We start from the raw sequence: 1,153,433 nt of genomic DNA on the forward strand, positions 1-1,153,433 counted from the left end.
AGGAAACTGCTCAAGGATTTCACACCTATGACACCCAATGTCACAGGAAGGCCAAAAAGATCATCAAGGACATTAACCACCTGAGCCACAGACTGTTCACCCCGCTATCATCCAGAAGGCAAAGTCAGTACAAGTATATCAAAGCTGGGACCGAGAGACTGAAAAACAGGTTCTATTTCAAGGCCATCAGACTTTTAAATAGCCATCACTAGCCGGCTACTACCCGGATACTCAACCATTCACCTTAAGAGGCTGCTGCCCTATATACATAGACATAGAATCCCTTGCCACTTCAAAAATGGAACGCTAGTCACTTTAATAATGTTTGTGTACTGCTTTACTCATCTGTACAGTAACAGTCAAAAGTTTGGTCACACCTACTCATTCCAGGGTTTTTCTTTATTTTCACTATTTTCTACATTCCAGAATAATAGTGAAGGCATCAAAACTATGAAATAACACATATGGAATCATGTAGAAACAAAAGAAGTGTTAAACAAATCAAAATATAAGTTAAATGTTAGATTATTCTTCAAAGTCGCCACCCTTTTCCTTGATGACAGCTTTGCACACTCTTGTCATTCTCTCAACCAGCTTCACCTGGAATGTTTTTCCAACAGTCTTGAAGGAGTTCCCACAATTCCTGAGCACTTGTTAGCTGCTTTTTCTTCACTCTGCGATCCAACTCATCCCAAACCATCTCACTTGGGTTAAGGTTGGATGATTGTGGAGGGCAGGTCATCTGATGCAACACTCCATCCCTCCCTCTCCTTCTTTGTCAAATAGCCCATACACAGCTTGGAGGTGTATTGGGTCATTGTCCTGTTGAAAACAAATGATAGTCCCTCTAAGCTCAAACCAGATGGAATGGTGTAACGCTACAGAATGCTGTGGTAGCCATGCTGGTTAAGTGTGCCTTGAATTCTAAATAAATCACAGACAGTGTCACCAGCAAAGCACCCCCACACCATCACACCTCCTCCTCCATGCTTCAAGGTGGGAACCACACATGCAGAGATCATCCGTTCACCTACTCTGTATCTCACAAAGACACTGTGGTTGGAACCAAAAATCTCAAATGTGGACTCATCAGACCAAAGGACAGATTTCCACCAGTCTAATGTCCATTGCTCGTGTTTCTTGGCCTAAGTAATTATCTTATTCCTATTGGTGTCATTTAGTAGTGGTTTCTTTGCAGCAATTCATTGCAACAATTTGACAATGAATCACATCCGGCCGTGATTGGCGGTCCCATAGGGCAGCGAACAATTGGCCCAGCATCGTCCGGGTTTGGCCATCATTGTAAATAATAATTTGTTCTTATCTGACTTGCCTAATTAAATAAAGATTAAATAAAAATACATATAATAATAATACTGAACGCCTGATTCACGCAGTCTCCTCTGAACAGCTGATTTTGAGATGTATCTGTTTATTGAACCCTGTGAAGAATTTGGGCTGCAATTTCTAAGACTGGTAACGCTAATGAACTTTTCCTCTGCAGCAGAGGAAACTCTGGGTCTTCCTTTCCTGTGGCAGTCCTCATGAGAGCCATTTTCATCATAGTGCTTGAAGGTTTTCACGACTGCACTTGAAGGAACTTTCAAAATTATTGAAATGTTCCAGATTGACTGACCTTCATGTCTTAAAGTAATAATGGAGTCGTTTCTCTTTGTTTATTTGAGCTGTTCTTACCATTATGGACTTGGTCTTTTACCAAATAGGGATTTCTTCTGTATACCACCCCTACCTTGTCACATTAAAAATTAAATAAATTCTACAAATGAACTTTTAACAAGGCAAACCTGTTAATTGAAATGCATTCCAGGTGAAGCTGGTTGAGAGAATGCCAAGCGTGGGCAAAGCTGTCATCAAAGAGTGGCATCAAAGGGAATCTCAAATCTAAAATATATTGTGGTTTGTTTAACAATTTTTTGGTGTCTTCACTATTATTCACCAATGTAGAAAATAGTAAAAATAAAGAAAAACCCTGGAATGAGTAGGTACGTTTTCTATTCTACAGTTTTTTAGTCAATGCCACTCCGACATTGCTCATGCTAATGTTTATATATTTCGTAATTCCATTCTTTTACTTTTAGATGTGTGTATTGTTGTGAATTGTTATATACTACCTCACTGTTGGAGCTAGTAACACAAGCATTTCGCTACACCCACAATAACATCTGCTAAATACATGTACAGTATGTAACCAATAACATTTGATTTGATTTGATGAGGCCTATGGTGATTTTAAAACAGCTACAGAGTTCAATGGCTGTGATAGGAGAAAACAGGATGGATCAACAACATTGTAGTTACTCCACAAAACTAACATAACTGACAGAATGAAAAGAAGGACGCTTGTACAGAATAAAACATGCATCCTGTTTGCAACAATGCAATAAATTAATACTTAAAAAATATGTGGCATTATGTTATGAGTATGCTTGTAATAGTGAAGGACTGGGAACATTTTCAGGATAAAAAAGAAACGGAAATAAGCTAAGCACAGGCATAATCCTAGAGAGAAACCTGGTTCAGAGGGCTTTCAACCAGAAACTGGGCGATAAAGTCACCGTTCAGCAGGAAAATAACCTAAAACACAGTGAATGTCCCTGAGTGGCCGAGTTACAGTTTTGAATTAAATCTACATGAGAATCTATGTCAAGACGTAAAAATGTCAAGCAATGACTAACTACCAATTTGACAGAGCTTGATTTTTTTTTTTTTGAGAATAATGGTTAAACGCACAATCCAGGTATGGAAAGCTCTTAGAGACTTACCTAGAAAGACACTCAACTGTAATCACTGCCAAAGGTGCTTCTAAAAACTATTGACTTATGGTACATTCAGTCCCAGACCATAAATGTTTTGTCGAGATCGGTGTGGAAGAACTTGACTGGCGTACACAGAGCCCTGACCTCAACCCCATGGAACACCTTTGGGATGAATCGGAATGCCGTATGCGAGCCAGGCCTAATCGCCCAACATCAGTGCCCGACCTCACTAATACTGTTGTGGCTGAATAGAAGCAAGTCGGGGTGGCAGGGTAGCCTAGTGGTTAGAGCGTTGGACTAGTAACTGAAAGGTTGCAAGTTCGGAACCCCGAGGTGACATGGTACAAATCTGTCGTTCTGCCCCTGAACATGCAGTTAACCCACTGTTCCTAGGCCATCATTGAAAATAAGAATTTGTTCTTAACTGACTTGCCTGGTTAAATAAAGGTAAAAAAAAGTTTTAAGTATTTGCAGCAATGTTCCAACATCTAGTGGAAAGCCTTCCCAGAAGAGTGGGGGCTGTTATAGCAACAAAGGGGGACCAACTCCATATTAATAGCCATGATTTAGAATATGTTTCACGAGCAGGTGCCCACATACTTTTGGTCATGTAGTGTATCTGATTGCAAACAGTTAGTAGTGAGTTGCATAGAAGTGTAAATTCATCACGTCATGTGTGCCACACAACAGACACTCACCAATAGACTCACTGGCTCCCGTTTTCTCCTGTTGTGCTATTTACTGTACGAACAAACGTGACTGGCTCAACTGTTCTGGGGAAGTAGGGTAAGCTTCATCATTTAAAATAATGTGACAGGTGAAATGAAGACTGCAGTCTGCTTTATCTACTAAGGTTTTGCACAATTTTACTGCAGTTAATAACTTAGCTACAAATATTGAAATGTATTGAAAAACTTCCAATAAATAGTTTTGACGGTATTAAAAAACCATCCCATGGCTTTTTGCAAATTCCCCTGGTATTCGGTATAGATGTTATTCCCCCTAAGCCTAAACGTTATCATCGACAACCATGTCTCTGTCACTAGAGTCATGGATGGTAATTCTACAATTCATTTGAAAGTCAAGGCATTCTGGGTAACAAGACTTTACACTAAGCATTGTGTTAATTAAACCCTGTCCAGTATCTATACTGGTCTACACTCTCAGTGTGTTAATTTCACACTGTTCCAGTGTTTATACTGGTCCACACTCTCAGTGTGTTAATTTCACACTGTTCCAGTGTTTATACGGGTTCACACTCTCAGTGTGTTAATTTAACACTTCCAGTGTCTGTACGGGTCCACAGTCTCAGTGTCATTTACACTGTTCCAGTATCTATACTGGTCCACACTCTCAGTGTGTTAATTTAACACTTCCAGTGTCTGTACGGGTCCACAGTCTCAGTGTCATTTACACTGTTCCAGTGTCTATACTGGTCCACACTCTCAGTGTGTTAATTTCACACTGTTCCAGTGTCTATACAGGTCCACACTCTCATTGTGTTAATTTAACACTTCCAGTGTCTGTACGGGTCCACAGTCTCAGTGTCATTTACACTGTTCCAGTATCTATACAGGTCCACACTCTCATTGTGTTAATTTAACACTTCCAGTGTCTGTACGGGTCCACAGTCTCAGTGTCATTTACACTGTTCCAGTATCTATACTGGTCCACACTCTCAGTGTGTTAATTTAACACTTCCAGTGTCTGTACGGGTCCACAGTCTCAGTGTCATTTACACTGTTCCAGTATCTATACTGGTCCACACTCTCAGTGTGTTAATTTCACACTGTTCCAGTGTCTATACAGGTCCACACTCTCATTGTGTTAATTTAACACTTCCAGTGTCTGTACGGGTCCACAGTCTCAGTGTCATTTACACTGTTCCAGTATCTATACTGGTCCACACTCTCAGTGTGTTAATTTAACACTTCCAGTGTCTGTACGGGTCCACAGTCTCAGTGTCATTTACACTGTTCCAGTGTCTATACAGGTCCACACTCTCATTGTGTTAATTTAACACTTCCAGTGTCTGTACGGGTCCACAGTCTCAGTGTCATTTACACTGTTCCAGTGTCTATACAGGTCCACACTCTCATTGTGTTAATTTAACACTCTCAGTGAAACACTGGAGAATTTGGTGTGTATGTTTAGTTAGAGTGGGGAATCACTAAAATATTCATGCAATAATTTTATATCTTTCTCTAAGTGTGTGTGAATCAAACTCGAACGAGGGTTTCTATTTCTTATTGTTTGAGTGTTTCTTATTGTTTGAGTGTTTACTCTTCCTATCCGTAGAAAACATTATAATTAAGCTTGAGGAGCTTGAGAAGCCCGAGAAGCTGTGGTATATGGCCAATATATCACAAACCCCCGAGGTGCCTTATTGCTATTATAAACTGGTTACCGAAAGTAATTAGAGCAGTAAAAATAAATGTTTTGTCATACCCGTGGTATATGGTCTGTCAGCCAATCTGCCTTCTCAGCTCGAACCCCCCATTTTATAATCACATTTATTACACCTTATGAGCTATGCATAATTCATTATAATGCTCTTTTCTAAAGGGGGTAGTGAGTGCAGGTGCATTAATAAGACTTTCAACATGGCTATTCTAAACCGCCCCTATTCCCCTCTCTTGTGCCCTGACTCTTCCTAGGCTTATGGAGTCTCTGCGCGCGCGCGCACACACACACACACACACACACACACACACACACACACACACACACACACACACACACACACACACACACACACACACACACACACACACACACACACACACTCTCTCTCTCTCTCCTGGCCCTATGGAGAGTCTCTGTGCTGCTGAGTCATGAAGTTGCAGGTAAGGAGATCTGCCCCCTGCCTCCCCCTTCTTCCCTCTGCTTCCCTGCAGAGGAGGAGAAGGAGGAGAATAAAGGAGGCAGAGAGGTACATGAGTGCCCGTGGGAGACCACCTGGGAGAAGGAGGACAGGAGGAGAAAGGAGGACAAGAGAGGGGGAAATTAGATGAATGATGCTTGGGGAAATGAGTGCTCCGGCGCTGTACTTAAGATGGGGAAGTTGCTCGATCCTCAGAGCTGGGTACGTTTCCCTTCCAGAGGCTCACATTAGAAGATAGTCAAAGGCTGTGTCACAAATGAAACCCTATTCCATAGTTAGTGCACTTTTTTTCAGGGTCCATTGGGCTCTGGTCAAAAGTAGTGCACTATTTAGAGAATAGACTCCCATTAGAAGCCAGTCAAAGCTGCTTCCCTGGATCCCTGTACCATGCTGTCCCTAAGCAGGCCAGACTCATCTCACTGCAGACAGGTAGCAGCAGCAGCAGCCAGGACCGTTTGAAGTGTGTGACCCAGAGGCCCACTGGCTCTAGTAGACAGTAGACAGAGATCAGGGAGTAGAGCTGAGAGATGTGTGTGTGAGAGAGGGAAAGAGAGAGAGAGATAATTATTATATATATATATATATATATATATTTTAACCTATATTTAAATAGGTAAATCAGTTAAGAAAAAAATCTTATTTACAATGACGGCCTACCAAAAGGAAAAAGGCCTCCTGCGGGGACGGGTGTTGGGATTAAAAATAAAATAAAATATAGGACAAAACAAACATCACGACAAGAGCAACACCACAACACTGCATGAAGAGAGACCAAACACATGACAGCACAGCATGGTAGAGACACAACATGACAACAACATGGTAGCAACACAACATGGCAGGGGGCACCACATGGTAGCAGCACAAAACATGGTACAAACCATTTTGGGCTCAGACAACAGCACAAAAGGGCAAGAAGTTAAAAACACAACAATACATCACGCTAAGCAACCACAACTATCAGTAAGAGTGTCCATGATTGAGTCTTTGAATGAAGAGATTGAGATAAAACTGTCCAGTTTGAGTGTTTTTTGCAGCTCGTTCCAGACACTGAAAAGACGAGCGACATAGGAATGTGTGTGCTTTGGGGACTTTTAACAGAATGTGACTGGCAGAACGGGTGTTGTATGAGGAGGATGAGGGCTGCAGTAGGTATCTCAGATAGGGGGAGTGAGGGCTGCATCAACCAGTGGGTCGTGCGATGGTTATACAGAGATGACCAGTTTACAGAGGTGTATAGAGTGCAGTGATGTGTCCTATAAGGAGCATTGGTGGCAAATCTGATGGCCGAATGGTAAAGAACATCTAGCCGATCGAGAACACCCTTACCTGCCGGTCTATTAATTATGTCTCCGTAATCTAGCATGGGTAGGATGGTCATTATGCGATTATGATAGGGGAAACCAAGCCTAGATTTAACCTTAGCCTGCATCTTTGATATGTGCTGAGAGAAGGACAGTGTACCATCTAGCTATACTCCCAAGTACTTGTATGAGGTGACTTCCTCAAGCTCTAAACCCTCAGAGGTAGTAATCTCACCGGAAGGGAGAGGGAATTCCTCTTACCAAACCACATGACCTTTGTTTTGGAGGTGTACAAAACAAGGTTAAGGGTAGAGAAAGCTTGTTGGACACTAAGAAATCTTTGTTGTAGAGCATTTAACTCAAAATCCGGGGAAGGGACAGCTGAGTAAAAGACTGTATCAACTGCATATAAATGGATGAGAGAGCTACCTACTGCCTGAGCTATGTTGTTGATGTAAATTGAGAAGAGCATGGGGCCTAGGATTGAGCCTTGGGGTACCCCCTTTGTGACAAGCAGTGGCTGGAGCAGATTTTCTGAGTTTATACTCTGCACTCTTTGAGAGAGGTAGTTAGCATGCAAGGCCATAGACCCCTCAGAGACACCAATACTCCCGCAAGAATGGAATGGTCTACCGTATCAAAAGCTTTGGACAAGTCAATAAAAATAGCAGCACAATATTTCTTAGAATCAAGGGCAATGGTGACATCATTGAGGACCTTTAAGGTTACAGTGATACATCCATAACCTGATCGGAAACCATATTGCATACCAGAGAGAATACTATAGACATCAAGAAAGCCAGTTAGTTGATTATTGACAAGTTTTTCCAACACTTTTGATAAACAGGGCAAAATAGAAATATAGGTCTATAACAGTTAGGGCAAAATATATATAACAGGGCAAAATATAGGCCTATAACAGTTAGGATCAGCTTGATCTCTCCTTTTGCCCTCCAAGCAATGGGAACCTCCCCCAAAAGGAGAGACAGGTTAAAAAGTTTGGAGATAGGCTTGGCGATGATAGGGGCAGCAACCTTAAAGACAAAAGATGACCCAGATTTTTTGGGGGATTCAGTGACCGCCTGCAGAGACAAACACTCTTGCGGGGCAAAGGATAAAGAGGGAGAAGCATCGTGGATAGTAACATTAGAAGGGGTGGGATATGAGGAAGATGAGGAAGTGTTGGACGGGCAAGGAGGTATGGCTGAGTTAAATAGGAATCCTGACTTAATGAAGTGGTGATTAAAGAGCTCAGCCATGTGCTTCTTATCAGTAACAACCACATCATCAACTTTAAGGGACATGGACAGCTGTGAGGAGGAGGGTTTATTTTCCAGGTCTTTCACCGCTTTCCGTTTTCCAGAACTTCTTGGGGTTAGACCCACAGAGAGAGAACTTCTCCTTAAAGTAACTAACTTTGCCCCTCCGGATAGCCTGAATGCACTTATTTCCAATTTGCCTGAACGAGTGCCTGTCAGCCTGAGTATGTGTGCACCGAGCCTTTCGCCAAATGGAATTCTTGAGGTGGAGTAATTCTGCCAGATCACGGTCGAACCAGGGGCTGAACTTGTTATTATTTCAAATTTTCTTTATGGGGGTGTGTTTGTTAGCAACTTAAAGTCAGATTCTAAAAAAATGTGACTATGTGAATGAATGTCACCGACAATTATCTAAAGGTGAATTCTATCGCAAACAAAATTTTGACCCTACCCTAGAATTCCAGCATAATATCTCTTCTACAGTGGAAAGCTGTTTGGAATCAGGACAAATCACCAAAAAATAAGTTGCATTTCTATGTAGGAAATTTCAGAATATCCCAACTTTGTATACAGTCGCTAAATTACACAAACAAGTGTCTCCTCCTCCAGGTAGACCCATTGCAGCAGCAAACAGCTCTGTCACATCCAACATTTCTACATTTGTGGATTACCACATTAAACCGATGGTTGAGAATCTCCCATTTTATGTCAAAGACACCATTCACATGATATCATTTATAGACGGCTTACAAAGAATACCAGAAGGCACCCTGCAGGCCACTTTTGATGTAGAGAGCTTGTACACTAACATTCCACACACTGGAAGCTTGCAGGCGCTGCAACACTTCCTTCAGCAGACAGACCCTTGCTCCATCCAATGATTGCATCTTACAACTTATTGAACTGGTATTATCCAATAACTACTTTGTCTTTGAGTCAGACATTTTCCTTCAAATTCGGGGTGTAGCTATGGGCTCCCCCTTTCCCCCCAACTATGCAAACCTGTACGTGGGACAATTTGAGGAAGCACTCCTTTATAAAACAGAGGCACACCTCCTTACTTTCTAAAATCCTCCTATGGAAGAGATACATAGATGATGTCTTTGTGCTCTGGGAAGGAAGTCAGCAGGATCTAAATTCATTCCAAACTCTACTAAACAAGAGCTCTGAATACCTCAAATTCACCATGCTGACTGATGATAGAACCTGGACTTATGGATCATCAAAGAGAATGATGCATTACACACAGACTTATACACAAAGCCCACAGACCGCAATACCCTGCTATGTGCGGATAGTATACATCCTCGTCCCCTCAAGAACGTTCTACCATACAGCCAGTTATGCAGGGTTAAACGAATCTGTGGCCACCAGACAGATTTTGACAGCAATGCTAAAGAAATGACAGATACATTCAAAATCAGAGGCTACAAGGACAAAACTTGATGCTGCAAGATGAAAATATCTTAAAAACCAAGAGAGGAATTACAAAAAATTCAACCAAAGAAGAAAAACAACGAAACTGTCTATTGCACTAAGTACACCGAGGGTTCAGAGAAAATGATAGCAATCCGGAAAAAGCACGGGCATATTCTGCAATCAGACAAAAAAATCGCACACCTCTTCAAGGAAACCTCACTTGTGGTCTATAAGCGTGGTCGCAATATTGGAGATAGCTTGTTGAGATCTGACATGCCCCCTGAGCCCACTCAGACACTCTTGACACCTATACCAAATGGGAAATACAAATGTGGCTCATGCACACAGTGCAATAGCACTATAAAAACATCCTTCTTCAGACACCCACATACAGGTTGAAAAACATCCTTGTTAGTGGAATCATCTCATGCAAGACCAAGGGAGTAAGCTATCTCATTACCTGTTCATGTTGAAAAGCCTACGTAGGACAAACAATTAATACAATTAAAACAATGCATAGCTGAACAGCGCAGCTCAATCAGGTGTACGAACATTGACTATGCAGTAGCAGCGCACTTGCAATCTCCTCCCTCAAATACACAGACGTTGAGCATGTTGCTCTACCAAGGAGAGGAAGTAATATCGAGATCCTGCTACTACAAAGGGAGGCTTACTGGATATACTATCTAAAAACATTGACCCCTAGTGGTCTGAATCTTGACTTTGATCTCCGGCCCTTCTTATGAACAATTCTTTATTTTATGAACAAGTCTTATAAATTGATATTATCTTTCTAAAGCTTATTAGCGTGAACCTAATATGTTCCCCCTGTTGATGATGCTCATTATACATTAAGGTTGAACCAAAAGATTACATCTAAGAAATATTAAATGAAATAGGAAACAATTAAATGAAATTGATTTAACAATAATGTATGATATTCTTATTGAAATAATAATTGTGTCCTTCAAACTTTACTTTCGTCAAAGAATCAGCAAATGTTCAGCAAATACAGCCTTGCAGACCTTTGGCATTCTAGTTGTCAATTTATTGAGGTAATCTGAATAGATTTCACCCCATGCTTCCTGATGCACCTCCCACAAGTTGGATTGGCTTGATGGGCACTTCTTTACTTACCATAGAGTGAAGCAGATCCCTCAACAGCTCAATAGGTTTGAGATCCGGTGACTGTGCTGGCCACTCAGCTGACCAGCTGACTGAATCTTCCCTAAATAGTTATTGCATAGTTTGGAGCTGTTCTTTGGGTCATTGTCCTGTTGTAGTAGGAAATAGGCTCCAATTAAGCGCGTCCACCTGGCGTTGCAAAATGGAGTGATAGCCTTCCTTCTTCAAGATCTCTTTACCCTGTACAAATCTCCCACTTTACCACCACAAAAGCACACCCAGACCATCACATTGCCTCCACCAGATGGTGGACAGATGGTGTCAAGAAAACCTCCAGCATCTTTAATTTTTCTCACAAATGAGTCTCACAAATGTTCTTCATTGTGATCCGAACACCTCAAAGTTAGAGTCGTCTGTCAATAACACTTTTTTTGTCTCTTCCTCTGTCCAGTGTCTGTGTTATTTTGCCCATGTTAATATTTTATTTTTATTGGGCAGTCTGAGATATGGCTTTGTCTTTGCAACTCTGCCTAGAAGGCCAGCATCCCGGAGTCGCCACTTCACTGTTGACGTTGAGACTGGTGTTTTGCAGGTACTATTGAATGAAGCTGCCAGTTGAAGACTCTGTTTCTCAAACTAGACACTCTAAAGTACTTGTCTTCTTGCTCAGTTGAGGACCGGGGCCTCCTACTCCTCTTTCTATTCTGGTTAGATCCAGTTCGCGCTGTTCTGTGAAGGGAGTAGTACACAGCGTTGTACGAGATAGTCAGTTTCTTGGTAATTTCTCGCATGGAAAAATCTTCATTTCTCAGAAAAATAATTCACACATTAGGAATGTGACCAAACTTGCTTTTTCCTACCTGAGGAACATTGCCAAGGTTGGGAGGTTTCTCTCTGATACAGAGAGACTTACCCATGCTTTTATTACAAGCAGGCTTGGCTACTTTAATGCTCTACTGTCTGTTCTACCCAAGAAAGCCATTGGTCAACTGCAAAACATACAGATTGCTGCAGCACTGGTACTAACCAAAAGCAGATGGAGAGCACAGCTTACACCGGTTTGAAGTTCTCTGCACTGGCTTAGTGTGAGTTTCAGAATACATTTTCAGATGATTATATTGTTTTTTAAATCAATCCAAAGTGGTGTACCACAATACATGTCAGACATGCTTTTAAATTATGTACTCAGCAGGTCCCCCAGGTCCCGCAGGTCCTCAGGCACTGGCCTATTGCCCCAAGCCCTTTAAAAATATATATTTTTGTGAAGCACATTGTCACATTCGTCGTATTGATTGAGACCAAGGCGCAGCGTGATATGAATGCATTCTTCTTTTAATAAAGAAAGAACACTAAACAAACTAACAAAATGACCGTGAAGCTATATAAACCGGGTGCTGACAGGCAACTACACATAGACAATAACCCACAAAAATCTAAATGGAAAAATAGCAACCTAAATAGGATTCCCAATCAGAGACAACGATAAACAGCTGCCTCTGATTGATAACCAATTCAGTCCACCATAGACCTACATTACCTAGACATACAAAACCTCCATAGATATGCAAAAACACTAGACAGGAAAAACACACATACCCACCCTCGTCACACCCTGACCTGACCAAAATAATACATAAAACATAGATAACTAAGGTCAGGGCGTGAAACACATTGCATTGCATTCTATTTCTGAAATGTGCTGTATAAATAAAGCTTGATTTGATTTGATTTATTTAGCACCCCGTGGGCCCTGGTCAAAGTGTAGTGCACTACAGTGCTTGCGGAAAGCATTCAGACCTCTTTACTTTCCCCCTCATCAATCTACACAAAATACCCCATAATGACAAAGCAAAAATAGTTTATTTTAATTTTATATTATGTTTAAAAAAAACTGAAGTATCAAATTTACATAAGTCTTCAGACTCTTTACTCAGTACTTTATTGAAGCACCTTTGGCAGCGATCACAGCCTTGCGTCTTCTTGGAAATGACGCAACAAGCTTAGCACACCTGTAGTCTGGAGTTTCTCCCATTCTTCTCTGCAGATCCTCTCAAGCTCTGTCAAGTTTGATGGAGAGCGTCACAGCACAGCTATTTTCAGGTCTCTCCAGAGGTGTTCGATCGGGTTCAAGTCCGGGCTCTGGCTGGGCCATTTAAGGACATTCAGAGACTTATCCCGAAACCACTCCAGTGTTGACTGTGCTTAAGGTTGTTGTCCTGTTGAAAGGGAAGGTGAACATTCACCCCTGTCTGAGATCCTGAGCGCTCTGAAAGCAGGTTTTCATTAACCTCTTTGATCTCTAGGGGCGCTATTTCATTTTTGGATAAAAAACGTTCCCGTTTTAAGCGCGATATTTTGTCACGAAAAGATGCTCGACTATGCATATTCTTGACAGTTTTTGAAAGAAAACACTCTGAAGTTTCAGAATCTGCAAAGATATTGTCTGTAAGTGCCCCAGAACTCATTCTACAGGCGAAACCAAGATGATGCATCAACCAGGAAATGAGCAGAATTTCTGAAGCTCTGTTTTCCATTGTCTCCTTATATGGCTGTGATTGCGCAAGGAATGAGCCTACACTTTCTGTCGTTCCCCCAAAGTGTTAGCAGCATTGTGACGTATTTGTAGGCATATCATTGGAAGATTGACCATAAGAGACTACATTTTCCAAGTGTCCGCCTGGTGTCCCTGCGTCGAAATTGGAGCGTAAAGCCAGGTGCAATTATTTTTCCATTTGAGAGCAAGGAGAAACCAGGCTTCCACGAAGGATATATCATTGAAGAGATATGTGGAAAAACACCTTGAGGATTGATTCTAAACCACGTTTGCCATGTTTCAGTCGATATTATGGAGTTAATTTGGAAAAAAGTTCGCGTTTTGAGGGCTGAATTTTCGTTTTTTTTTTTTTTTTTTTTTTTTTTTTTTGGTAGCCAAATGTGATGTACAAAACGGAGCTATTTCTAATACACAAAGAATCTTTTTGGAAAAACGGAGCATCTGCTATCTAACTGAGAGGCTCCTCATTGAAAACATCAGAAGTTCTTCAAAGGTAAGTTATTTTATTTGAAGGCTTTACTTGTTTTTGTGATAGTTGCCTGCTAAATGCTAACGCTAATGCTAACGCTAATGCTAACGCTAAATGCTACGCTAGCTAGCTACTGTTACACAAATGATTGTTTTCCTATGGTTGAAAAGCATATTTTGAAAATCTGAGATGACAGTGTTGTTAACAAAAGGCTAAGCTTGAGAGCTAGCATATTTATTTCATTTCATTTGCGATTTTCATGAATAGTTAACGTTGCGTTATGGTAATGAGCTTAGGTCTATAAATAGAATCCCGGATCCGGGTTTGGTCGTCGCAACAGGTTAAGGATCTCCCTGTACTTTGCTCCGATCATCTTTCTCTCAATCCTGAGTAGTCTTCCAGTCCCTGCCGGTGAAAAACATTGCCACAGCATGATGCTGCCACCACCATGCTTCACCGTATGGATGTTGCAAGGTCCTGGATGGCAGTAAGCTCGGCCCCAGTGATGTATTGGGCCGTACACACTCTCTGTAGCGCCTCAGATACAGAGCTGTTGCCATACCAGGCAGTGATGCAACCGGTCAGGATGCTCTCAATGGTGACTCTGTAAAATCTTGTTACTCATGGTCTGAGAGTCCTTTAGGTGACTTTTGTCAAACTCCAAGCAGGATGTCATGTGCCTTTTATTGATCCTGTGTTCTGCCTTTCACCCAGGACAACGGAATGGATCCCAGCCGGTGACCCAAAAAACGACTTCGTAAAAGGGGGAAACGGAGCGGTCTTCTGGTCAGACTCCGGAGACGGGCACATCATGCACCACTCCCTAGCATTCTTTTCGCCAATGTCCAGTCTCTTGACAACAAGGTTGATGAAATCCGAGCAAGGGTAGCATTTCAGAGGGACATCAGAGACTGTAACGTTCTTTGCTTCACGGAAACATGGCTCACTGGAGAGACGCTATCGGAGTCGGTGCAGCCAACTGGTTTCTCCACGCATCGCGCAGACAGAAACAAACATCTTTCTGGTAAGAAGAGGGGCGGGGCGTATGCTTCATGGTTAACGTGACGTGGTGTGATCATAACAACATACAGGTACTCAAGTCCTTCTGTTCACCTGATTTAGAATTCCTCACAATCAAATGTTGACCGCATTATCTACCAAGGGAATTCTCTTCGATTATAATCACAGCCGTATATATTCCCCCCCAAGCAGACATATCGATGGCTCTGAACGAACTTAATTTGACTCTTTGCAAACTGGAATCCATTTATCCGGAGGCTGCATTCATTGTAGCTGGGGATTTTAACAAGGCTAATCTGAAAACAAGACTCCCTAAATTTTATCAGCTTATCGATTGCGCAAGCAGGGCTGGAAAAACCTTGGATCACTGCTATTCTAAATTCCGCAACGCATATAAGGCCCTGCCCTGCCCTCCTTTCAGAAAAGCTGACCACGACTCCATTTTGTTGATCCCTGCCTACAGACAGAAACTAAAACAAGAAGCTCCCGCGCTGGTCCGACCAATCTGATTCCACACACCAAGACTGCTTCCATCACGTGGACTGGGATATGTTTCGTATTGCGTCAGACAACAACATTGACGAATACGCTGATTTGGTGAGCGAGTTCATTAGAACGTGCGTTGAAGATGTCGTTCCCATAGCAACGATTAAAACATTCCCAAACCAGAAACCGTGGATTGATGGAAGCATTCGCGTGAAACTGAAAGCCCGAACCACTGCTTTTAATCAGGGCAAGGTGACCGGAAACATGACCGAATACAAATAGTGTAACTATTCCCTCCGCAAGGCAATCAAACAAGCTAAGCGTCAGTATAGAGACAAAGTAGAATCTCAATTCAACGGCTCAGACACAAGAGGTATGTGGCAGGGTCTACAGTCAATCACGGATTACAAAAAGAAAACCAGCCCCGTCATGGACCAGGATGCCTTGCTCCCAGGCAGACTAAATAACTTTTTTGCCCGCTTTGAGGACAATACAGTGCCACTGACACGGCCCGCAACTAAAACATGCGGACTCTCCTTCACTGCAGCCGTGTCAACCCTCGCAAGGCTGCAGGCCCAGACGGCATCCCCAGCCGCACCCTCAGAGCATGCGCAGACCAGCTGGCTGGTGTGTTTACGGACATATTCAATCCCTATCCCAGTCTGTTGTTCCCACATGTTTCAAGAGGGCCACCATTGTTCCTGTTCCCAAGAAAGCTAAGGTAACTGAGCTAAAAGACTACCGCCCCGTAGCACTCACTTCCGTCATCATGAAGTGCTTTGAGAGACTAGTCAAGGACCATATCACCTCCACCCTACCTGACACCCTAGACCCACTCCAATTTGCTTACCGCCCAAATAGGTCCACAGACGATGCAATCTCAACCACACTGCACACTGTCCTAACCCATCTGGACAAGAGGAATACCTATGTGAGAATGCTGTTCATCAACTACAGCTTGGCATTTAACACCATAGTGCCCTCCAAGCTCGTCATCAAGCTCGAGACCCTGGGTCTCGACCCCGCCCTGTGCAACTGGGTACTGGACTTCCTGACGGGCCGCCCCCAGGTGGTGAGGGTAGGCAACAACATTTCCACCCCGCTGATCCTCAACACTGGGGCCCTACAAGGGTGCGTTCTGAGCCCTCTCCTGTACTCCCTGTTCACCCACGACTGCGTGGCCACGCACGCCTCCAACTCAATCATCAAGTTTGCGGACGACACAACAGTGGTAGGCTTGATTACCAACAACGACGAGACGGCCTACAGGGAGGAGGTGAGGGCCCTCGGAGTGTGCTGTGAGGAAAATAACCTCACACTCAACGTCAACAAAACTAAGGAGATGATTGTGGACTTCAGGAAACAGCAGAGGGAGCACCCCCCTATCCACATCGATGGAACAGTAGTGGAGAGGGTAGTAAGTTTTAAGTTCCTCGGCGTACACATCACAGACAAACTGAATTGGTCCACCCACACAGACAACATCGTGAAGAAGGCGCAGCAGCGCCTCTTCAACCTCAGGAGGCTGAAGAAATTCGGCTTGTCACCAAAAGCACTCACAAACTTCTACAGATGCACAATCGAGAGCATCCTTTCGGGCTGTATCACCACCTGGTACGGCAACTGCTCCGCCCACAACCGTAAGGCTCTCCAGAGGGTAGTGAGGTCTGCACAACGCATCACCGGGGGCAAACTACCTGCCCTCCAGGACACCTACACCACCCGATGTCACAGGAAGGCCATAAAGATCATCAAGGACAATTACCACCTGAGCCACTGCCTGTTCACCCCGCTATCATCCAGAAGGCGAGGTCAGTACAGGTGCATCAAAGCTGGGACCGAGAGACTGAAAAACAGCTTCTATCTCAATGCCATCAGACTGTTAAACAGCCACCACTAACATTGAGTGGCTGCTGCCAACACACTGTCTCAACTCCAGCCACTTTAATAATGGGAATTGATGGGAAATGATGTAAAATATATCACCAGACACTTTAAACAATGCTACCTAATATAATGTTTACATGCCCTACATTATTCATCTCATATGTATATGTATATACTGTACTCTATATCATCTACTGCATCTTTATGTAATACATGTATCACTAGCCACTTTAACTATGCCACTTTGTTTACATACTCATCTCATATGCATATACTGCACTCAATACCATCTACTGTATCTTGCCTATGCCGCTCTGTACCATCACTCATTCATATATCTTTATGTACATATTCTTTATCCCCTTACACTTGTGTCTGTCTATAAGGTAGTAGTTTTGGAATTGTTAGCTAGATTACTTGTTGGTTATTACTGCATTGTCGGAACTAGAAGCACAAGCATTTCGCTACACTCGCATTAACATCTGCTAACCATGTGTATGTGACAAATAACATTTGATTTGATTTTATTATTATTATTATTATTAAACAAATTTAATTGCTGGACATTGACTGTGAAAACACCAGGAAATCAGCTGTAAGTGAAATAAATCTGTTCGCAAGTATGTCCACGCATAATAGAGAGACATTTGATCATATACAAATATAAACAAGGTTTAACATGATTTTGTTTTAGTCAAATATTATATCTGTTTGGGCTTCTCGCGGTTAATTTACAGTTTACCAATTATTTGTATTATGTTCCCGGCCGGCCGAACATCTGATCTAGAAAAATTTGGCCAGCGGCTCAATCTAGTTGGTGATCCCTGCTGTACGCCCCATGTCTGGTTGGTTGGTGTGCTGTGTGCTACTGGTGTGTCCTGCTGCTGGCAGATTCACAGCTAAATGTCTATTGCCTTTTCAGGTTCATCTATGGTCCTGCCCCTGTCAAATGTAATGGCTTGTGGAGAGAAATGATTGTTCTACACCAGGGGAGATAATGGCATTCTGTCAGAAAGAAGAGGGGCTAGGACACATGGATTTATCATGACTAGACTGACTGTACTGCCGCTCCTCTACTCTTGTATGTTGTCTGATAACTCGCTTAGTCTCTAGCATTTGTCTGTTGTCCTGTCCAATCGTGCTGTTCTGTCTTCATGCACATATTGAGTATGAGTACTGCCTCTTAAATTTCCTTATTTTTGGCCTTATATGCTCGTTGATACATGTTGTATTCTAGTTGATACATGTTGTATGCTAGTTGATACATGTTGTATTCTAGTTGATACATGTTGACTGTTAGTTGATACATGTTGTATTCTAGTTGATACATGTTGTATTCTAGTTGATACATGTTGTATTCTAGTTGATACATGTTGTCTGTTAGTTGATACATGTTGCACAGTATGTGTTGTTTTGTGGTGTGTATTGAATTGCTTTTATATACACTGGCCGTGTTGAATACCCGTGCTTGCATTCTAAATGCATTTTATAGTATGTGATATGTCAAAAATTTAGAATGCTTTCAATGCCAGGATGTCATACTCATTTTGGCTTTTCATCTAGTAAAATTCGCTGCGCACAATCGTATTTCGAGACCCACGTGTCTTGACAAGAGCCGATTTTCAGCTGAGGAAACACGTTGTACCAAAATGAATGAATGATGGAAATCCACGCAATAGAACATTAGAAGAGGCATTTTCAGTATTCTGATATGTGTTGCTTACTGGATATGTTTTTACTAAACAGAACATCCTAAATAGTATGTAGTGTGATTAGTTCACAGTATGTGGTTTTAGTAAGTAGTAGACAAGCCAGATTTCAGACACGGCCATAGTGTATCCTCTTTTAGCTGTAATATTACCCATATCTGAGGATTTTGAGACAGTTTGTATCTTCAAGTCTTTATGAAAAGCCATTCAGGGAGAGGCAGGGAGAATTAAATTGTTCAAAGTGGGGGAGAGAAAGAAATTAAAGAGATTAAAACAGGGTGAGATGGAGACAGGCAGGTGTTTGTGGTTTATCTTTCTAGCGCTAATTAAAACGTATTTAAAACGTACAAACAAACACAAAATCAAAAATATCCACCCCAAAACATCAGACTCTAAGTAAAAGCGTAGGTGTACTGTTTTTATTGGTGTGTGCGTATGTGTGCTGTGCGTTTACGTGTGTGTGTGTGTGTGTGTGTGTGTGTGTGTGTGTGTGTGTGTGTGTGTGTGTGTGTGTGTGTGTGTGTGTGTGTGTGTGTGTGTGTGTGTGTGTGTGTGTGAGAGTTTCAGCAGAGTTAGGAGGATGAGGGATAAAGGATATGGATTGTAGCTGTTGAGATGTCATTGCCTGTCCCTTCACTGGAGCTTCATAGCGTTTAAGGGACGCAGATAGACTGACAGGGAAATTCTGATTTTTCAAATCCAAAGAGATCTACTTGCTCTAGCTCTTCTCAAGAGTTGTGAATTATTATTTGTTATGTTGTTTCCCATACACCGAATGCTGTTACTTCCCTGCCACACTCCGTTACTGTTGTTGACTACATTCTCAATGACACATGTTGTACTTCATAGCCCTTGACTGAGCCATTCACTGAGCCCTTCACTGAGCCTTTCACAGAGTCCTTCACTGAACCTTTCACAGAGCCCTTCACTGAGCCCTTCACTGAGCCTTTCACAGAGCCCTTCACTGAGTCCTTTACTGAGCATTTCACAGAGCTCTTCACGGAGACCTTCACTGAGAACTTCACCATGTCTTTCACAGAGCTCTTCACAGAGCCCTTCACTGAGCCTTTCACAGAGCCCTTCACTAAAGCCCTTCACTGAGCCCTGTCCAACAGGCCTGTGGAACAACAAGTCAGTGCCTAACTCTTCTGAATCACTATATATCACTCCTCTTGGATGGCGTCCATGATATTGGCTGTTCATCAGGCTAATGGCCTGTTGCTGGTTTATTGTTTGCTGTGGTGTGGTGTGGCCAGCCTGGTCACCCGTGATACAAGTCAGCATTCAACGTCCATCCATATCCGAGGACGCTGGTAGATGATGTGGAAACCGGCCACTAGGGGAAACAGTGAGCTTTGTTACCTTTAAGAATTTGGGGTTAATTGCTGAACTTAACTCTAACCTTAAACATGTTCAGTTAACGCCTAAACTTAACCTTAAACACTTCGGAATTTGACAATAAATGACAATAAAACTAGAAATTCAAAACAATAGCTCTTAGTACCTCATTGTAAGTACATTAACTTATAGTGGACGCTATTTTTACTACTTTACAATACTTGTGGATACATTAACTAGTAGTAGTATTAATAGTAGATTTTCCAAAGCCCTAGTATTATTTTGCTACTTTACAATACTTGAATAAATTAATAAATCAACTTGTATTAGTACTAGTTTTGACAATTAGTTTGTAGTAGTAGTTGTTTTAGTAAAACAGTTGTATAGTCTAATTTAGACACGCTAGTGTGCTACCTGAGATAAACCTCACATATCCAACTCTAAACCACAGAACAACCCCAAATCTACATTCCTCGGCTAGTCAGTACAATATGCTGTGCAGGGACAAAAGAGAAGCTGAGTGAAGGGAAAGAGAGAGATCATGTGTGTGTGTAGTGTTTGAAGTGTGTGTGTGTGTGTGTGTGTGTGTGTGTGTGTGTGTGTGTGTGTGTGTGTGTGTGTGTGTGTGTGTGTGTGTGTGTGTGTATGTGTTTGTGTGTTTGTGTGTTTGTGTGAGAGACTGTGTGAGTGTGAGTGTGTGAGAGAGAGAAAGAGAGAGTGAGAGAGAGCGATAGAGAGAGAGAAAGAGAAAGAGAGAGAGGTGGAAGCCCAGAGCCCTTGATCTCCTTAGGCTCTGTTGAGCCTAATTGCCGTATTCGGACAGTATTTGTGTGTGTACAGCATTTGTGTGTGCGGGTAGTAGAGATGTGTGTACGACAGGCCACGTCTTCCCCACAAAGCTCCTCATCATGGGCTGGCCAGGGCAGGTGCTGGCTTGGTAGAGCTGGGCTAGTGTTAGTGTTGGGTAGAGTTGGGCTGGGGTTAGTGTTGGGTAAACATGGACTGGGGTTAGTGTTGGGTAAAGATGGGCTGGGGGTAGTGTTGGGTAGAGCTGGGCTTGGGTTAGTGTTGGGTAAACATGGACTGGGGTTAGTGTTGGGTAAAGATGGGCTCGGGTTAGTGTTGGGTAAAGATGGGCTGGGGGTAGTGTTGGGTAGAGCTGGGCTCGGGTTAGTGTTGGGTAGAGCTGTGCTGGGTCAGTGTTTGGTAGAGCTGTGCTGGGGTTAGTGTTGGGTAGAGCAGGGCTGGGTAGAAATGGGCTGGGGTCTGTGTTGGGTAGAGCTGGGCTCGGGTTAGTGTTGGGTAGAGCTGTGCTGGGTTAGTGTTCAGTAGAGCTGTGCTGGGGTTAGTGTTGGGTAGAGCAGGGCTGGGTAGAAATGGGCTGGTTCTGTGTTGGGTAGAGCTGAGCTGGGGTTTGTGTTGGATAGAGCTGGGTTGGGGTTAGTGTCGGGTAGAGCTGTGCTGGGGTTAATGTTGGTTAGAGCAGTGTGCTGGGTATAGCTGGGCTGGGGTTAGTGATGGGTAGAGCAGGGCTGAGGTTGGTATTGTGTAGAGCTGGGTAGAGCTGGGCTGGGGTTAGTGTTGGGTTGAGCAGTGTGCTGGGTAGAGCTGGGCAGGGGTTAGTGTTGGGTAGAGCTGGGGTGGATTAGTGTTGGGTAGAGCTGGGCTGGGGTTAGTGTTGGGTAAAGCTCAGTAGTGTAATGTACTTATTAGAAATACTTCATGGTACTACTTAAGTAGTTTTTTTTAGTATCTGTACTTAACTGTACTATTTATCTTTTTGACAACTTTGACTTTTATTAACTAAATTCCGAAAGAAAATGATGTACTTTTTACTTCATACATTTTCCCTGACACCCAAAAGTACTTGTTACGTTTTGAATGCTTAGTAGCACAGGAAAATGGTCCGATTCACAGACTTATCAGAAGAACATCCCTGGTCATCCCACTGCCTCTGTTCTGGTTCACTAAAGACAAATAGTTATATAATATTGGTAAATGATGTCTGAGTGTTGGAGTTTGCCCTTGGCTATACATACATTTAAAAAACAAGAACATTGTGCCGTCCGATTGGCTTTATAAGAAATTATTTATACTTTGACTTTTACTATATTTTAGCAATTGCATTTACTTTTGATACTTAAGTACATTTAAAACCAAATACTAGGTAGAGCTGGGCTAGGGTTAGTGTTGGGTAGAGGGTTAATGTTGGGTAGAACTGGGCTGGTGTTGGTGTTGGGTAAAGCTGGGCTAGGTAGAGCTGGGCTGGGGTTAGTGTTGGGTAGAGGGTTAATGTTGGGTAGAGCTGGGCTGGTGTTGGTGTTGGGTAAAGCTGAACTGGGTCGAGCTGGGCTGGGGTTCCACAGGCAGGTGTAGCAGAGCTCCACTTAATTGACCCCCGGAAGAAGAAAACGCTTCTCCTTGCTGAGGTTCACTCGCTCCTCTCTTTGTCTTCTCTCAGTCTCTCACTTTCTCTCCGTCTCACTGTCTTTCTCTCTCCCTGTCTCTCTCTCTTCCTCTCCTCTCTTTTCCTCTTCTCCCCCTCTTATTGTGGAGGAGAGCTGAGAAAAGCCAGGGCTTCTAACAGCATATCACCATGGCTCCTATGCTTTCTGTTCTAGCTGTCAGATTCCCTGTTTTCAAAAGGCACATCCACGACCGAGCAGATCTCACTTCTTCCTGGGGTTGGAGCCAATTTGAGCACTGGATATGCAGGGATTTTTCTGCCATTGAAATGCTTTGTTCTTTTTATACATTTTCAGGATGGAAAAAAACTTTCAGTGTAAGCTTAAACAACTAAAACCAGATATGAAGTATGTAGAAAAGATAATGGACCTATTATTTTGTTATTATTATATAATCTGTGAGAACTAACAATCACTAAAATAAAAGCTAGACAGTCAGTCTGAATTGAACATTCCAAAAACAATGAATTTAGCAGTATTGCTTTTGTTATAATGTTTGAGCAAAATAACACAGCATTAACCATGGCAAAAGGCATAGAACTGCAGGAAATCTGCTTTAAAACTGAAACAACTTTTCTCAGCTCCATGGAGAAATGTGTAGAATTGCCACGCCCTATGCCACGCCCCCTGGCACACCCACAACCAAAATCCCTTTTTGATCCAAGAAAAGTCCTAATATGGGATTACTGTGGCTGAAAACCCTTTAGGAAGTGTATGATGGTGGTATGGGAACCAGTAGTGTAACATGATAACATGCGTTGTGTGATAGCAGAAGACTTATAGTACTGTCAAAGTGTTTGACTTTGGCTAGTCTTGTGTTGGCCAAAGCACAGTGCAGAGAGAGGATATTGCTTCATAGCATTCAGGCAGACGCAGTTTGTATTTTAATTTCTCAGTAAGAGTTGCCTTCAAAACAGATACAGTATACCAACTCACCATTATCATCAAAGACTAGTCTAAGTAAATTATACAACACAATCAGTCGCAAAGGCATATTTGTTTCACCTAAAATGTTTCCCACAGTCCACAATTATTATACACTGAGTGTAGAAAACGTTAGTAACACCTTCCTAATATTGAGTTGCACCCCCTAGCCCCTTTCCCCTCAGAACAGCCTCAAATTGTCAGGACATGGACTCTACAAGGTATCGAAAGCGTTCCACAGGGATGCTGGCCCATGTTGACTCCAAGTATTCCCACAGTTGTGTCAAGTTGGCTGAATGTCCTTTGGGTGGTGGACCCTTCTTGATACACATGGGAAACTGTTGAGTGTGAGCCTGGCACCTACTACCATACCCCTTTTCAAAGGCACTTCAATCTTTTGTCTCGCCCATTCTTCCTCTGAATAGTACAGATACACACTCCATGTTTCAATTGTCTCAAGGCTTTAAAATCCGTATATAACCCGTCTCCTCCCCTTCATCTACACTGATTAAAGTGGATTTAACAAGTGACATCAATAAGTGATAATAACGTTCACCTTGATTCACCTGGTTAGTCAATGTCATGGAAATAATCAGGTATTCTTAATGTTTTGTGTACTCAGTGTATGCTGCACTGGTTGGACCATATTACGTAGAAGTAGCGTGGGCATGAAAGCTTAATTAATTGAACAAGTTAAAGTAGTGAGAACAGAGTGGTTCCTTATCAAAGTTCAGACATATTGGGCCTCTATATCTCCCCCATCTCTTCATTTAATTTAAATAATTAATGAATTTGACTGAAAATCATTTTGGGGGAAAGAGCTTTTCAAATATGGTCATGCTGCTGAGGAATTGTATGTCCACATTGATATGTAAAGTGAACAATGTCTAGAACAATGTCTACAATGGTACATCATCTCCATTTCAACTTGAAACAGACACTTCACATGGTCTGAGTGGGCATTTTCACAGACATCAAGGACTCAGCCAGACAGAGAGGGGGGGGGGGGGGTAAGGGAGAGGCATGGAAATGGACAGAAAAGATAGAGATGTGCATAGAGCGGAGGGATGGATAGAAGAGAGAGAGAAAACAGGAGTAGTAGTTAAATGTAGAGTAAAACGCTGTATGATGTTGAGAGGCCTGCGTGTGTGTGGGCTGTGTGTGGGCAGTAGTCGACAGTAGGCAGCATTAATGGGTGGATGGATGCAGCGTTGATGGGTGGATGGATGCAGCTTGGATGGGTGGATGGATAACGTGTTGATGAGTGGATGGATGGATACAGCATGGATGGGTGGATGGATGCAGAGTGGATGGGTGGATGGATGCAGCATTGATGGGTGGATGGATGGAGCATTGAAGGATGGATGGATAAAGTGTTGATGAGTGGATGGATGGATGCAGAGTTGATGGGTGGATAGATGCAGAGTTGATTGGTGATGGATGCAGCAATGATGGATGGACTGTTGATGGGTGGATAGATGCAGTGTGGATGGGTGGATGGATGCAGCGTTGATTGGTGGATGGATGTAGCATTGATGGGTGGATGGATGTAGCATTGATGGGTGGATGGAGCGTTGATGGATGGATGGATGGAGTGTTGATGGATGGATGAATGGATGGATGGATGGATGGATGGATGCAGAGTTGATGGGTGGAAGGATGAGGAGTTGATGGGTGGATGGATGCAGAGTTGATTGGTGGAATGATGCAGTGTTGATGGAGGGAACATTGATGGGTGGGTGGATGCATGCAGTCTGGATGGGTGGATGGATGCAGTGTTGATGGGTGGATGGATGCAGCATTGATGGTTGGATGGATGGATGCAGCATTGATGGGTGGATGGATGCAGCGTTGATGGGTGGATGGATGGAGCGTTGATGGGTGGATGGATGGAGTGTTGATGGGTGAATGGATGGAGAGTTGATGGGTGGATGGATAAAGAGTTGACGGGTGGATGGATGCAGTGTGGATGGGTGGATAAATGCAACGTTGATGGGTGGATGGATGCAGCATGGCTGGGTGGATGGATGTTTCGCTGATGGGTGGATGGTGGCAGCGTTGATGGGTGGGTGGATGGATGCAGCTTTGATGAGTGGATGGACGCAGCGTTGATGGGTAGATGGATGCAGTGTTGATGGGTGGGTGGATGCATGCAGTATGGATTGGTGGATGGATGCAGTGTGGATGGGTGGATGGATGTAGCATTGATAGGGGTAGATGGATGCAGCGTTGAATGGTGGATGGATGCACAATTGATCGGTGGACCGATGGATGCGGGGTTGATGGGTGGATGAACACAGAGTTGATGGGTGGATGGATAAAGCGTGGATGGGTGAATGGATGCATCGTTGATGGGTGGGTGGAGCGTTGCTGGGTGGATGAATGGGGAGTTGATGGGTGGATGGATGGAGGGTTGATTTGTGGATGGATGCAGTGTTGATGGATTTATGAATGGAGCGTTGACGGGTGGATGGATGGAGGGTTGATTGGTTGATGGATGCAGTGTTGATGGGTGGATGGATGGAGCGTTGATGGGTGGATGGATGCGGAGTTGACTGGTGGATGGATGCAGTATTGATGGATGGAGCGTTGATGGGTGGATGGATGCAGCGTTGATGGGTGGATGGATGCAGCGTTGATGGGTGGATGGATGCGGAGATGATTGGTGGATGGATGCAGTGTTGATTGGTGGCTTGAGCAGTGTTGATGTGTGGATGGATGCAGCGTTGATAGGTGGATGGATGGAGTGTTGATGGTTGGATGGATACTGTGTTTAAGGGTGGATGGATGTAGCGTTTATGGGTGGATAGAGCAGTGTTGATGTGTGGATGGATGCAGCATTGATAGGTGGATGGATGGAGTGTTGATGGTTGGATGGATACTGTGTTTATGGGTGGATGGATGGAGGGTTTATGGGTGGATTGATGTAGTGTTGATGGGTGGATAGAGCAGCGTTGATGGGTGGATGTAGTTGTTAGTACATATAGAGTTAAAGCTGACTCCTCCATGTCTGAGTCCCAAATGCCACTCTGCACTGTGAGTCCTGGTCAAAGTAATTCACTATATAGTAAATCAGAGGCATTTTAGGTCACACTGCATGATTCCATTTCCCAGGAGTCATTGCTCCATGTGGATTATATATCTCTGGAGAATAGAACTGCATCTCTACATGATGCTGCCTCCCATGTTCCTCCCATCATCCTTCCCTTGTGTCCTCCCGTCATGCCGCCCATGTTACCTCCCATCATGCCTCCCATGTTTACTCCCGTTATTGCCTCCCATGTTTTCTTCCATCATGCCGCCCATGAGTCCTCCCATCATTCCTTCAATGTTTCCCTGTATTATTCCTCCAGTGCCCAATAATTATGCACAAAGTGTTCCCGGGTGATTAAGTGAATCAAAAGTATTTTGATGAGTTAGGTTTTCCATTGTATTTAACTGTGGGTTAAATCATTCATTATTTTGTTCAGGGTCTGTTACGCATACAGTATAAGGTGTGTGTGTGGTAGTAAAATGCACGACAATGTGTTTGTACTCTAAGTTTGTGCTGTTTGGTGTTAGGGGATGTGTGTTTGTGATAGTGCATTATGTGGGGGGCTGGGTTGGTTTCTTAAATAAGTCTTGTATGTCTGTTCAGATTTCAGTTCAATTATTTCTGTAATCAACTGATATTTTTTTATTCCAGTGGTAAAGCCATCTCTTTAAGGTAGAATGGAAGTTGAATCATTATCTACGACTTGATTCACATTCTTCATTTCTTTCAATTATTTATTTTAACCGGAGGCTCTGGTTTGGTAAAAACAATTACATATAATGCACAAACACTGCATTCGGAAAGTAATCAGACCTGTTGACTTTTTCCACATTTTGTTACATTACAGCCTTATTCTAAAATTGATTAAATCGTTTTTTTCCTCATCAATCTGCACACAATACCCCATAATGACAAAGCAAAAACTGTTTTTTTAAACATTTTTGCAAATGTATAAAGATAAGTACGTTGAAAAATCACATTCACATAAGTATTCAGACCCTTTACTCAGTACTTGTTGAAACACCTTTGGCAACGATTACAGCTTCAAGTCTTCTCGGGTATGTCGCTACAAGCTTGGTACACCTGTATTTGTTTCTCCCATTGTTCTCTGCAGAGCCTCTCAAGCTCTGTCAGGTTCGATGGGGAGCGTTGCTGCACAGCTATTTTCAGATCTCACTAGAGATGTAAGATCGGGTTCAAGTCCGGGCTCTGGCTGGGCCACTCAAGGACATTTAAAGACTTGTCCCGAAGCCACTCCTGCGTTGTCTTGGCTGTGTGCTTAGGGTTGTTGTCCTGTTGGAAGGTGAAACTTTGACCCAGTCTGAGGTCTTGAGCACTCTGGAGCAGGATTTCATGAAGGATTTCTTTATACTTTGCTCTGCTCGTATTTCCCTCGATCCTGACTACTCTCCCAGTCCCTGCAGCTGAAAAACATCCCCACAGCATGATGCTTCCATTGCCATGCTTCACTGTAGGGATGGTGCCAGGTTTCCTTCCTCCAGATGTGACACTTGGGATTCAGGCCACAGTGTTCAATCTTGATTTCATCACACCATAGAATCTTGTGTCTCATGAGCTGAGCATCCTTTAGGTGCCTTTTGGCAAACTTCAAGTGAGCTGTCATGCCTTTTACTGAGTGGCTTTCATCTGCCAACTCTACCATAAAGTCATGATTGGTCGAGTGCTGCAGAGATGGTTGTCCTTCTGGAATGTTCTCCTATCTCCTCATAGGAATTCTGGAGCTCTGTCAGAATGAGTATTGAGTTCTTTGTCACCTACCTGACCAAGGCCCTTCTCCCCCAATCCCCCAATCATCACCATCTTCCCTTAGTCAGATTTAAATAATGTTTTACAGCATTAATTAAGATGCTCATTTTCATGCAATTAGTATGAATATGACAATAAATAGTTTTGCCAGCCATGCAGAAATAGCTTTTCTTTGATTCTGAAAGGCGTGTCTGTGCGTGTGTGTATGTGTGCGCATGTGTGTCTGTGTGTATCCTGAAGGACAAGTCCTGAAGGTAATTGCAAACTTTTACCAGAACAGTAATTATTTTAATCTAAAGATATATATTTTTTTAGACAACATCGTCTTGCTCCCTCCCATACAAGCTAAACACCTTCTCTGTCTGCATTGAGGATAAAACAGTGTCGCCGACACGGGCCACCCACGAGGACTGTGAGCTCTCGTTCTCGGTGGCCGACGTGAGTAAGACATTTAAGCGTGTTAACGCTGCCGGCCCAGACGGCATCACTAAATGCGTCGTCAGAGCATGCACAGACCAGCTGGCTGGAGTGTTTACAGACATATTCAATCTCTCCCTATCCCAGGCTGCTGTCCCACTTGCTTCAAGACGTATACCATTGTTCCTGTACCCAAGAAAGGTAACTGAACTAAATGACTATCGCCCTGTAGCACTCACTTCTGTCATCATGAAGTGCTTCGAGAGGCTAATTATGTATCTTATCACCTCCACTTTACCTGACAATCTAGACCCACTGCAATTTGCTTACCACCCCAATAGATACACGGATGATGCAATCGGCATCAAATCAAAATCAAATCAAATGTGCATATATAGCCCTTTTTATATCAGCAGATGTCACAAAGTGCTTATACAGAAACCCAGCCTAAAACCCCAAACAGCAAGCAATGCAGATGTAGAAGCACGGTGGCTAGGTAACATTAGAAAGGCAGGAACCTAGGAAGAAACGTAGAGAGGAACCAGGCTCTGAGGAGTGGCCAGTTCGTTCTTCAAGACGTTCAAATGTTCATAGATGATGAGCAGGGTCAAATAATTATCCCAGTGGTTGTAGAGGGTGCAACAGATCAGCACCTCACTGCAGGCTGCACACTGTCCTATCCCATCTGGCCAAGAGGAATACCTATGTAAGAATGCTGTTCATTGACTACAGCTCAGCCTTCAACACCATCGACCCTCCAAGTTCATCATTAAGCTTGGGGCCCTGGGTCTGAACCCCGCCCTGTGCAAATGGGTCCTGGACTTTCCTGACGGGCCGCCCCCAGTTGGTGAAGGTAGGCAACAACACCTCCACTTAGCTGATTCTCAACACGGGGCCCATCAAGGGTGCATGCTCAGCCCCATCCTGTACTCCCTCTTCACCCATGACTGCGTGGCCATGCACGCCTCCGTCTCAATCATTAAGTTTGCAGACGAAACTACACTAGTATGCCTGATTACCAACAATGATGACAGGGAGGAGGTGAGGGCCCTGGCGGAGTGGTGCCAGGAAAAATAACCTCTCCCTCAACGTCAACAAAAAGGAAAGAGCTGATCATAGACTTCAGGAGACAGCAGAGGGCGCACGCCCCCATCCACATTGACGGGCTGCAGCAGAGAAGGTGAAACGCTTCAAGTTCCATGGCATACACATCACTTACAATCTGAAATGGTCCACCCACACAGTGCCTCTTCAACCTCAGGATGCTGAAGATATTTGCCTTGGCCCCTTAGACAGTCACAAACTTGTACAGATAAACCATTGAGAGCATCCTGTCAGGCTGTATCACCGCCTGCTACGGAAACTGCACAGTCCGCAACCTTAGGGCTTTCCAGAGGGTGGTGTGGTCTGCCCAATGCATCACTGGGGGCACACTACCTGCCCTCCTTGGCCTACGGGTGTCACAGGTAGGTCAAGAAGATCATCAAGGACAACAACAACCCAAACAACAGCCTGTTCACCCCGTTATCAAACAGAAGGCGAGGTTAGTACAGGTGCATCAAAGTTGGGACCGAGAGACTGAAAAATAGCTTCTATCTCAAGGCCCTCAGACGGTTAAATAGCCATCACTTGCCGGTCTCCACCCTGTACCCTGCCCTGAACTTAGTCACTGTTACTAGCCGGCTACCACCCTATTACTCAACCTTGCACCTTACAGGCTGCTGTCCTATGTACCCTACCATTCAAAAGTTTGGGGTCACTTAGAAATGTCCTTGTTTTTTAAAGAAAAGCTACATTTTTGTCCATTAAAATAACATAAAATTGATCAAAATACAGTGTACTGTAGACACTGTTAATGTGGAAAATTACTATTGTAACTGGAAACAGCTTATTTTCAATGGAATATCTACATAGGCATACAGAGGCCCATTATCAGCAGCCATCACTCCTGTGTTACAATAGCATGGTGTGTTAGCTAATCCAAGATAATCATTTTAAAAGGCTAGTTGATCATTTTAAAACCCTTTTGCAATTATGTTAGCACAGCTGAAAACTGTTGTCCTGATTAAAGAAGCAATAAAACTGGTCTTTAAACTAGTTGAGTATCTGGAGCATCAGCATTTGTGGGTTCAATTACAGGCTCAAAATGGCCAGAAACAAAGACCTTTCTTCTGAAACTCGTCAGTCTATTCTTGTTCTGAGAAATGAAGGCTATTCCATGTGAGAAATTGCCAAGAAACTGAAGATATCGTACAACGCTGGGTACTACTCGCTTCACAGATCAGCGCAAACTGGCTCTAACCAGAATAGAAAGAGGAGTGGGAGGCCCCGGTCTACAACTGAGCAAGAGGACAAGTACTTTTGAGGGTCTAGTTTGAGAAACAGACACCTCACAAGTCCTAAACTGGCAACTTCATTAAATATAACCCGCAAAACACCAGTCTCAACGTCAACAGTGAAGAGGCAACTCCAGGATGCTGGCCATTGAGCATAGTGATCTTAGGCTTGTGTGGCTGCTCGGTCATGGAAATCCATTTGATGAAGCTTCCAACTAACAGTTCTTGTGCTGACATTGCTTCAAGAGGCAGTTTGGAACTCGGTAGTGAGTTTTGAAACCAAGTGCAGATGATTTTTATGCTCTACACTCTTCAGCGCTCGCCGGTCTCATTCTGTGAATTTGTGTGGCCTACCACTTTGCAGCTGAGCTGCTGAGCTGTTGTTGCTCCTATATGTTTTCACTTCACAATAGCAGCACTTACAGCTGACCGGGGCACCTCCAGCTGATATTTTATGAACTCTTGTTGGAAAGGTGGCATCCTATGAGGGTACCATGTTGAAAGTCACTGAGCTCTTCAGTAAGGCCATTGTACTGCCAATGTTTGTCTATGTAGACTGCATCGCTGTGTGCTCGATTTTATACACCTGCCAGCAACAGATTTGGCTGAAATAGCCAAATCAACTAATTTGAAGGGGTGTACACGTACTTTTGCATATATAGTGTTCATACTGTATTGTAGTCAAGTCTATCCTATTCAACTTTTGCTGTACATATACTATTTTATCCACATATTCTTTAGATATACTATATATTCTATCCACATACTGTCCATAATGTCTATACATTCCATAAAATATACATATACACTCCGGACTCTGACATTGTTCGTCCTAATTTATCTATATTTCTTAATTCCATTATTTTACTTTTAGATGTGTGTGTATTGTTGTGTATTGTTAAATGTTACTGCACTGTTGCTAGGAACACAAGCATTTCGCTAACAATGAATTAGATTTTATTTGAAAGCAACACAGTGTGTCCCAAATGGCACCATATTCCATGTATTGTGCACTACTTTTGACCATAGTGCACTATAAAGTGAATGAGGTGCCATTTTGGGACACAGGCCAAATAATCTATGAGAGTATGTTATGTAAATCTATAATTCTCATGACATTGATTTAGCTGCCTTGTTTTGTCTGTATGGCAGTTCATTGAGGGGGATGCTAACTGGGATGAAATGGGGGCCAAGTTAATGATATTTACCTTAAAATCTTTAATTAGCATTACGCAACGGACATAAATATCCCTAGAAAATACTCCTATTCATGAAAATCACAAATGAAATATATTGAGACACAGCTTAGCCTTTTGTTAATCACCCTGTCATCTCAGATTTTCAAAATATGCTTTACAGTCAAAGCTAGACAAGCATTTGTGTAAGTTTAGCGATATCCTAGCATAGCATTTTTTCCAGCTAGCAGCAGGTAACTTGGTCACGGAAATCAGAAAAGCAATCAAATTAAATTGTTTACCTTTCATGAGCTTCGGATGTTTTCGCTCACGAGACTCCCAGTTAGATAGCAAATGTTCCTTTTTTCCAAAGAGATCATTTTTGTATGCGAAATAGCTCTGTTTGTTCTTCACGTTTGGCTGAGAAATCGCCCGGAAATTGCAGTCACGAAAACGGCGAAAAATATTCCAAACTAGCTCCATAATATCGACAGAAACATGGCAAACGTTGTTTATAATCAATCCTCAAGGTGTTTTTCAAATATCTATTCGATAATATATCCGTCGGGACAATTTGTTTTTCAGTAGGACCGATTGGAGTAATGGCTACCTCTGTATTTTACGCTAGAATCTCTCTGGGGCCATCAGGTGACCACTTGCGCAATGTAGCCGCCTACGGCTATTCTTTAACATAAATGCGTAAAACTACGTCACAATGCTTCCTTGGGGAATATGTACAAAGCGTAAGCTGGTTGATAGCACATTCACAGCTCAATAGGGACTCATTGGAACGCAACGCTTTCAAAATATGGGGCACTTCCGGATTGGATTTTTCTCAGGCTTTCGCCTGCAACATCAGTTCTGTTATACTCACAGACAATATCTTTACAGTTTTGGAAATTAGAGTGTTTTCTATCCTAAGCTGTCAATTATATGCATATTCTAGCATCTTGTCCTGACAAAATATCCTGTTTAAAACGGGAACGTTTTTTCCCAAAATTGAAAATACTGCCCCTAGAGTCGCAACATTATCAAAGGCTAGCCACTTGTGTTTTTAAGTCCCCAACTACCTGGTTGGTTATCCAGGGAGGATCCTACCATATTGTCTAATGCTCTGCAATGTGTGGTAATGGAGAACTCTCTGAACACAGGAGAGAAGTTCAAATTTTACCCTACGAGGTCCAAAGTACTTTGGAGTTTTCTGTTCTATTTGGTAATTAATTGCACCCATCTAAAAAAAATTTTTTTTTTTAAAAAGCAGTGGAACTGGCTTTGAGGACCAGGACCTATATCCAACATATCATCTTAGAGTAAGAGTGCTAATCTAAGATCTGTTTATCTAATCTATGCATTGTGATCTAAAAGGCTAAACTGATCCTAGATCAGCACATCTACTCTGACACTTTGGAGATACGGGCTCAGATTTGAATTGCAGTGCAATAGAGTATCTGTGAAGGGAACAGAGGAGTACTGCTTAAAGACTAAAAGCGAGAAAAAACAGCCTTGTCCTTTTACTCCCTCCCTCTACAAGGCCCACCACCAAACAATGTAAGCTTCTCTTTGCTTGCTCGCCACAATAACATTTGAATCTATTTTTTTGAAACCCTGGAGGGAAAGCAAAACAGAAAAGAGAAAGTGCCCAGGCAATCTCTCTCTCTCTCTCTTTCTCTCTCGCTCTGAAATTATTTTCAGTTCACTTGAATGCAATTCAGAGTAATCCCGTGGTTATTGGAATGATTATCAATACGCACACACAACTAAAACTGGCAAGCCTGTCAAATAGAGAATAGAAATGTTCTTGTTGTTCCTGTGTTTCTTGTTGTTCTTGCTGTTGCTCAAATCAAATCAAATGTTATTGGTCACATACACGTGTTTAGCAGATGTTATTGCGGTTGTGGTGAAATGCTTGTGCTTCTAGTTCTGACAGTGCAGCAATATCTAACAAGTAATATCTAACAAATTCACAACTTATACCCAATACACACAAATCTAGGTAAAGGAATGCAATTAAGAATATATAAATATATGGAAGAGTAATGTCATAGCGGCATGGACTAAGATACAGTAAAATAGTATAGAATACAGTATATAAAATATGAGATGAGTGCAAGATATGCAAGATATGTAAACATATTAAAGTTATGTTATTAAAGTGACTAGTGTTCCATTTATTAAAGTGGACAATGATTTCAAGTGTATATATCAGCAGCAGCCTCTCTGTGCTAGTGATGGCTATTTAACAGTCTTATGGACTTGAGATAGAAGCTGTTTTTCAGTGTCTCGGTCCCAGCTTTGATGCACCTGTACTGACCTCGTCTGTGTTCCTGTGTGCATGTGTTACTTGTTGTTCTTGTTGTTCCTGTATTTTGTTTTGTTCTTGTTGTTCCTGTTATTCTTGTTGTTCCTGTTGTGGAAAGGTTCCATCACTCAACATATTGTTTACCTGTTGTCAGCTTTTTACAATTCTTCCGCAGATCATTTGGTGCTATGAGTTGGTATTTGTGCGGAGGTGTCAAACATATGTTGATTTGGCAGTGATTGTGTTTGTGTTTATGTAAGTTTTCATGATTGGAACACAACATTTTTCCTCACTTCCCTTTAATCCATTTTCTCTTTCCTCCTCAGTCTTTCATTTACTCGGTCTTGGTTTTCTATTTTTCTCTTTCCTCCTCTCCCTCCCCACATTCCCTTCTTCCATTCCTCTTACCTTTCCCTCCTTCCTTCTGAAGTACAGCACAGAACATGAATTATGTATGAATTACAGCACAAAACATGAATTATGTGTGAATTACGGCACAAAACAGATCACAGAATATTAATGATGTATGAATTACAGCACAGAACATGATTTATGTATGAATCACAGCACAGAACGTGAATTATGTATGAATTACAACACAGAACATGAATAATGTATCATTTACAGAACATGAATTATGTATGAATTACAGCACAGAACATTAATTATGTGTGAATTATAGCACATAACATGAATTATGTATGAATTACATCACAGAACATGAATTATGTATGAATTACATCACAGAACATGAATTATGTATGAATTACAGCACAGAACAGCACAGGTCTTAATACGAGCCAGAGGAGCCTTCCTATACATTCCAATTCCTATAAAACATGCATAGTGAAGATAGCCACTGATAAGATGTTTATGTGTGCGTGCATGTGTGCCAGGGGGCAGGATGAGAAGGGATCAGGGGGCATGGATGGCAGAGGCATGTTTAAATGAACATTCAGGTTGGCACAGAGGGACTTGAAGAAGTGTGTGTGTGTGTGTGTGCGTGTGCGTGTGTGTGTGTGTGTGTGTGTGTGTGTGTGTGTGTGTGTGTGTGTGTGTGTGTGTGTGTGTGTGTGTGTGTGTGTGTCAATGTCAGTACAGTTCACAGGGGAGATAGACAGCTTCCTGCCGTTTCGTTGGAGCCGGGCACACATGGAGATGCAGACACAAGTACAGATGCATACAAACACACTCACAGATGCACGCTTACACCCACAAACCAAGATTAAGCCCCTCAGGGTCAAAGAGTTCATTCTTAACCTGTAAAGAGGTAAGGAGACAAAACATGACATGACTTTACCTGTAGTTCATTCCATTGTTATTGGGTATAATCACTCTCCTCTGCTGCTCTGACAGGTACCCCTCTCTCAGAGACACTGATGAATCCTTATTCTATTGATTTAGACTGTGTCCTGATTGCTGTACCAAGGATCAGCATCTGCATGTTGTCTAGACAGGAAACACCCCATGTTGTCCAGACATCCAGACAGGGATTGATTGTCCTCAATGCAGCTGCGAGGGGGACCTTTAATTTAGTAAAAAGTAACTTGGTTTATGTTGTAATTTCTGGCTATTGAATGGAATAAACTTCCCAGATAATGCTTATCCTCATAGTGATGATAACAGGTGCTAGAGAAGAGGTACAGTGGAGTAGATAAATCTAGTTTTTGCCTCAGTATGGATTGAAAATATTATATTTTCTACTCTTTTTTTGTTTTCGTTCTTCACGGCCGAACAAATCATGTTGACTTAACCTGTTGACTTATCCTCTTGACCTAACCTGTTGACCTAACCTGTTGACCAACCCTGTTGATCTAACCTGTTGACTTAACCTGTTGACCTAACCTGTTGACCTAACTTGTTGGTTTAACCTGTTGACTTATCCTCTTGACCTAACCTGTCGATCTAACCTGTTGACTTAACCTGTTGACCTAACCTGTTGATTTAACCTGTTGACTTATCCTCTTGACCTAACCTGTTGATCTAACCTGTTGACTTAATCTGTTGACCTAACCTGTTGATCTAACCTGTTGACTTAACCTGTTGACCTAACCTGTTGACCTAACCTGTTGACCTAACCTGTTGACTTAACCTGTTGACTTAACCTGTTGACTTAACCTGTTGACCTAACCTGTTGACTTAACCTGTTGACCTAACCTGTTGACTTAACCTGTTGACTTAACCTGTTGACTTAACCTGTTGACCTAACCTGTTCACTTAACCTGTTGACCTAACTTGTTGACTTAACCTGTTGATCTAACCTGTTGACCTAACCTGTTGACCTAACCTGTTGACCTAACTTGTTGATTTAACCTGTTGACTTAACCTGTTGACCTAACCTGTTGACCTAACCTGTTGACCTAACTTGTTGATTTAACCTGTTGACTTATCCTCTTGACCTAACCTGTTGATCTAACCTGTTGACTTAACCTGTTGACCTAACTTGTTGATTTAACCTGTTGACTTATCCTCTTGACCTAACCTGTTGATCTAACCTGTTGACTTAACCTGTTGACCTAACCTGTTGATCTAACCTGTTGACTTAACCTGTTGACCTAACCTGTTGACTTAACCTGTTGACCTAACCTGTTGACTTAACCTGTTGACTTAACCTGTTGACTTAACCTGTTGACCTAACCTGTTCACTTAACCTGTTGACCTAACTTGTTGACTTAACCTGTTGATCTAACCTGTTGACCTAACCTGTTGACTTAACCTGTTGACCTAACCTGTTGATCTAACCTGTTGACTTAACCTGTTGACCTAACCTGTTGACCTAACCTGTTGACTTAACCTGTTGACCTAACCTGTTGACTTAACCTGTTGACTTAACCTGTTGACTTAACCTGTTGACCTAACCTGTTGACCTAACCTGTTGACCTAACTTGTTGATTTAACCTGTTGACTTATCCTCTTGACCTAACCTGTTGATCTAACCTGTTGACTTAACCTGTTGACTTAACCTGTTGACTTAACCTGTTGACCTAACCTGTTGACCTAACCTGTTCACTTAACCTGTTGACCTAACTTGTTGACTTAACCTGTTGATCTAACCTGTTGACCTAACCTGTTGATCTAACCTGTTGACTTAACCTGTTGACCTAACTTGTTGACTTAACCTGTTGACTTAACCTGTCGACTTAACCTGTTGACTTAACCTGTTGACCTAACCTGTTCACTTAACCTGTTTACCTAACTTGTTGACTTAACCTGTTGACCTAACCTGTTCACTTAACCTGTTGACCTAACTTGTTGACTTAACCTGTTGACCTAACCTGTTCACTTAACCTGTTGACCTAAACCTATGTTGCATAAGAGCCAAGTGGAGAGAAATGCAAAGTTCACCCAAGAGCCGAGTACATTGATTGCATCTAAAGCCAACACAGGAATGTCAAGCAACAAGAAGTACTTAACCATTAGATAAAAAGTACAAAAGGCATACAGTGCCTTCAGAAAGTATTCACACCCCTTTACTTTTTCCACATTTTGTTGTGTTACAGCCTGAATTTAAAATCAATTCAATTGAGATCATTTTGTCACTGGCCTACAAACAATACCCCATAATATCAAAGTGGAATTTTGTTTTTTTTAAATTTTTTATTAACTACAAATGAAAAGCTGAAATGCCTTCAGTCAATAAGTATTCTACCCCTTTGTTATGGCGAGCCTAAATATGTTCAGGAGTAAAAATGTGCTTAACAAGTCACATAATAAGTTGTATTGATTCACTCCGTGTTCAATAAAATAATTTTTGAATGACTACCTCATCTCTGTACCCCACGCATACAATTATCTGTAAGGTCCCTCAATCGAGAACTGCATTTCAAGCACAGATTCAACCAGAAAGACCAGGAAGGTTTTTCAATGCCTCGCAAAGAAGGGCACCGATAGGTAGATGTGCAAAAATGTTTTTTTTTTAAAGCCGCTAAATATCTCTACGCCCTCCCAGTCAGAGACAGAGACAAACAGTCGTGCCAGCTATCGGTACACACCCACCTGTTGCAGGATAATCAATATGAACTGCTCCCACTTGCCCAGCAAAAGTCCCTAAAGATGACTAACTGCCAGTGTTTGCCAACTCTTAATATTAAAATGGTAATATTCATCGTAAAGAAGATGTGAAAATAAATGACTCTGAGTTGCAGATGTCTTTAAGTTTTGCCCTCTGAGAGAATCCACAATACAATGAAATGTAATGAAGGAAAATGTACAGCCAGTTTCTCTCTATATTTATAGTTATTTAAAAATTACGAAAAAAGTTAACAGAGATGGTCTGCATGATGTTTCAGCAGCACAGACACATTGGAAGTGTATCCTTTCTCAACTTACCCAACTTTCTTAGCGAGCACATTTTCCCTTTCCTCCTCTGCACATCTGGCTCTGACACTAGGGAAGGGGAGGTCTGTGGACTATACTGAGTCGTAAAAATGGGAACCGCGGCTCCTCAGCTGTCACTCATGCTATACAGAGCCTACTAGAATGTGACCAAGAAGTCAACCAAGAATTAGCATCCAGAGGCTGCATGAAGGCAAAGAAATGACTCAAATCAAATCAAACTGTATTTGTCACATGCGCCAAATACAACAGGTGTAGATCTTACAGTGAAATGCTTACTTACAAGTTCTTAACCAATAATGTTTTAAGAAGTAAAATAATAAGTGTTCAGTAAAAAATAGAAAATAAAAGTAACAAATAATTAAACAGCAGCAGTAAAATAACAGTAGCAAGGCTATATACAGGGGGTACCTCAAAACCTCAGGAAAGGCGCCAGGGTATGCATGCCTTCCTTCCCATCCAATAAAATCGTTGACACACAGTGGCCGTTCCTAAGTGCAGTCACTGTTAATGGACAGGGTCAGCATAAGCCTCGCTGCTTTGCCCAGCTTCATTTGTTGCATTGTGCCAATTTCATATTTTGTACATGCGTATTGCCTAAACATGTTGTGTGGGTAAGCCCGGGGTAAGATCTGAGCATTTGGGAGTGTCTACATAGTTTGGTTCTTGCATCCCTTAAACTGAAAAAAGTTAGCTAGCTAGCAAAAACAATCTGAGAAATGGACACTATATAGATTCTGACTGACAGGTGAGCTCTAAAGGCATGCTTATTTTATTCTATCAGGAGAAGGAGAGGATGGGAGGGAGTACAGGAGGATGGGAGGGAGTACAGGAGGATGGGAAGGAGTACAGGAGGATGGGAAGGAGTACAGGAGGATGGGAGGGAGTACAGGAGGATGGGAAGGAGTACAAGAGGATGGGACGAGAGTACAGGAGGATGGGACGAGAGTACAGGAGGATGGGAGGGAGTACAGGAGGATGGGACGAGAGTACAGGAGGATGGGAGGAGAGTACAGGAGGATGGGAGGGGAGTACAGGAGGATGGGAAGGAGTACAAGAGGATGCGAGGAGAGTACAGGAGGATGGACGAGAGTACAGGAGGATGGGAGGGAGTACAGGAGGATGGGAAGGAGTACAGGAGGATAGGAAGGAGTACAGGAGGATGGGAGGGAGTACAGGAGGATGGGATGGAGTACAGGAGGATGGGAGGGAGTACAGGAGGATGGGAGGAGAGTACAGGAGGATGGGAGGTAGTACATGAGGATGGGAGGGAGTACAAGAGGATGGGATGGAGTACAGGAGGATGGGAGGGAGTACAGGAGGATGGGAGGAGAGTACAGGAGGATGGGAGGGAGTACAGGAGGATGGGAAGGAGTACAAGAGGATGGACGAGAGTACAGGAGGATGGGAGGAGAGTACAGGAGGATGGGAGGAGAGTACAGGAGGATGGGAGGAGAGTACAGGAGGATGGGAGGGGAGTAGAGGAGGATGGGAGGAGAGTACAGGAGGATGGGAAGGAGTACAAGAGGATGGGAGGAGAGTACAGGAGGATGGGAGGAGAGTACAGGAGGGTGGGAGGGAGTACAGGAGGATGGGAAGGAGTACAGGAGGATGGGAAGGAGTACAGGAGGATGGGAGGGAGTACAGGAGGATGGGAGGGAGTACAGGAGGATGGGAAGGAGTACAGGAGGATGGGAAGGAGTACAGGAGGATGGGAGGAGAGTACAGGAGGATGGGACGAGAGTACAGGAGGATGGGAGGAGAGTACAGGAGGATGAGACGAGAGTACAGGAGGATGGGAGGAGAGTACAGGAGGATGGGAGGGAGTACAGGAGGATGGGAAGGGGTACAAGAGGATGGACGAGAGTACAGGAGGATGGGAGGAGAGTACAGGAGGATGGGAGGGAGTACAGGAGGATGGGAAGGAGTACAAGAGGATGGACGAGAGTACAGGAGGATGGGAGGAGAGTACAGGAGGATGGGAGGAGAGTACAGGAGGATGGGAGGAGAGTACAGGAGGATGGGAGGGGAGTAGAGGAGGATGGGAGGAGAGTACAGGAGGATGGGAAGGAGTACAAGAGGATGGGAGGAGAGTACAGGAGGATGGGAGGAGAGTACAGGAGGATGGGAGGAGAGTACAGGAGGATGGGAAGGAGTACAGGAGGATGGGAAGGAGTACAGGAGGATGGGAGGGAGTACAGGAGGATGGGAGGGAGTACAGGAGGATGGGAAGGAGTACAGGAGGATGGGAAGGAGTACAGGAGGATGGGACGAGAGTACAGGAGGATGGGAGGAGAGTACAGGAGGATGGAACGAGAGTACAGGAGGATGGGAGGAGAGTACAGGAGGATGGGAGGGAGTACAAGAGGATGGATGAGAGTACAGGAGGATGGGAGGAGAGTACAGGAGGATGGGAGGAGAGTACAGGAGGATGGGAGGAGAGTACAGGAGGATGGGAGGGGAGTAGAGGAGGATGGGAGGAGAGTACAGGAGGATGGGAAGGAGTACAAGAGGATGGGAGGAGAGTACAGGAGAATGGGAGGAGAGTACAGGAGGATGGGAGGGGAGTACAGGAGGATGGGAAGGAGTACAAGAGGATGCGAGGAGAGTACAGGAGGATGGGACGAGAGTACAGGAGGATGGGAGGGAGTACAGGAGGATGGGAAGGAGTACAGGAGGATGGGAAGGAGTACAGGAGGATGGGAGGGAGTACAGGAGGATGGGAGGGAGTACAGGAGGATGGGAAGGAGTACAGGAGGATGGGAAGGAGTACAGGAGGATGGGAGGAGAGTACAGGAGGATGGGACGAGAGTACAGGAGGATGGGAGGAGAGTACAGGAGGATGGGACGAGAGTACAGGAGGATGGGAAGGAGTACAGGAGGGTGGGAGGAGAGTACAGGAGGATGGGATGAGAGTACAGGAGGATGGGAAGGAGTACAGGAGGATGGGAGGAGAGTACAGGAGGATGGGACGAGAGTACAGGAGGATGGGAGGAGAGTACAGGAGGATGGGACGAGAGTACAGGAGGATGGGAGGGGTGTACAAGAGGATGAGAGGAGAGTATAGGAGGATGGGAAGGAGTACAGGAGGATGGGAAGGAGGACAGGAGGATGGGAAGGAGTACAGGAGGATGGGAGGAGAGTACAGGAGGATGGGACGAGAGTACAGGAGGATGGGAGGAGAGTACAGGAGGATGGGACGAGAGTACAGGAGGATGGGAGGGGTGTACAAGAGGATGAGAGGAGAGTATAGGAGGATGGGAGGGGAGTACAGGAGGATGGGAGGAGAGTACAGGAGGATGGGAGGAGAGTACAGGAGGATGGGAGGGAGTACAGGAGGATGGGAAGGAGTACAGGAGGATGGGAGGGAGTACAGGAGGATGGGAAGGAGTACAGGAGGATGGGAGGAGAGTACAGGAGGATGGGACGAGAGTACAGGAGGATGGGAGGAGAGTACAGGAGGATGGGACGAGAGTACAGGAGGATGGGAAGGAGTACAGGAGGATGGGAGGAGAGTATAGGAGGATGGGACGAGAGTACAGGAGGATGGGAGGAGAGTACAGGAGGATGGGACGAGAGTACAGGAGGATGGGAGGGGTGTACAAGAGGATGAGAGGAGAGTATAGAAGGATGGGAGGGGAGTACAGGAGGATGGGAGGGAGTACAGGAGGATGGGAGGAGAGTACAGGAGGATGGGAGGGAGTACAGGAGGATGGGAAGGAGTACAGGAGGATGGGAGGAGATTACAGGAGGATGGGAGGGAGTACAGGATGACGGGAAGGAGTACAGGAGGATGGGAAGGAGTACAGGAGGATGGGACGAGAGTACAGGAGGATGGGAGGGGAGTACAGGATTATGGGAAGGATTACAAGAGGATGGGAGGAGAGTACAGGAGGATGGGAGGAGAGTACAGGAGGATGGGAGGGGAGTACAGGAGGATGAGAGGGAGTACAAGAGGATGGGAGGAGAGAACAGGAGGATGGGAGGAGAGTACAGGAGGATGGGAGGGAGTACAGAAGGATGGGAAGGAGTACAGGAGGATGGGAGGAGAGTACAGGAGGATGGGAGGGAGTACAGGAGGATGGGAAGGAGTACAGGAGGATGGGAGGAGAGTACAGGAGGATGGGACGAGAGTACAGGAGGATGGGAGGAGAGTACAGGAGGATGGGACGAGAGTACAGGAGGATGGGAAGGAGTACAGGAGGATGGGAGGAGAGTATAGGAGGATGGGACGAGAGTACAGGAGGATGGGAGGAGAGTACAGGAGGATAGGACGAGAGTACAGGAGGATGGGAGGGGTGTACAAGAGGATGAGAGGAGAGTATAGGAGGATGGGAGGGGAGTACAGTAGGATGGGAGGGAGTACAGGAGGATGGGAGGAGAGTACAGGAGGATGGGAGGGAGTACAGGAGGATGGGAAGGAGTACAGGAGGATTGGAGGAGAGTACAGGAGGATGGGAGGGAGTACAGGATGACGGGAAGGAGTACAGGAGGATGGGAAGGAGTACAGGAGGATGGGACGAGAGTACAGGAGGATGGGAGGGGAGTACAGGAGGATGGGAGGGAGTACAGGAGGATGGGAAGGATTACAAGTGGATGGGAGGAGAGTACAGGAGGATGGGAGGGGAGTACAGGAGGATGAGAGGGAGTACAAGAGGATGGGAGGAGAGAACAGGAGGATGGGAGGAGAGTACAGGAGGATGGGAGGGAGTACAGAAGGATGGGAAGGAGTACAGGAGGATGGGAGGAGAGTACAGGAGGATGGGAGGGAGTACAGGAGGACGGGAAGGAGTACAGGAGGATGGGAAGGAGTACAGGAGGATGGGACGAGAGTACAGGAGGATGGGAGGGGAGTACAGGAGGATGGGAGGGAGTACAGGAGGATGGGAAGGATTACAAGAGGATGGGAGGAGAGTACAGGAGGATGGGAGGAGAGTAGAGGAGGATGGGAGGGGAGTACAGGAGGATGAGAGGGAGTACAAGAGGATGGGAAGAGAGAACAGGAGGATGGGAGGAGAGTACAGGAGGATGGGAGGGAGTACAGGAGGATGGGAGGGAGTACAGGAGGATGGGAGGGTGGTACAAGAGGATAGGAGGGAAACAGGAGGATGGGAGGGGAGTACAGGAAGATGGGAGGGAGTACATGGGGATGGGAGGAGAGTACAGAAGGATGGGAGGGGAGTACAGAAGGATGGGAGGGGAGTACAGGAGGATGGGAGGGGAGTACTGGAAGATGGGAGGGGGGAACACGAGGATGGGAGGGGGGTACAGGAGGAAAGAAGTGAAGTACAGGAGGATGGGAGGGGAGTACAAGAGGATGGGAGGGGATGTACTGGAGGAAAGAAGGGGAGTACAGGAGGATGGGAGGGGAGTACAGAATGATTGGAGGGAGTACAGGAGGATGGGAGGGGAGTATAAGAGGATGGGAGGGAGTACTAGAGGATGGGAGGAGAGCACAGGAGGATGGGAGGGAGTACAGGAGGATGGGAGGGGAGTACAAGAGGATGGGAAGGAGTACAGGAGGTTGTGAGGGAGTACAGGAGGATGGGAGGAGAGTACCGGAGGATGGGAGGGAGTACAGGAGGATGGGAGGAGAGTACAGGAGGATGGGAGGGGAGTACTGGAGGATGGGATGGAAGTACAGGAGGAAAGAAGTGGAGTACAGGAGGATGGGAGGGGAGTACAAGAGGATGGGAGGGGAGTACTGGAGGAAAGAAGGGGAGTACATGAGTATGGGAGGGGAGTACTGGAGGATGGGATGGGAGTACAGGAGGATGGGAGGGGAGTACAGGAGGACGGGAGGGGAGTACAGGAGGACGGGAGGGGAGTACAGAAGGACGGGAGGGGAGTACAGGAGTATGGGAGGGGAGTACTGGAGGATGGGATGGGAGTACAGGAGGATGGGAGGGGAGTACAGGAGGATGGGAGGGGAGTACAGAAGGATGCAAGGGGAGTACAGAAGGATGGGAGGGAATACAGGAGTATATAAGCAAAGTTGTCCCCAGTGATGTCCTGGACCCTCAGTAGAGCCTTACGGCCAGATGCCAAACAGTTGCCATACCAGGCAGTGATGCAACCGGTCAGGATTCTCTCAATGGTGCAGCTGTAGAACTTTGTGAGGATCTGGGCACCCATGACAAATCTTTTCAGTCTCCTCAGGGGGAAATGTGTTGTCATGCCCTCTTCACAACTGTCTTGATGTGTTTGGATCATGAAAGTTTGTTGGTGATATGGACACCAACAAACTCTAGACCCGCTCCAATTCAGTCCGGTTGATGTTAATGGGGGCCTGTTCGGCCCTCCTTTTACTATAATCCAAGACCAGCTCCTTTGTATAGCCTGTATTCTACAGTACATGGTGGAGGAACATATTGTCTGCAGTCTACCGTACATGATGGAGGAACATATTGCCTGTAGTCTACTGTACATGATGGAGGAACATATTGCCTGTAGTCTACAGAACATGATGGAGGAACATATTGCCTGTAGTCTACTGTACATGATGGAGGAACATATTGTCTGCAGTCTACTGTACATGATGGAGGAACATATTGTCTGTAGTCTACTGTACATGGTGGAGGAACATATTGTCTGTAGTCTATAGAACATGATGGAGGAACATATTGCCTGTAGTCTACTGTACATGATGGAGGAACATATTGTCTGTAGTCTACAGTACATGATGGAGGAACATATTGTCTGCAGTCTACTGTACATGATGGAGGAACATATTGCCTGTAGTCTACTGTACATGATGGAGGAACATATTGTCTGTAGTCTACAGAACATGATGGAGGAACATATTGCCTGTAGTCTACTGTACATGATGGAGGAACATATTGTCTGCAGTCTACTGTACATGATGGAGGAACATATTGTCTGTAGTCTACAGAACATGATGGAGGAACATATTGCCTGTAGTCTACTGTACATGATGGAGGAACATATTGTCTGCAGTCTACTGTACATGATGGAGGAACATATTGTCTGTAGTCTACTGTACACGATGGAGGAACATATTGCCTGTAGTCTACAGTACATGATGGAGGAACATATTGTCTGCAGTCTACTGTACATGATGGAGGAACATATTGTCTGTAGTCTACTGTACATGATGGAGGAACACAATGCCTGGCATTAGTCTACTGTACATGATGGAGGAACATAATGGCTGTAGTTTACTGCAATGATGGAGGAACATATTGCCAATAGTCTACTGTACATGATGGAGGAACATATTGCCTGTAGTCTACTGTACATGATGGAGGAACATATTGCCTGTAGTCTACTGTACATGATGGAGGAACATATTGCCTGTAGTCTACTGTACATGATGGAGGAACATATTGCCTGTAGTCTATAGAACATGATGGAGGAACATATTGCCTGTAGTCTACAGAACATGATGGAGGAACATATTGCCTGTAGTCTACTGTACATGATGGAGGAACATATTGCCTGTAGTCTACAGTACATGATGGAGGAACATATTGCCTGTAGTCTACTGTACACGATGGAGGAACATATTGTCTGTAGTCTACTGTACATGCGGAGTAACATATAGCTTGCTGTCTTCTGTACGTGGTATGGAAACATATTTCCTGGCTTTAGTCTACTGTACATGGTTGAGGAACATTTTGCCTGGCTGTTGCCTGTAGTTAGCTAACACACTTTTGTTAATAGCTCGGTAACGTACAATTTACCTTATTTTAGCTCCCAAAAATGCCATTCTCCCAGGTCAACCGCAATATGAATACTATTGTAAAGCACATTTTCCTCCCTTTCCAGCATAATCAATGACTAGATCTTCATGCTGCCTGTCTCTGCATGATTGAAGATGTCAATGAGCTCTATCGGGTCTTTGTAAAAATGGCGGGTGGTGATGCGAAACCTACTGTGTGATTGAGAAATCGAAATAATCCTGCATTTTTCACTCGATCTGTCTTCCAACTTATCACCTCTGAAATGTAAATAAAACACTATAAAGAGTTTATATAATGTCTCATTATATACCTATTTGAAGGTTTGTGTCAAATTTGAATCTGTTTTTTAGAGATGGCACTAAAGTTATCTTCAGAAGTAAACAGCGTCTGTCACGGCTTTTGTCATGGCTTGCAGTGATGATTCAAAAATTGAACGCATTCTGTTAGTACAACCTACGATGTCTCCATATATTGGTCTGTTTGTACCATCTATAATTTCTCCATATGTTGGTATGTTAGTACCACCTATAATGTCTAAATACGTTTGGTCTGTTAGTGCAACCTAAAATGTCTCCATATATCGGTCTGTTAGTTCCACCTATTGGTTGTAACTGTGGATGCTACATACATCTGTCTGTCTGAGCTGAGCTGAGTAGTGTCATTTTGTCGAAAATATTAAATATGCCGCCCTCTGAGGATATTGATTTTATAACTTCGCTACATTGGTATTTACTTTTGGTGAAAATTGTTTGCCAATTTTGCTTAATAGCCTGGCACTCTGGTTGATGGTTATATCTGTTATTTGCTGAACCAAGGTTCAGAAAATCTGTCTTTGATAATAGCCCGTGCCTACCAAGCCACCGACCCAACTGAATGTCACTGGTGTCAGCTGCATAGGCTTAGAACCAGTCCACCATTCCACTCCTCTTCTACAGTAAAGGTATACTCTCTGAGAGAGAGAGAAAGAGAGTAAAGAGAGGAGGTATGATGGAGAAAGTGGGAGATGAGGGAATGGGGGAGGAGGGAGAGCGCAGACAGATGGATGGAGACAACCTACAGAGTGCAGATCTCTCAGTTACTGCCTATCACATTTCAGGTATGACCCAGATGCAGACAGTGTTGAGAAACAAAAGTTTATTTCAAACAGGGGCAGGCAAACGACAGGTCAACGGCAGGCAGGGGTCATTAATCCAGAGAGGTTGTGAAGGGTCCAGAACGGCAGGCATTATCAGGGTCAGGGCAGGCAGGGGTCATTCATCCAGAGAGGTTGTGAAGGGTCCAGAACGGCAGGCAGTATCAGGGTCAGGGCAGGCGGGGGTCAATAATCCAGAGAGGTTGTGAAGGGTCCAGAACGGCAGGCAGTATCAGGGTCAGGGCAGGCAGGGGTCATTAATCCAGAGAGGTTGTGAAGGGTCCAGAACGGCAGGCAGTATCAGGGTCAGGGCAGGCAGGGGTCATTAATCCAGAGAGGTTGTGAAGGGTCCAGAACGGCAGGCAGTATCAGGGTCAGGGCAGGCAGGAGTCAATAATCCAGTGAGGTGAGGCAAGGTATAGAACGGCAGGCAGGCTCTGGGTCAGGGTAGGCAGAAAGGTCAAAACTGGGAAAGACTAGGAAACAGGAGCAAGACACAGACAGGAACAGACGGAAAAACGCTGGTAGGCTTGACGAAACAAAATGAACTGACAACAGGCAAACAGAGAACACAGGGAAATACACAGGGGATAATGGGAAAGATGGGCGACACCTGGAGGGGGGTGGAGAAAAGCACAAAGACCGGTGAAACAGATCAGGGTGTGACACTGCCAGAGGGAATGAGCACAGAAAGACAGACAGACTAACTGACTGTGGACAGAAGTCATCTTCACTCACCTCATTCCCACTGAACTTTAATCTCAGCATTGGACTGCTCAAAGATTAAACCCTCCCACTAAAAATCGAATCAAATTGTATTTGTCACATGCGCTGAATACAACAGTACGACTTTACCATGAAATGCTTACTTACAACCCCTAACCAACAGGAGTACAGGAAAAGGAGTACCCCATTCATATCTATGGGCTGTAGTGGAGCAGGTTGAGAGCTTCAAGTTCCTTGGTGTCCACATCCCCAACAAACTATCATGGCTCAAATACAATAAGACAGTCGTGAAGAGGGCACGACAGATGCCCCGTCGAAGCACACACATAGTCGTATATGAACATACACATTCACACAGGCACACACACATACATTCTTTGAGTCAACATGTGTCTATGTGAGTGTATTTGTGTGCTGAGGAGGGAGATGGAGTGAGTGGAGAATGGCGGAGGGAGAGGAGGATGGCGGAGGGAGAGGAGGATGGCAGAGGGAGAGAAGGATGGCAGAGGGAGAGGAGGATGGCGGAGGGAGAGGAGGATGGCGGAGGGGGAGAAGGATGGCGGAGGGAGAGGAGGATGGGGGAGGGAGAGGAGGATGGCGGACGGAGAGGAAGATGGCGGAGGGAGAGGAGTGAACATTAATGGTGGCTAAAAGCAGACCGCTTGTAGTAATGATTGTTCAATTAAGGATCAATAAAGTATTGGAGACAGGTCATTTGGCAGGCCTGTAAAGCAAAGTCTGTAAATCAGGAATTTAAAGAGCTATGCGGACAGAGAGCCTGGCAATATAGTGACACACACACACACACTGTCCCTCTGTGGCGCATGACCACCAACCCTCTCTCATTAATCACTATGACTGGTAGCTCTGACAGTTGAGCAGAAGGTAGGACAGTGGCTCTGCTCTCTCTCTCTCTCTCTCTCTCTCTCTCTCCTTCGTCCCCCCTTCCCTTCCTCCCTCTCTCCCATCTGCTCAGCAGGTATATAAACATCAACCGCTAGCCCTGCTCCAGCTGTTCTACCAGCAGTATGACGACACACACACACACACACACACACACACACACACACACACACACACACACACACACACACACACACACACATACACACACACACATACACACACACACACACACACACACACACACACACACACACACACACACACACACACACACACACACACACCCCAGCACCACCACCACCACAGCCTGGAACCCACTATCCCCATCTCCCTAGCCCAGACCATGGCCTTTCACTCCTCACTCTTTCCTGCCTCTCTGCTGATGGACTCCCACTCCACAGCCATTTGTGATGTGAGCAGATGATCTTTATTACACTGGAACTAGTCTGTGTTCCATTAGTCTGTGTCCGGGTGTCTATTCAGGTGTTACCATGGAGTTGTGGAGGGATGGATGATGACTACCTCTCTATTCTTCTCTCTCCCTCAGGCATACTGTATTCCACTTTTGTTTTATGGGCTTCTGCATCAGATAAACAAAATAGTTCCGTAACAGTGACGTAAAGCATAATGATCTGCATCACTGAAATAATCCCTCATGGATGTCACTTGTGGTTGCTGGGTTACTTGTTGTTGCTGGGTTTCAGGAAACCAAAAAATGTTTTAAGAAAATATGTTCCGCTCCTGCAAAAGGTTTAATTGCAATGATAAAAGGGAATGAATGTACCCCTGAATAATGAACTCATGATCTAAATCAATCCCGGTTATAGGGCACGCAAAAAGTTATAATAATGTATTTTTGTAGTTTTGAGGAAGTTTTGGCACAAATGATCAAAAGCACTGAAAGTCAGTATACAGTACCCAGTGGTTTGATTGACTGATTATTTTCCTTTTTTTCTTGATGTCTTGGCAACATGTAAATAGAAAGTCAATATCCCAACCAATCCACTTCAATCAGATAAAGGAGAAGAGACATGTTAAAGAATGATTTTTAAGCCTTGAGACAATTGAGTGTCATTCAGAGGGTGAATGGGCAAGACAAAATATTTAAGTGCCTTTGAATTGCGCATGGTAGTAGGTGCCAGGCTCACCAGTTTGTGTCAAGAACTGCACCGCTGCAGGGTTTCCCACGCTCAACAGTTTCCCGCTCAACAGTTCCCTTACCATAGAGCAGGGTGTTGCTACTTCAATCTGCTGTGGTCTGAATTATATTTTAGTTACGGAAAACTGTCTACTGTTAATGACACATTTTCAGTTTGATACTGAGGCTGTCATTTGTAGGGTACTTTCTGTATGTCAGATTTTACGTGACTCATACTTACATACTTACATACTTACTCCATTATATCTATCACAATGTATTCCTAGAACAATTTCTGCTATCAGTGTTCAGCTTTGGACAACCACACAATCACATTACTGTCTCTTATGGCCCTCAGCCTCAGCCCAGCCTGCAACACACACATGCACAAACTCTTAGAACAAATGGTTTCAAAAGGTAGAACTCGTTTGGGTTCCATGTAGGACCCCCGGTTCCACCCTACCTAAACCAAAAGGGGTTATTTCTAAGAGTGCACACACACACACACACACAAACACACACACACACACACACACACACACACACACACACACACACACACACACACACACACACACACACACACACACTGAGAACTCAGGGTGGCCTCAGCATGACTCGTCTTCAACTGGTTTCATTCTGCAAGATACGGGATACGACACAGTGGCTATGCTCCTGTCATACAGCAGTTCCACGTCGTGGGGGACACGTAGTAATGTAGTAGGTAGTAATGGCGCCGACAGAGAGGGCTGCCTCGCTTCTAGTCCTTAGGAAACTTTGCAGTATACATTTTTTTATGTATTATTTCTTACATTATTAGTCCTGAAAATCTCAAGTGTTATTACATACAGACGGGAAGATCTATTGGATATCAGAGCGGCATCAACTTACCAGCACTTCAACCAGGAATACGACTTTCCCGAAGAGGATCCTTTGTCCACACCACCCAGGGCATTTGAACTGATTTCAGAGGCCAACCCAAAATAACGCCGCCGGAGGAGACAGAATTGAAGCAGACTTCGAGTCGGAGGCACCCACACCACCCACCGCTTCCAAGTATATTACTCGCAAATGTCCAGTCCCTAGTTAACGACTTATGGAGGTGGTCCCTGCACAGGGACAGCTCAGCGGAAATTTCAGAGCGCCACCTATAGTACTCGAGTATAGTACTCAATAAATCTCAAACTTTCATAAAAATACACATGCAAGGTACTGAATTAAAGCTACACTCGTTGTGAATCTAGCCACCAAGTCAAATTTGTAAAATGCTTTTCGGCGAAAGCATGAGAAGCTATTATCTGATAGCATGCACCCCCCCCAAAATACCAGCACGACACGTAAACAACGTAAACAACAGATTTTGCGGTAGCCGGCGCTACCCAAAACGCAGAAATAAAATATAAAACATTCATTGCCTTGGACGAACTTCTTTGTTGGCACTCCTATATGTCTCATAAACATCACAATTGGGTCTTTTTCCTGATTAAATTCGTCATTGTATACCCAAAATGTAATTTGCTGAAGGCCAGTCTGATGCTGCGAAAAGCCCATTTACAAGACGCAACGTCACTTTTTAAAATTACAAAAGTCGCCTATAAACTTTTACAAATCACTTCAAACGACTTTTCTAAACCAACTTTAGGTATTAATACACGTTAATGATGTATCAAATTGATCACGGGGCGATCTGTATTCGATAGCAGCAAGTCTGGAAATCATCGTCCATTTTTTCAGTTTCACAACATACTGTGGTGCGCCTCAAGAAAGGAGGGGTCTATTCGTGTTGTAACCAAGGATAAATGATTCAGATATTGATAGCAATGGCGACATCGTATGGCAGCTGTAGGCGTTTACAGGGGATTCACATATATTTTCTGTCTTAAACAATACATTGAATGGCGGACAAATATTTTGTGTTATTTTGTGTTTTTGGTAAACAGTTTTACCAGGGATTTTTACTCCTAAACACGTTCTGTTATAGCCACAGACCCGATTTAACCAGTTTTAGAGACTTCAGAGTGTTTTCTATACACACATACTTATCAAATGCATATACTATATTCCTGGAATGAGTAGCAGGACTGTTGCGCGATTTTTTACAAAAAGCTGCGAAAATTCGCATCATCCATAACAGGATAACAAAGTTGACAAAATCAGGGCAAGGGATGCTTTCTCGAGAGACATCAGGGATTGTAACAAACTGTTTTAAGGAAACATGGCTCTCTGGATATGCTGTCGGAGTCAGTACAGCCACCGGGATTCTCAGTGCATCGCACTGACAGGAATAAACATCCCTCCTGGAAGAAGAGGGGAGTGGGGGTATGTTTCATGATTATCAACTCATGGTGTATTTGTAACAACATACAGGAACTGAAGTCCTTTTGTTCACCTGACCTAGAGTTCCTCACAATCAAATGCCGACCATATTATCTCCTAAGAGAATTATCTTTGGTTATTGTCACAGCCGTGTATATCCCCTCTCAAGCCGATACCACTATGGCCCTCAAGGAACTTCACTAGACTTTATGCAGACTGGAAACCATGTATCCTGAGGCAGCATTTATTGTAGATGGGGATTTTAACAAAGCAAATTTGAGGCTACCTAAAATCTATCAGCATATCGACTGTAGCGCTCACGCTGGAAAAATCAAATCAAATCAAATGTATTTATATAGCCCTTCGTACATCAGCTGATATCTCAAAGTGCTGTACAGAAACCCAGCCTAAAACCCCAAACAGCAAGCAATGCAGGTGTAGAAGCACGGTGGCTAGGAAAAACTCCCTAGAAAGGCCAAATCCTAGGATGAAACCTAGAGAGGAACCAGGCTATGTGGGGTGGCCAGTCCTGTTCTGGCTGTGCCGGGTGGAGATTATAACAGAACATGGCCAAGATGTTCAAATGTTCATAAATGACCAGCATGGTCAAATAATAATAATCACAGGCAGAACAGTTGAAACTGGAGCAGCAGCAAGGCCAGGTGGACTGGGGACAGCAAGGAGTCATCATGTCAGGTAGTCCTGAGGCATGGTCCTAGGGCTCAGGTCCTCCGAGAGAGTGAAAGAAAGAGAGAAAGAGAGAATTAGAGAGAGCATACTTAAATTCACACAGGACACAGGATAGGACAGGAGAAGTACTCCAGATATAACAAACTGACCCTAGCCCCCCAACACATAAACTACTGCAGCATAAATACTGGAGGCTGAGACAGGAGGGGTCAGGAGACACTGTGGCCCCATCCGATGACACCCCCGGACAGTGCCAAACAGGAAGGATATAACCCACTTTGCCAAAGCACAGCCCCCACACCACTAGAGGGATATCTTCAACCACCAACTTACCATCCTGAGACAAGGCCGAGTATAGCCAACAAAGATCTCCGCCACGGCACAGCCCAAGGGCGCAAACCCAGGAAACACTGGAACCTTGTTACAATAAATTCCAAAGCTATACAAAGCCATCCCCCACGCACCTTTTGGCAATCAGACCATGACTCCATCTTGCTCCTCCCTTCCTATAGGCAGAAACTCAAACAGGAAGTACCCGCGCTAAGGACTATTCAACGCTGGTCTGACCAATTGTCACAAACTGGGATATGTTCCAGATAGCCTCAGATAATAATACTGATGTATACGCTGATTCGGTGAGAGAGTTTATAAGGAAGTGTATAGGGCATGTTGTACCCACTGTGACTATTAAAATCTACCCTAACCAGATACAGTGGAAGCATTCGCGCAAAACTGAAAGCGTGTACCACCGCATATAACCATGGCAAGGGAACTGGGAATATAGCAGTAACAAACAGAGTAGTCATTCAAACAAGCAAAATATCAGTATAGAGACAAAGTGGAGTCACAATTGAACTGCTCAGACACGAGAGGTATGTGGCAGGGTTTACAGACAATCACGGACTACAAATGGAAAACCAGCCACGTCTGGACACCGACGTCTTGCTTCCAGACAAACAAAACACCTTCTTTGCCTGATTTGAGGATAATAGAATACCACAGAGGCGGCCCGCTACCAAGTACTGTGGGCTCTCCTTCTCCGTGGCTGACGTGAGTAAGACATTTAAAAGTGTTAACTCTCGCAAATGCTGCCGACCCAGACGGCATCTCTAGACGCGTCCTCAGAGCATGCGCAGACTAGCTGGCTGTTGTGTTTATGGACTGTTACAGGAATTATATTCCTATATGTTTTAATATCCAATTAAAATTAAACACTTAGTCAATTCCTAAGAATTTGTAAGACTCTTATTTGCATAAAATGGACAGAGAGCAGTCTCAAAATCAACCAGCAGTGTTTATTCTCGAGAGTACTGAACATGATACAGTTTACCACAGGTTATAAACTGAAAATGCTGTCATTAGTTTTCGTACTACCCCGTCTCATCTCCGCTCCAGTACAATGGTTGTATAGTTCTCAAGACTTAGATCATTTATGACCCGAGCCAAGGTCTGCCTGTGTAGATAAGCATTCTAGCCAGTCTGGCGATAACTTCATTCATTTCTACCAAGGAACAGAAAGTCATTGTTCTACTTCTTGATTATAATTACACACATTATATTCAGTACTAGGATAAAAAGAAAATTCATACATATACAGTAACATAATAGTATTCTGATTAGTCAGTCCTGATTGAAATGTATACATAATTAGTCATTATTGATAAAAAAATCCCTTAACATGGACATATTCAATCTCTCCCTATCCCAGTCTGCTGTCCCCACATGCTTCAAGATGGCCACCATTGTTCCTGTACCCAAGAATGCAAAGGTAACTGAAATAAATGACTATTGCCCCGTAGCACTCACTTCCGTCATCATGAAGTGCTTTGAGAGACTAGTCAAGGATGATATCACTTCCACCTTACCTGTCACCCTAGACGTACTTCAATTTTCTTACTGCCCCAATAGGTCAACAGACGAGACAATCGTTATCACACTGCACACTGCCCTATCCCATCTGGACAAGAGGAATACTTATGTAAGAATGCTGTTCACTGACCATAGCTGAGCATTCAACACCACCCTCCAAGCTCATCATTAAGCTTGAGGCCCTGGGTCTGAACCCTCCCTATGCAATTGGGTCCTGGACTTCCTGACGGGCCGTCCCCAGGTGGTGAAGGTAGGAAACAACATCTCCACTTCGCCGATTCTCAACAATGGGGCCCCACAAGGGTGCATGCTCAGCCCTCCTGTACTCCCTGTTCACCCATGACTGCGTGGCCATGCACGCCTCCAACTCAGTCATCAAGTTTGCAGACGACACAACAATAGTAGGCTTGATTAGCAACAACGACAAGACAGACTACAGGGAGGAGGAGGTGAGAGCTCTCGGAGTGTGGTGTCAGGAAAATAACCTCTCAATCAACGTCAAGAAAACAAAGGAGATGATTGTGGACTTCAGGAAACAGCAGAGGGATAACGGCCCTATCCACGTCAATGGGACAGCGGTGGAGAAGGTGGAAAGTTTTAAGTTCCTCGGCAAACATATCACAGACAAACTGAAATGGTCCAACCACACAGACAGTGTGGTGAAGAAGGCGCAACAGTGCTTTTTTTAACCTCTGGAGCCTGAAGAAATGTGGCTTGTCACCTAAAAGCCTCAAAAACTTTTACAGATTCACAATTGAGAGCATCCTGTTGGGCTGTATCACCACCCACAACCGCAGGGCTCTCCAGAGCGTAGTGTGGTCTGCACAACACATCACTGGGGGAAAACTACCTGCCCTCCAGGATGCCTACAGCAGCCAATGAAACAGGAAGGCCAAAAAGATCATCAAGGACAACAACCACCTGAGCCACTGCCTGAAGTCAGTCCCGGTGCATCAAAGTTGGGGCCGAGAGACTGAAAAACAGCTTCAATCTCAAGGCCATCAGACTGTTAAACAGCCATCACTAGCACAGTGAGACTGCTGCCTACATACATACTTGTAATAATTGGCCATTTTAATTAATGGAGATCTAGTCACTTTAATAATGCCACTTTAAATGTTTACATATCTTGTATTACTCATCTCATATTTATACTATCTATTGCTTCTAACCCTATTCCGCTCTGACATAGCTCATCCATACAGTTCAAGACCGATTTGCAATCAAGTTTTAACTTCCTGACTGATGCTGCCACCCCCACAACATGATGCTGCCACCCCCGTGTTTCACAGTTGGGATGGTGTTCTTTGGCTTGCAAACATCCCCCTTTTTCCTCCAAACTTAACGATGGTCATTATGGCCAAACAGTTGTATTTTTGTTGCATCTGACCAGAGGACAGATGTCGATATAGGACTCGTTTTACTGTGGATATTGATACTTTTGTACCTGTTTCCTCCAGCATCTTCACAAGGTCTTTTGCTGTTCTGGGATTGATTTGCACTTTTCGCACCAAAGTACGTTCATCTCAAGGAGACAGAATGCGTCCCCTTCCTGATCGGTATGACGGCTGTGTGGTCTCATGGTGTTTATACTTACAGAGTATTGTTTGTACTGATGAATGTGGTACCTTCAGACGTTTGGAAATTTCTCCCAAGGATGAACCAGACATATGGAGGTATACAATTTGTTTTTGAGGTCTTGGCTCATTTCCTTTCATTTTCCCATTAAGTCAAGCAAAGAGGCACTTAGTTTGAAGGTATGCCGCATGTACACCTCCAATATACTCAATTGATGTCAATTAGCCTATTAGATGCTTCTAAAGCCATGACATCATTTTCTGGAATTTTCCAAGGTGTTTAAATGCACAGTCAACTTAGTATATGTAAACTTCTGACTCACTGGAATTGTGATATAGTGAATTATAAGGGAAATAAATAGATGTCTTAACAGACATGCCAAAACTATAGTTTGTTAACAAGAAATATGTGGAGAGGTTGAAAAAGTAGTTTTAGCTTGGAGTCATTAAAACTACTTTTTCAACCTCTCCATAAATGTCTTGTTTTAACAAACTATAGTTTTGGCATGTCTGTTAAGACATCTACTTATTTCACTTATAATTCATTATATCACTATGTATATGTATATATTACATTCCTTACTTACATTTTTGTGTATTAGGTATTTGTTTTGTAATTGTTTGATAATAATGGCTATATATCTGCACTGTCAGATGTGATTTGATTTACACAACATGCCTACCACTTTATTGTGAAACAAACAAGAATATAGACAAAAAAACTGAAAACTTGAACGTGGATAACTATTCACCACCCCCAAAGTCAATACTTTTTAGAGCCACCTTTTGCAGCAATTACATTCTGATCGGTTTCCCAGTCTCTGCCAATGAAAAACATCCCCACAGCATGATGCTGTCACCCCCATGGTTCACTGTGGAGATGGTGTTCTCGGGTGATGAGAGGTGTTGGGTTAGCGCCAGACATAGCATTTTCCTTGACGGCCAAAAGCTCAATTTGAGTCTCATCTGACCAGAGTACCTTCTTCCAAATATTTGGGGAGTCTCCCACATGCCTTTTGGTGAACACCAAATGTGTTTGCTTATTTTTGTCTTTAAGCAATGGCTTTTTTTGGCCACTCTTTTGTAAAGCCCAGCTTTGTGGAGTGTACGGCTTAAAGTGGTCCTATGGACAGATGCTCCAATCTCCGCTGTGGAGCTTTGCAGCTCCTTCAGGGTTATTTTGGTCTCTTTGTTGCCTCTCTGATGAATGCCCTCATTGCCTGGTCCGTGAGTTTTGGTGGACAGCCCTCTTTTATCAGGTTTGTTGTGGTACTATATTCTTTCAATTTTTTAATAATGGATTTAATGGTGCTCCGTGGGATGTTCAGTTTCGGATATTATTTTATAACCCAACCCTGATCTGTACTTCTCCACAACTTTGTCCGTGACCTGTTTGGAGAGCTCCTTGGTCTTCATGGTGCCGCTTGCTTGATGGTGCCCTTTTCTTAGTGGTGATGCAGACTCTAGGGTCTTTCAGAACAGGTACATACTGAGATCATGAGACAGATCATGTGACACTTAGATTGCACAAAGGTGGACTTTATTTAACTAAGACTGAAGGTTATTGGTTGAACCAGATCTTATTTAGTTGCTTCATAGCTTAGCTTCATAGTTGTTCCAAGATGGCATAGCAGTTCAGACGTCTTTTGTCCTCGTCTTGTCGTGTCCCGTATATATATATATATTTACAACTTTCTTCGCATACCTTTTTATATATATTTTTTATTTTCCATAAACTCATCTTCAAAACATTCTCCTGCAACCGGCCTCACCAATTTATATTTATAAAAAAAGAAAGTATTATTTACCTCAAATCTGTAATCCTCCATAGAACCTAACCAGAAGCTAACCAGAAGCTAGCCAGAAGCTAGCTAGAAGCTAATCCAGAAGCTACCCAGAAGCTTATCCAGAAGCTATCCTGAAGCTAATCAGAAGCTAATCAGAAGCTAGTTAGCATCTTTACTGACTAATCGTTAGTATTCAGCTAACCACGGTTCTCAAAAATCTATCGCCAGTTTTGTACGGCGCGCCTCAGACCGGAACATACCGGACCTATTTTTCTCTCCATGTCCCTGGATTTCAACCGCTAACTCTGGACATTTATACCTGGATCTCGCAGCTAGCTAGCTGCTATCCGGCTTTCGCCGATTCCGGAGCAAACATCAATTATTCCGGAGCTAGCCAGCTGAAGAGTTCCATCATTCACTCCTGGGCTACAATCACCTACCCATTTGGATAATAAATAATTTAATTAAGTTTGAAGATAGAAGATGCCTGCATTTGTTTATTAGGCTACTGTGCTGTCTGACAAGTAAACATAGCCTACGGTACATACTTTATTAAACATGGTTAAGTGCCTAATTGCTTACATAAGAGTGGACACAGAATACCAACTGGGATAGATCTCGAGGCAAATGTGGCTTACCAGTGAACATCCGGGTGTTCGTCATTAATACTGTTTCTCAGAAGTTGCTGTCCTGGACTGATGCAATCCGAAAAAGCATTAAAGACAGAGTTAATGAGTACTTGAGATCACTGAGAAAGTCCAGACTTTCTCAGTGATCTCAAGTACTCATTAACTCTGTCTTTAATGCTTTTTCGGATTGCATCAGTCCAGGACAGCAACTTCTGAGAAACAGTATTAATGACGAACACCCGGATGTTCACTGGTAAGCCACATTTGCCTCGAGATCTATCCCAGTTGGTATTCTGTGTCCACTTGTGATATCTCACTGCGGTTACATGTCTTTGGAATAGCAGAATAGCAGAACAGCATAACGGTCTGGATGGCCCTTGCTGTGCCTGGTGAGCAGTTGGTCAAGTTCTGTTGTCAGATGAGGATTGGAAATGTCAAGGTGAACCGACAATCTGACAAACCTGCCAGGTATGTTGACTCTGCCTGTCGGAGGTGGAGTTCCAGAGCTCACAGGTGTGCCTGGCATGGATTGTGCCTCCATCTCGTTCCTCGCCCTCTTCAACGCATCATTCTCCACCTGACTATCAGCCAATGCCGCCTCACTCTCTACCAATGACATGTGACTCTCTGCCAATACCGCCTGGCTACTGTACTACAATACACTTGTGAAAAACAATTGTTTGAAAACCTGTTTTCAAAATGCCTCCAGCTGTCCATCACTACTGTAAACATATCCAAAAAAGTCTGTTTAGTTGGCACCATTGATTAGAGTAATCCACTCGTTCAACATACAGAAAAAGGAATCCGAAAATCTACCCATAAACGTTGTTTCAACAAGTCAAAATACGTTTCTGTCTACTCCTCAGATACCCTCAAATGTTTTCAAGCCTGAAACCTTGAGCATAGACTGCTGACACCCTGTGAAAGCCATAGGAATTGCATCCTGGGAGCTAACTTTCAGTATGCTCTTACACATGCCATTGTAAGAGCATGGTCTCTCTCTCTCAAAAAAATGATGGTTGATTTTTCTTTGGATTTTCTCCTACCATATCTATTGTGTTACATTCTCCTACATTATTTTAACAGTTCTACAAACGTCAAAGTGTTTATTTCCAATGGTACCAATTATATGCACATCCTGGCTTCAGGGCCTGAGCAACAGGCAGTTCACTTTGGGTACGTCATTCAGGCAGAAATTGAGAAAAAAGGACAGTTGAGCTAACGTAGGCTAATGCGAAAAGTTCCAAGGACATAAACATATCTGATATTGGCGGAAAGCTTAATTTCTTGATAATCTAACTGCACTGTCCAGTTTACAGTAGCTACTACAGTGAAATAATACCATGCTATTATTTGAGGAGAGTGCATAATTTTGAACATGTAAAGTTATTAATAAACATATTAGGCACATTTGGGCAGTCTTGATACAACATGTTTAAGACTTCTACCTGCCTTCGATCCTATCCCAACTACCTTCTTCAAAACAGTTTTTAATTGCATATCTGAAGAAGTACATTCTATTGTTAACCACTTTTCCCACTGCATTAAAACTGCTATGGTGAAACCCCTTCTGAAGAAAAATAATCTAGATTCTTCAGCTCCTAGCAATTTTCAGCCAATCTCCAACCTTCCATTTTTATGCAAAATTCTGGAGAAATTGGTATTCAAAAGCTAAATTAATTTTAATGTACCAACTGTATAAAACAAATCCTATCTAGTTTTCAGCACAGAACAAGCCTTAGTTGAAGTGGTAAATTAGTGTACCAACACAGATGCCAAACAGCTCTCTGTCCTGGTACTCTTGGATTTAAGTGCTACATTTGACTCTGTTGACCATGATGTCCTGCTGGACAGACTGGAGAGGTGGGTTGAACTCTCCGGCCCAGTTCTAAATTGGTTTAGGACCTTTTTAACCGGTCAATCATTTTTTCCCCCTTGATGAACATAACTCAGATAAAATGCATATCACTTGGCGTTCCAGAAGGTTACCTTTTGGGTCTGGTACTGTTCAGTTTATATAAACTCAGGACCCTGTATTTCAAAGATAATTAGTAAAAATCCAAATAACTTCACAGATCTTCATTGTAAAGGGTTTAATCAACATGCACCTGAGGAAGAGTCGTTAAGACACTAACAGCTTACAGACGGTAGGCAATTAGGGTCACAGATATGAAAACTTAGGACACTAAAGAAGCCTTTCTACTGACCTTGAAAAACACCAAAAGAAAGATGCCCAGGGTCCCTGCACATCTGCGTGAACGTGCCTGAGGCATGCTGCAAGGAGGCATGAGGACTGCAGATGTGGCCAGAGCAATAAATCGCAATGTCTGTACTGTGAGATGCCTAAGACAGCGCTACAGGGAGACAGGATCGTCAACGTGTAACAACACCTGCACAAGATCGGTACATCCAAACATCACACCTTTCAGGACAGGAATAGAATGGCAACAACATTTGCCCGAGTTACACCAGGAACGCACAATCCCTCCATCAGTGCTCAGACTGTCCGCAATAGGCTGAGAGAGGCTGGACTGAGGGCTTGTAGGCCTGTTGTAAGGCAGGTCCTCACCAGACATCACCGGCAACAATGTCGCCTATGGGCACAAACCCACCGTCGCTGGACCAGACAGGACTGGCAAAAAGTGCTCTTCACTGACGAGTCGCGGTTTTCTTCATGATGCTCTCTGCGCTTTTAACGGACCTCTGAGACTATCACAGTGCAGGTGCATTTATACGGAGACTTGATTACACACAGGTGGATTGTATTTATCATCATTAGTCATTTAGGTCAACATTGGATCATTCAGAGATCCTCACTGAACTTCTGGAGAGAGTTTGCTGCACTGAAAGTAAAGGGGCTGAATAATTTTGCACGCTCAATTTTTCAGTTTTTGATTTGTTAAAAAAGTTTGAAATATCCAATAAATGTCGTTCCACTTCATGATTGTGTCCCACTTGTTGTTGATTCTTCACAAAAAAAAATCAGTTTTATTTCTTTATGTTTGAAGCCTGAAATGTGGCAAAAGGTCGCAAAGTTCAAGGGGGCCGAATACTTTCGCAAGGCACTGTACATATGATATGAGTAATGTAGGGTATGTAAACATTAAATTAAGTAGCATTGTTGAAAGTGGCTAGTGATATATTTTTCCTTCAATTTCCATCAATTTCAATTATTAAAGTGGCTGGAGTTGAGTCAGTGTGTTGGCAGCAGCCACTCAATGTTAGTGGTGGCTGTTTAACAGTCTGATGGCCTTGAGATAGAAGCTGTTTTTCAGTCTTACGGTCCCTGCTTTGATGCACCTGTACTGACCTCGCCTTCTGGATGATAGCGGGGTGAACAGGCAGTGGCTCGGGTGGTAATTGTCCTTGATGATCTTTATGGCCTTCCTGTGACATCGGGTGGTGTAGGTGTCCTGGAGGGTAGGTAGTTTGCCCCCGGTGATGCGTTGTGCAGACCACACTACCCTCTGGAAAGCCTTACGGTTGTGGGCGGAGCAGTTGCCGTACCAGGCGGTGATACAGCCCGACAGGATGCTCTCGATTGTGCATCTGCAGAAGTTTGTGAGTGCTTTTGGTGACAAACCAAATTTCTTCAGCCTCCTGAGGTTGTAGAGGCGCTGCTACGCCTTCTTCACGACGCTGTCTGTGTGGGTGGACCATTTCAGTTTGTCCGTGATGTGTATGCCGAGGAACTTAAAACTTAGTACCCTCTCCACTACTGTCCCGTCGATGTGGATAGGGGGGTGCTCCCTCTGCTGTTTCCTGAAGTCCACAATCATCTCCTTTGTTTTGTTGACGTTGAGTGTGAGGTTATTTTCCTGACACCACACTCCGAGGGCCCTCACCTCCTCCCTGTAGGCCGTCTCGTCGTTGTTGGTAATCAAGACTACCACTGTAGTGTCGTCCGCAAACTTGATGATTGAGTTGGAGGCGTGCATGGCCACGCAGTCGTGGGTGAACAGGGAGTACAGGAGAGGGCTCAGAACGCACCCTTGTGGGGCCCCGGGTGATGCTGTGCCAATTGTGTGCCGCCCCATGGGTCCTCCGGTCACGGCCAGCAGTGACAGAGCCTGGACTCCAGCGGCACAGCTAGAACTGTGATGCAGTGCCTTAGACCACTGCGCCACTCAGAGGCCCTTGATTTAAATACTTGGAAGGCTCACAACTTCCTCCAGCTAAATCAAGACAAGACCAAGGTACTTATTGCTGGAACCAAAACACAGAGAGAATCTGGCCGAACATTTTAATGCATGGGCAACAAAGATAAAACACCAAGTAAAACACCTAGCTTTTCTTTTAGATTCTGAACTAAATTTTGATTCACACATTAGGAATTTGACCAAACTAGCTATTTACCACCTAAAGAACATTGCCACGGTTGGGATGTTTCTCTCTCAGGCTGTTCGATTTGAAAAGTAGTGTAGATGTTAAGGAAAGTTCACATAGGTTTGCAGGGGTAGGATTTATCAGGCCATCAATGGTGGCCATCAAACTATTCTGATAAGTAGTGATTAGCTTCCTCACTCATTCAAGGGTATCTCTTTTCCAGTAATGGCATTAATTTGTTATTAAAGTTATCAACTAAATCATCACAAGAGAAAGGCAGAATAGGCCTATAGAGTATTGTTCATACACTCAATAAAATCTGTAGCAACTTGAGAGGTAAGAAAGCATTTTTTAGTAATGCGTTTAGAATTAACCGTGCCATGGGCAACAAGGTACAGCAGCTTTTAAAAATATTCATCCCCTTGGCATTTTTCCTATTTTGTTGCATTTCAACCTGTAATTTAAATATATTTTTATTGGACTTAATGTAATGGACACACACAAAATAGTCCAAATTGGTGAAGTGAAATTATAAAAATAACATTTAAAAAAATAAAAAGTGAAAAGTGGTGCGTGCATATGTATTCACCCCCTTTGCTATGAAGCCCCTGAATAAGATCTGGTCCAACCAATTACCTTCAGAAGTCACATAATTAGTTAAATACAGTTAAACTGTGTGCAATCTAAGTGTCACATGATCTCAGTATATATAAACATGCTCTGAAAGAACCCAGAGTCTGCAACACCACTAAGCAAGTGACACCATGAAGACCGAGGAGCTCACCCAGGTCAGGAACAAAGTTGTGGAGAAGTACCGCTCAGTGTTTTGTTCTAAAAAAAATATCTGAAACTTAGAACATTCCCCGGAGCACCATTAAATCCATTATTAAAAAATGGAAGATTATGGCACCACAACAAACCTGCCAAGAGAGGGCCGCCAACCAAAACTCACGGACCAGGCAAGGAGGGAATTAATCAGAGAGGCAACAAAGAGACTAAAGATAACCCTGAAAGAGCTGCAAAGCTCCACAGTGGAGATTGGCGTATCTGTCCATAGGACCACTTTAAGCCGTACACTCCACAGAGTTGGACTTTACAGATGCGTGGCCACAAAAAAGTAAGCAAACAACATCACCACCATAACCATCCCCACAGTGAAGCATGGTGGTGGCAGCATCATGCTGTGGATATGTTTTTCATCGGCAGGGACTGGGAAACTGGTCAGAATTTAAGGAATGATGGATGGTGCTAACTACAGGGAAATTCTTGAGGGAATCCTGTTTCAGTCTTCCAGAGATTTGAGACTGGGGCGAAGGTTCACCTTCCAGCAGGACAATGACCCTAAGCATACTGCTAAAGCAACACTCGAGTGGTTTAAGGGGAAACATTTACATGTCTTGGAATGTCCGAGTCAAAGCCCAGACCTCAATCAAGTTGAAAATCTGTGGTATGACTTAAAGATGGATGTAAACCAGCAGATCCCATCCGACTTGAAGGAGCTGGAGCAGTTTTGCCTTGAAGAATGGGCAAAAATCCCAGTGGCTAGATGTGCCAAGCTTAAAGAGACATAACCCAAATGACTTGCAGCTGCAAAAGGTGGCTCTACAAAGTATTGACTTTGGGGGGATGAAATGTTATGCATGCTCAAGTTTTCTTTTTTTGTTGACTTATTTCTTGTTTATTTCACAAACAAATATATTTTGCATCTTCAAAGTGGTAGGCACGTTGTTTAAATCAAATGGTACAAACCCCTCCAAAATTAATTTTAATTCCAGGTTGTAAGGCAACAAAATAGGAAAAATGGCAAGGGGGGGTGAATAATTTTGCAAGGCACTGTAACCAATGGAATATCAACCAAATGATTAATGTTACATCCACATTGTCTGTCTCCAGTCTATCAGAATGGTAAGAGATGACAGTTTGTATAAACTCACTAGAAGGCGAGGTTAAAGGAACATACATTAGGTTACTCACAGGAGTTGATATGGTTTCCAAGTCCTCTGTTGCTTATTCTGACAGGAAAAACTGCAGCACTACCAGACCCTGTCCGTCAGTCTGAAACAGTTTGATGTTGCTGGGAATGGAGCACTTCCAGACCTTGTCCGTCATACTCTAAAACACTTTAATGTTGTTGCTGGGACTGGAGCACTTCCAGACTCTGTCCGTCAGTCTGAAACAGTTTGATGTTGATGGGACTGGAGCACTTCCAGACCTTGTCCGTCAGTCTGAAACAGTTTGATCTTGCTGGGAATGGAGCACTTCCAGACCTTGTCCGTCAGTCTGAAACAGTTTGATGTTGCTGGGACTGGAGCACTTCCAGACCTTGTCCGTCAGTCTGAAACAGTTTGATGTTGATGGGACTGGAGTACTTCCAGACCTTGTTCGTCAGTCTGAAACAGTTTGATGTTGCTGGGAATGGAGCACTTCCAGACCCTGTCCGTCAGTCTGAAACAGTTTGATGTTGATGGGACTGGAGCACTTCCAGACCTTGTCCGTCAGTCTGAGACTATTTGATCTTGCTGGGACTGGAGCACTTCCAGAATCTGTCCGTCAGTCTGAAACAGTTTGATGTTGATGGGACTGGAGCACTTCCAGACTGTCCGTCATTCTCTAAAACACTTTAATGTTGTTGCTGGGACAGGAGCACTTCCAGACTCTGTCCGTCAGTCTGAGACCGTTTGATGTTGATGGGACTGGAGCACTTCCAGACTGTCCGTCATTCTCTAAAACACTTTAATGTTGTTGCTGGGACTGGAGCACTTCCAGACTCTGTCCGTCAGTCTCTAAAACAGTTTATAGACCACCTTTCTGTGTTTACAAACATTGCTGCACGAGGGCGATGAACGCAAATTGGTGGCATCTGAAGGGTGAGTTCTTACAGAATTCCGGCAAACTATGCCTCTATTTACATGTTGCTGATGAGTTTATTTCACACTACTTTTGGATTATAATTGGATTTTAAGTCTCGTATTAATGTCCTGCTTAATATGTTTGTGTCATCATCGCAGATCAACTGCATTATACTTAAAAAACACAACTTCAACCAGTAAAATAGCTCATTGGCTAGCATTTGGTACAGCCTACATCAATGAGTGTTAGCATTCTAGCTAACGACTGCTGCATCCACTGTTCGCCAGTGCACACACATACAAACACAGGTTTCTCTATTTCAACCAATTACAGTTCAGCTCCACCTGAGATGATTTGAGCCATGAACCCAACTGGTATTCACATAGTGAACTAAGGAGTATGTTTATATAGGTGCGTTCGTCCATGCGTGCCAGTGTCATATCTTTCCAGTACAGTATGATATTTTAAACGCATATGTTTGTGAGGGTTGGGGGTCATAGAGGGACTGTCGTCAGACGGATGAAATATATTTCCTAACACAGCATAGGAAGCCAGGAATATGTCTGCTCCACACAAAATGACAGTTCAAATCAGTCAGATGGGCTTATTGCACAGAATTCAATCAGTTCTAAAATAAGAGGCTCAATTCCAGCTTTAGGCCAGGTTTATATTCATTTCCCCCAGCCACTAATAAAAGTGCAAGAGGCTACAGAATTTATAGAGCTATTCCACTGTGGCCCAGGTGCTTTGTCATTCCCCTTCGTTCACACTAGTGTGTGTGTTTATACAACGGGTGGGTCTAAACCTGAATGCTGATTGATTAAAACCCCATTCCAGCCAGTGTCTATTCCACAAGTTACCACTGGCTAAATCTATGATGTTAAAATGCCTATTTACTCTGTTCCATCTGACTGCGCAATCCACTGTCTCATTAACCCAGGCGGGCTATTTATGAACTTGATCTCCACTATAAAAAGCATCTAGACATTATCTCACATTTGTTTTATACAAAAAATGTGTTTTCAATAGTGGAGATTTGTATAAACCTTGTTGTCTGTCTCTCCGACATTTGCAACATTGTTTAAATATTCAAATTTGATCTCCAGCTGTTGCACTGTAATGAACGTGTCAGGAGTCGGGATGAGACAGACAGGTAGGCAGCTTTTCTCAGCCAGTCGAAATCATGAAACAGCATAATTTTGATGGATATATTCAAAGAACTATCAATAGAAAACAGATAAAACAAAGCAAAGTACAGCTACAAAGTACAGCTACAGCTACAGTGTCCTGATGAGAGAGCATATTTTCTATGCCAGGTGAAATTGCGCATCATTAGCTCATTGTTATGGATGTATCCATATAAATATAATTAGAAAACAGCTTAAATAAATGCAAATTCAGCTAATTTATTGTTATTCTGGATGCACTGTTTGATGTGACGGACAGCTGGGTCGCGTCCATAGATACAGAACAAAAAGACTGAACGACTGGGTCGCATCTCTGGCAACCAAACCGATACCAGTAGGACCAGGTAATAAACTGATCCTCTGGTCTCCACAGCATGGTACCACAGCAAGGTAGGACCAGCCCAGGAGTGACAACGGAGTGGAGGAGGAGATGGAATCTGCAATGGAGGACCCACCACAGCTCTGGAGAGCCCACTTTTCTTCCCATCGACCCCAGATGATCAGATGAATATCCAGGTAAACTGTCACCACGGATGGAAATTAAGCTAGACCGCAAGTCTGTGGCTTGTACTTTTCAGATCGACCTAGTAGCAAATGTGGCCAACTAGCTGGCCGGCTAGTGACATTTTGTATTTTCAAATTTCGCATGCCACAGATTTTACACCCGAGCTAGAAAGCATTGCAGTCTACTGTCTCGGCTGGCCAGAATCCTCTAGTTCCTTCCCTGACTGTCACACGAGTCAGTTAGAAAATGTATAATTCCACAACAGTTTAGTTGTTTTTACTGGCAAGCTACTAAAACAGCACACACACATAAACACATCAAGGACTGCCTAGAGTGAGAGAGCTGTGGCTACCATACTGTATGTCACACATACACATTCATTATTTTATGTACACACACATGTGTGCAGGCACACACACACAAAGCCGACTTCTTCTCTGGCCTAACAACACCCATGCAAACATATCCTCCAAACACCGGCTTCTCAGGCATTATCACTTAAGTGTGTGTGTGTGTGTGTGTGTGTGTGTGTGTGTGTGTGTGTGTGTGTGTGTGTGTGTACATAAATTAATTTGTGTGTTCATGTGTGAGATACAGTACGGTGATCATAGCTCTCTCACTCCAGGCAGTCCTTGATGTCTCTATGTCTGTTTTATTGCTTCTTTAATCAGAACAACGATGTTCAGCTGTGTTAACATAATTGCAAAAGGGTTTTCTAATGATCAATTAACCTTTTAAAATAATAAACTTGGATTAGCTAACACAACGTGCCATTGGAACACAGGAGTGATGGTTGCTGATAATGGGCCTCTGTATGCCTGTGTAGATATTCCGTTAGAAAATATCAGTTTCCAGCTACAACAGTCATTTACAACATTAACAATGTCTACACTGTATTTCTGATCAATATGATATTATTTTATTGGACAAAAAATGTGCTATTCTTTCAAAACCATTGAAAAGTTTTGGGTCACTTAGAAATGCCCTTTTTTTGAAAGAATAGCACATTTACAGTTGTGTCACAAATCCCGCCTTTTCCTGTTGGTGCGGCGCTCGGCGGTCGTCGTCGCCGGCCTACTAGCTGCCACCCATTCCCTTTTCTGTTTCATTTAGTTGTGTCTGATTAGTTGCACCTGTTTTGTGTTTAGGTTTTGATTGTGGGCTATTTAAACCCAGTAGGCCCGCCGGCTAATGTGCGGGCTTGTTTCTCTGTTCGTTTTGTGGATGTGATATTTTGGTATTTCTCCGGACTCTTTGTGTCCTGTTTTTGGGCCGGTCATTGTATGCGCCTGGTGTTTTGGCGTGACCTACTTTTCTCCAGAATAAATACAGTTGTCCTTTACCCTCTGCTCTCTGCGCCTGACTCCGCACCCACTACTCCTAGAAGGCGTAACAAGTTGAAGTCGGAAGTTTACATACACTTAGGTTGGAGTCATTAAAAATCGTTTTTCAACCGCTCCACAAATTTCTTGTTAGCAAACTATAGTTTTGGCAAGTTGGTTAGGACATCTACTTTGTGCACGACACAAATAATTATTCCCAGAATTGTTTACAGACAGATTATTCCACTTATTATTCACTGTATCACAATTCCAGTGGGTCAGAAGTTTACATACACTAAGTTGACTGTGCCTTTAAACAGCTTGAAAATTCCAGAAAATGATGGCATGGCTTTAGAAGCTTCTGTTCGGCTAATTGACCAAATTTGAGATAATTGGAGGTGTACGTGTTGATGTATTTGAAGGCCTACCTTCAAACTCAGCGTCTCTGTTTGACATCATGGTAAAATCAAAAGAAATCAGCCAAGACCTCAGAAAAAAAATTATAGACCTCCATAACTCTGGTTCATCCTTGGGAGCAATTTCCAAACCCCTGAAGGTACCGCGTTCATCTGTACAAACAATAGTAAGCAAGTATATACACCATTGGACCACGTAACCGTCATACTGCTCAGGAATGAGACGCGTTCTGTCTCCTAGAGAACGTACGTTTGTGCAAAAAGTGCAAATAAATTCCAGAAAAAAAGCAAGGACGTTGTGAAGATGCTGGAGGAAACAGGTACAAAAGTATCTATATCCACAGTAAAACGAGTCCTATATCGACATAACCTGAAAGGCTGCTCAGCAAGGAAGAAGCCACTGCTCCAGAACCACCATAAAAAAGCCAGACTACGGTTTGCAACTGCACATGGGGAAAAATATCATTGTTTTTGGAGAAATGTCCTCTGTTCTGATGAAACAAAAATGGAACTGTTTGACCATAATGGCCATTGTTATGTTTGGAGGAAAAAGGGGGAGGCTTGCAAGCCGAAGAACACCATCCCAACCGTGAAGCACGGGGGAGGGCAGCATCATGTTGTGGGGGTGCTTTGCTGCAGGAGGGACTGGTGCACTTCACAAAGTATATGGCATCATGAGGAAGTATTACAAAGCCCTGACCTCAATCCCATAGAAAATTTGTGGGCAGAACTCAAAAAGTGTGTGCGAGCAAGGAAGCCTACAAACCTGACTCAGTTATACCAGCTTTGTCAGGAGGAATGGGCCAAAATTCACCAAACTTATTGTGGGAAGCTTGTGGAAGGCTACGCAAAACATTTGACCTAAGTTAAACAATTTAAAGGCAATGCTACCAAATACGAATTGAGTGTATGTAAAATTCTGACCCACTGGGGATGTGATGAAAGAAATTAAAGCTGAAATAAATCATCTCTATTATTACTGTGACATTTCACATTCTTAAAATAATTTAGTGATCCTAGCTGACCTAAAACAGGGAATTTTTACTTGGATTAAAAGTCAGGAATTGTGAAAAACTGAGTTTATATGTATTTGGCTAAGGCGTATGTAAACTTCCGACTTCAGCTGTATATATACAGTGCTTTGTTTCTAAAATAACTCCAACATAAAGGCAGGGTCAGTGCAGTTGATATGTAAAGTAAAGGTTAGTCAGTAACACTAGAGTAAATATTCTCCTTTGCTTCTTTGTCCCCTAGCACAAAACTATGTGGTTGGGATTAGATGTCACGACTTCTGCCGAAGTCGTTGCCTCTCCTTGTTCGGGCGGTGCTCGGCGTTCGACGTCACCGGTCTTCTAGCCATCATTGATCCATTTTCATTTTCCATTGGTTTTGTCTTGTCTTCCCACACACCTGTTTTCAATCCCATTCATTACCTGTTGTGTATTGAACCCTCTGTTTCCCCTCATGTCTTTGTCAGAGATTGTTTATTGTCAGTGTAGTGTTGTTTGTATAGGTGCGCGACGGGTCTTCGAACCCATATTTGTTTATATCCATTTTTTCTATTTTAGTGTTATGGAGCATGTTACTTTGGACATTTATTAAAAGACTCCATTTTACACTCCGTTTGACTCTCCTGCGCCTGACTTCCCTGCCACCTATACACATATATCTGACAGAATCTCTGACCAAAATATATGAAGTCAGCAGGTGAGGACACTACGCTCATGGAGGTGGAGGAACGCGTTCGGGAACAAGCGGAGGAGATTGACTGTTTAAGCTCCGTCATGGATCGCATTGTCCAGAATTTTGATCGCTGGGACGGAATCTCCCTTGAACGCTTTTTCCCCTCCGGAACCGAAGATCCATTTATCCCTACCCACGGGATACAACGGAGATACTGCCGGCTGCCAGGGTTTCCTCCTTAAGCTGAACTTGTATCTGGCCACGGTCTCCCCAGTACCATCTGACCGTGAGAAGAGTTACGCCCTCGTCTCATGCCTCACCGGGAAAGCCCTGGAATGGGCCAGCGCTGTGTGTAGAAAGGAGGATGCGGCGTTGGACCATTTTGAGGAGTTGAGGGGTTCCCGCTCGAGCACCATTCATGGTCGCAGAGGGCACACTGCTGGTCGGTGCCGGGTTGCTTCCTCTGGGAATAGAGAAGGCAGGCAGGGCATTCTGGCATCACCCCAGGTGAGTAGGCACCATTCTCATCCAGAGCCCTCTGTTGCACTGTTTGTCTCGATCTCTTTTCCTGATTTTTCCCTGCATTCCCAGTATAAGGCGCTAGTAGATTCAGGTGCGGCTGGGAATTTCATTAATAAATGTTTAGCTCATAGTTTAGGGATCCCTATTGTTTCTGTGGATATGCCTTTCCCTATTCATGCCTTAGATAGTCGACCATTAGGGTCAGGGTTTATCAGGGAGGTAACCGCACCTTTGTGTATGATAACGCAGGAGGGTCACAAGGAGAAGATTAGTCTTTTCCTTATTGATTCTCCTGCGTATTCTGTGGTGCTAGGCCTACCCTGGTTAGCTTGTCATAACCCCACTGTTTCTTGGCCACAGAGGGCTCTCACGGGGTGGTCGCGAGAGAGCTCAGGTAGGTGTTTAGAGGTTTCCGTTGGTGCTACTACGGTGGAAAGTCCAGACCAGGTCTCCACCGTGCGCATTCCCCCCGAATATGCCGATTTGGCTCTCGCCTTCTGTAAAAAGAAGGCGACTCAATTACCACCCCATCGACGGGGGGATTGTGCGATAGATCTCCTGGTAGACGCTGCATATCCCAAGAGTCACGTGTATCCCCTGTCGCAAGCGGAGACGGAGGCTATGGAGACATATGTCTCTGAATCCCTGCATCAGGGGTTCATTCAGCCATCCATTTCACCCATTTCTTCGAGTTTCTTTTTTTGTGAAAAAAAGGATGGCGATTTACGCCCGTGCATTGATTATCGAGGTCTAAATAAAATCACAGTGAAATATAGTTACCCGCTACCTCTGATCAATACGGTTATTGAGTTAATGCACGGGGCACGTTTTTTCACAAAATTGGATCTCAGGAGTGCGTACAATCTGGTGCGTATTCGGAAGGGTGATGAGTGGAAGACGGCATTTAGCACCAACTCAGGTCATTATGAGTACCTTGTCATGCCATATGGGTTGATGAATGCTCCCATCAGTTTTCCAATCATTTGTAGATGAGATCTTCAGGGACCTGCACGGGCAGGGTGTAGTGGTGTATATCGATGATATTCTGATATACTCCGCTACACGCGCCGAGCATGTGTCCCTGGTGCGCAGGGTGCTTGGTCGCTTGTTGGAGCATGATCTATATGTCAAGGCTGAGAAATGCTTGTTCTTCCAACAATCCATCTCCTTCCTAGGGCATCGGATTTCCACTTCAGGAGTGGAGATGGAGAGCGACCGCATTACAGCCGTGCGTAATTGGCCGACTCCAACCACGGTAAAGGAGGTGCAGCGTTTTTTGGGGTTTGCCAATTACTACCGGAGGTTTATCCGGGGTTTTGGTCAGGTGGCTGCTCCCATTACCTCACTGCTAAAGGGGGGCCCGGTGCGCTTGCAGTGGTCGGCTGAGGCGAACAGGGCTTTTGGGCACCTGAAGACTCTGTTTACCTCGGTGCCTGTGTTGGCTCATCCGGATCCCTCTTTGCCATTCATAGTGGAGGTGGACGCATCCGAAGCTGGGGTAGGAGCAGTGCTCTCTCAGCGTTCGGGTACGCCACTGAAGCTTCGCCCCTGTGCTTTCTTTTCGAAGAAGCTCAGCCCGGCGGAGCGAAACTATGATGTGGGGAACCGAGAGCTGTTAGCTTTCGTAGAAGCTTTGAAGGTGTGGAGGCATTGGCTTGTGGGGGCTAAACACCCTTTTCTCATCTGGACTGACCACCGCAATCTGGAGTACATCCGGCAGGCGAAGAGACTGAATCCTCGCCAGGCAAGGTGGGCCATGTTTTTCACTCGTTTTGTGTTTACTCTTTCTTACAGACCAGGCTCCCAGAACGTTAAGGCAGACGCATTGTCTCAGCTGTATGACACAGAGGAGCGATCCATGGATCCCACTCCCAGCTTCGTGTCTGGTGGCGCCTGTAGTGTGGGAGCTGGATGCGGACATTGAGCAGGCGTCACGTGCAGAGCCCTCTCCCCCTGAGTGTCCAGCTGGTCGTCTGTACGTTCCGTCTGCTGTCCGCGACCGATTGATCTATTGGGCTCACACGTCACCCTCCTCTGGTCATCCTGGGATAGGTCGGACGATGTGCTGTCTTGATGGGAGGTACTGGTGGCCCACTTTAGCTAAGGACGTGAGGATTTAAGTTTCTTCCTGCTCGGTGTGCGCCCAGTGCAAGGCTCCTAGACACCTGCCCAGAGGTAAGCTACAACCTCTACCCATTCCTCAACGACTGTGGTCACACCTGTCGGTGGATTTTTTGACTGATCTTCCACCTTCACAGGGTTACACCATGATCCTGGTCGTTGTGGATCAGTTTTCGAAGTCCTGTCGTCTCCTCCCTTTGCCCGGTCTCCCTACGGCCTTACAAACTGCAGAGGCCCTGTTTACACACGTTTTCCGGCACTATGGGGTGCCTGAGGATATAGTGTCTGATCGGGGTCCCCAGTTCACATCAAGGGTCTGGAAGGCGTTCATGGAGCGTCTGGGGATCTCGGTTAGTCTTACCTCAGGTTTTCACCCCGAGAGTAATGGGCAGGTGGAGAGAGTTAACCAGGATGTGGGTAGGTTTCTGCGGTCTTATTGCCAGGATCGGCCGGGGGAGTTGGCGAAGTTCGTGCCCTAGGCAGAGATGGCTCAGAACTCGCTATGTCACTCCTCCACTAACCTTACTCCTTTTCAATGTGTATTAGGGTATCAGCCGGTTCTGGCTCCTTGGCATCAGAGCCAGACCGAGGCTCCTGCGGTGGACAATTGGTTTCGGCACGCTGAGGAAACCTGGGAGGCACCCCACGTCCACCATAAGGCGCCAGAAAATTGGCGCAGACCGTTGCCGCAGTGAGGCCCCAGTGTTCGCACCAGGGGACAGGGTCTGGCTCTCGACCCGAAACCTGCCCCTCCGCCTGCTCTGCCGGAAGCTGGGTCCGCGGTTTGTGGGGCCGTTTAAAGTCCTGAGGAGAGTGAACGAGGTGTGTTATAGGTTACAACTGCCCACTAATTACCGTATTAACCCCTCGTTCCATGTGTCTCTCCTCAGGCCGGTGGTGGCTGGCCCGCTCCAGGAGGCTGAAGTGCGTGATGTTCCTCCACCTCCTCTAGACATCGAGGGGGTCCCGGCGTACTCTGTTCGATCCATTTTGGATTCGAGATGTCGGGCGAGGGGCCTTCAGTACCTCGTGGACTGGGAGGGTTACGGGCTGGAGGAGAGATGCTGGGTTCCGGTGGAGGACGTGCTAGATCCTTCCATGTTATCAGAATTCCACCGTCTCCATCTGGATCGCCCTGCACCTCGTCCTCCGGGTCGTCCTTGTTCGGGCGGTGCTCGGCGTTTGACGTCACCGGTCTTCTAGCCATCATTGATCCATTTTCATTTTCCATTGGTTTTGTCTTGTCTTCCCACACACCTGTTTTCAATCCCATTCATTACCTGTTGTGTATTTAACCCTCTGTTTCCCCTCATGTCTTTGTCAGAGATTGTTTATTGTCAGTGTAGTGTTGTTTGTATAGGTGCACGACGGGTCTTCGAACCCATATTTGTTTATATCAATTTTTTTCTATTTTAGTGTTATGGAGCATGTTACTTTGGACATTTATTTAAAGACTCCATTTTACACTCCATTTGACTATCCTGCGCCTGACTTCCCTGCCACCTATACACACATATCTGACATTAGAGTACATTCCTGTGGACGGACACATGAAGAATGAGTTGTAACTAACACCCCCCCCACCCCACCTCGTCCACCACTCTGGTGTCACTCCTAGGCTGGTTTTACTCATACCGTGCTGTGGAGTCCAGAGGATCAGTTCATTACCTGGTCCTACTGGTACCTTGCTGTGGAGGTCAGAGGATAAGTTCATTACCTGGTCCTACTGGTACCTTGCTGTGGAGGTCAGAGGATCAGTTCATTACCTGGTCCTACTGGTACCTTGCTGTGGAGGTCAGAGGATCAGTTCATTACCTGGTCCTACTGGTACCTTGCTGTGGAGGTCAGAGGATCAGTTTATTACCTGGTCCTACTGGTACCTTGCTGTGGAGGTCAGAGGATCAGTTCATTACCTGGTCCTGCTGGTAACTTGCTGTGTACTAAGGTGTCTTTCTGCCTATAGGCATGGATAGTACGAGAGAGCTGAAGATAGACAAAATACCTGACACCTTAATACTCTGCCCAGCAACGCAGGTTCTCCATGGTGACTCAGGTTCCCACCAGTGGGCGATTAACAAGGGTGGTAACTAAGTGATGTCACCGAGGACACAGATCGTATGAGCATGACAACGCGATGGCAGACAGATGCGATGACGGTTCTCATAGTACTTTGTGATGAAAATGTGTAATTTCAACGGGACATTCAGTATGCCTGTAACCACTAATGGCATTGGCAATAATTGACAAAGTTACAGCAAAGTCCATGTCTATGACAGCTAGCATGCCTAAAGTCTATGATGCAAAATGTTAACTCTTTTAAACAAAGCTCCTGTGATTTGTATCCCTTTAGCCTCCCCTGTGTCCCTGGGTTCTGAGTCAGTGATGTGCATACCTGAGTAGGAGGGTGATGTCACTCAGCTGCAATCAGTTCATGTAGTACGGTTACAGAGTGCCAAAAGGTTGAACGTATGTATCGTTAGGATCGTAAGAAAATCCATACATAAACTGCTAGGATCGTAAGAAAAGCTGTGTGTGAAACATGAAACATAAACGTTACATTTTATCTGTGAACATACAAACACCATGTTAAGATTACCGACCAACTTTTTAGGCTTGAACAAATATTATGTTGCATTTCTGATGTACAATAATACCTTTCAGAGTTTTGGCAGTTTCAGCTCACCAACAAAAAAAATGAACACGAACACAGTATAAAAAAAGCAGAAGTCAGGGAAATCCTGCACATTTTCAAGTTAAAAGTTGCCTCCTCAGTTGAGTTTACTTCACATTTAGGTCGCTAATCTAATGGATTTGCGTGCCAGCGCAAGTCTAGATAGAACTTGCTGTATTATGCCAATGAGCAGCGTGGTACGTGTTCAAGATGATATTTATAAAACTCAGGACACTAAAACAAAAATAACAAAGAGAATGACACGAAACGAAACAGTCCTGTCTGGTGAAGACACAAAACAGAAAACAATCACCCACACCACACAGGTGGGAAAAGGCTACCTAAGTATGATTCTCAATCAGAGACAACGAACAATACCTGATAGCCTGTAGTATTTACCAGGAATAATGAAACATAGCCTGTAGTATACACCAGGAATAATGAAACATAACCCGGTGTGTATACCAGGAATAATGAAACATAACCAGCAGTATATACCAGGAATAATTAAACATAAACAGTAGTATATACCAGGAATAATGAAACATAACCAGTAGTATATACAAGGAATAATTAAACATAACCAGTAGTGTATACCAGGAATAATTAAACATAACCAGTAGTGTATACCAGGAATAATGAAACATAACCAGTAGTATATACCAGGAATAATGAAACATAACCAGTAGTATATACAACGAATAATGAAACATAACCAGTAGTATATATAAGGAATAATGAAACATAACCAGTAGTATATACCAGGAATAATGAAACATAACCAGTAGTATATACAAGGAATAATTAAACATAACCAGTAATATATACAAGGAATGATGAAACATAACCAGTAGTGTATACCAGGAATAATGAAACATAACCAGTAGTGTATACCAGGAATAATGAAACATAACCAGTAATATATACAAGGAATAATGACACATAACCAGTAGTATATACCAGGAATAATGAAACATAACCAGTAGTGTATACCGGGAATAATGAAACATAACCATTAGTGTATACCAGGAATAATGAAACATAACCAGTAGTGTATACCAGGAATAATTAAACATAACCAGTAGTGTATACCAGGAATAATGAAACATAACCAGTAGTATATACCAGGAATAATGAAACATAACCAGTAGTATATACAACGAATAATGAAACATAACCAGTAGTATATATAAGGAATAATGAAACATAACTAGTAGTACATACAAGGAATAATGTAACATAACCAGTAGTGTATACCAGGAATAATGAAACATAACCAGTAGTATATACAAGGAATAATGAAACATAACCAGTAGTATATACAAGGAATAATGAAACATAACCAGTAGTACATACAAGGAATAATGTAACATAACCAGTAGTGTATACCAGGAATAATTAAACATAACCAGTAGTATATACCAGGAATAATGAAACATAACCAGTAGTGTACACCAGGAATAATGAAACATAACCAGTAGTGTATACCAGGAATAATGAAACATAACCAGTAGTGTATTCCATGAATAATGAAACATAACCAGTAGTATATACCAGGAATAATGAAACATATAATAAATAGTAGATGTGTGGTGAATCTATGAATTATGTATGACCATTGGAGTCTTTGACACTCAAAATATTTTTGGGAGAAAATGTTGATATATAATTCAGCCCTCACCATGTTGCCAAAGCATACTATTTAAAATAATTTGACATGATTTATATGAATCGGGTCATGAACATATGGACTTTGAAATTAACAAGGGAGAGGTTAAATGTAGGCTAAGTCTGGCATTAGCTTATTCTCTGTTGCAGTGGTCTTAGGTAGTCTCCGTATAGGCTATTCCCTCCATCGTGTCACTGCTGCCCAGTTGAAGAGCTTGTGATCTCCGTGCAGCACCACAGCACCATGCACCTTCAGAAAAGCACCTCTCAGCCTCAGAAGATGCCCTCCAGGATATGCAGCCATAAAGTTATTATACCCTAATGTAGGCCTATTTGCCTACTAGCAATTCAAGTGCACAGCATGCATAATACTCTTCATTCCAACACATTTGAACATTTAATTCATCCTTCATTCAGTTCAGTCAGTCAGTATGTCATCCTTCAGTCATTTGTCTGAGTTGTGATAGGAACTAAATCAAAGAGAATAGAACAGTCTTATCCATTTGTTTATTGAAATCCACGTGTAGTCAAAATGATCTAAATTCTAAGTTCTTTAGCCTATCACTTTAAATGCAATGTTTAATTTAGGCCTATCCAAACATAAAAATAGGGTTTGTATGTTTACAGATATAATTTAATGTTTACATTTCATGTTTCACGCATCGCTTCTCTTACAATCCCAACAATTTACGTATGGATTTTCTTATGATCCTAACCTTTTGGCAGTTCAACCTTTTGGCAGCTATCTCGCTCTGAGACTCAGACAGACAGACAGACAGACAGACAGACAGACAGACAGACAGACAGACAGACAGACAGACAGACAGACAGACAGACGGACAGACGGACGGACGCACGGACGGACGGACGGACGGACGGGCGGGCGGGCGGGCGGGCGGGCGGGCGGGTGGGCGGGCGGACGGACTTTATGATCGGACTTTATGATGGACGGACTTTATGATCACAAAGTAGGAACATATTAAAGGAATGTTTAAACAGCGTTTCTCCAAATGTCATCTTCCCTCGATTATATAGATAAAAACATATCTTAACACAGAAAGCCACGGTCTTTCCTAAAAACATATGTTAAAACATGACATCACCAGAAAAAAACGGGACAGTACATACGCAATTCCATACTGAACACTGGGTCAAGTACCAACTTTCAACAAAGTTGAAAGACAGACAGACAGACAGACAGACAGACAGACAGACAGACAGACAGAAAGAGAAAAGAGCACCAGTTGGCGGTTCCCCTAGTACTTTGTGAGGAAGATTTGTGGTCTCAACGGGACATGCAGTAATGTCTGTAACTAGACAAAGAGATAGATTATGATATAACCCCCTAAGGTCAATGTCCATGCCCACATGGAAAACTAATTAGCATAATAAATAAATCCCCATAAAAATCTGTCAATTTAAGCTAGAGATATGTGTAGTTTTGGATTCCTCTCGATTTCTACATTTGCAATAAAAGGTGACAAAGCTAGAGCGGTGTTTCTCAGACCATGAGACATGAGATATCCCGAAAATCGTTCTTCTCACAAAAGCGTCTCTAGTGTCCGAACCGTTTGTCTCTCACTAACTCTGTGCTGTCTCCATGTTGCTCATCTGAAGTCAGTACAGCAGATCTGCTAACTTCAGTCTGTAGCGTCCGAACCGTTTGGGCTACACACTAATATGACCCCTCGGTGCAAAGGTGAGACTCTCTCGAACATGTACAAGAGTAGACTGAAGGTCCCCTGGTACCAGTTGAAAAATTGAATGGAAGTATATAGAAGACAGTTTAATGCCAAAAATATGGGGTTAAAAATCTCAGATATAGGATAAACACTTCAGAACAAACTTCCTTTTGATATTTTTGGGGAACTGTCTATTGTTCCATGTAGTGAATCTGTTGTTCAATTCGTTTGTATGGGTTAACAGCAGTAAGGCCCCGCCCAAAAAATAAAACAATAGTTTCATATATTTTTGGGATTCTTCAAGTGGTCTTAAAATTCGAAATCAAATAGCTAAATGATCATTGGCATGGCCTTCTTAAAACAATTTCATATAGCTTAGTAGACCCCCCCCCCCCCCCCCAGCAAAGACAGGGCTAATACCGATGGGTTAATGATGTCATTATTGATTTAAAATGTTTATATATGTTTGTTTGCTGGAAAATGTAGTGATAATACTTTCCATGCCAATCAATCAAGCATGTTGAATTGAATTAAGAGAGAGAGAAAGAGAGAGAATCAAAACCGTAATGTATCATGGGTAAATTGTGGCTGACTGACAGATCTACAAATAATAGTTATTTATGATGTTATTTGTAAATCAATCAGTCAGCAGTCGCCTGCACTGTTGGCTACAATGTCAAACAAGCCCAATGACTTGATTGTGACAGCTTGTGATGTATCAGATCAGTTTCATCCTCTACCCATATAGGCTGTGTTTACACAGGCAGCCCAATTCTGATCTTTTTTTCACTTATTGGTCTTTAAAAAATATCTGATGTGAAAAAATATTTTCTGATTGGTCAGAAGACCAATTAGCGGTGAAAAGATTTGAGTTGGGCTGCCTCTGTAAACACATTTCTTTCACCAAGTGGTCTTTAAAATGAGATTGACCATCAGCTCTTTAATGTCACTTGGTGGAATCCAGGAGTCCTCTCCCCTACTCTGAGGTTGACAGTGTAAAGTTTCGTTTCATGGCCTTTGGTGGCCGTGTCATCTCTCTCTCTCTCTCTCTCTCTCTCTTTTGCTCTCTGTCTCTCTCTCTCTCTCTCTCTCTCTCTCTCTCTCGTCGGAGTGCATGCTGGGAGTGAGTCGTCAAGCAGGAGTGATTGTGAGAGCGAATGGAATTTATTTTCACTCTATTGGGTTTTGGTATGTATATATATATATATTGATTAGTTTAGTTGTTTTAAGGGTATATTGTTTAACTACCACTAAGCACGTATAGGGGTGGTGGGATCTTTGAGGTTGGTTTTTCGCGAGGGCAAAACCAGCGGGTGGGGCTGGTTGCAATGGCCACTCGCGGAAGTGTAGAGTTTGAAAAACTTAGTCGGAGGCATGGAGTAAAGATTCCTGCTGCGGCCGGGTGTTCAGTGGAAGAATGTAGCTTGGCTGTGGGTGCTATCATTGGGTATGATAGCATCAAATCAGTCTCAAGGATGAATAGCGCTGTAGTGATATTCTTAGATTCAATTGAAAAGGTGAATAAGATAGTTGAGAGGGGTGTTGTGTTGCGGGAGACACAGACGCTGGTATTTCCGCTTATGAATCCGGCAAAGAAAGTTATACTTTCTAACGTGCCACCATTTGTTAGAGATGAAGTGTTGGAGCGAGAGTTATCTCGCCATGGTCAAATCGTATCTACAATAAAGAAGGTTATTTTTGGATGCAAATCTCCGTTATTGAAACATGTTGTGTCTCATAGGAGACAAGTGCATATGATTTTAAAAAAGGACGGAGATGAACTGAATTTAGCGTTCAGTTTTAAGATTGATGGATTTGATTATGTCTTCTATGCATCTACTGAATCAATGAAATGCTTTGGCTGTGGAAGAGAGGGGCATTTGGTGCGTAGTTGTCCCGAGAATGAGCGCGCTGAGCCTGGTAGTAGCTCTAGTACGGGTGCAACTAACGCACCACCGCGAAGGGATGAACATGCTAAGGGTGCAGGGGAAGAGAGAAGGTGGGCAGATGTCGTTGGAAAAGTAGGAGAGGAAGGCATTGTGGATACGGGGGCAATTGTGGTAGATCAGAACAAAGAGGGAGGGGAAACAGTAGGTGAGATTGCGACTGCCGTCGCTGAGGTGGTGCTGGAAAATGAAATTGGAGGTCAAGAGGAGATTGAAATAACGGAAAAGGAAGCGGATGTTTTCAAAATACAGAGGAGTAAAAGGAAGAATTTAAGGGGTGGTGAAGGGTCTAATTCTAAGAGAAAGGTAGAGATTGATAAATCAGTTGAAGATGAACAAGTTGTAGAGATGGTGGAGTTTTCTTCTGGGGAGGATAGCGAGAGTGAGTCATCTGACGCGTCACAACAATATAGTGAGATAAATGGGGTGGAAGGGAGGTATGGGATCGAGAGGATACGTCAATTTCTGAAGTTGACAAAAGGGAAGAAATATATGCAGGATTACAATGTAACTGATTTTTTCCCTGAACGTGAATTGTTTATTGAATCAGCAAAGTTTCTGATGTCAAAAATTACAGGGGGAGGTTTGAAAAGCCCTGAAATTGCTAGACTCAAGAAAGTGGTCACGAGAGTGATCAGTGATGTAAATTCTAAAGAAAATGAAAGAGTTCAGTTGCAGTTTTAACTCTGTAAAGAGATGTGGTGGCTGTATCTTCCTCTGTATTTTTTTTTTCCATCCATGAGCAGTTTTAAGATTTCTTCTTTAAACGTAAATGGGGCAAGAGATGGTAAAAAAAGAGCCATGGTGTATGAGTTAATTAGGGGAAAGGGAAGTGACATACATTTTCTACAAGAAACGCATAGTAATTTGGAAAATGAAGTTATGTGGCAACAGGAGTGGGGGGGGGACAGTGGTGTGTAGTCATAAAAACTCAAAAAGTGGGGGTGTGGTTATCTTGTTCTCAAAAGCGTTTTTGCCTTTGTCATATGAGGTTGAAGAGGTAGTTGAGGGGAGGTTCTTAAAAGTTAGAGCAAGGTATGAAAACATCACTATGTGTCTGATAAATGTATATGCCCCAGTGGTGACAGTTGAGAGGGTATGTTTTTTAGAGACATTATCAAATACCATTGAGAAATGTAACAAAGAAGATTATTTATTTATTGCTGGGGATTTTAACTGCACAGTTAGCGATTTAGATAGAAATCACCAAGAACCTCATATAGCCTCAAGGACTTTTTTAAAACGCCTCATTGTAACACATGAACTGTGTGATATTTGGCAGAGTCAACATGGAGGAACAAGGCAGTACACCTGGGCGCATGTGAGAGAGAACATAATCTCTATGGCCAGGTTAGATAGGTTTTATGTTTTTGAGCATCAATCTCAGGTCTGTAAATCAAGTGTGATAACCCCAGTGGGATTTTCTGATCATTGTTTAATAACAGAGGTGGTGTTCATTAACGGTGTAAAACCCAAAAGCGCATACTGGCATTCTAATATAACTTTATTGAGTGATGCTCACTTCAGGAACTGTTTCAGTTTTTTCTGGGAGAGGTGGAGGTCTCAAAAGGCCAGTTTTGTATCCCTTCAACAGTGGTGGGATATAGGGAAAATCCAGATTCAACAATTTTGTAATCAATACACGAGGAATGTCACCAAGGATATCACCAGATCAATGAAAGCCCTAGAGTTTGAAATAGTGGAACTCATGACGTTGGTTGAGACCACAGGAGATCAAGGCCATACTCAGGCCCTGAAGAGGAGAAAAGCTGCATTGGCAGACCTGCTTTGTATCAGAGCACAGGGGGCATTGGTGAGAAGTAAGTTTCAGGGAATATCTGAAATGGATGCCTCATCCAAAATTTTCTTTGGTTTAGAGAAAAAGAATGGACAAAGAAAAATTATTAATTGTCTCAAATCAGCTGTTGGACAAGAGCTCACTAGCCCTAGTGAAATTAGAAAGAGGGCAGTAGAGTTCTATGCTGAGCTCTACAAGTGTGAGTACAAAGAGGATAAAACAGTGACACAGTAGTTCTTTGATGGGCTCCCAAAGGTGGCTGCAGAAGATCAGGTTGAGCTTGAGCAACCATTGTCTTTGCAGGATTTATACACTGCATTAAAAGGCATGGAAAATGGAAGGGCACCAGGCATTGATGGGCTTCCCGTTGACTTTTTTAAGTCTTTTTGGGCTATGTTGGGAGAGGATTGGTTAGAAGTAGTTAATGATAGTTTAACAGGAGGGTTACTACCAATAAGCTGCAGAAGGGCTGTCCTCACCCTACTGCCCAAAAAGGGTGACCCGAGGGAGGTGAAGAACTGGAGGCCGGTGGCTTTATTGTGCACTGATTATAAGATATTGTCAAAGGCTTTGTCCAACAGGCTGGGGGAGGTGATGGGGAAAATCATACATACGGATCAGTCCTACTGTGTTCCTGGCAGGCAGATAGGGGATAACATTTCTCTGACTCGTGATTTTTTGGACGTCTCTAGGGCTATTGGGTTGGATGCTGGTCTAATTTCAATTGATCAGGAAAAGGCATTTGACCGAGTTGAACATCAATATTTATGGCACACGTTTGAGGCGTTTGGGTTCAGCTCTGGTTTCATTGCCATGATAAAGGTGATATATGGTGACATTGAAAGTGTATTGAAAGTTAACGGTGGTTTGAGTGCTCCTTTTAAAGTGTGTAGAGGTATTAGGCAGGGATGTTCTTTGTCAGGAATGTTATATGCCATTGCTATAGAGCCACTACTAAATAGCATTAGAAGTCGCATTGCAGGGGTGTAGTTTTCAGAGGATATTCCTCCTATTCGTCTCTCAGCCTATGCTGATGATGTAGTTGTGTTAGTGAAAAATCAAGCGGAGGTGGATAGCTTGAGTCTAATGGTTGATCGTTTTAGGGGAATATCCTCTGCAAAGGTAAATTGGGAGAAGAGTTGTGCTTTACAGATTGGAGAATGGTCTGGAGGGATCATGGCTTTGCCAGGGGGGCTAGAATGGTGTAAGGGAGGTTTTAAGTATCTTGGAGTGTACCTAGGAGATGAGGGGACTATGGAAAAAAATTGGAGTGGGGTGGTTGAAATGGTGGAAGGGAGGATGAGGAGATGGCGTTGGTTACTATCTCGTATGTCATATAGGGGGCGCACTATTATAGTTAACAATGTGATTGCCTCTGCACTGTGGCATCGGTTGTCAGTTTTAGAACCACCATCTGGCCTTCTGGCTAAGATACAGGCAATTATTGTGGATTTCTTTTGGGATAAATATCACTGGGTTCCACAAAGTGTTTTGTATTTGTCAAAAGAGGAGGGGGGACAAGGTCTTGTACATCTTGCTAGTAGGGCTGCTGCTTTCCGGTTTCAGTTTATTCAAAGGTTGCTTTATGGACCGGAAAATGTGGTGTGGAGAGGGGTGGCAGGTCTTATATTACAGCGGGTTGGAGGATTAGGTTTAAAGAAGGCTTTATTTCTGGTTGATAGTAGCCAGATTTCTAGGGAGGGAGTACCTCCGTTTTACAGAGGCCTTCTCAGAGTGTGGAGAATAATGAAGGTGTCCAGACGAACTTCAGCGGAGTCAGTGCATTGGCTGTTGGAGGAACCTCTGGTGTATGGGGCAAGACTGGATTGTACAACTGCAGCTGTTCCACATTTCTCCAAAATTCTGGTGAAGGGGAAAATCATAACCTTAAAACAGTTAATGGCCATGGCTGGGCCCGCCTTAATGGATGGAAGACGGGTGGCAGAACATTTGGGGATGAGGTCGGAAAGGATTGTCGGACAAATGCTGGGGAGCTGCAGGAAGGCTCTGTCAGCGGAAGAATGGGGTATGCTTAGTAGCCACAAGAAGAAGGTACAAGATGAAGACGTCTCATTTCCAAGACTAGGGATTACACCAAATATCCCAGAGTCAGAAAGAAAGGCGTTATTGCTGGATTTGAGAGGGTTGGAGGAGGTGGGTTTGGATGAGGTGAATGGGAAGGACTTGTATAGGGGGTGTGTCAAGGTGTTGAATAAAGATAAATTGAAAAATAGAAAAGACACTCCATGGAGGGTAAAATTGGGCATTGATGGCAAGGTAAAGCCAGCATGGAGAGCACTGTACAAGCCACCGTTACAAAATGGTACTGGTGATATGCAATGGAGGGTTTTACATGGCATCATTGCAGTTAATGCTTTTGTATCTGTTATTAACTCAGATGTTAGAGATGGATGTCCTTTTTGTAATATAAGAGAAACTATTTTTCACTGTTTTATGGAGTGTGAGAGGATAAAACCTCTATTGAAAATGCTGGAATCTTTGTTTAAAGCTGTAGGGGAGTTTTTCAATAACACTGTTTTTATTTTGGGGTTTCAATATAGTAAACAACAGAAAAGAAAATGTCAAATGTTAAATTTTATTTTGGGACAAGCTAAGATGTCAATTTTTCTGAGTAGGAAACATAAGATAGAAACGGGATATGGGCAGGATGTAAGATGTGTTTTTAAAGGATTAGTGAAAGCAAGAATAAAAGTAGATATTGAGTTCTTTTCAGCTGTAAAAGATCTCCTATTATTTGAGGAGAAGTGGGCCTACGAAGGAGCGCTTTGTTTTGTAGAGGAGGGGAAATTATTTTTTGCTGATGAAATAAGTTGAATGTATTTGTTATGTATTTATTTTTGTTTAGGAATTACATTTGTTGTTTCATTTCTGAAAAGGCAGTGTGTCATTATTTATGTTAACACTTGAGTAAAAAATAAAGGTTTTATAAAAACTAAAAAAAAAAAAACTCTCTCTCTCTCTCTCTCTTTTGCTCTCTGTCTCTCTCTCTATATATTTTGCTCTCTCTCTCTCTCTTGCTCTCTCTCTCTCTCTCTCTCTCTCTCTCTCTCTCTTTTGCTATGTCTCTCTCTCTCTCTCTTTTGCTCTCTGTCTCTCTCTCTCTCTCTTTTGCTCTCTGTCTCTGTCTCTCTCTCTCTTTTGCTCTCTGTCTCTCTCTCTCTCTCTCTTTTGCTCTCTGTCTCTCTCTCTCTCTCTTTTGCTCTCTGTCTCTCTCTCTTTTGCTCTCTGTCTCTCTCTCTCTCATGTTATCTGCTATATGTCCGTCACCAGTATAATTTTCCTATTGCTGGACTGTGTGCAGAATCTGAATGACAAACTTCACTGTATGTTCATATCAATCTAAACTCATTTTCCTGCCTTCACAAAAAGCTGTGCAGCAAGTCCCTAATATTACTAGGTACTGTGGATGATGTCAATTTACTCAACAACTCAAAGCCTTAACACAGCAATACCAGAAGATAATAACTCTTAGAGGGGATTTAAGTTGCTTAAAACTAAAACTCTTTACTAAAAACTCCTAAACTTTGCTGGATTAGTACAAGCTTAAACTTATGTTTCAGTTGGTCTCATTATATAATAGTGTATTGGTGGGTTCAAAACAGTAAGCCTTGTTACTGGTGGGTTTAGAGGGAGTTGGTCAGTAGGGATTGATACTAAAGGTCAGAGGGCATCTCATCGCTGTGATGACTATGACAGGGCTTTGACTGTAATTGGTGAGTGGTGATAATAAGCGACCACTCATCTCCCTCTCCTCTCCCAGACACTTCGCCATTCAGATAATCACCCGTTCCAATTCATTAAGCCCCTCTCTGTGGTTGGTCGGGGTGCTGGAGGATTGGCGGAGTGTGTGTGTATGTGTGTGTGTGGAGGGTGTGTGTGTGTTTTAAATTGTTTATGTTATTTTCTCTCTCCCTCTAACAGAGGTCTAACTGATGGAGAAATGTTTATGGTTTGAGAGTTATGTAATAAAAATCAGGCTCTTCGTATAATGAATACAGAGGGAGGTAGGTAGAGAGAGGGAAATTGAGGGAGAGAGATAGAGGGTGTGCGTGTGTTTGTGTGTAGAAGTTTAGTGGGTGGGATGTTAGTGGTGGTCAGAGAGAATAAGGTTCCAAAAACACGTTTTCACATGTGAAATGTCATGTGGGATTTGCGTAATGGGGACACCAGCAACCTGAATTTCCACAAGGTCTGAGACAATGGCAAATATTGTCAATAGATTTGTTATCAAGAATACATTTATGCACAGCTAAAAGTTGCTCGGAATCAAGTCAATAACTGTGTGATAATTTGACAACACCAATGAAAAAGTAGCGGAGCTCAGTGTAACTTTACATTAAGTGTGCATAAATGCTCTTGGGGTTGGAAATTGCAACATTTTGGTCTGGAGTGCATTAATGTGTTCAGAACTGCTTGGTAACTTGGTCGCTTGGTAACTCAGCAGTGCTTGGTAACATATTTGTTACCAAGAACATATCCAAACACTCAAAAATATGAATATGGTTATGGTAAAATGTTGTTCCCTGGTGTACAAGAGGATCAAAGGTACCTTCAGAGGTACACATAGGAACAAACATGGTTGGTACCTTTTAGGGTATAATGGTAAAATAAAATGTATAATGGTAAAAAAAACAAAAAACAATACATTCAATATAAGGTACAAACAACACTGTGCTTTGAAATGTAGTTGGCGCAATGTGCTGGTAGCGGCTCATTAGCATATTTGTGGGCATGGTCTAAAATAAGTTGCAATTGTGTCAACCGCCATTGGAAATGTTGGAGTAGTTTAACTGCTTTATCGTAACGCTCATGATGGTTGAGCACTTCTTTTGACACTGTTGGTTTTTTAGTTTTTGTAATAAAGTTGGACAGTCAAGAGCCGCAGTGTTAAAGAGGTGACTGTGCTTTTCCAAGAGCGTAATGGCAGCTGGTTCTCTTAAAGTTACATTTTCAATAACTTACTGTCAATGAGTTGAAATTGTAATATTCACATTAATTCTTAGGGCTAGGCATCCTGCTAGCAAACAACTTCCGGTGAAACTGGAGGGTGCGTAATTAAAATAAATAATCACAAATATTATGGATTTTAAACATTTTTGTACATATAAGTGTCTTATATCAGCTGAAAGCTTAAAGTCGTGTTAATCTAACTGCACTGTCCAATTTACAGTAGCTATTACAGCGAAAACATGCCATGTGATTTTTTGAGGATGGCGTCCCACATCAACATATTTTTCCACCGGCACAGGCTTCATACATTCACATATAACAATTAAATATTCACTTACTTTTTGAAAATCTTCCTCTGATTTGTCATCCAAAGGGTCCCAGCTTTAACATGTAGTGTTGATTTGTTAGATAAAATCCTTCATTATATCCCAAAAAGTCAGTTTAGTTGGCGCCATCAATTTTAGTAACTTGCAGAGAAAGGAACCCACAAGACAAAATATGGTTTTATTTTCTCCTCAGACACCCTAAAATGTAATCAAACTGTACAATTTATTTCGGAAATAAGTATTTCAATAGGAAACCAATTTTAGCAGGTGCGTAATTTCTTCATGGCGCATGCAAACACAGATTTCCAAGCCTGTGTCCTTCTACTAAAACTCTTATTTCTTGAAGTTACGAGCTTGAAACCTTGAACATAGACAGCTGAAACCCTGTGGAAGCCATAGGAATTGCATGGTGTCTCCCCCAAAAAATTCTGGTTGGTTTTTCTTTGGATTTTCTCCTACCATATCTATTGTGCTATATTCTCCTACATTATTGTAACATTTCTCCAAACTTCAAAGTGTTTTCTTTCCAATGGTACCAATTATATGCATGTCCGGGCTTCAGGGCCTGAGCTACAGGCAGTTTACTTTGGGCACGTCATTCAGGCAGGACATTGAGAGAAAAGGGGCCTACCCCTAAGCTTACTGCAGCTAATCTGTCATGCACCTGATGGTGTCGCAGGGAATTTAGTATTACAATGACATGGCTCTAAATTAAATATTTTATGGCTCTTCAGCGTCAGCCTTCAACAAAACTAGCAAACTAATAGTGTACAAGTTTACTGTTAATGATCAGAATACAACAGAGCAAATTAATGGGATAACACTTCAATCTTCTGATAGGCTGCCGCTGCTACAGTATGCTGCCCATCAGCAAGTGATGTGCATGTTGGCAACAAAAAAATGGCGCTGGAGGAGATGGCCGCCGTCTCCTAACCAATTGTGCTATTATGTGTTTTTTTTCGCAATATTTGTATATTGTTTTGTACATAATGTTTCTGCAACCGTATCTAACAAAGAAAAAAGCTTCTGGATATCAGGACAGCGATCACTCACCTCGGATTAGACAAAGATTTCTTCAACAACAACAACAAGCAGGACTCGCACGATATTCTCCAAACACCCCACAGGGCAGACATCCCAATTATTCGCAAAAGGAAGCGATGCAGAGGAAGAAGAGCCGGATGCCTCGTCCGAACCCGCAGAAGACAACTAGAAAAGCTGCCGTTACCGTCAATATTACTCGATATTACTCCATTTGGTAAATCCAACCACAACTCTATCCTCCTGATTCCTGCTTACAAGCAAAAATTAAAGCAGGAAGCACCACTGACTCGGTCTATAAAAAAATTGTCAGATGAAGCAGATGCTAAACTACAGGACTGCTTTGCTATCACAGACTGGAACATGTTCCGGGATTCTTCAGATGACATTGAGGAATACACCACATAAGTCACTGGCTTTATCAATAAGTGCATTGAGGACGTCGTCCCCACAGTGACTGTACGTACATACCCCAACCAGAAGCCATGGATTACAGGCAACATTCGCACTGAGCTAAAGGGTAGAGCTGCCGCATTCAAGGTGCAGGAGTCTAACCCGATATCCTGCTCTGCCTTGCGACTAACCATCAAACAGGCAAAGCATCAATACAGCACTGATTGAATCATACTACACAGGCTTCGATGCTATTCGGATGTGGCAGGGCTTGCAAACTATTACAGACTACAAAGGGAAGCACAGCCGCGAGCTGCCCAGTGACACAAGCCTACCAGACAAGCTAAATCACTTATATGCTCGCTTCGAGACAAGCAACACTGAGGCATGCATGAGAGCATCAGCTGTTCCGGATGACTGTGTGATCACGTTCTCCGTAGCCGACGTGAGTAAGAGTTTTAAACAGGTCAACATACACAAGGCTGCGGGACCAGATGGATTACCAGGACGTGTGCTCCGGGCATGTGCTGACCAACTGGCAGGTGTCTTCACTGACATTTTCAACATGTCCCTGATTGAGTCTGTAATACCAACATGCTTCAAGCAGACCACCATAGTCCCTGTGCCCAAGAACACAAAGACAACCTGCCTAAATGACTACAGACCCGTAGCACTCACGTCCGTAGCCATGAAGTGCTTTGAAAGGCCGGTAATGGCTCGCATCAACACCATTATCCCAAAAACCCTAGACCCACTCCAATTTGCATACCGCCCAAACAGATCCACAGATGATTCAATCTCTATTGCACTCCACATTGCCCTTTCCCACCTGAAAAAAAGGAACACTTATGTGAGAATGCTGTTCATTGACTACAGCTCAGCATTCAACGCCATAGTACCCTCAAAGCTCATCACCAAGCTAAGGATCCTAGGAATAAACACCTCCCTCTGCAACTGGATCCTGGACTTCCTGACAGGCTGCCCCCAGGTGGTGAGGGTAGGTAGCAACACATCTGCCACACTGATCCTCAACACTGGAGCTCCCCAGGGGTGCGTGCTCAGTCCTCTCCTGTACTCCCTGTTCTTCCACGACTGCATGGCCAGGCACGACTCCAACACCATCATTAAGTTTGCTCACGACACAACAGTGGTAGGCCTGATCACCGACAATGACGAGACAGCCTATAGGGAGGAGGTCAGAGACCTGGCCGGGTGGTGCCAGAATAACAACCTATCCCTCAACGTAACCAAGACTAAGGAGATGATTGTGGACTACAGGAAAAGGAGCACCGAGCACGTCCCCATTCTCATCGATGGGGCTGTAGTGGAGCAGGTTGAGAGCTTCAAATTCTTTGGTGTCCACATCAACAACAAACTAGATTGGTCCAAACACACCAAGACAGTCGTGAAGAGGGCATGACAAAGCCTATTCCCCCTCAGGAAACTAAAAAGATTTGGCATGGGTCCTGAGGTCCTCAAAAGGTTATACAGCTGCAACATCGAGAGCATCCTGACCGGTTGCATCACTGCCTGGTACGGCAATAGCTCGCCCTCCGACCGCAAGGCACTTCAGAGGGTAGTGCGTATGGCCCAGTACATCACTGGGGAAAAGCTGCCTGCCATTCAGGACCTCTACACCAGGCGGTGTCAGAGGAAGGCCCTAAAAATTGTCAAAGACCCCAGCCACCCCAGTCATAGACTGTTCTCTCTACTACCGCATGGCAAGCGGTACCGGAGTGCCAAGTCTAGGACAAAAAGGCTTCTCAACAGTTTTTACCCCCAAGCCATAAGACTCCTGAACAGGTAACCAAATGGTTACCCGGACTATTTGCATTGTGTGCCTCCCCCAACCCCTCTTTTACGCTGCTGCTACTCTCTGTTTATCATATATGCAGTCACTTTAACTATACATTCATGTACATACTACCTAAATTGGCCCGACCAACCGGTGCTCCCGCACATTGGCTAACCGGGCTATCTACATTGAGTCCCACCACCCGCCAACCCCTCTTTTTACACTTCTGCTACTCTCTGTTCATCATATATGCATAGTCACTTTACCGATACCTACATGTACATACTACCTCAATAAGCCTGACTAACAGCTGTCTGTATATAGCCTTGCTACTCTTTTTTCAAATGTCTTTTTACTGTTGTTTTATTTCTTTACTTACTTACACACACACACACACACACATATACCTTTTTTTCCCGTTACCATTGGTTAGAGCCTGCAAGTAAGCATTTCACTGTAAGGTCTACCTACACCTGTTGTATTCGGCGCACGTGACAAATACACTTTGATTTGATTTGAACAGAAAAGTCAGTGAAGGCACAGTCGGTTACTGGCATGTATTGCTATTTGCAGCAAGTTGCCTGTAGGTTACTAACAACATTTTGCCAATAAGTTATCTTACATTAATAACTTACTGATAAATTGTTCTCAGTTAAAAAATGACAAATTCACAGAAAATTCTGACAAATGGACATTAAGCTACTGTAAAACACACAATACCCTCTTTACAGCACAGCTCATTACTAACATTTTCTTTATTCAACATTTGCAGAATGAACAGTATCAAAGGAGGTGCTCTACTTGCATTGGCATAACCATCATACACTTAAACTGCTACAACACAACCACTTAGGGTTGGCACAAATACACATAGTTGACCATGCACCCAATATGCTAATGAGCTAATGACGACATTGCCACAATCTATCAAAGCACAGTGATTATCATGCCTTATGGAACGATATCCCATTATACCTATAAGGTACCAAACTGTACCATGTGAGTTGATATGTGTACCTGTGAAGTTTACCCCAGGGAACAACATTGTACCCTAACCTTATTATTTGAGTGTGTTCATACATATTACAAGCAATACGTATGGACGTGGTGGCACTGGAGAAACATCAATGTGCTCCACCAAGAGGTTGTAAGTTCATATGTGTCTTTGAGCTAGTTTTACATTGGTGGTGATAATTGGACAATTATTAATATGATTCTGGGTAGTTTTTAGCCAAGTGCAAAAATGTATTCTTAAAAATAAGTCTGTGGCTATATCTCTTTCATGCTCACAGACCTGGTGGTGTTGCAGGACATTCAGGTTGCTAGTAACCAAGAGGTTGCATTACAAAATTATTCAAAATATTTTACAGAAACTGAAATCAGAATACAACAGTCATTTTACAGAAATAACAAGTTGTTGTATTTACTTTATGTATTCCTGGTGATAAATATATATTCTATCGCCAGTTAGACCTGGTGGCTCGGCAGGAACTTCAGGTAGCTAAGCAACAAGAGGTTGTGAGTTCACATCCCAAGCGAGGGTGAATATAAACAAACATAAACACCTTAACCTATCTGCAAAAATACAGTAACTAGTTGAAGAGTTACTGTATTTTCACTACAACTAGACTAAAAAACCTCTAGGGGACGATGAACATCATGGAACAAACCGGGATCTGTTTGAACTTAATTCATGTCAGTGATTCCTTTTAAAGCAAAATCTTATCAATGACAGGCAAATATTTTGTCACTTGTATTTTGCTTTCCCATGTTGTCACATGGGATTTCATATTTCACATGAGATCATGTTATCACATGTGCTCAAATGCTGTCATGTGAAGTTTCATGGTATCACGTTATCACAAAATTTGTGTAAATGTGTGACATTTAGTTGCTGTCACGCATGCTGTCACGCATCATCAAATCAAATGAAAAAGTACTTGTCACATGCTCCGAATTACAACAGACCTTACTGTGAAATGCTTACTTGCAAGCCCTTAACCAACAATGCAGTTCAAGAAAGAGTTAATCGGTGTCCTCACCACGGGACGGTTGAGCTAATGTGCGCTAATGTGATTAGCATGACAATTTAAGTAACAATAAAATGTCCCTTTGACATAGACATATCTGATATGGGTAGAAAGCTTCAATTCTTGTTAATCTAACTGCACTGTCCATTTTACAGTAGCAATTACAGTGAAATAATACCATTGTTTGAGAGGAATGCACAGTTTTAAACTTGAAAATGTATTAATAATCATTTACACACATTTGGGCAGACTTGATACAACATTTTGAACAGAAAAGAAATGGTTCATTGGGTCAGTCTAAAGCTTTGCACATACACTGCTCTCATCTAGTGGCTAAAATCCAAATTGCGTCTAAGCTGGAATAATACATTGTGGCCTTTCTCTTGCATTTCAAGGATAATGAAAAAAAAAACATGTTTTTATCTTTGAATTATCTTTTACCAGATCTAATGTGTTATATTCTCCTACATTAATTTCACATTTCCACAAATTTCAAAGTGTTTCCTTTCAAATGGTATTAATAATATGCATATCCTTGCATCAGGTCCTGAGCTACAGGCAGTTGGATTTGAGTATGTAATTTTAGGCGAATTAAGAAGATATTTACTAGATAACTAAAGTAAAAATAGTTTAAAAAAAGATAAAAAAATGTAGCACAATAAAAATAACAATAACGAGGCTATATACAGGGGGTACCAGTACCGAGTCAATGTGCAGGGGATACAGGTTAGTCAAGTTATTTTGTACATGTAGGTAGGTGTAAAGTGACTATGCATAAATAATAAACAGAGAGCAGCATCAGTGTAAAAAAAAAAGGAGGGGGGGCGTGTCAACGTAAATCGTCCAGGTGGCCATTTGATTTATTGTTCACAACTCTTATGGCTTGAGGGTAGAAGCTGTTAAGGCGCCTTTCGTCCTAGATTTGGCACGCCGGTACCACTTGCCATACGGTAGCAGAGAGAACCTTCTATGACTTGGGTGACTGGAGTCTTTGACAATTTTTGGGATGGTAGGAAGCTTGGCCCCAGTGATGTACTGGGCCATAAGCACTACCCTCTGCGGCACCTTATGGTCAGATGCCGAGCAGTCGCCATACCATGCGGTGATGCAACCGGTCAGGATGCTCACGATAGTGCAGGTGTAGAACTTTTTGAGGATCTGGGGACCCATGCCAAATCCTTTAGAAACATGAGAAAATAATTTTCATGTTATCACATACACATAACTTCACATACAATCACGTGATCACAGAGGATCACACGATATCATATGTAAACGTGTGAAATTCATGTGGATAGATCAAAACGGACACACTAAGGACCTCCTTAGTGTGTTCGTTCTGTCAGGCAGACCTCTCAACAAACAAAACTGTCTTAAAATTGTGGATAGATCTCTGAACTCTGCTTTGGAGAAACCATGGACTCATCCGTTTTTGAAGGATACAAAATCTCTGTATCAAAACTCAAACCATGTAGCTACAACGCAACTCAATTTATTGGTTTCATCATTCACTGATGCTGTCTGTACTGAACATACACAGGAAGCTCAAGGTCATCAAACTGAACAGCAAAATTATTTATTAAAGCAACCGATAAATAAACAATGCAGATGCCGCTGATGTTGAGGCGGACCAGTAGGGTCTGGGTGGGTGAGAGGATGTGTGTGGAGATCATCCAAGCTAGAATATCAGATCAGAACGGAGGGCAGGTGTGTGTGTGTGTGTGTGTGTGTGTGTGTGTGTGTGTGTGTGTGTGTGAAGACACGCTTCACAGAGCTCTCTGAAGAACTGTGAGACTACCCAGAGATTTGCCTTTTCAGTTTTATCCCCCACCTTTACGTGTGTGTGTGTGTGTGTTTGTGTTTGGCTGCCAAGTCCTCTGATTATATATTCTCATGTTTCTGTGTGTGTGTGTGTGTGTGTGTGTGTGTGTGTGTGTGTGTGTGTGTGTGTGTGTGTGTGTGTGTGTGTGTGTGTGTGTGTGTGTACATGTTAGTATGTGTTTGTGTGTCTCCTCTTCCCTCACCAGTACAGTACAGAAGCGAGCAGGGGTGATGCTCCAAGCTATTGATCAGGCCCGCTGTCAGAGCATATCTCAAACTCATTTCATAGACTGATGCCTTTTGTTGAATAAAGCAGATTTTTATCTTCACCTCTCTTGTCTGCTGTCTTCTCCTCTCCTTTCCTTTCTCGCAATCTTCTCCTCTCCTTTCCACACTCTCTCTTCTCCTCTCCTTTCTCTCTATCTTCTCCTCTCCTTTCCCTCTCTCTTCTCTTCTCCTCTCCTTTTCCTCTCTCTCTTCTCCTCTCCTTTCCGTTCTCTCTCTCTTCTAGATCTGATGTGTTAATCAGACTGAATGTTAGGGGTGGATAGATCCAATGTGTTAGTCAGACTGAATGTTAGGGGTGGATAGAACAGATGTGTTAGTCAGACTGAATGTTAGGGGTGGATAGAACAGATGTGTTAGTCAGACTGAATGCTAGGGGTGGATGGAACAGATGTGTTAGTCAGACTGAATGCTAGGGGTGGATAGGACCTCCCATCTCCACAGAAGAACTCTGGAGCTCTGTCCGAGTGACCATCGGGTTTTCGGTCACCTCCATGACCAAGGCCCTTCTCCCCCGATTGCTCAGTTTGACCAGGTGGCCAGCTCTAGGAGTAGTCTTGTTGGTTCCAAGTATTTGTATTGTTAAGAATGATGGAGGCCACTGTGTTCTTGGGGACCTTCAAACCTGCAGAAATGATTTGGTATCCTTCCCCGGATCTGTGCCTCGACAAAATCCTGTCTCGGATCTCTACAGACAAATCTTTTGACTTCATGGCTTGGTTTTTGCTCTGACATGCACTGTCAACTTATATAGACAGGTGTGTGCCTTTCCAAATCATGTCTAATCAATGGAATTTATCACAGGTGGATTCCAAGTTGTAGAAACCTATCAAATATGATCAATGATAACAGGATGGACCTGAGCTCAATGTCGAGTCTCATAGCAAAGGGTCTGAATACTTATGTAAATAAGGGATTTCTGTTTAATTATTTATGAATTTGTCATTATAGGATATTGTGTGTTGATTGATTAGTGGAACAGTGATTTTTATCAATTTTAGAATAAGGCTGTAATGTAACAAAATGGGAAAAAGTCATGTGGTCTGAATACTTTTCAAATGCACTGTATGTGTGTGCTGAATGAACAAGGTGCTTAGGGACACACACCAAATCAAATCAAAATCAAATCAAATCAAATGCTTGTGCTTCTAGTTCCGACAATGCAGTAATAACCAACGAGTAATCTAACCTAACAATTCCAAAACTACTACCTTATACACACAAGTGGAAAGGGATAAAGAATATGTACATAAAGACATGATGGTACAGAATGGCATAGGCAAGATGCAGTAGATGGTATCGAGTACAGTATATATATATGAGATGAGTAATGTAGGGTATGGTCTGATATTAGAATGAATGAGACAAGTGGACCATGCAGCCATAAGTAATCACAGCTAGTCATAGCTCATCCACACCAGGAGTTAACACCAGGTAGATGTGGCATATAGCTACTGCAAGGGATGTGTCCAAAATGGCACCCTATTCCCTATTTAGTGCACTACTTATGATCAGGACTAAAAGTGCACTATATAGGGAACAGGGTGCCATTTGGCAAGTATCCTAGATAAATAAGAAAACAGTTTGACTGTGAAAATCTGAGCTCCAAACAGCTCCAGCGCAAAAGCTACTACTGAGGGGAGGCAAGGCACTGTAAATAAGTTGAAAAAGCATCAAATGGGTGGTAGAGTACCCCTGGGGTGGGCAGCAATACACTCCATCTTTGTTTTCACTGACATTACCTTATTATTAACTTCCTGGCAAGGTCTCCCATTTTCTGGATGAGATAGAGAGAGACAACCGCAGAATAGGGAGCATGCGGAGAAACAACGGAGGTCAGTACCATGGTGTGTTGTGCCCGTGGTGGCTTCCTTGGAATTCATTACCAAAACATTGTATTGACCTGATTCCCCTGGGGCGAACAGCCTCATTCTTTAGACATAAAGAGGACTTGCAGTGTCATGGTATTATACAATAGTGCCTTTGGAAAGTATTCAGACCCCTTGACTTTTTCCACAATGTGTTATTTAACTAGGCAAGTCAGTTAAGAACAAATTCTAATATTCAATGACTGCCAAGGAACAGTGGGTTAACTGTTTAGGGGTAGAACGACAGATTTGTACCTTGTCAGCTCAGAGATGCAAACTTACAACCTTTTGGTTACTAGTCCAACTAGTAACCAAAGGCTACCCTGCCGCACCATCTCCACAATGATGTTTCAGCCTTATTCTAAAATTGATTAAATAAATAAAAAAAATCCTCAGCAATCTACACACAATACCCCATAATTGCAAAGCAAAAACTGGTATTTAGATTTTTTTGCAAATGTATTAAATATAAAAACAGAAATACCTTATTTACATAAGTATTCAGACCCTTTGCTATAAGACTCGAAATTGAGCTCAGTTGCATCCTGTTTCCATTGATCATCCTTGATATATTTCTACAACCTGATTGGAGTCCACTTTCAACAAAGTACTGAGCCAAAATGTCTGATTAGTTATTCAAATGTGATATTTCATTTGTTTTCTTCATTTTAATAAATTAGTAAAGATTTCTAAAATCCTGTTTTTGCTTTGTCATTATGTGGTATTGTATGTGGATTGATTAAGTGGGAAAAACAATTTAAACAATTTTAGAATAAGGCTGTAACCTAACACAATGTCGAAAATGTCAAGGGGTCTGAATACTTTCTGAAGGCACTATACGTCTCTCTCTTTCTCACTCTCTCTCTCTCTCTCTCTCTCTCCCTCTCTTTCTCTCTCTCTCTTTCTGTGTGTGTGTGGGTATCTCTCTCTCTCTCCACACACACACAGTCCTGTACAACCAAACTTGTGGGGACACAAAATTCGTCACATTCAAAATCGTATTTTCCCTAACCCTAAACCTTATTCTAACCCTAACACAAATTCTAACCTTAACCCTAAACCCCTAGAAATAATATTTGACCAAGTGGGGACTAACAAAATGTCCCCCGATGGTCAAATTTGTGTTTGTTTACTATTCTTCTGGCCCCCACAAGTATAGTTACAGACGTACACTATACAGACGTATAGTTACAGACGTACACACACACACACACACACACAAACACACACACACACACACGCACGCACGCACGCACGCACGCACGCACACACACACACACACACACACACACACACACACACACACACACACACACACACACACACACACACACACACACACACACACACACACCTATAGAAACACACACATCCCTTCCATATTCATGAGTCTCAGACTGTCCACCATATGTTGATTCAACAATGTTGTCTTGGCCACCATTCTCCTCAGGATAAACGTGCAAATCCCATTCTTAGTACAGTGAACATGTTCAAATGGTGTTTGAATATTCACTTGTCAAAATTAATCAAGCTCTACATTGACAGCCTCAGCACATGTCTGTCTCTGTTTGTTTCCCATGACAAGATGCGCTTTAGCTTACTCTCTGAACTCTTGCTGGTAGCAAGGACTTCTTATTCTGCTCACAGTTTGTAAGGGTAGATCACGTGGTGGCTTATGGAGGACAATACCCATAAATTGTACAGACGCACATAGCTATTCAACCTATTACTGTAACCTAGCAGCAAACTTGAGTTTAATTGATGTCTTGACTAGGCCTAGATCTACAGTATCAACGAACAGTGCAATGATTTATTCATCAACAAGGCACATATTTTTTTCGTTAAGAACGGGGACTTTACCTCTACGCATGTTGGTCATGGGCTGTTCTCCATCGTTTGGTAGACAGTTCTCCATCACTTGCTAATCTGTTCTCCATCGCTTGATGCTTTATTGGGCTCTGCCGCGTGGTGGCAACCTGCTAACGTTGCCATACACGCGCATGTAGGACGCAGACCGACAGTAAGTCCTGGATTCTCACAGGGAACAGTGGACGCTGCCTTTAAAGCGTAAGAGAGAAATCCGCTGCGGATGATAGCGTGGTTATTTTAAGTTTTTCTCCCACTCCCATTCTCCCTATACTTCCCGCGTAATTTACCACTACCACTGAGTGAATAGATTAATTTATACCAAAGGAATTGCCGGACCTGATGTGGGAATAGGCTTTGGAAACTTTGGCTTCTCATGAGGGGAGTATCGCGGATGTTGCTCGAGCACGTAACAGGGAGCTAGACGGTTCTCTCTCGCGCTCTCCCATATTCAAAACGACCAGAGAGAATCAGACTCACCATCAACAAAGGATAAACTTCATGAACTTTTATGGGAAGGGGAAAACTATTGCAGATTAAATTGTTGCCTTTGCCTATATTGACATTGTATGTTTTACCTTGCTCCGATGCAGGTGCAGAGAATTTGAACTGCCTATGATTGAACTCTGCTCTGCAATCTGAAAAACATTTTTTTCAAAGGAACACAGATAGGTTCAAGCTGTTTTCTTGCAATTCGTAATAGGTAGAAATAGGTTTGCCCCCTTGCAATTCAGACTGAAACCCACGACTGTCAGTGAGTGTATGCTACAATTTTGTTCAAACATAAAAAGCTGTGTATTTTTATCCACAGGGGAAACGTTTAAAATGAAAATACGTTGCTGGATGACTGCGTTATTGCATAAACCTACCGATAATTGCATTTTTGGGCTTATATATTTGTTGGCATTCTTTACGTCATATGTGTGACGGCAAAGCTTTAAATTGACCCGCTTCACGTATCGTTCCTTCTGAGCAGTTGGCTCTTGTTGGATAGCTTGTTCTCGCTCGAGCGCCCGGAGATTGCCCGGTTTCAGCGGCAACAGCGTTCACGGAGAGAGGACAGTAACAGCATCCACACCGGCACACAGAGAACTCTGGGAAGACTTGGTCAGCACCACAGCAGAGCAACATGTATCTAGTGTGCCTGACACACGCTGCGCATTTAGTCCGGCTGGGGACAATGGTTGGGGATTCGCCTGGATTGAGGTGGCGTGCCACATGGATTTTATTGTTTTCTCTGTTTATCCACTACACAACAGCTCAAGGTAAAATAATTCCGTTTGTGTAATACACCAGTGCAGGCTTTATGTCCCTTTATCATGCAGTGCTTTCGTGGAACAACGTTAATGAATGGTCCCCATGTCCTCATCTGTGGAGCTTGAAAGCGGTACTGTATAGCCTATTTCTATAAAGTCACAGTAAGGAATTATAAATATAATTATATACACTTCTTATGGTAACTTACACGCAGTGTCTCTCTCTCTCTCTCTCTCTCTCTGTCTCTCTCTCTTCTCTCTCTAAGTCATGACATGCATGTCATGACAGTGCTTTTCTCATGCAGTAGAGTGCATTACCATGAGGACAAATTGGAGTAGTTGATATATGTCAGTGAACTCAACAGCTAATCGAACATGCATCTGTCATGATCAATCCATAACGCTACTGTATTATAATTTACTTATCTGGCTGATGTCAGACTTGCTCTTACTTTACAAATAATGATACACTATGTTGGATTTGGCATCGGCAGTTGGAGTGCCATGTTTTTAATTGATGTCATTTGAAATTAAGATTAATTATTTTCAACTGTTATTAAAAATAGTGTTAGGGTAAATATTATTCTGACGTTTGAACACTCGCTATGAATTTGTCATTAGAAGCCCAGCTGTGTGAACATACTCATTTAATTAATACATCCTAATGAATTAATCAGGCGGGGTCCCATCCAGATGAATGTTTGCATAGCAAACAACCAGCTGTAAATAAACAGACACATGCTGATATTCATAAAATACTGCTAAGGCAAAACATACTGAATGTGAAAAGAGACTGTGTATGTGTGTGCCTGTCTGTGTGCGTGCGTGTTTGTGACTGAATTATGTCGCCCTATCTTCTCACAGAGAGGCCTATAGCCACTTGTGGGACATTTTCACCCACTGGAGTTGATGTCCTCAAAGGGAAAGGTACCTTCCGTGTGAATTTAGTTACAGAAGCCATGTTGGTGGCTGGAGCAGAAATTATTCTTCATAGTTATTTAGCCTGGAACTGATCCCCAGAGGCGGTGGATACGAGTACCCACTGCCCAGCATTTTCATAAGGAGGTAAAGAGAGAAAGGGGGTAGGCTAATGTATAATAATTATGTAGCAGGTGTCCACTCCAGCACCCCTACCCTGCGCACATACACTGAGTGTACAAATCATTAGGAACACCTGCTCTTTCTAGGACATAGACTGACAAGGTGAAGCTATGATCCCTTATTGAGGTTACCTGTTTTAAATCCACTTCTATCGGTGTAGATGAAGGGGAGGGGACAGGTTAAATAAGGATTTTTAAGCCTTGAGACAATTGAGTCATACTTATGTTTTGTGTACCATTCAGAGGGTGAATGGACAAGACGAAAATATTTAAATGTCCACCAGGATTATTTACATTGACCCCCCACCCCCTTTTTGTTTTTACACTGCTGCTACTCTCTGTTTATTATCTATGCATAGTCACTTTACACCTACCTACAGGTACAAATGACCTGGACTAACTGGTGCCCCCGCACATTGACTCGGTATCGGCATCCCCTGTATATAGCCCCATTATTGTTATTTTATTGTGTTACTTGTTATTCTATACTTCAGTTTATTTAGTATATATTTTCGTAACTCTATTTCTTGAGCTGCATTGTTGGTTAAGGGCTTGTAAGTAAGCATTACACAGTCTACACTTGTTTTATTCAGCGCATGTGACAAACACATTTTTATTTGACTTGACTAAAAAAACGGCATCAATTCAGAGTTTGGGGGAAAAGACTGGAATTACAGTGCTGACAATACTCTCAATAATCAGGGGTTATTGTGAGCTTAACTATGTATGTGTGTCCATTCTCTCTTCAAGTGCCTTTGAACGGGTATGGCAGTAGGTGCCAGACACACTCGTTTGAGTGTGCCAAGAACTGCAATGCTGCTGGGTTTTTCACACTCAACAGTTTCCTTTGTTTATCAAGAATAGTCCACCACCCAAAGGACATCCAGCCAACTTTAGACACCTTGTAGACTCTATGCCCTGACAAATTGAGGCTGTTCTGAGGGCAAAAGTGGGTGCAACTCAATATTAGGAAGGTGTCCCTAATGTTTTGTACACTCAGTGTACATTAATATTGTTACCGGAAATGTTTTAAAACGGCCATGAAGGCTTTAAATTCCTTTAAAGTGTGCATTTAGAATGTTTTTTTTCATACCTCTATACTGCACTATATAAAGTTTGAGCCAGATTACTGTTTGAATAGAACAGGTAAGAGAGATAGTTAAAGAGAGAGAGAGGGAGTATCCAGAAGCAGAGATAGTATCCTCTGGTTGAACCCCCCCATCCCTCCTTTCCTCCTCCTTCCTCTTCACCTCTTCTCTCACCCTCCCCTGCTTGTGTCTGCAGAAGCCAGTGGAGCAGTATGGTAAGGTAATTGGGATGCAGGTATTGCTGCTGCTGTAGGGGATGAGCTGCGTTACCTCTGGAGATGTCGTCTAAGCCCTCAGCATCATTGTACCACTGTAAAATACAATGAAGAGGAGACTGGATTTGCAGTCCAAATGACACCATAAGTCCCTATATAGTGCACTACTTTTCACCAGCTCTTGTTAAAGTAGTGCACTATAAATGGAATAGGGTGTCATTTGGGATTCACAATAGAATTAAACAAACAGGGATACTGAGATATTGCAAGTAGAGCTATATCCATCATTTTTGAGGGCAGATCCGCTCCCTCTGACATTTACTGAGAATTGATACTTTATGCATCATGGGATTAACAATCTTGACACTGTGACTTTTCACAGTTTGTGTGTGTGTGCGTGAGAGAGAGAGAGAGAGAGAGAGAGAGAGAGAGAGAGAGAGAGAGAGAGAGAGAGAGAGAGAGAGAGAGAGAGAGAGAGAGAGAGAGAGAGAGAGAGTGTGTGTGTGTGTGTTCTGGGATTGTGTGTGTTTGTGTGTGTGTGAGAGGTAGTGGGAGAGAGAGAGAGAGAGAGAGAGAGAGAGAGAGAGAGAGAGAGTGTGTGTATGTGAATACTGTATGTAGAGGAAGATGGTGTGGCTATAGATGCCAGTGCTGTGCTCTGTCTATTCAGCTCTGGCAGCATTGCCTGCCCGGCCAAACTTTCATTATTGATTCAGGGGTCAAGACCCACAGGAATTAATTGGACACTCCTCATACTGTCTCTGAGTGCATCACTGCTAGTTGAGAGCACAGTGACCCGGGCCCTTTCCCTCCAATGATTAAAGGACATTAGGAGGCGAGCAGAGCAGAGCGACCTGACTCTGGACGGACAGCCCCGTCCGTTTGAATGTGTGTTTGTGTCCGCCGTCACCCACATTTTAATGATCAGTCTAAGTAAAATGGCCTTTCAACAGAGGCAGAGCAGAAGAGTATGCATCAGAGTGGACTGAAGTATACTAATGACCTGCATTAAAGATCTATAGAAAAGATGCACTAGAGGAGGTCCAGTACTCTGCATATCCACTGCCATGTCAAACATCAGTATGCAACATTGAAGAACACAATGAACTAGAGGGAGTATTCAGCAGTGAGCAATTAATGTTCTTCTATAATAATGAACTGGAGGGAGTATTCAGCAGTGAGGTCTTTATGTTCTTCTATAATAATGAACTAGTGTGTAGCTACAAGCTGGTCTGCATGTGTTCTTTACACTGTTTATATCATGGAGACACAAGTGAGTGAGGGAGGGTTATTATGGTTTCGCTAGCTCGTGAAAGCTACACTACGGAATCGACGTTGACGGTTTGTCTAAACATTGTTCTTTCCTGCCAATCATTGGCTGTTGGATTTGTGTTCAGAGGAAATGACCTGTGGAGCGAGCTGAAAGCCCTGTATGGCATGCTACCATACTTCGCATAAGCATAGCTATGATAAATTCCCTAAATAAACCAGGGTGACAAAGCACACCCCAGCCTGGCTCGCCACATATATTATGCCAGATCTGACATTTATAGCCACGGCATACTGTCTCTCACAGTTTCTCTCCATTTCTGATCCTTTCCTCATTTACTGGGCCTTGTAGACACAATGGACTCTGGTCGCCTGCTGTTGAGGGCCATCTTTAACGAGGTTCTATTTTGGAATTCAGAGTAGCAGGGGAGGACTTTATTGGAATGTCATGTTTGGTGTCATGACGTTGGCCTGGGGGTAGGTTTATGACAGTCATAAATACCTCTTCCCCCCTTTTTTCTCTCTCTACCTTACTGATGTGAAATTTGAAAACCCCTTGGTAAACATAGAGATTCTGGTAACATCAGAAGGTGGGGGGAAATGAACTATATTCGGGTAATCCGTCCAATTGAACATATGCAGTGGTACTTAATGAATATGATGTCAGTTCAGTTGTCATCTGAGACACTCTCATCAATGATCAGATGACATAAACTCTACAGTGGAAAGTCTGCACATTGTAGTTATCGATTCGCATGGAATTGTTGTTCAATTTAAATGTTTGAATATAAAATTATTGGTGAAGAGATGAAATGTAATTTTAGCTTCCAAATGAGAGATTTGGGTTTTCATAAGATTGGCCCACCCCTGTGAAGGGACATGGGTTATAAAACCTTTCAAACACGCCCTCCTCTCCCTTCCTATATAAAGCCTTGACGACAATATAACCTCCTTTTCCGAGGATGTGAGGACGACAGTCCGATGTCAGAATGGTTCAGATAATAACTACAGAACGAAGCCAACATCAGCGTGAGCTTTGGTTGCGAATGGTATGAACTTTGATCTCTTATTCACTACAGAAGTGATACCTCCTAGCCATTTAGTTAGCAACAGCAGCTGCAAACGAGGGAAGGAACAGACAGAGTATCCCGTCTATCACACAACGACGTTACTACAACATTTCCAATTGACCACCAGAGACATTCTTCAAAGGACAAAGGACTCGGTTTGGCAACACGGCCTTCCATCTACCACCAACCTACCGAAGCGCAGCTCAGAGTAAATATTTATTGCATTTTCCATTTCCAAATGGGCGGTAATTTAGAATGCATAAAATACTGTATTTACGATAGCACAGCTTCTCCCTTTGTCTCTCAGTCTTCCGTCCTGCACGGAATGCTGGGGATGTTTAGAATGGGGGTCATTTTTAGATCGCCATGACTGACAATTTGGATGCTATCCTTGACCCTTGACACTTGAAAGTTGAAGTTTGATTTAGCTTGGTCTAAGTATGTGAGCATTGAATGGTAAGCATGGCTAGCTAAGCCTCATGACATATTTCCTATGCTCTCTCTCTCCAAATGCAATTCCATCAAAGAAGGCCACTTTCTGATTGTACAGTGCCTTGCAAAAGTGTTCATCTCTTTGGTGTTTTTCCTATTTTGTTACATTACAACCTGTAATTGAAATGGATTTTTATTTGTATTTCATGTAATGGACATACACAAAATATTCCAAATTGGTGAAGTGAAATGAAAAAAACAACATATTTAAAAAACAAATTGAAAAAAAAAAAACGGAAATGTGGTGTGTGCATACAGTGGGGAGAACAAGTATTTGATACACTGCCGATTTTGCAGGTTTTCATACTTACAAAGCATGTCTGTAATTTTTATCATAGGTACACTTCAACTGTGAGAGACGGAATCTAAAACAAAAATCCAGAAAATCACATTGTATGATTTTTATGTAATTAATTTGCATTTTATTGAACATCCCACGAGCACCATTTAAATCCATTATTAAAAAATGTAAAGAATATGGCACCACAACAAACCTGCCAAGAGAGGGCTGCCCAGCAAAATTCACAGACTAGGCAAGGATGGCATTAATCAGAGAGGCAACAAAGAGACCTAAGAGACCTAAGATAACCCTGAAGGAGCTGCAAAAGCTGGCTCTACAAAGTAATGACTTGGGGCGGGGGGGGGGGGGGGGGGGGGGAGGCGTGAATAGTTATGCACGCTCAAGTTTTCATTTTCTTTTAATCTTATTTCTTGTTTTTTCACAATAAAAAATATTGATATTTTTCAAAGTGGTAGGGATGTTGTGTAAATCAAATGATACACCCCCCCAAAAATCCATGTTAATTCCAGGTTGTAAGGCAACCAAATTTGAAAAATGCCAAGGGGGTGAAAACTTTCGCAATCCACTGTATGAGGCAGCCAGAGACCTTGAGGAGACATCCAGTCAAGGATGGTTCTGCAAACTGCAGTTTGAAAAACATTTAGATAGGGAACATTTTCCTCATTTTGTTGATTTTTGTTGTTCTGTTTCAAAGCCTTGTGGGCTTTGGTGTGATCACAAGCGTCCTTGTTCTGCTGATATGAGATTGACTGTTGAGGAGTCAGGAAGAGAAGAAGTGAAAGGAGATGTAACTGGCACCAGCCAGCAGCAAGGTTGTTAAATATTCTAGGGAGCAGGTCAGCTTAACCTCCTGGTCATGTTCTACAGACTCTCTGTAACTCTCAAAGGAAATTGCCCAAGTTTTAGTCTAACACAAAAGCTCAGCCTTGGAAAAAACACACATGCTGAAGTAAAAAACAACCTTGATGCTCTGATGCTGTAAAAAAACACAGATCTAGTTTCATCTCTGTTTGCCTCATGGACATCCCTGGAGAACGTGGTCCCCTTTTTTTCTGCCTCTCCATCCCCATGGCCCTGCCTGCCTGCCCGCCACACGGAGGGCTGTCTGTGGCCTAGAGCAGCGCCTCAGAGTATATACAGTGCCTTGCGAAAGTATTCGGCCCCCTTGAACTTTGCGACCTTTTGCCACATTTCAGGCTTCAAACATAAAGATATAAAACTGTATTTTTTTGTGAAGAATCAACAACAAGTGGGACACAATCATGAAGTGGAACGACATTTATTGGATATTTCAAACTTTTTTAACAAGTCAAAAACTGAAAAATTGGGCGTGCAAAATTATTCAGCCCCTTTACTTTCAGTGCAGCAAACTCTCTCCAGAAGTTCAGTGAGGATCTCTGAAATATCCAATGTTGACCTAAATGACTAATGATGATAAATACAATCCACCTGTGTGTAATCAAGTCTCCGTATAAATGCACCTGCACTGTGATAGTCTCAGAGGTCCGTCAAAAGCGCAGAGAGCATCATGAAAAACAAAGAACACACCAGGCAGGTCCGAGATACTGTTGTGAAGAAGTTTCCCAAGCTTTAAACATCCCAAGGAGCACTGTGCAAGCGATAATATTGAAATGGAAGGAGTATCAGACCACTGCAAATCTACCAAGACCTGGCCGTCCCTCTAAACTTTCAGCTCATACAAGGAGAAGACTGATCAGAGATGCAGCCAAGAGGCCCATGATCACTCTGGATGAACTGCAGAGATCTACAGCTGAGGTGGGAGACTCTGTCCATAGGACAACAATCAGTCGTATATTGCACAAATCTGGCCTTTATGGAAGAGTGGCAAGAAGAAAGCCATTTCTTAATTAAAGATATCCATAAAAAGTGTCGTTTAAAGTTTTCCACAAGCCACCTGGGAGACACACCAAACATGTGGAAGAAGGTGCTCTGGTCAGATGAAACCAAAATGGAACTTTTTGGCAACAATGCAAAACGTTATGTTTGGCATAAAAGCAACACAGCTGAACACACCATCCCCACTGTCAAACATGGTGGTGGCAGCATCATGGTTTGGGCCTGCTTTTCTTCAGCAGGGACAGGGAAGATGGTTAAAATTGATGGGAAGATGGATGGAGCCAAATACAGGACCATTCTGGAAGAAAACCTGATGGAGTCTGCAAAAGACCTGAGACTGGGACGAAGATTTGTCTTCCAACAAGACAATGATCCAAAACATAAAGCAAAATCTACAATGGAATGGTTCAAAAATAAACATATCCAGGTGTTAGAATGGCCAAGTCGAAGTCCAGACCTGAATCCAATCGAGAATCTGTGGAAAGAACTGAAAACTGCTGTTCACAAATGCTCTCCATCCAACCTCACTGAGCTCGAGCTGTTTTGCAAGGAGGAATGGGAAAAAATTTCAGTCTCTTGATGTGCAAAACTGATAGAGACATACCCCAAGCGACTTACAGCTGTAATCGCAGCAAAAGGTGGCACTACAAAGTATTAACTTAAGGGGGCTGAATAATTTTGCACGCCCAATTTTTCAGTTTTTGATTTGTTAAAAAAGTTTGAAATATCCAATAAATGTCGTTCCACTTCATGATTGTGTCCCACTTGTTGTTGATTCTTCACAAAAAAATACAGTTTTATATCTTTATGTTTGAAGCCTGAAATGTGGCAAAGGGTCGCAAAGTTCAAGGGGGCCGAATACTTTCGCAAGGCACTGTATATTTCTGATCCACACTGCCACACAGCATACACACTATAGTTAGTGATCCACACTGCTACACAGCATACACACTACAGTTAGTGATCCACACTGCCACACAGCATACACACTACAGTTAGTGATCCACACTGCCACACAGCATACACACTACAGTTAGTGATCCACACTGCCACACAGCATACACACTACAGTTAGTGATCCACACTGCCACACAGCATACACACTACAGTTAGTGATCCACACTGCCACACAGCATACACACTACAGTTAGTGATCCACACTGCCACACAGCATACACACTACAGTTAGTGATCCACACAGCCACTACGCTATTCTGAGCACGTTTACCCACAATACTCACTCACTTACACTATAACCAAGCATGGTGCGCTCATTATGATACACACACACATACACACACAGATTGATTTATATTGCAGAAAACCACACCACCTGCTGTCTCTTCCCCTGCACAGCCCTCCTGCATGAAGCTCTCTCTCACTCTCTCTCTCAGTAGCACTCTCCAATTACAGGAAGCATAAAGGAGGAGTATATGGAATCATTACTGGAGAGGAAGTGCCTTATACTGTATTAAAGTGACTGCAGGGGCCTGTTGATCTTACTAGTGCTCTGAATCTTAATTCATCAGGATGACTAATAGAGTCCACAGAGAGAGAAACCTTCTCAGAAGCTCACTGGTTTCATCCCAAATGACACCCTATTCCCTATACAGTGCACTACTTTTGACCAGTTTATTTATTTTAACTAGGCAAGTCAGTTAAGAACAAATTCTTATTTTCAATGACAGCCTAGGAACAGTGGGTTAACTGCCTTGTTCATTGGCAGAACAACATATTTGTACCTTGTCAGCTCGGGGGTTTGAACTTGCAACCTTCTGGTTACTAGCCCAATGCTCTAACCACTAGGCTACCCTGCCGCCCCGTGGCCTTATGCCCTATATAGAGAACACGTACACTGTTTCCATACCCTTGCTATTAGTATTACATTGTGTAGTATGGAAAGAATGGCAGCCAGCCCCTATGGAGATTGGATATTCATTAATGTGAAGAATGACACGCAGCAGGTAGCCTAGTGTTTAGAGCTTTGGGCCAGTAACTGAAAGATTGTTGGATCAAATCCATGAGCTGTCGTTCTGCCCCTGAACAAGGCAGTTAATCTGGTAGGCTTTCATTAAATAAGAATTTGTTCTGAACTGAATTGCCTAGTTAAATAATGGTAAAATGTGTAAGGCTACTGCATCTGTTTGTGGAGCTTTTGACTGATTCAACAAAAGAGAGGTTTCTTTGGCCTTTTTTCACTCTGCCTCTTGGCTGTGTAGTTAGATCTCTCTCACTCTGTGTGTGTGTGTGTGTGTGTGTGTGTGTGTGTGTGTGTGTGTGTGTGTGTGTGTGTGTGTGTGTGTGTGTGTGTGTGTGTGTGTGTGTGTGTGTGTGTGTGTGTGTGTGTGCGCGTGTTTGCTTATGGGTTTATCAAGCATTAATCTACACAGAGATTTTCTGCCAAAGCCAAGTCTAATTTTCTTACCTTCATTTACAGTGGCAAATAAAAGGCACAGCACACCATCATCAACATCAAAAACTGATCCCAACTGTAAAGCATGTTGTAGGGAGCATCATGGTTTGGGGCTGCTTTACTGCCTCAGGGCCTGGAGAACTTGCTATATTTGACTGAAAAATGAATTCCCAAGTTTATTAAGACATTTTGTAGGAGAATGTTAGGCTATCTGTCCGCCAATTGAAGCTCATCGGAAGTTTTGTGATGCAACAGGACAACGACCCCAAAAAACAGAAGTAAATCAACAACAGAATGGCTTCAACAGAAGAAAATATTCATTCTGGAGTGGCCCAGTCAGAGTCCTGACCTCAACCCGATTGAGATGCTGTGGCATGACCTCAAGAGAGCAGTTCTCACCAGACATCCCAAGAATATTGCTGAACTGAAACAGTTTTGTAAAGAGCAATGGTCCAAAATTCCATCTGACCTTTGTGCAGGTCTGATCCGCAACTACAGAAAACGTTTGGTTGAGGTTATTGCTGCCAAAGGAGGGTCAGTTGGTTATTAAATCCAAGAGTTCACATATTTGTTCCACCCTGGACTGTGAATGTTTACAAGGTGTGTTCAATAAAGACATGAAAATGTATAATTGTTTTTGTGTTATTAGTTTAAACAGACTGTGTTTGTCTATTGTTGTGACCTAGATGAAGATCAGATCAAATTTTATCACCAATTTATGCAGAAATCCAGGTATTTCCAAAGGGTTCACATACTTTTTCTTGCCACTGTATTATTCAGTCAGCAATTCTCTTCAAGTCTCATGTTATGTCGGATAATCCCTTATTCTCACCAAAAATGCCCCTCGTTAAATGCTTGAGTAAATTGTTGTGTGATGCAGTATGCAGTATGCAGTATGCACACACACACACACACACACACACACACACACACACACACACACACACACACACACACACACACACACACACACACACACACACACTCTCTCTTCTCCAGTGAATATGGGGGTTCAAGGGCTCTGTCAATATTTTCTCCCCTTTCTCCAGTGAATAGTGTGGGTTCAAGGGCTCTGTCAATATTTTCACCCTTTTCTCCAGTGAATAGTGTGGTTTCAAGGTCTGTCAATATTTGCTCCCTCTTTCCCAGTCAATAGTGTGGGTTCAAGTGCTCTGTCAATAAAGCATTTGGGCTATGGTGTGGTTAAAAACAGTCACCAGTGAGATATAGGGCCCTCATGTACTTGAGCTTGCCAAGTCATAGCCTCCCTGCTGACTGGGGTGGCAGCCAAGGTGCACACTCCACTCCGCAGAGAACTGTATATTGCCAGGGTGCCAGACAGGAAAATAACATGTTTCACAACATGGGTTAAGTGCTAGGACTGTGACGATACCAGTATGGTAATATTTTTTCCATGTCAAAAATGAAAACCCAAAGCAAATAAAACTGTTTGGGCCTTTATAAACCTGCTATCAGTTTTTAAAAAAGTGCTCTGAATGACCACATACACTGGGGCAAAAAAAGTATTTAGTCAGCCACCAAGTTCACCCACTTAAAATGATTAGAGAGGTCTGTAATTTTCATCATAGGTACACTACAACTATGACAGACAAAATGAGGAAAAAAAATCCAGAAAATCACATTGTAGGATTTTTAATGAATTTATTTGCATATTATGGTGGAAAATAAGTATTTGGTCACCTACAAACAAGCAAGATTTCTGGCTCTCACAGACCTGTAACTTCTTCTTTAAGAGGCTCCTCTGTTCTCCACTCGTTACCTGTATTAATGGCACCTGTTTGTGCCTGGAAAATTCCAGAAAATTATGTCATGGCTTTAGAAGCTTCTGATAGGTTTATTGACATCATTTGAGTCAATTGGAGGTGTACCTGTGGATGTATTTGAAGGCCTACCTTCAAACTCAGTGCCTCTTTGCTTGACATCATTGGAAAATCAAAATAAATCAGCCAAGACATTAGGAAATAAATTGTAGACCTCCACAAGTCATCCTTGGGAGCAATTTCCAAACCCCTGAAGGTACCATGTTCATCTGTACAAACAATAGTACGCAAGTATAAACACCATGGGTCCACGCAGCCTTCAAACCACTCAGGAAGGAAACGCGTTATTCTCTTTTAAAGATTAATGTACTTTGGTGCAAAAAGTGCAAATCAATCCCAGAACAACAGCAAAGGACCTCGTGACGATGCTGGAGGAAATAGGTACAAAAGTATCTATATACTTAGTAAAACTAGTCCTATATCAACATAACCTGAAAGGCCACTCAGCAAGAAAGAATGCACTGCTCCAAAACCGCCATAAAAAAGCCAGACTACGATTTGCAACTGCACATAGGGACAAAGATTGTACTTTTTGGAGAAATATCCTCTGGTCGGATGAAACAAAAATACAACTGTTTGACCATAATGACCAGCATTATGTTTGGAGGAAAAGGGGGAGGCTTGCAAGCCGAAGAACACCATCCCAACCGTGAAGCACGGGGGTGGCAGCATCACGTTGTGGGGGTGCTTTGCTGCAGGAGGGACTGGTGCGCTTCACAAAATAGATGGCATCATAAGGGTGGATAAATATGTGGATATATTGAAGCAACATCTCAAGACATCAGTCAGGAAGTTAAAGCTTGGTCTCAAATGGTTCTGCCAAATGGACAATGACAACAAGCATACTTCCAAAGTTGTGGAAAAATGGCTAAACTTCTTGGTGACAGGGCAGTTTTTTCACATCCGGATGAAATGCATGCCCACATTCAACTGCCTTCTACTCATCCCCAGAAGATAAGATATGCACATTATTAGTAGATTTGGATAGAAACTGTTTGAATCATGTGTGTGAGTATAACATAACTTATTTAGCAGGTGAAACCCCGATGACAAACCATTGAGGTTTAGTTTTTTTGAGGTCACTCTTTTTTCCATAAGTTTCATTGAGAATCCAGATTTTTTAAGGGACCTTGTTGCAGTTCCTATCGCTTCCACTCGATGTCAACAGTCTTTAGAAATTGGTTGAGGTTATTCCTTTGTGGATTGAAGAAGTACGGCCATCTTGAACGAGGGTCACTTGAAGTGTACTGTTAGATAGAGGCCAGAAAGCTAGCTACAGTTTGTTTTCTTCCTGTATTGAACACAGATCATCCCGTCTTCAATTTTATCATTTATTCACGTTAAAAAACACCTAAAGTTGTATTACAAAAGTAGATTGAAAGGTTTTGGCAAAGTTTACAGGTAGCCTTTGAGATACTTACGTTATGCAAGTAGGAACTTGTTTTTCTGGATCAAACGCGCCAAATAAATGAACATTTTGGATATATATCGACTGAATTAATCGAACAAAAGGACCATTTGTGATGTTTATGGGACATATTGGAGTGCCAACAAAAGAAGCTTGTCAAATGTAAGGCATGAATTATATTTTTATTTCTGAGATTTGTGTCGCGCCTGCAGGGTTAAAATATGGTTTCTAATAGCATTGTTTGCTTTCGCCAAAAAGCCTTTTTGAAATCTGACATGTTGGCTGGAGCTTTAATTTGCTATCTTGCATGTGTGATTTAATGAAAGTTTGATTTTTATAGTAATATATTTGAATTTGGCGCTCTGCATTTTCCCTGGCTTTTGGCCAGGTGGGAAGCTAGAGTCCCACATATCCCAGAGAGGTTAAGGACAACAAAGTCAAGGTATTGGAGTGGCCATCACAAAGCCCTGACCTCAATCCTATAGAAGATTTGTGGGCAGAACTGAAATCGCGTGTGCGAGCAAGGAGGACTACAAACCTGACTCAGTTACACCAGCTCTGTCAGGAGGAATGGGCCAAAATTCACCCAACTTATTGTGGGAAGCTTGTGAAAGGCTACCCGAAACGTTTGACCTTCACATTCTTAAAATAAAGTGGTGATTCTAACTGACCTATGACAGGGTATTTTTACTAGGTTTAAATATCAGGAATTGTGAAAAACTGAGTTGAATTGTATTTGGCTAAGGTGTATGTAAACTTCCGACTTCAACTGTAAATTAAATGCCAACAGTTACTTTATTTTTTTGTTTTTTTGGCACCCTATTTGTAGCCCAAGGCCAGCTTCTGTGATAGCATTCACAATGTTCCTGGCATTGTCTGTTGTGACAGCATTCACCATGTTCCTGCAATTGTCTGTGGGAAACAGCATTCACAATATTACTGGCATTGTCTGTTGTGACAGCATTCACAATGTTCCTGGCATTGTCTGTTGTGAGAGCATTCACAATGTTCCTGCCATTGTCTGTTGTGACAGCATTCACGATGTTCCTGGTATTGTCTGTTGTGACAGCATTCACAATGTTCCTGCCATTGTCTGTTGTGACAGCATTCACAATGTTCCTGCCGTTGTCTGTTGTGACAGCATTCACAATGTTCCTGGCATTGTCTTCTGTGATATCATTCACTATGTTCCTGGCATTGTCTGTTGTGACATAATTTACATGGTTCCTGGCATTGTATGTTGTGACATCCTTCACAATGTTCCTGGCATTGTCTGTTGTGACATCATTTACATGGTTCCTGGCATTGTATGTTGTGGCATCCTTCACAATGTTCCTGGCATTGTCTGTTGTGACAAGATTGTTATATTGGGCCTCTAGAGGTCTTCACAGGTCCAAAAGGTTGGACACGTTCCGAAATGGACCTGGGGCGTTCCCATCCGGAACCAATATGCATAAATACGTTTTGAAATATAGAGACCCGTTTAGAACGGACCTGAGGAAAACTAGACCCGTTCCATTTAAACCTGATCGGATCTAGACCCGTGTTACGATCAACTAGGAGTGGTGGGTGGAATCAGGCGCAGAGAGCAGGGTTCAGTCATTTGTTAAATTTATTCACCAGCGCAACAAAAACGGTCACGCCAACACACAGGGCGTATACAAGTTGCCAGTCCAAACAACAGGACAAAATAGTCCCTCACAAAAAATAAACTTGAGGAGACGGGTGACATGGAGGTCCGAATGTACCCCTGTCTCAGAGTTTCCGTGACATATGTCTCCATAGCCAGTGTCTCCTCCTGTGACAGTGGGTACACATGACTCCGGGGAAGTGCAGCGTTCTCCTGGAGGTTTATCACGCAATCCCACCGTCGATGGGGTGGTAATTTGGCCGCTTTCTTCTTACTAAAAGCGATAGCCAAATCGGCATATTCTGGGGGAATGCGCACGGTGGAAACCTGGTCTGGACTCTCCACCGTCGTGGCACCGATGGAAACTCCTATACACCTATCTGAACACTCGTCTGACCACCCCTTAAGAGCCCCCTGTTTCCAGGAAATAAGGGGATTGTGAATAGCCAGCCAGGGAACCCCCAACACCACTGGAAACCCAGGTGAATCAATAAGGTAGAAACTGATCCTCTCCCTATGATTCCCCTGCGTTACCATGTCCAGCGGAATCGTGGCCTCCCTGACCAGCCCTGACCCTAACGGTCGGCAATCTAAGGAGTGCACAGGGACAGGTGGGTCTATCTGCACTAACGGAATACCCAATTTACGGGCGAGTCCGCGATCCATAAAACTCCCAGCTGCGCCTGAATCGACTAGCGCCTTATGCTGAAGAGAGGGGAAAAACATGTGACCAACAGGGAGCTCTGGGTGAGTTTGGTGCTTACTCACCTGAGGTGGCCGAGGAGTGTTCCGCCGACCATCTCGACTCCCAGAGGGACTCCTCCAGCACCGGTTCGAAGTGTGTCCTCTCCGTCCACAATAGGAGCAGGAGGAGCCCCCTCCTCTGGTCCCCCTAGATGCAGCTCCTTCCAACTCCATCGGAGTGGGAGTGGGAGGGCTGGAAGGTGGAATTAACAGGACCCCTTCTGAACGCCCGCGGGCAGCTAGCAGGTTGTCCAATCGAATAGACATGTCTATTAGTTCATCCAGGGAGAGAGTTGTGTCCCTGCAAGCTAGCTCCCGGCGGATGTCCTCCCGGAGACTACACCGGTAATGGTCCATCAGGGCCCTGTCATTCCACCCAGCACCAGCAGCTAGGGTCCTGAACTCCAACGCGAAGTCCTGCGCGCTCCTCGTCTCCTGTCTGAGGTGGAACAGTTGCTCACCCGCCGCTTTACCCTCTGGTGGATGGTCGAACACAGCTCGGAAACGGCGGGTGAACTCCAGGTAGCTGTCCCGAGCCGAGTCCGGACTGTTCCAGACCGCGTTAGCCCAGTCCAGGGCCCTGCCCGTTAAACAGGAGACGAGGAGGCTCACACTCCCCATCACCCGAGGGAGCCGGACGCACGGTAGCCAGGTAGAGCTCTAGCTGGAGCAAAAATCCCTGGCACCCAGCCGTCGCTCCATCGTACTCCCTCGGGGGGGAGAGAGACGCAGTGCGCTGGACACAGAGGACGACGTAGGTGGAATAGGTGGTGTCGGCAGTGGGGGAGCTGGGGTAGACGTCGGTAGACCACTCCTCTCCCATCGTTCCATCCTCTCCATCATCTGGTCCATCGCTGTACCGATCCGATGGAGGACAGCTGTGTGGTGATGGACGCGCTCCTCCATAGTGGGGAGAGGGGTGGTCGCTGCTCCTGCTGACTCCATGTTTGGTTGTGCGGGCTTCTGTTACGATCAACTAGGAGTGGTGGGTGGAATCAGGCGCAGAGAGCAGGGTTCAGTCGTTTGTTAAATTTATTCACCAGCGCAACAAAAACGGTCAGGCCAACACAAACAGGACAAAATAGTCCGGAGAATAGACACACGAACAAATAACACCATCAAAACCAGGGTAACAAAAAACAAGCCCGCACAAATACCCGGCGGGCCTAAAGCCCTTAAATAACCTACAAACAAACCCTAATACAAAACAGGTGTACCCAATTACCCAATAACCAAAACAAACGGGAAGGGAATCGATGGCAGCTAATAGGCCGGCGACGACGACCGCCGAGCACCGCCCGAACAGGAAGATGCACCATCTTCGGCGAGGTTCGTGACAACCCGGTCCAATCTGAGTGAGGGAACCAGCAGAAAAGTCCATTTGTAAGCTACTTTAGTAACCAGAGCTGATAAAGCACAAGGGAGAGATGTTCTAGCAAGCGGAGGAGGGGCCTTGCTTTTATATACTGAGAGCAAGTGACACGGGCACAAGGAGGAGGGAGGGAGTGACAGGCTGCGTTTACAAAGGCAGCCCAATTCTGATATTTTTTCCACTAATTGGTCTTTTGACCAATCACATCAGATCTTTTCACTTAAGATCTTTTTCAGAGCTGATCTGATTGGTCAAAATACCAATTATTGAGAAAAAAAATATCAGAATTTGGCTTCCTGTGTAAACACAGCCAGAGAGACAGTAACCAAACATATTAAGCCTACTCACACTAGTAGACTAACTTCTAGCTTGTCATAGCTAGGTTATTTAACTTCTTATGGTATAGGAAACGCTTGCGTCCCACTTGGGCAAAAGCCAGGGAAAATGCAGCACGGCAAATAATACAAAAATATATAAAAATCGAACTTTCATTAAATCAAACATGTAAGATACTCAATTAAAGCTACACTCGTTGTGAATCCAGCCAACATGTCCGATTTTAAAAAGGCTTTTCGGGGAAAGCATAAGAAGCTATTATCTGATGATAGCACAACAGTAAACAAAGAGGGTAGCATATTTCAACCCTGCAGGCACTACACAAAACACAGAAATAAAATATAAAACATGCCTTACCTTTGACGAGCTTCTTTTGTTGGCAATCCAATATGTCCCATAAACATCACAATTGGTCCTTTTGTTTGATTAATTCTATCAATATATATCCAAAATGTCAATTTATTTGGCCCGTTTGATCCAGAAAAAAACAGCTTCCAAAATGCGCAACGTCACTACAAAATATTTCAAAAGTTGCCTATAAACATTGCCAAAATATTTCAAACTACTTTTGTAATGCAACTTTAGGTATTTTTAAACGTTAATAATTGATCAAATTGAAGACGGGTATATCTGTTTTCAATAGAGGACGAGAGGAAACTAACGCTACTTTTCAAGTCTAACTCAACTCTCAACAGTGTTACCCATTTCCTAGATGGCCGGACTTCTTCATTGCACAAAGGAATCACCTCAACCAAATTCCAAAGACTTCCAGTGGAAGCGGTAGGAACTGAAAACAAGTTCCTAAGAAATATCGTTTGCCAATGAGAATTCAATGAACAGACAGAGACCTCAAAAAAAAAATCTGAACGGTTAGTTTTGCCTGCTACATAAGTTCTGTTATACTCACAGACATGATTCAAACAGTTTTAGAAACTTCAGTGTTCTCTATCCAAATCTACTAATAATATGCACATCTTGTATTCTTGGCATGAGTAGCAGGAAGTTGAAATTGGGCATGCTATTTATCCAAAAGTGAAAATGCTGCCCCCTATACCTTAAGAAGTTACGTAGTACCTTTCTAGACTGCATCAAACCGAGACAAACTAGTTAGCTAAGCTAGCTAAGTTAGCTAGCTAACTAGCTAGGCTTATTGAGGCTGCATGTGCTTTCTTCCTGTCCTAAAGTTACAAAAAACACCATTCAGATTATTCAGTAGCAGCCTACTAGTTGTTGTAGCCTATTAGTTGTTGTAGCATATACTCCTTATTTATCTTTTAATTCCATAATTTTAATTCAATTTTTTAGATATTAAGTAATCTCCAATCTTGCTTTGCCACACACGTAGGGTCTATGACTGTAGTGCCACTTTGATGACTTGTGATTGGTCGACAACAACAAGCTACCCACGGCACACTGCATAGGCTATTCTCAATGAGCAGTGGTGACATACTGTTAACGTTTTATCCTCAACTCTCCCCATCACCATTGTAATCTACTGGGATGTAAAGTAGACACTGGGAGTCGAGAAGCAGGTGCAGGTGGTAACTTTAATATAACAAGAAACATGGAACAATACAATGTAGGAATAGGATCTAGACACGAACCACAGAAAGCAATACTGCCTGGGGAAAGAACCTAAGGGAGTGCCAGATAAAGGGCAGGTAATGGATTCCAAGTGTGCCTAATGAAGAATGGTGCTGATGATGGTTCCCAGGACCAGTGGTTAGTAAACCGGTGACCAACGCCGGAGGGGAAGAGCTGGAGTAGATGTGACACTATCAACCCTCCAGCTGCCGGACAACGGTGGCCAGAGGGACGGCCCGAGGAAGAGGAGCGGGCGGCAAAGATGGAAATCAAGGATGATGTTGCGACCCAGAATGTCCTCCACCGGAACCCAACACCGCTCCTCTGGGCCGAGATACCGGAACCGACCCCCACGATGTCAGAAGTCCAGTAGGGATCTGACGGCATACAGTTTGAAATGTGCCATTTGAAGTGGCAATATGTAACTTTTTGGGTGACCTGACCGAATTCACATAGAAATTAGTTATAGAGTTATAGATATATCATTCTACTTGAAAGCAAGTCTAAGATGCGGTAGATCTGTTCTACAGTATGTGCACTATTTCTATGCTTCCCGTTCTTAAGTTTTGTTTTTGGATCTTTTAATTTCAGTTTATGCACCAGCTTCTAACAGCTGAAACAGCAATATTTTTGGTTATGGAAAATATATTTCACAGCGGTTTAGATGGTAGAATGATTCTCTACACTATACAGTACTAGCTTATTTTGTCACATATAATGAAATTAGGCGAACTATTCAAGTTTTAGCAACCAGGAAATGGCAGAGTGATTTCTGCATGGTGCAACTTTCAGATGATAATGTTTGTGCATAGGCTCTAGTTGTTTTAACAGAATAGCCTACAATGCCTTTTCAGCTTTACCCAAGCTGACTTACTCGGGGATATGGAATACAACTCATATAGTGGAGGGTTCACTGTGCGGACCGAACAAGGTCTGTATGTGTACCGTTACACCCCTAACACACACACACACACACACACACACACACACACACACACACACACACACACACACACACACACACACACACACACACACACACACACACACACACACAGGCAGGCAGGCATCAGGCATACACACACCCATTTAGTGTACGTTTTTGGGAGGATTCGTGGCTCAATCCTAAATCCTATTCTGGCTTTAATACTTTACACCAGACAGAGATAAGACTACATCACAGAGGTTGCTATGACCCACTCTACTGTACACGGAACACAATGCCCTGCTCTGGTGGCAGTAGTGGCAAGTGGCATGGCCAGTTATGTGTGTGCATCCCAAATTGCGACCAATTAAATTCTTTATAGTGCACTACTTTTGAACAGGGACAGGAGTCTGGTCAAAAACAGTGCACCATATAGGGAATAGGGTGCCATGTGAGACGCAACCAATGTAATATCACAATTCTCCATTCGGCCCCCACTTTACTCCCATCATTGTCACGGAAGGCCCCTCTTCTATATTTCTCCCCTCCCTCCCTACCTCCCTCTCGGCACATTGAGCTGAATCACAATCCGATGGGTTTTAATAACAACTTTTTGAGACACTGCCTCACGCTGCTGGTGACTGCTGGAGGTCGACCACAAAAATATACTTTTTAGATATTTTGTCTCCCACTTAACTGCGCTCCTGTCTCTGCTGTCTCTGACAGGCAGACCCATGTGATACGACAAACTCCGACAGCCCTATTTGCATATAGACTGCTTCTGTTCTGAAACTTTGGTCTACCTCTACCTCTAATTTGGGGACTGTCTGGAGTGGTACTGACCAGGTCTACCTCCCAAATTGTACCCTATTGCCTATAGTGTACTACTTTTGACAATGGCTGATAGGACTCTGTTCATACGGAGTGTACAATTTATGGAATAGGGTCTGATTTGGGACACAACCTAGGGGTGGCTGGTTGTCCCTCCCTGCCTAGTTTTAATTGGGTCCCTTTTCCCTTATGGTTGACTGGGACACATTAAGGCCACACAGGGGGCAGCTGCATGCTCAATGCCTCCTCTCCTCTCCTCTCCTCTCCTCTCCTCTCCTCTCCTCTCCTCTCCTCTCCCATGAACTGGACAAAACACCCCTGGGTCGTTCTGGATGTTCTTTAAAACACATACTTTAGTCAGTTTGAATAAGCAACATGCTGGTTGTGATTATTGGCTGGTTATTCTTGGTGAAATGGATGATATGGTCCTTTCTTGAGCAGCCATTGTTTGAATGATTGTTCTCTTATTATTGCTTTCATACCCCAAAAGTTTTGAGATTACTTACTTACCCATAAATAGCTTTGCCAAGATGTACTTTCTTTGTGTGTGCAGTTATGTGTTTGTGTGTACTGTTTTTGAAGTTGTAGTCTTCTTCGATCCTCAAAAAGATGTATGTCAGGCACAGTGAGTAAGGACCAGGCTTGATGAAGGGTGCAGATAGAGGATGCATACCTTTTAGGGTATGGCATTTAGGTTCTGTTTGATAAGGCAGGGGTGTAGAGAGACAGTAAGAATCCCAGTGCTATCTCAGCCCCCCTAGTCGTTTCATCTATAAACCCCCCCCCCCCCCCCCCCCCCCCCCCAGAGCCAACAGATATCTCTACACTGCTCTACATCCTGCCTTCCCAAAATAGACCTGTCATTACCTAGCTTTGAGAAACCATCCATTGGCATTGGCAACAGTCAATCTGTGTCCCAAACGGCACAAACTGTTCCCTGTGTAGTGCTTTGTGTGCACTATAGTTTTGACCAGGACCCATAGTGCCCTGAATAGGGACATTTGGGATGCAGACTCATTTAATTTGAGTCTTTGATACAGCTGGAAAACATACACTTCTCAATACAGTATACTGCAAATCCTTGAAATTAGTTTCTGAGAGGACCAGATTATGTGAATATGGACATCCTATGCTTTCCTGTCCTGTACAGTGTGTGCTGTATAATGTGCTGTATTGTGCTGTAAATTATTCACCTTGACTTTTTCTACATTTTGTTGCATTACTGCCTGAATTTAAAATGGATTAAATTGAGATTTTGTGTCACTGATCTACACACAATGCCCCTACCCCTTAAGTGTCAAATTTTGAGAAAATGTTTGACACTGTAAAAACATTTTTTAAAAGCTTGAGTCAATAACTATTCAACCCCTTTGTTATGTCAAGCTTAAATACAATGTGCTTAACAAGTCACATAATAAGTTGCGTGGACTCTGTGTTCAATAATAGTGTTAAACATGGTTTTTGAATGGCTACCCCATTTCTGTACCCCACCCATACAATTATCTGTAAGGTCCCTCAATCGGGTAGTGAATTTCAAGCACAGATTCAACCAGTTTTTACTTAAATCGTCTTGAAAATCTATGGCAAGACTTGAAATGTCTGCCTAGCAATGATCAACAATCAACTTGACAGAGCTTGATATTGTACAATCAAAGATTTTACTGAGGTGCAGTTCATTAGAAGGAAGTCAGTCAATTGAAATAAATTCCTTAGGCCCTAATGTATGGATTTCAACTGAGTGGGCAGGGGAGAAGCCATGGGAGCCAGGTCCACCCACTGGGGAGCACCCCCAGACGATCCTGCAGGTGTGCAATCCAGATGTGGAGGATAGGGATAGTATGGTTACACATGGTTTGCGGTTGTGAGGCCAGTTGGTTGTAAATTCTCTAAAACGATGTTGGAGGTGGCTTATGTTAGAGAAATTAACATTCAATTCTCTGGCTCCAGCTCTGTTGGACATTTCTGCAGTCAGCATTCCAATTGAGTGCTCGCTGAAAACCTGAAACATCTTTGGCATTATGTTGTGTAAAAAAACTGCACAGTTTAGAGTGCCCTTTTATTGTCCCCAGCACAAGGTACACCTGTGTAGTGATCATGCTGTTTAATTACAGTAGCTTCTTGATATGCCATACCAGTCAGGTGGCTGTATTATCTTGGCAAATGAGACATGCTTAAGTAACAGGGATATAAACTAATTTGTCCACAACATTTGAGATAGCTAAGCTTTTTGTGCATATGGAACATTTCTGGTTAATTTTAATTCAGCTCATGAAAAATGGGACCAACACGTTACATGTTTAGTTTACATTTTTGTTCAGTATATGTTCAGGGTATTGTTTGTTGATGGGTGAGACAAAAAATCTCTCTATATTTTTAATTTAGGCTGTAAAACAACAAAAGGTGTAATAAGTTAAAGAGGGGGGGGACATTTTGAAGGCACTGCATAAGGAGACCATTATGGACCATTATGCACACCTAAACAGGCAGGGAAGGGAAGGTCTATGCAGGCATATTTACCAGTAACAGCCCAGTGTGTGTGTATGTGTGTGTGTGTGTGTGTGTGTGTGTGTGTGTGTGTGTGTGTGTGTGTGTGTGGTGTGTATGCGTGCATGTGGTGTGTGTACAATCAGGAAGTGTGTATGCATAAATTAGTTGTGTGTTTGCGTGCATGCGGTGTGTGTGTCACACAGTGCGGTGTATTGGAAATGATCAAGGACCCCAGTGTGAAACAGCTTCAGCAGGCCCTTTAAGCCCCGACTCCCTCATACAGCTCCTTGTGCATTTAAAATGGAAATACAATCAGATTGGCTGGAGCTCAGAAACCTCTGAACCCTGAAATAACCCTCCCCTAGGGGAGCTGTGTGTGTGAGTATGTCACTCTCTCTCTCTCTCCTTCTGTCTTTCTCTCCTCTCTCTCTCTCTCTCTCTCTCTCTCTCTCTTTCTGTCTTTCTCTCCTTCTTTCTTTCTTTATTTATTTCTCTCTCTCTCTCTCTCTCTCTGTCTCCTCTCTCTCTCCTTCTGTCTTTCTCTCCTTATGTCTCTCTCTGTCTCTCTCTCTCTCTCTTTATCTCTCTCCTTCTGTGTCTGTCTCTCTGTCTCTCTGTCTCTCTGTCTCTCTGTCTCTCTGTCTCTCTGTCTCTCTGTCTCTGTCTGTCTGTTTCTCTCTCTCCCTCTCCTGGTGCTATAATGCTTAACATGCCGTCACTCTACTCCCCTGGTGCTATAATGCTTAACATGCCGTCACTCTACTCCCCTGGTGCTATAATGCTTAACATGCCGTCACTCTACTCCCCTGGTACAATAATGCTTAATTCTACTCCCCTGGTGCTATAATGCTTAACATGCCGTCACTCTACTCCCCTGGTACTATATTGCTTAACATGCCATCACTCTACTCCCCTGGTGCTATAAGGCTTGACATGCCGTCACTCTACTTCCCTGGTACTATATTGCTTAACATGCCATCACTCTACTCCCCTGGTGCTATAATGCTTAACATGCCGTCACTCTACTCCCCTGGTACTATATTGCTTAACATGCCATCACTCTACTCCCCTGGTGCTATAATGCTTAACATGCCATCACTCTACTCCCCTGGTACTATAATGCTTAACATGCCATCACTCTACTCCCCTGGTGCTATAATGCTTAACATGCCATCACTCTACTCCCCTGGTACTATAATGCTTAACATGCCATCACTCTACTCCCCTGGTGCTATAATGCTTAACATGCCGTCACTCTACTCCCCTGGTACTATAATGCTTAACATGCTTAACCGTACTCCCCTGGTACTATAATGCTTAACATGCTTAACTGTACTCCCCTGGTACTATAATGCTTAACATGCCATCACTCTACTCCCCTGGTGCAATAATGCTTAACATGCCGTCACTCTACTCCCCTGGTACTATAATGCTTAACATGCCGTCACTCTGCCCCCTGGTACTATAATGCTTAACATGCTTAACTCTACTCCCCTGGTGCAATATTGCTTAACATGCTTAACTCTACTCCCCTGGTACTATAATGCTTAACATGCCGTCACTCTACTCCCCTGGTGCTATAATGCTTAACATGCCATCACTCTACTCCCCTGGTACTATAATGCTTAACATGCCGTCACTCTACTCCCCTGGTGCTATAATGCTTAATATGCCATCACTCTACTCCCCTGGTACTATAATGCTTAACATGCCGTCACTCTACTCCCCTGGTACTATAATGCTTAACTCTACTCCCCTGGTACTATAATGCTTAACATGCCGTCACTCTACTCCCCTGGTGCTATAATGCTTAACATGCCGTCACTCTACTCCCCTGGTACTATAATGCTTAACTCTACTCCCCTGGTACTATAATGCTTAACATGCCATCACTCTACTCCCCTGGTACTATAATGCTTAACATGCCGTAACTCTACTCCCCTGGTGCTATAATGCTTAACTCTACTCCCCTGGTACTATAATGCTTAACATGCCGTCACTCTACTCCCCTGGTACTATAATGCTTAACATGCTTAACTCTACTCCCCTGGTACTATAATGCTTAACATGCCGTCACTCTACTCCCCTGGTACTATAATGCTTAACATGCCATCACTCTACTCCCCTGGTACTATAATGCTTAACATGCCGTCACTCTACTCCCCTGGTACTAAAATGCTTAACATGCCATCACTCTACTCCCCTAGTACTATAATGCTTAACATGCCGTCACTCTACTTCCCTGGTACTATAATGCTTAACATGCTTAACTCTACTCCCCTGGTACTATAATGCTTAACTCTACTCCCCTGGTACTATAATGCTTAACTCTACTCCCCTGGTACTATAATGCTTAACTCTACTCCCCTGGTACTATAATGCTTAACTCTACTCCCCTGGTGCTATAATGCTTAACATGCCGTCACTCTACTCCCCTGGTGCTATAATGCTTAACATGCCGTCACTCTACTCCCCTGGTACTATAATGCTTAACATGCCGTCACTCTACTCCCCTGGTACTATAATGCTTAACATGCCGTCACTCTACTCCCCTGGTACTATAATGCTTAACATGCTTAACTCTACTCCCCTGGTGCTATAATGCTTAACATGCCGTCACTCTACTCCCCTGGTACTATAATGCTTAACATGCCGTCACTCTACTTCCCTGGTACTATAATGCTTAACATGCTTAACTCTACTCCCCTGGTACTATAATGCTTAACATGCTTAACTCTACTCCCCTGGTGCTATAATGCTTAACATGCCATCACTCTACTCCCCTGGTGCTATAATGCTTCACATGCCGTCACTCTACCCCCTGGTACTATAATGCTTAACATGCCATCACTCCACTCCCCTGGTACTATAATGCTTAACATGCCATTACTCTACTCCCCTGGTACTATAATGCTTAACATGCTTAACTTTACTCCCCTGGTGCTATAATGCTTAACATGCCGTCACTCTACTCCCCTGGTACTATAATGCTTAACATGCCATCACTCTACTCCCCTGGTACTATAATGCTTAACATGCCGTCACTCTACTCCCCTGGTGCTATAATGCTTAACATGCCATCACTCTACTCCCCTGGTACTATAATGCTTAACATGCCGTCACTCTACTCCCCTGGTACTATAAGGCTTAACATGCCATCACTCTACTCCCCTGGTACCTCTAATGCTTAACATGCTTAACTCTACTCCCCTGGTGCTATAATGCTTAACATGCCGTCACTCTACTCCCCTGGTACTATAATGCTTAACATGCCGTCACGCTACTCCCCTGGTACTATAATGCTTAACATGCCGTCACTCTACTCCCCTGGTGCTATAATGCTTAACATGCCGTCACTCTACTCCCCTGGTACTATAATGCTTAACATGCCGTCACTCTACTCCCCTGGTGCTATAATGCTTAACATGCCGTCACTCTACTCCCCTGGTACTATAATGCTTAACATGCCGTCACTCTACTCCCCTGGTGCTATAATGCTTAACTCTACTCCCCTGGTACTATAATGCTTAACATGCCGTCACTCTACTCCCCTGGTGCTATAATGCTTAACTCTACTCCCCTGGTACTATAATGCTTAACATGCCGTCACTCTACTCCCCTGGTGCTATAATGCCGTCACTCTACTCCCCTGGTACTATAATGCTTAACATGCCGTCACTCTACTCCCCTGGTGCTATAATGCTTAACTCTACTCCCCTTGGAATATATTTCTATGGCTGCTGTTCTATATGACACACACACATATATACACACAGTGTTTGTTGGAAAAAGTACCCAATTGTCATACTTGGGTAAAATTAAAGATATCTAAATAGAAAGTTACTCAAGTAAAAGTGAAAGTCCCAGTAAAATAATACTTCAGAAAAAGTCTAAAAGTATTTGCTTTTAATGTTATTGATAAAATATACTTAAAGTATAAGTATAAATTATTTCAAATGATTTATACTTTTCTTGTTTGATTTTATTTACGGATAGCCAGTGGCACGCTCCTACACTCAGACATAATTTACAAACGATGCATGTGTTTATTGAGTCCTCTAGATCAGAGGCAGTAGGGATGACCAGAGATGTTCTCTTGACAAGTGTGTGAATTAGACAATTTTATTGTCCTGATAAGCATGTAAAAATGTAATGAGTACTTTTGGGTGTCAGGGTAAATGTATTGAGTAAAAAGTACAAAATGTACTTTAGTAATGTAGTAAGGTAAATGTATTAAAATAAAGTACAGATACCCCAAAAAACGACTTAAGTAGTACTTTAAAGTATTTATATTTAAGTACTTTACACCCCTGCTCACACACACACACAACACATGTAAAACCCCTCGCCAGAGGTCATGAAAATATCCCACAGACTTCTAGAAGCCTTGAGCAATTTACTACACTGTACAAAACACTAAGAATATCTTCCTAATATTGAGTGTCACCCCCTTAAGCCCTCAGAACAGACTCAATTCATGGGGTCATAGACTCTACAAGGTGTTGAAAGCATTCTGCAGGGATGCTGGCCAATGTTGACTCCAATGCTTCCCATAGTTGTGTCAAGTTGGCTGGGTGTCCTTTAGTTGGTGAACCATTCCACCAACCAAGGTGAAAAACCCTGCAGCGTTGCAGTTTTTGACACAAACCAGTGTACCTGGCTAGGGCTGTGGCGGTCATTCAATTTTGTCAGCCGGTAATTGTCAAGCAAATAACTGCTGGTATCACGTAATTGACCGTTAATTAACATAAACACGTTTAGCATCTCCTGGCTTTGAGGCATAGCCTATGGAACAAGGTCTGCATAAATCTTTGTAATGTATTTTACACCATCACAATAAATCCATTATTTATTTTAGACAAGTCTAAAGAAACATGATATGAAGAAAATATAGTCTATTTCAGAAGAACAGAATAGCATACTCTGTGCCCTTATGTTGGGTCCTGATCTGGCTATGCCATATGGCTGTGGGCTACACTAGTTCATTTAGCAGACAAGATTTGTTTAGAATTTCATGGAATTATGTTATATTATTTTATAGTAAGAAGAATACAATTGAACAAAGCTGAATAAAAAATAAAGGTTATTTTCTCAAAATGATTTGAGGGAGTGAACACATGCGGCTATTCTGTGTTGAGCTGTTAACAAGGAAACAAGTACTCCTATATGCTAAATGTTGAGTTATTCATGTAACTTTAGTTGTGATCTAAATGTTGGGCTATATGTTTTCATTTTTATTACATTCTAAGGCTGCATGATGTGACTAATGATGAAAAAAGTAGAATGACAGGCATGAGCTCTTCTTTGTTGTTTGCAGAGGCTGAACACACTTCATCAGTCTCTCATTCACGATTTGACAATCACTTGATAATGCCTCAAATACCCCAACTGCATCCGCTTTGTGTGGCTGTAATGCCCCCTAAGAAAATCCATGCCTATTGCGGCCAATGGCAATTGTGCCCTTGGGCTGTATATAATCATTATAATTCCCTTCACCTGGAGGCTGCGTACTAAAGCACCTCTCACTCACATGTCTCTCCGTCACATGATCAGGTCTTTCTCACAGGCTACAAGTGAAGACAGACACATCGGGGACGCAACTGCATGAAAACTGTCCACATTTACTTTTCGTCAGCCGACAAGATGAGAAGGCCTAACGAACAGCAAAAGCACTAGCCTATATCAATCTACTATCCCCCATAGTACAAAAGTCGACCTATTCTATCCTGTGCAAGAAATAAATATTCCAAACATAGTCTAGGAGAGTTGTGGGACGCGATACATCCCAAATGAATACAACCACTAGCATCAAAAAAACTTATTTAGACAATGTGGCTGACGCAACAGATCAGAAGCTTTAGCTTAAACTGTCTATTTCTTCACATTATAAACGCAGCAATGAGCATACTAAGCTATACGTGCAAATGTTCCATTAGCAGGAAAACACCAATCTCAAAAGTGGCCACAAAAAAAACTGAAATATCACATTTACATAAGTTTTCAGATTGTTTACTCAGTCATTTGTTGAAGCCCCTTTGGCAGTGATTACAGCCTGAGTGTTCTTGGTTCTGACGCTACAAGCATGGCACACATGTATTTGGGGTTGTTTCTCCCATTCTTTCCTGCAGATCCTCTCAAGCTCTGTCAGATCGGGTGGGGAGCGTCACTATCCATTGTCCTTGGAAGGTGAACCGTCGCCCCCAGACTGACGTCCTGAGCGCTCTGGAGCAGGTTTTCATCAAGGATCTCTCTGTAGATTGCTCTGTTCATCTTTTCAAATCAAATTCAAAATCAAATAAATGTATTTATAATTATATTGCCCTTCGTACATCAGCTGATATCTCAAAGTGCTGTACAGAAACCCAGCCTAAAACCCCAAACAGCAAGCAATGCAGGTGTAGAAACATACTGACTAGTCTCCCAGTCCCTATATAATATACTCAAAGGACATTTCTGCCTTTTTACTTGTTTGATTCTCCCTTTTAGAAGCCAGCCGCCTACCAACATATCAATTCAGGGCCAGTCATCACATGAGGATAGAATGGTAACTACCCACGGGTCGGATCGTTTCAGAAAATCGCCACATCTTAAACAGACAGACATATCATCAAATCCCTATGAACCCCTCTCTCTCTCCTCTCCTCTCCTCTCCTCTCCTCTCTTTTCCTCTCCTCTCTCTGCCATGCCATTACATTACCTATCCATCCATTGACTAGGCCTAATGCTGCCTCGCTATTTACCCATTCGACACAAAAAGTAATGGAGCATCTCTCCCCCTGGTTGGATTAATCAGCTGTAACCATATGCTACCGTATGCAATTACACTGCAATTTTGACCAAGAGAAACAGCTGTTGCCACTTTGAAAGGGTGAAATAAGATTGTAATTGCCCTAACTTTGATTTGTAGGTTGCTTTCCTTTGATGAGAAAATGCATTTACATGTTACATAATGATAGAGGGGGAATGACGGAAACTATTTGGCCCAGGGATGGAATGTTCACCTCAGATACTTCCTCCAAATGTATCTGACAGAGTAACCTTGCCCGCTGCCAGTTCAGTTTTGATTACTTATTGAACATTGTAAACTAGGTGGTTGTAGCTGATTGGCTGGCAGCTCAAACCGTATACCACGGGTATGACAAAACATTTATTTTTACTGCGTTGGTAATTACGTTCGTAACCACTTTGTAATAGCAATAGGGCACCTCGGGGGTGTGTGCTATATGGCCGATATACCACGGCTAAGGGCTGTATCCAGGCACTCTGCATTGCGTTGTGCATAAGAACAGCCCTTAGCCGTAGTATATGGGCCATATACCACAACCCCTCGGGCCTTATTGTTTAATTATATCCCGGTTATGAATATGTTTGTTTATTTCTGTTCTAATCAGACTCTTTATATTCCGGGGGTGTAGTCTGTGTAGTCGCTCTGCTGTTGTGATAGAGTATCACCTTCCTTTCTCGCCACATATCATTTGATAGACGACCCCACCGCTAATCCTCCAGGTAATGCAATGAACCACTGAAGTCACATCAGATGTGGCGTCCCCAAATACTCTCTTACGTCCTGTGCTCTGAATCTGCCAAGATCTGACTTGTTCCCTTCGTCCCATACTATTCCCAACATAGTGCACTACTTTTTACCAGAACCCTATTGGCCCTTGTCAAAAGTAGTGCATTATGAAGGAAAATGATGCCATTTTGAGGTACAGACTGTGTTTACAACCTCTATCCCCATCACTGTGCTCCCTGTCAAAACATTCCACACCATCAGCCTATGAATACATTGCAGCATTGTGACACCCATTGTGACATGATACATGAGAATGATATGATGTCAGATGTTCTCCTATGAGCTGCGTGTCATCCTCAGTCAGTGTAGTAGTGCATTCCCATATTGAAGCTAGCTGGTTGAATCATCAACACATGTATTGCACTCGTTCAAATTTCACCCAGGGATCATCTCGAGAATTTGTCATCAACATACATGTACATCTTAGTCAACTTCAGTGGAGATTGCATTACAAATGAGCCTTTGTTGAAATTCTCCTGATATGACACAGCAGAGACAGAACAGTGACAGAGGAGAAGTAGGGGGATATAGAGAGCAAGAGCGAGAGAGACAGACAGAGAGAGAGAGACACAGAGAGAGAGCAAGAGAAAGGGAGATAGAGAGGGAGAGAGACAAGGAGAAAAAGAGAGAGAAAGGGAAAGACAGTAAGAGGAGAGAGAGAGAGACTGAGTAAAAGTAAGAAGAGAGAGAGAGAAAGACTGGATAAAAGTAAGAAGAGAGAGCGAGAGTATATATATATACTGTATATACTATACAGTATATATATATATAATATGACATTTGTAATGTCTTTATTGTTTTGAAACTTCTGTATGTGTAATGTTTACTGTTAATTTTTATTGTTTATTTCACTTTATATATTATCTACCTCACTTGCTTTGGCAATGTTAACACATGTGTCGAGAGAGAGAGAGAGAGAGAGAGAGAGAGAGAGAGAGAGAGAGTAATAGTCAGAAGAGAGAGAGCGAGAGAGAGAGAGAGCGAGAGAGACTGGGTAAAAGTCAGAAGAGAGAGAGAGAGACTGGGTAATAGTCAGAAGAGAGAGAGGGAGAGAGACTGGGTAAAAGTCAAAAGAGAGAGAGAGAGAGAGAGAGACTGGGTAAAAGTCAAAAGAGAGAGAGAGAGAGAGAGAGACAGGGTAAAAGTCAGAAGAGAGAGAGAGACTGGGTAAAAGTAAGAAGAGAGAGAGAGAGAGAGACTGGGTAAAAGTCAGAAGAGAGAGAGAGAGAGAGACTGGGTAATAGTCAGGAGAGAGAGAGAGACTGGGTAAAAGTCAGAAGAGAGAGAGAGAGAGACTGGGTAATAGTCAGAAGAGAGAGAGAGAGAGAGAGACTGAGTAATAGTCAGAAGAGAGAGAGAGAGAGAGAGACTGGGTAATAGTCAGAAGAGAGAGAGAAAGAGACAGGGTAAAAGTGAAAAGAGAGAGAGAGACTGGGTAAAAGTAAGAAGAGAGAGAGAGAGAGAGACTGGGTGAAAGTCAGAAGAGAGACTGGGTAATAGTCAGAAGAGAGAGAGAGAGAGACTGGGTAAAAGTCAAAAGAGAGAGAGAGAGAGAGACTGGGTAAAAGTAAGAAGAAAGAGAGAGAGAGAGAGACTGGGTAATAGTCAGAAGAGAGAGAGAGAGAGACTGGGTAAAAGTCAGAAGAGAGAGAGAGAGAGAGAGACTGGGTAATAGTCAGAAGAGAGAGAGAGAGAGAGACTGGGTAAAAGTCAGAAGAGAGAGAGAGAGAGAGACTGGGTAATAGTCAGGAGAGAGAGAGAGAGAGAGAAAGAGACGGGGTAAAAGTGAAAAGAGAGAGAGAGACTGGGTAAAAGTAAGAAGAGAGAGAGAGAGAGAGAGACTGGGTAAAAGTCAGAAGAGAGACTGGGTAAAAGTCAAAAGAGAGAGAGAGAGAGAGAGAGAGAGACTGGGTAAAAGTAAGAAGAAAGAGAGAAAGAGAGACTGGGTAAAAGTCAGGAGAGAGAGAGAGAGTGTTACGAATCCCTTTTGGCCCGACAGTCTAGGGGGGGATGGTAGTGAGACCCGTAACATAACTCATGTAAATTATAATTGTGACAAAGTACGTGTGAACGAAATAACCACGACAACCGAAATAATACCGTCAAACTCAGGGTTTATTATAAACACACGGTAATGGGGGGGGGGGGGGAGCAGGAAAAGGGGCTGAGCTGGACCCAAGGAAAGAAACAATAAGTATTCAAAACACCCCTAAGCTAGACTAGCCTATTTCAACAACAGCTAACTAACTAACCAAAATACAGTGGGTGGTCCGCCCAGTTCTAACTAGTGTATTTAACAAAAGTTCACCTACGGGTAGTGTATGCCCATGGGCGACTTGTCTTGGTTTCCCCCTTTTCCCACCAGCAAACACCATAAGCAAAAACAATACTCACAGGAGATGACAAAGTGATTTGGAGGTGCTCAAACAAAAGAAGAGGTTAATTAATACACAAAGAGAGAGATCTACATACATGGCATTTACAAAGAGATTGTGCTACTGAAATCTATCAAGAACAGCTATCTACCAACATGGCATTACAAAGATTGAGCTCCCTTGAACAAACAAATGATGGGGTTTTTAAACCATGGGGAAGGAACTGTGATAGGGTAGGAAACAGGAGGAGGTGTGTCTTCTGATTGATGGGTTGATTGTTGACTGATTGGGGAGTAATGATTTTCACCTGTGAGGGGAGAAGGAGAGAAAAGAAACACACCCAGGATACACACAGACACAGGATACACACAGACACAGGATACCTGTATCCGTAACACTCCCACCCTTAAAAGAGCAACCCTAGGGGGGATTGCGACTACAGTATTTAAATGAACACTCACAACAAATCAACAACCTTGCAAAACATACAGAAATCATCTTCACACACGAGACAAAGCATCTGCCAACACATTATCTGAACCCTTTTTGTGGCGGATCTCCAAATTATAATTTTGTACAATCAGCGCCCAACGCATAAGGCGCTGGTTCTGGTTGTACATTCGGTGGAGAAAAACTAAGGGGTTATGGTCAGTATACACAATCACTGGTAGGGCACTGGAACCAATGTATACTTCGAAGTATTGCAGAGCCAACAACAAAGCAAGAGCTTCTTGTTCTATTGTCGCATAGTTTGTTTGACATTTATTAAATTTACGTGAAAAATAACAAACGGGATGATCTACTCCACTCTTGTCCTGCTGCAGTAGAACAGCACCAGCACCTCTGGCACTAGCATCTACCTCAAGCTTGAACGGTTGTTCAAAATCCGGAGCAGCAAGTACAGGGGTACTACATAAGAGTGCTTTCGCTGATTCAAAAGCTCTCTTACAATCAGGGGACAACACAAATGGTCTTGCCGGACTGAGCAAATCAGTCAATGGAGCAACTACCGCAGAGAAATTTTTACAGAAGCTACGGTAGTAGCCAACCATCCCTAAAAAGCGGCGTAGCTCTCGTCTAGTGGTAGGTGCAGGGAATGCAGTTATAGCCAAGACCTTGGCATCAACAGGGCGCACCTGTCCATGGCCAACCTCTTTACCGAGATAGGTAACAGTAGCCTTCCCAAACTCGCACTTTGCCAAGTTCAGGGTTAGAGAAGCAGCTGCCAACCGTTCACATACTACCCTTAGCGAGTCAACATGATCTGACCACTCAGACGAATAAATCACTAGGTCAGCAAGGTATGCACTACAATTAGGAACGCCAGCTAATACGGAGTTAACCGAGTACTGTAGGAAGTTATCTGGGGTCACAAAGGCAGAAATCTCAGAAGCACGTGAAGTTAACGGAACCTGCCAGTAACCTTTTAAGAGGTCCAACTTGGTTACATACTTAGCAGCACCAATAGTGTTGATACAGTCGTCCAGTCTGGGTAACGGGAACGAATCTGGCATTGTGACAGAATTTACCTTTCGATAATCCGTACATAACCTGGACGTACCATCAGGTTTAGGAACCAGAATGCAAGGAGAACTCCAAGGGCTTGAACTTGGCTTAGCCAGGTCATTCTCCAACAAATATCTCACCTCATCCCTCATTATCTTCCTCTTGGAAGCGTTGATACGATATGGGTGTTGCTTGATAGGTGTAGCATTTCCAACATTAATGTCATGTTCCAACACATTTGTGCGAGTAGGAACGTCATTAAAGAGACATGGAAAACTGTGTAGTAGCCTCACAATATCATTAGCCTGTCCATCCGTTAAATGAACCAGACCTGACTGGATAGACAGCAGCATTTCTGAGTTGGGCAATCTAACACACTGCTGCTGAGTATTGCGCAACTCCAAGCCATCAACATCATCAATATGACAGTCCACTATCATCGCAGTAGTAGCAGAGGAGACAGCAGTACCTTCCTCTGTTTTTGAACTATCTAACTGTGTGATGGGTCGGGTGTGGTATGCTTTCAACATGTTAATGTGACACACACGAGATTGGCGTTTTCTATCAGGAGTTTGAAGCACATAGTCAGTTTCACTTATTTTCTTTTCAATTAAATAAGGACCAGAGAAACGAGCTGACAGTGAAGATCCTGGAACAGGTAATAACACCATTACTTGGTCACCTGGCTGTAGTGGACGAGAAACAGCCTATTTATCATAGTGTCTTTTCATGCTCCTCTGTGAGGAAGACAGAGCTTCCTTTGCAAGAGCACAAGTTTGGTGTAGGCGCTCACGAAAGCGACTAACATAGTCCAACACATTCTCATCTCTGGTACACAACTCTTGGGACAAGAACTGTTCTTTAAGGACTTTCATTGGTCCTCTCACTGTGTGACCAAACACTAGTTCAGCCGGGCTGAAACCTAGGGACTCCTGCACAGTTTCACGAGCAGCAAACAAAACTAGAGGAACTCCCTCATCCCAATCTTTCTCAGATTCCAAACAATATTTACGTAGCATAGACTTCAGTGTCTGATGCCATCTTTCAAGCGCACCCTGAGACTCTGGGTGATAGGCGCTTGATACACGGTGCGTAATTGATAAGGATTTCAACACCTGCTTGAAGAGCTTGGATAGGAAATTGGTACCTTGATCGCTTTGTACCACCTTAGGTAACCCGAATGTCGTGAAGAATTTTATTAAGGCTTTACTCACTATCGGAGCTGTAATCCTTCTCAGAGGAATAGCCTCGGGGTATCTTGTAGCCATACACATTATCGTTAACAAAAACTGGTTACCCGATTTTGTCTTCGGTAACGGTCCGACACAATCAACCACCACATGCTCAAATGGTTCACCTATGACAGGTATAGGACACAGAGGAGCGGGAGGAATAACCTGATTTGGTTTTCCTGTTATCTGACAGGTGTGGCATGTCCGACAGAACTGAGCCACATCTTGTTTTAAACCCGGCCCAAAAAAATGTTGAAGGATCCGATCATACGTCTTTGTAATTCCTAAATGACCAGACCACTGGTGATCATGAGCAAGGGATAACACATTCTGTCGAAAGGCTGTAGGAATCACTATTTGGTAAACAGCATTCCAATCTCCACCTGCATCAACATGGGATTTCCATTTACGCATGAGGAGATTACCATCAATGAAGTAAGCCACATTCTTCTTCTTCACCTCTTCTAACGAGACAACACTAGAAAAACATTTAGCAAGCTTGTTTTCAACCTTTTGGTTAGCAATCAGCTGCTCACGAGTGACTGGTAATTGTATTGCATCAGCAATAACTTCAACGTACTTTGATTCTTTCCTGGGCTGTTTGTCAGAGGTGATCAGCTTCTCAGAGGTATCACACAATCCATCCTCTTGATCATCCTCTTTGAACAGAACAGTGTTCGACAAATCTATCACGTCACCCTCTTGTAGTGCCTGAGCACGAGTGACAGCACAAGCGGGGAACACATGTGGATAACTCTGTGCCAACTCATTCGAGAGAGAGTGGTCACTTTTATCCAATACTTCCAATACGGGTACTACCTTTCCTCCGGCAATATCGTTACCCATTATAAAGGTCACACCTTTCACTGGCAACTTAGGACGTACCCCCACTCTGAATATTCCACTGATTAACTCAGAGTGTACTTTCACAAAGTGCAACGGCACTGGGACAAAACCCATTTCAATACCCTGCACTAACACACTGGAACCACAGTATGTATCGTCAGATAAGGGCAACACATCAGACAATATAAACGACTGCGCCGCACCAGTATCTCTAAGGATTTTAACCGGACGCTGAGACGCTTCGTCATTCGTTAGGGACACAAACCCCTCGAAAATGAATGGTTCATAACTGCGGTCGGGGACTGAGTCTTTCAAACTACAGTTACCCTGAGGCACCTGTTTTGTTGCAGACCTCACAACCGTACGAATTAGACCAACACCTGTTGGCGGCTTGGCACGAAGAGGCATCCCTTGTTTGCATTGGGGCGGCAGGGTAGCCTAGTGGTTAGAGCGTTGGACTAGTAACCGGAAGGTTGCAAGTTCAAACCCCCGAGCTGACAAGGTACAAATCTGTCGTTCTGCCCCTGAACAGGCAGTTAACCCACTGTTCCTAGGCCGTCATTGAAAATAAGAATTTGTTCTTAACTGACTTGCCTAGTAAAATAAAGGTAAAATAAAAAAATAAAATAAAAATTTAAGCAGGAAGCAATCATTAATCATATGTCCCACTTTATGACAATAGAATCAGGAACGCTCATTCTTCTGGCGTGCTTGATATACTACTGCGGGCCGACTAGGGCTAAAGGTAGGAAACTCAGTGGATCTACTCTCAGTTTGAGCCGAAAACACACTCTTGTGCGTCAACACAAACTCGTCTGCCAACACAGACGCTTCTGCCAGGGAGGATACTTTCTGTTCGTTTAGGTAAACTACAATGCGTTCGGGTAAGCAATTTTTAAACTCTTCCAACAAGATTAACTCCCGGAGAGAGTTGAAATCAGTTACCTTACTAGCAGCATGCCATTTATCAAACAGATTTCCCTTGTCTCTAGCAAATTCCACATAAGTCTTACTAGAAGACTTTCTATGAGACCTAAATCTCTGTCGGTATGCCTCAGGCACAAGCTCATAGGCACGAAGAACAGTAGCTTTGACCACTTCATAATTCAAACTGTCCTCCAGAGGTAGCGCTGACAAAACCTCTTGGGCTTTACCAGTTAATTTACACTGAAGTAATAGGCACCATACCTCTTCAGGCCACTTCAATGCTACGGCTATACGCTCAAATACACAAAAATAGGAGTCAACCTCTGACTCTCTGAACAAAGGTACTAAGGCAATCTGCCTACTAATGTCAAACGTGTTTGAGGACACAGCTGGTGAGAACGACTCACTAACAGGAACAGTAGGAACGAAGGCTAGCCTCGCTGTCTCTGCCTCCAGTTCCATCTGGCGCATTTTAAACGTCATCTGCCTCTGTTCTCGTTCTTTTTCTGCCTCCATTTTACCCATCTCCAAATCTAAATGCCGCTGTTCTTTTTCTGCCTCAATTTTACCCATCTCCAAATCTAAATGCCGCTGTTCTCTTTCTGCCTCAATTTTACACATCTCCAACTGGAGAGTCTCTCGCCTAATTTGGGCTCTCTCTTCCACCTCTAGTTGTAACTGTGCTAAACGGACATCCCTTCTGGCATCACCGTTTGACAGTGGGGAGAGTGGATCAAAATGGGACAATGTGGCTGGTGTTTTAGCCTCGCCCTCATTATCAGACACCAATGGGCTTACAGGAGCAGTAACATCCCCTACAGTGGTAGTATGCTCAGGCAGCGGTAACACAAGCACCTGCTCTTCCAACAATACATTTAACACTAGCTGTTTAACCTCCGCCTTAACTACACTCTGCGGAATCGATATTGAGTAATGGTCAGCCAAGGTCATTAAATCAACTCTACGACATTTATCAAAAACCTCCCACGAAGGATTATCCAAAAAGGACTTCAAATCAAAAGTAGCCATCTTACACTACTTCACAAGAGCCAACGAAAATAGCAAACACTAATGCTACTTCAGCTATGACGCTCAACACTGAACTATACCACTACAACAATCTACATGAGCGGCATGGGTGTCAGTAAAGACAAATCCCGGACGAGCCCCCACTTATGTTACGAATCCCTTTTGGCCCGACAGTCTAGGGGGGGATGGTAGTGAGACCCGTAACATAACTCATGTAAATTATAATTGTGACAAAGTACGTGTGAACGAAATAACCACGACAACCGAAATAATACCGTCAAACTCAGGGTTTATTATAAACACACGGTAATGGGGGGGGGGGGGGAGCAGGAAAAGGGGCTGAGCTGGACCCAAGGAAAGAAACAATAAGTATTCAAAACACCCCTAAGCTAGACTAGCCTATTTCAACAACAGCTAACTAACTAACCAAAATACAGTGGGTGGTCCGCCCAGTTCTAACTAGTGTATTTAACAAAAGTTCACCTACGGGTAGTGTATGCCCATGGGCGACTTGTCTTGGTTTCCCCCTTTTCCCACCAGCAAACACCATAAGCAAAAACAATACTCACAGGAGATGACAAAGTGATTTGGAGGTGCTCAAACAAAAGAAGAGGTTAATTAATACACAAAGAGAGAGATCTACATACATGGCATTTACAAAGAGATTGTGCTACTGAAATCTATCAAGAACAGCTATCTACCAACATGGCATTACAAAGATTGAGCTCCCTTGAACAAACAAATGATGGGGTTTTTAAACCATGGGGAAGGAACTGTGATAGGGTAGGAAACAGGAGGAGGTGTGTCTTCTGATTGATGGGTTGATTGTTGACTGATTGGGGAGTAATGATTTTCACCTGTGAGGGGAGAAGGAGAGAAAAGAAACACACACAGGATACACACAGACACAGGATACACACAGACACAGGATACCTGTATCCGTAACAGAGAGAGAGATGGGTAAAAGTCAGAAGAAGAGAGAGAGAGAGAGAGAGACTGGGTAATAGTCAGAAGAGAGAGAGAGAGATAGAGAGAGAGAGAGAGAGAGAGAGAGAGAGAGAGACTGGGTAATAGTCAGAAGAGAGAGAGAGAGAGAGAGAGACGGGGTAAAAGTCAGAAGAGAGAGAGAGAGAGACTGTGTAAAAGTCAGAAGAGAGAGAGAGAGAGAGAGACTGTGTAAAAGTCAGAAGAGAGAGAGAGAGAGACTGGGTAAAAGTAAGAGGAGAGAGAGAGAGAAACGGGGTAAAAGTCAGAAGATAGAGAGAGAGAGACTGGGTAAAAGTCAGAAGATAGAGAGAGAGAGAGAGAGACTGGGTAAAAGTTAGAAGAGACAGAGAGAGAGAGAGAGAGAGAGAGAGAGATTGGGTAATAGTCAGAAGAGAGAGAGAGAGAGAGACTGGGTAAAAGTCAGAAGAGAGTTTGAGTTTTAAATACTCTTTATTTGGTCTGGGCGCCCTCTACACAATAAATACTCATACAAAACCACAGTTACACATCAATTAAAAACACAACTCCAATTCCTCCTCCACAGTAACAAAACACAACAGCCTCTGAATACCCCATATACTCAAAAACAGATCAATATTGTTGACAAGTTTATAATAGGCAAACTCAACCCTTAGTCTCGCTGCCAACATTCCCTCCAGCATTCCCACCACATCCACAGACCCCTGTCCCCGAATGCTGTTCTTTCGGGTCTTCCATATCGCTAATTTTGCTGCCCCTAACACAAAATTAAGCAACACAACTACACCCTTTTGACTGAACCTGTACTTTGGCCCAAATATATACAGTTGGGAAGAGAAAACCTCTCCCAACGTTGAGAACCAATCAGTGATCAGTTCAATCATCCCAACCAACCTGGGACACAGTAAAAACAGATGTGCCAGAGATTCATACTCAGCACAGAATGGACACTCCTCCCCAACAGTAGGGTCCAGGTGTACCAGATGCATGTTGGTTGCTATAGCTCCATGTATTATCCTCCATTGGAGGTCAGCTGTCCTCTTATCAATAGGCAGTTTATATAATGATCGCCAACAGCCTTTTGGAGAAGCACCTGGACCAAGCACATCCGCCCACCTCGTCGATTTTACCCCTTCCAGGGACGAGGCATGGGACACCTTCACACATGTTCTGTACATGGCCTTCTTTCCCACCTCCTTGAACTCCCCCAGCTCCGGGGTATCGAAGGAAAGCAGCATCCCCGCGTCCTCCTCAAATGCCCCCATCGCAGCACTAACAATCAGTGCAGGGAACACATAATCCAGACCCTCCTTCCACCGATCAGAATTGGAAATGTCAGTCACATACTGCAGATGAAGCACTGGCAAGGAGTCGCAGACCTCATCGACGACGTTCCTCGGTAGGCGAGATGATCGGATCCCCGCTCTTTCTCTCAGCTCCTCCAATCTGCTCCTGCTCCGCATCAGATGACCCAGCTTGGTACACCCCACGCCTAATAGGCATGAACGTAGGCTAGCTGAACCCAGAACACGGGACTGGATGGTAGTGTTGTGAAAAAGAGGCTCTTCAAAAAGCCACATCCCTGGTGGCGTGCCGGTCTTACGGGACTTGACAAAGACTCTCCAAGCCTGCATAACAGACTCATAAAATGGAGTCAGGCCAGTCAAATCACCCCCCTCCAGCTTTAAGAGGAAAATATGTTTGTCTAAGCCCAAACAGCCCGCTCTCCTCATCAATATGTAGGCTGTTTCGACCCAGCTAGAACAGTCTCTGTACAACAATCTCTGGGCTGCTTGGAGCCGGAAAGCCGTGATCCTAGAGGAAATGTCCACCAGGCCTTGCCCACCCTTGTGCAGTGGCAGATACAGGGCTGCAGCTTTGATCCAATGTTGTCCAGACCAGAAGAAATTGACAAGGGTCCTCTGAAGCTCTTGTATCAGACCCTTTGGTGGCTGTAAAATCATTAGTCTTTGCCACAGGGTAGAAGCAGCAAGATTATTAGCTACCAGGACCCGTCCCCTATAGGACAGCTGGGGAAACACCCATTTCCACCTTGACAGTCTGGCACACACTTTCTCCGCTACACCCTCCCAGTTCTTTTTCCGAAAGACATTGGAGCCTAGAAAAACCCCCAAAGTCTTCATTCCATCTCTGCCCCACTGAAGCCCCCCTGGTAACCGTGGAGCGGACCCCATCTGAAGCTGACCTGCCCACAGCGCTTCACTCTTTCCCCAATTGACTCTAGCTGAGGAGGCCCCCTCATACACCTTTAAAGTGTTTGAGAGAACCTTAACATCCTCACCCCCTGTAATAAAAACGATCACGTCATCTGCATACGCAGACAGTGCTATCGTGGGACCCTTCATTACACCTGGCACAGAGAAACCAGTAAGCTTCGCTCTTAAAAAACAAAGCATTGGTTCAATCGCCAGACTATATAACTGCCCTGAAATTGGGCATCCCTGCCTGATGCCCCTTTCGACAGGGATGGGGCAACTCAAACCACCACCAACCTTCACCATACACTAGGCTCCAGCATACAGTAAATTCACCCAAGACAGAAAAACATCCCCAAACCCAAAGGCTTTCATTGTTTTAAACAAGTACTGGTGGTCCACACGATCAAAAGCCTTCTCCTGATCCAACGAAAGTAAACCCACATTTACATCAGACAGTTTACAAATGTCTAAAACATCTCTTATCAGAAACAAGTTGTCAACAATAGAGCGATCAGGTACACAGTAGGACTGGTCCTTGTGGATCAACAATCCCAGATACTCTTTCAACCTGTTTGAGAGACATTTAGAAACAATTTTGTATTCTGCGCACAGCAAGGCAACAGGTCTCCAATTTTTTATGAGAGCCAAATCCCCCTTTTTTGGCAACAGTGAAAGCACCGCACGTTGACAGGATACAGGAAGAGAACCCTCATGAAAAGATTCACAAAGCACTTCATAAAAATTCTCCCCAATAGACCCCCAAAAGTGCTTATAAAACTCAGATGGTAAACCATCGATGCCAGGGGCTCGGCCTGTTGAGAGCTGCATAACTGCTGTGGACAGCTCTTGCAGTGTAATATCAGCGTCCAATGCGACTCTCTGCTCAGGTCCCAATTGAGGAAGACCGTGTAACAACTGTTCAGTACATAAAGAGTCACAATCCTCCGCCTTATAAAGGGATGAGTTAAAATCCACGGCATGTTGACGCATTTCAATATCATTCGTGGTCACCTTCCCATCAGGGAGACGAAGGCAGACCATCTGTTTGCGTTGAAATTTCGACTGTCCTAGGTTGAAAAAAAAGCGCTAGGAGCATCCATATCCTTGAGGGAAGCGAAACGAGACCTAATCAAGGCACCCTTCACTATTTCATGCAGAAACAACCTCAGTTCATGTCTCTTGTCCTGTAAGTTCATGACTAGTCCAGGGTCGTTCTGAGTGAGCAGCTTCAATTCAGTAGATTTGATGTCCTGTTCAAGGGCCTTGATAGTCTCTTTAACCTCAATTTGAGACAGAGCAGTATACTGTTGACAAGAAACTCGTATTTGGGCCTTCCCAACCTCCCACCATTGTCTCAAGGACTCAAAATTCCCTTTTATACCCCTCCATTTTTCCCAAAACAACAAAAACCTGTCACAAAACATGACATCATGTAACAATTTAACATTAAAATACCAGTAAGGCGATGACCGTCGTGGACAGGACAAGTGAATATCAACAGTAACAATATGATGATCAGAGAAACCCACAGGAGTAATGGCACACTTTCCAACCCTACTACAGTATTGCTCAGATACATACAACCTGTCTAACCTTGCTGCACTGACACGACCTTCATTAATTTTTAGCCATGTGTACTGTCTAACTTTTGCATTCCTTACTCTCCACACATCAGAAAGCTCAAGCTCAGTTAATAGGCCAGACAGGCAAGTGGCTGACCGCAGGTGAGGTTCTTCAGCGGTGCGATCAACAGTAAAATCCACTGTACAGTTCCAGTCACCCCCTAAAACCATACACCCCTCTTGATCACACTGTCTTAACGTTTCCTTTATTTGATCAAATATAGCAATACGCTCTGTACCCTCATTCGGAGCATAAACATTCAAAAAAAACAAACAGAAACCCCATAACATCCACCTTGACCAATAAAACCTGACCCTTGACAATCTCTGTTGTAGATACCACAGTCACCCCTAAGCCTGAGGAAAACAAGATGGCCACCCGAGCACTGAAATTAGTACCATGACTGAGTACATGCTGCCCCTCCCACCACATACCCCAGTCAACCTCATTTTCCTCATCACTGTGTGTCTCCTGTAGGAAAACTACATTAAGCCTTTTCTGTTTATTACCCAAGCCCTCTTATTCCTGTCCCTTCCCCCATTAATATTGAGAGAACCTACCCTTAGTACCTGCATATAGAAAAGAGAAAAGAAAAGCAGAAGAAACCACAGAGAAACCAACGAGAAAAAAGACACCCTATGAAGCATGATCACCCATCATTATTTTTTTTTCTTCTCTTAACCTGAACACGTTTCCCACCACCTTTTGCTGCTGCAACAGCAGTAATACATTTCCTCAAGCGAAACCGCTTCTTCTCACTCAATTGGTCTAACCCCATCGTCTTCTGTAACATCACAGCTGACCTCACAAACTTATCAACATCAAAATAATCTGCCAATTTGACAGATTTCCCAAAAGTCTGATCCAGAAACTCATTTACCTCCTCTAGATCATAAACTGAGTCCTCACCAGCAGCTGTCATATCTAAAGAGATATCCATATCATTCTCCTGATCCTCAGCTGAGACCACAGACAACTGACTCCCCTCTACCACCTCCCTTTCAGCACTCCCCACTTGCACCTCATCACTCGTACCAGGCATCTCCTCCACTACCTGGGAGACTAGCCCCACCTGAACATCACTACTCATAGTGGGCATCTCCTCCACTACCTGGGAGCTTAGCTTCACATGAAAACCCTCCTGTACCTCATTACTCTTAGTGGGCATCTCCTCCACTACCTGGGAGCCTAGCTCCACATGAAAACCCTCCTGTACCTCATTACTCGTAGTGGGCATCTCCTCCACTACCTGGAAGCCTAGCTCTATATGAACCCCAGCACTCTTAGTGGGCATCACCTCCACTCCCTGGGAGCCTAGCTCCACATGAATTCCCTCCTGTACCCCGTTACTCACAATGGGCATCTCCTCCACTACCTGGGAGCCTAGCTCCACATGAACCCCCTCCTTTACCCCAGCACTCGTACTGGGCACCTCCTCACCAGTCTGATGAACTGGCTCTTCAGATACATCCTTACCTTCTACAACAATACTTTTCTGTAGCATAACATTTCCCTCTAATACAAGTTGCAACCCCGTGCCCTCAACACGGATAACTTGTTCCTCAGCAACAGGTGCTTGTGGCTGCTCTACCGCTGTCGGTCCACCTCTCCCTACATCAGTGGGCCCAGGCGTTACGATGATCACCTGCGCCCCTCCCTCGGCCTTCTCCCTTTTCGGGCAAGCATGTCGCTTATGACCAACATCCCCACACTCAAAACACTGTTGACTACCCGTACTAGCATAAGCCATATACAATCTATTGTCATACTTGACTTTAAACGATAACTCTAAAGTCTGCTCCGGTGAATCCAAAAACATAAACACCTGTCGCCGAAATGACATTACCTGTTTCAACGCCGGGTGTTTGCAACCCAACGGGACAACCTTAATTGAACTGGCGAACTTCCCAAAGCGCAATAACTCGCGCTCCAATAGCTCATTTGGAATAAACGGTGGTACATTTGAAATCGTTACCCTTGTTGACGGAGAAAAAAGCGGCGTAACTTGAATAAACATTCCTTTAAGAATTACACCATGCTCAACCATCCGATCAACCAGACACTCTTCTTTAAGAAATACCACCACAGCTTTATTCATCCGGGATGCATAAGCAATATTCTCATAGCCTACCTTCTCTCCTACGGCGACCAGAAACTCCTCCACCGTGACAGTAGCTTCAGTAACACACCTAAAGCCGTGTCGAAGTGACAGGGACGGCATCCCCATTCGGGCTGCCATCCCCGCCAAAATCAGGGTAATTTCGATACGAAAGACAAAATACTTAATTCTACCACAACAAAAAAATTAATAACCTTAATCCTGCACAGAAGAAAAACCCAAAAAATGCCACCAAGAAATAGCAAACCGAAAGAAAGTTGTGAATATCTAACTCTCCACAACACACGCACTCCTTCACTCAAACAATTCCCAGCATGCACCAATCACTCCCAGCATGCAGAGAGAGAGAGAGAGAGAGAGAGACTGGGTAAAAGTCAGAAGAGAGAGAGAGAGACTGGGTAATAGTCAGAATAGAGAGAGAGAGAGAGAGAGAGACTGGGTAATAGTCAGAAGAGAGAGAGATAGAGACTGGGTAAAAGTCAGAATAGAGAGAGAGAGAGAGAGACTGGGTAAAAGTAAGAAGAGAGAGAGAGAGACTGGGTAAAAGTCAGAATAGAGAGAGAGAGAGAGAGAGAGACTGGGTAAAAGTAAGAAGAGAGAGAGAGAGAGAGAGAGAGAGAGAGACTGGGTAAAAGTAAGAAGAGAGAGAGAGAGAGAAACTGGGTAATAGTCAGAAGAGAGAGAGAGACTGTGTAAAAGTCAGAAGAGAGAGAGAGAGAGAGACTGGGTAAAAGTCAGAAGAGAGAGAGAGAGAGAGACTGGGTAAAAGTAAGAAGAGAGAGAGAGAGAGAGAGAAACTGGGTAATAGTCAGAAGAGAGAGAGAGACTGGGTAAAAGTCAGAAGAGAGAGAGAGAGAGACTGGGTAAAAGTCAGAAGAGAGAGAGAGAGAGAGACTGGGTAAAAGTCAGAAGAGAGAGAGAGAGAGCCTGGGTAATAGTCAGAAGAGAGAGAGAGAGAGCCTGGGTAATAGTCAGAAGAGAGAGAGAGAAAGAGACTAGGAAAAAGTCAATAAAAAATGTGGGAGAAGACGTGAGATGGATTCAGTGTCGGACCAACTGACAGTTAAAGTTTGTCTTTCCCAGGCACACCTCAGTATTCAGCAGTATAGGTTAGAATCTGGATTAATAATTCATACACCTCACAATGCTTCTGGCTCTGACCGCCTGGCGTCTTGAAATATGAATAGCTAAATGACAGACACGTTTCTCTGTGGTGTGGAGACATTCTATTTCTTTCTGAATTATCCTCCGACTGAACTCCTCCACTGAATGGGACTTGGCTAGGGAATGTATAATGATGACAACCTGCTACTTTGAGATGGGCTGTAGAAAAGGACGGCTTCATTTAGTCATCATTTTGACAAACTGCTAAATCAGTCCACTCTCTGGTACTTCATAATTTGGACATTCATGGTTATCATCGTTTTGACAAACTACTAAATCAGTCCACTCTCTGGTACTTCTTTAAAAGGACATTGATGGATATTATCATCTTTTTTTAGCATGTCATGATTTGATTTCTTGTCCTCGTTTGACTTTCAGCAGTGTTCAGCGAGAGACTGACCTTCAGCGGTGTTCAGAGAGAGACTGAATCCCAAACCTTCCATAACAAAGCCATCACCTACAGAGAGATGAACCTGGAGAAGAGTCCCCTAAGCAAGCTGGTCCTGGGGCTCTGTTCACAAACACAAACACACCCTACAGAGCCCCAGGACAGCAGCACAATTAGACCCAACCAAATCATGAGAAAACAAAAAGATAATTACTTGTCACATTGGAAAGAATTAACAAAAAAGCAGAGCAAACTAGAATGCTATTTGGCCCTACACAGAGAGTACACAGCGGCAGAATACCTGACCACTGTGATTGACACAAAATTAAGGAAAGCTTTGACTATGTACAGACTCAGCCTTGCTATTGAGAAAGGCCGCCGTAGGCAGGCATGGCTCTCAAGAGAAGACAGGCTATGTGCTCACTGCCTACAACATATTTCCCTCAGATTACACAGATCCACAAAGAATTCGAAAACAAATCCAATTTTGATAAAATCCCATATCTACTGGGTGAAATTCCACAGTGTGCCATCACAACAGCAATATTTGTGACCTGTTGCCACGAGAAAAGGGCAACCAGTGAAGAACAAACACCATTGTAAATACAACCCATATTTATGCTTATTTATTTTATCTTGTGTCCTTTAACCATTTGTACATTGTTAAAACACTGTATATATTTAATACGACATTTGTAATGTCTTTATTGTTTTGAAACTTCTGTATGTGTAATGTTTACTGTTAATTTTTATTGTTTATTTCACTTTATATATTCACTTTATATATTATCTACCTCACTTGCTTTGGCAATGTTAACACATGTTTCCCATGCCAATAAAGCCCTTGAATTGAATTGAATTGACTGACTTTCAGTGGTGTTCAGAGAGAGACTGATCTTCAGCGGTGTTCAGAGAGAGACTGACTTTCAGCGGTGTTCAGAGAGAGACTGACTTTCAGCGGTGTTCAGAGAGAGACTGATCTTCAGTGGTGTTCAGAGAGAGACTGTTGCATCGAGTCGTCAATCATGTCAGACTGAAATTAACTTCCCCGCGGCAGCTATCACTCTAGTACGCTGATCATAATATCAAGAGTTGAAGAGCTGCTTTGGGCTTTTGCCAAACATCAAGCTCTGTTGCTGAACTGAAGCTGAATGGTTGTTTGTTGCTGCATCCCTAGTGCGCCGGTAACACCCAGACGCCTTACGAGAGAAAGATGAGATGAGAGCAGTGCCTCCAATAAACTCGGAGGCATAATCAAAGGCATCAAACAGGCTTTTCTGTAGCAAAGCTTTACTCTGCATCTTTATCACTGAGAAAGAACGACAGGCCCCCGGTCTCTCCTTTATACAGACTGACACTCCTCCATTACTGAACACAGATCTGTCTCTTTGAACCAGCCTGGGACTCAGACGACTCACCAGATGCTGACATCCCCTGTTCTATGATCTGAAGATTCTCCTGTCTGCACTTTACAGCCATGAATTACATCCCAAATGTCACCCTATTCCCTATATAGTGCACTACTTCTGACCAGAGTCCTATGGGCCCCGGTCAAAAGCAGTGCACTAAATATGGAATAGGGTGCCATTTGTGACATAACCATGGGCTGTTTTATGATAATAGGAAAAGCAGGGCATCACCTTGAGGATAGAGCAGAGCAAAACAGAGACTATGGCGCCATATTGTTTAGAGGGGAAAACATTCACAATCCACAATTCACCTTAGATTCGTAAATAGTTACAACGCTATACATTTGTTAACTCAGGATTTGCTAAGTGGATGGTTATTCAGTGGATTTGAACCTTACAATTTAGCAGGTAGTTCAAGTGACCCGAGGATAGAGAATCTGACACAAAGAGATGGATGTGTGGATGGGAGGCGTTGACCCATAGGATTGGGATCGCTTGACCTCAATTCAGCACTCCTAATAGGTACCTGCATTGGCCACACGCACACACACACACCCCTTATCTTCCAGCTTCACAGAGATGACTGCTCAATCATAGTCTGACCAGCAGCATGAAGGGGCTCCATCCATCTTAATTTGTCAATCATTACAATTGTTAATTACACTTGCGTTCTGTCAGCCTGACAGGCTGGGTGGGGACCAGGGTAATTGCTGTGTTGATGGGTGCCAAGGTTTCCCCCTCTCCTTTCTTCCCTCCTCTTCCTCCTCCTTCTCCTTTTCATCTGGAGAATATAGACTAGGGCTAGGCTTCACCTGTAGGTTGACCACCGACCACAGACTGGTAAAAGAAAAGGGGGAATCTTTGTATTTAACTATGGTGCGACATTTAAGTGACATTTAAAAGAGCATGTGTCCCATTGTTACTGCAGAGCTATAGGGTTGAGCATGAGAACCAGGGATCAGGGAGCAGTATATTACCAAAGTGTGACAGTTCAAAGGAGGGAGAGAGGTTTTGAGGTTGCAGTCAACTAGCCTGATGACTCAAATTCCATTCTTCCTCTGCTATGTTGTTCTGTACAGACTTCAGTCTGAGGCTGCCATGATTGAAGTCGTTTGAGGTGACGAGGGGCACAAGGGATGTTGTACAAAACAAAGTCATCAGTGATTGGGTCATCTCTAACCAAAGCCAATTACGATTTTTCAAACCGCCCCTCTACCAAATCAAATCAAAGTTCAAATCAAATCAAATCAAAATCAAGTGTGCCACCTTACAGTGAAATGGCTCTAACCAATGTTGCGAAAAACAAGTATATGTGTGTGTGTGTGTGTGTGTGTGTGTAGGTAAGTAAAGAAATGAAACAACAGTAAAAATACATTTGAAAAAAGAGTAGCAAGGCTATATATACCTGTTAGTCAGGCTTATTGAGGTAGTATGTACTTGTAGGTATCGTCAAAGTATCGTAGGTATCGTTAAAGTGTGTATGTTGACCTGTTTAAAGGTCTTACTCACATCGGCTACGGAGAGCATGATCACACAGTCGTCCGGAACAGCTGATGCTCTCATCCATGCCTCAGTGTTGCTTGCCTCGAAGCGAGCATAGAAGTGATTTAGCTCGTCTGGTAGGCTCGTGTCACTGGGCAGCTCGTGGCTGTGCTTCCCTTTGTAGTCTGTCATAGTTTGCAAGCCCTGCCACATCCAACGAGCGTCGGAGCCGGTGTAGTATGATTCAATCTTAGGTCTGTATTGATGCTTTGCCTGTTTGATGGTTCGTCGCAGGGCATAGCGGGATATCTTGTAAGCTTCAGGGTTAGAGTCCCGCTCCTTGAAAGCTGCAGCTCTAACGTTTAGCTCAGTGCGAATGTTGCCTGTAATCCATGGCTTCTGGTTGGGGTTTGTATGTACAGTCAATGTGGAGACGACGTCCTCGATGCACTTATTGATAAAGCCAGTGACTGATGTGGTGTACTCCTCAATGTCTTCGGAAGAATCCCGGAACATGTTCCAGTCTGTGATAGCAAAACAGTCTTGTAGTTTAATATCTGCTTCATCTGACCATTTTTTTAATAGACCGAGTCACTGGTGCTTCCTGTTTAAATTTGTTCTTGTAAGCAGGAATCAGGAGGATAGAGTTGTGGTCGGATTTACCAAATGGAGGGCGAGGGAGAGCTTTGTATGCGTCTCTGTGTGTGGAGTACAGGTGATCTAGAATTTTTCTCCCTCTGGTTGCACATTTAACATGTTGATAGAGATTTGGGAGATTCTGTTTTATGTGTCCTTGCATTAAAATCTCCGGTCACTAGGAGTGCCACCTCTGGGTGAGTGGTTTCCTGTTTGCTTATTTCCTTATACAGCTGTCTGAGTGCGGTCTTAGTGCCGGCATCTGTCTGTGGTAGTAAATAAACAGCCACGAAAAGTATAGCTGAGAACTCTCTTGGCAAGTAGTGTGGCCTGCAGTTTATCACAAATTACTCTACTTCAGGCAAGCAAAATCTAGAGACTTCCTTAGATTTAGTGCACCAGCTGTTGTTTACAAATATGCACAGACCGCTCTGCCTCGTCTTACCGGAGTGTGCTTTTCTATCCTACCGGTGCAGCGTGTATCCCGCTAGCTGAATATCCATGTCGTCATTCAGCCAAGATTCCGTGAAGTATAGGATATTACAGTTTTTGATGTCCCGTTGGTAGGATATTCGTGATCGTACCTCGTCTAGTTTATTGTCCAATGATTTGTCATGGCTGTTGGAAGGAGAGGACCAAGGTGCAGCGTGGTGAGCGTACATTTTCTTTATTTTAATCAAAATGACGGCAAACAAAACAATAAACACTTCAAACACCAACCGTGACGCTCAAAAGCAAAGTGCTCTAAACAAAGTCAACTTCCCCCAAACACAGGTTGGAAAAAGGGTACCGAAGTATGGTTCCCAATCAGAGACAATGACAGACAGCTGTCTCTGATTGGGAACCATACTTAGGCATCCTGCATCCTGTAGCACAAACTCCAAAAAGCTCTTGGACACTGTAAAGTACATGGAGAATAAGAGCACCTGCTCCCAGCATCCCACTGCACTGAGGCTAGGAAACACTGTCAACACTGATAAATCCATGATAATTGAGAATTTCAATAAGCATTTTTCTACAGCTGGCCATGCTTTCCACCTGGCTAATCCTACCCCGGTCAACAGCCCTGCACCCCCCACAGCAACTTTCCCAAGCCTCCCCCATTTCTCCTTCACCCAAATCCAGATAGCCGATGTTCTGAAAGAGTTGCGTAATCTGACCCCCTACAAATCAACTGGGCTAGACAATCTGGACCCTCTCTTTCTAAAATTATCCGCGGCAATTGTTGCAACAGCAGCTACACTACCTGGTGTCCAAAACACATTACGGCACTTAAATTACACATAAAACAGTACATCATATAACATTATTATACCACTACATATCTACAATACAACATGTATAATCCCACCAATATTACAATGTACCTGTTTGTAGAGTGTGTGTGCTAACAGATAACTGAACAGTGTTTTAGAGGTGTGTGTGTGTATATGTGTGTGTGTATGCTTGCTTTTGTGTGCGCGTAAGACTCTATAAAAAAATAGTTTTGCTTCATTCCTCAAAACCTCATCTCTCACAGTGAAGCTTTTAACTCTACGTGGCGTTTTGGGGGTTATACTCTTTTAGCTGTCCCTGGAAGAGGACTGTATGTGTGGATAATCAAATCCATAGCTGTCCTGTATTGAATAGGCTATTTCTCAACCTCCCCATCACACCCATTTACCATACATCTGTCCCTCAACAAATGTATAAGCAATTGACTTTCAGTCAAATCTATTCTGAGAGATGCTTGAATATTGGATATGGATGTGTTTCTACCTGGTGCTGACTGACTGAATCCCAGCTTGGACTAGGACTTGGACTAGGACTAGGACTAGGACTAAGACTAGGACTTGGACTAAGACTTGGACTAGGACTAGGACTAGGAATAGGGCTTGGACTAAGACTTGGACTAGGACTAGGACTAGGAATAGGGCTTGGACTAGGACTAGGCGATATGACCTACGTTTTTCAAACTCTTTAAACTCATGGGCAATTAAAAAAATATTTTCTCAAAATAAACTTTGTTGTAAACTGCATTTCAAACAGTCAGCAATAATCTAATGAATTCAGGGCTTGTGAAATTATACCTAGTCTGAATATAAGCCTTCCATAACCATAACACTTTCTAATAATATAATTATTTTATCAAAATAGTTTCACCTGCTTTTTTGCATTAGTCACTGATTTGGCTTTCAAGTCTGTCTAGGGAAATTCCCTTTTGATACACATTTTACCAGAACCATGCATAATGCACATTCACTAATAATGACCAACTTCTTGTAGAAGGCATTATAGAAAATTAACACAGGTCTCATAAACAATCTCTCAAGCACAAGCCCATGTGCTTGTGAGTAGCCAGCTAATACTTAGATTTAAAGTCTAGCTAACTTGGATCTATATGCTAGCTAACAAGATAGAACAGTTGAACTGTTATGGACTCCTTCTCCAACTGTTTGAACAGCATGCTAGCCTCTCCACGTTGTTCAAATGTTATAATCAATTGGCTTACCTTGTTTCTCAGAATGAGAACGAGTTGCCAATTCCTTATATAATAGTTTTTTATGTGTATTGCACATTTATAAAACACAGACTAAACAATTACTATAACTAGTATAACCTCAATGCCGCACGCAACAGAAACTGAGCATTAATTTTCCATAATCAATGTTCATTGATACCCCATGTTTTAGTAGTGTCTGCTCTGCACACAATTTGAGGAGTTGAGACGTAAAAGGGTACCTTTAGAGAGGTTAGCTTCTCCTCTATTACAGTAAAACAATGTCTCAATGTGTTTCGGTGTCCATATGACCCATTCTGACCCAAACTTTAAATGGAAATAATGAGTTGAAAGATGCTTGTTGTAAGACAGAAAGAAATCTTTCAACTTTGTTGTTGTGAGTGGCAAGGGGAGGGGCTTGGTGTGTGTGTGGAGGAGGGGCTTGGTGTGTGTAGAGGCGAGGCTTGGTGTGTGTGTGGAGGAGGGGCTTGGTGTGTGTACAGGCGAGGCTTGGTGTGTGTAGAGGCGAGGCTTGGTGTGTGTGGAGGAGTGGATTGGTGTGTGTGTGTGGGAGAGGCTTGGTATATGTGAGGGAGGGGCTTGGTGTGTGTGGATGAGGGGCTTGTAGTGTGTGGAGGAGTGTCTTGGTGTGTGTGTGTGGGAGAGGCTTGGTATATGTGAGGGAGGGGCTTGGTGTGTGTGGAGGAGGGGCTTGTTGTGTGTGGAGGAGTGGCTTGGTGTGTGTGTGTGGGAGAGGCTTGGTATATGTGAGGGAGGGGCTTGGTGTGTGTGGAGGAGGGGCTTGTTGTGTGTGGAGGAGTGGCTTGGTGTGTGTGTGTGGGAGAGGCTTGGTATATGTGAGGGAGGGGCTTGGTGTGTGTGTGTGTGGGAGAGGCTTGGTATATGTGAGGGAGGGGCTTGGTGTGTGTGGAGGAGGGGCTTGTTGTGTGTGTGTGGGAGAGGCTTGGTATATTTGAGGTAGGGGCTTGGTGTGTGTGGAGGAGGGGCTTGTTGTGTGTGGAGGAGTGGCTTGGTGTGTGTGTGTGGGAGGGGCTTGGTGTGTGTGGAGGAGGGGCTTGTTGTGTGTGGAGGAGTGGCTTGGTGTGTGTGTGTGTGGGAGAGGCTTGGTATATGTGAGGGAGGGTCTTGGTGTGTGTGTAAATGGGAAGGTGGAGACGAAGTGAAGGAGACTTGACCAAAAAGACAACATGAGAACAAGCAGACATAAACTCTCAGAAAAAATGAAATAAAACTTGATTCTTCCGATATAGACATTTGGAATATGGCACAAAAACATACATTGGAATGAATCTTATTCATTTGGTCCTTCCCAAGATGGTGTAGCAGTCGGACGTGTGTTTGTCTTTGTCTTATCCCGTGTCTTATCCCGTACACACACAATGTGGTACGGATCTACTTTTTTTATTCCTTATAACTGGAACCTCCATCAGGAGCTAGCCAGCTAACTAGCTACTAGTCTTTGTTAGCTACGGATAGCGGTCTCCACCTTTAGCTCGGTCACCAGCCAGCCTTAGCTTGGACAATACCTGCCAGTCTGCACAGTGCGATATCAACCCAGATCATATCGGACTGCTTCTCTATACCACACCACCAGATCACTGCCACTCTGGATCATTACACCGGATCATTGCAGCTAGTTAGCTGCAAACAAGTGGCTACTGTTAGCTAACGTCTCTGACCCGAAGCAAGCACGAGCTAGGCCCATATACCAGCTAATTCTGGGGCTATAATACCTCTTTTGCCTGTTGGCTTGGACCCTTTTACCCCGCCAATCCATCACGACTGGACTGCCAACGTGATCGCCCGATGTGGTCTCAACAGGCTATTCTGTTACGATGTTGCCGAAGGACCATCTGCTAGCCCCGGCCCACTAGCTTTCTGAACACTGTGTCTCCTGCTCGCCTAGCGTAGTAGTGACTACCGAACGGCACCCTGACTCACCTATTGCTGCTCTTTTGACCCTATGATCACTCGGCTACACAACTGATGCCCCCTGGAATGTTTCAATAACATTTTGTTTACCTGTCGGCCCCAGCCTCGAACTCAGGTCCTGTATGTACGTGACTGACCCGCTCTGCCCATTCATCACTATTTACCCGTTGTTGTCTTAGCTCTCCTGATCAACACTGTGATTGCTTTATGCCTCCTTCTAATGCCAATATGCCTTGTCTACTGCTGTCTTGGCTAGTTCTTATTGTTTTATTTCACTGTATAGCCCTCCGTCCCACTCAACATGCCTTAGATAGCTCCTTTGTCCCCCCCCACACACATGCAGAGACCTCACCTGGCTTAAATGGTGCCCCGAGAGACAATACCTCTCTAAGCGTCACTCGACGCCTAGGTTTCCACTGTACTGGCATTCTTCCATACCCTTGTCTGTACATTATGCCCTAAATCTATTCTACCACGCCCATAAATCTGCTCCTTTTTTTTCTGTTCCCAATGCACTGAGACAACCAGTAGTTATAGTCATTAGCCGTACCCTTATCCTCCTCCTCCTCTGGTCCTCTGGTGATGTAGAGGTTAACCCAAGCCCTGTAGTCCCCAGTTCCTATCCTATACCCCAGGCGGTATAATTTGTTGACTTATGTAACCGTAAAAGCCTTGGTTTCATGCATGTTAACATCAGAAAGGCTTCCTAAGTTTGTTTTATTCACTGCTTTAGCACACTTCGCAAAACCTGATGTCCTAGCTGTGTCTGAATCCTGGCTTTGGAAGGCCACCAAAGATTCTGAAATTTCCATCCCTAACTATAAAATTTTCCGACAAGATATAACTGCCAAAGGGGGTGGAGTTGCAATCAACTGCAGAGATAGTCTGCAGAGTTCTGCCATGCTATTCAGGTCTGTGCCCAAACAGTTCGAGCTTCTACTTTTAAAAATCCACCTTTCCAGAAACAAGTCTCTCACTCTTGCCGCTTGTTATAGACCCCTCTCAGCCCCCAGCTGTGCCCTGGACACCATATGGGAATTAATTGCCCCCAATTTATCTTCAGAGTTTGTACTGTTAGGTGATCAAAACTGGGATATGCTTAACACCCCGGCCATCCTACAATCTAAGCTAGTACCCTCAATCTCAGACAAATTATCAATGAACCTAACAGGTACAACCCCAAATCCTTAAACACGGGCACCCTCATAGATATCATCCTAACCAACCTGCCCTCCAAATACACCTCTGCTGTCTTCAACCAGGATCTCAGCGATTACTGCCTCATTGCCTGTGTCCGTAATGGGTCCGCTGTCAAACGACCACCCCTCATCACTGTCAAACGCTCCCTATCACTTCAGCGAGCAGGCCTTTCTAATCGACCTGGTCCGGGTATCCTGGAAGGATATTGACCTCATTCCGTCAGTAGAGGATGCCTGGTTATTCTTTAAAGGTGCTTTCCTCACCATCTTAAGTAAGCATGCCCCATAAAAAAAAAATTGAACTAAGAATAGATATAGCCCTTGGTTCACTCCAGACTTTACTGCTCTTGACCAGCACAAAAACATTCTGTGGCGTACTGCATTAGCATGTACGCCCTGCGATATACAACTTGCCAGGGAAGTTAATAACCAATGTACACAGGCAGTTAGGAAAGCAAAGGCTACATTTTTCAAACAGAAATTTGCATCCTGTAGCACAAACTCTAAAAAGCTCTTGGACACTGTAAAGTACATGAAGAATAATAGCACCTCCTCCCAGCTACCCACTGCACCTAGGCTAGGAAACACAGTCACCACCAATAAATCTACGATAATAGAGAATTTCAAGAAGCATTTTTCTACAGCATGCCATGCTTTCCACCTAGCTACCCCTACCCTGTCCAACAGCTCTGCACCCCCCAAAGTAACTTGCCCAAGCCTCTCCCACTTCTCCTTTACCCAAATCCAGATAGCTGATGTTCTGAAAGAGCTGCAAAATCTGGACCCCTACAAATCAGCTGGGCGAGACAATCTGAAGCCTCTCTTTCTAAAATTATCAGTGGCAATTGTTGCAACCCCTATTACTAGCCTGTTCAACCTCTCTTTCGTATCGTCTGAGATCCCTAAAGATTGGAAAGCTGCTGTGGTCATCCCCCCCTCTTCAATGGGGGAGACACTCTAGACCCAAACTGTTACAGACCTATATTTTTTCTACCCTGCCTTTTCTCTAAAGTCTTTGAAAGCCAAGTTAGCAAACAGATCACCGACCATTTCGAATCCCACCTTACCTTCTCCGCTATGCAATCTGGTTTCAGAGCTGGTCATGGGTGCATCTCAGCCACGCTCAAGGTCCTAAACAATATCATAACCGCCATCGATAAGAGACAGTACTGTGCAGCCATCTTCATCGACCTGGCCAAGGCTTTTGACTCTGTCATTCACTGCATTCTTATCAGCAGACTCAACAGCCTTGGTTTCTCAAATGACTGCCTCGCCTGGTTCAGCAACTACTTCTAAGATAGAGTTCAGTGTTTCAAATCGGAGGGCCTGTTGTCCGGACGTCTGGCAGTCTCTATGGGGGTGCCACAGGGTTCAATTCTCGGGCCAACAACAATTCTCTGTATATATCAATGATGTAACTCTTGCTGCTGGTGATTCTCTGATCCACCTCTACGCAGACAACACAATTCTGTATACTTCTGTCCCTTCTTTGGACACTGTGTTAACTAACCTCCAGATGAGCTACAATGCCATGCAAAACACTCCTTCCGTTGGCTACAACTGCTCTTAAATGCAGGTAAAACTACATGCATGCTCTTCAACACCCGCACCTGTACGCCCGTCTAGCATCACTACTCTGGACGGTTCTGACTTAGAATACGTGGACAACTACAAATACCCCCTACAAATACCTGGTTAGACTGAAAACTCTCCTTCCAGACTCACATTAAGCATCTCCAATCCAAAATTAAATCCAGAATCGGCTTCCTATTTGGATTGCCTCCTTCACTTATGCTGCAAAACATACCATCATAAAACTGACTATGCTACCGATCCTTGACTACGGCGATCTAATTTACAAAATGGCCTCCAACACACTACTTAGCAAATTGGATATAGTGTATCACAGTGACATCCGTTTTGTCACCAAAACCCAATATACTACCCACCACTGCGACCTGTATGCTCTTGTTGGCCAGCCCTCACTTCATATTTGTCGCCAAACCCATTGGTTCAGGTCATCTATAAGTCTTTGCTAGGTGAAGCCCCGCCTTATCTCAGCTCACTGGTCACCATAGCAACACCCACCCATAGCATAATCTCCAACCGGTATATTTCACTATTCTCCAACGCCAACTCCTCCATTGGCAGCCTTTCCTTCCAGTTCTCTGCTGCCAATGACTGGAACAAATTGCAAATATCACTGAAGCTGGAGACTTCAATCTCCCTCACTAACTTTAAGCATCAGCTGTCAGAGCAGCTTACCGATCACTGTACCTGTAGACAGCCCATCTGTAAATAGCACACTCAACTACCTCATCCCCATATTGCTATTTTTTTTTCTCCTTTCCACGCCTGTATCTCTACTTGCACATCATCTTCTGCACATCTATCACTCCAGTGTTAATGCTAAATTGTAATTATTTCACCACAATGGCCTATTTATTGCCTTACCTCCCTAATCTTACTACATTTGCACACACTGTATATAGATTTTTCTATTGTGCTGTTGACTGTACGTTTTCGTGTAACTCTTTGTTGTTTGTGTCGTACTGCTTTGCTTTATTTTAGCCAGGTCGCATGGTAAATGAGAACTTGTTCTCAATTGGCCTACCTGGTTAAATAAAGGTGAAATAAATAAAAAATCATCCAGATGTCTGGTAAACAGAGCCCATGTAAAGGTCCAGGGGAGGTATAGTTTAGCACTGACTGTTTAACACAAACAATCAGTTTGACACGACACCAACCAAGCTCCTACAGGACTCTCTATCTCTTTACAATGCTCTCTTCCCAACTGGCATAGGTCCGTGTTATCCAAGGCCATTCAATCCAAGTGGCTTTGGAAGTGATAGACGAGGGTGAACAGAAACAGGCCTTGCTTCCATATTTGACAGACATGCTGTTTTGGTATTGGGGCTACTGTAAAAGAAAAAGAAACATGCCAAGGTTTGAATTCCTGTACAGCTTGTCCAGTCAAACACCAACCTTGTTTTTGAAACGAGGGGGTTTGACTGGCAGTTTGACGGGCAGCTATGATGCCAGTGGGCTGTAAACTGTCCATCAGGTACTCTGCAGGTAGGAGAAGGCATAGGCCATACTAGTTGAACCAGCTGAACCAGCTGAACTCCCTCTCCCTCTCCCTCTGTCTCCCCCCCCCTATCCACATCTCTCCCTCTCCCTCTCTCTCCCCCTCCCTATCCACCTCTCTCCCTCTCCCTCTGTCTCCCCCTCGGTCTCCCCCTCCCTATTATATCCCTCTCCCTCTATCTCCCCCTCCCTATCCACCTCTCTCTTCCTCTGTCTCCCCCTCCCTAACCACCTCTCCCTCTGTCTCACCCTCCCTATCTACCTCTCCCTCTCCCTCTGTGTCCCCCTCCCTATCCACCTCTCTCCCTCTCCCTCTGTCTCCCATTCCCTATCCATCTCTTCCTCCCCCTCCTTATCCACCTCTCTAACTGCCTCTCCCTCTGTCTCCCCCTCCCTACCCACCTCTCTAACTGCCTCTCCCTCTGTCTCCCCCTCCCTATCAATCTCTCCCTCTCCCTCTGTCTCCCCCTCCGTATCCACCTCTCCCTCTCTCTCCCTCTGTCTCCTCCTCTGTCTCCCCCTCCCTATACATCCATCTCCCTCTCCCTCTGTCTCCCCCTCCATATCCACCTCTCCATCTTTCTATTCCTCTGTCTCACCCTCCATATCCATCTCTCTCTCTCTCTCTCTCTCTCTCTCTCTCTCTCTCTTTCTCTCTCTCTCTGTCTCCCCCTCCCTATCCAACTCTCTAACAGCCCCTCCCTCTGTCTCCCCCTCCCTATCCATCTCTCTCTCTCGCTCTCCCTATGTCTCCCCCTCCCTATCCATCTCTCTCTCCCTTTGTCTCCCTTTGTCTCCCCCACCCACCTCTCTAACTGCCCTTCCCTCTGTCTCCCCTCCCTATCCACCTCTCTAACTGCCCCTCCCTCTGTCTCCCCCTGCCTATCCATCTCTCTCTCTCTCCCTATGTCTCCCCCTCCCTATCCACCTCTCCCTATCCTTCTGTCTCCCCCTCCCTATCCACCTCTCTAACTGCCCCCCCCTCTGTCTCCCCCTCCCTATCCATCTCTCTCTCTCTCCCTATGTCTCCCCCTCCCTATCCACCTCTCTAACTGCCCCTCCCTCTGTCTCCCCCTCCCTATCCATCTCACTCTCTCTCCCTATGTCTCCCCCTCCCTATCCACCTCTCCCTATCCTTCTGTCTCCCCCTCCCTATCCACCTCTCTAACTGCCCTCCCTCTGTCTCCCCCTCCCTATCCATCTTTCTCTCTCTCTCTCTCTCTCTCCACATGTCTCCCCCTCCCTATCCACCTCTCCCTATCCTTCTGTCTCCCCCTCCCTATCCACCTCTCTAACTGCCCCTCCCTCTGTCTCCCCCTCCCTATCCATCTCTCAGTCTCTCCCTATGTCTCCCCCTCCCTATCCTCCTCTCCTTATCCCTCTGTCTCCCCCTTCCTATCCACCCTTCTAACTGCCCTCCCTCTGTCTCCCCCTCCCTATCCACCTCTCCATATCCTTCTGTCTCCCGCTCCCTATCCAACTCTCTCTCTCTCCCTTTGTTTCCCCCTCCCTATCCACCTCACTAACTGCCCCTCCCTCTGTCTCCCCCTCCCTATCCATCTCTCTCTCTCTCCCTTTGTCTCCCCCTCCCTATCCACCTCTCTAACTGCCTCTCCCTCTGTCTCCCCCTCCCTATCCATCTCTCCCTATCCTTCTGTCTCCCCCTCCCTATCCACCTCTCCCTATCCTTCTGTCTCCCCCTCCCTATCCACCTCTCTCTCTCTCCCTTTGTTTCCCCCTCCCTATCCACCTCACTAACTGCCCCTCCCTCTGTCTCCCCCTCCCTATCCATCTCTCTCTCTCCCTTTCTCTCCCCCTCCCTATCCACCTCTCTAACTGTCCCTTCCTCTGTCTCCCCCTCCCTATCCATCTCTCTCTCTCTCTCCCTATGTCTCCCCCTCCCTATCCACCTCTCTCTCTCTCCCTATGTCTCCCCCTCCCTATCCACCACTCCATATCCTTCTGTCTCCCCCTCCCTATCCATCTCTCCCTCTCCTTCTGTCTCCCCCTCCCTATCCACCTCTCCCTATCCTTCTGTCTCCCCCTCCCTATCCACCTCTCTCTCTCTCCACGTTGTTTCCCCCTCCCTATCCACCTCACTAACTGCCCCTCCCTCTGTCTCCCCCTCCATATCCACCTCTCCATCTTTCTCTTCCTCTGTCTCACCCTCCATATCCATCTCTCTCTCTCTCTCTCTCTCTCTCTCTCTCTCTCTCTCTCTCTCTCTCTCTCTCTCTGTCTCCCCCTCCCTATCCAACTCTCTAACAGCCCCTCCCTCTGTCTCCCCCTCCCTATCCATCTCTCTCTCTCGCTCTCCCTATGTCTCCCCCTCCCTATCCATCTCTCTCTCTCCCTTTGTCTCCCTTTGTCTCCCCCATCCACCTCTCTAACTGCCCTTCCCTCTGTCTCCCCTCCCTATCCACCTCTCTAACTGCCCCTCCCTCTGTCTCCCCCTGCCTATCCATCTCTCTCTCTCTCCCTATGTCTCCCCCTCCCTATCCACCTCTCCCTATCCTTCTGTCTCCCCCTCCCTATCCACCTCTCTAACTGCCCCTCCCTCTGTCTCCCCCTCCCTATCCATCTCTCTCTCTCTCCCTCTGTCTCCCCCTCCCTATCCACCTCTCTAACTGCCCCTCCCTCTGTCTCCCCCTCCCTATCCATCTCTCTCTCTCTCCCTATGTCTCCCCCTCCCTATCCACCTCTCCCTATCCTTCTGTCTCCCCCTCCCTATCCACCTCTCTAACTGCCCCTCCCTCTGTCTCCCCCTCCCTATCCATCTTTCTCTCTCTCTCTCTCTCTCTCTCCACATGTCTCCCCCTCCCTATCCACCTCTCCCTATCCTTCTGTCTCCCCCTCCCTATCCACCTCTCTAACTGCCCCTCCCTCTGTCTCCCCCTCCCTATCCATCTCTCAGTCTCTCCCTATGTCTCCCCCTTCCTATCCACCTCTCCTTATCCTTCTGTCTCCCCCTTCCTATCCACCCCTCTAACTGCCCTCCCTCTGTCTCCCCCTCCCTATCCACCTCTCCCTATCCTTCTGTCTCCCCCTCCCTATCCACCTCTCTAACTGCCCATCCCTCTGTCTCCCCCTCCCTATCCATCTCTCTCTCTCTCCCTATGTCTCCCCCTCCCTCTCCACCACTCCCTATCCGTCTGTCTCCCCCTCCCTATCCACCTCTCCCTATCCTTCTGTCTCCCCCTCCCTATCCACCTCTCTAACTACCCCTCCCTCTGTCTCCCCCTCCCTATCCATCTCTCTCTCTCTCCCTATGTCTCCCCCTCCCTATCCATCACTCCCTATCCTTCTGTCTCCCCCTCCCTATCCACCTCTCCCTATCCTTCTGTCTCCCCCTCCCTATCCACCTCTCTAACTGCCCCTCCCTCTGTCTCCCCCTCCCTATCCATCTCTCAGTCTCTCCCTATGTCTCCCCCTTCCTATCCACCTCTCCTTATCCTTCTGTCTCCCCCTTCCTATCCACCCCTCTAACTGCCCTCCCTCTGTCTCCCCCTCCCTATCCACCTCTCCCTATCCTTCTGTCTCCCCCTCCCTATCCACCTCTCTAACTGCCCATCCCTCTGTCTCCCCCTCCCTATCCATCTCTCTCTCTCTCCCTATGTCTCCCCCTCCCTCTCCACCACTCCCTATCCGTCTGTCTCCCCCTCCCTATCCACCTCTCCCTATCCTTCTGTCTCCCCCTCCCTATCCACCTCTCTAACTACCCCTCCCTCTGTCTCCCCCTCCCTATCCATCTCTCTCTCTCTCCCTATGTCTCCCCCTCCCTATCCATCACTCCCTATCCTTCTGTCTCCCCCTCCCTATCCACCTCTCCCTATCCTTCTGTCTCCCCCTCCCTATCCACCTCTCTAACTGCCCATCCCTCTGTCTCCCCCTCCCTATCCATCTATCTCTCTCTCCCTATGTCTCCCCCTCCCTATCCACCTCTCCCTATCCTTCTGTCTCCCCCTCCCTATCCACCTCTCTCTCTCTCCCTTTGTTTCCCCCTCCCTATCCACCTCACTAACTGCCCCTCCCTCTGTCTCCCCCTCCCTATCCATCTCTCTCTCTCTCCCTTTTTCTCCCCCTCCCTATCCACCTCTCTAACTGCCTCTCCCTCTGTCTCTCCCTCCCTATCCATCTCTCCCTATCCTTCTGTCTCCCCCTCCCTATCCACCTCTCCCTATCCTTCTGTCTCCCCCTCCCTATCCACCTCTCTCTCTCTCTCCCTTTGTTTCCCCCTCCCTATCCACCTCACTAACTGCCCCTCCCTCTGTCTCCCCCTCCCTATCCATCTCTCTCTCTCCCTTTCTCTCCCCCTCCCTATCCACCTCTCTAACTGTCCCTCCCTCTGTCTCCCCCTCCCTATCCATCTCTCTCTCTCTCCCTATGTCTCCCCCTCCCTATCCACCTCTCTCTCTCTCCCTATGTCTCCCCCTCCCTATCCACCACTCCATATCCTTCTGTCTCCCCCTCCCTATCCATCTCTCCCTCTCATTCTGTCTCCCCCTCCCTATCCACCTCTCCCTATCCTTCTGTCTCCCCTCCCTATCCACCTCTCTCTCTCTCCACGTTGTTTCCCCCTCCCTATCCACCTCACTAACTGCCCCTCCCTCTGTCTCCCCCTCCCTATCCATCTCTCTCTCTCTCCCTTTGTCTCCCCCTCCCTATCCACCTCTCTAACTGCCTCTCCCTCTGTCTCCCCCTCCCTATCCATCTCTCCCTATCCTTCTGTCTCCCCCTCCCTATCCACCTCTCCCTATCCTTCTGTCTCCCCCTCCCTATCCACCTCTCTCTCTCTCCCTTTGTTTCCCCCTCCCTATCCACCTCACTAACTGCCCCTCCCTCTGTCTCCCCCTCCCTATCTATCTCTCTCTCTCTCCCTTTCTCTCCCCCTCCCTATCCACCTCACTAACTGCCCCTCCCTCTGTCTCCCCTCCCTATCCATCTCTCTCTCTCTCCCTTTCTCTCCCCCTCCCTATCCACCTCTCTAACTGTCCCTCCCTCTGTCTCCCCCTCCCTATCCACCTCTCTCTCTCTCTCCCTATGTCTCCCCCTCCCTATCCACCACTCCCTATCCTTCTGTCTCCCCTCTCTCTCTCTCTGTTTTCTTTCGGTCCCTCCACTCTTCTTTCTTTCTTTTCTCTCTCCCTCAATGTTTTCTTTCGCTCCCTACGCTCCTCACTCTCTCTCTCTCCTTCTGTTTCTCTTTACTTTCTCTCTCTCGCTTCAGAGCTTGGCAGTGGGCCCGGTCGATGCTTCCATTGGTCTGCTGTGGTTCATGCCGGCAGGACTTTCATATTGAGCAGGACGTTGAAGCGCCCCCCCGGCCTGCATCACACAGGACACACACTTTGTTTAATGTCACTTCTGCTTTCTGCTGAGGTCCATATAGACACCACTGGCTTCTATACAGTACACTGGTGTAATACATTAGTTTGTGTGTTTGTGTTATACATGTGCATATTTTACCATATTGTGAGAACATTGTTGTATACCTTGTTTGTATTCCATGTTTGTGTGTCCATATGTCCTGCTATTGGATCACTTTGTCAAGAATTCCCCCTTGGTGCGTTCTACTCAGTGCACATACTGTCCCTCTTCTCAACCGAGCAGAATTAAATGGCAGGCCAAGGAACAAGCAGATCCAAGCTATATAGTAACCATAAGCCAGAATCACAATCACCAGGGTTTCCTTGGGGTGAGGGTGGGTCCTTCGAACCTTTCTCCAACTGTGGCCATGGTTTCATCATTTTTACAGATTGCAACAGCACTGAGCAGAACACTTTTCAACCTTGACCTCGTGGCATCATGAAAGTGTTTGTCTTACTCTTTACCTTGGTTCCCTTTCTGGCTCTGACCTCTGGAATCCAGTGTGCTGGTCAACACCACTATAATCTCTTCTCCTTTCCTTTCCCTGCTCCACAACATTGCTTAGTTAAATATAGGATGAATAAACAATAAAAAACACATGTAGTGTTTTATTATTGCTGTATATGGAGTCCTTCCACAGACACCTCCTGCCCACATACACAAATCAAATCAAATCTACATACACAGTCTTTAAGACTTTTATAACGTGTCAGAAGTATGGAATGCTGTGATGTGGCGTGTACACTACTACACACATTGCTGAAATTGTTTTCTTTTGGAGGAGCGGAGGGGGTGGGGGTTGCAGAGTTGGGGTGCCTTATAAGGTAAACAGTGACTAAATGTTATGTAAACAGTGACTATGTCCGTTATGAATCCTGCTGACCCATTTGAGTTTGAATTTCTACAGTTGGGAAATTCTGTTCCATTCGGCCACAACACTCCTCTGTCTTCTCAGCTCCAACTGACACGTCTTGATTCATGATCCAACTACTGGCCTCAGTGGCCTGCTTATTTAGAGGGTGTGTGAGGGTCTGACCAGGATGAGGCCTGTGTGTGTGTGAATATAGTGTGTTATGTGCGGGGCAATGCAATGAGTCGAAGAGCAAGATGAAGGGGAAAGAAAGATTGAGTGAGACAGGGGGTGGAGGAGGCTGCACAGTTGACATTTGGATAAAATCCATACAGGAGTAAAAAAAGGGGCTAATGCAGTTAATAACATGGAGTTGTCTTCGCTACCAGAGCTGTAACAAAGTGTACTCGCCTAATGCTGGGTAACATGGTCTCTAGCACGCCACACGCGGCTCAGGGGAGAGAGACAGGGACACTAACACTCCACCTACTGAGAAGAGTGGCCTGGAGGGCCCTCTTACCCAGTCAGGGGTGAGATGGGGAGATGGAGTGTGGAGTGTATCTTGCCGGGAAACGCAAAAGACGAGAAGCGTAATGTGGTTTGTCGGTACCTAGCTACAGTACATGTGGTAGGATACTTGGTCTCATGAGAGGACTTCCTCTGAGTTATCTTGTAAAGGGTTCAGGCTAGCAGTAATTGGTGAAGTTTGTATGACTACTGTAATACTGTAGATGTGTGTGGCACTCCATCTGCCTTCCTTAAAGGATGGAATTCATCACAGCATGTCTTGAAATGGGCACACAAGCCAGCACTGTTATTAACACATGGGTCTGTCTGTCTGTCTGTCTGTCTGTCTGTCTGTCTGTCTGTCTGTCTGTCTGTCTATCTGTCTGTCTGGCTGGCTGTCTGGCTGGCTGTCTGGCTGTCTGTCTCTCTCTCTCTCTCTCTCTCTCTCTCTGCCTCTCTCTCTCTCTCTCTCTATCTCTCTGCCTCTCTCTCTCTGTCTCTCTCTCTCTCTCTCTCTCTCTCTCTCTCTCTCTCTCTCTCTCTGCCTCTCTCTCTCTCTCTCTCTCTCTCTCTCTCTCTCTCTCTCTCTCTCTCTCTCTCTCTCTCTGCCTCTCTCTCTCTCTCTCTCTCTCTCTCTCCCTCTCTCTCTCTCTCTCTCTCGAAATTCAAAGTGCTTTATTGGCATGGAAAGCATAAACTACATGACCAAAAGTATGTTGACACCTGCTCATCAAACATATAATTGGAATATTGCTTCCATTCAGAATATTGCTTCCATTAGTGAGGTCAGGCACTGACGTTGGGCTATTAGGCCTGGCTTGAAATCAGTGTTCCAACTCATCCCAAAAGTGTTGGATGGGATTGAGGTCAAGGTTCTGTGCAGGCCAGTCAATTTCTTCCACACCGTCCTTGACAAACCATTTCTGTATGAACCTTGCCTTGTGCACGGGGGTATTGTCATGCTGAAACAGGAAAGGGCCTTCCTCAAACTGTTGTCACAAGGTTGGAAGCACATAATTGACTAGAATGTCATTGTATGCTGTAACATTAAGATTTCCCTTCAATGGAAATAAGGGGCCTAGCCCAAACCTTGAAAAACAGCTCCAGACCATTATTCCTACTTCACCGAACTTCACAGTTGGCACTATGCATTGGTGGATCTGCCAAACCCAGATTCATCCATCGGACTGCCAGATAGTGAAGAGTGATTCATCACTCCAGAGAACACGTTTCCACTGCTCCAGAGTCCAATAGTGGCGAACTATATGGTACTCCAGCCGACGCTTGGCATTGCGCATGGTGATATTAGGCTTGTTTGCGCCTGCTTGGCCATGGAAACCCATTTCATGAAGCTCCCGTGGCTTCTAGATGTTTCCACTTCACGAACTGTTGCTGACGTTGCTTCCAGGGCAGTTTGGAACTCAGTTGTGAGTGTTGCAACCAATGACAGACAATTTTTACAATCAACGCGCTTCAGGACACGCCGATCCCGTTCTGTGAGCTTGTGTGGCTCCTAGACGTTTCCACTTCACAATAACAGCACTCGCAGTTGATCGGGACAGCTCTAGCAGGACAGAGATTTGACGAACTGACTTGTTGGAAAGGTGGCATCCTCTGACGGTGCCACGTTGAAAGTCACTGGGTTCTTCAGTAAGGCCATTCTACTGCCAGTGGAGATTGCATGGCTGTGTGCTCGATTGTATGCACCTGTCAGCAACGGGTGTGGCTGAAATAGCCAGATTGTCTAATTTGAAGTGGTGTCCACATACTGCTATATATATTGTATGTGTATGTTACATTACATTGCCAAAGCAAGATAAACAGATCATTAACTCAATTGTAATAAACAATACAAAAATGTACCGTAAACATTACAGTCACAAAGGTTCCAAAGGAATAGAGACATTTCAAATGTCATATTATGGCTTTATACAGTGGATTGCACACTGTGGTATATCACCCAATAGATATGGGAGTTTATTAGCGTTTTATTTGTTTTTGAATTATTTGTATTTTAATAACCAGGTAGGCCAGTTGAGGAGAAGTTCTTTGTGGGTCTGTGTAATCTCAGGGAAATATGTATCTCTAATAAGTTTTTTTATTTTATTTTATTTTTTATTTCACCTTTATTTAACCAGGTAAACTAGCTGAGAACAAGTTCCCATTTACAACTGAGACCTGGCCAAGATAGGTCAGGAAGTGCAGCTCAGTTTCCACATAATTTTGTGGGCAGTGTGCACACAACCTGTCTCCTCTTGAGAGCCAGAACTGCCTATGGCGTTCCTCTCTCAATAGCAAGGCTATGCTCACTGAGTCTGTACATAGACAAAGCTTCCCTCAAATTTGGGTCAATCACAGTGGTCAGTTTTTCTGCCACTTTGTACTCTCTGATTAGGGCCAAATAGCATTCCAGTTTGCTCCGTTTTTTTGTTCATTCTTTCCAGTTTGTCAAGTAATTATCTTTTTGTTTTCTCATGATTTGGTTGGGTCTAATTCAATGAATCAATCACAGTTATTTATAAAGCCCTTCTATCATGAACTGATCACAACGTGCTGTACAGAAACCCAGCCTAAAACCCCAAACAGCAAGCAATGCAGGTGTAGATTCACGGTGGCTAGGGAAAACTCCCTAGAATTGTGTTTCCTCTCTCTCTCCTCTCTCTCTCTCTCTCTCTCTCTCTCTCTCTCTCTCTCTTTATCTGAGTTGAAGTTCAACAGGCTAGAAGTAGTCATGATGGGGAGAGGTGAGGAAGGAAGGGAGGGAGGAGGAGGGGAGGAGGGAGAAGAGGGGATTAGAAGGGAGAGGGGGAAAGAGGGGAGTAATGGGGTAGTGAGCGAAAGCAGAGTGACTTTCATAACAGTGTATGAACAGTTGCTTCAATGCCACTGTTATCACTGGAATAGCTGATGAGGGGTTCTCAGTGTGTGCACTGATTGAGTTTCACATTTATTTTTTACTCTCCAATTCCCTCCACCTCTCTCCTACCATTCAGTCATATCTCTCCACTCTCTCTCTCTCTGCTACCATTCAGTCATAACTCTCCACTCTCTCTCTGCTACCATTCAGTCATAACTCTCCACTCTCTCATACCATTCAGTCATAACTCTCCACTCTCTCTCTACTACATTTCAGTCATAACTCTCCACACTCTATCTACTACAATTCAGTCATAACTCTCCACTCTCTCCTACCATTCAGTCATAACTCTCCACTCTCTCTCTCCTACCATTCAGTCATAACTCCCACTCTCTCTCCTACCATTCAGTCATAATTCTCCACTCTCTCCTACCATTCAGTCATAGCTCTCCAATCTCTCTCTCTCTCTCTCTCTCTCTCTCTCTCTCTCTCTCTCCAACCATTTAGTCATAACTCTCCACTCTCTCTCCTACCACTCAGTCATAACACTCCACTCTCTCTCCTTCCATTCAGTCATATCTCTCCACTTATCTCCCTCTTTTCTCTTCTCCTCTTTTCTCTCCCTCTTGATTTGTGTTTAATGCATCTCTCTGTCTCTGTTTAATGATTGCTCTCCCACTGATTTTTCTATTTCTGTTTCAAACGTTTATCAGAGCAGCAGTGTTCTGTTTGTTACAGTGTGTGTGTGTGTGTGTGTGTGTGTGTGTGTGTGTGTGTGTGTGTGTGTGTGTGTGTGTTTTTCCATCTCTCCTGCTGGTCTCACCATGGAGAATCTGATTGGCAAGGCAGAGCTTTAGCAGAAACAGGAGATCCAACTGCATGGAAACAGTCCTGTGTGTGGGAGTAGCAGTGAAACCATTTCCTCTCTACACATACACACACACTCCTCTCAGCCAGATCGCTAATAGCCGAGGTAGTGTACAGTTTATATGAGAGAGGAGAGAGCTAGCCAGGAGGCCAGGTCACTTAGTATGGCCCTCTGTGAGGAGTGGAGGGATACGGACAAAAGCACAGTGGCCTCATGGTTCTAGGGTCAATAAGTGGTTGTCAAGGTGAAGCGGTGATGATTAGATCTGCTTTATGAGGAGGAATGGAGGGATCACCTGCTGCTGTCTACTCTATTGCACTATACCTTGAACCCCACCTTCACCACCCACTTCCATTCAGCATTCATGCTTTCACTAACAGCTCACCAGACTCCTATTGCCTAGCATGTTGTAGCCTAGTGAAATAGTGTGAATGGTTATATACAGTGAGTCACCATTAATTAATTGGACTAAACAGGTCATGGGAGATGAATTACAAACTACTAATGTTAACCATTTACACTCGTGCGAATTGACCTGTATGGATTGGGATGAATTGAAATGTTTCTTACAGAAGACATGTGAAAAGCATATTCATAACCCTTGTGGCAATTGAAAGGGAACAGTTTGGAAATCATGGAGAAATTATTAGACCACAATTGAGTACACAATAGTTCACCTAACAAGACTGAATCCAAACATTACATTGTTGATGTTATTTGCATTTTACATTTACGGTACTTTTTGTCGCATTTGTTCTGCCTTGAAAGTTGATAAACGTGTAACCTCACTTTTGAGAAAATGGCCCTTGAATGTTTTGGTAAATGTACTGGAGAGATCTTTTTTTTCTACACCTATTCAGAATCGTTCACACCCTCTTAAGCCTTAGCCCCACACATCTCGTTAAGGATTCACATGAGTCATGTACTATCCAACCAAAGATTTCAAGACTAAAGACTGGTTTATGTCTATCAACAGTTGTTGCAGTTACATCATGAACATTCTATTGTTGTCCGACATGAAACTTGTCGTTCTAAAAAAGTATCAACACAGAAACTACAGACTGCATGACATCAGCAGCCTGCGATCTGAAATAGCATGACTAGTGTATTTTAACACCAATAAACCCACCTGTTTAAACATTTACAGTGCCTTGCGAAAGTATTCGCCCCCCTTGAACTTTGCGACCTTTTGCCACATTTCAGGCTTCAAACATAAAGATATAAAACTGTATTTTAATCAACAACAAGTGGGACACAATCATGAAGTGGAACGACATTTATTGGATATTTCAAACTTTTTTAACAACTCAAAAACTGAAAAATTGGGCGTGCAAAATTATTCAGCCCCCTTAAGTTAATACTTTGTAGCGCCACCTTTTGCTGCGATTACAGCTGTAAGTCGCTTGGGGTATGTCTCTATCAGTTTTGCACATCGTTAGACTGAAATTTTTTCCCATTCCTCCTTGCAAAACAGCTCGAGCTCAGTGAGGTTGGATGGAGAGCATTTGTGAACAGCAGTTTTCAGTTCTTTCCACAGATTCTCGATTGGATTCAGGTCTGGACTTTGACTTGGCCATTCTAACACCTGGATATGTTTATTTTTGAACCATTCCATTGTAGATTTTGCTTTATGTTTTGGATCATTGTCTTGTTGGAAGACAAATCTCCGTCCCAGTCTCAGGTCTTTTGCAGACTCCATCAGGTTTTCTTCCAGAATGGTCCTGTATTTGGCTCCATCCATCTTCCCATCAATTTTCCCTGTCCCTGCTGAAGAAAAGCAGGCCCAAACCATGATGCTGCCACCACCATGTTTGACAGTGGGGATGGTGTGTTCAGCTGTGTTGCTTTTACGCCAAACATAACGTTTTGCATTGTTGCCAAAAAGTTCAATTTTGGTTTCATCTGACCAGAGCACCTTCTTCCACATGTTTGGTGTGTCTCCCAGGTGGCTTGTGGCAAACTTTAAACAACACTTTTTATGGATATCTTTAATAATTGGCTTTCTTCTTGCCACTCTTCCATAAAGGCCAGATTTGTGCAATATACGACTGATTGTTGTCCTATGGACAGAGTCTCCCACCTCAGCTGTAGATCTCTGCAGTTCATCCATAGTGATCATGGGCCTCTTGGCTGCATCTCTGATCAGTCTTCTCCTTGTATGAGCTGAAAGTTTAGAGGGAAAGTTTAGTGTTCCTTGTTCTTCATGATGCTCTCTGCGCTTTTAACGAACCTCTGAGACTATCACAGTGCAGATGCATTTATATGGAGACTTGATTACACACAGGTGGATTGTATTTTTCATCATTAGTCATTTAGGTCAACATTGGATCATTCAGAGATCCTCACTGAACTTCTGGAGGGAGTTTGCTGCACTGAAAGTAAAGGGGCTGAATAATTTTTGCACGCCCAATTTTTCAGTTTTTGATTTGTTAAAAAAGTTTGAAATATCCAATAAATGTCGTTCCACTTCATGATTGTGTCCCACTTGTTGTTGATTCTTCACAAAAAAATACAGTTTTATATCTTTATGTTTGAAGCCTGAAATGTGGCAAAAGGTCGCAAAGGTCAAGGGGGCCGAATACTTTCGCAAGGCACTGTATTTAGTATATATCAATCTAGCAAACCAGGCACCTAAAAGCAGCTTTCTAAACAATGTTTTGGTTCATTTCTAGCTTGGTTAATGTTAAGTTAGCTGGCTAGCCAGTTCAAATAATGACATAATCATATAGCTGACAACATCTTCACTTTAGCTCATTTGCATTCATTATTACAGGAAAATAAACTCTCAACAATATCATTATTTTCATGTTAATGGTCAGCCAATTACAGAAAATTGCTTACGGTTGTGAGTGTGACAAAATAAAAGCAGGGCATTAATTTATGGCTTGGGGGTAGAAGCTGTTTAGAAGCCTCTTGGACCTAGACTTGGCGCTCTGTTACGCCAAGTGGAGTGCAACAGAGATTGCATCATCTGTGGATCTGTTGGTGCGGTATCCACATTGGAGTGGGTCTAGGGTTTCTGGGATAATGGTGTTGATGTGAGCCATGACCAGCCTTTCAAAGCATTTCATGGCTACAGACATGAGTGCCACCAGTCGGTTGTCATTTAGGCAGGTTACCTTAGTGTTCTTGTTCTGCTTGAAACATGTTGGTATTACAAACTCAGACAGGGAGAGGTTGAAAATGTCAGTGAAGACACTTGCTTGTTGGTCAGCGCGTCCTCAGAGTACACGTCCTGGTAATCCGTTTGGCCCTGTGGCCTTGTGAATGTTGACCTGTTTAAAGGTCTTACTCACATCGGCTGCGGAGAGCGTGATCACACAGTCGTCCGGAACAGCTGATGCTGTCATGCGTGTTTCTGTGTTACTTGCCTCGAAGCGAGCATATTTAGCTCTTTTCGTATGCTCGTGACACTGGGCAGCTCTCGGCTGTGCTTCCCTTTGCAGTCTGTAATAGTTTGCGAGTCCTGCAACATCCGATGAGCGTCGGAGACAGTGTAGTGTAATTCAATCTTAGTCCTGTATTGATGCTTTGGCTGTTTGTTGGTTCATCTGAGGGCATAGAAGGATTTCTTAGAAACTTCAGGGTTAGAGTCCCACTCCTTGAAAGCGGCATCTCTACCCTTTAGCTCAATGCGAATGTTGCCTGTCATCCATGGCTTCTGGTTGGGGTATGTACGTACAGTCACTGTCGGGATGATGTCCTCGATGCACTTATTTATCAAGCTAGTTACTGATGTGGTATACTCCTCAATGCCATCGGAAGAATCTAGGGACATATTCCAGTCTGTGATAGCAAAACAGTCCTGTAGTATAGCATCTGCTTCATCTGACCACTTTTCTATAGACCGGGTTACTTATGCTTCTTGATTTGATTTTTGCTTGTAAGCAGGGATCAGGAGGATAGAGTTATGGTCAGATTTTCCAAATAGAGGGCGAGGAGAACTTTCTGCTTGTCTCTGTTTGTGGATTAATGGTGGTCTAGAATGTTTTTCCTTCTGGTTGCACATTTAACGTGCTGATATAATATTTAAAAAACTGATTTAAGATTCCCTGCATTAAAGTCCCTGGCCACTAGGAGCACCGCCTCTGGATGACCCTTTTCCTCTTTGTTTATGGCGGAATACAGCTCATTGAGTGCGGTTTTAGTGCCAGTATCAGTCTGTGGTGGTTTGTCGACAGCTACGAATAATACAGATGAAAACTCTATAGGTAGATGGTGTGGTCTACAGCTTATGATGAGCGACCTCCTTAGATATTATGCACCAGCTGTTGTTTACATAAATGCATATTCACACCCCCATCCCCGGTGTCTTACCAGAGGCGGCTGTTCTGTCTTGCCGATAGAGTGTATAACCCGCCAGCTGTATGTTCTTAATGTCGTCATTCAGCCACGACTTCGGTGGGATATACATGCTTCCAGTTAGTCCCATTTATTTTCCAGCGATTGAATGTTAGCTAGCAGAACGGAAGGCTAGGGAAGATTAGCGACTCATCGCCTGATCCTCAAAAGTCATCCTGATCTCTTTTCGAAACCTACATTTCCTTGTTCAGTGAATCACGGGGATTGGGGCCGTGTTGGTTGTCCGTAGTATATCCCTCGTGTTTGATTCATTGAAGAAGAACTCCTTGTCCAATTTGAGGTCAGTAATCCCAGTTCTGATATCCTGAAGCTCTTTTCGGTCATAAGAGACGGTAGCAGCAACATTATGTACAAAACAAGTTGCGAAAAAACAAACAAAATAGCATGGTTGGTTAAGAGCCGAAAAGACGGCAGCCCTACCCTCTGGCGCCATCTTCTGATCAGTTCTACTACGTGATATCTTTCAAAAAAGCTGCATTGAAGGAATTACCTAAACACACTGACCAGGTCATGTTATAGACAGAAGCATGCTACATGGCAAACCAATCTGAACTAATCTCTCAGCATGTCAAGCCCATCCATTTTCTCAGCCAATCATATCTAGCGGAAAGGTTCCTGTCTTTTTCCATAGCTAAACCAACTAGGCTCATAATTTAACAATTTTATTCGTATTTACAGATGGCATACAACTTGTTATTAAGGCACATGAAAGTTCACATTTTCCAGAAGGCAGATGTCGCTCCTGTGAAGTAGTTATGAGTAATATACGCCTAGTTTCCTGAAACAAGTTACAAACATATTGAGTGTTGAACATTTCCAAGAGCACAGGGGTCTCCTTCATTGGGAAATTGAAAAATATGGAACTAACCAGACCAAACTGAGCAACCGGGCAAGAAGGACCTTGGTCAGGGACGTAACCCAGGACCCAATGACCACTGCCAGAACTACATAGTTCCTTGGCTGAGATGGGAGAACCTTCCAGAAGGTCAACAGTCTCTACAGCACTTCACCAATCTGGGATTTATGGGAGAGTGGCCATACGAATGTCACTTCTGAGAAAAAGGCACATGACAGCACGCCCAGTGTTTGATAAAAGACATGTGAAAGACTGACAGCATAAGGGGAACAATTATGTGGTCTGATGAGACAAAAATGTTACTATTTGGCCTGAATGCAGAGTGCTATGTCTGAAGAAAACCAGGCACAGCTCATCATTCATCTAACAACATCCCTACCATGAAGCATGGTGGTGGCAGCATCATGTTATGGGGATGCTTTTCAGTGGAAGGGACTGGGAGTCTGGTAAAGATACAGGGATCTATGAATTGAGCCAAATACAGGCAAATCCTTGATGAGAACATGCTTCAGAGTTCAAACGACCTGAGACTGTGGTGAAGATTTACATTCCAACAGGACAATGACCCCAAGCAGTCAGCCAAAGCAACGCTGGAATGGCTTCAGAACAAGAATGTGAAAGTCCATGACATGCCCAGCCAAAGCCCAGAACTGAATCCCATTGAAAGAGTGTTGTTCACCGCCGCTCCCCATCTAATTTAACAGAGCTTGAGAAAATCTGCAAGGAAGAATTGGAGAAAATCCCCAAATCCAGATGTGCAAAGCTGATACAGACATCCCCAACATGACTCAAAGCTGAAATCACCGCCAAAGGGGCTTCTACAAAGTATTGACTCAGGGGTGTGAAAATGTATGTAAATTAGATATTTCTGTATTTCATTTTCAATATATTTGCAAAAATGTATAAAAACACGTTTTTCCATTGTCATTATGTGGTATTTTGTGTAGATGGGTGAGACAAAAATCGATGTAATATTTTTGAAGTTTAGGCTGTAACACAATAACATGTGGAATAGGTCAACGGGTATGAATACTTTCTGAAGGCACTGTATTATTGGCCAAATCTGCCATTTTCAACCCATGTATTCAAGTGAAAAAGATTAAACCAAGGTTTGATGGATATTAGATTAATGCACAACAATCAATCAGTTCCATATGTCTTTGTCTAGATTGGAATAAGTCTATCTACCAAGACTGCATTTCTCAATAGACTTATACTATAATTTCAATAGGTTTGGATGGTCTCTAATTGTACTAGAGCGGTATGACAAAATCTCAAACTGCGTGAATGACATCGCCCCATTGCATAATGAAATGGCTGAGCAAGTGAATAATTCCCCAAGTTGTGCTTCTCTCTCTATATTTAGCTACTTCTTTATCCCAGAAAAAGCTTTTAAGTTTAGTGGAGGATTAAGTCATACTCGATTGGTGCTTTTTGGCTTTTTTTTATGACATCTGAAAAAAGACTATGAGAGAAGGATTTAAAACACTAAATGAGCACATCATTCTGAACTCTTCGTCTCTGATACTGGGATCTTGCTGAATATGCTCAGTGGCCTTAATATTGATGATAATTTCTCCCTCTGTTTTGCAAGGGCGCTACACCATTGGTTCTATTCTGCCAGGAAGATCAATCAAGCTCAGACGAAGTTTTACAAACTATGCTATTTGAACCCAGGACCATTTCGATAATAAGTGTTTTAATTCATGCTATCAAGTGTTATCTTCTAGCGTCAAACTTACATTCTGTTTGTATGTATGATGTTATTAGTTTTAGCCAACATTCAATTCAGCAGGTCACATTGTTTGCTCCCTGTGTGTGAGAGCCTGGACCAATGTGGTGTATTGGTCAGACCATCCCCCCTCCTGACCAGTGGGAGTTAGGATGCATCCAAAATGGGACCCTGTTCCCTATATAGTGCACTACTTTTGACCAGGGCCCATGTGTCTGCACTATACAAAAGCACTGCACTGTACACAGGGTATATCAAACATTAAGAACACCTTTTTGCCTGAACAGCCTCAATTCATCGGGGCATAGACTCTACAAGGTCTCGAAAGCATTCCACAGGGATGCTGGTCCATGTTGACTCCAATGCTTCCCACAGTTATGTTAAGTTGGCTGAATGTCCTTTGGGTTTTGGACCATTCTTGATCCGCATAGGAAACTGTTGAATGTGAAAAACCCAGTTCTTAACCCAAACCGGTGAGCCTGGCACCTACTACCATACCCCATTCAAAGGCACTTAAATATTTTGTCTTGCCCATTCACCTTCTATGAATGGCACACATACACAATACATGTCTCAACTGTCTCAAGGCTTAAAATCCTTCTTTAACCTGTCTCTTCCCCTTCATCTACACTGATTTAAGTTAATTTAACAGGTGACATCAATAAGTGATCATAGCTTTCACCTGTATTCACCTGGTCAGTCTATGTCATGGAAAGACCATTGGTCCTTAATGTTTTGTACACTCAGTGTATAGGGAATAGAGTGTCATTTGGGACACACTTCAATAACGACCCTGCAGGGCTGGTACTGATGTTATGCTGATAAATGAGATCTGGGACTTTACTCTGAGGTGGCATCTGTACTCTGTGGTGGTATCTGTACTCTGTGGTGGTATCTGTACTCTGTGGAGTTATCTTAACTCTGTGGTGGTATCTTTAATCTGTAGTGGTATATTAACCCTGTGGTGGTATATTAACTCTGTGGCGGTATCTTTACTCTGTGGTGGCTTCTTTGCTCTCTTGTGGTATCTCTGGTGAATACCTAAAAAATAAAATAAAAGTAAGAGATAAGAAAAACAAGTAATTAAAGAGCAGCAGTAAATAACAATAGTGGGGCTATATACAAGGGGTACCAGTACAGTGTCAATGTGTGGGGACACCGGTGTCGAAGTAATTGATATAATTATGTACATGTAGGTAGGGTTGTTAAAGTTGCTATGCATAGATAATAACAGAGAGTAGTAGCAGCGTGGGGGAGGGGTCAAGTAGTCTAGGTAACCATTTGATTAGATGTTCAGTAGTCTTATGGCTTGGGGGTAGAAGCTGTTTAGAAGCCTCTTGGACCTAGACTTGGCGCTCCGGTATTGCTTGCCGTGCGGTAGCAGAGAGAACAGTATGACTAGGGTGGCTGGAAGCTTGGCCCCGGTGGTGTACTGGGTCGTACGTACTACCCTCTGTTGTGCCTTGCGGTCAGATGAGAATGGGGACGTGCTCGGTGCTCCTTTTCCTGTAGTCCACAATCATCTCCTTGGTATTGGTTACGTTGAGGGATAGGTTGTTGTCCTTGCACCACATGGTCAGGTTTCTGACCTCCTCCCTATAGGCTGTCTCCTTGTTGTCGGTGATCAGGCCTATCACTGTTGTGTCATCAGCAAACTTAATGATGGAGTTGGAGTTGTGCCTGGCCATGCAGTCGTGGGTGAACAGGGAGTACAGGAGGGGATTGAGCATGCACCCCTGAGGGGCTCCAGTGTTGAGGATCAGAGTGGCAGATGTGTTGCTACCTACCCTTACCACCTGGGGGCGGCCTGTCAGGAAGTCTAGGATCAAGTCGCAGATGGAGATGTTTAGTTCCAGGGTTCTTAGCTTATTGATGAGTTTTGAGGGCACTATGGTGTTGATCGCTGAGCTGTGGTCAATGAAGAGCATTCTCACATAGGTGTTCCTTTTGTCCAGGTGGGAAAGGGAAGTTTGGAGTGTAATAGAGATTGCATCATCTGTGGATCTGTTGGTGCTGTATGCAAATTGGAGTGGGTCTAGGGTTTCTGGGATAATGGTGTTGATGTGAGCCATGACCAGTCTTTCAAAGCATTTCATGGCTACAAATGTGAGTGCTACCGGTCTGTAGTCATTTAAGCAGGTTACCTTAGCGTTCTTGGGCACAGGGACTATGGTTGTCTACTTGAAACATGTTGGTATTACAGACTCAGACAGGGAGAGGTTGGAAATGTCAGAGAAGACACTTGCTTGTTGGTCAGCGCGTCCTCAGAGTACACGTCCTGGTGATCCGTTTGGCCCTGTGGCCTTGTGAATGTTGACCTGTTTAAAGGTCTTACATTGGCTGCGGAGAGCTTGATCACACAGTCATCCAGAACAGCTGATGCTGTTTATGTGTGTTTTAGTGTTACTTGCCTTGAAGCGAGCATAGAAGTTATTTAGCTCTTCTGGTAGGCTCGTGTCGCTGGGCAGCTCTCGGCTGTGTTTCCCTTTGTAGCCTGTCATAGTTTGCAAGTCCTGCCACATCCGGCGAGTGTCGGAGACAGTGTAGTGTGATTCGATCTTAGTCTTGTATTGATGATTTGACTGTTTGATGGTTCTTCGGAGGGCATAGTGGGATTTATTATAGACTTCAAGGGTTAGAGTCCCACTCCTTGAAAGCGGTAGCTCTACCCTTTAACCTAGTACAAATGTTGCCTGTAATCCATGGCTTCTGGTTGGGGTATGTACGTACAGTCACTGTGTGGACGACAGTCCTCGATGCATTATTGATAAAGCCAGTGACTGATGTGGTGTACTCCTCAATGCCATCGAAATAATCCCGGATCATATTCCAGTCTGTGCTAGCAAAACAGTCCTGTAGTTTAGCATCTGCTTCATCTGACCACTTTTTTATAGACCGAGTCACTGATGCTTCTTGCTTTGATTTTTGCTTGTAAGCAGAAATCAGGTGGACATAAACATGGTCAGATTTGCCAAATGGAGGGAGAGGGAGAGCTTTGTCTCTGTATTTTTTTTAACCTCTGGTTAAACATTCAACATGTTGATAGAAATTTGGTAAAACTGATATAAGTTTCTTTGCATTATAGTCACCGGCCACTAGGAACGCCGCCTATGGATGAGTGTTTTCTTGTTTGCTTATGGCAGAATACAGCTCATTTAGTGCGGTTTTAGTTCCAACCTTGCTCTGTGCTGCTTTGTAGACAGCTACGAAGAATACAGATGAGAACTCTCTGGGTAAATAGTGAAGTCTACAGCTTTTCATAATATGCTCCACCTCAAGCGAGCAAAACTTTGAGACTTCCTTAGATTTCGTGCACCAGCTGTTTACATAAATGCTTACCAGAGTCTGTCTTTGCTGTTCTGTCTTGCCGATAGAGTACATAACCCACCAGCTCTATGTTCTTAATTTCGTCATTTATCCACGACTTGGTGAAGCATGATATCTTACAGTTTTTAATGTCTGGTTGGTAGGATATACGTGCTTTCAGTTCGTCCCATTTATTTTCTAGCGATGAAAGTTAGCTAGCAGAACAGAGGGCATGGGCAGATTAGCCACTCGTCGCCTGGTCCTCACAAGGCACCCTGATCTTTTGCCTCGAAATCTCCATTTCCTTCTCCAGCAAATCATGGGGATCGGGGCCTGGTTGGTTGTCAACAGTATATCCCTCACATCCGAATCATTGAAGAAAAACTCTTCGTCCAGTTTGAGGTGAGCAAATCCAGTTCTGTTGTTTAGAAGCTATTTTTGTTCGTAGGAGATGGTAGCAGCAACATTATGTACAAAACAAGTAACGAACAACGCAAACAAATAAATAAAAATAGCACGATTGGTTGAGAGCCGATAAGACAGCAGACCTACCCACCGGTGCCATCACTTCATTATTCTCTTTAGTCTGTGTCTGCAGGGAACATGATTACATTTGTCTGTGGGGTTTGTTTGTGTGTAGGTGTGTGTGTGTGTGTGTGTGTGTGTGTGTGTGTGTGTGTGTGTCTGTGTGTGTGTGTGTCTGTGTCTGTGTCTGTGTCTGTGTCTGTGTGTTTGTGTGTGTGTGTGTGTGTGTGTGTGTGTGTGTGTATTTGTGTGTGTAGGTGTGCGTATTTGTGTGTGTGTAGGTTTGTATGTACAGCAAAGTGTGTGTCTGCTCAAATAGCATGTTCATATATGTGAACAATATCTGTGTGTGCATGTGTGTGTTTAGTATATGTTTGTGCAGGGTGTGTGTGTGTGTGTGTGTGTGTAAATGTGTTTGCACAGTGTGTGTGTGTATACATGTCTTTGTACAGTGTGTGTGTGTGTGTATAAATGTGTTTGCACATTGTGTGTGTGTGTGTCTGTCTGTATGTGTATGAATGTGTGTGTAGAGTGTGTGTGTGTGTGTGTGTGTGTGTGTGTGTGTGTGTGTGTGTGTGTGTGTGTGTGTGTGTGTGTGTGTGTGTGTGTGTGTGTGCATAAATGTGTTTGCGGAGTGTGTGTGTGTGTCTGTCTGTTTGTGTATGAATGTGTTTGTAGAGTGTGTGTGTGTGTGTGTGTGTGTGTGTGTGTGTATGTGTGTGTGTGTGTGTGTGTGTGTGTGTGTGTGTTTGTGTGTGTGTGTGTGTGTGTGTGTGTGTGTGTATTTGTGTGTGTAGGTGTGCGTATTTGTGTGTGTGTAGGTTTGTATGTACAGCAAAGTGTGTGTCTGCTCAAATAGCATGTTCATATATGTGAACAATATCTGTGTGTGCATGTGTGTGTTTAGTATATGTTTGTGCAGGGTGTGTGTGTGTGTGTGTGTGTGTGTGTGTGTGTGTGTGTGTGTGTGTGTGTGTGTGTGTGTGTGTGTGTAAATGTGTTTGCACAGTGTGTGTGTGTATACATGTCTTTGTACAGTGTGTGTGTGTGTGTATAAATGTGTTTGCACAGTGTGTGTGTGTGTGTCTGTCTGTATGTGTATGAATGTGTTTGTAGAGTGTGTGTGTGTGTGTGTGTGTGTGTGTGTGTGTGTGTGTGTGTGTGTGTGTGTGTGTGTGTGTGTGTGTGTGTGTGTGTGTGTGTGTGTGCATAAATGTGTTTGCGGAGTGTGTGTGTGTGTCTGTCTGTTTGTGTATGAATGTGTTTGTAGAGTGTGTGTGTGTGTGTGTGTGTGTGTGTGTGTGTGTGTTTGGCTGTGTTTGTACTGTGTGTATACAAGTGTTTGCACAGTGTGTGTGTGTTTACATGTGTATGTTTACATGACTAAGCACCACAGGAGGCTGCTGAGGGGAGGTCAGCTCATCATAATGTCTGGAACGGAGTGAATGGAATAGCATCAACACATTGAAACCATTTGTTTAAAGTATTTGATACAATTCCATTAATTCCGCTCCAGCCGTTACCACGAGCCCGTCCTCCCCAATGAAGGGGCCACCAACCTCCTGTGCTAGGCACACTTTTTTCTCTTCATGTGACTTAATCAAATATAGCCCTTGTGATGCCTAGGTGTGTGCTGTAGTCTGTAGTCTACATCGTCTATAGTCTGCCTAGCCGTGGTCCTGTGGGAGCTCAGTTTCACCTTAATTAACATCCCAATTATTAGCTGGAATTGCCCTGCCCTGCTCTCTCTGGCGCCACATGGGAAGCTCTCCCTCCCTGGTTAAATAAATAACACCCCCCTCGCGCTGTTATTGAGTTTCTTTCTGTTAACTCATTCATCTTTGGTTTGGGGAGCTTACAGAGGTGTAATTTGTAAGCCTGAGTATTAGGAGAGGAGAGGAGATGAGGAGGAAAGGAGGAGAGGAGGAGGAGAGAAGAGGAGAATGAGAGGAGAGAATGAGAGGAGAGGAGGAGCAGAGAAGAGGAGAAGGAGAGGAGAGGAAAAGGGAGGAGGAGGAGGACAGGAGACGAGAAGGAGAGGAAGGGAGGAGGAGAATAGGCGAAGGGCGAGAGAGGAGAGAGGAGAGGCTGCAGGGAGAAGAGAAGAGAAGAGAAGAGAAGAGAAGAGAAGAGAAGAGAAGGAGAGGAGAGGAGAGGAGGAGATGAAGAAGATGAGAGAAGAGGAGAAGGAGAAGAGGAGGGGAGGAGGAGTGGAGGGTGGGAAGATAAGGAGAAGAGAGGAGAGAGGAGGGAAGAGAAGAGAGAGGAGAGGAGACGCTGCAGGGAGATTATGCCATGGCCTCTTGCCCTACCATCTAGGTATGTGTGTGTATTTGATGTATATGTGTGTGTGTGTGTGTGTGTGTGTGTGTGTGTGTGTGTGTGTGTGTGTGTGTGTGTGTGTGTGTGTGTGTGTGTGTGTGTGTCTGTGTGTGTGTGTGTGTGTGTGTGTGTGTGTGTGTGTGTGTGTGTGTGTGTGTGTGTGTGTGTGTGTGTTTGTGTGTGTGTGCTGTAGGTCACTGGGTTGTGCTGAGTTCATAACCACCATAGAGTTAAATCAGGGATGGGTCCCCCTTTTTAGGCCCATGGATCAATTTACCAAAATACTGTTACTGTTGAGAATTAAAATAGTAGAATTCACAAGTTGCATTTTCGAAATGTAGTTTTCTCTTGTTATGTCAGTCACTGACAGTCAATTAGCCCTTTTCAGCTAGAATTGTTTATATTGGTAATTGCTCTAGCCATCTATCTAAATGTAGTAATCATGGTTGAGTTACTTACTGGGCTTCCATTGATTTTATTAGTCACTCTAACTCAAATATCATGTTAAAAACTGCAAACTGGAATTGCATGAAATTAGTTATACAATGGTAAACTCTTCTCTCCACCCTATGGCAAAATATGTAGAATTGCAGCAAAGTTCAGATTTTCTGTGAACCCCTATCACCATCAAAGTAGGCCATCCCTGAGTTAGATAAAATACTCTGGATGGATAAAACCCATTTTGGCATGGACATTTCCATTGAGCACCATTTTTAAAGTAGTCAACTGGGTGGGACTTCCTATTGGTTAAAGGAGGAACACATAATTCCATCCAGGTCATCAGGAGGAGTCAGTCAATGAATTATTCTGTACTCATGAGTAAACATTCCATAACTGCAGGTGGCAGTAAATCACAAACCCTGGCTCTCAGAGACGCCATAACGGGACATATATAAAGATGATATCTCTTTCATTCTCAATGTTTACCAACTGGTAATTGCTCGTTGGAAACGTGTCTATCATCCTTGAGCTCCAACTTCCCCCAAATCCTCTATCTAACTCATTCTCTATTTAACCACTTGGTTACAAATGCAGCACTAGCCATGGCATAGTTAATCTGTCTCAGCCCTGGCCTTTGCTATTTTACATGGCAATGATTGTGGAGATTGTGGGAAAAGCCATGGCTAGATCAGTTAACCTCTTGGATTCTCTATGACTTTAACACAATATGCTTATTGCATCAATTAAAATATTACATCTTTATCACCTTCCACTTAAGCTCTCTAACTGTTAGGCCAGTCAGTCTCGGTGACTCTGTGGGTCTCTGGCTCCATGTCATTTTTTCAGTCGCTGTAACTCTGTGGGTCTCTGGCTCCTAGTCAGTTTGCCAGTCTCTGTGGCTCTGTTGGTTTCTGGCTCCATGGCAGTCTGTCAGTCTGCCAGTCTCTACGACTCCATAGGTCTCTGGCTCCAATGCAGTCTGTCAGTCTGTCTATCTCTGTGACTCTGTGGGCGTCTGGCTCCATGGCAGTCTGTCAGTCTCTCTGACTCTGCGGGTCTCTGTCTCCATTGCAGTCTGTCAGTCTCTGTGACTCAGTGGGTCTCTGGCTCCATGTCAGTCTTCTGTGTTGTTGATCACCAGCTAACCATTCCTCAGAAGTGGCTACGGGACCTTTTTAACTAGGCAAGTCAGTTAAGAACAAATTATTATTTTCAAAGACGGCCTGGGTTAACTGTCTGTTCAGGGGCAGAACGACAGATTTGTACCTTGTCAGCTCGGGGATTTGAACTTGCAACCTTTTGGTTACTAGTCCAACGCTCTAACCACTAGGGTAGGAAGTGGGGGAGCAAAGGTTGGATTGGGAAAGGAAGGAAGAGGTAAAGGGGTGTTAGTAGAGGCTTCATTTGCTGCTCATAATGTGAATTTGTCCACTCATGTGAGCCTGTTGTTCACTGTCCAGCAGTCGTAGTGGTTCTCCATCGAGGCACATTGTTCATCTCATACAAACCAGGACACTCTCAGAACATTGAACAGAGAGAAAATGGAGAAGGAGAGAGAGAGGGAGAGAGAGAGTTTTGGATTAGTGAGTGAGGAAGAAGCAGAAGATAGAGGTAGCATTCGTTGAGAACGGTTGTTTGGAGTGTTCTTTGTGAGAGAGAAAGATAGAGAATATGAAAGAAAGAGAGAGAGTAGCTCACACTCCGTCAGGCTGTAGATACAGTGAGTGAAGAGAGCTAACTCAATGTTGTATTTTTTGTTTGCTCGTTCCAGTCTGCTATCTCTTAATTCAATTCAATTCAAGGGCTTTATTGGCATGGAAAACATATGTTAACATTGCCAAACAAGTGAAGTAGATAATAATCAAAAGTGAAATTAACAATAAAAATGTACAGTGAACATTACACTCACAGTAGTTCCAAAATAATAAATACAATAAAAATGTCATATTATGTCTATATAAAGTGTTGTAATGATTTGCAGTTAGTTAAAATACAAAAGGGAAAATAAATAAACATACATTTGGGTTATTTTTCAATGGTGTTTGCTCTTCACTGGTTGCCCTTTTCTTGTGGCAACATGTCACAAATATTGCTGCTGTGATGGCACACTGGTATTCCACCCAGTAGATATGGGAGTTTATTAAAAAAAACAAATCAATTTCTTTGTGGATCTGTGTAATCTGAGGGAAAGATATGTCTCTAATATGGTCATACATTTGGCTGGAGGTTAGGAAGTGCAGCTCAGTGACAACCTCATTTTATGGGCAGTGTGCACATAGCCTGTCTTCCCTTGAGAGCCAGGTCTGCCTACGGCTGCCTTTCTCAATAGCAAGGCCATGCTCACTGAGTCTCTACATAGTCAAAACCTTTCTTAAGTTTGGGTCAGTCACAGTGGTCAGGCATTCTGCCATTATGTACTCTCTGTTTTGGGCCAAATAATATTCTAGTCTGCTCAGTTTTTTTGTTAATTCTTTCCAAAGTGTCAAGTAATTCTCTTTTTGTTTTCTCATGATTTGGTTGAATCTAATTGTGTTGCTGTCCAGGGGCTCTGTGGGGTCTGTTTGTGTTTGTGAATAGAGCCCCAGGACCAGCTTGCTTAAGGGACTCTTCTCCAGGTTCATCTCTCTGTAGGTGATGGCTTTGTTATGGAAGGTTTGGTAATCGCTTCCTTTTACTGTAGGTGGTTGCAGAATTTAACGGCTATTGTCTGGAATGTGATAATTAGCGGGTATCGTCCTAATTTGTTTAGGCCTAGTTATGTGTTGTTTTTTTGTGTGCTCTAGGGAAACGGTGTCTAGATGGAATTTGTATTTGTGGTCATGACGACTGGCCCTTTTTTGGAACAATATTGTTTTTGTCTTACTGAGATTTACTGTCAGGGACCAGGTCTAACAGAATATGTGTAGAATATCTAGGTGCTGCTGTAGGCCCTCCTTGGTTTATGACAGAAACACCAGATCATCAGCCAACAGTAGACATTTGACTTCAGATTCTAGTAGGGTGAGGCCTGGAGCTGCAGACTGTTCTAGTGCCCTCGCCAATTCGTTGATATATATATGTTGAAGAGGGTGGGGCTTAAGCTGCATGCCTGTGTCACCCCACAGACCTGTGGAAAGAAATTTGTGTTTTTTTGTCAATTTTAACCGCACATTTGTTGTTTGTGTACATGGATTTTATAATGTCGTATTCTTTCCCCCCAACACCACTTTCCATAATTTTGTATAGCAGACCCTCATTGCTATATTGAGTCAAAAGCTTTACTGAAATCAACAAAGCATGAGAACACTTTGCCTTTGTTTTGGTTTGTTTGTTTGTTTGTCATTTAGGGTCTGCAGGTTGAATACGTGGTCTGTCGTACAGTAATTTGGTAAAATGCCAATTTGACATTTGCTCAGTACATTGTTTTCTCTAAGGAAATGTACAAGTCTGCTGTTCATGATAATGCAGATGATTTTCCCAAGGTTGCTGTTGACGCATATCCCACAATAGTTATTGGGGTTAAATTTGTCTCCACTTTTGAGGATTGTGGTGATCAGTCCTTGGCTCCAAATATTGGAGAAGATGCCAGAGCTAAGGATGATGTTAAAGAGTTTAGGTATAGCCAATTAGAATTTGTGGTCTGTATACTTATTGAGGATACCATCAACACCGCAGGCCTTTTTGAGTTGGGGGGTTTGTATTTTGTCCTGTAGTTCATTCAATGTAATTGGAGAATCCAGTTGATTCTGGTAGTCTTTAATAGTTGATTATAAGATTTGTATTTCATCAGGTAGATGATTTTTTCTGTATCTTCTTTGTTATAGGGCCAAAAAGATTGGTGAAGTGGTTTACCCATACATCTCCGTTTTGGATAGATTACTCTTGGTGTTGTTGTATGTTTAGTGTTTTTCAATTTTCCGAGAAGCAGTTAGTCTATGGATTCTTCAATTACATTGAGCTGATTTCTGACCTGCTGTTCCTTCTTTTTCCATAGTGTATATCTGTATTGTTTTAGTGATTCACCATAGTGAAGGCGTAGGCTCAGGTTGTCTGGCTCTCTGTGTTTTTGGTTGTATAGGTTTAGGTTTTCTATTGCCAAGTTTACACCTTCACTATTCCAGTGGACATTTTGTCCAGGAAGTTGTCTAAAAGGGATTGAATTTGTTGTTGCCTAATTGTTTTTTGCTAGATTTCCATACTACTTTCCTTCTGTCTATAGTATTTCTTAATTGTATTCAGTTCCTTTGCTTTGATGCCTCATGATTGACTATTGCTCTGTTCAAATAGACTGTGATTTTGCTGTGATCTGATAGGGGTGTCAGTGGGCTGTGAACGCTCTGAGAGAGTCTGGGTTGCGGTTAGTGATAAAGTAGTTTATAGCACTACTGCCAGGAGATTAGCTATAGGTGTACCTACAGTAGGAGTCCCCTCAAAGACAGACATTGACTATGTAATTACCCAGCGTGTGACAGAGCTGCAGGAGTTGTGACCCGTCTTTGTTGGTTTTGTCGTCATAGTTGTGAGTTATTTACTAAACCCCAGACAACCATATGAGGGGAGTTCTATACTAAACCTTAGACAACTGTCAATGCACAAGGTGAGAACCAGACACAGGAGGCAGATGGTCGGAGTCTTACAGTTTTTAAAATCCAAAGGGGTAGGCAAGAGAATGGTCATGGACAAAACCAGATCAGAGTCCAGGAGGTACAGAGTGGCAGACAGGCTCGTGGTGAAGGCAGTCAGAATGGACAGGCAGGTGGGTACAGAGTCCAGAAACAACAACCATTTGAGGGAAGTTCTTTACTAAAACCCAGACAACCAAATGAGGGGAGTTCTTTACTAAGCCCTAGACAACTGTATGAGGGGAGTTCTTTACTAAACCCTAGACAACTGTATGAGGGGAGTTCTTTACTAAACCCTAGACAACTGTATGAGGGAAGTTCTTAACTAAAACCCAGACAACTGTATGAGGGGAGTTCTTTACTAAGCCCTAGACAACTGTATGAGGGGAGTTCTTTACTAAACCCCAGACAACCATATGAGGGTAATTCTTTACTAAACCCTAGACAACCATATGAGGGGAATTATTTACTAAACCCTAGACAACCATATGAGGGGAGTTCTTTACTAAATCCCAGACAACCTTGTGAGGGGAGTTCTTTACTTATTCTGAGACAACCATATGAGGGGATTTCTTTACTAAGCCCTAGACAACCATATGAGGGGAGTTCTTTACTATTTACTGACCTTAATTAATCAATCAAGTACAAGGGAGGAGCGAAAACCCACAAACACTCGGCCCTCCGTGGAATGAGTTTAAAACGTGCCCTAGAGTCTCTACAGTGACCTTTGAACTCCAGGGTCCTGACCACTGACCTCGGAACCCTCTGCCAGACCTACTACCCTGAACCTCTTGTACTCACAGTGATACTACTTGGCATAAATTAACACACGTCCATCCCCCACTAATAAACAACACAGATGGATCCAAATATCAATGAATCCAAACAAGCTGAATTTGGTGATTTAAGTACTTCAGAACTTAAGACGATTCCTTTGTCAAACCCCAGCTGTTAAATAAAGCCTGACACTAGCACAGTGAAGAAGTGGGTTATCTGGCTGAGAAAGAAAGATGGAATAACAGTCTGTTCATGGAGAGGGCCCCTTGAGTAAGAAAGCAAGAAGAAGAAGAAAGGTGAGAGGGGGATGGAGGATGATGGGAAGAATGAGAGGAAAGTGAGATGATTGAGAGGCCAGAGGGGCTGGAGGGGAGGCCAGGGGGGCTGTAGGGGAGGCCGGAGGGACTGGAGGGGAGGCCGGAGGGACTGGAGGGGAGGCCGGAGGGGCTGGAGGGGAGGCCGGAGGGGCTGGATGGGAGGCCGGAGGGGCTGGAGGGGAGGCCAGGGGGGCTGTAGGGGAGGCCAGGGGGGCTGGAGGGGAGGCCAGATGGGCTGGAGGGGAGGCCAGGGGGGCTGTAGGGGAGGCCAGGGGGGCTGGAGGGGAGGCCAGAGGGGCTGGAGGGTAGGCCGGGAGCTTATCTTTAATTGGCAGGCCATTGTGTGGCTGGATGACCACCATGCGGGAATCGCAGACATGACCAGAGGGCAGACTCAGCCGGCAGGGCAGACGGGTGGGCTGCCACATGGCTCTCTGCTCACTCCCTCCACCAACCAGCATCCGCCTAGCTTGCACTTCTTCCTGAGAAATCCCACAATCCCACAGGCACTCCTATCTGCTTCCTGGCTCCTCCACTCTCATTCGGAAGAGGCAGGCTGGGGCTGAGATGGTGAGGGATGCTGGGTCTGGGGCAGCAGGGTTAGGGAGTGAGGGAGGCTGGATCTGGGGAGGAGGGAAGCATGTGGACAGGGCCAAATCAAATCCAATCAAAGTTTATTTTCCCCTGTGCGCCGAATACAACAGGTGTAGACATTACATTGAAATGCTTACTAACCAACAGTGCATTTCTATAAAAAAACGACAAAAAAAACGGTATTAGGTGAATTAGGTAAGGTAATTAGGTAAGTAAAGAATTAAAAACAACAGTAAAAAGACAGTGAAAAATAACAGTAGCGAGGCTATACACAGTAGCCAGGCTATAGCAGTAGCGAGGCTATAACAGTAGCGAGGCTATATACAGGCACCAGTTAGTCGGGCTGATTGAGGTAGTATGTACATGTAGATATGGTTAATTCAAGTGACTGCATATATGATAACCAGAGAGTAGCAGTAGCGTAAAAGAGGGGTTGGCGGGTGGTGGGACACAATGCAGATAGCCCGGCTAGCCAATGTGCGGGGCACTGGTTGGTCGGGCTAACTGAGGTAGTATGGGGCACACAATGCAAATAGTCTGGGTAGCCATTTGATGAACCGTTCAGGAGTCTTTTGGCGTGGGGGTAAAAACTGTTGAGAAGCATTTTTGTCCTAGACATGGCACTCCGGTGCCGTCTCCGGCCACTAGGAGCGCCGCCTCTGGGTGAGCAGTTTCCTGTTTGCTTATTTCCTTATACAGCTGACTGAGTGCGGTCTTAGTGCCAGCGTCCGTCTCTGGTGGTAAATAAACAGTCACGAAAAGTAGAGCTGAAAACTCTCTAGGCAGGTAGTGTGGCCTGCAAATTATCACAAGATACTCTACTTCAGGCGAGCCAAATCTAGAGACTTCCTTAGATTTTGTGCACCAGATGTTGTTTACAAATATGCACAGACCACCCCCCTTGTCTTACCGGAGTGTGCTGTTCTTTCTTTCCGGTGCAGTTTATATCCCACTACCTGAATATCCATGTATTCATTCAGCCACGATTCCGATGTCCCGTTTGTAGGACATCCGAGATCGTACCTCGTCTAATTTATTGTCCAATGATTGCACGTTGGCGAGTAATATTGACTGTAATGGCAGCTTCCCACTCGCCTTCTGCGGATCTGTACCTGCATCTCTTCCTCTTGTAAATAACTGGGATCTTGACCTTGTCGGGTGTTCGGAGAATGTCCCGTGCATCCTGCTTGTTGATGAAACAATCTTTGTCTAGTCTGAGTTGAGTGTTCGCTGTCCTGATATCCAGAAGCTCTTTTTTGCTGTAAGATACGGTTGCAGAAACATTATTTACAAAATAATTTACAAATAAAGCCCAGCCAAGACAGTGCACATGACTTAAACAGGCTTGACCCTGTACCCTGGCCCAGCAGGCTTGTACAAACCCCCCCAGGGGGCTGAATTAACCATTGGTGAGCCATGGAGAGTCAGCAGCACTCTGACTGCTACAACACACCCTCAGTGAAAATGATATTGGACTAATGACTTATTCTTACATGCTGCCAGAACACAACTGATATTCTCTCTGTGATTTGACACTGGTGGTGAGACAGGAAGCTGTTGTGATTCATCGAGATGCTGTGACTCATATAGCTGTTGTGATTAATGAAGCTATTGTAATTCATACAGTTGTTGTGATTCATATAGCTGTTGTGATTCATATATCTGTTGTGTTTTATATAGATGTTGTTAGGTGGTGAGAGGGTGGGGTGGTGAAGTGGTGGGGTGGTGAGGTGAGGTGGTGGGGTGGTGAGGTGGTGAGAGGGTGGGGTGGTGAAGTGGTGGGGTGGTGAGAGGGTGGGGTGGTTAGGTGGTGAAAGGGTGGGGTGGTGGGGTGGTAAGGTGGTGAGAGGGTGAGGTGGTGAGAGGGTGGGGTGGTGGGGTGGTAAGGTGGTGAGAGGGTGGGGTGGTGGGGTGGTGAGCAGGTGGGGTGGTGAGGTGGTTAGAGGGTGGAGTGGTGAGGTGGTGAGAGGGTGGGGTGGTGGAGTGGTAAGGTGGTGAGAGGGTAGGGTGGTGAGGTGGTGAAAGGGTGGGGTGGTGAGAGGGTGAGATGGTGAGAGGGTGGGTGGTGAGGTGGTGAAAGGGTGGGGTGGTGGGGTGGTGAGAGGGTGAGGTTGTGAGAGGGTGGGGTGGTGAGAGGGTGGGGTGGTCAGGTGGTGAGGTGGTGAGAGGGTGGGGTGGTGAGGTGGTGAAAGGGTGGGGTGGTGAGGTGGTGAGAGGGTGAGGTTGTGAGAGGGTGGGGTGGTGAGAGGGTGAGGTGGTGAAGTGGTTCTGTCTGCCCTCATCCAGACACATTCCCCTTAACACGACACATTCCAATGGTTCAGTCACATTCCCCTTAACACAACACATCCCCATGGTCCAGTCACATTCCCCTTAACACGACACATCCCCATGGTCCATTCACATTCCCCTTAACACGACACATCCCATGGTCCAGTCACATACCCCTTAACACGACACATCCCATGGTCCAGTCACATTCCCCTTAAAACAACACATCCCATGGTCCAGTCACATTCCCCTTAACACGACACATCCCCATGGTCCAGTCACATTCCCCTTAACACGACACATCCCCATGGTCCAGTCGCATTCCCCTTAACACAACACATCCCCATGGTCCAGTCGCATTCCCCTTAACACAACACATCCCCATGGTCCAGTCACATTCCCCTTAACACATTCCAATGGTCCAGTCACATTCCCCTTAACACAACACATTCCCATGGTCCAGTCTCATTCCCCTTAACACAACACATTCCCATGGTTCAGTCACATTCCCCTTAACACGACACATCCCCATGGTCCAGTCACATTCCCCTTAACACGACACATCCCCATGGTCCAGTCACATTCCCCTTAACACAACACATCCCCATGATCCAGTCACATTCCCCTTAACACAACACATCCCATGGTCCAGTCACATTCCCCTTAACACAACACATCCCCATGGTCCAGTCACATTCCCCTTAACACAACACATCCCCATGGTCCAGTCACATTCCCCTTAACACAACACATCCCCATGGTCCAGTCACATTCCCCTTAACACAACACATCCCCATGGTCCAGTCACATTCCCCTTAACACATTCCCATGGTCCAGTCACATTCCCCTTAACACAACACATTCCCATGGTCCAGTATCATTCCCCTTAACACAACACATTCCCATGGTTCAGTCACATTCCCCTTAACACGACACATCCCCATGGTCCAGTCACATTCCCCTTAACACGACACATCCCCATGGTCCAGTCACATTCCCCTTAACACAACACATCCCCAGGGTTCGGTCACATTCCCCTTAACACGACACATCCCCATGGTCCAGTCACATTCCCCTTAACACGACACATCCCCATGGTCCAGTCACATTCCCCTTGTCACATTCCCCTTAACACAACACATCCCCATGGTCCAGTCACATTCCCCTTAACACAACACATCCCCATGGTCCAGTCACATTCCCCTTAACACAACACATCCCCATGGTCCAGTCACATTCCCCTTAACACAACACATCCCCATGGTCCAGTCACATTCCCCTTAACACAACACATTCCCATGGTCCAGTCACATTCCCCTTAACACAACACATCCCCATGGTCCAGTCACATTCCCCTTAACACATTCCCATGGTCCAGTCACATTCCCCTTAACACAACACATTCCCATGGTCCAGTCTCATTCCCCTTAACACAACACATTCCCATGGTTCAGTCACATTCCCCTTAACACGACACATCCCCATGGTCCAGTCACATTCCCCTTAACACGACACATCCCCATGGTCCAGTCACAATCCCCTTAACACAACACATCCCCAGGGTTCAGTCACATTCCCCTTAACACGACACATCCCCATGGTCCAGTCACATTCCCCTTAACACGACACATCCCCATGGTCCAGTCACATTCCCCTTGTCACATTCCCCTTAACACAACACATCCCCATGGTTCAGTCACATTCCCCTTAACACGACACATCCCCATGGTCCAGTCACATTCCCCTTAACACGACACATCCCCATGGTCCAGTCACATTCCCCTTAACACAACACATCCCCATAGTCCAGTCACATTCCCCTTAACACAACATATCCCCATAGTCCAGTAACATTCCCCTTAACACAACACATCCCCATAGTCCAGTCACATTCCCCTTAACACAACACATCCCCATGGTCCAGTCACATTCCTCTTAACACATTCCCATGGTCCAGTCACATTCCCCTTAACACAACACATCCCCATGGTCCAGTCACATTCCCCTTAACACAACACATTCCCATGGTTCAGTCACATTCCCCTTAACACAACACATCCCCATGGTCCAGTCACATTCCCCTTAACAAAACACATTCCCATGGTTCAGTCACATTCCCCTTAACACAACACATCCCCATGGTCCAGTCACATTCCCCTTAACACATCCCCATGGTCCAGTCACATTCCCCTTAACACAACACATCCCCATAGTCCAGTCACATTCCCCTTAACACAACATATCCCCATAGTCCAGTCACATTCCCCTTAACACAACACATCCCCATAGTCCAGTCACATTCCCCTTAACACAACACATCCCCATGGTCCACTCACATTCCCCTTGTCACATTCCCCTTAACACAACACATCCCCATGGTCCAGTCACATTCCTCTTAACACATTCCCATGGTCCAGTCACATTCCCCTTAACACAACACATTCCCATGGTCCAGTCTCATTCCCCTTAACACAACACATTCCCATGGTTCAGTCACATTCCCCTTAACACGACACATCCCCATGGTCCAGTCACATTCCCCTTAACACGACACATCCCCATGGTCCAGTCACAATCCCCTTAACACAACACATCCCCAGGGTTCAGTCACATTCCCCTTAACACGACACATCCCCATGGTCCAGTCACATTCCCCTTAACACAACACATTCCCATGGTCCAGTCTCATTCCCCTTAACACAACACATTCCCATGGTTCAGTCACATTCCCCTTAACACGACACATCCCCATGGTCCAGTCACATTCCCCTTAACACGACACATCCCCATGGTCCAGTCACAATCCCCTTAACACAACACATCCCCAGGGTTCAGTCACATTCCCCTTAACACGACACATCCCCATGGTCCAGTCACATTCCCCTTAACACGACACATCCCCATGGTCCAGTCACATTCCCCTTGTCACATTCCCCTTAACACAACACATCCCCATGGTTCAGTCACATTCCCCTTAACACGACACATCCCCATGGTCCAGTCACATTCCCCTTAACACGACACATCCCCATGGTCCAGTCACATTCCCCTTAACACAACACATCCCCATAGTCCAGTCACATTCCCCTTAACACAACATATCCCCATAGTCCAGTCACATTCCCCTTAACACAACACATCCCCATAGTCCAGTCACATTCCCCTTAACACAACACATCCCCATGGTCCAGTCACATTCCTCTTAACACATTCCCATGGTCCAGTCACATTCCCCTTAACACAACACATCCCCATGGTCCAGTCACATTCCCCTTAACACAACACATTCCCATGGTTCAGTCACATTCCCCTTAACACAACACATCCCCATGGTCCAGTCACATTCCCCTTAACAAAACACATTCCCATGGTTCAGTCACATTCCCCTTAACACAACACATCCCCATGGTCCAGTCACATTCCCCTTAACACATCCCCATGGTCCAGTCACATTCCCCTTAACACAACACATCCCCATGGTCCAGTCACATTCCCCTTAACACAACACATCCCCAGGGTTCAGTCACATTCCCCTTAACACGACACATCCCCATGGTCCAGTCACATTCCCCTTAACACGACACATCCCCATGGTCCACTCACATTCCCCTTGTCACATTCCCCTTAACACAACACATCCCCATGGTCCAGTCACATTCCCCTTAACACAACACATCCCCATGGTCCAGTCACATTCCCCTTAACACAACACATTCCCATGGTCCAGTCTCATTCCCCTTAACACGACACATCCCCATGGTCCAGTCACATTCCCCTTAACACGACACATCCCCATGGTCCAGTCACAATCCCCTTAACACAACACATCCCCAGGGTTCAGTCACATTCCCCTTAACACGACACATCCCCATGGTCCAGTCACATTCCCCTTAACACGACACATCCCCATGGTCCAGTCACATTCCCCTTGTCACATTCCCCTTAACACAACACATCCCCATGGTTCAGTCACAGTCCCCTTAACACGACACATCCCCATGGTCCAGTCACATTCCCCTTAACACGACACATCCCCATGGTCCAGTCACATTCCCCTTAACACAACACATCCCCATAGTCCAGTCACATTCCCCTTAACACAACACATCCCCATAGTCCAGTCACATTCCCCTTAACACAACACATCCCCATAGTCCAGTCACATTCCCCTTAACACAACACATCCCCATGGTCCAGTCACATTCCTCTTAACACATTCCCATGGTCCAGTCACATTCCCCTTAACACAACACATCCCCATGGTCCAGTCACATTCCCCTTAACACAACACATCCCCATGGTCCAGTCACATTCCCCTTAACAAAACACATTCCCATGGTTCAGTCACATTCCCCTTAACACAACACATCCCCATGGTCCAGTCACATTCCCCTTAACACATCCCCATGGTCCAGTCACATTCCCCTTAACACAACACATCCCCATGGTCCAGTCGCATTCCCCTTAACACAACACATCCCCATGGTCCAGTCACATTCCCCTTAACACAACACATCCCCATGGTCCAGTCACATTCCCCTTAACACAACACATCCCCATGGTCCAGTCGCATTCCCCTTAACACAACACATTCCCATGGTCCAGTCACATTCCCCTTAACACATCCCCATGGTCCAGTCACATTCCCTTTAACACAACACATCCCCATGGTCCAGTCACATTCCCCTTAACACAACACATTCCCATGGTTCAGTCACATTCCCCTTAACACAACACACCACCATGGTCCAGTCTCATTCCCCTTAACACAACACATCCCCATGGTCCAGTCACATTCCCCTTAACACAACACATTCCCAATGGTTCAGTCACATTCCCCTTAACACAACACATCCCCATGGTCCAGTCACATTCCCCTTAACACAACACATCCCCATGGTCCAGTCACATTCCCCTTAACACAACACATTCCCATTGTCCAGACACATTCCCCTTAACACAACACATCCCCATGGTCCAGTCACATTCCCCTTAACACAACACATCCCCATGGTCCAGTCACATTCCCCTTAACACAACACATCCCCATGGTCCAGTCACATTCCCCTTAACACGACACATCCCCATGGTCCAGACACAGTCTCCTTAACACAACACATCCCCATGGTCCAGACACAGTCTCCTTAACACAACAAATCAAATAAAGTCAAATGTTATTTGTCACATGTGTCACACCTTACGTTAAAATTATTACTTACAAGCCCTTAACCAACTGTCACGCCCTGACCTTAGAGAGCTGTTTTAATTCTCTATTTGGTTTGGTCAGGGTGTGATTTGGGGTAGGCATTCTATGTTGTTTGTTTCTATGTTTTGGCCGGGTATGGTTCTCCATTTCCTTTTGGTAGTTGTGGGTTGTTGCCTTCGTTAGTGCATGTATAGCCTTACGAAGCTTCACTTTCGTTTTTGTTGTATTATTATTTTGTTGGCGACATTTGCAAATAAAGAAAAATGTACGCTCACAACGCTGCACCTTGGTCCATTCCATACGACGATCGTGACACCAACAATGCAGTTTTAAGAAAAATAAGTGTTATGTAAAAAATGTAAAATAAAAGTAACAAATAATTAAACAGCAGCAGTAAAATAACAATAGCGAGGCTATATACAGGGGGTACCGGTACCGGGGCACCGGTTGGTTTGTCGAGGTAATTGAGATAGTATGTACAGGTAGGTAGAGTTGAAGTGACTATGCATAGATAATAAACAGAGTGTAGCAGCAGGGTACTCCTGTATTGTCTTGGCTGTGTGCTTAGGGTAGTTGTCCTGTTGGAAGGGGAACATTTGCCCCAGTCTGAGGTCCTGAGTGCCCCAGAGCAGGTTTTCATCAAGGATCTCTCTGTACTTTGCTCCCTTCATCTTTCCCTCGATCCTGACTAGTCTCCCAGTCCATGAAAAACATCCTCACAGCATGATTCTGCCACCACCGTGCCAGGTTTCCTCAAGACGTAACGCTTGGCATTCAGGCAAGAGAGTTCAATCTTGGTTTCATCAGAGCAGAGAATATTGCTTCCCGTTGTCTGAGTCATTTAGGTGCCTTTTGGCAAACTCCTAGCGGGCTGTCATGTGACTTTTACTGAGGAGTGGCTTCTTTCTTTCCACTCTACCATAAAGGCCTGATTGGTGGAGTGCTGCAGAGATGTTTTCCTTCTAGAAGGTTCTCCCATCTCCACAGAGGAACTCTAGAACTCTGTCAGAGTGACTATCGAATTCTTACCATTCTCCCCCGATCGCTCAGTTTGGCCGTGCGGCCAGCTTTAGGAAGAGTCTTGGTGGTTCCAAGCTTCTTCCATTTAAGAATGATGGAGGCCACTGTGTTCTTTGGGATCTTCAATGCTGCAGAATGTTTTTGGTATCCTTCCACAGACACAATCTTGTGTCTGAGCTCTACGGACAATTGCTTTGACCTCAAGGCTTGGTTTTTGCTCTGACATGCACTGTCAACTGTGGGACCTTAAAGTGACAGGTGTGTGCCTTTCCAAATCATATCCAATGAATTGAATTTACCACAGGTCGGCTCCAATCAAGTTGTAGAAACATCTCAAAGATGATCAGTGGAAACAGGATGCACCTGAGCTTAATTTCGAGTCTCATAGCAAAGGGTCTGAATACTTATATAAATAAGGTATTTCTCATTCAAAGTTTTATACATTTGCAAAAATTTCTAAAAACCTGAATTTGCTTTGTCATTATGGGGTATGTGTGTAGATTGATGAGAAAAATATGTATTTCAATACATTTTTAACAAAATGTGCAAAAAGTCAAGGGGTCTGAATACTTTCCAAATGCATGATTTTTTAGGTCATATCGCCCAGTAGTGTCACTTAACATGTCTAGAACAAAACAAATGGGAACATGTCTGTCTAGAAGGACTTGGTATTGGCATGTGTGGATGCTGGTGGAGGTCTTTGCTGAAAGGCAAAAGGGATGGTTGACTTGATGGAGTAAAGCGATAGAGAAATGAGCCTGATTAATATCACAGGGTTGACGGTGTGTGAAAGATTAATTAGTAGCAGAAAGAAAACTGTGGTTAGCACTGACAGTCTATATCAAAAAAGCCTGGCCGGAGCTGAAAGGACATAATTATTCACTTCTCCTCAGGAGGAGAGATGTTTTTTTCTCTCTTGTCCCTCGTTGCACATTTATATCTTAGATAAATGGTCTGCTTCACTGGGCTCTGTTTTATAACTGAATAACAATGTTAATCCGTGAGGCCTTTCTTCTCTGCTGGTTGCTTTGTAATGTTTTGTCGACCTGAGCACCTCAACGCCTGAATCACTTCAACATAGCCTTTCTCTCTCTGCCTCTCTCTCTCTGCCTCTCTCTATCTCTCTCTCTCTCTCTCTCTCTCTCTTTCTCGCTCTCTCTCTGCCTATCTCTCTCTCTCTCTCTCTCTGCCTATCTCTCTCTCTCGCTCTCTGCCTCTCTCTCTCTCTCTCTCTCTCTCCACCTCTCTCTCTCTCTCTCTCTCTCTCTCTCTATGCCTCTACCTCTCTCTCTCTCTCTCTCTCTGCCTCTCTCTCTCCCTCTCTCTTTCTCGCTCTCTCTCTGCCTATCTCTCTCTCTCTCTCTCTGCCTATCTCTCTCTCTCGCTCTCTGCCTCTCTCTCTCTCTCTCTCTCTCTCCACCTCTCTCTCTCTCTCTCTCTCTCTCTCTCTCTGCCTCTACTTCTCTCTCTCTCTCTGCCTCTCTCTCTCCCTCTCTCTCTCTCTCTCTCTCTGCCTATCTCTATCTCGCTCTCTCTGCCTATCTCTCTCTCTCTCTGCCTCTCTCTCTCTCTCTCTCTCTCTGCCTCTCTCTCTCTCTCTCTCTCTCTCTCTCGCCCTCTCTCTCTCTCTGCCTCTCCCTCTCTCTCTCTCTGTCTCTCTCTCTCTCTCTCTCTCTCTCTCTCTCTCTCTGCCTCTCTCTGCCTCTCTCTCTCTCACCCACTCTCACTCTCTCTGTCTCTCTCTCTCTCTCTCACTCTCACTCACTCTCTCTCACTCTCACTCACTCTCACTCACTTTCACTCACTCTCACTCACTCTCACTCTCACTCCCTCTCACTCTCCTCACTCTCGCTTCCCCTCTCGGCCTTACGCTCTATCATTCTGTCTCCCTCCCTCTCCTTTTTCTCTCGCTCTCCTTCTCTCCCTCTCTATCCCTCTATCTCTATTTCCCTCAATCTCCCTCCTCAACCTCTCTCTTTCTCTGTCTCCCTCCCTCTCTCTCTCTCTCTCTCTCTCTCTCTCTCTCTCTCTCTCTCTCTCTCTCTCTCTCTCTCTCTCCCTCCCTCCCTCCCTCCCTCCCTCCCTCGCTCTATCTGACAGGGTTAATATGGAAACATGGTGTTGTGGTCATTCACATGTCATTCTCCAAAACAAAGGAAGTGATGTTTTAATTACACTTTGTTGATTGACCTTTATAAGAGCTTCCTATTGAAAGTGAGCACTTGTCAGAAACATTCCAAACAACCCCTGGCAGGAAACGAGACACACAGGATTTGACTGAATCTCCTACAGACAGACAGCCAGTGCAAGAAAAGGTTTTGTTTGACACTCAAGTGAAGACATGTATTTATAACCACACCAACTTATCCTAGTTCAATTTGGCAGATCTCTTGTTTCAATTAGTAGAACTCAGATTGAACTGTCTGCTTCTCCTTAAACCCACTGCTACTCGCTGATTTACCCTGACTGTTGAAGAGAGCAGGAACTGATTCATCAGAATAGCTGCCTCTCCTTAAACCCACAGCTACTTGCTGTTTCACCTTGACTCTTAAAGATAGCAGGAACTGATTCATCAGAATTATCCCGTCCTCCTTTCCTGCTTGCTCTCTCAATCCTCTCATTAGCTCTATTTCTCTCTCCTACAAATCCCAATCTCTCCTTCTATTGCTCATTCTAATTCTCCATATCTCTCTCTCTCTCTCACTCTCCTCCTCCCCTCTCATGTTTTCTCTCCTTTTCCCTCACCCCCTTCCACCAACCCACCTTCTTGCCTCATTTCTTTTGAAGGTTCAATGCAACTGTTTTTATGTCAACATCAAATAACTTATGGGTAACAATTAACTAACTTACTGTGAATGTTTTTAATTAATTAAGTGGAGCCAGTTCAGAAAGGAAAGCAGAGTGTCCCGCCTCAGGCTGACACATCAGTCCTTACCTTATTTGGTGGTCTATTTAAGCTGACTGGGTCTGCCTTCTCATCCTGCTGCCACTTCCTGCTATTGCTACTATGCGCCGGCTTCTTGCTCCCTCCACCACCCCAGTCTCCAATTGGATCTGTGTTCCTGCCGGTCCTGCCAGGGGATTGGTATACCTTACTGCACTCACTGCCTGTAGGATATTTTATATAGTCACTTTGCTTGGGCAGTGAGCTACCCTGAAGGAGCAGAGTTTATATCGCCAAGACTTGCATCATTCATTGCTTAATAAATGGTTTAACATTTTTCCAAGTGCAGTTTTCTGTCTGAAAAAATTGTGAAAAAGAAACAAAAATTGCTTCTTATCAAATATCAATTTCTTAAGCAAGAATTTCAGAGAAAACATCACCGCCACCATCACTTAGAGAAAATATCACCACCAACATCACTTAGAGAAAACATCATGGCCATGACTAAGATAAAACTTCATGGCCACCATCACTGAGAGAAAATATCATGGCCACAATCACTTAGAGAAAACAATCATGGACACCATCACTTAGAGAAAAAATCATGGACACCTTCACTTAGAGAAAACATCATGGACAGCATCACTTAGAGAAAAAATCATGGACAGCATCACTTAGAGAAAAAAATCATGGACACCATCACCGAGAGAAAACATCATGGCCACAATTATTTAGAGAAACATTATGGACACCATCACTTAGAGAAAAACATCATGGCCACCATCACTTAGAGAAAACATCATGGGCACCATCACTTAGAGAAACACATCATGGACACCATCACTTAGAGAAAAACATCATGGCCACCATCACTTAGAGACAACATCATGGGCACCATCACTTGGAGAAAACATCAGGGGCCTCGACTAAGAGAAAACATCATGACCACCATCACTTAGAGAAAACATCATGTCCATGACTGAGAGAAAATATCATGGCCACCATCACTTAGAGAAAATATCATGGACACCATCACTTAGAGAAAACATAATGGCCACGACTAAGAGAAAACATCATGGCTACAACTTAGAGATCTGCTTTGTGTCTAACCTTAACATACTCTAGACCTATAGAAATGGTACCATTATTTATATGACAGTCACACAGTGATTCAGAGCAGGATGGCTCGTACACACACACTCCAAGCAGAGTGGTTTAAAGGGTTTAACTCTAACACAAAAATAAAGAGAGAGAGAGAGAGAGAGAGAGAGGATAAAGGACAGGCTCATTCTGGAATCACCAGACATTAGTTGTGGAAGGCAACATGCCTTGTATTTCAATCTGGCCGAGAGAAAGGGGCTTGTGCTTGTTTCATGTGTCAAGCACTATGTAGTGTAGCCTGACAAATCCAATTGATGTCTCTATTTAGCAGCATCACAGAGAGAGAGAGAGAGAGAGAGAGAGAGAGAGAGAGAGAGAGAGAGAGAGAGAGAGAGAGAGAGAGAGAGAGAGAGAGAGGGAGGTAGCACAAAGACAGCTAGTAAACAGCATAAACACGCTGGCTCTGTTCAAACAAACCTCAAGCCTGAGAACAGCCTTTTAAGAGTGTTTTAATCCTGTAAACAAGAATTATGTTTTAAACCTGTAACCACGCGGAATTAACGCTGTAACTACATGGAGTTAATGCTTCACAAACAGACGTTTATCAATAATACGTTGAATTTCAAAGTGAAACTTGTTGTGTAGAGACCCCTCTACACATCAATTTACAGAAATACTCATAATAAACATTGATAAAAGATACAACTACTATGCACAGAATTATAGATACACTGCTCCTTAATGCAACCGCTATGTGAGATTTCAAAAAAACTTTAGGGAAAAAGCAAACCATGCAATAATCTGAGTACGGCGCTCAGAGACCAAAACAACCCAAACAGATATCCGCCATGTTGTGTAGTCAACAGAAGTCAGAAATAGCATTATAAATATTCACTTACCTTTGATGATCTTCATCAGAATGCACTCCCAGGAATCCCAATTCCACAATAACTGTTTGTTTTGTTTGATAATGTCCATCAATTATGTCCAAATACCTCCTTTTTGTTTGCGCGTTTAGCCCAGTAATCCAAATTCATGACGCACAATCACTAGGAGCAGACGAAAAGTCAAAAAGTTCCGTTACAGTCCGCAGAAACATGTCAAACGATGTATAGAATCAATCTTTAGGATGTTTTTAACATAAATCTTCAATAATGTTCCAACCCGAGAATTTCTTTGTCTTCAGAAATGCAATGGAACTCAAGCTAACTCTCACGTGAACGCTCGTCACCAGCTCGTGGCTCTCTGGCAGACCTCTGACTCATTCCCCTCTCATTCTCCCCCACTTCACAGTATAAGCATCAAACAAGGTTCTAAAGACTGTTGACATATAGTGGAAGCCGTATGAAGTGCAATTTGACCCCATAGACACTGTGTATTCGATAGGCCAAGAGTTGAAAAACTACAAACCTCAGATTTCCCACTTCCTGGTTGGATTTTTTCTCAGGTTTTTTCTGCCATATATGTTCTGTTATACTCATAGACATTATTCAAACAGTTGTAGAAACTTCAGAGTGTTTTCTATCCACATCTACTAATAATATGCATATATTAGCAACTGGGCCTGAGTAGCAGGCAGTTTACTCTGTGCACCTTATTCATACAAGCTACTCAATACTGCCCCCAGCCCAAAGAAGTTAACATATGTTTTCCATGCCAATAAAGCGCTTGAATTGAATTGAGAGAGAGAAAGAGACAGAGAAAAAGATAGGGTGAACAGGGCACAGCTTTCTCCGTTGGTAGCCTAGTGTAGAACCTGTAGAGTGGGCGGCAGGGTAGCCTAGTGGTTAGAGGGTTGGACTAGTAACCGGAAGGTTGCAAGTTCAAACCCCTGAGCTGACAAGGTACAAATCTGTCGTTCTGCCCCTGAACAGGCAGTTAACCCAAAATAAGAATTTGTTCATAAATGACTTGCCCAGTAAAATAAAAAAGTAAAAAGAGTCTTCCAGGGCTGCAGGGAAAACAGCTGCCTGAGGAGAAATGGAATCAGTGGGATTAGGCTGCCTTGTTGAGCTCAGAATGGATTCAGCCCAACCCAACCCCCCCCCCCCACACACACACACACCCTAAATGCTGTATCTAGCCAACAACACTTGCCTTAACTGTCATATCATACCATCCTTCCGTCCAGTCCTACCAGATAACTGTTTCACCCTCTACATCGTACTGTTAGCATACCAGCCTCTACATCGTACTGTCAGCCAACCAGCATACACATTCCACATGATTCATTTCAATACGTATTTGTGGTTTAGGGTTTAGTGAATAATTTGTCCCAAATACAATGCTTTTAGTCTTAGAAATATTTAGGACTAACTTATTCCTTGCTACACATTCCAAAATGAACTGCAGCTCTTTGTTAAGTGTTTCAGTGATTTCAGTCAGCTGTTGTGTATAGTGTTGAGTCATCCGCATACATAAACACACTGGCTTTACTCAAAGCCAGTGGCATGTCATTAGTAAAGATAGAAACAAGTAAAGGGCCTAAACAGCTGCCCTGGGGTTTCCTGATTATACCTGAATTATGTTGGAGAGGCTTCCGTTAAAGAACACCCTCTGTTTTCTGTTAGACAGGTAACTCTTTATCCACAATAAAGGAGGGGATATGAAGGGGACAACTGTGACTAACACATCAAACATCAGGCTTCTGCCCAGCTGCCCCCTAACTTGATTTGGCCAGGCGTCCCCAAACCAGGACTCTTCATGATGAGCCCTCATAACACACCAGTATCTCTGTTTGATAGGTTGTGTCCCAAATAGCACCCTGTCATCTATAATGTGCAATACTTTTGACCAGGGCCTGTAGTCCTCTGGTCAAAAGTAGTGCACTACATAGGGAATAGGGTGTCATTTTAGAAGCACACTCTGGTGTCCAGGGTGGATAGGGTTATCATTGATCTGGTACTATTATGCTATTAGGTGATTATAGGGCAACTGCCAAGAAACATAACCTGTATCTCTAGTACACCCATGCCAGCTCTCGAAAAGCCTTATATTTTACAAAGGAATTAGCAGTGTGGGATGAGGGGAGATTATGTTTAATTCCAGGAACAATGGATGCTAACTACCGTAGTCTCAGTCTCAGCAATAATTATATAATACTATACTTAATGGGGAATTATTCTGAAACACCTTTTTCCTCTTTTACTAAGACATGTATAAAGCAGAGTTGTTTGCATTCCTTTCTTATGAAAATGCTTATATTAAATGTCTTCCACCTTGGCACTGTAGAGAGATAATGGCATTGGATGTTGTTATGCCCTTGTTCTGAGAGGTAAGCACACAGCTCTCTGATGCAAGTACTCCCTCCATACAAGAGAACCCTGTCAATGTAATTTTGTCCACAGAGAATGGAATTAAATAAATGTTGATAACTTTCTCATTATTGAATGTATGGAACTGTTGGGAAATTGACTTTTATGTTCACCATCAATAACAGCTAGGGTCATTTGATATTCCCTTTGAAAATAGAAATCACAGTGGACTGTCCAATGTTCTCTCATCTTATAACATAATAGTAAGGTCCTTGTCAATCTGTGAATATCTCAAGAACCTAATTGTGTCTATTCTAACCGAGTACGGTTGGTGCCTGCAGGGCATAAAGCTAATTATAGGGTGGGTAGCGTACGTGCTTGATTCGAGCACCATTTAGAGGCCTTTCCAGAGGACCCTTCAATGGGTACATTTCATCCCACTCCCTGGAAGGGTCCCCTGGGCATGGTAAAGCAGACCCCCTGCCTCCTCCGTCATGAGCAAGGAGGTCTCTCTCTCTCTCTCTCTCTCTCTGAAGTGGTCTCTTCAGGGTGTAAATCAATCTGCAGAGGCTAGCTGCAATAAATCACTTGCTTATTGAAAGACATGCCGAAGTAAATTACTTTCTGGGGTAGAGAGCACTACAACTTTAAACTCAGATTTTGTGTCCCAGATTATACTATATTGCCTACCTAGTGCACTATTTTTGAACTGATCCCTATGGGGAATAGGGTGCCATTTGGGAGAGACTGCAGAGCAATGAAGAAATACTGTTAGTTCACTTTAGGGTCATGGATGGAGCACTACAGGTAAGTAGAGCAAATGTTGTACAGAAAGGAATAGAGAGAAGATGACTTAGAGCCGGTCCCACATAGCTCCCAGTTACCATTTCATCTGGCTCTGGGTAAGTAGAGAAAGGGCCCAAATCTCTCACTATCCTTTTAATGTTTGCAGATCTAAAGGGTCTGGATAGATATAATCAGTCAATTGGATGAGCTTCCAACATATTGCTTCCACCTTACAGGTCTGTAAGCAATGAAGAGTTATGGCTAAAAGAAGGGTTAGGGAGCGGATAGGGACTGAATAGGGCCCATATACTCATATTGCAGATAGTGAGGAGTGTGTCATTGACTTGTATATGAGTTGAGTGGAGTAGTAGTATTGTTGAATCATACTGACAGCCCTCTCATCCATGAGTGATGTAGTAGTATTGTTGAATCATACTGACAGCCCTCTCATCCATGAGTGATGTAGTAGTATTGTTGAATCATACTGACAGCCCTCTCATCCATGAGTGATGTAGTAGTATTGTTGAATCTTATTGACAACACTCTTATTCACAGCAGAACAGAACAATCTGCTCTAATTGCTATATTTTTTCATTGAGCTGAAAACAGGTTTGATTGAGCTGAACTATGGAGACTGGAGAACAAGATTGATTGAGCTGAACAATGGAGAATGGAGAGCAAGGTTGATTGAGCTGAACTGTGGGGACTAAAAAGCAGGATGGATTAAGTTGAACAGTGGTGACTGGAGAACAGGGTTGATTGAGCTAAACAGTGGAGACTGGAGAGCAAGGTTGATTGAGCTGAACAGTGGAGACTGGAGCGCAGGGTTGATGAAGCTGATCAGTGGAGACTGGAGAACAGGACTGATTAAGCTCATCAGTGGAGACTGGATCAGGGTTGATTGAGCTGAACAGTGGAGACTGGAGAGCAGGGTTGATTGAGCTGAACAGTGGAGACTGGAGAACAAAGTTGATTAAGCTGAACAGTGGAGACTGGAGCAGGGTTGATTGAGCTTGACCATGGAAAAGCTGGCAGGTCCCTCGATCAGTTTCAATTCAGCAGGCCAATCACTAGGCAGGTTTTTGCTTGAGTACTTTTGTGTTGATTTTGGTTCTATTCAGCAGTTGTTAGGTTGTGATGCTCGAGAATGGAGGTTATAGTGTGAGACAGGCACGTACACACAAACACACACTCACACACCACTCTCTCCTTCAATGTGTTTCGGCAACTTTTAAATTCTCATACGATCACACTTTGATAAATGTCTCTAAGGAAACGCCTGATCGAATAAACAAAGATAGTTCAATACTTATGAAAGCTTTTTAGCAGGGATGGTCGTCAGTAACGAGCCTCAGCGTTCAACCTTAATTAATTTACAGTTTTTTTCAATTGTTTAAGCACAATTTTGAAAACAGGGCTCGGTTTGTCAAACCAATACACACAATTAGCACAACCTTACACCAAAGTAGCACAACACTTCAGATCATTTGCAAAATGGAACACTTTTGTCAAAACTCTACATGACTTCATAAAAATAATATTTTGTTACCATACGAAACACACATTTCATATGCCTTCAGTCTTTTTGAACCAGTTACACACTGCTGTTGCTAACCTAAAACACTTTTAGCAAGTCTAATTGTCAGTGATTAGAGTGCTGTAAATGAAGTACACAGAGAAAGTGCAACTATACAAACACTACACAAGACCAATGCTGCAGACTGAGGAAAACATCATTTATTTCTCTCCATATACCCAAATCAGTCAACATGTCAACATGGAGAATCACAAGAAAACATGTCCCAGTTTTCATGCCACTACAGTAGTGTGCGGAACACTGTTAGCTCAGCAAACAGACAAACGTAAAATACTGTATCCAGTACAGGTTACAATTACAGTAAATAACAACATAAAAAAGAATCTGAAAAAAACTGACAATATTGTACAGAAAATACTACAGTAAACATACTATACATTATCTCTTCGCCTAGCTGGATCTGGCCAGAGAATTTCATCAACATCACAAGCAATATCGTCATTAGCGAGACAACGCGGGAAGAACCGTCTTCAATGTCGAATCCATCCTTGCACAGCTGCGGCATCGACTTGGTCACAGGCGTCCTCCATGGCCTGAATGAGGGGTACCTGAGCCTGGGGCTGGAGATCGTAAACCTTCCTGGCCTGAATGAGGGGTACCTGAGCCTGGGGCTGGAGATCGTAAACCTTCCACCGCCATGCAGAGAAAACTCTTCGATAGGGTTTAGAATCAGAGAGTATGATGGAAGATATAGTACTGTCAACTGTGAATTGTGTTGAAACCAGTTCTGGACCAAAGCAGAGCGGTGGAATGACATATTGTCCCAGATGACCGTGTATTGCATCTGGTGCATTTCATTACCTGCTGTGACGATGTGGTGGAATCGGTCCAAAAATGCGAGAACCATTTTGGCATGACGGAGGACAACCCCATGCTGTGAAATGGCAGCGCAAAGGGTGATGTTACCCTCACGTTGCCCTGGGACATTGATTATAGCCCTGTGGCCAATGATATTTCTGCCTTTCCTTCTTGCTTTTGTGAGGTTGAACTCTGCCTCATCAATATACATGAATTCATGCAGGATTTCCTCAGCATCCATCTGCAAAACTCCCTGAAATACAGTGAAAGACTAGATTGTGTAGTTCAGGATAGGTCTAGTATACAGTCCATGTAAAAAAAGTAATGTGTGCAGTATGCAACATCACAGTGCTAAAGTGAACAATTACAAACCTCCACATACTCATGCCGCAGCCGTTTGACCCACTCTGAATTCCGCTCAAAAGGCACTCTATAAAGTTGTTTCATTTGAACCTGATGTCATTTCAGGATGCGTGCCAGTGTTGACTGAGAGACCTGATGGACATTATTGAAAATGGCATGGTCACTGATAATGTTGGCTTGTAGTTCTCTGAGCCTGATAGCATTATTGGCCAAAACCATGTTTATTATCTCTCTTGTTCTTGCGTGAATATGGGCCACCTTCCTCCTTGTCGTTCCTGACCCTCAATCCTATGTAGAGAATAATACATGTAACTTACTGTACAATGTCACAGGAAGGGGTATCACAAGTGCTGATATGGTGCATACAATAAGCAGCTGATTACTGTAACTGTAGACAGATCTTCTACCTGTTTTCCTGTCGGAAAGCCCTTATGACAAATGCCACTGTATATCTGCTAAGATTTGGCTGAACTCTCAGTCCAGCCCCTCTCAGCGTCAATCCGTGGTTCACAACATGGTCCACTAGTGTTGCACGAATGTCATTTGATAAGTTTGGTCCTCTTCTTCTTTGTGCACGTTCTCCTCCTGCTTCAGGTCTTCCTCAACCTCTGGCTCTGCCTCTGCCTCTTCCTCTACCTCCTTCTCCTCCATTGTTTACTCCTCCTCTCACCCTCACTCTTCTTCTGACTCCTTCCATTTTGGTTGAAGGCAGGTGAACCTACCTGCTGCCTTTTTATAGTGCTTAAACCTGATTGGTGTGTCTACAATTCATCTGATGGCTGTGTTTAACAGATTGGCTCATATGTGTGGTAATTTGACAGTCAGTGCTTTGGAATTGCAAGGAAGTGACATCATTATATACTTCTGTGACTGATGTATACAAGTGTGTTTAGTGTTTTGCCAATCACTGTGTGTAATGTTTTGCAAATAATGTGAAGCTGACAATGTGCTTACAGTTGTGCAAATCTAGCCTTGTGTTTTGCTCCTTGAGTGTAAGGTTTTGCTAATTGTGGGAAAAGTTACATTTTAGTGTGTAAGCAATCATAAAAAAAACTGTAACACAAAGACAGGAGGAGAATATCAAAATCCAATCTAAACATGTTGAAATGTCTTCTCTCTGAATTGGGGTTAAAAAACTATTGTCTGAATCAACACACAATTACCTGTTCTCTTTGTACAATAACAATGTTCTCTCTCTCAAATTCAACAGATGGTCATCAAAAGCATAAATCTGGATTGAAATAGGTACGCTGTTTCACAATTTTGCTACCTTTTTCCTTTAGCCAATTGAAACCAATCAGACAAAATACCCTTAAGACTCACTTGAGTGGATATGTTGGAGGAAAAGCTGGTTTTTGAGAGAAAGAGAGAGTGAGAGGGAGTAAGCACTTGCGAGATACACTAAGAAGAGATTGCTCCCTTGATATCAGAGTCGAAGAACAAGCCTTGTATGTGATACCCTGCTAAATGTTTGGCATAGATATGTGGCTCCAGCACAGTTGCCACAAATAAGACACCATGTCATTCCATCCAGTGGTGGTGGAATGGAGAATAACTGACAATGCAGGTGAAATATCTCAAAATAACATATTGTGTAGGGGTGGCAGGGAGCCTAGCGGTTAGAGTGGCGAGCCAGGAACCGGAGGGTTGCTGGTATCAAATACTTGATCTCATTGCCTGCCATTGTACCCTTGAGCAAGGCACATAACCCCCCACAACAACTGCTCTCTGGGCGCACCTCCCCAATAAAAATTATGTATGGATGTATGTATGGAATAATGGATGGATATCTTTTGGAGAGGTTGGGTTGAAAGCAGAAATCAAATTTTGGTTGGACATGGCGTGCAATTGACCAGTAAAGTGACCTTAATCTTAAAAGAAAACGCCATCTTGTTTGCTCCAGTTTTACATCAATCAGGGCCTGTATTCATAAACAGTCTCAAAGTAGGAGTGCTGATCTATAATCAGTTTAGCCTTTAGATCATAAGGAATGAGACTACATCTAAGGGAAGGGGCCTGAACCTAGATCAGCACTCCTACTTTGAGACAACTACAGACGTTCCTCTAATTAAGGAGTCTCAACCAGAACATTTGGAATCACCTCAGGAATGACAGGACTGGTAATGACAGATTCACACAGGAATTTAATGAGTCAATAGGATTAATTAAAATGAATGACTAGCGAGACTAAAACCAACAGATGCCACCATTTTTGGGGGTCTGCTTGACAGCTTTCTGGTCCATTTAAATTAGTTGTATTTATATATTTATTTATATATATCTTTACCTTAGTGTGTAAACATATCATGCGTCAGTATCTTTACCTTTGTGTGTAAACACAACATCCATCAATATCTTTAGATTAGTGTGTAAACACAACAATAGATTTTGTTGAAGAAAATACAAAGAAAAAAACAACCGCTTTTTTTCTACCACCATCTTTGAAATGCAAGAGAAAGGTCACAGTTCCAGCCATCACTCTGGTTGTAATTACAATATTGTCCACAAGATGGCAGCAGTTTATGTGCACTGGATAACTTGATGGATAACTTGAAGTATGAGTGAACTACAATACTTTTAGTGTGAAGTCCCCAGGTACATTTTGGCAAATCGGAAAAGAGATATTCGCATATTTTCTGCAAGAATATTGTCAAATCTGTATCCTTGGACTTTGATTTCGCTTTCCAATTATTAGTAGCCATATTACAAGTTCAACATTTGCAAAACAACCAGACTTTCAGAACATCATAACTCTGAATATCCTTATAATTTCTGTCCAAAATGTAAAGTCACGCTGTCGTACAAGGTTAGTAGCTACATTTTACGACATATACATGGTTTCCGGGTAAGCCCAGCTTGCCTGCATCGCAATCAAAGTTTTTTTCGTTACCAATAATAACTTGGGAAATGTGTGCGTTTCTATCAAAGTGCCCTATTACGTTATAATAGTTTCTGCATGTTTGTTTCACAATAAAATATATTTTGCATCTTTAAAGTGGTAGGCATGTTGTGTAGATCAAACGATACAAACCCACCAAAGATCCATGTTCATTACAGGTTGTAAGGCAGTGAAATAGGAAAAATGCCAAGGGGGTGAATACTTTCGCAAGCCACTGTATATAACCCCCTAGAGTCGATTGACACAACGGTGCGTCAATTTAAATTACATAAAAAAACATGCCAGTTGAAGCTAAAGATATGTTTTTTTGCATTGGATGCCCCAGGTGGCAGAGCTAGAGCGGTGTTTGTCATACCATGAGCAATCCCAAAAATCGGTCTTCTCATGTACACATCTGTAGCAGCCGAACAGTTTGACTTTGACACAGTGTGCAAAGCTGTCATCAAGGCAAAGTTTGGCTACTATGAATAATCTCAGATATAAAATATATTTTGATTTGTTTAACACTTTTTTGGTTACTACATTATTCCATATGTGTTATTTCATAGTTTTGATGTTTTCATTATTATTCTACAGTGTACAGTGTAGTATTCATCCCCTTGGTGTTGAATACTGTAAATACAGTGGGAAGAACAAGTAATTGATACTCTGCCGATTTAGCAGGTTTCTTACTTGCAAAGAATGTAGAGGTCTGTAATTTTTATCGTAGGTACACTTCAACTGTGAGAGATGGAATCTAAAACAAAAATCCAGAAAATCACATTGTATGATTTTTAAGTAATTAATTTGCATTTTATTGCATGACATAAGTATTTGATCACCTACCAACCAGTAAGAATTCCGGCTCTCACAGACCTGTTTGTTTTTCTTTAAGAAGCCCTCCTGTTCTCCACTCATTACTTGTATTAACTGCACCTGTTTGAACTCGTTACCTGTATAAAAGACACCTGTCCACACACTCAATCAAACAGACTCCAACCTCTCCACAATGGCCAAGACCAGAGAGCTGTGTAAGGACATCAGGGATAAAATTGTAGACCTGCACAAGGCTGAGATGGGCTACAGGACAATAGGCAAGCAGCTTGGTGAGAAGGCAACAACTGTTTGCACAATTATTAGAAAATGGAAGAAGTTCAAGATGACAGTCAATCACCCTCGGTCTGGGGCTCCATGCAAGATCTCACCTCGTGGGGCATCAATGATGGAAGGTGAGGGACCAGCCCAGAACTACACGGCAGGACCTGGTCAATGACCTGGAGAGAGCTGGGACCACAGTCTCAAGGAAAGCCATTAGTAACACACTACGCCGTCATGGATTAAAATCCTGCAGTGCACGCAAGGTCCCCCTGCTCAAGCCAGCGCATGTCCAGGCCCGTCTGAAGTTTGCCAATGACCATCTGGATGATCCAGAGGAGGAATGGGAGAAGGTCATGTGGTCTGATGAGACAAAAATAGAGATTTTTGGTCTAAACTCCACTCGCCGTGTTTTGAGAAAGAAGAAGGATGAGTACAACCCCAAGAACACCATCCCAACCGTGAAGCATGGAGGTGGAAACATCATACTTTGGGGATGCTTTTCTGCAAAGGGGACAGGACGACTGCACCGTATTGAGGGGAGGATGGATGGGGCCATGTATCGCGAGATCTTGGCCAACAACCTCCTTGCCTCAGTAAGAGCATTGAAGATGGGTCACTCAAATACTTATGTATGCAAATTAATTGCTTAAAAATCATACAATGTGATTTTCTGGATTTTTTGTCTCTCAGATTCTGTCTCTCACAGTTGAAGTGTACCTATGCTAATACTTACAGACCTCTACATGCTTTGTAAGTAGGAAAACCTGCAACATCGGCAGTGTATCAAATACTCGTTCCCCCCCACTGTATATATATATATATATATATACACTGCTCAAAAAAATAAAGGGAACACTAAAATAACACATCCTAGATCTGAATGAATGAAATATTCTTATTAAATATGTTTTTCTTTACATAGTTGAATGTGCTGACAACAAAATCACACAAAAATTATCAATGGAAATCAAATTTATCAACCCATGGAGGTCTGGATTTGGAGTCACACTACAGGCTGATCCAACTTTGTAATGTCCTTAAAACAAGTCAAAATGATGCTCAGTAGTGTGTGTGGCCTCCACATGCCTGTATGACCTCCCTACAACGCCTGGGCATGCTCCTGATGAGGTGGCGGATGGTCTCCTGAGGGATCTCCTCCCAGACCTGGACTAAAGCATCCGCCAACTCCTGGACAGTCTGTGGAGCAAGACATGATGTCCCAGATGTGCTCAATTGGATTCAGGTCTGGGGAACGGGCGGCCAGTCCATAGCATCAATGCCTTCCTCTTGCAGGAACTGCTGACACACTCCAGCCACATGAGGTATAGCATTGTCTTGCATTAGGAGGAACCCAGGGCCAACCGCACCAGCATATGGTCTCACAAGGGGTCTGAGGACCTCATCTCGGTACCTAATGGCAGTCAGGCTACCTCTGGCGAGCACATGGGAGGGCTGTGCGGCCCCCCAAAGAAATGCCACCCCACACCATGACTGACCCACCGCCAAACCGGTCATGCTGGAGGATGTTGCAGGCAGCAGAACGTTCTCCACGGCGTCTCCAGACTGTCACGTCTGTCACATGTGCTCAGTGTGAACCTGCTTTCATCTGTGAAGAGCACAGGGCGCCAGTGGCGAATTTGCCAATCTTGGTGTTCTCTGGCAAATGCCAAATGTCCTGCACGGTGATGGGCTGTAAGCACAACCCCCACCTGTGGGCGTCGGGCCCTCATACCACCCTCATGGAGTCTGTTTCTGACCGTTTGAGCAGACACATGCACATTTATGGCCTGCTGGAGGTCATTTTGCAGGGCTCTGGCAGTGCTCCTCCTGCTCCTCCTTACACAAAGGCGGAGGTAGCGGTCCTGCTGCTGGGTTGTTTCCCTCCTACGGCCTCCTCCACGTGTCCTGATGTACTGGCCTGTCTCCTGGTAGCGCCTCCATGCTCTGGACACTACGCTGACAGACACAGCAAACCTTCTTGCCACAGCTTGCATTGATGTCCCATCCTGGATGAGCTGTACTACCTGAGCCACTTGTGTGGGTTGTAGACTCCGTCTCATGCTACCACTAGAGTGAAAGCACCGCCAGCATTCAAAAGTGACCAAAACATCAGCCAGGAAGCATAGGAACTGAGAAGTGGTCTGTGGTCACCACCTGCAGAACCACTTCTTTATTGAGGGTGTCTTGTTAATTGCCTATAATTTCCACCTGTTGCCTATTCCATTTGCACAACAGCATGTGAAATGTATTGTCAATCAGTGTTGCTTCCTAAGTGGACAGTTTGATTTCACAGAGTGTTGTTTAAGTGTTCCCTTTATTTTTTTGAGCAGTGTATATACACATACATACAGTGCATTCAGAAAGTGTTCAGACTCATTGACATTTCCAGATTTTGTTACATTACAGCCTGATTCTAAAATGCATCAAATAGTTTTTTCCTGTCTTCAATCTACCCACAATACCCCATCATGACAAAGCAAATAATGTTTTTTACATTTATTTTTTGCTAATTTATCAACAATAATAAAACTGAATATCACATTTGCCTAACTTTTCAGACCCTTTACTCAGTACTTTATTGAAACACCTTTTGCAGCGATTATATCATCGGGTCTTCTTGGGTATGACACTACAAGCTTGGCACACCTGTTTTGGGAAGTTTCTCCCGTATTTCTCTGCTGATCCCCTCAAGCTCTGTCAGGTTGGATGGGAGCATCTCTGCACAGCTATTTTTTAGGTCTCTCCAGAGATGTTCGATCAGGTTCAAGTCTGGGCTCTGAATGGGCCACTCAAGGACATTCAGAAACTTTTCATGAAGCCACTACTGATTTTGTGGGCTGTGTGCTTTGGGTCATTGTTCTGTTGGAAGGTGAACCGTTCCCCCTATCTGAGGTCCTGAATGCTCTTGAGCAGGTTTTCATCAGGGATCTTTACTTTACTTTACTCCATTCATCTTTCCCTTGATCCTGACTAGTCTCCCAGTCCCTGCCACTGAAAAACATCACCACAGCACAATGCTGCCACCACCAAACTTCACCGTAGGGATGGTGCAAGGTTTCCTCCAGACATGACACTTGGCATTCAGGCCAAAGAGTTCAATATTGGTTACATCAGATCAGAGAATCTTGTTTCTCATGGTCTGATTGTCTTTAGGAATATTTTGGCAAACTCCAAGAGGGCTGTCATGTGCCTTTTGCTAAGGAGCGGCTTCTGTCTGGCCACTCTAAAATGAAGGCCTGATTGCTGGAGTGTTGCATAGATGGTTGTCTTTCTGGAAGGTTCCCCCATCTCTACAGAGGAACTCTAGAACTCTGTCAGAGTGTTCTTGGTCACCTCCCTGACCGAGGCCCTTCTCCCCCGATTGCTCAGGTTGGCCATGCGGCAGCTCTAGGAAGAGTCTTGGTGGTTCCAAACTTATTCCATTTAAGAATGATGGAGGCCACTCTGTTCTTTGGGACCTTCAATGCTGCATAAATGTTTTGGTATCCTTCTCCAGATCTCAACCTCGACACAATCCTGTCTTGGAGGTCTATGGATAATTCCTTCAATCTCATGGCTTGGTTTTTGCTCAGACATGCAGTTAACTTTGGGACCTTATATAGACAGGTGTGTGTGTGTGCCTTTCCAAATCATGTCCAATCAATTCAATTTACCACAAGTGGACTCCAATCAAATTGTAGAAACATCTCAAGGATAATCATTGGAAACAGGATGCACCTGAGCTATATTTCGATTGTCTGAATTCTTACGTAAGTATCCTTTTTCTGTGTTTTCGCTTCGTCATTATGGGGTATTGTGTGTAGATTGATGAGGATTTTTATTTATTTAATCCATTTTAGAATACTGCTGTAATGTAACAACTTGGAAAAAGTCAAGGTCTCTGAATACTTTCTGAATGCACTGTATATACACTGAGTGTGCAAAACATTGAGAACACCTGTTCTTTCCATGATATCGACTGACCAGGTGAATCCAGGTGAAAGCTATGATCCCTTATTTATGTCACATTTTACATCCACTCCAATCAGTGTAGATGAAGGGGAGAAAGGTTAAATATGAATTTTTATCCTTGAGATAATTGAGACGAATGGTAAATGGTATCTGTTTTTGTGTGCAATTCGGAGGGTGAATGGGCAAGACAAAATATTTTAGTGTCTGGTAGTAGGTGCCAGTGGCACCAGTTTGAGTAAATCAATAACTGCAATGCTGCAGAGTTTGTATTTGTATTTATTGTGAAAACCCATTAGCTGCTCCCAAGGAAAAATAAGGCAGTTTATACAATTTAAAAAAACATTACAATACATTCGTAGATTTCTACACACACAGTTTGCCCTCAGGCCCTACAGTACTAAATCCATGTCTATGTGTGTGTATAGTGCATATGTTATCGTGTGTGTATGCATGTGTCTGTGACTATGTTGGTGTTGCTTCACAGTCCCCGTGATTCTATAATGTGTTTTATCTGTTTTTTAAATATAATTTTCCTGCTTGCATCAGTTACTTTATGTAGCATAGAGTTCCATGTAGTCACGGCTCTATGTAGTACTGTGTCTCCCATAGTCTGTTCTGGACTTGGGGACAGTGAAGAGACCCCTTGTGGGGTATGCATGGGTGTCCGAGCTGTGTGCCAGTATTTCAGACAGACAGCAACATGTCAATACCTCTCCTAAATACCAATAGTGATGATGTCAATCTCTCCTCCACTTAGAGCCAGGAGAGATTGACATGCATATTATTAAAATTAGCTTTCTGTGTACATCCATGGGCCAGCCATGCTGCGTTGTTCTGAGCCAATTGCAATTTGCAGTCCTTTTTTGTAGGACCTGACCACATGACTGAACAGTAGTCAAGGTGCAATAAAACTAGGGTCTGTAGGACCTGCCTTGTTGATAGTGTTGTTAAAAAGGCAGAGCAGTGCTTTATTATGGACAGACTTCTCCCCATTTAGCTACTGTTGTATCAATATGTTTTGACCATGACCGTTTACAATCCAGGGTTACTCCAAGCAGTTTAGTCATCTCAACTTGCTCAATTTCCACATTATTCAATACAATATTTAGTTGAGGTTTAGGGTTTAGTGAATGACTTGTCCCAAATACAATGCTTTCAGTTTTAGAAATATTTAGGTCTAACTAATTCCTTGCCTCCCACTCTGAAATTAACTGCAACTCTATGTTAAGTTTTGCAGTAATTTCAGTCGCTGTAGTAGCTGACGTGTATAGCGTTGAGTCATCCGCATACATAGACACTCGAGCTTTACTCAAAGTCAGTGGCATGTCGTTCGTAAAGAGTTCTTCACCAGCCAAATTGACACAACTGTGGGAAACATTGGAGTCAACATGGGCCAGCATCCCTGTGGAATGCTTTCGACACAGACAAATTGAAGCTCTGATGAGGGTAAAAGATGGTGCAACTCAATATTAGGAAGGTGCTTCGTAACTTTTGTACACTCAGTTTTTCTAAATTTATATTATTTCTTATTTTCTTTCTTTTATTTTGGGGATGTGTAATATGTTGTATTGTTGTTACTGCACTGTTGGAGCTAGGCACATGTGCACGCGACCAACACGATTTGATTGGACTATTTCCGGGGAATGCTCAGTGACCTTGACTGGGGAAACTGTGGACCTGAGGGTTTTGTTGAAAGTAAATAGAACATGAAAGCTCTTGTTGGATTCTAGACCATCTTAGACTTTATGGTCTTTGGCTAAAATGTAGTGGAATCTTTGTGAGTATGCAAGTAGGCACGCACACACACACACACACACACACACACACACACACACACACACACACACACACACACACACACACACACACACACACACACACACACACACACACACACACACACACATGAAGACACAGAGAGTCAGACTGACTCTGATTATATGTCTGACTTTGATTTTGCAAGTCTGACTCTGATTCCTTAAGTCTGACTCTGATTCCTTAAGTCTGACTCTGATTCCTTAAGTCTGACTCTGATTCCTTAAGTCTGACTCTGGGTTAATAGGGGTGGCAGGGAGCCTAGTGGTTAGAACTTTGGCCCTGTAACCGAAAGGTTGCTAAATCAAATCCCTGAGCTGACATGGTAAACATCTGTCATTCTCCCCCTGAACAAGGCAGTTAACCCACTGTTCCTAGGCCGTCATTGTAAATAAGAATTTGTTCTTAACTGACTTGCCTAGTTAAATAGAGGTAAAATAAAAAATTGTTTGGAGGTTGGGACTGGAAAGAGCAAATAAAAATACCATTTAATCTGGCTTCTCTCTCGCCTGCTGTCCTGCTGTCTTGGTTGACACGGACGACTGCATGCAGTCTGAGGCAGCAAAGCTAGGAGTCAGACATAATTTTTTCAGCTGCCTGGTCATGCAGCCACTAAGAGATACCATTCAGTTAGCCAGGGAGTATTGCCCAAGCAACCCCAGCTCAGGCTCAGACACCGACTAGAAAGGCTTTATACCCCAACGACCATATTGATGAGCAATTAACTACAGAGGTGGAATGATAGCCATGAGAGCCATTGGAGCCTGTAAGTCTCTATAACACGGAAACTAGCCATCTCTGTCACCAGTTAAAGAGAATTTGTCACTGAGGTGTGGGAGGAGGAGGGTGAGAGGAGGAGGATGAGGGTGAGAGGAGGAGGAGGGTGAGAGGAAGAGGGTGAGAGGAAGCGGGCGAGAGGAGGAGGTAATGGAGGGTGAGAGGGGGATGAGGTAGAGGAGGATGAAGAGGTAGAGGAAGGTGAGAGGATGGGGAGGAGGTAGAGGAGGGTGAGAGGAGGGGGATGAGGTAGGGGGGGGTAGGAGGAGGTTGATGAGAGGAGCAGGGAGAGAGGAGGAGGTGGTAGAGAATGATGGTGAGAGGAGTAGGAGGAGGTAGAAGAGGGTGAGAGGAGGAGTTTGGGGTAGAGGAGGGTGGGAGGAGGATGGTGAGAGGAAGAGGGGGAGGAGGAGGCAGAGAAGGGGGAGAGGAGGAGGAGGGTGAGAGGAGGTAGACAAGGGTGAGAGAAGGAGGGTGAGATGAAGAGGGTGAGAGGAGGAGAGTAAGGAGGAGGTACAGAAAGAGGAACAGGAGTGTGAGAGGTGGAGGGAGAGAGGAGGTGGAGGGAGAGAGGAGGAGGAGGAAGAGGGGGAGGGGGAGAGGAGGAGGAGGGGGGTGAGAGGAGGTAGAGGAGGAGGGTGAGAGGAGGAGGGTGAGAGGAGAAGGAGGAGGCTGAGAGGATGAGGTAAAGGAAGGTGAGAGGAGAAGGAGGATGTAGAGGAGGGTGGGAGGAGGATGTGAGAGGAGGAGGGTGAGAGGAGGTCGAGAGGAGGAGGTAAAGGAGGGTGAGGTAGAGGAGGGTGCGATGAGGAGGTAGAGGAGGGTGAGAGGAAGGGGAAGAGGTAGGGGGGCGAGAAGAGGGAGAGGAGAAGGAGGTGGAGAGTGAGAGGACTGTTTACTGAAACAGCACCTTGTGGATGTTTGTTGAGATAAGGTATATCTCCCGAAGGCTCCCGAGTGGCACATCAGTCTAAGGCACTGCATCTCAGTGCTAAAGGTGTCACTACAGACCCTGGTTTGATCCTGTATCACAACCGGCCGTGATTGAGAGTCCCATAGGGCGGAGCACAATTCGCCCATCGGCGTCTGGGTTAGGGGAGGGTTTGGCCAGGGTAGGCCATCATTGTAAAATAATAATTGTTCTGAAGGAAGGAAGCCTGATTTTCTACTTTCTTACTTGTTATGTGAGGAACATGGTAGATAGGATAAGTGATTGTTACATGAGGAACATGGTAGATAGGAGAAGTGATTGTTACATGATGAACATGGTAGATAGGAGAAGTGATTGTTACATGAGAAACATGGTAGATAGGAGAAGTGATTGTTACATGAGGAACATGGTAGATAGGAGAAGTGATTGTTACATTAGGAACATGGTAGATAGGATAAGTGATTGTTACATGATGAACATGGTAGATAGCAGAAGTGATTGTTACATGATGAACATGGTAGATAGGAAAAGTGATTGTTACATGAGGAACATGGTAGATAGGAGAAGTGATTGTTATGTGAGGAACATGGTAGTTAGGAGAAGTGATTTTTACATGAGGAACATGGTAGTTAGGAGAAGTGATTGTTACATGAGGAACATGGTAATTAGGAGAAGTGATTGTTATGTGTGGAACATGGTAGTTTGGAGAAGTGATTGTTACATGAGGAACATGGTAGATAGGAGAAGTGATTGTTACATGAGGAACATGGTAGTTAGGGGAAGAGCCTGTTATGTGAGAAACATGATAGTTATTAGAAGTGATTGTTATGTGTGGAACATGGTAGTTAGGGGAAGAGTCTTTTAAGTGAGACACATGGTAGTTTGAGGAAGGGCCTGTTATGTGAGGAACATGGTAGTTAGGAGAAGTGATTGTTATGTGTGGAACATGGTAGTTAGGTGAAGTGATTGTTACATGAGGAACATGGTAGTTAGGTGAATTGATTGTTATGTGTGGAACATGGTAGTTAGGTCAAGTGAGTGTTACATGAGGAACATGGTAATTAGGAGAAGTGATTGTTATGTGTGGAACATGGTAGTTAGGAGAAGTGATTGTTACATGAGGAACAAGGTAATTAGGAGAAGTGATTGTTATGTGTGGAACATGGTAGTTAGGTCAAGTGATTGTTACATGAGGAACATGGTAATTAGGAGAAGTGATTGTTATGTGTGGAACATGGTAGTTAGGAGAAGTGATTGTTACATGAGGAACATGGTAATTAGGAGAAGTGATTGTTATGTGTGGAACATGGTAGTTAGGAGAAGTGATTGTTACATGAGGAACATGGTAGATAGGAGTAGTGATTGTTATGTGTGGAACATGGTAGTTAGGAGAAGGGATTGTTACATGAGAAACATGGTAGTTAGGAGAAGTGATTGTTATGTGTGGAACATGGTAGATAGGAGTAGTGATTGTTACACGAGGAACATGGTAGATAGGAGTAGTGATTGTTATGTGTGGAACATGGTAGTTAGGAGAAGGGATTGTTACATGAGAAACATGGTAGTTAGGAGAAGTGATTGTTATGTGAGGAACGTGGTATTTAGGGGAAGTGATTTTTAGGGGCAGTTCTTTTTCAAAGCCTTAGGCTATACACATTTTATAAAATATTTAACAGATGACCATCTTCACTTTCAAAAAAATATGAAAAGTTTTTCTGAAATATTGCACCATTAAAGGAAAAATAATGACCTCAAGCTTCCAGTATAGAGATACACAACTTCCTCTCAGATTATGGCTGAACTTTGCCTATTTTAGTAGTAAGTAACATTTCTTGATTACGTTGTTGAACTAAGGTGTTGAACTAGAGCAACTCGAAATGTATGGATTGATAGACCAAGGACCATTGAAATCGAGTGCATGCTTAAAATCCTTAAAAAAGGGTTTCTTGATTGAGCAACCTTGAGAAAAATCTCAACCTCTCTCTTTCACAGCGCAATATAATGTGGGGCTATTATGAGAGACATTCAGCCAGATAAATAGTCCACTCCGGCCGACAACACATCTCCAATTCATTAACTGAATATGCTGGTTTACTGGGTCAAAATCAATGCGAGAGTCATATACAGGCGCAGATATGCCCGATACATACAGCATTCTCTGTGAAGAAATTGGCCAAGCAGTATATTTACTGATTTAATCATTCATTCAATGGGCTGTGGGTTGCACAATCCAGCAGCGCAAGGTTGGAATCGATGTGGACGGATGTAATACATTTGCCTGATTTGAGAGTACTACTATACTGTTTTGATCTGGGGTACAGGGGTACAGGGGGATAGATAGACAGACAGACAGATAGACAGATAGATAGATAGATAGATAGATAGATAGATAGATAGATAGTGTCATAACTCTCCTGTAATGATCTGAAGGATCAGGTTACAGTGGGTCCGCTCTAAAGTGTGCTCTCTCTTGTAGAGGGGGAGAGCGGGACGTCTGCTGTTTTATGATGGTCATAATACGCTGCATCTATGCTCTATAGTGTTCGAGGTTGGGATGTAAAATGTGGAACACAGAGAGACCCTTGCACGTCAAAAGTTTGAATAATGAAACAATATTTCTATTTTTGAGAATGACACTTAAGGGACAGTCATGACAAGTGTGTTGGTGATCTCAGAGGACAGGAAACACTTGTTACTGTGTCTTTGGTTGTGTACACTTCTTAATTATGGGGTTTACAACTAAATATTGTGAAACGTATGTGATTAAACATGGAACTATTTGTGAAAAGATGTAATGTGATGTTAACCTTCTAGATGAGAAAATATGGGTTTTAATATAAAATTTACCAGATCAGTGGCCACGCCCACGTGAGCATAGATATTATGTCGGTGTCATGGACCGCCCGTTTCTCAGAAGTGTATAAAACCCACTCCTGATGAAATTTACATTAGACTAGAAAACATGGACCTAACACTACATGTTGAAAGGGTTAAGAACTCCAACTCTATGGGCCCAGGAGACAGCATGTGGGCCCAGGAGACAGCGTGTATTGTTGCCACACGGCTGGAAATGGTTAATAGAAGACTAATCGATAAGATGTGAAAATATCTGAAAAGTCGATTCTGAAAATATAGACTCTATAAACATTTTCCTGTGGTGCCCCGACATCCTAGTTAATTAAAGTTTACATGATTTGTTTAATCACGTAATAATAATTACACAGAGAATTGAAGTCTTCATATTAATGAATCGTCACAGACACAACAATAGATAGGCCATTACTCAGATTCGAAGCTCACATAGAGACTTCTGTTTTCTCTAAGGATCCAGATGTCAGTGGTTGCATCTGAAATGGCACCCTATTCCCTACATAGTGAACTACTTTTGAGCAGTGCCCTATGAGTGATGAGGGCTTGGTAAAAGGGAGAAACAATAAGGTAAGGTAAGGAGTGAAGCAGAGCGGAGGGCCAGGTAGAGTAGGGTTACGGTAGGATATAGTTGGTTTGGATAGTTCAGGGAATAGAGGGCATGTTAGAGAGGAATGAGGTAGTGAGTGGAGCAGTGATGTAGTTGGTGATAAACGCACATAACCATAATTTATGCCCCCCAAAAAATCAAACCATGAACGTTTACATCTCCTTTTGCGTAAAAATCATTGAAAGTATAGAGAGTGTTACTTTACTCCCCACGAACAGTGATCAGCGTTAACCCACCAATTATTTTTTTTACCAGTAAATCACATGTAGCAGTATAATACCCTGCATCCCACTGCTTCCTTGCTTCTGAAGCTAAGCAGGGTTTGTCCTGGTCAGTTCCTGGATGGGAGACCTCATGCAGCTGTGGTGTTGGAGGGCCAGTAGGAGGGACTCTTTCCTCTGGTCTAAAAAATGTGAGCCCTACTCTGTTTAGGGTGCTGTCTTTTAGATGGGTGTCCTGACTATCTGAGGTCATTAAATATCCCATGGCACTTATTGTAAAATGAGAGGTGTTAACCCTGGTGTCCTTGCTAAATTCCAAATCTGTCCCTCATACCATCATGGTCACCTAATCATTCCCAGTTTAGAATTGTCTCATTCAACCCCCTCCTCTCCCCTGTAACTATTCCCCAGGTTGTTGCTGTAAATGAGAATGTGTTCTCAGTTAACTTACCTGGTAAAATGCATTTAGAAAAATAAGGTAGGAATACCTCCAGCCATCCAGGGTAGGAAGCTCTCCAGCCCTCTGTGGTAAGAAAGCCATTTGGCCTAGTGTAGTGGTGTAATAAGCTAGTCCACCTGTATTATTCTAAAGCTGCTTAGCCCACCATCAGCATGTACAAACAAGCTCCTTGTATTTGGCAGAGAACAAATTAAAACGATTTGATCGAAATAACATGTTATTTGCTGTGTGTCCATCTACTGTAAATTGCGGTTAGTGCTGTTGAGTGCTGTAATGTCAGAACGGTTCTGGTAAATAGCAAGAGGGTGTTGTTCCTGTACTAATGTACTCTCTCTCTCTCTCCCTTACTTTCCGGTGCTGTTCCTTTCTTCTTAATGGATGTGGAAAAAGGTAAGATCACTTCTATTTGTTGTTGTAATTTTGTTCAGCAACCAAGTTCCAAAGAGGATTGGAGGGAGTTTCGAGCTAATACTCTTGGATAAGCACTTTTTAAAGTCATTAGCGAAGCCCTTCAATTGAGTTAGTAATTACACAAGCTTGTGGCATATATCAAATTTAATGAAGCAATGCTAAGAGAATATAACGCACACACACACTCACTCGAGAGAGCATACGTAAGCAAGCGCTCTCTCTCTCTCTCTCTCTCTCTCTCTCTCTCTCACACTCTCACTCTCTCTCTCTCTCTCTCTCTCTCTCTCTCTCTCTCTCTCTCTCTCTCTCTCTCTCTCTCTCTCTATCACTCTAATTCCATTTACAGTTTTTCTCAATTACTAAAACACTAAGACCCATTGGCTGAACAAAGTTCTCAGTTGCCTGGACTCATTTAGCTAATTATGCCTTAAACCATTTCACATGGTAAAGTCTCTCTTAGACTTTTCAGCAAAACTCTAAACACATTCTCATTCTCAAAACACATTCTGCACTCTTATGCACAATATAAGCCAGTTCAGAGAGCAAACAGGTTGTTGAAGGTGGGAAGGAGAAAGTGTGAGAATGGATACTGTAGTACAATGCAGTAGGCTGTATACTGTACAATGGACAAATTGTATGGCCCTGAACATTGTGCTTTCCATTTATTAACAGTACTGACTGCTCAATATATTTTGACTGGTTGCAGGTTCATATCAACAAAGAACAAGAATTACAGTATCACAGAGACAAAGGACAAGTTTGTGAGATGCAGGGTACAGTACTGTAAAAATAGGGGTACAAGGAGGAGCATGAACAAAAAACAAAATTGCAAAGAGCAAAGCAGAGTAGTATTTTCTGATCAATTTTGAGCTACTATGATAGAACATGTTTTCGTTCATCAAAAGACAATGACGGAAAAATAAGATATTTTTTTTTAGATAAAAAATGTACTTCTCCCTGAGAATTGTATGTTTTGAACAATGTTTTTTCTATTTTTCGGTGTATTGTTTACTGACTGCTTGAGAGTGTATATCATTTTGTTCACTTTGTTTATGATTTGAGAGTAGTGTTTGATTTTGAACACAGGTAAAACTGTTTTGAGGCGAATGTTTCATTTTGCAAGAGGAGTTAGAGGTTATGTAAATAGTGCTTGAAGATGAGGTTTTGTGTTTAATGTTTTCAGGAAATGGAGCAAGGTTTCAGAAATTGTGTTTTAGCAATTGAGAAAAACTGTAAGGGCTTTATTGTTGTGGGAAACATATGTTAACATTGTCAAAGCAAGCAGCAAAGTGAAATAAACAATACAAATGAACAGTAAACATTACACTCACAAAGTTCCAAAAGAATAAAGACATTTCAAGTGTCATATTATGTCTATATACAGTGTTTTAACGATGTGCAAATAGATAAAGTACAAAAGGGAAAATAAATAAACATAAATATGGGTTGTATTTACAATGGTGTGTGTTCTTCACTGGTTCCCCTTTTCTTGTGGCAACAGGTCACAAGTCTTGCTGCTGTGATGGCACACTGCGGTATTTCATCCAGTAGATATTGGAGTTTATCAAAATTGGGTTTGTTTTCAAATTCTTTGTGGATCTGTGTAATCTGAGGGAAATATGTGTCTCTAATATGGTCATATATTTGGCTGGAGGTTGGGAAGTGCAGCTCAGTTTCCACCTGCTTTTGTGAGCAGTGTCTTCTCTTGAGAGCCAGGTCTGCCTATGGCCTTTCTCAATAGCATGGCTATGCTATGAGTCTTTACATAGTCAAAGTTTTCCTTAAGTTTGGTTCAGTCACAGTGGTAAGGTATTCTGCCACTTTATACTCTCTGTTTGGGGCCATATAGCATTCTAGTTTGCTCTGTTTTTCTGTTGTCTTTCCAATGTGTCAAATATTTTTTTTTTTATCTTTGTTTTCTCATGATTTGGTTGGGACTAATTGTGTTGCTGTCCTGGGGCTCTGGGGTATCTGTTTGTGTTTGTGAACAGTGCACCAGGACCAGCTTGCTTCTCCAGGTTCAACTTTCTGTAGGTGATGACATTGTTATGGAAGGTTTGGGAATCGCTTCCTTTTAGGTGGTTATAGAATTTAACGGCTCTTTTCAGGATTTTGATAATTAGCGGGTATCCTAATTCTGCTCTGCATGCATTATTTGGTGTTTTACGTTGTGCACAGAGGATATTTCTGCAGAATTCTCTATTTGGTTTTGGTTGTAAATTCTTGGTTGGTGAGCAGACACCAGACCTCACAACCATAAAGGGCAATGGCATCTATAATTCATTCAAGCATTTTTAGCCAGATCGTAATTGGTATGTCCTCTTGATGGCCTAGAAGGACCTCTTTCCTTGTCTCTCAGCTTTGACGCTAATGCTTCTACATCTGTATTGCTTTATGTTTGTTGTTTTAGGCTGGGTTTCTGCGTAGTACTTTGTGACATTGGCTGATGTAAAAAGGGCTTTATAAATACATTTGATTGATTGATCATGTTTAGGCCGAGGTATGTATAGCTTTTTTGTGTGCTCTAGGACAACAGTGTCTAGATGGAATTCGCATTTGTGGTCCTGGCAACTGGACCTTTTTTGGAACACCATTATTTTTGTTTTACAGAGATTGACTGTCAGGTCCCAGGTCTGACAGAATATGTGCAGAGGATCTAGATGGTGCTGTAGGCCCTCCTTGGTTGGGGACAGAAGCACCAGATCATAGGCAAACTGTAGACATTTGGATGCATCCCTGTCTCACCCCACAGCCATGTGGAAAGAAATGTGTGTGTTTTTTTACCAATTTTAACAGCACACTTGTTGTTTGTGTACATGGATTTTATAATGTCATATGTTTTCCCCCCAACACCACTTTCCATCAATTTGTATAGCAGACTCTCATGCCAAATTGAGTAAAGAAAATGTTTTTGTAATGAACAAAGCATGAAAACACTTTGCCTTTGTTTTGGTTTGTTTGTTTGTCAATTAAGGTATGCAGGGTATGGTAATTTGGTAAAAAGCCAATTTGACATTTGCTTAGTACATTGCTTTCACTGAAGAAATGTACGAGTCTGCTGAACCTCTTAAAGATCTAACCCTTTTTTTTTCAATTTCTGCCTAAAATGACAATCCCAAATCTAACCGCCTGTAGCTCAGGACCTGAAGCAAGCATATGCATTTGCTTGATACCATTTGAAAGGAAACACTTTGAAGTTTGTGGAAATGTGAAATGAATGTAGGAGAATATAACACATTACATCCCATAAAATATATTACAAAGAAAAATCCATGCATTTTTTTGTATCTTTTTTTTGTACCGTCATCTTTGAAATTCAAGAGATAGGCCATAATATATTATTCCAGCCCAGACGCAATTTTGGCTACTGGATGGCAGCAGTGTCCAATGAACCGTTGCATTTCTGTTCAGAATGTTGTATCAAGACTGCCCAAATGTGCCTAATTAGTTTATTTATAACTTTTCAAGTTCATAACTGTGCACTCTCCTCAAACAATAGCATGGTATTATTTCACTGTAATAGCTACTGTAAATTGGACAGTGCGGTGAGATGAACAAGAATTTAATCTTTCTGTCAATATCAGATATGTCCTGGAAAATGTTCTTGTTACTTACAACCTCATGCTGATCACATTAGCCTACGTTAGCTCAACCGTCCAGAGTGGGACCCACCGATCCTATAGAGGTTTTAATTAATGATAATGCAAAGGATTTTCCCAAGGTTGCTGTTAACGCATGTCCCACAGTAGTTATTGGGGTCAAATTTGTCTCCACTTTTGTGGATATGGGTGATCAGCCCTTGGTTCCAAATATTGGGTAAGATGCCAGAGCTGAGGATGATGTTAAAGAGTTTAACTTCTTACGGATCATTGTGACGCTACCGTCCCACCTGTCCAACATCCGGTGAAATTGCAGAGCTCCAAATTGAAATGACAGAAATCGTAAAATTAAACATTCATGAAAACACAAGTGTCATACATCATTTAAAAGATTAACTTGTTGTTAATCCAGCCGCGTTATCAGATTTAAAAAAGGCTGTACGGCAAATGCACACCATGCGATTATCTGAGGACAGCGTCCCGCACACAAAAGCATTACATACATTTTCCAACCAAGTCAGAAATAGCAATAAAATAAATCACTTACCTTTGAAGATCTTCATCTGGTTGCAATCACAAGGGTCCCAGCTACATATCAAACTGTCCTTTTGTTCGATAAAGTTCTTCTTTATATCCCCAAAAAGTTAGTTTCATTGGCGCGCTAGACTCATTGGCGCGCGGAGACCATTACCGGAGATAAATAACGAAGTACGCGCACTCACCGGAACGCACTACAAACAGTGCAGCCAAAATGGGAGCCACATAGAAGAATGACAAATTCTAGCTCATTTTTCAAAAAACAAGCCTGAAACTCTTTCTAAAGACTGTTTACATCTAGTGGAAGCCCTAGGAACTGCAATCTGGGAGGACTTCATTTTATATTCCCTTTCCCAGCCATTGTAATCAGAGGTGAGCTGAAAACAATTAATTCTGGATGGATTGTTCTTGGGGTTTTGCCATATCAGATCTGTTATACTCACAGACATTATTTTAACAGTTTTGGAAACTATAGAGTGTGTTCAATCCAATACTACCATGTGCATTATATGCATATCCTAGCTTCTGGGCCTGAGTAACAGGCAGTTTACTTTTGGCACCTCATTCATCCAAACTTTCGAATACTGCCCCCTAGCCCGAAGAAGCCAACTACAGCCAATTGGAATTTGTGGTCTGTATATTTTATCATTTCATTTAGGATACCATCAACCCCACTGGCCTTTTTGGGGTCTCACATTCTCTCTCTCTCTCTCTCTCTCTCTCTCTCTCTCTCTCTCTCTCTCTCTCTCTCTCTCTCTCTCTCTCTCTTTCTCTCTCTCTCTCTCTCTGTCTCTTTCTCTCACTCCAATTCACTCTCTGTTAAACACACATGCTTGCGAGGTAGAGATAACTTTCTCCTTCTTTGTGAGCTGCCATTGTGGGCTACACAAAGAAGAATGAAAGCCACATTTTTATTCTCCAATATCTTTTAGACTTTTTTACCAGTTGATCTATATTTTAAAGCTGACCAGGGAGGAAGTAATTGCCACAGACTGTAGTTAGAGTTTGTATCTTTCTCTCTAGCTTGTGTTTCATCTGTTACTGTTTTGAAAACACACATTCGGGTAGGCAGGAGGACAGCCTGCAGGGTTCACTGCTGACACAATCAGGACCCCTCCGTGTGTGTTTGCCTGTTGACTATTTGTTTGCTGAATCAAACAATATTGATTGAAGATAATATTTAATAATAGGCTGAAAATAGTTGTATTTTGTAGTTTATTAGAAATACCAACTTTTGAAATACTGAATTTTTTAAAATATAGTTTATATAATATCATTTGTATAATATAGTTTATATAGAGTTTCAACTAAAATGCAACTAATATTCTTTGATAGTCAAATACAGGTCTGAGAAAACAAATCATATTTGAAAGTATTTTGAACACCTGTCAGAAAACCAAATAATATTTCAAGGTGTTGAATATCCAAAGTTATTTGAAAACAGAAAATATATATTTATTTGATGATATCCACATTTTTGATGAAGAACCACAAACTACACCAGTTAGTTGAGTTAGTCTAAATATCTGAAGGCCGGTGATGTCGACCGCCGAATGCCGCCCGAACAAGGAGAGGGACCGACTTCGGCGGAAGTCGTGACACATGGTTTGGAGGCCAGACTGGGACTAGGAGCCTCCTGCACATTTTCTGGGGACTGGGACTATGAGCGTCCTTCTTGTTTTCTCGGGACCGGGACTAGGAGCCTCCTGCATGTTTTCTGGGGACTGGGACACCAGCCTCAACTGACCAACCCTGGATAAAGAGACAAACAAAATCACCGGGAGGGACAGAGGTGTCAGAGGCAGGAGCCACCAGCTGCAGTCCCCAACTAGCCTATTAATCATTATAAACTAATTTGAATGACTGAATGCATATGCATATGCTACATATGCTGATGTCATTGTGTTAGCGTTGAATCATTGATTTTCTCTTTTCATTCAATGTGAAAGGTTTTAATTTGATCAACGTTTGGCTCCTGGCTGTGGATGTATCAATTAGCATGTGTCAACAGGTTTGTTTTATGGAAGAATAAAATATGTAATATGACCCAAAAACTTTTCTATGATATAGTAGAATGTCTGTGTAGCTTGGACTAATTTCCTAACAAATGCCAGTGAAAAATGTAAAAATTGAAGAATAACATTAGGCTGCATTCCAAATGCTGTGTTGCTTTGTTTTGGATTATACTTATCATTTAGGCTGTGTAAATAAGGAAGTGGGGTTTTAAGAACTGTTTTAGGCTTGGAGTTGGTTTTGAGTCCTCTGTCTCTGAGACCTTACAAGGGGCTGAAGGCTCAACCCTAACATTACATCTCCATATATAGTCAGGCAGCCTCACCACTAACCGAGGGCAGACTGGATGTCTGGCTGGAGGATAGGCGTGGCTCACCCTTGGCCCTCTGAGCAAGGACTGGGCAGCACAGAAGAGGGGTAGAGATGGAGGAGAAAGGGATAGAGGAAAAGAGAGGGGGAGAAGGAGAGGAGGGAAACAGATGGAGAGAGGGATACAGTGCCTTGCAAAAGTCTTCATCCCCTTGGCGTTTTTTCCTATTTTGTTGCATTACAACCTGTAATTTAAATAGATTTTTATTTGGATTTCATGTAATGGACATACACAAAATAGTCCAAATTGGTGAAGGGAAATAAAAAAAAAAACTTGTTTCACAAAATTCAAAAAATAAAAAAGTGGTGCGTGCATACAGTATATATACACCTGTTCTGAAAGGCCCCAGAGTCTACAACACCACACAGCAATTGTCACCACCAACCAAGCGACACCATGAAGACCAAGGTTCTCTCCAAACAGGTCAGGGACAAAGTTGTGGAGAAGTGCAGATCAGGGTTGGGTTATAAAAAAACATCAGAAACGTTGAACATTCCACAGAGCATCATTTAAATCCATTATAAAATAATTGAAAGAATATGGCTCCACAAAAAACCTGCCAAAAGAGGGCCGCCCACCAAAACTCACAGACCAGGCAAGGAGGGCATTATTCGGAGAGGCAACAAAGAGACCAAAGATAACCCAGAAAGAGCTGCAAAGCTCCACAGCGAAGATTGGAGTATCTGTCCATAGGACCACTTTAAGACGTACACTCCACAAGCTGGGCTCTAGGCTTTATGGAAGAGTGGCCATAAAAATCCATTGCTTAAAGAAAAAAAAAAATTTTGTCTATTGGTGAACACCCCCAAAAATGTGGTGTTCGCCAAAAGGCATGTGGGAGACTCCCCAAACATATGGAAGAAGGTACTCTGGTCAGATGAGACTAAAATTGAGATTTTTGGCCATCAAGGAAAATGATATGTCTGGCGCAAACCCAACACCTATCATCACCCCGACAACATCACCCCCACAGTGAAGCACGGTAGATTGCAGCATCATACCGTGGGGAGGTTTTTCATCGTCTGGGGCTGGGAAACTGGTCAGAATTGAAGGAATGATGGGTGGCATTTAAAGTTCTCTTTTTTGTGTTATTTCTTGTTTGTTTCACACACAAAAAAAGTATCTTCAAAGTGGTAGGCACGTTGTGTAAATCAAATGATACAAACCCCCCAAAAATCTACTTTAACTCCAGGTTGTAAGGCAAAAGAATTTGATAAATGCCAAGGTGGTGTATATTTTCGCAAGCCACTGTTGGTCCCTTAGAGTCTATGAATTTATCATGCACCTCACGCGCATCTCATGATGTCAAGTTTGTGAGGGGAAAAAACGGAGCCAATTTCTGTCAACCTGAGCACACACACAATCACACTCTCTCACCTACACTCACTCACATGCACATGCACACGCACAAGCAAACACACACACACACACGTACGCACGCACGCACACACACACACACACACACACACACACACAAATCAAATCAAATCAAATTTATTTATATAGCCCTTCGTACATCAGCTGATATCTCAAAGTGCTGTACAGAAACCCAGCCTAAAACCCCAAACAGCAAGAAATGCAGGTGTAGAAGCACGGTGGCTAGGAAAAACTCCCTAGAAAGGCCAAAACCTAGGAAGAAACCTAGAGAGGAACCAGGCTATGTGGGGTGGCCAGTCCTCTTCTGGCTGTGCCGGGTGGAGATTATAACAAAACATGGTCAAGATGTTCAAATGTTCATAAATGACCAGCATGGTCGAAATATAATAAGGCAGAATAGTTGAAACTGGAGCAGCAGCACAGTCAGGTGGACTGGGGAGAGCAAGGAGTCATCATGTCAGGTATTCACACACACACACACACACACACACACACACACACACACACACACACACACACACACACACCAAAGCCCTTTACCACTCTCTCACTGTTTCTCTCTTGTAAATCATGTGGCTCGCTGGCATGTCGTCTCTCCCTTCCCCTAATCCCATGTTGGGAAATCGTTGAAAAAAAGTTGTTGGCATTTCTATCAGCAGAGGCATTGGGACATTTTTTAGAGTAATTCACAGATAGAAGTCTAGTGTTGTGTCCCAAATGGCACTCTATTCCCTATATAGTGCAATACTTTTGGACCAGATTCCTATGGGTCGTGGTCTAAAGTAGTGCACTACAAATGTAACAGGCTGCCATGTTGGACTTCTATGGTGTGCTGGATGTTGTGCTGCTGTGTGAATGCATGTCTGCCTTCAGAGAACTCTCTTTCTTTCTTTCTGCGAGGGAACTGCTCTCCTGATCTCGTTTCAGAGCAGTGGAAATGTGTCTGTTCTCCTGATCTAGTTTCAGAGCAGTGGAAATATGTCTGTCTCTCCTGATCTAGTTTCAGAGCAGTGGACTCTAAGAACAATGTGTTTGTTTTCACACAGATTACCTTTGAGGTCAGCATCCAGTCAGCATCATCAGTATGCCTCTTTCTGTTTACAAATTCTTCTTCCATCCCTTCCTCTCTTTCCCACCAACAGTGGCTTGCGAAAGTATTCATCCACCTTGGCATTATTTTTTTTTTTGCCTTACAACCTGGAATAAAAATAGATTTTTGGGGGGTTTGTATCATTTGATTTACACAACATGCTTACCACTTTGAAGATGCAAAATATTTTGGGGGGTGAAACAAACGAGAAAAAAGACAAGAAAAACAAAACTTGAGTGTGCATAACTATTCACCCCCCCAAAGTCAATACTTTGTATAGCCACCTTTGCAGCAATTACAGCTGCAAGTCTCTTGGGGTATGTCTCTATAAACTTGGCACATCGAGCCACTGGGATTCCTCAAGGCAAAACTGCTCCAGCTCTTTCAAGTTGGATGGGTTCCGCTGGTGTACAGCAATCTTTAAGTCATATCACAGATTCTAAATTGGATTGAGGTCTGTGCTTTGACTATGCCATTCCAAGACATTTACATATTTCCTCTTAAACCACTCGAGTGTTGCTTTAGCATTATGCTTAAGATCATAGTCCTGCTGGAAGGGGAACCTCCGTCCTGGTCTCACATCTGTGGAAGACTGAAACAGGTTTTCCTCCAGAATTTCCCTGTATTTAGTGCCATCCATCGTTCCTTCAATTCTGACCAGTATCCTAGCCTCTGCTGATGAAAAACATCCCCACAGCATGATGCTGCCACCACCATGCTTCATTGTTGGGATAGGGTTCTCGGGGTGATGAGAGGTGTTGGGTTTGCGCCAGACATAGCGTTTTCCTTGATGGCCAAAAATCTAAATTTTAGTCTCATATGACCAGAGTACCTTCTTCCATATGTTTGAGGAGTCCCCCACATGCCTTTTGACGAACAGCAAACATGTTTGCTTATTTTTTTCTTTAAGCAATGGCTTTTTTTCTGGCCACACCTATGTAAAGCCTAGGTCTGTGCAGTGTACTGCTTAAAGTGGTCCTATGGAGAGATACTCCAATCTCTGTTTCGGAGCTTTGCTGCTACTTCAGGGTTTTCTTTGGTCTGTTTGTTGCCCTCCTTGCCTAGTTAGTGAGTTTTGCTGGGCGGCCCTTTGTTGTCGTGCCATTTTTTATAATGGATTTAATGGTGCTCCGTGGTATGTTCAAAGTTTCAGATATTTTTTTTATACTCAACCCTGATCTGCACTTCTCCACAACTTTGTCCCTGTGGTTCCTCTTGCTTTGTGGTGTTGCAGACTCTGGGGCCTTTCAGAACAGGTGTATACAGTTCCTTGCGAAAGTATTCGGCCCCCTTGAACTTGGCGAACTTTTGCCACATTTCAGGCTTCAAACATAAAGATATAAAACTGTATTTTTTTGTGAAGAATCAACAACAAGTGGGACACAATCATGACGTGGAACGACATTTATTGGATATTTCAAACTTTTTTAACAAATAAAGAACTGAAAAATTGGGCGTGCAAAATTATTCAGCCCCTTTACTTTCAGTGCAGCAAACTCTCTCCAGAAGTTCAGTGAGGATCTCTGAATGATCCAATGTTGACCTAAATGACTAACGATGATAAATACAATCCACCTGTGTGTAATCAAGTCTCCGTATAAATGCAACTGCACTGTGATAGTCTCAGAGGTCCGTTAAAAGCGCAGAGAGCATCATGAAGAACAAGGAACACACCAGGCAGGTCCGAGATACTGTTGTGAAGAAGTTTAAAGCCGGATTTGGATACAAAAAGATTTCCCAAGCTTTAAACATCCCAAGGAGCACTGTGCAAGCGACAATATTGAAATGGAAGGAGTATCAGACCACTGCAAATCTACCAAGACCTGGCCGTCCCTCTAGACTTTCAGCTCATACAAGGAGAAGACTGATCAGAGATGCAGCCAAGAGGCCCATGATCACTCTGGATGAACTGCAGAGATCTACAGCTGAGGTGGGAGACTGTCCATAGGACAACAATCAGTCGTATATTGCACAAATCTGGCCTTTATGGAAGAGTGGCAAGAAGAAAGCTATTTCTTAAAGATATCCATAAAAAGTGTCGTTTAAAGTTTGCCACAAGCCACCTGGGAGACACACCAAACATGTGGAAGAAGGTGCTCTGGTCCGATGAATCCAAAATGTAACTTTTTGGCAACAATGCAAAACGTTATGCTTGGCGTAAAAGCAACACAGCTGAACACACCATCCCCACTGTCAAACATGGTGGTGGCAGCATCATGGTTTGGGCCTGCTTTTCTTCAGCAGGGACAGGGAAGATGGTTAAAATTGATGGGAAGATGGATGGAGCCAAATACAGGACCATTCTGGAAGAAAACCTGATGGAGTCTGCAAAAGACCTGAGACTGGGACGGAGATTTGTCTTCCAACAAGACAATGATCCAAAACATAAAGCAAAATCTACAATGGATTGGTTCAAAAATAAACATATCCAGGTGTTAGAATGGCCAAGTCAAAGTCCAGACCTGAATCCAATCGAGAATCTGTGGAAAGAACTGAAAACTGCTGTTCACAAATGCTCTCCATCCAACCTCACTAAGCTCGAGCTGTTTTGCAAGGAGGAATGGGAAAAAATTTCTGTCTCTCAATGTGCAAAACTGATAGAGACATACCCCAAGCGACTTACAGCTGTAATCGCAGCAAAAGGTGGCGCTACAAAGTATTAACTTAAAGGGGCTGAATAATTTTGCACGCCCAATTTTTCAGTTTTTGATTTGTTAAAAAAGTTTGAAATATCCAATAAATGTCGTTCCACTTCATGATTGTGTCCCACTTGTTGTTGATTCTTCACAAAAAAATACAGTTTTATATCTTTATGTTTGAAGCCTGAAATGTGGCAAAAGGTCGCAAAGTTCAAGGGGGCCGAATACTTTCGCAAGGCACTGTATATACTGAGATCATGTGACAGATCATGTGACACATAGATTGCACACAGGTGGACATTATTTAACTAATTATGTGATTTCTGAAAGTAATTGGTTGCACCAGATCTTATTTAGTGTCTTCATAGCAAAGGGGGTGAATACATATGCACGCACCAATTTTCAGGTTTTAATTTGTAAATTTTTTTGAAACAAGTAATTTTTGTCATTTCACTTCACCAATTTGGACTACTTTGTGTACAGTCGTGGCCAAAGGTTTTGAGAATGACATTTTCACAAAGTCTGCTGCCTTAGTGTCTTTAGATATTTTTGTCAGATTATTAATATGGAATACTGAAGTATAATTACAAGCATTTCATAAGTGTCAAAGGCTTTTATTGACAATTACATGAAGTTGATGCAAAGAGTGAATATTTGCAGTGTTGACCCTTCTTTTTCAAGACCTATGCAATCCGCCCTAGCATGCTGTCAATTAACTTCTGGGCCACATCCTGACTGATGGCAGCCCATTCTTGCATAATCTTGGAATTTGTCAGAATTTGTGGGTTTTTGTTTGTCCACCCGCCTCTTGAGGATTGACCACAAGCTCTCAATGGGATTAAGGTCTGGGGAGTTTCCTGGCCATTGACCCAAAATATCAATGTTTTGTTCCCCGAGTCACTTAGTTATCACTTTTGCCTAATGGCAAGGTGTTCCATCATGCTGGAAAAGGCATTGTTCATCACCAAACTGTTCCTGGATGGTTGGGAGAAGTTGCTCTCGGAGGATGTGTTGGTACCATTATTTATTCATGGCTGTGTTCTTAGGCAAAATTGTGAGTGGCTGAGAAGCAACCCCACACATGATTAGTCTCAGGATGCTTTACTGTTGGCATGACACAGGACTGATGGTAGCGCTCACTTTGTTTTCTCTGGACAAGCTTTTTTCTGGATGCCCCAAACAATCGGAAAGGGGATTCATCAGAGAAAATGACTTTACCCCAGTTCTTAGCAGTCCAATCCCTGTACCTTTTGCAGAGTATCAGTCTGTCCCTGATGTTTTGCCTGGAGAGAAGTGGCTTCTTTGCTGCCCTTCTTGACACCAGGCCATCCTCCAAAAGTCTTCACCTCACTGTGCGTGCAGATGCACTCACACCTGCCTGCTGCCATTCCTGAGCAAGCTCTGTACTGGTCGTGCCCCGATCCCACAGCTGAATCAACTTTAGGAGACGGTCCTGGCCCTTGCTGGACTTTCTTGGGCACCCTGAAGCCTTCTTCACAACAATTGAACCGCTCTCCTTGAAGTTCTTGATGATCCGATAAATGGTTGATTTAGGTGCAATCTTACCGGCAGCAATATCCTTTCTTGTGAAACTTCTATGTCATGTATTTTTTATCCATTATATATTTCCTCCTCTTTTCCCCTGGGTTCTCCTCTCTTTATTTAGAAGTAATACATTCCCATTATGGCCCGGTCACTCATATGCCATTCCCACAGCGACCCGCTCACTCAGATACCATTCCCACAGCGACCCGGTCACTCATATGCCATTCCCACAGCGACCCGGTCACTCAGATACCATTCCCACAGCGACCCGGTCACTCAGATGCCCATTCCCACAGCGACCCGGTCACTCAGATGCCATTCCCACAGCGACCTGGTCACTCAGATGCCATTCCCACAGCGACCTGGTCACTCAGATGCCATTCCCACAGCGACCCGGTCACACACGACATTCCCACAGTGACCCGGTCAATCAGATGCCATTCCCACAGCGACCCGGTCACTCAGATGCCATTCCCACAGCGACCCAGTCACTCAGATGCCATTCCCACAGCGACCTGGTCACACACATAACATTCCCACAGCGACCTGGTCACTCAGATGCCATTCCCACAGCGACCTGGTCACACAGACGCCATTCCCACAACGACCCGGTCACACAGACGCCATTCCCACAGCGACCTGGTCACACAGACACCATTCCCACAGCGACCCGGTCACACAGACGCCATTCCCACAGAGACCCGGTCACAGAGACCCCATTCCCACAGCGAACCGGTCACCCAGACATCATTCCCACTGTGACCCAGTCACAGAGACCCCATTCCCATAGCAACTCGGTCACACAGACACCATTCCCACAGCGACCCGGTCACACAGACGCCATTCCCATAGCAACCCGGTCACACAGACACCATTCCCACAGAGACCCGGTCACAGAGACATCATTCCCACAGAGACCCGGTCACAGAGACACCATTCCCACTCCCCGGGAGAGTATTGAAATAGTGACCGGGGGACGGGAGGGTATTGAAACAGTGACCGGGGGACGGGAGAGTATTGAAATAGTGACCGGGGGACGGGAGAGTATTGAAACAGTGACCGGGGGGACGGGAGGGTATTGAAACAGTGACCGGGGGGACGGGAGAGTATTGAAATAGTGACCGGGGGACGGGAGAGTATTGAAACAGTGACCGGGGGGACGGGAGGGTATTGAAACAGTGACCGGGGGGACGGGAGAGTATTGAAACAGTGAACGGGGGGACGGGAGAGTATTGAAATAGTGACCGGGGACGGGAGAGTATTGAAATAGTGACCGGGGGACGGGAGAGTTTTGAAACAGTGACCGGGGGGACGGGAGAGTATTGAAATAGTGACCGGGGGGACGGGAGAGTATTGAAACAGTGACCGGGGGGACGGGAGGGTATTGAAACAGTGACCGGGGGGACGGGATATTATTGAAATAGTGACCGGGGACGGGAGAGTATTGAAATAGTGACAGGGAGACGGGAGAGTATTGAAATAGTGACCGGGGGAAGGGAGGGTATTGAAATAGTGACCGGGGGGACGGGAGGGTATTGAAACAGTGACCGGTGGGGCGGGATGGTATTGAAATAGTGCGTTGCTAGTGGGGTTTATTGTTGTTTATTAAGAACAGGAGACGTTAAAAATTAGGAACAAGTACTTGTACTTGCTTAATTGTGTTGTAGCCATACTGGTGGTGTCTTACTTGATTGATTTGACACAGGGTGGAAAACTTAAAGCATTTCATTAGGACAACCTGATTGCTTTAAGATGCTTTTGTTATTTATAAATGTCCTTTTTTATTGGTTATCCTCAGATATCCAAATATATCTCATGAGAGTGGTGGAGGGGGTCCAGTGGGTGTGTGTCAGGCCTGGTGGAGGATGTCCAGTGGGTGTGTGTCAGGCCTGGTGGAGGGGGTCCAGTGGGTGTGTGTCAGGCCTGGTGGAGGGGGTCCAGTGGGTCTGTGTCATGCCAGGTGGAGGGGGTCCAGTGGGTGTGTATCAAGCCTGGTGGAGGGGGTCCAGTGGGTGTGTGTCAGGCCTGGTGGAGGGGGTCCAGTGGGTGTGTGTCAGGCCTGGTGGAGGAGGTCCAGTGGGTGTGTGTCATGCCAGGTGGAGGGGGTCCAGTGGGTGTGTATCAAGCCTGGTGGAGGGGGTCCAGTGGGTGTGTGTCAGGCCTGGTGGAGGGGGTCCATACCTCACAATTAAATGTCGACCATCTTATCTCCCAACATAATTCTGCTCCGTCATCGCCACAGCCATTTACATCCCACCTCAAGCCGAAACCTCGATGGCCCTCAAAGAACTTCGCTGGACTTTATGGAAATTGTAAACCACATATCATGAAGCTGCATTTTTTTGTAGCTGGGGATTTTAACAAAGCAAATCTGAGGACTAAATTCTATCAACATAGTGACTGTCCTACTCACGCTACTAAGACTCTCGACCGTTGTTATTCAAATTTCCGGGATGCTTACAAGGCCCCCCCCCCCCCCCCCTCATTTCGGCATATCTGACCACGATTCCATCTGGCTCCTCCCGTTTTATAGGCAGAAACTCAAACAGGAAATGCCCATGCTTCATACTATTCAATGCTGGTCTGGTCAATCGGAATCCACACTTCAGGATTTGTTTTGATCACGTGGACTGGGTAGCGTGCGATAATAATCTAGACAAATACACAGATACGTGACTGAGTTTATAAGGAAGTGTATAGGAGATGTAGTACCCACTGTGACTATTAAAATCTACCCTAACCAGAAACTGTGGATAGATTGTAGCATTCGCGCAAACCTGAAAGAGCATGGCAGAATATGACAGAATATAAACCTTTGTAGTTATTCACTCCGCAAGGCAATCAAACAAGCTGTCAGTATAGAGATGAAGTGGAGTCGCAATTCAACGGCTCAGACACCTGTATGTGGCAGGGACTACAGACAATCACGGTCTACCAAAGGAAAACCGGCCACGTCACCAAGACCGACGCCGCTATCAAGGACTGTGGGCTCTCCTTCTCTGTGGCCGGTTTGAGTAAAACATTTTAACGACGGTCCAGATGGCATCCCTAGCCGCGTCCTCTGAGCATGCGCAGACCAGCTGGATGGTGAGTTTACGGGCATATTCAATATCTCCCTGTCTCAGTCTGCTGTCCCCACAGGCTTCAAGATGGCCAACATTGTTCCTGTGGCCAAGAAGAAAAAGGTAACTGAATTTAATGACTATCGCCCGGTAGCACTCACCTCTGGTATCACGAAGTGCTTTGAGAGACTAGTCAAGGGTCATATCACCTCTACCTTACCTGCCACCCTAGACCCACAATGTTCTTACCGCCCCAATTGATCCACAGACGATGCAATCACCATCACCATCACTCTGCCCACTGCCCTATCCCTTCTGGACAAGAGGAATACCTATGTAATAATGCTGCTAATTGACTATAGCTCAGCATTCAACACCATAGTACCCTCCAAGCTCATAATTAAGCTCAAGGCCCTGGGTATGAACCCATCCCTGTGCAACTCAGTACTGGACTTCCTGACTGGCCCTCCCCAGGTGGCGAAGGTAGGAAACATTACCTCCACTCCGCTGAACCTCAACACAGGGGCCCGACAAGGGTGCGTGCTCAGCCCCTTCCTGTACTCAATGTCTTCACGCATGACTGCGTGGCCAAGCATGCCGCCAAGTCAATCATCAAGTTTGCAGACAACACAACAGTAGTAGGCTTGATTACCAACAATGACGAGACAGCCTACAGGGAGGAGGTGAGGGCTCTGGGAGTGTGGTGCCTGGAAATCAACCTCTCACTCAATGTCAACAAAACAAAGGAGAGGATCGTGGACTTCAGGAAACAGCAGAGGGTGCACCCACCTATCTACATCGATGGGACCACAGTGGAGAAGGTGGAAAGCTTAAAGTTCTTTGGCATACACATCACTGACAAACTGAAATGCACCACCCACACAGACAGTGTGGTGAAGAAGGCACAACAGAGCCTCTTCAAACTCAGAAGGTTTAAAGAAATGTGGCTTTTCACCTAAAACCCTTACACATTTTTCCAGATACATTTAAAGCATCCTGTCGGGCTGTATCACCGCATGGTACGGGAACTGCACCGCCCTCAACCGCAAGGCTCTCCAGAGGGTGGTGCGGTCTGCTCAACACATTACCGGGGGGAAACTACCCACCCTCCACGACATCTACAGCACCCGATGTCACATAAAGGCCAAAAAGATCATCAAGGACGTTAACCACCCGTGCCCCTGCCTGTTCACCCCGCTATAATCCAGAAAGCGAGGTCAGTGTTGATGCATCAATGCTGGGACCGAGAGACTTTTATTTATTTTTTATTTCACCTTTATTTAACCAGGTAGGCTAGTTGAGAACAAGTTCTAATTTGCAACTGCGACCTGGCCAAGATAAAGCATAGCAGTGTGAACAGACAACACAGAGTTACACATGGAGTAAACAATTAACAAGTCAGTAACACAGTAGAAAAAAAGGGGAGTCTATATACATTATGTGCAAAAGGCATGAGGAGGTAGGCGAATAATTACAATTTTGCAGATTAACAATACTGGAGTGATAAATGATCAGATGGTCATGTACAGGTAGAGATATTGGTGTGCAAAAGAGCAGAAAAGTAAATAAATAAAAACAGTAGGTGGATGAGGTAGGTAAAAATGGGTGGGCTGTTTACTGATAGACTATGTACAGCTGCAGCGCTCGGTTAGCTGCTCAGATAGCAGATGTTTGAAGTTGGTGAGGGAGAGAAGTCTCCAACTTCAGCGATTTTTGCAATTCGTTCCAGTCACAGGCAGCATAGAACTGGAACGAAAGGTGGCCAAATGAGGTGTTGGCTTTAAGGCGGAGCTTTACCTAGCATGGACTTGTAGATGACCTGGAGCCAGTGGGTCTGGCGACGAATATGTAGCTAGGGCCAGGCGACTATAGCATACAAGTCGCAGTGGTGGGTGGTATAAGGTGCTTTAGTGACAAAACGGATGGCACTGTGATAAACTGCATCCATTTTGCTGAGTAGAGTGTTGGAAGCAATTTTGTAGATGACATCGCCGGAGTCGAGGATCGGTAGGATAGTCAGTTTTACTAGGGTAAGTTTGGCGGCGTGAGTGAAGGAGGCTTTGTTGCGGAATAGAAAGCCGACTCTTGATTTGATTTTCGATTGGAGATTTGATGTTTGATATGAGTCTGGAAGGAGAGTTTTCAGTCTAGCCAGACACCTAGGTACTTATAGATGTCCACATATTCAAGGTCGAAACCATCCAGGGTGGTGATGCTGGTCAGGCGTGCGGGTGCAGGCAGCGAACGGTTGAAAAGCATGCATTTGGTTTTACTATTTTTTAAGAGCAGTTGGAGGCCACGGAAGGAGTGTTGTATGGCATTGAAGCTCATTTGGAGGTTAGATAGCATAGTGTCCAAGGACGGGCCGGAAGTATATAGAATGGTGTCGTCTGCGTAGAGGTGGATCAGGGAATCGCCCGCAGCAAGAGCAACATCATTGATATATACAGAGAAAAGAGTCGGCCCGAGGATTGAACCCTGTGGCACCCCCATAGAGACTGCCAGAGGACCGGACAGCATGCCCTCCGATTTGACACACTGAACTCTGTCTGCAAAGTAATTGGTGAACCAGGCAAGGCAGTCATCCGAAAAACCGAGGCTACTGAGTCTGCCGATAAGAATATGGTGATTGACAGAGTCGAATGCCTTGGCAAGGTCGATGAAGACGGCTGCACAGTACTGTCTTTTATCGATGGCGGTTATGATGTCGTTTAGTACCTTGAGCGTGGCTGAGGTGCACCCGTGACCGGCTCGGAAACCAGATTGCACAGCGGAGAAGGTACGGTGGGATTCGAGATGGTCAGTGACCTGTTTGTTGACTTGGCTTTCAAAGACCTTAGATAGGCAGGGCAGGATGGATATAGGTCTAACAGTTTGGGTCCATGGTGTCTCCCCCTTTGAAGAGGGGGATGACTGCGTCAGCTTTCCAATCCTTGGGGATCTCAGACGATATGAAAGAGAGGTTGAACAGGCTGGTAATAGGGGTTGCGACAATGGCGGCGGATAGTTTCAGAAATAGAGGGTCCAGATTGTCAAGCCCAGCTGATTTGTACGGATCCAGGACTGACAAACATCTTCTATCTCAAGGCCATCAGACTGTTAAACAGCCATCATGAGCACATTAGAGGCTGCTGCCTATAGGCATAGACTAGGAATCACTGCCCACTTTAAGGAATGGAACACTAGTCACTTTAATAACGTTTACATATCTTGCATTGTTTATGTCATATGTATATACTACTTTTCTATATTATCTTAGTCCGTTCCGCTCTGACATCGCTCGTCTACATGTATATAGTCTTAATTCATTCCTACTTAGGTGTGTGTATTGGGTATGTGTTGTGTAATTTGTTTGATATTACTTGTTAGATATTACTGCACTGTCGGAGCTAGAAGCACAAGCATTTTGCTACACCCGCAATAACATCTGCTAATCACGTGTATGTGACCAATAACATTTGATTTGATTTGAGTAATAGTTGTTTATAGGTGTAGTGGTCTCTGTACAAAACAATGCCAATATTAGCAAGACAGTCATTATAGTCGTTTTGAGGATTAGTGGTCTCTGTACAAAACAATACCAGTATTAACAAGAGAGTCATAATAGTAATTTAGAGGTAGTGGTCTCTGTACAACACAATACCAGTATTAACAAGAGAGTCATAATAGTCATTTAGAGGTAGTGGTTTCTGTACAACACAATACCAGTATTAACAAGGGAGTCATAATAGTCATGTAGAGGTAGTGGTCTCTGTACAACACAATACCAGTATTAAAAAGAGAGTCATAGTTGGACAAATTATCTTAATTACTCACATTGGGTACAGTAATACAACTGGAGAATGCTAATCAGCAGAGATGATGTGTTTGGCTCTGTGTATTTTAGCAGAGTGGTGATGAACCTGGCATGTTAATGAGCAAACAGTATGCTTCATAGTTGGCTGTTAATGGACTACTATATTGCTAAGTTACAAACTGTCCATCTACTAAGGGCAAAAACGTTATTGTGTTGTGCCAGAAATGCTGACGTTTTTGTTGGTTTAATTTCATTCTTAGTTGGTGTGTGTCTGTATGTGCGCACACATGTGTGAGCGTCTGTTTGCTAATGATGTCAAACGGTAACATCTGCATGTATTACAACTGCAATCTTTGATGGAGGATTCTTCCTTCTTCAATCTGCCTGCCAAGAGACAACTAGAGAGAACAATCAAAGAGATAGAGAAAGAGAGGGATCATGGAAGAGTGAGGATGAAATATTGAGATTGAGAAGATACAGACAGGAAGATAGTGAGAAGGAAAGAGAGAGCGGGAGAGAGAGAGAGAGAGATGAAGAGAGAGAGAGAATGGTAGAAATGATGATAGTCGTGTGGTTTATAGGCAAGGGGAATGGGTTGGGGAAGTGTGAGTGCTGCTGGTGAGAGACTGAGAGACTTAGAGACAGCCAGGGAAACAGTTGTGCTTTAAATTAACGTAGACTGAAAAATGTGGCCTGGCTATAGGGCCATAGCGAGACCCCAGCTTTGCAACCTGATCTCCCTCCCTCCCACACACACACGCACACACACACACACACACACACACACACACACACACACACACACACACACACACACACACACACACACACACACACACACACACACACACACACACACACACACACACAGAACGCTCATCATCCACCTCTGCTATGGTCCAATCAGCCCAGAATAGAACACATCGAGGGACTGGCAAGCAGGGGCCTGAGCTATCCACTATCCAGTCTCCTCTGCTCCCGACTGTACAGCAACGCGCCCTTCATTAGTGTGCCCCAGCCATACGGCCAGCAGTCACCACAATTATTCCCCCCTCTACCGCAGTTGAAATGTTTCTCTTTCCTTCTCCTCTTCCTGCTCTTCCTCCACCTATGCTGGCTCTATGTGTTCTGACATTCAGGTTGTCAACTCTGGCTTCAGACAATGCTCTCTGCACATGGAATTAAAACCTGACACTCCTGGCCTCCTGGAACAGAATGTTTTTTTCCTTTTCTTTCTTTTCTTCCTTCTCTGTCATTGGACAAGATGTAAAGTGGCTGTCTGTGGTTTACATGTTCTGCTCTCACCTTTTTCTCTCTCTCTGTCTCTCTCTCTTTCTCTCACTCTCTCTCTCTCTCTCTCTCTGTCTCTCTCAGTCTCTCACTCTTTCTCTGTCTCTCTCTGTCTCTCTCTGTCTCTCTCTGTCTCTCACTCTTTCTCTGTCTCTCTCTGTCTCTTTCTCTCCCGTTCTCTAACACACACACGCACACACACCACATGAGGCTGCTGAGGAACTGCTCATAATAACGTCTGGAACGGAGCATTACCACGAGCCTGTCCTCCCCAATTAAGGTACCAGCAACCTCCTCCTTTCACAGTCTTCCAGCTGTCTCCCTGACAATGTATGTTGCAGCTGTTTTCCCTGGTGCCCTATGTCACATGGTTGGTACACTTGCAATGATCTCACCCTTTCAGACCTGGGATCATTTTTTCAGATCTTAGAAAGTGACTACTTTTCAAAACTATTTGAATACCAATCTCGGAAAGTAACTACTTTTTTAAACTATTTACAGAGCTGAGAAAGCAACTGCTTTTTAAAAACATTTGAATACAGATCTCAAGAAGTGACTACTTTTCAGAAACTGTTGGGCTGGCTTCCGTCGACTAATGGCAGGGCTGTTTCTGGAACTGCATCTTGAAGATAGAAATATAATTAATAGAGAACACACAATCTCCTATACTATTCCAATCTATCTGACAGTAATATTTGATCTACACAGTACATTTCTATCTGCATATTTTGTTAATGTCCATTCTCCTGAATGTTGGCCTCCGGTGTACAAAATCAAGTCAAACCAGTTAACCAATGATATTTTGTACAGATACATATAAATACGTGGTGATACTAAACTACTGGTTTGCCAGTGAAAAGGTTGAAAGCTGCAATACATTTTATGGTACCTAAAAATACTGCAGAGTAAATCAAATCCATTTGCAAACATTGCAAAAAGCCAGTTGGATGCTTAGCAAAAACAACTTTAACCTCTTTGTCCATCTGAGGGCAAGTGTTACTTTTTCAAACACACACTATACCACCTTTAAAGGGATAGTTTACTCAGAATACAAACTAACATAATTTTCCACGTACCTTGGCTGTAGTTGATTCAAAAAGGCATTTTTGGGATATTTTGCTTCCTTTGGACACTTAATAACCATATGTTGTTACTGATAGCATTTTCAGTAACACGTAACTTTTTTTTAATACAACTGTGATTACTTTTGTAGCAATAATTTATCAGCATGTTGTTACATAATACTTGGGTCATTTAAATGTATTTGCATAATGACCATTTTTATGAGTACTGTACACAAGATAAATAGTGACTGTTCCTTATTCCTCTTATGTAATAACGTATTTTTTAATTATAAAGACATTTACAAAGTCCTATTTAACAACAATGTTGCTATTGTAATAATCAAAGTTACTCCACATGAATAAGAACTGAATGTGAAGTGTTGCTGTATTACCTTACGTCTCACTCATTATGAACATATCATTTTGAAGCTCAATAGTGGCCTACTCTAATGCTGTGTTGACTCCATGTTCCCCATGTGTTTAATTAAAGGCTATATTAAGATTAATATCTAAGAGCCCTCCAAATCATATATTTAGACTAACTCACCTAACTGTCATAGTTTTTGGTTCTTCATCAAATATTTGGCATGAATCAAATATACAAAATGTTGTTTTAAAATAACTTGCATATATTCAAACAATTAGTTGTTTCTCTGAGAGGTATTCAGAATACTTTCAAATATTAGTTGTTTTTCTGATACCTGTATTTGAATATCAAAGAAAATAGTTGTCTTTTAGTTGACACTCTAAATAAACTATTTTACTGTATATAAATGACATGTACTGTATATTATATAAACTATATTCTCTATGTAAAGTAGCATAGCGGTTAGAGAGGCGAGCCAGCAACTGGAGGGTTGCCAGTTTGAATACCAGGTCCATCTGTAACGGTCGTCGTCGGTGGAAGAAGAAGAGGACCAAGGTGCAGCGTGGTATATGTCCATATCTTTTAATAAAGAACTTGAACACTGAACAAAAATAATAAACCGACAACCGAAAACAGTTCTGGCTGGTGCAGTCACAAAACAGAAAACAGAAAACAATCACCCACGAAACACAATAGAAAACAGGCTACCTAAATATGGTTCTCAATCAGGGACAACGATTGACAGCTGCCTCTGATTGAGAACCATACCAGGCCAAACACAGAAATAGCAAATCATAGAAACAGTAACATAGACAACCCACCCAACTCACGCCCTGACCATACTAAAACAAAGACATAACAAAAGAACTAAGGTCAGAACGTGACACCATCTGGAAAAATCTGGCAGGAAGTGGGCTGGCAACCGGAGGGTTGCTGGTATCATATCATAGATGTTGTTGCTTGCCGTTGTGCCCTGCAAGGCATTCAACCCCCCACAACATCCCAGTGTGTCAGCCCCCCGCACCTCTCCAAAAACACCTGTGTATGTATGTGTGACTTTTGGAGGGGTAGGGTTAAAAGCGGAAGTAAACTTTCAATTGGACCTTGTGTACAATTGACCAATAAAGTTACCTTAATCTTAAACTATATTACAGTTGGTATTTAAAACAAAACTACAGATACAACTTTTTTCTGCCCAGGTTTGCACCCCATAGTAACCTGTATAACCTCAATCATGGCTAATCCATAATGGGGCCTGCATCCTGGACTTTGTCTCTCCATGGGTTTAGGTAGGCATGCAGCGCATCAATACCCCTCTCTCTCTCTCTCTCTCTCTCGCTCTCTCTCGCTCTCTCTCTTTCGCTCTCTCTCTCTCTTTTTCTCTTGCTCTCTCTCCTCTCCTTCTCACTGACTCTCTCTCTCTCTCACTCTCTCTTTCTCTCTCTCTCTTACTCTCTCCCTCTCTCTCTCCATCCCTCTCTATATGTAAATCACTGGCGCTGATAATGCCTGGGCCGGCAAGAGATGAGAGATAGAGCAACCGGCCCAGCCGCACCGACCACATCACCTGTGTACTCATAATTAAAAGAAATCACAGACATTCAGTTCTGTTCGCCTGCGCTGTGTCGACATCCATGGCTGCATGGGCCAATCCCTAACCAGGTTCGCCGGGGCGTCCACCTGACCTGCGTAGGTAGGATACCGTAAATTGGAGCAGCGCCTGTGTTGGTGTTTTGTTTTTCCCCACATGGCACATTCCATAACGCCAGTAATTGTTCAGCTCAAAGGTGCTGTAACCTCCATTACTGATGCTGTTATAGCAGTGATTTAGCTGAGAGTAGGGTTTTGGGATGGGTAATTTGATAGGTAATACCATCACATTAAGTCCATGAAATGGAACAGATAGGAGGTTGCGGTTGTTGGGATTACTGTCCTTGCCCATGTAATACTTTAGACAGGCTACATTCATTAGGATTACTGTCCTTGCCCATGTAATACTTCAGACAGGCTGCATTCATTAGGATTACTGTCCTTGCCCATGTAATACTTCAGATAGGCTGCATTCATTAGGATTACTGTCCTTGCCCATGTAATACTTTAGACAGGCTACATTAATTAGGATTACTGTCCTTGCCCATGTAATACTTCAGATAGGCTGCATTCATTAGGATTACTGTCCTTGCCCATGTAATACTTTAGACAGGCTACATTAATTAGGATTACTGTCCTTGCCCATGTAATACTTCAGATAGGCTGCATTCATTAGGATTACTGTCCTTGCCCATGTAATACTTCAGACAGGCTACATTAATTAGGATTACTGTCCTTGCCCATGTAATACTTCAGATAGGCTGCATTCATTAGGATTCCTGTCCTTGCCATGTAATACTTTAGACAGGCTACATTCATTAGGATTACTGTTCTGGCCATGTAATACTTCAGATAGGCTGCATTCATTAGGATTACTGTCCTTGCCCATGTAATACTTCAGATAGGCTGCATTCATTAGGATTCCTGTCCTTGCCATGTAATACTTTAGACAGGCTACATTCATTAGGATTACTGTTCTGGCCATGTAATACTTCAGATAGGCTGCATTCATTAGGATTACTGTCCTTGCCCATGTAATACTTTAGACAGGCTACATTAATTAGGATTACTGTCCTTGCCCATGTAATACTTCAGATATGCTGCATTGGTTGGGATTACTGTTCTGGCCATGTAATACTTCAGATAGGCTACTTTCATTAGGATTACTGTTCTGGCCATGTAATACTTCAGATATGCTGCATTGGTTGGGATTACCCTTCTGGCCATGTAATACTTCAGATATGCTGCATTGGTTGGGATTACTGTTCTGGCCATGTAATACTTCAGACAGGCTACATTCATTAGGATTACTGTTCTGACCATGTAATACTTCAGATATGCTGCATTGGTTGGGATTACTGTTCTGGCCATATAATACTTCAGATAGGCTGCATTCATTAGGATTACTGTTCTGGCCATGTAATACTTTAGACAGGCTACATTCATTAGGATTACTGTTCTGGCCATGTAATACTTCAGACAGGCTGCATTCATTAGGATTACTGTTCTGGCCCATGTAATACTTCAGATAGGCTGCATTCATTAGGATTACTGTTCTGGCCCATGTAATACTTTAGATAGGCTGCATTCATTAGGATTACTGTTCTGGCCATGTAATACTTCAGACAGGCTGCATTCATTAGGATTACTGTTCTGGCCATGTAATACTTCAGACAGGCTACATTCATTAGGATTACCCTTCTGGCCATGTAATACTTTATACAGGCTACATTGGTTAGTATTGCTGTTCTGGCCATGTAATACTTTATACAGGCTACATTTGTTAGTATTGCTGTTCATATTGCTGTTCTGGCCCCTGTAATATATACAGTGCATTCAGAAAGTATTCAGACCCCTTGACTTTTTCTACAGGCTGGTTACAGCCTTATTCAAAAATGGATTACCTGAATGTTTCCTCATCAATCTACACATACTATCCCATAATTACAAAGCGAAAACAGGTTTTTAGACATTTTTGCAAATGTATTTAAAATAAAAAAACAGAAACCCTGTATTTACATAAGTATTCAGATCCTTTGCTAATGACACTCAAAATTGAGCTCCGTTGCATCCTGTTTTTTAATTTTTTTATTGAAAAACCTTTATTTAACTAGGCAAGTCAGTTAAGAACAAATTCTTGTTTACAATGACGGCCTAGCCAGGCCAAACCCGGATGACGCTGGGCCAATTGTAGGCCGCCCTGTGGGAATCCCAATCATGGCCGGATGTGTTTCAGCCTCGATACAGCTTGTTTCCAATGATGATCCTTACGATGTTTCAACAACTTGATTGGAGTCCACCTGTGGTCAATAAATTGATTGGACATGTTTTGGAAATACACACACCTGTCTATATAAGGTCCCACAGTTGACACTCCATGTCAGAGCAAAAACCACACGATGAGGTCCAAGGAATTGTCGATTGAGCTCTGAGACAGGATTGTGTCGAAGTACAGATCTGGTGAAGGGTTCCAAAACATATCTGCAGCATTGTAGGTCCCCAAGAACACAGTGGCCTCCATCATTCTTAAATGGAAGAAGTTGGTAACCAACAAGACTCTTCCTAGAGCTGGCAGCCCAGCCAAACTGAACAATCAGGGGAGAAGGCCCTTGGTCAGGGAAGTGACCAAGATCCTGATGGTCACTCTGGCAGAACTTCAGAGTGCCTCTGTAGAGATGGGAAAACCTACCAGAAGGACAACCATCTCTGCAGCACTCCACCAATCAGGCCTTTATGGTAGAGTGGCCAGACGGATGCTACTCCTCAGATGAAAATCTGCTCTATAGCGCTCAGGACATCAGACTGGGGCGAAGGTTCACATTCCAACAGGACAACAACCCTAAGCACACAACCAAGACAATGCAGTAGTAGCTTCGGGACAAGTCTCTGAATGTCCTTGAGTGGCCTAGCCAGAGCCCGGACTTGAACCTCATCAAACATCTCTGGAGAAACCTGAAAATAGCTGTGCAGCAATGATCTCCATCCAACCTGACATAGTTTGAGAGGATCTGCAGAGAAACATGGGAGAAACTCCCCAAATACAGCTATTCCATGTTTGTAGTGTCATACCCAAGAAGACTTGAGGCTGTAATCGCTGCCAAAGGTGCTTCAACAAAGTACTGAATAAAGGGTCTGAATACTTATGTAAATGTGATATTTGAGAAAAACAAATGTCAACCGGTTTTTGCTTTGTCATTATGGGTTATTGTGTGTAGATTGATGATTAAAAAACATTTTTTTAAATCCATTTTAGAGTAAGGCTGTAACGTAACACGTGGAAAAATTAAAGGGGTCTGAATACTTTCCGAACGAACTGTACTTTAGATAGGCTACATTGGTTGGGATTACATTCTTGGTCCATCTATATGTACAGTATGCCTTACAACATGTGCACATTAAGATTCCTAAGCAGCAGTGTGGGTACAGTATAGTGAATGGGGACTGACAAGCACCCAGCTACCCAACCCTGACCTATCCTGCCCTACACTGCCATCCCCTGACCTGCCCTACACAGCCTTGACCCTGACCTGCCCTACACTGCCCTGCCCTACACTGCCCTGCCCTACACTGCTCTGCCCTACACTACCCTGCCCTGTCCTGACCTGCCCTACACTGCCCTGCCCTGCCCTGTCATGACCTGCCCTACACTACTCTACCCTACCCTGCCCTGCCCTGCCCTGTCTTGACCTGCCCTACACTACCCTGCCCTGCCCTGCCCTGCCCTGACCTACTCTACTCTACTCTACCCTACCCTGCCTTGCACTATCTTGCCCTAACTTGCCCTGCCCTGACCTACCCTGCCATGCACTGCCCTACCCTGCCCTGACCTACCCAGCCCTACCCTGCCCTGCTTGTCTTAAGACTTTTGTGGAGCTCCCTCCCCTTTCATCTGTCAATCATGTTATTGTCCTGTAAAGTTGCAGCATGGTGACTTTACCTGTCATGCATGTGTGACACAGCACAGTAATGTCTTCATCATAATACGTCTCAACTCCTGAGTGAAAGCAAACTGGACTTGAACTGACTAACTCATTTCCCGTTTGCGGGAACGTCTTGAGTTTAATTCCTACAAACAAAGGACCGACCGGCAAGTCACACAATGTTTCTTTTCCTGTTCTACAGCATTGTTTTGTGCCCTGTGTTATTTTTGTATTTCATACCGTGAATAAATCATGCCGACTCCATAATTTAAACAAGCAGTCAGAGATTTACACAGAGCTCTGTCAGCGACGTTTGTTTGGTGGCATGTTCAATAATTGTTTGATATATCAATTGGTAGCTCAGCCTGGTGCTGAGCCTCATGCTGAGTCTGGTGCTAGGTCTCTACCCAACGGTGTTGCTGCTAGTCCTTTTTTGGGGGACTATTAATCAACGCGGCATTTCTCTTGAGAGAAATCAAATAATTCACTAGAGAAATCAAGTCAATAACTATGTGGGACACAGGGCTGAAGGGAGTTGTAGTTTTCAATAAGCAAATATTCAACCTAGTTCAATTAAGAAACGTGGTAATTAACTGCATTGACCATAATCCATTGCGCCTGTTGTTTCCAGGTCCGACAGAGATGGATAGACTTTTAGGCCTGCTAAGTTAGGTTAGATACACACACTCCGCATAGACGCACAGACAGCATGACAAAGGAATGTACACAACACAAGGAAGAGAGGTATGGATAGAAACAGATCGTGAACGTATACTTTATCTATACTGAACAAAAATAGAAACGCAAAATTGTTGGCCCCATGTTTCATGAGCTGAAATTAAATATCCAAGAAATTTTCCACAGACAAAAAAAAGCGTATTTTTCTCAAATGTGCACAAATTGGTTTACATCCCTGTTTGTGAGCATTTCTCCTTTGCCAAGATAATCCATCCACCTGACAGTTGTGGCATATCAAGGAGCTGTTTAAACAGCATGATCTCTGCACAGGTGCACCTGTGTTGGGAAAATAAAAGGCCACCCTAAAACGTGCAGTTTTGTCACACAACACTGCCACAGATGTCTCAAGTTTTGATGGAACGTGCAATTGGCATGCTGACTGCAGGAATGTCCCACAGAGCTGTTGCCAGAGAATCACATTAATTTATCTGGATAATTTGACAGTACGTCCAACCGGGCTCACAACCGCAGGCCACGTGTAACCACACCAGCCCAGGACATCCACATTCACCTGTGGGGGGTGCTGAGGAGTATTTCTGCCCTTTTGTGGGGAAAAACACATTCTGATTGTCTGGGCCTGGCTCTATGCCCTTCCTATGCCATCCCAGGACCACCAATGTCTGTGCCCCTGCCCAGTCATGTGAAATCCATAAATTAGGGCCAATTAGGGCCTTTTTGCGTTCATATGTTTGCTCAGTATACTTTGAAGAACTAGTCAAATGATTTCATCAGACAGCTCTGCAGCTAGTCTAGCTAAATAGGGTGCCTAAAGACAGTACAATATGGGGAGTACAGAGACAATGTTAGATGGTCTGGCTGGCTGACTGCTACTGCCTGAGCAGAGATGAGATTATGACTTTAAGGAATTAGAAATAATTAAGTCATCAAATTAAAATGAAGAAAAATACACCACAAAACTATGTTTATTTTCTTACTGGTACTAGACACACAAGTGCGCACACATATTTTTTTAATACTACACAAATTACAGGGTAGCCTACTCTGCTGACACTGACAAACAGATCAATGAGGACATTTTGGTGTGAACCTTCTAATTGGCCTACGAAAATAAGAGACATAAGTACATTATGACGTCCATTTTACCTGGAGGAGGAAATTAATGTCTAAAAATGAACACAAGCGGCACTGACCCAATGAGAGTGAATATGCACACTCAACGGGGATATGGCCCATGTTCTCTGCTGGTGCCAATAAGATAAGCTAGTGTTTGCTCAATTAAGTTAAGAATTTTGTCATTAAAATACAGATTGGAGTCTTTTCATTGTCATCTCTTTTCAGCAATGGCCATTTGATTTCCAGAAAATTCATTTCCAAAAAAATGAGAAAATTATTTATATTTAGTCTCTCTGTGTTTCATAATTGTCCTTCAATTCGCAGGAGGCTGAATGCATCTCACATGAGAAAGCATCTGAGCAAGCAAAGCAGCTCACCTCTGTCTCTCTACGTGTAAGCCATATCTATCTGATGCTTTCTGGTCCAAACGATTACGTCATTGTTGCCGCCCGTAGCATTAAAGGCAAGGGAAGCCAGCGAGCATCTGACCTCCATTGACAAACAAAGTATAAAACATGTGCCATCGGTGTTGAGCTAAACTGAGTGAGCTCAACTGTAAATGGTCCTGGTGCACCAAAGAAAAGTGTAAAAGGAAGCCAGCAAATCCCATTGAGAGCATATGTCATTAACAGAAAAACTTGAATTGTTGCATGTCGTTATCTAGCTAAAATTGTCCCTTTCCTAAATTAGCCATGAATGGAGATAGGGATTTGGACTTGTGGTTTTACTTAATTCTCTGTACTGGCCAATGATTACATTTTATCAGCATATGGAATGCGCGACCCGGGCTGGAAAAATTCTTGATCATTGTTACTCTTACTTCCGTGACGCATACAAAGCCCTCCCTCGCCCTCCTTTCTGCAAATCTGACCACAACTCCATTCTGTTGCCCCTAGCCTATAGCCAAAAACTAAAATAGGAAACGCCCGTGCTCAGGTCTGTCCAATCGGATTCCACACTTCTAGATTGCTTCGATCACGTGGACTGGGATATGTTCCGGATAGCGTTGAATAACAACATTGATGTATACACTAATTCGGTGAGCAAGTTTATTAGCAAGTGCATCGGTGATGTTGTACCCACGGCGACAATTAAAACCTTCCCCAACCAGAAACCGTGGATTGATAGCAGCATTTGCGCAAAACTCAAAGCGAGAACCACTGTTTTTAATCGGGGCAAGGCGACCGGAAACATGATCGAATACAAACAGTGTAGCTATTCCTTCCGCAAGGCAATCAAACAAGCTAAGCGTCAGTATAGAGACAAAGTAGAGTCGCAATTCAACGGCTCAGACAAAAGAGGTATGTGGCAGGGTCCACAGTCAATCACAGACAACAAAAAGAAAACCAGCCCCATCGCGGACCACGATGTCTTGCTCCCAGACATACTAAACAACTTCTTTGCTCTCTTTGAGGACAATACAGTGCCACCGACACGGCCCGCTACCAAAACCTGTAGTGAAGGAAGCCAACGTGAGTAAAACATTTAAACGTGTTAACCCTCGCATGGCTGCCGGCCCAGGCGGCATCTCTAGCCGCGTCCTCGGAGTGTGGTGTCAGGAAAATAACCTCACACTCAATGTCAACAAAACAAAGGAGATGATTGTGGACTTCAGGAAACAGCAAAGGGAACACTACCCTATCCACATTGATGGGACAGTAGTGGAGAAGGTGGAAAGTTTTAAATTCCTCGGCGTACACATCACGGACAAACTGAAATGGTCCACCCACACAGACAGTATGGTGAAGAAGACGCAACAGCGCCTCTTCAACCTCAGGAGGCTGAAGAAATGTAGCTTGTCACCAAAAACACTCACAAACTTTTACAGATGCACAATCGAGAGCATCCTGTTGGGCTGTATCACTGCCTGGTACAGCAACTGCTCCACCCACAACCGCAAGGCTCACCAGAGGGTAGTGAGGTCTGCACAACGCTTCACCGGTGAAAACTACCTGCCCTCCAGGACAACAACACCACCTGATGTCACAGGAAGGCCAAAAAGATCACCAAGGACAACAACCTCCCGAGCCACTGCCTGTTCACCCCGCTGGGACCGAGAGACTGAAAAACAGCTTCTATCTCAAGACCATCACTAACATTGAGTGGATGCTGCCAACACACTGACTCAAATCTCTAGCCACTTTAGTAATTACATATTGGATGTAATAAATATATCACTAGTCACTTTAAACAATGCCACTTTCTATAATGTTTAAACATTACTCATCTCTTATACTGTGCTCTGTACCATCTACTGCATCTTGCCTATGCCGTTCGGCCATCGCTCATCCATATATTTATATGTACATATTCTTATTCACTCTTTTACACTAAGGTAGTTGTGAAATTGTTAGATTACTTATTAGATATTACTGCATGGTCGGAACTAGAAACAAAATCATTTCGCTACACTCGCATTAACATCTGCTAACCATGGGTATGTGACCAATATAATTTGATTTGATTTGATTAGAAAGGTGATTCTGATCCAACCATTAATTCATACATTGTTGTGCACCTGGCTTGAGAGGATGGAAGTTCAGTATGTAGCTAGATGTAGAATGCTAATGTTAACTCGCTAACCTAACCTAACCTGTAAGATAGGCTAGTGAGCAAGCATTTTATTCAGGTAGCCTAGCACAACAAAAATGTTAAGTGTGTACTGTATGACAGTCATAGACCATTTTGTCAACATGAAAGAGGATGGCATTGGCGTTTCTCTACAAGTAGGGTGAGTCAACATGTTTTTCTACTTGCACAAACACACACACACACACACACACACACACACACACAGAAATTACGTTAATTGGACTAAATCGTTTTTGGTATCTTTTAGTTGTCACTGTATTAGACTAAGCAGAGGTGATTTGATGATGTTGAAGTTGAAATGGTGTTGGAATAGTGGAGGCAGCTCCTGTTTTCTTTGTGACTTGCGGTAACTGTCAGTGGTTCTAAGCCAATAGTTGTTCAGTGGTCCGAAAAAGTCGGGAAAATTAAGTTGCTTGTCCATGCTGTTACTGTACATGCGCTATGCTTTGTGGACTTCACTGGACAGAGGTTGCTATCCGGTTTTGTGATAAAACAAAGGTGTGGTTGAATTGATGTCTTCTTATTGTCTCAGCCTTTAGGCCTATATATCACGGTCACAAGGGATATGAATTAACAGGTTATAGAGCAAACAATGCAATTATCACAACACATAGGCTTGGCTTCCCCGGTAATTTTACCTGCTCACCGCTACCACCCGGTTTACAGTCAATTGGCACATTTTTAATTAGGCTGACATGCAGTAATGTTAGGTAATGTGTCACCTTAGTTCCTTTTTTATGTCTCTATTTTAGGTTGGTCAGGGCGTGAGTTGGGGTGGGCATTCTATGTTTTGTTCTATGTTTGTATTTCTATGTTTTTGGCCTGGTATGGTTCCCAATCAAAGGCAGCTGTCAATCGTTGTCTCTGATCGAGAATCATACTTAGGCAGCCTGGTTTCGCCCTTGAGTTGTGGGTAGTTGTTTTCTGTCTCTGTACCAGACAGGACTGTCTGTTTCGTTTGTTCTGTTTTTGTTATTTTTTGTTATTTTTGTTCTAGTGTTCAGTGTAATTAAAAGATCATGAACACGTACCACGCTGCACCTTGGTCCTCTCCTTCTTCCACCTACGATGATTGTTACATAATGGTTTAATAGCCTATAGTTTTTGGGGCATGTTGTATTAAGTTTGATAGTCTCACGTTTTACTGGTATGGCTACCACCACTATTTATTTTACTGGAATGCCGTACCGGACTGTACTGCCTTACTTTCACCCCTGTATACAACTGAACTATTTTTTTATTTCAAGTTTTTTCACATTTTTCTGTTGATCTTTGTCTCACACTGAAACACTCCCAACAGTAGGAGACTGCATGTGTCCCAAATTGCAACCAAATCCCTTTATAGTGCACTTCATTTGACCATCACAGTAAGGGAATTGAGTGCTATTTTGGACACAGCCTCTAAAAGGCTCTGCCAGGGAACTTCCCCAGCCTCCCGCTGAACTTAAACATCTCCATTTAGTTTTTGGTGAAAACACTTTGAACAGCCCAACGTTTGAAAGCCCAGGCTTGTGAAGTACACTCTTTGGATGGTTTAATGTTGTTCACAGTAGGGACACTGCCCTGCCTGACCTCTGCAAACACACACACAGACACACACACCTGCTTCTAATTAGCAATATCTAGTGCATGTGTGTTTGTGTGTGTGTGTGTTTTGTCTGTGTGTGTGTTTTGATAGTTTTGTTTTTACAGGTCTCAGGAAAAAAAAGTGAATGTATTTTTGTTTGCAGTAGGTTAATACAAATATATTGACAAAAAGCTTTTCTGCATTTTAACTTTTACATCAATATCTCCACCACCTCAGAGTAACTTTGAAATGCAGTATCTTGAGGACACGACAAAGCATTGTTTTTCCTCTCGTCTGAATAACGTTTAGGCTTCCTGGCTCAATCCCCAAGAAAAAGTGTTTTCCTTACTTAGGCATCTATTTACCCAACAGCCATTGTGCTACACTGGAGTGTGTGTTTATAACCAAAGGGAATGTGGCAGGGTGCCAAGTTCCATTTAATTAATTGCTTCCTTTCCTCCATCAAATCCCCTAACTTAAAAAACTTGTACTTTTTACAATTATTTCCCCATTTTTATTTTCCTTCATGTCGAAACTTAACTCTTTTACTGTGTACGTATTGTAGTGCAACCATGTAATTTCAATTGCATTATTCATATGGCACTTTGTAAAGTTAATCTTTCCTGGTTATATATGAATGTTGACATTGTTAGGTTGTTTTTGATGTTGACATCAGTATGAATAGGCGTGTCTGCTTAGTCCCCAGCTGTGACTCCCTGTTCACCCACAACTGTGTGGCCACGCACGACTCAAACACCATCATCAAGTTTGCTGACGATACGTCGGTGGTGGCTGTTTATTTACACCACAGACGGAAGCTGGCTATAAGACCTAATCTTGTCTAATCGTGATGAATAATAGCCAGTAAGACATTTTTAATTCTATGAGCAATGCATTTTCCAATATGTTTACATCGCAACATTGAAGAGTGAGGGCATGCAATTTTGTTAGAGAGATGGGGGCTGGGATTAAAAATACAAATAAATAAAATAAAAATATGGGACAAAAGACAAGAGAGACAACACAACAATACATAAAGAGAGACCTAAGACGACAACATAGCATGGTAATGAGTAGGTGTGTTCAAAGTTTTGACTGGCACTGTATGTAAATCAAATAACCTCTGCACATTTATCTGGTACTGGTACTCCTTTTACATAGCTCCATTATTGTGTATTTATTTTGATTCCTTTTGTATTACTATTTTTAAACCGCATCGTTGGGAAGAGCTCGTAATCAAGAATTTTGTGGTAAAGTATATACCAGTTGTATTCAACGCATGAGACAAATAACATTTGATTTGATAGTTATGAGGTGCGTTGATCCATTGTCTCACCTCAGATGGTGTCACTCCTCCGCAATGCTTGTCACTCAACCAATCTGTCATGTAGGATGTGGAACTAATTTTCAAATTTGAATAATGAGCATCCGCCATTAAAACATAGTTTCCAATTGTTTATATCACTGCGCTCTTGACTGAGTCTCCATGAAGTAGGCAGAATATCTAGCTAGCTAAATTATTACTAACGTATTCTGTGCAAGGACTTTGGTCTTTAGTGCAGTGACTTGATCAGCTGTGTAGTGACATATCTAGCTAGTTAGTCAGATAGATTTTCCTTCACTGACATAAAAAGTGTACTTAGCCAGTTTAAGTTACCATTAAGTTTTAGACATGCAGCCCCACAAATAAGAGTAACTGACCGTTATCAGAAATCAATCCACAGATAAGCATGTTTCTCCGCAATTGTATTGTTGCTTCAGCTGAGCACAGCAGCTAACTCGGAGGGTACTGCAATAACTCATGATAGACGAACAGCTGCTTCATGGAAACTCAAAATATTGTAAAAATGTGCACTATTAGCTACAGTAGCTTGCTAGCTAGCTTTTGTTGGAAGATTCAACATTGTGTTTGTGCATCACTAAATAAGTAAGTAGATGGTTGGTTAGCAGCATCGTTTCAGTCAAAGATGATTTCAGTGACTGGCTCAGCTGCTAGTTTTCGTGCCCATAGTCAAACCTCAATAATACTGCTCATTGATGCACAGTAATCCTTAGCTAGATGTAAATTGGGGCGACTGTGGCTTCCTCACGAAAAAAAACTCAATCTTATCGTTTTAGCTTAGATTAAGTCATACAGTTTTGAGGCAGAAATTAGATTCAGCAGATGATGTCACCTAGGTAATATTTTCAAATGTTATGGCAGCCATTGTAGCCGGGCTACATTTGATCTATCCCATTAGCCTTTACGACATACGAGACAGATCAGTGCAGGCGGCATCGACGTGCTCTCTGATGTAAGACAATGGTGTTGATGTTGATGTACTGACAAAGCCCTGGCCTTCATCTAATCCTCTACCTCTAGAAATCTTCTCTCATTTGTATATTCATGATTCAACATGTTTTATCTACTAGTAATCTCCCTGCACTCTCTCTTGTCTTTGTCCTCTGTCCTCCCTCCCTCCTTCCCTCCCTCCACCCAATGGTTGGGGACTCTGATTGAACTTTGTAAAATAAAGGTGAGATGTGCTAAAATGACACCCTATTTCCTACATAGTGCACTTATTTTGACCTGAGCCCGATCAAAGATTGTGCACTATGTAAGGAATAAGGTGTCATTAGGGACACAGCCATGATGAATGCGTTCATAGTATAGTTGAGGCTTGGGTGATATCCAGATTGTCATACCTTCATAACATACTGGGAAATGCTTTAATACCGGTACTGACCAGAAGGCATCATTTCAAATCAAATCAAATCAAATCAAATTTTATTTGTCACATACACATGGTTAGCAGATGTTAATGCGAGTGTAGCGAAATGCTTGTGCTTCTAGTTCCCCACTGTGCCTCTGTAATCCTGAGGTTAGCAACGCTAACAATGCTAACAAGTACATGTAAAATCCCACCCACGGCTGAATCTAGTTGCCTACCCCTGTTAAACAGTTATACAGGACAGACATCCCAGCCCATAAAGTTAAAGAAGTAAAACAGAAATGCTACTCAGTTAGCTGCACACATAAAACAAATATTGGACAGCAATGCTCTAGATTCAGGAGGGTATTCTATGCTGTTACCAAGAGAAGCTTGATTTTACAAGAAGCTAACCATCTACATAACTGCTAAATTTGCAAACCAAATGCACTTAGTACATTTTAAACAGGTAACTTAAAAGTTATAAGATCTAGCAGGCACACATTTAGTTGTGATTTCCATAATGTAACTAGATCACAAGGCTCCGGTCTCTCGTCCTTGTGTGCTTGTAAACAAATAACATGTGACTGGGGACTACCGGTAAACTTCATAAGGAAAAACCAAGTGACAGGTGAAATGAAGAACGGAATCTGCTTCATCTCCTAATGTGTTGCACAAGTTGATTGCAGGTACTTACTTAAAAAGTATTAAAAACATATTCAATAGTATTAAAAACAAACTTCAAAGAAATAGTTTCACCAGTATTGACGGTATTGAAAAACCATGTCCAAATACCCCGGTATATGGTGTATACGGTCTACACGGTCTACGCAGTCTATACAGTCTATACAGTCTATAAGGTCTAGACAGTCTATAAAGTCTCTACCGTCTATACGGTTTATACGGTCTATATGGTCTATATGGCCTATACACTCTATACGGTCTATATGATATATACAGTCTATATGGTCTATATGGTCCATACTGCCCATACAGTCTATATGGTCTATACCGTCTATACGGTCTATACAGTCTATATGGTCGTAATGTTCTATACATTCTATATTGTCTATACAGTCGATTTAGTCTATACAGTCTATATGGTCTATACGGTCTATACAGTCTATACGATATATATGGTCTATATGGTCTGTACAGTTTATACGTCTATACGGACTATATGGTCTATACGATACGGTCTATACAGTATATATGATATATATGGTCTATATAGTCTATATGTTCTATGCATTCTATATTGTCTATACAGTATATATGGTCTATATAGTATATATGGTATATATTGTCTATACAGTATATATGGTCTATATGGTCTATACAGTCTATATGATATATATGGTCTATACGGTCTATATAGTCTATATGTTCTATACATTCTATATTGTCTATACAGTATATATGGTCTATATAGTATATATGGTATATATTGTCTATACAGTATATATGGTCTATATGGTCTATACAGTCTATATGATATATATGGTCTATATAGTCTATATGTTCTATGCATTCTATATTGTATATACAGTATATTTGGTCTATATAGTATATATGGTATATATTGTCTATACAGTATATATGGTCTATATGGTCTATACGGTCTATATAGTCTATGTGTTCTATGCATTCTATATTGTTTATACAGTATATATGGTCTATATAGTATATATGGTATACATTGTCTATACAGTATATACAGTGCCTTGCGAAAGTATTCGCCCCCCTTGAACTTTGCGACCTTTTGCCACATTTCAGGCTTCAAACATAAAGATATAAAACTGTATTTTTGTGAAGAATCAACAGCAAGTGGGACACAATCATGAAGTGGAACAACATTTATTGGTTATTTCAAACTTTTTTAACAAATCAAAAACTGAAAAATTGGGCGTGCAAAATGATTCAGCCCCTTTACTTTCAGTGCAGCAAACTCTCTCCAGAAGTTCAGTGAGAATCTCTGAATGATCCAATGTTGACCTAAATGACTAATGATGATAAATACAATCCACCTGTGTGTAATCAAGTCTCCGTATAAATGCACCTGCACTGTGATAGTCTCAGAGGTCCGTTAAAAGCGCAGAGAGCATCATGAAGAACAAGGAACACACCAGGCAGGTCCGAGATACTGTTGTGAAGAAGTTTAAAGCCGGATTTGGATACAAAAAGATTTCCCAAGCTTTAAACATCCCAAGGAGCACTGTGCAAGCGATAATATTGAAATGGAAGGAGTATCAGACCACTGCAAATCTACCAAGACCTGGCCGTCCCTCTAAACTTTCAGCTCATACAAGGAGAAGACTGATCAGAGATGCAGCCAAGAGGCCCATGATCACTCTGGATGAACTGCAGAGATCTACAGCTGAGGTGGGAGACTCTGTCCATAGGACAACAATCAGTCGTATATTGCACAAATCTGGCCTTTATGGAAGAGTGGCAAGAAGAAAGCCATTTCTTAAAGATATCCATAAAAGTGTCGTTTAAAGTTTGCCACAAGCCACCTGGGAGACACACCAAACATGTGGAAGAAGGTGCTCTGGTCAGATGAAACCAAAATTGAACTTTTTGACAACAATGCAAAACGTAATGTTTGGCGTAAAAGCAACACAGCTGAACACACCATCCCCACTGTCAAACATGGTGGTGGCAGCATCATGGTTTGGGCCTGCTTTTCTTCAGCAGGGACAGGGAAGATGGTTAAAATTGATGGGAAGATGGATGGAGCCAAATACAGGACCATTCTGTAAGAAAACCTGATGGAGTCTGCAAAAGACCTGAGACTGGGACGGAGATTTGTCTTCCAACAAGACAATGATCCAAAACATAAAGCAAAATCTACAATGGAATGGTTCAAAAATAAACATATCCAGGTGTTAGAATGGCCAAGTCAAAGTCCAGACCTGAATCCAATCGAGAATCTGTGGAAAGAACTGAAAACTGCTGTTCACAAATGCTCTCCATCCAACCTCACTGAGCTCGAGCTGTTTTGCAAGGAGGAATGGGAAAAACATTTCAGTCTCTCGATGTTTAAAACTGATAGAGACATACCCCAAGCGACTTACAGCTGTAATCGGAGCAAAAGGTGGCGCTACAAAGTATTAACTTAAGGGGGCTGAATAATTTTGCACGCCCAATTTTTCAGTTTTTGATTTGTTAAAAAAGTTTGAAATATCCAATAAATGTCGTTCCACTTCATGATTGTGTCCCACTTGTTATTGATTCTTCACAAAAAAATACAGTTTTATATCTTTATGTTTGAAGCCTGAAATGTGGCAAAAGGTCGCAAAGTTCAAGGGGGGCGAATACTTTCGCAAGGCACTGTATGGTCTGTATAGTATATATGGTATATATTGTCTATACAGTATATATGGTCTGTATGGTGTATACAGTCTATATGATATATATGGTCTATACGGTCTATATAGTCTGTATGTTCTATGCATTCTATATTGTCTATACAGTATATATGGTCTATATAGTATATATGGTATATATTGTCTATACAGTATATATGGTCTATATGGTCTATACAGTCTATATGGTATATATGGTCTATATAGTATATATAGTCTATACAGTCTATATTGTCTATACAGTCTATATGATATATATGATCTATACGGTCTATATAGTCTATATGTTCTATGCATTCTATATTGTCTATACAGTATATATGGTCTATATAGTATATATGGTATATATAGTCTATACATTCAATATGGTCTATATGGTCTATGCAGTCTTTACAGTCTATACGAGGATGGGAAACTGGCATGGTCTCAATTTACTGTTGCAATGTTATGGCAGCAATTTCATAATTTGCTTGTGAATCAGCAGTTTTTCTCTTGTTATTTCAGTCACTGGTAGTCACTCAACTAGTCCATGTCAGCTGGCATTTTGTAGATTGGTAAGTTAGTCTAGCCAGCTATCTAAACTTAGTAATCATTAACTTGCTCTCTATCTTTCTCGTTCTCTATCTCTCTCGTTCTCTCACTCTCGCTCTCTCTCATTCTCTTGTTGTCTCACTTTCTTTCTCTCTCTCTCTCTCTCTCTCTCTCTCTCTCTCTTGCTCTTTCTCTATTTGTCCTTCATGTGAAACATTAGTAGAATGTCAATAGGGTGGGTTGAGGGATGGGTGGACGGGTGGTGGAGTGCTCTGTGGGTGTGTTGCTCTATGTTTTCCTTCTGCAGGTTGATCGGTGACAACGACTAGCCTTTTCTAGCACCGTTGAATTGACTAACTTATAGCTGACATGATTTGCCCTTCCCAATATCATTAACAAATCATTCATATATATACAAATCTGCCACATTAAATGCAAGCCATACTCTGCCTGCACGTTCCCTTTGCCGGTGTTTACCCAGTTCAGAAACAAGCAATATATTAATTGAGTGTGAGAGGTGAAGTGGATGTATTGTGTGTGTCGACAAAATAACTGCCCTGCATGTCATCTTGGCCTAACAGTATGCATCAAATATCCTCATATGACTACGACTATTAGTGGAGACACTTAGCACAGTGACCAGAAGAACCAATGAGTTGCTTATCCGGAGCTCCATCCATTTGTTACGCTCATTCCTTCCTTCAGTCCTGCTATGAATGAAATCTCCCTAGCTGTCAGTGGAGCGTGGCAGCCACTCATTAACCAGGCTTCATCTACTGAGCATGTTCCACCCACTTATGAGATCTTAACTGCAAACAGTTCAGACATTCACAGTCAATGATTCAACACTCGATAAGATATTCTCCAGTTATTATAGCACTTTTACTGACGCTCACACTGAGTGGAAAATGTGAAAGGGGTTCGGTTCACTTGGGGCCAAGCTCTGGTTTTGATGGCCTTCTCATGGTCAACAATCAGATAGACTTTAAGTGCCTTTTTAAAGAGAAGTGTGGTATCTTTGTAATGTTTCTGAAGATCTTGCTCCATAGATTAGTATCTAGACAGCTCTGGCACCACTAACTTAAAAAAAGTCCAGTCCAAGTGTTGTGAATGAATTAAAAAAATATATTTTTGCTCCCTCTAAAACATGACAACTAAACAATTTCTGTCACGCGCCAGTGAACATGTTTCCACTTCCATTGTCGCCAAAAGATTATGCCGATGACAGCCGAAAAATAACCTTGAATCCTATTCGACATTCATTGAACAATAGAACTGAAAACATTTTTCTCTGTTGAGCGTGAGAGAAAAGTGTCAGTTGTCGCTTGACAATCATCTTCAGTGTGTTTTGGGGTTCACACTGTGAGTGGAGCCAAACCACTCGATACTGCTTCTCTGCTTCCTACAACCAGACTAAATTAGACCCAGGAGAGTGGGAACACTTAGCCAAGACAAACAGTGTGGAGAAATGTCTGTTTTGTCCGTCTTGAGTACGAGAAGCCACTGTGTAGACTTCTGAAGGAGAGAGACAGGTGGACGGGGGAAAGGGGGGCAGAGGTCGTAGACATTGGGGGATATTTCAAGCAAAGCAAACATCTGTACAAACATGTTATTCAAAACCAGTGAGAGGCAGAACAAGCAAGAGAGAAAGGGAGAGAGAGTGGAGGATGAGGAAATGGGGACAGAGAGATGGAGTCAGAGAGAAGTGGTGAAATGGTGGCTGGATGGAGGGAAGTTGTTAGAGAAAAGGAAAGAGAGTCACAGACAAGGTTTAGACCCAATAAAGAGAACTGTATTGAGATAAATGTAAAAATATATTAGAATTATATAGTGAAAGATGGATCTGAAAGTCATCAATACCCAGCAGGGGTGAGAGAGAGAGGGGTTGAGACATGATGAAAGAGGGAGAAAGATAGAAAGAGAGAGACATTGAAAGAGAGTGAGAGAAAGGGAGAGAGATTGAAAGAGACCGAGAGAAAGTGATGGTGAGTCATCAAGTAATCAGAGCATCAGAGCGAGAGAGCGAGAGAGCGAAAGAGAGGGAGAGGGAGAGAGAGAGGGGAAGGGAGAGGAGTGATTGGTGAATACCAGGCAAGCGGCATCATCATTAGTGCATTAGGATCCTTTCAATTCAAGACACTTTATTGTCATGGGACACATGTTAACATTGCCTATGCAAGTGAAGTAGATAATATGCTAAAGTAAAATAAACAATAAAAATGAACAGTAAACATTACACTCATAGAAGTTCCAAAAATATAAAGACATTTCAAATGTCATATTATGTATATATACAGTGTTGTAATGATGTGCAAATGGTTAAAGTACAAAAGGGAAAATCAATTAACATAAATATGGGTTGTATTTACAGTGGTGTTTGTTCTTCACTGGTTGCCCTTTTCTTGTGGCCAAAGGTCACAAATCTTTCTGCTGTGATGTCACACTGTGGTATTTCACTCAGTAGATATGGGAGTTTATCAAAATCAAATTCTGAGGGAAATATGTGTCTCTAGTATGGTCATACATTTGGCAGGAGGTTAGGAGGTGCAGCTCAGTTTCCACCTTATTTTGTGGGCAGTGTGCACATAGCCTGTCTTCTCTTGAGAGCCAGGTCTGCCGATGGCGGCCAGCCGTCTGTACATAGTCAAAACTTTCCTTAAGTTTGGGTCAGGTATTCTGCCACTGTGTACTCTCTGTTTAGGGCCAAATAGCATTCTAGTTTGCTCTCTTTTATTTGTTAATTCTTTCCAGTGTGTCAAGTAATTATCTTTTAATTTTCTCATGATTTGGTTGGGTCTAATTGTGTTGCTGTCCTGGGGCTCTCTGGGGTCTGTTTGTGTTTGTGAACAGAGCCCACAGGACCAGCTTGCTTAGGAGGTTCATCTCTCCGTAGGTGATGGCTTTGTTATGGAAGGTTTGGAAACCGTTTCCTTTTAGGTGGTAGTTGAATTTATCGTATTTTTTCTGGATTTTGATAATTAGTGGGTATCAGCCTAATTCTGCTCTGCATGCATTATTTTGTATTCTACGTGGTACAGAGAGGATGTTTTTGCAGAATTCTGCATGCTGATTCCCAATTTCCCATTTTGTGAATTCTTTGTTGGTGAGCGGACCCCAGACCTCACAACCATAAAGGGCAGTGGGTTCTATAATATTTTTAGACAGATCCTGGTTGGTATGTCAGATGTTATCTTCCTTTTGATGACATAGAAGGCCCTTCTTGCCTTGTCTCACAGATCATTCACAACTTTGTGGAAGTTACCTGTGGCGCTAATATTTAGGCTAAAGTATGTATAGTTTTTTTGTGTGCTCTAGGGCAACGGTGTTTAGATGGAATTTGTATTTTTGCCTTGGGCGACTTTACCTTTTTTGGAACGCCATTATTTTGGTCTTACTGAGATTTACTGTCAAGGCCCAGGTCTGGCAGAATCTGTGCAGGAGAACTAGGTGCTGCTGAAGGCCCTCCTTGGTTGGTGGCAGAAGCACCAGATCATCAGCAAACAGTAGACATTTTACTTCAGATTCTAGTAGTGTGAGGCCGGGTGCTGCAGACTGTTCTAGTGCCCTCACCAATTCATTGATATACAGTGGGGAGAACAAGTATTTGAAACATTGACGATTTTGCAGGTTTTCCTACTTACAAAGCATGTAGAGGTCTTTAATTTTTATCATAGGTACAATTTTTATCATAGGTACACTTCAACTGTGAGAGACGGGATCTATAACGAAATTCCAGAAAATCACATCGTATGATTTTTAAGTAATTAATTAGCATTTTATTGCATGACATACGTTTTTGATACATCAGAAAAGCAGAACTTAATATTTGGTACAGAAACCTTTGTTTGCAATTACAGAGATCATACGTTTCCTGTAGTTCTTGCACACACTGCAGCAGGGATTTTGGTCCACTTCTCCAGATCCTTCAGGTTTCGAGGCTGTCGCTGGGCAATACGGACTTTCAGCTCCCTCCAAAGATATTCTATTGGGTTCAGGTCTGGAGACTGGCTAGGCCACTCCAGGACCTTGAGATGCTTCTTGCGTAGCCACTCCTTAGTTGCCCTGGCTGTGTGTTTCGGGTCATTGTCATGCTGGAATGAAGGCTTTTTTAAAAATCAACAACGCATGAGAAGACAATCTCTATATACTTGTTTACACCACACTATGTCATTTGTAAGGATAGGGTACTGCTCCCTCTCTCCCACGGCACAGTGAAGTGTGTGTGTGTATGTAGTGTGTGTATGTGTGTGTGTGTGTGTGTGTGTGTGTGTGTGTGTGTGTGTATGTGTGTGTGTGTGTGTGTGTGTGTGTGTGTGTGTGACCAGGCAGTCCCCTGGGGGGGACACCATATCTAATACAGTACATCTGGAGCCAGGCAGTCCCCTGAGGGGTCACCATATCTAATACAGCACAGCTGGAGCCAGGCAGTCCCCTGGGTGATCACCATATCTAATGCAGCTCAGTTGTGTTTTAGTTGTTTTAGTCAACATGAGACATACTGTTCCTCTGCCTGGTTTAAGTTTTCTACCCCCGAGGAGGAGGATGAGATGAGGGGAAAAAGCTGGAAAAATGCTGAACCAGTGACGTCATACCTTTCTAGACCTATAACTAGCAGTAACAACATTCCACAGAAGCACAACACACACGCACACATTCCCAATAAACCCCACGGCTCGAGCGGGTCTGCTTTTCAACCCTGACAGTCGTGCATTTGTCCTCGGCCCCTAGTTAACTGCACAGTGTTTCAGCCTGCCTGCCTGATGCTATTGGATTATCGATTGCAATCACCAGCAGTAATTTGCCAGGGAGGGAGTGATGGGTTGTGATTAAAGATCCTTCCCCCCAGCCTGCCTGGTGGCCCGTGGAGCATAGTGCAGCCAGGGGAATGCATGCTGGGACACACAGACACAATCGGGCAGGCAAACACACACACACGCACACACATATACACTCACACACACACATACACACTGTTACAATGAGCTGAAGGGTTTGCTGTGTGCACATGTGACATTGAGGATTTCAAATCCAATCAATCAAATCAAATGTTATTTGTCACATGCGCCGAATACAACTGGTGTAGACCTTACAGTGAAATGCTTTCTTACAAGCCCTTAACCAACAATGCTTTAAGAAGTTTTAAGAAATAATAAGTGTACAAATTTAAAAGTAGGTAATAAAAAAATTGAAAATAAAATGAACAAATAATTAAACAGCAGCAGTAAAATAACTACAGCTAATATACAGGGGGTACCGGTACAGTCAATGTGCGGGGGCACTTGTTAGTCGAGGTAATTGAGGTAAAAGCACAATTGGTTAGGGAATCATAAAATGACAGCCATTATCCATCCAAACTGTGTATGTGTGTGTGTGTGTGTGCGTGCGTGCGTGCGTGCGTGTGTGCGTGCGTGCATGTGTGTGTGTGCGCGTGCGTGCGTGCGGGTGCCTGTCTGAATGCACATGTTTCCTTGAATAAGACGCAGTCTGAGGGAGCTCATTTAATGCATGTGTATGAGCCCTGTTTAATTTATTTTCTATGTATGGATACAGCATTTTCTAATACATGCCTGTATCAGTGCAGGACACATAGAGATCATAAAATAATGTTCTAATGTAAAATACCATTTTATTTGACACATGCGCTGAATACAGGACCTTACAGTGAAATGCTTACTTTACAAGCCCTTAACCAATAATGAAGTTTTAAGAACAAAAACTAAAAACAAAGTAGATAAGTAAAAAGTAGAAAATAACAGTAACAAATTATTAAATAGCGAGGTTATATACAGGGTGTACCGGTACAGAGTCAATGTGCAGGGGCACCGGTTAGTCAAGGTAATTGAGGCAATATGTACATGTAGGTAGAGTTAAAGTGACTATGCATAAATGATAAACGGAGAGTATCAGCAGTGTAAAATTGGGTGGGGTGGGGAGGACAATGCAAAAAGTCTGGGTAGCCATTTGATTAGCTGTTCAGGAGTCTTATGGCTTGGGGGTAGAAGCTATTAAGAAGTATTTTGCACCTAGACTTGGCACTCCGGTACCACTTGCTGTGCGGTAGCAGAGAGAACAGTCTATGTCTAGGGTGGCTGGAGTCTTTGACAATTTGTAGGGCCTTTCTCTGACACTGCCTGGTATAGAGGTCCTGGATGGCAGGAAGCTTGGCCCCAGTGATGTAATGGGCTGTACGCATTACCCTTTGTAGTGCCTTGCAGTCAGAGGCCGAGTTGTTACCATACCATGCGGTGATGCAACTAGTCAGGATGCTCTCGATGGTGCAGTTGCAAAAATGATGAGGGTTCTGAGGACCCATGACAAATCTTTACAGTCTCCTGAGGGGGAATACCTTTCATCTTGCCCTCTTCACAACTGTCTTGGTGTGTCACCTGTACAGAGGGACTCCACAGTAAACTGGAATATACAGTCTACTATTATGTGGTTAATTTTTATTTTTATTTTATTTCACCTTTATTTAACCAGGTAGGTCAGTTGAGATCAATTTCTCATTTACAACTGTGACCTGGCCAAGATTAAGCAAAGCAGTGCGACACAAACAACAACACAGAGTTACACATGGAATAAACAAAAGTATAGTCAATGACACAATAGAAAAACCTATATACAGTATGTACAAATGGAGTAATGAGGTATGGCAATAAATAGGCCATAGTAGCGAAGTAATTTAGCAAATTTACACTGGGGTGATAGATGTGCAGATGGTGATGTGCAAGTAGAAATACTGGTGTGCAAAAGAGCAAAATTAATTAAAACAATATGGGGATGAGGTAGGTAGTTGGATGGGCTATTTACAGATGGGCTGTGTACAGCTGCAGCGATTGGTAAGCTGCTCAGATAGCTGACGCTTAAAGTTAGTAAGGGAGATATAAGTCTCCAACTTCAGCGATTTTTGCAATTTGTTCCAGTCATTGGCAGTAGAGAACAAGAAGGAAAGGCGGCCAAAGAAGGTGTTGGCTTTGAGAATGACCAGTGCGATATACCTGCTGGAGCGTGTGCTATGGGTGGGTGTTGTTATGGTGACTAGAGGTCGACCGATTATGATTTTTTTTACCGCCGATACCGTTACCGATTATTGGAGGACCAAAAAAAAAGCTGATACCGATTAATCGGCCGATGACATTACAGCAATACTGAATGAACACTTATTTTAACTTAATATAATGCATCAATAAAATCAATTTAGCCTCAAATAAATAATGAAACATGTTCAATTTGGCTTAAATAATGCAAAAACAAAGTGTTGGAGAAAAAATAAAAAGTGCAATATGCGCCATGTAAGAAAGCTAACATTTAAGGAGAAGTCTATCTTTAATTATGTGAATAACACTTGTATCTTTTATCAATGTTTGTTATGAGTGTTTCTGCAAAATCACCAGATGTTTTGGAATCAAAACAGTATCGCACGTACGGCGCTAATGTAAACTGAGATTTTAGGATATAAATATGCACATTATCGAACAAAATATACATGTATTGTGTAACATGATGTCCTATGAGTGTCATCTGATGAAGATCATCAAAGGTTAGTGATTAATTTGATCTATATTTCTGCTTTTTGTGACTCCTATCTTTGGCTGGAAAAAATGGTTGTGTTTTTTTGACTTGGCTATGACCTAACATATGTTGTGCTTTCGCTGTAAAGCATTTTTGAAATCGGACACGAGGGTAGATTAACCTCGCTAGGGTATGTGGGACGCTAGCGTCCCATCTGGCCAACATCCAGTGAGGTTGCAGAGCGCCAAATTCAATTACAGAAATGCTCATTATAAAAATTCAGAAAACAAAACATATTTTACATAGGTTTAAAGATTAACTTCTTGTTAAACCAACCACAGTGTCATATTTATAAAATACTTTTCGGCGAAAGCATACCTAGCCCAGAACATACCTGGCCCAGAACAGGACAAATTATTACAAACAGTAACCAGCCAAGCAGAAGTGTTACAAAACTCAGAAATAGAGATACAATTAATCCCTTACCTTTGATGATCTTCATATGGTGTTAATCAGAAGACATTCATTTACTCAATAAATGTTCCTTTTGTTCGATCAAGTCTCTTTATATCCAAAAACCTCAGTTTTGTTAGCGCATTTTCTTCAGCAATCCAATGGATATTGTAATGGCATTGAATAGAATACTACAAAACAAAAAAAAACACTACTTCCTGAATGGATTTTTCTCAGGTTATCGCCTGCTAAATCAGTTCTGTTATACTCACAGACACTACCTTAACAGTTTTGGAAACTTTAGAGTATTTTCTATCCAAATCTACCAGTTATATGCATATCATATCTTCTGGGTCCGAGTAGCATGAATTTGGGCATGCTTTTCATCCAAAATTCCTACCCTAGAGAGGTTAACAAGATGTTTATCTTTCATTTGCTGTATTGGACTTGTTAATGTGTACAAGTTACATGCCTTTTCAGCGGAATTCATTCAAACAGTTTTAGAAACTTCAGAGTGTTTTCTATCCAATACTAATAATAATATGCATATATTAGCATCTGGGACAGAGTAGGAGGCAGTTCGATCTGGGCATGCTTTTCATCCAAAAGTGAATATGCTGCCCCCTATCCCAAAAAGGTTTTTAAGTTCCTTGCTCAGAACATGAGAACATATGAAAGCTAGTGGTTCCTTTTAACATGAGTCTTCAATATTCCCAGGTATGAAGTTTTAGGTTGTAGTTATTATTGGAATTTTAGGACTATTTCTCTCTATACCATTTGTATTTCATTGACTTTTGACTATTGGATGTTTAATAGGCACTTTAGTATTGCCAGTGTAACAGTATAGCTTCCATCACCCTCTCCTCGCTCCTACCTGGGCTCGAACCAGGAACACAACGACAACAGCCACCCTCGAAGCAGCGTTACCCATGCAGAGCAAGGGGAACAACGTTTGAAATGCTATTAGCGCGCACCCCGCTAACTAGCTAGCCATTTCACATCGGTTACAACAGCCTAATCTCGGGAGTTGATAGGCTTGAAGTCATAAACAGCTGCTAGCAAACACACTAAAATTATGTTTGAATGAATGCTTACAAGCCTGAAAAAGCCTGCCAAATCGTTTTTCAAAAATACCGATTTCCGAATGTTATGAAAACCTGAAATCGGCCTTAATTAATCGGCCATACCGAGTAATCGGTCGACCTCTAATGGTGACCAATGAGCTGAGATAAGGAGGAGCTTTACCTAGCAAAGACTTAATGATGACCTGGATGGAGCCAGTGGGTCTGGCGATGAATATGCAGCGAGGGCCAGCCGACGAGAGCATAGCAGTGGTGGGCGGTATATGGGCCTTGGTGACAAAATGGATGTCACTGTGACATACTGCATCCAGTTTTCTGAGTAGAGTGTTGGAGGCTATTTTGTAAATGACATCGCCGAAGTCGAGGACCGGTAGGATAGTCAGTTTTACGAGGGTATGTTTGGCAGCATGAGTGAAGGAGGTTTGTTGCGAAATAGGAAGACAATTCTAGATTTATTTTTGGATTGGAAATGTTTAATGTGAGTCTGGAAGGAGAGTTTACAGTCTAGCCAAACACCTAGGTATATATAGTTGTCCACATATTCTAAGTCAGAACCGTCCAGTCTAGTGATGCTAGTGTGGTGGGCGGGTTCGGGCAGCGATCGGTTGAAGAGCATGCCTTTAGTTTAACTAGTGTTTAAGAGCAGTTGGCAGCCACGGGTGGAGAGTTGTATGGCATTGAAGCTCATTTGGAGGTTTGTTAACACAGTGTCTAAAGAAGGGTCAGATGTATACAGAATGGTGTCGTCTGCGAAGAGGTGGATCAAGGAATCACCAGCAGCAAGAGCGACATCATTGATATATACAGAGAAAAGAGTCGGCCTGGGAATTGAACCTTGTGGTACCCTCATAGAGACTTCCAGATGTCCGGACAACAGGCCCTCCGATTTGACACACTGAACTCTATCTGAGAAGTAGTTGGTGAACCAGGCGAGGCAGTCATTTGAGAAACCAAGGTTGTTGAGTCTGCCGATGAGAATGTAGTGATTGACAGAGTCGAAAGCCTTGGCCAGATCGATGAAGACTGCTGCACAGTACTGTCTTTTTTCGACGGCGGTTATGATATCGTTTAGTACCTTGAGCGTGGCTGAGGTGCACCCGTGACCAGGTCAGAAACCGGATTGCACAGCGAAGATGGTACGGTGGGATTCAAAATGGTCTTAGAGGTAATTTGTGGTTTAGTACGGTACACTGTGTCACAACTTCATTGCTCCTGACCAGCGCAAGGGGGACATAGAGAACAGATCATACTTTTGGGTCCTACTGTGTCTCTAAATGAATGGGCGACATAAACATAAATAGAAATTGATCATTGTGCAGTATTACTTACTAAAACTGTTGTTACACTAAGGTTTTTATTATTTTATTTTGTTAGGATTATTTTGTTCTTAGGCTACTCCCGACCGGTCACGTTAGACACTGCATATCAGTGCACGCTGTGTTGCTACAGATTCAATACACGTGCCACCCTTGACTGGGAGGCCCATGAGAGGATTTTAGTTTTTTTTTTCTTCCTCTAAAACAGAAATAAATCATTCTAAATCACACACGGGCCTTATTTACAAATTGTTAACAACGTCTCACCCCATGTTCAAGAATGGCATTTTTCTCGCTCATTTGACTATTTGAAAACAAAATAATCTCCAAAATCTCCAAAATCTTGTTATTTTTTAACAAAGCAATTTTATTCATTTTGAAATATATAAAAGCCTCTTGGATATTCTCACAGATATATGATTAATCCTGTTATTAGCAGGACAATATATATTGGTCATATTGGTCATGTCTCCCGAGTGGGGCACAATGGGATTGCCTTGCAGTTCTCCAGCTGTATCCACTGAAACCACACGAGGGCATGGGGCATGGGAGGGCCACAGATCCGGAAACAGAAGACCGACCTAGCCCATGGGGAAGGGAGGAGAAGGAAGGGGGAGGAAAAGGTAGGGGGGTGGACCCCCACCCCGCCACACTGGCAAAACTTTAAGAGGCTTTGCACTAATAATGGCGTTGACTAGGGAAACGTTCCCGATGTTCTGTTCTTATTGCCAGTCTGCACGTTCAAACTAAAACAATGCATCTAATAATTACATCTTAATGCTTTCGTCAATAAAATAATGATACAAATACTCTTTCAAAATGACGATGTTTATTTAGTTATGGATCCATAACAAATTACTATCGGAATAAATATCACTGAATTACATAAATATCCTCAAATCCTCTATATGTAATTATTGGCGGAGAGTTTCATCATATTTTTCAATATACTGTAGGCCTACCGTAGGTGACATGAGTCTCACTAGTGTTGAGTAATGTATCAATAAAAGTGGTGTAGGTCTTATTTATTTAAAGAGAATATTGAAGTTAGAAGCAAAGCCTACAACAATTTTAGCACCGTTTCACACTGCTGTGAGGCAAGCATGGGGACTGGTCTTGATAAATCAATGAGATTTTTATTTTCACTGAATCTCCATGTGGGTATTGGTTATACAAGAATTGTATTTCACAGTGTAGAAATGTTATGCTCTTAGTGTAACCTTTATTTTACTAGCCAAGTCAGTTATTAAGAACAAATTCTTATTTACAAGGACAGCCTTCTCCTGCCTCCCCATCAGGGAATTGAACCCCGGTCTCCCACATGCCTGCACAACATGGGGATTCTTTAGTGAAATAGCTCAGTACTGTTCTTGTTTTTCATGGAATAGGAACACCATAATATGAATCAAATTAATTAAGAAAGTACCAGTCAAAAGTTTGGACAATAATGTTTGGACAACAATGTTGAATAATAGTGAAGACATCACAACTATGAAATAACACACATGCAATCCGTTCAGAACAAATACTTATTTATAAGGACAGCCTACTGCTTCCTCCTCATCGGGGAATTGAACCCCGGTCTCCCACGTGCTTGCATTCTCTAGTACAGCCACTATTGAAGGCTATCAAATGCTTCTCAATATGCTCTCTGGTGGTCAAACTAGCGCTAACTAGCATTAATGGTACCAGTCGTTCACACTTAAGTAACGTCCCACAGTATAAAGCCAAGAACCATCAGGATGTTTATCCCACCATAAATACACATGATAAATTGGCCCACGGGTTGCACACACACACACACACACACACACACACACACACACACACACACACACACACACACACACACACACACACACCAACCGATAGTTGAAGTGTATACCTTCTTAAACGATTACCAGAGTTTTTCTTAGTTATCTAGGTGCAATATGATGTTGTCTTTGCTTATCTTCATTTAACAAGCAAAATTCATCTTGGAATAAATAGAGTGAATTAATGAAGGAAGGAATTAGAAAGAAGGGAGATACAGAGAAACAGGTGGCCTTTCACATGTCAATTAGAGCTGTTATTTCCTATGATACACACAGAGAGATGGGGAGAGAGAGAGACAGAGATAAACAGAGACATACAAAGACAGAGAGACAAACAGAGACAGACAGAGAGAGAGAGACAAAGAAACAGAGAGAGACAGAGAGTGAGCAAGACAGAGAGAGAGACAGAGAGAGAGAGAGAGACATTATAATGTAAATGGCACCCTATGCTGTGATAAGGAATAGGGTGCCTCTTGGGATGTTGTATTTCATAGCTCATAGAGTTACTTTAATACTCACCACGTGGAATAATATTTTATATTATTATATGAAAGTTCATTTTGTAGTTCATCCCATAAATGAACTTCTGTAGGGACATGTTGATCATATAACACTGACTCAACAGGCTAGTTTTAATTCCAGAGCACGGATACATTTTAATTAAGGAGCACGTCAATCAGGATAATTAACAGGTTTTTAATAATGAAAACTAAATCAGGACATCTGGTGCGTGACGGCTGGACTGGCATTTCCATTTCAGTCTTTTATTATTTATTTTTTGATTATTTTTGCGGCTCAATGCTTAAATTGGCTCCTTTAGCGGGAGGAGGAGGAGGAGATAGAGGAGGATGAGGGAGAGGAGGGAGAGGAGGAAGAGGATGAGAGGTCAGGAGAGAAGCAGAGGGTAGAGAGGTATGAGGAAAAGACAAAGAGAGGGAAGAGAGAGCAGGATTAAGGCACACAGTCAAATAGTCCAGTAATGAGCCTCTCCTATCCATACCATAGTCTAGAAGACCATGGCTCCTACAGGGTTCTGCTCTCTCTCCCCTCCCCCTTCTCTCCCCCTCCCTCTCTCTCTCTTCCTCCCCCTCCCCTCTCTACCTCTTGTCTCCCCCTCTCTCTCCCTCTCTATCCCCTCTCTACCCCTTGTCTCCCCTAACTCACTCTCTTCCTCTCTCTACCCTTTCTCCCCCTTCTCTACCCCTCCCCCTCTCTCTTCCTCTCTCCACTCTCTCCTCCTTCTCTACCCCTCCCCTTTCTCTTCTTCTCTCTCCTCTCTCTCCCCCTTCTCTCCTCTTTCCTCTCTCTTTTTCTCTCCCCCCTCTCGCCTTTCCTCTCTCTATTCCTCTTTCCCCTCTTCCCTCCCCTCTATTATATTTTCCCCCTTCCTTCCTTCCTTCCATCTCCCTTCTCTCCCCCTTTTTGATTGCCCCCCCATTTGTCCTCCCTTTCTCCTTATACCCAACATCCCCCTCTCTCCCCCTCCTCTCTCTCTCTCTCTCTCCTTCCCCCAATCCTAATTACAGATGAGAAACTTAATATTTCATTAATGACCTCATAAATGAAACAAGGACTACTTCCCTTTTGTCAGGGACAAAAGTTTCAGGTAAATAATTAATTCTCCACAATTAATGGAGGAAAAAAAGTGTAGAATCCCCATGAGAGAATTTAGAGTCTCTTGGAGTCCCCTGGTGCAGTGGTTTATTTATACTGTACAAGCCTTAGTTCCCTATGGGGCATTGCCTTTCGGGCCACTCTCAGAGACTGTTACAAAATCAATAACTATCCCACAGATTTAGCTGCACTCAATATGTCTCGGGGTCTTAGGCCTAGTTAACGGATCTGTAACCTGATTTAACATGTGCTTCTATGTCAGAAATCAGCAGATGTGGACCGTGTTGTAGGGCTGGGCCATATATTTCTGGTTTTGCGCGATACTCCAAATGCCTGGATGCCTGTATCGCAAGAATCTGTTTTTTATTTATTTATACGTTTTTAGCTGCATTTATGTCCGCTTGTTCTGATGTGGTCTTTTTAGTTGAGTCTCGTTCATTCCTTCTGTGCTGTGCACCTTTCCATTTACGCCAGAGATCTGTATATGATGATGTATCACATCAAATCAAAGTTTATTTGTCACGGTGCCGAATACAACATTTCACCTTACATTGAATTGCTTACTTACAGGCTCTAACCAATAGTGCGGAGAAAAAAAGTATGTGTGTGTGTGTGTGTGTGTGTGTGTGTGTATGTGTGTGTGTGTGTGTGTGTAGGTAAGTAAAGAAATAAAACAACAGTAAAAATACATTTGAAAATAAGATTAGCAAGGCTACATACAGACACCGGTTAGTCAGGCTTATTGAGGTAGTATGTACATGTGGGTATGCTTAAAGTGACTTTGCATATATGATGAAGAGAGAGTAGCAGCAGCGTAAAATAGGGGTTGGGGGAGGCACACAATGCAAATAGTCCGGGTCACCGTTTGGTCACCTGTTCAGGAGTCTTATGGCTTGGGGGTAAAAACTGTTGAGAAGCCTTTTTGTCCTAGACTTGGCACTCCGGTACTGCTTGCCATGCGGTAGTAGAGAGAACAGTCTATGACTGGGTGGCTGGGGTCTTTGACAATTTTTAGGGCCTTCCTCTGACACCGCCTGGTGTAGAGGTCCTGGATGCAGGCAGCTTTGCCCCAGTGATGTACTGGGCCATAGGCACTACCCTCTGTAGTGCCTTGCGGTTGGGGGGCCGAGCAATTGCCGTTCCAGGCAGTGATGCAACCGGTCAGGATGCTCTCGATGTTGCAGCTGTAGAACCTTTTGAGGATCTCAGGACCCATTGCCAGCAGCGTACCACCCTGCATACCACTGCTGGCTTGCTTCTGAAGCTAAGCAGGGTTGGTTCTGGTCAGTCCCTGGATGAGAAACAAGATGCTACTGGAAGTGGTGTTGGAGGGCCAGTAAGAGGCACTATTTCCTCTGGTCTAAAAAAAATATCCCACTGCCCTGTGCAGTGTGCTGTCTTTCGTATGGGACGTTATATGGGTGTCCTGACTCTCTGAGGTCATTAAAGATCCCATGGCACTTATTGTAAGAGTAGGAGTGTTAACCCTGGTGTCCTGGCTAAATTCCCAATCTGGCCCTCAAACCATCAATTCACCTAATAATCCCCAGTTTACAATTGGCTCATTCATCCTCGCCCTTGTAACTATTCCCAAGGTCGTTGCTATAAATGAGAACGTGTTCTCAGTCAACTTACCTGGTAAAATAACAGATAAAATAAAAATGTAAAAAAGCCTTTTTAGTTTCCTGAGGGGGAATAGGCTTTGTCGTGCCCTCTTCACGACTGTCTTGGTGTGTTTGGAACATTCAAGTTTGTTGTTGATGTGGACACCAAGGAGTTTGAAGCTCTCAACCTGCTCCACTTCAGCCCCGTCGATGAGAATGGGGACGTGCTCGGTGCTCCTTTTCCTGTAGTCCACAATCATCTCCTTGGTCTTAGTTACGTTGAGGGATAGGTTGTTATTCTGGCACCACCCGGCCAGGTCTCTGGTCTCTGGTCTCTGGGTGTCTCCGCCCTAACAATGGGAGTTGTTGTCTCAAAGGCAGGAAGGTAGGCGATAATCGTAGGTTCACAATAAACACATAGAAACACATTGGACTTATTTTGGACATATTTTGTCGAGAGAGAAACCTCTTGTTTCGCATCTTCCTCACTGTTCACACACATACATCCTCCACATACACCAAGCCCTTCCCCCTGCCACTCACAATAACAAAGATGAGAGATAATTTCTTGCTCTCTGACAACAAGCGGTTTCAACTCGTTATTTCCATTTAAGGTTTGGTTGAACAGAATCGATCATATGGACACCGAAACACATTGAGACATTGTTTTACTGTAATAGAGGAGAAGCTAACCTCTCTAACGATACCCTTTAATTGATCAACTCCTCAAATTGTGTGCAGAGCAGACACTACTGAAACAGGAGTATCAGTGCACATTGATTCTAGAAAATGAATGCTCAGTTTGTCGTGTGTGGCATTGAGGTATTACGTACTGCTAGCAGCATTTTAGCCAAAGACGGTTACACTAGCGGTTTAGTCTGTATTTTATAATGATCAAATTTGGACAAGGACAAGGACATATTTCCACCAGTCTATTGCCCATTGCTTGTTTTTCTTGGCCCAAGCAAGTCTCTTCTTCTTATTGGTGTCCTTTAGTAGTGGTTTCTCTGCAGACATTCGACCATGAAGGCCTGATTCACGCAGTCTTCACTGAACAGTTGATGTTGCGATGTGTCTGCATTTATTTGGGCTGCAATCTGGGGTGCAGTTAACTCAAATGAACTTTTCTTCTTCTGCAGAGGTAACTCTGGGTCCCCATGAGAGCCAGTTTCATCACAGTGCTTGATGGTTTTTGTGACTGCAGTTGAAAAAAATGTAAAAGTTATTGACATTATCTGGATTGACTGACCTTCATGCCTTAAGGTAATGATGGACTGTCATTTCTCTTTGCTCAAACGCATTAAGAAGGAAATATATTCCACAAATTAACTTTTAACAACGCACACCTGTCAATTGAAATACATTCCACGTGACTACCTCGTGAAGCTGGTTGAGAGAAAGCCAGGAGTGTGAAAAGCTGTCATTAAGGCAAAGTGTGGCTACTTTGAAGAATCTCAAATATAACACTTTTTTGGGTTACTACATGATTCCAAATGTTTTATTTCATAATGTTGATATCTTCAATATTATTCTACAATGTAGAAAATTGTAAAAATATAGAAAAACCCTGGAATGAGTAGGTGTGTCCAAACGTTTGACTTGTACTGTATGTAGACAATATTAAATCAATAACAGTGTGATGAGGATAATATTAGCCCATCACTTGTGATGTATATATTATCACTTGTGAATGATGCCCAACTAACAGCACATTATTTTTGTGCTACTTTTTCAAACCACAGTCGCACACCTCATGTAGCCTAGCCCATAGGCCATTATATTTTGATAAGGTTTGTAAACAGAACTAAAGTGGCCAAATAACTTCTGAAAATAAAGCACATTCATCTGCTTTAAAACGGGTGTAGAGCCTAACTGACATTCATACTGCACATAGCGCTTGAGTTTCGAGGTTGTGAAATATAATTAGCATTTTATAAATGTAATACATGCATAATCACATTTGTGGTCACTTTTGAGAATGGTGTTTTCCACTAACGGAACATTCAATGCCATGTGGGCATTGCTGCGTTTATAATGTGAAGAAATACCATAATAGTTTATCAACATGTTAAGCTAAACGTTCTCATCTGTTGGGTCAGGCTCATTGCTTATAACAATTTGTTTTATGCTAGTGGTTGTATTACTTTGGGATCTATCGCATCCCACAACTGGCCCAGACTATGTTGGGAATATATATTTTTCGCACAGAATAGAATAGGTCAACGTTTGTACTATGGGGGATAATAGATTGACATAGGCTAATGCTTTTACTGTTAGTCCTTCTCATCTTGTTGGCTCTCAAAAAGTAAATGTGGACAGTTGTTCCAATATCTTCATTTTGTGCCTCGGAATTGAATCGCACAGTTGCATCCTCGATTTGTCTGTGTTCTCTTGTAGCCTGTGAGAAAAACCTGATCACCTGATGGAGAGCCATGTGAGTGAGAGGTGCTTCGGCACGCAGCTGGGAGAAGGGAATTATAATGATTATATTCAGCCTAAGGGTGCAACGACCACCGGTCTCAAAAGGCATGAATGTTTTATGGGGCAATACAGCCAAACAAAGGGTATGCAGCCTGGAAATTTGAGGCATTATCAGGTGCTTGTCAAATTGTGAGTGAGAGACTGATGAAGTGTGTACAGTTTGTGTCAAATTGTGAGTGAGAGACTGATGAAGTGTGTACAGTTTGCATAAAAATTAAGCAGAGGTCATGCTTTTCAATGCAACTTTTTTCAAAACATCATTAGCCTTACAATGTATTAAAGTGAAAACATACAGACTATAAATAACTCAAAATTAAGCGTATAGAAGCACCTGTTTCCTTGTTAACAGCTCAACAAAGAATAGCCACATGTGCGCACTCCCTCAAATCGATTGGAGAAAATATCCTTTCTATTTCATTCAGCTTTGTTCAATTGTATTCTTCATACTATAAAATAATATAAAATAATGCCACGGAATTCTAAGCAAAACTTGTCTGCTAAATACACTAGTGTAGCCCAAAGCCATATGGCCAGATCAGGGCCTAACACAAGGAGAACACAGAGTATGATCCTTTGTTCTTCTGAAATAGATTACGTTTTCTTCATACCATGTTTCTTTAGACCTGTCTATAATACAAAATGAATTTATTGTGATGGTGTAGCCCTATATTACATGGATTTGTCTGACTTTTTAAAATGTAGCTGTTCCAAAGGTCTGCATCAGGGGCTTGTAGGTTATGTGTGGAAGCCCAGAGATGCTAAATGTGTTTATACACTGCTCAAAAAAAGAAAGAGAACACTAAAATAACACATCCTAGATCTGAATGAATGAAATATTCTTATTAAATACTTTTTTCTTTACATAGTTGAATGTGCTGACAACAAAATCACACAAAAATGATCAATGGAAATCAAATGTATCAACCCATGGAGGTCTGGATTTGGAATGACACTCAAAATTAAAGTGGAAAACCACACTACAGGCTGATCCAACTTTGATGTAATGTCCTTAAAACAAGTCAAAATGAGGCTCAGTAGTGTGTGTGGCCTCCACGTGCCTGTATAACCTCCCTACAATGCCTGGGCATGCTCCTAATGAGGTTGCGGATGGTCTCCTGAGGGATCTCCTCCCAGACCTGGACTAAAGCATCTGCCAACTCCTGGACAGTCTTTCTTGCAACGTGGCGTTGGTGGATGGAGAGAGACATGATGTCCCAGATGTGCTCAATTGGATTCAGGTCTGGGGAACGGGCGGGCCAGTCCATAGCATCAATGCCTTCCTCTTGCAGGAACTGCTGACACACTCCAACCACATGAGGTCTAGCATTGTCTTTAGGAGGAACCCAGGGCCACCCGCACCAGCATATGGTCTCACAAGGGGTCTGAGGATCTCATCTCGGTACCTAATGGCAGTCAGGCTACCTCTGGCGAGCGCATGGAGGGCTGTGCGGCCCCCCAAAGAAATGCCACCCCACACCATGACTGACCCACCGCCAAACCGGTCATGCTAGAGGATGTTGCAGGCCACAGAATGTTCTCCACGGCGTCTCCAGACTCTGTCACGTCTGTCACGTGTTCAGTGTGAACCTGCTTTCATCTATGAAGAGCATAGAGCAGTGCTCCTCCTGCTCCTCCTTGCACAAAGGCAAGTGGCGAATTTGCCAATCTTGGTGTTCTCTGGCAAATGCCAAACATCCTGCATGGTGTTGGGCTGTAAGCACAACCCCCACCTGTGGACGTCGGGCCCTCATACCACCCTCCTGGAGTCTGTTTCTGACCGTTTGAGCAGACACATGCACATTTGTGGCCTGCTGGAGGTCATTTTGCAGGTCTCTGGCAGTGCTCTTCCTGCTCCTCCTTGCACAAAGGCGGAGGTAGCGGACCTGCTGCTGGGTTGTTTCCCTCCTACGGCCTCCTCCACGTCTCCTGATGTACTGGCCTGTCTCCTGGTAGCGCCTCCATGCTCTGGACACTACGCTGACAGACACAGCAAACCTTCTTGCACAGCTCGCATTGATGTTCCATCCTGGATGAGCTGCACTATCTGAGCCACTTGTGTGGGTTGTAGACTCCGTCTCATGCTACCACTAGAGTGAAAGCACCGCCAGCATTCAATAGTGACCAAAACATCAGCCAGGAAGCATAGGAATTGAGAAGTGGTCTGTGGTTACCACCTGCAGAACCACTCCTTTATTGGGGGTTTCTTGCTGATTGCCTATAATTTCCTCCTGTTGTCTATTCCATTTGCACAACAGCATGTGAAATTTATTGTCAATCAGTCTTGCTTCCTAAGTGGACAGTTTGATTTCACAGAAGTGTGATTGACTTGGAGATACATTGTGTTGTTTAAGTGTTCCCTTTATTTTTTTGAGCAGTGTATTAATTAACGGTCAATTAACTCTGTCTGTCTGTCTGTCTGTCTGTCTGTCTGTCTGTCTTGGTGTCTAGTGCCCTCTGAGGCACTTAGCACAGTGTGTTTGTTTAGGTGTGAAAGTATAGGCTCACAAGCAGCTCTTGGACGCCTCAGTGTCTGAGTTTTGGAGAAAACTAGCACACACACGGGCACACACACACACACTCTCCCTCCCCCTCCCAGCCGCAGGTCATGGCTCCCAGCACGCATTAGGCCATCCATCAGCCTCACAGTGGATCCAGCCCTCAGCGCACATGGAGTGAGAAAAATTGACAGAACAAAAGAATGGAGAGAATGTAGAGACGGGCTTAATTCACAGTAATTAAGTACCTACAAATGAAAATGAGTGAATAGAAGAAAGAAATTGGCTGAAGCTGATTTAATGCTGCAACCTGGTGATGCATATCCCACAGGGCTGTGGAGGGGTTTGGCTCCCACCAGGTGATGCATATCCCACAGGGCTGTGGAGGGGTTTGGCTCCTACCTGGTGATGCATATCTCACAGGACTGTGGAGGGGTTTGGCTCCCACCTGGTGATGCATATCTCACAGGACTGTGGAGGGGTTTGGCTCCCACCTGGTGATGCATATCCCACAGGGCTGTGGAGGGGTTTGTCTCAGATCAGAATTATTAACATAATTATAAACATGGCTATTGTGAAAACCGACACTGGCAGGCCTCATTATTTGTCTGGGTCCTGATGAGGGATAATACCACCACGGTATAGGGGTACCTGGCAGGCCTCATTCTTTGTCTGGGTCCTGATGAGGGATAAAACCACCACGGTAGAGGGGTACCTGGCAGGCCCCATTCTTTGTCTGGGTCCTGATGAGGGATAATACCACCAAGGTAGAGGGGTACCTAGCAGGCCTCATTCTTTGTCTGGGTCCTGATGAGGGATAATACCACCACTGTAGGGGGGTACCTGGCAGGCCTTATTCTTTGTCTGGGTCCTGATGAGGGATAATACCACCACTGTAGGGGGGTACCTGGCAGGCCTCATTCTTTGTCTGGGTCCTGATGAGGGATAATACCACCACTGTAGGGGGGTACCTGGCAGGCCTCATTCTTTGTCTGGGTCCTGATGAGGGACTTGTTTTGGACAATGGTTCTCCCATGGACGATAGTGTCCATGTCCTTGCTTCATGTTTGCTTAACTACCTTTCTCCCCTCCCCTGTTCAGCCCAGATGATGTACACACTAATGGGTGTCTCAAGCTGTTAATGAATGACTGAGACTGGGGCTGGAGCTACAAATAGGCTGCTTGCTCCCTGAGGGCTATCTCATATTATGATTTAACACCAGACATATTGGACAATCACACTCCTCTTTCTTCCCTCCCTCCCTAGTCATTGTCCAACTCCTTCTTCTCCCTTGTTCTCTCCTCATTCCCCTTGCTCCCACTCCTTCCTTTCCTCCCTCATTCTCTCCTACCTTATTCCCCCTTTCACTAAGGCTTGATAGTGTCCCCGTGGATACCCACTATACTCTGTCATGCCTCTACTGTGACTGACTTGGTACTGCTCTGCTCTGAGGCATGGTACTGCTCTGCTCTGTGTTGTTCATGTAATTTTGGATGATGGTAGTTGGCCAGCCAAATGACCACAGTCTCCGTAATATTTAGAGACACATTTTCTTCTCACCTCTGTTCCTGACTCCATGTGCTACCATAAAAATAGAAAGACTAGTCAATTGACTGGTAAACTCATGGGTACACTCACAATGGCTGCCTGGTATTGTGATGTAATAATTTCCATGGTAATGTAGCATGTTCAGGTTTCCTAGGTTTCTTCCTAGGTTCTGGCCTTTCTAGGGAGTTTTTCCTAGCCACCGTGCTTCTACACCTGCATTGCTTGCTGTTTGGGGTTTTAGGCTGTGTTTCTGTACAGCACTTTGTGACATCAGCTGATGCTAGAATGGCTTTATAAATACATTTGATTGATTGAAATTTGATTGATGTTCATTCAAATGAAGCTAACTGATGTGGCTCTTGCAATGGAATGTTTTTTTTATAAAGTCAGTTGAGTTGAATAAACAAATCACACCACATATTGATGGGTACACTTTCTGCTTTGCTCTCTCATCCTCAGAGGCTAAGAGAGTATTGGGGGAACTCAAGCGTAGTATTAGTGAGATTGAGGTAGAGATGGTGGGGCAGGGCAATGTAGGCCTTCAGGGTAATTTAGCTGAATTACGTAGTGACCTGTAGGGACCAGTTTTTTCCAGGTTAAAGCAAAGGGAGCACTTGTAAGAGCTAGGTTCTCCATGCATTGTCTACGGCTGTCTGATGGGCGCGTGACCTCTGTGGTGGGGGAGATGCGGGAGCGGACTGGAGTTTTTTAATGAGTTGTATAGGGCAGAACTGTGTGATCCTATGTGTGCTCAGGTTTTGCTTGTATAACTCCCTAAGCTCTCTCTGGCACAGAGGGATGAAATGGACATTCCCCTGTTGTACGATGAACTGGCAGAGGCCGTAACCTATAAGTCCCCCGGCCGTGCACTGGGTGTCGATGGACTCCAAGTGGAGTTTTATAAACAATTCTGAGGAATAATTGGACTGGACTGTGTCAGGAAGAACTGGGAGGGGCTGTCACAGGCAATGGTGTCAAGACTGGCCAGGTGGAGGTGGTTCCTGTCCCAAGTGTCATATAGAGGGAGGGTGCTGATAATCAACCACCTGGTGGCATCTTCCCTTTGGCATAAACTGGCTGTCCTCAATCCCGTAGGTCTGCTCGCAGCTGGTGGATTTTTTCTGGTCGGGCCATCACTGTCTGAGGTCAGCAGTGTTGTATATGTCCGTAAACTTAGGAGGACAGGGCCAGGTGGAACTGGAGAGCTGGGTGGCTTCATTCCGATTAAAGGTGGTGCAGAGACTGCTGTACAATATTGATGTCGGCTGGAGGAAACCAGCATGCACGCTGCTGAGGAGAGCTGGCGGATTATGGTTGGACTGGCAGCTATTCCTCATGAGGCTAGAGAGGCTGAGTACAGCAGGTCTCTCTGATTTTTACTCTGCACTGCTGAGGGCCTGGCAGCTGCTAAGGCCCACAAGAGAAGGGGGTGTGGAGCCTGTGGGAGAAGCCTATCTTTTGAGATCGGTTCAGTTGAACACCCTGCAGAGGTGACTGTTGGCAGCGGCTGGGAGAGGGGGTGGAAAACCCCAGAAGTCCTGGCACAACAAACAGGACTAACATCTCCTAGGTTGCTGGAGAGATTCCTGCAAGAGGTCCAGGAGGAACTGTCTGAGCCTGTAAGTGGGGTGTTTGAGCTGCCAAAAGGGGAGGGGCCACCAATGATTCTACCACTGCAGGTGATGGAAGAGGCTGGGGACTGGCAAGGGGGTCTGGAGGATTTGTTAGATTTCCCCTGGGGGAGTTTGGGGGGGTTGGAGATAAACCTAAATCAACAACCTCTGCATTAAGGTAAGGAACATTAGGAGCCTAACAGGAGTGAAAGCACATCAGTGGCAGGGGGATGTGGGGCGAGGAGTATGGTGGGTTTTAGATGGATGGGGCTCTACAAACTCCAAGTACCAAAGAGGTCAGAGGACCTCCAGTTGGAGGGTTCTACATGGAGCCCTGGCCACTAACAGCTGGTTGGCACTGGTTGAACCGGGAGTCCGAGAGGGGTGCCCTTTCTGTGTCATAAGTGAAACTGTGATTCATGTGTTTTCTGTGTGCGCCAGGTGAATGCCATTAATGTCTCTTTGGAATGTCTGTGTGAGAGGTTGGGAGTGGAGTTTACTGTCAGGATGTTTATAATAGGGTACAGGTTTTCAAATAAGGAAAGGCCAAATGTGTGTTGTCGAATTTTCTGTTGCTCAGGAAAATATGTATATTTGGCTAACAAGGAGGAACAGGGTCAAAGGTAACAGACCCTTGACCCTTTACATTATTGTTGCATGGGATGTCTCTGCACGCCTTAGGGTGGAATTTGAGTTCTATAAAATTATAAAAAGTGTGGAGATGTTTCAGGAGATATGGAGTGTTGGGGGGGCTGTCTATACAGTTGGGGAAGATGGGTTGGATATACAGTTGTTTTTTGTGATGTGTGGTGTTGTTTTGTATTGTGTGGTAGAGTGGTAGATTGCAAGGTGAGTATGCAGTACTGCAGTACAGGGGCTATTAGTTTTGGGTGGTGGTGAGGTTTTAATGAAATTAGAATTTATCATTAAAGAAAGACAAAAAGTTACATCTCTCTCTCATCATCTCTCTCTCTCTTTCCCTCTCGGTCTATCTTTCTTTATCTCTCTCTCTCTCATTATCTTTCTCTGCATGCTGAGAGTGTGGTGGATGCTGGTAATTGTATGAGCGAGTGATGTCTGGAGTTAGATTGCCTTTGTTTTCCTTCTTGTTTACTTTTCTTGGTGGTTTTCCTTTTTCTTTGCATGATTAAGGTTATCATTATTTTTATTTTTGTGTTAGAATTAAGTATATTGTATTTCTTGTCAGAATTGCCATTGTTTGGCGGGGCTGGCGACCCACATGGGGACGCCGTCCCTGTCACTTCGGCGTGATACTGAAGCTACTGTCCCTGTGGAGGAGTTTTTGGTCGCCATAGGAGAGAAGGTATGCTATGAAAATGTTTGTTATGCATCGCGGATGAATAAAGCGGTGGTAGTTTTTCTTGAAGAAGAGCATCTTGTTGTCAGATGGTTGAGCATGGCGTACTTCTTAAAGGTATGCTTTTCAAGTAACGCAGCTTTTTTTCTCTGTCCACAAGGGTAATGATTTCGTATGTATCGCCGTTTATTCCCAACTAGCTATTGGAGCGCGAGTTATTGCGGTATGGGAAGTTTGCAAGTTCAATTAAGATTGTCCCGTTTAGTTGCAAACACCCGGCTTTGAAACAGGTTATGTCGTTTCGGGCGACAGGTGTTTATGTTTTTGGACTCTGGAGTTTGGAGTTATTGTTTAAAGGTAGACATGTCAACAGACTGTATATGGCTCATGCTAGTACGGGCAGTCAACAGTGTTTTGAGTGTGTGGATGTTGGCCATCAGCAACATGCTTGCCCGAAAAGAGAGAAGGCGGAGGTAGGGATGCAGGTGTTCCTCGTAACGCCTGGGCCCACTGATGTAGGGAGAGGTGGGCCGACAGTGGTAGAGCAGCCACAAGCACCTGTTGCTGAGGAACAAGTTGTCTGTGTTGAGGGTACTGAGTTGTAGCTTGTACCAGAGGGAAACATAGCGTCTCTTAAGCAGCATAAAAATATTGTTGTAAGTGGTTAAGGACGGATTTGAGGAGCCATTTCTCCAGACTGGTGAGGAAAGGCCCAGTACAAGTGATGGGGTACAGGAGGGGGTTCATGTGGAACTAGTCTCCCAGGTAGTGGAGGAGATACCCACTACGAGTAATGGGGTACAGGAGGGGGTTCAGGTGGAGCTAGTCTCCCAGGTAGTGGAGGAGATACCTACTACGAGTAATGGGGTACAGGAGGGGGTTCAGGTGGAGCTAGTCTCCCAGGTAGTGGAGGAGATACCTACTACGAGTAATGGGGTACAGGAGGGGGTTCAGGTGGAGCTAGTCTCCCAGGTAGTGGAGGATATACCCACTATGGTTAATGGGGTACATGAGGGGGTTCCGGTGGAGCTAGTCTCCCAGGTAGTGGAGGAGATACCCACTATGGTTAATGGGGTACATGAGGGGGTTCAGGTGGAGCTAGTCTCCCAGGTAGTGGAGGAGATATCCACTATGGTTAATGGGGTACATGAGGGGTTTCCGTTGGAGCTAGTCTCCTAGGTAGTGGAGGAGATATCCACTATGGTTAATGGGGTACATGAGGTGGTTCCGGTGGAGCTAGTCTCCCAGGTAGTGGAGGAGATATCCACTATGATTAATGGGGTACATGAGGGGGTTCCGGTGGAGGTAGTGGTGGAGATACCCGGTACAAGTGGGGAGTGTTGAGAGGGATGTGGCAGAGGGGAGTCAGGGGTCTGTGGCCTCAGCTGAGGAGGATCAGGAGAAGGATATGGACATCTCTTTTGATATGATAACAGCTGGTGATGACTCAATTTACATTTTAGAGGAGGTAAATAGGTTCCAGGATCAGACTTTTGGGAAATCTGTCAAATTGGCATATGTATTTGATCTTGATAAGTTTGTGAGGTCAGCTGTGATATTACAGAAGACAGTGGGTTTAGACCAGCTGAGTGAGAAGTGTTACTGCTGTTATGGCAGCGAAAGGAAGTGGGAAACGTGGTAACGTTAAGAGAAAATTCGAACAATGGTAATGATCATGACACACAGGTTTTTTTTTCTCTCTGTCTGGTTTCTCTGCTGTTTCTTCTGTTTTTCCTTTCTATTTTCTATATGGCAATCAATTGAAAGGATCCTTAATCAATGTAGACAAGCTAAGCGTGATACATAATCGTATAGCACAAACTCACAAACTCACTTGGATCATAGTGGCTTTGATTCGAGCCTTGCATTTCATTTTTAAAGTGGGCGACAGAAGCAAAACGGCCACCTTTAATAGAGATGTGCTCAGCATGACGATTTTCCGTTAAGAGTTTGAAGAAGGATGTAAGGCAACCTGTAAGGGCCCTAATGATGAAAAATGGAGCAAGACAATGGTCGGCTTCGGGCCCGAGGTTGATGACTTTGTGGCTGAACTGTTCTACGGTTATGGAGTGGGAGAATTTTGCCTAGGCAATGACTTCCTCGGTTTGACTCTGCAGTTAAGCTAGGCTGTCAACAATGCTAAACGGCTTGGTTGGCTCCTCACGGGGGTTGGAAAGGGCCTCTATGTCACGGTTTTCCTCCTCTTTGTCTGAAGAAGAGAGGCGAGAAGGATCGGAGGACCAATATGCGGCGTGGCAAGTGTCCATGGTTTTAATAGGAAAACTCAAACATGAACACAACTACAAAACAAGAAACGTGAAAACCGAAACAGCCCTATCTGGTGCAGTAAACACAAAGACAGGAAACAATCACCCACAAAATACCCAAAGAATATTGCTGCCTAAATATGGTTCCCAATCAGAGACAATGATAAACACCTGCCTCTGATTGAGAACCACTCTAGGCAACCATAGACTTACCTAGACAACTAAACTGAACACAAACCCATTAATCTAATAAAACCCCTAGACAAGACGAAACACAATAAATCACCCATGTCACACCCTGGCCTAACTAAAATAATAAAGAAAACAAAGGTAACTAAGGCCAGGGCATGACACTCTATCTGGTTTAGGCCCCAGGAGGTTATCACTTCTACCTGGTGGACAAAGATCAGCCTCCCAATGATCCTGTGCAGAATGTGAGCCTGGCAGGGTCTGACCTACAGGAATCAATACACTGCTGCTCCTCTCTTCTGGGGATGAAGGTGACAGAGAACAGTGAGGAGAAGAAGACTGTGCTGATGGGAATCACAGACACTCATTGTAAACTAGAGCTTCACAACATTGTTGGGACAGTAGATCATGTGACAGCCTTCGGGCAGATAGCATTCTCCTGTCCACATGAGCAGTTTGCAGATCTTGAAGCCTTGATGACAAAGGGGAACCATCACATCTTTAATATCTTGGTTAGCCTGGACACCCCTGTGAAGGCTTGTTTAGCCTGGACACCCCTGGGAAGGCTTGTTTAGCCTGGACACCCCTGGGAAGGATTGTTTAGCCTGGACAACCCTGGGAAGGATTGTTTAGCCTGGACACCCCTGTGAAGGCTTGTTTAGCCTGGACACCCCTGGGAAGGCTTGTTTAGCCTGGACACCCCTGGCAAGGCTTGTTTAGCCTGGACACCCCTGGGAAGGCTTGTTTAGCCTGGACTCCCCTGGGAAGGCTTGTTTAGCCTGGACACCCCTGGGAAGGCTTGTTTAGCCTGGACTCCCCTGGGAAGGCTTGTTTAGCCTGGACTCCCCTGGGAAGGCTTGTTTAGCCTAGACACCCCTGGGAAGGCTTGTTTAGCCTGGACACCCCTGGGAAGGATTGTTTAGCCTGGACTCCCCTGGGAAGGGTTGTTTAGCCTGGACACCCCTGGGAAGGCTACAGTAGAAGTGGTCATTTGGGCTGATTCAGATGCCCATGAGATCTGCTTTGTTGTTTGAGTGTTTATTGTGTTGTGGGCTCCCAGACCCAATAAAGCTTCTTTAAAACTCAAACTCTTCATCTCTCTCTCTCGTTCCCTCTCGGTCTATCTTTATCTCTCAAACTCTCTCTTTTGCTCTAACTTTCTTTATCTCTCAAACTATCTCTCTATCTTTCATTTTTCCTCAAACTTTTACTCTCTCTCCTCTCTCTTCCTCTGTGGTCTTATCACTGTGTGTGCCGCGGCTCAGAAAGACTACGTTTTTATTTCTCATAGTGTCACACAGTTAACTGAGCTCTACCTCACCCCTCCCTCCCCCGTCTTAGACAGGGCTTACACTCTTATGGGTTTAATAGTTGCGTGTGTACTGTCATGCTGCAGGTGGTTGCCTTGTGGCTTTTATCCAGGTGGGAGAGGGGAGAGCCAGACTGTGTGAATCCCAGCCAGAAAGAGGGGGAGGGGTGAGGGGGGAAACGTTAGAGGACAGCCATGCACGCAAGATGTGGTTCACTTTTTGCAGCCAAAAAGTTACTGTATGAACAGTAAGTTCTGCTTTGGGGCATTTGTGGACTGAATCATTGGATAAAATAAAGCTCAACCAACCACGGTCTTCCTCTAAGAGGATACGTCTCGGGGCTAAAAGCAAAGCGGACCAAAATAAACACTAGAATAGTGATATCATATCCCATTCTCCCCCAGGTCTCACATAGTAGGTACACTACTGTAGGTAAACAAAGCGTAACTCCCCTGTGTGTGTGTGTGTGTGTGTGTGTGTGTGTGTGTGTGTGTGTGTGTGTGTGTGTGTGTGTGTGTGTGTGTGTGTGTGTGTGTGTGCGTGTGCGTGTGCGTGTGCGTGTGCGTGTGCATGTGTGTGCGCGCGCGCGTGCACATGTGTGTGTGTGTGAGTGTGTTCTCCCTTTCTCGGTCCTTGCATATTTCAGAGGTAGTACCCGGTGCTACTCTCAACAAACAAGCCTTCCTCATCCCCAGTAGGGACTGCACATCTGATCCCGCCTAGGAAAGCCAGCCAACCTGCATCAGCCAGCAGAAGTTCCTGCTAGCACTGCAGCATAAATATTCAGGAAAACATATCCAACATTCTAATGACTCCTTTTGTATCACACACACACACCTCTGCCGTCTATGTTTCCTCTACAGATATTTTCCCTCCCTTTCTTCACTCCTAGTTTCGCTCTCAATCCCTTTGTCTTCTTGAACGTGCATGATTCATAGCTCCCCATTAAAGACACACACCGATGGGCAAAAGAGACCTTGCTTGTTAGGCATGAAATAACAACCACAAATTAAATCACAAGAATATTAATACACTCTTCTGGACAGTGCTGAGGTACATGTGTTGATTCTCGACTGAGTGACCAAAACCTAGTCTTCCTAATGAGAATATTTATTATCTTTTGTTTCTTTGATTTCCAACTCAAGTACCTCCTGGCCTCGTGGGCTGGCATCTCATAAAACAGGATTTTGGAGAAAAGAGTCAAATGTCTCATCAACAAAAAAATCTGACTTCTGTTGCTTCCTTGATTTCCTAAAGTGACACTTTAACGCAGCAATTTTTTGTCTGAGCAGCTTAATGTCTGACACTGTTCCTGTTGGGCCTTTGAAGAGGTGAGGGAGAGAGGGATGGCTGGGAAGGAGGGAGGGATATAACAGAACAACCATCTGGCATCATTTAGTTGAGGAGAATGAGAGGTATGATAAAGGGTATAGTGAGAGAGAGAGAGGGGTGTGATACATTTTAATTGTATTTATTTAACCTTTATTTAACTAGGCAAGTCAGTTAAGAACGCATTCTTATTTACAATGATGACTACCCAAGCCAAACCCAAGCCACTTGGGAGCTAAAAGGGCATAGTGTGAGAGAGAGAGAGAGAGAGAGAGAGAGAGAGATTGCAGAATTCTGCAAAATTATCCTCTGTGTAGGGTGTAAAACAACAGATAATGCAGAGCAGAAATAGGCTGTGAATTATCAAAATCCAGAGAAGAGCCCTTAAATTACACAACCACCTGAAAGGAAGTATTTCCCAGCCCTTACATATCAAAGCCATCACCTACAGAGAGATTAATCTAGAGAAGATTCCCCTAAGCAAGCTATTCCTGGGGCTCTGTTCACAAACACAAACAGACCCCGCTGAGCCCTAGGACAGCAAAAGCAACACAATTAGACCCAACTAAATCATATGAAAACCAAAAAGATAAATACTTGACGAAGTGGAAATAATTTACCAAAAAAGTTGTGGTTAGAGTGTTGGAATCCCCGAGCCGCCAAGGTAAAAAAAAGATGTATATATATTTTATTCTGCCCCTGAACAAATAAGAATATATTCTTAACTGACTTGCCTAGTTAAATAAGGTTAAAAATAGTGTAAACATATGTTTTCCATGTGAATAAAGACCATTGAATTGAGAGGGAGGGAGAGGGGAAGAAAAGATGGGGAGATAGAATACAACATATAGTGTCAGTAGTGTTTTGGAAGGTATTAAGGGCTCTGGTGTGGCAACTATCAGGGGCTGGCAATGACAACCAACGTTCTGGGTAGCAGCTCTGGTGTGGACACTGTCAGGAACTGGCAATGATAACCAACGTTCTGGGTAGCAGCTCTGGTGTGGACACTGTCAGGAACTGGCAATGACAACCAACATTCTGGGTAGCAGCTCTGGTGTGGACACTGTCAGGAACTGGCAATGATAACCAACGTTCTGGGTAGCAGCTCTGGTGTGGACACTGTCAGGAACTGGCAATGATAACCAGCGGTCTGTGTAGCAGTTCTGGTGTGGACACTGTCAGGAACTGGCAATGATAACCAGCGGTCTGTGTAGCAGTTCTGGTGTGGACACTGTCAGGAACTGGCAATGACAACCAACGGTCTGGGTAGCAGCTCTGGTGTGGGCACCGTCAGGAACTGGCAATGACAACCAACGGTCTGTTGTGGACACTGTCAGGAACTGGCAATGACAACCAATGGTCTGGTGTGGACACCATCAGGAACTGGCAATGATAACCAATGGTCTGGTGTGGACACCATCAGGAACTGGCAATGATAACCAACGGTCTGGTGTGGACACCTTCAGGAACTGGCAATGGTAAACAAGGGTCTGGGTAGCAGCGCTGGTGTAGTCATAATTACAAACAGAATGAAACCCTTGCCTGGCTTGACATTTATGTTTAATTAAGTTCCCTTCTCTCTATGGTGCAATATGTCCGTTTCCTAGTCTCTACTCACCTCACTCTGGGTCGGGGTATTGTTTGTATGTTTTGAGGGTCTTGTGTCGAGGCGTAGTTCAACTTGCAAAGACGAGCAGTGGTGTGTGACAAGGAGAAATGTATGTGGCTGTGTTGAGACTTGACAACAGGCATTGAGGTTAATACAAGAGCAGGGCCACACAGCCCCGCAACGCACACCCCGCACATCCCGCCCCTAACCTCCCCCCCGAAAGCACTGGCTTGTCACACTACTAAAGCCCCATCGGTGGCTTTGATCCCTTGCTGTTGTTCAGTGTGTGTGTCAGGTGGACTCTGGTGCTCGCTTGTTTCACACACACACACACACACACACACACACACACACACACACACACACACACACACACACACACACACACACACACACACACACACACACACCATCCCCTACTGTGGTAAGGCCAGAAGACTTAAATCTCTATTTCTCTTTCCTCCTACCCCCCCTCTCTCTCTGCCACTTCCTTCTCTCTCTATCTCTGTTTCCCTCTCTCTTTCTCTCTCTTTCTCTCTTTCGGTCTGTCTCTCAATTCAATTCAATTTCAATTCAAAATCTACTCTTTCCTCTTTCCCTCTCTCTCTCTCTCTCTCTCCCTCTTTCTCTCTTTCTCTCTTTCTCTCTCTCTCTTTCTCTCTCTCTCTCTCTCAATTCAATTTAAGGGTTGTATTGGCATGGGAAACATATGTTTGCATTGCCAAAGCAAGTGAAATAGATAATAAACAAAAGTGATATAAACAATTCAAAAAAACTGTAAACACCACACTCACAAACGTTCCAAAATAATAAAGACATTTTAATTGTCATATTATGTGCGAATTATGAAAGGGGAAATAAATGCGCATAAATATGGTTGGTATTTACAATAGTGTTTGTTCTTCACTGGTTGCTATTTTCTTGTGGCAACAGGTAACAATTATTGTTGCTGTAATGACACACTGTGTTATTTCACCCAATAGACATAGAAGATTATCAACTTTTTGTGGTCTGTGTAATCTGAGGGAATTGTGTGTCTCTAATATGGTCATACAGGAGGTTAAGAAGTGCAGCTCAGTTTCCAACTCATTTTGTGGGCAGTGTGCACATAGCCTGTCTTCTCTTGAGAGCTAGGTGTACCTCCGGTGGTCTCTCCCTATAGCAAGGCTATGCTCACTGACTACATAGTCAAAGCTTTTTGGGTCAGTCTCTCCGTCTCTCTCTCTCCATCTCTCTCTCTCTCTCTCTCTCTCTCTCTCTCTCTCTCTCTCTTATATATATATATATATTTCTCTCCTCACACTCTTCAACCCTGCGATCCTTCAGGCTGGTGATTAAACAGCAACCATTCACTTATCAGTAGCTCTCTAGTTTCTCTCTCTGTGCCATAAATTAATAGCAGCTCTGCTTCGCTCCCTAAATCAAATCTTATCTGCTAGCTGGCTGCTTGGGTGGCTGGCTGCATGGAGAGGAGGAGTAGAGGAGAGGAACACCGGAATAAAAGAGGAGGAGAGGAGGAGGAATAGTGGAGGAGTGAGTTTGTTGGTTTTGTTTGTGTGAGATTCTCTATTTTACTCTGCAGCGTGTGAAATCTAATTAAACTAGGCTAGACACACACAGACACTTTCTCCACTCCACTCCATCTCCACTTTCATTATTAGTTGCTGTCTCTTAACCTCTTGAAGCTAGGGGGCACTATTTTTATGTTTGGAAAAATAACGTTCCCAAAGTAAACGGCCTATTTCGCAGGACCAGATGCTAGAATATGCATATAATTGACAGATTAGGATAGAAAACACTCTAAAGTTTCCAAAACTGTCAAAATATTGTCTGTGAGTATAACAGAACTGACATTGCAGGCGAAACCCTGAGAAAAATAGGGGGAAAATGAAGCGCCAGTTGACTTCAGATTCTAGTGGGGTGAGGCCGGGTGCTGCAGACTTTTGTAGTGCCCGCGCCAATTCGTTGATATATATGTTGAAGAGGGTGGGGCTTAAGCTTCATCTCTGTCTCACCCCACGGCCCTGTGGGAAGAAATGTGTGTGTTTTTTGCCAATTTTAACCGCACACTTGTTGTTTATGTATAAGGATTTTATAATGTCGTATGTTTTACCCCCAACACCACTTTCCATCAATTTGTATAGCAGACCCTCATGCCAAATTTAGTCGACGGCTTTTTTGAAATCAACAAAGCATGAGAAGACTTTGCCTTTGTTTTGGTTTGTTTGTTTGCTAATTAGGGTGTGCAGGATAAATACATGGTCTGTTGTACGATAATTTGGTAATAATCAAATTTGACATTTGCTCAGTACATTGTTTTCATTGAGGAAATGGTCAAGGCTGCTGTTAATGATAATGCAGAGGATTTTCCCAAGGTTGCTGTTGACGCGTATCCCACAATAGTTATTGGGGTCAAATTTGTCTCCACTTTTGTGTATTGGGGAGATCAGCCCTTGGTTCCAAATATTGGGGAAGATGCCAAAGCTAAGGATGATGTTAAATATTTTTTGTATATATCCAATTGGAATTTGTCTGTATATTTGATCATTTCATTAAGGTTACCATCAACACCACATGCCTTTTTGGGTTGGAGGGTTTTTATTTTGTCCTGTATCTGATTCAAGGTAATTGGAGAATCCTTTAATAGTTGATTATAAGGTTTGTATTTGATCATGTATATGCTGTTTTGCTGTTTGTTCTTTGTTATATAGCCCAGATTGAAGATGTGGTTTACCCATACATCTCCTTTTTGGATAGATTATTCTTTGTGTTGTTTGTTTAGTCTTTTCCAATTTTCCCCAGAAGTGGTAGAGTCTAAGGATTCTTCAATTATATTGAAATTATTTCTGACGTGCTGTTCCTTCTTTTTCCGTAGTGTATTTCTGTATTGTTTTAGTTATTCACCATAGTAAAGGCATAGACTAAGGTTTTCCGGGTCTTTATGTTTTTGGTTGGACAGGTTTCTCAATTTCTTTCTTAGACTTTTTTCATTCTTCATCAAACCATTTGTCATTGTTAATTTTCATCGGTTTTTGATTTGAGATTTTTAGATTTGTTTAGGAAGCTGAGAGGTCAAATATACTGTAAAGATTTTCTACTGCCACGTTTACAACTTCACTATTACAGTGGAATGTTTTACCCAGGAAGTTGTCTAAAAGGGATTGAATTTGTTGTTGCCTAATTGTTTTTTTGGTAGGTTTCCAAACTGCATTCCTTCCATCTCTGACTCTTTCTGTCTCTCTCTGTCTATCGCCAACTCTCTCTGTCTCTCCGTCTCTCTGGTCTCTCTCCATCTCCATCTCTCTCTCTCCTCTCTCTCTCTCTCTCTCTCTCTCTCTCTCTCTCTCTCTCTCTCTCTCTCTCTCACTCTCTCTCTCTCTCTCTCTCACCCTCCCTCTCATCATCTACCGCTCTCTCTCTCTGTCTAACTCTCTCTCTTTTAAAGGACTAAATTGCCCTTGAATAAAATGAAAATGAAGAGATGCTGTGACAAAATGAGATGTGATAATAGTGTGTGGACATTTTGCTGTTAAAATAAAAGATGTGGGCGTGTTCAGGGGAGAGGGGTCCAGCTGCCTGTCCCAGGGGTGCTCTGGCGCTGGCATGTCTCTCTGACAGCTCAGTAGACACTCCAACACCACCTGTCCTCCAGGCGCACACACTCAAAGACACATACACATGCCACATTCAGACAGACATAGAAAGAGAGAGAGAGAAACCTGTCCAACCAAAAATGTAGAGACCCGGAAAACCTGAGTCTACACCTTCACTGTGGTGAATCACAGAAAAAGAAGGAACATGTCAGATATCAGCTCAATGTAATTGAATAATCCATAAACTCTAACCACTTCTGGGAAAATTGGAACACACTAAACAAACAACAACACGAATAATTATCTATCCAAAATGGAGATGTATGGACAAACCACGTATCCAATCTTTTTGGCTCTATAACAAAGAACAATCATCAAAAACATATACATGATCAAATTAAAATCTTAGAATCAACTATTAAAGACTACCAGAACGCACTGGATTGTCCAATTACCTTCAATTAAATACAGGACAAAATAAAAACCCTCCAACCCAAAAAGGACTGTGGTGTTGATGGTATGAAATGAAATTATCAAATATATAGACAAGAAATTCCAATTGGCTATAGTAAAACTCTTTAACATCATTCTTAGCTCTGGCATCTTCCCCAATATTTGGAACCATGGACTGATCACCCCACATGGGGACAAAGATCATACTTTTTGGAGAAATGTCCTCTGATCTGATTAAACAAAAATAGAACTGTTTGGCCATAATGACAATTGTTAGGTTCGGAGGAAAAAGGGGGAGGCTTGCAAGCCGAAGAACACCATCCCAATCGTGAAGGATGGGGGTGGCAACATAATGTTGTGGGGGTGCTTTGCTGCAGGAGGGACTGGTACACTTCACAAAATAGATGGCATCATGAGTAGGAAAATTATGTGGATATATTGAAGCAACATCTCAAGACATCAGTCAGGAAGATAAAGCTTGGTCGCAAATGGGTCTTCCAAATGGACAATGACACCAAGCATACAGTGCCTTGCGAAAGTATTCGGCCCCCTTGAACTTTGCGACCTTTTGCCACATTTCAGGCTTCAAACATAAATATATAAAACTGTATTTTTTTGTGAAGAATCAACAACAAGTGGGACACAATCATGAAGTGGAACGACATTTATTGGATATTTCAAACTTTTTTAACAAATCAAAACCTGAAAAATTGGGCGTGCAAAATTATTCAGCCCCTTTACTTTCAGTGCAGCAAACTCTCTCCAGCAGTTCAGTGAGGATCTCTGAATGATCCAATGTTGACCTAAATGACTAATGATGATAAATACAATCCACCTGTGTGTAATCAAGTCTCCGTATAAATGCACCTGCACTGTGATAGTCTCAGAGGTCCGTTAAAAGCGCAGAGAGCATCATGAAGAACAAGGAACACACCAGGCAGGTCCGAGATACAGTTGTGAAGAAGTTTAAATCCTGATTTGGATACAAAAAGATTTCCCAAGCTTTAAACATCCCAAGGAGCACTGTGCAAGCGATAATATTGAAATGGAAGGAGTATCAGACCACTGCAAATCTACCAAGACCTGGCCGTCCATCGAAACTTCCAGCTCATACAAGGAGAAGACTGATCAGAGATGCAGCCAAGAGGCCCATGATCACTCTGGATGAACTGCAGAGATCTACAGCTGAGGTGGGAGACTCTGTCCATAGGACAACAATCAGCCGTATATTGCACAAATCTGGCCTTTATGGAAGAGTGGCAAGAAGAAAGCCATTTCTTAAAGATATCCACAAAAAGTGTCGTTTAAAGTTTGCCACAAGCCACCTGGGAGACACACCAAACATGTGGAAGAAGGTGCTCTGGTCAGATGAAACCAAAATTGAACTTTTTGGCAACAATGCAAAACGTAATGTTTGGCGTAAAAGCAACACAGCTGAACACACCATCCCCACTGTCAAACATGGTGGTGGCAGCATCAAGGTTTGGGCCTGCTTTTCTTCAGCAGGGACAGGGAAGATGGTTAAAATTGATGGGAAGATGGATGGAGCCAAATACAGGACCATTCTGGAAGAAAACCTGATGGAGTTTGCAAAATACCTGAGACTGGGATGGAGATTTGTCTTCCAACAAGACACTGATCCAAAACATAAAGCAAAATCTACAATGGAATGGTTCAAAAATAAACATATCCAGGTGTTAGAATGGCCAAGTCAAAGTCCAGACCTGAATCCAATCGAGAATCTGTGGAAAGAACTGAAAACTGCTGTTCACAAATGCTCTCCATCCAACCTCACTGAGCTCGAGCTGTTTTGCAAGGAGGAATGGGAAAAAATGTCAGTCTCTCGATGTGCAAAACTGATAGAGACATACCCCAAGCGACGTACAGCTGTAATCACAGCAAAAGGTGGCGCTACAAAGTATTAACTTAAGGGGGCTGAATAATTTTGCACGCCCAATTTTTCAGTTTTTGATTTGTTAAAAAAGTTTGAAATATCCAATAAATGTCGTTCCACTTCATGATTGTGTCCCACTTGTTGTTGATTCTTCACAAAAAATACAGTTTTATATCTTTATGTTTGAAGCCTGAAATGTGGCAAAAGGTCGCAAAGTTCAAGGGGGCCGAATACTTTCGCAAGGCACTGTACTTCCAAAGTTTTGGCAAAATGGCTTAAGGACAACAAAGTCAAGGTATTGGAGTGGCCATCACAAAGCCCTGACCTCAATCCTATAGAATATTTTTGGGCAGAACTGAAAAGAAGTGTGTGCGAGCAAGGAGGCCTACAAACCTGACTCAGTTACACCAGCTCTGTAAGGAGGAATGGGCCAAAATTCACCCAACTTATTGTGGGAAGCTCGTGGAAGGCTGCCAGAAACGTTTGACCGAAGTTAAACAATTTAAAGGCAATGTTACCAAATACTATTTGAGTGTATGTCAACTTCTGACCCACTGGGAATGTGATGAAATAAGTAAAAGCTGAAATAATTCATTCCCTTTACTATTACTCTGACATTTCACATTCTTAAAATTAAGTTGTGATCCTAACTGACCTAAGACAGGGAATTTTTACGAGGATTAAATGTCAGGAATTGTGAAAAACATTTGTATTGTCTTTATTATTTTGGAACTTCTTTGAGTTTAATGATTACTGTTAATTTTTGTTTATTTCACGCTTGCTTTTGCAATGTTAACATATGTTTACAATGCCAATAAAGCCTCTTGAATTGAATTGAATTGAATTGAATTGAGAAAAAGAGACAGGGAGAGAGAGAGAGAGAGAGGGAGAGAGGGAGGGAGAGAGAGAGAGAGAGAGACAGACAGACAGACAGACAGACAGACAGATGTGAGAGAGAGACACAGAGAGAGTTAAGATGAGAGAGAGAGAGAGCGACAGATGGAGAGACAGTTAGGGAGTGTGAGAGAGAGGAGACCCACACACCACACACTCTGGTGTGTCCGCACAAACAGACTTTCTCTAAATGTACACTCTACACTTCCACATGTGCGTGAGCATGGATGTATGCATAATTAAGATTACATTTATGCATACAAGACACACAGGTATTCAGAAGAGATTCATATTTGCAGACGTCCATGCGCTTGCATAATATGATGATATATGGATATTAATGTGATAGACTTTCAAGTACTCTTAGGTATTTGTTACATTTTTTTTTTCTCTCACACATGCAGACACAAACACACACGCAGACACGCAGACACGCAGACTCACACATGCACACACACACACACACACAAACTCTAGAAAGTTGATAAGTCTCTGTCATGCCAGAAGCCATATGAAGTTTTCATTGAATCCACATCACCACGTCAGAATTACAACAAAGCTCCATGTTGTTGATGCTTTGTCGAGAATCCTCCTTCATGTTGTGTTGTACAAAACCACAAAGGATATTTGGAAGAGTTTCATAAAAACTATGGTGTGTAAAAACCATTTGTAGGCCAAACCCATTCCCAGCTATAGGCACACTGTAGAAGCTTTTGTATACTGACACACACACACACACACACACACACACACACACACACACACACACACACACACACACACACACACACACACACACACACACACACACACACACACACACACACACACACACACACACACACACCTCTTCACTCCTACTGATGCCACCATGTCCCAAAAGCTCTCTCAGTTTTTAGTATCAATTTGATTGGCCAGTTAACCACGGTGGCACAAACGCTAGTGTTGGGATATTTTGTTATTTTCCAAATGTAGACTCTTATTAAATATAAATCCCCCAAACCTGACTTTATCCCTAAACCTGACCTTATCCCTAAACCTGACCTTATCCCGTAACCTGACCCTAACTTTAGAATTGTGGAGTAGCGATGTATTGAGAAAAGCAATAGTAGGCTCTTTGTACTGTTTGAGAGATGTTTATCGCTGTAGAAATCGAGCAGAGTGCACCATAGACACCTGCGGATTTAATAAAAAGTAGGAATGATAAGTATAAATCAAGTTAGATTGGCACCATGGGGGTTTATTGGTGCTGATTTTAATGTGTAAACTTCAGCTGTTTTATTATAGAGCCATATATGGTGCAGGTGAGAAACATGCTGACTCTTTTTACCTTTATTTAACAAGGCAAGTCAGATAAGAACAAATTCTTATTTACTGACATGGAATAAATGCTTGTGGCTCTGAATGAATGGAAAACATTAGTAATATATTACTATTGTGGTGATGCAACCATCACATTGACTGAAATAAAGTCATGGATTCAGAAATCTACTTTCAAAATTGTACCTTTCATTTGTCATTTGGCAGATGCTCTTTTCCAGAGCAACTTTAACTCTGTACAAAGTAAGTACAACAACCACATATCACTACATACAACCTTGTGGTTTTATTTGACTGATTCAGCCAATACAATACACAAGAAGATGTATTTAGGCATTAGGGGAATCTTAATGCAATATAATCACTCGATCTGACTATTAAAACAAGCTTACATATTAATTATGCATCGTAGATAACAGCTGAAAAATCACTTGTTTTTACTCTACCTGAGAGTTACTTGTTTTTTGTCAGTTGGAGCATAGAGGAGGGATAGAGGGAAGGTGGGAGGGAGATGAAGAGAGAACAGAAGAGACAGGGAGACGGGGAGAGAGAGATCTGCTTTAAAGTCAAACTTTCAGCGATTATATGATGAATTGCATTCACAGTTATCCTTCAAGGTAAGTCAGTTACAGTCTAAAAGTTATGAAAAATCTAAGTAGTTTGGGCATTAAGATGCTTGACAAACATCGACATGGCAGATTCATCCAAGCAGCCATGCAGGCCTGATTGCAGAGAGAGATGAGATGAGATATCAGATGACATGTTGCTTTAACCAGACAAAGGCAACAAGATAACGTTTCTGAAGTATACTTCAATCCTCCCCCTTTGGAGAATGGTTATTTGAAAGGCCTTATTTTGTGATGTATCTGTAGTTTATCTCTCTCATCTCTCTCATATCTCACTCTCTCTCAAAATATATATCTCCTTCCACTGATAATGTTGTACATTCAGTCGCCCCCTCCATAGCTTTGCAGAAGGCCCCACCACAGAGTGTGAAGAGGTTGAGAGGGGGGAGGAGAGAGGGAAGGTGTGAAGAGATCAGCAGGGAAAGATTACAGTCTTTTTAGTGATGCAACATGCAGTCAGACATGGTCCCTCAGTGTATTTACCTCTCTGTGTGATCACTACAGAGACTAGTTCCTTCCCAGAGAGACACTTCAAAGAATCGAAAAAAGTACATTGGTTAAAGACAACCTTGCTTGGGCTGTTATCTTTTATCTTTTAGCTAGGTGGCTACGTCCATAGTACTTACACTTACTGTAACTGGTCTCTGTCACGCCCTGACCATAGAGAGCCATTGTTTATCTATGGTATAGTAGGTCAGGGCGTGGATAGGGGGTATAGTATTTCTATGTCTATGTTGTATTCTAGTTTATTTTCTGTCACAGGCCGGCTCATAGCCTGTGGCAAAAATGAGGGGACACGAACAACAGGTATAGGCCAATCAAAAAGGTTCTTTATTATATACCAAAACGATTAACTTTAAACAAAGAAAAAGGAATGAGGTGTGAAAGTATCATAATGTGAGGTGTATGTAAAGTGCAGGGATGCATGAATCTGTGTGTGTGAATGACTGAGTGAAAACTATGTACAACTACAAATCAACAAACAAAACAGGATCATATCTGGAGGAGCAGAGAGAGAGAGAGAGACAAGAGTGGTTAGTGAAGTAGTTTAAATACCGTTGAGCCCAGGTGGCTCCAATCACTAATGACCCTCCTCTGCCTGCTAGAGGAACCGCCCCTGCAATGCAGAGGAGGGGCCGTGGCATTTCTATGTTGGTGTTTTGTATGATTCCCAATTAGAGGCAGCTGGCAATCATTGTCTCTAATTGGGGATCATATTTAAGTCGTTATTTTTCCCACCTGTGTTTGTGGGATCTTGTTTATGTTTACTTGCCTGTTAGCACTTCATTGACTTCATGTTTCATTCTTTCTTTATTGTTTTTTTGTGCGTTTCACTAAATAAATATGTGGAAAACATATCACGCTGCACCTTGGTCCGATGATTCTAACGACGATCTTGACAGTCTCTCTATTCGCCAACATAGCTTTATAAAACAGACAGAGACCTCACATTAACCAGGTCACCTTTAAAACTACTGAATATGCAGTATATGATCCTGTAACCTCAGCAATTACAACAAGAGAGAGTGTTATACTGCAACCTCAACTACTACAACAAGAGAGTATGTTATACTGTAACCTCAGTGATTACAACAAGAGTGAATGTTATCCTGTAACCTTAGCAATTACAACAGGAGAGTATGTAATACTGTAACCTCAGCAATAACAACAAGAGGGTATATTTTCCTGTAACCTCAGCGATTACAACAAGAGGGCATTTAATAATGTAACCTCAGCAATTAAAACAAGAGAGTATGTTATACTTTATCCTCAGCGATTACAACAAGAGAGTATGTTATACTTTAACCTCAGCGATTACAACAAGAGAGTATGTTATACTTTAACCTCAGCAATTAAAACAAGAGAGTATGGTATCCTGTAACCCCAGCGATTGCAAGAGATAATGTTATACTGTAACCTCAGTGATTACAACAAGAGGGTGTATTTTCCTGTAACCTCAACTATTACAACAAGAGAGTATGTTATACTGTAACCTCAGCGATAACAACAAGAGAGTATTTTATACTGTAACCTCAGCAATTACAACACGAGAGTATGTTATATTTAACCTCAGCAATTACAACAAGAGAGTATGTTATACTGTAACCTCAGCGATTACAACAAGAGAGTATGTTATACTTTAACCTCAGCAATTACAACAAGAGAGTATGTTATACTGTAACCTCAGCGATAACAACAAGAGAGTATGTTGTACTTTAACCTCAGCGATTACAACAAGAGAGTATGTTATACTGTAACCTCAACAATTAAAACAAGGGGGTATGTTATCCTGTAACCTCAACAATCTAAACAAGAGGGTATGGTATCTAGTAACAACAACAATTAAAACAAGACAGTATGGTATACTGTAACCTTAGCGATTACAACTAGAGAGTGTATTATCCTGTAAACTCAGCAATTACAACAAGAGAATATGTTATTCTTTAACCTCAGCAATTACAACAAGATAGCTTAGTGATGAGCTTTGAGGGTACTGTGGTGTTGAACGCTGAGCTATAGTCAATGAATAGCATTCTCACAAAAGTGCTCCTTTTGTCGAGGTAGTAAAGGGCGGTGGGGAGTGCAATAGAGATTGCGTCATCTGTGGATCTTACTCACGTCGGCTACAGAGAGTGTGATCACACAGTCGTCCGGAACAGCTGATGCTCTCATGCATGCCTCAGTGTTGCTTGCCTCGAAGCGAGCATAGAAGTGATTTAGCTCATCTGGTATGCTTGTGTCACTGGGCAGCTCGCGACTGTGCTTCCCTTTGTAGTCTGTAATAGTTTGCAAGCCCTGCCACATAAGACCAGCGTTGGATAGTAGTAGTATGATAGTAGTATAGTAATATGATTCAATCTTAGCCCTGTATTGACGCTTTGCCTGTTTGTTCGTCGCAGGGCATAGCAGGATTTCTTGAAAGTTTCCGGGTTAGAGTCCTTAACCTTGAAACCGGCAGCTCTACCCTTTTGCTCAGTTCGAATGTTGCCTGTAATCCATGGCTTCTGTTTGGGGTATGTACGTGCAGTCAATGTGGGGACGACGTCCTCAATGCACATATTGATGAAGCCAGTGACTGATGTGGTGTACTCCTCAATGCCATTTGAAGAATCCCGGAACTTGTTCCAGTCTGTGATAGCAAAACAGTCCTGTAGTTTAGCATCTGCTTCATCTGACCACTTTTTTTATAGACCAATGGTGCTTCCTGCTTTCATTTTTGCTTGTAAGCGGGAATCAGGAGGAAAGAGTTGTGGTCAGATTTACCAAATGGAGGGTGAGGGAGAGCTTTGTATGCATCTCTGTGTGTGGAGTACAGGTGATCTAGAATATTTTTCCCTCTTGGTGCACATTTAACATGTTGATAGACATTTGGTAGAACTGATTTTAAGTTTCCCTTCATTAAAGTCTCTGGCCACTAGGAGTACCGCCTCTGGGTCAGTGGTTTCCTGTTTTCTTATTTCCATATACAGCTGTCTGCTAGTGCAATTGCACTACAGAGGGTAGTGCGTACGGCTCAGTACATCACTTGGACTAAGCTGCCTGCCATCCAGGACCTCTACACCAGGTGGTGTCAGAGGAAGGCCCTAAAAATTGTCAAAGGCCTCAGCCAGCCCAGTCATAGACTGTTCTCTTTACTACCGCATGGCAAGCGGTACTAGAGTGTCAAGTCAAGGACAAAAAGGCTTCTCAACAATGTTTACCACCAAGTCATAAGACTCCTGAACAGGTAATCAAATTGCTACCCGGACTATCTGCATCGTGTGCCCACCCAACCACTCTTTTACGCTGCTGCTACTCTCTGTTTATCATATATGCATAGTCACTTTAACTATACATTCATGTACATACTACCTCAATTGGCTCGACCAACCAGTTCTCCCGCACATTGGCTAACTGGGCTATCTGCATTGTGTACCTCCACCCACCACCCGCCAACCCCTCTTTTACGCTACTGCTACTCTCTGTTCATCATATGTATATGCATAGTCACTTTAACCATATCTACATGTACATGCTACCTCAATCAGCATGACTAACCGGTGCCTGTATGTATCCTCCCTACTGTTATAGCCCCACTAATTTTTTTCTTTTTACTGTTGTTTTTATTTCTTTACTTACCTATTGTTCACCTAATACATTTTTTGCACTATTGGTTAGAGTCTGTAAGTAAGCATTTCACTGGAAGGTCTACACCTGTTGAATTCGGCGCACGTGACAAATACACTTTGATTTGATTTGATATTATCCTGTAACCTCAGCAATTACCACAAGAGATTATGTTATCCTGTAACCTCAGCAATTAGACCAAGACAGTATGTTATCCTGTAACCTCAGCAATTACAACAAAAGAGTATGTTATCCTGTAACTTCAGACTTTACAATAAACCTTCTAGAAGCTCTAGTCACACTTACTCATACAGTGCCAGTCCCATTTTAATATTCTATATATTCATGCAGGGTTTTATATATGACATGTTGAACTGAGGCATTCTTAGTAATCCTCCGTTCGGCTTCTCTTTCTTCTGGTGTTATGTAGGAACTGGCTGTTGGTGGTAGAAATTAGAAGTTTTAGTCCCCTGGATGATCTGGTACATGGGACTGTAGATGATACTGAGCTAGTCCTGGGCTTATAGCCTCAAAAATTAGTGAGAGGGGGCTGTGTGTGTGTGTGTGCGTGTGTGTGTGTGTGTGTGTGTGTGTGTGTGTGTGTGTGTCTGTGTGTGTGTGTGTGTGTGTGTGTGTGTGACTGTGTGCGTATGTGTTTGTGTGCATGTAGAAGGAAGGAGGAAGGACAATTCTTCAGCAGGGTTCAATGAGAGGTCCTCCCCTCTCCATTCCTTCCCTCTCCTTCCCTCTCCACTCCTCTCCTCTCCTCTCCGCTTCACTCCACTCCACTCCACTCCTCCCCTCTCTACTCCTCCCCTTTCCTCTCCCCCATCTGGAATCCACTCCACCCCTCTCCACACACCCCCTCTCCACTCCTCACCTCTCCACTCCTCGCCTTTCCTCTCCACTCCTCACCTCTCCACTCCTCGCCTTTCCTCTCCACCCCTCCCCTCTCCACTCCTCACCTCTCCACTCCTCGCCTTTCCTTTCCTCTCCACTCCTCCCTCCCCTCTCCACTCCTCCCCTCTCCTCTCCAGTCCTCTCCTCTCTACTCCTCCCCTCTCGACTGCTCTCCTCTCCTCTCCCTCCCCCCTCCTCTGAATGAATTGCAGTGCAACTACTTCCCTCTCCTTATTACGCCTAGCAATGATGGACCATTTGTTTGCTTTATCATGGCTTTAAACTCCTAGAGTCTAGTGAGTCAGTGAGACATGTAGAGATGCCTGTTCGACTGGAGTCTAGTGAGTCAGTGAGACATGTAGAGATGCCTGGTCGACTGCAGTGTAGTGAGTCAGTGAGACATGTAAAGATGCCTGGTCGACTGGAGTCTAGTGAGTCAGTGAGACATTTTACAAAGATACACTGTGACTCTGGGCTGGAGGGTCTGCTCAGCTCTGTCCATAGGACTGTCAGATGTGTACTGCTTTGGTTGACAATGTGTCTCTTCAGTAATCTGCCTCTTTAGAAAAGAGCTTAGTGAATAGGGCCGTTAAAGTGCATTTTGATATTATGGTTCCTAGTGATTGGGAACAATGATGATGATGATGAACAGTCCTCTTAGCAGCAGTATTAGCTGTTCTTGTGTTGGAGTGTACAGTACAGGAATAAACAGCATCAGGAATGGTTTTGTAATAGAGTTTTATAGCATTATGTTGCCATTTCCTCTCTGTTTTCAGTGCTGCGTCTGGAGGCTTCATTATCAATAATTAACAAATGGCAGACAGATGTTCAAACGTCTGTTCTGTTCCTTCTACCTGAACGGGCTTGTATAGACACTGTCATGTCTTTACTATCATTAAACTGAAGACTTCGTTTTTATCAAAGATTCTCTGTAATTAGTTACTCGATTAAACTGAATAGTCATGTAACTGTAATTAACTAGGAAGTTGGGGCACCAAGGAAAGTATTCAGATTACAAAGTTATAATTTCCCAATATAACCTTTCAGATATTTTCATATCTGATCAATAGTCTTCTGATTAATGATTTATTTATTTTACCTCAGGTTAGTCTCATTCCAAACGTCGTAAATTGTTGGTTATCTGCACAAATCCAGTCTTCACTATGAGTCATCAATACATCAATTGTCTTAACCTCTTTATCCTACCCCCTCCTTTTTCGAACATTCTGTTAAAAATCACGCAACTTTTCAGCGTCCTGCTACTCATGCCAGGAATATAGTATATGCATATGATTAGTATGTGTGGATAGAAAACACTCTGAAGTTTCTAAAACCGGTTAAATCACGGCTGTGACTATAACAGAGCGTGTGTTTCATCGAAAAGCGCAAGAAAAACTGGTCACTGAAATTTGAAAAAAGTATCCATGCGCCCCTTTCATGGATTATTTAAAGGAAACCAAATTTAATATGAAGACGGATGCAATTCATACAGCTTCCACACGATGTCGCCAAACACGTCATTTTCTTTGACAAAAATCCATTGAGACATTACGAATAGATCCTTGATTCCATCCAGCCTACCTCAATCGATTTTGGAAGATTGAAAAATGGACACTGTTTTCTTTTGTAGCTGCTATTGAATACAGATCGCCCAGTGATCAATTTGATCGCTTATTAACGTTTACAAATACCTAAAGTTTGGTTATAAAAGTAGGTTGAAGTTTTTTGTCAAAGAATATAGGCAACTTATATCATTTTTAAACATGATATTGGAAGAGAGCTTTTTTCGTGATGCAGACAGGCCATACAAATGGATATTTTGGGCATTCATGGACGGATTTAATCGGGAAAAAGACCAATTTGTGATGTTTATGGGACATATAGGAGTGCCAACAAAGAATATCATCAAAGGTAATGAATGTTTTATATTTTATTTCTGCGTTTTGGGTAGCTCCGACTACTGCAAAATCTGTTGTTTACGTGTCGTGCTGGTATTTTGGGGGGTGCATGCTATCAGATAATAGCTTCTCATGCTTTCGCCGAAAAGCATTTTAAAAATCTGACTTGTTGGCTAGATTCACAACGAGTGTAGCTTTAATTCAATACCCTACATGTCTATTTTAATGAACGTTTGATTTTTAACGAGTACATTTAGCATTTAGCGTAGCGCATTTGCATTTCCAGGTGCGTACTTGAGACGCAGACGTCTCAAGTAGGACCAAGTTAAATAATGTATTTATTACTAACTAAGTAATTCACAGAAATGCATAAACAAACAGTAAATATGGTTACATGAAATGATAGAATGTGCCCTAGTGGGCTGAACCGGCATGGCGGCTTGTTAGACAAAGGGGCAATGGGGGGTCGACTAAGAAGTCCCTACAGAGTTAATTATAACAATTAAAATGCTAATCCCTTACACATGAACGCACACTCATTCGGGAACAATTGCAATCAATATATATATTTACGCTCAGTGTGTCGTCTTGATCGCTGGTGAAAAGTCTTTCTTTTGTAGAATTGTCCGTCTCTCTCCCTCTCTCTCTCTGTCTTGGTTAGAGGGGACAGTTCAAAGTGACATTCGTTATAGGATGGATGTTTCGGCGGTTGTCATTCTTTGCGTTCAATGATGCCGAATTCCTAGCTGCAGACTAGTAATCAATATCAAAGACTTGTTCTTATTCTGTCGGTATTGATAGTCTAAGAGTTTTACCACGTGATATGGTTAAAAAGATTCAGCAATGGTCTACACCTTTAGCCCTCTCGTAATTGAGGTAAGCTTGGTTCCTGATCATTTCTCAAAGTTGGGTTTTATTCGGAATGGCAGAAGAGGGCTGTCCCAGGATGTCTGACCCTAACTGGGCTCAGGGGCGGTCCTCTGATTTAGTTCAAATCAAAAGGGAATTGTATTTTTCTTAATTAAACAGTACACAATCATATTACACAATTATACAAACAGTATCATACTCACTCATTCATCTTATGCAACAAGTAGATGTAAACCTCATATCTGAGGCTATTATATAATGGTAATGTGGCCACACTGTCTCTCTTGAGTTTCCCAAGTTGTGCCAAACGGACCAGTTCGTAGCTGGATTCTTCACCGATCTTTTACACTTTCTCTGGAACATGAAATTTGTTCGTACCTCAAGTCCTTTGACTCCATGAAAAACTACTCTCTATAACTGTGTGTCCATGAGGTCTTCTCAGGAATTTACGACCTCTGATCACAGCAGTCTGGTTGTAGAAGCAGAGAGCGGGGGATGGTGCTCGCTGTACTCAAAGAGGGCAACGTCATGACAACACACACGCACGCACGCACGCACACGCACACACACACACACACACACACACACACACACACACACACACACACACACACACACACACAGAAACACACACACACACACACACACACACACACACACACACTCCCTCCTTCACATACCAGAAGGGTTTGGGCCTGCCTCCATGTGTCCCATTCTCATTAACCTTTCCTGGGCATCTATTGATATGTAGCAAATAAAACATTAAATCCTTATTGGAGGATGAGTGTACATACAAGCGAATTAATGTTTGTATTTTGGCTTGCCTCCTCACTCCAACACATCCCAGATAATCCCCACCTGCACATCAAACAATATGGCTGACATTTACATCTTCTATCCCCATCAAACACATCTCTCTCAATGGATTATCATGTCCCATATACAGGCCTTGATTGTGTCCCAAATGGCACCCTATTCCCTACATAGTGCACTACTTATGACTAGACCTCTGATCAAAAGTAGTGCACTGTATAGGGGATAGGGTGCCTAATGTGACCTACACTCATTATTGGCATCAAAGTTTGATACTTTGTCCCCAATTAACAGATTCTTACACGTATCTAAAAGATTTTTAATGACTTTATAATTTGGCCAGTTGTGAGACACTAATGAGGTCATTAAACTAAAGTAAGCCTAATGGACTATTGTTGGTAACTCCCACATTAAAAAAATACTACATTGTACACCAGGGATCATCAACTAGATTTATTTAATTTTTTTCTTGAGCAGGTGGTCGGGGGGCAGGAACATAATTACTATTAATTTGTATACAGCAAATTTACCCCAAAAAGCCCAAATATAATACTTGACTAAAATATGATACTTTCAAATGTTGCTTACATTTGTATACAATCATCTGTCTCTCTATTACACTTGTCATGTAGGTTTCTCACTTATGAGTGACAAAATTGGGATATGGGGGTGGGGAATGGGAATGGTCAGGGTGTATTCAAATTAAATACTGTAGTACGTACTATAGTTAAAAATGTTGTGTTTTTGCGGACGGTTTATTTTTTGTGGATAATACTGTAGTATTTACTATATTATTCTGCAGTATATTACAACATTATGTGAAAATAAGAATTTGTTCTTAACTTGGTTGGCACTGTCTCAGTCCCCAGTAGAGGCCACACTCTGTCCATAATAAGTCTGGCACCTGCCTACTCAAGAATTGGAACAGAATGTCACAATTTGGGATATCAACATAAACTCAATCGGGAGTACAATAAATTGTAGCCTTTTAAGTTCAGTTAACAGAAAATCATGTTCAACATGCATTAGTTATATTTAATGGTGTATGGGGTTTATTTCAAAATGCATTACCAGGGTGGAGGAAAAATTATAATGCAATTATAGTTTTATTGGTTAAGGGTAAGTCAAGTCCCGTACAATACTTTAACCATATCATACCTAAAATGATTTAGAAAGGAACCTCTCTGAACTTTTCTCAGGATACTTTTTACACCACTTACATACATGTGGGTATGCAAGTTGTATATTATTATTATTGTTCTATTCTAACTTAATCAGATCATCATAATAACCCATTATACTCAATATCATGTTGCTTTAGCTCTATTAGTCCCTTTTATACATGTGTGTTACATCACAAATTCCTCCTTTAGACTATTCATACAGGGGTTTGGATATTTACACTAGTTGCTCTATTTAACAGCATACTCGGGAATAATACTCTCTTCTTCCATATCTCGACATACATAACAAGGTTATACGTCAAACTCCATGTTATCCTCATGTAATCACAAAATAATAAATAATGTTACCCTCAGAGATGTTATGTTATCCTTGTTACTAATGAGACATGTAATCTAAACGTGTTATCCTCATTACTAATCGAGACGTCCCCTGAGACATGTTATCTCTAATGAGATTTCTGACGTGTTATCCTCTACCTGTAGATAACATTAATAACGTTATAGATTGGCTCACACAAAACTGGAAAACTCAGCTTACACAGAACTGGAAAAGACAGCTCAAATTCACTCCATATTCAAACTGGAGCTAGTCCTTTGACTGCTCTCATTCAATTAATACTTTATATCTATTTTTCAATCTTATTCTTCAATTTTCAATCAGCTTTTTATCCTTATTTCAATGTTGTTATCCACATTTCAATCAGCTTAATATCCAAATGTCAATCTTAATAGTACTAATTTCCATCAATTTATTATCCACATTTCAATTATTTGTGTTATTGCTTAATTAATATGTCATATCTCACAATCACCCAACTTTCAAATCCACATTCACTTTGTACTATTACAAAACACACTCGGTAATCTCCCTTATTACCCATGTGCGTCTTCAACGATTCTCTTGTTGTTACTTGCTATGCACCATATGTATTTCCAATGGTTCTCTAGCCACTACCTCAAGTTATTTTGTAGTAGCTGTAGACCACGTAGATATTTCTTATAAATGCCTACAGACAGCTGTCATTGGTACCATTACGCCCTCTGTCTAGTTTTCTCATAAAACTAGTGAATAGTCTTCTCTCTGTAAGACTATGGGTACCTTTTTATGCCTTACTCACCTTGATTTCATTTATTTTTTTCCATTTATTTAAATTTTTCTGCAGACTCCTAAATTGATTTCATTTATTTTTTTCCATTTATTTAAATTTTTCTGCAGACTCCTAAATCCCCAAAATGGGAATTTGATACAAAATGTCTACTTGTGAGACGGTGGGAATGGTCCGTGGACACTTAGATGGACTTAAATTGCCGTCTCTCAGTTGTTTGCAGATGAAGTGTCTCTTCCTGGGCAGCTCACAGTAAGGGTAATCATAATGCAAGATCCAGGCTGATTCACATCTGGCCATGATTGGGTGTCCCATAGGGCGGCGCACAATTGGCCCAGCATCGTCCGGGTCTGGCCGGGGTAGGCCGTCATTGTAAATAAGAATTTGTTCTAACTGACTTGCCTAGTTGAATAAAGGTTACATTAAACAATATTTTAAAAAGGGTCTGGTCTGGTTGGGTCCTCGTTGTGATTTGTTCAGACAGGAATTTCCTTCACGCTTCTTAAAATGCGCCACCGGTGTTCCTCGCAGACCACCATTGGAATGCCCCGCAGGCAGAACCAATCATCCTGTTTGTTGATGCCAAATTGCTGTTGAAATTCTTAAACAGGGAACCTCAAAGTCTATTTTAAATTAATCATCCTTTTTTAACAGCATGCTGGAGAGGTTCCAACCAACTCAATGCAGCATAGTACACATGTCAATCAGGAGCTCTGCTGGGGCAGTCCCAGCAGTTGTCTTATCTACAGCTACACAGACAAGTTAGAGTTGCATGATTTAGCGTAATGAATTAATCCGTATTGTTTTGTTTCATTCATGTGACCGACCAATACTGGTTCATAACATGTGACAGACCAATACCTCATGAGGCTTCTTCTCTCTAAGCTGAGTCCTTGAAACTGAGATATATTTTGTTCTCTAAACAAGGTCTGTGCATACTGCCAAATTACAGATACTGATAAGTGAATATTCATTCAATCAGTCACTTGCATGAACACAGAAATTGGTTACTAGAAGAACACATGAATAGAACACATACATTATTTATAAGAAAAGCACATGTATAACATTTCCTTCAGACTCTTACAGCCAGTCCAGATTGTGTTATGAAGGATAGGCTGTCATTCAGCCAGGTAGGCAATTGATTGGGCACTCCATCGCCCATCTGAATGCTGAGGTATCAGGAAAGCTCCTCACCAACTCTACTCACTGTCTGCATCCCAAATAGGGACCTATTCCCAATGGGCTCTGGTCAAAAGTAGTGCACTATATAGAAAGTAGAGTGCTATTTGGGACACATACACTAGAATTCCTGTACTGAATAGACAAAGAGGAATGAGGAAAAATACACTTGTGATTCTTGTGTTATATATTATAGGGTGGGGAGGAACGGAGAGAGAGGATGGAGAGAGAGGGATGGAGAGAGAGAGAAAGAGAGTTAAATAGAGGGAATAATACTGTATCTCCGGAAAATAGAGAGAGAGAGAGAGAGAGAAAGAGAGAATATTACCCCCAGATCAACTATAATCAGGAGAAGTTTTCCTCTGCTTGCCGTTGCCTTGATTAAATCTCCCATTTTAAGAAGGCCCTTGTGGCATTGTGATATGGAGATACAGAGCTAAATTAAAGGTTGCCATTTATCAGCTCTGATTCTGATATTGAATCTGGCAAAGCTTGACCCTCAGCTGCACCATTTTGCTCTGCTTCTCCTTCCCTCCCTCCCTCTCTCTCTCTGGGGGATGGGGGAAGTGGTGATGGGGGAAGTATAGGAGAGATATCAGGGCCTTGATGAATTTGGCACATGGCAGACTCCCACTGCAATCCACTGACTGATGGAGAGAACTGATAAGTGAATTGGCTTCCAGAGAGAGAGAGAGAGAGAGAAAGAGAGAGAGAGAGAGAGAGAGAGAGAGAGAAAACAATATTTCCGCCTGTAGCTTCCAGTCAGCAAGTTAAGGATCATGTGATGCTGCTTTCTGTTTTCATCCTGTCTAGTTAGTGTGGTCCATAGGGTCTGATCCAAGATAATGCTCAAGAGAGATGAGTGCATTTATCTTCCTGCAGATGAGCAGGTGTGGCTGGCCTGCATCCAGTTTAGCATTAAACAGAGGACAAAACGTAGCTTCCTCCAGCACACCTACTAGACCAGTGTTCAACAAGTCAAGAACACTTTCTGAGTCATAATGCAAGCTGATATCTACTGCTCAGATATTTTTTAAACATAAGCCTATATAACAATTAAAAACAGTTATGTAGCAGTGCGGTTTGTGCAGCAGGCTATAGGCCCAATACATTATCACTGCATTTTGGATATGCTTGAATTGAGCTGCCAATGTTGTTCTTCTCAGACCATTTTGAAATGATATTTTAAAAAATGTATGTCACCACACTGGTAAAAGAGCAGTTGTTGTATTACTTGTGAGGCACAGTTGACTGAGCAGAATAATATATTTTTAATGATTTGTATTACTATTTTTTATTTATTTTACGGGGATCAGCTTTAATATTGCAAATAGATTGTGACTTCTATCAATTAAATTGTCTGCATCATTTCTAATGTGTCAAATATGTACACCGTTGAAGTTGGATGTTTACATACACCTTAGCCAGATACATTTAATCCCAGTAAAAAATCCCTGTTTTAGGTCACCACTTTATTTTAAGAATGTGACATTTCAGAATAATAGTAGAGAATGATTTTTTTTCAGCTTTTATTTCTTTCATCACATTCCCAGTGGTTCAGAAGTTTACATACACTCAATTAGTACTTGGTAGCATTGTCTTTACATTGTTTAACTGGGTCAAATGTTTTGGGTAGCATTCCATAAGCTACACACAATAAGTTGGGGGAATTTTGGCCCATTCCTCCTGACACAGCTTGTGTAACTGAGTCAGGTTTGTAGGCCTCCTTGCTCGCACACATTTTTTCCGTTCTGCCCACACATTTTCAATAGGATTGAGGTCAGGGCCACTCTTTGTGATGGCCACTCCAATACCTTGACTTTGTTGTCCTTAAACCATTTTGCCACAACTTTGGAAGTATGCTTGGGGTCAATGTCCAATTGGAAGACCCATTTGCAACCAATCTTTAATTTCCTGACTGATGTCTTGAGATGTTGCTTCAAAATATCTATGTAATTTTCCTACCTCATGATGCCATCTATTTTGTGAAGTGCACCAGTCCCTCATTCAGCAAAGCCCCCCCACAACATGATGCTGCCACCCCGTGCTTCACGGTTGGGATGATGTTCTTCAGCTTGCAAGCATCCCCCTTTTTCCTTCAAACATAACGATGGTCATTATAGCCAAACAGTTATATTTTTGTTTCATCAGACCAGAAGACATTTCTCCAAAAAGTATGATATTTGTCCCCATGTGCAGTTGCAAACTTTTGCAATTATGTTAGCGCAGGTGAAAACTGTTGTCCTGATTAAAGAAGCAATAAAACTGGCGTTCTTTAGACTAGTTGAGTTGCTGGAACGTCAGTATTTCTGGGTTCAATTACAGGCTCAAAATGGCCAGAAACAAAGACATTTCTCCTGAAACTCAGCAGTCTATTATTGTTCTGAGAAATGAAGGATATTCCATGCGAGAAATTGCCAAGAAACTGAAGTTCAACCCACCATGCCATAATGACAAAGCGAAAACGTTTTGTTAGCAGTGTTTCCTAATTATTTCATAATAAAAACTTAAGCACTGTCACGTTCTGACCATAGTTCTTTTGTGTTTTCCTTGTTTTAGTGTTGGTCAGGACGTGAGCTGGGTGGGCATTCTATGTTGTGTGTCTAGGTTGTCCGTTTCTATGTATGGCCTGATATGGTTCTCAATCAGAGGCAGGTGTTAGTCATTGTCTCTGATTGGGAACCATATTTAGGTAGCTTGTTTTGTGTTGGGGTTTGTGAGTGGTTGTTTCCTGTCTTTGTGTTCTCTGCACCAGATAGGACTGTTTTGTGTTGGGTTTGTGGGTGGTTGTTTCCTGTCTTTGTGTTCTCTGCACCAGATAGGACTGTTTTGGGTTTTGCCACGTTTGTTATTTTGTATATGTGTAGTGTTCACGTTATCGTCTTTTATTAAACATGTTGAACACGAACTACGCTGCATTTTGGTCCTCTCCATCGACTGCAGAAAATCGTTACAAGTACCTTATTTACATACATTTTTAGACCCTTTGCTGTGAGAATCAAAATTAAGTTCAGGTTATCCTGTTTCCATTGATCATTCTTGACATGTTTCTACATCCCCTTTGTAAATTAAATTGATTGTACATGATTTGGAAAGGCATACACCCGTCTGTATAAGGTCCCACAGTTAACAGTGCAAGTCAAGCAAAAATCAAGCCATGCGGGAAAATAAATTGTCCGTATGGCTCTGAGACACTGTCGAGGCACAGATCTGGGGAAGGGTGCCAAAAAGCATTGAAGGTAACCAAGAACACTGTGGCCTCCATCATTCTTAACTGAATTAAGTTTGGAAGCACCAAGACTCTTCCAAGAGCAGGCCGCCCGGACAAACTAAGCAAACGGGGGAGATGGGCATTGGACCAAGAGCACGATGGCCACTCTGACAAGCTCCAGAGTTCCTCTGTGGAGATGGGAGAACCTTCCAGAAGGACAACCATTTCTGCAGTACTCCACCAATCAGGCCTTTATGGTTGAGTGACCAGACGGAAGCCACACCTCAATAAAAGACACATGACAGCTCACTTGGAGTTTGCCAAAAAGCACCTAAAGGAATCTCAAACCATGAGAAACAAGATTCTCTGGTCTGATGAAACCAAGATTGAAACCTTTGTCCTGAATGCCAAGCGTCACATCTTTGGGAAACCTAGCACCATCCCTACAGTAAAGCATGGTGGTGGCAGCATCATGCTGTAGGGATGTTTTCAGTAGAAGGGACTGGGAGAATAGTCAGGATCAAGGGAAAAATTTATGGAACAAAGTACAGAGTGATCCTTGATGAAAATCTGTTCAAGAGCGCTCAGTACCTCAGACTTGGGCAAAGGTTCACCTTCCAACAGGACAACGACCCTAAGCAAACAGCCAAGAAAACGCAAGAGTGGCTTCGGGCAACACTCCCCATCCAACATTACAGAGCTTGAGAGGATCTGCAGAGAAGAATGGGAGAAACTCCCCAAAAACCGGTGCGCCAAGCTTGTATCATCATACACAAGAAGACTCTAGGCTGTAATCGCTGCCAAAGGTGCTTCAACAAAGTACTGAGTAAATTGTCTGAATATTTATCTAAAACCTTTGCAAACATTTCTAAAATCTTGTTTTTGCTTTCTCATTATTGTTTATTATATGTAGATTGTCAATTTTTGAACAAGGTTTTAACGTAAAAAAATGTGGAAAAAGTTAAGGGGTCTGAATACTTTCCAAATGCACTGTAGGGTGCCAGTTGGGACACAGCTAAGTGTTGCCACTGTTTCTGGTCGTAGTCACAAACCTCTTGCCCTCTTCTCCTCTTCCCCACTTCTCCCCTTCCCCCTCTTCTCCTTTTCACTTCTTCTCCTCTACCCTCATAGAGAGAGAGAGAGAGAGAGAGAGAGAGAGAGAACACAGTGGCATAATACCTGACCATTGTGGCTGACCAAAACTTAAGTATAGCTTTGACACCTCTTCAGTGAGCATAGCCTTGCTGTTGAGAAAGGCCGTCGTAGTCAGACCTGGTTCTCAAGAGAAGACAGGATATGTGCACACAAAATGAGGTGGAAACTGAGCTGCACTTCCTAACCTCCTGCCAAATGTAAGAGCATATTAGAGACACACACAGTGCCTTGCAAAAGTGTTCTCCCCCTTGGCATTTTTCCATTTTTTTTGCCTTACAATCTGTAATTTAAATTAATTTTAATTTGGATTTAATGTAATGGACATACACAAAATAGTCCAAATTGGTGAAATGAAATTAAAAAAGAACTTGTTTCAAATCATAATATATTTTTTTAAACGGTAAAGTGGTGCGTGCATATGTATTCACCCCCTTTGTTATGAAGCTCCTAAATAAGATCTGGTGCAAGCAATTACCTTCAGAAGTCACACAATTAGTTCAATAAAGCCCACTTGTGTGCAACCTAAGTGTGACTTGATCTGTCACATGATCTCAGTATATATACACCTGCTCTGAAAAGCCCCAGAGCCTGCAACACCACTAAGCAAGGGGCACCACCAAGCAAGCGGCACTATGAATACCAAGGAGCTCTCCAAAGGGCAAAGTTGTGGAGAAGTACAGATCAGGGTTGGGTTATATAAAAAAATGCTGAACCTTTGAACATCCAACAGAGCACCATTAAATCCATTATTAAAAAATGGAAAGAATATGGCACCACAACAAACCTGCCAAGAGAGGGCTGCATACCAAAACTCACAGACCAGGCAAGGAGGGCATTAATCAGAGAGGCAACAAAGAGACCAAAGATAACCCTGAAGGAGCTGCAAAGCTCCACACAGGATATTGAAGTGTCTGTCCAAGACACCACTTTAAGCCGTACACTCCACAGAGCCGGGCTTTGCCTGAAAAGTGGCCAGAGAAAAATGAGCAAACATGTTTGGTGTTCGTTAAAAGGTATGTGGGAGACTCCCCAAACATTTGGAAGAAGGTACTCTGGTCAGATGAGACTAAAATTGAGCTTTTGGCCATCAACAAAAATGCAATATCTGGCGCAAACCCAACACCTCACATCACTCCAAGTTTACCATCCCCACAGTGAATCATGTTGGTGTCAGCAACACCTGTGGTATGTTTTTCATTGGCAGGGACTGGGAAACTGGTCAGAATTTAATTAATGATGGATTGCACTAAATACAGGGAAATTCTTAAGGGAAACCTTTTTCAGTCGTCCAGAGATTTGAGACTGGGACGGAGGTTCACATTCCAGCAGGACAATGACCCTAAGCATACTGCTAAAGCAACACTCGAGTGGTTTAAGGGGAAACATTTAAATGTCTTGGAATGGCCTCGTCAAAGCCCAGACCTCAATCCAATTGAGAATCTGTGGTATGACTTAAAGATTGCTGTACACCAGCGGAACCCATTCAACTTGAAGTAGCTGGATCAGTTTTGCCTTGAAGAATGGGCAAAAATCCCAGTGGCTAGATGTGCCAATTTTATTGAGACATTCCCCAGGAGACTTGCAGCTGTAATTGCTGCAAATGGCGTCTCTACAAAGTATTGACTTTGCGGGAGTGAATAGTTATGCATGCTCACGCTTTTTGTTTTTTGTCTTATTTCTTGTTTATTTCACAATATAAAATATTTTGTCTCACCAAAATGGTAGGCATGTTGTGTGAATCAAATGATACAAACCCCCCTAAAATCAATTTTAATTCAAGGGTGTATGGCAACAAAATTTGAAAAATGCCAAGGGGGTGAATACTTTCGCAAGCCTCTGTATTTCCCTCAGATTACACAGATCCATAAAGAATTTGAAATCAAACCCAACTCCTGAAATACCACAGTGTGCCATCACGGCAGCAATATTTGTGACCGGTTGCCACAAGAAAAGGGCAACCAGTGAAGAGCAAACACCATTGTAAGTACAACCCAGATTTTTGTGTATTTATTTTTCCATTTGTACTTTAACCATTTGCACATCATTACAACACTGTATATACAGTATACATAACATTACATTTGTAATGTCTTTATTCTTTTGGAACTTCTGTGAGTGTTATGTTTACTATTAAATGTTATTGTTTATTTCACTTTTGCATATTACCTACTTCACTTGCTTTGGCAATGTTAACATATGTTTCCCATGTTAATAAAGTCATCACAAAGAGTGGCCCTGACCTCAATCCTATAGAAAATGTTTGGGCAAAACTGAAAAAGTGTGTGCGAGCAAGGAGGCCTACAAACCTTACTCAGTTATTTTTTTATTTATTTTTTTATTTCACCTTTATTTAACCAGGTAGGCTAGTTGAGAACAAGTTCTCATTTGCAACTGCGACCTGGCCAAGATAAGGCATAGCAGTGTGAACAGACAACACAGAGTTACACATGGAGTAAACAATTAACAAGTCAATAACACAGTAGAAAAAAGGGGAGTCTATATATACATTGTGTGCAAAAGGCATGAGAAGGTAGGCAAATAATTACAATTATGCAGATTAACACTGGAGTGATAAATGATCAGATGGTTATGTACAGGTAGAGATATTGGTGTGCAAAAGAGCAGAAAAATAAATAAATAAAAACAGTATGGGGATGAGGTAGGTGAAAATGGGTGGGCTATTTACCAATAGACTATGTACAGCTGCAGCGATCGGTTAGCTGCTCAGATAGCAGATGTTTGAAGTTGGTGAGGGAGATAAAAGTCTCCAACTTCAGCGATTTTTGCAATTCGTTCCAGTCACAGGCAGCAGAGAACTGGAACGAAAGGCGGCCAAATGAGGTGTTGGCTTTAGGGATGATCAGTGAGATACACCTGCTGGAGCGCGTGCTACGGATGGGTGTTGCCATCGTAACCAGTGAACTGAGATAAGGCGGAGCTTTACCTAGCATGGACTTGTAGATGACCTGGAGCCAGTGGGTCTGGCGACGAATATGTAGCGAGGGCCAGCCGACTAGAGCATACAAGTCGCAGTGGTGGGTGGTATAAGGTGCTTTAGTGACAAAACGGATGGCACTGTGATAAACTGCATCCAGTTTGCTGAGTAGAGTGTTGGAAGCAATTTTGTAGATGACATCGCCGAAGTCGAGGATCGGTAGGATAGTCAGTTTTACTAGGGTAAGTTTGGCGGCGTGAGTGAAGGAGGCTTTGTTGCGGAATAGAAAGCCGACTCTTGATTTGATTTTCGATTGGAGATGTTTGATATGGGTCTGGAAGGAGAGTTTAGAGTCTAGCCAGACACCTAGGTACTTATAGATGTCCACATATTCAAGGTCGGAACCATCCAGGGTGGTGATGCTGGTCAGGCGTGCGGGTGCAGGCAGCGAACGGTTGAAAAGCATGCATTTGGTTTTACTAGCGTCACTTCCTGACCAGCTGTGTCAGGAAAAATGGGCCAAAATTCCCCCAATTTATTGTGTGAAGCTTGTGGAAGGCTACCCGAAACATTTGACCCAGTTAAACAATTTAAAGGCAATGCTACCAAATACTAATTGAGTGTATGTAAACTTCTAGCCCACTGGGTGTGATGAAAGAAATAAAAGCTGAAATAAATAATTCTCTCTACTATTATTCTGACATTTCACATTCTTAAAATAAACTGACCGAAGACAGGAAGTTTTACTAGAATTAAATGCCAGGAATTGTTAAACAGAGATTTCATGTTTTTTTGGCTAAGGTGTATGTAAACTTCCAACTTCAACTGTATGTGTGTTTGCAGTAGCGCTGTATGTTTGAAGATACATTACGTTCAGAAGGAGGATGATAGGGGGTTGGTTCCTTATTTGGACAATCTGGCTCGACAAAGCAAAGTATTAATACCCAGCTAGCTGACAATGTAACAGGTTGGGGAGGCTGACATCTTTTCAGAGTCATACATAATTAACTCTTTAAGTTTTCATCTAATTAAAAAGACAAAAGAGCATGCTGCACAGCCAGCCCTGTCCATTGTGCAGATTATTGTGATTTGTCTTGTCCTGGATGCAGAACTGAGCGATTCAATCCTAGCTGCAAAGTTCAAACTGTCTTTATTTGACAATTTCATGAAAAAAAATAAGATTTTTGGTCTTAGTTTAAGGTTAGGGTTAGGCATTAGGGCTGTGCCAGCTAGTGATCACTCTGCAGAGCTGCCTCCAGTATGAGATTCATGACGAAAAACGCTAAACTTTGTCCATTGTCAACATCAGTTTGGACACAACTCTTTCTCACAAGTCTGACTCCTTTCTCACTAATCTGGGTCCTGGACACAGGGGCCAGACTTGTTACCCAGGGTGCATTTGCAGTCGCAAGTGTGTGCCAGAAATTGATCTGTGATCTCACAGTGTTTCCAATCTCTCTCTCTCTCTCTCTCTCTCTCTCTCTCTCTCTCTCTCTCTCTCTCTCTCTCTCTCTCTCTCTCAACCAGCATGCTTTTTAAGTCCCTTTCATTGCTCTCTGTCTGCTTCTTGATATGTCTGTCTGTCTGTCTGTCTGTCTGTCTGTCTGTCTGTCTGTCTGTCTGTCAGTTGTGCAGCAGGGTCAGATTAGATAGGAGGGATGGAGGAAGTGAACAGAAATACTTTAATATGCCTCCGCTGGCTATCGAGAAAGCTCTCTCTCTCTCTCTCTCTCTCTCTCTCTCTCTCTCTCTCTCTCTCTGTCTCTCTCTCTCTCTCTATCTCTCTCTCTCTCTCTCTCTCTCTCTGCCTTCCTTCCGTGTCATTCTGTTTGTTCTGAATTCTGTACTCTGGTTTTCTGCTCGCTGGCTGGCATTGTTTGTTTTCAGTTGGTGACATGGTGTGGTGTTAGTATGCCTCAGCAGCAGAACAGCAGCAAGGTAGAAAAAGTGTGTGTGTGTGTGTGTATTTGTGTGCGTGAGTGTGCTAGGTGTTGTTTTGCATTGCACTACTGAGGTACTGTGTTGCAGGCGGTGTGTGTGTTCTCTTCAGGCAGTGTGTTCCAGCAGGTCTTCCGACCGTGGCCACCAACTTCTACTTGTCCCAGGAGAGATGTCTCGTCGTGTCAGTCCCTTGGACCTGGACATTACCAGCAAGTACAACACTTTGGGAGGGAAGGCCCAACTGCGCTGTTCTCTTCAGGCAGTGTGTGTTCTCTTCAGGCTGTGTGTGTGTGTGGTCTCTTCAGGCTGTGTGTGTGTGTGGTCTCGTCAGGTTGTGTGTGTGTGTGTGGTCTCTTCATGCGGTGTGTGTGTTCACTTAATACTGACTGGGGTTGGATCCCACTGTTATGATGATATACTAATACTTACTCCTTATCATTCTACCTTGCCTGCAGTTTCCCTAAAGTCCAATTTATACCCTACGGAGACAGACCCTGTGGAGCGCAGTGCAGTGTTGCAAGGCTGTTTTTCGACGTACTCCCATGCCACATGAAAATTGTAACGCACTGTATCATTCCTTGCGTATTTCTGGGGGCAGTGTTGTGTAGGCTCTGAAGCTCTCTTGGTTCCTTCATCTGTAGGCTATGCATCAAAGTCGCCTATTTTGCATTTATAAGCAAACATTAAACCAAACATTGTAGCCTTATTAAATTCCCACAAAATGTATTTTGTTTAGAAGTAGGTACTGTTACGTATACGCCGGGAGTCAGAAAGCAGGTGCAGAAGGTGAGTTTAATAAGGAATAGATACAAAATAACGAACATGGGAAGCGTACTGAATGTGAAAGACAATCAGTAACACCTAAGAACTGATTAATACAGAGGACTAAATAAAGGGGAAGTAATCAGGGAAGTGAAGGGAAGTCCAGGGGTCCTAATGAAGATGCGCAGGTGTGGGTGATGAAGGTTGCCAGGTGTGTGTAATGATGTGTTGCCAGGACTTGTGGTTAGTAAACCAGTGACATCGAGCGGTGGAGTGAGAGTAGACATGACAGTATCACCCCTGACGCATGGCTCCAGACGCAGGGTGATGCCAGCCAGGGGGACGGCCCTGAGTGTGAGGAGCAGGCTGGTGCGGACTGTAAAGGTGGAAATCTTGGATGATGTTAAGATCTAGAATGTCATCCACCTGAACCCAACCCCACTCCTCTGGACCGTACCCCTCGAAGTTCACCAGGTACTGTAGCCAATCCCCACAGCGTTGGGAGTCCAGGAGGGATCTAAAGGCATAGGTGGGCCTCCCTCGATGTCCAGGGGTGGTGGAGTGGTGTCTTGGGGGGTGGAATCAGCCAGGGGACCAGGAACCACCAGCCTGAGGAAACATGAAAAGAGGGTGAGATCCGGTGGTCAGTGGGGAGCTGTGAATTGTATGTTACCTCATTGACCCTCCAAAGTACTTTGAAAGGCCCCACAAACCGGGGAATCAGCTTCTGGCATGGCAGGTGGAGCGGGAGGTTCCTGGTGGAGAGCCAAAAGCAATCACCAGGATGGAACACCTTAGCTTCACTGCCGTGGCGGTCCACCTTCTCCTTCTGTCAGCGGACGGCGTGAAGGATCCAGGCCCACTCAGTCCTGACAGTGACTCCTAAGGAACCTCCCCAGCTCCTGGTTCATCCTCTACCTGCCTGTTGGACTGAGGCCGGTACCCGGAAGCGAGTCTGACCGTGACCCCCAGCTTCTCCATGAATGCTCTCCATACCCGTGTCGTGAATGGGTGGCCACGGTCGGAAGACCTGCTGGAACAGTGCCTAAGTGACCTGGAGAGCGGTAGGTAGACCAGTGAGAGGGATAAAACAGCAGGATTTAAAAAACCTATCAAAAGAGGGGAGATCAGTGATGAAATCAATGGACAGTTGAGACCAAGTTCACTGAGGCACTGGAAGGGAAAGGAGTTTCCCTGCTGGAGCGTGCCGGGGAGATTTGGACTGGGTACATATGGAACATGAATTGACAGTGGGCGATGTCCTGTGCCAAAGTGGGCCACCAGTACTTCTCGGAGAGGGATTGGCTGGTGCAGGTAATACCTGGTTGTCCAGCGGCAAGGGATGGTGTGCCCAGGTCAAAAGCCGATCTCTCACCCTCGTGGGAATGTAGATGTGTTCTGGAGTGCAGGTAGCAGGAGCAGGTTCCGTCTCCAGAGCCTGGCAGATGTCCACATCTACAGTACATCCCAAAACATGGGGCCAAGGTTATGGGAGGACCAGCTGATGGACTGGTGGCCACTCACAGGACTCTCATCCAGCGTGGAACCATAGGGTAAGGGGCAGAAGGTCTTCCGACATCCTGGTCCCCAGGCGGTGATTTTCATGATCGACCATGAGATGGTGTGTTATGACGTTGGAGCCACGGGAGCCCAAGGATTAACTAGTGTACGGGTGTGGTGGTAATGAAGAATGGAAGACTTTCCTGGTGCATGGGTCCCACAGTGAGGGTCAGTGGTGCATTGATGTGTGTAATTGTGCCGGATCCCAAAGGTTGCGTATCTAGGGCTTGTACAGGAAAAGGAGAGGAGAGCGGTATAGTTCAGGGAGGAGGCGAGGGCCTGGTCAATGAATTTCCCTCCAGCACCAGAGTCCACTAGAGCTGTGGAGACAACACCTGACGTACAGCCAGTCAGTGAAATAGGAACCATAAAGGGTTTGGCAGAAAACAATGATACTGGGATACTCACACCTACCCTGGGGGATGGAAGGTCACGGGGCTACCCCTCTGCTCTAGTGGACCCTGGATTAGAGCACACCACTGAACCTGATGCCCCTCCTGGCTGCAATAGGAACAGAGCTCCAGCTGTCTCCGGCGACACTGCTCTACCGTGGAGAGGTGTGTGGCCCATAGCTCCATGGGTTCAGGCTCTGCCTCAGGACAGCCAAAGGAGGGAGGTGAGGTGGACACCAGCGCTTCCGGTGGACACCAGCCCACTGTGGAATAGAGTCTCAATCCAGGCTCATTCCATCTGCTGGAGGCTGCCACAGTGCAAAAGGTGAGTGTGTACACCGCAGCGGTCTGGGCACCCTGCCGGAGCTGGAAAGTATGCTCCCCTCCCTCTCTGCCCTCTGAAGGATGGTCGAAGACTGTCCTGTACAGAGTCATGAACCTCTCATACAAACCCAGCTCTTCCTCTCCTCTCTCCCAGACGGCCGTAGCCCACTCCAGCGTCCATCCAGTCAGCAGGGAAATGATCATGGATCTCTCGGTGGTGAAATCTCCAGTCTGATAGACGAAATAGAGGGAGTACTGGAGTAGGAAGCCACGGCATTTCGATGGAGTATCGTCATATTTCTCCGGACCTGGGCAGATGGCAGGGTAGGCTGGGGGGCTGCCTCACTGGCGACCCGTGGTAGGAGGGTATGGAGAACCTCACTGGTGGCGTTGAGGAGGTGGAGAATGAGGAGGATCTCCTCCATGGCCGTACCCAGTTTCGCCAGCTGATCGTGGTGTTGATGGAGTAGATGACCGTCTGGAATAGGGTTGAATCTTCTGCTCCTTCCATATTACTGAGGTGTTACTCTGTTATGTATATGTGAGGAGTCAGAAAGCAGGTGCAGAAGTTGAGTTTAATACGGAACAGATACAAAAGCAAAAACATGGATGCATACTGAATGTAGGAAACAACTTTTTTTAATCCCTTATTTTACCAGGTAAATTGACTGAAAACACATTCTAATTTACAGCAATGACCTGGGGAATAGTTACAGGGTAATGACCACAGAGATTAAGGACACCCGTTTAACATCCCATCCAAAAGACGGCACCCTACACAATCACTGCCCTGGGGCATTGGGCTATTTATTTTCTAACCAAAGGAAAGGGTGCTTCCTACTGGCCCTCTAACACCACTTCCGTCAGCATCTGGTCTCCCATACAGAGACCAACCAGAACAAACCGTGCTTAGCTTCAGAAGCAATGCAGCAGTGGCATGCAGGGTGGTATGCATCCCACTGCATACCACCCTAATGAATGATGAACACAGGGCTAAATAAAGGGGAAGTAATCAGGCAAGTGATAAAGTCCAGGTGTGCCTAAGGATGAGACGCAGGTGTGCATGATGAAGGTTGCCAGGTGTGCGTAGTGATGGTTTGCCAGGACCGGTGGTTAGTAAACCGGCGACATCGAGTGCCAGAGCGGTGGATCGGGAGTAGCCGTGACAGTAACTTGTGATTTCAGGCAATTGGTAAAGACAGCTGCGAGATATGTTATTTTTCTTCGCACCAAACCATAAAGGTATTGTATTTTTAGCTGATTTTTCAGTGAATTCATTCAAGCAGCATAGTGTATCAAACTGGGATAACGTTGTCGGTTACACCGGCAAGTATAAGAATATTTGCCAGGGCACATTATTTAATTATAAATCAGATTATTCCACATAGCGATGTGGGAAGCTAATCAACTTCAAAATCACTTCAACTTCAAGATTGCTGTCTTGGTTTAGATTGGCATTAAATAGGAAGTCTATTTTGCATTGATAACCCTATATAATGTCATATTATTCTATTTGGGGGTCTAAGAACACATGGACCGGCAAGGGTATCTATTTGCTATTCCGGGTCTAAGAACACATGGACCAGTGAGGGTATTGTCGTGTCTTTACTATCATTAAAAATGGTGGCAGGGTAGCCTAGTGGTTAGAGCGTTGGACTAGTAACTGAAAGATTGCAAGTTCAAGTCCCCGAGCTGACAAAGTGCAAATCTGTTGTTCTGCCCCTGAACATGCAGTTAACCCACTGTTTCTAGGCCGTCATTGAAAATAAGAATTTGTGACTTAACTGACTTGTCTCGTTAAATAAAGGTATTAACTGAAGACTGTAATTAGTTATTATGCAATCAACTGATTAATCACGTAACTAATTAACTAGGAAGTATTAAGAAAATATTAAGATTACAAAGTTATAATTTCCTAAAATAACTTTTCAGATATTTTATCTGATCAATTAGTCTTCGAATTCGTTAATCTCATTCCAAATGTCGTAAATTGTTGGTTATCTGCACGAACCCAGTCTTCACTATGAGTCATCCATGCATCAATTGTCTTAAATCATTTAAATCATTTATTTATTACTAACTAAGTAATTCACATAAATGCATAAACAAACAAACAAACAAGGTAAATGTGGTTACATGAAATGATAGGAGAATGTGCACTAGTGGGCTAAACCGGCATCGACTAAGAAGTCACTACAGAATGATAATTATAACAATTGAAATTCCAATCCTTTGCACATGAACGTTCACTCATTCGGGAACAATTGCAATCAATATATATCTTTACGCTCAGTGTGTCGTCTTGATCGCTGGTGAAAAGTGGATTTCTTTTGTATAATTGTCCGTCTCTCTCTCCCTCTCTCTCTCGGTTGTGTTTAGAAGGGATAGTTCAGAGTGACATTCGTTATAGAATGTTTCGGCGGTCGTCGTTCTTTGCGTTCAATGACACCAAACTCCTAGCTGCAGACTAGTAATTAATATCAAAGACTTGTTCTTATTCTGTCGGTATCGATAGTCTAAGAGTTTAACCACGTGGTATGGTTAAAAGATTCAGCAATGGTCTACAACCTTTGCCCTCCTAATGGAGAAAAACATGGTCTGCAAAATTTAGCCATCTCGTAATTGAGGTAAGCTCGGTCTGCTGATAATTTCTCAAAGTTGGGTTTTATTCGGAATGGCAGAAAAGGGGCTGTCCCAGGAGGTCTGACCCTAACTGAGCTCAGGGGTGGTCCTCTGATTTAGTTCAAATCAAAAGGGAATTGTATTTTTCTTCATTAAACAGGTCCAAACTCATATTACACAATTATACAAACAGTATCATACTCATTCATCTTAAACAACAATTAGATGTAAACCTCATATCTGAGGCTATTATATAATGGTAATGTGGCCACACTGTCTCCCATGAGCTTTCCCAAGTTGTGACAAGCGGACCAGTTTGTAGCTGGATTCTTTACTGATCTTTTATACTTTCTCCGGAACTTGAAATTTGTTCGTACCTCAAGTTCTGTGAGGTGGAAGGATTTCCTTTGTCCTCAGTGAAAATGTACTCTCTCTCTACTATGTGTCCATGAGGAGATTCTCAGGAATTTACGACGTCTCTCTGACCACAGCAACCTTGTTGAAGAAGGAAAGGGGGAGGCAGGGAGAGGGGGGTGGGCTTGCTATACCCAAAGAGGCCAACGTCATGACAGTATCTATTTGCTATTCAGGGTCTAAGAACACAAGGACAGGCGAGGGTGTCATGTTACAAAAGGTTTGCGTTTATAAATACAATTCTGACTCCACCCATTAAGTCTGTGGAAACCTTAAACTGACAGCAGAACCTCCTCTTTCTCTTTCTCTCTCTCTCTCTCTTGCTCTCTCTTAGCAAGTCTGTCATTTGTTTGTGTTTTACACTTCGTTGTAGGCTGCCTGCATGTTATTGTGCCGGCTGTAATTGAGTCTTGGCCTCCCTACGAAGACAGCAATATGTCTGTAAAACATCCATTTAGGTAAACCATCAATGCTGTGGAGCGATTCTCTCTCTCACACTGTTTAAAGGTAAACTTTTCCTTAGCACTTAACATCTCATGTTTCATTTGTGGTGGGTACTGTGATGCTATGAGTGCTGTGTTTTCACTGAAGATGAGACTGATTATGGATGCTATCGCTCTGATCATATCAGGGAAATGTGTTTTTTCTCTCATTACACATTTTACGCCACTATTGCCGAAAGTAACACATACCCATCCAGATAAAAGGCTTTTCTCTCTAGGAGATGTGTTATACAAGGAGCGTTTTCATGCTAATCACATGTGTTTTGACTCAGTAAGTGAAATCACACATGACTGCGTGAGCCCCTCTCTCACACAGGTATGAATTTCAACTGGCTCACATATTGTTCATACATACACTATTACCAGAGGAATGTGCCAGAGGGATGTGACACGTGGGGGGTTGGACTGAAGCAGAAAACAGCCACTCGGACTGCTCAGTCAGAGGCCCCATAATTCTCTGCACCTTTCTCCGGCATGGCTACGAGTTACAACTGGGGCAGAGCTCCCCTCTCTCTCGTCCCGTATGATTCCTCCTTCACCCCCCAGCCACCTGTTCTACTATAACTCATAGGCTGAACCTCAATCCGAACCCTTTGAGCACTTCAAGCACTCGATCACTCGATATGCGTGTTCACGAGTCAATCAAGTCAATCTGAAATGCTAGTTGTTGAGTCATTGAGGGCTCCACTGCGAGACAATCTCAAATACTAGTTGTTGAGTCATTAAGGGCTCCACTGCCCCTTTGGGAGCCTCTTTATCTCGACAACCTCAGCAGCAACTTCTTCCCATGAATCTTAGCATGTGAACAGTCACTACTATGTTGCCCTCAAAAGTAGTACATCTCGATAAATCAAAAAATGTGTAATACATTTAAAAAAAAATAATGAAATTCATAATCACCCGATTTTACATATAGCTAAGGAGTTTAGTGCATTTTGGAAGTTTGATCATGTACAGGAACACTTGTTCATTATTAATGAACTTGCTAGCTAAGCCTGAATAAGTGAATTCATATGTAATGAAAGAGAAGCTGACCAACTAGTTCAACACTAAATGCAATGCTCCTTCCATAAGCAAGCTAGCTGCTTAGCTAGCTACTGTGATAAAATCATTTTATCATAATGAAAGAATGAAGCAGCAAACAGTCTGCTCACCAGTTAGCTGCTGCATGTTTAGCTGACCCAACGTTACAATGTAGCAATTGGTGCTTTGGAAACATGCTGATGTACGGACTGACTGATGGGAACATGTCTACAACTTCATCAGCAAGCTGTCAAACTATCCTAAACAAGCGACATGCAGCAGTGCCCAACATCATTAACTAGCTAGCTAATATTCCATCCATGTGTTTGTCACTGAAGCCAGCTGGCAAAAGGCAAGCTACAACAAGCTAAACCAGCTGATGAAATCAATGGCGACCAATATACTTGCACAGATTTTGTGCAGGAGTAGAGATAAATTGTTTTGTTTAAACAACTTTCTCACTGTCTATCGGAGTACACGTCTCTGTCTGCCGCATGTCCCCAGTGCCTGTGTTTCATAACAAGTGATTCATGCCACAAGACAGGTCACAGGAGGCAATGCTTGCGGATGGATTTAGAATTTTGGATGTGGCAGTCGGGATGTCTCAATGCTCTTTGTGGCCACAAATCTTGTAGACTCGAGTGATCACTATCGAACACAATAGTAAGTGGCCTCTCGATAAAGGGCTTAGCGGCCAAGTGTTTGTTTTGAGATTCATTCATTCTGTACTAGCCTCCCCTACCCTTCCACCCTGCATAGCTCATACTAAGACACATCCACTTCCTCCCACTGTAACTCATACTAGGCTCTTCCATCCCCATCCACTGTAACTCATTACTTGCATACCCTACTCTCAGCAGTAGTGTTTCCAATGCTACTAACACACAGAGACATGGATACACCCCTGCACACTGAGTAATAGCTGCCATTATGTCTAGCTGGGAATATGGTATATCTCCCTTCTTTCTCTCTCTTTTCTGTGCTCACCCAAACATGGTTATGTTACTCCACTTTTCTCTGTCTATCTCATTCCTCCTGTCTCTCTTTTTCTCTCCCACTCACACCTCAAATTACACCTACTCCTGTGGTTCTCTCACTCTTTACTCCTCTAGTGGGAAACATCACCTCTCTCTCTCTCTCTTCCACTTTCTCTCTCTCTCTCTCTGTCTCTGTCTCCCTGTCTTTCTCTGTCTCGCTCTATCCCTCAATTAAATTAAATTCAAATGCCTTTATTGGGATGGGAAACATGTTTACATAGATAATAAACAAAAGCGAAATAAACAACCAAAAACGAGCAATTACACTCACAAAGTTCAGAAAGAATAAAGACAATATCAAATGTCATTATGTATATACAGTGTTGCAATGATGTGCAAATAGTACAAAAGGGAAAATGAATAAACATAAATATGGGTTGAATTTCTGGGACATTGTAAAGTCCATGGAGAATAAGAGCACCTCCTCCCAGCTGCCCACTGCACTGAGGCTAGGAAACACTGTCACCACTGATAAATCCACTATAATTGAGAATTTCAATAAGCATTTTTCTACGGCTGGCCTTGCTTTCCACCTGGCTACCCCTACCCCGGTCAACTGCCCGGCACCCCCCACAGCAACTTTCCCAAGCCTCCCCATTTCTCCTTCACCCAAATCCAGATAGCTGATGTTCTGAAAGAGCTGCAAAATCTGCTCCCCTACATATCAGCCCGGGCTAGATAATCTAGACCCTCTCTTTCTTAAAATATCTTCCAAAATTGTTGCAACCCCTATTACTAGCCTGTTCAACCTTTTTCGTATCATCTGAGATTCCCAAAGATTGGAAAGCTGCCGCGATCATCCCCTCTTCAAAGGGGGAGACACTCTAGGCCCAAACTGCTTTAGATGTATATCTATCCTTACCTGCCTTTCCTGGGTCTTTGAAAGCCAAGTTAACAAACAGATTATCGACCATTTCGAATCCCACTATGTAATTTGGTTTCAGAGCTGGTTATGGGTGCACCTCAGCCATGCTCAAGGTCCTCAATGATATCATAACCGTCATCGATAAGAGACATTACTGTGCAGCCGTATTCATCGACCTGGCCAAGGCTTTAGACTCTGTCAATCACCACATTCTTATCAGAGGACTAAATGGCCTTGGTTTCTCAAATGACTGCCACGCCTGGTTCACCAACTACTTCTCTGATAGAGTTCAGTGTGTCAAATCGGAGGGCCTGTTGTCCAGACCTCTGGCAATCTCTATGGGGGTGCCACAGGGTTAAATTCTCAGGCCGACTCTCTTCTCTGTATACATTAATGATGTCGCTCTTGCTACTAGTGATTCTCTGATCCAACTCTACGCAGACGACACCATTCTGTATACTTCTAGCCCTTCTTTGGACACTGTGTTAATTAACCTCCAGACGAGCTTCAATGCCATTCAACTCTCCTTCCGTTGCCTCCAACAGCTCTTAAATGCAAGTAAAACTGAATGCGTGCTCTTCAACCGATCGCTGCCCGCAGCTGCCCGCCCGTCCAGCATCACTACTCTGGACGGTTCTGACTTAGAATATGTGGACAACTACAAATACCAAGGTGTAAACTCTCCTTCCAGACTCACATTAAACAACTCCAATCCAAAATTAAATCCAGAATCGTTTTCCTGTTTCGCAACAAATCATCCTTCACTCATGCTACCAAACATATCCTCGACTTCGGCGATGTCATTTACAAAATAGCCTCCAACACTCTACTCAACAATTTGGATGCAGTCTATCACAATGCCGTCCTTTTAGTCACCAAAGCCCCCTATACTACCCACCATTGCGACCTGTACTCTCTCATTGGCTGGCCCTTGCTTCCTACTCGTCGCCAAACCCACTGGCTCCAGGCTACAAGTCTCTGCTAGGTAAAGCCCCGCCTTATCTCAGCTCACCGGTCACCATAGCAGCACCTACCCGTAGCACGCACTCTAGCAGGTATATCTCACTAGTCACCCCCAAATCCATTCTTTCTTTGGCTGCCTTTCCTTCCAGTTCTCTGCAGCCAATGACTGGAAAGAACTGCAAAAAATACTGAAGCTGGAGACTCGAGCTAGCTTTAAGCACCAGCTGTCAGAGCAGCTCACAGATCACTGCACCTGTACATAGCCCATCTGTAGTATATCCCTTCCAACTACCTCATCCCCATACTGTATTTATTTATATTGCTGTTTTGCACCCCGGTGTCTCTACTTGCACAGTCATCTTCTTCACATCAATCACTCCGGTGTTTAATTGGTATATTGTAATTACTTTGCCACCATGGCCTATTTATTGCCTTACCTCCCTTATCTTAGCTCATTTGCACATGCTGCATATAGATTTTTTCTGCTGCATTTTTGACTGTTTGTTTATTCCATGTGTAACTCTGTGTTGTTCTATGTGTCGAACTGCTTTGCTTTATTCTTGGCCAGGTCCCAGTTGTAAATGAGAACTTGTTCTCAACTAGCCTACCTGCTTAAATAAAGGTGACATATATAAAAAAAAAAATATTTGTTCTTCACTGGTTGCCTTTTCTTGTGGCAACAGGTTGCAAATATTGCTGCTGTGATTGCACACTGTGGTTTTTCACCCAAAATATATTGGAGTTTGTCAAAAATCTCTCTCTCTTTCTCTCTCTCTCTCAATCTCTTCCCCTCCACCCTATCTATCCAGCCTAGCTACATGTCAGCCATTTGCAGCCAACAGGTTTCTCCACGCATCGCGCAGACAGGAAAAAACATCTTTCTGGTAAAAAGAGGGGCGGGGGCGTATGCCTTATGACTAACGTGACATGGTGCGATGAAAGAAACATACAGGAACTCAAATCCTTCTGTTCACCTGATTTAGAATTCCTCACAATCAAATGTAGACCGCATTATCTACCAAGAGAATTCTCTTCGATTATAATCACAGCCGTATATATCCCCCCCCAAGCAGACACATCGATGGCTCTGAACGAACTTTATTTAACTCTCTGCAAACTGGAAACAATTTATCCGGAGGCTGCATTCATTGTAGCTGGGGATTTTAACAAGGCTAATCTGAAAACAAGACTCCCCAAATTTTATCAGCATATCGATTGCGCAACCAGGGGAGGAAAGACCTTGGACCATTGTTACTCTAACTTCCGCGACGCATATAAGGCCCTGCCCCGCCCCCCTTTCGGAAAAGCTGACCACGACTCCATTTTGTTGATCCCTGCCTACAGACAGAAACTAAAACAAGAGGCTCCCACGCTGAGGTCTGTCCAACGCTGGTCCGACCAAGCTGACTCCACACTCCAAGACTGCTTCCATCACGTGGACTGGGAGATGTTTCGTATTGCGTCAGATAACAACATTGACGAATACGCTGATTCGGTGTGCGAGTTCATTAGAACGTGCGTTGAAGATGTCGTTCCCATAGCAACGATTAAAACATTCCCTAACCAGAAACCGTGGATTGATGGCAGCATTCGTGTGAAACTGAAAGCGCGAACCACTGCTTTTAATCAGGGCAAGGTGTCTGGTAACATGACCGAATACAAACAGTGCAGCTATTCCCTCCGCAAGGCTATCAAACAAGCTAAGCGCCAGTACAGAGACAAAGTAGAATCTCAATTCAACGGCTCAGACACAGGAGGCATGTGGCAGGGTCTACAGTCAATCACGGACTACAGGAAGAAACCCAGCCCAGTCACGGACCAGGATGTCTTGCTCCCAGGCAGACTAAATAACTTTTTTGCCCGCTTTGAGGACAATACAGTGCCACTGACACGGCCTGCAACGAAAACATGCGGTCTCTCCTTCACTGCAGCCGAGGTGAGTAAGACACTTAAACGTGTTAACCCTCGCAAGGCTGCAGGCCCAGATGGCATCCCCAGCCGCGCCCTCAGAGCATGCGCAGACCAGCTGGCCGGTGTGTTTACGGACATATTCAATCAATCCCTATACCAGTCTGCTGTTCCCACATGCTTCAAGAGGGCCACCATTGTTCCTGTTCCCAAGAAAGCTAAGGTAACTGAGCTAAATGACTACCGCCCCGTAGCACTCACATCCGTCATCATGAAGTGCTTTGAGAGACTAGTCAAGGACCATATCACCTCCACCCTACCTGACACCCTAGACCCACTCCAATTTGCTTACCGCCCAAATAGGTCCACAGACGATGCAATCTCAACCACACTGCACACTGCCCTAACCCATCTGGACAAGAGGAATACCTATGTGAGAATGCTGTTCATCGACTACAGCTCGGCATTCAACACCATAGTACCCTCCAAGCTCGTCATCAAGCTCGAGACCCTGGGTCTCGACCCCGCCCTGTGCAACTGGGTACTGGACTTCCTGACGGGCCGCCCCCAGGTGGTGAGGGTAGGCAACAACATCTCCTCCCCGCTGATCCTCAACACTGGGGCCCCACAAGGTTGCGTTCTGAGCCCTCTCCTGTACTCCCTGTTCACCCACGACTGCGTGGCCACGCACGCCTCCAACTCAATCATCAAGTTTGCGGACGACACAACAGTGGTAGGCTTGATTACCAACAACGATGAGACGGCCTACAGGGAGGAGGTGAGGGCCCTCGGAGTGTGGTGTCAGGAAAACAACCTCACACTCAACGTCAACAAAACTAAGGAGATGATTGTGGACTTCAGGAAACAGCAGAGGGAACACCCCCCTATCCACATCGATGGAACAGTAGTGGAGAGGGTAGCAAGTTTTAAGTTCCTCGGCATACACATCACAGACAAACTGAATTGGTCCACTCACACAGACAGCATCGTGAAGAAGGCGCAGCAGCGCCTCTTCAACCTCAGGAGGCTGAAGAAATTCGGCTTGTCACCAAAAGCACTCACAAACTTCTACAGATGCACAATCGAGAGCATCCTGGCGGGCTGTATCACCGCCTGGTATGGCAACTGCACCGCCCTCAACCGTAAGGCTCTCCAGAGGGTAGTGAGGTCTGCACAACGCATCACCGGGGGCAAACTACCTGCCCTCCAGGACACCTACACCACCCGATGTCACAGGAAGGCCATAAAGATCATCAAGGACATCAACCACCCGAGCCACTGCCTGTTCACCCCGCTATCATCCAGAAGACAGTACAGAGGTCAGTACAGGTGCATCAAAGCTGGGACCGAGAGACTGAAAAACAGCTTCTATCTCAAGGCCATCAGACTGTTAAACAGCCACCACTAACACTGAGTGGCTGCTGCCAACACACTGACACTGACTCAACTCCAGCCACTTTAATAATGGGAATTGATGGGAAATGATGTAAATATATCACTAGCCACTTTAAACAATGCTACCTTATATAAATGTTACTTACCCTACATTATTCATCTCATACGCATACGTATATACTGTACTCTATATCATCGACGGTATCCTTATGTAATACATGTATCACTAGCCACTTTATACTATACTATGCCACTTTGTTTACATACTCATCTCATTTGTACATACTGTACTCGATACCATCTACTGTATCTTGCCTATGCTGCTCTGTACCATCACTCATTCATATATCCTTATGTACATATTCTTTATCCCCTTACACTGTGTACAAGACAGTAGTTTTGGAATTGTTAGTTAGATTACTTGTTATTACTGCATTGTCGGAACTAGAAGCACAAGCATTTCGCTACACTCGCATTAACATCTGCTAACCATGTGTATGTGACAAATAAAATTTGATTTGATTTGATTTGATTTTAATCCGAGCGATTATCTTACCACCAGTCACTGAAAAATGCATGCCTTCCAACCAATTTTACAAGCTGGAAATGTACCATCAGCCGAGGAACACATCCAACTCCACCACTTTCCTCAGAGCAGACTGGAGGGCTGACCGCATAGATTGACTCAGACACCTGTACAGAGAGGATGTGGGATGTCATTGTGCGTGTGCGTGTGTTTGCGTATGTGGGGGGGGGGGTATTAGAGGTCAGCAGTATCAGAAGCCAGGCTATAACAGGCTGACTCAGTGTGGTGTCAGTCTCACATTTAATTGTTCAGCATTTAGTTAGAGCCAGAAGGTGATATGCTGTCATCCACTACTTCTTGTGGCAATGGCACCTGTGTCACCTAACTCATTATGTCATCTTACTCATGTCACCTAACTCATTATGTCATCTAAGTCATTATGTAACATAACTCATTATGTAACATAACTCATTAATTCATCTAACTCATAATTGTAACGGTTTTCTGTTATCTCCTCTTCTGATGAAGAGGTAGAACAAGGATCGGACCAAAATGCGGCGTGTAGATTGCGATCCATGTTTATTAAACAAACGTAAAACACGAATCAAAATACAAACACTACAAAATAATAAACGTAATGAAAACCGAAACAGCCTAAACTGGTGCAAACTAACACTAAGGACAATCACCCACGACAAACTCAAAGAATATGGCTGCCTAAATATGGTTCCCAATCAGAGACAACGATAAACACCTGCCTCTGATTGAGAACCACTTCAGACAGCCATAGACTTAACTAGAACACCCCACTAGCTACAATCCCCATACATACACACCACATACAAAAACCCATGCCACACCCTGGCCTGACCAAATAAATAAAGATAAACACAAAATACTTTGACCAGGGTGTGACAGAACCCCCCCCCTAAGGTGCGGACTCCCGAACGCACCTCAAAACAATAGGGAGGGTCCGGGTGGGCGTCTGTCCATGGTGGCGGCTCCGGCGCGGGACGTGGACCCCACTCAATCAATGTCTTAGCCCCTTCTCCTCGCGTCCCTGGATAGTCCACCCTCGCCGCCGACCATGGCCTAGTAGTCCTCACCCAGAACCCCACTGGACTGAGGAGCAGATTGGGACTGAGGGGCAGCTCGGGACTGAGGCAGCTCGGGACTGAGGGGAAGCTCAGGAGTGAGAGGAAGCTCAGGAGTGAGAGGAAGCTCAGGAGTGAGAGGAAGCTCAGGCAGGTTGATGAATCTACCAGATCCTGGCTGGCTGGTGGTTTCGGCAGATCCTGGCTGACTGGCAGATCCTGGTCGACTGGCAGATCTGGAAGATCCTGGTCGACTGGCAGATCTGGAAGATCCTGGTCGACTGGCAGATCTGGAAGAGTCTGGTCGACTGGCAGATCTGGAAGAGTCTGGTCGACTGGCAGATCTGGAAGAGTCTGGTCGACTGGCAGATCTGGAAGAGTCTGGTCGACTGGCAGATCTGGAAGAGTCTGGTCGACTGGCAGATCTGGAAGAGTCTGGTCGACTGGCAGATCTGGAAGAGTCTGGTCGACTGGCAGCTCTGGCTGCTCCATGCTGACTGGCTGCTCCATGCTGACTGACAGCTCTGGCTGCTCCATGCTGACTGGCAGCTCTGGCTGCTCCATGCTGACTGGATGCTCCATGCTGACTGGCAGCTCTGGCTGCTCCATGCTGACTGGCTGCTCCATGCTGACTGGCAGCTCTGGCTGCTCCATGCTGACTGGCTGCTCTGGCTGCTCCATGCTGACTGGCTGCTCCATGCTGACTGGCTGCTCCATGCTGACTGGCGGCCCTGGCTGCTCCATGCTGACTGGCGGCCCTGGCTGCTCCATGCTGACTGGCGGCCCTGGCTGCTCCATGCTGACTGGCGGCCCTGGCTGCTCCATGCTAACTGGCGGCTCTGGCGGCTCCTTGCAGACTGGCAGCTCTGGCGGCTCCTTGCAGACTGGCAGCTCTGGCGGCTCCTTGCAGACTGGCAGCTCTGGCGGCTCCTTGCAGACTGGCAGCTCTGGCGGCTCCTTGCAGACTGGCAGCTTTGGCGGCATCCTGCAGACAGGCAGCTCTGGCGGCTCCTTGCAGACTGGCAGCTCCTTGCAGACTGGCAGCTCCTTGCAGACTGGCAGCTCTATGCAGACTGGCAGCTCTATGCAGACTGGCAGCTCTATGCTAACTGGCAGCTCTATGCTAACTGGCAGCTCTATGCTAACTGGCAGCTCTATGCTAACTGGCAGCTCTATGCTAACTGGCAGTTCTGAACAGGCGGGAGACTCCGGCAGCGCTGTAGAGAAGGAAGGCTCTAACAGCGCTAAACAGGCGGGAGACTCCGACAGCGCTGGAGAGGAGGAGGGCTCCGACAGCGCTGGACAGGCGAGGCGCACTGTAGGCCTGATGCGTGGTGCTGGCACTGGTGGTACTGGGCCGAGGACACGCACAGGAAGCCTGGTGCGGAGAGCTGCTACCGGAGGGCTGGGGTGTGGAGGTGGCACAGGATGGGTTAGACCGTGAAGGCGTACTGGAGATCTTGAGAGCGGTGCTGGCACAGGACGTGCAAGGCTAGGGAGGTGCACAGGAGGCCTGGTACGTGAGACTGGCACCATCTTCACCAGCCGACTAACACGCACCTCAGGACGAGTATGGAGCGCTGACCCAGGTGCCATCAAATCCCCGACACGCTCCGTCGGGCGAATTCCATGTTTAAAACACCAACACAGCAACTCCCTCATTTCTCTCTCCTCCAATTTCCCCATTAACTCCTTCACAGTCTCTGTTTCGCTCACCTCCAATTTCCCCATTAACTCCTTCACAGTCTCTGTTTCGCTCACCTCCAACACCGGCTCTGGTCTCCTCCTTGGCTCCTCACGATAAACAGGGAGAGTTGGCTCAGGTCTGGCTCCTGACTCTGCCACACTCTCCCTGAGCCCCCCCCCAATAAATTTTTGGGGCTGACTATGGGGCCTCCGTCCGCGCCGCCTTGCTTGCTTCGCAAACTCCATTCTCCTATATCCTTCCGCGCACTGCTCCATCGAATCCCAGGCGGGCTCCGGCACTCTCCCTGGGTCGACCGCCCACCTGTCTATCTCCTCCCAAGAAGTATAGTCCATACTGTACTCCACTTTGGGCTGTTCTTGCCTGTTGACACGCTGCTTGGTCCCTTTGTGGTGGGTGATTCTGTAACGGTTTTCTGTTATCTCCTCTTCTGATGAAGAGGTAGAACAAGGATCGGACCAAAATGCGGCGTGTAGATTGCGATCCATGTTTATTAAACAAACGTAAAACACGAATCAAAATACAAACACTACAAAATAATAAACGTAATGAAAACCGAAACAGCCTAAACTGGTGCAAACTAACACTAAGGACAATCACCCACGACAAACTCAAAGAATATGGCTGCCTAAATATGGTTCCCAATCAGAGACAACGATAAACACCTGCCTCTGATTGAGAACCACTTCAGACAGCCATAGACTTAACTAGAACACCCCACTAGCTACAATCCCCATACATACACACCACATACAAAAACCCATGCCACACCCTGGCCTGACCAAATAAATAAAGATAAACACAAAATACTTTGACCAGGGTGTGACAATAATGTCACCTAACTCGTTATGTCACCTAACTCGTTATGTCACCTAACTCATTATGTCACCTAACTCATTTTGTCACCTAACTCATTATGTCAACTAACTCATTATGTAACATAACTCATTATGTCATCTAATTCATTCAGTCATCCAACTAACTATGTTTCTAGCTCATTATGTCACCCATTTCATTATGTAAAATTAAATGAAATGACATTTTATTGGTCACATACACATGTTTAGCAGATGTTATTGTGGTTGTAGAGAAATTATTTTGTTTCTAGCTCCAACGGTGCAGTAATATTGAACAAGTAATATCAGACAATTTCACAACTATACACACAATACACACAAATCTAAGTACAGGAATTGTAAGGATCGATGCTTGAGACGAGAAGCAGGTACATGCAGTGAACATTCAATAACCACAGACAGGAACAGAATACGGACAGCGTCTGGACAGGGGAAACGGAAAAGGACAGGAACAGAATACGGACAGCGTCTGGACAGGGGAAACGGACAGGAACAAAATACGGACAGCGTCTGGACAGGGGAAACGGAAACGGACAGGAACAGAATACGGACAGCGTCTGGACAGGGGAAATGGAAACGGACAGGAACAGAATACGGACAGCGTCTGGACAGGGGAAACGGACAGGAACAGAGTACGGACAGCGTCTGGACAGGGGGAACGGACAGGAACAGAATACGGACAGCGTCTGGACAGGGGGAACGGACAGGAACAGAATACGGACAGCGTCTGGACAGGGGGAACGGACAGGAACAGAATACGGACAGCGTCTGGACAGGGGAAACGGACAGGAAAAGAATACGGACAGCGTCTGGACAGGGGGAACGGACAGGAACAGAATACGGAGAGCGTCTGGACAGGGGAAACGGAAACGGACAGGAACAGAATACGGACAGCGTCTGGACAGGGGAAATGGAAACGGACAGGAACAGAATACGGACAGCGTCTGGACAGGGGAAATGGAAACGGACAGGAACAGAATACGGACAGCGTCTGGACAGGGGAAACGGACAGGAACAGAATACGGACAGCGTCTGGACAGGGGGAACGGACAGGAACAGAATACGGACAGCGTCTGGACAGGGGAAATGGAAACGGACAGGAACAGAATACGGACAGCGTCTGGACAGGGGAAATGGAAACGGCAATAATGCTGACACGGGGATGAAACAGAGGACAGATGTATCAAAACATGTGTAGGAGTCCAGGTGATTCCTGGTGAGTCCAGTGAGCGCTGATGTGCGTAATGATGGTGACAGGTGTGCATAATGAAGGGCCAGAGAGGGAGAGCAGGAGCAGGCGTGACAGTACCCCTCTCCTCTCTAGGGGAGCCACCCAGCGTCATTCCTGGGCGAGCCTGACGGGCCAGCCGAGAAATGGGCACGAGAAAAGTCGGCAGAGGCGTGGGACCCTGGTGAGCCTCCTATGGCATGGGAGCCTGACGAACCTGCTGAGGCATGGGAGCTTGACGAGCCGGCTGAGGCGTGGGAGCTCGACTAACCGGCTGAGTCATGACCTGGGATGGGCGCCTGCTGAGCCAAGAAAACCTCTCTAGCCAGGTAAGACACGTGAGGTGAGGCATCCCCGGTTCCATCGGCGACGGCACCCGGACCCGACGTCACCAACAAAAACAACATAACAAAAACTCACTGATGCTTCACATATTGGACAGCATTCTGAAAGGATCGACGCAGGTACAGGGAGTGAACATTTAATAACCACAGACAGGAACAGAATACGGACAGCGTCTGGACAGGGGGAACGGACAGGAACAGAATACGGACAGCGTCTGGACAGGGGGAACAGACAGGAACAGAATACGGACAGCGTCTGGACAGGGGAAATGGAAACGGACAGGAACAGAATACGGACAGCGTCTGGACAGGGGAAATGGAAACGGACAGGAACAGAATACGGACAGCGTCTGGACAGGGGGAACGGACAGGAACAGAATACGGACAGCGTCTGGACAGGGGGAACAGACAGGAACAGAATACGGACAGCGTCTGGACAGGGGAAATGGAAACGGACAGGAACAGAATACGGACAGCGTCTGGACAGGGGGAACGGACAGGAACAGAATACGGACAGCGTCTGGACAGGGGGAATGGAAACAACAATAATGCTGTCATGAAACAGAGGAAACAGACAGATATAGGGAAGGCAATCAAAACATGAAAGAGTCCAGGTGGGTCCAGTGAGCGATGATGTGCGTAATGATGATGACAGGTGCTCTCAAGCGCCAGATAGGGAGAGTGTGAGCAGTCATGACAGGAATTCAATTAAGAATATATAAATATTTGGATGAGCAATGTCAGAGCGGCATAGACTAAGATACAGTAGAATAGGATATAATACATTACTGTATATACAAATGAGATGAGTAATGCAAAGTATGTAGGCATTATTAAAGTGATTAGTGTTCCATTTATTAAAGTGGACAGTGATTTCAAGTCTATGTACATTGGGGCAAAAAAGTATTTAGTCAGCCACCAATTGTGCAAGTTCTCCCACTTAAAAAGATGAGATAGGCCTGTAACTGAACTGAGAACCCAACTCGCTGTACAGACTCAGACAGTAAATCCCGAGAGAGTCATGTTTCCGTGAAACAGAGTATGTTACATTCCCTGATGTCTCTCTGGTAGGAAATCTTCGCCCTCAGCTCGTCAACTTTATTATCCATAGACTGAACATTAGCGAGTAATATACTCGGAAGCGATGGGTGGTGTGTGTGCCTCTTGTCTGACTAAAATTCTTCTTTGAGTACCCCTTCTCCGCCGGCGATGTTTTGGAATCAGTTAAATTACTCTGGGGGATACAAACAAAGGTTCCGATTCAGGAAAGTTGTAATCTAACTCATTACATCACCAAACTCATTATTGTGGATGTGATTCACACACACTTATTTTATTTTTTTACCTTTATTTAACTAGGCAAGTCAGTTCTTATTTTCAATGACGGCCTAGGAACAGTGATTTAACTGCCTCTTCAGGGGCAGAACGACAGATTTGTACCTTGTCAGCTCGGGGATTCAAACTTGCAATCTTTCGGTTACTAGTCTAACACTCTAACCACCAGGCTACCCTGCCGCCTCACATACAGTACATACATACATACATACATACATACACACACAGACACATGCACATTTCATAATATTAACCTAATGCACTAACTGTCAGACTTTTCACACCAAGTGTGCTTACTCTTATGTGTTTACCTTCCCAGTAAATGTTAATCCTAGGATTCCAATTTCCACCTCTAGCTAGCTAACACACTGAAGTCTTGTTAGACATTATCGATCATAGTCTGCTGCTGGAAAACTGTATGTGTTATGGCTTTACACACACTGCTATAATGTGGATAAAGATGTACTTGTCTAACAGAGCACAGAGGGTGTTCTTTAATGGAAGCCTCCCAAATATAATCCAGTTAGAATCAGGAATTCCCCAGGGTAGCTGTTTAGACAGCTTGCTTTTTAACATTTTTACTAACAACATGCCGATGACTTTGAGTAAAGCCAGAATGTCTATGTATGCGGATGACTCAACGCTATACATGTCAGATACTACAGCGACTAAAATGACTGCAACACTCAACAAAGAGTTGCAGTTAGTTTCAGAGTGGGTGGCAAGGAATAAATTAGCCCTAAATATTTCTAAAACTGTATTTGGAACAAAACACTCACTAAACCCCAAACATCATCTAAATTGTGTAATAAATAATGTGGAAATTGAGCAAGTTGAGATGACTAAACTGCTTGGAGTAACCCTAGATTGTAAACTGTCATGGTCAAAACATAGTGATGCAGTAGTAGCTAAGATGGGGAGAAGTCTGTCTATAATTAAGCAATGCTCTGCCTTCTTAACAAAACTATCAACAAGGCAGGTCCTTCAGGCCCTAATTTTGTCGCACCTTAACTACTGTTCAGTCATGTGGTCAGGTGCCACAAAAAAAGGACTTAGGAAAATTGCAATTGGCTCAGAACAGAGCAGCACGGCTGGCCCTTGGATGTACACAGAGAACTAATGTCAATCTCTCCTGGCTGAAAGTGGAGGAGAGATTGACTTCATCACAACTTTTATATATGAGAGGTACATGTTGCACCCATGCATACCCCACAAGACATGCCACAAGAGGTCTCTTCACTGTCCCCAAGTCCAGAACAGACTATGGGAGACACAGTACTGCATAGAGCCATAACTACATGGAACTCTATTCCACATCAAGTAACTGATGCAAGCAGTAAAATTAGATTTAAAAAACACCTTGTGGAACAGCGGTACTGTGAAGCAACACAAACATTGGCACAGACACATGCATACACACACACACACACACACACACACACACACACACACACGATAACATATGTACTATACATACACATTGCTTTAGTACTGTAGATATTTGGTAGTGGTGGAGTAGGGGCCTTACGGGACACAGTGTTGTAGAATATGTGAATGTTTTGTAATGTTTTTAAAATGGTATAATCTGCATACATTTTTCTGGACCCCAGGGAGAGTAGCTGATGCTTTGACAGCAGCTAATGGGGATCCATAATAAATACAAATACAAATGTGGACACAAAGCCAAGCTGGGGAGGGAGGGAGGGGGTAGAAAGAGATTATGTAACAGAACTATCTCTGAGCCACACAGAAGTAGCTGGATGTTCAATTTCCTCTAGGGGAAGGAAGGTTGAGGAGTGGAGTTGTTAACCTGCTAGCCTGCTCTCCTCTCATTTCCTCTACCTGCTCTGCACAGGACAGGGCTGGTCTGGATGTACAGCATCCTATTTGTGATTACAATGGTGTTTGTTCTTCACTGGTCTTGCTGCTGTGATGGCACACTGGAATTTCACCCAGTAGATATGGGAGTTTATCAAAATTGGATTTGTTTTCGAATTCTTTGTGGATCTGTGTAATCTGAGGGAAATGTATGTCTCTAATATGGTCATATATTTGGCAGTAGGATAGGAAGTGCATCTCAGTTTCCAACTTATTTTGTGGGCAGTGTGCACATAGCCTGTCTTCTCTTGAGAGCCAGGTCTGCCTACGGCGACCTTTCTCAACAGCAATGATATGCTCACTGATTCTGTACATGGTCAAGCCTTTCATTAATTTTGGGTCAGTCACAGTGGTCAGGTATTCTTCCACTGTGTACTCTTTGTTTAGGACCAAATAGCATTCAAGTTTGCTCAGTTTTTTTGTTAATTATTTCCAATGTGTCAAGTAATTATCTTTTTGTTTTCTCATGATTTGTCACGCCCTGACCATAGTTTACTTTGTATTTTCTATGTTTTGATTGGTCAGGGTGTGATCTGAGTGGGTATTCTATGTTTCATGTCTGGTTTGTCTATTTCTATGTTCAGCCTGATATGGTTCTCAGTCAGAGGCAGGTGTTCGTCATTGTCTCTGATTGGGAACCATATTTAGGTAGCCTGGGTTTCACTGTGTGTTTGTGGGTGATTGTTCCTGTCTATGTGTTTTTCACCAGATAGGCTGTTTTAGGTTTTCGTTACGTTCATCACGTTCTTTATTTTGTAGCGTTTGCATTGATTCGTGTTTTACGTTTGTTCATTAAAACATGGATCGCAATCTACACGCTGCATTTTGGTCCGACTCTCCTTCGTATGAAGACGAAACCCGTTACAGAATCACCCACCACAAAAGGACCAAGCAGCGTGTCAACAGGCAGGAGCAGCGCGAGGAGAAGCGCAATAAGGATTTCTGGACATGGGAGGAAATCCTCGACGGGAGAGGACCCTGGGCTAAACCAGGGGAGTGTAGCCGCACTAAGGTGCAGCGGGAGAAGAAACAACAGGAACAGCCCAAGGAGGAGTACAGTATGGAGTATACTACTTGGGAGGAGATCGACAGGTGGGCGGCCGACCCAGGGAGAGTGCCGGAGCCCGCCTGGGATTCGCTGGAGCAGTGCGAGGAAGGTTACCGTAGAATGGAGGCGGTGAAAGCAGAGAGGCGCTGGTATGAGAAGGCAGCACGGCGACGCGGATGGAAGCCTGAGAGGCAGCCCCAAAAATTTCTTGGGGGGGGGCTAACAGGGAGTATGGCTATGCCAGGTAGGAGACCTGAGCAGACTCCCTGTGCTTACCGGGGGGCTAGAGAGACCGGACAGGCACCGTGTTATGCAGTGGTGCGCACGGTGTCTCCAGTGCGGGTGCATAGCCCGGTGCGGTATATTCCAGCTCCGCGTGTCTGCCGGGCTAGATTGAGCGTCGAGCCTAATGCCATGAAGCCGGCTCTACGCAGCTGGTCCCCAGTGCGTCTCCTTGGGCCGGCTTACATGGCACCAGCCTTGCGCTCGGTGTCTCCGGTTCGCCTGCATCGTCCAGTGCGGGCTATTCCACCTCGCCGCACTGGCAGGGCGACCGTGAGCATTCAACCAGGTAAGGTTGGGCAGGCTAGGTGCTCAAGAGCTCCAGTGCGCCTGCACGGTCCGGTTTTTCCAGTACCCCAGCCCTCCGGTAGCAGCTCCCCGCACCAGGCTTCCTGTGCGTGTCCTCGGCCCAGTACCACCAGTGCCAGCACCACGCATCAGGCCTACAGTGCGCCTCGCCTGTCCAGCGCTGTCGGAGCCTTCCTCCTCTCCAGCGCTGTCGGAGTCTCCCGCCTGTTTAGCGCTGTCAGAGCTTTCCGCCTCTACAGCGCTGCCGGAGTCTCCCGCCTGTTCAGAACTGCCAGTTAGCATAGAGCTGCCAGTTAGCATAGAGCTGCCAGTTAGCTTAGAGCTGCCAGTTAGCAAGGAGCTGCCAGTCTGCAAGGAGCTGCCAGTCTGCAAGGAGCTGCCAGTCTGCATGGAGCTGCCAGTCTGCATAGAGCTGCCAGTCTGCATGGAGCTGCCAGTCTGCAAGGAGCCGCCAGAGCTGCTTGTCTGCAGGATGCCGCCAAAGCTGCCTGTCTGCAAGGAGCCGCCAGAGCTGCCAGTCTGCAAGGAGCCGCCAGAGCTGGCAGTCTGCAAGGAGCCGCCAGAGCTGCCAGTCAGCATGGAGCCGCCAGGGCCGCCAGTCAGCATGGAGCAGCCAGGGCCGCCAGTCAGCATGGAGCAGCCAGGGCCGCCAGTCAGCATGGAGCAGCCAGGGCCGCCAGTCAGCATGGAGCAGCCAGTCAGCATGGAGCAGCCAGTCAGCATGGAGCAGCCAGAGCAGCCAGTCAGCATGGAGCAGCCAGAGCTGCCAGTCAGCATGGAGCAGCCAGTCAGCATGGAGCAGCCAGAGCTGCCAGTCAGCATGGAGCAGCCAGTCAGCATGGAGCAGCCAGAGCTACCAGTCATCATGGAGCAGCCAGTCAGCATGGAGCAGCCAGAGCTGCCAGTCGACCAGACTCTTCCAGAGCTGCCAGTCGACCAGACTCTTCCAGAGCTGCCAGTCGACCAGACTCTTCCAGAGCTGCCAGTCGACCAGACTCTTCCAGATCTGCCAGTCGTCCAGACTCTTCCAGATCTGCCAGTCGTCCAGACTCTTCCAGATCTGCCAGTCGTCCAGACTCTTCCAGATCTGCCAGTCGTCCAGACTCTTCCAGATCTGCCAGTCGTCCAGACTCTTCCAGATCTGCCAGTCGACCAGACTCTTCCAGATCTGCCAGTCGACCAGACTCTTCCAGATCTGCCAGTCGTCCAGACTCTTCCAGATCTGCCAGTCGTCCAGACTCTTCCAGATCTGCCAGTCGTCCAGACTCTCTCAGATCTGCCAGTCGACCAGATTCTCCCAGATCCGCCAGTCGACCAGATTCTCCCAGATCCGCCAGTCGACCAGATTCTTCCAGATCTGCTAGTCGACCAGGATCTGCTGAAACCGCCAGCCAGCCAGGTTCTGGTAGTTTCTACTACCTGCCTGGGCTTCCTCTCAGTGCTGAGCTTCTTCTCAGTGCTGAGCTTCCTCTCAGTGCTGAGCTACCCATCTGTCCCGAGTTATCTCTGTCCCGAGCTGTCCCTCTGTCCCATGTTATCATTGTGGTGGGTAACCTATTTAGGGACGTTTAGGAGGGGGATTAAAACTGTCATGGAGTGGGGTCCACGTCCAGCGCCAGAGCCGCCACCGCGGACAGATGCCCACCCAGACCCTCCCCTATAGGTTCAGGTTTTGCGGCCGGAGTCCGCACCTTGGGGGGGGGGGTACTGTCACGCCCTGACCATAGTTTACTTTGTATTTTCTATGTTTTGATTGGTCAGGGTGTGATCTGAGTGGGTATTCTATGTTTCATGTCTGGTTTGTCTATTTCTATGTTCAGCCTGATATGGTTCTCAGTCAGAGGCAGGTGTTCGTCATTGTCTCTGATTGGGAACCATATTTAGGTAGCCTGGGTTTCACTGTGTGTTTGTGGGTGATTGTTCCTGTCTATGTGTTTTTCACCAGATAGGCTGTTTTAGGTTTTCGTTACGTTCATCACGTTCTTTATTTTGTAGCGTTTGCATTGATTCGTGTTTTACGTTTGTTCATTAAAACATGGATCGCAATCTACACGCTGCATTTTGGTCCGACTCTCCTTCGTATGAAGACGAAACCCGTTACATGATTTGGTTGGGTCTAATTGTGTTGCTGTCCTGGGGTTCTGTGTGATCTGTTTGTGTTTGTGAACAGAGCCCCAGGACCAGTTCATCTCTCTGTAGGTGATGGATTTTTTTATGGAAGGTTTGGTAATCACTTCATTTTAGATGGTTGTTGAACATATTTGCTGTTCTACACTGTACACAGAGCATAATTTTGCAGAATTCTGCATGCTGAGTCTCAATTTGGTGTTCGTCCCATTTTGTGAATTCTGGGTTGGTGAGGGGAACCCATATCTCACAACCATTAAGGGCAATGGGTTCAATAACTGATTCAAGTATTGCTAACCAGATCCTATTTGGTATGTCACATTTTATGTTCCTTTGATGGCATCTTTGTGGAAATTACCTGTGGCGCTGATTTTTAGTCCGAGGTATGTATAGTGTTTTGTGTGCTCTAGGTGTCTAGATGGAATTTGTATTTGTGGTCCTGGCAACTGGACCTGTTTTTGGAACACCATTATTTTTGTCTTCCTGAGATTTACTGTCAGTCTCTCTCTCTCTCTCTCTCTCTTACATTTCCTTCCATGCAATTCTCTGCAACTCAGTGAGCTTTGAGATCTGAATTGCAGCCTGCCACTCACAGAGACACACCGAGCCAGGCTCGGCAGCAAAATGAAACGCAAGACACAACGAGACTTTGAATCCTATAATTTTGAGAGCAGAGCTTCCTGTATTCAGGGTCCATGAACGGGAGTCTGCCACTCACACAGTAACAGTGTCAAGCTCACCGACTTGACTGTGCTCAGTAGTAAAGACGTTTCTGCTAGATGAGAGGGTTTATATTTCTCTTCATATGTCTGTCAGAGTCAAGAGACATAACACATTGGTGAACAGATAGTGTTCATGTATTGTACTAGGAGAGAAGTGCTTTCAATATATGGAATGGAAACATACTCAGGGATGTGTAGTCAATGGAAACATACTCAGGGATGTGTAGTGAATGGAAACATACTCAGGGATGTGTAGTGAATGGAAACATACTCAGGGATGTGTAGTGAATGGAGACATACTCAGGGATGTGTAGTGAATGGAAACATACTCAGGGATGTGTAGTGAATGGAAACATACTCAGGGATGTGTAGTGAATGGAAACATACTCAGGGATGTGTAGTGAATGGAAATATACTCAGGGATGTGTAGTGAATGGAGACATACTCAGGGATGTGTAGTGAATGGAGACATACTCAGGGATGTGTAGTGAATTATATTTATATGTCGCTTTTGGCTCTATTTTTGTCTGTCGCTAATGAGGTGCAAGTGAGAGATTACAATTGGAATATACCAATACAATAGAATGGCCCTGTTGTTCATTCACAATTGGTGATTAGATAATTATGCAATGTTAGTTTCCCCTGGCTCATCAACTCACCCATTCTCCCCTGTCATACTGTACTTTACTTCATGTGTTATACAGTATGTGTGAAATTAGTTTTGGTATAGTTTCGAGGCAATTATTGGGGTGATTATCAAATGGGCACGGGAACATCCACTTTCGGCAGAAGCCGCGGAGCACGCCCTACTGTCAGGAGAAGGAGCGGCAACGGGGGAAAACCATTAAAAAAGGACATGCCCTCGTAAAACTGGTTATAACTCCAATTCTGTTTGTGATAGTTGGATTCTAACAATTGCAATGTGTTATATAGACTGATTTAGGAAAAGTCAAGGACGGAGGGGGCTATGACTTAAAAATTGCAGAGTAATATTATTTTTGCATTAATGAGCAGTCAGAGTGTTAATCAAGGTTTAGCAGCATCTTGTTATCCTGGCCATTACCCCAGTAGCCTATGAATAAAGGACTTTTAAATGGTCTACTGAGAGTGCTTTGAGGATTTTTGCCCTCATGCTTTTTAGTTATTCACAATTTGCATACCTGCATTTCGCTCTGTAAAATAGGCTATCCATCCCATTATTACAGACTCACTCCAAACCATTCTGTCCTCCTAAAATGCCATATCAAAGGCAAATATTTTTGACAATCTGCCTCACATATAGGCAATGTGACAATTGACAGGAGCCTAGTATTTTGAATAGACGTGCAAATGTTATGCGTAAAAACATTTAGGCCTGCGTGTGCACACAGTGCCATGGAACGAGGTTAGTGATTTATGATATCATGGTATCATGATATCAGACCCAATCCTATTTAGAAATATTGTTTTTAGCTTAAAAATAGTAGGTTATTGTTTTTCATTTAATGTGATTACAGGGATACTTTGATGTTTTTGGCAATGAGACCATTTATCTACTTTCCCAGAGTCATATGAACTTGTGGATTTCGTTTGTATGTCTCTGGGTAGGTAGTTTAATCTATTAGAAAGATTCACCATCTATGGCAGGGATTTTTCTGCCTTTGTAATCCTTGAGCAGGGCAGCCTAAGCGTGTTTTCGAGCCACCTTAGACCAAAATGTTTAATTTGTTTAAAAACATTTTCAGGATGGAAAAACTCTTTCAGTGTAAACTTCAACGACTAAAACCAAAAATGAAAGCTTAACAGAATTGAACATTTGGCAGTATTCATTTTGTTGTTATGTTTAAGCATATTTAAACAGCATTAACCATGGCAGAATGCATAGAATTGCAGGATATTAGCATTAAAACTAATAAATGTTATCTCAGCTCCTTGGCGAAATTGTAGATTTGCATGAAATTGGCTTAAAAATGCAAAATATTCTCTACACCACCAAGATGGGGTGATGTTTCCATGATGTTTATAAAACCTTACACTTATAGCAGTATCATGGTGTGTGGATATACTCCCTTTCTCTGTACATTGGATCTTTATCCAGCTCCAGTGAAAATGTGTATGTTGCCTTGTCTGTATTATACGACCACAGAGAGAAATTATGGTGACTGAAACTGTATTTAGACATGACATTTTTATAACAAGTTGTTGTTACATTTTTATTAGGAATTAATTAGAATTATACACTGTCTTGTTGAGCGTTATCAATAGCCTAGTGAGTTTAATCTTACTTACCTTTGGAATGTCCATGTCCAGACTGCAATTTACAATAGGTCTAGCCCCTATATAAGTGTGAATGCATTTCCATATAGAAGCAATGCAATTTGCATTAACTTTTGTGAATCACAACCTGGATTTGGTCTTATGTAGCAACATTTGAATTTGTTTTTTACATTGGATAAAAGTAGAGACTCATAGCTACAAAATGATATATCATACATTGCATTTGAGGAAACAATGGGAGAGTAATTCTGCTTTGAAAGTTGATCAACTTGTAAATTCACTCTTGAGAAAACTGTCTCACTGTTTTGAAACTACTATTGGAGAGCGCCTCTTTGTCTACACCCATTTTTTTAAAACCTTTATTTAACTAGGAAAGTCATTTAAAACCTCTTTATCCTACTCCCTCCTTTTTCGAACATTCTGTTAAAAATCGCGCAACATTTCAGCGTCCTGCTACTCATGCCAGGAATATAGTATATGCATATGATTAGTATGTCTGGATAGAAAACACTCTGAAGTTTCTAAAACTGGTTAAATCACGGCTGTGACTATAACAGAGTGTGTGTTTCATCGAAAAGCGCAAGAAAAACTGGTCACTGAAAGCTGAAAAAAGTATCCATGCGCCCCTTTCATGGATTGTTTAAAGGAAACCAAATGTAATATGGACACGGATGCAATTCCTACAGCTTCCACACGATGTCGCCAAAAACGTCATTTTCATTGACAAAAATCCTTTGAGACATTACCAATAGATCCGTCATTCCATCCAGCCTACCTCCATCGATTTTGGAAGATTGAAAAATGGACATTGTTTTCTTGAGTAGCTGCTATTGAATACAGATCGCCCAGTGATCAATTTGATCGCTTATTAACGTTTACAAATACCTAAAGTTGGGTTACAAAAGTAGGTTGAAGTGTTTTGTCAAAGAATATAGGCAACTTATATCATTTTTAAAAATGACGTTGCGTGTCGGAAGAGAGCTTTTTTCCTGAAGCAGACAGGCTATACAAATGGATATTTTGGGCATTCATGGACGGATTTAATTGGGAAAAAGACCAATTTGTGATGTTTATGGGACATATAGGAGTGCCAACAAAGAATATCATCAAAGGTAATGAATGTTTTATATTTTATTTCTGCGTTTTTGTGTAGCGCCGGCTACGCTAATTATTTTGTTTACGACGCCTTCAGGCATTTTGGGGTGTTGCATGCTATCATATAATAGCTTCTCATGCTTTCGCCGAAAAGCATTTTAAAAATCTGACTTGTTGGCTAGATTCACAACGAGTGTAGCTTTAATTCAATACCCTGCATGTGTATTTTAATGAACGTTTGAGTTTTAACGAGTACATTTAGCATTTAGCGTAGCGCATTTGCATTTCCAGGTACCTACTTGAGACGTCTGCGTTTTCACACATTAAAAAGTCCAATACAGCAAATGAAAGATACATTTATTGTTCAAAAAGGCTTTACATCGAAAGCACAACATATGATTATTTTAGGTCAGAGCCAAGTCACAAAAACACACAGCCATTTTTCCGGCCAAAGATAGGAGTCACAAAAAGCAGAAATATAGATCAAATTAATCACTAACCTTTGATGATCTTCATCAGATGACACTCATATGACATCATGTTACACAATACATGTATGTTTTGATCGGTAATGTGCATATTTATATCCAAAAATCTCAGTTTACATTGGTGCGGTAATGTTTTCATTACAAAACATCCGGTGATTTTGCAGATAGCCACATCAAATCTCAGAAATACTCATAATAAACATTGATAAAAGATACAAGTGTTATTCACAGAATTAAAGATAGACTTCTCCTTAACTTCTTCGATATAGGGGGCGCTCTTTTAATTTTTGGATGAAAAACATTACCGTTTTAAACAAGATATTTTGTCACGAAAAGATGCTCGACTATGCATATAATTGACAGCTTTGGAAAGAAAACACTCTGACGTTTCCAAAACTGCAAAGATATTGTTTGTGAGTGCCACAGAACTGATGTTACAGAAAAAAAACAGATAAAAATACAATCAGGAAGTGCCGCATTTTTTGAAACCGCCTCATGGCAATGACTCCTTAAATGGCTGTGGAGGAGCTAGGAGTCAGCTTACCTTTTCCACGTTTTCCCCAAGGTGTCTGCAGCATTGTGACGTATTTGTAGGCATATCATTGAAAGATTGACCATAAGAGACTACATTTACCAGGTGGTCGCTTGGTGTCCTCCGTCGCAATTATTGCGTAATCTCCAGCTGCAATATTTTTCCGTTTTCTTCGGATGAGAATCCAGCTGCCACCACTGATAGATTATCAAATAGATATGTGAAAAACACCTTGAGGATTGATTCTAAACAACGTTTGCCATGTTTCTGTCGATATTATGGAGCTAATTTGGAAAAAAGTTTGGCGTTGTAAGTGACTGCATTTTAGTTTTTTTTTCTTAGCCAAACGTGATGAACAAAACGGAGCTATTTCTCTTACACAAATAATCTTTTTGGAAAGAATGAACATTTGCTATCTAACTGAGAGTATCGTCATTGAAAACATCCGAAGTTCTTCAAAGGTAAATTATTTTATTTTAATGCTTTTCTTGTTTTTGTGAAAATGTTGCCTGCTAAATGCTAGGCTTAATGCTATGCTAGGCTATCAATACTCTTACACAAATGCTTGTGTAGCTTTGGTTAAAGCATATTTTGAAAATCCGAGATGACAGTGTTGTTAACAAAAGGCTAAGCTTGTGTTTCAATATATTTATTTCATTTCATTTGCGATTTTCATGAATAAGAAACGTTGCGTTATGGTAATGAGCTTGAGGCTATGATTACGCTCCCGGATACGGGATTGCTCGACGCTAGAGGTTAATGCAACCGCTGTGTCAGATTTCAAAAAAACTTTACGGAAAAAGCATCATCTGAGTACGGCGCTCAGAGCCCAATCCAGCCAAAGAAATATCCGCCATGTTGGAGTCAACAGAAGTTAGAAATAACATTATAAATATTCACTTACCTTTGATGATCTTCATCAGAATGCACTCCCAGGAATCCCGGTTCGACAATAAATTACTGATTTGTTCCATAAAGTTCCATAAAGTCCGTCATTTCTGTCCAAATAGCCACTTGTTGTTAGCGTGATCAGCCCAATAATCAATTTTCATGAGGAGCGAGCACTACGCCCAGACAAAAACTTGAAAAGTTCCGTTACAGGTCGTAGAAACATGTCAAACGATGTATGGAATCAATCTTTAGGATGTTTTTAACATAAAACTTCAATAATGTTCCAGACAATTCCATTGTCTGTAGAAAAGCACTGGAACGAGAGCTAACTCTGTCGGGACCGTGCGTCACAAGCCTGAGACACTCTGCGAGACCCATGACTGATTCAGCTCCCATTTCCCCCTCCTTTATGGCAGAAACATGAAACAAGTTTCTAAAGACGGTTTACATCTAGTGGAAGCCTTAGGAAGTGCAACTTGACCCCATAGACACTGTGTATTTGGTAGGCCAAGCTTTGAAAAACTACAAACCTCAGATTTCCCATTTCCTGGTTGGATTTTTCTCAGGTTTTCGCCTGCCATATTTTTTACGTTCAAAGTCGTGACTTGCGACATATGCCTAGTTTCCCGAATCGGTTCACATTTGAGTTATTTAGCAAACACTCTTATACAGAGCGACTTATCTTAAGATAACTAGGTGAGACAACCACATATTGCAGTCATAGTAGGTACATTTTTCCTCAAATAGTAGCTGTCAAAAAGTAGCTGTCAGCAAAGTCAGCAAAGTCAGAAAATGTCTATTGCGAATGTTAGTTCACGAAAGGCGTTTTTTTTTTGCTTGGGGAGGACCGGGGGTGTCGGGGTTGAGAGTGGGGTTGATGAAGGATTATTTAAGATATTCTTTGAAGTGGTAGGGTTTCAGAAGATAGGCTGGGACTCTGCTGTCCTAGCTTCACGGGGAAGCTGGTTCCACCATTGGGGTGCCAGGACAAAGAAGAGCTTGGACTGGGCTGAGCGGAAGCTGCCAAGAGACCAGAGGTGGCGGAATGTGGCGCTCGGGTTAGGGTGTAGGTTTTAATTAGCCAGAAGGTAGGGAGGGGACAGTTCCTTCTTGCTGCTCTGGAGGCAAGTACCATAGTCTTGTAGTAGATGCAAGCTTCGACAGGAAACAAATGGATTGTGCGGAGGAGCGGGGTGACATCGAAGAACTTGGGAAGGTTGAACACTAAACAACAGTGAGTTGTAGTAGTCCAGACGGGAGATGACAAGTGCTTGGATTAGGACCTGTGCCGCTCCCTGTGATAGGTAGGGTTGTACTCTACGGATTTTGTACAGCCTAAATCTGCAACATCTGCTTTGATGCTTTGATATTTGCAGAGAATGACAGGGTGTTGTCCAGGGCACAACAAGGTTATTTGCACTCTGAGAGGGTGACACCGTAGAGTTGTGAACCGCGATGGAGAGATATTGGAGTGGGCAGGCCTTTCCCAGGAAGAAGAGCAGCTACTTCTTGTTGTGGGTGAGCTTGAGGCGGTTTTCCGGCATACATCCAAGAGATGTATGCCAGGTACGCAAAGATGCTTGTCACCACCTGGGTGTCAGAAGGGGGGAATGAGAAAAATAGTTGAGTGTCATCCACATAGCAATGATAAGAGAGTCCATGTGAGGATATGACAGAGCCGGGTGACTTAGTGGATAGAGAGAAGATGAGAGGGCCTAGAACCAAGCCATGGGGGACACCAGTAATGAGAGCCCTTTCATGCCACCGCCAGCGCCTGTGCCCATAATTTCGGTTGTGAAACTAGTAACAATATTTCTGACACACCCCCGAAAATATAACGCTAAGATTTACCATGCGTTAGGTTTGCTAACATAGGTAATATAGAGCCCAGTGTGTGTGTTCTCCTGGTTGTCTTTTTCTGCCAAATGGACAGGCATACAGACAGACAGGCACACACCTCCCAACCTGCTGTGACCTCCAAGCCAATCCCCCACTTGTCCATACTCACCTCCCAGCCTACTGTGACCTCCAGGCCAAACCACCAGCTCTCCTGCTTTCTCCCACTCCTAGGGCATCACTACTGATGGATGGCTCCTCCGGAGTTATGGATTGCCAGAGCTCCCCTCTGGAACAATCTAGGGTCCTGAGAGGGCTTGAAGGCCTGGAGAAGGGTTGAAGGGGCTGGGGAAAAGAGGGGGGATACTGGGAGAGAGAGGGGAGAGGGCGGGAAGAGAGATGGAGGTACTGGGAGAGAGAGAGGAGAGGGTTGGGGAAAAGAGGGGAGATACTAGGAGAGGGCTGGGAGAGAGAGAGGAGAGGGTTGGGAGAGAGATGGGGGATACTGGGAGAGAGAGGTGGATACTGTGAGAGAGAGGGGGATACTGCGAGAGATAGGGGGGATACTGGGAGAGAGAGGGGAGAGGGCTGGCAAAAAGAGGGAGGGCAGGGGAAAAGAGGGGAGATATGTTAAAGTTTGAATATAATAGTGTGAGTGGGAAGTCAGGAACTTGAAAGAAAAGTCAAACCTGCATTCTGCGCTTGGCGTTAACTTCCTTAGCTTATGTATCGGTCTCACGGACATTGCAAGTGCTTCTCACGGGAAGGGAAAGCAGGCAATAAGGAACTAGGGGTTGATTAGAAAAAGCTGTTTTTCACCAACTGTCAGTCATAGTCCTAATTATTCTCTATAATATAAATGGGTCCTCTTTCCAATCTCCTCTTCCTCCTTTATCCTCCCTTAATATCACCTTCTGTCACTGTCAGTATTCCTGTCGGGATACTGCTCTCAAATATGTGTTTGTTGTTTTGTATGTGTGTATTTACAGTTTGTAACATGTTATGACAAGCTCAAGAAAAGGTCTCCAGTGTACCTCTTCTGTTGACTGTTTCTCCTCTTATTGTTGCTCCCCTGAGAGAAAGGACAGACTGACACACATACACAAACCCAGATCCTTTGTCTCTGTTTTTGCCGTATGCAGAAACATCCTATCATCCAAAACCCTCCTGAACATCACCTTAACTATATTCCCCACCTACAGAAACATCCTATCATCTCAAACCCTCCTGAACATCACTTTAACTCTATTCCCCACCTACATAAGCATCCTATAATCTCAAACCCTCCTGAACATCACTTTAACTCTATTCCCAACCTACAGAAACATCCTATCATCTAAAACCCTCCTGAACATCACTTTAAATCTATTCTCAACCTACAGAAACATCCTATTATCTCAAACCCTCCTGAGAATCACATTACTTTAACTCTATTCCCAACCTACAATATTTCAAAACCTTAAGTCTTCTTTCAAAATGTTCAAGAGAAAGTTGTAGGGAAGGCTGAGAATAAAATAAATAAATGTTGAAATACTGTACACAGAGAATAACATTTTTTTTCTTAATTGACTTGCCTAGTTAAATAAAGGTACAAAAAAAATAAAAACATAAAAAAATAAGAAATAAAAGAGAGGGGAGACAGGTACAGGGATGCAGAGAGAGAGAGAGAGAGAGAGAGAGAGAGAGTACAACAGACCACATATTCACCCTGCACACCGTAATTGGCAAACAAACAAACCAAAACAAAGGCAAAGTCTTCTCATGCTATGTTGATTTCAAAAAAGCCTTCAACTCAATTTATCATGAGGGTCTGCTATACAAATTGATGGAAAGCATTTCAAGGTCCTGGAGTGGCCTAGCCAGTCTCCAGATCTCAACCCCATAGAACATCTTTGGAGGGAGTTGAAAGTCTGTGTTGCCCAGCGACAGCCCCAAAACATCACTGCTCTAGAGGAGATCTGCATGGAGGAATGGGCCAAAATACCAGCAACAGTGTGTGAAAACCTTGTGAAGACTTACATAAAACGTTTGACCTCTGTCATTGCCAACAAAGAGTATATAACACAGTATTGAGATAAACTTTTGTTATTGACCAAATACTTATTTTCCACCATAATTAGCAAATCAATTCATTAAAAATCCTACAATGTGATTTTCTGGATTTTATTTTCTCATTTTGTCTGTCATAGTTGAAGTGTACCTATGATGAAAATTACAGGCCTCTCTCATCTTTTTAAGTGGGAGAACTTGAACAATTGGTGGCTGACTAAATACATTTTTGGCCCACTGTATGACATTATAAAATCCATGTACACAAACAACAAGTGTGCAGATAAAATAGGCCAACAACACACATTTCTTCCCACAGGGCCGTGGGGTGAGACAGGATGCTCACCCCAGCTTGATGATGAGTTTGGAGGGTACTATGGTGTTAAATGCTGAGCTGTAGTCGATGAACAGCATTCTCACATAGGTATTCCTCTTGTCCAGATGGGTTAGGGCAGTGTGCAGTGTGGTTGCGATTGGCTTGTCTGTGGACCTATTTGGGCGGTAAGCAAATTGGAGTGGGTCTAGGGTGTCAGCGAGGGTGGAGGTGATATGATCCTTGACTAGTGTCTCAAAGCACTTCCTGATGACGGAAGTGAGTGCTATGGGGCGGTAGTCGTTTAGCTCAGTTACCTTAGCTTTCTTGGGAACAGGAACAATGGTGGCCCTCTTGAAGCATGTGGGAACAGCAGACTGGGATAAGGATGGATGGAATATGTCCGTAAACACACCAGCCAGCTGGTCTGCACATGCTCTGAGGACGCGGCTGGGGATGCCGTCTGGGCCTGCAGCCTTGTGAGGGTTAACACGTTTAAATGTTTTACTCACTTCGGCTGCAGTGAAGGAGAGTCCACAGTTTTTGGTAGCGGGCCGTGTCAGTGGCACTGTATTGTCCTCAAAGCGAGCAAAGAAGTTTTTTCATGTTCTGGGAGCAAGACATCGTGGTCCGCGACGGGCCTTGTTTTCTTGTTGTAATCCGTGATTTACTGTAGACCCTGCCACATAACTGTTGTGTCTGAGCCGTTGAATTGCGACTCTACTTTGTATCTAATCTGACGCTTAGCTTGTTTGATTGCCTTGCGGAGGGAATAGCTACACTGTTTGTATTCGGGCCTGTTTCTGGTCACCTTGCCGTGGTAAAAGCAGTGGTTCGAGCTTTCAGTTTCGCGCGAATGCTGCCATCAATACGCAGTTTCTGGTTTGGGAATGTTTTAATAGTTGCTGTGGGTACGACATCGCTGATGCACTTACTAATAAACTCACTCACCGAATCAACGTATTCATCAATGTTGTTGTTTGACGCAGTGCAGAACATATCCCAATCCACGTGATCGAAGCAATCTTGAAGCGTGGAATCAGATTGGTCGTACCAGCGTTGAACAGACCTGAGCTCGGGAGCTTCCTGTTTTAGTCTCCGTATATACGCTGGAAGCAACAAAATGGAGTTGTGGTCAGCTTTTCCAAAAGGAGGGTGGGGGAGGGCCTTATATGCGTCGCAGAAGTTATAATAACAATGATCCAGGGTTTTACCAGCTACAATCCCCAGCTACAATGAATGCAGCCTAAGGATATGTGGTTTCCAGTTTACATAGAGTCAAATAAAGTTTGTTCAGGCCCGTCGATGTGTCTGCTTGGGGGGGAATATATGCGGCTGTGATTATAATCGAAGATAATTCTCTTGGTAGATAATGCGGTCGACATCTGATTGTGAGGAATTCTAAGTCAGGTGAACAGAAGGACTTGAGTTCCTGTATGTTGTTATGATCACACCACGTCTCGTTAATCATAAGGCATACCCCCCCCCCCGCCCTTCTTCTTACCAGAAAGATGCTTGTTTCTGTCGGCGCGATGCGTGAAGAAACCAGCTGGCTGTACCAACTCCGATAGCATGTCTCAAGTGAGCCATTTTTCCGTGAAGCAAAGAACGTTACAGTCTCTTATGTCTCTCTGGAATGTTACCCTTGATCGGATTTCATCAACCTTGTTGTCAAGAGACTGGACATTGGCGAGTAGTATGCTCGGGAGCGGTGTGCGATGTGACCGTCTACAGCGCCTGACCAGAAGACCGCTTCATCTGCCCCTTTTACGGCGATGTTGTTTTGGTTCGCCGGCTGGGATCCGATCCATTGTCCTTGGTGGTGGGCAAAACAGAGGTTCCGCTTCAGGAAAGTCGTATTCCTGGTCGTAATGATGGTGAGGTGACATTGCTCTTATATCCAGTAGTTCCTCCCGACTGTATGTAATAAAACCTAAGATTACCTGGGGTACCAATGTAAGAAATAACAAGTAAATAAAACAAAATACTGCAGAGTTTCCAAGGAACGCGAAGCGTGGCGGCCATCTCTGTCTGCGCCGGAAGTAGGATCAGCGCCACAGGTACTTTCCACAAAGCTGTGAACGATCTGAGAGACAAGGTAGGAAGGGAATTCTATGCCATCAAAATGAAGATAAATTTCAACATACCAATTTGAATCTGGCTAAAAATACTGGAATCAGTTATAGAACCCATTGCCCTTTATGGTTGTGAGGTCTGGGGTCTGCTCACCAACCAAGAATTCACAAATGGGACAAACACCAAATTTAGACTCTGCATGCAGATTTCTGAAAAAATATCCTCAGTGTACAACGTAGAACACCAAATATTGCATGCAGAGCAGACTTAGGCCGATACCCGCAAATGGTGAAAATCCAGAAAATAGCTGTTAAATTCTACAACCACCTAAAAGGAAGTGATTTCCAAACCTTCCATAACAAAGCCATCACCTACAGAGAGATGAACTTGGAGAAGAGTCCCCTAAGCAAGCGGGTCCTGGGGCTCTGTTCACAAACACAAACAGACCACACAGAACCCCAGGACATCAACACAATTAGACCCAACCAAATCATGAGAAAACAAAAAGATAATTACTTGACACATTGGAACGAATTAACAAAAAAACTGAGCAAACTAGAATGCTATTTGGCCCTAAACGGAGGGTACACAGTGGCAGAATACCTGACCACTGTGACTGACCCAAACTTAAGGAAAGCTTTAACCATGTACAGACACCGTGAGCATAGCCTTGCAATTGAGAAAGGCCGCCGTAGACAGACCTGGCTCTCAAGGGAAGACAGGCTATGTGCACACTGCCCACAAATGAGGTGGAAACAGAGCTGCACTTCCTAACCTCCTGCTCAATGTATGACCATATCAGAGACACATATTTCCCTCAGATTACACAGATCCACAAAGAATTTGAAAACAAACCCGATTTTGATTAACCCCCATATCTACTGGGTGAAATACCACAGTGTGCCATAACATAAGCAATATTTGTGACCTGTTGCCACAAGAACAGGTCAACCAGTGAAGAACAAACACCATTGTAAATTCAACCCATATTTATGCTTCTTTATTTTCCCTTTTATACTTTAGCCATTTGTACATCTTTACAACACTGTATATATACATACTATGAAATTGGTAATGTCTTTTTTATTTTGAAACTTCTGTGAGTGTAATGTTTATTGTTGCGTTTGATTGGTTTATTTCACTCTTGTATATTGTCTACCTCACTTGCTTTGATAATGTTAACATATGTTTCCCATGCCAATAAAGCCCCTTGAATTGAATTGAATTGAGAGAGGGCGAGAGAGACTTCATAGAGAGGACTCCCTACTGGCTCTCCTTTTCTCCTCTCTCATCTGTACAGCTTTTCGCTCCCGCTATTTATTCCCATCACTCCATCCCACCTGCGAGAAGCAGAAGAAAAAGAAGAGATAGAGGAGAGGTTTGCACAGAAATAGTGACTTCCTTTTAAATTAGACTCCCTGCAAAGTGCTCTATTTCACACTTCACACTGCGTTTTGATGCAATGCTTTCCTTCTTATTGCAAGAAAAGTCACCAGAGAAAATATCTTGTCTCTTGGAGAGAGAGAGTGGGAGAGAATGAGTGAGATATAGAGGCAGAGAAATATGTAGTTAGACAGAGAGAGAGAGGGAGAGAGGGAGAGAGAGAGAGAGAGAGAGAAAGTTATAGACACCGTCAGAGCGAGAGAAAGAGATAGGAGTAGAGAAAGAGGCAGAGAGAGGGGAAGAGAAAGAGACCGAGAGAGGGGAAGAGAGAGGCAGGCAGGGAGTGAGAAAGGAAGAGAAAGAGGCAGAGAGAGAGAGAGATTGGTAGAGAAAGAGAGAGACAGTGGAAGAGAAAGAGGCAGAGGGAGAGAGATTGGTTGAGAAAGAGAGAGACAGTGGAAGAGAAAGAGGCAGAGAGAGACAGATTGGTTGAGAAAGAGACAGAGACAGTGGAACAGAAAGAGGCAGAGAGAGAGAGATTGGTTGAGAAAGAGACAGAGACAGTGGAAGAGAAAGAGGCAGAGAGAGAGATTGGTTGAGAAAGAGAAAGAGAGAGACAGTGGAAGAGAAAGAGGCAGAGAGAGAGAGATTGGTTGAGAAAGAGACAGAGACAGTGGAAGAGAAAGAGGCAGAGAGAGAGATTGGTTGAGAAAGAGACAGAGACAGTGGAAGAGAAAGAGGCAGAGAGAGAGAGAGAGAGATATTGGTTGAGAAAGAGACAGAGACAGTGGAAGAAAAAGAGGCAGAGAGAGAGATATTGGTTGAGAAAGAGAAAGAGACAGAGACAGTGGAAGAGAAAGAGGCAGAGAGAGAGAGATTGGTTGAGAAAGAGACAGAGACAGTGGAAGAGAAAGAGGCAGACAGGGAGAGAGATTGGTTGAGAAAGAGGCAGAGAGAGTGGAAGAGAAAGAGGCAGAGAGAGAAACATAAAAGTGAGATGGGAGGGGGAAACAACATCACAACAGCATGCAGTTTGTTTGATGTCCTTTAAAGTTACAACACCTTTTGATTGTCTCCCTGTGAAGCAGAAAGAGTCACCAAGATGGCCGTTTCCTTATTCTGAGTCTGTCATCTGGCCTGCCTGACTGACTCTCATTTCCCTGTGGGTCCTGAGGGACTGACTGTTGGGGCGGTACGTGCATGCATGCGTGCATGGAAGAGTGTGCATCAGTTGTGCCATGGCCATAATGAGAAACTTTGCTTTGGCTGGATACAGCTATCCGGCAATGACAAGCAACATAAGCCCATTGAACAACTCTCTCTGAACAACTCTCTCTGAACCTCTCCTTCCACTTCTCTCTCTATCCAGGCCATCATTTTAAATATGAATTTGTTCTTATCTGACTTGCCTAGTTAAATAAAGGTTAAATTAAACAAGTCAAAATCCGTCTCTCCCTATCCACCTCTTTCTTTCTCTCTCTCTCTCTCGTAGTGCATGCTGGGAGTTTTTTGGAGTTTGAGTGTTTGGTGTGGAAGGCTCTATCCTAACTAACTTTCTTGATTATTTTCTTTACATGTTATTTTCTATGGTCGAGGGTTAATGCAATATTTATTTTAGCGGTATCCACCTCTCTCTACCCCTTCGGCAAGAGTCGTTGTCGCAAATTTGCCTCCGTTTATTACGGATGACCAAATCAGGAAAGAGCTGAGTCGTTTTGGTAAGTTTGCTAGCGGTTTTTGTGTACTGTCAGCAGGCTTTCAGGCAGATGCCGTTAGGATATGTGGGGATATGGGGCATAAGAGCTTTGTGTGCCCACATAAAGCCCATAGACAAGGTGAGGGTACAAGCACCAGTGGGGGAAATCAAGGTCAAAGTGCAGGGGGTAAGGCTGGGCCTAGTCAGGCTATGGATGGTGGGGTATATGAGGCTGGGCCTAGTCAGGCTATGGATGGTGGGGTAATGGAGGCTGGGTATAGTCCGGCTATGAATGGTGGTGTAGCGGAGGCTGGGTCTAGTCAGGCTAGAGATGGTGGGGTAGCTGAGGCTGGGTCTAGTCAGGCTAGAGATGGTGGGGTAGCTGAGGCTGGGTCTAGTCAGGCTATAGATGGTGGGGTAGCTGATGCTGGGTCTAGTCAGGTTACTCTAGTGGGTGAGGAGAGTATAGTGGGGAAGTGTAAGAGATTAGGGGGGAGGAGGAGAGTGTCAAGCAGAAAAGGGAAAAGGATGTGGACAAAGGCACCATGCTATGAAAAATGAGGGGCATGGCGTCCTCTCACCCAGGACACGGTTTAGGTTGAGGAAGTGGGTCACAACAGTGCGTAAAGGTTTACCTTCAGACACGGTTTAGATGTATATTTTCTTTCTGACACTGGGGCTTTTTGAGCTTTGCTATTGGTCTCTTTCTCTGCTGGCTTTTCTCCCACTTCTTATGGAGACTCTTCAGGTAGGCTCGCTCAATTTAAATGGTGCCAGAGATGCGGGAAAGAGGAGTGTGTTGGGTGAATATGTAAAACAAAAAAAAGTACAGGTGTTGTTTCTGCAGGAGACGCATAGTGATGTGTTGAATGAAGTCAATTGGGGGCTCTGGTGGAAAGGGGCAAGTGTGTTGAGCCATGGGACAAATCTTAGTGCAGGGGTGGCAGTCCTTTTTGCACCAGGGATGTCTGTGTGTTGAGCCATGGGACAGATCTTAGTGCAGGGGTGGCAGTCCTTTTTGCACCAGGGCTGTCTGTGTGTTGATCCATGGGACAGATCTTAGTGTAGGGGTCACAGTCCTTTTTGCACCGGGGCTGTCTGTACAACGTTGCTCCTCAAAGGAGGTGTGTAAAGGTAGGATGCTTGTTGTTAAAGCAGAAATTAACATCATGGGTTTTGTCTTTAGAAATGTGTATGCGCCTAACACAGGGAGAGAAAGAGGGGTTATATTTGGGAGTCTTAGAAGGGAACTCTCACAGGTAGCGCCTGAGGAGACGCTGGTGGTCGGAGGGGACCTGAACTGTACAATGGATTTTACAAAGGACAGAAATTGGGAAGAGCCTCATTCAGTGTCAGTGGGAGTGTTAAGGGACATCATTAATCAGTTCGACCTAGTGGATGTTTGGAGAACTAAATATCTAAACACAAGACAGTATACATGGGCAAAGGTTTATGGGGCTAGGGTGAGTGCAGCCCAACTTGATCGGTTTTACATGTCTAGGAATCGGAGCAATAGACTGCTGGGCGCTACCCTTCTCCTGGTGGGGTTTTCGGGTCATCACATAACCATGGCTCGGCTGTCTATTTCACCAGGGCCCCGGCAGGCATCTTATTGGAATTTCAATGTAAAGCTCTTACAAGATGCCACTTTTTGCTCAGGTTTCCAGACCTTTTGGGAAAGGTGGGTGCAGCGAAGAGAGGAGTATGAGTCTCTGAGTCAATGGTGGGATGTGGGGAAAGTCCAAATTCGGCTTTTCTGTCAACAGTACACATCTCTCTCATCCTCAGAGGCTAGGAGAGTATTGGGGGAACTAGAGAGTTGTATTAGTGAGGTAGAGGTAGAGATGGTGGGGCAAGGCAATGTAGGCCTCCAGGCTAATTTAGCCGAATTACGTAGGGACCCGGGCAGTTTTTTCCAGGTTAAAGCAAAGGGAGCACTTGTAAGAGCTAGGTTCTCCATGCTCAAGGAGATGGATGCTCCCAGTTCCTTCTTATTTGGTTTGGAAAGACAGAGCGGTGAAGCCAAGGGTATGCATTGTCTACGGCTGTCTGATGGGTGGGGGACCTCTGTGGTGGGTGAGATGCGGGAGCGGACTGTGGAGTTTTATACTGAATTGTATAGGGCAGAAGTGTGTGATCCTATGTGTGCTCAAGTCTTGTTCGCAGGACTCCCAAAGCTCTCTCTGGCACAGAGGAATGAAATGGACATTCCTCTGTTGTCCCAGGAACTGGCAGAGGCCGTAACTCAGATGTCCCCCGGTCGTGCACCGGGGGTCGATGGACTCCAGTGGAGTTTTATAAAAAATTCTGGGGAATAATTGGACAGGATTTATTTTGCGTGTTGCGTGAATGCGTCGAGGTAGGAGAGTTGCCGATGACCCGCGGTCGGGCGGCTCTGACTCTCCTGCCCAAAAAAGGGGACTTGTGTGAACTTAAGAACTGGAGGCCTGTGGCATTACTCTGTGCGGACGACAAGATATTTGCCAAAGTCCTCTCTAACAGACAGAAGTCCCATCTGGACTCGATAGTACATAAGGACCAAACATATTGTGTACCGGGACGCTCAATCAATGACAACTTGTTCTTAATTAGGGACATGACTTGTCGAGAGGTTCTAATGTGAACTTTGGACTGGTCTCTTTAGATCAAGAGAAGGCTTTTTATAGAGTGGACCATGAGTATCTGTTTAATGTGATGTTTGTGTTTGGGAAGAGTTTTTTGACATGTGTGAAGCTGTTGTATGCAGGGGCATCGTGTATGGTCAAGGTGGGAGGGGGGCTCAGTAGGCCAGTCTGGGTGAGACGGGGCATTAGACGAGGATGCCCTCTATCTGGGCAGTTATACACATTAGCCATTGAGCCTTTTTTAGGACTGCTACGCAGGAGACTGCAGGGACTGTGCTGGACAGGAATGGATGTGGTGACGGGCATAGCAGTGTCAGCATATGCAGATGATGTTTCCGTGATGGTCAGGGATGATCAGGATATGCAGGCACTAGAGATCCTTCTGAAGGTGTACGAGGGAGCTGTAATTAAGGGGCTGTATGTGTAAGAGCCAGCCAAATCAAATGCACATGTTTACTATCTGTCATTGCTGAGCACGCACACTTGTGGTGCCCCTGTGTTGAGGATCACCTTATTATTGGTGTTGTTGCCTACCTTCACTACCTGGGGGGCAGCCCACCAGGAAGTCCAGAACCCAGTTGCACAGGGTGGGGTTCAGACCTATGGCCTCAAGCTTAATGATGAGTTCGGAGGGTACTATGGTGTTGAAGGCTGAGCTGTAGTCAATAAACGTCATTTTTACATACAATTGAAGTTGGAAGTTTACCTTAACCAAATAGATTTAAACTCAGTTTTTTTCACAATTCCTGACATTTAATCCTAGTAAAAAATCCCTGTTTTAGGTCAGTTATGATAAACACTTTATTTTAAAAATGTGAAATGTCTATAATAATAGCAGAGATAATGATTTATTTCAGCTTGTATTTATTTAATCACATTCCCAGTGGGTCAGAAGTTTACATACACTCAATTAGAATTTGGGGGCATTGCCTTTAAATTGTTTAACTTGTGTCAAACTCTTCAGGTAGCCTTCCACAAAATTCCCACAATACGTTTGATGGATTTTGGCCCATTCCTCCTGACAGAGCTGGTGTAACTGAGTCAGGTTTGTAGGCCTCTTTGCTCGCACATTCTTTTTCAGTTCTGCCCACATATTTTCTATGGGATTGAGGTCAGGGTTTTGTGATGGCCACTCCAATACCTTGACTTTGTTGTCCTTAAGCCAATTTGTCACAACTTTGGAAGAATCCTTGGGGTCATTTTTCATTTGGGAGACCAATCATTTGGAAGACCAAGCTTTAACTTCCTAACTGATGTTTTGAGATGTTGCTTCAATATATCCACATAATTTTCTTACCTCATGATGCCATCTATTTTGTAAAGTGCACCAGTCCTTCCTGCAGCAAAGCACCCCCACAACACAGTTGGGATGGTGTTCTTCGGCTTGCAAGTCTCCCCCTTTTTCCTCCGAACATAACAATGGCCATTATGGCCAAACAGTTCTATTTTTGTTACATCAGACCAGAGGACATTTCTCCAAATAGTGCGATATTTGTTCCCTATGTAAACTGTATTCTGGCTTTTTCATGGCGGGTTTGGAGCAATGGCTTCTTCCTTGCTGATCAGCCTTTCAGGTTATGTTGATATAGGACTCGTTTAACTGTGGATATAGATACTTTTGTACCTGTTTATTTTCACCTTTATTTAATCAGGTAGGATAGTTGAGAACAAGTTCTCATTTTCAACTGCGACCTGGCAAACTAAAGCAAAGGAGTTCGACACATACAACAACACAGAGTTGCACATGGAATAAACAAACATACAATCAATAATACAGTAGAAGAAGTATATATACAGTATGTACAAATGAGGTAGGATAAGTAATTTTTGCAGTTTGTTCCAGTCATTGGCAGAAAAGAAGTGGAAAGAAAGGCTGCCAAAGGCTTTGAGATATACCTGCTGGAGCGCGTGCTACGGGTGGGTGCTGCTATGGTGACCGGTGAGCTGAGATATGGCAGGGCTTTCCCTAGCAGAAACTTGTAGATGACTTGGAGCCAGTGGGTTTGGCGACGAGAATGAAGCGAGGGCCAGCCAACGAGAGCGTACAGGTTGCAGTGGTGTGTGTTATATGGGGATTTGGTGACAAAATTGATGGCACTGTGATAGACTGCATCCAATTTGTTGAGTAGAATGTTGGAGGCTATTTTGTAAATTACATTGCCGAAGTTGAGGATCGGTAGGATAGTCAGTTTTACGAGGGTATGTTTGGCAGCATGAGTGAAGGATGCTTTGTTTCAAAATAGGAAGCTGATTCTAGATTTAATTTTGGATTGGAGATGCTTAATGTGAGTCTTAAAAGAGAGTTTACAGTCTAACCAGACACCTAGGTATTTGTAGTTGTCCACATATTCTAAGTCAGAACTGTCCAGAGTAGTGATGATGGACTGGTGGGCAGGTGTGGGCAGCAATCTGTTGAAGAGCATGCATTTAGTTTTACTTGCATTTAAGAGCAATTGTAGGCCACGGAAGGAGAGTTGTATGGCATTGAAGCTCGTCTGGGGGTTAGTTAATAACACAGTGTCCAAAGAGGGGCCAGAGGTATTTAGAATGGTGTCGTCTGCGTATTGGTGGATCAGAGAATCACCAGCAGAAAGAGCGGCATAATTGATGTATACAGAGGAGAGTCGCCCCGAGATTTGAACCCTGTGGCACCACCATAGAAACTGCCAGACAACAGGCCCTCCGATTTGAAACACTGATCTCTACCAGAGAAGTAATTGGGGAACCAGGCAAGGCAATCATTTGAGAAACCAAGTCTGTTGAGTCTGCCGATAAGAATGTAGTGATTGACGAAGTCGAGAGCCTTGGCCAGGTTGATGAATACGGCTGCACAGTAATGTCTCATCGATGGAGGTTATGATGTCATTTAGGACCTTGAGTGTGGCTGAGTTGCACCCATAACCAGCTCTGAAACCAGATTGCGTAGCGGAGAAGGTACGGTGGGATTCGAAATGGTCGGTAATCTGTTTGTTAACTTGTCTTTCAAAGACCATAGAAAGGCAGGGTAGGATAGATATAGGTCTGTAGCAGTTTGGGTCTAGAATATCTCCCCCTTTGAAGAGGGGGATGAACGTGGCAGCTTTCCAATCTTTGGGAATCTCAGACGATACGAAAGAGAGGTTGAACAGGCTAGTAATAGGGGTTGCAACTATTTCGGCAGATCATTTTAGAAAGAGAGTGTCATGATTGTCTATCCTGGCTGATTTGTAGGGGTCCAGATTTTGCAGCTCTTTCAGAACATCAGCACTCTGGATTTGGGTGAAGGAGAAATGGGGAAGGCTTGGGCGAGTTTCTGTGGGGGGTGCAGGGCTGTTGATCGGGGTAGGGGTAGCCAGGTGGAAAGCGTGGCCAGGCGAAGACAAATGCTTCTTGAAATTCTCATTTATAGTGGATTTATCGGTGGTGACAGTGTTTCCTAGCCTCAGTGCAGTGGTCAGCTGGGAGGAGGTGCTCTTTTTCTCCATGGACTTTACAATGTCCCAGAACTTTTTTGAGTTTGTGCTACATGATGCAAATTTCTGCTTGAAAAAGCTAGCCTTAGCTTTCCTAACTGCCTGTGTATATAGGGTTCCTAACTTCCCTGAAAAGTTGCATATAACGGGGGCTATTTGATGCTAATGCAGAACGCCACATAATGTTTTTGTGCTGGTCAAAGGCATTCAGGTGTGGAGAGAAGCAAGGGCTATATACAGTGCCCCCTTGAACTTTGCGACCTTTTGCCACATTTCAGGCTTCAAAGATAAAGATATAAAACTGTATTTTTTTGTGAAGAATCAACAACAAGTGGGACACAATCATGAAGTGGAACAACATTTATTGGATATTTCAAAATTTTTTAACAAATCAAAAACTGAAAAATTGGGCGTGCAAAATTATTCAGCCCCTTTACTTTCAGTGCAGCAAACTCTCTCCAGAAGTTCAGTGAGAATCTCTGAATGATCCAATGTTGACCTAAATGACTAATGATGATAAGTACAATCCACCTGTGTGTAATCAAGTTTCCGTATAAATACACCTGCACTGTGATAGTCTCAGAGGTCCGTCAAAAGCGCAGAGAGCATCATGAAGAACAAGGAACACACCAGGCAGGTCCGAGATACTGTTGTGAAGAAGTTTAAAGCCGGATTTGGATACAAAAAGATTTCCCAAGCTTTAAACATCCCAAGGTGCACTGTGCAAGCGATAATATTGAAATGGAAAGAGTATCAGACCACTGCAAATCTACCAAGACCTGGCCGTCCCTCTAAACTTTCAGCTCATACAAGGAGAAGACTGATCAGAGATGCAGCCAAGAGGCCCATGATCACTCTGGATGAACTGCAGAGATCTACAGCTGAGGTGGGAGACTCTGTCCATAGGACAACAATCAGTCGTATATTGCACAAATCTGGCCTTTATGGAAGAGTGGCAAGAAGAAAGCCATTTCTTAAAGATATCCATAAAAAGTGTTGTTTAAAGTTTGCCACAAGCCACCTGGGAGACACACCAAACATGTGGAAGAAGGTGCTCTGGTCAGATGAAACCAAAATTGAACTTTTTGGCAACAATGCAAAACGTTAGGTTTGGCATAAAAGCAACACAGCTGAACACACCATCCCCACTGTCAAACATGGTGGTGGCAGCATCATGGTTTGGGCCTGCTTTTCTTCAGCAGGGACAGGGAAGATGGTTAAAATTGATGGGAAGATGGATGGAGCCAAATACAGGACCATTCTGGAAGAAAACCTGATGGAGTCTGCAAAAGACCTGAGACTGGGACGGAGATTTGTCTTCCAACAAGACAATGATCCAAAACATAAAGCAAAATCTACAATGGAATGGTTCAAAAATAAACATATCCAGGTGTTAGAATGGCCAAGTCAAAGTCCAGACCTGAATCCAATCGAGAATCTGTGGAAAGAACTGAAAACTGCTAGTTCACAAATGCTCTCCATCCAACCTCACTGAGCTCGAGCTGTTTTGCAAGGAGGAATGGGAAAACGTTTCAGTCTCTCGATGTGCAAAACTGATAGAGACATACCCCAAGCGACTAACAGCTGTAATCGCAGCAAAAGGTGACGTTACAAAGTATTAACTTAAGGGGGCTGAATAATTTTGCACGCCCAATTTTTCAGTTTTTGATTTGTTAAAAAAGTTTGAAATATCCAATAAATGTCGTTCCACTTCATGATTGTGTCCCACTTGTTGTTGATTCTTCACAAAAGTTTTATATCTTTATGTTTGAAGCCTGAAATGTGGCAAAAGGTCACAAAGTTCAAGGGGGCCGAATACTTTCGCAAGGCACTGTATGTTCCTGGTTGTACATTTTTGGAAATGTGCATGCTTATTTAAGGCATTTTTAAAGAATAACCAGGCATCCTCTGCTGACGTAATGAGGTCAATATCCTTCCAGGATACCCCGGCCAGGTCGATTAAAAAGGCCTGCTCGCTGAAGTGTTTTAGGGAGCGTTTGACAGTGATGAGGAGTGGTCATTTGACCGCAGACCCATTACGGATACAGGCAATGAGGCAGTGATCACTGAGATCTTGGTTGAAAACAGCAGAGGTGTATTTGGAGGACAAGGTGGTTAGGATGATATCTGTGAGTGTGCCCGTGTTTACCGATTTGGGGTTGTTCCTGGTGGGTTCATTGATAATTTGTGTGAGATTGAGGGCATCAAGCTTAGACTCTCGGACGGGGTGATAAGATTGTCCCAGTTTAGGCCACCTAGCAGCACGAGCTATGAATATAGATGGGGGGAATTCAGTTCACATATGGTGTCCAGGGCACAGCTGGGGCCAGAGGGTGGCCTATAGCAAGCGGCAACGGTGAGAGACTTGTTTCTGGAAAGGTGGAAGCTCAAATTGTTTAGGTACAGACCTGGGTAGTAAGACAGAACTCTGCAGGCTATCTCTGCAGTAGATTGCAACACCACCCCCTTTGGCAATTCTATCTTGTCGGAATATTTTATAGTTAGGGATGGAAATTCCAGGGTTTTTTGTGGTCTTCCTAAGCCAGGATTCAGACACGGCTAGGACATCTGGTTTGGCAGTGTGCTAAAGCAGTGAATAAAACAAACTTAGGGAGGAGGCTTCTAATGTTTACATGCATGAAACCAAGATTTTTACGGTTACAGAAGACAACAAATGAGAGCACTTGGGGAGTAGGAGTGGAGCTAGGCACTGCAGGGCCTGGATTAACCTCTACATTACCAGAGGAACAGAAGAGGAGTAGGATAAGTGTATGGCTAAAGGCTATCAGAAGTGGTCATCTAGTACGCTCGGGACAGAAAGTAAAGAAATGTGCAGTTTTCTGGGCGTGATAGAATAGATTCAAGGCATAATGTACAGACAAAGGTATGGTAGGATATGCGTACATTGGAGGTAAACCTAGGCGTTGAGTAATGATGACAGAGATATTGTCTCTAGAGACATTTAAACCAGGTGATGTCACCGCATATGTGGGAGGTGGAACTAAATGGTTGGTTAATGCATATTGAGCTAGAGGCTCTACAGTGAAGTAAGAGAATAATCACTAACCGTGCTTCTACACCTGCATTGCTTGCTGTTTGGGGTTTTAGGCTGGGTTTCTGTACAGCACTTTGAGATATCAGCTGATGTACGAAGGGCTATATAAATACATTTGATTTGATTTGATTTTAGATTCTGGTTGTATTATTTTACTATAAAGGAGGGGCTCATAATAGCGCTTTGAGTGGGTGGTCTGGCAGAAAGCCTCGGTCTCATTGCGCACGGTCACGAGAGAGTGTTCTTGCGTTCCGATGCGTTTCTTCAGACAATGAAATTCTCCGGTTGGAACTTTATTGCTGATTAATGTTTAAAACATCCTAAATATGGATTGCATACATCATTTGACTTGTTTCTATGACCTGTAACGGAACTTTTTGAGTTTTTGTCTGGAGGAATTGCTCATGCTTTTTGAAGATTGAATGCTGGGCTGAACAAGCTAACAACAAGTGGCAAAATGATGGGCTTTTTGGAACTTTATGGAACAAATCAGTCATTTATTGTTGAACTGGCATTCCTGGAACTGCCTTCTGATGAAGATATTCAAAGGTAAGTGAATATTTATAGTGTTTTTTGTAGCTTCTGTTGACACCAAAATGGCAGCTATTTCTTTGCGTTCTGAGCGCCGTTCTCAGATTATTATTTTTACGTTCTTTAAAAAAAAAAATCTAACACAGCGGTTGCATAGAGGATACATTTATCTTTAATTCTGTGAATAACACTTGCATCTTTTATCAATGTTTATTGTGAGTATTTCTGCAAAATCACCGGATGTTTTGGAATCAAAACATTACTGCACGTAACGCGCCAATGTAAACTGAGATTTTTTATATTTATATATATATGCACATTATTGAACAAAACACACAATACATGTATAACATGATGTCCTATGAGTGTCATCTGATAGAGATAATCAAAGGTTAGTGATTCATTTCATCTATATTTATGCTTTTGTGACTGTTAAAAATCACTGTGTGTGTTTTTCAATTTGGTGGTCATCTAACATATGTTGTGTTTTAGCTGTAAAACATTTAAAAAATCGGACACGATGGGTAGGTTAGAAAGATACACTGCTTCTTTATGCAACCGCTCTGTTACATTTCTTTTTAACGTTACAGAAATCGCACACTATTCAATATATCTGAGACGGCGCTCAGTTCCAAGCTACATTTCTCCGTAATGTTGGAGTCAACAGAAACACAGATTTAAGCATAAATATTCCCTTACCTTCGATGGTCTTCGTTCAGAATGTTCTGGAAGGGTTCATACTTACCCAATACATCGTTTGGTTTCAAGTCTTGCGTCTTTGTATGGGCTACTGCTAATAACATCAGCTGAAATGCACCCAAAATGTCCTCTGGTCCGGAAAAATTGCGCATCAAAACTTCAAAATTACATATTATATGTCGACTAAACAGGTCAAACTAAGTGCAGAAGCAAGCTTTATGATGTTTTTAACACACAAAACAAATTTCAAATCAACCGGGCATCGTTTGCTCTTCCCAGGAGTGCTGGAACAAAGGAATGGCTGTGACCAATTCACGCCCTAACGCACAGGTTTTTTCTTGCGGCACTTACTCAAATCACTCCCATAGGGTCAATTCTCGCGCGATTTGAACGATTAGACGCTCTACAGAATGAGGACATCTAGTGGAAGAGATGGAAAGTGTCCCCAGATCCATAAGTGGCTGGGAAGGGTGGGGGCGATGACGTCAAAGTTGCTCCAACTTTCATGACCACAAAACTAGTTTGGAAGAATGCATGCCCTGTGAGTTCTGCTATACTTACAGACATAATTCCAACGGTTTTAGAAGCTTTAGAGTGTTTTCTATCCAATAATAATTATTATATGCATATATTAGCAATTTTTTATAATTTTTTTTTCAGTTTTCTAGGGGTACCCAATTTCTCCAAAGGGGGCGTAAATCTGCCATGTCTTCAACAGGTTAACAAGATGTTTATCTTTCATTTGCTGTATTGGACTTGTTAATGTGTGAAAGTTAAATATTTCTAAATAATATTTTTGTCAGCTGAATGGGAGGGGGTGTTCCCTTTAGGGATCTCCTTGTGCCCCCTAGCCCCAACAGGTTAAAAATACCTAAAGTTATATTACAAAAGTAGTTTGAAATGTTTTGGCAAAGTTTACAGGTAACTTTTGAGATATTTTGTAGTGACGTTGCGCAAAATGGAAGCTGTTTTTTTCTGGATCAAACACGCCAAATAAATTGACATTTTGGATATATATCGACGGAATTAATCGAACAAAAGGACCGTTTGTGATGTTTATGGGACATGTTGGAGTGCCAACAAAAGAAGCTCTTCAAAGGTAAGGCATGATTTCTATTTTATTTCTGCATTTTGTGTGGTGCCTGCAGGGTTGAAATATGCTATTGTCTCTTTGTTTACTGTTGTGCTATCATCAGATAATAGCTTCTTATGCTTTCGCTGAAAAGCCTTTTTGAAATCTGACATGTTGGCTGGATTCACAAAGAGTGTAGCTTTAATTCGGTATCGTACATGTGTGATTTAATGAAAGTTTGAATTTTAAAGCATTTTTTTAAAGATTTGGCGCACTGCATATTTCCTGGCAATTGGCCAGGTGAGACATTTGCTTCCCTCCTATCCCAGACAATTTGAAGGCAATGCTACGAAATACTAATTGAGTATATGTAAACTTCTGACCTAGTGGGAATGTGATGAAATAAATAAAAGCTGAAATAAATAATTCTCTCTACTATTATTCTGACATTTCACATTCTTAAAATAAAGTGGTTATCCTAACTGACCTAAGACAGGGAATATTTACTAGGATTAAATGTCAGGAACTGTGGAAAACTGAGTTTAAATTTATTTGGCTAATATGTATGTAAACTTCTGACTTCAACTGTATATGCATACTTGATCTGCGCAAATATGACTGAAGTTTGGTGGGCTCTCCTCCAAGGGAGAAGTTTATCCAGCTCAGTAAATCCTCATGCATAAATTGTACGCAACGCTGAATTGGGCTACTTCTATGTGAATTAATGAGGAGGCGGAACACATCTCTATTCAAACTGTTGTTTGAAAATACAAATTGTTAGAAAATTGACAAGTTGAAACATTGCGTATAGATAATTAACAGGCAGCATGTGTCAACTGACCTGTTGCGTAATAATCACTTTTTGGAACAGTGAGTGCATTCTGACATCACGTGCATAAAACAACTCACGCTGGGGCAACTGTTAGAGATATTTGGAACTCGTATGTGAAAAGGTTAAAGGTATTAGGTAGCCGAGGTGAGGTGAAGCAGCACTGTTGAAATTGCAGCCTCAGTGCCAGGGCATTAATTGAGCATTCAGTCCCTGGCGTGGATGGTATTGTGAGGGATGGGATGGCAGGATCAGGATAATATCTAGGGTGGTGCTCTGTTCTGGCATGGAAAGATGTGTTGAGGTTTGTTTGTGTGCCAAATGGCACCCTATTCCCTTTATAGTGCACCACTGTTGGTCATAAGTACAATACAGTATTGGAGTGTATCGGGAATAGGGTGGCGTTTGGGATAGATCCTGTGTGTTTCTACCAGGGTAATCTGTAGCATGTAGTGGCTGGCCTTGCCTTGCCTTCACACCCCAGAGTCCTCCCAAGCTGCTTAAGGCCAGACCTGTAAACAGTTGAGGGATTATATTCCCCAGGTTCACCTTGGTAACACCTCCTCTCTGATCCCTTCTCCCTTTCCTCAGGATTATACACTCCCTCCTGGTTCACTCTTCTCCTCTTTTCTACCTCCACTATTCTCTGGCTCACTCTCTCCATCCACAACCACAGAGGAGGCTGGTGAAGGGAGGACAGCTCATAAGAATGTCTGGAATGGAATGAATGGAGTCAATACCATTACATTGATTCCGTTCCAATAATTTCTAAGTGCCCATCCTTGAATTCTGCCACCAGCCACCACTGATTCAGAATGCTGAACCAGCCACTCTCCAATACGACGATGGGGAATGTCTGCTCTGTGAGGATGCGTGGCTTTATTGTACCGTGATTGACGACAGCTGCAAGGTTATTTCTGCTTTGTCTTTTACAACTCGTTCTTCTAGAGCCAAAAGCCTCGGTCTGATCACTGAACACACCAGTCACCAGACCACAATGAAGCCGTTCCTCAACTGCCTGACGGGAGTTCACTGCTTTGTGGATGTTATGGGAGAGAGGAGAGCTTAATGTGTAATCAATTGCCAGACATATTGACATATCTGTAATAGGTAATTACAAGACAATGGATGTACATTGTCCTTGCGGAACAAATGAGGATGGCAGTTGGTGAGGAGAGGAGGGGGTTGGTCGATTAATAGGCTAGTGGATGTGTCTGCCACACCAGTGTACTCTCATTCTCCGTGGGCCTGGAATTAATGATCCCCCCCCTTCACATTCCTGACCCGTTGATTCTCATTGAAGACTCTGTCTCTGTACAAAATTATCAGAGGCACGGAGCATAAAGTTTTTATAATTTTCTTGGCTAAAATCTCTGTTTGGGTTGCCTTGTCAGAGAATAAATTGTTTCTAATGTCTCACTGGTTTCATATTATGTCACAGACTTTATACTGCTTCCCTTCAAAGTTTGCTGCCATCAGATGTACCGTACAGGTTGGGATTGTTGCAAATCCTCCTTCAGAGTTCTGACTGACAATCTTCCAATGTTCTGAAGTTCAGATGTTCTAAGCTAACAGAAACCTGCCAGACAGAAGCCTTTGAATTCCGGCGTACACTTGGGAATATCTCTGTGGGGATTGCTGTTTCATTACTTACTTTTACCATCAAATACGTATACAGCAGAGGCAGGGTCTTCCTTCCCCTCAGTTTAATGTAAATCTAGCTCAGGCAACAGCCACCATACTGACGAATAGCACTATGAAATGAATAACATGAAATTAACCCTGACCCGGAGCCAGAGCCAGACCCAGAGCCAGACCCAGAGCCAGATCCAGACCCAGAGCTGCAGTGTCATAATGTTTTCTATTACCTCCTGCCTTTCAAGCCACATTTGCCGCCCAGCGGACCTATGGCCCATAAAAGAGAATATTATAAATACATAATATTGTATGAGGACATCTCCATTAGTGTATGACATGCAGTTCCATCTTTGGTACGAGATAACCTGGATCCCAGGACGGGGTTGAAACCTTCAAAATACAGTTTATGTATGTGTGTGTGTGTGTGTGTGTGTGTGTGTGTGTGTGTGTGTGTGTGTGTGTGTGTGTGTGTGTGTGTGTGTGTGTGTGTATAGAATATAGAGTGAGTGGCATATTAACAATCATACACAATGACTTGCTAATCAGATGGAAACCGTTCTCTTTTTCATCTATTTTGTTCCACCGCAAAGCCATTATACGTGTCTTTGTGTTGCACCTGTGCAGTGGTCTTAATTAGGATGTTAATGGACTTTCTGTTCGCTTAGCTTTCTCTCTGTGTGTGTGTGTGTGTGTGCGTGTGTGTGTGTGTTTGCTGCAACCTTCACAGCATTAATTAAAACTCACTCTCCCCCTGAGATCAGCAGCCTCAATTAACCTCTCACAGCGTTCCACAATTGGCCAATTATGTCCTCCGTCTTCCTTGCTCCTCCTCCCCCACCTCCTCCTCCCTATTCTTCTCCCTCATCCTGCATGTCAGCAAACAGAGACAAACTGACCGCACGTAGATACTGTGACTGCATCCAAAATTGCACAATTTTCCCTATTTAGTGCACTACTGTAATCCGACTCCTGGGACCTGGTCAAATGTAGTACACTAAAAAGAGAATAGGGTGGATTGTGGCTACACAATAGGAGAAAGTGGCCACACAGCGCCTCTCATGGTGGGCGAAGACAACTCAGAACACCTGCCAGGAATCGAAGGGACACGTAGATAATGGTATCTCAGAGAGAGAGAGAGAGAGAGAGAGAGAGAGAGATGGACGACTGAACTCCATCGATCCTCTCTGAAATGGACTAAACTTCATCAAACCTCTCTGATATGGACACAAATGCATCGAACCTCTCTGATATGGACAAATGAACTCCATCAACCCTCTCTGATATGGACTGAACTCCATCAACCCTCTCGGATATGGATTGAACTCCATCAAAACTATCTAATTTGGATTAAACTTCATCAACCATCTCTGATATGGACTTAACTCCATCATTACTCTTTGACATGGACTGATCTCCATCAACCTTCTCTGATGTGGACAAGAATCCATCAATCCTCACTGATATGGACAAAACTCCATCACTCCTCTGTTAGTGACTGAACTACATCAAGCCTCTCTGATATGCACTAAACTCCTTCAAGCCTCTTATCTTTTTTAATATATTTCACCTTTATTTAGCCAGGTAGGTTAGTTGAGGACAAGTTCTCTTTTACAAATTCGACCTGGCCAAGATAAAGCATAGCATTTTGACACATACAACAACACAGAGTAACACATGGAATAAACAAACATAAAATAAATATTACAGTAGAAAAAGTATATGTACAGTGTGTGCAAATGAGGTAAGTTAAAGGAGGTAAGGCAATAAATAGGCCATGGTGGCGAAGTAATTACAATATAGCAATTAAACACTGGAGTGATAGATGTGCAGAAGATGAATGTGCAAGTAGAGACACTGGGTGCAAAGGAGCAAGATAAATAAATAAATACAGTATGGGGATGAGGTAGTTGGATGGGCAATTTACAGATGCGCTATGTACAGGTGCAGTTATCTGTGAGCTGCTCTGACAGCTGGTGCTTAAAGTTCGTGTGGGAGATATGAGTCTCCAGCTTCAGTCATTTTTGCAGTTTGTTCCAGTCATTGGCAGCAGAGAACTGGAAGGAAAGGCGGCCAAAGGAGGAATTGGCTTTGGGGGTGACCAGTGAAATATGGAGGTAGTGCTACGGGTGGGCGCTGCTATGGTGACCAGTGAGCTGGGATAAGGCGGGGCTTAACCTAGCAAAGACTTGCAGATGACCTGGAGCCAGTGGGTTTGGCGACAAGTATGAAGCGAGGGCCATGCAACGAGTGCAGTGGTGGGTAGTATATGGGGCTTTGGTGAAAAAAACAGATGGCATTGTGATAGACTGCATCCAATTTGTTGAGTAGAGTGTTGGAGGCTATTTTGTAAATGACATCGCCGAAATCGAGGATCGGTAGGATAGTCCGTTTTACGAGGGTATGTTTGGCAGCATGAGTGAATGATGCTTTGTTTGCGAAATAGGAAGCCAACTCTAGATTTAATATTGACTCTAGATGCTTAATGTGAGTCTGAAAGGAGAGTTTACAGTCTAACCAGACACCTAGGTATTTGTAGTTGTCAGAACCATCCAGGGTAGTGATGCTGGACGGACAGGCAGGTGCGAGCAGCGATCGGTTGAAGAGCATGCATTTAGTTATACTTGCATTTAAGAGCAGTTGGATGCCACGGAAGGAGAGTTGTATTACATTGAAGCTCGTCTAGGGGTTAGTTAACACAGTGTCCAAAGAAGGGCCAGATGTATACAGAATGGTGTCGTCTGCGTAGAGGTGGATCAGAGAATCACCAGCAGCAAGAGCAACATCATTGATGTATACAGAAAAGAGAGTCTGCCCGAGAACCGAACCCTGTGGCACCGCCATAGAAATTGCCAGAGGTCTGGACAACAGGCCCTTCGATTTGACACACTGCACTCTATCAGAGAAGTAGTTGGAGAACCAGGCGAGGCAGTTGTTTGAGAAACCAAGGATGTTGAGTCTGCCGATAAGAATGTGGTGATTGACGGAGTCGAAAGCCTTGGCCAGGTTGATGTATACAGGTGCACATTATTGTCTCTTATCGATGGTGGTTATGATATTGTTTAGGACCTTGAGCGTGGCTGATTTGCACCCGTGACCAGCTCTGAAACCAGATTGCATAGCGGAGAAGGTACGGTGGGATTCGAAATGGTCATTAATCTATTTGTTAACTTAGAAAGGCAGGGTAGGATAGATATAGGTCTGTAGCAGTTTGGGTCTAGAGTGTCTCCCCCTTTGAAGAGGGGGATGACCGCGGCAACATACAAATATTTGGGAATCTCAGACGATACGAAAGAAAGGCTTAACAGGCTTGTAATAGAGGTTGCAACAATTACAGCAGATACTTTTAGAAATATAGGGTCTAGATTGTCTAGCCCGGCTGATTTGTAAGGGTTCAGATTATGCAGCTCGTTCAGAACATCAGCTATCTGGATTTGGGTGAAGGAGAAATGGTGGTCGGAGGGGGGGGGGGGGGGGGTGGCAGGGCTGTTGACCGAGGTAGGGGTAGCCAGGTGGAAAGCATGGCTAGCCGTTGAAAAACACTTATTATCGGTGGTGATATTGTTTCTTAGCCTCAGTGCAGTGGGCAGCTGGGAGGAGGTGCTCTTATTCTCCATGGACTTTACAGTGCCCCAGAAATGTTGGGAGTTTGTGCTTCAGTATGCAAATTTCTGTTTGAAAAAGCTAGCCTAAGCTTTCCTAACTGCCTGTGTATAATAGTTCCTAACTTCCCTGGAAAGTTGCATATCACGTTGACTATTCAATGCTAATGCAGTACGTGACACGTTTATATGAACTCCATCACTCCTCTTATAGTGACTGAACTCCGTCAAGCCTCTCTGAATTGGACTAAACTTATTCAAGCCTCTCTTATATGGACTAAACTCCATCAAACCTCACTTAAATGGACGAAACTTCAGCGACCCTCTCCGATATGGACTAAACTTCATCAGTAATCTCTGATATGTATTAAACTCCCTAAATCCTCTCTGATATGGACAAAACTTTATGGACTGAACTCAGTCACATCTCTCTGAAATGTAATGAACTCCATCAAACCTCTCTGATATGAACTAAACTCCATCGATCCTCTTTGATATGAACTAGACTTTATCAACCCTCTCTGATACGGAGTAAACTCCCTCAAGAATATCTAAAATGGATTTTAATCCATCAACCGTCTCTCATATGGACTAAAATCCATCAATCGTCTCTTATATGGACTAAACTCCATGAACCCACTCTTATATGGACTAAACCACCAAAATTCACTCTGATATGGACTAAACACCATCAAGCCTCTCTAATATGGACTAAACTCCATCACTCCTCTGATAGTGTCTGAACTCCATCAACCCTCTGATATGGACCAACCTCCATCAACCCTATCTGATATCGAATATACTCCCAAAATCCTATATGTTATGGACAAAACTTCATAAACCCTCTCTGAAATGTATTGAACTCAATCAAACCTCTCTGTTATGGACTAAACTCCCCAGAATCCTCTCTGAAATGGACTAAACTCCAGCAATCTTTTCTGATCTGGACTATTCTCCATCAAACCTCATGAATATGGAGGTCCTCTATCTTCTTGTTGACAAGAAACAGACAGGCGTGTAGCGATTAACACCATTGTTTAATGTTTTATCTATGTTTATATCTTTATTTTTCTATTTTCTATCCTTGCTTTTTGGTGGTTGGATGTTTTGTGTGTGTGTGTGTGTGTGTGTGTGTGTGTGTGTGTGTGTGTGTGTGTGTGTGTGTGTGTGTGTGTGTGTGTGTAGATAGGGAGGAGCAGAGTGCTATCAGTGAGAGTTATTTGAGCGTGATGCCTCCACCACAGCTATCTGGAGGACATCTTTGTAATCTATGAAGGAGAGAGGAGAACGACCTGGGAAGACAATTTTACTATGATATATACAAAGAGAGAGAGTGAGTGTTTGTCTGTCTGTCTGTCTGTCGGGGGGGTGGTGGGGGTGGGGGGGTGACACCTTGAGTCATCGGGAAAACACAGATAGACACTAGGGATATGTTCCAAATGGCACCCTATTTGCTATAGTTGACCAGAGCCCTATTGTCCCTGTTTAAATGTAGTGCACTATAAATAAATTAGGATGCCATGTGGGAAGCAACCACAACAAAGAATGCACTGACCAAATAAATATATCCTCAACAATGGTTTCATGGAAACAAGGTGGGGAAATAAGGTTGATTACAAGTTCCAGACATTCACATTGATTGTCCTTATTGATCTTAGAGATTTCAGATTGCAGGTTTTGCAGCGCAAGCTAAGCAGCAGCTCTTCGTCATTAGTTTATTCTTCATCAGCCAATGACCATGTGGTGTTGGAGTGCTCTGTGTGTGTGTAGTGTGTGCGTGCACGTGCGTGCGTAGGTGCGTGTGTGAGGCTAATGAAATTAAAACATCTTCCATTTCCAAGGGCTATTTAGCAGATAAAGCTGCAGATAAGCTATTTTCCTTGACACATTCATCAAGACAGATTGCAGGGACTAAATGTTCTCCCACTCATCCTCTCGATATTTCATTTGATCAGGGTTGTCTTCGTCATGAGGAAAAACACTGTTAATGTGTACGTTTGACAGACAGACATGGTGTGATCTGAATGTCCTGTATATGAAACAAAGTATTGCAATGTTCTAACTCAGTTCTCTCTTTGTCTTTCCGGTGCTGTCTCCCTGTTCCCTTCATGTGAATCTGTTAACAGGTAAAGTTATCAAAGCCTCTTTTTTCAACCTTCATTTATTTAGAGTTTTTAGCAGCCTCATATATCATGGAAGAAGGGAAGAGAAGAGCAGAGTATAAATTATATGAGTATTAATGAAGTCCTATTTAACCACTATAGCTGGGGGCTTAATGGGCAACTCATGAACATAACCGTCAATTACAAAAGCTTTTCACCCTTAGCCATTACCTCTCTCGCTCTGTCTCTCTTGGTATGATGGAGTGGGTTTCACACACACACACTCTTGAGCACACAAATGCACATATGCACACACGCACACACACACGCACACACACATACGAGTTCTTGACCTCTATGAACAGAGACGTATGACTGCAGTAGAAGCAGTCAAAACCGCTATTAGAATTTGTCAGTGTAATTTGAATAAGCCCTTCAGCCCTTCTCTCTATATGGAGAAGTGAAACTGTCTGATATATGTATTTTTGCCAACTCAGCATTTGTGACCTGTCGGAAATACATTGTCAATATTCCCTTAATAAAGTAGGTGAGGGGCATGCGTGATGGACTGTGATATGTAAGCCAAGGAATCTTTGGAAACATCTTGTATAAGTCCCCCAAGAAGTTAATGTGCGGATGACTGGCAGTCTATGTGGAAGTGTCTGTATCTCAGCTGTCAGGTGGCTCGTCTGTGTGGAAAATGTCTGTCTGTCTTTCTGTCCTGATCTAAGGTGACTTGTTGTGTTTGTCTAGCGGAGGTTCTTGTGACTTTGTCTCTGTGTGTGTGTTTCCTGTAAACTGTTGAGCTGCCAGTGAATAATGGTCCTGTAAATGTGAAACAAACCAGCTGCTGGGACTGAGAGACAGAGGATGTGTCCCAAATGGAACCATATTCCCTATATAGTGTACTACTTTTGAACATGGCCCATATGCCTCTTGTCAAAAGTAGTGCACTATATTGGGAGAATGAGGGATAACGAAGTCATAGTTCAAAACAGGTACACTGCTTGTCTCGGTCCTGGTTAATTTTACAAATCCTCTATTCTATGGTTTATTCTACTGTTGATCTAGAAGAAAAATAAGCGCACACCTATTTAGGCGAGGTGCTGGCTAGCGGAGTAGAAAACTTGAAAATAAAAGAGAGCCGCACACTCTATTCTACTGTTGAAACAATTGTCGACTAACAATGATGGAGTGAGAGACGGTGGGAGAGAGAGAGAGAGAGAGAGAGAGAGAGAGAGAGATGGAGAGAGATAGAGAGAGAGAGAGAAATGCATGCATCAGGACAGGTATAACTGTGGTCTGGTTGATCCCTGCCTAACCCAGTGTTCTAGCTCCTTGCCATCCAGGACCTCTATATCAGGCGTTAGCATAGGAAGGCCCAAAAAATAACCCCACCCACTTTGCCAAAGCACAGCCCCCACAACACTAGAGGGATATCTTCATCCACCAACTTACCATCCTGAGACAAGGCAGAGTATAGCCCACAAAGATCTCTGTCACGGCACAAGCCAATGGGGGGGGCGCCAACCCAGATAGGAAGACCACGTCAGTGACTGCCCCATATACTACCCACCACTGCGACCTGTATGCTCTCGTTGGCTGGCCCTCGCTTCATACTCGTTGCCAAACCCACTGGCTCCAGATCATCTACAAGACCCTGCTAGGTAAAGTCCCCCCTTATCTTAGCTCGCTGGTCACCATAGTCGCACCCAGCTGTAGCACGCGCTCCAGAAGGTATATCTCTCTGGTCACCCCCAAAACCAATTCTTCCTTTGCCCGCCTCTCCTTCCAGTTCTCTGCTGCCAATGATTGGAACGAACTACACAAATCTCTGAAACTGGAAACACTTATCTCCCTCACTAGCTTTAAGCACCAACTGTCAGAGCAGCTCACAGATTACTGCACCTGTACATAGCCCATCTATAATTTAACCCAAACAACTACTTTTTTCCCTACTGTATTCATTTATTTTGCTCCTTTGCACCCCATTATTTCTATCTCTACTTGGCACATTCTTCCACTGCAAATCAACCATTCCAGTGTTTTAATTGCTATATTGTATTTACTTCGCCACCATGGCCTTTTTTTGCCTTTCCCTCCCTCGTCTCACCTTACTTGCTCTTGTGGTATATAGACTTATTTTTATACTGTATTATTGACTGTATGTTTGTTTTACTCCATGTGTAACTCTGTGTTGTTGTATGTGTCGAACTGCTTTGCTTTATCTTGGCCAGGTCGCAATTGTAAATGAGAACTTGTTCTAAACTTGCCTACCTGGTTAAATAAAGGTGAAATAAAAAATAAAAAAATTGTACGGCAGGACCAAATCGGAAAGACAGGTAGGAGCAAGCCCATGTAATGCTTTGTACGTTAGCAGTAAAACCTTGAAATCAGACCTTGCCTTAACAGGAAGCCAGTGTAGGGAGGCTAGCACTCAAGTAATATGATCACATTTTTTGGTTCTAGTCTGGATTCTAGCAGCCATATTTAGCACGAACTGAAGTTTATTTAGTGCTTTATCTGGGAAGCCGGAAAGTAGAGCATTGCAGTAGTCTAACCTAGAAGTAACAAAAGCATGGATACATTTTTCTGCATCATTTTTGGACAGAAAGTTTATGATTTTTGCAATGTAAGGTAGATGGAAAAGAGCTGTCCTTGAAACAGGCTTGATATGTTCATCAAAAGAGAGATCAGGGTCCAGAGTAACACCGAGGTCCTTCACAGCTTTATTTGAGACGACTGTACAGCCATCAAGATTAATTGTCAGATTTAACAGAAGATCTCTTTGTATCTTGGGACCTAGAACAAGCATCTCTGTTTTCTCAGAGTTTAAAAGTAGTAAGTTTGCAGCCATCCACTTCCTTGTGTCTGAAACACAGGCTTCTAGCGAGGGCAATTTTGGGCCTTCACTATGTTTCATTGAAATGTACAGCTGTGTGTCATCCACATAGCAGTGAAAGTTAACATTATGTTTTCGAATGACATCCCCAAGAGGTAAAATATATAGTGAAAACAATAGTGTTCCTAAAACGGAACTTTGAGGATCACCAAAATGTACAGTTGATTTGTCAGAGGACAAACCATTCACAGAGACAAACTGATATCTTTCCGACAGATACGATCTAAACCAGGCCAGCACTTGTCTGTGTAGACCAATTTGGGTTTCCAATCTCTCCAAAATAATGTGGTGATCAATGGTATCAAAAGCAGCACTAAGGTCTAGGAGCACGAGGACAGATGCAGAGCCTCGGTCTGATGCCATTAAAAGGTAATTTACCACATTCACAAGTGCAGTCTCAGTGCTATGATGGGGTCTAAAACCAGACTGAAGCATTTCATATACATTGTTTGTCTTCAGGAAGGCAGTGAATTGCTACGCAACGGCTTTTTCTAAACATTTTGAGAGGAATAGAAGATTAGAAGATTAGAAGATTCGATTTAGGCCGATAGTTTTTTATATTTTCTGGGTCAAGGTTTGGCTTTTTCAAGAGAGGCTTTATTACTGCCACTTTTAGTGAGTTTGGTACACCTCCGGTGGATAGAGAGCCATTTATTATGTTCAACATCGGAGGCCCAAGCACATGAAGCAGCTCTTTCAGTAGTATTTAGTAGTAGTTGGAATAGGGTCCAGTATGCAGCTTGAAGGTTTAGGGGCCATGATTATTTTCAACATTGTGTCAAGAGATATAGTACTAAAACACTTGAGCGTCAGGACAACTGAGGACAGGACAACTGAGCTTTGGAGGAATACTCAGATTTAAAGAGGAGTCCGTAATGGACTATATAATGATCATGATATTTTCCTCAAAGAAGTTCATGAATTTATAACTGCTGAAGTTAAACCATCCTCTCTTGGGGAATGCTGCCTTTTAGTTAGCTTTGCAACAGTATCAAAAATACATTTCGGATTGTTCTTAATTTCCTCAATTACGTTGGAAAAATAGGATGATCGAGCAGCAGTGATGGCTTTTCGATACTGCACGGTACTGTCTTTCCAAGCTAGTCTGAAGACTTCCAGTTTTGTGTTAAGCCATTTCCGTTCCAATTTTCTGGAAGCTTGTTTCAGAGCTTGGGTATTTTCTGTATACCAGATCTAGTTTCTTATGACAAATGTTTTTAGGTTTTAGGGGTGCAACTGCATCTAGGGTATTGCACAAGGTTAAATTAAGTTCCTCAGTTAGGTGGTTAAATTATTTTTTTCCTCTGACGTCCTTGGGTAGGCAGAGGGAGCCTGGAAGGGCATCAATGAATCTTTGGGTTGTCTGAGAATTTATAGCACAACTTTTGATGCCCCTTGGTTGGGGTCTGAGCAGATTATTTGTTGCGATTGTAAACCATATAAAATGGTGGTCCGATAGTCCAGGATTATGAGGAAAAATATTAAGGTCCACAACATTTATTCCATGGGACAAAACTAGGTCCAGAGTATGACTGTGGCAGTGAGTAGGTTCAGAGACATGTTGGACAAAACCCACTGAGACGATGATGGCTCCGAAAGCCTTTTGGAGTGGGTCTGTGGACTTTTTCATGTGAATATTAAAGTCACCAAAAATGTGAATATTATCTGCTATGACTACAAGGTCCGATAGGAATTCAGGGAAGTCAGTGAGGAACGCTGTATATGGCCCAGGAGGCCTGTAAACAGTACCTATAAAAAGTGATTGAGTAGGCTGCAAAGATTTCTTGACTAGAAGCTCAAAAGACGAAAACGTCAGGGGGGGGGGGGGGGGGGGGGGTGTTAGCAACACCTACGCCTTTGCACGGGGGATATGGTCACTAGTGTAAGGTGAGGCCTCATTTAACACAGTAAATTCATCAGGCTTAAGCCATGTTTCAGTCAGGCCAATCACATCAAGATTATGTTCAGGGATTAGTTCATTGACTATAACTTCCTTGGAAGTGAGGGATCTAACATTAATTAGCCCTATTTTGAGATGTGAGGTATCACAATCTGTTTCAATAATGGCAGGAATGGAGGAGGTCTTTATTCCAGTGAGACTGCTAAGGCGAACACCGCCATGTTTAGTTTTGCCCAACCTAGGTCGAGGCACAGACACGGTCTCAATGGGGATAGCTGAGCTGACTACAATGACAGTGCTAGTGGCAGACTCCACTAAGCTGGCAGGTTGGCTAACAGCCTGCTGCCTGGCCTGCACCCAATTTCATTGTGGAGCTAGGGGAGTTAGATCCCTGTCTATGTTCGTAGATAAGATGAGAGCACCTCTCCAGCTAGGATGGAGTTCGTCACTCCTCAACAGGCCAGGCTTGGTCCTGTTTGTGGATGCGTGCCAGAAAGAGGGCCAATTATCTACAAATTCTATATTTTGGGAGGGGCAGAAAACAGTTTTCAACTAGCGATTGAGTTGTGAGACTCATCACTCCCCCTAACTGGGAGGGGGCCAGAGACAATTACTCGATGCCGACACATCTTTATTAGCTGATTTACACGCTGAAACTATGTTGCGCTTGGTAACCTCTGACTGTTTCATCCTAACATCGTTGGTGCCGACATGGATAACAATATCTCTATGCTCTCTACACTCGCCAGCTTTAGCCAGCACCATCTTCAGATTAGCCTTAACGTCAGTAGCCCTGCCCCCTGGTTAACAGTGTATGATCGTTGGAAGATTCGTTTTAAGTCTAATACTGCGGGTAATGGAGTTGCCAATGACTAGGGTTTTCAATTTGTCAGAGCTAATGGTGGGAAACTTTGGCGTATCAGACCCCGTAACGGGAGGAGTAGAAACCAAAGATGGCTCGGCCTCTGACTCCGACTTGCTGCTTAATGGGAAGAACCGGTTGACAGATTCTGTCGGCTGAATCAGCGACACCGGTTGAGCATTCCTACAGCAGTTCGCTCCAGAAGCCATGAGAAAGATGTCCGGCTGCGGGCACTGTGCGAGGGGATTTTTCTACTATCTGTACTTACTGGTGGCACAGACGCTGTTTCATTCATTCCTACACTGAAATTACCCTTGCCTAACGATTGCGTCTGAAGCACAACTATCCTATCCGTAAGGCGATCATATTTTACTGCTTCTCTTTAACTCTTTGTTACTTTCATTTCTTATTCTTATTCATTTTTTTAACAGCATTGTTGGTTAAGGGCATGTAAGTAAGCATTTCAATGTATTGTATTCGGCGCATGCAACTAATACAATTTGATTTGAGATAGACGAGAAAGTAAAGAGAGAGAGAGAGACCAACAGTGTGTGAATTACAACAGATTTGTGTGAGGAATACATCATGGCTTCCTTTCATCCCCCTCATCCCTTTATCAGCTTGGCCTGGGTCACCACTGGAGAGGAGGAGGTGGAGAGGGGGAGATACCCCAATAATATCAAAATCCATAAAAGAGCTGTTAAATTCTACAACCACCTAAAAGGAAGTGATTCCCAAACCTTCCATAACAAAGAGCAAGCTGGTCCTGGGGCTCTGTTCACAAACACAAACAGACCCCACCAGGACTGCAACACAATTAGACCCAACCAAATCTTGAGAAAACAAAAAGAGGATTACTTGACACATTGGAAATAATTAACAAAAAAGGTAAGCAAACTAGAATACTGTTTGGCTCTTAACAGAGAGTCAGAATACCTGACCACTGTGACTGACCCAACTTTAGGAAAGCTTTGACTATGTACAGGGTCAGTGCACATAGCCCTGCTATTGAGAAAGGCTGCCGTGGGCAGACTTGGCTCTCAGGAGGAAACAGGCTATGTGACACATTTCCATCAGATTATCGACCCACAAAGAATTAGAAAACAAACCCAATCTAAATACACTCCCATATACAGTGCCTTGCGAAAGTATTTGCCCCCCTTGAACTTTGCGACCTTTTGCCACATTTCAGGCTTCAAACATAAAGATATAAAACTGTGTATTTTTGTGAAGAATCAACAACATGTGGGACACAATCATGAAGTGGAACGACATTTATTGGATATTTCAAACTTTTTTAACAAAACAAAAACTGAAAAATTGGGCGTGCAAAATTATTCAGCCCCCTTAAGTTAATACTTTGTAGCGCCACCTTTTGCTGCGATTACAGCTGTAAGTCGCTTGGGGTATGTCTCTATCAGTTTTGCACATCGAGAGACTGAAATTTTTTCCCATTCCTCCTTGCAAAACAGCTCGAGCTCAGTGAGGTTGGATGGAGAGCATTTGTGAACAGCAGTTTTCAGTTCTTTCCACAGATTCTCGATTGGATTCAGGTCTGGACTTTGACTTGGCCATTCTAACACCTGGATATGTTTATTTTTGAACCATTCCATTGTAGATTTTGCTTTATGTTTTGGATCATTGTCTTGTTGGAAGACAAATCTCCGTCCCAGTCTCAGGTCTTTTGCAGACTCCATCAGGTTTTCTTCCAGAATGGTCCTTTATTTGACTCCATCCATCTTCCCATCAATTTTAACCATCTTCCCTGTCCCTGCTGAAGAAAAGCAGGCCCAAACCATGATGCTGCCACCACCATGTTTGACAGTGGGGATGGTGTGTTCAGCTGTGTTGCTTTTACGCCAAACATAACGTTTTGCATTGTTGCCAAAAAGTTCAATTTTGGTTTCATCTGACCAGAGCACCTTCTTCCACATGTTTGGTGTGTCTCCCAGGTGGCTTGTGGCAAACTTTAAACAACACTTTTTATGGATATCTTTAAGAAATGGCTTTCTTCTTGCCACTCTTCCATAAAGGCCAGATTTGTGCAATATACGACTGATTGTTGTCCTATGGACAGAGTCTCCCACCTCAGCTGTAGATCTCTGCAGTTCATCCAGAGTGATCTCTGCATCTCTGATCAGTCTTCTCCTTGTATGAGCTGAAAGTTTAGAGGGACGGCCAGGTCTTGGTAGATTTGCAGTGGTCTGATACCCCTTCCATTTCAATATTATCGCTTGCACAGTGCTCCTTGGGATGTTTAAAGCTTGGGAAATCTTTTTGTATCCAAATCCGGCATTAAACTTCTTCACAACAGTATCTCGGACCTGCCTGGTGTGTTCCTTGTTCTTCATGATGCTCTCTGCGCTTTTAACGGACCTCTGAGACTATCACAGTGCAGGTGCATTTATACGGAGACTTGATTACACACAGGTGGATTGTATTTATCATCATTAGTCATTTAGGTCAACATTGGATCATTCAGAGATCCTCACTGAACTTCTGGAGAGAGTTTGCTGCACTGAAAGTAAAGGGGCTGAATAATTTTGCACGCCCAATTTTTCAGTTTTTGATTTGTTAAAAAAGTTTGAAATATCCAATAAATGTCGTTCCACTTCATGATTGTGTCCCACTTGTTGTTGATTCTTCACAAAAAAATACAGTTTTATATCTTTATGTTTGAAGCCTGAAATGTGGCAAAAGGTCGCAAAGTTCAAGGGGGCCGAATACTTTCGCAAGGCACTGTATATCGGGTGAAATACCAGTGAGCTATCACAGCAGCAATATTTGTGACCTGTTACCACAAGAAAAGGGTGACCAGTGAAGAACAAACACCATTGTAAATACAACTCATATTTATGCTTATTTATCTTCCCTTTTGTCCTTTAACTATTTGCACATTATTACAACACTGTATACAGATATAATATGACATTTGAAATCTCTTTATTCTTTTGGATCTTTTGTGAGTGGATTGTTTAATGTTTATTTTGGTTGTTTATTTCACCTTTGTTTATTATCTACTGCACTTACTTTGGTAAGGTTAACATAAGTTTCTCATGCCAATAAAGCCCTTAATTTGAAAATTGAGAGAGACTAAAATAATGGTTTTCAAGAGAAGATCCAGATCTCAGGGAATTAGATCAAAGTTCTCAATTGGTCCAAAATATATAGAGTACTGCATACACTACATTTACTTAGGTTTAAAAATAAGCTCAACTGGACACCTTAATGAAGCAGTGAATGAACTGAGAGAGAAAGCAAACAGGTCATTCTACGCCAGTGGCAGCGTAGCCTAGTGGGGCGGCAGCGTAGCCTAGTGGTTAGAGCGTTGGATCCCTGAGCTATCATTCTGCCCCACTGTTCCTAGGCCATCATTGAAATAATTTGTTCTTAACTGACTTGTCTAGTTAAATAAAGGTAAAATACAATAAAAAAAAAAAAAAATGAAATACCTATTCAAATTTGGCTAAAACGAATTGAATATGTCGTTGCACCAATTGCACTTTTTGGCAGTGAGGTGTGGGGTCCACTTGCAAAACAAGATTTCATCAAATGGGACAAACACCCCATTGAAACCCTGCATGCAGAGTTCTGTAAGATTATCCTACATGTCCAGAGGAAAACTACAAACAATGCATGCAGGGCAGAATTAGGCCAATATCCACTAATAATAAATACTTAAAAAAAGAGCAATTACGTTTTGGAAACATCTAAAATACAGTGACCCCCTATCATTACCAAGCCCTGCAATGCCAAGAGCTGAGCAAATAAAAGAGTCCCCTCATCCAGCTGGTCCTGCGGCTGAGTTCACAAACCTGTTCTACTGACACACTGAAGCCTCAGGACCAGAACATCCAATCAATCAGGATAAACCAAATTACAACACAGTCAAAACAAAACTATATTGCTTATTGGGAAACACAAGCACAAACACAAAGCAAAATGCAGTGCTATCTGGCCCTAAATCGACAGTACACTGTGGCTAAATATTTTACCATGGTTACTGATCAAAACCTTAGAAAAACCTTGACAAAGTACAGGCTCAGTGAGCACAGCCTTGCCATTGAGAAGGGTAGACACAGGAAAACCTGGCTCCGTGTAGAGGAAAGGCTGTGCAACCACTGTAAAACAGCAAAACCTGAGACGGAGCTGCATTTCTTGACAAAATGTAAAAAAATATATAAAACAATTAGAGAGTGTCATTTCCCCAAATTTGAAACTCTTATTCAAGGTTTCAAAGACCTCTCTGATGAGAGTAGGCTACCCGTCCTGTTGGGGGAGGACGCAGAGAGCTGTGGGTTGGCAGCGCACTACATTGCTGCCTGCCATAAGTTGAGGGACAGTGTCTGACAGACCAATCAACCTGCACATGTACTGTAATGTATTTATTGTTATGTTGAATGTATGGTTATTTTCACCCTTGGTTATTGTTGTTACTGTTGTCCCGTTGACAATTTTGATTCTCATTTTTATATTGTAAATATCCAAAATAAGCTTTGGCAATATGTACATTGTTAATTCATGCCAATAAAGCAAATTGAATTGAATTGAAAAAATTGAGAGAGAGATACGAGAGAGACAGATAGAGGGAATGATAAAGGAAACCAAAATAACGGAGGAGATTGTGTCATGAACTTATGTGTGCACAAAGATACATTTCTCCAAGACTCAGTTTCAATGTCTTAATACATTTCCTGTTTTCCTGTCATGTGCAGCCCACTTGGAAACGATTCCTGTGCTATACTCTCAGAGAGTGAGTGGGTAGACTCAGCTAGTTTAGGAACACATTCACTATCGTAGCATCAAATCACACCCTATTCCCTTTATAGTGCACTACCAGCCCCTCTACCAGCCCCTTTGCCAGCTCCCCTTTCCAGCCCCGCTACCAGCCCCCCTGCCTGCCCCGCGCCATCATCCCAGAGTCTATTGCCAATCAGCAACATAAAGAATTTACTGACAAGGACGGTCAACTGTTTACTGACGAAGCAAAAGTGTTGCTGGCAATGTCCACAGTGTGTGTGCGAGTGGGTGACTCCTGTGTGTGTGTGGGTATGGGTGTGTGTCCAGAGACAATATGATAGCTACTGATGCGCAGGCACTTTTGAAGTGGAGCTCTGCAGGTTGCTTGGAAAGCACATATCCCCATTTTTCACTCTGTCCACCAGAGGCCCATCCTTCTAATGCATTTAGTGCCACAGCAACCAGGACACCTGAGGAGATGAAGAGAGAGAATGGGATGTATTCTCTCTCTCTCACTCTCGCTCTCTCTCTCTTTCTTATCGAGGCTATAGTTGGCCCAGCTTTAGTGTGAAACAGATATAGCCAGCCATTTATATTCCCCTTACCTTAGATAAATTAATTCTAACCCATAACTTCCCCTCTGGCCTCCATTGTGGAGGATGTCTGAAAAGCATTGGCTGTGAGCAGGTGTCAGATTTGGACGTCCTCTTAGTCCACTGGCAAGGTGTGTGTGTATGCATGCGTGTGCGTTCATGCTTTCTTGTGTGTGTAAAAACTCCACTATACTAAATGTATCTCTTCGAGTCAATAACCTCACATCCCACTCAATCCCCAATCCCACCAATAAAGCTACGGCTCAGCTCATTGACCACCCCATTCAATTACAACAAATGACCAAGGGGTTTAGTGATTGCATTGTCTGTCGGTCAGTGTGGCCCCAGTTCCCTGTGCCAGCCCACAGATTCATGACCGTGAGAGTGCACAGAATGGAAATCATGTGGAGGTTTTGTTTAGATTTCTGCTGACTAGGGAGAGGAAAGCAGTACTCCCTCAGGGGATGGTAGTGCTGGAGCCCAGGCGAGATGGAGAAGCCTGCCATGGGTGTGTGTGTGTGTTTGTGCTGGTTTGTAGTTAATCTTTTCTTTCTTACACTGTTTTTGATTAAAGATATCACAAAGAACTGCAAAAGTGTTGCTAATGCTCTCCACTTTCGGGAGGACGATCGTGCCATGCTGACTCTCTCTGACTCTGAAAATGAATCAGATGATTAAAAAAATCCCTGATATTTTCATTGAACCAGACATTGTAGAGTCTTCTGAAACAGTGATCAACAGTGTTGTTGTCACTTAAGAAGTTGACCAAGTTTTGAAATCAGTGGAATGCCCGGTGGAAGCAGAGTGTGATAGGTAAGGGGATGGAAGAAATTCTGCCATTTGATTGCAAATATGCCTAGGGAGTTGAAAAGAGAGCACAGAAGGCTGTTGTATAAAACACCTTTCTCTAGTTTACATCTTCAAACTAAGGGTAACCATGGCATCCGTGACAGAGAGGGAGGGATAAGCCTTCATCCAAGTACATGGGTAAGGGAGTCCTGCTAGCAACATTTTCAGATATCATAGGTTTCAAATTTTGTCAGTATGTTGTTTTCATTGCAAGTCAAAGCCTACTGTTAGCTAGCTATTTAAAGTTAGCTGGCTGGCTCGCTAGCTAACGCTACGTGTATGATCTGTGTAGTAATATGTTTAGTATCTCATAATTCAATTTGCATTGCTAGTTATAGCCTAATGTATGCAAGCAACTATTTCACTGTACCATTTACTCATTCTGTAACTTGTGCATGTGATAAAAAGCTTTGATTTTATTTGATATAGTGTGTGTTTACCGGAAGCGGTAATGCAAAGAACAACATGACCTGCACCGAAGTAAAATTAAGATATAACGTTAGGGCAACGAGATGGTGTCCAAGTTCTAAAATTCTCCGGTAGAATGCCCTGCTTTTATTTCGTCACACTCACAACCGTAAGCTATGTTCTGTAATTAGCTTGCCATTAACTTGTAAATAATGATTGTTATGAGTTTATTTTCCTGTAATAATGAATGCAAATTAGCTAAAGTTAAGATGTTGTCAGCTATATCATTATTTGAACAGGCTAGCCAGCTAACTTAATGTTAAAAAAACGTTTGATGTCGGACAACAATAGAATGCTCATGATGTCACTGTGACAACTGTTTACAGACTTGTTGATAGACATAGTTAAAACCAGCCATTAGTCTTCATCTTTGGTCGTTTAGTACATTACCAAACTCACTCTGTTTAGTACATGGCCTCACATGTGAATCGTTAAAGAGATGGATGGGGTAAGGCTTAAGAGGGTGTGAATGATGCTGAATGGGTGTAGACAAAGAAGAGCTACAAGTTACAAGTTAATCAACTTTCAAAGAATAATTACTTTCCCATTGTTACTCAACTGTTGTATATGATGTAAAATGTTCTAGCTCTGAGTCTCTACTTTTATCCAATGTAAAAAAAAAATGCAGATCGGCAATATTTTTGGGGGGCTGGTTGGTCACATGTAGTAAATGTATCCAGAACAACTATTGATCTCTCTGTTTCTACACTTTAATTAACTTCTCTAGGGTAGGGAGCAGCATTTGGAATTTTGGATGAAAAGCATGCCCAAATTGAACTGCCTTCTACTCAGGCCCAGAAGATAGGATATGCATATAATTAGTAAATTTGGATAGAAAACACTAAAATAATGTCTGTGAGTATAACAGAACTGATTTGGCAGGCAAAAACCTGCCAAGTCAAGTAGGATTTTTTGTTGTTGTTGTAGTTTTCTATTCAATGCCATTACAGTACCCATTGACTTAGGACTCAAATTGCAGTTTATATCCCTTCCAGTAGATGTCAACAGTCTTTATAAATTGTTTCAGGCTTGTATTCTGAAAACTGAGGGAGTAAGAGCAGTCTGAATGAGTGTACCCTGCCGTGTCACAGAGCTTTTTCATGTGCGCGACCGAGAGAGTGCCTTTCTTGTTTACCTTTTATATTGACAACATTATTGTCCGGTTGAAATATTATAGAATATAAACATTGTTTGACATGTTTCTATGAACTTTACGGATACAATTTAGATTTTTTGTCTGCCTGTTGTGACTGCGTTTGAGCCTGTGGATTACTGAAGAAAACACGCGAACAAAACGGAGGTTTTCAGATATAAAGAGAGACTTTATCGAACAAAAGGAACATTTATTGAATAAATTAATATCTTATGAGTGCAAACATATGAAGATCATCAAAGGTAAATTATTAATTGTATCTCTATTTCTGACTTGTGTAACTCTTCTACTTGGCTGGTTACTGTTTGTAAGGATTTGTCTGCTGGGCTATGTTCTCAAATAATTGTAATGTATGCTTTCGCCGTAAAGCATTTTTGAAATCTGACACCGTTGTTGGATTCACAAGAAGTTAATCTTTAAACCAATGTAAAATAGTTGTATATTTTCTGAATTTTTATAATGAGTATTTCTGTATTTGAATTTGGCGCTCTGCAATCTCACTGCATGTTGGCCAGGTGGGACGCTAGCGTCCCACATACCCTAGAGAGGTTAAGTAGAGTTCTGAAGCACTTCTCTGATCATCTTCTCACTGTTGTTCCTGAAGCAAGGATATGCATATTCTTCATACCATTTGAAAGGAAATTAATGTAGGAGAATATAACGGATTCAATCTCGTAAAAGATAATCCAAAGAAAAAAACTATATTTTTTTGTACCATCATCTTTGAAATACAATAAAAATGCCAATGTATTATTCCAGCCCAGAAAAAATGTTAGCCACTAGATGGCAGCAGTATATGTTTTAGGCTGATCCAGTGAACCATTGCATTTCTGTTCAAAATGTTGTATCAAGACTGCCCAATTATGCCAATTTGGTTTATTTATACATTTTGAAGTTCATAACTGTGCTTTCTCCTCAAAAAATAGCATGGCATTATTTGACTGTAATAGTTACTGTAAATTAGACAGTGCAGTTAGATTAACCAGAATTTAAGCTTTCTGCCAATATCAGATACAGTGGGCAAAAAAGTATTTAGTCAGCAACCAATTGTGCAAGTTCTCCCACTTAAAAAGATGAGAGGCCTATAATTTTCATCATAGGTACACTTCAACTATGACAGACAAAATGAAAAAAAATCCAGAAAATCACATTGTAGGATTTTTAATGAATTTATTTGCAAATTATGGTGGAAAATAAGTATTTGGTCACCTACAAACAAACAAGATTTCTGGCTCTCACAGACCTGTAACTTCTTCTTTAAGCTCCTCTGTCCTCCACTCGTTACCTGTATTAATGGCACATGTTTGAAGTTGTTATCAGTATAAAATACACCTGTCCACAACCTCAAACAGTCACACTCCAAACTCCACTATGGCCAAGACCAAAGAGCTGTCAAAGGACACCAGAAACAAAATTGTAGACTTGCACCAGGCTGGGAAGACTGAATCCGCAATAGGTAAGCAGCTTGGTTTGAAGAAATCAACTGTGGGAGCAATTATTAGGAAATGGAAGACATACAAGACCACTGATAATCTCCCTCGATCTGGGGCTCCACGCAAGATCTCACCCCATGGGGTCAAAATGATCACAAGAACGGTGAGCAAAAATCCCAGAACCACACGGGGGGACCTAGTGAATGACCTGCAGAGAGCTGGGACCAAAGTAACAAAGCCTACCATCAGTAACACACTACGCCGCCAGGGACTCAAATCCTGCAGTGCCAGGCGTGTCCCCCTGCTTAAGCCAGTACATGTCCAGGCCAGTCTGAAGTTTGCTAGAGAGCATTTGGATGATCCAGAAGAAGATTGGGAGAATGTCATATGGTCAGATGAAACCAAAATAGAACTTTTTGGTAAAAACTCAATTCGTCGTGTTTGGAGGACAAAGAATGCTGAGTTGCATCCAAAGAACACCATACCTACTGTGAATCATGTGGGTGGAAACATCATGCTTTGTGGCTGTTTTTCTGCAAAGGGACCAGGACGACTGATCCATGTAAAGGAAAGAATGAATAGGGCCATGTATAGTGAGATTTTGAGTGAAAACCTCCTTCCATCAGCAAGGGCATTGAAGATGAAACGTGGCTGGGTCTTTCAGCATGACAATGATCCCAAACACACCGCCCGGGCAACGAAGGAGTGACTCCGTAAGAAGCATTTCAGATCTCAACCCCATAGAAAATATTTGGAGGGAGTTGAAAGTCTGTGTTGCCCAGCAACAGCCCTAAAACATCACTGCTCCAGAGGAGATCTGCATGGAGGAATGGGCCAAAATACCAGCAACAGTGTGTGAAAACCTTGTGAAGACTTACATAAAACGTTTGACCTCTGCCATTGCCAACAAAGGGTATATAACAAAGTATTGAGAAACTTTTGTTATTGACCAAATACTTATTTTCCACCATAATTTGCAAATAATTTCATAAAAAAATCGTACAACGTGATTTTCTGGATTTTTTTTCTCATTTTGTCTGTCATTGTTGAAGTGTACCTATGATGAGGCCTCTCTCATCTTTTTAAGTGGGAGAACTTGCACAATTGGTGGCTGACTAAATACTTTTTTTGCCCCACTTTATGTCTATGTCCTGGGAAATGTTCTTGTTACTGACAACCTCATGCTAATCATCTCTCTGGTCCTTAGGAAGGTGAGTTCATTTCTTCACCATGTGTGGAGGTACAAAGTTTCAACCATTTCCAACATGAAGCTACCGCTCCACGCTTCCTCTTTTTTTTTCGTCGGCAATGCTTTTAATGCACTCTTGGTTAAAAGGGGCGTTCATTCATAATGACAAGCTCTCTGACCTCACTCGGAGCATGGCTACTTAATGTATAAAGGATTTGGGAGGTGTCCCGCCTAAAATCACATTCCTATCTTAACAATAATACTTATCATAATTTTTCATATTGGATTCACAACATATTGGATGACAACTTGACAGATAAACAGGGTTTCCTTCCTAAGTTACAGTATTTGGTCCATACAGTTTTTAATAACATCACAAAATGAAAAATAATATATCTCCCCACTGACAATTTCCCACATTGTTACATAAGAAATATTGTTCCATTATTCACTTTTCAGACGTTAGAGTTTTGGGTGGGCAAAAGTCTCTCTAGACAAAGGCATTCCTTTGGTTGATACTAAAGGGTAGAGAGAGAGAGTTCTCTCCTGCTTAAATGTATGACCGGTGTGGAGGTGTCAAAACCCCCACAGTTCCCTCCTCCCCCCTTTGCGGGTGTGAAAAGGTCTGGTTATTGTCAACCATTGCCAAGCTGATATAACCCATTGTGATCCTCACAGGACAGTCATGACCGAAAGGTCACAAACACACAAACATATCGTGTCAATGGCTTCTCGATTTCCCACAATACTTCACATCGCTTTATCTTTTTTTAGACTAGGTTCAACCCGCAGTCAGGAATATACACACTATAACATGATTGAAATGTAAAGGCAGTGTTCCCACTTTCGCAGAGACTGCGTTCCCGGTAAAGTTTACATATATCAGCTCAGTCGGAAATGACCTTTACATTTCAATCACGCTGTTATGCAGATCTTCCTCACTACGGATTGAATCTAGCCCTAAGAGGTAAATATACCAGCTATGGGCCAATCAATATTCAAAGAATCTCTCCCATCCTCTCTTCCTCTCGCTCATTTTCTCTCTCTTTCTCTCTCTTTTGTCTTACTGTATACAAGACTTACTAATCACAGCCAGAGCGTGTTGCTACTTCCCCTTTGTCCTTTGCAGGCCTGCTCATTAAACATCCTATTCAATCTAAATGCCACCTTAGCAGGTTGCGGACTTCACCGTTGATGTGAGTCATTTCCTTCAAAATAGACTGACGCTGTCAGCCACCAGGGTTTTTAATAGGTAATAGAACCATCTGCCATTAAACATAAGAAAGAAAAGAGGTGCCATTTGGGTTTTCCCTCCAGACATCATAGGACATGGTGAATTGGTTTATTTTTCCCAGCGCTGCTCAGACAATGACAGGGGTAATGACCAGCCAAACGCAATCACAAATTCTGTCCTTTTCTTAAATCAACGCTCCTATTCTTCCACACAATGGCCCACCTGTCCCTGTCAAGCAGCGGGCTGAGTTCTCTGTCTGTGTGTACGGCCAGGAGAGAAGAGAAATCAGCACTTGGGTGACCACGAGCAGGCTGACATTTATTGTCATGCCTCCCGTCCTGGAGGCAGAACTGAGTGATTTCCCGTTAGATATGCCAGCTGCAAAGTCAAAATTGGCTATATTGTGCAAATTCAAGAAAACAAATTGAGCTTTTTTGTCTGGTTAAGCGGTGTGGTGAAGATTAGGGTTAAGGTTAAAGTTAGGTTTCAAATCAGATTGTATGACTTTGTGGCTGTGCCAGCTATTGACCACTCTGTAAAGATGCCTCCACAACAAGATGAATTAAGAAAAACACTAACCTGCTGGCCATGATGGGGCAAACAGGGTTGGATAGATAAATAGATAGATTGTGAAGCATCCATCAAGTCACATAGCCACCTGCATACTCCACATATGCACACAGACAAACCTGTACTTACTCATCTACCCACTCTTCTGCCATGTCTCTCAGTATTCTCATTCCCAGTCTCAGACACTCTCATATTGAGTCACCGTAATGGGAACGTTCTCTCATCATGAATGATCTCACATCTGTCAGGCCAGCCTGGACACACTGAAGTCAGTCTAGAGAAATCCCAGTGAGGAACAGAGATACGCAGGCAGCAGCATTGCAGTGTATGTTGTCTAGGATCAACAGAGAGGAACTGGGTCATATTGGTCACTAGTGACCATGCCACTATAACAGACAGACAGCATGGCAGGGCTAGCTTGGCGTCTAGCATCAGGATGGAATCTCTGCCTCCATCCACTACCCGCGGATGGCCTCGGGATGACCTCGGTATGGCCTTGGCATGGCAACAGAGTACCATCATTACATTCTCACTCAGAATGACTTTCATAGCTGTGCAAGGTGATCAGATGGCATCACACCGCCAGGAATGTCATTCTCATGGGCATAGTGTGTGAATGTCTGTGTGCCCGTGCGTGTGTGTGTGTCTGTGTGTTCGTGCAAGAAAGTGTGTCTGTGTGCTTGTGTGATGAGCATGTTTTTACAGGCAGGGAGTTGGTAGTGCCCGGTGCCAACCCACCCATTGACGCTGGCTGTGAATCCATATGGTAATGGCTTGAAGGGGACGCTCTCCAAGCTGGCACCAGGCTTGGCTGCACTGCCAAGAGACTGTCTACACTTCAAGCTCTGAGTCAGAAAACATACTCTCCCACAACAAACAAAAGCTGTGTAGGGTTGAGGAAAATCCACAGAAATCCCTACGAGCCCTACTCTTAGAGTGATAGCCACAATGAGCACTGTTCTTACATTTGGCAGGAGGTTAGAAAGTGCAGCTCAGTTTCGACCTCATTTTGTGGGCAGTGTGCACATAGCCTGTCTTCTCTTGAGAGCCAGATCTGCCTACGTCAATAGCTAGGCCATGCTCACTGAGTCTTTACATAGTCAAAACTTTTCTCAATTTAGGGTCAGTCACAGTGGTCAGGTATTCTGTCACAGTGTACTCTCTGTTTAGTGCCAAATAGCATTCGAGTTTGATTTGTTTTTTGGTAATCATCTTTTAGTTTTCTCGTGAGTTGGTTTGGTCTAATTGTGTTGCTGTTGCTGTCCTGGGGCTCTGTGGGGTCTGTTTGTGTTTGATAATTTGCGGGTGTAGGCCTAATTCTGCTTTGCATGCATTATGTGGTGTTTTACGTGATACACAGAGGATGTTTTTGCAGAATTATGCAGTCTCAATTCGTTTTTTGTCCCATTTTGTGAATTATTGTTTGGTGAGTGGATCCAAGACGTCACAACCATAAAGGACAATGGATTTATGTAACTGATTCAAGTAGTATTATTATTATAAAATGTATTTTTACCCCTTTTCTCCCCAATGTTATAATATGCAATTTGTAGTTACACTCTTGTCCCATCACTGCAACTCCACTTCGGACTCGGGAGAGTTGAAGCCTGAGAGCCATGCTGTCACGCCCTGACATTAGAGATCCTTTTATTTTATTTTAAATTTGACCTTTTCTCCCCAGTCATCGCTACATCTCCCGTACGGGCTTGGGAGAGACGAAGGTCGAAAGCCATGCGTCCCAACCCAACCAAGCCGCACTGCTTCTTAATAACAGAGAGCGCATCCAACCCGGAAGCCAGCCGCACCAATGTGTCGGAGGAAACACTGTGCACCTGGCGACCTGGTTAGCGTGCACTGCGCCCGGACCGCCACAGGAGTCGCTGGTGCGCGATGAGACAAGGATATCCCTACCGGCCAAACCCTCCCTAACCCGGAGAATGCTAGGCAACTGTGCGTCCCCCCCACGGACCTCCCGGTCGGGGCCGGCTGCGACAGAGCCTGGGCGCGAACCCAGAGTCTCTGGTGGCATGCAGTGCCCTAGACCACTGCGCCACCCAGGAGGCCCAGAGATCCTTTTTATGTCTCTATTTTGGTTTGGTCAGGGTGTGAGTTGGGGTGTGTATTCTATGTTCTGTAGTTCTATGTTTTGGCCGGGTAGGGTTCTCAATCAGGGCCAGCTGTCTATCATTGTCTCTGATTGAGAACCATACTTAGGCTGCCCTTTTCCCACCTGTGTTTGTGGGAAGATAACTTTGTTTGTGGCACTTAGCCCTCGTAAGCTTCACGGTCGTTTTGTATTGTTGGCGTCATTCCAAAATAAAGGATAATGTACGCTAACCACGCTGCACTTTTGTCCACTTTTTTGTTCCAGGAAGACGGCCGTGACACATGTGTCCTCTGAAACATGACCCTGCCAAGCCGCAATGCTACTTGGCACACTGGCCGTCACGGCCGGCTATGACAAAGCCTGGGATCAAACCCGTGTCAGTATTTATGCCTCAAGCACTGCGATGAAGTGCCTTCGACCCCTGTGACCCATTCTCTCTCTCCCTGTTTCCCGTCTCCCTCTTTCCCCTCTCTTTCCCTCCCCTTTTCCCTCTCTCCCTATTCCCCTCTCTCCCTGAATCACTTGTTCCCAGCAGTCAGAATTGTTCCAAGCCTTCTGCCATCACCTCCCCTCAGCCTTGTGAACCCATGGCTCCCACGGATGCCTAGTGTGCCCTGACTACAACTATCACATTCTCCACACATACCAGCCCAGGGATAGGGTGACAGACGAGCAGAGCCAGGAACCAGCCACAATCACGGGTGGCAACCACCTTGTTTCAGTGACAGCTGGCTACAGGCCAGCCTATGAGGCCTTTCTCCTTTTATCGCCTCTCACCAAGGAGGGACGCCGCCTGCCAGTCTCTCATATTTTATACATCTGAAGCCAGATTGCACACTGTTGTGATAGAGGTAGAGGGCCAAGGACCTCACTCCCAATCTGGGAGAGGGAAACTGGGACTGGGACCTGGTATCTAGTCCTAGGTTCACCTCCTGGAGGTGTGTCTTGGGTTTGGGTGAGGGATGTCAGACCATGACACCTTTTGGAGGAGGAGATTCACCCAGCGGAACTGTGGCACTCTCATGTTTGGGAGCAGTTGTTAACCTTGTAAATCCATACACAGAACCCTGTTCAATCAATAGAACACTGTGGACAGACCTGATGTTTTTTTTTGAGCAGTTCTACTTTTGCCATGGCTTTCCCAAGAATGCAGCATGAAGTGTATCAGTATTTTATTATTCTACTCTACTGCCTCCCTGTGCCCGACTTCTCCAGATTGATACAGTAAACAGCAGTATTTTAAGCAGTGCAGTGGGCATTGGTTCCATCCACTGTTTCCCACTCTCTCTCACACCCTCCCCTCCCTTCATCCCTCCCTTCCCCATCCCTCCACCCACTGTTTCCCTCTCTCTCTTTCTCTCTCGCTCTCTCTCTCTCTACCCCACATCTCTCTCTCTCTACCCCCTATCTCTCCCTCTGTCTCTCTCCCTTTCTCTCCCCTCCTCTCATCTATTCCTCCTCTCATCTGTCCCTCTCTTCTCTCTGTCCCCAGCCCAGTTGCATTGCCTGCTGGGATCTAACAGCTGTGACGGTGCGTGCTAAGCTATCTCCCCCCTGCAGGCCCCGGCACTGTGTAATCACTTTCTCTGGCCAAGTCCTGTGTCATCCCTGTCCCCAACCACCACACTGGAGGGATAGCGGGAGGGAATGAGGGATGGAGAACAGGAGGGAAAGGCCATGGGAGAACAGGCGGAGATGAAGAGAATGGAGGAAGAGACGGAGGGATGAAGAGAGAGGGAGAAAGAGGGAGGGAACGGTCAGTAGAGAATAGGAGATGATGATAAATGGAGAGGAAAAATAACCATATTTCCTGTCCGGTTTGGTCTAATAGGCCATTCATTTTTGAGATGTGCCGTGTAGTGTGACACAAAGAAAACTTAGAAGAGTTATTCTGTTTTACAGCTTCCCTGCTTCTTCATCATGACATTACTTAAGCAATAAGGCCCCCAAGGGGGTGTGGTATATGGCCAATATACCACGGCTAAGGGCTGTTCTTAAGCATGAGTCAACGCAGAGTGCCTGGATACAGGCCTTAGCCGTGGTATATTGGCCATATAGCACAAGGTGCCTTATTGCTTTTATAAAATGGTTACCTACGTAATTAGAGCAGAAAAAATACATGTTTTGATGGATCTCTGGTTCAGGTTCCCGTTTTTGACCTTGTGGAAGATCTGTCGATGTGCCCTTGTGCAGGTTGTTGACTTTGGTTTCTTCTGTGTGTCGCTCTGGATGGGAGTCTATTAGATGACCAATGTGATATAGTTGTTGAGCGGCTTCACTGCAAGTATATTGTATGTTTAATTGTTTTATTTTTCATTATGATAATTTAAAAAATAATTATAATAATTAAAAAAATACATAAAATACATGAAAAAATACAAAATAAATATAAATGTTTTGTCATACCTGTGGTATACGGTCTGATATACCATGTCAGACAATCAGCATTCAGGGCTTGAACCACCCAGTTTATAAAAAGTATTAAATAATTATATATAGTGATAAATAATTTGCTGATAGTCAGATAATAATGTCGCCAATTCGATGGTACGTTACATGAGTTTGGTGTTGGTCAGATAGTAATGTTGCCATGTCGAAGGTAAGTTATATGAGTTGGTGTTCGGTCAGATAATATTGTTGCCATGTCGAAGGTACGTCATATGAATTTGGTGTCCGATAGTCATTTTATTTCCCCTTTATTTAACCAGGTTAGCTAGTTGAGAACAAGTTCTCATTTACAACTGTGACTTGGCCAAGATAAAGCAAAGCAGTGTGATAGAAACACAACACAGAGTTACAAATGGAATAAACAATAAAATAAAGAAAGTCTATATACAGTGTGTGCAAATGGTATGAGGAGGTAAGACGATAAATAGGCCAAAGTAGCGGAATAATTACAATTTAGCAGATTAACACTGGAGTGATAGATGAGCAGATGATGATGAGTAGATGGTGTGTAAGCAGTGATACTGGTGTGCAAAAGAGCAGCAAAGTAAATAAAAACAATATGGAGAGGAGGTAGGTACATTGGGTGGGCTATTTACAGATGGACTATGTACAGCTGCAGCGATCGGTTAGCTGCTCAGATAGCTGATGTTTAAAGTTAGTGAGGGAAATGTAAGTCTCCAGCTTCAGCGATTTTTGAAATTCGTTCCAGTCACTGGCAGCAGAGAACTGGAAGGAAAGGCGGCCAAAGGAGGTGTTGGCTTTGGGGATGACCAGTGAGATATACCTGCTGGAGCGCGTGCTATGGGTGGGTGTTGTTATCGTGACCAGTGAGCTGAGATAAGTGTATGAGGTAAAACTCTGCCTTATAGATGACCTGGAGCCAGTCGGTCTGGCGACGAATATGTAGCGAGGGCCAGCCGAATAGAGCACGCAGGTCTCAGTGGTGGGTGGTATAAGGCGCTTTGGTGACAAAACGGATGGCACTGTGATAGACTACATCCAATTTGCTGAGTAGAGTATTAGAAGCTATTTTGTAGATGACGTCGCCGAAGTCGAGGATCGGTAGGATAGTCAGTTTTACTAGGGTAAGTTTGGCGGCGTAAGTGAAGGACGCTTTGTTGCGAAATATAAATCTGATTCTAGATTTGATTTTGGATTGGAAATGTTTGATATGAGTCTGGAAGGAGAGTTTACAGTCTAGCCAGACACCTAGGTATTTAGTTGTCCAAGTATTCTAGGTCAGAACCGTCCAGAGTAGTCGGGTGGGTGTGTGCAGGCAGCGAACGGCTGAAAGAAGAAAAAAAAATAATATTGGTAGGATATATACTTTGTGCATGACAAAACAAATTTTTCCAACAATTGTTTAAAAACAGATTTTTTCACTGTATCACAATTCCAGTAGGTCAAACGTTTACATACACTAAGTTGACTGTGCCTTGAGAAAGCTTGGATAATTCCAGAAAATGTCATGTTATGTCATGGCTTTAGAAGCTTCTGATAGGCTAATTGACATCATTTGAGTCAACTGGAGGTGTACCTGTGGATGTATTTCAAGACCTACCTTCAAACTCAGTGCCTCTTTGCTTGACATCATGGGAAAATCAAAAGAAATCAGCCAAGACCTCAGAAAAAAAATTGTAGACCTCCACAATTCTGGTTCATCCTTGGGAGAAATTTGCAAATAACTGAAGGTACCACGTTCATCTGTACAAACAATAGTACGCAATTATAAACACCTTGGGACCACGCAGCCGTCACACTGCTCAGGAAGGATAAGCATTCAGTCTCCTAGAGATGAATGTACTTTTTGTGAAAAGTGCAAATCAATTCCAGAACAACAACATAAGACCTTGTGAAGATGATGTAGGAAACAGGTACAAAAGTATCTATGTCCACAGTAAAACAAATTCTATATCAACATAACCTGGAAGGCCACTCAGCAAGGAAGACGCCACTGCTCCAAAACCGCCATAAAAAAGCCAGACTACGGTTTGCAACTGCAAACTACGGTTTGCAACTGGACAAATATCATACTTTTTGGAGAAATGTCCTCTGGTCTGATGAAACAAAAATAGAACTGTTTGTCCATAATGACCATCGTTATGTTTTGAGGAATAAGGTGGAGGCTTGCAAGCCGAAGAACACCATCCCAACCGTGAAGCACGGGGGTGGCAGCATCATGTTGTGGGGGTGCTTTGCTGCAGGAGGGAATGGTGCACTTCACAAAATAATCATGAGGATGGAAAATTATATGGATTTATTAAAGTAACGTCTCAAGACATCAGTCAGGAAGTTAAAGCTTGGTCGCAAATTGGTATTCCAAATGGACAATGACCCCAAGCGTACTTCCAAAGTTGTGGCAAATTGGCTTAAGGACAACAAAGTCAAGGTATTGGAGTGTCCATCACAAAGCCCTGACCTCAATCCTATAGAAAATTTGTGGGCATATCTGAAAAAATGTGTGTGAGCAAGGAGGCCTACAAACCTGACTCAGTGTCACCAGCTCTGTCAGGAGGAATGGGTCAAAATTCACCCCACTTATTTTTGGGACGCTTGTGGATGGCTACCCAAAATGTTTGACCCAAGTTAAACAATTTAAAAGGCAATGCTACCAAATACTACGTGAGTGTATGTAAACTTCTGACCCACTGGGAATGTAATGAACAAAATAAAAGCTGAAATAAATCATTCTCTGTACTATTATTCTGACACGTCACATTCTTAAAATAAAGTGGTGATCCTAACTGACCTAAAACAGAGAATTTGTGCTGGGATTAATTGTCAGGAATTGTGAAAAACTGAGTTTAAATGTATTTGGCTAATGTGTATGTAAACATCGGACTACAGCTGTACGTTTACATTGCCGAAGCAAGTAAATAATAATCAATGATAAACAAAGTAATCAACAAATAAATACTGTAACATAACAGTTACAATAATTCCAAAATAATCAAGACATTTAAAATGTCATGTCAATTTACAGTGTTGTAATAATGTGCAAATAGTTAAAGTACAAAATGGAAAATAAGTAAACATTGGTTGTATTTATAATGGTGTTTGTTCTTCACTGGTTGCCCTTTTCTTTTGGCAACAGGTCATACATTTGGCAGGAGGTTTGGAATTGCATCTCAGTTTCCTCAAAAGAAGGCCCACAAAATGAGGAGATCTTCTTTTGTGGGTCTTCTTTTGAGATCTGTCTACGTTGGCCTCTCTCAATAGCAAGGCCATGCTCATTGAGTCTTTACATAGTCACAGTGGTCAGGTGTTCTGTCCTGGTGTACTCTCTGTTTAGGGCCAGATAGCATTTGAGTTTGCTTTGTTTTTTGGTAATCATCTTCTTGTTTTCTCGTGAGTTGGTTTGGTCTAATTGTGTTGCTGTTGCTGTCCTGGCCCTCTTTGGGGTCTGTATGTGTTTGTGAACTGAGCCCCAAGACCAGCTTGCTTGTGGGGCTCTTCTCCAGGTTTATTTCTCTGTAGGTGGTGGCATTGTTATGGGATTTTGGGGAATTGCTTCATTTTAGGTGGTTGTAGAATATAACAGCTCTTTTCTGGATTTTGACAATTACCGGGTAGCGGCCTAATTCTGCTACTTATGCAGTATTTGCTGTTTTACGTTGTACATGGAGGATATTTTAGCAGAATTCTGCATGCAGAGTCTCAATCAGGTGTTTATCCCATTTTGTGAATTATTGGTTGGTGAGCGGACCCCAGACCTCATAACCATGAAGGGCAATGGGTTCTATAACTGATTCAAGTGTTTATTGCCAGATCCTAATTGGTATGTCGAATTTTATGCTATTTTTGATGGCATAGAAGGCCCTTCTGGCCTTGTCTCCCAGATCGTTCAGAAGCACCACTTCATCAGCAAACAGTATACATTTGACTTTCCATTCTAGTAGGGTCAGGGTGGGTTCTGCAGACTGTTCTAGTGCCCTCACCAATTCATTGATATATATGTATGTTGAAGAGGGTGGGGCTTATGCGGCATCCCTGTCTCACCCCACTGCCCTGTGGAAAGAAATGTGATAGTTGTTTTTCCAATTTTAACTGCACACTTGTTGTTTGTGTACATGGATTTTATAATGTTGTGTGTTTTTCCCCCAACACCACTTTCCATCCATTTGTATAGCAGACCCTCATGCCAAATTGATTTGAAAGCTTTTTTTAAACCAATAAAGGATTAGAATACTTTGCCTTTGTTTTGATTTGTTTGTCAATTAACCTGTCTAGGACCGGAACCCCTCCGCAACAGCCAGTGAAAGTGCCAAATTCAAAACAACAAAAAAATTTACACAATTTTAAATATAAAATTCTCGTTAATCCAGCCACAGTGTCTGATTTCATTAAGGATTTATAGTGAAAGCACCAAAAACGATTGTTAGGTCACCACCAAGCCACAGAAAAACACAGCCATTTTTCCAGCCAAAGAGAGGTGTCACAAAAAGCAGAAAGAGATAAAAATGAATCACTAACCTTTGATGATCTTCATCAGATGACACTCATAAGACTTCATGTTACACAATACATGTATGTTTTGTTATGTTAAAGTTCATATTTATATAAAAAAAAGTTTACATTGGCACGTTACGTTCAGTAGTTATAAAACATGCGGTAATTGTGCAGAGAGCCACATCAAATTACAGAAATACTCATAATAAACATTGATAAAGATACGACTATTATACATGAAACTTCAGAGAAACTTCTCCTTAATGCAACCGCTGTGTAAGATTTCAAAAAAACTTTATGGAGAGAGCAAACCATGCAATAATCTCAGTACAGCCTTTAGACAACAAAGCAGCCAAAAAGATATCTGCCATATTGGGTCGTCAATATTACTCAGAAATAGCATTTTAAATATTCACTTAACTTTTTCAGAATGCACTTCATCAGAATGCACTCCCAGGAATCCCAGTTCCACCATAAATGTTTGATTTGTTCAATAATGTCCATCAGTTATGTCCAAATATCTTATTTTGTTAGGGCGTTTGGTAAACAAATCTAGAAGCACGTTCAGGTCGCGCCGAACGTCGGACGAAAAGTTCAAAAAGTTCCGTTACTGCCCGTAGAAACATGCCAACCTAAGTATGGAATCAAGCTTTTAGGATGTTTTTAACCTAAAACTAATGTTCCAACCGGACAATTCCTTTGTCTGTACAAATGAAGTGGAACGTAGCTACCTTTCACGTGAGCGCGCCAGACCGAGGCTGTGGCACTCTGCCAGACCACTCACGCAAAGAGCTCTTATGAACCCCTCCTTTTAGAGTAGAATCCTCAAAACAGTTTGTAAATACTGTTGACATCTAGTGGAAGCCTTGGGAAGTGAAACATAATAATATCCCACTGTATCTGAGTTGAAAACTACAAACCTCAGATTTCCCACTTCCTGGTTGAATTTTTTGTCTCAGGTTTTTGCCTGCCATGTGAGTTCAGTTATACATCATTCAAACAGTTTTAGAAACTTCAGTGTTTTCTATACAAATATACTAATTATATGAATATTCTAGCTTTTACGGCTGAGTAGCAGGCAGCTTAATTTGGGCACGTTTTTCATCCAAGCTACTCAATACTGCCCCCTACCCCAAAGAAGTTAAGGTGTGCAGGGTGAATATGTGGTCTGTGGTACGCTAATTTTGTAAAAGCTGTTTCATTTTCTCTCTCTCTCTCTCTCTCTCTCTCTCTCTCTCTCTCTCTCTCTCTCTCTCTCTCTCTCTCTCTCTCTCTCTCTCTCTCTCTCTCTCTCTCTCTCTCTCTCTCTCTCAATTGTCATATTATGTATATGTAGAGTGTTATAATGATGTGCAAATACTTAAAGTACAAAAGGGAAAATAAATAAACATAAATATATATCTCTCTCACTCTCCCTCTTTCTCTCTCTTTTTCTCATTGCATCTTTTTTTTCTGAAAACCATCTCCTTTTGCCACCTCCTTTAGCCATCTCCATTAGCCATCTCCCTTGATTAAAGAGAGGGAGAGAGGATAAAAGAGGAAGAGGGAGAAGAGTGAGGGAGGAGAAGAGCGGGAGAGAGAAGAAGAGGGGGAGAGAGGAGAGGAGATGAAGAGAGGAGAAGAGAGGGAGAGAGGAGAAGAGGGAGGGTGGAGCAGAGGGAGGAAGGAGACGAGAGGAAGGGATGAGATGAGAAGGAGCAAGAGAGAGGCGGAAGAGGCTTGTCAGAGAACCCTTTGATGTTCTTTGATTAATTCTTCCCTTTATTGCTCATATTTATTCATTCCATTTTGTATTATCACAGTCTCCCATGGCCAGAGGGTTTGTGTTAAGGGGGTTGCTGTGGATAGTTTTCATATTCTTTATATTACTTTATGATCCTAATTATGATTTTATATGTTACCACATTCTCTATTTATATATTTATATTCTCAACCTCCACCAGTCTGCTTTGGTCCAATCGTGTTGTTGAAATGTGGGTGGTGAATGACTTATATGATCTAATAGTATTAATATCAGGTTTAGGTTGAAGGAAAACGGTTATTTAATCATTTAAGTGCCCCGTACACATGGCTAACACATACGCTAACATGATCCATACAAACATACACACCATACACACAGCCAACACACACACACACACACACACACACATACTTGACCCTGTGTACTTCATATCTAGGAAGATATCTTTACCACATTCCTAGTGGGTTGGTGGGGATATACAACATTTGTACTGGGTTGGTGGGGATTTACCACAGTACTAGTGGGTTGGTGGGGATATACAACATTTGTACTGGCTTGGTGTGGATTTACCACAGTACTAGTGGGTTGTTGGGGATATACAACATTTGTACTGGGTTGGTGAGGATTTGCCACATTACCAGTGGGTTGGTGGGGATTTACCACAGTACTAGTGGGTTGGTGGGGATATACAACATTTGTACTGGGTGGGTGGGGATTTATCACAGTACTAGTGGGTTATTTGGGATTTACCACATTACTAGTGGGTTGGTGAGGATTGACCACATTACTGGTGGGGTGGTGAGGATTTAACACAGTACTAGTGGGTTGTTTGGGATTTACCACAGTACTAGTGGGTTGGTGGGGATTTACTACAGTACTGGTGGGTTGGTGGGGATTTACCACAGTACTAGTGGGTTATTTGGGATTTACCACATTACTAGTGGGTTGGTGAGGATTTACCACAGTACTAGTGGGTTGGTTGGGATTTACCACAGTACTAGTGGGTTGGTGGGGATTTACTACAGTACTGGTGGGTTGGTGGGGATTTACCATAGTACTAGTGGGTTATTGGGGATTTACCACAGTACTAGTGGGTTATTTGGGATTTACCACATTATTAGTGGGTTGGTGAGGATTTACCACAGTAGTAGTGGGTTGGTTGGGATTTACCACAGTACTAGTGGGCTGGTGGGCATTTACCACAGTACTAGTGGTGGCAGGTAGCCTAGTGGTTAGAGCATTGGGCCAGTTACCACAAGGTTGCTGGATTGAATCCCTGAGCTGACAAGGTAAAAATATGTTGTTCTACCCCTGAACAAGGCAGTTAACCCACTGTTCCTAGGATGTCATTGTAATTAAGAATGTGTTATTAACTGACGTGCCTAGTTAAATAAAAAAATAGTGGGTGGTTGGGAATTTACCACTGCTCTAGTGGGGTGGGGGGGGATTTACCACAGTTCTACTAGGTTGGTGTGGATTTACCATTCTGGTGGTTTGGTGGGGATTTACCACAGTACTATAGTGGTGGAATTTACCACAGTACTAAACCTCAACATAATAATCTGGAAATGTTTTGATTTTTTCATTTTTTTCCATCTTCATTTAACCAGGTAGGTTAGTTGAGAACAAGTTATCATTTGCAACTGCGACCTGGCCAAGATAAAGCATAGCAATTCGACACATACAACAACACAGAGTTACACATGGAATAAACAAAACATAGTCAATAATACAGTAGAACTACAGAAAACAAAAAGTCTATATACAGTGAGTGCAAATGAGGTAAGATAATTGGCCATGGTGGCGGTGTATGGGGATGAGGTAGGTAGATAGATGGGCTATGTGCTATGAGTGGGTGCTGCTATGGTGACCAGTGAGCTGAGATAAGGCGGGGCTTTACCTAGCAGAGACTTGTAGATAACCTGTAGCCAGTGGGTTTGGCGACGAGTATGAAGCGAGGGCCAACCAACGAAAGCGTACAGGTCGCAATGGTGGGTAGTGTATTGATTCTTTGATGACAAAACACATGGCACTGTGATAGACTGCATCCAGTTTGTTGAGTAGAGTGTTGGAGGCTGTTTTATAGATGACATCACCGAAGTCGAGGATTGGTAGGATTGTCAGTTTTACGAGGGTATGTTTGGCAGCATGAGTGAAGGATGCTTTGTTGTGATATAGGAAGCCAATTCTAGATTTAATTTTGGATTGGAGATGCTTAAAACCTGTTGCGACTCCAGGGGCAGTATTTTCATTTTTGAAAAAAAAACGTTCCCGTTTTAAACGGGATATTTTGTCAGGACAAGATGCTAGAATATGCATATAATTGACAGCTTAGGATAGAAAGCACTCTAACGTTTCCAAAACTGTAAAGATATTGTCTGTGAGTATAACAGAACTGATGTTGCAGGCGAAAGCCTGAGAAAAATCCAATCCGGAAGTGCCCCATATTTTGAAAGCCCTGCATTCCAATGAGTCCCTATTGAGCTGTGAATGTGCTATCAACCAGCTTACGCTTTCTACGTATTCCCCAAGGTGTCTACAGCATTGTGACCTAGTTTACACATTTATGTTGAAGAATAGCTGTAGGCGGCTACATTGCGTAAGTGGTCACCTGATGGCTCCCAGGGTGACTCTCGCGTAAAATACAGAGGTAGCCATTACTCTAATCGGTCCTACTGAAAAACGAATTGTCCCGACGGATATACTATCGAATAGATATTTGAAAAACACCTTGATGTAACGGTTTTCCGTATGAGAAGGAGAGTCGGACCAAAATGCAGCGTGTCGATTGCGATCCATGTTTTAATAAACAAACGTAAAACACGAATCAATACAAACACTACAAAATAAAGAACGTAATGAACGTAACGAAAACCTAAACAGCCTATCTGGTGAAAACACATAGACAGGAACAATCACCCACAAACACACAGTGAAACCCAGGCTACCTAAATATGGTTCCCAATCAGAGACAATGACGAACACCTGCCTCTGATTGAGAACCATATCAGGCCGAACATAGAACTGGACAATCTAGACATGTAACATAGAATGCCCACTCAGATCACACCCTGACCAACCAAAACATAGAAATATACAAAGTAAACTATGGTCAGGGTGTGACAGTACCCCCCCCCAAGGTGCGGACTCCGGCCGCAAAACCTGAACCTATAGGGGAGGGTCTGGGTGGGCATCTGTCCGCGGTGGCGGCTCTGGCGCTGGACGTGGACCCCACTCCATAATAGTTTTAGTCCACCTCCTTAGCGTCCCTAGATAGGTTACCCTCCTAAATGACAGCTCGGGACAGAGGGGCAGCTCGGAACAGAAGGACAGCTCGGGACAGAGGTAGCTCGGGACTGATGGGTAGCTCAGCACTGAGAGGAAGCTCAGCACTGAGAGGAAGCTCAGCCCTGAGAGGAAGCTCAGGCAGGTAGTTGGATCCGGCAGATCCAGGCTGACTGGAGAATCTGGAAGAGTCTGGTCGACTGGCAGATCTGGAAGAGTCTGGTCGACTGGCAGATCTGGAAGAGTCTGGTCGACTGGCAGATCTGGAAGAGTCTGGTCGACTGGCAGATCTGGAAGAGTCTGGTCGACTGGCAGATCTGGAAGAGTCTGGTCGATTGGCAGATCTGGAAGAGTCTGGTTGACTGGCAGCTCTGGCTGCTCCATGCTGACTGGCTGCCCCATGCTGACTGGCAGCTCTGGCTGCTCCATGCTGACTGGCTGCTCCATGCTGACTGACAGCTCTGGCTGCTCCATGCTGACTGGCAGCTCTGGCTGCTCCATGCTGACTGGCAGCTCTGGCTGCTCCATGCTGACTGGCAGCTCTGGCTGCTCCATGCTGACTGGCTGCTCTGGCTGCTCCATGCTGACTGGCTGCTCTGGCTGCTCCATGCTGACTGGCTGCTCCATGCTGACTGGCGGCCCTGACTGCTCCCTGCTGACTGGCGGCCCTGGCTGCTCCATGCTGACTGGCGGCCCTGGCTGCTCCATGCAAACTGGCGGCTCAGGCTGCTCCATGCTAACTGGCAGCTCTGGCGGCTCCTTGCAGACTGGCAGCTCTGGCGGCTCCTTGCAGACTGGCAGCTCTGGCGGCATCCTGCAGACAGGCAGCTCTGGCGGCTCCTTGCAGACTGGCAGCTCCTTGCAGACTGGCAGCTCCTTGCAGACTGGCAGCTCCTTGCAGACTGGCAGCTCCTTGCAAACTGGCAGCTCCTTGCAAACTGGCAGCTCCTTGCAAACTGGCAGCTCCTTGCAAACTGGCAGCTCCTTGCAAACTGGCAGCTCCTTGCAAACTGGCAGTTCTGAACAGGCGGGAGACTCCGGCAGCGCTGTAGAGAAGGAAGGCTCTAACAGCGCTAAACAGGCGGGAGACTCCGACAGCGCTGAAGAGGAGGAAGGCTCTGGCAGCGCTGGACAGGCGAGGCGCACTGTAGGCCTGATGCGTGGTGCTGGCACTGGTGGTACTGGGACAAAGACACGCACAGGAAGCCTGGTGCGGGGAGCTGCTACCGGAGGGCTGGGGTGTGGAGGTGGTACTGGAAAGACCGGACCGTGCAGGCGCACTGGAGCTCTTGAGCACCGAGCCTGCCCAACCTTACCTGGTTGAATGCTCACGGTCGCCCTGCCAGTGCGGCGAGGTGGAATAGCCCGCACTGGGCTATGCAGGCGAACCGGAGACACCGAGCGCAAGGCTGGTGCCATGTAAGCCGGCCCAAGGAGACGCACTGGGGACCAGCTGCGTAGAGCCGGCTTCATGGCATTAGGCTCGACGCTCAATCTAGCCCGGCCGACACGCGGAGCTGGAATATACCGCACCAGGCTATGCACCCGCACTGGAGACACCGTGCGCACCACTGCATAACACGGTGCCTGTCCGGTCTCTCTAGCCCCCCGGTAAACACAGGGAGTCTGCCCAGGTCTCCTACCTGGCGTAGCCATACTCCCTGTTAGCCCCCCCCCAAGAAATTTTTGGGGCTGCCTCTCGGGCATCCATCCGCGTCGCCGTGCTGCCTTCTCATACCAGCGCCTCTCTGCTTTCACCGCCTCCATTCTACGATAACCTTCCTCACACTGCTCCAGCGAATCCCAGGCGGGCTCCGGCACTCTCCCTGGGTCGGCCGCCCACCTGTCGATCTCCTCCCAAGTAGTATAGTCCATACTCCTGCTGTCCATAACGTCCTCCCATGTCCATTCCTCTTTACGCTGCTGTTGCTGCCTGTTGACACGCTGCTTGGTCCGTTGGTGGTTGGGTGATTCTGTAACGGTTTTCCGTATGAGAAGGAGAGTCGGACCAAAATGCAGCGTGTCGATTGCGATCCATGTTTTAATAAACAAACGTAAAACACGAATCAATACAAACACTACAAAATAAAGAACGTAATGAACGTAACGAAAACCTAAACAGCCTATCTGGTGAAAACACATAGACAGGAACAATCACCCACAAACACACAGTGAAACCCAGGCTACCTAAATATGGTTCCCAATCAGAGACAATGACGAACACCTGCCTCTGATTGAGAACCATATCAGGCCGAACATAGAACTGGACAAACTAGACATGTAACATAGAATGCCCACTCAGATCACACCCTGACCAAAACATAGAAATATACAAAGTAAACTATGGTCAGGGTGTGACACTTGAGGATTGATTATAAACAACGTTTGCCATGTTTCTGTCGATATTATGAAGCTAATTTTGAATATTTTTCGCCGTTTTCGTGACTGCAATTTCCGGGCGATTTCTCAGCCAAAAGTGAAAAACAAACGGAGCTATTTCGTCTACAAAAATAATATTTTGGGAAAAAAGGAACATTGGCTAGCTAACTGGGAGTCTCGTGAGTGAAAACATCCGAAGCTCATCAAAGGTAAACGATTTAATTTGATTGCTTTTCTGATTTCCGTGACCAAGTTACCTGCTGCTAGCTGGACAAAATGCTATGCTAGGCTATCGATAAAATTGCACAAATGCTTGTCTAGCTTTGGCTGTAAAGCATATTTTGAAAATCTGAGATGACAGGGTGGTTAACAAAAGGCTAAGCTGTATCTCAATATATTTCATTTGTGATTTTCATGAATAGGAATATTTTCTAGGGATATTTATATCCGTTGCGTTATGCTAATTAGTGTCAGGCGATGATTACGCTCCCGCATGCGGGATGGGGAGTCAGTAGAGTTAATGTGAGTCTGGAAGGAGAGTTTACAATCTAACCAGACACCTATGTATTTATAGTTGCCCATGTATTCTAAGTCAGAGTCGTCCAGAGTAGTGATGGACGGGCGAGCAGGTGCGGGCAGTGATCGGTTGAATAGCATGTGTTTTAGTTTTCCCTGCGTTTCAGAGCAGTTGGAGGCCACGGAAGGAGAGTTGTATGGCATTGGAGCTCATCTGGAGGTTAGTTAACCTCTCTGATCTACCCATCCCGGATCCGGTATCGTGAATACAGACTCAAGCTCATTACAATTACGCAACGTTAACTATTCATGAAAATCGCAAATGATATGAAATAAATATGCTAGCTCTCAAGCTTAGCCTTTTGTTAACAACACTGTCATCTCAGATTTTCAAAATATGCTTCTCAACCATAGGAAAACAATCATTTGTGTAACAGTAGCTAGCTGGCGTAGCATTTAGCGTTAGCATTATCGTTAGCATTTAGCAGGCAACACTTTCACAAAAAACAGAAAAGCATTCAAATAATCATTTACCTTTGAAGAACTTCAGATGTTTTCAATGAGGAGACTCTGTTAGATAGCAAATGTTCAGTTTTTCCTGAAAGATTATTTGTTAGGAGAAATCGCTCCGTTTGGTGCGTCACGTTTGGCTACCAAAGAAAAACGAAAATCCAGTCATCAATTACGCCGAACTTTTTTCCAAATTAACTCCATAATATCGACTGAAACATGGCAAACGTTGTTTAGAACCAATGCTCAAGGTGTTTTTCACATATCTCTTCGATGATATATCCTTTGTGGAAGTGTGCGTTCCGTTCTGAATCCCAGGACAAAATTACCGCAACTGGAGATTACGCACGAATTTAGACAAAGGCCACCGGGCGGACCCCTGGAAAATGTAGTCTCTTATGGCCAATCTTCCAATGATATTCCTACAAATACGTCACAATGCTGCAGACATCTTGAAGAACCACAGAAAGCACATGGTCGTTCCTGCTGCATTCACAGCCATATAAGGAGACATTTGAAAACAGAGCTTCAGAGATTCTGCTCATTTCCTGTTTGACGTTTCATCTTGGTTTCGCCTGTAGAATGAGTTCTGTGGCACTCACAGATAAAATCTTAGCAGTTTTGGAAACGTTCGGCTGTGTTCTTTCCAAAGCTGTCATTTCTATGCATAGTCGAGCATCTTTTCGTGACAAAATATTGCGCTTAAAACGGGCACGTTTTTTTATCCAATAATGAAATAGCGCCCCTATAGGCTTAACAGGTTAACACAGTGTCCAAAGAGGGGCCAGAAATATACAGAATGGTGTCGTCTGCACAGAGGTGTACCAGACGATCACCAGCAACAAGAGCAACATCATTGATCTATACAGTGAAGAGAGTCGGCCGGAGGATTGAACCCTGTGGCACCCCCATAGAGACAGCCAGAGGTCCGGACATACTGAACTCTATCAGAGAAGTAGTTGGTAAACCAGGCGAGGCAATCATTTGAGATACCAAGGCTGTCAAGTCTGCCAATAAGAATGTGGTGATTGACAGAGTCGAAAGCCTTGGCCAGGTCAATGAATACAGCTGCATAGTAATGTCTCTTATCGATGGCGGTTATGATGTCGTTTAGGACCTTGAACGTGGCTGAGGTGCACCCATGACCAGCTCTGAAACCAGATTGCATAGCAATCTGTTAACTTGGCTTTTGACGACCTTAGAAAGACAGGGTAGGATAGATATAGGTCTGTAGCAGTTGGGGTGTAGATTGTCACCCCTTTTGAAGTGGGAGATGACCACGGCAGCTTTCCAATCTTTGGGAATCTCAGACAATATGAAAGAGAGGTTGAACAGGCTAGTAATAGGTGTTGCAACAAATTTGGCAGATTTTAGATAGAGAGGATCCAGATTGTCTAGACCGGCTGATTTGTAGGGGTCCAGATTTTGCAGCTCTTTCAGAACATCAGCTATCTGGATTTGGGTAAAGGAGAAATGGTGGGGGCTTTGGCGGGTTGCTGTGGAGGGTGCCGGGCAGTTGACCGGGGTAGGGGTAGCCAGGTGGAAAGCATGGCCAGCCGTATAGAAATGCTTATTTAAATTCTCAATTAGAGTGGACAGTGTTTCCTAGCCTCAGAGCAGTGGGCAGCTGGGAGGAGGTGCTGTTATTCTCCATGGACTTTACAGTGTCCCAGAACTTTGAGTTAGTACTACAGAATGCAAATTTCTGTTTGAAAAAGCTAGCCTTAGCTTTCCTAACTGCCTGTGTATATTTGTTCCTAACTTCCCTGAAAAGTTGCATATCACGAGGGCTATTCGATGATAATGCAGAACGCCACAGGATGTTTTTGTGCTGGTCAAGGGCAGACAGGTCTGGAGTGATCCAAGGACTATATCTATTCCTAGTTCTACGTTTTTTGAATGGGGCATGCTTATTTAAGATGTTGAGGAAGGCACTTTTAAAGAATAGCCAGGCGTCATCTTCTGACGGGATGAGGTCATTGTCATTCCATGATACCCCGGCCAGGTCAATTAGAAAGGCCTGCTCGCTGAAGTGTTTTAGGGAGCGTTTGACAGTGATGAGGGGTGGTCGTTTGATCGCAGACCCATTACGGAAGCAGGCAATGAGGCAGTGATCGCTGAGATCTTGATTGAAGGTCTATTTGGAGGGCGAGTTAGTTAGGATGACATCTATGAAGGTGTCCGTGTTTACGGATTTGGAGCTGTACCTGGTAGGTTCATTGATAATTTGTGTCAGATTGAGGGCATCAAGCTTGGATTGTAGGATGGCCGGGGTGTTAAGCATGTCCCAGTTTAGGTCACCTAGTAGCACGAGCTCAGAAGATAGATGGGGGGCAATCAATTCACATATAGTATCGAGGGCACATCTGGGGGCAGAGGGAGGTCTATAGTAGAGGTCAACCGATTATGATTTTTCAACGACGATACCAATACATCGGCCAATTTGTTTTAATGACAATTACAACAATACTGAATGATCAGTTATTTTAACTTAATATAATACATCAATAAAATCAAGTTAGCCTCAAATAAATAATGAGACATGTTCAATTTGGCTTAAATAATGCAAAAACAAAGTGTTGGAGAAGAAAGTGAAAGTGCAATATGTGCCATGTAAAAAAGCTAACGTTTAAGTTCCTTGCTCAGAACATGAGAAAGTTGGTGGTTCCTTTTAACATGAGACTTCAATATTCCAAGGTAAGAGGTTTTAGGTTGTAGTTAATATAGTATTTATAGGACTATTTCTCTCTATACCATTTGTATTCCATACACCTTTGACTATTGGATGTTCTTATAGGCACTTTAGTATTGCCAGTGTAACAGTATAGCTTCCGGTCCTCTCCTCGCTCCTCCCTGGGCTCGAACAAGGAACACAACGACAACAGCCACCCTCGAAGCAGCGTTACCCATGCAGAGCAAGGGAAACAACCACCACGAGGCTCAGAGCGAGTGAAGATTGAAACGCTATTAGCATACGTTAACTAGCTAGCCATTTCACTTCGGTTACACCAGCCTCATCTCGGGAGTTGATAGGCTTGAAGTCATAAACAGCGCAATGCTTGAAGCACAACGAAGTGCTGCTAGCAAAACGCAAAGAAAGTGCTGTTTGAATGAATGTTTACGCGCCTGCTTCTGCCTACCAACGCTCAGTTAGATACTTAGATACTTGTATGCTCAATCAGATTATATGCAACGCAGGATACGTTAGATAATATCAATTAATATCATCAACCATGTGTAGTTAACTAGTGATTATGATTGATTGATTGTTTTTATAAGATAAGTTTAATGCTAGCTAGCAACTTACCTTGGATTACTGCATTCGCTGACAGTCTCCTTGTGGAGTGCAACGAGAGAGAGGCAGGTCGTTATAGCGTTGGACTAGTTAACTGTAAGGTTGCAAGAATGGATCCCCTGAGCTGACAAGGTGAAAATCCGCCATTCTGCCCCTGAACGAGGCAGTTAACTCATCGTCCCTAGGCTGTCATTGAAAATAAGAATGTGTTCTTAATTGACTTGCCTAGTTAAATAAAAATTAAATAAAAGGTGTAAAAAAAATAAGAAAAATAAATAAATTGGCGCCCAAAAATACAGATTGTTTTGAAAACTTGAAATCGGCCCTAATTAATCGGTCATTCCGATTAATCGGTCGACCTCTAGTCTATAGCAAGCGGCAACAGTGAGAGACTTGTTTCTGGAAAGGTGAATTTTTAGAAGTAGAAGCTCAAATTGTTTGGGTACAGACTTGGATAGTAATACAGAACTCTGCAGGCTATCTTTGCAGTAGATTGCAACACCGCCCCCTTTGGCAGTTCTATCTTGGCGGAAAATGTTATAGTTATGGATGGAGATTTCAAGGTTTTAGGTGGTTTTCCTAAGCCAGGATTCAGAAACAACTAAGACATCCGGGTTGGCAGAGTGTGCTAAAGCAGTGAGTAAAACAAACTAAGGGAGTAGGCTTCTAATGTTAACATGCATGAAACCAAGGCTTTTACAGTTACAGATGTCAACAAATGAGAGCACCTGGGGAATGGGAGTGGAGCTAGGCACTGCAGGACCTGGATTAACCTCTAAATGACAAGAGGATTAGAGGAGAAGAAGGATAAGGGTACGGCTAAATGCTATACGAACTGGCCGTCGGAAACGTTAGCCAGGAGTAGTCAACCCGGGTTGCGGTTAGCTAGCTGTGATGATCCAGATGACAAGGTTCAGAGTTTGTGGCAGGAATTCGGGGATATGGAGAGAGAAATAGGTCCGGTATGCTCTGGTTTGAAACGCGTTATATGAGCTGGCGAGGGCTTTCTGAGCTAAAGGTTAGCTGATGACCGCTAGCAGTGGTTAGCTGACTAATAGCTGGTAGCTAGTTAGCTAGCTAGCTTCAGTTGAGTTATTCCAGTTCGGAGGTAAATAGAAATACTTTAGGGAAAAAAAACAGATCCACACCACATTGGGTGAGGCGGGTTGCAGGAGAGTATTTTGAAGTTGAGGTTTAGGAAAAATATTTCAAAGAACGCGTAGAAAAAGATATCTACACGATATCTACACGAGACAAGACGAAGACGTCTGACTGCTACACCATCTTGGATCCAAATTGAGCATGTTGAGGTGACTAAACTGCTTGGATTAACCCTGGATTTGAAACCGTCATGGACAAAACATGTTGATACAACAGTAGATAAGATGGGAAAAGTCTGTGCTGCTCTGCCTTCTTAACAACACTGTCAACAAGGCAGGTCCCACAGGTTCTAGTTCGCTGCACCTGGACTACTGTTCAGTAGTGAGGTCAAGTGCCACAAAGAGGGACTTAGGCTCAGAACAGGGCAGCACGGCTGGCCCTTAAATGTACACGGAGAGCTAACAATAATAAAATCCACGTCAATCTCTCATGGCTCAGAGTGGAGGAGAGGCTGATTTCATCACTACTTGTTTTTGTAAGAAGTGTTGACATCCTGAATGAGTGATCTGTTTAAACTACTAGCACACAGCTCTGACACCCATACATACCCCACAAGACATGCTACATGTCTCTTCACAGTCCCCAAGAGGTCTCTTCACAGTCCCCAAGACAACAACACACTATGGGAGGTGCACAGGTAACTGATGCAAGCAGTAGAATCATATTTTAAAAAACAGATAAAAATACACCTTATGGAACATTGTGGACTGTGAAGAGACACACATACAGACACAGACACACATACACATGATAAAACACGCACACATGGATGCTGTATTCTAAATTTGTGACAGTGGAGTAGTGGTCTGAGGGAGCACACTAACATTAAATGTAGTGGGTAAAGTGTTATGAAATGTAATATCATGTAATTTGTTAATGAATTTACAGTAACTGCCTTATTAATGTTGCTGGACCCGAGGAAGTGTAGCTGCTGCCCTGGCAGGAACTAATGGGGATCCTTAATAAACCCCAGGGAGAGTAGCTGCTGCCCTGGCAGGAACTAATGGGGAGCCTTAATAAACCCCAGGAAGAGTAGCTGCTGCCCTGGCAGGAACTAATGGGGATCCTTAATAAACCCCAGGAAGAGTAGCTGCTGCCCTGGCAGGAACTAATGGGGATCCTTAACAAACCCCAGGGAGAGTAGCTGCTGCCTTGGCAGGAACTAATGGGGATCCTTAATAAACCCCAGGGAGAGTAGCTGCTGCCCTGGCAGGAACTAATGGGGATCCTTAATAAACCCCAGGGAGAGTAGCTGCTGCCCTGGCAGGAACTAATGGGGATCCTTAATAAATAGAAATACAAATATTTACTATAATCTTCTCAGTACAGTGTTCTGTATGCTCTGCTTCCTGGGTACGTCCCAAATGGCACCCTATTCCATATATAGTGCACTACATTTGACGAGAGCCATATGTGTCCAGGTCAAAAGTAGTGCACCAAATAAGGTTGGGATGCTCTACCTTCCTGTGGCTGTATTATTTTAACTGCCGGGAGAGAGAGAGACAGTGAGAGAAAGAGAGAGGGAGGCCTGGCATGCCATGTTAGTACATTTACTGATATCAGTGTTTCTACCACTACCCCATCCCCTACTACCTTTCATTTAATTATATTCCTGTGTTTTCTTCATCTCACACTCTGGCATGATGTCTCCCTCCATCCCTTCGCGCCTCACTCAGTCATCTATGTGATGTTTTGATCCTGTGTTTCGGCCTCATCTGTCCATGTTGTTTTGCTCTCTCTCATTCTCTCTCTCTCTCTCTTTCTTTCTTTCTCTCTTTCGCATGGAGGGAGGCTCCCTGCAGTATTCAGCCTCTTCAGATTGACCCAAGCTCCATCTCTCTACCTCTGGCCTGCTATTGATCAAAGAGAGAGAGGGGGAGGGAGAGGGGAGAGAGCGAGGGAGGGAATGGACGCTGGGCTGGCCGGCACTCTCATCCCTCACAACCTCAGTAAAGACAGAGAGAAAATGTCCAGCAAGACTGAGGCCAGATCTCTATTGGGTCGACCTTTCAGAGAGGAGGGCTTTTACACATGCCCCCCCCCCCCCCCCCCCACACACACACACACACACACACACTGTGGTTGTGCATGTTCAGTTGTGAATGGGACATTTACATTATAATGTCAAGTGGTGGCTATGCTCTATCAATGTCAGGAGAAGTGTACAGGAGAGGTTGAACAGGGATGGGTTCTGGCCAAAAGTAGTGCACCAAATAGGGAATAAACAGGGTATCTTTTGGGAAACAGACGTCGTCACTGACTGGTATGTAGCCCTGGGCCCGCTCCACATGCCATACTCAATGTGGTGTCCAATAGCACCTGATCGAAGAACTAGCTTCAGGTCCAGGAGTGACAGCTTACTTTCTAGGTTTCAGGTAAGGTTACATGTCCTCTTATAAGGAAAACAAGTCAGTGCTCCACCTCTCTCTCTGTATTAAAACCTCTGTCTGTATTAAAACATCTCTCTCTGTATTAATACGACTCTGTATTAAAACCTCGGTTAAAACATATCCTTATTAAAACCTCTCTTTAATAAAATCTAGCTTTATTAAATCTATGTATTAAAACCTCTCTTTATCAAAACATTTCTGTCACGTTCTGACCTTAGCTCCTTTTTTATGTCTTTGTGTTAGGTTGGTCAGGGCGTGAGTTGGGGTGGGTAGTCTATATTATTTTTTCTATGTTGTTATATTTCTATGTGTTTGGCCTAGTATGGTTCTCAATCAGAGGCAGGTGTCGTTTGTTGTCTCTGATTGAGAATCATACTTAGGTAGCCTGTTTGCCCCTTTTTGGTTGTGGGTGTTTAAATGTTCTGTTTAGTGTCGGTTCACCTGGCAGAACTGTTTAGTTTTCTCTTCGTTCTTATTTTGTGTAGTGTTCAGTTTTTTGATTAAAATATGACGAACACTTACCACGCTGCATTTTGGTCCTCCTCTCCTTCTACCAACAAGAATCGTTACAATCTCTCTCTTTATTAAAACATCTTTCTTTATTTACCTGCTCCTGCCCGCCTGTCCAGCATCACTACTCTGGACGGCTCTGACTTAGAATACGTGGACAGCTACAAATACTTAGGTGTCTGGTTAGACTGTAAACTCCCATTCCAGACCCATATCAAACATCTCCAATCCAAAGTTAAATCTAGAATTGGCTTCCTATTTCGCAACAAACCATCCTTCACTCATGCTGCCAAACATACCCTTGTAAAACTGACCATCCTACCAATGCTCGACTTTGGCAATGTCATTTACAAAATAGCCTCCAATACCCTACTCAACAAATTGGATGCAGTCTATCACAGTGCAATCCGTTTTGTCACCAAAGCCCCATATACTACCCACCATTGCGACCTGCACGCTCTCGTTGGCTGGCCCTCGCTTCATACTCGTCGCCAAACCCACTGGCTCCATGTCATCTACAAGGCCCTGCTAGGTAAATTCCCCCCTTATCTCAGCTCGCTGGTCACCATAGCATCTCCCACCTGTAGCACACGCTCCAGCAGGTATATCTCTCTAGTCACCCCCAAAACCAATTCTTTCTTTGGCCGTCTCTCCTTCCAGTTCTCTGCTGCCAATGACTGGAACGAACTACAAAAATCTCTGAAACTGGAAACACTTATCTCCCTCACTAGCTTTAAGCACCAACTGTCAGAGAAGCTCACAGATTACTGCACCTGTACATAGCCCACCTATTATTTAGCCCAAACAACTACCTCTTTCCCTACTGTATTTAAGTAATTAATTTATTTTGCTTCTTTGCACCCCATTATTTTTATTTCTACTTTGCACATTCTTCCACTGCAAATCTACCATTCCAATGTTTTATTTGCTATATTGTATTTACTTTGCGACCATGGCCTTTTTTTGCCTTTACCTCCCTTATCTCACCGCATTTGCTCACATCGTATATAGACTTGTTTATACTGTATTATTGACTGTATGTTTGTTTTACTCCATGTGTAACTCTGTGTCGTTGTATGTGTCGAACTGCTTTGCTTTATCTTGGCCAGGTCGCAGTTGTAAATGAGAACTTGTTCTCAACTTGCCTACCTGGTTAAATAAAGGTGAAATAAAATAAAATAAAAATCTCTCTTTATTAAAACCTCGCTCTGTCACGTCCTGACCTTAGTTCCTTTTTTAATGTCTCTATTTTAGGGTGGTCAGGGCATGAGTTGGGGTGGGCATTCTATGTTTTGTTCTATTTTTTGTATTTCTATGTGTTTCTATGTGTTTGGCCTGGTGTGGTTCCCAATCAGAGGCAGCTGTCAATTGTTGTCTCTGATTGAGAACCATACTTAGGCAGCCTGGTTTCGCCCTTGAATTGTGGGGAGTTGTTTTCTGTCTCTGTACCAGACAGGACTGTTTTGTTTATGTAATTTTTGTTCTAGTGTTCAGTGTAATTAAAAGAGCATGATGATCGTTACACTCTCTATTAAAACCTCTCTCTATTAAAACCTCTCTCTATTTAAACCAATCTCTATTAAAACCTCTTTAAACCTCTCGATTTAAACCTCTCTATTTAAACCTCTATATTTTAACCTCTATTTAAACCAAACTCTTAAAACCTCTCTATTTAAACCTCTATTTAAATCTCTATTAAAACCTCTCTCTTTAAACCTCTCTTAAAACCTCTCTATATTTAAACCAAACTCTATTTAAACCAAACTCTATTAAAACCTCTATATTTAAACCTCTCTATTTAAACCTCTCTATTAAAACCTCTCTCTTAAAACCTCTCTCTTAAAACCTCTCTCTATTTAAACCTCTCTATATTTAAACATCTCTCTATTTAAACCTCTCTCTATTAAAACCTCTATGTATTAAAACTACAGGGGGGAGGGGGGGCATGAATTAGCCAATTGGAAGCTAAAGTGAGGAGGCAGACTAGTGGGCTTCATTCTGGGAGCTGGCAGAGTTCGAGCCTGTTTTGTTCCCCGGTCCTGAAGTAGTGACGAGACAAGCAACCCTCTTTCATGTTTGCCTCTGCCTCTCTGACAGGAAACCCACCTGATTTTGTCCTCAGTGTCTGGCGCAGACGAGTCACACACACATGTACAAACACGCTAGCATACACAACACACACCTGCACGCACACGCTAGCATACACACACACATGCACGCACACGCTAGCATACACACACACCTGCACGAAAACGCTAGCATACACACACACATGCTCACACACGCTAGCATTCACATGCATACGCTAACCCACCTATCACATACACACACACTCCTGCATACACACTCACACACATGAATGTTTGACAGAACAACACACTTGTTTATATTTCCTTTTTTAAATATATACAGTATATATATAGATAGATAGATAGATAGATAGATAGATAGATAGATAGATAGATAGAAGAGGGAAATATAAACAAGTTTATTTATATAATAAAAGTGGGTTTTGGGTGAATATTTTCAGCTTGGTATTCAGAAGAGATATCTGACTTTGATTCTCCATTCTCATGAAGCTTTCAAACTTCTCTTACAAAAACATGTGTTTCTTACACGGTGGCATCCATGTTGGTGCCCTGAATACTAAGGATCTCTCGACTTCTCAGACAAAGGGTTAAATAGCTCTTAATAAACCACTGACAGTTATTAACCATGGTGTTCTGGTTGTTTCATGTCTTCAGTAACCATGATGGTAATCTGCTGGTTTCTGGTGTCTAATTCTCTTGTCATGAGTTTCACATGGCTGCCAGCTCTTTGATGTTCTCTCATTGGCAGGTTGCTGCAAAAACACTGTGATTCATAATTAACAAACGGTATGAAATATTCAGTTGGGACTCATCTGTCTAGTTTACTACGCATACACACACACACACATTCACACATGCATGCATGCATGCACAATCACACAGACATATACACACAGATTCACACCTGCACAAACACATAGCCACACACACACACTGTCACCCCACCCCCTCACACCCAGATATACACTGTCACCCCACCCCCTCACACCCAGACACAAAGCAAACACAAAGCAAATGTACAATCTGCTTGTAGGAGGAGAGCCCTCTAACTGCTTCCCTAGTTTGTACTGTTAGAGCTTCAGTCTATGTCTTATCATAGTTGATGTAAGGCACCAGTGGGAGTTAGATCTGAGAGGGGAGCACTGTGTGATGTTGGGGGAGTCATGGCCGCCGTGCAAATAAAACTGTTTGGCCTGATTGAAGTGAACAAGTCTTTCTTCATAGATAGCATGTATAACTCGCCTTAGGCCACCAAGCCATTTGGCACTCCCCCCCCCGGTGGGGTGAGCAGGAGGTTGCAGGATGGGAGGGTGGGTAGTGGGTCTGGGGGGCACGTTGCTGTTTGATTCCTGGCTCACACCCCGAGGGGAGGTCATCACACAGCATTAGCATTGGATGGAGAAAAGGAGAGAGGGGGAGAGAGAGGGAGAAGAGAGGGAGGGATAGAAGAGGGCGAGAGAGTTAGAGGTGGGAGAGAGAGATGGAGAGGAGACAGAGGAAGGGAAAAGAGAGTGATGGAGCTGTGGATGGAGAGGGAGAGTGGTGGGAGAGAGACAGACTGAGACAGAGAGAGATAGAGAGAGAGAGAGAGAGAGAGAGAGAGAGAGAGAGAGAGAGAGGAATGAGTGGAGCGGCTTAGCTCCATTTATCTGTTAGTCAGTCAACATATTAACATAACCATTACAATAACAGGGAAGGTTTTCGTACATCTCCAGCTCTCTATTTCCCTCTCTCTCCCTCTCCCAATAGCCTGTCACTTTTAGTACCTCTCCTCTCTCCATCTCTCGATTTTCCCTCTCTCAATAGCCTGTCACTTTTAGTACCACTCCTCATCTCTCTATGTTCCCTCTCTCAATAGCCTGCCACTTTTAGTACCTCTCCTCATCTCTCTATTTTCCCACTTCCAATAGCCTGCCACTTTTAGTACCTCTCCTCATCTCTCTATTTTCCCACTTCCAATAGCCTGCCACTTTTAGTACCTCTCCTCATCTCTCTATTTTCCCACTCCCAATAGCCTGCCACTTTTAGTACCTCTCCTCATCTCTCTATTTTCCCACTCCCAATAGCCTGCCACTTTTAGTACCTCTCCTCATCTCTCTATTTTCCAACTTCCAATAGCCTGCCACTTTTAGTACCTCTCGTCATCTCTCTATTTTCCCACTCTCAATAGCCTGCCACTTTTTGTACCTCACCTAATCTCTCTATTTTCCCTCTCTCAATAGCCTGCCACTTTTAGTACCTCTCCTCATCTCTCTATTTTTCCTCTCTTTTTCTCATTTTTCCTCCGCTACTTTTTCTCGGTTCATTTTGAGCAGGTGGTTGGGTGAAAGTGAGAGACTTGTCACAATACCAGCATTTTGACTTCAATACCGATACTATGTTTAGCATTATGATACTCGATACCATCACCATACTCTATACCAAAACTATACCATAGTAAAAAATAAGGCATATTAGCCAAAGTCACAGAATGGCACTTGATCCAGACAGATGAGCTCAGCCACTGCTAAGTTCAATCATTAGATATATTTCGAGTTCAATATCATTTTCATTGTTTTACGTCAACATTTTTCAGAGACAGCCATGCATGCATTAGTGAATCAATTATACAATCATACAATTCATTTGACTTAGTGTTTTCTTCCAAGGCGTAATGCTAGGCATTATCGCTGGGATATGAGGTAACAACAGAGCCTGACCTATGTTGACCCTTGTGTGGTGTTCGGGTCTGTGGGACCCATTTTCAATATTTACTAAAAGAAAAATAAAGGAATTATTATTTCAAGCTGACACTCATTTCCCGTGAAGAACATGTAAAATAACACATTTTCATTGATTGCACACATTTTTTACATACTGGACCCAAGGGTAATAAAAGTGTGGAAAAGCGTGTGTGTAGGTGAAAACAAGTAACAATGAATCAAAATGTTTTCTGTGTGTCTTCACTCAGTCTTCCTCCTCCCTGGGCCTGCTGTTTCAACAAAGCACCAAGAACATGTCTGTCTCCCTGCCTGTCTCCCGATTTTCTCGCACTCTTTACCCTTTGTAGTGTGTGAAACTACACAATATTTTGCAGGAACTGGCACAATGTTATTTCGATACATTATTTAGATACATTATTGTTTTGAAAGTATTTTCCCATACTACCCCAGCCAGGTGCAAATTAGGGGAGGAACCCAACAAATAAATAGCTTGGCTGGTGTGGAAGGAGTGTGGAAGGAGTGTCTTCCACTTTGGAAGATTAAGAATTTTCCAAATATGAGGATCATGTCTCTGTCAATTAGGAGTTTGACAGTGAGTTGGAAGAAAAGGACGAGATTGACCCTCAACCAGGCCCAGGACCAGCCTGTCAGCAGCCAGCCCCAGGACCAGCCCGTCAGCAGCCAGCCCCAGGACCGGCCCGTCAGCAGCCAGCCCCAGGACCGACCCGTCAGCAGCCAGCCCCAGGACCAGCCCGTCAGCAGCCAGCCCCAGGACCGGCCCGTCAGCAGCAAGCCCTAGGACCAGCCCGTCAGAAGCCAGCCCCAGGACCAGCCCGTCAGCAGCCAGCCCCAGGACCGGCCCGTCAGCAGCCACCTCCAGGACCGGCCCGTCAGCAGCCAGCCCCAGGACCGGCCCGTCAGCAGCCAGCCCCAGGACCGGCTCGTCAGCAGCCAGCTCATCAGCAGCCTGCTGGAGGAGAAATATGGATGTAAAAAAAATGGTGAAATGGAATGGTCTTCTTGCCGAAGGAATGAGCCACCCTGCAATGCTGCCAATGTGATGCAACCAGGGCCGATGCGGATGGTGGTTACTCATGTTCAGGACATAAAGTATTTTTTTGCACTGTTCATCCCAGACACCATCCAGAAAATCATTCTGGACTGCAGTAATTTGGAGGGAAGACCTGTTTTTGAAGAGAGATGGAAGGAGATGGACCAAACTCATTTACATGCATACTTTGTATGTCCCCAGGCACCCTCATTTGTTGACTTCTGTGATCGAAAAAGCCTGGGTTTCATGCATGTCAACATCAGAAGCCTCCTCCCTAAGTTTGTCTTACTCACTGCTCTAGCACACTCTGCTAACCCTGATGTCCTTGCCGTGTCTGAATCCTGGCTCAGGAAGGCCACCAAAAATTCTGAGATTTCCATACCCAACTATAACATCTTCCGTCAAGATAGAACTGCCAAAGGAGGAGGAGTTGCAGTCTACTGCAGAGATAGCCTGCAAAGTAATGTCATACTTTCCAGGTCCATACCCAAACAGTTCGAACTACTAATTTAGAAAATTACTCTCTCCAGAAATAAGTCTCTCACTGTTGCCGCCTGCTACCGACCCCCCTCAGCTCCCAGCTGTGCCCTGGACACCATTTGTGAATTGATCGCCCCCCATCTAGCTTCAGAGTTTGTTCTGTTAGGTGACCTAAACTGGGATATGCTTAACACCCCGGCAGTCCTACAATCTAAGCTAGATGCCCTCAATCTCACTCAAATCATCAAGGAACCCACCAGGTACAACCCTAACTCTGTAAACAAGGGCACCCTCATTGACGTCATCCTGACCAACTGGCCCTCCAAATACACCTCCGCTGTCTTCAACCAGGATCTCAGCGATCACTGCCTCATTGCCTGTATCCGCTACGGAGCCGCAGTCAAACGACCACCCCTCATCACTGTCAAACGCTCCCTAAAACACTTCTGTGAGCAGGCCTTTCTAATCGACCTGGCCCGGGTATCCTGGAAGGACATTGACCTCATCCCGTCAGTTGAGGATGCCTGGTCTTTCTTTAAAAGTAACTTCCTCACCATTTTAGATAAGCATGCTCCGTTCAAAAAATGCAGAACTAAGAACAGATATAGCCCCTGGTTCACTCCAGACCTGACTGCCCTCGACCAGCACAAAAACATCCTGTGGCGGACTGCACTAACATCGAACAGTCCCCGCGATATGCAACTGTTCAGGGAAGTCAGGAACCAATACACACAGTCAGTCAGGAAAGCTAAAGCCAACTTCTTCAGGCAAAAGTTTGCATCCTGTAGCTCCAACTCCAAAAAGTTCTGGGACACTGTGAAGTCCATGGAGAACAAGAGCACCTCCTCCCAGCTGCCCACTGCACTGAGGCTAGGTAACACGGTCACCACCGATAAATCCATGATTATCGAAAACTTCAACAAGCATTTCTCAACGGCTGGCCATGCCTTCCGCCTGGCTACTCCAACCTCGTCCAACAGCCCCCCCCCCCCCCCCCCGCAGCTACTCGCCCAAGCCTCTCCAGGTTCTCCTTTACCCAAATCCAGATAGCAGATGTTCTGAAAGAGCTGCAAAACCTGGACCCGTACAAATCAGCTGGGCTTGACAATCTGGACCCTCTATTCCTGAAACTATCCGCCGCCATTGTCGCAACCCCTATTACCAGCCTGTTCAACCTCTCTTTCATATCGTCTGAGATCCCCAAGGATTGGAAAGCTGCCGCAGTCATCCCCCTCTTCAAAGGGGGCGACACCCTGGACCCAAACTGTTACAGACCAATATCCATCCTGCCCTGCCTATCTAAGGTCTTCGAAAGCCAAGTCAACAAACAGATCACTGACCATCTTGAATCCCACCGTACCTTCTCCGCTGTGCAATCTGGTTTCCGAGCCGGTCACGGGTGTACCTCAGCCACGCTCAAGGTACTAAACGATATCATAACCGCCATCGATAAAAGACAGTACTGTGCAGCCGTCTTCATAGACCTTGCCAAGGCTTTCGACTCTGTCAATCACCGTATTCTTATTGGCAGACTCAGTAGCCTCGGTTTTTCGGATGACTGCCTTGCCTGGTTCACCAATTACTTTGCAGACAGAGTTCAGTGTGTCAAATCGGAGGGCATGCTGTCCGGTCCTCTGGCAGTCTCTATGGGGGTGCCACAGGGTTCAATTCTCGGGCCGACTCTTTTCTCTGTATATATCAATGATGTTTCTCATGCTGCGGGCGATTCCCTGATCCACCTCTACGCAGACGACACCATTCTATATACTTCCGGCCCGTCCTTGGACACTGTGCTATCTAACCTCCAAACGAGCTTCAATGCCATACAGCACTCCTTCCTTGGCCTCCAACTGCTCTTAAACGCTAGTAAAACCAAATGCATGCTTTTCAACCGTTCGCTGCCTGCACCCGCACGCCTGACCAGCATCACCACCCTGGATGGTTCCGACCTTGAATATGTGGACATCTATAAGTACCTAGGTGTCTGGCTAGACTCTAAACTCTCCTTCCAGACCCATATCAAACATCTCCAATCGAAAATCAAATCAAGAGTCGGCTTTCTATTCCGCAACAAAGCCTCCTTCACTCACGCCGCCAAACTTACCCTAGTAAAACTGACTATCCTACCGATCCTCGACTTTGGCGATGTCATCTACAAAATTGCTTCCAACACTCTACTCAGCAAACTGGATGCAGTTTATCACAGTGCCATCCGTTTTGTCACTAAAGCACCTTATACCACCCACCACTGCGACTTGTATGCTCTAGTCGGCTGGCCCTCGCTACATATTCGTCGCCAGACCCACTGGCTCCAGGTCATCTACAAGTCCATGCTAGGTAAAGCTCCGCCTTATCTCAGTTCACTGGTTACGATGGCAACACCCATCCGTAGCACGCGCTCCAGCAGGTGTATCTCACTGATCATCCCTAAAGCCAACACCTCATTTGGCCGCCTTTCGTTCCAGTTCTCTGCTGCCTGTGATTGGAACGAATTGCAAAAATCGCTGAAGTTGGAGACTTTTATCTCCCTCACCAACTTCAAACATCTGCTATCTGAGCAGCTAACCGATCGCTGCAGCTGTACATAGTCTATTGGTAAATAGCCCACCCATTTTCACCTACCTCATCCCCATACTGTTTTTAGTTATTTATTTTTCTGCTCTTTTGCACACCAATATCTCTACCTTTACATAACCATCTGATCATTTATCACTCCAGTGTTAATCTGCATAATTGTAATTATTTGCCTACCTTATCATGCCTTTTGCACACAATGTATATATAGACTCCCCTTTTTTCTACTGTGTTATTGACTTGTTAATTGTTTACTCCATGTGTAACTCTGTGTTGTCTGTTCACACTGCTATGCCTTATCTTGGCCAGGTCGCAGTTGCAAATGAGAACTTGTTCTCAACTAGCCTACCTGGTTAAATAAAGGTGAAATAAAAAAAATAAAAAAAAACTTTGGGGTTATTTTCCTTGCTGATGTTTTCAGATCCAACGGGAATACACAGATTTCCTGTTGGATGCAGAAACTGGCATTTCACTTCAAATCAAATCAAATTTTATTTGTCACATACACATGGTTAGCAGATGTTAATGCGAGTGTAGCGAAATGCTTGTGCTTCTAGTTCCGACAATGCAGTAATAACAAGTAATCCAACTAACAATTCCAAAACTACTGTCTTGTACACAGTGTAAGGGGATAAAGAATATGTACATAAGGATATATGAATGAGTGATGGTACAGAGCAGCATAGGCAAGATACAGTAGATGGTATCGAGTACAGTATGTACAAATGAGATGAGTATGTAAACAAAGTGGCATAGTTTAAAGTGGCTAGTGATACATGTATTACATAAGGATACAGTCGATGATATAGAGTACAGTATATACGTATGCATATGAGATGAATAATGTAGGGTAAGTAACATTATATAAGGTAGCATTGTTTAAAGTGGCTAGTGATATATTTACATCATTTCCCATCAATTCCCATTATTAAAGTGGCTGGAGTTGAGTCAGTGTCGGTGTGTTGGCAGCAGCCACTCAGTGTTAGTGGTGGCTGTTTAACAGTCTGATGGCCTTGAGATTTGATGCACCTGTACTGACCTCGCCTTCTGGATGATAGCGGGGTGAACAGGCAGTGGCTCGGGTGGTTGATGTCCTTGATGATCTTTATGGCCTTCCTGTGACATCGGGTGGTGTAGGTGTCCTGGAGGGCAGGTAGTTTGCTCCCGGTGATGCGTTGTGCAGACCTCACTACCCTCTGGAGAGCCTTATGGTTGAGGGCGGTGCAGTTGCCATACCAGGCGGTGATACAGCCCGCCAGGATGCTCTCGATTGTGCATCTGTAGAAGTTTGTGAGTGCTTTTGGTGACAAGCCGAATTTCTTCAGCCTCCTGAGGTTGAAGAGGCGCTGCTGCGCCTTCTTCACGATGCTGTCTGTGTGAGTGGACCAATTCAGTTTGTCTGTGATGTGTATGCCGAGGAACTTAAAACTTGCTACCCTCTCCACTACTGTTCCATCGATGTGGATAGGGGGGTGTTCCCTCTGCTGTTTCCTGAAGTCCACAATCATCTCCTTAGTTTTGTTGACGTTGAGTGTGAGGTTATTTTTCTGACACCACACTCCGAGGGCCCTCACCTCCTCCCTGTAGGCCGTCTCGTCGTTGTTGGTAATCAAGCCTACCACTGTTGTGTCGTCCGCAAACTTGATGATTGAGTTGGAGGCGTGCGTGGCCACGCAGTCGTGGGTGAACAGGGAGTACAGGAGAGGGCTCAGAACGCACCCTTGTGGGGCCCCAGTGTTGAGGATCAGCGGGGAGGAGATGTTGTTGCCTACCCTCACCACCTGGGGGCGGCCCGTCAGGAAGTCCAGTACCCAGTTGCACAGGGCGGGGTCGAGACCCAGGGTCTCGAGCTTGATGACGAGCTTGGAGGGTACTATGGTGTTGAATGCCGAGCTGTAGTCGATGAACAGCATTCTCACATAGGTATTCCTCTTGTCCAGATGGGTTACACTTGTTGCACTTTTCCGTGCAAGAATGACTCTGGAAAACTTCCACACTATTTCCAGGAGTATCCTCTTCGATAACCGAGTGGGTGGACCGCTTTCCCCTGTTTTACAACCCTGGGCCCAAAGTTACTGTTGATGAGCAGCTTATGCCATTTAGGGGCCGCTGCCCCTTCAGGCAGTACATACTGTCTAAACCCACAAAATATGGAATCAAAATCTGGGCTGCCTGTGATGCTGCTTCATCATATGTTTGTGACGTTCAAGTGTAAATGGGGAAGCCAGATGGAGGAGCCCCTGAGAAGAACCAAGGGATGCGGGTGGTCCTGGATGTGACACTAGGACACCCTGGCCACAACATCACATGCAATAACTTTTTTACTTCGCACAAGCTGGGACAGGAGCTCATCAAGAGGAAGCTGATGATGGTATGAATAGTACTGATTAACAAGCCAAAGCTCACACCTCAGCTGTTGTATACACGGACCAGTTTGTGTTCATGGACGACACGTCCCTAGTGTCCTACGTGCCATAGAAAAGCAAAAATGTGGTACTCGTGAGTATGTTGCATAGGGATGGGGGAATATGTTCCCAGGAACATCAAGAAACATAATGGATTACAATGCCAAAGGAGTGGAAAATTTAGACAAGCTGGTGACTGGCTACAGCTGCAAAAGAAGAACCCTACGCTGGCATCTTGTGTAATTCTTCAACATCTTGGACATCTTGGCCTACAATGCGTTTGTCATCTGGATGGCGTTGAACCCAGATTGGAACAAAGGGAAGCTCCAGATGAGATGGCTCTTTCTCAAGGAGCTGGGCAAAGCATTGGTAAGACCTCAAATCCAGAGGAGGCCTCATATCCCAAGGACCCAAGATTCTGCAGCCATCGTGAGGAGAATTCAGGAGGAGGATGCTGGTGCCCCATCCGCCCGACCCACAGAATCAACAACTCCAATACCGGAAGTAAGAGTGAGTGATGTTGTTACATGTGTGTGTGTCTGACTCTCCTACCTTGGCCTGCTGTAACTATATATGTGAGTGAGATGTTAGTAAAATTTCTGAACTAAGTGTTTTCATCAGTCTAGATTGCAGCCGGTAGCAACAAGAAGTGCTGCGATGTGTGTGGACCCAAGAAGGACAGGAAGACACAGTACACATGCATCAAGTGCAAGAAATACATTTGCAACACACACACAATGAAACTTTGTCCCTCATGTGGTGTGTAGACCATCCTTAAATTGTGTTCAATGGGGCTCATTTATCATTTCCATTAAATACTGTATGTAACATGTGTCCTTCCAATGTGTTCAGTTCAAATCAATAACCATCAATAGTGATGAAAAGCTTGTTTCATTTCTATTTGTTCAAGATAAACATAATGTCACACCCTGACCTTAGAGAGCATTTTGGGTGGGCATTCTATGTTCTGATTTCTATGTTTTGTGTTTCTATGTTTTGGCCGGGTATGGTTCTCAATCAGGGACAGCTGTCTATCGTTGTCTCTGATTGGGAATCATACTTAGCCAGCCCTTTTCCCTTTTGTTATTGTGGGAAGTTATCTTTGTTAGGGGTATTATAGCCCTTGTAAGCTTCACGGTCGTTTCTTTGTTTCTTGTTTTGTTGGCGACATTTACACAAATAAAGGGAAATGTACACTCACCACTCTGCGCTTTGGTCCACTTCTTCAGACGATCGTGACACATAATGTATTCCACCCATGTCTTGATTATAATAGATTTTTGTTTACAGAAATCACATTAAAAATAAACCAATAGCATTTTTGATGATAAATGTAAATGGCAAATATTAACCATGTACACTGTTTATTTTTCTGGTAATTGATGTAAGTCGATATCTAAGTATTATGCATGAAGTATTTTAACGTAAATTGTTAAGACTGTATTGTTTGAAAAACCCAGTAATGTTGTGTGTCAATTAGACCTGCGAAGCATTGGGTGAATAACAAAAACATGAACACCCCACAAGGGTTATAAGTGTAAAAAAAACATAACATAGTTGTTTGTTAGGTGTTAAGCTTGTGTTAAATGTTGCTTAAAATGATTCAAATACATAAAAAGTGATTGTGATTGTGTTGAATTGTGTTGGGGAAATAAAGATGGTTTTAAAAAGCTACTAATAATATTTAATTCAAGACATTTGTAGGTGGCTTAGCTTACCCTGTCCTGTGGCTCAACTTATCCCCTAAGTTGTGCCAAGGTACCACTTTCTTTGGACAAGCTATGTTTCCTAAACTGTCATATCTTTTTTTTTAGAAAGAATACTATATTTCCCTTGACAAAATGATGCTGAATGTAAAAACAATGCTCAACTTACTCCACTCTACCCTATCGTAAAAAATCATGAAATCTTTTTTTTTTTAAACCGTCTGTGCTGATAGACTTAATTTGTGAGACACATTTGACAGAACTTCCAAAAGTAAGAAATGTTTTAACTACCAAACCTTTTTTCATGTTTTAGCATCAAAAAAGTACTGATGTTTTGGTATACCGTGCAACACTATGACACTGTAGTCAGACCTGCAGAAGAAGTCCTTTATGATTTGAGAGCGGGTAACCCAGTCTTTGAGAGAGATGACACTTGTCTGCAACTAATTTAGAAAGGTCTCATTGGTTGATATCAAAAGCTGTTCCAAAAAAATAGTCACCCCATCGATTTATCTCTCGTTAACTAGAGCTTTGTGTCTCGCCACCTTTATCCTATTACCCACCTCTTGTAACATCTGCTTCGAACTCACACTCTCAAACACGTAGATCCTCTGAACGCAGCTCACTTTCCAGCTCACTTTCCAGCCCACTTTCCAGCTCACACTCAAACACATAGATCCCGTGAACGCAGCTCACTCTCCAGATCCCAATCACCTGAATTCTAATCACCTGTTCACACACCTGTATGTTATTATCACACACTATTTAGTTCAGTTCTGTGCACCCCATCACTGTGAGGTATTGTTTGTTTTGTGACACACTTCTATTCAGAGCTCTGGTTTTACCGTAATTTAATCCTCCCGTGTATGATAGTTTTTGCCTATTCCCTGCCTGTACCTTAGCCTATTGGATTTCCTGTTATCAACCTATAGCCTGATCTCCCGGACGACGTTACTAGCCTTTTTCTGCCTGTACTGTTGCCTTTTTGGACCCATGTGCCTGCCCCCTCCTGTGGTCCTTAACAGTAAACACCTGCTGCGCTTGAAACCAGCTCTCTGTCTCCCCTCGTGTTCATTACACCTCTCTCCTTATTTCACTCTCTCTCTCTCCATCTCTCTTCCTCTCTCTCTGGCTCCATCTCTCTTCCTCTCTCTTCCCCTCACTCTCTCAATCTCTCTTCCTCTCTCCTTATTTCACTCTCTCTCAATCTCTCTTCCTCTCTCCTTATTTCACTCTCTCTTTCCATCTCTCTTCCTCTCTCTCTGGCTCCATCTCTCTTCCTCTCTCTCCCCCTCACTCTCTCCATCTCTCTTCCTCTCTCTCTCCCTCACTCTGTCTCCATCTTGCTCTCTCCCTTGGCTCCCCCTCTTTTCTTTCTCTCTGAAGATTGATTGGTAGGTAGGGAGGTGGTGTGTTTGTGCCTAGAGGCTGTCCTGTGTGTAAAGACAATTGGAAGCTGATTGATTGGGTTAGGGCCCTGGTTGCTGCATACTGATAGATAGACGTTGTGGTATATTGCAGCACAGTGCTGCAGAATTCTATGGTACGTTATTTAAGTGTCAGCAATTGTTGCCAGAAAGATGGAATTCACCACAATATACCACCATCTTTCACAAACGGTTGCGGCATCAACTCAAAACTTTTGAGGAAGAACCACTGTACATGCACACTGACCACAGCCCTATACGCAGTGGTGGAAAAAGTACCCAATTGTCATGAGTAAAAGTAAAGATTCCTGAATAGAAATTGACTCAAGTATAAGAGAAAGTCACCCAGTAAAATCCTACTTGACTAAAAGTCTAAAAGTATTTGGTATTAAATCTACTTAAATATCAAAGTAAATGTAATTGCTAAAATATACTTAAGTGTCAAAAGTAAATGTATAAATAATTTCAAATTCCTTATATTAAGCAAACCAGACAGCACCATTCTCTTTTTGTTCTCATTGATAGCCAGGGGCACACTCCAATACTCAGACATAATTTACAAACAAAGCATGTGTTTAGTGAGTCCGTCATATCAGAGGCAGTAAGGATGACCAGGGATGTTCTCTTGATAAGTGTGTGAATTAGACCATTTTCCTGTCCTGCTAAGAATTCAAGTTGTGACTTACTTTTGGCTATCAAATCAAATGTTATTTATCACACACATGGTTAGCAGATGGTAATGCGAGGGTAGCAAAATGCTTGTGCTTCTAGTTCTGGCAATGCAGTAATAACCAACTAGTCATCTAACCAAACAATTCACAACAACTACCTAATACACACAAGTGTAAAGCGATGAAGAATATGTACATAAAGACATGATGGTACAGAACGGCATAGGCAAGATGTAGTAGATGGTATCGAGTACAGTATATACATATGAGATGAGTAATGTAGGGTATATAAACATATAAAAGTGGCATTGTTTAAAGTGGCTAGTGATACATGTGTTACATAAAGATGGCAAGATGCAGTAGATAGCATAGAGTACAGTATATACAGTGGGGCAAAAAAGTATTTAGTCAGCCACCAATTGTGCAAGTTCTCCCACTTAAAAAGATGAGAGAAGCCTGTAATTTTCACTTCAATGACAGACAAAATGAGAAAAAAAATCCAGAAAATCACATTGTACGATTTTTTATGAATTTATTTGCAGATTAAGGTGGAAAATAAGTATTTGGTCAATAACAAAAGTTTATCTCAATACTTTGTAATATACCCTTTGTTGGCAATGACAGTGCAACTCAGCATTCTTTGTCCTCCAAACACGACGAGTTTAGTTTTTACCAAAAAGTTATATTTTGGTTTCATCTGACCATATGACATTCTCCCAATCTTCTTCTGGATCATCCAAATGCTCTCTAGCAAACTTCAGACGGGCCTGGACATGTACTGGCTTAAGCAGGGGGACACGTCTGGCACTGCAGGATTTGAGTCCCTTGTGGCGTAGTGTGTTACTGATGGTAGGCTTTGTTACTTTGGTCCCAGCTCTCTGCAGGTCATTCACTAGGTCCCCCCGTGTGGTTCTGGGATTTTTGCTCACCGTTCTTGTGATCATTTTGACCCCACGGGGTGAGATCTTGCGTGGAGCCCCAGATCGAGGGAGATTATCAGTGGTCTTGTATGTCTACCATTTCCTAATAATTGCTCCCACAGTTGATTTCTTCAAACCAAGCTGCTTACCTATTTCAGATTCACTCTTCCCAGCCTGGTGCAGGTCTACAATTTTGTTTCTGGTGTCCTTTGACAGCTCTTTGGTCTTGGCCATAGTGGAGTTTGTAGTGTGACTGTTTGAGGTTGTGGACAGGTGTCTTTTATAGTGATAACAAGTTCAAACAGGTGCCATTAATACAGGTAATGAGTGGAGGACAGAGGGGCCTCTTAAAGAAGGTCTGTGAGAGCCTGAAATCTTGCTTGTTTGTAGGTGACCAAATACTTATTTCCCACCATAATTTGCAAATAAATTCATAAAAAAATCCTACAATGTGATTTTCTGGATTTTTTATTATCATTTTGTCTGTCATAGTTGACGTGTACCTATGATGAAAATTAAAGGTCTCTCTCATCTTTTTAAGTGGGAGAACATGCACAATTGGTGGCTGACTAAATACTTTTTTGCCCCACTGTACATATGAGAAGAGTATGTAGGGTGTGTAAACATTATATTAAGTGATATTGTTTAAAGTGGCTAGTGATACATTTATTACATCAATTTTTACAATATTAATGTGGCTGGAGTTGAGTCAGTATGTTGGCAGAAGCCACTCAATGTTAGTGATGGCTGTTTAACAGTCTGATGGCCTTGAGATAGAAGCTGTTTTTCAGTCTCTCGGTCCCAGCTTTGATGCACCTGTACTGACCTCGCCTTCTGGATGATAGCGGGGTGAACAGGCAGTGGCTCGGGTGGTTGATGTCCTTGATGATCTTTATGGCCTTCCTGTGACATCGGGTGGTGTAGGTGTCCTGGAGGGCAGGTAGTTTGCTCCCGGTGATGCGTTGTGCAGACCTCACTACCCTCTGGAGAGCCTTATGGTTGAGGGCGGTGCAGTTGCCATACCAGGCGGTGATACAGCCCGCCAGGATGCTCTCGATTGTGCATCTGTAGAAGTTTGTGAGTGCTTTTGGTGACAAGCCAAATTTCTTCAGCCTCCTGAGGTTGAAGAGGCGCTGCTGCGCCTTCTTCACGATGCTGTCTGTGTGAGTGGACCAATTCAGTTTGTCTGTGATGTGTATGCCGAGGAACTTAAAACTTGCTACCCTCTCCACTACTGTTCCATCGATGTGGATAGGGGGGTGTTCCCTCTGCTGTTTCCTGAAGTCCACAATCATCTCCTTAGTTTTGTTGACGTTGAGTGTGAGGTTATTTTCCTGACACCACACTCCGAGGGCCCTCACCTCCTCCCTGTAGGCCGTCTCGTCGTTGTTGGTAATCAAACCTACCACTGTTGTGTCGTCCGCAAACACGATGATTGAGTTGTAGGCGTCGTGGGTGAACAGGGAGTACAGGAGAGGGCTCAAAACACACCCTTGTAGGGCCCCAGTGTTGAGGATCAGTGGGTTGGAGATGTTGTTACCTACCCTCACCACCTGGGGGCGGCCCGTCAGGAAGTCCAGTACTCAGTTGCACATGGCGCCATCGAGACCCAGGGTCTCGAGCTTGATGGTGAGTTTGGAGGGTACTATGGTGTTAAATGCTGAGCTGTAGTCGATGAACAGCATTCTCACATAGTTATTCCTCTTGTCCAGATGGGTTAGTGCAGTGTGGTTGCGATTGCGTCGTCTGTGGACCTATAGGGTGGTAAGCAAATTGGAGGGGTCTAGGGTGTCAGGTCGGGTGGAGGTGATATGGTCTTTGACCAGTCAAGGAAAATGTATAGAGTAAAAAAAACATAGATTTCTTTAGGAATGTAGTGAAGATAAGTATAAATTTGTCAAAAGTATAAGTAGTGAAGTAAAGTACAGATAACCCCAAAACTATTTAGTAGTTCTTTCATCATTGGCTGTATGTAGACCAGACCAGGTGCTATTTTCTTTTGACTGCCTGAAGTCCAGGTTGATGGGATTTACACTTTTTAAATGTTTCTATCAGTTTGAATGCAACAGGTAGGTTCAATCAAGCACAAAGCTGCAGTACTTAAAATTATTCCAAATAGTATTTCAACCCAGGTCTGAGCAAGGCCCTGGGCAACCAACTTACTTCTTAACCAGTATTTATGTATTTTTCAAAGAGAGCGTCCATGTGTAGACCATGTTTTATTTCTACTTTTTATCCTACCATGGTTGTAGTGGATCACACCAGACATTCAGACCCAGTATGTATTGTGCTTGTTCATCATCCATCCTCCATTCTCTGTGTTGGTAGGAGGGTGCTGGGGAGTGCTCAGGCCCATATCCCATCGGGAAGCAGTGGAATCTCAGACCAGATTAACATAGTGCAAAAAGAGTCAATGCAGATAGTCCAGGTAACTGGTTAATTTTTTTAATAACTTTTTTGCAGTTTAGCGAGAAAGGGAAGGAGGGAGGGAGAGAGAGAGAGCAGGAGAAAGGTACGGATGGATGGAGCAATGGAGAGAAGGAGCGAAGGAGATATGGATGGAGTGAAGGAGAGTGGGAACGAGGGAGAAAGGGAAGGATGGAGAAATAGAGGGAGGGAGCGAGGGAGATAGGGCGATAGGGATGGAGGGAGGGAGAGAGGGCGAAATGGAAGGAGGGAGCGAGGGAGAAATGGAAGCGAGGGAGAAAGGGAAGGAAAGAGGAAGCGAGGGAGAAAGAGAAGGATGGAGGGAACGAAGGACAAAGGGAAGGAGGGAGCTAGGGAGAAATGGAAGGAGAAAGGGAGTGAGGGAGAAAGGGAATGAAGGAGGGAGGGAGAGAGGGAAAAAGAGAAGGAGGGAGGAGCGAGGGAGAAAGAGGAGGGAGGGAGAGAGGGAGAAAGAAAAAGAAAGATAGAGGGACGTAGGTTGACCTTGAGGGTTCCTTCTCTATCTTGCAATTTTCAGGCCAGGGGAGAGTTGATCTAGTGAACGTTTTATAGAGGCAAGGCTGGCAGGGGATGGGGCCCATAGGGGCTGTGTGGGTCTGCCTTTTACCTCTTTTCAATCAAACAACAGGAATGAGTGATAAGTAGAAAACACCAGGGAACAACACACACACACACATACACACATACGCACACACACATACATTTAGTAACCTCTTTAGCCCTCTTTGTTTCGGAAACAACAAAGGCTACTTTCAGGAATAGAATCCACCATGAATTGTTGAGAGGGAAATTGATGTGCCATTAGAATGCCTTTATTACTTTTCTATCAGGAACTGGAGGATAACCTTGTGGTTTTAGAGTGGACAGGAGACGAGAGAGAAGGAAAGAGAGGGATAGGGAGAGAGAGAGAGAGAGAGAGAGAGAGAGAGAGAGAGAGAGAGCAGTGCTGGAGGAAGATATACAATCCCAGCACATCAGACTGGCTCCATCAGTGTCACGAGAATTATGTTCTCAATGTTCATAAACCCATTTGAATTAATTACTCAGCCTGAAACTCAGAATTTGTAAGAAACTGGTTGAAATGAATCAGACGGAGGCCCAGCTACATTAGTCCGAATATTTATTTACGAGAGTGTGCTAGCCTGTTGTACAAAACAATTCATTTTAGACTGGCTTCTCACGCACACATTCACACAAACATATGCAAACACATTCACACAAACATACGCAAACACATTCACACAAACATACGCACACACATACTTCCACACAAAACAGAATGTATCCAACGCACATACTGTCTCACTAACCAGCTGACAGAGATTAGGGAGACCTTGTCCTTGTCCTCTCCCAAATCTCTAGTCAGGTCGGCAGCGAATATTGCTCAGACAATCTGTGCTCAAGACACTATAATAGACATATTGTTTGACTGACTAAAACTACACACATCATTAATTATAACTTTATGATTCTAGTCAATTTCTACAATTATATCGTTTCTGAGTGGAGTATTCTAATCATTCCTTTAAAGCTATAAATTCCATCAACAATCAGGAAAAGCAGTGGGGGGGGCATTTTTTAAGTCCGTCTTTGACTTTTTCTAAATCAGTCTATATAACACACTGCCAGAATCCTACTAGTTCTAACCAGTTATGACCAGTTTTAGGCGGGTATGTCAGTTTTTAGAATGGTTTTTCCCCATTGCCCCTCAACCACAAGGCCTTCTCTGCTCCTTCTCCCGACAGTGGAAGTCAGTTGAAGGTGCCATGCCCAGTTGATAATCACCCCGATAATTGCCTCGAAACTGAACCTAAACTATAGCTAAACTGATTTCACATATACAGTTGAAGTCTGACGTTTACATACACCTTAGCCAAATACATTTAAACTCAGTTTTTCAGAATTTCTAACATTAAATCCTAGTAAAAAATTCCTGTCTTAGGTCAGTTAGGATCACCACTTTATTTTATGAATGTGAAATGTCAGTATAATACTGGAGAGAAGGATTTATTTCAGCTTTTATTTCTTTCATCACATACCCAGTGGGTCAGAAGTTTACATACACCCAAATAGTATTTGGTAGCACTGACTTTGAATTGTTTTGGCCCATTCCTCCTGACAGAGCTGGTGTATCTGAGTCAGGTTTGTAGGCCTCCTTGCTCCCACATGCTTTTTCAGTTATGCCCACACATTTTCTATGGGATTGAGGTCAGGGCTTTGTAATGACCTCTCCAATACCTTGACTTTGTTGTCCATAAACCATTTTGCCACAAAATTGGAAGTATGCTTGGTCATTGTCCAATTGGAAGACCCATTTGCGACCAAGCTTTAACTTCCTGACTGATGTCTTGAGATGTTGCTTCAATATATCCACATAATTTTCCTACCTCATGATGCCATCTATTTTGTGAAGTGCACCAGCCCCTCCATCAGCAAAGCACCCCCATGCTTCACTGTTAGGATGGTGTTCTTCGGCTTGTAAGCCTCCCCCTTTTTCCTCCAAACATAACAAGGGTCATTAGTGCGAAACAGTTATATTTTTGTCTCACTAGCCCAGAGGACATTTCTCCAAAAAGTATGATCTTTGTTCCCATGTGCAGTTGCAAACCGTAGTCTGGCTTTTTTATGGCGGTTTTGGAGCAGTGGCTTCTTCCTTGCTGAGCAGCCTTTCAGGTTATATCGATATAGGACTCGTTTTACTGTGGATATAGCTATGTTTGTACCTGTTTCCTCCAGCATCTTCACAATGTCCTTTACTGTTGTTCTGGGATTGATTTGTACTTTTTGCACCAAAGTCTGTTCATCTCTAGGAGACAGAATGCGTCTCCTTCCTGAGCGGTATGACGGCTGTGTGGTCCCATGGTGTTTATACTTGTGCACTATTGTTTGTACAGATGAATGTGATACCTTCATGCATTTGCACATTTCTCCCAAGGATGAACCAGACTTGTGGAGGTCTACAATTTGTTTTCTGAGGTCTTGGCTGATTTCTTTTGATTTTCCTATGATGTCAAGCAAAGAGGCACTGAGTTTGAAGGTAGGCCTTGAAATACATCCACAGGTACACCTCCAATTAACTCAAATGATGTCAATTAGCCTATCAGAAGCTTCTGAACCCATTACATTTTTTTCTGGAATTTTCCAAGCTGTTTAAAATCACAGTCAACTTAGTGTATGTAAACTTCTGACCCAGTGAATTATAAGTGAAAAATCTGTCTGTAAACAATTGTTGAAAGATGTATTGTGTAATGCACGAAGTAGATGTCCTAACCGACTTGACAAAACTGTAGTTTGTTAACAAGAGATGAGTGGAGTGGTTGAAAAATTAGTTGTAATGACTCAAACCTAAGTATATGTAATTTTCTGACTTCAACTCTGTACACATATCACCAACAACAATAACAACAAAGTATGATGGGGGAGAGAGGCGGAGAATGGGAGAGTGAGCTGATGAGCGAGGTCAAGTAAAAGATGCATCGACCCCAACCAGAAGCCATGGATTACAGGCAACAGGGTAGAGCTGGTGCTTTCAAGCCCATAAGAAATCCCGCTATGCGCTCAGACAAACCATCAAACAGGCAAAGCGTCAATATCAAATCAAATCAAATTTATGTATATAGCCCTTCGTACATCAGCTGATATCTCAAAGTGCTGTACAGAAACCCAGCCTAAAACCCCAAACAGCAAGCAATGCAGGTGTAGAAGCACGATGGCTAGGAAAAACTCCCTAGAAAGGCCAAAACCTAGGAAGAAACCTAGAGAGGAACCAGGCTATGTGGGGTGGCCAGTCCTCTTCTGGCTGTGCCGGGTGGAGATTATAACAGAACATGGCCAAGATGTTCAAATGTTCATAAATGACCAGCATGGTCGAATAATAATAAGGCAGAACAGTTGAAACTGGAGCAGCAGCACGGTCAGGTGGACTGGGGACAGCAAGGAGTCATCATGTCAGGTAGTCCTGGGGCATGGTCCTAGGGCTCAGGTCAGTTGAAACTGGAGCATCAGCACGGCCAGGTGGACTGGGGACAGCAAGGAGTCATCATGTCAGGTAGTCCTGGGGCATGGTCCTAGGGCTCAGGTCCTCCGAGAGAGAGAAAGAGAGAGAGAAGGAGAGAATTAGAGAACGCACACTTAGATTCACACAGGACACCGAATAGGACAGGAGAAGTACTCCAGATATAACAAACTGACCCCAGCCCCCCGACACATAAACTACTGCAGCATAAATACTGGAGGCTGAGACAGGAGGGGTCAGGAGACACTGTGGCCCCATCCGAGGACACCCCCGGACAGGGCCAAACAGGAAGGATATAACCCCACCCACTCTGCCAAAGCACAGCCCCCACACCACTAGAGGGATGTCTTCAACCACCAACTTACCATCCTGAGACAAGGCTGAGTATAGCCCACAAAGACCTCCGCCACGGCACAACCCAGACAACCCAGACCCATCCTGCGAACCCAGACAGGATGATCACATCAGTGAATCAACCCACTCAGGTGACGCACCCCCTCCAGGGACGGCATGAGAGTGCCCCAGTAAGCCAGTGACTCAGCCCCTGTAATAGGGTTAGAGGCAGAGAATCCCAGTGGAAAGTGGGGAACCGACCAGGCAGAGACAGCAAGGGCGGTTTGTTGCTCCAGAGCCTTTCCGTTCACCTTCCCACTCCTGGGCCAGACTACACTCAATCATATGACCCACTGAAGAGATGAGTCTTCAGTAGAGGCTTAAAGGTTGAGACCGAGTTTGCATCTCTGACATGGGTAGGCAGACCGTTCCATAAAAATGGAGCTCTATAGGAGAAAGCCCTGCCTCCAGCTGTTTGCTTAGAAATTCTAGGGACAATTAGGGGACTAATATCGAATCGTACTACACCGGCTCGTCGGATGTGGCAGGGCTTGCAAACTATTACAGACTAAAAAGGGAATCACAGCTGAGAGTTGCCTTTGTGACACAAGCCTACCAGACGAGCTAAATAACTTCTATGCTCGCTTCAAGGCAAGTAACACTGAAACATGCATTAGAGCATCAGCTGTTCCTGACGACTGTGTGATCATGCTCTCCGCAGCCAATGTGAGTAAGATCTTTAAACAGGTCAACATTCACAAGGCCGCTGTGCCAGACAGATTATCAGGACGTGTACTCTGAGCATGCACTGACCAACTGGCAAGTGTCTTCTTTGACATTTTCAACCTCTCCCTGTCTGAGTCTGTAATATCATCATGTTTCAAGCAGACTACCATTGTTCCTGTGCCCAAGAACATTAAGGTGACCTGCCTAAATGGCTACCACCTCTGTATCCATGACATGCTTTGAAGGGCTGGTCATGGCTCACATCAACACCATTATGCCAGAAGCCCTAGACCCACTTCAATTTGCATGCTGCACCAACAGATCCACAGATGATGCAATCTCTATTGCACTCCACACTGCCCTTTCTCACCTGGACAAAAGGAACACCTATGTGAGAATGCTATTCATTGACTACAGCTCAGCGTTCAACAGCATAGTGCCCTCAAAGCTCATCACTAAGCTAATGACCCTGGGGCCATCTCACATTGTTTTAATCTTGTGTTTTTATCAATTATCTGGATGTGAAGCCCCCTCCCCCACCCCCGCACCTTGACTAACCATATCAATGTATGTGTTGTCGTGGCAAATTGTGTTCTGTATTTGCACTGAGTGAATGTGCGATTCAGAATGCATAATCACGAATAAGCCTTATGTTTCTCTGTCAACACACTCACTCACACATACATATGCAAACACACACACACACACACACACACACACACACACACACACACACACACACACAAATAAACTAAAAATGGGGTGAAGGGGAGAAAACAAATACACACACAAATAAAATAAAAAATAATAAACACGACAATAAGGCATTCAGACTAAAACCAATCATCCGAGCATCTGGACCTCCAGAACCAATCACCTGTGGATCTGGACCTCTCAAACCAATCATCTGAGCATCTGGACCTCCAGAACCAATCACCTGTGCATCTGGACCTCCAGAACCAATCACCTGCGCATCTGGACTTCTCAAACCAATCATCTGAGCATCTGGACCTCCAGAACCAATCACCTGTGCATCTGGACCTCCAGAACCAATCACCTGCGCATCTGGACTTCTCGAACCAATAATCTGAGCATCTGGACCTCCAGAACCAATCCCCTGTGCATCTGGACAACCAGAACCAATCACCTGTGCATCTGGACCTCCAGAATAAGTCACCTGTGCATCTGGACCTCCAGAATAAGTCACCTGTGCATCTGGACCTCCAGAACCATTAACCTGTGCATCTGGACCTCCAGAACCATTAACCTGTGCATCTGGACCTCCAGAACCATTAACCTGTGCATCTGGACCTCCATAATAAGTCACCTGTGCATCTGGACCTCCAGAACAAGACACCTGTGCATCTGGACCTCCAGTGCATCTGGACCTCCAGAACCATTAACCTGTGCATCTGGACCTCCAGAACCATTAACCTTTGCATCTGGACCTCCAGAACCAATCATCTAAGCACATGGACCTCCAGCTAGCTGCTTATTGGAGAAAAATACTCTATCTTCTCTGGCATTCAGAGAATGTGTGTTTCATTTAGCCTGGTCTCCCAGTGTGTTAATATTGTGCTCTGAACCTCCAGGAATCCTGGGACCCAGGGGAGACCTTGTCAGCTCGGGGGTTTGAACTTGCAACCTTTCCCGGTTACTAGTCCAACATTCTAACCACTAGGCTACCCTGCCACCCCAACTCTATTTTTTTCAATTCAATTCAAGGGCTTTGGGAAACATGCCAAAGCAAGTGAGGTAGATAATATATAAAGTGAAAATATAAAGTGAAATAAACAATACAAATTAACAGTAAACATTACACATACAGAAGTTTCAAAACAATAAAGACATTACAAATGTCATATTATATACAGTATATACAGTGCCTTGCGGAAGTATTCGGCCCCCTTGAACTTTGCGACCTTTTGCCACATTTCAGGCTTCAAACATAAAGATATAAAACTGTATTTTTTTGTGAAGAATCAACAACAAGTGGGACACAATCATGAAGTGGAAAGACATTTATTGGATATTTCAAACTTTTTTAACAAATCAAAAACTGAAAAATTGGGCGTGCAAAATTATTCAGCCCCCTTAAGTTAATACTTTGTAGCGCAAACTTTTGCTGCGATTACAGCTGTAAGTCGCTTGGGGTATGTCTCTATCAGTTTTGCACATCGAGAGACTGACATTTTTTCCCATTCCTCCTTGCAAAACAGCTCGAGCTCAGCGAGGTTGGATGGAGAGCATTTGTGAACAGCAGTTTTCAGTTCTTTCCACAGATTCTCGATTGGATTCAGGTCTGGACTTTGACTTGGCCATTCTAACACCTGGATATGTTTATTTTTGAACCATTCCATTGTAGATTTTGCTTTATGTTTTGGATCATTGTCTTGTTGGAAGACAAATCTCCGTCCCAGTCTCAGGTCTTTTGCAGACTCCATCAGGTTTTCTTCCAGAATGGTCCTGTATTTGGCTCCATCCATCTTCCCATCAATTTTAACCATCTTCCCTGTCCCTGCTGAAGAAAAGCAAGCCCAAACCATGATGCTGCCACCACCATGTTTGACAGTGGGGATGGTGTGTTCAGCTGTGTTGCTTTTACGCCAAACATAACGTTTTGCATTGTTGCCAAAAAGTTCAATTTTGGTTTCAACTGACCAGAGCACCTTCTTCCACATGTTTGGTGTGTCTCCCAAGTGGCTTGTGGCAAACTTTAAATGACACTTTTTATGGATATCTTTAAGAAATGGCTTTCTTCTTGCCACTCTTCCATAAAGGCCAGATTTGTGCAATATACGACTGATTGTTGTCCTATGGACAGAGTCTCCCACCTCAGCTGTAGATCTCTGCAGTTCATCCAGAGTGATCATGGGCCTCTTGGCTGCATCTCTGATCAGTCTTCTCCTTGTATGAGCTGAAAGTTTAGAGGGACGGCCAGGTCTTGGAAGATTTGCAGTGGTCTGATACTCCTTCCATTTCAATATTATCGCTTGCACAGTGCTCCTTGGGATGTTTAAGCTTGGGAAATCTTTTTGTATCCAAATCCGGCTTTAAACTTCTTCACAACAGTATCTCGGACCTGCCTGGTGTGTTCCTTGTTCTTCATGATGCTCTCTGCGCTTTTAACGGACCTCTGAGACTATCACAATACAGGTGCATTTATACGGAGACTTGATTACACACAGGTGGATTGTATTTATCATCATTAGCCATTTAGGTCAACATTGGATCATTCAGAGATCCTCACTGAACTTCTGGAGAGAGTTTGCTGCACTGAAAGCAAAGGGGCTGAATAATTTTGCACGCCCAATTTTTCAGTTTTTGATTTGTTAAAAAAGTTAGAAATATCCAATAAATGTCGTTCCACTTCATGATTGTGTCCCACTTGTTGTTGATTCTTCACAAAAAAATACAGTTTTATATCTTTATGTTTGAAGCCTGAAATGTGGCAAAAGGTCGCAAAGTTCAAGGGGGCCGAATACTTTCGCAAGGCACTGTATATATATATATATATATATATATACAGTGTTTTAACAATGTACAAATGGTTAAAGTACACAAGCGAAAATAAATAAGCATATCTTTCTTTCTCCCCTCTCCTCTCTCTATCTCTCTTTCTCCCCTCTCTCTTCTCTATTCTCTCCCCTCTCTCTCTCTCTTTCTCCCCTCTCTCTTTCTCTCCCCTCTCTTCTCCCCTCTCTCTCTGTCTCCACTCTCTCTCTCTCTGTCTTTCTCCCCTCTGTCTTCTCCCCTCTCTCTAGCTCTCTTTCTCCCGCTCTCTTTCTCCCCTCGTTCTCTTTCTCCCATCTCTCTTCTCCCCTCTATATATATCTTTCTCCCCCCTCTCTCTCTTTCTCCCCCTCTCTTTTTCCCCTCTCTCTTCTCCCCTATCTCTCTCTTCATCTCTTTTTCTCCCCTCTCTCAGTCACTCGTTCTCCCCTCTCTCTTCTCCCCTCTCTATTCTCACCCCTCCCTCCCATCTCTCTCTCTCTCTCTCTCTTTCTATCTTTTTGTCTCATTTATCCCTCCCTCTCTCTTTACCACTCCCCCCCTCCTTTCTCTCTTTGAGTCAGAGTTGAGCGCTTTTTAAAAGATTTAAAGTTGAGTTGCAGCCCTACATCATAATCCTTCACTAACTGTTAATCCTAACAGTATGCTCCACTTCTAAAGACGTGGAAGGCTGACAATCAAATGTCAGGGGAAAAGGAGAGGATCGAGTGCTTCTGGAGATTAATTCAGGGGGCGAGACAGAGAGTGATATAGTCAGAGAGATGGGTCTTCAGATCCCCTGTAAAACAATACTAGTTGCCATCCTCTCTTTTATAATGGCTGTCATTTCCATCTGTCTCATAGCCGGCTGTTAAATGGCTTTCGGAGTATTATGAGAATGTCCTAGTGCAGGGGTAATCTTCATCTTTCTCTCTTTATCGCAGATCCTTTAAGCTCCTAAGGTTTTAGTGGAAGCCAACATTTCAAAATGTTCCAACTGGATCTATCTATTTATTTCATTTCACTGCATTGTTTGCCCGTGTCTGTGTGTGGCCCGTTCCTATCGATCAAGACCCCTCCCTGCAGGAACATACTGTATATAGCATCAGCGTCACTTAGGGTGGAAGAAAGAAGGAAACAAAGGAACTGCAGCTCTGTGAAGACTACATCACACTGCTGCTCTGTGTATGAGCTACAGTGCAATGTATAATGATTCCAGGGAATGGACAGAGCCAATCAGTATGGAGGAGGGGTGAGTGAACAGTGTGATGGAAATCCATGCTGCCTGCTGGGGCGCCATACAAAGATGGCTATCCATTAGTAAAGAATAGCGGCCTGTGCATTCCTAAGCCGAGACAGCGAGTCCCTCCGAGAGGTATTATCTATCCAAGGCCGATATCAGCACAAGACTGCCTGACTCAAAACCACATCTCTCTCTCTCTCTCTCTTTATATTTAACATTCTCTCGCTCTCGCTCTCTCCCTCTCTCTCATTGTATTTCCCTCTCTATCTCTCCCTATCTCTCCCTCTCTCTCTCTCTCTCTCTCTCTCTAGAAAAACGGTAATAACTAGGCCTAATAAAAAGAAAAATCAGGTACACGGTTTGCTTTGACTTAGGAGTCATCTTTGCTGTACATATTGGAGCTAGAAAATGGGCTACGTTGATCCCAATGCTAATGTGGAAGCGCCTTTGGGGGGCGTAGAGTTAGGCAGCAGGCGGTGTGTGCTAGGAGCCAGGCGGTGAGAGGAGATTAAAACAGTGTCGTGTTGCTGACTTGTTCTTAGCAGGCACTGGGGTTTAGTTTTTAGTAGGGGCCACCACTGAGGATGATTTGGGTTTTGGGATGTCGGCCTGGGAGATGCTTTATTGGAGTGAAACAGTGTGTGTGTGTGTGTGTGTGGGTGCATGTTTAAGTTCCCTATAAGAACACAGACTGGTCTTTAAAAAATACAACTTAACTCTGAAAGAAAGTGGTTGGTTTGAATATTGTTTTTCACCCTCGCCGTTTTATTTTGTTTGCTGGGTTGCTTTGTAATTCCTTTTCAGAGAATTTTCAGAAGTTATTCATCTGTTTACAAATTTCATTGTATGTCCTTTCGTAAGAGTGCTGGTGAGGAAAAGCTGTGTTTGCATTCACTGAAGAATGTTGTTTTCCCAGAAAGCATTTCTCAGTTCATCCTTGTTTGTGCTGTATGAAAGAATGAGTGAAAGGGGAAGAAAGAGCAGAGGGTGGAGTGTTAAGGGGGAATTGGTGGAAAGATAGTGAGTGGGAGAGAAAAGAAGAGGGAGAGAAAGAGAGAGAAAAGGGAGAGAGAGGGTGCTAAAGAGAGAAAGAAATGATGGTCAAAAAGTGAAAGTGCGAGAAAGGAAGGGAGAGTAATGAGAGACAGAGTGAGATGGAGAAAGAGAGGGAGAAACGAGTTTGCCTGTTCTCTGCCCTCTCGTGGCCAGTATAAGGGTTCAGGTTGAGAGGCTGCTGCTGGTGGTTTGGAAGCCCTAAACATTTACACAACATGTGTGTTGGTTTCTCCAGACTGATTTAAACCGTTAGACGTTGATGAGTTCTGAACGGGGAACCTCAGAGAGACCTGGAGAAAACAACAGAATGTATTATATTATTTTACCCCCCTCTGTCCCTCTCTCTCTCTACCCATCCCTCCCTCCCTCCCTCCCTCAACCTTTTCCCACAATATCTATAAACACTGAGTCACAGCACTTATGGTTTAGAATGAAGGGGTTGTGTAAACAGTGTAACAATAGAGTCAACAGAAAGACGTTGTCTAGTTGTTGGGATAAACACTGGGGGAGAATTAAGGAATAGGCTGTACTGTCTCCGCTGTCAGTGTGTGTGTGTGTGTGTGTGTGTGTGTGCGCGCGCGCATGTGTATGTTTCACTCTCTATGTCTATGTCTGTAGGAAAGGGTTAGTATGGTAAGGAGAGGCCTCCGTCCTGATTCACTATGTCTTTGGGCAGCCGCAGTCAGCGTGGCTTTTATATAGCACAGACCTCTCCGGCCCTGCTCCTCCAGCTCTGTTCCTCTTCCTGTATGCAGGAGACAGATGACATTTCTCCAGTCTGTTGTCTGGCGGGCTCACCGAGGGGACAGGCTGATCGAAAGCGGCTCATGGTTTAACATAGCATTCTCTATGAAGCGGGGACAGTCAGAGCCACCCTCAGCCTCAGGGGCGAGAGAGAAAGGAAGAGAGATAGAGAGAGAGAGGCAGGGAGCAAGATAGCTGGGAATAAGGGGCAGCATTGCCTGGAGCTCAGGAAGGAGGGGGAAGAGGTGCGCGCCCTGCCCTGATGCACTCTGGGCAATTAGACCATATGTCTATGCTCTTACCTTTCCCTCCCCTCATGATGGATAATGGAGGAAAATAGTGCAGGTCGTAAGGTCAGCAGCCTGGAGTGTGCCTGAGTACTCTCACTGGCTGAGGTAGCCACAGCACGCCATTCCATCACACCACACACACACACAGGACAGCTACACAGCTGCACAGATACACTTTACATACATTCTCCTCCGTCACACACACACACACTCTGACCCAAGCAGAAAGTAATGTATGATTCCATAACCCTATGTCTCTCACACACACATACACCAATCTGATTGCTCACTGCATCGGTAAGAAAACCGATTCAAAAGTTACAAATCAAATGTTACGAATCACCGGGTCACAAAAGTTTTTTACTCATATTTGTTTCTGCCTTATTCTGAAAATACCTCTAATCTGTTGTGACTGAATTGTTGCGTCCTCTCCTTCAGCCTATCAAACTTTTCTGCGTGTGACTGAGTATGACATTGGTCTACTCAGATAACATCTGTCCTCACAGTGCGGGAGATGCAGCTGCTCGTGCCAACGAGAGGAAGACTGACCCTATCCCTGTTCTAACACTGGTAGGCCAGCAGCACCTTCAGCATATCATTTGTTTAATTATGTCAAAGGCTTTATTAATTGAGGGACATCCAATGTAATTTGCTGTGTTAATGTTACCAAATGCGCTGTAGGAAACAGTGTTTTACCAGCGGAGAAGTGCAGGCACATCTTGCTGATTGCACATCTACAGCTAGTTGGGGTTTTTCGATTGCCAGGTTGACCGTACAAATATAGTTCTGCTTTAAACAGTCAGTGCATTTGGCCATTTTTACATGAACACTGTAAAGTTGTTATTTCATAAAAAGGACAGCAATCATTTATGCTAAACTGCACTGGTCGGAACGGGAGAAAAGAAGAGCTCTCCTCCATAAAATTCCAAGTGGTCAAAACCAATCGGGCGTGAAATACAAAACTGTATTATAACAAACTGCTATGTGTGTCATAGCTAATTTTAAAAAATATACAGTGCCTTGCGAAAGTATTCGGCCCCCTTGAACTTTGCGACCTTTTGCCACATTTCAGGCTTCAAACATAAAGATATAAAACTGTATTTTTTTGTGAAGAATCAACAACAAGTGGGACACAATCATGAAGTGGAATGACATTTATTGGATATTTCAAACTTTTTTAACAAATCAAAAACTGAAAAATTGGGCGTGCAAAATTATTCAGCCCCCTTAAGTTAATACTTTGTAGCGCCACCTTTTGCTGCGATTACAGCTGTAAGTCGCTTGGGGTATGTCTCTATCAGTTTTGCACATCGAGAGACTGACATTTTTTCCCATTCCTCCTTGCAAAACAGCTCGAGCTCAGCGAGGTTGGATGGAGAGCATTTGTGAACAGCAGTTTTCAGTTCTTTCCACAGATTCTCGATTGGATTCAGGTCTGGACTTTGACTTGGCCATTCTAACACCTGGATATGTTTATTTTTGAACCATTCCATTGTAGATTTTGCTTTATGTTTTGGATCATTGTCTTGTTGGAAGACAAATCTCCGTCCCAGTCTCAGGTCTTTTGCAGACTCCATCAGGTTTTCTTCCAGAATGGTCCTGTATTTGGCTCCATCCATCTTCCCATCCATTTTAACCATCTTCCCTGTCCCTGCTGAAGAAAAGCAGGCCCAAACCATGATGCTGCCACCACCATGTTTGACAGTGGGGATGGTGTGTTCAGCTGTGTTGCTTTTACGCCAAACATAACGTTTTGCATTGTTGCCAAAAAGTTCAATTTTGGTTTCAACTGACCAGAGCACCTTCTTCCACATGTTTGGTGTGTCTCCCAGGTGGCTTGTGGCAAACTTTAAATTACACTTTTTATGGATATCTTTAAGAAATGGCTTTCTTCTTGCCACTCTTCCATAAAGGCCAGATTTGTGCAATATACGACTGATTGTTGTCCTATGGACAGAGTCTCCCACCTCAGCTGTAGATCTCTGCAGTTCATCCAGAGTGATCATGGGCCTCTTCGCTGCATCTCTGATCAGTCTTCTCCTTGTATGAGCTGAAAGTTTAGAGGGACGGCCAGGTCTTGGTAGATTTGCAGTGGTCTGATACTCCTTCCATTTCAATATTATCGCTTGCACAGTGCTCCTTGGGATGTTTAAGCTTGGGAAATCTTTTTGTATCCAAATCCGGCTTTAAACTTCTTCACAACAGTATCTCGGACCTGCCTGGTGTGTTCCTTGTTCTTCATGATGCTCTCTGCGCTTTTAACGGACCTCTGAGACTATCACAGTGCAGGTGCATTTATATGGAGACTTGATTACACACAGGTGGATTGTATTTATCATCATTAGTAATTTAGGTCAACATTGGATCATTCAGAGATCCTCACTGAACTTCTGGAGAGAGTTTGCTGCACTGAAAGCAAAGGGGCTGAATAATTTTGCACGCCCAATTTTTCAGTTTTTGATTTGTTAAAAAAGTTAGAAATATCCAATAAATGTCATTCCACTTCTTGATTGTGTCCCACTTGTTGTTGATTCTTCACAAAAAAATACAGTTTTATATCTTTATGTTTGAAGCCTGAAATGTGGCAAAAGGTCGCAAAGTTCAAGGGGGCCGAATACTTTCGCAAGGCACTGTATATATATATATATATATATATATATATATATATATATATATATATATATACAGTGTTTTAACAATGTACAAATGGTTAAAGTACACAAGCGAAAATAAATAAGCATAAATATGGGTTGTATTTACTCTCCTCCACTCTATATATCTCTCTTTCTCCCCTCTCCCTATCTATCTTTCTTCCCTCTATCTCTCTTTCTCATTCCTCTTCTCCCCTCTCTCCACCTCTCTTTCACACCTCTCTCATTCTTCCATATCTCTCTCTCTCTACTCTCATCTCTCTCTCTCTTTTGCCCCTCTCTCTTCTCCCCTTTCTGTCTCCACCACTCTCTCCCCTTTCTGTCTTCACCCCTCTCTCCCCTTTCTGTCTTCACCCCTCTCTCCCCTCTCTGTCTTCACCCCTCTCTCTCCTCTCTGTCTTCACCCCTCTCTCTCTATCTATTTCTCCCCCTCTCACTTTATCTCTCTTTCTCCCCTCTATCTCTCTTTCTCTCATCTATATCTCTCTTTCTCCCCCTCTCTCTTTATCTCTCTACTCTACTCCCTCTATCTTTCTTTCTCCCCCCTCTCTACTCTCCTCTCTCTATCTCTCTTTCTCCCCTCTCTCTTCTCCACTCTCTCCCCTCTCTGTCTTCACCCCTCTCTCTATCTCTCTTTCTCCTCTATCTCTTCTCCTCTCTATATCTATTTCTCCCCCTCTCACTTTATCTCTCTTTCCCCCCTCTATCTCTCTTTCTCTTCTCTCTTTCTCCCCCTCCCCTCACACAGGTGGATTGTATTTATCATCATTAGTCATTTAGGTCAACATTGGATCATTCAGAGATCCTCACTGAACTTCTGGAGAGAGTTTGCTGCACTGAAAGCAAAGGGGCTGTATAATTTTGCACGCCCAATTTTTCAGTTTTTGATTTGTTAAAAAAGTTAGAAATATCCAATAAATGTCGTTCCACTTCATGATTGTGTCCCACTTGTTGTTGATTCTTCACAAACAAATACAGTTTTATATCTTTATGTTTGAAGCCTGAAATGTGGCAAAAGGTCGCAAAGTTCAAGGGGGCCGAATACTTTCGCAAGGCACTGTATTGTAGCCAGCAACCGTGATTCACTTTGTTAAATGGACAATGACCGCCGTGCTCGTCTTGTCGGACAATGACCGCAGTGCGTGTCGTGATGGACAATTATGTAATATATTGTTATTATAATCAGCATCATTAACACTACCGGCTCTTATTATGATTATCCCTATCTGTGTGTGTGTGTGTGTGTGTGTGTGTGTGTGTGTGTGTGTGTGTGTGTGTGTGTGTGTGTGTGTGTGTGTGTGTGTGTGTGTGTGTGTGTGTGTGTGTGTGTGTGTGTGTGTGTGTGTGTGTGTGTGTGTGTGTGTGTACTTGTTTCCATCCCTATCAGAAGACGCCAGTGGGTGGAACTATTGATCTTGTGTTTGACCTGTATCACAGGGCGTGTGGAGGAGACATTTTGCATGACAAAGGGGCTCATTACCTTACTCTATTGTCCTTGGCTGCTATAATTGCTGTAATTTTGTCTCTCTGTATTATGTTTGCGTGTGTGTGTGTTCTTGTGTCCATCGGATTGTGTGTACGTGTGTGTATGTACGTGTGTATGCTTGCGTCCATCTGTCCATGTGTGTGTGCCTGAGTGTGCGTCCGTGTGGGGGTATAGCCGAATAGCAGCTCTCAGATTGCTCCCCTACCCTGCAGATTATTCCTACAGTAGGGAGTGGGCCTCTAAGTATCCTTCCTGGTTAAGCACACATCCGTAATTGGACTGTGTGTCTGGTGTAATTGCAGGGGTTTAAACATGGCCGGATTAGACCCTGTGTGTTTGCCATCATGTTTGACTAGCAGCTCTGATGAGAAAGGAATCCTTCCATTGAGAGAGAGGGGACAGGCGGAATACTAAAAGCCTAGAGCAGGAAAAAGAAAAACCTGGATACTTAGAGAAGTAGTAGGATGTCTTATTCCACATGGTACTACACTGGAATATGGCAATATATTGTCAAGTGTGACTACATTTTTACATTGCAATTTATTGTATGCCTCTGTATGGTATAATTGCCTCTTGAACAAACTTCTAGGCTACAGATTTAATCACTGAATCATCCCTGTCCAGAATCTGAGGAGACAGTGACCTTTCTGTCGACTCTCTCACAACAGCCTTGCTTCTTCATTTCTAGATGGATAAAATATGCCTCGTTGACATTCACAACACAACACAGAGTTGAAAGAGTGCAACAAGGAGGGGTGAGAGAAGATACATATTAATTAGGTTTGTTTCTAAACGTTGAACATGGCTGTGGGTGTTAGGGTTAGTTCTCAGATAGGCTACAGCTGACCTTCCTCTACCTATATTCACTTTAATGAAGTGTTGCCTGAGTAACACATAACTCAACACATAACTACTCACATAACTACCTCCATTAGCATGTTAGCTACTGTTTAGCATAGCTTAAGTGGTCAGACTAGACTTGTTGGACTAGATTCAAAGTTTTGTTTTTGAGAGTAAACCCAGTTTAAAATTCAACAGGCAAAGGAAGGGAGGAGTGGGGGGAGAGTGGGATGGAGGGGGTGGAAGATTAGTTTGTTTTGAGATGATGTTACTTTGATCTGTGGAGAAAACATAAATATTGATTCAGTCTCAGTAGTCAAAAACATGGAGGCTGATTGGTCTTTGAACTGTGAACTCAATTACCCAAAGTCCCTTGGGGTCTCCGGAAAGATCAATGTGGATTCGACTTGGATTGGCGATTGGAGATTAGGACTGGGGTTGTTATGATCAGAAATAGAGTAGATATAGTATAGTGTATATGGATGTGTTCTTCCTGATGAAGTATACAACACTTATACTAGAGGAAATATTGTGATTTGTGGATATGAAGTAAGATACAATTAGAGGTAAGTTATATTGTAGAGACACAGTACAGAGAAACAGCTAAAGGTAAGTTATATTGTAAAGACAGTTAGAGGTGAGTTATGTTGCAAAGACAGAGGTAATTTATGTTGTAAAAACAATTAGAGGTAAGTTATATTGTAAAGACAGTACAGAGAGACAGTTAGAGGTAAGTTATATTGTAAAGACAGTTAGAGGTAAGTTATGTTGTGAAGACAGTTAGAGGTAAGTTATATTGTAAAGACAGTACAGAGAGACAGTTAGAGGTAAGTTATGTTGTAAAGACAGTACAGAGAGACAGTTAGAGGTAAGTTATATTGTAAAGACAGTTAGTGGTAAGTTATACTGTAAAGACAGTACAGAGAGACAATTAGAGGTATCGAGAGACTGACATTTTTTCCCATTCCTCCTTGCAAAACAGTGAGGTTGGATGGAGAGCATTTGTGAACAGCAGTTTTCAGTTCTTTCCACAGATTCTCGATTGGATTCAGGTCTGGACTTTGACTTGGCCATTCTAACACCTGGATATGTTTATTTTTGAACCATTCCATTGTAGATTTTGCTTTATGTTTTGGATCATTGTCTTGTTGGAAGACAAATCTCTGTCCCAGTCTCAGGTCTTTTGCAGACTCCATCAGGTTTTCTTCCAGAATGGTCCTGTATTTGGCTCCATCCATCTTCCCATCCATTTTAACCATCTTCCCTGTCCCTGCTGAAGAAAAGCAGGCCCAAACCATGATGCTGCCACCACCATGTTTGACAGTGGGGATGGTGTGTTCAGCTGTGTTGCTTTTACGCCAAACATAACGTTTTGCATTGTTGCCAAAATGTTCAATTTTGGTTTCATCTGACCAGAGCACCTTCTTCCACATGTTTGGTGTGTCTCCCAGGTGGCTTGTGGCAAACTTTAAACAACACTTTTTATGGATATCTTTAAGAAATGGCTTTCTTCTTGCCACTCTTCCATAAAGGCCAGATTTGTGCAATATACGACTGATTGTTGTCCTATGGACAGAGTCTCCCACCTCAGCTGTAGATCTCTGCAGTTCATCCAGAGTGATCATGGGCCTCTTGGCTGCATCTCTGATCAGTCTTCTCCTTGTATGAGCTGAAAGTTTAGAGGGACGGCCAGGTCTTGGTAGATTTGCAGTGGTCTGATACTCCTTCCATTTCAATATTATCGCTTGCACAGTGCTCCTTGGGATGTTTCAAGCTTGGGAAATCTTTTTGTATCCAAATCCGGCTTTAAACTTTTTCACAACAGTATCTCGGACCTGCCTGGTGTGTTCCTTGTTCTTCATGATGCTCTCTGCGCTTTTAACGGACCTCTGAGACTATCACAGTGCAGTTGCATTTATACTGAGACTTGATTACACACAGGTGGATTGTAGTTATCATCATTAGTCATTTAGGTCAACATTGGATCATTCAGAGATCCTCACTGAACTTCTGGAGAGAGTTTGCTGCACTGAAAGTAAAGGGGCTGAATAATTTTGCACGCCCAATTTTTCAGTTTTTGATTTGTTAAAAAAGTTTGAACTATCCAATAAATGCCGTTCCACTTCATGATTGTGTCCCACTTGTTGTTGATTCTTCACAAAAAAATACAGTTTTATATCTTTATGTTTGAAGCCTGAAATGTGGCAAAAGGTCGCAAAGTTCAAGGGGGCCGAATACTTTCGCAAGGCACTGTATGTTGTAAAGACAGTACAGAGAGGTAGTTAGAGGTAAGTTATATTGTAAAGACAGTTAGAGGTAAGTTACATTGTAAAGACAGTACAGAGAGACAGTTATATTGTAAAGACAGTTAGAGGTAAGTTATATTGTAAAGACAGTTAGAGGTATGTTTTTTTTTCACCTTTATTTAACCAGGTAGGCAAGTTGAAAACACGTTCTCATTTACAATTGCGACCTGGCCAAGATAAAACAAAGTAGTTTGACACATACAACAACACAGAGTTACACATGGAGTAAAACAAACATACAGTCAATAATTCAGTAGAATAAGAATATATACAATGTGAGCAAATGAGGTGAGATAAGGGAGGTAAAGACAAAAAAAAGGCCATGGTGGCGAAGTAAATACAATATAGCAAGTAAAACACTGGAATGGTGGATTTGCAGTGGAAGAATGTACAAAGTAGAGATAGAAATAATGGGGTGCAAAGGAGCAAAATAAATAAATAAATAAATACAGTAGGGAAAGAGGTAGTTGTTTGGGCTAAATCATAGATGGGCTATGTACAGGTGCAGTAATCTGTGAGCTGCTCTGACAGCTGTTGCTTAAAGCTAGTGAGGGAGATATGTGTTTCAGTTTCAGAGATTTTTGTAGTTCGTTCCAGTCATTGGCAGCAGAGAACTGGAAGGAGAGACAGCCAAAGGAATAATTGGTTTTGGGGGTGACCAGAGAGATATACCTGCTGGAGCGCGTGCTACAGGTGGGTGCTGCTATGGTGACCAGCGAGCTGAGATAAGGGGGTACTTTACCTAGCAGGGTCTTGTAGATGTTATGTTGTAAAGACAGAAGTAAGTTATATTGTAAGTTATATCGTAAAGACAGTTAGAGGTAAGTTATATTGTGAGAGAAAGTTAGAGGTACTTTATATTGTAAAAACAGTTATAGGTAAGTTATATTCTAAAGACACAGTACAGAGAGACAATTAAAGGTAAGTTATATTGTAAAGAAAGTTAGAGGTACGTTATATTCTAAAGACAGTTAGAGGTATGTTATATTGTAATGACAGTTAGAGGTACGTTATATTGTAAAGACAGTTAGAGGTACGTTATATTGTAAAGACAGTTAGAGGTACGTTATATTGTAAAGACAGTTAGAGGTATGTTATATTGTAATGACAGTTAGAGGTACGTTATATTGTAATGACAGTTAGAGGTACGTTATATTGTAAAGACAGAGGTACCTTATATTGTAAAGACAGAGGTACGTTATATTGTAAAGACATTTCGAGGTACATTATGTTGTAATGATAGTTAGAGGTACGTTATATTGTAAAGACAGTTAGAGGTACGTTATATTCTAAAGACACAGTACAGAGAGTTGTAAAGACAGTTAGTTAGAGTTATGTTATAGTGTAAAGACAGTTAGAGGTTTGTTATATTTTGAAGACAGTTAAAGGTACCCAAAAATAAAGCTAGTCTTCCTCTATAGAAAGAGGATAAGTTTGTCCTCTACAAATAGAAGACAAATTGTGCAAGCTACTTTTATGTCTGTTATACATTATAGGGATATTATTTACATGCATGCTACAGCATCAACACTTAAATCGCTGCTTGCTACTTATCATTGTGCACTTAGATGCACCAGCTACAGAACTCACCACTGAGTTTTATATCAAAATGTGGGTTGGACTTCACTGTCTGTGAGACAAGAACAACATGCTCTCGTGTTTGTTTATACAGCACTTCTGAATAAACTACCTTCTTATTTATCATCACTCATCAATATTATAGTTATAATTCCTAAAATCAGGTCTCAAGCCTGGATTACACTTGAGGCCCATGCGATTTCCACAGAGTTGGGTATGGCTGCCTTTTCCTTTTACGGAGTGGCTTCGCTCCTTGCTTATGGAATAGCCTGCAGATTAAACTTAAACTTGAGACTCTTGTCCCCCTTGCCCATTTTAAATATTTATTGAAGGATTTTTATTTTTGTATTGCTTGTAACTGTTTCGGGTAATGCAAGTTCTTGTGCTGTTAGGGGAATAACCTGTGTGTAAATGTAATCTGTTGCTGTATTTTTTTGTGTTATCTGTGATAATTTTGTTTGTCTTGTGCAGTTTCTTAATCATTGTACCTAAACTGTATGTGTAAACATGTATACGCAGGGCCCAGCTGTAAAATAGACCTTGGTCTCAGTCTGTGTTCCTTTGCTGAAATAAAAGTATTAAAAAATGAATTTAAAAAAAGCTACATTATATTGTAAAGACACAGTGCAGAGAGACAGAGGTAGGTTATATTGTGAGAGACAGTTAGAGGTAGGTTATATTGTGAGAGATTGAAATGTCATGATGACTATGTTACATGATTAACAAAGAAGCTAGATGTTAATTAAAAGTTATATCTGAGCCTCACAAATACAAATAGACTGACAGCTCTAGGATTGATTATTAAATTAAACCAAAAAGGTAATTAAACACAGAGTCACTTACAATGCCTTCACTCTTAGAAATAAGGGTTCATATAGGGTACAGTACTGCTCCCCCCTGGGGTACAATTACACAACATGCATAATGTACCTTCAGGGTATTCTTGGGAAGTATTTAGACCCCTAGACTTCTTCCACATTTTGTTATGCTAAAGCCTTATTCTAAAATGGATTTAAAAAATAATAATTCTCATCAATTATCAGACAATACCCCATAATGACAAAGCAAAAACAAGAATATCACATTTACATAAGTATTCAGACCCTGTACTCAGTACTTTGTTGAAGCACCTTTGGCAGCGATTGTAACCATGAGTCTTCTTTGATATGACGCTACAAGCTTGGCACACCTGTATTTGGGGAGTTTATCCCATTTTGTTCTGCAAATCCTCTCAAGCTCTGTCAGGTTGGATGGGGAACTTTGCTGCACAGCTATTTTCAGGTCTCTTCAGAGATTTTTGATCAAGTTCAAATCCGGGCTCTGGCTGGGCCACTCAAGGACATACAGAGACTTGTCCTGAAGCCACTCCTGTATTGTCTTGGCTGTGCGCTTCGGGTCATTGTCCTGTTTGAAGGTCCTGAGCGCTCTTGAACAGATGTTCATCAAGGATCTCTCTGTACTTTGCTCCATTAATCTTTGCCTTTGTTATGACTAGTCTCCCAGTCCCTGCCACTGAAAAACATCCCCACAGCATGATGCTGCCACCACCATGCTTCACTGTAGGGTGGGTGCCAGTTGTCCTCCAGACGTGACGCTTGGCATTCAGGCCAAAGAGTTCAATCTTGGTTTCATCAGACCAGAGAATCTTGTTTCTCATGGTCTGAGAGTCTTTAGGTACCTTTTGGCAAACTCCAAGCGGGCTAACATGTACCTTTTACTGAGGAGTGGCTTCCGTCTGGCCACTCTAACATAAAGGCCTGATTGGTAGGAAGCCTTCTGGAAGGTTCTCCTATCTCCAAAGAAGAAATGTAGAGCTCTGTCAGAGTGACCATCGGTTCTTGGTCACCTCCCTGACCAAGGCTCTTCTCTCCCGATTGCTCAGTGTGGCCGGGGGGCCAGCTCTAGGAATAGTCTTGGTGGTTCCAAACTACTTCCATTTAAGAATGAAGGAGGCCACTGTTTTCTTGGGGACCTTCAATGCTTCAAACACTTTAGGGTTATGGAAAATCCAACACAACACATTAAAGAGTGAAGCCCTCTACATTTTGTGTTGTGGCTATGTGGTGGTGTAGGGATGTTAAGGGATGTAATGTTTTATCTTTAGCTCATTCAGTACAAACATAGTTCACTGTTTGTTTTATATTTAATGTGGATGCTTTGGTGTGTTTGGACCCCAGGAAGAGCTAATGGGGTTCCCTAATAAATACAAATACAAATTTCAAGAATTGTGTTATAGATATGCTTGTCACCAGCTGAGAATGGGGAGGTTTGTCAGGACCAAAATAAATATGAACGGGGCAAAGCTCAAGTACTGTAATAACTTAGATGAAAACCTGCAATAGTATTTTGAAGAGCTAACAATGTATTTTACAGGGTGACAATTACACACATTTTAAGCGTAAAGACACCCCAGAATGGCTTTCCGAGTGGTGTTGGGTGTTCCTGAGTGTTCCAGTATCTGTGTTGACATAAATACGAGTTGAATATTGCTGTCCATCAATAATCCCCAACCAAATTCACTGAACTTGAACAATTTTGCCAAAAAATGTTTGCTCTTTCGATGACATAGACTGGCCAAGTGAATCCAGGTGAAAGCTATATTGCCTTATTGATGTCACCTGATGTCACCTGTTAAATCCACTCCAATCAGTGTTGATCAAGGGGAGGATACAGGTTAAAGAAGGATTTTTAAGCCTTAAGACAATTGAGACATGGATTGTGTATGTGTGCCGTTCAGAGGGTGAATGGGCAAGACAAAATATTTAAGTGCCTTTGAATGGGGGATGGCAGTAGGTGCCATGCTTGTGTCAAGATCTTCAATGCTTTCAACACCTTGTAGAGTCCATACTCCGAAATATTTAGGCTGTTCTGAGGGCAAAAGGGAATGCAACTCAATCATTTTAGGAAGGTGTTCCTAATGTTTATGAACTCAGTGTACATCTTGCTCCAAGAGCTGTGAAATGTTGGTGTGATCCTGTTCAACATGATTCACAGATGTAATTGCTGCCAAAGGTGTTTCAAACAAATATTAACTCAGTGGGGTGTGAAGACATTTGCAATCAAGACATCTTTGTTCATTTTAGAAAAAGTCTATAATATTTATTTCACTTTGTAAATGTGGTTGTGAAAATCAGTAGGGAATAAATCAAATGAATTCCCTTTTTTTTAATTGAAAGCGTTGTGAAGACTATCACTAGGCACTATAAGTCCAGACACACACCCACACGCCACAGAGTTTGTGGTCCTATCTCGGTCTGAAGGGCCGTGTCAGTGTCTTGGTGTTATCTTGTCACCCTGTCAACATCAAACGTGTCTTTGTCACAGGGTGAACACACATGGTACTGAAGAGTAATTCTGAGCCTCACAGCGGAAAATAGAACAACAGCTACAGTTGAAGTCGGACGTTTGCATACACTTAGGTTGGAGTCATTAAAACTTGTTTTTCAACCACTCTACAAATGTATTGTTAATGAACTATAGTTTTGGGAAGTGGGTTAGGACATCTACGTTGTCCTTGAAACAAGCAATTTTTCCAATTGTTTAGAGACGTATTATTTCACTTAGAATTCACTGTACCACAATTCCAGTGGGTCAGCAGTTTACATACACTAAATTGACTGTGCATTTAAACAGATTGGAAAAAATCCAGAAAATTATGTCATGGCTTTAGAAGCTTCTTCTAAATGACATCATTTCAATCAATTGGAGGTGTACCTGTGGATGTATTTCAAGGCCTACCTTCAAACTCAGTGCCTCTTTGCTTGACATCATGGGAAAATCAAAAGAAATCAGCCAAGACCTCAGGGAAAAAATGTAGACCTCCACAAGTCTGGTTCATCCTTGGGAGCAATTTCCAAATGCCTGAAGGTACCACTTTCATCTGTACAAACAATAGTACACAAGTATAAACACCATGGGACCACGCAGTCGTCATACCGCTCAGGAAGGAGACGCGTTCTGTCTCCTAGAGATGAACATACTTTGGTCGAAAAGTGCAAATCAATCCCAGAACAACGGCAAAGGACCTTGAGAAGATGATGGAGGAAACAGGTACAAAAGTATCAATATCCACAGTAAAACGAGTCCTATATCGACATAACCTGAAAGGCCACTCAGCAAGGAAGAAGCCATTGCTCCAAAACCGTCATAAAAATAGCCAGACTACAGTTTGCAACAGCACATGGGGACAACGATCCCACTTTTTGGAGAAATGTCCTCTGGTCTGATGAAACAAAAATATAACGGTTTGGTCATAATGACCCTTGTTATGTTTGGGGGTAAAAGGGGGATGCTTACAAGACGAAGAACACCATCCCAACCGTGAAGCACGGGGGTAGCAGCATCATGTTGTGGGGGTGCTTTGCTGCAGGAGGGACTGATGCACTTCACAAAATAGATGGCATCATGAGGTGGGAAAATTATGTGGATATATTGAAGCAACATTTCAAGACATCAGTCAGGAAGTTAAAGCTTGGTCGCAAATGGGTCTTCCAAATGGACATTGACCCCAAGCATACTTGCAAAATGGCTTAAGGACAACAAAGTCAAGTTATTGGAGTGGCCATCACAAAGCCCTGACCTCAATCGAATAGAAAATGTGTGGCAAGAACTGAAAAATTGTTTGCGAGCAAGGAGGCCTACAAACCTGACTCAGATACACCAGCTCTGTCAGGAGGAATGGGCCAAAATTCACCAATTTATTGTGGGAAGCTCGTGGAAGGCTACCAGAAACGTTTGGCATCATGAGGTGGGAAACAATTCAAAGGCAGTGCTACCAAATACTAATTGGGTGTATGTAAACGTCTAAACCACTGGGAGTGTGATGAAATAAATAAAAGCTTAACTAAATAATTCTCTCTACTATTATTCTGACATTTAACATTCTTAAAATAAAGTGATGATCCTAACTGACCTAAGACAGGGAATTTTTGCTAAGATTAAATGTTAGGAATTGTGAAAATCTGAGTTTAAATGTATTTGGCTGAGATGTATGTAAACTTCCGACTTCAACTGTATGTAGGAAATGTGCTATTGTATTTTCTACTGTATACTCATGCTCATGCAAGGCCTGGTGAAAATCTACACGGTTTGCTGCCTTAAAAATGTAATCTAGAAATTATTATATCCCTTTTATATCCTTTAAGACTTCTCAGGTATTGTGGTGGCAGCATCATGTTATGCGTATGCTTGTCACAGCCACGGACTGGGCAATTTGTCAGGATCAAAATACATTTCAAAGGAGCATCGCCAAGTTAAAAAGTTAGAGGAAAACCTGCATCAGTCTTCTGAAAACGTAAACCTGGGATAGAGGTTTATTTTTAATGACACAAATGTTACTTCCAAATTGCACCCTATTCCCTGTATAGTGCACTACTTTTGCCCAGATCCCTTTGAGCCCAAGTCAATGCAGTGTATTAAATAGGGAATAGGGTGCCATTTTGGACACATATTTTGTTTGTGGGATCTATCATAGTATGCTTTGTTTTCCCTTAGCATGGGAAAAAACACACACAGGCACACGCATAAGCACAGACGCATACACGTACACACACACATGTCGAGCAGATTATAAACCCACTGGATTATTGGCCAACCTTCCTCATGGCATCTGATTTAAAATGGAGGCTAGGTCTCAGCCTGTGAAGTTTAATTAACAAACCACACACTCAGTTACACCCAGATGCACCAATATGTCATCTCATCAAGAGATTATAATACATTAATTTGCTGGAAACCAAAGAGGAGAACGAGATAATAATGAAGATAGAAGAAGTGAAGAAGAAGAAGATACAATATCATTTTGCTGAAGCTGCAAAATGATCTAGTTTAGGCTACAATTATCGTCGTAATTAGTCAGGAAAACATCGCTAGGCCGCACTTTAGAACTGCTTATTTCATCATCATTTGACAACATGTGCATGGAGTTACTATGTCAGTACACCGATGCCCAGTGCTACCACTCTTCTGTCCCTAGCATGCCCCCTTGTTACCCCTCCAGACCAGCCAGGCCCACCCAGAACACAGGACAGTCCTACCCAGGCCCAGGGCACTGCAAGTGGACTAGGTCTCAGATCCCTCAGACTCCCTCTATGGTAGTTCTATACCTTTCTACATCAATCAGAATGTGTGTGGAGACACCCTTCTGTTCTAATTCCACCCCTGCGTCAGCACATTCACACGTGGATGCATACATGTGCAAATGTACGTGCACACATGCACACACACTCCCCACCATCTACTAATTAGGATCTAATTATCCAGGCAAGTGTAAACAATCACAGCAGATGGCTGTGATCGTGACATTAGCACTAATGACCTTGAGCTCTGCATGTGACTCTGTTCTGAGACTGTGTGAGACGCTGTTGAGGTTCTGTGGGACTGGGGTTCCATCTGGAATAGGAAGAGACGGGCTCTCCTTTCGCCACAGTGCATCATCACTCAACACATCATCCATTTTGATCCGTCACACATTGTGTGTTTGCTAAAGTGTGATGTCTGGAGCCAGTGTTCTCTGTGCTGCTCGCTGCTTGGTTGGATTAGACTCGCCACCACACTGTTTGGAGAAGACCGAATGAGAAGCGTTGTGCCTCTTAGTGGGGTTGTGTACTGTTCCTAACCGGCTGATTATGTGTGAGTGCTTGAACCTCTGATTGTGTTTAGCTTCACACAAATCGCACCATCCTTCGCTCTGCTGCCCTGCGCAGTTATGTGCTTTCTCCATTGATAATAAATGTAGAATCCTGGTTTATTTCATCTGAGGCTCTGAACTCAGAGACAGTCGCCCAGGTATAATGCATAGATCTTTACTCAATTCTCTATTCTACACTATAGATGATGTTAGCTGCTGTAGGTGAGGTATTTCTATGTGAATTGTCATATTGGATGGCTTGCGTGGGCAGATACTCTGCTGCTTAATTATTCTACAGGAGACCAACCACCCCACACGACCCAACCCAGCTACCCACCATGCCTCTCCCGCTTACACATAGAGAGAGAGAGAGACAATTCATTGTGTTCGGTAGCCGCTCCACTCACCACAAATTAATATCTTCATTTGTTGGCTCATTGGCGCCATTAATTGTTTTCAAGTCGCTTTATTGGCTGCCCGAGAGGCGGCAGAGTGGGAGGAAGGGACTTATTGGCCCATTCAGGTCACTCTTTAGAACAGCATCTCTCTCTCTGTCTCTCTTGCTCATTCTCTCTATCTCTCTTTCTCTCTCACTTTCGCTCTCTCTCAATTCAATTCAAGGGGCTTTATTGGCATGGGAAACTATGTTAACATTGCCGAAGCAAGTGAAGTAGCTCTCTCTCTCTCTCTCTCTCTCTGAGCACCACAGCACTTCAAAAGGTAATTCATTTCCCATTCTTTGGCAATGACGTGGCATTTGTTAAACATCTGTCCTTGCTCAGGTGCCTGAGATGCGTCCTGCTTGTTCGCATGCCTAAGTGAGCAAAGAAATTATATGGAGAAAGAATGAGAACGAAGGAGTAGGAGGCAGAGAGAGGGAGAGCGGAAATGAGTGACCCCTGCCTGTGACCCAAATGGCAGGCACTGGGGCTTTTTGTGTCATTGTGCATTTTAAGAACCCCAGGACCCCGCTCAGTCTCAGCCTTGACTTGGAAAAGGTCATTCTGCCCTTTCAATACTGACAGCATTCTTCTTGCCGGGACAATGCATCACAGGAGCAAATTTTGCTCCAATCTTTTTCACAACTTTTCTTTATGAGAAAACAGCAGGTAAGAAGGAAAAGAAACAGGTTACCCATGTTAATTAGCTAGCCTGCTGTTCTCTAACGTGCTGTTCTCTTGCCTGCTGTTCTCTAGCCTGCTGTTCTCTGGCCTGCTGTTCTCTAGCTTGCTGTTCTCTAGACTGCTGTTCTCTAGCCAGCTGTTCTCTAGCCTGCTGTTCTCTAGCTTGCTGTTCTCTAGCCTGCTGTTCTCTGGCCTGCTGTTCTCTAGCTTGCTGTTCTCTAGACTGCTGTTCTCTAGCCAGCTGTTCTCTAGCCTGCTGTTCTCTAGCTTGCTGTTCTCTAGCCAGCTGTTCTCTGGCCTGCTGTTCTCTAGCTTGCTGTTCTCTAGACTGCTGTTCTCTAGCCAGCTGTTCTCTAGCCTGCTGTTCTCTAGCTTGCTGTTCTCTAGCCAGCTGTTCTCTGGCCTGCTGTTCTCTAGCTTGCTGTTCTCTAGACTGCTGTTCTCTAGCCAGCTGTTCTCTAGCCTGCTGTTCTCTAACGTGCTGTTCTCTTGCCTGCTGTTCTCTAGCCTGCTGTTCTCTGGCCTGCTGTTCTCTAGCTTGCTGTTCTCTAGACTGCTGTTCTCTAGCCAGCTGTTCTCTAGCCAGCTGTTCTCTAGCCTGCTGTTCTCTAGCTGCCCTGCATTTAGGCTCTCAACTCCTTGTGAGCACTTAAAAGCTTATCAGAGCCGTATATACGCAGCTGCACAGCAGGTGAAAAAATATTGGGCTGTTGGGTTTTTATCCTTCTAACCTGAATAAAAGGAATCTATGTGGCTGAAATATAGCTGTTCAACCTGCTCCGTGTGTATATGTCCGTTTGTGCGTGCATGCAAGTGTATGTGTGTGTGATGCGGGTGCCTACACACTAATGGCACAGTCCTTGGGGCTGCTGTTAGTAAGCCCTATTTAGGTCTATTGGACTGAACCATTCAGAGACAAAATGTTATAAATTGAAGGATGGGTGCAACCCTTAAATCACCTCTGCAAATCACCCCTCCTACACACTAACAATATAATCCTTGAGACACCTGTTAGTTGACCAAAAAGAGGCCTATGGCTACGTACCAGTCAGAGACATGAGGATGGGGGCAGTTAGGTAAAGGATAGGTACAACCTTTCATCACATGAGCGATGAGGACCTGATTGGCCAGCCCTGGATGTTTTTGCAGCATCGTTATTCGGGTGTTTGTAAGACCAATTAAAAAGCCCAGTGACCCCTGTGTTCATTCATCACCACTGTTCATTCACTTAGTGCTGCTGCTGGCTCATCAGGAATGTGGTGGTGTCACACTGTAGTGGAGGACTGAGGATAGGGAGCGCTGTGGGGAAATAATCCAAATGTGACTGACCGGCTCCATTCGGACTTATGTAGCATGGTGTTTTTTACATTGGAAAAAAGTAGAGACTCTGTGCATAAACAGTTGACGAACAATGGGAAAGTAATTGTGCTTTGAAAGTTGATAAACTTGTAACCACACTTTTGAGAAAATGTCTGTTGAATATTTTTGTACACCTACTGGTGAGCTCTCCTTTGTCGACACCCATCCAGCATTGTTCACACCCTCTTAAGCCTTAGCCCCACCCATCTCTTTAAGGATTCACATGTGTGGCCATGTGCTAAACAGAGGGAGTATGGTAATGAACTAAACAACCAATGATTTCAAGACTAAAGGCCCGTTTATACTACGTCTATCGACATGTCTGTAGACAGATTTGATTTACTTATTTAACCTTTATTTAACCAGGCAAGTCAGTTAAGAACACATTCTTATTTACAATGATGGCCTACCCGGACGAAGCTGGGCCAATTTCGTTCCGCCCTATGGGACTCGCAATCACGGCCGGTTGTGATACATCCTGGAATCAAACCAGTGTCTGTAGTGATGACACAAAGCACTGCGATGCAGTGTCGATCATTGTCTCTGATTGAGAATCATACTTAGGTAGCCTGTTTTCCCCATTTTGGTTGTGGGAGATTGTTTTCTGTGTCAGTGTTTTCCACACAGAACTGTTTCGTTTTCAGTTTGTGTTCAGTTTTGATAAAAAATATGACGAACACTTACCACGCTGCGTATTGGTCTGATCCTTCCTACTCCTCAGAAGAAGAGGAGGACGAAAACCGTTAGGCAGGTAGCTAACCAACTATGTTCAATGTTAGCTAGCTAGCTAACATTAGTCTATAACTAGCAATGCAAATGTCTCTAAGATACAAATAATATTACTACACAGGTCATACATGTAACTTAGCTAGCGAGCCAGCCAGCTAACGTTATGCGTTAACTTGAAATCAAAACAACTTTCCTGCAAAATTAGAAACATATAATATCTGAAAATGTAGCTAGCTAGACTCTCTTACCCATATACATGGATGAACACTTCTCCCTCTCTGTCACAGATGCCATGGTTGCCCTTAGTGTCACAACTTCCGCCGAAGTCGGTCCCTCTCCATGTTTGGGTGGTGTTCAGCCTTCTAGCCATCATTGATCCATTTCTCATTTTCCATTGGTTTTGTCTTGTCTTCCTACACATCTGGTTTCAATCCCATTCATTACATGTAAATACATTGTGTATTTAACCCTCTGTTTTCCCTCGTGTCCTTATCAGAGATTGTTTGTTGTATGTAGGTGTGTTATTTGTTCTGGTGTGCGACGGGTTTTGCACCCTATTATGTTATTTTTGTATACTTCGTCACATGTCTGTGGAACTTGTTTAGTTTATGTCTCAGTTGTTGAATCTTGTGTTCATACACATATTTACACATATTAAGTTTGCTGGAAAAAGATGCAGTTGACAGTGAGAGGACGTTTATTTTTTTGCTGAGTTTGTGTTTTCTGTCTCTTCCGCTGTATTTTTTTTTGTCAGCAATGAGCAGGTTAAGTTTTCTTGTTTAAATGTAAATGGGGCGAGAGACGTTAAAAAAAGAGCTGTGGTGTATGAGTTAATGAAGGGAAAGGGAAGTGACATCCGTTTTCTTCAAGAAACGCATAGTGATATGGAAAAGTTATGTGTGTGTGTGTGGGGGGGGGGGGGCGTCAGTGATGTGTAGTCATAAAAACAAAAACAATTGTGGTGTGGCCATCTTGTTCTCAAAAGTTTTTTTCCCTTTGTCATGTGAGATTGAAGAGGTAGTTGAGGGGAGGTTATTAAAAGTTAGAGCGAGATATGAAAACATCACTATGTGTTTAATAAATGTATATGCCTCTGTAGTGGCAGTTGAGATGGTATGTTTTTTTAGAGACATCAAATTTCATTGAGAAATGTAATACTGAGGATAATTTATTTATTGCTGGGGATTTTATCTGTACTGCACAGTCAGTGATTTAGATAGAAATCACAAAAAACATAATGTAGCCTCAATTACTTTTTAAAAACACCTGTTTGTAACACATGAACTACGTAATATTTTGAAGAGTCAAAATGGAGGCACGAGACCGTACACATGGGCCAATGTGAGAGGGAACACCATCTCTCTGGCAGGTTAGATAGGTTTTATTGTTTTGAGCATCAATCTCAGGTTTGTAAATCAAGTGTGATAACCCCAGTGGGATGTTCTAATCATTGTTTAGTAACAGAGGTGGTGGACATTAATGCTGTAAAACCGAAAGGGCGTACTGGCTTTTTAATATAACTTTATTGAGTGATGCTCATTTCAGGAAATGTTTTAGTTTTTTACTGGGAGAGGTGGAGGTCTGAAAAGGACAGTTTTGTATCTCTTCAACAGTGGTGGGATATTAGGGAAAATCCAGATTCAACAATTCTGTAATCAATACACAATGAATGTCACCTGAGATATCAGCAGATGAATGAGTCTGAAATAGTGGAACTCCTGATGTTAGTTGAGACACAGGAGATCAAGGCCATATTCAGGCCCTCAGGAGAAAAAAAGCTGCATTGGCAGACCTGCTGGGTATCAGAGCACAGGGGTGAGAAGTACGTTTCAGGGAATCTCTGAAATGGATGCCTCATCCAAATTGTTCTTTAGCTTAGGGAAAAAGAATGGACATAGAATAATTATTCATTGCCTCAAATCAGCTGTTGGACAAGAGCTCACTAGCTCAAGTGAAATTAGAAAGAGGGCAGTGGAGTTCTATGCTGAGCTCTACAGGTGTGCGTATAAAGAGGATTAAACAGTGACACAGCAGTTCCAAGATGGGCTCCCACAGGTGGCTGAAGAAGCTTAGGTTGAACTAGAGAAACCATTTTCTTTGCAGGAGCAAAACACTGCATTAAAAGGCATGGAAAATGGAAGAGCACCATTGATGGGCTTCCTGTTGCCTTTTTTAAATATTTTTGGGCTATGTTGGGAGATGTTTTATTAGCAATAGTTAACGATCGTTTGACCGGAGGGTTACTACCGCTAAGCTGCAGAAGGGCTCTCCTCACCTTACTGCCAAAAAGGGTGACCCTATGGAGGTGAAGAACTTGAGGCCGGTGGCTTTAATGTGCACTGATTATACCATCCTGTCCAAGGCTTTGTCCACCAGGCTGAGAGAGGTGATGGGGCAAATCATACACACAGACCAGTCCTACTGTGTTCCCGGCAGGCAGATAGGGGATAACATTTTCCTGATTCTGGATTGTTTGGATGTCTCTAGGGCTATTATTGGGTTGGATGCTGGTCTAATTTCAATTGATAAAGAAAAGGCATTTGACCGAGTTGAACATCAATACCCCTGGTGCACTTTTGAGGCTTTTGGTTTCAGCTCTGGTTTTATTGCCATGATCAGGGTGATATATGGTGACATTGAAAGTGTATTGAATGTTCATTGCTTTTCCAGGGGGGCTGGAATGGTGTAAGGGAGTTTTTAAGTATCTTGGAGTGTACCTAGGGGATGAGGAGACAATGGAAAATAAAATTGGAAGTGGTGGAAGGGAGGATGAGGAGATGGCATTGGTTGTTATCTCGTATGTCATATAACTACTATTGTTAACAATGTGGTTGACGTGAGAGCGTGTCCGCCCTTGTCTCCTGCCTCTCAGGCAAAATCCTGGAGTGGGCCAACGCCTTATGGAGTGAAGGAGACGCTGCTTTGGACCATTACGCAGAGTTCACCCGCCACTTTTGGGCAGTTTTCTACCACCGGCCTGAGGGTCGACAGGCGAACGACTGTTCCACCTGAGGCAGGGGACTTTTTTTTCTCCTCGCAGCGAGGAGTGCGCAGGATTTTGCATTGGACTTCCGGACCCTGCCCGCCAGCGCGGGATGGAACGACAGGGCCCTGATCGATCACTACCGGTGCAGTCTGCGCGAGGACGTCCGTCGAGAGTTGGCCTGCCGAGACACCACCCTCACATTGGACCAGCTGGTGGACCTGTCCATCCGGCTGGACAATCTGCTGACTACCCGCGGATGTCCGGATCGGGGCCTGTCAGTTCCATCCCCCAGCACCTGTGCTCCGATGCCCATGGAGCTGGGAGGTGCTGCACTTAGGGCGACCGGAGGAGGGGCCATCCCTGCACCATCTGTGGCCGCAGAGGGCACACTGCTGGTCGGTGGTGGGGGGATCCTCAGGGAGTAGAGGCAGCAGGCAGGGCACTATCGTGTCACCCCAGGTGAGTCGGCACCAGGCTCACCCGGAGCCCCCTGTTGCTCACATGTATGTGTTTATTTCATTTCCTGAGTTTTCCCCTCATTCCCAGCATAAGGTGCTCGTAGATTCAGGTGCAGCTGGGAATTGTATTGACCGTTTATTTGCCCATAGTTTAGGGATCCCCCTTGTTCCTGTGGATATGCCCTTCCCTGTGCATGCCCTGGATAGTCGACCATTAGGGTCAGGGCTGATTAGGGTGGCCACTGCTCCACTAGACATGGTTATGCACAAGGAGAGAATCAGTCTCTTCCGTATTGATTCTCCTGTGTTTCCCATGATGCTGGGCCTACCCTGGTTGGCCTGTCATAACCCCACTATTTCATGGCAACAGAGGGCCCTCAAGGGTTGGTCACGAGAGTGCTCAGGGAGGTGTGTGGGTGTTTCCATCGGTGCGACTACGGCGGAAAGTCCAGACCAGCTCTTCACCATGCACATCTTCTCAGAATATGCTGATTTGGCTCTCGCCTCCTGTAAGAAGAGGGTGACTAAATTACCACCCCAGCAACGGGGGGATTGTGCGATAAATCTCCTGGTAGATGCAGCACTTCCCAGGAGTCACATGTATCCTCTGTCACAGGAGGAGACAGCGGCTTTGGAAACATATGTCTCCGAATCCCTGGGGCAGGGATACATTCGGCCCTCCACTTCACCTGCCTCCTTTTTTGTGAAGTAGAAGGATGTGGGTGTGTGCCCGTGTATTGGCTATCAAGGGATCAATCAGATCACAGTGAGGTATAGCTACCCGCTGCCTCTCATCGCCAGTGCGATCGATTCAATGGACGGGGCGCACTTCTTCACAAAATTGGATCTCAGGAGCGCTTACAACCTGGTGCGTATCCGGGAGGGGGACGAGTGGAAGACGGCATTTAGTGCCACCTCAGGGCACTATGAGTACCTCGTCATGCCGTACGGGTTGATGAATGCTCCATCAGTCTTCCAGGCCTTGGCTGACGAGATTTTCCGGGACCTGTATGGGCAGGGTGTAGTGGTGAATATCAACAACATTCTGATATACTCCGCTACACGCGCCGAGCATGTGTCCCTGGTGCGCAGGATGCTTGGTCGACTGTTGGAGCATGACCTGTACGTCAAGGCTGAGAAATGTCTGTTCTTCCAACAGTCCGTCTCCTTCGTAGGGTACCGCATTTCCATTTCAGGGGTGGAGATGGAGATTGACCGCATTTCAGCCGTGCGTAATTGGCCGACTTCCACCACTGTAAAGGAAGTGCAGCGGTTTCTAGGTTTTGCCAACTACTACCGGAGGTTTATCCGGGGTTTTGGTCAGGTAGCAGCTCCCATTACCTCACTGCTGAAGGGGATTCCTGTATGTCTGCAGTGGTCGGTTGAAGCCGACAGGGCTTTTGGTCACCTGAAGGCTCTGTTTACCTCGGATCCCATGCTGGCTCATCCGGATCCCTCTTTGGCGTTCATAGTGGAGGTGGACGCGTCCGAGGCTGGGATAGGAGCCGTGCTCTTTCAGTGCTCGGGCACACCACCAAAGCTCCGCCCCTGTGCTTTCTTTTCGAAGAAGCTCAGCCCGGCAGAGCGAAACTATGATGTGGGGGACGCGGGCGCTGTTGGCTGTTGTCAAGGCTCTGAAGGCGTGGAGACATTGGCTTGAGGGGGCTAAACACCCTTTTCTCATCTGGACTGAAAACCGCAATCTGGAGTATATCCGGGCGGCGAGGAGACTGAACCCTCGCCAGGCAAGGTGGGCCATGTTCTTTGCACGTTTTGTTTTCAGTCTGTCCTACAGACTAGGTTCCCAGAACGCTAAGGCAGACGCACTGTCCCGGCTGTATGACACAGAGGAGCGGTCCATGGATCACACTCCCATAATTCCAGTATTTTGCCTGGTGGCACCGGTGGTGTGGAAGCTGGATGCGGACATCGAGCGGGCATTACGCACAGAGCCCACTCCCCCGCAGTGTCCAGCTGGGTGCCTGTACGTTACGTCTGCTGTCCGCGACTGGTTGATCTATTGGGCCCACACGTCACCCTCCTCTGGTCACCCTGGCATCAGTCAGATGGTTTGTTGCCTTAGTGGGAAATACTGGTGGTCCACCTTGGCCAAGGACGTGAGGGTTTATGTTTCCTCCTGCTCGGTGTGCGCTCAGTGCAAGGCTCCTAGGCACCTGCCCAGAGGGAAGTTATAACCCCTACCCATTCCACAACAGCCGTGGTCGCACCTGTCGGTGGACTTCCTGATGGATCTTCCTCCCACACAGGAAAACACCACGATCCTGGTCGTTGTGGATCAGTTTTCTAAGTCCTGCCGTCTCCTCCCTTTGCCCGGTCTCCCTACGGCCCTACAGACTGCGGAGGCCCTGTTTACACACGTCTTCCGGCACTACGGGGAGCCGGAGGACATTAGTTTCTGATCGGGGACAAGTTCACATCAGGGTCTGGAGAGCGTTCATGGAAAGTATGGGGGTCTCGGTCAGCCTCACCTCAGGTTTTCAACGCGAAAGTAACGGGTAGGTGGAGAGAGTAAACCAGGATGTGGGTAGGTTTCTGTGGTCATATTGCCAGGACCGGCCGGGGGAGTGGGCGGCTTTCATCCCCTGGGCAAAGATGGCCCAAAACTCACTCCGCCACTCCTCCACTAACCTCTCTCCTTTCCAGTGCGTACTGGGGTATCAGCCGGTTCTGGCACCGTGGCATCAGAGCCAGATCGAAGCTCCTGCGGTGGATGAATGGTTTAAGCGCTCGGAGGAGACCTTGGACGCCGCCCATGTGCATCTACAAGGTGATGTGAGGTGGCAAAAGGCGAGCGCCGCCCGCCACTGCAGCGAGGCCCCGGTGTTCGCACCAGGGGACCGGGTCTGGCTCTCGACCTGAAACCTGCCCCTCTGCTTTCCCTGCCGGAAGCTGGGCCCGTGGTTTGTGGGGCCATTCAAAGTCCTGAGGAGACTGAACGAGGTATACTACAGGTTACAGCTTCCCCCAGATTACCGTATTAATCCCTCGTTCCACGTGTCTTTCCTCAGGCCGGTGGTGGCTGGTCCACTCCAGGAGTTTGAGGTGCGGGAGGTTCCTCCGCCCCCTCTGGACATCGAGGGTGCCCCGGCATATGCTGTTCGAGTCATTCTGGACTCGAGGCGTCGGGTGAGGGGCCTTTAGTAGCTCTTGGTATCGGAGGGGTGTGGCCCGGAGGAGAGATGCTGGGTGCCTGTAGAGGACGTCTTGGACCCCTCGTTACTGCGGGAGTTCCACGTCTCCATCTGGTTCGCCCTGCGCCTCATCCTCCGGGTCGTCCCCGAGGTCGGTGTCGGCGTGCTACTGTCTTCCGCCGAACTCAGTCCCTCTCCCTGTTCGGGTGGTGTTCGGCGGTCGACGTCACCGGCCTTCTAGCCACCGCCGATCCACTTTTCAATTTCCATTTGTTTTGTCTTAGTCTTACACACCTAGTTTCACTCACCCAACACCCAACTTTATTATTTAACCCTCTTATATTACAAAAAGATGTCTCCAACATCTCAGTTAATAGCATATACAAAAGCATTAACTGCAATGATGCCATGCAAAACCCTCTGATGCATGTCACAAGTGCCCTTTTGTAACGGTGGCTTGTACAGTGCTCTCCATGCTGGCTTTACCTTGTCACCAATGCGCAGTTTTACCGTCCAATGAGTGTCTCCCAAACCCCATGTTTGTTTGTGAGTGATTGTTCTTTGTAAATCGGTCCGTTATTGTGGGCTCGTAATATTTTCCTTGTATTTTTGTATTTTGAGTAAATAACGTTGATTTCTCATCTCTGCTGTCCTGCGCGTGACTCTTTACACCAGCTACACACAGGACCCTATAACAACTGTGGCATCGGTTGTCATGTTTAGAGCCACCATCTGGCCTTCTGGCTAAAATACAGGCAATTAACATATACCTTTTTGGGGATAAATATCATTGGATTCCACAAAGTGTTTTGTATTTGTCAAAAGAGGAGGGGGGACAAGGTAGGTAGGTCTGCTGCTTTTCAGTTTCAGTTAATACATAGGTTGTTTATGGACCAAAACATAAATGTGGTTAGGAGTGGGATGGCAGGTCTGCTATTACAGAAGGTAGGGGGATTAGATTTAAAGAAGGCTTTATTTTTGGTTGATAGTTGCCAGATTTCTGGACTTCTTAGGGTTAGAGGACTTCTTAGGGTTTGGAGTACAATGAAGGTGTCCAGACGCACTAAGGCAAAGTCAGTGCATTTGCTGCTGCAGGAACCTCTGGTGTATGGGGCAAGACTGGATTGTATAACTGAAGCTGTTCCACATTTCTCCAAGATGCTGGTGAAGGGCAAAATCATCACCCTAAGGAAGTTAATGGACATGTCTGGGCCCACATTAATGGATGAAGGGCCGGTGGCTGAACATTTGGGGGTGAGGTCGGGAAGGATTGGTGGACAATTGCTGGGAAGTTGGAGGAAGGCTCTGTCAGCAGAAGAGTGGATTATGTTCAATAGTTACTGCAAAAGGCCCAAGATGAGAACAGACTAAGGATTACACCCAATATCCCAGAGTCAGACAGAAAGGCTTTATTACTGGATTTGAGAGGGTTGGAAGAGGCTGATTGGTGAATGGAAAGACTTATATAGTGGTGTGTCAAGGTTTTGAATAAAGATAAATTGAAGAATGGAAAAGACACTTATTGGACGGTAAAACTGGGCATTGGTGACAAGGTAAAGCCAGCATGGAGAGCACTGTACAAGCCACCGTTACAAAAGGGCACTTTTGACATGCATCAGAGGGTTTTGCATGGCATCATTGCAGTTAATGCTTTTGTATATGCTATTAACTGAGATGTTGGAGACATCTTTTTGTAATATAAGATAAACTATTTTTAACTGTGTTATGGAGTGTGAGAGGATGAAGGTTCTCTTTGAAATACTGGAGTCTTTGTTTACAGCTGTAGGGGAGATTTTCAATGACACTGTTTTTATTTTGGGATTTCAATATAGTAAGCAACAGAAACTGTTCAATGTTATTTTGGGTCAACTAAAATATCTATTTTTCTGAATAGGAAAAATAAGATATATAAAGGATATAGCAAGGATGTATTTTTAAAGGATTAGTAAAAGCGAGAATAAAAGTTGATTTTCAGTTCTTCTCGGCTGTAAAATATCTCCCATTGTTTGAGGAGAAGTGGATTTATGTAGTAGAACAAATGAAAATACTAATCTCTCTTTCTCTCTCTCTCCTACTCCCTCTCCTACTCTCTATCCTCTCCTTCTCTTTCTCCTACTCTTACTCTCTCTCCTACTCTCTCCCTTGCCTAATCTCTCTCTCTTCTACTTTATCCCACTCTCTCGCTCCTAATCTCTTGCCTACTCTCTCCATATACTGCTCTCCTCCTCTTTATCTCTCATACTATCTCTCCTACTCTCTCCTCCTCTCTCTCCTACTCCCTCTCCTACTCTCTCCTCTCTCCCTTTCCTACTCTCTCTCCTACTCTCTCCCTCTCTTACACTCTCCCTCGCCTATCTCTTTCTCATACTCTCTCTCCCTTACTCTTTCTCCTATTCTCTCTCATACTTTCTCTCTCTCTCTCTCTCTTTTACTCTCTATCCAACTCTCTCGCTCCTACTCTCTCGCCTACTCTCTCCCTACACTGCTCTCTCCTCCTCTCTCATACTATCTCTCCTAATCTCTCTTCCTCTCTCCTACTCCCTCTCCTCTCTCTCCCCTACTCCCTCTCTTACTCTCTCTCCTACTATCTCCCTCGCCTACTCTTTCCCTATCCTACTCTTTCCCTATCCTACTCTCTCTCCTACTCTCTCTCCAAATCTCTCTCTTACTCTCTCCTACTCTCTCTACTCGCTCTTCTAGTCAATTTTTAATTCAATTGACTTTATTGACATGGCAAGTTCATTATTACTTACATTGTCAAAGTATACATATCGAAAAATAAAAATGTAATTAAAATATATATTTAAATATAATATATATATATATATATATAAATATATGGTGGGACCAACAGCAATAATAATAGTCGTAGTGGACATGGGATTACCATTAACAACTTCAACAACAATATTAATGAGAACAACAATACATTAAAGCAGTGGTAGTAGACCAGTGTCAACATGACTGAGAAGACACATGACATGGTATGAAAGACAAAACAAAACAAGATGGGAAATATTATCGACATTACTTTGCACTTTTCACTGGCTGTCCCTCAGGTTTTGGCAGGAGGACACATATTTGGCTGCCAAAACTGCACATTTTGGCTTTTCACCCAATAAATATTTGATTTTATAGTTTCAAATTCTTTGTATTGAATTATAATTTTGGAAAATAAATATTGTCTTAGATCTGAGTATTTGTCACAGTGTAATAGGAAATGCAGCTCTGTCTCTACCTCTCCCCTGGACCAGAGTGAGCACAGCCTGTCCTCTCTGGGCAGCCAGGTTTGTCTGTGACGACCGGTCTCTATAGCCAGACTGTGCTCCCTGAGTCTGTACCTAGTCAATGTTTTCCTCAGTTTTCTCTCAGTCACAGTGGTCAGATAGTCTGCCACCATGTACTGTCTGTTTAGAGCCAAATGCATTGAAGTTTACTTAGATTTTTTGTGGTGTCTTTCCAATAGGTGATATCATTTTATTTTTGTTTTGTGATGATTTGGATGGGCCAGATTTTCTGAGTGCTGTCCTGAGGCTCTATGGGGTTGGTTTGAGTTGGTGAACTGAGCCTCAGAACCAGCTAGCTGAGGGGACTCTTCTCTTTTTTAATCTCTTGACATTGTAGAGCTGTGTGATGGAATGTTTGGGGTTACTTGTTTTTAGATGGTTGTAAAATTTGATGGCTCTTTTTTCTATTCGAATGAGGAGGGGGTATTGGCCCAATTCTGCTCTACATGCGTTATTTTGAGTTTTTTTTTGCACTTGCAATACAGTCTTACAAAACTCTGCATGCAGTATTTCAATTGGATGTTTGTCCCATTTGGTAAATTCATTATTAGAGATTGGACCCCATACCCGCACTGCCATATATAGCAATTGGTTCTATAACTGATTGAAAAATGTTGAGCCAGATTCTAATTGGAATTTCTATTTTAATGTTCCTTTAAATGGCATAGAATGCTCTTCTTGCTTTGTCTCAGCTCATTCACAGCCATGTGAAAGCTACCTGTGCTGCTGATATTTAGTCCTAGATATGTGTAGTTTTTGGTGTGTTCTAATAGAACTGTGTCCAAATAGAATTTATATTTGTCATCCTTATTTCCTGATCTTTTTTGGAATATCATTATATTTGTTTTTTTTAGGTTAACGGTCAGAGCCCAGGTCTGACAGAACCTGTGAAGACGATCTAGGTGCTGCTGTAACCCCTCTTTAGTGGGAGACAGCAGCACCAGGTCATCTGCGTACAGCAGACACTTGATTTCAGTGTTGTGTAGGGTGATACCAGGTGCAGCCAATTCTTCTAATGTTTTTGCCAAATCATTAATGTAGATGTTAAATAGTGTTGGACTTATTAGGCAGCCCTGTTTCACTGCCCGTCCCTGAGAGAAGAAGTCTGTTTGCTTGTTGCCAATTTTAACCGCACATTTGTTTTTAGTGTAATAAAATCATATGTTTTCCCTCAAATACCACTTTCTATTAGTTTATAAAAAAATACCTTTGTGCCAAATTGAATCGAATGCTTTCTTGAAATCTACAAAACACGAGTAGATTTTGGCTTTGTTTTGGTTTACTTGTTTATCAATTAGAGTGTGGAGGGTGTAAATGTGGTCTGTTGTATGATAGTTTTTTAGAAATCCAGTCTGGCTTCTGCTCAGGACGTTGTGTTTGTCAAGGAAATTATGTAGTCTGCTATTTATAATACTGCAGAGAATTTTCCCCAAGTTGCTGTTAACGCAAATTCCTCTGTAATTATTTGTGTCAAATTTGTCTCCATTTTTATAGATTGGTGTGATCAATCCCTAGTTCCAAATATCGGGGAAAATACCTGCAGTGACGATAATGTTGAAGAGTTTGAGTATAGCCAATTTGAATTTGTGGTCTGTATATTTGATCATTTCATTTAAAATACCATCAGCACAACAGGACTTTTTGGGTTGGAGAGTGCATAGTTTTCCAATAATTATTCTTCTGTAATTGGGGTATCCACATGATTCTGATAGTCTTTGACTGTTGATTTGTAATTTTTCTTGTATATCTTTTTGTTCTGGGCTCTTTGTTATATTGCTGTAGAGGTTTGCAAAGAGATTCTCCACATATCCCCATTTTGGATAGCCAATTCCTCATGATGAGGTTTGTTTCATTTATTCCAATTCTCCCAGAGGTGGTTTGATTCTATGGATTCCTCAATTCCATCCAGCTGATTTATAATGTGCTGTTGCTTTTTTGTTCTTAGGGTGTGTTTGTATTGCTTCAGTGTTTCCCCATATTGAAGGCGTATATTTTTGTTGTATGGTTCTGTGTTTTTGATTAGACATATTTCTCAATTACTTTCTTTGATTTTTGCAATCATTATCAAACCATTTTTCATTATCTGTTATTTCTGGTTTGCTCTTATGCTTCATTAAATTAACCAAGGAGGCTAATTTGTGAAATATAAAGTTTATGTTCCAAACAGCCAAATTTACACCTTCATTGCTTTCGGAGAATGTTAAGGCTAAAAAGTTGTCCAGGAAAGATTGTATTTTTTGGCTACTAATTCCTTTTTGGTTGATGTCTGTACTGTTTGCACTCCATCTATAGGCCTGTTTTGTAGCATGTCATTTATTGGGCCGTGATGCTTCATGGTTGGGTTCTGCTCTTCTCAGATACACTGTGATTTTACTGTGGTCTGAGAGAGGTGTCAATGGGCTGACTGTGAAGGCTCTGAGAGACTCTGTCTACTCTCTCTCCTACTCTCTCTCTCTATCGCTCCTACTCTCTAGACTACTCTCTCTCCCTTACTCTCTCCTCCTCTCTCTCTCATACTCCCTCTCTTACTCCCTCTCCTACTCTCTCCTACTATCTCCCTCTCATACTCTCTCTCTTACTCTCTCTCTCTCTCCTACTATCTATCCTGCGCTCTCTCCTATTCTCTATCATACGCTGTCTCCTACTCCCTCTCCTCTCTCTCCTCTACTCCCTCTCCTGTTCTCTCTCCTACTCTCCCTATCCTACTCTTTCCCTCTCATACTCTCTCTCCTACTCTCTCTCCAAATCTCTCTCTTACTCTCTCCTACGCTCTCTCTCTACTCTCTCTGTCTACTCTCTCCAAATATCTCTCTTACTTTCTCCTACTCTCCCTCTCCTACTCTCTCTCCTACTCTTTCCCTCTCCTGCTCTCTATCCAAATCTCTCTCTTACTCTCCCCTACTCGCTCTTCTACTCTCTCTCTCCTACTCTCTATCCTACTGTCTCTCCAACTCTCTCTCCTACTCTCTTCCTATCCTACTCTCTCTCTCCTACTCTCTTCCTATCATACTCTCTCTCCTAATCACTCTTACTATCTCCCAATCTCTCTCTCTCTCTATTTACTCTCTCTTCTACTCTCTCTCTACTCTCTCTTCTACTCTCTCTCTCACTCTCTCTCCTACTCTCTCAACTCCTGTTCTCTCTCTCCTACTCTAAGTATAGCATGACTGATCCTTCCAGGGAGTGTGGGCATACCCCGACAAGAAACTGGCATTGTGCACAGCATGAGGGGGCACACACAGTGTGCAGACGCGCTTGCATCAGCATGTACACACACACACCCTGCTCCGGCATATACCCAGCCCAGTTACTGCCATCATAGCGTGCTCCAGGGGAACATCACATAACACAAAGGTGTTTGGCGCTAGCTTACTGAACTCAACAAAATACCTCCCAGTGAATACGAGGTTTAGACATTTTCACTGTCATTGTTATATACCTCCCTCCATTTTCCCCCTTCTACTCTTTCCATCCATCTGTCCTCCCCTCTTTTCTTTCTCTTACTCAATTAAATTCAACTCAATTTAAGGGATTTATTGGCATGGGAAACATGTGTTTACATTGCCAAAGCAAGTGGAATAAATTATAAATAAAAGTGAAATAAACATTACACTCACAAATGTTCCAAAGGAGTAAAGACATTACAAATGTCATATTATGTCTATTTACAGTGTAGTAATGATGTGCAAATTGTAAAAGTACAAAAGGGAAAATAAATAAACATAAATATGGGTTGTATTTTCAATGGTGTTTGTTCTTCACTGGTTGCCCTTTCTTGTGGCAACAGGTCATACATACAGTGCCTTGCGAAAGTATTCGGCCCCCTTGAACTTTGCAACCTTTTGCCACATTTCAGGCTTCAAACATAAAGATATAAAACTGTATTTTTTTGTGAAGAATCAACAACAAGTGGGACACAATCATGAAGTGGAACGACATTTATTGGATATTTCAAACTTTTTTAACAAATCAAAAACTGAAAAATTGGGCGTGCAAAATTATTCAGCCCCCTTAAGTTAATACTTTGTAGCGTCACCTTTTGCTGCGATTACAGCTGTAAGTCGCTTGGGGTATGTCTCTATAAGTTTGCACATCGAGAGACTGAAATTTTTTCCCATTCCTCCTTGCAAAACAGCTCGAGCTCAGTGAGGTTGGATGGAGAGCATTTGTGAACAGCAGTTTTCAGTTCTTTCCACAGATTCTCGATTGGATTCAGGTCTGGACTTTGACTTGGCCATTCTAACACCTGGATATGTTTATTTTTGAACCATTCCATTGTAGATTTTGCTTTATGTTTTGGATCATTGTCTTGTTGGACGACAAATCTCCGTCCCAGTCTCAGGTCTTTTGCAGACTCCATCAGGTTTTCTTCCAGAATGGTCCTGTATTTGGCTCCATCCATCTTCCCATCAATTTTAACCATCTTCCCTGTCCCTGCTGAAGAAAAGCAGGCCCAAACCATGATGCTGCCACCACCATGTTTGACAGTGGGGATGGTGTGTTCAGGGTGATGAGCTGTGTTGCTTTTACGCCAAACATAACGTTTTGCATTGTTGCCAAAAAGTTCAATTTTGGTTTCGTCTGACCAGAGCACCTTCTTCCACATGTTTGGTGTGTCTCCCAGGTGGCTTGTGGCAAACTTTAAACAACACCTTTTATGGATATCTTTAAGAAATGGCTTTCTTCTTGCCACTCTTCCATAAAGGCCAGATTTGTGCAATATACAACTGATTGTTGTCCTATGGACAGAGTCTCCCACCTCAGCTGTAGATCTCTGCAGTTCATCCAGAGTGATCATGGGCCTCTTGGCTGCATCTCTGATCAGTCTTCTCCTTGTATGAGCTGAAAGTTTAGAGGGACGGCCAGGTCTTGGTAGATTTGCAGTGGTCTGATACTCCTTCCATTTCAATATTATCGCTTGCACAGTGCTCCTTGGGATGTTTAAAGCTTGGGAAATCTTTTTGTATCCAAATCCGGCTTTAAACTTCTTCACAACAGTATCTCGGACCTGCCTGGTGTGTTCCTTGTTCTTCATGATGCTCTCTGCGCTTTTAACGGACCTCTGAGACTATCACAGTGCAGGTGCATTTATACGGAGACTTGATTACACACAGGTGGATTGTATTTATCATCATTAGTCATTTAGGTCAACATTGGATCATTCAGAGATCCTCACTGAACTTCTGGAGAGAGTTTGCTGCACTGAAAGTAAAGGGGCTGAATAATTTTGCACGCCCAATTTTTCAGTTTTTGATTTGTTAAAAAAGTTTGAAATATCCAATAAATGTCGTTCCACTTCATGATTGTGTCCCACTTGTTGTTGATTCTTCACAAAAAAATACAGTTTTATATATTTATGTTTGAAGCCTGAAATGTGGAAAAAGGTCGCAAAGTTCAAGGGGGCCGAATACTTTCGCAAGGCACTGTATTGCTGCTCTTATGGCACACAGTGGTATTTCACCCAGTAGATATGGGAGTTTATCAAAATTGGATTTGTTTTGGAATTCTTTGTGGTTCTGTGTAGTCTGAGGGAAATATGTGTCTCTAATATGGTCATACATTGGGCAAGAGGTTAGGAAGTGCAGCTCAGTTTCCACCTCATTTTGTGGGCAGTGTGCTCATAGCCCGTCTTCAAAGATGGTCACAGTGGTCAGATATTTTGTATACTGTCTGTTTAGGGCCAAATAGCATTCTAGTTTGCTCAGTTTATTTGTAATTTTTGTTATGGAAGGTTTAGGAATCACTTCCTTTTAGGTGTTTGTAGAATTTAACGTCTCTTTTCTGGATTTTGATAATTAGAGGTTATCAGCCTAATTATGCTCTACATGTATTATTTGGTGTTTTACATTGTACACAGAGGATATTTTGGCAGATTTCTTCATGCAGAGTCCCATTTTGTGAATTATTGTTTGGTGAGCTGACCCCAGACCTCACATCCATAAAGTGCCTCACCTTGTATTTTTGACAGTGTCAGTACTATCTTTCTTTTCCGCCTATCCTCCTCATCATCCTCCTCCTCTTCTCACCTTCCCACTATTCTTTCTTTCCCCCCTTCCCTTTCTCTCTCTAACTCTCGTTCTGCTCCTCCTACTTCGTCAGGCAGGACGTGTGAGCTCTATAAAGTTGTTATAACAGGTGGCACCTGAAATAGCACCTCATTACTAGCTAAGGGCTTGTGTGCACCTCGTCGTCTCTACACTGTACGCCCTTTGACCCCCTACATCCTCTCTTTCAACCATCACACCCCCTGCTGTTTCTAGCAGTTCTGCTAAAAAATCCGTCTAATTCAGCTTGACACCAGCCACGCACAGGAGACCCCTGCTGTGGTACTGAGAACAAAAATAGGATGTATTTGTATCCAGATAGTGTTTTACGGAATAGGATTATGGGTCTCTCCGAACCCTCACCGTATACCAACTCATTAGGCTATGTGGCCTTCCATATTTCTATTCCGGTTGCATGAATAATGTATAAGGGTCTTTCTATAAATAATGGTGCCAATGTATGACATTGGGATCAACATTTAAGAATGGCATTTTTATGCAGTTCACCATGTGCACTTAGAGGAATACAAGTTAATATATGCAAATTGTCCCATTACTCCACCTTTACAACAAAATAGGCCTAGGACAATACATCCTTCAAGCAGGGTTCATGCAGACATTGGCAAGTCAAATTCAAGGACTTTCAGGGACTTTTTAAAGCATTCCATTGTAATTTTCAATGACCACAATGTTATACAATTGTATAAGTTATTTCATTGTACATGTAGGGTCTAACATAGAACCCCTATCCACCCCAAAGAACGTGAAAAAAGTGTAAAAAAAAATATATATAAAAAGGCTATTACCACTTTAAGAATGTATTCATTTTTTAAAGGCGTTGATATTCAAATTATTATTACATTCTAAAATATTTGAGAATAATGTTGACATTGCCTGACTAAATATATTGGATACATTTTTTGCAGGCACACATAATGAATAGCAGTAGCATTAATCTCACCATCACTGTTTTTATATTGAGAAAGTGATCAATACCAGGATCCTTCTTCTTATGGCTAGGCTCGACAACATTCCGCTGAAAAGGCAGTGCGTGAAATTCAAATATAAATATTTGAAATATGTAATTTATCATACATTAACAAGTGCAATGGACCAAATTAAAGATACACGTCTTGTTAATCTACCCATCGTGTCCGATTTCAAAAAGGCTTTACAGCGAAAGCACAATATATGATTATGTTAGGTCAGAGCCAAGTCACTAAAACACACACAGCCATTTTTTCCAGCCAAAGAGAGGAGTCACAAAAAGCAGAAATATAGATACAATTATATCACTAACCTTTGATGATCTTCATCAGATGACACTCATCTAAAGACTGTTGACATCTAGTGGAAGCCTTAGGAAGTGCAATTTGACCCCATAGGCACTGGGTATTCGATAGGCCAAGAGTTGAAAAACTACAAACCTCAGATTTCCCACTTCCTGGTTGGATTTTTCTCAGGTTTTCGCCTACCATATGAGTTCTGTTACACTCACAGACATCATTCAAACCATTTTTGAAACTTCTGAGTGTTTTCTATCCAAATATACTAATAATATGTATATATTAGCAACTGAGACTGATTAGCAGGTAGTTTACTCTGGGCACGCTTTTCATCCAAACGTGAAAATGCTGCCCCCTTTCCCAAACAGGTTTTAATGGAAAGACTTGTATGGAAAGCCAAGTTGAAGCCAACATTAGATGTTGTTGTTCTCATAATAACCACATGTGGTTTTACCGCAACAAAGTAGTTCAACAGAAGTGGCTAAAAACAAAATAGTGGCCACATCTCAACAACAACAAAAATGTATCAAAAAATGAAAAACAGATAATTAAAAGGGAGCAGGATATTATACATTTGACTTTTCAAGCACCAAATTGAGGTAATGTCTGATTTTCAAGGTAAGCCTTTTCCAGTATTGGAATTTTTAATATCCAAATTCAAGTTCAAGTAGGCTACTTCAAGCCCCTTGTATTGTTTAACAACTTCCAATGCCCTGTGTTGGTGTGTGCCTGCCTGCCTGCCTACCTACCTACCTACCTACCTACCTACCTACCTACCTACCTACCTACCTACCTACCTGCCTGCCTGCCAATGACATTTCTCTGTAATGGTGATGACATTATCATGTCATTATCATGTCATTATCATTATCATGATGTGGTTACATTAATAATGTATAAGGGTCTTTCTATAAATAATGGGGCCAATGTATGACATTGGGATCAATGCTTGCGGAAGTATTCAACCCCCTTGGAATTTTTCCTATTTTGTTGCATGACAACCTGGAATGAAAATAGATGTTTTGGGGGTTTGTATCATTTAATTTACACAACATGCCAACCACTTTGAAGAATACTTGTTATTGTGAAACAAACAATAAATAAGACAAGTAAAGCAGAAAACTTGAGCATGCATAACTATTCACCCCCTCAAAGTCAATACTTTGTAGAGCCACCTTTTGCAGCTGCAAGTCTCTTGGGATATGTCTCTATAAACTTGGCACATCTAGCCACTGGGACAGATTCTCAATTGGATTGAGGTCTGAGCTTTGACTAGGCCATTCCAAGACATTTAAATGTTTTCCCTTAAAACCACTTGAGTGTTGCTTTAGCAGTATGCTTAGGGTCATTGTCCTGCTGGAAGGTGAACCTCCGTCCCAGTCTCAAATCTCTGGAAGACTGAAACAGGTTTCCCTCAAGAATTTCCCTGTGTTTAGCGCCATCCATTATTCCTTCAATTCTGATCAGTTTCCCAGTCCCTGCCGATGAAAAACAACCCCACCCCTTACGTTCTTCCATATGTTTGGGGAGTCTCCCACATGCCTTTTGGCGAAACGTGTTTGCTTATTTCTTTTTCATGCAATGGCTTTTTTCTGGCTACTCTTCCGTAAAGCCCAGCTCTGTGGAGTGTACGGCTTAAAGTGGTCCTATGGACAGATACTCCAATCTCCGCTGTGGAGCTTTGCAGCTCCTTCAGGGTTATCTTTGGTCTTTTTGTTGCCTCTTTTCCTGGTCTGTGAGTTTTGGTATACGGCCTCTCTTGGCAGGTTTGTTGTTTGATAGTGGATTTAATGGTGCTCCTAGCGATGTTCAAAGATTCTGATATTTTTTATAACCCAACCCTGATCTGTACTTCTCCACAACTTTTTTCCCTGACCTGTTTGGAGAGCTCCTTGGTCTTCATGGTGCTGCTTGCTTGGTGTTGCCCCTTGCTTATTGGTGTTGCAGACTTTCCGAACAGATGTATATATACTGAGATCATGTGACAGATCATGTTCTACATAGATTGCACACAGGTGGACTTTATTTAACTAATTATGTGACTTCTGAAGGTAATTGGTTGGAACAGATCTTATTTAGGGGCTTCAAAGCAAATGGGGTGAATACATATGCACGCACCACTTTTCACTTTTGAATTATTAGCATTTTTGAAGCAAGTCATTTTTTTCATTTCACTTCGCCAATTTGGACTATTTTGTGTCTGTCCATTACATGAAATCCAAATAAAATCCATTTAAATTGCAGGTTGTAATGCAACAAAATATAAAAAACTCCAAGGGATATGAATACTTTTGCAAGGCACTGTACCTGTGTGTGTGTTATGGGGCCTATATTCACTTCTGTGTTATCTCAGTGAACGTTATTTTACAGCTTTAATAGTCGGGAGCGACCAGCGGACACAACCCATCCCTGTGGTTTGGGTTGGTCAGTTTCCTTGTGTGTATACTGTGTGTTTGTATGTGTGTCTGCGTCCACTTACATCTCCCTCCTCCCTCCCTCCTTCTGACTGGTACAGTAGCTTTTCCAGTTGGTTCGTTCACGACCCCTCTCCTCATATCAGCTGTGAGCAGAGTGTTTCTGAGTAGTTGGTTGATGTGCAGGTTGTTTGTGGGGATGTTCCAGGTCTTTAGCCATGTGATCCTGACACACTTAGCCTTTATTGTCTCAGTAATGCAGGATTTGCTCTCATAAACATAATGGCATAATTTGCTCAGAACATGCAGTGATGCATGGAGCCGTCCCGTCCACAAGAGAGGCTTTTATTTTTGGATCTTCAGGGAAATTAAACCTGCTTGCCCACACATGTCTGAGGGAGAAACACACACACAGGTAGACACTCTCTCGCATGCAAACACACACACGTACAAACATAAGATTGTGCTCTCGCTCTGTGACACACACACTAACACAGTCTCTCTCACTCCTGTACCACACACACACACACACACACACACACACACACACACACACACACACACACACACACACACACGTCCTTATTAAAGTTCTTCTTTCCGAGGAGGCAGTGTTTCATCACCGTGTTGTTCTGCTTTGACGTTATTAGGAAGAGGAGCGATGGCTATGGGGTGAGTGATAAAGGTGGGAGCGCGCACTGAAAGCTGAAAGGTTAGCCAGCAGATTTATGAACCTGCGTCCTTTTCCAGCGAGGCCATTAAAGAACAGAGACGACTTTAATGTTTTGCCTTTCTGATTTATGGTGTGAATGCCTTCGTATGTTATCCCCGCAGTGAGATGTGGGGAGGTGGAGGGTCAGTTGTATAGCAATGCCTTCCTATCTTATCCGCACATGAGAGGTGGGAGGGTGGAGGGTCAGTGGTGCCAAGGCCTTCCTATCTTATTCCCTCACACTGAGAGGTGGGAGGGTGGAGGGTCAGTGGTGCCAAGGCCTTCCTACCCCACCGCTTTTCCTTCACCAAATCTAGACAGCTGATGTTCTGAAAGTGCTGCAAAATCTGGATCCCTACAAATTAGCTGGGCTAGACAATCTGGACCCTCTCTTTCTAAAACTTTCCACCGCCATTGTTGCAACCCATATTACTAGCCTGTTCAACCTCTCTTTCGTATCTTCTGAGATTCCTAAAGATTGGAAAGCGGCCGCTGTCATCCCCCTCTTTAATGGGGGAGACACTCTAGATCCAAACTGTTACAGACCTATATCCATCCTGCCCTGCCTTTCTAAAGTCTTCGAAAGCCAAGTGACCAAACAGATCAGATCACCGACCATTTCAAATCGCACTGTACCTATGCAATCTGGATTCCGAGCTGGTCACGGGTGCACCTCAGCCACGCTCAAGGTCCTAAACGGTATCATAACCACCATCGATAAAAGACAGTTCTGTGCAGCCGTCTTCATCGACCTATCCAAGGCTTTCAACTCTGTCAATCACCGTATTCTTATCGGCAGACTCAACAGCCTTGGTTTCTCAAATGACTGCCTCGACTGGTTCACTAACTACTTCTCAGATAGAGTTCAGTGTGTCAAATCGAAGAGCCTGTTGTCCGGACCTCTGGCAGTCTCTATGGGGGTGCCACAAGGTTCAATTCTCTCGCTGACTGTTTTCTCTGTATATATCAATGATGCCGCTCTTGCTGCGGGTGATTCTTTGATCCACCTCTACGCAAATGACACCATTCTGTATACATCTGGCCCTTTGGATTTGGATACTGTTTGGATACTGTGTTGACCAAACCTCCAAATGAACTTCAACACCATACAACACTCCTTCCGTGGTCTCCAACTGGTCTTAAATGATAGTAAAACAAAATGCATGCTCTTCAAACTATCGTTGCCTAACTTGCATCACTACTACGGTTCTGAATTAGAATATGTGGACAACTGTAAATACCTAGGTAACTGGCTGGACTGTAAACTCTTCTTTCAGATTCACATTAAGCATCTCCAATCCAAAGTTAAATCTAGAATCGGCTTCCTATTTCACAACAAATCCTCCTTTACTCATGCTGCCAAACTTACCCTCGTAAAACATGCTATCCTACCGATCCTTGATTTTGGCGATGTCATTTACAAAATAGCCTTCAACACTCTTCTCAGCAAATTGGATACAGTCTATCACAGTGCCATCCGTTTTGTCACCAAAGCCCCATATACTATCCAACACTGCGACCTGTATGCTCTCATTGGCTGGTCCTCGCTACATATTCTTTGGCAAACCCACTGACTCCAGGTCATCTATAAGCCTTTGCTGGGTAAAGCTCCGCCTTATCTCAGCTCACTGGTCACCATAGCAACACCCACCCGTAGCACACGCTCCAGCAGATACATTTCACTGGTCATCGCCAAAGCCAACACCTACTTTGGCAGCCTTTCCTTCCAGTTCTTTGCTGCCAATTGACTGGAACGAATTGCAAAAATCACTGAAGTTGGAGACATATATCTCCCTCACTAACTTCAAGCAGCAGCTGTCAAAGCAGCTTACTGATCGCTGCAGCTGTACACACAGCCCATCAGTAAATAGCCCATCCATCAAACTACCTACCACATCCCCATATTTGTTTTCTGCTCTTTTGCACACCAGTATTTCTACTTGCCAATCCTCATCTGCACATACATCACTCCAGTTGTAAATTGCTCAATTGTAATTACTTCGCCACTATTGGCCTATTTATTGCCTTACCTCCTTACTTCATTTTAACACACTGTATACAATTTTTTCTATTGTGTTATTGACTGTACGTTTGTTTATCCCATGTGTAACTCTGTGTTGTTGTTTGTGTCGCACTGCTTTGCTTTATCTTGGCCAGGTCGCAGTTGTACTGGCCTACCTGGTTAAATAAAGGTGAAATAGTATAAAAAAAATATAAAAAAGTATACTGTTGCATTTAATATCTCCCTTTACTAGAACTAAGGGGCCTACTCCGAACCATGAAAAACAACCCCAGACCATTGTTCCTCCTCCACCAAACTTTACAGTTGGCACTATGCATTCAGTCAGGTAGCGTTCTCGTGGCATCTGTTCATCACTCCAGTGAACGCGTTTGGCGGTGAACTTTACACCACTGTAACCAACAATTGGCATGATGATCTTAGGCTGTTCGGCCATGGAACCCCATTTCATGAAGCTCCCGACGAATAGTTCTTGTGCTGACGTTGCTTCCAGAAGCAGTTTGGAAATCAGTGGTGACTGTTGCAACTGAGGAAGACCACTTCACAACAGAGCCATTGTTGCTCCTAAACATTTCCACTTAACAGCACTTACAGTTGACTTTGGCAGCTCTACCAGGGAAGAAATTTGACTAACTGACATGTTGGAAAGGTGCCTTCCTATGACGTTGACACGTTGCCTATTCTACTGCCAATCTTTGTCTTTGGAGATGGATGGTTGTGTGCTCGGTTTTAAACACTTGTCAGCAACGGGTTGGATGGGTCCTACTGTAGACTAGCTACTCACTGGTGTGACTCTCTTCCCACTGAATTTAGCATTAGAATATGTCGCCATTTGTACTCTCATAGGAGGGAACCTACATGCATTGTGTGAGATTGTAACACACTAGGCGTAGTGGGTGCGGAGTCAGGTGCAGGAGGCAGAAAATTCAGAATAGCGCTTTATTACGCACAGGGAAAAAGTAGTACTCTCCACGAAACTGGGCGTAATAAAACAAATGCCCAAAACAGGTAACTAAACAACACGCTCTACCACCCATCAACACAGTGGGAAAAATAATCAAGCCCGCAGAAAGAGCAGGCGGGCCTACGGGCTTATGTAGGCCAACTCAAAATCTAAACAAGAAACAGGTGAAACAAATCAGACAAAACCAACAGAAAAAGGAAATGGGATCGGATATGCAATTTTTGTCAGCACTCCAACACTTGTGAAGAAGTGCATAAAGGAGAGAAAAGGTGAAAGGCATGACAACTTACTAGGTATTATTTTGGAAATGAGAGAATCTATTATATTATGGACTTTAATCCTAAAGCAACCACTTGTACTTTTTAGTTTTCTTATTAAAACTTCTTGACCATACTTGAGACGCAGACGTCTCAAGTATGCACCTGGAAATGCAAATGCGCTACGCTAAATTGTTATGGTGAGTGAATGAGGACCCAAAAGCGAACTAACTTAAACAGAGCTTCTTTAATAACCAAACATAGGTAGGCTCAGATAGACCGGCAGATTCCGACAGGACAGGACAAGGTTACAGCAAACATGACGATAGTCTGGCTCAGGCATGAAACACAACAAACAAGAATCCGACAAGGACAGGAACAGAAACAGAGAGAGATATAGGGGCCTAATCAGAGGGAAAAAGGGAACAGGTGGGAAACGGGGTGAATGGGTAGTTAGAGGAGACAAGGAACAGCTGGGGGAAAGCGGGGGAGAAAAGGTAACCTAACAACGACCAGCAGAGGGAGACAGGGTGAAGGGAAAGGACAGAGACAAGACACAACATGACAGTACATGACAGTACCCCCCCACTCACCGAGCGCCTCCTGGCGCACTCGAGGAGGAAACCTGGCGGCAACGGAGGAAATCCTCGATCAGCGCACGGTCCAGCACGTCCCGAGAGGGAACCCAACTCCTCTCCTCAGGACCGTACCCCTCCCAATCTACGAGGTACTGGTGACCACGGCCCCGAGGACGCATGTCCAAAATTCTACGGACCCTGTAGATGGGTGCGCCCTCGACAAGGATGGGGGGGGGGGGGGGGGGGGGAAGACGAGCGGGGGCGCGAAGGACGGGCTTGATGCAGGAGACATGGAAGACCGGGTGGACGCGACGAAGGTATCGCGGAAGAAGAAGTCGAACTGCGACAGGATTAATGACCCGAGAAATACGGAACGGACCAATGAACCGCGGGGTCAACTTGCGAGAAGCCGTCTTAAGGGGAAGGTTCTGAGTGGAGAGCCAAACTCTCTGACCGCGACAATATCTAGGACTCTTAGTTCTACGCTTATTAGCAGCCCTCACAGTCTGCGTCCTATAACGGCAAAGTGCAGACCTGACCCTCTTCCAGGTGCGCTCGCAACGTTGGACAAAAGCCTGAGCGGAGGGGACGCTGGACTCGGCGAACTGAGATGAGAACAGCGGAGGCTGGTACCCGAGGCTACTCTGAAAAGGAGATAGCCCGGTCGCAGACGAAGGAAGCGAGTTGTGGGCGTATTCTGCCCAGGGGAGCTGTTCTGACCAAGACGCAGGGTTACGAAAAGAAAGACTGCGTAAGATGCGACCAATAGTCTGATTGGCCCGTTCTGCTTGACCGTTAGACTGGGGGTGAAAGCCGGAAGAGAGACTGACGGAAGCCCCAATCAAACGGCAAAACTCCCTCCAAAATTGAGACGTGAATTGCGGACCTCTGTCCGAAACGACGTCTGACGGAAGGCCATGAATTCTGAAAACATTCTCGATGATGATTTGTGCCGTCTCTTTAGCAGAAGGAAGCTTAGCAAGGGGAATGAAATGAGCCGCCTTAGAGAACCTATCGACAACCGTAAGAATAACAGTCTTCCCCGCTGACGAAGGCAGTCCGGTGACAAAATCTAAGGCGATGTGAGACCACGGTCGAGAGGGAATAGGAAGCGGCCTGAGACGGCCGGCAGGAGGAGAGTTACCGGACTTAGTCTGCGCGCAGACCGAACAAGCAGCCACGAAACGACGCGTGTCATGCTCCCGGGTGGGCCACCAAAAACGCTGGCGAATGGAAGCAAGCGTACCCCGAACGCCAGGGTGGCCGGCTAACTTGGCAGAGTGAGCCCACTGAAGAACGGCCAGACGAGTAGGAACGGGAACGAAAAGAAGGTTCCTAGGACAAGCGCGCGGCGACGGAGTGTGAGTGAGCGCTTGTTTTACCTGCCTCTCAATTCCCCAGACAGTCAACCCGACAACACGCCCCTCAGGGAGAATCCCCTCGGGGTCAGTGGAGGCTACTGAAGAACTGAAGAGACGAGACAAAGCATCAGGCTTGGTGTTCTTAGAGCCCGGACGATAAGAAATCACGAACTCGAAACGAGCGAAAAACAGCGCCCAACGCGCCTGACGCGCATTAAGTCGTTTGGCAGAACGGATGTACTCAAGGTTCCTATGGTCAGTCCAAACGACAAAAGGAACGGTCGCCCCCTCCAACCACTGTCGCCATTCGCCTAGGGCTAACCGGATGGCGAGCAGTTCGCGGTTACCCACATCATAGTTACGTTCCGACGGCGACAGGCGATGAGAAAAATACGCGCATGGGTGGACCTTGTCGTCAGAGAGGGAGCGCTGAGAAAGGATGGCTCCCACGCCCACCTCTGACGCGTCAACCTCGACAACGAACTGTCTAGAGACGTCAGGTGTAACAAGGATAGGAGCGGATGTAAAACGATTCTTGAGGAGATCAAAAGCTCCCTGGGCGGAAACGGACCACTTAAAGCACGTCTTGACAGAAGTAAGGGCTGTGAGAGGAGCTGCCACCTGACCGAAATTACGGATGAAACGACGATAGAAGTTCGCGAAGCCGAGAAAGCGCTGCAGCTCGACGCGTGACTTAGGGACGGGCCAATCAATGACAGCTTGGACCTTAGCGGGATCCATCTTAATGCCTTCAGCGGAAATAACAGAACCGAGAAATGTGACGGAGGAGGCATGAAAAGTGCACTTCTCAGCCTTCACAAAAAGACAATTCTCTAAAAGGCGCTGGAGGACACGTCGAACGTGCTGAACATGAATCTGGAGTGACGGTGAAAAAATCAGGATATCGTCAAGGTAAACGAAAACAAAGATGTTCAGCATGTCTCTCAGGACATCATTGACTAATGCCTGAAAGACAGCTGGAGCGTTAGCGAGGCCGAAAGGAAGAACCCGGTATTCAAAGTGCCCTAACGGAGTGTTAAACGCCGTCTTCCACTCGTCCCCCTCCCTGATGCGCACGAGATGGTAAGCGTTACGAAGGTCCAACTTAGTGAAAAACCTGGCTCCCTGCAGGATCTCGAAGGCTGAAGACATAAGAGGAAGCGGATAACGATTCTTCACTGTTATGTCATTCAGCCCTCGATAATCTATGCAGGGGCGCAGAGACCCGTCCTTCTTCTTGACAAAAAAAAACCCCGCTCCGGCGGGAGAGGAGGAGGGGACTATGGTACCGGCGTCAAGAGCTACAGACAAATAATCTTCGAGAGCCTTACGTTCGGGAGCCGACAGAGAGTATAGTCTACCCCGGGGGGGGGGTGGTTCCCGGAAGGAGATCAATACTACAATCATACGACCGGTGTGGAGGAAGAGAGGTGGCCCTGGACCGACTGAACACCGTGCGCAGATCGTGATATTCCTCCGGCACCCCTGTCAAATCACCAGGCTCCTCCTGTGAAGAAGAGACAGAGGAAACAGGAGGGATAGCAGACATTAAACATTTCACATGACAAGAGACGTTCCAGGAGAGGATAGAATTACTAGACCAATTAATGGAAGGATTATGACAAACTAGCCAGGGATGGCCCAAAACAACAGGTGTAAAAGGTGAACGAAAAATTTAAAAAGAAATGGTTTCACTATGATTACCAGAAACAGTGAGGGTTAAAGGTAGCGTCTCACGCTGAATCCTGGGGAGAGGACTACCATCCAGGGCGAACAAGGCCGTGGGCTCCTTTAACTGTCTGAGAGGAATGTCATGTTCCCGAGCCCAGGTCTCGTCCATAAAACAGCCCTCCGCCCCAGAGTCTATTAAGGCACTGCAGGAAGCTGACGAACCGGTCCAGCGTAGATGGACCGACAAGGTAGTGCAGGATCTTGAAGGAGAGACAGGAGTAGTAGCGCTCACCAGTAGCCCTCCGCTTACTGACGAGCTCTGGCCTTTTACTGGACATGAAGTGACAAAATGACCAGCGGAACCGCAATAGAGACAGAGGCGGTTGGTGATTCTCCGTTCCCTCTCCTTAGTCGAGATGCGGATACCTCCCAGCTGCATGGGCTCAGCACCCGAGCCGGCAGAGGAAGATGGTAGTGATGCGGAGAGGGAGGCGACGGAGAGCGCAAGCTCCTTTCCACGAGCTCGGTGACGAAGATCAACCCGTCGCTCAATGCGAATAGCGAGTTCAATCAAGGAATCCACGCTGGAAGGAACCTCCCGGGAGAGAATCTCATCCTTTACCTCTGCGCGGAAACCCTCCAGAAGACGAGCGAGCAAGGCCGGCTCGTTCCAGCCACTGGAGACAGCAAGAGTGCGAAACTCAATAGAGTAGTCTGTTATGGATCGATTGCCTTGACATAGGGAAGACAGGGCCCTGGAAGCCTCCTCCCCAAAAACAGATCGATCAAAAACCAGTATCATCTCCTCCTTAAAGTCTTGATACTGGTTAGTACACTCAGCCCTTGCCTCCCAGATTGCCGTGCCCCACTCACGAGCCCGTCCAATAAGGAGAGATATGACGTAGGCGACACGAGCAGTGCTCCTGGAGTAAGTGTTGGGCTGGAGAGAAAACACAATATCACACTGGGTGAGGAACGAGCGGCATTCAGTGGGCTCCCCAGAGTAACACGGCGGGTTATTGATTCTGGGCTCCGGAGATTCGAAAGCCCTGGAAGTGGCCGGTGGATCGAGGCGGAGATGGTGAACCTGTTCTGTGAGGTTGGAGACTTGGGTGGCCAGGGTCTCAACGGCATGTCGAGCAGCAGACACTTCCTGCTCGTGTCTGCCTAGCATCGCTCCCTGGATCCCGACGGCTGAGTGGAGAGGATCCGAAGTCGCTGGGTCCATTCTTGGTCGGATTCTTCTGTTATGGTGAGTGAATGAGGACCCAAAAGCGAACTAACTTAAACAGAGCTTCTTTAATAACCAAACATAGGTAGGCTCAGATAGACCGGCAGATTCCGACAGGACAGGACAAGGTTACAGCAAACATGACGATAGTCTGGCTCAGGCATGAAACACAACAAACAAGAATCCGACAAGGACAGGAACAGAAACAGAGAGAGATATAGGGGCCTAATCAGAGGGAAAAAGGGAACAGGTGGGAAACGGGGTGAATGGGTAGTTAGAGGAGACAAGGAACAGCTGGGGGAAAGCGGGGGAGAAAAGGTAACCTAACAACGACCAGCAGAGGGAGACAGGGTGAAGGGAAAGGACAGAGACAAGACACAACATGACAGTACATGACATAAATGCTAAATGTACTCGTTACAACTCAATCCTTGATCAAAATTCACAAGCAGGGTATTGAATTAAAGCTACACTCGTTGTGAACCTAGCCAGCAAGTCAGATTTTTAAAATGCTTTTCGGCGAAAGCATGAGAAGCTATTATCTGATAGCATGCACCCCCCAAAATGCCAGCACGACACGTAAACAACAGATTTTGCGGTAGCCGGCGCTACCCAAAACGCAGAAATAAAATATAAAACATTCATTACCTTTGACGAGCTTCTTTCTTGGCACTCCTATATGCCCCATAAACATCACTATTGGGTCTTTTTTTCGTTTAAATCGGTCCATATATACCCAAAATAGCTTTGTATGGAAGCTGTGTCATTCAGAAAAAAACATCGTTTTTAAACGTTGCGTCATTTTTTAAAATTAAAAAAGTCGACGATAAACTTTCACAAAACACTTCGAAATCCTTTTGTAATCCAACTTTAGGTATTAGTAAACGTTTATAATCTATCAAAATGATTACAGGGCGATGTATATTCAATAGGTCTTCGCTTGCAAATCAATGGCTGCTAATGTCTTCATTAACAACATCCGGGTGAAGACTGGGAAAATGGATGCCAGATAGATGGATTTTCCAACAATTAATTCAATTGAAAATGACTTTGTAATTTGGAATTTGTATGAATTGCAGGCAGGTCGATATTAAATTCTGTTCTCTTTTAACAACTCGTGGAAGTGACTTATGGAAATTATTTTGAGCTTTCAGAGAGCAGTTTTTCTTGCGTTTTTCAATGAAACACACGATCTGTTATAGTCACAGCCGTGATTTAACCAGTTTTAGAAACTTCAGAGTGTTTTCTATCCACACATACTAATCATATGCATATACTATATTCCTGGCATGAGTAGCAGGACGCTGAAAAGTTGCGCGATTTTTAACAGAATGTTCGAAAAAGGAGGGGGTAGAAGTAAGAGGTTTTAATGAAAGTGTCGATTTAATTGACTGCCCAGTGAATACCTGTACATTTCCCCACATACCCTTACATGTCTCCACATACCCTTACATGTCTCCACATACCCCTACATTTCCCCACATACCCCTACATGTCTCCACATACCCTTACATGTCTCCACATACCCCTACATGTCTCCACATACCCCTACATGTCTCCACATACCCCTACATGTCTCCACATACCCCTACATGTCTCCACATACCCCTACATGTCTCCACATACCCTTACATGTCTCCACATACCCTTACATGTCTCCACATACCCCTACATGTTCCAACATAACCCTACATGACCCTAGATACCCCCACATACCCCTATGTATCCCTACATTTCCCCAAATACCCCTACATGTACCTACAAACCCCTACATCTCTGAACATACCCTTACATGTCCCTACATTTCCCAACATGTCCGCACATAACCCTACATTTCCCTATATACCACTACATGTCACTACATACCCCCACATATCCCCAAATACCCCTACATAACCGGACAAGTCCTCACATACCCCTACATATCCCTACTTGTACACACACACCCCTACATGTCTCCACATACCCCGACACGTCCCCACATAACCCTTCATGTCCCACATACCCCTAAATATTCTCAAATTCCCCATATATTCTTACATACCCCTACATGTACTCACATACGTCCCTAAATGCCCCTACATATCCCTACACGTCCCCACATACACTTACATGTCCCCACTTATTCCTACATGTCCCTACATAACCCTACATGTCCCTAAATAACACTACATGTCCCCAAATACCCTTTCATGTCCCCACATACCCCTACAAGAATCTACATACCCCACTACATGTCCCTATATACTCCTATATGTCCCTACATGCACTTGCATGTCCCCACATACTCATGCATGTCCCCACATACCCCTACGTATCCATACATGTCCCCACATACCCCTACATGTCCCCACATACCACTACACGTCCCCACATACCCAATACATGTCCCCACAAACCCCTGCATGTTCTCAAATATCCTTACATGTCATCAGTGGTCCAGTAAAACCTGAGTTAACACAACAAGCCTATGATTAGTACCTGTAAAGCTGCACAGTCTCTTGGTTTTCTAATGAGAGAGCGCAGTGGAGATGTGTGATACCCACAGTGGAGACGTGTGATACCCACAGAGGACATGTGTGATACCCACAGAAGACACATGTGATACCCACAGAGGACACGTGTCATACCCACAGAGGAGACGTGTCATGCCCACAGAGGAGACGTGTCATACCCACAGAGGAGACGTGTCATGCCCACAGAGGAGACGTGTCATGCCCACAGAGGAAACGTGTGATACCCACAGAGGAGACGTGTGATACCCACAGAGGAGACGTGTGATACCCACAGAGGAGACGTGTGATACCCACAGAGGAGACGTGTGATATTCATCAGTATGAGTGTGTTTTGAAGCCGGTCCCTACTATGTGTTCTCTCGCTCTCTCTCTCTCTCTCTCTCTCTCTCTCTCTCTCTCTCTGTCTCTCTCTCTGTCTCTCTCTCTGTCTCTCTCTCTCTCTCTCTCTCTCTCTCTCTCTCTCTCTCTCTCTCTCTCTCTCTCTCTCTCTCTCAATTCAAATCAATTCAATTCAATTCAAGGGACTTTATTGGCATGGGAAATGTGTTAACATTGCCAAAGCAATGGTAGATAATATACAAAAGTGAAATAAACAATAAAAATTAACAGTAAACATTACACATACAGAAGTTTCAAAACAATAAATACATTACAAATGTCATATTACGTATATATACAGTGTTGCAACGATGTACAAATGGTTAAGGGTACACAAGAGAAAATAAATAAGCAGCAATATAGGTTGTATTTACAATGGTGTTTGTTCTTCACTGGTTGCCCTTTTCTTGTGGCAACAGGTCACACATCTTGCTGCTGTGATGGCACGACTATGCTCACTGAGTCTGTACATAGTCAAAGCTTTCCTTAAGTTTGGTTCAGTCACATGGTCAGGTATTCTGTCACTGTGTACTCTCTGTTTTGGGCCAAATAGCATTCTAGTTTGCTCTGTTTTTTTGGTAATTATTTCCAATGTCTCAAGTAATTATCTTTTTGTTTTCTCATGATTTGATTGGGTCTAATTGTGCTGCTGTCCTGGGGCTCTGTGGGGTGTGTTTGTGTTTGTGAACAGAGCCCCATGACCAGCTTGCTTAGGGGACTCTTCTCCAGGTTCATCTCTCTGTAGGTGACGGCTTTGTTATGGAAGGTTTGGGAATCGCATCATTTTAGGTGGTTGTAGAATTTTATAGCTGTTTTTGGAATTTTGATAATTTGTTCAGACCTAATTCTGCTCTGCATGCATTATTTGTTGTTTACGTTGTACACAGCGTATATTTTTTTGTAGAGTTCTGCATGCAGATTCTCAATTTGGTGTTTGTCCCATTTTGTGAATTTATGTTTGGTGAGCGGAACCCAAACCTCACAACCATAAAGGCCAATTGGTTATACAGTATAACTGATTCAAGTATTTTTAGCCAGATTCTAATTGGTATGTCAAATTTGATGTCCCTTTTGTTTGCATAGAAGGACCTTCTTGCCTTGTCTCTCAGCTCGTTCACAGTTTTATGGAAGTTACCTGTGGCGAGATTTGCATCGTTTTTGTGTGCTCTAGGGCAACGGTGTCAAAATGGAATTTGTATTTGTGGTCCTGGCAACGGAACCTTTTTAGGAACACCATTATTTTTGTCTTACTGAGATTTACTGTCAGGGCCTAGGTCTGACAGAATATGTGTAGAATATCTAGGTGCTGCTGTAGGCCTTCCTTGGTTGGTGACAGAAACACACTATCATCAGCAAACAGCGAACAGTAGACATTTGACTTCAGATTCTATTAGGGTGCGTCCGGGTGCTGCAGACTGTTCTGGTGCCCTCGCCAATTTGTTGATATATATGTTGAAGAGGGTGGGGCTTAAGCTGCATCCCTGTCTCACACCACGGCCCTGTGAAAATAAATGTGTGTGTTTTTGCACATTTTAACCACACACTTGTTGTTTGTGTACACGGTTTTGCTAATGTTGTATGTTTTTTCCCCAACACCACTTTCTATCAATTTGTATAGCATACTTTCATGCCAAATTGAGTCAAAAGCTTTTTTGAAATCAACAAAACATGAGGAGACTTTGCCTTGGTTTTCATTTTTTTTTTTTGTCAAATAGGATGTGCAGGGTAAATACGTGGTCTGTCGTATGGTATTTGGGTAAAAAGTCAATTTGACATTTGCTCAGTACATTGTTTTCTCTGAGGAAATGAACTAGTCGGCTGTTAATGATAATGCAGACAATTTCCCCAAGATTGCTGTTGACGCGTGTCCCACTGTAGTTATTGGGATCAAATTTGTCTCCACTTGTGGATTGGGGTGATTAGTCCTTTGTTCCAAATATTGGGGAAGAGGCCAGAGCTAAGGATGATGTTAAATAGTTTTAGTATAGCCAATTAGAATTGGTCTGTATATTTTATCATTTCATTGAGGATACCATCAACACCACAGGCCTTTTTGGGTTAGAGGGTTTGTATTTTGTCCTGTAGTTCATTCAATGTAATTGGGGGATCCAGTTGGTTCTGGTAGTCTTCAATAGTTGACTCTAAGATTTGTATTTGATCATGTATATGTTTTTGCTGTTTGTTCTTTGTTGAAGCGCCAAAAATATTGGAGAAGTGGTTTACCCATACGTCTCCATTTTGCATAGAAAACTCTTTGTGTTGTTGAGTGTTTTAGAGTCTATGGTGGTTGGAGTCTATGGATTCTTTAATAACATGGAGCTGATTTCATCATGCTATTCCTTCTTTTTCCATAGTGTATTTATGTATTGTTTTAGTGATTAACCATAGTGAAGGCGTAGGCTCAACTTTTCTGGGTCTCTATGTTTTTGGTTGGATAGGTTTCTCAATTTCTTTAATAGGTTTTTGAATACTTCATCAATCCATTGTCATTGTTGTTAATTTTCTTAATTTTTTTATATATATTTTTTAGATTTGATAGGGAAGCTGAAAAGTTGAATACTGTTTAGGTTTTCTACTACCATGTTTACACCCTATTACAGTGGAACATTTTGTCCAGGAAGTTGTCTAAAAGGGATTGAATTTGTTGTTGCCTAACTGTGTTTTGGATGGTTTCCACACTACTTTCCTACCATCTATAGCATTTATTAATATTATTATTTGCTGACTCATGATTGATTATTGCTCTGTTCAGGTAGACTGTGATTTTGCTGTGATTTGATAGGGGTGTCAGTGGGCTGACTTTGAACGCTCTGAGAAACTCTGGGTTGAGGTCAATAATAAAGTAGTCTACAGTACTCCCGTACTGATCTCTTGATCAGCTATATATGTACCTACCGTAGGAGTCCCCTCGAAGCCTACCATTGACTATGTACATGCCCAGCGTACAACAGAGCTGCCGGAGTTGTGACATGTTTTTGTTGGTTATGTGGTCATAGTTGTGCATAGGGTGGCAGGGTAGCCTAGTGGTTAGAGTGTTGGACTTGTAACCGAAAGGTTGCAAGATCACATCCCTGACCTGACAATATAAAATCTATCATTCTGCCCCTGAACAAGGCAGTTAACCCACTGTTCCTAGGCTGTCATTGAAAATAACAAACAAAAAAATATGGGGGAGGGAATGCTGTCACCTCCAGGTAGGTGTTTATCCCTGTGTTCTGGCATTTAGGTCACCACAGACGTACATGTCACTGGACCTGGAGAATACTTGATTTCCCCTCCATGATGGAGAAGATGTCTTAATTAAAGTAGGGGAATTCCCGTGGGGGTATATAGGTAGCACACAGGATGACATCACTGTTGAGATCATTTCCTTTTGAATTTCTAGCCAAATGTAAAATGTTACTGTTTTGATTAATTTAACCCTCCTGCTGTGTTCCGGTCAAATTGGACTGAGTTACAAGTTCTCTCTCTGAAAAATGTAGTTCATTTAATCTGATTGTCATAAGGTTCCATGACTGTCCACACAAGGCATCTGAAATACATTTTCATGAATTTCATTACATTTTGGGTGTTTTATTTAACTTTATTACACCTGTGGTGTTCCCGGTCATTGATGAATGGGTTCATTAGAAATGAATGGGTGAGACTACAAATAGTGTATAAAATAGAGTTCAGGAACTTGCCCATTCATCAGATGGACACACTTCCTCTCCCAGACCCCCACATGCATGTGTGTTTGAGTGCACACACACACACACACACACACACAAACCTCACTCCCCTTCTTGGCTTCCATGGCAACCCCCACGGGAACCTTTCCCCAATAGAATCTTTCCCCCACGGGAACCACACCTGTTGGCATTCTCAAAAACAATCGCAACATTGTTTCAATAATATACAGAACTTTTCTTGTAGCTCTGGTATATAAAGCTTTTTTGAGGCCTTGCTCACAATTCTTTCTGTGGCAGCACAATGACCAAATGATATACTGTATGTAAGGCTCTTGATCATATCTATGATCATGACACTGGTGAGGAGGAGAGAGTTCTTGATAATCTTTGACATTAAGTAGTTTGTGATAAAAGCACAATATGTTTCATCTGACTATTTGTTATAGTCAAAATAATAATTATTTTTCTTTAATCAAAAATTAGTTATGAGGCCTACAGGCCATAAATAGCAAATAGAAGATCAAAACTTGTAATGTTCACAAGAACTTAAGTTGATAAAAAGATCTAACACCACATTAGGTGATAATATATGTACTATTATGGATTTTTATCAGCTGTAATAGGGCGGTCATTTTGGACCGGGAACACAGAATGAATTAACATGAAACGAACACAACAGGAAGGTTAATAGTGTGAGTTAGGTCTGCACTATACCAAATTAGCATACCCCCTGAGTCCTATGGAAAATTTTCTTCTGCAACGTGACCCTAATGAACTACCTTCCCGTGCATGCATTATAACATTGGCTGAAATAGTACTCACGCATACCTATTTCATGTTTCTAAATCATTTCTTTATTCAGACGAAAGGTACTGCTATGGGATCCCCCATGGCTTCTGACTATGCTAATTTGTATGTGGGTTACATGGGGAAACAGTCTATTTTCAATCCTCTCAAAAAACATTTCTTGCCTCACATCATTATTTGGAAACGGTATATTGATGATATTTTTGTTCTATGGAGGGGTGATGCAGAACAGCTCCAGGCGTTTCATGCTTTTCTTAACTCCTGTTCTGAGCATCTGAGATGTACTATGCAATCTGACACGTCAAATCAGTTTTCTTGATCTTCTGATCTTGTATGAAGATAATGTTCTATACACTGATCTTTACAGGAAACCTACTGATCGTAACAGTTTGTTGAGGGCTGATAGTTGTCACCAACTTCCCTTGAAAAATAGTTTGCCCTACAGCCAATTCTGTCGAATCTGTTACGGAGAGTGAATGAGGACCCAAAAGCGAACTAACTTAAACAGAGCTTCTTTAATAACCAAACATAGGTAGGCTCAGATAGACCGGCAGATTCCGACAGGACAGGACAAGGTTACAGCAAACATGACGATAGTCTGGCTCAGGCATGAAACACAACAAACAAGAATCCGACAAGGACAGGAACAGAAACAGAGAGAGATATAGGGACCTAATCAGAGGGAAAAAGGGAACAGGTGGGAAACGGGGTGAATGGGTAGTTAGAGGAGACAAGGAACAGCTGGGGGAAAGCGGGGGAGAAAAGGTAACCTAACAACGACCAGCAGAGGGAGACAGGGTGAAGGGAAAGGACAGAGACAAGACACAACATGACAGTACATGACAGAATCAAAAGAATTTGCAAAAAACAATCAGATTTCGACAGAAATATGGCTGAGACGCAAAGAAAGTTCAAGGAGAGGGGCCACAAGAATGATCAGATTAATATTGCCATTGAGAAAATTCTAAACAAAACGAGACATGACCTTTTTCAAGGTCATAGGACATTTATAAGTGCCATTGCATTGAGCACAGCCATTACATTTGTAATTTCCATCCATTTTGTTCTAACTACCAGCTATTCAAAGTGCTCTGATCAAATTAAGGGAATTGTTCAGAAACATTGGCACATCCTAAAATCCGATGATAGTCTCGGTAATGTGTTTTCGGACCTTCCCTTGGTCGTATTCTCGCGGGGCAGAAATCTCAGAGACCAATTGGTACACTCTGATTTACCACCCCAAGATATTCCTGAACTACGTCTATTTGCGCCCCTACTGGATGGAAATTACAAATGTAATGGCTGTGCTCAATGCAATGGCACTTATAAATGTAGATCCTTCAAACACCCACAAACAGGGAAATTGATCCCAATCAAAGGTGTTATTACGTGCTCCACTAAGGCAGTTATTTATCTTATAACTTGCCCTTGTGTTAAAAATGATGTAGGTAAAACAAAGCGCAAATTAAAAGTACGTATCTCAGAGCATCGTAGCACCATTAGGTGTAAAAACTTTACTTATCCAGTTGCGGCCCACTTCTTGGAGGCAGGCCACTCGATTTCGTCTCTGCGTTATATTGGCATCGAACATGTCACCCTCCATAGGAGAGGGGGTGACCTTGATCATTTATTGTTAAAATGAGAGGCTGCCTGGATCTTTAACTTAAAGACCCTTGCTCCCTTCGGTCTCAACGTAGACTTTGATCTGAAGCCATTCTTCTGATTATTGTGACTTAGCCATTGTAATTGTGTGTAAGCTTGTGTAGTCAAATGAATCTATGATCGTATGCTATCCATTTGTTGTTTGTATGCTGTTCTTTGTATGACATTTTAATATTTGGTAATTAACCAATGACATTAGGCCACTCTTGGCCATGATTACAGACACCTGTGTCTTTTGACACTACATAAACGAGTCATCCCGCAGGGTTTGTGATTATACCCTGATGAAGACAGCTTGGCTGTCGAAACGTTGATAATTCAATTTTTGCATCTGAGCTCCTAGAGTGTGCGGCTCTCTTTTATTTTCAAACTTTCCCTGTTTGATACCTGGTAGTTTGGTGGGTGGGACTACCAGCTCTCTGTAACATAGAGGGCAACCAGTGGGTCCATCTCCTCTATACCATGTTTCTTGTAGGATGACAATGTCTGTATTTCTGATTTCTTTGATGAAGTCCAGGTTCCTGCTCTTTTGGCCAAAGGCAGATGACCTCGGGCCTTAGATATTCCAGGATAAGATAGTGAAGTATTTGTGAGGTCTGATCTGAGGGGTTCTAAATGGGGTGTGGGCGTGGTTCACTTGGGGGGGTGTTTATTGTTTGGGATGGGGGTGTGGATGTGGTGCTGTAGTCTGGATGTACATCCTCTCGGCGTTGGTCTTCTATGTGTAGTTCCTTTCCCCTTCTTTAACCACACTAAGGAGGCTGTGAAACTATCTATAGAAGCCTCGTCTAACCCACATCATCCTGCCTACCAGTCTTCTCTCTTTATAGACTGGATGTCTTTATGTTCTCTCCATCTTCCCCCCTTTCTTTTATCTGTCTTGCTAACCTACCTACGTTGGATTGGTGGAGCCAAAATAGGAGTGCAAAATACCAAGCCAATAGATCATTTTGACAGTTTAATTTCAATTATTGATTATTAGATCATTATAAAATTATATAATCCATCCATCCAATTAAATTGGTCTATATTTACAATGATCATCAAGCACAACGTCTTAATTGTAGTACCATCTATCAAGAGTGAGCTTTCAGAACCACCAGGGAGTATGACAGTGAGGTGGATTGGAGCTTATTTGATGGAGGTGTGTGTGTGTGTGTGTGTGTGTGTGTGTGTGTGTGTGTGTGTGTGTGTGTGTGTGTGTGTGTGTGTGTGTGTGTGTGTGTGTGTGTGTGTGTGTGTGTGTGTGTGTGTGTGTGTGTGTGTGTGTGTGTGTGAGTCTGAGTCTGCCCACCTGCGTGTCAGTGAGTGAGTCTGCGCTTCTGTGTGTGAGTGACTCTGAGCCAGGCAAGTGTCATGACCCCTCCAATATTAGAGTCAGGTCAATTTGACCATCTCAATAATTCATGTGATTGATAGGAAATTATTTTCATACTGTAAAGTGGCAGGCAGCTACTGGTTTTCTGTGTATTTACCTCACACAGTGCTACTAATTTCTTCACTTTAACATTGGATTCCCCAGCCGCAAATTATAATTTTGGTTTGGCCCGATCCTCAGAAGCATGGTTTGTGGAGGGAATAAAAGTTGAGTACAGCTTCTAAGGAGAACATAGATCTGCAATGTGAACTCTCCATTGCTCTCTTCTCTTTTCTTAACAAACCCTGAAATTCATAAACACGAATAAGAATTATGTCGAAAATGATGTTTTTTTGAAATGGAGAAAGTTTCTATTGCCTTTTGAGCACTATTTCTCAAAGAAGTGGTTGGTAACGGTTAAATTGGGCTATTTTGTAATATCATAAACCATGAATATCTTGTTTCTAGTAGGCTACAGAATTAGAGAAGGGCTGTTTCTATTAACCTCAGGCAGTAGGCTCAAGTGAGCCTGTTTATCTTCCCAGTCAGAGGCAGCCCAGACTCTGACCATTGACCAGCAGCAGTAACCTATCCTCTGTATTAATGCCAATTTAAAGGCCAACATTGTGGGGGAAAGCACTGATCATGTTTATGCAACCAAACAATCACCATCAAAATACTTCCAGAATTAACTTTATTTTTTATTTCAATTTGAGAATCTACAATAGTGGCATGTTTATTTTTATGTATTTATTTCACCTTTGTTTAACCAGGTAGTCCAGTTGAGAACAAGTTCTCATTTGCAACTGCGACCTGGCCAAGATAAAGCAAAGCAGTGCGACAAAAACAACAACATAGAGTTACACATAAACAAACGTACAGTTAATAACACAATAATAATATCAAATTAAAGTGTGTACAAATGTAGAAGAGTAGGGAGGTAAAGGCAATAAATTGTCCATGGAGGGGGTGCAAAAGAGCAAGAGGATAAATAACAATATGGGGATGAGGTAGTTGGGTGTGCTAATTACAGATTGGTAAACTGCTCTGACAACTGATGATTAAAGTTAGAGAGGGAGATATAAGACTCCAGCTTCAGTGATTTTTGCAGTTCGTTCCAGTCATTGGCAGCAGAGAACTGAAAGGAAAGGTGGCCAAAGCAAGTGTTGGCTTTGGGGGTGACCAGTGAAATATACCTGCTGGACTGCCTTATCCCATCTGGACAAGAGGAATACCTACGTAAGAATGCTGTTCATTGACTATAACTCAGCCTTCAACACCATAGTACCCTCCAAGCTCATCATTAAGCTTGGGGCCCTGGGTCTGAACCCCGCCCTGTGCAACTAGGTCCTGTTTTGAGTAATCCAGCACCTTCCCCTGTGTTGAGTAATCCAGCACCCTGTCCTGTTTCAGTAATGTTGCACCCTCCCTTGTTTTCAGTACACCAGCACCCTCCTCTGTTTTCAGTAACCCAGCACCCTCCCCTCTTTTCAGTAACCCAGCACCCTCCCCTGATTTCAGTAATCCAGCACCTTCCCCTGTTTTCAGTAATCCAGCACCCTCCACTGTTTTCAGTAACCCAGCACCTTCCCCTGTTTTCAGTAATCCAGCACCCTCCCCTGTTTTCAGTAATCCAGCACACTCCCCTGTGCTTTATCTAAATCCATCGAAATGTTTTATGAGATTGGAGAACACATTGGGAGGGATCTTAGACCATTGTTCTATACAGAATCTTTTCAGGTCCTTGATATCATTTGTCTGTACTGATGGACTGCTCTCTTCAATTCAAACTGCATATTTTCATTGGGGTTCCAGACCAGAGATTTAGATGGCCATTGTAAAATGTTGATTATGTAGTCAATTAACCATATTCTTTTAGACGTGTGCTTGGGGTTATTGTCTTACTGGAAGATCTACTATATCTACTGGAAGATCTACAAGTTTCAGCCTCCTGGTAGAGGCAGCCAATGTCCTGGTACTTGATAAAGTTCATGATGCCGTTGTCCTTAACAAGGGCTCTAGGACCAGTGGAAGCAATATAGCCCCATAACTTCAAAGATCCACCACCATATTTAACAGCAGGGATGAGCTATTTTATGAATATGTGTTGTTCTTACGAAGGCCAAACCCAAATACCTACTTTCGAAGGCCAAACCCAAATACCTACTTTCGAAGGCCAAACCCAAATACCTAGCATAATTGGACCAAATGATCAGGAAATTCACCAGAAACAACCACTTCACAGCTATGCCCACGGACATAGAAGGGTGTCGACCCCGCAACCCTTGGTCTGTGTGGCTGTCTGTGTTAGTGAGTCTGTGCTTGTGTGTGTGTCTATGAGTCTGCTCACTTGTGTGTGTGTGTGTATGTTTGTGTAAGTCTGCATGCTTGTGTGTGTGTGTGTCTGTCTGTCTGTCTGTCTGTCTGTCTGTCTGTCTTTCTGTCTGTGTGTTTGTATTTGCACTCCTGTATGTGTCTGTTACTAGTCAGCAGACTGTGGCCCTCTGTTACTAGTCAGCAGACTGTGGCCCACTGTTACTAGTCAGCAGGCTGGCCCTCTATTACTAGTCAGCAGACTGTGGCCCTCTGTTACTAGTCAGCAGACTGCGGCCCTCTGTTACTAGTCAGCAGACTGTGTGGCCCACTGTTACTAGTCAGCAGACTGTGGCCTACTGTTACTAGTCAGCAGACTGTGGCCCACTGTTACTAGTCAGCAGACTGTGTGGCCCACTGTTACTAGTCAGCAGACTGTGGCCCACTGTTACTAGTCAGCAGACTGTGGCCTACTGTTACTAGTCAGCAGACTGTGGCCCACTGTTACTAGTCAGCAGACTGTGGCCTACTGTTACTAGTCAGATTAGAGAGCGAGAGCAGTGGAACATGTCCAGATTTACTTGGGTGACACACAAGCATGTCCCTGCTGTCACACAACTACACTGAACGTTTCTCCCCATACAGTCACTGTATGATCACCAAGGTTTGCTTCTCTTTCTGTTCTTCTGATGATGTTAATTGATCACCTGTGAACCTGTGAGTATCTTCCATGTGTGACTCTGTCTCTCTCTTTCTCCCGTCCCCCTCTCCAGATGACGTGCCGCCCTACTTTAAGACGGAGCCGGTGCGGAGCCAGTTGCACCTGGAGCGTAACAGGCTGGTGTTGACGTGTATGGCAGAGGGGAGCTGGCCCCTGGAGTTCAAATGGATCCACAATGGCACTGAGCTCACACGTTTCTCACAGGAGTACAGGTGAGTGCTGCCACTATATACTGTAATTACCTCTATAGATCCAAAATGGCACCAAGCTCACACACTTCTTACTGAAGTACAGGTGAGGTGTAGCCAGTAAGAAGTACAGGTGAAGAGTGAAGATACATAAAATACTCTGTCTCCCCTCTTCAGCCCTCCCCTGCTCCTCCTCTCTTCAGCCCTCCCCTGCTCCTCTTCTCTTCAGCCCTCCCCTGCTCCTCTTCTCTTCAGCCCTCCCCTGCTCCTCCTCTCTTCAGCCTCATCCTGCTCCTCTTCTCTTCAGCCCTCCCCTGCTCCTCCTCTCTTCAGCCATCCCCTGCTCCTCCTCTCTTCAGCCCTCCCCTGCTCCCCTTCTCTTCAGCCTCCCCTGCTCCTCTTCTCTTCAGCCCTCCCCTGCTCCTCTTCTCTTCAGCCCTCCCCTACTCCTCCTCTCTTCAGCCCTCCCCTGCTCCTCCTCTCTTCAGCCCTCCCCTGCTCCTCCTCTCTTTGGGCCTGTCAGGCTCCTCCTCTCTTCAGCTCTCCCCTGCTCCTCTTCCCTTCAACCCTCCCCTGCTCCTCTTCTCTTCAGCCCTCCCCTGCTCCTCCTCTCTTCGGCCCTCCCCTGCTCCTCCTCTCCTCGGCACTGTCAGGCTCCTCCTCTCTTCGGCACTGTCAGGCTCCTCCTCTCTTCGGCACTGTCAGACTCCTCCTCTCTTCGGCACTGTCAGGCTCCTCCTCACTTCGGCACTGTCAGGTTCCTTCTCTCTTCGGCACTATCAGGCTCCTCTCTTTGGCCCTGTCAGGCTCCTCCTCTCTTCGGGCCTGTCAGGCTCCTCCTCTCTTCAGGCCTGTCAGGCTCCTCCTCTCTTCAGCCCTCCGCTGCTCCTCCTCTCTTCGGGCCTGTCAGGCTCCTCCTCTCTTCAGCCCTCCGCTGCTCCTCCTCTCTTCGGGCCTGTCAGGCTCCTCCTCACTTCAGCCCTCCGCTGCTCCTCCTCTAGTTCGGCACTATCAGGCTCCTCCTCTCTTTGGCCCTGTCAGGCTCCTCCTCTCTTCGGCCCTGTCAGGCTCCTCCTCTCTTCAGCCCTCCCCTGCTCCTCCTCACTTCGACACTGTCAGGCTCCTTCTCTCTTCGGCACTATCAGGCTCCTCCTCTCTTCGGGCCTGTCAGGCTCCTCCTCTCTTCGGGCCTGTCAGGCTCCTCCTCTCTTCAGCCCTCCGCTGCTCCTCCTCTCTTCGGCCATGTCAGGCTCCTCCTCTCTTCAGCCCTCCCCTGCTCCTCTTATCTTCAGCCCTCCCCTGCTCCTCCTCTCTTCGGGCCTGTCAGGCTCCTCCTCTCTTTAGCCCTCCACTGCTCCTCCTCTCTTCGGCCCTGTCAGGCTCCTCCTCACTTCAGCCCTCCGCTGCTCCTCCTCTAGTTCGGCACTATCAGGCTACTCCTCTCTTTGGCCCTGTCAGGCTCCTCCTCTCTTCGGCCCTGTCAGGCTCCTCCTCTCTTCAGCCCTCCCCTGCTCCTCCTCTCTTCGGCCCAGACAGGCTCCTCCTCTCTTCGGCCCTCCCCTGCTCCTCCTCTCTTCGGCCCTCCCCTGCTCCTCTTCTCTCCAGCCCTCCCCTGGTTCTCCTCTCTTCAGCCCTCCCCTGCTTCTCCTCTCTTCTGCCCTATCAGGCTCCTCCTCTCTTCGTCTGTCAGGCTCCTCCTCTCTTCGGCCCAGACAGGCTCCTCTTCTCTTTTGCCCTCCCCTGCTCCTCCTCTCTTCAGCCTCAGATCTGCTGCAATGCCACTCACAACCTTTGACCTCCATGAGATACTTCTATTTATCTATCTATCTATATATCTATCTAAAACACCACAGTCTGCCATCACTGCAGCAAGATCTCTCACCTGTTGCCACATGAAAAGGGCAACCAGTGGAGCACAAACACCATTGTAAATTCAACCTGATCGTGGACTACAGGATAAGGGGGCATAGTTGTGAAGGGGGCACGACAAAACCTATTCCCCCTCAGAAGACTGAAAACATTTGGCATGGATCCTTATATCCTCAAAAAGTTATACAGCTGCACCATTGAGAGCATCCTCTGGTTGGATCACCGATTGTTATGGCAACTGCTGACCGCAATGCACTACAGAGTGTAATGCGTACAGCCCAGTACATCACTGGGGCCAAGCTTCCTGCCTTCCAGGAGGCGGTGTCAGGGGAAGGACCTAGAAATTGTGAAAAACTCCAGCCACCCTAGTCATACACGGCAAGCGGTCCTTGTCTAGGTCCTAAATGCTCCTTAACAGCTTCTATCCCAAGCAATTAGACTGCTAAACAGTTAATGGAATGGCTAACAGGGCTACTTGCATTGAGCCCCTTTTTCACTATGCTGCTACTCGCTGCTTTATTATATATGCATTATCACTTTACCTCTGCTTACATCTACAGTGCATTCAGAAAGTATTCAGAACCCTTGACTTTTTCCACAGCCTTATTCTAAAATCAGTTAAATTATATTTTGTGTCATCAATCTACACACAATAACCCATGATGACAAGGCGAAAATAGGTTTTTAGAAATTTTTGCAAATGTATTTGAAATAAAAAACAGAAATTCCTTATTTACATAAGTATTCAGACCCTCTGCTATGAGAGTCGAAATTGAGCTCAGCTGGATCCTGTTTCCATTGCTAATCCTTGAGATGTTTCTACAACTTCATTGGAGTGGACTTGTGGTAAATTCAATTGATTGGACATGATTTGTAAAGGCACACACCTGATTATTTAAGGTCCCACTGTTGACAGTGCATGTCAGAGCAAAAACCAAGCCATGAGCTCGAAGAAATTGTCCTTAGTGCTCTGAGACAAGATTGTGTTGAGGTACAGATCTGTGGAAGGGTACCAACATGGCAACGGCCCTAAGCACACAGCCAAGAAAACACAGGATTGGCTTCGGGACAAGTCTCTGAATGTCCTTGAGTGCCCCAGCCAGAGCCCATACTTGAACCAGATCGAAGATCTCTGGAGAGACCTGAAAATAACTGTGCAGCGACGCTCCCCATCCAACCTGACAGAGCCTGAGGGGATCTGCAGAGAAGAATAGAAGAAACTCCCCAAAAACTGATGTTCCAAAGTTGTTGTTTCAACAAAGTACTGAGTAAAGGGTCTGAGAACTTATGTAAACTTAATAGTTTTCTATTTTTAATACATTAAAAAACTCTAAAAACCTATTTTTGTGTTGTTCTTATGTGGTATTGTGTGTTGATTGATGAGGACAAAAAACAATTTAATCAATTGTTTGGCTGTAACATAATAAAAATATGGAAAAAGTCAATGGGTCTGAATACTTTCTGAATGCACCGTACATACAGTATTACCTCAATTACCTCTGCTAACATGTACCCTGTTACGAACCGGCTCGTAGCCTATAACAAAGAGGGAGACAACGCAGAGAAAGGTGTATTTATCCCTGGGACACACCCGAGCCGAGGTGTGTCCTGTTTCACTGATGACCCTCCCCAGTGCCCACCGACATCCTATTAAGGAAACAAGAGCAAAGAGAATGAAATGGGGTAGCTCGGTGGTTTCGGCAGACAGAGAGTGGGAGTGTTGCCACAACCCCCCACATTGACTTGGTGGTTTTGGCAGACAGAGTGAGAGGGTTGTCACAGTTCCGCACATTGACTCCGTGGTTTTCCTTTCATACTTTTCATACTATTTGCACGTTGTTCGAACATTCCCGATAAAAAATTTTCCCATGCTAATAAAGTTGTTTGAATTGAGTGAGAGAGAGAGAGAGAGAGAGAGAGAGAGAAGGGGGGAGATGGGGGATAGAGAGAGAGGGAATGAAAGATAGAGGGGGAGAGTTAAATAGGTAATCTTTATCATGTGGAAAGCATTGGTCTGATCTCTGGATAAGGTGCGTGTCTGTGTGTGTGTGTGTGTGTGTGTGTGTGTGTGTGTGTGTGTGTGTGTGTGTGTGTGTGTGTGTGTGTGTGTGTGTGTGTGTGTGTGTGTGTGTGTGTGTGTGTGTGTGCTCGTACGGAGGTGTAAATGGAATGTCGGGGCGATGAGAGACAATGAGCTGACACAAACATGTCTATCACACCCGAAACTGGACTGAGTGTGTGTGTTCAGTGTTGTCTCTATTGTTGATGGAGCTGCTGCTTGCTGTTCTCTACCTTCCCTCAGATAAGAACTCATACAGAGACCACACAACAGTATAAGTCAGGGCATCAGGATCAATAAACAGACAGACAACACAACAATATCAGTCAGGGCATCAGGATCAATAAACAGACAGACAACACAACAATATCAGTCAGGGCATCAGGATCAATAAACAGACAGACAACACAACAGTATCAGTCAGGGCATCAGGACCAATACGCAGACAGGCAACACAACAGTATCAGTCAGGGCATCAGGACCAATAAACAGACAGACAACACAACAGTATCAGTCAGGGCATCAGGGCCAATAAACAGACAGACAACACAACAGTATCAGTCAGGGCATCAGGACCAATAATAGTCACCTCCTGCACTCCCTGTTCACCCATGGCTGCGTGGCCAAACACGACTCAAACACCATCATTAAGTTTGCTGATGACACAACAGTGGTAGGCCTGATCACCGACAATGACGAGACAGTCTATAGGGAGGAGGTCAGACACCTGGCAGTGTGGTGCCTGGACAACAACCTCTCCCTCAGTATGAGCAAGTCAAAGGAGCTAATCGTGGATTACAGTGAAAGGCGGGCTGAACAGTCCACCATTAACATTGATGGGGCTGTAGTAGAGTGGGTCGAGAGTTTCAAGTTCCTTGGTGTTCACATCACTAATTAACTAACATGGTCCAAACACACCAAGACAGTCGTGAAGACTGCACGACAACATATTTTCCCCCTCGGGAGACTGAAAAGATTTGGCATGGGTCCCCAGATCCTCAAAAAGATCTACAGCTCCACCATCGAGAGCATCCTGACCGGTTGCATCACCGCCTGGTATGGCAACTGCTCGGCATCTGAACATAAGGCGCTACAGAGGGTAGTGCGTACGGCCCAGCACATCACTGCGACCAAGCTTCCTGCCATCCAGGACTTACTGTATATACTAAGCAGTGTCAGAGGAAGGCCCAAAAAATATTGTCAAATACTCCAGTCACCCAAGTCATAGACTGTTCTCTCTGCTATCGCACAGCAAGCTGTACCGAAGCACCAAGTCCAGGACCAAAAGGCTCCTCAACAGCTTCTACCCCTAAGCCATAAGACTTCTGAACAATGAATCAAATGGCCACCCTGACTATGTACATTGACATCTCCCCCCCATCCCTTTGTTTTTGCACTGCTGCAACTCGCTGTTTATTATCTATACATAGTCAATTTACCCCAACCTACGTGTACAAATTACCTACACTAACCTGGACCCCTGCACATTGGCTTGTTACCATTACCCCTTGTAAATAGCCTCGTTAATGTTATTTTTATTGTTACTTTTTTTATTAGCATTTAAAAAAAACCATTTGTTTATTTAGTAAATATTGTCTTAACTCTATTTATTGAACTGTATTGTTGGTTTAGGGCTTGTAGCTAAGCATTTCACGGTAAGTTGTATTCTGCTCATGTGACAAATAACATTTGATTTGATGTGATTTATAGTGTTGTACTATTGCTATAACGTTTCATACGCTTGACATATCCCTCATCGTCTGTGGAAAAGCTTGCAAAGTCCCATCCAACCCAGGGGACACGGCAATATAGAAATATGGTGGACAGGAAGTATGAAGAAGACAGGGAAGTATGAGAAGAACAGGGGTGCATGAAGAGGACAGGAAAGTATGAGAAGAACAGGGGTGTATGAAGAGGACAGGAAAGTATGAGAAGAACAGGGGTGTATGAAGAGGACAGGAAAGTATGAGAAGAACAGGGGTGTATGAAGAGGACAGGAAAGTATGAGAAGAACAGGGGTGCATGAAGAGGACAGGAAAGTATGAGAAGAACAGGGGTGTATGAAGAGGACAGGAAAGTATGAGAAGAACAGGGGTGTATGAAGAGGACAGGAAAGTATGAGAAGAACAGGGGTGTATGAAAAGGACAGGAAAGTATGAAAAGAACAGGGGTGTATGAAGAGGACAGGAAAGTATGAGAAGAACAGGGTTGTAAGGTAGTCTTTAGTAGTTGATTATAAGATTTGTATTTGATAATGTGCACTACCGGTCAAAAGTTTTAGAACACCTAATCATTCAAGGGTTTTTATTTTCTTTATTTTTACTATTTTCTACATTGTAGATTAATAGTGAATACATCAAAACTATGGAATATCACATATGGAATCGTGTAGCAACAAAATAAGTGTTAAACAAATCTAAATATATTTTATATTTGAGATTCTTCAAATAGACACCCTTTGTCTTGATGACAGATTTGCACACTCTTGGCATTCTCTCAACCAGCTTCATGAGGTAGTCACCTTGAATGCATTTAAGTTAACAGGTGTCCCTTCTTCTCTAATTTGAAGAACATCTTTCCTTCTTAATGCGTTTGAGCCAATCAGTTGTGTTGTGAGAAGATGGGGCTAACTTCTGTATATCCCCCTATTTTGTTAAAGACCAAGTAAATATTATGGCAAGAACAGCTCAAGTAAGCAAAGAGAAATTACAGTCCATCATTACTTTAAGAGATGAAGATCAGGTAATACAGAACATTTCAAGAACTTTGAAAGATACTTCAAGTCCGGTCGCAAAAACCATTAAGCGCTATGATGAAACTTGCTCTCACAAGTACCGCCACAGGAATGGAAGACCCAGAGTTACCTCTGCTCTAGAAGAAAAGTTCATTCGAGTTACCAGCCTTAGAAATTGCAGCCCAAATAAATGCTTCACAGAGTTCAAGTAACAGATACATCTCAACATCAACTGTTCAGAGGAGACTGTGTGAATCAGGCCTTCATGCACAAATTGCGGCAAAGAAAACACTACATTGTGTTATGAGGAGCTAGCACGGCAGCGCGGCTGGGACGAGAGGCAGCCCCAAAAATGTATTGGGGGGGTAGCACACAGGGAGTGTGGCTAAGTCAGGTAGGAGACCTGAGCCAACTCCCTGTGCTTACCGTGGAGAGAGGTGGACCGGGCAGGCACCGTGTTATGCCGTGAGGCACACGGTGTCCCCGGTGCGCAGGCTTAGCCCGGTGCGTTACATAGCAGCGCCTCGTATCGGCCCGGGCTAGAGTGGGCATCGAGCCAGGTGCCATGAAGCCAGCTCAGCGCATCTGGTCTCCAGTGCGTCTCCTCGGGCCGGGGTACATGGCACCAGCCCTGCGCATGGTGTCCCCAGTTTGCCAGCACAGCCCAGTGCGGGCTATTCCACCTCGCCGCACTGGCCTGGCTTCATGGAGCATCCAGCCAGGTAGGGTTGTGCAGGCTCGGAGCTCGAGACCTCCAGTCCGACTTCACGGTCCTGTCTATCCGGTGCCTCCTCCACACATCAGGCCTCCGGTGGCAGCCCCCCGCACCAGGCTGTCTCTCCGTCTCCTCCATACAGGTGCTCCCGCCTTTCCAGCGCTGCCAGAGTCTCCCGCCTGTCCAGCGCTGCTGGAGTCTCCCGTCTGTCCGGAGCTGCCGGAGTCTCCCGCCTGTCCGGAGCTGCCGGAGCCGCCCATCAGTCAGGAGCAGCCGGATTCGCCCTTCACTCCAGAGATGCCGGAATCGCCCTTCACTCCGGAGCTGCTGGAGTCGCCCACCTGTCCGGTGCTGCCGAAATCTCCCGTCCATTCGGGACCCGTTGCTAGGGTCCCCAGTCCGAGGTCGGCGGCGAGGGTCGCCACTCTGAAGAGGCCACGGAGGCGGGTTAAGATGCAGACAAAGACTATGGTGGAGTGGGGTCCACGTCCCGCACCAGAGCAGCCACCGCGGACAGACGCCCACCCAGGCCCTCCCCTATAGTTTCAGGTTTTGCATTTGGAGTCCGCACCTTTGGGGGGGGGGGGGGGGGGTACGTCACGTTCTGACCTTAGTTCCTTTGTTTTGTCTTTGTTTTAGTAATGTTCAGGGCGTGAGTTGGGGTGGTAGCCTGGTTTCACCCTTGAGTTGTGGTTGATTATTTTCTGTTGAGTGTTTTGTATTCTGCACCAGACAGAACTGTTCCGGTTTCGTTCGTTCACTTTGTTGTTTTGTATTTAAGTGCTCAGTTTGATTCATGAAATATTAACATCATGAACACATACCACGCTGCGCTTTGGTCCTCACCTCCTTCCACTGACGACCGTTATAGCTATGGACATTAGACCGGTGGAAAATCTACTGCTAAACTTTGTTTCAACAAGTCAAAATAAGTTTCTATTGACTCCTCAGATACCCTAAAATGTAATCAAACTATAATATTTCTTACGGAAAGAAGTATGTTCGATAGGAAACCGATTTTCGCAGGTGTGTCGTGTCTTCATTGTGCGCCCAAACATGCATTTCTAAGACTGTGTCCTTCTACTAAAACTCATATTTCTGTACTGTTCTGCTGTTCTGGACTGTTCTGCTGTGGGTGTCGAGACTTTGTTCAGGGTCTGTGGTGGGCTGTTCTGCTGGCTTCTCTGTGGGAGCGGCCAGCTCTCTAATGGGTTGTTCTCTGTCACACGTCACCTTTCTCACCTTCTACTCCAGCACTCTCACCTTCTCCTCTAGTGCTCTGTTCTTCTCCTGCTTCTGAGCCTTCTTCCGCTTCTGCTCTTTCTCCTGTTGAAGTTGTCTCACCACAGTCCAGAGTGCAGACATGTCTCTCTCCACCTCCAGCTCTTCGGGTCTGGTTGGGTGGGTGTTGTTGAGCTGGACTGTTGTCTGTGTCTGTGCTGACTGGAGTGTGTTCATCTGCTGTTCCAGCTCCACTTGCCTTACCTACGGCTGGGTGAATGTATTCTTTATTTCAACGAGGGAGTAGTACTCTGTGCTGGGAGGTTGACCTTCCGCTTGGGGTTGCTTATCTGTGGGGTTGTTTAATGAAGAGGTCTTGTCTGACAGGCTCGGGGTGTGCTTATCTTTCTCAAGAGAGAGCTTTTCCTTCTGCGCTCCCTAATTGATTCTGTGAAAGTCCATCTGAAACGGTTTGGGAGTGCCCTGTACCAATACTGTTCCAGACTTGTACAGGTTGACATTGGCTGGCTCAAAGTCTTCGTTGTCTATTATTCTGAGTTTCCACCCATCGCTAACACCTCCCTTCTTGACAGAGAGGTAGTTTATAAATACTGTATAGCACTGTGCCATCAAGGGGATGGTTTGTGTATAAGATTAAGTTGCTTACTTTTCCTTGTTTGTAAGTCAGCAAAAGGTGTCTCTGAATTGTCCATGAGGAGCTTATTTTTGTACCCCTTCAGTACCTTCTAATTTTCTACATCCAAGGTGTACTGTATTGTAATGAGGGAGGGGAGGGGGGGTTGTGAAGCTCTCCTGCCATTGTTGGGCTCAAGAGTTCTCACATCTCACTACACAGGAATAAGGAATAAGTTAGTCCTAAATATAAAAAAAAACGAAAAACGTATTTGGGAAAAAATCATTCACTAATCCTAAACCTCAATTAAACATTGTAATGAATAATGTGGAAATTGAGCAGGTTGAGGTGACAAAACTGATTAGAATAAACATGGATTGTAAACTGTCATGGTCAAAACATATTGATATTCTATCCATAATATAGAGCTGCTCTGCCTTCTTAACAACACGATCAACAAGGCAGGTCCTACAGGCCCCAGTGTTGTCGCACCTGGACTATTGTTCACTCGTGTGGTCAGGTGCCACACAGAGGGACTTACAATTACAATTGGCTCAGAACAAGGTAGCACGGCTGGTCCTTAAAGGTACATGTGGCGCGAACATTAATAATATGTATGTCAATCTCTCATGGCTCAAATTGGGGGAGAGATTGACTTCCATCACTACTTGTTTTAGTAATATGTTTTGACAAGCTGAATGCACCGAGCTGTCTGTTTAAACTACTAGCACACAGCTCAGACACCCAAGCATACCTCACAAGACATGCCACCAGAGGTCTCTTCACAATCCCAAACAGATTATGGGAGTTGCACCATACTACAAAGAACCATGATTACATGGAAATCTATTTCACATCAGGCAACTGATGCAAGCAGTACAATCAGATTTAAAAAACAGATACAAGTACACCTTATGGAACAGCGGGCACTGTGATGCGACACACACTCAATGTGTTGTGAGATCTCTTATGAAAATATTGTAATGTTTTAAAAAATTTAGAACTTGATTACAAATTATGTCATAAAGGAAAACGTCCCTAGCGGGCAGAACAGATATGACAGCTTGTTACACAAAGGAAAAGGGCTGGGTTTGAGTGAAAGAGCGGGAAGACTGAGGGACACAGGGAGAAGCTGTGCTATCGTAAATACAGTATCTGATGCATTCTAAATTACCCCCCATTTGGAAAAGGAAAATGCAATAAATATTTACTCTGAGCTGCGCTTCGGTAGGTTGGTGGTAGATGGAAGGCCGTGTTGCCAAACCGAGTCCTTTGAAGAATGTCTGTGGTTGTCAATTGGATACATTGTAGTAATGTCGTTGGGTGATAGATGGGATACTCTGTCTGTTCCTTCGTAACCCTCGTTGCATCTGCTGTTGCTAACTCAACGGCTAGGAGGTATCACTTCTGTAGTGAATAAGAGTTAAAAGTTCATACCATTCGCAACCAAAGCTCACACTGATGTTATTATCTGAACCATTCTGACATAGGACCGTCGTCCTACATCCTCGGAACAGGAGGTTATATTGTCGTCAAGGGCTTAGGAAGGGAGAGGAGGGCGTGTTTTAAAAGTTTTATAGCCCATGTCCCTTCACAGTGGCGGGCCACTGATTGAGCAGAGCCATATCTTATGAAAACCCAATTCTAAAAAAATGTTTGAAGCTAAAATCACATTTCCTCCCATCACGAATAATTTCATATTCAAACATTTAAATTGAACAACAATTCCATGTGAATCCGATAACTCTGATGTGTAGACTTTTCACTGTAGAGTTTATGTCATCTTATCATTGATGAGAATGTCTCAGATGACAACCAAACTGACATCATATTCATTAACTATCACCGCATATGTTCAATTGTTTGGATTACCAGAATATAGTTCATTTCCCCCCACCTACTGATGTTCGCAGAATCTCTATGTTAACCAAAGGTTTTGCAAATATAACCTCAGTAGGGTAGAGAGAGGAAAAAGGGGGGAAGAGGTATTTATGACTGTCATAAACCTATTTTGTTTATTTCACTTTAGTTTTTGATCAATTCCACTTGCTTTGGCGAATTCAACATATGTTTCCCATGCAGAGAGAGAGAGAACAAACAAACAAACTCTGGTTAAAGTCACCCTGAAGGTTTAGGCTCAAGACTGAGGAGTGAAATCTTCACAGGTGTCCTCAAGGTGACTGCGGAGCACAAGCACCAGCTCACAGCTTTCTCACCTCCCTCCCCCTCTCTTTCTAAATCTCCTTGCATTGTTCCGTAGAATTCTCTGATTCAACCCTCTCCCTTACCAGTTACTCAAGTTAATGCTACTTCCGTAGCATGTTGCGCTACGTATATGCAAAACAGCCATTCTGTTTAATAGCGCTAGCTGCCAAAACACGTGTCTTAAACGAGAAGTGTCGCTAACGCCGCTAGCTTACCTCTAGCTTACTGTTAGCTCCTAATTAGTCCGTTAACATTAATAGACACCAGAAGTAATTTAGTCCAGTTGCTCTGTGCTCCATGCTAACCCCAGCACTAATATGGTTTGATACCTCATTACGGACTGGTTGTTACAGCCCCCTCTGGCTCCTCCCTCCCCTGATCCCCACATCACACTATCGACCCGGGCCCCTGTCAATCAAGGTTTCCTCCTCTCCCTCCCTCGTTCACTCCCTCCCTCCTCCTGGCCCTCTGTCGACCTCTCTTTAGTTTCTTACAGTACCTGCTCAGCCGTGCAATCTGAATGTCTCCCTGCTGCCTTTGCTACAGTAAATTATATAATAATGGGGTAACAGTGAATATGGAATAACTAAAATGCTGTTTCCTGACGATGAATTTGATTAATTATTATTGAAAATATATCAAGTGGAGTGGAGCTGACAATGTTTCTCCTTATATTATTTTCAACCATATTAGAGGCGGAGGTCTAAGGTCCCTTTCCTCGTACCTGTTTCTCCATTGAATTGAGAATCAACCGTGGTGCATCCAAAAATGTAGAAAAACAGTTATGAATGAAGCACAGAAACACAGTGGACACAGAAACACAGCAGTCAACAGGGTTATTCTATACTGTTCATTGACTACAGCTCAGCTTTCAACACCATAGTACCCTCCAAGCTCATCATCAAGCTGGATGCCCTGGTCCTCAACCCCACCTTGTGCAGTTAGGTCCTGACTTTTCTCACGGGCCGCCACCTGGTGGTGAAGGTAGGAAACAGCATCTCCACCTCGCTGACACTCAACACTGGGGCCCCTCAAGGGTGCATGCTCAGCCCCCTCCTGTACTCCCTGTTCACCCATGACTGCGTGGCCATGCACACCTCCAACTCAATCATTAAGTTTGTAGATGACACAACAGTAGTGGGCTTGATTATCAACAATGACGAGACTCGGAGTGTGGTGTCAGGAAAACATCCTCTCACTCAACGTAAATAAAACAAAGGAGATGATCGTGGACTTCAGGAAACAGCAGAGGGAGCAGCCCCCTATCCACAACGAAGGGACAGTAGAGGAGAAAGTGGAAAGTTTAAGGTCCTAGGCATACACATCAACGACAAACTGAAATTGTCCACCCACACAGACAGTGTGGTGAAGTTGGCGCAACAACACCTCTTCAACATCAGGAAGCTGAAGAAATGTGTCTTGTCACCCGAAACCCTGACAAACTTTTCCAGATCCACAAATGAGAGCATCCTATCAGACTGTATCACTGTCTGGTACGGCAACTGCTTGTCCCTCAACCACAAGGCTCTCCAGAGGGTTTCGCGGTCTGCACAATGCATCACTGGGGGCAAACTTCTGCCTTCCATGACACCTATAGCACCCAATGTCACAGGAAGGCAAAAAAGATCATCAAAGACAACAACCACCTGAGACACTGACTGTTCACACTGCTACCATCCAGACCGCGAAGTCAGTACAGGTGAATAAAAGCTGGGACCGAGAGACTGAAGAACAGCTTCTACCTCAATGCCACAAGACTGCTAAACAGCAATCACTAACTCAGAGAGGCTACATGGAGACCCAATCACTGGCCACTTTAACAAATGGATCACTAGTCACTTTAAACAATGCCACTTTAAATAATGCCACTTTAATAATGTTTCCATATCTTACATTGCTCATATCATATGTATATACTGTATTTTATACCATCTATTGCACTTTGCCTATGCCGCTCACTTATCCATATATTTATGTGTACATATTCTCACTCACCCCTTTAGATTTGTGTGTATTAGGTAGTTGTTGGGGAATTGTTAGATTACATGTTAGATATTACTGCACTATCGGAACCAGAAGCACAAGCATTTCGCTACACTCGCATTAACATCTGCTAACCGTGTGTATGTGACAAATACAATTTGATTTGATGATTTGATTTGATGAGTGTGAAAAAAATGGTCATCTTCTCTATCCAGTTCCAGGCAGACCTTGGTCCCTTTCTTTCTCCAGATGATGTGTGTCTGGCTGGCCTGTTTGTCATCTTTCCCTCTCTCCTCCTCCTCTCCCCTTTAGCTCGCTGTCTCTCTCTTTTTCCATTTCTTGCTTTCTCTCTCTCTCACACTCTCTCTCTATCTTGCGCTCTCTCTCTTGCTCTCTCACTCTTTCTCGCTCTTTTTCTCTCCTTCTTATCACCTCTGTCTGGGCAGATCTCTTTACCTTCTCCACTCTATTGTGTCTATTGATCTCCATCTGAGGTCAATAGCTTTTTAAAGCATCAAGATCGAAACTCCAAACTATCCTCCTCTATACTCCCTTGCGTTCCCCTAATCCCTCTCTGTCTCACTCCTCTTTTCTCCGCAGCATTGATCCGCAGGTTCAGGGAGTGCTTTCCCACTAGAGTAATTTGTAGCCCAAGGTCTCCAGGTTATGTTCCTTTATATCTAACTTTCGGATCGCAGACAGGAACCGCTAAGTATATAAATGGTTAACTGTAAAGAAAAAGGGGTTAATTTACTGGAGCTATTTACAGAGCCAGAGCTCAGATCATAACTTTAAGGTAATATAATCACTTTTAACTCAGTATTAACTGGATTTTACTAGATAGAAATTAAAAGTTATGACAAGTCATCAGGGCAGAACAAAATCGTTTTGAAGACTTAAAAAAACAATTAGGCCATGAGGCTGTTACATGCTTCTGAAGATGGGTCTGTTAGGTGCCTCTGAAATACCAGAGCTAAACAGACATTGTGAACAGCTCCCCTATTGTTGAGAATGTGTAACTTCAGCCTTGCACAGAGAAGAGAGTTGCAGTACCACAAGTACCCTGATTGTCGACATAAAAGTCCCTTTTTCCTGTTAGACCTTCTCAAACTAAGAGTTTGTGTGGGAAAATGAATATACCAGACACTACCTCACTGTAGGACAGAAAGTAGTGAAATATAATAGACCAAAGGAAAGAGATGTCCCTTTGGTGTAGTGGAGTCTGCCTCCCTGACCAAAGACCCAGGCATTGTGTTTCATTGCAGTGTCAAACACATCAAGGGATTTTGACCTTTTATTAATCATCACAGAGAGTCCAGATGGTGTCCCTGCTTTCTCTGCATTTCTCCTTTTATGGTCATTTCCTTGTGTGATAACCACCTTCTTTGGTAGCAGACATTTTACTCTCTGCATCCAGACTCAGAGAGCATGACGACTTGCGAAGTGTTAGTGTCCTATCGTTACGTTGACATTATTACTCCATCCTGCTTATGGTATGGTATTGAATATGATGTGTTAGGCTGTCCCCACATGGGACGGAGTAGGTACTGCAGCTCCATGGGGCGTACATTGAACTCAAGGTCATAGGGAGGGTGTGGGTGGGCTGTTGTGTACATAACACCTGCATTGCTGATGTTGCTGCTTTCATCTCTCTAGGGTCTGCTTCAGTAACACACTCTGGAATAGATGGGGATGTATTTTCAAAATACTTTTCAATCCCATTTCTTTATAATGGTTCACAATTTTGTGGCCCCCTTTCACCCTACATTGATATCAGAAGTCTGATTGCACTATGGTGTGATAAGAGAGTGTGCTAAACGAAAGAAATATACATGTAAAGTACCGGTTAAAAGTTGTAGAACGCATATTCATTCAAGGGTTTTTCTTTATTTTTACTATTTTCTACATTGTGGAACAATAGTTAAGACATCAAAACTATGAAATAATGCATATGAAATCACAAATCAAAATATATTTAATATTTGAAATTCTTCAAATACCCACCCTTTGCCTTACTGACAGCTTTGCACACTCATGGCATTCTCTCAACCAGTTTCAGCTGGAATGCTTTTTCAGCATAATCTGAGAACTTGTTGGCTGCTTTTTCTTCACTCTGCGGTCGGACTCATCCCAAACCATCTCAATTTGGTTGAGGGATTGTGGAGGCCAGGTCACCTGATGCAGCACTTCATCACTCTCCTTTTTGGTAAAATAGCCATTACACAGCCTGGAGGTGTGTTGGGTCATTATTCTGTTGAAAAACAAATGATAGTCCCACTAAACCCAAACCAGAAGGCTTGGCATATCGCTGCAGAATGCTGTGGTAGCCATGCTGGTTAAGTGTGCCTTGAATTCTAAATAAATAAGTGACACTGTCACCAGCAAAGCACCCCCACCCCATAACACCTTCTCCTCCATGCTTTACGGTGGGAAATACACATGTGGAGATCATCAGTTCACCCACACCGCATTTCACAAAGACACAGCGGTTGGATCCAAAACTTTCCAATTCGGACTCTAGCCCAAAGGACACATTTCCACCGGTCTAACGTCCATTGCTCATGTTTCTTGGCCCAAACAAGTGTCTTCTTATTATGAGTGTCCTTTACTAGTGGTTTATTTGCAGTAATTAGTGCATGAAGGCCTGAGTCATACAGTCTCCTCTGAATGGTTGATGTTGAGATGTGTCTGTTACTTGAACTCCGTGAAGCATTTATTTGGGCTGCAATTTCTGTGGCTGATAATGAACTTCTCCTTTAAAGCAGAGGTAACTCTGGGTCTTCTTTTCTGTGGCGGTCCTCATGAGAGCCAGTTTCATCATAGCGCTTGATGGTTTTTGCGACTGCCCTTGAAGAAACTATCAAAGTTCTTGAAATGTTCTGTATTGACAGACCTTCATGTTTTAAAGTAATGATGAACTGTCATTTATCTTTGCTTATTTGAGCTGTTCTTGCCATAATATGTACTTTGTCTTTTACCAAATAGGCTATCATCTGTTTAACCCCCCCCCACCTTCTCACAACACAACTGATTGGCTCAAACGCATTAAGAAGGAAAGACATTCCACAAATTAACTTTTAAGAAGACACACCTGCTATTGAAATGTATTCCATGTGACTACCTCATGAAGCTGGTTGAGAGAATGCCAAGAGTGTGCAAATCTGTCATCAAGGCAAAGGGTGACTAATTGAAGAAACTCAAATGTAAAATTGATTTTGATTTTTTGAACACTTTTTTGGTTGCTACATGATTCCATGTGTTATTTATTGGTTTTGATGTCTTCACTATTATTCTACAATTTAGAAAATAATAAAAATAAATAAAAACATTTGAATGATTAGTTGTTTTGACCGGTAGTATATGACCGGTAGTGTATATGTGAAAATGAACAGTTGCAAAGCATGCTGAGTTTAGTTCTATTGAGCGCCACCCCTGAAACAAGGCCAATAATAATACCCAGTGTGCTTTGCAATTCATTTTGGTCAGTTAATGTTCATTTAGCAGCAGGGCCATGTTCAGACCTTTGTGAATAAAAAAAAAAAAATGGCAACCCCCTCCAAAAAATGTATGAATCCGCACTCACAGACTAGCTGAGCAATTATTAGAAGAAGAGGCGAAAGCAGACCAATCTGATAAGGAAAGTACTCAGCTCTTAAAAACAATGACCAACACATTTCCAGGCAACATAAAAGATCGTAAGAAATATTGTAGCCACCTTGACTATATCCGACCTAACTCCATTTGTTCAACCCTATCAAGTTATCCCAGTGGTTTTAAAACTTTTTATTTTAGTTTTTTTAACCCCCCTTTTTCTCCACAATTACGTTCTTGTCTGATCGCTGCAGCTCCCCAACGGGCTCGGGAGAGGCAAAGCTCGAGTCATGCACATGCGAACATACACCCACAATTGCTGAGCAAATGTAGCCTTTCGTTACAGCCATAAAGAGTGATGAGTTTTCAAAACTAAAAATAGGCAACAGAAATAAACTGCGGGGGGTGACACTGTCATGTGGGTGTATTGTTTTTACCCCAATCATGTGGGGGTATTGTAGGCACTCCAATCATGTGGGGGTACTGTAGGTACTCCAGTCATGTGGGGGTATTGTAGGTACTCCAGTCATGTGGAAGTATTGTAGGCACTCCAGTCATGTGGGGTTATTGTAGGTACTCCAGTCATGTGGGGGTATTGTAGGTACTCCAGTCATGTGGGGGTATTGTAGGCACTCCAATCATGTGGCGGTATTGTAGGTACTCCAGTCATGTGGGGGTATTGTAGGTACTCCAGTCATGTGGAAGTATTGTAGGTACTCCAGTCATGTGGGGGTATTGTAGGTACTCCAGTCATGTGAAAGTATTGTTGGTACTCCAGTCATGTGGGGGTATTGTAGGTACTCCAGTCATGTGGAAGTATTGTAGGTACTCCAGTCATGTGGGGGTATTCTAGGTACTCCAGGCATGTGGAAGTATTCTAGGTACTCCTGTAATGGGGGGATATTGTCATTGATACATTCATGTTGGGGTATTGTACGTACTCCATTAATGTGTGGGTATTGTAGGTACTCCTGTCATGGGGGGGTATTGTAGGTACATACTCTTGTCATGGGGGGGTATTGTAGGTACTCCAGTCATGTGGGGTATTTAAGTTACTCCAGTTATGTGGGGGTATTGTGTGTGTAGACAAATAATGTCGCTTAAAGCTTACTTCATTTTGATTGATGTATGTATTGTGCGTGTTTCAACAATCTAATGTGTGTGTATCGTATGTGATCCAGATATCTAACATGTGTGTGTGAATGTGTGTAATATGTGTGTGTTTTGCAGGTACTTGATTCCCTCCCTGGACCGTTCCCATGCTGGCTTCTACCAATGTATCATCAGGAACCGTGTTGGAGCCTTACTACAGAGGAGGACTGAAGTGCAGGTTGCATGTAAGTGACTGTGACTGTGTGTGGCAGTCAATTCAGGAAGTCAACTAAATTGACAACTTAATAATCATTTACTTTTCTATATTCTGAAAAGTAGAATATAATATTTGAAAGTTTGAAAATGTTTTGTTCAAATCACTTCCTGAATTGGCATGTTTTTGTGTGTGTGCGTGCAAGTGCGTGGGTCTGTGTGCGTTCATGCAAGTGTGTGTGTGTGTGTGTGTGTGTGTGTGTGCACGCTCGTGAAACCAACTGGATTTTGTGTGTGAGTATCCCCATGATGATACTCTGCCTGTTGAGTAAGCAGTGTTACAGAGTATCCAGAGAGGTTCCCTTTGCTAGGCGCTGTTGAAGAGTGTGCCAGCTCCATCTGGGGAGAAAATATCTACCTGCATCTCATTTACTGAGCCTATGTCCCCCCGGACAGCTGTTCCACTCAACCCTCTCATTAGATGGATTATGTTGTGCTGTGGTTTTTATATGACTGCCACTTATTTTATTCCCTTATTTGACAACATCTGTTGATCTCCGGTTGAACCGCAAAGTTTTTAAATAAATGAAAACAATTGTTTATCTAGTACTCCCCTCCCTAGTACTCTGTAGTATTCCCATCCCGAGTACTCCCTAGTACTCTCATCCCTAGTACTCCCTAGTACTCTCCTCCATAGTACTCCCTGGTACTATCCTCCCTAGACTCCCATGCCTAGTACTCCCTAGTACTGGAGGAATTCAGTTGTACAACTGACTAGGTATCCCCCTTTCCCTTTTTTCCCTTACTCTCATCCCAAGTACTATCCTCCCGAGTACTCCCCTAACCCAGTACTCCCAAGTACTATCCTCCCTAGTGCTCCCTAGCACTCTCCTCCCTAGTACTCCCCTAACCTAGTACTCCCTAGTATTATCCTCCTTAGTACTCCCCTCCTTATTACTCCCGAGTAATATCCTCCCTAGTGCTATCTAGTACTCTCCTCACTAGTGACCCCTAGTACTTCCCTCCCTAGTACTCTATTCCCTAGTACTCTCCTCCATATTATTCTCTCGTGCTTTCCTCCCTAGTACTCCCTAGTATCTACTCCCTCATAATTCATTGTACTCTCCTACCTGGTACTCTCCTCCCTAGTACTCTCTAGTACTGTCTTCCCTAGTCATCTCCTCCCTAGTACTCTCTGCCATAGTACCCCCCTCTCCGGTACTCCCTGGTACTATCCTCCCTAGTACTCCCCTCTCATGTACTCCCCTCCCTGGTACTCTCATCCCTAGTACTCCCTAGTACTCTCCTCCATAGTACTCCCTAGTACTATCCTCCCTAGACTCCCCTGCCTAGTACTCCCTAGTACTATCCTCCCTAGTACTCCCTCGTACTCTCCTCCCTAGTACTCCCCTAACCTAGTATTCCCTAGTATTCTCCTCCTTAGTACTCCCCTCCGTATTACTCCCGAGTAATCTCCTCCCCAGTGCTATGTAGTACTCTAGTACTAGGTAACCGCTAGTACTTCCCACCCCAGTACTCTATTCCCTAGTACTCCCCTCCATATTACGCTCTAGTACCCTCCTCCCTAGTACTCCCTAGTAATCTCCTCCCTCATAATTCATAGTACCCTCCTCCCTGGTAACTCTTTTCCCTAGTACTCCCTAGCACTGTCTTCCCTAGTTATCTCCTCCCCAGTACTCCCTCCCATGTACTCCCCGCCCTAGTACTCCGTAATACTCTCCGCCCTACTTCTCCCCTCCATAGTACTCCCTAGAAGTATTCCCAACCCTAGTACTACACTTCATAGTACTCCCTAGTACCCTCCTCTCTAGTACTCCCATCTCTAGTGCTCCCTCATTAGTACTCTGTGGTACTCCCCTCCCTAGTAATGTCCTCCCCAGTATTCCGTAATACCCCCCTCCCTAATACTCCCCTCCCTAGTATTCCCTAGATCTCTCCTCCCTAAGACTCTCCTCGCTGGTACTTCCCTCCCTAGTACTCTCCTCCCTTGTGGCCTTCCCTTGTACTTCCTCACTAGTATCCCCATCCATAGTACTCCCCTCTCTAGTACTCCCCTCCCAAGTAATATTCTCCCTAGTACTCCTCAATACCCCCCTTCCTAATACTCCCCTCCCTAGTATTCCTTAGTACGCTCCTCCCTAGTACTCTCCTCCCTAGTACTCCTCTCCCTGGTAATATCCTCCCTAGTATTCCCTAGTACTCCCTAGTAATTCCCTTCCCTTTGTACTCTCCTCTCTATTACTGCCCTCCCTAGTACTCTCCCCCCAGTACTCCCTAGTTCTCTCCGCTATAGTAATCCCGAGTACTCTCCTCCCTAGTACTCTCCTCCCTAGTACTGTCCTCACAAGTTATCTCCTCCATTGTTATCCCCTCCCAAGTATGCCCTAGTTCTCTCCTCCCTTGTACCCCAGTGCATCGTACTCCCTCACTAGTATTTCCATCCCTAGTACTCCATAGTACCCTCCTCCCTTGTACTCCCTAGTACTCCCCTCCCTTTTACTCCCTGGAACTCTCCTTCTTCGTACTCCCCTCCCTAGTACTCCCTGGTGCTCTCTTCACTTGTGCCCCATTCCCCAGTACTCGCTCACTAGTACTCCCCTCCTTAGTACTCCATTTTGGTTCCCTTCCCTTAGTACTCTTCTCTCCAGTACTTCCCTCACTAGAACTCTCTATTACTCCCCTCCCTAGTACTTTCCTACCTAGTTATCCCTAATACTCTCATCCCAAGTACTCCAGAGTACTCCCTTCCCTAGTACTCCCTAGTAACCCCTCCCTAGTACTCCCCTCCCTGGTAATTTCCTCTCTAGTATTGCCCTTTTCGCGTACTGCCATCTGTGGTACTCCCTTGTACTCCCCTCCCCAGTACTCCTCTCAATAGTACTCCCTAGTACACCCCTCCCTAATACTTTCTTGTACTTCCTTGTATTCCCCTCCTTAGTAATCCCCTCCAAAATACCCCCCTCCCTCCCTCTAACTCCCCTCCTTAGTACAGTAAAAACTGTTGAGAAGCCTTTTTGTCCTAGACTTGGCCCTCCGGTACCGCTTGCCATGCGGTAGTAGAGAGAACAGTCTATGACTGGGGTGGCTGGGGTCTTTGACAATATTTAGGGCCTTCCTCTGACACCGCCTGGTGTAGAGGTCCTGGATGGCAGGCAGCTTAGCCCCAGTGATGTACTGGGCGGTACGCACTACCCTCTGTAGTGCCTTGCAGTAAGAGGCCAAGAAATTGCCGTACCAGGCAGTGATGCAACCAGTCAGGATGCTCTCGATGTTGCACCTGTAGAACCTTTTGAGGATCTCAGGACCCATGCCAAATCGTTTTAGTTTCATGAGGGGGAATAGGTTTTGTCGCGCCCTCTTCACGACTGTCTTGGTGTGTTTGGGCCATGTTAGTTTGTTGTTGATGTGGACACCAAGAAACTTGAAGCTCTCAACCTGCTCCACTACAGCACCGTTGATGAGAATGGGGGTGTGCCCGGTCCTCCTTTTCCTGTAGTCCACAGTCATCTCCTTAGTCTTGGTTACATTGAGGGATAGGTTGTTATCCTGGCACCACACGGCCAGGTCTCTGACCTCCTCCATATAGGCTCATCATTGTCGGTGATCAGGCCTACCACTGCTGTGTCGTCGGCAAACGTAATGATGGTGTTGGAGTCGTTCCTGGCCATGCAGTCATGTGTGAACAGGGAGTAGAGGAGGGGACTGAGTATGCACTCCTGAGGGGTCCCAGGTGTTGGGGATCAGCGTGGCAGATGTGTTGTTACCTACCCTTACTACCTGGGGGCAGCCCGTCAGGAAGTCCAGGATTCAGTTGCAGAGGGAGGTGTTTAGACCCTGGGTCTTTAGCTTAGTGATGAGCTTTGAGGGCACTTTGCTGTTGAATGCTGAGCAGTATTCAATGAATATGATCTTACATAGGTGTTCCATCTGTCCTGATGGTAAAGGGCTGTGTTGAGTGCAATATAGGATGCATCATCTGTGGATCTGTTGGGGGCGGTATTCAAATTGGAGTGGGTCTAGGGTTTCCTAGATAATGGTGTTGATGTGAGCCACGACCAGCCTTTCAAAGTACTTTATGGCTACAGACGTGAGTGCTACGGGTTGGTAGTGATTTTGGCAGCTTTCCTTCATGTTCATGGCCTCTAGGAAGAGGGAACGCAACGCCCTGCTACAACTCAACTCCCCGTGGAGTGTAAGATGAATGGGACTGTAGGTGCTGGTAAGGATGACAAAGGCAGAGAATTTACCGTTTACAGGGAATTTATTCCTTCACACAGTAATTTTGAGAAAAAGGGGCTGGACGAAACCAAAGCAAAGAAAGTTAAAGTTAAAGCACCCCCTCTCCTACCTTACCTGCCTACCCACTACTTACCTAACTAGCACCACCTGGTGAGCTAACCAAAATACAAGCGGTGGTCATCCCAAGTCTTACCTAGTGTGCATAGACAGTAAATACTACGGGTTATGTATGCCCACAGGCCTCTTGCCTAAGCACTCCCAGGTGCCTTCCCCTCCCCCCTGGGAACAAATGAAAAATAATAATACAAACGTAAGTAAACAATTTCAAGAATCAAAACACTGCGTCCTATTTGCACACACATACCTCAGATCAGCGGCTTCAAAATACTTAACAAAAACCTCTCTGAGCAACAACCAACACAGGACATAACCATGTGCTCTCTCTCTGAGCAACAACCAACACAGGACATAACCATGTGCTCTCTCTCTGAGCAACAACCAACACAGGACATAACCATGTGCTCTCTCTCTGAGCAACAACCAACACATGACATAACCATGTGCTCTCTCTCTGAGCAACAACCAACACAGGACATAACCATGTGCTCTCTCTCTGAGCAACAACCAACACAGGACATAACCATGTGCTCTCTCTCTGAGCAACAACCAACACAGGACATAACCATGTGCTCTCTCTCTGAGCAACAACCAACACAGGACATAACCATGTGCTCTCTCTCCGAGCAACAACCAACACAGGACATAACCATTTGCTGTCTCTCAGCAACAACCAACATACCTCATACCTACTAATAAGCTCTCCCTAACAAAGGAACACTGGATTTTCTAGCTGGAGAAGGAATCTGTAATGGGATACAGCTGTATCCTCTGACGAGAGGGCGGGGTCAGCTCCAAATAGCAAAGGGGCCGACCAATCAGCTGCTTGAGGGATTCCAGGAAGCCATTTCCTGAAACATATACAAACAAACCCACAAAACAGAAACTGGGGAACGTAACAGTCCCAGTCTTAGAAAGATTCTATTTTTAGGTTCTTAACCTCTACTTGGTAGGGAAACTGACAGAAACGTACCTTTTTGAGTCCCCAGCTCTGTGTCTTTCATGACTTGTAGCTCAACTAGGCCTACAGCATCAGTGACAGCCACTGCTCAAGCATATAGTCTCATTTGAACAATCTTGTGGACTGTAAAGAGTCTAATCTACTAAAATAATCTACTATTCTTTACCAATCCTTTATTTAGTTTGAGGTGACAATGACTGCGTTTATACAGGCAGACACATATTTTTTTTCACTAACTATTCTTTTGACCAATCAGATGAGCTCTTTTGCCAATAATTGGGGAAATATCATAATTGGGTTGCCTGTGTAGAATGCAGTTAATGTTAGTTGACGACATTGCTATGTTCAGCTTGGAGGTAGCAAAGCTACGTTGTGAAGTTGTACAGTTTTTACTGCATCTTCTCCTAAGGATGTTGGAAAATTTATTTATTACCGATACAATGTTTGACTTTAAAATGCACCAAAACAAATATGATTATGTTCAATAAAGAAAGTCTGAGAAAGACAAGAAGACTGCATTATAATGTGAAATATACAGTAAATAATATGAACATAACAGTCACAGTATATCAGTTATATTGTTACCATAGCGCCATGAAGCAGCCTACATTAAGACCCCCCCCCCCCTCCATTTGCCTTCAGAACAGCCTCAATTTGCCGTGGAATGAACTTTATAAGGTGTCGAAAGTGTTCGACAGGGATGCTGGCCTATGTTGACTACAAGGCTTCCGACAGTTGTGTCAAGTTGCCTGGATGTCCTTTGGTTGGTGGACCATTCTTGATACACACGGGTAACTGTTGAGCGTGAAATACCCAGCAGAGTTGCAGTTCTTGACACAAACTGGTGAGCCTGACACCTACTACCATACCCCGTTCAAAGGCACTTAAATATGTTTTCTTACCCATTCACGGTCTGAATGGCACACATACACAATCCATGTCTCAATTGTCTCAAGGCTTAAAAATAATTATTTAATGAACCTGTCTCCTCCCCTACATCTATTTGATTTGAAGTGAATTTAACAAGTGACATCAATTAGGGATCATAGCTTTCACTTGGATTCACCTGGTTAGTCTATGTCATGGAAAGAGTACGTGTTCATAATGTGTTGTACACTCAGTGTATCTATTTAATTTGTTTAGAGTTTTTTTAATGAAAACAATTCAGTGATGGTTTTTGAGTTAAACTATATTGTAGTCTTGACTCATGGAGTTGCTGGACTCAGTTTGTGTTGCTTCAAATGATGCAGCAACACAGCACTGTTTTTTCTTCCACGTGCCCTTGTTCCCTGGGTGGGAACCCACATACTGACTCTCTAGGTACATGAACAGCCACTTATAGTCAGTGGTCTAAGGTCACTAAGGTCACTGCATCTCAGTGCTAGAAGCATCACTACAGACCCTGGTTCGATTCCAGGCTGTATCACAACTGGCCGTGATTGTGAGTCCCATAGGCCCGCACGCAATTGGTCCACCATCGTCCGGGTTAGGGTCTGGCCGGGATAGGACGTCATTGTAAATAAGAATTTGTCTTAACCATTGTGTAGTCTTAAAATTAGGTGTGCTCCCCTTCCCCTAAGGGTAGAAAATGACCCGCCTTCACTAAACCCCTAAAATAAAGCAGCTTAATTGAATTTTAAACGTCAAATCTATTTTGCATGAAGAAACAAGTAGTCATTCATCACAAACTTTGTGAATATTTGGGTTTTCCCTCTTCACAATGCAGAAAGACTGCATTTAATCAGTGGACACCACTCGTTTTTATTACAACACACCTGTCATACTTGTTTTCTTTACTAAAGTAGAGATGTATTATTATTATTATTATTATTATTGCTAAAGGTACTGCATAGGTGTAAACATAATTTTTTTAGCAAGAGATAGCACTTGTATGGCCTAAGAAAGTAGCAGAAATGTGCAGAAAGTAGTTTTGAATGCATTTTAATGAAGGGAAACAATAACAGTCTTGAACTGTTTTGGCAACATAGTGACATATGCTTATATACTGTACAATGAGGAATTCAACTACAAAATACTAGTCCTCTTCCATTTTTTGAAGAATTGCCCCCAGCCACAAGGTGTATAAATAACAACAATAAATAATAATAAGTAAATAAGATAATAGATACGAAACAAAAATATAAAGAACAAAGATCAATCATCTTTAATTATAACATGTAGGACAGTATGCAAGTGTGTGTGCATGGACTTTGCAGATACATTTCTCACATGTGCAGCACATAGTATTTGTTTTACAGTCCTTCTTTAGGGGACATAATTGGCATCTCCACTTTCCTGTCCCAGCTGCATCCTCAGGTGGATCAGGACAAGATTCAGCACCCTGAACAGCTTTCACAAGTGCTGCAGAGGCTGCTGTGCAGGGGAGGCGCTCCCTTCTTTGAATAGTGCCTTTCTTAGCTGCTCCAGGAACACCCTCCTCTTGTTCCGCTTATCAGGCATCCAGGTAGAGTTGATCTTGTTCCATATCATGAAGGCATTGTATGAGGACACATCAATGACGTTATGGAAGATGACCAGGGGCCAGCGGGCAGTCATCCTCCTGCAGCTGTAAGTTCCAATCTCCTTGTCCAGGTTGTCCACACCTCCTTTGTTGTGGTTGTAGTCCAGGAAGATGGCTGGCTTCCTGTCTTCACGATCACTGATCTCAGGTGTTTTGTGCAGTGACCACATTCCTGTTCCTCTTTGGGAGGTAAGAAACTAGAGTGGTGGTGGGGGTGAAGGCAAACTTTGATGAGAAGGTCTCTCTCCCCCTTGTTGTGATGAGCGCAGGGGTGAGCTATGGCTTGTTATTTCTAACTGTGCCAACCATAGTGATCTTCCTCTTCAGGAGATGCTGGCTGAGTTCAATCAGTAGAACACATGATCTCAATTTATCATTATTGTGTGTGTGTGTGTGTGTGTGTTTTTGTGGTGTGTAAATTATTTTATAACTGCTGCATTAAAAATGACCTTAAGACTATCTTTGTACCCTGGTGGTGTACAGCTTTCATGGAAATATCAACAAAGGTGATGTTTCACTTTTTCTAATGTTGGGGTCACAAATTGAAAAAAAATGTCATTTAGGGGGTTTTGTCTGCTGTTAAACATAGTGGTGGGTCATTTTTTACCCATAAGACAACACAGGGGTTAATTGACTTGCCTAGTTAAATAAAGAAAAAAAATATATTTAAAAAATACATTTGTTAGTGGTGTTGTGACAGATTTATCTGAGTCAATCCATGTTCTCCCTGCGTTCCCTCAGTCAGTCACTACATCTACAGTCCCACTGCCTCAGTATGTGACAACCAATCACAGGCTGTGTAAAACCAACTCAATCCACAAAACAGATGTTGAAAAAAACAAAGGAAACAAAGGATCAAGTTTGAGAGAGAATATTTTCCCAACGACTAACTAAACATTTATTTTTCTTTCTTTCTCTTCTTTCTTCATTTAGTTATGGGCGGTTTTGAGGAGGGTGAGCGTGCCCAGTCGGTCTCTCAGGGAGAGGGGGCAGTGGTTCCCGCTCCACGCATCAGGAGCTTTCCCCAGCCGCAGGTCACATGGTTCAGAGACGGACGCAAGATACCGCCCAGCAGCCGCATGTAAGATGCATGATGATGATGATGTCTCTTATGCAGCTATCTATCTCTCTCCCTCTCTCTCTCTCTTCTTCTCTCTCCAACTCTCTCTCTCTCTCTCTCTCTCTCTCTCTCTCTCTCTCTCTCTCTCTCTCTCTCTCTCTCTCAATATCTCTCTTCTTCTCTCTCCCACTCTCTCTCTTCTTCCCTCTCCCATCTTACCTCAAGATGCTGTCTATTTGATAAACAATAGCTATGTTGTCTATTATGTGTTAGTGTGAATGGGTTGTTCATTCTATTGTATTTCATATCAGCTGGCTCCATCTGTGTGTTTTATGTGTCTAAGGTGCCGTAAGGTTGTTAGTGCCTGTGTCTGAGAGTGACATGGAGGACAGAGAGATGAAGAGAAAGGGAGAGAGAGACAGAGCGTGATAGATTGCATGTTCTGTCTGTTTGTAACTATGTCTCCATCACTTGAAAGAGGTCTCGGCCTCAGTGAAATGTACTCCCAGGGCCTCTCCTCTACTCTCCATTTATTCTGCCCTCTAATGGAGGCGAGGCAGCGAGGGAGACTTGTTTACCAGTTTAGAGAGAGGCCTAGTACTGTCAGACTACATTGGGGCTAGATAGGGGCTTCTGAGAGGGGGGATAGGAGTGTGGGGCTCTGAGTGCCTGGTGGAGCCACTGAAAGCCTCAAATGGGATTCTTGTCTTGGCATTGTACCTCTTAAACTAAAAAAGGGGACAAATAGAGAGGTGCTTTTGGAAAGAGGTCTCTCTGGCTCTCTCACTGGCTCGGCAGCCCCGAGTGGGAGACTGGGAGCAGTGCTTATTTACAGTGAAAGGATTGGCCCCAGACATACAGTACCAGTCAAAAGTTTGGACACACCTACTCATTCAAGGGTTTTCTTTACTTTTTACTATTTTCTACATTGTAGAATAATAGTTAAGACATCAAAACGATCAACTAACAAATATAGAATAATGTAGTAAGCAAAAAAGTTTTAAACAACATCTTTGATCAACAGCTTTGCACACTCTTGGCATTCTCTCAACCAGCTTCATGAGGTAGTCACCTTGAATGCATTTCAATTAACAGGTGTGCCTTATTAAAAGTACATTTCTAGAATGTATTTCCTTCTAATTAATGCGTTTGACCCAATCACTTGTGTTGTGACAAGGTAGGGGGGTATACAGAAGATAGTCCTATTTGGTAAAAGACCAAGTCCATATTATGGCAAGAACAACTCAAATAAGATAAGAGAAATGACAGTACATCAATACTTTAAGAAATTAAGGTCAGTCAATTTGGAGAATTTAAGAAATGTGAAGGTTTCTTCAAGTGCAGTCTCAAAAACCATCAACTGCTTTGATGAAACTGGCTCTCATGAGGACCGACACAGGAAAGCAAGACCCAGAGTTACCTCTGCTGCTGAGGATAAGTTCATTAGAGTTAACTGCAACTCAGAAATTGCAGCCCAAATGAATGCTGTTCAGAGCACACTTCATGAATCAGGCCTTCTTGTCGAATTGCTGCAAAGAAACCACTGCTAAAGAATATCAATAATAAGAAGAGATTTGCTTGGGCCAAGAAACACGAGCAATGGACATTAGACCGGTGGAAATCTTGGATTTTAGGTTCCGACCGCAGTGTCTTTATGAGACTCAGAGTAGGTTAACAGATGATGTCCACATGTGTGGCTCTCTCTCTCAATGCCAAGGGGCTTCATTGGCATGGGAAAAATGTCTTGCCAAAGCAAGTGAAATAAACAATAAACAAATGTGAGAAGAAACATCATCAAAAAACGATTCAAAATTCGTAGTAAATACTACACTCAAAAAGGTTTCAAAAGATAAAGACATTTCAGCTGTTATATTATCAGATATGGACAGTGTGTTAGCAATGTGCAAATAGTTGGAGTATGAATAGTGGGGGAAGAAAAATTAACAGATAAATATGGTTGGTATTTACAATGGTGTTTGTGCTATACTGAATGCCCTTTTCTCATGGCAACGGGCCACAAATCTTACTGCTGTGATTGCACACTGTGGTATTACGCCTAACAGATATGGGAGTTATCAATGTTTGGTTTGTTTTCAAATTATTTGTTGGTCTGTGTGATCTATGGGAAATATGTGTCTCTAATATGGTCATACTGAAAGGAGGTTAGCAAGTACATCTCAGTTTCCACCTACAGTTGAAGTCAGAAGTTTACATACACTTAAGTTGGAGTCATTAAAACTTGTTTTTCAACCAAACCACACATTTCTTGTAAACAAACTATTGTTTCGGCAAGTAGGTTAGGACATATATTTTGTGCATGACACAAGTAATTTTTCCAACAATTGTTTACAGACCAAATATTTCACTGATAATTCACTGTATCACAATTCCAGTGGGTCAGAAGTTTACATACACTGAGTTGACTGTGCCTTTAAACAGCTTGGAAAATTCCAGAAAATGATGTCATGGCTTTAGAAGCTTCTGATAGGCTAATTGACATAATTTGATTCAATTGGAGGTGTACCTGTGGATGGCCTACATTCAAACTCGATGCCTCCTTGCTTTACATCATGGGAAAATCAAAAGAAATAAGCCAAGACCTCAGAAAAAAAATGTAGCCCTCCACAAGTCTGGTTCATCCTTGGGAGCAATTTCCAAATGCCTGAAGGTACCACTTTCATCTGTACAAACAATAGTACGCAAGTATAAACACCATGGGACCATGCAGCTGTGATACCACTCAGGAAGGAGACACGCTCTGTCACTACAGATGAACATACTTTGGTGCGAAAAGTGCAAATCAATCCCAGAACAACAGCAAAGGACATTGTGAAGATGCTGGAGGAAACAGGTACAAAGTATCTATATCCACAGTAAAACAAGTCCTATATCGACATAACCTGAAAGGCTGCTCAGCAGGGAAGAAGCCTCTGCTCCAAAACCGCCATAAAATAAGCCAGACAACTGTTTGCAACTGCACAAAGATTGTACTTTTTGGAGAAATATCTTCTGGTCTAATGAAACAAAAATAGAACTGTTTGGCCATAATGACCATCGTTATGTTTGGAGGAAAAAGGGGGAGGCTTGAATGCCATCCCAACTGTGAAGCACGGGAGTGGCAGCATCATGTTGTGGGGGTGCTTTGCTGCAGGAGGGGCTGGTGCACTTCACCAAAAATAGATGGCATCATGAGGTAGGAAAATTATGTGGATATATTGAAGCAACATCTCAAGACATCAGTTATAGCTTGGTCGCAAATGGGTCTTCCAAATGGACAATGACCCCAAGCACATGTCTAAAAAAAATGGCTTAAGGACAACAAAGTCAAGTGGAGTGGCCATCACAAAGCCCTGACCTCAATCCTATAGGAAATGTGTGGGCAGAACTTAAAAAGCGTGTGCAAGCAAGAAGGCCTACAAACCTGACTTAATTACACCAGCTCTGTCAGGAGGAATGGGCCAAAATTCACCCAATTTATTGTGGGAAGCTTGTGGTAGGCTACCCGAAACGTTTGACCCAAGTTAAACAATTTAAAGGCAATGCTTCCAAATACTAATTGAGTGTTTGTAGACGTCCGACTCACTGGGAATGTGATGAAACGAGGCGGTCTTCTGGTCAGACTCCGGAGACGGGCACAGCGCACACCACTCCCTAGCATTCTTCTTGCCAATGTCCAGTCTCTTGACAACAAGGTTGATGAAATCCGAGCAAGGGTAGCATTCCAGAGGGACATCAGAGACTGTAACGTTCTTTGCTTCACGGAAACGTGGCTTACTGGAGAGACGCAATCCGAAGCGGTGCAGCCAACAGGTTTCTCCACGCATCGCGCAGACAGGAAAAAACATCTTTCTGGTAAAAAGAGGGGCGGGGGCGTATGCCTTATGACTAACGTGACATGGTGCGATGAAAGAAACATACAGGAACTCAAATCCTTCTGTTCACCTGATTTAGAATTCCTCACAATCAAATGTAGACCGCATTATCTACCAAGAGAATTCTCTTCGATTATAATCACAGCCGTATATATCCCCCCCCAAGCAGACACATCGATGGCTCTGAACGAACTTTATTTAACTCTCTGCAAACTGGAAACAATTTATCCGGAGGCTGCATTCATTGTAGCTGGGGATTTTAACAAGGCTAATCTGAAAACAAGACTCCCCAAATTTTATCAGCATATCGATTGCGCAACCAGGGGAGGAAAGACCTTGGACCATTGTTACTCTAACTTCCGCGACGCATATAAGGCCCTGCCCCGCCCCCCTTTCGGAAAAGCTGACCACGACTCCATTTTGTTGATCCCTGCCTACAGACAGAAACTAAAACAAGAGGCTCCCACGCTGAGGTCTGTCCAACGCTGGTCCGACCAAGCTGACTCCACACTCCAAGACTGCTTCCATCACGTGGACTGGGAGATGTTTCGTATTGCGTCAGATAACAACATTGACGAATACGCTGATTCGGTGTGCGAGTTCATTAGAACGTGCGTTGAAGATGTCGTTCCCATAGCAACGATTAAAACATTCCCTAACCAGAAACCGTGGATTGATGGCAGCATTCGTGTGAAACTGAAAGCGCGAACCACTGCTTTTAATCAGGGCAAGGTGTCTGGTAACATGACCGAATACAAACAGTGCAGCTATTCCCTCCGCAAGGCTATCAAACAAGCTAAGCGCCAGTACAGAGACAAAGTAGAATCTCAATTCAACGGCTCAGACACAAGAGGCATGTGGCAGGGTCTACAGTCAATCACGGACTACAGGAAGAAACCCAGCCCAGTCACGGACCAGGATGTCTTGCTCCCAGGCAGACTAAATAACTTTTTTGCCCGCTTTGAGGACAATACAGTGCCACTGACACGGCCTGCAACGAAAACATGCGGTCTCTCCTTCACTGCAGCCGAGGTGAGTAAGACATTTAAACGTGTTAACCCTCGCAAGGCTGCAGGCCCAGATGGCATCCCCAGCCGCGCCCTCAGAGCATGCGCAGACCAGCTGGCCGGTGTGTTTACGGACATATTCAATCAATCCCTATACCAGTCTGCTGTTCCCACATGCTTCAAGAGGGCCACCATTGTTCCTGTTCCCAAGAAAGCTAAGGTAACTGAGCTAAATGACTACCGCCCCGTAGCACTCACATCCGTCATCATGAAGTGCTTTGAGAGACTAGTCAAGGACCATATCACCTCCACCCTACCTGACACCCTAGACCCACTCCAATTTGCTTACCGCCCAAATAGGTCCACAGACGATGCAATCTCAACCACACTGCACACTGCCCTAACCCATCTGGACAAGAGGAATACCTATGTGAGAATGCTGTTCATCGACTACAGCTCGGCATTCAACACCATAGTACCCTCCAAGCTCGTCATCAAGCTCGAGACCCTGGGTCTCGACCCCGCCCTGTGCAACTGGGTACTGGACTTCCTGACGGGCCGCCCCCCAGGTGGTGAGGGTAGGCAACAACATCTCCTCCCCGCTGATCCTCAACACTGGGGCCCCACAAGGTTGCGTTCTGAGCCCTCTCCTGTACTCCCTGTTCACCCACGACTGCGTGGCCACGCACGCCTCCAACTCAATCATCAAGTTTGCGGACGACACAACAGTGGTAGGCTTGATTACCAACAACGATGAGACGGCCTACAGGGAGGAGGTGAGGGCCCTCGGAGTGTGGTGTCAGGAAAACAACCTCACACTCAACGTCAACAAAACTAAGGAGATGATTGTGGACTTCAGGAAACAGCAGAGGGAACACCCCCCTATCCACATCGATGGAACAGTAGTGGAGAGGGTAGCAAGTTTTAAGTTCCTCGGCATACACATCACAGACAAACTGAATTGGTCCACTCACACAGACAGCATCGTGAAGAAGGCGCAGCAGCGCCTCTTCAACCTCAGGAGGCTGAAGAAATTTGGCTTGTCACCAAAAGCACTCACAAACTTCTACAGATGCACAATCGAGAGCATCCTGGCGGGCTGTATCACCGCCTGGTATGGCAACTGCACCGCCCTCAACCGTAAGGCTCTCCAGAGGGTAGTGAGGTCTGCACAACGCATCACCGGGGGCAAACTACCTGCCCTCCAGGACACCTACACCACCCGATGTCACAGGAAGGCCATAAAGATCATCAAGGACATCAACCACCCGAGCCACTGCCTGTTCACCCCGCTATCATCCAGAAGGCGAGGTCAGTACAGGTGCATCAAAGCTGGGACCGAGAGACTGAAAAACAGCTTCTATCTCAAGGCCATCAGACTGTTAAACAGCCACCACTAACACTGAGTGGCTGCTGCCAACACACTGACACTGACTCAACTCCAGCCACTTTAATAATGGGAATTGATGGGAAATGATGTAAATATATCACTAGCCACTTTAAACAATGCTACCTTATATAAATGTTACTTACCCTACATTATTCATCTCATACGCATACGTATATACTGTACTCTATATCATCGACGGTATCCTTATGTAATACATGTATCACTAGCCACTTTATACTATACTATGCCACTTTGTTTACATACTCATCTCATTTGTACATACTGTACCCGATACCATCTACTGTATCTTGCCTATGCTGCTCTGTACCATCACTCATTCATATATCCTTATGTACATATTCTTTATCCCCTTACACTGTGTACAAGACAGTAGTTTTGGAATTGTTAGTTAGATTACTTGTTATTACTGCATTGTCGGAACTAGAAGCACAAGCATTTCGCTACACTCGCATTAACATCTGCTAACCATGTGTATGTGACAAATAAAATTTGATTTGATTTGATTTGATTTGATTTGAAAGAAACATTTCACATTCTTAAAATAAAGTGGTAATCCTAACTGACCTAAGACAGGGAATTTTTACTATGAGTAAATGTCAGGAATTGTGAAACACCTTAGCCAAATACATTTAAACTCAGTTTATGTAAACTTCCTACTTCAATCTACTTCAACTCTTTCAATAGCAAGGCTATGTTCACGGAGTCTGTAAATTGTCAAGGATTTTTGTCATTTTGGGTCAGTCACAGTGGTCAGGTATTCTATTTTTTGGTTCTTTCCAGTGTATCAAATAGTTATCTTTTTCCTTTCACATGATTTGGTTGGGTCTAATTGTGTTGCTGACCTGGCGCTATTGTGGGGTCTGTTTGTGAACAGAGCCCCAGAAACAGCTGGCTTAGGGGACTCTTCTCCAGGTTCATCTCTCTGTAGGTTAGAGCTTTCCTTTACGTGGTTGTAGATTGTTTAACAGCTATTTTCTGGATTTTGATAACTAGTGTGTATACTCCTAATTCTGACTCGTGCATTGTTTTGGGTTTTAAGTTGCATACAAAGTATGTTTTTAAAGAATTCTGCATGAAGAGTCTCAATTGGGTATTTGTCCCATTTTGTGAATTATTTGTTGGTGAGTTGATCTCAGATCTTACCACCATATAGGGCAATGGGTTCCGTAACTGTTAAGTTTTTTTTTACAGATCCTAATTGGGATGTCAATTGTTATCTTCACTTGGGTAGGGGGCACTATTTTCACTTAAGGATGAAAAGTGTGTCCAAAGTAAACTGCCTGCTACTCAGGCCCAGAAGCTAGGACATTAATATAATTGGTAGATTTGGATAGAATGTCTGTGAGTATAACAGAACTGATTTGGCAGGCGAAAACCTGAGAAAAATCCATCCAGGAAGTGGGATTTTTTATGTTTGTAGTTTTCTATTGAATGCCATTACAGTATCCATTGACTTAGGACTCAAATTACACTTCCTATTGCTTCCACTAGATGTCAACAGTCTTTAGAAATTGTTTCAGGCTTGTATTCTGATAAATGAGTGAGTAAGACCTCTGAATGAGTGGACACTACAGTGTCCAAGAGCTTTTTCATATGCGCGACCGAGAGCTCGCCTTACTTGTTTACCTTTTATATTGACGACGTTATTATCCGGTTGAAATATTATTGATTATTAGGACTAAAAACAACCTGAGGATTGATTATAAATATCTTGTTTGACATGTTTTCTACGAACTTTACAGATACTATTTGTATTTTTGTCTGCCTGTTGTGACTGCGTTTGAGCCTGTGAATTACTGAACAAAACGTGCAAACAAATCTGAGATTTTTGGATATAAACATTGACTTAATCGAACAAAACAAACATTTATTGAGTAAATGGGAGTCTTGTGAGTGCAACCATATGAAGATCATCAAAGGTAAGTGATTAATTGTATCACTATTTCTGACTTGTGTAAGTCCTCTACTTGGATGGTTACTGTTTGTAATGATTTGTCTGCTGGGCGCTGTTCTCAGATAATCGCATGGTATGCTTTTGCCGTAAAGCCTTTTGGAAATCTGACACCGTAGTTGGATTAACAAGAAGTTAATCTTTAAACCCATGTATAGCACTTGTATGTTTTATGAATTTTTATAATGACTATTTCTGTTTTTAAATTTGGCTCTCTGCAATATCACTGGATGTTGGCCAGGTGGGACGCCGTCCCACGTACCCTAGTGAGGTTTTAAGTTACTCTTGATGGCATAGACCCTTCTTGCCTTGTCTCTTAGATCGTTCACAGTCTTGTGTAAGTTACCTGTGGGGTTGATGTTTAGGCATGTAATTCTTCTTTGTGTGCTCTTGGGCAACAGTGTCTAGATAGATTTGTATTGGTAGTCCTGGCAACTGGACCTTTTTTGGAACACCATTATTTTTGTCAAACTGAGATTTACTGTCAGTGCCTAAGTCTAATAGAACCTGTGCGAAGATCTAGGTGCTGCTGTAGGCCCTCTTTGGTTGGGGACAGAAGCACCAGATCATCAGCAAAAAGTCGACATTTGATTTCCACGTCAGTAGGGTGAGGCCGTGTGCCCTCACCAATTCTTTCATGTAAATGTTGAAGAGGATGGGGCTCATGCTGCATCCTTGTCTGGAAGATGAGGTTGTTTACGTACCCATTGTTGACAGTAAATAGTGTATCTAGATTTTCTTTGAGGAGCTTCTCTTTGTACCTTTTACATGCAGGATAAAAATTTTTTATCTGGGGGTGACTGTACTTAGATTGCCTCTGCATAGGGGTGTGGCCACTGCATAGGGGTGTGGCCACTGCATAGGGGTGTGAGGCCTCTTCGTTTGGGTTGGGGAGGCTGTGGTCCTCTGCTGCCATTGTATTCAATGGCGGCAGGGTAGCCTAGTGGTTAGAGTGTTGGACTAGTAACCGGAAAGTTCTGCCCCTGAACAGGTAGTTAACCCACTGTTCCTAGGCCGTCATTGAAAATAAGAATTTGTTCTTAACTGACTTGCCTAGTTAAATTTAGGTAAAATCAAATTCAAGGGCATTCACCTCTTACTTCACACCTCAGTGCAATTTGACGTTGCTGACAGGACATCTGCAATGTACTAACTAAGCATTTGAGTCTTCATATAGTAAGATACATTTTATTAGGATATGAAGAGATTATTGTAATATAGTTATTTTCATTCTTGGCACTTGGAAGTAACTACGGATTGGACATTTTCTCACTCAGATGTAGGTTGGCTGGTATTTGTAGTTTTTTTTCTGTGCTTTATCTTCTGGTTGTTGTGTTGCTTTGTAGTCCTTGGCAGTGTTTCCAAGGACATTGGGCAGGTTTAGTTATGTGTGAAGGTGTAGCCTACTGCTTGGGGAGAGATTCTGGGGAGTGTTGGGTACGTTTTCCTCAACATTCAAAGGCATATTGGACAGGGAAATGAACATAAGGTGTCTCTTACAATGGATGTGTAAAGTAAAGGAGTTCCATGGTGGCTCAGAGAATTCTCCATCTCGGCTCCCCTGCCTCCAGTTTCCCCTTGATAGAGGCAATGTCTTATAGTGGGCCTGCCACTACTCTCTCTCTCTGCCACGCTGCCTATGCAGCTGTTCTTTATGGCATCCACTGCTCTGTCCTCTCAGACTGTGAATGTCCTTGTCACAGGGAAAGACTTTTATGCATTAGTTGAGTTCTTTATACTTTTCATGTTGATCCTTTAGGACCATTGTGGATCTGCAACAACATAAATATTATGTCTCTTTCTCACCTTAACTGAAATGAGCAGTCATCTGTTCACAAAATAAATCCCAAACTGCTTTCTTTGTCTCTTATCCGATTTTCTGAAATTGATTGAAATCTACTGTCCTGAACAGGTTTGGTGTCTGGAATTCTAGCCGATCTGCTCTGCACTAGATTGGTTTAGACCGACTGGATCCCATGCTCATTGAAATACAGTGTGCCAGGACTGTGTGAGGCCGAGGGGAGAGAAAGCACTTATTTAGCTTTAATAGCCATTACTCTTCTCTTATTGAATGGGAATGCAATTGAAGGGCCTTTTCCATTCGGCCGCTGTGATTTGTTATGTTATTCCCGAGACTTAATGTGCTGTAGAGTCAGAGCCTCCTTCGGTAAACCCATTTACCTGAAATTGCACCGAGACAGGCACAGGGTACAGGAGTCAGGCGGGCCCTAGAATACGTTTTCTTCCTCAGACAATCTTTTCATTCTCTCTCCTTTCCTCCGGAAATGTCTCTCTCGTCTCTTCTAAAGACGTTAAGACATGGATTTATCTCTGAGTGCTACAGCCCAACAACCCATTCTAACACGGCGTACCTAGAAAGTCACAGAGAGGAGAAGACGAAGGAGGAGGAGGAACAACGATGCTGTGCTGACACCCACTGTGCAATTACCAATTTGCTGCTTGGAGAGATTGGTCAATTAATGGGTCTGCCTGAGAACATCCACCTCTTGTCTGTCTAATATGGATTCTGCATTACTCACTGTGGTGTGTGTGTGTGTGTGTGTGTGTGTGTGTGTGTGTGTGTGTGTGTGTGTGTGTGTGTGTGTGTGTGTAGTATTGTACATATGTGTGTGCGTATGTCTGTGTGCAGGTGTGTGTGTTTTATGTGTAGTGTGTGTAAGTGTACGTGTAGCCTGTGTTATGCGCAGGTTTGTGTAGTCTTGTACGTGTGTGTGTGTGTGTGTATGTGTGTTAGTGGGTATGTTTGTGTGCGTGTGTATGTGCGTTCAAGCGTATGTGTGACGGAACACACCAAACTCTTCATCTGCCTCACACTGACTAGTTGACCTGGCGAACAGGGAGGAGTGGTCAAGGAGAATTAGGTCCTGGTGGAGTACTGTAGGTGTGAGGAGGCTGACTTGGATGGCAGGAGATCTGATTGAAATGGCACTGTGTCTCAGACATCGAGAGATGAAAATGAATTGTATGAATACTCAATAGCTTAGTTCTGAAAATAACTCCAGCAGTAGGGAGTGGAAAGTCAAGCAGCCAGCTACAAATCATGAGAGCTCCCGGGCAGAAAAGTGAGTGGCTGTTTTTATGAGCACCGGCCTCCCTTCTCTCCTCCATGTCTCCCCTCCTTCCCTCCCTCCCTCCATCTACCTTGGAGCTGTAGGTTTTCATCAGAGCGATGTGTTGTGGAGCGTTGGAAGGCAGGGTGTCGGCTCTGGTTTGAGTCATATTTGTCCCAGGCCTGTCGGCCGCTTGATCCCCCCTGACCTCTGTCTCTACTGGGGGAGGTTGGCGGAGGCTGGCCATGGCTATTTGTCTGGAAGTAATCGAGGTCTGAGGTGGGTGTCGGGGTGGGGGGGTGGAGACAGAGAGAGAGAGAGACCACCACAACATACAGTATGACATTACACTCTTCCATTGTGTGTCTCAGAATAGTTTGGACACTGTCACTCTATGTCAACAGCGTTTTACACTCATACACTTCAAGCACACACACACAAACACACAAGACTACGCGCGCATGCAAGCGCACGCACCAACACACATACCGATATTGATGGGAGCTGTACAGAATTATTATCAACCTTAGCTGTCAATCACCCCCCCCCCCCCCCCCCCCCCCCCCTTGGCATCAAATAAATAAATGAGCCTTAGATGGGAAATCATTACAAATGGAGTTACATGACAGGTCCAGGCCCCAGCACAGCACAGCCAGGCTGTACCAGCTGTCTAGGCGGCCAACATTTCCTAGAGCTGTTGCCTGCTGTACAGCCTTCTGCCTTGCAACCACCTGTTGTACAGCCTTCTGCCTTGCAGAACCACCTGCTGTCCATAGACTACTGACTCAATCCATATAGACCACTGACTCAATCCATATAGACTACTGATTCAATCCACATGGACTACTGACTCAATCCACATGGACTACTGACTAAATCCACATAGACCACTGACTCAATCCATATAGACTACTGACTCAATCCGCATGGACTACTGACTCAATTCCCATAGACTACTGACTCAATCTACATAGACTACTGACTCCACATGGACTACTGACTCCACATGTACTACTTGTGTTTTGTGAAGAGGGGGTTTGATGTGTGTGTGTGTGTGTGTGTGTGTGTGTGTGTTTTCAATTTGACAAAGGCATAGGTACAGTGAAATACCTTTCTTGCAAACTCAAGACCCAACAATGCAATAGTCAATAACAATGTATTACTAGACCAATGCCTATTCTCATTTAAAAGTTGTTGTTTTTTTCCATCTTTAATTGTGTCTAATTCCATGAACTGCACCGGCCTGCTTTTAATTCTCTTTTTCAAAATACAAAATACTTTTCTATACGATTTCTTTATAATGATTGCCAATTTTGTGGTCCCCTTTCACACTACATTAGTATAAAATGTCTGCTAATTGAACTAAATATACATGTATATGTAAAAATTAACAATTGCAAACCATGCTGAGTTTTATTCTAATGAGCAAGGCCAATGACAATAGCCAGTGTGATTTGCAGTATACATTTACATGTTGGACAACTAAGGTAGTTAAATAACAACATATCACAGTCAGCAAGTAAATCGTTTTTGTAACCGTTACTGAGAATGTTGTTGCTGTTCGGTCGGCTACTAACAAATATTTTTTTAAATACATGTATTTTAACTCAACACAATACTTTGCAAAAGTATCTTAAACTTTTGATACATTGATCTTTAGGGTATTTTGTAGTTGTATTTTGTATCAAATGTATGCCCATCCCTATGTGTGTGTGTGTGTGTGTGTGTGTGTGTGTGTGTGTGTGTGTGTGTGTGTGTGTGTGTGTGTGTGTGTGTGTGTGTACAGAGCAGGGCTGTGGCGGTCATGACATTTTGTCAGCCGGTGATTGCCAAGCAAATAACTGCCTGCCTCCTGCCTCTCACAGTAATTGAATATTAATTAACATAAACAACTTTAGCATCTCAAGCCACTGCACATGTTCAGTACTAGTCAAAAGTTTGGACACATACTCATTCAATGGTTTTTCTTATGTTTTACTATTGTCTACATTGTAGAATAACAGTGAAGACTTCAAAGAATGAAATAACACATAGGGAATCATGTAGTAAACAAAAAAGTGTTCAAAATGTATTTAATATTTTATTTTCTTCAAAGTAGCCACCCTTTTCCTTGATGACAGCTTTGCACATTCTTGGCATCCTTTCAACCAGCTTCATGAAGAATGCATTTCAATTAACAGGCTAAAAGTGAATGTGGAATTTCTTTCCTTCACAATCAGTCGTGTTGTGACAAGGTAGGGGTGGAATACAGAAGACAGTCCTATTTGGTAAAAGACCAAGTACATATTAAGGCAAGAACAGCTCAAATAGGCAAAAGAAATTGCAGTTCATCATTACGTTAAAACATGAAGGTCAGTCAATCTGGAAAATGTCAAGAATTTTGAACGTTTTTTCAAGTGGAGTCACAAGAAATATCAAGCTCCATGATAAAACTGGCTCTCATGAGGACCGCCACATGAAAGGAAGACTCAGAGTTACCTCTGCTGCTGAGGATATGTTCATTGAAGTTACCACCCCCAGAAAATGCAGCCCATATAAATGGTTCACAGAGTTCAAGTAACAAACACATCTCAACATCAACTGTTCAGAAGAGACTATGTGAATCAGGCCTTCATTGTTGAATTGCTGCAAAGAAACCACTACTAAAGGACAACAAAAAGAAGAAGAGACTTGCTTGGGTCAAGAAACACAAGCAAAGGACATTAGACCGGTCGAAATCTGTCCTTTAGTCTGAGTCCAAATTTGTGAGACGCAGATTAGGTGAACGGATCTCTGCATGTGTGTATCCCATCGTGAAGCCTGGATGAGAAGGTGTGATGGTGTGGGCGTGCTTTGCTGGTGATACAGTGATTTATTTAGAATTCATGGCACACTTAACAAGCATAGCTACCACAGCATTCTGCAGTGATACGCCATCCCATCTGGTTTGTGCTCAGAAGGACTATTATTGGTTTTTCAAAATCAAATCAAATCCAAATGATTTATAAAGCCCTTCTTACATCAGCTGATATCTCAAAGTGTTCTACAGAAACCCGGCCTAAAACCCCAAACAAAAAGCAATGCAGGTGTAGAAGCACGGTGGCTAGGAAAAACTCCCTAGAAAGGACAAAGCTTAGGAAGAAACCTAGAGAGGAGCCAGGCTATGAGGGGTGGCCAGTCCTCTTCTGGCTGTGCCGGGTGGAGAGTTTTGAACAGGACAATGACACAACACACCTCCAGGCTCTGTAAGGGATTTTTGACCAAGACGGAGAGTGATGGAGTGCTGCATCAGATGACCTGGCCTCCACAATCACCCAACCTAACTCAATTGAGATGGTTTGGGAAGAGTTGGTCCTCAGAGTGAAGGAAAAGCAGCCAACAAGTGCTCAGCATGTGTGGTAACTCTTTCAAGACCATTGTAAAAGCATTCCAGGTCGATGCTGGTTGAGAGAATGCCAAGAGTGTGCAAAGCTGTTATCAAGGTGAAGGGTGGTTACTTTGAAGAATCTCAAATATAAAATCTACTGTGATTTGTTTAACACTTCTGCCTCCTCATGCTTTCGCCCAGTCTTCCCCTTTCCGGCCCCAGGTTCCGAGAGGTGTTTCCAAGCCGTCATTTTCACTGTTCCCCATCTCCTTCATTGCCACTTGATAGGCACGTCACCTGGTAGGCAAATACATATCCCTAATCAACATTACATCCTCTTGAGGTAACTCAGCACTATATATGCTTTCACATCAATGTCTTCAAAATGTTCAGAGTACAATTGCCGCAACATCTATCCTCTTTTATATGATGCATTAACCCATGAAGCACCCAATGCAACCCAACTATGATGTTCAAGTAGCTCCTAGACCCAACCCATCTGTATGTTTACAGTGGCATCTGGTCTCTTTCTCTATTTGGCTTTGCTTCCTCTGTCATGGTGTCTTCAAGCTCACCCATTATGCAGCTGGACCTCACTTCACTATGCACCCACCAGGGAGAGACATGACGATCTTAACCGCTGCAGGTGCTGTAAGGAGTACTGTGTGTGGACCAGACCAACGTTGTCCCAACACGCCCCTTCTGGTGTACCTTGATGTACACTCAATCTCCAGAAATCAGCCCGTGCCCTTGGTTATCTCTGCTTTCACCTGAGGATATACACACTGCAACACATGGGTCATTTCCTGACAACATAGATTCGCCTCTTATGGCAAGATCACTAATTTGTGACATTTGAATTACAGCCTCCACTGTACTTCCATCAGTCTCCCAGTTACCGGTTACCAATTCATGTGGCACGAGTGCTCATAAACTGATATCCCAACAATGCTACTAAAGTAACCCCTGCTACTACTAACATGGCCCATGCCTATAGACTCCTTAAATTACGGTCCCTAAAGCGACTGCCGTGAGAATTACTGCTGCATGTAATCTGTCAAGTGTTTGCCGGCTGTTAGAAATTGGGAAAGCGATTAATGAATTGGAAGACATGTACATATTACCTCAATTACCTTGACTAACCGGTGCCCCGCACAATGACTCTGTACCGGTACCCCCTGCATATAACCTCGCTAATGTTATATTACTGCTGCTCTTTAATTATTTGTTACTTTTATTTCTTAATTTGTTGCTATTTTCTTAAAACTACATATTGGGTTAAGGGCTTGTAAGTAAGCATTTCACTGTAAGGTTGAATTAAGGGCATGTGACACATTATTTATATATTTTTTTGAGTTGGGGAGTTTCTCCCATTCGTCTCTGCAGATCCTCTTAAGCTCTGCCATGTTGGAATAGCACAGCTATTTTCAGGACTCTCCAGAGACGTTAGATCGGGTTCAAGTCTGGGCTCTAAGACTTGTCCCGAAACCCCTCCTGTGTTATCTTAGCTGTGCGCTTAGGGTTGTTGCTCTGTTGGAAGGTGAACCTTCGTCCCAGTCTGAGGTCCTGAGTGCTCTGGAGCAAGATTTCATCAATTATATCTCTGTACTTTGCTCCATTCATCTTTGCCTCAATCCTGACTAGTCTCTCAGTACCTGCCGCTGAAAAACATCCCAGCAGCATGATGCTGACACCACCATGCTTCCCCGTAGGGTTGGTGCCAGGTTTCCTCCAGACGTGGCGCTTGGCATTCAGGCCAAAGTGTTAAATCTTGGTTTCATCAGACCCGAGAAACTTGTTTCTCATGGTCTGAGAGTCTTTAAGTGGCTTTTGGCAAATTCTATGCTGGTTGTCATGTGCCTTTTACTGAGGAGTGGCTGGTCACTCTACCATAAAGGCCTGATTGGTGGAGTGCTGCAGAGATGGTTGTCCTTCTGGAAGGTTCTCCCATCTCCACAGAGGAACTCTAGAGCTCTGTCAGAGTGACAATCGGGTTCTTCGTCACCTCCCTGACCAAGGCCCTTCTCCTCATTGGCATCCATGTTTTCAGCGCCCGGGGAACAGTGGATTAACTGTCAGCTCGGGGATTTGATATTTCAGTTACTGGCCCAACGCTCTAACCACTAGAATACCTCCCACCCAGGTTGGGAACCTTCAATGTTGCAGAAATGTTTTGGTACCCTTCCCCAGACCTGTACCTTGACACAATCCTGTCTCGGAGTTCTACGGACAATTCCTTCAACCTCATGGCTTGATCTTTGCTCTGACATATACTGTCAGCTATGGGATCTTATATAGACAGGCGTGTGCCTTTCCAAATCATGTCCAATCAATTGAATTTACCACAAGTGGACTCCAATCAAGTTGTAGAAATATCTCAGGGGATGATCAATGAAAACAGGATGCACCTGAGCTCAATTTTGAGTCTCATAGCAAAGGGTCTGATTCCTTATGTCAAAAAGTTATATATATTTTTTAATTTGTGAACAAACTCAAGGGGTCTGAATACTTTCTGAAGGCACTGTCTGTTTTGAGTTGTAATACATTCTCAGGCTGCATGATGGGACTATAATGATGATTTGAAAAAAGTTGGAAGCAGTTGCTAACTGCTAACCATTTGACAAGCATTTGATAATATTCTCACCAGGCCTCAAATTTCCTGGCGACATCCCTCTTGTGTGGCCGTCATGCCCCTTTCAAAATCCATGCAGCCAAAGGGACCGTTGTTCCACCAGGCTGAATATAATAAGTTATTTGGCCACTTTAGTTATGATACAAATCTTATAAGAATGTTTAGTCGTATGGACTAGCCTACATGAGGTGTGCAACTATGATTTGAAAAGTGGCAAAATAATGCCTTACTCCACACGCTGGGCATCATTCACAAGTGATAGGCTAATATTGCACCCACCAGACTATTCTTAATTTAATCTCATCTTTACATATATTTTTTAGCATATGTGTGAAATTAGATTTGATTTAGAATGGACCATTATTATGCACCTGTCTCGTAACAGGAGAATGGGGGAAAAAATAAATTTCCTGTATGCACTTAAATAGCGAATGGAGGACGCTTTTCCCATGGTTAATTTTCATCACAGCCAGATAGGGTATACTCCTGTTGTAAAGCGAAGCAATGTACTCATTATTAAGAAAGTTGATAAATAAATATAGTAGGCCTAGCCTATAGAAAGCTGATGGGATCCTCCTTTTTTTAATAGAGGCCATCAAAACTCTTTCTCACGCAATTGCATAGCCTATAGAAATGTTGAGCAACATGAACTCATGAGCTCTCATGAAGTGTTTGATTAAATTTTTTAATATTTGCATTGATGACAGAGTGATTGGAGGGACAATAGAGTGCTGAGTACGAGGCAGTTAGCACGTTTGGTATGCTACTAATTACCATGAGCAGCATCAGAGCTTGGAGAAGCCTAATTATACGGTCACATGGAATTTGAGTGCCATCATAACTCGTGTTGACCGGTGTGGTGGTAATAGGGTCACCGTAACAGCCCTAGTACAGAGACGTATATTACGGTTCTGGCTGGTAAAGGTAGAGAGAGAGCGTTGTTAAGCCCTCTGTCACGTCCTGACCTTAGTTCCTTGTTTATGTCTCTGTTTTAGTTTGGTCAGGGCGTGAGTTGGGGTGGGCATTCTATGTTTTGTATTTCTATGTTTTGTATTTCTGTGTTTGGCCTGGTATGGTTCCTAATCAGAGGCAGCTGTCGATCGTTGTCTCTGATTGAGAACCATACTTAGGCAGCCTGTTTTCCCACTATGGGTTGTGGGTAGTTGTGTTCTGTGTCTTTCCATACAGAACTGTTTCAGTTGTTCCATTTATTTCTCTTGTTCTTTTGTATTCTGTGTTCAGTTTATTAAATATATTATGGACACTTACCACGCTGCGCATTGGTCCGATATTTCATACTCCTCGTCAGAGGAAGAAGAAAACCGTTACACCCTCTTTCAAACTGACTGCTCTATCGCCACACCAAACACAAAAATAAATAACTTTCTCTTTGGAAGAGCTGGATAGAGTGGAACATTGCAGTGCACCAAGATGGTTCAGCAGCCTGTGCCGCTTTTTCAGCATGGGTGAAGCACACCTCTGTTTAATGCAGCGTGCCAGAGAAGTTCTTCCACAGTCTGGAGAAATGGTAATTTCATAATAATATATAGAGCAGCAGGAAACCTAACAGTTGGGCCGGTAATCAAAAGGTACCTGGTTTAAATTATACATTGCTTGTTTTGTCTCTTAAACTGAAAATAGGCAAACTATTAGAATTTTAGCAACCATGAAATGACGGATCAATTTCTGCATATAGCACCTTTAAATTATGTATGTTATGTTAATTGTATGCAAATAAAGGTTGCTTCACTACCACACCAACAACAAAAGCACAACCATGGCCTCGGATTTGCAGGTGTTCAATTTAGAACAGACCCAGGGTCTGTTTCTGTAGCGACAGAAGAAATGCTAAAGCTCACAGTTAGTGTAGTTTCTAGTGCTCTTTGAAACCAGGAAATGACAGTAAATACACAACTTCTCAACACAGAGGTTGAAACATTCCTAACCGATGTGTACTACATTAACATATATGTTGTTTTGCAATCTCGGAAGAAAATGGAATGTCTAAGTTACATAGTATCCCTAATATTGCTACCACTAGCAGAACTCATGGTTTATTTTAGGGATGGGAAGACTCTTCGTGATTCTTTAGTAAAAGGGAGTTACGAAATATGAGGACACGTCATGTTAACCGAGACACATATTCACTGTTTCAAACATCCACACAGGTGTGTGAAGCATCATTTTATTCCAATAAACGTTGTGTTTTTTTCAACAGAAGGGGTCGCTGTTATACCTAAATTTGATCCAAATCCAATGAGGTGTTGGGTCTCCTGTTCTGTGTCGTTGAGAGCGGTTGTGTGAAACCAATTGATACGTCAAGCAAAGCTCTTAAATGTGCCAGACTACGTTTAACTTGTCATAAATTCAGCGTGTGAACTGTGCGTTATGTATCTTTCAGTGCAGATTATATGTTTACAAGTATTCAGGTACACAGTGTGAGTGATGGGCTGCATTACATAGTAGTCTAGTACTAATTCCTGTTAATATAGTGAATATCTATCTACTTTACACACTATATTTATCCCGGGCCAGTTTCTTATCCTTTAGGCTACAGGCATCACTACGCAGTGTCCCTGTTTTGGAAATGTCCCGGGAATCACCTGGGATTCATTTAACGCACCGGACAGTCCACATCCCTAAGGGAATCCAAAACTGACCTCTATAGCGATGGTCCAGCATGTGTTTCCAGGGCGATGAGCTAGGACAATGGTATTAAATATTAACCGTGGATCATAAGCCTCTGCTCAGTCAGTCCTGCGAGGCGCTTTGGGGCGCAAGACAGTTTTGAGGCCTATACAACGCTCAGGGAATCCCAAATGAAGCCTCTCTCGCTTGGAGATACAGTACATTAAAATCAATCAGTCGAGCAGTTGGAACTCGTAAGTCATGGTAAAAACCCAAAGAACAGGTATCCATCACCAATAACACCCTGTCGCTTCCTTACATCACCTCGATCTCTCTCTTCTACTGGGAGCCATTGTATTGTTTTCCACATGCAGCATTGGAGAGATAATGTGTGTTTTTATTATGGGTTTAGCTCAGACACACCAACCTGATCTTAGATAATTTCGTATTATCCTGTATGTAAATCCGAGACATTCCATTTGATATGATATGTTTTCATTTGTGGCTGTCAATCACCCATTTTCAATGATATTATATGGATTGTAATCCATAACATATATTACAAAGATGCAAAATATACAATATGTTAAACAAAATGTATTCTTTCCATTTTAGAATAAGGCTGTAATGTATCAAAATGTGGAAAAATGAAGGGGTCTGAATACTTTCTGAATGTACTGTATAAGGCACTGTAAGTGATCCCGGATAAAATTAACAAACTTACAAATAGGAAAAGACAGAGGAGGACTACCCGTACCAAACACTCAATTGTACATAATGGGGAATCAAAATGGCATGCCCATACTCCAGTATTTCACAATTACGCCCTGCAATCTGGAGGGCGGCTTTTTGCATCGCCCTAATGGTCAAAATGAAATCAAATGTTATTTGTCACATGCACCGAATACAACAGACCTTGTAGTGAAATGCTTACTTACAAGCCCTTAACCAACAATGCAGTTGTAAGAAAAATAAGTGTTAAGTAAATAATAGGTCAATAAAAAATTAAAATAACTAATAATTAAAGAGCAGCAGTAAAATAACAGTAGCGAGGCTAGATACAGGGGTACCAGTCCAGAGTCAATGTGTGGGGGCACCGGTTAGTCGAGGTAATTGAGGTAATATGTACATGTAGATAGAGTGACTATGCGTAGATAATAATCGGAGAGTAGCAGAAGCGTAAAAGGGGGGACAATGCAAATATTCTGGGTAGCCATTTGATTAGCTGTTTAGGAGTCTTATGGCTTGGGGGTAGAAGCTGTTAAGAAGCTTTTTGGACCTAGACTTGGTGCTCCGGTACTGTGGTAGCAGAGAAAAAAGTCTATGACTAGGGTGGACATATTTAGGGCCTTCCTCTGACACCGTCTAGTATAAAGGTCCTGGATGGCAGGAAGCTTGGCCCCAGTGACGTACTGGGCTGTACGCACTACCCTCTGTCGTGCCTTGCGGTCAGAGGACGGGCAGTTGCCATACCAGTTAGGATGCTGTCAATGGTGTAGCTATAGAACTTTTTGAGGATCTGAGGTACCCATGCTAAATCTGTCTTTGTGTGTTTGGACCATGATCATTTGTTGGTGATGTGGATATCAAGGAACTTGAAGCTCTCAACCTGCTCCACTACAGCCCCATAGATGAGAATGAGGGCGTGCTCGTTCTTCCTTTTCCTGTAGTCCACAATCATCTCCTATGTCTTGATCACGTTGAGGGAGAGGTTGTTACCCTGGCACCACAAGGCCAGGTATCTGACCTCCTCCATAGAGGCTGTCTCATCATTGCTGGTGACCAGGCCTACCACTGTCGTGTCGTCTGCAATCTTGATGATGGTGTTGGATTTGTGCCTGGACATGCAGTCATAGGTGAACAGGGAGTAAAGGAGGGGACTGAGCATGCACACCTGAGGGGCCCCGTGTTGGGGATCAGTGTGGCAGATGAGTTACTCCCTACCCTTACCACCTGGGGGTGGTCCGTCAGGAAGTCTAGGATCCAGTTGTAGAGGGAGGTGTTTAGTCCCAGGGTCCTTAGCTTAGTGATGAGCTTTGAGGGCACTATGGTATTTAAGGCAGAGCTGTAGTCGTTTAATAGAATTCTTGCGTAGGTGTTCCTTTTGTCCAGGTGGGATAGTGAAGTGTGGATCTGTTGAGGTGGTTTGCAAATTGGAGTGGCTCTAGGGTTTCTGGGATAATGGTGTTGACGTGAGCCATGACTAGCCTTTCAAAGCACTTCATGGCTGCAGATGTTAGTGCCAACCGGTCTGTAGTCATTTAGGCAGGTTACCTTAGTGTTCTTGTGCACAGGGACTATGGTGGTCCGCTTGAAACATGTTGATATTACAGACTCAGACAGGTTGAAAATGTCAATGAAGACACTTGCCAATTGGTCAGCGCATGCTCGTAATACATGTCCGGGTAATCCGTCTAGCCCGTGGCTTTGTGAATGTTGACCTATTTCAAGGTCTTACTCACATCGGCTGCGGAGAGCCTGATCACACAGTCGTCCGGAACAGCTAATGCTCTCGTACGTGCTTCAGTGTTGCTTGCCTCGAAGCGAGCATAGAAGTAATGTAGCTCTTCTGGTAGGCTTGTGTCATTGGGCAGCTTGAGGCTGGGTTTCCCTTTGTAGTCTGTAATAGTTTGCAAACTCTGTCACATCCGCCGAGCGTTGGAGCCAGTGTAGTACGAATCAATCTTAGTCCTGTATTGACATTTTGCCTGTTTGCTGGTTCAGCTGAGGCCATAGTCGGATTTCTTATAAGGGTCTGAATTAGTCTCCCTCTCCTTAAAAGTGGCAGCTCTCGCCTTTAGCTCAGTGAGGATGTTGCCTTTAATCCATGGCTCCTGGTTGGGTTATGTACGTATGGTCACTGTGGGGACGACGTCATTGATGCACTTATTGATGAAGCCAATGACTGATGTGGTGTACTCCTCAATGTCTTCAGAAGAATCCCGGAACATATTCTAGTCTGTGCTAGCAAAACAGTCCTGTAGCTTAGCACCTGTGTCATCTGTAGAATCTGTACAGATATCATGGACAGTAATGGTTTGAGAACATTCCAAGACTTGATAGACACATACACATTACCAGGCACCTCCTATTTTCTATATTTACAATTAAAATCAGCTATGCTGGCCTATCGAGTCCCTTTGGAAAGTCAAATACTGAACCAAAATACTGATGGGATTTAAAAATAAATTATCTGGGCTCCTTAAATGACTGTTCTCTACAATGTGCAGTATAAACAACTTCTGGAAAGCTCATATCCTGATAGCCATTAAAAAGGTATGGTCCACATATCTAAGTGAATCTGGACAACCCTTTAATTGGAACAGAATATGGAAAAATATGACCTCAGCATCCCGTAATCTGAACCATCAACTGTTTCCAGGTGTTTTTTTTTCATCATTTGTGAGTGTCAGCCCACAGGTAAGCCCACAGGTAAGTACAAAGTATATAATTATATGAATTTTTATATTATACCTGTAACCCCCCCCCCCCCCCCCCCCCCCCCCCCTCCATGAAAAACTAAATGTGCCACAAAAAAAACTCTCCATCCCCAAAACTCATCACTACTGGGACAAGGCAATTTGCCCAAAGTACTTTAAACAAGGCATAAACATAAAGTGTTGCAGTATAGAAGTTATGTTTTATCATTGATAAAGAGTTCAATATTAACTTGTGTAACTATTTGTCATTTTAAAATGTGTTTCATGGTTGCAATTCAAGAACTCAATTCACATAGATGGTATCTAAACTGGGTGAACGTGTGGTGGGAGGTGAAGGGGTTGATTGCGTGTGTGTGTGCATGCGTATGCGTGTGTTTGTGGTTGCGTGTGTGTTTGTGTTTGTGTGTGTGTATTCATTTGTCTCTGTGAGTAGAGGTGGGGAGATGCGTTGGCTGGCGCCAGGCTGCAGGGCCAAGCATACACCCCAGGAAGCCAATCCTAGTACCTCACCGCTCCGAACAGAACACAAGCAAAGCACGCTGCAGGACACACAGCCGAGCCCCTTATTTACAGCCCACCATGAATCACAACAACGTCTTACTGCTGCTGCTGGTTGCCAAGTGCATACTTGTTAAGTCTCTCAGACTTCCAGTTTATTATCAAAACCATGGCCTTGTTCATTCAGGAGGGTGCAGGTTGCTGAGCAATGTTGTCTCTGGATATGCATGTGAAGAAAGGCCTAATATTGTATGTCAAAGGTGCACATATGTGTTTGTATATATCTTTATTTTTGTATGAAGTTTATCTGTTTATTTGTATCCTACATTTATTTTATATTTCCCTGCTTGTACAGTAGAATGTGTGTACCGTATATACAGTCGGATGCGTGTACCGTATGTACAGTAGGATGTGTGTACCGTGTGTACAGCAGGATGTGTGTACCGTATATACAGTAGGATGCGTGTACCGTCTGTGCAGTAGGATGCGTGTACCGTATATACAGTAGGATGCGTGTACCGTATGTGCAGTAGGATGCGTGTACCGTATATACAGTAGGATGCGTGTACCGTATGTGCAGTAGGATGCGTGTGTAACAGTATAAATTTAGACCGTCCCCTCGCCCATACCCGGGCGCGAACCAGGGACCTTCTCCACACAGCAACAACAGTCACCCACGAAGCGTCGTTACCCATCGCTCCACAAAAGCCGCGGCCCTTGCAGAGCAAGGTGAACTACTACTTCAAGGTCTCAGAGCAAGTGACGTCACTGATTGAAACGCTATTTAGCGCCCACGCTAACTAAGCTAGCCGTTTCACATCCGTTACACGTGTAACGTATATTCAGTAGGATACGTGTACCGTATGTGCAGTAGGATGCGTGTACCGTATATACAGTAGGATGCGTGTACCATGTGTACAGTAGAATGTGTGTACCATGTGTACAGTAGGATGCGTGTATCGTGTGTACAGCAGGATGTGTATACCGTGTGTACAGTTGGATGTGTTTATCGTGTGTACAGTAGGATGTGTGTACCGTGTGTACAGTTGGATGCGTGTACCGTGTGTACAGCAGGATGTGTGTACCGTGTGTACAGCAGGATGTGTGTACCGTGTGTACAGTAGGATGTGTGTACCGTGTGTACAGTAGGATGCGTGTACCGTGTGTACAGTAGGATGTGTGTACCGTGTGTACAGTAGGATGGGTGTACCGTGTGTACAGTAGGATGCGTGTACCGTGTGTACAGTAGGATGCGTGTACCGTGTGTACAGTAGGATACGTGTACCTGGTGTGTACAGTAGGATGCATGTACCGTGCGTACAGTAGGATTCATGTACAGTAGGATGCGTGTACCGTGTGTACAGTAGGATGCGTGTACCATGTGTACAGTAGGATGCGTGTACCGTGTGTACAGTAGGATGCGTGTACCGTGTGTACAGTAGGATGCGTGTACCGTGTGTACAGTAGGATGCGTGTACCGTAGGTACAGTCGGATGTGTGTGTACCGTATATACAGCATCACCTGATCCTCACTGTTTTTTGCATTCCTCCAGGGGAGAGGTGCATTCACGTTAGTATGCTGACTCTTGGTGGAGAGAGAGAAGGAAGGGAGGAAAAGGGAGAGGGGGTCGGGTGCAATGAGTCGGAACATGCAATCCAGCTCCAAATTGGTGAACAGGCGCTGATAATAAGCAAACATTGATTGTAAACCGAGGCGGGGCTATAATTGGTAGAATGCAGGGAGAGGAGGCCTGGGTCTCACTCCACTGGTCAACACAGGGTGGGAGGGGTTGGAGCAGGGGAGAAGCTGGTACACACAACAAGAATATAACAGGACAACTGTAATCTTATTCAGCTCTGCAAAATCCTGGAAGGCATTCCTTCCTAAGGATGTTTTACACTGTAAAGTGTGTGTATGTGCGGAGGGGCCTTTTTGTCAGTTGTGTTTGTAGGAGTGTAGTGACCAAACGTGTCTCTGTGTTCCTCAGAGCCATTACTCTGGACAACACTCTGGTCATCCTGTCCACGGTGGCCCCTGATGCTGGACGTTACTACGTACAGGCTGTCAACGACAAGAACGGCGAAAACAAGACCAGCCAACCCATAACCCTTTCTGTCGACAGTGAGTAGTACTGAAACCATATGGAGAGACATGCACCACACACACACACACACACAAACACACACACATAGAGGGATGGGCATAAATTTGATAATACGAAATACAACTACAAAATACCCTAAAGATCAATGTATCAAAATAAAGTATAAGATACTTTTGCAAAGTATTGTATTGAGTTAAAATACATGTATTTTAAATTACAAAGAACATTTGTAAGTAACTGGCCGAACATAAACAACATTCTCAAGAATGGTTACAAAAATATTTTACTTGCTGAATGTGATATGTTGTTGTTTAACTACCTTAGTTGTCCAACATGTAAATTTCATTAGAATAAAACCCAGCATGCTTTGCAATTGTTCATTTTTACATATACATGTATATTTAGTTCATTTAGCAGACATTCTTAAATCACCATAATGCCATCAGACTTTTGATACCAATGTAGTGTGAAAGGGGACCAAAAAATGGTGAATCATTATAAAGAAATCGTATAAAAAATAATTTTGTATTTTGAAAAAGAGAATTGAAAGCAGGCAGGTGCAGTTCATGGAATTAGACACGATTAAAGATGGAAAAAAAACAACTTTTAAATGAGAATAGTCATTGGTCTGTAGACAAATAGCACCTCAATGCCTATTCCACCCATGGTCTACCAAGGTTTCCCAGCACACAGCTTTGACCTACGTAACAACAGGTGATGGTGTGTTGGGCACAGTGATCAATGCACAGTTCATTACCTCTGTTAAAAAAATATGTAGCTTTATGTTGTGTTTGTGCTTGTATTTATTTTTGCAATAAAGATAATGACAACAATAATACACATTTAAAATATTCCTATATATAAAAATACATAGAGCCAAATGATATACATTCAGAATTGAAGTCGGAAGTTTACATACACCTTAGCCAAATACATTTAAACTCAGTTTTTCACAATTCCTGACATTTATTCATAGTAAAAATTCCCTGTCTTAGGTTAGTTAGGATAACCACTTTATTTTAAGAATGTGAAATGTCAGAATTATAGTAGAGAGAATTATTTGTTTTAGCTTTTTCTTCTTTCATCACATTCCCAGTGGGTCAGAAGTTTACATACACTCAATTAGTATTTGGTAGCATTGCCTTTAACTTGGGTCAAACGTTTCAGGTAGCCTTCCACAAGCTTCCCACAATAAGTTGGGTGAATTTTGTCCCATTCCTCCTGACAGAGCTGGTGTAACTGAGTCAGGTTTGTAGGCCTCCTAGCTCGCACCATTTTTTTCAGTTCTGCCAACACATTTCCTATAGGATTGAGGTTGACTTTGTTGTCCTTAAGCCATTTTTCCACAACTTTGAAAGTATGCTTGGGGTCATTGTCCATTTGGAAGACCCATTTGCGACCAAGCTTTAACTTTCTGACTGATGTCTTGAGATGTTGCTTCAATATATTCACATAATTTTCCTACCTCATGATGTCACCTATTTTGTGAAGTGCACCCGTCCCTCCTTCAGCCCTTTTCCTCTAAACATAACGATGGCCATTATGGTCGAACAGTTGTATTTCTGTTTCATCAGACCAGAGGACATTTCTCCAAAAAGTATGATATTTGTCCAGTTGCAAACCGTAGTTTGCAGTTGCAAACCGTAGTCTGGCTTTTTTATGGCGGTTTTGGAGCAATGGCTTCTTCCTTGCTGATCGGCCTTTCAGGTTATGTCGAAATAGGACTCGTTTTACTGTGGATATTGATACTTTTGTACTTTGTTTCCTACAGCATCTTCACAAGGTCCTTTGCTGTTGTTCTGGAATTGATTTGTACTTTTCCCCCCAAAGTATGTTCATGTCTAGGAGACAGAATGTGTCTCCTTCCTAAGCAGTGTGACGGCTGTGTTCCCATGGTGTTTATACTTGCGTGCTATTGTTTGTACAGATGAACGTGGTACCTTCGGGCGTTTGGAAATTGCTCCTAAGGATGAACCAGACTTGTGGAGATCTACAATGTTTTTATGAGGTCTGGCTGAATTCTTTAGATTTTCCCATGATGTTAAGCAAAGAGGCACTGAGTTTGAAGGTAGGCCTAGAAATACATGCACAGGTACACCTCCATTTGACTCAAATGATGTCAAAATAGCCTATCAGAAGCTTCTAAAGCCATGACATCATTTTCTGGAATTTTCCAAGCTGTTTAAAGGCACAGTCAACTTAGTGTATGTAAACTTCTGACCCACTGGAATTATGATACAGTGTGAAATATGTGTATAAGTTAAATAAGTATAAGTGAAATAATCTGTCTGTTAACAATTGTTGGAAATATTACTTTTGTCATGCACAAAATATATGTCCTAACTGACTTGCCAAAACTATAGTTTTTTTACAAGAAATGTGTAGAGTTGCTGAAAAACGAGTTTTAATGAATCCAACCTAAGTGTATGTAACCTTCCAACTTCAACCGTATGTACACACTAATAGTCAAAAGTTTTAGAACACCTACTAATTCAAAGGTTTTTCTTTATCTTTGCTATTTTCTACGTTATACAATAATACTGAACACATCGAAACTATGAAATTACACATGTGGAATCATGTAGTATCCAAAAAAGTGTTAACAAATCAAAATATATTTTATATTTGAGATTATTCAAAGTAGTCACCCTTTGCCTTGATGACAGCTTTGCACACTCTTGCCAGAGGTGTATGTACCTCCAATAAAGTTGATTTGCACATTTTCATAGAGATTTGAATTTAACACTGTGCTTCATCCAATGCCTAATATAGACATGACTATCGTCACATCTATAATTAAAGAGGGAGCAGACATTACCTATGGCACAGTGTTGATTAGAACAGAACTCAGACCCAGACAGATCTCAGATGAGTAGAGCTAGTTGATGAGTAGAGGGACCGGAACTGAGCAGACAGACCAGAACAGAGCAGACAGAACAGACAGACCAGACGTAACAAAACAGACATACCAGACAGACCAGACAGACAGACAAGAGCAGACAGAACAGAGCAGTAAGAGTCAGTATGTATGTATGGCTGGTATGTATGGCTGGTGGTAGAGAGGAGGGAGAGTCAGTGGGGGGGCCTCGGCATGGCAGGACAGGGGGAGGAATGCCAGAGAGAGAGACACACTTTTTTGCCCCTGTGAAGGACAATAAGCCCTTGCCAGAATGTGTGTGTGTGTGTGTGCGTGTGCGTGTGCGTGTGCGTGTGCGTGTGCGTGCGTGCGTGCGTGCGTGCGTGCGTGCGTATATCACTATCTGTGATGGTTCCAGAAATTCCCCAATATCCCCACAAGGTCATTAAAGCTAAGCGTCAGTATAGAGACAAAGTAGAGTCGCAATTCAACGACTCAAACACGATACGTATGTGGCATGGTCTACATTCAATCACGGATTACAAAAAAAAAAACACTGACGTCTTGCTCCCAGACAAATTGAACAACTTCTTTGCTCGCTTTGAGGAGAATACAGTGCCAGTGACATGGCCCGCTACCAAAACTTGTGGGCTCTCCTTCACCATGGCCAACGTGAGTAAAAACATTTAAATGTGTTAACCATCGCAAGGCTGCTGGCCCAGACAGCATCCCAAGCCACTTCCTCAGAGCATGTGCAGACCAGCTGGCTGGTGTGTTTACAGACATATTCAATCAATCCCTATCAAAGTCTGCTGTGCCCACATGCTTCAAGAGGGCCACCATTGTTCCTGTCCCCAAGAAAGCTAAGGTAACTCAGCTAAAGGACTATCGCCCTGTAGCACTAACTTCTGTCATCATGAAGTGCTTTGAGAGACTAGTCAAGGATCATATCACCTCCACCCTACCTGATACCCTAGACCCACTCCAATCTGCCTACCTCCCCAGTAGGTCAACAGACGACGCAAAGGCAATCACACTGCACACTGCCCTGACCCATCTGAACAAGATGAATACCTATGCAAGAATGCTGTTCATTGACTACAGCTCAGAATTTAACACCTTAGTACCCTCCAAACTCATCATTAACCTTGAGACCCTGGGTCTCGACCCCGCCCTGTGCATCTTGGTCCTGGACTTTATGACGGGCTTCCTCCTCAGGTGGTGAGGGTAGGAAGCAATATCTCCACCTCGCTGATCCTCAACACTGGGGCCCCACAAGGGTGCGTTCTTCAGCCCTCTCTTGTACTCCCTGTTCACCCATGACTGCGTGGCCATGCACGCCTCCAACTCAATCATCAAGTTTGCAGACGACACTACAGTGGTAGACTTGATTACCAACAACGACGAGACTGCCTACAGAGAGGAGGTGAGAGCCCTCGGAGTGTGGTGTCAAGAAAATAACCTCACACTCAACGTCAACAAAACAAAGGAGATGATTGTGGTCTTCAGGAAACAGGGGAGGGCGCACACCCTTATGCACATCGACAGGACATTAGTGGAGGTGGCGGAAAGTTATGTTCCTCGGCGTACACATCACGGACAAACTGAAATTGTCCACCCACACAGACAGCGTGGTGAAGAAGACGCAGCAGTGCCTCTTCAACCTCAGGAGGCTGAAGAAATTTCGCTTGTCACTGAAAACACAAACTTTTACAGAAACACAATCGAGAGCATCCTGTCGGGCTGTGTCACTATTTGGTACGGCAACTGCTCCGCCCACAACCGTAAGGCTCTCCAGAGAGTAGTGCGGCCTGCACAACGCAGTAGTGCGGCCTGCACAACGCAGTAGTGCGGCCTACATGCCCTCCATTACACCTACATCACCCGATGTCACAGGAAGACGAAAAAGATCATCAAGGACAACAACCACCCCGCTTTCATCCAGAAGGCGAGGTCAGTAGAGGTGCATCAAAGCTTGGACCGAGAGACTGAAAAACAGCTTCTATCTCAATGCCATCAGACTGTTAACAGCCATCACTAACTGCCAACATACTGACTTGCCACTTTAATAATTGGATGTAATACATTTATCACTAGTCACTTTAAACAATGCCACCTTTTATGTTACGATTACATACATTAATTACTCATCTCATACAGTGGGGCAAAAAAGTATTTACCAATTGTGCAAGTTCTCCTACTTAAAAAGATGAGAGAGGCCTGTAATTTTCATCATAGGTACACTTCAACTATGACAGACAAAATGAGAAAAAGAAATCCAGAAAATCACCTTGTAGGATTTTTTTAGTTTTTTTTAAAAATTTGACCCCTTTTTCGTGGTATCCAATTGTTGTATGTAGTAGCTACTATCTTGTCTCATCGCTACAACTCCCGTACGGGCTCGGGAGAGACAAAGGTTGAAAGTCATGCGTCCTCCGATACACAACCCAACCAAGCTGCACTGCTTCTTAACACAGCACGCATCCAACCCGGAAGCCAGCCGCACCAATGCGCCGGAGGAAACACCGTGCACCTGGCCACCTTGGTTAGCGCACACTGCGCCCAGCCCGCCACAGGAGTCACTGGTGCGCGATGAGACAAGGACACCCCTACCGACTAAGCCCTCCCTAACCCGGGCGACACTAGGCCAATTGTGCGTCGCCCCACGGACCTCCCGGTCGCGGCTGGTTACGACAGAGCCTGGGCGCGAACCCAGGGACTCTGATGGCACAGCTGGCGCTGCAGTACAGCACCACTGCGCCACCCAGGAGGCCCACATTGTAGGATTTTTTATGAATTTATTTGCAAATTATGGTGGAAAATAAGTACCGGACTATTTTCATTGTGTGCCTCCCCCAACCCCTATTTTACGCTGCTGCTACTCTCTGTTTATCTTATATGCACAGTCACTTTAATTATACATTCATGTACATACTACCTAAATTGTGCCCGACCTACCAGGGCTCCCGCACATTGGCTAACGGGGCTATCTGCATTGTGTCCCACCTCCCACCAACCCCTCTTTTTACGCTTCTGCTACTCTCTGTTCATTATATATGCATTGTCACTTTAACGATACCTACATGTACATACTACCTCAATAAGCCTGACTAACAGGTGTCTGTATATAGCCTTGCTACTCTTTTTTCAAATGTATTTTTACTCGTTTTATGTATTTCTTTACTTACCTACACACACACACACACACACACACACATTTTTTTTCTGCACCATTGGTTACAGCCTGTAAGCAATCATTTCACTGTTCACCTGTTGTATTCGGCGCACGGACAAATAAACTTTGATTTGATTTGAAGCACCAAAATGAGATCTGGTGCAACCAATTACCTTCAGAAGTCACATAATTAGTTAAATAAAGTCCACCTGTGTGCAATCTTAGTGTTACATGATCTGTCACATGATCTCAGTATATGTACACCTGTTATGAAAGGCCCCAGAGTCTGCAACACCACAAGGCAAGGGGCACCACCAAGCAAGCGAAACCATGAAGACCAAGGAGCTCTCCAAACAGGTCAGGGCCAAAGTTGTGGAGAAGTACAGGTCAGGGTTGTGTTATCAAAAAATATCCGGAACACTGACCATCACACGGAGCACCATTAAATCCATTATTTAAAAATGGTAAGAATATGGCACCACAACAAACCTTCCAAGAGAGGGCCGTCCAGCAAAACTCACACACCAGGCAAGGAGGGCATTAATCAGAGAGGCAACAAAGATACCAAAGATAACCCTGAAGCTCCACAGGGGAGATTGGAGTATGTGTCCATAGGACCACTTTAAGCTGTACACTCCACAGACCTAGGCTTTAGAGAAGTGTGGCCAGAAAAAAGCCATTGCTTTTGCAAAAAATAAGCAAACACGTTTGGTGTTCGCCAAAAGGCATGTGGGAGACTCCCCAAACATTTGGAAGAATGTACACTGGTCAGATGAGACTAAAATTTTGCTTTTTAGCCATCAAGGAAAACTTTATGTCTGGCGCAAACCCAAAACCTCTCATCACCCCGAGAACAACATCCCCACAGTGAAGCATGGTGGTGGCAGAATCATGCCGTGGGGATGTTTTTCCTCGGCAGGGACTGGGATACTGGTCAGAATTGAAGGAATGATGGATGATGCTAAATACAGGGAAATTCTTGAGGGAAACCTGTTTCAGTCTTCCAGAGATTTGAGACTGGGACAGAGGTTCACCTTCCAGTAGGACAATGACCCTAAGCATACTGCTAAAGCCACACTTGAGTGGTTTAAGGGGAAACATCTAAATGTGTTGGAATGGCCTAGTCAAAGCCCAGACCTCAATCCAATTGAGAATATGTGGTATGACTTAAAGAATGCTGTACACTATCCAACTTTAAGGAGCTGGAGCAGTTTTGCTTTGAAGAATGGGCAAAAATCCCAGTGGCTAGATGTGCCAAGCTTATAGAGACATAGCAGAGACTTGCAGCTGTAATTGCTGCAAAAGGTGACTCTACAAAGTATTGACATCTTCAATGTGGTAGGCACATCATAAATCGTAAATCATAAATCAAATGATACAAACACCCCCAAAATCTATTTAAATTCCAGGTTGTAAGGTAAAAAAAAAATGAAAAATGCCATAGGGGGTGAACACTTTCGCAAGCCACTGTAACTAGTGTATTGCAAAAGTGTTATTGAATTTTGTTTGGTTTTCAACACAACCAAATATCAACATTTGATGGAGATGTATCTTTTGTGCCATTGAATTAGTCTGGCTTTAATTCCAGTTTGTCTACAAATGAATAATTGATATGTTACATTCAGTCTCCATTTCAATCAGAGTAGGCCTAAATCAAATCAAACTTTTAAAGTTTTTTAAAACGTTTTAAAGTTTTATTTGATTTAGTCCTGTTCTTTAACCTAGATTTTTGGTTGAGATGGAGACGTCAATTCAACATATCAATTATTAATTTGTCGACAAACTGCAATTAAAGCCTGACTAAGTTAATTGCACAGATGGAGCTATCCAAGCATTAGATACATTTCCTTCAATGTTGATATTTGGTTGCGTTGACAACCAATCACAATCCAGTTTGTCTAAAAATTAATAATTGATATGTTGAATTAATGTCTCCATCTCAACCAAAAATCTAAGCCAAAAAAAAGGCCATGGTGACGAAGTAAATACAGTATAGCAAGTAAAACACTGGAATGGTGGATTTGCAGTGGAAGAATGTGCAAGGTAGAGAGCGAAATAATGGGGTGCAAAATAAATGAATAAATAAATACAGTAGGGCAAGAGGTAGTTGTTTGGGCTACATTATAGATGGGCTATGTACAGGTGCAGTAATCTGTGAACTGCTCTGACAGCTGGTGCTTAACACTAGTGAGAGAGATAAGTGTTTCCAGTTTCAGAGATTTTTGTAGTTCGTTCCAGTCATTGGCAGCAGAGAACTGGAAGGAGAGGCGGCCAAAGGAAGAATTGGTTTTGGGGGTGACCAGAAATATATACCTGCTGGAGCGCTTGCTACAGGTGGGTGCTGCTATGGTGACCAGCGAGCTGAGATAAGGGGGGACTTCACCTAGCAGGGTCTTGTAGATGACCTGAGCCAGTGGGTTTGGCGACGAGTATGAAGCGAGGGCCAGCCAACATGAGAGTACAAGTCGCAGTGGTGGGTAGTATATGGGGCTTTGGTGACAAAACGGATGGCACTGTGATAGACTGTAGGGTATTGGAGGCTATTTTGTAAATGACATCGCCGAAGTCGAGGATCGGTACGATGGACAGTTTTCCAATTCTAGATTTGGATTGGAGATGTTTGATGTGAGTCTGGAAGGAGAGTTTACAGTCTAACCAGACACCTAGGTATTAGTAGTTGTCCACATATTCTAAGTCAGAACCGTCCAGAGTAGTGATGTTGGATGGGCGGGCAGGTGCAGGCAGCGATCGGTTGAAGAGCATGCATTTAGTTTTATTTGTATTTAAGAGCAATTGGAGGCCACGGGAGGAGAGTTGTATGGCATTGAAACTCATCTGCAGGGTTGTTAACACAGTGTTCAAAGAAGGGCCAGTGGTATACAGAATGGTGTCGTCTGCGTAGAGGTGGATCAGAGATTCACCAGCAGCAAGAGTGACATCATTGATCTATACAGAGAAGAGAGTCGGTCCAAGAATTGAACCCTGTGGCACCCCCATAGAGGCTGCCAGAAGCGCGGACAACAGGCCTTCCGATTTGACACACTGAACTCTTATCAGAGAAGTAGTTGGTGAATCAGGCGAGGCAATCATTTGAGAAACCAAGGCTATCGAGTCTGCCGATGAGGATGTGGTGATTGACAGAGTCGAAAGCCTTGGCCAGGTCAATGAATATGGCTGCACAGTATTGTTTATTATTGATGGTGGTTAAGATATCGTTTAGGACCTTGAGCGTGGCTGAGATGCACCCATGACCAGCTCTGAAACCAGATTGCATAGCGTAGAAGGTATAGTGGGATTCGAAATGGTCGGTAATCTGTTTGTTGACTTGGCTTTCGAAGACCTTAGAAAGGCAGGGTAGGATAGATATAGGTCTTTAGCAGATTGGGTCAAAAGTGTCCCCCCCTTTGAAGACGGGGATGACCGCAGCTGCTTTCCAATCTTTGGGAATCTCAGACAACACGAAGGAGAGTTTGAACAGGCTAGTAATAAGGATTGCAACAATTTCGTCAGATAATTTTTGAATGAAAGGGTCCAGATTGTCTAGCACGGCTGATTTGTAGGGGACCAGATTTTGCAGCTCTTTCAGAACATCAGCTGACTGGATTTGGGAGAAGGAGAAATGGGGAAGGCTTGGGCGAGTTGCTTTGGGGGGTGCAGTGCTGTTGACCGGGGTAGGGGTAGCCAGGTGGAAAGCTTGGCCAGTCGTAGAAAAAAGCTTATTGAAATTCTCAATTATAGTGGATTTATCGGTGGTGACAGTGTTTCCTAGCCTCTGTGCAGTGGGCAGCTGGGAGGAGGAGTTCTTATTCTCCATGGACTTCACGGGGTCCCAAAACTTTTTGAGTTTGTGTTGCAGGAAGCAAATTATTGCTTTAAAAAGCTAGCCTTGGCTTTTCTAACTGCCTGTGTATAGAGGTTTCTAGCTTCCCTGAAAAGTTGCATATCACGGGGACTGTTCGATGCTAATGCAGAATGCCATAGGATGTTTTTGTGTTGGTTAATTAAGGGCAGTCCGGTCTGTAGAGAACCAAGGGCAAAATTTGTTCTTGGTTCGAAATTTCTTGAATGGGGCATGCTTATTTAAGATGGTAGGCATTTTAAAAAAAAATAACCAGGCATCCTCTACTGACGGGATGAAATCAATATCCTTCCAGGATACCCCGGCCAGGTCGATTAGAAAGGCATGCTCGCTGAAGTGTTTCAGGGAGCGTTTGACAGTAATGAGTGGAGGTCGTTTGACCGCTGACCCATTACGGATGCAGTCAATGAGGCAGTGATCGCTGAGATCTTGGTTGAAAACAGCAGAGATGTATTTAGAGGGCAAATTGGTTAGGATGATATCTATGAGGGTGCCCGTGTTTACGGCTTTGGGGTGGTACCTGGTAGGTTCATTGATAATTTGTGTGAGATTGAGGGCATCAAGCTTAGATTGTAGGATGGCTGGGATGTTAATTTCTTGACACTACCAATCCCTGTAGCGGGATAATTTTAATCTGCAACCGCTGAATAGCATAGCTATTCAAATAATATTACTAGAAAATATTCATATTCTTGAAATCACAAGTGCAATATTTTGAAAGACAGCTTAGCCTTTTGTTAATCACCCTGTCGTCTCAGATTTTGAAATTATGCTTTACAGCGAAACAATCCAAGCGTTTGTGTAAGTTTATCGATAGCCTAGCATAGCATTATGTACACTTAGCATCAGGAAGCTTGGTCACGAAAATCAGAAAAGCAATCAAATGAACCATTTACCTTTGATGATCTTCGGATGTTTTCACTCACGATACTCCCAGTTACACAGCAAATTTTCCTTTTGTTCCATAAAGATTATTTTTATACCCAAAATACCAACGTTTGTTTGTCGCGTTATGTTCAGAAATCCACAGGAAAGAGCGGTCACGACAACGCAGACGGAAATTCCAAATAGTCTTCATAAGGTCCACAGAAACATGTCAAATGTTTTTTATAATCATTCCTCGGGTAGTTTTTAAAATATATATTTGATAATATATCAACCGAGTGTGTAGCTTTTTCCATAACAGCGGGAGGAACAATGGCCGCTTCACTCAATTGGGCACCATCTCACTCTGAGAGCCCCCACCTCTCCACTTACGCAATGTGATCCTTCACGCTCATTTTTCAAAATAAAAGCCTGAAACTATGTCTAAAGACTGTTGACACCTTAGGGAAGCCACAGAAAAGGGAATCTGGTTGATATCCCTTTAAATGGAGGACAGGCACGCATAGGAACACAGAGGTTTCAAAATAAGAGTCTCTTCCTGATTGAATTATCCTCAGGCTTTCGCCTGCAATATCAGTTCTGTTATACCCACAGACAATATTTTTTACACTTTTGGAAACTTTAGAGTGTTTTCTATCTTATTCTGTCAATTATATGCATATTCTAGCATCTGGTCATGAGAAATACGCTGTTTACTTTGGGAACGTTATTTTTCCAAACATAAAAATAGTGCCCCCTATCTTCAAGAGGTTTTAAGCCTGTTCCAGTTTAGTTCGCCTAGCAGTACGAGCTCTGAAGATAGATGGGGGGCAATCAGTTCACATACTGTGTCCAAAGCACAGCTGGGGGCAGAGGGTGGTCTATAGCAGGCGGCAACGGTGAGAGACTTGTTTTTAGAGAGGTGGATTTTTAAAAGTAGAAGTTGAAATTGTTTAGGTACAGACCTGGGTAGTAGGACAGAAGTCTGCAGGCTATCTTTGCAGTAGATTGCAACACCGCCCCCTTTGGCCGTTCTATCTTGTTGGAAAATGTTATAGTTAGGGATGAAGATTTCAGAATTTTTGGTGGTCTTCCTAAGCCAGGATTCAGGCACGGCTAGAACATCCGGTTGGCAGAGTGTGCTAAAGCTATGAATAAAACAAACTTAGGGATGAGGCTTCTAATGTTAACATGCATGAAACCAAGGCTATTACGGTTACAGAAGTCATCATTTGAGAGCGCCTGGAGAGTAGGAGTGGAGTGTATTCACCTCTACATCATCAGAGGAACAAAGGAGCAGTAGGATAAGGGTATGGCTAAAAGCTATGAGAATTGGTCGTCTAGAAGTTCGTAACAGAGAGTAAAAGTAGGTTTCTGGGGGCGATTAAAAAAAAAGTTTAGGTTGATGACTTTTTAAAAATCAAATGTATTTACCACATAGGTTCCACGTCACAATAGGTTGAAAAATTACGTTGAAACAATGTTGATTCAACCAGATTGTGCCCAGTGGGATGGTAGGATAGGATGTTCACCTCAGTGCTTTGTCAGAACAGAATTACAGTGCATTCGGAAAGTATTCAGACCCCTTGAATTTTTCCACATTTTGTTACGTTACAGCCTTATTCTAAAATGTAAACTCAGCAAATTAAAGAAACGTCCCCACTGTCAACTGCGTTTACATTCAGCAAACTTAACATGTATCAATATTTGTATGAACATAAGATTCAACAACTGAGACATAAACTGGTGAGGACCTGCCTTACAACAGGCCTACAAGCCCTCAGTCCAGTCTTTCTCAGCCTATTGCGGACTGTCTGAGCACTGATGGAGGGATTATGCGTACCTGGTGTAACTCGGGCAGTTGTTGTTGCCATCCTGTACCTGTCTCACAGGTGTGATGTTCGGATATACCAATCCTGTGTAGGTGTTGTTACATGTGGTCTGCCACTGTGAGGACGATCCGCTGTCCGTCCTGTCTCCCTGAGAGCTGTCTTAGGCGTCTCACAGTACGGACATTGCAATTTATTGCCCTGGCCACATCTGCAGTCCTCATGCCTCCTTGCAGCATGCCTAAGGCACATTCACGCAGAGGAGCAGGGACCCTGGGCATCTTTCTTTTGGTGTCTTTCATAGTCAGTAGAAAGGCCTCTTTAGTGTTCTAATTTTTCATAACTGGGACTTTAATTGCCTACCGTCTGTAAGCTGTTAGTGTCTTAATAACCATTCCACGGGTGCATGTTCATTAATTGTTTATGGTTCATTGAAGCATGGGAAACCGTGTTTAAACCCTTTTCAATTAACTTCTTGCTCCTACTTGAGACGCAGATGTCTCAAGTAGACACCTGGAAATGCAAATGCGCTACGCTAAATGCTAAATGTACTCGTTAAAACTCAAACGTTCATCAAAATGCACATGCAGGGTATTGAATTAAAGCTACACTCGTTGTGAACCTAGCCAACAAGTCAGATTTTTTAAATGCTTTTCGGCGAAAGCATGAGAAGCTATTATCTGATAGCATGCAACACCCCAAAATGCCTGAATGCGACGTAAACAAAGATTTAGCTTAGCCGGCGCTACACAAAACGCAGAAATAAAATATAAAACATTAATTACCTTTGACGAGCTTCTTTCTTGGCACTCCTATATGCCCCATAAACATCACTATTGGGTCTTTTTTTCGTTTAAATCGGTCCATATATACCCAAAATAGCTTTCTATGGAAGCTGTGTGATTCAGAAAAAAACATTGTTTTAAAACGCAGCGTCATTTTTTAGAATTAAAAAAGTCGACGATAAACTTTCACAAAACACTTCGAAATACTTTTGTAATCCAACTTTAGGTATTAGTAAACGTTTATAATCTATCAAAATGATTACAGGGCGATGTGTATTCAATAGCTCCTCGTCTTCAAATCAATGGCTGCCAATGTGCACCTCACAACATCCTGGCGGAGACCGGAAGAAATTGAATCCAGTTAGTTGGATTTACCAACAAAAAAGTCCCTGGAAAATGACAATGGCGACATCGTGTGGAATCTGTAGGAATTGCATGCAGGTCCATAATTAATTTTGTGCCCTTTTAACAACCCATGAAAGTGACGCATGGAAATTATTTTTAGCTTTCAGAGAGCAGTTTTTCTTGCGCTTTTCGATGAAACACACGATCTGTTATAGTCACAGCCGTGATTTAACCAGTTTTAGAAACTTCAGAGTGTTTTCTATCCACACATACTAATCATATGCATATACTATATTCCTGGCATGAGTAGCAGGATGCTGAAAAGTTGCGCGATTTTTAACAGAATGTTCGAAAAAGGAAGGGGTAGACTTAAGATTAAGATCTGTGAAGTTATTCGGATTTTTACGAATTATCTTTGAAAAACAAAGTCCTGAAAGGGGAACGTGTCTTTTTTTGCTGAGTTTATTAAATAGTTTTTTCCCCTCATGAGCATAATACCCCATAATGACAAGGCAAAACCAGGTTTTAGGAAATGTTTTTAGAAATGTACATTTATCAAAGCTTCTAACCTGAAATATCACATTTACATAAGTATTCAGACCTTTGGCAGTGCTAAGAGCCTCAAGTCTTCTTGGGTATGACGCTACAAGCTTGCCCAACCTGTATTTGGGGAGTTTCTCCCATTCTTTTCTGCAGATCCTGGAGCGTTGCTCCAAAAGTATTTTCAGGTCTCTTCAGAAATGTTTGATCGGGTTCAAGTCCGTGCTCTAGCTCGGCCACTCAATGACATTCAGATAATTGCCCCAAAAGCCACTCCAAAGTCTTGGCGGTTCCAAACTTCTTCCATTTAAGAATTTTGGAGGCCACTGTTTTCTTGGGGACCTGTTTCCATGCATTTGCAAAAATATCTAAAAAAGGGTTTTCACTTTCTCATTAGAGGGTACTACTGTATGTTAATGAGGATTTAAAAAAACATCTATTTTAGATTAAGACTGACATGTAATGGACAACACGGCTCCGGCCTGAAAATGAGCCTGGGCTATATAATCAGTCAGAGCAGACCTTCCATAGAGACACTCAATATGAACTACATACCTTTTAGATTGTATCATTTCTATTGCATGTAGTGCACTGATCACTGTTTGATTCTGATGTGGTCATATATACATATATAAATATATATATCCTTCTCTCTCTCTCTAGATGTTGGTGGGCCTGCAGACCCCATTGCCCCCACCATAATCATCCCCCCAACAAACACCAGTGTAGTGTCAGGCACGTCTGAAGTCACCATGGAGTGTGTCGCGAACGCAAGGTAACCTCCCCCCCACCACCCCGGAGGCCCACTGTGACAACATACTCTAGCTGTCACTCCCTAGTCTCTACTCTGTCATTATCTATTGTGTTCCTGACAGACGAATCCTCTGTTGTCTTCCTGCCAGACTGATTGGTTTTGATGGATAATTTTGAGACAAAAAATATTTTTTATACGAATGTGTAATGAGTTATTAATGAGTCAAATACTAATCTGTCTGTATTTGGCTGATGCAATGCACAAAGATATTTGGTAAATAGATTTCTGTCTTTTCAATATCATGAGTGTATCTCTCTGTCTCTCTCTCTTCCATCCCAGACCACTGATCAAACTCAGCATCACATGGAGGAAGAACAGGGTTCTGGTCACCAGTGGTCTGAGTGACTTCAACCGCAGACTGACCATTATCGGCCCTGTGGTCAGTGACTCTGGGTTTTATGAGTGTGAGGTGGTCCTCCGCAGCAGCAGTGTGCCTTCTGTCCATGCTGGGGCCTACCTACATGTTCAAGGTATGAATATATCTGGGGCCTAGGCCAACCTACATGTTCAAAATACAACTCCGGGGCCTAGGCCAACCTACATGTACAAAGTACGACTCTGGGGACCATCAGGGGCCTAATTACATGTACAGCGTATGACTCTGGGGCCTATCAGGGGACTATTTACATGCATATGGTAAGCATGGCTAAATAGTTTTGTTTGGTTTGTTTGATTTGTGTTCATGAATATACGTTCCGTACAGATTCTGAAGGCCAGATTTTATCTTGAGAAACACGGGTGTTGCAATTCAAGGTTTTGGGTAAATCATGCAATGTTCAGGAGATTTGTGTAAGACTTTAAGTACTCCTCAAGGTTTTTATTTTCTTCAGCTGTCTGACAATTACCTCACCATATCTCCCGCTCTCCTTCAGAGCCTCCCCAGTTTGTGAAGGAGCCAGAGAAACACATTACTGCTGAGATGGAGAAAGTGGTGGATATCCCCTGTCAGGCACGAGGTGAGACACATGCACATATACAGTACCAATCAAAAGTTTGGACACATCTACTCATTCCAGGGTTTTCTACATTGTATAATAATAGTGAAGACATAAACACTATGAATAATACATATCAAATGTATTATGAAGTCCTTCTTACATCAGCTGATATCTCAAAGTGCTGTACAGAAACCTAGCCTAAAATGCCAAACAGAAAGCAATGCAGGTGTAGAAGCACGGTGGCTAGGAAAAACTCCCTAGAAAGGCCAGAACCTAGGAAGAAACCTAGAGAGGAACCAGGCTATGAAGGGTGGCCAGTCCTCTGCTGGCTGTGCCGGGTGGAGATTATAACAGAACATGGCCAAGATGTTCAAATGTTCATAATGACCACCAGGGTCAAGTAATAATAATCACAGTGGGTGTCGAGGGTGCAACAGGTCAGCACCTCAGGAGTAAATGTCAGTTGGCTTTTCATAGCCGATCATTCAGAGTACCTCTACCGCGCCTGCTGTTTCTAGAGAGTTGAAAACAGCAGGTCTGGGACAGGTAGCACGTCCGGTGAACAGGTCAGGGTTCCATAGCCGCAGGCAGAACAGTTGAAACTGGAGCAGCAGCATGACCAGGTGAACTGGGGACAACAAGGAGTCATCGGGCCAGGTAGTCCTGAGGCATGGTCCTAGGGCTATGGTCCTCCGAGAGAGAGAAAGAAAGAAAGAATTAGGATAGCATACTTAAATTCACACAGGAGTTTGAGTTTGAGTTTATTTTTATTTTTACAGGGACAGTGCACATTAATCAACGTTTCAGTAAAAGTGCCGGTTTTAGCCAGCCGGCTAATTTTCAACCGCAGTCCCTGGGCAGGTTATTAAAAACAATTACAATATAGACAATAGCAGCATAGAACAAGCAAGACATAGCAACATAGGACAAGCAAGACATAGCATACAGAGCAACATAGGACAAGCAAGACGTAGCATACAGACAGAGCAACATAAAACAAAAAGCAGCAAGACAAAATTCATAAAAGCAACAAAGTGTTTCCACACCTCACAAGCTACAGACAACAGACAACATGGAAAGCGGCAACACACAGCTAGGGACCATGTTCACAAATCTGATTGACCTTTAGCCATGTCTTCAAGCATTTTGTGAAAGTGTGATATGTGGTGCAGTTATGTGTGTCTGATGGCAGTGTATTCCAGACATGGGAAGCTCTCACAGAGAATGCAGATTTACTAAAGGTGCTTTTCCTTAAGGGAACTATACAGTCACCTCTCATGGCAGACCTTGTGGATCTGCTGCCATATGTCTGGGTTTTCTGTTTAACAAAAATGTTGAGTGGAGGGGGAGCCAGGCCATTAAGGATCTTGAATACAAGACATGCGTCGGTGTATTGCACAAGATTTTCCCAACTCAAGAGCTCATGCTTTCTAAGAATGTGACAATGATGATGGCTATTGGGCTTCCTATCAAGCACTTTGAGAGCCTGTTTGTAGACAGACTGAATAGGTTTTAATGTTGTACAGCAAGCTTGGGCCCAACTAGTCAAGCAGTATGTTAAGTGGGGGAGTATCATAGTTTCGAAGTACAGTTTTGCTACCTCTGTAGTCAAACAATTTCGTATAAATCGGAAATTAGCTAGGTTGAATTTGGTTATTTGAATTACTTTTTTCACATGCTTTTTAAAAGAGAGGTTGGAATCAAGTATGATGCCAAGGTACTTAAAATCGGATACCACCTGGAGCTTCTCCCCTGACACATAGACATCTGGCTCAGTAGCATCTGTTGCCCTCTTTGTGAAGAACATGCAAACAGTTTTTTTCACATTGAGATGCAAACACGAGTCACTGAGCCACTTTGTAACCTGGACCATTACAGTAGTGAGTTCTTGTGCAGCTTGTTGTTTGCTCTTTGCATGCACATATATCACTGTATCATCTGCATACATTTGAACTTCAGACCCAGTACAGACAGAAGGCAGATCATTAATGTACAGGCTGAACAGGAGGGGCCCCAGTATTGACCCTTGGGGCACGCCCACATCATAGCTACGAGTGGGCGACAGCTCATTGCTCACTCTGACACACTGAGTTCTGCCTTCAAGGTATGATTTCATCCATCTCAAGGCATCAGGGGAAAAGTTGAACTTGGACAATTTTGTGATGAGAATCTCATGGTTAACAGTATCAAAAGCCTTCCTTAGATCCAGAAACACAGCCCCCACAACACCCATCAACACAACACAACACAACACCCATCAGGACACCTGATAAGACAGGAGAAATACTCCAGATATAACAGACTGACCCTAGCCCCGATACTTAAACTACTGCAGCATAAATACTGGAGGCTGAGACAAGAGGGGTCGGGAGACACTGTGGCCCCATCTGACAATACCCCCGGACAGGGCCAAACAGGCAGGATATAACCCCACCCACTTTTGGGAGGGGCAGAAAACAGTTTTCAACCAGCGATTGAGTTGTGAGACTCTGCTGTAAAGCTCATCACTCACCCTAACTGGGAGGGGGCCAGAGACAATTACTTGATGCCGACACATCTTTATAGCTGATTTACAGGCTGAAGCTATGTTGCGCTTGGTGACCTCTGACTGTTTCATCCTAACATCGTTGGTGCCGACGTGGATAACAATATCTCTATACTCAGTTTTTGCCAGCACCATCTTCAGATTGGCCTGAACGTCGGTAGCCCTGCCCCCTGGTTAACAGTGTAGGATCGTTGGATGATTTGTTTTAAGTCTAATACTGCAGGTAATGGAGTCGCCAATGACTAGGGTTTTCAATTTGTCAGAGCTAATGGTGGGAGGCTTCGGCGTCTCAGACCCCGTAACGGGAGAAGTAGAGACCAGAGAAGGCTCCGCCTCTGACTCTGACTCGCTGCTTAGTGGGGAGAACCGGTTGAAAGTTTCTGTCAAATGAATGAGCGACACCGGTTGTCCGGCTGCGGGGACTGTGCGAGGGGATTTATACTACTATCTGTACTTACTGGTGGCACAGACACTGTTTCATCCTTTCCTACACTGAAATTACCCTTGCCTAACGATTGCGTCTGAAGCTGGGCTTGTAGCACAGCTATCCTCGCCGTAAGGCGATCGTTCTCCTGTATATTATGAGTACAGCGACTGCAATTCGAAATCATCATATTAATGTTACCACTTAGCTTCGGTTGGTGGAAGTCCTGAAGAACCACGTCCAGATAAAGCGTCCGGAGTGAAAAAGTTGAACGAAAAAAAGTTGAGCGAGGGAAAAAATAAAAATAAAAACAGTCATTCAAAAGTAAAAACCGTTAAGTTGTCAGGTAGCAAAGTAAGGTTAGCAACAAAACGCACAGCAGCACGTAAACAAGTCTGCAAGTTGTGACCGGAAATTACATGAAAAAAGTGACTGACTGACATAATTTCTCATATGGAATCATGTAGTAACCAAAAAAGTGTTAAACAAATCAAAATATTTTTTACATTTGAGATTCTTGAAATTAGCCACCCTTTGCCTCGATGACAGCTTTGCACACTTTTGGCTTTGTCTCAACCAGCTCCATAAGGTAGTCTGGAATGCATTTCAGTTAACCTCAACCAAGACCAGTCCCCATGCTTGTCTCAGAGCAGCACGAAACGGTGCTAAAATTGTTGTAGGCTATTGCTTCAAATCCTATTGCTTCTAACTTCAATATGATCTTTTAATAAATACGTTTAAATAATAAATAAGATGTATTAACACAGCTTGCACTGCTATGCAGTGTCTTAGACCTTTGTGCCACTCAGGCGCTGTACAGCATGACCGGTCGCGAGTAGGCTACAGTACTACAAGAGCAAAATAATCCTAACAAAATAAAATAATAAAAACCTTAATGGAACAACAGTTTTAGTAAGTAATTCTGAAGTTGTACACAATTATCAGTTTCTATATAGGTTTATGTCGCCCATTCATTGACAATTAGAGACACAGTAGAACTCAAAAGCATAATCAGTTCTCTAACTCCCCCTTGTGCTGGTCTGGAGAAATTAAGTGGTGACACAGGGTACCGTACTAAACCTCAAATTACCCATAAATCCTGCAGCATAATCAAACAAGTTTTAGTAGAGCAACCAATGTAGGCTAATGTGATTAGCATGAGGTTGTAAGTAACAATAACATTTCCCAGGATATAGCCATATCTGATGTGGGCAGAAAGCTTAAATTCTTGTTAATCTAACTGCATTGTCCAATTTACAGTAGCTATTACAGTGAAATAATATCATGCTATTGTTTGAGGAGAGTGGACAGTTATGAACTTGAACATGTATTAATAAACCAATTAGGCACATTTGGGCAGTCTTGGTTTAAAAAAAACGTAGACAAAAATGCAATAGTTAATTGAACCAGTCTAAAACTTTGCACATTCACTGCTGCCATCTAGTGGCCAAAATTGAAGTTGCACCTAACCTGAAATAGTAGATTGTGACGTTTCTCTTGCATTTCAAAGATATTGTGGAAAAAGGCATGTTTTTTTTGTATTATCTTTTACCAGATCTAATGAGTTATATTCTCCTACAATAGTTTCACATTTCCACAAACTTCAAAGTATTTCCTTTCAAATGGTATTAAGAATATGCATATCCTTGTTTCAGGTCCTGAGCTACAGGCAGTTAGATTTGGGTATGTCATTTCAGGTCCTGAGCTACAGGCAGTTAGATTTGGGTATGTCATTTTAGGTCCTGAGCTACAGGCAGTTAGATTTGGGTATGTCATTTCAGGTCCTGAGCTACAGGCAGTTAGATGTGGGTATGTCATTTCAGGTGCTGAGCTACAGGCAGTTAGATTTGGGTGTGTCATTTTAGGTCCTGAGCTACAGGCAGTTAGATTTGGGTATGTCATTTCAGGTCCTGAGGTACAGGCAGTTAGATTTGGGTATGTCATTTCAGGTCCTGAGCTACAGGCAGTTAGATTTGGGTATGTCCTTTCAGGTCCTGAGCTACAGGCAGTTAGATTTGGGTATGTCCTTTCAGGTCCTGAGCTACAGGCAGTTAGATTTGGGTATGTCATTTCAGGTCCTGAGCTACAGGCAGTTAGATTTGGGTATGTCCTTTCAGGTCCTGAGCTACAGGCAGTTAGATTTGGGTATGTCATTTCAGGTCCTGAGCTACAGGCAGTTAGATTTGGGTATGTCCTTTCAGGTCCTGAGCTACAGGCAGTTAGATTTGGGTATGTCCTTTCAGGTCCTGAGCTACAGGCAGTTAGATTTGGGTATGTCATTTTAGGCGAAAAAGGAAAAAAGGGTCCGATCCTTAAGAGGTTTTAACAGGTGTTTGTTGTTAATGTGTGAAATGTATTTCCTTCTTCATGCGTTTGAGCCAATCAGTTGTGTTGTGACAAGGTAGGAGTGGTATACACAAGACAGCCCTATTTGGTAAAAGACCAAGTCCAAATTATGGCAAGAACATATCAAGTAAGCAAAGATAAATGACCGTCCATCATTACTTGAAGACAATTTGGAAAATTTCAAGAACTTTGACAGTTTCTTCAAGTGCAGTCACAAAAACCATCAACTGCTTTGATGAAACTGTCTCTCATGAGGACCGCCACAGGAAAGGAAGACCCAGAGTTACCTCTGCTGCTGAGGATAAGTTCATTAGAGTTAACTGCAACTCAGATTGCAGCCCAAATGAATGCTTTACAGACACATCTCAGCATCAACTGTTCAGAGCACACTTCATGAATCAGGACTTCATGGTTGAATTGCTGCAAAGAAACCATTACTAAAGAAAACTAATAAGAAGAAGAGACTTGTTGGGTCAAGAAACATGGGCAATGGACATTAGACCGGTGGAAATTTGTCCTTTGGTGTGATGAGTCCAAATTTGATATTGTTGGTTCCAACCGCTGTGTCTTTATGAGATGCAGAGAAGTTTAACGGTTGATCTCCACATGTGAGGTTCCCACTGTGAAGCATGGAAGAGGAGGTGTGGGGGTGGTTTTCTGTTGACACTGTCTATGAGTTATTTAGAATTCAAGGCACACTTAAACAACATGGCTACTACAGCATTCTGCAGTGATACGCCATCCCATGTTTGCGCTTAGTGGGACTATCATTTGTTTTTCAACAGGACAATGATCCAACACACCTCCAGGCTGTGTAAGGGCTATTTGACAAAGAAGGAGAGTGATGGAGTGCTGCATCAGATGACCTGGCCTCAACAATCACCTGACCTCAACCAAATGGAGATGTTTTGGGATGAGCTGAACAGCAGAGTGAAGGAAAATCAGTCAACAAGTTCTCAGCATATGTGGGAACTCCTTCAAGACTGTTGGAAAAACATTCCAGATGAAGATGGTTGAGAGAATGCCAAGAGTGTGCAAAGCGGTCATCAAGGCAAAGGGTGGCTACTTTGAAGAATCTAAAATCTAAAATATATTTTGTTTAACACTTTTTGGTTACTATATTATTCCATGTAGAAAATAGTAAAAAATAAAGAAAAACTCTTGATTGAGATGGTTTGTCCAAACTTTTGCCTGGTAGTCTAAATATTTGTCTCCACATGTACAGGTGTATGTGTTTGATTACATGTCCCCACATGTACAGGTGTGTGTGTGTGTGTGTGCTTGATTACATGTCCCCCACATGTACAGGTGTGTGTGTGTGTTTGCTTGATTACATGTCCCCAAATGTACAGGTGTGTGTGTTTGATTACATGTCCCCACATGTACAGGTGTGTGTGTGTGCTTGATTACATGTCCTCATGTACAGGTGTGTGTGTGTGTGCTTGATTACATGTCCTCATGTACAGGTGTGTGTGTGTGTGCTTGATTACATGTCCACATGTACAGGTGTGTGTGTGTGTGTGCTTGATTACATGTCCACATGTACAGGTGTGTGTGTGTGTGTGTGTTTGATTACATGTCCACATGTGCAGGTATGTGTGTGTGCTTGATTACATGTCTCCACATGTACAGGTGTGTGTGTGTGTTTAATTACATGTCTCCACATGTACAGGTGTGTGTGTGTGTTTGATTACATGTCTCCACATGTACAGGTGTGTGTGTGTTTGATTACATGTCTCCACATGTACAGTTGTGTGTGTGTTTGATTACATGTCTCCACATGTACAGGTGTGTGTGTGTGTGTGTGTTTGATTACATGTCTCCACATGTACAGGTGTGTGTGTGTGTGTTTGATTACATGTCTCCACAAATGTCGACATTTGGAGACATATGTGTGTTTGATGCTTTCCCAGTATTTAATTAACTACTTCTATCCTTCCTTTAGGTGTGCCTCAACCAGACATTGTGTGGTATAAGGATGCGGTGCCCATCAGCCCAGTGAAAACCCCCAGGTATAGGGTGTTAGTGGGGGGCAGTTTGCAAGTCAACGGCCTTCTTCCTGATGACACAGGGATGTTCCAATGCTTTGCACGGAACCTGGCAGGAGAGGTGCAGACCAACACCTACCTGGCTGTCACTAGTGAGTTTACCTGTTGTTCTAGTCTTTTCACTCATTTTACTCTGTCCACAACTGTTTTTACTCATCCCTTTACTTTGTCTAAAACTCATTTCATGCTGTCTACAACTCCTTTTACTCATCCCTTTACTCTGTCTACAACATTTTCAACATATCCCTGATTGAGTCTGTAATACCAACATGTTTCAAGCAGACCACCATAGTCCATGTGTCCAAGAACACAAAGGCAACCTGCCTAAATGACTACAGACCTGTAGCACTCACATCCGTAGCCATGAAGTGCTTTGAAAGGCTGGTAATGGATCACATCAACACCATTATCCCAGAAATCCTAGACCCACTCCAATTTGCATACCGCCCAAACAGATCCACAGATGATGCAATCTCTATTGCACTCCACACTGCCCTTTCCCACCTGGACAAAAGGAACACTTATGTGAGAATCCTATTCATTGACTACAGCTCAGCGTTCAACACCATAGTACCCTCAAATCTCATCACTAGCTAAGGATCCTGGGACTAAACACCTCCCTCTGCAACTGGAACCTGGACTTCCTGACGGGCCACGCCCAGGTCGTGAGGGTAGGTAGCAACACATCTGCCACACTGATCCTCAATGCAGGGACATCCCCAGGGGTGCGTGCTCAGTCCCCTCCAGTACTCCCTGTTCACCCACGACTGCATGGCCAGGCACGACTCCAACACCATCATTAAGTTTGCAGACGACACAACAGTGGTAGGCCTGATCACCGACAACGACGAGAGCCTATAGGGAGGAGGTCAGAGACCTGGCCGGGTGGTGCCAGAATAACAACCCATCCCTCAATGTAACCAAGACTAAGGAGATGATTGTGGACTACAGGAAAAGGAGGATCGAGCGCGCCCCCATTCTCATTGACGGGTCTGTAGTGGAGCAGGTTGAGAGCTTCAAGTTCCTTGTTGTCCACATCAACAACAAAGTGGAATAGTCCAAACACACCAAGACAGTCATGAAGAGGGGACGACAAAGCCTTTTCCCCCTCAGGAAACTAAAACTATTTGGCATGGGTCCTCAGATCCTCAAAAGGTTCTACAGCTGCAACATCGAGAGCATCCTAACTGGTTGCATCACTGCCTGGTACGGATATTGCTCGGCCTCTGACCGCAAGGCACTTCAGAGGGTAGTGCGTATGGCCCAGTACATCACTGGGGTTAAGCTGCCTGCCATCCAGGACCTCTACACCAAGCGGTGTCAGAGGAAGGCCCTAAAAATTGTCAAAGACCCCAGCCATCCCAGTCATAGACTGTTCTCTCTACTACCACATGGCAAGCGGTACCGGAGTGCCAAGTCTAGGACAAAAAGGCTTCTCAACAGTTTTTACCCCCAAGCCATAAGACTCCAGAACAGGTAATCAAATGGCTACCCGGACTATTTGCATTGTGTGCCCCTCCCAACCCCCACAACCCGTCTGCTACTCTCTGTTTATCATGTATGCCTAGTCACTTTAACTATACATTCTTGTACATACTACCTATATTATGCCGACAAACCAGGGCTCCCGCACATTGGCTAAGTGGGCTATCTGCATTGTGTCCCGCCACCCACCACCCACAAACCACTCTTTTACGCTACTGCTAAATTTTGTTCATCATATATGCATAGTCACTTTAACCATATCAACATGTACATACTATCTCAATCCGCCTGATTAACCAGTGTCTGTATGTAGCCTCGCTACTTTTATAGCCTTGCTACTGTATATAGCCTGTCTTTTTACTGTTGTTTTATTTCTTTACTTACCTATTGTTCACCTAATACCTTTTTTGCACTATTGGTTAGAGCCTGTTGTATTGTATTCGTGACAAATCATTTTTTGATTTGAACTCCTTTTACTCATTATTTTACTCTGGCTACAACTTCTTTTACTCATCCTTTTACTCTGGCTACAACACATTTTACTCATCCTTTTATTCTGGCTACAACTCCTTTTACTCCTTATTTTACTCTGGCTACAACTCCTTTTACTCATCCTTTTACTCTGTCTACAGCTCCTATTACTCTGTCTACAGCTCCTTTTACTCTGGCTACAACTCCTTTTACTCATCATTTTACTCTGTCTACAGCTCCTTTTACTCTGGCTACAACTCCTTTTACTCATCCTTTTACTCTGTCTACAGCTCCTTTTAGTCTGGCTACAACTCCTTTTACTCATCCTTTTACTCTGTCTACAGCTCATTTTACTCTGGCTACAACTCCTTTTACTCTGGCTACAACTCCTTTTACTCTGGCTACAACTCCTTTTACTCATTTGTTTACTCTGGCTACAACTCCTTTTACTCATCCTTTTACTCTGGCTACAACTCCTTTTACTCATCCTTTTACTCTGGCTACAACTCATTTACTATTTTACACTGGCTACATCTCATTTTACTCATCCTTTTACTCTGTCTACAGCTCCTTTTACTCTGGATACAACTCCTTTTACTCATCCTTTTACTCTGGCTACAACTCATTTACTATTTTACACTGGCTACATCTCATTTTACTCATCCTTTTACTCTGTCTACAGCTCCTTTTACTCTGGCTACAACTCCTTTTACCCATCCTTTTACTCTGGCTACAACTCCTTTTACTCATCCTTTTACTCTGTCTACAGCTCATTTTACTCTGGCTACAACTCGTTTTACTCTGGCTACAACTCCTTTTACTCTGGCTACAACTCCTTTTACTCTGGCTGCAACTCCTTTTACTCATCATTTTACTCTGGCTGCAACTCCTTTTACTCATCCTTTTACTCTGGCTACAACTCCTTTTACTCATCCTTTTACTCTGGCTACAACTCCTTTTACTCATCATTTTATAGCGCCTTTTACTCTGTCTACAGCTCATTTTAATCTGGCTACAACTCCTTTTACTCATCCTTTTACTCTGTCTACAACTCATTTTACTCATCATTTTACTATGTCTACAGCTCCTTTTACTCTGGCTACAACTCCTTTTACTTATCATTTTACTCTGTCTGCAGCTCCTTTTACTCTGTCTACAGCTCCTTTTACTCTGGCTACAACTCCTTTTACTCATTATTTTACTCTGGCTACAACTCCTTTTACTTATCCTTTTACTCTGTCTACAGCTCATTTTACTCTGGCTACAACTCCTTTTACTCTGGCTACAACTCCTTTTACTCTGGCTACAACTCCTTTTACTCATTTGTTTACTCTGGCTACAACTCCTTTTACTCATCCTTTTACTCTGTCTACAGCTCCTTTTACTCTGGCTACAACTCCTTTTACTCATCCTTTTACTCTGTCTACAGCTCATTTTACTCTGTTTACAGCTCCTTTTACTCTGGCTACAACTCCTTTTACTCATCCTTTTACTCTGTCTACAGCTCCTTTTACTCTGTCTACAGCTCCTTTTACTCTGTCTACTGCTCCTTTTACTCATCCTTTTACTGTCAACAGCTCCTTTTACTCTGTCTACAGCTCCTTTTACTCTGGCTACAACTCCTTTTTTTCTGGCTACAACTCCTTTTACTCATCATTTTACTCTGGCTACAATTCCTTTTACTCATCCTTTTACTCTAACTACAACTCCTTTTACTCTGGCTACAACTCCTTTTACTCATCCTTTTACTCTGGCTACAACTCCTTTTACTCATCCTTTTACTCTAACTACAACTCCTTTTACTCTGGCTACAACTCCTTTTACTCATCCTTTTACTCTGGCTACAACTCCTTTTAATCTGGCTACAACTCCTTTTACTCATTTGTTTACTCTGGCTACAACTCCTTTTACTCATCCTTTTACTCTGTCTACAGCTCCTTTTACTCTGGCTACAACTCCTTTTACTCATCATTTTATAGCTCCTTTTACTCTGTCTACAGCTCATTTTAATCTGGCTACAACTCCTTTTACTCATCCTTTTACTCTGTCTACAGCTCCTTTTACTCTGTCTACAGCTCCTTTTACTCTGGCTACAACTCCTTTTAATCATCCTTTTACTCTGACTACAAATCCTTTTACTCATCCTTTTACTCTGGCTACAACTCATTTTACTCATCCTTTTACTCTGGCTACAACTCATTTTACTCATCATTTTACTATGTCTACAGCTCCTTTTACTCTGGCTACAACTCCTTTTACTTATCATTTTACTCTGTCTGCAGCTCCTTTTACTCTGTCTACAGCTCCTTTTACTCTGGCTACAACTCGTTTTACTCATTATTTTACTCTGGCTACAACTCCTTTTACTTATCCTTTTACTCTGTCTACAGCTCCTTTTACTCTGGCTACAACTCATTTTTACTCATCCTTTTATTCTGTCTACAGCTCCTTTTACTCTGGATACAACTCCTTTTACTCTGGCTACAACTCCTTTTTTTCTGGCTACAACTCATTTTACTCATCATTTTACTCTGGCTACAATTCCTTTTACTCTAACTACAACTCCTTTTACTCTGGCTACAACTCCTTTTACTCATCCTTGTACTCTGGCTACAACTCCTTTTACTCATCATTTTACTCTGTCTATAGCTCCTTTTACTCTGGCTACAACTCCTTTTAATCTGGCTACAACTCCTTTTACTCATTCGTTTACTCTGGCTACAACTCCTTTTACTCATCCTTTTACTCTGTCTACAGCTCCTTTTACTCTGTCTACAGCTCCTTTTACTCTGGCTACAACTCCTTTTACTCATCCTTTTACTCTCGCTACAACTCCTTTTACTCTGGCTACAACTCCTTTTATTCATCCTTTTACTCTGTCTACAGCTCCTTTTACTCTGTCTAAAGCTCCTTTTACTCTGGATACAACTCCTTTTACTCATCCTTTTACTCTGGCTACAACTCATTTTACTCATTCTTTTACTCTGGCTACAACTCATTTTACTCATCATTTTACTATGTCTACAGCTCCTTTTACTTATCATTTTACTCTGTCTGCAGCTCCTTTTACTCTGTCTACAGCTCCTTTTACTCTGGCTACAACTCGTTTTACTCATTATTTTACTCTGGCTACAACTCCTTTTACTTATCCTTTTACTCTGTCTACAGCTCCTTTTACTCTGGCTACAACTCATTTTTACTCATCCTTTTATTCTGTCTACAGCTCCTTTTACTCTGGATACAACTCCTTTTACTCTGGCTACAACTCCTTTTTTTCTGGCTACAACTCCTTTTACTCATCATTTTACTCTGGCTACAATTCCTTTTACTCTAACTACAACTCCTTTTACTCTGGCTACAACTCCTTTTACTCATCCTTTTACTCTGGCTACAACTCCTTTTACTCATCATTTTACTCTGTCTATAGCTCCTTTTACTCTGGCTACAACTCCTTTTAATCTGGCTACAACTCCTTTTACTCATTTGTTTACTCTGGCTACAACTCCTTTTACTCATCCTTTTACTCTGTCTACAGCTCCTTTTACTCTGTCTACAGCTCCTTTTACTCTGGCTACAACTCCTTTTACTCATCCTTTTACTCTGGCTACAACTCCTTTTACTCATCCTTTTACTCTGGCTACAACTCCTTTTACTCATCCTTTTACTCTGGCTACAACTCCTTTTACTCATCCTTTTACTCTCGCTACAACTCCTTTTACTCTGGCTACAACTCCTTTTACTCATCCTTTTACTCTGTCTACAGCTCCTTTTACTCTGTCTAAAGCTCTTTTTACTCTGGATACAACTCCTTTTACTCATCCTTTTACTCTGGCTACAACTCATTTTACTCATTCTTTTACTCTGGCTACATCTCCTTTTACTCATCATTTTACTCTGTCTACAGCTCCTTATACTCTGTCTACAGCTCCTTTGTCTCTGTCTACAGCTCCTTTTACTCTGGCTACAACTCATTTTACTCATCCTTTTACTCTGGCTACAACTCCTTTTACTCATCCTTTTACTCTGTCTACAGCTCATTTTACTCTGGCTACAACTAATTTTACTCTGGATACAACTCCTTTTACTCTGGCTACAACTCCTTTACTCTGGCTACAACTCCTTTTACTCATCATTTTACTCTGGCTACAACTCATTTTACTCATCCTTTTACTCTGTCTACAGCTCCTTTTACTCTGTCTACAGCTCCTTTTACTCTGGCTACTACTCATTTTACTCATCATTTCACTCTGTCTACATCTCCTTTTACTCTGGCTACAACTCCTTTTACTCATCCTTTTACTCTGTCTACAGCTCCTTTTACTCTGTCTACAGCTCCTTTTACACTGGCTACAACTCATTTTACTCTGGCTACAACTCCTTTTACTCATCCTTTACTCTGTCTACAGCTCCTTTTACTCTGTCTACAGCTCCTTTTACTCAGGCTACAACTCCTTTTACTCATCCTTTTACTCAGGCTACAACTCCTTTTACTCATCCTTTTACTCTGGCTACAACTCCTTTTACTCATCATGTTACTCAGGCTACAACTCATTTTACTCATCCTTTTACTCTGTCTACAGCTCCTTTTACTCTGTCTACAGCTCCTTTTACTCTGTCTACAGCTCCTTTTACTCTGTCTACAACTCCTTTTACTCATCATTTTATTCTGTCTACAGCTCATTTTACTCTGGCTACAACTCCTTTTACTCTGGCTACAACTCCTTTTACTCATCCTTTTACTCTGTCTACAGCTCCTTTTACTCTGTCTACAGCTCCTTTTACTCTGTCTACAGCTCCTTTTCCTCTGTCTACAACTCCTTTTACTCATCCTTTTATTCTGGCTACAACTCCTTTTACTCTGGCTACAACTCATTTTACTCTGGCTACAACTCCTTTTACTCATCCTTTTACTCTGGCTACAACTCCTTTTACTCTGGCTACAACTCCTTTTACTCATCCTTTTACTCTGTCTACAGCTCCTTTTACTCTGTCTACAGCTCCTTTTACTCTGTCTACAGCTCCTTTTCCTCTGTCTACAACTCCTTTTACTCATCATTTTATTCTGTCTACAGCTCATTTTACTCTGGCTACAACTCCTTTTACTCTGGCTACAACTCCTTTTACTCATCCTTTTACTCTGTCTACAGCTCCTTTTACTCTGTCTACAGCTCCTTTTACTCTGTCTACAGCTCCTTTTCCTCTGTCTACAACTCCTTTTACTCATCCTTTTATTCTGGCTACAACTCCTTTTACTCTGGCTACAACTCATTTTACTCTGGCTACAACTCCTTTTACTCATCCTTTTACTCTGGCTACAACTCCTTTTACTCTGGCTACAACTCCTTTTACTCATCCTTTTACTCTGTCTACAGCTCCTTTTACTCTGTCTACAGCTCCTTTTACTCTGTCTACAGCTCCTTTTACTCTGTCTACAGCTCCTTTTCCTCTGTCTACAACTCCTTTTACTCATCCTTTTATTCTATCTACAACTCATTTTACTCTGGCTACAACTCCTTTTACTCTGGCTACAACTCCTTTTACTCATCCTTTTACTCTGGCTACAACTCCTTTTACTCTGGCTACAACTCCTTTTACTCATCCTTTTACTCTGTCTACAGCTCCTTTTACTCTGTCTACAGCTCATTTTACTCTGTCTACAACTCCTTTTACTCATCCTTTTACTCTGTCTACAGCTCCTTTTACTCTGTCTACAGCTCCTTTTACTCTGGATACAACTCCTTTTACTCATCCTTTTACTCTGGCTACAACTCCTTTTACTCGTCCTTTTACTCTGGCTACATCTCCTTTTACTCATCCTTTTACTCTGTCTAAAGCTCCTTTTACTCTGTCTACAGCTCCTTTTACTCTGGCTACAACTCATTTTACTCATCATTTTACTCTGTCTACATCTCCGTTTACTCTGGCTACAACTCCTTTTACTCATCCTTTTACTCTGTCTACAGCTCCTTTTACTCTGTCTACAGCTCCTTTTACTCTGGCTACAACTCCTTTTACTCATCCTTTACTCTGTCTACAGCTCCTTTTACTCTGTCTACAGCTATTTTTACTCTGGCTACAACTCCTTTTACTCATTTTTACTCAGGCTACAACTCCTTTTACTCATCCTTTTACTCTGGCTACAACTCCTTTTACTCTGGCTACAACTCCTTTTACTCATCCTTTTACTCTGGCTACAACTCCTTTTACTCGTCCTTTTACTCTGGCTACATCTCCTTTTACTCATCCTTTTACTCTGTCTAAAGCTCATTTTACTCTGTCTACAGCTCCTTTTACTCTGGCTACAACTCATTTTACTCATCATTTTACTCTGTCTACAGCTCCTTTTACTCTGTCTACTGCTCCTTTTACTCTGTCTACAGCTCCTTTTACTCTGTCTACAACTCCTTTTACTCATCCTTTTATTCTGGCTACAACTCCTTTTACTCTGGCTACAACTCCTTTTACTCTGGCTACAACTCCTTTTACTCATCCTTTTACTCTGGCTACAACTCCTTTTACTCTGGCTACAACTCCTTTTACTCATCCTTTTACTCTGTCTACAGCTCCTTTTACTATGTCTACAGCTCCTTTTACTCTGTCTACAACTCCTTTTACTCATCCTTTTACTCTGTCTACAGCTCCTTTTACTCTGTCTACAGCTCCTTTTACTCTGGATACAACTCCTTTTACTCATCCTTTTACTCTGGCTACAACTCCTTTTACTCTGGCTACAACTCCTTTTACTCATCCTTTTACTCTGTCTACAACTCCTTTTACTCGTCCTTTTACTCTGGCTACATCTCCTTTTACTCATCCTTTTACTCTGTCTAAAGCTCCTTTTACTCTGTCTACAGCTCCTTTTACTCATCCTTTTACTCTGTCTACAGCTCCTTTTACTCTGTCTAAAGCTCTTTTTACTCTGGATACAACTCCTTTTACTCATCCTTTTACTCTGGCTACAACTCCTTTTACTCTGGCTACAACTCCTTTTACTCATCCTTTTACTCTGGCTACAACTCCTTTTACTCATCCTTTTACTCTGGCTACAACTCCTTTTATTCATCCTTTTACTCTCGCTACAACTCCTTTTACTCTGGCTACAACTCCTTTTACTCATCCTTTTACTCTGTCTACAGCTCCTTTTACTCTGTCTAAAGCTCTTTTTACTCTGGATACAACTCCTTTTACTCATCCTTTTACTCTGGCTACAACTCATTTTACTCATTCTTTTACTCTGGCTACATCTCCTTTTACTCATCATTTTACTCTGTCTACAGCTCCTTATACTCTGTCTACAGCTCCTTTGTCTCTGTCTACAGCTCCTTTTACTCTGGCTACAACTCATTTTACTCATCCTTTTACTCTGGCTACAACTCCTTTTACTCATCCTTTTACTCTGTCTACAGCTCATTTTACTCTGGCTACAACTCATTTTACTCTGGATACAACTCCTTTTACTCTGGCTACAACTCCTTTACTCTGGCTACAACTCCTTTTACTCATCATTTTACTCTGGCTACAACTCCTTTTACTCATCCTTTTACTCTGGCTACAACTCCTTTTACTCGTCCTTTTACTCTGTCTACAGCTCCTTTTACTCTGGCTACAACTCATTTTACTCATCCTTTTACTCTGTCTACAGCTCCTTTTACTCTGTCTACAGCTCCTTTTACTCTGGCTACTACTCATTTTACTCATCATTTCACTCTGTCTACATCTCCTTTTACTCTGGCTACAACTCCTTTTACTCATCCTTTTACTCTGTCTACAGCTCCTTTTACTCTGTCTACAGCTCCTTTTACACTGGCTACAACTCATTTTACTCTGGCTACAACTCCTTTTACTCATCCTTTACTCTGTCTACAGCTCCTTTTACTCTGTCTACAGCTCCTTTTACTCAGGCTACAACTCCTTTTACTCATCCTTTTACTCAGGCTACAACTCCTTTTACTCATCCTTTTACTCTGGCTACAACTCCTTTTACTCATCATGTTACTCAGGCTACAACTCATTTTACTCATCCTTTTACTCTGTCTACAGCTCCTTTTACTCTGTCTACAGCTCATTTTACTCTGTCTACAGCTCCTTTTACTCTGTCTACAACTCCTTTTACTCATCATTTTATTCTGTCTACAGCTCCTTTTACTCTGGCTACAACTCCTTTTACTCTGGCTACAACTCCTTTTACTCATCCTTTTACTCTGTCTACAGCTCCTTTTACTCTGTCTACAGCTCCTTTTCCTCTGTCTACAACTCCTTTTACTCATCCTTTTATTCTGGCTACAACTCCTTTTACTCTGGCTACAACTCATTTTACTCTGGCTACAACTCCTTTTACTCATCCTTTTACTCTGGCTACAACTCCTTTTACTCTGGCTACAACTCCTTTTACTCATCCTTTTACTCTGTCTACAGCTCATTTTACTCTGTCTACAGCTCCTTTTACTCTGTCTACAGCTCCTTTTACTCTGTCTACAGCTCCTTTTCCTCTGTCTACAACTCCTTTTACTCATCCTTTTATTCTATCTACAACTCATTTTACTCTGGCTACAACTCCTTTTACTCTGGCTACAACTCCTTTTACTCATCCTTTTACTCTGGCTACAACTCCTTTTACTCTGGCTACAACTCCTTTTACTCATCCTTTTACTCTGTCTACAGCTCCTTTTACTCTGTCTACAGCTCATTTTACTCTGTCTACAACTCCTTTTACTCATCCTTTTACTCTGTCTACAGCTCCTTTTACTCTGTCTACAGCTCCTTTTACTCTGGATACAACTCCTTTTACTCATCCTTTTACTCTGGCTACAACTCCTTTTACTCGTCCTTTTACTCTGGCTACATCTCCTTTTACTCATCCTTTTACTCTGTCTAAAGCTCCTTTTACTCTGTCTACAGCTCCTTTTACTCTGGCTACAACTCATTTTACTCATCATTTTACTCTGTCTACATCTCCGTTTACTCTGGCTACAACTCCTTTTACTCATCCTTTTACTCTGTCTACAGCTCCTTTTACTCTGTCTACAGCTCCTTTTACTCTGGCTACAACTCCTTTTACTCATCCTTTACTCTGTCTACAGCTCCTTTTACTCTGTCTACAGCTATTTTTACTCTGGCTACAACTCCTTTTACTCATTTTTACTCAGGCTACAACTCCTTTTACTCATCCTTTTACTCTGGCTACAACTCCTTTTACTCTGGCTACAACTCCTTTTACTCATCCTTTTACTCTGGCTACAACTCCTTTTACTCGTCCTTTTACTCTGGCTACATCTCCTTTTACTCATCCTTTTACTCTGTCTAAAGCTCATTTTACTCTGTCTACAGCTCCTTTTACTCTGGCTACAACTCATTTTACTCATCATTTTACTCTGTCTACAGCTCCTTTTACTCTGTCTACTGCTCCTTTTACTCTGTCTACAGCTCCTTTTACTCTGTCTACAACTCCTTTTACTCATCCTTTTATTCTGGCTACAACTCCTTTTACTCTGGCTACAACTCCTTTTACTCTGGCTACAACTCCTTTTACTCATCCTTTTACTCTGGCTACAACTCCTTTTACTCTGGCTACAACTCCTTTTACTCATCCTTTTACTCTGTCTACAGCTCCTTTTACTATGTCTACAGCTCCTTTTACTCTGTCTACAACTCCTTTTACTCATCCTTTTACTCTGTCTACAGCTCCTTTTACTCTGTCTACAGCTCCTTTTACTCTGGATACAACTCCTTTTACTCATCCTTTTACTCTGGCTACAACTCCTTTTACTCTGGCTACAACTCCTTTTACTCATCCTTTTACTCTGTCTACAACTCCTTTTACTCGTCCTTTTACTCTGGCTACATCTCCTTTTACTCATCCTTTTACTCTGTCTAAAGCTCCTTTTACTCTGTCTACAGCTCCTTTTACTCATCCTTTTACTCTGTCTACAGCTCCTTTTACTCTGTCTAAAGCTCTTTTTACTCTGGATACAACTCCTTTTACTCATCCTTTTACTCTGGCTACAACTCCTTTTACTCTGGCTACAACTCCTTTTACTCATCCTTTTACTCTGGCTACAACTCCTTTTACTCATCCTTTTACTCTGGCTACAACTCCTTTTACTCATCCTTTTACTCTCGCTACAACTCCTTTTACTCTGGCTACAACTCCTTTTACTCATCCTTTTACTCTGTCTACAGCTCCTTTTACTCTGTCTAAAGCTCTTTTTACTCTGGATACAACTCCTTTTACTCATCCTTTTACTCTGGCTACAACTCATTTTACTCATTCTTTTACTCTGGCTACATCTCCTTTTACTCATCATTTTACTCTGTCTACAGCTCCTTATACTCTGTCTACAGCTCCTTTGTCTCTGTCTACAGCTCCTTTTACTCTGGCTACAACTCATTTTACTCATCCTTTTACTCTGGCTACAACTCCTTTTACTCATCCTTTTACTCTGTCTACAGCTCATTTTACTCTGGCTACAACTCCTTTTACTCATCCTTTTACTCTGGCTACAACTCCTTTTACTCATCATTTTACTCTGGCTACAACTCCTTTTACTCATCCTTTTACTCTGGCTACAACTCCTTTTACTCGTCCTTTTACTCTGTCTACAGCTCCTTTTACTCTGGCTACAACTCATTTTACTCATCCTTTTACTCTGTCTACAGCTCCTTTTACTCTGTCTACAGCTCCTTTTACTCTGGCTACTACTCATTTTACTCATCATTTCACTCTGTCTACATCTCCTTTTACTCTGGCTACAACTCCTTTTACTCATCCTTTTACTCTGTCTACAGCTCCTTTTACTCTGTCTACAGCTCCTTTTACACTGGCTACAACTCATTTTACTCTGGCTACAACTCCTTTTACTCATCCTTTACTCTGTCTACAGCTCCTTTTACTCTGTCTACAGCTCCTTTTACTCAGGCTACAACTCCTTTTACTCATCCTTTTACTCAGGCTACAACTCCTTTTACTCATCCTTTTACTCTGGCTACAACTCCTTTTACTCATCATGTTACTCAGGCTACAACTCATTTTACTCATCCTTTTACTCTGTCTACAGCTCCTTTTACTCTGTCTACAGCTCCTTTTACTCTGTCTACAGCTCCTTTTACTCTGTCTACAACTCCTTTTACTCATCATTTTATTCTGTCTACAGCTCCTTTTACTCTGGCTACAACTCCTTTTACTCTGGCTACAACTCCTTTTACTCATCCTTTTACTCTGTCTACAGCTCCTTTTACTCTGTCTACAGCTCCTTTTACTCTGTCTACAGCTCCTTTTCCTCTGTCTACAACTCCTTTTACTCATCCTTTTATTCTGGCTACAACTCCTTTTACTCTGGCTACAACTCATTTTACTCTGGCTACAACTCCTTTTACTCATCCTTTTACTCTGGCTACAACTCCTTTTACTCTGGCTACAACTCCTTTTACTCATCCTTTTACTCTGTCTACAGCTCCTTTTACTCTGTCTACAGCTCCTTTTACTCTGTCTACAGCTCCTTTTACTCTGTCTACAGCTCCTTTTCCTCTGTCTACAACTCCTTTTACTCATCCTTTTATTCTATCTACAACTCATTTTACTCTGGCTACAACTCCTTTTACTCTGGCTACAACTCCTTTTACTCATCCTTTTACTCTGGCTACAACTCCTTTTACTCTGGCTACAACTCCTTTTACTCATCCTTTTACTCTGTCTACAGCTCCTTTTACTCTGTCTACAGCTCATTTTACTCTGTCTACAACTCCTTTTACTCATCCTTTTACTCTGTCTACAGCTCCTTTTACTCTGTCTACAGCTCCTTTTACTCTGGATACAACTCATTTTACTCATCCTTTTACTCTGGCTACAACTCCTTTTACTCGTCCTTTTACTCTGGCTACATCTCCTTTTACTCATCCTTTTACTCTGTCTAAAGCTCCTTTTACTCTGTCTACAGCTCCTTTTACTCTGGCTACAACTCATTTTACTCATCATTTTACTCTGTCTACATCTCCGTTTACTCTGGCTACAACTCCTTTTACTCATCCTTTTACTCTGTCTACAGCTCCTTTTACTCTGTCTACAGCTCCTTTTACTCTGGCTACAACTCCTTTTACTCATCCTTTACTCTGTCTACAGCTCCTTTTACTCTGTCTACAGCTATTTTTACTCTGGCTACAACTCCTTTTACTCATTTTTACTCAGGCTACAACTCCTTTTACTCATCCTTTTACTCTGGCTACAACTCCTTTTACTCTGGCTACAACTCCTTTTACTCATCCTTTTACTCTGGCTACAACTCCTTTTACTCGTCCTTTTACTCTGGCTACATCTCCTTTTACTCATCCTTTTACTCTGTCTAAAGCTCATTTTACTCTGTCTACAGCTCCTTTTACTCTGGCTACAACTCATTTTACTCATCCTTTTATTCTGGCTACAACTCCTTTTACTCTGGCTACAACTCCTTTTACTCTGGCTACAACTCCTTTTACTCATCCTTTTACTCTGGCTACAACTCCTTTTACTCTGGCTACAACTCCTTTTACTCATCCTTTTACTCTGTCTACAGCTCCTTTTACTATGTCTACAGCTCCTTTTACTCTGTCTACAACTCCTTTTACTCATCCTTTTACTCTGTCTACAGCTCCTTTTACTCTGTCTACAGCTCCTTTTACTCTGGATACAACTCCTTTTACTCATCCTTTTACTCTGGCTACAACTCCTTTTACTCTGGCTACAACTCCTTTTACTCATCCTTTTACTCTGTCTACAACTCCTTTTACTCGTCCTTTTACTCTGGCTACATCTCCTTTTACTCATCCTTTTACTCTGTCTAAAGCTCCTTTTACTCTGTCTACAGCTCCTTTTACTCATCCTTTTACTCTGTCTACAGCTCCTTTTACTCTGTCTAAAGCTCTTTTTACTCTGGATACAACTCCTTTTACTCATCCTTTTACTCTGGCTACAACTCCTTTTACTCTGGCTACAACTCCTTTTACTCATCCTTTTACTCTGGCTACAACTCCTTTTACTCATCCTTTTACTCTCGCTACAACTCCTTTTACTCTGGCTACAACTCCTTTTACTCATCCTTTTACTCTGTCTACAGCTCCTTTTACTCTGTCTAAAGCTCTTTTTACTCTGGATACAACTCCTTTTACTCATCCTTTTACTCTGGCTACAACTCATTTTACTCATTCTTTTACTCTGGCTACATCTCCTTTTACTCATCATTTTACTCTGTCTACAGCTCCTTCTACTCTGTCTACAGCTCCTTTGTCTCTGTCTACAGCTCCTTTTACTCTGGCTACAACTCATTTTACTCATCCTTTTACTCTGGCTACAACTCCTTTTACTCATCCTTTTACTCTGTCTACAGCTCATTTTACTCTGGCTACAACTCATTTTACTCTGGATACAACTCCTTTTACTCTGGCTACAACTCCTTTACTCTGGCTACAACTCCTTTTACTCATCATTTTACTCTGGCTACAACTCCTTTTACTCATCCTTTTACTCTGGCTACAACTCCTTTTACTCGTCCTTTTACTCTGTCTACAGCTCCTTTTACTCTGGCTACAACTCATTTTACTCATCCTTTTACTCTGTCTACAGCTCCTTTTACTCTGTCTACAGCTCCTTTTACTCTGGCTACTACTCATTTTACTCATCATTTCACTCTGTCTACATCTCCTTTTACTCTGGCTACAACTCCTTTTACTCATCCTTTTACTCTGTCTACAGCTCCTTTTACTCTGTCTACAGCTCCTTTTACACTGGCTACAACTCATTTTACTCTGGCTACAACTCCTTTTACTCATCCTTTACTCTGTCTACAGCTCCTTTTACTCTGTCTACAGCTCCTTTTACTCAGGCTACAACTCCTTTTACTCATCCTTTTACTCAGGCTACAACTCCTTTTACTCATCCTTTTACTCTGGCTACAACTCCTTTTACTCATCATGTTACTCAGGCTACAACTCATTTTACTCATCCTTTTACTCTGTCTACAGCTCCTTTTACTCTGTCTACAGCTCCTTTTACTCTGTCTACAGCTCCTTTTACTCTGTCTACAACTCCTTTTACTCATCATTTTATTCTGTCTACAGCTCCTTTTACTCTGGCTACAACTCCTTTTACTCTGGCTACAACTCCTTTTACTCATCCTTTTACTCTGTCTACAGCTCCTTTTACTCTGTCTACAGCTCCTTTTACTCTGTCTACAGCTCCTTTTACTCTGTCTACAGCTCCTTTTACTCTGTCTACAACTCCTTTTACTCATCATTTTATTCTGTCTACAGCTCCTTTTACTCTGGCTACAACTCCTTTACTCTGGCTACAACTCCTTTTACTCATCATTTTACTCTGGCTACAACTCCTTTTACTCATCCTTTTACTCTGGCTACAACTCCTTTTACTCGTCCTTTTACTCTGTCTACAGCTCCTTTTACTCTGGCTACAACTCATTTTACTCATCCTTTTACTCTGTCTACAGCTCCTTTTACTCTGTCTACAGCTCCTTTTACTCTGGCTACTACTCATTTTACTCATCATTTCACTCTGTCTACATCTCCTTTTACTCTGGCTACAACTCCTTTTACTCATCCTTTTACTCTGTCTACAGCTCCTTTTACTCTGTCTACAGCTCCTTTTACACTGGCTACAACTCATTTTACTCTGGCTACAACTCCTTTTACTCATCCTTTACTCTGTCTACAGCTCCTTTTACTCTGTCTACAGCTCCTTTTACTCAGGCTACAACTCCTTTTACTCATCCTTTTACTCAGGCTACAACTCCTTTTACTCATCCTTTTACTCTGGCTACAACTCCTTTACTCATCATGTTACTCAGGCTACAACTCATTTTACTCATCCTTTTACTCTGTCTACAGCTCCTTTTACTCTGTCTACAGCTCCTTTTACTCTGTCTACAGCTCCTTTTACTCTGTCTACAACTCCTTTTACTCATCATTTTATTCTGTCTACAGCTCCTTTTACTCTGGCTACAACTCCTTTTACTCTGGCTACAACTCCTTTTACTCTGTCTACAACTCCTTTTACTCATCCTTTTATTCTATCTACAACTCATTTTACTCTGGCTACAACTCCTTTTACTCTGGCTACAACTCCTTTTACTCATCCTTTTACTCTGGCTACAACTCCTTTTACTCTGGCTACAACTCCTTTTACTCATCCTTTTACTCTGTCTACAGCTCCTTTTACTCTGTCTACAGCTCATTTTACTCTGTCTACATCTCCTTTTACTCATCCTTTTACTCTGTCTACAGCTCCTTTTACTCTGTCTACAGCTCCTTTTACTCTGGATACAACTCCTTTTACTCATCCTTTTACTCTGGCTACAACTCCTTTTACTCGTCCTTTTACTCTGGCTACATCTCCTTTTACTCATCCTTTTACTCTGTCTAAAGCTCCTTTTACTCTGTCTACAGCTCCTTTTACTCTGGCTACAACTCATTTTACTCATCATTTTACTCTGTCTACATCTCCGTTTACTCTGGCTACAACTCCTTTTACTCATCCTTTTACTCTGTCTACAGCTCCATTTACTCTGTCTACAGCTCCTTTTACTCTGGCTACAACTCCTTTTACTCATCCTTTACTCTGTCTACAGCTCCTTTTACTCTGTCTACAGCTATTTTTACTCTGGCTACAACTCCTTTTACTCATTTTTACTCAGGCTACAACTCCTTTTACTCATCCTTTTACTCTGGCTACAACTCCTTTTACTCTGGCTACAACTCCTTTTACTCATCCTTTTACTCTGGCTACAACTCCTTTTACTCGTCCTTTTACTCTGGCTACATCTCCTTTTACTCTGGCTACAACTCCTTTTACTCATCCTTTTACTCTGTCTACAGCTCCTTTTACTCTGTCTACAGCTCCTTTTACTCTGTCTACAGCTCCTTTTACTCTGTCTACAGCTCCTTTTCCTCTGTCTACAACTCCTTTTACTCATCCTTTTATTCTATCTACAACTCATTTTACTCTGGCTACAACTCCTTTTACTCTGGCTACAACTCCTTTTACTCATCCTTTTACTCTGGCTACAACTCCTTTTACTCTGGCTACAACTCCTTTTACTCATCCTTTTACTCTGTCTACAGCTCCTTTTACTCTGTCTACAGCTCATTTTACTCTGTCTACATCTCCTTTTACTCATCCTTTTACTCTGTCTACAGCTCCTTTTACTCTGTCTACAGCTCCTTTTACTCTGGATACAACTCCTTTTACTCATCCTTTTACTCTGGCTACAACTCCTTTTACTCGTCCTTTTACTCTGGCTACATCTCCTTTTACTCATCCTTTTACTCTGTCTAAAGCTCCTTTTACTCTGTCTACAGCTCCTTTTACTCTGGCTACAACTCATTTTACTCATCATTTTACTCTGTCTACATCTCCATTTACTCTGGCTACAACTCCTTTTACTCATCCTTTTACTCTGTCTACAGCTCCATTTACTCTGTCTACAGCTCCTTTTACTCTGGCTACAACTCCTTTTACTCATCCTTTACTCTGTCTACAGCTCCTTTTACTCTGTCTACAGCTATTTTTACTCTGGCTACAACTCCTTTTACTCATTTTTACTCAGGCTACAACTCCTTTTACTCATCCTTTTACTCTGGCTACAACTCCTTTTACTCTGGCTACAACTCCTTTTACTCATCCTTTTACTCTGGCTACAACTCCTTTTACTCGTCCTTTTACTCTGGCTACATCTCCTTTTACTCATCCTTTTACTCTGTCTAAAGCTCATTTTACTCTGTCTACAGCTCCTTTTACTCTGGCTACAACTCATTTTACTCATCATTTTACTCTGTCTACAGCTCCTTTTACTCTGTCTACTGCTCCTTTTACTCTGTCTACAGCTCCTTTTCCTCTGTCTACAACTCCTTTTACTCATCCTTTTATTCTGGCTACAACTCCTTTTACTCTGGCTACAACTCATTTTACTCTGGCTACAACTCCTTTTACTCATCCTTTTACTCTGGCTACAACTCCTTTTACTCTGGCTACAACTCCTTTTACTCATCCTTTTACTCTGTCTACAGCTCCTTTTACTCTGTCTACAGCTCCTTTTACTCTGTCTACAGCTCCTTTTACTCTGTCTACAGCTCCTTTTCCTCTGTCTACAACTCCTTTTACTCATCCTTTTATTCTATCTACAACTCATTTTACTCTGGCTACAACTCCTTTTACTCTGGCTACAACTCCTTTTACTCATCCTTTTACTCTGGCTACAACTCCTTTTACTCTGGCTACAACTCCTTTTACTCATCCTTTTACTCTGTCTACAGCTCCTTTTACTCTGTCTACAGCTCATTTTACTCTGTCTACATCTCCTTTTACTCATCCTTTTACTCTGTCTACAGCTCCTTTTACTCTGTCTACAGCTCCTTTTACTCTGGATACAACTCCTTTTACTCATCCTTTTACTCTGGCTACAACTCCTTTTACTCGTCCTTTTACTCTGGCTACATCTCCTTTTACTCATCCTTTTACTCTGTCTAAAGCTCCTTTTACTCTGTCTACAGCTCCTTTTACTCTGGCTACAACTCATTTTACTCATCATTTTACTCTGTCTACATCTCCGTTTACTCTGGCTACAACTCCTTTTACTCATCCTTTTACTCTGTCTACAGCTCCATTTACTCTGTCTACAGCTCCTTTTACTCTGGCTACAACTCCTTTTACTCATCCTTTACTCTGTCTACAGCTCCTTTTACTCTGTCTACAGCTATTTTTACTCTGGCTACAACTCCTTTTACTCATTTTTACTCAGGCTACAACTCCTTTTACTCATCCTTTTACTCTGGCTACAACTCCTTTTACTCTGGCTACAACTCCTTTTACTCATCCTTTTACTCTGGCTACAACTCCTTTTACTCGTCCTTTTACTCTGGCTACATCTCCTTTTACTCATCCTTTTACTCTGTCTAAAGCTCATTTTACTCTGTCTACAGCTCCTTTTACTCTGGCTACAACTCATTTTACTCATCATTTTACTCTGTCTACAGCTCCTTTTACTCTGTCTACTGCTCCTTTTACTCTGTCTACAGCTCCTTTTACTCTGTCTACAACTCCTTTTACTCATCCTTTTATTCTGGCTACAACTCCTTTTACTCTGGCTACAACTCCTTTTACTCTGGCTACAACTCCTTTTACTCATCCTTTTACTCTGGCTACAACTCCTTTTACTCTGGCTACAACTCCTTTTACTCATCCTTTTACTCTGTCTACAGCTCCTTTTACTCTGTCTACAGCTCCTTTTACTCTGTCTACAACTCCTTTTACTCATCCTTTTACTCTGTCTACAGCTCCTTTTACTCTGTCTACAGCTCCTTTTACTCTGGCTACAACTCCTTTTACTCATCCTTTTACTCTGTCTACAGCTCCTTTTACTCTGTCTACAGCTCCTTTTACTCTGTCTACAACTCCTTTTACTCGTCCTTTTACTCTGTCTACAGCTCCTTTTACTCTGGCTACAACTCATTTTACTCATCCTTTTACTCTGTCTACAGCTCCTTTTACTCTGTCTACAGCTCCTTTTACTCTGGCTACTACTCATTTTACTCATCATTTCACTCTGTCTACATCTCCTTTTACTCTGGCTACAACTCCTTTTACTCATCCTTTTACTCTGTCTACAGCTCCTTTTACTCTGTCTACAGCTCCTTTTACACTGGCTACAACTCATTTTACTCTGGCTACAACTCCTTTTACTCATCCTTTACTCTGTCTACAGCTCCTTTTACTCTGTCTACAGCTCCTTTTACTCAGGCTACAACTCCTTTTACTCATCCTTTTACTCAGGCTACAACTCCTTTTACTCATCCTTTTACTCTGGCTACAACTCCTTTTACTCATCATGTTACTCAGGCTACAACTCATTTTACTCATCCTTTTACTCTGTCTACAGCTCCTTTCACTCTGTCTACAGCTCCTTTTACTCTGTCTACAGCTCCTTTTACTCTGTCTACAACTCCTTTTACTCATCATTTTATTCTGTCTACAGCTCCTTTTACTCTGGCTACAACTCCTTTTACTCTGGCTACAACTCCTTTTACTCATCCTTTTACTCTGTCTACAGCTCCTTTTACTCTGTCTACAGCTCCTTTTACTCTGTCTACAGCTCCTTTTCCTCTGTCTACAACTCCTTTTACTCATCCTTTTATTCTGGCTACAACTCCTTTTACTCTGGCTACAACTCATTTTACTCTGGCTACAACTCCTTTTACTCATCCTTTTACTCTGGCTACAACTCCTTTTACTCTGGCTACAACTCCTTTTACTCATCCTTTTACTCTGTCTACAGCTCCTTTTACTCTGTCTACAGCTCCTTTTACTCTGGCTACAACTCCTTTTACTCTGGCTACAACTCCTTTTACTCATCCTTTTACTCTGTCTACAGCTCCTTTTACTCTGTCTACAGCTCCTTTTACTCTGTCTACAGCTCCTTTTACTCTGTCTACAGCTCCTTTTCCTCTGTCTACAACTCCTTTTACTCATCCTTTTATTCTATCTACAACTCATTTTACTCTGGCTACAACTCCTTTTACTCTGGCTACAACTCCTTTTACTCATCCTTTTACTCTGGCTACAACTCCTTTTACTCTGGCTACAACTCCTTTTACTCATCCTTTTATTCTATCTACAACTCATTTTACTCTGGCTACAACTCCTTTTACTCTGGCTACAACTCCTTTTACTCATCCTTTTACTCTGGCTACAACTCCTTTTACTCTGGCTACAACTCCTTTTACTCATCCTTTTACTCTGTCTACAGCTCCTTTTACTCTGTCTACAGCTCATTTTACTCTGTCTACATCTCCTTTTACTCATCCTTTTACTCTGTCTACAGCTCCTTTTACTCTGTCTACAGCTCCTTTTACTCTGGATACAACTCCTTTTACTCATCCTTTTACTCTGGCTACAACTCCTTTTACTCGTCCTTTTACTCTGGCTACATCTCCTTTTACTCATCCTTTTACTCTGTCTAAAGCTCCTTTTACTCTGTCTACAGCTCCTTTTACTCTGGCTACAACTCATTTTACTCATCATTTTACTCTGTCTACATCTCCGTTTACTCTGGCTACAACTCCTTTTACTCATCCTTTTACTCTGTCTACAGCTCCTTTTACTCTGTCTACAGCTCCTTTTACTCTGGCTACAACTCCTTTTACTCATCCTTTACTCTGTCTACAGCTCCTTTTACTCTGTCTACAGCTATTTTTACTCTGGCTACAACTCCTTTTACTCATTTTTACTCAGGCTACAACTCCTTTTACTCATCCTTTTACTCTGGCTACAACTCCTTTTACTCTGGCTACAACTCCTTTTACTCATCCTTTTACTCTGGCTACAACTCCTTTTACTCGTCCTTTTACTCTGGCTACATCTCCTTTTACTCATCCTTTTACTCTGTCTAAAGCTCATTTTACTCTGTCTACAGCTCCTTTTACTCTGTCTACTGCTCCTTTTACTCTGTCTACAGCTCCTTTTACTCTGTCTACAACTCCTTTTACTCATCCTTTTATTCTGGCTACAACTCCTTTTACTCTGGCTACAACTCCTTTTACTCTGGCTACAACTCCTTTTACTCATCCTTTTACTCTGGCTACAACTCCTTTTACTCTGGCTACAACTCCTTTTACTCATCATTTTACTCTGTCTACAGCTCCTTTTACTCTGTCTACAGCTCCTTTTACTCTGTCTACAACTCCTTTTACTCATCCTTTTACTCTGTCTACAGCTCCTTTTACTCTGTCTACAGCTCCTTTTACTCTGGATACAACTCCTTTTACTCATCCTTTTACTCTGGCTACAACTCCTTTTACTCTGGCTACAACTCCTTTTACTCATCCTTTTACTCTGTCTACAACTCCTTTTACTCGTCCTTTTACTCTGGCTACATCTCCTTTTACTCATCCTTTTACTCTGTCTAAAGCTCCTTTTACTCTGTCTACAGCTCCTTTTACTCTGGCTACAACTCATTTTACTCATCATTTTACTCTGTCTACATCTCCGTTTACTCTGGCTACAACTCCTTTTACTCATCCTTTTACTCTGTCTACAGCTCCTTTTACTCTGTCTACAGCTCCTTTTACTCTGGCTACAACTCCTTTTACTCATCCTTTACTCTGTCTACAGCTCCTTTTACTCTGTCTACAGCTATTTTTACTCTGGCTACAACTCCTTTTACTCATTTTTACTCAGGCTACAACTCCTTTTACTCATCCTTTTACTCAGGCTACAACTCCTTTTACTCATCCTTTTACTCTGGCTACAACTCCTTTTACTTATCATTTTACTCTGTCTGCAGCTCCTTTTACTCTGGCTACAACTCCTTTTACTCATTATTTTACTCTGGCTACAACTCCTTTTACTTATCCTTTTACTCTGTCTACAGGTCCTTTTACTCTGTCTACAGCTCCTTTTACTCTGGCTACAACTCCTTTTACTCATCCTTTTACTCTGTCTACAGCTCATTTTACTCTGTTTACAGCTCCTTTTACTCTGGCTACAACTCCTTTTACTCATCCTTTTACTCTGTCTACAGCTCCTTTTACTCTGTCTACAGCTCCTTTTACTCTGTCTACAGCTCCTTTTACTCATCCTTTTACTGTCAACAGCTCCTTTTACTCTGTCTACAGCTCCTTTTACTCTGGCTACAACTCATTTTTGCTCATCCTTTTATTCTGTCTACAGCTCCTTTTACTCTGGATACAACTCCTTTTACTCTGGCTACAACTCCTTTTACTTATCATTTTACTCTGTCTGCAGCTCCTTTTACTCTGGCTACAACTCCTTTTACTCATTATTTTACTCTGGCTACAACTCCTTTTACTTATCCTTTTACTCTGTCTACAGGTCCTTTTACTCTGTCTACAGCTCCTTTTACTCTGGCTACAACTCCTTTTACTCATCCTTTTACTCTGTCTACAGCTCATTTTACTCTGTTTACAGCTCCTTTTACTCTGGCTACAACTCCTTTTACTCATCCTTTTACTCTGTCTACAGCTCCTTTTACTCTGTCTACAGCTCCTTTTACTCTGTCTACAGCTCATTTTACTCATCCTTTTACTGTCAACAGCTCCTTTTACTCTGTCTACAGCTCCTTTTACTCTGGCTACAACTCATTTTTGCTCATCCTTTTATTCTGTCTACAGCTCCTTTTACTCTGGCTACATCTCCTTTTACTCATCATTTTACTCTGTCTACAGCTCCTTATACTCTGTCTACAGCTCCTTTGTCTCTGTCTACAGCTCCTTTTACTCTGGCTACAACTCATTTTACTCATCCTTTTAATCTGGCTACAACTCATTTTACTCATCCTTTTACTCTGTCTACAGCTCATTTTACTCTGGCTACAACTCATTTTACTCTGGATACAACTCCTTTTACTCTGGCTACAGCTCCTTGTACTCTGTCTACAGCTCCTTTTACTCTATCTACAGCTCCTTTTACTCTGTCTACAGCTCCTTTTACTCTGGCTACAACTCATTTTTACTCATCCTTTTATTCTGTCTACAGCTCCTTTTACTCTGGATACAACTCCTTTTACTCTGGCTACAACTCCTTTTTTTTCTGGCTACAACTCCTTTTACTCATCATTTTACTCTGGCTACAATTCCTTTTACTCATCCTTTTACTCTAACTACAACTCCTTTTACTCTGGCTACAACTTATTTTAATCTGGCTACAACTCCTTTTACTCATTCGTTTACTCTGGCTACAACTCCTTTTACTCATCCTTTTACTCTGTCTACAGCTCCTTTTACTCTGTCTACAGCTCCTTTTACTCTGGCTACAACTCCTTTTACTCATCCTTTTACTCTGGCTACAACTCCTTTTACTCATCATTTTACTCTGGCTACAACTCCTTTTACTCATCCTTTTACTCTGGCTACAACTCCTTTTACTCATCCTTTTACTCTCGCTACAACTCCTTTTACTCTGGCTACAACTCCTTTTACTCATTTTTACTCAGGCTACAACTCCTTTTACTCATCCTTTTACTCAGGCTACAACTCCTTTTACTCATCCTTTTACTCTGTCTGCAGCTCCTTTTACTCTGGCTACAACTCCTTTTACTCATTATTTTACTCTGGCTACAACTCCTTTTACTTATCCTTTTACTCTGTCTACAGGTCCTTTTACTCTGTCTACAGCTCCTTTTACTCTGGCTACAACTCCTTTTACTCATCCTTTTACTCTGTCTACAGCTCATTTTACTCTGTTTACAGCTCCTTTTACTCTGGCTACAACTCCTTTTACTCATCCTTTTGCTCTGTCTACAGCTCCTTTTACTCTGTCTACAGCTCCTTTTACTCTGTCTACAGCTCCTTTTACTCATCCTTTTACTGTCAACAGCTCCTTTTACTCTGTCTACAGCTCCTTTTACTCTGGCTACAACTCATTTTTGCTCATCCTTTTATTCTGTCTACAGCTCCTTTTACTCTGGATACAACTCCTTTTACTCTGGCTACAATTCCTTTTACTCATCCTTTTACTCTAACTACAACTCCTTTTACTCTGGCTACAACTCCTTTTACTCATCCTTTTACTCTGGCTACAACTCCTTTTACTCATCATTTTACTCTGTCTATAGCTCCTTTTACTCTGGCTACAACTCCTTTTAATCTGGCTACAACTCCTTTTACTCATTCGTTTACTCTGGCTACAACTCCTTTTACTCATCCTTTTACTCTGTCTACAGCTCCTTTTACTCTGTCTACAGCTCCTTTTACTCTGGCTACAACTCCTTTTACTCATCCTTTTACTCTGGCTACAACTCCTTTTACTCATCCTTTTACTCTGGCTACAACTCCTTTTACTCATCCTTTTACTCTGGCTACAACTCCTTTTACTCATCCTTTTACTCTCGCTACAACTCCTTTTACTCTGGCTACAACTCCTTTTACTCATCCTTTTACTCTGTCTACAGCTCCTTTTACTCGGTCTAAAGCTCCTTTTACTCTGGATACAACTCCTTTTACTCATCCTTTTACTCTGGCTACAACTCATTTTACTCATTCTTGTACTCTGTCTACAGCTCCTTTTACTCTATCTACAGCTCCTTTTACTCTGTCTACAGCTCCTTTTACTCTGGCTACAACTCATTTTTACTCATCCTTTTATTCTGTCTACAGCTCCTTTTACTCTGGCTACAACTCCTTTTTTTCTGGCTACAACTCCTTTTACTCATCATTTTACTCTGGCTACAATTCCTTTTACTCATCCTTTTACTCTAACTACAACTCCTTTTACTCTGGCTACAACTTATTTTAATCTGGCTACAACTCCTTTTACTCATTCGTTTACTCTGGCTACAACTCCTTTTACTCATCCTTTTACTCTGTCTACAGCTCCTTTTACTCTGTCTACAGCTCCTTTTACTCTGGCTACAACTCCTTTTACTCATCCTTTTACTCTGGCTACAACTCCTTTTACTCATCATTTTACTCTGGCTACAACTCCTTTTACTCATCCTTTTACTCTGGCTACAACTCCTTTTACTCATCCTTTTACTCTCGCTACAACTCCTTTTACTCTGGCTACAACTCCTTTTACTCATCCTTTTACTCTGTCTACAGCTCCTTTTACTCTGTCTAAAGCTCCTTTTACTCTGGATACAACTCCTTTTACTCATCCTTTTTCTCTGGCTACAACTCATTTTACTCATTCTTTTACTCTGGCTACATCTCCTTTTACTCATCATTTTACTCTGTCTACAGCTCCTTATACTCTGTCTACAGCTCCTTTGTCTCTGTCTACAGCTCCTTTTACTCTGGCTACAACTCATTTTACTCATCCTTTTACTCTCATCCTTTTACTCACGCTACAACTCCTTTTACTCATCCTTTTACTCTGTCTACAGCTCCTTTTACTCTGGCTACAACTCCTTTTACTCAGGCTACAACTCCATTTACTCATCCTTTTACTCACGCTACAACTCCTTTTACTCATCCTTTTACTCTGTCTACAGCTCCTTTTACTCTGGCTACAACTCCTTTTACTCATCCTTTTACTCTGTCTACAGGTCCTTTTACACTGTCTACAGCTCCTTTTACTCTGGCTACAACTCCTTTTACTCAGGCTACAACTCCTTTTACTCATGATTTTACTCTGGCTACAACTCATTTTACTCATCCTTTTACTCTGTCTACAGCTCCTTTTACTCTGTCTACAGCTCCTTTTACTCTGGCTACAACTCCTTTTACTCATCCTTTTACTCTGTCTACAGCTCCTTTTACACTGTCTACAGCTCATTTTTCTCTGGCTACAACACCTTTTACTCTGGCTACAACTCCTTTTACTCATCCTTTTACTCTGGCTACAACTCCTTTTACTCATCCTTTTACTCTGGCTACAGCTCCTTTTACAGCTCCTTTTACTCATCATTTTACTCTGTCTACATCTCATTTTACTCTGGCTACAACTCCTTTTACTCATCCTTTTACTCTGTCTACAGCTCCTTTTACTCTGGCTACAACTCCTTTTACTCATCCTTTTACTCTGGCTACAACTCCTTTTACTCTGGCTACAACTCCTTTTACTCTGGCTACAACTCTTTTTACTCATCCATTTACTTGTTTCCTTTATATGACTTATTCTGTCTATGTCTCATTGATGTGTACTACTTAATGTGACCATGTTAACAGAGTGAAGGAATATTTCTGTCTCTCCCTCTTTCTACCTGTGTCACCATTTATATCATACCCTACCTAGTGTATTGCCTTCCTCCCTCTACCTGTGTCACAATCTTATGTCATATCCTTTCTAGTAGTATTGCCTCCCTCCCTCTCTCTACCTGTGTCACCATCTTATGTCATATCCTTCCTAGTATTTATTGCCTCCCTCTTGCTCTCTCCCTTGTCCTCTCTGTTCAATATATCTTTGCCCCATACCACTCCCTTCTATTTCTCTCTTTCTTTACCTTCCTCTTTTCCTCTCTCTGTCAGTTGGTTGAGTGGCATGTTCTGTTGTCATCTTCTAAGACTCAATCCAATCAAATGTTATTTGTCACATGCTTCCTAATTGGTCACCTGTTGTGAGCGGGGGAGAATGCTTTATCGCCCTGTCTCTTTCCCTTCCCTCCCTCCCTCCCTCTGTTTCTGGGTTGTGAGAGGAAGGTATGAAGAAAATGAAAGGTGGGTGACTGTTGTGTTAATCCTGGGAGTGTTAGTGCTACTGAACAATGAGATCCATGACAGAGAAAGTCTGTAACAGACACAGCCAATAACTGTCTGGATAAATTTGAAGATGAGTTCCTATTGAAGACGACTTCTCTCTTTCACCTCTCTGTAGCCCTCTGCCTGCCTTTGTCACTCCAGTGTGTGTGTGTGTGTGTGTGTGTGTGTGTGTGTGTGTGTGTGTGTGTGTGTGTGTGTGTGTGTGTGTGTGTGTGTGTGTGTGTGTGTGTGTGTGTGTGTGTGTGTGTGTGTGTGTGTGTGTGTGTGTGTGTGTGTGTGTGTGCGTGCGTGCGCGTGCGTGCGTGCGTGCGTGCGTGCGTGCGCGTGCTTGTGTCCTCAGGCATCGCCCCTAACATCACAGCTGGACCATCTGACAGCACAGTGATTGACGGCATGTCAGTCATTCTCCACTGTGAAACATCAGGAGCACCAAGACCAGCTATCACCTGGCAGAAAGGTCAGACTCTCTCCACTGCACCATTCAACCAGACACAACAATCCAATCATAGCATTACTCAACTATCTGCAATAGGATGAATGAATGCACATCTCCCATGGTACCAGTCTATCTAGTGCATGCAGATGAATAGCAGACATTTAATAAATGTTTTATTTAACCGTTATTTAAAGGTGCAATATACAGCAATCACTCCGCCATTTCCTGGTTACTAAAATTCTAATAGTTTGCATAATTCATGTAAAGAATCATTGTACCTTCTAAAGAGCTGTGAAATATATTATATAACCAATAATATTGTATTGTAATTTATGCAAAAAGTAAAATATGCAAAAACTAAACGTAAGAACGGGAAGCATATAAATAGCACACATAGAAAATATCTACTTCTTAGCCTTGCTTTCGATGCGAATGAGAGATCTATAACTCACATTTCTATATGCGTTTGGTCGGGTGGCCCAGAAAGTTCCTTTTTGCAGCTTTAAACATGGAGTTATATTGAGAACCAGGTCTCTTTTAGCAAAATACAAAACTAAACACGTTGAATATGAAATGCAATCAAAAAATAGTAAGATTCAATCAAAAATGTACACCAAACCGGCTCCCCAGCTTTCACTAAAGGGTCCCATAAAGACATCAGACATGTCTTATTTCTAATTTCTCGTGTTTTCTGTATTATTTACAGTACCAGTCAAAAGTTTGGACACACCTACTCATTCCAGGGTTTTCCTTTATTTCTACTATTTTCTACATTGTAAAATAATAGTGAAGACATCAAAACTATGAAATAACGCATATGGAATCATGCAATAACCAAAAAAGCCACTCTTTGCCTTGATGACTGCTTTGCACAGTCTTGGAATTCTCTCAACCAGCTTCACAAGGTCACTTGGAACAGGTGTGCCTTGTTAAAAGTGAATTTGTGGAATTTCTTTCCTTCTTAATGTTTTTGCCAATCGGTTGTGTTGTGACAAGTTAGGGGTGGTATTTGGAGCGGCAGGTATCCTACTGGTTAGAGCATTGGACCAGTAACCGAAAGGTTGCTGGATTGAATCTCCGAGCTGACAAGATAAGAATATGTTGTTCTGCCCCTGAACAAGGCAGTGTAGGGGGCAGTATTTTGATGTTTGTATGAAAAACGTACCCAAATGAAACTGCCTATTTCTCAGGTCCAGAATCTAGAATATGCATATAATTGTCAGATTAGGATAGAAAACACTCTAAAGTTTCCAAACCTGTCAAAATATTGTCTGTGAGTAAAACAGAACTGATATTGCAGATGAAAACCTGAGGAAAATTCAACCAGGAAGTGCTGTTTGTCCTGAAACCTCTCTGTTCCATTGCATGTCTTCCCTCCATTTAAAGGGATATCAACCAGATTCCTTTTCCTATGGCTTCCACATGGTGTGAACAGTCTTTAGACACAGTTTCAGGCTTTTATTCTGAAAAATGAGCGAGAAAAATCACATCGCGTCAGTGGATGGCTGGGTGCCAGCAGAGTTTTGCATGCGCGAGCAGCTTGGACAGACATTTTCTCTCTCACTCCTATTGAAAAAGTTACGGTCCGGTTGAGATATCGATTATTTATTGTAAAAACAAGCTGGGGATTGATAACTAAAAACATTTGACATGTTTCTACATGTGGATTTCTGAACATAACGTGCCAACCAAATGGAGGTTTTTGGATTTAAAAATAATCTTTATGGAACAAAAGGAACATTTATTGTGTAACTGAGAGTCTTGTGAGTGCAAACATCCGAAGATCATCAAAGGTAAGCAATTAATTTTATTGCTTTTCTGACTTTCGTGACCAATCTACTTTGCTGCTAGCTGTTTGTAATGTTTTGTCTGCTTTCGCCGAAAATATTTTTTGAAATCTGACACGCCAGGTGGATTAAGAACACGCTAAGCTGTGTTTTGCTATATTGCACTTGTGATTTCATGAACATTTAATATTTTTAGTAATTTAATTTGAATTTGGCGCTCTGCAATTCAGCGGATGTTGATGAAAATGATCCCGCTACCGGGATGGGTGCGCCAAGAAGTTAACCGAGTGTTCCCCGGTAGGCTGTCATTGTAAATAAGAATTTGTTCTTAACTGACTTGCATGGATAAATAAAAACGGAACAGAGAAGATAGCACTATTTGGTAAAATACCAAGTCCATATTATGGCAAGAACAGCTCAAATAGGTAAAGAGAAACAACAGTCCATCATTACATTAAGACATGAAGGTCAGTCAATCCTGAAAATGTCAAGAACTTTGAACGTTTCTACAAGTGGAGTCGTGAAAACGTTAAAGCTCCATGATGAAACTGGTTCTCATGAGGACCACCACAGGAAAGGAGGACCCAGAGTTACCTCTGCTCCTGAAACTAAAATGTCATTATATTTTCATATTTTCATATTTTCATATTCAAAATGTGTTATTTCATTGTTTTGTTGTCATCGCTATTATTCTACAATGTAAAAAATAGTAAAAACAAAGAACCTTAAATGAGTACGTGTGTCCAAACTTTTGACTGGTGCTGTAAATATTTTAATTTAGTTTATTATTATTATTAGTTGTTCTATTTTTATATTGATTACTGCACCGTTGAGAAGAGCTTGTTAAGCATTTCACTGTACTTGTTGTGCATGTGACAAAAAAACTTGAACTTTAAGAAATTACAAAAGACGTATCCCTGTCCCCAGCAAACAAACTCTCTCTCTCGCTCTTTCTCTCTCTCTCTCTGTCCTTCCAGGTGAGCGTGTTCTGGCCAGTGGTTCTGTTCAGCTGCCCAGGTTCACCTTGCTGGAGTCAGGCAGCCTGCTCATCTCCCCATCTCACATATCAGACGCTGGCACCTACACCTGCATGGCCAGCAACTCCCGGGGCATAGACGAGGCTGCTGCTGACCTTGTGGTGTGGGGTGAGTGTGAGCGTGTGGGGGGGACAACATGTGCCTTGATCCAGGGACAGCATTTGCCTTGATCCAAGGGCAACATGTGACTTGATCCAAGGACAACATGTGACTTGATCCAGTGACAACATGTGACTTGATCCAGGGACAACATGTGACTTGATCCAGGGACAACATGTGACTTGATCCAGGGACAACGTGCCACTTGGAGAAATCAGAACATGCAGCACGCACTGCATCCTTCTCTTTATAGTTTGTGTGTATAAGTGTGTGTTCATACACCCACTCTCTCTCCCTACAGCTCGCACCCGTATCAACACCCCTCCTCAGGACCAGAGTGTCATCAAAGGCACCAAGGCCACTGTGACCTGTGGAGTTACACACGACCCCAGTGTCACGGTCAGGTAGGAGAGCACACACACACCAAGCACTATGTGCATGCACGCACACACACACAGTACACTTTTACACACACATACAGACACACTGTCAGGACTTCCGCCGAAGTCGGTTCCTCTCCTTGTTTGGGCTGCGTTCGGCGGTCGACGTCACCGGTCTTCTAGCCATAGCCGATCCACTTTTCATTTTCCATTTGTTTTGTCTTGTTTTCCTGTACACCTGGTTTACGTCTCATCATCATTACTATGTGTATTTAGCCCTCTGTTCCCTCCATGTCTGTGTGAAGTATTGTTCATTTGTCAAGGTTGGCACACTTCCGTCTGGTTTGCGACAGGTTTTGTTTTATGCCCGTGCTTTGTGGCAGCCGGTACTTTGTACTAAAGATTTTGTACTTTGTGCTGCCTCACTTGTTCTTTGGGCATTTGTTTTGTGATGCAGTTGTGTTCTGTATTATGATTGCCTTAGTAAAGTGCTTTGTCCGCTCATCTCTGCTCTCCAGCGCCTGACTTCCATGCACCAGCTACACCCACCACTTGACACACATTGCACCCACCCAAACACACACACAGTACACTTTTACACACACATACAGACACACTGCACCCACACACACACACACACACACACAGAGTGAGACGCACACAAAGCATCTTATGCACACACAAACACACACACTTTTCTCCAACCTTACATACAACAACACTCACTAACATTGCACAATATGACAAGGTCACAGGGGCAGGTCACGCCTGCTGTGCATGTCAAGAAGCAACCACTATGAGGTTGGAATGATACTGTGAAATTGGGAAATGTATGATTTTGCCCATTTTGTGTAAGAGCTGTTTGAAAAGGCCGCCTGAAATTTCAGTCTGTTTTCGGTGAATGGAGTTTTGGCAGTAAATTAGTTAATAGACCAATAAGATAGAGTTCCAAACCTCTCTGCCAATTACAGCTAGTTTTCAGTTTCCCACCCTCACTCAGACCACTCCCAAACAGTCCAAGTAAAATTCTTGCTTGAGAAATTGCTATTTGATAGGAAGTTATTTTTGTTTCGTTTTGACCATTTTAGTTGAAAAGTACTTAATTGTTACCCAGAAATGATTTGATGTTTAGATAACAATGTCTGTATTGGACCTTTAAACTGTAGGTATGTGTGGGAGAAGGAGGGCTTGGTCATCAACGCCCAGTCTATCCCTCGTATCCGGCTGGACCCGGATGGTACCCTCCACATCTCCCAGACCTGGTCAGGTGACATCGGGACCTACACCTGTAGGGTTATGTCAGTAGGAGGCAATGACTCACGCAGCGCACACCTCCGAGTCAGGTAACACGATCGACATATCTCTCTCTCCCTCTTCATCATCCTCTTGTTTTCTCTGTCTCTCTTTCTTGTTCATCCTGTCTTGAACAAGATATACTGCTTGTTTTCTCTCTCTCTCGCTCTCTCTCTCTCTTTCTTGTTCATCCTGTCTTGAACAAGATATACTGCTTGTTTTTTTTCTCTCTCTCTCTCTCTCTCTCTCTCTCTCTCTCTCTCTCTCTCTCTCTCTCTCGCTCTCTCTCTTTCTTGTTCATCCTGTCTTGAACAAGATATACTGCTTGTTTTCTCTCTCTCGCTCTCTCTCTCTCTCTTGTTCATCCTGCCCTGAACAAGATATACTGCTGGTTTGCTCTCTCTCTCATCCTGTCTTTAACAAAAAATACTGCTTGTTTTTTTCTCTTTTCTCTCTCTCTCTCTCTCACTTCTTGCTCTGTCCACCTCTTCGTGGTCTTTTTATAATGATCTCTGTCTGCTGTTCTCTTAACACACACAGAAAAATACAATAAACATTTTCTAACTTTCTGACCTCCCGTTCTTTTGCCAGCCCTTACTCATTGTCTTCTTGTAGCTCAGCTCTCCAGTCCCAGCTCTCCAGTCTCACCTCTCCTGCCTCACCTCTCCTATCCCACCTCTCCTGTCTCATCTCTCCTGCCTCACCTCTCCTATCCCACCTCTCCTGTCTCATCTCTCCTACCTCACCTCTCCTATCCCACCTCTCCTGCCTCACCTCTCCTATCCACCTCTCATGTCTCATCTCTCCTGCCTCACCTCTCCTATCCCACCTCTCCTGCCTCACCTCTCCTATCCCACCTCTCCTGTCTCACCTCTCATCCTAGTCTCACCTCTCCTGTCTCACCTCTCTCCCCATTCTCACCTCTCCTGTCTCACCTCTCTCCCCATTCTCACCTTTCTCCCCATTTTCATCTCTCCCGGCCATCTCTTCTGTCTCACCTCTCTCCCCATTCTCAACTCTCTCCCCATTCTCACCTCTCCTGTCTCACCTCTCCTTTCTCACCTCTCCTGTCTCACCTCTCTCCCCAGTCTCACCTCTCCTGTCTCAGCTCTTCTGTCGCACATCTCATGTCTAATCTCTCCTATGTCACTTTTCCTGTCCCACCTCTCCTGTCTCACCTCTCTCCCCATTCTCACCTCTCCCACCCCTCCTGTCTCACCTCTCCTGTCTCACCTCTCTCCCCATTCTCACATCTCCTGTCGCTCAACTGTCTCACCCCACTCCTGTCTGTCTCTCTCTCTTTTTTTCTCTACCCTGCTGTCCTAGTTTCCTTTAATGATGGATTTTGAGTAAATCTTACCTCTAAGAATGTATTTTAAAAAACTCATCCAGTCTTATCTCCTCTTTCTGTCTGCCCGTGTGTCTGACAACCTCTCTGACTATCTGTCTACCCCCCCCCCCCCCCCCCACACACACACACACACACACACACACCACCACCCCTCAGACAGCTGCCCTATGCTCCAGAGAACCCTGCGGCCCTGCTAAGTTCCTCAGAAAAGAGGGCCATTAACTTGACCTGGGCCAAGCCCTTCGACGGGAACAGCCCCCTGCTTCGCTACATCCTGGAGGTCTCTGAGAACAGTGAGTGATCTCAGGAGGACACAGGCAGATGGATAATGAGAAAGAATAAACCACTGTTAGTAGGATAAATAGAATGAAGAGAAGGATTAGATCATCTGCAGGTTTGATATGTGTCTGTTCTCTCTTCCTGTGCTAGACGCTCCCTGGGCTATCCTCCTGGCCAACATAGTGCCTGAGTCGACAGCAGTGACCGTCAGTGGACTCATCCCAGCACGCTCCTACCAGTTCCGCCTGTGTGCCGTCAACGACGTGGGCAAGGGCCAGTTCAGCAAGGAGACTGACCGGTGAGAGAGAGAGAGAGAGCCGTCCCAGGATACCTCTCTCCCCCCTGCTGTGCAATGATAACAGCCTACTCAGTCTCCCAGTCAACCAGTGTGTGATCCCGTGCCAGTACACATTGTTTGTGTGCGTGTGTGTGTGTGTGTGTATTTTTATCTGCTGAAGGATTAGTAATTGAGCCGATGCAGCCAGACACACACCACCACTTCACTCACTCAGGGGGGGCTTTGGGGGTGTCCCGGGAGATTGTTGAGATCAGGTTGGCTTCAATAGCCTGAGTCACTTCTCAAAACGTAGTGTGCTCTGGTCAAAAGTAGTGCACTATGTAGTGAATAGAGGTTCATTTGGGACTCAATCCCTCCTCTTACACAGGCTAGCTCGTCAAGCCAGCTCAAATGTGAGCAGTTGGATCCCCAGTCATATCCAGCTGAGAGGAGAGCCATAGGGGGCTCACGTCTGACAGCGCAAGGGTTCACACTGAGCGCTTTGTGCTTCCGTTTGATCCTAAAGTGCCACAATTAATCTCAACTGCGCCTCGCTTTCTGAAAAGTCATATCTCTGTATGGGCCCTTTGGTTTTGAATTGATTGAATTGATTCAGCATCATCTGACTGGTCCGCTGTGGTCTTTGTTATTAGCCTTTTCTCTCTCTGGCTAGGTACCTTATGTGTCTCCATCAGTAGGAAATTCATCAAGGCATAGTGATGGTTTTATACACAGCTTAGACACAGATACTGCAGATAGCATGGACAAAATCAAATCAAGTTAAATGTTATTTGTCACATGCTTTGTAAACAACAGGTGTAAACTAACAGTGACATGTGTACTTACAGTCCCTTCCCAGCAGTGCAGAGAAAGAAAATAGAGAAGTAATAGAAAAGTAAAACACATAATAATAAAAGTAATAATAAATACACAATGAGTAACAATAACTTATATACACGGGGTCGCATTTACCGAGTTGATGAGGTGAATATGTTTTTTTTGGGGGATGGTTTGTCCTCAGGGTTTTGCCTGCCATATCAGTTCTGTTATACTCACAGACATAATTCTAAAAGTTTTTGAAACGTTGGCGTATTTTCTATCTAAATCTACCAATTATATGCATATCCTAGCTTCTGGGCCTGAGAAACAGGCAGTTTACTTTGGGCACGCTTTTTATCCGGATGTGAAAATACTGCCCCCAATCCCAAAGAAGTTAAACAAATCAAAATAGATTTTATATTTAAGATTAAAAAAAAAAAAAAAAAAAATTTGAAGTTTGAAAGTTTGTTCAAGTGCAGTCGCAAAGACCATCAAGCACTATGATGAAACTGGCTGGCCTAGCCAGTCTCCAGATCTCAACCCCATAGAAAATCTTTGGAGGGAGTTGAAAGTCTGTGTTGCCCAGCACCAGCCCCAAAACATCACTGCTCTAGAGGAGATCTGCATGGAGGAATGGGCCAAAATACCAGCAAAAGTGTGTGAAAACCTTGTGAATACTTACAGAAAACGTTTGACCTCTGTCATTGCCAACAAAGGGTATATAACAAAGTATTGAGATAAACTTTTGTTATTGACCAAATACTTATTTTCCACCATAATTTGCAAATAAATTCATTAAAAATCCTACAATGTGATTTTCTGGATTTTTTTTCTAATTTTATCTGTCATAGTTGAAGTGTACCTATGATGAAAATTACAGGCCTCTCTCATCTTTTTAAGTGGGACAACTTGCACAATTGGTGGCTGACTAAATACTTCCATGCACGACTGATTTCCTACTCTGACTCCCAGTACCAAAACTCAAAACCTTCCTTGTCGACAACACCAGGCTCTAGAGAATTGAAGCTGTAAAACAGGGAATAACAAAAAATCAGAAGACATTACAACCCTGCACAACATCAATGCAAGTTTAGATAAGAATAACCTCATACAATTAAAATGATTTTTTACCTGATGTGATGGTACTGCTTGATCTGTGGCAGCGGCCTGAAGTATGGAGTCAGGTGTGGTTGCCAGCCATAGCTTTCCACCAGCACCGTACCATCCTCCAGTACAACCAGCTGTAAGATGTTGACCCGTCAGTGCTGTCCTTTACAACACCAGAAATCTCAGACAAAGTGTTCCCTCTGGTCTTTCTGAAGCACTGCTTCATGAGACTGAAGCACCAATCAGGGGCAAACTTGGTGTGGCCTGTGATCAGGAAGTGAAGGTCCAGATTGTGGTGGAGCTTGTGCATGCTGGAACATAAACTTGTTCTTGTTTTGGCCACTGGAGTTATCACAATTCAGGTCCACACGTGTTTTACTAACTCTGTAGTTGAAGAAGTGGTGCATGTAGTTGATGACTGCGCTGCTGCCTTTGCTTGCTTGGGCCAGCTTTCTTTTTGATGACTGTGTGAATGGTGGATTAGAGTCAGGCGTTTGCTACTGATTGATCCTGAAAGACAAATTCCAGATACAAATATTATAGCATTACTCTACAATAGATACATAATGGCATTCTGAGATATCACTACACACAGTTCATGCAGGGAATGTTAGCTACTGTAGCTAGCCAGCCATCTAACATCAGTTGGCTAGCTAAGCAAGCTTTGAAGCCTAATGTTAGCTAGCCTTAAGGATCTGCCCCTTTTTTTTCAATTTTAGCCTAAAATGACATACCCAAATCTAATTTCCTGTAACTGAAACACTTTAAAGTTTGTGAAAATGTGAAAGGAATGTAGGAGAATATAACGCAAGATAATACAAAGAAGGGAAAAAAAACGTTATTTTGTATTTTTTTGTATCATCATTTTAAAAATGCAAGAGAAAGGCCATTATGTATCATTCCAGCCCAGCTGCAATTTAGATTTTGGCCACTAGATGGCAGCAGTGTATGTGCAAAGTTTTAGACTGATCCAATGAACCATCGCATTTCTGTTAAAAATAATAATGTTTCATGTTCAACACTTTGCACTCTCTTCAAACAGTAGCATGGTGTTATTTCACTGCAATAGCTACTGTAAATTGCACAGTGCAGTTAGATTAACAATAATTTAAGCTTTCTGACAATATCATATATGTCTATGTCCTGGGAAAAATGTTTGGTACTTACAATCTCATGCATTAGCCTACGTTAGCTCAACCATCCAGTGGATCGGACACCTATCCCGAAGAAGATAACTAGCAATGTGAAATGGCATTCTGAGAAAACTAAACTAACTCTACACACACTTTATACACATAAGTTAATGTTAGCTAGCAAGCCAGCCACCTAACCTCAGCTGACTTTAGCTACCTAACATCAAGCTGTAACTTGGGGTCTTTTGTTTAGACATGTCACGTTAACGTTAGCTAGCAAAAATATTAAATATAATCCCAATCCATAGAGTAACGTTACTAGCAATACAAACCGATTGTCATAGCAAACTAAACAAATAACGTTATGTTCATTCTTAGTTAGCAAGCCAGCGATCGAACTCCAACTGGCTATCTAACAGCATGCTTAAGCTTGCAATGAAAACAACTTTCTGACAAAATTAGAATCTTATAATATCTGAACCTGTAGCTAGAGTCTTACCTGTATACATGGATGAAAGCTTCACATTAGGTTCATTGCTAGTTAGCAAACCAGCCACCGAACTCCAGCTGGCTACCTAACAGCAAGCTTTAGTTTGCAATGAAAACAACTTTCTGACAAAATTAGAAACGTATAATATCTGTAGCTAGATTCTTACCTGGATGTATACATGGATGAAAGCTTCAGGGCAGACTGCAACCCCTTTTATAAGACATCCTGTGTTTTGTCTGTTTATTTTGCACAGCTTGTTTGGCCGGTTGTGTTCCACTGATTTCAAAACGTGTTATTTTCAGAGTGAGAGAGAGTCACGATTGTGGTCCAAAAAGTAGTCCATCATCACAACTTTTCCCCACTGACCTTTGTCGATAGCGCCTGATAAATTCAGAGCAGGAATGTTATTGAGAGCAGAAGCAACATATTTGCAGTTCTCCGTGGCTAAAGTTATATATTTCAAATAAACTGCAGTAGAAAGGACTATCTAGGCATTACGAGCAGCTCATTTTACAGACACAAAATGCAACACCGCAGTCCAATCCAAACTCCTCTCTCGGCATGTCTCTAGCATCCAACATGTCCAGCCCAATGAGTGGGCTACTCATTGGGCTGGACATGTTGGATGCCAGAAAAGTTCAAGCGGTAAAGCAGCCAGTCAAGATGCTGTCAATGGTGCAGCTGTAGGACTTTTTGAGGATCTGAGGATTTGAGCCTCATGAAGGGGAAGCATTGTTGTGCCCTCTTCACGACTGTGTCGGTGTGTTTGGACCATTCTAGATCCTTAGTGATGTGGACAACTAGGAACTTGAATCTCTTGACCCGCTCCCCGTCAGCCCTTATCAATGTGAAAGGGGGTGTGCTCTCCCCTCCGTTTCCTGTAGTCCGCGGTCAGCACCTTTTGTATTGCTGATGTTGAGGGAGAAGTTGTTGTCCTGTCACCACACTGCCTGGTTTCTGACCTCCTCCCTATAGGTTTTCTCATTGCCATCAGTGATCAGGCCTACCACCGTTGTGTTGTCTGCAAGCTTAATGTTGGTGTTGGAGTCATGTGTGGACATGCAATCATCTGTGAACAGGGAGTACAGAAGGGGACTAAGCACGCACCCCTGAGGGCCCCCCATGGTGAGGGTCAGTGTGGCTGATGTGTTATTGCCTGCCCTCATCACCCGGGGGCATCCCGTCAGGAAGTCCAGGATCCAGTTGCATAGAGAGGTGTTCAGTCCCAGGGTCCTTATCTTTGTGATGAGCTTGGAAGACACACTGTTGAACGCTGAGCTTTAGTCAATGAACAGCATTCTCACGTAGGTGTTCCTTTTGTCTAAGTGAGAAAGGGTAGTGTAGAGTACAATTCAAAGCATTTCATGGCTACAGATGTGAGTGCTATGGGGCGATAGTCATTTAGACAGGCTACAGGTATTACAGACTGTGTTAGGGAGAGGTTAAAAATGTCAGTGAAGACACTTGCCAGCTGGTCAGCTCATGATCTGAGTTCGCTTCCTGGTAGTTCAGCTGGCCTTGTGGCCCTGTGAATGTTAACCTGTTTAAAGATCTTACACACATTGTCTGTATTGACGCTTTGCCTGTTTAATGGTTCGTCGGAAGGCATAGCAGGGTTTCTTATACGAGTCTAGGTTAGTATTCTTCTCCTTGAAAGTGGCATTTCTAGCCCTTAGCTCAGTGTGGATGTTGCCTGTGTCATGACGTTGGCCGGTGGGTAAGGTTTATGACCCCCCCATAAATACCTTTCTCCCTTCCCTCTCTCTTGACTCTACAGAGGGGCTCTTGAATAGCCTTTGTTAAAACCAGTTGAGTCTATGGGGGCGCTATTTCATTATTGGATAAAAAAAACGTGCCCGTTTTAAGCGCAATATTTTGTCACGAAAAGATGCTCGACTATGCATATAATTGACAGCTTTGGAAAGAAAACAGTCTGACGTTTCCAAAACTGCAAAGATAGTATCTGTGAGTGCCACAGAACTCATGCTACAGGCGAAACCAAGATGAAACTTCAAACAGGAAATGAGCAGAATTTCTGAGGCTCTGTTTTCCATTGTCTCCTTATATGGCTGTGAATGCACCAGGAACGAGCCTGCCCTTTCTGTCGTTTCTTCAAGATGTCTGCAGCATTGTGACGTATTTGTAGGCATATCATTGGAAGATTGGCCATAAGAGACTACATTTTCCAGGGGTCCGCCCGGTGTCCTTTGTCTAAATTGGTGCGTAATCTTCAGCTGCGGGCATTTTCTCCTGGGATTCAGAACAGAAAGCACACTTCCATGAACGATATATCATCGAAGAGATATGTGAAAAACACCTTGAGGATTGGTTCTAAACAACGTTTGCCATGTTTCAGTCGATATTATGGAGTTAATTTGGAAAAAAGTTTGGCGTTTTGATGACTGGATTTTCTGTTTTTTTTGGTAGCCAAACGTGACGCACCAAACAGAGTGATTTCTCCTAAACAAATAATCTTTCAGGAAAAACTGAACATTTGCTATCTAACAGAGTCTCCTCATTGAAAACCTATGAAGTTCTTCAAAGGTAAATTATTTTATTTGAATGCTTTTCTGGTTTTTGTGAAAATGTTGCCTGCTGAATGCTAACGCTAACGCTAAATGCTACGCTAGCTAGCTACTGTTACACAAATGATTGTTTTCCTATGGTTGAGAAGCATATTTTGAAAATCTGAGATGACAGTGTTGTTAACAAAAGGCTAAGCTTGAGAGCTAGCGTATTTATTTCATTTCATTTGCGATTTTCATGAATAGTTAACGTTGCGTTATGGTAATGAGCTTGAGGCTGTATTCACGATCCCGGATCCGGGATAGCTAAGTGCTAGAGGTTAAACAGAGATTCTGGGAACATCAGAAGGTGGGGGGAAATGAAACATATTTTGGAAATCCAACCAGTTGAACATATGCGTTGGTAACTTAATGAATATGATGTCAGTTCGGTTGTCATCTGAGACATTCTCATCAATGATAGGATGACATAAACGGTACAGTGGAAAGTCTACACATTATAGTTATCAGATTCAAATGGAATTGTTTTGCAATTTAAATGTTTGAATATGAAATTATTTGGGAGGGGATGGAATGTGAATTTAGTTTCTAAAATGTGATAGTTGGGGTTTTATGAGGGAATTAGGACCGATTCAGTGGCCCACCCATGTGAAGAGACACCCATGAAACACGCCCTCCTCTCCCTTCCTTTATAAAGCCTTGACAACAATATAACTTGCTGTTCCGGGTATATTAGGATGACAATCCGATGTCAGAAGGGTACAGATAATAACTACAGAACGAAGCCAACCTCAGCGTGAGCTTTGGTTGCGAATGGTATGAACTTTGAACTCTTATTCACTACAGAAGTGATACCTCCTAGCCATTGAGTTAGCAACAGCAGCTGCAAACGTGGGCTAGGAATGAACAGACAGAGTATCCCGTCTACCATACAACGACGTTACAACGACATTACAATTTACCACCAGATACATTCTTCTGAGGACAGGAAGATCTCTGTTGGCCAACACGACCAGCATCTACGACCAACCTACCGAAGCGCAGCTCAGAGTAAATATTTATTGCATTTTCCTTTTACAAATGGGCGGTATTTTAGAATGCATAAGATTCTGTATTTACAATAGAGTAGCTGCCTACAGCCCGATAGAGACATTGCTTCTCCCTTTTGTTCTTCAGTCTTCCCTTCTCTTTCACTCAAACCCAGCCCCCTTTTCTTTGTGTAACCAGCTGTCATATCCGTTCCGTCTGCTAGGGACGTTTTCCTTTATGACAACATTTGAAATCAAGGTATGATTCATTCTGTGTATATGTAATTCTGTGTGATTAGTTAGGTATTTAGTAAATAAATAATTGAACCCAATTTTGTATGGCTGATTCAACTTGTTAGCCAGGGTTCGTGAAGATTTTACAACTTTCAGATGAGACTGAAATAAGGTGATGATTAATATTGACTGCTATTGATATATTCATCCAAATCAAGGTTAGTGATCACTGCTCTGATGTCCAGAAGCTCCTTTAGGACATAGAAAACGACCGCGGAAACACTATGTAAAAGATATATATAATATGTTAAGATCAGCAAAGAAAAACACAAAACAGCCCGTAAAATGGATGCTATACATTTCAGCGCCATTCTCATGACATCGTGTTGATTATTGAAAAGAGCAAGAGGTCATGAGACAGGTTATGGATGAGAAAGAAGTGACAGAGCCTGTCTACAGACAGAGCCTGTCAACACGCTGCATTGTCTTCTCTTCTGACAGAAAAACAAACAACGCTCTATCCTTCCAAACTTTCTCTGCTCTCTCTCCTCTCTGCAGTGTATCTCTACCAGAGGAACCTCCCAGTGCCCCTCCCCAGAATGTGATCGCCAGCGGCCGCACCAACCAGTCCATCATGATCCAGTGGCAGCCCCCACCAGAGAGCCACCAGAACGGGGTTCTCAGGGGCTACAGCGTCCGGTGAGAACCATGGGATAACAGGATTGGTTGGCTTCTATAACCCTCCCTGGTTCTCTGAATCAAGGATGAGAGTTGTTATGCTACATGGAAGCACATAACATAAGAGCTCATGTTCAAAATGAAGTAAAACCACTAGCTGAGAGAAAGAACAATTTTAGGAGTTGCTCTTGTAGCTCTGGCAGTTTATCAGTAGGGATAAACTCAGTTTGCAGTAGGTTTGTAGCTGGTTGTGTCATGGTGTAGAGTAAGTTGGCAGGCATTCTGTAGATATTCCAATCACTCTGTCGTCATCATCATTTGCTCACTCTGGCGAGTGCTGTAGACTACTGCTCTGTCTCCCTCTACTGTAGATAAGATGTACTACAGTACCTGGCCTTAACACACTCTGGCACTGGTCCCCATGATACAAAAACACAACAGTTGAATGTCTTATTCTCCAACAAAGAATCAGTTTTTGCTCAATTTTGTCACCCTGGATGGCCTTGTAGCTACAATCGTCTCAGACTAGACTCTACTGTCTCTTCACCCTGGATGGCCTTGTAGTTACAATCGTCTCAGACTAGACTGTACTGTCTCTTCTCAGGTATTGTCTAACTGGTTTCCCGGTGGATTACCAGAGTAAGAACATATCCAAACCAGACCAGACTAACCTCTCCTCTCTCTCTACACCCTCTCTCTCCCCTATCCCTCCCTCCTTCCCTCCCTTCTCCCCCCTCTCCTCTCGGGTATCATCTAACAGGTCTTCCGGTAGACTACCAGAGTAAGAACATCTCCAAACCAGACCAGACTAACCTCTCCTCTCTCTCCTCTCTCTACACCCACCCCCCCCCCCCCCCCCCCCTCTCAGGTATCGTCTAACAGGTCTTCCAGTGGACTACCAGAGTAAGAACATCTCCAAACCAGACGTTACCAACATTCTCCTGGAGGACCTGATCATCTGGACCAACTATGAGATAGAGGTGGCAGCCTACAACAGGGCGGGGCTAGGAACCTTCAGCCACAAGGTCACTGAGTGGACGCTGCAGGGAGGTGAGTGATCCTGAATCCTCGCTGCTCATTTTCCCTTATGCTTTTCAGTCAGATGTTAGCTGGAATAGACTCTGCTCATTTTCCCTGATGCTTGTCAGTGCAGATGTGAGCTGGAATAGTCTCTGCTCATTGGCCCTTATGCTTGTCAGTCAGATGTGAGCTGTAAAAGTCTCTGCTCATTGCACATTCTGCTTGTCAGTCAGATAAATACTTAGATGACATTGGAAGGAAATTGAATGGAAAGGATTTTACCTGTGGAGAACTTACCTTTAAATACCTATTTCATGAGTTGACACATAAATTAACTTGTCAAGCATCATGCCCATTTGGAGAATATAAGAATGATATTCAACAAGGATATTTTCTTGATGCAGTTCATGTAGAAGGCAGCGCAGTCAGAACTGGAGCAAAAACCTTGAGTTAGCATCCGTGCCAAATGGTATTGAAATATTGCTGAATAAATGTAATCCTAGAGGTATGCATTCCTATTGAATCGTTTGTAAGGTCTGAATAGTACATTACACTACCTTGGCCGTAGATTTCAAGTTTGAGCTCGCAGCTGGAAACTGAGAGCAGTAAAGCCACAATGTTGTAATAAGTCCTGAGCCTCAAGATAGGAGAAGAAAAATAAGAGAGTGAAGATGTGAATATGGTGGCCCCTGCCCTGCAGAATCAATACCTAGCCAAGGCCATCCAATCTGAAATGTGTTTCGTTTGGTTGTATCCTGTTCTCTCTGTCCATCCCTCTCACCTCTCTCTCTATCTCTATCTCTTTATCTCTATCTGATTCTCTCTTTTCCTCTTGTCTTCCGCAGTGCCGACTATAGCCCCCAGTAAAGTTCAGGTGGAGGCCGTCAATTCCACCACCATCCGTATCACCTGGGCCGCCCCTAACCCTCAGTTTATCAACGGGATCAACCAGGGATACAAGGTGAGGGACATCATAGACACCAGTTATTTTGTCGCTAAGGGCAGTACTCTCTAATGAGTGATAGACACCAGTCACCCTGTCACCGAGGGCAGTACTCTCTAATGGGTGATAGACACCAGTCACCCTGTCACTGAGGGCAGTACTCTCTAATGGGTGATAGACATCAGTCACCCTGTCACCGACGGCAGTACTCTCTAATGGGTGATAGACACCAGTCACCCTGTCACTGAGGGCAGTCTCAGAGACACTAGGCAGCCTGTCATTAGAGGCAGTACAATCGATTGACTGGATGATAGGCTGGTAACGCCTCATGCTGTGTCACAAGGGGAAACAGATATGCCACTACCAAACATTGTGAAAGATGGCTTCCGATTTGTCAATTGTTTAATTGACCTTCATTTTTGGAGCATTTGAGCAGCTATCTATCTTGTGGCTAACTAGATCTGGAAGTCGTTTGTTCAATCTCTCCAGCTCACACTGTCAAGGAAGATGGTTTAAGAATGTCAGCTGTCATTTAAATATGTACTTTATAGGCTTAGAATGAGATGTATGGAGAAAGACTGCTTAGAATCAGCTGTACTAGTACTTGATTATATAGTCTGTGTGATGTGATGACACTGTATTTCTCTCAGAAGAGTTCATGAGAATGACTCTGGCCCCACTTATCAGGACATCTTAGCAGTCACTGTTAAACTCTCTCTGACTGCAGGGCTGTCCCGAGAGAGAGGTTACTGGGAGTGTGAGTGAGCGAGAGAGAGAGAGAGAGAGAGAGAGAGAGACGGAAGCAGAGGGGACATCCATATATTCCACATTCAGCTTACACACCCACCTCACCGCGTGCCAACTCCACACTCTCTTTCCCACAGACAAACTCTACTCACAGCCTGGGAACCAATATAGAAATAGACCCAACAGATTTGCCAATGGTAGTAATCATCTAAACACCTAATTGGCCACTCTCTCATTCTGATGTGTATGCAGTCCCTATACATTAGACCTGCTATACACCACAATTAAAAGCTCTCTTTTTCATCCTCTCTCTCTGTGGACTCATTCCAGCCCTGCCTTCAAGTGCTTACTCACTGGCAGAACACGTTGACACTGGCGCTAACTATTCATGTGGCAGGTATGATGCCAAATGACACCCCAGAGCAGGTCACCAGCACGTGCGAGGGGGAAGAGTTGGTTTAAACAAAACATTTGAAAATGATTAGACTTGAAAAGTAACACTTCTATTTCTGGGGGAAATTGTGGAGCTCTTTGGTTCCCATCCAAAATGTCAGAAAACCAGTCAGTCCTATTAGATGTTCTACCATTTAGTTTTTATTTCTAGTTTGATCTCACGCTCTTCCTTCTCTGTTCCCATTAACCATTCTGCTAGCTGTTGGCATGGGAGCCAGGTCAGGAAGAGGAGGTCACCATGGTTACAGTGAGACCTAACTTCCAGGACAGTGTGCATGTGGGCTACGTGACGGGGCTGAAGAAGTTCACAGAGTACTACAGCTCTGTGCTGTGTTTCACTACGCCGGGAGACGGCCCCCGCAGCCCCGCTAACGGCCTGAGGACACATGAAGACAGTGAGTTCAACATGCACACACACACACACACACACACACACTCACTGTTTAGTGGACATGGCCAATCATACTGAAACCTGCCTACTGGGTCAAGTGTATTATTAATGCACAGTATCAGCCTAGTTCTACAGTCCTAATGAATACGTAGGCTACAATTAGAGTTTTGCACAAATTCACATTTAATTGGGACACATTTTCTCAAGAGATAAAGGTTTGGCCATACTGTACTAGGCAATTGTGTAATTACACAATCTTCCAAGTAAAAGTCTAATTTTGCCTATTTTAGTAGCTGTAATGACTGTTCAACGGGCAATTTAAAAAAAGCCTAATATATTAAAATGCATCTACATAATGTAATTATGTATGCTATTGACATCCGTGGGATCCATTGTGTTATAATTCTCATCATGATAATGGGGTGGCAGGGCAGCCTAGTGGTTAGAGCGTTGGACTAGTAACCGAAAGGTTGCAAGATTGAATCCCCGAGCTGACAAGGTAAAAATTGTTCTGCCCCTGAACAAGGCAGTTAACCCACTGTTCCTAGGCTGTCATTGAAAGTAAGATTTTTTTCTTAAATAACCACTGTGCCCTCCTCTTTAGCTCCTGGGGCGGTGGGTGACCTGAGCTTCACAGAGATCCTCGACACGTCTCTGAAAGTGAGCTGGAGAGAACCTGAAGAGAAGAACGGAGTCCTCACAGGTACATCACTTAAAAGACATTGGACCTGAACAAATAATATTGGATTGATTGATGAATTCGATTGATTCTCTGTTCCAGGGTACCGTATCTCATGGGAGGAGTTTAACCGCACCAACACACGGGTGACCCACTACCTCCCCAACGTGACCCTGGAGTACCGCGTCACGGGGCTGACTGCCCTCACCACCTACACCATCGAGGTGGCCGGCATGACCTCCAAGGGCCAGGGAAAACTGTCCTCCTCCACAATCTCTTCTGGAGTACCTCCAGGTCAGTACCGACACATGACTCAGTCCCTGGTGTGTAGCTCCAGGTCAGTACCGGGTCATGGCTCAGTCCCTGGTGTGTAACTCCAGGTCAGTACCGACACATGGCTCAGTCCCTGGTGTGTAACTCCAGGTCAGTACCTACACTTGGCTCAGTCCCTGGTGTGTAACTCCAGGTCAGTAATGACACATGGCTCAAAAGTAAGAGTCCATCGAGATAATAGATAATCGAGATAATTCCAGTTTACAATTACCTATTAAAACACGGTACAGTGTATTATAGAAATACAAGACCTCCAGTAAATTATTACTGCACCTGGGGCTCCCCCAGACACTATACAGTATGTCTTTCAGAGCTGTCAAGTAAAATTACCCATTCTATCTAGGGTTACAGTTAGTACAGTATAGAGCTATGGTTATTTTTCAAGAATGGTGATTACTTCAACTCTTTAACTGTAAAAAGATACAGTCTATGGCTTTAACTCTACATCCCCAACCTAGAGATCTCACACTGTGCTTTTGTCTGTATAACCAGTCATGCTAATTATTAAGTAAGTATTAAGTATCCTAACTGTCCATTGAAAATGTCACCTTTAAAAGTTAATATTCTGTTCACTCATTCCCATATAATGTTGTTGTTCGTCCTATACTCGTATTTGTGGACAAAGTATAAATTGGAGAAAAAACACTTCAAAAACCCCACCTCAAACTTGTATCTCAAACAGACCATTTAAAAAAAGCTAGCTATTTCCTCATAGAGGATGATGACATCCTCCTGAAGAGAATGAGCTGGCCAATCAGCGGTCTACTCGCATTAATATGTTTTTTGACTGGCATAAGCCCACACCATTTCATCACAGAAAAGTAGTTTTTTAACATACTTAAATACAATTTGTTGAAGGAAAGCTATTTCACTCATATTGTAATTAATTATAGGTAATATTTCACAGAAATATGTAAACACTGGATAGTTGTTTTGAAGATGCACTACGTAGAAATCATTCAGCCATTTCCATGTTGCTAAAATTCTACTAAATCACCTAATTTCAATTTATGTGACAAAACAAGAAAGTATAGTGAATAGAATCATTGTATCATCTAAACCGCTGTGAAATATATTTTCCATAACCAACATTTTCAGCTGTTTGAAGCTGATGTTTTAAACCAAAATGAAAAGACGCAACAACGAAACTTTATAACAGGAAAGTATAGAAATGGTGCACATAGAACAGATCTACCTCTTTTTACTTTCTTTCAATGGGAATTACATATCTATAACTCACATGTCTATGTGATTTTTCTTAGGTTGCTCAAAAAGTGACGTTTTTCACCTTTAAATGTGATGCTTTTACTATTCCAGGTATATAGTCTATGTGCCAATAGACCCACTACATCAACTTGAAGAGTTGGCCCCTTTCACTATATAGTACCCTCACAGGAGGTTGGTTGCACCTTGATTGGGGAGGATGGGCTTGTGGTAATGACTGGAGCAGAATAAATGGAATGTTATCAAATACATCAAAAACATGGTTTCCAGGTGTTTGATGCCATTCCATTCGCTCCGTTCCAGCCATTATTATGAGTCATTCTCCCCTTAGCAGCCTCCACTTAGTACCCTAGGGCAGGGGTTCCCAAACATGTTCACTCAGTAACTTACAGGTAGCTGGCTGCCAGTAAGTTACCGTAAAAACAACAGGAGTTTTTTTTCCAGTGTAGGCTACACTGTACGGTAACTTACAGGCAAATAACTGCACTTGTGTAGCAGCTCCATCCACAATCATTTGATCGTGAGTTACCTCAAACTAATCTTAGCGGTCCATCGTAGTCCATGATGAAGATGTTCCTCTTCATGTGTTTGAGTCCGATGCGGGAACCGCACACTCTGCTGATTCCGGCTGCGTGTTAGTAGCTCCTGGAAAACCGCACTCACATACACACGTACTTGAATAGAATCTTTGTCATATTCAGCTTTTTCTCCAGCAGGATTTGCAGAGAATAAGCCATCCATAATGTAAAAAGTGAGATGAAATGCAATTGCTATTCATTTGGCCGTTTATTCTATCCCTATAAAGTATATGCCAACTTCATGATATTAATAATAAACATTTACATTCGGATATTGTACTTTTTTATTTTTTCATAACTTAATAAAAATACAATATCCAAATGTAAATGTTTATCATGAATTGGCATACTAATTATAGGGCTATCTCTATGTAAGAGCTTTTTCCAAGATCCCCAACTCTTCCCGCTGATCTAAAACGTTTTGTTTTATCTTATCTCAGAACTTTGAGTTGAGTGAAGTGAAACTTCCATGAGAGCGAGAGACTGCTACTCAACAGCATTGGCTCATCACCAGTGCAGTAGCCATTTTAGACCACAAGGCTGCACTGTCACAAAGTAATAGATTTCCCTGTAGTCAACTTTAACCCATAACTTAAACTTTAACCCACAACTTGAACCCATAAGTTCAACTTTAACCCACAACTTTAACCCATGAGAGTCCAAGCATCAACAGATAGCCCCCCCCAAAAAATCTAAAGGAAGTTTGTTCTGAAGTGAGAGATGTAAGAAAGATCAGTAAACATTTATTATTGTTTTGTACATTTATTTAACCCCTTATTTTTGGCATTAAACAGTCTCCATATATACTGTATTTACATTCATTTTTTCAACTGGTACTGGGGGACCTTCATATGAGTCTTGTGAGGCCTGTGGGCATCCTAGAGCAAAACAACAGACATGTGCATGTTCGTGAGAGTCACATATTAGTGTTCAGCCCAAACTGTTTGGACGCTACAGAAAGAAGTTGGCAGATCGGCTGTACCGACGCTTGTAAGGGGCGGAGAGCAAAATGGAGAACACCATCATGTTCGTGGGAGTCTCATCTTTCCATAATAGTTTGTAGGTCAAACCGTTTGGAAGCTACAGATGATTTTGTAAGAAGACTGATTTTCGGGATGTCTCTTGGCCTGACAAACACCACTCTACCTCTGTAACCTTTCACTGCTGAAGAGGAAGAGCAATGTGAATTGAGATGCATCCAATGCAAAACAAACAGATGTCTCTAGTTTAAACTTATTGGAGAAGTATTGGAGAAGTACCTTCAATCTTTAGCATTTTAATGTAGTAGAAGCATAGTCCTGAATCAGTAAAGATTTAAAAGATAAAACAATTCCATGTAGAAAACCTCAAGTATTAGGTTTTCTGTCGACTCATTACTTCAACTCTTTACTGTATTAAAGGCCTTGTCTGGCCCTTGATACTGTTCCTTCCTGTTCTCCTTGTATTATTCCCACCTTTCAAATGATGTGTTGTCTGTCTGTCTGTCTGTCTGTCTGTCTGTCTGTCTGTCTGTCTGTCTGTCTGTCTGTCTGTCTGTCTGTCTGTCTGTCTGTCTGTCTGTCTGTCTGTGTCTGTCTGTGTCTGTCTGTGTCTGTCTGTCTGTCTGTCTGTGTCTGTCTGTGTCTGTCTGTGTCTGTCTTTCTGTCTGTCTGTCTGTCTGTCTGTCTGTCTGTCTGTCTGTCTGTCTGTCTGTCTGTCTGTCTATCTATCTATCTAGAGCTGCCTGGTCCTCCCACCAACATGGCCATCTCCAACATTGGCCCTAGATCCATCACTCTCCAGTTCAAACCCGGCTACGATGGAAAGACCTCCATCTCTCGCTGGCAGGTAGAGGCCCAGGTAAGGTCTTCTCCCCCAGAGAAAGTCTCTGACCCCTCCCCTGATCTGTGACCCACATCGACTATGGCTAAGTCCCAAATGGTACCCTTTTCCCTATACACTGCACTATTTATAGTTTACCATTTGGGACGCACAATATATAATGTGGTTATTTTGTATAGGTCAGTGTGATAGGAGACAATGAGGACTGGGTGATTGTTCACCAGTTGCCCAACGAGCCTGATGCCCGATCCTTGGAGGTGCCAGGACTAAACCCATACACATTTTACAGGTAGTGTAACTAACCCCTACACCTTCTATTGGTACCATACTTAACCCATATACACCTTTACCCCTAACCTTTCTACAGGTAGTATACCTCACCTCTAACACCTAACCCTTCTACATGTAGTGTAGTTAACCTCTAACCTCTAACCCTTCTACATGTAGTGTAGCTAACCTCTAACCTCTAACCCTTCTACAGGTAGTGTACCTAACCTCTACCCCTAACCCTTCTACAGGTAGTGTACCTAACCTCTAACCCTTCTACAGGTAGTGTAGCTAACCATTAACCTCTAACCCTTCTACTGGTAGTGTACCTAACTTCTAACCTCTAACCCTTCTACAGGTAGTGTACCTAATCTCTAACACCTTATGCAGATTCCTGGGACCAATTAACTCAAAACAATACAGCTTTATGATCTCTGTTAGTCTAGTCTAGTTTAGATGTAATGAATAGAGCTGTGAGCCCTCTGGGCCCTATGGACCTCTCCTGTGATGACTTTGCTCTTGTTACTTCCCTCCCCCTTGGTAGGTTCCGTATGCGTCAGGTGAACATTGTGGGGACTAGTCCTCCCAGTCAGCCCTCCAGGAAGATCCAGACCTTGCAGGCCCGTCCAGATATGTTCCCCGCTAACGTCACCCTGCGCACGGCCAGCGAGACCAGTCTGTGGCTCCGATGGGTGGTACGTGACGTCTCAACAGACTGACGACATGATATGATGCTCTGGTTTCATCATCAAGCGATGATGACTGACTGTTTGATTTATACTGATTATTAAGGATTTCTCTCTCCTTTCTTTCTTTCATTTCTGTCTCCCTCTCCACCTCTCACTCTCTCCACCCCTCTTACCTCTCTCCCTCTCTCTCTCTCTACCTCTCTCTCTCTCCCTCACCCTCTCTCTCCCTCACCCTCACCCTCTCTCTCCCTCACCCTCTTTCTCCCTCACCATCTCTCTCCCTCACCCTCTCTCCCCCTCCCTCCCTCCCTCTCTCCCCCTCTGTCCCTCTCTCGCCCTCCCCACATCTACCTCTTACCTCTCCCTCTCTCTCTCTCTCCCTCACTCTCTCTCTCCCTCACCCTCTCTCTCCCTCCCTCTCTCCCTCACCCTCTTTCTCCCTCACCCTCTTTCTCCCTCACCCTCTCTCTCCCTCACCCTCTCTCCCCCTCTCTCCCTCCCTCTCTCCCTCCCCCTCTCTCGCCCTCTCTCCCTCTCTCGCCCTCCCCACCTCTACCTCCACCTCTTACCCCCCCAGCCCCTACCAGAGTGGGAGTACAATGGGGACCCAGAGGTGGTGGGCTACCGGGTCCAGTACTCCCGCACAGGCTCCCAGGGTAGGGCGCTGGCCCATGTGATCGCTGACCGGCTGGAGAGGGAGTTCACCATCGAGGACCTGGAGGAGTGGACAGAGTACGATGTCAGGGTTCAGGCTCTCAACGGCATCGGGGCCGGGCCCTGGAGCCAGCCTGTCAGAGGAAGGACCAGGGAGTCTGGTGAGATCACACTGCCTTTGTCCAAAATGGAACCTAATTCTCTATATAGTATAGTGCACTACTTTTGACCAGGGTCCATAGGGAATAGGGTGCAATTTGGGATGCAGACTCTGTATACGGTAGATGCTGTTATATACTGGTTAATATACTGTTCACATCTCAACAATTGGTGGAGTCTCTGTCACACAGCACTGATGTTCAGTCTTTAATATGGGGGCCTTTGACCTACACACTTCATTAATTTAGGACTTAAAAGGCATGGCCTATGGCTACTGAACCAGTATTCTGATCTACAGAACCAGTATTTTGATCTTCAGAATATGTGGGTTTGGCACAGACCTCCTGCATATTAGCTCTTTAGCTATCCATGTATATGGAATTCGGGCCAAGCTAGCTTTACTCTTTCTGCTTCATGGAGCCATATGAAACACACAACAACCCGTCTGTCTGCCTTACTCTCTCTCCCCCCCCCCCCCCCCCCCCGCTGGTCACTGTGGCTACCAGACTTTAGGGAGTAGAGAGTAGAGGAGGAAATTGGGAACACATGGGCTACAATGTGGAATTCCTGTGTTTTTTCCTTTTTTTCCCACAACATCAACATCTTCAGAATCAGAAGTTTTATATCCACATATAAACTCAGCAAAAAAAGAAAAGTTCCTTTTTCAGGACCCTGTCTTTCGTAAAAATCCAAATAACTTCACAGATCTCATTGTAAAGGGTTTATACACGGTTTCCCATGCTTGTTCAATGAATCATAAACAATTAATCAACATACAGGTGTGGAATGGTCGTTAAGACACTAGCAGCTTACAGACGTTAGGCAATTAAGGTCACAGTTATGAAAACTATAGGACACTAAAGAGGCCTTTCTACTGACTCTGAAAAACACCAAAAGAAAGATGCCCATGGCCCCTGCTCACCTGCGTGAACGTGCCATAGGCATGCTGCAAGGAGGCATGAGGACTGCTGATGTGGCCAGGGCAATAAATTGCAATGTCCATACTGTGAGACGCCTAAGACAGCGCTGCAGGGAGACAGGACGGACAGCTGATCGTTTTCGCAGTAGCAGACCACGTGTAACAACACCTGCACAGGATCGGTATATCCGAACATCACACCTGCGGGACAGGTACAGGATGGCAACAACAACTACCTGAGTTACACCAGGAACGCACAATCCCTCCATCAGTGCTCAGACTGTCTGCAATAGGCTGAGAGAATCTGGACTGAGGGCTTGTAGGCCTGTTGTAAGACAGGTCCTCACCAGACATCACCGGAAACAATGTCACCTATGGGCACAAACCCACTGTCGCCCGGAAAAGACAGGACTGGCAAAAAGTGCTCTTCACTGACGAGTCACGGTTTTGTCTCACCGGGGTGATGGTCGGATTCACATTTATCGTTGAAGGAATGAGCGTTACACCGAGGCCTGTACTCTGGAGCGGGATCGATTTGGAGGTGGAGGGTCCGTCATGGTATGGGGTGGCAGTGTGTCACAGCATTATCGGACTGAGCTTGTTGTCATTGCAGGCAATCTCAACGCTGTGTGTTACAGGGAAGACATCCTCCTCCCTCATGTGGTACCCTTCCTGCAGGCTCATCATGACATGACCCTCCAGCATGACAATGCCACCAGCCATAGTGCTCGTTCTGTGTATGATTTCCTGCAAGACAGAAATGTCAGTGTTCTTCCATGACCAGCGAAGAGCCCGGATCTCAATCCCATTGAGCACGTATGGGGACTGTTGGATCGGAGGGTGAGTGCTAGGGCCATTCCCCCCAGAAATATTTGGGAACTTGCAGGTGCCTTGGTGGAAGAGTGGGGTAACATCTCACAGCAAGAACTGGCAAATCTGGTGCAGTCCATGAGAAGGAGCTGCAGTACTTAATGCAGCTGGTGGCCACACCAGATACTGACTGTCACTTTTGATTTTGACCTACCCTTTGTTCAGGGACACATTATTCAATTTCTGTTAGTCACATGTCTGTGGAACTTGTTCAGTTTATGTCTCAGTTGTTGAATCTTGTTATGTTCAGACAAATATTTACACATGTTAAGTTTGCTGAAAATAAACGACACAGTGAGAGGACGTTTATTTTTTTGCTGAGTTGATTATATCCAGGGACATGTGCCAAGGAAGGAGTCATAGCCTAGCTGGCCTGATTCTCTGGAGCTACAGTCACACCTGGGTTAGACCCTAGGCCTCAGTGTCTATGTGTCTTTAACACACACACACACAATGGCCCATGAAGATGTATTTTCATTTATGTTTTTAACCTTTATTTAACCAGGTAGTCTAGTTAAAAACAAGTTCTCATTTACAATTGTGACATGGCCAAGATAAAGCAAAGCAGTTCGACACATACAACGACACAGAGTAAAGCAAACATACAGTCAAGAAAAATAAGTCCATATAAAATGTGAGCGAAGGAGGTGGGCTAAGGGAGGTAAAGGCAAAACAAAGGCCATGGTGGCGAAGTAAATACAATATAGCAAGTAAAACACTGGAATGGTAGATTTGCAGTGGAAGAATGTGCAAAGTATAGATAGAAATAATGGGGTGCAAAGGAGCAAAATAAATAAATACATAAATCTATACATTAGGTGGAGAAGTTGTTTGGGCTAAATTATAGTATACCAGTGCCTGAGCCTATGATTGATTAGAGAATGCCAGCCAACCCTGGTATATAAATTGCAGTGGTGCTTAAGGTTTTTGCAGTTTAAAATACATCTCAATGGTCTATGGTAAAGGGTGTCAATTGATCTCAAACACTGAGCGGAAGCATTCATATATAAAATATCACCATAGTCTTGTATAAGCATAAATGTAGCTGATACTAGCCTCCTGGCTTCAAAAGAAAAACCGGCCTTATTCCTAAAATATAATCAGTTTTTTGTACGATGTTGAATATGCAATGTAAAATAGAGGCTGTCATCAATTAATATTCCAAGATATGTATATGAGGTTGCAGTCTCAATCTCATTTCCCTGACAAGTAATAATAGGTGAAAGGTTCAGAGGTCTATTTCTTGCTTTAGAAAACAATATTAGTTTAGTTTTGTCAGTAATGAGGATAAGCTTCAACTGACACAAGGTATGTTGAACAGTATAAAAAGCAGTTTGCAAGTTCTGGGAACCTTTTGTGAGAGACGAGGCACAACAATAAGTTACAGTATCATCAGCGTAAAATACCTGGTTTTCGGTCTTAAAAGTGATTTTTTAATTTGTTATTCCCTCCAGTCCCCTCCTGTGGCCCCACCAACGTGTCAGCCTTTGCCACAACCTCCAGCAGTATCCTGGTGCGCTGGTTTGAAGTACCAGAACCAGACCGGAATGGGCTGATCTTGGGATACAAGGTGTGTGAGGTGCTTAGTCATCACCCTCGCCTCCAAGAGGGATACAATACTGTACACAAAAATAATTCCCATTCCCACTCCCACTCTCTAATTCAACATCTTCCTTTTGCTCTTCTCTTCGTCCCTCTCTTCTCCACTCTTCTCACCTATCCTCTGTTTTCTTCTATTCTCTTCTCTTTCAGGTGTTGTATAGGGAGAAGGACTCTGACTCGTCCCTCCAGTTGTGGACAGTGGATGGGAACGCCAGCCACAGTGTCCAGCTGACTGGTCTGGGGAAATACGTCCTCTATGAGATCCAGGTCCTGGCCTTCACCCGCATCGGAGACGGCATGCCCAGCTCACCACTCATACTGGAGAGAACTCTGGACGACGGTATGCACTGGGCAACCTAATATATGCCTTTCTTAATGTATACTACCTGTAGGGCCCTTAGACATCGAGTAGTGGTGGATACAGGATATTTTCAAGCTTTCAAATAGCTTATTCAGAATTTGATATTATAGTATACCAATGCCCACTACCATTCAGTAAACCAATGCATCTGAAGTGAAGAAAGAGGTGTTAAATAGTCTAACCCCTCTGCCACTCTCTCGTCTCCAGTGCCCGGCCCTCCAGTGGGCATCCTGTTCCCTGAGGTCCGGACCACCTCGGTGCGTCTCATCTGGCAGTCCCCGTCCCAGCCTAATGGTATCATCCTGGGTATGTGGTTTGACCTTTGACCCTGACCAGACCTTTCACCTTTAACCTGTCCAGACTCCACAAGAATGACCCTCTCATACAGCAAACAAAAACAACATCACCTTGACTATGATGATTTAGTTATAACCAACTTTTGACCTAGCATCGTAGAACCAACCACATACTTGTGTTCACCATTATGTTTCAGGCAGGTTCAAAGGGCTTAAAGTAGAACTGCCAGAATTGTTGCAATCAGCGCATTGGCCATATTGAAAAGACACAGAAATTGCAGCCACGACTCAAACTACCCGTTGTTTTATTTGAAAAAATGTGGTCCTTTATGATGTCCACCATGCCTGTGGCCCCACGAACGTGTGGGGCAGTAGCATGCCGAATATAGCATTTTAACATATTACAACAAAAGAGAGAAATAATATTTGTCCAGACTTTACTGCTATGCTAGCTTGCAGATGTGCATAATATGCTGTGACCCTAACTCCAAATAACAAAAACGTAGCTATAGATTGTTATAACATTTAAATGTCAAACATGTTTTTCATGTTTTTGCACTGCATGGATCACCAGTGCGGTTGAATGCAGCATTGCTGTATGGTGCACTCAAAATGTATTGCAACGTCTGTTGAGTAGCCAGCCGAGGCTCCTGCTCAAATCAAATCAAATCAAATGTATTTATATAGCCCTTCGTACATCAGCTGATATCTCAAAGTGCTGTGCAGAAACCCAGCTTAAAACCCCAAACAGCAAGCAATGCAGGTGTAGTAGCACGGTGGCTAGGAAAAACTCCCTAGAAAGGCCAAAACCTAGGAAGAAACCTAGAGAGGAACCAGGCTATGTGGGGTGGCCAGTCCTCTTCTGGCTGTGCCGAGTGGAGATTATAACAGAACATGGCCAAGATGTTCAAATGTTCATAAATGACCAGCATGGTCCAATAATAATAAGGCAGAACAGTTGAAACTGGAGCAGCAGCACGGCCAGGTGGACTGGGGATAGCAAGGAGTCATCATGTCAGGTAGTCCTGAGGCATGGTCCTAGGGCTCAGGTCCTCCGAGAGAGAAAAAGAAAGAGAGAAAGAGAGAATTAGAGAGAGCACACTTAAATTCACACAGGACACCGGATAGGACAGGAGAAGTACTCCAGATATAACAAACTGACCCTAGCCCCCCGACACATAAACTACTGCAGCATAAATACTGGAGGCTGAGACAGGAGGGGTCAGATGACACTGTGGCCCATCCGAGGACACCCCCGGACAGGGCCAAACAGGAAGGATATAACCCCACCCACCAAATGTTGCTGGATTAAGCCTACATGTATGGTGTTTTGTTGCAGGTTTAGTTTTTTGGTTATTTATGGTCAAGTTTTATAAACCGTAGCCAGACTGCAACATTTTAGTAGCCCAGCTGGCATGTGTCTATACACTTAACCCTCCGCTACGCATTGTAAATGGGACACACTAAAGTAGCGCAGTTGAAGTTGAATTCACCTATGCGTGCGCATCAGGCTGTAATTTTATAAAGTTAATGACTCAACTGTTTACTAATTTATACACACTTGTGTGTCCTATTCAGCCCGCAGGCTTTGTTTGACAAGTGCGCTAGCCTATTAGCCACGTTATGACTGACTTGTGATCATTGCCCTTACTAGTTTGATTGTATTGACATTCCCAGCCTTCCCAGTCATCTTCCCGGTTGTCTGTTCTTGTTCAAAATATATTGAAACTGAAAGAGTGCATCCAGAATGGGTGGAGGCAGCAAACAATGTACTAGGCCAGCTGTGATTGACAACCCGACAGCAATGTTCTTTGGGACTTCCAAGAAATGCATTGGGGAATTATATTAATCATGCATTGAACTGCATCCATCTATTCTGCCAACAATGCCTTACTGTACGTCATGGAATGTTGAGTCAAATGAAGATGTTTTTGAAGCATAAACTGAGTATTTGATATTTTTGACTGATATGATTGTCTGTTTGTCTGCAAAGCAGTTAAAACACTGTCAGTTTCACTTTAAAAGGTGGGTGTCCATATCTTCTGAAGGAATTGTTGACAGACATTAAGGATAATCATCATATCTTCTGAAGGAAATGTTGACAGACATTAAGTTTAATCATCAAGTTAATAGTGTCTGACTCTGACTCTATGCTTTCATGTTGTGTTTTCTGTTTTCTCTTCTCAGCCTATCAGATCACGTATCGTCTGAACTCGACCAATAGCAACACGGCCACAGTGGACGTCTTAAACCCGAGTGCTCGCCAGTACATGGTGACTGGCCTGAAACAAGAGTCAGTGTACGTGTTCCGCATCACAGCCCAGACACGCAAGGGCTGGGGGGAGGCTGCAGAGGCACTGGTGGTCACCACCGAGAAGAGAGGTAAATGTGATTTGAAAGATATGTCAGATGACGTGTTATATCACATTAGTGTATGAGTTATTGTACTTATTGAATATACCAAAAACATATGGAAAAGTTATAGTATGAGTTATTGTAGCTTATAGGACATTCCAGAAATAATTGTGTATTTTGTGTACTTAGATCAAGTTTTATGTTACATTAGCATATGAGTTATTGTACTTATAGAGCAAACCACAGAATACTGTCTACATGTGTTAGAGAGCAGGCAGGTTTATTTTCTCAGGGTTGACACAAAATGTTAGAGTGGCTGGGCTAAGTCAAGCAGTTACCGTAAACAACAGAGAATTCCATCGAGTTTAGAAGAAACACTCATCTCATCTGATAGTGGTTTACACATTCAGCACATTGGTTTCTAATGAGTCATATTCTGCCCGGTTACATCTGCAGTAATAAGCTATTTGTTTAGTGTTTTTACACAAGCACTTGAAGTTAGTGAGTACTGTAGGCTAATGATATTGTGTGTGGTCATTTGTTTAACCTGATAAGAACTGACAGTACACAGTTCAAACTTTCTTTCTGTTATCGTAGAACTGTTGTTGTTAACCTTGTTAGCCTCTTTAACCCCCTCTGTTTTCCCCTCTCTCTTCCCCTCTTCCTCTGTCTCCCCTCTCTCCCCCCCCCCCCCCCCCCCCAGCTCGCCCTCAGCCCACCGGTCGTCCCATGGTGCCCCAAGAGAATGTTCAGGCCCGCAGCGTGTTGTTGTCATGGGAACCAGGCAGCGATGGCCTCTCTCCGGTCCGCTACTACACCGTGCAGCTGAGAGAACTGCCCAACAGCAACTGGACCGTCCACTCTGCCTCGGTCAACCACGAGTCTAGCTTCTACATAGTTGGCAGGTACAGTATAGACCCTACCTAGCACACTACCTAGCACCCCACCCAGTGCACTAACAGGGGTACATAGTGGAAGGTTTCCTATAACAGTATAGACCCTTGAGCTGAGATATTTGAGATATTCGCTTGGAGAAGCTGCACTTAGCCCTAAATGGAACTTGAAAGGTTGAACAAAATATTGTAATGACTTGAGAATGATGTTGTCATGTGTTACATCTCTGTTGCTAGGCTGAAGCCCTTCATCTCCTACCAGTTTAGAGTGAAAGCCACCAACGACGTAGGAGACAGTGAATACAGCGAGGAGAGTGAAGTTATCACCACACTACAGGACGGTAAGAGACTTGAACTCTTTTCACGTTGTGGTATATTACTGCATTGAAAATAAAGATCCTTGTGGACATCATATTATCCACACATGATTTGGTCTTCATTGTCCTTGGATTTGTCACATTGACACATTTGTAGGCAGGGGTTCTATAAAGTATGTTTTACATCAGTGTTGGGTTAGAATCTTTCCCTGATCAGAATGTCAGGATGAGTTAATGTAATGCTGTGGTGAGGACATTATTGGCAGCAGCAGAATAGGTGATGTCATCTTCACCATCTGTGGTTGCTGTGTGACTGACGGGGGGGGGGGGGGCACTTAAAACCAAACAATGTCAACCGAGCAGTACTAACTTTAATTCAATAAATGTTCTTCCTTCAAATCAATGTCATGCCCATATTTGACTTGTTTACCAGTGGGTGATATGTTCTCTTTAGTTGTGTATGCTGTGAATACCACTGCGTTAGTTATTTGCACCTGGTGGTAGTCTCAACTAATTGTCCTCACTTTCAATCTTTGTTCTTTTCTCTCCTTCTGTTGCAGCCCCTGATGAAGCCCCCACAATCCTCTCTGTCACACCACACACAACTACATCCGTGCTGATTCGCTGGCAGGTAAGAAGAGACGTGGTGATTGGTCCTGATGTCTGTCTTCCTATCCACAGTAAAACCCAGTCATCTGTCAGTCAGTGGGTGGTAATGAGAGGGTAGCACGGTGAATAGGGTGTACTTAGACTGAGTGGAACACACACCTCCTCTCTCTAACACTAACACCTGAATTAGCAGGTCATAACGGGGAGATGGAGAGTTCCCAGGTTACTGCCTGTAGGAGTTTTACAGCGAGACATCCAAACTCTTCTCTCTTTCCCCTGTTCTCTCTCTCACTCCTCTCTTTTCCATTTGTTCTGGGCCTGTTATCTAATGTTTTACAACAGGGGAATTTCTGTCTGTGTGAGTCAGCCATGGATGAGATCCGGTTGTCTGGGGATTTCTGTCTGTGTGAGTCAGCCATGGATGAGCTCCGGTTTTCTGGGGATTTTTGAATCCTCCTTTATCTTAGTCCTGTTGTACACTGGCCATGCTTTGCCGGGGAGGGCTTGCCATAAATGGGATGATCGTAAAGCGAGTTATAAATTAAATATATTATTATTTTTAATAAAATATCTAGTTAGCTTGCTCGTCTTTGTAAATATGACTGTCCGTGAAAGAGACTATGTTGAACATGACCTAATGGTAGTCTCACGTTATGTTTTGTCATCACAGCATCCGTCTGAGGAGAAGATTAACGGTATCCTCCTGGGTTTCCGGATACGATACCGGGAGCTCATGTACGACCTCCTCCGCAGCGTCTCCATACGCACCGCCAACAGCCCCTCCAATACATGGACCGAGCTCAACTGTGAGTATTGTCATAACCTCCCCACAATGCTCCTACAACCTCACATCAACCACCATCTCTCAAGAAGGCCACACAGAACTCCATCAGAAAGTGTACCAAACATTCTCCTATATTGTCTTCCTGTAACACTGGCTGTGCCTGACACCTGACACTACACTTCTTAGAATCAGTCCCTTCTAATAGTCTTCTACTATTTGCTCGGTCTGTGTGATGTTTAATTTCTCTTTGATGAAGTTAGTGTGGGTTCCTATGTCTGTGTGATGTTTCATTTCTCTTTGATGAAGTTAGTGTGGGTTTCTATGTCTGTGTGATGTTTCAATTCTCTTTGATGAAGTTAGTGTGGGTTTCTATGTCTGTGTGATGTTTAATTTCTCTTTGATGAAGTTAGTGTGGGTTTCTATGATTGTGTGGGTTTGTCACTGGTTCTTGCAGAACAGTCACATCAAATTGTATTTGTCACATGTGCCAAATACAACAGGTGTAGACTTCACAGTGAAATACTTACTTACAATCCCTTAAGCAGAGTTTTTTTTAAGTAAGAAAATATTAGCTACATTTTGTTATGTATACAGTGGCTTCGGAAAGTATTCAGACACTGACTTTTTCCACATTTTGTTACGTTACAGCCTTATAAAATGGATTAAATTCCTTTTTTTCCTCATCAATCGACACACAATACCCTATAATGACAAAAGTAAAACAGTTTTTTTTAAATGTTTGCAAATGTATTAAAAATCAAAAACAGTATTCAGACCTTTTGCTATGAGACTGGAAATTGAGCTCAGGTGCATCCTGTTTCCATTGATCATTGTTGAGTCCACCCGTGGTAAATTCAATTGATTGGACATGATTTGGAAAGGCACACACTGGTCTATATAAGGTCCCACAGTTGACAATGCATATCAGAGCAAAACCCAAGCTATGAGGTCAAAGGAATTGTCCGTAGAGCTCCGAGACAGTATTATGTCGAGGCACGGATCTGGGGAAGGGTACCAAAACATTTATGCAGCAAGGTCTCCAAGAACACAGTGGCCTCCATTATTCTTAAATGGAAGATATTTGGAAACACCAAGACTCTTCCTAGAGCTGGCTGCCTGGCCAAACTGAGCAATCGGGGGAGAAGGGACTTGGTCAGGGACGTGACCAAGAACACGATGGTCACTCTGACAGAGCTCCAGAGTTCCTTTGTGGAGATGGGAGAACCTTCCAGAATGACAAACGTCTCTGCAGCACTCCAACAATCAGGCGTTCATGGTAGAGTGGCCAGACAGAAGCTACTCCGCAGTAAAAGGCACATGGGGGAAAGAGGGATACCTAGTCAACTACAACTGAAATGGGTCTTCCGCATTTAACCTAACCCCTCTGAATCAGAGAGGTGCGGGGGGCTGCCTTGATCGACATCCACGTCTTCGGCGCCTGGGAACAGTGCTCAGGGGCAGAACGACAGATTTTTACATTGTCAGCTCGGGGATTGGATCCAGCAACCTTTTGGTTACTGGCCCAACTCTCTAATGACATCCACTTGGAGTTTGCCAAAATGCACCTAAAGACTCTCAGACCATGAGAAACAAGATGTTCTGGTCTGATGAAACCAAGATTGAACTATTTGGCCTGAATGCCAAATGTCACGTCTGGAGGAAAACTGGCACAATCCCTATGGTGAAGCATGGGGGTGGCAGCATCATGCTGTGTTTATGTTTTACAACGGCAGGGACTGGGAGACTACTCAGGATAGAGCAAAAGATGAACAGAGAATAGTACAGAGAGATCCTTGATGAAAACTTGCTCCAGAGCGCTCAGGACCTCAGACTGAGGCGAAGGTTCACCATCCAACAGGACAATGACCCTAAGCACTGTCATGACGTGGCCCTTTCTGGGTACAGATCGTGGCTTCCCCCTCTCTCACTCCTACACCCAGGTTCTGTTATCTCAGGTTGTAAAATTCTGTAGGAGACTCTCTCCCCCAGGCCATGCAGAAAGAGAGACATATACAGTGGGGCAAAAAGGTATTTAGTCAGCTACCAGAGAGACCTGTAAGAGACCAGGTCTGAGAGAGACCTGTAATTTTCATTATAGGTACACTTCAACTATGACAGACAAAATGTGGGAAACAATTCCAGAAAATCACATTGTAGGATTTTTAACGAATTTATTTGCAAATGATGGTGGAAAATAAGTATTTGGTCAATAACAAAAGATAATCTCAATACTTTGTTATATACCCTTTGTTGGCAATGACAGAGGTCAAACGTTTTCTGTAAGTCTTCACAAGGTTTTCACACACTGGTATTTTGACCCATTCCTCCATGCAGATCTCCTCTAGAGCAATGATGTTTTGGGGCTGTTGCTGGGCAACACGGACTTTCAACTCCCTCCAAAGATTTTCTATGGGGTTGAGATCTGGAGACTGGCTAGGCCACTCCAGGACCATGAAATGCTTCTTACGAAGCCACTCCTTCGTTGCCCGGGCGGTGTGTTTGGGATCATTGTCATGCTGAAAGACCCAGCCACGTTTCATCTTCAATGCCGTTGCTGATGGAAGGATGTTTTCACTCAAAATCTCATGATACATGTCCCCATTCATTCATTCTCCACATTGCATAGCAAACACAAAACTATGAAATAACACATATGGAACCATTTAGCAACAAATACGTGTTAAACAAATCAAAATATATTTGAGATTCAAATAGCCACCCTTTGCCTTGATAACTGCCTGCTTTTCCTTCACTCTGCGGTCCAACTCATCCCAAACCTTCTCAATTTGGTTGAGATCGGGTGATTGTGGAGGCCAAGTCTGATCTGATGCAGCACTCCACCACTCTCCTTCTTGGTCAAATAGCCCTTACACAGCCTGGAGGTGTGTTGGGTCATTGTCCTGTTGAAAAACAAATCATAGTCCCAATAAGCCCAAACCAGATGGGATGGCGTATCGCTGCAGAATGCTGTTGTAGCCATGCTGGTTAAGTGTGCCTTGAATTCTAAATAAATCACAAACATTGCAACCAGCAAAGCACCCCCACACCATAACACCACCTCTGTGCTTTACGGTAGGAAATACAAGTGGAGGTCATCCGTTCAAAGACACCGCATGTCACAAAGACACGGCGGTTGGAACTAAAATTCTCCAATTTGGACTCCAGACCATTGCTCATGTTTCTTGGCCAAAACAAGTATCTTCTTCTTATTGGTGTCCTTTAGTAGTGCTAGTGCAGCAATTTGTGCATTAAGGCCTGATTCACATAGTCTCCTCTGAACAGTTGATGTTGAGATGTGTCTGTTACTTGAAGCGTTTATTTGGGCTACAATTTCTGAGGCTGGTATCTCTAATGAACTTATTATTATTCCAACAAGGAACACAGACTGAGACCAAGTTCTCTTTTACAGCTGGGTCCTGCGTATTCATGTTTACACATACACTTTAGGTACAGTGATTAAGAAACTGCACAAGACAAACAAAATGATCACAGATAACACAAAAACATACAGCAACATATTACATTTACACACAGGTTATTCCCCTAACAGCACAATAACTTGTATTACCCGAAACAGTTACAAGCCATACAAAAATAAAAATCCTCCAATAAATATTTAAAATGGGCGACAGGGGGACAAGAGTCTCAGGTTTAAGTTTAGTCTGCAGGCTATTCCATAAGCAAGGAGCGAAGCCACTCCGTAACAGGAAAAGGCAGCCATACCCAACTCTGTGGAAATCGCATGGGCCTCAAGTGTAATCCAGGCTTGAGACCTGATTTTAGGAATTATAATTATAATATTGATGAGTGATGATAAATAAGAAGGTAGCTTATTCAGAAGTGCTGTATAGACAAACACGAGAGCATGTTGTTCTTGTCTCACAGACAGTGAAGTCCAACCCACATTTTGATATAAAACTCAGTGGTGAGTTCTGTAGCTGGTGCACATAAGTGCGCAATGATAAGTAGCATCCAGCGATTTAAGTGTTGATGCCGTAGCATGCATGTAAATAATATCCCTATAATGTATAACAGACATAAAAGTAGCTTGCACAATTTGTCTTCTATTTGTAGAGGACAAACATGTCCTGTTTCTATAGATGAAGACTAGCTTGATTTATAGCCGTTTACAAAGTTGGTCAATATGCCTTTTAAAAGACAGTTCATCATCCAACCACATCCCTAAGTATTTATACACAGAGACCTGATTAATTTCAGAACCATCTAAGCTCGAAAGTGCAAGTGTATTTTCAACCAACTTTTTGAACCTATTAAAAATCATAAAATGTGTTTTCTTTGCATTTAAAACAAGTTTCAGCTGCATAAAATACCCTTGTAGAACTTAAAATATGTCTCCAATAGTGATAATGCTTGGTCAATCATCCTCTGCAGTTGAGGTAACTCTGGGTCTTCCATTCATGTGGTGGTCCTCATGAGGGCCAGTTTAATCATAGCGCTTGATGAAACTTTCAAAGTTCTTTCCTGAAGCCCACGATCATCTACTTTGTTTTGTTGATGTTGAGTGAGAGGGTATTTTCCTGGCACCACACTCCCAGAGCCTTCACACGTAGGCTGTCTCATCATTGTTGGTAATTAAGCCTACTACTGTTAATCGTCTGCAAACTTGATGATTGAGTTGGAGGTGTGCGTGGCCATGCAGTCATGGGTGAACAGGGAGTACAGGAGGGGGCACCCTTTTGGGCCCCAGTGTTAAGGATCAGCGAAGTGGAGGTGTTGTTTCCTACCTTCACCACCCATCAGGAAGTTCAGGACCCGGTTGCGCAGGGCGTGGTCCATACCCAGGGCCTCAAGCTTAATGATGAGCTTGGAGGGTACTTTGGGGTTGAATGCTGAGGTATAGTCAATAAACAGTATTCTTACATAGGTATTCCTCTTGTCCAGATGGGATAGGGCAGTGTGCAGTCCAATGGCGATGGCATCGTCTGTGGATCTATTGGGGCGGTAAGAAAATTGAAGTGGGTCTAGGGTATCAGGTATGGTGGAGGTGATGTGATCCTTGACTAGTCTCTCGAAGCACTTCATGATGAGCGAAGTGAGTGCTACAGGGCGATAGTCATTTAGTTCAGTTACTTTTGCTTTCTTGGGTACAGGAACAATGGTGGCCATCTTGAAGCATGTGTGGACAGCAGACTGGGATATACTTCTCAAAAAAGTAAAGGGAACCCTAAAATAACACATCCTAGATCTGAATGAATGAAATACTTGTGTATATATGTGTATATATATATGTGTACATGTATGTGTTTGTGTGTGTATGTATGTATGTATGTATGTATATATATGAACAAAAACATAGATAATAAACACTGAGTAGCAGCAGCTTAAAAAATGTCAATGCAAATAGTCTGGGTAACCATTTGATTAACTGTTTGGCTGTCTTATGGCTTGGGGCTAGAAGCTGCTAAGGAGACTTTTGGACCTATACTTGGAACTGCGATACCACACTAACAAAATAACATGTCTCTTCTCTACCCCCCTCTCTCTTCTGACTTCTGACTCTCTCTCCTATTCATGTTTGACCCATCACCCTCACAGCGCCCTACAGCGTGAGAAACCTGAGCGAGTCCTCTCTCACCCAGTATGAGCTGGATAGTAAGTCCTCACAGGCCTGCCTGCGTCTCACACACTGTCTCACACACTCTGTCTCACACACACTGTCTCACTGCTGATGAAACACAGTCTGTCTCACTGCTGATGAAACAGTCTGTCTCACTGCTGATGAAACAGTCTGTCTCACTGCTGATGAAACAGTCTGTCTCACTGCTGATGAAACACAGTCTGTCTCACTGCTGATGAAACTCAATCTGCCTCACTGCTGATGAAACTCAATCTGTCTCACTGCTGATGAAACTCCATCTGTCTCACTGCTGATGAAACGCAATCTGTCTCACTGCTGATGCAACTCAATCTGTCTCACTGCTGATGAAACTCAATCTGTCTCACTGCTGATGCAACTCAATCTGTCTCACTGCTGATGCAACTCAATCTGTCTCATTGCTGATGAAACTCAATCTGTCTCACTGCTGATGAAACGCAATCTGTCTCACTGCTGATGCAACTCAATCTGTCTCACTGCTGATGAAACTCAATCTGTCTCACTGCTGATGAAACTCAATCTGTCTCACTGCTGATGAAACTCAATCTGCCTCATTGCTGATGAAACTCAATCTGTCTCACTGCTGATGAAACGCAATCTGTCTCACTGCTGATGCAACTCAATCTGTCTCACTGCTGATGCAACTCAATCTGTCTCACTGCTGATGAAACTCAATCTGTCTCACTGCTGATGAAACTCAATCTGTCTCACTGCTGATGAAACTCAATCTGTCTCACTGCTCATGAAACTCAATCTGTCTCACTGCTGATGAAACTCAATCTTTCTCACTGCTGATGAAACTCAATCTGTCTCACTGCTGATGAAACTCAATCTGTCTCACTGCTGATGAAACTCAATCTTTCTCACTGCTGATGAAACTCAATCTGTCTCACTGCTGATGAAACTCAATCTGTCTCACTGCTGATGAAACTCAATATGTCTCTGATACAGTCTCTGATACAGTCAGCTGCCTTGAGTCTGAGTCATGAGGAAATGTATATGATACAGTCAGCTGCCTTGAGTTGGAGTCATGAGGAAATGTATATGATACAGTCAGCTGCCTTGAGTTGGAGTCATGAGGAAATGTATATGATACAGTCAGCTGCCTTGAGTCATGAGGAAATGGAAAGTGAAACTAAGTCTAATGGAGTTGTTGCCACATGCTTTGTTTGTCTGTTCTGACAGTGTGCTCAAACAGACCACTACGTGAGCCCTGATTTAAAGACTCTCTGTCTACGTGGTTGCATTGTATTTTCAATAGGAATTTACTTGTCCATTGGTAGATTTACTTGTCCATTCCAAGTCTCATGGGCTCATGAACTTGTATTTGTTTTGTTAAGCAGCACAACGCCAGACGGTCACATATTTCAGGGTATTGCTTTCCAGTACGCAATAACAACTCAATTACATCTTTGGATAGACTCTAACTGTATTTTCTGGCATGTATTGGTCGCCCCCACAAAACAGTTTTCTAACCTCTGGGTCCTTTCTGGTTAAATAAAAGTGAAATTAAATATTGTGCTGCGTTGTTGGTTAATGTCAGTGTTGTTCCTTGTTCCCCAGACCTGAGCAAACACAAGCGCTATGAGATCAGGATGAGTGTGTATAATGCCGTGGGGGAGGGACCAACCAGCACACCACAGGAAGTGTTTGTAGGAGAAGCAGGTAAGTCGCAGAGTGAGGGAGTGAGGTTACACACACAATCTATCTCTCTCTTTCTCTCTGCTTTTCTTGTCATTTCAATCATCACCTCAACGGAGGACCTGAATAGTAGAACTATAGACTATCTGACCTCCCTGAACTATAGACTATCTGACCTCCTTGAACAGTAGAACTATAGACTATCTGACCTCCCTGAACAGGAGAACTATAGACTATCTGACCTCCCTGAACAGGAGAACTATAGACTTTTTGACCTCCCTGAACAGGAGAACTATAGACTATCTGACCTCCCTGAAGGCAGGGGGATTATTCTGCTTGTCAAGCTGCTTTTGGCAAACATCTATTGAATTGGTACCATTAAGTTCATTCAGGTTTCAGGATACATTCACTTTTCTTAAATCCCCATGTCTTTGACTGTGAGAGCCTGGGAGTGTACAGTGGGGATGGTTTTCCCTGTTCTCAGCCAAACAGTTACCAGTCCACACACAGGCAGATAGACAATGATGTTGTAGTGTTTCCAGGAACAGTGAGGAAAAAAAAGAAATGCTGAAATGGGTTTCACTGAAATCTATTCTGTTTTTAATGTTGTTTCTTGCTTGATTTTTCATCTTGATTTTTTCACAGTACCCACCGCCCCACCTCAGAACGTGGCCATCCAATCAGCAACGGCCACCCAGCTGGACGTGACGTGGGAGCCTCCTCCATTGGACTCTCAGAACGGAGACATCCAGGGATACAAGGTGAAGAGGAGGGTTTCACAAGGATGGAGTTACCATAGAATTCTTATCATTTAAATAATTCCAATCGAAGTCATCCAAATGTAATGGCAGTTACACATGTTTGCTTCTCTTTAATCCCAGTGGGATTTAAAGGCCATCTTTGCTGTGGCTTAAGATGTGTATGTTCTCCATATCTCCTCCTTCTTCTCCCTCCAGGTGTACTTCTGGGAGATCCAGCACAAGAATGAGACGGAGAGACTGCGCACCCTGTTCCTGCCAGAGGGAGGGGTCAAGCTGAAGAACCTGACTGGATACACCACCTACATGATCAGTGTGGCCCTCTTCAACGCAGCAGGGGACGGGCCCCGAAGCCCACCAACCAGGGGCCGTACACAACAGGCTGGTAAGGGTGGGACACACACAGATACACACACACACACACACACACACACACATACACAGGAGCTGTCTATCTTAAAATGAAAAGAAAGCAATTCTATTGACTCAAATTCCTCCTCCAACTCCCACAAACCATCCAGGGATTTCTATCTGTGAGCTTTTATACAATGCACCTAATTGTTGCTGTCAGCATGCCAAGCCAGGAATGTTAGAAACCACACAGCATAAACATCAGTTACCTTTCAATTTCCTCTTTCAGTCTCTTGACTCATCCGCTGGTTCCCTGGACAGTCATGTTTGGTATAAGATGGTATGAAAATGTTTAGAGGCTAAAAGTTATTTTTTTCTCGAAGCTCCTTCCTGTGGTTTCTTGGAAATGCTTTGTCTCTGGCTCAGTGTTCTAAATAGCAACAGAAGACAGTCGCCAGATACTTGTTCCCTCCAGAGGTCTTCCTCCCTCCCTTCTGAACAGTCACTGTAGAAATGTGTGTTTCATCCGATCCCCTCGTAAAAAGGAAAGTGTTTGCAGTTTTCTGTGTTTGATATCTCAAGAGGGAGTGGAGGGGTGTAAGTGGGTGGTAGATACAGAGGGCTCTAGCCTTTTTGGTGGAAAAGACGGAAGCAGGTGACAAGCGTGTTGAGGAGAAGAGATGCACAGGACTGGTACAACGAGGCTCATCACACAATGAAGCCTGTTTTTCACAGAACTGATAGCAGAAGGCTCATCACACAAATGAGAGCTGTGTTGGATGTACTGTGTTAGTGTCACAAGCTCATCTATGGCACTGTAGCCTATAGGCACTGGAGCCTGATGATATGATGGCTGTCATGGGGATAGAAAATGACTAAAAACAAACAATATATCCTAAATTGTTTTTGCAATGTCTTTCCAATCTTCAAAATAGAACTCGTAACTCAAATTGTCCTGTGTTCTGAGGCCATCATAAAAAGGCTGTCAAAGTACACAATCCAAGATGTAGCACTACTGTCTATGGCCCCTAACCCTTAACATTTTACCCTTAACCTCTGACCTGTGTGTCCTCTGAACTCCAGCCCCCAGCGCTCCCAGCTTCATCCACTTCAGTGAGCTGACTACCACGTCAGTCAACATGTCCTGGGGTGAGCCCACCTACCCCAACGGCATTCTAGAGGGCTACCGGCTGGTCTACGAGCCCTGCACCCCTGTTGACGGTAAGACACCCACCTCGTCATGTCCCACATCTCACATTTGACAATTCACAACGAATGCACATTTCTGAATATGCATCCCAAATGACACCCCATTTCCTATGTAGTGCACTATTTTTGCCCTATATAGAGAGTAGATTGTCATTTGGGACACGAGCTCAGTCACACTGTTTGTGGCTAAACATCAACGATCCAAATAACTTAACTTGACATTTTTTCATTACTGAACGAGTGGTGGCCTTCATTTCGTGTGTTGACACCAAATAACATGCTGAATCATTTGATAATGTTACTATGTTAACCCTTTTCATTCATTTCCCATGTACGTCCCAACAACTGTTGGACTGTGCCTATGTCAGTGTGTGTGTTTTTGTGTGTTTCATGTTGTTCCAATCCATTCTCTGGGTATTAGCCCCATTTTAAATGTGGTGTGTTTGTCTAGAATCTTCCGTGGCCTGTGCCGACTGTCTTCACTCCCCCTCCCCCCCAGGCGTCAGTAAGATAGTGACGGTGGACGTCAAAGGGGCCCCGTTCTGGATGAAGATAAAGGACCTGGCTGATGGGGTGACCTACAACTTCAGGATCCGGGCCAAGACGTTCACATACGGGCCTGAGGTGGAGGCTAACATCACCATGGGGCCTGGGGAAGGTTTGTCTATCTTTGGCTGTGTTTATAGTTCACTGAGGCCCAAATTCTAACTTGCAAAATGCCCCCCTTTTGTTAAATGTATTTAACTAGGCAAGTCAGTTAAGAACAAATTCTTATTTACAATGATTGCCCAGGAACAGTGGGTTACCTGCCTTGTTCAGGGGCAGAACAACAGATTTTTACCTTGTCAGCTCGGGGATTTGATCTAGCAACCTTTCGGCTTCTGGCCCAACCCTCTAACCACAAGGTTACCTGCCACTTAGCTCAACATTCTGTGCAAATCTTCAATTAACATCAATGCATGATTAACAAATGTCAGAGTGTGCTGGTCTCAATTTAAGATTAGGCCCTGAATGTGCCATAATATTTTTGAAAGCATATTGAGGCTGCCTGACTCTAAAACCTTTCTCTAACCGTTGACCCCACGCAGGAGCCCCGGGCCCCCCTGGAGAGCCTTTCATCTCTCGGTACGGCTCAGCTCTTACCATCCACTGGTCCAACGGTGACCCCGGAAGTTCGCCTATCACACACTACGTCATCGAGGCCAGACCTTCAGGTATATACACCCAACACGTGACATACTGGACACCACTGCTTGACGTATTCTTTTTAGCTTCTAGTGGAATTAAGAGCCTCAGCAGTGCATCTGCAGTGAACCCTGTTCTGGTTCACATAGTGGACACTTCCAGATTGATTCACGTTTCACATTCTTTCCAATCATGCAATCTCTTAGCCCGGCCTGATACTTGCTTGGACAGGAATAATCTGTCTAAGATTAGAGTGTCAATGTGTTTCCACAGATGGTGATGCTCATTCTCTATTCTTTTAATGGAGTATTGATTGAGGTGCAGCAGAGCTTGAGACGTAGTATCACGTTTCATCTGTGATTGGGAAAGGGGGGAAAGGGGATACCTAGTCAGTTGCACAACTGAATGCATTCAACTGAAATGTGTCTTCCGCATTTAACCCAACCCCTCTGAATCAGAGGGGGGCTGCCTTAATCGACGTCCACGTCATCGGTGCTCAGGGACAGCCGTACAGAGGGAATACATGGATGATGGATGTAGGGAGGGAGGCACAGTTGGGAATTTGGATTTCACTATCAGTTGGGGGCACTAAGCCCCAGATGTTGAGAGTATGGGACTGACTGACATGGTGGGAAACCCAATTAGGCAGCAGAGGCTTAGCTTCGTATGGATTACATTGATCTCCCTAGAGCAGGGCTATTCAACCTTATGGTTTTCTGTTCTACCTGATACTTAATTTCACACTCCTTGTGTCCCAGGTCTAAATCAGTCCCTGACCAGAGGGGAACAATGGGACAAATGGAGGTCCAGAGATGAGTTTGGGGGCCTTAGAGGATGATTAGGATGCCACAAACACATACCCCTAAACCCCAACCCCCCTGACCCTCTTTCTTATCCTAATATCCTGCCACTGTCCAAGTGACCCTGCTCCTAACCACAAGTAGGACTAGTCAGCTCTTCTTGTTACTAGTGCACAGTCTGTCATAGTCAGGAAAAACTGCTGGCGTTACAACACATTCAATTGATCCTTCATATCTTCACTTCTTCACTACTGACATAAGCGTTACATAAACTCTGGTGTTGGCTGATGTTTTTGAGCACTCCATGAACGCTGTCAAACTCCAAATAATATTTATAGTTATTAGCACTTAGCCCTTATGGATTCTGGCAGCCATTGCAAAAGGAAACATGAAACATCGCATAATAGTCCCTCTTGTGAATCATACCTACCCATGTTTTAGATCCGTTGTTGTACCTCAAAGACCAGAGAGCCCCATATGGAAGCTGTAAAATATATAACTTACATAATGTGTGTGTGGTATGAGTTACCTTGGACATTGTCAGATTGTGTTCATACTATATGCTTTTAAATAAGCTCTTATATCAATGAGTCTGGTTTACCACTATGTTTTGTCATGTCTGATTACTACTCATTGAAATACATTCTACTTCTTCTACTCTGCCAACAGATGAGGGCTTGTGGGATATCTTGATCAAGGACATACCAAAGGAAGTGACGTCATACTCCTTCAACATGGACATTCTGAAGCAAGGGGTTAGTTATGACTTCCGGGTTATTGGCGTGAACGACTATGGCTACGGGTCTCCTAGTCCACCCTCAGCCTCCATATCTGGTGAGTTATTCCATATATCTACAGTATGTCCCAGATGTCACCCTATTCCCTAGTACACTACTTCTGGCCAGGGCTCATAGGGGTGTCATTTGGGGGACACACAAGCCATCGAGCTTGAGGTTTTCATGTTAATCAATGACAATATTACTTCATTATATAGAATATAAGACTAATCAGTATAACACAAATGTACCACAGTCATTTTCAGATGCTACCTTTGCATCAGTGCTCCCTGTCCTTGTGTTTAGTCCAGTTGTTATATGTGTTCTTCTCCTCCAGCCAAAAAGGTGGCGCCATTCTACGAGGAGTGGTGGTTCTTGGTGGTGGTGGCCCTGGTAGGTCTTATCTTCATCCTCCTTCTGGTCTTCATCCTCATCATCAGAGGACAGAGCAAGAAGTACGCCAAGAAATCTGACTCAGGTGAGAGGCAGAGACGAAGATGTCATTGACCTGATATTACTAGGCAACAAGCTATTTGTTATGGTTATGGTTTGGTTTTGGGTAGTATGGAGAGAGGGAGTGAGGGAGAGTGAGTGAGTGATAGAGAGAGGGAGAGGAAAGAGGGGAAAGGAGAGAGATCTATAGAGGAGGAGTATATTAGAGGGGGAGTATAGTAGATATAGTAGAGGGGGAGTATAGTAGAGGAGGAGTATAGTAGAGGGGGAGTATAGTAGAGGGGAAGTATAGTAGAGCAGGAGTATAGTAGGGGAGGAGTATAGTAGAGCAGGAGTATAGTAGAGGAGGAGTATAGTATAGGGGGAGTATAGTAGAGGGGGAGTATAGTATAGGGGGAGTATAGTAGAGGGGGAGTATAGTAGAGGAGCAGTATAGTAGAGGAGCAGTATAGTAGAGGAGGAGTATAGTATAGGGGGAGTATAGTAGCGGGGGAGTATAGTAGAGGAGGAGTATAGTAGAGGGGGAGTATATTAGAGGAGGAGTATAGTAGAGCGGGAGTATAGTAGAGGAGGAGTATCGTAGAGGAGGAGTATAGTAGAGGGGGAGTATAGTAGAGCAGGAGTATAGTAGAGGAGGAGTATAGTATAGGGGGAGTATAGTAGAGGGGGAGTATAGTAGAGGAGCAGTATAGTAGAGGAGCAGTATAGTAGAGGAGGAGTATAGGGGGAGTATAGTAGAGGGGGAGTATAGTAGAGGAGCAGTATAGTAGAGGAGGAGTATAGTAGAGGAGCAGTATAGTAGAGGAGGAGTGTAGTAGAGGAGGAGTATAGTATAGGGGGAGTATAGTAGAGGGGGAGTATAGTAGAGGGGGAGTATAGTAGAGGAGGAGTATAGTAGAGAAGGAGTATCGTAGAGGAGGAGTATAGTATAGGGGGAGTATAGTAGAGGAGGAGTATAGTAGAGAAGCAGTATAGTAGAGGAGCAGTATAGTAGAGGAGGAGTATAGTAGAGGAGCAGTATAGTAGAGGAGGAGTATAGTAGAGGAGGAGTATAGTAGAGGAGCAGTATAGTAGAGGAGGAGTATAGTATAGGGGGAGTATAGTATAGGGGGAGTATAGTAGAGGAGGAGTATAGTAGGGGAGGAGTATAGTAGAGGAGGAGTATAGTAGAGGAGGAGTATAGTAGAGGAGGAGTATAGTAGAGGAGGAGTATAGTAGAGGAGCAGTATAGTAGAGGAGGAGTATAGTAGAGGAGGAGTATAGTAGAGGAGGAGTATAGTAGAGGAGCAGTATAGTAGAGGAGGAGTATAGTAGAGGAGGAGTATAGTAGAGGAGCAGTATAGTAGAGGAGGAGTATAGTAGAGGAGGAGTATAGTAGAGGGGGAGTATAGTAGAGGAGGAGTATAGTAGAGAGGGAGTATAGTAGAGGAGGAGTATAGTAGAAGGCCTTCAGTATCTATTCTGCTCCTCTCAGAAATTAGCAGGTATTTCCTCTGGCTCAACACTTATCTCTGCTGTGTGGCACTGTCAGTGCCAGTCTGGATCACGGGCAATCCTGCCAGGGTAGGGCATCCAGCGGGTCACTGCCCATGTTTCTGACTGACAGACGAAACACAAGAGGTCCTTTCTTCCCTTCTCTATCGCTTCCCTTTATTCTCTGCTCTCTCACACAAAGATACTCTCACAGACCCCCTGTAACCCCCTCATGGAATACTGGACCAGTCCTAGTTAACAGATCAGCTTGTTAGTGTGACTGCAAATAGAGTGACTATTTGCAGAATGACAGCTTTGCTCCCAGATGTCTTTGGAGGGGTCTGGTATATCAGGGGGGTAGTTGATGTTTGGACCTTTGCGTTCCCATAGATTCCTACTTCACTCATAGGCAGGAAATATATTATCATACTGTAGACCCAGGCCCAATAGAGTCTGCTGATCAAAGCTCTTGCTAAGAAGGGGTAGGTCAGAGGGTAGGTCAGAGAAGTAACAACACAAATCAGTTTTAAATCAGCATTACATCTACATCAACATTACATTACATCGACATCAGCTGATAAGGCTATTGACCTAGACTTTGTGGGTTTTAGTTTAGGTTTAAAGGCTGTGTTTTGGTTGAATATTGCGGAATTTATCATCAGCCTGGCTTCAATCGCCTAATATACTGCTGATGACATCATTATGGAATCATTCCAGTCACTCCTCTAGTTTCTATAGAACTCAGTAGTAACATTAGTAGTGGTAGAGTACATAACAGAATATTATGAATAACATACATCCATGATTCATCCTCTAGTGTTTCTATACAACTCATAGTGTATGTGCAAAATGGCACCCTATTCCCTATGTGGTGCATTACTTTTGACAATGGCCTATATAGGGAATATGGAGCCATTTGGGGCACAGCCATACAGTAGTAAAAGTACTAGAGTGGGCTACATGACATACAGCATCACTAACCTCCAACTGCCTGTCTGTCCGTCCTTCTGGCCTGTAGTCACAGTGTCTCCCTATGTGTGTTCATCAGGGAACAACTCCAACTGTAATGCCCTGACCCATGGAGATATGGTCAGCCTGGACGAGGGACGCTTCCCCGCCCTGGAACTCAACAACCGACGGCTGTCCGTCAAGAACTCCTTCTGCCGTAAGAACGGTGTCTATACCAGGTCAGTAACCAGCCATGGCCACACCAAGAACATGTCTCTAGCCATGGCCACACCAAGAACATGCCTCTAGCTATGGCCACACCAAGAACATGCCTCTAGCTATGGCCACACCAAGAACATGTCTCTAGCTATGGCCACACCAAGAACATGTCTCTAGCTATGGCCACACCAAGAACATGTCTCTAGCCATGGCCACACCAAGAACATGCCTCTAGCTATGGCCACACCAAGAACATGCCTCTAGCTATGGCCACACCAAGAACATGTCTCTAGCTATGGCCACACCAAGAACATGCCTCTAGCTATGGCCACACCAAGAACATGTCTCTAGCTATGGCCACACCAAGAACATGTCTCTAGCTATGGCCACACCAAGAACATGCCTCTAGCTATGGCCACACCAAGAACATGCCTCTAGCTATGGCCACACCAAGAACATGCCTCTAGCTATGGCCACACCAAGAACATGCCTCTAGCTATGGCCACACCAAGAACATGCCTCTAGCTATGGCCACACCAAGAACAGGATCATGTTGTCGTCCAGAGTCAGATGTATGTATTTTCCAAGCTATAGCACACCATTTGTTACATACAGCATGTTTTTAAAGGATCAAATAGTTTGGTCTGCTTCGTATTTTCATTTTTGCCATGGCGTAAGAACGGTGTCTATACCAGGTCAGTAACCAGCCATGGCCACACCAAGAACATGTCTCTAGCCATGGCCACACCAAGAACATGCCTCTAGCTATGGCCACACCAAGAACATGCCTCTAGCTATGGCCACACCAAGAACATGTCTCTAGCTATGGCCACACCAAGAACATGTCTCTAGCTATGGCCACACCAAGAACATGTCTCTAGCCATGGCCACACCAAGAACATGCCTCTAGCTATGGCCACACCAAGAACATGCCTCTAGCTATGGCCACACCAAGAACATGCCTCTAGCTATGGCCACACCAAGAACATGCCTCTAGCTATGGCCACACCAAGAACAGGATCATGTTGTCGTCCAGAGTCAGATGTATGTATTTTCCAAGCTATAGCACACCATTTGTTACATACAGCATGTTTTTAAAGGATCAAATAGTTTGGTCTGCTTCGTATTTTCATTTTTGCCATGGAAAACATATTGCGATACTGGTATCGTCCCAGCCCTACTTGGCATGTAAACAAATGTCTTTGCATTACCTTGAGTTGACACTTTTACTCATTGCACCTTTAAATTGACTGGTTTGAATATGTTTTTGACAATACTGTATAGTTACAATGCTAATTATTATGGTACTGCGTTTATCATTATTGAGAAAACACTATGGCTGTGTCTGAAATGTGGCTTGCCTACCGCTTACTAAAACTACATACTGTGTACTAATCGTACTACATACTATTTAGAATGTCCTGTTTAGTAAAAACGTGTGCAGTAAGCAGCAAATATCAACATAATCAACATAATCCATACTGTTCCCCGCTATTCATTTGTTTTTGTAGAGTGCGTCCCTTATTCTAAATATCAGCTGTTGTCAGACGCAGTGGGTGTGAAAAGACCATTCTCCTCCTCAAAAGTGTGCAGGGAATTCTATAAATGAAAGCCGAAATAAGTATTACATTCTGGCATTTAAAGCAAACTCAATTTCCAAAATTTCACGTATTATAAAATGTTCTATTTTTGCATACCCAAAAATCCAAAAATGTAGAACGCCAGTATGGGTATTTGGACATCGCCTATGACTTGAATCATGCATGGAGAAGTCCAACTAAGGCCGATGGATGGAACAGACTTTTTGCTGTGATGGAATGTATACTCTCCTATTAACCCTATATTTCCACTGTAAAACACAAAGAGAATGGCTGCTTTCTTATGATGCAGTATATTCCAGGCATGGGTTCAAATACTTTTCAAAAACTTTAAGGTTTTGCTTTAGCTGGCTTGCACTCAAAAAAAAAGGCTGGATTAAATTCAACCCAGTGCTGGGTAAATAGTGGACAGAACAAACGTTGGGTTATTTTAACCCAGACAGATTGGTTATTGAGCTGTGATCCACCGGGTTAGAGCAGAAGACCGGAGGCTTGACTTAGTAAGAGCGTGGCTTTCAGCTATTTCATTTTGGCCACCCGTGAGAGTAAATGTCATTCCGGTTCATCGGTTGTGTTGTATTGTCAGCACATGTTAAGATGACGCCCCATGGAACGGAAGAAAAGATGGCGCGACACAAAGAAGGATGTGAGGTTCAAACTGCGAAATACAAACCAAGTAATTTCTCTTTTGAGTCAAGTACAGGACCGATAATAGCTTTTTACGCTCCTAAAAACCGTGAGTAGGCGACGGATGGTGAACTGGAAAAGATCACTCTCCTGACAGAAGTGAAGAGTAAGAACCTGCGCTGACAGGTGAAGGCTTCCAGGCCTCACCCTGATGATCAGGAAAATGCCCGAGATGACTCTGGCCCAGAGGTAGTACGATTCATGGAGAAAGTGGATCCATGCCTTTTGGCTGATCCGTTTGTGGTGTTTGGCTGGGTTCTGTCAATATGGTCAAAGTATTGATTTTTTGTGGGAGGGAGAGAGCGCTACACGTTTCACGACTCGGGACAAAAGCTGTATCCTGCTTTGCTCTTTGTAGTGCAGCTGAAAGCAGTGATAACTGGGGTGGTGTTGAGATGGATCTACTGAAGTTGAGGATCAGATGGATCAGATCAGGATGCAGACCTAGAGGCGAGCTTGAGACTGAGGAGACCCTTTCTGTCCTTCTGAGTTTTGATGCAGAATGTTTGCCGGATAAGTCATGCTAGGGTATTTAAATTATCCCGTGACAGCTTTTGTTCCAAACTAGGGCTGACCCCATTTAGTCAACTGGTCGAATGCTTGGTCGGTTTTTTTAGTCGAGCAATGGCAAAGCAATTATGGCACACGAGACACCTGTGTGATTCACCCCTGTCTGAGTGGACTAATCCATTGTGGAGGCAAAGGGGATGGCACACCAGTTTCACCAGTAGTACATTTACCCTAAATTCCCATTATTTAGAATCTACGTTTTAGTTATGGTAACTTATGTTGATGCATTCAATATATTATATATTATTATTAAAGTCTTGTCATTGTAGGTGTGGACACATTATTTGCAGAGCACACAACCTAGGCTTACAAATGTTGATTTATTTAATTCCATTTATGAGTTTTAAATGCATTTATTGTCTTTTGTTTGGACCGAACATGTCAGTCTTGAGTGAGGACACACACTTGATTACGCATAGAACTAGTCCTAGGCTACCATCACTGTGGAGCTTCTCAAAGTAATTTCTTCTTTGCCTCAAACGGTAAGTAAACAAAGTCTGTTTTTGCGTCCATTGAGAATGACAATAGTTCCTCAATGTAGCCTATTTGCTCAATCTTTCCAGCTCTCTCCCTTTCAATAACCACTCAGCATGAAAGGGGATAAAAATGTCATACTCTGGTCGGGTGGAAACATTATTAAATAGGCCTACATGATTACTTCTTATCCCTTCGGCAAATAGCCTACAGCTCTGGCTGTCCGGAGCTCACTGGCACAGGAAACTCTGAGGGCCCAGAATATTTTATACAATGTTTAAAGTTTTCTACCATGAGCTTGGGCTGACTAAGCTAATAGTTGATACAGTGTTTTAAATTCCTTGCAGATAGGCAATGCATAGCCAATGTAATTCATAGGATACACTATATATACAAAGGTATGTGTACACCCCTTCAAAATAGTGGATTATACACCCGTTGCTAACAGGTGTATAAAATCAAGCACACAGCCGTGCAATCTCCATATTCAAATATTGGCAGTAGAATGGCCAAGTCAGTTTGTCAAATTTCTGCCTGCTAGAGCTGCCCCGGTCAATTGTAAGTGCTGTTATTGTGAAGTGGAAACCTCTAGGAGCAACAACCGCTGAGTGCTGAAGCACGTAGTGAGTAAAATATGCCTGTCCTCGGTTGCAACACTCACTACCAAGTTTCAAACTGCCACTGGAAGCAACGTCAGCACCAGAACTGTTCATCGGGAGCTTCATGAAATGGGTTTCCATGGACGAGCAGCCACACAAGCCTAAGATCACAATGTGAAATGCCAAGCGTCGGCTAGAGTGGTGTAAAGCTCGCCACCATTGGACTCTAGAAGAGTGGAAACTTGTTCTCTGGAGTGATGAATCACACTTCACCAATTAGCAGTCCGACAGACAAATCTGTATTTGGCAGATGCCAGGACAACAGTACCTGCCTGAATGCATATTGTCAACTGTAAAGTTTGGTGGAGGAGGAATAATGGTCTGGAGCTGTTTTTCATGGTTTGGGCTAGGTCTGTTTGTTCCAGTGAAGGGAAATATTAACGCTACAGCATACAATGACATTTTAGACGATTCTGTGCTACATTAACCACAGGATTTTACTGTTTGGCTCTGTGTATTACCATACAGTAAATTAGGATTAATCACATCAAATTAATGTTTGGCTCTGTGTACTACCGCACAATAAGTTAGGACTAACCACAGCATTGCGACATATTGGGAGTTCCTGCTCTACTGCTCACTGCATTTACAGTGGGGCAAAAAAGTATTTAGTCAGCCACCAATTGTGCAAGTTCTCCCACTTAAAAAGATGATAGAGGCCTGTAATTTTCATCATAGGTACACTTCAACTATGACAGACAAAATGAGAAAAAAAGTCCAGAAAATCACATTGTAGGATTTTTAATGAAATTATTTGCAAATTATGGTGGAAAATAAGTATTTGGTCACCTACAAACAAGCAAGATTTCAGGCTCTCACAGACCTGTAACTTCTTCTTTAAGAGGCTCCTCTGTCATCCACTTGTTACCTGTATTAATGACACCTGTTTGAACATGTTATCAGTATAAAATACACCTGTCCACAACCTCAAAAAGTCACACTCCAAACTCCACTATGGCCAAGACCAAAGAGCTGTCAAAGGACACCAGAAACAAAATTGTAGACCTGCACCAGGCTGGGAAGACTGAATCTGCAATAGGTAAGCAGCTTGGTTTGAAGAAATCAACTGTGGGAGCAATTATTAGGAAATGGAAGACATACAAGACCACTGATAATCTCTCTCGATCTGGGGCTCCACGCAAGATCTCACCCCGTGGGGTCAAAATGATCACAAGAACGGTGAGCAAAAATCCCAGAACCACACGGGGGACCTAGTGATTGACCTGCAGAGAGCTGGGACCAAAGTAACAAAGCCTACCATCAGTAACACACTACGCCGCCAGTGACTCAAATCCTGCCGTCCCCCTGCTTAAGCCAGTACATGTCCAGGCCCGTCTGAAGTTTGCTAGAGAGCATTTGGATGATCCAGAAGAAGATTGGGAAAATGTCATATAGTCAGATGAAACCAAAATATAACTTTTTGGTAAAAACTCAACTCGTTGTGTTTGGAGGACGAAGAATCCTGAGTTGCATCCAAAGAACACCATACCTACTGTGAAGCATGGGGGTGGAAACATCATGCTTTGGGGCTGTTTTTCTGCAACGAGACCAGGACGACTGATCCGTGTAAAGGAAAGAATGAATGGGGCCATGTATCGTGAGATTTTGAGTGAAATCCTCCTTCCATCAGCAAGGGCATTGAAGATGAAACGTGGCTGGGTCTTTCAGCATGACAATGATCCCAAACACACCGCCCGGGCAACGAAGGAGTGGCTTCGTAAGAAGCATTTCAAGGTCCTGGAGTGGCATAGCCAGTCTCCAGATCTCAACCCCATAGAAAATCTTTGGAGGGAGTTGAAAGTCCGTGTTTCCCAGCAACAGCCCCGAAGCATCACTGCTCTAGAGGATATCTGCATGGAGGAATGGGCCAAAATACCAGCAACAGTTTGTGAAAACCTTGTGAAAACTTACAGAAAACGTTTGACCTCTGTCATTGCCAAGAAAGGGTATATAACAAAGTATTGAGATAAACTTTTGTTATTGACCAAATACTTATTTTCCACCATAATTTGCAAATAAATTCATTAAAAATCCTACAATGTGATTTTCTGGATTTGTTTTTCTCATTTTGTCTGTCATAGTTGAAGTGTACCTATGATGAAAATTACAGGCCACTCTCATCTTTTTAAGTGGGAGAACTTGCACAATTGGTGGCTGACTAAATACTTTTTTGCCCCACTGTAGCTCTGTGTGGAGTGTGTAAGTGTGTGTGTACTTGTGCCAGCGGCATGGTATTAAGTTAGAGGAGATAGCATTAAGGTGTGTGGGACTGACTGACTGACTGACTGACTGTCCCAAATGGCAATTTATTCGATATTGCACTACTTTTGACCAGAGTTTTATGGACTGTGGTCAAAATATGTGCACTAAATGGGGAGCCATTTGGGACTGACTGGCTGATCAAGCTCATAAGAACCAGCTGGAAAGCCAAGTGCCCTCTGTCTGATACTGTGATGCTGTGCCCAGGGGAATTAGTCATGGCTTTCATACCCCAGAAGGTGTGTGTGTGTAGGTGTGTGTAGGTGTGTGTGTGTGCGTGCGTGCGTGCTTGTTTGTTTGTTTGTTTGTTTGTTTGTTTGCCCGCCCGCCCGCCCGCCCGCCCTTGGGGATGGATCAAAGGTGCATTGGACTTTGAAGAGCAGCCAGGTAGCCAGGGGGTGAGATTATGTGTGAGAGGAGGAATGCTAAGATGCACCTCAGATATCTTTGAACTGCCGAGGTGCTGAATGCTGATTGGTTAAAACTCAATGCAGCCGGTATCTATTCCACAATTTCCACAAAATATACAAAGAAATGTCAATTGAATAAAGGTACAACGAAACGAAGGGTTGCTAGTTTGCAGTCATTCCAGCTTCAGTTTGAAGTGATTGTGTTAGCTGTGTTGTTGGCTAGCTCCTCTGAATAACTGTCTTAACTTATTGAATTGTTGAACATCCTCAGTATTTCCTAGAGAGAGAGAGGATGAAAACAGATGTTGTTTTATTTGAGCCAGTGTGTTTACATCTTCAGTGATAACCAGTGGTGGAAAAAGTACCCAATTGTCATACTTGAGAAAAAGTAAAGATACCTTAATAGAAAATGGCTCAAGTAAAAAAACTTGTCGCCCAGTAAAATACTACTTGAGTAAAAGTATAAAAGTATTTGGTTTTAAATATACTTAAGTATCAAAAGTAGATGTAATTGTCACACTCTGACCATTATTTGCGTTGTTTGTTTCTATGTTTTGTTTGGTCAGGGTGTGATATGAGTGGGCATTCTATGTTGCATGTCTAGTTAGTCTGTACCTATGTGTTTTTGCCTGATATGGTTCTCAATCAGTGGCAGGTGTTTGTTGTTGTCTCTGATTGGGAACCATATTTAGGTAGCCTGTTTTGTATTGTGGTTGGTGGGTTATTGTTTATGTGATGTTGCATGTTTGCACTCATTTTTGATAGCGGTCACGGTCGTCTTGTTATTTTGTTTGTTCGTTTAGTGTACTTCGTGTTTTTTCGTCTATCATTAAAAGGATGTATTCACACCACGCTGCGCTTTGGTCCGATCCTTACTCCTCCTCAGACGAAGAGTAGGAAAACCGTGACAGTAATTGCTAAAATATACTTAAGTATCAAAAGTAAAAGTTTACATCTTTTGAAATTCCTTATAAAGCAAACCAGGCGGCACCATTGTCTTGTTTTTTAAATGTACGAATAGCCAGGGGCATGCTCCAACACTCAGACATAATTTACAAATGAAGCATGTGTTTAGTGAATCCGCCAGATCAGAGGCAGTAGGGATGACCTGTCAATGGGTGGGTAACTGGTGGCATGGAAGTCAAATGCAGTAGAGCAGAACTTGGTAAATGGCCGGAGCCGTTTAATGTACAAAACTCCCGGCATATAAAAAACACATGGGCACAAAACCCATCTCGCACCAGTCACAAAAGGCACACATACTTACAATGAACAATTCCCAACAAGGACATGGGGGAAACAGAGGGAACATATACAACATGTAATTAGGGAATTAAAACCAGGTGAGTGTGACAATCAGACAAAACAAATGGAACATGAAAAATGGATCTGCGATGGCTAGAAGACCGGTGACGTCGACCGCCGAACACCGCCCGAACAAAGAGAGAAACCGACTTTGGCAGAAGTCGTGACATGACCAGGGATGTTCTCTTGATAAGTGTGTGAATTAGACAATTTTCCTGTTCTGCTAACCATTCAAAATGTAACGAGTACTTTTAGGTGTAAGTGAAAATGTATGGAGAAAAATAGTACATCATTTTATATGGGAGTCTAGTGAAGTAAAAGTTAAATTTTCCAAAATAGAAATAGTACTACAGACTCCCCCAAAAATCTACTTAAGTCGTACTTTAAAGTATTTTTTACTTAATTAATTACTTTACACCACTGGTGATAACCCACTGGGAAAAAAACTGGTTGAATCAATTTTTCCACATAATTTCAACCAAAAAATGTATTGTGATGGCATTGAATCACATAACTTGCAACCTACATTTATTGACGTGGTGAAATGTTTTGTTGATTTCACGTTGAATTCACGTTAGTTGACAACTTAACCAAAATGTAAATCAAAACTAGACATTGAAGTTACGTCTGTGCCCAGTGGAAAGTGGCCTTTGGCCAAGAGCGATTAAGGAAGGAATGAGGGTATGAGTTAAATGAGCTTGAGGCACTCCTGAAGTTCACAAAGCTGTGGAACGCAACTGCACTCATTGTTAATGAGTCCCACAGGCCCGAGGAAGGGAGCAGAGTAGGAGGTGAGGGTGGATTACACCCCTTCGGCATTCACTACACACCAACCAACTTACTACCCCTAGACTGGATTTTGGGGCTGAAGAGGGTGATAAGGGTGCTACTACCCCTTCTCTATGCCGGAGAATTGTTAAATAATTCACACCTCACTCACTCAAAAGTGAATGAGCATCAGAGTTAGTGAGGGAGAAAGGGAGAGGGAGAGAGAAGGGGATGCTGGGAGGAGTGGGCCTGTTGAGTGGAGCTTCCTCTGAATTTTTAAACAGGCAGTTTATCATAATCTCTCACAAGGCCAACAATAACATTTTCTTCACATTCACTCCTTAACCCTTTGTCTGCCCATAGAGGGGCCATCCCAGCCACGACTAGTCCCTTCTCACAGAAGACACAATGGTGGAACCAGTCCAATGTGTCTCTGAAACTTGCTGTGAAGTCTGCTGTGTGAGATTAGCCCAGGACCACTAGAGGTTGGGTAGGTTGTTTGCTCTTTTCCATATAATGTCTATTTATAATAAGCTACCCAGGAAAGTGCTGAAATAACCCATATTAATATATGTAGCCTTAGAAATAAGGTTAATGAAATCAGTAACTTGCTAACATCAGATGACATTCATCTATTAGCCATTTCTGTAACACACTTAGATAATTCATTTCATAATACAGCAGTAGCAATATAACATATATAAAAGAGACATAAATGCTTATGGGTGAGGTGTTGCTGTATATATTCAGAGCCATATTCCTGTAATGAATAGAGAAGATCGTATGTCGAGTGTTATTGAAGTGTTGTGGTTGCAGGTTCACTTGGCACATCTAAAGCCTTTTCTTTTGGGGTGTTGCTATATGCCACTATGTGCTTACAGTCAGTATCTAATATGTGTGAAATGCTTGATATTGTATGTGATGTAAACAGAAAGGTCTACTTTCTTGGGGACCTGAATATTGACTGGTTTTCATCAAGCTGTCCTCTCAAGAGGAAGCTTCTCATTGTAACTAGTGCCTGCAATCTGGTTCAGGTTATTAACGCTACAGGAACAAGATCATCCACATGTATCTATCACACTTTCACTAATACTGTAGAACTTTGTTCTTAAGCTGTATCCAGTACCCATTGGCCACAATATAGTGGCTATATCCAGAAAAGCCAAAGTTCTGAAAGCTGGGCCTAAAATAGTATTTGAGAGATCACACAAAATATTTTGCTGTGACTCTTATGTAGATGATGTTAAAAATATTTGTCGGTCTGATGTGATTAAGAAGGAGCATCCAGACTCTGCACTTGGTGGATTTAAGAAATTGCATCTTCTAATTATTGATAAACAAGCACCTGTTAAGAAACTGACTGTCAGAACTGTTAAGGCTCCATGGATAGATGTTTTTATTTTACCTTTATTTAACTAGGCAAGTCAGTTAAGAACAAATTCTTATTTTCAATGACGGCCAGTGGGTTAACTGCCTGTTCAGGGGCAGAACGACAGATTGTCAGCTCGGGGGTTTGAACTTGCAACCTTCCGGTTACTAGTCCAACTCTCTAACCACTAGGCTACCCTGCCGCCCCAATGATGAGGAATTGAAAACTGTATGGTTGAAAGAGATGGGGGAAAAGGAGTGGCTAATAAGTCTGGCTGCACATCAGACTGGCTGACTTACTGCAAATTGAGAAATAATGTGACTAAACTCAACAAAAAAAAGAAGACACTGTAGCCAAGATCAATTATATGAAGAATGATGGAAATTATTTGCAGAAAGAAAATATAAACTCTACCTTTTATCAAATCAGATGGCTTATTCATCACAAAACCATTTGATGTTGACAAATCTTTGAATGACTAATTAATTGGCAAAGTGGGCAAACTTAGGCAGGAAATGCCAACAACGTACAGTGAGCTATCGTATTCATGCAATATTTTTCTTTCATTATTTGTTTTTTAATGCAAGTTAACATTTTGTAAACTTACTGTGGGAGAGGTGGATTATGACAAACCTCCTGGCATTGACAATTTAGATGGAAAGCTACTGAGGATGTCTGTCATATCTTTAATCTGAACCTAGAGGAAAGTCTTTGTCCTCAGGCCTGGAGGGAAGCCAAGGTAATTCCGCTACCCAAGAGTGGTAAAGTGGCCTTTACTGGTTCTAACAACAGACCTAAAAGCTTGCTGCCAGCTCTTGGCAAACTGTTTGAAAAAATGGTGTTTGACTTAATACAGAGCTCCCGAGTGGCACAGCGGTCTAAGGCACTGCATCTCAGTGCAAGAGGTGTCATTACAAACTTTGGTTCGATTCCAGGCAATATCACAAACGGCTGTGATTGGGAGTCCCATAGGGCGGCGCACAATTGGCCCAGCGTCGTCCAGGTTTGGCCGGGTAGGCTGTCATTGTAAATAATAATTGACTCTTAACTACCTATCCTAGTTAAATAAAGGTTTTTAAAAAATGCTATTTCTCTGTAACCAAATTAACCTCTCTAGGGTAGGGGGCAGCATTCAGAATTTTGGATGAAAAGCGGCCTGCTACTCGAGCCCAGAAGATATGATATGCATATAACTGGTAGATTTGGATTAAAAAAACACTCTAAAGTTTCCAAATAGTGTCTGTGAGTATAACAGAACTGATTTGGCAGGCAAAAACCTGAGAAAAATCCATTCAGGAAGTTTTTATTTTTGGGGTTTTGTAGTTTTCTATTCAATGCCATTACAGTATCCATTGACTTAGAACTCAATTTGCAGTTCCTATGCCTTACACTAGATGTCAACATGTCTTATAAATGAGGGAGTAAGACCAGTCTGAATGAGTGGACCCTGACTTGTCACAGAGCTTTTTCATGCGCAATCCCGAGAGAGTGTATTTCTTGTTTACCTTTTATATTGACAACGTTATTGTCCGGTTGACATATTATAGATCGTTTAGGCTAAAAACAACCTGAGGATTGAATATAAACATTGTTTGACATGTTTCTATGAACTTTACGGATACAATTTGGATTTTTTTGTCTGCCTATTTTGACTGCGTTTGAACCTGTGTATTACTGAAGAAAACGCACAAACAAAACAGAGGTTTTTGGATATAAAGAGACTTTGTCGAACAAAAGGAACATTTATTGAGTAAATGAATGTCTTCTGAGTGCCACCATATGAAGATCATCAAAGGTAAGGGATTCATTTTATCTCTATTTCTGAGTTTTGTAACGCTTCTGCTTGGCTGGTTACTGTTTGTAATAATTTGTCAACTGGGCTATGTTCTCAAAAAATCGTAAGGTATGCTTTCGCTGTAAAGCATTTTTTTAATCTGCCACCGTGGTTGGATTCACAAGAAGTTCATCTTTAAACCTATGTAAAATATGTTTTGTTTTCTGAATTTTTATAAATGAGTGTTTCTGTATTTGAATTTGGCGCACTGCAATCTCACTGGATGTTGGCCAGATGGGACACTAGCGTCCCACATACCCTAGAGAGGTTAACAGACTGTCAGCATGCTTATAGAGAAGGGCACTCAACATGTACTGCACTGACACAAATTACTGATGATTGGTTGAAATACATTGATAATAAGATGATTGTGGGAGCAGATTCCAATGCAGCCTTTGATATTATTGACCATAACCTGTTGTTGAAAAAACATATGTGTTATGGCTTTTAAACCTTAGCTCTGAATCCATGATATGGCAATCTATCTAATAGAACTCAAAGGGTTTTCTTTAATGGAAGCTTCTGTAATGTCAAACATGTAAAGTATGGTGTACCGCAGGGCAGCTCTCTAGGCCCTCTACTCTTTTCTATTTTTACCAATGACCTACCACTGGCATTAAACAAAGCATGTGTGTCCATGAATGCTGATGATTCAACCATAAACACATTAACCTCTCTAGGTGGTCCCACCTGGCCAACATCCTGTAAAATTGCAGAGCGCAAAATTCAAAAACAGAAATACACATAATAAAAATGTAAAAAACATACAAGTATTATACATCGGCTTAAAGATTAACTTCTTGTTAATCCAACCGTTGTGTCAGATTTCAAAAAGGCTTTACAGCGAAAGCCATGCGATTATCTGAGGACAGCGCCCAGCACACAAATCATTACAAACATTTACCAGCCAATTAGAGGAGTAACAAAAGTCAGAATTAGCGATAAAATGAATAACTTACCTTTGATGATCTTCATATGTTTGCACTCACAAGACTCCCAGTTACCCAATAAATGTTTGTTTTGTTTGATAAATTCCCTCTTTATATCCAAAAACGTCAATTTTGTTGGCATGTTGTGTTCAATAATGGCTCTAAGGCGGTCACAACAGGCAGACGAAAAATCCCAAAAGTATCAGTAAAGTTTGTAGAAAATGTCAAACAATGTTTATAATCAATCCTCAGGTTGTTTTTAGTCATAATAATCAATAAAATTTCAACTGGACAATAGCTTCGTCAATATAAAAGAAAAACAAGAATGGCGCGCTCTCAGTCGAGCGCAGTAAACAGCTCTGGGACACTGCAGGGTCCACTCATTCAAAGTGGTCTTACTCTCTAATTTTTCAGAATCCAATCCTGAAACAATGTCTAAAGACTGTTGACATCTAGTGGAAGCCATAGGAAGTGAAATCGGAGTCCTACGTCTTTGGAGACTGTAAAGGCAGTCAATGGAAAACTACAAACATAAAAAAATCCCACTTCCTGGATGGATTTTTCTTAGGTTTCGCCTGCCATATCAGTTCTGTTATACTTACAGACATTATTTTAACAGTTTTGGAAACTTTTGCGTGTTTTCTATTCAAATCTACCAATTCTATGCATATACAGTGCCTTGCGAAAGTATTCGGCCCCCTTGAACTTTGCGACCTTTTGCCACATTTCAGGCTTCAAACATAAAGATATAAAACTGTATTTTTTTGTGAAGAATCAACAACAAGTGGGACACAATCATGAAGTGGAACGACATTTATTGGATATTTCAAACTTTTTTAACAAATCAAAAACTGAAAAATTGGGCGTGCAAAATTATTCAGCCCCCTTAAGTTAATACTTTGTAGCGCCACCTTTTGCTGCGACTACAGCTGTAAGTCGCTTGGGGTATGTCTCTATCAGTTTTGCACATCGAGAGACTGACATTTTTTCCCATTCCTCCTTGCAAAACAGCTCGAGCTCAGTGAAGTTGGATGGAGAGCATTTGTGAACAGCAGTTTTCAGTTCTTTCCACAGATTCTCGATTGTATTCAGGTCTGGACTTTGACTTGGCCATTCTAACACCTGGATATGTTTATTTTTGAACCATTCCATTGTAGATTTTGCTTTATGTTTTGGATCATTGTCTTGTTGGAAGACAAATCTCCGTCCCAGTCTCAGGTCTTTTGCAGACTACATCAGGTTTTCTTCCAGAATGGTCCTGTATTTGGCTCCATCCATCTTCCCATCAATTTTAACCATCTTCCCTGTCCCTGCTGAAGAAAAGCAGGCCCAAACCATGATGCTGCCACCACCATGTTTGACAGTGGGGATGGTGTGTTCAGCTGTGTTGCTTTTACGCCAAACAGAACGTTTTGCATTGTTGCCAAAAAGTTCAATTTTGGTTTCATCTGACCAGAGCACCTTCTTCCACATGTTTGGTGTGTCTCCCAGGTGGCTTGTGGCAAACTTTAAACGACACTTTTTATGGATATCTTTAAGAAATGGCTTTCTTCTTGCCACTCTTCCATAAAGGCCAGATTTGTGCAATATACGACTGATTGTTGTCCTATGGACAGAGTCTCCCACCTCAGCTGTAGATCTCTGCAGTTCATCGAGAGTGATCATGGGCCTCTTGGCTGCATCTCTGATCAGTCTTCTCCTTGTATGAGCTGAAAGTTTAGAGGGACGGCCAGGTCTTGGTAGATTTGCAGTGGTCTGATACTCCTTCCATTTCAATATAATCACTTGCACAGTGCTCCTTGGGATGTTTAAAGCTTGGGAAATCTTTTTGTATCCAAATCCGGCTTTAAACTTCTTCACAACAGTATCTCGGACCTGCCTGGTCTGTTCCTTGTTCTTCATGATGCTCTCTGCGCTTTTAACGGACCTCTGAGACTATCACAGTACAAGTGCATTTATACGGAGACTCGATTACACACAGGTGGATTGTATTTATCATCATTAGTTATTTAGGTCAACATTGGATCATTCAGAGATCCTCACTGAACTTCTGGAGACAGTTTGCTGCACTGAAAGTAAAGGGGCTGAATAATTTTGCACGCCCAATTTTTCAGTTTTTGATTTGTAAAAAAAGTTTGAAATATCCAATAAATGTCGTTCCACTTCATGATTGTGTCCCACTTGTTGTTGATTCTTCACAAAAAAATACAGTTTTATATCTTTATGTTTGAGGCCTGAAATGTGGCAAAAGGTCGCAAAGTTCAAGGGGGCCGAATACTTTCGCAAGGCACTGTACTAGCTTCTGGGCATGAGGAACAGGCAGTTTACTTTGGGCACGTCATTCATCTGAATTTCCCTGTCCCTGTCACTAACAAATCTAAGGAAAATAATTGTCTAAAATGCAAATAAACTATAATATCTCATACGGAAAGTAGTATGTTCAATAGGAAAGAAAATTAGCAAGCATGAGCCCACTCCCTCGTGCGCCGAAAGACTAATATTGTTCCGGTGATCTCCTCACCAAAACTCCAAATTCTTGCTTGTTTTTCAAAAAACATATATACATAACTGTAGCACTGATGAGTAAACAATTGTCCATTGGGATGGAGGCAGAGTAAAGACTGTTGAGGGTTGTGGGGGAATGACCATAGTGGGAGCAGCATGACCATTTATCCTTTATTTAACTAGGCAAGTCAGTTAAGAACAAATTATTATTTTACAATGATGGCTTACCCCGGCCAAACCTTCCTGGACGACGCTGGGCCAATTGTGCGCCGCCCTATGGGAATCCAGATCACAGCTGGTTGTGATACTGCCCGGGATCGAACCACGGTCTGTAGGGACGCCTCTAGCACCGAGATGTAGTGCCTTAGACCGTTGCATCACTTGGGAGCCCTAAAATTGAGGGGCCATGGGGAACAAGTGAAATAATGACATAATAGGTGTATGTGCACTCAATTGAAATCGTGATTCGTCCAAATAATCAACAATGCAAAAACCTCCAGGTGGTATTGTTCCTCATAACCTTCATATCCCATTTTACTGTTTCGTGTTTCATAACCGAGACACAGTAGATATAGAAAATGGCAATAATACGTTAACTTTCGATTGTGTGCCTTTCTCTCCTGCATCCAAGTTTAAGTGTATTAAATGTAGTCTTGTTATAAATGATTAACATTATTATTAGTAGTTGAATTACAGCTCTCTCCGTGATTTCCATAAAGGTTTTTGTGGTTTAGTTCAAATTTATCAGCAACACGCTCATGATATGATAATCCCCCGCCCTCTTCTCCAAATTTCTTTCTCATTAAAGTTTCAAATGTTTACTTAAACGTTGGGATTTAGGAATGCACTCAACCTAAAATATAAATATTTGTGGAAAAAATAAAGTTGGTTTTCAGGCCCTTTCCAGAGAAAGACAGAGAGAGAGGAGAGAGATCGAGAGAGGCTCTCCCAACCAAACCAACCAAGACCATTCAGCAGAAACGGATGTCTGATTGTTTAACAGGCTTACAGGGACAGAGGGAGGAACATGTGGAGGAACTTATGCAGAATGCAAAAAAAAAAATTCACCAAGTTCTAAGAAGAACCTTGATTGTTTTGAGAGAGCTGTTCTGAGTGCACCACTTGTGGATGTGGTGAGGTCTCTCTCTTTTCCCGTCTCACTCATAACTTTCTCAAAACCTGCCCTGACCCTGCCTACTACACGTGTTCACTCACTCCATACTCATAAATATCCTCTCTCACTCCATACTCATAAATATCCTCTCTCACTCCATACTCATAAATATCCTCTCTCACTCCATACTCATAAATATCCTCTCTCACTCCATACTCATAAATACCCTCTCTCACTCCATACTCATAAATACCCTCTCTCACTCCATACTCATAAATATCCTCTCTCACTCCATACTCATAAATACCCTCTCTCACTCCATACTCATAAATACCCTCTCTCACTCGATACTCATAAATACCCTCTCTCACTCCATACACATAAATACACTCTCTCACTCCTTGTAAACCTCCACACGTATCTCTGAATGGAGAGGTTTTGAAAGTGTCACCTACACTCCCTGAAACATGGCTGTTGGCTCTTGAATGGATCTCGTTTTTTATATATATGTTGATAACCTTTACAATAAAGTGAACATAACCAGAGCCTTCCTATCTGAGACTGCATGGGGATTGAACATAACCTAATCTACACAACCTGAGCCTTCCTATCTGAGACTGCATGGGGATTGAACATAACCTAATCTACACAACCTGAGCCTTCCTATCTGAGACTGCATGGGGATTGAACATAACCTAATCCAACACAACCTGAGCCTTCCTATCTGAGACTGCATGGGGATTGAACATAAACTAATCTACACAACCTGAGCCTTCCTATCTGAGACTGCATGGGGATTGAACATAACCTAATCTACACAACCTGAGCCTTCCTATCTGAGACTGCATGGGGATTGAACATAACCTAATCTACACAACCTGAGCCTTCCTATCTGAGACTGCATGGGGATTGAACATAACCTAATCCAACACAACCAGAGCCTTCCTATCTGAGACTGCATGGGGATTGAACATAACCTAATCTACACCACCTGAGCCTTCCTATCTGAGACTGCATGGGGATTGAACATAAACTAATCTACACAACCTGAGCCTTCCTATCTGAGACTGCATGGGGATTGAACATAACCTAATCTAACACAACCTGAGCCTTCCTATCTGAGACTGCATGGGGATTGAACATAACCTAATCTACACAACCTGAGCCTTCCTATCTGAGACTGCATGGGGATTGAACATAACCTAATCCAACACAACCAGAGCCTTCCTATCTGAGACTGCATGGGGATTGAACATAACCTAATCTACACAACCTGAGCCTTCCTATCTGAGACTGCATGGGGATTGAACATAAACTAATCTACACAACCTGAGCCTTCCTATCTGAGACTGCATGGGGATTGAACATAACCTAATCTAACACAACCTGAGCCTTCCTATCTGAGACTGCATGGGGATTGAACATAACCTAATCTACACAACCTGAGCCTTCCTATCTGAGACTGCATGGGGATTGAACATAAACTAATCTACACAACCTGAGCCTTCCTATCTGAGACTGCATGGGGATTGAACATAACCTAATCTAACACAACCTGAGCCTTCCTATCTGAGACTGCATGGGGATTGAACATAACCTAATCTACACAACCTGAGCCTTCCTATCTGAGACTGCATGGGGATTGAACATAACCTAATCCAACACAACCTGAGCCTTCCTATCTGAGACTGCATGGGGATTGAACATAACCTAATCTACACAACCTGAGCCTTCCTATCTGAGACTGCATGGGGATTGAACATAACCTAATCTACACAACCTGAGCCTTCCTATCTGAGACTGCATGGGGATTGAACATAACCTAATCTACACAACCTGAGCCTTCCTATCTGAGACTGCATGGGGATTGAACATAACCTAATCCAACACAACCTGAGCCTTCCTATCTGAGACTGCATGGGGATTGAACATAAACTAATCTACACAACCTGAGCCTTCCTATCTGAGACTGCATGGGGATTGAACATAACCTAATCTACACAACCTGAGCCTTCCTATCTGAGACTGCATGGGGATTGAACATAACCTAATCTACACAACCTGAGCCTTCCTATCTGAGACTGCATGGGGATTGAACATAACCTAATCCAACACAACCAGAGCCTTCCTATCTGAGACTGCATGGGGATTGAACATAACCTAATCTACACAACCTGAGCCTTCCTATCTGAGACTGCATGGGGATTGAACATAAACTAATCTACACAACCTGAGCCTTCCTATCTGAGACTGCATGGGGATTGAACATAACCTAATCTAACACAACCTGAGCCTTCCTATCTGAGACTGCATGGGGATTGAACATAACCTAATCTACACAACCTGAGCCTTCCTATCTGAGACTGCATGGGGATTGAACATAACCTAATCCAACACAACCTGAGCCTTCCTATCTGAGACTGCATGGGGATTGAACATAACCTAATCTACACAACCTGAGCCTTCCTATCTGAGACTGCATGGGGATTGAACATAACCTAATCTACACAACCTGAGCCTTCCTATCTGAGACTGCATGGGGATTGAACATAACCTAATCTACACAACCTGAGCCTTCCTATCTGAGACTGCATGGGGATTGAACATAACCTAATCTACACAACCTGAGCCTTCCTATCTGAGACTGCATGGGGATTGAACATAACCTAATCCAACACAACCTGAGCCTTCCTATCTGAGACTGCATGGGATTTATGCCTATGCATTGAGCTCCTCCACTCTAAAGGGTTGAATTTATGAGTCAGTCACAAGGCTAACTGTAATGGCATTCCACAGACAGCCCACATAGTGTTTCATCAGAAGAGATCATCTCAGGGAATACTGACAATAGACAGGCTGGGATCTCATGGCTGTTCCATGATCCTGATAACCCCCCTCCTCCCTCTCCATACCTCACGGCCACCTCCCCACCACCACACAAACACACTAACAATCTGTCTCCAACAAACAAAAGGGGTAAAATTAAAAATAATAATAATAATAAATAATTAAATAAAAAATAAAATAAATACTAGAGGGCACCTTCTCTTCTCTCCCTTTCTATACCACTATTGGTAAATGCGTGGAGACAGTTCAGTACCTTTTGACTGATCAGTGTGTATCCTTCAGCTGTTTTCCTGCTTCCTTTCATCCAGTTTCTCTGCCATGTCACTGGTGTGTGAATGATATTTCTCTGTGATTTTATACAAGTTGTTTATGTAGAGGGTCTTTCTGTTAAAGTGAGTGTACTGTAGCTAGAATTCCTTTATTATTTTATCATATTAGTGTACCTCATTTCAATGCCAATGTTGTGCATTAGCCAGTGACTGACTGATAGGACTGCCAATGGCTCTGTCCTTGCCATAGCAATGTAATTAGAATGTTATACTATGTAATTATACACTAAGTGTACAAAACATTAAGAACACCTTCCTAATATTGAGTTGCACCCCCTTTGCCTTCAGAAGAGTCTCAATTTGTCGGGGCATGGACTCTACAAGGTGTCGAAAGCGTTCCACAGGGATGCCGGCCCATGTTGACTCCAACGCTTCCCACAGTTGTGTCAAGTTGACTGGATGTCCTTTTGATGGTGGAACATTATTGAGACACACTGGAAACTGTTGAGCATGAAAAACCCAGCAGCACATAAATCTTTTGTCTTGTCCATTCACCCTTTACATGGCACACATAATACATGTCTCAATTGTCTCAAGGCTTACAAATCCTTCTTTAACCTGTCTCCTACCCTTCATCTACACTGATTGAAGTGGATTTCTCAAGTGACCTCAATAAGGGATCATAGCTTTCACCTGGATTCACTCAGTCCACTCAGTGTATATTTATCTCTCAATATTGTCCTGTCTCCTCAGGTCTCCTCCTCGGCCCAGCCCAGGCAGTCTCAACTACTCTGACGAGGATTTGAGCACCACCAAGTACAACGATCTAATCCCAGCTGAGAGCAGCAGCCTGACAGAGAAACCATCTGAGATATCAGACTCTAAGGTACCGACAGTATGTACTCCCCTTAACGTCTCCCTTCTCACTGGGAGTGTCTGTCAACATATTGGATCCCACTGCACCTCACCTTTACATTGATGCTATGCCCATAGATGATGATCTGTGGTCAGTTTTATATTTCCCCCCTGGTGGTTAAGGTTAGGATTCGGGAGGGACAGCTGAAACTCCCACCTGGAGTGTTTGGCTCAGTGCATTGTCCAGTGTACTGGTAGTGGTCTAATGTCTGTAAGCAGACACTCAGGGCATTGATAGAGTAGGGTTTAGATGGGAAATGTGTCCTGTGTCTCTCTTGGTCTTTATGGGGCAGTCAGGCTGAGCTGGAGGCAAGCTCTGGGAGTAAGGCCAGTACCCAGTGCCCAGCTCTGGTGGTGGTCGGAATCAAGCACAGAGGATGCTCACACATGCGCATACAAACACACACACATACGCACACAGACTGGAGGGTCTGCTGCATTCTCAGGCCCAGGCTGGATTCCTTCCACAGCCCCGTCCTCGTTTTGGGTCACCGTTACCCATAATGCCCCTTACATCCCGTCCCAGTCTGCTGTGTTGGCATCTGCTGAATCAGAGGAACAGACAGACACACAGTGGGGCTGGGGCCCAATAAACGTCTCTCATCAATGAACTGGATCTCTCTCTCTCTCTCTCTCTCTCTCTCTCTCTCTCTCTCTCTCTCTCTCTCTCTCTCTCTCTCTCTCCAATTATATTTTTCTCTCTTTTAATTTGTCTGTTTTTATCATCTAGCTTGTTGTCTATACTGATCCTATTGTTGCTGTTTTCCTCTGCTCTGTTCTTGTGGTTTGTGTAGAAACCTGCAAATGGAGGGAGGAAGCCTTCTAAGTTTTCTTTCATCTTGGAATTTTTTACTCTAGCTTTCCCAAATGGTCAGTCTCCCAGATGGCACCCTATTCCCTATATAGTGCACTACTTTTGACCATAGCCCTATGGTACTGTAGTAGTGCACTATATAGGGAAGAGGGTGCCATCTGGGACTCAGACTCAGCTTCTGCTAAATACATACCAGTATGAATTCCTCAGAAGCCAGATGTCTCTCTCCAGCTGTTCCCTTATCAAAAGTTTAGCTTCACATCAATGGATAAATCTCCCACCCAATGAACTGCTACAGACAGGATCTTTCCTTACATCCAAAACATCCTCCGATATAAGCAATTTTGAAATGTCATCATCGGGCTGTCATATCTACCATTCCATCTTCCTTATTGTCAAACAAGCTCAACAACCCTAGCCTATCTGGCCTTCCAGCCCTCCAAACTCCACTTGCACCACCCCAGACGTACAGGCCCAGGCCTCCTCCCCATAGTCCTGCGGTTACCCTGCCATCCCCTCTCAAAGCACAACCATATCATCACCAGTGGTCTATTCTACAGATGACCAGTAACGTGATGTCCCTTTTGAAGTTTTATTGAGTGGATAACTCCAGGCTATCAGCTTAGCACACACACACACACACACACACACACACACACACACACACACACACACACACACACACACACACACACACACACACACACAAGGCTATTAGCTCTGCTCAGTGTTGGGTTGTGGCTGGGGTTGTCTCCATTAAGCCCTATGGGCCTCCAGTTCAGTCCTCCACTGGCAGGTATAAGTTGGCTATTGTCCTCCCCTTAAGAAGGGATTTAGAAGAAGAAGTTAATGCGGGTTATTGAGGCCACCACCACCACTGTACCTGGGCCAGCGGCAGGTAGACCAGACACACTCTGTAGAAACCAGTAGACACTGTGTCCTTACGCTGCTTGTTTTGGCACTGTAACTGTGTGTTTGTGTGTGTGACACTCTGGATAGAAATCAGCAGTTGAGAATGGAGTGAGCTCATCTGAGTCGATGGGAGGTTGAAGATAGTGTCTGCGTCCCAAATGGCATAGTGCCCTATAGCATAGTGCCCTTTATAGTGCCCTATGGGCCCTTGCACTAAATAATAAATAGGATGCCATTTGGGGCTCAGTCCGTGTGTTGCTTAATCATGGGAGATACAGTATCTTGACACAGTGTCCGGCTGCTGGAGCGCAGACCTAGACACCACAGAGAGAAACATGTCTGCTGTGTTATGGTTGTCTCCCATGACAACACAGAGGATTGTTTCGACTGGAACTGCTCCGAGGGTTCATCTGTAGCATTTTTGGAAACACCATTAAGTTATATGATGTCACTTCCTAGAACCAAGTAAAAATAGAACAGGCTTTGAGTAATGCTGGCTACAGTCTTAGTGAAATGCAGAAAAAAAGGAAATATATAAAAAAATTTAACAAAGAGGAAATACCTGATAATGATTGACTATAATTCATGACATAATATTCACAAATGCATGTTATGTTAGACATTTAAGACATGATAAAAAGCCCAGAGCAAAATCTGTCACATCTGTCTGATTTAGTTTGTCATAAACAACAGCAGTTGCTGCGTGTGCAGAGGGGGATTAGAACTGCCTAGTCACGCAAAATCCCTGTCTCAAATGATGTACAGTTGGATTTTAGGGGATTTCGCAAGGGACTCGATATGTTTTTTTAAATCATATTTACACACACAAACGTGCGCAGGCACACATGCTCTCAAACAAATACATACTCAAACAAACACACACACTCCCCCCTCCCTCTGTACTGTCCGAGTGTTTACCTGCTGCCTTAGGTTCCTGCTGTGTTCACTGTAACAATGATGAGTGTGACATTGTTTACATTACCAAAGCAATTGAAATAGATCAACAAAGTGAAAAGAATATCACAAATGAACAGTAAACATTACACTCAGAACAGTTTGAAAGGAATAGTCATTTCAAATGTCATAATGTCTATACACAGTGCTGCAACGATGTACAGTGTTCTCTCTCTTCCTCTGTCCCTCCTCTCTCTGTATCTCTCTATATCTCTCTGTATCTCTCTGTATCTCTCTCTCTCTCTTCCTCTTCCTCTGTCCCTCCTCTCTCTGTATCTCTCTCTCTCATCCTCTCTCACCTTCTCTTTCACTCTCTGTATCTCTCTGTATCTCTCTCTCTGTATCTCTCTGTATCTCTCTCATCCTCTCTCACCTTCTCTTTCACTCTCTCTGTATCTCTCTCTCTCACTCCTTCTCTCCCCAACTCTCTTGGTTATGGGATGTAGGGTTATGGAGGGGTTATGGGGGTTTCTTGCAACTTCAATCCCCAAGATAAAGTTCACAGGGTTTGATGGATAGAACAGCACTAAAGACTCCACAATGCATTCCACTCTGGCCCCAACAGACCATCTATACCAGGGCAAGGAGTCACCTGAGAAGTCTAGTAGTCTCCTGGGAAGTCTATGAGTCTCCTGAGAAGTCTGGTAGTCTCCTGAGAAGTCTGGTAGTCTCCTGAGAAGTCTAGTAGTCTCCAGAGAAGTCTAGGAGTCTCCAGAGAAGTCTAGGAAATTCTAGAGAAGTATAGGAGTCTAGGAAATTCCAGAGAAGTATAGGAGTCTCCTGAGAAGTCTGCTAATCTCCTGGGAAGTCTAGTTGTCTTCTGAGAAGTCTGAGTCTCATGAGAAGTCTGAGTCTCATGAGAAGTCTAGGAGTCTCCTGAGAAGTCTAGGAGTCTCCTGGGAAGTCTGGTAATCTCATGAGAAGTCTGCTGATCTCATGAGAAGTCTGCTAATCGCCTGTGAAGTCTGGTAGTCTCCTGTGAAGTCTGGTAGTCTCCTGAGATGTCTAGGAGTCTCCAGAGAAGTCTAGGAAAATTCAGAGAAGTCTAGGAGTCTCCTGAGAAGTCTGGTAGTCTCTTGAGAAGTCTAGGAGACTCCTAAGAAGTCTAGTAGTCTCCTGAGAAGCCTATGAGTCTCTTGGGAAGTCTGCTAGTCTCCTGAGAAGTCTAGTAGTCTCCTGAGAAGTCTAGTAGTCTCCTGAGAAGTCTGGTAATCTCCTGAAAAGTCTAGTAGTCTTCTGAGAAGTCTTTATCTCTTGGTTTTGAGAGTTTTGTCTCTAGGAAACTAGGTCTAATGTGATTTCTGAAATATTTTGAATGTTATTCCCTCTGTTTTCTTTTTAGACATATTGAGTTTCCCTAGCAGTGTTGTCGACAACAGCAGATTTGAGAAGTCATTCACCATAAAACATAAACCTTATGTTTCTGTTAACGTTGGAAATGAAACCACTCTCCGCTGCGAAAAACGGCTGTCATAAATATTACACCCATTAATGAGATGAAATCTTAATCTGTCTAGATAGTAAACATCCTAATTATGCACATCCTGTCTGGGATCTGCCACTGGCTGGTGTCTGTCTCTCTGTTATCCTCAGATAGAAGGGTAACTCCCCTGGGGACTGTGTAGTTTCATGCCTAAGGCCTTGGCCCATTCAGAGCAGTCATCTTCCCTAATAAGCCTTTTAGTGTGTTCGAATGAATCACTGTTTCACAGACTAAGGCCCCTCAAGGCGTATTTTACCTAATCTTATTTTAGTGTAGATTCCACAATAGGACCCTTGAGTTTATTTTGGACAAGGATGTGGAATGGAGGGAGGCAGGGAGGGGTGTATGTTAATGTTGTAGGAGAACAAACCATCTGTTCCACACACACTCCAAAGCCTTAGTGAAGTTGGGCCGGGGTGGGACACAATCCAGTATGTCAACCCTGTTCCCCATCCCCCCCCCACACACACACACACACACACCTGTTGGGACGGTGCAGGAGAGGATGGATAGGAGTGTGGTCATGTGTGTCACATGTGCAGTAGTAGCATAGCAGGAGAGCTGAAAGTTGGTTGACCATGAACAGACCCCTCAGAGTGACCAATGAAAGAGCTGTTTCTTGTTTAACATCTGGAATGCTGGGTGTCATGATTCAGATGAGCTTATGCCAGGCATCTAGCAAAGATACAAGGTAGGAGTTCAGCAACTCGAATGTGCTTATTGGAAATATACCCAAATTCCTGTTGTGATTGTTTGAATGAAACAGATAGAAGCACTGGGTGTTAGCCTACATCCTAAGGTTGTGCACGATGATCATGGAATACATTCTTCCATGTTTCACCTTGTTTGTCAGGTCAGTTTCATGGTGTGTTTGTCAGATCAGTTTCATGGTGTGTTTGTCAGAACAGTTTCATGGTGTGTTTGTCAGATCAGTTTCATGGTGTGTTTGTCAGATCAGTTTCATGGTGTGTTTGTCAGATCAGTTTCATGGTGTGTTTGTCAGATCAGTTTCATGGTGTGTTTGTCAGATCAGTTTCATGGTGTGTTTGTCAGATCAGTTTCATGGTGTGTTTGTCAGATTTGTTTCATGGTGTGTTTGTCAGATCAATTTCATGGTGTGTTTGTCAGATTCGTTTCATGCTGTGTTTGTCAGATCAGTTTCATGATGTGTTTGTCAGATCAGTTTCATGGTGTGTTTGTCAGATCAGTTTCATGGTGTGTTTGTCAGATCAGTTTCATAGTGTGTTTGTCAGATTAGTTTCATGGTGTGTTTGTCAGATCAGTTTCATGGTGTGTGTCGGGGTTAACTGGTAGGATAAGGGTCCAGTTGTCCTATGTGGCTTTTGTTCCCACTGGTGTCACCAATACAATTGTTTTATGCACAAGCACACGTATGTTGCTTTGGATAAAAGTGTCTGCTGAATGGCATACTTTATTATTATATTATTAAGGCATATGAGTTGTACCCTTGAAGTGCCTCTTTAATAGATGATGATGGTTCCAAGGAGGGACCTGAACCACAGAGGGATCATGGTGGCTGTCATACTGTACTGTGGCGTTTTAAACCATGCATGTCTTTGTCTATGTCACCCATAGGAGGCCCTGGTGTTCTCATATGGGACGGGTGGTCTGCGTGTGCTTCCACTGAACTGGGTGAGGTTCTGTGGCTTTCTGCATGCCTGTGTGTCTGCAGACTGGTAGTAGGAGACTGACTTGTCCCTAGCCCCCATCCCCCTTGCTCCTCTCTTCCTCTGTTTACCTCTCCTCTCCTTCTCCTTCTCCCTCCGCCTCTCCTCTCCTCTCCTCTCCTCTTCTCTCCCCTCTTCCCTCCTCTCTCCTCCTCTCCCCTCCTGTTCCCTCCTCTCTCCTCCTCTCCCCTCCTCTTCCCTCCTCTCTCTCTCCTCTCCCCTCCTTTCTTCTCCTCAATTAAACTTTTCTTGGATCCCGTGGTATCTCTCTTGTATCTTCCTAGTGTTAAACTGTATGTGATGAATGCCCATAGTATATGTTAGCTCAATGTGTGGCTGTTGTAGTAAATGTAATGTTAAACCCAATCAATCATGTAATCATTTAATTATTTAATTAATTTTGTATCTGATTCTACTGCTTGCATCAGTTACCATGTAGGCATGGTTCTATGTAGTACTGTGAGCCTCCCATAGTCTGTTCTGGACATGGGGACTGTGAAGAGACCTCTGGTGGCATGTCTTGTGGGGTATGCATGGGTGTCTTAGCCGTGTGCTAGCATTTTGAACAGATTGCTTGGTGCGTTCAGCTTGTCAACACTTTTTACACAAACAAGTAGTGATGAAGTCAATATCTCTTCCACTTTGAGTCATGAGAGATTGACAATCATATTATTAATGTGTATGTTTAAGGGCCAGCTGTGCTGCCCTGTTCTGAGCCAATTGTAATTTCCCGAGGTGTGTGTGTGTTTATTTATACATTTTTTATTTCACCTTTATTTAACCAGGTAGGCCAGTTGAGAACAAGTTATTGTTTAAAACTGTGACTTGGCCAAGATAAAGCAAAGCAGTGTGACAAAAACAACAACACAGAGTTACACATGAAATTAACAAACGTACAGTCAATAACACAATAGAAAAAGTCTATATACAGTTTGTGCAAATGGCGTGAGAAGGTAGGCAATAAATAGGCCATAGTAGCGAAGTAATTACAATTTAGCAAATGAACACTGGAGTGATAGATGTGCAGATGATTATGTGCAAGTAGAAATACTGGTGTGCAAAAGAGGAAAAAAGTAAATAAAAACAATATGGGGATGAGGTAGGTAGATTGGACGGGCTATTTACAGATGGGCTGTGTACAGCTGCAGCGATCGATAAGCTGCTCTGACAGCTGATGCTTAAAGTTAGTGAGGGAGATATGTCTCCAAATTGGCAGCAGAGTCATTGGCAGCAGAGAACTGGAAGGAAAGGGGGCCAAAGGGGGTGTTGTTGTGGTGACCAGTGAGATGAGATAAAGCTTTACCTAGCATAGACTTATAGATGACCTGGAGCCAGTGGGTCTGGCAACGAATATGTAGCGAGGGCCAGCCGATGAGTGCATACAGGCCGCAGTGGTAGGTGGTATATGGAGCTTTGGTCACAAAACGGATGGCACTGTGATAGACTGCATCCAGTTTGCAGGAAGGAGAGTTTACAGTCTAACCAGACACCTAGGTATTTGTAGTTGTCCACATATTCAAGTCAGAACTGTCCAGAGTAGTGATACTAGTCGGGCGGGCGGGTGATCGGTTGAAGAGCATGCATTTAGTTTTACCTGCTTTTTTAAGAGCAGTTGGAGGCCACAGAAGGAGTGTTGTATGGCATTGAAGCTCGTTTGGAGGTTTGTTAACACAGTGTCCAAAGAAGGGGGCCAGATGTATACAGAATGGTGTCGTCTGCGTAGAGGTGGATCAGGGAATCACCCGCAGCAACAGTGTGTGTTGGGAGTGGGTGTGTTTGGTGGTGTGTGTGTGTGTGTGTGTGTGTGTGTGTGTGTGCGTGTGCGTGTGTGTGCGTGTGTGTGTGCGTGCGTGCTATAGAAAGACACTGTGCTCTGAACCTCCCAATAAAACACATTATCACATCTCTAACTTCTCAGACAAATATGTGGTATTGTGCTGATAACATCTCCTCTCTCTCCCTCCCCCTCCCTTTTCCCCTCTCCCTCCCCCAACTCCATCCCCCCTCTCCTCCTCCCCTGTTCTCTCCCTCCCCCTACTCCATCTCTCTCCATACCCCTCTCCACCTCTCCTCCTCCCCTGTCATCTCCCTCCCCCTACTCCATCTCTCCCCATACCCCTCCTCTCCTCCTCCCCTGTCCTCTCACTCCCCCTATTCCATCTCTCCCCATACCCCTCCTCTCCTCCTTCCCTGTCCTCTCCCTCCCCCTACTCCATCTCTCCCCATACCCCTCCTCTCCTCCTCCCCTGTCCTCTCCCTCCCCCTATTCCATCTCTCCCCATACCCCTCCCCACCTCTCCTCCTCCCCTGTCCTCTCCCTCCCCCTATTCCATCTCTCCCCATACCCCTCCTCCCATGTCCTCTCCCCTCCCCTCTCCCCCTTCTCCCCTCTCAGGGCAGTGACAGTGAGTACGAAGTGGACCAGCACAGACAGAAGACACACTCCTTTGTGAGCCACTACATCAGTGACCCCACCTACTACAACTCCTGGCGCCGCCAGCAGAAGGGCATCTCCCGGGCACAGGCCTACAATTATACAGAATCAGAGTCGGGTGACCCGGAGCCCTGCGCCCCGTCACCACCCCTGCCCCCGCTGCCACCCCAGCTCACCTCCACCACCCCTCTACCCCAGACCCAGCCCCATGGTCAACCCCAGGGCCTCACACCCCAGGGCCAGGGTAGTCTGTTCAGGCCTAAAGGCAGCCGGACTCCAACCCCCTCTCAGCAGCTTTCCAACTCCACCCCTCCCAGCCACTCCAACACCCTGTCCTACTGGCCCCCCAGCAGCCCCAGCCCAGCCCCTGTATCTCGGGCCCCCATCGCCGGGTTCTCCTCATTCGTTTGATTCCGAGAGGGATCTGTGTTCCCTTCTGAAAACAAAACCCACCCTGCTGCCCAACGTGTCTAGAGAGTAAATACCCAACACTAAAGAAACCCTCAGAATCCACCATATTGATTTCTGTTTCTCTGTTTTTTCTTTCTTGTTTTTCTTCTTTCCTTTTTATTACTGAGTTGTGTTTTAAGGATCATACTGTACACAGACATGACAGAAGTTACATACTTTATTCCAGTACATTGTTCCTCTTGTGTGCATGTGCTGGTATAGTTTTATTTGTGTGCGTGTGCTGGTATAGTTTTATTTGTGTGCGTGTGCTGGTATAGTTTTATTTGTGTGCGTGTGCTGGTAGTTTTATTTGTGTGCGTGTGCTGGTATAGTTTTCTTTAACCCATAGACATCTGCTGAGAACAAGACAGTATCTATTCATGTTTCTGTTTGATTGATTTGCATGAGTTTCAATGTATTATTTATTTTCTCTTTTTCATTGTTACACTTCTACACACATACAACAAGAGAATAATTTAGTTAGATACTGTAAAAAGGCAAGAGTTTATTGGAAAAAAATATCTACAAGATGATAAAAGTGTCATAGCGTCAATCCACACTCGGATAACAAGCACCAATGAAACTGGGATCCCAAAATGGAGCCATACAAGCGACCGAAATGAGTAGAGTTTGTAGGACGGAAAGAGGAACAGGGTAAATGGATTTGATTTGATTTGTATAGAAAAGACAAAGTAATGAAAGTGAGGAGGAAGGGGGAGATTGAGGCTGAAATGAGCCCACTGGCAGTCGTTAAATGCCCAGTCCTGTCCAATTAGGTCAATTAAGTTTATTGGTGTTAATGTGAGATATGTTAGTGACCTCCCCCTATTTAACCTATGGACCATGATCCTCAGCAGTTATCTGGGCTGGCCTATAGGGTACGCACTATTGTGTCTGACAGCATTTCGATGTCACAGGCAGGTCACATCTCTGTGCTGCACACCATGTTCCTAGTTCCCTGCCCGCCTTGGCAGATATGGGAAATGTAGTGTATGTCTGAAGTAAAAATGTTGAGGTTGGTCTGCAAGTTCTTTGTATCCTTTAGTGGATCAGACATGCCATGGTTGATTATAACTAGGGATTCATATTTTCCTGAAAATGTTCCCTTACAAGCCATTCTCAAGCATCCCAGTATGCCTGTTGAAAGCGGAAGTGCTATTTAAAAGCATATAATACCAGCGAAGGAAATCTGACATAATTCTACCACTGAAAAATATACACAGGAATCTAACAGTTTCTTGATTTTGTTTCATTTTAATCAACTAAAAGTTCTCAAAGTCACTACACTATTTCGTTGATGTAATCTAGTTTTAATGTAGGCATATGAAGCACTGTTGGTCGACTTGTAAAATATCCGGAGGTTATTACAGCCTAGTGAAAACGTCATTCGTTTTAGCCTACCATTGATGGAAAGCTTGTTGGTCCTTTCCTCTCACTATTATGGGAATGAGGCCAAGTAGTGGTGGTTTTGACAACAGCTTAGTCATTTAGCAGACTATCTTATCCAGAGGGACTTACAGGAGCAATTAGGGTTAAGTGAAATGCTCATGGGCACATCAGATTTTTCACCTCGTCGCCTCGGGATTCAAACCAGCAATCTTTCAGTTACTGGCCCAATGCTCTTAACCGCTAGAATACCTGCCGCTTACTGTGTTGGCTTAGTCTTAGGGAATGTAGTCTGATGCTGTGCTAAACAAACAGAAAAGCAAATGGCCGCAGTAGCGGAGATTCAGCACCATGGTTTATCAATTCCCTGCAGATCTTTAAAATCATGCTCTCACTTTTGTTAGTGTAACATCATGGAACAACGTTGCAAATGTCTATTTCCTTGAGTGCTTCTGAGGACACAATGTATCAGCCGTTTTGTTAACAGTGAGTAGAAGTTTATATTTTGGAGCCTCTGCCAAAGCTAGTTTGGAGATTTGTGAACGTGAGATTGAGATTCAACGCAGTTATGGTAAGCAAAGGTCACATGTAGTCTGCTACAGTTTCATGATAGTCAACGATGCCAGTTAAAGGGAATCTATTGGGGACTTGTGTTGCATAGTCTGAATTGGTAGGCCGCTATCAGTGTGATCAGTGGTCTATTGTGTGGATGAAGTCAGATAGTTAAAATCTGTTTAATATTTTTCCATAGAAATTATAAAGTGCCTTTGGAAAGTATTCAGATCCCTTGACTTTTTCCACATTTTGGTAGGTTACAGCCTTATTCTAAAATGGATTAAATCGTTTTTTCCCCCCTCATGAATCTAAACACAATACCCCATAATGACAAAGATAAAACAGGATTTTAGAATTTTTTGCGAATTTATAAAAAATAAAAAACAGACATCAAATTTACATAAGTATTCAGACCCTTTACTCCATACTTTGTTGAAGCACCTTTGGCAGCGATAACAGCCTTGAGTCTTCTTGGGTATGATGCTACAAGCTTGGCACACCTGTATTTGGGAAGTTTCTCCCATTCTTCTCTGCAGATCCTCTCAAGCTCTGTCAGGTTCGATGGGGAGCATTGCTGCACAGCTATTTTCAGGTCTCCAGAGATGTTCAATCGGGTTCAAGTCCGGGCTCGGGCTGGTTCACTCAAGGACATTCAGAGCCACTCCTGTGTTGTGTTGGCTGTGTGCTTAGGGTTGTTGTCCTTTTGGACGGTGAACCTTCGCCCCAGCAGCAGGTTTTCAGAAAGGATCTCTCTGTACTTTTCTCCGCTCATCTTTGCCTCGATCCTGACTAGTCTCCCAGTCCCTGCCGCTGAAAAACATGTCCACAGCATGATGCTGCCACCACCATGCTTCCCTGTAGCGATCGTGATAGGTTCTCTCCAGACGTGACGCTTGGCATTCATGCCAAAGAGTTCAATCTTGGTTTCATCAGACAAGAAAATCTTGTTTCTCAATGTCTGAGAGTCTTTGGGTGCCTTTTGGCAAACTCCAAGCAGGTATACACATGTCTTTTACTGAGTGTGGCTTCCGTCTGGCGACTCTACCATAAAGGCCTGATTGGTGGAGTGCTGCAGAGATGGTTGTCCTTCTTGAAGGTTCTCTCGTCTCCACAGAGGAACTCTGGAGCTCAGTCAGAGTGACCATCGGGTTCTTGGTCACCTCCCGACCAAGACCCTTCTTCCCGATTGCTTAGTTTGGCCAGCCGGCCAGCTCTAGGAAGAGTCTTGTTGGTTACAAACTTCTTCCATTTAACAATGATGGAGGCCACTGTGTTCTTGGGGACCTTCATGCTGCAGAAATTATTTGGTACGCTTCCCAAGATATGTGCCTTTAAACAATCCGGTCTCGGCGCTCTACGGACAATTCCTTCGACCTCATGCCTTGGTTTTTGCTCTGACATGCACTGTTGACTGTGAGACCTTATATAGACAGGTGTGCCTCTCCAAATAATTTCCAATCAATTGAATTTACCACAGGTGGACTCTCATCAAGTTGCAGAAACATCTCAAGGATGATTAATGGAAACAGGATGCACCTGAGCTCAATTGAGTCTCATAGCAAAGTGTCTAAATACTTATGTAAATAAGGTATTTCTGTTTGTCTTTTAATACATTTGCAAAAAAAAAAAAAAAAAAAACTGTTTTCACTTTGTCTTTATGGGATATTGTGTTTAGATTGACGAGGACAGTTTTTTATTTAATACATTTTAGAATAAGGCTGTAACCAAACAAAATGTGGAAAAAGTCAGGGTCTGAATTCTTTCCGAAAGCACTGCATATTATTGTTCCCGATATCCCGTCATTTTTTTGGGGGGGAGGAGGGGGGGCTCGCGGATACTGGTGTTAATCCCTATTTATAACGTATATTTGTACAGTGTATTGATCTGACATCACTAAAGAAGTTTAATGGGTCTGACCAGGGTATGCGGCCCAAATGGTACCCTATTCCCTATATAGTTTACTACTTTGACCAGAGTCTTATGGGACTGGTCAAAACTAGTGCAATAAAAGGAGAATAGTGTACCATTTGGGATGCAATCCAGGTCATTACTCCTACAGAGGCTCATCAGCCACTATGAGCCTTCTACAGATCGGACAGGTGCTGGGTGTGAAGACATCTAAAAGCCCTTCCTATACTGATGATCTAACCTAACCTGTGGCATCACGACTCACTCACAACCCTCATCAACACACCGCCACCGCACATGCCCAGTGGCCCACAACAACATCAGTGACATCATCATGCTTCCACATCAAACTATAAAGACTGGAAATGATAACACAGACAGCATGTAAAGTGTTCTTTGAGTTCAGTGGTTCCCACATGTGGGCACACAGAGTGGAGCAGGCTCAGACATGTGGGCCATTTAGGAAAACAGACGGAGAATATGCATTTCCGCTGGTCTCCGCAGAGTTCTCAAACCCAGATTAGACTCGAGATGTCATAAGTAGCTGAACATGTTATTACTTTGACCTCGTGAAAGTGACAAACTGACACTTTTTTTTCATTTTGTAAAAAAACAACTTTATATAGAAGGAGTGCCTTTGATTTTACGGCCTGCACATGAGCTAAGCTAGCTAACATTGCCCATGACATCGACTACAAGCGTGATCTGGGATTTCTATTGGAGAAGCAGTTTCTGGAGCTCTTCATCTATCGGCTCTTTGGGCTCTCTCTCATCTAGCTCAGTTGCTGCTCTCTGTCAGTGACATCATCATGGGAAGTCTTTGAGCTTTTACAAAGAGATGTCATGGAATGGATTCACCTCTCTCTCATGTTGTGTAACAATGATGGTGATGATGAGCGCACAATGCATGTGTGACTGACTATGAGTCCTATCTGAATGAGACTATTGTCTGTGCTGACGTGTGATGATAACACTTCTTCAACATAAGCTTTATACATAGCATCCACTGTGTGTACAGGATGCCCAGGCTAAGGCATTGCCCTCCTGGCTCCTGCCCTCCATGGCAAGCTGAAAGGGCACGTACATGTCATTCCAGACTCAGTGGTGGTAGTCACAGTTTAATCATCATTCCAAAATTCTCTTCTGCTTTTTTCTCTGTGGGGTGATTTCACTGTACGCAAATAAAATAACCATCATTATGCTGATTCTGAATGGATATATGATCACGGTACATTTCCAAAATGAATAATTTTTCAATGGGAGTTCTGGTACTGCATACTGTAAAGGGTATGGAAGGAGTGTGTGTAAGTAAGGGGGTTGATGTGAATGGAGAGTGACCTTGAAATTGTATGACTGTAACCATGGTAGCATACACTGAGATGGTGTTGACAGTAGACAGTGAATGTGTAATGATGTATATACTATGTGTCATGATAACACAGCCAGCAACATTTTAAGTTTCTTTGAGTTCAATGATTCTCACATGTGGGCATACAGAAAGGGGCAGGCTCAGACACAAGAGCCATTTTGAAAAACAGACAGAGAATAGGCGCCTCTGCATGTCTCATCTGGCTCAGGTGCTGCTCTCTGTCAGTGACATCATCATCGCGGGCAGGAAGCCTTTGAGCCGAAGCAAAGCGATGATGTCATGGAATGGATTCACAAATACACAATGCAGTTGTGATTGACTATCTGAATATGAAACTATTGTCTGTGCTGACGATTGATGATAACACTTCTTCGACAAAAGCTTTGGAGCGTCCACTGTGTGTCTGGATACAAGAGACTGTACAGGATGCTCAGAAGAAGAAGAGGGGGCGTAGGTAGGCACTGCCTGCCTGGCAACTGCCCTCCATGACCAGCTTAAAGGGCACATACTGTACACAGCCACAGGCAGGACACAGCCACACTAGTACAGCCACAGGCAGAACACAGCCACATACTAGTACAGCAACAAGAAGAACACAGCCACATACTAGTAGAGCCACAGCCACATACTAGTAGAGCCACAGGCACATACTAGTATAGCCACAGGCAGGATATAGCCACATACTAGTACAGCCACAGGCAGGACACAGCCACATGCTATGTACAGCCACAGGCAGGACACAGCCACATACTAGCACAGCCATAGGCAGGACATAGCAGCCACAGGAAAGACACAGCCACATACTATTACAGCCACAGGCAGGACACAGCAGTCACAGGCAGGACACAGCCACATACTAGTACAGCCACAGGCAGGACACAGCCACATACTATTACAGCAACTGGAAGGACACAGCCATATACTAGTAGAGTAGCAGGTAGAACACAGCAGCCACAGGCAGGACACAGCAGCCACAGGAAAGACACAGACACAGGCAGGAAACAGCAGCCACAGGCAAGACAGCCACAGGCAGAACACAGCAGCCACAGGCAGGACACAGCCACATACTAGCACAGCCACAGGCAGGACACAGCCACATAATAGCACAGCCACAGGCAGGACACAGCCACATACTAGTACAGCCACAGGCAGAACACAGCCATATACTAGTACAGCCACAGGCAGGACACAGCCACATACTAGTACTGCCACAGGCAGGACACAGAAGCCACAGGCAGGACACAGCCACATACTAGTGCAGCTACAGGCAGGACACAGACACATTTAATGGTAGTCACAGTTTAATCATAATTCCAAAATTGTCATGTGTTTTTTTCTCTGTGGGGTGATGTCACTGTACGCAAATAAAATAACTATCATTATGCTGATTCTGAATGGATATATGATCACCGTACATTTCCAAAATAAATTATTTTTCAATGGGAGTCCTGTCCTGGTACTGTATCAATACTGTAAAGGGAATGGAAGGAGAGGTGTGGGGAGGGGGGTAAAGGATTTGGAGAATGGGGTTGATGTGAATGGAGAGTGGCATTGAAATGAAATTGTATGACTGTAACCATGGTACCATACGCTGAGACGGTGTTGACAGTAAACAGTGAATGTGTCATGTACACAGGAAGGGAATGCCAGATAGAAGTGTTTAGTAGGAACATCACATTCAATTATAACTTAATAATAGCTCATTTATAATCTACGATGATTTCCCTATAAAGGCCAGCGACCCTTCCACTTGTGGATATCCCATACTTCAGAGGAACACTGACGAGGAGGAAAGCAGGGTTTTTGTGTCCTGTGTGTTATCTTGTGTGTACTGTAGGCTAGGCGCTGAAAGCTGAAATCCCACCTGGCTTCTATCAGTGTGTAGGGTTATTGGATCAGTAGACCTGAGAAATCCTGTTACATGGCTACAGCTGTCCCCTCCTGACCTTGCCCAGTTTACTCCAGTCCAGTCCACTCGGACCACAATTACATAACTCAATGATCTTCTCAATGAGAGGAGGGAGTTTCACAACATAAATTACAGCAAATCATTCATCAGCTCATTCATTGTTCTGATAAACTTGTCCAGTAACAGACATGTAGTGGGGATGTCATTTGAGAGAAATCAAAGCTTTTGCCTTTTTTTATTTTTTATTATTGGAGACAAAAATAATATGGTCTGCGCCTTTTTAGACTGTCCAAACCGCATCCCTGGTCCTATTCGTAGACACACACAGACTCCAACTGTGCCATAATATTATTTGTAGACTATATACACTACCGTTCAAAAGTTTGGGGTCACTTAGAAATGTCCTTGTTTTAGAAAGAAAAGCAAAAGAAATTGTCCATTAAAATAACATCAAATTGATCAGAAATACAGTGTAGACATTGTTAATGTTGTAAATGACTATTGTAGATGGAATCGGCAGATTTTTTATGAAATCTACATAGGCGTACAGAGGCCCATTATCAGCAACCACTTCTGTGTTCCAATGTTACCTTGTGAAAGCTAATCCAAGTTAATCATTTTAAAAGGCTGATTGATCATTAGAAAACCCTTATGCAATTATGTTAGCACAGCTGAAAACTGTTGTTCTTGATTAAAGAAGCGATAACCTGGCCTTCTTTAGACTAGTTGAGTATGTAGAGCATCAGCATTTTTGGGTTCGATTACAGGCTCAAAATGGTTCCTCTGTCCAGTGTCTGTGTTCTTTTGCCCATCTTAATCTTTTATTTTTATTGGCCAGTCTGAGGTATGGCTTTTTCTTTGCAAATCTGCCTAGAAGGCCAGCACCCCGGAGTCGCCTCTTCACTGTTGACATTGAGACTGGTGTTTTGTGGGTACTATTTAATGAAGCTGCCAGTAGATTTGTGAGGCATCTGTTTCTCAAACTAGACACTCTAATGTACTTGTCCTCTTGCTCAGTTGTGCACCGGGGCCTCCCACTTCTCTTTCTATTCTCGTTAGAGCCAGTTTGCGCTGTCTGTGAAGGGAGCACAGCGTTGTACGAGATCTTCAGTTTCTTGGCAATTTCTCGCATGGAATAGGCTTCATTTCTCAGAACAAGAATAGACTGACGAGTTTCAGAAGAAAGTCCTTTGTTTCTGGCCATTTTGATCCTGTAATTGAACCCATAAATGCTGATGCTCCAGATACTCAACTAGCCTAAAGAAGGCCAGTTTCATTGCTTCTCCTCTTGGATCTCTAGGGGCGCTATTTCATTTTTGGATAAAAAACGTTCCCGTTTTAAGCGCAATATTTTGTCACGAAAAGATGCTCGACTATGCATATTAATGACCGTTTTGGAAAGAAAACACTCTGAAGTTTCAGAATCTGCAAAGATATTGTCTGTAAGTGCCCCAGAACTCATTCTACAGGCGAAACCAAGATGATACGTCAACCAGGAAATGAGCAGAATCTCTGAAGCTCTGTTTTCCATTGTCTCCTTATATGGCTGTGATTGCGCAAGGAATGAGCCTACACTTTATGTCGTTTCCCCAAGGTGTTTGCAGCATTGTGACGTATTTGTAGGCATATCATTGGAAGATTGACCATAAGAGACTACATTTTCCAAGTGTCTGCCTGGTGTCCCTGCGTCGAAATTGGAGCGCAAAGCCAGGTGCAATTATTTTTCCATTTGAGAGCAAGGAGAAAACAGGCTTCCACGAAGGATATATCATCGAAGAGATATGTGGAAAAACACCTTGAGGATTGATTCTAAACCACGTTTGCCATGTTTCAGTCGATATTATGGAGTTAATTTGGAAAAAAGTTTGCGTTTTGAGGGCTGAATTTTCGTTTTTTATTATTCTTTTTTTTGGTAGCCAAATGTGATGTACAAAACGGAGCTATTTCTAATACACAAAGAATCTTTTTGGAAAAACTGAGCATCTGCTATCTAACTGAGAGTCTCCTCATTGAAAACATCAGAAGTTCTTCAAAGGTAAGTTATTTTATTTGAAGGCTTTACTTGTTTTTGTGATAGTTGCCTGCTAAATGCTAACGCTAATGCTAACGCTAAATGCTACGCTAGCTAGCTACTGTTACACAAATGATTGTTTTCCTATGGTTTAAAAGCATATTTAGAAAATCTGAGATGACAGTGTTGTTAACAAAAGGCTTGAGAGATAGCATATTTATTTCATTTCATTTGCGATTTTCATGAATAGTTAACGTTGCATTATGGTAATGAGCTTAGGTCTATAAATAGAATCCCGGATCCGGGTTTGGTCGTCGCAACAGGTTTTAATCAGGACAACAGTTTTCAGCTGTGCTAATGTAACAGTTTAACTTTACTCCGTCCCCTTGCACCTACCCGGGCTCGAACCAGGGACCCTCTACACACATAGACAACTGACACCCACGAAGCATCGTTACCCATCGCTCCACAAAAGCCACGGCCCTTGCAGAGCAAGGGGAACCACTACTTCAAGGTCTCAAAGCTAATGACGCTGTTCGCTGTTTCCAGCTACAATTGTCATTTACAACATTAACAATGTCTACACTGTATTTCTGATAAATTTGATGTTATTTTAATGGACAAAAAAATAAGCTTTTCTTTCAAAAACAAGGTCATTTCTAAGTGGATCGGCGATGGCTAGAAGGCAGGTGACGTCGACCGCCGAACGCCGCCCGAACAAGGAGAGGGACCGACTTCGGCGGAGGTCGTGACAGGGATACATGGCCTTTGGTGGTGGAGGCAATCTCTGGAATATTAATGATTCCAGAATACTGTGTTGAATAATGTTAAACTCTGTATAGTCAGTAAAGATTATTATATTATTGGGATACTGGGATATTTGGGAAGGAGCTAAACTTGGAGTTATGATTTATATGTTGTGGAAAAAAACTTCCCACTCGATTGGCCTGGCGTTGTACTGAGCCTGTCTAGTCATGGGTAACCAGTTAGGAACTGATCCACTATTTTTCCATCCATAGCTTGGTGCCATTTCAAAAAGCGATCTTTCATGATTGAATAGGCCTCTCCCCTTCTCCTGATGCCTGGCTGGGGGAGTTGTGATAGAGAGACTAGGGTGTAGGCTCCTGCCAGAACTACTGTGGGAACCAAGAGACTACACAAAAGGGGAAAGTTGCTTTGACAAAGCACACAAAATTCAAATATTTTTACTATTTTTCTCCTTTTCTCTCAATTGTATATTTTGTCACCACATGCTGCAGGTGTCCTATGAAACAGCTCTCTACAAGTGTTTCATGTTATGGCTCATTCTGCCCATTAGAAATTAATTGGCCAGGTTATTGTTTTGACTTTATGGCTCAATCTGCCCATTAGAAATTAATTATCCAGGTTATTGTTTTGACTTTATGGCTCAATCTGCCCATTAGAAATTAATTGGCCAGGTTATTGTTTTGACTTTATGGCTCAATCTGCCCATTAGAAATTAATTAGCCAGGTCATTGTTTTGACTTTATGGCTCATTCTGCCCATTAGAAATTAATTATCCAGGTTATTGTTTTGACTTTATGGCTCAATCTGCCCATTAGAAATGAATTGGCCAGGTTATTGTTTTGCCCTTATGGCTCATTCTTTCCATTAGAAATTAATTGGCCAGGTTATTGTTTTGCCCTTATGGCTCATTCTTTCCATTAGAAATTAGTTGGCCAGGTTATTGTTTTGCCCTTATGGCTCAATCTGCCCATTTTAAATGAATTAGCTAGGTTATTGGTTTGGAGTAATTTAGCACATACAGTAGGTGGAACAAAGATAAGATGTCCCCTCCTTCTGGATCAAAGTCCCTGTATCCTCCACACACACACACACACACACACACACACACACACACACACACACACACACACACACACAATGGCGTCAGTGGGGATGGCTGCCGTTTTACGGGCTCCTAACCAATTGTGTTGTTCTGTGTGTTTTTTTTTGCGTTGTTTGTAACTTTTTTTTGTACATAATGTTTCTGCCATCGTCTCTTATGACAGAAAATAGCTTCTGGACATCAGAACAGCAATTACTCACCATGTACTGGACAAATTATTTTTCTTTAACGTATCTGAGGAGAACTATTTACGGCTCCTCCCAGACCATACTCAAATCCCCATCATTTGTATGAAGAGGAGAAACCGATACAGGGGGGGGCAGATCCAGGGGCTTGGTGAGAATGTGTCGGTGAGTGGATAATCTGCCTTTACCGTAGTTCCTACTGGCGAACGTGCAATCACTAGAGAATACACAAAATGAGCTCCGTTCAAAACGATCATACCAACGGGACATTAAAAACTGTAAGATCTTATGTCTCAATGAGTAATGCTGAACGACGACGTGGATAATATACAGTTGGCTGAATTTTCTGTCCATCTGCAAGACAGAACAGCAGGGGGTGGTGGTCTATGTCTGTGTCAATAACAGCTTGTGCGCAATCAAAATATTAAGGTAGTCTCAAGGTTTTGCTCGCCTGAGGTAGAGTACCTCATGATAAGCTGTAGACCACACTATTTACCAAAAGAGTTTTAATCCATATTTTTCATCTGTCAATTTACCACCATAAGCCTATGCTGGCACGAAGACCTCCCTCAACGAGCTGTATAAGGCCTTAAGCAAACAAGAGTATGCTCACTCAGAAACTGCAATTCTAGTGGCCATTTTACCTAGTAATCCTTTTTACCTCATTCTACCAGCATGTCACATGTGCAACCAGAAGAAAAAAAATGCTAGACCACCTTTACTCCACACACAGCTTTTCAAAGCTCTTGATTCCTGCTTACAAGAAAAAAGTCAAGCAGGAAGTACCAGTGACTTGTGTAACAGTATAACTTTAGACCGTCCCCTCGCCCATACCTGGGCGCAAACCAGGGACCCTCTGCACACATCAACAACAGTCACCCACGAAGCATCGTTACCCATCGCTCCACAAAAGCCGCGGCCCTTGCAGAGCAAGGGGAACCACTACATCAAGGTCTCAGAGCAAGTGACGTCACCGATTTGCGAGCGCAGACTGGAATATGTTCCAGGATTTATCCGATGGCATTGAGGAGTTTACCACATCAGTCACTGGCTTCATCAATAAGTGCATCGATGATGTTGACACCACAGTGACCGTTCGTACATATCCCAACCAGAAGCTATGGATTATAGGCAACATCTGCACCGGGCTAAAAGCTAGAGTTGCCACTTTCCAAGAGCAGGATACTAATCTGTACGCTTATAAGAAATCCCGCTTTCCGATGAACCATCAAACAGGCAAAGCTTCAATACAGGACTAAGATTGAATCCTACTAAACTGGCTCTGACGTTTGTCGGATGTGGCTGGGCTTGCAAACTATTACAGATTACAAAGGAAACTCAGCCGCATGCTGCCCAGTGACGCGAGCCTACCAGACGATCTAAATACCTTCAATGCTCGCTTTGAGGCAAGCAACACTGAACCATGCAAGGGAGCCCCAGCTGTTCCGGACGACTATGTGATCACGCTCTCCATAGCCGATGTGAGTAAGACCTTAAAACACGTCAACATTCACAAGGCCCCAGGGCCAGACGGATTACCAGGATGCGTACTCAGAGCTTGCGCTGACCAACTGGCAAGTGTCTTCACTGACGTGTTCAGCCTCTCACTGACTGAGTCTGTAATGCCTAAATGTTTCAAGCTGACCAGTTCCTGTTCCCAAGAATGCCAAGTTAACCTGCCTAAATGACTACCGCCCCACAGCACAGACATCTGGAGTGCTTTGAAAGGCTGGTCATGGCTCACATCAATACCATCATCCCGGAATCCCTAGACCCACTTCAATTCACATAATGCCCAAACAGTTCCACAGATTATGCAATCTCCATTGCACTCCACACTGCCCTTTCCCTCCTGGACAAAAGGAACACCTACATGAGAATGCTGTTCATTGACTACAGCTCAGCGTTCAACACCATTGTTCCCTCAAAGCTCATCACTAAGTCCCATCCTGTACTGCCTGTTCACCCATGACTGCGCGTTCATACACAACTTTAACACCATCATTAAGTTTGTCGTTGACACAACGGTGGTAGGCCTGATCACTGACAATGATGAGACAGCCTACAGGGAGGAGATCAGAGACCTGGCAGTGTGGTGCCAGGAAAACAACATCTCCCTCAACGTGAGCAAGACAAAAGTGCTGATTGAGGACTACAGAAAAAGGGGTGGCAAGCTTCTACCCCCAAGCCATAAGACTGCTGAACAGGTAATCAAATGCCTACCCCGACTATTTAAATTGTTAGTTAGTAGTGGCAGATTAATTTTTATTTTATTTTTTACCTTACCTGAAAACAAACCTTTATATTAAGAGGACAGACGTTTTGCTGTGTCTGACATGAAGTAATATATATATATATATATATATATAAGTAAGTATAAGTCTCCTGAGGGGGAATAGGTTTTGTCGTGCCCTCTTCACGCCTGTCTTGATGTACTTGGACCATGTCAGTTTATTGGTGATGTGGACGCCAAGGAACTTGAAGCTCTCAACCTGCTCCACTACAGCTCCGTTGATGAGAATGGGGGCGTACTCGGTCAACCTTTTCCACAATCATCTCCGTTGTCTTGATCACGTTGACCACGTTGAGGGAGAGGTTGGTGTCCTTGCACCACGTGGTCAGTTGATCTGATGTGATGATGATCAAAATACATTATTTTCTAAATTAAAAAAGAAAATCATTTTTCTGGTCGCCTGCTTTCTGTAATATGGAAATGATTATGCCTTCAACTGAAATGTGTCTTCCGCATTTAACCCAACCCCTCTGAATCAGAGAGGTACCAGGCGGCTGGCTGCCTTATTGACATCCATATCTCTGGCGCCTGGGGAAATACCTTGCTCAGGTGTAGAATGACAGATTTTTACCTTGTCAACTCGATTCAGCAACCTTTGGGTTACTGGGCCAACGCTCTAACCACTAGGCCACCTGCCGACCCGTATGGTGATGGTGGTGAATATGATGAGTATGAAGACGATGATGATGATGGTGATAATAATGGTGATGGTGATGTTGGTGAATATGAAGATGATTAACCTTTTGTTGCTACAGGGACCCATCCTCCCCAATTAAGGTTCCACCAACCTACTGTGATTTTTGCTAATAGTAGCCGTTTAGCTGGTTAATTAAACAAAGGTTCGCCATGTGTTTACAAAAATGTACTTCCAAGTCAAGAAAGCTTAGCAGCAGCCGGTGGCACTGGTATTAGGTATTAGTTATTCTCCTATTTTGTACTGTAGGGATGGAATTATAATGATGTTGTTGCTAGCAGTATTCATAAGAACCTTGAAATAAAATACTCATTTTTCCTCTGATGTTAATTTTTTTCCTAGATATTTTCACGGACCTGCTGCAGTATTTCACCTCGAATACCCATGGTAACTTGATACACATTTATTCCTTTGTGACAGTCAGGAAATTGTGTACTGGCCATTTAAACCGCGACATGGGATGGGAGGGTGGTGAGCGCAGAGGAAGTAGTGGAAAGGGCTGTGCATCAGATTATCCATTATATTGGCAAGATTCTCTAGTGTCCGCTCTAATAATGGAAAGAAATGTCTTCAAAAATGCAAGACGGTCTGGCGGAGGCAAGATCAGGTGGGACTATTTTAGCCAATGAGAGGGCAGTTACGCGTGTGAACAACGGGCACTACAATAAAAACATTTTTTTTTCTCAAAGTTTCCGGGATGTTACGTGTCCTATTTATATCAGTACACTCGTAACAACCTAATCATTGCGAAACGTATATTCTATTAAATAAGCCACACTGAGCAAATAAACTATTGTATTTGCGTTGACCAAATTCGAAACACACGTTAACCTCCATACTAAAACTCTAGGATTGGTGAGCGGGAAAAAACGCCACCTCCCGGAGAAAAAATATTTTGGGAGAAGTTAACCTTATCCCTCTCGCTTCGCCTCTTTCTCTCTTGACTGTTCAGTGTTTTGTGCGCCACAGCACTGCAAACTTGACGGACGTAGGCTTCATTGGGACTGTGGACCGATATCATAGCCTACCTTATTGTTGGAGTCGTGGGAAATTCATAACACTTTGGAGATGAAGTAGTCAGATTCAAAAACGATTTTAGCAATATCGTATTCTGTAAAAGGACTGTATCCTTTGTCCTTTAAAAGCGGTTGTGTATTTAGACTAATCCTGCTCTGTTCGGAACTCAATTTTGAAATTCAACTTTCTCTTATTCAATTTCCCAGTCTGGACTACCAGAAATCAAGGTAACATTTTGGACATATTTGTAATTGTGTGATTTGAACTGCTGAGTATTGGCTTGATTACATTTGTCTTGATTACATTTTAAAAATATATATAAATATATATGAGAATTGTTATTGACGATCATAACGTTTAAACATATTTCATACAACGTTCAAATACCTTTTGAATTGGGGAACAACATTAGTAAAAGGAAAAATAAGAATTTACATCTCATTTGAATATAAAATATGTTTGTGGAACAATCTCAGCGCCTTGCACTCGTCGTGTAGGGGCAGTTAGTTTGCTGGTTCCTCAATATAGGAGAGCGCAGTCTATTGTGCGTTAACTCAACCATACAGCCTAGTCTTCCCATTTTTGTTTATCGTGTCTGTAACTCAGCCCACCGCCGATGAAGATATATTCATTGTGTTTAAAACGGTGTTATCAACTGGGTTAGTTTTGATAAGACTCCCATCATTACAACAATTGAACATCACCTTAGGTGATCTGCTTGTCTGAAAGTTGTTGCCTGCCACTTTAAATCAATGACCTACAAGGTTAATGTATTGCTCAGGCTTATCTTTGTTACTTCTATTGTAGCGTGTACAGGCTGCATTCATTGAAGCTGAAAATATGTGACTAGTAAAAAGTTATTGTTGTGAGTTCTGCCATCCCGAGCGAGAGAGAAGAAATTTGAGGGACTTTCCTCCTCTTTTCGATTCCTAATTTTTTTAATGGACTTTAATTGAGCATGAAATAGGCTTAAATGCAATAATTATTTGCGATTATGAAGTGGTTTACTGGGGGGGCATACATGCTCCAAATAACTAGTTCCCTAAAGCAGTAGATAGAATGTCCCGTAGGACTTAGAAATGGCAGATGGGGTGTAATGCGTCAGTGCTCCAATAGGAAGACAGGTTATTTTAACATTGCTCTACATGGGAAAACTTTGAGCATCATCATCCACCCCATGGCATTTTAGCATGATTAGAAGTTTACCGAAGCCAACAAACTAGCCTGTAGTTATTCTGTCTGACAGTACTGAGTTGATGCTTGTGTTTACTATTAAAAACTTTCCCAGATTATCTCTTCCCCCCCTCTCTCTCTTCCTCCCTCTCTCCTTCTCTCTCTCCCTCCCCCCTCTCCCTTTCTCTTCCCCCCCTCTCCCTTTCTCTTCCCCCCCCTCTCCCATTCTCTTCCCCCCTCTCTTTCTCTCCCCCATCCCCCCCCCCCCCCCTCTCTCGCTCTCTCTCCCCCCCCCCTCTCTCGCTCTCTCTCCCCCCCCCCCCTCTCTCTGTCTCTCTATCCCCTCTCCCTCTATCCCCCTCTCTCTCTATCCCACCCCCTTCCCTCATATCTCTCTCACTCTCTCTCACCCCCTTCCTCCCCTTTCCTTGCCAAATTGTCTATTTTCCAGTTCATTACCTCTGTGCCCTGAGCCTGTTATCATATTTGGCACGCCACTCGTTCCTCAGTAGATGGGTGTCACTTTATCGCATCACCCGAGTGATTTTGATTGGACCTGATGGATAATTACAGGACATGGTATTGTGTTGCATCTAGGCAATTGAGTCATCATGTGTAGGCCAAGTACTGTAAACAGCATCAACCACTAGTAAAGCCCCTAACTTCTGCTAGGGTTTCCATTTATTTTGTCAATACTTTTCTCAAAGTTCAGTGATTATACCCCCCTTCTTGTAGCAACTGTTATTCTAAACAAAATTATTGAGACATGGTGACATGAGCTTAGCTTTGTGTTGGGTTGCACTGCAGAGCAGACAGCCTCTGACCTTTGCCCTCAGATGTTGGGACTCTGACTGTACTTTAATTGAAGCTGTGTGATTGGTGGTGACTGCTGCCTGGGTGTTGTGAAGGCAGAGCCTCCTGCTGGCTACCTGCCCAGTTCTGCTCTGCACTACTCTGAGGTCATGATCTCCCTACAGTCTGCAGCATTGGAGGGAGGGTGTATTCAGACACATTGACGAGAGGCTGCTTCTTGTAAAAACAGCTGACTTCAGGCGTATTTCACAGTCAGATCGTGTCGAATTTCTAGAGGTGCCGAAAAAATTCCCCAGCGATTCAACAGGGAGTTCAGTTAAAGTGGCAAGTCCTCAGGATGATTTCTAGGGCTGTACACCCATAACCCATAATCATTAGCTGCCTCATATGCCCAATTTGACTGAAGGTTTCCTACTTGTGTGGACCATGTAGTGTTCTTGTGTGGACCATGTAGTGTTCTTGTGTGGACCATGTAGTGTTCTTGTGTGGACCATGTAGTGTTCTTGTGTGGACCATGTAGTGTTCTTGTGTGGACCACGTAGTGTTCTTGTGTGGACCACGTAGTGTTCTTGTGTGGACCACGTAGTGTTCTTGTGTGGACCATGTAGTGTTCTTGTGTGGACCACGTAGTGTTCTTGTGTGGACCACGTAGTGTTCTTGTGTGGACCACGTAGTGTTCTTGTGTGTGTGTGGACCACGTAGTGTTCTTGTGTGGACCACGTAGTGTTCTTGTGTGGACCACGTAGTGTTCTTGTGTGGACCATGTGTAGATCTGCCTGTTCCCCTCTAAACCAGGCAGGAAATGTAAATTGTTTGAGTATGCTGCAGTCCACCTATCTACTTACCTACCTACCTACCTTCACCCAAGTGACTGCCTATAGGAGACTGGGTATGAATAGAGGAAGACTTGCCATTTTGGGCTTGAAGGGTCCACTTACTTTGTCCACAGACTTTGCTGCACATCAGAACCAATAGGTCTGACCTCTCTGCCTGAGGCTCACAATGCAATGTAGGCCCATAAGTCTCATAATCACCAATATGATTTTAATGGCCATTCAATCTTTTAACAATACATTTTAATTATGCTATTTTTCATTAAGTATTTTGGATAACGTAATGAATTAAGTATTATCTCAAGGGTGTTAGCTCAATCAGTCCTCACGTGATGCAAGCCTTTGACCCCCAGGTGAACATTCAACCCAGTGACCTTTATAGCCACGCAGAACTCAAGACACATAGATCTAGAGATATTTTTATACACACGTTGGCTGGATTGGGTGTCAGTGGGTGATGAGGTCTAAACTCTCTTCGGTAATTCAATATGAATTATTCAAACTTTTTAAACTGTTGAAACCTTGTGTGACTTGAGTAGCCAGTTTCGGTTATCGGCCCATCAAATATAAATCTGGACCTTGAAGTCAGTTACACTGCTTTTTTATATTCTTCCCCTCTAATCAATGACTGATTTAGACCTGGGACACAAGGTGCGTGCATCTTAATGATCAGGTAGAACAAAAACCCAGCCGTACTCAGGAGGACCTCCTTGGGGGAAGTGTATCCCTTAGTGTGTGTGTGCATATTCTTGTGGTTGATAGCAGGTTACTCGTCTTGGTTATTTTCCCTCCTGTTGATCTTGGATAGTACTGGAGTCCCAGAGAAGGGATATTGTGTCTGGCAAAATTACAGGAACTACCTTTCTCCTGAACTGGAAGCAGATGCATTTTAGTTAGACACGTCTTGCTGAGGACATTAACTTATCTGAACCCTTTTCAACATGGAAGTAAGAATCAGTTGAACTTGAAAATTGACTTCTTTATACTTTCTTGAGGTTTGAACTTTTCCTGTTGAACTTTGTTTTATAGGCCTTAGCTGACTTCACCTGCTAGAATTTGAATGAGTGTTTCTGAAGTGGCCTGAACCCTGTTAGCTGATATTGTAGCTACCTAACTCTGAAAGGCGTCAGCATTTCAGCTCTTGTCGTCGCTAGGTTGTAATCCTATGAGCGTCCTCTGAGCTACCTACAGGGTTCTCCTGTTGATCTGTAACCCTAGTGGAGTGGGTTACAACCCCATCAAATGGCTTGGGCCATGCCTTAAAGGACAGCGTTTAGCCAGGGATAAGTAGGCTGATACTCCGTAAAAGCTAGTTCTTGCTTTGTTGAGATGCATCTGATACTGTACTGTGCATTACAAAAGCACCCCTGTGTTGGTTACTTTCCATACAATTTGACAAATGCAGAGATAAATAACTGGTTTGGATGTCAATTTTTGTATTTTTTATTTAAATAGACAAGTCAGTTAAGAACAAAGTCTTATTTCCAATGACGGCTTACCCCAGCGATGCTGGGCCAATTGTGCGCCACCCTATGGGACTCCCAATCTCAGCCGGTTGTGATACAGCCTGGACTCGAACCAAGGTCTGTAGTGACGCCTCTAGCACTGAGATGCAGTGCCTTAGACAGCTCTGCCACTCGGGAGCCTTGTGAACGTATGCATCTGTGGTTCAACAACACTCCAGGCTGATGTGTTCAGCTTCTGCTTGACAAGATGGATTTGTTCTACTGGTTGTACTGTAGCATAGGGTTGGGCCGATTTTATAGAATTCAGTTGAATATTGTGATATTTGACATTGATGATATATCGTGAAGTGTGAGACTGAACTCTATTTAAACTCTACGAATCCAAACTGTGCAGTTTTATCGAGTCTAATTTAATTAACTAAGCCTTTTTTTCTCTCCATACTACGATTGTTTAATGAGAATGCAACTGATATATGAAATAAAAACAAAAATGGCACAGTCTAGGATGATCTAGTCAGTACCAGAGCAAAACGATTATATTGGATATCACAATATTTGGAGTAGCATATTGTAGAAGAGGTCTCCCCAAAAATCGCCCAACCCCACTGAAGCACTTTCAATCTTGTATCATTTTGCACAAATAGCTTCTACATTACAGTTTTTACCCAGAAGCCTGGGTTTAAATGACAAGCATTTAGAGACTAGCGTTTAGACAATGGACGTGGAGAAGTACCTAATTAGCATGTCTGAACTCAAAAGAAATGACTAGAAATCATGTAATTTTCTCATTGTGAGTCACATTCCCAAGATACAATCTGAGGTCATCTTCAGTCACTTTTCTCTTCAACTAAATCGAACAATGTTTTAGGGGAGTGTTTTTGTTTACAATATGTAAATTAGGTTGCAGTGTTTACACTTCATAGATACTGGATTGCGAGTTGAATTGTCCCTCCTCCTGTCTGATTGTCCCTTGTCTGCTTTGATAAAGGTTTCAATGCAGACATGATTAACCATTAACCCTGATTGCATTAATTCCCTTCACCTCTGGCTCTGACACACCACCACTGCTTTGACTGGCCAAGTAGTTGGGCAATACTGTAGACTACTCACTAGAGGAGTCCTATGTATTCAAAACACATTGTGCTGAGTGATGTGCAGTGTGCAGCTGGTCTGTCAGAAAGAAATGCTCTGGCCTGTTCACAGTTCAGTGGTTCTCTATTGTTCTCTCCCTCCGTTCTGTATCTCTCAAGCCTACGGCCACTGGGGAGAGATGACGGCATTCCTTCTTTGTCTTTTCAGTGGCCTCCTCTGTGTTAACCTTGGCCACTCCATTAGAGGGCCGAACCATCCTGTGCCTCCTAGACCCCTGGTCTGGTCTATAGAAGTAACATAATACCCTGAGAGTCATACCTCTAATAGTCCTTTGTCTGTCAGCAGTATCCTGGCCATGCAGTCCTTTTTACTCCGGGTGAGTAGAGGGTGTTCTGGACTGGCCTGCCATGTCTACTGGGTCAGTTCTCAGGAGATGGCCCAACGCGCTGTGTGTGTGGAACCCTTTTAGGGTTTGGCTTCCGTCTCCCTTTACACTGAAAGCACTGCTTTGTTTCTTGTTGATCTGGGTCCATTGTGATATGTGGCGTTGTTGGTTCTTCAGTTCTGCTGGCTTTGTGCTAGTCTAAGTCTATAGGGACAATGTGTGCGTGTGAACTGTGAGAGAAAGTGTGTGTTACATTTTAGTCTGACTGATGAATCACTCATCTACAAATACAGTGCCTTCTGAAAGTATATTCACACCCCTTTTTCCACATTTTGTTGTGTTACAGTATTAATTTTAAATTATTTTGTGTCTCTAGCCTGAACACAATACCCCATAATGTCAAAGTGGAATTGTTAATTTGAAACGTTTTACAAATGGAAAAATGAAAAGCTAAAATGTATTTAGTCAATCAGTATTAAATCCCTTTGTTATGGAAAGCCTAAATAAGTCTAGCAGTAAAAATGTGTTTAACAAGTCACATCATAAGTTGCATGGACTCACTCCGTGTGCTTTTTGAATTGGAATTGGTGTTTATTAGGATCCCCATTAGCCGCTGCAAAAGCATCAGCTACTCTTCCTGTGGTCCACATGAAACATGACATAATACAAAGTACTGAACGTTATTAGTCAAGGACTGAAATACATCAATTTAAAATGTCTCACACAGCCTACATATCAGTACATACACACAATATCTAGGTCTAATACATAGTATAGTGCAAATGACAATACAATATATATATAGTACAAGTCACCTTTGTGCAGTAAGGTGTTATTTTATCAGTTTTTTTTAATCTGGTTGTATTGCTAGCTTGAGTTACCTGGGTTGGCAGAGTTCCATGTAGTCATGGTTCTATTTTAATACTGTGCTTCCCAGCCTCTGACCTGGAGACTGTGAAGAGACCTCTGGTTGCATGTCTTGTGTTGTACCGATGAGTGTCTGAACTGTGTGCCATCTGCTTGAACAGACAGTTCAGTACTGTACATTCAACACACTCTCACAAAGACCAATAGTGATACAGTCAATCTCTCCTCAACTTTGAGCCATGAGAGACTGACATGCACGTTACTGACACTTTCCTTCCGTGTACATCTAAGTGTGATACGTGCTGCTTTGTTCGGGATCAACTGCAATTTACCTATATCCTTCTTTGCCGCACATGACCACACAGCTGGGCAGTAGTCCAGGGGTGACAAAACTAGGGCCTGTAGGACCTGTCTGGTCGACTGATGTGTCAAGAAGGCAGAGCAACAACCTATCATGGACAGACCTATTTCCATTTTAGCAATGATTGAGTCTGTTTTAACTTTGACAGCTTGCTATAGATCTAAACCAGGTTTACTATTGAGTGATTTGTCCCAGAGGAAGGAAACAGCTCAGGGATTTCATCATGAGGCCAATGGTTACAGAGTTTAATGGTTGTTATAGGAGGAAACTGAGAATTGATCAACAACATTGGAGTTACTCCACAATACTAACTTAAATGACATAGTGAAAAGAAGGAAGCCTTGACAGAATAAAAATATTCATGTTTGCAATAAGGCATTAAAGTAAAACTGCAAAAAATGTGGCAAGGGAATTAACTTTATATCCTGAATACAAAGTGATATGTTTGGGGCAAGTCCAACACAATGTTACGCTTGTCATCTGCAAGGAATAGGGAGTTTTTTAGGACAAAAAGTAACAGAATAGTGCTTAGCACAGGCAAAATCCTAGAGGAAAACCTGGTTCATTCTGCTTTCCAACAGACACTGGTAGACAAATTCACCTTTCAGCAGGACAATAACCTAAAACACAAGGCCAACTATACACTGGAGTTACTTACCAAGGCGATATTGAATGTTCATGAGTGGCCTTGTTACAGTTTTGACTTAAATTGGCTTGATAATCTATGGCAAGACTTAAAAATGGCTGTCTAGCAATGGTCAACAACCAACTTGATAGAGCTTGAAGACTTTTTTTTTAAAGAAAAATTTGCAAATATTGTACAATCCAGGTGTGCAAAGTTCTGAGACTTACCCAGAAAAACTCACAGCTGTAATCGCTGCCAAAGGTGGTTCTAACATGTATTAACACAGGGGATTGAATACTTATGTAATCAAGATATATTAGTGTTTTATTTTTCATATATTTTTTTTCTTCCAAATGTTAGATTTTTTGTGTGTTTTGTATAGATTGGTGACAAACAAAATTACACTTGAATCGATTTTAATTCCACCTTGCAGCACTACAACATTTTGAAAAAGTAAAGAGGTGTGAATACTTTCTGAAGTCACTGTAACTACTTACAGTTGAAATCGGAAGTTTACATACACTTAGATTGGAGTCGTTAAAGCTAGTTTTTAAACCACTCCACAAATTATTTGGTCGGTTAGGACATCTTACTTTGTGCGTGACACAAGATAATATTTCCAACAATTGTTTAGACATATTATTTCACTTATAATTCACAGTATCACAATTCCAGTGGGTCAAAAGTTTACAAAAAACATTTGATCATACATAGACTGTGCCTTTAAACAGCTTGGAAAAATCCAGAATATGATGTCATGGCTTTAGAAGCTTCTGATTGGCTAATTGACATAGAGTCAATTGGAGGTGTACCCGTGGATGTATTTCAAGGTCTACCTTCAAACTCCATGCCTTTTTGCTTGACACCATGGAAAAATCAAAAGAAATCAGCCAAGACCTCAGAAAAAAAATTGTAGACCTCCACAAGTCTGGTTCATCCTTGGGCGCAATTTCCAAATGCCTGAAGGTACCAAGCTCATCTGTACAAACACCATGGGACCACGCAGCCGTCATACTGCTCAGGAAGGAGGCGTGTTCTGTCTCCTGGAGATGATCGTACTTGGTGCGAAAAGTGCAAATCAATCCCAGATCAATAGCAAAGGACCTTGTGAAGATGCTGGAGGAAACGGGTACAAAAGTATCTATATCCACAGTAAAAGGAGTCCTATGTCAAACTAACCTGAAAGGCCGCTCAGCAAGGAAGAAGCCACTGCTTCAAAACCGCCCCAAAAAAGCCAGAAAACGGTTTGCAACTGCACATTATCATACTTTTTGGAGAAATATCCTCTGGTCTGATGAAACAAAAATAGAACTGTTTGGCCATAATGATCATTGTTATGTTTGGAGGAAAAAGGGGGAGACTTGTAAGCCGAAGAACACCATCCCAACCGTGAAACACGGGTGTGGCAGCATCATGTTGTGGGGGTACTTTGCTGAAGGAGGGACTGGTGCACTTCACAAAAAAGATGGCATCATGAGGTTGGAAAATGATGTGGACATCAGTCTTGCTTGGTCGCAAATGGGTCTTCCAAATGGACAATGACACCAAGCAAACTTCCAAAGTTGTGGCAAAATGGCTTAAGGACAACAAAGTCAAGGTATTTGAGTGGCCATCACAAAGCCCTGACCTCAATCCCATAGAAAATTAGTGGGCAGAACTGAAAAAGTGTGTGCGAGCAAGGAGGCCTACAAACCTGACTCCGATATACCAGCCTTGTCAGGAGGAATGGGCCAAAATTCACCTTGTGGAAGGCTACCCAAAACATTTGACCCAAGTTAAACAATTTAAAAACAATGCTACCAAATACTAATTGAATGTATGTAAACTTCTGACCCACTGGGAATGTGATGAAATAAATAAATGCTGAAATACACCAATATCTCTACTATTATTCTGACATTTCACATTCTTAAAATGAAGTGGTGATCCTAACTGACCTAAAATAGGGAATTTTTACTATTAAATGTCAGGAAATACTTGAAATACTGAGTTTAAATGTATTTGGCTAAGGTGTATGTAAACGTCCGACCTTATTATGTGATCAAGATTAGCGATTCTGGCTCTCACTTTGCTCAAACACACTCACACTCCGTGCTGTGTGTGTTCGCTACTGTCAGGGAGGGAACTGCGCCAAGCCTTTATTGCTCTCCTATAGCCTACGTCAGGGCCTATATACGTTTTGTAGTCTGCTTAGCGTCATGATCTACTTTTACACACTGATGTTCGGTGGCTAAGCAAGGGTAATCGTGCTCTCTAGAGCAGCAGCTTATGGTGGGCTTAGGGAGGAGATAGTTGCTCTGCTCCTCGACTGCCGCCACAAGCAAAAATACTTGATTAGGAGTTCATATCAGATTATGGTTTTTAGTGACTTCTTCAGTCAATTGAATAGACTTAATTTGGGACTACAGGGGAGGGATAAAACAGTTTTTGACACAATAGAAGAATGTACTTATTTTCTAAATAAATGTTATTTTCTCCTCCTGATTAGAGCCAAAACAAAATGCTCCATTTCCCTAGACTGCAACTATATTCAGTCATCAGTACAGATCACTCCCAAGATGTCTGAGTTTTTAGATAAACTGAAAGCTAGATTTGCAACGATATTTGATGAGTTGAAGTCCCCTTGGGGAGGGTGCAGTTTGTTATAGGGACCCATTCTCTACTGATGGGGGAAGGGGGAGACTTATCTCAGTTGACCAGCTTTTGCAGAGATGTCATGCATAAAAGGTTTCTATGTGTTTAAAAAAAAAAGACAGAAAATAAAGAAATAGAAAACAGAAGAGAATGTGATGCTGGTCAACTGAGATATGCCATCCATAAAAGGTTTCCTATGTTTAAATAAAAACAAAAGATTCATGTAAAACAGACAGGGAAGTAGGAATTAATTAATGTGATGCAGGTCAACTGTGTTCTAAGTACAAATATGTTCCATTATTTAAACCATTTGATGCCCTGAATTAAGCTAATCTTAAAGCACTTAAAATTGAACTTTTAGCAACATTACATTTTAATAGAATAAAAGGGCTTAGGCTTCATAAGATTATAGTTGTGTTTTTGTGCATTGCTTTTTATAACGGTCTTTGGAAAAGTTATCCCATGTAGAAAATATTTGGCCTCCCTGTAAATAAAATGTTTAAAGTCTGCCCCCCGTAAGAATATACTAGAATAGCCCTGGCATACATACTTGTGAACGCACATGAAGACATTCTCCCAAGGCTCTTCTGCATGGAAACTCGCTGTCTTAAGTAAAAAATAAACCATTCATTATTTCTGGGAAATCAGACCTGCTCCTTAGTTGAATGCCAAACCCCCATAGAGAAAGACAGGAGGATAGTGACAGGGAAACAGAAACAGACAGTGGTGAGAGAGGTATGCAGGTAGACGAGGGTTGCAATATCATGGCTGGCATAGATGTGGTATTAACTACCACAGTGCTCTCTGAACAGCTGCAGACTCAGTATTTGTCTCTATCAATTAGAGGTGACACTGTGTCTGAGTGTACAATGTATTTGTTCAGCAGGGTCTGGCTTGACCAAGGCCACTGGCTCATATGGATCCTATTCCCCCATCGTCCTCCAGCAAATATGTCCTATGCCCCCGTCCTCCTTTGGCAAATGTGTCCTATGCCCCGTCCTCCTTTGGCAAATGTGTCCTATTCCCCGTCCTCCTTTAGCAAATGTGTCTTATGCCCCCGTCCTCCCCTGGCAAATGTGTCTTATGCCCCCGTCCTCCCCTAGCAAATGTGTCCTATGCCCCCGTCCTCCCCTAGCAAATGTGTCCTATTCCCCCTTCCTCCTCTAGAAAATGTGTCCTATTCCTCCTTCCTCCTCTAGAAAATGTGTCCTATGCCCCCGTCCTCCCCTAGCAAATGTGTCCTATGCCCCCGTCCTCCCCTAGCAAATGTGTCCTATGCCCCCGTCCTCCCCTAGCAAATGTGTCCTATGCCCCGTCATCCCCTAGCAAATGTGTCCTATTCCCCGTCCTCCCCTAGCAAATGTGTCCTATGCCCCCGTCCTCCTCTAGCAAATGTGTCCTATTCCCCCGTCTTCCCCTAGCAAATGTGTCCTATTCCCCCGTCCTCCCCTAGCAAATGTGTCCTATTCCCCCGTCCTCCCCTAGCAAATGTGTCCTATGCCCCCGTCCTCCCCTAGCAAATGTGTCCTATGCCCCCGTCCTCCCCTAGCAAATGTGTCCTATTCCCTGTCCTCCCCTAGCAAATGTGTCCTATGCCCCCGTCCTCCTCTAGCAAATGTGTCCTATTCCCCCGTCTTCCCCTAGCAAATGTGTCCTATTCCCCCGTCCTCCCCTAGCAAATGTGTCCTATTCCCCCGTCCTCCCCTAGCAAATGTGTCCTATTTCCCCCGTCCTCCTCTAGCAAATGTGTCCTATTCCCCCGTCTTCCCCTTGCAAATGTGTCCTATTCCCCCGTCTTCCCCTAGCAAATGTGTCCTAATACCCCGTCCTCCTTTAGCAAATGTGTCCTATTCCCCCGCCCCCCCTAGCAAATGTATCCTATTCCCCCGTTCTCCCCTAGCAAATGTGTCCTATTCCCCCGTCCTCCCCTAGCAAATGTGTCCTATTCCCCCGTCCTCCTTTAGAAAATGTATCCTATTCCCCCGTCTTCCCCTAGCAAATGTGTCCTATTCCCCGTCCTCCTTTAGCAAATGTGTCCTATTCCCCCGTCCTCCTTTAGCAAATGTGTCCTATTCCCCCGTCCTCCTTTAGCAAATATTTCCCATTCCCCCGTCCTCTTTTAGCAAATGTGTCCCATTCCCCCGTCCTCCTTTAGCAAATGTGTCCTATTCCTACGTCCTCCTTTAGCAAATGTGTCCCATTCCCCCGTCCTCCTTTAGCAAATGTGTCCTATTCCTACGTCCTCCTTTAGCAAATGTGTCCTATTCCCCAGTCCTCCTTTAGCAAATGTGTCTTATGCCCCCGTCCTCCTTTAGCAAATGTGTCTTATGCCCCCGTCCTCCCCTAGCAAATGTGTCTTATGCCCCCGTCCTCCTTTAGCAAATGTGTCTGATGCCCCCGTCCTCCTTTAGCAAATGTGTCCGATGCCCCCGTCCTCCTTTAGCAAATGTGTCCGATGCCCCCGTCCTCCTTTAGCAAATGTGTCCTATGCCCCCGTCCTCCTTTGGCAAATGTGTCCTATTTCCCCCGTCCTCCTTTAGCAAATGTGTCCTATTCCCCTGTCCTCCCCTTGCAAATGTGTCCTATTCCCCCGTCTTCCCCTAGCAAATGTGTCCTATTTCCCCGTCCTCCTTTAGCAAATGTGTCCTATTCCCCCGTCTTCCCCTAGCAAATGTGTCCTAATACCCCGTCCTCCTTTAGCAAATGTATCCTATTCCCCCGTTCTCCCCTAGCAAATGTGTCCTATTCCCCCGTCCTCCTTTAGCAAATGTATCCTATTCCCCCGTCTTCCCCTAGCAAATGTGTCCTATTCCCCCGTTCTCCCCTAGCAAATGTGTCCTATTCCCCCTGTCCTCCTTTATCAAATGTGTCCTATTCCACCGTCTTCCCCTAGCAAATGTGTCCTATTCCCCCGTCCTCCCCTAGCAAATGTGTCCTATTCCCCCCCGTCCTCCTTTATCAAATGTGTCCTATTCCCCCGTCTTCCCCTAGCAAATGTGTCCTATTCCCCCGTCCTCCCCTAGCAAATGTGTCATATTCCCCCGTCCTCCTTTAGCAAATGTGTCCTATTCCCCCGTCCTCCCCTAGCAAATGTGTCCTATTCCCCGTCCTCCCCTAGCAAATGTGTCCTATGCCCCCGTCCTCCTCTAGCAAATGTGTCCTATGCCCCCGTCCCCCCCTAGCAAATGTGTCCTATTCCCCCGTCCCCCCCTAGCAAATGTGTCCTATTCCCCCGTCCCCCCTAGCAAATGTGTCCTATGCCCCCGTCCTCCTCTAGAAAATGTGTCCTATTCCCCCGTCCTCCTCTAGCAAATGTGTCCTATTCCCCCGTTCTCCCCTAGCAAATGTATCCTATTCCCCCCGTCCTCCTTTATCAAATGTTTCCTATGCCCCCGTCCTCCTCTGCCAAATGCCCTGAACTGGGCGTTCCTGTAAAGTTGCTGGGAAAGAGTCTCAAACACACACACACAAACATACACAAACTGACTCAGTCAGCCGTGAAAAGACACCAGTCAGTGAATGTAATCAACCTAACGATGCGTGTTACGGTGCTGTGATGTGTTTGTGCCAGCCTCTCACTCAGACAACATATTTACTGTGATGTGTTTGTGCCAGCCTCTCACTCAGACAACATATTTACTGTGATGTGTTTGTGCCAGCCTCTCACTCAGACAACATATTTACTGTGATGTGTTCGTACCACTCGGATCACCGCTCCCGAGTGGCGCAGCGGTCTAATGGCACTGCATCTCATTGCTAGAGGCGTCACTACAAACACCGGTTAGATTCCAGGCTGTATCACAACCGTCCATGATTGGGAGTCCCATAGAGCGGTGCACAATTGGCCCAGCATTGTCCGGGGTAGGGTTTGGCCGGGGTAGCGTTTGGCCAGGGTAGCGTTTGGCCGGGGTAGCGTTTGGCCGGGGTAGGCCGTCATTATAATTAAGAATTTGTTCTAAACAGACTTGCCTAGTTAAATAAGGGTTCAAACAAATAAGACCAGCATATTTACTGTGGTGTGTTTTAGCTTGTGAATCTGTATTATGGCTGTAGTAAAGAGATGTTTGAGAGGCTGTGTAGGTACCGACCAGGACCAACGCTGCTTAGTTTCAGAAGCAAGGCAGCAGTGGGATGCAGGGTGGTATGCTGTTGGTGTTGTGAAAGCGAGTACCTCGCTGTTTATTATCTTGTCAATTAGAGAGAGAAAGCTGCTTGGTCAGAGCTCCCTACCCTGTGAGTTCCACTGTAACTGTGTGTGTTTGTTTGTCAGCAGTAACTGCTGCGTTGGCTGAACAGATTCTGCCCTGTGGTACGCTGGTATCTGCTAATCTTTCTGGTGATTTGACACATTCTCTCCAGCTGCCGCTCTGCTCACTCTGTGGGGTGCAGACAGGTAGAGCCGTCATGATTGAGCACTCTGGGGTGCAGATAGGCAGAGCCGTCATGGGTGAGCACTCTGGGGTGCAGATAGGCAGAGCCGTCATGGGTGAGCACTCTGGGGTGCAGATAGGCAGAGCCGTCATGGGTGAGCACTCTGGGGTGCAGATAGGCAGAGCCGTCATGGGTGAGCACTCTGGGGTGCAGATAGGCAGAGCCGTCATGGGTGAGCACTCTGGGGTGCAGATAGGCAGAGCCGTCATGGGTGAGCACTCTGGGGTGCAGATAGGCAGAGCCGTCATGGGTGAGCACTCTGGGGTGCAGATAGGCAGAACCATCATGGGTGAGCACTCTGGGGTGCAGATAGGCAGAGCCGTCATGGGTGAGCACTCTGGGGTGCAGATAGGCAGAGCCGTCATGGGTGAGCACTCTGGGGTGCAGATAGGCAGAGCCGTCATGGTGAGCACTCTGGGGTGCAGATAGGCAGAGCCGTCATGGGTGAGCACTCTGGGGTGCAGATAGACAGAGCCGTCATGGTGAGCACTCTGGGGTGCAGATAGGCAGAGCCATCATGGGTGAGCACTCTGGGGTGCAGATAGGCAGAGCCGTCATGGGTGAGCACTCTGGGGTGCAGATAGGCAGAGCCGTCATGGGTGAGCACTCTGGGGTTCAGATAGGCAGAACCGTCATGGTGAGCACTCTGGGGTGCAGATAGGCAGAGCCGTCATGGGTGAGCACTCTGGGGTGCAGATAGGCAGAGCCGTCATGGGTGAGCACTCTGGGGTGCAGATAGGCAGAGCCGTCATGGTGAGCACTCTGGGGTGCAGATAGGCAGAGCCATCATGGGTGAGCACTCTGGGGTGCAGATAGGCAGAGCCATCATGGGTGAGCACTCTGGGGTGCAGATAGGCAGAGCCATCATGGGTGAGCACTCTGGGGTGCAGATAGGCAGAGCCATCATGGGCGAGCACTCTGGGGTGCAGATAGGCAGAGCCATCATGGGTGAGCACTCTGGGGTGCAGATAGGCAGAGCCATCATGGGTGAGCACTCTGGGGTGCAGATAGGCAGAGCCGTCATGGGTGAGCACTCTGGGGTGCAGATAGGCAGAGCCGTCATGGGTGAGCACTCTGGGGTTCAGATAGGCAGAACCGTCATGGTGAGCAGTCTGGGGTGCAGATAGGCAGAGCCGTCATGGGTGAGCACTCTGGGGTGCAGATAGGCAGAGCCGTCATGGGTGAGCACTCTGGGGTGCAGATAGGCAGAGCCGTCATGGTGAGCACTCTGGGGTGCAGATAGGCAGAGCCATCATGGGTGAGCACTCTGGGGTGCAGATAGGCAGAGCCATCATGGGTGAGCACTCTGGGGTGCAGATAGGCAGAGCCATCATGGGTGAGCACTCTGGGGTGCAGATAGGCAGAGCCATCATGGGTGAGCACTCTGGGGTGCAGATAGGCAGAGCCATCATGGGTGAGCACTCTGGGGTGCAGATAGGCAGAGCCATCATGGGCGAGCACTCTGGGGTGCAGATAGGCAGAGCCATCATGGGTGAGCACTCTGGGGTGCAGATAGGCAGAGCCATCATGGGCGAGCACTCTGGGGTGCAGATAGGCAGAGCCATCATGGGTGAGCACTCTGGGGTGCAGATAGGCAGAGCCATCATGGGTGAGCACTCTGGGGTGCAGATAGGCAGAGCCATCATGGGTGAGCACTCTGGGGTGCAGATAGGCAGAGCCATCATGGGTGAGCACTCTGGGGTGCAGATAGGCAGAGCCATCATGGGCGAGCTCTCTGTTTGCGAATGGCTCACCCATCTGGAAGAATTATTATTTATTTTTTAAATAAATTAGCTCCAATCAGTGTTCCATTGTCCAGTAATATTGTTGGCACAAAGTACACCTAGGGTTGAGGGAAATGGCACATTGTCATGACGGTGTTTTTCCTACTACAGGAGTGAATGGAAACTGTAGCCTAATTCTAGCAATGGTATGGGCATCTGTTCCAATGTAATGAGGTTTGGGGCACAGCCTCTCCTTTCATATAAAATGATCCTCAATAGAAGCTCTCTCAATCTATTGTGGAGCAGCTGTTAGCCTGTTGAGCCTGTCCTGTATTCTCCCGGCTGCTGCTGGGATAGAGGAGAGCCCATCAGTCCTCTCTGATGGGGGGAGGGGGGGGGGTTCACTGATTAATAACACACACACACAATCCCCCTCTGTGCCTCTCTGTAGGGGCTAATGACAGTTTGGAAATGCTCCATGCAGGGCTTGGAGGACAGCCTGTGTAAAAGCCTGTGTTGGTTCACAGCGTTGGCATGCACTCCTTCTGGGCAGGGAGTGAAAGATGGCAAAGTAGTACCATCCCACCCTCACTCCTTCCACCGTCCCCCCTCCCTCCCTCCAGGAGAGTCTGTTTGCTGATAGTTAGATGCTTCAGTGTGGATCAGGATCTGACAACAACAGCATTTCACAATATACGGTGGGGTATCTCTCCATTTTTCTTTCTTTCTCCTTCCGTAGCGCTTTCTCACTCTCATTAGTCATATGAAGGCCGCCCTATCAGATAACATACCAACCCATTGGTTATAAAGAGAAACTGGAACAACGGGTTATGGTGACGATGATAATTATTTCTGTACATGTGACACTGAAGCAGTGGGTTAGCCTGTGTCCAGAATGACTGTTCTGTTTACATGGCCATTATCAGAATATAATTGAAATTATATTGACATCATTCTACAACGCTGCCCACGTACATCACCCTGAATTCACTATATATAGGATATGTTTGGACATTTCCTGGAAATTGGATGGTTTGTATTTAACTTGCAGGAAGGAATAGGTCTATTCATCAAAACATTAAGATACTTAACCTATAGTGTAAGCTGCATGGTTTTTGCCCAGGGCCTGGTGAAGAGATGAGGAGGAGGTCATGAGCTCACACTGTGCTCAGAGTAGAGGATGATGGGTAAATAGGTTAGACAGGGATGCAGTGTTGTGAGTTGAAGGGGGTGAGATTGAGTTAACAGTGAGATGTTTCTCGTGTGAACGATGGGGGAGGGATGGGGGATTTATCAGTTCAAAGTTAAACAAAACGGGGATAATCTCATTGGTTTTATTTGATTTATTTCACCTTTATTTAACCAGGTAGGCTAGTTGAGAACAAGTTCTCATTTGCAACTGCGACCTGGCCAAGATAAAGCAAGGCAGTGTGACACAGACAACAACACAGAGTTACACATGGAGTAAACAATAAACAAGCCAATAACACAATAAACAAGTCAATGACACAGTAGAAAAAATAAAGTATATATACAGTGTGTGCAAAAGGCATGAGGAGGTAGGCAATAAATAGGCCATAGGAGCGAATAATTACAATTTGGCAGATTAACACGAGTGATAAATGAGCAGATGATGATGTGCAAGTAGAGATAATGGTGTACAAAAGAGCAGAAAAGTAAATAAAATAAAAACCGTATGGGGATGAGGTAGGTAGATTGGGTGGGCTATTTACAGATGGACTATGTACAGCCGCAGCGATCGGTTAGCTGCTCAGATAGTTGATGTTTAACCTTTCTAGCGCAGGTGTTCGCTAGCAGAACCCCTCGACAACATTCCGCTGAAAAGGCAGCGCGTGAAATTCAAAAATATTTTTAAGAAATATGTAACTTTCACACATTAACAAGTCCAATACAGCAAATGAAAGATAAACTTCTTGTTAATCTACCCATTGTGTCCAATTTCAAAAATGCTTTACAGCGAAAGCACAACATGATTATGTTAGATCACCGCCAAGTCCAAAAAAAACACAGCCATTTTTCCAGACAAAGATATGAGTCACAAAAAGCAGAAATATAGATAAAATTAATCACTAACCTTTGATGATCTTCATCAGATGACACTCATAGGACATCATGTTACACAATACATGTATGTTTTGTTCGATAATGTGCATATTTATATCAAAAAATCTCAGTTTACATTGGCGCGTTACGTGCAGTAATGTTTTGATTCCAAAAACATCCGGTGATTTTGCAGAAATATTCATAATAAACATTGGTAAATGAATCAAGTGTTATTCACAGAATTAAAGATATGCTTCTCCTTAATGCAACTGCTGTGTCAGATTTCAAAAGAACTTTACGGAAAAAGCATAATCTGAGAACGGCGCTCAGAGCCCAATCCAGCCAGAGAAATATCCGCCATTTTGGAGTCAACAGAAGTTAGAAATAACACTATAAATATTCACTTACCTTTGATGATCTTCATCAGAAGGCACTCCCAGGAATCCCAGTTTGACAATAAATAATTTGTTCCATAAAGTCCATTTATGTCCAAATAGCCACTTGTTGTTAGCGTGTTCAGCCCAGGAATCCATCTTCATGAGGCGTGAGCACTTCGTCCAGACAAAAACTCAAAGTTCTGTTACAGGTTGTAGAAACAAGTCAAACGATGTATTGAATCAATCTTTAGGATGTTTTTAACATAAAACATCAATAATGTTCCAACCAGAGAATTCCTATGTCTGTAGAAAACCACTGGAACGAGAGCTAACTCTGTCGGGAGCGCGCGTCACGAGCCTGAGACACTCTGCCAGACAACTGACTTAAACAGGTCTTATGAGCCCCTCCTTTATAGTAGAATCCTCATTCAAGTTTCTAAAGACGGTTGACATCTAGTGGAAGCCGTAGGACTCCAAAGACACTGTGTATTCTGTAGGCCAAGCTTTGAAAAACTACAAACCTCAGATTTCCCACTTTTTTTCTCAGGTTTTCGCCTGCCATATGAGTTATGTTATACTCACAGACATCATTCAAACAGTTGTAGAAATTTATGAGTGTTTTGTATCCAATACTACTAATAATAATATGCATATACTAGCATCTGGGACAGAGTAGGAGGCAGTTCACTCTGGGCACGCTATTCATCCAAAAGGGAAAATGCTGCCCCCTATCCCAAAAAGGTTAAAGTTGGTGAGGGATATAAAAGTCTCCAACTTCAGCGATTGTTTTTTTTTTTTTTTTTTGTAATTCGTTCCAGTAACTGGCAGCAGAGAACTGGAAGGAAAGGCGGCCAAATTAGGTTTCGGCTTTGGGGATGATCGGTGCGATATACCTGCTGGAACGTGTGCTACGGGTTGGTGTTGTTATCGTGACCAGTGAACTGAGATAAGGCAGAGCTTTACCTAGCATAGACTTATAGATGACCTGGAGCCAGTGGGTCTTTTTTATTTGTTTTATTTTTTATTTTACCTTTATTTAACTAGGCAAGTCAGTTAAGAACAAATTCTTATTTTCAATGACGGCCTAGGAACAGTGGGTTTAACTGCCTGTTCAGGGGCAGAACGACAGATTTGTACCTTGTCAGCTCAGGGGTTTGAACTTACAACTTTCTGGTTACTAGTCCAACACTCTAACCACTAGGCTACCCTGCCGACAAATATGTAGCGAGGGCCAGCCAACTAGAGCATACAGGTCGCAGTGGTGGGTGGTATAAGGTGATTTGGTAACAAAACAGATGGCACTGTGATAGACTGCATCCAATTTGTTGAGTAGAGTATTGGAAGCTATTTTGTAGATGACATAGCCAAAGTCAAGGATTGGTAGAGCTGTTGGCCGGGGTTGGAGCAGAGCTGTTGGCCGGGGTTGGAGCAGCCAGGAGAAGGCATGTCTAGCCGTTGAGAAATGCTTATTGAAATTTTTGATTATTATGGATTTATCAGTGGTGACCGTGTTTCCTAGCCTCAGTGCAGTGGGCAGCTGGGAGGAGGTGCTCTTGTTCTCCATGGACTTTACAGTGTCCCAAATTTTTTGGGAGTTAGAGCTATAGGATGCCACTTTCCTGACTGACTGCGTGTATTGGTTCCTGACTTCCCTGAACAGTTGCGTATCGCGGGGACTATTTGATGCCATTGCAGTCCGCCACAGGATGTTTTTTTGCTGGTCAAGGGCAGTCAGGTCTGGAGTGAACCAAGGGCTTTATCTGTTCTTAATTCTGCATTTTTGGAACGGGGCATGCTTATCTTTGATGGTGAGGAAATTACTTTTAAAGAATAACCAGGCATCTGCGACTGACGGGATGAGGTCAATATCCTTCCAGGATACCCGGGCTAGGTCGATTAGAAAGGCCTGCTCGCAGAAGTTTTTTAGGGAGCGTTTGACAGTGATGAGGGGTGGTCGCTTGACCGCGGACCCAGCGGATACAGGCAATGAGGCTGAGATCCTGATTGAAAACAGCGGAGGTGTATTTGAAGGGCAAGTTGGTCAGATAATTTCTATGAGGGTGCCCATGTTAATAGATTTAGGGTTGTACCTGGTGGGTTCCTTGATGATTTGTGTGAGATTGAGGGCATCTAGCATAGATTGTAGGACTACTGGGGTGTTAAGCATATCCCAGTTTAGGTCACCTAACAGAACGAAATTCTGAAGCTAGATGGAGGCAATCAATTCACAAATGGTGTCCAGGGCACAGCTGGGAGCGGAGGGAGGTCGATAGCAGGCGGCAACAGTGAGAAACTTATTTCTGGAGAGGTAAAAAAATAAATAAATTAGAAGTTCAAACTGTTTGGGTATAGACCTGGAAAGTATGACAGAACTTTGCAGGCTATCTCTGTGGTTGATTGCAACTCCTCCCCCTTCGGCAGTTCTATCTTGACGGAAAATGTTGTAGTTGGGTATGGAAATCTCCAAATTTTTGGTGGCCTTCCTAAGCCAGGATTCAGACACGGCAAAGACATCAGGGTTGGCGGAGTGTGCTGAAGAAGTGAGTAAAACAAACTTAGGGAGGAGGCTTCTGATGTTGACATGCATGAAACCAAGGCTTTTTCGATCACAGAAGTCAACGAATGAGGGTGCCTGGGGACACGCAAGGCCTGGGTTTACCTCCACATCACCCGAGGAGGAGTAGGATGAGAGTACGGCTAAAGGCTATCAAAACTGGTTGCCTAGAGCGTTGGGGACAAATAACAAAAGGAGCATATTTCTGGGTGTGGTAGAATAGATTCAGGGCATAATGTGCAGAGAGGGGTATGGTGGGGTGTGGGTACAGTGGAGGTAAGCCCAGGCACTGAGTGATGATAAGAGAGGTTGTATCTCTGGATAAGCTGGTTATAATGGGTGAGATCACCGCATGTGTGGGACAAAGGAGGTATCAGAGGTATGAGTGGAACTAGGGGCTCCATTGTAAACTAAAACAATGATAACTAACCTAAACAACAGTATAGGCATATTGACATATGAGAGAGACATATAGCGAGGCATAAAGTAATCACAGGTGTTGATTTGGAAAGCTAGCTAAGACAACAACGGGTGATACAACAACAGCTAATCAGCTAAAACAACAACAGGTAAAATGGCGATGAATGGGCAGAGAGGGTCGGTTAACTAGACACAGGGCCTGAGTTCGCGGCTGGGGCCGACAGATAAACAAACAAATAAACAGAATGGAGTAACATGATTAATGGGCAGTCCAGCAGGCATCAGCTATGTAGCCAAGTGATCATAGGGTCCAGGGGGCAGAAATAGATGGAACAGGGAAGCTGCAGAGTAGTCGCTACTACGCTAGCACGCGGGCGACATGGCGTTTAAAGTTAGTAGCCCGGGGCTAGTAGAAGCGTCTGCTCCGACGTCCGACGGAGGCCGGTTGAAGGCACAGCGGATGGAGTATTCGTCGGCAGACCAGTCGTGGTGGTGCGGCGGGGAGCCGTGTCGCTAAGGATCCAAGCCAGATGGCAAAAGAGGCATTGTAGTCGTAGTAATATAGTTTTTTAGCCGGGAGATGCACCTGGCTCACGGCTAACTGGTGCTAGCTTCGGGGCAGGGGTATTAGCCACTATAACCACTCCGTAGCATTGGTGATCCGGTGCCAAGGTCTAGAGCTTACGGCAAGGATCCGGTGGAGTAGTGTGTCCTAGCCGTGTTTGGGTGGAGTCCGGGTGAACAACTGAGTAGGCCGGGAGGTGGGCCTCAGGGATAGCTTTGGTACTGGGTAATTCGGTGGGTGCTAGCTAGCTGTGAAGATCAGGAGTAATGGTCCAGGGATTACGGCAGGAATCCGGTGTTGTAGTGGAGAGACAGTCCTTTACTGGTAGGCTGGCGAGTATTATCCAGGCTAAACAATTATAATAAATAATACAATCAAAAAGGGCTATTATCTGTGCAGAAGTTAAAGGCCGCTAGCAGTGGCTAAAAATGACTATAAATAGCTTGTAGCTAATTAGCTAGTTAGCTTCTGATGGCTAGGTGGTTCTCGCTATTAGGTCTAACATTTTTAAATAATAGCGGTTCCATATCACATTGGGTGAGGCAGGTTAGTGGAAGGTATAATTGAACTAAAATGGATAAAATTGAAATATATGCAAAAAGACGAAAAATACAAAACTACACGAGAGGACGAACAAAACACGTCTCCACTGCTACGCCATCTTTGAAAAAATAGATTAGTCTAGTTGTAGTGTTTCACTCTAGTAGTAAGAATACATGGATATATCTTTTGGAATATAGAGAGACTTTTTTTTAGTCACGTAGCCTTAAATATTTTGCCAAATCAACAGTAATGAACGCACGGGCTTGAGTCTACAAGCTTTAGGTGGGAAGTTTAGCAGGACTTTAGACTTCACAGTGGAATGGTCATCCTCCGGTAACCTGGTTCCTCCAGACCCTACCAGTACAATGAAGCACATGAACAGAACAAGGCACCGTCCACATGTGATAATAACTTAGACATGGTATATTACATTATGCATGTTAACAGAATTACAGTGTTAGCCCATGAAGCAGACCCCCATAGTCCCTGTGCCCAAGAACACAAAGGTAAGCTGCCTAAATGACTACCGGCCCGTAGCACACGTCTGTAGCCATGAAGTGCTTTGAAAGGCTGGTCATGGCTCACATGAACACCATCATCCCAGAAACCCTAGACCCAATCCAATTTGCATACCGCTCCAACAGATCCACAGATGACACAATCTCTAAGGAACATCTACGACAGAATGCTATTCATAGACTACAGCTCAGTTTTCAAAACCATAGTGCCCTCAAAGCTCATCACTAAGCTAAGAACCCTGGGACTAATCACCTCCCTCAGCAACTAGATCCTGGACTGCCTGACGTGTCGCCCCAGTTGGTAAGGGTAGGCAACAACACATCTGCCACACTGATCCTCAACATGGAGGACCCTCAGGGGTGCGTGCTTAGTCCCCTCCTGTACTCCCTGTTCATGACTGCGTGGCCAAGCACTACTCCAACACCATCATTAAGTTTGCCTACAACAAAACGGTGGTAGGCCTGATCACCGACAACGATGAGACAGCCTATAGGGAGGTGGTCAGACACCTGGCAGTGTGGTGCCAGGCCAACAACCTCTCCCTCAATGTGATCAAGACAAAGGAAATGATCGTGGACTACAGGAAAGAGGGCCTGGCACGCCCCTATTCTCATCGACAGGGCTGTAGTGGAGCAGGTTGACAGCATCAAGTTCCTTGGTGTCCACATCACCAGCAAACTATCATGGTCCAAACACACCAAGAGAGTCGTGAAGAGGGGACGATAATGCCCAATCCCCCTCAGGAGACTGAAAAGATTTGTCATAGGTCCTCAGCTCCACAGAAAGTTATATTGCTGCACCATCGAGAACATGCCGACTGGTTGCATCACTGCCTGGTATGGCAAATGCTCGGCCTCTGGCCGCAAGGCTCTACAGGGGGTAGTGCGTATGGCCCAGTACATCACCGGGGCCAAGCCAGGACCTCTATACCAGACGGTGTCAGAGGAAGGCCCTGAAAATGGTCAAAGTCTCCAGCCACCCTAGTCATAGACTGTTTTCTCTGCTACCGCACGGCAAGCGGTACAGGAGCGCCAAGTCTAGGTCTAAAAGGCTTCTCAACAGCTTCTACCCCCAAGCCATAAGAATGCTGAACAGCTATTCAAATGGCTACCCGGACAATTTGCACTGCCCCCCCCCCCCTTTTTTTTTTGCTGTTTATTATGCATAGTCACTTTACCCCACCATTTTCTACATCTACATTACCTGGACTAACCTCAATTACCTGGACTAACGTGTTCCCCTGCACGTTGACTCTGTACCGGTACGCCCTGTATAAAGCCTCGTTATTGTTAATTTGTTGCTATTTTACTTTTTTGTAAAAAAAAAATGTTTATTTTCTTACTATTTTCTTAAATTATTCTTAACTGCATTGTTGGTTAAGGTCTTGTAAGTAAGCATTTCACGGTAAGGTCTACAATTGTATTCGGCGCATGTGACATACAATTTGATTTGAAATATTTGCACAAATGTCTGACACATTGGGAACATGTGGTATGAGTGATGGTTGTGGAACACTGAAAGGAAACTTGATTTTTGTGGTGATATACAGCTAGCAACTTATGGCGCAAGCATGTCAGCTGTTTATTTCTTTCTTACGATATTGTTAATATGAACTAAAATGTGACTATGCCCAGTTAGAATTTAATATCTAACTGGGCATACAGTATGTTAGTGACTCTGCAGTTGTGTAAGATCCACTAACTCTATTTACATTACACAACCAGTACCCTCCCTCCCTTCTGCCTAGTGAATAAGTAATGTTCTCTCTCTGTCTTTCCTTTGAAAAATTAAAAGGACCCCAAAATAAAACTAGCATGGTTTTGGACTGCAGTGTGTGCTTGTTTCTCTCCTAGGTAGTCTAGCTGTGAAAGGAAGGAGCGACGGAAGATTGACTTGACTTGCCTACATGGATGACATTTCCAAAACCTCTTATGTGTGTGCATACTCTGAGGAAGAGAGAGGTGTGAAGAGCGTAATATGTGTGGAACATACAGTGCCTTGCGAAAGTATTCGGCCCCCTTGAACTTTGCGACCTTTTGCCACATTTCAGGCTTCAAACATAAAGATATAAAACTGTATTTTTTTTGTGAAGAATCAACAACAAGTGGGACACAATCATGAAGTGCAACGACATTTATTGGATATTTCAAACTTTTTTAACAAATCAAAAACTGAAAAATTGGGCGTGCAAAATTATTCAGCCCCTTTACTTTCAGTGCAGCAAACTCTCTCCAGAAGTTCAGTGAGGATCTCTGAATGACCCAATGTTGACCTAAATGACTAATGATGATAAGTACAATCCACCTGTGTGTAATCAAGTCTCCGTATAAATGCACCTGCACTGTGATAGTCTCAGAGGTCCGTTAAATGCGCAGAGAGCATCATGAAGAACAAGGAACACACCAGGCAGGTCCGAGATACTGTTGTGAAGAAGTTTAAAGCCGGATTTGGATACAAAAAGATTTCCCAAGCTTGAAACATCCCAAGGAGCACTGTGCAAGCGATAATATTGAAATGGAAGGAGTATCAGACCACTGCAAATCTACCAAGACCTGGCCGTCCCTCTAAACTTTCAGCTCATACAAGGAGAAGACTGATCAGAGATGCAGCCAAGAGGCCCATGATCACTCTGGATGAACTGCAGAGATCTACAGCTGAGGTGGGAGACTCTGTCCATAGGACAACAATCAGTTGTATATTGCACAAATCTGGCCTTTATGGAAGAGTGGCAAGAAGAAAGCCATTTCTTAAAGATATCCATAAAAAGTGTCGTTTAAAGTTTGCCACAAGCCACCTGGGAGACACACCAAACATGTGGAAGAAGGTGCTCTGGTCAGATGAAACCAAAATTGAACTTTTTTGGCAACAATGCAAAACGTTATGTTTAGCGTAAAAGCAACACAGCTCATCACCCTGAACACACCATCCCCACTGTCAAACATGGTGGTGGCAGCATCATGGTTTGGGCCTGCTTTTCTTCAGCAGGGACAGGGAAGATGGTTAAAATTGATGGGAAGATGGATGGAGCCAAATACAGGACCATTCTGGAAGAGAACCTGATGGAGTCTGCAAAAGACCTGAGACTGGGACGGAGATTTGTCTTCCAACAAGACAATGATCCAAAACATAAAGCAAAATCTACAATGGAATGGTTCAAAAATAAACATATCCAGGTGTTAGAATGGCCAAGTCAAAGTCCAGACCTGAATCCAATCGAGAATCTGTGGAAAGAACTGAAAACTGCTGTTCACAAATGCTCTCCATCCAACCTCACTGAGCTCGAGCTGTTTTGCAAGGAGGAATGGGAAAAAATGTCAGTCTCTCGATGTGCAAAACTGATAGAGACATACCCCAAGCGACTTACAGCTGTAATCGCAGCAAAAGGTGGCGCTACAAAGTATTTACTTAAGGGGGCTGAATAATTTTGCACGCCCAATTTTTCAGTTTTTGATTTGTTAAAAAAGTTTGAAATATCCAATAAATGTCGTTCCACTTCATGATTGTGTCCCACTTGTTGTTGATTCTTCACAAAAAAATACAGTTTTATATCTTTATGTTTGAAGCCTGAAATGTGGCAAAAGGTCGCAAAGTTCAAGGGGGCCGAATACTTTCGCAAGGCACTGTAGTTGGAGGATTGTGGCTTGTGAACCAGGAGGATTGGCAGAGTAAGAGGTCGATGGAGATGTGCCTGATTCACAGTACAGGGACACGCCTAGTTGTACTGGGCTGGCCACGTTACCAGAACTGGCACCTGGCATAAGCAGTCACTGAGGGACCCAGCCCACTAAGAATACCGACCAGACACGCAGGGCCCTGACCTCCATCAGATATCATTAACATGGCTTAAGCCATGGCAAAATTAGTAGAATTGCAGGAAATTCACTTTAAAACATGTGTTTTTCTCTCCGCCATCAAGGCTGGGGGGCACTAAAATGTTTTGCCCACCAAGTCTCTCTTGGGTCCTGCAAAAGGCTAGAGCCGACCCTGCACGTTATGCATCCACGACAGTTCCTTGGAACCATGCTATGAGGACAAAATATCCTCTGTCGGTGCCCTGGGGCTGAGGGCGAAATAAGATGCTGTTAATCATTCATAGACCTTACTGCCAGTTGGATCTGGTGTCATGATGCTTTGAGTGCTTAAAGTTTGTTACATAAAGACACCATCGCTGGCTGGGCTAATGCTTTGGCATGATGCTCAGATTCAAAACACAGATTGAAGAAGGGCAAAATAGAGCGCACATCCTATTAATTCTCTCATTTAAGTAGTTGCTGAAATTAATTTGGAGACCATATTTGAAGTTAAACACAGATTTGTTATGTCATGTGTGTTTCTTTAAGTCTGGAGTGTAGCTGTGGAATGCTAGCTAGCATGGGCTGCCTGGCCTTCTTGACTAGTCCAGCTGTGAGCAGCATTTGAAAGATCACTTTGATATAATCCAGCCCCCAGCGGTGTTCTTAGAACCACTGTGTATTTGTGTGTAGAACACTATATTATGGGCCATACAGCTGGGCTCAGTGGAATCCCCAGTGACTACTCAAACCCATGCATGACGTCCCAGGCAAAGAAACAAATGGCTTTCATTTTCACTAGTATTTTTCTTGCAGTCTAGTTAATGCTCAACGTAAACTGAAGGGCTGGGACGATACCAGTATCGTGCTATTCATTAGTGCCGTGACAAGGGGAAAAAAAATCGAAAGCAGCCCTTATGTTGGAAACAAACATAATTATGTTTATTTTTGATATTTATTTGTCAACCTATATCACACTATTTTACATACAGCAGGTTTTTAATGGCCAAAGAGTCGAGTCTGCTTCGTGTTTTCTTTTTTACCATAGAAAAAATATCGTCCCGGCCCTAGTAAATTGCACAGCGTTTTTAAAACCTTTTATTTAACTAGGCAGTTAAGAACAAATTCTTATTTTCAATGACTGCATACATATTTAGTGGCTTAAGTGCCACGTTCAGGGGCAGAACCTTTTTGTAACCTTTTGGTTACTAGTCCAACGCTCTAACAACTAGGCTACCTGCCACCCCAATGAAGGGGCTACAAATATGCAAGCAGTTTGGAAGGTTGTTTTGAATTGCTTGTGGATTGTGTATGTACTGTAGCTTCCAGGAAATGTGATTTATTATGTTGATTCAAATTAATGGGAATTTTTGTAGGGGTTGATCAATTATTTTTTTTAGGGCAAATCAATGTATTCAAAGTGGATTTTGATAACTTTAGACACCTTTTTAAAACTAAAATGCACTACAAATGTTAATTTCTTGCGGTGCAGGGAAATTCACAGCAACTAAAGTGATCAAATTAAGATCCTACATTTGTAACTAGTGACGACCTTTTACATCTGTAAAAGTAAAAATCTGCCACAAAGTCATAAACCCTGTCTATTTCTACAATTTCTCTTAAAGTTTGATTTTAAACCTAACCTTAACCACACTGCTAACCTTATGCCTAACCCTAAACTTAAATTCATTTTTGTTTTCATGAATTTTTACAATAGACCATTTTGACTGTGGCTATGGATAGTGGGATAGTTGTTATTAAAGGAGTACACACAGGTATTTTTTCCTAAGTATGAATGTTGGAATTCCATGTTGGAATGGCACCCTATTCTCTACATTATGCAATACTTTTGACAGCCCTATTTCTATGTATAACCCTATTTCTTTGTTAGCCCTGTTTGACAGCCCTCTTTCTATGTATTTGCCCTGTTTGACAGCCCTCTTTCTATCTATTTGCCCTGTTTGACAGCCCTCTTTCTATGTATTTGCGCTGTTTGACAGCCCTCTTTCTATGTATTTGCCCTGTTTGTATGTATTAGCCCTGTTTGACAGCCCTCTTTCTATGTATTAGGGATCCCCAATACTCTTCCTGGAGTCTAACCACATTAAGGCACTAACATTACATATAAAGCAAAAGATAAAACAGTACATCATATAACATTTTTACACCACTACATATATACAATACAGCATGTATAATACCACCATACAACAATATTACACCACTAAAATACAACATGTATAATACCACCATACAACAATATTACACCACTACATATCTACAATACAACATGTATAATACCACCATACAACAATATTACACCACTACAATACAACATCTATAATACCACCATACAACAATATTACACCACTACATATATACAATACAACATGTAGAATACCACCATACAACAATATTACACCACTACAATACAACATGTATAATACCAACATACAACAATATTACACCACTACAATACAACATGTATAATACCACCATACAACAATATTACACCACTACATATCTACAATTCAAATGTATAATAACACCATACAACAATATTACACCACTACATATCTACAATACAACATGTATAATACCACCATACAACAATATTACACCACTACATATCTACAATACAACACGTATAATACCACCATACAACAACATTACACCACTACAATACAACATGTATAATACCACCATACAACAATATTACACCACTACATATCTACAATACAACACGTATAATACCACCATACAACAATATTACACCACTACATATATACAATACAACATACAACAATATTACACCACTACAATACAACATGTATAATACCACCATACAACAATATTACACCACTACATATCTACAATACAACATGTATAATACCACCATACAACAATATTACACCACTACATATCTACAATACAACATGTATAATACCACCATACAACAATATTACAATGTATGTGTGTAGAGTGCATGTGTTTGTTCCTGTGTGTGTGTGTGTCTCTTCAGTCTCCACTCTTCCATAAGGTGTATTTTTAATCTGTTTTTGAAATCTGATTCTACTGCTGCTTGCATCAGTTAGTTGCCTGATGTGGAATAGAGTTCCATGTAGTCATGGTTCTATGTAGTACTGTGCGCCTCCCATAGTCTGTTCTGGACTTGGATTGTGAAGAGACCCTTGGTGGCATATCTTGTGGGGTATGCATGGGTGTCTTTGCTGTGTGCTAGTTGTTTAAACAGATTGCTTGGTGCATTCAGCTTGTCAACACTTTTTACACAAACAAGTAGTGATGAAGTCAATATCTCTTCCACTTTGAGCCAGAAGAGATTGGCACGCATATTATTAATGTGTACATTTAAGGGCCAGCTGTGCAACAAAACTAGGGCCTGAAGGACCTGCCTTGTTGATTAGTGTTGTTAAAAAGGCAGAGTAGCACTTTATTATGGACATACATACATACTTCTCCCCATCACTGGTCAACCCCAAAGCCAATTCCTCCGTTGTTCGTCTTTCCTTCCAGTTCTCTGCTGGCAATGACTGGAATGAACTGCAAAAATCTCTGAAGATGGAGACTCAAATCTCCCTCACTAGATTTAAACACCGGCTGTCAGAGCAGATCACTGCACCTGTACATAGCCCATCTGTAAACAGCCCATCTATCTACCTACCTCATCCCCATACTGTATTTATTTATTTATCTTACTCCTTTGCACCCTAGTATCCCTATTTGCACGTTCATCTTCGGCCGATCTACCATTCCAGTGTTTAATTGCTATATTGTAACTACTTCGCCACCATGGCCTATTTATTGCCTTAACTCCCTTATCTTACCTCATTTGCACTCTCTGTATATATACTTTTTGTTTTCTTTAGTTCTACTGTATTATTGACTATGTTTTGTTGTACTCCATGTGTAACTCTGTGTTGTATGTGTCAAATTGCTATGCTTTATCTTGGCCGTGTCGCAGTTGCAAATGAGAACTTGTTCTCAACTAGCCTACCTGGTTAAATAAAGGTGAAATAAAAAAATCTTAGCTACTGTTGTTTCAACATGTTTTGACCATGACAGTTTACAATCCAGTGTTACTCCAAGCAGTTTAGTCGCTTAACTTGCTCAATTTCCACATTATTTATTATAAGATTTAGTTGAGGTTTAGGGTTTAGTGAATGATTCGTCCCAAATACAATGCTTTTAGTTTTGAAACATTTAGGGCTAACTTATTCCTTGCCAACCATTCTGAAACTAACTGCAGCTCTTTGTTAAGTGTTGCAGGGATTTCAATTGCTATAGTAGCTGAGGTGTATAGTGTTGAGTCATCCGCATACATAGACACACTGGCTTTACTCAATGCCATGTCTTTGGTAATGGGCTATTGTGTGTTTGAATCCTGGTCAAAACGAATGGACTATATATATATAGTGAATAGGGCTCCATTTGGGACGGAGACAAAGTTCTAAGGGAGCCAGGGTGAATCCGTTAGTAAAAGATGTCACCCTGGGGGGATAAGGGCCTTACAGACAGATAGGAAGTTAGCTAGCTGGGCAGCCAGGCAGTGCTGAAGTCGCCATGGAGACGTGGCCAGAGAACTAGCTAGGAAGGGACACGTGAGAATTCTGGACTGTAGTCCAGGACAGGGCACTCTGTTGTGGATCCATGCTGCCAAGTCTCCCTGGTTGGCTGCTGCCTCCTGGCCTTGTGGGCATGGGCACTGTGTCAGTGTAGGCTATTGCCAGGTAGTACATTCAACTGCTGTTGTTGACAGTGATATTATGCATTAGTAGTAATACCTTGCTTTTGTCAGCCTTACTGAGAATGTCAACGTATATAATATTAACAGTAGAATTGGACAAGTAACTGTTGTTTTAATGTGTTATGATTATATAAGTGGGTTGGTATACTGCAGGAGAGCAAAGCCAAGGACATACAGTGCCTTCAGAAAGTATTCATACCTCTTGACTTATTCCACTTCCATTTTGTGTTACAGCCTGAAATCAAAATGTATTCAATTATGCTTTTCTCTCACCCTTCTACACACAATACCCCATAATGACAAAGGGAAAACTTATTTTTAGAAATGTTAGCAAATGTATTGAACATTTAATTAATTAATATCTCATTTACATACAGTACCAGTTACGTTTGGACACACCTACTCATTCAAGAGTTGTTTTTTATTTTTACTATTTACATCAAAGCTATGACATAACACATATGGAATCATGTAGTTACCAAAAAAGTGTTAAACAAATCAAAATATATATTGATGACCAGATGGGATGGCGTATCGCTGCAGAATGCAGCAGTAGCCATGCTGGTTAAGTGTGCCTTGAATTCTAAATAAATCAGACAGTGTCACCAGCAAAGCACCATCACACTACCTCGTCCATGCTTCATGGTGGGAACCACACATGTGGAGATCATCCGGTCACCTACTCTGAGTCTGACACAGACATGGCGGATGGAACCAAAAATCTCAAATTTGGACCACCAGTCTAGTTTCCATTGCTCGTCTTTCTTGGCCCAAGCAAGTCTCTTCTTATTGGTGTCCTTTAGTAGTTGTTTCTTTGCAGCAGTTTAACCATGATGGCCTGATTTCATGCAGTCCCTTCTGAACAGCTGATGTTGAGATGTCTGTTTCTTGAAATCTGACCCATTTATTTTGGCAGCAATCTGAGGTACAGTTAACTCTAATGAACTTATTCTCTGCAGCAGAGGTAACTCTGGTTCTTCCTTTCCTGTATCGGTCCTCATGAGAGCCAGTTTCATCAGCGTTTAATGGTTTTTGTGACTGTACTTGAAATTTCTTGATTTTCTGGATTGACTGACCTTCATGTTTTAAAGTAATGATGGACTGTCATTTCTCTTTGCTTATTTGAGTTGTTCTTGCCATGATATGGACTTGGTCTTTTACCAAATAGGGCTATCTTCTGTATACCACCCTTACCTTGTCACAACACAACTGATTGGCTCAAACACATTATTAAGAAGGGAATAAATTCCACAATGTACTTTTAACAAGGCACACCTGTTAATTGAAATGCGTTCCAGGTTACCTCATGAAGCTGGTTGAGAGAATGCCAAAAGTGTGCAAAGCTGTCACCAAGGAAAAGGGTGCCTACTTTGAAGAATCTCATAAAATATATTTTGTTTTAACACTTTTTTTCGTTACTAAATGATTCCATATGTGTTATTTCATGGTTTTGATGTCTTCACTATTATTCTACAATGTAGAAAATAGTAATAATAATTAAAAACCATGGAATGAGTAGGTGTGTCCAAACTGGTACTGTAAGTATTCACACCCCTGAGTCAACACTTTGTAGAAGAACCTTTGACAGTGATTACACCTTTTTGAATCATCTTAGGTATGTCTGTATCAGCTTCGCACATCTGGATTTGGGGATTTTCTTCCTTTCAGATGATTGTCAACCTCTTAAGTTTGCTGTTCACTGCTGCTCCACATCTATCTTCAAGTCTTTCCACAGATTTGCAATGGTATTCAAGTCTGATTTGGCTGGGCCACTCAAGGACTTTCACATTCTTGTTCGGCAGCCATTCCAGCATTACTTTGGCTGTATGCTTGGTGTCATTGTCCTGTTGGAATGTAAATCTTCACCCCCAGTCTGAAGTTGTTTGCACTCTGAAGCATGTTCTCATCAAGGTTTGCCTGTATTTGGCTCAATTCATTGTTCCCTCTATCCTTACCATTCTCCCAGTCGCTGCCGCTGAAAAGCATCACCATAGCGTGATGCTGCCACCGCCATTCTTCACGGTAGGGATGGTGTTAGACAGGTAATGAGCTGTGCCTGTCATTCAGGCCAAAGAGTTAAATGTTTGTCTCATCAGACCACAGAATCTTTTGGCTTATGCGCTCAGAATTTCACATACATTTTTTGGAAACTCCAGGCGTGCTGTCGTGCCTTTCTTCTGTCTGGCCACTCTCCAATAAAGGCCAGATTGGTGAAGCGCGGTAGAGACTTGTCCTTCTGGCAGGTTCTCCCATCTCAGCCAAGGAACTATGTAGTTCTGTCAGAGTGGTCATTGGGTTCTTGGTCACCTCCATGACAAAGGTTATTCTTGCCCGGTTGCTCAGTTTGGTCGGATGGCCAGCTCTAGTAAGAGTGTGGTTAGTTTAATATTTTTTCCAATTTCCCAATGGTGGAGACCACTGTGCTCTTAGAAACTTCAAACACTCTAGAAATGGTTATATATCCTTCCGCAGATAAGTCTCATCACAATTCTCTCTGAGATCTATGGACAGTTCCTTTGACTTAATGGTATAGTTTCTGCTCTGACATGCACTGTCAACTGTTGGTGTGTTTTCTTTCTAAATCATGTCCAAACAATTGAATTGGCCACAGATCAAGTTGTAGTAACATTTCAAGGATGATCAAAATAAATGGAATGCACTTGAGCTCAATTTGGAGTGTCGCGGCAAAGGGGTGTGAATATTTATGTAAATGAGATACTTTTGGTAGTGTATGTGGACACCTGCTCGTTGAACATCTCATTCCAAAATCATGGGCATTAATATGGAGTTGGTTCCCCCCTTTGCTGTTACGACAACCACTCTTCTGGGAAGGATTTCCACTAGATGTTGGAACATTGCTGTTCGGACTTGCATTAGATGTTAGAACATTGCTGTTCGGACTTGCATCCATTCAGCTACAATAGCATTAGTGAGGTCGGGCACTGTTGTCGGGCGATTAGGCCTGTCTCGCAGTCTGCGTTGCAATTCACCCCAAAGGGGTTCGATGGGGTTGAGGTCAGGGCTCTGTGCAGGCCGTTCAAGTTCTTCCACACTGCATTTGACAAACCATTGTCATGATGGAACAGGAAAGGGCCTTCCTCCAAACTTTGGCCACAAAGTTGGAAGCACAGAATCGTCTAGAAATGTCATTGTATGCTGAAGCGTTAATATTTGCCTTTACTGGAACTAAGGGGTTGAGCCTGAACAATGAAAAACAGCCCCAGACCATCTGCAAAACCCAGATTCATCCATACAGTTGACCAGGGCAGCTCTTGCAGGGCAGACATTTGATGAACTGACTTGTTGGAAAGTTAGCATCCTATGACTGTGCCACGTTGAAAGTCACTGATCTCTTCAAGGCCATTCTACTGCCAATGTTTGTCTATGGAGATTGCATGGCAGTGTGCTCGATTTTATATACCTGTCAGCAACGGGTGTGGCTGAAATACCCAAAATCCACAAATTTGAAGGGGTGTCCACATACTTTTGTGTGTGTATATATAGTGTATTTCTGTAATTCATTTGTCATTATGGGGTTGTGTGTGTGTGTGTGTGTGTGTGAGGAGAGGCAGACGGGCTGGCATATAGAGGAGAGGCAGACGGGCTGGCATATAGAGGAGAGGCAGACGGGCTGGCATATAGAGGAGAGGCAGACGGGCTGGCATATAGAGGAGAGGCAGACGGGCTGGCATGTAGAGGAGAGGCAGACGGGCTGGCATGTAGAGGAGAGGCAGACGGGCTGGCATGTAGAGGAGAGGCAGACGGGCTGGCATGTAGAGGAGAGGCAGACGGGCTGGCATGTAGAGGAGAGGCAGACGGGCTGGCATGTAGAGGAGAGGCAGACGGGCTGGCATGTAGAGGAGAGGCAGACGGGCTGGCATGTAGAGGAGAGGCAGACGGGCTGGCATGTAGAGGAGAGGCAGACGGGCTGGCATGTAGAGGAGAGGCAGACGGGCTGGCATGTAGAGGAGAGGCAGACGGGCTGGCATGTAGAGGAGAGGCAGACGGGCTGGCATGTAGAGGAGAGGCAGACGGGCTGGCATGTAGAGGAGAGGCAGGCGGGCTGGCATGTAGAGGAGAGGCAGGCGGGCTGGCATGTAGAGGAGAGGCAGGCGGGCTGGCATGTAGAGGAGAGGCAGGCGGGCTGGCATGTAGAGGAGAGGCAGGCGGGCTGGCATGTAGAGGAGAGGCAGGCGGGCTGGCATGTAGAGGAGAGGCAGGCGGGCTGGCAAACTGACTGGAGGATTGTGGTCTCATGCATAGTGAGTTGTGTAATAATGTAATAGGTAGTGACGGATCACTCTGCAGCAAAGTAAGCTTGTCCTCCTTAAGGGACCTCCTTAGCCACAACAGCACAATGTGCGGTTGCACAATTGTGACCCTTGAAAGCGGTGATGGCTGAGCTCATTTACATGGTTGTTTTGGAGCAGTTAGCTCTTCATAATGGCTAGTGTTTTAGTTGTTGGTGAAGATGGAAATTCCATTATAAACTTTCTACTTCTCCAAACCCCTTGTTCAGTCATTCATGCTCAGTCTTATTCAATACAGTTGTCATTGTGTTCGTCTGAAGGGGAATTCTTTGTTGAGGGTGCAAAACCTCTCCCCACACACTAACAATCCTTATGACTGAGGACAGATTTTCTGAAGGTACTGAATAAAGAGGTTAAACCACAGTAGGCAGACAAGAAGATCATTGAATTGTCCTTAGGGACGTTTTGTCCTTTGAAAGGAGAAGAACTGGGTTAACATATCATCTTTCAAAACCCCCTCTGTTCTCTCTGCTGCTACAGTTGCCTTTTCAGTTGAATGGGCCTTTGTTGTCGGAGATGTAAATGTTTTCAAGGGTGACGTAGCTTTTTGCCTGAGGCCCCATTCATCCACAGGGTATGAATACACGGATACACATAGACTAAAGGGTGTGTCGTCGTGTGTGTGCACGCGTGCGCTGTGGTTTTAAAACATGAGAATGATTGGATGGCAGACTAGCAGCAACATTGAAACCCTTGTTGACGTCACCTAGGCCTACTCATGTGCCTACTCGTCCTTATTGCTGGCTGCTGGCCTATCTGGGGACAGTAACTTTTATCCCATTAAAAGCTGCCAACTTTGCTACTGTCCACCCCAAACCATTATGTTTTGAGATCTTATTTCATTGCGGGGTCAATGGTGACACGAAGACAGATTGGCCTAGGTAAGCAGACACTCTTGAAACTGCCCGTATCATCGGCTTCTGAAATGGCCCATATCATCAGGCTTATTGAGGCATAGGTCAAAATGCTGCCAGTTTGCAGATCAAAGTGTCTGCTGTGAAATCCAAAGCGTGTAAGCAGTAAATGATATCCTCGTGGCAGGGCTGTAGACTTATCAGGGCCCCTGACTCTAATCACAACTTAAGTTCTGAACACAGTGATCAGTCACAGCATGCTTTGAGTGTTGCAATAATACAAGTGACCGGTGACACATGTATGTAGCTTAATGGGGTAGATATAAGAAGGCTCTGATGGGCGTGAGATTCTTTAGGTCATTATTTACACACAAACCAGTACCTGCAGAAGAAAGGCCGGGTGAAAAGAGTACAAGCTTCAAACGTCCCCTTGGCTTAAAGATGTCTGGAAATTGTGAGAGAGCGAGAAATCCGAGATCAAGCAGGAGAGACTCAGAGAGAGTTTCAATCTGCCAGTGACGGAAGGGTTGGAACAGAACAATAGTCAGTCACTGACAGAAGGGTTAGAGCAGAATGATTCAGTCAGTCAGTGACAAGGGTTGGAATAGAACGATACATTTAGTTATTGACAGTCGATGCTTCTGAGCTGTTGTTCTAAATTATTCCAAGCTGCAGAAGAAATGTATCGACTGTCAATAACTAACTGTATCATTCTGTTCCAACCCTTCTGTCTTCATAGTTTTTTTTCATCTGCTCTTTATTCCTGGCAGCTGGAGCCCCCTCAAGCTCCCAGTATTTTATGAGAGAGAGAGAGAGAGAGAGAGAGAGAGAGAGAGAGAGAGAGAGAGAGAGAGACCCCCAAATGGGAATTGCAGAGCTGCGGCAGTAGAACAGAGTACTGTAGTGGAAGCAGGGACCCCAGATAACAGACGTCTCCTAAAAATTGAAAAGCCCAACTGATTAATATTCCGGCTGCCGCTTTTAAACAATATTTCAGCACTTATGGGAACTTGGAAGTTCTATTAAAGCCACGTATTTGCATGAAAAATGTGTTCCGATGACTTGAAACGTGCGTTTCCCCTGTTTTTAAAAAGTACTTTTAGTTCAGGCAGAGAAAGGTTAGAGTTCCAGTTAAGTGAGAAAGAACTTAAGTCCCCCCACCCCCTCTACTTCATTCCAGAATACCTACCTTTTGTCCCCCTAGAGTTTGGAACCACTCAACTGGAGGTTTAATTTCAAAGCCTCGGCCTGGCAACAAAAGTTTCCACATTTGAGGCAGAGCGGCATAGAAGAAGAAAGTTGTCTTGATTCTGGCCGCAGACGCAGCCAGCAGCTATTGGAAATAGATTGTTTACTGTCATGTGTCATGTGCTTATTCTCTGAAGGAATAACATTACAAAGCTACTCTGTGTTATAGTTAATTTCCATGCCAACTTTGAGGATCTGAGTTGGTTTGCATGGTTCTTGCAATGTGATTTTAATGTGTCCTCTCTTCTGTTTTTCCCTTAGGTTGATTTGTGGATTATCTGGACCAGAACTCACCGTAGCTGTTTGAAGGACCACAATGGCTGGGTACTCTAGAGACCTGGTTCAAACCTTGCCTTGACAACACAGTTTACAATTAAATGTGAGAAAGACACAACCATCACATAACTCTCAGCACCAATCAGGTGTTTCTGGTCTTGTTGCGTATTAAATCAGACTTCATCAGACATCACCATGCCTATTCTCAAGCAGCTAACCTCGAACCAGTCCAAGCGTCGCTCCCGGGCCGACCTGACTGCGGAGATGATCAGCGCCCCTCTGGGGGACTTCAGACACACCATGCATGTGGGTCGTGGCGGGGACGCATTCGGTGACACCTCTTTCCTAAGTACCCGGTCTGGGGAGCCCCCTAAAGAACAGGTTCCAGAGGTCCAGCAGAGTTCCCCTGGACCCAAACCAGGCCTGCTGTCCCGAACCTTCAGGAGCAGCAAGCGCTCCCAGTCGGTGAACCGCGGTGACATGTACAAGAGCAACTCGTTGGCGCCCCCCGGTGGCTCGCCAAACTTTGTGAAGAACGCCATCTCCCTGCCCTACCTCAATGACGAGGACGTGGTCAGGATGGGCGGTGGTCAGCAGATGCCCAAGAGCGTCTCCTCCAGCCCTCTGAAGAAGCTGCCCGAGGTCGATGGAATCAGCAAACCAGTCAACGGTGCCTCGGCCATGGCGATGCTGGATCTGGAGTTTGACGAGCGTAACTTTGGAGAACTGACTGACCTGCCCCCATCACATCATCGGGGTGGTGGGATGAAGCACGCGGAGTCCATCATGTCATTTCACATTGACCTGGGACCCTCCATGCTGGGGGACATCCTCAGCGTCATGGAAAAGAAGGGCTGGGAGGAAGACGACCTGGGGTACGAGGAGGGGAAGGGCAGTGAGGGCCGCGGGTCACCCCCCTTTAGCCCTCCCACCACGGAGGATGAGATCGAGGACCAGGTGGATCTACAGGCTCCAGTCAGGCCCCCACGCACCTATCCTCAGCCGAAGGTCATGGCCGACCCCCTCTACACCCCTCGCAGGAACTACCACCCCCACAGCCACCTGGACAGCTGCTCCGTGTCCTCCTCCGGCTCTGCCGCTCTTGAGGAGAAACCACTCCACTACCTGCAGGAGGGGGACACGGACAGCGCCAAGTACAGCTCTCGGGGGGCTGGAGGGGAGGACGATAAAGACTTCTCCTTCATGGACGAGGATGATGATGAGATCAGGGTGTAAAACAGAACAGCGCTGTAATGTCACCACCACAGAACGTGGTTAATAAGGACACCAGAACGTTGTTTGTGAGGTCCCCGAAGGAGACAATTATTTTTCATGAGTTTAATGCTATAATAAGTCTGGGAGGAGTTGGGAGCACGATAAAGACTGGAAAAATCCCCACATATGGATCTATCCTGAGAACTTCTATACGGGGAAATCCTGTTCTGCTATACCTCCTGGATCAGGAATACCCATACACCATCTGTTATTTAACCTTATTTACTCCTGTGTGTGTGTGTCCAACTGTTAATGGAAACGAAAATGCCTGTCCCATGAGTCCATTTCTCCAGCCCATTACAGAATTCCGTGTCGACCACTAACTCTCTCACTCACACTCACACACACACACACACACACACACACACACACACACACACACACACACACACACACACTGTAACTCTGAGACACCAGTTATTGGTTTGAGGGATTCTTTTTTGTAGAACTATGATCTGTCATTATGATGATCTAATCCCACAGTTCCAATATTTCATTAAAGTGTGTTTCTCCTTATAAGGGGATCAACCCTTATATCCACTCATATTCAACATTAACCATATCCCACCCACGCCACCATTGTCTTTCCATTCAGAGGATTTCCCTTCATGGTTACCATAGCTACAGTCCTGTTTACAGTACTAGCATATTCCTTATTGCACATTATTAGGTAAGGGAAAACCAACCAGCGGTCATGACACTGATTGTCACATTCTTTGAAAGCGGACATATGGAGATTGACAGAGGTCACAGAGGTCGAAGCATGAACTGTTGATCACCCAGGTGGAGGTGTAATGCGTGGGGTGTAGAGTCATGTGAGGTCACGGCCTGAACTGTATATTTCCCACACTGCTTTGGAGAAAGGAAGTGAAATGTATCCCAGCATTCTTTGGGGCATTGACTGGATTGTATGTGTATGTGTGTGTTGAGTGAGGTGAGATGCAGTTAAAATATTGGTTTTGTTAATGTTCAAAGGGTAAATAAAGGTGGCTTCTCCTATGTTTACTACATACAGAATTGATAAGTTGGTCTTCAGGTTCTTAATCAATGGCACAACTTGGTTGTTCATTATTCCAACCATTAGTCTGCTTTATTGTACTCTTCACTAGACATACTCTATACAGCCAACACACTCTGAAGTCCTAAATGATCAGTTAGCTTGTTTCGTTTGTTATCTAATAACTTCTTCTAATAAGGGGTCGATCATATTGTGCACTGTTTTAAGTCACCATGGTGATTGGAGGAATTTAGTTAAAGGTTGGATTTTGGTGATCTTTAGTTGTTCTAAAGCCTAACGTACTAGCCTACTCAGTGAGCCAGCTTAAGCCTTAGCTTTGGAGTTGATTAGGCTAGGTTTGGGTTTGGCTGTGAGTCCATGGCACTTTAGCTTAGATCAATGGACTCAGTCATATATCCCCTGCAAGCACTGCCAAGGTGTAGCAACAGCTCACTCCCTAAAACACTAACTATTGTACACAACAAATCTTTGTTTTGTTTCCATGTAAATGTTTTAAATTAACTTGACTTATTATTAAAAGCAAAAAAAAGAAAATTTTGAAAATAAATGGCCTTTTTGTAGAAGCTTTCATGACCAGTAGTGCTTTTATGTACAAATGTTTAGAAACCGATGAAAACAAATACATAACTCACAGGAGCAGAGATGGTGGTTGTGAACAAGAGAAGTGACCGTAAAGTAGACTGTCATATCTATGTGGTCATCTCTTCCCCCGTACACACCCCAGGCTTGTAGGATCAAGAGAAAGAGAGGAGTTTGAAGGGAGGAGGGTATCAGTAATAGGTGAACACTAGTTATAAGTGACAATATTACCCTCCTCTCGCCATTCTGCCACGCAGACCTGGCTACTGTAGGAGCAGATTGAATAAGCACACCCTCTGGCTTCCCTCGCATTCATAAACATACTGTAGGAGCAGTTTGAATCAGCACACCCTCTGGCTTCCCTCTCATTCATAAACATACTGTAGGAGCAGATTGAATCAGCACACCCTCTGGTTTCCCTCGCATTCATAAACATACTGTAGGAGCAGATTGAATCAGCACACCCTCTGGCTTCCCTCTCATTCATAAACATACTGTAGGAGCAGATTGAATCAGCGCACCCTCTGGCTTCCCTCTCATTCATAAACATACTGTAGGAGCAGATTGAATCAGCACACCCTCTGGCTTCCCTCTCATTCATAAACATACTGTAGGAGCAGATTGAATCAGCACACCCTCTGGCTTCCCCCCACCCTCTCATTCATAAACATACTGTAGGAGCAGATTGAATCAGCACACCCTCTGGCTTCCCCCCACCCTCTCATTCATAAACATACTGTAGGAGCAGATTGAATCAGCACACCCTCTGGCTTCCCCCCACCCTCTCATTCATAAACATACTGTAGGAGCAGATTGAATCAGCACACCCTCTGGCTTCCCTCTCATTCATAAACATACTGTAGGAGCAGATTGAATCAGCACACCCTCTGGCTTCCCCCCACCCTCTCATTCATAAACATACTGTAGGAGCAGATTGAATCAGCACACCCTCTGGCTTCCCTCTCATTCATAAACATACTGTAAGAGCAGATTGAATCAGCACACCCTCTGGCTTCCCCCCACCCTCTCATTCATAAACATACTGTAGGAGTAGATTAAATCAGCACACCCTCTGGCTTCCCTCCACCCTCTCATTCATAAACATACTGTAGGAGCAGATTGATTCAGCACACCCTCTGGCTTCCCCCCACCCTCTCATTCATAAACATACTGTAGGAGCAGATTAAATCAGCACACCCTCTGGCTTCCCTCTCATTCATAAACATACTGTAGGAGCAGATTGAATCAGCACACCCTCTGGCTTCCCCCCACCCTCTCATTCATAAAAATACTGTAGGAGCAGATTGAATCAGCACACCCTCTGGCTTCCCCCCACCCTCTCATTCATAAACATACTGTAGGAGTAGATTAAATCAGCACACCCTCTGGCTTCCCTCCACCCTCTCATTCATAAACATACTGTAGGAGCAGATTGAATCAGCACACCCTCTGGCTTCCCCCTCATTCATAAACATACTGTAGGAGCAGATTGAATCAGCACACCCTCTGGCTTCCCTCCACCCTGTCATTCATGAACTTAGTTGGCTGATCGATCGGTAACCAAACCAACGACTCATCCATTCATGAGTCATATGTTTGGGAAAGGAAAAGACAGGCGCGCCTGTTCCCTTTCCCTTTAGATTCCTCCGACAGTATTTGCATCCCAAATGGCACCCTATTCCCTATATAGCGCACTACTTTTGACCAGGGCCCAAACAACTGGGAATCTCTGAACTAAGTCTGATTGGGAAAATCATTTTGAACAGTCATCCAAGTCGGAAACTTGGGCATCTTTCTAAAACTGACTTTATTTTCTGACCGGAAGATCACTGATGTTGTGATTTGACCTAGTTTTTTCCTCAGAGTTCCCAGTTGTCATAATCTATTGACTTTATGCTTGAGTGAAAGAACATTACATTTGTGCCATATGTGACACTGGGGATCACTGTTTTTGTTCCCTGTTATGGTGTTGGTTGGTTGTTTGGAGGGGGGAACACATTATCCAACGGTATTAGGTCAGGGGAGGAACCTAATGCCAGGCAGGATGTGACATCACTCAGCCAAATGTTCATGCTATGTAAGTTCCATGTGTACATGTCTGTATTAAAGAGAGATCGGTTCAGAGATTAAAATTACCAGGTGGAAATGTGCCAAGTATGATTGTAATCATCCTCTGACATGTCATATTGAGTCTTGATGTCTGAAGGAAACATTTACGGGCTACAGCAGTACAGGGAACTTAAATCTCAGGCCTCTCACGCTGTTCATTTGTAAATGGGCCAAATTTAGGATTTCTTTGTTATGTTCTTATTGTTTTAAACTCAGTTGTTTGTTCCATTGTTGTAGAATATGTCTATGGAACGTGGGTTAAACTGTTGCAATCACTTAGCTGTTCTTCACCAATGCTGGGACACTTTATAAAGAACCTTTTAATTTTCTATCATAACACTCATACCTGTGAACCTCCATTTTATTTGCTACTGAAGTGAAGTAGATAAATACTAATGGTGCCATCCATGATGGGGATGGGGATGGGGGCATGTATGAGGGGGAGAAAAGAGTCATACACGGGGAAGGGATTGTGAAAAAGAACTGGCTTAAAGGTTCAGCTGGAGAGTGTTTCATTTTTTTTCTACTCTGTGGCTAGTTTTTATGCCAGGTATGTGCTACTTTTCTTTTTCTTTCTCATTCTACTGTGTGTATATATATATATATACTGAACAAAAATATAAATGTAACATGCAACAATTTCAAAGATTTCGCTGAGTTATAGTTCATGAGGAAATCAGTCAGTTGAAATAAATTCATTAGGCACTAATCTATGGATTTCATGACTGCGAAGGTCAAAGATACCTTTAAAAAAAAACGGGCCTCAGTATGGGCCGTCACAGTATCGCTGTACATAAAAATTTCCATCGATTTAAAATGAAATGAATTCAACTGTAGCTTATGCCTGCCCATACCATAACCCCACCACCACCATGGGGAACTCTGTTCACAACGTTGACATCAGCAAACCGCTCGCCTACACAACGCCGTATGCGGTTGTGAGGCCGGTTGGACATACTGCCCAATTCTCTAAAACAACATTGGAGATGTCTTATGGTAAACAAAGTAACATTAAATTATCTGGCAACAGCTCTGGTGAACATTCCTGCAGTCAGCATGCTAATTGCATGCTTCCTCAAAACTTGAGACATATGTGGCATTGTGTTATGTGCACATTTCAGTGGCCTTTAATTTTCCCCAGCACAAGGTGCATCTGTGTATTGATCAGGCTGTTTAATCCGCTTCTTGATATGCCACCCCTGTCAGGTGAATGGATTATCTTGTCAAATGAGAAATGCCACTAACAGGGATGTTAACAAATTTGTGCACAAAATTGAGGGAAATTTTGTGCGTATGGAACATTTCTGGGATCTTTTGTTTCAGCTCATGAAACATGGGACCAACACTTTACATTTTGTGTTTATGTTTTCGTTCAGTGTATTTACCTCCCTCACACGTCCTCCTCTTTTGAAATACCAGCTATATTTTTCAATAAAAAGAAAGTTGGTCATCTTTATAGGGAGCGGTGTTGTGGCTTATTTCGTATTCTGTGTTATGTTATGTTGTCTATCTGTCCCTATGGGAACCTGTTTCATAGAGAAAATACTAGAACAAGTCAGTTCACGTTTTATTTATGCAGTTAGCAGCATAAGGGGCTGAGGTGGAACTTGTGTAAAACGCTGGTATTCACACTCTGTGTTGCCAGAGATGCTCCTCTCCATCAAGTCCACACACTTCACATACAGTTCGACCTAAAAATACAGCCAATCTGTGTTTCTTACCAAATAAACCTCAAGTTTAAATTATAACTGCTATACAGATCATTGGTAAGGACATTCTCTAAGCATAGACAGGCTAGAATAGCTGTATAATCTAAGTGTATTGTATAATCTAATTTATTGTGTTAGCTTTTTGTCTGCCAAATACAGCACAGATCGTTAATCCCAGAAAATTGTCAAGCTTATTTTTTCTTGCTGAGGCTGATAAATACGAGGCACCTACACAGTCAGATTGGGATATATGGTTTAGAAGCATCAGACTTTTTATATTTAGCATCTCTGATTTCGGCCAACATGTCGCCCATTAATGAGACAATAGGTCCATTAAGGTAATAATGGTACCGGAGGGGAGGGCTGCCATTTTACGGGCTCCTAACCAACTGTGCTATTTTGTTTGTTTTTTTCACATTGTTTGCAACTCATTTTGTACATAATGTTGCTGCTATCGTCTCTTATGGCCAAAAATAGCTTCTGGACATCAGAACAGCGATTTACTCACCTCAAACTGGACAAAGATGTTTTCTTTAATGAGTCCGACACAAAGACATACTGCTTTGTCGACACAAGGCCGAAATCCCCATCATCAGCATGAAGAAAAGACAGACAGAGAAAAAGGAGGCAGAGGGTGGGGTGCCTTGTAACTGGACGATCTATGATTATGACTATCCTACCAAAGGGACAGTAAAAACTGTAATATCTTATGTTTCACCGAGACTTGGCTGAACGATGACACAAATAATATAGAGCTGGTTGGCTTCTCCATGTTTCGGCAGGACAGAGCAGCTACGTCTGGTGAGACAAGTGGTGGGTGTGTGTATATATTTGTCAATAACTGCTGGTGCACAATATCTAATATTGAAGAAGTCTCAAGGTATTGTTCGCCTGAGGTAGAATACCTCATGATAAGCTGTCGACCACATTATCTACCAAGAGAGTTCTCATCTATATTATTCGTAGCCGTCTATTTACCACCACAATTCTATCAGCGTGTCACATGTTCAACCAGAGGACAAAACAACTCTAGACCACCTTTACTCAACACACTGGGATGTATACAAAACTCTTCCTCGCCCTCCATTTGGAAAATCTGACCATTATTCTATCCTCCTGATTCCTGCTTACAAGCAAAACCTAAATTAGGAAGTACCAGTGACTTGCTTAATACGGAAGTGGTCAGATGATGCGGATGCTATGCTGCAGGACTGTTTTGCTAGCACAGACTGAAATATGTTCCGGGATTTATCCAGGATTTATCCAATGGCATTGAGGAGTATACCACCTCAGTCACTGCTTCATCAATAAGTGCACAGTGACCGTAGGTACATTTCACAACCAGTAGCCTTGGATTACATGCAATATCCGCACCGAAATAAAGGTTAGAGCTGCCGCTTTCAAGGTGAGGGACACTAATTCGAAAGCTTACTAGAAATCCCACCATGCCCTCAGACAAACCATCAAACATGCAAAGCGTCAATACAGGACTAAGATTGAATCCTACTACACAGTCTCCGACGCTCATCGGATGTGGCAGGGCTTGAAAACTATCACGGACTACAAAGGGAAACACAGCCGCGAGCTGCCTAGTGACATAAGCCTACCAGATGAGCTAAATGCATTTATGCTTGCTACGAGACAACAAACACTGACGCATGCATGAGAGCACCAGCTGTTCCGGCCGACTGTGTGATCACGCTCTTCGTAGCCAATGTGAGCAAGACCATCAACATTTACAAAGCTGCGGGGCCAGATGGATTACCAGGACGTGTACTCAAAGCATGCGCGGACCAACTGGCAAGAGTCTTCACTGACATTAGCAACCTCTCCTTTGCCGAGTCTGTAATACCTACATGTTTCAAAATGACCATCATAGTCCCTGTGGCCAAGAAAGAGAAGGTAACATGCCTAAATGATTACAGCCCCGTAGCACTCACATCGATAGCCATGAAGTGCTTTGAAAGACTGGTCATGACTCACATCAACACCATCATGCAAGAAACCCTAGACCCACTCCAATTCACATACAGCCCCAACAGATCCAGAGATGATGCAATCTCAATCCCACTCCACAATGCCCTTTCCCACCTGGACATAAGGAACACCTATGTGAGAATGCTGTTCAATGACTACAGCTCAGCGTTCAACACCATGGTGCTCACAAAGCTCATCACTAAGCTATGGACCAAGGGACTAAACAACTCCCTTTGCAACTGGATCCTGGACTTCCTGACGGGCTGCCCCCAAGGGTAGACAACAACATATCTGCCATGCTGATCCTCAACACTGGGACCTGTCAGGGGTGCCTGCTTAGTCCCCTCCTGTACTCCCTGTTCACCCACGACTGCGTGGTCAAACACGACTCCAACACCATCATTGTTTGATAGCGAAACAACACTGAGGCAGCCTATAGGGAGGAGGTCAGAGATCTGGCTGTGTGGTGCAAGGACAACAGCTTCTCTCTCAACGTAAGCAAGACAAATGAGATGATCATGGACTATAAGAAAAGGTGGGCCGAACATTAACATCGACGGGACTGAAGTGGAGTGGGTCGAAAATTTCAAGTTCCTTGGTGTCCACATTCCAACAAACTATCATAGTCCAAACACACCAAGACAGTTGTGAAGAGGGCACGACAACACCTTTTCCCCCTCAGGAGACTGAAAAGATTTTGGCATGGGTCCCCAGATCCGCAAAAGGTTCTACAGCTGCACCATCAAGAATATGCTGACCGGTTGCATCACCGACTGGTATGGCAACTGCTCGGCATCTGACCGTAAGGCGCTACAGAGGGTAGTGTGTAGGGCCCAGTACATCACCGGGGACAAGCTTCCTGACATCCAGGACCCATATACTAGGCGGTGTTGGAGGAAGGCCCCAAAAATTGTCAAAGGCTCCAGTCACCCAAGTCATTGACTATCCTCTCTGCTACTGCACGGCAAGCAGTACCGGAACGCCAAGTCTAGGATCAAAAGGCTCCTTAACAGTTTCTACCCCCAAGCCATAAGACTGCTGAACAACTAATCAAATGGCCACCCGGACTATTTACATTGATCCCCCCCTCCCCCACTGCCCTCCCCCTCTTTATAAATTACCTCCACTAATCTGTTCCCCCGCACATTGACTCAGTACCTTTACCCCCGGTATATAGCCTCGTTACTGTTATGTACATTTCTTGTTACTGTTTGATTGATTTGAGTTTATCTACTTTAGTTTGTTTAGTAAATATTTTATTAATTATATTTATTGAATTATTATTGGTTTAGAGCTAATAAGTAAGCATCTCATGGTAAGGTCTGTTGTATTTGGAGCGTATGACAAAGAACATTTGATTTGATTTGAGTCATCCATTAGTGAGACAAAAGGTCTACATGTTATCCATTATCAAATCAAATCAAATTTTATTGGTCACATGCACATGGTTACCAGATGATCGCTGCAGCTGTACATAGTCCATCTGTAAATAGCCCACCCAATTTACCTACCTCATCCCCATACTGTTTTTATTTATTTAATTTTCTGCTCTTTTGCACACCAGTATCTCTACTTGCAAATTATCATCTGATCATTGATCACTCCAGTGTTAATCTGCTAAATTGTAATTATTCGCTCCTATGGCCTATTTATTGCTCCCTCTGCTGTTTCCTGTAGTTCACAATCATCTCCTTTGTTTTGTTGACGAGGAGTGAGAGGTTATTTTCCTGACACCATAGTCCGAGGGCCATCACCTCCTCCCTGTAGGCCGTCTCGTCGTTGTTGGTAATCAGGCCTACCACTGTAGTATCGTCTGCAAACTTGATGATTGAGTTGGAAGCGTGCATGGCAACGCAGTCATGGGTGAACAGGGAGTACAGGAGAGGGCTGAGAACGCACCCTGGAGCCCCAGTGTTGAGGATCAGCGGGGTGGAGATGTTGTTTCCTACCTTCACCACCTGGGGGCGACCACCTGTCTCACCATTATTGAGACAATAGGTCTATGTGCCGTAAATTAAAGAGACAATAGATCTACATGCCATGAATTAATGAGACGATAGGTCTACAGGTCATCCATTAGTTACACAATAGGTCTACATGTCATCCATTAATGACACAATAGGTCTACATTCAGCTTGTTAAAGAAATCATATGTTGAGATGCTTCTGCATTTGGATCATGACAATGGACTGGAAGATTTAACATTAATTTTAAATATATTTGCCACATGCAAAAATATACATGCACATACAAACAATTTCATAGATTTTACTGAGTTATAGTCCATATGAGGAAATCAGACAATTAAAATAAATGTATCAGGGCCTAATCTATGGATTTCATGTGACTTGGATTGCAGATATGTATCTGTTGGTCACAAATACCTTTAAAAAAAATGGGCCTCACAATGGGCCTCCCTATTTCGTCATGTATTTTTGTGCGTTCAAATTGCCATCAACAAAATGCAATTGTGTTCGTTGTCCGTAGCTTATGCCTGCCCATACAATATCCCCACCGCCACCACGGGGCACTCTGTTTACAATAATGACATCAGCAAACTGCTCGTCCACACAACGCCATACACGTGGTATGTACTGCCAAAATCTCTAAAATGACAATGGATGAGGCTTATGGTAGAGAAATTAATAAGAAATTATCCGGCAACAGCTCTGGTGGACATTCCTGCAATCAGCATGCCAATTGCACACTCCCTTAAAACTTGAGACACTTGTGGCATTGTGTTGTGTGCCTTTTATTGTCCCCAACACAAGGTACACCTGTGTAATGATCATGCTGTTTAATCTGTCAGTAAACAAGAAGCCACTAATCCAAAACTGCCATAAAAAAAGCCATACTAAGGTTTGCAACTGCACATGGGGACAAAGAAAGTACTTTTTGGAGAAATGTCCTCTGGTCTGATGAAACAAAAATAGAACTGTTTGGCCATAATGACCATCATTATGTTTAGAGGGGAAAGGGGGAGACTTGCAAGCCAAAGAACACTATCCCAACCGTGACGCACAGTAGTGGCAGCATCATGTTGTGGGGGTGCTTTGCTGCAGGAGGGACGGGTGCACTTCACAAAATAGATGGCATCATGAGGGTGGAAAATTATGTGGATATATTGAACAACATCTCAAGACATCAGTCAGAAAGTTAAAGCTTGGTCGCAAATGGGTCTTCCAAATGGACAATGACTCCAAGCAAACTTCCAAAGTTGTGGCAAAATGGTTTAAGGACAACAACGTCAAGGTATTTGAGTTGCCATCACAAAGCCCTGACCTCAATCCCATAGAAAATTTGTGGGCAGGACTGAAAAAGCGTGTGCGAGCAAGGAGGCCTACAAACCTGACTCAGTTACATCAGCTCTGTCAGGAGGAATGGGCCAAAATTCACCCAACTTATTGTGGTAAGCTTGTGGAAGGCTACCCAAAACGTTTGACCCAAGTTAAACATTTTAAAGGCATTGCTACCAAATACTAATTGATTGTATGTAAACTTCTGACCCACTGGGAATGTGATGAAAAAAATAAATGCTGAAATAAATCATTCTCTCTACTATTACTCTGACATTTCACATTCTGAAAATAAAGTGGTTGTCACGCCCTGACCTTAGTTCCTTTTTTATGTCTCTATTTTGGTTTGGCCGGGGCGTGAGTTGGGGTGGGTATTCTACGTTGTTTTTCTACGTTTTCTTTTCTATGTGTTTGGCCTGGTATGGTTCTCAATCAGAGGGAGCTGTCTATCGTTGTACTTAGGTAGCCTTTTCCCATACTTAGGTAGCCTTGTTTTCTGTTTTGTGTTTTCACCTTTCAGGACTGTTTCGATTTTAATTTCTTACATTCACTTTGTTATTTTGTATTTTCGTTTTCTATAATAAATAATCATGGACACTTACCACGCTGCGTTTTGGTCCGATCCTTCCTACTCCTCATCCGATGAAGACGAAGACGAAGATCATTACAGTGGTGATCCTAACTGACCTAAGACAGGGAATTTTTTTACTAGGATTAAATGTCAGGAATTGTGAAAAGCTGAGTTTAAATGTATTTGGCTAAGATGTATGTAAACTTCAACTATATATCCTGTTTACATTGATCATCCTTGAGATGTTTCTACAACTTGATTGGAGTCCACCTGTGGTAAATTCAATTGATCGGACATGAGGTCGAGTGAATTGTCCATAGAGCTCCGAGACGGGATTGTGTTGCGGCACAGATCTTGGGAAGGGTACCAAAACCTTTTGCCAGAATTGAAGGTCCCCAAGAACACAGTGACCTCCATCATTCTTAAATGGAAGAAGTTTGGAAACGCCAAGACTCTTCCTAGAGCTGGCCGCCCGGCCAAACTGAGCAATAGGGGGAGAGAAGGGCCTTGGTCAGGGATGTGACCAAGAAAACCAATGGTCAATCTGACAGAGCTCTAGAGTTCCTCTGGGAAGATGGGAGAACCGTCCAGAAGGACAATCATCTCTGCAGCACTCCACCAATTAGGCCTTTATGGTAGAGTGGCCAGATGGAAGTCACTCCTCAGTAAACGGCACATGATGAAACCAAGATTAAATTATTTGGCCTGAATGCCAAGCTTCACATCTGGAGGAAACCTGCCACCATACCTACACTGAAGCATGGTGGTTGGAGCATCATCCTGTGGGGATGATTTTCAGGGACAGGGAGACTAGTTAGGATCGAGGCAAAGATTGACAAAGTACAGAGATCCTTGATGAAAAACTACTCCAGGGCAGTCAGGACCTCAGACTGGGGCGAAGGTTCACCTTCCAACAGGACAACGACCCTAAGCACACAGCCAGGACAACGACCCTAAGCACACAGCCAGGAGAACACAGGAGTGACTTCGGGAGAAGTCTCTGAATGCTATTGAGTGGCCCATTCAGAGCCTGGACTTGAACTCGATCAAACATCTCTGGAGAGACCTGAAAATACTGTAGCTGTGTAGCAACGCTCCCCATCCAACATGACAGAGCTTGAGCGGATCTGCAGAGAAGAATGGCAGAAACTCCCCAAACACAGGTGTGCCAAGCTTATAGCGTCATAACCAAGAAGTCTCGAGGTTGTAATTTCTGTCGAAGGTGCTTCAAAAAAGTACTAAGTAAAGGGTCTGAATACTTATTTAAATGTTTTTTTTAAATGTTTTTTATATAAATTAGCAAAACTGTCAAAACCATTTTTTGCTTTGTCATTATGACATATCCTGTATGTAAATTGATCAGTAAAAAAACTATTCAATCAATTTTAGAATAAGGCTGAGGAGGCTTTTTCCACAAAATGTGGAAAAAGTCAAGGGGTCTGAATACTTTCTGAAAGCACTGTAACCTCAGGGAAGCTCAATTGCTATGAGGTTGAAAAGACACAAACCAGATGAGGTGAGTTAGGCTGATGAAGATAGGAAAATCCTACTTTTTTGCTCTATAATTGCTGTATCCCTGTATTTGTAGTCTGCAATTGTTGTTTGTGCATTGGATCAGGATAAACTATTTGAAGGACGACTAAACGTGTGTATGCGTGGGTTATATCAAAAGTCTCTTTGGCTGCGTTTAGACAGACACAGACAGCTGTTGGGGGTGCTGCCAGGGGAGTGAAAAAAATCCCCTTTACAATATAGCATTGTATGCATCTATAAATGCATATGTGTACTGGCATACAGTTGAGCAGACAATTTTTTTGGATTTTCACTCATGGGGAACATTATTTAGCCGGGTCTGGGAAAGACAAAATTGGCCTTTTAGCAATTCTATGTCATTTACATTATAGCAGACATTAACTGAATATTTTTCAATACCACACACATGACAGAAATGAGTGGCTACTCTGACACTGACAAACTGAGAGCAATAAAATCAACCTGGTCCTGAATGCAAACAATAGCCCAGGCCAATGAAGAGACACACATATATAATCCCTATAAATAGTGGCTTGCATTATGATGTGAGCTCTCTTCTGCTCTGTCGTCACGCTGAACCACCATCACGAGCTGGTTTTAGTATCTACTGCCCCCTTGCGTCAGGTAGCACATTTTACATTGAGTGCACTGAAGAAACCTAATTTCTCTCCCCTCACGTTGCTTTCTCCAGGCTGCCACAGTAGCGACATAGATACAGTGCCTTGCAAAAGTATTCATCCCCCTTGGGGTTTTTCCTATTTTGTTGCATTACAACCTGTAATTTAAATAGATTTTTATTTGGATATCATGTAATGGACATACACAAAATAGTCCAAATTGGTGAAGTGAAATGAAAAAAAGAACACGTTTCAATTTTTTATTTAAAAAAAAATGGAAAAGTGGTGTGTGCATATTTGCTTCATAGCAAAGTGGGGGGAAGGGGGGTGGGGGGGTGGGGGGGTCAATAGTTATGCAAGCTCAAGTTCTTTTTTTTTTGTCTTCTTGTTTGTTTCACAATAAATAATATTTTAATTTTCAAATTGGTTGTGTAAATCAAAATACACAAATCCCCCAAATCCATGTTAATTCCAGGTTGTAAGGTGACAAAATAGGAAAAATGCCAAGGGGGGTGAATACCTTCGTAAGCCACTGTAAGAGGGTCATAGTGTTCAGGTTCTGGATACGCAGACAGTGCAGGAATGGCTACACGTGAAGGTTCCTTCATGGCCACAGGAGAGATACAAGGGTGTCCAAAAAGTGCAACCCTGATCCTATTTCCAGTACAATAGGTCTCTAACCCAACTCTGGAATGAGATATGATGGTGTGGTATGACTGTGAGGTGTGATAGGGGTCAAATTGGGTGGCATGATAGAGAAATTAGAGTATGCATGGTGACTAGTGAATGTAGTGATCTTTTCTGTCTTTATCCTTTGAATCAGTGGGCTACTATGACTGGGCATATAATGTTGTGTTGTTGTTACAACAAGTAATGATACAGTCAAAAGGTAGGTACTTACATACAGTCACACATCCTGCGCGGTTTTGGTACCAGTTCCGATCGATATTTTCATATAGAAATCGATTTGTGGACACTGTACATAAAAATGGATAGCCCTGGTTCCCATGGACACAGAGTATATATTCTGAGCCTGTGTGACGGATGTGAAATCTGAAACCACTTGAACCTCCTACCATTTAATTTGCTGTTCCAACTGTCCATCTTCTCCTGACTGAACCCTACGTTACAGCTACTGACAAAGGACATGCATGCAAACATCGTAGAGCAGCAGGAGAGAGTGGTTTTATCACGGTAGCACATTCAGACAGGAGCGCAACTTTGGTTTTAGAAGTGGGAGGGACATAACCTGGCAGGGAGTCTGGTGGTCCTCCCTCAGAATCGACTGGTTTATATTTTTAAACGTGTATTTTTCCATATATAGAAACACCTGCTGTGTTTTATTAAAATTAACTATATGTGCTGACCTTTTCTGATGCTTTAAGCATGCTGTTTGATTAAATAATTTAGACACACAAATGACTCAAGAATGAGCCAGAGATCAATATATCCTAACCAGAAGAAAAATACCTGTTCTCGACCCTTATTCTCCCGCTGATGCTGGCCTTTGCAGATTCTGCCATTAAGCTCCTGAAGTTGCCAGTAATAGGCTACACCAGCAATTGGCAACCTTTTATATTTGGAGCAACAATTTATCTTACCATTTCTACCAATCTGCGTACCAGTTATGATTTTTATTTGCACATTTTAGTGGAACAGTTACATGTAATTTATAATAGTCTTTGTATCTCAAAATCATGTCTGTGGTTAATCTACATTCTATATAAATCTAAATGAAAATTATTCCAATCTATAAGTAACTTTTATTGCTATTGGCAACTAGGTAAAAATGCCTACAACACATAAAAATGTTGCAGCCTGCAGGCTGCCATCCTGATAAAAATACATATCCTATGAGGGGTGGATGTGGGAGGTAATATCAGTTTTCCTGTCCTTGTTCTGTATATCTTATTTTGTATTATTTATTTTGTACCTATAAATCTGGGTATTTTCTGTTTCTGTCAGCTTTTTTCTGTTTATATAAAAATTGCATTATTGTCTTTTTTTCCAAAGTACCTATACACCATTGTTGTGTGTGTTCAATAAATTTTTTTGAGCAAAATACTTATCCTATAAATTACATTGGCTACACATGTTTTGTCTGCAACACACTTGAAACATTGTATCAACTATCAACTGTGTCGCCCAGAAACTTGTGCTTGCAAATTTGAAACATTGTATAAAATATTCTGGGCCCTCAGAGTTTCCCGCGCCAGTGAGTTCGGGACAGACACAACTGTCAGCTATTTGAGCAAGGGACAAGAAGTAATCCAATATTTTATGATGCTTTCACTGGATCAGAGCATTACATTTTTGATCCTGCTGAGAACAGTCACCATCTGATCCTGCTCACATGAGGCATGGCAAATAATTACCAATGAAAAGTATTATCTAAGAATAAAATCAATGGTTCAATAATTGAAATGACCATTATTCTCAGATCTCAGACTGAAGCCTACCCATCAACTCAAGATGGAACTCTGTATCTATTCACTGATTGTTTTAATATACTGCAGAATTCACCTGCGCTCCATAGCCTGATCTTCCCTGGCTGTCTGACCCTGCTGGAACACCTGTCACCATCCAATAGTGTTTTGTACTGACCGTGCAGCATGACAGTGAAGCCTGTAGAGCTATTGATACAGTGTCCATGTGAAAAATAGGGAATTACCTATGGAAACTGACAGATAAAAAATGTTACATTGCTATACTGACTCTAATAAAAACTCACATTGCCATGTTACAAAATGTCAGAATATTGGTTTCAATCGTTGGCCGCTGGTTTCATAATTTGATTCAGGTCTAGTATGATTGAAGCCAAAAAAATGTTATACCTAAAGTTAGTGAACTAGCTAGCTAATGTTAGCCAACTTTTGGATAGTTCTTATGGTAGCTACAAAAACTAGCAAAGTAAATGTACTTCTGTTGAAATGGGACAAAACAAAGGCTACAAAACATTTCTATACACACAGCAGCTGTTAGACACTGCTAGCTGACAGATAGCTAGAGGCTAGAGCTGAACTGGCTGTGGTAACTACTAGCTAGCTAATGTTAGATTGCTAGTTCATTCACTTCAGTCGAGAGGGGATGAAGCATTAGCTAACATTATATGTCAGTTACACTACTAGCTTATCACTGGGAATACATATTTTTTTCTGTCAAGTCAAACAGCAGTTACCTCGCCAGCTACATCAATTCTCTGGTTGCTTTTAATAAAACTCAGAGAAAAAGCACAACACACACAGACAACAGTTGCCTCTGTTCGCATGTCTGTCTGCCTGGTCCTAAATCCAGCCAGCTGAAACGCTTTGAGGTATCAGCATGGTCCAAAAGCACACTAGTGCCACTCTTTTATATCACAGTGCAATGATAAAACTAGTGGGAAAAAAATGCAATCTCAAAATGTGGGGGGTCATGTCCTCACCTATCCCCTGTGAAAGTTGCGCCCCTGCATTCAGAGATCGATTTATAGCCATTCATCTAAAACACTTTGTTTGTCATAGTCGGAAAAGATTAATATGAGATGACGGGTGCTTTCCTAACAAGTTGAAGAAGGTAAGCTAGAACTCGAAGACGTTCACAGCGATGGGGGCAGACATTTTGATCAAGAAAGACCTTTAGAAAATAAGAAAATATAAATTTTATACATATACATTTTCTCTAACACTAAACATACAAATATGTATTTTACAGTTAATGAAGGTGAAATCTTATTGTTAGTCGCTTTTTAATTTGATTATACTATATCTAGAAAGCATCAAGCCTAATTAATACAGTTTTGTTGAATAGAAGAATACATCATTTAAAATATTTCATATTTGTGTCACGTTCTGACCTTAGTTCCTTTGATTTGTCTTTGTTTTAGTATGGTCAGGGCGTGAGTTGGGTGTATTCTCTATGTTCCCTTTTCTATGTTGTGTTTGCGTTTGGCCTGGTATGGTTCTCAATCAGAGGCAGGTGTCGTTAGTTGTCTCTGATTGAGAATCATACTTAGGTGGCAGCCCCCCGCACCAGGCTGTCTCTCCATCTCCTCCCTACAGCTTCTCCCGCCTGTCCAGCGCTGCCAGAGTCTCCCGTCTGTCCTGAGCTGCCAGAGCCGCCCGTCTGTCCTGAGCTGCCAGAGCCTCCCGTCTGTCCTGAGCTGCCAGATTCGCCCGTCTGTCCTGAGCTGCCAGAGCCGCCCGTCAGTCAGGAGCTGACAGCCGTTACAATTTGTATAATATTTGTACTGTGTACTTGAGCTTGTGTCCTCAAAAGTGACTACAACTCAGCAATAAAAAATAAAAAGTACCATAAAAGGTGAGATTTTAACTTTTTTTTGAGTATGCAGCATTACTAGTTATTGTTTATGGCCCTCTCATGATAAATTACTTTTGGGGATTAAGTAGATTACATTTAATTACATTTAGTTACATTTAAGTGGTTAACAGTTTTGACAGCCCCCTCCCTCATCCTTTCCTCACACACAAATATTTTAATATACTAGGTGGCTCTTAAAAGAGCCTTTGGTTTCATGGAGGGCATGCAAGTGGCAGTGAGTGTGGTGGTGTGTACTACTGTGTGCATCTTGCTAGAGTGGAGGAGAGACCAGGGCCCGTATCTAGAAAGTGTCACAGATAAGGTCCTAGGAATCCTGTTAAAACCAGTTTTAAGACAACAACAACAAAGAAACTCCCAGCGCAGAGGAAGTTTTAGGATGATGATAAGGCACTGAGTAAAATTCACTCATAAAAGTTTATCTCACGAGTTTGAGGAAAGGAAAGGTAGCGATGACACTAATTGACATGTTGCAAATTATGGGGAATAACCAATCGCGAAGAGGCATCACCAGCTGTGAAATGTATAGGCGCTTCAAACAACCACGGTGAATCAAATGTTGCAATGGTAAAATGTTTGATATAATTTTTCACTGACATGATCACTTTGCCTACTCTTGTTTCTTGCTTATTATGTTGGCATGCATAACCGTATTTTATTTTTTTTAACCAATTTTGAATAATGTGATAGGCGTTTTGCACTGAATCATACAATATAATAATGATGGGGCGGCAGGTGTTCCGAAGCCACCCCTGCATTGTCTTGGCTGTGTGCTTAGGGTCATTGTCCTGTTGGAAGGGTCGTTGTCCTGTTCGCCCCAGTCTTAGGTCTTGAGCGCTCTAGAGCAGGTTTTCCTCAAGGATCTCTCAAATCAAATTTTACTGGTCACATGAGACGCTTTGTCGATGCGGGCCCAGCTTTCAGACTCTCAAGGAAGAGGTTGTTGCCCTCATCTGTGAGACGCCCGCCATCCCTACCAGTGGTGGCTCCTCAGAGGAGGAAGGGGAGGACCATCATCCTCAGTGAATTTCATAAAAATCAAAATAATAAAACGTTTAAAAAAGTTATCCTTTTTAGATATAACTATGCTAAATATATTCATGTCACCAAATTATTTATAAAAACACACTGTTTTGCAATGAAGGTCTACAGCAGCCTAAGCAGCACTCGGTAAGGTAGCACCATGGTGTAGCTGGAGGACAGTTAGCTTTGATCCTCCTCTTGGTACATTGACTTCAAAACAAAACCTAGGAGGCTAATGGTTCTCACCCCCTTCCATAGACTGGCACAGTAATTATGACAACTTCCGGGGGACGTAATTCAACCTATCAGAGCTCTGATATACACAGCATATGTCATTTGACTGTGTATATTTTTAGATATAGGCCTATTGTAAATGTGTATTATTGTTGCGTCACCATAGTTATCAAACATAACTTTAAGATATGTATTATTTTGACATAAGTAATGAACTGTCTATTGATCAGCACAGCAATTGATAAAACAGAACCGTGTTTGAAACACAAGTGGTTCTGAGCTTATGTCAATATTTCACAGGTAAGTTAACAATTACAGAAATCAGGAATGCAGGCAGGATCTATCTGGGGTCGGGCCAAGGGTAGGGAATCAGGACCATGTTTGAAACACAAGTGGTTCTGAGCTAATGTCAATATTACACAGGTAAGCTAACAGTTACAGAATACAGGAATGCAGACAGGCTCTGTCTATCTGGGGTGGGACCAGGGTCATAGCTAGGGGGTACAATAACACTTTACGGGCACATTTATAATTCTAACAGCTTTTTTCTTGGTAGAGTATGTGTCTTAAAATATTGATCATTTTCCTTTTGTAAGGTAAAACATTTGGCCAAAATAATATTGACCTTAATTATGTACAATTATTTTCAATCGTTTTTATTGTAGGTACTGTAAAGAATCCAATCAGTCTCTCAATAATAGGGTAAAATCTTCATAAATATGACCAATCATATATCTACTGATGTCTTGCCACAGATTCTTTACCTGAATACAATGCCAAAAAAGATACAACACTGTTTCTGGGTCACCATTACAAAATGTACAATTTGAGTTTGTCTTTTTTCTTAGGGCTAGGCTCCTTTTTTCTCAATTTCCGCCTGAATGACGTGCCCAAAGTAAACTGCCTGTTGCTCAGGCCCTGAAGCCAGGATATGCATATAATTGGTACCATTGGAAAGAAAACACTTTGAAGTTTGTAGAAATGTAGGAGACTATAACACAATAGATATGGTAGGAGAAAATCCAAAGAAAAACCAACCAGAATATTTTATTTTTGAGAGACCATTGTCTTACAATGGCAAGTATAAGGTCATACTGAAAATTAGCTCCCTGGAGGAAATTCCGAAGGCTTCCACAGGGTGTCAGCAGTCTATGTTCAAGGTTTCAGGCTTGTAACTTCAAAAACAAATAGGAAATATCGGTTTTGGTACAGGGACACAGTCTTGAAAATTTGTGTTTGCGTGTGCCATGAAGACACGACGCACCTGCTAAAATCAGTTTCCCATTGAACATACTTATTTCTGTAAGAAATATTATAGTTTTATTACATTGTAGGGTATCTGAGAAGTAACTAGAAACTTATTTTGACTTGTTGAAACAAATTTCTTTCTCTGCATGTTGAATGAGTGGATTACTCAAATCGAAACCAACTAAACAGACTTTTTGGGATATAAAGAAGGATTTTATCTAACAAAATTAAACTGCATGTTATAGCTGGGAACCTTTGGATGACAAATCAGAGGAAGATTTTCAAAAAGTAAGTGAACATTTAATCGCTATTTGTGAATTTATGAAACCTGAGCCGGTGGAAAAATATTTTGACGTGGGGTGCCGTCCTCAAACAATCATATTGCATTTTTTCACTGAAGTTAAGCTACTGTAAATCGGAAAGTGCAGTTAGATTAATTAACAAGAATTTAGCTTTCAACCGATATATGACACTTATACTGTATGTACCTAAATGTTTAATATCCATAATCTTTATGATTATTTATTTGAATTGAGCTCCCTCCAGCTTCCCCGGAAGTTGTCCCGCTAGCGGGACGCCTAGCCCTAAAAGGTTTTTTAAACTTGGGGGTTAGCAAGATAATATTTATGAATAATTTTAAAATAAACTTCCTTCATTTAGTTAATAAGTAGGTATGTGTGAGGCAACATCCAAATTTCCAACAGATGTTATTAATAAAAGGATTCCAATAAGGCATAACATGAGGTATAGATACTACAACAACAAGGCACATAGAGTTATATTATTGTTGTACGGACCAAAATAAAAATAAATCTTTCCTACTGATGAGTCAACAGGGATAATTGAAGCTAAGTTCTGAGGATCATGTCTTGACATGTTCCTGAATAATAAGCAACCCTGAAGGAATGTCATCTAAAATGATTGCAAATTCTTTAGGTGTTACATGGATCTTATAAAGTGATAAGAATTCCTCATAACTAAGTAATATAACCTCTGCATTTACAAGTTGGTTCACCAATACGATATTATTTTGGAACCAATATACTAAAAACAAAGATTTATTTTTTATGCAATATGCCCCGATTATTCCAGATATTTGTGTGGCGAGAAGTGTTGCTTATAATTTAAGGACCATGACAAAAAACCTTACGATGAAAAGCGTTTCACTGGAACTTTGTCAATATTATAATTGCAAACCAACATGAAGTTAAGGCCACCAAAAGTAGAGAAGACACAATGAGGAATAAAGTTCCACATAGAAGTGTGTCTTCTTGGCAATTGTTTTATCCAATTGACCTTAAAGTATTATTTAAGGTTGAAAAGTCCAGACAATAAAGCCCACCATACTCATAAGTGTTCATTACAACAGTTTCCCCCATATGAAGCTTACGGTTTCTCCACAGAAAGTTGAAAGCATCTGGTCTATCTCTTTGCTTGTTTCCCTGTCAAGACGTAAATATAGAGCAGAATATGTTTGTCTATAGATACCCTCAGCCTTGGTTATTTGGACTCTTCCTTTTAAAGATAATTCCCAATGTAGCCATTGGTTTAGCTTCTTCAGTTTAAAACAAATAACAGGATTAAAATGTAGGAAGCCTCTAAATGTTTGATCCTTAGTAATGGTTATGCCTAAATATGTAAGTTATTCTTTCACTGGAATACCATAATATGTGGTTGTCACCTGTACTTGACTTGGACTGAAAAAGGTGCCGGTACTGTTTACAGTTATCAGCAGGTGCTCCACAATACTTTTGAGTTTGCATTTGTTAATGTTAAGACGTAGATTAGATGTTTTGGAAAATTATCACATTTGACTAGCGTCTTTCAGAAAAAAGTGTAGTATCGTCAGCCAGCTGGCTTATAATAATTATTACACCAGTTTGTAGAGGACTATTATTAATAGAATTTGTAAGAAGTTGGGTGACTAATAAAAACAGATACCCTGAGATGGGACAACCTTCATAGTTCCTTTCTTTAACTCAAATATAGGTAAGGTTCCATGTTTCAGTTTGATAGAGCTGTTACCATTCGTAGAGAGAGTTTTAATACAGGCCATGATATTAGTTTTGTGAAATATTTCATCCTCTCAACAGTTCCGAAGTGCAGGCATCACCATATCCCAGGTTTGATTGGCTTCTGTCCATATGGAGCAGTTTCAGCCTAGTAAGATTCCCCTTCACCTCGTGTGATTATGTGCATTTTTAACACGTTTGCTTTATGACACAAAATTGCTTTTATTCTTGTTTACTTACAGGCTATTTTTTGTATCTTCAGCCCAAAAGTCTACACTGACAGGGATCATTCAATGGTTGGTTCTACTGAGGTCAAGCCACATACGTATACTCTCTTCTGTGCACTAACCTAGTGTAGTAGATGTTAGAAAATACTATGAAATCTATCTACACAAATCTATTAAAGTCTATATTTTTATGATGTTTGCATTTGTTTCCCTCAGAAGAACAAAGCTGAACAATGGCATGTATTCATGGCTTCCCCAAAAAATGTAACAACAAAAAACATAGAATAATAGATTTTTCATCTCTCTGTTTAATATTTTCCTTCAATTCACAAGAGGCTGAATGTGTCTAACCGAAGAAATCATTAGAGCGAGCAAAACAGCATCCCTCTGTCTCTGTATATGTAGCCCATCTATCTGATGCTGTCTGGTCTAAAATAATATGACATTGTTAGCGCCCGTAGCATTGAATGCAAGGGAAGCCAGAGAGCATTTGGCCTCTTTTGATAAAACAGTATTAAATAATAGTGTTGAGCTAAACTGAGTGAGATCAACGGTGAATGGTCCTGGCACATCAAAAAAATAAAAAAATAACTTTCAAGGGAAGCCAGTTAGTATTTGACTTCACACCAATCAGATCACATCAAAAGCCAAAAGTCATTGACAGAAAAAACTTGAATTGCTGCACGTAGTTGTGTCGTTGTTCACTGGTGGCTAGCTAGCTAAAATGACCCCTTTTCTAAGTTAGCCATGGATGGAGATAGGGATTTGGACTTGTGGTTTTACTTAATACTCTGTAGTGGCCAATGATTATAGTGGCGATTCTGATCCAGCCATAAAGTCATACATTGTGCCCCTGGCCTGAGAGGGTTGAAGTTCTATATGTAGCTAGATGTAGGCTAGTAAGCTAATGTGACCTAGCTGGCTCATCGTTGCCCAAGAAATTAATTTAGGCTAGAGAGCAAGCATTTTAGCCAGGTGGCCTAAGACAACAAAAACTAAAAGTGTGCACTGCATGACATGCCTAGATGTTTCTGCAAAATTAAAGCAAGGAGGATGGCATTGTTGTTTCTCTACAAGTAGGGTGAGTCAACATATTTTTTCTACTTTCACACACACAAAGAAATCAGTACCATGAACAACCAAATCATATTTAGCTTACGTTGATAGAACTGAATTGTTTCTCGTATCTTTTAGTTGTACCTGCATTAGACTAAGCAGAGGTGATTTGATGATGTTCAACTGTTGGAAGTTGAAATGGTGCTGGAATAGCGGAGGCAATAGTTGTTTAGTAGTACAAAATGTCGGAAACATTAACTTGATTGACCATGCTGTAGCTCATGTATCTGTTTGTTACATGAAGTAAGCTTTGTGTACTTCACTGGACTTCTCTGGTTTGGTGAAGAAACAAAGGAGTGGTAGAATTTATTCTGACACTGTGTTTTCTTATTGTCTCAGCCTTAGGCCTATATACTGGATGACAGTGGCAAGGAATATGACAGTGGTAAGGAATGTGAACACAAAAAGCTCTGACGAAGGCCGTGAAGCCGATACGTAAGCTTATTAAATATCAGTGATACTACCAAGAGCAGTGTGCGGTTTCCCTTTTCCTTCATCTTGTTCATCTATTGCCATACACTTGCAAAGAGATTGCTCATATGTGCGAGTGCCTTTTGAATTTTGTATTAAGGAATATGAACTACCAGGTTATAAAGCAACCAAGACAATATTCACAACACATAGGTTGTGATATGGCTTTTCTTACCTGGCTTGGCTTCGCCAGTGATATTCTCCACGCACCACTAGTGGAGCTGACCACTCAAGTTCCGCCTGCAAAAAGCTAGCCCTCTCTCCAGTACCCAGCATGGAGAACATCAACTATCGGATAAGACACCAGCGTGAAACCTACTTCAGGCCACACCAGTTTAGCCCATGCTACCTAAGGCAACACCACTCTAACCCAACCTACCCCAGGCCACAACACTCTAACCCAACCTACCCCAGGCCACACCACTCTAACCCAACCTACCCCAGGCAACACCACTCTAGTCCTACCTACTCCAGGCAACACTTCTCTAGCCCAACCTACCCCAGGCCATACCAGTCTAACCCAACCTACCCCAGGCAACACCACTCTAGCCCAACCTACTCCAGGCAACACCACTCTAACCCAACCTAACCCAGGCAACACCACTCTAGCCCAACCTACTCCAGGCAACACCACTCTAGCCCAACCTACTCCAGGCAACACCACTCTAGCCCAAGCTACTCCAAACAAAACCACTCTAGCCCAACCTACTCCAGGCAACACCACTCTAGCCCAACCTACTCCAGGCAACACCACTGTAGCCAAACCTACTCCAGGCAACACCACTCTAGCCCAACCTACCCCAGGCAACACCACTCTAGCCCAACCTACTCCAGGCAACACCACTCTAGCCCAACCTACTCCAGGCAACACCACTCTAACCCAACCTACCCCAGGCAACACCACTCTAACCCAACCTACCCCAGGCAACACCACTCTAGCCCAACCTACTTCAAGCAACACCACTCTAACCCAACCTACTTCAGGCAACACAACTCCAACCCAACCTACTCCAGTCAACATCACTCTAGCCCAATCTACTCCAGGCAACACCACTCTAACCCAACCTACCCCAGGCAACACCACTCTAGCCCAACTTACTCCAGGCAACACCACTCTATCCCAACCTACTCCAGGCAACATCACTCTAACCCATCCTACCCCAAGCAACACCACTCTAGCCCAACCTTCTCCAGGCAACATCACTCTAACCCATCCTACCCCAAGCAACACCACTCTAGCCCAACCTACTTTAGGCAACACCACTCTAGTCCTACCTACTTCAGGCAACACCACTCTAGCCCAACCTACCCCAGGCAACACCACTCTAGCCCAACCTACCCCAGGCAACACCACTCTAGCCCAACCTACTCCAGTCAACACCACTCTAACCCAACCTACCCCAGGCAACACCACTCTAGCCCAACCTACCCCAGGTAAAACCACTCTAGTCCAATATACCCCAGGTAACAACACTCTAACCCAACCTACCTCAGCCACAACAACTCAAGTTGTTGGTAACCTTCTACAAGGTATGACTAGCCCATTTTGGCACCATTAGATATGTGTTGGTCTTGGTTTTGGAACCTGTACAAAAATGATTCCTTCTACTGGTTGACAAAACTTACTGACTGTGGATATTCTGCCTATAGTTGACATCAGTTTAAACAGTCCTACTGGAATAAAGACAGGAATGCATTGAGATGCATTTAAAATGTACATTTACTGATGAACATTTTAAAATGTACATTTATTCACATTGTGTAGCAGACAGTATATTTGCTAAATGTACAATAATATCACTCAATATTTATTCTTGGTACATACAATATGACTATATAACAATTATTTTTACTGAAGATTTACTCAACCAAAAATGTACCTTCAGATTTCAAAATAGGAATCTCAAGGTAAAACTGAAAATAAGCTCTCTCTCTTATGTATTACAGGTGTAGAGAGAAGCCAATTTGACCTTGAAAAGAAGTATGACGTGTATGACTTCTCTGCTTTTGTCTGTTTCTGTTTAGTGTGGGTATAAGGGCCACTCTGCCAGAGCATCCAAGCTACAGGACTGGCTGCCTTAAACATCAACCCGTCATGATTCTCTACTCATCCTCAAAATACCAAGAGATTATGATAGTTTCTGTTCATACCGTGTCACATTGTTATCTTGTATTGTCTGGAAGGATTGGATAAAACCAAAAATACTGGGGAAAAAAAATCTAAGACCAGATAGTCTCTCCTCCACTAGGTGGCAGTCACAATCCATGGAATGTTTTCAGCTTTTAGATTGTTCTTTTCATTTAAGTATGGCTCACATTCATTTTACAATGCTCTTATATACAGTAAGTTCTAAGTTGTTATCTTGTTTTAAAGGAGTGGGGCAGACCACCTCTTTACATATTTTATTGTTTTTATGGAATGGTCTGCCTACCCATGTGAGAGATGCAGACTCGGTCTCAACTCTTTACTGAAGACTCATCTCTTCAGTGGGTCATATGATTGAGTGTAGTCTGGCCCAGGAGTGTGAAGGTGAACGGAAAGGCTCTGGAGCAACGAACCGCCCTTGCTGACTCTGCCTGGGCGGTTCCCCTGTCTCCACTGGGATTCTCTGCCTCTAACCTAATTACAGGGGCTGAGTCACTGGCTTACTCGTGCTCTATCATGCCGTCCCTAGGAGGGGTGCGTCACTTGAGTGGGTTGAGTCACTGACGTGATCTTTCTGTCTGGGTTGGCGCCCCCCCCTTGGGTTATGCCGTGGCGGAGACCTTTGTGGGCTATACTCGGCCTTGTCTCAGGATGGTAAGTTGGTGGTTGAAGATATCCCTCTAGTGGTGTGGGGGCTGTGCTTTTGCAAAGTAGGTTGGGTTATATCCTTCCTGTTTGGCCCTGTCCGGGGGCATCATCGGATGGGTCCACAGTGTCTCCTGACCCCTCCTGTCTCAGCCTCCAGTATTTATGCTGCAGTAGTTTATTTGTCAGTGGGCTAGGGTCAGTCTGTTATATCTGGAGTACTTCTGCTGTCTTATTGGGTGTCCTGTGTGAATTTAAGTATGCTCTCTCTAATTCTCTCTTTCTCTCGGAGGACCTGAGCCCTAGGACCATGCCTCAGGACTACCTGGCATGATGACTCCTTGCTGTCCCCAGCCCACATGGCCGTGCTGCTGCTCCAGTTTCAACTGTTCTGCCTGCAGCTATGGAATCCTGACCTGTTCACTGGACCTGTCCCAGACCTGCAGTTTTCAACTCTCTAGAGAGTCTCTCTAGAGACAGCAGGAGTGGTAGAGATACTCTTAATGATCGGCTATGAAAAGCCAACTGACATTTACTCCTGAGGTGCTGACTTGCTGCACCCTCGACAACTACTGTGATTATTATTATTTGACCATGCTGGTCATTTATGAACATTTAAACATCTTGGCCATGTTCTGTTATAATCTCCACCCGGCACAGCCAGAAGAGGACTGGCCACCCGTCATAGCCTGGTTCCTCTTTAGGTTTCTTCCTAGGTTTTGGCCTTTCTATGGAGTTTTTCCTAGCCACCGTGCTTCTACGCCTGCATTGCTTGCTGTTTGGGGTTTTAGGCTGGGTTTCTGTACAGCACTTTGAGATGTCAGCTGATATACGAAGGGATATATAAATGCATTTGATTTGATTTGATGATTGTTTATCAGATAGGCAAGGTAAGAGTGAGTGCTGAAAGAGGAATGGGCTTGATTCGAAAGCATGCTGGCAGCGCCATATCAATTCTAGTGGAAGCAGCTCAGATCGCTAGACCATAATTTGTTCTAATTTAAAAGATAACCATGTGACCACTACTGACCCTCTTCACAACTAAGGAGTGTAGTTGCTGTTCAGAAACAGTATGATGTTGATATTCTCTGGCTCCAGGCAACTTCGTCTGCTGTAGAACATTTTATCTGTCTCATGGAAAGCCCTATCCAAGGGGATCGCTGTAGAAACCACACCAAGGTTTCTAAGGGCTACCCTGCTCAGATCCTTGAATTTCACAGATCCTTCAAATCTCCACCATGCAAGTGGGTTTTCCATCTCTGGAATTGAGCTGTGTTCACTGTACTGTTTCAGCAGTTGAACTAAGTTCGGTACATCGGATGAAACTATCAGTGGAGATGAAATCGCTTTGAGATCTTTAAGCAATTTAGTTAGGAAGTGATTAGCACTTTCACTGTCATTGACATTCAGTATGAGGTTTTTGAACCTTGGGTCCAGGGCTGTGGTAAGGACTAGTCGTTGGCTCTTCTTCAAATCACCAAAATGAATTTTGCATTGCTTGGCTAAGTGATTAGCTACATCATTTCCCCTCTGTTCTTTGCTGATTTTGGTCTGAAGTTCTTCGACCAGAGGAATGCTGTTGGAGAGGAGGTAGTACTGCTGATTATTAGAGATGTCTTTACATCTCTGTGACATCTCCTCTGTCACATCTTTGAACGGCTGAAGGGCTGCTACCGCACTGGAGGCTTTAGTTATGTCAGATCCATTAAGACAGAGGTCGAACTCTTGCCTTTGGCTAAGCACCATGTTAATAGCCATGTATTGCTCAGCAAGTCTCTTCAGCATGTGGAAGCAAGAGAACCATCCATCACCAACAGACTGGATCAGGCCATGATGAGGCAACTGTTGTTGGAGTTGAGCCTCTTTTAGCTTTTTCTCAGCTTCTATGTCGTTGTGGAAGAACCTCACAATCTTCTGACACTTCCTCAGCAATGCCTCAAGAACAGGATCCTTCATCAATGTATCTTTGAACACCAGGTTTAAAGTGTGGGCAAAGCAAGGAATGTGTGTCCATCCATTTCTAGAAATCTCTTCTCTCATGGATCCATCTATGTTTGTCACCACGGTGTGAATCTTTTCTTTTATTCCCCAGTCGTTTGCAATTCCTAACAGTTGTTTTACTATGTCGACTGATGTATCTTCACCCAGGACTTTAGTTGTTTCTAATACGTAGGAATTGAGGTTCCATTCTCTGTCGATGACATGGCAAGTCACTGTCAGATAGGACTCTTCTGCTCTTGCAACCCACAGTTCAGCTGTTAAGACAATGTCATGAGCCAAGGCAAGGGATTGCTCTACCTTCTGCCTCGTCTTATTGTACATTCTGAGAAGGTCTTTTCGAATAGAAAATGTCTCCTTTGGAATGAGGGTGCCAGGTTTTTTTATGGCATCCACAAATGCCTGGAAACCAGCATCTTCTACAATGGACAGTGGTTGCAAGAGGGAGACAATCATGTTTGACAGGTGCCTTTTGGGTGTGAATATTCCTTGAGTGCCAGCTGTGTCACATAGGACATTATAAGTCAAGATCATCATACATTTATCACGTTATATAATTATCTCTAACATAATCAGAAATATTTATGATTGGTGTTCTTCTAAATCAGTACTACACAGTCATAGTTGAACACAATTATTTTAAAACAAAGACAGATTATATTCAGCATAGTATTGTATATTCGTCAACTTCCTTCTCTCTAATGTGTATGCACTGTGTTTGTTCATGGAGTACACACTGAATTAAGCATTAAATACAAAGACTGGTTACCGTTTTGTCTGATTCCTTGAGGTCTAGGGAACTGGTGAACTGACAGGTCTTCAAAGTTTCCCCTGTTCCTGGTGTTAGGCCTATTAGTAAATCCGCTCCCTGCAATCAAGCGACAATTCAGTAGACAAAACCAGAATTAGTCAAATAGGATAAAGTAAGATCATCATATATCACGTTATGCAAATATCTTCAACCTACTCTAAACCATATAACGGTAGTCAGATTCCACCACCTTTGAATAGGCAAAAACACAGTTGTATGCAGTATTTTTATTCATATGTATTTTTTAAGAAATATTAAAACACAATTTGAGGAAAAATTATATTCATTGTTGTATTGATATGATAATACATTGCAATATTACATTGAAATTAAATATATATCCCCGCTGTCCTTTCAGTCTTACAAATATATGAAACACATATAAACATCTCCATACTTCTCTTAAATTCATATGTAGTGTATTTGTTGTTCGTTGAGTGAATGTCTGAATTAAGCATGAAATACAAATAGTAGTACAAAGACTAGTCACCATTTGGTCTAATCCTTCGTGGTCTAGTGTCCTGATGAACAGACAATGCTTCACGGTTTCCCCTGTTCCTGGTATAAGGACTACCAGTAAAGCCCCTCCCTGAAATCAGAATGACAAGACAGTTGATACAACCTGTACTTGTGCAAGTTGTGCATCCTACAATGTTACAATCTTACATGCATGTTACGCCTGCATTTCACGGTGCCAGCATTGCAAAATACATTTACAGATACATGTTATTCAGTAATTTCCCCCAAACTATCCTTGCGCATCAATGAGCTTCTGCATAGCCAGGCGCTAAAATGGAACTTGTTTTTATTTTGGGCACTTGACGCGCTGCAAGTCCCGCATCTCCCATCTCTTCATTGGTTTTAGGAGCATATACCCACGTGGGTGATTGAAAGATGAACTCAAACTAACTAGGATTACCCTTTCATCTGTGGATGAATGATTTTGTGTGAGTCAGGATTGGTCAAAAGTCTACAAAGATCCAGGGAAAAAAGGACCTTGTGCATTTCATGTAAAATAACAACCCAATGTATCCCAGGACAAATTAGCTAGCAACAGCAAGTGTCCATTAATGTTTCAAGTGTTTTGACCTGTCCCCAAATGAATCTAGTCAGTTCATAGTTCATTTAGATATTTCAACCTGCATGTCCCGATCACATCTGGTGTGGATGGACGAAATCAACATGCGTACGATGGCGCACATGAGTGCTCGGTGTAGTCCGTGTTTAAAAATCAAATGAAACAAAATTAAATATTGCTTCATTTGTTTGCATTGAACATGTCAGGAATAAAACGTTTGTTGGAGGTTTGAGGCTATGTATTTTATGGCATAATCTACAATGATCTAGAGATAGTTAAGGGGATAGTGCTTACCAGAATGTCTTGCTCTTTGAGACATATCTTCTGAAAATGTGTCACCTTCCTTCCTGACCTTTCCTCCTTTTGTAGCATATCGGGAATACATAGACAAAGATATTACTTCCATCCTGGGTTTAAAAAATGTAAATTCCTGTTTCAAAATTGTTTGCAAGAACTATACTGTTTTGCTTATTATGTTCTTGTAAAGTGAATATCGGGAAAGACTGAATCAAATTCAGTAACTTACTTGAATAGTGTCCTCTCCGTATGTTACTCCTCGCTCCTGTCTGAACAACGTGTTAGTACTATTGTAGACAGGTGAGGTGTACCAATCCACTGGGTGTGGCTGTTGGAGTTTTCAGTGAAACGAAAGTCAAATGTCATCTTTGCCCTCCCACAAGGTTTATTCCTAAATCCTATATTAGTCCTTAAAGGGATAGTTAGGATTTTGGCAATGAATCCGTGCTTCTCCAGAAGCAGATGAACTTGTGAATACAATTTGTATGTCTCTGAGTCTGTTCCTAACTAGCTTTAGCACAATTACTGGAAGTCTATGGGAACAGCTAGCATGCTCGCAAAACTACCTCTAACTTCCTTCGAACTGGGCGCAGAGACATATCGAACTATCCCGTTAATATATCACGGTCATAGTAGGATCATATCCTGTTTCACCTGAAACTACTTTCTTGCAATGCAAGAAATTTTAAATGTGTAGTTTTATTTGAGGTTTAAAAAGGCTTCTGAATGTTGTAATTTCCATTAATTGTAATCCATATAGTTCCAATTTCCTCTTGCTGTAGGATTATTTTCCAGCTGTAGCAAACTGGCTCAAATGAAGATCCTACATCTGTACACCAATGGGCAGTTCCTCACTCACCTCTCATTCTGACAAATTACAAAGATTTCAGTTCAAAGTGCAAGGTAATAATTTATTTATTATAGCAATTATTATATTATGTTATTGACTGTACGTTTGTTTATGTGTAACTCTGTGTTGTTGTTTGTGTCGCACTGCTTTGCTTTATGTTGGCCAGGTCACAGTTGTAAATGAGAACTTGTTCTCAACTGGCCTACCTGGTTAAATAAAGGTGAAATAAATATAAATACAAATATTTCATTTTGTTTGCATATTTAACACCAAACAATCACACAGTACACAAAACTATACACACACCCAAAGGGAAACAACAAATAACATAGAAAAACAAGACAAACATACATAACAAAAATATAAAATAAAATTCATAGGGAGAGTTTTTATTTCATTTTTCTAATAAGTGATGATACTCCTTAATGTACCTTTGAAGAAAAACAGTGATCTTTTGTTGAGTCTGTATTCTTTTTCTTCAACCTTTTGGCTAGCATGAGTACATGAGAGCATTTTTTAAATAAATTAACTAAAGTTAAAGTTTCTACTGTTGAGACTTTTTTTATACCTAAATCAGACCTGAGATGGATACACACAGTATGGAAACTTAAGGCCAGAATTCAATGGGATCGCTGGTTGAAGACAATGCAGCTTTTAAAGGCAATGTTCAGAAATTGCTTTAAAAGCCGCATTGTCATCAACCCCTGATCAGATTGAATGCCAGCCTAACACTGTCACTTTGATATTCTGTTGATGTGTCCTTGAGTAATGCACTTAACGCCAATTGCTCCTGTAAATTGCTCTGAATCAGCGCATCTGCATCAGTATCAGAAAGTACCCAAAGCTTATTACAATACTGGACAAAACCATTAGATATTTTATCTCCCTATTCTACCACCCTCATTTTAGTTGATACCAGTAGAGGGAGCTCATGGTTTGCTGTAGAGCTTTCTACTTCAGTACATGGTAGGAATCAGTCTCCTTGGCTTGGTGAAAGACTTGCAGTATTATAGAGTTAGTGTGACACAGCAACATGCTTCCTTTAAAAGTTTTGAGTTTATGTCGTGACCGTTTGTGGTAGATGGTGGCAGATTGTAGTAAATTGTATCATTCTGTCAACAATGGCTGACACTTAAATAACGTGCCATAGAATTCTGCGGCACCCCGCAAGCTGTTCTGCAGTAAGCCGCACCTTTTAAAGGAAGAACCACTGCACATCTAACTACTTTTCCCTGACTAGAGCAAGCATGCAGTCTTGAATGTGAATATTCGACTTGCTTGAAAACCCATCAAGGAATTAAACTATGAAGTATGACCAGACCAACCCAGATCATGCTGCATTACATGTCCTGTGAGATGAACTGAAACAATGTGTTCTTGTGTTTGACTGGACTCTATATTATGCATTTAACTTTTAGGAGAGAAAGAACCACTTCCCTGTTCACCACTTCCCAGTATCGGAGCCTTGTATGAAAACCTGTACAGTGTTCGACTTTTGGCTGTCGCTCACCTCCCCCGACTTCACTCAGCAACTCTCATCTTCGTTAGGCTTACTGCATGAACACACCCTGTAGGTCACACCAGATAGGCTGTGTTCCTTTGGGCTCGTCTTGAGGGAGAAGGCCGAAGCAAACGACTGCACACAAAAGTCGAGGAGTGAAGTCAGGGGAGGTGCATCTGCGACATCCGAAATTTCGGATACTGCTGTGGTTTTCCAACAGCAAGGCTCTGTGCAGTATTGCCATTGTTTCTAAATGTTTCTCTTTGTAATGTTGAAATAAATGTCTCTAAAATCCATATCACACATTTACAAACTGTAAATATATGTGTGTTTATTGTACTATCAATTGGTGAGAGAGAGTCTTAAATATTACATTAATTTGTACATATCCACTGAATGCATGAATCACGCAGAGTTGGTTTCTGTTTCAGTCAATTCTTTGGTCACGTTCACTTGTGTCAATCAAAAACAGTTGCTTCTCACCGGTGAGAAGCAACTGCAGCGATTTGAAGGTGACTTCATCAAAAACTGCTCAAGTCTGAGTTTTTATACCCATTACATGTATTAAATCATATGAAATAATGTAATTCAAATAAGTTGGCTCGCATAAGTATAGGCCTACCTGGATGCACATGTATCAACTTTTGAAGCAACATTGCTGCATGAGCTAGGCGGTGGAGACCAACTACAGCGCTGTGCAAATCACGGCTACTTCGCTGGCGGTGACTCTACATCCATCGCTGGCATAGTTTGTCTTGACCGCTGGGATGCTTTTTTTGGGCTATGAACCCAGGGTGAACTGGCAGAGTTCATCCATTGGTTGTTTTGTCACCTCGCCTGAGCAAAGGAACATGCACCATAGTTCTGCTTCTTGGAATATTTCTGTTCCACCACAATCAAATGGATAACTTCAATTGCCTTAGGTCATCATTAATATGGCTAAATACATGCTTAAATAGACACAAATACCTATTTCTCTTCTACTGCTCTAGAGACAACAATGGACATCATGCCCCTTTTTGGAGCAATGTACTTACTTTATTGAGCAGATTCAACTATGCCTAAATGTCCTTCTTAGTTGGACTACTACAAACCATAAACTGGGGTGTATTCATTAATCGGATTCCAATGCTAAATATTTAGTCTGTTGCAAAATGTTTTGCAACTGAAACCGTTTACTCTTGGAAGCAAAAAGAGCAAATGGAAATAAACAGGTACCTTCATTAATTTTTCCAATATAAACTCAAATTTTAGTATTGCAAAGTATTGCCAAGTTTATATTTTGATATCAATTTTGATAATTGATTTATATGACAAATCTATATTTTTTTCTCAAATAGCTATGACAATAAATGGAAGATGAAAACAAGACTTGAATTGCGAGAAAAGTTCATGTTTTTCCTTGAGTTTACATTTGAACTTGACCCCTTCTCATGTATTTGTAATGAATCCCCAATCCCCTTTCTCTGTAAAGGTTCTATAAAGAACTTTAATACAAGGTTTTATATAACCCCAAAAATGGTTGTAACCATAGTGGAACCTTTTTTGTGCCATATAGAAGCTGTTTTTAATGGTTCATTATACAACCTTATGAAAGGGTTGTACATAGCACCATACGGGTTATATTTAGAACGTTATGAGCATGGTTCTTTATAGAACCTTCATAAAAAGGTTCCATAAAGCACCAACAAGGGATTTGCTATGGTTACAAACCAAATAACCCTTATTTGGCACTCACTATATAAAACCATTTGTTTATAGTGTGCTGTGTAGAATTATTTTCCATCTGATGTAGAAAATGCTGCTTGTTATTATTAGAGCTCACAGGTATGCTGCCAACAAAATCCAAGGCTGTTGTGTAATTCTGCTTTATTGTTTCAGCCATTACTACACTTCTACTACTAACTATCCACTGCCAGCTGTGTTGTAAGGGCCTCTTGAACATCCCAGTAGATGTACAATTATCTTTAGGGGGTTTCTCTGTCTGCATGGTAACATTTGGAGGACTACCTCACGACCATTGCCTCTTAGGCCATCACCCATCAACATTGTTATACAGTGTTTTGATTCTCCTTTCTCCTCCCTTGGCTCAGCAGTACCTGTTCCTCTCAGAGTAAGTGGTACTTTGCTGAGGATAAAGAGTCTGGTTTACATACTCTCCAGCAGAATGTGTGTGTTCTTTGTTTACGTGAATGACAGGGCATTTGGAGAAGCTGTTTCAGTTTGAGAGGGTCTTTAATCCTCTAGAAGCCAGTCTAATGTTCACTTGTGGCAAGACCTGCCATGAAAAACCCTGCCCAAACATAATAATAACAAATCCTACCCTAGTGTTTAGACTGCTGGCAATGTAACTACAGCCCCACCTTTTAATTCAACAATGAGACCTTGTAATCTTTGTCAATTATACACATGCAAAAAAATATGGAAATGTCTGCTCTATCCAAAGTTACAACCAACTGATTGCAGCATTACCTCACAAATGTACCAATTAACTAATTTTCTTGGTTACATTTTTTTGTGATAAATAAAAAAGTAAAGGCTGGAATTGAATCTGATCAGCCTGCCAGGATTTATGTAAATATTATCCACAAAACATGAAGTGTCCCTTATAATTATACACATATACAGTGCCTTCAGAAAGTATTCACAACCCTTGACTTTTTCCACATTTTGTTGTGTTACAGCCTGAATAAAAAATGTATTAAATTTAGATTTGGTGTCACTGGCCTACATACAATACCGCATACTATGAAAGCGGAATTATGTTTTTAGACATTTTTGCAAATTCATAATAAGTGAAAAACTGAAATTTCTTGAGTCAATAGGTATTCAACTCATTTGTTATGGCGAGCCTAAATACGTTTAGGAGTAAACATTTGCTTAACAAGTCAAATAATAAGTTGCATGGACTCACTTGGTGTTCAATAATAGTGTTTAACATGATTTTTGAATGACTACCTCGTCTCTGTACCCCACACATACAATTATCTGTAAGGTCCCTCAGTCGAGCAGTGAATTTCAAACACAGATTCAACCTCAAAGACCAGGGAGGATTTCCAATGATGGGTCAAAAGAAAAAAAGCAGACATTGAATATCCCTTATACCACTTTGGATGGTGTATCAATACACCTAGTCACTACAAAGATACCGTCATCCTTCCTAAATGAATTGCCAGACAGGAAGAAAACCACTCAGGGATTTCCCCATGAGGCCAATGGTTACTTTAAAACAGTTAGAGTTTAATGGCTGTGATAGGAGGAAACTGAATATTGATCAACAACATTGTGGTTACTCCACAATACTAACCTAAATGATGGAGTGAAAAGAAGGAAGGCCATACAAAATAAAAATATTACAAAACATGCATCCTGTTTGTAATAAGGCACTTAATTAAGTAAAACTTAAAACAATGTTGCAAAGAAATTAACTTTATGTCCTGAATACAAAGCATTATGTTTGGGGCATATCCAACAACACATCACTGAGTATCACTCTTAATATTTTCCAGCATGGTGGTGGCTGCATAATGTTATGGGTATGCTTGTCATTGGCAAGGACTAGGGAGTTTATGATAAAAAGAAACGGAATAGAGCACAGGCAGAATCCTAGAGGAAAACGTTCATTCAGCCTGCTTCCAACAGACACTGGGAAACAAATTCACCTTTCAGCAGGACAATAACCTAAAACACATGGCCAAAAATACACTGAAGTTTCTTACCAAGATGACATTCAATGTACCTGAGTGGCCTAGTTAGAGTTTTGACTAAAAATCATCTTGAAAAGCTGTTGTAAAACTTGAAAATTGCTTTGTAGCATTGATCAACAACTAACTTGAAAGACCTTGAAGAATTAAAAAAATAATGTGCACATTTTGTACAACCCAGGTGTGCAAAGCTCTTAGAGACTTACCCAGAAAGACTCTGTCATCTCAGCTGTAGATCTGCCAAAGGTGATTCTAACTTATGTTGAATCAGGGGTTTGAATACTTGTGTAAATGAGATATTTTTGTTTTTGATTTCCAATACATTTGCAAATATTTCTAAAAACATGTTTTTACAGAGACTGCTTACACATCAGCAGCTGAGCTTCAACATAAAATCCTGGGCAGCATAGAACATAATGGGCTGGATATTTCAAAATGTCATGGGCAGTGGTATGATGGAGCTGCTGACATGAGCAGGGTCTATTCGGGTGTGCAGGCCAGAATATCCAAAAAAGAGCCGCTTGCTGTTTATGTGCATTGCGCAGCGCACAATCTTAACCTGGCTCTCAACAACTCTGTCGGAAATCTTCCAGAGATTCACCCGTTTTATGATACTGTTGAACTGTTATTTCGGGCACGGCATAAAGAGGTGGTCAATGTTGAGTGGTGCAGTATATTTGATTTTACATCAAAAAAATAAAATGTAACTCTAAAACGACTGTGTCCCACCCACTGGTCATCTAGTTATGAGTCCCTTGCTGCCCTGAGATACAGATATGTGGATGTAATGAATGCCCTCACCAAGATTGTGCTTTTAAGTGACAAGAAGGACGAGGAAGGATGATACATCAGCACTGAAAAAGTGCTTTTGTAGTCATTCTGCCGATTAAGGTTTTTAGGTCGTCTCCAAAATGCTACAGGCCAAAGACAGAGCAGTCAGCCTACTCAAGGACATGATAGAGGTCTTGTCTGGACTCCTTTTTATAACTCTGCCTGCAACAGTAGCCAGTGCAGAGCTCTCCTTTTCCAAACTGAAAATTATTCAAATCATACCTGAGGAGCACCATGGGACAGAAGAGACTGAGTGGGTTGGCCCTTCTGTCCATTGAAAACACCAGGGCCAGGACCACAGATTTGAATGCCAGTCAACGACTTCGCAGAGCGCAAGGCCCGTCGAATGCCCATCAAATGAGTATGCTTATATTTTTACATGGGAGGCTACCCAGACAGCCTATATAAATCAAGCTTTATTGAGATTAATGTACATTGCTTGCCAATCTACGACTATGCTTGATCTGCCTTTGGAAACCATGTTCTGGTGCACGGCCGCTGAGCCATTTCATCATCATAGCCCATATGTTTAACTAGGCTATAAGAATAATAGTAAGCACATACACATCATATACTGTTAAAAGGCATGCTGCTATTTAAGCAATCTGTTTGAGTGCTCCATTTGATTGATTTGCTGGTGTTTTTGCTTTGGGCCTCTGTGGAAAGCAGATCATTTGAAATACCAGTATGTCAGTTTTGCCACCGTGCGTAACTTCCATGAACATGTACTAGCTCACTAGCTGTGATCTATATATCTATGTTTTATAATAGAGGCTATTGCCTATTATTTGCAGATAAAATAGGGTGTTTTTTGACCGCTTTGTGCATTCGTTGGTGCTGATCGACTTATACGGGTTAATTTCTGACCACCCCCGTTCATGGTGCTGAATGTATATTGTGGATTCTCTGGTAACAGCGTCAAATGCGCTCTTAGATTGGGTTCAGCAGTTGATATGATACACTTTTAAATAGTGCAAATCAAGTCAGATTACAATGTGGAAACTTTAGAAGACTTTATAAATCTCAAATACAGATCTTACATCTGTAGGTCTGGAGTATTTGACTGTGAGCTTAATCACAGTAAAGTCTGTCATTTGCCATCGCTTTTCCTGGGACAGAAAATACCAACCCTGCCTTTGCCCCTCTTCTCAATTCCATGAATTACTATTTTCAATGTAATAGTGTGTATAACATATTACAAAACTGGAAGAATGTAGCGCATTTGAGTGGAATCAGTCCATTCCCTGATGGGTCGACAGGCAGCAGCTTCTTGTGATGGATGCTAACATCGCGAGACAGCTGTGGGTAAAACAAGGGCACTGCACTATGTGAAGTATAGGTCTTCAGCTGTAATCCAAGATGTCTACAGGAGTCTTCTTTCATGGTTGGAAACTCACCCGTCATCACTTCGCTCTCCAACATGATATAGAGCTACACAAGTGGGCTGATTCTATACTGACCATTTCATTTCTTGCATGAGAAGTACCTCTGTTTTAAAAATGGGGTCAAATAAAATGTAATTTAATTTGTCATGCGCCAAATACAACAGCTGTAGGAAAGATGGGGCTGACAGACATCACAGCTCTGCTTCGAGCACCTAAGCAACTTGCAATATTTTTTGTGTTTTATTTCTGACATTATTAACCCAGAACATTTTGTTTTATTTCATACAGCTGTAAAGAACTTTTGGATATCAGAGTGGTGGTAACTCAACAGCATTCCGACCAGAAATACAACTTTCCAAATGGGATCCTTTGTTTGTACCCCCCAGGGCAATTGAACTAATCCCAGAGGCTGCACCAAGATGCCTCTGGGACTTATAGTCCAACTCCGGAGGTGTGTACACCATCCACCACTTCCGAGTATATTACTCGCTAATATTCAGTCTCAGGACAAAAGACAAAGTAGAGTTCAGGACGAGGATCTCTTTCCAGAGAGACATCAGGGACTGTAACATACTCTGTTTCCTGGAATCATGCCTCTCTCCGATATACTGTCTGCATCCATATAGTGAGCTGGATTCCCAGTACATCGCACAGACAGGAATAAAGAACACTCCGGGAAGAAGAAAGGCGATGGTGTATGTTTTATGATGGTGGTGTGATTGTGATAAACGTACAGAAACTCAAGACCTTTGTTAATCTAATCTGGAATACATCACAAATCAAATGCCAACAGTATTACCTCCCAAGATAATTGTATTCGGTTAAAGTCACAGCCATGTATATTCCCCCTCAAGCCAGTACCACGACGGCCCTCAAGAAACTACACTGGACTTTATGCAAACTGGAAACAAATCCTGAGGCCGCATTTATTGTAGCTGGGGATTTGAACAAAGCACATTTGAGGAAAACACTACCGAAGTTCTATCAACACATTGGCGTAGTAGTCGCGCTGGAAAAACAGTGGGATATGTTCCAGGTAGCCTTTGAGAACAACAGACAAATACACGGACACGGTGAATGAGTTTATCAGGAAGTGTATAGGGGATGCGGTTCCCACTGTGACTATTAAAACCTAACCAAAACAGAAACCGTGGATAATGGCAGCATTCGCACAAAATTGAAAGCAAGAACCACCGCATTTAACCATGGCAAGATGACTGGGAATATTGTTAAATACAGAGTAGTTATTCCCTCCATAAGGCAATCACACAGGAAAAGTCAGTACAGAGACAAAGTTGAGTCGCAATTCAACGGCTCAGACACACAATGTATGTGGCAGGTTCTACAGACAATCACGGATTACAAAGGGAAAACCAGCTACGTTGTGGACACCGACGTCTTGCTCCCGGACAAGCTAAACACCTTCTTCGCCTGCTTTGAGGATAACACAGTACCACAGACGCAGCCCGCTCCCAAGGACTGTGGGCTCTCGTTCTCCATGGCCAACGTGAGTAAGATATTTAAGCACATTAACCCTTGCAAGGCTGCCGGCCCAGACGGCATCCCTAGCCACCTCCTAAGAGCACGCGCAGACCAGCTGGCTGGAGTGTTTACAGACATATTCAATCTCTCCCTACCCCAGTCTGCTGTCCCCACTTGCTTCAAGAAGCAAAAAGGTAACTGAACTAAATTACTATCACCCTGTGGCACTCACTTCTGTCATCATGAAGTGCTTGGAGAAGCTAGTTAAGGATCATATCACCTCTAGCTTACTGGACACCCTAGTCCCACTTCAATTTGCTTACTACCCCATAGATCCACAGATGATAAAAATCTCCATCACACTGCCCTTTCCCACCTGGACAAGAGGAATACCTATGTAAGAATGCTGTTCATTGACTATAGCTTAGCCTTCAGCACCATAGTACCCTACAAACTCATCATTAATTATCGGGGCCCTGGGTCTGAACCCCGCCCTGTAAAACTGGGTCCTGGACATCCTGACGGCCTGCCCCCAGGTGGTGATGGTAGAAAACACCACTTTGCTGATCCTGAACACAGGGGCCCCACAAGGGTGCATGCTCAGCCCCCTGTACTCCCTTTTCACCCATGACTGCGTGGACATGCAAGCCTCCGTCTCAATCACCAAGTTTGCAGACGACACAACAGTAGTAGGCCTGAATACCAACAATGACGAGACAGCCTACAGTGAGAAGGTGAGGGCCATAGTGGATTTGTGCCAGGAAAAAAATCCTCTCCCTCAACAAAACGAAGGAGCTGTTCGTCAAATTCAGGAAACAGCAGAGGGAGCATGCTTCAAGTTCCTCAGCGTACACATCACTGACAATCTGAAATGTTCCACCCACATAAACAGTGTGGTGAAGAAGAAGGCGCAACAGCACGTCTTCAACCTCAGGAGACTGAAAATTCAGCTTGACCCAAGACCCACAAACTTTTACAGATGCACGATTGAGAGCATCCTGTAGGGCTGTATCACCGCCTGGAACGGCAACTGCCCAGCCCGCAACCGCATGGCGCTCCAGAGTGTGGTGCAGTCTGCCCAATGCATCACCAGGGGGACACTGCCTGCCCTCCAAAATACCTACAGCACCCAATGTCACAGGAAGGCCAAAAAGATCATCAAGAACACCTGAATCACAGCCTGTTCACCCCACTCATCCAGAAGGTGAGGTCAGTACAGGTGCATCAAAGTTGGGGCAGGGATACTGAAAAACAGCTTCCTCTTGACCGTAGCTCACTGTCTGACCGCAGCGACGTGCAAAAAAGTAGGCCCAAAATGAAGCCTGGCCTAAATTTCAGGTGCTTTTGGGTGACAGTGGCAGAACCGTTAGGGTTAGAAGGACAATTCAACCACAGGAACGTTCCTAAGGTCCTCCCGATCTGTGCAAGCCTAACCATGACCATGTGGCATTAACCCTTAACAGTGAAAACAGGGTGTTTTCATATCACAGTTTACAATGACATCTCTCCCCATAGGAATGCCATATCAAAACGGTCTTTGATGACAATCCCTCAGGCCACTATGAGGACTACCTGTGTTGATTCTAAGCTTCCTGGAGCAACCGGAAGTGGTATAAAAAAAAATATAAAAAAAAATCACCCTGAAATTGTTTAGATATAGCCAACCTGCAGTTTGTGAAAAACACTGCATTCTACCATCTGTAAATCAGTCAGTTCTTAATGTAAAGACTTACAACTCATGATTCTGTGAAAGCCTACCACAAGGGGGACATGTATTCACTTTAAGCTTCCTGTGCTTACCGGAACTGCCATAAATTGGGGTCAAATTGGGGTCATTCGAAGGGTTAAAAAGGTCACATCTTTCCAAAACTTCATATGTGCAATTAGGCAACCCTCATGAACTGGAAATCAGTCATTTCTCCCAACAGATGTCAAATGATATCTTGACTTGACGGCTGACTTTTGTCCATTTACATTAAATTTAAACAGTGATGAACCATCATTCAACTTGACATGCTGATGTCAACACCAACGAGCGATGGAGAGGAACCACTATCACTGCCCGGCCATCCCGAGTTCAACGGGCCAATCAATTGGGCATTTCGCAGTATATTAGAGCATGGTAAATGCCCATTGTAAAAGACATTGCAAATGGACAGCCGTGCACCTGGTGATTGGAACGGTTTACCAGGAGCAATTTTTTAAAATGGTTTTTAATGCCTTTAGGGGGGTGCAAAGGGTCCACGGCTGGGTAGGGTGCACCCCCCACCTGTGTACAACCAATATAGGGTGCCCCTGGTCATTTTGAACATTTATTTAAAAAAAAAATAAAAAAAAAAATTAAAAAAAAATAAAAAAAGGTCCCACTTCTCCTGCATCAAACAAATAGACCTAGGTTGATTCAGAGCTTAAGAGTGATATATAATTTGGTCAGCATAAATGCCATTTGGACATGATTCACAAACCGACTTCCTATGATCATATATGGCAAATGGACATAACATCCTGATTTGGCACTTTCAATACTTATAGAATGGCATTTGGACACTTATGCCATTTGGCCATGGTTCACTGGCTTTTGACGTATGGTCATATATTGCAAATGGACAAAATATAGGCCTTATGGACAAGTCAAAAGGTATGTTCATACCTATTGTATGTATATATATGTGTGTATAATTGACAAAAAGAAACGGTCCAGAAAGCACTTTAAAAGTTCACATTTTTACCTTTGCGTCCATGTCTATTAGCAAAATGAAAGTTCACGGTGGAGCGCGCTCGCCATCATTGGGATTTTTGCTGTATGATACTTGGCATTTGCCATATTCCAGTTGCCATAAGCTTTGAATGAATTGCCGTCCATTTGAGTGGTATTTGCGATTGTATTTCATCCAATGGCAATAAGATGCCATTCATTTGTCCATTTCATGGGGGTCGTCCCTTACCTAAATACAGTGCATTCGGAAAGTATTCAGACCCCTTGACCTTTTGTTATGTTACAGCCTTATTCTAAAATGGATTAAGTAAAACTGTATCCTCAATCTACACACAATACCCCAAAATGAGAAAGCAAAAACAGGTATTTAGAACTATTTGCAAATGTATTTAAAATAAAACAGAAATACTGTATTTACATAAGTATTCAGGCCCTTTGCTATGAGATTCAAAATTGATCTCAGGTGCATCCTGTTCCCATTGATCATCCTTGAGATGTTTCAACAAATTGATTGGAGTCCACCTGTGATAAATGCCATTGATTGGACATGATTTGGAGAGAGGCACACACCTGTCTATATAAAGTCCCGCAGATGACAGTCCATGTCAGAGCAAACACCAAGCCATGAGTTCGAAGAAATTGTCCGTAGAACTCAGACAGGATTGCAATGAATCGCAGATCTGGGGAAGGGTATCTACATTTCTGCAGCATTGAAGGTCCAAGAACACAGTGGCGTCCATCCTTCTTAAATGGAAGAAACTTGAAGCATGGTGGTGGCAACATCATGCTGTATGGATGTTTTTTAGCGGCAGAGACTGAGAGACTAGTCAGGATCGAGTTAAAGATGAACGGAAAAAAAATATAGAGATCCTTGATGAAAACCTGCTCCAGATTGCCCCGGACCTCAGACTGGGTTGAAGGTTCACCTTCCGACAGGATAACGATCTTAATCACACAGTCAAGACAAGTCTGAATGTCCTTGAGTGGCCCAGCCAGAGCCCTGACATGAACATCTCTGGAGAGACCTGAAAGTAGCTGTGGGATATGTACAGTCACGATGGGAACAACGTCGTCAATGCACTTATTGAAGCCGGTGACAAGGGTGGTATACTCCTCAATTCCATTGGATGGATCTCAGAACAAATTCCTGTCTGTGCTAGCAAAACAGCATAGCATAGCGTCCACATGTGACCAGTTCCGTAATGAGCAAGTCACTGATGGTGATACTGTATGATGTTGGTATAGTTGCAAAATCCTGGTAACTTTTCCAAAATTCCAACCTAGATTTCTAAGTGGGAAGAATTCTGGCGTTAGGAGGGAATGAGTAAATCCTTCAACTGGGATTTCTACACATTTTACAACCCTAGTTAGAGGGCTAGATAAACAAAACCAAATATTAGGTTTAAATATCAGCAGTTTACAATTTGACTATTCTATCAATGCAAAATATTAAAAACTTTTTAGCAACAAAACAAAAAGAACAAGGCTCCAAGGCGAAGAAACATCCTAAATTGTTAAAGATCAGTCATGTCAATCAGTCACATGCTTACTGAGGTGTAGCATAGTGTCTGAAATTGAATTTTAAGAATGCCCATCTGTGGTAAGCCTACCATTTGTAAAACACCAAAAAAACAAAACAAAGCCCGGACAGGGACAAAAAGATGTTGGCTCGTGCTTACTGGGGTGTAACCTAACACGTCGGCCCACAATATTTTTTTTTTACTAGACAGGTCAGTTAAGAACACATTCTTATTTACAATGACAGACTACCCTGGCCAAACCCTAACGACGCTGGGCCAATTGTGCACCGCCCTATGGGACTCCCAATCACAGCCGGTTGGGATACAGCTTGGAATCGAACAAGGGTCTGTAGTGTGCAACGTGTTAAAAGTGGGAAATGCAGAAGTATTTTATTTTTCACTATGATCAGCTTGTCAAAAATTGACAAACTTGAAAATACTGCTCATGACAAATGGGGTGAAAACTCCTGGACAATCGTGACTATCCATTCCATATTGGCCATTTTACTTTGACCTGTCTTGTTTACGTGACAGCGCATTTTTTTTTTGATTGAGGCTATTTGATGGGAGAAATCTGCATGATGCTAAGTCTCATTACATCGTCATACATTTTTCTCGAACAGAACCGAGCTCCTAGTGCAGGTATTATTATTATATTATGGCCACAGAGCGAGAGTTCAGAATTTGCATTCACTTTAATAACACACCAACCAAATACAAGAAGAGATCCCACATTACTCTTTCATGCACTGTACATTTTTACTTCCTCTCTTCAGTAGTTTACCATACTCTTCAAGGCAGACACTGGACCATTTAAACATATCTATTAAGATTGTAAATAGCCACATGCAAGTCAACATTAATCAATGGTCTTGACTATAGCTCTAATGATGTTAGTGTTATGCTGAATACACTAAATAAAATAGTGAAATGCATAGAAATCCCCCGTAGGTAGGGACTTTCAATTTGGTTTGTTTCATTAAGTCTACATACTAAATAGTCAGACATGTTATTAACATGATAAAACATGTACTTCAGTGTGGCAGAAACTGCAGCTTGTCAAAGTGAATCGGAACATTTGTATCACAACTGCAGACCTCTGTCCATTTTCTCCCACATGGCAAGGCTAATACTAGAAATCATGTCCTCTATTCTGCCTTGATCAGGTTGGAGTACGCTGCCTCAGAGCTTGCTTGCCCTTCTTTGAATTGTCTATATAATGTAATCAGATATATAAAAAAAAAAATACATCAATTTTGATCTGGCTGCAATGCCCTACTAGTTGTTACAGTACTCTGTCCAAGAGGCAGGTTGGTATCTAGCGTGTTTACTGGTCGTAAATATGCTAGAAATATAAACAGATGAACATGGCTTGGCCTTACAGTGAGAGAGAAGACAACAACCCAGATCTAAGTCAATGTAGTCATTTATCTCTCGTTCTCCATCCTTGAACTCTGTCTAAAACAGAGGAAATCAAATGGAACAATGGCAAGACATTCCAATACTGACATTCCAACCAAAAAACGACTGCTCCATCACCCTAACTCCAACGCTCCTTTTAGCTGAACAATCACAGTGGACTGTTTTTCTAAAGCTTTTATTTAAAACATGTCTCTATAAACCGAAGCAGTTAGGCACATTACATTGAAGTCTACTTCTCACCCTGACGTTTATAGTTACTTCATAAGTCAAGTAATTTGACTGTAAAATGAAAATGGCTATCAGTAATAGGAAATACATAGCACCATTTGTTGAAAATAAAAAACAAAATTAAAAAAAAAAGTTAAACATCTAAGCCATTATTTGGATGTTACCACTTAGTTTTTGTAAAGCAAGCTCAGTTAGAAAATCCTTCTAGCTCTCTATTTTATACATGCACTTTGGTGAAAACTGTTCAAAAACACAGCGTCTAATTATTTCATCATTACAAACATATTTATCAGCTAAAACAAAGCTTGTCTGAATATCTGACGGAGCAACAACAATACTATGTACACATATGTAAAGTGTTATAAATAGACTTTAAACCATAGATACTATATACAGCTTCAAATTCTGACACTATTGTTTCATCATGTGTTACCTCCCAGTACGATGAAGACCTGGGTGAAGACGGCTGTGGACACAGTCAGAAACCAGTCCTCAAGCTTCTGACTCTACTCTCCTGGGGGGGGGGGGGGGGGGTGTTAATGCTGAGAGTGGGGTGGAGGTTAGGGAACAGGGGTCTTATTCCCGTTTTCTCAAGATGACATAGATGAGTCCGCTGATCAGGGCCAGAGGGAAGGCCACCCAGGCCATGATGTAGGCCCAGCCAAAGGCCTCTGAATCAGGCACCCACTCAGGACTCATCACCGTATAGATCACTGCTCCACTCATCACAAACAGACCTAGAGGAGAGGAAAATATGAGAAGAGAAGGAGGAGATCAGCAGATGAACGGGAGGGGGTCGAATTCTTAAGATCAAATTCTTGTGTGTCACGCCATCATCACAATCTGCAATGCTTCATGGAAGTTGTCCTAGAATGAACCATGTTGGGCAGCAGTAGAGGAGAGGTGGGGTGAGTAGGGTCCATACTTCCCAAATGGATTCCCCCAGCCAAATGTTTCGTCACACTGTCATGGTTCCTATTGAACTACAAACATGTCTCTGTTAGATTCCTCACCTAAAGCCCTGGCCTGCTTCCAAGTTACAAGAGAACCCAGCCCTGCCACTAAACTGGCATGACACTGTCTCTGTGTTGATGTTAAGTTAATTGTTGTTCACCCACTACGTTTCCAGTCTTGAAATTTCCAGTTGTGTGAGTGTCTGTGCCCACTGGCATTTCATTTAATTATTATTATTTCACCTTCATTTAACCAGGTAGGCCAGTTGAGATCAAGTTCTCATTTACAACTGCAACCTGGCCAAGATAAAGCAAAGCAGTGTGACAAAAACAGAGTTACACATGGGATAAAGAAACGTAGTCAATAACAATAAAAACATCTGTATACAGTGTGTGCAAATGAAGTAAGGAGGTAAGGCAATAAATAGGCCAATAGTGGCGAAGAAATTTACAATTTACACGGGAGTGATATGTACAGATGAGGATGTGCAAGTAGAAATACTGGTGTGAAAAAAAAGAGCAAAAAAAAAAACAAATATGGGGATGAGGTAGGTAGTTCATTGGATGGGCTATTTACAGATGGGCAGTGTACAGCTGCAGCGATCAGTAAGCTGCTCTGATAGCTAATGCTTAAAGTTAGTGAGGGAGATAAGTCTCCAACTTCAGTGATTTTTGGAATTTGTTCCAGTCATGGGCAGCAGAGAACTGGAAGGAAAGGCAGTGTTGGCATTGGTGACCAGTGAGCTGAGATAAGGCAGAGCTATACCTAGGAAAGACGTATAAATGACCTGGAGCCAGTGGGTTTGGCGACGAATATGTAGCGAGGACCAGCCAACGAGAGGAGCATACAGGTTGCAGTGGTGGGTACTATATGGGGCTTTGGTGACAAAACGGATGGCACTGTGATAGACTACATCCAGTTTGCTGAGTATGGTGTTGGAGGCCATTTTGTAAATTACATCGCCGAAGTCAAGGATCCTTAGGATAGTCAGTTTTACGAGGGTACGTTTGGCAGCATGAGTGAAGGAGGCTTTGTTGCAAAATTGGAAGCTGATTCTAGATTTAATTTTGGATTGGAGATGCTTAATGTGAGTCTGGAGAGTTTACAGTCTATGCCAAACACCTAGATATTTGTAGTTGTCCACATACTCTAAGTCAGAAGCGTCCAGAGTAGTGATGCTCGTCAGACGGGTGCAGGCAGCAAGGTTGAAAAGCATGCATTTCGTTTTATTAGCATTTAAGAGCAGTTGAAGGCAACAGAAGGAGTGTTGTATGGCATTGAAGCTCGTTTGGAGGTTTGTTAACAGTGTCCAAAGAAGGGCATGGTCTACAGTGCCAACCTGGGAGATTAGAAAGTGCTGCCAATGGTGAACACAATAGACCAGAAGAGGTGGCAGAATACAATAGACCCTATTCAACTGACAGACAATATCAGTGCACTGACAGACAACGCAGAATCTGTTTGTTGCAACACTTTCTGTGAAAGTCCACTCCGGTGTGGCGGGTGTATAGTCTGGATGTTTAGTGAACTGCTGGTGTATTGCTTGAATACAACAAGAAGCTTTAGGATCCTTTATATAGTGTAAACTTCTGAATAGGTCTGTTTCAGTTGAGTTTTCCTGAATGACATAATGGGAACTTACTGGCAAGGATCTGGAAGACTCCAGTGAGGAAGAAGCGGCCTCCCTTTTGAAGGGTGAAGAGCTGACAGAAGAACAGGAAGAGAGAGATGAAGCTGAAGATGATGGACAGGATCATCAGGGCCTGCACCGCCTGGATCCACACTGCAGGGAAGAGAGGGGGAGATTGTCAGTCAATTATACGTCATATATTTAAGCAATAAGGCCTGAGGGGGAGGTGTGCATGTTCAACACATCACGGCTAAGGGCTGTTCTTAGGCATAATGCAACAGAGCTACAGAGGACCACACAGGACACATGGACTATACATGGCTATGCAGTATATACAGTTGAAGTCAGAAGTTTACATGAGTCTGTTGGAGTCATTAAAACTCGTTTTTCAACCATACCACACATTTCTTGTTAACAACTATAGTTTGTGTAAGTGTATGTAATCTTCCGACTTCAACTGTATGAATTGGCTATACATGGATACATGCATTAGACACAACTATACATCAGACTTCACTTTCTATTTACAGCAACATAGAAGCCCAATCATGCAGATTTCGCAACACTAAAGAAACAACTTTAATGGAGATCAGTGAAATGACAGGGAAGAAGCCCTGTTTAGTTACCTGGAACACTTAACCCATAAAAGTCTAAGTCAGGGGAGGGGTTCTACTAATCTGTATGGAATTGTTTTAAGGAGGTCATACCAAGGATCATTTTGTAAGACCCCTTGAAGTATCAATTTTTATGATTTGATAAAAAGTGACCTATAACCCCATACAAACCACTGAATAACATTCACTAAAAATGGAACAGAAGAGGAAACATTTGCATTTATTTTTTACACGTATTTAACCCCTTATTATTGGCACTATATACAGTGTCCATATATACACACACTTCCATTAACTTTTTCAACTGGTACCAGGGGACATTCAGATAAATATGGGTATCCTAGAGCAAAACAGAGAGTCTCTCACCTTTGCATAGAGGGGTCATATACGTGTGTAGCCCAAACAGACAGAACTTGGCGGATTGGGACTCGTCTGAAGTCGGTACAGCCAATATGCTTGTGGGGGTTGTAGAGAAAAATGGAGAATACCATCGTGTTCGTGAGTCTCATTTGTAGGCCAAACCGTTTGGCCGCTACAGATTTTTGTTACAAGACTGTTTTTCGGGATGTCTCATGGTCTGACAAGCACAACTCTAGCTCACCTTTCACCGAAGACGCAACATCTGTGGATTGAGAAGTATCCAATGCAAAAAAACAGATCTCTAGCTTACAATTACTGATTTTACAGGGATTTTTTTGTGTTATGCTGATTACATTTCCAAGGGGGTACGAATGTCAACCACAACAATGGTACCTAGGTATCCTGTTCCTGAAAGCATTGTAGGCTACTCAATAATACAAATAGACCCTTAAGACATTGATGGTCTGGTTACTATACCTACTGCTGTTCTAAGGCCAGGTTACTACAGCACAGAACACCCTGTTAACCCATTATAGTAACCTGAAATGACAGCCAGGGACTTTGAGCAGTAGCGTTGCATGGGTAAAAATCACTGGGGGAAGCCAGGCCAGAAAAAAAGCAATTTTACAACCGGTGTTGTGATAATTGTGTTGTTTGCTCTATAAGTGGTTAGGCCTATATATCACAGAGGCAAAGCTTATGAACTAAGGCAGAGACATTAAGACAGTGGCAGAATAAATTCATCCACACCTTTGTTTCATCACAAAACTAGAGTCCAAAGCATATTGCATGTAACATGACCTACAGCATTGTCAAGCAAGTTAAGTGTATCCAAAAGGGATTTGGACTTGTGGTTTTACATAATTCTCTGTACTGGCCAATGATGATTATAACAGCGATTCTGATCCACTCATTAATGTATCCTAAATTTCAGAATAGTAAACTATTGATTTAGAACCACAGAGAGTTACCGCAAGACACAAAGAAAAATGGTGCTGCCTCCACTAATCCAGCATGATTTCAACATGCTTAGTCCAATACAGTGACAACTAAAATATACCAAAATCAATTTAGTCCAATCAATGTAAGCTAACTATGAGGCTGTCCATGAAACTGATTCATGTGTGTAAAAATGTTGACTCACCCTACTTGTAGAGGAACGCCAATGCCATCCTCTTTCATGTTGCCTAAACGGTCTATGACTGTCATACAGCACACACGGTTTGTTGTCCTAGGCTACCTGGCTAAAATGCTTGCTCACTAGCCTAACTCCCTCTCATGGGAAACTAGTTAGCTAGTAAAACTTAGATTTCTACACCTGTTGAACTTCCATCCCCTCAATCCAGGGGCACAATGTATACATTAATGATTGGATCAGAATTGCTGTTGTAATCATTGGCCAGTACAGAGAATTATGTAAAACCACAAGTCCAAATCCCTATTAGCTAGCTAGTCACCGGAGGACAACAATTCAAGTTTTTTTTGTCCATGACGTTTGGCTTCTAAAGTGATGCGATTGGTGTGAAGCCAAATCCAGTGGCTTCCCTTGAAACTTTTGGTGCGCCAGGACCATTCACAGCTGAGCTCAATGACGATTTGGCTTCCCTTGCATTCAATGCTACGGGCGGCAACAACGTCATACTCTTGTTGAGCAGACAGAATCAGATAGATGGGCTACACAGACAGGAGGGCGCTGTTTCGTTCACTTGGATGCTTTCTCCGGTGAGATACATTGGCTCTTGCGATTTGAAGGATATTTATGAAACAGACTAAAGATAAATTATTTTGTATGTTTTTTTTTCTTGGTACATTTTTGTGGAAGCCAGGCTTCCCTTGGCATCCATGAATACATGCCACTGACAGATATATCCCCCCACCACTCTGTGTTAGCGCTCCAACCACAGCACTATCTACGCCTGGAATGCCTGGACTTCCACGCAGCTCTATTTCTTGTCAGAGGGTCATGCATGTAGCCTTGCATACGCTCTCAGGTTTCCTAAGGCATCTCTCCATCTAGCTCTCCAAAGCCATTTCTCACATCTCTCTCCCTTTTCACTTCATGTTTAGCTGTGTCTGCTGCTGTCACTACCCATGCCACAACATGTTGTTTTCTGCTGAAGCTCTACCAAAGTATTTACCAAACAGAAATGTATTATTGGACTACGTAGAAATCTATTCTACATCAAGTAACACATGGAAGTAGCAAAATTAGATTTCAAACACAAAAATAAAAAAAATACACCTTATGGAACAGCGGGGACTGTGAAGCAACACAAATGTAGGCACAGACGCATACACATGTTCCCATGGATTTTGTGATGTAGATATGTGGTAGTAGAGTAGGGGCCTGAGGGCACACACAATGAGTTGTGAAATCTGTTGAGAATGTATTATAAAAAAACATGACATAACTGCCTTAATTATTTTGGACCCCAGGAACAGTAGTTGCTGCCTTGGCAGGAAATAATGGGGATCCTTAATAAATACAAACCTGCATGCCCCCATTGGATACTAAGGACACTGTACCATAGTCAAGTAGGAAGATAATGTGCCAGTATACACCATGCATCCTCCATATCTCAGGTACTAAACCTACTGTGCATGCTTGTTTTTAACCAGTATTTCATTCAGCCCAAATCCAGTGGTTTTTGAGACCCTGCTCAGGCTGCTTTAGCATCACTAATTGGTTAAGAACCCTCAAAATGAATGATTGTGGCTCAGACTTAGTCCAGTCCACAGCAGACACTTTAATTTATAACTGTTCGTTCAGTCGACATCCATTTGTAGATTGTTTATACATCTCCCATGATGCACCTGAAGCTTTCCAGGAAACTAATACATCTTGTCATGAGAGGTTTGGGGAAACAGGGTTTGATGGATTCAATGACGTTATCAAAGAGTCTGTCACCCCAGAGCAGAGAAATAGCCAACAATACTATCAAACCAATCCACTGTATAGCAATACGACAAACTCTATTTATATCCATGAAAGCTTTACATAAAACCAAATCTCATAGTAAGGCTAACGATACATTAATGTATATGACACAATTTATAGGCCTAAACATGATAACATGTTGCATGATACTTCGTTGTTCGGCACTTTGTTTTACATCAGGGTTCTATAAATATATCCTATACGGTTGATAAACAGACATGTTCTCTTCCGTCCGCTCTTCCTGTCTCGTACCAGAAGGCTGTGACGTTGTGATATGGGGCATTTTCTGGGGTGAGGTGTGGTCCTTGGGCCCACAATATCTACCATAATAAGAGTCCCTGTTGTGCTTGTGTCTACGGTCATTTCCATTCTACACTCAATGGTTAGAACACATAACCCATACAACATGTTACACTGTACTCTATGTTATAAAATTCATTCAAAATACATTTTTCACAGAAAAATCAAGAGGAAAATTAAGAATTGTTCTTAGTTTGTTGAGTCCTGACTATCCTGAGGCACAAGGCCATATCTGCTATGCATGTCATGTTAATGTCACGCTTCAGCTGACAGATTGAAGTGCCAGCCTGTGGCTACAGTAGAGATCATCTTTGTGGGGTATACTCGGAATTGTCTCAGGATAGTAAGTTTGTGGTTGGAGATACCCCTCTACTGGTGTGGGGCCTGTGCTTTGGCAAAGTGGGTGGGGTTATATCCTGCCTGTTGGGGGGTGGGGGGGGGGCTAGGGTCAGTCTGTTATATCTGGAGTATTTCTCCAGTCTTATCTGGTGTCCTGTGTGAATTTAAGTATGCTCTCTCTAATTCTCCCTCTGAGGACCTGAGCCCTAGGAACATGCCTCAGGACTACCTGGCCTGATGACTACTTGCTGTCCCCAGTCCACCTGGTTGTGCTGCTGCTCTATTCCACAGAACAGTTCACCGGACATGGTACCTTGTCCCAGACCTGCTGTTTTCAACTCTAGATACAGCAAGAGCGGTAGAGATACTCAATGATAGGCTATGAAAAACAAACTGACATTTACTCCCGAGGTGCTGACCTGTTGCACCCTCTACAACCACTGTGATTATTATCATTTGACCCTGCTGGTCATCTATGAACATCTTGGCGATGTTCTGTTATAATCGCCACCCGGCACAGCAAGAAGAGGACTGGCCACCCCTCATTGCCTGGGTCCTCTCTAGGTTCTGGCATTTCTAGGGAGTTTTCCTTGACACCGTGCTTCTACACCTGCATTGCTTGCTGTGTGGGGTTTTAGGCTGGGTTTCTGTACAGCACTGACATCAGCTGATGTAAGAAGGGCTTTATAAATTAATATGATTGATGTTTCTGCTAATTGTAAAATATTCTAATCCATATCATAACTTCTAATTTAATATGGTATTGTTTGTTGTTGCAGTGTATCGCTCCAACCCCTATTGACTCTGGTCTGAATCTGTCTCAGACAAAAAAAACAAAAACAAAACAGCTGCTAGGTCTCTGTTTTTTTTAAATGATCTCACTGTATACAGGATCTGATACATGGGTGTGACCAGAGCTGTCAGCACACTGTGTTCTGTATGGGGTGGTCCAAGGCCTCCCTGTCTGCTGCACACGCACAATGCTGCTCAGATCTAACACTTTAAAATACCCTTAAAAAGACCCATACATGCCTGAATATGGACATCACACCATTACTATTTATACAGAGTTTCACATTCTCACCGCTAGATGGCAGTAAGGTCTCATTGGAGCCAGATTCCCATTAGGGGCATGGTTAACATTAATGTGAGTGGGATTTCAGGGCCTAAACCAGTTATTGTTATCACACTTGAAGTCTTCCCACGTTTTACTGTCTAGGATCTTACAGTCAACCAAGAGTGCTTAACTTATTCTCAAGACACAAGAAAGTCTCAACCAGTTTGGTGTCAAATGCACTAATATTTAGAATACCCCATTTATAGGATCTACAAATAGATATCTACAGTATATCCTTCAAAATTAGTTCACTATTGGACAATAGGAGGCATCATCAGCATCACGCAGAATGAGAGATGACTTTCTGAAAAAAAACCTAGCCACTGCAGCAGATGTACAGGCAGTCTCTCTATTTTACCTCCAGTGTTGGCCGGGTCACAGTGGTATCCTCCATTGGTTGTAGAGCAGTTATTCCAGAGGTCTGAGCTGCTAGTGGACCCTGTCGTCCAGGCCTAGAGGATAAACAGAGCTGCTATTATCAAGAGAACACTGCAGCCTGATAGAAAACCCCTACACATAGCAGAGATGTCAACGCTTTAAGACTTTTATTTTTTACTGTTTTGATTCATTTCCAGAAATGATTGGTAATGAGCTTCACTTACGTTGACAATTGTTGACACAAATAGGAGGACTAGGGCTGCAATGTGCAGGACGACGATTCCCAGTAGTAGGAGCAGCATCTTGTCAGAAGGAGCTAAATGAGAAAAGAGAGAGGCGCAGTCAGTTTCTGAAGGTCTCTCTCCAGTTCTGTGGGACTGGGACATGGGTGTGTCCCTGCAGGATCTGTAATGCCCTGCATTCAAAACAGAACAGCGCCTTCTCTGAAACTTGATCTGCACAGTGGAATGTCTATCGGAGAGGAATTTTAAAAGGAGAACGTGTTTATGTCCAACTGACATTCAACTTGTAATACACATGAAGTAACGTTTAGCTGAACATTTTGTTAATGTTTTAAATGTAATAGTTGCTTATGCATGTCCACTAGAAATGAACAAGTGTATACCTACAATATTTTTAGAGTAGCATGGCATTAATCACACCCTTAGTAAGTTTCCCTGCTTTCCTTTATGAGAAAAATAATTTAAAAGGCAGGTTGTTGTTTCCTCCATGTTGCATGATAAACAAATCAATCTAGGTTAGAACAGACCAGCTTTCACACAGCACTGCAGGTCCAGTTGGAACTAAAACATGTTCCACTAAACCAGAGATAAGTGGACATTATCAACAGCACTGTGTAGGCTACTTCCTAAATGATTTATGCCAGTTGTTGTGTATATGTTGCATGTGTATTCTCAATAGGTGCTCATGAATTATAAATACACAATTCGACTCCATCTAGCAAAAATATTAAATAATAGACCAGAAAAGGCTACTCGAAACGCTGATAGTCGATATGTAAAATTAACAGATCCATCCGTCAAACATGTTTTTATGGATATTATAGCTAGTAGGAAAATAAACCAAGTCTTTCCCCCGCCTGCCCGCCTGGAGAAGATCGCAGTAACTTAAATTTGAATGAGGAAAGGCCGCTTCGTTTTGGAGTTCCGTTCGTGCCATATATTCCATACGCATGTGATTATTTAATCTACCGAAAAAGTTCACCACCGTTGGAAGCAAAGACAACTTACTTAGTGCGACTGCAGAGTGACTATAATTCCACAAAAAAATGGTTTTCCGAAGAAAAGCGCGCAAAGCAAGTTTCCCCGAGTCCAACAACTGTTCCCAATTCTTCCGACTAGATTGATGTGAAGGGCAGCGCTGCAGTTATAAAGTATCTCATTATGGAAGAACAACGCCCATCGGTGCGTCGCTACGTCAGGGAGTGCCCCTCTGTGATAGGATTTCCGATACATCATTTGGAAGTCAAGTACATAATTACACAACAGGAAAGCAGTCTGGAAGTTACTCACTCACTGTGCTTGGAAGTTATTTCATGACACATTGTTTGCTTGAATACATGGATACCATGAACACACTTTTGTCGTCGAGGATAATGTATTAATATATCTCTGGATGGTATTCCTTAGAATAATTTCCCCTAAATGTTATGGAACTATTATTTAAATGTATATAGTTCACACACATAATTAAATTGATAACTCCAGTCAATATTGATATGTGATATATTGAATAGGCTTAAATCAAATCCAAATGGTAACACTGATGAGCAACAAAGATATATATTTTTAACGTCAAATATGAGTTATTGTTGGCCTTTGAACTTTATTACAGCTTTAATACACGTCATCATTTATCTCATGTTGAAATTGAGAGGTCGGGTGGATATAATGTTGCTTACTGTACAGTACAGTGAGGTATGTTGGAAGTGCTCCAAAGTGATTAAATACTGGGAAATGAGGCACACAAACAACGTTGGTTCGCAGAATGGGAACAAGCCTCTCTCTCGTTTCTAGTCCACAGTGTGGTCCGCTCTGTGATTGACTCACCCCATCATACAGCATGTGTGAAAGTGTGGACGAGTGGGTATGACCCAGCCGTAGCGCAGCGTCTGGGCGATGTAGGCTGGTCAAAAGTGGTGCACGATGTAGGAATTAGGGTGCCATTTGAGATACAGACAGGATCTGGGGTTATCCTTTGTTTGACATGAATCATTCAGCTTGGAGCGGGGAGTGTGTTCTAAAATCCGTAGGCATGGATTCTACTCGTCTGTGTACAGGGAAGTTTACAGGTGCAGATACAGATAACAGGGTAATAAAGTAATGGGTGTGAAGAGCAGTGGGGAGTCAAAACAAAACTTTAGCAGCCTTATTCCTGTACACAGATTAAACTCAATTTCCTGGACTGGAGATTCTCCATTCAGGAGGAGATTCTCCATTCAGCAGGAGTAGAAACCGGACCAAAATCTCTCTCTAAAACAACCAGTAGCACACTACAGCACTAAGACCTACTGGATGCTCATTCACCCTTAGTGAGAGATTGTAGCAGACTACAGCCTGAGACCTACTGGATGTTGCTTCACCGTGAGTGACAGGCTGAATTCTGCAGTCATGTGAAATACATATTCCAGAAATTCTACCGTGTAAGGGTCTTTGTGGTCCAGATTAGACTCATAAAATATACACACTTCAGCACTCAATGGTCAGTCGTTAAGCCTATAAGGAAGAAGACACCAGCACAGTGTTTTAGCCCTGAATACAGAGTGTGTGTTGGGTAGACGTCATACACAAAGCATGGGACAGACAGACACGTAATACACACTCAGTAGGTTAGTAGAGCAGCTCTACACACACACACACACACACACACACACACACACACACACACACACACACACACACACACACACACACACACACACACACACACACACACACAGTGATATGGAGACATTATACTGCCCCAGAGGAGCCAAGGAGTGGTTGTCTGGTCCCAGATCAGTTTATTCAGCATATCTATATCAATGCCTTGCCAAACAGAGCACAGATCTGGGACCAGGATAATAGAGTAGCTCACTACTGCCTGAAATGAAAAGCTGCTTAGCGCACCCTCCTAGCCCCATATATGCTAATGTTGTAAAAGACTGACAAGAGTTAGTGTGTGGGTGGGTGGACGTGCCAACCGCTTGGGAGTGTTACATTACCCCATCTGTTTACCAGAGGCCCAGAGCCAACCCAGCTGGGAGACAGTTAACAGTCTCCCAGCTGACAGTTAACAGGTCAGGATCTGATCAGATTCTAGCATTGCATCTCTGTCAGAAACTAGCTCACAGTGATTGATCTACAGGTTATTACTGCATTGTCGGAACTAGAAGCACAAGCATTTCGCTACACTCACATTGACATCTGCTAACCATGTGTATGTGACAAATACATTTGATTTGATTTTGATTTGATTTGCAAAAATAAAAATAAAGGAAACACCAACATAAAGTTTCTTAATAGGGCGTTGGGCCACCACGAGCCAGAACTTCTTTCTATACACCTTGGCATATAGTGGGTTATTGATGGACAGTGAAGCAGTAGGTTCCAGACTTACAGTGGGTTATTGATGGACAGTGAAGCAGTAGGTTCCAGACTTACAGTAGGTTATTGATGGACAGTGAAGCAGTAGGTTCCAGACTTAAAGTGGGTTATTGATGTACAGTGAAGCAGTAGGTTCCTCACTTACAGTGGGTTATTGATGGACAGTGAAGCAGTAGGTTCCAGACTTACAATGGGTTATTGATGGACAGTGAAGCAGTAGGTTCCAGATTTATAGTGGGTTATTGATAGACAGTGAAGCAGTAGGTTCCAGACTTACAGTGGGCTATTGATGGACAGTGAAGCAGTAGGTTCCAGACTTACAGTGGGTTATTGATGGACAGTGAAGCAGTAGGTTCCAGACTTACAGTGGGTTATTGATGGACAGTATATCAGTAGGTTACAGATGTGATTCCTTCCTTGGAGGTCAGGAGTAAGGGACAAATGGTAACTACTAGGACATTGCTACTGGTCAGGCGAGGGTTAGGTTGCTTGTTAGGTTACTCCCTACGTCCTGGGATGGCATCAGAGTGTGACGTGCTCCTCTCTGTTGGACCTTAATTGTTAGTTCAACAGCTTCCCTCCCACCATCACCGTACCACCACCTCCCCTCTCTGGCACATTTTGTGAGTATATGTGTTTGAGGTGGTTGGGTGAATATTGTGGGGTCTGAGAAACATAATGTGTTGAATCTACTAGTTTACAATCCCTGAGCTCTAGTCTGGAGGTCTCCTTGTCAAGTTTACATTACCTCCAGGTAGTCTGATCATCAAGTTTACATTACCTCCAGGTAGTCGGGTCATCAGGTTTACATTTCCTCCTCAGACAAACAAAGCACGAGGTGATGGTATTCATGTCATCTGACATCCCGTCCTTCAGCGCCCACTTAGTTCCACAATGGAGTCTGTGTATGTGTATGGCACCCTTCTCCCTACATAGTGCATGACTTTTGACCAGAGTAGTCTACTACATAGGGAATAGAGTGCCATTTCGGACACAGCCACTGAAATATGCTCATTTGTGACTCGGTTTTATATGAAAATACCATTGACCTACAGAATCATTACCCTGTAAATTATATCAACGCCCTGGAGGTGAGGGTTGTGGCATAGAGCTGTGACTTTCTATAAGGATACAGTGCTAACTATTGCAACTTTAGAGAGATGAGGTGTTTGTGCTTCTTATGAAGATGATGTGATAATCTGAGATCAGAATCAGTTTGCGGTGGTGTTAGGAACTGCTGTGCTCTCCCCGCCTGACTGCCTCTTTTATCCTTCTTCCCTATTTTCCTCATCTTCCTCTAACTACCACACTTCCTGTTGTCTCCTTAGAGACAGAAATATAAATAAACAACAGCGAATGAAAAGAAATGCAGAGCAGAATTCTCAAATCATCCCACGCTATGATTCAGCAGGAAAGAGCAGTCTGCTAACTCTGTCTCCCGTCACCCCTTCACCCCACCCACCCACCCACCTATCTCTCTCTCGCCTGATCTCTCTCAACAGAAGGAGAGAACAACAGATCAATCATATAGATCGTCCAGGCATTCCTCTCAATTTCACTGTGTAATCTTCAGACTCAAGGCTCCGTGAGTTGGCCATCTCTCTTTAACCCAGCGTGATTCAAAATGTTGCTAATGACCCATGAAAGTCAGTTTGCAGTTAGACATCTTATCATATCACTTTGTTTGATGGAACAGAGTAATGTGGGGTATGCTGGTGAGTGATATGAGGGAATTTTATGACAGGTTTCATTAGCCTGTGTCAATACTGAGAAACAAAGGGATAGAACAAGATGGCGCAGAAGAACATGGCTTACGTTTTTTTAGCGTTTTGTGTCACTTATTGTGTACAGAGTGTTGCTGCTACCGTCTCTAATGACCAAAAATAACTTCTGGACATCAGAACAGCGATAACTCACCATGGACTGGAAGAAACTTTTTCCTTTAACGACTCTGACGAGAAGGATATCCTGCTTTCACTGGAACAGGCCCAGATCCCTGCCTTTCACGTGAAGAAAAGATGCAGGAAAAGGGGCCGCAGATCGGGCAGTCTTCTGAGAATCCATAGGCGAGCGAGTGAACTCCCATTGCCGTCCATTCTTCTTGCTAATGTGCAGTCATTGGAAAATAAAATTGATGACCTACTATTAAGATTATCCAACCAATGGGACATTAAAAACTGTAACATCTTATGTTCCACCGAGACGTGGCTGAATGACGACATTGACAATATAGAGCTAGTGGGATTTTCCATTCACCAGCAGAACAGAGACACTACCTCTGGTAAGACGGGGGCTGGGGGTGTGTGTATATTTGTCAATAGCAGCTGGTGTCTATGTCTAATATTAAAGAAGTCTTGAGGTATTTCTCGCCTGATGTAGAGTACCTTACGATAAAATGTAGACCACACTATCTACCAAGAGAGTTTTCCTCTATATTATTTGTAGCCGTCTATTTACCACCACAGGACAAAGCTGGCACTAAGACCGCTCTCAACCAACTCTATAAGACGATAATCAAAGAAGAAAATGCTCACCCAGAAGCGGCGCTCCTAGTGGCCGGGGACTTTAATGCAGGCAAACTTATATCAGTTTTACCAAATTTTTACCAGCATATAACATGTACAACCAGAGAGTAACAATCCTAGGCCACCTCTACTTCACACACAGAGATGCATACAAAGCTCTCCCAACACTCTATTTGGCAAATCTGACCATATTTCTATCCTCCTGATTCCTGCTTACAAGCAAAAACTAAAGCAGGAAGTACCAGTGACTCGCTCAATAAGGAAGTGGTCAGATGACTCTGATGCTACACTACAGGACTGTTTTGCTAGCATAGACTGGAATATGTTCCGGGATTCATCCAATGGCACTGAGGAGTACACCACCTCAGTCATTGGCTTCATCCTCACAGTGACTGTACGTGCATATCCCAAAAAGAAGCCATGGGGTACAGGCAACATCCGCATTGAGCTAAAGGCCAGAGCTGCCTCTTTCAAGGACTGGGAGACTCATCTGGACGCTTATAAGAAATCCCGCTATGCCCTCAGGTGAACCATCAAACAAGCAAAGCATCAGTACAGGATTAAGATTGAATCCTACCACACCAGCTCTGATGCTCGTCGGATGAGGCAGGGCTTGAAAACTATTACGGATTACTGAGGGAAATCCAGACGAGAGCTGCCCAGTGATGCAAGCCTACCAGATGAGATAAATGCATTTTATGCTCACTTCGAGGCAAGCAACACCGAAGCATGCACGAGAGCACCAGCTGTTCTGGATGACTGTGTGATAATGCGCTCAGTAGCCGATGTGAACAAAACCTTTAAACAGGTCAACATTCATAAAGCCACTGGACCAGATGGATTACCAGGACATGTACTTAAAGCATGCGCTGACCAACTGTCAAGTGTCCTCACTGACATTTTCAACCTCTCCCTGACCAAGTCTGTAATACCTTCATGTTTCAAGCAGACCACCATAGTCCCTGTGCCCAAGGAAGCGAAGGTAACCTGCTTAAATGATTTCCGCCCAGTGGCTCTCAGGTCGGTAGCCATGAAGTGCTTTGAAAGGCTGGTCATGGCTCAAATCAACAGCACCCTCCCGGACACCCTAGACCCACTCCAATTCGCATACCGCAGCAACAGATCCACAGATGACGAAATCTCAATCGCACTCCACACTGGCCTATAGGGAGGAGGTCAGAGAACTGGCAGTGTAGTGCCAGGACAACAACCTCTACCTCAATGTGAGCAAGACTAAGGAGCTGATCGTGGACTACGGGAAAAGGTGGGCCGAACAGGTCCCCATTAACATCGATGGGGCTGTAGTAGAGCGAGAGTTTCAAGTTCCTTGGTGTCCACATCACCAACAAACTATGATGGTCCTAACATACCTAGTCATGAAGAGGGCATGAAAAAACATATTCCCACTCAGGAGACTGAAAAGATTTGGCATGGGTCCCCAGATCCTAAAAAGGTTCTACAGCTGCACCATTGAGAGCATCCTGACCGGTTGCATCACCGCCTGGTAAGGCAACTGCTCGGTATCTGACGTAAGGCGCTACAGAGGGTAGTGTGAATGGCCCAGTACATCACTGGGGCCAAGCGTCCTGCCATCCAGGACCTATATAGTAGGCGGTGTCAAAGGAAAGTCCATAAAATTGTCAGAGACTCTAGTCACCCATGTAATAGATTGTTTTCTCTGCTACCGCACGGCAAGCGGTACCGGAGCGCCAAGTCTAGGACCAAAAGGCTTCTCAACAGCTTCTACCCCCAAGCCATAAGACTGCTGAACAATTAATAAAATCGCCACCGGACAATTTACATTGACACCCCCCTTACTTTTGTACAGTACACTGCTGCTAATCACTGTTTATTATCTATGCATAGTCACTTCAACCCTACCTACATGTACAAATGACCTCAACTAACCTGTACTCCCGCCCACTGACTCAGTACCGTTGCCCCCTGTATATAGCCTCGCTATTGTTCTTCTTATTGTGTTACTTTTTATTATGACTATTTTAGTCTACTTGGTAAATATTTTCTTAACTCTTCCTGAACTGCACTGTTGGTTAAGGGCATGTAAGTAAGCATTTCACTGTAAAGTCTACCCTCGCGCACATGTGACAAATAAAGTTTGATAAGTAATGCAGTAGGTGTAACTACTTGCGCTAATGTCAGTTATGATAAGAAACCAATACAGAGAAACACATCTTATCTTGACTGTCTCAAGCTTCCTCTCTCTTCACTCTAACGGTCAGCACAACTGCAGTAACTGATGTTGGGATGCTTTTTTCCTTCTCATGACCAAAAGAGAAAGCTGATATTTCACAACGAGGACTAGGATTATTACAAAACTATCAAAAATAAATGTATCACATCCTCCCCAGGACCAAGATACATTTGTTATCAACTCTTCCTATTATTTCACAAAACATGTCATGCTAAATACTTATTAGGGTTCGACAATTGTTAAGGCTCACAATTAGGGTTCACTGTTAAAATACCAGTCTGTTGTTTAGCATGATGTGGAAACTGGACACAGCTAGTTTCTGCTGGCATCCTCCCCCAGGCCTTTGTACCGGCTATGGCAGATTTGGTGCTATTTGGACACGGTGGTACATTGGGATCAGAGATGAGCTAATCTCAGTTACCCACAACTAAAATCTTTTATAATTTGTCTGTCCACGAGAGTTTGGAGATGAGTTTATTTTCCACTTATTGAATAATGTGCATCACTGTCATAATGTTGTGATAAGACAATGTTGTGATATAGAACACCACCTTGGTGTAACGGGATTCTTCCTGGGAAGGAGAGGAGTTCCAAAATGCAGCATGGTTATCTTTATACATCTTTAATGAAGATGAAAAATGAACAATATACAAAAACAAGAACCGTGAAAACCCGAAACAGCCCTATCTGGTGCAACAAACACAGAGACAGGAACAATCACCCACAAAACCCAACACCAAACAGGCTACCTAAATATGGTTCCCAATCAGAGACAATGACTAACACCTGCCTCTGATTGAGAACCATATCAGGCCAAACACAGAAACAGACAAACTAGACACACAACATAGAATGCCCACTCAGATCACACCCTGACCAAACAAAACATAGAAACATACAAAGAAAACTATGGTCAGGGTGTGACACTTGGATTTGGTTGTGAAATAAGCAGGTAACATTATCATAACCAGAATCATACTTGGATTCATTCAGAGGTATTGCCCTATGATGTCATGTAATATCATGTTTTTCAACTGACTAATCTATACACATAGATTTGATTAAAATAGCGTCGTTGTCTAAGGAAAATTCCTTGTGTGGACAGTAAGGAGTGTAAATGAAAGTGAAAAATGTATAGTAATGCATTAATATCGATAGAGTTCAATAATATCAACGAGTAAATTATTTAGTTTAACAAGACTCACATCTGGAAAAGCTAATTAAAAAAAACTATAAATAATAATTATATACAGTGGCTTGCAAAAGTATTCACCCCCTTTGCATTGTTCATTTATTTTTGCTTTACAACCTGGAATTAAAATAGATTTTTGTGGGGTTTGTATCATTTGATTAACACAACATGACTACCAATTTGAAGATGCAAAATTATGATTTTTTTTGTGAAACCAACAAAAAATAAGACTAAAAAACAAAACTTGAGCGTGCAAAACTATTCACTCCCCCAAAGTCAATATTTTGTAGAGCCACCTTTTGCAGCAATTACAGCTGCAAGTCTCTTGTGGTATGTCTCTTTATTAAGCTTGGCACATCGAGCCACTGGGATTTTTTCCCATTCTTCAAGGCAAAACTGCTCCAGCTGAACCCATCCAACGTGAAGAAGCTGGAGCAATTTTGCCTTGAAGAATGGGCAAAAATCCCAGTGGCTAAATGTGCAGCAAGTCATACCACAGATTCTCAATTGGATTGAGGTCGGGCTTTGACTAGGCCAATCCAAGACATTGAAATGTTTCCCCTTTAACCACTCGAGTGTTGCTTTAGCAGTATGCTTAAGGTCATTGTCTCAAATCTCACGAAGACTGAAACAGGTTTCCCTCAAGAATTTCCCTGTATTTAGCACCATCTATCATTCCTTCAATTCTGACCAGTTTCCCAGTCCATGCTGATGAAAAACATCCCCACAGCATGATGCTGCCACCACCACCATGCTTCACTGTGGGGATGGTGCTCTCGGGGTGATGAGAGGTGTTGGGTTTGCGGATGAGAGGTGTAGCGTTTTCCTTGATGGCTAAAAAGCTAAATTTTAGTCTCATCTGACCAGAGTACCTTCTTCCATATGTTTGGAGAGTCCCCCACATGCCTTTTGGTGAACACCAAATGTGTTTGCTTATTATTTTCTTTAAGCAATGAATTTTTTCTGGACACACTTCCATAAAGCCCAGGACTGTGGAGTGTATGGCTTAAAGTGGTCCCATGGACAGATACTCCAATCTCCACTGTTGAGCTTTGCAGGTCCTTCAGGGTTATCTTTGGTATCTTTGTTGACTCTCTGATTAATGCCCTCCTTGCCTGGTTCGTGAGTTTTGGTGGGTGGCCCTCTCTTGGAAGGTTTGTTGTATTCTTTCCATTTAAAAAAGTGCTCTGTGGGTTGTAAAAAGTTTCAGATATTTTTTTATAACCCTACCCTGATCTGTACTTCTCCACAACTTTGTCTCTGACCTGTTTGGAGAGCTCCTTGGTCTTCAAATAAAATCAAATAAAATTGTATTGGTCACATACACAAGGTTAGCAGATGTTAATGCGAGTGTAGCGAAATGCTTGTGCTTCTAGTTCCGATGGTGCAGTAAGTAATCTAACACTTTCACAACAACTACCTTACACACACAAGTGTAAAGGAATGAAAAAGAATATGTACATATAAATATATGGATGAGCGATGGCCGAATGGCATAGGCAAGATGCAGTAGATGGTATGGAGTACAGTATAGACATATGATTAATGTAGGATATGTAAACATTATATAAAGTGGCATTGTTTAAAGTGACTAGTGATACATTTATTACATCAAATTTTGTATTATTAAAGTGTCTAGAGATTGAGTCAGTATGTTGGCAGCAGCCACTCAATGTTAGTGATGGCTGTTTAACAGTCTGATGGCCTTGAGATAGAAGCTGTTTTTCAGTCTCTCGGTCCCAGCTTTGATGCACCTGTACTGACCTCGCCTTCTGGATGACAGCGGGGTGAACAGGCAGTGGTTGTGTCCTTGATGATCCTTTTGGCCTTCCTGAGACATCGGGTACTGTAGGTGTCCTGAAGGGCAGGTAGTCTGGAGTGCCTTACGCTTGTAGAACTTAAAACTTTCCACCTTTTCCACTACTGTCCCATCGATGTGGATAGGGGGATGCTCACTCTGTTGTTTCCTGTGGTCCACAATCATCTCCTTTGTTTTGTTGACCATGAGTGTGAGGTTATTTTCCTGACACCACACTCTGAGGGCCCTCACCTCCTCCCTGTAGGCCTTCTCATCATTGTTGGTAATCAAGCCTACTACTGTAGTGTCTTCTGCAAACTTGATGATTGAGTTAGAGGCGTGCATGGCCAGGCAATCATGGGTGAACAGGGAGTACAGGAGAGGGCTGAGAACGCACCCTTGTGGGGCCCCAGTGTTGAGGATCAGTGGTGTGGAGATGTTGTTTTTATACCCTCACCACCTGGGGGCGGCCCGCCAGAAAGTACAGGACCCAGTAGCACAGGGCGGGGTTGAGACCCAGGGTCTCAAGCTTCATAACGTGTTTAGAGGCTACTATGGTGTTAAATGCTGAGCTATAATCCATGAATAGCATTCTTACATATGTATTCCTCTTATCCAGATAGGTTAGGGCAGTGTTCAGTGCGATTGTGATTGCGTCGTCCGTGTACCTATTGGGGTGGTAAACAAATTGGATTGGGTCTAGGGATTCAGATAGGGTGCAGGTGATGTAATCCTTGACTAGTCTCTCAAAGCACTTCATGATGACGGAAGTGAGTGCTACGTGGCGATAGTCGTTTAGCACAGTTACCTTAGCTTTCTTGGGAACAGGAACAATGGTGGCCCTCTTGAAGCATGTGGGAACAGCAGACGGGGATAGGGATTGATTGAATATGTCTGTAAACACACCTGCCAGCTTAACTGCACTTGCTCTGAAGACATGGCTAGGGATGTAGTCTGGGCTAACAGCCTTGCGAGGGTTAACACGTTTAAATGTTTTACTCACATTGTCTGCAGTGAAGGTGAGCCCGCAGGTTTTGGTAGCGTGCTGTGTCAGTAGCATTGTTTTGTCCTCAAAGCGAGCAAAGAAATTGTTTAGTCTGTCTGGGAGCAAGACATCGGTGTCCGCTACTGAGCTGGTTTTCTTTTTGTCATCCGTGATTGATTGTTGACCCAGCCGCATACTTCTGGTGTCTGAGCTGTTGAATTGCAACTCTACTTTGTCTCTATACTGATGCTTAGCTTGTTTGATTGACTTGCGGAGGGAATCGCTACACTGTTTGTATTTGGTCATGTTTCTGGTCGCCTTGCCATGATTAAAAGCAGTCGTTTGCACTTTCAGTTTTGCACGAATGCTGCCATCAATCCACGGTGTCTGGTTGGGGAAGGTTTTAATAGTCACCGTGGGTACAACATCACCGATGCACTTGCTAATAAACTTGCTCACCGAATCAGCATATACGTCAATGTTGTTGTTCGATGCTATCCAGAACATATCCCAGTCCACGTTATCGAAGCAATTTTGAAGCGTGGAATCACATTGGTCGGACCAGAGTTGAACAGACCTGAGCACGGGCGTTTCCTGATTAAGTTTCTGTCTATAGGCTGGGAGCAACAAAATGGAGTCGTGGTCAGATTTGCCGAAAGGAGAGCGAGGGAGGGCTTTGTATGCGTCGCAGAAGTTAGAATAGCAATGATCCAGAATTTTGCCAGTCCGGTTCGCGTATTTGATATGCTGATAAAATTTAGGCAGCCTTGTTTTCAGATTAGCCTTCTTAAAATCTCCAGCTACAATAAATGCAGCCTCAGGATATGTGTTTTCCAGTTTACTTAGAGTAGAATGACGTTCTTTCAGGGCGGTCGAGGTGTCTTCTTTGGGGGAGATATACACGGCTGTGATTATAATCAAATCAAATGTATTTATATAGCCCTTCTTACATCAGCTGATATCTCAAAGTGCTGTACAGAAACCCAGCCTAAATCCCCAAACAGCAAGCAATGCAGGTGTAGAAGAACGGTGGCTAGGACAAACTCGCTAGAAAGGCCAAAATGTAGGAAGAAACCTAGAGAAGAACCAGGCTATGACGGGTAGCAAGTCCTCTTCTGGCTGTGCCAGGTGGAGAATATAACAGAACATGGCGAAGATGTTCAAATGTTCATAAATGACCAGCATGGTCAAATAATAATAATCACAGTGGCTGTTGAGGGTGCAACAAGTCAGCACCTCAGGAGTAAGTCTCAGTTGGCTTTTCATAGCCGATCATTGAGAGTATCTATACCGCTCCTGATGTCTCTAGAGAGTTGAAAACAGCAGGTCTGGGACTGGTAGCATGTCCGGTGAACAGGTCAGGGTTCCATAGCTGCAGCAGAACAGTTGACACACACACACACACACACTCACTCACTCACGCACACACAGTTAAAACAACAGGGATTTCTTCAGCGATAACTCTTTGTTTATCTCTTCTTAGGTCAACCAATTGGAAGGTATTTCCGTAGTGAAACTCTGCTTTAGTTTTGGTGGTGCCGATTGTGATGTTGTCGTACTTCGCTTTAACATGGAGTGAAAGAAGTAGGATTTATGTGGAGTCACAAACAGATTTTCCCATCTGGTAAACCTCACAGCTTAGACCCAGGCCTGCTTACCAGATCTTTCATTGGACAACAGCCGTCCCTGTCTATTGGCTCTGACCTTTGAGATGGATGTCTAGAAAATACATAATGGAAGACACAACAGATGTTTGGATATGAAAAAGAAAGAAGGATGGAGGGATGGAGAAAGAAAAAGAGATGTGTGGGACCCAACTCAAATATCAAGAAAAGTAGGAAAAGGAATGATTTAGTGAGTGTTGCTGTTATAAAAGCCTCCACTCTTCTGTGAAGGCTTTCCACTAGATGTTAGAACATTGCTGAAGGGACTTGCTTCCATTCAGCCACAAGACCATTTGTGAGGTCGGGCACTGATGTCGGGTGATTAAGCCTGGCTCCCAGTCTGCGTTCCAATTCATCCCAAAGGTGTTTGATGGGGTTGAGGTCAGAGCTCTGTGCAGTGAAGTTCTTCCACACCGATCTCGGCAAACCACTTCTGTATGGATCTCACTTTGTGCAAGGGGGCATTGTCAGGCTGAAATAGGAAAGTGCATCTCAAACTGTTGCCACAAAGTTGGAAGCACAGAATCATCTAGAATGTAATTGTATGCTGTAGCGTTAAGATTTCCCGTCACTGGAACTAAGGGGCCTAGTTTGAACCATGAAAAACAGCCCCAGACCATTAGTCCTCCTCCACCAACCTTTACAGTTGGCACTATGCATTCGGGCAGGTAGCGTTCTCCTGGCATCCGCTAAACTCAGATTCATCTGTTGGACTGCCAGATGGTGAAGCGTGATTCATCACTGCGGAGAATGCCTTTCCACTTTCCTAGAGTCCAATGGCGGCGTGATTTAAACCACTGAACTTAAGCTTGTATGCGGCTGCTCAGCCATGGAAACCCATTTCATGAAGCTCCCGATGAACAGTTATTGTGCTGATGTTGCTTCCAGAGTCAGTTTGGAACTCGGTAGTCAGTGTTGCAACCGAGGACAGACAATTTTTACACTCTACTTGCTTCAGTACTCGGCGGTCCTGTTCTGTGGCCTACCACTTCACGGCTGTCATTGTTGCCCCTAGACGTTTTCACTTCATAATAACAGCATTTACAGTTGACTGGAGCAGCTCTGGCAGGGCATACATTTGACGAACTGACTTGTTGGAAAGGATGCCTTTTATGACGATGCCATGTTGAAAGTCTCTGAGATCTTCAGTTAGGCCATTCTACTGTCATTGCTTGTATATGGAGATTACATGGCTGTGTGCTCAATTTTATACACCTGTCAGCAGCGGGTGTTGCTGAAATAGTCAAATCCACAAATTTAAAGGGGTGTCCACATACTTTTGTATAACTAGTGTATATCAGAAATCAGTGACAAGTCCTTGTGTCAGCATTGCTAGTGTCAAGTTTAACTTACAGTAAGTGCATTCATAGGAAGATAGCTGGGTGGGACAACCACATATCACAGTCATAGTAAGTACATTTTTATTTAATAGAGATTAGCCGCAAAGTCAGTGTTAGTAGGAAAAGACAAGATCAATAAACATTCCAAATCTTGATAAACAGAATTGATAAAGATCAATAAAGATGTTTTGGGGGGGAATGTTTACTTCCGAGTATAATAGATTGGCTGATCCCTCCTGATGACCTGGAAGGAATTATTGATATTTCCTTAACCCGTAGGAAGTCCCACCCAGTTGCCTACTCCAAAATGGTGAAAGTCTTTAATGGCGCTGCCCATGCTAAATCAAGCTCTTGGCCATTAGAGTCCTCTATCATTCTCTATGGCCGATCCAAGCCCTCCTGAGCTATACTGCTCTAGTTCCTCAGTGTAGGAAGAACCAGGCCAGAGCACTATAGCTCAGATGGGCTTGCCTGGAACCAATCCAGAAAGGACAATGTGGAAAGCGGAGCCAGAACAGTACAGTTCATGTCGGTACAATAGTGTAGAAACAATAGTCTATATGAATTTACCCAATCCTTATGTGGTGCTCATTGCTATGGGATCCCTGAATTTTCCTTGGCTATGAGCAATGCTCTTGACCAGGAAAGCCTCTGGGCCTCAGTTAGTGTATACAGTACTGTGTCATGGCCAGAGTGTAGCTCGCCACTCTTAGTGTATACAGTGATGTGTGATGGCTTTAGATGTATCCCACCACCCTTAGTTATACTATGTGATAGCTTTAGGTGTATCCCACCAGGCATGTGGTGCTGGCGAAGCTCTTCCTCATGCCCATGCACTTCTCCTGACCAGGAATAGGGAGTTAGCCTTGATGGACAGGTCATGCTCCAGGGCAGCCTTGGTCTTCACCAACTTCTGCAGGGTGTTTTCTGCCTCCATCAGCCTCTCACTCAGCTTGTGGATGGTGTCCTATATCTCCTTCACTTCTCCCAGCAGTCTGGAGATTGGGATGGAAACAGGGACGGGGAACAGGGACAGAGACAAGGACAGGGACAGACAAGACAATCAGATTGAAGAAGTGGTAAACAGAGGATAAAGGAGGGAATGTAAGTGTAAAACATACTGGCTATAAAATACCTACACTTGCCCAAGCCCTACCTGTGGTGTGGGTTGTCCTGCAGAGCTCCACGTTAGGCCTACGTGTCTTCTCATCCAGCCTGGTCTGGGCCACCATCAGGGGGCACTCCTTGTCCCTCAGGGCCTTCTTCGGGCTATCTATTAGCATCTCGGTCTGGAAGATTTCCTGGAGGGTCTGCAAAGAGAAACAGGAGAAAGGTTTGTTGAGATGATCCAGGGAGTAAGGAAACAGAGTAATTTGAGTTGTTTAGGAGGAGAGCAGTTCTAGCGGTTGAAATTTCAATGTTACAACCAGTTTAGAACCGGAACTGGTTGTAATCTGGTTATAATATGGTTGTATTTTTATTTATTTAAGCTTTATTTGACTAGGCAAACCAGTTAAAAACAAATTCAAATTTTCAATGATGGCCTACTCTGGCCAAACCTGGACGATGCTGGGCCAATTGTGCCCCTCCCTATGGGATTCCCAATCATGGCCGGTTGTGATACAGCCTGGATGCGAAACAGGGTGTCTGAGACTCAGTGCCTTAGACCGGTGCGCCACTCGGGAGCCCCCAGTGTAATCTGGTTATAATCTGGCTTTAATCTGGTTGTAATTTGTTTGTAATCTGGTTATAATCTGGTTGCAATTTGGTTGTAATCTGGTTATAATCTGGTTGTAATCAGGTTATAATCTAGTTGTAATCTGGTTGTATGCTCTGGATGTCTTTGCAACCAGTTTTGCCTGCTGGATAAGGGTTTGAGGTAAAGAGTTCAAAACTTGTTGATTTGTTGATTTACACCACACGATCAGGTGATGTGACATTTTTAGTCACCATGGATAAAAGCAAAATCAACCCCAACTGTAACTTTAAATCAAATCAGAAGAACACTGTACTGTATACAATACCCTCCTCTTTCTCATCCCACCATCACATTATCATGTAATCTCATTACCATGAATCACTCCACCACTCCTCAGAACCATCCCTGTCTGACTGACTGGCTGGCTGACTGGCTTAATTAAAGACTGAGTGCCTCACATCATAGCTGCTGTCAATGAATAAGACCAGAGAACTGCTGTGGATAGAGCCCAGCAACCTCCAATTAGCCCTTTAACAACAATGGGCTCCAGTGTCCACTACTCCACTACCCAGGGTATGTATCAGTGGAAAGTGCTGAACACAGGCAATGCAGAGATATCTATTTTTGGTGTCCCTCTTTTGAGAAGACTATTATCTTAGCAGTAAACAGAGTTTGGTGAGTTACTTTGCATGCCTGGCTTCCATAACAAGATGACAGTGCATACAAGGCCTAGACCAGTGGAGAGGGTGATCATTCCACAATACTTACATGGTCTTCGTTTGCATGTCTCTGCCCATTAAACACGGATTGTTAGCCTCAAGTAAAAGGGCATGAAATGAGTTTTATTTTTCTCCTCATTCATTAAACAGTAAAAGCAATTAGATAATAATAAACATTTGTTCTCTATTGTCATAAAAGATTTCACAAAAATGTAATAAACTCTTCAATCGTTTGAGACAAATCATAGACAGCAGCCAAAACTCAGAAATAATCAGCTATGGTATGCAGGCAGTTTAGGATTCCTTCCTTACTACCCCGTGGACCTGATGTTGAAGAACAATGATGTATAGCAAGAAACAACCAAACTGCATCTCAATGAGTTGAATGGAACTGAATGGAAAAGGAACTAGAACATGAGAGATGAACCTGATGGTCATTGGTCAGGGAACCATTAGTCACCTTAGCCAGGTGTGTCTGCAGTCTGTTCTTGGCGTTGGTGGGCTCTGACATACCGTTGGTGAAGGCCACGTTGACCGTGTTGAACTGGTTCCACATCTCGTTGGACGTGGTGTTCAGCAGAATCTCAATCTTGTCACGCAGCTTGTGGGACACCGCACGCTGGCTCTGGGAGTGAAGGATGTTGTCGTCTGTGAACTTAGACACGAGTCGGGCAGGGAGAGGCTGGTCAAGATGGAGAATAAGTACAATAAGGCCACAGTGGTGAGGACTGGAAGGTCCTACGCCAGGAGACACACAGGCGTAGTGGTTACGTTTGGGATTGAGTGCTTTATATTCTAAGAACATTTAACACACCTCTGTCGATAGGTAGATATTCCATTCCAATCACAAAGCTATAAAACATTAACTTCTAAACTTGTGAATGGGTAGGGCCACTGACTCTAGAAGGGTTCAGTCACTCGACCCCTCTGCCCTAAACTAGTGTGTGGGTACTACTCACAAAGGGTCAAGTCTCTCAAACCCTCTGCCCTAAACTAGTGGGTGGGTACTGCTCACAAAGGGTCAGGTCACTCGACCCCTCTGCCCTAAACTAGTGGGTGGGTACTACTCACAAAGGGTCAAGTCTCTCGACCCCTCTGCCCTAAACTAGTGGGTGGGTACTACTCACAAAGGGTCAAGTCACTTGACCCCTCTGCCCTAAACTAGTGGGTGGGTACTACCCTTTGTAGTAGCTGATCCCATCTGACGCATTCCTGAGATGGTGACATCTCTTATCTATCCTCTGAGCTGTCACCTTGTCGCTGATGTCTCTCTCCAGCTCATGCTGAACTGCTCGGTTTGACCTGAGGGAAGTACAGATGTAGGCTCTTAATTTGACCTAAATTGTCACAGCAATATAATCCTGCAGCAAAGGGATTTGAATGTTTAGGGTTCTAGTCATGCAGATCTGCTTTAGCCGACATCCGCATATCGGTTGTAACTGCATTAGACCAGTCAAATCCACAATCCTGGCATTATACCTAAAGTGGACATTGACACTCACTAACACGAGTGGGCGGCTGTGGCTTCATGACAATGATCAAGAGCAGCTGCTCACTGATTTGACTCTCCAACACAGTTCCACCTCTAACACTGCCAAAACATCCGCTATGCAGCTGTCTGCTTTCGCTGGTTAATGCTTGATCTGACTGAATCTAGGCATTAGTCCATAATTTTGCTTGATCGGTGGTTAGGCAACACACCTGCACTATTCACCGTTTTTGTAATTGTTTCAGTAACTTACTGCATTAAAGGCATCACTTTGGGATTTTGGCAAAGTTTTCATACATCCACAGAATCAGATGAACTCGTGGATACCATGTTTCTGCGTCCAGTATGAATAAAGTTAGAGGTAGCTTCGTGAGCCAAAGCTAACTATCATTAGCACAATGAATATAAGTCTATGGGTATCTGCTAGCATGCTGTGTATGTTAGGAATGGTTGTTTCTCACTCATTAACATACAGTTAAAGTCGGAAGTTTACATACACTTAGGTTGGAGTCATTAAAACTCATTTTTCAACCACTCCACACATTTCTTGTTAATTAACAAACTGTAGTTTTTGCAAGTTGGTTAGGACATCTACTTTGTGCATGACACAAGTCATTTTCCCAACAATTGTTCACAGACAGATTATTTCACTCACGTTTACATACAGTAAGTTGACTGTGCCTTTAAACAGCTTGGAAAATTCCAGAAGATTATGTCAGAGGCTTCAAGTAGGCTAATGGACATCATTTTAGTCAGTTGGAGGTGTACCCGTGGATGTATTCCAAGGCCTACCTTCAAACTCAGTGCCTCTTTGCATGACATCATGAAAAAATCAAAAGAAAATTGTAGACCTCCACAAGTCTAGCTCATCCTTGGGAGCAATTTCCGAACGCCTGAAGGTACCACGTTCATCTGTACAAACAATAGTACGCAAGTACAAACACCATGGGACCACGCAGCCGTCATACCGCTCAGGAAGGAGACCCGTTCTGTCTCTTAGAGATGAACGTACTTTGGTGCGAAAAGTGCAAATCAATCCCAGAACAACAGCAAAGGACCTTGTGAAGATGCTGGAGGAAACAGGTACAAAGGTATCTTTGTCCAAAGTAAAACGAGTCCTATATCGACATAACCTGAAATGCCACTCAGCAAGGAAGAAGTCAATGCTCCAAAACCACCATAAAAAAGCCAGTCTACAGATTACAACTGCAGATGGGAACAAAGATCGTACTTTTTGGAGAAATGTCCTTTGGTCTGATGAAACAAAAATGGCCATAATTGCCATAAGGATCATTGTTATGTTTGGAGGAAAAGGGGATGCTTGCAAGCCGAAGAACACCCTCCCAAAAATGAAGCACGGGGGTGGCAGCATCATGTTGTGGGGGTGCTTTACTGCAGGAGAGACTGGTGCACTTCACAAAATAGACAAGATCATGAGGAAGGAAGTTAATGCTTGGTCGCAAATGGGTCTTCCAAATGGACAATGACCCCAAGCATACTTCCAAAGTTGTGGCAAAATGGCTTAAGGACAACAAAGTCAAGCTATTGGAGTGGCCAAAAAAAGCCCGACCTTAATCCTATAGAACATTTGTGGGCAGAACTGAAAAAGCGTGTGCGAGCAAGGAGGCCTACAAACCTGCCTCAGTTACACCAGCTCTGTCAGGAGGAATGTGCCAACATTCAAGGGAAGCAAGTTAAACAATTTAAAGGCAATGCTACCAAATACCAATTAAGTTTTTGTAAACTTCTGACCCACTGGGAATGTGATGAAATAAATAAAAGCTGAAATAAAGCATTCTCTGTACTATTATTCTGACATTATTTTTGTTATAGCTACTCTTTACAGGCCTCCTGGGCCATATACAGCATTCCTCACTGAGTTCCCTGTATTCCTATCGGACCTTGTAGTTATGGCAGATAATATTCACATTTTTGGTGACTTTAATATTCATATGGAAAAGTCCACAGACTCACGCCAAAAGGCATTCGGTGCAATTATCGACTCAGTGGGTTTTGTCCAAAATGTCTCCGGACTTACTTACTGCCACAGTCATACTCTGGATCTAGCTTTGTCCCGTGGAATAAATGTTGTGGATCTTAATGTTTTTCCTCATAATCCTGGACTTTTGGACCACCATTTTATTACGTTTGCAATCGCAACAAACAATCTGCTCAGACCCCAACCAAGGATCATCAAAAGTCGTGCTATAAATTCTCGGACAACACAAAGATTCCTAGATGCCCTTCCAGACTCCCTCCACATACCCAAGGACATCAGAGTTCAAAAATCAGTTAACCACCTAACTGAGGAACTCAATTTAACCTTGCACAATATCCTAGATGCAGTCACACCCCTAAGAATCAAAAACATTTGTCATAAGAAACTAGCTCTCTGATATACAGAAAATACCCGAGCTCTGAAGCAAGCTTCCAGAAAATCCGAACGGAAATTGCGCCACACCAAACTGGAAGTCTTCGGACTAACTTGGAAAGACAGTACCATGCAGTATCGAAGAACAATCCAAAATGTATTTTTGATACTGTCACAAAGCTAACTAAAAAGCATGACTCCCCAAGAGAGGATGGCTTTCACTTCAGTAGTGATAAATTCATGAACTTCTTTGAGGAAAAGATCATGATCATTAGAAAGCAAATTACTGACTTCTCTTTAAATCTGCGTATTCCTCCAAAGCTCAGTTGTCCTGAGTCTGCACAACTCTGCCAAGACCTAGGATCAAGGGAGACACTCATTTGTTTTTGTACTATATCTCTCTTGTCACGGCCTCTAAACCTTCAAGCTGTCAGTATGGGCCCTATTCCACCTAAACTACTGAAAGAGCTGCTTCCTGTGCTTGGCCCTCCTATGTTGAATATAATAAACGCCTCTCTATCCACCAGATGTGTACCAAACTCACTAAACGTGTCAGTAATAAAGCCTCTCTTGAAAAAGCCAAACCATGACCCAGAAAATATAAAAACTGTCGGCCTATATCGAATCTCCCATTCCTCTCAACATTTTTAGAAAAAGCTGTTGCTCAGCAACTCACTGCCTTCTTGAAGACAAACAATGTACAGTGCCTTGCGAAAGTATTCGGCCCCATTGAACTTTGCGACCTTTTGCCACATTTCAGGCTTCAAACATAAAGATATAAAACTGTATTTTTTTGTGAAGAATCAACAGCAAGTGGGACACAATCATGAAGTGGAACGACATTTATTGGATATTTCAAAAAAATTTAACAAATCAAAAACTGAAAAATTGGGCGTGCAAAATTATTCAGCCCCTTTACTTTCAGTGCAGCAAACTCTCTCCAGAAGTTCAGTGAGGATCTCTGAATGATCCAATGTTGACCTAAATGACTAATGATGATACATTTCCCAAGCTTTAAACATCCCAAGGAGCACTGTGCAAGCGATAATATTGAAATGGAAGGAGTATCAGACCACTGTAAATCTACCAAGACCTGGCCGTCCCTCTAAACTTTTAGCTCATACAAGGAGAAGACTGATCAGAGATGCAGCCAAGAGGCCCATGATCACTCTGGATGAACTGCAGAGATCTACAGCTGAGGTGGAGCGATAATATTGAAATGGAAGGAGTATCAGACCACTGCAAATCTACCAAGACCTGGCCGTCCCTCTAAACTTTTAGCTCATACAAGGAGAAGACTGATCAGAGATGCAGCCAAGAGGCCCATGATCACTCTGGATGAACTTCAGAGATCTACAGCTGAGGTGGGAGAGAGACTCTGTCCATAGGACAACAATCAGTCGTATATTGCACAAATCTGGCCTTTATGGAAGAGTGGCAAGAAGAAAGCCATTTCTTAAAGATATCCATAAAAAGTGTCGTTTAAAGTTTGCCATAAGCCACCTGGGAGACACACCAAACATGTGGAAGAAGGTGCTCTGGTCAGATGAAACCAAAATTGAACTTTTTGGCAACAATGCAAAACGTTATGTTTGGCGTAAAAGCAACACAGCTGAACACACCATCCCCAGTGTCAAACATGGTGGTGGCAGCATCATGGTTTGGGCCTGCTTTTCTTCAGCAGAGACAGGGAAGATGGTTAAAATTGATGGGAAGATGGATGGAGCCAAATACAGGACCATTCTGGAAGAAAACCTGATGGAGTCTGCAAAAGACCTGAGACTGGGACGGAGATTTGTCTTCCAACAAGACAATGATCCAAAACATAAAGCAAAATCTACAATGGAATGGTTCAAAAATAAACATGTCCAGGTGTTAGAATGGCCAAGTCAAAGTCCAGACCTGAATCCAATCGAGAATCTGTGGAAAGAACTGAAAACTGCTGTTCACAAATGCTCTCCATCCAACCTCACTGAGCTCGAGCTGTTTTGCAAGGAGGAATGGGAAAAAATGTCAGTCTCTCGAAGTGCAAAACTGATAGAGACATACCCCAAGCGACTTACAGCTGTAATCGCAGCAAAAGGTGGCGCTACAAAGTATTAACTTAAGGGGGCTGAATAATTTTGCACTCCCAATTTTTCAGTTTTTGATTTGTTAAAAAAGTTTGAAATATCCAATAAATGTCGTTCCACTTCATGATTGTGTCCCACTTGTTGTTGATTCTTCACAAAAAATACAGTTTTATATCTTTATGTTTGAAGCCTGAAATGTGGCAAAAGGTCGCAAAGTTCAATGGGGCCGAATACTTTCGCAAGGCACTGTATACGGAACGCTTCAGTCTGGTTTTAGACCCCATCTTAGCACTGAGACTGCACTTGTGGAGATGTTAAATTACTTTTTAATGACGTCACACAGAGGCTCTGCATCTGTCCTCGTTCTCCTAGACCTTAGTGCTGCTTTTGATACGGTCGATCACCATATTCTTTTGGAGAGATTGGAATCCCAAATTGGTCTACACGGACAAGTTCTGGCCTGGGTTCGGTCTTATCTGTCGGAAAGATATCAGTTTGTCTCTGTGGATGGTTTGTCCTCTGACAAATCAACTGTAAATTTCGGTGTTCCTCAAGGTTCCATTTTAGGACCACTATTGTTTTCACTATATATTTTACCGTTTGGTGATGTCATTCGGAAACTTAATGTTAACTTTCACTGATATGCGGATGACACACAACTGTACATTTCAATGAAACATGGTGAAGCCCCAAAATTGCCCTCGCTAGAAGCATGTGTTTCAGACATAAGGAAGTGGATGGCTGCAAACGTTCTACTTTTAAACTCGGACTAAACAGAGATGCTTGTTCTAGGTCCCAAGAAACAAAGAGATCTTCTGTTGAATCTGACAATTAATCTCAATGGTTGTACAGTCGTCTCAAATAAAACTGTGAAGGACCTCGGCATTACTCTGGACCCTGATCTCTCTTTTGAAGAACATATCAAGACCATTTAAAGGACAGCTTTTTTCCATCTACGTAACATTGCAAAAATTTCTACTGATTCTGAAAAACACCAAAAGAAAGATGCCAAGTGTCACGTTCTGACCTTAGTTCCTTTGTTTTTTCTTTTGTTTTAGTATGATCAGGGCGTGAGTTGGGTGGGTTGTCTATGTTAGTTTGTCTATGATTTTCTATTTCTGTGTTTGGCCTGGTATGGTTCTCAATCAGAGGCAGCTGTCAATCGTTGTCCCTGATTGAGAACCATATTTAGGTTGCCTGTTTTCCATTGTGTTTTGTGGGTGGTTGTTTCCTGTTTAGTGTTTTTGTTTCACCTTTCAGGACTGTTTGTTTGTTGTGTTTGTTGTTTTCTCTAGTGTTGCATATTTCAATAAATAATATGAACACTTACCACGCTGCACCTTGGTCCTCCTCTCCTTCCCCAGATTACAAGCGTTACACCAAGGGTCCCTGCTCATCTGCGTGAACGTGCCTTAGGCATGCTGCAAGGAGGCATGAGGACTGCAGTTGTGGCCAGGGCAATGTATTGCAATGTCCGAACTGTGAGACGCCTAAGACAGCACTACAGGGAGACAGGATGGACAGCTGATAGTCCTCGCAGTGGCAGACCACGTGTCACAACACCTGCACAGGATTGGTACCTCCGAACATCACACCTGCGGGACAGGTACAGGACGGCGACAACAACTGCACGAGTTACAACAGGAACGCAAAATCCCTCCATCAGTGCTCAGACTGTCCGCAATAGGCTGAGAGAGGCTGGACTGAGGGCTTGTAGGCCTGTTGTAAGGCAGGTCCTTACCAGACATCACCGGCAACAACGTTGCCTATGTGCATAAACCCACCGTCGCTGGACCAGACAGGACAGGCAAAAAGTGCTCTTCTCTGACTAGTCACGTTTTTGTCTCACCAGGGGTGATGGTCGGATTCGCGCTAAACTTTGAAGGAATGCGCGTTGCACCGAGGCCTTTGCTCTGGAGCGGGATCGATTTGGAGGTGGAGGGTCCTTCATGGTCTCAAGCGGTGTGTCACAGCATCATCGGACTGAGCTTGTTGTCATTGCAGTAATTCTTAATGCTGTGCGTTAAAGGGAAGACATCTTCCTCCCTTATGCGGTACCCTTTCTGTAGTCTCAACCTGACATGACCCTCCAGCATGACAATGCCACCAGCCATACTGCTCATTCTGTGAGTGATTTCCTGCAAGACAGGAATGTCAGTGTTCTGTCATGGCCAGCAAAGAGCCCGGATCTCAATCCCATTTAGCACATCTGGGTCCTGTTGGATCAGAGGGTGAGGGCCAGGGCCCTTCCCCCCCAGACATGTCTGGGAACTTGTTGGTGCCTTGGTGAAAGAGTGGGATAACATCTCACAGCAACAACTGGCAAATCTATTGCAGTCCATGAGGAGGAGATGCACTGCAGTACTCAATGCAGCTGGTGGCCACACCAGATACTTACTGTTACTTTTGATTTTGACCCCCCCTTTGTTCAGAAACGTTATTCTATCTCTGTTAGTCACATGTCTTTGGAACTTGTTCCGTTTATGTCTCAGCTGTTGAATCTTGTTGTGTCCATACAAATGTTTACACATGTTAAGTTTCCTAAAAATGAACGCAGTTGACAGTGAGAGGACGTTTCTTTTTTTGCTGAGTTTATATCAGTGTCACATTATGATCTATATCAGTGTCACAGTAGGATCTGTATCAGTGTCAAAGAAGGGTCTATATCAGTGTCACAGTAGGATCTATATCAATGTCACAGTAGGATCTATATCAGTGTCAGAGTAGGGATCTATATCAGTTTCACATTATGATCTATATCAGTGTCACAGTGGGGAACTATATCAGTGTCATAGTAGCATTTATATCAGTGTCACAAGGAGGAATATGTAGGGCAGCAGTTGTGAATGATTTAGGTCCTTCCATTGTAGACACACTCATGTAGTTGCGTTAATGTAGCCTAACGGTGTGATGTAACAACCTCCGACTTAACCAGGCTCAGTCTTTGACTGTTTTCAGCCTAGGTGTGTGGCTTTGGCTAGGACTCACAGTTACTATTTGTATTCTGGAAAACTATTCTCATCCAACAGTCAGCCCAATACAACTCTCCTCCTCTCCCTACTAAAGACAGTACCTCATGCTGGACTGTTGTCTTAGCCATTGGACTCCTCATTGTTTTGTCTTCCATGGCGTGAGCCTCTCACTTTTGCTCTAATGTGATTGGCTCCTCTGGGGTTCTGTGTTTCACTACAATAGCACTGCATTATCGCTTTGCTTTTCCACAAGCCTGACTCAGCCCTGAATAACTGCCAACAGGATGACTAGCTGCCTTCTGTGCTCCACACCTGGGTTCAATCACTATTCAAAATCTTTCAAATACTTTGAGCATTTGCTTTAGCCCGCCTACAGTGTCAGCTGGGCAGGGTTTGCACTTTTGGGACTTTTCTATTGGATATATTGCAACAGGCAATATCAATTATGTCCAGATAAATTATTGAAAATAGTATTTGAACCCAGGTCTGCTGCTCTCAATCAGAAAGTTAAAAGCTATTCCCACTGAGTCACACTCCCCTAGTAATGTTGAACTAATGGGGCTTTTAAAGCCACTGATTATGGCAGTGTATTTCCTGTACAGCATTTTCCCAACCATTGTTTTGACTGGCACAGCATTTATTGCAATCCGTTGCATTGGAAAACATGAACTGTAGACCTAGTTTGTTATAAAAGATACAGGGTATCACATGTCTGTTGTGACTGGAATGACCAGGTAAATCATGCTGCTGTACCTGTATTTTGAAAGTGAAACTCAGAATTTGCATCAAGCAAACTAGGCATTTTGCATTATATATTTGCATTAGACAAACTAACATCATGGACATTTTTATTTTGTATTTTTTTTCATTTCACTCTAATTTAACCAGCTAGCCTAGTTGAGTACAAGTTCTCATTTACAACTGCGACCTGGCCAAGATAAAGCAATGCAGTTCGAAACAGACAACAACACAGAGTTACACAAGCAATAAACAAACATACAGTGAATAATACAGTAGAAAAAAGTCTATATACAGTTTGTGCAAATGAGGTAGGATAAGGGATCTAAGGAAATGAATAGGCCATAGTGGCGAAGTAATTACAATATAGCAATTTAACACTGGAATGGTAGATGTGCAGAAGATGAATGTTCAAGTAGAGATACTGGTGTGCAAAGGAGCAAGATAAATAAATAAATATAGTATGGGTTGAGGTAGTTGGATGGGCTATTTACAGATGGGCTATGTACAGGTGCACATGTACATCTGTGAGCTGCTCTGACAGCTGGTGCTTAAAGCTGTGAGGGATATATGATTTTTGCTTTTCTTTCCAGTCATTGGCAGCAGAGAACTGGATGGAAAGGTGGCCAAATTAGGAATTAGCTTTGGGGTGACCAGTGAGATATACCTGCTGGAACGCGTGCTACGGGTGAGTGCTGCTATGGTGACCAGTAAGCTGAGATTAAGCGGGGCTTTACCTAGCAGAGACTTGTAGATGACCTGGAGCCAGTGGGTTTGGCGGAGAGTTTGAAGCGAGGGCCAGCCAACGAGAGTGTACAGGTCGCAGTGGTGGGTACTATATGGGGCTTTGGTGACAAAACGGACGGCACTGTGATAGACTGCATCCAATTTGTTGAGTAGAGTGTTGGAGGCTATTTTGTAAATGATATCGCCAAAGTCAAGGATCGGTAGGATGGTCAGTTTTACGAGGGTATGTTTGGCAGCATGAGTGAAAGATACTTTGTTGCGAAATAGGAAGCCGATTCTACATTTAATTTTGGATTGGAGATGCCTTATGTGAGTCTGTAAGGCGAGTTTACAGTCTAACCAGACACCCAGGTATTTGTAGTTGTCCACATATTCTAATGGGTCTAGCGTGCTAGGATCAAGATAGTGTGCTACTCTGTGCCTTCTAGTCTTTCCTGACCTGCTCTTGGCTCACCTACAGTCCCCCTTTAAGGAAGGCTGTCCAGTGTGTTGCAGGTTAATACTATCTACTGTAGTTTAACTACAGTTTTTCTTAGGGGGGGGTTCTCAAGGTCAACACATTCTGTTTACACAGTGTAACTACTATAGCCTGGTTAAACCGGGACTGAGCGCTACCTGGCCTCACCGTAAGCGCAGCGTTCAATCTGGTTCAACCAGACTAGGGTCTCCCAAACAGGGAGGTTTAGATTTAGAACAGAATGAATGCCATTATATTGCTTCACTCCCGGTCCGTGTTGGCCTCCCCTCAGCAGCACCAATTAACATGGAGCCAGGTTTAAAAAGGCCACCGCTGCTGCATGCTTCAGCCTCCCGTCCTGACATCCTCCCGACATGACCTCACTCTCTATAAAGATGAACCGTGAAATACATGAAAAGGATTCAGCCAATCAGCCCCCTATGAAATACCTCCCGAGGATAGAGTTCTGTTCTGAACGTCCTCTGGAAAAGCACTGTCTCACCGCCGTTCTGAGCACTCCCGAATAGACCTCAACCTAGAACGTGAGTGGAACGTTATAGGGGCCTATATATATATATATATATATATATATATATATATATATATACCCTGCTCAAAAAAATAAAGGGAACACTTAAACAGCACAATGTAACTCCAAGTCAAGGCAATTAGGCAATTAGCAAGACACCCCCAATAAAGGAGTGGTTCTGCAGGTGGTGACCACAGACCACTCCTCAGTTCCTATGCTTCCTGGCTGATGTTTTGGTCACTTTTGAATGCTGGCGGTGCTTTCACTCTAGTGGTACCATGAGACGGAGTCTACAACCCACACAAGTGGCTCAGGTAGTGCAGCTCATCCAGGATGGAACATCAATGCGAGCTGTGGCAAGAAGGTTTGTTGTGTCTGTCAGCGTAGTGTCCAGAGCATGGAGGCGCTACCAGGAGACAGGCCAGTACATCAGGAGACGTGGAGGAGGCCGTAGGAGGGCAGCAACCCAGCAGCAGGAACGCTACCTCCGCCTTTGTGCAAGGATGAGCAGGAGGAGCACTGCCAGAGCCCTGCAAAATGACCTCAAGCAGGCCACAAATGTGCATGTGTCTGCTCAAACAGAAACAGACTCCATGAGGGTGGTATGAGGGCCCGACGTCCACAGGTGGGGGTTGTGCTTACAGCCCAACACCGTGCAGAACGTTTGGCATTTGCCAGAGAACACCAAGATTGGCAAATTTGTCACTGGCGCCCTGTGCTCTTTACAGATGAAAGCAGGTTCACACTGAGCACATGTGACAGACGTGACAGTCTGGAGACGCCGTGGAGAACGTTCTGCTGCCTACAACATCCTCCAGCATGACTGGTTTGGCGGTGGCTCAGTCATGGTGTGGGGTGGCATTTTTTGGGGGGCCGCACAGCCCTCCATGTTCTCGCCAGAGGTAGCCTGACTGCCATTAGGTACCGAGATGAGATCCTCAGACCCCTTGTGAGACCATGTGCTGGTGCGGTTGGCCCTGGGTTCCTCCTAATGCAAGACAAGGGGTGCTAAACTCATTCCACAGAGGACCGAGCATCTGCGGTTTTGTATTTTTCCCTTTTAATTAAGACCCAGGCAACCACCTGAGGGAAGTTACTTATTAATTAGTGACCTTAATTCATCAATCAAGTACAAGGGTGGAGCAAAAACCCACAGACACTCGGCTCTCCTTGAATTGAGTTTTACACGTTACTTAGAGTATTCATTTTAAAGGGGTTTAACTTGTTTTAGAGTGGGAACAGATGAGGTCATATAGGACAGAAGAGGTCATGTTGAACAGATATAGAACAGAATAGGTCACATAGAACAGATGTAGAACAGATCAGGTTATCTTCTTACCGACGTGGTTCCTGCACAGGAACACCTCAGCGGAAATTTCAGAGCGCCACCTATAGTACTATAGTATAGTACTCGATAAATCTCAAACTTTCATTAAAACACACATGCAAGGTACTGAATTAAAGCTACACTCGTTGTGAATCTAGCCACCAAGTCAGATTTGTAAAATGCTTTTCGGCGAAAGCATGAGAAGCTATTATCTGATAGCATGCACCCCCCGAAAATACCAAAACGTCACCTAAACAACAGATTTTGCGGTAGCCGGCGCTACACAAAACGCAGAAATAAAATATAAAACATTCATTACCTTTGACGAGCTTCTCTGTTGGCACTACTATATGTCCCATAAACATCACAATTGGGTCTTTTTCCCGATTAAATCCGTCAAAGTATGTCCAAAATGTCCATTTATGAAGGCCGTCTGATCCAAGGAAAAGTCACCTTTACGAGAAAAATTAAAAAAGTTGCCTATAAACTTTTACAAATCACTTCAAACGACTTTTGTAAACCAACTTTAGGTATTAATAAACATGAATAATCGATCAAATTGATCACGGGGGGATCTGTATTCGATAGCAGCAAGTCTTGAAATCATTTTTTTTTTTTTTTACTTTCATAATTTCCTGGGTGCACCTCAAGACAGGAAGTGCCTGTACGTCATCCCACCAAGGATAAATGTGCCAGTATTGGCGACATCGTGTGGAAGCTGTAGGCATTGTAAACGGAACCGGATCTATTTTCTTTCGCCTTAGACAATTCAAATACTGGCGGATTATTTTTTTTGTGTGTTTTTGGTGAACAGTTTTCCCTGGGATTTTTACTCCTAAACACGCTCTGTTATAGCCACAGACACGATTTTACCAGTTTTAGAGACTTCAGAGTGTTTTCTATACACACATACTTATCATATGCATATACTATATTCCTGGCATGAGTAGCAGGACTTTGAAATGTTGCGCGATTTTTAAATAGAACAGATGAGGTCATATAGAACAGATGGAGTCATATACAACAGATATAGAACAGATGCGGTCATATAGAAGGGATGATGTCATATAGTACAGATATAGAACAGATGAGGTCATATAGAACAGATGAGGTCATATAGAACAGATTAGGCCATGTATAACATATGATGTCATATAGAATAGATATAGAACAGATGAGGTCATATAGAACAGATGAGGTCATATAGAACAGATGTAGAACAGATCAGGTTATATAGAACAGATGAGGTCATATAGAACAGAAGGTGTCATATACAACAGATATAGAACAGATGAGGTCATATAGAACAGATAAAGAACAGATGAGGTCATAAAGAACAGATAAGGTCATATAGAACAGATGAGGTCATATAGGACAAGTCCATAAGTCCAACTTAAAAATGAAGCCACATTATTGGGATCAACATCAACAATCACAACACTGTCTGTATCCCCATGGGGACCATCTCAGTAATATTCGATCTCTGTCTCTGTCTTCAGTACCAGTTCTTGCAGTACTGGGACTATGAGAATGAAAGTAGATAGGTAAACCGATTTGGTATCCAGATAAATCCTGAAATAGAATCATAACACAACGTGGTGGAGGGAGCCAGGTAGGCCTGAGCGGTGTTTGCTGGAGAGAGCCAGGGAGGCCTGAGCAGGGTGTGGTGGAGGGAGCCAGGGAGGCCTGAGCAGGGTGTGGTGGAGGGAGCTAGGGAAGCCTGAGCAGGGCGTGGTGGAGGGAGCCAGGGAGGCCTGAGCAGGGTGTGGTGGAGGGAGCCAGGGAGGCCTGAGCAGGGTGTGGTGGAGGGAGCCAGGGAGGCCTGAGCAGGGCGTGGTGGAGGGAGCCAAGGAGGCCTGAGCAAGGTGTGGTGGAGGGAGCCAGGGAGGCCTGAGCTGGGCGTGGTGGAGGGAGCCAGGGATGCCTGAGCAGGGTGTGGTGGAGGGAGCCAGGAAGGCCTGAATGGGGCATGGTGGAGGGAGCCAGGGAGGCCTGAGCTGGGCGTGGTGGAGGGAGCCAGGGAGTACTGAGCGGGGCTTGGTGGAGGGAACCAGGGAGGCCTGAGCGGGGCGTGGTGGAGGGAGCCAGGGAGGCCTGAGAGGGGCGTGGTGGAGGGAGCTAGGGAGGCCGGAGCGGGGCACGGTGGAGGGAGCCAAGGAGGCCTGAGCGGGGCGTGGTGGAGGGAGCCAGGGAAGCCTGAATGGGGCTTGGTGGAGGGAGCCATGGAGGCCTGAATGGGGCGTGGTGGAGGGAGCCAGGGAGGCCTGAGCGGGGCATGGTGGAGGGAGCCAGGGAGACCTGAGCGGGGCGTGGTGGAGGGAGCCAGGGAGGCCTGAGCGGGGCGTGGTGGAGGGAGCCAGCGAGGCCTGAGCTGGGTGTGGTGGAGGGTGCCAGGGATGCCTGAGCAGGGCGTGGTGGAGGGAGCCAGGGAGGCCTGAATGGGGCATGGTGGAGGGAGCCAGGGAGGCCTGAATGGGGCGTGGTGGAGGTAGCCAGGGAGGCCTGAGCGGGGCGTGGTGGAGGGAGCCAGGGAGACCTGAGCGGGGCGTGGTGGAGGGAGCCAGGGAGGCCTGAGCGGGGCGTGGTGGAGGGAGCCAGCGAGGCCTGAGCTGGGTGTGGTGGAGGGTGCCAGGGATGCCTGAGCAGGGCGTGGTGGAGGGAGCCAGGGAGGCCTGAATGGGGCATGGTGGAGGGAGCCAGGGAGGCCTGAATGGGGCGTGGTGGAGGGAGCCAGGGAGGCCTGAGCGGGGCGTGGTGGAGGGAGCCAGGGAGACCTGAGCGGGGCGTGGTGGAGGGAGCCAGGGAGGCCTGAGCGGGGCGTGGTGGAGGGAGCCAGCGAGGCCTGAGCTGGGTGTGGTGGAGGGTGCCAGGGATGCCTGAGCAGGGCGTGGTGGAGGGAGCCAGGGAGGCCTGAATGGGGCATGGTGGAGGGAGCCAGGGAGGCCTGAGCGGGGCGTGGTGGAGGGAGCCAGGGAGGCCTAAGCAGGGCGTGGTGGAGGGAGCCAGGGAGGCCTTACTGGATTTGTTTCACTGGGCCCTGCCAGTACCTGATGAGTCTGAGACCTGATACTTGACATCGTGTGGCATTTGGAAAGAGAGGAGAGAGGGGCGCCAGCACGGAACCTAAAACCAGCACTCTTGGGTGACTACAGTCACGGCACGCAGGGGCTTGGATTTCAGAGTTCCGTCGGTCAGCCAGTGTGTGTGACAGTGTGAGAGTAACCTGGGGTGACTGGGACTACACAAACACATTGGGGAAAGGAGTTGGACAGTCTCACACGCACACAAACACACAACACACTGCCTCAGTTAAGCCTTGCCAAACCCTTCACCAGTCCATCCTACTGCCCAAAACATGTCACACGCTTATCAGGTAAGAATAGACCGGGGCAGAATCAGGATGTCTGATTCGTTCTCTAAACACTGTTGAGCTCCATTGAAAACACACTCAGGTCTGTTGTCTCTCTGACTGCTATGTTTTTACTCCTCTCTCCGTTGTGTAGCTTCAGACTGGTGTTTCCTGCTTGGCTACATGAGTGGCTGACTATCAGAGCTTCCTCAGACCACTTACTTACATATCAGTTGGCCTGGACCCTCCCACTGCCACCATTGTAAGGAAATCAATCTACTCTCATGAATTGTGCATGGGGCTGCCTTTAAAGAGTGCTGTCACACCTGGAAGGAGAACAGGAGAGGAAGTGAGCTGGTAAATCTGTTGACACTATAGGAGCTCCCCTGCCAAGCAGATGGTGTGGCCCTGCAGGGGAAGTAAGAGGACCTCTCTGGGCTCATCTGAGGACCTAACCTGTGTCTTAAATGGCACCCTATTCCCTATGTACACAGCAAAATCAACACAGTGTTAAAAGTAACACTGTTACAGGGTGTATAAAGGTCCACACTTTCAGTGTTAAGCTTTTACTACAGTGGGCTAAATCAGGGTCACACAGAGTGATTCTTGGTGGTCTTACACAAATCTACATTGAAACAAAAGTATACATCTCACACACATGGTTATGGGCTTACAAAAAAGATGACACCATTGTCATATACAGTGCATTGTGAAAGTATTCGGCCCCCTTGAACTTTGCGACCTTTTGCCACATTTCAGGCTTCAAACATAAAGATATAAAACTGTATTTTTTTGTGAAGAATCAACAAAAAGTGGGACACAATCATGAAGTGGAACGACATTTATTGGATATTTCAAACTTTTTTAACAAATCAAAAACTGAAAAATTGGGCGTGCAAAATTTTTCAGCCCCCTTAAGGTAATACTTTGTAGCGCCACCTTTTGCTGCGATTACAGCTGTAAGTCGCTTGAGGTATGTCTCTATCAGTTTTGCACATCGAGAGACTGACATTTTTTCCCATTCCTCCTTGCAAAACAGCTCGAGCTCAGTGAGGTTGGATGGAGAGCATTTGTGAACAGCAGTTTTCAGTTCTTTCCACAGATTCTCGATTGGATTCAGGTCTGGACTTTGACTTGGCCATTCTAACACCTGGATATGTTTATTTTTGAACCATTCCATTGTAGATTTTGCTTTATGTTTTGGATCATTGTCTTGTTGGAAGACAAATCTCCGTCCCAGTCTCAGGTCTTTTGCAGACTCCATCAGGTTTTCTTCCAGAATGGTCCTGTATTTGGCTCCATCCATCTTCCCATCAATTTTAACCATCTTCCCTGTCCCTGCTGAAGAAAAGCAGGCCCAAACCATGATGCTGCCACCACCATGTTTGACAGTGGGGATGGTGTGTTCAGGGTGATGAGCTATGTTGCTTTTACGCCAAACATAACGTTTTGCATTGTTGCCAAAAAGTTCAATTTTGGTTTCATCTGACCAGAGCACCTTCTTCCACATGTTTGGTGTGTCTCCCAGGTGGCTTGTGGCAAACTTTAAACAAAACTTTTTATGGATATCTTTAAAAAATGGCTTTCTTCTTGCCACTCTTCCATAAAGGCCAGATTTGTGCAATATACGACTGATTGTTGTCCTATGGACAGAGTCTCCCACAGCTGTAGATCTCTGCAGTTCATCCAGAGTGATCATGGGCCTCTTGGCTGCATCTCTGATCAGTCTTCTCCTTGTATGAGCTGAAAGTTTAGAGGGACGGCCAGGTCTTGGTAGATTTGCAGTGGTCTGATACTCCTTCCATTTCAATATTATCGCTTGCACAGTGCTCCTTGGGATGTTTAAAGCTTGGGAAATCTTTTTGTATCCAAATCCGGCTTTAAACTTCTTCACAACAGTATCTCGGACCTGCCTGGTGTGTTCCTTGTTCTTCATGATGCTCTCTGCGCTTTTAACGGACCTCTGAGACTATCACAGTGCAGGTGCATTTATGCGGAGACTTGATTACACACAGGTGGATTGTATTTATCATCATTAGTCATTTAGGTCAACACTGGATCATTCAGAGATCCTCACTGAACTTCTGGAGAGAGTTTTCTGCACTGAAAGTAAAGGGGCTGAATAATTTTGCACTCCCAATTTTTCAGTTTTTGATTTGTTAAAAAAGTTTGAAATATCCAATAAATGTCGTTCCACTTCATGATTGTGTCCCACTTGTTGTTGATTCTTCACAAAAAAATACAGTTTTATAACTTTATGTTTGAAGCCTGAAATGTGGCAAAAGGTCGCAAAGTTCACGGGGGCCGAATACTTTCGCAATGCACTGTATATAGACATTTTGAGTTTGCATCCAGGTATTACACTTCATATACATCACAGAAGACTGAAATATAACAAATATAACAACCTTTGACATAGAAAATATTGTTTATTTAACTAGACAAGTCAGTTACGAACAAATTCTTATTTACAATGACAGCCTAGGAACAGTGGGTTAACTACCTTGTTCAGGGGCAGAACGACAGATTTTTGCCTTGTCAGCTCAGTGATTCGATCTAGCAACCTTTCGGTTACTGACCTAACACTCTAGCCACTGGGCTTCTTGCCACCCCACTATTGTATAAGAGCATCAGAAACAACTTACTCATATGAAGAAAGCTACTGTATCCTGTACTATACTGTAAAAGCCTTAGTCTGACTTTGTTCTGTAAACAGAGGGACAATCATTTCCCTTGGGTATATTTTCTCAGCAAGCTGTAACCATCTGGGATAGTCTGCCCGCTTGCAATAGCCCAGCTACGTTGTGAAATGACCTTGATTTGATAAGTGGGTGATAGTATTTGGTGACTACAGTCCTCTGGTATGGTTATTGTTTTAACTTCTGGTCTACTGCAGAGGGTTTTGTGAGAACTTATTATTAAGAGATACAAAGAATGTTGTAAATCTTGTCTCTTTGGTTTCCATTGTCTATCAGGTCGGTTACAAACACAATATCCACATTTCCCATGTCTCTTCATGATAATACACAAGAGAGACATCTGTGTTATGTGAGACACTATGGCACGTGTGTGTCTGTGTGACTTCATGGCAGTTCATGTGTGGTTGCATCTTAGTGTTTTTGCCTCCATGTGATGTTGGTGTCTTTTGGAGGGCCTGGAGGAAAAGGCCTTGGAGGCACGGGGTGCTCAGCTCTACATCAGATCAGAGGAAATACGGAGCAGAGCAGAGAGACAGCAGACAGACAGACAGCAGTTTATGTTTTGTGACAGTTTCAACACATTCATTAAACAATGGAAAAATTATTATTGATTTATTTTTAAATACATTTCACATACATGCCACTTTTTTTTCCATACAAATGAAATCAAACTTTATTTGTCACATGTGCCGAATATAACAGGTGTAGTAGACCTTACCATGAACTTTACATATAAGCCCTTAACCAACAATGCTGTTCAAGAAAGAGTTAGTAAACTAAAGTAAAAAAATAATAAGGTATACAATAACAATAGCACAATAAAATAACAATAGCGAGGCTATATACAGGGGGTACTGGTACTGAGTCAGTGTGCAGGGGTACAGGTTAGTCAAGGTAATTTGTACATTTAGGTAGGGGTAAAGTGACTATGCATAGATAATAAACAGTGAGCAGCAGCAGTGTAAAAACAAAGGATGGGGATCAATGTAAGTAGTCCAGGTGGCCATTTGATGAATTGTTCAGCAGTCTTATGGCTTGAGGGTTGAGGCTGTTATGTAGCCTTTTGGACATGGACTTGGTGCTCCGGTACCACTTGCCGTGTGGTAGCAGAGAGAACAGTCTATGACTTGGGTGACTGGAGTCGTTGCCATTTTTTTGGGGCTTTCCTCTGACACCGCCTAGTAATACCATACAGTCTTATATGACAAAAATATATTTCAGTAAACACACCACGCACTGTATGGTCTCTACTACCAGAGAGACTGGTACAGTGGTACATTTAATTTGATTCTATAACCATCTTAAAGATGTCCTTACTTCCATGTATTGTGTGTTGGGTGCAGGCCTTTGGAGACCTCTCCCTAAGACCACTGTTAACTCTTTCATTACCCCTTTAATATGACTGAAATGGTTTGTGTTCTTGGGTGGTGGCCCGGGGAAGATAGGATAATCAACTCCAGGTTTTGGCACCTGCCTGGTCTCTAGAGTGTGCAAATCATTATCCTCCTACTTCCTTCCTTCCTCCTCAGGAAGAGGACATCACTCACACCCAAACTTTTCCCCATTCATTTGTAGTCGGTCAGCCAGACACTGAGATAGGTCTGACTGTTACAGATGGTTCAAGGGAGAAGAAGACAGAGAGAGGTAATAGCCGTCAGACACATCAACAGACACCTTTTCTTTTGATAAATTAATACATCTGGATAGGGCTGTTACGGTGAACATATTAGTAATTACTAACAATTGGATACCTCGAAATTGGGGAGAAAAAGGGGTAACATTTTTAAAAAGTTTTTTAAGAAAAAAGAGCCGGTTCCCATAAGGTTTCTATAGGCTAGGCCTACTATATTTATTTCTCTACTGTCTTAATATTACGTTTTTTTCAATCGCTAGGACCCATTTCTCAATACTTAGGACAGATTGCAGCTGTTGGGGATCTGCTCTGCTCTGACTCCAGCACACCTGTCTCCGCCCACACAATCTGAGGGAGAGAGAGAGGGAGAGGGAGAAGGAGAGGGAGGGAGAGAGAGAGAGAGAGAGAGAGGGAGAGGGAGAGGGAGAGGGAGAGAGTACTGTGGGAGTGGTGGCAGGTCAAGGAGACACAGCATGAGCAGAAGAGGGCGTTGCAGGAGCAGATGTGACAGTGGCGCCCGACCAGGCTTTTCTTGGTGTGCGGTATAGAAATCCCGCAAGAGGAAGGGGTCCAGAATGTGACGGCGGGGTTCAAGCAGCGCTCCTCAGGCCTGTATCCTTCCCAGTCTGCCAGGTACTGCCAGCCACGACCCTGACGGTGCACGTCCAAAAGCTGCTTCACAGTATAGGCAAGATGGTCATTGATGATCCGAGGGGGTGTAGGAGCTGCTGCAGGAGGAGACAGGGGACTGGAGCAGACAGGTTTAAATAAACAATCTTTGTCCAGTTCGAGGTGAGTAATTGCTGTGTGTGATATCCATTTCCTTTTCGGTCATAAGAGACGGTAGCAGCAACATTATGTACAAAATAAGTTACAAACATCGCGAAAAAACAAACATAATAGCACAGTTGGTAAGGAGCCTGTAAATCGGCAGCTATCCCCTCCGGCGCCATTATTATGTAGTGGCTTACTTTCAGTGGCTATGCGTGGAAGCTGGGAGATGCTAAATGTGTTCAAGTTAATTAACGATCAATTACCTTGAGACAAAATGTCATGACCGCCACAGCCTTAGTCCTACCAGCCCTACTCCTACCAGCCCCAGCCCTAGTCCTACCAGTCACAGCCCTACTCCTACCTGCCCCAGCCCTAGTTCTACCAGCCACAGCCCTAGTCCTATCAGCTTCAGCCCTACTCCTACCAGCCCCAGCCCTAGTTCTACCAGCCCAAGCCCTAGTCCTACCAGCCCCAGTCCTAGTCCTACCAGCCACAGCCCTACTCCTACCAGCCCCAGCCCTAGTTCTACCAGCCCCAGCCCTAGTCCTACCAGCCCCAGCCCTACTCCTATCAGCCCCAGCCCTATTCCTCCTACCAGCCACAGCCCTACCAGCCACAGCCTTAGTCCTACCAGCCACAACCCTACCAGCCACAGCCCTAGTCCTACCAGCCACAGCCCTACTCCTACCAGCCACAGCCCTACCAGCCCCAGCCCTACTCCTACCAGCCACAGCCCTAGTCCTACCAGCCACAGCCCTACCAGCCACAGCCCTACTCCTACCAGCCACAGCCCTACCAGCCCCAGCCCTACTCCTACCAGCCACAGCCCTAGTCCTACCAGCCACAGCCCTACCAGCCACAGCCCTACCAGCCACAGCCCTAGTCCTACCAGCCACAGCCCTAGTCCTACCAGCCACAGCCCTACCAGCCACAGCCCTACCAGCCACAGCCCTAGTCCTACCAGCCACAACCCTACTCCTACCAGCCACAGCCCTACCAGCCCCAGCCCTACTCCTACCAGCCACAGCCCTAGTCCTACCAGCCACAGCCCTACCAGCCACAGCCCTACCAGCCACAGCCCTAGTCCTACCAGCCACAGCCCTAGTCCTACCAGCCACAGCCCTACTCCTACCAGCCACAGCCCTACTCCTACCAGCCACAGCCCTACCAGCCACAGCCCTACTCCTACCAGCCACAGCCCTACCAGCCACAGCCCTACCAGCCACAGCCCTACCAGCCCCAGCCCTACTCCTACCAGCCACAACCCTACCAGCCACAACCATACCAGCCACAACCCTACCAGCCCCAGCCCTACTCCTACCAGCCACAGCCCTACTCCTACCAGCCCCAGCCCTACTCCTACCAGCCACAGCCCTACCAGCCACAGCCCTACTCCTACCAGCCACAGCCCTACCAGCCACAGCCCTACCAGCCACAGCCCTACCAGCCCCAGCCCTACTCCTACCAGCCACAACCCTACTCCTACCAGCCACAGCCCTACTCCTACCAGCCACAACCCTACTCCTACCAGCCACAGCCCTACCAGCCACAGCCCTACTCCTACCAGCCACAGCCCTACCAGCCACAGCCCTACCAGCCACAGCCCTACCAGCCCCAGCCCTACTCCTACCAGCCACAACCCTACTCCTACCAGCCACAGCCCTACTCCTACCAGCCACAACCCTACTCCTACCAGCCACAACCCTACCAGCCACAGCCCTACTCCTACCAGCCACAACCCTACCAGCCACAACCCTACCAGCCACAACCCTACCAGCCACAACCCTACCAGCCACAACCCTACTCCTACCAGCCACAACCCTACCAGCCACAACCCTACTCCTACCAGCCACAACCCTACCAGCCACAACCCTACCAGCCACAACCCTACTCCTACCAGCCACAACCCTACCAGCCACAACCCTACTCCTACCAGCCACAGCCCTACCAGCCCCAGCCCTACCAGCCACAGCCCTACTCCTACCAGCCACAGCCCTACCAGCCACAGCCCTAGTCCTACCAGCCACAACCCTACTCCTACCAGCCACAGCCCTACAAGCCCCAGCCCTACCAGCCACAGCCCTACCAGCCACAGCCCTAGTCCTACCAGCCACAACCCTACTCCTACCAGCCACAACCCTACCAGCCACAGCCCTACCAGCCCCAGCCCTACCAGCCACAGCCCTACCAGCCACAGCCCTACCAGCCACAGCCCTAGTCCTACCAGCCACAACCCTACTCCTACCAGCCACAGCCCTACCAGCCACAGCCCTACCAGCCACAGCCCTACCAGCCACAGCCCTACCAGCCACAGCCCTAGTCCTAACAGCCACAACCCTATATCTGCAATCGTGCTTATTCAGCGGTTTCATTCCAGATGCCACTACTGCGTGCACACACACATTTTGTTTTTCTATCCTTGTGGGATTGATTTCCATTCAAAATCCTATTTCCCTAACCTTAACCCTTACCCTAATCCTAACCCTAATTCTAAGTCTAACCCTAATTGTAACACTAATCCTAAGCTTTGTCCACATGGGGATGTTGGACATTTTCCCTTGTGGACACACACACACTCACCACCTTCTTGCGTGCGGGTGGGCTTTTTCTTCGCCCTCCCATAACCCTAATCGTCCTAAATGAACTCCAGCTCACTGATCACTCCCTGAAGCATAACCTTCCATACCTACATTCTTAAGTGAGGTATGGTGCATAATGCATTCACCAGTTTCCCCATCCCTCCCCCACTCCCCCACTCGCCCACAAACATAATAGCACAGTTGGTTAGGAGCCTGTAAATCGGCAGCTATCCCCTCCAGCGCCATTATTATGTAGTGGCTTACTTTCAGTGGCTATGCGTGGAAGCTGGGAGATGCTAAATGTGTTCAAGTTAATTAACGATCAATTACCTTGAGACAAAATGTCATGACCGCCACAGCCTTAGTCCTACCAGTCACAGCCCTACTCCTACCTGCCCCAGCCCTAGTTCTACTAGCCACAGCCCTAGTCCTATCAGCCTCAGCCCTACACCTACCAGCCCCAGCCCTAGTTCTACCAGCCCAAGCCCTAGTCCTACCAGCCCCAGCCCTACTCCTACCAGCCCCAGCCCTAGTTCTACCAGCCCAAGCCCTAGTCCTACCAGCCCCAGCCCTAGTCCTACCAGCCACAGCCCTACTCCTACCAGCCCCAGCCCTAGTTCTACCAGCCCCAGCCCTAGTCCTACCAGCCCCAGCCCTAATCGTCCTAAATTAACTCCAGCTCACTGATCACTCCCTGAAGCATAACCTTCCATTCTTAAGTGAGGCATGGTGCATAATGCATTCATCAGTTTCCCCATCCCTCCCCCACTCCCTCCCTCACCCTCCCTCAATGAAATGGCACCGAATCGCTTAGAGCTGGATTAGTCTGAAGATGGGCGAGGTAAGGGAGCAAAGGTGAAAGGGGAAGAAGTTGAATGAGAGGGGAGGTAGGAAGGCAGGGTGGCTTAGGCTGGATCTAGTGCAGGGGTGTGTGTAGGGAGGCACCAGGGTCAGAGTCAGGGTCAGGGTGGACTGACTGTGTCCCCCTAGCCTAGTTCTCTGCCTGGCAGTGACCAGGCTCCCAAAGTGGAGTGGGACGTGGAACACGAGGATATGAATGCAGGGCTTTGTCCAGCACACGGTCATCACATTCCACTGGAGCTACTGTGTGTGTGGACTCAGAGCGCAGCAGAGCGGAGGAGAGGAGAGGGCTGGACTAGCCAGGCTGGGCACAGAGCCACAATGTAGCACCAGGGATCCAGCCAGGGTCTCTCCGGTCATCTGTCCCCAAAACACATACTGTAGCAACATCACAGCATCTGACATATCAGACATAGTCTGTTTTGGAAACAGCTCTTAGTTATGAGGGAATAGTTCTAAAAAGAGAAGTGAGTTTAGCGCTGTGGAAAAGTGAATTCAGAACTATGGTAAAGTTTTGTGAATAAGGGCCCATTCGGAACAGCTATCTTGGAGTCAAAGGCCCTACTGCAATGTTGTTGATATTTACAGAGTGCCATGCTGTGAAACATGAACCCTGCTTGCCTCTTTGGGTCTGATGCGCTCACAATTAATGTGATTTAGAATAGGACAGCGCACCCATGGGTCAGTATGTGGCAGTACATCGCAGTGCTGTTGAATGATGTGTGGTGTGGTGGGTTACAGTTTGGAGTAATAAAGTTCTGGCTCTGGCTCTCTCTGTTAGGCTTCTGATGTAGCTACATATATCCGAAGAGTGGAATTCAGAATGAAGGAGTGATACAGTGGTCAGTCTGTTTCATCTCTTGGATGGCTGTGTGAAAACATGCTTTCCCCATATCAAACTATTTTGTTGTTTTACAGACACCTCCACATTTTGCCCACACTCTCTTCTTGTATGATGTTTTGTGGAAATACAATAACATTATATTTGATATATCCCTTCAATATTAAACACACTTTTTTATGAGCTGATATAATGGCTGTGGTCATTTCTGGACAAACAAGCAGTTTTATGATGCCCTGTGCTTGTGCTCAGTAAGATCAAACCATCAAACCATGCATGGGGGTGTTCGTGGAACACAGACATTTTACCCCAAATTTAAGAAAACTGCTTTGTGACAGCACATCATGAAGGAACAAGGCAGGGCAAGTGAAAGTCTGAGTCCCAAATGGCACCCTATTCCCATTATAGTGCACATATACAGTACCAGTCAAAAGTTCGAACACACCTAATCATTCAAGGGTTTTTCTTTAATTGTAATATTTTCTACATTGTAGAATAATAGTGAAGACATCAGAACTATGAAAGAACACATATGGAATCATGTAGTAACCAAAAAAGTGTTAAGCAAAATTAAAATATAGTTTATATTTGAGATTCTTCAAAGTAGCCACCCTTTTCCTTGATGACAGCTTTGCACACCCTTGGCATTCTCTCAACCAGCTTCATCAGCTAGTCACCTGGAATGCATTTCAATTAACAGGTGTGCCTTGTTAAACTTCTTGAGAATACTTGACACGCAGACGTCCCAAGTATGCCCCTGGAAATGCAAATGCGCTACGCTAAATGCTAAATGTACTCGTTACAACTCAATCTTTGATCAAAATTCACAAGCAGGGTATTGAATTAAAGCTACACTCGTTGTGAACCTAGCCAGCAAGTCAGATTTTTAAAATGCTTTTCGGCGAAAGCATCAGAAGCTATTATCTGATAGCATGCACCCCCCAAAATGCCAGCTCGACACGTAAACAACAGATTTTGCGATAGCCGGCGCTACCCAAAACGCAGAAATAAAATATAAAACATTCATTACCTTAGACGAGCTTCTTTCTTGGCACTCCTATATGCCCCATAAACATCACTATTGGGTCTTTTTTTCGTTTAAATCGGTCCATATATACCCAAAATAGCTTTGTATGGAGGTTGTGTCATTCAGAAAAAATCATCGTTTTTAAACGCTGCGTAATTTTTTAAAATTAAAAAAGTCGACGATAAACTTTCACAAAACACTTCGAAATCCTTTTGTAATCCAACTTTAGGTATTAGTAAACGTTTATAAGCTATCAAAATGATTACAGGGCGATGTCTCTTCAATAGGTCCTCACTTCAAAAACAATGCCATCTGATCTCTCCTTAAACTGCATCCGGGTGAAGACTGGGAAACTGGAGGTCAGACAGATGTATTTTCCAACAATTAATTCAATTGAAAATTAGTACAATGGCGCCATCGTGCGGAATTTGTATGAGGTGCAGGCAGATTCCCATTAAATTCTGTTCTCTTTTAACAACTGGTGGAAGTGACTTATGGAAATTATTTTTTGCTTTCAGAGAGCAGTTTTTCTTGCGTTTTTCAATGAAACACACAATCTGTTATAGTCACAGCCGTGATTTAACCAGTTTTATAAACTTCAGAGTGTTTTCTATCCACACATACTAATCATATGCATATACTATATTCCTGGCATGAGTAGCAGGACGCTGAAAAGTTGCGCGATTTTTAACAGAATTTTCAAAAAAGGTGGGGGTAGAAGTAAGAGTTAATTTGTGGAATTTCTTTCTTTCATAATGTGATTGAGCCAATCAGTTGTGTTGTGACAGGGTATGGGGAGGTATTCAGAAAATAGCCCTATTTGACAAAAGACCAAGTCCATAGTATGGCAAGAACAGCTCAAATAAGCAAAGAGAAACGACAGTCTATCACTACTTTGAGACATGAGTCAATGCAAAAATGTCAAGAACTTTGCAGTCACAAAAACCATCAAGCGCTATGATGAAACTAGCTCTTATGAGGACCGCCACTGGAAAGGAAGACCCAGAGTTGCCTCTGCTGCAGAGGAAAAGTTCATTAGAGTTAACTGCATCTCAGATTTCAGCCCAAATAAATACTTCACAGAATTAAAGTAACACACATCTCAACGTCAAGGGGAAACTTTTTGAATCAGGGCTTCATGGTCGAATTGCTGCAAAGAAACCACTACTAAAGGACACCAATAAGAAGAGGAGACTTGCTTGGGCCCATTGACACGAGCAATGGACATTAGATCGATGGAAATCTGTCAGTTGGTCTGATGAGTCCAAATTTGCGATTTTTGTCTTTTTGAGACACTAAGTAGGTGAAGGGATGATCTCCAGATGTGTGGTTCCCACCGTGAAGCATGGAGGAGGACGTGTTATGGTGTGGGGGTGCTTTGCTGGTGAAACTGTCAGTGAATGGTTATGCTTAACAAGCATGGCTACCACAACATTCTGCAGCGATATGCCATCCCAACTGGTTTGCGCTTAGTGGTACTATAATTTGTTTTTCAAAAGGACAATGATCCAAAAGCACACCTACAGGCTGTGTAAGGGCTATATGACCAAGAAGGAGAGTGATGGAGTGCTGCATCAGATAACCTGGCCTCCACAGTCATCCAACCTCAACCCAATTAAGATGGACAAAGGGTGGCTACTTTAAAGAATCTAAAACCCAAAATATATTTTGATTTGTTTAATACTTTTTTGGTTACTACATGATTCCATTTTACATATAGTGTGTCCCCAATGGGTCCTGGTCAAAAGTAGTACACCAAAGAGGGAATAGGGTGCATTTGGCATAGGGACAATGAGTCAGGGTTCTAGAAGCCCCTGATCTGATGTTTGTATTGTGACTCATAATCATGGAAGTCATCGTCAGCTAGAAGAATATCTTCCGACTTCGTCATGAGGAAATTATTATTTTTTTCTCCAGAAGGGCGAGGGGCTGGTTCAACATGTGTTGTGGTGGATTGCAGGGCGTCCCTGACCAAAAAAAAACAAATAAAGAGAGGAAGGAAAAGGGTAAATCACTGTCTCTGCCTCTCTCTCTCTCTGCCTCTCTTGGTCTATGCCTCTCTCTCTATGCCTCTCTGTCCCTCGCTCTCTGTCTCTCTGTCTCTCTCACTCTGCTCCCCCATTTTTCAATTGCTTGTTAAGTGTTACATTTGCAAATTTCCCTCTATCCACTTTAAAGCCAGAGAGAGTCAGCCCATGTCGATCCATACATTGAGGTGTCTATCAGAAATTTGGCTGGACTGGGGCTGGGGCTGTATGGCTGCTGCTACTGGGGCTGGACTGGGGCTGTCAGGGGTGGACTGGGGCTGCATGGTTGCTGCTGTCGGGGCTGGACTGGGGCTGGACTGGGGCTGAATGGCTGCTGCTGTTGGGGCTGGACTGGGGCTGTATGGCTGCTGCTATTGGGGCTGGACTGGGGCTGTATGGCTGCTGCTACTGGGGCTGGACTGGGGCTGTATGGCTGCTGCTGTTGGGGCTGGACTGGGGCTGTAAGGCTGCTGCTGTTGGGGCTGGACTGGGCCTGGACTGGGGCTGTATGGCTGCTGCTACTGGGGCTGGACTGGGGCTGTATGGCTGCTGCTGTTGGGGCTGGACTGGGGCTGTAAGGCTGCTGCTACTGGGGCTGGACTGGGGCTGTAAGGCTGCTGCTGTTGGGGCTGGACTGGGGCTGTATGGCTGCTGCTACTGGGGCTGGACTGGGGCTGTCAGGGGTGGACTGGGGCTGTTAGGATGCTGCTGTCAGGGCTGGACTGGGGCCGGACTGGGGCTGTATGGCTGCTGCTGTTGGGGCTGGACTGGGGCTGTATGGCTGCTGCTACTGGGGCTGGACTGGGGCTGTATGGCTGCTGCTACTGGGGCTGGACTGGGGCTGTATGGCTGCTGCTGTTGGGGCTAGACTGGGGCTGGACTGGGGCTGTAAGGCTGCTGCTGTTGGGGCTGGACTGGGGCTGGACTGGGGCTGTATGGCTGCTGCTGTTGGGGCTAGACTGGGGCTGGACTGGGGCTGTAAGGCTGCTGCTGTTGGGGCTAGACTGGGGCTGTAAGGCTGCTGCTGTTGGGGCTGGACTGGGGCTGTATGGCTGCTGCTGTTGGGGCTAGACTGGGGCTGGACTGGGGCTGTAAGGCTGCTGCTACTGGGGCTGGACTGGGGCTGTATGGCTGATGCTACTGGGGCTGGACTGGGGCTGTATGGCTTCTGCTGTTGGGGCTGGACTGGGACTGTATGACTGCGGCTACTGGGACTGTAAGGCTGCTGCTGTTGGGGCTGGACTGGGGCCGTATGGCTGCTGCTACTGGGACTGGACTGGGGCTGTCAGGTGTGGACTGGGGCTGTTAGGATGCTGCTGTCGGGGCTGGACTGGGGCTAGACTGGGGATGTATGGCTGCTGCTGTTGGGGCTGGACTGGGGCTGGACTGGGTCTGTATGGCTGCTGCTGTTGGGGCTAGACCGGGGCCGGACTGGGGCTGTAAGGCTGCTGCTGTTGGGGCTAGACTGGGGCTGTAAGGCTGCTGCTGTTGGGGCTGGACTGGGGCTGTATGGCTGCTGCTACTGGGGCTGGACTGGGGCTGTATGGCTTCTGCTGTTGGGGCTGGACTGGGACTGTATCACTGCGGCTACTGGGACTGTAAGGCTGCTGCTGTTGGGGCTGGACTGGGGCCGTATGGCTGCTGCTACTGGGACTGGACTGGGGCTGTCAGGTGTGGACTGGGGCTGTTAGGATGCTGCTGTCGGGGTTGGACTGGGGCTAGACTGGGGATGTATGGCTGCTGCTGTTGGGGCTGGACTGGGGCTGTATGGCTGCTGCTACTGGGGCTGGATTGGGGCTGTATGGCTGCTGCTACTGGGGCTGGACTGGGGCTGTATGGCTGCTGCTGTTGGGGCTGGACTGGGGCTGGACTGGGTCTGTATGGCTGCTGCTGTTGGGGCTAGACCGGGGCCGGACTGGGGCTGTAAGGCTGCTGCTGTTGGGGCTAGACTGGGGCTGTAAGGCTGCTGCTGTTGGGGCTGGACTGGGGCTGTATGGCTGCTGCTACTGGGGCTGGACTGGGGCTGTATGGCTTCTGCTGTTGGGGCTGGACTGGGACTGTATGACTGCGGCTACTGGGGCTGGACTGGGGCTGTAAGGCTGCTGCTGTTGGGGCTGGACTGGGGCCGTATGGCTGCTGCTACTGGGACTGGACTGGGGCTGTCAGGGGTGGACTGGGGCTGTTAGGATGCTGCTGTCGGGGCTGGACTGGGGCTGGACTGGGGCTGTATGGCTGCTGCTGTTGGGGCTGGACTGGGGCTGTATGGCTGCTGCTACTGGGGCTGGACTGGGGCTGTATGGCTGCTGCTACTGGGGCTAGACTGGGGCTGGACTGGGGCTGTAAGGCTGCTGCTGTTGGGGCTAGACTGGAGCTGGACTGGGGCTGTAAGGCTGCTGCTGTTGGGGCTAGACTGGGGCTGTAAGGCTGCTGCTGTTGGGGCTGGACTGGGGCTGTATGGCTGCTGCTGTTGGGGCTAGACTGGGGCTGGACTGGGGCTGTAAGGCTGCTGCTACTGGGGCTGGACTGAGGCTGTATGGCTGCTGCTGTTGGGCTGGACTGGGGCTGTAAGGCTGCTGCTACTGGGGCTGGACTGGGGATGTATGGCTGCTGCTACTGGGGCTGGACTGGGGCTGTTTGGCTTCTGCTGTTGGGGCTGGACTGGGACTGTATGACTGCGGCTACTGGGGCTGGACTGGGGCTGTAAGGCTGCTGCTGTTGGGGCTGTACTGGGGCCGTATGGCTGCTGCTAATGGGACTGGACTGGGGCTGTCAGGGGTGGACTGGGGCTGTTAGGATGCTGCTGTCGGGGCTGGACTGGGGCTGGACTGGGGCTGTATGGCTGCTGCTGTTGGGGCTGGACTGGGGCTGTATGGCTGCTGCTACTGGGGCTGGACTGGGGCTGTATGGCTGCTGCTGTTGGGGCTGGACTGGGGCTGTATGGCTGCTGCTGTTGGGGCTAGACTGGGGCTGGACTGGGGCTGTAAGGCTGCTGCTGTTGGGGCTAGACTGGGGCTGTAAGGCTGCTGCTGTTCGGGCTGGACTGGGAGTGTATGGCTGCTGCTGTTGGGGCTGGACTGGGGCTGTAAGGCTGCTGCTGTTGGGGCTGTACTGGGGCCGTATGGCTGCTGCTAATGGGACTGGACTGGGGCTGTCAGGGGTGGACTGGGGCTGTTAGGATGCTGCTGTCGGGGCTGGACTGGGGCTGGACTGGGGCTGTATGGCTGCTGCTGTTGGGGCTGGACTGGGGCTGTATGGCTGCTGCTACTGGGGCTGGACTGGGGCTGTATGGCTGCTGCTGTTGGGGCTGGACTGGGGCTGTATGGCTGCTGCTGTTGGGGCTAGACTGGGGCTGGACTGGGGCTGTAAGGCTGCTGCTGTTGGGGCTAGACTGGGGCTGTAAGGCTGCTGCTGTTCGGGCTGGACTGGGAGTGTATGGCTGCTGCTGTTGGGGCTGGACTGGGGCTGTATGGCTGCTGCTGTTGGGGCTAGACTGGGGCTGGACTGGGGCTGTATGGCTGCTGCTGTTGGGGCTAGACTGGGGCTGGACTGGGGCTGTAAGGCTGCTGCTGTTGGGGCAAGACTGGGGCTGTAAGGCTGCTGCTGTTGGGGCTGGACTGGGAGTGTATGGCTGCTGCTGTTGGGGCTAGACTGGGAATAGACTGGGTCTGTAAGGCTGCTGCTACTGTGGCTGGACTGGGGCTGTAAGGCTGCTGCTACTGTGGCTGGACTGGGGCTGTATGGCTGCTGCTGTTGGGGCTGGACTGGGGCTGTATGGCTGCTCAGTTGGGGCTGGACTGGGGCTGTATGGCTGCTGCTTTTGGGGCTGGACTGGGGCTGTATGGCTGCTGCTACTGGGGCAGGACTGGGGCTTTATGGCTGCTGCTAATGGGCCTGAACTGCGGCTGTATGGCTGCTGCTGTTGGTGCTAGACTGGGGACGCAAGGCTGCTGCTACTGTGGCTGGACTGGGGCTGTATGGCTGCTGCTGTTGGGGCTGGACTGGGGCTGTATGGCTGCTCTGTTGGGGCTGGACTGGGGCTGATTGGCTGCTGCTTTTGGGGCTGGACTGGGGCTGTATGGCTGCTGCTACTGGGGCTGGACTGGGGCTTTATGGCTGCTGCTAATGGGCCTGAACTGCGGCTGTATGGCTGCTGCTGTTGGTGCTAGACTGGGGATGCAAGGCTACTGCTGTTGGGGCTGGACTGGGGCTGTATGGCTGCTGCTGTTGGGGCTAGACTGGGGCTGGACTGGGGCTGTAAGGCTGCTGCTACTGGGGCTGGACTGAGGCTGTATGGCTGCTGATGTTGGGCTGGACTGGGGCTGTAAGGCTGCTGCTACTGGGGCTGGACTGGGGCTGTATGGCTGCTGCTACTGGGGCTGGACTGGGGCTGTATGGCTTCTGCTGTTGGGGCTGGACTGGGACTGTATGACTGCGGCTACTGGGGCTGGACTGGGGCTGTAAGGCTGCTGCTGTTGGGGCTGGACTAGGGCCGTATGGCTGCTGCTACTGGGACTGGACTGGGGCTGTCAGGGGTGGACTGGTGCTGTATGGCTGCTGCTACTGGGGCTGGACTGGGGCTGTATGGCTGCTGCTAATGGGCCTGAACTGCGGCTGTATGGCTGCTGCTGTTGGGGCTAGACTGGGGCTGGACTGGGGCTGTAAGGCTGCTGCTGTTGGGGCTGGACTGGGGCTGTAAGGCTGCTGCTGTTGGGGCTAGACTGGGGCTGAATGGCTGCTGCTGTTGTGGCTGGACTGGGGCTGTATGGCTGCTGCTGTTGGGGCTAGACTGGGGCTGGACTGGGGCTGTAAGGCTGCTGCTACTGGGGCTGGACTGGGGCTGTAAGGCTGCTGCTACTGTGGCTGGACTGGGGATGTATGGCTGCTGCTGTTGGGGCTGGACTGGGGCTGTATGGCTGCTCTGTTGGGGCTGGACTGGGGCTGTATGGCTGCTGCTGTTGGGGCTGGACTGGGGCTGTATGGCTGCTGCTGTTGTGGCTGGACTGGGGCTGTAAGGCTGCTGCTGTTGGGGCTGTACTGGGGCTGTATGGCTGCTGCTGTTGGGGCTGGACTGGGGCTGTATGGCTGCTGCTACTCGGGCTGGACTGGGGCTGTATGGCTGCTGCTGTTGTGGCTGGCCTGGTGGCTGTAAGGCTGCTGCTGTTGGGGCTGGACAGGGGCTGTATGGCTGCTGCTACTGGGGCTGGACTGGGGCTGTATGGCTGCTGCTACTGGGGCTGGACTGGGGCTGTATGGCTGCTGCTGTTGGGGCTGGACTGGGGCTGTAAGGCTGCTGCTGTTGGGGCTGGACTGGGGCTGTATGGCTGCTGCTGTTGGGGCTGGACTGGGGCTGTATGGCTGCTGCTGTTGGGGCTGGACTGGGGCTGTATGGCTGCTGCTACTGGGGCTGGACTGGGGCTGTATGGCTGCTGCTGTTGGGGCTGGACTGGGGCTGTATGGCTGCTGCTACTGGGGCTGGACTGGGGCTGTATGGCTGCTGCTGTTGTGGCTGGACTGGGGCTGTAAGGCTGCTGCTGTTGGGGCTGGACTGGGGCTGTATGGCTGCTGCTGTTGGGGCTGGACTGGGGCTGTATGGCTGCTGCTACTGGGGCTGGACTGGGGCTGTATGGCTGCTGCTACTGGGGCTGGACTGGGGCTGTATGGCTGCTGCTGATGGGGCTGGACTGGGGCTGTAAGGCTGCTGCTGTTGGGGCTGGACTGGGGCTGTATGGCTGCTGCTGTTGGGGCTGGACTGGGGCTGTATGGCTGCTGCTGTTGGGGCTGGACTGGGGCTGTATGGCTGCTGCTACTGGGTCTGGACTGGGGCTGTATGGCTGCTGCTACTGGGGCTGGACTGGGGCTGTAAGGCTGCTGCTGTTGGGGCTGGACTGGTGCTGTATGGCTGCTGCTGTTGGGACTGGACTGGGGCTCTATGGCTGCTGCTTCTGGGGCTGGACTGGGGCTGTATGGCTGCTGCTACTGGGGCTGGACTGGGGCTGTATGGCTGCTGCTGTTGGGGCTGGACTGGGGCTGTATGGCTGCTGCTACTGGGGCTGGACTTGGGCTGTATGGCTGCTGCTGTTGGGGCTGCACTGGGGCTGTAAGGCTGCTGCTACTGTGGCTGGACTGGGGCTGTATGGCTGCTGCTGTTTGGGCTAGACTGGGGCTGGACTGGGGCTGTAAGGCTGCTGCTGTTGGGGCTAGACTGGGGATGTAAGGATGCTGCTGTTGTTGCTGGACTGGGGCTGTATGGCTGCTGCTGTTGGGGCTAGACTGGGGCTGGACTGGGGCTGTAAGGCTGCTGCTACTGGGGCTGGACTGGGGCTGTAAGGCTGCTGCTACTGTGGCTGGACTGGGGCTGTATGGCTGCTGCTGTTGGGGCTGGACTGGGGCTGTATGGCTGCTCTGTTGGGGCTGGACTGGGGCTGTATGGCTGCTGCTGTTGCGGCTGGACTGGGGCTGTATGGCTGCTGCTGTTGGGGCTATACTGGGGCTGGACTGGGGCTGTAAGGCTGCTGCTGTTGGGGCTGGACTGGGGCTGTATGGCTGCTGCTGTTGGGGCTAGACTGGGGCTGGACTGGGGCTGTAAGGCTGCTGCTGTTGGGGCTAGACTGGGGCTGCAAGGCTGCTGCTGTTGGGGCTGGACTGGGGCTGTATGGCTGCTGCTGTTGGGGCTAGACTGGGGCTGGACTGGGGCTGTAAGGCTGCTGCTACTGTGGCTGGACTGGGGCTGTATGGCTGCTGCTGTTGGGGCTGGACTGGGGCTGTATGGCTGCTCTGTTGGGGCTGGACTGGGGCTGTATGGCTGCTGCTGTTGGGGCTGGACTGGGGCTGTATGGCTGCTGCTGTTGGGGCTGGACTGGGGCTGTCTGGCTGCTGCTACTGGGGCTGGACTGGGGCTGTAAGGCTGGGGCTGGACTGGGGCTGTATGGATGCCGGTACTGGGGCTGAGATTTGAGATTTAACATGTGGTGTAGTTTGAGGTTGTGTAGAAAATAATATTTTTACCCTCATACTGAGTTGATAGACATAGCTTTTAGTACAATAGCTGGTACTTTGTTTTGTGACCTTCCCAACGTTATGCAGAGAAGGACGGGCTTAAAGTAAAATGTTCAATTGAACTTTTCTTGCATCAGGATAAGCCCTACGGTGTGTAAAAAAGTTGTAAAAAAGCTATTTTGGCTCTCTGCATTCCTCTCTCACAGATCACTCTGTATCCAAGCAAAAGGCCAACCCAATATCCAGTATAAACATTGAGGCGGAAAAAAGTGGAATGCAGAAACATTCCTTTTTTTGTTCGCCAACATTTTCCGACCCCTGCCCCCTCTCTCTCTGTCCCAAATGCCGATGTCTGGTTGGGGAGAGCTCCTCACAAGCTTTCAAATTGTTCCCCCCAACTCAGCCAAATTGTACTGAAGTAGAATAGGGCTATTCTTCTCTTTCATGAAGGAAGGCAAGAGCAGAACTGAAAAGCAGCCATCTGCACAGCCTCACAATCCAACATAAATATGCAGAGTAGGATGGTCAGCCATTTTGCAAAAGTCAAGTTTTAATGACCTTCCCTCCTTTTTGTGGACGTAGGGTGAGCTGATCGGAAACTCCTTCAGGACGTTGGTATGCAGAGAGGTGCCAGGATGTAAGGGTGATGGTATGTGGCAAAGAAGGGCACTCAGCCCTTTATTTAGGTAGTGAACAGATACCCAAGTAAAGAGCAGTAATAAAAACTTATTTTAGAGGAATTCCCAACAGCCAACACAGCACTTTACTTTTCACCCACCCTAAGCCTTCCTCCCCATGATACTATTCCTGATCATAGTGATGGTGTGTGTGTGTACATGTCAGGTACCTGGGCCATGTCAGCAGTAGTGACATGCCTTTGTGTTTTAGTGGATCCTGGTGGCTTCGGAGCAGGCCCTCAAGGTGTGTGTGGACATGCCTTTGTGTGTTAGCTAGTCCCAGGCAGGCTGTTGGCCCCTGGTGGCTTCAGAGCGGGCCCTCATAGTATGTGTGTTAGTTAGCCCCAGGTGGCCTTGTGGTAGCTAGGGCCTCATGGTGTGTGGACACTCTAAAGGATGCAGCCGCTGGGAATGCACATTGACACTGACTGACCTCACTAGGAGGAGGCAAGGTCACCACTTCATTAGGAGACAGTGATGCAGGGTGACCAACGGACACTGTGAACCCCAATGTTATGTCGTTATTCAAAACTTTTTAGAAAACCCAATGCACTTAGTTTATCTGAGTACAGTTACTTAAAGTGATTTCCAGGGATCACACATGATGCTGTTTTTTAAAGTGATGTGTAATTCCTATCCGAATCCAGCCAGGGTTAGGATAACCAACAGTTCATTTTAGGATCAACCATTGCAGTAACGGGTGCAAAACAATTCTGCAGCGTTGAAGGTCCCCAAGAACACAGTGGCCTCCATCAATCTTAAATTGAAGTTTGTAACCACCAAGACTCTTCCTAGAGCCGGCTGCCTGGCCGAACTAAGCAATCTGCGGAAAGGGCTTTGGTCAGGGAGGTGACCAAGAACCCGATGGTCAGTCTGACAGAGCTCTAGAGTTCCTCTGTGGAGATGGGAGAACCTTCCAGCAGGACAACCATCTCTGCAGCACTACCCGGACGTGAACCCGATCAAACATCTCTGGAGAGACCTGCAAATAGCTGTGTAGCGATGCTCCCCATCCAACCTGACAGAGCTTGAAAGGATTTACAGAGAAGAATGGGAGAAACTCCCCAAATACAGATGTGCCAGGCTTGTAGCGCCATACCCAAGAAGACTCGAGACTGTAATATCTTCCAAAGGTGCTTCAACAAAGTACTGAGTAAAGAGTCTGAATTCTTAGGTAAATGTGATATTTCAGTGTTATATTTTTAATAAAATTGCAAAAATTCTAAAACCCTGTTTTTGCTTTGTCATTTGGTGTATTGTATGTAGATTGATGAGGGGAAAAAACTGTGATGTATTTTAGAATAAGGTGGTAACCTAACAAAATGTGGAAATGTGGAAAAAGTCTAGAGGTCGGAATATTTTCCGAAGGCACTGTATATATGTTGAAGAGGGTTGGGCTTATGCATTGTATTCATTTGTTTGTTTGTCATTTAGATTGTGTGCAGGGTGAATGCTTGATTTGTCATACGGTAATTTGGTAAAAAGCCAATTTGACATTTTTTCAGTACATTGTTTTCACTGAGGAAATGTACGAATCTGCTGTTAATGATAATGCAGAGGATTTTCCTAAGGTTGCTGTTGACGCATATCCCACAGTAGTTATTGGGGTCAACTTTGTCTCCTCTTTTGTGGATTGGGGTGATCAGTCTTTGGTTCCACATTTTTGGGAAGATGCCAAAGCTAAAGATAGTGAAAAAGAGTTTAAGTATAGCCGATTGGAATTAGTGGTCTGTATATTTTATCATTTAATTTAGGATACCATCAACACCATCCTTTTTGGGTTGGAGGGTTTGTATTTTATTTCCTGTAGTTCATTCAATGTAATTGTAGAATCCAGTGGGCTCTTGTAGTCTTTAATTGTTGATTTTAAGATTTTAATTTGATCATGTACGTGTTTTTGCTGTTTTCTTTGTTGTAGGGCCAAAACAACAGGAGACGTGGTTTATCCATACAGCGCCATTTTGGATAGATAACTTTTCGTATTGTTGTTTGTTTAGTTTATTCCTAATTTTCCAGAAGTCGTTGGATTCTATGGATTCTTCAATTGTATTGAACTGATTTCTGATGTGCTTTTCCTTTTCTACTGCCAAGTTTACACCTTCACTATTATAGTGAAATGTTTTGTCCGGGAAGTTGTCTAAAAGGGGTTGAATTTGTTGTTGCCTAATAGTTTATCCTTCTCTCTCTCTCTCAAGTCAATTCAATCTATATATATATATATATATACTATAAAAGTGAAATAAACAATAAAAATCAACAGTAAACATTACACATACAGACGTTTTAAAATAATTAATACATTACAGATGTCATATTATGTATTTATACAGTGTTGTAACAATGTACAAATGGTTAAAGTACACAAGGGAAATAAATAAGCATAAATATGGGTTGTATTTACAATGGTGTTTGTTTTTCACTGGTTGCCCTTTTCTTGTGGCAACAGGTCACAAATCTTGCTGCTGTAATGGCACACTGTGGAATTTCACCCAGTAGATATGGGAGTTTATCAAAATTGAGTTTGTTTTCAAATTCTTTGTGGATCTGTGCAATCTGAGGGAAATATGTTTCTCTAATATGGTCAAACATTGGGCAGGAGGTTAGGAAGTACAGCTCAGTTTCCACCTCCTTTTGCGGGCAGTGTGCACATAGCCTGTCTTTTCTTGAGAGCCATGTCTGCCTATGGCAGCCTTTCTCAATAGCAATGCTATGCTCACTGAGTCTGTACATAGTGAAAGCTTTCCTTAAGTTTGGGTCAGTCACAGTGGTCAGGTACTCTCTGTTAGGGCCAAATAGCATTCTAGTTTGTTCTGTTTTTTTGTTAATTCTTTCCAATGTGTCAAGTAATTATCTCTTTGTTTTCTCATGATTTGGTTGGGTCTAATTGTGTCTCTCTCTCTCTCTCTCTCTCTCTCTCTCTCTAAACCCTCTCTCTGCCCCTCCCCTTGCTCTCTCTCTGTTGCTTTCCCTCTCTTCTCTCTCGCTGAATTCAATTTCATGGGGCTTTATAGGCCTGGGAGACATAAGTTTACATTGCCAAAGCAAATGAAATAGATAATAAACAAAAGTGAAATAAACAATAAAAATGTACATAAAACATTACAATCACAAAAGTTACAAAATAATAAAAACAATTAAAATATAATATTATTTCTATATACAGTGTTATAACGATGTGCAAACAGTCTCTCTCTCCGAGTAGAGGAATCACATTGGAACCTGAGGAGGCCCTTCCCGCCTCTCTCCCAGTGTATACAGCGCCCCGGGCATCACATGTGCCCACAGTACAGCGTGCCACAGTTGCCAGGGAGAGCAGGGTGCATTATCACCTCGGACTAGGTTTCACTTTCCTGACTCAGAACGATAGAACCACAGAAACAACCGTTTACCTCTCATCTCCCACCCTAAACTGGACAGCTGGAGCATCCTATAGCCTAGGCCTATCAAAGTGAAGGCTTCCACTCCATTGTTGGGGTCAGCTGCTGCTATGCTGGGTGCTTTCTGTATGGTTAAGTCTGCATATTTGTAAACAACAGCTGGTGCACGAAATCTGAGGAAGTCTCTAGATTTTGCTCGCCTGAAGTAGAGTATATGGTCATAAATTGCAGGCCACACTACTTGCCTAGAGTTTTCAGCTATACTTTTCGTGGCTGTTTATTTACTACCACAGACAGATGCTGGCACTAAGACCACACTCAGTCAGCTGTATAAGGAAATAAGTAAACAGGAAACCACTCACCCAGAGCCGGTGCTCCTAGTGGCCAGAGACTTTAATGAAGGGAAACTTAAATCAGTTCTACCAAATGTCTATCAACATGTTAAATGTGCAACCAGAGGGAAAACAATTCTAGATCACCTGTACTCCACACACAGAGACGCATACAAAGCTCTCCCTCGCCCTCCATTTGGTAAATCCGACCACAACTCTGTCCTCCTGATTCCTGCTTACAAGGAAACATTTAAGCAGGAACCACCAGTGACTCGGCCTATAAAAAAGTTGTCAGATGAAGCAGATATTAAACTACAAGACTGTTTTGCTATCACAGACTGGAACATGTTCCGGGATTCTTCCGATGGAGTACACCACATCAGTCACTGGCTTTATCAATAAGTGCATCGAGGTCGTTGTCCCCACAGTGACTGTATGTACATACCATAACCAGAAGCCATTCATTACAGGCAACATTCGCACTGAGCTAAAGGGCATAGCTGACGCTTTCAAGATGCGGGACTCCTTACAAGAAGTCCTGCTATGCCCTGTGATGAACAATCAAACAGGAAAAGCATCAATACAGGGCTAAGATTGAATCATACTACACCGGCTTTGACGCTGGTCTTATGTGGCAGGGCTTGCAAACTATTACAGACTACAAAGGGAAGCACAGCTGCGAGCTTCCCAGTGACACGAGCCTACCAGATACAGCGAGCACCATCTCCCTCTCTCTGCACCTTCCCCCTCTCTCTCTCACCACCTCTCTCTCTTCATGGCTAGAGTGTAGAGAGAGGGAGTTTCACAGGAGAACGAAGGAGCCTCTTCCACATTATAGAACTTGAGAACTGAACAATGTCCATGTTTTGGAGAATGTGTACATGGTTGGGGGAGAATCCAGCTACGAACTGGTCCGTTTTGTACAATTTTGTGAAACTCATGAGAGACAATACAGCCACATTACCATAACTCTGTTAATACAAGAGTCTCCGATGTGAGGCTTGCATCTAATTGTTGTATAAAATGAATGCGTAAAGATGACACTACTTGTGAAATTATGTAATGTGATTTTAAACTGTTTAAAGAAAGAGAATCCAATTCCATTTAAAGTTTAACTAAATCATTGGCCCACCCCATGAGCACAGACATGGGTCATGGGACAGCCCCTCCCTACTGTTACGAATAAAACTCCCACCTGGAGGAATTCCCTTCAGACCAGATTACCTTGATTACCACGAGAGGACTAAGGTTTGAGTAGAGACCAGTACCTCATCACAGAGGGAGCTAAGATTTGAGTAGATTGCTGATTCTTTCAACTATACCATGTGGTTAAACTCTGAGACTATCGATACTGACAGAATAAGAACACATCTTTGGTACTAATTACTAGTCTGCAGGTAGGAATTCTATACCATTGACTGTGAAGGCTGATAACAGCTGAAACATCCATTCTTTAACAACATTTCTGAATGAGACTCTGAACTATCCATCCTAACCACGGAAGAGAGAGAGAGAGTGCGGACAAACTCTCCAACAGAAACAAACTTTCCAACAGAGTTCACGATGACACACTGAGCGCAAATATATATATATATATATTGATTGCAATTATTCCCGAATGAGTGAGCGTTCATGTGCAAAGGATTAGCATTTCAATTGTTAGAATTTTTAACTGTGTGTTGTCTTATCTTTCACACCCTTCTCAGTCCCTTTGTCTACCAAGCTGCGATGCCGGTTTAGCCCACTAGGGCACATCCCCTATCATTTCCTTGTAACCAAATCTACTTTGTTTGTTTGGTCCTCCTTTTCCTGTAGTCCACAATCATCTCCCACATACATTTTGGTGAACACCAAATGTGTTTGCTTATTTTTTTCTTTAAGCAATAGTTTTTTTCTGGCCACTCTTCCGTAAATCCCAGCTTTGTGGAGTGTACTGTTTAAAGTGGTCCTATGGACATACTCCAATCTCCTGATCTGTACTTCACCACAACTTTGTCCCTGACCTGTTTGGAGAGCTCCTTGGTCTTCATGGTGCTGCTTGCTTGATGGTGCCCCTTGCTTAGGGTTGTTGCAGACTTTTCAGACCTTTCAGAACAAGTGTATACATACTTAGATCATGTGACAGATCATGTGACACTTAGATTGCACACAGGTGGAATTTAGTATTACAAATATTTATTTGAATTGTGCACCCTCCAATTTCACCGGATGTTGTCGGCTTGGGTTCCACTAGCGGGACGCTAGCCGTAAGAGGATTTATTTAACTAATTGTGTGACTCCTGAAGGTAATTGGTTGCACCAGATCTTATTTAGGGGCTTCATAGAAAAGGGGGTGAATACGTATGCACGTACCACTTTTCCATTTTTAATTGTTTTAAATTTTTTGAAACATGTTATTTTTTCATTTCACTTCACCAATGTGGACTATTTGTGTATGCCCATTATATTAATTCCAAATAAAAGCCCATTTAAATTACAGGTTGTAAAGCAACAAAAAAGGAAAACGCCAAGGGGGATGAATACTTTTGCAAGGCACTGTTACTGTCATACCGGGTTAGAGCTGCTGAACCAAGGCCACATGGAAAAAAGCATGCATAATTTTTCTCCCATATCTCTAGAATCTGAACAGATGCAAGACGGCTCACATTTGATTGATGATTATTTGCCCAACTTGGTTTCTTACAGTAAAAATCTCCCTTTTGCTTATTTTGGCCCGTTCAGTGCAAACATCCCTTCACAACATTTTGAATGGTTTGTTTGAAATTTGGCAATCATAGATGATATTCCACTGGATTGGTAATACTGTACGGAGAGATCACAGCCTCTTCTTATGAGGTTCCAACTCCAAATCATGAAGGTCCTGCTGGAGATAGCCGAGAAACTGGGGAGAGATGGGTGCTTAAATGGGTGTTCTTTATGGGTGTGTATATAGGTGTTATTTATGGGTGTGTATGTGGGTGTTCTTTATGGGGGTGTATATAGGTGTTATATATGGGCGTGTATGTGGGTGTTCTTTATGGGGGTGCATGTGGGTGTTCTTTATGGGGTGTATGTGGGTGTTTTTTATGGGGGTGTATGTGGGTATTCTTTATGGGGGTGTATGTGGGTGTTCTTTATGGAGGTGTATGTGGGTGTTTTTTATGGGGGTGTATGTGGGTATTCTTTATGGGGGTGCATGTGGGTGTTCTTTATGGCGTGTATGTGGGTGTTTTTTATGGGGGTGTATGTGGGTATTCTTTATGGGGGTGTATGTGGGTGTTCTTTATGGAGGTGTATGTCGGTGTTCTTTATGGGGGTGTATGTGGGTGTTCTTTATGGGGTGTATGTGGGTGTTTTTTATGGGGGTGTATGTGGGTATTCTTTATGGGGTGTATGTGGGTGTTTTTTATGGGGGTGTATGTGGGTATTCTTTATGGGGGTGTATGTGGGTATTCTTTATGGGGGTGTATGTGGGTGTTCTTTATGGAGGTGTATGTGGGTGTTCTTTATGGGGGTGTATGTGGGTATTCTTTGTAGATGGTGAGATCTGTTTCTGGCTGGGCAGCTCTGTATGTTGAAAGAAAATATGTTACTGTATGTCAGAAAACAGGGTTGTTAGACTGTATGACACATTACTGGGTTTACCATCCTCAAACTCTCTCTCTCTTTCTCTCTCTTTCCCAGTCACAGTCTCAGCCTCTCACACGCTCAGTCATTCACGCACTCCCACACTCTCTCGCGCTCTTTCTTTTACATGTATGCACATGCGCACACACACATACACACACACAAACACACACACTCAAGCACACTGCCTCTTTTGGTGTCCTCTACTTAGCTCCAGATTATGACGAATGCAACATATTGGTGTGAGAACAGATCTCAACAGTCCTGGTTTGAACTCTGACCTCAACACTCCTGGTTTGAACTCTGCCTAATGCATACAAACAACATGATTACTGTACAACGACAGGAAATAAATAAATAGTCAACTGTACAACATATTAAGTGTCACTCAGGGAGTTGGTTGTTAGCTACTCACACACATCTCCAGGGTGTTTTCTGGGAAAGCCACACACACCTTTTCTCTCCTCCGTTCCTTGGCTGTGTGTCTGGGGCAGAGAGAGGAGGCGTGAGGATGGCTGCCCAGTGCCCCTGTCTGTAGAGAGAGACAAAGAGCTGCACTGTAACACACACAGATCAATAGTCCCTTCAACATTCCCACCAATCTCGATGTCTATGCTGTGCTATTATCCTGCCCACCCTCGTCCCACCTCCAGCATAGACAGCATACCAGCGTCCCACAACTAACAGTAATTGGTGTGTTTGAGAGAGAGAGAGAGAGAGAGAGAGAGTCAGAGAGAGAGAGAGAGAGAGAGAGAGAGAGAGAGAGAGAGAGAGAGAGAGAGAGACCCCAACCAGCTGAGACCACCCCCAAACAAACCCTGGCCACACCCTATATAGGCCCCTCCAGATCAGACCTATGCCCCCCGCCCTTGCAGCTAGGACCTCAAAATGACAGCAGGATATATGTGCCTCACCACCTTACTTCGGTCTTATGTAGCAAAATCTGAAATTGTGTTTTTTACAGCTAGAAAATGGTATATCATACACTGCATTTGGGTAACAATGGGAAAGTAATTCTGCTTTGAAAGTTGATCAACTTTTGAGAAAATCGCCTTCTAATGTTTTCGTATCTAGTGAAGAGCTCTTCTTTGTTTACACCCATTCAGCATCGTTCACACCCTCTTAAGCTTTAGCCCCACCCATCTCGTTTCACTCTCGGAGAGCACACTTGACGCTCTGGCCGATTAATTGTTTACCTCTGGATAACACTCCTATCAGATCACAGCAAAATCATTGTCTACCAAAACAGATAACTACTCAATCATACTCAAGGAACTGCACAATACTAATAAATGCTATAGATGGAAGGAAAGTAGGGGAGAGTCTGTAGAGGGGAGGGAGAGGCTGGAGAGATAGAGAAAAGGAGTCTGGGAATGAAGAGGCTGGAGAGGAGTCTGGAGAGGGGAGAGGCTGGAGAAATAGAGGAAAACAATCTAGAGAAGGGAGAGGCTGGAGAGAGAGAGGAGTCTGGAGATGGAAGAGGCTGGAGACAGGGAGGAGAGGAGTCTGGTGAAGGGAGGGGAGAGGCTGAAGAGAGAGAGGAGTCTGGGAACGGAAGAGGCTGGAGACAGGGAAGGAGAGGAGTCTGGTGAAGGGAGGGGAGAGTCTGGAGAGAGATGGGAGAGGAGTCTGGAGAGGGGAGAGGCTGGAGAGAGAGGAGAGGAGTCTGGAGGGTGGAGGGGAGAGGCTTGAGATAGAGGGGAGAGGAGTCTGGAGAGGTAAGAGGCTGGAGAGAGAGAGGAGAAGAGTCTGGCGAAGGGAGGGGAGGCTGAAGAGAGAGAGGAGAAGAGTCTGGAGAAGGGAGGGGAGAGGCTGGAGAGAGTAGGGAGGGTAGTCTTGAGAAGGGAGAAGAGAGGCTGGAGAGAGTTTGGAGAGGAGTCTTGAGACGGGAGGGGAGATGCTGGAGAGGTAGATGAGAGGAGACTGGAGAAGGGAGGGGAGAGGCTGGAAAGAGACAGGAGACATGTCTGGAGAAGGGAGGGGAGAGGCTGGAAAGGGAGAGGAGAGATGTCTGGAGAAGGGAGGGGAGAGGCTGGAGACCGAGAGAAGACTGCAGAGGGGAGAGGCTGGAGAGAGAGAGGAAAGGACTCTGTATAATGGAGAGAGAGGCTGGAGAGAGAGATGAGATGATTCTGCATAGGGGAGAGGCTGGAGAAAGAGGGGAGATGAGTCTGGAGAAGGAAGGAGAGAGGCTGGAGAGAGAGGGGGGAGTCCAGAGCAGGGAGAAGAGAGGCTGTTGAGAGTTGGGAGAGGAATCTGGAGAAGGGAGTAGAGAGGCTGGAGTGAGTTGGGAGAGGAGTCTTGAGACAGGAGGGGAGATGCTGGAGAGGGAGATGAGAGGAGTCTGGAGAAAGGAGGTGTGAGGCTGGAGAGAGAGAGGATTGGAGTCTGAAGAAGGGAGGGTAGAGGCTGGAGAGAGATGAGAGGAGTCTGGAGAAGGGAGGGAGAGGCTGGAGAGAGAAAGGATTCTAGAAAGGGTAGGGGAGAGGCTAGAGAGAGAGAGTAGAGGAGTCAGCAGAGTGCACAGGCTGGAGATAGAATGGTGAGGAGGCTGGAGAAGGGAGTTAGATGGTGTAAAAAGAAGAGTCTGCTCAGGGGAGAGGCTGGAGAGAGAGAATTGAAGAGTCTGGAGAAGGGTGGGGAAAGGCTGGAGAGAGAGGGGAGATGAGACTGGAGAAGGGAGGGGAGAGGCTGGAGAGAGTGGAAAGGAGTCTGGAGAGGTGAGAGGCTGGAGAGAGAGAGGAGATGAGTCGAGTGGTGAGGGAGATGTTTCAGCGAGAGATTGGAGGAGTCTGGAGAGGGGATTTATTTTTATTTTATTTTTTATTTCACCTTTATTTAACCAGGTAGGCTAGTTGAGAACAAGTTCTCATTTACAACTGCGACCTGGCCAAGATAAAGCACAGCAGTGTGAACAGACAACACAGAGTTACACATGGAGTAAACAATTAACAAGTCAATAACACAGTAGAAAAAAAAGAGAGTCTATATACATTGTGTGCAAAAGGCATGAGGAGGTAGGCGAATAATTACAATTTTGCAGATTAACACTGGAGTGATAAATGATCAGATGGTCATGTACAGGTAGAGATATTGGTGTGCAAAAGAGCAGAAAAGTAAATAAATATAAACAGTATGGGGAAGAGGTAGGTAAAATTAGGTGGGCTATTTACCGATAGACTATGTACAGCTGCAGCGATCGGTTAGCTGCTCAGATAGCAGATGTTTCAAGTTGGTGAGGGAGATAAAAATCAGCGATTTTTGCAATTCATTCCAGTCACAGGCTGCAGAGAACTGGAACGAAAGGCGGCCAAATGAGGTGTTGGCTTTAGGGATGATCAGTGAGATACACCTGCTGGAGCGCGTGCTACGGATGGGTGTTGCCATCGTGACCAGTGAACTGTGATAAGGCGGAGCTTTACCTAGCATGGACTTGTAGATGACCTGGAGCCAGTGGGTCTGGCGACGAATATGTAGCGAGGGCCAGCCGACTAGAGCATACAGGTCGCAGTGGTGGGTGGTATAAGTTGCTTTAGTAACAAAACGGATGGCACTGTGATAAACTGCATCCAGTTTGCTGAGTAGAGTGTTGGGAGCTATTTTGTAGATGACATCGCCGAAGTCGAGGATCGGAAGGATAGTCAGTTTTACGAGGGTAAGTTTGGCGGCGTGAGTGAAGGAGGCTTTGTTGCGGAATAGAAAGCCGACTCTAGATTTGATTTTAGATTGGAGATGTTTGATATGAGTCTGGAAGGAGAGAGATGAAAAAAGTATATAGTAGGGAGGGGAGAGGCTGGAGAGAGGGAGAGGAGTCTGGAGAGGCTGGAGAGAGAGAGGAGAGGAGTCTGGAGAGGGTTAGGGGAGAGGCTGGAGAGAGAGAAGACATGTCTGGAGAGGAGAGGGTAGAGAGAGAGAGAAGGGGAGTCTGGAGAAGGGAGGGGAGAGGATGGAGGGAGAGGGGAGAGGAGTCTGGAGTTGGGAGGAAGAGGCTGGAGAGAGAGATTTGAGGGGTCTGGTGAAGTCAGAGATAGGCTGTATAAAGAGAATAGAGGAGCCTCAAAAGGGGACAGGCTGGAGAGAGAGATGAGAAGAGTCTAGTGAAGGGGGGGGAGGCTGGGGAGAGGGAGAGGAGTCTGGAGAGGTTGGGGAGAGAGTGGAGAGGAGTCTGTTGAGGGTTTAGACTAGAGAGAGAGAGGAAATGAGTCTGGAGATGGGAGGGGAGAGGTTGGAAAGAGAGAGGAGAGGAGAGAAGTCTGGAGGGGGGAGGGGAGAGGCTGGAGAGAGAGAAAAGAGGAGGCAGGAGGAAGAGAATGGACTGACCCAACAGAGAGAGGAGAGGCAGAATATGGTGAGGTCAGAAGAGCGGACAAGGAACTAAGAGCGAGGGGTGATAGACAGTAAACTGGAGGGAGGAAAAGAAAGAGATCTTGTGTTGCTGTAAATGTCAAACTCTGTGCAAGACGCTGGAGATGATTAGCTATTCATCACTGAAACTGTAGATTTACAGTTGGTCCAGTTAGCCATGGAAACTACCTCTAGGTTGTCACTGTGCGATGGGCTGACACCCCGTGACTTGTTAGCGGCTAGAAGTTGGGTGACTCCCTTGCGGTCTGAGTGAAAATGGTAGTGATCCCTCCATTTCTCCTCTTCTTACTCTCCTGCTGGTCTCGGACAGTGTCAGACACATACAGTTGAAGTCAGAAATTTATATAAACTTTGGTTGGAGTCTTAAAACTTGTTTTCAACCACTCTCTAAATTTATTGTTAGCAAACTATAGGACACAGAGCAGGGTCAGACTCACCACATGGAAGAGCCTGGGACACAGAGCCTGGTCAGAGTCACCACATGGAAGAGCCTGTGTTCTACCTCTTAGCGTCTGTCAGTTCTCGTCAGAGGAGAGGATTCCAGGGATGTGGTTGGCTGTTCACAATTACTGACCAATTCGGGACTGTCTGGAGGTGACCTTTACTTTTTAAACACAACCTCATGGTCATTATCATCCCTGTTACTAGCCTGGCCAGCCTGCTCCTGGACTGCAGCTGCTGCGGAAAGAGGGAAGAGTTACTTTGGGATGAACTGTTTGTTTTTCAGGTTGTTGCCATTTATAAAACAGATTGAACTGTATGTTGCGTGTACGTGTGAATAGAAGCACATTTAATCATCTCAGTATGACTTGTAGTGTACAATAAGGGTGCTGTTGATCAGTGTACTATAGCAGGCAGAGCAAGGCAATCAGTTAAGTGATCATTATCATATATCTTAGATTGTATGAGAGAGTTACAGTCCATTCCTAATTCTAGCTATACGACACAGTACTGTAAAGTTGCTTGTATTTGGCTTTTCATAAGAGGCCCCTCTCTTCCTGTCTCAACCTAAATAGGTTCAAAGTACTAAAACAGCACTGAAGGGCCACTTTTATTTTTTCTAAATATCTAGTTTCCTGACTCCAAGGCCCAGTCAAACACATTTTTCAACTGTGCTTATAAAACACTCTGTCAGAGAGAGGAAGTCAGTGGGCATCCGGAGCTACACACACTGAAAACAAACCTACTATACTAGGACAAAAACACCCCAGAACACACACTGAAACATACCTACTATACCAGGACAAAAACACCCCAGAACACACACTGAAACATACCTACTATACCAGGACAAAAACATCCTAGAACACACATCTCCACATGCAAAGGAATGTTATGATCATAAACAGCACTCTCTAACACTTTAGGAACTTTTTCCTCCTCACTGGGTTGGTGAAACTGAGAATTGAGGGTCATATTCATTAGGGCACATTGTAGCAAAAAGTTGTGCAACATAAAAAAAAATATGAAAAAGAAAATCCAATTTTAAGAGATGGGGTAAAGAGGCAGAGGCGCCTACACTATTGATGGGCTCCATTAGGTTGACTTCCTGCTCCTTGTTACTATCATCTATGATGTCTCTTCTCTGTCCTGCATGATGTCTCTTCTCTGTCCTGCATGATGTCTCTTCTCTGTCCTGCATGATATCCCTTCTCGGTGCTGCATGATGTCTCTTCTCTGTCCTGCATGATGGCTCAAGTCCTCTCCACTATTCTCTCACGTCTATTCTCTCACGTCCTCCACACTATTCTCTTCACCTCTCCACTATTCTATCACATCCTCCACACTGTTCACTCTCGTACTCTCCACTATTCTCTCACGTCCTCCACACTATTCTCTCTCGTACTCTCCACTATTCTCTCTCGTCCTCCACACTATTCTCTCTCGTACTCTCCACTATTCTCTCACGTCCTCCACACTATTCTCTCTCGTACTCTCCACTATTCTCTCACATCCTCCACACTGTTCTCTCTTGTCCTCCACACTATTCTGTCTCGTCCTCCACACTATTCTCTCACGTCTATTCTCTCTTGTCCTCCACACTATTCTGTCTTGTCCTCCACACTATTCTCTCACGTCCTCCACACTATTCTGTCTCGTACTCTCCACTATTCTCTCTCGTCCTCCACACTATTCTGTCTCGTCCTCCACACTATTCTGTCTCGTACTCTCCACTATTCTCTCTCGTCCTCCACACTATTCTGTCTCGTCCTCCACACTATTCTCTCTCGTCCTCCACACTATTCTGTCTCGTCCTCCACACTATTCTGTCTCGTCCTCCACACTATTCTCTCTCGTCCTCCACACTATTCTGTCTCGTCCTCCACACTATTCTCTCTTGTCCTCCACACTATTCTGTCTCGTCCTCCACACTATTCTCTCTCGTCCTCCACACTATTCTGTCTCGTCCTCCACACTATTCTCTCTTGTCCTCCACACTATTCTGTCTCGTCCTCCACACTATTCTCTCTCGTCCTCCACACTATTCTGTCTCGTCCTCCACACTATTCTGTCTTGTCCTCCACACTATTCTGCCTCGTCCTCCACACTATTCTCTCTTGTCCTCCACACTATTCTCTCTTGTCCTCCACGCTATTCTCTCTCGTCCTCCACACTATTCTCTCTTGTCCTCCACACTATTCTCTCTTGTCCTCCACACTATTCTCTCTTGTCCTCCACCTATTCTCTCACGTCCTCCACACTATTCTGTCTCGTACTCTCCACTATTCTCTCTCGTCCTCCACACTATTCTGTCTCGTCCTCCACACTATTCTCTCTCCTCCTCCACACTATTCTGTCTCGTCCTCCACACTATTCTCTCTCGTCCTCCACACTATTCTGTCTCGACCTCCACACTATTCTCTCTTGTCCTCCACACTATTCTGTCTCGTCCTCCACACTATTCTCTCTCGTCCTCCACACTATTCTGTCTCGTCCTCCACACTATTCTGTCTTGTCCTCCACACTATTCTCTCTCGTCCTCCACACTATTCTGCCTCGTCCTCCACACTATTCTCTCTTGTCCTCCACACTATTCTCTCTTGTCCTCCACACTATTCTCTCTCGTCCTCCACGCTTTTCTCTCTTGTCCTCCACACTATTCTCTCTTGTCCTCCACGCTATTCTCTCTCGTCCTCCACGCTATTCTCTCTTGTCCTCCACACTATTCTCTCTTGTCCTCCACACTGTTCTCTCTTGTCCTCCACGCTATTCTCTCTCGTCCTCCACACTATTCTCTCTTGTCCTCCACGCTATTCTCTCTCGTCCTCCACGCTATTCTCTCTTGTCCTCCACACTATTCTCTCTTGTCCTCCACACTATTCTCTCTCGTCCTCCACACTATTCTCTCTCGTCCTCCACACTATTCTGTCTCGTCCTCCACACTATTCTGTCTCGTCCTCCACACTATTCTGTCTCGTCCTCCACACTATTCTTTCTCGTACTCTCCACTATTCTGTCTCGTCCTCCACACTGTTCTGTCTCGTCCTCCACACTATTCTCTCTTGTCCTCCACACTATTCTGTCTCGTCCTCCACACTATTCTGTCTCGTCCTCCACACTATTCTGTCTCGTCCTCCACACTATTCTTTCTCGTACTCTCCACTATTCTGTCTCGTCCTCCACACTGTTCTGTCTCGTCCTCCACACTATTCTCTCTTGTCCTCCACACTGTTCTCTCACATCCTCCACACTGTTCTCTCTTGTCCTCCACACTATTCTGTCTCGTCCTCCACACTATTCTCTCACGTCTATTCTCTCTCGTTCTCCACACTATTCTCTCTCGTACTCTCCACTATTCTGTCTCGTCCTCCACACTATTCACTCTCGTCCTCCATGCAATTCTGTCTCGTCCTCCACACTGTTCTCTCTCGTCCTTCACACAATTCTCTCTCGTCCTCCACACTGTTCTCTCTCGTCCTACACACTATTCTCTCTCGTCCTCCACACTATTCTCTCTCGTCCTCCACGCTATTGTCTCTCGTCCTCCACACTATTCTCTCTCGTCCTCCATGCAATTCTGTCTCGTCCTCCACACTGTTCTCTCTCGTCCTCCACACTATTCTCTCTCGTCATCCACACTATTCTCTCTCGTCCTCCACACTGTGTTCTCTCTCGTCCTCCACACTATTCTCTCTTGTCCTCCACACTATTCTCTCTTGTCCTCCACACTATTCTGCCTCGTCCTCCACACTATTCTGCCTCGTCCTCCACACTATTCTCTCTTGTCCTCCACACTATTCTCTCTTGTCCTCCACACTATTCTCTCTTGTCCTCCACACTATTCTCTCTTGTCCTCCACACTATTCTCTCTTGTCCTCCACGCTATTCTCTCTCGTCCTCCACACTATTCTCTCTTGTCCTCCACGCTATTCTCTCTCGTCCTCCTCGCTATTCTCTCTTGTCCTCCACACTATTCTCTCTTGTCCTCCACACTATTCTCTCTCGTCCTCCACGCTATTCTGTCTCGTCCTCCACACTATTCTCTCTTGTCCTCCACACTATTCTCTCTTGTCCTACACACTATTCTCTCTTGTCCTCCACGCTATTCTCTCTTGTCCTCCACACTATTCTGTCTCGTCCTCCACACTATTCTTTCTCGTCCTCCACACTATTCTGTCTTGTCCTCCACACTATTCTCTCTTGTCCTCCACACTATTCTGTCTCGTCCTCCACACTATTCTCTCACGTCTATTCTCTCTTGTCCTCCACACTATTCTGTCTTGTCCTCCACACTATTCTCTCACGTCCTCCACACTATTCTGTCTCGTACTCTCCACTATTCTCTCTCGTCCTCCACACTATTCTGTCTCGTCCTCCACACTATTCTGTCTCGTACTCTCCACTATTCTCTCTCGTCCTCCACACTATTCTGTCTCGTCCTCCACACTATTCTCTCTCGTCCTCCACACTATTCTGTCTCGTCCTCCACACTATTCTGTCTTGTCCTCCACACTATTCTGCCTCGTCCTCCACACTATTCTCTCTTGTCCTCCACACTATTCTCTCTTGTCCTCCACGCTATTCTCTCTCGTCCTCCACGCTATTCTCTCTTGTCCTCCACACTATTCTCTCTTGTCCTCCACACTATTCTCTCTTGTCCTCCACGCTATTCTCTCTCGTCCTCCACACTATTCTCTCTTGTCCTCCACGCTATTCTGTCTCGTCCTCCACACTATTCTGTCTCGTCCTCCACACTATTCTCTCTCGTCCTCCACACTATTCTCTCTCGTCCTCCACACTATTCTCTCTCGTCCTCCACACTATTCTCTCTCGTCCTCCACACTGTTCTCTCTCGTCCTCCACACTATTCTGTCTCGTCCTCCACACTGTTCTCTCTCGTCCTCCACACTGTTCTCTCTCGTCCTCCACACTATTCTGTCTCGTCCTCCACACTGTTCTCTCTCGTCCTCCACACTGTTCTCTCTCGTCCTCCACACTATTCTCTCTCGTCCTCCACGCTATTGTCTCTCGTCCTCCACACTATTCTCTCTCGTCCTCCATGCAATTCTGTCTCGTCCTCCACACTGTTCTCTCTCGTCCTTCACACAATTCTCTCTCGTCCTCCACACTGTTCTCTCTCGTCCTCCACACTATTCTCTCTCGTCCTCCACACTATTCTGTCTCATCCTCCACACTGTTTTCTCTCGTCCTCCACACTATTCTGTCTCATCCTCCACACTATTCTCTCTCGTCCTCCACACTGTTCTCTCTCGTCCTCCACACTATTCTCTCTCGTCCTCCACACTATTCTGTCTCGTCCTCCACACTATTCTCTCTCGTCCTCCACACTGTTGTCTCTCTCGTCCTCCACACTATTCTCTCTTGTCCTCCACACTATTCTCTCTCGTCCTCCACGCTATTCTCACTTGTCCTCCACACTATTCTCTCTTGTCCTCCACGCTATTCTCTCTCGTCCTCCACACTATTCTCTCTTGTCCTCCACACTATTCTCTCTTGTCCTCCACACTATTCTGCCTCGTCCTCCACACTATTCTGCCTCGTCCTCCACACTATTCTCTCTTGTCCTCCACACTATTCTCTCTTGTCCTCCACACTATTCTGCCTCGTCCTCCACACTATTCTGCCTCGTCCTCCACACTATTCTCTCTTGTCCTCCACACTATTCTCTCTTGTCCTCCACACTATTCTCTCTTGTCCTCCACACTATTCTCTCTTGTCCTCCACGCTATTCTCTCTCGTCCTCCACGCTATTCTCTCTTGTCCTCCACACTATTCTCTCTTGTCCTCCACACTATTCTGTCTCGTCCTCCACACTATTCTGTCTCGTACTCTCTACTATTCTGTCTCGTCCTCCACACTATTCTCTCTCGTCCTCCACACTATTCTATCTCGTCCTCCACACTATTCTGTCTCGTCCTCCACACTATTCTGTCTCGTCCTCCACACTATTCTCTCTCGTCCTCCACACTATTCTATCTCGTCCTCCACACTATTCTCTCTCGTCCTCCACACTATTCTCTCTTGTCCTCCACACTGTTCTCTCTCGTCCTCCACACTATTCTGTCTCGTCCTCCACACTATTCTCTCTCGTCCTCCACACTATTCTCTCTCGTCCTCCACACTGTTCTCTCTCGTCCTCCACACTATTCTGTCTCGTCCTCCACACTATTCTCTCTCGTCCTCCACACTGTTCTCTCTCGTCCTCCACACTATTCTGTCTCGTCCTCCACACTGTTCTCTCTCGTCCTCCACACTGTTCTCTCTCGTCCTCCACACTATTCTCTCTCGTCCTCCACACTATTCTGTCTCGTCCTCCACACTATTCTGTCTCATCCTCCACACTATTCTGTCTCGTCCTCCACACTGTTCTCTCTCGTCCTCCACACTATTCTCTCTCGTTCTCCACACTATTCTCTCTTGTCCTCCACACTATTCTCTCTCGTCCTCCATGCTATTCTGTCTTGTCCTCCACACTATTCTCTCTCGTCCTCCATGCTATTCTGTCTTGTCCTCCACGCTATTCTCTCTCGTCCTCCACACTATTCTCTCTCGTCCTCCACACTATTCTCTCTTGTCCTCCACCTATTCTCTCTTGTCCTCCACACTGTTCTCTCTCGTCCTCCACACTGTTCTCTCTCGTCCTCCACACTATTGTCTCTTCTTATGCGTCTCTGTTGTCTGCTTTATATGAGAAAAAGCAGTAGAGAGGAGGATTGTTCTTCTTTCTCTCTCTCTTAGCACTGTGGATATTCCCTGGGCCTTTTATCTGGAAGTACTTCTTGCCTGGTCACACAGCCCAATGGTTAAAGATCGGCTGGCTGTAGGGATGGGCTCCAGTGAATGGGACTGTAGGCCCGCACATCTGGACAGGGACAAAACCTGAGGAGGGGATTTTAACCACTGTCTCTGTCAATAATCTATTATTGCTTGCTATATGTAAATGTCAGAGAAAAGGCTACCAATGTCCTCTTTTGCTTTGGCATGGTGCTTCTTACTAAACTAAATGGAAACAGCTTTTTTTTTATTTTTAGCTTTCTCCAGTCCTCTCCTAAACAGGCCCCTTAGACCCCCTGGAACAATCACATAGAACCTCATCATGGCCCTCAGTCCAGCTGTAAGCTTACAGTATCTTTATGGGGGACCATTGAAAGGCAGGCATCTGCTAACCTTCAAAGTAGGTTTTAGTAGCAGTATGTGCAACTCCCACTTCCCCACTACACCATCCTCATCTATGCCAAAGATCTGCTTCTAATTCCTCTGCTGACAGGGCAGGAAAGGCTGGGAGTTGGAATTCAGAGACCGGGACCGTGGTGGTATTCCTGGTCCTCGGTATTGTCAGGAGTTGGGAGTTCAGAGGGACTGTCTGGCTGTGAGTGACTGTGGTTCTCTGAAGGACAGGAGAACATGAAGGTCCTGGGTTGAACTTGCTTCTTAAGCCCTCACACATGAGTAGCAGCCTTGTGGCTCAGTGGGCTAACACGGTCTTGTGGCTTAGCTAAAGGAGGTTCAAATCACAATTGGTCACAGCTCTTCCGCTTTTATTCTCTCGGCTTGAGAAATGGAGACTCAAGCCCTAGTCATGCATTAGTCTGATAATTTACTGCAGATTCTGAGGCTAAATATAAGCAGAGTGGATTGTTGGTTTTATTTGAAACAGGAGATGGACGAATGGAGGAATGGAAACTTAACACGAGGCAGGCTTCAGTAAGAGAAAGAGAGTGGGAGAGGGAGAGAGAGTTGGAGAGAGAGCAAAATCAGCTGTATTTTTTCAACACTTGTCTTCCTGTTGCCCTCATAAAGAGGAGGGCAGTGCCCCATGACCTGGCAACCTATCCTTGCCAGTCAGAATATTGTAGCAGACACACCCATCACTTACATGACAGGAATCCAACCCCCAGCCTCCAATAGAAACCTTATCCACACAACATTGGCAACCTTCCATTAGGACTTGTTCTTCTTTTTTTACCCCCTTTTCTCCCCAATTGGTAGTTCTACAGTCTTGTCCCATTGCTACAACTCCCGTACGGATCCGAAAGAGGCGAAAGTCAAGAGCAATGCATCCTCCAAAACACAACCCAGCCAAGCCGCAGCAATGTGTCGGGGCAAATACCGTACACCTGGTGACAGAGTCAGCATGAGTTGCACCTGGCCCGCCACAGGAGTCGCTAGTGCGCGATGGGACAAGAACATCCCTACCGGACAAACCCTCCCCTAACCAGGATGACGCTGGGCCAATTGTGCACCGCCCCATGGGACTCCCGGTCGCGGACGGCTGCGACAGAGCCTGGACTCTGTCGCAGCATCAGCATCAACAAGACGAGGACTAATGTATAGTGATGTGGATGGGAAAGGAGCTGACTAGGATCTCTAGTGGCACAGCTAGCACTGTGAAGCAGTGCTTTAGACCACTGCACCATTTGGGAGGCCAGGACTTGTTATTTCACTTGAAGATAAACCACATTGACATCAGCATCAACAATACGAGGACTAATGTATAGTGATGTGGATGGGAGAGGAGCTGACTGTGTTTCTATATAGTACGTTATAACCATTATCTAATGCAGAAATTTAGCTTGGCCTTTGGTGGCAAGTCTGGTAACATGCCAACCATCTGTGGCATGATAGGCTAGTCAGGCTAGGCAGGCTAGGCTAGGCAGGCTAGTCTAGGCAAGGCTAGGCAGGCTAGTCAAGGCTAGGCAGGCAAGACACTTATAAATATACCCCTCTAGCACTAGAAAAGCTGAGAAAGCCATGTGGACACAAAACAAATGTAAAAAACATTTGAATTACTCTGCTTTTAAAAATAAATGATGCTCTATTTCAAAATGTAACTTTTTACAAGAACAACTGCTGTTCCATGCACTCCACACATGACCATGTGGCAGCGTATAGTTCAGGCTACTGAGCAAAGACTAGTAACATAATACAACTTATAATAGAATGCACAGTTGTAGTCGAAAGTTTACATACACCTTAGCCAAATACATTTAAACTCAGTTTTTTCACAATTCCAGTGTGCAAGTAGAGATACTGGGGTGCAAAGGAGCTAAATAAATAACACTATGGGTCATGAGGTAGTTGGATGTTCTGTGCAGTGATCTGTGAGCTACTCTGACAGCTGGTGCTTAAAGTTAGTGAGGGAGATATGAGTCTCCAGCTTCAGTGATTTTTGCAGTTCACTCCAGTCATTGACTGCAGAGAACTGGAAGAAAAGGCGGCCAAAGTAGGAATTGGCTTTGGCGATGACCAGTGAGATATACCTGCTGGAGCGTGTGCTACTGGTGGGGGCTGCTGTGGTGACCAGTGAGCTGAGATAAGGAGGGACTTTACCTAGCAAAGACTTATCGATGACCTGGAGCCAGTGAGTTTGGCAACAAATTTGAAGCGAGGACCAGCCAATGAGAGGATAGAGGTTGCAGTGGTGGGTACTATATGGGGCTTTGGGGACAAAATGGATGGCACTGTGATAGACTGCATCCAATTTGTTGAGTAGAGTGTTGGAGGTTATTTTGTAAATGACATCGCCAAAGTCAAGGATCGGTAGGATGGTCAGTTTTACGAGGGTATGTTTGGCAGTATGAGTGAAATATATTTTGTTGCAAAATAGGAAGCCGATTCTAGATTTAATTTTGGATTGGAGATGCCTTATGTGAGTCTGGAAGGTGAGTTTGCAGTCTAACCAGACACCTAGGTATTTGTAGTTGTCCACGTATTCTAAGTCAAAACTGTCCAGAGTAGTGATGCTGGATGGGCAGGCAGGTGTGGGCAGCAATCGGTTGAAGAGCATGCATTTAGTTATACTTGCATTTAAGAGCAGTTAGAGGCCACAGATGGAATGTTGTGTTGCATTTAAGCTCGTCTGGAGGTTAGTTAACACAGTGTCCAAAGAAGGCCAGAAGTATACAAAATGTTGTCGTCTGCACATATGAAGATCAGAGAATCACCAGCAACAAGAGCGACGCGATAAATGAACCCTGTGGCACCCCCATAGAGACTGCCAGAGGTCCGGACAACAGGCCCTCCGTTTTGACAGGCTGATCTCTGTCTGAGAAGTAGTTGGTGAACCAGGCGAGGCAGTCATTTAAGAAACCAAGGCTGTTGAGTCTGCCGATAAGAATGTGGTGATTGACAGAGTCGAAAACCTTTGCCAGGTCAAGGTATACAGCTGCACAGTATTGTCTCTTATCAATGGTGGTTATGATATCGTTTAGAACCTTGAGCGTGGCTGAGGTGCACCTATGACCAGCTCGGGAACCAGATTGAATAGGGGAGAAGGTACAGTGGGACTCGAAATGGTCAGTGATCTGTTTGTTAACCTGGCTTTCGAAGACCTTACTAAGCCAGGGTAGGATACAGTATATATAGATCTGTAGCAATTTGGATCTAGACTGTCTCGCCCTTTGAATAGGGGGATGACTGCGGCAGCTTTCCAATCTTTGGGGATCTCAGACAATACAAAAGAGAGGTTGAACAGGCTAGTAATAGTGTTTGCAACAATAGTGGTGGATAATATTAGAAAAATAGGGTCCAGATTGTCTTGCCCGGCCGATTTGTAGGGGTCCAGATTTTGCAGCTCTTTCAGAACATCACCTATCTGGATTTGGGTGAAAGAGAAATTGGGGAGGCTTGGGGAAGTTGCTGTGGGGGTTTCAGGGTTGTTTATTGGGGTAGGGGTAGCCAGGTGGAAAGCAATGCCAGCCGTAGAAAAATGCTTATTGAAATTTTCAATTGTCATGGATTTTTTTGCCCAAACTGTTTGGATGCTACAGACAGAAGTTGGCAGATTGGCTGTACCAACTTCAGGCGAGTCATAAGACACTTGTGGTTGTCATAGAGCACAATGGAGAACAGCATCCTGTTTGTGAGAGTCCCATCTTTCCATAAAGGGGTCATAATAGTAGGCCAAACCATTCTGACGCTACAGATGATTTTGTGAGAAGATTGATTTTTGGGATGTCTCAAGCTCTGACAAACACCACTCTAGCTCTGTTAGCTTTCACTACAGATGTGGAAATGGATTGAGATGCATCCAATGTGGACGCAGACATCGACCTTAGGGTCTGAACCCAGTAAGAGGATACATAGTTTCCGGTGGCTTCATGGTCATCCAGTGTGATAAATACTAGAGGCTTGCAGTTTCACACCCCCTAATGAAGGTTAGCACTGAACACCTCCAAAATAGCCACTTTGTTTACACCAGAGGAATGACTAGCCTTTTGACCTACAGCCACACGCTAAGGAATGTGAACCTTAACATGGCAGTTCCTATGCAGCTCAGTTGAATAAAGTCACAGTATTATGGTAAATAAAATAGAAAAATAGGAGATCAGTTACACATTCAAAAATGTATTTGTTCTAGGCTACACCATTCAAATGTATTGCTCAAATGATGTTGCCTTAGCTGTGATGGTGGCTAATCAACTGTGTCAGTATGAGCGTTTATGTGTGTGTTTTTGGTTTTACTATCATTGTTGGGACCAGAAATCTTCACCAGGAAAAAATATTTTTTAGGCTTAAGGCTTAGGTTTAGGGTTACAATTAGGTTTAGGGTTACAATTAGGGGTCAGGGTTTAGGTTAGGGTTAGGAGGTAGGAGTTAGGTTTATGGTTAAGGTTAGGGGTTAAGGTTAGGCGTTTCGGGTTAAGGTTAGGGTTAGGGTTATACAGCAACATGATGTCAGTCGGAAAGGGATCCACTGCTGTTTCAACCTGTGTGTACTTTGCTGTCGATCACGTTTCATCTCTGTGTTTGAGCGAAACCACATGAACCTAAAAGTGTATCAGGAGAAATACACATCCTAGGATAAGACGGGCTGGCCTGCCAGGCTGGTGTGCACGTGGAAAGAAATACACTCTTAATGAATCTGTGTGTGTGTGCAGCCTGGCATCATAGACATATCATAGTCAACTGAAATATGTGACAGTCAGTATATGTACAGTATATAGTTACATAAAACAGAAGGTTACTTAAGCCTAAAACAAAAAGGAGGGAGGTTGGTTGGGGTGGATGGGTAGGTGTATAATGTGAATGTCTAGCAACCCAAAGGTTGCTTGTGTGGATCACATCACAGACAACTGTAGCATTTTATTTAATTAGCAACTACTTTGCAACCACTAACCCTAACTCCTGATCCTAACATTAAACCCAAACCCTAACCTTAACCACCTAGCCACCAACCACCTAGCCACCAACCACCTAGCCACCTAGCTAACATTAGTGTGTGTGTGTGTGTGTGTGTGTGTGTGTGTGTGTGTGTGTGTGTGTGTGTGTGTGTGTGTGTGTGTGTGTGTGTGTGAACGTATTTAACTATTCTTTGGGGACCAGAAATCCCCCAAATAATAGTAAATGAACTAAACATTTTTGTTAGTCCCCACAAGGTCAAATGCTTGGGGGTTTAGGGTTAAGGCTAAAATTAGTGTTAGGGTTAGAATTAGGTTTAGTGTTAGACGCTAGGGCTAGTTCTAGGGTTAAGGTTAGGTTTTGGGGTTAAGGTTAGGTTTAGGCTTAAAATTAGGGTTGCTAACCCTAAGTTTAGGGTTAGCAATGCAATTCTTGAGGTTTTTTTTTTCTTTGTAACAACTTTGAAAATTATAAACTTCCACTCTTGTTTCTAGAGCCATGAACTGAAACATTAAAACAGTAGTTTTCAGAAACATTCCCTGTTGAATTGAAGGGTAATGGTATACTATATAAACCCCTGCCCTCACCATCAAGTGGAGCTGTGAGGTTCGTCTGTGTGTGGTTGCACTCTTCTCCCTCTGACTAGAGAAAGAAAGATTTCTGGAATAGTGCACTAGATGATTGAGGTGGGTCATCACACCCTTTTCAGTTTTCTGTTGTGAAAACTAAATCCAGCATCATTCCCTTGGACATTCCGGACCTCCCACTACTGCACTCGTACAAGTTTGACCTGTCAGCAAGGGATAGCCTGGAGTAATTTGACCTGTCAGCGATGGATAGCCTAGAGTAGTTTGACCTGTCAGCGAGGGATGGCCTAGAGTAGTTTGACCTGTCAGCGAGGGATAGCCTAGAGTAGTTTGACCTGTCAGCGATGGATAGCCTGGAGTAGTTTGACCTGTCAGCGATGGATAGCCTAGAGTAGTTTGACCTGTCAGCGAGGCATAGCCTAGAGTAGTTTAACCTGTCAGCAAGAGATAGCCTGGAGTAGTTTGACCTGTCAGCGAGGGATAGCCTAGAGTAGTTTGACATGTCAGCGATGGATAGCCTAGAGTAGTTTGACCTGTCAGCGAGGGATAGCCTAGAGTAGTTTGACCTGTCAGCGATGGATAGCCTGGAGTAGTTTGACCTGTCAGCGATGGATAGCCTAGAGTAGTTTGACCTGTCAGCGAGGGATAGCCTAGAGTAATTTGACCTGTCAGCGATGGATAGCCTGGAGTAGTTTGACCTGTCAGCGATGGATAGCCTGGAGTAGTTTGACCTGTCAGCGAGGGATAGCCTAGAGTAGTTTGACGTGACAGCGAGGGATAGCCTGGAGTAGTTTGACCTGTCAGCTAGTGATAGCCTGGAGTAGTTTGACACACACACACACACACACACACACACACACACACACACACACACACACACATAGAAAATAACCACGTTAGAGGAAAAGGAGTAGCAGACAATGAAGTGGCAAGGTACGGTCCATTTCCTCCTTTCTCGCTCTCTCTCTGGGTTTTGGGTTTTACAGTCTATCTCCAGCCCACCTCTCCTCTCAGGGCTATGAATGAAGGAGAGGGAAGGAATGTGCAGGCCGGGGCCAGGCGACATGCCTTTGTTTTCAGTAAACACTGTGTGGCCCACCACCAAAAACCTCCCTAAGCTGTTATTGCTCCCCGATACAGCCGTGTACCTCCTCCCTCCATCCTCCATCCCTCCCTAAATGGGGAAGGAAGCTGACCCACTCCACCCTGCTGGGGTCGAAGCCTTTAAAAGAGGGTGGGTGGAGGAGAGGATGCCTTTCACACAGACCGGACCCGTACACTGACAGCAGGAAAACCAGGGAGGACAAATGAAGGGAATGGTGGGTCTACTTCTCCATGGCAACGGGCAGGATATGTAGTGTCAACAGTGTTGTCCCGGACACTTGGCCATGCCAGGGGCTCTGTGCTCGCTGCTTCCATCAAAACAACCATGCCACAGTCCGTCCACATAGTATCTCTATTGTGTTGAGTGTGGTGGTTAACAACGGCCATTCTAACAGCAGCTTACTGGTGTGAATCTGTCTGGTCAGCCCTGGCATCAGTACATACAATACCTGTTGAAGTATTACTGAGTTCAGTCTAATAGCTCAGACAGGGACCATATCAGTCCACATATCTCTGAGACATTCACATCTGAGCGCATCTTTGAGCACTAACCCTTACCATGCTTTAGTGGCTTGTAATCAGCTGAATTGGCAATTTAGTGTAATTTCTGCACAGATTGTGAAATATTAAAACATCCCCCCCCCTCTCTCTCTCCCTAGATTTCTTACAATCTTACAGCTAAAAGCAGAAGTAGACTCATTAGACTGGGTTTGTACTATAGTTAAGTCTGACTCATTAGACTGGGTTTGTACTATAGGTAAGTCTGACTCATTAGACTGGATTTGTACTAAAGGTCAATCTGACTCATTAGACTGGGTTTGTACTATAGGTAAATCTGACTCATTAGACTCGGTTTGTACTAAAGGTCAATCTGACTCATTAGACTGGGTTTGTACTATAGGTAAGTCTGACTCATTAGACTGGGTTGCACTAAAGGTCAATCTGACTCATTAGACTGGGTTTGTACTATAGGCAAGTCTGACTCATTAGACTGGGTTTGTACTATAGGTAAGTCTGACTCATTAGACTGGGTTTGTACTATAGGCAAGTCTGACTCATTAGACTGGGTTTGTACTATAGGTAAGTCTGACTCATTAGACTGGGTTTGTACTATAGGTAAGTCTGACTCATTAGACTGGGTTGCACTAAAGGTCAGTCTGAGCCATTAGAATGACACACCAAACAATGCTCATTATACCTGCAATTATGAGTCAGACTGACCTCTAGTACAAACCCAGTCTAACAAGTCAGGCTGACTACTAGTACAAACCCAGTCTAATAAGTCAGACTGACATCTAGTACAAACCCAGTCTAATAAGTCAGACTGACTTCTAGTACAAACCCAGTCTAATAAGTGTACTTCTGGATGATTTTATTCCAAAGTCAATTCTATGCTGGAAATCTACTTCAAATGTACAGTGGTCTCTAGGTGTGGGCTAGCAGCCCAAAGGCATTATAATGACCTGGGAGGTGCCGCCATCTTGTGGATATAAGATGTCATGAAATATGCTAAATTCTGCCAAATACCATTGCGCACCAGCTGAAAGTTTTTCTAGCTAACACTGTAGCCTTGTGGTGAGGTCTGAGTATGACAGACGAATGCTTGTCTATCAGGGCCTGCATTCATAAAGTGGCTTAGAGAAGGATGCTGATCTAGCATCCGATTTGATCCTAGCTCAGGCAAAACAGATCCTAGCTCAGCACTCCTACTCTAAGGTGCTTGATGCATACTGCCCCAGAAATCCACCTCAGTCAAATGAATTTTGATCACAAGGAGACAGACAGACGATGAGGAAGTGCATGGTGGGTGGATGGAGGGTCTACATCTAAATATATTCCCAGAGCTTCACTGAGTGATCATTTTGTCTTATTGAACTGTGTGAGGGGCCATTAACTGATCATTAGTCTGTATATACATCCCAGCTTGTTTGCGAGGAGGGAAGGAACCCCACAGTCATTTACATGCATTGTGTGTTTGTCTGTGCGTGTCTATGTGTGTGGTGCAGCTGCGAGGTCTGTCTTGCTAAAGGACAGCAATGTGTTCTGTGTTTTGTCTGTGTTCCTGGTCCCTATACCCTTCAGTCAAAGTAATGAATGATCCTCCTCTATTGTCCAACTATGAGGCTATGTGGAAGTTTTATGGCACAACACATCATTATTGAGTAGAGTCAGGACAGTCAGGCCCGTGGTGACAAGACAAATGCTATGCAACACATGGCAACATTTGGGACATGTTTCATATTGCCCTTACCCTAACCATTTGTTGAAAGGTTCCTTAGAGTGTTTCTTGTGGTGCTAAAGACCTACATGAGAAAACCTTGAAAAAAATTAATCTGAATTAGGCCTACTGGATCAGTGGTGAAGGATTCTGTAGAACAAGCACAGAGGACAACACAAGAACAATAGAGGTAAAAGGGGGGGTCTGGATTAAAGCAACATTGGGACCCCAAGCATCACCGATGTCTTTCTCACTCTGGGAGTGATCGATCTGTAATCTGATCTGCCACCACTACACCCCTCCACAATCTGGGGTTGATTTTATTGAGTGAACCCCCAACACTCACTCACACATTTACAGACACACATCCACCCGATCCCCAGGCCTTCCATCAATCAAGCCTCAGGACACATTACTATGGATGTGTATTAGGACGGATGAGACAGACCTCAGACAGATTAATCATTTCATAATAAAATAACATTCTGTTAGGGCTCGGCCAAATCAGATATACTCTTCAGATGAAGCATATGGTTCTGTTGAAATCATTAGAATTATACTCTCTCCAACATGACTAAAAAATGCTGGTTCTTGGCTTCAATCGGCTTAATTCAGTACCTTTTGCTCTGTTCAGTGATTGTACTTTCCCAGTCCCCTCGACAACGTCTATGAACTTGTTTATCTTTCTAATACCCTACTCTTGAAAGGCCATCATTTCTGAACATTAACCAATAGACTTTTAAAGCAAATCAATACACTGAGGTCATTGATGATTATTACTCATGTTGTTGATTGGCAATATTTTGTCAACACTTGTCCAACAACACTCCCTGTAGGACCTCAATTGGTATCATTGTCTCATTCATGGGGTCAAAGAAAATACATTGAATTAAGCACTTCTTTTCCATTCATTGTACCCCAACCTCCCCCAACTCCCTTTCCATGTTGCCACGCCCAATATCATTATTACCCTGCTGCCCCCTTTCGCATAGGGTCTATGGGGATATAATATTGTTACATTTGTGTGTGTGTGTAGGGGGCGTAGGGTGGGTTAGGGGACAACAGACGCAATTAAGGCTCATGAAATGCAAATGTCGTTGTATATCTCTCTCTGCCTCATGTGGCCCTGTCACCATCTGCTTGCTTTCACCCCAGTAAAGGCTCCTTGGGATGGAGGTAAATAGTAGCTTTAATCAGTTTCTCTCTTAATTAAAAAATAGGGAAGGATATAGGGGGCTAAAGGGGGCAAAGATGTGCCAACAAGATCTCACGCTGTAACTTCAGTATTCAACTTTTGTCTGTAAGATTCCAACTGGTTAAGGCAAGGGTTAAGGTTTGGGAAATCTGACCACGACTCCATTTTGTTGCTCCCAGCCTATAGACAGAAACTAAAACAGGAAACGCCCGTGCTCAGGTCTTTTCAATGCTGGTCCGACCAATCTGATTCCACGCTTCAAGATTGCTTCAATCACGTGGACTGGGATATGTTCCGGATTGTGTCGAACAGTACCATTGATGTGAATGCTGATTCAGTGAGCGAGTTCATTAGCAAGTGCATTGGTGATGTTGTACCAACAGCGACTGTTGGGGCGGCAGGGTAGCCTTGTGGTTGGAGCGTTGGACTAATAACCGGAAGGTTGCAAGTTCAAACCCCAGAGCTGACAAGGTACAAATCTGTCATTCTGCCTGCGAACAGGCAGTTAACCCAATGTTCCTAGGCTGTCATTGAAAATAAGAATTTGTTCTTAACTGACTTGCCTAGTTAAATAAAGGTAAAATAAATAAAACCTCCCCAACCAGAAACTGTGGATTGATGGTACGCACTAACCACTGATTTTAATCAGGGCAAGGCGACCGGAAACATGACCAATACAAACAGTGTAGCTCCCCAAGGCAATCAATCAAGCTAAGCGTCAGTGTAGTGTCGCAATTCAATGGATCAGACACGAGAGGAATGGGGCAGGGTCTACAGTCAATCATGGACAACAAAAATAAAATCAGCCCCGTCACGGACAGATGTCTTGTTTAGTTTGTCTGGCAGCAACTTCTTCACTCGCTTTGAGGACAATACAGTGCCACCGACACAGCCCGCTACCAAAACCTGCGGACTCTCCTTCACCGAAGCCAACGTGAGTAAAACATTTAAATATGTTAACCCTCGCAAGGCTGTCGACCCAGATGACAGATGGTGTGTTTACGGACATATTCAATCAAACCCTATCCCAGTCTGCTGTTCCCACATGCTTCAAGGGCCACCATTGTTCCTGTTCCCAAGAAAGCTAAGGTAACTGAGCTGAACGACTATCGCCCCATAGCACTCACTCCTGTCATCATGAAGTGCTTAGAGAGACTAGTCAAGGATCATTTCACCTCCACCCTACCTGATACCCTAGACCCACTCCAATTTGCTTACCTCCCCAATTGGTCCACAGAAGACACAATCTCAAGAGGAACACCTATGTAAGAATGCTGTTCATCGACAACCATCTCAGCATTTAACACCATGGTACCCTCCAAACTCATCATTATGCTCGAGACCCTGGGTCTTGACCCTGCCCTGTGCAACTGGGTCCTGGACTTTCTGAAGGGCCGCCCCCAGATGGTGAGGGTAGGAAACAACCTCTCCACCTCGCTGATCCTCAACACTGGGGCCCCACAAGTGTGCGTTCACAGCCCTCTCCTGTACTCCCTGTTCACCCACGACTGCGTGGCCATGCACGCCTCCAACTCAATCATTAAGTTTGCAGACAACACTACAATGGTAGGCTTGATTACAAACAACGATGAGACGGCCTACAGGGAGGAGATGAGGGCCCTCGAAGTGTGGTGTCAGGAAAACAACCTCACACTCAACACCAACAAAACAAAGGAAATTATTGTGGACTTCAGGAAACAGCAGAGGGAGCATCCCACTATCCACATCGACGGGACAGTAGTGGAGAAGGTGAAAAGTTTTAACTCCCTCGGCGTACACATCACGGACAAACTGAAATGGTCCATCCACACAGACAGCGTGGTGAAGAAGGTGCAACAGCGCCTCTTCAACGTCAGAAGGCTGAAAAAATTTGGCTTGTCACCAAAAACACTCACAAACATTTACACATGCACAATCAAGAGCATCCTGTTGGGCTGTATCACTGCCTGGTACTGCAAATGCTCTGCCCACAACTGCAATGCTCTCAAGAGGGTAGTGAGGTTTGCACAACGCATCACCGGGGGCAAACTACCTGCCCTCCAAGACACCTACACCTCCCGATGTCACAGGAAGGCCAAAAAGATAATCAGGGACAACAACCACCTGAGCCGAGAGTCTGTAAAACAGCTTCTATCTCAAGGGCATCAGACTGTTAAACCTCTAAAGCCTTTTTAAAGTCTGACATGTTGGCTGGATTCACACCGAGTGTAGCTTTAATTAAGTATCTTACATGTGTGATTTGATGAAAGTTTGATTTTTATATAAATTTTATTTGAATTTGCCGCGCTGCATTTCCCTGGTTTTTGGCCAAGTGGGACGCGAGCGTCCCCTATCTTAGAGAGGTTAAACAGCCATCACTAACATTAAGTGGATGCTGCCAACATACTGACTCAAATCTCTATCCACTTTAATAATTAAAAATTGTATGTAATAAATGTATCACGAGTCACTTTAAACTACGCCACTTATAATGTTCACATTCCCTACATTACTCATCTCATATGTATATACTCTACTCTGTACCATCTACTGCATCTTGTCTATGCCGTTCGGCCATCGCTCATCCATATATTTATATGTACATATTCTTATTCATTCCTTTACTCTTGTGTGTATAAGGTAGTTGTTGTGAAATTGTTAGGTTAGACTACTTGTTAGATATTACTGCATGGTCGGTACTAGAAGCACAAGAATTTCGCTACACTGGCATTAACATCTGCTAACCATGTGTATGTGACCAATACAATTTGATTTGATTTGGATAGGGGGCAGCATTTTCACTTTGGATAAATAGCGTGCCCAAATTCAACTTCGTGCTACTCATCCTCAGAATATAAGATATGCATATTAGTGGTAGATTTGGATAGAAAACACTCTAAAACTGTTTGAATCATGTCTGTGAGTATAACATAACTTATGTAACAGGCAAAACCCAGAGGACAAAATATTTATTTTTTGAGGTCATCCAATGGGGTTTCATTGGGAAACCATATTTCTAAGGGACTTGTTTGCAGTTCCTACAGCTTCCACTGGATGTCACCAGTTTTTAGAAATTGGTTGAGGTTATTCCTTTGTGTAATGAAGAATTACGGCCATCTTGAAGTGTCATGTCATGTGTACTGTTTGATAGTTGCGCAAGACCAGAAGGCATGCTTGAGTTTGTTGTCTTCCTGTATTGAACACAGATCATTCAGTCTTCAATTTTATCAATTATTTATGTTTAAAAATACCTAAAGTTGTATTACAAAAGTAGTTTGAAATGTTTTGGCAAAGTTTACAGGTAACCTTTTAGGTATTTTGTAGTTACGTTGGTCAAGTTGGAACATGTTGGAATACATTGACATTTTGGATATATATGAACGGAATTAATCGAAGAAAAGGACCATTTGTGATGTTTATGAGACATATTGGAGTGCCAACAAAAGATGCTTGTCAAAGGTAAGGCATGATTTATATTTTATTTCTGCGTTTTGTGTCGCGCCTGCAGAGTTGAAATATGCTACTCTCTCATTGTTTACTGTTGTGCTATCATCAGATAATAGCACCTTATACTTTCGCTGAAAAGCCTTTTTTAAATCTGACATGTTGGATGGATTCACAACGAGTGTAGCTTTAATTGAGTATCTTACATGTGTGATTTAATGAAAGTTAGATTTTTATAGTATTTTATTTGAATTTGGCGCTCTGCATTTTCCCTGGCAATTGGCCAAGTGGGACGCTACTGTCCCTCCTATCCCAGAGAGGTTTTTAAGCCTAGGGTTAAGCTTTTCCTTTATCCCCAACCACAACACCCCAGCAAGCTGGTGAACTTCTTCGGGATTGGTGTTCCTTCCACCGGACGGTTGAACTAACGTGGGCTAATGCGATTAGCATGAGGTTGTAAGTAACAAGAACATTTCCCAGGACATACACATATCTGATATTGGTAGAAAGCATAAGCCTTTCCTCTATCCCCAACCACAACGCCCTAGCAAGCTGGTAAATCCTTTCCTCTATCTCCAACCACAATGCCCTAGCAGGCTGGTAAATCCTTTCCTCTATCCCCAACCACAACGCCCTAGCAAGCTGGTAAATCCTTTCCTCTATGCCAACCACAACGCCCTAACATGCTGGTAAATCCTTTCCTCTATCCCCAACCACAACGCCCTAGCATGCTGGTAAATCCTTTCCTCTATCCCCAACCACAACGCCCTAGCAAGCTGGTAAATCCTTTCCTCTATGCCAACCACAACGCCCTAACATGCTGGTAAATCCTTTCCTCTATCCCCAACCACAACGCCCTAGCAAGATGGTAAATCCTTTCCTCTCTCCCCAACCACAACGCCCTAGCAAGCTGGTAAATCCTTTCCTCTATGCCAACCACAATGCCCTAGCATGCTGGTTAAACTTTTCCTCTATCCCCAACCACAACACTTTAGCAAGCTTCCAGCCTACTAGATGTTAATAGTAACTCACATTTCCCCTAGTGGACTGTAGTGAAGGATTCTCCCGATATCCTGGGACCTGGACAAACGTTGAATCCTGAAGTCGATCTGATGTGACTTGCTTGGACATGCAGCTGCGTGAGATTAGAAAGGTGGCTGTGATCTGAGATCTGACCTTGCTTGCTTTAAACACACACACACACACACACACACACACACACACACACACACACACACACACACACACACACACAGACATATCACCCAACACACACATACAGAGTTCTTGTGCTTTCACTTCACCGTCCTCTTCAAAGATGACCCTTGCTCAAGGTGCACCTCTTTCCCAAAGGGTCTATAAATCCATAAGGGTTGGAGTCTGAGGGCGGTGGTTGTTGAAGAACATGATCTCGGTCAGCTGTGGCTCTAGTCATCACGTGTAACCCAGGAACAGGTCAATTTCATGGGCCCTGATAGAACTAACCCTGCCATCCCCAGAGTGCTGTTTGAAGAGGTGGACAGGCTGGGTTTTTCCCCATCTCTCCAGTGGCAGAGACAGTTATTCATCATGAAGGGGAAAAGCCCAGCGGCCCATGGTTTATTGGACACCCCTGGCCATTGAACTGCCTTTCTCGGGGATATCAGACTCTCCAAACTCTCTCGTCAAGGTTCCCCAAGGTCAAAACTGAGCCCGAGGTCATTGTCACACAGGTTTGACCTCTGACCTTTTGGGGGTCCATCATGTCCCGGCCATAAAGGAAATTCTCAGGGCTGATGCAGTGCCTGAACTAAATCAACTAACCCCTTCTCCCCCTTCATCAATCAACCTCACTTATACAAACACACTCACTCGCAAGTTCTTATCATTTTATTGGCTGTGAAACAGGAAGGCAAGGAACTCTGCATGATTGACAACACAACACAATCAGAGAGATAGACAGAAGAGCAGCTTTTGAGGCTGATTTTAACGGTGTCCCGTGGTGAGGAAATATAGGCCTCTCAATACTCAATCTATACTGTCAACTGCATGACTTCAACATGGCTACAACAGATGGAAACAGATGGGGAACATCAGTGTTAACATGATATCTAACAACTGGGTTTCTGTCCATCTAGTGAGACATAAAGCAGAGCCATCAGGATCGTTAAAACGATGAATGGTTCTCAAGCTGAAAATACTCCCACTAGTACATCTACAGTGACGTCTGAACGTCACTGTTGTAGTGGAAATTATGACACAGCATACATAAAGAGAAACAGAGGAAAGCACATGCCAGCGAGCACATACCAGCGAGCACATGCCAGCAAGTGGCTATTTGTAGATTTTAGACTGATATGAGCCTGTTGCCTTCTTTTTTTTTTTTACCCCTTTTTCTCCCCAATTTCGTGGCTACAACTCCCGTACAGGCTCGGGAGAGACGAAGGTTCAAAGTCATGCGTCATCCGATACACAACTCAACCAAGCCGCACTGCTTCTTAACACAGCGCACATCCAACCCGGAAGCCAGCCGCACCAATGTGTCAGAAGAAACACTGTGCACCTGGCAACCTTGGTTAGCGCGCACTGTGCCCGGCCCGCCACAGGAGTCACTGGTGTGCGATGAGACAAGGACATCCCTACCGGCCAAGCCAACCCTAACCCGGACGACGCTAGGCCAATTGTGCGTCGCCCCACGGACCTCCCGGTCACGGCCGGTTACGACAGAGCCTGGGCACGAACCCAGAGTCTCTGATGGCACAGCTGGCGCTGCAGTACAGCGCCCTTAACCACTGCGCCACTCGGGAGGCCCCTCTGTTGCCTTCTTATGAGTAAATAATACTGGCACCATGCCAATGTAATTATAGAAACAGACATGTGCATGCACACAATATGCACACGACATGCATACACACTGGCATACACACACATCCACACACACTGGTGTACACACACACTGGCATACACACACCCACAAACACTGGCATACAGACAGACCCACACACACGGGCACACACACACACACACACACACACGGACACACGGACACACACACATACCCTGGCATACATACACATATGTGGCAGGGTCTACAGTCAATCACGGATTACAAAAAGAAAACCAGCCACGTCGCAGACACCGACGTCTTGCTCCCAGACAAATTAAACAACTTCTTTGCTCCCTTTGAGGAGAATATAATGCCAGTGGCCAATGTGAGTAAAACACTTAAACGTGTTAACCCTCACAGGCTGCTGGCCCAGACGGCATCCCTAGCCGCATCTCAGAGCATGAGCAGACCAGCTGGCTGGTGTGTTTACGGACATATTCAATCAATCTCTATCAAAGTCTGCTGTGCCTACATGCTTCAAGAGGGCCACCATTGTTTATGTTCCAAAGTAAAGCTAAGGTAACTGAACTAAATGACTAACGCCCCGTAGCTCTCACTCCTGTCATCATGAAGTGCTTTGAGAGACACCTCCACCCTTCCTGATACCCTAGACCCACTCCAATTGCATACCGCCCCAATAGGTCCACAGATGACGCAATCACCATCACACAGCACACTGCCCTATCCCATCTGGACATGAGGAATACCTATGTAAGAATGCTGTTACTTGACCACAGCTCAGCATTTAAAACCATAGTACCTTCGAAACTCGTCATTAACTTGATGAGTGTAGGGGGCAGTATTTTGATTTTTTGGATGAAAAATGTACCCATTTTAAACTGCCTATTTCTCAGGCCCATAAACTAGAATAATCATATAATTGTCAGATTAGAATAGAAAACACTCTAAAGTTTCCAAAACTGTCAAAATATTGTCTGTGAGTATAACATAACTGATATTGCAGGTGAAAAGCTGACGGAAATCAAACCAGGAAGTGGCCTCTATTTTGAAGCTCCGTGTACCATAGCCTGCCTTCGCTCCATTTAAAGGGATATCAACCAGATTCCTTTTCCTATCGCTTCTTCAAGGTGTCAACAGTCTTTAGACAATAGTTACAGGCTTTTATTTTGAAAAATGAGCGAGAAAGATAACATTGCGTCAGTGGATAGCTGGGTGTTTGTATGAGTTTTGCTTGCGCAACAGTGTGACATGGGTGATGTATGTGTTTAGTACTGTCTAGGGGTTTTAGGTTTATGGAGCTGTTTACCATCTAGGTGTTTATGTATGTCTATGGTTGCCTAGATTGGTTCTCAATTAGAGGCAGCTGTTTATCGTTGTCTCTGATTGGGAACCATATTTAGGTAGCCATCTTCTTTGGGTATTTCGTGGGTTATTGTCTATGTGATGTTGCATGTTTGCACTCAGTTTTGATAGAAGTCACGTTCATCTTAATAATCTGTTTGTTTAGTATACTTCGTGTTTTCCGTCTTTCATTAAAAATATGTATTCACATCACGCTGCGTTTTGGTCTCCTCAGTACGACAATCTGGTTGCAATCACCAGGATCCCAGTTACATAACAAATGGTCATTTTGTTCAATAAAGTCATTCTTTATATTCCAAAAAAGTATGTTTACTTGGCGAGCTTCCTTCAATAAGCCACCTGTTTCCCCTCAATGAAAATGCATACAAAATTAATCCCAAACGTTACCAATAAACTTAGTCCAAAGATGTCAAACAACGTTCCTAATCAATCCTCAGGTACCCTAATATGTAAATAAACTATCCAATTTAAGACGAGAATAGTATACTCAATACCGGAGATAATTGGTCGGCCCCATCGGATTGGTCGGACTCAGATTCGGCCCCACCCAACCCGACCAATCAGCTGCTTAGAATCCAGGAAGTCATCCTGAAACATATACACATCCAAACGCATACACCACAGAAACTGGGGAACGTAACAAGTTGATGCTGAGATATGTCTGTAACTATGTAACTATGTCTGAACTCTGTGAAGCATTTATTTGGGCTTCGATCTGAGATGCAGTTAACTCTAATGAACTTATCCTCTGCAGCAGAGGTAACTCTGGGTCTTCCTTTCCTGTGGCGGTCCTCATTGAAGCCAGTTTCATCATAGCGCTTGATGGTTTTTGCGATTGACTGACCTTCATGTCTTAAAGTAATGATGGACTGTCGTTTCTCTTTGCTTATTTGAGCCATTCTTGCATAAAATATAGACTTGGTATTTTACCAAATAGGGCTATTTTCTGTATACCACCCCTACCTTGTCACAGCACAACTGATTGGCTCAAACGCATTAAGGAAAGAAATTCCACAAATTAACTTTTAACAACGCACACCTGTTAATTTAAATGGATTCCAGGTGACTACCTCATGAAGCTGGTTGAGAGAATGCCAAGAGTGTGCAAAGCTGTCATCAAGACAAAGGGTGGCTACATTGAAGAATCTAAAACATAAAATATATTTTTATTTGTTTAACACTTTTTTTGTTACTAATTTACATGAATCCATATGTGTTATTTCATAGTTTTGATGTCTTCACTATTATTATACAATGCATAAAATAGCAAAAATAAAGAAAAAACATTGAATTTGTAGGTGTGTCCAAACTTTTTACTGTTACTGTATAGAAGTTGTAGAAGAGGCTGTACCAACTTCAGACGAGTCTTTTGAGGCTTGTGGGTCCTTGACCTCCTACATCAAAATGGCATGCCTTGTCAATTTTCAAGATGGGCCAAAACTTACCCAAGTCCATTGCAATTTACACTAAATATATACAGTAGTGAAACACTAATAAGGTATCCTATTACTGCAGAAATGTACCATATAATGACTGCATTTAAAAAAAAATTAACAGCAATGGCTAACAGTGTTGTTTCATGTTGTCACATGTTGAAATTTCACATAGAAGAACCTACCAGAAGGACAACCATCTCTGCAGCACTCCACCAATCAGGCCTTTATGGTAGAGTGGCCAGACGGAAGCCACTCCTCAGTAAAATGCACATGACAGAGGCTAGTCAGGATTGAGGGAAAGATGTACAGAAAGATCCTTGATGAAAACCTGCTCCAGCATGCTCAGGACCTCAGACTGGAGCGAAGGTTTTACCTTCCAACAGGACAATGACCCTAAGCACCCAACCAAGACAATACAGGAGTGCCTTCTGTAAAAGTTTTTGAATGTCCTTGAGTGGCCCAGCCAGAGCCCGAAAATAGCTGTGCATCGATGCTCCCCATCCAACCTGACAGAGCTTGAGAGGATCTGCAGAGAGGAATGGGAGAAACTCCCCAAATACAGGTTTGCCAAGCTTGTTGTGTCATAACCAGGAAGACAAGAAGACACAAGGCTGCAATTGCTGCCAAAGGTGCTTCAACAAAGTACTGAGTAAAGGGTCTAAATACTTATGAACGTGTGATATTTCAGTTTTTGCATGTGTAATAAACGTGAAACATTTCTAAACATGTTTTTGCTTTGTCATTATGGGGTATTTTGTGTAGCTTGACAAGGATTATTATTTTTAAATCCATTTTAGAATAAGGTTGTAACGTAACAAAGTGAGGGGGTCTGGATACTTTACGAATGCACTGTGAGTTCAGATCACAGTTAAGGCTGAGTGCCAATTGTGGTGTCAGTACAAGATTTTACAGTAGTTTAAATCAGAATACAGCAGCATACTATAATTTTACAGACATAACACCAAGTTGCTATGTATGCTTACTTTACTATCAACTTCAGGCAAAGTGCAGAAATGTATTCTTGCCAATCTCTCTTATGTCAACAGACCTGGTGGCACAGCTGGAACTTCAGGTAGCGACTAACCAAGAGGATGGGAGATTGAATCCGAAGGGAGGTTGAGTCCCAAGTAATGCTTTAATTTAGCTGTAAAAATACAGTAACTAGTTGTAGATTTACCGTATTTTCACCACTAATAGACAAAAACCTCCAGGGGACCATGACACAAGGTTCTAAAAACGTCCTTGGGGACGTTCCTGGAACAAACCAGGAAATGTGAAAAACCTTCAGGGGGTCATTACTGTTTCAAATAAATTCATGTAATTTATGCATTTCAATGTAACATTTTCGAAATTACATTTAACACCTGTTTTTTAACATGCTCAAATGTTGTCACGTGTAAATATGTTGAATTCCCATGTCAAATTTATTTCACATTAATTTCACAAATTACATGATCACTTGAGATTGCTTGTTTTCGCGGGCAGTTTTAAGATCACATTGCTTCCCATGTTGTTATCACATTAACTTCACGTTAAATCACAGGTGACCACATGAGGTCACATTTGTTCATGTGAAATGGATGTGTTTTTTCTGTAAGGGCAGTAAACTCCTGATCCCGGACGGACAGTAAAACCCACTGAAAAAATATGAAGCCTCAAACTCTCTACACAATTACACATACAGCCTTTTATGGGAAATAAATACTAAACAGTCATGTTATTTGGAGCTGTGCCACATTTTGAACAGGAGGATTATGAAGACATGTTTATGATATATGCCAGAGGAGGCTGGTAAGGGGAGGACAGCTCATAATAATGGCTGGAGTTGAATAAATGGAATGGTACCAAACACATTTGTCTGATAGCACTACATTCATTCCTTTCCAACCATTACTATGAGCCCGTCCTCCCAAATTAAGTTGTCACCAGTCATCTGATATATTGGCAGACACCATCCCCTCTCTCAGAAGACACACCCAGACGAGAGACACGCACACACCGTAAATAATTCAAATGTATACCCATCTCTTTCTGTCCTGTCCTCTCCTCTAGCCTGTCCTCTGTCTTGTGATTTCACCAACTGGCCAGACAGGAGAAGTAAAAACCACATGATTGTTTTGCTTTAATGTGTACTGTGCAAAATGTCTCCCTTATTCTCCTCTAGGCTTTAGCTCAGCTGACTGATACAGTTTTATGGTACACTGATGACCGAGGTTCAAACCTAGACCGTCACACTTCCTTCGATTGGGTTTTAAAGTGGCAAGCTCATGAGGCATTAAAAGTTATATTCTTCAAGAATCAATCAATGTACAGTATAATTAACCTAAAACTCCAAAAATGTATGTACCAAACCCGGATAAACCTTTAATGCATCTATTTTTCAGATGTTATTCTGAGCTGAATGGAACCCTTCAAGCAGCAGTGCATGCAGGAGCCATGACAGTTAGGCAGTTTAATTTGAACCTCTTATTATCCCTGATCCCAGATCTGTCTCCACTTGATCTCTGCCTCATAACCTGTCTTTTCCTGTTCCTTTAGCCTGATTTAAAGCCTGTGGGTCTACTTACAAGTTTAGTCCAATGTTTTGATTATGTAATGTTATTGCTCTCTCTCTATATGTGTGGGGGTGGGTAGGTGGGTTTTGGGTTGGGTGGGTTGGGTAGGTTACTTTCTAAATGTAATCAGTTACAGTTACTATATACCTGTCCAAACTTGTAATCAGGAATGTAACTTTTGGATAACCCAAACTCAGTCACGTAATCAGATTACATTCAGTTACTTTTAGATTACTTCCCCCTAAAGAGACATAAGAAGAAGACAAAAAGGTACCAATTGAACTACATCTATTGCAGGATACATCAATGTTAATGTTTACATAGCTGGCCATATATGGATGTAAAATTTTACTTTATGGGTTGGTTATGTAGGCTTCTTCTAACCCATCGCTCTCTACTACATATAATTAATTATACAATTAAATTATATCTTTACTATAAAAACCAGTCTCTCAAAATTCCAGTCATTACAATAAATGTTATACCTTTGATATTCAAGAATATGACTTGGAAATATGGAAGTATAGATTTGCCAAATTGTTTAACCTGACCATAACCCAAAACTAAGGACTTATTAGCCTGCCCTACTCTGTTGTTTATGATTTTGTTGTCATGGAGGACTGATTGGGCTCATTGATTCGAGTTTAAAAATAAACGCTGTGCTCATGGAATGGCATGCTTTAAACACTACTGAAAAGTGTATTTACATGTGAAAAATGAATGTCATATTTGGCATTCGCTATTGGCCTATTTACCTTTTTGTTGGTGACACTTATATATCTTGATAATATGCAGCTGTTTAAAGGGAAAATCCACAGATGAAACAATAAAATGTTACCCGCCTGTTTCGGTAAAAAGCTGAGGGATGAGCCTGGAGAAATGTACCCACTCTGAGATTAATATACATAGTCAGGCTGATTGAGGTAGCATGTACATGTAGATATGGTTAAAGTGACTATGCATATATGACGAACAAAGATATGGGTGGCCTGTGAAACTCAATCCAGCTACGCTTGGAAGATGCAGTGGAGGCCAGGAAAAGAATCAGGGGATGCGGGTTGTGCTTGATGTGACAGATGGACTGAGGGGGCACGATGTCACGTGTGACAATTTCTTCAACCAGCCAGCAGATCCTGAAGAGGAAGATCACCATGGTTGGCACAGTTAGAAAGAACAAGCCTGAGCTCCCCCCTGCACTCCTTGCAACAAGGTAGAGAGAGGCCTTCTCATCAAAGTGTGCCTTCACCCCCATTACCACTTTAGTTTCTTACCTCCCAAAGAGGAACAAGAATGTGGTCCTCCTGAGCACATTGCACCAAAAACGTCTGAAATCAGTGATCGTGAGGACAGGAAGCCAACCATCATCCTGGACTACAACCACAACAAAGGAGTTGTGGACAACCTGGACAAGGTGATTGGAACTTACAGCTGCAGGAGGATGACTTCCCCTGGTCATCTTCCATAACATCATTGATGTGTCTTCATTCAATGCCTTCATGTTATGGAACAAGATCAAACCTACCTGGATGCCTGATGAGCATAACAAGAACAAGGTGTTCCTGGAGCAGCTGGAAAAGGCACTTGTAACCCCACACATTCAAAGAAGGGAGCGCCTCCCCCTCACAGCAGCCTCTGCAGCGCTTGTGAAAGCTGTTCAGGGGGCTGAATCTTGTCCTGATCCAACTGAGGCTGCAGCTGGGTCAGGCAAGAGGAGGAGATGCAAATTCTGCCCACAAAAGAAGGACTGTAAAACAAATATTGTGTGCTGCACATGTGAGAAATGTATCTGCAAAGTCCATGCACACACACTTGCAAACTGTCCTACCTGTGCTGATTAGAGTTGATTGATTTATGTTCTTCACGTTTTTGTTTTGTATCTGTTTTTATTCTTATTTATTGTTTTGTTGATAGACCTTGTGGGTGGGAGCAATGGTTAAAAAAATGTGAGAAGACTAATCATTTGTAGTTGAATTCCTCATTGCACAGTATATAAGAATATATCACTATGTTTCCAAAACAAATCAAGACTGTTATTGTTTCCCTTCAATAAAATACATTCAAAACTACTTTCTGCACATTTCTGCTACTTTCTTAGGCAATACAGATGCTATTTCTTGCAAAAAAATCCACTTTTACACCTATGCAGTACCTTTAGCAATAATAATAATAACAATAAACTTCAACTTCAGTAAAGAAAACAATTATGACAGGTGTGTTGTAATGAAAGCGAGTGGTGTCCACTGATTAAATGCAGTCTTTCTGTTGCATTGTGAAGATGGGAAAACCCTGATATTCACAAAGTTTGTGATGAATGACAAGTTGTTTCTTCACGCAAAATAGATTTGTGGTTTATAATTCAATTAAGCTGCTTTATTTGAGGGGTTTAGCGAAGGCGGATCATTTTTACCCTGAGGACAATGGTAGTATACAGAATGTGAAGACCACACAAGGGTTAACCAGCATGGCTACCATAGCATTCTGCAGTGATATGACATCCAACTGGTTTGCGCTTAGTGGGACTATCATTTGTTTTTCAACAGGACAATGACCCAACACACCTACAGACTGTGTAATGGCTATTTGACCAAGAAGGAGAGTGATGGAGTGTTGCATCAGATTACATGTTCTCCAGGATCTCCTGACCTCAACCCAGCTTAGATGGTTTGGGATAAGTTGGACCTCAGAGTGAAGGAAAAGCAGCCAGCAAGTGCTCAGCATATGTAGAAACTCTTTCAAGACTGTTGGAAAAGCCAAAAAAGTGTGCAAAAATGTCATCAAGGCAGCTTTTTTGGGGTGGCAGGATAGCCTAGTGGTTAGACCATTGGACTATTAACCAAAAAGTTCAAATCCCTGAGCTGACAAGGTACAAATCTGTTGTTCTGCCCCTGAACAGGCAGTTGACCCACTGTTCCTAGACTGTCATTGAAAATAAGAATTTGTTCTTAACTGAAATGCCTAGTTAAGAAAAAAAAAAAAAAAAAGGCAATTAGTGTCTACTTTGAAGAATCTAAAATATATTTTGAATTGTTTAACACTTTTTTGCTTACCTCATGATTCCATATGTTTTACTTCATAGTTTTGATGTCTTCACTATTCTACAATGTAGAGAATAGTACAAATAAAGAAACACCTTTGAATGAGTACTGTAGGTGTGTCCAAACTTTTGACTGGTACTGTGTATATATATAAATATCTATATATATATATATATATATTGAATTTATATGTCCAAAAATTGATGTAGGAACTACATATTGCCACCTTTAACTCTATCTAAGTGTACGAGTTTGAGCATGTGTCCATTAGGCCTCTGCATTTTTTTTATCAGCATGAATTAGATTGAGCAATAAAAGCCCCACTTGTATTCCATAGGCTGGGATCGACACTGTGTAGCTGTTGTTCCATAGGCTGGGATCCACACTGTGTAGCTGTTGTTGCATAGGCTGGGACCCACACTGTGTAGCTGTTGTTCCATAGGCTGGGATCCACACTGTGTAGCTGTTGTTCCATGGGATGGGATCCACACTGTGTAGCTGTTGTTGCATAGGCTGGGACCCACACTGTGTAGCTGTTGTTCCATAGGCTGGGATCCACACTGTGTAGCTGTTGTTCCATAGGCTGGGATCCACACTGTGTAGCTGTTGTTCCATAGGCTGGGATCCACACTGTGTAGCTGCTGTTCCATAGGCTGGGATCCACACTGTGTAGCTGTTGTTGCATAGGCTGGGATCTGCACTGTGTAGCTGTTGTTCTATAGTCTGGGATCCACACTGTGTAGCTGTTGTTCCATAGGCTGGGATCCACACTGTGTAGCTGTTGTTCCATAGGCTGGGATCTGCACTGTGTAGCTTTTGTTCCATAGGCTGGGATCCACTCTGTGTAGCTGTTGCAAGAGTACATTTTTCACTGGCTGTCTACTGGTTTCAAAAACAATAATTGATAGGCAGCTTAAACTTCTTGAATTCAACTATTATTTGGTTCAAATACACATTTAGATTTGTGAACAGCCATCCACAACAACCACAATCCATAAGTCACAAATAGCTAAATGAGAGAGCAGCAGTGCGATTCACATCACTGCGCTATGCAGATATCAATAATAAATTATATCCGTATCGAAGTAGACTACAACACTGTTGTCTTCCTTACTTCCAAGCGTTTACTCAAGTTGGAAAAATCTTCGGATGCCGAAAGCAGTCGCACGATTGAAAGACATAGCTTGAACTGTAACCTTCAAAAGCCTATTAAACAATGCTACTTAATATAAGGTTTACTTACCCTACATTACATATCTCATATGTATATGTATATACTGTACTCTATATCATCTACTGCATCTCTATGTAATTCATGTATCACTAGCCACTTTAAACTATGACACTTTGTTTACATACCCTACATTACTCATCGCATATGTATATACTGTACTCGATACTATCTACTGCATCTTGCATATGCCGTTCTGTACCATCACTCATTCATATATCTTTATGTACATATTATTTATCCCTTTACACTTGTGTGTATAAGGTAGTAGTTCTGGAATTGTTAGGTTAGATTACTCGCAGGTTGGTTAGGATGATATCTATGAGCGTGCCCATGTTTACGGATTTGGGGTTGTACCTGGTGGGTTCAATGATAATTTGTGTAAGAATGAGGGCATCAAGCTTAGATTGTAGGATGGCCGGGGTGTTAAGCATGTCCCAGTTTATGTCACCTAACAGCACGAGCTCTGAAAATAGATGGGGGGCAATCAATTCACATATGGTGTCCAGGGCACAGCTGGGGGCAGAAGGTGGTCTGTAGCAAGCGGCAACGGTGAGAGATTGTTTCTGGAAAGGTTGATTTTTACAAGTAGAAGCTCAAAATGTTTGGGCACATACCTGGATACTAAGACAGAACTCTGCAGGCTATCTCTGCAGTAGATTGCAACTCCGCCCCCTTTGGCAGTTCTATCTTGTCGGAAAATTTGATAGTTAGGGGTGGACATTTCAGGGTTTTTGGTGGTCTTCCTAAGCCAGGATTAAGACATGGCTAGGACATCCGGGTTGGCAGAGTGTGCTAAAGCAGTGAATAAAACAAACTTAGGGAGGAGGCTTCTAATGTTAACATGCAAGAAACCAAAGCTTGTACGGTTACCGAAATCAACAAGAGAGTGAGAGTGCCTGGGGAATGGGAGTGGAGCTAGGCACTGCAGGGCCTGGATTAACCTCTACATCACCAGAGGAACAGAGGAGGAGTAGGATAAGGGTACGGCTAAAGGCCGCATCCGAGTGAGCAACAGGCAGGGGAGCCAACTTCAGCGGAAGTCGTGACAGCAGGGTTCAATGTAATCCGTTACATGTAAGAGATTACAAAAAACGGTAACTGTAAATGTTACGTTACCAGCAAAAAAATATGTAATCAGATTATAGATAGTTTTGAAAAACAAGATCAAATTAAAATCCAATTTTATTTGTGACATACACATGGTAAGCAGATGTTAATGCGAGTGTAGTAAAATGTTTTTTTTTCCTCAACTTTTTCACTCCGGACGCTTTATCTGGACACGATTTGTCAGGACCTCCAACAGCCGAAGCTAAGTAGTAACATTAACATGATGCCTTCTAATTGCAGTCGCTGTACTCGCCTTACGGCGAGGATAGCTGTGCTACAAGCCCAGCTTCAGACGCAATCGCTAGGAAAGGGTAATTTCAGTGTATGAAAGGATGAAACAGCGTCTGTGCCACCAGTAAGTACAGATAGTAGTATAAATCCCCTGGCACAGTCCCCGCAGCCGGACAACTTTCTCACGGTTTCTGGAAGGAAATGCTGTAGGAACGCTCAACTGGTGTCGCTCATTCAGCCGACAGAAACTTTCAACCGGTTTTCCCCATTAAGCAGCGGGTCGGAGTCAGAGGCCGAGTCTGTGCCTCGACCTAGGTTGGGCAAAACTAAACATGGCGGTGTTCGCCTTAGCCATCACACTAGGATAAAGACCACCTCCATTCCTGTCATTATTGAAAGAGATCATGATACCTCACATCTCAAAATAGGGCTACTTAATGTTAGATCCCTTACTTCAAAGGCAATTATAGTCAATGAACTAATCACTGATCATAATCTTGATGTGATTGGCCTGACTGAAACATGGCTTAAGCCTGATGAATTCACTGTGTTAAATGAGGCCTCACCTCCTGGCTACACTAGTGACCATATCCCCCGTGCATCCGGCGGAGGTGTTGCTAACATTTACGATAGCAAATTTCAATTTACAAAAAAAAAAATGACGTTTTCGTCTTTTGATCTTCTAGTCATGAAATCTATGCAGCCTACTCAATCACTTTTTATAGCTACTGTTTACAGGCCTCCTGGGCCATATACAGCGTTCCCCACTGAGTTCCCTGAATTCCTATCGAACCTTGTAGTCATAGCAGATAATATTCTAATCTTTGGTGACTTTAATATTCACATGGAAAAGTCCGCAGACCCACTCCAAAAGGCTTTTGGAGCCATCATCGACTCAGTGGGTTTTGTCCAACATGTCTCTGGACCCACTCACTGTCACAGTCATACGCTGGACCTAGTTTTGTCCCATGGAATAAATGTTGTGGATCTTAATGTTTTTCCTCATAATCCTGGACTATCGGACCACCATTTTATTACGTTTGCAATTGCAACAAATAATCTGCTCAGACCCCAACCAAGGATCATCAAAAGTCGTGCTATAAATTCACAGACAACACAAAGATTCCTTGATGTCCTTCCAGATTCCCTCTGTCTACCCAAGGACGCCAGAGGACAAAAATCAGTTAACCACCTAACTGAGGAACTCAATTTAACCTTGCGCAATACCCTAGATACAGTTGCACCCCTAAAAACTAAAAACATTTCTCATAAGAAACTAGCTCCCTGGTACACAGAAAATACCCGAGCTCTGAAGCAAGCTTCCAGAAAATTGGAACGGAAATGGCGCCACACCAAACTGGAAGTCTTCCGACTAGCTTGGAAAGACAGTACTGTGCAGTACCGAAGAGCCCTTACTGCTGCTCGATCATCCTATTTTTCTAACTTAATTGAGGAAAATAAGAACAATCCGAAATTCCTTTTGATACTGTCGCAAAGCTAACTAAAAAGCAGCATTCCCCAAGAGAGGATGACTTTCACTTTAGCAGTGATAAATTCATGAACTTTTTTGAGGAAAATATTATGATTATTAGAAAGCAAATTACGGACTCCTCCTTAAATCTGCGTATTCCTTCAAAGCTCAGTTGTCCTGAGTCTGCACAACTCTGCCAGGACCTAGGATCAAGAGAGATGCTCAAGTGTTTTAGTACTATATCTCTTGACACAATGATGAAAATAATCATGGCCTCTAAACCTTCAAGCTGCATACTGGACCCTAATTCCAACTAAACTACTGAAAGAGCTGCTTCCTGTGCTTGGCCCTCCTATGTTGAACATAATAAACGGCTCTCTATCCACCGGATGTGTACCAAACTCACTAAAAGTGGCAGTAATAAAGCCTCTCTTGAAAAAGCCAAACCTTGACCCAGAAAATATAAAAACTATCGGCCTATATCGAATCTTCCATTCCTCTCAAAAATTTTAGAAAAAGCTGTTGCGCAACAACTCACTGCCTTCCTGAAGACAAACAATGTATACGAAATGCTTCAGTCTGGTTTTAGACCCCACCATAGCACTGAGACGGCACTTGTGAAGGTGGTAAATTACATTTTAATGGCATCGGACCGAGGCTCTGCATCTGTCCTCGTGCTCCTAGACCTTTGTGCTGCTTTTTATACCATCGATCACCACATTCTTTTGGAGAGATTGGAAACCCAAATTGGTATACACGGACAAGTTCTGGCCTGGTTTAGATCTTATCTGTCGGAAAGTAATCAGTTTGCCTCTGTGAAACAACTGTAAATTTCGGTGTTCCTCAAGGTTCCGTTTTAGGACCACTATTGTTTTCACTATATATTTTACCTCTTGGGGATGTTTTTCGAAAACATAATGTTAACTTTCACTGCTATGCGGATGACACACAGCTGTACATTTCAATGAAACATGGTGAAGCCCCAAAATTGCCCTTGCTAGAAGCATGTGTTTCCGACATAAGGAAGTGGATGGCTGCAAACTTTCTACTTTTAAACTCGGACAAAACAGAGATGCTTGATCTAGGTCCCAAGAAACAAAGAGATATTCTGTTGAATCTGACAATTAATCTTAATGGTTGTACAGTCATCTCAAATAAAACTGTGAAGGACCTCGGCGTTACTCTGGACCCTGAACTCTCTTTTGAAGAACATATCAAGACCATTTCAAGGACAGCTTTTTTCCATCTACGTAACATTGCAAAAATCACAAACTTTCTGTCCAAAAATGATGCAGAAAAATTAATCCATGCTCTTGTCACTTCTAGGTTAGACTACTGCAATGCTCTACTTTCCGGCTACCCGGATAAAGCACTAAATAAACTTCAGTTAGTGCTAAATACGGCTGCTAGAATCCTGACTAGAACCAAAAAATTGTATCATATTACTCCAGTGCTAGCCTCTCTACACTGGCTTCCTGTCAAAGCAAGGGCTGATTTCAAGGTTTTACTGCTAACCTACAGAGCATTACATGGGCTTGCTCCTATCTATCTCTCTGATTTGGTCCTGCCGTACATACCTACACGTACGCTACGGTCACAAGACGCAGGCCTCCTAATTGTCCCTAGAATTTCTAAGCAAACAGCTGGAGGCAGGGCTTTCTCCTATAGAGCTCCATTTTTATGGAACGGTCTGCCTACCCATGTCAGAGACGCAAACTCGGTCTCAACCTTTAAGTCTCTACTGAAGACTCATCTCTTCAGTGGGTCATATGATTGAGTGTAGTCTGGCCCAGGAGTGGGAAGGTGAACGGAAAGGCTCTGGAGCAACGAACCGCCCTTGCTGTCTCTGCCTGGCCGGTTCCCCTCTTTCCACTGGGATTCTCTGCCTCTAACCCTATTACAGGGGCTGAGTCACTGGCTTACTGGGGCTCTCTCATGCCGTCCCTGGAGGGGGTGCGTCACCTGAGTGGGTTGATTCACTGATGTGGTCATCCTGTCTGGGTTGCCCCCCCCCCCCCCCCCCCCCTTGGGTTGTGCCGTGGCGGAGGTCTTTGTGGGCTATACTCAGCCTTGTCTCAGGATGGTAAGTTGGTGGTTGAAGATATCCCTCTAGTGGTGTGGGGGCTGTGCTTTGGCAAAGTGGGTGGGGTTATATCCTTCCTGTTTGGCCCTGTCCGCGGGTGTCCTCGGATGTGGCCACAGTGTCTCCTGACCCCTCCTGTCTCAGCCTCCAGTATTTATGCTGCAGTAGTTTATGTGTCGGGGGGCTAGGGTCAGTTTGTTATATCTGGAGTACTTCTCCTGTCCTATTCGGTGTCCTGTGTGAATCGAAGTGTGCGTTCTCTAATTCTCTCCTTCTCTCTTTCTTTCTCTCTCTCGGAGGACCTGAGCCCTAGGACCATGCCTCAGGACTACCTGACATGATGACTCCTTGCTGTCCCCAGTCCACCTGGCCGTGCTGCTGCTCCAGTTTCAACTGTTCTGCCTTATTATTATTCGACCATGCTGGTCATTTATGAACATTTGAACATCTTGGCCATGTTCTGTTATAATCTCCACCCGGCACAGCCAGAAGAGGACTGGCCATCCCACATATGCTCTCTCTAATTCTCTCTTTCTTTCTCTCTCTCGAGGACCTGAGCCCTAGGACCATTCCCCAGGAATACCTGACATGATGACTCCTTGCTGTCCCCAGTCCACCTGACCGTGCTGCTGCTCCAGTTTAAACTGTTCTGCCTTATTATTATTCGACCATGCAGGTCATTTATGAACATTTGAACATCTTGGCCATGTTCTGTTATAATCTCCACCCGGCCCAGCCAGAAGAGGACTGGCCACCCCACATAGCCTGGTTCCTCTCTAGGTTTCTTCCTATTTTTTGGCCTTTCTATGGAGTTTTTCCTAGCCACCGTGCTTCTACACCTGCATTGCTTGCTGTTTGCGGTTTTAGGCTGGGTTTCTGTACAGCACTTTGAGATATCAGCTGATGTACGACGGGCTATATAAATAAATTTGATTTGATTTGATTTGATTTAAAGGAAGGAATATGAATATGTACATAAAAATATATGAATGAGTGATGGCTGAACGGCATAGGCAAGATGCAGTAGATGGTATAGAGCACAGTATATACATATGAGATGAGTATGGTAAGGTATGTAACCATTATTTAAATTGGCATTGTTTAAAGATGCTAGTGATACATTTATTACATCAAGATGGCAATATGCAGTAGATGGTATAGAGTACAGTGTATGCATATGAGATGAGTAATTTAGGGTATGAAACATTATATTAAGTGGCATTGTTTAAAGTGCCTAGTGATACATTTATTACATCATTTTTTAAATGATTAAAGTGGCTAGAGATGAGTCAGTATGTTGGCAGCAGCCACTCAATGTTATTGAAGGCTGTTTAAAAGTCTGGTGGCCTTGAGATAGAAGCTGTTTTTCAGTCTCTCGGTCCCAGCTCCGATGCACCTGTACTGACCTCGCCTTCTGGATGATGGTGGGGTGAACAGGCAGTGGCTCAGGTGGTTGTTGTCCTTGATGATCTTTTTGGCCTTCCTGTGACATCGGGTGGTGTAGGTGTCCTGGAGGGCAGGTAGTTTGCCCCCGGTGATGCGTTGTACAGACCTCACTACCCTCTGGAGAGCCTTGCAGATGTGGGCGGAGCAGTTTCCGTACCAGGCGGTAATACAGCCCGACAGGATGCTCTCGATTGTGCATATGTAAAGGCTTGTGAGTGTTTATGGTGACAACTCAAATTTCTTCAGCCTCCTGAAGCTTCCGCCTTCTTCACCACGCTGTCTGTGTGGGTGGACCATTTCAGTTTGTCCGTGATGTGTACGCAGAGGAAAATAAAACTTTCCACCTTCTCCACTACTGTCCCGTCGATGTGGATAGGGGGCTGCTTCCTCTGCTGTTTCCTGAAGTCCACGATCATCTCCTTTGTTTTGTTGATGTTGAGTGAGAGGTTATGTTTTCCTGACAACACACTCCGAGGGCCCTCACCTCCTCCCTGTAGGCCGTCTCGTCGTTGTTGGTAATCAAGCCTATCACTGTAGTGTCGTCCGCAAACTTGATGATTGAATTGGAGGCGTGCATGGCCACGCAGTCGTGGGTGAACAGGAGGTTCAGGAGAGGGCTCAGAATGCACCCTTGTGGGGCCCAAGTTTTGAGGATCAGCGGGGTGCAGATGTTGTTACCTACCCTCACCACCTGGGAGCGACCCGTCAGGAAGTCCAGTACCCAGTTGCACAGGGCGGGGTCGAGACCCAGGGTCTCGAGCTTGATGACGAGTTTGGAGGGTAATATGGTGTTAAATGCAGAGCTGTAGTCGATGAACAGCATTCTCACATAGGTATTCCTCTTTTCCAGATGGGTTAGGGCAGTGTGCAGTGTGGTTGAGATTGTGTCATCTGTGGACCTATTTGGGCGGTAAGCAAATTGGAGTGGGTCTAGGGTGTCAGGTAGGGTGGAGGTGATATGTCCTTGACTAGTCTCTCAAAGCACTTCATGATGGAGGAAGTGAGTGCTACGGGGCGGTAGTAGTTTAGCTCAGTTACCTTAGCTTTCTTGGGAGCAGGGACAATGGTGGCCCTCTTGAAGCATGTGGGAACAGCAGACTGGGATAAGGATTGATTGAATATGTCGGCTGCAGTGAAGGAGAGTCCGCAGGTTTTGGTTGCGGGCCGTGTCAGTGGCACTGTATTGTCCTCAAAGCGGGCAAAAAAAGTTATTTAGTCTGTCTGGGAGCAAGACTTCCTGGTCCGTGACGGGGCTGGTTTTCTTTTTGTAATCCGTGATTGACTGCAGACCCTGCCACATACCTCTTGTGTGTGAGCCGTTGAATTGTGAATCTACTTTGTCTCTATACTGAAGCTTAGCTTGTTTGATTGCCTTGCGGAGGGAATAGCACCACTGTTTGTATTCGGTCATGTTTCCGGTCACCTTGCCGTGGTTAAAAGCAGTGGTTTGCGCTTTCAGTTTCACGCGAATGCTGCCATCAATCCACGGTTTCTGGTTTGGGAATGTTTTAATCGTTGCTATTGGAACGACATCGTCAATGCACTTTCTAATGAACTCGCTCACCGAAACTGCGTATTCATCAATTTTGTTGTTGGAAGCAATGCGGAACATATCCCAGTCCACGTGATCGAAGCATTTTTGATGCGTGGAATCAGATTGGTCAGACTAGCGTTGAACAGACCTGAGTGCGGGAGCTTCTTGTTTTAGTTTCTGTCTGTCGTCAGGGAGCAACAAAATGGAGTCGTGGTCAGCTTTTCCGAAAGGAGGGCGGGGGAGGGCCTTATATGCATCGCGGAAGTTAGAATAGCAATGATCCAAGGTTTAACCAGCCCTGGTTGCTCAATCGATATGCTGATACATTTTAGGGAGTCTTGTTTTCAGATTAGCCTTGCTTGGGGGGAATATATATGGCTGTGATTATAATCGAAGAGAATTCCCTTGGTAGATAATGCGGTCGACATTTGATTGTGAGGAATTCTAAGTCAGGTGAACAGAAGGACTTGCGTTCCTGTATGTTGTTGTGATCACACCACATCTCATTAATCATAAGGCATACGCCCCCGCCCCTCTTCTTACCAGAAAGATGTTTGTTTCTGTTGGCGAGATGCGTGAAGAAACCAGCTGGCTGCACCGATTCCGTTAGCGTCTCTCGAGTGAGCCATGTTTCCGTGAAGCAAAGAACGTTACAGTCTCTGATGTCTCTCTGGAATGCTACCCTTGATCGGATTTCATCAGCCTTGCTTTCAAGAGACTGGGCATTGGCGAGGAGTATGCTAGGGAGTGGTGTGCGATGTGCCCGTCTCCGGATCCTAACCAGAAGAACGCTTCGTTTGCCTTTTTTACGGCGTCGTTGTTTTGGGTCGCAGACTGGGATCCATTCCGTTGTCCTGGGTGGAAGGCAGAGCACAGGATCCGCTTCGCGGAAGTCATATTCCTGGTCGTACTGATGGTGAGTTGACGTTGCTCTTATATTCAGTAGTTCTTCCAGACTGTATGTAATGAAACCTAAGATTACCTGGGGTACCAATGTAAGAAATAACACGTAAAAAAAAAATACTGCATAGTTTCCTAGGAACGTGAAGCGAGGCGGCCATCTCTGTCGGCGCAGGAAATCAATATGGAATTGTTATTCCAGACTTGACTGCCCTTGACCAGCACAAAAACATCCTGTGGTGTACTGCACTAGCGAGCAAGCATTTCTAATCAACCTGGCCTGGGTATTCTGGAAGGATAATGACCTCCTTCCATCAGTAGAGGATGCCTGGTTATTCTTTAAAAGTACTTTCCTCACCATCTTAAATAAGCATACCCCATTCAAAAAATAGTAAACCAGGAACAGATATAGCCCTCATTCCAGACATGACTGCCCTTGACCAGCACAAAAACATCAGGTGGTGTACTGCACTAGCATCGAATAGCCCCCGCGATATGCAACTCTTCAGGGAAGTTCGGAACCAATATACACATGCAGATAGGAAGACAAAGGCTAGCTTTTTCAAACAGAAATGTGCATCCTGTAGCACAAACTCCAAAAGGTTCAGGGACACTGTAAAGTCCATGGAGAATAAGAGCTCCTCCTCCCAGCTGCCCACTGCACTGAGGCTAGGAAACAGTGTCACCACCAATATATCTGCGATAATTGAGAATTTCAATAAGCATTTTTCTACGGCTGGCCATGCTTTCCACTTGGCTACCCCTACCCCGGTCAACAGCCCTGCGCCCCCCACAGCAACTTGCCCAAGCCTCCCCATTTCTCCTTCATCCAAATCCAGATAACTGATGTTCTGAAAGACCTGCAAAATCTGGACCCGTACCAATCAGCCGGGCTAGACAATCTGGACCCTCTCTTCCTAAAACGATCTGCCGAAAATGTTGTAAACCCTTTAACAAGCCCGTTCACCTCTCTTTCTTATCATATGAGATCCCCAAAGATTGGAAAGCTGCCGCGGTCATCCCCCTATTCAAACGCGGAGATATTCTAGATGTAAACTGCTACAGACATATATTTACCCTACCCTGCCTTTCTAAGGTCTTCAAAAGCCAAGTTAACAAACAGATCACCGACCATTTTGAATCCCACCGTATCTTCTCCGCTGTGCAATCTGGTTTCTGAGCTGGTCATGGGTGAACCTCAGCCACGCTCAAGGTCCTAAACGATATCATAACTGCCATCGATAGGAGACAATACTGTGCAGCTGTATTCATCGACCTGGCAAAGGCTTTTGACTCTGTCAATCCCCACATTCTTATCGGCAGACTCAACAGCCTTGGTTTCTCAAACATACCCTCGTAAAACTGACTATGCTACCGATCCTTGACTTCGGTGATGTCATTTACAAAATAGCCTCCAAAACCCTACTCAGCAAATTGATTTCGATTAGTTTTGTCACTAAAGCCCCAAATACTACCCACCACTGTTACCTGTAAGCTCTTGTTGGCTGGTCCTCGCTTCATATTCGTCTCCAAACCCACTGGCTCCAGGTCATCTATAAGACTTTGCTAGGTAAAGCCTCGCCTTATCTCAGCTCACTGGTCACCATAGCAGCACCCACACATAGCACGCACTTCAGCAGGTATATTTCACCCCCAAAGCCAATTCCTCCTTCGGCTGCCTTTCCTTCCAGTTCTCTGCTGCCAGTGACTGGAGTGAACTGCAAAAATCACTGAAGCTGGAGACTCATATCTCCCTCACTTGCTTTAAGCACTAGCTGTCAGAGCAGCTCACAGATCACTGCACCTGTACATAGCCCATCTGTAAATGCCCTGTAAATGCCCGTAGCCTAGTGATTAGAGTGTTGAAATAGTAACCGAAAGGTTGCAAGATTGAATCCCAGAGCTGACAGGGTACATATCTGTCATTCTACCCCTGAACACGACAGTTATCCCACTGTTCCTAGGGCCATAATTGAAAATAAGAATGTTCTTAACTGACTTGCCTAGTTAAATAAAGGTAAAATAAAAAAATAAAATACTGTTATTTTTTAATATTTTTTTGCTCTGTAGCACCCCAGTATCTCTACTTCTCTATGTGCTCTTCTGCAGATTTATCACTCCAGTGTTGAATTGCAATATTATAATTATTTAGCCACTATGGCCTATCCATTGCCTTACCTCCCTTATCCTACCTTCTTTGCACACACTGTATATACAGTGCCTTCCGAAAGTATTCGGCCCCCTTGAACTTTGCGACCTTTTGCCACATTTCAGGCTTCAAACATAAATATATAAAACTGTATTTTTTTGTGAAGAATCAACAACAAGTAGGACACAATCATGAAGTGGAACGACATTTATTGGATATTTCAAACTTTTTTAACAAATCAAAAACTGAAAAATGGGCGTACAAAATTATTCAGCCCCCTTAAGTTAATACTTTGTAGCGCCACCTTTTGCTGCGATTACAGCTGTAAGTCACTTGGGGTATGTCTCTATCAGTTTTGCACATCGAGAGACTGACATTTTTTCCCATTCCTCCTTGCAAAACAGCTCGAGCTCAGTGAGGTTGGATGGAGAGCATTTGTGAACAGCAGTTTTCAGTTCTTTCCACAGATTCTCGATTGGATTCAGGTCTGGACTTTGACTTGGCCATTCTAACACCTGGATATGTTTATTTTTGAACCATTCCATTGTAGATTTTGCTTTATGTTTTGGATCATTGTCTTGTTGGAAGACAAATCTCCGTCCCAGTCTCAGGTCTTTTGCAGACTCCATCAGGTTTTCTTCCAGAATGGTCCTGTATTTGGCTCCATCCATCTTCCCATCAATTTTAACCATCTTCCCTGTCCCTGCTGAAGAAAAGCAGGCCCAAACCATGATGCTGCCACCACCATGTTTGACAGTGGGGATGGTGTGTTCAGCTGTGTTGCTTTTACGCCAAACATAACGTTTTGCATTGTTGCCAAAAAGTTCAATTTTGGTTTCATCTGACCAGAGCACCTCTCCCAGGTGGCTTGTGGCAAACTTTAAACAACACTTTTTATGGATATCTTTAAGAAATGGCTTTCTTCTTGCCCTCTTCCATAAAGGCCAGATTTGTGCAATATACGACTGATTGTTGTCCTATGGACAGAGTCTCCCACCTCAGCTGTAGATCTCTGCAGTTCATCCAGAGTGATCATGGGCCTCTTGGCTGCATCTCTGATCAGTCTTCTCCTTGTATGAGCTGAAAGTTTAGAGGGACGGCCAGGTCTTGGTAGATTTGCAGTGGTCTGATACTCCTTCCATTTCAATATTATCGCTTGCACAGTGCTCCTTGGGATGTTTAAAGCTTGGGAAATGTTTTTGTATCCAAATCCGGCTTTAAACTTCTTCACAACAGTATCTCGGACCTGCCTGGTGTGTTCCTTGTTCTTCGTGATGCTCTCTGCGCTTTTAACGGACCTCTGAGACTATCACAGTGCAGGTGCATTTATACGGAGACTTGATTACACACAGGTGGATTGTATTTATCATCATAGTCATTAAGGTCAAGATTGGATCATTCAGAGATCCTCACTGAACTTCTGGAGAGAGTTTGCTGCACTGAAAGTAAGGGGCTGAATAATTTTGCACGCCCAATTTTTCAGTTTTTGAATTGTTAAAAAAGTTTGAAATATCCAATAAATGTCGTTCCACTTCATGATTGTGTCCCACTTGTTGTTGATTCTTCACAAAAAAATACAGTTTTATATCTTTATGTTTGAAGCCTGAAATGTGGCAAAAGGTCGCAAAGTTCAAGGGGGCCGAATACTTTTGCAAGGCACTGTAGACTTTTTCTATTGTATTATTGACTGTATGTTTGTTTATTCCTTGTGTAACTCTGTGTTGTTGTTTGCGTCGCACTGCTTTGCTTTATCTTGGCTAGGTCACAGTTGTAAATGAGAAATTGTTCTCAACTAGCCTACCTGGTTAAAAAAAGGTGAAATAAAAGTAAAGAAATTAAAATCCTCCAGATCTTTTGAGACTACCTAGAGCTTCTCAATTTGTTATCATTCCATGACCGTTTGTGTCTGGGTTATTTCTCCTAATTGCTAGACTTCTAGGGGACATATAAAAAGAAAGAAATCATCTCACTGTCAACTGCGTTTATTTTTAACAAACTTAACATGTACATATTTTTGTGAACATAACAAGATTCAACAACAGATATGGAATAATGTGTCCCTGAACAAATGTGGGGTCAAAATCCAAAGTAACAGTCAGTATCTGGTGTGGCCACCAGCTGCATTAAGTACTGCAGTGCATCTCCTCCTCATTGACTGCACCAGATTTTCCAGGTCTTGCTGTGAGACGTTACCCCACTCTTCCACCAAGGCACCTGCAAGTTCCCAGACATTTCTGGGGGGAATGGCCCTAGCCCTCTCCCTCCAATCCAACATGTCCCATACGTGCTCAATGGGATTTAGATCCGGGCTCTTTGCTGGCCATGGCAGAACACTGACATTCCTGTCTTGCAGGAAATCACTCAGGATTCTAGAATGAGCAGGATGGTTGGTGGCATTGTCATGCTGGAGGGTCAGGTCAGGATGAGCCTGCAGGAAGGGTGCCACATGAGGGAGGAGTATGTCTTCCCTATAACGCACAGTGTTGAGTTTGTCTTCAATGTCAACAAGCTCAGTCCGCTGATGCTGTGACACACTGCCCCAGACCATGACAGACCCTCCACCTCCAAATCGATCCCGCTCCATAGTACAGGCCTCAGTGTAACGCTCATTCCTTCTACGATAAACGCGAATCCGACCATCACCCCTGTTGAGACAAAACCACGACTCGTCAGTGAAGAGCACTTTTTGCCAGTCCTGTCTGGTCAAGCGATGGTGAGTTTGTGCCCATAGGTGACGTTGTTGCCGGTGATGTCTGGTGAGGACCTGCCTTACAACAGGCCTACAAGCCCTCAGTCCAGCCTCTCTCAGCCTATTGCGGACAGTCTGAGCACTGAGGGAGGGATTGTGCATTCCTGGTGTAACTCGGGCAGTTGTTGTTGCCATCTTGTACCTGTCTGTGATGTCCGAATGTACCAATCCTGTGCAGGTGTTGTGACACGTGGTCTGCCACTGCGAGGACTATCAGCTGTCCATCCTGTCTCCCTGTAGCGCTGTCTTAGGCGTCTCACAGTACGGACATTGCAATTTATTGCCCTGGCCACATCTGCAGTCCTCATGCCTCCTTGCAGCATGCCGAAGGCACGTTCACGCAGATGAGCCCGGACCCTGGGCATCTTTCTTTTGGTATTTTTTTGAGTCAGTAGAAGTGCTCTTTAGTGTCCTAAGTTTTCATAACTGTGACCTTAATTGCCTACCATCTGTAAGCTGTTAGTGTCTTAATGACTGTTCCACAGGTATATGTTCAATACTTGTTTATGGTTAATTGAACAAGCATGGGAAACAGTGTTTAACCCTTTACAATGAAGATCTGTGAAGTTATTTGGATTTTTATGAATTATCCTGAAAAAGGGACATTTCTTTTTTTGCTGAGTTTATAGGACACATAAAGTTGAATTGAGATTTTTGTTTTAGCAGAATTCGAGAATGATGAGGTTGCACCCTCAACAACCACAGTGATTATTATTATTTGACCCTGCTGGTCATCTGTGAACATTTAAACATCTAGGCCATGTTCTGTTATAATCTCCACCCAGCACAGCCAGAAGAGGACTGGCCACCCCTCATAGCCTGGTTCCTCTCTAGGTTTCTTCCTAGGTTCTGGCCTTTCTAGGGAGTTTTTCCTAGCCACCGTGCTTCTACACCTGCATTGCTTGCTGTTTGGGGTTTTAGGCTGGGTTTCTATATAGCACTTTGAGATATCAGCTGATGTAAGAAGGGCTTTATAAATTAAATTGATTTGATGAGGTCTCATCATTGTTTACCGTTGAGCTCATTCTTGCCTCTGTTTTTCAAAGGAGCAATAATGATAAGTTCCTGAAACAAGTTTGAGACTTTTGTTAGAATAATGATCTTTGTTTGAGGTGATAATTTCAGAAATATCTAAGAGGTGTGAGCCATAAAGGTGATCTCTACATTGTATGTGCAACGTCTCCTCCATGTCTCATTTATTTATCTTAAAATTACTACAGACACTATACATTGTACTTGATTAATGAGATATGAGACAGAATTGAGAAATATATATTTTTGCATTAAATTGCAGTATTAATTATGATTAGCCGTTCAAAACAGTAATGAAAACTGATACAGTTCAACAAATGTATTCAACAGTGATTATATTAACAAAGCATCTCACTTTTCATTCACAGCACACATTGGGTTTCATTAACTGTAAGAATGTAAATAAAATGAATATACAGCATACGCTCTTGTACCTGATTTGAAACATTAGGTACACCCAAAAATAATAATGTATAGATTGATAATAGGCAGTTGTCACCCACCAAATGTAGTCAACAAAAAGTCTAACATACAGTGCCTTGCAAAAGTATTCGGCCCCCTTGAACTTTGCGACCTTTTGCCACATTTCAGGCTTCAAACATAAAGATATAAAACTGTATTTTTTTGTGAAGAATCAACAACAAGTGGGACACAATCATGAAGTGGAACGACATTTATTGGATATTTCAAACTTTTTTAACAAATCAAAAACTGAAAAATTGGGCGTGCAAAATTATTCAGCCCCCTTAAGTTAATACTTTGTAGCGCCACCTTTTGCTGTGATTACAGCTGTAAGTCGCTTGGGGTATGTCTCTATCAGTTTTGGACATCGAGAGACTGACATTTTTTCCCATTCCTGCTTGCAAAACAGCTCGAGCTCAGTGAGGTTGGATGGAGAGCATTTGTGAACAGCAGTTTTCAGTTCTTTCCACAGAATCTCGATTGGATTCCTGGTCTGGACTTTGACTTGGCCTTTCTAACACCTGGATATGTTTATTTTTGAACCATTCCAATGTAGATTTTGCTTTATGTTTTGGATCATTGTCTTGTTGGAAGACAAATCTCTGTTCCAGTCTCAGGTCTTTTGCAGACTCCATCAGGTTTTCTTCCAGAATGGTCCTGTATTTGGCTCCATCCATCATCCCATCAATTTTAACCATCTTCCCTGTCCCTGCTGAAGAAAAGCAGGCCCAAACCATGATGCTGCCACCACCATGTTTGACAGTGGGGATGGTGTGTTCAGCTGTGTTGCTTTTACGCCAAACATAACGTTTTGCATTGTTGCCAAAAAGTTCAATTTTGGTTTCATCTGACCAGAACACCTTCTTCCACATGTTTGGTGTGTCTCCCAGGTGGCTTGTGGCAAACTTTAAACAACACATTTTATGGATATCTTTAAGAAATGGCTTTCTTCTTGCCACTCTTCCATAAAGGCCAGATTTGTGCAATATACGACTGATTGTTGTCCTATGGACAGAGTCTCCCACCTCAGCTGTAGATCTCTGCAGTTCATCCAGAGTGATCATGAGCCTCTTGGCTGCATCTCTGATCAGTCTTCTCCTTGTATGAGCTGAAAGTTTAGAGGGACGGCCAGGTCTTGGTAGATTTGCAGTGGTCTGATACTCCTTCCATTTCAATATTATCGCTTGCACAGTGCTCCTTGGGATGTTTAAAGCTTGGGAAATGTTTTTGTATCCAAATCCGGCTTTAAACTTCTTCACAACAGTATCTCGGACCTGCCTGGTGTGTTCCTTGTTCTTCATGATGCTCTCTGCGCTTTTAACGGACCTCTGAGACTATCACAGTGCAGGTGCATTTATACGGAGACTTGATTACACACAGGTGGATTGTATTTATCATCATTAGTCATTTAGGTCAACATTGGATCATTCAGAGATCCTCACTGAACTTCTGGAGAGAGTTTGCTGCACTGAAAGTAAAGGGGCTGAATAATTTTGCACGCCCAATTTTTCAGTTTTTGATTTGTTAAAAAAGTTTGAAATATCCAATAAATGTCGTTCCACTTCATGATTGTTTCCCACTTGTTGTTGATTCTTCACAAAAAATACAGTTTTATATCTTTATGTTTGAAGCCTGAAATGTGGCAAAAGGTCGCAAAGTTCAAGGGGTCCGAATACTTTCGCAAGGCACTGTACATGTGATAACAAGCACAAGCAACAAGCACAAGTATGTTCTTAAATGAACCTTATTGCAAATATAAACATTGCACATCTTACACAAACAACAATATTTTAGTCACTACTCTGTCCTGCTCTGGTCCTACACATCTTCCTTCTTCAGTTTGGCTTCATCGATTCTGGTCCAATCATCCAAGGTAGCACATCGCAAGACATAAGCTGGAATAGTATATAAAACAATTGATTAATATTTTGACAAATAAATAACACATGACTATTCTACTCAAGGACTCACAGTAAGCAAAACTCAAACATCGTAAAACACAAACGTCTTAAAAGGACATTGGGGAATTTGGTTTGTTTTAAAGGTATTTAAGATACAGTTTTCAGAAACTTGATTAGACTTGATTGTAGTGATGCATTAGCAAATAACATACGTAAATCCTTTTCATCAAGAATCAATTCCTGATTTGCTGTAGGCAGTTTTTAAGTAACAAAGTAACTTAGCTTTGAGAAAAATGGCAACTGAATTGACACATTCTTCCACTGAGAACAAATAGTCAACAAGCAAATGAAACAGATGCAAGCAATCTGTCCTAGATGCCTGATGGATGGCAGCAAGGCGGACGATGAGAGGAACATGCCACTGTCAGGAAACAACTCTTGTTCTCCTGTAGCTCACAGTGTTGCTCTCCAGCGATGTCAATAAGAGCGTGCAGCTCTCGGATCTGTACTGGGTATGAGAGGAGACAGTAGCACATACAGTACATTCATTATTATGTTCAAACACCAAATGTAAACAAAAAAAGCACACAACAGAAATGGGATTGAAGGATTTGATCAACATTTTTTACAATTCAACTTCACAAAATAAAGTTTGATAGGTAAGTAATTAATATCATGTCACCTATTCTCAAAATTACTTCCTCCATCCTTCCCTTGTCACTGAATATTTTTTTGACCTCTTCCCTGCAACTATCACATTGCTGCCGTGCGGCTGGTCCGTGCTGTCCAACTGGGACTGTTACGTTCCATCCAGTGGGGGCTGGTGCGTGCTGTCCCACTGGGACTAGTGCATTCCATCCAGTGGGGGCCGGTGCATGCTGTCCCACTGGGACTGGTGTGTTCCATCCAGTGGGGGCTGGTGTGTGCTGTCCCATTGGGACTAGTGCATTCCATCCAGTGGGGGCTGCTGCATGCTGTCCCACTGGGACTGGTGCGTTTCATCCAGTGGGGGCTGGTGCATGCTGTCCCACTGGGACTAGTGCATTCCATCCAGTGGGGGCTGCTGCATGCTGTCCCACTGGGACTGGTGCTTTCCATCCAGTGGGGCTGGAGGTATGGAGAGAGAGTTTCACAGTAAGACAAAGGGAACTCCCGACCAAATCTACTACATTCTAGAATTTGAGAATAGAACAATATTCGTGTTTTGGAGAATGTGTAAACGGTCGGTGGAGAAGCCAGCTACGACCCGCTCTGTTTTGTTTCAAAGTTTGTGACCACATGAAAGACAATGAAGCCACATTACCCTAACTCTGTTTCTATACAGCTAAAGTCGGAGGTTTACATACACCTTAGCCAAATACATTTAAACTCAGTTTTTCACAATTCCTGACATTTAATCCTAGTAAAAATTCCCTGTCTTAGGTCAGTTAGGATCACCAATTTATTTTAAGAATGTGAAATGCCAGAAAAATAATAGAGAGTGATTTATTTCAGCTTTTATTACTTTCATCACATTCCCAGTGGGTCAGAAGGTTACAAACACTCAATGAGTATTTGGTAGCATTGCCTTTAAATTATTTAATTTGGGTCAAATGTTTTGGGTAGCCTTCCACAAGCTTCCTACAATAAGTTGGTTGAATTTTGGCCATTTCCTCCTGACAGAGCTGATGTAACTGAGTCAGGTTTTTGTAGGCCTCCTTGCTCGCACATGCTTTTTCAGTTCTGCCCACAAATGTTCTATAGGATTGAGGTCAGGGCTTTGTGATGGACACTCCAATAACTTGACTTTGTTGTCCTTAAGCCATTTTGCCAAAATTTTGGAAGTATGCTTGGGGTCATTGCCACACCCATGCTTCACGGTTGGGATGGTGTTCTAAGGCTTGCAAGCTTCCCCCTTTTTCCTCCAAACACAACAATGGTCATTATGGCCAAACAGTTCTATTTTTGTTTCATCAGACCAGAAGATATTTCTCCAAAAAGTACAATCTTTATCCACATGTGCAGTTTCAAACCATAGTCTGGCTTTTTTGGGGGGCGGTTTTAGAGTAGTGGCTTCTTCCTTGCTGAGTGGCAAGTTATGTTCATATAGAGCGCGTTTTACTGTGGATATAGATACTTTTGTACCTGTTTCCTCCAGCATCTTCACAAGGTCCTTTGCTGTTGTTCTGGGATCGATTTGCACTTTCACACCAAAGCACGTTCATCTCTAGGAGGCAGAACGCGTCTCCTTCCAGAGCGATATGATGGCTGCGTGGTCCCATGGTGTTTATACTCACGTACTATTGTTTGTACAGATGAACGTGGTACCTTCAGGTGTTTGGAAATTGCTCCCAAGGACGAACCAGACTTGCGGAGGTCTACAATTTTTTTCCTGAGGTCTTGGCTAATTTCATTTGATTTTCCCATGATGTCAAGCAAATGATGGCTGTGGGTAATGTACTATGTTAGTTGTTGGTAGCAGTTGGTATGTTCTGTGTGAGTTTGTTGCTCAGAGCTTATTTGATGTCCTTTGTTTCTAAGTTTGTTTGCGTAATTGTTTAATATTCTGTTTCAGTTGTTCTCAGGGGGGAAAGGGAAGGCACCTAGGGAGTGCTCAGGCAAGAGGCATACACATACCCGTTGTATATTTACTGTCTAGGCACACTAGGTAAGACCTGGGCGGACCACCCCCTGTATTTTGGTTAGCGCACCAGGTGGTGGTGGGTAGGCAGGTTAGATAGGAGAGGGGGCTTTGATTTACTTACTTTGCTTTGGTTCCGTCCAGCCCCCTTTCCCCATATTACTGTGTTAACTGCCTAGTTAAATAAAAACATGTACTGTCAACTGTGGGACTCTATGCCTTTCCAAATCATGCTCAATCAGTTAAATTTACCACAGGTGGACTCCAATCAAGTTGTAGAAACATCTCAAGGATGCAATGGAAACAGGATGCACCTGAGGTCAATTTCGAGTATCATAGCAAAGTGTTTTTTTCTGTTTTTACTTTGTCAGTATGGGGTATTGTGATGAGGTTAAAAATGTATTGAATCAATTTTAGAATAAGGCTGTAAAGTAACAAAATGTGGAAAAAGTCAAGGTCTGAATATTTTCCAAATGCAACTGTATATATGAGCATGAGAAAGTGCATGTGTCCACATTGCTCTTGGTCCTGGCCTGCCATTCATATCCTGTCCTCGTGCTGTGGCCATGATGCTTCTACCTCAGCCGCTGGCCGTATGTTTCTTCGTCATGGTCATGTTGCTGGGTGCTGACACACAGGTGAGACAACAAAGGTTAAACCGAATCAGAAATAAAAATAATAATTCTTGAAATGTCCTCTATTTGGACTACTTTAGTAGGACAACTTTGTATTATTTCAACACTCTCACAGTACACTACTGAGACCCCCCCCAGTCGTTAAAACATGTTCAGCTGCATGTCTAGCGAACAGAACAACTCTGTTCTCACACCATTTCTCAAATGATTGACTGTATAGCCTATGGCCTCACTGTGAATGTGTTAAGAAAAATCTAAGGCCTCCTTTACCGCACCAACTGTTACCCAAAGAATGACCTAACCAAATGCAGTATGTCCTGTGATGGTGACTTTCCTCATTAAGTGCATTAGACTAAACATTCACATTAAGACATTGGTGATTCCAAACCATTTTACACCCACCCACGCTGTAATTAAATGAATGGGCGTCCTTCAATGGGCGTGTAAAGTATGCCAAGCATGAACCTAATCCTTTCAAGCATGAACCTAATCCTTTCAATCCTTTGTATGTCTGCACATAGGCCCCTGTCTCTCCCTGACAGATGTTCTTTGTGTGAGAGTAAATATAAGTGGTGCATGCAAATTAATTTCCTCTACGTGTCTTTTTCTCTGTTTTTGGCAGGTGTTATAAAACAGAGCACACATAACATCCATTTCTAGAGAAACCCTAAAGTATGTGAATAGGAGAGTTTGTACAGCATAACCTTGCAGACTCCTTATCTAGGGCAACTTCCAGCTGGCCTTTGACCTGGCTTAGTGGGAGTTTGGGGATCCTGTCCTTCACCACTAGAGAAGATGTAGGTGCTGGTCAGGAACCAGACAAGACCAGCATGGTCACCTACCTCTCCATGTTCTACCTTTCCTGTAGACCTCACTTCTTTCCAGATACAGAAGTAGCAGATGGTGCAGGACAGCAGAAGGCACAGAGCCAGCTCCCATCTAATGCTTCCAAGTGATTGTATTCCATCTAATATCCTGAAAAAAAAATAATAATAATAATTCAAGTTTAGGTTTAGGCATTAGGGTTAGCAGTGTGTTTAAGGTTAGGGTTAAACTTAGGGTTAGGTTTAAAATCAGATGCTATTACTTTGTGGCTGTGCCAACTGGTGACCACTTTGCAGAGCTGCGTCCAGAACAAGATTCACGACTAAAAAGGCAAACCTACATTTCTTTAGATATCCCGTTGTGCCTCTCCTTTGTTTTTGGGCAGACCCCAGCTCTCTTTCAGAAAAGGCACTGCATGTCTAGAGACACTGCCCAGCACAGTGCAGGTTCACAGAATCACTTTGTAATGCCGGCATACCTGTATTTATCAAAATGTCCCTGGGTTGGAACGTTCATAGCTTTCTTTTCTAACACACCCACTACAGCAGATGACAACACATTCAGAAGGTGTTAGAATCCCTCAGGCTAGATGCTGTCTAGATTCAGATGTTCCTTCTCAGGGAATTTTGATTTATGATGGGAATGTAATTGACGTGATACTTCATTATAGCTGTGTAAAAGCAGCATGTCACACCTCAAAGACATGGTCTTATGGAACTCCACATATGCAACTCCATGTATGGAACTCCAGATCTCTTATAAAACTCCAAGTATTGGAACTCCATGTACGGAACTCCAGATCTCTTATAAAACTCCAAGTATTGGAACTCCATGTACGGAACTCCAGATCTCTTATGGAACTCCAAGTATCGGAACTCCAGACCTCTTATGGAACTCCAAGTATTGGCACTCCAGATCTCTTATGGAACTCCATGTAAGGAACTCCACATCTCTTATGCAACTCCAAGTATTGGAACTCCACATCTCTTATGGAACTCCATGTACAGAACTCCACATCTCTTATGGAACTCCACATCTCTTATGGAACTCCACATCTCTTATGGAACTCCACATCTCTTATGGAACCCCACATCTCTTATGGAACTCCACATCTCTTATGGAACTCCATGTACAGAACTCCACACCTCTTATGAAACTCCATGAATGGAACTCCACATCTCTTATGAAACTCCATGTATGGAACTCCACATCTCTTATGAAACGCCATGTATGGAACTCCACATCTCTTATGAAACGCCATGTATGGAACTCCACATCTCTTATGAAATGCCATGTATGGAACTCCACATCTCTTATGAAACGCCATGTATGGAACTCCACATCTCTTATGAAACGCCAGGTATGGAACTCCACATCTCTTATGAAACGCCATGTATGGAACTCCACATCTCTTATGAAACGCCATGTATGGAACTCCACATCTCTTATGAAACGCCATGTATGGAACTTCACATCTCTTATGAAACGCCATGTATGGAACTCCACATCTCTTATGAAACGCCATGTATGGAACTCCACATCTCTTATGAAACGCCATGTATGGAACTCCACATCTCTTATGAAACGCCATGTATGGAACTCCACATCTCTTATGAAACGCCATGTATGGAACTCCACATCTCTTATGGAACTCCACATATCTTTTGGAACTCCATGTATGGAACTCCACATCTATTATGAAACGCCATGTATGGAACTCCACATCTCTTATGAAACGCCATGTATGGAACTCCACATCTCTTATGGAACTCCACATATCTTTTGGAACTCCATGTATGGAACTCCACAACTCCAGAAACACATCTAGTTAAGTTCAATTCTCTGCAGGACACAAATACATTATCCAACCATTAGCACCTTGGATTCGACAGATAAAGATGATTTTCCAAATAAATCACCGTTCACTTAGTATAGTAAATGATATACAGTTGAAGTCAGAAGTTTACATACACTTATGTTTGAGTCATTAAAACTCATTTTTCAACCATTCCACACATTTCTTGTTAACAAACTATAGTTTTGGCAAGTCGGTTAGGACATCTACTTTGTGTATGACACAAGTAATTTTTCCAACAATTGTTTACTGACAGACTATTTCACTTAAAATTCACTGTATCACAATTCCAGTGGGTCAGACGTTGACATGCACTGATTTGACTGTGCCATTAAACATCTTGTAAAATTCCAGAAAATTATGGCTTTAGCAGCATCTGATAGGCTAATTGACATCCTTTGAGTCAATTGGAGGTGTACCTGTGGATGTATTTCAAGGCCTACCTTCAAACTCAGTGCCTCTTTGCTTGACATCATGGGAAAATCAAAAGAAAACAGCCAAACCTTCAGAAAAAAATTGTAGACCTCCACAAGTCTGTTTTATCCTTGGGAGCAATTTCCAAACGCCAGAAGGTACCACGTTCATCTGTACAAAAAATAGTGCTCAAGTATAAACACCATGGGACCACGCAGCCGTCATAACGCTCAGGAAGGAGATGTGTTCTGTCTCCTAGAGATGAACTTACTTTGGTGTTCGAAAAGTGCAAATCGATTCCAGAACAACAGCAAAGGACTTTGTGAAGATGTTGGAGGAAACAGTTCTAAAAGTATCTACATCCAAAGTAAAACGAGTCCTATGTCGACATAACCTGAAATGCCGCTTAACAAGGAAGAAGCCACTGCTCCACTTTTTGGAGAAATGTTCTCTGGTCTGATGAAACTGTTTGGCCATAATGACTACTGTTATGTTTGGAGGAAAAATGGGGAGGCTTGCAAGCCGAAGAACACCATCCCAACCGTGAAGCATGGGGTAGTAGCAGCATCATGTTTTTGGTGTGCTTTGCTGCAGGAGGGACTGGTACACTTCACAAAATAGATGGCTTCATGAGGCAGGAAAATTATGTGAATATATTGACACAACATCTCAAGACAACAGTCAAGAAGTTAAAGCTTGGTTGCAAATGGTTCTTCCAAATGGACAATGACCCCAAGCATACTGCCAAAGTTGTGGCAAAATGGTTTGAGAACAACAAAGTCAAGGTATTGGAGTGGACATCACAAAGCCCTGACCTCAATCCTATAGAGCATTTTTGGGCAGAACTGAAAAAGCGTGTGCGAGCAAGGAGGCCTACAAACCTGACTCAGTTACACCAGCTCTGTCAGGAGGAATGGACCAAAATTCCCCCAACTTATTGTGGGAAGCTTGTGAAAGGCTACCTAATAGGTTTTAACCAAGTTAAACAATTTAAAGGCAATTCTACCAAATACTCATTGAGTGTTTGTAAGCTTCTGACCCAATGGTGATGAAAGAAATAAAAGCTGAAATAATTCATTCTCTTTACTATTATTCTGACATTTCACATTCTTAAAGTAAAGTGGTGATCCTAACTGACCTAAGACCTAATCGGCTTCCTATATCGCAACAAAGCATCCTTCACTCATGCTGCCAAACATACCCTCGTAAAACTGACCATCCTGCCGATCCTCGACTTCGGTGATGTCATCTATAAAATATCCTCCAACACTCTACTCAACAAACTGGATGCAGTCTATCACAGTGCCAACCGTTTTGTCACCAAAGCCCCATACACTACCCACCATTGCGACCTGTACGCTCTCTCGTTGGTTGGCCCTCGCTTCATACTCGTCGCCAAACCCACTGGCTACAGGTTATCTACAAGTCTCTGCTAGGTAAAGCCCCGCCTTATCTTAGCTCACTGGTCACCATAGCAGCACCCACTCGTAGCACGCACTCCAGCAGGTATATCTCACTGGTCACCCCCAAAGCCAATTCCTCCTTTGGTCATCTTTCTTCCAGTTCTCTGCTGCCCATGACTGGAACGAATTGCAAAAATCTCTGAAGCTGGAGACTCACATCTCCCTCACTAGTTTTAAGCACCAGCTGTCAGAGCAGTTTACAGATCACTGCACCTGTACTTAGCCTATCTGTAAACAGCCCATCTACCTCTCTCATCCCCATACTGGTATTTATTTATTTTGCTCCTTTGCACCCCAGTATCTAAATGCACATTCATCTTCTGCCGATCTACCATTTCAGTGTTTAATTGCTATATTGTAATTACTTCGCCACCATGGCCTATTTATTTCCTTAACTTACCTCATTTGCACACACTGTATATAGACTTTTTTTTTCTACTGTATTATTGACTGTATGTTTCTTTTACTCCATGTGTAACTCTGTGTTGTTGTATGTGTCGAATTGCTACGCTTTATCTTGACCAGGTCGCAGTTGCAAATGAGAACTTGTTCTCAACTAGCCTACCTGGTTAAATAAAGGTGAAATAATAATAATAAGAATAATAATAATATTTTTTTTAAAGACAGGGAATTTTTACTAGGATTAAATGTTGGGAATTGTGAACTGAGTTTAAATCTTTTTGGCTAAGGTGTATCTAAACGTCTGACTTCAACTGTATGTGATGTAAGTGGAAGGGTGTGAAATTATGTTGTTGAGCTGTCATTACAGTTGTCTTCAAACTCATCTGATCTGAACAAGGTCTTTTATAATACTCTTTTGTAATGCTGTTAAAATTGTTTTATATCACCAGCCAATGAATCAATTATTTCCATCTTTGTAAATATTGTGGGGTGACTATACCAAAAGTTGATTATCATCACTGCCAATCTAGCATTTTAACCTTTTATAAAATGTTGCTTTACCCTGTAAGCAGTCCATGCTTTGGTTTTGTTCACCCGTAATTTAGGTGAAATATCCATATAAGTGGTCCTGTGGGCTCCATGTACAGTATGATGATACACAGAGAACTAACGACGTCAGTACATGGGACGTTGTGATGTCTGGGGAAAGGTAGCACTGCCACCACTCCCGCTTTCCGTTTTTTACTGTAACAATAAATATACTTATTTCCTTTGTCATCCAAGAGCTGCTGAACATCATCTCTATATGGAAGGACTTGTTGTACAATAGTAGGATACGCCCAATGTTCTGTTCTCCTAGTGTGGCTGCCCAAGGCTAAGATATAATGTAAGCACCCTCTTCTCAATATGAGGCTTACTGCGGTCCGGTTGCGCCGGGGTCCGGTCTTCTCAGAGGAGTCGGGTTGTTTGGAAATGCAGCCCAAAGCGGATTGTAAACTCTATCTCAGACTAAATACCGTCATGAGACCGATAGTCGACAAGTACCGTAAGGGAAAGTTGAAAATAACTTTGAAGAGAGAGTTCAAGAGCCCACACGGGTGTTAACACCATTTAGATATAATGTGCCTTTCTCAAGGGCACAACGGCAGTATGAATTATATTGGATGCTGAAGCCGGTAACCCTCTGGCTGACAGATTTTAGAGCAGGCAGCTCAGAGGTTGGAAACGTTCCGCCTCTCTGACCTCGAGGCTACCACCACCCCATCTTGACAGTGCTGATATCCATAAAAGCTTCAACAGGAGCAGTCCATTGCACCAACAACTGATCTCCAGGCAGGAACTCAACAGACTCTACACGCAGCTCTTGGCTCCGGACCCTCTCTTACTGGCAGGATGGCAGCTCCTCTCTCCGTTGGCAGACACGAGCTTCTCCCAGGATCCGTGCATTACACCCAACAGAGGGTCAAGGAGCGTGGCCAGTGGGATAGTAAAATGGAGTTCATTCTAACTGTGGCTGGTGCTATTATTGGACTTGGAAATATATGGAGGTTTCCATATCTTTGTTACAAGAATGGTGGGGGTGAGTCAACAAAGTCTCCTTTTTGCTTGTTGGTGAAATATGTGCATACATGTGTGTACCTCTGAGGCTGCGTTTACACAGGCATCCCAATTATCATCATTATTTTCACTAATTGGTCTTTTGACCAATCAGATCAGCTCTTAAAAAGATCTGATGTGAAAAGATCTTGTGTGATTGGACAAAATACCAATTAGTGGGGGGAAAAAAATCTGAATTGTGCCTGTGTAGACGAAGCCGTAGAAGCGTTTTCTGTTTATGATGGAGGAGTTTGAACTCTTTTCAGTACGGTCCCTTTTAAAGTTATTTAGAACATCCTAAATCTTCTTTAGGACTTCCAAAATATATTTATGGGTCAGTTTAATACTGGAACCCTTGCACGATTTACAGTTTCTCAAATAAGTTGAATTTGCTTGATTTACAACTGCACAGGACCAATCAAACTAATCTCAACTGAAATTGAGATGTTTCAATTCAAATGGGAAAGAAAGGTTTCCCAAAAGCATCTTAATAAGGCTAAGTTCATCGTTAGAACCTTCGTAGAAGCATCTAACGTTGCACTTAAAAACACTCAAAATCTAAATGCCTGCCTCAGACCACTTGTAGAACAGCCATTGTTGTAAAGTTTTTAAGTAAAAAAAACTTTAAAGTACTACTTTCAAGGATCTGTACATTACTATTTATATTTTTGACAACTTTTACTTTACTACACTCCTAAAGAAAATAATATACTTTTCATTACATGAATTCCCTGACACCCAAAAATACTGGTTATATTTTGGACAGGACAGGAACATGGTCCATTCAAGCACTTATCAAGAGAACATAATTGGTCATCCCTATCACTTATGATCTGGCAGGCTCACTAAACACACGTTTTGTTTGTAAATTATGTCTGAGTGTTGGAGTGTGACCCTGGCTCTCCATACATTTTAAATGCAAGAAAAGGGTGCCGTCTGGATTGCTCAAAATAAAGAATTTGAATACTTAAGTATATTTTAGCAATTGCATTTACTTTTGATACTTATGTATATTTAAAAAATCAAAAACTTTTAGACTTTTACTCAAGCGATTGTAACGATATACACAGAGTCGGGAAGCAAATTCAGGGAGTTGAATACATTTAATAAATGAATGAACAAAACAAGAAGCGCAGACACAGATACAGAGACAATGACGACTGGGGAAGAAACCAAAGGGAGTGACATAAAGGGCAGGTAATCAAGGAGGTGATGGTGTCCAGGTGAGTGTCATTAGGTGCAAATGCTGTAACGCTGGTGACCGGTGTACACCATGAACGAGCAACCTGATGACCTAGAGGCCAGAGAGGGGGCACACGTGACTGGTATTTTACTGGGAGACTGTCACTTTTACTTTAGTCATTTTCTATTAAAGTATATTTACATTTACTCAAATATGACAATTAGGTACTTTTTTCCACCACTGAGAACAGCTAAGTACGTGATTAGGTAAATGTATACACAGAAGATCTCCGCTAAACATTGTGTATCATTCTCTATTTGACCGGCAATGACTTCAGAACAAAGTTGACTACAAATACAACATTGCAAATGTCTTTGATTACAAGCAAGTGACGTATAAAAAGATGCTGCAAATGAAGACCGAGATGCCTACATTCAAATATAAACAGTAGGCTACAGGCCCATTTCAATCATATTGACATACATTTCATGTTCAATCAATTGAGTTGTATTTGCTTCATGTAGGCTTCCATGACGTGAAGCCCATTGTGCGCAATGATGAATAAGCCTCCTTAATATTTGCAGCCTTAGGTGGTCAAAAATCACTAGAAGCTGATCCCTCTTCAGAATTGTGAAATAATTTATAATGTTAAGGAAAGTTTTAAAATGGAGAAAGCTGACCCAAGAGCAGCGCTCCCTTTTTTTCGATCCTATCAGTATCGACACTTGCATTGCATTGCATTGCATTGAATTCTACGTTGGACAGAAAGGAGCGTTTGGATGAGGAAAGTAAATATGGCTATGTTCTGTGAACTACTCCTACCTTTTCACAACACAACTGATTGGCTCAAACGCATTAAGAAGGACAGAAGTTCCACACATTAACTTTTAACAAGGCACCTGTTAATTGAAAAGCATTCCAGGTGACTACCTCATGAAGATGGTTGAGAGAATGCCAAGAGTGATCAAAGCTGTAATCAAGGCAAAGGGTGGCTACTTTTAAGAATCTCAAATATATTATTTCATTTGTTTAACACTTTTTTAGTTACTACGCGATTCCATATGTGTCATTTCATAGTTTTGATGTCTTCACTTTTATTCTACAATGTAGAAAATAGTAAAAATATAGAAAATCCCTGGAACGAGTAGGTGTGTCCAAACATTTGCCTGGTACTGTATGTGGATGATTGATGTTTTTTGAAAGTTACATATCTTGAAAATTTGAATGCTGACATGCAAAACATTTTGGGATTGTGCCAACCTTACGGACCTTACACACTGCCTTCCCGGAACATCTTCCTGCAGACTTGGGAGAAGCTTTGGATCTATCCGCCATTCCCGTGAAGTACCTGGACCTCTGGGAGGTCTTCAACAACGCCCACACTATGTCCCTCCTTTTCTATCGACCTTCCAACTGCACCATTGACCTTCTTCCGGGCACTACATCACCTCGGGGGCGGTTTTACTCCCTGTCGGGTCCGGAGACCAAGTCTATGGAGGAGTACATTGAGGCCTCTCTCGCTGCAGGGAGTGTTTGTCCATCTGCCTCTCCAACCAGCGCAGGGTTATTTTTTTGTGGAGAAGAAGGACAAAACCATGTGCCTGTGTATCAACTACTGGAGCCTTAATGACATCATGGTTAAAAAACGTTACCCTCTACCACTCATCTCCTGGGATTTCAAACCCTACTAAACGTGTTAAAAGCTATGTGTACTTGGTTATGCCATTCGGACCAATGCTGTGTTCCGGGCCCTGGTCAACAATGTGCACTGGGACATGCTTAGCATGTTCGTGTTTATCTACCTCGACGACATCCTTGTCTTTTCCCATTCAGCTCAAGAGCACGCCTGACAGGTCCTTCAGCGTCTCCTGGAGAACCAGCTTTACATTAAAGTGAAGAAATGTGAATTCCATCGCTCCACTATCTCCTTCCTAGAATAAGTAATCGCTGTAGAACATACACAGATGGATCCAGATAAGATGAGAGTGGTAGTGAGTTGGCCTCAACCCACATCCGGAGTGCAGCTGCAACGTTTCCTAACTTGCTAACTTCTACCGCATTCAGAAGGCGTTCTGTACCCTCATTGGGTTGTCAGCCAGCCTGTACTCTGGTTTTCAACCCTAATCTAACGGCCAGTCGACGCAAGCCAATCAGGACCTGTAGACGGCTCTTCAGTACCTCGTCTCCGCCAACCCCACCACCTGAAGCCAGAAACTTGTGTGGAATACGCCTGTAACACCCTTCCCTGCTCGGCCACTGGTCTCTCCACCTTGGAATGTTCCTTGGGATATCAGCCACCGCTCTTCCATGAGCAAGAAGTCAGCATATCCTCTTCCCAGATGTTGGTCCCCCGCTGTCGCCGTACCTGGAAGATAGCCTGGGCTGCTCTTCTGAAGACCACATCCAGGTATCGTAGACAGGCAGATCGCCACCGGACCCCTGCTCCACGCTTGGGCAGAGGGTATGGCTTTCCACTCGGGACCTGCCCATCCGGGTGGAGTCCAGTAAACTTTCCCCACATTTCATCTGTCCTTTACCCATCTCTAAAATCCTTAGCCCCTCTGCTGTTCATTTTATGTTGCCCCGCACACTCCGTGTACATCCCACTTTTCATGTGTCTAGGATTAAACCTCTGTCTCACAGCCCTTTTGTCTCCTGTTTCCTACCTGCCTCTATTGTAGGTCAATTATTTCCAATAAACCTAACCTGTCACACTGGCCCCCAAAAGTCAACATATGGTTAAAGTGAACAGAGGCCTACTTTTTGTGAATCCTGCCTGTTCTGCAGGTGCCTTCTTCATCCCGTATATCCTGTACCTGGTGACCTGTGGCATCCCTCTGTTCATCCTGGAGACGGCTCTTGGACAGTACACCAGCCAGGGGGGCATCACCTGCTGGAGGAAGATCTGCCCGCTGTTTGAAGGTGAGGATTATTGAATTACATAGTGATCTCTGTGTTGAGTATAGATGTACAGCAGGGATGTTCGGTGCCGTTTAAGATGAGGGAGGACAATATTTTTTATGAGCATGTTCTTATTTCTATTACAGCATATTGGATGACTGTCATTCATATTCCATTCACCCAGTTCAATGTAATATCGATAGGTTTAGCCTACTACATGATAGTCAAATTTTAACTATAGCCAGCATGAGGTTGCTTGTGGACTTAAGTGCACTACACATCAGCTGTCTGTGACAAGCAAAACCTTCTTATCATGATGCTAACCGCTACACACAGCCTACATCTTTGTCACGTCATAGTCAACTAGAACTACTAGAACTGATGCATTAGTAAACCCGCTACAATCATGAAGTACAGTCTACAGTCAGAAAGCAGTTTAGCAGTTACACTGGCGGGCCCCTGTCCAATAAATTAATAAAACCAAAAGCTTACCTTGACTTGGAAGAGTTCCAATGTTGGAAAGCCATGGCCAGCTAGGTAACATAGCATCCTTCTCTGTTTGAGTATGCTAAACTAGCTAGCTTCATTCGCTAGCTAAGTGAAAGTGAAAACAATACAATGAAATATCTATCTCTCTCTGTATCTTTCTATCTTGCTTTTCTTTCATTTTTGAATGAATGAATTTGTTTAAAACTGTTCAACTATTGTCTTTCTCTTTCTGTAAGTCAACTACTTACCACATGTTATGCACTGCAGTGCTAGCTGGCTGTAGCTTATGTTTTCATTACTAGATTTGTTCTCTGATCCTTTGGATGGATCAACATGTCAGTTCATGCTGACAGTTTGGAGGACATCCTCTAGAAGTTGTCATAATTACTGTGTAAATCTATGGAAGGGGTTGAGAACCATAAGCCTCTTAGGTTTCATATTGAAGGAAATGTAACAAGAGGAAGATGGAAACTAGCTGTCCTCCAGCTTCACCATGATGCTACCCTACTGAGTGCTGTTGAGTCTACTGTACACGTTCATTACAAAACATTGTGTCAATCAGTTATTTGGTGACATTTTAATATATTTAGTATGATTTTAGCAAAAAATGTGAATTCACTGAGGAGGATGGTCCTCCCCTTCCTCCTCTAAGGAGCCTCCACTGCTGTACAGTTCTGTGCACAAGGGTACATTGTTATTGTGACAAACTCTCTCGCGGAGAGAGCTTTTATCATTGCTTCACACATATCTTATCTATCAGATGTCTTAATGCAGATGTTGTCTAGCCTGGTCTAAACATTATGCTAGCTACATCAGATTGTAAAGTTGTAACATTGGTGAAGTAAAATAAATCACACTGCAATGAAAACTTTCAGTTCTACTCTAAAGGCAGCACTTCACTTTATAAGCCCCAAGGAAGGGTGTTCCTTAACCGTGCTGAGACACATTTATTCATTTCTATATGAGTTCTGCAAAAGAAACAAGTGCTGAGTGACCTTAATGAATATGCAGTAACATAGGGCTCCATTAATTTTCCAAAATATATCCTGTTAGGTTTTATGAGCATGCTGCTATGCTTCTGTTCTTGTCTTCATCAGGATTGGGCTACGCCGCCCAGGTGATCACTATATATGGATGTATGACCTACATTGTGATCCTGGCCTGGGCTTTCCACTACCTGTTTTCATCCTTCACTGTTGACCTGCCATGGGCCAACTGTAATAATGACTGGAACACAGGTATTTACAAATTGGTGACTGAACTGAAACTTTGTGGCAATTTTATCAGTTAGTACATTGGAGGCTAATGGGTTACAATATTCCCTTCAGGAGCTACTACCTCTGTAGCTTAGTTACAGTTGAAGTTGGAGGTTTAGGACACCTTAGCCAAATACATTTAAACTGCGTTTTTCACAATTCCTGACATTTAATCCTAGTAAAAAAATCCCTGTTTTAGGTCCGTTGGGATTAGCACTTTATTTTAAGAATGTAAAATGTCAGAGTAATAGTAGAGAGAATTATTTATTTCAACTTTTATTTCTTTCATCACATTCCCAGTGCGTGAGAAGTTTTCATACACTCAGTTAGCATTTGTTTGACACAAGCTTTTAAACTTGGGTCAAACATTTTGGGTAGCCTTCCACAAGCTTCCCACAATAAATTGGGTGAATTTGGGCCCAGTCCTCCTGACAAAAGCACACGCTTTTTCAGTTGTGCCCACACATTTTCTATTGTATTGAGGTCAGGGCTTTATGATGGCCACTCCAATACCTTGATTTTGTTGTCCTTAAGCCATTTTGCCACATTGGAAGTATGCTTGGGGACATTGTCTATTTGGAAGACCGATTTGCGAAGAAGCTTTAACTTCCTGACTGACGTCTTGTGATGTTGCTTCAATATATTCACATAATTTTCTTCCTCATGAAGCCATTTATTTTGTGAAGTGCACCAGTCCCTCGAGCAGCAAAAAAAAACACAACATGATGCTGCCACCACCGTGCTTCCCGATTGGGATGCTGTTCTTCGGCTTGCAAGCCTCCCCCGTTTTCCTCCAAACATAACGATGGTCAATGTGGTCAAATCATTCTATTTTTGTTTCAACAGACCAGAGGACATTTCTCCAAAAAGTACAATATTTGTCCCCATGTGCAGTTGCAAACCGTAGTCTGGCTTTTTTATGGAGGGTTTGTAGCAGTGTCTTCTTCCTTGCTGAGCGGCCTTTCAGGTTATGTCGATATAGGACTCGTTTTACTGTGGATATAGGTACTTTTGTACCTGTTTCCTCCAGCATCTTCACAAGGTCCTTTGCTGTTGTTCTGGGATTGATTTGCACTTTTCGCACCAAAGTCCGTTCTTCTCTAAGAGACATAAGCGGTTTGACGGCTGTGAGCCTTTTGATGGCTGCGTGGTCCCACGATGTTTATGCTTGCGTTCTATTGTTTGTACAGATGAACGTGGTACCTTCAGGCATTTGGAAATTGCTCCCAAGGATGAACCAGACTTGTGGATGTCTACTTTTTCTTTGAGGTCTTGGCTGATTTCTTTTGATTGTCCCATGATGTCAAGCAAAGAGGCACTGGGTTTGATGTTAGACCTTGAAATACATCCACAGGTACACCTCCAATTGACTCAAATTATGCCAATTAGCTACTCAGATGCTTCTAAAGCCATGACGTCATTTCCTGGAATTTTCCAAGCTGTTTAAAGGCACAGTCACAGTCAAATTTCTGACCCACTGGAATTGTGATATAGTGAATTTTAAATGAAATAATCTGCCTTGTTGGAAAAAATGCTTGTCATGCACAAAGTAGATGTCCTAACCGACTTGACAAAACTATAGTTAGTTAACAAGAAATTTGAGTGGTTGAAAATCGAGTTTTATTGACTCCAACCTAAGTGTATGTAAACGTCCGACTACAACTTTATGTTACAAAGCACAGTGCTGATAATAAATAACATCCACCACTGCAATTCAAAGACAGAAATGTCTAGGGGAGATCATGAGCAGTCAGTGTGTTAGCGCAAGGCTCTTCTGACGGTCTGGAAAAGACTGAATTATGAGAATAGTATCGGAGCTGGCCATTGCAGGCTGTCACAGCCTTGTCTCACACAGTTCAGATAAAACTAAGTACATTCAAATGTATTCTCTTTTTGAAAAGTAGACAAGCGTTAAACATAGTGTTGTACATTTAACTCGTGTACATTTTGCTTTTGAGTCAATTACTTGGAGAGGATTAAGATAGTATGTTGCAAATCCACTTGAAGCTGTCAATCTGAGTAATATAATTAAACAATCCCCATTTAAATCATTCAGTTTAAGTTAGTTATATGTTTTTTGTTTGTTGCATTGGCTGTGTCTCAATCCACCAGATCCAGCTGTCAGCCTTCCGCATTTGTCTATTTTTTATTTTTTTTGTGATGCAAGGAAACCACCACTAAAGGACACCATTGAGAAGAAGATAATTGCATGGGCCAAGAAACACGAGCTATGGACATTAGACCGTTCGAAATCTGTCCTTTGCTCTTATGAGTCAAAATGTGAGATATTTGGTTCAAACCGCCGTGTCTTTGTGAGACGCAGTGTAGGTGAACGGATTACCTCTGCATGTGTTGTTCCCACCACGAAGCATGGAGGAGGAGGTGTGATGGTGTTGGGGTGCTTTTCTGGTGACACTGGCAGTGATTTATTTAGAATTCAAGGCACAATTCAGCATGGCTACCACATCAGTCTGCAGCGATACGCCATCCCATCTGGTTTGCGCGTAGTGGGACTATCATCTTTTTTTCAGCAGGACAATGACCCAACACACCTCCAGGGTGTGTAAGGGCTATTTGACCAAGAAAGAGAGTGATGGGGTGCTGCATCAGATGACCTGGCCTCCACAATCACCCAACCTCATATATTTTTATTTGTTTAACACTTTTTGGTTACTACATGATTCCATATATGTTATGTCATAGTTTTGATGTCTACACTATTATTCTACAATTTAGAGAAAAGTACAAATAAAGAAACATCCTTGCATTAGTAGGTGTTATAAAACTTTTGACTGGTTGTGTGTGTGTGTGTGTGTGTGTGTGTGTGTGTGTGTGTGTGTGTGTGTGTGTGTGTGTGTGTGTGTGTGTGTGTGTGTGTGTGTGTGTGTGTGTGTGTGTGTGGGTGTGTGTGTGGGTGTATATACAGTGCCTTGCGAAAGTATTCGGCCCCCTTGAACTTTGCGACCTTTTGCCACATTTCAGGCTAATACTTTGTAGCGCCACCTTTTGCTGCGATTACAGCTGTAAGTCGCTTAGGGTATGTCTCTATCAGTTTTGCACATCAAGAGACTGACATTTTTTCCCATTCCTCCTTGCAAAACAGCTCGAGCTCAGTGAGGTTGGATGGAGAGCATTTGTGAACAGCAGTTTTCAGCTCGTTCCACAGATTCTCGATTGGATTCAGGTCTGGACTTTGACTTGGCCATTCTAACACCTGGATATGTAGAGGTCTGTCATTTGTATCATAGGTACACTTCAACAGTGAGAGAGGGAATCTAAAACAAAAATCCAGAAAATCTAATTATATGTGATTTTATATTATATAACATTTTTCCAAACATGAAAATGTTCCCAGTTCAATCATTTCACGTGCATCTCTTTATGTGGATGGCCGAGCTTGTCTCTTTTTAAGTGGATGGCGGAGCTCGCCTCTTTATGTGGATGGCGGAGCTCGCCTCTTTATGTGGATGGCTGAGCTCGTCTCTTTATATGGATGGCGGAGCTCTTTATGTGGATGGCTGAGCTCGTCTCTTTATATGGATGGCGGAGCTCTTTATGTGGATGGCTGAGCTCGTCTCTTTATATGGATGGCGGAGCTTGTCTCTTTTTAAGTGGATGGCGGAGCTCGCCTCTTTATGTGGATGGCGGATCTCGCCTCTTTATGTGGATGGCTGATCTCGCCTCTTTATGTGGATGGCTGAGCTCGTCTCTTTATATGGATGGCGGAGCTCTTTATGTGGATGGCGGAGCTCTTTATGTGGATGGCTGAGCTCGTCTCTTTATATGGATGGCGGAGCTCTTTATGTGGATGGCCGAGCTCTTTATGTGGATGGCTGAGCTCGTCTCTTTATGTGGATGGCCGAGTTTGTTTGTTTATTTATTTGGATGGCTGAGCTCGTCTCCTTATGTGGATGGTTGATCTCACCTCTTTATGTGGATGGCTGAGCTCGTCTCTTTATGTGGATGGCGGAGCTCTTTATGTGGATGGCCGAGCTCTTTATGTGGATGGCTGAGCTCGTCTCTTTATGTGGATGGCCGAGTTTGTTTGTTTGTTTGTTTATTTATTTGGATGGCTGAGCTCGTCTCCTCATGTGGATGGCTGATATCGCCTCTTTATGTGGATGGCTGATCTCGCCTCTTTATGTGGATGGCTGATCTCGCCTCTTTATGTGGATGGCTGATCTCATCTCTTTATGTGGATGGCTGATCTCATCTCCTTATGTGGATGGCTGATCTCGCCTCTTTATGTGGATGGCTGAGCTCGTCTCTTTATGTGGATGGCGGAGCTCTTTATGTGGATGGCCGAGCTCTTTATGTGGATGGCCGAGCTCTTTATGTGGATGGCTGAGCTCGTCTCTTTATGTGGATGGCCGAGCTCGTCTCTTTATGTGGATGGCTGAGCTAGTCTCTTTATGTGGAAGGCCGTGCTCTTTATGTGGATGGCTGAGCTCGTCTCTTTATGTGGATGGCCGAGTTTGTTTGTTTGTTTGTTTGTTTGTTTGTTTATTTATTTGGATGGCTGAGCTCGTCTCCTTATGTGGATGGCTGATCTTGCCTCTTTATGTGGATGGCCGAGCTCGTCTCTTTATGTGGATGGCCGAGCTCGTCTCTTTATGTGGATGGCCGAGCTCGTCTCTTTATGTGGATGGCCGAGCTCGTCTCTTTATGTGGATGGCCGAGCTCGTCTCTTTATGTGGATGGCCGAGCTCGTCTCTTCATGTGGATGGCCGAGCTCGTCTCTTCATGTGGATGGCCGAGCTCGTCCTTTTGCGTAGATGGCTGAGCTCGTGCAGATGTTTCTCTCACACCCTCCCTCGACCTCTAAAAACTTTTCTTTGGGCACGCGCATTTGCTTCACACATCTGCCAATCAATGGTGGTCAGAAGTTTTGACACTGACCAATCAGAAGATTGTTGAGGCGTGAGGTCAGCATATAAACACCCGGACTCATGCGTCAAAGTGCTCAGGGTTGATGTGAGGAGAGATTTTTAATGATTGCAAAGACTTGGCCACTACGTTTTTGATTGACAGTGCATACAGTATGTTAGTTAGTTTAAATAATTAGCTAAATCAAGGGCGAGGGGATGTGAGAGAAACATCTGCAGGAGCTCAGCCATCCACACAGACATGCATGCAATTATTGACTAGGACCAGTTTCATGCTGTGAAAATCTTTACAACATGACGTCACAATCACAACTATTGGGAACTATTTCACGCTGGGAAGATTATTACATGACACGTGGCCGGGTATTGGGTGGAGGCCGAGATTAAATATGTCCGTAAACACTCCAGCCAGCTGGTCTGCGCATGCTCTGAGGACACATCTAGGGATGCCGTCTGGGCCAGCAGCCATGGGAGGGTTAACACGCTTAAAAGTCTTATTCACATCGGCCGCGGAGAAGGAGAGCTCACAGTCCTCTAGAGTGACCTATGTTGTCATCAAAGCGAGCGAAGAAGGTGCTTAGCTTGTCCGGGAGTAAGATGTCGGTGTACGCAACTTGGCTGGCTTTCCTTTTATAATTGCCTGGAGTCCATGACACATACAGTGTATTTATGAATATGTTATTCAAGGCCAAAATCAATATTTTATCAAATAACTTTAAAATATATGTTTTCATACCTACAGGGGTCATACAGTTTAAAATCAAATATCTAAATGATCCATGGTATGACCATCTTAAAAACAATTCCATATGTTAGCTTAGTAGAACCCCCCTTTTTTTTTTTACCTGCTTCAACTCAACTTCCATATATTTCAGATCCTTGCCTCACATTTGGTACCAAACTGTCAACTTTTAAATTGCTACAAATAGACTTTGATGTATTTCAGATGCTTGTGTCACATTTGGTACCAATAATGTAACCAGCAATTGGACTGTTCCTCTCCTGAATACGTCATCTTCAGTTGTAGAGTTTTGGCAGTAAGTAATTCTATAATAATGCTGTGTTTTTAACCATGACATCTTTCATGATTATATTCTTGCCTCAAATTAATCAGATAGTCTTATTTTATTTTTTAAAGGGTACTGTAACAATGTTGAAATAATTAGTGCATACAATAAATTACAATAGGCTACAATATATTTATATTAGATACATTTTATTTTGGTGACGAAATGTTTTGCAGTGTCTACCTTTTCTCCTCACAGGCGGCGAGTGCTGCGGATATCAGATGGAATAGAATCACTTGGAGGCATTAGATGGGAGCTGGCCCTGTGCCTTCTGCTGTCCTGGGCCATCTGCTACTTCTGTATCTGGAAAGGAGTGAGGTCTACAGGAAAGGTGAGACTGAACACATGCATCGTTCCAATCTCAATCAATCTTTAAATCAAAGGTAAAAAAGAAAAGAAAATCAACAACAACAAAAAACAGAGGTGTAATATTTGCTGTAGCTCTACCCTACTTGGTGAGATGTATGGATCCATAGTTGGTTGCAGGTCAGAGTTATTCATCATGAATCTTTTCCTGGACGCAGCTCTGCAGAGTGGACACTAGCTAGCACAGCCACAAGTCATCAAATTTTAAACCAAACCTAACCCAACCTTAAGCCTAACCTTAACCACACTGCTAACCCTAACCTTAAATTAATGAACTTGTTCAATATAGAAAATATTTGACTTTGCAGCTGGCTTATCTAAGGGGAAATCACTCAGTTCTCCCTTCAGGACTAGACTCACGAAAATAAACATCAACCTGATAGTTGGTAATAGTTGCTAGTTGGTATGGTAATACTTGCTAGATGGTGTTAAGGACATTTTTACTTTGAGCATCTTGTCTTTGGTGTCGTAAACAGTCCTTGGCTCCTGCCTGTGCCCGGTAAATACACCTCCTCATGGGTCATGACCTCCTCCTTAAGACTATTTGTCAGAATGCCCAGAAGATGTTCTTTTAAGTTAAGACATGAGACGGTGCCAGACACTTGCCAGAACCAACCCTATGAACTGTGCCTATGTAACATGTCCAGTATAACCAGTAACCATAACCATAACCAGTATATAAGGGAACTAACCTGGACTGCCCCGTGAGAGCTCCTGGCTGATGTTCACTATGGTGCATCAAGTTTGTTGGAACCTCTCCAGCATGCTGACAATAAACAATGATTAACTTAAGATTGACTTTGAGTGTCCCTGTGTAAGCATTTCCACAACATTGGTATCGTAATAGTACTACTTGGTATGGTAATATATGCTAGTTGGTATGGTAATACTTCCTAGTTGGTACGGTAATACCTGCTAGTTGGTATGGTAATACATGCTAGTTGCTATGGTAATACATGCTATTTGGTATACCTGCTAGTTGGAACAATAATAACTGCTAGTTGGTACGGTAATACCTGCTAGTTGGTACAGTAATAGCTGCTAGTTGGTACGGTAATACCTGCTAGTTGGTACAATAATAACTGCTAGTTGGTACGGTAATACCTGCTAGTTGGTACGGTAATATCTGCTAGTTGGTACAGTAATACCTGCTAGTTGCTATGGTAATACATGCTACTTGCTATGGTAATACATGCTATTTGGTACAATAATAACTGCTAGTTGTTACGGTAATACCTGCTAGTTGGTACGGTAATATCTGCTATGGTAATACATGCTAGTTGCTATGGTAATTCATGCTATTTGGCATACCTGCTAGTTGCTACGATAATAACTGCTAGTTGGTATGGTAATACCTGCTAGTTGGTACGGTAATACCTGCTAGTTGGTACAGTAATACCTGCTTGTTGGTACAGTAATACATGCTAGTTGCTATGGTAATACATGCTATTTGGTACAATAATAACTGCTAGTTGGTACGGTAATACCTGTTAGTTGGTACGGTATTATCTGCTAGTTGGTACAGTAATACCTGCTAGTTCCTATGGTAATACATACTAGTTGTTATGGTAATACATGCTAGTTGGTACGGTAATACCTGCTAGTTGCTATGGTAATACCTGCTAGTTGCTATGGTAATACCGGTAATGTCAATATTGTGTTGTTCTGTGTCATACCTGTCTATTTATTCCTAGGCAGCGTGCTTCACGGCAACGTTCCCCTATGTCATGCTACTGGTGCTATTCGTCCGAGGAGTGACCCTACCTGGAGCTATAGATGGCATATTCTACTACATGTATCCCAATGCTACACGGCTTGCTGATCCACAGGTATTATGTGTATGGTAAATTTATGAGCCAGTTTCCTGGACACGGATAGAGCATCGGCCGGGAATAAAAAACATTTTAAATTGAGCATTTCCATTGCACATCCTTCAGGAGTATGCTCAATCAGTGTCCAGGAAACCTGCCCTCTAAGTCCTTCTTCAATCTCATCACATCTTACCGGAATACATTTCTGTTTTGATTCTTGAATGTTCTGTTTATGACTAGAGTTGAACTCCTATTTGTGTTCAATAAGGTTTGGATGGATGCAGGAACCCAGGTATTTTTTTCTTATGCCATATGCCTGGGATACCTGACTTCTCTCGGAAGCTACAACAAATACAACAACAACTGTTACAAGTGAGTCTTCAGTTTTAGGGTGTGGGTTTGATTTAGAATACACAGTATTCATTTGTCACAGTGAAGATCTTGCATAGTTGGCTCATTCCCTGGTGCTAACTGGTCTGAAGATGTAAAAAATGCACACCTGGTTAATTAAGCATGGAGGAATAGAACACTTAGAAAGGAAAATCTACACTGGCTTGGATGGCTTGGATGGATCGGATGGCTCGGATGGATCGGATGGCTTGGATGGCTCGGCTGGATCGGATGCGATACATTCAATCCCTTAAATGCATAGTTATCTCATTCAGCTACGCCTAGAAGAGTCATGGAACAACATGCCCTGACAAGGCATTACCTGGGGCTAAATGTTAATCCCCTACATTTAAATATTTTTAGACCTTCACCAATTACAATAGTGTGTAAAAGAGGATTGAGACCTAATATGAAAGAGTATTCAAACATAATATGAACGAGAATCGAGAACTAATACAGTGCATTCGGAAAGTACTCAGACCCCTTGACTTTTTCCACACTTTGTTACCTTATAGCATTATTCTAAAATGGCTGATAAAAAAATCCCTCGTCAATCTACACCCAATAACCCATAATGACAAAGAAAAAACTGTTTTTTCGACATTATTGTAAATGTATAAAAAAAATGAAATTGTACATTTCCATAAGTATTCACACACTTTACTCTTGTTGAAGCACCTTTGGCAGCCATTTAGGCCTGAGTCTTTTTGGATATGACGCCACCAGCTTGGGACACATGCATTTGTGGAGTTTCTCCCATTCTCCCTGCAGATCCTCAAGCTCTGTCAGGTTGGATGGGGAGTGTCGCTGCACAGCTGTTTTCAGGTCTCCCCAGAGATGTTCAATCGGGTCAAAGTCCAAGCTCTGGCTGGGCTAGTCCAAGCTTTGTCCTGAAGCCACTCCTGCAGTGTCTTGGCTGTGTGCTTAGGGCTGTTGTCCTGTTGAAAGGTGAACCTTCGCCACAGTCTGAGATCCTGAGCACTCTGGAGCAGGTTTTCATCAAGGATCTCTCTGTTTTTTGCTCCGTTCATCATTCCCTCAACTATCTTTCCCTGACTAGTCTCCTAGGACCTGCCGCTGAAAAACATCCCCACAACATGATGCTGCACTACCATGCTTCATCGTAGGGATGGTGCCAGGTTTCCTCTAGACGTGATGCTTGGTATTCAGGCCAAAGAGTTCAAACTTGGTTTCATCAGACCAGAGAATCTTGTCCTTCAGGTTCATTTTGGCAAACTCCAAGCGGGCTGTCGTGTGCCTTTTACTGAGGAGTGGCTTCCGTCTGGTCATTCAAACATTGGTGGAGTGCTGCAGAGATGGTTGGCCTTCTGGAAGGTTCTCCCATCTCCACAGAAGAACTCTAGAGCTCTGTCAGAGTGACCATCGGGTTCTTGGTCACATCCCTGACCAAGACTATTCTCCCCCGATTGCTCAGTTTGACCGGGCGGCCAGCTCTAGAAAGAGTGTTAGAGGTTCCAAACTTCTTCCGTTTGAGAATGATATAGGTCACTGTGTTCTTGGGGCCGTTCCATGTGGCAGAAATTGTTTAACACCTTTCTTCAGATCTGTGTCTCGACACAATGGTGTCTCGGAGCTCTACAGACAATTCCTTCGGCCTCATGGCTTGGATTTTGCTTTGACATGCACTATCAGCTTTGGGACCTTATATAGACAGGTGTGTGCCTTTCATATTATGTTCAAACAATTGATTTTACCACATGTGGACACCAATCAAGTTGTAGAAATAGCTCAATTTTCCGAGTCTCATAGCAAAGGTTCTGACTACTTATGTAAATAAGGTATTTCCTGTTTTTTTTTTTTATACATTTGCAAAAATGTCTAAAAACCTGTTTTTCGCTTTGTCATTATTTGGTATTGTGTGTAGATTGATGAGGAACATTTTTTATTTAATCAATTTTAGAATAAGGCTGTAACACAACAAAATGTGGAAAAAGTAAAGGGCTCTGAATACTTTCCAAATGCACTGTATGTTGAAGACTGTTTTGTGCCTTGCAGAGACTCCTTCTACCTGTGCTTGTTGAACAGTGGGACCAGCTTCCTGTCTGGTTTTGCTATTTTTTCCATCCTGGGTTATATGGCTGGAGAACAGGGTGTGGACATCTCTATGGTAGCTGAGTCAGGTAAGTCTCTAATGCAGTGTAACAGAGGTACACGTAGAGTATTCTGTAACGTTTTGTTTTCTTGCTGCTCTGCTGCAGGTCCTGGCCTGGTGTTCATAGTGTACCCACAGGCAGTGTCCCTGCTCCCCTGTCCTCAGTTCTGGGCCGTGTGTTTCTTCACCATGATCATCCTGTTAGGATTGGACAGCCAGGTTAGAGCTCAATACCCACCACACCCTAACCCTGTGTATCCTGCTCGGTTCTTCACGGCACCTTACCCTCCCTCCACCTTGGTGTCATGCTGTGTTCTTTCCTGCACCTTACCCTCCCTCCACCTGGGTGTCCTGCTGTGTTCTTCCCTTTACCTTACCCTCCCTCCACCTGGGTGTCCTGCTGTGTTCTTCCCTGTACCTTACCCTCCCTCCACCTGGGTGTCCTGCTGTGTTCTTCCCTGTACCTTACCCTCCCTCCACCTGGGTGTCCTGCTGTGTTCTTCCCTTTACCTTTCCCTCCCTACACCTTGGTGTCCTGCTGTGTTCTTCCCTGTACCTTACCCTCCCTCCACCTGGGTGGCCTGCTGTGTTCTTCCCTGCACCTTACCCTCTCTCCACCTCGGTGTCCTGCTGTGTTCTTCCATGCACCTTACCCTCTCATGTACACTGCCCTCTCTCTCTTCTGTCATGTTCCCCAGTTTGTCGGCCTTGAGAGCCTTATGACCTCGGTAACGGATGTCTACCCCAACGTCCTCAGAAAGGGCCACCGGAGGGAGCTACTGCTGCTGCTCATCTGCTGTTGCTGCTGCCTGGTCGGACTCATCATGGTCACAGAGGTGAGAGGTCCCAGACACAGGTCACACATGCTCTCAAAAAGTTTCTGCTGTGTGAACAGGTAGAGAAGGGTCTCTGATATACTGTAAGAACACATATCAATAACATGGAGTAAGGTTTGAAAGTAGTTGTAATGAATGTCTATTTCTCTGCAGGGTGGCCTCTACATCATACAGCTGTTTGATCATTATGTGTGCAGTGGTGCCACTCTGCTACTCCTCTCCATATGCCAGTCTTTCAGTATTGGATGGATATATGGTATGAATGGGGAAATTACATTTTGTAACTAGTAGTTCATACTTATAGTTCCTTCAACTATCCTTTTAACAACAAGGAAACTGTTCTTTTGTACCCCCTATATGTCTCTGTCCAAGGTGCTGAACGTTTCTGTGACAACATTGAGGATATGATTGGCTACAGGCCCTCCTCTCTGGTGAAGTACTGTTGGCTATACATCACCCCTACTATGTGCACAGTGAGTTTAAGTCAAGTGCATTTTCATCATTATTTTACTTACATTTACGGGTATTATTTCATAATGCAGTTGCTTTCAAAACCTTGTGCTGTTAATATCAAACAAGACAAGTGATAAGACAAAACAACATATTTCAGGCATCTTTTTCCTCTTCCAGGGAACCTTTGTGTTCTCGCTGCTGAAGTACAGCCCTCTGAAGTTCAACAACACCTATGTGTACCCGTGGTGGGCTTACGGGCTGGGATGGTTCCTGGCTATGTCCTCCCTCTCTCTCATTCCCATCACCATGGTCTACAAACTGTACCGAGGACAAGGGACATTCTGGCACGTCAGTGGCATTTCAGATTTTCTCTTGAATATTTAGCAGTCGTGTGAAAAACGACTTATTGTTGCATTAAATGCATGAATCAAATTAATTATGACATTCTGATCAATAAAGCTTGTCTATGTGTTTCTGAGCTATTCTGAGATAGATTTTGAAGAATACTTTTGCTGCTAATTGATTGTACGTATATTGATACCTCTTTGCTTCCCCAGCGCCTCCAGGCAATCTGCCGGCCAGCAGATGACCTTCCCAGGATCAGGGCTGGGATGTAATCGGGGTTGGGATGTTACATGTAATCCGTTACAAGTAAAGGATTACACAAAACCTGTAACTGTAATAATTTACTGTTACCAGCACAACCGTGCTGAGGGTGCTGCAGAACCCCCCCCAAATAAAAAATAAACATTACCAGTCAAAGTGGGGACACACCTACTCATTCAAGGGTTGTTCCTTATTTTTACTATTTTCTAAATTGTAGAATTATAGTGAAGAAATCAAAACTATGATATAATACATATGGAATCATGTAGCAACTCAAAAAGCGTTAAACAAATCAAAACATGTTTTGGATTCTTCAAAGTAACCACCCTTTGCCTTGATTCTCAGCTTTGCACACTCTTGGCATTCTCTCAACCAGCTTCATGAGGAATGCTTTTCCAGCTGTCTTGAAGGAGTTCCCACATATCCTGAGCACTTGTTGGCTGCTTTTCCTTCATTCTGCGGTCAGACTCATCCCAAACCATCTCAATTTGGTTGAGTTCGGGTGATTGTGGAGGCCAGGTCATCTGATGCAGCACGCCATCACCCTCCTTGGTAAAATAGCCCTTACACAGCCTGGAGGTGTGTTGGGTCATTGTCCTGTTGAAAAACATATGATAGACCCACTAAGCGTAAACCAGGTGGGATGGCGTATTGCTGCAGAATGCTGTGGTAGCATGCTGGTGCCTTGAATTCTACATAAATCACTGAACGTGACATCAGCAAAGCAACCCCACACCATTACACCTCCTCCTCCATGCTTCACGGTGGGAACCGCACATACTCAGATCGTCCATTCACCTACTCTTACAAAGACACAGCGGTTGGAGCCAAATATCTAAAATTTGGACTCATCAGACCAAAGGACGGATTTCAACCGGTCTAATTTCCATTGTTGGTGTTTCTTGGCACAATCAAGTCTCTTATTCTCAATGGTGTCCTTTAGTAGTGGTTTCTTTGCAGCAATTCGACCATGAAGGCCTGATTCATGAGTCTCCTCTGAACAGAGGATGTTGAGATGTGTCTGTTACTTGAACTCTGTGAAGCATTTATAAGGGCTGCAATTTCTGAGGCTCGTGACTCTAATGAAATTATCCTCTGCAGCAGAGGTAACTCTGGGTCTTTCTTTCCTGTGGTGGTCCTCATGAGAGCCAGTTAAATCATTGTGATTGATAACAATTGTCTGGACTTGAACAAACCTTCATATTTCTTGATATGTGACTGACCTTCATGTCTTAAAGTAATGGAATGTAATGATTTTCTTTGCTTATTTGAGCTTTTCTTGGCATAATTTGAACTTGGTCTTTTACCAAATAGGGTGATCTTCTGTATACCATCCTTACTATGGCACAGCACAACTGATTGGCTCAAACGCATTAAGAAGGAAATAAATCCCACAAATGAACCTTTAACAAGGCACACCAGTTAATTGAAACGCATTCCAGGTGACTATGTCATGAAGGTTGTTGAGAGAATGCCAAGAGTGTGCAAAGCTGTCATTAAGGCAAAGGGTGGCTGCTTTGAAGAACCTCTAAAAGAAAATATATTTTGATTCGTTTAACACTTTTTTGGTTACTACTTGATTCTATATGTGTTATTTCATAGTTTTGATGTCGTCACTATTATTTTACAATGTTGAATAATAGTACAAATAAAGGAAAACAATGTAATGAGTAGCTGTGTCTAAATTTGACTGGTACTGTATATTATTCAAAAATCGACAAAAGTAGTACACTGGGCCTATAACAGTCCTGTATTAGTGGACTGATATAGCCATCTGTAGTGTGCACTTTTATTTCTTCTAACGCCATGTAGGCCTATTGGTATCAAAATAAACACACTGAACAACTTGCTATTTAGAAAATTTCACCAATTTTGGCCTAAAAAACAATAACAATTACAGGCTACATAGCAAATGTGGATTTTTATCCAGTGACAGAATGGTAATTGAGATCATGTAAATCATTAATGATTATTTAGTTGGGTTAAATGTAAAAAAAATCTTACTGTAGGCCTACTTCATCATCATCCTCTGCCTACATACTTAAATCCTACCTGAATCTAACTGCCTCTGGTATGATGCATTTCTACCTCTCACTCTATCTTGCTTCTCCATCTTCCTGAATTAAATGAGATGTTCTAACAAATCAATCCTGCTGGCAAAATGTCATTAAATATAGCTAAGTTATTTAGCTCTAGTGTGGATGTAGGCCTTTTGTACATAATGAGCACCCAGATGTTTTGCTTCCCTGGAGAACAATGCAGACAGGCATATACAAGAATGAGCCGGGCACACACATTGTAAGGAACATCTCTGAATGCAGGGCAACCATCTTGGTGGGAAGTGCACGAGACAATGCTGCTGCATAGTACACTATATGTTCCGTTCCACTTGGGCGGCTTTATATAGCCTATACCAGGGGGTCAGCAACCCTTTTCATATGAGTGACAATTTACAAAAGATCTGCGTGCCAGTTTAGATTTTCATATAAGCATTGTAGGCTACTCAACTGTGTCTAAAGAAATGTCTAACTGCCCACCAACTGAATAATTCTTGCTGGGTACCAGACAGAGACGTTGTCCATTCAGCCACATGCCACGGAGAATTGTCCTAACTTTTTCACACCATACGTGTTGGGCATTCCAGCTCTGTTACGTTCCCCAGTTTATGTGTTGTAGTTTGTGTATTTGCATGTGTTTATTTCAGGAAATGGCTTCCTGAAATCCCTCAAGCAGCTGATTGGTCGACTCCAGGGCTAATTGGAGAGCTGACCCCGCCCCCTCGTCAAGACACAGCTGTCTCCAGTTACACATTCATTCTGAAGCTATATAAAAGCCAGTGTTCTGTTCAGGATAGAGAGATTTGCTGGGAGGTCATTGAAGAGATTTTGCTGGGAGGTCATTGCTGGGAGGTCATTGCTGGGAGGTCATTGCTGGGAGGTCATTGCTGGGAGGTCATTGCAGAGATTTTGCTAGAGAGATTTTTGCTAGAGATTTTTGCTGGAGGTTGATTTGCTGGGAGTTCATTGCTGGGAAGTGGTATGTTTTGTGATTTTTGTTGCTCAGGTAGAGCTTAGTTGATGTCCTTTGTTTGCTTAGTTTGTTTGTGAAATTGTTTAATATTCTGTTTCATTTGTTCCCAGGGGGGAAGGGGAAGGCACCTTGGGAGTGTTTAGGCAATAGGCCCACGGGCATACATATACCCGTAGTATATTCACTGTCTAGGCACACTAGGTAAGACCTTGTCAGACCACCCCCTGTATTTTGGTTAGGGCAGCAGGTGGTGCTAAATTAGGTAAGTGGTTAGGCAGGTAAGATAGGAGAGGGGGGGGGGGCTTTGAGATTTACTTTCTTTGCTTTGGTTCCGTCCAGCCCCTTTTCCCCATATTACCGTGTAAAGGAATAAAGTCCTTGTAAACGGTACCACATTCTGTCTGTCATCCTTACTTGCACCTACAGTCCATACCTTTTTCACTTCACAGAGAGTTTAGTTGTAGCAGGGTGTTGCGTTCCCTCTTCATAGAGGCGTGCGTAACATAATGGGGGCTCATCCGGGATCTTTCCATTAAACCCACCGGACCCAGCTGCTCTGAGCTCTCTGTGGTTAGTGATTGAGGTGTGATGGTAGGTTGTGAGTTTGGATGACATGTTTAGTTAGTGTGTTCAGGAGACTGCATTGTATAAGATGGCTGCATCAGCCATCCAAGTTTTTTGAAGCGCCCTCTTGATTGTTTGGGTAGGTTTCGTAAAGTAGACCTTATAGCTATAGCTGCGCTGCATTGGCCACTCAAGGTTTGGCCGCTCCTGTTACAACGTAAATTGTCTGGGAAAGCCCAGGAAGTAGTAGCTGCTCTCTCCCTGGAAGACAGTTTACACTACAATACAGTTAAAACTACCATGTTGCGGGCTTATGAGTTGGTGCCTGAAGCTTATAGACAGCGCTTCAGGAACCACAAGAAACCCTCTCACCGTACATTTGTTGAATTTGCTAGGGACAAAGAGTCTCTGTTCAGCCAGCAAAGCTAACACCTTTGCTGATATTAAGGAGTTGATGCTGTTGGAGGACTTTAAAGGCAATGTCCCAGATAGAATTGTAGTTCATTTAAATGAACAGAAAGTGGCGACATTGGCCCAAGCAGCAGTGTTGGCAGATGAGTACGCTTTGACACACAAGACTGTCTTTGGTGCACCACGTTTTGAAGGCCGGACGATTACGTCTTCAGTTCCTCGTTCAGGTCGCTTTTCCTCTGACAACCCTAAGCCTTTTCATGAAATCCGTGAATGTTTTTACTGTCACCAAAAGGGTCACGTGATTGCGGTCTGCCCAGTTTTGAAAAATAAACTGCAACAGTCCCTGTCACCATCCCCAAAAATGAAAAGTTTGGGTTTAGTCAAGTCTTTGACTCGTCCATTGGATCGAGTTATTGATTCAGCATTTGAGAAACCGGATCCTGTCTATGCTCCGTTTATCTCTGCCGGTTGTGTTTCCTTAACAGGAGAACAAGCTGATCAAAAGCCTATCCAAATCCTACGAGACACCGGGGCGGCGCAGTCAGTAATCGTTACTGATGCTTTACCCTGGTCTCCTGAAACATATTGTGGCTCACACGTCATATTACAGGGGATAGAGACAAAAACAGTACCTGTACCATTACACTGGGTCCACTTATTGTCAGACTTGGCATCAGGACGTTTCCGTGTTGGTGTAGTGTCTACACTGCCAGTAAAAGGAGTCACACTGCTACTAGGGAATGATATTGCTGGTGGTAATGTCACTCCTGTGTTAGAGGTAGTAGACAAGCCAGAAATCAGAACTACAGATGAGAAATTGGTTCAAGCATTTCCACATGTTTTTCCTGCTTGTGTGTTAACGAGGGCACAATCTCGCAAGCTAGGAGATGTGGTGGATTTGGCTAGTTCCCTTTTTGAGAATGTTGAGGTAGAAGATCATGCACCGAGTATGCCTTCTGCAATGCCGACAGTTTTTACCCCCGTAAAAACTAAGGCAGGGGAAAACGAAATCGCGTCCCAATTACATGACATTCTTTTGTCTGTCACCCCCGACGGTGATTGAATGTCAAAAAGAAGACACCAGTCTTCGCAAGTGTTTTGCTTCGGTAATTTCCATTGAGGAAGCTAAAACTAGAGAGACCGCCTACTTTATGGAAGCAGGAGTTTTGATGCGTAAATGGGCATCTCATGACACCATTAATGACTGGAGTGAAGTGTGTCAAGTGGTTGTTCCTACACCGTTCCGACAGCAGGTGCTGTCACTTGCCCATGACCAGGCGTGGTCTGGACACTTGGGGATCACAAAGACTTATAACCGGGTCCTTCGTCATTTCTTCTGGCCAGGTTTGAAGTCTGAAGTGGTCCAATTTTGTAAAACATGTCACATATGTCAACTCACTGGTAAAGTGAATCAAACAGTTCCTCGAGGGCCGCTCTGCCCGATTCCTGTGATTGGGGAACCGTTTGAAAGAGTGATAATTGATTGTGTAGGTCCATTGCCGAAAACCAGGTCAGGTTACCAGTTCCTACTAACAATAATGTGCAGTGCTACTCGATACCCAGAGGCTATTCCTCTCCGTACTATAATGGCTAAGACTGTGGTGAAGGCACTAGTGAAGTTCTTCTCTACGTTTGGACTCCCTAAAGTAATCCAACTGATAAGGGATGCAACTTCATGTCTAAACTGTTTTCAAATGTGTTAAAGACATTGTGTATTTCCCATCAGGTCTCCAGTCCATATCATCCAGAGAGTCAAAAGGGATCTAGAACGCTGGCATCAGACGCTGAAGGTAATGCTACGCAAGTATTGTATGGATACCAGTACTGATTGTCCTATTTGCTATAAGGGAAACGATACAAGAGTCTTTAGGGTTCAGCCCTGCTGACCTTGTGTTTGGACACACCCCACGGGGTCCGCTGAAAGTGTTGAAGGAGCATATCTTATCTCCTACACCCAGTAGTTCCCCAGTGCTTGCCGCCCCCAACTTTGACAAACCTTTTAAGTTGGAGGTAGATGCTAGTATAGTGGGGGTGGGTGCGGTTCTCTTACAGGAAGATGAAGACGGAGTGGATCGGCCCGTCAGTTTCTTCTCCCGTAAGTTCAACTCGTGTCAGTCAAGGTACTCGACAATTGAACAAGAGACGCTGGCATTATTACTTGCCTTACAGTTCTTTGAGGTATATGTGGGCTCCAGTGCTTTGCCTGTTATGGTCTTCACGGACCATAATCCGTTGGTGTTCTTGAAACAAATGTACAACCAGAACCGCCGCCTTATGCGGTGGGCTCTGATTGTACAAGGATATAATGTACAGATAGCTTATGTGAAGGGCTCGGCGAATCTGGTTGCTGACGCTCTATCACGGATTTACTAACTGGGGATGCGTTGGTTTTTGTTATTGCAAAACTAGGTTTGCAATTTTTGTGGTGGGCGTGTTACGTTCCCCAGTTTGTGTTGTAGTTTGTGTATTTGCATGTGCTTATTTCAGGAAATGGCTTCCTGAAATCCCTCAAGCAGCTGATTGGTCGACTCCAGGGCTAATTGAAGAGCTGACCCCGCCCCCTCGTCAAGACACAGCTGTCTCCAGTTACACATTCATTCTGAAGCTATATAAAAGCCAGTGTTCTGTTCAGGAGAGAGAGATTTGCTGGGAGGTCATTGAAGAGATTTTGCTGGGAGGTCATTGAAGGGAGGTCATTGAAGGGAGGTCATTGAAGGGAGGTCATTGAAGGGAGGTCATTGAAGGGAGGTCATTGAAGAGATTTTGCTGGGAGGTCATTGCAGGGAGGTCATTGCAGGGAGGTCATTGCAGGGAGGTCATTGCAGAGATTTTTGCTAGAGAGATTTTTGCTGGAGAGATTTTTGCTGGAGGTTGATTTGCTGGGATTTCATTGCTGGGTAGTGGTATGTTTTGTGAGTTTGTTGCTCAGGTAGAGCTTAGTTGATGTCCTTTGTTTGCTTAGTTTGTTTGTGAAATTGTTTAATATTCTGTTTCATTTGTTCCCAGGGGGGAAGGGGAAGGCACCTTGGGAGTGTTTAGGCAAGAGGCCCGCGGGCATACATATACCCGTAGTATATTCACTGGCAAGGCACACTAGGTAAGACCTGGGCGGACCACCCCCTGTATTTTGGTTAGGGCACCAGGTGGTGTTAAATTAGGTAAAAGTGGTTAGGCAGGTAAGATAGGAGGGGCTTTGAGATTTACTTTCTTTGCTTTGGTTCCGTCCAGCCCCTTTTCCCCATGTTACCGTGTAAAGGAATAAAGTCCTTGTAAACGGTACCACATTCTGTCTGTCATCCTTACTCGCACCTACAGTCCATACCTTTTTCACTTCACGGAGAGTTTAGTTGTAGCAGGGTGTTGCGTTCCCTCTTCATAGAGGCGTGCGTAACATAATGACGAGGGGGCGGGGTCTGGGAAAGCCCAGGAAGTTATGTTACGCACGCCTCTATGAAGAGGGACAAGCTCTATGAAGAGGGACAAGCTCTCTCTTGACAAGCTCCTTTCAGTGAGCCGGCTCGTTCGGCTCAGCTCACCAAAAAGAGGCGGCTCTTTTGGCTCCCAAACAGCATATGTATGTGTGTGTGTGTGTATATATGTATTTTTTCAAGTCAAACAGTTTGCGACAGTTTGACTTTGAATGGTGTTAAAAATTCTAATTAAATTCTTAAATGAAATCATACTCTACCTTAACCACAATGTATTTAAAAATGCATTGGTTTGTTATGATAATTAATGCATTTAAACATTTGCATTTAAAGTAAAACCTTTTAATGTATATAAACAAAGTGCATATAAATCTAACCATTCAAAATGAATACAATCTGAACAGCGTAATAGAATATTGCAACATATCAAAGAAAAATAAATAATTTGCAAAACTGCAGCATCCCACAAATTGAAATAAATGTAAAAAAGGATGCTATTACACATGTGCATTTAAAGTACAACTTTTTTAATGTATATAAAAAAATGCATATAAATGCAATAACTTTACCATAATAGTTTAATATTGCACTGTCATTACGTTGACCTGGGGGGAAGGTTTATGACAGTCATAAATACCTCTTCCCCCCCCTTTTTTCCTCTCTCTACCCTACTGAGGTTAGATTTGCAAAACCCTTGGTTAACATAGAGATTCTGGGAACATCAATAGGTGGGGGGAAATTAGCTATATTCTGGTAATCTGAACATTTGAAAATATGCGGTGGTACTTAATGAATATGATGTCAGGTTGGTTGTCATCTGAGACATTCTCATCAATGATAAGATGACAAACTCTACAGTGGAAAGTCTACACATCAGAGTTATCGGATTCACATGGAATTGTTCAATTTAAATGTTTGAATATGAAATTATTCGTGATGGGATGAAATGTAATTTTAGCTTCTAAAATGTGAGATTTGGGTTTTCATAAGATAGGTTATTCTTTGAAGAGCCTCATTAATCGCTCTGGCATCACTGAAGGCTAACTTCTTAAACCCGGGGTCAAGTGCAGCGGTTTCTGATAGCACGTGATTATATTCCATTCTATGGAACTTTCTGTCCATTGATGAACATAGGGTGTTCATCAACTCTGTCACATGTCCTGTGGTTACATTTGCTTCTCTCTGGTGTCTGGCTGTGACTTGCTGCAGACCCTTACATAGGATTATCATTTTTGAGGCTGTCACATAGCTGAAAAGAGAGAACAGTAACTTATTAGTGTGGGAAATATATGGATGATGGGTTCATTTTAAAATGTTCATGGCATTGGTTATGTTAGCTGCTTTGTCACAAAAGACCACTTTTCCATCTACTTGCCATTCTCTGGCCACTCTCAATAGTTCCTCTGCCAAGTTCTTGGACGTGTGTCTATTGCTGAACTCAAAGCAGTCCAGAAGACAGCTAGACATTGAAAAACGTTTTTAAAAAATGACATGTAAATTCGTGGAAATCATTTTAGCCAATGCAATATCAATTTGGCCTTCTTTTGCTACAGACATAGACTTTACCATAAACTGGTCCATAGAAGACTGGAATATCTGTGGGTCACGGAGTAGGCCTAACTTGACCATGTGGAGGTGCTGGCTCAACCACTATCACTAGAAGGCCTGCTAGTTTCTCGAAGCTCTACTACAGTTAGCTTCACAGTTGGGTGCAAAGTACGCATATGCCGATGTAGGTTGTGTGTAGAACCGGCTTTATGTGAGATTTTGTTTTGGAAAATTCTACACTGTGCTCTAACATTGTCTACATTATTAAAATGTATCAAAATGCTACTGTGCTTCCGACTCATTTTTCAGCTGTTTTCACAGCTGTCCTTCTTCTCTCTCCTTGGCTGCTAAGTGTGTGACTGTGAGTGAGTTGGCTCGGCCCTCCCTCACGCATCTTTGGTTCATTGGTTGACACTGCGTGTCTGATTGACAGGAACAGCAGGTGACGCTGTTAGTCTGAGCAGACAGTCAGAATGAATATGTGTGTGCTTGAGCATTTAGACCTATATTATTTTATTTATTTTATTTGTTCTCTGAATTACTTGATTCTATTAATTTAAGTCTTATGATTAGTCATATCTTCATTTTAAAAATATTTTTATAAATAGATTCAGCTCTTCTGATATGCGAGCCGGCTCCCATCGTTCACCTACAAGAGCCGGCTTTTAGAGCTGACTCGCTCACGAACGACCCATCACTAATACGGCACGCCTGCGTATGTATGCCTTTTATTTTAATGCATGTGTAGGATTTATCTGGCATAGTTTGCATTCCCAGTCAGCTGTTTCCATTCGCAGCACCCCCAAACTACTTCACCCCCACCAATAAACTACTTCCCGTGGCTATGGTTACCAGCAAAAATATTGTAGACAGAAAACAGATACTTCTGAAAAAACTAGATGATTATTTCTAGAATTACTTAAATCATTAAGGATGTTGCGTAAAAAAAAATCTTTGACACCTTTCTGTTCTCAATGACCTTCAAATCCTCATTGAAAAAGCTGCACATTTTAATTTGCTTGCTTGAGCGAGTCTGACAAGTCAGAGACGACTATGATGACATACCAAATTCATTTGGTGGATCGCGGCAAGAGAGCAGAAATCGTATTTATTTTTGTGTGTAATAAGTCCTTATGTTGGGTTATGTTCAGGTAAAAGTATTTGGCTAATCCATACTGCCATATTTCCAAGTCCTATGCTTGAAGATTAACATTATATTTATTTAATTGGATTGGCTAGAATGAGAGACTTTGGCTTTTAATGTAAATATATAGATGTATTCTGTTGTCGTAGAAAGAAATGGTTTAGAAGAAGCCTGCATAACTAACTCATCAAGTAAATGCAAAATCCCTTTATGGACAGCCATGTAAACTCTAACATTGATTTATCCCGCAATAGATGTCATTCAATTGGTAACATTCATTGTTGTCTTCTTCTAGTGGCTTTTAAGGGGAAAATAATCTAAAATTAAAGTAATTTGATTGTTACTTAGTTTGGGTACTCCAAAAGTTGCGTAACTGATTACAATTTTGGACAGGTAACTAGTAACTAACGGATTACATTTACACAGTAACTTACCCTGCCCATGATGAAGAAGGAGATGGTAGCTCTCTATGCTCTGGACAATGTTAGATGAGACGACACTGAGCAATAATATATAGATTGACTGACTGACTGTTCCATAGGCACAGAATGAACCTAGTCCTGGGGCCTCATTTATAAAATGGATTTACGATCAATTAAGTAGAATTTACACAGAAAACCACAAAAAAATGGTAACTATTTGTATAAATATAACAAGATTCAACAACTGAGACATAAACAGACATGTGACTAATAGAAATTGAATAATGTGTCCCTGAACAAAGGGGGGGTCAAAATCAAAAGTAACAGTCAGTATCTGGTGTGGCCACCAACTGCATTAAGTACTGCAGTGCATCTCCTCCTCATGGATTTCACCAGATTTGCCAGTTCTTGCTGTGAGATGTTACCCCACTCTTCCACCAAGGCACTGCAAGTTCCCGGACATTTCTGGTGGGAATTGCCCTAGCCCTCACCCTCCGATCCATCAGGTCCCTGACGTGCTCAATGGGATTGAGATCCGGGTTCTTCGCTGGCCATGGCAGAACACCGACGTTCCTGTCTTGCAGGAAATCACGCACAGAACGAGCAGTATGGCTGGTGGCATTGTCATGCTGGAGGGCAATGTCAGGATGAGCCTGCAGGAAGGGTACCACATCAGGGAGGAGGATGACTTCCCTGTAACGCACAGCGTTGAGATTGCCTGCAATGGCAACAAGCTCATTCCAATGATGACACACCGCCCCTGACCATGATGGACCCTCTACCTCGCTCCAGAGTACAGGCCTTGGTGTAACGGTCCAGAGTACAGGCCTTGGTGTAACGGTCATTCCTTCGACGATAAACGCAAATCCGACCATCACCCCTGGTGAAACAAAACCGTGACTCATCAGTGAAGAGCACTTGCCAGTCCTGTCTGGTCCAGTGACAGTGGATTTGTGCCCATAGGCTACGTTGTTGCTGGTGATGTCTGGTGAGGACCTGCCTTACAACAGGCCTACAAGCCCTCAGTCCAGCCTCTCTCAGCCTATTGCGAACAGTCTGAGTATTGATGGAAGGATTGTGCATTCCTGGTGTAACTCGGGCAGTTGTTGTTGCCATCATGTACCTGTCCCGCAGCTGTGATGTTCGGATGCACCGATCCTGTGCAGGTGTTGTTGCACATGGTCTGCCACTGCAAGGATGGTCAGCTGTCCGTCCTGTCTCCCTGTAGTGCTGTCTTAGGCGTCTCACAGTACGGACATTGCAGTTTATTGCCCTGGCCACATCTGCAGCCCTCATGCCTCCTTGCAGCATGCCTAAGGCACGTTTACGCAGATGAGCAAGGACCCTGGGCATCTTTCTTTTGGTGTTTTTCAGAGTCAGTAAAAAGACCTCTTTAGTGTCCTAAGTTCTCATAACTGTGACCTTAATTGCCTACCATCTGTAAGCTGTTAGTGTCTTAATGACCGTTCCACAGGCACATGTTCATAAATTGTTTATGGTTCATTGTATGGGAAACAGTGTTAAAACCCTTTGCAATGAAGATCTGTGAAGTTATTTTGATTTTTACGAATTATCTTTGAAAGACATGGTCCTGAAAAAGGGACGTTTCTTTTTTTTTGCTGAGTTTATAAGTAGTTATTTATAAAACCTTACTTAGATGTGGAAATTATCTTATAACCTACGCAACATCTAGACTTGACGTAAGTGATTTTCCTGCTGGTTATGTAGGGGTATTGCAGTTTGAGACGCATATGCGTCCAAGTCTGTGATAAACTTTGCATTAGCTTTATGAACAATTTGTTAGGAATTATCAAAGGTGTGAGGAAGTAATTGCCAGACGCAAGGTGTTTTGAATTAAAAACAGGATGCGATGTTCTATAAATAGTGTGTCAAATTAGAAAAAAGTAACCATGGCTGTTCTTGCGTTATTGGAAGACATTGAAAACCATGCTTTTAGAAGGGGGAGAGTTTTCAGAGACCGGAATACATTATTTTTGCGCATGGTGATCCCTGACTATTCCTGACTAAACCCTCATTCGTGCTAGCATTCTACAAGAGGAAATCGCTGATCGTAAGGCACGTTCAGGTCCTGTCAATTTTAAGTTCATTTGAGATGTATAGATCACAGGTGTGTTATTTACAAATGGGCTTCTTAGAACCTGCATAAGCAAGGTTTTTTATGCTCAGTATCTTTTATGAATCGAACGTAAGCACCCCGTTGGAAATTATCTTACGACTACGTTCAAGTATAAATCGAATCATTTTTTTTATAAATGAGGCCCCAGGAAACCAGCCCTTCCAATTACATTAATATATATTTTTATAACTTGAACATTTTTTCTTTATAAGGTTGTAAGGTATTTTTAGAAAGTCATAGAGTATACCTTGGACAATGTACATGTTTCAGTATATCAACAGAAATGAAAATGTTTGAACTAATACTGTTTTAATTATAAATGTTTGAACCTTTATGTAATAAAACACTTTAAAACCTAACACAGCCAAAGCTGATTCCATACTGTCCAAGTGATGATATGTATGTAAGCTATAGCCAAGGGCAGGTGAACATGGATAGCCCTAGATTATAAAAATGTTTCCAAACAGTACAACCACAACATCATATCTGTGTCCACAACAGAGTAGGCTTTTGTATATCATGTGACTGTAAGGAATAAAGCCTGTAGCACACTCTGCTGTTTGTCTCCCTCCAGAGGTTTTCTTCAGGTATTCTTATCAGCGGTAAGAGATTCCTGCATCTACTCCAGCTCAGTCATCGGAGCACCTACAGTACCAGTCAAAAGTTTGGACACACCTACTCATTCCATGGTTTTTCTTTATTTTTTACAAATTTCTACATTGTAGAATGATAGTGAAGACAACACAACTATGAAATAACACATGGAATTATGTATTAGCCAAAAAAGTGTTAAACAAATCAAAATATATTGTGTATTTTAGATTCTTCAAAGTAGCCACCCTTTGCGTTGGTGACAGCTTTGCACACTCTTGGCATTCTCTCATTCTCTACAGCTTCACGAGGTAGTCACCTGGAATGCATTTCAATTACGAAATGAAGGTCAGTCATTCCGGAAAATCTCAAGAACTTTAAAAATGTGTTTTACTCAACTAGGCAAGTTAGTTAAGAAAAAAATATTATTTACAATGACGGCCTACACCGGCCAAACCCAGACGACACTGGGCCAATTTTGCGCCACACTATGGGACTCCGAGGGTGTATGTAGTGACGCCTCTGGCACTGAGAGGCAGTGCCTTAGACCGCTGTGCCACTCAGCAGCCCGAGTACAGTCGCAAAACCCATCAAACGCTATGATGGAACAGGCTCTCATGAGAACACCCAAAGTAAAGGAATACCCACAGTTACCTCTGCCGCAGAGGATAAGTTCATTAGAGTTACCAGCCTCAGAAATTGCAGCCCAAATAAATGCTTCACAGAGTTCAAGTAACAGACACATCTCAACCTCAACCGAACAGAGGAGACTGCGCGAATCAGGCCTTCATGGTTGAATTACTGCAAAAAAAACGCTACTAAAGGACACCAATAAGAAGAAGAGACTTGCCGGTTGAAATCACCCAAAGCATTCTGCAGTGATACACCATCCCATCTGGTTTGCGCTTAGTCCCACTATCATTTGTTTTTGAACAGGTCAATGACCCAACATAGCTCCAGGCTTTGTAAGGGCTTTTTGATCAAGAAGGAGAGTGATGGCGTGCTGCATCAGATGACCTGGCCTCCACAATACCCCAACCTCAACTCAAATGAGATGGTTTGGGATGAGTTGGACCGCAGAGTGAAGGAAAAGCAGTCAACAAGTGATCAACACATGTGAGATTTCCTTCAAGAATGTTGGAAAAGCATTCCAGGTGAAGCTGGTTGAGAGAATGCCAAGAGTGTTCAAAGCTGTTCCTGAATGGTATACTACATAACAGGATCAATGACTATACCCCTCTGGCATTTAGCGTTCCCTGTTTTTTCCTGAATGGTATACTAACTGAGTATACCCCTCTGGCGTTCTCTCCGTTAGTTTGATAAATAGCTCGATATGTCTGTTCTAGTTCTTCTCCTGTGTTTATATTTTAGGTCAGTGTTTGCTTTTATCTCATTGGGAAATAATATAAATTGATATTTGCACGCCTCATTCCATCACTCATCTGGAATTGGATAGCTCTATTAAAGTCACGGATTCTTGAAAAATGTAGGCCTAACTCATAAATGCATCATAAGGTTGCACCTTAAAAATCTGATTAAAGAAAGTGGGATCATCTGGGTTTGAACCTGTGATGTCAGCGTGCCACAAGACTGCTAAAGTCTAGAGGAGAATAAAGGGGGAACTTGTGTACAGTACAAAATACAGTGTTGCAGGTACCCCATTCCAAAGCCTAACAATCATATGGGTTATACTGCCACTATCTGACCCATCAGTGAAATCACAACTAATAGTATCACATCTAGAGTATGTTCTGTTACCCTTTTTTCAAATGGTTCAAAACAAAACAAGGAGCCCAATGTCCTTGACCTCTAGAGTGGATACTGTGTGTCCCTGGGTTGCATTCACAGTGTTAAGACGCACGCAGAGAACTCATAAATAAATGATCCTTTGAACAACAGAGCTAAATACGCTCGATAAGAGGAATGACAGGCCGGTGCCGTTACAGCCCCACATAGAATCAGAGACGGAAAGAGGCTGGACCCAGTCTGCTTCCCAAATGGCACCCTATACCGTAAGTAGCGCACTACTACCAATAGGGCTCCCATAGGGCTCCCATAAGGCTCTAGTCAAAAGTAGTGAACAGGGTGTCATTTGGGACACTGTCCTAAAGGCTAATGAAACAATGATAAGTACATCTAATTATCCCCAGTACCTTCCATCCTAAAGCCTTTTGGATCACCATTAATCTACATGGTGTAGAGAGTGATTAGTGGAACCACATGCTGTAATCTCCTCTCAATGCTTTTCTCTTACTCTCTCTCATGGCCATCAGGAGTTGGCTAGCAGGCAGGCTGGGGCTGAATTCCAAATGACACCCTATTCCCTACATGGGCCTTGGTGAAAAGTAGTGCACTAGGGAATAGAGTGCTATATAGGACATAACCTGCGCTGATGGTAGAGTAGCAATTGTTAAAATGCCCAGGTTAATCAGCATTCCCACTGGTACACTACCCTTCAGAGCCCAAATAGCTTGGATGCTGTGGAATCACTCCCTGGACAAAGAGACCAGCATAGCAGAGTTGTAAGGCTATGGGGAGAAAAGGAGGCATAGACAGACAGAGACAGACAGACATACTGAACACATCTGACACAAAACACATGACACACACACAAACTGACACTCACTCACACACACACACACACACACACACACACACACACACACACACACACACACACACACACACACACACACACACACACACACACACACACACACACACACACACACACACACACACACACACAAATGCACAGTCTTTCATACTCAATGGTTAAGGGTAGACCATAAGTCATAATCACAGATGTTGATAGGCAGTGGTCAGACATGTGACCCTGTGTGATTAGTCTGACTGGTCAGAACAATCAGTAGGCAGCGATCAGACATGTGATTCTGTGTGATTAGTCTGACTGGTCAGAACAATCAGTAGGCAGCGGTCAGACATGTGACCCTGTCTGATTAGTCTGACTGGTCAGAACAATCAGTAGGCAGCGGTCAGACGTGAGCCTGTGTGCTTAGTCTGACTGGTCAGAACAATCAGTATGCAGCGGTCAGACGTGACCCTGTGTGCTTAGTCTGACTGGTCAGAACAATCAGTAGGCAGCGGTCAGACGTGACCCTGTGTGCTTAGTCTGACTGGTCAGAACAATCAGTAGGCAGCGGTCAGACGTGACCCTGTGTGCTTAGTCTGACTGGTCAGAACAATCAGTAGGCAGCGGTCAGACGTGACCCTGTGTGCTTAGTCTGACTGGTCAGAACAATCAGTAGGCAGCGGTCAGACGTGACCCTGTGTGCTTAGTCTGACTGGTCAGAACAATCAGTAGGCAGCGGTCAGACGTGACCCTGTGTGCTTAGTCTGACTGGTCAGAACAATCAGTAGGCAGCGGTCAGACGTGAGCCTGTGTGATTAGTCTAACTGGTCAGAACAATCAGTAGGCAGCGGTCAGACGTGACCCTGTGTGATTAGTCTGACTGGTCAGAACAATCAGTAGGCAGCGATCAGACATGTGATTCTGTGTGATTAGTCTGACTGGTCAGAACAATCAGTAGGCAGCGGTCAGACATGTGACCCTGTGTGATTAGTCTGACTGGTCAGAACAATCAGTAGGCAGCGGTCAGACATGTGAATCTGTGTGATTAGTCTGACTGGTCAGAACAATCAGTAGGCAGCGATCAGACATGTGACCCTGTGTGATTAGTCTAACTGGTCAGAACAATCAGTAGGCAGCGGTCAGACATGTGATTCTGTGTGATTAGTCTGACTGGTTAGAACAATCAGTAGGCAGCGGTCAGACATGTGACCCTGTGTGATTAGTCTGACTGGTCAGAACAATCAGTAGGCAGCGGTCAGACATGTGATTCTGTGTGATTAGTCTGACTGGTGAGAACAATGGTGTTGTACAGAGCATAGAAATATGATGACTAGAAGGGAAATGTTATTTTCAAAATAATGCCATAATGGGTAGATTATATTTCTATGGTACTGAGCTACTGGTTTGTGTAACCAACCGTTGGACAAGTCCTCGGAGGAAGAGATCTCGTCTTCACAAGAACTGTTGTAGCTGCAGGTCACTGCACTAACTCACACACACACACACACACACACACACACACACTCACTCACTCACTCACTCACTCACTCACTCACTCACTCACTCACTCACTCACTCACTCACTCACTCACTCACTCACACACTCTGTCCATCTGGATAATGTTCAGACTGCCGCCATTCATAGGCCCTTCGCGGCATCAGGGGAATTCGGGATCCCTCCACACCCCTTTATACCTTCTCTCTCCCTCTCTCCTTCTATTTCTCTGCGTAACAATCAAACACCATATGGAAAACATATTCTTATGGTTCATTGGCTTGTATAGCTCTTAATTAGAAAACGGGCCTTGGCAGTGGGGGGTGTTCCGGCAGGGGTCTGAAGAAGTAAAGAATATAGCCTGTCACTGTTGGCCATTAAACACACTTTATTTCTATTAGCCCAGTTATCCGCCGCTCGGGGACTTTTGAAACCACGGTGGTTAATTAGGAAAGAAAAACAGAACTATGTTACATGTCTTTAAACGAGTCTGACTCGACTTGAAACTGCACCTTATGCATCTACACAGCAGCACTTGTTCACTTGACAGACAGAATGGTCACTTCTGCTATGTAGTCCAGTTGATTTAGTCAGTTTACTGCACAGTGGAGTGTTTTCATTGGGAGTGTCGGCAGTATGTCTGGATGGATAAACAATAACTGGATATAGTCTGCTTTGGTTATACTTTGCAGGATAAAGGTGACACATGTTTTATGTCTGCATAAAGCCAATCCCATCTCCACTAGTCAATGGTTTGTACTGAGTTGTTTCCAGGAGCTGTGCTAGTACATGGCAATTGCTGTTCACACTCATATCAATGTTTTCTTGTTCTCTTTGGAAGCTTTTGGAAACTCTGCCCTTCAACATTGAGTTAGAATCCCTAGTGACATTACTTGTCTTGGGATAAGGTGTTGAGTTTACCACTGGTGACATCATAAAAAACAGACCAAGCACAACCTCAGAAGAAAAGACAGAATTTCGGAACTTCGGAAATAAAATCTTAAACTCCAGAATTCAATCTTTCTGCGATTTCATGCACATTCGGCTCATTCTGCTAGGTGGGGTATAGAGTTCGGCCCTCTCCTTTCCAATGAGGGTTTTAACGATGGGCCGTAAATCAGTCGGACAGAGGCCTGCACCCCGTCACTGACCCGCATCTGGACAGCATCTGGGGTCACAGGGTCACTCTGACAAGTGCTAAACCATCTGGAGACTTCCTGCAGGAGTGGACAGAGAGGACAGAGAGGAGAGAGGACAGAGAGGAGAGACGGATGGAGGGGATTAGGATGGGAGCAGGAAATAAAGGGGAAATATATTAATGTGAATAGCGGCAATAACAAATATATTAATTCAAGTCTATCATCAATTCATCACTTTTGTTTTGAAAAACTCTGAAAGCAGCCTTTCATATACGGTCTGCTCCCTTTACCTCAGACTCCAGCAGCCTTACAGTTTTCACATTGGCGAGAGCAGCATGAGAGCGAGGTGACAAACAGTTGATCATGAAGCCTCTTCATCAGAGCTGTCAGTTGTCTGGAGAAAACAATGAATCACTGGTAACAGAGAGGGATCAATATTTATTTTACCGTTATTTAACTAGGCAAGTCAGTTAAGAACAAATTCTTATTTTCAATGACAGCCTGGCTGCCTGTTCAGGGATGACTGTATGCCCGGATAACAGCATGATAGGATAATTGTATGAATGGATAACAGTGTGACTGAACAACAGATTTGTACCTTGTCAGCTCAGGGATTTGAACTTGCAACCTTCCGGTTATAAGTCCAACACTCTAACCACTAGGCTAACTTGCCACCCCTAACAGCCATGTAATTTGTTATCAATTATCTGTCCTTCAGTTTTCACATCCTACCCAACTCTCCATCTCCTCCCCCTCCTGCCCTTCTATTTCCCCTCTTTCTTCCTCCACGTTGCTCCGGCATACATCCTCGTCACTTGATTAACGTCCCTCCTCGCCTCCGTAACCCTCATCTTTTCTCTATCCTCCACTGACAAACACTTCCCTCTGTTTCCAGGGCCTTGTTGACATCCTTGACCAATGACCCTCATACTGAGTGGGGATTGGTTACCCAAGAACTCCGCTAGACAAAGCATTTCAAGTGTCTGGGGCATTGGGTGCTTTGTGCCCTCCTGAGAGCTATCTCTCTCCTCTCCCTTCTCTCTCTTCTCTTGTGTTCCTGTGATGTTTTTCACCTGTTTTCTTTCACCCGACATCCATTAACCCAATGGCCTGTCATCTTAAAGCCACTTGTTTTCTGGTCTGGAATGTTGTTCTTGACTCTTCATCCTGTTTCATAGTGAAAACTAAAAAGGCCCTTTCAGTTGCTGAATGAGGGAGAGAGAGAGAGAGAGAGAGGGAAGGCGGGCGTGCGGGAGAATAACAACATTAATTGAAAACAGTATGACTGCATAACAGTTTGACTGGATAACTGTATGATTGGATAACAGTTTGACTGGATAACTCAATGACTGGATAACAGTTTGACTGGATAACAGTTTGACTGGATAACAGTATGACTGGATAACAGTTTGACTGGATAACAGTTTGACTGGATAACAGTATGACTGGATAACAGTATGACTGGATAACAGTATGACTGGATAACAGTTTGACTGGATAACAGTTTGACTGGATAACAGTATGACTGGATAACAGTATGACTGGATAACAGTATGACTGGATAACAGTATGACTGAGTAACAGTTTGACTGGATAACAGTATGACTGGATAACAGTATGACTGGATAACAATACAACTGGATAACTGTATGACAGTATAACTGGATAACTGTATGACTGAATAACAGTATTATTTGATAATATTGTGACTGGATAACAGTATGACTGTATGATAGGATAACTGTTTGACTGGATGACTGTATGACTGGATAACAGCATGACAGGATAATTGTATGAATGGATAACAGTGTGACTGTATGATAGGATAACTGTATGACTGGATAACAGTATGACTGTTTGATAGGATAACTGTTTGACTGGATGACTGTATGCCCGGATAACAGCATGATAGGATAATTGTATGAATGGATAACAGTGTGACTGGATAACTGGATACCTGGTGCGCGATGAGACAAGGATTTCCCTACCGGCCAAACCCTCCCTAATCCGGACGACGCTAGGCCAATTGTACGTCGCCCCACAGACTCTGGGTTTGCGCCCAGGCTCTGTCGTAACCGGCCGAGGCCATGACCGGGAGGGTCATGGCCTCGGCCGGTTACGACAGAGCCTGGGCGCAAACCCAGAGTCTCTGATGGCACAGCTGGCGCTGCAGTACAGCGCCCTTAACCTCTGCGCCACCAGGGAGGCCCATATACTGTTTTAAAGCAAATTTCTGCAGCAATGGTGAAGACGTGATCAATACATGTTGATGATTTCGTTCCTGAACTATTTGTAACTACTCTGGTAGGTTGACTGTTAACCTGAACCAGGTTGCAGACATTGACCTTGACTACACCATATCTGTCTCCCAGCTGTGGCCCCTGTCTTTGCCTCACCCCTCCCAATAGCCTGCAGGTAGAGACTGAATAAACTGACAGGACAGAGTCTGGGGTCCTGACACCTCATTGGCTGCCTGCGTGTGTTCATGGACCCTGTGGCCCCTCAGTGGTCGTTACAAAGGGCCCAGGGCACTGTAGGACGTCCCCTTAAGATCTCCCTTCTGTCTGGGGCTCTGGTCAACAGTAGTGCACTATATGGATTATAGGTTGTGTTTAGGGACACAGCCTCTGCATCTCTTGATATGCCAGTGACTGTGTTTATGAAGATGTCTAATGTCTATGTCTTATTTGCAACATATTTGGCCAATCAATGGAGGTTATTTGGTTACCATGGCATTTCTGAGGAGGAAGGATCTGGTATCAGGGAGGTGGAGATGTGTTCTAGAGGCGGCAGGTGGATGGCAGAGGCAGGGTCAATTGTGTCTGTTGTGTGTTCTCCTCATTCCTTCCTCCTATACCATGTGGAGCAACCAGCTGCACCACCAAGAACACCAGAGAGGTCAATGCACCCACATTCACTTTACTCCTTTGGATACAGCCTTAGTTTCTAGCAAAGAACAGCTAGTGCACAGCTATCTAAGTAAGTTAATTGTTCCGTCCCACAGTTAGCCAATATGTTTTTATAGCTAGCTAAGGTTGTGTACCGTTAGTTATCGGTCACTCCTACCTACCCTGTTTTGCTAGGCACGGTAGTGCCAGACACCTGTCTTTGCAAATGACAATGTCTACAGTTCGGTTTACATTTAGCGATTGTGACGCACCTTCAATGCATATGCACTTTACATGTGGAAAATGACAATGTTGTAATGTATGCTATTCATCTAAAGCTACATAATGCTACACAATAGCAATAAAAGAGAGAATGTAAGGAAAGCAGAATAAAAGAGACAATGTAAGGAAAGCAGAATAAATAAGAGAATGTAAGGAAAGCAGAATAAAAGAGAGAATGTAAGGAAAGCAGAATAAAAGAGACAATGTAAGGAAAGCAGAAAAAGAGAGAGAATGTAAGGAAAGCAGAATAAAAGAGAGAATGTAAGGAAAGCAGAATAAAAGAGAGAATGTAAGGAAAGCAGAATAAAAGAGACAATGTAAGGAAAGCAGAATAAATAAGAGAATGTAAGGAAAGCAGAATAAAAGAGAGAATGTAAGGAAAGCAGAATAAAAGAGACAATGTAAGGAAAGCAGAATAAAAGAGAGAATGTAAGGAAAGCAGAATAAAAGAGAGAATGTAAGGAAAGCAGAATAAAAGAGAGAATGTCAGGAAAGCAGAAAAAGAGAGAGAATGTAAGGAAAGCAGAATAAAAGAGAGAATGTAAGGAAAGCAGAATAAAAGAGAGAATGTAAGGAAAGCAGAATAAAAGACCCCCTTGTCTCTCTTTCTCTCTGAGAGGCCATAAGTATCCTAGTACCCAACGACCTCTTGAGAGCTCACCCTACCACTTTCTCTTTTTTAACTGTGGCCTGACAATGAGCTCGCACCTCTTTTCACCGGCCGTTCAAATCAGTCATTAACCCTGTAAAAACACATTGTCTTTAAAAAGGGGAGTGGTGGGGAGGAGGCATTCATCTCAATAGAGCGTTTCAGGGTGTAGAGAATTACCTTCATATGGCCAGAGGAACGCCTTGGTCTCAATTAGATGTATAACAGAGAGAGAGGAGGAACAATTTGGCTGGTCCCTATTAGCAGATGAAAGGGCTATTCTCTATTCTTCCTCTGGTCCTGGTGGTGGTTTAAGTTGTGGGAAACCCCTGGGTTCCTTCAGCAGGAGGAGTGACTTGGGCTGCTTCCCAATTAGAACCCCATTCCCTATGTAGTGCCCTACTTTTCAACAGAGCCCTATGGACACTGGTCAAAAGTAATGCACTACATAGAGAATAGGGTGCCCTTTGGGACGCAGCTGGGTGGGAAATGGGGGTGGAGGAGAGAAAATGGGTTTAGATATCTCCTGTCACTAAGTCCTACAGAGCCCTTTGGTCCAATAAATTACCACTATAGAGAAGGTAATGGGAGAACGATTAGAATGGACTTACTTTTAGAATTTTTGTTGTTGTAATTTTTACCACCTTTTTCTCCCCAATTTTGTAATTACCATCCTGTCCCATCACTGCAACTCCACAATGGGCTCAGGAGATATGAAGGTTGAGTCCTGCGTCCTCTGAAACATGACCCGCCAAGCCACTTGCTTCTTAACAACCACTCGCTTAACCTGGAAGCCAGCTGCACCAATGTTTCGGAGGAAACACAGTTCAACTGATGACCAAAGTCAGCCTGCAGGCGAGACTCCTGGTCATGGGATCAAACCCCAGACTGTAGCGATACTGCAACACTGCGATGCAGTGCCTTAGACCGCTGCACCACTCGGGAGGCCCCCTAAAGGACTTATTCTATAGCTAATTTCATTTGCCTACCATTTTCTGTCCTCGAGCAGAGGAAAAGTACTTTCTCATGCTGTAAGTCATATATTGTGGAGATCATTGGCTGAAGTTGGAGACTTTTATCTCCCTCACCAACTTCAAACATCTGCTATCTGAGCAGCTAACCGATCGCTGCAGCTGTACATAGTCTATCGGTAAATAGTCCACCCAATTTACCTACCTCATCCCCATACTGTTCATATTTATTTACTTTTCTGCTCTTTTGCACACCAGTATCTCTACCTGTACATGACCATCTGATCATTTATCACTCCAGTGTTAATCTGCAAAATTGTAATTATTCGCCTACCTCCTCATGCCTTTTGCACACAATGTATATAGACTCTCTTTTTTTTAATTTTGTTCTACTGTGTTATTGACTTGTTTATTGTTTACTCCATGTGTAACTCTGTGTTGTCTGTTCGCACTGCTATGCTTTGTCTTGGCCAGGTCGCAGTTGTAAATGAGAACTTGTTCTCAACTAGCCTACCTGGTTAAATAAAGATGAAATAAAAAAAAAATTGAGAGTCTCTCTTTCACACAGATACCATTGGGGTTCACAGTGCACTTTTGTTTCAGAGAAAATGTTGGACAAAAACATCAAAACATGGTCAAATGCAATAGCTCCTACCTAACCCTAGGAACAAGGCATCTGTGCCAAAAAAAAGAAAGGTGGTCTTTATACTGTACTGTATTCAGAATGTTTTTCATCTTTACCCCAAACCAGTGTAACAGTCGTCTAGGGATCCCACATAGAATGCTGTGGTGTTCCAGAGGTTCTAGAGCGGGAATTCCCAAACTTGGTCCTGGGGCCCCCCCTGGGTGTACTTCCCCCCCCCCCCCCCCCCCCCTAGCACTACACAGCTGATTCAAATAACTAACTCATCGAACTTTGATTATTTGAATCTGTTCTAGAGCCTCATCAAACAGTCGTTCTTGCCATGGCTTGCTGTGACGAGTCAGTGCGAACACTGGAATCTTGGAACAATCATATAAAACGATAATAAAAAAACACATACAATTTCCACTTATCAGAAATGAAAAGGTGCAGTAGTCAAATGTTAAATGTCATAGAATTTAAGCACTCTGCGGGTGATAGACGTAGGCACAAAATAAAATGAAATGAGCATCATTAAACGAAAATAAAAAGTGACAGAGGCAGGGGGTACGTGCCATACAAAGGAGGCACTTCTTTCTGGCTGGTTCTATATTGTGTGTGAGTTATTAACCCTAGACTGAGTCAAATAAAGTCCTAAACAATCAGGCTTGTTTGAGGGGACCATGACCATGATGCATAGACCGAAGGTCCTCAATTACTCAGTCTTACCCATAGAGATCCTTTTAAATTACTAGAGGGACTATGTCATAAACCCTCAAAGTTCCACAATGTGGTCAAAATGGAAGCCATATTGGTCAGGGAGAAATCAAAACCAGTCTAATTGGAATGAATGGCAGTAGAGGCATAATCCAGATTGTATTCATGCAGGAAAATAAAAGTAAGGCATGTGATATGTGTAACGAGTGCGCTGAGAAGCAAGTTCAGGGAGTGAGTGTTTTAATAAATAAACGCAACTAAATACAAAACAGGAAACGCAAACAAAGCACAGACATGACACTGAAACAGAAACAATGATGCTTGGGGAAAGGACCAAAAGGAGTGACATGTATAGGGCAGGTAATCAAGGAGGCGATGGAGTCTAGGTGTGTCCGAAGTTGACAGGTGTGTGCCATAACGAGCAGACTAGTGACCTGGAGGCCGAAGAGGGAGCACACTTGACAATATGTCAGAAATTGTGTAAAATAATTATTGTTTACAGGTTTTACGAAAACTGTCTTTATACTGTAAATATTCTCTAAAATATGTGTAAACTGATCATACATGTCTACATTTAGGTTTTCTTGGAAAGCTGTGATTGCTTTTATATCATAAAATATTGCATTTGCAACTTTCTAAGTCTTATCATCAACTGATGTTAGTCAGTGTATGGCTGTAGATTGACTGTATTGTTCAAATTAAATGTTGGCATATTGGCAGTTAATTTAGAATAACTGTCTGGAAGGCTAGCTCACAAGATACAGTGTGTATAAATTCTATTAATTATTACAAATACAGAACTGGCAAATTATGGTTGACTAACTCCCTGACCAAAATGGCAGAGATTTATCCCATCATAATAGGTTCATGTCCATTCTAGAATTCAAATGACTAATTCTATGGGCTCACCTCACCTCTGCCTAAGCTTCACCCCCCTACCCCGCGCCAACTCAACTACCCTATGCCACTCATGATTTGTAGTTGCCAAATTAGGACCCAATTAGAAGCAATCTGCCTTACATTGTAACATTTATTACCATCAGGATTTGATTAAGCACCAACAAGGTGTACTCTGATTGTTCTGTCAGTGAGTAAAGCCTAACTCTTATGGTTGTTAACCGTTTCTACACACGACAGAAACCTTCAGGAACCAGCCATTGCCTTATTTAGTTTTGGACAAATTGTTGTGTAGAAATGTATAGTGTAGAAAATGGAGATCAATATGTGGAGATTGTGCGTTACGGCTCGCAAAAGCCAAGTCTTGTTCAAAGCTACCTACTTAACTGGTGAGTAGCGTCTGATCCTCGGTTAAAGTTCAGCTATGTTTGGGGTCACACACACACTTGCACACAAAAGGCTATTTTCCTTTAAATCAGCCCAGTTCAGTATAGTTGTGTCTGTAATCATTACAGCTGTTCTGCATATATTATACATCATTTGATTAAAGGTGAATTTCACTCTGGCTCTGCCACGGCATAATGTCATTTCTATATTAACAACATTACATTTTTATCATAAACATCACATTTATCCAAACTACAAGCTAGAATTAGCACTTTTTAATTTCACTGGTAGATTCAGGAAGTTTCAAATCCCTGTGTAATTGTCTGCACATAGTGAACCACAAAATGCGGCATTCGTAGCAAATGCTAATCTCGCCCACTAGGTAAAGGGGGGCGTGCCCACAAATTTGAAAAATGGATTTGTTTACTTCGAACGGCCAACACACAATGATCTCAGAACTTCTCTAGGCACGATTTGTTTTTCACTGTTTGTCATCATGCCCGTGTGGTGTTCTGTGCCTGGCTGTGGTAATTACAAACAAGTGCAAAAACATGTTATATTTCACCATTCTACCTTCCAAAGATTCATCCCGATTCTGCTAGTGGCTTGCGGCAATCAAAACTGATGCTGTGACCAAAGATTATCACAGGGATTTTCAGGCTGAACTGATGAGGAATCCATTTTGACTACTGTTAGAAAGTGACGTGATACCATAAAATGTTTTTCCTTCACAACAAAAACAGATGATTCTTAATTAGAGAACCTAACATTAGCTAGTTTGATAGCCTAGCTGGGTAAGTTAGCTAGCTAGCTAACCTTACAGTCATGTATTGACCTCTGATAGCCAGCTATCTTTTGGTATACACACTGTCAATCAATTTCCCCTACACCATAGTAGTCACTGCTAGACTGGTAGCTACTTTCAGCAGAGTAAACTTGTTTGTTTGTTCATTCTATTCATGACTGACATTAGCTAACATAAGCTGGCTAACATTACTCATTTATTATCTCAATTTGGTTGCCATCTATTCCACCTTCGTCTGGAAAACACTCTGTTACTAAAAATATGATTGTCAATGTAACTAACTCACTCTGTTTGTGATGAATGTGTATAAATCGTCTATGGTTGGTTAGTTGATTCTCAGCCAGTCTCAGCTGGCTAGTGATCTTGCTACCAATTTAGTGACGTTAGTTAGCTAACAGCAAGCTGACAATACTGAAATGTCCATGTTAAGTATGCTTAGCTAGCCAGTCCAATGTAGATCGATACAATTTGTGGGGTGGTTAAATTGTGCATACATGCAAATTTTGTTGTAGGTGGTACATAATCTGATTCCACAAACATGTGCTTCCATCCCCTAGCTCTGAACAAGGTGAACCTAAGTTGGCCACAATATTTACAAGCTGATGGCTTGTAAAGATTGCTCAATTTACAGTAAGCTTGACATACACATGATTTGGGTAGTGTTTGTATGGTTTGTGTTTCTGTTATGGGGTTACAGGTGGTTAGATTTAGCCTGAGGGCCACAGAGTACCTTCCAGACAATGTAATCAATTTAGTGTACTTCTCTTTTTAACTTTTATTTTAGTTAAAAGTTATCTATGGTCATTCCACAGTGCCCTACTGAAAAATACCCCAAAGTGGGGGAATTTTGGGTACACAAGCATGAGGGAGGGGACATACCTTGTGGTTATGGAGCACCACAAGATTGTGGGACAGAAACCAGCAAGGGACACTAAAATTTTTAAAATCAAGACTAGAACAGTAATGACACACCCACCTCAATATTCTCTCTGCAGATTCTCAAAACACGTAACAAAGACTGTAAAGGGCTATTTGACAAGAATGATCTGTCAAAGTCAATGGGCTGTGGAGGTTTGCAGACAGTACTTTGAGATGAGGAAAGTGGTTTAGTTTTGCAGGGTTGTGCTCAGACAGTAAATGTCTTGGTGTGTATGAGAGCAATTGAGGTGCCATTTCTCCTCAATCTCCCATACACAACAAATCACACTGTGCAAGAACTGCCCTCCAGCCCATTCACTTTGTTGACTGATCTTCACTCTCAAAAGCAGCTCCCAATGTATTCTCCTTGTCCCTAAACAACACGCTATCTGGTTGCTTTTGGTTGATAGCTTTACCAACAATGGGATGTTGTCCTTCCACAAAAAGTGTAAAATGCTAAGACCACAACCATGTATTTCCAGAAGACGTGCAGTACCAGAAAATCTTCTGCAACAGAACCAAACACTTGGTGGTTAAACAGCTCTACACCACTTTCGGCAGAGTCTTATCCAGCTGGCCATTCACCACAGACAGGCCAAGCCCATCGTTATAAACACAAAGAGTCTCAGCTTCCCAAGTCCACCATCCCGAACACAACTGCCAGTGTACCGGAGCCGGATAAAGGACTATGGCTGCGTTTACACAGGCAGCCCAATTCTGATTTTTTTCTTAATTAATGGGTGTGTCGTGTCTTTTGCATCATTAAACTGAAGACTGTTATTTTATTAAATAAATTCTCTGTAATTATTATTACATTATTAAGCTAATCATGAAAATGTAATTAACTAGGAAGTCGGGGCACCAAGGAAAATATTCAAATTACGAAGTTATAATTGACCTAATATAACTTTCAGATATTTTAATGTCTGATCAATTAGTCTACTAATGAATACATTTTTCTTTACCTCACGTTAGTCTCATTCCAAACATCATAAATGGTTGGTTATCTGCACGAACCCAGTCTTCACTATGACTCACCCATACATCAATTGTCTCAGTCATTTATTTATTAACTAACTAAATAATCACAGTAATGCATCAACAAACAAACAAAGTAGATATGGTTACAGGGAAATGATAGTGGATGTGCCCTAGTGGGCTAAACTGGTATGGCGGCATGGTAGACAAAGGGACTGAGAAGGGCACAAAATACGAAAGACACTACACAGTTGATAATTATAACAATTGAAATGCTAATCCTTTGCACATGAACGCTCACTCATTCGGGAATAACTGTAATCAATATATACATCTATGCTCAGTGTGTCATCGTGATCTCTGTTGGAATCATCCTTCTTATTGTTGGAAGTTCATTCGCACGTCTTTCGTGGTTAGAATGGATACTTCAGAGTCCCATTCAGAAATGTTCTTACAGAATAAATGTTTCGGCGGTTGTCAGCCTTTGCATTCAATGGTACACAATTCCTAGCTGCAGACCCAGTAATTGGTTTCAAAGATTTGCTCTTATTCTGTCGGTATCGATAGTCTCAGAGTTCAAAACAACCATTACAACCTTAGCTTAGACTTATGTTTTATGGTCTCTACTCAAACCTTAGCCCTCTCGGTAATTGAGGTAAGCTTGGTCTGAAGGGAAATTCCCAAGGTGGGGGTTATATCCAGAACAGTAGGAAAGGGCTGTCCCATGATGCCAGATCAATATCTGTGCTCATGGGGTGGGCCTATGACTTAGTTAAACTCCAAAGGGAGTTGGAGTTTCCTTAATTAAACAGTTTAAAACCCTTTACATAATTTCACAAATAGTTTAATCTGTACTCATTAATTTTATACAACAATTAGATGCTAGCCTCAGAACGGAGACTCTTGTATAAACAGAGTTATGGTAATGTGGCTGTATTATCTCTAATGAGTTTCACAAAATTGTTCATAATGGACCAGTTCGTAGCTGGATTCTCCCCCGACCGTGTACACATTCTCCAAAACATGGACATTGTTCAGTTGTCAAGTTCTGTGATGTAGAAGAGGTTCCTTTGTTCTCCTGTGAAACTCTCTCTCTCTATATACTGCATGGCCATGTCTCCTCATGGAATTTACGACCTGAGATAACAGAACCTGGGTAGGGTAGAGAGCGAGAGAGAGAGAGGGGGATGGTAGAAAGAGGGGGATGGTACTTTGGTATCCCCAAAGAGGGTCACGTCATGACAGGTCTTTTGACCAATCAGATCAGTTCTAAAAAAAATCTGATGTGATTAAGTGGAACAAAAGATAAGAATTGGGCTGCCTGTGTAAACGCAACCAGTTTGGCTCAGCATAAAACCATGTAGAACAAGCATCTCCAATCCTGTTCCTGGAGTGCTCCACTCCTGTATGTTTTCACTCCAAACCCAATTGCAACTAATCTTGTTCAGTTTATCAATCCGCTAATTATTAGTATCAGGTGCGCTAGATTAGGGTTGGAGTGAAAACCTGCAGGATGGTAGCTCTTCAGGAACAGGGTTGGAGAGGCCTGATGTAGAACCACCATAAAATAATATGCATATTTACTTTCAATCTTCTAAATGTGTATGCCCTTTTGGATTCACAGAATACATTTGTATACGATGCATAGGGCTCTGTAGCATGAACCAGATGCTAGACATTCAGACATCCAATGAATGTTTGTTTATTTGTTAAAATCTAAAGTACAAGAGAATGTATAATATTTAATGCTAACTCAAGAGAACTGGTTATTCAACAACCATGTTTTATGGTAAAAATAGTATGGAGAGACACACAAATGCAGAGTACTGTAGTTAAATTGGTACACAAGTGAATGTAATTTCCCCAAAGATTGTTGCCGACATCTTGTCTATTTCAAACCTTCTCTCATTTTTCAAGACAGGTGGGTGTCCACCCCAAAGTGCTGTATGTCATGATGACAGAGACATGTCTTGATCAATGAGTGAAAATAATTGAAATAGTAATGATGGCGGTGTATTTTATGGAGCAAAAAAGTATGTATTTTCTCTGCAACTGGACACATACATTTTATGAGACCCCTGTCTCCCCGAATTGAAGGCGAAGACGGCATCGCTAAGGTTGGTTGAAAAGTCTCTTTGTCACACCAAACAGTATCCATCCTATAACTCCCAGTAATGGATACCAAAGATATTTGGTTAAATAACATTATCTGGTGAAACAATCTGTAGCTAAGAGAACTGGTGATCAGCAGAATGGAAGAGGTGGTTATGAGGAAACTGCCATTCCGAAGAAACATACAGTAAGTTCAGGGTATATTTGGAAAGCTGTGGGAAGAGTGTGGTCACACAGTACAGTCTGTAATACAACAAAAACTCTATTGTACAGTTTGAACAGCAGTTGAAATGTGTCAGCATTAACATCAACATCAGGGTAGACTAGTTGAACAGAAATACATGTGCACAGACACAGAGATTACATTCACAACAGAAGCTAGCCCCTCTCCCCCAAAAAATATTCTCTAACCCTAAACGTTTGCATAAGGGACAAGACCATACAAATTAGCCTATTTAAGTCGACAGACAGTATTTAGCAAAAGCCATGTCTATAAGGCATGGTTAGGCAAGTAATTGTATGGTAAAACCTGCTTCATTTTTAGATATTTACAACAGTAAATGTTGTATTATTGTTTCTCCTCACTGTTTGGTAGTAAACGTAGCTAGATAGCTTGCTGGATATGCGATACTTGTTATTTACATGCACTGCCGTTCAAAGGTTTGGGGTCTCTTAGAAATGCCCTTGTTTATGAAAGAAAGATAGAAGAAAAGCAATTTTTTTGTCCATTAAAATAACATCAAATTGATCAGAAATACAGTGTAGACATTATTAATGTTGTAAATGACTATTGTAGCTGGAAACGGGTGATTGTTAATGGAATATATACATAGGCGTACAGAGGCCCATTATCAGCAACCATCACTCCTGTGTTCCAATTGCACGTTGTGTTAGCTGATCCAAGTTTATAATTTTAAAGGCTAATTGACCATTAGAAAACCTGTTGTGCTGATTAAAGAAACAATAAAACTGGTCTGCTTTAGACTAGTTCAGTATCTGGAGCATCAGTATTTGTGGGTTCGATTACAGGCTCAAAATGGCCAGAAACAAAGTACTTTCTTCTGAAACCATATCTCAGACTGGCCAATAAAAATAAAAAAATAAGATGGGCAAACGAACATCGACACTGGACAGAGGGACTCTGCCTAGAAGGCCAACATCAGTCGCTTCTTCACTGCTGACATTGAGACTGGTGTTTTGTGGGTACTATTTAATGAAGATGCCAGTTGAGGAATTGTGAGGTGTCTGATTCTCAAACTAGACACTCTAATGTACTTGTCCTCTTGCTCGGTTGTGTTCACGGTGTTGTACTAGATCTTCAGTTTCTTGGCAATTTCTTGCATAGAATAGCCTCATCTTGAACTTCTTCCATTTTCTTATAATTGCGCCAACAGTTGTTGCCTTCTCACCAAGCTGCTTGCCTATTGTCCTGTAGCCCATCCCAGCCTTGTGCAGGTCTACAATTGTATCCCTGATGTCCTTACACAGCTCTCTAGTCTTGGCCATTGTGGAGAGGTTGGAGTCTGTTTGATTGAGTGTGTGGACAGGAGTATTTTATACAGGTAATGAGTTCAAACAGGTGCAGTTAATACATGCAATGAGTGGAGAACAGGAGGGATTCTTAAAGAAAAACTAACAGGTCTGTGAGAGACGGAATTCTTACTGGTTGGTAGGTGATCAAATACTTATGCCACGCAATAAAATGCAAATGATTACTTAAAATACAATACAATACAATCATACAATGTGATTTTCTGGAGCTTTGTTAAGTGTACCTATGATAAAAATGATAAACCTCTACATGCTTTGTAAGTAGGAAAACCTGCAAAATCGGCAGTGTATCAAATACTTGTTCTCCCCTCTGTACCTGAATTTGTCCAATACAACTCTCATTTGCAACTGTTGGACTAATAATTACTCCATAGGTCAGCTAGATGCAGGCAAGTATGTGCAGGTGGTATTGATTGTGTCACTGTCTGTCCATGTGTCACAATTTTTCTCTCGATCTTTGTGCGTTTACGTTAATTAATTTATGGGCTAGGTTTTACCAACCTCATAATGGGTATAGGGCAAATTTGACAATTATGTAGTAGCCTAAACCTATCGATAGTACATTGAACTGGGAGGGATGGAATATGAATGACAGTCATCTAATATGCTGTAATAGAAATAAGGCTATGCGCATGAAAGAAATTACCGCCCACCCTAATCACAAACGACACCAACCATCACTGCATTAGACATGGAGAAACCAGTTGGAGATCACATGGCCTGCATACAGACCAAGTATACATTGCGGTTTTCATTTCATTGTCTTACAGTAAATAGTTTAATAAAATAAACTCTAAGAAATAATATCCTGCAGGTGATAAGATGGGTTTGAAAAGGAATGTCAGTGGAGCGGAAGGGAAGCAAAATGAGGGCAGTGGACAGGAAGGGAAGAATAAAAAGACAGAGGAGTAGAATGAAGAGGAAGGGGAAGGGGGAGGAGTGGAGAGGAATCAAAGACTAAAAAGAGGGAGGAGTGGAATGAAGAGGAAGGGAAGGGAAAGAGAGAGAGAGGAGAGGAAGTGAGAAAAAAAGAGAGATCAGTGCATCTCCAAATCGGAGCATTAGACTTGTTCAGTGCATCTCCAAATCGGAGCATTAGACTGATTTAGTGAATCTCCGTATCAGAGGATTAGACTGATTTAGTGAATCTCCATGTCAGAGGATTAGACTGATTTAGTGAATCTCCATGTCAGAGGATTAGACTGATTTAGTGAATCTCCATGTCAGAGGATTAGACTGATTTAGTGAATCCATGTCAGAGGATTAGACTGATTTAGTGAATCTCCATGTCAGAGGATTAGACTGATTTAGTGAATCTCCATGTCAGAGGATTAGACTGATTTAGTGAATCTCCATGTCAGAGGATTAGACTGATTTAGTGAATCCATGTCAGAGGATTAGACTGATTTAGTGAATCCATGTCAGAGGATTAGACTGATTTAGTGAATCTCCATGTCAGAGGATTAGACTGATTTAGTGAATCTCCATGTCAGAGGATTAGACTGATTTAGTGAATCTCCATGTCAGAGGATTAGACTGATTTAGTGAATCTCCATGTCAGAGGATTAGACTGATTTAGTGAATCTCCATGTCAGAGGATTAGACTGATTTAGTGAATCTCCATGTCAGAGGATTAGACTGATTTAGTGAATCTCCATGTCAGAGGATTAGACTGATTTAGTGAATCTCCATGTCAGAGGATTAGACTGATTTAGTGAATCTCCATGTCAGAGGATTAGACTGATTTAGTGAATCTCCATGTCAGAGGATTAGACTGATTTAGTGAATCTCCATGTCAGAGGATTAGACTGATTTAGTGAATCTCCATGTCAGAGGATTAGACTGATTTAGTGAATCCATGTCAGAGGATTAGACTGATTTAGTGAATCTCCATGTCAGAGGATTAGACTGATTTAGTGAATCTCCATGTCAGAGGATTAGACTGATTTAGTGAATCCATGTCAGAGGATTAGACTGATTTAGTGAATCTCCATGTCAGAGGATTAGACTGATTTAGTGAATCTCCATGTCAGAGGATTAGACTGATTTAGTGAATCCATGTCAGAGGTTTAGACTGATTTAGTGAATCCATGTCAGCGGATTAGACTGATTTAGTGAATCTCCATGTCAGAGGATTAGACTGATTTAGTGAATCTCCATGTCAGAGGATTAGACTGATTTAGTGAATCTCCATGTCAGAGGATTAGACTGATTTAGTGAATCTCCATGTCAGAGGATTAGACTGATTTAGTGAATCTCCATGTCAGAGGATTAGACTGATTTAGTGAATCTCCATGTCAGAGGATTAGACTGATTTAGTGAATCTCCATGTCAGAGGATTAGACTGATTTAGTGAATCTCCATGTCAGAGGATTAGACTGATTTAGTGAATCTCCATGTCAGAGGATTAGACTGATTTAGTGAATCTCCATGTCAGAGGATTCGACTGATTTAGTGAATCTCCATGTCAGAGGATTAGACTGATTTAGTGAATCTCCATGTCAGAGGATTAGACTGATTTAGTGAATCTCCATGTCAGAGGATTAGACTGATTTAGTGAATCTCCATGTCAGAGGATTAGACTGATTTAGTGAATCCATGTCAGAGGATTAGACTGATTTAGTGAATCTCCATGTCAGAGGATTAGACTGATTTAGTGAATCTCCATGTCAGAGGATTAGACTGATTTAGTGAATCTCCATGTCAGAGGATTAGACTGATTTAGTGAATCTCCATGTCAGAGGATTAGACTGATTTAGTGAATCCATGTCAGAGGATTAGACTGATTTAGTGAATCTCCATGTCAGAGGATTAGACTGATTTAGTGAATCTCCATGTCAGAGGATTAGACTGATTTAGTGAATCCATGTCAGAGGATTAGACTGATTTAGTGAATCCATGTCAGTGGATTAGACTGATTTAGTGAATCTCCATGTCAGAGGATTAGACTGATTTAGTGAATCTCCATGTCAGAGGATTAGACTGATTTAGTGAATCTCCTTGTCAGAGGATTAGACTGATTTAGTGAATCTCCATGTCAGAGGATTAGACTGATTTAGTGAATCTCCATGTCAGAGGATTAGACTGATTTAGTGAATCTCCATGTCAGAGGATTAGACTGATTTAGTGAATCTCCATGTCAGAGGATTAGACTGATTTAGTGAATCTCCATGTCAGAGGATTAGACTGATTTAGTGAATCTCCATGTCAGAGGATTAGACTGATTTAGTGAATCTCCATGTCAGAGGATTAGACTGATTTAGTGAATCTCCATGTCAGAGGATTAGACTGATTTAGTGAATCTCCATGTCAGAGGATTAGACTGATTTAGTGAATCTCCATGTCAGAGGATTCGACTGATTTAGTGAATCTCCATGTCAGAGGATTAGACTGATTTAGTGAATCTCCATGTCAGAGGATTAGACTGATTTTGTGCATCTCAATTTCAGAGCATTAGATTTGTTTGTGTCAACAGAGAGCCATCAGACTTCCAGCTGTCCACCCTCAGGGCTCTAGACGTCTCTACACACATGACAACATTCATTGATTTACCCCTTGCACTTAATCAAAGTATTGGTCCTTGCATGTTCATGGGAGTCCAATCATTACTCTGTCCACAGACACAGACCCTCTCCCTTTTTCTTTTTTCAGCATTGTGGTTTTGCCACTCCTTCATAGTCCCTTCTCTCCCCTCCTTCTCTGTCTTCTTTTAAATAGCATAGTCACCACCTGGTCTCCATTCAATTATTGATTGCTGCAGGCTATGGTGATCAGCTGTTCCAGGATCAGTATTTAGCATTCATAATGCTCGTATACCTTCAAAAGAACCCACACAAAAAATGTAGATCAGCCCTCCCTTTGGACCTCCTCACCTCTCTGATCAGTGTTCTTTTGCTTCACAGTATGAACTATCCCTGGCCTTCTACTCTCCTCCTCTCTTCTCCTCTTCTCCTCCCCCCTTCGTCTCCTCCCATCCTCTCTCTGCTTTTATTCATTACAGTCCTAGATCAGTCATCAGAGAAAAGATTAATCAATAACTTTTTCATCATTATGATTATATCAGTGGTCAGCCTTGACCTCTTCCTTTCATGACGGTCTTTTTTGAAGTACCCTTGTTATTAGGCAAGCCCCTGTCTTTTAGGAAGTTCCCTTGTTTTTAGGCCAGGCCCGGTCTTTTTATGAAGTACCCTTGTTTTCGGCCAGGCCCGGTCTTTTTATGAAGTTGCCTTGTTATTCATTCATGCCCCGTGTTGACAGGTTGGGGAGCCGAGTTGCCAATCAACCACCCAACCTCAGACCCTTCTGTGATTCCATTTTTCTTCTTGTCCTCTGTTAACAGAATCCATCACACTGAGGACAATCGGACAAAAGGTTGCTGGTCTATTGTAGGGGGAGTTGGGAGGAAGTAATGAATGCTGTAAATTACAACGTGTAAAGTATAGGCCTAATAGTTTTACTAACAATTAAATACTCCATGTTTAGTTACAAGTGAGTAAGAATCCATAAATACATTCATTTACATTCCCAATTTAACTCAACATTAATATCACCCTCAGATTACGTATTCTTTATGAAGTTAACATTAAAGAGTCATTTTCACAAATCAACTGTTAATGTCGCTCGGTTCTCTCTTAACCATGTTACCCTGTCTTACTTTAATTACAATGGCGTAGCAAGGCCTCTTGCTGCATTCGTTAATGTAGCTAATTATCTTTCCACTGAATAAATCCTCTAATTTAAGAACATTCATTTGATTATAGAGACCCAAGTATGTCTTCATAGTGCACTCCTATGGGCCCGGGTCAAATGTAGTGCACTATATAGGGAATACAGTGCCATTTGGGACGCAGGGGTGACAGGAGGATGCTTGCGCTGCAATAGGCTGCTAATAAGGTTATTACTTCCTTGATTATGTGTTAATAACCTCTGGATTCAATAAAGCATGTAGGGGAGCTCTTTCTCTTTATCTGCTCGCTTCAGAGAAGGTGTTTATGGGAACAGAGAGGGTGGTTATGGGAAGGCTTAAAACACCACAACACTAGACTACAGGGATGATAGATCTTAGTGGAAATATATGATGCTTAATGGTCTTATACGGTAGTCTTATAGTTTTGAGTGTAACAATTACAGATGTTCTTTTAGGCGGGTTGGCTGACAACGTCACAATGTGGCCGAAAGGCATGAGTTATGATTCTGAATGGTCATATAACTAGTAACAATGATAAGAAGCCGTCATGTAGGGAATCGTGGGTGGCTTGTTTCAGTTCATTGTGGAACTGTTAGATACTGCTGGACTGTCGGATCTAGAAGCATAAGCATTTCGTTACACTCGCAATAACATCTGCTAACCATGTGTATGTGACCAATTAAATTTGGTTTGATTTGACTTGATCTGATTGATTCCATGTCTTGTTTTGAGGTGTTTTGAACGATGTCATGTCTATGCTAATACAGTGCCTTGCGAAAGTATTCGGCCCCCTTGAACTTTGCGACCTTTTGCCACATTTCAGGCTTCAAACATAAAGATATAAAACTGTATTTTTTTGTGAAGAATCAACAACAAGTGGGACACAATCATGAAGTGGAACGACATTTATTGGATATTTCAAACTTTTTTAACAAATCAAAAACTGAAAAATTGGGCGTGCAAAATTATTCAGCCCCCTTAAGTTAATACTTTGTAGCGCCACCTTTTGCTGCGATTACAGCTGTAAGTCGCTTGGGGTATGTCTCTATCAGTTTTGCACATCGAGAGACTGACATTTTTTCCCATTCCTCCTTGCAAAACAGCTCGAGCTCAGTGAGGTTGGATGGAGAGCATTTGTGAACAGCAGTTTTCAGTTCTTTCCACAGATTCTCGATTGGATTCAGGTCTGGACTTTGACTTGGCCATTCTAACACCTGGATATGTTTATTTTTGAACCATTCCATTGTAGATTTTGCTTTATGTTTTGGATCATTGTCTTGTTGGAAGACAAATCTCCGTCCCAGTCTCAGGTCTTTTGCAGACTCCATCAGGTTTTCTTCCAGAATGGTCCTGTATTTGGCTCCATCCATCTTCCCATCAATTTTAACCATCTTCCCTGTCCCTGCTGAAGAAAAGCAGGCCCAAACCATGATGCTGCCACCACCATGTTTGACAGTGGGGATGGTGTGTTCAGCTGTGTTGCTTTTACGCCAAACATAACGTTTTGCATTGTTGCCAAAAAGTTCAATTTTGGTTTCATCTGACCAGAGCACCTTCTTCCACATGTTTGGTGTGTCTCCCAGGTGGCTTGTGGCAAACTTTAAACAACACTTTTTATGGATATCTTTAAGAAATGGCTTTCTTCTTGCCACTCTTCCATAAAGGCCAGATTTGTGCTATATACGACTGATTGTTGTCCTATGGACAGAGTCTCCCACCTCAGCTGTAGATCTCTGCAGCTCATCCAGAGTGATCATGGGCCTCTTGGCTGCATCTCTGATCAGTCTTCTCCTTGTATGAGCTGAAAGTTTAGAGGGATGGCCAGGTCTTGGTAGATTTGCAGTGGTCTGATACTCCTTCCATTTCAATATTATCGCTTGCACAGTGCTCCTTGGGATGTTTAAAGCTTGGGAAATCTTTTTGTATCCAAATCCGGCTTTAAACTTCTTCACAACAGTATCTCGGACCTGCCTGGTGTGTTCCTTGTTCTTCATGATGCTCTCTGCGCTTTTAACGGACCTCTGAGACTATCACAGTGCAGGTCCATTTATACGGAGACTTGATTACACACAGGTGGATTGTATTTATCATCATTAGCCATTTAGGTCAACATTGGATCATTCAGAGATCCTCACTGAACTTCTGGAGAGAGTTTGCTGCACTGAAAGTAAAGGGGCTGAATACTTTCGCAAGGCACTGTATAGTTAAAATATTTAATAAACTTGGAGACAAGATATAGTTTACATGTTGTCAACAGTCTAAGGCCCTGTCTGTTTTGCCCCATACTTCTGCTAAACAACCAACCCATCTTTATGCAGGAGGTAAGCAGTACAACAGGGAAGACATAGCAGAGTCAGAGCAGATTATTGTTCGCACGATGCTCATACAGGACACTAATGACACTTCATGTATGGCTCAGTTGGTAGAGCATGGCACTTGCAATTGTGGGTTCCTAGAAGGCCAGCTTCCCGGAGTTGCCTCTTCACTATAGACGTTGAGACTGGTGTTTTGTGGGTACTATTTAATGAAGCTGCCAGTTGAGGACTTGTGAGGCGTCTGTTTCTAAAACTAGACACTCTAATGTACTTGTCCTCTTGCTCAGTCATGCACCAGGGACTCCCACTCCTCTTTCTATTCTGGATACAGCCAGTTTGCGCTGTTCTGTGAAGGAAGTGGTACACAGCGTTGTACGAGATCTTGAGTTTCTTGGTAATTTCTCGCATGGAATAGCCTTCATTTCTCAGAATAAGAATAGACTGATGAGTTTCAGAAGAAAGGTCTTTGTTTTTGGCCATTTTGAGCCTGTAATCGAACCCACAAATGCTGATGCTCCAGACACTCAACTAGTTTAAAGAAGGCCAGTTTTATTGCTTCTTTAATCAGAACAACAGTTTTCAGCTGTGCTAACAGAATTGCAAAAGGGTTTTCTAACGATGAATTAGTCTTTTAAAATTATAAACTTGGATTAACTAACACAACGTGCCATTGGAACACAGGAAATAAGGAAATAAGGCTGATAATGGGCCTCTGTACGCCTACATGGATATTCCATAAATAAAATCTGCCATTTACAGCTACAATAGTCATTTCTAACATTAACAATGTCTACAATGTATTCTGATCAATTTGATGTTATTTTAACAGACTATTTTTTAACATTTTCTTTAAAAAACAAGGACATTTCTAAGTGAAACCAAACTTTTGAATGGTAGTGTACATGTCATTCAGTCTTATAGGGATTCAAAAAGCTTAGTTAATTTATCTACCCCGCCTGGCTAGAAGTGGAAGTAACTTGAGCACAAATCAAAGTGGCTCTTCAGAGCTGAAGATCATCTTTAGCTAAATCAGGTTGAACTTTGAAGTTGTGGAGAGGCGTAATAAGGAGACGGCTGATTTAGCTAAAGCTCCCCCAGCGTGAGGGAAATTAAAACCCTCTGAGGTCTCATCCACAGCCAGGGCCACGTGACAGGGTCTACGTCCCAAATGAAATCCAATTCCCTATTTAGTGCTCTCCTTTTGACCGGAGCCCTAAGGGGTAAATAGGGAAATATGGTGCCATTTGGGCCAATGCCAGAGTTAAGGGCCAGCATTTAAATAGTCTCTCATTTACCTACCTGGAAACTGGGCTCAATTGACATAAGATAGGCCCTTTCATATAATTGAGAGTAGAAGGAGAGAGTAAGGGGAGGGATGGAGGGAGAAATGGATGGAAGTGTTGATTGTAGAAGTGCCTTGTTATCTTCAGTCCCATTCAATATTTATTATTTTTCCCTGTTCTCTTCCTTCTTCCTTTAGAATGTTAATGGCATTTGGCTTAGTTTAGAAGCTTTAGATTTGCATTACAAACCATGTATCTTTCTCTAAACGAAGTGGTCATGCTCGTAGCGGAGGATTTAAAACCAACAGCAGAACAGATCAGGAGATGCTATTCTTCTTTTTGTCAGGGATAAATTGTTCTTCTCTACTGGCTTTTGTATGGACCCCTGTACATCTCTCTACCATATTAAACACGTGTAGGGACCCCTCTACTTCTCTCTCACATTAAACACTTGTATGGACCCTCTACTACTAAATGATGCAGAAAAATTTACCCACGCTTTTGTCACTTCTAGGTTAGACTACTGCAATGCTCTACTTTCCGGCTACCCGGATAAAGCACTAAATAAACTTCAGTTAGTGCTAAATACGGCTGCTAGAATCCTGACTAGAACCCAAAAATTTGATAATATTACTCCAGTGCTAGCCTCCCTACACTGGCTTCCTGTCAAAGCAAGGGCTGATTTCAAGGTTTTACTGCTAACCTACAAAGCATTACATGGGCTTGCTCCTACCTATCTCTCTGATTTGGTCCTGCCGTACATACCTACACGTACGCTACGGTCACAAGACGCAGGCCTCCTAATTGTCCCTAGAATTTCTAAACAAACAGCTGGAGGCAGGGCTTTCTCCTATAGAGCTCCATTTTTATGGAATGGTCTGCCTACCCATGTCAGAGACGCAAACTCGGTCTCAACCTTTAAGTCTTTACTGAAGACTCATCTCTTCAGTGGGTCATATGATTGAGTGTAGTCTGACCCAGGAGTGGGAAGGTGAACGGAAAGGCTCTGGAGCAACGAACCGCCCTTGCTGTCTCTGCCTGGCCGGTTCCCTTCTTTCCACTGGGATTCTCTGCCTCTAACCCTATTACAGGGGGTGAGTCACTGGCTTACTGGGGCTCTCTCATGCCGTCCCAGGAGGGGGTGCGTCACTTGAGTGGGTTGAGTCACTAATGTGATCTTCCTGTCTGGGTTGGCGCCCCCCCTTGGGTTGTGCCGTGGCGGAAATCTTTGTGGGCTATACTCAGCCTTGTCTCAGGATGGTAAGTTGGTGGTTGAAGATATCCCTCTAGTGGTGTGGGGGCTGTGCTTTGGCAAAGTGGGTGGGGTTATATCCTTCCTGTTTGGCCCTGTCCGGGGGTGTCCTCGGATGGGGCCACAGTGTCTCCTGACCCCTCCTGTCTCAGCCTCCAGTATTTATGCTGCAGTAGTTTATGTGTCGGGGGGCTAGGGTCAGTTTGTTATATCTGGAGTACTTCTCCTGTCCTATTCGGTGTCCTGTGTGAATCGAAGTGTGCGTTCTCTAATTCTCTCTTTCTCTCTTTCTTTCTCTCTCTCGGAGGACCTGAGCCCTAGGACCATGCCTCAGGACTACCTGACATCATGACTCCTTGCTGTCCCCAGTCCACCTGGCCGTGCTGCTGCTCCAGTTTCAACTGTTCTGCCTTATTATTATTGGACCATGCTGGTCATTTATGAACATTTGAACATCTTGGCCATGTTCTGTTATAATCTCCACCCCGCACAGCCAGAAGAGGACTGGCCACCCCACATAGCCTGGTTCCTCTCTAGGTTTCTTCCTAGGTTTTGGCCTTTCTAGGGAGTTTTTCCTAGCCACCGTGCTTCTACACATGCATTGCTTGCTGTTTGGGGTTTTAGGCTGGGTTTCTGTACAGCACTTTGAGATATCAGCTGATGTACGAAGGGCTATATAAATAAATTTGATTTGATTTGATTTGATCTACTTATCTCTCACATTAAACACTTGTATGGACCCTCTACTTCTCTCTGCCATATTAAACACTTGTAGATACCCCTCTACTTATCTCTCACATTAAACACTTGTAGGGACCCTCTACTTCTCTCTGCCATATTAAACACTTGTAGGGGTCCCCTCTACTTCTCTCTCACATTAAACACTTGTATGCACCCCTATACTTCTATCTGCCACATTAAACACTCGTATGGACAATTCTACTTCTCTCTGCCTCATTAAACAGTCGTATGCACCCCTCTACTTCTCTCTGCCTCACAAAACACTCGTATGGACCCCTCTACTTCTCTCTGCCTCATTAAACAGTCGTATGGACCCTCTACTTCTATCTGCCACATTAAACACTCGTATGGACAATTCTACTTATCTCTGATTCATTAAAACACTCGTATGGACACCTCTGCTTCTATCTGCCACATTAAACACTCGTATGGACAATTCTACTTATCTCTGATTCATTAAAACACTCGTATGGACCCTCTACTTCTCTCTGCCTCACTAAACACTTGTACGGACCCCTCTACTTCTCTCTGCCTCATTAAACAGTCGTATGGACCCTCTACTTCTCTCTGCCACATTAAACATACGTATGGACCCCTCTACTTCTCTCTGCCTCATTAAACCCTTGTATGCACCCATCTACTTCTCTCTGCCACATTAAACACTCGTATGGACCCCTCTACTTCTCTCTGCCTCATTAAACCCTCGTATGCACCCATCTACTTCTCTCTGCTTCAATAAACACTGGTATGGACAATTCTACTTATCTCTGATTCATTAAAACACTCGTATGCACCCTCTTCTTCTATCTGCCTCATTAAACCCTCGTATGGACCCTCTACTTCTCTCTGCCTCATTAAACCCTCGTATGCACCCATCTACTTCTCTCTGCTTCAATAAACACTGGTATGGACAATTCTACTTATCTCTGATTCATTAAAACACTTGTATGGACCCTCTACTTCTCTCTGCCTCATTAAACCCTCATATGCACCCATCTACTTCTCTCTGCTTCAATAAACACTCGTATGGACCCCTCTACTTCTCTCTGCCACAAGATTGTGGAGAAAGGTGACGTCAGATGTCAACAAGTGAAGACAACACAACAGGCTTTGATTGTTGACTGTCTCCTTTCCTTCAAAGAATCACAGTGCTCTCTCTGTCGAGACATAATTTTACAAGTGGAGTACCCCACTGTTTATGTCTACTGTAGATAACTGGGGCTTGGAGGGATGTGACAATGACACAGAGAGAGAGATAGCGAGGCAGAGAGAAAGAGAGAGATAAATAGACATGGAATATCAAATATTCTCCTCTCCTCTCCTCTCATCTCCTCTCCTCTCCTCTAAGGCTGTGGTGGTTATCTGTTGAATGTTTGGTCCTCACTGTGTTTGAGGGATTTGAGGCTTGAGATGAAGTAATCCCAATTTTGAACATGAATCAGTGTCCAGGAAGTCATTCCTATGATAATGGTTTGTGCGGAGCAGCGGCCAGCTGATGAAAATGTCATCGAGCTTATCATACTGGGGCAGCTTGTGTGTGTGTGTGTGTGTGAGAGAGAGAGAGAGAGAGAGAGAGAGAGAGAGAGAGAGAGAGAGAGAGAGAGAGAGAGAGAGAGAGAGAGAGAGAGAGAGAGAGAGAGAGAGAGAGAGAGAGAGAGAGAGAGATCTGCACTCTGTGAGCTGCATCATGTGAGCAATACTCTGGGCAGAGCTGTGTATCTGTGTCAGTCTCTGTCCATGCTGACTATGACAGGGACTTGATACAAGTATCCCGGATGAATATATCAACAGCATGGGGGACAAGGTGGAAAGCATCCAGTTTGAGGGGGTTAGGATATAGTGTATTATATCCCCCTCCTCACAGTATCTGTCTGCATCCCAAATGGCCCCCAAATTCCCTATACAGTGCACTCCTTTTGACCAAGGTACTAGGGCTCTGGTCCAAATTATTTCACGACGTAGAGGATGTATGCCAAAAGGCTCCCTTTCCCTATCGGTCTATCTGTCTGCTAGGCCATCTCTGTAGAGTACATGGAGTATCACTATAGCACTATACCGTATTTTCTGAAAAAGTCTGAAACACTATTTCATCAAAGACGTCATAACCTCTACTTCTTCAAAGACATCTGAAACCCTACTTTTTCAAAGATGTCTGAAACCCTACCTCTGCAAAGACATCTGAAACCCTACTTCCTCAAAGACATCTGAAACTCTACTTCTTCAGATGTTTTAAACCCTACCTCTTCAAAGATGTTTGATACCCTACCTCTTGAAAAACATATATAACCCTACATCAGTGTGTGATCACTATATCTTCCAGTCAGTGCGTGTTCACTATATCTTCCAGACAGTGTGTGATCAATATATCTTCCAGTCAGTGTGTGATCACTGTATCTTCCAGTCAGTGTGTGTTCACTACATATCTTCCAGTCAGTGTGTGATCATTATATTTTCCAGTCAGTGTGTGATCACTGTATCTTCCAGTCAGTGTGTGATCATTATATTTTCCAGTCAGTGTGTGATCACTGTATCTTCCAATCAGAGTGTGATCACTATATCTTCCAGTCAGTGTGTGTTCACTATATCTTCCAATCAGAGTGTGATCACTATATCTTCCAGTCAGTATGTGATCACTATATCTTCCAGTCAGTGTGTGATCACTGTATCTTCCAGTCAGTGTGTGATCACTATATCTTCCAGTTAGTATGTGATCACATATTACTTCCAGTCAGTCTGTTTCACTAAATCGTCCATTCAGTGTGTGATCACTATATCTTCCAGTCAGATTGTTTCACTATATCTTCCAGTCCGTGTGTGATCACTATATATTCCAGTCAGTGTGTGATCACTGTAATGCCCGGGGTGTAGTGGAGGAAGGAGTCAGATGCAGGAGACAGAGAGTTCAGAGTAGCGCTACTTCTTTATTCACCAACCAGGTGAAAACAGACGCCACTCAAAACAAATGCCCCAAAACAAAGGGGAACTAAACAGTTGTTAAAATAACTCACGTACACGAACAACCGTGACTTACAGGCGTGTACACGATTACACATAAAACAATCCCGCACACCCAGCAGGCAGGCCGGCTGGCTAATAAAGCCCAAATAATAAACCTAATTAACAACAGGTGTAACTAATAAACAGACAAGGAGGGGGAGGAAAAGATCAGTGGCAGCTAGTAGGCCGGTGACGACGACCACCGAGCGCCACCCGAACGGGAAGGGGAGCCACCTTCGGTAGGAGTCATGACAATCACTATATCTTCCAGTCAGTGTGTGATCAGTGTATCTTCCAGTCAGTGTGTGTGATCACAATATCTTCCAGTCAGTGTGTGATCATTATGTCTTCCAGTCTGTCTGTGATCACTATATATCTTCCAGTCAGTGTGTGTGATCACAATATCTTCCAGTCAGTGTGTGATCATTATGTCTTCCAGTCTGTCTGTGATCACTATATATCTTCCAGTCAGTGTGTGTAATCACTATATATTCCAGTTAGTATGGGATCACATATTACTTCCAGTCAGATTGTTTCACTGTATCTTCCATTCAGAGAGTGATCACTATATCTTCAGGTCAGTGTGTGATAACTATATCTTCAGGTCAGGTTGTGATCACTATATCTTCAGGTCAGTGTGTGATAACTATATATTCTAGTCAGTATGTGATCACTATATATTCTAGTCAGTGTGTGGTCACTGCAGTGGTTCCTCCTTTAAAAGATACAAGCTTACACCGCGGGACTTATGGGTCCTCAGATCCTCAAAAGGTTATACAGCTGCACCATCGAGATCACCCTGGAGTGTTGCATCACTGCCTGGTATGGAAACTGCTCGGCCTCCGACCGCAAGGCACTACAGAGGGTGATGTGTATGGCCCAGTACATCACTCGAGCCAAGCTTCCTGCCATGCAGGAGCTCTATATTTCAGGCGGATTCAGAGGATGGCCCTCAAAATTGTCAAAGACTCCAGACACCCAAATTATAGACTGTTTTTTATGCTACTGCAAGGCAAGCAGCACCGGAGTGCCAAGTCTAGGTCCAAGAGGCTTCTAAACAGCTTCTACTCCCAAGCCATAACACTCCTGAACATCTAATCAAATGGCTACCCATACTATTCACATTGCCCTCCCCCTTCTTTTATGCTGCTGCTACTCTATGTATGGTCACTTTAATAACTCTACCTACATGTTCATATTACCTCAATTCCCTTGACTAACTGGTGTCCCCACACATTGATTCGGTACCCCCTGTAATATAGCCTCGCTATTGTTATTTTACAGCTGCTTTTTAATGATTTGTTACTTTTATTTTTTACTTAACATTTACTTTTAAGCATTTTCCTGTAAGGTTGTATTCGGCACGTGACAAATAAAAATGTATTTGATTTACTTTGAACTGGACTGTGTTTACAGCATGTAACGGTTTTCTAGGTGAGAAGGAGAGTCGGACCAAAATGCAGCGTGTAGATTGCGATCCATGTTTATCCAACAAACGAAACACGAATCTAAATACAAACACTACAAAAACAATAAACGTAACGAAAACCGAAACAGCCTATACTAGTGTAAACTAACACAGCATAAGGACATCAAGACACTAAGGACAATCACCCACGACAAACTCAAAGAATATGGCTGCCTAAATATGGTTCCCAATCAGAGACAACGATAAACACCTGCCTCTGATTGAGAACCACTTCAGACAGCCATAGACTTAGCTAGAACACCCCACTAGCTACAATCCCCATACATACACACCACATACAAAAACCCATGCCACACCCTGGCCTGACCCAATACATGAAGAAAAACACAAAATACTTAGACCAGGGCGTGACAGAACCCCCCCCCCCCCCCCCCCCAAGGTGCGGACTCCCGAACGCACCTCAAAACAATAGGGATGGTCCGGGTGGGCGTCTGTCCGCGGCTCCGGCGCGGGACGTGGACCCCACTCAGTCAATGTCTTAGTCCCCTCTCCTCGCGTCCCTGGATAGTCCACCCTCGCCGCCGACCATGGCCTAGTAGTCCTCACCCAGAACCCCACTGGACTGAGGAGCAGATCGGGACTGAGGCAGCTCGGGACTGAGAGGAAGCTCAGGAGTGAGAGGAAGCTCAGGAGTGAGAGGAAGCTCAGGAGTGAGAGGAAGCTCAGGCAGGTTGATGAATCTACCAGATCCTGGCTGACTGGCAGATCCTGGCTGACTGGCGGTTCTGGCAGATCCCGGCTGACTGGCGGTTCTGGAAGAGTCTGGTTGACTGGCAGATCTGGAAGAGTCTGGTTGACTGGCAGATCTGGAAGAGTCTGGTTGACTGGCAGATCTGGAAGAGTCTGGCTGACTGGCAGATCTGGAAGAGTCTGGCTGACTGGCAGATCTGTAAGAGTCTGGCTGACTGGCAGTTCTGGCTGCTCCATGCTGACTGGCTGCTCTGGCTGCTCTATGCTGACTGGCTGCTCCATGCTGACTGGCAGCTCTGGCTGCTCCATGCTGACTGGCTGCTCCATGCAGACTGGCTGCTCCGGCTGCTCCATGCTGACTGGCAGCTCTGGCTGCTCCATGCAGACTGGCAGCTCTGGCTGCTCCATGCAGACTGGCAGCTCTGGCTGCTCCATGCAGACTGGCAGCTCTTGCTGCTCCATGCAGACTGGCAGCTCTTGCTGCTCTATGCTGACTGGCTGCTCCATGCTGACTGGCAGCTCTGGCTGCTCCATGCTGACTGGCTGCTCCATGCAGACTGGCTGCTCTGGCTGCTCCATGCTGACTGGCAGCTCTGGCTGCTCCATGCAGACTGGCAGCTCTGGCTGCTCCATGCAGACTGGCAGCTCCATGCAGACTGGCAGCTCCATGCAGACTGGCAGCTCCATGCAGACTGGCAGCTCTGGCTGCTCCATGCAGACTGGCAGCTCTGGCTGCTCCATGCAGACTGGCAGCTCTGGCTGCTCCATGCAGACTGGCGGCTCTGGCTGCTCCATGCAGACTGGCGGCCCTGGCTGCTCCATGCTGACTGGCGGCCCTGGCTGCTCCATGCTGACTGGCGGCTCTGGCTGCTCCATGCTGACTGGCAGCTCTGGCGGCTCCATGCAGACTGGCAGCTCCTTGCAGACTGGCAGCTTTGGCGGCATCCTGCAGACTGGCAGCTCTGGCGGCACCTTGCAGACTGGCAGCTCCTTGCAGACTGGCAGCTCCTTGCAGACTGGCAGCTCCTTGCAGACTGGCAGCTCCTTGCAGACTGGCAGTTCTGAACAGGCGGGAGACTCCGGCAGCGCTGTAGAGGCGGAAAGCTCTGACAGCGCTAAACAGGTGGGAGACTCCGACAGCGCTGGAGAGGAGGAAGGCTACGGCAGCGCTGGACAGGCGAGGCGCACTGTAGGCCTGATGCGTGGTGCTGGCACTGGTGGTACTGGGCCGAGGACACGCACAGGAAGCCTGGTGCGGGGAGCTGCTACCGGAGGCCTGGTGTGGAGGTGGTACTGGAAAGACCGGACCGTGCAGGCGCACTGGAGCTCTTGAGCACCGAGCCTGCCCAACCTTACCTGGTTGAATGCTCACGGTCGCCCTGCCAGTGGGCGAGGTGGAATAGCCCGCACTGGACTATGCAGGCGAACCGGAGACACCGAGCGCAAGGCTGGTGCCATGTAAGCCGGCCCAAGGAGACGGCGGAGCTGGAATGTACCGCACCGGGTGCACCTGCACTGGAGACACCGTGCGCATAACACGGTGCCTGCCCGGTCTCTCTAGCCCCCCGGTAAGCACAGGGAGTTTGCGCAGGTCTTCTACCTGGCGTAGACATACTCCCTGTTAGCCCCCCCCCCAATACATTTTTGGGGCTGACTCAGGCTTCCATCCGCGTCGCCGTGCTGCCTCCTCATACCAGCGCCTCTCCGCCTCCAGTTCTTTGGGGCGGCGATATTCTCCTGGCTGAGCCCAGGGTCCTCTTCCGTCTAATTCGTCCTCTCATGTCCATACCTCCTCGCGCTGCTCCTGCCTGTTGACACGCTGCTTGGTCCTTTTGTGGTGGGTGATTCTGTAACGGTTTTCTAGGTGAGAAGGAGAGTCGGACCAAAATGCAGCGTGTAGATTGCGATCCATGTTTATCCAACAAACGAAACACGAATCTAAATACAAACACTACAAAAACAATCAACGTAACGAAAACCGAAACAGCCTATACTAGTGTAAACTAACACAGCATCAAGACATCAAGACACTAAGGACAATCACCCACAACAAACTCAAAGAATATGGCTGCCTAAATATGGTTCCCAATCAGAGACAACGATAAACACCTGCCTCTGATTGAGAACCACTTCAGACAGCCATAGACTTAGCTAGAACACACCACTAGCTACAATCCCCATACATACACACCACATACAAAAACCCATGCCACACCCTGGCCTGACCCAATACACGAAGAAAAACACAAAATAATTAGACCAGGGCGTGACACAGCATGAGTGGTCGTGAGTAGATGCACTTGTTTGAGATGAAAGCAATGTAGCCTCGTGTGCACATTTTGTTAATTAATATCCTTTGATTGTTAGTGGATTTTTATAAATAACTTGTACTCTAAAATAGGGGAGTGATTCATTCCTACAAGAGCTCAAAACAGGTACATTTCTAAAAGTGAATCAGATGAAGAGCTTTTTTTACTTCTTAAAGGGAAAGTGTTTTGAGACAGGCTTGAATAAGTAGCCAATAGACAGAGGGTAGCATAATTCGTATGATTGTCTGTAATAATAGTATGGGAATTATAAAGCATTATATTTTGTAAAGTGGTTTCTTTTATCAAAAACAACAACATTTTCAGTCACCTCCTTGTCTGAAGGACAAGTGGATAAACAGTCCTGCATATTTTTTCACAAGTCTCATGGAATGTAGGCCTACATTGAACACCACACATTGGCTGCTACTGTAGACTGAACGATAGAATAGCTATTTCCATGTTAAAATATTATGGGATACATTCTCTATTGTTTTTTATGGTAGACCACTCTCGTAGGCCAACTGTACATTATGACTTAAACTTAAAGTGGATACAGCCTCAGTGTCCACAGTAAACTCTGGAAGTTTAACATAATTTTCTAGAAAGTTCATGTTTACATTCAGCAGACCTGAAATTTGCTCAGTGCTGGAAAAAAATTGAGGGAACATTGCTGACCGTTCCTAACAAGTCAGAGTAAATGGAGTCATGTCAAAGCAGCTCTGCTCTTCCACCAGATCCACACAACTCTATCCTCTCCTGTACAGCTCTGTTCCTATACCAGATCCCCACAGCTCTCTCCTCTCCAGCTCTGCTCCTCCACCAGATCCCCACAGCTCTCTCCTCTCCTGTACAGCTCTGCTCCTATACCAGATCCCCACAGCTCTCTCCTCTCCTGTACAGCTCTGCTCCTATACCAGATCCCCACAGCTCTCTCCTCTCCAGCTATGCTCCTCCACCAGATCCCCACAGCTCTCTCCTCTCCTGTACAGCTCTGCTCCTATACCAGATCCCCACAGCTCTCTCCTCTCCAGCTATGCTCCTCCACCAGATCCCCACAGCTCTCTCCTCTCCAGCTCTGCTCCTATACCAGATCCCCACAGCTCTCTCCTCTCCTGTACAGCTCTGTTCCTATACCAGATCCCCACAGCTCTCTCCTCTCCAGCTCTGCTCCTCCACCAGATCCCCACAGCTCTCTCCTCTCCTGTACAGCTCTGCTCCTAAACCAGATCCCCACAGCTCTCTCCTCTCCTGTACAGCTCTGTTCCTATACCAGATCCCCACAGCTCTCTCCTCTCCAGCTCTGCTCCTCCACCAGATCCCCACAGCTCTCTCCTCTCCTGTACAGCTCTGCTCCTATACCAGATCCCCACAGCTCTCTCCTCTCCTGTACATACTATACAATAATGACTGTCGCAGCGACTATGAAAACAGGCACATCATCAAGTTTAGTGATGACTTTGTCATCGTCAGTCTCCTACAGGATGGAGAGTCTGAGCATGGGCCTGTGGTAGATGACTTTGTGTCATGGTGTGAGAACTGCTTCCTCCAACAGAATGTCTCCCAAACTAAAGACATGGCCATTGACTTTAGGAGGCAGCCACTAAACCCCACACCCACTGTGGAAATGGGACATGACATTGAGCTGGTCAGTACCTACAAGTACCTGGGAACAGTGCTGGACAACAAGTTTGAGGAGAATACAGATGCCATCTGTAAAAAGGGACAACAGCATTTTTTTTCTGAGAAAGATTAACTTGTTTAATGTCAGCAAGACAATGATAACACTGTTTTACAGGAGTTTTATTGAAACATATTGATGTTCTCAACGGTGGCCTGGATTGGCAATCTTAATGTTTGCAACAAAAATAGGTTGGACAGGGTGGTTAAGGTGGCCAGAATGGTCATCGGGGTGCAACAGACACAGCTTTCCATGACATTCAGAAAGCACGTGGTGAGGAGAGCTAACAGTATCCTAGACTGTCCTAATCACCCACTCCTTGACCATTTTGCGCTTCTCCCCTCAGGTCGTTGTTTAAGACTTCCCAAACTCAATAGCAACAGATGCAATAACTATTTTATCCCACAGGCCATACACCTTCTGAATCTGCACATTAAAAGAAATGTATATTCATTTCTGCACTTGTGCACAATGATTACTCTATTTTATCCATCTCATTGTTTCATATTATGTGAGTATGTGACTTCAAACTATGATCCTTGCTCAGCATCATTCAATCTCATTCCCAGAAATAAGGCAATACCCCTGACTATAACTCTTTCCCAACATATGTCCTCCCATTCCCATAGAGATGCCAAGGTGTGGAAATGAGGCTATAGCGACCCCCAGTTCAGCTGGGATATTCTACCATCCAACACTCCTTTTGTATCGCTGTCCGTTTCCCTTCTGTCTGGTTGCCCCTCATTCTCTCAGTCTCAACATTATCCCGCATGTGATTTGAATGTACATTTTAAATGTACAGGACACTCCAGAATATTGATATTGAGGGATATTGATAATGGAACAGGGTATCATTTCACAGTGCAGGACTACTGGCTTCTGTTCATGTGTAATACTGTATTTCTGATAAAACTTCAACTGAAAGACTTATTTCTATGGAAATTACACAGTGCCTTCTTTCAGAGAGGTCAGATACCAAGAGGTCAAATTAAAAGCAAACAATGGGGGCTGTTGAGCTGTTTCATCTTGGATAGTCCTGTAGATACAGAAGCTACCACTAGGGGGGCTCTACTCCACAGGATCCTTCTCTTGCGTCAATAACCAAATATTTCCATCACAGTACGCAAACAGTTAGGAAATTGTAGCCAGAGCCAGAATTGAAAGGATGAATTCGAGTCGTATTATTTATATTGTATGTATTCTACTGATAGATCACTCATAACTTGACAGGGTGACAAAAGAAAGGATGAGAGCGGGGAAGAGAGAGAGAGAAACATATTGAAGTCAAGGCAGAGCAACCTCACATTAATCAGACATGTGCCATTGGGCTGGTTCTCATTTGAGAAGAAGGAATGTCTTTCTTTTTTTTTACTCTCAAAGAGAAGATGATGATTGCTGTATAGAACTGTCTGCTGAAACAATAAATAGAATGTAATGTCTTCTTAATCTCAAAGAGAAGATGATTGCTGTATACAACTGTCTGCTGAAACAATAAATAAAATGTAATGTCTTACTCTCAACGAGAATATGTCGATTGTTGTAGAGAACTCTCTGCTTAAACAATAAATAAAATGTATGCTGTTTTATGATTTGGAATGACTATAGAAAATACATGATAATGTACAGGTCACATAGGTAAGATGTGTTTCTACATCTTCTCTTCTATATGAAGCTAGAAGTAGCTTTGTTGTTGTTAAAACTCTGTACCTGGGGCATATCTTATGTAAACAACATCTAGAGGAGACATGGCACTGTGACATCATCAATGTTACAGTTACAGTTTAATGTAAACAACATCTAGAGGGGGAGACATGGCACTGTGACATCATCAATGTTACAGTTACAGAGTTTAATGTAAACAACATCTAGAGGGGGAGACATGGCACTGTGACATCATCAATGTTACAGTTACAGAGTTTAATGTAAACAACATCTAGAGGGGGAGACATGGCACTGTGACATCATCAATGTTACAGTTACAGAGTTTAATGTAAACAACATCTAGAGGGGGAGACATGGCACTGTGACATCATCAATGTTACAGTTACAGTTTAATGTAAACAACATCTAGAGGGGGAGACATGGCACTGTGACATCATCAATGTTACAGTTACAGAGTTTAATGTTAACAACATCTAGAGGGGGAGACATGGCACTGTGACATCATCAATGTTACAGTTACAGTTTAATGTAAACAACATCTAGAGGGGGAGACATGGCACTGTGACATCATCAATGTTACAGTTACAGAGTTTAATGTAAACAACATCTAGAGGGGGAGACATGGCACTGTGACATCATCAATGTTACAGTTACAGAGTTTAATGTTAACAACATCTAGAGGGGGAGACATGGCACTGTGACATCATCGATGGTAACAGGGTTGCTGTTTGTTGATTTTATAATCAAACAAGGAACTGTGCCTTTCTGGGACATGAGGCCACGTCCTCCAGGATCTCTCGATCAATGTCACACATGTATTTAACTGAGTCTGTGTCAGGAAGGGAGGGAGCTGTTTACTGTTCATTTTTTATTGTTTATTTCACTTTTGTTTTCCATGCCAATATAGCCCTTTTAATTGAGAGAGAGAGAGGGATTTACACAAAGAGACAGAGAAGGGGGAGTTCTCCTTCTTTCGTTAAACAGTACATTTGCAAAATGGTACCTTGAGCATTGGGACCTTCATCAACACACTCCCCATTATCCTCCTGGTTTGTTGTCAAATTCCTGGGATACTGAGTTGACATAGGCAGCCGAAACGCCATGAACAGATGTGTTGAGTTTTTCATAATTGGTTTTCCCGGCAAAGCAGTCTCCTGTCTGTCAGTGTCCCGAGAGTCATGTACTGTAACTGCTGGTTTAAAGAAGAAAGAGAAATATACAGAGATAGTCTTGCTCACTGTTATTTGGAGTGAGAAGGTGGAATTTATAGTAGGGTAAAGTAGGGCTTAAAGAGGGCTGCCTTCCACTTAGAGACAACATCTGCCATCCCTCTCATACTCCTTACTGGGGCACAAGGGTAGAGGAGGGGGTCGAGTATTATGCAGTGAGAGGTAGGCCTCTGGGAGGAGCTGTGAGAGGGGGGCACATATTTGACTGGAGGGAAGGCTTTCCGGAGGCACTATGTGGTAGGCGGTCAAACTGCATCGGGTAGGGAGATAGACCGAGATTCGGGGGGCACCGTACGTGGTTTCCACCATGCCCGAGAGGGACACTAACTGTCACTAAATGTTTCCCACTTAAGTGAATCAAAGCGGCTGTCCCGGCGGTAGCGAAGGCCCCCAGTCGGGAATATAATGTGGCTGTCAGATGTGATATGATATTTGTCACTCCTAAGGCCTGCTAGATGACTGAGCCCTCAGCGAGCTACATGTCTAGCCTGTCCCTGGGTTCCATTTAGATTTCCTTTCTGTTGAGTTAGTGTAGTGCTGAGCTACAGTTCAGGCCTATTCAAAGGGGAAGCTAATCCATTCACACATGGATTGGATCAGATGGATCGGTAACTCTCTCTCTTGCTCTCTCTCTTTCTCTCAAACAGCATGTCGTGAAAAACACATTTGAATAACAATACAAGCAGTATTATAGTTTGGATAGAACCCAAGCAGATCCATAATTGTGACTTAGTTAATTATAATCAACTGAAATCAGAGCTGATAAGGATTAATCAACAGCATTATAACATGCTTACTGAAAACTGAAGGGAGACAAATAAGAAACCATGCAAACAGAACCAAAATAGAAAATGATGAATCTGTAATTAATTTTTCAACATATGTAACGAGATCACAGAGAAAGAGGGGAAAAAATACCCCACAAGTTTAAACTGATGTCTCTTTTTTCAATGTTATTACATTCGCAAAAGTCACCATGAAACTGGATTAAGGGAATAGGACTCATTGCCTTTGATCTGCCAGATTACAGTCATTCTACCATGGCACTCCTCAAAATGAAAAGTTTGAAGGAAACTCAGAAGGGACACTATATCCATGCCATTCCAAGACTAAGCCAAATTCTTCCCCTCTCTCATCAAGCTTCTAAAATGATTTGGTATGGCTGAGATGTCTTAGAGCGGGATGAAGACACAATCAGGACGCTCTCTCGCTAATATGGCAGGCCAAGGATAGGCGAGAGAGAGAAATATAGAGAGTGAGAGAGAGAGAGCAAGACAGAGCGAGAAAGATCAAAAAGAGAGCAAAGAAACATATTACTCAACTGCTAAATCTATTCCATGTCCATACGGCTGTTAAACACAGTCCAATGTGGTAAAGCTACCTCTCTATAATACACGATCCCCAGAGTAGCAGATAAAGTACATGGAGTATACAGCCAGAGGGAGAATGAGATTAAAGCCTGTCTGTTCATCTAACAACAGAGGCCCTCCGCTTCTCTAGATAATAACAGCTAATTAAGTAGGGAACAGTGAAGGAGCTGAAAGCACTCACTGTGCTAATCACAGAACAAATACACCTCTCTCTCTCTCTCTCTCTCTCTCTCTCTCTCTCTCTCTCTCTCTCTCTCTCTCTCTCTCTCTCTCTCTCTCTCTCTCTCTCTCTCTCTCTCTCTCTCTCTCTCTCTCTCTCTCTCTCTCTGCCCCTCTCTCTCTGCCCCTCTCTCTCTGCCCCTCTCTCTGCCTATGTTCCTCCACTTGACAGCAAGTTCACTTAGCCCAACCACTCCTTCTCGCTTGCTTAGCAGAACAAAACTATTTTCTCTCTCTCTTCACTCTCTCTCCCTTGCCACTGTATTGAGGCCTAAGCATGAGTATCCCATCAACTGTCAAGAGCCTTGGAAAACCTTCAAATTAACTTCTTTCTGGAGTAGGCCATGGATTAAGCTTAGAGGAAAGAGAGAGAGAGAGAGAGAGAGAGACTTAAGGAAAGGAAAGCTTTGACTATGATTATGCCTTGCTATTGAGAAAGTCCACCGTAGGCAGACCTGGCTCTCAAGAGAAGACAGGCTATGTGCACACTGCCCACAAAATGATGTGGAAACTGAGCTGGACTTCCTAACCTTCTGCTCAATGTATGACCATATTAGAGACACATATTTCCCTCAGACTACACAGATCAACAAAGAATTCAAAAACAAACCCAATTTTGATAAACTCCCACATCTACTGTGTGAAATACCACAGTGTGCCATCACAGCAGCAAGGTTTCTTGCTGCCACAAAAAAAGGTCAACCAGTGAAGAACAAACACCATTGTAAATACAATCCATATTTATGCTTAGTTACAGTATGTTCCCTCTTGTACTTTAACCATTTGTTTGTCGTTACAACACTGTATATTGACAAAATATGACAGTAGTAATGTCTTTATTCTTTTGGAACTTCTGTGAGTGTAATGTTTACTGTTCATTGTTTTGTTTATTTCACTTTTGTATATTATCTACTTCACCAGTGTTGGCAATATTAACATATGTTTCCCATGCCAACAAAGCACCTTGAACTGAAATTGAATTGAGAGAGAGAGGGAGAGAGAGAGAAAAAGAGAAGGAGAGAGAGAGAGAGAGAGGAAGAGAGAGAAAGAGAAGGAGAGAGAGAGAGAGAGAGAGAGAGAAGGAGGTTGTTGCCAGTGCCAAAGAAGTGAGTGAGTTCTATAGCTGGAGAGTTCAATAACTACTCACTACCACGTCAACACACACACACACAGCCCCCTTCATATAACAGGAGTCAAACCATTACAAGCTACTACATAATGTATTCTCTATATTACCTAACAACCAGGACAGAACAGTGGATGTCGTTAGTGGATGTCCTCGTCAAAATTTCCGGCTCCGGATGTCCTGCTCCAGATGTCTTTCTTCAGATGTCCTGCTCCAGATGTCCTTCTCCAGATGTCCTGCTCCAGATGTCCTTCTCCTGATGTCCTGCTCCAGATGTCCTTCTCCAGATGTCCTGCTCCTCCGGAGGAGGACATCCACTAACGATCCTTTGAAGACAGGAGCAGGACATCTGGAGCAGGACATCTGGAGCAGGACATCTGGAGCAGGACATTTGGGAGAAGGACATCTGGAGCAGGACATCTGGAGAAAGACATCTGGAGAAGGACATCCGGAGCAGGACATCTGGAGCAGGACATCCGGAGCAGGACATCTGGAGCAGGACATCCGGAGCAGGACATCTGGCCCGAGGAATTGCTGCTGATTGACCTCGATCTTAATCATTACCTTAAGGTCCCTCTCTGTCTCTCTCTCTTCCTTTTTTATATTGCTACTTCTCTTCCTCTGTCTCTCTTTCTCTCTTTATATTGCTCCCCCTCTCTCTCCTTCTCCTTCCTCTCTCCGTCTCAGGGTGAAACACAGTGTTGTGGCATGGTCAGGGTGAACAATGAAGGAGCTGGGACCATTCAGACATGAATCATTCTGTGTCCAATTGGTGACATCACAGGAATGTTGGATAAACACACAAGTCTTTCCAACAGCATGACGTCGCCCCAGCCCCGGCGTTGTTACTGCTGCAGGATAAACAGGTAATCAGTCTCAGGGTACATTAATTGGCACCCGCTTCCTCAAACACACACAAAACACACACACTCACCTGGCATTGAGTGTGTATGGTGATGGTCGGATGCGAGCAGCAAATGGCAGGATGGTGTAATGACCACATCAGTGACCTCATGGTGCTGACGGTAGGAAAACGGCTGGCAAAGCCAAAAGCCACTTGGAATTGTGGCACTGTGTCTGTCTGAGAATACCTTTACTAGAATACTCAGGACATTAACATAAAGCCAGGTGGAGCACTTACTGTACCTTGCACAGCTAAACCCACTCATGTGCAAACACTAACACGTATGCACGCACACACATACACACATTAACAGAGAGTGTCGGTAGGCTGATGTGGTAAAGGCAAGGCTGTGTGTTGAACAAAGGCTGCTTTGGTCCCCACAACTCACCCCCCCTCGCCTGCCTGGTGAGCCATCAAGGGATTATTTCATAGCAGATTACGAGATGTAAGATTTAGGGAGCAGACAGCACCTCGGCTGTACCTCGGCAATCCCCAGCGGACCCCTTTCAGAGGCTCCCATCGACTCGCTGAGACTCAGAGAAGAACAGAGCAGAGCTAGATTAGTGTGCCTCATTTTCCATGCACAAAGATACAGAGACACACACGTACCACTCCTCCTCCCTCTCTCTCTCTCTATTTGCAGAACATGAAAAAAGCCCAGATGAAGGTCATGTTTTGGCTCTCCTTCCTTTTAATGTTCTCTAACTGCACAATCAATGAATTGTCTTCCTCCTCTCTGCTCATAACATCTGTATTACCTATGGCATCAATCTTCCCACATTGTCATGCAGCAGCAGGCTGGCATCTTATAAGCCATACATCATGACAATCGGACCAAAACAGTCCCTTTTTGGAGCTTGGCATCCCTTTTCTTTCAGAGATAGCTTCTGTGTGTGTGTGTGTGTGTGTGTGTGTGTGTGTGTGTGTGTGTGTGTGTGTGTGTGTGTGTGTGTGTGTGTGTGTGTGTGTGTGTGTGTGTGTGTGCGTTGTGGAGGGAGTTTGAGCTATAGACATAGAGGCCCCTACAAAGCTTCTATAGGCTAAATATATAGCACATGCTGTATACCTAAGTATTAGCAAATGGTACACAAGGTCAGACTGTCACAACCTACCACAGTATGAACAGCCAACTAAAGGACAATGCCCTAAGGAAACGTACATGTGTGGAGCATTACACATTTACAATACGTCACACTGTATGAGGACAATGCCCAGCATTTGTTTTCTTTTAACATCAATCTCTGTCCATGTCAAATCATATTGCATAACAATTTACTTTGTTGACTGTGCAATCATAGACAACGGCCACAGAAACGTCTTTTTCTTTGAAGAGGGACAATGTTTACTGCTATTTAGAGCTTCTCTATTCTTATTTATGTCTGAAAAATACACTAGTATCAACAAAGAATTCCATGAGCTTCTAGCTAACAATGGGTGTCTGGCTAAAATGCACCCATCCCCCTAACTCATCCATCCCCCTAACTCATCCATTCCATTAACTCATCCACCCGCCTAACTCATCCATCCCCCTAACTCATCCACCCCCTAATTAATCCATTCCCCAAATTCATCCATTCCATTAACTCATCCACCCGCCTAACTCATCCATCCGCCTAACTCATCCATCCCGCTAACTCATCCATCCCCCTAACTCATCCATGCCACTAACTTATCCATTACCCAAACTCATCCATCCCTCTAACTTATCCATTACCCTAACTCATCCATCCCCCTAACTCATCCATCCCCCTAACTCATCCATCCTCCTAACTCATACATCCCCGTAACTCATAAATTCCCCTAACTCATCCATCCTCCTAACTCATACATCCCCGTAACTCATAAATTCCCCAAACTCATGCATTTCCCTAACTCATCCATCCTCCTAACTCATACATCCCCGTAACTCATAAATTCCCCTAACTCATCCATCCGCCTAAATCAACTATTCCCCTAACTCAACCATACCCCTAACTCAACCATCCCCCTAATTTGTCCATCCCCTAACTCATAATTTCCCCTAAATCATCCATGACCCTAACTCATCCATGCCCCTAACTCATCCACGCCCTTAACTCATAAATTCCCCAAACTCATGCATCCCGCTAACTCATGCATTTCCCTAACTCATCCATTCCCCTAACTCTACAGGAATGACGGAGTCAATCCAAATAATCTTGGCTCCTGGACTCTGTCTACGCATTTCAAGGCTGCGTTGAAACAATGACTGTTAAATGATCCAAGACCAGCTCAGTTAATCCCTACCATTGTGACAATGAGTGACATCCCCCTAACTCATCCATCCCCCTAAATCATCAATGCCCCTAACTCATCTATCCCCATACTCTATCCCCATTCCATTCCCTAACTAATCTATTCCTCTAGCTCGTGATGGTGAGAGTGAGTGATAAAAAAATATATACTGTGTCTGGCAGGCTGTGTGTTAAGGGCCTTAATCCGAGGAAGGCGGAACAGCCAAGACCCTCATAAGGGTTCTTTTCATGCCACTGTGGGGCCCGGTGCTTTCTGGTGGCCCAAGATGAGGTGACGCGCACATCCCCCACCCTTACTATCCCCTGGCACCCCTTCTCCACTTTGATTTCATGTTTACCCATCTCATGTCTCAGCATAGACATTTCACGAAGCACAAAGCCCCGTAAATGTCAATACACACACACACACACACACATTTGTACACGCACACACAAACACACACACACCTCATTACACCCCCCCCCCCCCCCCCCCCCCACGTCAGCTTGGTAAAGGAAAAGAGAAACTCGTTCCAGTTCTCCTGGAACAAAGGCCTTATTCTGTGGTGGTCTGTGTTCTGGGGGCGTTCAGGAGCTTTTCTGGGGGGCTCAGGAACTGTTACAATCTGAGGGGCCTGTTGGTTGACCTGTCAATGTTGCCCCTTGTTCAGGGGAGGAGAGGAAAGAGAGGAAGATGGAGATGGTTGGATGGGAGTGGGGAGGTTACAGTGGGTGCTATATGAAACATTAGCTCTCTCCCTGTCCTCTCCCAAACAGATGCAATCCAGCGAGCCAGACATCCATCCACCCCAGTGGGCTCTCCCTCCCCGGTCTCCCCCAGCCCTGTGCCTGTTCCCAGTTTGGGTGTCCCTTGCGGTCCCCCTGGGGAGCCTCAGAGCTCCGGGTGTTGGTGTGACCACTGAGATTTATAGACTCCCTACTGAGAGCATCTCCTTAATGCAGACAATGGGGTGAATTTATCGGCAGCCTGAGCGTGCTGATCCCTTAAAGTCACTCCTCTCTGCTAGGGAACCAGCCTGGCGGCTCTTTTCTAACAGCTTTTCAGCTGGCCGCACAAAGCAGCTTGGCCCACAAGCAAGCAGGACTCATTCAGTCACTCACTCAGTCACTCACTCACTCAGTCACTCACTCACTCAGTCACTCACTCACTCGGTCACTCACTCACTCACTCACTCACTCACTCACTCGGTCACTCACTCACTCACTCACTCACTCACTCACTCACTCACTCACTCGGTCACTCACTCACTCACTCACTCACTCACTCACTCACTCACTCACTTATTCACTCACTCACTCACTCACTCACTCACTCACTCACTCACTCATTAACTCACTCACTCACTCACTCACTCACTCACTCACTCAGTCAGTCACTCAGTCACTCAGTCAATCAGTCACTCACTCACTCACTCAGTCACTCATTCAGTCACTCACTCACTCACTCAGTCACTCACTCAATCACTCACTCAATCACTCACTCACTCAGTCACTCAGTCACTCAGTCACTCACTCGCTCACTCACTCAGTCGCTCACTCACTCAGTCACTCACTCACTCAGTCAGTCACTCAGTCACTCAGTCAGTCACTCAGTCACTCAGTCACTCAGTCACTCACTCACTCCCTCACTCACTCATTCACTCACTCACTCACTCACTCAGGGCCGTGCACAGACCTTTTGGGGGGCATGTGATCAAACAAAAAATTGTGCCCAAACGCACTCATAGACTAATTGAGAAATCATTAGAAGAAGAGGAGAAAGAAGCCCAATCTGATGAGGAAAGTATTCAGCTAAACTATTATAAAATGGAGTGAATGCTGCACTTTTCGACAATGACCAACACAATTCCAGTAGTAAGATAGTAAGAAATACTGTAGTCTACCATGACTATATTCAACCTAACTCCATTTGTTGCCACGATGAAGAATCTCAGGGGGTTTCAAACTTTTTGACCTGTGACCCCCAAAAAAGAGTGGTACCAAACTTGCGACCCCAGAGCGTGCACATGCAGATGTGATCACACACACACAATCGCTGCGCAAATGTAGCCTCCTTACAGCCATAAACTGTGATGCATTTTCAAAACGAAAGACAAGCTACAGAAATAAACTGCATTTTACATCTGCATTTGGAGCTGAAAGTCATTCACTTCAGCAGCTAATATCAACTAGGGATGGATGCATCATGTCACTTGTCTGGAGTCCAGAGCAAGCAACATCACATGGCCAAGGCTACTTGCAGTGGAGGTTGCAGGATTGGATGGAAAGCATGTTCTGTCTTGAACCCGAATCTGGTCTTACTGGAGATGTTGATCTGGCGAATCTTCTTTAAGCCCAGGAAGCAGCATGTTAACTTGCCATTCACCAGATTTTCACGCTTACTAATGTCAAAATGTATGATAGTTGCTAATCAAAACTCCATATTTGGTGAGTAACAACATATTTCTAGTGTTCTTCTTATTTCTTATATATATTTGTCTTAATCTACTACTGCCTCATCTTCACCAGAACAGAACCTGGTGATTTGATTGATCCGTTTCATTTTTCAGATAGGTGTAACAACCTTTGTCTGTTGCCAGTTCGTCTTGTTTGTCAAGTTAACCAGCGTTTTTATGTCTCAGCTCCTGCTTTTCACCGTCTCTATTTCTCATGCCCTATTGGTCTTGACTTTGAGCCCACCTGCCTGACTACTCTGCCTGCCCCTGCCCCTGACCCTGAGTCTGACTGCCGTCCGGTACCGTTGCCCCACCTCTGGTTTACTGACCCCTGCCTGTCTTGACCTGTCTAATGCCTGCCCCTGTTGGAACATCAAACCCTTGTTAATTCGACGTTGTCTGCATCTGGGTCTTACCTTCATACCTGATAATAGGCCTAGTTTTGATTTCTACTGGCTAAGATAAGCAGCTGTAACATCGAACGGCCTTCAATATTATTGGATGAAGATGTTCACATGCACAAGTACAGTGAAATGCCTTTCTTTCAGCTCTAACCCCAACAATGCAGGAATCAATAACAATGTAATACTAAAGAAAACACAAGGTAGAACAAAAATGACTAAAGTGTCTTTTATATGGATGATGAACATAGGCTACTTACGTTTGTGCCAGTTAAGACTGAAACCACCCTCTCTCCTCTACTAACTAGCTCGGACTGCCCTCTGTTGTCACTTCTTGCTGACAAAACTCCAAGGGTGACTTCCAGAAATGGGTGAGGGGATCAATAAACCCTTCAACTTCGGGACACACAAGTGACTTCAATGAGGAAATTAATGTTCAACATTTGAATAATAAAACAAATGTGAAATTCAAACGAACAAATTCCCTGTCGATTTGCAAGATACATACCAATGTTACAGTTAGACATTACATTTGGGAGGGGTTCCATTTGTTACAAGCTTTGAAATCACATACAAACACATGTACGTGACATGTACATTGTTTTGTATTAAATTGCACAAATTCCCAAAATATCGTGGAGCTTGTCGGGATAGCACTTTGCTCTGGGGCCTGCATCCATGCTGGCTCGGTGGAAGTGGCTATCAGAGGGTCTAATTAACCCCTACACCCTGGATCATTTTCACTCCCTCAGCTTTGGGACACTTCTGCAAATCGCGGAGGCGAGCATGAAAGTGCAAATGGAATGCCAAGGGGCGAGGAGGGGGGGGTAGGGGGTGATTTGGGATTCAGCCAAGTTCTGTCTGCTCACTAATCTGGATATGTGTTTCAGCCTTTTCTGCACCAATGATGATGACTGGTCGTTGGTCAACAATCAAGACTCATAATGTTTTGGTTCTGAAGCAATGATGAGAATTTAAACGACGACTAACGTTGTTGGAAAAAATTATGCCACCAGGGAAAGGGCCCTTTGGAGACTAGAATGGCAAGGGGCATGTGCTCTACACACTCTACACCTATCCTATTACAATCACACATGTTGACGTTTATTGTCATGAGTTTTGACTTGGAGGCTGAACTTCACAATTTCCTATTAGATAGGCCAGCTGCAAAGTCAAGTATGTTGTAAAAATGTATCAAAACTAAAATGAGCTTTTTGGTCTTATTTTAAGGTTAGGGTTAGGCATTAGGGTTAGCAGTGTGGTTAAGGTTAACTTTAAGTTTAGGTTTAAAATCAGATTATGCTTACTTATTTCCTTGTGTTCTTGAAATGTCTTTTATTTCTTGTGTGTTTTTGTTCTACCTCGTTATTTTTAGTATTACATTGTTATTGATTACTGAATTGTTGGGGTTAGAGCTTGCAAGAAAGGCATTTCCCTGTACTTGTGCATGTGACATTACAACTTCAAACTTAAAATGGCATCTTCACAATTTTGGAAACACATAGGTCTATGCTTTCACACATGTAGCCTACAACATGGACCAGAAAAAAGCCTAAAGAATTCCCAAAGAAAGGTGTGTGCTCACACTTCACAGACATGCACATCCACAATATCACCCTCCGTCACACACACACACACACAGCGCTCTGTTCTCATCGAAACACATTCCATTTCCATCCTCCTCATTTGTGTCCTCTTTTCTCAACCGCCATGCTCTTCCCATCCCCTAACCTTGTTCTCTCCAAACACCTCTTTTATTCTCACTTCCAGTTTATATTGTTCTTTTCTTTCCCTCATTCCTCCTCTTGTCTTTCATTCCCTGGAGCTACTTCTATTGGTGTGTGTTTGCGCTTGTTCATGCATGTGTGTGTGCGTGCGTGTGTGTATATGTGCGGCGTGCATGTGTGTGCGTGTGTGTGTGATTGAGCGAGTGAAAGGGGCTCCCCTTTCTACTTTAGTTTATGGGGGGGCTTTATCCTTCCCAGGTCCCCTGCCGTGAGGAAGAACCTTCTTTTCATCCCTTTTTACATTCCAACGCATCCTATAGACTCTCTAAAACCCTGTTAAATGTGGAGAAAATAAAATGAGTGAGTGATTAGACGTCTCTGTTCTCCAGCTTTAGCACTCTTTCTTTCTATGGCCTATTTATTTGTGTCTTTTTTCCACTGAAAAGAAACACTATCTCTGTTTTTGAGAATGTGGCATGTCGAGGTGGGGTGAGATCCAAACAGTCACAGTCAGTTAAGAACTCAGTCGGCTGGAGATTTATAGCTAAACGGATGTATTTATTTTTAACGGGTTACTACATATCAACAATGTAGTTAATAGTCTAAACAAGGCCTACATAAGTTATGCTGAATAGACATCAAATTCAGAGCTTCTCTACCGACTCATAGATTATTTATTATATGTGTACATACTGTATTTTGTAAATAAACACAGAATTCATAAATAGCTGACGAGAGACTGGCCTTCATTCATAGTAGTTCTCCAACACTATTCATGGTGCAAGAAAACCTTTAAAGTTGTAAATGATCAATATTCCTCGCCAGTCACCAACTTCATTTTAAATGTAATTCGATTAAATGAGGCAATATAATATATTCATTCTCCTAAACAAGTGTAACTTGCTGATGTAAAAGCAACTACAGAATCTCATGTTATAGGTTTCAACGTGTTTCTTTCTATAAAGTGACAACATTTCTCAGAAGAGGCATTTGGTAACCGGTTACTAGTCCAAGTTCAAACCGCCGAGCTGACAAGGTACAAATCTGTCGTTCTGCCCCTGAACAGGCAGTTAACCCAATGTTCCTAGGCCGTCATTGAAAATAAGAATTTGTTCTTAACTGACTTGCCTAGTTAAATAAAGGTAAAATAAAAAATAAATAAATACCTAACTGGGTGTTTACGTTTCACAAATGTAAACACGCAAAATCAAATCTGTTTTGTCTCGTAAGAAAATGTGTTGCAAGATTCTTTTTGCTTTGAACTGTTTTAGCTTTTCTCAGCAGTGCTGAAGAGACACAGTTCACACAGACACATAATAAATATGTGCAATAGACCAGGGAGAGCACAGACTGACCCACGCTGATGATAGTACTGCCAGATTGCCACATTAGTAAATACGAAAACTGCACACACCCCTCCCACCATTTTTGTTTACTCCGTCAGATGAGAGGCTCAGTCCTGATCAACCAACACAACAGGTCCCCGCTCCCCAGAGAAACCTTGATAATGTTATGAAGACAATGTTTATCCCTGATCTATTACAAAGTGGTATGAATTAAATATGATTAAAATAAAAATTTAAATGTAAGTGATCCTGTGTTCCATTAGCTTTGAATCAATATTGTTGCAATGTTGTGAAAGAAGAAGTTCGAATTCAAACCTCTAATTAGTATCCTGGATATATTTGGTCAGACACACTCAGAAATCCTGATTTATGGACCTAAAGGGACAAAAAAGAGTCAGCTATTTGGAGATTTTTCAGCTGCTGCTCTTCAGCATTTAAAGGTTAGACAAACTGAACTATGAGCTACAGCTTTCAAAAACTGATAAGACATTGTCAAAGTCAAGCAGAAAAAAAAACATTTTTTCTACTTTATCAGCTTCAGAAGTATTTAACCTCTGGGGCTGTTTGTATTAGCATACTACTTTGAGGTGAACCTTTATTGCAAACAGAGGTAGTTAACAGGGCTGTGTACCACATGGTACCCTATTAATTACGGACCTTAATCAAAAGAAGGTCACTACATAGGGAATATGGTGCCATTTGGAATGCATTCCAGCTCTGGTTGGTCCCCAGTTTGTATACAGAGCCCAGACCTATCTATACATGTGGCCTTGTTTCCATGTTATCCAGGGCACAGACCTATCATACCTATGGCCCTGTTGATATGTTATCCAGGGCACAGACCTATGTGACCCTTGTGGCCCTGTTTGCATGTTATCCAGTTTCTAGGCCTATCTATACATGTGGCCCTGTTTGCATGTTATCCAGTTCCCAGGCCTATCTATACCTGTGGCCCTGTTGGCATGTTATCCAGTTCCCAGGCCTATCTATACATGTGGCCCTGTTTGCATGTTATCCAGTTCCCAGACCTATCTGCACCTGTGGTCCTGTTGGCATGTTATCTAGGGCCCAGACCTATCTGCACCTGTGGTCCTGGTGGCATGTTATCCAGAGCCCAGACCTATCTTTGCACCTGTGGCTCTGTTGACATGTTATCCAGGGCCCAGACCTATCTGCATCTTTGGCCCTGTTGGCATGTTATCCAAAGCCGAGACACCTACAGTATCTCCACCTGTGGCCCTGTTTGCATGTTATTCAGGGCACAGACATATCTGCACCTGTGGCCGTTTTGGCATGTTATTCAGGGCCCAGACCTATCTCCACCTGTGGTCCTGTTGGCATGTTATCCAGGATCAAAGAGCTACTACAGGGAGAACAGCGACACACACTGGGTACACACTGGGTACACACTGGGTACACACTTTGGAGTGCAGAAAATGTGGAGCAGGTTGTTAAGGATAGAAGGGTTTGGTATAAGAATGGTTCAAGTTGGAGCAGGTTTGTGAATGTGTTCATATGCATGTGGAATGCAGTGGGCCATAGGGTCAGTGTTAAAGTTTGTTATTCTAACTCTATGAGTTGATCTGAAATCTAGCTGTACTCCAAAGTTCACCAAATGTTACCAAATGCCATGAATCTTCAAATACACCGCCAGAAATGCTGAGTATGGACTGAGAGCGATTTTATCTCTGTGTCATGACTTCCGCCGAAGTTGGGTCCTCTCCTTGTTCGGGTGGCGTTTGGCGGTCGACGTCACCGGTCTTCTAGCCATCGCCGATCCACCTTTCATTTTCCATTTGTTTTGTCTTGTTTTCCCACTCACCTGGTTTATTTTACCCATACTCTGTTGTTCTGGGTACAGCTTGTTTTTGCATTATTAAAGTGCTCCAGTTGTTTCCCATTTCTGCTCTCCTGCGCCTGACTTCCCTGCAGCCAGTTATGCACCGCTTACACTCTGATAATCCCAATTTAGTTACATAGCAGGTGTGCGTCTAACATGCTATATTTGCTAATCATGAATGATATGGCCCCCACTAAAATAAATACAATTGATACAATACAATTGTAGTGGTATTATACAATCGAAGTGGTATTAATAAATACAATACAATCAAAGTGGTATTATTCAGTCTCCATGTATTATTTGTCCTAATACCACTAAGATCTCTAGCCTTATACCTCCACTCTATTGCCTCAACCAACCCGGAAAGCCCTGCATTCTGGAATTATACCTCCACTCTGCTGCCTCAACCAACCAGGAAAGCCCTGCAGTCTGTAATTATACCTCCACTCTGCTGCCTCATCCAACCAGGAAAGCCCTGCAGTCTGTAATTATACCTCCACTCTGCTGCCTCAACCAACCAGGAAAGCCCTGCAGTCTGTAATTATACCTCCACTCTGCTGCCTCATCCAACCAGGGAAAGCCCTGCAGTCTGGAATTATACCTCCACTCTGCTGCCTCATCCAACCAGGGAAACCCTGCATTCAGGAATTAGTCCACCACTCTGTTGCCTCATCCAACCTGGAAAGCCCTGCAGTCTGGAATTATACCTCCACTCTGCTGCCTCAACCAACCAGGGAAACCCTGCATTCTGGAATTCCGGGGGGGAAAGAAGGGGAAAAATTTGCCGGCTGACGACGAAAGAAGGGAGTGGTCTAACAAACCGCACACAAAGGCCTCCTGTGTTCACATGAAGGAAACATCTTCATCATGTGAATCAGAAGTGACAATTCTCTTCCCCTTCCATCAGAGTGGTCAACATTGATGTAGCGGAAGCACAATGCCCTGAGCCCAGCATAAATACATCATCAAGACCCCCATTCACAATGGCCCTTCCCAAAGCAGTCTGAAGAGCTAAAGGGCCTGAATGGAATTCCTACATTTCCATATTTCCACATTTCCCTCCACCATGCGACGGTCAACCTACCATCCAACCCTTTTACCCCCTCCCTTGGTGCCCTAAACACCTCCCTCCTACTGCACAAAAACCATATGATTTGTTGCATGTTAATTCTAAACGATTACCTCTCCTAACTAAACCTGGCTCTTTAGATGTGAACCAAATTAGAGGAAAAATAGTGCCTGGGAGTGTTGGAACGCGGGCCCCTAGGTTTCCTCTGTGTGCTGATAAATCTTGACTAAATTAAAGCCTATCCCAGGAGCTCTTTGTGTTGCTAATACACATTAGGTCTGGCTGGCTGCCTGCTTTGACCACCGCAGAGGTAACTCCGCTACAAAGCTGCAGATGTGGACCTCGCTGGCACTCCTAACCCAGCCTAAAACAAGAAATGTGCTTAGCAACAGAACCTCGTCCTGTTATACACGCATGCACACACACACACACACCCTGTAACATCTGATTTTCTTCTCACACTTGTTTCTGGGAAGGAGGGCACACACACACACACACGGATATGAATGCATTTGAGGTTGATAATGACTGTGTTAGGAGATTTTCAGACACAGTAAATTATGGATCATGCACGCTCTGCCCTCCTCAGTCAAGAAAACACTTGAAATATTTCTGAAAGACAATAAAGAGAAGAGAAAGAGAGGAAGAGAGAAAGAGAGAAAGAGAGGAAGAGAGGAAGAGAGAAAGAGAGTAAGAGGCCTTTGCCAACACAACACATTCAGGCTCTTCAAACCATGAGGGAAATGAATCCCACTTTGCCCGTGAAAGATCACTATTATTTAAAAAGCACTCTAAAACTCTGCAGGTTGTAGACAAGAGCTCTGATGCTGTTTCGCCTCCCAGGATTAAGAGCGGCATTGGAGCTTTATCATGTTTAAGAGTCAAACCTAGAATATCAGTTTACGACGCTACACTGATGAGGCTCATTAAAAATAGAACCAGGTAGTTTCTTTGTCAACAATGGTGAAATAAATGGAATTACTACAGTAAGTAAATGCTTGTGCAGGTTGCTCTGAGGGATTGTGGATTAACAAGCTTCAGCAACTTGTTCATGTGGTTAGAAAACACCAGTGATGAGTGGTGAACTGATGAAAAAAAGAAAGGATGAACAGTATGTAACCTGGGGAGTTAATGAGAAATATGAATATCTTATCCTGCCAACTACACCAAATGCAACCTCCATTTCTTTCCTTGTTGGGTATCAGGGAAGGACTACAGTTAAGAGAAGCTGACTTCTCATAAACATCAACAGACAACTGAACAAACAAACTCATAAAAACTTAATTTCTCTAAAAAACATCTTCATCTATGTTTACAACCAAGGCACCATAAAACTGCATTTTATGAAAAATATTATGTAAAATATTCTAATCTGATAATGTAAACATATCTACAGCATCTAAAGTATGCTGTCCATAGGAAGATTTTCTTCAGGAAGCGACATTCGAAACCCAGCTGCATGTGTGTGTGTGTGTGTGTGTGTGTGTGTGTGTGTGTGTGTGTGTGTGTGTGTGTGTGTGTGTGTGTGTGTGTGTGTGCGTGTGCGTGCGTGTGTGTGTGTGTGCATGCCTGTGTGTGTGCATGCCTGTGTGTGTGTGTGTGTGTGTGTGTGTGTGTGTGTGTGTGTGTGTGTGTGTGTGTGTGTGTGTGTGTGTGTGGGTGCGTGCATGCCTGTGTGTGTGTGTGTGTATGTGTGTGTGTGTGTGTGTGTGTGTGTGTGTGTGTGTGTGTGTGTGTGTGTGTGTGTGTGTGTGAATGCACGCGTGTGTGCCAGTCCAGTCAGATTCTCTGGTGTTTCCTGTATGGGCTAGCTCAGGCCCAGTAGCAGTCACCCTGTCATTCTATCACACACAGCTCCCTATAAGCTCTAACACATACTTCTCTCCTAACTGGTCTTGTTTAATTAACTTGATAAACTTAGAGACAAGTCAATGAAACATAAAATACCCACAACAATAACTTTCCATGACAAAGAAGGAATGGGAGCTGCTGAACATGCCAATGTAATGTTCTGAGCCTGTTGGATGGTGATGGTCTCGTGAGTTTAATAAATTCAGAACGGTGGTACTGCCATGGTGTTCAAAGTATTTGTAGTCTTGATCTGGCTCTCTATTCCATGCAGCCTCTAACTCTTCTCATGTTGGTCATTGAGGGTTCCTGTTCTCATTTTGGTCATTGAGGGTTCCTGTTCTCATTTTGGAGAAGGCCTGACTTTTTATCCTTTAATCATGGAACCACATGATATTTATTTCCTCCCCTCTGCTGTTCGATGTGTAAATGGGTGTGTTTTAGGAGCTGCACATGTGGAGGAATGTATTTCTGTTTAAGACAGTTTTCTACTCTCAATTGACTGTAGTGGTACCAAAATTGTAATTAAAAAAATATATAATCTAGATAATAATATCATGGCAAGTAAACTTTGAAACAAACTATCTTCCTTTTCCTTTAACTTGATGTCCAGATCCAGAAGAATAGGAAATCATGATTGCTCATCTGAATTCACTTTGTCTTCCCTTAGAGCCGATCCCTTACAGAAAATATAGATACAGATCAACAGATGAACGCTATCTTTCATTTGAAGGCAAAGCAACCCATGCTTTAAGTACAGCTCAATTTCCCAACAAATTCAGCAAGGAAACAAGCTAGTTTAATTATAGATCTATTTGACTGATTACACACTAAAGTTCTCTAAACAGCTTTTCTTTTCCATGGAAACAATGGTCCATGTCATGAGAGCAGATAAAAATCCGGCAACAATAACAACCGGTACCAAACAAACACAAACAAGACAAAGAAAAGCTAAGCACATCCGATTGTACTATTATGGGGATTTGGACTAATAGAATAAACCATCTAAATCGTTTTAGGCAACTTTTCCAACTCCTAACAGATTACGCCTGTGGTAATGATTTTTTAGGTGGCCCAAATTTGAGGCAAATCTGGCAAATTGCATTCTGCTCGATGTGAACTTGATGGAAATCTGAGAACGCGATATGAAAGTTAGGCTGAGAGCATGACGGTGCTGTTGTAGAAACAGTGTTGGTGGGACCCTTAGGTCTGAATACAGGTAAGCAGCAAGGCAACACAGCAGAACCAGAGACAGCACAACACTCTCAACACACCAGTATCAATTATAACCATTACTGAACATTATCCAGCCTCTCTCCCTCTTCCTGTGTTCCTCCCCTCTCAACGTAATCAGGTTCCCCTTGCACCTCAGGCGACCTAGAGCTGTGTGTGTGTGTGTGTGTGTGTGTGTGTGTGTGTGTGTGTGTGTGTGTGTGTGTGTGTGTGTGTGTGTGTGTGTGTGTGTGTGTGTGTGTGTGTGTTTGTGTGTTTCACACAGGGGTAATACATCATCTCAGCTTGAAAGGCCAGTACAGTTTGAGCAGAAGACAGTAGTTTATGAAGTGAATGAGACTTTTTAGCTAAAATCCTTTCAAGTCACTGACTAGGCAGGCAGGCAGCAGTCAGGCAGGCAGAGAGGGAGGGAGGCAGCAGGCAGGGAGGCACAGAGGGAGGGAGGGAGGTAGGTAGACAGGCAGGCAGCAGGTTGCAGGAGGGTAGGCATTGAGGGAGGGAGGGAAGCAGGGAGGCAGGCAGAGAGGGAGGCAGAGAGGGAGGCAGGCAGCAGGTTGCAGGTAGGCAGGCAGAGAGGGAGGGAGGGAGGCAGAGAGGAAGAGAGGCAGAGAGGGAGGGAGGCAGAGAGGCAGAGAGGGAGGCAGGCAGAGAGGGAGGCAGGCAGCAGGTTGCAGGTAGGTAGGCATTGAGGGAGGGAGGGAAGCAGGGAGGCAGGCAGAGAGGGAGGCAGAGAGGGAGGCAGGCAGCAGGTTGCAGGTAGGCAGGCAGAGAGGGAGGGAGGGAGGCAGAGAGGCAGAGAGGGAGGCAGGCAGAGAGGGAGGCAGGCAGCAGGTTGCAGGTAGGTAGGCATTGAGGGAGGGAGGGAAGCAGGGAGGCAGGCAGAGAGGGAGGCAGAGAGGGAGGCAGGCAGCAGGTTGCAGGTAGGCAGGCAGAGAGAGAGGGAGGGAGGGAGGGAGGGAGGGAGGGAGGGAGGGAGGGAGGGAGGGAGGGAGGGAGGGAGGGAGGGAGGGAGGGAGGGAGGGAGTATTTTCTCCTTCGTACAGACTCAGCAGGTAGATACAGGCAGGCAGTTAAAACTCAGCAGGTAGATACAGGCAGGCAGGGACAGACTCAGCAAGTAGATACAGGCAGGCAGGTACAGACTCAGCAAGTAGATACAGGCAGGCAGGTACAGACTCAGCAAGTAGATACAGGCTGGCAGGTACAGACTCAGCAAGTAGATACAGGCAGGCAGGTACAGACTCAGCAAGTAGATACAGGCTGGCAGGTACAGACTCAGCAAGTAGATACAGGCTGGCAGGTACAGACTCAGCAGGTAGACACAGGCAGGCAGGTCCAGCCTCTGCAGGTAGATACAGGCAGGCAGGTACAGCCTCTGCAGGTAGATACAGGCAGGCAGGTACAGACTCAGCAGGTAGATACAGGCAGGCAGGTACAGCCTCAGCAGGCAGGTACAGGCAGGTACAGCCTCAGCAGGTAGATACAGGCAGGTAGGTACAGCCTCTGCAGGTAGATACAGGCAGGTAGGTACAGCCTCAGCAGGCAGGTACAGCCTCAGCAGGTAGATACAGGCAGGTAGGTACAGCCTCTGCAGGTAGATACAGGCAGGCACATATAGCCTCAGCAGGCTTCCCCCTGGGATGCCCTTCCTCTGGCCCACTCCAGAGCCCCTGAGGTGGGTTGACATGAAGGCTGGCTGGTCCTGGTATCATAATGTCCACCCGTGTTAGTGCACGTTTCTCAATGGATGTGTTTGTAAGCAAGCCTGTGGCCTGGTTCGGCTAAGCCAGGTAATACAGGGGCTAATTGGGCAGGAATTAGGAGGAGTAGGATAGAGGGCCTGATTCCTGCCACTTCTCATCAGGTAATGTCTTCTCAATAGGGTGCCCGTTTAGCACATGACTAACTGACTAACTGCATGGGTAATGGCTGCAGGCTCCTGTGGACGCTGGCGGAGACTGATGGCTGATCTGAGGTCAGCTAGCGGACATGGACACATTTCTCATTGTCATCAGCATGGGTCTGCGCCATCCTAATAAAATAACAGACTGTTTGTTTAAGTGTGTGTGTGTGTGTCTGTGTGTGTGTGTGCGTGTGCGTGCATGCATGCATGCGTGTGTGCATGCATGTGTGTCTCATGCAGGCATATTTGAACGAGTGTGTGTGTGTGTGTGTGCGCATGCATGTATGTCTTATGCAGGTATCTTTGAACGAGTGCATATGTGTGTACGTATCTGTGTGGCGTTTCTTCTCCTCTCTATCTGTGTGAACAACGGCCCCAGGCTGGCTGGGTGGCTACTAATAAAGATAAATAAAGGGATCAGGTTTCACCCCCACAGCCACCCCTTCACAGAACTCTGACCTCTCTGTTCCCTCTGTTCTGGAAGCTTTGAAGCAGCTTCATACATCTGGCTGCCTCTGACTGAGGCCGAGGTCACACACTAGGACACCAGGTTAGGGTGAGGTCAGAAAGGCAAGGTTGCCTAAACCCAACCTGCTCTTAGCTGGTATCTCCAGCCTGTGCCTCAAATCTCTTATGACCCCTGAGCTGAAGGTCACCCAGCTAACATGGCTCCAACCCTCGGGAGGGACAGGGCAGCTGGACAGCATGTGAGGAAGGCAACCTATGCCCAAACACATGGGACTGACCATGGATCTCTCTCTGACATTTGCAACACTGTTCCAATATTCAAATTCTATCTCCAACTGTCCCATTCAGTAATCTTGCTCTGATTTGTCATCCTGGGGGTCCCAGAGATAAAATATAGCATTGTTTTGTTTAAAGAAATACATCTTTATATTCAAATGTAGGAACTTGGTTCTACAGTTTGAACCCGTGTTGTATCTGGCTCCACACCCACCCCGACCGGCCATGTAGATGTGTGAAAGTTTCTGTATAAGTTAATGAATCATCATGTATGACATTCCTGGGAGTGTGTAAACTTAAATGTTATATTGCCATATCATTTTTGTATGTTCTCTATAGTTATCTACTTGAAAATGTATCAATTTACCAATTCAGCATATTTGGGCAGACTTGATCAAAAATACTGTGCAGTATTGCAATGCTTCACTGGATCAATCTGAAACTTTGCACACACACCGCTGCCATCTATTGGCCAAAATCTAAATTGCCTAAACTGCAGTATTATATTTTGGCCTATCTCCTGCATTTCAAAGATGATAAATGGCAGCAGACCGAGGCTTTGCATCTGTCCTCGTGCTCCTAGACCTAAGCGCCAGTACAGAGACAAAGTAGAATCTCAATTCAACGGCTCAGACACAAGAGGCATGTGGCAGGGTCTACAGTCAATCACGGACTACAGGAAGAAACCCAGCCCAGTCACGGACCAGGATGTCTTGCTCCCAGGCAGACTAAATAACTTTTTTGCCCGCTTTGAGGACAATACAGTGCCACTGACACGGCCTGCAACGAAAACATGCGGTCTCTCCTTCACTGCAGCCGAGGTGAGTAAGACATTTAAACGTGTTAACCCTCGCAAGGCTGCAGGCCCAGACGGCATCCCCAGCCGCGCCCTCAGAGCATGCGCAGACCAGCTGGCCGGTGTGTTTACGGACATATTCAATCAATCCCTATACCAGTCTGCTGTTCCCACATGCTTCAAGAGGGCCACCATTGTTCCTGTTCCCAAGAAAGCTAAGGTAACTGAGCTAAACGACTACCGCCCCGTAGCACTCACATCCGTCATCATGAAGTGCTTTGAGAGACTAGTCAAGGACCATATCACCTCCACACTACCTTACACCATAGACCCACTCCAATTTGCTTACCGCCCAAATAGGTCCACAGACGATGCAATCTCAACCACACTGCACACTGCCCTAACCCATCTGGACAAGAGGAATACCTATGTGAGAATGCTGTTCATCGACTACAGCTCGGCATTCAACACCATAGTACCCTCCAAGCTCGTCATCAAGCTCGAGACCCTGGGTCTCGACCCCGCCCTGTGCAACTGGGTACTGGACTTCCTGACGGGCCGCCCCCAGGTGGTGAGGGTAGGCAACAACATCTCCTCCCCGCTGATCCTCAACACTGGGGCCCCACAGGGGTGCGTTCTGAGCCCTCTCCTGTACTCCCTGTTCACCCACGACTGCGTGGCCACGCACGCCTCCAACTCAATCATCAAGTTTGCGGACGACACAACAGTGGTAGGCTTGATTACCAACAACGACGAGACGGCCTACAGGGAGGAGGTGAGGGCCCTCGGAGTGTGGTGTCAGGAAAATAACCTCACACTCAACGTCAACAAAACTAAGGAGATGATTGTGGACTTCAGGAAACAGCAGAGGGAACACCCCCCTATCCACATCGATGGAACAGTAGTGGAGAGGGTAGCAAGTTTTAAGTTCCTCGGCATACACATCACAGACAAACTGAATTGGTCCACTCACACAGACAGCATCGTGAAGAAGGCGCAGCAGCGCCTCTTCAACCTCAGGAGGCTGAAGAAATTCGGCTTGTCACCAAAAGCACTCACAAACTTCTACAGATGCACAATCGAGAGCATCCTGGCGGGCTGTATCACCGCCTGGTATGGCAACTGCACCACCCTCAACCGTAAGGCTCTCCAGAGGGTAGTGAGGTCTGCACAACGCATCACCGGGGGCAAACTACCTGCCCTCCAGGACACCTACACCACCCGATGTCACAGGAAGGCCATAAAGATCATCAAGGACATCAACCACCCGAGCCACTGCCTGTTCACCCCGCTATCATCCAGAAGGCGAGGTCAGTACAGGTGCATCAAAGCTGGGACCGAGAGAATGAAAAACAGCTTCTATCTCAAGGCCATCAGACTGTTAAACAGCCACCACTAACACTGAGTGGCTGCTGCCAACACACTGACACTGACTCAACTCCAGCCACTTTAATAATGGGAATTGATGGGAAATGATGTAAATATATCACTAGCCACTTTAAACAATGCTACCTTATATAATGTTACTTACCCTACATTATTCATCTCATATGCATACGTATATACTGTACTCTATATCATCGACTGTATCCTTATGTAATACATGTATCACTAGCCACTTTAAACTATGCCACTTTGTTTATGTTAATGCGAGTTTGTACATACTGTACTCGATACCATCTACTGTATCTTGCCTATGCTGCTCTGTACCATCACTCATTCATATATCCTTATGTACATATTCTTTATCCCCTTACACTGTGTACAAGACAGTAGTTTTGGAATTGTTAGTTAGATTACTTGTTATTACTGCATTGTCGGAACTAGAAGCACAAGCATTTCGCTACACTCGCATTAACATCTGCTAACCATGTGTATGTGACAAATAAAATTTGATTTGATTTGATTTGATTTGATTTAGTGCTGCTTTTGATTCCATCGATCACCACATTCATTTGGAGAGATAGGAAACCCAAATTGGTCTACACGGACAAGTTCTGGCCTGGTTTAGATCTTATCTGTCGGAAAGATATCAGATTTGTCCTTTGACAAATCAACTGTAAATGTTGTTGTTCCTCAAGGTTCCGTTTTAGGACCACTATTGTTTTCACTATATATTTTACCTCTTGGGGATGTCATTCGAAAACATAATGTTAACTTTCACTGCTATGCGGATGACACACAGCGGAACATTTCAATGAAACATGGTGAAGCCCCAAAATTGCCCTCGCTAGAAGCCTGTGTTTCAGACATAAGGAAGTGGATGGCAGCAAACTTTCTACTTTTAAAATCGGACTAAACACAGATGCTTGTTCTAGGTCCCAAGAAACAAAGACATCTTCTGTTGAATCTGAAAATTCATCTTGATGGTTGTACAGTCGTCTTAAATAAAACTGTAAAGGACCTAGGCGTTACTCTGGACCCTGATCTCTCTTTTGACGAACATATCAAGACTGTTTCAAGCACAGCTTTTTTCCATCTATGTATTTTTGCAAAAATCTGAAACTTTCTGTCCAAAAATGATGCAGAAAAATGAATCCATGTTTTTGTTACTTCTAGGTTAGACGAATGTAGTGCTCTACTTTCTGGCCTCCCGGATAATGCACTAAATAAACTTCAGTTAGTGCTAAATACGGCTGCTAGAATCCTGACTAGAACCAAAAAATGTGATCATATTACTCCAGTGTTAGCCTCCCTACACTGGCTTCCTGTTAAGGCAAGGTCTGATTTCAAGGTTTTACTGCTAACCTACAAAGCATTACATTTGCTTGCTCCTACCTATCTTTCTGATTTGGTCCTTCCGTACATACCTACACGTACGATACGGTCACAAGACGCAGGCCTCCTAATTGTCCCTAGAATTTCTAAGCAAACAGCTGGAGGCAGGGCTTCTCCTATAGAGCTCAATTTTTATGGAATGGTCTGCCTACCCATGTGAGACACGCAGTCTCGGTCTCAACCTTTAATTCTTTACTGAAGACTCATCTCTTCAGTGGGTCATATGATTGAGTGGAGTCTGGCCCAGGAGTGTGAAGGTGAACGGAAAGGCTCTGGAGCAACGAAAAACCTTAATGTCTCTGCCTGGCCGGTTTCCCTCTCTCCACTGGGATTCTCTGCCTCTAAACCTATTACAGGGGCTGAGTCACTGGCTTACTGGTGCTCTTTCATGCCGTCCCTAGGAGGGGTGCGTCACTTGAGTGGGTTGAGTCACTGACGTGATCTTCCTGTCTGGGTTGGGACCCGCCCTTGAGTTGTGCCGTGGTGGAGATCTTTGTGGGCTATACTCGGGCTTGTCTCAGGATGGTAAGTTGGTGGTTGAAGATATCCCTCTAGTGGTGTGGGGGCTGTGCTTTGGCAAAGTGGGTGCGGTTATATCCTCCCATTTGTCCCTGTCCGGGGGTATCATCGGATGGGGCCACAGTGTCTCCTGACCCCTCCTGTCTCAGCCTCCAGTATTTATGCTGCAGTAGTTTATATGTCGGGGGGCTAGGTTCAGTTTGTTATATCTGGAGTACTTCTCCTGTCTTATCCGGTGTCCAGTGTGAATTTAAGTATGCTCTCTCTAATTTTCTCTTTCTCTCTTTCTCTCGGAGGACCTGAGCCCTAGGACCATGCCTCAGGACTACCTGGCATGATGACTCCTTGCTGTCCCCAGTCCACCTGGCCATGCTGCTGCTCCAGTTTCAACTGTTCTGCCTGCGGCTATGGAATCCTGACCTGTTCACCGGATGTTCTACCTGTCCCAGACCTGCTGCTTTCAACTCTCTAGAGACAGCAGGAGCGGTAGAGATACTCTTAATGATCAGCTAAAAAAAGCCAACTGACATTTACTCCTGAGGTGCTGACTTGCTGCACCCTTAACAACTACTGTGACTATTATTATTTGACCATGCTGGTCATTTATGAATATTTGAATATCTTTGCCATGTTCTGTTTCGTCTCCAGCCGGAACAGCCAGAAGAGGACTGGCCAACGCTCATAGCCTGGTTCCTCTCTAGGTTTCTTCCTAGGTTTTGGCCTTTCTAGGGAGTTTTCCTAGCCACCCTGCTTCTACACCTGCATTGCTTGCTGTTTGGGGTTTTATGCAGTGTTTCTGTAGAGCACTTTGAGATATCAGCTGATGTATGAAGGGCTATGTAAATACATTTGATTTAATTGGATTTTTATTTATTTTTACGCATTTTTTAAAATTTGTTTATTATATTTTACCAAATCATTAATTTCACATTTCCACAAACTTAAAAGTGTTTCCTTTCAAATGGTAATATGCATATCCTTGCTTCAGGTCCTGAGTTACATGCAGTTACATTTGGGTATGTCATTTTAGGCGAACATTTCAAAAAAGGTCAGATCCTTAAGAGCATACATACAAAGAAATGTCAAATGAATGAAGGTCAAATGAAATGAAGTGCAGCTAGTTTGCAGTCTTTCCAGCTTGAGTTTGAAGGGATTGTGTTAGCTGTGTTGTTGGCTAGCTCTCAAACAACAATGTCCTGATGAGAGAGCACATTTTCTATGCCAGGTGAAATTGCACCTCATTAGCTCATTGTTATAGAGTTATCCAAATAAATGTAACTAGAAAACAGCTTAAACAAATGCAAATACACCTACTATTGTTATTCTGGCTGCACTGTTTGAAGTGACTATACATTAGCCATAGTTGGCTAGCTAGCAAGCAAGGGATAAGAACATTGCCAGCCATTATGGCAATGGAATATTTAGAATGGACGACTGCGTCCATAGATATAGAACAAAAAGACTGCACGACTGGGTCACATCTCTGGCATCGGAGCCGATAGAACAAACGACCAGCCGGCTTGGGTAGCAATCATCGATTTGTGTCGGGACTATATCTTGTGGAAGGATGAAATAGTATCAATAAATTCATGAAAATATGTCAATTGAATGCGTGTGTAACCTTTATTTAACTAGGCAAGTCATCTAAGAACACATTCTTATTTACAATGACGGCATACCGGAGAACAGTGGGTTGTTCAGGGGCAGATCGAAAGATTTATACCTCGTCAGCTCGGGGATTTGATCCAGCAACCTTTCAGTTACTAGCCCAACGCTCTAACCACGAGACTACATGCCGCACCAATATGTTAGTAACACATTGTATAAAAGTGATAATGCCCTCGAAGCCAATGTCTGGAGGATGTATTGGCACGGTTTGCCAGCCCACGACTTCGTCTCTGGCCTAAAAGCACCCATGCCAATGCATCCTCCAAACACCGGCTTCTTAGGCATTATCACTTAGATAAGCCCTTAAACTCTGCTGAATAGATACTGAACATGTAGGATCAGCCACAATCAGTCCAGCATCTTATCATTTTGTTTCATACCAATGTGCAATATCACAGCCAAGCAGCTCAAGGTAAATTCATAATTGAGACAATATCACGTTCTGACCTCTATTTCCTTTGTTTTGTATTTATTTAGTATGGTCAGGGCGTGAGTTGGGTGGGCAGTCTATGTTTGTTTTTCTAGGTTTTGGGTATTTCTATGTTTCGACCTAGTATGGTTCTCAATCAGAGGCAGGTGTCATTAGTTGTCTCTGATTGAGAATCATACTTAGGTAGCCTGGGTTTCACTGTGTGTTTGTGGGTGATTGTCCCTGTCTCTGTGTTTGCACCAGATAGGGCTGTTTTGAGTTTTCACATTTCTTGTTTTGTTAGTTTATTCATGTATGGTGTCTTTATTAAAGTACCATGAACAACCACCACACTGCAGTTTGGTCCGCCTCTCCTTCAAGTCAAGAAAACCGTTACAGACAATGACATTCATTTGGCCAATCACTTTGACCGTCCTGCACCCATTTGATGTAAAGCCCCTGAAATTACTTAATATTTTTGTGGTGGCCTACTTCTGAAAATGGACAGTGCTCCAGTGGGCAAATAAGGACCTCAACCCATTATAGACAGTGCTCCAGTGCTCCAGTGGGCAAATAAGGACCTCAACCGATTATAGACAGTGTTCCAGTGCTCAAGTGGGCATATAATAGCCACAACCCATTATAGACAGTGCTCCAGTGCTCAAGTGGGCATATAATAGCCACAACCCATTATAGACAGTGCTCCAGTGCTCAAGTGGGCATATAATAGCCACAACCCATTATAGACAGTGCTCCAGTGCTCCAGTGGGCATATAATAGCCGCAACCCATTATAGACAGTGCTCCAGTGCTCAAGTGGGCATATACTGGCCACAATCCATTATAGACAGTGCTCTAGTGTGCATTTAATAGCCTCAACCCATTATAGACAGTGCTCCAGTGCTCCAGCTGTAATATAATAGCCTCAACCCATTATAGAGAGTGCTGCAGTGCTCCTGTGGGAATCTAATAGCCACAACCCATTATAGACAGTGTTCCAGTGGGCATATAATAGCCTCAACCCATTATTGACAGTGCTCTAGTGGGCATTTAATAGCCACAACCCATTTCTGACAGTGCTCTAGTGGGCATCTAATAGCCACAACCCATTATTGACAGTGCTCTAGTGGACATATAATAGTCTCAACACTTTATAGACAGTGCTCCAGTGCTCATGTGGGCATCTAATAGCCACAACCCATTATAGACAGTGCTCTAGTAGGCATATAATAGCCTCAACCCATTATTGACAGTGCTCTAATGGGCATGTAATAGCCACAACCCATTATTGACAGTGCTCTAGTGAGCATATGATAGCCACAACCCATTATTGACAGTGCTCTAGTGGGCATATAATAGCCTCAACCCATTATAGACAGTGCTCCAGCTGTAATATAATAGCCTCAACCCATTATAGACAGTGCTCCAGTGCTCCAGCTGTAATATAATAGCCTCAACCCATTATAGACAGTGGTCCAGCTGTAATATAATAGCCTCAACCCATTATAGACAGTGCTCCAGCTGTAATATAATAGCCTCAAACCATTATAGACAGTGCTCCAGCTGTAATATAATAGCCTCAACCCATTATAGACAGTGCTGCAGCTGTAATATAATAGCCTCAACCCATTATAGACAGTGCTGCAGTGTTCCAGCGGCCATATAAAATCCATTATAGACAGTGCTCCAGTGATCCAGCTGTAATATAATAGCCTCAACCAATTATAGACAGCTCTGCAGTGCTCCAGCGGCCATATAAAATCCATTATAGACAGTGCTGCAGCACTCCAGCGGCCATATAAAAGCCATTATAGACAGTGCTCCAGTGCTCCAGCGGCCATATAAAAGCCATTATAGACAGTGCTCCAGTGCTCCTGTGGGCGTCTAATAGCCTAAACCCATTATAGACAGTGCTCCAGCAGCCATATAAAATCCATTATAGACAGTGCTCCAGCAGCCATATAAAATCCATTATAGACAGTACTCCAGCAGCCATATAAAATCCATTATAGACAGTGCTCCAGCGCTCCAGCGGCCATATAAAAGCCATTATAGACAGTGCTCCAGTGCTCCTGCGGCCATATAAAATCCATTATAGACAGTGCTCCAGCTGTAATATAATAGCCTAAACCCATTATAGACAGTGCTCCAGTGCTCCTGCGGCCATATAAAATCCATTATAGACAGTGCTCCAGCTGTAATATATTAGCCTAAACCCATTATAGACAGTGCTGCAGCACTCCAGCGGCCATATAAAATCCATTATAGACAGTGCTGCAGCACTCCAGCGGCCATATAAAAGCCATTATAGACAGTGCTCCAGTGCTCCTGTGGGCGTCTAATAGCCTAAACCCATTATAGACAGTGCTCCAGCAGCCATATAAAATCCATTATAGACAGTACTCCAGCAGCCATATAAAATCCATTATAGACAGTGCTCCAGCGCTCCAGCGGCCATATAAAAGCCATTATAGACAGTGCTCCAGTGCTCCTGCGGCCATATAAAATCCATTATAGACAGTGCTCCAGCTGTAATATAATAGCCTAAACCCATTATAGACAGTGCTCCAGCGCTCCAGCGGCCATATAAAAGCCATTATAGACAGTGCTCCAGTGCTCCTGCGGCCATATAAAATCCATTATAGACAGTGCTCAGGCTGTAATATAATAGCCTAAACCCATTATAGACAGTGCTGCAGCGCTCCAGCGGCCATATAAAAGCCATTATAGACAGTGCTGCAGAGCTCCAGCGGCCATATAAAATCCATCATAGACAGTGCTCCAGCGCTCCAGCGGCCATATAAAAGCCATTATAGACAGTGCTGCAGAGCTCCAGCGGCCATATAAAATCCATTATAGACAGTGCTCCAGCGCTCCAGCGCTCCAGCGGCCATATAAAAGCCATTATAGATAGTGTTCCAGCGCTCCAGCAGCCATATAAAACCCATTATAGACAGTGTTCCAGCGCTCCAGCGGCCATATAAAAGCCATTATAGACAGTGTTCCAGAGCTCCAGCGGCCATATAAAAGCCATTATAGACAGTGCTGCAGCGCTCCAGCGGCCATATAAAAGCCATTATAGACAGTGCTACAGAGCTCCAGCGGCCATATAAAATCCATCATAGACAGTGCTCCAGCGCTCCAGCGGCCATATAAAAGCCATTATAGACAGTGCTGCAGAGCTCCAGCGGCCATATAAAATCCATTATAGACAGTGCTCCAGCGCTCCAGCGCTCCAGCGGCCATATAAAAGCCATTATAGATAGTGTTCCAGCGCTCCAGCAGCCATATAAAACCCATTATAGACAGTGTTCCAGCGCTCCAGCGGCCATATAAAATCCATTATAGACAGTGCTGCAGCGCTCCAGCGGCCATATAAAATCCATTATAGACAGCGCTCCAGCGGCCATATAAAATCCATTATAGACAGCGCTCCAGCGGCCATATAAAATCCATTATAGACAGCGCTCCAGCGGCCATATAAAATCCATTATAGACAGTGCTCCAGCAGCCATATAAAATCCATTATAGACAGTGCTGCAGCGGCCATATAAAATCCATTATAGACAGTGCTCCAGCGCTCCAGCGGCCATATAAAATCCATTATAGACAGCGCTCCAGCGGCCATATAAAATCCATTATAGACAGTGCTCCAGCGCTCCAGCGGCCATATAAAATCCATTATAGACAGTGCTGCAGAGCTCCAGCGGCCATATAAAATCCATTATAGACAGTGCTCCAGCGCTCCAGCGCTCCAGCGGCCATATAAAATCCATTATAGACAGTGCTGCAGAGCTCCAGCGGCCATATAAAATCCATTATAGACATTGCTGCAGAGCTCCAGCGGCCATATAAAATCCATTATAGACAGTGCTGCAGAGCTCCAGCGGCCATATAAAATCCATTATAGACAGTGCTCCAGTGCTCCTGTGGGCGTCTAATAGCCTAAATCCATTATAGACAGTGCTGCAGAGCTCCAGCGGCCATATAAAAGCCATTATAGACAGTGCTCCAGTGCTCCTGCGGCCATATAAAATCCATTATAGACAGTGCTCCAGCTGTAATATAATAGCCTAAACCCATTATAGACAGTGCTCCAGTGCTCCTGCGGCCATATAAAATCCATTATAGACAGTGCTCCAGCTGTAATATAATAGCCTAAACCCATTATAGACAGTGCTCCAGCGCTCCAGCGGCCATATAAAATCCATTATAGACAGTGCTCCAGCTGTAATATAATAGCCTCAACCCATTATAGACAGTGCTGCAGTGCTCCTGTGGGCGTCTAATAGCCTAAACCCATTATAGACAGTGTTCCAGCGCTCCACTGTTCACATAAATGCCTCAACACATTATAGACAGACTCCAGTGGGCTTCTAATAGCCTAAACCCATTATTGACAGTCTTCTAGAGGGCATATAATAGCCTAAACCCATTATAGACAGTGCTCCTGTGTGCGTATAACAGTCTCATCCCATTATAGACAGTGATCCAGTGACCCAGTGAGCATATAAGAGCCACAACTCATTATAGACAGTGCTCCAATGGTCCAGTAATAGCCAGCTAGAGAAAAAAGCAGAATGTGTTAAAAAGAAACACACCCACTTCTATATTTTCCATTTTCATCAGTGCACCTCCATTACTCTCCAGTCAGAAAAAAGTATTCTTCCCTTTAGCACCCAGCTCCCATTATTATAAATGATTAATCATTGTGCTGAAATAAATAACTTACCGACGCAATCGTACAGAGAACTGACCTAGATTTTATTCTCTCCTTTCATTTTTCTCTCATCTTTGTCTTCTTCTGTTGATCCCGAGTACCGTGCAGGGACAGAGAGAACACATGGAACAGAGGGTAAAACGTGGAACACAGGGTAAAATTAGGAACAGGGTGCCGTTTGGAACACAGGGTAACTAATGGAACACAGGGTAACATTTGGAACACAGGTAAAAATTTGGAACACAGGGCATCATTTGGGACTACGGGTAACATTTGAAACACAGGGTAACATTTGGAACACAGGGTAACATTTGAAACACAGGGTAACATTTGGAACAACAGGGTAACATTTGAAACACAGGGTAACATTTGGAACACAGGGTAACATTTGAAACACAGGGTAACATTTGGGACTACGGGTAACATTTGGGACTACGGGTAACATTTGAAACACAGGGTAACATTTGGAACAACAGGGTAACATTTGGAACAACAGGGTAACATTTGGAACAAAGGGTAACATTTGGGACTACGGGTAACATTTGGGACTACGGGTAACATTTGAAACACAGGGTAACATTTGGAACAACAGGGTAACATTTGGAACAACAGGTAACATTTGGAACAAAGGGTAACATTTGGAACAACAGGTAACATTTGGAACAAAGGGTAACATTTGGGACTACGGGTAACATTTGGGACTACGGGTAACATTTGAAACACAGGGTAACATTTGGAACAACAGGGTAACATTTGGAACAAAGGGTAACATTTGGAACAACAGGGTAACATTTGGAACAAAGGGTAACATTTGGAACAACAGGTAACATATGGAACAACGGGTAACATTTGAAACACAGGGTAACATTTGGAACAACGGGTAACATTTGGAACAACAGGTAACATTTGGAACAACGGGTAACATTTGGAACAACAGGTAACATTTGGAACACAGGGTAACATTTGGAACATAGCTGCCTCCCTCTCTCTCTGCCCACCATAACCACTTATATATCCTAGCTATAGCTACCTTCATCGCTCACTGTCCACCATAACCACTTATATAACCTAGCTATAGCTACCTTCATCTCTCACTGCCCACCACAACCACTTATATAACCTAGCTATAGCTGCCTTCATCTCTCACTAACCACCATAACCACGTATATATCCTAGCTATAGCTGCCTCCCTCTCTCATTGTCCACCATAACCACTTATATATCCTAGCTATAGCTGCCTCCATTTCTCACTGTCCACCATAACCACTTATATATCCTAGCTATAGCTGCCTCCATTTCTCACTGTCCACCATAACCACTTATATATCCTAGCTATAGCTGCCTTCATCTCTCACTAACCACCATAACCACTTATATATCCTAGCTATAGCTGCCTCCCTCTCTCACTGTCCACCATAACCACTTACATATCCTAGCTATAGCTGACTCCATCTCTCACTGCCCACCATAACCACTTATATATCCTAGATATACCTGTAGCTGCCTCCCTCTCTCATTGTCCACCATAACCACCTATATATCCTAGCTATAGCTGCCTCCCTCTCTCACTGTCCACCATAACCACTTATATATCCTAGCTATAGCTGCCTCCCTCTCTCACTGTCCACCATAACCACTTATATATCCTAGCTATAGCTGCCTCCCTCTCTCACTGTCCACCATAACCACTTATATATCCTAGCTATAGCTGCCTCCCTCTCTCACTGCCCACCCTGACAAGCTGGAAGCACTATAGCCATCTGGGGGTCTGTATGTGAAACAGCCTCACGGAGACAGCAAAGACATCATAAAGCCAGCATCCGAGTATGGCAGCCACGTCGCAAATCGTCTGTGATTTGGAGGTGGAGTAGGGGAGAAGTGGGGCATCTGAGAAGGATGAGTGCTCTGGAGTTTTTCTCTGAGGCTGGGTTTACACAGATCTCTGGGACCATGCAGGCCTTAGATACAGTGCCTTGCGAAAGTATTCGGCCCCCTTGAACTTTGCGACCTTTTGCCACATTTCAGGCTTCAAACATAAAGATATAAAACTGTATTTTTTTGTGAAGAATCAACAACAAGTGGGACACAATCATGAAGTGGAACGACATTTATTGGATATTTCAAACTTTTTTAACAAATCAAAAACTGAAAAATTGGGCGTGCAAAATTATTCAGCCCCTTTACTTTCAGTGCAGCAAACTCTCTCCAGAAGTTCAGTGAGGATCTCTGAATGATCCAATGTTGACCTAAATGACTAATGATGATAAATACAATCCACCTGTGTGTAATCAAGTCTCCGTATAAATGCACCTGCACTGTGATAGTCTCAGAGGTCCGTTAAAAGCGCAGAGAGCATCATGAGGAACAAGGAACACACCATGCAGGTCCGAGATACTGTTGTGAAGAAGTTTAAAGCCGGATTTGGATACAAAAAGATTTCCCAAGCTTTAAACATCCCAAGGAGCACTGTGCAAGCGATAATATTGAAATGGAAGGAGTATCAGACCACTGCAAATCTACCAAGACCTGGCCGTCCCTCTAAACTTTCAGCTCATACAAGGAGAAGACTGATCAGAGATGCAGCCAAGAGGCCCATGATCACTCTGGATGAACTGCAGAGATCTACAGCTGAGGTGGGAGACTCTGTCCATAGGACAACAATCAGTCGTATATTGCACAAATCTGGCCTTTATGGAAGAGTGGCAAGAAGAAAGCCATTTCTTAAAGATATCCATAAAAAGTGTTGTTTAAAGTTTGCCACAAGCCACCTGGGAGACACACCAAACATGTGGAAGAAGGTGCTCTGGTCAGATGAAACCAAAATTGAACTTTTTGGCAACAATGCAAAACGTTATGTTTGGCGTAAAAGCAACACAGCTGAACACACCATCCCCACTGTCAAACATGGTGGTGGCAGCATCATGGTTTGGGCCTGCTTTTCTTCAGCAGGGACAGGGAAGATGGTTAAAATTGATGGGAAGATGGATGGAGCCAAATACAGGACCATTCTGGAAGAAAACCTGATGGAGTCTGCAAAAGACCTGAGACTGGGACGGAGATTTGTCTTCCAACAAGACAATGATCCAAAACATAAAGCAAAATCTACAATGGAATGGTTCAAAAATAAACATATCCAGGTGTTAGAATGGCCAAGTCAAAGTCCAGACCTGAATCCAATCGAGAATCTGTGGAAAGAACTGAAAACTGCTGTTCACAAATGCTCTCCATCCAACCTCACTGAGCTCGAGCTGTTTTGCAAGGAGGAATGGGAAAAAATGTCAGTCTCTCGATGTGCAAAACTGATAGAGACATACCCCAAGCGACTTACAGCTGTAATCGCAGCAAAAGGTGACGCTACAAAGTATTAACTTAAGGGGGCTGAATAATTTTGCACGCCCAATTTTCAGTTTTTGATTTGTTAAAAAAGTTTGAAATATCCAATAAATGTCGTTCCACTTCATGATTGTGTCCCACTTGTTGTTGATTCTTCACAAAAAAATACAGTTTTATATCTTTATGTTTGAAGCCTGAAATGTGGCAAAGGGTCGCAAAGTTCAAGGGGGCCGAATACTTTAGCAAGTCACTGTAACTGGGGAGGGGGGGGGGTGTATCTGCGGCTGTCCCTTCCTACTGGGGGTCTTTTTACCCTGATAACAGAGAGCCGCTGAGACCCCATTATATAGTCTGATAAAGTCTGTCTGAGCCCCCCGTTGTACCCCACACACACCCACAGCTCAAGCACAAGAGCAAGCCCAGAATCCCAGACACATGAGAAACACTGTTCAAATCAAATGTTATTTGTCAAATGCTTTGTAAACAACAGGTGTAGACTAACATTGAAATGCTTACTTACAAGTGCTTCCAACGATGCAGAGAGGGCAGAGGACTATAGGGGGAAGCATAGATCTGAGACTGGACTAAGACTAAGGGTAGAGGGAGCAAGGATGCCTCAGAGCCTATTTAGGAGTGAGGGTTGAAGTAGAGGGATGAGAGTCAGAGTTCCCATAAATTCATAGATCCACAAGGGGGGAGACAGGGAGGAGAGAGAGGGAGAGAGAGGGAGAGAGAGCAAGACAAAGGAGCTGATCGTAGACAACAGGAACAAGGTGGCCATGCACGCCACCATTCACATTGATGGTGCTGTAGTGGAGCGGGTCGAGAGCTTCAAGGTCCTTGGTTTCCACATCACTAACAAACTATCATGGTCCAAGCACACCAATACAGTTGTGAAGAGGGCACGACAAAACCTATTTCCCTACAGGAGAATGAAAACATTTGGCATGGGTCCTCAGATCATCAAAAGGTTCTACAGCTGCACCATCGATAGCATCCTGACTGGTTGCATCACCGCCTGGTATGGCAACTGCTCACCATCCGATCGCAAGGCGTTGCAGAGGGTTGTGCGTATGTCCCAGTTCATCACTGGGGCCAAGCTTTCTGCCACCCAGGACCTCTATACCAAGCGGTGTCAAAGGAAGTCCCTAAAAATTGTCAGACTCCAGTCACCCATGTCATTCTCTCTGCTACGGCAAGCGGTAACGGAGCACCAAGTCGAGGTCCAAAACGCTCCTTAACTGCTTCTACCCCCAAGTCATTAGACTGCTAAACAGTTCACCAAACGGCTACCCCGACTATTTATAATGACCCCTGTTTTACTCCGCTGCTACTCTTTGTTTATTATCTATGCATAGTCACCTTACCCCAAACTACATGTACATATAACCTCTATTACCTCGACTATCCAGTACCCCCGCACATTGACTCGGTACCGGTATCCCCTGTATACAGCCTCGTTATTGGTATTTTATTGTGTTCTTTTAAATTAAATTTTTATTATTATTTTTTTTAAGTGTGCAAAGAAGGGTCTTGTAAGCAAGCTTTTCACGGCAAGGTTTACACCTGTTGTATTCGGAGCATGTGACAATTAACATTTGATTTGATTTGATAGAGAGAAGAACGGAGACCAGAGTCATACATCCACAGGCCATTTGATCTATCACTGCCAGACGCTAATTGCTTGGATCAGGTTGAGCTCCTTATCAGCCTGTCTGTCGCTCGGTCTGTTTCCTCCCACTCCTAAACAAGTTTCCTGCAGTGGTTAAAATGAAAGGCATGCCTGTCAGGTCCCATCAGATTACAGATTACTCACTGTTTCTGGTTTCCCTGATTGGCATACTTAAACCCTCTAACATTGTACCTTATACATTCTCTATCCACTACCCACTACCCACCTCTCTTATGACCTTCTCTCCCAAATGGCCCCTTTATTCCTTATATAGTGCTCTTCCTTTGGTCAACAGTAGCACGTCATATAGGGAATATGGCATTTTGGATTCTTATCTCGTGACCTTTATATCCTTCTATTATAAGTCACTATTAATGGAAACCTGATAATAAGCAGTTTAAAGACACTTTTATTATCCGATTTAATGGGAAACGTTTATATTCTAATTAGTTGGTTGCATAGTAAGTTGAAGTGGGCTTGGAGTGTTTTTCCAAATATTTCAACATTACCTGCTTTGCCACTATTGTTTCAAAGCATATCATGTTGCATTACTTCGTTTTTTTGCTTTCTATAGCCAATGGAGTTATTTATTGAAAAAGAGAGAATGAGAAAGGGGATACAGGAGAGAGAGAGAAAGAAGGATACAGGAGAGATAAATAGAGAAAGAGGGATACAGGAGAGAGAGAGAGAAAGAGGGATACAGGAGAGAGAGAGAAAGAGGGATACAGGAGAGAGAAATAGAGAAAGAGGGATACAGGAGAGAGAGAGAAAGAGGGATACAGGACAGAGAACTAGAAAAAGAGGGATACAGGAGAGAGAGAGAAAGAGGGATACAGGAGAGAGAGAGGAAGAGGAATACAGAGAGAGAGATAGAGAAAGAGGGATACAGGAGAGAGAGAGAGAAAGAGGGATACAGGAGAGAGAGAAAGAGAAAGAGGGATAGAGGAGAGAGAGAGAAATTATATAGACACAATTTGACATTTTAAATGTTGTTATTGTTTTGGAACTTTTGTGAGTGTAATGTTTACTGTTAATTATTTTTAGTTTGTTTCACATTTGTTTATTATCTATTTCATCTGCTTTGGTAATGTAAACATGTTTGCCATGCCAATAAAGCCACCTTAAATTTACATTGAAATCAGAGAGAGAGAAAAGAGAGAGGGAGAGAGAGGGCAACCAGTGAAGAACCACAAGAAAAGGGCACCCAGTGAAGAACAAACACCATTGTAAATAAAACCCATATGTCTGTTCATTTATTTTCCCCTTTGTACTTTAACTATGTGCACATAATATGACATTTGTAATGTCTATATTCTTTGGGGACTTTTAATGTTCATTTTTATAGTTTATTTTAATTTTGTTTATGAACTACTTCACTTGCTTTGGCAATGTAAACATATGTTTCCCATGCCAATAATGCCCTTGAAACTGAATTGAGAAAGAGAGAAATAGAGAGAGAGGGAGAGAGACCTTCAGGGCTGAACTAATGACCATTTGGGGATGGGAGTGATAATGGCTTCCTCTTGATGTCAGCAGAATAAATATTGGTGCTGATATTGTGGAAGGTGGTCTAATGGCTTCTGGTTTATATGACCCCCTCCAGAGGGACAGGCAGACCCCGTGGAGACGCCCCTCCAGACCCCTCTTCTCCCTGGGTCCAGAGAGGATCAAAGAGGGTGGTCTCCAGAGGGCCATAGCTCATCCAGGGGAGAAACTCCTCATTGCAAGCCTGATTAGGTTTAGTAGTGCCTCGGGCCAGGAGAAGATAGTGGAGATATATCAATGTAGAGCTACCAGAACCTGGTCGTAGTGGCTTCGTTGCTTTGGCCTGGGAGGCACTGTAGTAATGTCTGTCTACATTTCATTTAGAGTTAGAAACACCACAGGAGGATGACGGTGGAGAGAGAGGAGGGTGGACAGGGGAACACACTTATTCAGTAGACAGAGAGAGACGGAGGGTGGCCCTTTGTCCTCTGTTCTTTTCTCCTTTATCTGATAGATCCCAAAACAATCAAGAGAAAAGCATCTGCTTTAAATCTAATTTACAACAGCATCATATTCTCAGTGGGTTTGCAGCATCTTTATTTTATCAGCACTATAAAAAACGAAGTGTCAATCTTACTGGTTGGCTTGGTAGCTCATGTGTGGTTACTGTGTGTGGCTTGATTTGAAGTTGAGTAAGTGTGTTGTTATTAGTCAGCCAATAGGATCCCTGTGTGTGTAGCGTCAGTGTCTGCTTCAGACAGAGGCCCAGATCTCATTAGCTACCACAGCCTACTATTCGTGTGTGAGACTATGAGACAGCGATGTGGCTGGATCTCCCAGCAGCCTACGGCATCTAGCAGTTCACTCTGTCACTCAGGGTGACAGACAGTCACGGTAACACACACATTGAGAGGCACCCCCTGATCTGTGTGTGAGTGTGAGTCAAGAGGCACCCCCTGCTCTTTGGAGTATGGGGAGGGGAGGGATCACAGCCCTGTCACTCCAGCTTTGTCCCCAGTGAAGCTTTGACGCAGGAAGGGGGAAACCCTGTTGCACAGGGTGACACAGTGACAGGTGACAGGTGAAGAGATCCAGGGAACAGACACATTGCTCCGGGCACAGACCTTATAGGCCTACCTCATTCTCCCATTGCCTGACGACTCACCCCGAATGTAATTCCTGTGCTCTATTGATCGCTACATACATTCAGTCTGAATCTGCCATCCCAGGAGTTCTTTGTGTGATTTTCAAAATGAGGGGCATTGCACAAAACAAATTAATCAGTGATTGGGTCGACTATAACCAATCAGAGTATCAAAGTTGATAACATCATCATGTAGGCTGGCTCTGGCCCAACCCAGCGGTTTCTGGGACCAATCAGAATTGGAAAATGTGTTCTCATTTTCGTGGATTGGTTGAGAAGAATCGTCAGTTGGCCGGAGCGATGTAGATGGGGCAGCCAGGCAAATTCTCACCTGCTAACCTGCTGCTGGGGTTAAATCCTAACCTGCTGGGGTTACAACCTAACCTTCTGGGGTTAAAACCAAACCTGCTGAGTTTAAAACCTTACCTGCTGTTAGTTAAAACCTATCCCTGCCGGGGTTACAACCTAACCTGCCGGGGTTACAACCTAACCTGCCGGGGTTAAAACCTATCCCTGCCGGGGTTACAACCTAACCTGCCGGGGTTACAACCTAACCTGCCGGGGTTAAAACCTATCCCTGCCGGGGTTACAACCTAACCTGCCGGGGTTACAACCTAACCTGCCGGGGTTAAAACCTATCCCTGCCGGGGTTACAACCTAACCTGCCGGGGTTAAAACCTAACCCTGCCGGGCTTACAACCTAACCTGCCGGGGTTAAAACCTATCCCTGCCGGGGTTACAACCTAACCTGCCGGGGTTAAAACCTAACCCTGCCGGGCTTACAACCTAACCTGCCGGGGTTAAAACCTATCCCTGCTGGGTTTACAACCTAACCTGCCGGGGTTAAAACCTAACCCTGCCGGGGTTACAACCTAACCTGCCGGGGTTAAAACCTAACCTGCAGGGGTTATAGCCTAACCTGCCGGGGTTTAAACCTAACCTGCTGGGGTTACAACCTAACATGCCAGGGTTTTATTTATTTATTATTTTACCTTTATTTAACTAGGCGAGTCAGTTAAGAAACATATTTTATTTTCAATGACGGCCTAGGAACAGCGGGTTAACTGCTTTGTTCAGGGGCAGAACGACAGATGTTTACCCTGTCAGCTCAGGGATTCGATCTTGCAACATTTTGGTTACTAGTCCATAACTCTAGGCTACCTGCAGCCCGGGTTACAATCTAACCTGCTGGGGTTACATCCTGATTAAAACAGACTCACTATTACTTTGTAAATCTACATGTATGGCATTGACAGAGCAAGATAGAGACCCAGACAAAGAGACGTGTTTGATGTTTGAAGACAGTTCTCATACTAGATGGTGAAATTATAGATTATTTCATTTTATGTATTTACTGACAACTCTCTGGAGAAGCCATCCATTTTGGTTTGATTTTAAATGGCTTTTCCCTGACAACAGAAAAAGGAGAGACATTATCTTAGTGAGTATAAGAAATTGAGGAGGGACACCACAATTCAGTGTAATTAAATTACAGCCAACATATGTGGAGAGACAGAGACCTGATATCTGATCAGATTTATGACTTCTTTTGTTACTCAATTGGATTTTAATGGTCATTATTGCAGCCCCCCTCCTTCTCTCCCTCCCGGTCCCAAAACGAGCATTTAAACTACACTCTCATCTAACCTACACCTGTCCCCATGGTGGAGGTTGCTTCCCAAATCCTTCCCTTTGACTTGAGTCTCCCATTCTGTGTGTGTGTGTGTTAGTGTGTGTGCGTTAGTGTGTGTGCTTGTGCGTACTCATGCATGTGGTGTTTGTCTATGTGTGTGTGTGCATGTGTTCCCATTTGACCTGGCTCTCCCATTCTATAACCCTACTCTCCCAGTGGGGACAGTGATGTTTATAGATGACCATCCTGGGCTGTTTTATTGAAAACCACATGATCTGTATACTTCTCTATGATCAAATCCATGTTCCTTCAGGCCAGCCAGCCCAGCCAGCCAACACTTCCTATAAAGAGCTCATAGTAAATTAAGCTCAAACCCCCATCATCAACCTCAGGTCAGAGGGGCCTGCTACATAGGGTCATGCTACAGAGGGGCTTGCTACAGAGGGGCCTGCTACATAGGGTCATGCTACAGAGGGTCCTGCTACAGAGGGTCCTGCTACAGAGGGGCCTGCAACAGAGGGTCATGCTACAGAGGGGCCTGCTACAGAGGGGCCTGCTACAGAGGGGCCTGCTACATAGGGTCATGCTACAGAGGGGCCTGCTACAGAGGGGCCTGCTACATAGGGTCATGCTACAGAGGGGCCTGCTACAGAGGGTCCTGCTACAGAGGGTCCTGCTACAGAGGGTCCTGCTACAGAGGGGCCTGCTACAGAGGGGCCTGCTGCAGAGGGTCCTGCTACAGAGAGGCCAGCTACAGAGGGTCCTGCTACAGAGGGGCCTGCTACAGAGGGGCCTGCTACAGAGGGGCCTGCTACAGAGGGGCCTGCTACATAGGGTCATGCTACAGAGGGTCCTGCTACAGAGGGACCTGCTACAAAGGGTCCTGCTACATAGGGTCCTGCTACATAGGGGCCTGCTAAAGTGGGGCCTGCTACAGAGGGGCCTGCTACAGATTGTCCTGCTACAGAGGGTCCTGCTACAGAGGGTCCTGCTACAGAGGGTCCTGCTACAGAGGGTCCTGCTACAGAGGGTCCTGCTCAGGGGCCTGCTACAGAGGGTCCTGCTACAGAGGGTCCTGCTACAGAGGGGCCTGCTACAGAGGGGCCTGCGACAGAGGGTCCTGCTACAGAGGGGCCTGCAACAGAGAATTGGTGAGGAGAGCCTTACTGGGGGTCTCCAGCGTTCCACCAAAGTGAAATCGAAGACCCCTTCCTTCCAGCATGAAGACCAACCTGGACTCAGTGGTAGATGTACAATAGCAAACGTAAATCTGCCTCCCTCTACTTTATATAATATGTTACGTTTTGTATGTTGTGTAATAATTGTCCATCATCTATTTCACATGATATGTTACGGATTTGTTATACGTATGATATGTTAGAAATTCCAATTTGTGGTTGCTAATGTTAGTTAGGCACTAGGTGGCTAAATGCTAACACTATCTAGGTTGCTAATGTTAGGGGTTAGGGCTAGGGGTTAGGGTTAGGATTAAAGTTAGGGTTAGGAGTTAGGTTAAAGGGTTAAGGTTAGGGTACGGGTTAGCTAACATGCTAAGTAGCTAAAAAGTAGTAAACAGTTGCTAATTAGTTAAAATGCTAAAGTTGTCTGTGATGAGATTCAAACATGCAACCTTTGGGTTGCTAGACGGTTGCATTATATGCCTACCCATGCACCCTGACCAACCAAACTCCTTTAGTTTTGCCTTAAGTAACCTTCCATCTTATGTAACCATTCCAAGCATTAAATATCATACTAATTTTGAGTGTCCTGGATTTACGTTTACTATGTGAAGTCGTGTCGCTGAGACCATTATGTGAAGACAAATTTTTTTTTTTAAACCAAAGCCACAGTGATTAACAGTGACACACTGGCATTAACTGGCTTCACCATCGAGGACCACTTTGGAAACAAGCATTTTTAAATAATAAATAAAAGTGATATCCTCTGGGTCCACATTGTGCATTTTGTTGTAATGTCTGTTGCCCAAAATAAATTCAATTCAATTCAATGGAAGCTGAAAGCATTGTATTCTGGAGATTTATTTGTGAGATTTAAACAGATTATTCCGTAGTTAGACTCTGTCTCTGTGTTTGTGAATTTGTTTATCAAATTCCTGATGAGACCCAGGGAATGTAAAGAGCCAAGAATTGGCTGATTTACCGGCGGCTTTGCAAGGAGATTGCTCAGCAAAATATATCAGTAGATCCCGTTTGGCTTCAAGCAACCACATATGGGGCGGCAGGGTAGCCTAGCGGTTAGAGCGTTGGACTAGTAACCGGAAGGCTGACAACGTACAAATCTGTCGTTCTGCCCCTGAACAGGCAGTTAACCCACTGTTCCTAGGCTGTCATTGAAAATAAGAATTTGTTCTTAACTAACTTGCCTAGTAAAAATAAAAAATAAATAAAAAACATCCCCACACGCACATATCCATACCCGTATCCATAGACTCTTGACAAACAAAAGTAATCCTCTATTTGACTTTAAAAATGGAAAATGTAGGGGTGTGAGAAAAAAAGAAAGAACCCTTATTTATTATTTATTTTTGCTTGGGAATTCCATGAGCTGTTGCCTGTATTAAAGCATGATTGTGTTCCAGCCTGGAGAATAAAGGAACGGCACAAAGCGAGGGAGGAATGAAAAAGAAAACAGAAGAGGGGAAGTGAGAGAGGGACGAGGGTTTTAAACGTTCAGTGAAGCCTGGCTGGACCGGTGGGATTGGCAAAGGACTATTTGGTTGCTTGGTAGATGTCAGAGGAACACTTGAGACACAGTCAGGAGTTTAAGATGTTCCGAGACAGTTAGCAGTCCCCTGCTCTCTCTCTCTCCTCCCATGTCTCTGTCTCTGAGAGCACTGACATGTACAGAAGTACAGAATCCTCTGAATTCTGCTTTATGGTTTTATATGTCAATGTCAGATAAGCTCTCTTTCTATTCCTGCTCTCATTCATGTCATTGCTCTCCTTCAGAGGATTTGCTTCTAGTTCTGGTTGAGGCGGAAAAAGAGAAGGGGGTTAGAATAGACTCCACTAAGATGACTGTGCTTTTAAGTCACTATGTGCACCCTTCTGATCGTCGAGTCTCTATGTTGTTTAGCCTCAAGCCCTCAGCCTCCATACCATGTTTGTATGTGACTGTGGCCTACTATGCCAGCCTCTAATTATCATGGATCAATAGACTGATGCGGAGTGGATTCAGGACCAAAAGAACAAGCCAATTAGACCACAGCCTGGTGCTATGATCAGAGGAGCACCAACCCGTACCTCAGTGTGACATCATGATACATAGTGCTGCTTCAATAGCATGACAACCCGCAGTGGAGTAGCCATGGAGTTACAAAAACTGAAGTATATTTTTTGTGTTTTTTCCCTATTGAACTTCACAATGGAGAGTCCACGGAGAGCAGGTAAAAGTCCATATTTGACCCTCCTGTCCTTCAGTGAGGGGCCCCTGAATAAAGAGCCCTGAAAAGAGAAGAGAGAGTGAGAAACTACAGAAGGTTTTTTCAATACTGTCTTTCTAGTGTTTACTATGAATGCCCTCGTACCTACAGCAGCAAGCATTTCAGAAAGGAAACATCACGTAGAAATATGTTTATCCATTTATTAAGAAATAAATAATGCAAGTCTTGGCCATATAGAATCTGCAGCTTCAGGGTAGCTCACTGACCAAGCAAAGCATCAATATAAAATGGCCTACAGACGTTTAGATATGATGAAATAGACCAGCTAAGGTCAGCACCATTAGAAGACTGTATACTATAGACCAGCTAAAGTCATCTTACCATTACAAGAATATATACTATAGACCAGCTAAAGTCATCCTACCATTACAAGAATGTATACCATAGACCAGCTAAAGTCATCCTACCATTACAAGACTGTATACTATAGGCCAGCTAAAGTCATCCTACCATTACAATACTGTATACTATAGACAGCTAATGTCATCCTACCTGTAGAAGACTGTATACTATGTGTCAATATTAACCATGTGTAGCATGAGCTGTGCAATGTGTGTCTTACATTTCTCATTTGATGCACCGCCAGGTAGCCTCTTTTGAGACAAGATGAGCTGTCATCTTGGTATATGGGAATATTCTACCTAACTAGCAAATGTAAACAGTACGAACCCAGCTGCTCTGGAGATGCACCACGGGGTGCTCTCACTGAAACTAAATTGATCTTCACAAAATATCTTCTTATCTTGGTATTTTCTTATTAGGATCCCCATTAGCTGTTGCAAAAGCAGCAGCTACTTTTCATGGGGTCCACACAGAACATGACATAATACAGAATCATATAATACAGAACATCATTAGATAAGAACAGCTCAAGGACAGAACTACATAGATTTTTTTTAAAGGCACATGTAGCCTACATATCAATGCATACACATGAACTATCTAGGTCAAATAGGGGAGAGTCGTTGTGCCATGAGGTGTTGCTTTATCTGTTTTTTTAAACCAGGTTTGCTGTTTATTTGAGTAATATGAGATGGAAGGAAGTTCCATGCAATAAGGGCTCTATATAATACTGTACTTTTTCTTGAATTTGTTCTGGATTTGGGGACTATGAAAAGACAAGCGACCTTAAACAATATGACCTAGCCAATCATTTATGCAAGTAGGCAACATGTATTCTGACCAAGGCTGACACCATCATAGCAATCTTAATGAGCATGGTACTGGCAGGTAAAATCATCACCGTTTAGTAGCTCTCAATAGACCAGTGAATGTCATTCTATCATTACGTGACTGTCTACTAGGCCTGTGAATACTAACTATGCGTAACATGAGCTAATGCAGCCATATGTCTATTTCCCATATTGCGCACCGCCGGGTATCCTCGATGAGGCAAGATGAGCTGTCATCTTGGTACATAGGAGATATTCTACCTATCTAACAAGGCCAACCATAAGAAGAATGAACCAGCCTGCCATGAACCTAGACAACCGCATGAAATATAGATGGCTCACTGAGGCAGGATGAACTATCATGTTGGTATATGAGTATTTTGTTGCCGATAGACAAGGATGCCCTGTTCCAGGCTTCTAAGAAAATGTGCAGTATTTTTTTTCTGTGTTATTTCTCACATTATTAGCTCGTTGTTATTACAGACAGCCGTGAATAACTTTTGGATGTTAGAGCGACGGTAACTCACCAGCCATTCCTCCATAAATACAACTTTCCTGAATTGAATGCTTCATTCCTACCCCCAAGGTGATGCCACTTATCCCATAGCTTGCTTCAAGACACCACCCGGCGTAGGTATTAGGAATGGACTTTAAGTGCAACTCAGGAGGCGTGCTTACCATCCACCGCTTCCGTGTATATTTCTCGCTAATGTTCAGTCCCTGGACAATAAAGTAGACAAACTTATGGCGAGTATCTCCTTCCAATCATGGACTGCAACATCAGGGACTGCAACATACTCTGTTTCATGGAATAAGGCTGTCTCTGGATATACTGGCGCCGTTCATACAGCCAGCTGGGTTCTCAGTACATCGCACAGACAGGAATAAAGAACTCACTGGAAAAAAGAGAGGTGAAGGTGTATGTTTCATGTGATTGTGGTAACATACAGGATCTCAAGTTATTTTGTTCGCCTGACCTAGAATACCTCACAATCAAATGCCGACCGCACTACCTACTGAGAGAATTATCTTCGGTGATCATCACAGCTGTGTATATTCCCCCTCAAGCCGATACCACTATGGCTCTCCAGGAACTACACTGAACTTTGTGCTAACCGGAAACCTTACAGTGGGACAAAAAGTATTTAGTCAGCCACCAATTGTGCAAATTCTCCAACTTAAAAAGATGAGAGAGGCCTGTAATTTTCATCATAGGTACACTTCAACTGTGACAATTTTTATGTCCTTGAGTGACGGGTTCCAGAGCCCGGGCTGGAACCCGGTCGATCATCTCTTGAGAGACCTGAAATTAGCTGTGCAGTGACGCTCCCCATCCAATCTGACAGAGCTTGAGAGGATCTGCAGAGAACTCCTCAAATACAGGTGTGCCAATCTTGTCAAGTCATACCCAAGAAGACTCAAGGCTGTAATCGCTGCCAAAGGTTCTTCAACAAATTACTGAATAAAGGGTATGAATACTTATGAAAATATGATTTTTCAGTTTATTTATAATATGTCTTTTGCTTTCTCATTATAGGGCATTTTGTGTTGATTGATGAGGGGGAAAATTATGTAAAGCATTTTAGAATAAGGCTGTAACGTAACAAAATGTGGAAAAAGTTCAAGGGGTCTGAATACCTTTTTTTGAAGGCACTTTATATAGTCATGGAACACTGGTCACTTTAATAATGTAGCACTGGTCACACATACTGTTTTAGCCACTTCATATGTATATGCTGTACATTATTCTAGTCAAGGTCTATCCTAGTTAACTATTGATGTACATACAGTATACTATTATTTCCATCTATTCTACAGATATACAACATATTCTATCCAATCATATGTATTTATATACACCAACATTGCTCATCCTAATATTTCTATATTGCTTAATTCCATTTTTTTTTGTGTATTGTTAGATATTACTGCAATGTTAATAATATTAATAATAATACATGGGAGTTATATAGTGCTTGTCAAGGACCAAAAGTTGTTATACAATTACAGAAATGAAAAAGAAAATCAGAGTATTTCGCTACACGTGCTATAACATCTGCTAAATGTGTGTATGTGACCAATAACATTTTACATGTTTTATTTGATTTGATGCTGCTGGACCATGGGGATGACACAATCATATAGCAATACTGCTGGAACTCATGTAAGCGCCACAATCTCAGAATCAATCAAAGGTAACAAACATCATAGCAAGAGAGGATCACGGGCTGTTATCTTGAGGTTGAAGTTGGGAATCAATAGCAGCAAAGAGGCAGTTGCCCGCAACATCAGTTTAGTCACTAAGTGGTAGGCCACACAAGCTCACAGAAATGGACCACCGAGTGCTGAAGCACGTAAAAATTGTCACTCACTACCAAGTTCCAAACTGCCTCCGGAAGCAACGTGGCATCCTGGCATCAGCCAATCCCAAATTAGTCCGTTGGAAAGCCAGATAGATAGTAAAGCCTGATTCATAACTCCAGAAATCGCATTTAAACTGCTCTAGAGTCCAATGACATCTAGCTTTACACCACTCCAGCCAACGCTTGGCACTGCGCATGGTGATCATAGGCTTGTGTGCGGTTGCTCGGCCATGGAAACCCATTTCATGAAGCTCCCAAAAAACAGTCTTGTGCTGAGGTTGCTTCCAGAGGCAATTTGGAACTCGGTAGTGAGAGTTGCAGCCAAGGAAAGAAGATTTTACGCATTAGGCGCTTCAGCACTCAGCAGTCTCATTCTATGCGCTTATGTGGCCTTCCACTTCGTGGATTAACCGTTGTTGCGCTTAGACGTTTCCACTTCACAGTAATAGCACTTACAATTGACCTGGGCAGCTCTAACAGGGAAGAAATTTGACGAGCTGACTTTTTAGAAAGGTGGCATCCTATGACAGTGCCATGTTGAAAGTCACTGGCAATTCCACTGACAATATTTGTCTATGGAGATTGTAAGGCTGGGTTCTCGATTTTATAAACCTGTCACCAAGGGGTGTTGCTGAAATAGCCGAATCCACTAATTTGAAGGGTTGTCCACATACTTTTGTATTTGTAGTGTACCTAGTTGCCACAAGAGAATATTGAACAACTTGACAAGCTTCAAGCATTCGCAAATAACATTTTATATCAAAAAACAACAGGATAGCGAGTAACAGCTACTTACAGGAGTAGTGTTAGTAGTCATAACCATTAGATATGTGATGACACTGGCAGATATTCAGATTGATTTACCGTTTTCCAGGGAACGCTTGGCCTGCAAGAAAGTCCCCCATACTAAAGATTGATTCAGGTTGTGAATGAAAGCTTTCCTTCCCCAACGTTTCACCCAACCAAAATCCACCATTTGATTGGCTATGATGGCCTTATACATGAGGGTCACATTCAAACGGTGCACTGATCTAAGGCACTGCAGCCTCAGAGTCAGACATTTAGGTATATAGTGGGGTTGGGAATTAATACAAACATCTTCCGATCGTGCTCTCATTAAAGAAAAGTGGCAACGGCACCACTGAAATCAAGGAATGAGTTAAGAAAATGCCAAACTGCAGGCAAGATAAAGCACAATTTGTCTGGGAAGTCCTGGCAAAGCCCCTCGGGGGAGTAAAAATACCCAGACAAACTTCAGAAGAATGAGATTTAGTCTGAGACCAACGCTCCTTAGTACGAAATGACCGGGCGCTGAGAAAACAGCAGCAACCAAAAAAAATACAAAACTTCAAGAAATTATGTATCCAACCCCGACACATTTGACAACACTGCAGACAACAGAGATATGGTGCGTCTTGTCCTTTTAAAAAAACCTCTTGAGCTGACAGACATTATATTCATCCATCTGGCAAGAAGGAAATATTTTGAATAATGTAGTGGTGCTTCGCCCTTGGATATCATCTGGAATTGTTTGTTTATGTCTGAGAAAAAAACACTTTCCAACCCATATGATGTAGTACATAATAATAGTGTAATAAACTATACACATATGATGTCATAGTGAATTCATAACATGTGAATGAACAAGCCTTTTCATATTTTATCATATGTGTATTTACAGTTAATCAGTTTTAGGAACATCGACCCAAAATAATTCACCTTCTTTATTACTTTACCCCAAATATCATGACATTAGTGATAGTCATAGTTTAAAAAAAAAATATCTAAATCAAAATGTTGGCCATTTAAACAACGTTCGTCCACCCTATCGACAAGGGGAGGAGTTGTGCTGTAAAAATTACACTTTTTTTTGGTTCTAATGAAAGTTTTTGACTTCCACAAAATTACTTCTTATCTTATTTTAGGTTCAACCTTTTACTGCAGTGGGCTAAATCAGGGTGACACAGAGTGTTTCTTAGCTTCTTTGTAGTCTTAAATTAATCTTCTTTGAAATAAAAGTATACACCTCACACACATGGTTATGTGCTTAAAAAAAATAAAATGTATTACATTCAGTTTGCATCCCAATATTACACTTTATATACATCACAGAAGAATGAAATATATCAAAACTATTTGACAGACACACCAGATTTTCTGTAGGATACATGCAATAATGTTTATTAATTATGTAATTTGACTGCAGAAAAAGGGTATGGAAGTGTGTAGGTCACATGCTTTATTGTGCAGATATGAAAGTTATATATTTAGAACTGTCTGCTCGATAGGAATCCAGCGAGGACATTGTCTATGTCTGTGTTGCAGGCGATTCGACCTAACAAGCTGCTTTTCTAAGGACCTCTCTTTTGATGTGACGTTGCAAAGAGCTAACAAAATGGCTTTTAATGGAACAGCCGACCACTGGATGGAGCCAGAGACACGTTTTTTTGAGTGAACATATCATCAGAGACTGCCAGTAAAACTGGTGCCCGGAATCGGGGACTGTAGTCTTAAGAGTTTGATATTTTTTGTGTATTTTGATATATGTTAGCTGTCAATAATTCAGAGTGGTTAAGGTATGATGGAAAATGTTTGTGCTTTTCTAATAACCAATTTCTGTGTTCATGTAAATGACTGGTTGAACGAATCCTCACTATCAGTATCTGCAATTTGGCATTATGCCCAGAACCTTGTTTTGAGAACGAAAGGATATCTCAGTTTCAAGGTCTCAGCTTAGAAAGAAGAAGCCTCGTGAGGTATTGGTCTGTCATATGCATGAACCAAGCGTTAATGATTAGTTAATTATGAATAATGAATAAGCTAAATTATGCAAAGATAACTTGTCTATAAGCAATATATAAGATAATTAATGGGTCTGCCCTCAGGGAGCTCACTTCAGACCGCTAATTTACGCATCTAAATTCGACTGTGACTTCTCCAACTTGCTGTAAATAAACAATGATTTATTTAAGATTGACTTTGAGTGTCCCGATGTAGAATTTCCACGACAGAGGTTAGTATTACGGTTTGGGATATGTTTAAAACAGAACAACTACAAAACGAGTGCCTAGAACTAGGATTATCCCATTCTCAACCCCATCCCCAACACCCTAGCTTGTCGTGAGCCTACAGGCTCTCCAACCCGATTACTGTAACTTTTCATTCCAACCCTAATCTAGCTCACCTGATTCTAATAACCAGCTTGTTCATAAACTGAATCAGGTTAGTTACAACTGGTTTGGATTGAAAACCTACAGAAGGGTAGCCCTCTAGGGATAGCGTTGAAGTGAAAACCTACAGGAGGGTAGCTCTCCAGGAACAGGGTTTGAGAAATTCAAATCAAATCAAGTCAATCAAATAACCATACACATGGTTAGCAGATGTAATTGTGAGTATAGGGAATATATGGATGAGCGATGGTTGAACGGCATAGGCAAGATGCAGTAGATGGCATGGAATACAGTATATACATATGAGATGAGTTTGTAGGGTATGTAAAAATTATATAAAGTGGCATTGTTTAAGTGACTAGTGATACATTTATTACATCCAAATGTTAATTGTAAAAGTGGCTAGAGATTGATTCTGTATGTTGGCAGAAGCCACTCAATGTTAGTGATGGCTGTTTAACAGTCTGATGGCCTTGAGATAGAAGTTGTTTTTTCAGTCTTTCGGTCCCTGCTTTGATGCACCTGTTCTGACCTCACCTTCTGGTTGATTGCGGGGTGAACAGGCAGTGGCTCGGGTGGATGTTGTCTTTGATTATTATCTTTTTGGCCTTCCTGTGACATCGGGTAGTGTAGGTGTCCTTGAAGGCAGGTAGTTTGCCCCCGGTGATGCATTGTGCTGACCTCACTACCCTCTGGAGAGCCTTGCGGTTTTGGGCGGAGCAGTTGCAGTACCAGGCAGTGATACAGCCCGATAGGATGCTCTTGATTGTGCATCTATAAAGGTTTGTGGGTGTTTTTGGTGACAAGCCGAATTTCTTCAGCCTCCTGAGGTTGAAGAGGCGCGGCTGCACCTTCTTCACCAAATTGTCTGTGATGTGTACACAGAGGAACTTAAAACTTTCTACCCTCTCCACTACTGTCCCGTTGATGTGGATAGGGGGGTGCTGCCTCTGCTGTTTCCTGAAGTCAACGATCATCTCCTTTGTTTTGTTGACGTTGAGTGTGAGGTTATTTTCGTGACACATACTCCGAGGGCCCTCACCTGCTCCCTGTAGGCAGTCTCGTCGTTGTTGGTAATCAAGCCTACCAACAACAACTATCCTATGTTACAGTACCTATGTTACAGTACCTATGTAATATATATCCTATGCTACAGTAGCTATGTTATATATTCTACGTTGCACTTCCTATGTTACAGTACCTTTGTTATATATCATATGTTACAGTACCTATGTTATAGTCCCTATGTTACAGTACCTGTGTTACACTACCTATGTTACAGTACCTATGTTACACTACCTATGTTACACTACCTATGTTACAGTACCTATGTTACACTACCTATGTTACACTACCTATGTTACAGTACCTGTGTTACACTACCTATGTTACAGTACCTATGTTACACTACCTATGTTACACTACCTATGTTACACTACCTATGTTACACTACCTATGTTACACTACCTATGTTACACTACCTTTGTTATATATCCTATGTTACACTACCTATGTTATATATCCTATTTTACACTACCTATGTTATATATCCTATGTTACACTACCTATGTAATATATCCTATGTTACAGTACCTATGTTAAAGTACCTATGTTACAATACCTATGTTACCGTACCTATGTTACAGTACCTGTTTTATATATCCTATGTTACACTACCTATGTTACAGTACCTATGTTACACTACCTATGTTAAAGTACCTATGTTACACTACCTATGTAATATATCCTATGTTACAGTACCTATGTTACAATACCTATGTTACACTACCTTTGTTATATATCCTATGTTACACTACCTATGTTATATATCCTATGTTACACTACCTATGTTATATATCCTATGTTACACTACCTATGTAATATATCCTATGTTACACTACCTATGTTATAGTACCTATGTTACACTACCTATGTTACAGTACCTATGTTACACTACCTATGTTACAGTACCTATGTTACACTACCTATGTTACAGTACCTATGTTACACTACCTATGTTACAGTACCTATGTTACACTACCTATGTTATATATCCTATGTTACACTACCTATGTAATATATCCTATGTTACAGTACCTATGTTAAAGTACCTATGTTACAATACCTATGTTACAGTACCTATGTTTTATTATCCTATGTTACAGTACCTATTTTATATATCCTATGTAACACTACCTATGTTATATATCCTATGTTACACTACCTATGTTACACTGCCTATGGTATATATCCTATGTTACACTACCTATGTTACAGTACCTATGTTATATATCCTATGTTACAGTACCTATGTTACAGTACCTATGTTACAGTACCTATGATATATATCCTATGTTACAGTACCTATGTTACACTACCTATGTTACACTACATATGTTATAAATCCTATGTTACAGTACCTATGTTACAGTACCTATGTTATATATCCTATGTTACAGTACCTATGTAACAGTACCTATGTTATATGTCCTATGTTACAGTACCTATGTTACAGTACCTATGTTACAGTCCCTATGTTATATATCCTATGTTACAGTACCTATGTTACAGTACCTATGTTATATATCCTATGTTACAGTACATATGTTACAGTACCTATGTTATATATCCTATGTTACAGTACCTATGTTACACTACCTATGTTACACCACCTATGTTATATATCCTATGTTACAGTACCTATTTTACAGTACCTATGTTGCAGTACCTATGTTATATATCCTGTGTTACAGTACCTTTGTTACACTACCTATGTTACAGTACATATGTTATATATCCTATGTTACAGTACCTATGTTACAGTACCTATGTTATATATCCTATGTTACACTACCTATGTTATATGTCCTATGTTACACTACCTATGTTACAGTACCTATGTTATATATCCTATGTTACACTAGATATGTTATATATCCTTTGTTACACTAACGAGGTTATATATCCTATGTTACAGTACCTATGTTATATATCCTATGTTACAGTACATATGTTACAGTACCTATGTTATATATCCTATGTTACAGTACCTATGTTACACTACCTATGTTACACCACCTATGTTATATATCCTATGTTACAGTGATCATAGGCTTGTGTGCGGTTGCTCGGCCATGGAAACCCATTTCATGAAGCTCCCAAAAAACAGTCTTGTGCTGAGGTTGCTTCCAGAGGCAATTTGGAACTCGGTAGTGAGAGTTGCAGCCAAGGAAAGAAGATTTTACGCATTAGGCGCTTCAGCACTCAGCAGTCTCATTCTATGCGCTTATGTGGCCTTCCACTTCGTGGATTAACCGTTGTTGCGCTTAGACGTTTCCACTTCACAGTAATAGCACTTACAATTGACCTGGGCAGCTCTAACAGGGAAGAAATTTGACGAGCTGACTTTTTAGAAAGGTGGCATCCTATGACAGTGCCATGTTGAAAGTCACTGGCAATTCCACTGACAATATTTGTCTATGGAGATTGTAAGGCTGGGTTCTCGATTTTATAAACCTGTCACCAAGGGGTGTTGCTGAAATAGCCGAATCCACTAATTTGAAGGGTTGTCCACATACTTTTGTATTTGTAGTGTACCTAGTTGCCACAAGAGAATATTGAACAACTTGACAAGCTTCAAGCATTCGCAAATAACATTTTATATCAAAAAACAACAGGATAGCGAGTAACAGCTACTTACAGGAGTAGTGTTAGTAGTCATAACCATTAGATATGTGATGACACTGGCAGATATTCAGATTGATTTACCGTTTTCCAGGGAACGCTTGGCCTGCAAGAAAGTCCCCCATACTAAAGATTGATTCAGGTTGTGAATGAAAGCTTTCCTTCCCCAACGTTTCACCCAACCAAAATCCACCATTTGATTGGCTATGATGGCCTTATACATGAGGGTCACATTCAAACGGTGCACTGATCTAAGGCACTGCAGCCTCAGAGTCAGACATTTAGGTATATAGTGGGGTTGGGAATTAATACAAACATCTTCCGATCGTGCTCTCATTAAAGAAAAGTGGCAACGGCACCACTGAAATCAAGGAATGAGTTAAGAAAATGCCAAACTGCAGGCAAGATAAAGCACAATTTGTCTGGGAAGTCCTGGCAAAGCCCCTCGGGGGAGTAAAAATACCCAGACAAACTTCAGAAGAATGAGATTTAGTCTGAGACCAACGCTCCTTAGTACGAAATGACCGGGCGCTGAGAAAACAGCAGCAACCAAAAAAAATACAAAACTTCAAGAAATTATGTATCCAACCCCGACACATTTGACAACACTGCAGACAACAGAGATATGGTGCGTCTTGTCCTTTTAAAAAAACCTCTTGAGCTGACAGACATTATATTCATCCATCTGGCAAGAAGGAAATATTTTGAATAATGTAGTGGTGCTTCGCCCTTGGATATCATCTGGAATTGTTTGTTTATGTCTGAGAAAAAAACACTTTCCAACCCATATGATGTAGTACATAATAATAGTGTAATAAACTATACACATATGATGTCATAGTGAATTCATAACATGTGAATGAACAAGCCTTTTCATATTTTATCATATGTGTATTTACAGTTAATCAGTTTTAGGAACATCGACCCAAAATAATTCACCTTCTTTATTACTTTACCCCAAATATCATGACATTAGTGATAGTCATAGTTTAAAAAAAAAATATCTAAATCAAAATGTTGGCCATTTAAACAACGTTCGTCCACCCTATCGACAAGGGGAGGAGTTGTGCTGTAAAAATTACACTTTTTTTTGGTTCTAATGAAAGTTTTTGACTTCCACAAAATTACTTCTTATCTTATTTTAGGTTCAACCTTTTACTGCAGTGGGCTAAATCAGGGTGACACAGAGTGTTTCTTAGCTTCTTTGTAGTCTTAAATTAATCTTCTTTGAAATAAAAGTATACACCTCACACACATGGTTATGTGCTTAAAAAAAATAAAATGTATTACATTCAGTTTGCATCCCAATATTACACTTTATATACATCACAGAAGAATGAAATATATCAAAACTATTTGACAGACACACCAGATTTTCTGTAGGATACATGCAATAATGTTTATTAATTATGTAATTTGACTGCAGAAAAAGGGTATGGAAGTGTGTAGGTCACATGCTTTATTGTGCAGATATGAAAGTTATATATTTAGAACTGTCTGCTCGATAGGAATCCAGCGAGGACATTGTCTATGTCTGTGTTGCAGGCGATTCGACCTAACAAGCTGCTTTTCTAAGGACCTCTCTTTTGATGTGACGTTGCAAAGAGCTAACAAAATGGCTTTTAATGGAACAGCCGACCACTGGATGGAGCCAGAGACACGTTTTTTTGAGTGAACATATCATCAGAGACTGCCAGTAAAACTGGTGCCCGGAATCGGGGACTGTAGTCTTAAGAGTTTGATATTTTTTGTGTATTTTGATATATGTTAGCTGTCAATAATTCAGAGTGGTTAAGGTATGATGGAAAATGTTTGTGCTTTTCTAATAACCAATTTCTGTGTTCATGTAAATGACTGGTTGAACGAATCCTCACTATCAGTATCTGCAATTTGGCATTATGCCCAGAACCTTGTTTTGAGAACGAAAGGATATCTCAGTTTCAAGGTCTCAGCTTAGAAAGAAGAAGCCTCGTGAGGTATTGGTCTGTCATATGCATGAACCAAGCGTTAATGATTAGTTAATTATGAATAATGAATAAGCTAAATTATGCAAAGATAACTTGTCTATAAGCAATATATAAGATAATTAATGGGTCTGCCCTCAGGGAGCTCACTTCAGACCGCTAATTTACGCATCTAAATTCGACTGTGACTTCTCCAACTTGCTGTAAATAAACAATGATTTATTTAAGATTGACTTTGAGTGTCCCGATGTAGAATTTCCACGACAGAGGTTAGTATTACGGTTTGGGATATGTTTAAAACAGAACAACTACAAAACGAGTGCCTAGAACTAGGATTATCCCATTCTCAACCCCATCCCCAACACCCTAGCTTGTCGTGAGCCTACAGGCTCTCCAACCCGATTACTGTAACTTTTCATTCCAACCCTAATCTAGCTCACCTGATTCTAATAACCAGCTTGTTCATAAACTGAATCAGGTTAGTTACAACTGGTTTGGATTGAAAACCTACAGAAGGGTAGCCCTCTAGGGATAGCGTTGAAGTGAAAACCTACAGGAGGGTAGCTCTCCAGGAACAGGGTTTGAGAAATTCAAATCAAATCAAGTCAATCAAATAACCATACACATGGTTAGCAGATGTAATTGTGAGTATAGGGAATATATGGATGAGCGATGGTTGAACGGCATAGGCAAGATGCAGTAGATGGCATGGAATACAGTATATACATATGAGATGAGTTTGTAGGGTATGTAAAAATTATATAAAGTGGCATTGTTTAAGTGACTAGTGATACATTTATTACATCCAAATGTTAATTGTAAAAGTGGCTAGAGATTGATTCTGTATGTTGGCAGAAGCCACTCAATGTTAGTGATGGCTGTTTAACAGTCTGATGGCCTTGAGATAGAAGTTGTTTTTTCAGTCTTTCGGTCCCTGCTTTGATGCACCTGTTCTGACCTCACCTTCTGGTTGATTGCGGGGTGAACAGGCAGTGGCTCGGGTGGATGTTGTCTTTGATTATTATCTTTTTGGCCTTCCTGTGACATCGGGTAGTGTAGGTGTCCTTGAAGGCAGGTAGTTTGCCCCCGGTGATGCATTGTGCTGACCTCACTACCCTCTGGAGAGCCTTGCGGTTTTGGGCGGAGCAGTTGCAGTACCAGGCAGTGATACAGCCCGATAGGATGCTCTTGATTGTGCATCTATAAAGGTTTGTGGGTGTTTTTGGTGACAAGCCGAATTTCTTCAGCCTCCTGAGGTTGAAGAGGCGCGGCTGCACCTTCTTCACCAAATTGTCTGTGATGTGTACACAGAGGAACTTAAAACTTTCTACCCTCTCCACTACTGTCCCGTTGATGTGGATAGGGGGGTGCTGCCTCTGCTGTTTCCTGAAGTCAACGATCATCTCCTTTGTTTTGTTGACGTTGAGTGTGAGGTTATTTTCGTGACACATACTCCGAGGGCCCTCACCTGCTCCCTGTAGGCAGTCTCGTCGTTGTTGGTAATCAAGCCTACCAACAACAACTATCCTATGTTACAGTACCTATGTTACAGTACCTATGTAATATATATCCTATGCTACAGTAGCTATGTTATATATTCTACGTTGCACTTCCTATGTTACAGTACCTTTGTTATATATCATATGTTACAGTACCTATGTTATAGTCCCTATGTTACAGTACCTGTGTTACACTACCTATGTTACAGTACCTATGTTACACTACCTATGTTACACTACCTATGTTACAGTACCTATGTTACACTACCTATGTTACACTACCTATGTTACAGTACCTGTGTTACACTACCTATGTTACAGTACCTATGTTACACTACCTATGTTACACTACCTATGTTACACTACCTATGTTACACTACCTATGTTACACTACCTATGTTACACTACCTTTGTTATATATCCTATGTTACACTACCTATGTTATATATCCTATTTTACACTACCTATGTTATATATCCTATGTTACACTACCTATGTAATATATCCTATGTTACAGTACCTATGTTAAAGTACCTATGTTACAATACCTATGTTACCGTACCTATGTTACAGTACCTGTTTTATATATCCTATGTTACACTACCTATGTTACAGTACCTATGTTACACTACCTATGTTAAAGTACCTATGTTACACTACCTATGTAATATATCCTATGTTACAGTACCTATGTTACAATACCTATGTTACACTACCTTTGTTATATATCCTATGTTACACTACCTATGTTATATATCCTATGTTACACTACCTATGTTATATATCCTATGTTACACTACCTATGTAATATATCCTATGTTACACTACCTATGTTATAGTACCTATGTTACACTACCTATGTTACAGTACCTATGTTACACTACCTATGTTACAGTACCTATGTTACACTACCTATGTTACAGTACCTATGTTACACTACCTATGTTACAGTACCTATGTTACACTACCTATGTTATATATCCTATGTTACACTACCTATGTAATATATCCTATGTTACAGTACCTATGTTAAAGTACCTATGTTACAATACCTATGTTACAGTACCTATGTTTTATTATCCTATGTTACAGTACCTATTTTATATATCCTATGTAACACTACCTATGTTATATATCCTATGTTACACTACCTATGTTACACTGCCTATGGTATATATCCTATGTTACACTACCTATGTTACAGTACCTATGTTATATATCCTATGTTACAGTACCTATGTTACAGTACCTATGTTACAGTACCTATGATATATATCCTATGTTACAGTACCTATGTTACACTACCTATGTTACACTACATATGTTATAAATCCTATGTTACAGTACCTATGTTACAGTACCTATGTTATATATCCTATGTTACAGTACCTATGTAACAGTACCTATGTTATATGTCCTATGTTACAGTACCTATGTTACAGTACCTATGTTACAGTCCCTATGTTATATATCCTATGTTACAGTACCTATGTTACAGTACCTATGTTATATATCCTATGTTACAGTACATATGTTACAGTACCTATGTTATATATCCTATGTTACAGTACCTATGTTACACTACCTATGTTACACCACCTATGTTATATATCCTATGTTACAGTACCTATTTTACAGTACCTATGTTGCAGTACCTATGTTATATATCCTGTGTTACAGTACCTTTGTTACACTACCTATGTTACAGTACATATGTTATATATCCTATGTTACAGTACCTATGTTACAGTACCTATGTTATATATCCTATGTTACACTACCTATGTTATATGTCCTATGTTACACTACCTATGTTACAGTACCTATGTTATATATCCTATGTTACACTAGATATGTTATATATCCTTTGTTACACTAACGAGGTTATATATCCTATGTTACAGTACCTATGTTATATATCCTATGTTACAGTACATATGTTACAGTACCTATGTTATATATCCTATGTTACAGTACCTATGTTACACTACCTATGTTACACCACCTATGTTATATATCCTATGTTACAGTACCTATTTTGCAGTACCTATGTTGCAGTACCTATGTTATATATCCTGTGTTACAGTACCTTTGTTACACTACCTATGTTACAGTACCTATGTTATATATCCTATGTTACAGTACCTATGTTACAGTACCTATGTTATATATCCTATGTTACAGTACCTATGTTATATATCCTATGTTACACTACCTATGTTACACTACATATGTTACACTACCTATGTTACAGTACCTATGTTATATATCCTATGTTACACTACCTATGTTATATATCCTATGTTACAGTACCTATGCTACCGTACCTATGTTACACTACCTATGTTATATATCCTATGTTATATATCCTATGTTACAGTACCTATGTTATATATCCTATGTTACACTACTTATGTTACAGCACCTATGTTATATATCCTATGTTACACTACCTATGTTACATATCCTATGTTACACTACCTATGTTATATATCCTATGTTATATATACTATGTTACAATACCTATGTTATATATCCTATGTTACACTACGTATGTTATATATCCTGTGTTACAGTACCTATTTTATATATCCTATGTTACAGTACCTATGTAACAGTACCTATGTTACACTTCCTATGTTATATGTCATATGTTACACTACCTACGTTATATATCCTATGTTACACTACCTATGTTACACTACCTATGTTATATATCCTATGTTACAGTACCTATGTAATATATCCTATGTTACAGTACCTATGTTACAGTACCTATGTTATATATCCTATGTTACACTACCTATGTTACAGTACCTATGTTACAGTACCTATGTTATATATCCTATGTTACACTTCCTATGTTACACTACCTATGTTATATATCATATGTTACACTACCTATGTTATATATCCTATGTTACACTACCTATGTTACAGTACCTATGTTACACTTCCTATGTTATATATCATATGTTACACTACCTATGTTATATATCCTATGTTACAGTACATATGTTATATATCATATGTTACACTACCTATGTCACAGTACCTATGTTACAGTACATATGTTACACTACCTATGTTACAGTCCCTATGTTATATATCATATGTTATATATCATATGTTACAGTACCTATGTTATATATCCTATGTTACACTACCTATGTTACAGTACCTATGTTACAGTACCTATGTTACACTACCTATGTTATATATCCTATGTTACACTACCTAAGTTACACTACCTATGTTATATATCCTATGTTACACTAACTATGTTACAGTACCTATGTTATATATCCTATGTTACACTTCCTATGTTATATATCATATGTTACACCACCTATGTTACACTACCTATGTTACAGTACCTATGTTACACTACCTATGTTACAGTACCTATGTTACAGTACCTATGTTATATATCCTATGTTACACTACCTATGTTACACTACCTATGTTACACTACCTATGTTACAGTACCTATGTTACAGTACCTATGTTACAGTACCTATGTTATATATCCTATGTTACAGTACCTATGTTACAGTACATATGCTTATTTATCCTATGTTATATATCCTATGTTACACTACCTATGTTATATATCCTATGTTACAGTACATAGGATATATAACATATGTACTGTAACATAGGATATATAACATAGGTACTGTAACATAGGATATATAACATAGGATATATAAGCATATGTACTGTAACATAGGTAGTGTAACATAGGATATATAACAATGTTACACTTCCTATGTTATATATCATATGTTACACTACCTATGTTATATATCCTATGTTACACTACCTATGTTATATATCCTATGTTACACTTCCTATGTTACAATACCTATGTTATATATCATATGTTACACTACCTATGTTATATATCCTATGTTACAGTACCTATGTTACACTACCTATGTTATATATCCTATGTTACACTACCTATGTTATATATCCTATATTACACTACCTATGTTACAGTACCTATGTTATATATCCTATTTTAGAGTACCTATGTTAGACTACCTATGTTATATATCCTATGTTACACTACCTATGTTATATATCCTATGTTACACTACCTATGTTACAGTACCTATGTTACACTACCTATGTTATATATCATATGTTACACTACCTATGTTATATTTCCTATGTTACACTTCCTATGTTATATATCATATGTTACAGTACCTGTTACACTACCTATGCTATATATCATATGTTACACTACCTATGTTATATATCCTATGTTACACTACCTATGTTATATATCCTATATTACACTACCTATGTTACAGTACCTATTTTATATATCCTATGTTAGAGTACCTATGTTAGACTACCTATGTTATATATCCTATGTTACACTACCTATATTACAGTACCTATGTTACACTACCTTTGTTATATATTCTATGTTACACTAAATATGTTACACTACCTACGTTACAGTACCTATGTTACAGTACCTTTTTTATATATCCTATGTTACACTACCTATGTTACATTACCTATGTTACATATCCTATGTTACAGTGCCTATGTTACAGTGCCTATGTTACAGTACCTAAGGATATACAACATAGGTACTGTAACATAAGGTACTGTCAACTGTAAGTGCTGTTGTTGTGAAGTGGAAACATTTAGGAGCAACAATGGCTCAGCCGGGAAGTAGGCCACACAAACTCACAGAAAGGAGGGACAAATCATACTTCACCATCTGGCAGTCCAATGGACAAATCTGGGTTTGGCGGGATACCAGGAGAACGCTACCTGCCCCAATGCATAGTGCCAACTGTAAAGTTTGGTGCAGGAGGAATAACGGTCTGGGGCTGTTTTTCATGGTTCGGGCTAGGCCCTTAGTTCCAGTGAAGGGAAGTCAACTCTATAGAATACAATTACATTCTAGACGATTCTGTACTTCCAACTTTGTGGCAACCATTTGGGGAACACTCTTTCCTGATTCAACATGACATTTCCCCTGTGCACGAAGCGAGGTCAACACGGAAATGGTTTGTCGAGATCGGTGAGGAAGAACTTGACTGGCCTGTACAGAGCACTGACCTCAATCTCTATGAACACCTTTGGGATGAATTGGAACGCCGACTGCAAGCCAGGCCTAATGGCTCAACATCAGTGCCTGACATCACTAATGTTCCAGTGGCTGAATGGAAGCAAGTCCCCTAGCAATGTTTAAACATCTACTGGAAAGCCTTCTAAAAGAGTGTTATAGCAGCAATGTTATAGCAGCAAAGGGGTCCAACTCCATATTAATGCCTATGATTATGGAATGAGATGTTCAACAAGCAGGTGTGCAAATACTTTTGGTCGTGTAGTTTATGTAGGAATACCTTTCACCATGGTCCCAACGACATGTCTAACTGTTAAACCCCTAACCCTTCTCCCAGACACATTTTCCATCTTCACAGGAGCAAAAGACCTCCCATGTAACAGTATACAATAAAAGCCAGACATTTAATAAACAACATGCGTCTAAAATGTACCCCCCCCCCACCCCCCCTCCACCCCCAGCCATTTATGAAGCATAAGTAAGTCTTGAAAACACCATTAATTAAACTTAAGCAATTAGTCTGGCTTCTCGGCAGCCCATCTCTACCACTGTGGGGTAATGGTTTAAGGGAAGAGGTAGTTAAAACATGGAGGCATGTGGGGAAGGATTATGAAACCAGACCTGGGTTCAAACAGTTTTTGTTATCTTTCAAAGACGTTGACTTTTTAATCAGCCTGGCCTGTAGTACCAGATGTCAGAGTTACACTTTTGGCACTTTTGCACTGGTTCTATCGCACAGTGCAAGTTCAATCGAGCTCAAAACAAATGTCACTTGAACCCAGGTATAGTATGAGACAGACAGAGGGCTTCCAGAGGGCTTCCAGTGAGGTCAATGAATGATGATGGGGCCCACACAAGCTGCTGTAGGGTTTCCCCCCACACACCCAAGGGCAGTGAAGAGCATCACAGGGTGGAATGGTTTATGGGCATTCCTTAGTGGACAGAGCTGGGTGCTCTGTTGGACACCATGCAAACCCCCCATGTAATACCTCAGTCAAGGATAGAGTGGTGGAACGTAACCTGTACCACAGAAAATGCACAGTATGACTCACAGACTCTTTCCCTCTCCCTCTCTCCCTTTGTTTATCTCTCGTCTCCTCTCCATTTGGTTTGTTTCTCTCTTTCTCGTCTCCTAATGGTTTGTTTCTCTCTCATCTCGTCTCCTTATGGTTTGTTTCTCTCTCATCTCGTCTCCTTATGGTTTGTTTTTCTCTCATCTCGTCTCCTTATGGTTTGTTTCTCTCTCGTCTCCTCTCCATATGGTTTGTTTCTCTCTTTCTCGTCTCCTTATGGTTTGTTTCTCTCTCATCTCGTCTCCTTATAGTTTGTTTCTCTCTCGTCTCCTCTCCATATGGTTTGTTTCTCTCTTTCTTGTCTCCTTATGGTTTGTTTCTCTCTCATCTCTTCTCCATATAGTTTGCAGCATATTTCAAATGTTAAGACACACAACATGCATCTCCGCACCACATCCAAAGGGCATGAATAGCGTGTTTAGTGGCACGTGTCCACTCAGCTCCAAATAGCCTCCATCCGTCATGTCAGAATGGGGATTGTGGGGAAGAAGTGAATGAATACCAGCCCAGTCAGTCACTAGTAAACACAGAGTGATGAGTCATTTAGGCCAAACTCCACTGTTATGGCCAAGACATCCAAGATCACACATCTTGTCATTTAGGAAGGCTTCTGGACAGAGCAACGAGCTACCAGACTGCCCTTTACACATACATTATTGGCTGACGGATCCTACCAGAGATAACTCTGATTCCACATGTTTGGTTCTCAAAATAAGCACCTGTATCGTAAATGAAAGTCATATTCTTCAAGTACACGCAGTGACAAGTTTAGCTACCTACAGTACGTCTCTGACTGAGAATAATGAGTTTAGTTACCCACGCGTCTGCCGGAGAATAATGGAGATTCAGGTTCAGCAAATGATCAGTATTGAACACAAGAGTTAAGTCAAGCCAGCACCATCTAGTCTTAAACCCCACAAATCCCTTACTGTGACATAGCCAATACTCCTCCCAAATGGCTCAGTACCAACAGCCACTCACGCAATTTTGCGATATCCAATTGGCAGTTACAGTCTTGTCCCATCGCTGCAAATCCCGTATGGACTCGGGAGAGGCAAAGGTCGAGAGCTATGTGTCCGCTGAAACACGATCCTACTAAGCCACACTGCTTCTTTTCACACTGCTTGCTTAACCCGGAAGCCAGCCGCACCAATGTGTCGGGGGAAACACTGTACAACTGTCGACCGTGTCAGCGTGCATGCGAATGGCCCACGACAGGAGTCGCTAGAGCGCGATGGGACAAGGACATTCCGGCCCGCCAAACCCTCCCCTAACCCGGACGATGCTAGGCCAATTGTGCGACGTCTCTTGGGTCTCCCGGTAACGGCCGGCTGCGACACAGCCCGGGATCAAACCCAGAACTGTAGTGACGCCTAAAGAGCTGCGATGCAGTGCCTTAGACCGCTGCTCCACTCAGGAGGCCATATGCTAACATTCTATCTGTAAAAACAAATAAGACCCTTTTACTCTGCCCTGACCTTCAGAGGGTTTTATATAATCAAATCCTGCCATTAACTCCTCTTGAGGTAATGTGCCGGAATATGGTAATGCTTGGTGGAGACAGACTTACACCTAAACGTCCAACACACCAGACTAACAGGCTTTTACTGCAGTTTTGTCCAGGTCGACTGTTGGATGACTGCGTTGACAGATTGGGGACCTGTGAACCAGTAGGTAGTAAGGTGATGCAAGTGGTGGCCTGCTGAAATGGAAACAGTGTTCTGGATAAACATTGACACAGGGCTGATGAGACCTCTAGTCATCCGGCACACCGGCTAAGCAATATATTCCAATCATGATTCAAGCTCAGAACTCTCTGCCACTGTACTAAAGTCAGTGCTGCTGCCTAATGTGCTGACACTCACTTTGGCACAACGTCACCCATTCAATTGAAATGGATTGAAACGGTTACATTTTTAACTGCTACGGCAAACATAGCAAAATAAGACCTGGAGGTTGTTGAAAAAAAAGGGAAGGAGAAAGGAAAGAAAAAGAGAAGCTCTCTCCACCATATCTGTCTTTTTAAGTGGGAGAAGGTTAATCTCTTGTAATTGTTTAATCATAGGGACGGGAAGGACTGAAGGCCATTTGGCTGCCAACGAGTGACAGACGCTGTAATGGTAGGAGGGGGGTGTCGTCAGGAGGGAACGGTGTGTGCGTCACGGAAATTTGAAAAAGACACTTCAGATTGTGTACCAATAAATCATTTGCAGGAACATATTTATTTCCAGGTCTTTAAGATGCTTTATGAAAGACTAATTGTATGTAGCAGAATTGTATGTAGCTGCTCCACTCATAGTGTAGGGCAAATGTGTCTGTTTATTTTAGATTGTTCATTAACTGTAAGCAGGGAGAGGGGGGGTGGAAAGATAGAGAGAAGGGGAGAGAGAGAGAGAAGGAGAGAGAGAGAGAGAGAGAGAGAGAGAGAGAGAGAGAGAGCGAGAGAGCGAGAGAGAGAGAGAGAGAGAGAGAGAGAATACACTTTTATTCAGGAGAATAAACAATTCCCTAAACACAAAACGAGAAAGGTGTGGTGCCCAATAATGCAGAGTGCATTGGAGCTGCTTGATAAGGCCCAGCCCGGGCCGCCTAGCCACATAAATATACATACCAAAAGCAACGACCTGCATGCTCAGCAGGAGAGGATGGCAACTTCACTAAGGGAGTGATTGATATTTCCCAACTCGAGGATCGTGGTGTCCAACCTTCTACAGAGGAAGGACTTCCACCCTGCTAAAATCCAAAGAAAGAGAAGGGGACGGAGAGAGCTAGAGAGAGAGGATTTCAATTTAATCCACCAGAAATGACAGAAAAAAGAATACGACAAAAATTGTGGTTAAACTAAAATATTCTAATCGATAGAAAAAAAAATATGGGGGGAAAATTCAAATTATATCATAAATACCACTGGTGGAGTTATGTCACACATGCAGCTAACAAAAACATATGGAATTGTCTGCTCTACCCAAAATTACACCCAACTATTTGCAGCCCTCCCCCGCCCTCCTTTCGGAAAAGCTGACCACGACTCCATTTTGTTGCTCCCTGCCTACAGACAGAAGCTAAAACAAGAAGCCTCCGCTGAGGTCTGTTCAACGCTGGTCCGACCAATCTGATTCCACGCTCCAAGACTGCTTCCATCACGTGGATGGGGATATGTTTCGTATTGCGTCAAACAACAACATTGACGAATACGCTGATTCGGTGAGCGAGTTCATTAGAACGTGCGTTGAAGATGTCGTTCCCATAGCAACGATTAAAACATTCCCAAACCAGAAACCGTGGATTGATGGCAGCATTCGTGTGAAACTGAAAGCACGAACCACTGCTTTTAATCAGGGCAAGGTGACCGGAAACATGACCGAATACAAACATTGTAACTATTCCCTCCGCAAGGCAATCAAACAAGCTAAGCGTCAGTATAGAGACAAAGTAGAATCGCAATTCAATGGCTCAGACACAAGAGGTATGTGGCAGGGTCTACAGTCAATCACGGATTACAAAAAGAAAACCAGCCCAGTCACGGACCAGGATGCCTTGCTCCCAGACAGACTAAATAACTTTTTTGCCCGTTTTGAGGACAATACAGTGCCACTGACACGGCCCGCAACTAAAACATTGGACTCTCCTTCACTGCAGCTGAGGTGAGTAAAATATTTAAACGTGTAAACCCTCGCAAGGCTGCAGGCCCAGACGGCATCCCCAGACACGCCCTCAGAGCATGTGCAGATCAGCTGGCTGGTGTGTTTACGGACATATTCAATCAATCCTTATCCCAGTCTGCTGTTCCCACATGCTTCAAGAGGGCCACCATTCTTCCTGTTCCCAAGAAAGCTAAGGTAACTGAGCTAAACGACTACCGCCCCGTAACACTCACTTCCGTCATCATGAAGTGCTTTGAGAGACTAGTCAAGGACCATATCACCTCCACCCTACCTGACACCCTAGACCCACTCCAATTTGCTTACCGCCCAAATAGGTCCACAGACGATGCAATCTCAACCACACTGCACACTGCCCTAACCCATCTGGACAAGAGGAATACCTATATGAGAATGCTGTTCATCGACTACAGCTCAGCATTTAACACCATAGTACCCTCCAAACTCGTCATCAAGCTCGAGACCCTGGGTCTCGACCCTGCCCTATGCAACTGGGTACTGGACTTCCTGACGGGCCGCCCCCAGGTGGTGAGGGTAGGTAACAACATCTCCACCCCGCTGATCCTCAGCACGGGGGCCCCACAAGGGTGCGTTCTGAGCCCTCTCCTGTACTCCCTGTTCACCCACGACTGCGTGGCCATACACGCCTCCAACTCAATCATCAAGTTTGCGGACGACACAACAGTGGTAGCCTTGATTACCAACAACGACGAGATGGCCTACAGGGAGGAGGTGAGGGCCCTCGGAGTGTGGTGTCAGGTAAATAACCTCACATTTAACGTCTACAAAACTAAAGAGATGATTGGGGACTTTAGGAAACAGCAGAGGGAACAGCAGAGGGTAGTAAGTTTTAAGTTCCTCGGCGTACACATCACAGACAAACTGAATTGGTCCACCCACACAGACAGCATCGTGAAGAAGGCGCAGCAGCGCCTCTTCAACCTCAGAAGGATGAAGAAATTCAGCTTGTCACCAAAAGCACTCACAAACTTCTACAGATGCACAATCGAGAGCATCCTGTCGGGCTGTATCACCGCCTGGTACGGCAACTGCTCCACCCACAACCGTAAGGCTCTCCAGAGGGTAGTGAGGTCTGCACAACGCATCACCGGGGGCAAACTACCTGCCCTCCAGGACACCTACACCACCCGATGTCACAGGAAGGCCATAAAGATCATCAAGGACAACAACCACCCGAGCCACTGCATGTTCACCCCGCTATCATCCAGAAGGCGAGGTCAGTACAGGTGCATCAAAGCTGGGACCGAGAGACTGAAAATCAGCTTCTATCTCAAGGCCATCAGACTGTTAAACAGCCACCACTAACATTGAGTGGCTGCTGCCAACACACTGACGAATTGATGGGAATTGATATAAAATATATCACTAGCCACTTTAAACAATGCTACCTTATATAATGTTACTTACCCTACATTATTAATCTCATATGTATACGTATATACTGTACTCTATATCATCTACTGCATCTTTATGCAATACATGTATCACTAGCCACTTTAAACTATGCCACTTTGTTTACATACTCATCTCATATGTATATACTGTACTCGATACCATCTACTGCATCTTGCCTATGCTGCTCTGTACCATCACTCAATCATATATCTTTATGTACATATTCTTTATCCCTTTACACTTGTGTGTATATGGTAGTAGTTTTGGAATTGTTAGCTAGATTACTCGTTGGTTATTACTGCATTGTCGGAACTAGAAGCACAAGCATTTCGCTACACTCGCATTAACATCTGCTAACCATGTGTATGTGACAAATACAATTTGATTTGATTTGATTTGCGCATTACCACAGAAATGGAAGAGGAAAGTGGAAGGAGGAAAAAGTAGGGGACTTGTCTGTCGGCCCTGCAGTAAAGACCATAATTTTTTTAAGAAAATTGTGATAAATAAAATAGTATACCAGTTTCATTGAAGAACCAAAATTAACAGTTGTGAAATATAGTTGTGAAGAGATTTTTTATGAATTGATTCCATGACACGTGGTTTATGAACTGATATGCAAAAAGAGGTCAGATTCAAAACGTATAATTTTTCAATTTAAATTATAATACAAAATTCTTGCACCAATAGAATGTTATTTATATGGGGCATCCTACCTTCCCAGATCTGCATATTTTGCTGCAAAGAGGCAGAACCACTAGATCATTTGTTTTGGTACTGTCCATGTGTACAGTGCTTGCAAAAGTATTCATCCCCTTGGCATTTTTTCTATTTTGATGCATTACATCCTGGAATTGAAATTGATTTTTATTTGGATTTCATGTAATGTCAAACACAAAATACTCCACATTGGTGAATTGAAATGAAAAAAATTACTTGTTTAAAAAAAATACAAATGTAAAAAACGTAAAAGTGGTGCGTGCATATGTATTCAACCCCATTTACTATGAAGCCCCTATATAAGATCTGGTGCAACCAATTACCTTCAGAAGTCACATAATTAGTTAAATAAAGTCCACCTGTGTGCAATCTAAGTGTCACATGATCTGTCACATGATCTCAGCATATATACAAAACTTTTCTGAAAGGCCCCAGAGTCTGTAACATCACAAAGCAAGGGGCACCACCAAACAAGTGGCACCATGAAGACCAAGGAGCTCTCCAAACAGTTGTTGAGAAATACAGATCAGGATTGGATTGTAAAAATACATCAGAAACTTTGAACATCTCACGGAGCACCATTAAATCCATTATATATATTTTTAAGAATAAGGCACCACAACAAACCTGCCAAGGGAGGGCCGCCCACCAAAACTCAGACCAGGCAAGGAGGGCATTAATCAGAGGCAACAAAGAGACCAAAGATAACCCTGAAGGAGCTGCAAAGCTCAACAGTGGAGATTGGAGTATCTGTCCATAGGACCACTTTAAGCCGTACACTCCTTAGACCTGGGCTTTATGGAAGTGTGGCCAGAAAAAGCCATTGCATAAAGATAGAAATAAGCAAACACATTTTGTGTTCGCCAAAAGGCACGTGGGAGACTCTCCAAACAAATGGAAGATACTCTGTTCAGATGAGACAAAAATTGAGCTGTTAAGCCATCAAGGAAAATGCTATGTCTGGCAAAAACCCAACACCCCTCATCACCCTGAGAACACCATCCCCACAGTGAGTCGTGGTGGTTGCAGCATCATGCTGCAGGGATGTTTTTCATCAGCAGGGACTGGGTTACTGGTCAGTACTGAAGGAATGATGGATGGTGCGTAATACAGGGAAATTCTTGAGGGAAACCTGTTTCAGTTTTCGAGAGATTTGAGACTGGGACGGAGGTTCACCTTCCTTTCGGACAATGACCATAAGCATACTGATAAAGCAACACGAGTGGTATAAGGGGAAACATTTAAATGTCTTGGAATGGCCTAGTCAAAGCCCAGACCTCAATCCATTTGAGAATCTGTGGTATGACTTAGAGATTGCTGTACACCAATGGAACCCATCTAACTTGAAGGATCTGGAGCAGTTTTGCCTTGAAGAATGGGCAAAAATCCCAGTGGCTAGATGTGCCAAGCTTATAGAGGCATACCCCCAATAGACCTGCAGCTGTAATTGCTGCAAAAGGTGTCTCTACAAATTATTGACTTTGGGGGGTGAATAGTTATGCACGCTCAAGTTTATTGTTTTACAAAAAAAAACATTTGCGTCTTCAAAATAGTAGGCATGTTGTGTAAATCAAATGATACTAACCCCCCAAAAATCCACTTTATTGTCAGGTTGTAAGACAACAAAATTGGAAAATGCCAAGGGGTGAATACTTTCGCAAGCCACAATTTGTATTTATATGTGTGTATGTATACAGGACCAGTCAAATGTTTGGAAACACCTACTCATGCAAGGGTTTTATTTTACTATTTTCTTCATAGTAGAATAATAGTGAAGACATCAAAACTATGAAATAACACATATGGAATCATGTAGTAACTGAAAAAAGTGTTAAACAAATCAAGTAGCATTCTCTCAACCAGATTATTTTTTATTTAACTAGGCAAGTCAGTTAAGACCAACCTCTTGTTTACAATGACAGCCTACCAAAAGGCAAAAGGCCTTCTGTGGGGACAGGGGATTAAAAATACGTTCAATAAAAATCTAGCACAAAACACACATCACGACAAGAGACAACACAACACTTCATAAAGAGAGACCGAAGACAACATAGAGTTCCAAAGCAGCCCCAGACCATCACACTATCACCACCACATTGGACTGTTGGTATGATGTTCTTTTTCTGAAATGCTGTGTTACTTTTACACCAGATGTAACGGGATGCACACCATCCAAAAAGTTCAACTTTTGGCTCATCAGTCCACAGAATATTTTCCCAAAAGTCTTAGGGATCATTAATATGTTTTTTGCCAAAAATGAGACGAGCCTTTATGTTCTTTTTTGGACAGCAGTAGTTTTCGCCATGGAACTGACATGGATGCCATGTTTGCCCAGTCTCATTCTTATGGTTGAGTCATGAACACTAACCTTAACTGAGTCAAGTGAGGCCTGCAGTTCTGTAGATGTTGTTGTGGGTTCTTTTGTGACCTCTTGGATGAGTCGTCGCTGTGCTCTTGGGGTAATTTTGTTAGGCCGGACACTCCTGGGAAAGTTCACCACTGTTCCAAATTTTCTCCATTTGTGAACAATGACTCTCACCGTGGTTTGCTGGAGTCCCAAAGCTTTAGAAATGGCTTTGTAACCCTTTCCAGACTGTTCAATATCAATTACTTTGTTTCTCATCTGTTCCTGAAATTCTTTGGGTCGCAGCATAATGTCTTGTTTTTTGAGATCTTTTGGCCTACTTCCCTTTGTCAGACAGGTTCTATTTAAGTGATTTCTTGATTCAACAGGTCTGGCAGTAATTGGGCCTGGGTGTGGCTAGTGAAATTTAACGCAGCTTTCCAAAAACTGTGATTAACCACAGTAAATTCATGATTTAACAAGGGGCAATTACTTTGTCACATAGGGCCATGAAGGTTCGGATGGCTTTTTTTCCCATAATAAATAAAATGATCACTTAAAAACTGCATTTTGTGTTTACTTGGGTTATCTTTGTGTAATATTAAAATTTGTTTGATCTGAAACATTTAAGTGTGACAAATGTGCAAGAAAATAAGAAATCAGGAAGGGGGCAAATACTTTTTCACAGCACTGTATCTATTTTACCCTGAATTTCTGCCAAGTTAACAAACAGACCACTGTACCTTATCCACTATGCAATCTGGTTTCCGAGCTGGTTATGGGTGCACCTCAGGCACGCTCAAGGTCCTAAACAATATCATACTGCCATTGATAAAATACAATACTGTGCAGCCATATTCATCAACCTGGCCAAGGCTTTTGACTCTGTCAATCACCTCATTCTTATCGGCAGACTCATCAGCTTCGTTTTCTCAAATGACTGCCTCGCCTGGTTCACCAACTACTTCTCAGATAGAGTTCAGTGTCTCAAATTGGAGGGCCTGTTGTCTGGACCTCTGGTTGTTTCTATGAGGGTGCCACAGGGTTCAATTCTCGGGCCTGTATTCTCTTTCTGTACATATCAATGATGTCGCTCTTGCCGCTGGTGATTATCTGATCCATCTCTACGCAGACGACACCATTCTGTATACTTCTGGCCCTTCTTTGGACACTGTGTTAACTAACCTCCATACCCGCTTCAATGCCATGCAACTCTTCTTCCGTGGCCTCCAACTGCTCTTAAATGCAAGCAAAACTAAATGCATGCTCTTCATTCGATTGCTGCCCAAACCCGCCTGCCATCACCACTCTAAACAGTTTTAACTTAGAATATGTGGACTACAAATACCTAGTTGTCTGGTTCGACTGAAAACTCTCCTTCCAGACTCACATTAACCATCTCCAATCCAAAATGAATCGTCTTCCTATTTTACAACAAAGCATCGTTCACTCATGTTGCCAAACATACCCTCGTAAAACTGACTATCCAACCAATCCTTGACTTCGGCGATGTCATTTACAAATTAGCCTCCAACACTCTACTCAGCAAATTGGATGTAGTCTATCACAGTGCAATCCGTTTTGTCACCAAAGCCCCATATACTTCCCACCACTGCGACCTGTATGCTCTCGTTGGCTGGCCCTCACTTCAAATTCGTCGCCAAACCGACTGGCTCCAGGTCATCTATAAGTCTTTGCTAGGTAAAGCCCCACCTTATCTCAGCTCACTGGTCACCATAGCAATACCCACCCGTAGCACATGCTCCAGTAGATATATTTCACTGGTCACCCCCAAAAGCCAACTCCTCTTTTGGCTGCCTTTCCTTCCAGTTCTCTGCTGCCAATGACTGGAACGAATTGCAAAAATCTCTGAAGCTGGAGCCTAACACCTCCCTCCCTAACTTTAAGCATCAGCTGTCAGAGCAGCTTACCGATCATTGCACCTGTACATAGGCCATTGTAAATAGCCCATCCAACTACCTCATCCCCGTATTGTTTTTGTTTTTTTGTTTCCCCTTTGCACCCCAGTATCTCTACTTGCACATTCATCTTCTGCACATCTATCACTCCAGTGTTTAATTGTTAAATAGTAATTATTTCGCCACTATGGGCTATTTATTGGCTTACCTCCCTAATATTACTATATTTGCACACACTGTATGTAGACTTTTCTATTGTATTATTGACTGTGCGTTTGTTTGTCCCATGTGTAGCTGTGTGTTGTTTGTGTCACACTGCTTTGCGCTATCTTGGCCAGGTCGCAAGTGTAAATGAGAACTTGTTCTCAGTAAAATAAAATAAATGTAACAAGTGGAATCGTTTGGTTATTTGTGTATTTATTTAAAAGTGTTAAGGATGGGTGTTTAAATAAGGATTGAAGCTATGGACTCTCTCCTCTTTACCCATCTCTCTCCTCTTTACCCCTCTCTCTACCCCCTCTCTACCTCTCTACCCCTCTCTCTACCCCCTCTCTACCTCTCTACCCCCCCTCTACCTCTCTACCCCTCTCTCTACCCCTCTCTCTACCCCCTCTCTACCTCTCTACCCCTCTCTCTACCCCCTCTCTACCTCTCTACCCCTCTCTCTATCTCTCAACTCCTCTCTCTACCCCTCTCTACCTCTCTACCCCTATCTCTACCCCTCTACCACTCTCTCTAGCACCTCTCTACCTCTCTACCCCTCTCTACCCCTCTCTCTACCTTTCTCTCCGCCTCTCTACCCCTCTCTCCACCACCTCTCTACCTCTCTACCCCTCTCTCTACCCCTCTACCCCTCTCTCTACCCCTCTCTACCTCTCTACCCCTCTCTACCCCCTCTCTACCTCTCTACCCCTCTCTCTACCCTCTCTCTAATTCTCTACCCCTCCCTACCTCTCTTCCCCTCTCTCTACCCCTCTCTCCGCCTCTCTACCTCTCTCAGACCGGACATGTCGCGTGTGCAAGCGTTGCAAAATAAATGTAGAAATCCATGTTATTCAATTATTGCACCAACAACGCGCGCGTGCGCCAACAAGCGTCTGCGTTGCCAAGCGCTAAAATAGAAGTCATTCCTATTTCTGATGCAGATCGTCCTGAAAGTCCTGCCTCTCCCATCTCCTCATTGGTTTATAGAAGCAGGTACCCACGTGCCATCTCCTCATTGGTTATAACCACATGGGTGATTGAAAGACTAAATGTTTTGCTGGTCATCATGGTAATACTATGAAAGTGTAGATGCCAATCACCATATAACTTCAAAGATAAAAAAGCCTGGAGGGAGGAGAGATGACTAGAAATGATTCAGTTGGCCGTGTTATGTGTGGATTAATTGTCGGATTAGAGGACCTTGTGCATTTCAGGTAAAATAAAAACTCAATGTTTATATCCCAGGACAAATTAGCTAGCAACAGCAACCTAGCTAAATGGGACAAATTAGCTAGCAAGTGCAAGCAAACTAGCTAAATTGCCATACATGTTTAATGCTTTTCGACCTGTCCCCAAATTAATGTAATTGGTTCAGAGTTTGTTTTGATATTTTAACCTTCGTGTCGTGATCGCGTTTGGTGTACGTGGACAAAATACATTTATGCACGATGGCGCACGATGGCGCATGCATGCAGCCGGTTTGGGTTCCGTGTTACCCCTCTCTCTAACCCCCTCTCTCTACCTATCATCCCCTCTCTCTACCCTTCTCTGTCCTCTCTCTCTCCACCCCTCTCTCTCCTTTGTTCTCTCTCATATCTACTCCTCCCTACCCCTCTCTCTCCTCTCTACCTCTCTATCCTCTCTACCCCTTTCTCTCCTCTCTACCCCTCTCTCCTCTTTTAACCCTCTAGGCTGTTTGACTGGCACAGGCCCAGTTCGGCACCTGCCCATTTATTTTAAAGTGCATTTAAGTGTAATCCAGGCTGTCCTTTGATTTGTGATAAAGAAGCAGAGGGGCTGTGGGATTGGAGGCCACCTGGGTCAGATCTATGCTGCCTGCCCTGCTGCAGTCTAGACCTTATTGTGGTTCCTTCACACCGGAATGATCTCTCTCTCAATTCAAATCAATTCAAGGGGCTTTATTGGCATCGAAAAAATATGTTAACATTGCCAAAGCAAGTGAATTAGATAATATACAAAAGTGAAATAAACAATCAAAATGAGCAGTAAATGTTACACTCACAGAAGTTCCAAAATAATAAAGACATTACAAAGGTCATATTATGTTTAGAAACAGTGTTGTAACAATGTGCAAATGTTTAAAGTACAAAAGGGAAAATAAATAAACATAAATATGGGTTGTAATTACAATGGTGTTTGTTATTCACTGGTTGCCCTTTGCTTGTGGCAACAGGTCACAAATATTGCTGCTGTGATGGCACGCTGTGGTATTTCACCCAGTAGATATGGGAGTTTGTCAAAATCGGGTTTGTTTTCAAATTCTTTGTGGATTTTTGTAATCTGAGGGAAATATGGTTCTCTAATATGGTCATACATTGGGCAGGAGGTTAGGAAGTACTGTTCAGTTTCCACCTCGTTTTGTGGGCAGTGTGCACATAGCCTGTCTTCTCTTGAGAGCTATGCTCACTGAGTCTGTACATAGTCAAAGCTGTCATTAGATTTGGGTCAGTCACAGTGGTCAGGTATTCTGCCACTGTGTACTCTCTGTTTAGGGCCAAATAGCATTCTCGTTTTCTCTCTCTCTGTCTCTCTCTCTCTGTGTCAAACTCTCTCTCCCTGTTACTCTCTATATCTCTCTCTCTTATAATGATGCCACTAGTGATTAGAGTATTAGGCAGTATGTCTCTCTCTCTCCGATCAGAGCTTTAATCAGTCTGGGAAAGGGTAAGGGTAAGCGTGCATATCTCCCTGCTGTTGGCGTAATGGTACACACATTGTCTACCAACCAACCAGCTCCACACATCCCAAATGTCGTTGATGGTAATGGACCCAAAAGTGTTAGAAATAGATGGACAAATAACACATGCAGAGGGGGAAATGGTATAGAAGAAAGAGAGAAAGATCAGAGAGAGAGGGAGACCAGAGAGCAGAGAACCAGAGGGAGAGAGAGACCAGAGAGAGAGGGAGACCAGAGAGCAGAGAACCAGAGGGAGAGAGAGACCAGAGAGAGAGGGAGACCAGAGAGCAGAGAACCAGAGGGAGAGAGAGACCAAAGAGAGAGGGAGACCAGAGAGCAGAGAACCAGAGAGAGAGGGAGACCAGAGAGAGAGGGAGACCAGAGAGCAGAGAACCAGAGGGAGAGAGACCAGAAAAAGAGACAGGAGAGCAATTTGTTTCCCCTCTGTGAATTACAGGCCCAAGCCAGCTAACAGACCTGTAATGGTAACCAGCCCAGTTCCAGCCCCAGTTCCAGCCCCAATTCCAGCCCCAGCCCCAGTTCCAGACCCAGTTCCAGCCCCAGTTCCAGCCTTAGTTCCAGTTCCAGCCCCAGCCCCAGGCCCAGTTCCAGACACATTAGCTGAAACAGAGCCAAAACCAAATGTCTTTTCAGTGGTTTGGTGAGACAGGGTTCTGAGCTGAGAAATACTTGGTGTTCCTTTAATCATGGGCTCCTTGAAAGGTTTATAGAAATGTTCAGTGGAAAGTTCAACGCTGTGTCAACCCTCCTAAGCATAGCTGCTTTGTGCTTTGTTATATTAGTACAATATTATGATGTGCTTCTACACCTGCATTGCTTGCTGTTTGGGGTTTTAGGCTGGGTTTCTGTACAGCACTTTGAGATATCAGCTGATGTACGAAGGGCTATATAAATAAATTTGATTTGATTTGATTTTGATTTGATGTCCTGGCGTCATTCCTGATTATTCTGCATCATCAGACCTGCGACCAGACTCTACTCTTCTCATGACATTATTGATGATGTCATTCTGCATCGTCAGACCTGCGACCAGACTCTACACTTCTCATGATATTATTGATGATGTCATTCTGCATCGTCAGACCTGTGACCACTCTACTCTTCTCATGACATTATTGATGATGTCATTCTGCATCGTCAGACCTGTGACCACTCTACTCTTCTCATGACATTATTGATGATGTCATTCTGCATCATCAGACCTGCGACCAGACTCTACTCTTCTCATGACATTATTGATGATGTCATTCTGCATCGTCAGACCTGCGACCAGACTCTACTCAAATCAAATCAAATCAAATCTAATCAAATCAAATGTATTTATATGGCCCTTCGTACAACAGCTGATATCTCAAAGTGCTGTACAGAAACCCAGCCTAAAATCCCAAACAGCAAGCAATGCAGGTGTAGAAGCACGGTGGCTAGGAAAAACTCCCTAGAAAGGCCAAAACCTAGGAAGAAACCTAGAGAGGAACCAGGCTATGTGGGGTGGCCAGTCCTCTTCTGGCTGTGCCGGGTGGAGATTATAACAGAACATGTCCAAGATGTTCAAATGTTCATAAATGACCAGCATGGTCCAATAATAATAAGGCAGAACCGTTGAAACTGGAGCAGCAGCACGGCCAGGTGGACTGGGGACAGCAAGGAGTCATCATGTCAGGTAGTCCTGAGGCATTGTCCTAGGGCTCAGGTCCTCCGAGAGAGAGAAAGAAAGAAAGAATTAGAGAGAGCACACTTAAATTCACACAGGACACCGAATAGGACAGGAGAAGTACTCCAGATATAACAAACTGACCCTAGCCCCCCGACACATAAACTACTGCAGCAGCATAAATACTGGAGGCTGAGACAGGAGGGGTCAGGAGACACTGTGGCCCCATACTCTTCTCATGACATTATTGATGATGTCATTCTGCATCGTCAGACCTGCGACCAGACTTTACTCTTCTCATGACTTTATTGATGATGTCATTCTGCATCGTCAAACCTGTGACCACTCTACTCTTCTCATGACATTATTGATGATGTCATTCTGCATCGTCAGACCTGCGACCAGACTCTACTCTTCTCATGACATTATTGATGATTTCATTCTGCATCATCAGACCTGTGACCAGATTCTACTCTTCTCATGACATTATTGTTGATGTCATTCCGCATGTTTTTTGTCTTTATGTTTTAAAGGATTCCTGGCACTGCCCGTGTTTCTTCAGGGGGGTGTTGTGGCATGGCCAGCGATTAAAGGTGGGCCAAGCCTCTCGCAATGCACACACACACACAAACACACACACAACCCATAAAGGTAGGCCAAGCCCCTCAGAACGCAGCCCATATGCTCCCCTTCTCCTACCCAGCAGCCACATGCCTACCCCAGCCAACATTCACAATCTGTCCCCATTACCCTCCCTCCCATCTCCATCTTTTATAGAGATCCCATCTAAACTACACAAGTCTCATTGCCACTCTGCTATTATAACTCAGCCTCTAAAAAAACATGTATAACGAAGCCAAGTCTGTCCAGCAGCTTTGAAGCAGCTCTCATCTCCTTGCCCTTTGGCTTGTCAGTTAGTGAAGACTCCATGTGGAGCTTCATATTTGAAGTCAAATTTACAGGGCGGGGGTAGGGAGTTTTATCAAAGGGCGCTATGTTGTGGTTGGGGTCTTTGTATGGCCTATAGGGAGGCTGTGTGAATGCCCTCGCTCTTCAAATCTCAAACAGATCCTGCCATGTTGTTGAAGCTGTCCCTTCATGGATCATCCAGTGGGGGGGGGGTAACACCAGAGACCTTGTCTATGTCCAAAATGGCACCCTATTCCATATGCAGGCCCAGGTCAAAAGTAGAGCACTATATAGGGAATAGTGTGTCATTTGAGATGCACCCCTTGGTCATGGCAGGGCAGGGAGGGCCATGCAGCGCCAGTGAGGGCCATGCAGGGAAGGGAGGGCCATGCAGGGCAGGGAGGGCCATGCAGCGCCAGTGAGGGCCATGCAGGGCAGGGAGCGCAGCAGCTGCTCTCTATAGTGGCCTGTAGCTTTGTTTCCATGTGACTCTTGGCACTGGGGTGTATGTATGTTTTGTGCATGTATGTTTTGTGTGTGTGTGTGTGTGTGTGTGTGTGTGTGTCTGTCTCTAGCCCACAGCATGGTATTTATGCTTGTTTATTCAGTTAGACTGCCCCACTAATGTCTGGGCACATAGAAACGAGAGGAGCCAGCCTCCTGCTGTCCCCAACACCCTGCACCACAAATACTGACACATACACATTACATTTTAATCCATAAAACACACAGACGCACACAAAATCCTCCCTTCCCTGCCATCCCATAATAGTTAGTTGATGAATATATAGATTTTATTGCTGAGTGATAGGAGAAATCCCTAAGAGACCCAGGACAAGTGAAACAGCTCGGTGATTAAGCTCAAATGCAAACAGACAAAGGAGAATATCATTCTGACATGCTTAGTCAGGCTTTAAAAAGTCAGAGATCTCTGTTCTGTTTAGTCTGTTAGTGGTTGTTAGCCTTTCTGCACGTATCAAACACACCAAATGACCTTTCTGTGGAGAGGACGGTGGCCAGTAGTCTCTATGGACAGCACATACCAGGACAGAAGAGAGAGAGGGACAAATGAGTTACTGCAGGACAAACATGGTGAAATATAGGGATAGCAAGCTCTAGAGAGGGAGACACACAATCTGCGGGCACACTGTGCACCACTATGCACAACTCTGCGTGCACACTCTGCACGCACACTCTGCACCACTCTGCACACACATTCTGTACCACTCTGCATCACTCTGCATGCACGTTCTATACAACTCTCCGTGTACGCTCTGCACCACTCTGCACACACACTCTGCACCACTCTGCAACACTCTGCACCACTCTGCACCACTCTGCACCACTCTGCACCACTCTGCATGCACACTCTGCACAACTCTCCGTGTACACTCTGCACCACTCTCCGTGTACGCTATGCACCACTCTGCACACACACTCTGCACCACTCTGCACCACTCTGCATGCACACTCTGCACAACTCTCTGTGTACGTTCTGCACCACTCTCCGTGTATGCTCTGCACCACTCTGCACACACACTCTGCACCACTCTGCACCACTCTGCATGCACACTCTGCTCAACTCTCCGTGTACGCTCTGCACCACTCTGCACACACACTCTGCATGCACACTCTGCACGCACACTCTGCACCGCTCTGCATGCACACTCTGCACGCACACTCTGCACCACTCTGCACCACTCTGCATGCACACTGCACCCATACTCCACACCACTCTCCATGTACACTCTGCACCAGTCTGCAAGTACACTCTGCACGCACGCTCGGCACCACCATACACGCACACTCGGCACCACTCTGCACGCACACCAGGAACCACTCTGCATGCACACTGTGCACCACTCTGCACACACACTCGGCACCACTATGCATGCACACTCTGCACCACTCTGCATGCACACTCTGCACCACTCTGCACGCACACTCAGCACCACCCTGCACGCACACTCAGCACCACTATGCACACACACTCAGTACCACTCTGCACACACACTCGGTACCAGTCTGCACGCACACTTGGCATCAATCTGCACGCACGTTCTGCACACTCTGCACGTACACTTGGCACCACTCTGCACACACACTCTGCACCAGTCTGCACACACACTCAGCACCACTCTGCAAGCACACTCGGCATCACGTTGCATCTCTGCACGCATAATTTGCACCACTCTGCACGCACACTCTGCACCACTCTGCACTACTCAGCACGCACACTCTGCACCACTCTGTACAACTCTGTACAACTCTGCAGGCACACTGCACCACTCTGCACGCACACTCAGCACCACACTGCGCACACACTCTGCACCACTCTGTGCGCACATTCGTTATCACTCTGCACACACACTCTGCACCAGTCTGCACGCACACTTGGCATCAATCTGCATGCACACTTGGCATCAATCTGCACGCACACTCTCCACACTCTGCACCACTCTGCACCACTCTGCACTACTTTGCACCACTCAGCACGCACACTCTGCACCACTCTGTACAACTCTGTACAACTCTGCAGGCACACTGCACCAGTCTGCACGCACACTTGGCACCACTTTGCACGCACACTCTGCACCAGTCTGCACACACACTTGGCATCACTCTGCACGCAAACTCTGCACACTCTGCACCAGTCTGCACACACACACAGCACCACTCTGCTCCACTCCAAGCACACTCGGCATCACGTTGCATCTCTGCACGCATAATTTGCACCACTCTGCACGCACACTCTGCACCACTCTGCACCACTCTGCACTACTCAGCACGCACACTCTGCACCACTCTGTACAACTCTGTACAACTCTGCATGCACACTGCACCACTCTGCACGCACACTCAGCACCACACTGCGCACACACTCGGCACCACTCTGCACACACACTTGGCACCACTCTGTGCGCACACTCTGCACCACTCTGCATGCACACTCTGCACAACTCTGCACGCACACTCAGCACCATTCTGCACCACTCTGTACAACTCTGCATGCACACTGCACCACTCTGTGCACGCACTCTGCACCACTCTGCACCACTCTGCACGCACACTCTGCACAACTCTGCGTGCACACTCTGCACCACTCCGCACCCATCTGCAAGCACACTCTGCACAACTCTGCGTGCACACTCTGCACCACTCTGTACAACTCTGCATGCACACTGCACCAGTCTGCTCCCACACTCTGCACGCACATTCGGCACCACCCTACACGCACACTGCACCACTCTACACGCACTCTCGGCACCACTCTGCACGCACACTCGGCACCACTCTGCACGCACACTCGGCACGCACACTCGGCACCACTCTGCACACACACTCTGCATAACTCTGTACGCACACTCAACACCAGTCCGCATGCACACTCTGAATCACTTTGCACGCACACTCTGCACGTACACTCTGCACGCACACTCTGCACATACACCCACGCACGCACTCACACAAACATGCACAGAAAACACAAGTACTCAAACACGTGCATTTGCATGTGCACACACACACACACAAACACACACACGCCTTACTGTAATTGTGGGGACCATCAATCGATTCCCATTGAAAATCCTATTTTCCCTGACCCGTAACCTTAAATTTAAATCTAACATTTACCTTAAACCTAAGCCTAATCCTAAGCCTAAACATAAACCTAAACCTAAACCACCCACACCTACACCTTAACCTAACCCTAACCCTAACCTTAAAAGATGCTTAACATGATAAAATACACAAAAAAAGTGATTGTGTTGAATTGTGTTTGGGAAATATAAAAGTATTAATAATATTTCATTAATACCTTCTGCACAGCCAGCCCTGTTTTTAGCCTGGATAATACTCGCCAGTCTACCAGTATCGGACTGTCTCTCCACTACAACGCCGGATTCCTGCCGTAATCCCTGGACCACTACCTCTGATCTTCACAGTTAGCTTGCACCCAGTACCGAAGCTATCCCTGAGGCCCACCTCCGGGCCTACTCAGCTGTTCACCCGAACCCCACTCATACACGGCTAGAGCCCAATACTCCACCGGATCCTTGAGGTAAACTCTGGACCTTGGCTAACGCCACTGCCACGAAGCTGGAACCAGTTAGCCGTGAGCCAAGCACATCTCCCTTCTAGCGAACTAAATTCTACAATACCTCTTTTGCCATCTGGCTTGGATACTCTGTCGCCCGCGTGCTAGCGTAGTGAAGGCTTCCTTGTTCCATCTACTGCTGCCCCCTGGACACTATGATCACTTGGCTACATAGCTGATGCCTGCTGGACTGCTCATTAATCACGGTACTCCATTCTGTTGATTTATGTTTTATCTGTCGGCCCCAGCCGCAAACTCAGGCTCTGTGTGTAGTTAATCCGACCCTCTCTGCCTAGTCATCACCATTTTACCTACTGTTGTTGTGTTAGCTGACTAGCTGTTGTTGTCTCACCTGTTGTTTTAGTAAGCTCTCCCAATGAAGACCTGCGATTACTTTATGCCTTGCTGTATGTCTCTCTCAAATATCAATATGCCTTGTATACTGTTCTTCAGGTTAGTTATCATTGTTAGTTAGTATACAATGGAGCCCCTGGTTCCACTCCTCACACCTCTGATACCTCCTTTGTCCCACCTCCCACACATGTGGTGACCTCACCCATTATAACCAGCATGTCCAGAGATACAACCTCTCTTATCATCACCCAGTGCCTCCGCTGTACCCGCACCCCACCATACCCCTGTCTGCACATTATGCCCTGAATATATTCTACCACGCCCATAAATCTGCTCCTTTTATTCCTTGTCCCCAACAGTCTAGGCGAACAATTTTGATAGCCTTTAGCCGTACCCTCATCCTACTCCTCCTCTATTCCTCGGGTGATGTGGAGGTAAACCCAGGCCCTGCATGTCCCCAGGCACCCTCATTTCTTGACATCTGTGATCGAAAAAGCCTTGGTTTCATGCATGTCAACATCATACCCTGGGGCGGCAGGGTAGCCTAGTGGTTAGAGCGTTGGACTAGTAACCGGAAGGTTGTAAGTTCAAATCCCCGAGCTGACTAGGTACAAATCTGTCGTTCTGCCCCTGAACAGGCAGTTCAGTGTTCCTAGGCCGTCATTGAAAATAAGAATTTGTTCTTAACTGACTTGCCTAGTTAAATAAAGGTAAAATAAAAATAAATAAATAAAAGAAGCATCCTCCCTAAATGTGTTTTACTCATTGCTTTAGCACACTACTCGGCCAACCCTGATGTCCTTGCCGTGTCTGAATCCTGGCTTAGGAAGGCCACCAAAAATTCTGAGATTTCCATACCCAACTATAACATTTTCTGTCAAGATAGAACTACAAAAGGGGGAGGAGGGGAGGAGTTGTAATCTACTGCAGAGATAGCCTGCATAGTTCTGTCATACTATCCAGGTCTATGCTCAAACAGTTCGAACTTGTAATTTAAAATTTTAATCTCTCCAGAAATAAGTCTCTCACTGTTGCCGCCTGCTACCGACCCCCCTCAGCTCCCAGCAGTGCCCTGGACACCATCTGTGAACTGATGGCCCCCCATCTAGCTTCAGAGTTTGTTCTGTTAGGTGACCTAAACTGGGAAATGCTTAACACCCCGGCAGTCCTACAATCTAAGCTAGATGCCCTCAATCTCACACAAATCATCAAGGAACCCACCAGGTACAACCCTAAATCCGTAAACATGGGCACCCTAATTGACATTATCCTGACCAACTTGCCCTCCAAATACACCTCTGCTGTCTTCAATCAGGATCTCAGCAATCACTGCCTCATTGCCTGTATCCGCTACGGGTCCGCGGTCAAACGACCACCCCTCAAACTGTCAAACGCTCCCTAAATCACTTTTGCGAGCAGGCCTTTCTAATCGACCTGGCCCGGGTATCCTGGAAGGATATTGACCTCATCCCGTCAGTTGAGGATGCCTGGTCATTCTTTAAAAGTAACTTCCTCACCATCTTAGACAAGCATGCTCAGTTCAAAAAATGCAGAACTAAAAACAGATATAGATCCTTGGTTCACTCCAGACCTGACTGCCCTCGACGAGCACAAAAACATCCGGCGGACTGCAATAGAATTGAATAGTCCCTGCGATATGCAACTGTTCAGGGAAGTCAGGAATCAATACACGCAGTCAGTCAGGAAAGCAAATGACAGCTTTTTCAAGCAGAAATGTGCATCCTGTAGCTCTAACTCTAAAAAGTTCTGGGACACTGTAAAGTCCATGGAGAACAAGAGCACCTCCTCCCAGCTGCCCACTGCACTGAGGCTAGGTAACACAGTCACCACCGATAAATCCGTGATAACCAAAAACTTTAAAACGCATTTCTCAATGGCTGGCCATGCCTTCCTCCTGGCAACTCCAACCTCGGCCAACAGCCCCCCCCCCCCCCCCCCCCCCCCCCCCGCAGCTACTCGCCCACTTCTCCCCAGCTTCTCCAGATAGCAGATGTTCTGAAAGAGCTGCAAAACCTCTACCCATACAAATCAGCTGGGCTTGACAATCTGGACCCTCTATTTCTGAAACTGTCCGCCGCCATTGTCGCAACCCCTATTACCAGCCTGTTCAACCTCTCCTTGGTATGATCTGAGATCCCCAAGAATTGGAAAGCTGCTGCAGTCATCCCCCTCTTCAAAGGGGGAGACACCCTGGACCCAAACTGTTACAGACCTATATCCATCCTGCCCTGCCTATCTAAGGTCTTCGAATGCCAAGTCAACAAACAGATCACTGACCATCTCGAATCCCACCGTACCTTCTCCTCTGTGTAATCCAGTTTCCGAGCCGGTCACGGGTGCACCTCAGCCACGCTCAAGGTACTAAACAATATCATAACCGCCATCGATAAAAGACAGTACTGTGCAGCCGTCTTCATCGACCTGGCCAAGGCTTTCGACACTGTCAATCACCATATTCTTATCGGCAGACTCAGTAGCCTCTGTGTTTCTGACTGCCTTGCCTGGTTCACCAACTACTTTGCAGACAGAGTTCAGTGTGTCAAATCGGAGGGCATGTTGTCCGGTCCTCTGGCAGTCTCTATGGGGGTACCACAGGGTTCAATTCTCGGGCCGACTCTTTTCTCTGAATATATCAATGATGTTGCTCTTGCTGCGGGCGATTCCCTGATCCACCTCTACGCAGACAACACCATTCTGTATACTTCTGGCCCTTCCTTGGACACTGTGCTATCTAACCTCCAAACGAGCTTCAATGCCATACAACACTCCTTCCGTGGCCTCCAACTGCTCTTAAACGCTAGTAAAACCAAATGCATGCTTTTCAACCGTTTGCTGCCTGCACCCGCACGCCCGACGAACATCACCATCCTGGATGGTTCCGACCTAGAATATGTGGACATCTATAAGTACCCAGGTGTCTGGCTAGACTGCAAACTCTCCTTCCAGACTCATATCAAACATCTCCAATCCAAAATCAAATCTAGAGTCGGCTTTCTATTTCGCAACAAAGCCTCCTTCACTCACGCCGCAAAACTTACCCTAGTAAATCTGACTATCCTACCGATCCTCGACTTCAGTGATGTCATCTACAAAATAGCTTCCAATACTCTACTCAGCAAACTGGATGCAGTTTATCACAGTGCCATCCATTTTGTTACTAAAGCGTCTTATAACACCCACCACTGCGACCTGTATGCTCTAGTCGGCTGGCCCTCGCTACATGTTCGTCGCCAGACCCACTTGCTCCAGGTCATCTACAAGTCTATGCTATGTAAAGCTCCGCCTTATCTCAGTTCACTGGTCACGATGGCAACACCCACCCGTAGCACGCGCTCCAGCAGGTGTATCTCACTGATCATCCCTAAAGCCAAAACCTCATTTGGCTGCCTTTGCTTCCAGTTCTCTGTTGCATGCAACTGGAACGAATTGCAAAAATCTCTGAAGTTGAAGACTTTTATCTCCCTCACCAACTTTAAACATCTGCTATCTGAGCAGCTAACCGATCGCTGCAGCTGTACATGGTCCATCGGTATATAGCCCACCCAATTTACCTACCTCATCCCCATACTGTTTTTATTTTATTTACTTTTCTGCACACCAGTATCTCTACCTGCACATGTTCATCTGATTATTTATCACTCCAGTGTTAATCTGCTAAATTGTAATTATTCACTCCTATGGCCAATTTATTGCCTACCTCCTCATGCCTTTTGCACACAATGTACACTGCTCAAAAAAATAAAGGGAACACTTAAACAACACAATGTAACTCCAAGTCAATCACACTTCTGTGAAATCAAACTGTCCACTTAGGAAGCAACACTGATTGACAATAAATTTCACATGCTGTTGTGCAAATGGAATAGACAACAAGTGGAAATTATAGGCAATTAGCAAGACACCCCCAATGAAGGAGTGGTTCTGCAGGTGGGGACCACAGACCACTTCTCAGTTCCTATGCTTCCTGGCTGATGTTTTGGTCACTTTTGAATGCTGGCGGTGCTTTCACTCTAGTGGTAGCATGAGACGGAGTCTACAACCCACACAAGTGGCTCAGGTAGTGCAGTTCATCCAGGATGGCACATCGATGCGAGCTGTGGCAAGAATGTTTGCTGTGTCTGTCAGCGTAGTGTCCAGAGCATGGAGGTGCTACCAGGAGACAGGCCAGTACATCAGGAGATGTGGAGGAGGCCGTAGGAGGGCAACAACCCAGCCGCAGGACCGCTACCACCACCTTTGTGCAAGGAGAAGCACTGCCAGAGCCTTGCAAAATGACCTCCAGCAGGCCACAAATGTGCATGTGTCTACTCAAACGGTCAGAAACAGACTCCATGAGGGTGGTATGAGGGCCCGACGTCCACAGGTGGGGGTTATGCTTACAGCCCAACACCGTGCAGGACGTTTGGCATTTGCCAGAGAACACCAAGATTGCCAAATTTGACACTGGTGCCCTGTGCGCTTCACAGATGAAAGCAGGTTTACACTGAGCACGTGACAGACATGACAGAGTCTGGAGACGCCGTGGAGAACGTTCTGCTGCATGCAACATCCTCCAGCATGACCGGTTTGGTGGTGGGTCAGTCATGGTGTGGGGTGGCATTCCTCCATGTGCTCGCCAGAGGTAGCCTGACTGCCATTAGGTACCGAGATGAGATCCTCAGACCCCTTATGAGACCATATGCGGGTGCGGTTGGCCCTGGGTTCCTCCTAATGCAAGACAATGCATTAGGAGTGTGTCAGCAGTTCCTGCAAGAGGAAGGCATTGATACTATGGACTGGTCCGCCCGTTACCCAGACCTGAATCCAATTGAGCACATCTGGGACATCTTGTCTCGCTCCATCCACCAACGCCACGTTGCACCACAGACTGTCCAGGAGTTGGCGGATGCTTTAGTCCAGGTCTGGGAGGAGATCCCTCAGGAGACCATCCGCCACCTCATCAGGAGCATGCCCAGGCGTTGTAGGGAGGTCATACAGGCACATGGAGGCCACACACACTACTGAGCCTCATTTGGACTTGTTTTAAGGACATTACATCAAAGTTGGATCAGCCTGTAGTGTGGTTTTCCACTTTAATTTTGAGTGTGACTCCAAATCCAGACCTCCATGGGTTGATAAATGTAATTTCCATTGATCATTTTTGTGTGATTTTGTTGTCAGCACATTCAACTATGTAATGCAAAAAGTATTAAATAAGAATATTTAATTCATTCAGATCTAGGATGTGTTATTTTAGTGTTCCCTTTATTTTTTTGAGCAGTGTATATAGATTTAAAAAAAAACTATGTTATTGACTTGTTTATTGTTTACGTGTTTATGTAACTGTGTTGTTGTGTCACGAGTCCGACCGAGGGTGTTTCCCTTTTCCGGGCAGGTGGCGCTCGGCGGTCGTCGTCACCGGCCTATTAGCTGCCACTGATTGTTTTTCCTCCCCCTCCTTGTATGTTGAGTGGTAGCACCTGTGGATGTTTAATTAGTTTGTCTTTATTAGACAGCCGGCCCGTCTGGTTGTTGTGCGGGATTATTTCTATGTAACCTTCGGCTCTGTGGTATAGGCACGTGTTAGTGCCCGGTCGGGATTGTTTCCCATTGTACATTTTGATTCCCTGTGTTTTGGGAACGTTACTTTTGTGAGCACCCTGTGGTGCGTTGGTGCGATTAAAAGATGTGCAGCATTGAACTCTCTGGCTCCTGCATTTGATTCCACACCCACGACACCCGGAGCATTACAGAATCCCGCACCAATCAAATTGAATGGAGTCAGCAGGAGCAGCAGCCAACCCTCTCCCATCGATGGAGGAACTCCACCACACCACCGTCCTTCATCGGATCGGATCCGCGATGGATCAAGTGATGGAGAGAATGGACAGATGGGAGAGGAGTGGGCTCCTCTCTCCACCTTCGGCACCCACGGTTCCGGACTCCCCATCTCCCGACTACAGCACCCTCCGTCTGACGCTACCGAGGGCTTATGATGGAGCGGCGGCGGGTTGCCAGGGGTTTCTGCTTCAGCTGGAGCTATACCTGGCCACCATCAGACCCACTCCCTCAGGAGCAGAGAGGGTGAGTGTCCTCATCTCCTGCCTCACGGGTTGTGCCCTGGAATGGGCGAACGCGATCTGGAATGGCCCAGACTCAGCGCGGGAGCACTACCCAGAGAACGACTATTTCACCTCAGGCAGGAGAGGAGGAGCACCCAGGATTACGCGCTGGAGTTCCGGACCTTGGCAGCCGGATCTGGGTGGAACGACAGGGCCCTTATGGACCACTACAGGTGTAGTCTCCGAGAGGACTTCCGCCGAGAGTTAGCGTGTCGGGACACCACTCTGTCACTGGATCAGCTGAATGACATGTCCATTCGACTGGATAATCTGCTGGCTGCCCGCGGGCGTTCAGAGAGGGTCCTCTGCGTTCCACCACCCAGCCTCACCGCTCCCATTCCGATGGAGTTGGGAGGGGCTGCGCCGAGGGGTACCGGAGGAGGAGGCCTTCCCTGCACCAACTGTGGTCGGAGAGGACACACGTCTGATCGGTGCTGGGGGGGGTCCGTCTGGGAGTAGAGATGGCAGGCGGAACGCTTCTCGGTCACCCCAGGTGAGTCAGCATCAAACTCACCCAGAACCGACTGTTGGCCACATGTTTGTCTTAACTTTTTTCCTTCGCTTTTTTCCCTCTTCCCAGCATAGGGCGCTAGTCGATTCAGGCGCTAGTCGATTCAGGCGCAGCTGGGAACTTTATGGATCGCGGACTCGCCCTTAAGTTAGGGGTTCCGCTGGTGCCGATAGATTCTCCTTTCCCCGTGCACTCCCTAGATAGCCGGCCATTAGGGTCAGGGATGGTCAGGGAGACCACGGTCCCACTGGACATGGTGACGCAGGGGAATCATAGGGAGCGTATCAGTTTCTTTATTATTGATTTGCCTGCGTTTCCAGTGGTGCTGGGGACTCCCTGGCTGGCCCGGCACAATCCTAAAATTTCGTGGCGACAGGGGGTTCTCCAGGGGTGGTCAGAGGAGTGTTCTGGAAGGTGTTTGGGAGTTTCCATCGGTGCCACGTCGGTGGAGAGTCCAGACCAGGGTTCCACGGTGTGCATTCCCCCCGAGTATGCCGATTTGGCAATCGCTTTCAGTAAAGTGAAAGCGACTAAATTACCACCTTATCGACCGGGAAGGGATTGTACGATAGATCTCCAGGTAGACGCTGCGCTTCCCAAGAGTCACGTGTACCCGCTGTCCCAGGAGGAGACGTTGGCAATGGAGACATATGTCACGGAGGCGCTGGGAGAGGGGTACATTCGGTCCTCCATTTCACCCGTCTCCTCAAGTTTCTTTTTTTGTGAGGAAAATGGAGGGAGGCTTGCGTCCATGTATCGATTATAGAGGTCTAAACGCCATCACAGTGGGGTATAGTTACCCTCTACCTCTCATCGCTACGGCGGTGGAATCGTTCCACGGAGCGCAGTTCTTCACAAAACTGGATCTCAGGAGCGCGTATAGTTTGGTGCGTATTCGGAAGGGAGACGAGTGGAAAACCGCATTTAGTACTACATCAGGCCACTATGAGTACCTCGCCATGCCGTATGGGTTAAAAAATGCTCCAGACGTTTTTCAATTCTTTGTAGACGAGATTCTCAGGGACCTGTGCGGCAGGGAGTGGTGGTTTATATCGATGACATTCTGATCTACTCGGCCACTCACACCGCGTATGTGTCTCTGGTTCGCAAGGTGCTTGGTAGACTGCTGGAGCATGACCTATTCGTCAAGGCTGAGAAGTGTGTGTTCTCCAAACGAGCCTTCTCTTTTCTGGGATATCGCATTTCCACCTCGGGGGTAGTGATGGAGGGTAACCGCATTAGGGCCGTGCGTAATTGGCCGACTCCGACCACGGTAAAGGAGGTGCAGCGGTTTCTGGGTTTTGCCAACTACTACCGGAGGTTTATCCGGGGTTTTGGCCAGGTAGCGGCTCCCATCACCTCACTGCTGAAGGGGGGCCCGGTGCGTTTGCAGTGGTCAGCAGAGGCGGACGGAGCATTCAACAAGTTGAAGGCGCTGTTTACTGATGCGCCCGTGTTGGCGCATCCGGACCCCTCTCTAGCATTCATAGTGGAGGTGGACGCGTCCGAAGCAGGGGTGGGTGCCGTGCTATCACAGCGCTCGGGTACGCCACCAAAGCTCCGCCCCTGCGCTTTCTTCTCAAGGAAGCTCAGCCCAGCGGAGCGTAACTATGATGTGGGGGACCGGGAGTTGCTAGCGGTGGTTAGAGCTCTGAAGGTGTGGAGACACTGGCTTGAGGGGGCTAAACACCCCTTTCTCATCTGGACCGACCACCAGAATCTGGAGTATATTCGGGCAGCTAGGAGACTTAACCCACGTCAGGCAAGGTGGGCCATGTTCTTCACCCGGTTCCGGTTTACTTTGTCTCACGTCCTACCCTCCTTGGGTCACCCTGGGGTGACAAGGACAGTGGGGAGCCTTCAGGGGAGGTATTGGTGGCCTACGTTGGCTAAGGACGTTAAGGGTTATGTCTCCTCCTGTTCAGTGTGCGCTCAGAGTAAGGCTCCTAGGCACCTTCCTAGAGGGAAGCTACAACCCCTCCCTGTTCCACAGCGGCCATGGTCACATCTGTCCATAGATTTCCTAACCGATCTCCCGCCGTCTCAGGGGAACACCACGGTTCTGGTGATTGTGGATCGGTTCTCTAAGTCCTGCCGTCTCCTCCCGTTGCCCGGTATCCCTACAGCCCTACAGACTGCGGAGGCGTTATTCACCCATGTCTTCCGGCACTACGGGGTGCCCCCAATTCACGTCCCGGGTATGGAGAGCGTTCATGGAACGCTTGGGGGTCTCTGTCAGCCTGACCTCCGGTTATCACCCCGAGAGTAATGGGCAGGTGGAGAGAGTGAACCAGGAGGTGGGTAGGTTTCTGCGGTCGTATTGCCAGGATCGGCCAGGGGAGTGGGCACGATACATTCCCTGGGCTGAAATGGCTCAGAACTCACTATGCCACTCCTCTACTAACGTGTCCCCTTTTCAGTGTGTGTTGGGGTACCAGCCGGTCCTGGCACCATGGCATCCGAGCCAGACCGAGGCTCCTGCGGTGGAGGAATGGGTACAGCGCTCCAAGGAGACCTGGAGGGCCGTCCAGGAATCTCTACGACAAGCGAGTGGACGGCAGAAGAGGAGTGCTGACCGCCACCGCAGTGAGGCCCCCGTGTTTGTACCGGGGGACAGGGTCTGGCTCTCGACCTGAAACCTACCTCTCCGCTTGCCCTGCCGGAAGCTGGGTCCGCAGTGTGTAGGGCCCTTTAAAGTCCTGAGGAGGATAAACGAGGTGTGTTATCGATTACAACTCCCTTCCTATTATCGTATTAACCCCTCGTTTCATGTGTCTCTCCTCAGGCCGGTGGTAGCTGGTCCCCTGCAGGACAGTGAGGTACCGGAGGTCCCTCCCCCCCGCTGGACATCGAGGGGTCCCCGGCGTACACGATCCGGGCCATTCTGGACTCAAGACGCCGGGTGAGGTGCCTGCAGTACCTCGTGGACTGGGAGGGGTACGGTCCGGAGGAGAGGTGCTGGGTACCGGTGGGGGACATCTTGGATCCCTCCATGTTGAGGGATTTCCATCGCCTCCATCCGGATCGCCCTGCACCTCGTCCTCCGGGGCGACCTCGAGGCCGGTGTCGGCGCGCTGCGGGAGCCGCGCGTCAGGGGGGGGGTACTGTCACGAGTCCGACCGAGGGTGTTTCCCTTTCCCGGGCAGGTGGCGCTCAGCGGTCGTTGTCACCGGCCTATTAGCTGCCACTGATTGTTTTTCCTCCCCCTCCTTGTATGTTGAGTGGTAGCACCTGTGGATGTTTAATTACTTTGTCTTTATTAGACAGCCGGCCCGCCTGGTTGTTGTGCGGGATTATTTCTATGTAACCTTCGGCTCTGTGGTATAGGCACGTGTTAGTGCCCGGTCGGGATTGTTTCCCATTGTACATTTTGATTCCCTGTGTTTTGGGAACGTTACTTTTGTGAGCACCCTGTGGTGCGTTGGTGCGATTAAAAGACGCGCAGCATTGATCTCTCTGTCTCCTGCATTTGACTCCACACCCACGACACCCGGAGCATTACATGTTGTCTGTTCACACTGCTATGCTTTATCTTGGCCAGGTCGCAGTTGCAAATGAGAACTTGTTTTCAACTAGCCTACCTGGTTAAATAAAGGTGAAATAAAAAAATATAAATAAATAAAAGAAATACCGAAATGTGTAGGTGGCTTAACATACGCTGTTCCGTGGCTCAACTTACCTCATACCCAAGGTGACACTTTTTTTTGGACAAGCTATGTTTAAAACTGTGGTGTTTACATTCATTCAGAATATTTCCAGGGATACACAACATCCTGAAATATACTGTAAATATCTTTATTTAAAATAATACTTTATTTCGCTTGATGGAGTGATGCTGAATGTAAAAAATATCTCAACTTAACCAACTATCTTCTACTGTACTGGAGTCTTTTGAAAAGTGGGCCAGAATGAATTAACAATGGAGCTAATGATTTGTGGCTCAAGCAGTCATTGGAGCATAAAAGTTTAATTGACATTTTTATATTGAATAATTTGTTATTTGAAGTTGAACATCATGACTGCATGGGTGTCTGGATCATAGGTGGATTCACTGTACAGACTCCTGTCGTATTACAACGATGTCTCTTTCCTTTTCTTTGAAACAATGTATGTTGTGTATATATCGAGATGTTGAAGCTTTCAGAAGCTATTATGCTTTTGTAAATTAAGATTAGCATTAACCAAACTGTAGAGCCATGCAATCTCACTACTGCCAGGAAAAATAGATCACATCTCTGTTTTCACTGCATGCATCCAAAAGGGCACCATATTCCTTAATGGACCCTAGTCAAAAAGAGTGCACTACAGTGCCTTGCGAAAGTATTCGCCCCCCTTGAACTTTGCGACCTTTTGCCACATTTCAGGCTTCAAACATAAAGATATAAAACTGTATTTTTTTGTGAAGAATCAACAACAAGTTGGACACAATCATGAAGTGGAACGACATTTATTGGATATTTCAAACTTTTTTAACAAATCAAAAACTGAAAAATTGGGCGTGCAAAATTATTCAGCCCCTTGTGAGGATCTCTGAATGATCCAATGTTGACCTAAATGACTAATGATGATAAATACAATCCACCTGTGTGTAATCAAGTCTCCGTATAAATGCACCTGCACTGTGATAGTCTCAGAGGTCCGTTAAAAGCGCAGAGAGCATCATGAAGAACAAGGAACACACCAGGCAGGTCCGAGATACTGTTGTGAAGAAGTTTAAAGCCGGATTTGGATACAAAAAGATTTCCCAAGCTTTAAACATCCCAAGGAGCAATGTGCAAGCGATAATATTGAAATGGAAGGAGTATCAGACCACTGCAAATCTACCAAGACCTGGCCGTCCCTCTAGACTTTCAGCCCATACAAGGAGAAGACTGATCAGAGATGCAGCCAAGAGGCCCATGATCACTCTGGATGAACTGCAGAGATCTACAGCTGAGGTGGGAGACTCTGTCCATGGGACAACAATCAGTTGTATATTGCACAAATCTGGCCTTTATGGAAGAGTGGCAAGATGAAAGCAATTTCTTAAAGATATCCATAAAAAGTGTTGTTTAAAGTTTGCCACAAGCCACCTGGGAGACACACCAAACATGTGGAAGAAGGTGCTCTGGTCAGATGAAACCAAAATTGAACTTTTTGGCAACAATGCAAAACGTTATGTTTGGCGTAAAAGCAACACAGCTCATCACCCTGAACACACCATCCCCACTGTCAAACATGGTGGTGGCAGCATCATGGTTTCGGCCTGCTTTTCTTCAGCAGGGACAGGGAAGATGGTTAAAATTGATGGGAAGATGGATGGAGCCAAATACAGGACCATTCTGGAAGAAAACCTGATGGAGTCTGCAAAAGACCTGAGACTGGGACAGAGATTTGTCTTCCAACAAGACAATGATCCAAAACATAAAGCAAAATCTACAATGGAATGGTTCAATAATAAACATATCCAGGTGTTAGAATGGCCACGTCAAAGTCCAGACCTGAATCCAATCGAGAATCTGTGGAAAGAACTGAAAACTGCTGTTCACAAATGCTCTCCATCCAACCTCACTGAGCTCGAGCTGTTTTGCAAGGAGGAATGGGAAAAAATGTCAGTCTCTCGATGTGCAAAACTGATAGAGACATACCCCAAGCGACTTACAGCTGTAATCGCAGCAAAAGGTGGCGCTACAAAGTATTAACTTAAGGGGGCTGAATAATTTTGCACGCCCAATTTTTCAGTTTTTGATTTGTTAAAAAAAGTTTGAACTATTAAATAAATGTCGTTCCACTTCATGATTGTGTTCCACTTGTTGTTGATTCTTCCCCAAAAAATACGGTTTTATATCTTTATGTTTGAAGCCTGAAATGTGGCAAAAGGTCGCAAAGTTCAAGGGGGACGAATACTTTCGCAAGGCACTGTATATGGTGAATAGGGTGCCATTAAGAAGCAGCCCATGTCCTTCGACTGATGATTATGTCTATTTGAGCGGTCTGCTTTCATATTTGGGCACAGAGTTTGAAATGTGTTGGAATTTCCCAATGAAAGCCAGACCTGTTATAACAGATAAGATGGTTGGATGTTCAGAGCAGACAGGAACTACAACCCCCACCTTTTTTTCTTTACTGATAAGAGTTAAATACAGTAGATCTGGTAAACAGTCATGTGTCTACATGTTTTACTATACTTGTGAGTACCAATAGTCTTCACAGGAATAGTAAACCAACTAATATTCAGAGTGTTGATATTTTTCCGGTCCTCACTTGTAAAAAGCCTATTTTAGGCTTAGGGGTTAGGTTTAGGCTTAGAAATAGGGTTATGGTTAGAGTTAGGGGTAGGTTTAGGGGTTAATACTAGATGCAAGACCTCCAATTGAAGCTTATAGAGACCCCAACTGGTGTATAGAAACAATCCTAAAATGATCAACTTTGGTTAAAAAAGATATGAGCGTCATGAAAGCTCTAACACAATATATTAATTTGGTTAGATGAAAATCAGTTTTATGGACCTAACTTGCGTATCATGTTTTCCATGTGGTTTCTTTCTTCACAGACTCCATGAAATGATGACCTCTTCCTAAATATTTTGTCACATGATACATTTTGTGTATGGTTTCCTTGAGACAAGGGTTGCTCAACTTACCCCTTTGGCTCAACTTACCAGTGGTGGAAAAATTACTTAATCGTCATACTTGAGGAAAAATAAAGACACCTTAATAGAATATCACTCAAATAAAAGTGAAAGTCACCCAGTCAAATACTACTGGAGTAAAAGTATACAAGTATTTTGTTTAAATATACTTAAGTATGAAAAGTACATTTCATTGCTAAAATATACCTAAGTATTAAAAGTAAAAATATGAATAATTTCCAATACCTTACATAAAGTAAACCAGACGGCACTATCACGCATTGACCTTGGAGAGCCTTGTTAATTCTCTATTTGGTTAGGTCAGGGTGTGACTTGGGTGGGCAAATCTATGTTTCTATTTCTTTGTTGGCCTAGTATGGTTCTCAATCAGAGGCAGCTGTTTATCCTTGTCTCTGATTGGGGATCATACTTAGGCAGCCCTTTTTCCCACCTTAGATTGTGGGATCTTGATTTTGTATAGGTGCTGTGTAACCTGCAGAACTTTATGTTCGTTTTGTATTTTGTTGTTTTTCGGTGTTCATTTTAAATAAAGAAAGATGTTCGCCTACCACGCTGCACCTTGGTCTAATTCATCCAATGAACATAACAAGCACCATTTTCTTGTTTTTTAGCCAAGGGTACACTCCAACACTCAGACCTAATTTACAGATAGACAGGGACACACTCCAACACTCAGACATAATTTACATACAGCCAGGAGCACACGCCAACGCTCAGACATCATTTACATACAGCCAGGGGCACAATCCAATGCTCAGACATAATTTACAAATGAGGCATGTGCGTTTAGTGAGTCCGCCAGATCAGAGGCAGGGGATGACCAGGGATGTTCTCTGTTTAGTGAGTCCACCAGATCAGAGGCAGGGGATGACCAGGGATGTTCTCTGTTTAGTGAGTCCACCAGATCAGAGGCAGGGGATGACCAGGGATGTTCTCTGTTTAGTGAGTCCACCAGATCAGAGGCAGGGGATGACCAGGGATGTTCTCTGTTTAGTGAGTCCACCAGATCAGAGGCAGGGGATGACCAGGGATGTTCTCTGTTTAGTGAGTCCACCAGATCAGAGGCAGGGGATGACCAGGGATGTTCTCTGTTTAGTGAGTCTGCCAGATCAGAGGCAGGGGATGACCAGGGATGTTCTCTGTTTAGTGAGTCCACCAGATCAGAGGCAGGGGATGACCAGGGATGTTCTCTGTTTAGTGAGTCCACCAGATCAGAGGCAGGGGATGACCAGGGATGTTCTCTGTTTAGTGAGTCCGCCAGATCAGAGGCAGGGGATGACCAGGGATGTTCTCTGTTTAGTGAGTCCACCAGATCAGAGGCAGGGGATGACCAGGGATGTTCTCTGTTTAGTGAGTCCACCAGATCAGAGGCAGGGGATGACCAGGGATGTTCTCTGTTTAGTGAGTCCGCCAGATCAGAGGCAGGGGATGACCAGGGATGTTCTCTGTTTAGTGAGTCCTCCAGATCAGAGGCAGGGGATGACCAGGGATGTTCTCTGTTTAGTGAGTCCGCAAGATCAGAGGCAGGGGATGACCAGGGATGTTCTCTGTTTAGTGAGTCCACCAGATCAGAGGCAGGGGATGACCAGGGATGTTCTCTGTTTAGTGAGTCCACCAGATCAGAGGCAGGGGATGACCAGGGATGTTCTCTGTTTAGTGAGTCCACCAGATCAGAGGCAGGGGATGACCAGGGATGTTCTCTGTTTAGTGAGTCCACCAGATCAGAGGCAGGGGATGACCAGGGATGTTCTCTGTTTAGTGAGTCCACCAGATCAGAGGCAGGGGATGACCAGGGATGTTCTCTGTTTAGTGAGTCCACCAGATCAGAGGCAGGGGATGACCAGGGATGTTCTCTGTTTAGTGAGTCTGCCAGATCAGAGGCAGGGGATGACCAGGGATGTTCTCTGTTTAGTGAGTCCACCAGATCAGAGGCAGGGGATGACCAGGGATGTTCTCTGTTTAGTGAGTCCACCAGATCAGAGGCAGGGGATGACCAGGGATGTTCTCTGTTTAGTGAGTCCGCCAGATCAGAGGCAGGGGATGACCAGGGATGTTCTCTGTTTAGTGAGTCCACCAGATCAGAGGCAGGGGATGACCAGGGATGTTCTCTGTTTAGTGAGTCCACCAGATCAGAGGCAGGGGATGACCAGGGATGTTCTCTGTTTAGTGAGTCCGCCAGATCAGAGGCAGGGGATGACCAGGGATGTTCTCTGTTTAGTGAGTCCTCCAGATCAGAGGCAGGGGATGACCAGGGATGTTCTCTGTTTAGTGAGTCCGCAAGATCAGAGGCAGGGGATGACCAGGGATGTTCTCTGTTTAGTGAGTCCACCAGATCAGAGGCAGGGGATGACCAGGGATGTTCTCTGTTTAGTGAGTCCACCAGATCAGAGGCAGGGGATGACCAGGGATGTTCTCTGTTTAGTGAGTCCACCAGATCAGAGGCAGGGGATGACCAGGGATGTTCTCTGTTTAGTGAGTCCACCAGATCAGAGGCAGGGGATGACCAGGGATGTTCTCTGTTTAGTGAGTCCACCAGATCAGAGGCAGGGGATGACCAGGGATGTTCTCTGTTTAGTGAGTCCACCAGATCAGAGGCAGTTGGGATGACCAGGGATGTTCTCTGTTTGGTGAGTCCACCAGATCAGAGGCAGGGGATGACCAGGGATGTTCTCTGTTTAGTGAGTCCACCAGATCAGAGGCAGGGGATGACCAGGGATGTTCTCTGTTTAGTGAGTCCGCCAGATCAGAGGCAGGGGATGACCAGGGATGTTCTCTGTTTAGTGAGTCCACCAGATCAGAGGCAGTAGGGATGACCAGGGATGTTCTCTGTTTAGTGAGTCCACCAGATCAGAGGCAGGGGATGACCAGGGATGTTCTCTGTTTAGTGAGTCCGCCAGATCAGAGGCAGGGGATGACCAGGGATGTTCTCTGTTTAGTGAGTCCTCCAGATCAGAGGCAGGGGATGACCAGGGATGTTCTCTGTTTAGTGAGTCCGCCAGATCAGAGGCAGGGGATGACCAGGGATGTTCTCTGTTTAGTGAGTCCACCAGATCAGAGGCAGGGGATGACCAGGGATGTTCTCTGTTTAGTGAGTCCACCAGATCAGAGGCAGGGGATGACCAGGGATGTTCTCTGTTTAGTGAGTCCACCAGATCAGAGGCAGGGGATGACCAGGGATGTTCTCTGTTTAGTGAGTCCGCCAGATCAGAGGCAGGGTATGACCAGGGATGTTCTCTGTTTAGTGAGTCCTCCAGATCAGAGGCAGGGGATGACCAGGGATGTTCTCTTGATAAGCATTCAAAATGTAACAAGTACTTTGGTTGTCAGGGAATAAAAAGTATGTTATTCTCTTTAGGAATGTAGTAAAGTAAAAATGAAAGTTGTCAAACATATAAATAGTAAAGTAAAGTACAGATACCCCCCAAAACTACTTAAGTAGTACTTTAAAGTATTTTTACTTAAGTACTTTACACCACTGCAGCTTACCCCACTCTCCCCTACAGTACGTCTGATCTCAATGCCAATATACAGATATTGAAGGCTCTTCAGCTGCAGTCATTTGGGCCATTTGTCCTCCAGGCAAAAGCCTTTCCATCATCATTTTACAGGAAGAAGTGTATGTGTGTGTGTGTGTGTGCATGCGTGCCTGCGAGCATGTAGTTGTAATGAACATGAGGGGAGACAGAGAGCTAGTTTCAAGCGTAGGGCACAGCTATTGCAAAGGACCACAGGAGGAGGCAGGTAGCTGGGTCCAGGGGCCTGCAGAAGGTCATACACAGGGGGTCCAAAAGGCAACAGTACAGGCAGGGAAAAGGTTAGTAACGTAGTCTGGGAGATCAGGCAATAGGTAGATTACAGGAAATCCGAGGCAGGGAATAGGCAAAAGGCGTCATTAGTGAGGCAGGCAAAAACTATCATACACGGAGGGAGTAAATCATGGGAAAAAAACAGAGCTCTGAAAGACGTGTCACAAAACAAACAATACCTCACAGCGATGGGGTGTGATCATGACATACAGGTGTGTGAACAGGTGATTAGAATTCAGGTGGTTGGGATCTGGAGAGTGAGCTGTGTTCAGGGGATCTAGTTGTTTGAAAGTGTGAGCTGGAAAGTGGGACGGAAAGTGAGCTGCGTTCAGGGGATCTACGTGTTTGAGGGTGTGATTTGGAAGCAGACGTTACTGTAGTGTCCCATCCATTTGGGACTGACTGCGAGGAACAACTCCAAGCTCACTAAGTCAGGAGCTTTAGCGAGATGAGAGTGGGCCAGGGAAGAGGGCCAGAGAACTTCATAGTCAGTTAGACAGAACATATCACACAACATCAATCCAGAGGAAACCCAGTCTCAAGACCTTAATGTCTCTCACCTCATTTATCAACACCATAATTTTTCACTCTGACTTGGGCTCCATGACAACACACAAAACAGGACCCATACACACTCTCATACACAATGACACGCAGTCACCGTGGATATAAAATCATTCAAACACACATTAACATAAGGATACACACATATACAGTAGATAACCCCCATTTGTGTTTGGATGGAAAATATTTCTGTTAAGCCTCTTGAAAATGAAAACACACATGAAACTCACGACTATGACCGATCCGTTCTCTCTTGAAAGCGAGAAGGCCATACATGTGGGCCAGAGGAAGAAAAAGGAGTTCACATTCCACATCAAGAATTCACCAGAGAAACCATAACCATCCTTAATGTTCTCCAACCATTAAAAGCTGAAGAGGAAATAAATTGCAGAAGCTTCTCAAAAGGAATGTTAAAATGGAAGCCAGAGTTGAAAAGAATACTCTATTGTTCCATTTTAAACACTACATTTATTCCATCAGAATGGAGAAATAACATATTCATCATGATGTAGATTCTAGAATGAAATGTTCTTTGAGAACCTGTTAAGACTCCCGTAGTGCATTCCTCACCTTTCAGCCCTCTGTCTCCTGTCACCTAACCTGACCCCACTCAACCCTGTACCTTGTACCCATGTGTGGCATGCTAGTGTTTATAGAATATCTCCAACCAATGGAACTGTGAATAAATCAGTTGAAAATTACTAATGAAGAGAAGTGTGATAATGTCTCCAATAAAGTGGCCAAACGGATGACCTCAGGTTGGGGTCAGGGTAAAGCTAGAGTTAGGGTTAGCGTAAAGCTAGAGTTAGGATCAGGTTAAATCTAGAGTTAGGGTTAGGGTTCGAGTAAAGCTAGAGTTAGGGTTACGGTTAGGGTAAAGCTAGAGTTAGGGTTACGGTTAGGGTAAAGCTAGAGTTAGGGTTAGGGTAAATATAGATTTAGGGTTAGGGCAAAGATAGAGTTAGGGTTAGGGTAAAGATAGAGTTAGGGTTAGGGTAAAGATAGAGTTAGGTTAAGATAGAAATAGGGTAAAGATAGAGCTAGGGTAAAGATAGACTTAGGGTAATGATAGAGTTAGGGTTAGGGTAAAGATAGACTTAGGGTAATGATAGAGTTAGGGTTAGGGTAAAAACAGAGTTAGGGTAAAGATAGTTAGGGTAATGATAGGGTTAGGGTTAGGGTAAGATAGAGTTAGGGTTAGGGTAAGATAGAGTTAGGGTTAATGATAGAGTTAGAGTAAAGATAGAGTTAGGGTTAATGATAGAGTTAGGGTTAGGGTAAAGATAGAGTTAGGGTTAGGGTAAAGATAGAGTTAGGGTTAATGATAGAGTTAGCTTTAGGGTAAGATAGAGTTAGGGTTAGGGTAAGATAGAGTTAGGGTTAGGGTAAAGATAGACTTAGGGTAATGATAGAGTTAGGGTTAGGGTAAGATAGAGTTAGGGTTAGGGTAAAGATAGACTTAGGGTAATGATAGAGTTAGGGTTAGGGTAAAGATAGACTTAGCGTAATGATAGAGTTAGGGTTAGGGTAAAGATAGACTTAGGGTAATGATAGAGTTAGGGTTAGGGTAAAGATAGACTTAGGGTAATGATAGAGTTAGGGTAAGGGTAAAGATAGAGTTAGGGTAATGATAGAGTTAGGGTTAGGGTAAGATAGAGTTAGGGTTAATGATAGAGTTAGAGTAAATATAGAGTTAGGGTTAATGATAGAGTTAGGGTTAATGATAGAGTTAGAGTAAAGATAGAGTTAAGCTAAATATAGAGTTTGTGTTATTGATAGAGTTAGGGTAATGATAGAGTTAGGGTAAAGATAGAGTTAGGGTAATGATATAGTTAGGGTTAGGGTAAAGATAGAGTTAGGGTAATGATAGAGTTAGGGTTAGGGTAAGATAGAGTTAGGGTTAGGGTAAGATAGAGTTAGGGTTAATGATAGAGTTAGAGTAAAGATAGAGTTAGGGTTAATGATAGAGTTAGAGTAAAGATAGAGTTAGGCTAAATATAGAGTTTCTGTTATTGATAGAGTTAGGGTAATGATAGAGTTGGTGTAAAGATAGAGTAAGAGTAAAGATATAGTTAGGGTAAAGATAGAGTAAGGGTAAAGATAGAGTTAGGGTAAAGATAGAGTTAGGGTAAGGATGGAGTTAGGGTTAATGATAGAGTTAGGGTAAAAATGTAACTTCTTCGGGATAGGGGGCAGCATTTTCACTTTTGGATAAATAGCGTGCCCAATTTCAACTTCCTGCTACTCATCCCCGGAATATAAGATACGCATATGATGAGTAGATTTGGATAGAAAACACTCTGAAGTTTCTAAAACTGTTTGAGTCATGTCTGTGAGTTTAACAGAACTTGTGTAGCAGACAAAACCCAGAGGACAAACCATTCAGATTTTTATTTTTGAGGTCACTGTCTATTCAATGAGTTGTCATTGGGAAACTAGATTTCTAATGGACTTGTTTACAGTTCCTACCGCTTCCAGTCGATGTCACCAGTCTTTAGAAATTGGTTGAGGTTATTTCTTTGTGTTTCTTTCTTTGTGTAATGAAGAAGTACGGCCATCTTGAATAAGTGTCACGTTATGTGTACTGTTTGATAGTTGCGCAAGACTAGAAAGGTAGCGTTATTTTGTTGTTTTCCTGTATTGAACACAGAAAGTCCCGTCTTCAATTTGATCGATTATTAACGTTTAAAAATACCTAAAGTGTATTACAAAAGTAGTTTGAAATGCTTTGGCAAATTTTACAGGTAACGTTTGGGATATTTTGTAGTCACGTTGAGCAAGTTGGATACAGTGTTTTTCTGGATCAAACGCGCCAAATAAATGGACATTTTGGATATATATCGACGGAATTAATCGAACAAAAGGACTATTTGTGATGTTTATGGGACATATTGGAGTGCCAACAAAAGAAGCTTATCAAAGGTAAGGAATGATTTATATTTTATTTCTGCGTTTTGTGTAGTGCCTGCAGGATTGAGATATGCTTTCTCTCTTTGTTTACTGTTGTGCTATCATAAGATAATAGCATCTTATGCTTTCGCCAAAAAGCCTTTTTGAAATCTGACATGTTGGCTGGATTCACAACGAGTGTAGCTTTAATTTGGTGTCTTACATATGGGATTTAATGAAAGTGATTTTTATAGTATTCTATTTGAATTTGGCGTTCTACATTTTCCCTGGCTATTGGCCAAGTGGGACGCAACCGTCCCGGCTATCCCAGAGAGGTATTAAACCAGGTAAGCTAGTTGAGAACAAGTTCTCATTTACAACTGCTACCTTGCCAAGATAAAGCAAAGCAGTGCGACAGAAACAACAACACAGAGTTACACATGGACTAAACAAGCATACAGTCAATAACACAATACAGTAGAAAAAAATAACATCTATATACGGTGTGTGCAAATGGCATGAGGAGGAAAGGCAATACATAGGCCATAGTAGCAAAGTAATTACAATTTAGCAGATTAACACTGGAGTGATAGATGAGCAGATGATGATGAGCAGATGATGGTGTGTAAGTAGTGATACTGGTGTGCAAAAGAGGTGCCAAGTAAATAAAAACAATATGGGATAAGGTAGGTAGATTAGGTGGACTATTTACAGATGGACAATGTACAGCTGCAGCGATCGGTTAGCTGCTCAGATAACTGATGTTTAAAGTTAGTGAGGGAACTGTAAGTCTCCAGTTTTAGCGATTTTTGCAATTTGTTCCAGTCATTGGCAGCAGAGAACTGGAAGGAAATGTGGCCAAAGGAGGTGTTGGCTTTGGGAATGACCAGTGAGATATACCTGCTGGAACGCGTGCTACGGGTGGGTGTTGTTATCGTGACCAGTGAGCTGAGATAAGGTGGAGCTTTACAGAGGCATAGACTTATAGATGACCTAGAGCCAGTGGTTCTGGCGATGAATATGTAGCGAGGGCCAGCCGACTAGAGCATACAGGTCGCAGTGGTGGGATGTATAAGGCGCTTTGTTAACAAAATGGATGGCACTGTGATAGACTACATCCAATTTGCTGAGTAGAGTATTGGATGCTATTTTGTAAATGACATCGCAGAAGTCGAGGATCGGTAGGATAGTCAGTTTTAGTCGGGTAAGTTTGGCATAGTGAGTGAAGGCTTTGTTTCGAAATAGAAAGCCTATTCTAGATTTGATTTTGGATTGGATATGTTTGATATGAGTCTGGAAGGAGAGTTAACAGTCTAGCCAGACACCTAGGTATTTGTAGTTGTCCACATATTCTAGGTCAGAACCGTCCAGAGAAGTGATGCTAGTCGGGCGCACGTGTGCGGGCAGCAAACGGTTGAAAAGCATGCATTTGGTTTTGCTAGCGTTTAAGAGCAGTAGGAGGCCACAGAAGGAGTATTGTATGGCTTGGAAGCTCGTTTGGAGATTAGTTAACACAGTGTCCAAAGAAGGGCCAGATGTATACATAATGGTGTCGTCTGCGTAGAGGTGGATCAGGGAATCCCACAGCAAGAGAAAAGAGTCTGCCAGAGAATTGAACCCTGTGGTACCCCCATAGAGACTGCCAAAGGTCCGGACAACAGGCCCTCTGATTTTACACACTGAACTCTGTCTGCGAAGTAGTTGATGAACCAGGCGAGGCAGTCATTTGAGAAACCAAGGCTATTAAGTTCCGATAAGAATACAGTGATTGACAGAGTCGAAAACCTTGGCCAGGTCGATGAAGACAGCTGCACAGTACTGTCTTTTATCGTTGGTGGTTATGATATCGTTTAGTACCTTGATCGTGGCTGAGGTGCACCCGTGACGTCTCAGAAACCGGATTGCACAGCGGAGAAGGTAAGGTGGGATTCGAAATGGTCAGTGATCTGTTTATTAACTTGGCTTTCAAAGACTTTAGAAAGGCAGGGCAGGATGAATACAGGTCTGTAACAGTTTAGGTCTAGAGTGTCATCCCCTTTGAAGAGGGGGATGACTGGGGCAGATTTCCAATATTTAGGGATCTCGGACGAAATGAAAGAGAGGTTGAACAGACTGGTAATAGGGGATGCAACAATGGCGGGTTATAATTTTAGAAATAGAGTGTCCAGATTTTCTAGCCCAGCTGATTTGTACGGGTCCAGGTTTTGCAGCTCTTTCAGAACATCTGCAATCTGGATATGGGTGAAGGAGAAGCTGGGGAGGCTCAGGCAAGCAGCTGCGAGGGGTGAGGAGCTGTTGGCCGGGGTTGGGGTAGCCAGGAGGAAAACATGGCCCACCGTAGAGAAATGCTTCTTGAAATTTTCGATTAGCATGGATTTATCGGTGGTGACCGTGTTGCCTAGCCTCAGTGCAGTGGACAGCTGGGAGTAGGTGCTCTTGTTCTCCATGGACTTTACAGTGTCCCAAAATCTTTTGGAGTTAGAGCTACAGGATGCACATTTCTGTTTGAAAAAGCTAGCCTTTGCTTTCCTGACTGACTGTGTGTATTGCTTCCTGACTTTCCTAAACAGTTGCATATCGCAGGGACTATTCAATGCTATTGCAGTCCGCAACAGGATGTTTTTGTGCTGGTCAAGGGCAGTCAGGTCTGGAGTGATACAAGGGCAATATCTGTTCTTAGTTCTACATTTTTTGAAAGTGGTATGCTTATTTAAGATGGTGAGGAAATTACTTTTAAATAATGACCAGGCATCCTCGACTGACGGAGTGAGGTCAATATCCTTCCAGGATACCCGGGTCAGGTCGATTTAAAAGGCCTGCTCGCAGAAGTATTTAGGGAGCGTTTGACAGTGATGAGAGGCGGTCGTTTGACTGCGAACCCATAGCGAATGCAGGCAATGAGGCAGTGATCGCTGAGATCCTGATTGAAAACAGCATAGGTGTATTTGGAGGGCAAGTTGTACCTGGTGGTTTCCTTGATAATTTGTGTGAGATTGAGGGCTTCTAGCTTAGATTGTAGGACTGTTGGGGTGTTAAGCATATCCCAGTTTAGGTCACCTAACAGAACAAACTCTGAAGCTAGATGGGGGGGCAAGTAATTCACATATGGTGTCCAGGGCACAGCTGGGAGCTGAGGGGGGTCTATAACAGGCGGCAACAGTGAGAGACTTATTTCTGGAGAGATTATTTTTAGATTAGAAGCTCAAACTGTTTGGGTATAGACCTGGAAATCTCCGATTTTTTGGTGGCCTTCCTAAGTCAGGATTCAGACATAGCAAGTACATCAGGGTTGGCGGAGTGTGCTAAAGCTGTGAGTAAAACAAACTTAGAGAGTAGGCTTCTGATGTTAACATGCATGAAACCAAGGCTTTTTCGATTACAGAAGTCAACACGCAGGGCCTGGGTTATCCTCCACATCACCTGAGGAGCAGAGGAGGAGTAGGATGAGGGTACGGCTAAAGGCTAGCAAAACTGGTCGTATAGTGCATTGGGGACATAGAATAAAAGGAGCAGATTTCTGGGTGTGGTAGAATAGATTCAGGGCATAATGTGCAGACAGGGGTATGGTGGGGTGCGGGTACAGTGAAGGTAAGCCCAGACACTGAGTGATGATAAGAGAGGTTGCATCTCTGGACACACTGGTTATACTGGGTTAGGTCACTGCATGTGTGAGGGGTGGGACAAAAGAGGTATCTAAGGCATGTACAGTGGGACTAGGGGCACCGTAGTAAACTAAAACAATGATAATTATCCTAAACAACAGTGTACAAGGCATATTGACCTTTGAGAGAGACATAAAGCAAGGCATAAAGCAATCACAGGTGTTAATTAGGAGAGCTAGCTAAGTCAACGAAGAGTAAGACAACAACAGCTAATCAGCTAAAACAACAACAACAGGTAAAATGGCGATGAATGGGCAGAGTTCGGGGCTAGGGCCGACAGATAAACAAAGGTAAACTAAGTGGAGTACCTTGATAAATGAACAGTCCAGAAGGCATCAGCTATGTAGCCAAGTGATCATATGGTCCAGTGTACAGCAATAGATGGAACAGGGAAGCCGCGGGGTAGTTGTTGCCACGTTAGCACGCGGGAGACACAGCGTTTAAAGTTAGCAGTCCGGGGTAAGCAGAAGCGTCTGCTCCGTCGTCCGGCAAAGGCCGGTTGAAGGCACAGCTGATGGAATTACGTCTGCGGACCAGTCGTGTTGGTATGGCGGGATGCCGAGTCGACGAAGGGACCGGGCCAGATGGCGAAAGAGGTATTGTAGTTATGGTCATTTCGTTTGCTAGCCGGGAGATGCGCCTGACTCAGGGCTAGCTTTGGGGCTGGGTCACTCAGTGGCAGCTAGCTAGCTGTGATGATCAATGGTCCAGGGTTTACGACAGGAATCTGGTGTTGTTGTGTAGAAAAACAGTCAGAGGCTGGCAAGTATTATCCAGGCTAAAATAACGGCTGGTGCCTGAGCAGAGGTTGAAGGCTGCTAGCAGTGGCCAAAAATGACTAAATAGCTAGTAACTTAGCTATTTAGCTGGCTACCTCCTGATGAAAGTGTTGGCTACAGGGTCTTAAAAAATAGTGTATCTGTGTCACATTGATTGAGGCGGGTTACCGGAAGGTATATTTAATTTTAAAATGGAAAAAGAGATTGAAAAATAAATTGGAATATATACAAAAAATACAAAAAGTAAACGAGAGGACAGCAAACCACATCTGCACTGCTACGCCATCTTGGATGTAAATAGAGTTAGGGTTAATGATAGAGTGAGGGTTAATGGTAGAGTTAGGGTAAGATAGAGTTGGGGTAAAGATAGAGTTAAGGTTAATGATAGAGTTAGGGTAAGGTTAGATTTAGGGTTAATGATAGAGTTAGGGTAATGGTAGAGTTAGGGTAAAGATAGAGGAAATGTTAATGATAGAGTTAGGGAAATGATAGAGTTAGGGTAAAGATAGAGTTAGGGTTAATGACAGAGTTAGGGTTAGGGTTAATGATAGAGTTGGGGTAATGCTAGAGTTAGGATTAATGACAGAGTTAGGGTTAGAGTTAATGATAGAGTTAGGGTAATGATAGAGTTAGGGTTAATGACAGAGTTAGGGTTAGGGTAAAGATATAGTTAAGGTTGATGATAGAGATAGGGTAAAGATAGAGTTAGGGTAAAGATAGAGTTAGGGGTAATGATTGAGTTAGGGGTAATGATAGAGTTAGGGTAAATCTGGAGTAAAGGTTAATAATAGAGTTAAGATTAATGATAGAGATAGGGTAAAGATAGAGTTAGGGGTAATGATTGAGTTAGGGGTAATGATAGAGTTAGGGTTAGGATAAAGATAGAGTTAGGGTAATGATAGAGTTACGGTAATGGTAGAGTTATGATAATGGTAGAGTTACAATAATGGTAGAGTTAGGGTTAGGGTAAAGATAGAGTAAAGGTTAATAATAGAGTTAAGATTAATGATAGAGATAGGGTAAAGATAGAGTTAGAGTTAGGGGTACTGATTGAGTTAGGGTAATGATAGTTAGGTGTAGGGTAAAGATAGAGTTAAGGTTAATGATAGAGTTAGGGTAAATATAGAGTTAGGAGTACTGATAAAGTTAGGGTTAGGGTAAAAATAAGAGTTTGGTTGTAATGACAGAGTTAGGGTAATGATATAGTTGTGTTAATGATAGAGTTAGGGTAAAGATAGAGTTAGGGTTATTAACATCTTCAAACTAAGGGCAACTATTGCATCCAAATCAAGAACATGCATATTTTTGATACCATTTTAAAGGAAACACTTTGAAGTTTGTGGAAATGTGAAATGAATATATAAGACTATAACACTTTAGATCTGGTACAAGATATTACAAAGAAAAAACATGCAGTTTTTTTGTATTTTTTGTACCATCATATTTGCAATGCAAGAGAAAGGCCATAATGTATTATTCCAGCCCAGGTGCAATTTAGATTTTTGTCCACTAGATGGCAGCAGTCTGTGTGCAAAGATTTAGACTGATCCAATGAAACATTGTATTTCTGTTCAAAATGTTAAGACCAATTCAAGGCGTATGGTCACATATGTGAATTTCACCCACATGCATCCCATCAAGGCTACACCATAGAAACACTCTCTAAGTACAATGGAAAGGGAGAGAAGGTAAAAGTTAAGTATGACCAAACCAGCACTGCACTCTAAAAATTAGGGGTTCAACAAGGGTTCGGCTTCAGTCTAAGATGTATGAGTTATGAGAATACTTGCCACTGCCAAAAGAGTCTGTCTGTTGAAGCCCCAGGAAGACATGAAGATGTTGGGGAGGGAATCTGTGAAGCATCAGTGGTGAACTACGAGTATTGGAGTTGACTCACAATCCATCACTATTAAGACATTTGATCCTTTTCCTTTTGAAGGTTGTGTGTGTGTGCGTGCATGCGTGCCTGTGTGCGTTTGTGTGTGTGTTAAAGTGGGGGTGTGAATTAACGTTATGGATGTGAATTCAGTAGGCTCTCTGTGTGTGATTGATCTAATATACATACTGTAGGTCTATTCTAAGCTGACAGACTCATGTACCCTGAGATGTAATGTGATGGGTGTTAAAGGGTGAGGGCTACTGATGTGTTGCCTGTTAACCATGATGTCCTCTATCCCCCAAAGTCCACTGAAGAGGAGCCTAATCATCTCAGGGACCAGATGAAACCCACACCTTAACCTCCAGTGTTTCAGACAGAACAAACACTCTATGGTACACACACAGACACACTGTATGATACAGACACTGTATGGTATAAACAGACCCCAATCATTTTACAAGAACTATCACTGAACCCGTTCCAATATGATGCTGTGCAAAAACACTTGAGTGCTGTGTTGCCTATGGGGGATGGCGATACTATGGTGTTTCACTTGGCTCATGGAATGCATTGAGCCCCAGTAATCTGAATATGTTAATAGATTATGTAATGCTGGCTCAGGTTGGATACTCCCTGATGGACCATTGGCAGAGGGCTCTGTAGTCTATGATATGCTGATGTCTGGTATGGTAAGAATGTGCAGTGAAGAGGGGTAAGTGATTTGAGATGGACAGTTTGGGGGGTTTGTGGTGGTGGAAGAGTGCATAGTAACAACCCCAGACAGTGTCTGCTCATCTGTTCAACATTATGTCACTGCATCCATCATCTTCCTGCACTCGCACGAACACACTAAAGCACAGACACGCACACACTTGACCACATACTTTTGTTACAATCAGGCTTTCATAGCGTTTGTCTGATGACAAAGCCAGACAGAGAAAAAGAAAGTAGCTGTTCAGTTTCTCTAAAAGACAGATGAGAGTGAGGAGGGTCTCTGAACGAGAAGGGTGATATCCAATCCATGTCTTTATCTGCCATAATCTACTACTTATCTAACGTTACAGAGAAAGTAGGTAACGATATCCGAATGTCCATTCTCTGGCCATAAAGAACCTGCTGAGGCTCTTCCTATTTCACAGAGTAAAAGGAGAAGGTGTGGGCTGAAGCTTCCATTTGGGCCCGGCTTCACAGGTTTTATGTCCCCGTATAAAAATAGCACAAAAAAAGTGCCAGGTTGGCGCAAAATCTTTATCTCTGCTGAACAGTGTCAAAGCGTATCGCGGTGTGCATAGGGAGGCTATGGAAAGCCACTGGGGTGGTTATGACTTCTTCGGGTTTCCATAAAAAGCAGAAGTGAATAACGTTATTCACTGAGTAGGCTAAGTGAATAATGTGATAAGCCTCCGCCTGTAATGTTTTATTTTGATTTTTAGGGAAGGGGTCAAGTCTTTCCGTTGAAGCTCCGTCACTCAACTCTGCCTTACACCCCACCAGTACAGAGTTTAGTTAGCTTCTTAACTAGCTGTAAAAAGCGTTAGTGTTATTAGCCTTAGCCAATTTAGCTAGCTGAAACCAGTTAATCTGCCATGATGGAGATCAGAAATTGGCTTCACCAAAGTACCCAAAAAACGGAGGAGAGCGATGAGCAGCAGCATCAAACTACCGAGACCGCCCAGCAGCAATGATGCTGCCAATCTCAAGCTAGCTCCACCTGCAGAGCCTACACCCCCCCTCCCCTTCTTCATGTGCTACCAAGATAATGACTCCACAGCCACCTCCACCTTTGAACTTGGAATAGAGGAGCCAGCCCATGTTAGCCTAGAATCCTACCCTAACCACAGGTTTTCTGTCCAAAAACATTAATTTAAAAGTAACTGGTTAATAGGAAGATATGAGGCGCTGGTACGCTCTGTAGTGCCTTGCAGTTGGAGGCCGAGCAGTTGCAATACCAGTCAGTGATGCTCTCGATATTGCAGCTGTAGAACCTTTTGACGATCTGAGGACCCATGGCAAATATTTTTAGTTTCCTGAGAGGGAATATGCTCTGTCGTGCCCTCTTCATGACTGTCTTGGTGTGTTTGAACCATTCTAGTTTGTTGGTGATGTGGACACCAAGGAACTTGAAGCTCTCAAACTGCTCCACTACAGCCCTGTTTTGGCGCGGTCTCCTTTTCCTGTAGTCCACAATCATCTCTTTAGCCTTGGGTACATTGTGGGATAGGTTGTTATTCTGGCACCACCCGGACAGGTCTCTCCCTAAAAGGTGTCTCGTCGTTGTCGGTGATCAGGCCTACCACTGTTCTATCGTCTGCAAACTTTATGATGGTGTTGGAGTCGTGGCTGGCCACCCAGACATGGGTGGACAGGGAGTACAGGAGGGACTAAGCACGCACCCATGAGGGGATCCAGTGTTGAGAATCAGCGTGGCAGATGTGTTGCTACCTACCCTCACCACCTGGGTGAGGCCCGTCAGGATGTCCAGAATCCAGTTGCAGAGGGAGGTGTTTAGTCCCAGGATCCTTAGCATAGTGATGAGCTTTGAGGGTAGTATGGTGTTGAACGTTGAGCTGTAGTCAATGACTAGCATTCTCACATAGGTGTTACTTTTGTCCAGGTGGGAAAGGGCATTGTGGAGTGCAATAGAGATTGGGTCATCTGTGGATATGTTTGGGTGGTATGCAAGTTGGAGTTGTTCTAAGGTTTCTGGGATAATGGTGTTGATGTGAGTCATTACCAGACTTTCAAAGCACTTCATGGCTACGGACGTGAGTGCTACAGGTCTGTAGTCATTTAGGCAGGTTGCCTTAGTGTTCTTGGATACAGGGACTATGGTGGTCTGCTTGAAACATGTTGGTATTGCAGACTCAGTCAGGGACATGTTGAAAAGGTCAGTGAAGCCACCTTCCAGTTGGTCAGCATATTCGCGGAGCACTCGTCCTGGTAATCCATCTGGCCCCGTGGCCTTGTGAATGTTGACCTGTTTAAAGGTCTTACTCACGTCGGCTACGGAGAGCGTGATCACACTGTCATCCGGAACAGCTGATGCTCTCATGCATGCCTCAGTGTTACTTGCCTTAAAGCGAGCATAGAAGTGACTTAGCTCGTCTGGTAGTCTCGTGTCACTGTGCAGCTCGCAGCTGTAGCCTTTGTAGCCTGTAATAGTTTGCAAGCCCTGCCACATAAGCCCTGGCTTCTGGTTGGGGTGTGTATGTACAGTCACTGTGAGGGACGAAAGTCCTCGATGCACTTATTGATAAAGCCAGTGACTTATGAGGTGTACTCCTCAATTCAATCGGAAGAATCCTGGAACATGTTCCAGTCTGTGATAGCAAAACAGTCCTGACAGTATGTTTCATCATAGAAATGAATCCATTCTATTATGTTTTTCTTGATAGCCTATTGGTTTTTGTGGTTGTAATGGAACTGTACATATTGGAAACGTGTTTATGGTGGGCTGGCATTGCAAATTTGATTCACTTAAGTGTATTGTGCCATATCACAATGTGCTGCTGAACTCGTGAACGGCATGGTTTTCCATGTTTGAAGCGGGCCTATTGGCCTATGTATTTGGCAAGACAGCTGTGCATGGCTGCATTTAACTGTAGTAGGCTGTAGGCTGCATCTCACTGTAGTAGGCTGTAGGCTGCATCTCACATTAGTAGGCTGTAGGCTGTACCTCACATTAGTAGGCTGTAGACTGCATCTCACTGTAGTAGGCTGTAGACTGCATCTCACTGTAGTAGGCTGTAGACTGCATCTCACTGTAGAGGCTGTAGGCTGCATCTCACTGTAGAGGCTATAGGCTGCATCTCACTGTAGAGGCTGTAGGCTGCATCTCACTGTAGAGGCTGCAGGCTGCATCTCACATTAGTAGGCTGTAGGCTGCATCTCATATTAGTAGGCTGTAGGCTGCATCTCACTGTAGAAGCTATAGGCTACATCTCACTGTAGAAGGCTGTAGGCTGCATCTCACTGTAGAGGCTGTAGGCTGCATCTCACTGTAGAGTCTATAGGCTGCATCTCACTGTAGAGGCTTCAGGTTGCATCTTACTGTAGGGGCTGTAGACTGCATCTCACTGTAGTAGGCTGTAGACTGCATCTCACTGTAGTAGGCTGTAGACTGCATCTCACTGTAGTAGGCTGTAGACTGCATCTCACTGTAGAGGCTGTAGACTGCATCTCAATGTAGAGGCTGTAGGCTGCATCTCACTGTAGAGGCTATAGGCTGCATCTCACTGTAGAGGCTGTAGGCTGCATCTCACATTAGTAGGCTGTAGGCTGCATCTCACTGTAGAGACTGTAGGCTGCATCTCACTGTAGAGGCTATAGGCTGCATCTCACTGTAGTAGGCTGTAAGCTGCATCTCACATTAGTAGGCTGTAGGCTGTACCTCACTGTAGTAGGCTGTAAGCTGCATCTCACATTAGTAGGCTGTAGACTGCATCTCACTGTAGTAGGCTGTAGACTGCATCTCACTGTAGAGGCTGTAGGCTGCATCTCACTGTAGAGGCTGTAGGCTGCATCTCACTGTAGAGGCTGTAGGCTGCATCTCACTGTAGAGGCTGCAGGCTGCATCTCACATTAGTAGGCTGTAGGCTGCATCTCATATTAGTAGGCTGTAGGCTGCATCTCACTGTAGAAGCTATAGGCTGCATCTCACTGTAGAGGCTTCAGGCTGCATCTCACTGTAGGGGCTCTAGACTGCATCTCACTGTAGTAGGCTGTAGACTGCATCTCACTGTAGAGGCTGTAGACTGCATCTCACTGTAGAGGCTGTAGGCTGCATCTCACTGTAGAGGCTATAGGCTGCATCTCACTGTAGAGGCTGTAGGCTGCATGTCACTGTAGAGGCTGTAGGCTGCATCTCACATTAGTAGGCTGTAGGCTGCATCTCACTGTAGAGGCTGTAGGCTGCATCTCACTGTAGAGGCTTCAGGCTGCATCTCACTATAGGGGTTATAGGCTGCATCTCACTGTAGAGGCTGTAGGCTGCATCTCACATTAGTAGGCTGTAGGCTGCATCTCACTGTAGAGGCTGTAGGCTGCATCTCACTTTAGAGGCTGTAGGCCGCATCTCACTGTAGAGGCTGTAGGCTGCATCTCACTGTAGAGGCTATAGGCTACATCTCACTGTAGAAGGCTGTAGGCTGCATCTCATATTAGTAGGCTGTAGGCTGCATCTCACTGTAGAAGCTATAGGCTACATCTCACTGTAGAAGGCTGTAGGCTGCATCTCACTGTAGAGGCTGTAGGCTGCATCTCACTGTAGAGTCTATAGGCTGCATCTCACTGTAGAGGCTTCAGGTTGCATCTTACTGTAGGGGCTGTAGACTGCATCTCACTGTAGTAGGCTGTAGACTGCATCTCACTGTAGTAGGCTGTAGACTGCATCTCACTGTAGTAGGCTGTAGACTGCATCTCACTGTAGAGGCTGTAGACTGCATCTCAATGTAGAGGCTGTAGGCTGCATCTCACTGTAGAGGCTATAGGCTGCATCTCACTGTAGAGGCTGTAGGCTGCATCTCACATTAGTAGGCTGTAGGCTGCATCTCACTGTAGAGACTGTAGGCTGCATCTCACTGTAGAGGCTATAGGCTGCATCTCACTGTAGTAGGCTGTAAGCTGCATCTCACATTAGTAGGCTGTAGGCTGTACCTCACTGTAGTAGGCTGTAAGCTGCATCTCACATTAGTAGGCTGTAGACTGCATCTCACTGTAGTAGGCTGTAGACTGCATCTCACTGTAGAGGCTGTAGGCTGCATCTCACTGTAGAGGCTGTAGGCTGCATCTCACTGTAGAGGCTGTAGGCTGCATCTCACTGTAGAGGCTGCAGGCTGCATCTCACATTAGTAGGCTGTAGGCTGCATCTCATATTAGTAGGCTGTAGGCTGCATCTCACTGTAGAAGCTATAGGCTGCATCTCACTGTAGAGGCTTCAGGCTGCATCTCACTGTAGGGGCTCTAGACTGCATCTCACTGTAGTAGGCTGTAGACTGCATCTCACTGTAGAGGCTGTAGACTGCATCTCACTGTAGAGGCTGTAGGCTGCATCTCACTGTAGAGGCTATAGGCTGCATCTCACTGTAGAGGCTGTAGGCTGCATGTCACTGTAGAGGCTGTAGGCTGCATCTCACATTAGTAGGCTGTAGGCTGCATCTCACTGTAGAGGCTGTAGGCTGCATCTCACTGTAGAGGCTTCAGGCTGCATCTCACTATAGGGGTTATAGGCTGCATCTCACTGTAGAGGCTGTAGGCTGCATCTCACATTAGTAGGCTGTAGGCTGCATCTCACTGTAGAGGCTGTAGGCTGCATCTCACTTTAGAGGCTGTAGGCCGCATCTCACTGTAGAGGCTGTAGGCTGCATCTCACTGTAGAGGCTGTAGGCTGTATCTCACTGTAGAGGCTGTAGGTTAGGTTTTGGTTATCTGGATCTCCATTCGCCTTTTGTTTATTGCGTTTGTAGACTGTTAAATGTAACTAGCCTAAAAATAGATGGTGTAATGCCTTGATATTGATATTTTTTTTCCACTAAGCCTACTTGGTACAGCTGTTTTGTTCTGTTTGCAATATTTTGTTTGCATTCCCAGTGTTGTCTGTATTCTAAGCCAAGCGGCTCTTCAGTATTTTTGTTTGCAGGCATGAATAACTAGGCTACTTGTTTTAGCATTTATCTTGCATTATTTTTGGAAAGATATCTTTCCAAAAGGCTGCATTCACATATTCAACTATTACAAACAGCCTAGCTATCTTGTAGCCTATATTCATAACCAAAATGTCCTTGCTTTAGAGTGTAGGGTGATGTCCATTGTGCTAATACAGCGCAGCAGAGATGTCGTGTCAACCTGTCACTTCAAAAGCTCTCAATCAATGGTCTTGGAGTCTCTGCGTTTTAACTTTATGATTATTGTGGTGTAGCATGATATAAGCTTATTCAATATAATTCCAATGGAAGAATCCCCCAGAATTGTGCCCTCTCACTGATTTCAACTGCAGACAATTAACCCTTAGTCACTTTATCCTGCTGCCGGATCTGCTTCTATTTCACAGAGAAAAAAGAGAAGGAATGGGCTGAAAATTATATTTTGAAGTGTAAAATGAGAATTGATTGGCTGAAGCTTTTATTCCGCAGAGTAAAAGGAGAAGTCGCCCCCTTTCTCTGTCGCCCCCTTTCTCTCTCCCTTCTCCCTCTGCCTCTGTATATCTCCCTCTCCTTCTGTGTCTCTCATAATGTGATGAATAACTCAAAAGGGAGTGAGCCTCCTCTTACTAAGGCAGCTCCAAACCCAAACAAGAGGTAGATTTATAGATACCCCGGCAGGAAGAGCGAGATTTCACTAGAGGAGTAGAACGGAGGAGAGGATATTACTTCACTCGAAAGTGATGTAGAGATTAGACAAAGAGGTCTGGTTTTGAAGTTTCACACTGTGATGCAGCTCTGATATGCCATGTGTTCCCATCTCTTCTGTATGAAGTAATATGAAGTCTTCACAGACAAGGCAGTGGGGGGATGCAATGCACAGTATTGAATGAGCCATAATTATATGGAACTACATTTCCATCTCAAATTACACACGCAAACTGCAAACGTAGCTTTCAAAAACAAATAAAACAACACCTAACGGCACAACGCCCCTCCCCTATCTGACCTAAATAACGTGTAAATATAGCCTATGTTAACTGATATGTACGGTGCCTTCAGAAAGTATTCACACCTCTTGACTTCTTTCACATGTTGTTGTTACAAAGTGGGATTAAAATTGATTTAATTGTCATTTTTTGATCTACACAAAATACTCCTTAATGTCAAAGTGGAAGAATTATTATAGATATTTTTCTATTAATGGAAAATAAAACACTCATATATTTTGATTAGATAAGTACTCAACCCCCATGTTAGAATCACCTTTGGCAGCGATTACAGCTGTGAGTCTTTCTGGGTAAGTCTCTGATAGCTTTACATACCTGGATTGTGCAATATTTGCCCATCATTTTTTTTAAGTATTCAAACTCTGTCAAGTTGGTTGTTGATCATTGCTAGACAGCCATTTTCAAGTCTTGCCATAGATTCTCAAGACAATTTAAGTCAAAACGGTAAAAAGGCCGCTCAGGAACATTAAATGTCATCTTGGTAAGTAACTCCAGTGTATATTTGGCCTTGCATTTCAAGGTATTGCCCTGCTGTGGATTTGTCTCCCAGTGTCTGTTGGAAAGCAGACTGAACCAGGTTTTCCTCTAGGACTTTGCCTGTGCTTAGATCTATTCCATTTATTTTTTATTCTAAAACACTCCCTAGTTCTTGCCGATGACAAGCATACCCATAACATGATGCAGCCACCACCATGCTTGCAAATATGAAGAGTGATACTCAGTTATATGACAAATTGGGGAGAAAAATAGGGTAAAGAAATGAACAATTATAAAACAATAATAGCAACTTCACCATGCTCAAAGGGATATTCAATTTCAGCTTTTTTTTACCCATCTACCAACAGGTGCCCTTCCTTGCTAGGCATTGGAAAGCCTCCCTGGTCTTTGTGGTTGAATCTGAGTTTGAAATTTACTGCCCGATTGAGGGACGCTTACAGATAATTGTATGTGTGGGGTACAGAGATGAGGTAGTCATTCAGAAATCATGTTCAACACTATTATTGCACACAGAGTGAGTCCATGCAACTTGTGTGACTTATTAAGCGTTTAACTCCTGGGCTTAGTTAGGCTAGCCATAACAAAGGGGTTAAATTATTATTTATTATTGTCTTATTGTTTTCATTTTTTTTGTGTAAAAATGTCACAATTCCATGTTGACATTATGGAATATTGTGTGTAGATCAGTGACACAACATCTGAATTTAATCCATTTTAAATTCAGGCTGTAACAGAACAAAATGTAGAAAAGTAAAGGGGTGTGACTCCTTTCTAAAGGCACCATTAGCTGCATCTCTCTGGTACAAGGGAGAGGTCTTTAAGTACTATTGTATGTTTCATCTGCTATAAAATGACTGATAATATGTTGGAATCAGAGTCAGTTAGAAATGTCTTGACTATGAGCTGCTCTGAAAAGGTAATCTCTCTCACCATGGTAACCAGCAACATGTCATCTGTCTCCCAGGTAACCAGCACCATGTCATCTGTCTCCCTGGTAACCAGCACCATGTCATCTGTCTCCCTGGTAACCAGCACCATGTCATCTGTCTCCCTGGTAACCAGCGCCAGGTCATCTGTCTCCCTGGTAACCAGCACCAGGTCATCTGTCTCGATGTTAATGTCTTTATAATGAGCTGCATGCTTCTTGGTCCTAGGCTTTGGGATAGTTAAAAGTCCATTGCCTGAGGACCTGAGGGACCTACTGGGTACATAACTTAAATGCATGTCTGACATGTATTGAGGTGAACAATTGTGGCTTGATTAAAAAAACAATAGAATAATCTTATTATAATATTCTAAAACTCACAGGCAGCCAGTGCAGAGACCTCAAAACCAGTGTAATGTGTGCTCTCCATCTGGTCTTGGTCAGTACCCGTGCTGCAGCATTCTGTATTTTTAGCAGCTGACCAATGGCTTTCTCAGGTAGACCAGACAGGAGAGGATTACAGTAGTCAAGCCTTATTTTAATAAATGGATGGATAAGTGTCTATCAGCCTGAGAGAGAAACGGCTGCAACTTGGCAACTTTCTGAAGGTGCACTATTTATATGAGCATGACATTAATAGGTTACTGAATGTAGGCCTAAAGTATTGGTCTCTCTGTCTTCAGTGTTTTGTCACTACAGGACCTTTTGTAATTCAATATTCATATTTCAAATGTATGTCATTTTGTTTTGAGCTGTTCTTATTAACGTTCTGTATTATGTAATGTTTCATGTTTTGCGTGGAGCCCAGGAAGAGTAGCTTCTGAAAACCTGGTCAGATCACTTGCCCTGTTCATGCAGTATTAGTTGATATATTTTAAATGTAGCTGTCCTTAAATCTATGAGGACTATTCTGAATAATACATTTAAAAAACTTTCACAAGAGCCCTCATCTCTTAGCATTAAGAGTCCTAAATTAACAACAGGTGTGCTGCTATGATAAAAGTCACTGAGGGCTAAGTTACACAATGTGGAATGTGTAAATAGGTGAGAGAGCGAGAGAGAGAGAGAGAGAGAGAGAGAGAAATTAAATTATAGCGGGAGGGAGGGGAGGTATTTTGCAGGAGCATGGAGAGAAAGTAAGGGGGGATACAACATTCTAAAAAATGTTATACCCTGCCTAGCTTCCATCCCCCTAATGGTAAACTTTGCTAGGGGCAGTTCGGTTTAGGATGTGGAGGTGGGTTAGAACCACCAGGGAACTAAAAACACTACAGGGCTTCAGAAGCAGCCTCTGGAACTGACACAATATTTTTAAATAAATGACACATTTTCAGATGTGGGAAGAAAGGCTGGATTTTGGGAAGAGTGGGAGGTGGGATATGAGGTGAGTAAGCGCTGAGTGCTTTAGAATTGGGGAACAGAGACTGATAATGTGACTTGACCACTGGAAATGACTAACAACAAAACATAATGAAATTATTTACATCTGAGAGGAGGTTGAGTACAGGAGGACTATCACTAGGAAAGAAACAGTGGGAGCGGGTGGGAACATTGGAAAGCTTTATGCCTAACATGCTGACCAGACCGGACACGTCACGTGCGCTCAAATTGCAAAATCGGTGCGCGCCAATGAGCGTCTGCGATGCCAAGGGCTAAAATAAAATAAATTCCTATTTCTGATGCAGATCGCGCTGAAAGTCCTGCCTCCCATCTCCTCATTGGTTTATAGAAGCAGGTACCCCCGTGCCATCTCCTCATTGGTTAAACCCACGTGGGTGATTGAAAGACAAAATGTTTTGCTGGTTGTCGTGTTAAAAGTATAGATGCCAATCAGCATATAAGTTCAAAGATGAAAAAGCCTGGAAGGAGGAGAGATGACTAGAAACGATTCAGTTGGCCGTTTTATGTGGATTAATTTTCTGAGTAGAAGACCTTGTGCATTTCAGGTAAAATAACAACTCAATGTTTATATCCCAGGACAAATTAGCTAGCAACAGCAAGTTAGCTAAGTAGGACAAATTAGCTAGAAAGTGCAAGCTAACTAGCTAAATTGCCATACATGTTTAATGCTTTTCGACCTCTCCCCAAATTAATGTCATTGGTCCAGAGTTTGTTTTGATATTTTAACCTGCGTGTCTTGATCGCGTTTGGTGTAGGGGGACAAAATAAATGTATGCACGATAGCGCACGGTGGCGCACGCGTGCTGCCGGTTTGTTTTCCGTGCAAGACAGAGCTGTGGACATCACTACTCCCACTTCACAACAGGGCTAGAACAGTCTTCCAGATAATAATCATTCACGTGATTATTATTATTATTAACCTTTCTGGTACAAGTGGGATGCCAGCGTCACACCTCGACAACAGCCAGTGAAATTGCAGCGAGTCAAATTCAAAACAACAGAAATCCCATAACTAAAATTCCTCAAACATACAAGTATTTTACACCATTTTAAAGATAAAGTTCTTGTATATCCAGCCACAGTGTTCGATTTCAAATAGGCTTTACGGCGAAAGCACACCCAACGACTATGTTAGGTCAGCACCTAGTCACAGAAAACCATACAGCCATTTCCAACCAATGAGAGGGCTCATCAAAGAAAGAAATATAAATTAAATGAATCACTAACCTTTGATGGTCTTCATCAGATGGCAATCACAGGACTTCATGTTACACAATAAATGTGTGTTTTGTTCGATAAAGTTAATCTTTATGTCCAAAAACCTCATTTGAAATTGGTGTGTTATGTTCAGAAATGCATTGTCTCAAAAAAACATCTGGTGAAAGTGCAGAGAGCCACATGAAATAACAGAAATACTCACCATAAACATTGATAAAAGATACAAATGTTAAACATACAAATACAGATACAATTCTCCTTAATGCAACCGCTGTGTCAGATTTCAAAAAGGCTTTACGGAGAAAGCACACTTTGAAATGATGTTAGGTCAGCGACTAGACACAGAAACCCATACAGCCATTTCCAACCAAGGAGAGTGTCACAAAAGTCAGAAATAGCATTCAAATTAATTAATCACTTACCTTTGATTATCTTCATCTGGTGGCACTCCCAGGTCTCCATGTTAGTCAACAAATGTTTGTTTTGTTCGATAAAGTTAATCTTTATGTCCAAATACCTCCGTTTTGTTGGTGCGTTATGTTCAGAAATTCAAAGGCACAATGCGTGCTCTCAAAACCAAGGCGAAACATTTTTCAATAAAGTTCAATAAAAGATAGTAGAAACATGTCAAACGATGTTTAAAATGTTTAAAAGTTTTTGTCATAAATAATCAATAATATTTCAACCGAACAAAAGCTTAGTCAATGGAAAAGGTAAACAAGAAATGCGCGCTCCAGATCACGTGCTTGATTCATGTCTGGAAATTTCCACTGTCCTCTCATTGAAAATGGTGTATCTCCCTCATTTTTCAGAGTAAAAGCTTGAATTAATGCCTAAAGACTGGGCACATGTTGAAGAAGCCATAGAGATCGTGAACTGGGTCCTAAGTCTTTGTATGGTGGATAGGCTTTCAATGGAAAAACAGTCTTTCAAAATAATAGTACTTCCTGGTTGGATTTTCCTCGTGTTTTCGCCTGACATATCAGTTCTGTTACACTCACAGACATTATTGTAACAGTTTTGGAAACTTGAGAGTGTTTTCTATCTAAATCTACTAATTAGCTTATGGGCCTGAGTAGCAGGCAGTTTAATTTGGGCACGCTTTTCATCCCAAATTCCGAATGCTGCCCCCTACCCTAGTGAAGTTAATTATTCACGTGTCCTGTTATTTTCCTGCTGTAGCAAACTGGCTCAAATTAAGATTCTACATCTGTAGAGGTACACTACAGCTGCTCTTTATCTCTCCTTCCTCCCTCCCCCCTCCCCTCCCCCCTCTCCTCCCTCCCAACCTCCCTCCCCACTCCCCACTCCCTACCCCCCCTCCTCCTCCCTCCCACATCTCCTCCCTCCCACATCTCCTTCCACCCTCCCTCCCCTTCCTCCCCTTCACCCGTCCTCCTCTCCTCTCCTTCCTCCCTCCTCCCGCCCCTCCCCTCCCCCCTCTCCTCCTCTCCGCCCCCCTCCCCCTCCCCCTCCCCTTCCCTTCCTTTCCCTCTCAAGGAGTGTCTACATCTTGTTCCAGGGAGGGAAGGAACGCTTTCTCAAAGTGATGTTAACCCTGTGACAGCTACTAATATGATGATTTATCAGAGCTAAACATCTGTAAGGGTGTATGGGTATGTAGTATGGACCAATACACTGGCCCTGGGCCCACATCCAGACACAGCTCTATTTACAGGACAGTACATCCAAGGAAAGAGACAGTCCATGAAGGAAATCCATACCTTCTGGATTGTTGTACTGATCTCAACAATTGGCACCCTGTTCTCTTTAAAGTGCACTACTTTTGACCAGACATATAGGGAATTTGGTGTCATTCTGGAATCAGACATAATCTAGATGTATTCATAAGGTCTCTACTCTAATGGTCGTAAACTGCTCTCGAAAAATGAGCACCATCTCTCTAACAATATACCAAGTAGAATGCTAACAGTGTACCAAGTCTTCATCTTGCCACTCTCAGCTGGTGAAAGAATCCCCCTCTGTCCTTCTCTGTGCCCATTGTACAACAACTAATGAAGTTTCTCCTTCCTTTTCTCCTGGGACCAGGAGCCAGTGTTTCCTGTGTCCCTTATCTCCCTGAAAACACCCCAGCCCTCGGTGCCTCCGGCCTGCTTGCCTCCTGCCTGCCTGGCCCCTACCTCCATTTCCCTCTGGGGCTGTGGGAAAGACAGAGCCTGCCTCTTCCACTGCCACTCCATGCTTATCTGCATTCCCTTCCTCCCAGCAGTGTGGCCCAAGTCAAGGCCAGCCAGGTGGTCCTCCCCATGGGGCATGTAGGCCCCTTGCCAGCTCCCCTCTTCTCTCAGTTCCCCCCCTTTACTTTACCCAGCCAAGGTCAGCATGACCGATAGGAAACCTGATGGAATCAAGCTCTATGTGAAAGCATCATTGTAATGTTTCTGAAGACATGCTAAGACTCTGGACCTCCCTATGCACCTGCCAATATTAATCTATTGAACAATATTAGTAACCAGACAGGAAACAGTGCTAATATTTTTCCCATTGATAACCTGAATGACAATGAACCTAACCCTCCCCCTGTGGACATGACAAGGGAAAATACACGTGGGAAGGCACGTGTACTAATTCCAGGACGAAAAGTTTTTAAAAAGTACAAAAAGTACAATAAAAGTTAGTAGGAACATGCCAAACGATGTTTAAAATCAATCCTTTGGTTGTTTTTGTCATAAATAATCAAAAGGACAAAAGCTTCGTCAATAGGAAAGGAGAAACAAGAAAGGCGCGTTCACGATCAGGGTGCATGGCTGATGAATGGATATTTCCACTGGCCACTGATTGAAAGTGCTGTATCTCCCTCATTTTTCAGAGTAAAAGCCTGAAACAATGCCCAAAGACTGGTCACATGTAAAGGAAAGCACAGAGGTTGTGAACTGGATCCCAAGTCTTTGTATGGTGGAATAAGCTTTCAATGGAAAAACAGTCTTTCAAAACAATAGTACTTCCTGGTTGGATTGTCCTCTGGTTTTCGCCTGCCATATCAGTTATGTTATACTCACAGACATTATTTTAACAGTTTCAGTTTTCTATCCAAATATACTAATTATATGCATATCCTATATTCTGGGACTGAGTAGTAGACAGTTTAATATTGGCATGCTTTTCATCCAAAATTCTGAATGCTGCCCCCTACCCTAGTGAAGTTAATGACTCCAACCTAAGTGTATGTAAACTTCCAACTTCAACTCTATATCCACAGTAAAACGAGTCCTATATCGACATAACCTGAAAGGCCGCTCAGCAAGGAAGAAGCCACTGCTCCAAAACTGCCATATAAAAGCCAGACTAAGGTTTGCAACTGCACATGGGGACCAAGATCGTACTTTTTGGAGAAATGTCCTCTGGTCTGATGAAACAAAAGTCGAACTGTCTGCCCATAATGACCATTGTTATGTTTGGAGGAAAAAGGGGGAGGCTTGCAAGCCGAAGAACACCATCCCAACAGTGAAGCACGGGGATGGCAGCATCATGTTGTGGGAGTGCTTTGCTGCAGGAGGGACTGGTGAACATTACAAATAGATGGCTTCATGAGGAAGGAAAATTATATGGATATATTGAAGGAACATCTCAAGTTAAAGCTTGGTCGCAAATGGTTCTTCCAAATGAACAATGTCCCCAAGCATACTTCCAAATTTGTGGCAAAATGGCTTAAGGACAACAAAGTCAAGGTATTGGAATGGCCATCACAAAGCCCTGACCTCAATCCTATAGAACATTTGTGGGAAGAACTGAAAAGGCGTGCAAGGAGGCCTACAAACCTGACTAAGTTACACCAGCTCTGTCAGGAGGAATGGACCATAATTCACCCAACTTATTGTGGGAAAGTCATGGAAGGCTACCCAAAACGTTTGACCCAAGTTAAACAATTTAAAGGCATTGCTACCAAATACTAATTGAGTGTATGTAAACTTCTGACCTACTGGGAATGTGATGAAAATAATCAAATCTGAATTAAATCATCCTCTCTAATATTATTCTGACATTTCACATTCTTAAAATAAAGTGGTGATCCTAACTGACCTAAGACAGGGAATATTTACGAGGATTAAATGTCAGGAATTGTGGAAAACTGAGTTTAAATGTATTTGGCTAAGGTGTATGTAAACTTTCGACTTCATCTGTATCTATATGTGAGTGTTCACAGTCAAGTGACTGCAACGGAAACGTGTGTGCCTGCCCTGAGCACACTGTCCAGTTTGGTTATGATGGCATATTGTGGGATAGCATGCAAAGCACACATAAGAGGAGGGAAAGAAAGCATAGTAAATCTTAGGCTGGATCTCTTCTACATCTACCATAGTTATATTTTGTTGTATTGCCACGAGTTCCAGTCCAATGACAGTATCACTTTCCAAAGAACTAGAGATAAAATGATATTTTTATGGTTTGAAGTTTTGTAAATATCCATGTCATTTTTACGATGTTCATGCAGGGGAGTGGCGAGAGCAGAGGCACCAACCCATTCACTGATGGTAACCATTGGGAAAGTAGATTGAATGGTAGTGCATATGGGAGACGGGCCAAGGAGAGAACGGCCACAGCTCATAGAGCAGGATCTTATCTCATTAAATCAAGTGCCTCATGTTCTTGCCGCAAATGTTTATGCCCAATTTGGGTTTGTTTTTCCAATAAGAAAATTAAATGACTTACTTTTTCATTCAGAAATGCTGAGGAGTGAGCAAAAGGAATGTTGTTTTCTAATCGTTTGTGGTCCACTTGAGTTAGTCTGCTTCTATAGCTTTCCCTGCACCTGCCTGCATATTTATACACAGTAACTGAGGAGGTGCGGTGTCTCACAGAGGAGGTGGAGGGAGGAGAGAGGGGCAGAGAGGAGATGGATAGAAAGAGAGAGAGGTGGAAAAAGGTACTAGGTAGAAAGAGAGGAGGTGGAGAGAGGTGAGAGAGGTGAGAGGAGGTGGAGAGAAAGAGAGAGGTAGAGAGAGTAGGTGGATAAAGGAGGTTTAGAGAGAGGAGGTGGTGAGAGAGAGGAGGTGGTGAGAGAGAGGAGGTGGAGAGAGAGGAGGTGGAGAGAGAGGCCCCTCCGACAGTTTTATTGAGAGGCGCAGACAGGGATCCCGGCAACAAGTGGACTGAATTTACTTCAGTGTTTAGGGACATATTCAATCAATCCTTATCCCAGTCTGCTGTCCCCACATGCTTCAAAAGGGCCACCATTGTTCCTGTACACAAGAAAGCTAAGGTAACTGAGCTAAACGACTTCCTGACGGGCCACCCCAGGTGGTGAGGGTAGGTAACAACATCTCCACCCCGCTGATCCTCAACACTGGGGCCCCACAAGGGTGCGTTCTGAGCCCTCTCCTGGACTCCTTGTTCACCCACGACTGTGTGGCCATGCACGCCTCCAACTCAATCATCAAGTTTGCGGACAACACCTCGGCGTACACATCACGGACAAAATGAATTGGTCCACCCACACAGACAGCATTGCGCAGCAGCGCCTCCTCAACCTCAGGAGGATGAAGAAATGTTGCTTTTCACCAAAAGCACTCACAAACTTCTACAGATGCACAATCGAGAGCATCCTGTCGGGCTGTATCACCGCCTGGTACGGCAACTTCTCCGCCCGCAACCGTAAGGCTCTCCAGAGGGTAGTGAGGTCTGCACAACGCATCACCGGGGTTAAAATACCTGCCCTCCAGGACACCTATACCACCCGATGTCACAGGAAGGCCATAAAGATCATCAAGGACAACAACCACTCGAGCCACTGCCTGTTCACCCCGCTATCATCCAGAAGGCGAGGTCAGTACAGGTGCATCAAAGCAGGGACCGAGAGACTTAAAAACAGCTTCTATCTCAAGGCCATCAGACTGTTAAACAGCCACCACTAACTTTGAGTGGCTGCCAACATACTGACTCAACTCCAGCCACTTTAATAATGGAAATTGATGTAAAAAATGTATCGCTAGCCACTTTAAACTATGCCACTTAATATAATGTTTACATTCCCTACATTACTCATCTCATATGTATATCTGTTCTCTATATCATCTACTGCATCTTGCCATCTTTATGCAATACATGTATTACTAGCCACTTTAAACAATGCCACTTTATGTTTATATACCCTACATTACTCATCTCTTATGTATATACTGTACTCTATACCATCTACTGCATCTTGCCTATGCCGTTCTGTACCATCACTCATTCATATATCTTTATGTACATATTCTTTATCCCTTTACACTTGTGTGTATAAGGTAGTAGTTGTGGAATTGTTAGGTTAGATTACTTGTTGGCTATTACTGCATTGTCGGAACTAGAAGCACAAGATTTTCGCTACACTCGCATTAATATCTGCTAACCATGTGTATGTGACAAATAAAATTTGATTTGATTTGATTTTGGCAAACATTCTAAACGTTTGCCCACTGACAAATAAATTATCAGTCTATAATTTTAATGGTAGGTTTATTTGAACAGAGTGATAGAATAACAACAGCAAATCCAGAAAAACAACGCATGTCAAAAATGTTATAAATTGATTTGAATTTTAATGAGGGAAATAAGTATTTGACCCCCTCTCAATCAGAAAAATGTCTGGCTCCCAGGTGTCTTTTATACGGGTAACGAGCTGAGATTAGGAGAACACTCTTAAAGGGAGTGCTCCTAATCTCAGTGTGTTACCTTTATAAAAGACACCTGTCCACAGAAGCAATCAATCAATCAGATTCCAAACTCTTCACCATGGCCAAGACCAAAGAGCTCTCTAAGGATGTCAGGGACAAGATTGTAGACCTACACAAGGCTGGAATGGGCTACAAGACCATCGCTAAGCTTGGTGAGAAGGTGACAACAGTTGGTGCGATTATTCGCAAATGGAAGAAACACAAAAGAACTGTCAATCTCCCTCGGCCTGGGGCTCCATGCAAGATCTCACCTCGTGGACTTGCAATGATCATGAGAACGGTGAGGAATCAGCCCAGAACAACACGGGAGGATCTTGTCAATGATCTCAAGGCAGCTGGGACTATAGTCACGAAGAAAACAATTGGTAACACACTACGCCATGAAGGACTGAAATCCTCCAGCTCAAGAAAGCACATATACATGCCCGTTTGAAGTTTGCTAATGAACATCTGAATGATTCAGAGGACAACTGGGTGAAAGTGTTGTGGTCAGATGAGACCAAAATGGAGCTCTTTGGCATCAACTCAACTCGCCGTGTTTGGAGGAGGGGGAGGAGGAATGCTGCCTATGACCCCAAGAACATCATCCCCATTGTCAAACATGAATGTGGAAACATTATGCTTTGGAGGTGTTTTTCTGCTAAGGGGACAGAACAACTTCACCGTATCAAAGGGACGATGGACGGGGCCATGTACCGTCAAATCTTGGTGAGAACCTTCCCTCAGCCAGGGCATTGAACATGGGACGTGGATGGGTATTTCAGCATGACAATGACCCAAAACACACGGCCAAGGCCACAAAGGAGTGGCTCAAGAAGAAGCACATTAATGTCCTGGAGTGGCCTAGCCAGTCTCCAGACCTTAATCCCATAGAAAATCTTTGGAGGGTGCTGAAGGTTCGAGTTGCCAAACGTCAGCCTCGAAACCTTAATGACTTGGGGAAGATCTGCAAAGAGGAGTGGGACAAAATCCCTCCTGAGATGTGTGGCCAACTACAAGAAACGTCTGACCTCTGTGATTGCCAACAAGGGTTTTGCCACCAATTACTAAGTCATGTTTTGCAGAAGGGTCAAATGCTTATTTCCCTGATTAAAATGCAAATCAATTTATAACATTTTTGACATGACTTTTTATGGATGTATTTATGTTATTCTGTCTCTCACTGTTCAAAAAAATCTACCATTAAAATTATAGACTGATAATTCCTTTGTCAGTGGGCAAACGTACAAAATCAGCAGGCGATCAAGTACTTTTTTACCTCACTGTATATAGTGCATTACTTTTGATCAGGGCCGATAGGGTTCTGTACTAAACTAGTACACTACATAGGGAAAAGGTTGCCATTTGGGATGAAGACCATATCACGTGTTAGTTTCTCCTCAAAAACAGATCTGTTTTTTATTTACATTTTATTTTTACCTATTTTTCGTGATATCCAATTGGTAGTAACAGTCTAGTCCCATCGCTGCAATTCCCCTCTGAAACATGACCCTGCCAAGCCGCACTGCTTCTTGACACACTGCTCGCTTAACCCGAAAGCCAGCCGCACCAATGCGTCGAAGGAAACACCGTCCAGCTAGTAAACGAAATCGGCTTGCAGGCACCCAGACCACCACAAGGAGTCGCTAGAGCGCGATGGGACAATAGAGCGCGATGGGACAAGGAAATCCCGGCCAGCCAAACCCTCCCCTAACAAGGACGATGCTGGTCCGATTGTGAGCCGCCTCATGGGATCAAATCCGGGTCTGTAGTGATGCCTCTAGCACTCCGATGCAGTGCCTTAGACCATTCCGGAGGCCCAAATCTTCTTCTTTTTTTATTCTACTTCCCCCGAATATATCTCTAGGCTGTAATACCGTGAGTAATTTTGTACTTGTCTTGCATTTTAATAAAAAAATGTGCTCAAGGGTATAATCAGTTTTAAGGTTTCTCTTTTTTCTTGCACTCTTCTTATGTCTTGAGGGATAAAGAACACTGTGGTTCCTTGGAATTGTAAGATTAGTGAATTAGCCGATCGGCAGACGTCACATTTTATCTGCTATATATCATAAAACATCACGACAACACTTGAAGCCGCTAAGAAAAAATATCAAACAATGCACAGAGGAAATGAGTATTAGACTTCTATCTATCCAGACAGTGAGTTTGGATTAGATTTACCCCAGTGTTTGGTTAGGACGGACCGGGTCGATCCAGTTACCAAACCACAAATATCTCTACATAGGAGAGAGCCAAAAAGGGCCGTGGCCAGGGGAACTAGGGAGGCCAAGCCCCCCCAACGAGGAGACACCCGAGGGGGGGACAGGGGGGGGGGGGACAACCCAGGAGGATTCTCCTATTCCAGCTCAAACACAGACTATTTAAGAAAGAAATAATAAAAATGCCTAACCCTGTTAACTGTTAAGGGCAACTATTCTCATAAATTTCAAATTGGAGCACGAGGGGAATTTGAGCGCTGAATAGGTTCAGGATGTGCTGTTCTAGCATCAAGTCTGGCTTGACTTCCCAGTCAGTCAGTCAGTGCAGTGCCCTGCAGCAAAACTAGATTGCCTTTATTGAGCCACTCGAGAAATATAGGCGGTGTGAAATGGCAAGAATGTTCCGTCTGACTTGACATAAAGAGGGGGTTTAATTTCCCAAACTCACTCCCTCTCTCTATCTTTCGGTCGCTCCCTTTTTGCTCTCTCTCTTCTCCTTAGAGGCAGTAAAGGCAGTAAAATGGCTGACATTTGTTTATTGTTTTTGTTTATTGTTAATGGTTGGGAGAGTTGTGTGGAATGGTCTTCTCTCTTCTCAGTATCCCAAAACGGATCTGTTTCGGGAGGAGGCAGTGTCTCACACCAAATGTGTTCAATTCATTACCTGAGATTATTATTCAGTTATGGCTCTATTATATGTTGAATGTTTCCCTGTGTGGAATGTGGACATAGAAATATAAATAATAGAATGGGTATCCCCATTCAAGTCAATGGGTAGGTAATGGGTGGACTGTCAGTTATTCTATTTCTATGGTATAGGTTCTGTATCGGTGCCATAGCACAGATCACCTCCAGATACCACTTCATGGTGCTTTAGTAGTTTGGTTTGGAGAGAATTGGCCACTCTGGTCATTTTGAGGGTTAATTTGGAGTGCCAAGGTCGAACACCAAAAGATGAATGTAGTCAAACAAAGTGAAAAGGTTAAAAATAAACTATTTCCCCATTACCGTTTTAGTTTGCTTATGTTTTAGAAAAAGTATCAATGCAATGGCCCCCCTATCACCACAGTTATGTTGTTTAGGACAAGGAAGAAGGTCGAGGACAGAACCACAAAGTCTGAAGGAGGATATTCACACTATACAGAACATTATACTGGTTTCAGCCAGCATTGACACACTTTTTCACACTCAGACACATCCAAACAGCATACAGGGTGAATGAGTGCAGCTAGGCTCTGTACCATACTGGTCTGGTTCTGAAACTCTAATGCTTTACCTAAAACACCAGATGGGACTTCATTCAAAAGTCCAGTATCTAATTCGAAACAATAAAGTTGGGCGGAGGAGTGGATGACAGCTTCTCGTTCAGCACTGAATTCGAAAATAAGGTAAAATGCAGCTTTGTGTTTCATCTAAAGAGCATGGTAGCTTGGTGCTACATCTGAAGAGCATGGGAGCTTGGTGCTACATCTGAAGAGCATGGTAGCTTGGTGCTACATCTGAAGAGCATGGTAGCTTGGTGCTACATCTGAAAATCATGATAGCTTGGTGCTACATCTGAAGAGCATGGCAGCTTGGTGCTACATCTGAAGAGCATGGTAGCTTGGTGCTACATCTGAAGAGCATGGGAGCTTGGTGCTACATCTGAAGAGCATGGGAGCTTGGTGCTACATCTGAAGAGCATGGTAACTTGGTGCTACGAAGCTTGGTGCTACATCTGAAGAGCATGGGAGCTTGGTGCTACATCTGAAGAGCATGAGAGCTTGGTGCTACATCTGAAGAGCATGGGAGCTTGGTGCTACATCTGAAGAGCATGGGAGGTTGGTGCTACATCTGAAGAGCATGAGAGGTTGGTGCTACATCTGAAGAGCATGAGAGCTTGGTGCTACATCTGAAGAGCATGGTAGCTTGGTGCTACATCTGAAGAGCATGGGAGCTTGGTGCTACATCTGAAGAGCATGAGAGCTTGGTGCTACATCTGAAGAGCATGGGAGCTTGGTGCTACATCTGAAAAGCATGGGAGCTTGGTGCTACATCTGAAGAGCATGGTAGCTTGGTGCTACATCTGAAGAGCATGGGCGCTTGGTGCTACATCTGAAGAGCATGGGAGCTTGGTGCTACATCTGAAGAGCATGGTAGCTTGATGCTACATCTGAAGAGTAAAAGTAGTACAAGTTTGTGTTTTGTCTTTTCAATATGGAAAAATAATAACCAAGGGGGGGAAGAAGAGGAGAAGGAGTGTGCTGGGCTAACCCCAATGAAGCTGGCAGTCTGTGGGCTGAGGGAGGCCGATGAGGGGGGCGAGAGAGCGGCATCCCAGCGCTGCGGGGGGTTAGGAGGGGGGCAGATGAGGGAGGGATGGCCCCTACTCCTTCCAGCTCTGTGGGATGGCCCCTACTCCTTCCAGCTCTGTGTCTGTCAGCTTTATGTCTCCAGAATACATTGCTTCATCAATCCATTGATCAGCTCTTAAACCAGGTCATTACATTGCTTCATAAATCCATTGATCAGCTCTTAAACCAGGTCATTACATTGCTTCATAAATCCATTGATCAGCTCTTAAACTAGATCATAAATGCTCAGATGCATAAGACAAAGCATGTTTAAATGTTATAAACCACTACATTTAAATCACTAAGGATGTCAGGCCTATAGTGGATCTAAGTAAAGTAGATGAGAAGTGATGAGAACATTTTAAATACTAAATGGTCCCTATGAGGAAATGTAATTTATTGCTATGAAATTAAATATATTATCATTGCATTATTTATTCACTCTGATGACTTTCAAAAAGTTAAGCCAACTTGGTAACTTTAGGAAAATGAATAAGCATGTCAATTGGAGGGTAAAAATAAAAGGTACACATGACTGATTTCCCATTCACTTGTTGTCCCATGTAGTCTCCCATGAAATGTGGGAATTTCCCTTAGGATCATCAAATAATTATGGTTTGTAACCCAAAACATTTGTCTTGCTCAGCACATCTGAAAAATACAATTTTTTTTAAACAATTGGAAATATTACAATAGATTAAATTGAGATACTATTAGATACTACACTGTTGGAGTAAGGAAAACAAGCATTTCCCTACCCCCGCAATAACTGATAAACATGTGTATGTTACCAATCAAATTTGATTTGACCACAAAATAATTGTTTCTGATATGTAAATTATGACGTTAATTGATTGCACTCAATCATCATTGATATGATTTATGACTCTTCTGTGGTATAATTGAAAGCCTTTGCAGGGAGTCATTCAAAGTCTATATTAAAACTGACGAGCAACTTAGGTTTAACATCTACTGTAGCTACATCCGATTGAAATCCATTACAACTCTCCCTCTCTGGCACTTGAGGGCGAAAGGCTGCCCCTCATTACACCTGTCAGCATCATAACCTCGGCTGCGCAATATTGGACTCACCTGGGCTCCATTACTTTGTTGATTACCCCCTCTATATTTGTCGTCAGGGAGTTTTGTTTCTTGTTTTGGTTGGTGACGTTGGGTCCGGGTGCCGTCGCCGATGGAACTGGGGGTGCCTCACCTGGCTCAGCTTCAACACTGGATCGAGAGGCCTTCTTGCCCCGGTTGGCTCGGCAGACGACCATCCCACGGCATGCTTCAGCCGGCCCGTCAGGCTCCCACGTCTCAGCCGACTCACCACGCTCCCACGCCTCAGTCAGCTCGTCGGGCTTCTACGCACCAGCCGGCTTGTCCATCGCCCATGTCGCAGCCGGCCGTCAGGCTCGCCCAGGTGGAACGCCGGATGGCGCCCCAAGGGGGGGGGGGGGGGGGGGTATTGTCACGCCTGCTCCTGCTCTTCCTTTTTGGAGCTCAAGGGTTTCAGGCTGCCCTTCGTTAAGAGCACCTGTCACCATCATTACGCGCATCTGCGCAATATTTGACTCACCTGGACTCCATTACTTTGTTGATTACCCCCTCTATATTTGTCTACTTCTCAGTTCGTTCCCTGTGTCAGCATTGATGTTATTTTCCCCTGTCCAGACGCTGTTCCTGTTCTGTTTCATGGCCATTGTTTATTAAATGTTCACTCACTATACCTGCTTCTCGTCTCCAGCATCGATCCTTACAACAACATGGGACAAATCTATGCTGATGGCAATAGTTAAGTGAGTGCTTTATAATCCATGTGATGAATCAATTGTCCTTCAGATGCAACATATGTGGCAGAGCCTACCTCTCACCAGTAGGATCTACAGCCGCAGCAGACACTGCACCAAGACCTGACCAGGTACAAGAGACTGATTGTGCTGCTGGCCATAATATAATACATGGCATTTAGCTATAAAAGCGATATGCAGTTATGTGTGCATCCATTTACTTATGGGAGGCCTCAGGACTCGAACCCACAATCCTGGCTTTGCAAACACCATGCTTTTCCAACTGAGTCATACAGGATCACAATCTAGCTATCTGGAAGTATGTAAGATAATGTCATTCCACTCCTGCCAGGTGTGTAGTAGAACCCTTTAGAATGTAGTCTTTCCATGAGCCACCCATTCCTTCCCCTCCCAACCACTCCCACCCGGGAGGAAGTCTGGGAAACCCCACATTCCAGGACCGATACACACTGATTGACAGGTCCCACCCCACCTGTTACCCCCGGCTACAGTAGGATGTTCCTAAGTGTTTGTTCATAACCCCCCCTCTCCCACATTCACTGTATGCCTCTGTACAGAATCCGTGGTGGGCCAAACGAGAGAGAGAGAGAGAGAGAGAGAGAGAGAGAGAGCGAGGGGAGAAAGAAGGCAGAGAGACAGAAGAGAGAGAGAGAGGAGAGAAAGAGAGGGGAGAGAGAAGGCAGAGAGACAGAAGAGAGAGACAAGAGAGAGAGAGAGAGAGAGAGAGAGAGAGAGAGAGAGAGACAACATGGCGGACGAGCACCCTAGACCCCCCAGCCAAGGCCACAGCACCACC

At 43.6% G+C, this 1,153,433-nt stretch overlaps 5 protein-coding genes and 2 pseudogenes across 5 annotated transcripts; 5 read left to right on the forward strand and 2 right to left on the reverse strand.

The window, feature by feature from the left end:
- The first annotated feature begins 101,672 nt into the window (after positions 1 to 101,672).
- Positions 101,673 to 707,518, forward strand: LOC139381372 (protein sidekick-2-like). The gene is made up of 46 exons (XM_071124848.1): positions 101,673 to 101,814; positions 524,117 to 524,276; positions 542,494 to 542,600; positions 551,361 to 551,508; positions 577,332 to 577,465; positions 592,366 to 592,477; positions 592,796 to 592,986; positions 593,389 to 593,472; positions 600,715 to 600,909; positions 629,304 to 629,420; positions 632,164 to 632,331; positions 632,624 to 632,726; positions 633,869 to 634,045; positions 635,503 to 635,639; positions 635,776 to 635,923; positions 643,797 to 643,937; positions 644,785 to 644,966; positions 645,782 to 645,897; positions 647,279 to 647,474; positions 648,075 to 648,173; positions 648,252 to 648,443; positions 652,002 to 652,123; positions 652,285 to 652,394; positions 652,917 to 653,067; positions 653,639 to 653,876; positions 657,118 to 657,233; positions 657,416 to 657,605; positions 657,834 to 657,932; positions 660,110 to 660,304; positions 660,981 to 661,182; positions 661,408 to 661,511; positions 662,048 to 662,118; positions 662,767 to 662,902; positions 668,437 to 668,493; positions 670,061 to 670,162; positions 670,784 to 670,899; positions 671,095 to 671,281; positions 672,331 to 672,468; positions 672,908 to 673,114; positions 673,545 to 673,670; positions 675,111 to 675,275; positions 675,555 to 675,695; positions 678,192 to 678,330; positions 698,661 to 698,802; positions 704,582 to 704,638; positions 707,069 to 707,518. Exons 1-46 carry the CDS (start codon positions 101,679 to 101,681, stop codon positions 707,516 to 707,518), a joined length of 6,804 nt encoding a protein of 2,267 aa, XP_070980949.1. The 5' UTR covers positions 101,673 to 101,678.
- On the forward strand, positions 294,242 to 295,722 carry LOC139381959 (glyoxalase domain-containing protein 4-like; annotated as a pseudogene).
- A 15,161-nt stretch (positions 707,519 to 722,679) lies between the features above and the next one.
- On the forward strand, positions 722,680 to 764,271 carry LOC139381827 (cdc42 effector protein 4-like). The gene is made up of 2 exons (XM_071125630.1): positions 722,680 to 722,981; positions 761,430 to 764,271. Exon 2 carries the CDS (start codon positions 761,640 to 761,642, stop codon positions 762,678 to 762,680), a length of 1,041 nt encoding a protein of 346 aa, XP_070981731.1. The 5' UTR covers positions 722,680 to 722,981; positions 761,430 to 761,639; the 3' UTR covers positions 762,681 to 764,271.
- Positions 764,272 to 809,150: 44,879 nt separating this feature from the next.
- On the reverse strand, positions 809,151 to 819,466 carry LOC139381194 (peripheral myelin protein 22-like). Its single transcript, XM_071124622.1, has 5 exons — positions 819,271 to 819,466; positions 818,245 to 818,336; positions 818,001 to 818,094; positions 811,987 to 812,127; positions 809,151 to 810,127 (listed from the first exon to the last, which is right to left on the reverse strand). The coding sequence occupies exons 2-5, from the start codon at positions 818,320 to 818,322 to the stop codon at positions 809,967 to 809,969; spliced, it is 474 nt and encodes a 157-aa protein (XP_070980723.1). The 5' UTR covers positions 818,323 to 818,336; positions 819,271 to 819,466; the 3' UTR covers positions 809,151 to 809,966.
- Positions 819,467 to 834,120: 14,654 nt separating this feature from the next.
- On the reverse strand, positions 834,121 to 837,187 carry LOC139381291 (tektin-3-like; annotated as a pseudogene).
- Positions 837,188 to 852,207: 15,020 nt separating this feature from the next.
- On the forward strand, positions 852,208 to 891,474 carry LOC139381292 (uncharacterized). The gene is made up of 4 exons (XM_071124749.1): positions 852,208 to 852,229; positions 856,691 to 856,775; positions 857,209 to 859,267; positions 891,334 to 891,474. The coding sequence occupies exons 1-4, from the start codon at positions 852,208 to 852,210 to the stop codon at positions 891,472 to 891,474; spliced, it is 2,307 nt and encodes a 768-aa protein (XP_070980850.1).
- A 52,359-nt stretch (positions 891,475 to 943,833) lies between these two features.
- LOC139381293 (sodium- and chloride-dependent GABA transporter 2-like) lies at positions 943,834 to 983,123 on the forward strand. Its single transcript, XM_071124750.1, has 17 exons — positions 943,834 to 944,020; positions 948,008 to 948,142; positions 949,708 to 949,848; positions 955,699 to 955,789; positions 956,018 to 956,150; positions 957,880 to 958,014; positions 958,265 to 958,368; positions 960,403 to 960,527; positions 960,606 to 960,718; positions 961,198 to 961,335; positions 961,489 to 961,591; positions 961,708 to 961,808; positions 961,966 to 962,136; positions 962,346 to 962,401; positions 968,129 to 968,223; positions 968,327 to 968,512; positions 982,963 to 983,123. The coding sequence occupies exons 1-17, from the start codon at positions 943,834 to 943,836 to the stop codon at positions 983,121 to 983,123; spliced, it is 2,175 nt and encodes a 724-aa protein (XP_070980851.1).
- The last annotated feature ends 170,310 nt before the right edge of the window (positions 983,124 to 1,153,433 follow it).

Source organism: Oncorhynchus clarkii, chromosome 23 (assembly GCF_045791955.1).
Source record: "Oncorhynchus clarkii lewisi isolate Uvic-CL-2024 chromosome 23, UVic_Ocla_1.0, whole genome shotgun sequence".
In the NCBI taxonomy this organism is placed as follows: Eukaryota; Metazoa; Chordata; class Actinopteri; order Salmoniformes; family Salmonidae; genus Oncorhynchus; species Oncorhynchus clarkii.

Coding starts and splice junctions, on each gene's coding strand:
- LOC139381372 (XM_071124848.1), top strand. CDS start 101,679: ATGTATCTAGTGTGCCTGACACACGCTGCGCATTTAGTCCGGCTGGGG. Junction 577,466..592,365: donor CATAACCCTTTCTGTCGACA/GTGAGTAGTACT, acceptor CTCTCTCTCTAG/ATGTTGGTGGGCCTGCAGAC. Junction 634,046..635,502: donor AGCGCACACCTCCGAGTCAG/GTAACACGATCG, acceptor ACCACCCCTCAG/ACAGCTGCCCTATGCTCCAG.
- LOC139381827 (XM_071125630.1), top strand. CDS start 761,640: ATGCCTATTCTCAAGCAGCTAACCTCGAACCAGTCCAAGCGTCGCTCC.
- LOC139381194 (XM_071124622.1), bottom strand. CDS start 818,322: ATGCTGCTCCTACTACTGGGAATCGTCGTCCTGCACATTGCAGCCCTA. Junction 818,095..818,244: donor TTGTGTCAACAATTGTCAAC/GTAAGTGAAGCT, acceptor TTTATCCTCTAG/GCCTGGACGACAGGGTCCAC. Junction 810,128..811,986: donor AGTCTTCCAGATCCTTGCCA/GTAAGTTCCCAT, acceptor CCTCTCCTCTAG/GTCTGTTTGTGATGAGTGGA.
- LOC139381292 (XM_071124749.1), top strand. CDS start 852,208: ATGGTGTGGCCCTGCAGGGGAA. Junction 856,776..857,208: donor TATCCTTCCCAGTCTGCCAG/GTACTGCCAGCC, acceptor TGACCGCCACAG/CCTTAGTCCTACCAGCCCTA. Junction 859,268..891,333: donor ACAACCCTATATCTGCAATC/GTGCTTATTCAG, acceptor CTCTGCTGACAG/GGCAGGAAAGGCTGGGAGTT.
- LOC139381293 (XM_071124750.1), top strand. CDS start 943,834: ATGGCAGCTCCTCTCTCCGTTGGCAGACACGAGCTTCTCCCAGGATCC. Junction 958,369..960,402: donor TACAACAACAACTGTTACAA/GTGAGTCTTCAG, acceptor TGTGCCTTGCAG/AGACTCCTTCTACCTGTGCT. Junction 961,809..961,965: donor TCACCCCTACTATGTGCACA/GTGAGTTTAAGT, acceptor TTCCTCTTCCAG/GGAACCTTTGTGTTCTCGCT.